Source organism: Podarcis liolepis (assembly GCF_965112155.1).
Source record: "Podarcis liolepis genome assembly, chromosome: 1".
In the NCBI taxonomy this organism is placed as follows: Eukaryota; Metazoa; Chordata; class Lepidosauria; order Squamata; family Lacertidae; genus Podarcis; species Podarcis liolepis.
Window position 1 is genome coordinate 53,903,889 of NC_139554.1, and position 1,153,433 is coordinate 55,057,321.

The window sequence follows — 1,153,433 nt, forward strand, 5'->3', positions numbered from 1 at the left end:
ACTTATGTCCAAGCTGCTTATGCATTGTCAGAGTTTTTAAAGCCTGATTAATTATATGCAAGATTATACACCAAAATTACAAACCAGAATTACAAACATTATTCATATTAAAGTGTGAAGCCCCATACGGCACTATACCTCTGAAGCATAATTTTATAAGGATAAATGCAGAAGTGTTTTTCTCAGTATTTTGCATTGTTGTATGTCGCTTGAGAAATCTCTATGTGGGACAAGAAGCTACAGTTAGAACTGGATATGGAACAACTGATTGGTTCAAAATTGGGAAAGGAGTACGACAAGGCTGTATATTGTCTCCCTGCTTATTTAACTTATATGCAGAATTCATCATGCGAAAGGCTGGGCTGGATGAATCCCAAGCCGGAATTAAGACTGCCAGAAGAAATATCAACAACCTCAGATATGCAGATGACACAACCTTGATGGCAGAAAGTGAGGAGGAATTAAAGAACCTTTTAATGAGGGTGAAAGAGGAGAGCACAAAATATGGTCAACATCAAAAAAACGAAGATCATGGCCACTGGGCCCATCACCTCCTGGCAAATAGAAGGGGAAGAAATGGAGGCAGTGAGAGATTTTACTTTCTTGGGCTCCATGATCACTGCAGATGGTGACAATAAATTAAAAGACGCCTGCTTCTTGGGAGAAAAGCATTGACAAACCTAGACAGCATCTTAAAAAGCAGAGACATCACCTTGCCAACAAAGGTCCGTATAGTTAAAGCCATGGTTTTCCCAGTAGTGATGTATGGAAGTGAGAGCTGGACCATAAAGAAGGCTGATAGCCAAAGAATTGATGCTTTTGAATTATGGTGCTGGAGGAGACTCTTGAGAGTCCCATGGACTGCAAGCAGATCAAACTGATCCATTCTGAAGGAAATCAGCCCTGAGTGCTCACTGGAAGGACAGATCGTGAAGCTGAGGCTCCAATACTTTGGCCACCTCATGAGAAGAGAAGACTCCCTGGAAAAGACCCTGATGTTGGGAAAGATGGAGGGCACAAGGAGAAGGGGACGACAGAGGATGAGATGGTTGGATGGTGTTCTTGAAGCTACCAGCATGAGTTTGATCAAACTGCAGGAGGCAGTGGAGAACAGAAGTGTCTGGCGTGCTCTGGTCCAGGGGGTCATGAAGAGTCGGACACGACTAAACGACTAAACAACAACAGCAACATGTCGCTTTTTACTGTATGTGCCAGTAACGTTAGGGAATCTAGATTGTGTGTAGGTTTAATATCCATATGTTATACAGTGGTACCTCGGGTTACAGACGCTTCGGGTTACAGACTCCGCTAACCCAGAAATAGTACCTCGGGTTAAGAACTTTCCTTCAGGATGTGAACAGAAATTGTGCGGCGGCAGCAGGAGGCCCCATAAGTTAAAGTGGTGTCTCGAGTTAAGAACAGTTTCAGGTTAAGAACGGAATTAAGTTATTAACCTGAGGTACCACTGTACGCAGAATAATGCATATAATATGCAATAATTGTTTTAATATTTAGTGGAACCAGTAAAAAATTCCTATTGCCTTTTATTGACATCAAGGGGCATGATGGGAATTAGAAAAATCCATGCAGATAAGCAAGTCATTGGTATTTTTGGAAAGTTCCTTCTCTATCTCAGATTTGAAAATCTGGAAGTTAATTTAAGGCTGATCAGAATGATCAAGCAGATGTACTGCATATGTATCTGCGTTACCATACATTTGTATGCAGCCTCCCTTTTCTGATGTCCTACAAGCTCCAATACTACAAGCTACCAGCATGAGTTTGTCCAAACGGCGGGAGGCAGTGGAAGACAGGAGGCCTGGTGTGCTCTGGTCCATGGGGTCATGAAGAGTCGGACATGACTAAATGATTAAACAACATCAACAAGCTCCTTGATCTAATGCCATCAAAATTAGGAATAGTAGCTTTTTTAAAAAAATGTAACAATGAAACACATACAACTTTCCATCTTTATTAATGAATGCTGCTTAGCCTTTCTCTTTCCATATGCATTTTGGGGAGACAAAAATGCCATATCCATATATCTAACAAAATGTTGGAACATGTCATGTCACCTATCATGTCCTATTGCATACTGTATGACTGCAAAGCGAAAAGTCCTTTCTAGCTGTACCATTGATCACACTTCTGTGCTTATAGAGACATTTATATATTTACACTGATCTTGCATATGGTGGCTAGTCTGAGCAGTGAAACAAACTTGTTCCACTTATTCAGGAGCTGGCATGTGTGCAGCTTGATGATTTAGTTATGAATCTGTAGTGTCAGAGTTTCATCTCAAAGCTTTCTAAACGATCTAGCGAGGCATGCAGAAAACAGCTCTTTTCACTTTCCTATCCCTCTCCTTGCGCAGAATGATGAGAAAGGGGGGAAGGAACACACTGCAGTTCCCATAAACAAGGCTTCTAATCTTTACGGTCTTGCCTCGGGGGGGGGGGGCAGCAGCGAAACACAGTGATAAAGCTAATACATGGTTATGTATCTCGGAAATGCCAGAGATAAATGCGGGACAATGAATTCCCCTCACTGCTGCCTGCATTTTTAAAGCCCAGTTTGGGCGCAAGCCAGCTCTCTTGTGAAATAAGATGGGATTCGACATGTTTGTCAACCTCTTTGTGCTGACAAAACACAGGGATGCCATAGGGTAGTGTTCCAACCTGGGTCAGACAGTCAAATCCTTACATTCTGCTGGCATGTACCCGAACTGCTTGCTGAAATGGAAGGAAGGAATTACAGCATTTTCTAAGCTGCTGTAGAAGCTGCCTTTTCTCTCATGCATATGCAAGAGATCAGTCGCAGGTTCAGCCCTTGGCATCTCCAGTTAAAAGGATCAGGTAGCTGCTGATGGGAAAGGCATCTCTGCCTGAGACCTTGGAGAGCCGCCGCTGCCACCAATCAGAGCAGATAAGGCTGGGTAGATGGGCAAATTATCTGGCACCTGTTGGTATGCTATGCTCACTTTAGAAACAGATTTCTCCCTCAAAGGCTTGCATAAGAAACACCACATTGCAGCTGAAGCAAGATAAAGCGAGTACGAGAAAAAAGCAGATGAGGATAAATAGGTATGCAAGAGCCACCAGATTCATCAAAACGCTTTGCAGAAAAGAATGTTTTCATCAGGAATGTGGCATGGGAGTAAAGGGTTAACCCCCCTTCCTGATGATCATCACCAGCCCCCCCGCCCCCAATTGGCTCCTGTTTGAAGCTATAGGAAAGAAAAAGTGAATCCCATAAAACTTTCTCATATTACATTTGTGCTCGTGTGAATGCATAGGTTATTAGGAGGATGCCATAGGACATGTCTTTTTAGATTGTGAGCCCGAGGACAGGGGTCATCTTATAAATGATTTTTGTAAGCCACACTGAGAACCTTTTTGACTAAAGAACAGGGAATGGGTGCTGTAAATAAATAACATAGTGATAAATATCCCATGAAGGCTCACTACTTTGAGGAAGGTGGAGCATAAAACCATATTAAATACATTTTGATGATGCCTTTAATAATCAGTCTTATAAGTGGTCCTTCAAATGCAGAAGAACAGCCTAAGTTCATAATCTTATTCTGATTTCCTGCAAAGAGATTGTTCAGCATACCATTAAACTAAATGCTTTTTGCCATTAAATGAAATGCTTTCTTACTGCCTGCATTTCCAGAAATAAAAAATAAAATAATAACATACAGACAAATGATTGACGCAGTTATATTTTAGAAAATAACATTCCAAATGTACATTTGTTTTCTTTCTGTTCCTTCAGACAGGAATTCCCAGAAGAAACACATTCTATCCATGAGCCTGTTCATTATCTAGAGACTCTTTTCTTCCCATATTTACTATCCAAACTGTTCAGCATTGAAAAGGCCTCAGGCTTCTGCCTTTGATCTCATCAGTTCCCACAAAAGCCTGTTTTCTTTTGTTCCCTGGTAGCAATCAAAATGGTTTTGTACCTGTTTTGAACAGAACCATAGGAGGATTTGCTACTTTGCAAAATATATCTTGCTCATGCGACATTGTGGAAATATGGAATATATGGATTTGTTCAATTAAATGTCCAGCACAAAGGCGTTGTCACTTCATTCAGTCTCATTTCTGATCTTGGCAGGCATCACATTCATGTCTTGAACCAGCTGTTTGGAAAACTGCTGCCATGTTGGCTCTGCAGTGTGGCAGACTGAAGCAATCCATAGACCACAGGGCTCCTGGCATGATCCCAATACTTCAAGCAGGCTTGCTCTTGGTTTCAAGTTAAATATGCAATGCAAACAGAGCACCAGTGTGGAGTAGGGGACAAAGTGTTAGATGTGGATCTGGGAGGCAAGGGTTCAAATCCCCAGTCAGTTATAAAGCTCACTGTATAACCTCGGGCCACTTGCTGTCTCTTAGCGTAACCTACTTCACACAGATGTTTTGAGCTCCTAGGAGCTCCTTGGAGAATACATGGATTAAAAAAAATGTAATCATAAGTTTTATCAGCTTTACTATAGTAAAGAACTTGGGATGAATTCCACAGAACTAGAAGGTTACCCAATCACACTCTTTATTGCTGTAAGAAAGCTGGGTCCTCCCCAAGGTACAAACAATACAAACATGTAATAAATTGTGGGTTGAATGCCAACTTTGCTGCCACTCAAGGGATGCTCCTACTGTCCGAAGAGGTGAAATGACTTTTTACCAATGCCACCTTCCCCCTCCAATATCTTGTGCCTCTCCAAATCTCAGTGTAAGTTTGGAGGACCTTCCCAGTGGAGGTGGGAATTGGCCACAGTCACCTCCCCACTTCCAGCAGCAGGATCCTCTAACGCAGCCTTTCTCAATGTTGGGTCCACAGATGTTGTTGAACTACAACTCCCACCATCCCTAGCTAGCAAGGCCAGAGCTCAGGGATGATGGGAGTTGTAGCCCAACAACATCTGGGGACCCAAGGTTGAGAAACACTGCTCTAATGGATCAAAAGCCTTTCATGGGCAGAAGAAGCTCTTCTGTTCTGGATCTGATGTTTGGTTACTCTGAATATCTAAGTGAAAATTGGTGGTTATGTATGAAATTGGGGTTAATTGTCATGGACTGGTTGGATGCAGAAGAATGGTGGGAGCAACCTGCTGGGGAATCACCAAGGGAAGAAGGCTCAGAGCCTGGGGAGTGGTGGTGGGACAATGATGAATGGTCACAGAAGGAAGAGGGAGCAGACCAGGAAGAGCAAGTGTTGGAAGAGTCTGTGGCAGAGAGAAGTCAAGAATCCGAGGCAAGCGAGTAGGACAAGGGAGTTCAAGAGGAAGAGATGAGTCAGGCTGATGAAGAATCATGAGTGTCTCCCAACAAGTTTCCATCTCCCTGACTCCCAGAACAAGAAGAAGCCTGAAATGGGAGGAACAAAGACAGGTGGCACACAGGAGTAGTCTCTGGTTGCTTGGAAGAAGCCCTGGAGAGGAGACATAGATGGCCGTAGGGAGGTGGGGACCTTTAGTTTAAGCAACAGATTTCATGGAGTAAGCCCAACAGGGAATGAACTGTTGTGCTCATGAGGCCTGAAACGCTGTGAGTTAACTCCAACTTTGAACCATGTGATTTGCTGACTGACTAACTCTGTGACATTATTGAGATGTCAGTTGTTTTATAATGTGGCTGGGTGGTGGATCTTCAAATACAGTGCCTGTAAGGAAAAAAACAGAGATTGCTTTTTAGAGTGCTTCATTTGAGTCTAAAGAAGCTATCCAGCCTGGAATCACGGCAGAGGAAGAAGGAAGTGAAAGAACAGCATCTATTTATTTAATTATTTATTTATACAAATCTGTAGTCCGCTTAATGATTAAAACCTTGATGCAGTTTACAAATAACATAAAATATACCTGAAAATTATCAACAGAAGGCAGGAGTTAAAAACAAGTTGACCTAAAAAAGCATGTCAAATGTAGATATCTGGGTAGGCTTGTCTAAAGTTGTTTAGCAGGTGCCAATATCTATACAGGGAAGGTGCTTGCCTAATGTCCATAGACAGGGATTTCCAGAGTGTAGGAGTTGCTTCACTGAAAGATGGATTCCTTACCAGTGTGCAATGGACATTGTGTGGCACTTGCAAAATTACTAGTTCTGCAATACATTTACAATACAGCTGAGCATTACCAACTGGGATAAAATGAATAATGAACCAGTTTGGTTTTTCCTGTTTTTCTCTGAAATTTAGTCAATTTCCCATGAAAACATTGGTAGACACAGAAAGTCCCAATCAAATGAACCATCAGTACTGTGGGAGCCTAAAACCAGCTCTAAGTTTGCTATAATCACCGTATCACAATATCTGCACACCTATATTAAGTACCTGGCTTCTGCTTATCGAACTGGAAGTTCTGGAATGCTCGACTGCCACATTTGATTGGGAGATGAACACTTAAAAATAGTCATTCAGTGTGAAATGAATTGGGCTTGAGCTTGTCCTTGATAAACATACAACTGCTGAGAATACCCAGTGGGCAAAGGGAGGAGAAGAAAGAAAAGAAAGACATTTTTATTGCAAGATGGAAACTCATCAGTGTATCCATCAGTGCACTTGCACGCCTTTTGAGTATTTGCATAAATTATTTGGTAATTAGTAGCTTTAATTGCTTTCTGACACTAAAAATTAGTTTGGTTGCCCTGCTATGCATTCTCAGTCAGAACCATTACCATTCATGTCACTGGAGTTTAATTCAAGGCTATGTTTATCATTTGATTTCTCTTTCATTAAGTAGATTCAGATGATATACAGCACCACAGGACAGTGGCCTGCATTCTGAATGGCAGCCCCTTCCACAAGTGGAACCAGTTGTCTGATCACGTGTCATCACCTTCCACCCACCCTTTTCAGTCCAGTACTGAATGTGTCATTAACTCATTTGAAACAGTGCATTGCTATTCTTGACCCGTGATGGCCATTCACACATTCAAGTCATTATGTGATGTTGTTGTCTTCCAGTAATGATCATGCATGTATTGACCAGCCCAACTTTATTTCACTATCATCATGAAAGGACAGATGGGGCTTGTCAACCTGGGAAGATAACCCATCTAGGAGAAGGAAAATTCTTATCCGAAACCTCCACTGCCTTGTGGGATATCTCCAGGACAAGAAAAGCCTAAGGAGTAAATCCTACAGAAATCCAGAGTGGTGTCCCTAAGATGGTTGGATAGCACCTTATATGTCTCCTTCGAGCGACTCCTGCAGCCAAGCTGGCATCAGACATATTGCTCTGCTTTCCTTTGGACCACATCAGTGAGATGGAGGGGGTGTGTGTATTATCATCTGGGCAGCCCAGGACTTCCATACAGACTGCCAAGGTTTGCACCCCAGGGAGGTTACTTCAGTGCTGTTAACAGCGGTTTGACTTCACCCCTGGAGGTACACTCCATTGTCTATCAAGACAGACAAATGCCAACAAATCATGAAACCAACTGAGCAGTGATCTCTCAACTAACATCTCCCCTGTGCTTCCCATGGTGATTGACCCCATGATTCTATTAAGCTTTTCCCCATGGGATGGGAGGGGATTTCTGCCAAAATGGGGAGAGGGATGGTTTAAAACTTTCCTCTCCCTGCAATCCCCTGACCAGGGAACATCTGAGAGTGGTGAAAAAGAGACTGGACTACAGAAGGAAATTGATCTTCATCTTGAGTTTCCATCATTCTCCCCTGCTGCTTGGCTAATCAATGGGAGGGTATGCTATGGGTCATGAACTATTAGACAGTGAGCTACTAATGGTTCAGAAGCACAGATTGCAGACTTCTGAACAAGAAATAGCAAAAATGCATGTTTCTTGGAGTCTATACATAATGACTGGAGAATGTAGAAAATTCAGTTGATATATGCATATTAAAGGTAAAGGGACCCCTGACCATTAGGTCCAGTTGCGGAGGACTCTGGGGTTTCGGCGCTCATCTCACTTTACTGGCTGAGGGAGCCAGCATACAGCTTCCGAGTCATGTGGTCAGCATGACTAAGCCGCTTCTGGCAAACCAGAGCAGCGCACGGAAACACCGTTTACCTTCCCGCTGGAGCGGTACCTGTTTATCTACTTGCACTTCATGCTTTCAAACTGCTAGGTTGGCAGGAGCTGAGACTGAGCAATGGGAGCTCACCCCGTCACGGGGATTCAAACCACCGACCTTCTGATTGGCAAGCCCTAGGCTCTGTGGTTTAACTCACAGCGCCACCCGTGTTACACAACAGTTATTGTGTATTACACATAATCGTTGGAAAATTACATAATGGTTGGATAATGTGCATAATTCAGCCCAGATATGTACATTCCATAAAGCCTGTTGGGGATTATACATAGTGGCCAAAGAATGTACAAAATTCAGTCAGTATATGGACCTTCCCCAAGGCCAGTTGGAGATTATATATATATTGACTGGGGAATGTACGCAATTCATGGCAATCGTATGTTCACATTTTCCTTGAGGCCTGATGAATGTGCATAATGGCTGGTTGTTAGGCACATTAACTGCTAAACTTATACCCCCTTAACACAGATAACTTAATTGTGCTGGTATAGAGATAAATTTGATGTAACAGCTTGAGTGCTATTAACAAAGCATTTTGACTTTGTTCTCCTGAGTTTATAATGCCATCAGAGCTGTGAGATACAATTGCAGCATTTTTTTAAAAAAAAATGTTCAATTGGCCGCATCATTCTCTTTGTTATTATTCTGATTGTTGTTATTATTATTCATGTCCCATTAGCTTCTTCACCTTGAACTAATATGACATTTCACTGCTATGGGAAATCAATGGGGCAAAAATTTCTCATGCTTCCACAAACAATTACTGTTGATTTAAGTACAAAGACTAAATACCACATAGACAATATAGATAAAGAGATTAGAAAGGGTAAGGAGAAGCCATCCATTATTGGGCAAGTTATTTTTAAAATGTGTGTCTTGTGCAGAAAAGAAAAGAAAAAGTTTCATTATTGAACGACCGTAACTTGACAGAAAGTTGCTTTCAACATAATTTGGTAAGGCCTTGCTCCTGGTAATGGTTGCAAACTTCAGATTTAATTAGAGAGTAATTGCTCTTTTAAATTATCCCAGTTTGCTGTCTCTGCACATTCTTCCCAATCTCTTTTTGAATTTATTTGTACAGAAACAATTATTTTCAATATAGATCTTAAGTCATTTATCCCCCTTCAACGTATGATGATTTACAAAATTGTATGATTTTACACTGCTTGTCCAGAGTGTCTGTGACTAATTTGCAGCAGACACTTCAGCAGCTCTTGAATGATCATTGGGCTGGCCATGCTTTAGTTCCATTGAAATCAATGGTAATGAAGTTAGTCGTGACAAATTGTCCCCTTGATTTCAACAGGTGTAGAGTATGGATAAGAGGAGACTGAGAGGAGATATGATAGCCATCTTCAAAGTTAGGTGACCATTTGCCTTGGATTCTTTAGTTGAGATTCCCACATTGCAAGAGATTGGACTAGATGACCCTCCAGGGTACCTTCCAATTCTATTATTCTATGACCAACAGTCTGAAACCAAGCTACTGCATTCTGCACAACATTCTGCCTCAGCCTCCCTCAACCTGGTGCCCTCCCACCAGCTGCTCATTGGGCAGGCAGGCTGGGCCTGATGTGGATTGTAGTCCAAAACATCTGGAAAGCACTAGGTTGGGGAAGGCTGCTCAACACCAAATAGACCACCAAACATGTAACACGCTAATTAGGGGCAGATGTATCTATCAATTTTGCTTTCTCACCGTTTTCCACTCTTAAGTTCAGTTCTCCATATTTCAACATCAGTTTGTGTGTTTTAAAAAGAAAATGTCCACATGAAAATTTATCAGCGTTTTAGTGTGACATTTCTCCTAATATACAGGGTTTTTTTTGGTATGCAGTTTTCTCTAATGAATACATTTTTACAAAGCACTTTAATGCATTTTTGCATGCTATTGGCACTGATATATGCATTTTAATGCACACTTCAATGTCTCGTCATCTTTGGCCGTTGTCTGGGCTCACTTGAGCTGGAGCTGATGGGAGTTGGAATCCAGCAACATATGGAGAGCCACAGATTTCCTATCAGAGCAGATTTAGAGTGCTGTGAGCAGTGTGTTAGAATTCCTGCTCCATGATTGCAGTCATGGGATTGTTGTCTTTCACATGATGGTGTATGTTTTGACTCCACAGAGTGGGAAGTAACAGAGACAGGATGTTTGTGTTACTGTGTTCCGTGAAGTGGGACTATTGTCCTTTGTTCTTTCTTTTTGCTGTCTGATGCCAGAGAGAGAGGGAGCCATGTCGCAGTGCTCCATGTGTGTTTATATGTAAATAAAGTAGATTAGCCAAAATGCTGAGTTGCTGAGGTCTGTTACGCAAGCTGAGAAGACTCTGCGGATCCCTAAGTGTACCAATGTCTGTTGGCATCGGTCGCTGTGATGTTTGGGCTGAAGAAAGCTTTTGAAGCTCCCGAACGATCGACCAGGAGGGAGGGAACATGCCAGTTGGGCTTGTGTCTCTGCCAGGGTCCTACTCGAGAGTAGGATGAGCTCCTGACACAGTGCACAGGGGCTGGGTGTTGAGCTGAGGGGGCACCATCACAAAGCCCGTTAAGTGAGTGAGTCGCTAGGCTTTGGAAGGAGGCGTGAGGCTCCAATAGGGTCCTAGAGTCCTCCATCCTCCTTTCCAAAGCCTAGTTAGCACTTCCCCAGATTTGGGAAGAAGGAGGGAAGGCTCTATGATCCTGCCAGAGCCCTTGTGCCTCCTTCCCAAAGCCAGGCACCTCCTTGCCCACCTTTGGGATGGCAACCTGAAGACTGGTGGGGGAGGTGCTAAATTTTTGGCCTCACACAAGGCACCATAAAACCCAGGTCTGCCACTGTTCCTATCCTTGTCTTAGATCAGGCACCCCCAACCTGCAGCCCTCCAGAAGTTTAGGCCTACAACTCCCATGATCCCTAGCTAACAGGACCAGTGGTCACGGATGATGGGAATTGTAGTCCAAAACATCTGGAGGGCCCAAGGTTGGGGATGCCTGCCTTAGATGTACAGGGCAGTCTTGTGTGTGCAAACAGGCTCACCCCTTGATTGTGTGTGATAACTCTATCTCTTCCACAGCTATGTGGGCGGGCATTCACTATGGAAGAGAAAAGAATGAGCTGGATAAAGAGTTTCAGAGCTGTGCCCTAAGCACCGGCTGCTCATGAAAGGCAGGAGCTTTGTGATCTCTGGCTCAAATTAACCCCCGGATAGTAAGGCCCACTCTTTCTTCTGCAAAGTAATATTTCCAAATTGCTTTAAAGCCTGGCCGCATGTAGGATTAAGGGAGCAGGGCCAGATCTGTCAGTTTGTTTGTGGCTTGCTTTGGAACGCTGCTATTTCTTGAAGGGGAAAATACTTTGTGGCTTTTATAGCCCCCAGAGAAGCAGGCGAGATTCTGTCACCTTTTGATTTATAGAGTGCCTTTTGACTAAGTAATCAAAAAGGGCAAGAGATGTGTATCATGGGATAACAAGATTTATGAAACATGAAATCCGCCCGCCCCCTTTTTTTGTTGATCGTATCAGACTGAGCATTCAGGTGAGGAGGGAGACAGAAGAGCTGGAGGTGGGAATTAAAAGCCGGAACATGATTTACAACTTATCGGGGCTGAATACAGATGTATGTGTGCACAACTCTTTCGCTCTTAATATTGGAGACCTATCTGACAGCCTGCTGGGAATGTCAGTAATTACCAGCTGGGAGTCTGACATACTGCAGATCTGCAATTACATGCACTGGAGACCAATAGGAGGTTCAAAACAATTAAATATTAAAGGGAAATGAAGGACAGCAAAGGAGGAGGCTGCAGGCTATTTTCATAGACCCTGCAGCTTTAATAAGGTAGATATTTAAATTGGGAAGCCGTCCCCAGGGTAGCAAGGGTGCTTTTCTGTCCCCTAGCTCTGTAAAAGTTTTGGGGAAAGCATTCGTCTTCAGAAATGCAACTTGACATATTTATTTCGAGCTGTTGACACCGTGGATTTCCAATCCTCCATCCCTGCATTTGAAAGTGAACCACTGGGTGATTGTGTTAGAATGTCTGTGTGCCTTACTTTACAGAGGCCAGTTCTCTGTTTGAAGGTGCCCTCTGTTTGAGTAGGGCATGCTTAAGTACATTTCATGGAGATTAGCTCAGTGATTTAAAAAGATAATAATTAAAAAATAGGGGTAAAGTAGCCCAGTCCCTCCAGCTCAATGAGATCTTATCGTGTATGTGAAGAATCCCAGTGCAGTTGTAACACTGGAAGAGAAACAGGAGTAAATTGCCAACTGAAACAAGAATGAGGTAGTTGAAATATATACAAAAAATAAAAAAAAAATTGTCCAGTAGCACCTTAGAGACCAACTAAGTTTGTTCTTGGTATAAGTTTTCGTGCGCAGATCAGAAGAAGTGTGCATGCACATGAAAGCTCATCCCAAGAACAAACTTAGTTGGTCTCTAAGGTGCTACTGGACATTCTTTTTAAAAAATTATATATATTTTGACTGCGTCAGACCAACATGGCTACCTACCTGAATCAAGAATGAGGTAATTTTTGATCACTGAAAAAGCCAGTCTGCCAGTCAGAAAGATCATTGATGAAGAGAAATGAGAGAGTCCTGGGCAGGCTTATTTAGGGGTAAATCTTTGGGCTTATTTTACACTTCCTCCATATGTTCCAGGCATGACCTGCACTTTAAAGCTCCGTGTCCAAACATCCTTTTCTTTTTCTCCTAACATTGTTTATCTCCTTAGTGTGGGATTATTATTTTTTTGGCCTTACCCTCAGTGACTTAAAGCTGAAATTTGTGGGGCATCGGTTGGACTTACATATATTGGTGGAAATGACATTGGGCAGGATCAATACAGTCAGTGACTTTTTTTGTAAAAAAAACTGTTTATGGGTACTCTCATTTTGACTCAAGAAAATCACCATTTTATAGTTCAAATCAGGAAAAATACAGTAAATGGACAAAAGTACAAAGAACATGCATTATACCAGGAAAGGAGATGAAGCCACCATTGGAGGTGGTAACAGTGACACTGACCAGTCACTGTACTAGATTCCAACTCCTACTTCACACATTAAATGTCGTCTTAGACTCAGGAAACATCGTGACAGGAAATGAGGCTTCCATCGGGGGGTAGCAACAGAACTGATGATTCACTGTGCTAGAGAAGAAACTATTCTTTTTTTAAAAAAAAAAGTAGGTTCTTCTTTTGTTAGATTCACAAAACGTTTAGGGATATGCATACACCTGCGAATCCTGACAAAAAAAGCACTGAATACAGTAAAGCACCCCCCCAGGGGCCTAAGGGAGAATGATTGGCCATGGCATGCCCTAAGCTTATGCTAGGGGCCCTGCATAGCTGGAATATTTCACCCTGGTCACCTGTAAGACCAAGCTTGCCTGGCTTGCACCATGCTGGGGCACCATGCTGGGTGATTCCCATGGAGGGAGTTGTGGTGTTTCCAACACTAACAAAGGACCCTTCCATCAGCAAGGGCTGGTGAAATGTAGAATGGGATCCTGGCCCTACTGCTATGTCAACCCCACTTCCTACTGTGGTCAATAAAGATTTGGCCTGATTTTACCCAACCCTGACTCCTGTCTAGTTATTTCACCACTGTCACAGGGACCCAATTTTTGCCTGCCAGGACAACGTCCACAGCCAGAAATATGGTGTGTTTGTGTGTCAGCAGAGAGTGCTCAGCTGCCCCTTTCAAATAAGCATAAGGGGCAGAAAAGAGAGGGAGGGAGAAAGGCAAAAGGGGGTGCGCGGTATTTCTCAAGTAACATTGTAGTCACAACCAGTCTTAGAACGAGAACACTTGTCTATGGTTATAGAAAGGATTTGGTGCAAATAACGCCAACTTTCCCGAGGGGCAAAAAAGCTGCTGTAAATATGTCCTAAGAAAATCAGTTTCAGTTAGCTTAGTATGTAAAGCCAGAAGTTCTAACCAGTTAATTGGTATGATTAATTCATTAATCAGATATCAAAAATATGGTATTTTAATTAGATTTTAATTGTAGCTGGCCCATGAGAGCAGGTTTCAGTGGTTATGATGATGTTCTGCATAATACAGTACTGGTGTCATGTAGATGAAATAACCATTTCTTAATTAAATATCTTCATGGTTTCATCTGTGTTCAGATCCTCCAAAGTATCTTTTACTCGCTTACATAATCAGTTAAATGTACAATAGTTAAACAAAAACATTTAATTGGAAGCCTAATCCTTTAAAAAACCAACCCCAAAACATTTAGAGCAGCAGCCTAATTCAGACACAACCTCTCCTTCAGGCATCACTCCTAAAGAAAATAGTTATTGTAATCCCCCCCTCAAATAACTAATCTTTGCACATTGCATAGAATAACAGTGCAATCCTAACTCAGAATCCCTCCGATTTCAATGGGGCTTACTCCCAGCAGGTAAGTGAGGTCAGGATTGCAGCCTAAGATTATATATATCTGCAGGTGAGGAAGAAGATGTGGTTGCTCCCCCATTTAAAAATGCAAAACCATGTTATAAATTGGGGATGAGGTACCTGTGGCTTTCCAGAGCTGGTCCAACTACTACTTCCATCAGCCCTAGCTAACATAGCCAGTGGGAAGGGATGATGTGAGCATTAATCCAACATTATCAGAAGGGTATTAATGGGCTGATGAAGTGCAATAGATAACATCTCTTACTCAAATGTCAGCCTCACCTGCTGTCCACACCAGACTCAATATACGCTGTTTACACAAACGAGGCTCTGATGACTGAAGTGCAGCAGGATAATAGCCCCATAACGATGTTGCTTGTAAAGAGCAAATTAGCAGCCCCATAAAGCTTCTTTGAAGTGCTGTATCACATCATGTTTTAAAATGTAAGAGAGGGCTACCTTTTATTTTTCTATGTGGGGGAGAATTCCACACTATCACCTCTCACTCTCACCTACAGGCTGCTGCACTGCTATGTAGAGCTCAATCATCCAGTGCTACATAATGTGCAGATCAAGGGAATAAATGTCTCTGCAATGGACTCAAAAGGAAAGCGTAAGTGCTCAGCCCCATGGAAAATGAGTCTGCAATTGCACTGCTATATAAATGTGGAGAAATGCAGTTCCTCATTTCGCAGGGAATAGATGCTAGAAGCAATTTCAGGTCCTTCTTTTCTTGTGTCCTTTTAGCATTGTCCTTTCACTGATGTCACAATAATTACAGAGGCTCTGGAAACACTGAAAGGATACATTGTTTTTCTTCCCATTGCCTTCATGGCAAAGGAAATTTGTAACAACAGAAAGAGAGACCTTGTAAGGGAATTCCCCGATCCGCTCATTCCATGACAGTGAATGTTGCCCAAAGTGATGTGAAGTAGCATCCGACTCCATTTTTTTGGTGTGTGTTCTCAAACCTACTGCTCAAGCTGCAAATCTGAGCCATTCACTGCCATCCTAAGGGTACCCAATGGCAACACATCAATAAGGTGACATCTCTTAAATGGTGGCAGGTACAGTTGGAAGGCAAATAGTAAATGAGAGCTTTAAAAAAAAATATTGCTCTTTACAAGTAACTTCGGAACGCGGGTGGCCACAGAGCCTAGGACTTGCTGATCAGAAGGTCGGCGGTTCGAATCCCTGCGACGGGGTGAGCTCCCGTTGCTCGGTCCCTGCTCCTGCCAACCTAGCAGTTCGAAAGCACGTCAAAGTGCAAGTAGATAAACAGCGGGAAGGTAAATGGCATTTCCGTGCGCTGCTCTGGTTTGCCAGAAGCGGCTTAGTCATGCTGGCCACATGACCTGGAAGCTGTATGCTGACTCCCTCAGCCAATAAAGCGAGATGAGCGCCACAACCCCAGAGTCAGTCACGACTAAACCTAATGGTCAGGGGTCCCTTTACCTTACAAGTAACATCATTGTGGGGTTATTTGATCCAGGAGCAAGTTGGTGCTTTGTCATGTAGCAGCACTCATCCAAAACATTCTTTAGTCCTGTGCTTTTGGAAGAGAAGCACATAAATGGGAGAAAGTATTGACTCGCTGCATCAGACCAAAGGCCCATTCTCTTTTCAGAGGTGCCAAGCAATATGTCAATAAACCCTGGAATTCACTGCTGCAAAATGTGGTGGCAGCAACCAACTGAGATTGGGTGTGTGTGTTAGATAAATTCATGGCGTATCAGGCAATTGGTAGCTACTAGTTATGATGAGTATACACTACCTCCAGGTTCAGAGGCAGCATTCTTCAGATTATCCGTTGCTGAACCCTTTAAAAGTTCAGAGTCAGAGATGGTATGCCTCTGAATACCACTTGCCAGAAACTGCAGGAGATGAGAGTGCTCTTGTGCTCAGGTCCTGCCTCTGGGCTTCCCGTAGGCATCTGGTTGGCCATTGTAATAACAGGTTGCTGAACTAGATAGGCCACTGGTTCTTCTTTGGTTTGTAGAAATGGAATTTTCAGCAGGTGCAGCTGTGCTTGTTGAAATCCCCTTTTCTCCACAGCTATTGGAACTCTGTACCCCTTTTGACCTGGCCACTCTACTAGCATGCAGTTACGATCTGTTCATTGTGATTCCTCTCTCTAGGTCTCCTTAGGCATTCAGGGGGAAACATGTTTGGACTTAAAGTGGGAAGGGGAAGGAGATGTGCACGCAAATTGCATCCCAATGCTCCCATCAAGCTTGCTTCTCTCTCAAACCTTATGCATTCAGAACAGTGGAGATCCTGCACAATCCAAGGGATGATTCAAATTGTTTTCAGCAGAACATGGTAAGAAACTCCCTGAGGAACTTTTTTTTAAAAGAAGATATTTATTAAGGTTTTCAAAGTATTACAAAATAGAAAAAGAAAAAAGAAAAATACAAAATAAAAACAGTTAAAAACAATTCAATCTTTCTGTAACTTATCTTTCATTTGCTTATTTCCCGGACCTCCTCCCGCCTCCCTTTTCTGTATTCCAGTTCAGTTTGTTGGTTCAGCGAATCCCTCCCCTCTTTGATTATCCTGATCTTCAATCTTAAAATATTTTAGCATTGGATTTTTACCTATTAATAGTTCATTATTTCATATTCCCTTATAACATTACCACATTATAAACCACTTAGTTTCTATCCAACATCATTCTAACATTCATAAATTTTACAATATTTCTGCAAATAGTCTTTAAACTTTTTCCAATCTTCTTCCACCGACTCTTCTCCCTGGTCTCGGATTCTGCCAGTCATTTCTGCCAATTCCATATAGTCCATCACCTTCATCTGCCATTCTTCCAGGGTGGGTAGATCTTGTGTCTTCCAATACTTTGCGATAAGTATTCTTGCTGCTGTTGTGGCATACATAAAGAAAGTTCTATCCTTCTTTGTCACCAATTGGCCGACCATGCCCAGGAGAAAGGCCTCTGGTTTCTTCAAGGAACTTTGCACTGAACACATGGAAGTTGGGAGAGAAGGGATGTTGCATGCATGGTGATATTGGAAGTGTGGGGAGTGTGCACACTGTTGGGATACTGCCAGGGAGACAAAGGCCATCATGCCTCCACATCGATTCCGGACGATCCATCGATCTCCCATAGATACAGTATCAGTCAATTAGTGACACAAGCCTCAGAAATAGCTTGCCACATTCCAGGGCTTGTGCACGCTCTTTCAGCAGAGCTCGTACAACGAAAGATGCACTCAGGAGAGCATTGTGTACAACTTTATTCAGCGTTGGTCAGAACAAAGAAAAAACATGACTGCCTGCTTCGATGTCCAGGCGCAGAGAAAGAACAACAGCTATAGACAAAACAGAAACATCCTGTGAACAGGAAATACGCAGGCTGTGACACAACAACCTGCTCCCTTCTTAAGGTGGAACGGAAATATCCTAACACACACACCCTCTATGCCAAGAATCTTTGGCCCTCCAAATGTTGCTGAACTACAGCTCGTAGCAGCCCCAGCTGGAATAGCCAGTGGCCGAGGATGATGGGAGTTGTAGTTCTACAATATCTGGAGAGACCAAAGTTCCATGAACCAGTTCTGTGCACGTTGAGCCCTGGTGTGTACTTTTGAATGCTTGAAGAAAGCTTCTAATTGATCATGAATTAGCATTCATTGTTGGAAGCACAATGTGCTACATGTGTGATTGTATGTATGACAGAGACATCATAATTTTCTCTCCTTGTAAAATATAACTGTAGGAAATTACCAAAGAGAGCAGGATATCACTTGTCCTCATAACACTTATAGGTTAGAAGGATCCTATTAATGTCTGATTTTAAATAACTTTGCCCTGAGCTTCCTAGCCAAGCAGAGATTTATACCAGAAAGATCTGTAGACACTCCTTTGGGGTTGGCCGCTATGCTAAGGAGATTGATTAATGCTAGTGGATTTAAGCAAATAGATAAGGTATTTGACAGCATGGCTAATTCCAGGTAGCAGTGAAGAATGGGAATCTCATCTAGGAGACACTTTCATGGAGATGAGAAATCCCTTAACCTGCTGTGCATCTATCTTAGTGATCAATTCCTTCCCTATATCCTGTCATGATCCCTGAAAGCCCTGTTTATGTTATCTGTGTGCAGAATTTGTTAGGGATATGCGGAGGCTAGAGAGACAAGCAGCAGCAGCAGCAGCAGCTAATCCACACTTACAGAATTCGTTGCTTCTGTAGGTTTGCTAGTATTCTAGCTTGAACATATTTCAAAGATGTTGGACCAATGATGTGACTTAGCACAATACAGCTCTCTATGCTTTCTATTTGGGGTAGCCTTTGCTTCTCAGAGCATTTATTTATTTATTATCCTACAGTTAATTAAAATATTATGTCTGTGATGTAGCAACTATTGTGAGCCTTCAATGAAAGCAGGATGTTCAGAACATATTTTTGAATTCAATTATATAGCTTTAATTTCTGCCAAAAAAGAAAGAATATTAATTAGAGGTAAATATAGGGAATATATTTCCTGGAACAACTTTCCCTCCACCAGGGTGTGTGTGTGTGTGTGTGTGTGTGTGTGTGTGTAAAATGATGCTACATGATGACTGAGGGTGGTCTCAAGGAATAACATGATGGCTGCCCTTACATTTTTGAAACTCATCTCCATTTCAAAACTCATTTTGCCAAGAGGTGCTGCTGTTCGAGACAAGCAAGCCCCACTCGAATCCATAGAACTAGTTCCCCAGCAGTTTGGAAACTTGCTATTTTCCTCCAGTACGCACATATCTTGCTAAAAACTAAATGTCTATTTTCTTTTACATTCCCTGTTTGACTCAGGCTTCAGTGACATGCTGAGAAGAAGGGAAACAGCTAGATTAGAAGAGTAGTATTAAAGTACTATCTTGACTCTTGGGAGGCTAAGGACATGCAGCGCAATCGTAGGTGGGCAGAACTAATGAATTCAGTGGGAATCCCTCCCTGGTAAGTGTGTATAGGATTGCAGTCACAGGACTATATCAAGGTGTCTTCTATCATGTTAGATCATTGGCTCATATAACTCAGCATTACCTACACTGACTGACAGAAGTTCTCTCTCTCTTTTTTTAATGATATTTATTACTTTTTCAACATTTTCAACATTTTCAATACAACACAACACTACAAACAAAAAAGAAAAGACAAAAAACAATACAAATACAATACAAAAACGCAACAAAGCAAAAACCAACAAAAACAATTTAAAAACACCTCAAACATTTTCAATATCTTATATTTCATTCACTTATTTCCAGCGACCTCCTCACACCTCCCTTTTTGTATTCCACTTCTATTAATTGTTTCAGCAATTCCTTTCCATCTTACTCTGTTTTCTATCCTATAATTATCTTAACACATTCTTGCCTTATTTTTCCTTTAATTTTCTATTAATCTATTTATACTTAATTCCTTATGACATTTCTACTAAAGCCATATAACTTCATTCCAACATTTTTCTAACATTCCTTAATTTTACAATATTTCTATAAATAGTCTTTAAACTTTTTCCAATCTTCTTCCACCGACTCTTCTCCCTGGTCTCGGATCTTGCCAGTCATTTCCGCCAATTCCATATAGTCCATCAACTTCGTCTGCCATTGTCCAACACTTCAGTGCTTTCAAGAAGCAGCCATTCTCTCAACCAGCAAAAAGCAGATGGTTCACAACGAAATTTAAAGGTCTGGCAGGGCAGGTCCACTTCCTTCTTTGGCATCCATCAATATCTTAAGTTTTACTCGAGGCTTCCTGCCCTGCCAAACAACTTTAAAAACATCCCTCTGCCACCTCCTGAAACAATCCATCCCATCCAAAGCTTGCAATGTTTGAAACAAAAGCAACATCCCCAGCAACACAGCAGCCCTCATCCCCGCCACAGTAACTCGGCCCAACAATAACAACTTCTGATTTGTCCATATTTCCAAATCCCCCTTCTCTTCAATCCAACATCCTTCACAGTTATCCTTAAACAGATTCACATTTTTGGCGGTCATACTAACCCCCAAATACCTCTCTTTCTCAACCGATGTTAGTCCTGTTACCTCCTGAAACTCTGTCAAGCTTTCCTTTTCCAGTTCAGATAGGGCTCTGGTCCTCAAATTCATCTGTTCTTCTTTAAGTTCAATCATAACGAATGTCAGCTTATGTTCATCAGGATGGGACTCTCCTCTCCAGTTGTATTGCTTTAGATTCAGCAGCAAGGGTTTTTTCCCTGACTTCATCTGCAGAGTAGATTCCTGTGTCAGTTTCTGGGTGGTTTCTGAATTGGTATTCACCTTTTGTCCCAAGTTATTTAAACTTTCTACGATTAAGTCAATTTCAATATTTGCAGCATCCATTTTCACATTTATCACGTCTGTTTTCTTGTGAAGTTGTTCCAGCGAATCGTTTATTTTCAATAATGCAGCCACTAAGGCCTCTTCTGTTGACATCCTGTCTATTTTTTCCTTTCCGTTTGCCATAACACTTAAGAGATTCAAGGTCAATTCCAAAGTCTCACACTTTTTTATCTTGCAGCTGGAAATTCCCCTAGCCCAGCTCCTGTAAAGTAACCAATTTCAAAAGCTTCCACTAGGGGAAAACAGTTTCTATTTGTATCGGTCAGAATGTCCTCTTTTAAACACAGTTTCAATAGTCCAAAATTAGTTTCAATTTTCAGTTACTTTCCTCCTTTTTTAAAAAACAACAACTGGAGACAGTAGAAACAATGTATTCTCTTGTTTAGCTACCTGTCAATGAACGTTCTAAACGCTGTCAATGGACGTTCCAAAAAACATCAATCCTGCTAGCAGCCCGTTTCCAGGGTCAGAGCAGCGGTATTTTAACTGTCTTAACTCTCTACTACAGGCATATTCAGTCCACCACTCCCCCCCCCTCTTCTCCTGTCTCCAAAAAGGGGGGGTTTAGTTCTTTACCGATGGAAATTTAGTCTTTTACAAAAGACTTTCCAAGACTTTAGCTTGCAGCTTCCTTGCTTCAGTTTATCTACAAAAGGGGGAGGTGGACTTCCTGTATTGAACCTCCCCGTTTCGATGCCAGATTAAACGTTTAAAAAGCCAATTCTTCCCAATTCAGCTCTACTCACGGGTAATTACTTTAGAGTCAAATTGTCCACAGGAAAAAGTCAGTGCTCTCTGACAACAGCTATGCGGCTCTGATAAGCTCCTCCCACAGCCACAGCTAATCACCTGCCTCAACAGAAACCCTACCCCCTCTGACCTTTGCACAGGGAGAGCAGCTAATCAGCCACAAAGAAACACACACACACAAGAAAACCCTTTTTGCTCCTTCTTCAACTGCTGCCCTGCAAGCTCTTTTATAGCAACAAGTGACAACTATAAAATAGGAACACATGTAGTAGTTTGTAGTATGTAGTATGTAGTAATAAAATTACAATTGCAACAAGCGATAGCAATGAATTTTGAAAACACCTTACAGATTAATTTAAAACATTTTATAGCAACAAGTAACAACTATAAAATAGGAACACAAGAGCCCTGCTGGACCAGCCCAATGGCTCACCTAGTCCAGCATATTGTTTTTACAGTAGCCAACCAGATGACTATGGGACCTGAGAACAAGAGCATTCTCCCCTCTTGCAGCTAGTATTCTGACTGTGGAGGCAGAGCACAGGCTTCATGACTGCTTCCAAGGCTGGAAGCAGTGTGCTTCAGAATACCAGTTGCTGAAATTTTGCTATACGAATTTGTAAAGTGTTGGTGAGATTCTTCTTTTTTTAAAAATACACTCCAACATGGCTGTTGATAGTCTGCAGTTTTTGTTGTTCAGTTTGATTTCCTTCTGGTTTTCTGCTAAATACTCATACCATGCCGTGTCTGAAATCCGTTCTGGATTAAATCCAGCCCAGCAAGAGACCTTTTCAAGGCCAATTTAGAAGCATGATTTGCTTGTTATCGATCTTATCTAAGCCACTCTCTGAGCCCTTTTTAGATAAAGAGCTGGCTTGAAATACTTTAAAAGAAATAATGCGTATTAGTTCTGCAACCCTATGGTCTTTGGCTGTGTCCCATGGACCAGTGGAAGCATTGGGTCTCTTTCTCTGAAAAAGAAAGGGTGATCCAATGTCAGATGCCCCTTTGCTGCCACCATGGAAACATTAGAATGGAAAAGAATGGGTGAAGCTGTGGCTGTGAAGGAATGCTTCTTTGCAGCTGTGGCCTGAATTTGGTACTGTATGATTTTGACACTTTGTCCTGTTGTGCCACTTTTGGCAAGGTTTGGATACCCTAGGGAGCAATCAGCAGTTCCCAAGTGCATCTGATTCCTGCCAAAAAATGGTGCAATAGGGAAAGGTGCCAAATATATGCATCACCAAATATTAAGCTGGGATTGCAAAGTAACCATTTCGTCACTGTTGGATCTGGCCCGGCAGCTGATAGTGATTGCCCAGTCCTGATCTAGACCATCTTTGCCACCAGCCAAGCATTAGTCCGCTGCACAATTCTTATATTGTTACTGATTAATACATTTGGCAGCACTGCTGCAAAATCTCCCTGTCTGGTATGGGCTAGTGCTATGAAGAGGGACAAAGAAATTCAATGGCAGAGAACACACTTTGCATGCATAATTTCCTGGTTTCATCATCTGAATCCCTAATTAAAGAATATACATAGACAAAGAGAAATGTTTCATTGCTTATCTTGACGCTAGTACTGAAGTCACCCAATGGAAATGATCAGCAGTAGGTTCAGGAGAGTAAAAGAAAGTACTTATTCACACAACACATAATGAAATTCAGTGCCACAAGCTGAGGTTATGATCACTAGCTTAAGTGTGTGTGTTTTTAAAAAGTCAACTTCATAGCAAGTAGACTTATTATCAGCTATTAGCTTTGAAAGCTAAACAGGAACCTCAATGTTTTAGATGTATATAGAATATCAGATACTGGGCTTTGTGGAGGTATTTGGAAATAGAACTTTGGTTTGATCCTAGCTGGGAGCTTCTTACATAGCAGTGAAAGGAAAGACCTCACTCTAAGACTTTGCCATGTTTTTCCCAATTAGGCAATATTGGGTTTGTTGCTCCAGCCAGTCTATCAAAGAGTAACATGGCAAGGAGAACATGGATAGAGAATCTCTCCAGTGTTCTTACAACCCAACTCAAAGGCACACTGGCTATCTTTATTTCACAAACAGAAAATGGACACTTGCCTTTGAAAAGGTAGCAACTGCAATAGCGCCGACATCGGACATATCTTAAAAAAAAATATTGTAGACGTGCCAGAACGTCAGACCTACTTAATACCCCAATTCGCCTGGAGACACGGATACAAAAAAGTCCTGACAAAACTGCCTGAGCCTGATGTAAATGTTGCTGAGCCGTCCTGATCCTCACATGCCTGGAGGCTGCATTTGACAATAATCGGCTCGATGCTACGCATTAATGTCTGCACTCCATGAACCTGCCGTTGAAAGTGTTGAAAATCTTTGGGATCTGTATTATAGCACAGAAGGCTGTAATTTTCTGAGTTGGAGAATCTGGATCCTCGGGTGTCATTTCAAATAAGTCCAGCTGCAGCAATGCTGGTTTAAGCCCAGAAGAGAGATGCAGCTGGCTGTGAGGGATGAGCAATGTGAACCGTAAGTATTGCCCTACCGATGATGCCCAGGGGTGCTCTTCACATGATTCAGCCAGTCTTGCAGGTATAGCAAGGGCTTAGAGAAATCCCCTTCTTGGGTCCATTATGTACAAAGATTATCCTATCATTTCAGGCAATGCTTCCTTAGGTTGTACAGTGCACCCAAAGCTGGACTGAGATGATTACAGTCAGAGCAGGGAATGCAAGCAGCAGCACTAGTGGCATAACAAGGGAATGGGGGGAAGACGACCCACATTTCATCATTATCTTTAATGCTAGGGACAGCTTCGTCTTTCTCCAGTTTGTGTTCAGTATGACTGGAATGATCAGAGTGAAAGAATTTTTGCAGCACCTAGCAGAGGATTCTGCTAACCATTGAATCATTACTGTGAGGGACGAGGGAGGGTTTGCAAAGAAGCATCATTTTAAATACTTGACTTTCCAAACATTAGCCCATACTTTCTCTGGGAAGACTTGTTTGAGCAGGCATAAAGTGGTATAATCGTGGACAGATCGTGAAGCTGAGGTGCCAATACTTTGGCCACCTCATGAGAAGAGAAGACTCCCTGGAAAAGACCCTGATGTTGGGAAAGATGGAGGGCACAAGGAGAAGGGGACGACAGAGGACGAGATGGTTGGACAGTGCTCTCGAAGCCACCAGCATGAGTTTGACCAAACTGTGAGAGGCAGCGGAAGACAGAAGTGCCTGGCGTGCTCTGGTCCATGGGGTCACGAAGAATCGGACACGACTAAACGACTAAACAACAACAAAGTGGTATAACAACAACAACAACAACAACATATTATTTGTACCCCACCCATATGGCTGGGTCTCCCCAGCCACTCTGCGTGGCTTCCAACAAAATATTAAAATACAGTATTCCATCAAACATTAAAAGCTTCCCTAAACAGGGCTGCCTTCAGATGTCTTCTATAAGTCTGGTAGTTCTTATTCTCTTTTACTTCTGGTGGGAGGCCATTCCACAGGGTGGGTGCCACTACTGAGAAGGCCCCCTGCCTGGTTCCCTGTAGCTTTGCTTCTCACAGTGGGGGAACCGCCAGAAGGTCCTTGGCGCTGGATCTGAACGATGGGGGTGGAGACGCTCCTTCAGGTATACTGGGCCAAGGCCGTTTAGGGCTTTAAAGGTCAGCACCAACACTTTGAATTGTGCTCAGAAACGTACTGGGATACAGTGTTCTACAAATCCACTCAGGAAGAAGGGTTCGTTTAGCATAGGTGGCGGTGATTTTGCTTAAGGAAAACAGTGATTCTGCCAAGAGCACCACAGCAGAAAGAAAAAGAACAGCCAAAATGTTCAAGGGGATGGAGCAAGCCCACTTTGAGGAAAAGTTTCAGCTTACACAACTTTTTAGTCTAGAGAAAAGGTGAGTTAGAGGGGATGTGATAGAAGTCAGTAAATCTATGTGTGACATGGAGAAAATGGAGAGAAAAGTTATTCTCCCTTATAACACTAGAACTCATGGGCATTTGTTGAAGTGGGATAGTTGAAGATCCAGGACAGGAAAAAATAAAGGACTCTTCATACAGCACACAGTTAAACTAGGGAACACACTCTTACAGAGACCACCAACTTGGCCTTAAAAGAGGATTAGACAAATTCACAAAGGATAAAGCTATCAGTGATTACTGTGCTCTTCCTCCATTGCACCAGTTCCAGGCCTAAAGGTGGCAGTCCCCTCAACATTACAATCTTGCTACCTGTGTAGATTCCTTCCATGTGTTGTGGCCTGTCCCTTTTCATTCTTTTGTGTTGATGCCTGGCTGCACACTGATTCAGTCAAAAGCTGTTCCATGTTGGTGTAGCTTGGGGTCACCAAGGCATCACTAGTTTCCACTTTCTGAGGGCTCTACCCAAGACAGATGCATTAGTGGTTGTGAATAACATCACACCAGCATGGCTGTTTTGTCAGCACAATCACTCCTGCTTGCCAAAAGAACAGTCTTCCCTCCCTCATATGCTCTTTTGGGGGGTTCACCTGGCTGCCCAGAACCTATCTGTATGTGTTTGGGGAAGGAGAGGGGGAAAACTCAATTGAAATAGTGGCACTTACTGTGGCAGCTGCCACTAGCATACTGTTTAGTTGAATCCTGGCCTAGATCTGGAATGTTTTGGTTATGAAAGAGAAGGATTGTGTTGTGCTGTGTAGCCTCACATGTTCCACCTTACCATTGTAAATCCTGAGCAAGATTTTGCCAGTATCTTCAGTAGGTGCTGAACTCGGAGTCATCCCTCTGAGGTTATCATTGTTGAGCGATGTAGAAAACACCTACATTACAGAGATGATACACCACTTTCACTAAATACACACCAGAAGCTAGTGTTATTGCTGGGTTTGATAGAATTCCTTTCAGCTGTTGGTTTTCAAACAACTGATTAGGAAAGACATTTACTATTGCTGAAGGCTTTCCAACTGCTTCTATAAAGGTTAGTAGTAAAGCCATAATATTACTCCTGGCACTTGGGGGAAAAGGTCTTTTGGGGGACTATTGCAAGTATATAAATGTTTCATTCGGCTTGCATAAAGCATTATTATCTTGGTACACAAGACTTATTTATAGGGAAGAACTTGACAGCTGAATGCCCCCACCTCCTCATATTTCCCTGTGGCTATAAACTTTCAATACTTTGACAGTCACAGAATGTTTTTATCATATCCTTAACTGGTGTTTCCCCCCTCTCAGTTAGAGCAATTTCCCAGACTCTCCTTCAATAAAACCAGCCACAACCAAACAATTTTGCTTAGTTTTGAGGATGGGATGAAAGGTGGGGGTTGCTTTTCTGAGTCCATATAGCCTCAGAAAAGCCTTGTTACCCAGTGTGAGAGACATGGGTGTGCCAAGAAAATCAATGTGTCCTGTATAATCTCCCGGAAGCACTCTACAACAAACCAGGTTAATGCAGTTCCTCCCTCCACTGTCTGTAATGTTCTGGTGGCTGCTAATAAGGTTCTTTCTAGTGCTGAAGGTGAGAGCACAGACACTGCGGTACTGCGTGCACTTAGAGGTGCTCAGCTGGAAGTCAATCTACTTGCTCTTCCGTCCTTGCTTCCCTCTGTTTCTCTGATGCTTACAGAAAACAAGCACTTAACAAGACCCTTCAGAGACTCTCAGCCTCTGACACGGTTAGAAGAGAGACTTTGAGAGTTCCTGCAGGAGGCCTCAAGCCCTGCCCTCTTCACCCCTGCTTCCCTCTGGGTCTGTCACGTACAGAAGGAAATAAAAACTTATTCTCTCTTATGATTCATTTCTGGAGTCTTTCAACTGTTTAGGAACTTTGTGATTGGTTATAAGTTGAATATGGAAGGCCATACGCTGTTTACTTTTTTTAAAAAAAAAATCTTACTTTTTTCTCAGATCAAGGTGGCTTGCAAAAACCAAGTAATGAATACATATCGCACGCAAAAAGAAAACCCATTTATGACTTATGGGATGTTAGATTCAATTAGCTAGAGAATACCGGTGATATCAGTGTTCATTTTTTGAAGAAAGGAGAATGGTAATATGGAGGAGAGGTATTAAGCCCATGCAAATGCATTTTGTGAGGTTAAAAATCTCATGCTTACACACACACACACACACACACACACACAGAGAGAGAGAGAGAGAGAGAGAGAGAGAGAGAGAGTTTTTCCCCAAAAAATGTTTAGGGGTACTCCAATTTTGACTCGAGAAAATCACCATTTTATAGTTAAAATCGGGGGAAATGGACAAAAGTATAAAGATTCACAAAATGTTTGGGGGTATGCGTACCCCTGTGTACCCCAAGAAAAAAGCACTGTGTGTGTGTTTGTGTGTATCTATATCTCTATCTATCTATCTATCTATCTATCTATCTATCTATCTATCTATATCTATCGCCACTTTTTTAGCAATTCATAGGAGCTATGTCAAACAGTGCCCAAATGTTTGTGGGGTGATGGGAAAAAATTATCTGAAATTCTCAAAGTGGGATGCTGACTTTAAGATAAGTCTATGAGCTGGGTGGCGGTTGCTCACTTTTTCTGCACTTAAAAAGATTTGCATTTCTCTCCTTTACTTCTCAGAACCACCACATATTGGTGGGAACAAGTCTTTGTCAAAACTCTTCCTTCTGTGCAGTATACAGGGAGGTTTCAGGAGAAATGTAGATGAATGTTGGAAGATTCAGGACAGATAAAAAGAAGGGCTTCTTCACACAGTGCAGAGTTAAACTATGGAATTCGCTCCCACCGGAGTCAGTGATGGCCACCAACTTGGATGGCTTTAAAAGATAACTGGACAAATTCGTGGAGACTAAGGCTATCAATGGCTACTAGCTATGATGACCAAGATCTGCCTCCACAGTTAGAGGCAAACCACAGGAAGGAAGACTGCTCTTGTGCTCATTCCTGCTTGTGGACTTCCCATGGGTATTTGGTTGGCCACTGTGAGAACAGGATGCTAGACCAGGTGGCCTGTGGGCTTGATCCAGCAGGATGTTCTTATGAGAGGGGGAAAGGCAAATTCTCCTTTACCTTTTCTTGTTCTTCAGAAATCCCATAGGTACATTTGGCTCACATTTGGCCATAGGGTTGCTGATATATCCCCAAACCTGAGACCTTTCCTCCACCCTCCTGAAGCCACACACACACACACACACACACATACCTGTGTGCCACAAAGAGCAATACACATGTCTAATTCCATTCTTTTGGAACTCTAAAAGCAGACGGTTGTGATTTTCTACTTACTTTTATTAAAAGTAGCATACCACCTGATATTTTCAGGTGCCTTTCTGGATCCAGGAGAAAAAGAAAAGAAACCTCAGAAACCTCTCAGATAAAGGGTTTATATACTTAAGTCTCTCTCATGCATCTGCTCACATGGTTGACCATCTTCCTGTTAACTGAACACCACAACAGACTCAAAGAAAACAGCAGAGCAGTTGATTAATTGAACAGAGGATAAACAGGACTAGCTCTGAGGCCAGCTTACACAGATCTGAACTGATAGAGGGCTGAAGCACACACGTAAGCAAGCACACACATACACACAAACATCAATCCTGCCCATTGAGTCATAGCAGAAGCAATTGTTGCTGTTCATTTTAACTATTTACATATCGTATACCACAAAGGGGGACATGATACTTGAGTGTGGATAGTTTGCAACCTTCTCTCCTTTGCTAAGGTCATAAAAGACTTTAGGTTTGTACTCCCCTATTAATAGCACACAGACATTACTCAAGGAGTCCTTTTTCATCACAATACCCTCTCCAAGATAGATAGTGCTTAATGAAAATGTATTGCACCTCTTAATGCAGCCTACATCTCAACAGAGAGTCACAAATTTTAATCATTTAAGGATGTCATTTAAATATTATCTATTCTCTATGAATATTTGATGTTCATGAAATATTCCTCAGAAAAGTAAAAATAACACTTGCATTTGCTAAGAGATTCAACAGTAGGAGTATCCAAAAGGTTATTTCACCTCTAGCGACGGAGTCCATTTCTTCTCTCTGCCCAATAAATTGTATTAGGCAGAAAGGAACAGTTGGTTGTGGTGATCAGATCCATTTCCCTTTAATTCTGTGCTGTGCTGCTTTTGTGTACTACACACAGGGCACAGAACTATAGAGTTCTTTGGGGATCCATTTCCCTTTAGCTTCTCTGTGTCTTCATGCAGGAACACGTTGCTATTCAATGAGATGGATTTTCTAATGATTCTACCTATTCTAGATCTTACTTATAATAGCTTGACAATAAATGGAGAACACTACTTACAACTGTGGGGAATGGCTTTGGGCACTCACAAGCTCCATCTTATACAAATCTATTAATGGGGAAACATGAAAAGGGCAACCTGAAACAGCCCATTAGGTGGACCAGCACTGATGATAGCTTTGTGGTCTGTGGCTATCCAAAGAAAAGCTTTGGATAATTAACAGAGCAACCCACCAGCCCACATTTGTCACACTGGAGGTGGGGTTGCATGGGGCAATGGTGTCCCTCCATTGAGACCTGCCTGGCCTTGCTAGACACACCCATTGGGGAAGATCTGCCAGCAAGGAGTACTCTAATGCATTTGCCCCAAAGATAGGCAGGTGAAAGAATCTGCTGGGAACATTCCTGGCAGTGGTAGCCAGCAGAATCCTTCAAAGCATGGCATTGTGGGGGATGCCACAAGCTGCACAGTTGCTGCTGCATCCAATCCTCTCCCCAGGTCCACTGTTCCAAATCCCACATGTCCAGCAAGGAGACAGGTGTTTTCTTTCTACTGCAGCCTCTGCACTACTAGAAGTAGGCTTTGGTGTTTGCCTGCAGCTCAAGAGTGAGCTTGCAAACCATCTAGAGCTGGCTTAGAGAACCCAGCTCTCCTCAATCCCCTATTGGCCCAAATGACCTCAAGTGTTCCTGTCACCCCATCCCCCCAGGATTGGCAAACTCTCCAGTCCTTCTTCTGAAGGGTGGGAGGGAAACACACACTCACTTTAAAGGTGGGAGTGATAGAATCATAACCCCGATACCTTCACCCAAATAAAAATAGATCAGCCAGTTGCAAAGCATTTCAATTCAGATAATCACAGCCTCTCTGATTTATCAGTCATTGCAACTGAGATGACATTTAATTCAGTGACACTGGAAACAAGAGAAAACATCTGGGTCTGTTGACTCAACAGCTTACGAACGCATGGCCTCAACCTTAGAGGAAGTATCTGAATTACTCAGCTGCAGCAAATGCAACACATCTGAATATTCCATCCTTGGTGTCATATAACTTCCACTGTGATGACACAATCCTTTAATTCACAGCTGAAGAAGGTGGAAGCTGAAAGGTTTTGTTTAAGACTTTAATATCTCAATTTTGTTAGTCACGCTAATACAGTGATTAACTACACCGTTCTAGGATCCAGAGCAAATTTGTCTGAAATGCTGTTTTTGAGAGACTGAAAGTGTCTGAGAGAGTTATAGAACAGCCCTGTGAATGTGTATCTCACAATATAAATGCAACCTGTGTGGGCTGCACATAAAGAGAGAGTACCAATTACCTGCCAAGACACACTGTAATTGGGTGCTGCTTTGCAATTAGTTTGGTGGATCGTTATAAGCTATACAAACCTGCTATAGTAGAAGCAAAAAATAAAAAATAAGTATGACTTGAACATCCTATATTGAAAGGCAGGATATTTAAATGCATGTAATAAATAAATAGAAATAATTAAGTTTTACTAGGTAAGCAAGTTTTAGCAGAGGTTCCAGTTCAGATTTCTGGTGGAGTATTGGGATTTGGGTGAGGTGGCAAAATTCACACACCTGTTCTTGGCCATATTGTCCAAAGATATTGTAATTCCCAGACCATGCTTTAATATCTCCTGCTGAAACCCTTTAATGGGTATTGTGCTTATTAGAGTTGAGTCAAAGCCTGTTCTACAAATTCTCAAAACTTCACTTGCAAAATAGGCTTCCATTTGACTGCCTCTTTCGTGGGACATTTTAGGATTCTGTTTTGTAACTGAGGGTGTGGGACTGAGCTTCTTTTATAATTGGGAGGGGTGTGTGTGTTTCTTTCTTCCCATCAAAATTTTATCCAGTGCTCTTCAGCCTTCCAGGATGCCTGTGCTTCATGAACTGGAAAAGCCACATGGGATGAGTTATCTCATGATGTCTTCTCCTTGGTTTTAAATAAGTGCAAGAAACTGGGAAGGGCAGCTACCAAGCACCTTAGGTGACTGCAATTGGCAATTTTGTTTAAGAGAAAGCCTTCCTTTCTTTAAAAGTAAAAAAAAGAAGCTTCATTTAAAACAACAACAATATCCTCAGGTAATTAGTTGAGAGGAGGAGAGTATCTAATGTATTGTTTTGTTATAGGAAGGCTAATCAGGATTCCAGTCCAGATTCACCCAGACTGCAGTTCTCCATTAGCTCAAGTGGCTCATTGATCTCAACTGAACTTACTTATAGGTTGCTATATAGAAGCTTGCTCCCACATGTCACTTACAGCAGGGATGGGGCTGATGGGAATTCGGAGTCTGGCAACTTCTGGAGGGCCACAGGTTCGCCATTCATCCCTTAAAGTTTCAGCTGCCTATGTAGCTGTGAGGGAACAACAAAACACTACTTTTCAAGGGTTTCAATATGACCATGTTCAAAGGCATGTCTGAATTTGATGGTGATTTGTGGCAATTTATTAGATTTTTCACTTGCTCTTCCTCCTAAAAGAGATCGATGAATTGATTGACCAAGTGGTTGGTTTTTTAATTTATTTTTTACTGAAATAAATCAAACAAATCAGTAGAAAAAAATAGAAGTATATTATGATTGACCAAAGAGGAATGTGCTTATATGTATGGGCTTAGTCCTTTAACCAGGACACTGTTACATTAAAAAACAAGCAAGCAAGCAAAAATCAAACCTGCGTTTTAGCCATTCCTAACTCTACTCCACTAAACCCTTGGCCTCAGCCATTTAGCACTGAGAAATCTGTCACAGCCATGGATTAATTTTGTCATAAAAAAATAATAATCTCCCCGAGTCACTCTTTTTTACTAGCTCTGTTTTCCCCCTGCATTGCTATAAAAGAGAATGGATAGGGACACAGTTTTTTTAAAAAACTTCTCTTTGCTGTGTTGTTCACCCACCTCCCTTTGCCCACATCTAAAGATAAAAACCAGAAAGATAAGTCAGGCATTGGCTGTACAGCTTGCTAAGCTTTGTTTGTAGGTTCTTGCTTTGAAAATTGATAGCTGGTATAAGCCTAGTGGTCAATTGTAAGAGGTGAGCCAGGAAGTTAGCAGCTCATCACAATACCAATTCTTTATGGGTTGTACCCAACACTGAGTGAGTGCCATTCCTCTCATTTCCTGTCCTTGCCCTGTGTAGGTCCCAAATCTGCTCCATGTCTCCCCACCCACCCTCTGGATCAAATTTTAAGGTTGTACAGGGAGTGTGTTGGACAGTAAGATGAAGTTCCATTGCACAGGTGGAAGTCTGTTGTACAAGTAAAATAGCAGTGCTTGTAATTCTGTATGTTTGTCTATTTAATTTCTCTTTTTAAAAAAAGTTTTATTTTTTATTTACACTTATCTTTGTAGCGTAAGTTATGGTTATTGTACACAAAAAGTGAGGTATTATTATTATTATTATTATTATTATTATAGCTAAATAGGGTTAGAATCCTATTCACGTTACCTGGGAGTAAGTTCCACTGAAGTTGATGGGACTTGCTTCTCAGCAGACATGTATAGGGCTGCAATGTTAGTTTGCTCCACATTTTAGCAAATCTTCCATCAAACAAACAATTTGGGGAAAATCTGGAGACAGTATTGGCACTATAGGAATTTGGATATGGCACCGGGCACAAGGCCTATGAGATACAATTCCAGTTACCCCCTAAAGCAGCCTGCGAGAAGTGAGGTTACAGGGAACCAGCAGAGGGCCTTCTCAGTAGTGGTGCCCGCCCTGTGGAACGCCCTCCCAGCAGATGTCAAGGGCCAGGCAATAAACAACTATCTGACTTTTAGAAGACATCTGAATGCAGCCCTGTTTAGCGAAGTTTTTAATGTTTTAATATTTGGTGCCCTGCAGATATTTTGGACTGCAGAGCTCATTAGTCCCAATCTGTGCAGCCATGCTGGCTGGGGCTGAAATGAATTGTAGTGCCAAGTGCCAGAAGGACACCAGGTAGATAGATGAAAGCTGCCCTAAATGATGCAGATTGCCTAGCAAAAATACCTGGAGGTTCAAAAGGATTGAGTGATTAGGTATGTCTTAAGTAAATGGCAAATCTGAACTACTGACAATGCATGATGCACCTCCAGAGGTAGGGAGATGCATACACACAAAGATTGCTACAACCATGAAGGCCCTGTTTGGGTCACTGACCATTGGGCATTGCCTAACAGTCAAGCCACCAGAAAAGCCCCCTCTGCAGATTTCAGTAGCCGGGTTGGTACATACTGGGAGGGCTACTTCTTCCGGGAAAAAAGGGCCATATAAGTCAACACCAACTCCTTGATTTAAGATCAATGCAACTAGGCCATCAGTACAGGTTACAAAGAACTCTGATTTAGTGTATAACTCAATAACTGAGCATTCTGCATTGATCATTCTGATGGTCATTGGTAAGAGGATATATTAATTACATTTCACCCTCTACAGACCCACATGTGTGCGTTAACTAACAGGTAAAACACACACACACACACACACACACAGTTCGTTTATCCTATTTGGATGAAACGTATTGGTGTACTTTAGGCTGGGGCCTAGACCGTGGTTTAGTTTCATTTCAGTCCTCAGGGCTCAAGTGATGATTCTACCATTTTTTTCTTGGTTTTCTGGTGACTCTGGAAGTATACTAGTTCCAGTCTCACCATGTCCTATCATTATTTATTTATTTATTTATTTATTTATTCAATCAATCATTTTCTGTTCCACCCTTCATCATAAATATCATCAGGGCCATTTATACAAGGTTACTGTCCAATCAAGCTGCAGCTTCCAACCTCGCTTGTGTGTTCTGAGTGGGGTTAGTACTGACATGTGGGATCTGCAATGAAATGTTGCAGTGCATCCCCCATCCAAAAGGAGGGCTCCTGTTCAGAGTTCCAGTCAGTGATTCTCTTTAATAAGGGGTTTCTATTTCTACGTCCCCCTTACCACCAAGTTCAAACTTTTCTGTTTCATTTTACAATACTCACTCAGCATTCACTGACCACCAAATAATCCTTACTGGGTTATGTTTGGGTGGAGGTTGTTCCTTCCCTCTTTTATTTCTTTTTGTAAAGATTTTACTATTGCAGCATCCCCAAGAATGCTGATTCTTCCTGCTTTTCTACTGACCGTAATTCTGACAGCATTTGAGACTTGAATTTGCTTGTAGAAAGAGTGGGGTAGTCAATACAGAGAGAGTTTATGCTGCTATGCTACCTTCTTCGAGCTATTTTACCCCTTCAATAAATCAAAGTACTCTTCTGTTTGGGGCTACAGACCCAGTGCCATCTGCCAACCCTTAATTTATGTTAAATTAAATGAAGAATATTCTATCTGCCAATAATTGCTAGCCATGAAGTTAAGAGCATTACCTCAAGGCCGTCTCCAAACGACTTTTGAGTGTTAGTAAGATGGGAGTTCAGGACACAGTCGTAACAATAATAGAATTTGAAAACATTAACCCACAGCCAATAACAGACTGTCACTGCAACTCCGTTAAAGGCAATAATTGATAGAAGATCTCTGGTGCCTCAAAGCAAAGTATAAATATTTCAGGAAGCTCTTTGACTGGCTTGTAATGAGAGCCCTCCAGATTTAAAAGTAAAACAAGGGACAATGTGAGGATATATCTTTCTCAACAAGGACAAACATCTTAGAGGATCTACAGTATATCTTAAGGAATCTTTGTTGAGGGGGTAATTAAAAGAAATGAGAAACGGGACTTAAATATATGGAATAAAGATGAACTCGAACTAGAAAAAGGAAGGAAGTTTTATGAGTTTCAGTATAGACATTTCAAGAGTTTTAGTAAGAAAACAACAACTAAGAGAAGCACATTTTCAGGAATGAGTTAGGGATGATTTAAATGCTTGTAATGCACCCTTGACATCTCCTACCCCCACTCCTTGGGGGAAAAGGGGTTAGGGGAGAGGTAATATGAAGTGGCAAAGCAGCTTAAACTTTTCCATCCTTCTCATTCCAAAAGTCAAAATCAAACTTTTCCTCCCAGTCACAGGCAGGATTCCAAATGGTTACTATAGTGAACTAAGGGGCATTTCATACCGAAACATTTTTTTCTGCAATAAAAATGTCTACACTATCATAAATATTACAGATTCTTACTAGGGAAATTGCCCTCAAAAGTATCAGCCCTTCACAAGTACTATTCATTCCTCCTCCTCCTATATACTTTCCATTGTAACAACTGAGTTCCTATCCCAATCTTTGCTGTTGCCATCCCGCTGTCTCAAGAAACAATGGAGTGTTCCTCCAGAAATGAAGTCAAACCGCTGGAAAATCACAGTGCCTGCTGTGGCTGCAGAGAGCAGTAGCTTGTAACTGCTGCCTCCCATGTGTGTTAGCGGCACTGATATTAGCTCTGTGGCACACAAACCTGGATAATGTGTTTGGAGGTCCTGGACAGTGCAGATGACAGGACCCCACCCCCTCAGCCTCACTGGTATGGTCCAAAGGAAAGCAGAGCAATACATTTGGCCCCAGCTTGGCTCCAGGAGTTGATGGACGGAGGTGTACAAGATGCCATCTAACCATCTTAGGGACTCCACTCTGGATTTGTGTAGGGTTTACTCCTTAGCCTTTTCTTCTCCAAAGATATCCCACATGGCAGGTTTACTCCCAAAGCTTTTCTCATGAATGGGTATAGCTGCAAGGCAGCAGAGGTTTTGGTTCAGAGTTTTCCTTCTCCTAGATGGGCTACCTTCCCAAGTTGACGAGTCCTATCTGCCCCTCACTTCCCTCTGCAGCGCATGCAGAAACTGCTGTCTTCACTGTTGGATCCACTGCTCAATCCACTGGAGTTTGCCTTCACATGCAAGGGAAGTATTTAAGTCACTGAGGGTTTGAGACCCATCGGCTAATCTCACCTGATTTAGCTAACCAGATAAAGCCGTTTCCTGGGGTGTGGCTGCTGTCACAAGCTTCTAGGAGCCAGAGGTGAGCGCTGAGTGCAGAGTGGAGACCAAAGGTGGGCAAACTACTCCAGAAGCAGCACAACATCGGCCTACCAGAGGTACTACCCCTCCCCTAACATTCCGTACTCCCAAGTCTTTGTACACTCTATAACAGGCATAGGCAAACTCCGACCCTCCAGATGTTTGGAACTACAATTCCCATCATCCCTGACCACTGGTCCTGTTAGCTAGGGATGATGGGAGTTGTAGTCCCAAACATCTGGAGGGCAATAGTTTGCCTATGCCTGCTCTATAATTAAGCACACAGACACCAATAGAGCAAGGAGAGGAAGATGGGAGCAAGATTAAACCATGGAAATATATACATTTTGCTATGTTACATGTATTTAGGCTTATTTTCAATAGGAGATTAAGACTGGCGTTTCATTAAAAAGCCAGGTTTTGATAAGGAATTTGAAGAGAAAGAGAGGCAGAGTCTTGGTCTTGTCTGACACAGGACATCTCTCCTACTGCCCACCCGAATTCACTAATAATTTAATTGATTTCTATACATTACATAACTGAAGCCGATCTCAGATGTCATTTGCTTGGGTATCTTTAAGATAGGCAGGGCTAAAAAGGGCATGCAGAAGAAAAATGACACTTCTGCCATCGCTCTCGGGAGCAAGGAGGGAGAAGTCACCAGTGCATTATCCCATCGTTTGTGATAAATTAACCCTGACATGCCGCCAAACTTATGTGTATTAATAAGTTTCTCCTACTGATCCCCAGTGGCAGTCAGATGGGTTCATTGGTAGATTGTGGTGGACACTTAAATGTCTGAGCTGGGCAAGTGGAGATGAGCTGTCATAAATTATTAGCTCTGCTGAAGGAACAGTGCCAGGAAGTATCTGGCTGATGACTTAAGAGACACCTAGTAAGCAAAATCAAAGCCCTGCTTGCTTGGCAAATTGTGGAGCCATGCTAAGAAGTGTCTAAACATGGGGAGTGACCGGTGTAAGATGCTACAGTATCCCTGCAACTGGGGATTAAAAAGCTCTTCATCATTAATGACTTTAGATTAAAGCTCATAAACAAGATGCTTCAAAATTACAAGACGAACATATTTCCTTCCAGGCAAGTGTGTGCGTGCCCCTCAAGGTAATTGACAGAGCTGATTAACTTTTGGTGGCTGTGAGAAAGACTTCATGATGCTGGCAACCTGCATCTCTTTCAACTGCTGTGTATCTCGGTTTAAATGGAGGGTTTCTATTGACAATCATCCAGTCCACTGCTTAACTGCTAAGGGACAGAGTGGAATGGATGTAAGAAGAGACATTGAAGCGGAATGGGGCAATTGATTGATTGCTTTTGCATCTGAGCCCTCTGCTGCAGACTCTTCAACACAGAGTAATCAGCAGGGTGTTACCCTTGATCTGCCAGTAAATGTAACAGAGGTGCTCTTGGTTCCACAAGGCCGTACTCCTTGTGTCTTAGGTCCCATCAGCACTATACATTTAAAGCAGTATTGTACTACTTTAAACAGTCACAGCTTCCCCCCAAGGGAACTGTAGTCTGTTAAGAGTACTGAGAATTGTTAGGAGACCTCTGTTCCCCTATATCCAGAGAGGTTCAAAAATCAATCCTGCATCCCAGAAAATTCTTGCAGGGTAAACTGATATAGGAAGAATATACTTATGTGCTAAGGAAAAGACACTAAGAGGGCAGCATGAAAAGGACACCATGAGTCCTTCAATCCCAACTTTGCCCTCCCTGAGCAGATTTGCCAGGCTGGAATCTGATCAGAACCCAGCTTCGCAAAGCAGCTAGGGATTGGTGTTGCTTCGGAAGCATCAGTGGCAAGGGCTGGGTTGACACGCGGTGGGCTCCTTTCGCCCTCTTCATCCTATGCCCCCCCAGCACATGTGCATATGCTCTGCCACTGCTGTACAGTGAGGACTCAGGGCTTTCCTGATAATAATAATAATAACAGCAACAGCAACAACTACAATGATAAAAAATAGTTTCAGTTTGATCACAACTATTTATTCCCGATCAGCCTTATGAAATTAAATAAGACTGTTTCAGAGGAAAGCACTTAAGCAATGCAGCCTTTCATTATGGAAAGTATTTTGTATGACAGTAGGCTGGGCATTTGGGAACAACTAAGTAATTTTGTTTTGATGTGTATGTTAATGTTTCTGCTTAAAATCAATAATTGCTTAGCACACTTTCTGGCTAAGATTTCCAAAATTGATTTCCAAGGTAAATTTGCATTTCATAATAAATGTGACGCTTTCCCTAACACTATCAGTCATTCTTTTCCCCGGGGGACATCCTACCTACAGTGCAAAGATCCTTTTGCTATTCTTGATGAGTGAAAGCTTAAATCATCAGTGCTTGGTATGTTCAATTGCTGGTGCATATATTTACAAAATATCAAAATAAGCTGCTGATAGTTTGTGCAGTTCTTGGTTAATATTATACTAGGCAAGTTCAACTAATGTTTTATAATGGCATGCAATGTAGCTGATTCCTAAACACATTTTACTGAGAAGTCAGTTTTGTGACAGTGCATGACTGATAGTGTACGTGACTGAGGTTTGCTCATAATTCCTTCTGACCATGATCAATGAGTGTCTCTTTGTATGTGTTTGGGAGCGGGAGACTCTGAAGTAAATTCTGTCATTCTCATAGCCATTTCCAGTGTAAAACAGTTAAAGGACACTTCAAAACTTACATTCTTGTAAGAATCTAAGCATATAAAGTTTGAATATGACAAGCATGTTTGTAAACACTTGTCTCATGGAAATTCACATATCAGAGAGCTGGGGTTTGCTGCTAGTGCTTGAGGGGTGTAGACTCTGAGGCAATAGCAAACCTGATGTTTGGAATATGATCCCATGAATATGTACTTGCCCTTCATGCCTTGCATCCTGATCTTAAACATGTTTCTTCCATGGAAGCCCCATCTGTGATTTATTGTTTTTACTAATCAATAAACTGATTAGGACCAGGATTTCAGGGCTGATCTATGCATGCATGTCCTCAACCCCAAGATACCATTATCATCCATTGACTTATGACATATGATAAGTTGCACTTGAATGTTTGAATTGCCTCATATGAAGATGAGAAGATGGCAGTTCCTGCCAGCTTCTCCTCCTCCTCCACCACCACCTCTGTCCTCCTCCCCTCAACACATTGATGCTGGACTTTTTCCTGTTTACCTGTTAGCTGCCAACAAAGTGGTGACAGTAGACCCTTCCTCAGGAAGAGGCACTGAATGTGATGTCAGCTGGAGAGCACCTGCACCACTTTAAATGTTTTTTTGTTTTGTTTTGTTTTTTGGTCACCTAAAACAGCAATTTGCTGCCAATGTGCTGTAAGTGCATGCTTTCTCTGAGCAACCTAACTCACAATGCCTCACACTGAGGAAGGCCCTTTTTTGCAGAGCAATGCATCGAGTGTCCATCACCACCACTGTTGGCAGCAAGTGAGTAAGTAGGTGGGGAGAGAGGTAGAAGCAGTAGGAAGGAATGTCAGGAAACAGAAGCAGCGGGCCAACAGGTGGGAATGGCAGTGGGCTAGCCAGCTAGTCAGCTTCAATAACCCTGAGCCAGCAGATGGGAAGTAGAGAGCGCATGACCTCTTAACCTGCCATGTGATTCTTGGTTGGGCTGACCTTTCAAGTATGCTGGGTGGGCACTGAATAAAAGTGTGCTCTCACTCTCCACTATGCACATGGATATTATTCGATCAAGTCTAAAAGTTAGGTACATACACAGAGCAATATGTATACATGACTTCTATTCTGCTCTTATTTTCTTGCTTAGAAATCACCTTTCTCTTCATATCCCCAAATAAATGTCTATAGTCACTAAACACACGCAGAGCATATTGAAAAGAGCTGGACAAATTGTAAGGCTGTGGTTGGCATAATAATTTTGTGTAGGCTCATCAGAGGTTTTCCTTTCTTCCCTCTCTGCTTGAATTTAAATTCACACTGAATGTGCTTCCCTCTTTCTCTTTGACACGGGCTCTGCCAATGGTGAATTATGACTAAATACCAAAGCATTATTTAATGCAGCCTAGAAAGAAAGTAGTGAATGATAGCCTATTACCACTTTACACCAAAGATCATTCTCTAAGTTCCAAGGCTGTTCTCTTAGCCATGCCAGGAAAAAATTACACAGGCACTACTAGTTTTTATAACCCCCTTCGGCAATGTGGGAGCTATAAACATGATGGGAATGAAGTCTCACCATGTGTATCTAATAACACCAAGGAGAGGAACTAGAGTCAGTGCTGACACAGCGTTCGACTTGTATTAAAGATTTAACATATTACCTCCCTATCTATTGGTGCGTCTTCTGTGGCCTTTATAAAGGAGAAGGAGACATGACTAAACCAAGGCATGTGTGTTGGTCTGTGCCTGGTTTTATCATGCATAACACAAACAGCATATTCATATCTTCCCACCACTACCATCTCAAAAGAAGCAGAAGCAGACAAAATAGGGGGGGGGGGGACCAGAACGACGAAGAGAATGTGTAGAAGCTAAAAGTTAAGGAAAGTGTGTTTTCTGACTAAGGTGGGGCATTGGGCTAAAAATGAGGCTACCATATTCTCCACAAATGTCTACTACTGCAGAAAACTCTAGCTCTCAGTTTGCCTCCAATTTGGAACACATTGCAAGAAAAAAAAATACCAGGCGGAATAAATGGTTTAAGGACCAGTTTCTAAACCCTCCAACATTCCTCTGATGGAAATAGAGACATTTCTCACCCCCCACAACTGATCCTCTTTGACACCTCTCCCCCGCAGAGCATTTCCTACCAAAAGAAGAGTGAGTGCCACCCCCCCCCCACTACAGGGCACAACACACACACCCTCCACTGTCCTGAGAAAACCCCTCATTCCAATTTTTATTTTATTCTTTGGTAGATTTACAAAAGAAAAAAGAAAAACACATGCTAATAAATAAATTTTAGAATGGGGAAAAATTAGATGTAAGAAAAAAGCATTTTTAATTTTATTTTATTTTTTTAATCAAGAATCCTTGCACTCCACTCCCCCCTTTCTTCCCACCCAGGATGGCTCTGCCCTCTGCCTGCCTCTCAGAGCCAATGCATCTTGCAGGGTGGGGCTGAGCCTCAGTGGTAGCAGCCTCTTCTCTTCCTCCTCACCCGCTCTCCAGCAGCTGCTATGAGCTGCTCAAGGGAGAAGGCTGGCAGCAGCGGCCATGGAGAGGCCATGGAGAAGCAACAGGGTGCTCCCTCGCCACTGCTGCTTGGGACAAGTGCCAGCTCCTCCTCCTTCCCCGAGCTTGGCAGCGGAAGTACTGTTGGGGAAAAGAGGGATATTCTGGAATTAAATCAGAAGCTGGGATAGCTTTTGCGATTCTGGCACTGTCCCTGGAAAATTGAGACACTTGGAGCCTATGGGCTTCTGCTGTGTATGCCTGTAGCTGAATGCCATTTCCCTGCACAGAACATATATCCATATAGGAAAACTGTCTTGTGTGAAGAGGTCATTAGAGAGCAAGTTATGGGGTTGTTGTTTCTTTATCAAACCTGCATAGATTGATATTTTGTTTACTCTTCTTGGTATCTGAAACACTAAAGACAACTTAAAAGTGAGCTCTTATTTCCCTCCCATAATAGGCACCAAAAGAATATGTTCCTCAGATGCCTGAGCGCATGATTTTATGCCTAATTTGAATGTTCAGTGACTGAAAATAAGTTGATCATATAATTACAAGTGAAAATGGTCCATTACCCTCATAATTTTCCATTATGGAAGCATACCGGCATGACTTGTCTGTACTGTTGGAGCTGCTTTTCAAACATAGTATGGCCACTCAGGCAGTTTTGAGAGGCTGAAATACACAAATGGATGCATACCACAAAACTCTGAAGTTCTTATTTATCATCAACATCATCAACAACAACAACAAAATAAACTAGCTGGTGCAAACTGTACCCCTTTGAAATCAATGCTGGAAAATGGCTATTGATTTCCGTGGATATGGAATTGATCCACTATTAACTTTTGTTTCAGCAATCAAATTCTAGAGTAAATTCATTGATTTGTCATGTTTGTATTCTGTCCCTCCTCTCATCTCAGGTAGCATAGGTGCAGCTATCTCATTTTATGTTCACAACAAACCTATTGTTGAGAGAGAGAGAAACAGACAAGATAAGACACTTGAAACACAAAAGAATTTAATGGATGAATGGAGCTTTGAGCCCACATTCTCCTACCTAGCAATCTACTGGTCTGACTCTATGCATGTTTTATGCATAAAGACAGTATTCACAATGGGTGCCCTATTGGTCTATGGCACCAGCCCAATGCACAATCTTAACCAGTGGGGTACACAATGGCCCTAGTAATGAGCAACAAGACATGGATGAATCTATCAATTGTTGTTACTCTTGTTTCTCATTTTTCCAATCTTTCCAAGTTCAACCACCTACAAATCCACCTAATAGTTACCCCATCAAGCCCACATTTTACAAGCTTATCTGAAAGAATTTCATGGGGGACTTTGTCAAAAGCCACCTAACAGTTATCTCGTCCAGTCCTTCATTTTACCAGAGTTGTGGACACTTTGCATCAACCTGCCTGGAGGTGCAGTGTTTGCTAAACGGGTTCCTAGTAAGGACTGGGGAGACATGTGCTCACATTTTAATGCAAACATACCTGATACATACTTCCTGGATGCAATTATACTTTAGAATGCATATAGCTCCAAATTTTGTAATGAGGTTCTCATACCAAAAATGTGCATATTAGAGGAAAGTTTGCACAAAATGCATATATTACTGAAAATGATGTAGAATGCATTATATAAGGGAGATGACTTGAACAATGTGTGTATTAGAAACAAAATGTGTTTAAGTGTATCTATTGGGATAAATTAGTAAAAAGATAGGTATGAATTTTCATATGGACATCTTTAAAAATACAAACTGATGCAGAAATGGGTCAATGTCGCTGAAGAGAGAATCAAGATTCAATCACCACAATTTAAGGAGGATATTGACAAGCTATGTGTGCAAGGAATGTGCGAGAGCAGGGCAACCAAGATGATCAAGGGTTTAGAAACAAAGCCTTATGGGGAACAGTGAAACGGTTCAGGGAATTTGGCATGCTTAACCTAGTAAAGAGGAGCCTGAGAGGAGATATGATAGCCATCTTCAAATATCTAAAGGGCCGTCACATGGAGCAAGCTTGTTTTTTCTGCTCCAGAGGATAGGACCCAAAGCAATAGATTCAAGTTGCAAGAAAGGAGATTCTGACTAAGCACCAGGAAGAACTTTCTGACCATAAGAGTTGTTCGACAATGGAACAGACTCCCATGAGAAGTGATGGACTCTCCTTTCTTAGACGCTTTTAAGCAGAGGTTGTGGTTCGAGTACCCGACCCCCGCGATGCGAAATGAATACACAAGGACACATGATATAAGGTTAATGGGCATGGAAAGGCCACAACTTTATTGATTACAGCAGTGGAAAAGGTATTGGCTTAGGCATTGGATCTCTAAAGCAAGTGGGTTTATTCACCAGTAGGTGGAGCCTGTTGATGCTAATCCAACTATAGGCTCCCCCCTGATGTCACCGAGGGTCGTGCTATGGCCTCCCGGCAAGCAGGCATCGGACAGAACACACGACAGATTCCTTTAACGGTATACCCAAAAATTTAAGGCATAGGCGATGGCCACACCTAGCCCTTCGACACACCACAACACATTATTCCAATGCCTAACCTACCCACCAATACCACAAAAGTTGTGACGATTGCTACGAGGTAGGCGAAAAAACCCAAAAGCCTAATGCCAAATGGAAAAACTCCTACCAGGCCCCCCGGGCAACCAACCTAAGGTCCATAGCAAGGCCAATGACCTAAGTCCTAACTCTAAGGGAGTGGAGGGTGGGTGACTCGCGATGAGACGATGGCGAAGAATGAGGCCGGGGAGAGGCTGGCACCGCAGCAAAAGGCTGCTGAACACGCCCCCTCCAAGGCACCTGGTTGGCTGCCTCCCGAGGGGCGTGGGCGCCAGCCAGGTGAGGTGGAGGCAGGGGGCTATGCCCCCTGCTAGGGCGGTGCTCGGGCTCCCGTCCACAACCACTCCCCTCTCTTCCAGGGAGGAGAGTCTTTGAATGACCATCTGTCATTGATGCTTTAGTTGAGAGTCCTGCATTGTAGGGAGCTCTGAAGGAGATGTGAAAGAGGCATGGCATCCTCGACCCTCCTCTTGTCCTCCTAGGTTCTTTCAGCCTACTCCACACAGGGTGCATTAGGGCAATGGTAATGCTGACTAAGTAGACTTCTAAATCATAGATGAGATGCTTTCTGTTGTTTTCTTTGAGACAACCTGCATTCCAAACTTAGCTTGTTCTATATTAATGGTAGTATATTAATTAGGTTGTTATCCAGTCAGCAAACTGAATCACCCTGCTATGAAATCTTAATTCCATGTAGCTGTTGTCTGTATTTATTAAGCCTCACTGCAAAGGGAAAAGAGCATGGGGAAATCAGTTTTACTGGTGACATGCTGCACCAAAAACAGTCAAAGCTTGTAACCCACTTCACATTCAGAATTATTGCAGGCTGCCTTATATTGTCAGATCTTTCATCTATCTAGCTCAATGTTCCTGTGAGTGGCTGGCCAGGGTTTCAGAGGATAGTGTCTCTCTCTCGGCTCTCCCTGGAGCTTCTGGAGATCAACCCTGTGGCCTTGGGCACACAAAACATGTGTTCTCCACCTGAGTTATGGACCAATATCTGGATTTCATTGTTCCACTTGTGGATTTGGTGAGGAAATTGAACTGAAACTCAGTGGTATGCTTTTGTTTTGGCAAGACTTGTACAACAATCTCTTGTAATCCAGGATGTAAAATGCACAACCTCTTGCATAAGACCTCATGAAATACCTTGCACATCTCAAGATTTGTGCTAACACAAGAGCTCAATATGTTTGCTTGCACTAAGTTCCATTTTCTGTTGGATCTTCCAATAGCTCCTATTCAACAGTCTGTAGAACAGCACTATCAACAGAATTTCTTCCACTACCATATCACTGGTACACACCCATAGTCTAGTTAACTATCCAAAGTTTCCTGGATTGTATATAAATATTTTCCTGCTTAACAATCTTCCTCTTCATTGGTCTATCAAGTCCATAGAGACCACAGTTTGCTCCTTCACTCTGGTTCTACTTGAAGTTGTCCAGGGTGAACTGGATGGACAATTTCTTCCCTTTAGCTGTCCTCAGCCATCAGAAGTAAAGCTGGGTAGCAACAGAAACTGGCCTTTTCAGTAGTGGCACCCTGTATCTGAAACTTCCCCCCTAGACAGATTCCCCTGCTGCCGTCATTGTTCTCTTTTTGCTGCTTTTGGCTGTGAGTCCTGGAAGACCTGCTTCCTGCCTTGCAGGCCTTTTTCTACCTTGCCTGGGAGGCTGGGGCCCTGACTGACTCCAGCTACAAAAACTGAGGTATTGTGGGCTGAGGTATTGTGGGTTGTTATTTTTTGGTGGGGGGGGGTGTTGCTGTTAATTTTTTGTACAGTGGTACCTCAGGTTACAGACGCTTCAGGTTACAGATGCTTCAGGTTACAGACTCTGCAAACCCAGAAATAGTACCTCAGGTTAGGTTAAGAATTTTGCTTCATGAGAACAGAAATCACATGGCAGCGGCGTGGCAGCAATGGGAGGCCCCATTAACTAAAGTGGTACCTCAGGTTAAGAACAGTTTCAGGTTAAGAACGGACCTCCAGAACGAATTAAGTTCTTAACCTGAGGTACCACTGTATCTTCATTTTGGATTTTATGATTTATGTGGATTTGTTCATTTTGGTTGTGCACTTTTTGATTTTTAGTTTACTGTTTATGACTACTTTTGTAATGTTATGTACAGTGGTACCCCGCAAGACGAATGCCTCGCAAGACGGAAAACCCGCAAGACGAAAGGGTTTTCTGTTTTGGAGGCGCTTCGCAAGACGAATTTCCCTATGGGCTTGCATCGCAAGACGAAAGCCCATAGGGAAATGCTGGCGGTCGGGAGCAAAGACTTTCGCCCACAGCCGGCCTTCAGAAGAGGACCTCTTCTGAAGGCCGGCGGGGGGCAAAAGCCTTTGCTCCCCCCCGCCTGCCTTCCCCCCCCCGCCTGCCCCGGGCGATCTTAAAATGCTGGCGGGCGGGAGCGAAGCGTTCGCTGCCGACCCCCAGCATTTTAAAATCTCCCCGGGACAGCAGAGAAGTCTCTGCTGTCCCGGGGAGATTTTAAAAGGCTGGGGGTCGGGAGCATTTTAAAATCTCCCCGTGTCCCGGGGAGATTTTAAAATGCTGGGGGGCTGAACACCTTCTGAAGGCGGGCAGGGGGCGAAAGTCTTTGTCCCCCCTGCCTGCCTTCCCAGGGGCTTTTAAATCGCCCCGGACAGCGGAGAAGTCCTCCGCTGTCCGGGGCGATTTTAAAATGCCGCCCGCCAGCATTTTAAGATCGCCCGGACAGCGGAGAAGTCCTCCACTGTCCCGGGGTTTTTTAAAATGCTGGGGGTGGGAAGAAAAGCCCTTGTCCCCCCCCCAGCCTTCAGAAGAGGTCCGGGGACAGACTGTCCCCGGACCTGGTCTGAAGGCGGTTTCCCTAGGAACGCATTAATTGATTTTCAATGCATTCCTATGGGAAACCGTGCATCGCAATACGAAATACTAGCAAGACAAAGAGACTTGCGGAACGAATTAATTTCGTCTTGCGAGGCACCACTGTAGTTGTAATTATATAATTTTTGTTGTAAGCCACCTTGAGCATGGTTTTAACTTTGGAGAGGTGGCATATAAATAAAATATTGATTGATTGATTGATTGATTGAAAAGCTTTTGAATTTCCCCTCTTAGATCCATCTGTTTTAAATGAATTTATCTCTGAAATTTTTATCTACTCTATTTGTGTCATATTTTAAATTTTAAACTATTGTAAGCATCCTTTGGAACCCTGTTGATGGAAAGTCAGGGTATTATCTTGCTGACAGGAAGGAAAGAATCCCCACTCCACATGTTTAATGTGCAATGCAAAAATCTTTTGCCCAACATGGGGCTCAAACCCATGACCCTGAAATTAAGAGTCTCATTCTCTATCAACTAAGCTATTATGAGATGCACTTCTTTCTAGTGCTGACTTAAGTTTTAATGGCAGAAAACAGCAGCCTTGTATTTTTAAGGCCTGATAACGATTTACCACCATTCATGTAGATACAGCAGATCGTAATGTGCAATTTTGTATAACAATATATAATTGCACAATGTGCAATTTTATATAACAATATATAATTGCACAATGTGCAATTTTATATAACAATAATATACCTTAATGTATAAAAGGCAAGTAAACAGTAAAAACTCTCATTTCCCATAAGCTGAAACAAGTACAAAGGGGTTAGTGTGTGGGTGTTTGCACACACAGACATGTGCATGTGTTTATCCTGATGCGCCTGGAGACAATTTTTCAGTGTATTCATGTCAACTGTGCTTCAAGCAGAATCACTGATCAAAACTATCCATCTTGGGTCTTAATTAAATAGCCCTAGAGAATGGAGTACCACAGGGGGCAAAGTCATGGTGAAAACTGTAATTATTTCCTAGAGATATTGATTTTCTACTAATGATTTTAAATGGTGCATAGTTCTGCATCTAATCATCTTGCCTGGGATGTCAGGTGGTGATTTGAAACTTCTGGTCCAAGTGAGACAGGCCTATTTGAGCAATTTCCCATGTATATATTTCACCTATCAAAAAGTTCAGGGAAAATTGGTCATCTTGAGTTGAATAAAAAAGTTTGAATCCTCTTGGGTATCTTAAATGAGGAACCAAAGAATCCACTGGGTGTGATTTCAGCTATTTTACTGGGGGAGGAATATTTGTACAGTGAATAGCACATTTGGTGCTAAATAAATCAGAGCCTTGATGCATTCATAACCCTCAACTGCCCCACATTTGCCAGGACCACTACAGAAACAATCAACCCATCACAGATTCTTCCTTTGCCCTGAGATGTCCCAATTTAAGCTGTTCTAAAAGGGGTAATAGGGACTTGCCGACCGTTAGGTCGGCGGTTCGAATCCCCGTGGCGGGGTGCGCTCCCATTGCTCGGACCCAGCGCCTGCCAACCTAGCAGTTCGAAAGCACCCCCGGGTGCAAGTAGATAAATAGGGACCGCTTACTAGGGGGAAGGTAAACGGTGTTTCCGTGTGCTGCGCTGGCTCGCCAGATGCAGCTTGTCACGCTGGCCACGTAACCTGGAAGTGTCTTCGGACAGAGCTGGCCCCCGGCCTCTTAAGCGAGATGGGCGCGCAACCCCAGAGTCGGACACGACTGGCCCATACAGGCAGGGGTACCTTTACCTTTACCTTAAAAGGGGTAATGGGCTTGTTGCTAGTTTGCAGTTTTAGCCTAGCTGCAATTTTGCCCATTGCCCCTTTAAGAATTGCTTGACTACCTGTCTTCTGTCCCCATCCATGGATACATTATGCAGAGGGGAAGACCCCAGGTGTTTGGAGCCTGCAGCATCCAGTAGGATCCTGGGAGGCTGAAAGTGTTGGTGCTTTCTTCCCTCCCCTCCCCTACATCTCCCCTTCTCTCTCCAAATTCATCTCTTTCTGCTTTTTGTACCCAAACAACAGCTCCCCTCCCCTGCTAAACAGTTCCCACTCACCCACCAATTCAAAGCTGATGTCATATTTTCACAGGAATCATATAACAATGGGGATGAGAAACACTGAGATGTGTAAAACTTGGAGTAACATTTTCCTCAGGAACTTATAGGAAGAAGAGAGAGATAGCAATTAAAAATCCACTTTATAACTTCTTCAGCCCTATAGAACAGTTCCCCATTTTAGCAAGGTGGTTTGGAATTGGCATTCTGGTGGAACATGAACTTCCTCAGGAAATAGAAACATATTCTATTACTAACTCCATCTCTGCTGCCTAGTTACTAAAGAAAATTCCTATCTCATTATCAGTCAATCTTTATTACTGTCCAGAGACCCAACAAATCATTACAAAGCAATACACAATTCATACAGCCTACCTCCAGGTTAAACAAGCATTTTGTTCAGAATATAGGGATCATTGGTTCTTGCAACCACCGATAGAAACTTTGCCACTGCTAATGTTCTAGCAGTGTCTGGTCTTCCAATAGGAACCTAACATAGTGAGCCTCTGATTTTCCCGGGAAAGGTACCAGCAAGGGTAATATCAGTTCAGCCCTGGCTTGCTCATATTTTGCACAAAATATGTTTTATGGAATCGATGTCTTGAGCACACGAGCAAAGTCTGTCCTGGTAGGGAACTCCTCTCAACCTGCCATCCAACACTGCAGAAGGAAGGACGTGAGTGTGATCTGGCTGCGACATCTGTCACCCCATTGATCGCCAGGGTTGATTCGGCTGATCTGGCTGGCTAGGCGGGTGTCCCCTTCCTCCCTCACTGCTCCATGTGCATCCCTCCCAAAGCTGCACGCTCAGTGGAAGAGGACGACCATCCCAGATAGAAGGAGTGTACCGTTCTTTGGTCAAGGGTATACGATAGCTGCGCTCCCCTGCTAGAACCTCCAAACAAGCTCAAAGGTCCATTTGTAGGAGAACGTAGGGTAGTCAAGCTATCTCATTATTTTCTCTGGATATTAGAAATAAGAAATTTTTCCATGTTCAGCTCAGATTCCTTGGAATTTCATTCTCTTTCTGTCTCTTGCTTCTCTCTCTCTTTTCCCCTGAAACTCTCTGCATTTAGCTCAAGTTAACACCCCTCTGCCATTCTCAGTAATCATCACTACAGATTACTAATGGCACAGCCTCCCTTTGTGCTTTGCCCTTTGTGGCTCGTTACTTTTAATTTGATCTGGAACATCTGCAAAAAAATGGCCAGTGGCAATTTCACTGCAAACTCGTGTTTCCTCACTTAGAAATGAACCTGATGCCTGTGAAGGTTCTTAAAATGATGGGAAATGCAGTCAAATCTCAGGAACTGAATCCAAAGATTCTGAGTACATTTGGGTATCACACTGAATGGGTATACTGTTGCAGCAAAAACACAATGTACCTGTTAGTTTATATGGTGCCAGAAGATTCCTTGGTTGCTCATATATTATCTGTTTATTGAGCATTTACCCTGATTTGAAGTTTGTGGGTAGGTAAACCCGCTCCCCTCAGAGCAAATCCGATTGAATTTAGTGGGATTTACTTCTGCGTATACATGGTTGGGACGCGGGTGGTGCTGTGGGTTAAACCACAGAGGCTAGGACTTGCCGATCAGAAGGTCGGTGGTTCGAATCCCCGCGATGAGGTGAGCTCCCATTGCTCGGTCCCTGCTCCTGCCAACCTAGCAGTTCGAAAGCATGTCAAAGTGCAAATAGATAAATAGGTACCATTCCGGCGGGAAGGTAAACGGCGTTTCCGTGCACTGCTCTGGTTCGCCAGAAGCGGCTTAGTCATGCTGGCCACATGACCTGGAAGCTGTACACCGGTTCCCTCGGCCAATAAAGCGAGATGAGCGCCGCAACCCCAGAGTCATCCAAGACTGGACTTAACTATCAGGGGTTCCTTTACCTTTACCTTACTCTTTGCTATATCCTAAGAAAATATAAAGAGTTCTCCTGGACCAGAACAAAGATCCATCCAGTCCAGCATCCTATTTCCACAGTGGCCAATCTGATGCTTTTGGGAAGCCCACAAACAGGACCAGAATGCAGCAGTGCTCACCCTGCTTGTGATTCCCAGCACTGGTATTCACAGACTTGCTGCCTCTGACTAGTAATCACTGATAGTCTATCTTCCATGAATTTGTAAGTCGGTTGTTCCCCAGGTTGACATGACCAGGAGCCTGTGGGCCACTGACGTCATGTTCTGGCACTCCTGTGGCCTTAAACACAACATGCACTTGTTTTAATATTTGTGAATCCAATTTGATAGTAGTAGCATACTGAAAAGTATTTCTAAGCATCCCAGAAATACCATTTTTTTTCAACTGTCTTTCTTTTTTTTAGATTTCTGCTTGGGCTAACATTTTTTCCCCTTTGTCCAAGCTAGGGAATTGAAAGTTCTGAGGTGGGTCAAAAGAGATTGCACATATGAAAGGCAACATCATAGACCCCAAAGGCTAATTGTGCATGACACACAAAAGATAATTTCTTCTTTTCCTACTGTTAATGTTTTGAGCTTGTGCATGCGTGGCAGTTTCCTTTAAAAAACTAAAATCTCAGTAGACGCATATGAGACACTTCAATATTTCATGGACCATTAACCTTCTCTGTAGTTGCTGGCATAAAGCTGCTAAATACGAATTAGGATCACTGTGGTTTTAACCCATGAATTATTGATTCAAGCAACTCTGGGAGTTTTTGAACATTTAGAATGTAAGATACTCTGTGTGGATTGTAAGAGCACATCATACAACTATTTCAGTCTGTATTAGTTGAATATATATATATATATATATATATATATATATATATAGTGTGTGTGTGTGTGTGTGTGTCAGTGTTGTTTGATGGAAGGAGTCTTCTTGTGATAGAACATGTATTCCTCTGATCGAGGAAACCAACAGAAGGAGTCTTCCTGCTTAAAAATTTGATAGATCAGCATGAGGTTATTCTTTGCTGTGCATTGATCTTCATAATCCTTGCAACAGTGGTAGTGAACTTGTATTACTAAGCTCTATAAGCCTGACGCAGGGTTTCTAAAGAACACAACTACAGCAGAACTCAAGGAGCTTCCTGTGGGGACATTACAGCAGCCTACGTAGCCTTGCCAACGTTTAGGAATTTTAAATTGCTTTTAAATGGCACAATAAGCTCTCTCAAACTTGAGCCCTATTGTGGTGAAGTTCTCATCTTTACAGAAATGTAAAACCAAAATAATGTTAAGAGGATCATAAAAGGGTGATGTGGGGGCTTGAGCTGTGTTCCTCCCCAAAAGTGAAATTGCATACACTATCCGATAGTTCAGGGGCCATCAAGCTTTTTGGTCCCTTGGTCACATTTGCCAACTTGAGAAACTGTCATAGGTACCACAACATCACACAATGCAACCTAGTCTATTGGCTACAGTAGGATCCTCCATACAAGCCTAATTTCAGTGGGAGTCATGGTTCCTGTGGACATCAGAGAAGTTTCTGTGGATACATGGGTACTATCAGGGCCTTTCTTCTAAGAAAAAAAGGTGTCATGAAGTTGTTACAATAAGTGCCAAACTTTTAGCCAGTGCTTTTCTTCTAGAAAAAAAAGGTGCTGGTCCTGCATACTCTTGTTGACCAAATGGTACCCCAAGAAAAAAAGCAGAGCAGTTTATAAACATGAGGTCAAAGCCCACAAAGTCATGTCATTTGTGCAAGAAGCCACATCTTCCCCAGGCATACCTCAGGCACCCTCAAATCTGACCTGGGGAGAACCCAAAGGACAGATCTGGGAGGCACACGGTGGGAAAAGAGGTTATATTGCACAAGCAGAAGTCCTTGTGAGAATGAGACAACTTCATTGGCTATGCCCCATGATGAATAAATAAGACAACTGCCCATAGAAGAAGAAGAAACAGCAATGTAAAGTAGAACACAGCCCCCCAAATCCTTGTGCAGAAGGGAAGCCTTAGCCAGCTGCTTTGAATGTCTTTTTGCATTTATGCTCCAGTAGTTTAGTTCAGGAAGGTGATAGCTGACAGGAGTTCAATATCTCACAGTAATAGACAGACTATCCTATATTGAATGGATCAATGCCTTGATTAAATGCTGTAGATACAAGCCAGTTGGGGTGATCAAACCTGTTTGCTACTATTGATGTTCTTCTGCAACCTGCTGAACCATTTGGTCAACAAAACAGAGTGGTGTGTTACAGCGCAACAATTACAGGCAGCACATTTGGTAATAGATTCACCCAGAGAAGCTGGTGTTGCTGTTTTCAAACAGCACAATTGGAACGCTCCACTCCAGTGGCTTCACAGAATCACTTAGGGACTTCAGGACAATTTGGCTTAACATCTAACAGAAGAGACACATTTTCAAGTGCATCCACTTGACTGGTCTTGAAACAGCTTAGATGGAAAATCTGTAGCTTGGATTTTGGTGTGTGTCCCCCCCCAGCAAAGCCATGCAAGGGATTGAGATATAAAATTTTTGCAGGGTGGGGTGATTGAAGAGATGAGCCTTCAGTGAAATCCTAAAGAAGGCCTACTCAGAAGTAACCCTTATAGAGTAGGCTTCTAGGGAAGCATACATACGATTGCAGCCTTAGTCTCTCGGATCAGAGAAGCACCCCTTCTTTTAAACAAACATTTTTGTTCTATCCATAAAACGGATTGGCCTTAATGTTGTATTGGTTGTTTGGCCTTCTTTAACATTGAATTTAAAAGCGGGGAAGGTGCCAGGCATATCAGTGAGTTTTCACTCTTATCTAAACTGATCATTTCTTAAAATTGCTTTTCATTCCCATTTCCCCCTGCCCACTCCTATTTCAAAACACATTGGGTTGCTCAGTACAGGCTGTCTGAAGCTGGTTGCAAAAGTGAAGCATCATCTACATAGTTAGGAACAGCCGGATTAGCAGGCTGTGAGCATATCTTCAAACAGCAACTTTGGTTTCCCTTGTCTTCTAGGCTCAACACTAGGTGGTTACTTTAATGTTTAACATCATGAACTTTGATGATGCCTCTTGCTTGCTTGCCTGAATGAAACAGTGCGAAAGAGAGATTGTGTGTGAGAGAAACAGAAACCTCAGAATTTTGCATGACTGGAATGAAGTCTACTATACAAAAGGTCACCTCTTTGGCCCTGCCAACCCCTGGCTCTTGGAAGTCTGCTGACAAGGAGATATGACCTTTGGGCTGAAATAAGTTCCTCATCCCTGATCTAGAGTGCTATTTGGTTTAGGCCCTCTATGTGAAGTCCCACTTTTGTTCAATTCTATCCTTCAAAAGAGAGAGAGATTTTTTTAAAAAAAAATGGGTTTAGGATGACCAAGTGAAAAAAAATGACCACCTCTTTCTAGAAAAAGAGGTGTCATAACTCACCATGGACACCTCCCTCATTCTCTTAGAACAGCAATGGTGCCCACCTGAGAGGTGCCAGAATTCAGTTCCAGTGAGTTCCAGCTGAACAGAAGCCCTGGGCTCCATTAATAGTTTGTATAGAAGAGAGGATTCCAGCAGTTTTTATTTTCATGACAAGTATTCAGCACAACTATATTAAGGGTGTTGGGATCCCTGTCCCCTTTTTCACCAAGGGTCCTTAACTGGGTTGCTGTTCACTTGGACCTCCAAATTCACTTGGACTAACACTTCTCATAGTATGTTAAGGGCATGATGGAGGTGAAGTGCACATGGCTGCTCCTCTGCCATGTGAGTCGGTAAGGATCAGTGGTATTTAACTTAAGTTTTATGCAAAGTAGGCCCACTGAAATTAATGAGCAAGATTTAGTTAAATCTGTTAATTTCAATACCGTATTTTTCGCTCTATAACACGCACCTGACCATAACACGCACATCGTTTTTAGAGGAGGAAAACAAGGGAAAAAATATTCTGAATGAAACAGTGGACGTATCATTTTTGTGCTTCATGCTGTGGCCACAGACATGTGATCTGATGGTGAATTTGGGGTGACCCAATGCAGAAATCCTGAGAATCCCTGTGGATCCATGCTTTGTAACCACGTTTTTGCACCATTGCAGCCCCAGGCAACAGTGGGTGCGTGATTTTTTTTGGGGGGGGGGACAGGCTGTAGCCATGGACATGCTATGTGCTCTGATGGTGAATTTTGGCTGACCCAATGCAAAGATCCTGAGGATCCATGTGGATCCATGCTTTGTAACCACGTTTTTGCACCATTGCAGCCCCAGGCAACAATGGGTGTGTGATTTTGGGGGGGCAGGCTGTAGCCATGGACATGCTGTGTGCTCTGATGGTGAATTTGGGGTGACCCAATGCAAAGATCCTGAGGATCCATGTGGACCCATGCTTTGTAACCACATTTTAAGTGGGGAGGGAAGGAAAAACACAGAAGGCTAAGAATGCAGGAGAGGGCTATAACGTGAGGAAAGGAAGGCAAAAGTTTCCCCCCACCCACCCACCCAAGCCAGCCAGCGTGCGCTCTCTCTCTCTCTCCCTCCCACCAGCATGACAGAAGAAAGCATTTTAACTGCATTAAGAACTATTTAGCAGCGAAACCTAAGCTTTGCCATCCCTTAAGAGGTACAGACACTGTAATCTTCCAGATCGCATGAATTTACAGGCAAAACACTGTTTAAGGATTTCATCCTTTTAAATGGAAGAAAGCATATTTGAATGCTGTGTGTCTCCAAAAACAAAAAGTAGGAAGTCAAATCAGAATTTTAAGCCGAACCTGTAATCTCTCTTCCCTTTACAAACATTGTTCCCTCCGGAGCAGGGACAGGATAGAGCGACGCTCTGCTCTCCTCTCTACTTGCCTGGAGGGGAGGGGCTTTCCCTGCTCTTTGTTCGGACGCTCTGCTTTCCTCTCTACTTGCCTGGAGGGGAGGGGCTTTCCCTGCTCTTTGTTCCGTTTGAGCAAACACAGTAACGAAACAGAGCAGGGTGGGCAGTAAGACCCTGAGGCAGAATGAAGGAAAACTGCCACTTCCTGTCTCACGGAGCTCCCTTCTCCCTGAAGCGCGGTTTGATTTTTGCCTCATTTTTCGGCTCCAGGGAGCACACGTTCGCTCCATAACACGCACAGACATTTCCCCTTCCTTTTTAGGAGCAAAAATCTGCGTGTTATAGAGCGAAAAATACGGTAGGTCTACTTTGAGTAAAGTTAGTTGAATAGCACCCTGTGTGTTGGATTCAACTAATGGAGTAAGTACAAGTATTCCTGCTGGAAGAATGGGGCTTCCCCCTCCTTCTCCAGCCCCCCTGCCAACTTGCTCCCCCAGAACAGCACCTAGTAACTTCAGCAATTCATTTTTAAACCTCGTTCTGGAATTCTGAGTTAGTTGTTGACAGAACTTTAGACAGCTTCACTGGCCTCCAAGTCAGAAACTGGCACCTCCTCCTTTCTCCAAACACTGTCGCTCATTTGTTCCAGGCTTCTGATTTCAGATCTAAATCCTAATTTGGACATCAAATTTTCAGATGACACTGAACTGGGAGAGGTAGCTAGTGCCTCAGAAGACAGAATCACGATTTATGATGACCTTAACCGATTGGAGAAAAGGGCTAAAACTAACAAAACAAATTTCAATAGAGACAAATGTAAAGGTTAACATGAGTCAACAATGTGATGAAGCAGCAAAAAAGGCTAATGCAGCATATACTTCTATGCAGTATATACTTCTAGGCTGCAGCAACAGAAGTATATACAGGAAGAACTTTCTGATGGTAACAGTGGAATGGACCACTTTGGAAGGTGGTGAACTCTTCTTACCTGGAGGTTTTTAAGCAGAGGTTGGATGACCACCTGTCATGGATGATTTAGTTGAAACTCCTGGATTGTAGAGGGTTGGGCTAGAGGACCCCTGGGGTCCCTTCCAATTCGCTGTGGGTTAAACCAAGGAGCCTCGGACTTGCCGATCAGAAGGTCGGCGGTTCGAATCCCCGCGATGGGGTGAGCTGCCGTTGCTTGGTCCCTGCTCCTGCCAACCTAGCAGTTCGAAAGCACATCAAAGTGTAAGTAGATAAATAGGTACTGCTCTGGCGGGAAGGTAAACGACGTTTCCGTGCGCTGCTCTGGTTCACCAGAAGTGGCTTAGTCATGCTGGCCACATGACCCGGAAGCTGTATGCCGGCTCCCTCGGCCAATAAACGAGATGAGCGCCGCAACCCCAGAGTCAGCCACGACTGGACCTAATGGTCAGGGGTCCCTTTACCTTTACCTTATGATTCTATTGTTGCATTGTGGGATGCATAGTGAACCTTTGGAAACAAGTAAGGCCAAAAAAAAAAAAAAATCAAATATTTTTTCAAGATGTAGTGAGAAGATACTAAAATGGAAGCTGTTTTTTTTAAAAAAAAAATTATTTGCAGCACAATCCTATACAAGTTTAGGTAGAAATAAGTCCTATTATGTTTAGTGAGACTTACTCCTTAGGAAGAGGGTTTAAGATTTTCATCAGAACGTTACTTGGAACTGAATTTTCAGATGTAAACCTGATCAAAGAGGCCAGCTGCTTCTTTAATTAAAAATATTGAAAGAAGTTTCATTCCATAAAACTCAAGAACTTGAGATTTGTTCTCATTTTTAAAATATAAAAATAAGAGACCAAATACGCTATTACAAGGTTCATATCTCCATAGCTATAGGGATTGCATCCAGTCCTTCTGTTTTAACACAATTAATTAACTTCATTGCACATCTTTAGCTGTGAAGAACCGTATCACAAATTAAATTGCTATAGGCAAATGTTTTTGTTTTGCATGTAGGAAGTTTTGTAAAGCATAAATTATTTGTTAAAAGGATCTCCCTCATTTATTTTTTTAAAAAACATTCTCAAGGTTTTCTTTTGTCTGCTGCTATCACAGTGAGTGGGTGATTGGTCCCCCCCCCCCCGCAACTGACAAAAAGCTTAAGAGGATTCTTCAGTCTTTGGGGGCAAATGGTTTAATCACTCTGTGTGACCACAGGTCCAAGGGAGCAGAGTCAACATGTTTTGTACAGCATTTTTATAACTCCATAGCTCTAGGCAACAAATGGCACTGAAGGAGCAGGTCAAGTCTATGAATCTTGTGAAAGCAGCTCTCAGGGACTGTGAAACAAAAATAGAGAAGTCACTTATCTGACACAGATATTTTTTTTAAAGATCTCCACCAATTCCTGCAGTGTAAGGCTCGCTAACTTTCTCAGAAGACAAAAAGGAAGTGTCACACCCACACACCCACACCCACCCACACCCACACCTAGTTTCCACACTGATAGATGTTTTTAAAAAAGGCTTTGTGTGTCATAAACAAACACTTAAAATGGGGTGGGCCTTGTGTCAGGCACTTCTCTAAAGTAATTGGAAATAGCTAGTTAATTAAGAAGGGAATACACTTCATATCCTCATTACAGAAATCAGTAACTTCATAAAAATGAAGATTTATCATTCCAATGTGACCTACACAGAACAAATGCCAGCGAAGAAATTTTTTTAGCTGCTATTCTCTTTCTTTTAGGGTTTTAATAGCACATATACAGCTTAGTGTATGGTAATTCCAATTTTTGATCCCACCCAAGTTTATTTCATGATGTCATCCTCTGCTAAATGTATTTCCATACCTTAACAAATGTCAAATAACTCGTTGGACTAACGTTGCCAAAGGATGTTGTAATGGCCATTATCATAATTGGCTTTAGAAAAATATTATATAAATTTGTCACAGGCTACTCTGATTATGAAAGAATCAAGCGTTCCATATTTGGAGACTGCATACCTCTGCTTTCTGAATACTGGAAAGGAAGATCAGGGGATGCATTCTGGCTTATGGTCCTTCCTGAGAACCTAGGAAATTGTGTTTCATAGAGGTAAATGCTATCTCTTCTATGGTTTGCTTTCCCCCTAAGAATATTCAAAGGTTATCAAAGGTAAAGTTAGAAGCATGCTCTTGAGGCAATAACTGGGGTAATAACTGGGGTATTTCGAATATCATAGATAATAATCTCTGTTCAGCTGACAAATCAGTTCTTATCCTCTAAAACAAGAAATATCCAGACACAGTCTAGCTGACAAATTTAATTTTAAAGCATAGGAAGACAAAACTCAAATATGGTCAAATTCTCATACTCTTTATTTATGCTGAGAGCTCTTTGCTAAATGGGACTTTTCAGGAGGAAGAGGAAGAATTTATTCACCATGCCACCATTGCCCCATCAATCTTACCTCCTCTTGGGAAACAATCAATGAAGCAGTCATGTTGATTGTAAAAATGTATGTATAAACACATGCCCACTGGGAAGTATTAATTTGTTTGATGATAAGTCAGAAGCTAGACTGTCATTACATATACTTATCTTGGCTGGCATACCAAAGAGTGCTGGAATGAACTGATCATCAGTTACACACCATTGAGGTGTGAAGTTTTCAAAGGAATAAAGAAGCAATTCCATAAAACTCCAAAATGAAAGCTATAGGGTTAAACAAAGCAGTATTTACAATATATTATTCACATATACCATGTCACAAGTGAAAACTCAGAACTGGCTCCAACATATGTCTATCATGATTACTAATAAGTCAATCACTTTGTGCTTCACTACTGACAGCTGACCATGTGAGCAACCTTCATTGAAAAATATTGTGTTTCAAGGCAGGGGTGGAGAACTTGCAGCTCTTTGGATGTTGTTGGACTCCAGCTCTCAGCATCTCTGACCATTGTTGTGCTGGCTGGGGCTAATGGGACTGGGACCCCAACAGCATCTGGAGAGTCACAGATCTCTCTCCCTGGTGTAAGGTGACATTGGACTATATCTGTGATGAGATCTACAATGGCTTATTCACATATACAAGTCATAAGAGATGAACCAATTATGTGTAAATCAGTCCCAGTACTGGCAACATGCTATGCAGTGCTGGTAACTGCTTCTTAGTAACTCATAGCCCGATCACTACACTTGCTTCTCTTGCGTCAGTGTCTTTGGTTTGTTTGGCAGGTCTCTCTGTGTGTACTGCTTCCCTTAGTAGTCATGGCATCTTTCTCCCTTGTCTGGAACTCTTTGCTATCTCTTTGAAAACGTGTCAGCGCTTAGTCCTGCTCTTGGAATCTTTTGCTGAGTAATGTTTTCTCTCTCCCACTACTCCATAGCTGCCTACTGTTACATCAACTATGGGATACCTTTGGCCCTCCAGGTGTTTAGTTCCCATCAGGTTCTTAAAACATGGCCAATGACTAAGAAAGATGGGAGTTGTGGTCCAACAACATCAGCAACATCAATCTGTACCCGCTGACAAGGGAGCAATCTCCATTGAATTCACTTGACCTTACTTCTGAGTTAAAATGGTGAGGATTGCATCCTCAGTCACTAAGCTGGACAGGTGAAGGGATGCTTCAGAGAATGAGAGAACAAGCAAATAAAAGACAGTCATAAGCAAATAAAAGACAGTCAAATAAAAGACAAGCAAATAAAAGACAGGGACTTTAAAAAAAAGTCAATCAGAGGATAACAAAGGGACTAGAAGATATAGGATCAGATGCTCCAAGTGTCCCTATTTTCCAGGGGCAGTCCTGGATTTACATGTCACCCCAGTTTCTTATTTGATTCTATAATATCCCGCTTTTCCTTAGGGTGTCCCCATTTTCATTGAAGAAATGATGGAGAGTATGGAGTTATGTGTCTCCCGAGCCTTGGAGATAAGTAACTACACAGCCTTTAGAAGGCATCTGAAGGCAGCCCTGTATAGGCAAGAGTGGCTGGGGCAACCCAGTCAGATGGGTGGGGTATAAATAATAAAGTTGTTATTGTTATTGAACAGGATGTCCCTATTTTCACTGTAGAAATGTAGGAGGGTATGCAGGATATACCTGTGAAGTAGGGGGAAATTAATATAATTGTTACTAGGTCTGACATTACAAATGCTTCAGGTTACAAACTCCGCTAACCTGGAAGAGTTACCTCAAGTTGAGAACTTTGCCTCAGGATGAGAATGGAAATCGTGTGCTGGTGGCACAGTGGCAGCAAGAGGCCCCATTAGCAAAAGCACGCCTCTATTTAAGAACAGTTTCAGGTTAAGAACGAACCTCCGGAATGAATTAAGTTTGTAACTGGAGGTACCACTGTACCAACATAGTTCGCCAAAAATGAAGATTTCTGGGGAGAAGATGGGCAAATATCCTGAGCCATTACAGAGTTTTAGAAACTTGGACTTTGGCTTTGTTGTGCTTTCTTCACGGTGTAAAGGAGTAATGCCCAGCAAATAACTTTATCCGAGGAAGTGCTGGTAACTCTTTGTACTATTCAGGGAGCTGAAGGAATGATGTCCTGTTTACTATCAACCCAGCCTATGTTGTAATACAGACTTATGTGGAAATGTAAGTAGGATATGCCTCTGCAATTGGAGTTCCCAATGAAAGAAACAGATTTACAGGTTAATGTTCAGTGCAGCGGAGAATCAGGAGAATAGCACAGAAAAAGAGGTTAGGTCAGGCAATCAATGGTTGTATTGATTGTATTGTGATTTAAAGGATTATAGAAATTTCACCTAATAGCCCATTCAGGCTATGTTTGAAAAGTTTTACAGCAAGTGCAGGATTATGTATCTGGTTGCTTGTCACACCATAATTACTTCCAGTTTTGCCTGTTTTGATTATAACCCCTTCTTGGTTCTTTGAGTAATTGTGTTTGCGTGAAATGAGGCAGAGACAAAGAAAGGATCAAGAAGACCAAGAAATTGTCACCAGTCAATCACAAGGATGGTACAACCTGAGGCAAAGTGTTAAGATCTTGATAGATAGCCAAGTTTATGAAAGAGTATGTAGATACTTTGTGATAAAGCATATAATCAATGCCTTTCTTAAAGGGGCAAGAAAACTTAAATGCAATTCTAATCCTGTTTATTCAGAAGTAAGTTCTATTTAATTCAATAAGGATTACTCCCAGGGGTTATGATTATAGTGGGGTTAAGATTACAGTTAAGGCAATCTTGAAGATATTGCAATAAAAGGATCCCAATATTTAAGAGCCAGGCAGCATTATAGCTGAGTGTAAATTTACTATGTGAGGGTACAATGGGGACCAGCAGGCTAGCCTACTTGTGTAGGGTGGCCTTGTGAGGCAGGGAGCCTCCTGCACTTATAGAGACCTCCTAAGTGCAGAAGTATAGAGGAGAAGCACTTTAGACAGTTGCCTTCCATGAGTTGAAGGCTGCCTGGAATGGCAAAAGCAGGGTAGAGCTAACACACGTGTCCCCATTGTAGTTACCACTACTTCATGTGGTAACTTGACTGTAGCACCACAACAGATGAACAGGTTTGACAGTCAAGCAAGGAGGTCAAGGCACTCCATCCCTTCTTTCCTTGACCCAACAATAACCCAAACTCTTAATAAAGAAACTCATAAACTACTTAAAGTAGTATCTGGGTAGAATGAAAGCAGGGGTGTGGGGGCTTTCCAATGTTTTGCACTGTCTGTCACAAGGACACAACTGAGACCAGGAGAAAAACTTAAATTAGTGCAACAAGTAAATCAGGAGGAGGGTCTGTGTGATCTGTGTTCAGTGCTCTGACTTCCAAGTTTGATTTTCCATGGCCTAAACAGTCTCTCCGGCATTATACCAGGCCAGCTTAAGGAATCACAGCCATGTCCTTGTGGTCTTATGATCCAACCTGCATACAGCAAAGGTGAAATACTGACAGTAGAAATGAGAAAAGCTATCTGTTAAAGAGAAAAAAAAGAAAAAGAAAAAGAAAAAAAGAAGTTTCCTGTTCACCAATCAAAGCCAGAATGTTTCTGCCACAGAAGGAGCTCTGTCAGGCGAGTTTCTAGGACATAGCTGCAATAAAACATAGCATCCTAGGTTTTCATCTTGAGTTGAGAATGATAAAGAATCCTATATAGAGTCATAAATCCTCAGCTTCTAGTCTCCATTTAATCTTCAGCAAGGACCTTTGTCTGACAGTGCAAAGAAAATTGAGTTGCCTAAGCACATATTGGTCAATAGTTTCTCACTCAAAAGCTTCATACTTCCCATTAGCAGATTCATTAAGCTGTAGTGTCATCAAAATGTTGGACATTAATTCTCACAGGGACAGGGCAAGGAAATTATTGTTAGATCAGTTATGTCCTAAGGAAAGGGGAGCTTTCCACCTCCCTCTGTGTTCTCTTATCCCCAAATATAATCAGCAACGTAGAGAAAATCTAGTCTATGCTGCAATGATGCCAGGAATCACAAAATAGGCTTTTGTAGCAATTTGTGGCTGACCTACACAGACAAACCAATTGTGTTCACAAGCAATGGTCGAACCATGAAAATGAGTGACCAATAAATGTGGCATATTTGATTATGTGCATACTTAGGGGCATGGCCAGCATAACCTATTATGTATGGTGTTCCATCAAGCCCCCTTTAAGCCTCCAGATGTTGCTGCCTGATTGGCACTGCAAACAGCAGGAAGGTTCTTATCACCCAGAATATCACTATCTTTTCAACCTATTTTAATTTTTATTTGTTTGCCAATTGAATGATTGTCTTGCTTAAAGGAACCCACTTTTTAGTTCAATTGAGGGCCATAGAGAAAAGCCGTCAAATTCCATGCCACTTTCAGTCTCCTTTTTGAGTTCTAGTGCTTCAGCCACTGAGAAAAGTCACTGTGTTCTTTACTTAGGGCTCAACCAATTCATTGAGAGGGTAGGCAGAAAATGGAAGGCTAGTAAACTTCAGATACTCTGAAGACTTCCAGCAGTAAGGGACTTACATTTTTAGAAGTTAGAGTGGTGCTAGATCTCTGTTACCTAACAATGTAGCTTCCTTCATCAGCCATCTATCTGAAATCTGGTATATCATGCTCAATTTCTTTCTTTTTTGCTATGAAATGTCCCTTTCAGGTACCTATAGTAAGTGCTTGTATCTAACCCCTCCTTTGTCTTTTTGAAGAGGTTTGGGGAGATGCTTTTTAAAAAAATGTGTCATATCCTTGGATTGCTGTTCTTCAAGTTTCAGATTCCTCCTGAGTTTTGAGAAATTAAGCCCCTGAGAGGGAAAGTAGAAGATGCAGGATTGATTCTGCAGGAAGACTCTGCCTCCCTGCTTCATCTGGTAACTCCCCCTCATTCAAAGATGCCAAATTGATTTTAATGTTTCTGCTTTAACTTACAGAGTTATCAAACTCTCCAGAAAGCACTTTTAGTATTCTAGTCTGTGTATTTTAAACTTGCAGATTTTTACCTGTGTCCTAAACCCCAGTTACTTGGAAGCAATTTCTATTGATCTCAGTGTAAATTAATTCTAAAGGAAGTGTGATGTTAAGGTTGTGCCTTTTATAACATATTTGATGAAATCAATGCAACTTCAGCCAGGATCAGATGAGGTCTGCCCACCCACTAACCCACCCACATTAGCTGGATGCATCTGATACAGTGATCAGCACTGACGCATGTAACAAGGCTAGTAAAATTTCAATAAGAAGCTGTTTTCATACCAGCTCTAAAACCGAGGCAGAACAGTTGATAGAACTTTTCGGATTGTTGGATTTTTTTATTATTATTATTATTGATACAGAGATAGTGATGCATCCTTGCCACATGACCCAGAAAGCTGTCTGTGTACAAACATCAGCTCCGTCGGCCTGAAAGTGAGATGAGTGCCGCACCTCATAGTCACCTTTGATTGGACTTAACCACCCAGGGGTCCTTTACCTTTACCTTTTACCTCAGCTAGCAGAGTGAACTTGGGAACTGTCCATGGTGCTGACTGCTAAACCATCCATGGTTCTTATTGCTGCTCACATGAACCTGCTGTGACACAAGCTGGATCTAGACACATCAAAGAAGCGTTTCAGTTAAATGCGTTGTAAACTTTGTATGAGAAACTCCACAGCGCCATCTGGCGCCAAACTGTTGCAATGCATATAAAACACATATAAAGTACCTTTTCTTTGCCAATGTGGCTGAGCCCACAGTGTGACATGGCTGGTGGTGAATTGATTTGCCTTGGGCTGATGTCATGCCTAATCTACCTTAGCTTGACTGTCTTTCATATGACCTACTTAAATGAACCTGATCTGCTTACACCTGGCTTTACCTAAATTGGCTGCTTCTTCACTTGCAGGCCCCAATCCCTCTCAAAATAGTGGCAGCCTTAAAGGTGGTGGCAGGTAACTTTGCGATGTGATGACATCACATCATAGTTTTTTTCCCATAGTACTATTATGTAAAGGAGAGGAGAGGAGGGATTTCAACATCCAACCTTCCTTTTTAGTTGCATACTGGAGGAAATATATGGATTCAATTAAGGGAATTCATGTAGGCAGGAAACTGGAATTTGAGGTGGAATTCCTTCTTCTCTTTTCTAAATTCATATTTGATTCATACTCAGTGAGTGGTAAAGTCACTAATATGAACCCCTATGAAAAATAGGAATTGTGAGAATCAATAAGCATGATAAAATACTTCTAATTATTTGATTAATTACTATGGGGTTTCTTCCCTGTCCTTCCACTTTAAAAACTAAGTATTCAGGGTGGCTAACTTAAATTTATAAACTATCAATGAAGAAAGAGCAGTCATAAGGGATGTATTTATATGGCTATGACACCACTCATGTAGATCATCACATTTTTGCCACATGGGATACCATGTAATTTTGCTTTAGCATCATGCTCTGCATGTGATTTTCAAGACACAAAAGAAAGATCCAGTGTTGATCCAGCTGTAATTGGTAGAACAAGCAACTATTCAATACCTGATTTGCTTCATTCTTGATAAAGAAAGTGAGTTGTGATAAGGCAACTAGAAAATTGGCAAGAAGTATTGGCAAGAAGAAAGGGCACAGGTCAGGGTAATAAAAGAGTCTGCCAAGGAATACTTGGCAATGTGAGCAAATTCAGGGCATCGGGGTCTACTCACATTCACTTGTGGATCCCAAAGGAACTGGCTGAGCAAATCTCAGAAACATTAACTGTAATATAGGCACACTCATGGAAAATTTAAGTGATCCCAGAAGGCTAGGAATGAGCAATTCTAGTGCCTACATTTTTTTTTTAAAAAAAGAACGCAGCATTCTTAAGTACACTTGCTTGGAAGTAAAAATTCTACTGAAATCAGTGGTACTTGTTTCCAGGATCTGCTGGCTGATTCTGGGTTGTTCATTTAAATAGGTGGACCAAAAGAAATTCTCATACATCCTTTGTCCAGACTCTAGATTGGACACTATTTAAAATGGACTTGTAAGATTCAGCCACATACCATTTCAAAATTCATACCCCTCAGTCAAGCTCCACACAATTACTGTTTTAAAACAAAAGTAAAAAGGACAGGTCTGCGCCCTGAGGCACTTACAACCAATTTCTACAATTGGGTAACAACAAAAGGAGAGAAGCAGCAGCAAGAATAAACAATGGATTGATGTGAGTAAATGAAGTTATTTGCATTTAAGCACTGCTCCAGTTGGGAGCGAGACTAATAGAACCTAACTGTTGAAAGAACCTAACATGAAAATGATTTGACCTAACACCAAATGGAGAGGTCACAGGGTGAGCAAGATGGAAGCGTTATGGACCACAGCAATACCCACAACCCTCCAATTTGTGCTGATGGTGCACTGAGGACCTGTGCAGGCATAGCTGGGCAATAGTCTCTCACTGTTGCCATTCCAGGCCAAATCCAGTCTCTCACCCTTGAAGTGGCCCAGAGACAAAAAAACAACAACAAAACCACACAACAGCACTCCCCCAAGGGGAAAAAACCCAACATAAGTTTTCAACCACACAGCAGTGCCCAGATAAATACATGAAAAGGGTGTGAGCTCTTGTTCTGATTGCATCCTGAAGAAGCCCAAAGAAGTAACCACCTTTGTTGTCATCCGCCACCAGCAAACTGGGTTGGCCGATTCTCTACATTTCTGCTGTCATTAAAAGATAAATGCATGAACATGAAGGGAGGTTGGTTGCAATCATTCATAGGATAAAGATCCAGCTCTGCACTTTCTCCATGATATATCCTGAGAAATCTAAACATTTCCCCCTTTTTCTTTTTCTTTTTTGAAACTTACGAAGCAAGGCTGGAGTTGGGAAGGAATGTATGAATAAGCTTAGCATTAAATCTTAGTCTCTACAGACCTGGAAAGTTCATAACATGATACATAACAAAAACAGCTTGGAAGAATCTTTTCAAGAATTGTTTTACGAATACATTCTTGTGAATTACATTTTAACAACTGGAGCGTTGGGTGTAATCTTGTTGACGTCAGTGCAGGTTTTATGAAATGAAATTAATATTAGAGTGGGATGCTCTCATAATGGGTGCCAGGAAGGCAAATTCTATTTATGTTACCATGCAAGTCTTCACTTCCAATTACTCAGTACATGCTTCCCTGTGGTCCTTACCATCTATCTTGTGAAAAACAGCATCTCTCTGGGGGAAGGAAATATATCGATCTGTCTCTTGGTAATCCTTGCTGGCAAGTTATTTAAATAAGCAGGGAAAGCTGAGGGGAGAATGGTTTATTCGCTGCACACAAACCTCTCAGCTGTAAGGCAGGACAACCCAAGGCCTACATCCTACTTACATCTTCTTATCCACCCACCATCCTGTGCACTTATTGGGAAAATAAGTGGCTGTGCTGCTCTTAATCTGAACAGCCTTGAGTAAGGCACTAAATATCACGAGGCAACCAGCTATTATGACAATGAGAACACAACCATTTCCAGATAGTGGTGTGATAAAGTCTATTGGGAAATGCTCTTCTAATTTCTCATTCATGCAAACAAACTAGATAAGATATATTCCGCAATTCTCTAGTAGAGGGAGGACCATAGCTCTCTGGTAAATAATTTGCTTGGTACATAGAATGTCTTAGATTTAATCCCTGGCATCCCCAGGTAGGGCTGGAAATGTTCTCATCCTGAATCCCTAGAGAGTCACTTGCAGTCTGTGTAGATAATACTGAACTAGATGGGCCTATTGTCTGACTCAGTATCTTTATTTCTCACCCCCATACAGGCATTCACCTCTAACTCATGGATGTAGGAATACACACTAGGCAACCCCATTGGCTCCAGGCCTGCCCTTTCTGCCTTGATTGGAAAGGTCTTCATGTTTCCCTGAAGGGAATCTTCATCTTTCCCTGAAGGTTCCCACTGTTACCGGAAAAATCCGAGGGCTCCCTTGGACAAAATAAAGACACCAACCAGGATAACTTGGAGCAAAACAGCAGCCTGTAGGCTTGGCCTTTATTGAACTGTTGCAACAGGGTGTTCCCCTCACTTGCAGGAGAGAGGAAAGACCCAGAAAGATGGTGTGCAAGACCTTATAAAAACTTTTGAAATTCCCATCCTCTAGGTCAAGCCCACCCCCAGAAACATCATGCATACATTACAGAAAGGAGGGGTTGAGGGAGGAGTTGTGGTGGTAACCTGAGTGTCTTGTCACCTGACTGGTTCCTCCTTTCCCCCTCCCCATGAGTCACTTCCAGGAGACAAAGGGGAGTTGGCAGTTTCCTGCCCCCAGAGGGAAGATCTGATCATTGTCCTTTGTTTCAGTCCATGCTGAATCCACTCCCATATGCAAGTTCTTTGTGATCTTGATGGTCTTCTGTCTAGGACCATCAGGGTTGGCATAGCAACTGGGCAGGGCTCCTGTGGATGTGCTGGGATGGTGAAGGGATTATGGCTGACCAGAACCAAGCCACCCTTTGACAGTCCTTGTCATATGGAGTAAAATAAAAATGGAACAGTGCAAATCCGATGTATGGTTGATTTTTCTATGAATTTATAACAGAAGTGTGGCATATGTAGTGTGTGAGTGTGAGTGTGTGAAGTTTGTACAAACTGAATGATTGGGGTGGGGGGTTCCTGCTACACCAGTATGTTCAGTCAAGGCCCCTTCAGGCCATATCTTACCAGGCTGCTTTATGCCCTGAAGTGTTTTTGCCTAGCTAGATTGTGTCCTTTAACGATGATCATATCTCTTCTTTGGATGCAAGACAGAGGGATGTGGGTGCACACAGAAACCTTTGGCATGGCTGGAATGTATTCAACTGTACAATGGTAAAAGCAGCATCTTCTGCCTCATCCACCACTGGCATGTGGCTCTCAGAAGGGAATGTGGCCCTCAGACTAGAGCCTGCTACAGGCTCTAGAAGTAGGCTATTCATTTACAAAACCCCATTCAACAATAGCAGAGCAGTGCAGAAGCTGCTTTTGCATTCCCTACATCTTCCAATATTCTCTGCCTATTGGAACAATGTAGCCAGAGTGAATGATCTTCCCATGTGAACATTACACAGCTCACAGAATGTGTGACCAGACCACAGGGTAGCTGCTCCTATGCTACAAGAGGAATATATGAAGTGGATATGAGAGTGTGTAATTGTCTTTATCTCACTCCACTTGTGGGATAGAAAAAGAGAGAAAGCAGTTTCCCGTTGGCCTGAACCCATAAAACAGGGTTTGTGTATTGAACGGCAGAAGTTCATGTTTCAGATTCACAAGTATTATCCCTGCTGCCAAAGCCCTAGAGGCATAACTAGGCCTGCTATTATTACAGGTGAGAAGCTGAAAACTGACCTCTTCTTTCATCTTCTTACCTCCTTTTCACTCCAAGCCTGCTAGGAGCGTTAGAAACAAGTTTTGCCAAGGCTGATGTGGTGGCAGCTGCTGTCTCACACATTAATAAAGTCTGTTGTGATTACAGGGCAATGTAAATCATCAGCTTCTTTTTTCTCCAGCAGCAAAAATGATGTTGAGCAAACTAGCGTTAACATCAGATTTATGCGAGCATTTATGTCAACAAGTCTGCTGGAATTTGTTAGATATTCAGCCACATACTTTGATTCTTGGCTGGCGCATGTTAGTGCATCGCTTACTGAATGAGATGCAAAGGTTGCCTTTGTCACAAGCTCTATATGCAGCATATGCCATATATCTTAAAGAGTGCTTAGCCACACTGAACATGTGTGTCGTTTTACTACTGAAACAAGTGACATAAAGCAGACCAACTTTAGAGCCTCACTAAGTCTAAGCATTTTTTGAAGTCCAGATACTTGCATTTTACAAGGGGTATTCACATGTTGCATTAAACAAGTGTACTCAAGTTTTATACTTGAACTGGAATTTTGAAGAATTCAAGGAACAACAGAAACAGGAGCAGATGTCCCACATCCAGAACAGAAATCAATACAGATAATATGAGTATTTCCCCCCATTTATAATTGTTTACTAGAAACCATAACAGTTGTCCACACTGGTAAATAGATACACAAGTAAATAAATTGTACTTGAGAATGATTTTTTGTTGTTCACAGTCACACACATATGCTATTAATGACATTTTGGGGCTGAGTAGGGCAGGCCCATTCTTTTTATAAAAAAATTTATTTGCACTTTTAATACAGAAACAAAAAACACACATCCCACATCCCCTTTCCTCTACTCACCAATATACAACTTTCATACCAATCACACCATACAACTAAATACCTAGTGACTCCCCTCCCACCCTCTTCCTGGTTTCTTTTTCTCCTCAATCACGTACAGTGGTACCTCGGCTTACATACGCTTCAGGTTACATATTCTTCAGGTTACAGACTCCGCTAACCCAGAAATATTACCTCGGGTTAAGAACTTTGCTTCAGGATGAGAACAGAAATCGTGCAGCAGCGGCGCAGCAGCAGCAGGAGGCCCCATTAGCTAAAGTGGTGCTTCAGGTTAAGAACAGTTTCAGGTTAAGAACGGATCTCCGGAACGAATTGAGTACTTAAGCCGAGGTACCACTGTATTCCAAATTTTTAGCCTTCAAATTTCTTCCTCTGTTAATTTCTGTTAGCTCCTATTCTGTTGGATTTACTCAAGACCTGCTAGGGTTCTTAAAATATTCAATAAACATTTTCCAATCTTCCTTATATTCTTTATCATCCTCTTCTCTTATCCTATTCATTATACCTGCCAATTCAGCATATTCAAGCATTTTAAACTGCCACTCTTCCTTAGTGGGTACCATACTCGTTCTCCACCTTTGTGCCAATAAGATTCTAGCAGCAGAGGCGGTATATAATAATAAATTCTTTTGTTTTTAGGGACTTTTGTTGTTGCCATTCCTAAGAGGAATGCTGTTATTACTTTCAGTCTGCAAATGATGCATAATTGATTGTATTTTTCCTCCACATTTGCATTAAGTTTCCTTTACATTGATTATTCCATTGTTAAGGTATAAACAAGGGAATCAGTTTCAGCAAATAATTTACATATATTCAAAGGGTGTGTGAGAGGGAGATTGTGTGTATGTATATGAATGTGTCTGTGTGTATATATGTGTATAACAGAGCCTGTGTGTGTCTGTGTGTGTGTGTGTGTGTGTGTATGTATATATAGGCTCTGTTGTACCTGCCCTTCCTCTTTGAGACTGAACTCTGATCATAGGGCACCTTCCTATTTAGCCACAAAAGACCTTATCAGATGTAAATGACCACAAAATCCTTGCAAACTGCTCTAGTAAACAAACTTTTAAAATTAACAACTGTGCCCATGTGCTCATTGGCAACCACTTCTCCTTCATCTTAGATTTACAGGCTTCCCCCCACCCCTTGAAAGTAAGCCTCACCAGGGCTTACACCTTAGTAATTTGTTCAACGACAAGGATTGAAGAGCAAAGGTGGGTGAGTTTAGAAAAGAGGCAAGGAAAGATGGTACATGATAGAGGTGTATAAGATAATGGAAAGAGTGGACAGAGGTCTTTTCTCCCTCCCATAATACTAGATTCTGGGAACAGCCAATGGAACTGAATGTTGGGAGACTGAGGACACTCAAAAGGATATGCTTCTTCACACAGCTCATAGTTAAACTCTGAAATCTGCTCCCTTAATGTATAGTGATGATTACCAACTTGGGTGGCTTTAAAGGAGCCCTGAGTGCTCACCGGAAGGACAGATCGTGAAGCTGAGGCTCCAATACTTTGGCCACCACATGAGAAGAGAAGACTCCCTGGAAAAGACCCTGATGCTGGGAGAGATGGAGGGCACAAGGCGAAGGGGACGACAGAGGACAAGATGGTTGGACAGTGTTCTCGAAGCTACCAACATGAGTTTGACCAAACTGCGGGAGGCAGTGGAAGACAGGAGTGCCTGGCGTGCTGTGGTCCATGGGGTCACGAAGAGTCGGACATGACTAAATGACTAAACAACAACAGCAAGGCAAGTTTAATATTTGAGCCTTTGTTTAGAATGGTGTTACTTGCTTTTTTATAATTGCATAAACTACTTTACTTGCTTTAATTGTCTGATTATATTATATAATCATATCATATGCTTATATTACATAAGGACCATGGAACCTTATATAGTGAAGGGCAGGTAATAGACCTTATTTATTTATTTATTTATTTATTTATTTATAAAAGTATTTATATATCACTGTCTCATAAAACATGGAAGTGCTATACTGCAATAGATACAAATGCAACAAAACATGAAACACCATAAAAGCAATACCAAACAACCATTAACATGGCTGTCTAAATAATAAACTCTGTTAAAGGCATTAAAACTTCAAACCAAGTGGCAATGTTAAGAAAGAAAGAAAAGTCGAAAGAAAGAGCTGCCATTAACACCTGATTGGATTTTCTTCTTTGCAAATTAAAGTACACCTGCTTTGGGAGGAGATGTTTTGTGGAATCCTTCCAGTAATTAGGAAGGCAAGGCAGGGCTGTCAAAACCATTTTCCTGCCTGCCACTCTGTTGGCAAGAAGCTTCTGGGGGCCCTCTTTAATGGCTTTGTGCCCAAACACCCCACTTATTGAGCCTTTTGCAATGCGACAAATGAACAAAATTTTCATTTTATAACGTCGCAATTAGAAAATTCAAATAATAAAAACAAAAATGAGCAAACCCAACATAGACCATAAATACAGTGCCATTCAAACATAAAAGGAGGTGGGGAAAGAGGAGGGAAGGAGGAAACAGTCTCCGGCTGGGCCTTCTGATCATGTACTTTGCAAAAACAGCTCTATATATGAAGTCCGTATGTCCAAGCACCTAGCTGCTTGTTGTTGCTTTGTACTGAATTTTGCAGTACATTAACAAGAGACAAAACTGATATTACTCTAAAACATTCCAAGTGTTTTATTTATGGATTTATCCATCCATCCCTGCAAGGATCCAGGGCAGTTTACAACAATAAAATATCCCATTATGAAACAAATAACACAATTGCAAACACAGGAACATAGGCAGATGCCATTGGTTCATCAAGCTCAGCATTTTCTACCCTGATTGGCAGAGACTCTTCAGAATTTCATATTAGCTGCTCCTCTTATCCTACCTGGATAAGAACCCCAGGCCTTCTGCAATGCAATGCAGGTGCTCTCCCGCTGCATTGCTGCCTTTCAAGGCTTCAGGGAATCCTAGTCCTCTCGTGGTGGGATGCCAAGAAGCAGAAAAACAAGGGGTTCTTATCAAGTAGTTTATTCAGTATTCACAGAGAGAGACAAAGGAATGTGGCCTCTCTTAGATAATGGCACTGTAATATTGAATTTATTATCCATTTGCTAAATTGATGCTTTTTGCCCTCATTTCAGTTTGTTGATATGTTTTGTAAACTGTCTTGTCTTCCCCATCCCCAGTGCTTTGGATTTTTGGTATCTTGAATGCTTGTTGTAGCCACGTTTGGCACAGCTCACTGTGGAAAGGCAGTATATAAAATAAACTAAAATCAGTCAATCAGTAGCTGTGATTACTGACAGACAAGGGGAGTGGCCTGTTAGGGCACAAGGTCCTCTGGTCAATAAAATATATCAAAGTGTACTACTTTTCTGGTCTCCAGTGCAGGGGAGTCTGTTCTATAAAGAAATAGAGCACTGCCTTCTAAAGAATCCAGCCACTGGTACTAGCTGAGTACTTCCATCTTTCTTAGTAACAGATGATATTCATACTGATAATGGGCATGCCATAACAGACATCACTGATTGGTGGCACAATGAGGAGGTGTGGGCTTTCAGAGTTCAGCATGTCTTTGAAAATGATGTAAAACCTAACAGAGTAAATGAGATACACTCAACAGTGAAGGGCTTGTAATACTTGTCATGATGAATCTTTCACACAAAATTAATGCTTAGAGAGCACTTCGGAATATAAAACGTTTGGTAAAGCAAAACTAAAACCAGCCTAAAATAAATATCCACTAAAAACAAAAACAAAGAGTGGCGATGTAATATAATAATATACAGCTGAAAACCAGTAACAATTCATGACCGGGTGAGAATATGATCTACAGCCCAAAATAAATGTAAAGGATATTAGGAAGATTAGTGTATGAGACTCTTAACACAAATCAAAATATACAGTACCAAATTGGATTGCTTGCTATACAAGAACAATGCTACAAATCTAATAGAGTGGATACGCTACATTATAAAACAGAAGCTGTGCACTTGTGTTTCCAAGAAGCAGATAAATACTCCGTAGTAGCACTATTCATAGCAAGGTACTGAAGGGTGATGAAGATAAATTAAGGAATGGCTGTGAGGATCAGTAAAGACTTTCATTAAATATCTCATTTATTTGTATTTCATCCCACATTATCATAAAGACTCAGGGTGAATACCAATATATTTATAAATAACAACAAAGTAATAAGATCACATATAAACCATCAAGACGAGCCTATGCAATCCAGGTTGAATCCCAACACTGCCATATACTCTACGGCAGTTTATGTCTGGTCACTAAAATAAATTTTATGTAGGGCTTCAAGTGAAGCAAACTTAATAGAGAATAAATGCCACTGAACCCAATGGAATTGATTTCTGAGTAGATGTGCTTAGAATCCCAATGTAAAAAAAAAAAAAAAAAGCATCCTTTGGTGCAGTAACTAGGCGAAGGTAGTTCTGGAAGTAATTCAGTTCAATTAACATTTGGCACAATGGATGTTTGTAACCAAATTTAGGCTGATTCAGGTGAAGCGAGAGGGGGTGGCAGATTTCAGTAGGTATTGCCTGCACTTGGGAGCTTGGGTTGGGAGCACCCAAGCAGTGGTGGAGGAAGGGGGGCGGTCCGCTCCGGGTGTAATCACTGAGGGGTGTGTGACAAAATGACAAAAATATGAGTTTTTTTAATGGGCTCATGAAACTTTTTAGTTCCGTCAGCAAACGCAACGAAATGTGGCTGGCACTGGGCACCACACCGCAGGGCCTGACACTTACAGCGGGGCCTGCAGCGTGCCCAAGTCACGCGTCTCTGAAACGGCAGCGTGGTGCTTGCGTCTGCCCTCCGCCTCTCCCTCAGCTGCGCTACAGTCAAGGGGGAGGTGGCCGAGAGGCCAGTGTGATGTAGAGGTTAAGAGTGGTGGACTCATAATCTGGTGAACCGGGTTCTCTTCCCTGCTCCTCCACATGCAGTTACTAGGTGACCTTGGGCTAGTCACACTTCTTTGAAGTCTCTCAGCCTCAATCACCCCACAGAGTGTTTGTTGTGAGGGAGGAAGGGAAAGGAGAATGTTAGCTGCTTTGAGACTCCTTAGGGTAGTGATAAAGTGGAATATCAAATCCAAACTCTTCTTCTCCATGCAGCACACCCTGCCCCCATGGACACAGTTGCAGGATGCATGGGCCGCACCCGAGCTACGTTGCTGCGCTCAAGGGGCATCAATCCCAGCTGGGCTTCTGTTTTGCACCGAATTTAAAAGGTGCCAAATGCAAACCCCAGTTGTAAAATAACAATGGCTCCTGGTTGTTCCTTTGCAGGTGGACCTTCACCTGTTCCTCACCCATCACCACATACCATAGAATCATCGAGGTGGAAGGGACCCTGATGACCATCAAGTCCAACCCCCTGCAATTCAGGAATATGCAGCTGTCCCATACAGGGATCGAACCTGCAACCTTGGCATTATCCGCACCATGCTCTAACCAACTATGTCTGGTGCAGAGCAGATGGGCACAGGTTTTGGAAGACTCCCTCACAGATCAAATGAGGACCCCTTCTGGACCTAGTCTGGCTTGTGGGTGAGAGGCTTCCACATGGCTATCCTAAATACATCTCCTTACTTAGCAATGCCAGGGATTGGAGCCAAGGTCTTGTGCAGGCAAAACAGATGTTCTACCCCTTAGCAAGCAACCTTACTCTTAAGAAGGGGAAGCTTTTTAATAAATGCCTCATACATTGCAAGCACCACATGAAGTAGGACCTAAGACTCATGGGCAGCCACAATTCCATCGCTCATGATCATCATGCAATGAGGACTGGTGACTTAAATATCAGGTGAGCTACCAGAAGTGCAACACCACAGATATACATTCCACATAACCTCAACTGTTGTGTACTCAATTGCAAGCTTGTGTGAGCAACTCCTTATTTCACCACTTTCAGATTGATAAATGCCAGCATTGTTTTATTTATTTGTTTAACTATCTGCTCTGAAGCAGGCACCCAGGTTCAACAAAGACTTACACTTATCAATTAGCCGCTGTTCAAATCTAACTATTGTTGCATCAGCTGAGAGCCTTGTGTGTGCTCCCGTCAAAATATGGAACTTCACCAAGAGTCAGTGAGCCTCTCCTTTCAATTTGTTGGACAAGGCAACTCCTTATATACATCCCTACACAGAAAGTCTGCTCTGATGCAGGCTTCCATACTGCTTATACAGTATTATTCCTTTCCCTGCAGGCATGTTCTGCCCTTCTCAGCAACAAACAAGTGTCACAAAAGTATGCTTGATTGCATTATAAATGTTTCCGCAGAAGGCTTATTTGCTGCACTTTTTTTTAGGTCATGGCTGAAGGGAATAGCAAGTTGTTTTTATTTTGCAAGGTGAGACTAATTTCTAAATAAATAAAGCTGAAAAATATCTGTTGCGGCACTGGTGCGCTGTCCCACTCCTGGGTTGAGAGAGTTTTTTTCAAAAAACTTCCAGTGTGAAATATGTAGCAATATCTTTTGTTTATAATCTCTCATAAAAAATATTAGAACAAGCCTGAGCAGAATAATCATAAACTAAGTCATATGTAATAATTTCTCCTAGTAGCTCCATTTGCAAACAAGATATTAAAATTCCTTCTGCTAATCACCTTTCAACAAGCCAGTATGAGAGTAAATGAAGTATGAAAGTAGACTAGGGATGCTGATTTGCCCATTTAAGAGCCTCCATAAACAACTTTACCTCAAGGAGAGCTACCAAACTGCTGAGATGCTTTTTCAAATGTGGAAGTTTCTTTCTTTAATGATTTCTACCTTTACTTCTCTAAACAGCTTACAAGAGGACTGACAAACATGAAAGCAGTAAATACAACAGTTAAAATAACCTTATAAGAGCAGGGGAAGACAATGTTTTAAAAGTAGATAGATAAAAACATTAAACCAAAAGGTTTTTTTAATGGCACAATACAAAAGGTCATAATTGCATGCCTGAAGGGGTTAAAAGAGAAGAAACTAACCATACTTCTTGAGGGACAGAGCTCCATAATATGGGTGCCACAACAGAAAAGGCTCTGCTTCAATACCAATGAGCTGTATGTGTGGAACATAGGAAGCTGCCTTATACAAAGGCATCCCATTGGTCCCTCTAGCTCAGAACTGTCAACAAGGCCTACCTGTTGCTCTGCAAACAGGAGTCTTTCCAGCTGCACGTGGATCTTTTGCATGCAAAACATATGCTGTGCCCTGACCCACAAGTGGGAAACATAGTCTATGATTCTATAGCAGAGCCTACAATGCTGAACTCAGCAGTGGAGGGATCAAATGGTGGCACCTCGGTAGTAGGAAAAAGACCAAGTCACAGACACCCAAGTAAGAGTGATGTTGATATAAACATATGCACAAGATACAAGCCAGAATGAAAAGCAAACACCATTATGTAAAAAACAACACAATTCTCCAATCAACACAGTACATAGAGGACAACATAACAATTCTCCAAACAATACAGATGAGATCTCAAAGACTGAACCTCATTTTGTGCTTCTTCAGAAACCAGTTGAAGAATATGCATGGATGGCAGCTATTAACTCCTAATTGCTTCAGTTTTTCTTTTGAGATTTTACTCTCTTTCAGGGGAACATTCTTACTTAAATCCTGTTTAAGTTCTGTTGCATCCCCTTGTTTATCCAAGAAGGTTGTAACTCTGAACACTGTGGTCTGAAAATGAGGAATTTTTCATACCCAGAGGAGGGGTGAATACTGTATATAAAAGCTACTTGAACTGAGTCTGGAAATAAACGAGTAGTCAGTGCAGATATAACAAAACTGGCGTAATATTATCAGCAAAGGGTGTTCCAGAAATCTGGCGCCTGAATTGTCTGCCAGATGAAGTTTCCAAATGCTTTTCTGAAGAGAGCCCACTTCAGATTGTGCTGGTACTGAAGGATTTCAATGATGAAAGGGTCAGACTTGAAGTATCCTTGGCATGGACATTTGAGGATACTGTCCAAAAGAAGTAGTTTGGCACTAAGGCAATCCTTGAACTAACATTAAGAAGTCATGTACTAGGAATACAGGACCAAACCAGTGGTCCATCTAGTTCAGAGTTTCCACACTGACTGCCAGTACCACTCCAAAATTTCAGACAGAGAATCTTCCCTAGCCCTCACTGAGCATGGAATTAAACCTGCAAATCAGACATTTTACTGCAGAGCTACCACACATTCCCCAAACAACTGCAGAAACTGCTGACTAAATTTGTACTACTGTGAAATAAATTCTTAGAAGTTAGCAGTGTTGTATAGTATGAGAGACTGTTTCATATCCTTGTAAAAGGCTCTGTATAAGAAGCATGCAAACAGGACATGAGTGAAGTTGCATGCAGCTGTACTCAGAGGTGGTAGAAAATTAGAACTAGCTTAAAAATTAGTCTACCTGCCCTCCTCCAAAATATATATTCACAATAACTATTTAAGTGACTGCCATACAAAGAATAGACGACATTTATAAAAGCCAAATTGGTTTGGGTTTAACTTGGTCTGAGGCCTTTTTATTCATGCCTAATTGGCATACCAATTATAACATCCAGCTTGCACATCTAATCACGCCAGGCGACAGTCCTAATTTAGACCATGGCGCTGTTTCCTTAGCATGCCCTCCTGGCATATGCAATGTCGGGGTGGGGTTGCAAAGGAACGGTTGTGGGAGTTAGGTATGTCTAGCCTGCAAAAGAGGAGATATGTGAGCCATCTTCAAATAGCGAAAGGGCTGTCACATGAAAGAGGGAGCAAGTTTGTTTTCGCCTGCTCCGGAGCGTAGGGCCCAAACCAATCACTTCAAGTTATAAGGAAGGAGATTCTGACTAAACATCAGGAAGAACTTTTTGACAGCATGAGCTGTTTGACAGTGGAACAGACTCCCTCCGGAGGTGATGGACTCTCCTTCATTTGAGGTTTTTAAGCAGAGGCTGGATGGCCATCTGTCATGGATGCTTTAGTTCAGATTCCTGCATTGCAGGGGGTTGGACTACATGACCCTCAGGGTCCCTTCCAACTCTACAATTATATGATTCTATGAAGGAAAAATTGGGCTACCTGGTTTAATTGCTTCCCTCCCCTCCCCTCCCCTCCTTTTTACAGTGTGGGCTTCAGCCCTTACAATCACACTTCTGAGGCACTTCATTGTTAAAGCTGGAAATTGTTTCACAAAAAAGATGTAGCAGTTGAACTCTTTTTTTTTTTTTTTTGGCCTTACAGTGATAACTGATGACACAGTAACGAAAGTATTATGTCAGATTTATTCTAAAAATAAAAGATTTCACAAAGAGTGCAATGCATGTGCTTTATTTCTCACGCTAACATCAATGGGAATCGTGCATAACTTTGGATTACACAGAGAGAGAGACACACACTATAGTTAATGAACCTTCCATCTTCTGAAGTTTTCCCTCTGGTTGTTTTCAGTGTCCACTGGGAATAAACCACAGGGAAAAGCCATCGCCTTCATGCCTTTGTGAGCTTCTGAAGCAACTGGCTAACCGCTATTGGAAGCAGAGTGTTGGCTTAGACAGACCTTTGTCTAATCCAGCAAAGCAATTCTCATATACTCCTTTCAGCCACAGAGAAATGGCAGTAACTCATAGGACTGGATGGCAGCGGGGCCTTGATGCTGTCAGAGGAGAAGCAGCCAAGCAGTGGGGAAAGGAAATAGTTTCACACATTACAACACAATCTATGTGAGCTTCCTTTCAAACTAAATCCAACTTCCTCTTCTTTTCTTTTACATTCCTGGTATTCTACCTAACACAATTTAATTGCTTAGTATCTAGAAGAAGAAAAATAGTACAAATTCTGTGCTTTATTTTTATTTTTAAGCACCTTGGCGGTTTGCAATCCCTACTCATTTTCTTCTTCTTAACCTCCTTGTCTCTTCAGCCTACGTGATATGCCAGTATTCCCCCACAACCACATTTAAGTCACTAGAAGCCAACTTACATTGTCTTGCTGGAAATAGGGGATTAATTGTTTTTACTTGGCTCTGTAGGTGTTTTAATGGAACCTGTTATATGCTTTATTGAGCCACTTACATCCATTTACTGTCAGAGATGTGCAAGGATGAGAAAAAGCCACTTTGCCAGCTCTCTGCTCTCCACTCAGGGAAGTATGACGGTACCCATTATTCACAGATACATGCTTTTTAGCATGTAATTACCTGCAGTGAATCAGGCATCAAGCATCTCTCTTAGGGAAATCTATTATTTAATCCTTACACCCACCTCCAATGCCTCACTGGGGAGGAGTTTGGTTTTTGGAAAAGCAGAGTTTATTCAGCTTAACCACTCAAATTGTGTTATTTGGACTTAAGGCGATGTCCAGTTTTCATTTCACTGGTCTTAAGGAAAGGTTTGCATTTGCATTTGTAATTGAAATTGTATATGAAGGTGAAATGGCATCTAGGCTCAAGTTCTTCCTGCAAGCTTCCTCTTAATATCTGGTTAGCCACAGTAAGAATAAAGTGCTGGACTAGATAGACCACTGACCTGGACCAGAAGGATGTTCTAATGTTTTTTTAAGCTATGCTGTTTGTCTCTACCTAAACTGCGGGAGGCATTGGACGATAGGAGTGCCTGGCGTGCTCTGGTCCATGGGGTCATGAAGTCAGACACGACTAAACAACTAAACAACAACACTCTCTATCTGTATATTTGCAACAGAAACATCATAATTCTCTGGTGATATTCACCTCTAAAGGAAAACCTGGTACAAATTACCTTGAATGTGATTAGCTGTTAATTCCTACATCAGAAAGGGCCATCAATTGTAACTGGAGACTGGACTGCAATAAGTGAAATTCTCAGGTAAATCATTGGATAATGACTTGAACAGGAATGGATTGAATGGTTGCCTGATCAATTATCCATGTAAATGTACTGCCCTCCCCTTTTAAAGCAAATAATGTATTAATTGTTCAAGCCATAAGGCTATAAAAATATCAAGCAGAAGGTGCCAGTGAAAACATCACAACATACCAGCAATAAGTATGCACACAAAACTATCTCAGCAACTGCTAACCATACCATTTATACAGAATGACTGTGGCATTTTTGGGCAGCTGTGCAAATCAAGCCACCATTTGCAGCTGATCACATACAGCATAATCGTTCAAAAATAGATTTTATATTATCATAGAATCATAGAGTTGTAAGAGACCCAGAGAGTCATCTAGTCCAACCCCCCTGCAACGCATGAATCTCAACTGAAGCATACATGACAGATGCATAGCTGTCAAGCGTCCCTTATTTGAAGGGTCAGTCCCTTATTCTAGCGCCATGTCCTGCTGCTGTCCCTTATTGATGGATGTCCCTTAAATGTCCCTTAAATGATGTCCCTTAAATTTCAAAGGAAGCAGCTCCTCTCCCTCCCTCCCTGCCGGCCAGGGAGGAGGGAGGATCTAACTGTGTTGCTTGGCTGTGTTGCTCACCCAATAAGAAGTCTAAGAATGACTGGGGGGTGGAGCTTGCATGCCTTGTGCTGATCAAATCGGCTGCATTCCCTGGGGACTCGCCTTTGCTCAGCGCTTCCCAGCAGAGAGGTGACGTGGTTTTCCTTGAGGCTTCGTTTGGCTGCTGGCTGGGCTTTCTGCCTTTGGCTCAGAGGGGCTCAGAAGTTGAACATACCTGTGCTGAGTGCTCGGATCGGAATCGGATGGATAGGTCATCAACGGCCCACTCACCCTTGCCGGCGAAAAGGTCTGTCTGGAGCGGGGGCACATGGTGGGGGGAAAGGAAAGGAGATCTCGTGGGGGGGGGCTTTTGAATTTTGAATTTGTTTTGGAGGCTCCTTCGATTGACTTATGGGGGGAAAGAAAGGAGCTGGTTGACTAAAATGGTGGGTGACTGGCGATCTCATGGCGAGGGGGGGGAGGCTGTGTGTGTGTGGCTAGTTAATGCAAGCTGAGGGGGTTTTTGAATGCTGGACGCCATTTTGTTGCAGGTGCTGCTGCAAACTTTGCAGTGCAAAGCCAGGCTGGGGAGCCATCTTAAGTTGAGGCTGCATAGGCCTTGTGGTGCATGTGATTCAGTTTCTATTCAGTTGAACCTCTGGTTACAAAGTTGGTTGGACAGTGTTCTCGAAGCTACCAGCATGAGTTTGACCAGACTGCAGGAGGACAGGAAGACTGGAGTGCCTGGAACAGGTGAGGCTGCAGGTCCCTTATTTTGGCTGCTGGTCCCTTATTTTCAAGGCTGCTGGTCCCTTATTTTCAAATCTGTAAGTTGACAGCTATGGACAGATGGATTGTAAAGATCAGTATATATGCTTAAGAATTAATTCTAGTGGGTTTAAACCTTAAGATAGAAACATTGGTAGCTGCCTTAAACCTAGCCAGAACATTGGGTCCATCTAATGCAACATTGTCTACCCAGAATGGCAGTGGCTGTCCATGGTATCCAGCCCTACCTGGAGATTACTGGGTATTGGGCCTACCACATTCTGCATGCAAAGCACCCTGAGCTACAGCCCCTCCCCAAATGATGGGGCAAATAATTGGCTATTATATGTTCCATACAGAAGCAAACAAGGAAGGGGAAATGGAAACTAAGCTCACAACTCAGGAAAACCACCAAGCCCCTGCTCCCAGACACATTAACCCATTAGTGGCCCTTTTCTTCCCAAAACATTGGATATGAATTAAAGGCTGTTGCCTATTCCAAAAGAAAAGGAAGTCTCACTGTGTTCAGCGTGTGTTAAGATTGCAGCAACCCAATTAGTTGATGTTGGGAAGCCAATCTGAAAGTTTCCCCCCATTCTGCTCTAGCAGCAGATGCTTTGCTTTCTGATCAGTCCAAAAATTGGTGAAAAGATTTCTGTGCATCTGAGTTGAGCTCCTAGTGATCAGCTCAAAATGTGGCTGGGAGAGCCACGGCCTTCAAAAACAACAAGCTGACTAGCTGTGGGGACTCTGCTTGAAGTATGGGTCACCTTAACTTCAGCTGAATGTGAAAACACCCTTACCTGCTAATGGATTTCTTTTATATTAAAATGAACTGTTCTTAAGCGAGGCAGAGGAAACAGCAGCTTGAGACTATGGACTCTGACAGCTTCTTAAAAGGCCAACCCTCTGGTCTTTTCCATTCCCTACTCTCCCACCTAGCCTGCTCTTGCTGCTGGACAAGTAAAGTCCCGTGGAAGGCATTTGCTTCAGGGAAAGGCACCCATAAGGCTCTGGCCCTACAGGTATTAGAGATTCTTCTGAGGGGCTCATGTCCATCAGACTTATTTGTCTCTCCAACAGCAGGCTCACAATCCTGCACTTGGTCTGGTTCTTTAGCTGGAGACTCTGCGGCTTCTGACTTGGAGCTCTGATCACTGCTAGACTCTGGCAGTCTTGGCAGAGATTTTAATGAGTGAATGCTGAAGCACCCAAGGCAAATATAATATGGAACTTTCAAAAATTGAAAATGCATAATGATCTCTATTATCTGAGGTGGGAACCTCTTGCTCTGTGATCCTGCATACAATCTTCCTTTCTTCCCCCCTAGATGTCTCAACCCTAGCATTCTTGCAGCCACCGCTCTTGCTGTGCTCAAGCAGCGTCCAGACATTTCTATCTTTCGACTGAGGTTTTGACAGGCCAGTGGGGGTATCTGACAGGCAAAGCAACAGGTCCTGGCTGGGCTATAATAAGGAAGGAAGATCAATCGTAAAAGTTTAAACCTGCCCTACCTCAAAATACTTGACACATTCAACAAACTACCTGTTACTGAACCAAAAGCAAAAACACAAAATAGCAATAACATGTTTGGCATTTGACAATCATGTAAGGCTATACCCAGTGTTAATTATACTGAAAGTCAACCTATTGAAAGAAATTAAAGTAAGTACCCTGAGACCATTACAATGGTCTACTCTTCCTATAATTTGCTTGGATCTTACATAGAAAACAAACTTCATTAAAGAAAAAGGTTGTTGTGACTTGGGGTACAGTAGTTTTCAGCATACCAAGATTTAAAACAACAGAAACAACACCCTAAATTATACTGAACTACAATTAAAGGTTGATCACATCCTAAACGCTTCAAGACTGGGGTCAAGACTGGGGTTTGATCATAGGCAAAAGCTATATAGCCTATTATCAAACTACAAAGTCATCAGTGTCAACTTGTTTTTTGATATAGCCACAAACAAGCCAACCAACCCCAAACCCAAGGCTAATGTGGGGAGGGGGGAGGGAGAGAGACAGAGAGTTTAAATTTCATGCTTGCAAAATGTCAGCTTTAAATAAGCCATGCAAGAAGTCTGTCTAAATGAATGAGTCTATCACTGGATATGAGAAGTCAAATGGGAAATGCTATTTGATTGTTAGAATGAAATGCTCGGTGTGGTGAAGAATAGATTAGGGCTTCTCACAGTCACTGAGCAGAGATAATAGGAGATGATATGAATGTGGTAATAGCAATTTGTGATGGGCTTCATAACACTTGTAGCATGTGTGTGAACAGGGAGAGCATAGGGACATTATTTTCATTTCTCTACTTTAATATATATACATAAAATGAGCCAAACATATTTACTTGAGATATGCAGTGCTACATGTTGCTCGCAATATGAAAACACCACAGAATTAACCTGTTACAGGTGCTGCAGCAAGGCAAAGCAAGGGGTTCTGCAACCAGCAGTCTTTCTGAAGCAGTATGCTTCTGGTCTTGACGGTGTGAAACCAAACACTTTCAAGATGGCAACACAAAGAGAATTTCCCTCTCTCTCCTTTTTTCAACTGAAATACCACCCCGCCTCTCAATTTCAACCAAAAACCCAAGATGAAATGAAGTGAGACCAGCCCTGTTGTTCATATAATAGCGTTGCTAGAGAGAAAAGCTGACAAATAGTGAGAAACAACAAGCCTGTTTTGCTTCAGTAGTGCTGTGGCCACATATACAAGATTCTACAAGGTCAAACATTAATTTTCATAGTATACGAAAGGTGAAAATCAAAGCCACAACAACAGCCTGAAGTACGGAGAAGAGAGACGCCACTGCCACTCACACGCTCCACTACTACTGCCACTGCCTCCTCTCTCCCCTCTTGGTACTGCTAGTGGCTGGACCTCTCCCCACCTCCTTTTCGCTGCTGGCCTCCTTCCCTTCCTCCCTGCTGCACATTGAGAAATGGCAGGGTGGAGGTCCTCCCTCTGAGCAATGCATTTTGGGCAAAGGGGCTTGGAAATTCCCTGTGCCACTGCCACTTTGTTGCACTAGGTAGAAGTTTTACTTTGATTAAAAATAACAACTATAGATACTTTGCTCTGAGGAAGGGCGCCTGTCTCTTTCTTAGAGCAAGGCTACTGGGAGAGGGATAAGGAAAGCCCATCAGAAAGCTCACATAGGTGGTAGCAGGGTGTGGGTTTGAGCCAGCAGCAGGGCAAGCAAGCGGGAGGTCCAGAAGGGGCAGAAATTCACCATGCCGCATCCTCAAGCTGAGACCATTGTCTCACATAGCCTCAAGACTGGGTAGGCCCTGTTGAAAATGTGGCTGCAAATCACTGTTACTTGTCTCGTCCTCCTATCCTTGTTAGATTTGTATTTCGGATTTACTTAAATGAATATTGATTTACAATGTGGAATCTGTGGAAAGCAACATACGTTTTGTGTACTGTGGGGAAAGTCCTCCAAGGGTGCATAGATATCCACTCCGCTTACATGGAAGTAAGTCCAATTGAACTTAATGGGACTTACGTCTGAGTAGACAAGCATACACATGCACTGTTGTAGTCTTATCTTATCTGCAATGGTTAATTACCAGTTCATATCATTGGTGTAGTGCTGCCAGGAAACCTAAATATTCCATGCATATCACCAAGATAATTTGCTTGTTACATGTTTCTTAGTCATCTAATTATCCCCTCGGTGTTTGCTAATATGGAGTTACAGTAAGCCCTATAAATAAAACATCCAGCATTTCAGTCCAATTGAACAGCAGTAATAACATTTTTTTTATTTATATCCCGCCCTTCCCGGTTCAAAAACCAGGCTCAGGGCAGCTAACAACAAATTTAAAACACTTAATTGATGCAACAAAAAACAGCATAAAATATGGTATAAAACATGAATAACGATAAATTAAGAATTCAAAATCAATTTAGGGGGGGGGGGAATCCATCCAATAACATTAGATGATAACCAGGGCTAGCTGGCTAAATTAGCCCTATCTGGGCCAGCATGGAGACCAGGGGAGAATTAGCTGTGGGATCCCAGAGCGGGCAATCTTCATAAAAAAGGGAGGTGGAGGGAAGGAAGGGGAATAAAAGATCAGGCTAAATTCAAGTGGAAAGCCAGGTGGAATATAAGAGAAGCTTGTCCTGCAGTTTGGAGAATTTCTCTATAATGGGGGGCGGGGATCAGAAGGTAGACTGAGATCTTACTGGTAGATCTCTGAGTGATTTGCAGTAGATCAGCAAGGATCTGACTCCCAACTGTTTCAAAGATCGCAAACCCAAAAAGTTGTTTTCCCTTCTAAATTAGATTGCCAAGAAGAAGAAAGCTTGTGGGGAACCTAGGAGTGGTTTGTATTTATGCAGAATGACATTTGCAAAGGAAGGCTTATACATCCTCAGCTGAACACAAATGGATTGTCCGGGGGGTGGGGTGGGGGTGGGAGTGGGAGGAGCTCGTTCCTGATTGCACATTCAACCATTTTGCAGATGTCACACTTAAGAGGCAGATGTTGAGGAAGTGGAGCCAGGAGGAGTACATTCCTCCTCCCCATTGGTATACGTCCCTTGTACACATGCAGAACATCTGGAAAAGCCATCTTCCATTGTTCAACAGCAAGTTTTGTAAAAGGAGTTACTTTCAAGAGCTGGCGTCGTTTTCTTTAGCAACGCAGCCTCTTGAGATCTGTCTGAAAAATGCCTAGCCAAAAAAGAGATATAAAAGAGTTTCCTGGAGCTCACGCTCCCTTTTGCAATGCAATGGCTTGGAGGGAAGTCGGATACAAGGGGAGAAACAAGCCAGATTGCTTCCCTGTAGCCTCCACTCCTCTGGAGAAGGAGCTCAAGAATGATCAGGCATAGCACTAGTCTGACACAGTGGACCCATTGGAATGAATGGATCCAATCATGACCATTAACTTCAATGGGTCTACCCTGAATATTCTAGCATTGGTTGCAACCCTCACTGTTGAAAGGTCTGTACCCCCTCTTGTCTGTCTTTTTGATGGAGAGAGCAACACAGGTGGGAGCTCTGGAGGCAGTGGTGGCACAGCACACATTGCTGGCTTCTACTTGATTATGGGTGAAACAAAATACTTGAGCATGGGTGAAAATGGGGATTGTTGTGCATGCAAATATATAAAAGAGCTGGCGATAGCATCATATCTACAGGTCTCTACTCTGGCTGTTATCACCCTATTCTTCCTAGACAGGGTGATTGATGTATAAGAAACATACTTGTTGGCAGATATTGGTTAAAAAGTAATCACCTCTTTCTCTTAATAACAAGTGTTGAGAAGCTACCTCCCGTAGGATTACACATTATAGTTACAGTATAAGGGACATGTCAGAGGAATTTTCCTCATGATTAATGGTGTGTCAGTGACTAACAAAGCCAGTAATAATTGTTTGCCACTCGTTATCAGGTGTTTCAGCTTTCTTTGTGCAGAATGACAATTTGTCAGGGAGAATCTTGCACAACTCTTCATTACAGGGTTACGGTGCCTTACAAACAAAATTCAGTCAGGATGAAATTTTGCCACCATTTCTTTTTTTCATTTTATTTCTCTCAGAGAGTTTGTTCTTATTTTGCACAAAAACAATATTTCATGTTTTGGGACAGGTGTACAGGATATGAATGCTGAAATCACAGACAAAAATATCAGGAAAATCCAAAAATAAATGTATATTTCCCCCCTCACTTTCCAGACATTAGCCAGTGAATTCTTACAATTGTGGTTACAGGAAAATCACAGGAACAAAGGAAGCTGCTTTATATCTAGTCAGACCACTGGTACATCTAGCATAGCACTGTCTAAACTGATGGGCAGTAGCTCTGCAGGGTTTCAGACAAAGGGGATATTTCCAGCCCTACCTGGAGATCCCAAGCATTGAATACCAAACCTTCTGCATGCAAAGCAGATGGTCTAGTACTGAACTATATCCATTCCCCTGTTACATCCCTTTTTTGTTATCAAAAATTAGAATTGCCCACATAGGATTAAGAAAACTATTATTCACTGTTTATAATCATAGAATTGTAGAGTTGGAGGGGACCCCAAGGGTCCTCAAGTCCAACCACCTGCAATGCAGAAATCTCAACTAAAGCATCCATGATAGACGGCCATCCAACCTCTGTGTAAAAACCTGCAAGGAAGGAGAGTCCACCACCTTCTAAAGGAGCTCATTCTACTTTCAGACATTTTTTGTTGTCAGAAACTTCTCCCTGATGTTTGGCAAGAATCTCCTTTCCTTTCCTAGCTTGAAGCCATTGGTTTGGGTCCTAGCTTCCAGAGCAGGAGAAAACTCCATCTTTTGCTCCATCTTCCACGTGACAGCCCTTTAGATAGTTGAAGATGGCTACCATATCTCCTCTCAGTCTCCTCTTACCCAGGCTAAGCATACCCTCTTCCCTCTAGCATTCCTCATAAGGCTTGTTATCATTCACGTGTTCTCTAAATTCATGGTGGGAGGAGTGGGACCGGGCCAGCTTGCTCCCATGACCCTGTCAATCAGTTGAAGTGGTCCCTACATGTATACCAATCTATACAGGTTCTTAGCAGCCCTGTCACAGATTCAAGTGAAAACACAGATGTCAGGGACATGACCAGAAGAAATATGTGAAGGGGATGAATGAAAGGGGCTAAAGTGGATTTACAATGGTTTATCTCAGGGCTTCTTTTCAGCCAGAATTTGCCAGAACTCAGGTCTGGCACCTCTCAGGTGGACACCATTGCAAACCCTCCAAGTGTCCCTGTTTTCCAGGTATGTCCCTAATTTAGAGAAGGTTTCTGATTTGATCCTGGAATGTCCCACTTTTCCTTAGGATGTCGCTATTTTCATTGGGGAAATGTTGGAGGGTTTGGAGTTATCCAACCCCCAAGCCGAGTGAAGGCAATCCTGTATAGGGATTTTTTGTTAATGTTTAATGTTTTATTATGTTTTCTATATGTTGGAAGCTGCCCAGAGTGGCTGGGGCAACCCAGTAAGATGTGTGGGGTATAAATTATCATTATGGAATGGGACTTCCCTATTTTCATCGAAGAAATGTTGGAGGATATGCCATTGTCATTCTAAAATAATACAGGTGACATTCGTGGTGAGTTCCGGCACCTCTTTGTCTTGAAAAATAGCACTGTTTAATCTACAGTACTTACATACTAGATGATCAATGATTGCTGAGAAATCTAGAGCCTTGACGTTAGGCAAAAAAGAAGGCAAAATAAGCCTAACCATGTCCACTCAGAAGGAAGTACTGTTGAATTCAGTGGGTCTTACTCCCAGGTAAGTGGGGTTAGGATTGCATCCTTAGTGAGGAAAGCATCCAGGGAATGGAAAGGGCAAAAACAATTGCCGTAAGATTGACGAAGAGTGTGTTCATTCATTTCTGGCATTATTTTAGCAAGAAGAGATCTAACAACAAGCGGAAATAAGGAAAATGCAATTCTCTTCTAACTCTTGGTCTCCCCCCGCCCTTCTTTCACTCTGCTACAATTGCTCACCATTTGGTTACAATCTCTCCCCCCCGCCCCTTAGATCTTTAGAGCGGAAAAGTAGATGAACTGCCAGTCAGATGGTCTGCAGAGTCCAGCAGCAAATAAACAAGTGCTGTGGTTAATAAAATGAAATGCTGCTTTGCTAATACAAATTGCGTCCACCAGTAAGAGAGAGCAAATAACCTCTGTTTATCAGTGCCTGGAATGCACCCAAATGTTGTTCTTTTGGCTGAAACATTTATCACCCTGAAAGAATCATTCAAAATGAGGTCCCTAAACATGCATAGGTTGGACTTTTCATTGAACTTTCTGTTGTTTATTATTAGGCATGGTAATAAATTCTAATAGATTGGAATGTATTTGTGCTTGGGTGAGACACACACACACACACACACACACACACACACACACACACATATAAAAAACCCCCTACAAGGTTATTAATAAACTATTGGCGCGCGCTCTCTCTCTCTCTGTGTATATATATATATATATAGTCCATATATATAATAATGAATCTCATATGCAATAAATCACACAATTGTCTAGCTATGTGGTTGTTGAAGTCAACTGAAAATTACGCATTCTGAAAATTTAATGGTTGCTGACATTTCAACGGGGCTATGCTAATGAATCACCAGGTAATTGCAGCTGTGATTACCAGTTGTGATCATGATTAATAAGAGGTATTGATTAATCTCCCAATAACTCTGGCATAGTTTATGGCTAGAAGAATAAGCCACACTTCATGGGATGCAGGAAGCATGATTAACAAAAGCAATAATAAAAACACTTCACTCTCATTACAGAGCTGTCCTTGGGGGACAAGATTTGTGGAGGTGGAAAACATGGATAGATTCGCTAGAGGTGGAAGCCAAGGTAAAACAACATTACGCCAAAGATTGCCTTAATAAAAGAGACTTATAGGGAAACCTAGGTGCATTTTTTATCATGATGAATCGTCCCTTGGTTTGCATTCATTACACATACCCCTCCCCTTCAAATCAGCTTTCATTATAATAGTGCATTACTTTCAGTCTGTCCCTGGCTGCTGCTGCTACTTTCTAAGTCCTTCAGAGAAAATTAATAAATCCGGCAATGTGCTCCATGACAAGCTGTTCACAATCAGTTTCTTCAGCAGAAAATCCTGAACATTTGGGGGAACAACATCAAATGGGAAACAATTTTCCCCTCATTTAAGTCAACGGACATGAAAAGCGCATTAGCGGCTGCCATTCTAAGCGCTGGTGAGCTTTGCCACCGCTTTAGATGTCGAGTGTGGTGGATATCTAAGTTAAGATATGCAGCAAATAGTATAGCTTTTTTTTTAAAAAAAGTTTTTAGTTTATCCAATCTTCAAACATCCATCCAAAACTAGAACCAAAAAGCCAAGTCAACTGACATTTATTTAAATAGGGCTTGGTCCATGAAAAGCTAGCAGTGGATTATGCAAAAAGGCCTTTGTTTTTAACTCATCCTAAACACTAAAAAAAGTAGAATGAAAGCCATCCAGTGCGCCGTGTGCAGTTTTTCATGGACACACCTGCACATATGGTTGGGATCCCAATAGGACACAATTTAGCCCTTTCCCTCCTTTTCTCCACAACCATTAGTCAGGCACAAGTACACACAGGTCCTGAATGTATGTTCCCAGGAAATCATTCAAGTAAGGAAGTGGGATACATGAATCAGCTTTTCATGTATCAATGTTTGGGTATAAGATAAGTGAAATTTCACAGAACAAGTGTTGTGGCTGTGGGACCTGAATGTCATTCTGAATGCACTGCAACACTCCTAGCCATTACTTCCATACAGGAGAGGCCCTTCACATGGGTAAAGTGGGGCATAGCCCTGCCAAGATTCTGACCCCCCCCCAAAGCCATGTTCAGTCTTTTTTTCCTGTCACCCACAATCACATTAACACATATTCAGTGACAGAGGCTTTCTAGAAGCTTCTGTCCTCTTCTTAGCTAGTCATAGAACTCATAAACAAGATACCCCACCCCTATCTCCAGGTAGGGGAAACACTTGAAAAAACAAAACAGACCAAGAAACTAGCTAACATAGAAAGGGTTTGGGGTAGGGTGGGGTCAGGGCTTGCCCTTCCCCCAGCTTTCATTTCTCTCAGAAGCAAAGGTAAGACAAGCCCCCAAAACACAAAAAATAAGGAGGTGGAACGCAAGCGCAACAACAGGCAGAAAGATATAGAGTGAGACATTCCTTTGGGTCTCAAGCAGATAAGTCTTGAAAGGGAAGCACCAACACCTTGAACTGGGATCAGAAGTAAATAGGTAACCTATGCAACATTTTAGAATCTTTACTAGGATCCATCCTGGCTCTACCTGTCAAAATCTGGCAGCCACATTTTGTACTCCAAATAGCAGAGTAGCCCAGGCTAGTGAGAATGTGCCTCCACATGCTGTTTTTTCAGGAAGTGCAACGAACACCATCTAGAATAGAAGGGATGAGAGCCACTCACCCCACATCAATTACCGTCCTAGTCTCAAGATTCAGCTTTAGTTTATTTGCTATTAACCCAGCCCATTACTGAATCCAGGCACCAGTTAAACACCTGCAGTGTCACACTTGACTCAGTCCCACCCCCCCGCCCCCAATATCATCTGAGTGTGATCAGCATATTGATGACAACTCACTCCAGTTGTTCTGATGACCTCACCCAGATCTAGCTCAGAAGGTAGCTTCCTGTAGTCTTATGTATCCATTATCTGCTGACTGTAATTTACCAAACCTTATAGAGTTTTGCTGACTAATTAGTGTGACATCCAGCTTCCTTCTCTACAGGTCTGTTTCCCAGGTTGGTATGTGATTATTGTTTCTTCCTTTTTGGCAAATGGGCTATAACATGCTGTTTAGGGATTATTTATCACTATAGCGTATCTTTTATTTTGGAGAAGCCGTATTAAACTGTACCAATAGTTTGCCTAGTGCTGGGGAAAATCATGAACTGTGGTTAAAGCTATGATGTATTATCACCAGGCACTAAAATGGAAACAAGCACTCCAGGTGTTCACATTTTCAGGAAGTGTTCTGCCTGAGTCCATTTAATGACAGTACCAGTTTGGTATTGATCTAGAAGGAATGAGTGCAAAAGACAAAGAACAACAGCATAACCCTCTGGGCATTGATCCAACCCAAGCTAAATACTTTTAAACCCTGTTAATTTCACTGGGGAAAATCTGATCACGTTGTTTAATGCTTCCTTTGAAATAAATTGGATTTGAGTGTGCTTCATTTTGCCTGAATTCTGCCTTTTCATCATTAATTGGCAAGGGTATGTGTGAATTCAGATGGAGTCAACAAGTAGTAGCCATTTATGTGAAAGCGCTGATATCATCATAGCTGCCAAGTGGTGAGAACAATGCTGATACAGCCACATTAAAGGAGTTGAGATCCTTATACAAAGCCACAGTCCAAGGATGTTTGAAAAAGTTGATATTTGTGGATCCTGATAGAAACTGACCTGGACTAAAGTATAGATTGCAATGTAGCTATGCATCAAATCTCATAGTTCTCCAAATGGCATTAAAAATAAATGTTCTGACAAGGGCAAAACATGCCTTTCAGCTCTGACTATAGTCTGACCCTCACTGACAGGGAATGAACCTTCCCAGTTCCCTTGCAACAGTGACAGGAACTTTGCTAGTAAATTCTGAAAATACAAGGATGAAAAGTGACCAGGAAATGGTGGGACTGTCAGGTTTCTTTCCTGATCAATAAACGCAGAACACAATATTCACCGAGCACATGTTTGCCTGATGCACGTTTAGAATCATTCTCTTCAGTAGGCTCTGTTCCAAGTAACTGATTAGGTTTTGCTTTATTAATCTACCAGTTCTCTTGTTCTGACCCCATCATTTGTGTGCCTCATATATCTGGCTTTCTGAGGTAGGCATGTATGCAGCAGCCAATGTCATGCTGCAGCATACTGAGACAGAGAAGGAGTGGGATCAGTGAGGTGCAAACACATCAATGGAGCCCATCAGGTGCTCCATATGGCAGGCTTGCACTGATCATGTCACTGTCACACACACACACACACACACACACACACACACTGTCCTGGTACACTGCAGCAGCTCAGCTGCACAGTGGTCAGGTGAGTCCCATAGCCCCACTGTTGTGATGCACCTTCCTCTGACAGTAGCAAGAAAGTGCTCAGGTGAGGCCTTTGGGGCCTTGGCTTTCACCACATTGTACTTGGTGTTGATGGCAGACTTACAATAAACCACCGCACTTCCAATGTTGTGAGAATAACCTTCAAATGCTTTCTGTTTAAACAGTGTGTCGCTTCACACAGCTGCTGTAAACACCATGGTGGGCCCTAGAACACACTGGTTTTACTTCCTGTAGACTTTTCCATTTTGCATTTTTATATGAACAATTTGGTTAATGATGACACCCAGCACTGTTAAGTCATTTCATTTTTAATTAGCTGTGGAATTAAAGTGGGTTACATTTAGACCTTATTTAATTAAAAATGGATAACCTATATTTCACAGGGAAAGTACAGATCTTCTCTGAACTTTCCCCCTTCTTTTGCCACACCACAGACATAATTAACAGGAAAGGTTCCAATAAATTCTTAACAAGAAAGGGCAGGAATTTTCTTTTCCTTAAAAAAGAGAAAGGGGGAAAAAAAAAAGACAAAAAGCAGCTTCAACACTGTAGACTTTATAAGGGGTTGGCAGGAATGTTTATTATTCAGCTCAATATACCACGCTGACATTTCTTATCATTTCAGCATAACGGGGGCCAGAGGGTCTGTAAATAGTATTTGCCTTCTGGCAATTTTACACAATGATAATGTCCTTTGATGTCTAGGCTGTACCCAACTGACAGAGACCCTGAGGCTATCTCTGTGCTTCCAAAAGTTGATAAACCCTTTCCCCCCCAGTAGCTAAAATGAAGGGGGGGGGATACCCACCAAGCCCCAAACACAAAGCAATAGAAATGTGTTCAATTATGGAATTCATTTTGCAAGAAGAAAGGCAGGCATGACTAGCTTGAAGGTTACAGGAGAAATCTTAAAAAGAAGAGGACCCCTAGAAATCTGCCTTGGGCGTGTTCATGCAGAACATCTAACATATTGCACACAGAAAAAGATTCTTCCCATAATGTTGCAGTCAACATTCAAACAGCACATTCGTGCTATGAAATTTCTGTTATGCAAGAAACTTAAGCTATAAACATGGGCCCCATGCTTGACTGCTTGTGGGCACAGAGGTTTTCTGTCACTATCCAAAATCTTAAGTTTCCCACATTTCTATATCTGTTTGCAAGTTTGTTTTTAAAAAAAATTCTCATGAAAATTCGTAAGCATTTTTGTGCTATTTTCTCCTATTATTATTATTATTATTATTATTATTATTATTATTATTATTATTATATACCACCCTATACCTCAAGGTCTCAGGGCAGTTCACAGAACAAAATCAAAATACAAAACCACAAAATACATAATCAAAATAAAAACAACAACAACCCAATAACCCCCACCCAACCCCCTCCCTCCCATTTTAAAAGGGTACAGGATGTCAAACAGATCAGCCAAAGGTCTGGTTTAAAAGGAATGTTTTTGCCAGGCACCTAAAGGTGTGTAATGAAGGCACCAGGTGAACTTCCCTTGGGAGAGCATTCCACAGATGGGGAGCCACTGCAGAGAAGGCCCGTTCTCGTGCTGCTACCCTCTGAACCTCTTGAGGAGGAGGCACATGAAGGAGAGCCTCAAAAGATGATCTCAGGGTCCAGGTAGGTTTATATGGAAAGAGGTGGTCCTTGAGGTATTGCGGTCCTGAGCCATTTTTAAGACTTTATAGGTCAAAACCAGCACTTTGAATTGGGCCCAGAAACTAATTGGTAGCCAATGCAGTTGGACTAGGATTGGTGTAATATGCTCAGAAGGTCTTGCTCTGGTGAGCAATATGTTTCTATGCAATTCTGATTAAAATTTTACACCATTATATTGTATTATATCCATGAAAATTCACTAGAAGTGCAAAACTGTTCGATGAAGATATTTCTCTTTCAGCAGGTATTTTAAGTATGCTCTGCTATGGCCATTTAATGAAATCATATTTGGTTTCCGTTAGTTTTAAACTTATTATTTGGATTGATGGATTGCCTTATCATTTGTTCTGTAAACTACTATCTGTGACCATCTGTGGTAAAAAGTGGTCTATGACTATTGGAAATAAATAAATAAATAAATATCTGTGATATACAGGCCTGTTCAGAACTGTGTTCCACAGAAGCAATGAGGAAGACTCAAATATACAGGATATCCATGCACATTGTGATACGTATTTGCAGTACAGTGGTACCTCGGGTTAAGTACTTAATTCGTTCCGGAGGTCTGTTCTTAACCTGAAACTGTTCTTAACCTGAAGCACCACTTTAGCTAATGGGGCCTCCTGCTGCCGCCACACCACCGGAGCACAATTTCTGTTCTCATCCTGTAGCAAAGTTCTTAACCTGAGGTAATATTTCTGGGTTAGCGGAGTCTGTAACCTGAAGCGTATGTAACCTGAAGCGTATGTAACCCGAGGTACCACTGTAATGGTTATTAGAGATTTAAAAATATTAGCAAAAGGAATGCTATGATTTAATCACTTTTTGACTGACATATGAGTTCATGAGATATCATGTAAAATCTGGATAATCAAACTATGAATCATAATTGCACATACTTATTTGGGTATATAGCAGTTCTTACTTCAACCAGGTAAACTGAAACTTTGAAGTGCCCTGAAATACATATTTTCCATCTTCAGTATTATCCCGTGTCTCCTAAACTATAATATATAAGCACTTTGGTTTAGTGATCTGTGAGGCTAGAACATAATATAAATGGATTTCCACATTGTAGCAGAATGATTTTGAACAATGATGCTTGAAGTGGTGGAAGAACTCTATAAAGGACATAATATGAATCATGTCTAAGAATCAGCATTATGCGCATGACTCAGACTCTAATTTGCGTAGAACTTAAACCAGTGATTCTTTTGCCATTGACTTTAACTGTATTCAGCTTCCTTCAATACGTTACCAATATTATGATAGATAATTAAATAATAAGCTACATTCCCCAGCATTATTTAGGCCAACAAGGATGCTGCATACAAACCCACCCTCATTTTTTTTTTTTTTGCATGATTCTGGCACTCATGATGCAGTTACGTTCTGGCATGAGAAGGGTGGTAAGGGGAATATATTAGAAGAGAGCTTACATCAGATTCTTGCCTAACGCAGGGGACTGCTAAGGGATGTTCTTTAGCAACCATAGTTTTGATTTCTTAATTGCTGGGAGTTGGACTAGATGACCCATGGGTTTGTTTCCAGTTTTATGATTCTATGACCTACTTCAAGAAAGCAGTAGCAATCTTTAAAGGTTTTCCTCCTTGGCTCCATAGGGAAGTGAAACCTTCTTAGAAATAAGAGAATCTGCATGATTCAGTAAAAACCAAGTATGGTGGCCTACATACCCAGAGTAGACCCATTGAAATGAATAGACATTGCTAACTTAGCTCCATTCAGTCCACTGCGTCTGTTCAAAGTAATGCTTTGGGTGCATTCAAATGTGTGGTTAAAACAATTAGAACAGAGCCTCAGGCCAAATTGTGGCTATCAGAACAGATATGTGAGAGAACACCCTCTAAATCTTCTGCTCCTCAAATAATCCCCCTTTTTTCTTTGATTTTGCATTGCAAAAATAGTAATGATGGGAAATAGCAGCTTCTGGCATATTCCATTGTAAATAATGTTCCCATCTGGCCAGGGGTGGGAGAAACTAACTGGACATACTTTTCTACCTTTCACAGAAGTTTAATACAGTTGCCAGTTGAAAAGTTAGCAACCCTAACCGCAAACAAAGCCATTCCTGTAAGCCTTAAAAAAAACAACCAGTTGGTTACAAACATGAAACCATTGTATTTCTTTTAAAAACAGCACTCACATCTCCCCCGCCCTCATCCTTTGCTTCCTCCCCAATGCACATTAAGTGTCATAAAAACATGAACAAATCAATGCAGTGCCTTCATTTATTGCCTTTACATTCAGGGCAATGGCAGGTTTGAAGGTGTCTTTTGGGGGCAGCTTCAATGCTTTCTTTCCACTCAGAGAAAAACTGTATGAGATGAAAAAGGGCCTCTGAGATTTAATTATCTTTCTATATTACCTCTTGCCAGAAAGAAAGAAAGAAAGTTAGTGTTTGACAGTGTTATTCCAACTTAAGAGTTCAGCTCTGGATGCTCCTTTTATTTTGGGGAGGCATCTATCATTTTAAATAAAGTACTCGTATCTCTTCCCTTTTCTGCCTTTGCCCTCGCTGTTTCTCTCTTGTGCACAGATGTATTCATTTAAAAGCAAAAATGGAACAATTATATTACCACAAGGAGGAACTCAGTGTTCTTATGTTGAAAGTTTCTCAGTTTATTATGGTTCACCCTGAACTCATAACTGAATATTGGGCCGGTGATTGGGTGGCACTTAACTCATTTAAGCAACTTTTTTATTGTAAGGAAAAATGTTTTTAATTTCTCTCTGCCATCTAGGCTTCTGCATTTCCACATAGGTCATATACTGTAACAGAAGAAGCTCTTATACTTGTCCATCTAGCCCAGTATTGTCTGACTGGTAGCATCTTTCCAAGGTCTCAGGTAGAGAGGTGTTCTCCATCACTTGCTCCCTGAACATTTAAAACAGGTGTGGGGGACCTTTGGCCCTACAGATGTAGCTGAACTACAACTTTCAGAATGCCAGGCCATTGACCATGCTTGCTAGCGCTGATGGAATATAAATTGAAATAAATCTGATATAATTGTTTTACAGTGGTACCTCAGTTTCTGAACTAATAAGTTCCGGAAGACTGATCGAGTTCTGAAACGTTCGAAAACCAAGGTGCCGACACTCACAAAAACAAATTGGTTGCAAGAGAGCTCCTGAGATTAGCTGAACTCAGATTGATTGCATGTGGAAGCCGTGTGGCATGTTCAATTTCTGAGGCGTGTTCAAAAAATGAAGCATTTACCTCCGGGTTTACAGCATTCGTAAACCGAAATGTTCGTCAACAGAGACGTTCAAAAACCGAGGTGCCACTGTATTTGTATGTATTTGGATAATTGGTGGTTTATGTAATAGATTAAAACATCTTAAGTGAACAACAGATGCAAAAAATACCAGAGAATTTCTATATTCTACAAGATACAATGAACAAATAGAGCAGCTTCTTTAGTATCAAAATAAACATTACATGTAAACATCAGTTACAAAAATACAAGGACAATTCATAGTAAACACCTAAACATACTATCATCTAAACATCAGGAATCTAAATGCTGTATTACATATGAAAATCAACTAAAGTATAAATTTCACCTTCTTAAATAAGATGGACAAGATGGTAGTATAGATGGGCAAGCAGCCTTGTACTCGCCCTGCAAAAATATTTAGGCCCCTGGTATTTCATTTGAATGTTCAAAGCACCTTGAAGGAGCCTGATTCAATCCAATGCCCTTTACTCTTCTCCTATGTAGAAAAAAATCACCTTGGGGGAAGGATGGGTAGGCTTTGAAAAGTGATGCTACCACAAGCACCTTCTACCAAACACCATGGGGAGTGAACAGATCTAGTGTTGCCATTCTGAGGGGTGGAGAATGGCCTCTATTCAGCACCAAAAGGGGCTCTGCTGACATCACAGCCCGCAGCAAAAAGTGGAGGCAAAGCAGTTTAAGAGGCATTTATTCTGCTATAAGCTTATGTATTTGATATGTGATAGATAGTGGCCTATTGTAACAAGAGAGCTTGCTGGTCTTGCTTTTTGAATCAAGCAGAGGATACCCCTGTAGACATAGCAGGATATTCCATTATGTATGCTATTGCAGATGTTTATTTCTAAGACTAAGGTATTTGTGCTCCCTAGCTAATGGAATGCTGATGGTAGTCAGGTTGTTCAACTGTAGTGCAAAAATTATGACATCTTTTTTTTGGGGGGGGGGATTCATAACCAGTTTCCACTGTGCTTTGACCTCTTTTGTTTTAAAGACAAAAACGTCTTTTTCAGCTATAATCGCTCCCAAGGCATAGAGCCTCTCTCCTACTTAGCGATCCCTCCCTTTCCCAGCTAAGAGCCCATTTCAACAAGGTGTAAAGTTAAATGCCACATTTGCAGTTCATATACTGCTATCTCAAGATGTGTCTCTGGATGGCAAAGCCTGAAAAGTATTGTCAGTTTGTGAAATGTGTTGACTGACTGTGGAGTCCTTCTCCCACCCCACTGAAAAAAGAAAAGAAAAGAAACGAAACAAAAAGATGAAGGAAGATATTGCCAGAAAAGTGGAAAAGTGGACATTTGTTTTGGATTTAAAGACAAATGTTGCAAGCTTGAGAGATTGAAGTGTAAAATAAATAAGGAGGAATAAGAAATTGTAAAATCTATCATCTATCTATCATCTATCTATCTATCTATCTATCTATCTATCTATCTATCTATCATCTATCTATCTATCTATCATCTATCTATCTATCTATCATCTATCTATCTATCTATCTATCTATCTATCTATCTATCTATCTATCATCTATCTATCTATCATCTATCTATCTATCTATCTATCTATCTATCTATCTATCTATCTATCTATCATCTATTATCTATCTATCATCTATCTATTCACATTCTCCTCACTGACCTCTTTCCATTTTTCTCAGTGTTAAAGAGAGAGGAGAAAGCTATCAGTGATTTTAAAGCTCTGTATACTGGGAATGGTATTTGAGGGATTGCTACGATGGACACAATTCAATCAAGGCTGGATGGGATGGATGGAGCAGATGGAAGTTTCAAGGCAAACCAATGCAGAGTCTCTTTCCAGACACAGCAGTTGGGTTTCACCAGAGTTTTGTGTTATCCAACTATCTACCTACCTACCTAATTATCAGGCAGCCCTGCTCACTTGACCTCTGGTCAGTCATGTTTCACCTGCTTACTGAGATGCAGAGGGGGTGGGTGACAGCAAGATCAGTGCACTGTAAACACTGGCAGAGCAAACCGAGTGCTGCTCAGTATGCCTTCACATTGCTGACCCTGCCAGCACCTCACATCTCCACCTCTGCCTACCAGTAAAGAGCAGCAATATAAACAACCAGAAGTTAGATGGGAGGTCTTACAGTAGTGAATATACCTGTTGAGCAAAGGGGAACAAATAAGCACAGGCACAGGCAATGAGACTTTACAAAACAATATCAGATGCCCTCAAGACAAACAGTATTTATATCCAATAGGAGCCCTCCTTTCTTTCATCCAGATGCTAACCCTAGACTCTTGTCACCCTACAACTACAAAGAAACTTCTCCTAGCCATCAAATATCTCCTAGTCCCTGAGCCAACAAAGGCAGCTAGCTCTAGATATCATTGACTGACTATAACTGTCAATAATCAGGGAATCAGGTTGTACAAAAGATCTCCCCCCTTTCACTTGACACTAGAGCTGAGATGAACCAGAAATTACAGTTGGTTCACCTGATGACTACAATATCCAGTAATGCTTTGTTAAAGATAATGGTTTGATTTCCTGAAATGGGAATGTATGTGTAGATTTATTGATTAGGCGTGACTTGCTAATTGGTTTGTTGACCCATCTTAGCTCTTTATGACCGGTCCGGCACACTTCCTCTGCGCGGTCTGCTCCTTCTTCCGGTCACGCCTCAGCAGAGTAACTCACAGCGGTAAAAGCTGTCACGTAGCTTCACGTAGCTTCAGACAAACACACAGAGCACAGTAATGTCCATTTACAGCTCTTTATTTCATCATCTCTCAGAAAACTCCAGGACTTCTCGCAGCCATGACAAACTGCGTCCTTCTCTCTCTGAAACCAAGAGGAACAGACAGGAAAACTCCTCCCAGCTTCCAAAGCTGACGTCAGAATGCTGAGGCATCATGGGAACAACTTAACCTGTTAAGTTCCGACTCCCATAGTATGTGTATACAACCAGCAAGTAATCTGATCCTTGCATACTTAATATCTATATTACAGTTGTGAGTTTATCTACTCCTGAGTCAGGAATCATAGAATCATAGAATCATAGAGTTGGAAGAGACCACAAGGGCCATCAAGTCCAACCCCCTGCCAAGCAGGAAACCCCATCAGAGCACTCCTGACATATGGTTGTCAAACCTCTGCTTAAAGACCTCCAAAGTAGGAGACTCCACCACACTCCTTGGCAGCAAATTCCACTGTCAAACAGCTCTTACTGTCAGGAAGTTCTTCCTAATGTTTAGGTGGAATCTTCTTTCTTGTAGTTTGGATCCATTGCTCCGTGTCCGCTTCTCTGGAGCAGCAGAAAACAACCTTTCTCCCTCCTCTATGTGACATCCTTTTATATATTTGAACATGGCTATCATATCACCCCTTAACCTCCTCTTCTCCAGGCTAAACATGCCCAGCTCCCTTAGCCGTTCCTCATAAGGCATCGTTTCCAGGCCTTTGACCATTTTGGTTGCCCTCCTCTGGACACGTTCCAGTTTGTCAGTGTCCTTCTTGAATTGTGGTGCCCAGAACTGGACACAGTACTCTAGGTGAGGTCTGACCAGAGCAGAATACAGTGGCACTATTACTTCCCTTGATCTAGATGCTATACTGTACTCCTATTGATGCAGCCCAGAATTGCATTGGCTTTTTTAGCTGCCGCGTCACACTGTTGGCTCATGTCAAGTTTATGGTCAACCAAGACTCCTAGATCCTTTTCACATGTACTGCTCTCAAGCCAGGTGTCACCCATCTTGTATTTGTGCCTCTCATCCTGACTCTACCTTGGTGTACAAAAGATGTAATGTAAGAAGACAACCTAAAGTGAAAGAGTGGATACAGGATTAAAGCACACTTTACAAAAGTATTCCTCTGATTTAAAATCTGAGCATTGTTGATCATGGAAGCAAAATATCAGAATAATACTGTGATACTATTTTATTAGTTGATTCACTTCTGACTACCGCAGCACTTTGAAGTACACAGAGTATGCAGTACATAAAATACTTGAAAGCATTAAATTCTACAGTAACTGCCTAGCCCAAGTTAAACCTAATTTAAATAATTCTGGCTTTAGCATCACTTCATTTTTAAGTGACATAATTAAGCGCTCTTCAAAGGAAAATAGACTCTGATGCTTCCAATATTATTAAATATTTAAAAAGCACATCAGTGCTGTAAATTTTCTGATGGGTTTTTTTTTTTTAACCAAAGCAGATCAAATGAAAACATCACATTCTGTTGTAGTAAGTGTACCCAGTTCCTTGAATTATTCACCACTATATATTTATAGACATAAAATATACATGCAGTAACTCTACAAAGTAGTGCCTGGGTGAGTCTAAGAAAGCATGTTTGGAATATGTTTTGCAATATCCCAAATCTCAGATTAAGCATAAGGACTGTTTTTTGGTATGTACATCACAATGGGGATTTCACTGAAACATGAACCAGGTTGAAATTAAAACAAGCTGTAAGCTGAGAAGGAAGGCAATATGACTATATTGTTTAGGGTATTTTTCTCTCTCCTCCATCTGAGCAAATAAAGAAAGGGCTAAGGAATTCCTTATTCTTAAACTTGAACTAGTGGCAAACGTTTCCCTTGAGATTTATGGGGTCAGCAGCAAAAAAGTGAAGCTGTAATTATTTGTGTCCTAGGTAACCTTTGCTTGCAAATTGCCTCTCTTGAATCCCATCGTTTAGCTCTTCATTTAGGCTTTAACCAGGGACTCTGTGGGGGGAGTTTCTTCTTCTTCTGGGTAACAGGGACATTGCTTTAGTCATCTGAGGAAAAGGTTTTTATCCTGGGAACAAGATTTACAAGCTTCAAAGCCCCCTCAAACCCTGGATATTTTCAAGATTAAATGCATAAACAGAACCATAAACTTGTGACTTCATGGGCTTCACAATGAAAAGGAAGGGAGGCAAGCCAACCAGCTAAACTAGCCGCTCCTCCTTGTGATCTCCTCTGTTCTGTGACCAGGTGGGTATATAGCTAAAAAGTGGGCTGTTTTTCTACCAAGTCAACAATTTTCAGTTTCTAGGCTGGTTCACTTTCTATCTTCATTTCTTCTATGGTGTTCTGCCTGTGCTTTCTAACTTCTAATGGGTGCTCTCTCAAAAGTAGGCACCCCAGCTTGAGTCACAGATGTCATGATGGACACGGTGAGAAATATCGCCCAGTTCTAGCTTGCCACTTGAAAAAGCAAGTGGAGACTGCCCACCCCCAAGTAAAGACACTTCCAAACAATAAGTTGGGATACAGAGTCATATGTACAATACTTTAATAAATGACTTTGTGTTTGCTTTTGTTCCTCATCAGTCTTCTAATGCTTTTTGAAGTGCAATGCGCTGCATTAGAGATTTACTGGCTGGAAGTCAAAAGTGGCAGTGGAAAGAGGAAAAGAAGAATGCAACACACCCACCCCATTTTTGGGGATCTAGAAAATGTGATTTAGTATACTAAAACATAAGATGGGATGTATTGTGTATTTGCTAGTGAAAGTTGGGGCAGTGCAGTGGTTAAGAGTGGGTGCTCTGAACCAGAAATTCCCCAATCCCTGATTCAGATCTAGTATTGGCTTCAAACACACTAAGACAAGATCAGTCTGTCTTGCCACTACCCTATGATGCTGTACTTCTAGGGTTGTTAGAAAAGGTCACTGTGATAATATACATGAAGCATTTTAAGCTCACAAAAACTGCTCTAAAGTTATTAAGTCCTATGGATTGTCTGACTGACTTGGTGGTACTTGCATATATTAATGTAGTCTGCAATGTTGGCAGTTTAGATTATTCCAATTGTCACTTAAAAAATAATAATAATCTTATTTTTTCCCTCCAGCAGCCTGTCAAGTTGTGGGAGATGAATGTGCATTGTGGTTTTAATCCATGTGCCAAATTAAAGAGAGAGATATTCTGTATAGTCCATGGTGGCTTTAAATGAGGAAAGAACTCTCTGTCTATATAAAGAATATAGCCTGCGATCACCTCATTCTAGAAGTGGTGCCTGAGTAAAAACTCATAAATAGGGAACATGTGGCCATCTAGTTGTTGCTAAATTCCAACTCCCATAGTCCAACAATATCTGAAGGGCCAAAAGTTCCTCGCCTCTGTGATAACACTTTACCAATGTTAAAAAGACAGGCCATGGGGCAGGGATGGCTCACCTGTGGACGTCCAGATGATCTGGGGACTTCAGCTCCCATGAATCCCAGCCAGCACAACTAATGGTCAGGAATGATTGGAGTTGAACTCCAGCAACATCTGGAAGGGCCACAGGTGAGCCATAAAGAATGACATATATTTATATATTTTAAAAGATGGTTTATTTATTTCCTTTGTTTGATAAACCTTGTGAGGTTGGTGCAATGGCTTCTTTAGGCTCACACACTACAATGGAAGGTTCAGTATGTCACCTTCAGTTTCCCTAACAGAAGGAGACAATATCATGAGGAAAGTCAGTGAAGATTTATGGGCTGTTGAATACCCTATTCCCTCCCCACCGCCTTTCCCAACAACTAATGTGAGCAATAAAGAACCACAGAACACAAAACCACATAAGTCTTTATGTCAGTTTTGTCACTTGGATTCAATATATCCTGGTATGAGATGACAGTCTGCTATTGTGTGGGTGACTATCCTAAAAAAGGATGTGGCTTGCCCCCTTTACCTTCACCAAGAAAAAGAAAAAGAATACTTGTAGAATTTTGCAGATAAATTAATCCATTTGTCTTGTTTATCCCTCCTGATTTTTGAGCTTTGTACTCATTTGAGGTGGCTGTTACACTTACCTCTTCCATGATCTTTCCTCTTCAGTGTTTTTTTCAGGGGTGGGGGCAGCAGAGTGCTATCAGATCATCAATAATTCCTGACAATTTACTCCCTTTTCGGTCAAAAACAACAAAATCTTACCATTGTGTTGAGTGGTTTCTCCCTCCCTCCATTTTCCAAATGTCATAGATAACGGTCCAGAAGAGATTTGTCACCTTCAGAAAATGAAAACTCACTCTGATGCATGTAACTCTAGTTTGAACTTATCACAGTACATTTTTTTTGTCAACACTATCAATAGTGAAAACAGCATTTCAAGCCCCCAGAAATGGATGGCAAGGCAGGGCATGTGAGTTCATTTAGTTTTGGTTTTTTTAAGACTTAGAAGAAGTCCTGAAAAATATATAATTGTAACAGAAAGTTTTCTTTTGTCTGTCTGAGTTGGGTGAGATGTGGTCGGGTACCACATACATTCTGAGGAACATATAGTACATAAAAGTGGAATTCAATGTTGCACTATAACAACATCTGCATATGTATATCAGCTTGCCAGATGGAATGACCTCTTCCTTCCCCCCCACATGTTCTTCTGGGTCAGAGCCACTTCTCTTGCGCAGGGCTTCTGCTGACTGGGTTCATTAGGTAAATCCTACCCTATACAACTGCTGGTGGGACTCTCTCTCTCAAAATGTAGGCCAGTGCTCACATCTTTAACAACAACATCCACCCATTACCAAAAAGGATGGTGGGATTTACTCTACCAGCTTCTAAAAGCAACAAGAAGACATAGAACAATTCACCTCAATCAGACTAGAGAGCATATAGTCTTCCATTCACCTCCTAATTTTGTGAGACACTCCATGTACAAACAGATGTACACAAATAGCCCTGTTATAAAAGTGATGATGCCATTCAGTCTGCTACTTGAGAGAAGGTGTAAGACAGTGATGGCCAAACTTGGCCCTCCAGCTGTTTTGGGACTACAACTCCCATTATCCCTAGCTAACAGGACCAGTGGTCAGGGATGATGGGAATTGTAGTCCCAAAACAGCTGGAGGGCCAAGTTTGGCCATCACTGGTGTGAGCGATAAAATTACCCCCCTTCTGCATACCCTCCAACATGTCCAGGCCAAATACTGGGCCGCAGTACTGGGCAAGTCACATGACCCATGTGAGATTGCTGCGCTTTTCCAGGCTGAGATTGCAGTGCCCAAAATAGATGCTGTGCTCTTGCATGAAAATGTGGGATGTCCCGGTTTTCCCGGGACAGTTGTGGGGGATGCTCATATAAGCATCATTTAAAAAGGGGACACATCAAATTTGTATGTTTGAATTTATATTTATAAATGCAAAATATAATTTTATACTTTAAATAAAAAGACAATATATCTCACCTAGTATAGTGCTAAAGGATGTCCTTCTAGCTGTCCTTTCTCAGCTTCTCAAAGAGGCTTCTATTTTTCTGCTTCATTCTTGGGGCTTTTTCAAATTGTAGAATTTATTCAATTTTTGTGTGGGTGTGGGTTGAGCTTTGTTTATCATTGCAGTGTGACCCTGGGTGATGTGCATTTGCTTTCTTTCCATTAAACATTTCTCCAAGCTTTGTAAGATCCCTGACTGCACGAACGTCGTGATCTGGAGAAAGCCCATAGGAGGAGTTTTAATTGAAGTGAGAGAAGCTGGTCTGAAATCGGTGCATTCACTGTTTTTGCTTTTAAAATAAGTCCTTCGTTTTACATTTTGCAAACAAAACCTTCCTATTCTCTGTTCTTTAAAGGGGCGCACGCGCGAAGGTTTTCCTTTGAAACGACAACAAACAACTGCCAGGTACACAATAGGCCACCTAAGGATGTTGTGGGGTTCTCAGGAGGGATTAGCACCCAGGGAGACTTCAGAGTACAAACTAAAGGAACGATTATATGAAAGAATGACACTTTCAAGCAGCCCTTGGACACAATGAAAGTACATTAAGCACAACAAAATCCTGCACCCCTCTCAGGATAATGATGCCAATATTTTCCATTCTCTTTGATAATTCTCAAATGGAGTTTATTGCACTATTAATTTTTCGGAGAATGGTAAAAATAAAAACAAGACAATTTTGGGCACAGCATTAATCTTGTTACAGCAGAGAAGAGTGCGACGAGGTGACCTGTATGCTATGGGCAGTTTCAACGCCTTCCCTCCTTAGGATTTATAATGTTTCAACCTTCATATAGAGAGGACCCCTTCAAATAGAGGACTGTCAGACTTGCAAGTAAAAATGTGCCCTCTGCAGCATCAGACATATGTTTACTTTCTGCTCAGCCAGTAGATGATATCTCTTTGTCTTAGCAGGGTTATATCACCTAGGTGGGCTACTGTGATACCTACTTATTATAAAATAACAATTAATAAGAATAATACTTCTTGCATTGAGGCCTAGTAGCTGCACTTTGGAGAAGTCTGCAGCTGAGGCCTACGCTCACGTCACTTTGAGGACTGTTTTACACATTGAAGGTGCACACTAAAGCTTTGCTCAGTCCACGACTTCTTGTAGCACAAGGCAGGGATATTGATGAAATGCCTGTAAGCTTTGTTGCTAGCGGCTGAGACTTTAGGGGTGAGGAATGTGTATGAATTGGCTGCAATTGGAACATCCTGCCTTCCACCCTCAGCAAACAGAATCTGATTGTCAGAGGCATTCCACTCCCCCCTTCTAATTTTGTTTATTCTCGGGTTCTTAGCTATGCCTCATTACTTCGCTTCCCCTGAGGCAAAAGTGACATTTTTACAAGGGCAAAATACATGATTGAGATAACAGAAATAGTTTAGTGTCCAAGAAACAACCTCAGACAAGTTAAAGCTGTAAGGGTTTAAATTACAAAAATTAATGTACTCTGTGCTTTTCTAATTATGTTTTGCTATTTCCCCGCTTTGCTGTTTTGCTGTCTAGCCAACGTGCCAGCTGAAAAGCTGTTCATTGCTACCTTATTTTGCTTTCTTTATTGAGCATTTGATGCAGAGAGGGAAAAGGGGGAGAAAATTACAGTTATAATAATATTGCTTTCATTCCATTGTTTTTGTTCCCATAATTAATACCATGTTCTGCACTGGAGAAGGATGAAATTATACCCTCATTACAGAAATAATTAAAGTCAGATTAAGCGAATTGATTCATTTTCCCCCTACTACTAAATTTTATTCTCCTTCTGGCACCAAGACAAAAGCCTAAGTCACAAATTGTACCAATAGCAGCAGGGTATTCAGCAGAGATGAAAAGTGGATTACATGTTTTCCCCAAACTCCCATAATGTTAGTCTGGTCCCCAGAAGATTAGTGAGAATAGTGGATGAAATATTTTGCTGTTGCTCCATCATGTTTTTACCAGCACTCCTCCTCCCTCTCATTTCCATCCCTTTTTCACTGTTGGCATTCAGAGTTAAAATAACAGCCATAGCTGAGTGGTAGAGCATCTGGTTTGCATGCAGGAAGCCCCAGGTTCAATGCTCAACATCTCCAAGTAGGACTGGGACTGCAGTCTGAATTCTAGAGAGCCATTGTCAGTCAATATAGACAGTTCTAAACCAGATGAACTCAAGGACTCTGAACTCTGACTCAAGGACTTTGAGCTAGTCGGCTGACATCTTTGTCCTTTTTCTTTGAAACTTCAGTTAGTTTCAAAAGACGTCACTATGAGACATGGTAGAAATGGTGAGCTCATGGTACTAGTTGCAGTGTTCTTTGGATATTGCCTATCAATTTTGTGACTATGGGCAGAATTCAATGTCACACTAAGGCCAACTTGAATAAAATATTGGGGGAGCCCAGGTAAGCCCCACCCCACATAATATCACAAGATGTGGCACATGCGAATCATTTGAATGGAAATGCTCATCAACTTTGGGGTGGTGGGGGTGGTGGCAGCCCCCTCAAATAAATTATTGTGGGGGCCAAAGGGACCTTAGCCCCTAGGAGTTGGCTTCCTCCCAATCCTCCTATACTGTTCTCTTGACCGCTACCCCCAGGCAACTTCTGTTGGTGTGGGAGCACACAGGGGAAAGATGGACAAAGCTTCATTGTACAAGTGAAAGCCCTTGTGCAGAGCTTCCAGATAATCTTTAAGATGGAACCTAAGATGTAGAAATGTACAGATGGAGCCAGCCTAGAAGGCTGTTCATAAGATTCAGTTCTTTGTTTGATTTCCACCTCCGAAACTACAATGGATGGATATATTTTCCCAATCTAGGACAGAGTAAAAATGGCTTCCCAAATTCATCACTGTTTTTGCAGGGTTGGGATATACCAGCTATTCTCTGGGAGCAAGCAGAATTCTCTCTATTTGGGGATAATCCTAAAAGAAAATTCTGGGGAAATTCTCTTCTTTTATCTTGATTAAGTTTCTGAATGAAACTATATTGTTAATACATAGTGGTGGATAATAGAAGCAATAGACTAAGAGTCCCCTTTTTTTAGTTAGCATTGCTGGGTGATAAAACTTGCCCAGGGGTGGGGGTGGGAATCAGGGGGATTCAGATTGAACAGGTCTAGGCTGGTAAGGTAATGCAAGCCTACATTGCATTTAAAGGAGGGGGGATGTTTCCACTTTAACAAGGACTAGAAGAGAGTTTCAGAAAGCAAGACTGAAGCAAACAAAGTATTGCTGATACACTCAGGTGTATGCACATTTAGCTTTAATTAGAAGATGGCTATTTGCTGTTCCAGCAAAAACAAAATCTTAACAACAAAAATGTGCCACATGACTCCCTTGGCAAATGCAAAGAAGACTTACATTCCTATTAAGCAGAACAGAAAGATCAGCAGAAAGAAGAAAAACAAAGGAGGATGAGAAAGCCCATGAACTGCTTCCTCAACAAAGTTTGGGACAATGGCAATTGCAAACAAAGAATTAAATGGGAATGGAAGAACTGAGGTGGCTGCACTTTGTACTGCTTTGAAACTATGAAATTCTTCCTTAAGAAGGCAGTGGGCAATGATATTCCATCTTCAGACAGCCTATGCCTATTTCTTTCTGAAGTAGGGAAAAAGTCATAGGGAATGGCTGCTAGGTTATCCCCCAGACTCTCAATCTAAACATTCAATGAGAAGGCACACAAGACTCTGAGGACCAAACTAGATATGATGTGGAAATCTCCGACATCCATATTGTATCTGTATTGACTCTTCCTTTCCCCCACATTTCTCAGCTAAAAGCAATTTTGGAAGACATCTTATATTAGAGGAACAGCGTGGGAAAATAATTACCCTCCCCACTTCAGCACCGAGGCCTCAATCAGGCCTCACATCTACTAAGAAAACAATGCAGGGAGATCTAGTCAAAGAAATCCCATATCATGTCTTGGCTTGCTATAGGCAGAACAGCAATTTGAGGAAGCATCCAAAGAGCAACTTGGGTTCCTTAACACACCAATACTGAAGCGGCAGGCTCAGAAGATGTTGAATCACCACCACCACCATTTATCAAAACAATTGGGGGGTAGTGTCTATAAAGTCGACACTATTTTCAGACAACCCCACCCCTAAATCTTGTGTGTTCTTTGATCCTTACATCTTATTTATGCTTCCCTGTATCTTGGTTAAAAATGATGTGTCAGAGAGGATGTTCTTACTTAACCTGTTTGCTTACACATGAGTATAATGAACACCTGAATAGGGCTTTTGCTGCCGCTTCTAAGACCTATTTGGAAGAAGGAATAACATATTAGTTGAAGAGTGTAATGCAGCTATCCTATAATTATTATTTATATTATTAGATGGCCCTTTAATCAGAGTTCCCATGGCAGTAAATGTACAATTTCAACAATAAAAATGTGAAATTTATCATAAAATACTACTGGTACATCATTTACAACAGAAAGAAAACAAACCAACAATCCTGCCAGTCTCCAAGGGCCATGCATAACAGATATGTCTTCAATAGACATCCATGTGGAAGAAAAGTGTTTACTCAATGGGAGGGAGTTCCACAACATGGGTGCCAAAACTGAGAAGGTCCTGCTAGGAATTGCTGTAGAGTTTGCCACAGCTATAGGTGGAAATATCAGCAGGATCTCCCCAGAAGACCTCAAATCAATTATCAAGCGCTTGATAGCACCCTATAATCATTAGTAAGATACAGCCAAACTTTCAATCTGCTGATTTTTTCCTTTTCAAAATAGACATAACTACTACAGTGGTACCCCAGGTTACATACGCTTCAAGTTACATACGCTTCAGGTTACAGACTCTGTTAACCCAGAAATAGTGCTTCAGGTTAAGAACTTTGCTTCAGGATGAGAACAGAAATCGTGCTCCAGCGGCGTGGCAGCAGCAGGAAGCCCCATTAGCTAAAGTGGTGCTTCAGGTTAAGAACAGTTTCAGGTTAAGAATGGACCTCTGGAACGAATTAAGTACTTAACCTCAGGTACCACTGTTCCAATGTTCCAACAGTGCAGGTTATCTGGCCATGCAAACAAACACCTGGTGCAAAGGATACATGTAACAACAACATTACTCCAATAAAAACAACACAACTTTGTTTTCTTAGTTACATTTTAATAAAGTGTTATGTTCTCCAACTGATCCAAGCAGAGATCCTTCCAAACTGTTCTTACGTATCTTTTCGGGTAATATTGAAGAATGTAATTGTTTCACAGGTGATCTATTGCAGAATGCCTAATAAGCCTTCATGCAATCCCCTGGGGAAGCCATTACCCTTCTAGTCTTTGAAAGGACACTGTAAAATGGAACTGTTGGGCTATTCTTTTGAGGTTCCTCACAGAAGATTGATAGCCAACAAAGCAACAGTCTAGGTACAATACCATATTTCATTAGGTGAAAGAAATATTAAAGTTCCCAGCAGGGATAGTATCAACCTGAGGGGTTGAAACAACCACCAACAGGGGCTTTTTGTGGTCTGTTTTCCTCATTACTGCAATGAGGAACTCAAGTGGGTGGGGGGGGGAGGTAAGAAAAATATTTCTAGTGAGCCCTTCAGGAGAATTTTTCTCTTACCGGAACAGACGGTCCATACAGTAGGGTTGCTGGCTTTTACACAATGCTGAGTGCCATTGCAGGCACGTGGTCCTTCTTGTGTACACTGGCATCCATCAACATCAGTTTTCTGTATATTATTTGCTTGATTCAAAATGCAGCAAATGAATACACCATCGTTTATCCGTGGACAAGTTGAAATTACTATCGGGGATTCTTTGTTGTTACCTTGATTTAAAGGCAAGCTGGCATACACAAACTCTAAGAAGCCCTCTGTCACAATGCTGAAACTTTGCTTGATTGCATTATCACACACACACACACACACACACACACACACACACAAATACAGGCACAAAGGTAGTTCAAGAAATAGGAGCTGAAATTCATCAAAGCAATTCAGTCTCAGCCAAGATAGGCATGAAAAGCCTAAGACACCACAGAGATACTGATGGGGAAAGACGCTATGTGCCACCTGCTGGTGGATTATCCTAATGTACCTATCTGTCATCAGAACTCTTCCAACAAAGACTTTTTTTTAAGAGTGACTAACTTCCAAATTCAGCTCTCTTAGCAGAGAAAGAAATGGCAGCATAAAAAAAGTTATAAACAACATGCATGCATCCATCTATTTATTTTCCTTCTGTCCTGGTCTGGAATAGCTTGCTAATCACACTCTGAAGTTTATGTACCATCATATGCCACCATCATTATAGGGCCAGGCAGGTTAATTGATACAGTAAGTCAGCCACCAGGAAATGCTGCAATAAATAATGTTTCCTAAAGTGACTGTACTGGGTTAAGGAAAAGAGCGTGGCAGTGGTGAACTTTGTGGATTCTCTCATTTGAAATATATATATTTGTGTGTAGTCATTCATATGTAAAACAAATGCTGGTGTGCATTGACATTGTAATTATCAGCTTTCCCCATTCTCTGTAATCAGACCTTAACATAAATAGCATGGGGTGATTTAAGGCTCCATACTTAAAAGCATGTATAGGATTGCACTCTGAGGCTTCAGTCCTGTGCACACATACCATATTTAAAGTTAAGTAAGTAATATGGAAGTAAACCATATTTAACACAGCAGGGCTTACTTCTGAGTAAAAATGCATGAGATCAGTCTATAAGTGTATTTTTCACATTGTGCTGTTAAGGTTTGACTATTGTTCATGAGACTGAAAAGAGTGGGCAAGAGGAATTTGTGAGACAAATCAGCTTTCTGGCTAATGTATGTTTTACAATTTCAAAAACAGCTTTAAGCATTGTTTGAAAACACTAGGAAACAAGCCCGGTTGGGTTCCATGGGTCATAGGGCACTTCACTATATATACCTAGCACTGCAGGCCAAGATTGTTTTAATTCACCTGGGAGATGAATAGGAGATTCTTGTTCACTCATACAGTAAAAAGAATCATCAGAGGATTTTGCCTGACGTATAATTGAAAAGAAGTCTGTTTGTGTGAAACATCTGAAGAATTTCAGGTGAGCTGGAGGGGCGGGTAGCAGGAGTATCCCTTGGGTGACATTGTAGTGTTGTAGAGCAAAATGTTCCGGTTGGAAAACTACAACCTACCTCTCTCTCCCTCAGGGAACCCAAGAGTGTTTTTAAGGTGAGGAAGAAATATGACAATGCAATATTAAATCAAACAATATTGAATCAAACCCCACCCCCTTGGACTGAAAAGACAGCTCATGGACATTATAGAACAACAGATGAATGAAAGGCTCACTGTTAAGAGTTTGGCCTCTTCACTCTCAACCTCAACTCTATATGACGCTGTCTCTTCTCTCGTCTCACATTAGTGCTCCAATCCTCCATCCACAGCAAACTCTGCTCCCAAAAAAAAACAAACAAGATGGTAGACTCAGTTGCTGGGTCTTATAAAACAGGCTTCACTTCCACTTCTTGACTTTTTCTGAATTACATTTAAATGCAACAGCATTTTCTTCCTCTGCCTGGACAATCGGGGGGGTGGGTGGGTGGGTGGGATGGGTGTAGTCTGTTAGGATTCTTGCTCCGTGTTTGCAGTCATGAGATTGTTGTCGATCACATGACGGTGTATGCTTTTATTCCACAGTGTGGGAAGTGACGGAGACAGGTGTTAGGATATTTCCGTTCCACCTTAAAAGGGAGCAGGCTTTTGTGAGTCACAGAGTCTGCGCATGTCCTGTTAACAGGATGTTTATGCTTGCTGATATTCCTTTCGTTTTCTTAGTCGGCTCAGAGACGCTGACAGAATGGACGTGTTTTCTTTTGTTCTGTTCATGTTCTAATAAAGTCTGTAAATTATGCTCTTCTGCTCTTCTGCGGTGCAAGCTTTTGACTGTGCTTTCTGCTGAAAGAGGGTGCACCAAGCCCTGGAATGTGGCCAGGAATTTCTAAGGCTTTGTGCCCCTAACTGTTGGATCTGCGTGACTACGGGAGGCCGATGGAATCTCCGAACTCCGGCTTGGGGGCCATGATGGACGTTATCTCCCTGGCAGTTTCCCAACAACAAGGTTATGGGCCCAGATTCACGGCACCTACAGGAGAGTAAAGCTGCAACAGACTGCGTTTGAGAGGTATGAAGGGGGGGAAAGCGAAAGAAAGGGACGCTTTTTCTGTTTTACCTCGGCAAAGAGCCTTTGATCTCCGGCAAGGCTTAATTGGCCTGGGAGCTGAGCCAAAAGGGCTTCGTGATTAATGGCTGCCAAGATAAGGAGTCTTTCAACTTAAAATAGACTCGAGGCTAAAGGCACGTCTGCTGACCAGAAGCAGGGGGGCAAGCTGCAAAAGCCCACGCCAGTGGAAAGCAAGGTTTTGCTTGCTGGCACAGCTTCACCAAAGGCTAAAGGCACGTCTGCTGGCCAGGAGCAGCAGGGGGGCAAGCTGCAAAAGCCCACGCCGATGAAAAACAAGGGTTTGCTTGCTGTAAGGACTGCTCCAACAGCCAAAGGCAGATTTATTGTGGATTCAGGTGCGAATCGCCACGTTTCGAAGGATCGGCATCTCTTTATCTCCTTCAAGCCTCAGGAAGGTGAGATCCACCTGGCTGATGGAAGGACGTTGCAAATTGCTGGAGAAGGGACTGTGAAACTTGCAAGTTTGCACACAACCATCAGCGGTGTACTATATGTTCCAGGCGCTGCAAGCAACTTGTTGAGCGTCCCACAGCTTACTGGGCGTGGTTTTCAGATTTCCTTCAAGAGGAGCGTCTGTGTCATCAGTAAAGGCAAAGAGGACTATTTGCATGCAAAGTTTATGGATGGTTTGTTCCATATAACTTATGAGGACACTGCTGTTGTGTCTAATGCTGATTCTTGTTGTGTTGCACAAACTAACAAAGTTCTTCATGCAGGTTGCATTCACGATGCGCATCGCCGGTTTGGTCACCTCTCTTGGAAGGCACTGGCCAAGATGCCAGAGGTGGTTGAAGGTTTGAACATCAAGCCCTGTAAATTTCACATGAAATGTGTATCTTGTGCAGAGAACAAGGTGAAGGTTGCTCCAAAGGGCAAGGAGTCTAGCAGGCAGGCTTCCAAACCCTACCAGCTAGTGCATGCGGACCTGGTTGGGCCACTAGCGCCCTCTTTAGGAGGAGCAAGGTACTTCATGATTCTGATTGATTCTTTTTCTAGGTACATTCATGTGTATTTGCTCGAACAGAAATCGCAAGCGTTTCCGAAGTTTAAGGCATTCTGTGCTTGGTTGGAGAATGCGCACGGTAAACGTATTTCTTCTTTGTTCACTGATCGGGGCGGGGAGTTTACTTCTCAGCAGTTTGAAGCTTTCCTGACTGAGAAGGGAATCCAGCATGACATGTCAACGCCCAGATCGCCATGGATGAATGGTCTTGCGGAGAGAGCAAATCAAACATTGCTGCAAGGAATCAAAACCTTGTTGCATGATGCCAATCTCCCTGATAAGTTTTGGGGGGAGGCTTTGGGGAATTTGGTTTACAGTTATAATCGCAGATTGTCATCACCCATTGGCTGTACCCCCTATGAGAAGATGTTTGGCAAGAAACCCAACACCAAACACATGAAAATCTTTGGTTCGGACATGTGGGTACGCACACAACAAACCAACAAGCTTGGGAAGCGTGGGGCACATGGTTTGTTCATGGGGTACGAAAAAGGTGCATACAGGGTATGGATGACTGACTCTAAGTCCATTAAGTTCACAAGGAGTGTTGAGTACAATCCTAAGTGGGGGGAAAATGTGGGAATTTTCCAGAGTTACCCAGAGGAGGATGAAGGTGATGTCAAGCAAGCAGCTAAAGCTGAGGAAGCTGCTGCTGCTGATGAGGATGATGATGATGATGATGATGATCAGAGTTCGGATTCCAGTTCAGTGGGCGGCGCTGCTGCTGCTGCTGGTGTCAGTGACAGTGACGACACAGCAGACTACCAGAGCGCAAAAGCCTCAGTCAGACCATCTGATGCGTCTGACAATGAACTGGAAGAACCACTGTTCACCATTGGTCACTTTTCTCCTAAGAAAGAGGAGATGAGTCCAGAAGACTTGCGTCTAGTACGCAGATCTGAAAGGGCGACCAAAGGCAGACCTCCAAAGAGGTATGCTGATGAGTTTGCTAAGACAGCAACTGCTGTTCTTAGTAGCTCAGAGAAGGTGTGGGAACCTTCAAGCTTCAAAGAGGTTCCGGAGTTGACCTCTAAAGATGCTGAGCCTTGGCTTAATGCCATGAAGGCTGAAGTTGATTCCTTGAACAGGAACCAAACTTGGGAATTGGTACCGGTAGTCCCAGGAATGAGACTGGTTGGCAGCAAATGGGTCTTCAAGGCCAAGACAGACCAGAATGGCAAGGTAGTCAGACACAAAGCCAGATTGGTTGCCAGAGGTTTTTCACAGGTACCAGGACAGGATTACCACGAGACCTACTCACCCACAGTCAAATATGAGAGCATTCGGCTGATGCTCAAGGTCGCTGCGGAGGAGAAACTGCATGTTTCCCACCACGACATTAATACAGCTTTTTTGTACGGAATTTTGGGGGAGGAGCTGTACATGCTTCCACCTGATGGGATGGAGATACAGAAGGGAATGGTCTGTAAACTGCGGAAATCCTTATATGGTCTCAAGCAGAGTGCCAGGTGTTGGAACACAAAACTCACTGAGACATTGCTTTCTCTAGGTTTTCACCAGGGCAAAGCTGATCCATGTGTGTTTGTCAAGGAGGAGGGGCAAAACAAACTGTATTGTTTATGTTTTGTTGATGATCTTCTGATGTTTTGGAAGAATCAGGCTTTTTACCAAAGCACCCTAGCTCAGCTGAAGGAGCACTTTGACATGAAGGATCTTGGTGAGGTATCCAACTATCTTTCTCTGCAGGTGGAGAAGGACCAAGCAGGTAATTTTCTGGTACACCAAACACAGAAAATTGCTGATGTGTTAACCAGGTTGAATTTGGTTGATGCAAACCCAGCAGACACACCGATGGTGACAGGTTACCAGGTAGACAGTACTGCTGAAGCGTTTTCTGACACAACGCTATACAGATGCATTCTAGGCAAGCTGAATTTCATTGCCAGATGTTCAAGACCTGACATAGCTGTAAGCTGTAATCTGCTTAGCAGACATGCCAACAATCCTACGGTTCCGGATTGGAAAGCTCTGAAGCGCATAGCCCGCTATTTGAAAGGGACTATGCACTACAGGCTGAGGTTCACCAGTCAGAAGACTGGAGGTCTTGAAATCTTTGCAGATGCAAGTTTTGGAAGTGACACCACGGATGGTACAAGCACTTCTGGTGTGTGCTACATGTACAACCACTGCCTGTTTGACTGGTTGTGCAAGAAGCAGACAACAGTGAGCCTAAGTTCCTGTGAAGCAGAACTCAATGCTCTGTCATTTTCACTCTTGGATTGTGAATGGTTGATGCAACTGTTTAAGGACATCAGGGTGTCTGTGAAATGTCCTGTACAAGTGTATCAAGACAATAGATCGTGTTTGGCTTTGCTGAACTCCGAGAGTTGCAAGCAGAGAACCAAGTACTTGCAGATTAAGTTACACCGTGCAAGAGAGTGTATCCAGAAAGGACTGATTCAGGTGTCCTACATGGCAGGAAATGAAATTCCTGCTGATCTGTTGTCTAAGGTTGTTAACAAAGAACAACTAAAGGTTTATGTACAAAGGTTGCAATTGGGTGAACCACAGGTACAACAGGTTACACGGAAAGGGGGAGGATGTTAGGATATTTCCGTTCCACCTTAAAAGGGAGCAGGCTTTTGTGAGTCACAGAGTCTGCGCATGTCCTGTTAACAGGATGTTTATGCTTGCTGATATTCCTTTCGTTTTCTTAGTCGGCTCAGAGACGCTGACAGAATGGACGTGTTTTCTTTTGTTCTGTTCATGTTCTAATAAAGTCTGTAAATTATGCTCTTCTGCTCTTCTGCGGTGCAAGCTTTTGACTGTGCTTTCTGCTGAAAGAGGGTGCACCAAGCCCTGGAATGTGGCCAGGAATTTCTAAGGCTTTGTGCCCCTAACTGTTGGATCTGCGTGACTACGGGAGGCCGATGGAATCTCCGAACTCCGGCTTGGGGGCCATGATGGACGTTATCTCCCTGGCAGTTTCCCAACAACAGGATGTTTTGGTATTACTGTGTTCTGTGATGTAGGACTATTGTCCTTTGTTCTTTCTCTCTTTGCTGTCTGATGTGAAAGAGGAAGGAGCTGAGTCAGAATGCTCCGAGTGTATTATATGTAAATAAAGAGGATTAACCAATATGCAGTGCTACTGAGTTTGTTACATGAACTGCTAACACTCTGCAGGATCCTAAAGCATGCCAATGCCTTTTGGTATCAGTCACTGTAATGTTCGGGCTGGAGAAAGCTTTTGAAGCTCCCCAACGATTGACCAGGAGGGAGAGCCGGGCATGTGTCTCTGCCGGGGTCCTACATGTGAGTAGGACGATCCTAACATAGCCCCCGGTCCCCTTCAAAAGCTCCTGTTGTCTGCAAGATGAAAAGAATAATTTACCAGGTGCAGTACTGGATAAGCTTAGCTGTGCTTGGGAGATGTCTTGGCTGGTGGTCCATGCCTGATGCCCTGGGTATCTCAGTGGGATTGGGATAACGCCTGCAATGGCATTGATAACTGGTTTACTATGCCATTTGTTTGCTAACGTTTCAAGCAGTTTGATTCCCTCTATAACCCTCTTTAATTCCTCCCCCCTGCAAGTGCATGCAGCATGATACTGTGTGTGATGTTTAAGAGCTGATTCAAATGTTTAGCAAAGGCACATGGTACATTAGCTGATGAGGACCTTGCCACAAGCCTTTGAAAATATTTGAAACAACTTTTCCTGTCATTTATTCAGACTTGGTGGTGATTCTTCTTATTCCAAAACAAACCTCTTTTTTTGTCTGTGATGAAATTCGAGTATCAGTTCTTTCTTCCAGAAATTTTTATGTAATAAAATACTTATCACCATCCATCAGTGAGCACCATTCTTTGCTAGACAAGATAATAAACGTTAGAGTTCTCTTCTGATCCCAAATTTATTCAGTAATGACTTGTGAGTTGTAAAGCTGCCTGTGTGTTGAATGCTCGAACCAATGTTCCCTCCATCCCATAGTATGATACCTTTTTCAAGCATTTTGCTTTTTTCCTTGGCTCAATTAGCCTTTATGGCAGTACGTGTTATGTAGCAAATGCAGGTAGCAACAAAGAAAATCCCTTGAGCTCTCGTCATGGGGCAAAACAAAACCTGCATCCAGGAGCTCACAACATGATCTCTTCCAGTAATGAGCAGTTTCAAACTTTATCTTAGAGCACCACAGACTCTCAGTACATTATGCGATTGAGAGCCCAGCACACTTTCATCAATTAAACACTGTCCCAGAATACACTGGGATGTCCAGAAACAGTTATATCCAGGCTTTGATTTCATATTGTTACAAGTTTCTGGGTGGCAGGCTCCCTCAAATTTCTGGAGCCAGTAAGTGTTAGAATTTAATCAAGGCTTGGGGTGTTAAACTGGGTGTCAGACACTGAACCCCAGGTTTTAGCAAGTCTTAAAATATAAGCCAGGTTCATTTCCTGGTGAGGTAAGTGCCTTGAGGGATGAGCCATTAAGAAAACAACGGAGAGGGGATTCTGTGCCAGACTGCAAATGGGTGGGATCCCTCCTCTAGCTCTTATATGGTGCAAAGGACAAAAGCCAGAGTTGAGAGTTAATGGTGATGTGACCTAGAAAAAGAAAAGGTTGCACACTGGAAAAAGCAGAGAAAGCACAATGTTTGATTTCTGGTTGAATCCAAAGCTACAGCTATTGGAGAAACACGACCCTTTTGGGGTGTTAATTCTGGGAAGCCCTCCATCATAGGCTCAGGTTGTGTATATAAATAAACCATATGTTTTAAAAACACCAGAGCCTCTGTCTGAACCCTGGGTAAGGGCCAGGAACCCTTGAAACTTACACCACTTAGAAATTAGTGTGGCATGCAATAACATGAACCTGGATTATCAAAGCCAACGAACAGGCCTTCCCTCGTTTGTTACTTTAGTGCAGGGGTCTGCAACCCGCGGCTCCGGAGCCGCATGTGGCTCTTTTACATCTTTGCTGCAGCTCCGGGGCGGATACTAGCGAGGGGAGGAGGCGCATTGTGCGCCCCGACACTCCCCACTGTGGCGGGCGCTGTACTGGCTGTGACGTCGCATAGGGGCGGTGCGTGCGTTAGTCATGCACCGTCCCGACGTCACCTTCCCGCCCGCTGTCAGATCGTGGCTCCAGAGATATATTTGTTTTAAATGTCGCAATGGTTTTGCGGCTCCCAGTTGTTTTTTCTTCGGAAACGGGTCCAAGTGGCTTTTTGTCTTAAAGGTTGCAGACCCCTGCTTTAGTGCATCACACAGAACATGGTTTTGTTTGTTTGTTTGTTTTTTGTTTCTCTAAGGAAAAGAACCCCACAAATAACTCCAAATTATTTGAGGGACATAAGGAGGAGGAGGAGTTTGGATTTGATATCCCGCCTTTCACTCCCTTTAAGGAGGCTCAAAGCGGCTAACATTCTCCTTTCCCTTCCTCCCCACAACAAACACTCTGTGGGGTGAGTGGGGCTGAGAGACTTCAAAGAAGTGTGACTAGCCCAAGGTCACCCAGCAGCTGCATGTGGAGGAGCGGAGATGCGAACCCGGTTCCCCTGATTACGAGACTACCGCTCTTAACCACTACACCACACTGGCTCTCAGTGTATTAATGTATTAATAATTTTCAGGGAGACAAATGCTACCTCTCATTTTGTCTCCATATGTGACTTGCCAACCTACCCTTTGTACGCCTGAAGCAAAACTGTGATTTTATTCATACTTGTATCTGCCTTTCCTGGTACAGCTCAGTTAATGCATACCAACCAGATGAAAGTTGAACTGAAATCCTATACTTACTTCTCAGCAGGCATGAAACCCATTGTAAGTTCACAGGCTCAACTGTGTTTGTCAGCAGCTTCAGAGAACAGTGTATCAGGTAGTTCCTGAAATTTTGCATGAGTGGCATTCTCCCATGTTACTACTAACACATAATAAGAATAATATAAGTTGAGGGGGTGAATGCATGTTTGATGGCATCTTCAAAGATCCTTGGAATATTGGCAGATTTTCATTAGTTATCCAAGACAATCCATTAACAACATTCCATGTATATGGGAAGAGCTGCAGCTCAGTGGTATAGCACCTGCTTTGCATGCCAAAGGTCCTGGTTTCAAATCCGGACATCTCAAGATAAGGCTGGGAATGTCCGCTGTCTGAAACCCTAGAGAGCCTCTGTCAGTCAGTGCAGACAACACTTAGCTAGATAGGCTAATGCCCGACTCAGTATAAGTCAACTGTCTTATGGTTTCAATCCATGGGCTACTTTTAAAATGAGGCTGCAGTTTAAATTGCATTTTAACCTGTATTTTAAATTGGTTGGTTTTTTCCCTATTATGTTTTTGCTGTAATTTTACTGGTGTTTGCCACTCTGGCTGGGGAGGGCAGAGTATAAATAAAATTTATTATTATTATTATTATTATTATTATTATTATTATTATTATTATTATTATTCCAGAAATATCGAGTCCTCTTTTAAAATTAAAGAAGTGCATCTGGAAATCCAATGTACAGGACATATTCTCTTCTCAGGGTGAGAGAAATGATCAGCGGTACTTCTATTACAAAAGGTCTATTTGCCTTCATGGGACTTATCTGTACCTCTCAAACTTTTCAAATGAAGTAGTAGATTTAATGGTGGAACACCCTGGAAGCCGTGTAAGTCATCCCCTTTGTAGTATGTGGAATAACTCCGAATTCTTAGGCAAGCATTGTTGTACACTTGTAATTTACTTACATTCACTATCAGTGACAAATATGTCATCCTGGAGTCCTTTCAAGTCATTGTTCTAAAATAGCTAGGGCAATCTAAGTGCTGCATGCTGGCTGTGTCTAGTGAATTGCAAAGACCAACATTCAAATGTATCCCTTTCCTCAAGCAAGCACCTTGAGAGATCTACCTGGTCAGTGTTCTCTGCAGCTGACTTGCAGTGTCGATTTTGCTCATTGTCATCTTGAAGCTTGTTTAGTTTTAGAAACATGAGGAGACCTGTCCGATCCACATCTGGCATGATAAAAAGATTCTGAGACACTGAATCAGATGGCTACTTGATGTATCAAGTTAAAGAAAAAGTGTTTAAACCAAGTGGTTTTGCCCATTTTGGGTTGGGGCCAAGGTGTGGAAGTGCCTTTATGAAACAAAAGCCTCAATTTTGTATCTCATTGTAACAAAGTATCTCTTTATTCCTCAAAGTTAGGAAACATCTATGGAGGTGTCTCTTTTTATCTTTTTATCATGCCAGATGTGGATCGGACAGGTCTCCTCATGTTCAGAACAACCCTATGAAATAGATTGGTTGGGATGGTGATTGACCCAAGTTCACTCACCCAGGGAGCTTTACATATTTCTGCATATCTGAACCAGAGTTTCCCCAATCCAAGTTCCAAATTGTTCTCCATTGACTTTCCAGTCTAGGTGACACTCATGTGTATTTTTGTTCATTCTGATGGAATATTGAAAGGGCCACATCTGTTGGAGATGTGAGCAAGAAAATACATGTTCAATGTAAGTTGAATTGCCAAAGCAAATATAGGTTTACATTCAATTGCATCACTGTTTTAAAACAGAGTATTTCAGGTTTATGGTTTGGTGTGTTTTTCTTTAACTACATTGGTCTCTGTTAAGACACCTGCTCTGTTTCTTATGAATTGGCTCATTTGTCATCATATTTTCTGAAAGAGGATTTCTGAGTAAATGCTATCTGTGTTTCTAAGGTGTTCTGGCCTGCCATACAACTCTGAGAAACCATTACAAAATATACTACATTTGCCATAAAAGCTTTCCCCGTCATACCCACCATATCCAATTAAATTTTCATCCTAAAGCAAAACACTTACAGTTCATGTTTGAAACAAACACTTGTCATTTGTAAAAAGCTCATCCTGAATGTTAATCACAGCTTCCCACTAAATGATTGCAAAGAAAGTACATTTTATGTTGACATCTATGTGTCTCTTTCGTCTTTAAAAAAGAATAATAACACTGATTTGTTGAGCGCAATGTAATTACAGTTGAGAGAAGTTCTGAAGACTTCTGTAAAATATGTATATTTTAGTCTAAGAGAAGACAATATGCGTTAGTGATTCAGCTTACAAATGTACCGACTAATGATGCTATTCTTGTTTATTTCTTAAAGTTAAGAGGAGTGTTGTAAGAACATTAATCCTGCTGCTTTTTCGCACTTTTCAATAATATTTGGAACAATCCATCAGAAACCTCTTCTGTATAAGCTCTGTTGAAGTGAAATCTGCAGGAACAGATTTGTGCTATTTTTGAAAAGCACCATTTGTGTAACTGGGATTGTGCAGGAGGCACTCCAGATTCCTTCTGTGCCTAAGGAAGCTTTCACCTGTTAATGTAGCTAAAAGTGTTGAAATTTTATTCCCAATCCTGAATAAGCATGTTCAGTGAGGGGGCGACACTGCATCAGTGCACCATCCATTACAGCTAATGGAACTGCTTTAGTATCTAGGAGAGGGAGTTGCTTTCTTTGTACAGAAGAATATGACCAGAATGTGTAGCTTGTTAAGAAATGTTGCTCCACTCTCTTGAATAAAGTTTAACTACAGAGAGGTGTCAATAAGTCTGCAAAGTTATGGGTAACCGTACTGAGGGCTTTTTCTTATAAGAACATTTCTCAGACACTCCAATGTTCTGCCTGAATATATGTGAAAATATAAAAATGTAATAGGAAGAGCCAGAGTACTTGTTGTTGTTGTTGTTGTTGTTGTTGTTGTTGTTGTTGTTGTTGCTGCTGCTGCTGCTGCTGCTGCTGCTGCTGTTGTTACCTTCCACATACATTTCTTTAAATGATGTACATAGCATAATGAAAGCAGCCGGGGAAACCCCCCATACAGTTTAAAACAACTCAGAAAAAACAGCATTCCCCCCCCCCCGTGTATTTTTCTGTGTATAAGACTAGGCTCCCCCCCCAAAAAAAATAATGTCAAAAATTAGGGGGCGTCTTATACACGGATATATCTCCCCCCATTTTCTTAAACCTGAGTCCCTCAAAATCAGGGGCGTCTTATATATGGAAAAATATGGTAACTGAAAAACAATAGGAGATGCCCATGACAGAGACCTGTTCATTCAGCTGTGAAAGCTTGTTTATGTCTTAAATAACATGTTTTAATGCTTATTAATACCTATTAACGTATTACACAAATTACATATGTAATTCTCAGGAGTGGAGACAGTACCCTTGTTCAGTCATTCATTTATGTGCGTTCTCAGGATGTGTGAAGGAAGGATGTCTGCTAGATTCACTGCCAATGTCCCTGTTTCTGCTGGTCTGCAGTCTCAGACCTTAGTCTGTTGAGCAGAACATCTGAAGCGGGGGATCTTTGTGTGGTCATCTGAATGCACATGGAATCCCCCAAATGTATGGGAATCTAGCATGATAGGGGTTCCCACTCACATGGCAGATTCCAACCACATGCAGAAGAATGCATGACAAGTCCCCCTTCAAATCATCCCAGTTCAATGCAAGGCCAGGGATGAGGCAAGTAGGGATGGGGATGTTAGGGGCAGGGTTAGCACCTGCAAGCCTAAGAACATAAAAAATGCTCTGCTGGTACAGAAGTCCAGCATTCTCTTCCCACAGGGGCCTAGTTGCCAATGGAAAGCCTACAAGAAGGATCTTGAATGCAGCAACCTACTTCTCCCTTCAAGCATCGTCAGGGAGCACTTGAAAAGAGCTTGAGTGCCCCCACTTAGGAGGGTGAGAAGACCACAAGAGGCAGAAAGGTTAAGAAACCATCTGAAGAGTCAAGTATTTCACCATCCCCTGTTCATCCTATGCTTGGAGCGATGCTTTGATCTGAGCATGGCTGCTGGTTGAAGGAAACATTGGGAGGAATTCAACGGCACACCATGCCTATCATTTCAGCTTGCCGACAGAACAACCGACTTCCTCCTACCATGTGCTGCTCTGGGGGATCTCCTGACCCCCTCAGATCCATTGGGAGGCATGGGGGATGGGGGAAGCCTTGTTGTGCAATCAGAATCCACTGATGGGACTCATTAGTTTGGTCCAGCCCTTTATTGGCAACATGCTTCACATCTTGGCTGGTTGCAGCATAGGAGCCAACAAATTTTTCAGTTTTACTTTCTCTCACCTTCTCATTTTTCCAGTCTTAAGTTTGCTTCTCTGCATTTCCACATCAGTTTGCAATTTCCTCATGAAAGTTTATCAGTATTTTAATGTGCATTTCCCCCTTAATATACATGTTTGTATGTAATTTTGCTGAATACAAAGATCTTTGCAAAGCAATTTTGCCTAATTTTTTAATATCTTATTTTCACTAATATGTGCATCATGGGCACTTTATCTCACTATGTGCATTTTGTACACATTACTTGACTGGAAAACTGCACTGCAAAATTTGGAGAAGTGTGAATTTCAAAGCATGTGTGTTGTGTTTTGGTTCTTGTGTGTTTTTGAAACACACAAGATGTGCCTTTAAATGTGAACTGAAATGAATCCTCTCCCATATCACTTCAAGATTAGCCATGGGTGCTTCCTCTGTGTGTGTTTCAAATATTGGCAGGTATGAAGAATGTGGGATATAGTCCCTGGATTTTCCACTGAAATTAGTATCCAGTGTGTTGGCAAGAGGGAGAAGCTGGCCCATCTTGAGTTATCATTGAAAATTACCTCATGCTCTTATTTTCTTGTTCAACTAACCGCTTCCATCACACTGGGGAATCTTTTGTGTGTGTTTGTTTTGTTAACTAGCTGCCACAATAAATGACCCACCTTGCAAATCTATTTTCTTTAATACATCTATTGGCAAGGCAGGAGAAGGGTTTCTGCACAGAGCATTTTCTTTGCTATTGTTGCATTTTTCAGTCATCTCCCCCCCCCCCCTTAAAGAAATCACATCAGCATAATGCATTTTATCGTGACTGACAGACCTGTAATGGATTTTTTTGCTATTGTCATCAGATTTCTGAAGAAACTGGGGACAAGTTTCACCAGTCTAGCCCCATATGGGTTTGATAGCTCTTAACTTATAAATTATTGTGTACCTTTTTTAGAAGTTGATTACCTTTTTGCAGGGGTGGGACAGAGATGTTAGATATGTGAAGGCGGTGAAGGTCCTGTGTGAGTGCCTGGAGGCGGTTGGAGGATGGATGGCGGCTAACAGATTGAGGTTGAATCCTGACAACACAGAAGTGCTGTTTGGGGGGGACAGGAGGCGGGCAGGTGTGGAGGATTCCCTGGTCCTGAATGGGGTAACTGTGCCCCTGAAGGACCAGGTGCGCAGCCTGGGAGTCATTTTGGACTCACAGCTGTCCATGGAGGCACAAGTCAAATCTGTGTCCAGGGCAGCTGTTTACCAGCTCCATCTGGTACGTAGGCTGAGACCCTATCTGCCTGCGGACTGTCTCGCCAGAGTGGTGCATGCTCTGGTTATCTCCCGCTTGGACTACTGCAATGCGCTCTACGTGGGGCTACCTTTGAAGGTGACTCGGAAACTACAACTAATCCAGAATGCGGCAGCTAGACTGGTGACTGGGGGTGGCCGCCGAGACCATATAACACCGGTCTTGAAAGACCTACATTGGCTCCCAGTACGTTTCCGAGCACAATTCGAAGTGTTGGTGCTGACCTTTAAAGCCCTAAACGGCCTCGGTCCAGTATACCTGAAGAAGCGTCTCCACCCCCATCGTTCTGCCCGGACACTGAGGTCCAGCGCCGAGGGCCTTCTGGCGGTTCCCTCATTGCGAGAAGCCCTGTGGAACGCCCTCCCACGAGATGTCAAAGCGATAAACAACTACCTGACATTCAGAAGACATCTTAAGGCAGCCCTGTTCAGGGAAGTTTTTAACGTGTGATATTTTACTGTATTTTGGGTTTCTATGGAAGCCGCCCAGAGTGGCTGGGGAGGCCCAGCCAGATGGGCGGGGTATAAATAATATATTATTATTATTATTATTATTATTATTATTATTATTATTATTATTATTATATAAATAAAAGTAGACAAGACAAAGCTGTCTTGCTTGAGCTGTTTCTGTTTCTGAAAAGAATGTATTCTCTTAACTTGGACCACATTTTCATATTTGTGTGTGTGCCCACACAGATGTGCATGTGCTAGTTTTTACCTTCAACCCTGTATAGTATTTATATTCTTCCTGATTAAGAAAAGAAGATGTGCCTTCCTACTTAGCATGTTTTAAATAACACACACACAGTTGTATACAATATGTATAATGCATTGCAGAGTGCCAGTGATTCCTGGTATTCTGTGTTGCCTGTCAGCTTAAGTGTGGGCTACATCTGGAAATCCCTCTGAGTCAGGATAATACTTGTGCTTGCACACTGGTATGGTAGAGGGAAACAGCTTGCCTGAAACTTCCTTGTCCTAAATGGCAAAGAGTGAATAGAAAGAAGAACCATGGTCTGTCAGGGCACAAGTGAATCTCATAAGGGCAATTCTGAAAGCAGATGAAACCAACCACTATGAGGAAAAGGGTCCCTGTCCATTGTGGCTAAACCAAACTAGAAGACAGGGAGGCAGTCTTATGAGGTCTCACATTTGTGGTGTTTAAGGCTTGTACATGGTGAAATTGTGGAAGACCAGAGTTTTGGAACTAGGGTCTCATGAGGTTATTTTAAGGGAACTGGGAAGCAGGCCATCAAACTGTCTGGCCATCTGAAAGGGCAAGTAATCAACATGACCCACCTGCCCTCTTGGGAAACAGAGTACAATGGGCTTTTCTTTAGCACTAAGTGTGTGTAGAAGAAAATGTTGATGTTGGGTTCATGGTTAATGCATGTGTTACATTAAACCACCAGAGAAAGCTGTTTGTCTAGTGATCTAACCATACCCCGCTGCTTGTAGTCTCTCTGATTTAGTTAAATTCGCCCCTAAAAGATGAACAATTTTGTTGATTGTTTGCTCACGACTTGCTGAGAAAAAATTGTGTTACTGTCTAAGTTTGCCATCGCCTTTCTCCCAAGGAGCAGGCGTCTTTTTGTGGCTGCCCACATACCTGGGATAAATCGCATGGAACTTAATCATTTTAATCTCTGTTAAAAATGAACTGTCAAAGATTTATTTTAATCTTTTGAAAAAGTTGGATTTTATTTTGGTTTACTTTTTTAAAAAAACGTTTCTGCTGTGACATATTCATAAACTAAATGACAGGGTGGCTTTAGTTATTGCTGTTTTAATCTATTGAATGTACTTACCTCCTCTAGCACTCTTTTGCCAAGATGGCTAATGGAGGGGGTCGCAGGTGGGGGCAGAGAGAGAGAATCATAATAAATGAAACAGGAGTCTCAAGTACCCAGAGGATTCCTTGGAAAATCTTTAAAGTTTCAAACAAACACCACACTCATCCTATTTGCCGTAGCAAAATGCTGCATAACTGAGAAAATTGTCACTTATTATGTCCCTGGGGATGCACTTCAGCAGCAGTAACAACTTAATCCAAAACACCTTGAAATTAATGAAAAGACTTGGGTTGTAAGATTTATTATTTGTGCCAGAAGCTATCAGCCTTCTCATTCGCATCCACTATGACTAGTATACCTAAAGTATATTCATTCTTTGTCTCTGAATAGGTTTTTATTAATTTAGCTGAGCTTAACAATTGATATTTTCTCTCTCTCTCAAACGCAAGCACAATATCATTATAACTAAATTCCAAATGGACATAACTCCTATTAAGATTTAGAGGTGCTTCATCACATCAGGAGGATTTGCATACAGAAAATAGATTTCCACATCTTTACTTAAGATAAAACCATGCAGTCTTTCCCCCCTTCCCTCTGCACTGCTGTGGCTGTGGTCGTATACATAGGACGATGCCTTAGTAAACTGAGTCAGGCCAGTGGTCCACATAGTTCTGTATTTTCTACATCAGTGGTGCAGAATCTGTGGCCCGCCAGATGACTCTAACTCCCACCCATCCCAGACAGCATGATAAATGGTTGTGGATGATGGGCATTGTAGTCCAGCAACATCTGGTGGGCCACATGTTCCCTGTCCCTTGTCTACAGTGACTGGCAATGGCTTTCAGGGGTCTTTCCCAGTACAATCAGGGATTAAAACCTTCTCCTAAATGGATAACCTAAGTTAAGTCTGAGCGAATGATTTGGCTACATTTTTCCATGTTGCTGGGACCCAATCTGGCAGAGTTTCTAATATACACCCCCTGCTGATGCTTTTCTATGCCATTTCAAGTAAGTTTTCTATATCGTTTTCTAGCCTTTTAAAAAATAGAGGAAATAGTTTAAACACTGAATGGGGAGCACATGTTCACCATAAGCCCCACTACTGCAGGTTTGAAACAAAGTATTTTCTACATATCGTTCTTCCCCTGAAAGATGTGTTCATTTGGTATTTCTGTAGTCTTCCATTCCTCATGAATTGTGGATTTAGAATCGTTCTCGTTTTGCAAACGAATGCACAATGCCTGACTGTTATACCCTGATAACTTTTGTGGCTTGTTTATTATTGTGTTGTTGTTGTTGTTATTATAAAGAAGAAGAAGAAGAAGAAGAAGAAGAAGAAGAAGAAGAAGAAGAAGAAGAAGATAACAAAGAATATGAAGAAGAAATGGTAGTTGGATGGTGATTTAATAGTTAAAGACATGTATATGTATGCAATCAAATTTATTGTACAACACTGAACATCTTCATAAAGGGAGAGCAGAAGGAACCAGAGACATCACAAACACTTCTCTGCTACCCATAAGGGTACACTTCAGTAGCGCATTTTTATATGATCTTTATGTACATTCTAAAAAATCCCTCAAGCTATTAAGGAGTAACTGGAGCAGGGCATGTCTCAGGTCATATTTCTTTTTAAGATGTCACCAAATCCATACATTATGGTCTGACTTAGCAAATATCAAGTTAGCAAGGGAGGAGAGTTGCAGCAGAATGTTGCAGCATGGAGGGCCCCTGTGCAGGGTTCCAGCCTGGTTCTTTTCCAAGATGCTGTATTCCATTGCACTCTCCTTGTTTTTCCTTTCTCCCTTCTGCAGCTGTGTTGCATGTGGTGCAGCAACTGCATTCTCCTGGTGGTGGCACTGTGAGGTCAGGGGAACCCCTGTTTGGTGGCTGAAGCCCCATAGCTGTGTACACCTGCAGGATAATAATAATTCATAATAATAATTTCTTATTTATACCCTGCCCATTTAGCTGGGTTTCCATCTTGTTCTGCCCCATCTCTGTCTCAGTAAATACAGCACTGCCATCACCCTCTCACGAACCACTGCCGGTTCCATGCCACCAGCATCTCCTTCAAACTGGGCCTTCAGAACTACTGCTATAATGAAGTGGGGTGAGAGAAAGAAATTCTGTGCTATGTTTTTTTTAAGCATTACACATAACTGTGGAATTAGGATTGGCAGTAATCAATTTACATTAAAAATGCAGATGTGAAAATTGGGGACATTCAATGCCATCCGAATCAATTAATGACAGGTGATAACGTTACATGTAAAACTTAGGTAAAAAGCAGTAAAAGTTGCCGTAACCTGAGCAGAGAAAAGACAAATGGAGAAGGTAGCTGAGTTTATGATCAAATATTTAAGAGAGTGATTACTTAACAGGGAAGAGTTGCTGATATAAATATGCCTGTGTTACTTTACTTTCATATATCCCATTGAGTAGATCTACTGTGTTCTGTGAGCTGTACCTAAAGTTACTTAAAAGCTTTTCACTGCTATGTGTTAAAGGAAAAGAGTAATAAATAACTTAGGAGAACAAAGTTTTGACCTTTCTTCCTCGCTATGTTCTTCTAAGCTTTTATTTTTAATTCGGCCCCTGGATTGGGTGAAAAGTTGAAACCAAAGCAAAACAAAGTAGTTTGTGGAAGCTACATATCCAGCTAGTAAAACACCTTTCACTTACTGTGGGGGGAGGAGGACAGGGGATGTGTCTATAATGGTGGGCTTGTTACATTTCCCACCACATTCTTGTTCTATGATTAGCTAGAGCCAACATGCTAGAAATGAATCCTTGTACCTTCCCCACATCGCATAAAAATTGGTCACAGCAGTAATAATAATTTCTTTTGCCACTATAAGCCAGTTTTCATAAGATGTTAGAAAATAAAAATCAAGCTTAAAATATTAGTGACATCACTTAGAAACTTTTTCGGTTAAAGAAATCTTGGGATGATCAACTGCCTCTGAAAGTGGTAGTGGCATGCCCAATTTCTTTTCTACCTCCATTACATCTAGTAAAGGAGGAGTCAAAATGGTGCCTTTCCACCTGCTGTGGACTACAAGTTCCATCATACTTAGTCAGAATTCTCTGGTTTGGTGGGCATCTGTCTGTCTCAGGAGACAATGGAGGAGTGCGCCTTTGGGGTGAAGTCAAACTGTTGGAAGGTTGCAGTGCCTGCTGTGGCTGTAGAGACCGATATGGGAGAGACAGGTATTATTGCAGCTGCGGCAGATGAAGGTGTCCGATTGTGCTGCTGCAGATGCCCCTTGGCACTTCTCTCTGCGCTCCCCCAGCAGTCATTCCTCCTCTGGTCACTGCTATGGATTCACAACCTGACTGATTGTCTCCAAGCACTGCAGTTGTCTGCAAGGGATCCCCAAACGGCGGGTTTGATGTTGCCAGCCTTCATGTCACATATGCAGACATAATTCATCTGCCAACAGACCTGGTGCCTGAAGCCAGCTCCCCATGGTGCATGACCTTGGGATCCTGCCATTTTCCATTCTGTGGATATGACTGAACCAGCAAGAAGTTGTAGTCAAAAACATCTGGAGGGCACCACATTGACTATCTCTGTTCCAGCACTCATTAACTATGTTCTGATGTCATAACATTCTGAGCTTCTCTATTCCACACCCCCATCATTATCTGCTTATGACTAGTGGGGGAAATGCAGAAAAGTTTGACAGTAAGTTATGGAGGGATATGCGGCAACCAGATGTGTGGCTGCCATTTTTGAGAAAAGCATCACATTGTCTTAATCAGGGCTTCTTTTCAGACGCAACTCACTGGAACTCAGTTCTGGCACCTCTCAGTTGGGCGCCATTGCCAAGGAAGGTGCTCATGGTGAGTTCCAGCACCTCTTTTTTTCTAGAAAAATAGCATTGGTCTTAAGTAGTTTTGCCCTTAATGAGCATGGCCACAACAGACTGCACTGTGGGCTTTACATTGTTGCCTCTCCTCATCCTGAACCACCAAAAGAGGCTCTGCAGGATAGATATATGCAAATGAAACCTAAGGGAACAATCTCTCCTACCCCCCAAAAAATCCAGACCAATGAGAATGGAGCCTCTTTAGTGGGCACAGACTGCTGATTGTTGAAAACAGAAAACCTGATAGGAGAATAGAATGGAGTATCCTAAAAGAAGGCATGTTTGGCTGGCTGGAACCCTAAACAAGAGCACTGCACACTGCAACATCTGTAGTTCCATCTGTAGACATGGGCCTCTCATAATGCACCTCACTTCCTTCTGTGTGAACCAAGTCATAGGCAAAGGATTATTTAGCCTATTTTCTCCCCAACCTGGTGAAATGTTCTTAGAGTTCTTCCCCTTCTGCAACCTGTGCCTGCCACTTATCTATGGGCTAATAGGAAATTGGAGTGAACTTCTGAAGTGCATTAGGAGAGAGTTAGGTTGAAGCTTCTCTTGCTGTTCACATGGTGTGAGAGTTGGTATTAAAGGGACCTGTTGAGTGAACACTGTTCCAATAAGTGTTTCCCAAAGCCACTGTTACTGCTCCCACCAGAGCTGAAGGCCCTCAAGAGTAATTTGCCAGCATTGCTGGCCTGCCATCCCCTGTTCTGTTTATGGAGCAAGCCAAGTTCCTGAAGTAGGAGTGAGTTTGAGTAAAAGCAGAAGAGATTGTTGGGACATAGGGTGGCAGAAGTGGTGAAACCATGTCTTTTAGTTTAGATGCAGATTTTGATGCTGGAGGTTAGCATTTCTGGCCGCTTCTGATGACCCAAGAACCTTCTCTGAAATGTTTTCCTCCTTATTCATTTAACAATCCAACATCAGCAGCTGCCTGCAAATGCTACACATACTTGTTCAGGCTATAGACAGATGAATTGTCCTCTGCCTGTGAGTGGGAATCAATCATCATCACAAAATATTATAGATCATTTCATTTCAGGCACTCATATTAGGTTTGATATTAATGGTTTGCCCTTTAAATGAATGTGACGGCCTGCATTTTGTAGTGCTTGAATAGTGGTTGCTTCACACTGTGTTTGTGGTTCTATCAATCCCGGGTAGGGGAAGTACAATGTGCTTGCTCACTTGCTGACAAGTTGATGTCAGTCAGCCGATTATTGATCTCTGGGGACTGTAGTGAGCTGTCTGTCTTCTGAATGTGTGGTTCAGATGAACACTGTGTAGAAAGGGCAAGTGGTATATTTAGTCAGCTTGAGAGCTGCAGAGCAGAACAGGAAATACTTCCTTTTAGTTGCTATGAAATCCCTCTCTATGTATTCACTTTGGCACATCCTTTTTCTCCATGACAAATGACAGAATAGCACATCAGCAGATGCCACCACTCTTAGCAGAAATTAGGTTGTTCTAACAACAGCTACTTTGTGTCAAGCACTATCATTTGCAGTCCAATCATAGCATTTTAGCATTGGCAACGGCTGCTGCAGGAAACCTCTACTTACCCAAGCTCTGCTCTGTAAGATTGCTTGTGTGTTTCTAGGGGTATGGATGTTTTGATGTGCAAACTTCTAGTCTGAGAGACACACAATTATATCTGTCATTAGCCACATCTGATTGTAGCCTGGTGCCTTTATAACAAGGAGCCACTATACAAAAGAAGCTATCATCAATTTTTGCTGGGGTGGGGGAGAGAACGTCTTCAAAGATATGGTACACTCCAGTTCTAAAAGGGGGGATGGGGAAAAGACTCCATATTGAAGTTAACTGTGTGGTATGGAAGGCACATATATTGACAGAGGTAATAAAGAGAATGGAACAGCTCAGCTTCAAACTAATTTCAGAGGAATAATATTTCTGTCATCCTGAAGCAGCACTTGTGACCAAGGAGCACAGTAAAAGTTCACTGATGTTTTTGAAAAAGGCTATCCCAGCCTGTTCTCCTTTCCCTCTCCATATTCATAGGATCACTGAATTGTAGAGTTAGAAGGAACCCACAAGAGTCATCTAGTCCAACCCCCTTCAATGCAGGAATCTCAGCCAAAGCACCCATGACAGATGGCCATCTAACCCCTGCTTAGAAACCTCCATGGAAGGAGTGTCCACCACCTCCTGAGGTTCCACTGTTGAACAGCTCTTACAGTCAGAAAGTTTTTCCTAATGTTTACCTGGAATCATCAGGGTCCCTAAATTGGAGGGCCTAAAATACAGTATACCTAAATTTCGGAGGTGTGGTATTGCTATGCGAGCTCCAAGGGCAAATCTTAGCAGTTGTGCCACCTGGGTTGTTGATCCACACACTAGATAGGTGCATGGGGTTAGGGGCCTGCAGGGAGTGCTGCTGGCCAGTCAATAGCAACACACCTGCACAATGTTGCTGTCCCTGCTGCAACATTACTTCAGTGTCACAGCCAGCCAGCCAGCCATGTCTTCTTTCAGGATAGTCTGTTCCAACCACCTGACAGACAATATGTTGCCACTACACATGCTCCTTGGGAACAGTGAAAAAACTTTATTCCCCACCCCACCCCCTATTTCATGTCATTTATGAAAGGGGACCAGAATCTCAAAGTTCTTTCCTTTCTTTTCCTTTCCTTTCCTTTCCCTTCCTTCTCTTAATCACACAATTTCAGCAAGTTTCAACACTGTGGCAACATCATAATATAGTTTATTAAACCTCACACTGTTTGAATGATGTGAGCACACCATTTAGCTGCCATCAACATTTTGGCTGCAGTTCACAAGGTTCCAACGGAATTATGGTGTCCCACCCACCCCTTTCCAGTCTTATAATATGAGAACTCAGGGTCATCCCATAAAACTATTGGCAGAAGGTTGTGAAAAAGAGAAAGGGGGAAGTATAATTTAATAGAGTACAGTGCTATGATCCCTGGGAGTGTGTTCCAGAAGCCATAGGATTTTGAGAATCGCCTTTGCTGTGAGTGGAGATGGACATCTGCCATTGGAAGCCCCCTCAGCCCAGCCTGTGCAAAAAGGGCTGCCCTGGCACTCCAATGGCAGAGTGAGCAAAATGGGGGCCTTCCAGAGTCATGTTGGATGCAGGCCAGAGGCCCTCCCCTCTGTTTGACACGTTCCCATGATGGAAGCAGGAGTTGCTTCCTGCTGAGGAGCTGATGTACTTTCCCCTCCAGTTGAGCCCCCACCTTCCCCCAGAGCAGGTGTGAGACTGACAGGGCTCATGATTTGACAGTTCCACCACTGTCGATTCTCCCTCTTCCACCCTCATTTGATTGCTCTTCCCCTTATGCAATCCACAGACATAGGATGTGGTGGTGGTCACTACCACTTGAAAAGAGGACTAAGCAAATGCATGTAGGTCTATCAACAGCTCACCATGCTGGAGCCTCCATAAATAGAACCTCCATGTTTGGAGGCAGTGTATCTGTGACTAATAGATGCTGGAAAGTACCTGTGCACTTAGAAGCATCTGACTGGCCACTGAGAAACAGGGTGCTGCCCTAAACGGATATTTCAGTGGTCCAGCAGGATTCTTCTTATAGTTTCTTGTGTGAGATAGGGGAAGCGATCACACAATTTTGAAGTCTGTTCCAGATCCCATGCATCAGGTATACAGTGGTGCCTCGCAAGACGAAAAGAATTCGTTCTGCGAGTCTTTTCGTCTTGCAATGTTTTTCGTCTTGTGAAGCACGGTCCATCGCAACTGCGCCTCTTCAAGCGGCTTTAAAAAAAAGCGCAAGACGTTTTTGTCTTGCGAAGCAAGCCCATAGGGAAATTTGTCTAGTGAAGCAACGCAAAACCGAAAAACCCTTTCGTCTAGCGAGTTTTTCGTCTTGCGAGGCATTCGTCTTGCGGGGCACCACTGTAGTTTAATGTGAGACAAACAAGTGATGTTTTCAATCTTTGCTGTTAAAATTAATTCTGCTGCCTAAAAACAGAAACATGTCAATGTGTACTGTAGCAGTGTCTCCTTTATATGTCATGGGATACAACTATGGTGATAATAGAAACTACAACGTAAGGTGCAAAACCCACAGCTTGTCAGGCTACATAGCGGAAGGAGCAAGGAATGGGTTTGCAAAAGGAAAAGACAGCTATCCCAAGAGACTGTTCACCATTTCAGATGCCGGAGTTCAACTGTTTCCCAAGTCCAAGGGGAAGCTGTATGTCTCCAAGAAACTGTGTACAGTGGATCAGCCAGCCACCTTTTACATATTGCTGAGAGCTGCAGGATTTTGTCACTGAGAGACTGAGCCACACTGCCATCTACAGCCTGCTGCACTAGACAACAATCATCACAAAGGGTTGCTCTGACAACAGCGATGCACCATTTCTATTTTGGGTGGCTATTGCTTTGCTGCTGCATGATTTCCAGCTTTTCTCGCCGCTTTCGCTGTGGCTGTGACAGCGTGCTTCACTCGCTCACCAAATACGGAATGCTCCTCCGAATGAACTGGTTGCATTACTGACTGTTTGTACTCTGTGGTGGCAAGGAGAGCAATGTTGATAGAGCTAACACAGACTGCTTTCTCCCCAGCCTCCGTCAGAAACATTCTAGTCAGTCTGCCAATGCCACTTTTCTCACTTTCCCCTTCTCAAAGAAACATAGTGAAGATACATGGAGAAGCTCACCTGACGTTGCTTCCTAGCTCTGAAATTCCCCTTTGGTTTAAAGGCTCATTGAATCATAGAATCATAGAGTTGGAAGAGACCACAAGGGCCATCGAGTCCAACCCCCTGCCAAGCAGGAAACACCATCAGAGCACTCCTGACATATGGTTGTCAAGCCTCTGCTTAAAGACCTCCAAAGAAGGAGACTCCACCACACTCCTTGGCAGCAAATTCCACTGTCGAACAGCTCTTACTGTCAGGAAGTTCTTCCTAATGTTTAGGTGGAATCTTCTTTCTTGTAGTTTGGATCCATTGAAGGCTAAGCTTGGGCATGTATCACAAGCAATGTAAGACTCCCATCTCACATGACAACACATACAAATTATTTACAAATAGATTTTAATGTTTGAGGATAGGTGCGGCAGTGTTGCTGTTTCCTTATTTTTCACATGGTCTGGGAGCATAAAAAAAACCTTGAAGACAGACCTCCTGAATTTCTACTCTGCAAATCAATCTGCAAGCTGAAACAGAGCCATCCTCTGACATTTCAGGTCTCTGAAATTTGTAGCGCCGTTCTCCAGCCCAGTAATGTGTACAAAAATGCACAAACTTGCATAAAGTGTGCATAGAATAGTGGAAATAACATACAAAACAACATTCTATTAGGGGAAACTGCATTGCAAAATGTGTATATTAGGCTGAATATGTGCTAAGATGCTGCAGAATTTTCATGAGGGTTTTTTTAAAAGTAAGTAACTAAGTCAGAAACACTTATGGCTATCTGGAGAGCTGACTAAGAAAAATATGAGAGAAACTAAACTAAGATAAACCAAAATGGCCGGATTTACCCATCCTTAACCAGGATCCAAAGAACAATACATGAACTTACACTTGATTGGAAGCTGCCCAGAGTGGCTAGGGGAGCTCAGCCAGATGGACGGGGTATAACTAATAAATTATTATTATTATTATTATTATTATTATTATTATTATTATTATTATTATTATTAGCAAGTGCACTCAAAGAGTTGCCAACAGGATTCCATGTCTCTGGTAGACTGTATGTGAATTGGACTCTGCACTGACCACCCAATTGCCAGCAATCTCTTGTTGAGAACTGCTGCTTATATTCATATTACCAATATGGGCACTTTGAATCCATAGTCTGGATTTGACATACATTCATTTAACGAATTTCTAACCTGCCTTTCAGAGTTTCTGCCCTCATGAGGCATTTTACAACAGTTATAAATAGTGCGAAACCATAATCATATAACAGATCATAATTTAATAACATTAATATAACATTAAAAAGATAGCAGCAGCTAACAGAAAGAAAAACCATCTCAAATGGGGAAAATAAACAGTTTGAGTACCATAATAATTAAAAAGCATTTCAACATTTAGAAAATTAAAAGGTACTAGCAGATAAAAAGAATTCAAACAGAGAAATAAGCAGCCCAAGTTCTTTATGAATAAGATCAGAATTTAACAACACCCATGAAAAAAGAGCAATATCCACATGGCACAGTAGATCAAGTGGCATCAGAAAATGAACAAAATACCTGGAACATATTTTTCAGTACCATATTCTTGTTTTCATTCAGAAAGACTCTAATGATGACCTCTGAGAAATGAATTCAATACTCATCTGGCCTCCACTATTGTACCCTGCACTGTCCCCTCCCCAGTGCTGTCTAGACATGAGAGGCAGGTGCGGAGGAAGGGGGGTACGGTGGGTGCGGTCCTCCCCGGGTGTCACCACTGAGGGGGGTGACAAAATGCAGTAATCAATGTACTGTACTATAAAATAAATAAGACAGAATTGTAGATGATAAAAAATAAAACCAAATTTTTTTCTTACCTGCACTGATGATAGTCATTATTTGGATGGGGGGCTTTTATCCATTTCCGCAGTCACACGTCAATCAATTAATCAGTAGCTGGACTGGGTTCCACACAGTCACAAAAACAAATTAATCGAAAAAGCCTCGAAAACAAGATAAATAGCCAAAATGAAAGCGCCAAACTTTATCAGTTCTGGAAGTCCATTTGACTTCTGAAATGTTTGAAAACCAAGGCACAGCTTCTGATTGATGCAGGTGCCCTGGAAACAATAGCTGAGAGCCACATCAGATGTTCGGCTTCCAAAAAATGTTCAAAAACAGGAACACTTACTTCCGGGTTTTTGGAGTTTGAGAACCAAAGCATTTGAGAACCAAGGTACCACTTTATTATGGAGCATTAGGGTGGGTAGGGGATGTCCAGTGGCTTCCGGAGAGAAACAAAATGGTTGCTGCTAGGAGGGGCTGTTAATGTTTATTCTGCTGTTGCCACTACCACAGACAATGGTGAAAATTAGTACAAAATAATGATAAAATGAGTCGGGGAAACCCACAACACCCGCAGATAACTGTGAGCTCTGAGTTGAGCGGAGTGCTAATGACTGAAATCACAGAAACAAACAATATTTTAACAAATGACACATGAAACAAAGAAAGCTTTCAGTAGTTAAGCCTTGTGCATGCAAGCCTAGGCCTGCAATGTTAGATAGGTTACAGATAGTGATTCAGACACCAAGACAGAAACATTCTTAATGTGTGTAACTGCTACTTATCAAAGTAGAATAGGCTAAAGTCTAGCCACCAAAACAAAACAAAACAAAACAAAACAAAACAAACAAGCCCAAGAATACCCACGACCCTTTTCTGTCATTGCATTTACGGCAAAGTCAATACTTCAAGCAGAGAAAGAGGCTGTGTTCCCTTCTTGAAATACTTCACTGAGGAAGAAAGTGTATTGCATCCAGCCTCATCAGCAATGCTTAGCAGTTTCACAGGCTGAAGGGTCTCATCAGCACTCAAGACTTCTCTAAATATACTATAAAAGTACTCCACTTGTCATTCTTAATGAGTCTCTGCTGCCACTTAAAGTGATTGGAGCTCCATTTATAGGGTTGGTTCCCCCCCTCCCCCAACTGAAACCATTTAGATCTTGGAACAAATTTAACAAATCACAGTTTACATTTCAATGTGAGGAATAGAAATGTTGGCATGGGGAGGCTTTTAAACACATACATTCCATTTGTAAGGCTTCCTCAACACAGGGCCCTCCGCATGTGTTAGACTACAACTCCCAGAAGCCCAAGCAGCACAGCTGTAGTGGGTTGGGCTGATGGGAGTTGTAGTCCAGAACATCTGGAGAGCACTAGGGTCTGCAAAGCTGCCACAAGCCATGAAAAGCTATTTGCCTCCTTCAGGAGTATTTTTCACACATTGGATTAGGGTGTGAGGTAGAAGCGGGGCTACGCTGCTTGCATAGAGGCGTCCTTCTCTTGGTGTTCGTATTCTACAGTGGTACCTTGGGATGCAAATGGGATCTGTTCCAGAGCCCCATCCGCATCCTGACTAGAACATAAGACACGATGGCGCGTTTGCGTGTGCACAGGTCTCGTTTTGCCGCTTCTGCGCATGCGTGTGATGTCATTTTGAGCGTCTGCGCATGCGCGAGGGGAGAGACCCGGAAGTAACACGTTCCGGAGCGCAACCCGAAAGCGCTCCACCTGAAGCACATTCAACCTGAGGTATGACTGTACATCTGAATGGGATGGTGGTTGTGGTGGCTCAAACTGTAGAGCACGACACCAGGACAGTGTTTGCCTGCATGTGAGCAATAAAAAGAGGCTTATTGCATGGCTTCCTTTAAATAAAGGGATGCCAGCTGGAGAATCCAGCATTTTCGCCTGTTTAAATGCTGTATCCGACAATAGAAAATAACAGCCCAATAAAAAGAGTCCCACAAAACCAATCTCCTTTTTGGCACAACATTAACAAGGAACGTTCACCCTTGACCTTCACAGCACAAAGGCATAATGGGATTTTGTATAAAATGAGTACGTTTCTTGAACACTGAGGATTCGGCGATAAGGAGAAAGAAGACAGAAGTTCATGAGAGGAGAGGAGATGAAGATAAATGGTTCAAAGAAGGCCTTTTTAATTTTTTAGACTTTCAAAACCACCCATTGAAAAATTGTTCACGGGGTGGGGGATTTTCAGTGGGGGTGGTGGATATTTTTGTTCGCAGAAAACTTACTTCCTTTTCTATCGGTGTAGGCAAATACCAACCAAAAATACTTTCAAACAAAATATTAAAGCTTCCTCAAATTTTGGTCTCTCTGTTGATGCTGCACGGCCTGATCGTACATATCTTTTACTCAGCAGTGAATCCCACTGACAGTCCAACTGCACATTATGGTATTCACACTTTTTTGCTCGGGGGCGGGGAGTGAGCTTAAATGGGCCACTTTATTCTGAAGAAAAAGCTGCTATGCAGATACGGATAGCAAAGAAATATGATTCAGTTTGCATTTAAGACTGAGCCTACCTAGTTTACATTTTTCAACACAACACACAAACTGAAATGCAGCCATGCTTTGAAATTTGTACATCTCTGAGATTTGCAATGTGGTTAACTAGCAAAGTAACATGAACTAGAACAAAAGACCATCGAAGTGGTTTACAGAGCAGTCTAAAAGACTCATTTAAAATCCCAGAAAAATCATTAAAAACAGACTTTTAAAAATCCCACTAAAACAAAATCAGTAATTTTAAAACATACTAAAATTACACATCAAAATCGCAAGCTGATACAAAAAAGTTTTTAGCTGGGCTGATCAAGCAGGGTTTTTCTTATATTCTTAGACAATACTTTAGTCCTGATAGTCCACACAATTTCCAGGAATCAGCAGATTCTTCATAGTGGCCTTCTCATGTTTTATCAAGTGTGTGTGTGTGTGTGTGTGTGTGTGTGTGTGTGTGTAGACACACCTTTCCTTGAGCTGCAACTGTACTTCTGTGTGTGCAGCACGGTGCAAACCAGGATGGAAACAGTTTTGTGGAAGACAAGTCCTGGGAGTCCAGCTGTAGAGCGGTCAGGATGTTAGGAAGCAATTCAGGTTAGCTTTGCATAATTTATATATAAAGGGTGCTAAAAAGCTATTTCTCTCTGGGAATGCATACTAACTTACGTAACCTTAGATGGCATCATAAAGCCCATTCATGCAGTGCCTCATTCCCTTTGAAAATATAAAGGATGATGACAAAAAGAAAAGCCTGCTAGCTCTGAACGCTGGCTTGCTCTCCTTGGCTTTCTGTTTTTCTTCCCATTCCTAGCAACTTAATTCCTTAATAAGGGCAAGTACTGCACAGAGAGAGCCTCTTATGAAATGGATTTTCCCATTGAACATGCCCAAAGATGGCAAACCTTGAATGAAAAAGCTACACTTAACTCAGTGGGATCTTTTAGCTAAAATTGACTTGATCAGGCAACAGTCATTTCTATGCCAGCAAAGCTAAATTTTGCGAGAGCATTATGAATGTCTACCCAGGATAAAAATGAACCAGCAAGAAAAATTGTCTTCACTGGGAAGAATAACAACGTTGTAACCAGGTACTGGTGTGGACACTCTGTGAGAGTTTGATGACTTAATCTTAGCAGGATTGCATTTGGTTTGACTGTTTTTAAGGAAAGTGGCTAAACAAAAAGCAAGTGAAGAAAAGGATTGCAGTTCTGGATAAAACACATAGCGTGGAAACAGTCTAACTAGTATAGAAAAGGTTGAAGACAGATGTGGGGGGAGTTGCTTGAAGAGCAAAACATAAATATAAGCAGTTAACCACATTGCCCAATGAAGTCAAAGCTGTGTCCCAAATCAGACACAGTTGGATAATGTTATTTTAAAGAGTTCCTTTCACTGAGTGGAGATTGTATATTTAGTTGGATTTGTTTATTAAATGTACATACTGACTTGGGTCAATAAAAGCTCACAAGGCAGATCAATGATATAATGGAAGAAGCAGAATATGTGGAACTTGTATATATCAAGGTTCACTCCAGCGTCAGAGCCGACCAATACCATCTGCCCTGTGGGAAGGGAAAATAGGTAAAAGAGGCAGAAAAAGGAACATCAAGGCCTGCTCCCCACTTCACCACAGAGTCCCCACTTCACCACAGGGTCAACTGACACCATTTGCCCTGTGATAAGCTACTGTGGGGCTGGTTCTTTTGTATGTTCTTCTTGATGTATCTCTCTCTCTCTCTCTCTCTCTCTGTGTGTGTGTGTGTATGTTGCTAGCTGCTTTGAAAACTCTAGATCTTACTACTACTATCACTACTACTACTACTACTACTACTACTGTTAATAATAATAATGTAATGGAGGTAGGCAGTATATTCAGTTACTGGTAATAAGTCTGTGACTGTAGTCATCACAAACTGGGAAGTAATTGAATCCACTGCTCCATAAAATAACATATTTCTGGATTAAAGCTTGATAACATCTTAGAAATGGCTCAAGATTGGTTAATGAAGAATAATTCACATTCTTATTTTTTTTTAATTACATGATGATGGTGATTTATGCTGCAAAGTAGTTGTGGGCTTTGGTTTCTGAAAAACCTCCAAGGCAGACTACAGAGTTCTTTCTATACAGTAATATATGACGGTCTTACCTCGGGAGCTGGTGCATATGCCAGAGAAGGTGGCCAAGATATCCAATCTATACAGAAGGCAAGCTTTGTTTGCTTTCGGTAACCAGTAGTTATGATCAGCACTTTATATTAAGTGCCCTACTTCATACGGCACTTCATTTAGAGCTAATAAAATAGTGATTGGATGTTAAGTAAATACTGAGCAAGTATTAAGAACATCAATTTATTAAAGTATCACAATTATGCAACACAGCAGTCAGAGTAATTTGTAGCTAATTTGAAAAGTGATCCAAAATTCATGCAAAAACTCAGCACTTTTTTTTGCTCTTACTAATTTGGCTGAAGCTGCTTAAAAAAAAACAAAAACAAAAAAAACCCTGGCACATCCACTTTCCTCATAAGTCTTCAAAAAGCAACTCTTGCTTTTGTCCTAATTCCCTTTTGCATTTATTACTTAATTTTGGTCGCCAAAGTGTTGCTGATTCTTGATAGTGACATTGTCACACAATGGATTGCCCATTCTTTTCACAGCACAAATCAAGGGCCTGGAAAGCGTAAGCCCTACATACCCTAGAGACTGCCAGCTTTCCTTTATACTAGCAAAAGCATTAAGACAAAGTTATATAGGAAACTACTCAGACTATCCAATGACTGGAAGAAGTGGCATATAAATTTAAAAATAAATACATCTGTTTTCCTTTCAGGGCAAGAAAGGGCTCCTGTGAGATCAAGTACTGATTAAATTAATTTGGTGCCACTTCAGCCAGCCCTTCTCCTTCTCAGTCAGTTTTCAGACTGTTGCTATTTACTGGTAGGATTCAGTCCCAGAATGAAAATGCAGCTTGCACAATTAAGTTGGCCAGAAAGTATTGAACAACAAACCCATTTCCCTAAAGATCGGACTTCTTGCAATAAAGGAAGTGACTGGAAAATGCCCCGAGAAGTGTGAAGTAACATTTGCTTTGATGCAGAATCATATAACCTCCCCACAAACGATGGTCTTTAAAAATAGCCAATGTGGTCTAACCTCCCTGCAAACAAAATGGGAGGAATGCTTAAGAAACAGGTTGCCCAGATGTGCCCATTGTCTCTCACAATTGTAGTATTCTGGCTGTCTGCCATGCTGGCTATACCATTGAATGGTCAACACTGCAGAAATATGGTGCCGTGCATCTTTGTGAAAACTAAATGTAGGCAAAAGGCCCAGAATGACAAGGAAAGAATTGGAGATTTCTTGGGGGTATTCCATTCTGAGAAAGCACAGAAATGAACTGCTGCTCTTGCTGGATAAGAACCAAGGGAAGCAGGTTCTGGAACAATGAAGAAACTGTAGTTTTCAGTACTTGCAAAGGAAGAGATGAACTGAGACCTGTAGGCCAGAAGGCACTTTTTGTACCTCTTTCAGTCAGGAAAGTCACAACTTTGGCGGTATCAGGCCTTAGGCGGAATCCTTTAATCTATCTTCCCCAAATTGGGGGTAAGCGTGTAGCGGTGACTCACACACCCCTTCTCTTTGCGGCGGCGATACCAGGGTTCCCCGTTAAAGGGGTTGTTTGAGGGGAGGCTTTGGCCGTACGCTGAGAGGTTGTCATTGCTCTCCCTTGCAACAGCGGCGTAACGGGGGTGGGCTCTCTCTGCTTGAACATATGTTCTCCAGAGCCAGCCTATTCCCCCCCCCTACACACACACTGGATAACCCTGATGTTCCCTAGATCCCTGGCGGGGACTGGGAGGAATAAACACCCAATGCCTGAGCCAAGGTCTACCCACATCTGAAACATAATAAAGTTGTGGCCAATTTTAATCCCATAGCACATTATCTTGAGTCTTTATTCCACACAGAGGCCACTCACGGTTTTGGGGGACTTTGCCTGTCCACGCAAAGTGACATAGAGCAGTGGATTTGCTGCTTGTACAAATGCAAAGCTGTTTTTCTCCATTTTTACTCAACCGAAATGTTCTGAAACACCATTTGAGTTTTCATCAGCCTCTCATTCCAGATGAAGCCAAATGTGGATACTTTTGCCCCAGAAACGTCTCCCTCTTCAGGAGAGAGACAACCATAGATATGTTGCTATTTCACAGAGCAATTTGGGGAGGGGGGGGGAAGAGAGATGTTCCTGCAACCAGAAAAGTCAATGAGGTAGTACTATCATCATAATAAAGAATGTTAGAAGTTTCATTCATTATCTGTGGCATCCAGGGATTGCACCTATGCTGTTTGGCCTCCTTTTTGATCAAATCAAGTTTGATCAGGCATTTCTAATATGACTTTGGCTTCCAATGCCTCTGCAGGATCTATTATTCATCCACTTTTCTGGCTTTCTTCCTAAAACATTATGACTCAAATCAATGCATCTTTGGCTATTTCTTGGGCTTTTTTGTTAATGTAAAATATGAAGACTCCTTTAAAAAATGTGCTTTTGGTTTATCTGTAAGAAGCAGTTCCGCATGCAATAGTACAGACAGCAGGGGATGGGGAGAAATTTCATTCAGTTTGCATTTTAATGCAAAACTCCATAATTCTAATTTTGTGAAAAAATATGTCAACAGAAACATTGCAGTCCTTTGAATTTTGCACTTCCCAATATTTTGTGATATTTTGCAAGTATTTCTGTGTACAAAAATGTATGCGTTAGGGGAATGTATGCATAAAAGGAGTATATCAGTGCAATTTTCTCTTACACATTTTTCTATGCAATTATATCTAATGGGTTGCGTATTTTTTTCAGAAAGTGTGGACTTGGTAGATTCACCTTTAAATGCAAACTGAATTGAATTTCTCCATACCTAGCTATGACAGAAGACAGAAAAAGAACTAGCACACTTTTTAAAGCCTTGATCAAGTATACTTTCACTGGACAGAGTGTGACAGATCTGCCTTTTCTCTCTCTCTATCACTTATTACATTTCTGTCACTTCATCAACTTCTACATACCTGTGATTTACCATATCTCTGTGATAAACCTTTGATTATGAACGCTCTATACTGACCTGAGCATCTGTATACAGTCCAAAGCTCAGTATTTTTATTTGATATTATTGTTATATTTATATCTCACCTTTCTCACCTCCCTTTTATTCTCAGAACAGCCCTGTGAGATAGGTTAAACTGAGAGAGACTGGGGCTGGTCCCAGGTCGCCCAGGAATGTCCATAGGTATTTGAACCCTATTCTTCCAGGTCACAGTCCAACACTCTAACCTCCACACCGTACTAGTACATGGTGATGGTTCACCATAAAACACATACAAAACACATCTGAATGCAAACCTCCTGAGAAGACAAGAACTTCTCTAGCTCCCATTTGCAAGTTGCAGGAAGCTTAGACCACATAGCTGCTATTTGCAGAAAGTAAAGGAGCTTAATGCACAACAGTGGGATGCAGAAGTTTGTGCATTAGTTCCTAATGGACCTGTGAGTGCATTTAGGCCCCTAAACTGCTGAGACAAAAGAAAAGCTATTGCCTGGACAGCACTATGGATTCCCTGTGGCTGGGCTGAGTGCAACAAGGGGGAGCCGCAGAGAGGAGCACCATTTTATTAAAGATGACTGTTTCGGTGAAGAAGGAAGAGAGCGCAGGGAGAGATTAGTGGAGCTGCTGACTGTGCAGAGAGGGAACAGATGTTGGAGGTTAATGGAGCATTAGGAAAAAGGAGGGGGAAATCAAAGTTTCCTAATACCTGCCATGGCTTTTCAAGTCACACAAAGTTCTCTGTGGAGAAGCACAAGGCTGACTCTCAGTTGGAAGTTTAGAATGAGGCACTCTAAGGCCCTAAGTTTCAGGAGTGAATCTCTTTTGAGCTTTGGTGTTGCTCAATGTGAACTTAACGGACCATAAACACTGACTGCTGTCATTTTACTGCCATGGTTTGTTGTTGTTGTTTTTTAATAGGCGTCTCTCAATGAACTGTAATAGATGACAAAATTGCTTTTGCGGAGCCAGGTACATGTGTACAGAGAGAGAGAGAGAGAAATCCCCATAGGGCACAATAAAACATTCACATAGTGTCAACTCCACTGGTTGAACTCTACCATGTTAAGCAGAAGTTCCATGTCAGCAACAGCCATTCAGAATGTGCAGTAGTGGTGTAGAGACTCTCTACATAAAGCAGCAAATATGCAACAGCTGAAAGCAGGAGTCATCAGTGTGCTGTCTTCCAGCTCTTGCTGGACTCCAGCAGCCATCAGCCTCAGCCAACCTACTGCATAGTACTATTTTGGAGCCATCCACCAGAGAAAGTGTTCCACATGGAACAGCCATTCTCCTTGAAAACAATGACAAAGTTTTTTCATGTTGGCATTTAATGTTTCTCCAGGTTTTCACCCCATTTAGCATTCACACGTCCATTTATTTCCATGGAGCCCTGCTATGGGCATTTACAACTCCCATGATTACCAATGAACCTTCAGATAGGTTGCCTTCAGATTGTTTACAATGGGCATACTTGTAATCAGTATTTAAAGTGTCCCCTGCCTGTACAGTGGTGCCCCGCAAGACGAAATTAATTCGTTCCGCAAGTTTTGTCGTCTAGCGAATTTTTCGTCTTGTGAATCACGAAATCCCATAGGAATGCATTGAAAATCAATTAATGCGTTCCTATGGTCAAAAAAAGTCCAAACAAAGCCAAATTTGGTACAACAACAGTTTATTAACTGCTCTTTAAAGTCACACATACTGTAAAGAGCAGTTCAAAAATTGAAGGGAAAATAAATTAACTTTATAAACAAAACATGTCTTTGTTTTTAGACAAAGGAAACAAAGTCGCGAGACGTTTTCATCTTGCGAAGCAAGCCCATAGGGAAATTCGTCTTGTGAGGCAAATCGAAAACGGAAAAACCTTTCGTCTAGCGAGTTTTTTGTCTTGCGAGGCATTCGTCTTGCGAGGTACCACTGTATTGCACACTTTTTGGAGGAGTGTGTGTGTGTAAAAGGGAAACACTGGGGAATGGGGGATTTTGAGTTTCTGAGAAGGGGCACAATGATGCTGCTCTTTAATATTGATTCAGCCCCCCCAAAAAGAACCCTTAATGGGAGTGATCTCCCCTGAACTGGATGACACGATAGTATTAATTTATCTTCCTACACTTCTTCTAACCTTTTCCCCAATTTTAATATTTTTAGGAAAGGAACTTTATAGTGTGTAAGCACTTTGAGGGAACTGAAAAAACACCACACAAAATAAGTGAAAAATATATTTCATGATAGTTGGCTAATCTGATCTGCCTGAAAAACGAATCCACAAAACAAGGCTTAAAATATGAACACCATGCTAAATGCCTTATGTTGCTGGAGAGCCAGTCTCATCAGTAAGGAAATTCCCAGATGTTCTCTCTTTTTCATTTTTGACATCCTCCTTCTGTTTCTTTCAGCCAGCAGTTTCTCATCCTGCTGTCTGAGGTGTGTTTTCTTAAAATGCTGTCATCTCTAGTTAATGATAAATAAAACACTTTTAAAAGAATGCAGAAGGCAAATGTTATTTTCCTTCAGAAATTATCTTCTGAAACAAAACCCTTTGTGTCCCCATGGTTAAGGCAGAGAGAAGCAAACAAAACCCTCCGACGACAAGATGAAAGAGTTTAATAAATTAGATGTTGATGTGAGGTGGAGTGGAGTGACGCTCTACAAGTATTTTAAGGGTGAGTATAAATATGTAGGGAAAGAATGAATGACTGGCTGATCTCAGCAGGCCTCAGTAGGATTAATAAAAGAAACAAAACAATGGAAAATCTGTGTGCTAACTGACAGCAGCTTTTCACATTAATAGGCTGCTGAAATGGGATTTCTAGAGAAGCAGGTATAACTTCTTCTCATATCCCATATAAACATAAGTTTATGTTCTAATACTCTTCCAGAACTGTACTGTTTTGGATTACAGGTAGAAGATTTGATATTTGAATGCTTACTTTTCTGAGTGGGAGTTGGGATTAACATATTAAGAAGACACCGAATACAGGATACCTCTCTTACTATAACATTTCCCCCTTTTTCTTTTGATACATAGCTACCTATGGTGAAAGCATTTGGTCAACCCCTACAAAAAGTCCGAACTCGCACAAGCTGGGGACATTTTGAAATTATTCTGCTGTTTTAAAATAAGCAGTTTTGGAATGGAATGCATATAAACCTTTCCATACTCCAAAATGTTCTTTTTTTCCAATGAGAGATAACATTCATATTGTTGAAACAAATGTTTTCTTATATGTTTGCAGTTCCCCGAGAAAAGTCCTGTTGACTTGGAAGCATGCCAAATACATTGACATACATTTTGATATTTTCTACTTTATTTTGGACAATCTCTTTGGGCTTTTGTTGTAATCCAGTATTTACAGAGCAATCTAAACTCCCCATTGTGCTAAACTGGTGAAGGTGATGCATCCCTCCACAAAGCTCTCTCTGCTAAGACTCACTTGATCAATGCAGGACTCTCCCTTCTGCTGACCTGCTGAACATATGGGTGGGTAGGAGCACTACTGGTGGGATATCTACTGGCAGTACCCAGTGAAAAACCCAAAACAGTGAATTCCAGAGGTGGGAAGGGGCTGAGCTGGGCTGAGATTGGTTGGATCCCAAACCAGTCTCATGGTGCAATGACATGGAGACCATCTGCAGGGTCTGATCACTCCAACAGTTCCAGGCTGATACAACCATCTTACCACTTCCTGCTACCTGCCCTGGCCACTATGTACACCTGGACTGCAGATGGCCCTATTGCTCCACAAAGCCATCCACTGGGTGGGGATGTTTGGATTGTAGCCTTAGCCATGCCATTCCCACTCACAGTCTGACAACCGATATGGCCCAAGAAGATGTTATGGTATGAGAACCAACATAATGCAAGCAGGCATCCACTTGCCTAATAGCACTTCTGCCTCTTCTTCCACCTTCTGCCCTCCCCTCCACGTCCTCCACTCTGCTCCAGAATGTTGGGGGACTCTTGAGAGCAAATTTTGGGGGCAGAACCAGAAGTCCTATTGTTCAAGCGGATTTCCATTGTGCAACTGCATGGACATCTTTGGGTGACACTTATGATATAAACTGGGCTTTAAATCAGGCTATTGAGATTGAGCCTTTAGACAACATTTTTGTTACATAATCCATTGTATTTACACCAACCATTTGCGCAAGCCTGTATTTTTTCAGCCTCTCAAGATTTGTTATTATTCCTTTTCGTGTCGTTTCCAGGTTGTTGTTGTTGTTAAAAAAGAAGCTCAATACATGATGACGCACGATTATGCAACAAATTCCAGGAGCAAAAAACCAAGCTATTAATTTGGCTTGTGTAATTCACCTTAGAAAATCATGGGTTATATGTAATTAGTGAGTGAGAAAATGTATTTGTTGCAAGCGTTCTTTAGAAATCAAGCCAACATCATTATTTAACTAACAAACGATTTGCATATTCATAATTTTCTCCGTAAGGTTAAACATCTCTCAGAGGTAAATCTTAAGAAAGCAGCAGAAGCAATTTGGGATATTTTACCTTCTGCTTCTGTATAATCTCCCACATGCTTCTTTAACTTCTCTATTCTTCAGCTGCGTCTTTTCTTAAATTGTTGTGTGGCATTGTTGCAGTCTATTAAACCATTTTTGTTTCCCCCACGTAAACAGTTACACTTCTATAGCAGATAAAGTGATTTTCCCCCCTTAGTATACATTTGCAGCTCTATCAACAGCAAGTGAAAGCCTTGGATGTGCCACGACTTTCAATTATGACAAAAAGGGCTTTATAAATGGGTGACATTAATTTATAATTATTTTGCTTCTTTTTTTTGAAAAAAGAAAATTGTTGGGTGTATTTGGGACACCAGAACCAGCTTTGCTAAAGGAAGCATGGCAAGATTAAAAGATGTTATCTTTCTCCTCCTTGGTTGAAAATTACTTCTAGATAAAAACTGCAGATACAAGGGAAAAGTTTAAACTGTTGGTGAGTTTTCTCATATGAGGCCATACATCACCTTTGAAGGAATGGATCTGGCCTGGTAGAGTGTATCAGCCATCTCTCTCCCTTTGTCTCTCTTCACTACACACACTTTTGTCAGTGTGCAATGCCCTCCCCCTCCAGTTGTCCTACATTTGCCATATAGGAGCCAATGTGGTACTTACATTCCAAGTAGGAGATAGGCAACTATCCTCAAGTCACTGATATTGAAATGGTCTCGTTAACTTCAATTAGATTACTGTTGAATAAGTGATGCAGGGATTATAGCCCAAGAGAGTGACATAGTATAAAGTGCATATATATGACTGACAGCCTCCCACGATCATTGGAGAATTTATTGCTGCCCAAGACCATTTCTAATTAAAGCAACTGGCCAAGGTAGTTAGCAATGCAAGCAAAATTAGGATCTGATCAGTTGCATATTTTAATACATGCATAAATTATATTATTCCACTTTAGGGAAGTTGGATGCAGCAGAGATAAATATCTGCCTTATCTTGGAATATTAAGAAGCAAGTGCTTAAAAAAACACACCCAAAAACAGCTGTCTCCTAGACTGATGGTACTGCAACGTTTGCCAGTTTAGCTGGTCATTGTAAATGGTGTTTTCTCCTTAGTGAGCTTTATTTCAGAAACATGCTTTTTTTTTATTGGCAATGGACTATTATGCTAAGTGAGGCTGCCCTTGGTGATACTTTCAGATGCTGCAAAGTGCCGCAGCTCACCTTCTGACAGAGGTGTGCCATTGCAGGAGGGTTATGTCATGACTCACCTGCCCTATTATCTTCAATGTAAGCTTCCAGTAATGACTTTATGAACCACTCAATGACCACTTTGATCAAGTGGAACGGTAATCTACTCACTAGTTTATCATCACTATGTCTCGTGAAGACTGTAAGGGCATTCAAAGAAGCATTATTCATATATGTTCTTTAGCTGTGGAATACCCAAAGGCTTGGTCTAGCATTCTGACCCCTAACCCTGAAAGCAGTATAAAATGTTTTAGTTGGCCATTGATAGATTAGGATGAGCTGAGAGGATGATGATTTGAATAAGTATAATGGAGCTTTGTGGCTTTAACATTTTTTACTTGACCTGAACTTTTGGAATAAGCTATTCTATAAAGCAAATGCACGAATTTCAGTCTACAGCAGATAACGATGGCCAGCAAATCTTGTGATTGTAGAAAAGCAAAGATTCCCATTGTCAGTGAGTCCAACCTCACTTCTCTTAAAGCTCCAGGCTGCAGTGGCAACCAGCCCCAGCATTGAAAAGTGGTCTGTGCAGGATTGCTCCTTGATAACTGTTCACTGCTACTGCTAAGCAGAGTCTTGCATGAGTTGGTTGGGCAAAACCACTGGTACTGTAGCATTTGCGCTGACTTTATCCAGCCTCGGGTCACATTTGAAGATGCTGCATTTGGATGTTAAAGCAGATAATGGCCTGGAGCCAACATCCCAGAGAGACTGCTTGTCATATTTCGTGTACAGGTATCTGTAGGATAGATATTTGCACAAGATGATATAGGGGGCTAAGGGTGATCATGTGGGAGGAGGATCTTCCTTAGAGTTGGCCATGCATGGAATCCAAGTCATGGGCAACTAGTCAAGCAGCAACTAAAGGTCCTGAATGGAATTCATACCATCAATACCAGGCATAGGCAAACCCGGCCCTCCAGATGTTTTGGGACTACAACTCCCATCATCCCTAGCGAACAGGACCAGTGGTCAGAGATGATGGGAGTTGTAGTTCCAAAACATCTGGAGGAACGAGGTTGCCTATGCCTGATCAATACAATGCTGATCCGCATCTAGCTATATAGTTCTGGTCACCACATCTCAAAAAATATATTGTTGAGTTGGAAAAGATTTAGGAAAGGGCGATCAAAATGATCAAAGAGGTAGAGGAATTCCCTTACAAGGAAAGATTGCAATGTTTGGGCCTTTTGGGTTTAGAAAAAAGGTAGAGTTGACTTGATAGAAGTTTATGAAATGATGCATGCTATGAAAAGGGGGATAATTCCTCCCCCTTCCTCTCTCAAAACACTAGAACTCATGGATAAATTTAGGCTCTCAGCCTTGACACATGAGATTAAAAAGTAAGTAAGGGGCTGGAGAGGTGTATGTGCTTCTGGCATTTGCACATATTGAGTGTGAAGGTCTGAAATGGGCTTCTAAGAACGTTCTGCTGAACACATTCTTAAACACGTTGAACTGTCTTATCAGGATCTTGAACTGACTTTATTGTTGACTTGATTTTGTTTTAAGAGCTTGTGTTTTATTGTGTTTGGATTGTGTACATCCCTTTGATGGCTTTATGTTGTGAAGTGGTCTATGAATCTGTTTAATGTTGAACAATACCATCATCCCCTCCAATTGTGAGGAGGCTTCTAAGAGCATTCAGGAAAGCTGACGTAGAAGTCCCTTTCAGTTTTTCTCACTCAACATGGGAAGGCTGGTTGTGGAGTAGGCACATCCTTTGCACATGAGACACCGAAGGCAGAGGAAGCATGGATTCCTCTTCCCAAATACTTTTCTTTCTTTCTTTTTTTGCCCTTCAATGTTCAGCCTGAGCACCTGTTGCGTCTGTGGCAGTATCCAATGCTCCTGTTCTGATAGCATGAAGCAATGGAATTTTCCCTTCTCTTTTCTCCCCTATGTGCTGTCTAAATCAAAGCTGGAAATTTGGGAGGCTTTCCACAGAAGATTTTGGAGGAGCCCAGAGGGAGGCTGTTGTGCCAATTGGACTCTGCTGGCATGGCCCTGTGTTGTTACTTTTATTATTGCAGTGGTTGATAGGATTCTGTGTGGCAATAAAAGTGTGGAACTATATGGGGATTAAAAGTGAACGGACTGTGGAATGTATTAAATGAATTGTAGTGAATCAATGCAGGTGAATGAATTGTAGATGAATGTATATTTTTGAACATATTATTTCAGATATTATTTAGTAGCAACACCCAGATTGCCAAAAAATAAGTTTACACAACTTGAGAATTATGCCAAAATGAAGAACTTTTATGCAAATAAAAACATTTTTTCCTGCTTCCAAATGCTGAAAGCCACACTCTTCCTTGGGGGGGGGGGGAAGATCCAGCACATATTTAATCATTTTCACCCCACAGAGTATAGCAAACAAAATGATTTATCAGCAATTTGAAATAACTTTCACATTTAGAGACCAAAAGGATATTGCTTCAAACTGTTTTATCAGAGCTGATAGGAAGGACATTTCTGCTCAGGCAATTTTCAAAGCATTTTGAACATTTCTAACTCTCTGAATAGAAAATTGAAACAGTGACATTCAGTATCCTCTAAAAACTAGACAGGTGGGAATATTTAACAGCTGGAGGTATGAGTGAGTATAGATATGCAGCATTATCTTAGTTGTACCTGCATCATCTCCAGGTGTTTGATTATTGTGACCACTTGTTCCATGAACCTCCTTTGGTGTTCATTTGGAATATATTTCAAGTAGATGGGTTTCCTCTTTACTGATAAACCAAACTATTTACAGTATCAACTATTTGCAAGGCAAACTAAGATGTTTACTTCACAAAGGGGCATAACTCTTTAGACTGAATGTTGCACCAGTTAACATAACAGAACACACTTTTTATATCACTTCAATTGCAGGTGGACAAGTATAGCTTTGAAGAACTCTACAACAGATGTGCTCTTCATTAGATTCAGGCAAATGCAGTGCTATTTTTCTAGAAAAACAGGTGCTGGAACTCACCATAAACGCTTCCCTTGTTCTCTTATAATGGCAATGGCGCCCACCTGAGAGGTGCCAGAACTGAGTTCCAGTGAGTTCTAGCTGAAAAAAAGCCCTGGCTAAATGCATGTCAAACTATTCACACCTTGCATTAAGAATCTACGTAACCAACGTGTTAGACTCTGAGATTCCCAGAGTCTAACAAAGGCATTAAATTGTTATGGCTAGATTGACAGATTGAATCAACTCCCTTATCCCACAGAAAGGCTCTCAGGTTTCAAAAACCTCATTCGCATTATCTCTCCTCCCAAATTTGTCTTTCCCTTAGGCATTTCTTGGTGTTATAGTCAACATTTTACAAAGCCTGCCTCTGGAGACACAAAGATTGTTCAGTTTTCTGTTTAACTAACACAGCATACATTTACTATGCTAAACACATTGGCTAAGTAGATTCTTAATACAAGCTGTGAATAGTTTAACATGCATTTTCTTGATCCATTGCCACCCTCCTCTGCACACATTCCAGCTTGTCAATATCCTTCTTAAACTGTGGCGTCCAGAAATGAACACAGTACTCCAGGTGTGGTCTGACCAAAGCAAAATAGATAGGTACTATTACCTTCCTGGATCTGAACGCTATACTTACAGTACGTTAAAGCAGAACAATGAAGGATGGTTTTTTTTAATTTTTTTTAAAAAACAGCTTAAATTATACTTTTAACTTTTTTAAAAAAGGAAAATACCTTTACTGCTGTGATTTTTAATAATAATAATAATAATAATAATAATAATAATAATAATAATAATAATTCCAGAGGTTTTCAGTCCTCTAAAGGAAATGTTTTGGAGAACCTCTCCTCTATGGACCTAGAGAAACAATTAACTAAGTTGTAGAAACAATTGTAAACCCAACCAGTTATGTTGGTTAAGGAAACCGTCAGAGCAATTAAATGTTTTTAATTATCAGTGACGCTTAGAGACAAATTTAGAGACGTTATTAATAGATGTAAAAGAGAAACTGCAGGTACAACCAAGATAATGTTGCATATGTAAAAAGAATTTCAGGACGAGGCATTGATTTTATGCTTGGACAAATAATAAGATAAAATAAATGTATCAAATAAAGAAAAAAGAAATGAAGAGACTAAATTGCACAGAGTAACAGAATGAAGCAGGGCTTTGTGGAGATTCTGATGTGACTCAGAGAGGGCATTACTGCCATCACACTTTGATGTTTGTAGGGGGAACTTTACTCCAGTTCACTGAGGTACACCATTAGAATACCCCATGAAGCTTCTAATCATACCAAGGAAGGGAATGTGTACCTGAGGTTGGATCCCTGGTCCATCGCAGTAAAGTCTATATCAGAGTGGAAAACCTTTATGTGTGCAATTTTGTTTCAACATTTACTAGGAGTCAGTGGTAGTGAAACATGAAATCCTCTACCAGGCCTCCCTAAATTCCAACACAACTTTCCCAGGTGTGGATTCTCAAGTTCTTTTAGCTGTTCAGAAGCTGTAGAAGTATTTGAGCAGATGTGAAAGATGGCACATTATTTTTGCCCAACTGACAATGTTATTCTTTCTGTATATGTTACGAGGACCAGGATTTTTGCTTAAAATGATAAGCGGCAAAGCTTTAGCTCTCACAGAGGAGTTCAAAGTTTTATTGAAGTTCCCACTGAAGTTTATTATGTGAAGGCTTTTTTTATTTTATTTTAGTTTTAATCTGTATATCCACTTCAAATCTCCAGGTAACATTTTGCTGCTTTTATCATCACTTCATCCCTATGCCTCCTGGGTTTTGCTGAGACCCCAATCTCTTTCTTTCTCTCTCTTTGGAGATATTTTGTTATCACTGAGGCGATAGAATCAGAGACTCCAGTGCATTTTAGCTCCCCTGGAAATGCATTTTTTCCCCAGTCCCTTGAATATGTGACAGACAGGAAGAACAACACAACAGGCCTCATTCTATGAGAGGGGGAAAATCCTCTGTTAACCTTCTCTGAAAAATATAAGCACCAAATAAATCTTTTTGAAATTGTTCATTAAAAGGAATCCTGGGAACAGCTTTTACAGCTGCAGGGTGTGTTGGAAGGTGCTCCTCAGAGATGGAGACTACCAACTATTAGCACTAATTCAAGACAGTATTTTATTTTCCTCTGCTTTCCCCCGAGTGTGATTTGTTTAGAAGAAACATGCAGGAGAAGATGAAAGAACACCACCTGTTTCTTAAACCAGGTAAGAGAAAAATGTATTGTGTTAACACATCACTGAGCATCGCTAATCAATACAGTAGTACCTCTGGTTATGAGCTTAATTCGTTCCGGAGGGCCGTTCTTAACCTGAAACTGTTCTTAACCTGAGGTACTACTTTAGCTAATGGGGTCTCCCGCTGCTGCTGTGCTGCTGCCGCACAATTTCTGTTCTCATCCTGAGGTAAAGTTCTTAACCTGAGGTACTACTTCCGGGTTAGCGGAGTCTGTAACCTGAAGTGTTTGTAATCTGAGGTGTTTGTAACCCGAGGTACCACTGTACATCATATACAGTAGATGCTCTGGTTGCAAACGTGATCCGTGCGGGAAGTATGTTCACAACCCGCAGCATCCACAACCCGCAGCGCCGCATCTGTGCACACACGGGTCATGATTCGGTCCTTCTGCGCATGCACAAGCGCTGAAACCCAGAAGTACCCTGTTCTACTTCTGGGTTTGGCGCAGTGCGCAACCCGAAATTGTACAACCTGAAGCGTCTGTAATATGGTAGGCTTGAGTTTGTTTGAGAATCATGCTTAATTACTATATAGGGGGGAAAGATGAGAATGAAGTATCTTCCTTAGGAGGAGATGGAAAGTTTTGTAGATACTGGATGCAGGACCTAGCTGAAACATATACCATTTTGTTGCCCGAATGTTGCCTGGCTCTTCATTTTTGAACATACCACATGCTGGAATGGAATGTGAGGAATTCAGAAACAGTTTCAGGAATTATTCCAGAGAGTAATGAGCTTCTAAATACTGTTCATCCGATCTTATCAGAGTGCTGCACAGATATTTCAAAATGCAGTGTGAATTTTACAACTGGCAGTTCATGGAAGGCAACTGAATTGGCAACAGAGCAAAATGGAGCTAGCATGTGATTACTTATACTGGATTGTAATACCCGCATAGGGTTGTGCCCTCCCAAACTTTTGTTCCCGAACACCCCCCCCCCCCACACACAATTCTAATCCAGATTGGAAATGAGGATTTTAGCGCAGCTGGGATTGGATAAAAGTCTGCTCCTAACCCAATCCACCCACCAAGTAGCATCAAAAACAGCATTTTTGGCATTCATTGTCAAACTAATAGATCCATCTACAGGGAGATGATCTAGTCTAGTCTTTTATTATTTTTATGTCCTCAAAGATGGAAGCTCCCAAATTATTGTCTGTTCATTTTGGGATTTCATTTAATTTACAAGCCTATATAGTTCTGCATACTCAGGAAGTTCCCCAAATAGAAACTACCACCACCTGAGTTCATTATTAGAGAAGATTCTAGTTTTTAATATGCATGGTACTTGAACTGTAATAATGATGACCTTCTGCTGTTTTCCTTCCTTCCTTCCTTCCTTCCTTCCTTCCTTCCTTCCTTCCTTCTTTCCTTCCTTCCTTCTGGCACTCCAATTACTATTTTCTGAAAGAGTCTTGGGATTATATTGAAGACCATAACTCTTCATAAGGAAACATGGACAATTTAATATTTGCTTTGTCTTGTCTCCATTTCCAAAACATCATTTCTACACATATTTAGGGAACTACAGCACAAACTATTTTGTTGGGTAAACTATTTGATTTTAAAGTACATTTTAAAATATTTCCCTCAATGTCCATAGGCCTTCTTAGTGGTAGCCCCCAAACTGTGGCACTCGCTCCGTATAGAGCACCAAAAATTGGCATCTTTCACCAGCTACTTAAAACTCACCTGTTTACCTGACCATTAAAGTATAGATTTTTAGTTGCACTCTCTAGAAATAGTGCTATGAGTTGTATCACTTCAGTTGTACTTTCACAGTTTGTTGATTTTTTCATTCTTTGTGATACCACTTTTCTTTCTCTTTCTTTGTTTATAAAAGCATACAGCACATATATAAAAGCATACAGCTCACACACATATACTGCCCGCTCACAAAATATCAGGGCAGTAGACAGCAATGTAAAACACTTAAAAACAACAACCCACAAGCAGTACAGAACAGTAATTTAAATGACAGGCTACTCAGGAAAATTCTAAACAACTTCATAGGCCTGTTGGCCTCAAAAAAGTCTTCAAAGAGATGCCTGAAAGTCAAAAGTGAGGCTGCCTGCCAAATCTCTGCTGGAAGAGTGTTCCACAGCATGCGATGAGTGACCCTAAATGCCCAGCCTATAGCGGAGGCCGGTCAAAGCTCTGTTAACTCACCCTGGGACCTTAGGATGAAGGATGTGTAAGAAATTCCAGAAATAAATAAGAATTGTAGATATGTAAGAGTATTCTGAATCCTGTGTCAGATATCCTTATTCTCCGCTCCTCACAGAACTAGAATTCTTTATATTTCTTGGAGGAATGCCATGAGAGTCAAGCTATTTTCTTTCCCGGAAATTACTGCTCAGAAAGCCCTTACTACGTTTAACAGGAAAGCAATGATATAATGACTAGGTAGTTTGAAGAAGGTATATTAAAAAGAAGGCAGATTTTAAAGATATAAGAGACTTTTTTTACAGTGCCGTATCATAACTGCAGTTACAGAAAGCTGAGGGAGTTAGAAGTGGGAGACTTAGTGGCAATTGCAATTGGCATCATAGTACCATGATCAGAGACAAAACGTATTATTGGGAAATAAACTCAGAATCAGCCGAAGTTCTGTGGTGGGTGGAATACAATATTGCAATGCTGCAAGATAAGCCAGACCTAGTGGGCATGGAGAGGACAAGAAGATCACAGGTGCTTAATACAGTACAGAGACTACCTAGCCTCTTTAACATGGAACATGCCCCCTCAGAGATGTCCATGTCAGTGGATGCCAGGATTGAGCACCCTCCATTTTGAATGGGGAGAGATGCAAAGAGTTTCTTCCTGTGAGCAAGCACAGTGGAGGCTAGTATAAGTGCCTTTTTATATTGATGGAGGGCAAGCCTGCACCTTTTTGAAGTTCAGTCTATCTTTCTGCTCTTCTAGATGTGGCAGCCATTTTGTGCTATTCCACATCTCCATGGCAGCCATTTCATAACTGGTGGTCACAGCACTCTCTTAAAATGCCAGATTTGCTTGCTGCCACCCCATCCACGCCAAATGGCAACCCCTGCTTTACACAATGCTGATGACAGTATTCCTCACTGGAAAGATGTTAGTCCAAAATGAAGCAATTTTTTGCTAGAATCCAGGCAAATAATCAAAAACGGCAAATTAGATGCTGGGGCACAAGTTAATATCATACTTAAATTCATTCTTCATGAAATGAAAATTAAGGGTGTGTATTCAGAGAATTAAAAAAACTAAGCTCTGAGAATGGAATGAGAATCTCATTCCAACTATGGGCATCTGTGAATTAAAAATTAGACACAAGGGAAATATTATAACAGCTCAGTCTGTAATTCTTCCAGGGGAAGAAAGTATCTGTTATTGGATGAAATGCCTGCAAAACCCAGAGTTTAATTCAAACAGTATATGCTGTTGAGCAGCAAGTCGCAAGTACTATAGAGGGCCAATCCCCTGGTGTATTTCATGGTATAGGGAAGCTGTCGACTGAAGGCTGATTGAATTTCATTCCCCCACCATTTAAATTCCACCTCTTGCCTTAAGAGAGAAACTGAAAGAGAAACTAAACAGATTGGTTGCATCAGACTTCAGAGCGACAGCTTCCTGGGCAAATTTACAATTCAGTGTAGAGAAAAGAATTATTCCCTAAGGCTATGTGTAAATGCAAAATGTTTATATAATAATAAATAGATACACATATGTTTCAACAGTCCCCACTTCCCTGAGAAAGATATGGTTTCCCCAAATATGCTCCAGGAATCCAGGTGAATAAATTGCCCAACAATTGTCCTAATTTCTTTTTTTTCTTTTATTTTTTCAATTTTTCTTTTGTGCAACTGAAATATGTGTGCACTGTGGTTCTATCAGATAACATATCAGTGGGTTTGCCCCAGTTATTGTACACGTGGTTTGAATTCAGCAGTGTTGCTCAGGTCTCCCATCACTGAAGACTTGGTTATAGCTTTCCATGCTTCAAGGAATGCATGGACCTCCAGTGTAGCATTGCTGGGTCCCAGCCCCCTGCCTCACTACCATCCCAGCCTGAGTGGGGTGCTAACTTGTCTAGGGCACTTGACATGCAACTTTGGTGGCTTTTGAAGAGGTGGAAGATAAGTTATCAGTAGCCATGATAGCTATGCTTTGCCTCCACAGTTGGAGGGAGCAAGGCTTCTGAATACCACTTCCTTGAAATCATAGAATTTGAGAGTGCTGTTGTGCTTGTCTTGTCAACAGAGCTTTTTTATATTGCCAGGTATTTATGTCCAGGCAATTTAGATTCTTTCTCCCTCACCCGTTTATACCAGGTAGTGTAGGAAAGATACTTCATCAATATGAAAACCCAGCTGGAGGAAGTTTAATCAAACAGTCAGTCAATCTTAAATTAAAAAATAAGAATAAAACACCTCTCATTTTAAAAATTACTCCCATTAATCAGCAGCAGGCATAGCCAAGAGAAATAAATGAAACAAGAGCACCTATTGCAAACTAAGGCATTTAGTTTTGGCCTAGAAACTTTTTGGCCAGGAACGTAAACAGGGCAGTGGAGTCTTCCTGAATGGAAGTACATTACTTTACAAGACAATTGCTGGCATCTTTAGTATAGTCTGACCTTGGTCACAAACAAATTGATTTGCACATGCACAACCCTATTAACTAGAAAATTGTAGAGCAGATGGAGATAATTAATTTGTAATTAAAGAATCAGCACAAACCATACAGACAGCATTTAACTTACGTTCTAGAAAGTGACCTATCAGTGCTCAGGCATCCCTGGAGAACTTGCATAGAGTGATAGATGTCAAAGGAGTCAGAGGAATGCCTTCACATTTACACAATAGTCCCCTTGGTAACTAGGATTTCCTGAACTGGATAGAAAACATTCCACCATAACAAGCACAATTCAGTATGACTTAGACAGAAACTTCATTAAAATTTTGAAACTTACTGAACATGGGGCTGCATTTTCTGTTGCCTTCAATGGTGTGCATACACCAGAGCTTTGACTAGAATATGTGAGAGTAATCTTCCAAATACTTCTAGTGTGTTTGAGAATATACAAAGACCTGAATAATCTGCAAAAGACTTTCTTTTTCCCTAACTGTGTGTGTGAATATGAAAAATTGGGTTGAAATTAACGCTGAGTGCACTTTTCAGTGTAGAATTTACACAGAAGTAGATCTGCAACATAATCCTTCTGAAAAATTGTCACCTGCACTGTACTAAGCAATGTCTCCAAATTTCAGTCACTTACCATTTTGTTTTATTTCTGTAAACAAAAAGCACCTAAGGCAAAAACCATCCCAATAAAACCAACTGATTCTAACAAATGGCTGTGGGATTCTTTTAACCTCAAGCAATGTTATCATATTGTAGTGAGAAAATGTCTCGTGTAATTTCTCAAGCAACATCTGGCCCACTGATATAGGCAAAGGGTCCTTTTTCTGACACTCCAAACCCAGGGGTGGGGGGGTGGGCATAGGGAGATCATGTCACGCTAATCATGAGGCTGGACTCTGTACCTTGACAAATAATTATTTTGTTGCAGCAAAAGCCAAGTGTGGCCTGGGTTCTCTGCCACCAATAGAAGAAACTATACCTTATAGTGCAGAGATTCCACTTTCCACCCTGGACACAACAGGTAGTCTTTAATCAAGGATGCAATTTTCTGTCTGTGTGCCATACAGTTTGCCTTTCCTGTGTTCACTTTCCTGTGTTCACTGTAGGCCTGGCACATTTGCTGGATGTGACTAAAATGGGATATATGCAGGTGATGCCAAGGCCATAGTTGAAGTTGAAGCATGGTTGAAGCATATTTATTTTGCCAGGGCTGTGTTTGCATGTGATTTATTCATTGCTAATAACTTGATTTAAACACCTTGATTTAAAAGTATCTTTGTCAGCATACCATATCCAGAAAATGCATGATCTCTAAGCATTGTCCTCTGGAATTCTGACCTTACGAGACCAGCAAGCCATCTGGATAGAAATGCAGATGCTTAGTCAATGCAGTCATCCATTCTATAAAACTTTGTTCAACAGCAATGGTCTGTTAAACCCTCTTGACTTCAACACTTAATTTCTTCCTGCTTTAATTAATCAGCCCTTGTGCTGACATCCACAGCACTTAGGTAGTGAACACAAGCTGTCCTGGCAGCAGTTCAAGACTTAAATAATTCTGAAGGATTGTACATGTGGTAGGAGAATTTCAAAGCTAGAAAGTCACATGCATGGAACACTGTTTCAAAATAAGATATGATTTCTACACAACATCTTAATTTTGCCACACTAATTTGAAGGCAGACATGATGTCTAATATCATTACCATCCTCCAAGCAGTTGATTCTGTGCAACGGGGCTCCCGTTATTCTGTCTCAGCTTCTGCTAACCTAGCAGTTCAAAAGCACACCAGTGAAAGTAGATAAATAGGTATCACTGTGGTTGGAAGGTATACAGTATTTTTGTGCACTGTGGCTTCCATCATGGTGTTTAGTTGTGCCAGAAGCAGTTTAGTCATGATGGCCAATTAACCCAGAAAAGCTGTCTGTGACAAACACCAGCTCCTTCAGCCTGAAGCGAGCCCATAGTTGCCTTTGACTGGACTTAACCATCTATGGGTCCTTTACCTTTTTGCTGTCCTCCACCTTCTCACTATCTGGCAGGAATTACTGGAAATCAATATGCTTAGGGGTGCTGTTTTCCTAAAACTTTTTTGCATACAATTGTACAAAAGTGCTGGATTATGCTATAGGTGAAGAACGCATTTGACCTCTGGGGAACATTCATGGTGGTGTAGATAATTAAGGGCTCCTTATGGAGATAATTCAAGGTTTTGTGAAATGGGATATCTGTTCCCATCTATATAACAAATGTCTTCATCTTCAAGTCATACAATTCTCTCTTACTTATTTGACAGGCCTAGAAGCTTTTTCAGGACTCTCCCTCCCAGCCATTCCATATCCTACCAATGTACCTGTGAAGCCAGGCTTGTTTGCTCTTTGTTGTTATCGTATAATAGATTGTTTGGATTAAACGGATAGGCTGCAGTCCTAAGCCCACATTTTAACCAGCTTTGCTGAGAGGTAGAGCCACCACGACCTCTGCAGCCTGGCTGTTCATAATGACAATAACAGAAGGTGTGCAAGGGAAGTGGGGGATGAGTAGGACAATGGGTCCAAATTCCTGAACCATCTCCAAGCTGCCACAGGGATATGGTTTGGATCAGATCTGATGTAGCCAGCTGTGGCAGTGAGACCTGCTTGGGGTCCAAGGGATCTTGGGCCAGCTCAGTCCCACCCACAGAACATCCTTTTTCAGGGCTTCCTGCTGGTGGGGATGGCACCAGTGGGTCTCCCATCCAACTATACATTTAGCAGGTGGAATGGGGCATCAGTGGCAGTCAATAGGGGGCTAGCTTAGCTGGCAGTGGAGAGACATCATCTCCAGCACCCTACCGCCAGAGCCTAGCCTAGTGGGGAGTTGGATTGCTCTATTCCTTTCACATTTGGCATGTAAGTGACTGTTCATTCGGGGAAAGACATCCTCTTGGATTTTGCACTTTCACCATTACGAATATTCGGGAGCCTTCTACTTATGTAGCTACCTGACTGCAGAACTCGGTGAGGTAGGCTGAGCTTCAACTCGGGCTATAAGAGGCTAGCTGGTCAAAGTCTTCTTGGTTGAGCAGGAACTGAACCCAAGTTGCATGACTGTCTAGTACACAACAATTTTACAAGAAATGCTATAATGATAGCCTTTTTCTTGTGTTATTTCAAGAAATGAGGGAGCCTGCAGAAACAGAGGAACCATGGTAACTTTTTGTAAATGAGTGAAAACCAATTGTGAAGGACGTCTGGCTAGCCCAATCTGATGAGTGCCATTATAAAATGGAACAAACTAGAGAGCAATCAATGAAAAGTGTCCTTCTCTTAAGCTATAAAAGGCCTTCTGACTTAGAGTGGTTGTCAGCTGTGTTCTGGGCACTTGGATGAAAATGTATCAAGTACCCTTAGCTGGTTTGTGACTTCAGGCAAACTCAAGGGTTCTTTGCCACAGAATAAGTCTTAAACTACTTGTGACTTGTACCTCCCATCCTGGATCTTCCCTAAACACACACATCATTAATAAAATGAGACAAAAAGTAAAGGTAGCCAGGCTGCACCATATGGGAAATTGCAAAATAGGACCATACTTTTATTAGCCCAACTTTTATTAGGAAACATTTTTTCAGATAAGAAAGGAGACAAATCTGAGTGACAGCTGGTTTTTGTATTTGCAGATATGGGGGATCAGCCACCAGGTGGTTTTTTTTCTTCCTGGGATGTCTGGGTGCAACTTGAAACTGCCAAAGCATCTGAAAAGGCCTCATTTTAATGTCTGCTGCCTCCCCCTGCATTCCATCTTTAAGATTCTTACATGGCCAATGGCAGGAGCAGCCAGCAGGGAGGGGCACCACCAAAGCCCTGGCCCCCTAACAGCTGCTGTGTACCAGGATTGTGAGTGAGCAGGGGAGGGCGGAGATCAAAGCAGGAAAGCTTTGGTTCACCGGTCGGAGTGCCAGATTGGCTCTGCTAGTGAATTTGAATGGTCACAACCTTGCTATATTGTTTTTAACACTTGATTGGAAGCCTCTGTGAATGGCTGGGGAAACTCAGCCAGATGGGCGGGATATAAATAAATTATTATTATTATTATTATTATTATTATTATTATTATTATTATTATCCTAGTTTGCTTTCTACCTATTCTTCCTCTCAGTAATTGACAGTGACACTCAGCGTTACAAAACGAGGGGAGCAATGCTGTGCCCTGCCTGCGCTTCACTGCTGACAGCTACTGCCATTTTGTGACATTTTGATTGTGCAATGAAGCTATTTCCCCAATATTGATTTTGGAATTATTAACTTGCCCCATCACCATGCAACCCCCTCCCCCCAAAAACCCTCCTGTTATCTATTACCCATCGATTCCCAAAGCATCTGCTTTGTCTCTTTCCCAAAAGACTGAACAAATATTTGCCTTATATACCTTTGAACAACAGTAGAGGAGGTTTTGCTTCAATTGGGCTTCAATCAGTTCATCAAAAATGTTTGCTGAAGTGATTAAAATGTAGTATCTTATCCAGATAAGTTTCTTTATTTCCTCTTGTGGTTTCATATCTGGCCTCCAGCCAGGATTCACGATCTGGCATCCAGTCAGGAAATGATGAAGAAATTTGACATGGCAACATTTCTTTCGCCCATAACCCTTCATTTTCACTAATGGATATTTCTCGATAGGGGATGCAATGGAGTTGCAGGTACGATCAGACAGGTTTGATTTCTGATCTGGATATTTAGGTTCTGCTGCTGTGCCCTGTTATCTTCATCCCTCCTTAGGTATGATTCTATCAACTTTGCATTCTACTGGGGAAAAAGAAAGGATAAGCAGTTACAGGTGAAAATTCAATTAGCTGAGGGTTTAAGAGTCATTATGAAATATACATTCAAAATTGTTCCAGATATTCATCCAATTCAAAGCAACCCACAAAAAAGTGCAGCAACACTCTGCACCTCCTCATGCTTAAAAGCTGTGGTGTAATATACACAATCACTGCAAATATATCTGTACTTGTTATTTAAGAATTTAAGGCATTTACAGATTCATTGAACTAGGGTTGGTGATTTATTTTTTTAAAAAAAAAAATCAGTCTGCTGGTGTGAGAGGTAATAAAAAATCCCAGCTTGTTCCACTGCACCCTCACAATTACACAGCTTCAGAAGTGCTATATACATATCATGTGTCTTTCAAATAATTGATACAGCTTTTCCCTCACCCCACCCCTACCAAAAAGAGAAATAAAAAGACAGATTAAGCAGATGACCTGGGATAATTTTTACTTTTAGTCGTATCTTCCCTTAAGACCCATTAATGGCTGTTATTTTGAAGAAAATAAAATAAAAACCCTAAATCGTGCTAATGAGTAGCAACTCACCCTGCCAGGATAACATCAGTAAGTCAGTTCCTGAAGCTCTGAGGCACTTTCCTCTGGTGTTATTCAGAGTGCACTCCACACTGGATATTGCATCCACACTGGAAAACAGCCTTTCCCTCAATTCCGCATGCCATTGACCAACTGCCCACTCCTTGGCAGGTCCAAGGCTAACCCAAGACTAACAAAACAACAGAAATTAGATGATTCGAGCAAATATCCACATATATATAGAAGACATACAATTTCTGATGCTCTACAGCCTTCTTTTTGTCACTCTTGACGTCAGTTAATGCCCGGATGAATATTGTGCCCAGGTCCCAAGACTGGACAGGAAGGATTTCCCTGGGGCATGTCTCTGGTTTCTGCCTACAAGTTTGGATTTTCTTTCCCAGAGAACTAGTTCTTTTCATCACCTATAAACTGCTCAATGACCATTTCCCCTCCAGAAAAGCTGTATTTGGGCTATTTTTCATGTCCATAATCATAGTTTGTTAAAAAAGAAGTCCAATATTATATCATAACACAGTATTTTTCCTGCGACAGATATATATGAAGAAGTGTTATTTTGGATAGTTTCATTTGGATAAAACTGCAGTACACATCGAGCCCTATGAGAAGGCATAAAAATTAAGATAAATCAGATAGCATGTTGAAGCAGCATGCCTTTTTGACTAAATAGCAGGTGTATTTTGCTACAGGGACTGTTTTATTCTATGCCATTTTGCCCAGGAGAACACATAACAGAGGAGGAAGTGCAAAGTCTGACTGCTGTAACTCTCATAAAAAATGTTTAATTAGCTACCCTTTTTTTGTCAACCCCATAAAGAAATATTCTCTCTCTCATCCTTTCCTTCTTTAGCTCTTGGAGAAATGGAAGAGATTGCATCTCCTTTATTGCTGAAATAGATCTTCTTTAATGCCTTGGAATTTCTCCTTGGTGTCTCAAATCAGCAGAATTCAGGAGACATAATGAGAAATAGCGAGGTGAGATTTAAAGAGAAATGCATCAGATATCCGTACATGTAAGGCTGACAGAAGATATCCCCCCCTCCCCACACTACGGCACTGACAGAGTGAGCTTGTAACACCACTGTGGAGATGAACTCTGGGAGATTTTGAGCGATGCTTTAGGCTCTTGAAGAAAATGAGAAAAACCAAGGTTAAAAAAGTGCACAGAGCTAGATAAGGAAGCAGAAAGGGTAAGGAATTATTTTGCCTGAGTAGCAGGAGAGTGGAAGAGAAGCCTGCAGAAGTCAAGCAGAAGAGCTGAGGAAAATGTGCTTCATTTTATTTGTTTTAAAGAAAATAAAACAAAACCACCATCAGCTCCCAGTATCATGCATGAGTATATACCCAGGGGGATATCACTTTATCTCAAGGTAAGCAGACTGTTGTCCTCCAAGTGTTGTTGGTCTCAAACTCCCATCAGCTCCAGCCAAAGTGGAAAATGGTGAGAAGGCTGATGGAGTTGTAGTCCAATAGTATTTGGAGGGCAACACATTAGTTAGCCCCTGGATCGAGTGATCCCTTGAGCAGAACTTCTAACCTCTGTGTACCTCAAAGGTAGGCTCCAGATTTTTTTTGTGGGTGGGGGTGGGGGTGGGGATCCTTCAAAACAGCATAGGAATGCTGTGGGGAGTGCAGGTAGATAAGGAAATTGGGGCGGGGGAATCACTGCTTCAGCTTCTTTCATTAGCAAGAGCCTCTGCTTGATGAAAGACCTTTCTGGAGCTAACCCAGGGACAGTGCCATAGTTAGTGTGTTAGATCAGGGCCTAAGAGACCAGGGTTCAAATCCCACTCAGCCATGAAGCTCACTGAGTTATCTCGGGCCAATCAGTGCCTCTCAGCCTAACCTACCCCTCAGGGTTGCCGTAGAGATTAAATGAGGAAGGGGTGAACCTGCACACAACCTTGAGCTCATTGCAGAAAAAGGTAGAATATAATAATAATAATAATAATAATAATAATAATAATAATAATAATAATAATTTATTTGTACCCCACCCATCTGCCTGGGTTTCCCCAGCCACTCTGGGCGGCTTCCATAGAAACCAAAAATACACTAAAATATCACAAATTAAAAACTTCCCTGAACCTTAAGATGTCTTCTGAATGTCAGGTAATTGTTTATCGCTTTGACATCTGATGGGAGGGCGTTCCACAGGGCGGGTGCCACTACTGAGAAGGCCCTCTGCCTGGTTCCCTGTAGCTTTGCTTCTCGCAATGAGGGAACCGCCAGAAGGCCCTTGGCGCTGGACCTCAGCGTCCGGGCAGAATGATGGGGGTGGAGACGCTCCTTCGGGTATACTGGGCCGAGGCTGTTTAGGGCTTTAAAGGTCAACACCAGCACTTTGAATTGTGCTCGGAAACGTCCTGGGAGCCAATGTAGGTCAAGACCGGTGTTATGTGGTCTCGGCGGCTGCCCCCAGTCACCAGTCTAGCTGCCGCATTCTGGATTAGTTGTAGTTTCCGAGTCACCTTCAAAGGTAGCCCCATGTAGAGCACATTGCAGTAGTCCAAGCGGGAGATAACTAGAGCATGCACCACTCTGGTGAGACAGTCCACGGGCAGGTAGGGTCTCAGCCTGCGTACCAGGTGGAGTTGGTAGACAGCTGCCCTGGATACAGAATTGACCTGCGCCTCCATGGGCAGCTGTGAGTCCAAAATGACTCCCAGGCTGCGCACCTGGTCCTTCAGGTAATTACTAGTAAGTAAGTAAGTAGGGTGTGGGTGGCGCTGTGGGTTAAACCACAGAGCCTAGGACTTGCCGATCAGAAGGTCGGCAGTTCGAATCCCCGTGACGGGGTGAGCTCCTGTTGCTCGGTCCCTGCTCCTGCCAACCTAGCAGTTCGAAAGCACACCAAAAAGTGCAAGCAGATAAATGGGTACTGCTCCGATGGAAAGGTAAACAGCGTTTCTGTGCGCTGCTCTGATTCACCAGAAGCGGCTTAGTCATGCTGGCCACATAACCCGGAAGCTGTACCATTAAAGCAAGATGAGCGCTGCAACCCCAGAGTCGGTCACGACTGGACCTAATGGTAGGGATCCCTTTACCTTTTAAAGTAAGTAAGTAAGTAAGTAAGTAAGTAAGTAATATACAGAGTCTGCCATATCACTATTGTTATGTACTGAAGTTCTCACCCTGGGCCAGCAGGGGGATACTGTAGATAGGTATGCAAATGAAGCATCGAAAGTGACGTTCAGTGATTGGCTAGTTACAGAAAATGGTTACTGTTGCATTCTAGTGGAGCTCTATATAAGCAGGCTGACTGAGTTCCTCAGTTCAGTTCTGTTCCAGCTTACAAATAAAGAGCTGCTTTGGAAGAATCGCTGTGTCGTCTGATATGTTCGCCCACAACTTAACAACTATATTTATATTCCACTTTTCCAACTGGCCTTCAAGGAAGCTGACAATAAGTGAAAAGTGAAAGGTTACAAAGGCTTGGAGTGGAGGGGTTAGTGACAGCAAATGTCCTCTCCCTGTTTAGATTATGTTTGCACAATATTGTGCTACTTAATCTTACAAATTCTTGCAGAAGTTCAAACCTACATGTTGGGGGTAAGTGAAGGTGAAATTATATTGTGAGTTGTGCAGATGAGACTTGAGAGTAAAATTATAGGAGACGGACTCTGAAAAGGAAAAGGAAATAGATTATAAGCCGGCACAGACATTTACAATGTGGCCAGACAAAGAGGGGGACTAAGAGGCCAGCTTTCTATTCTCTGAAGAAACAGCTTAGGTGCCCAAGACCTGCTTGTTTATTTTTCATCGGCCAAAAATGCACACACAGTGGGTTTGTTTTGTTTCTACCCAAAGTGGTGGGAGGAGGGGAGAGTGAGGAGATCAGGACATGGCAAATGCAGGTGTGAGACAAGTATACATTATGTCGTAGGCTGCATTATGTGTAAGTTAGCAAGTCCATCATTTCATGACTCCAAAGCAATTTACAGTAAAGTTAAGATTTTAAACAGCTTCCGCTCTGATCACTTGGAATTTGTACCAGAAGACATTGCATTCTGCTGGGTTCTCAGAAAGACTGGCAGCGGAGGGTGGGGGAAGCTTTTGTTTCCATTATCTGTTGTACATGCAATGTTTCAGCCTGGTTTCAATATTTCATAGGAGGTTTGTCACTAGAAGCCCCTTGGCAGCTGCTTGTTTCTGAACTGTTAGCTCATGGCTTTTAAATGCTGGCCATTTACCATTGCAATTGTTCCTTTAAGCTGCTGACCTCAGCAGGCAGCAAGCACTTTGGCGGGGCTAATCACACCTCCCACAGAGCACTCCTAAAAAGGTGTGGAGCTAGCACCTTTACAGTTGTGTGTACAGTGAAGGAAAACCAAAGGGGGACCTTTCCCCATTATGCTCTCATTTTTATATACACTTGTTTTGACACACACATCAATGTCGACACATCAGAGGCAAATGCATGAAAGCCAAAGTGACTTATGCTTAATTAAAATGTTTTCTAAATTATGACTGAGCTTAAAAACAATTTGATATACATAGGCCGTGGATAAGGATGGCGGGGGGAGTTCAGCAAACGGGGGTCAAAACAGCAAACAAGTTCAGCAGGGAAGGAAAATGACATAATATTCTTTAGTGATTCAAGTTCCAGTTTCACAGATAATTCATGAGACCACAGGTGCTGTGAAGGGTCTATGACTGCACGGTCAGATCCTTGTTTGAGGGAGCACTAGGCACAGTGCTCAAGACATTTTGCAACTTGAGGCAAAACAGAAAATGGAGCATCTTCTCTGCCACCCCCCCATTGTTGCCTCCTCCTCCACTGCCACTTCCTGAGGTGACTGAAGATGACCTGGGGAAAACTCTGGTGTGCTGAAGGTGGTGAGGGAGAAAAAAGGAGGGTGGAGAGGAGACCAGAAAGCAGTTTCTAACTAAACATCTAGAAGAACTTTATGATAGCAAACAGTGGAATGGAGTCCCTCGGAAGGTGGTTTGCTGTCCTTCATTGGAGGTTTTTAAGGAGAGGCTGATTGGCCATCTGTCATGGATGCTTTAGTTGAGATTTCTGCATTGCAAGGCATTGGTCTAGATGACTCTTAGAGTTCCATTCAATTCTGTGATTCTGCGATTTGTTACTCACCCTTCGCTGTAATGTCCTGAGATGGATTATAACAATAAAACATGTATTTATTTTTAAACAAACCATTACAATAATAGAACACACAAAACCATTCTGAGTGGAACATAACACAATGAAGATGCTGGAAGCCCCTCTGTAGAAGTGGAGCTTCACAAGTTACAGGGCTGCCACAGAGAAAGCCTTCTCCCCAGCTGAGGATGACAAAACCTTGCAGATCTTAACACCTGAGAAGGTTGGTCAGCACAGAAATCATCACAAGGTCAGGGCATTTTGGAAAATTAAAAGGGTGGCGAGATCCAGCCACCTGGCCTGGCACTGGTTGGAGTGCTAGGATTGTGAGGTCAGAATAAAGTTAAGGGATGCCCGGGGCAGTCATAAACAGGTCTGGGGCAGTTACCTGTCAGGCAATGGACTCATTTTGCCAAAAGCAAGAGCCATGGAACAAACGAGTAATCAGGGTCATAGGATCAGTCAGAGTCAAAGAAGTAACCTGAGAAGCAAGCCAGAAGCCAGGACTGGAGATCAAGTCATACACCATTCTCGGACTCAGGCATGTTGCTTAAAGCAGACTCCAGGCTGAATTCTAGCACTGTTAGGTAATAACTCAGAACTCACTTGCCTCACTATCTCACTATCACTATCCCTGTCAGCTCAAAGCAGCAAAAGGAATTGAAGAGGGAGGAGGGTGTGCAGAGCTGGTAGACCTGATCAGCAGAACGAGCCATTCTGAGTTTTAGCCCTAGTGAGTGAATGTTTTCATAATTAATTCAAGCTCTACAAGAAAGCTACAAGACGGAACACTTTTAGTCAGATTTCATGGATGGGGGAGTTGAGCTTTCAAATAATTACTCCCAAACAGTTCACAGCTGAGATGGGAATTTAACCAAGACCTTAAACTACATACCCACTGGATTACATGGCCTCTCTTTATTCTGCGACCTGTTCTACATTCGCCAACTACCATGTTGCAGAACGCCATAGACTTGACTATGCCCACCCTTCTCCCTCCTACTAGCATATATTACATTTGTTGGCAATGCTCTTGAACTTTTGAATACACATTTAAAAGCTTTTTCTTCCTCTTTAAATAGAGCCCCATAAACTAAATCATAATATATTCATTTAAAAGAAATTTTGCTCCAAAGTAAAAATTAAAAGAAGAAGAAATTACTGGCACACATTGCATTTATTCTTTGAACAGGTTTATTATTACAAGACATTTGTCTAAATGGGCTTCAATGTATTATCGATTTTCTATCACATTGCATTTTCTAAAATATGGAATTATCATTTTTTCCATTTTCTCTCTCATCACCTTATCTTGTGTTATAGCGCTCTCATAAATTAATTCTACATTATACTGTATGTTTCCACACTCCTTTATAATGCTGTGCTAGCACATTGTTCCCCATGTACAGCAGGGTCTCCAACCTTTCGGCTATTACAGAGTCATATATAATTGCTCTGGTTCATGCAAAGAGCCAAGCAGCATGATCCAAAAAAGAAGCCAAGGCAAAAGACCAAAAAAGAGGCAAAATTAGAAAAAGGAAAGTAAAGAATGGAGTAGAAAGAAAGAGAAGGATAGGCTGAGTACTGTCACGAATGCTCTGGTAGCCTCCAGCCTTGATTGCTTTAATGCACTTTATGTGGGCTGACCCTGAATTAGGCCCAGAAGTTACAGCTAATGCAAAAAGTCAGATGATCCAGGCCAGTGATGGAGGAAGGGGAGTGCAGTGGGGCAGTTAACCCTGGGTGTCAATACTGAGGGAGGTGACAAACTGGAAAAAATAAGTATTTTTTTAAAAAAAACTTTTTGAAGCTCCTCTCCTCTCTGGTGGGCGGGGCTTCCTGAGTCCCAGATGCCTTGCCTTGGAACCTTTGCCCCGCCCCCAACTCAGCTGGCCAATCAACTGCAGGCTGGGAGCAGGGTGAAGGCAAGGAAAGGGCTGATTCAGACGAGGCTGACTTCCTTAGCACCCCACAAGCAGTGGTTGGGTTTTTGGGGCCGCTGCGGTGGCCTTCTGAGGAAGCAGCAGCCCACGGAGGCCAGTGGATGTCAGGGAGGCCGAGGGCGCCTGTGGATGCCAAGGCAGTCGCCAACAGCAGTTGGGTCCCGGGGCACGCGGGTGCCATGGATGACCTCTTAGGCCGCTGGGCAGCCTTAGCCCCTGTCAACAGCGGTTGGGCTCCAGAGTGCACAAGCACCACCGACAACCTCCTGGGCCACTAAGCCAAAGCTGCTTATGCTCACAATGTTCATTAAATAAACCAGAAAATAACACTTGCGACTAAGTATCTTATTTTTCCTTCTTTTAATAATTTCAATGGGGAGGAGGGTTTGAGAATAAATTTTTCGCACCGGGTACCACCTGACCTTCTTACGCCTCTGATCCAGGGGTCAAGAAAGCCAATGGCCCAAAGCCGCAGAAAGCAAGAAGCAGCAAGGTCTGTCCAGGAACAACGAATGTTGTTTCCAGCAATTGACTGAGGCTAGAATCCCTGCTTAAGAAAGCTGGTTCTCATCAGGAGCAAGAAGGCTGATCAGAAGCAGGTAGAATCACTTTGCCTTCTGGTCCTTCAGGCTGCTGCTCAGCAGGTGAAGCCGACTCCTGACCCATGACAGGCAGAATATCACCATCATGGTACACAATGGTTGAAAGAATTGCACTGATTTCCGCTGACCATTTCACAGTGGGATGGCAGGGAGGGAGGGAGAGATTGTACCCCAGGTACTCTGATCTTTCACTTTTTTAGAACCTTCCTTTCAAAAACAAAGTGGGAAGCAAAAAGACACACATTCTGTCATGTAAGCAAGAAGCAGGGAGTGTGAACAAATCTTGCACAAATTTGACTCACATTGACTTGACTGAATTTCCCCCTTCTCTTCTAAGAAGGTTGACAACAGTTATATAACAGTTGTATGACAATGCTGCTCAGCTAAGCTCTGGAGTCAGCTAGTGTCTCTTTCAAAAGAGGAAGAAGAAGAAAAGAAAAAGGGAGCTTCAGCTCTTTGTGCTACTTTGGACGCGGGCACTGAAATTCCTTTTTCTCCTTTGAGAGCAATAGTCAGTTGTTTTGGTGGCAGACATTCTGGATATAGAGTTCAATAATAAAAAGCCAAGGATTTGTGGCTGATCAGCACATTGGATCCATCAGTATCGGATGAGAAAAAGGACTAAGAGGAAAGTGGATAACTTTATTCTTGGACATATTGAGCCTAATTTGCTAGTGAAGCATTTAAAACAGAAACATTAGATAGTTGGAGGTGCTGGCTTGGTTGGAAGGAAAAAGTTCACGGGTACAGCTGGGTGTGATCAGTACAAAGGTGGCACAGAAAGCCATGGAATCTGATTTCCTATTGTGTTCAATGGAGCTAACTCACCAGCAAGTGTGTCTAGGATTGCAGCTTTGTTGGGATTTCGATATGAGTGATCCATATTCATGGCCAATTTACCAATCGCGTTTCTTGAAATAGTATAGCTGATTCTCTGCTTTCCTGTTAAGATGCCCCCCTCCCAATTACATATTGTGATATTTACTGTTAGCTCTATATTTCCTAGTGAGAAAGATTGAGGCAGTGGTTTGTCTTGAGCCCTGAATAATTGGTTTTAGCATTTGAAAGAGTTGGTAATTCATCAGAGTCACTTAAATAGAAACTATGCACCTTGAGCGGCAATAACTGCTTATGGCTTCTGAATCGTTCCAAGCCTGGAGGTGTTCCAGGAGAACTGTACTTTTAATTAGCAGACATATAGGTCTCCTTCAACGTACAATGAAACCAATTCTGATATCAGTCTAGTTATGAAGCATTTCCACTAAAACATTTGACTCTGTACAGTTGAATCAGAAGATCAATAAAGCGTTGAAGGAAAGACAATATCTATGGGGTATAATTTTGAGTAGCAATTGGTGGTAGTAAAAGAAGCTGAGGTCTGTGGCAGGGTCTATAAGCTATTCATTAATTGAACACTACAAATGGTTACATACAATTATGATTTTGAAATATATCATTTCTGTTCAATGTACAATTTCAGCATTACATGGTGTTTTATGGTTGATCAGACAGTGCCCACTTAATTTTGTAGAAGTCACATAGAAGCACAGGAGTCTGCCTTATCCTGTGCCAGACTACTAGTCTATCTCACTCAGTATTGACTAAAGGGATGGGTAGGGGCTTTCCAGGGTTTCAAGAAGGAGTCTTTTTAAGCTGTAACAGAAGATGCCAGGACTGAAACCAGTGCTCTACCACTGTACTATCTCCCATCCCTTTATTACATGTTGCAATAGCAAATAGTTAAAGGAGCAATATTAACTGGGAGTGGTAGGTCTGAACCAAGCAGCAGAACCACCTACATATCAGAAGCCCTACCATTCATGCTGATCAGTGCATTTTCATCCCATGTTGGTGTGCCAGCTCTAAGCTCATGTAGCAGAGAGGCCCAGCAGCTGCATTAGCTTAGGATCCTGCAGACCCTTAGCTGGCCCAGCTCCACCTCTTCCTTGCCCCCACCCCACCCCAGAAACACAATCATTTTTATTTGTATGCTGCCTTTCCATAGCTAAAACTACAGTTCCGCGAGTCACTTTGTCTTGCGGTTTTTTCGTCTTGCGAAGCATGGCTATTAGCGGCTTAGCGGCTGTTAATGGCTTAATGGCTTAGCGACTTTAAGAAAAAGGAAACAAACTCGCAAGAACTCGCAAGACGTTTCGTCTTGCGAAGCAAGCCCATAGGGAAATTCGTCTTGTGAAGCGACTCAAAAAACGAAAACCCTTTCGTCTTGTGAGTTTTTCGTCTTGCGAGGCATTCGTCTTGCGGGGCACCACTGTATTCTCAAGGCAGCTTACCATATTGTTACAGGCCACCCCAATCCCTACTGAGCCGTGCATGGGACTCCAGGGGGCTTGGCCTTCAACCAGGATCCGTGGTCCTTCAGAAAAATGTAGACACAGCAGAGGCTGCTGTAATACTACTACTACTACTACTACTACTAATAATAATAATAATAATTTATTATTTATACCCTGCCCATCTGGCTGGGTTTCCCCAGCCACTCTGGGCAGCTTCCAACAAAACACTAAAATACAATAACCTATTAAACATTAAAAGCTTCCCTAAACAGGGCTGCCTTTAGATGTCTTCTAAAAGTTTGGTAGTTATTTTTCTCTTTGACATCTGGTGGGAGGGCATTCCACAGGAAGGGTGTCACTACCGAGAAGGCCCTCTGCCTGGTTCCCTGTAACTTGGCTTCTCACAGCAAGGGAACTGCCAGAAGGCCCTCGGCGCTGGACTTCAGTGTCCGGGTAGAACGATGGAGGTGGAGAAGCTCCTTCAGGTATACTGGACCGAGGCCGGTTAGGGCTTTGACACCAACACTTTGAATTGTGCTCGGAAATGTACTATAGTTTTAAGGAATATGATTTACAGTATTCACATATTTACACATGAATTTAGATGAAGTTACAGCATGCTCAACTCAAGAGGGGATTATTTCTCGCAGCAGTATAGAACTGGAGCCCAAGGCATCTCTCCCAGCCTCCCTTCAGGTAGCCTGCTAAAGAAACATCTCTGTCTTTTTCTCTCTCTCTGCCTTGTTCAAGTCACCTTTTTCCTGTCACCACCACAGAGTTACCTTGGCAACCTTCCAAATCCCCAGTCTCTGCTCACACTTCAAGGCAGGGGGGAAGAATAGTTCATTTGCATTGCCAATGGCCCTCAATAGCCCTGTATCATTTCTTAATGGCCCAAGCTTGGCCAGATCATTTTGCATAGGAATTCCTCTGCGGCTTGCATATTCCCTTCATATCCAAATAATCAAAATCCTATCATTTATTCATTTCTACGGTTTGGGGAGACCCCCCTAAAAACTTATAGTACCATGAAAAGATTTAGATAATTACAAAAGTAGTAATAACCCCCCCCCCCCCCATGCTCACTGCATAGGCGATGCCCCCGGACGTTCACTGCATGGGCGGCGGGCCGCTAGGGACGATGCTGCCGCGGGTAACTAGTAGCACCCCTCCTGACGCTCTCCGTGCGGGTGGCAGGCAGCTAGGGATGCACGCCATGCGGGCGGCTAATCCTACCCCCGCAGGCTGGCTACCCCTGCCACCCCACTGCTCCGAGTGCCAGGGCAGGTAGCTCCGCCCCTGCCCAAGAGTTCAACATTAGAAGAAAGTTCTCAGTGATAAGAACAGTTTGATAATGGAAGCAATTCTCTTGCTTGAGGTCTTCAAGCAGCATCTGGGCAGCCTGTGTTTGAGATGATGTAGCTGTGGATTTCAGGCCTGGAGCAGGAAACTGGTCTAGATAGCTCACAAGACCCTTTCCAACTCCTATTCTGTTGGTTGAGATGCTCTATCCCCTTCACTCTCCCCCAATTTCCACTCCATTTCTCCCAGCTCCCATTTTCCCTTGTCACTCTTGCTCCCTTCCCATTGTCTGCCAGGGAATGCCTTATTTGGATATATTTGTCTGGTGTTTTCAACACAGCCCTCCCCATCTGTCCTTACCTAAAAGGGTAAATGGAAGGGTATGTCTTGTTAGATTAGGCCAAAGTCTATCTAGTCCACTATCCTGTTCTCACAGTGGTCAAACAGATGTCCATGGGGAGTCCATAAGGAGGACACAGGTGTGAAAGTGTTCTCCCCACCTGTGTTTCCTTGCAGCTGTCATTTAAAGGCATACTGTCTCCGAAAGAGAACATAATAATTGTCGCTAGTAGTCACTGATAGCCTTATCTTTCATGAATCTGTCTAATCATCTTTTGAAGCCAACTCATGGTATGCTACACGAATGCATAATGAACCTTATCATGACATTCCTCTCACTGTCTGGTGTGAGGAATTTGTTTTATTTTTTGATTTTTTGATGCCTCATTAACATTGATTGGACTACGGTAGGTAATTTTTCAGAATGAATGTGCAGCGCTGTTAAGTCTGAGACCACTGGAGCTAAAAGTGTATTTCTGTCATCACCGGCAATTTCCTTATGAACACTTTTTTCCTCCACAGTGATTTGTGTTTGCATGTGTCATGACAATTGCTCAGCTGATGGTGACTCATAAATGCAGAGCCCAAATAAGGTTTATTTATTTATTTGCTTTGCATTTCGTCCGCTCGTCCAAAGTGATTTCGTTTTGCAAAAAAACAACAACAACAATAACAACCTAAGTGTTATTTTATAAATGCTCTTGCTATCTGTGATGCATAATGCTTCATATTGTGCATAAGCCAGGGAGAAATTCTGCATGGATGGGTTCTGTTTAATGAAAAACCCTGCCCTGGATTTGGAGAGCTGGAATGTGTTCCATAATCAATCACTATGTGTGTGTACACAACCTGTGGCTGTCAGTCATTAGCCAAATGCAAGGCATCACCAGGTATACACAGATGCAGGTATACACAGATGCAGCACATCTCAGGGGACATAATATCATGGGCTGTGGGCTTTGAGAGGAATTCGTTCACGTATTTAGTGCTTGGCTCAAATCATAGAATCATAGAGCTGGAAAAGACCATGTGGACCATATAGTAAAACCCCCTGTAATTCAGAAATCTTTTTGCCCAGTGTGGGGCTCGAAACCACAACCCTGGAATTAAGAATCTTATGTGCTACTAACTGAACTATCAGGGAGATCTGGTGTGTCTGCAAGTACCCCTCAAAGGACCTGGAACAGTGCTGAATTCCATTAAATTGTGAGTTATTAGATTATATCTCATGCTGTGCTACACCCTACCCACTGATTTCATGAAACTCTTTGCACCAGTAATTCTTCTTCCTTCTTCACAGCATTGGGAAAATTGTGGTGAATTTGAAGGTACCAAGTGGGTTGGCAAGTTGACCACTTACTCTGAGGATTAAAGTTATGTTTGTTGAGGCATGTGCAGAATCTTCTTCTCCTTCTCCTTCTTCCTTAAAGAGAGAGAGAGAATCCTCATTCCATTTGCCAGAACTGTCCCCACTTCCTAAAATGGCCATGGGAGGATGTTGCCTTATGACATCCTCCTATGGGCATTCCAAGGAAGCCTTTGTCTGACTAAAGCTGGTCCACCATCTGCATATGTTTCTAGAGAAAGCCACTTTGTCCATGTTAATACCTAGAACACTGGGCATATGTGTATAAAGGACACTAATGATGTTCTTTGGGCCCAGTCCAAATCTGCTTTCATGCAAGTAGGCACATGTAGCAAATAATGGCCCCAGATGGAGAAGCACTGTGTCGGAAATAGTAGCCAGCTGCCCAGATAGTTCAGTGAAACTCAAATGAGTATTGTGATGTGGTTATGGATGCACACTGAGACATGCATGAGCTGTTTGTATGGATCTCCCTTGATGGCTGGGGGACTTGATACACAAACATTCAAGAAACTCAAAATAAAGGCAAACCATGCCAAGAAATCAAAAAGCTACCCACTGCAGGGGACATCATAAACTGTGACCATCAGCTATTGTATAAATAACAGCCGATCTGACCTAGTTGTGGTCATAATGCTATTTAAAGGTAGTCATAAGCTTTACCGACCTTAATATGGCAATTTTAAAGAAACTGGCCTTACTGTTTCTGGTTACATCTATTCATTAATTGATGATAACTCCAACAAATGGAATTGGACAGCCATTTCCTAGATGGAAAGAGAATTGTTGTTTTCAGCTACACTTTTTTTTAAACTTATTGAAGTATTGTAGGCAGTTCAGCTGTGACTGTTAGTCTTGTAACTATATAGTCCTATAGTTCTGATGCTCATGGTGATGAATTAATATTCTGTTTTGCTTTAATGGTTGAACAAGCATATTTACTGCAGCTTAAAATCCTAATTATTTTTGGAACAGATGCATAAAGGGAATTTAAATTATTGGCAAGTGACAAATGTAGACCGTACTTTCAAACAGTAACATTTCTGCATTGTAGATCTGTGGGCTTTTCTACTTCTTCTAAAGCCAGTACTTTTTGCTTTAGTAGGATGTGAACAGCTGTTTGTGGCTTTCTCCAGAATGGGAGCTATGGACAAAAAGGAATTGCCACTGGAGAAGCCAGAAGGCACTTCTGGAAAGCCTGCTGCTCTGGTCACATTAAGGCATACTGAAGAACAGTGGTGGTGGCGGCAGCAGCTGGGTAGCCATTCTGTTCCTTAATAGTCAGAAGCCCATGAAAAACAGCTTTCTACATACTTCCATAAATCTCCAGGACCTTGACTATGAAGCAGCCTGGGGCTGTGGAAAGAGAGTCAGCCTTGGATTGGAAACTCCAACTTTCAAGTCTTCATCTGGTTAGAAAGACTCATAGAGTGGCCAGCAGGGGTGGACAAATATGCCAATGACAGTTTCTCCCTCTTTCTCATTTTCCCCAATATTAAATTCAGTTTGCCACATTTCCACATCAGACTGCATTTCTTTCTTTCTTTCTTTCTTTATGAAGTCCTCATGAAAACTTGTTAGCATTTTACTGAGTATTTCTCCCAGTATAAAGATTTTTGTATGTTTTTTTTGTCTAAAACACATTTCTGTAAGTATCCCCCCCAATTTAATGTGTGATAGTATAATATTTCCACTGATATATGGAGTTTTATGCATTCTTCAAATGCATGCACTTTCCTACACTTTTTGTAGTTGGAAAACTGCATCACAAAACTCAGAGAAGTGCGACTTGAAAAATGCAAACTAAAGTAGGTTTCTCTGCCACCCTCAGTGGCCAGGCAGCACCAAGGACTAAACACATGCGTTGGATAAATTCACCAAGCAGCACCTCTCCATTTAAGAAGTTACACAGTATAAAATGGCCTTTTCCTGTGTATAATAGCAAGTCATTTCATATTTTTTTAAATGATATTTATTGAAATTTTACAGACAATAAAAAGTTACAGAATTAAAAAGAAAAAATAAAGAAAAAAATAACAATAATAAAAGAAAAAAGATACAAAAATACAAAGACAAAATACATGAAAAGCAAAAAACAATTAAAAACAAATCAATATTTTCATGTCTTATATTTCATTTACTTGTTTCCTGACCTCCTCACACCTCCCTTTTGTTGTATTCCAGTTCACATGGTTAATTCAGCAAATCCCTTCCCTCTTTGTTTTTATCTTAATTCTATATCTTAACATATTATAACTTCGTATTTTCATCTAGTTATCAATCCATTTTTACATATTCTTTTTAACCTTATTGCTAAAGCCATTTCATTTCAAAGCACTGGGTTAGGAACTACCCCAGCACTCTGAAAGCCTTGTTAAAGGTCACCATAGCACAAGGAGCTGTTGTTTGGAAGGAATAAGTTCAGGAAAGGTGAAGCCCTGCATTCTTGCAGATCCATTGAGTAAATTGTTTTTGGAATACTATTGATGTAATGCAAGCAAATAATAGATTCATTTCAGCATTTGGAGGATAAGGAGTCAAATAAGCTACAGCAGGCTAGCTTGCCTTGTATTCTTGGGCACTATCCTAGGATCTGTCAGGCAGATCAGGCTGCTGAACTAAATAAAAATGGAAAGGGAGCGTTGTTATGCCTATTTGGGCTGAAGTAGTGCTCTTTTCCTCTTCAGTCTCATGAGTTCTGTCCATTTCACTCAGTTTCCTTAAATGCAGAAAGGAAATTTATCAAACTGAAGAATGGAGCACATGTACACTCCATTACTTGTGTCCATTTTTAAACAAAATCTCTCTACAACGGACCGCTTGTTAAGGTTTCCAAGGCATGGCTTTGATGATGTTAATTCCAAGCATACCTAGTTCTAACCCATATCCATCACTATTATTATAAATAGTAGAACACTAAAGAAAATATGTATGCATTAAACACTTTGGTCAGGAGAAATGCTCAACTAGAGCAAAATTAAAGGAGAAACAAGTTGACTTCATGTAGTGGTCCCAGTTACTTGGAAATGCAGGTTGCTCTGAGTCATATGAGCTGTCCAGGGTGCTGATACTGGAATATTTGCTGCATGCATACATGCAGACTGAAATGGGCTCCTGACAAATGGAGGCATAGCCTCAAGCAGAGCCCAAGAAAAGCCAGTTGAGGTCTCATGCTGGAATCAGATATGGAAGGAAGGTCCCATGATTTTCATCAATGTGTGATTATAGGTGCTATCATAAGATCCTAGTTCACTGGTGTCTTAGGAACATGATCTGATCTTTTTAAAGATATAATTTAGGAACAGGAGTATGAATGTGCTCTCATTTTGTAGCCGAAAGAAAAATAAAACAATAGTACCCAATTCAATTTTATATTGAAAATGTATGGATAAACAATGATGACTAGGAAAAGCAAAATAAAAATACCAATCCATTTCATTTTCCTTATTTTTGATAGTTTTGCATTATTGGTGCTTGTTTCCATTCAGTATAGTCTGGACTAAGTGTACAGCTCACACAAAGATCATAGGGATAAGAAAGACAGAACAATGAAAGTGAAAGTGTAGAAAGCTTTATTTTGAACGAATCCTGAATAGGTTACAGAAAGATTCCAAGGAGTGTGGAAAGGGGAGCAATGAAAGCTTTATTAGTTTAAAAATGAGTCAGGCTGTGTCAAAGCTCTTTTAAAATTGCTCCTTTGTCCAATTTTTCTGAAATTTGGAAAATGTAAAAAAAGTTGACTGAATAATTAAATCGCTCTAGTCTATTGCAATGACTGAGTAAAGTATATTAATTTGGTTTTTAAATTATTGTAAAATTGAAATGAATGAATTCTTTTGGGTACTTAATACATAATTATGGCATTTTGATATTTATATTTGATTACATGTTGGAATTAATTAAGTAAGTCATTAAACAAAAAATAATTTTAAAAGATCCTGTCTTTCAAAAAACAAATGCTTTTAAGGTGGTTTGCAATAAACACTAGACTACATTTTTTTAAAAAAAGGAACAGAAAGCATAAGGAACTTTCTCATTGGGTAGCTGGTAGTAGAACGGACCTATAGGGGGAAAGGGAGAATCCAGCTGGAGTGGGCTTCATATACTGGCTTGGAGAAGTGCCAGAGCTCACTGGCAGAGTGTCTGCCCTGCAAGACTCAATCCCCACTGGCATCTCCAGGTGGGGTTGAGAGAAACTCCTTCCTGAATTCCTAGAGAGCTGCTGCCACTGTGTATAGACAATACTAAATGAGATGGACCAATGGTCTGACCTGTTCCTATGCAGGCTTCATCCATTCCCCTCTGTTTTTATATACATTGTGCCATATATTGCTGTGGTTCTAATTTGGGGGATAATTTTTTGGATAAAATGTACAATTCATAGGGCCTAGTGTCAGGGACTGGCTGGATGGAAAGGAGGGGTAGGAGGCACCAGCTAGCTAACCCCCTAGGGAAGCCTCAGAGGAGGAAGGTTCAGAGCCCGGGGAGTGGTGGTAGAATGCTGAAGACAGGTCAGAGGATGAAGTGAGGAGAGGAATGCTTGGCTGCTGAAGGACATGAAGAGCTATGCATGTGGCAGAACAATGAGCAAGGGCTCCCTCCCACCACAGTTTATGCCTATGTTGGCAACCTTCAGAGGAGGGGACTTAAGGGGTAGTAGAAAACAAGAACTGTCAGTCCAGTCAACTGCGCTATGGAAGCTGGTCCTGCCTTGAGGCTTCTCTATGTTGTTTGCTGTTTTCTTGGCTAAAGAATTAAACTTCCTGCCTGTCTCTGCATTTGAGTTCTGACCTGCATCTGACACCCTGACACTCTATGTTTTTTTGCTGTCTCTTAATGAGGAGGCAAAAATAGGTAGGAACAGTTGGGTGATGGGAGCAAACACTTTGAATTGTGCTCGGGTGTGTGCAAATCTACGTCACCTGCATTTCCTCAAACAATACACAAACTGAAATGCAGGCATCCTTCAAAATTCGCAGCTCTCCGAATTTTGCAGTGCAGTTCTCAACCTATATGATGTATGCATATGAATGTATTAGTGGAAATGGCATACAAAGATGCATTACATTAAGGAAAAATGCTTGCAAAAATGTGTATATTAGGCAAAATTGCATTAAAAATGTGTATATGATGATGAATTTTCATGAGGACTTAAGAAAAGACCTTGTAAACTCTGGGGGGAGGGAAATGTGGAGAACTGAATTTAAGAGTAGAGAAATGAGAAATGAAAAACTCAGACTAAACTAAAAGATGAATCCATCCCTACACAAGACTTGTTAAATTCTCTTGTAGTTAGGTATATAAAGAGATTAATCATAATTTTACACATTCTCCATTCTCTATTGTAATGTATTTTTGCAGATTTGAATGCTTCCCATTAGGAATGGATTAATCAGCTTCTTTGCTTTTCATCCCACCCCCCAATTTTAAGAGCAGTTCATCCCATCCCTGTAGTACTTTTCAGTTTTTTAAAAAGAAAAATTGCTTGAAAAATTGTGCATATTTTCATGTTCATTTTTCCTAATTTACACATTTTTGTATGAAATTCTCTTTCTCTCTCTTTCTCTCTCTGTCACAAACGGCAAGCACTTTTTGTTAATATAATGCATTTTTGTTCATTGTTCTCACTAATATCTATGTTTTTATGTTTTTATGCTTTTGCCTAACATATCCAGTTTTGGGTTGGAGAACTGCATCACAAAATTTGGACAAGTTTACATTTTGAAGGAGAACTTCACTTTGGTTTGAGCATTGGTTGGGGATGTTGGGTGAATCAGGTAGATTCACATTAAAATGGGAACTGGATGAATTTCTTCCCGTCCTCTATTCCCCATACCAAAATGGGATAGATGGTACAGGGCATTATTTTGATAACATGTTCTGGTAAATTAGTTTCCTGATCTTACTGATATATTTCTACTCAAAATATTTAACACAGTTAAAACAACAACAACAATTGTATTATAAACTCTATAAAAGATCTCCAGGGACAGACACGAGAAGCAGATGACCTTTTTCCTTATCCCCTCAATCTGTGAGTTTATAACATTCATGAGGATGAGAGTAGGTTGTGATCAGCAATTTGTGAAATGTCATCTGCATAAACTAAATGACTCATGGGAAGAACCTTAATACTTACACATGGGGGGAGGGGGAGGAAGCATGCATGCAAGCCCAACATTCGATGTTGACAATAATTTCAGATGTTTTGGATCTGATTTTCTATACTAGAAATTATTCAGGACAATTTCCCCCACTGTTTATTTGCAAAAGACTTTGAACTTTACAAATGCTATTATCTATCGATCATCTACCTATCTATCTATCTATCTATCTATCTATCTATCTATCTATCATCTATCTATCTATCATCTATCTATCTATCTATCATCTCCATCTATCATCTATCTATCTATCTATCTATCTATCTATATCTATCTAATCTCGCTATTTCAATTCAATGTGCTCATGTTAGTGTTTAAAGCCCTAAACGACTCAGGACACAAATACCTGAAAGGCTATCTCCTCCCTAAAGTCCTTCTCAGGTGCTAAGATCAATTGCCCTCAGAAGCTCAGAGGGTTAGCAGTGGCCCAGGTGAGGGCATTCTGTGGCAGCCCCTCAGCAAAGGGAAGTTCACACATTTTTACCAAGGCTTTTGACATGTGAGATGTATATTTTTAGCTAGTTAGGTGATCTCAAAGCTCTGGGAAGAGGTAGGCTTAGAACAGGTCAAAGTCCCATGCCTCATCAAGCCCACATGCTGCAATTAGCAGGCAAAGTATAAAAGGACAGCATTGCTGAGGTGTTGTGTCTGTTCAACTGCCCATGTTGATGGACCTCAGCTTGGATGTTCCAGGATCTCTGTGGGACTGTACTTTGCTTTAGACACATGGATTGACCCTGGACTGCGGACTTGACATACTGGTTTGCTGCCAGGTAGGCCAGGGGTTCGGGACACCTCTCAATCCCACAGTCCTAATCTAGGTTGCCAGCTAAACACTATTCTTTATTTCATGTCACTTTTGCATGTGAATATGAGCTGATCGTCCCACTAGCCCGGGTGATTTCCTTAAGCATGGGTGGAGAAACTCGAGTCATCCAGATGTTTTTGTACTACGGGTCCCACACTTTAAGCAATGAGATCAACATATGCTGTCAATCTGTATGTTTTGCAGTATACGCCTGAAAACTTCTTTTCGGTGATCAATCTCATCTTCAGAAAGACCTTTGCACCTTGAATGGTAAAAATAGTGTGCACCATACACAATATTTGGCCTAACTGGCAGAACTCACCTGACTTAGGAAAATGGTGTTGGAAATAAGCCATTCATGTCAAAAGACTATTGCACCTGACAGGTGGAATGCATAGCTTATTAATAATTGAAAATGATTTCTGTGGTCTGTTACTGATGGAATATTTAATCACTTCTTCAGTCAATATCAGTGTCCCATTTATTATTCATTAAAGATAAATAATAAGTAATGCATTTGGACTGAAATGTGTTACACAAAGATTATTAAGAGCAACCGGAGTTGATATATTATTTAGAAATCGATTAAACTTTTGTACAGATTTTAAATAGTCCCTCATCTCTTTCAAGCTGACAGAGTATCTCCCACCCTGCCCCACCCCCGCCACTGCTTTGTTTTGTTTAAGCAGTAGTTGGGAAGCTATCTACAAGAAAGATTTTGTAAAGCAGCACTTGGAAAAGAACAAGTCTCATAGAGCCGTTCTCGTAGAGACACATGCTGACAATATCAGCCAGACCTGGCTCACATAGCTTCAGCCTCTGATGTGAGAGTTAGTCTTCTGCTTTTAGCACCTGCTGTGCTATGTCAAGGTAACTTTGCCTTATTTTATTCTGGTGCTCTTGAAATCACAAGCCGGTTCCCCCCCCCTTCCATTTTCTTTCCAAGTTGTGTTTGCTGACTCTTTTGAAGGGCTTCATGTATCATTCATAGAGGCTACTCTTTTCCCCTTCTTTTTCTTTGGTTCTTGCATCTGTAGGTAGTGCCAAAGATCAAGAAAGTAGAACTGCACTGCTCCCCCTGTTCTGTTGTTGGTCTCTCAGCACTGGTGGAGTAGAAGAGGGAAGTTTCCTTCCTTCACTATGCCGCTACTAAGCAGTCCCCTGGTAGTAAAAATATTATTGTGTAACACAGGACAAGACAACTTGGTGCCCTTAAGAAGTTTTGGACTCCCATTAGCCCCAACCAGTATGGACAACAGCCAAGGATAATGGAAGCCGCAGTTCAAAACATCCAGAAGGCACCACTTGGACTAACCATGGTGTAATAGGTTGACAGAAAGTTAACTAACCACAATTGCTCTTCTCCTAAGCATCTTGATTCTACCATCTATTTTTTTTATCACCTCAGCTTCTTTTGATTGACTTGTGGTTGAGTTTTGGAGAAAAACCAGGATTTGAGGAGTGTTTGAAAGGCCTGAAGTATTATTACGAGTACATAGGTGAAGCTACATCCAAATATTTATTTTACATTTAGCATTTAGGAATGGATGAAACTGCCTTGTATTGAGTTAGACCAGGCACTCCCAACCTGTGGCCCTCCAGAGGTTTTGGCCTACAACTCCCATGATCCCTAGCTAACAGGACCAGTGGTCAGGGATAATGAGAATTGTAGTCCAAAACATCTGGAGGGCCGAAGGTTGAGTTAATCTATTTCAGTACTGTCTACAATAATTGACAATGGCCTTCCAGGATTTCAGACATTCCCAGTCCTATTTGGAGATACTAAAGATTGAACCTGGGACGTTCTGCATGAAAACCAATGCTCTATGACTAAGCTATGGCCCTTATTATCTGATAAGGATCTCTGTACACCTGAATCTAAGCACTTTCAAGATAATGGCCCAAGCCCATCTGCAGTGCATCATGACTAAGGCTGCAACTTTCAACACACTTGACAGAGAGTAAATCCCACTGAACTTGTTGGGCATTAACTGCTGACTGTTGATCATTAACTGCTGTTCACAGAGTTGCAGTGTTGAGTTCCATCGAAAGCAATAAGACTTAAGTTAATCTGTTCAGTTTCTGTTAATTGGTTCTCGTGGGAAACTTGCAGATTCTAGCTTCACCAATTAACTCAAGCTGGTGTCAATTTACTCTTGGCAGAAAGCCCAGGTCTGCTTGACCTAGAAACTACTCACTCTGATTGGTTAACGACCAGCACTCTACTCTGTTATCTAGGATTGCTAGCTCAGTTTGGTTTGAGGTGTGTTAGGAGTTAGAAGTGCTGTGTATGGTTATGAGAGAGAGAGAGAGAAAGAAAGAGAGGGTTTATTTTGCTTTGATTTGTATGCAGAAACTCTGCTGGTTTTATTTTTTCCTTTTAATAAATCCTGTAAATAGTTATTCTGAGTCTAGCTGACTAGTCATTACTGCCGCAACTAGCTTCTTCGCTGTGCAGGAAAACTCTGCTACGTTTGGGCTAAAGCCAGTAGGGCTATGCCTGACACTTCAAAGTTCCATGAGGTTATGGGCATTGTGCTGCCAGCCTGAGTTGCGGTGGTGTCAGCATTAACGGCGTTGGTTCCAGTAGTTCCAGAAGTTGTTGTTCTCTGGCTGGTTCCTGACCGTGGTGAGCTGGTGACGCAGCGGACACAAGGACAACAGCTGCAGCGTGTGAGTGCTGGGTGCTGTGGTTCCTGTTTTCTCTCTCGGTGGTCGTGAGTAGCTGGTTCCAGGTTCCAGGGACATCGCTCTCAAGATGGCCTCACAACCAGTTCAGATGGCTTTTGAGCGTCTGAATGACTCCAGTTACTTGCTGTGGTCGGAACGTATGCAAGCAGTGCTGCAGAGGGATCGTCTCTGGCAAGTGGTGAGTAAGTTTCCTGCGAAGCCTGATGATGAAGACCTCTATAAAGACCAAAGAGCAAGGGCCACAATTGTCCTGGGGCTGGAAGATTCCCAGTTGCCATATGTGAGGGGAATCAAGACAGCTAGAGGTGTGTGGCAAGCACTTAAAGAACCCCATGTGCGTGAGACAGCGGTTTCCAAGCTGTTCATTCGCAAGGCATTGTACAAGGCAATGTTACAGCCTGGGGTTACAATGCAGGAACACCTACACAGTTTACAGTTAAAGTTTGCTGCGCTACAGGAAAGAGACTGTGCGTTAGACCAGCAGGAGAAGGTGGCTATTATTTTGAGTTCTCTCCCGGAAAGCTGGGATAATTTAGTTTTGTCTCTAGAAGGCATGCAGGAGCATGATTTATCAGTCAGTTATGTTACTGGGCGTTTGATTGAAGAATGGCAGAAGAGGCAAGAAAGGTCGGTGGCTGCAGAGGCTTCTACAGGTGGGCGGTTTGGAAAGAGTTCTCATGCCGTGCCAGAGGTGAAGCAAAAGCAGCGTACTGGTGAGGAGTCAGCGTTTGCTGTTAGGCGTTGTTTCCGATGTGAGTCTTCAGCGCATCTAAAACGACAATGTCCGGAGTTGGTCAAGTCTCAGTGGCCGGTGCAGGAGCAGAGACGAGATCAGCAGCAGCAGCGTAAAAAGAAATTCTTCAAACGAAAACAGTCGGCTCAGCTGGTGACCGGCGAGGTCAAGATTGCTGATGAGAAACAAGCGGTCTGGGTGGTCGATTCGGGAGCGTCTCGCCACATCGTGAATTCAGATGAATTGTTTGTTTCCAAGAACTCAGCACAGCGCAGCCAGGTGGCTCTAGCAGACGGAAGTACTTCCGAAGTGATTTCGGGGGGTGCAGTTTATGTTCCTTGTCTGCGTGAATGCCTGCAAAATGTACTTTGTGTGCCTTCATTAAGGAGCAATCTGATGTCTGTAGATTGTTTGCTAAAAGCTGGGTTTAAAGTGTATTTTGAAGGAGACAGTTGCATTATTAAGAAGGCTGGAGAGATTTTAGGCACTGCTAAGTCAGAGGGAGGCTTGTTTTGGCTTAAAGCAGGATCTCAAGTTGCAGCAGTAGTCAGTAAATCTCAGCCTGCAGTGAATAACAAAGCTATACATGACAACTGTGTGCACTTATTGCATAGGAAAATGGGGCATGCTTGCTGGAAAAGTGTACTAAAAATGTCTGAATTGGCTGATGGGGGTAATTTAAAGAGTTGTAACAAGTACCTTGATTGTAATGTGTGTAAAAAGGTTAAAACCCACAGAGTCTCTTACCCCAGAAGTGACAGAGTTAGTGAGTCACCGCTACAGCTGGTTCACATGGACGTAATTGGTCCATTTGCTGTAAGCAGGGGTGGATCGCGCTTTTCACTAACAATTGTGGATGACGCCACGCGTTACTCCTGGGTTTTTCCCATGAAGAATAAGGGTGACGTGTTCACTAAGTTTAAAGGCTGGGTGGCATCTGTGGAAAGATTTCTGTCCATTAAACTCAAAAGGATTCAGACGGACAGAGGTGGCGAATTTATGTCAAATGCCTTTAAAGATTGGTTACAAAAGCGTGGCATTGGGCATAGAAAAACGAACGTTTTTTCCCCAGAGGAGAATGGCGTTGCAGAGCGAAAAAACAGATCTTTACAGGATATGATGTTTGCCATGCTTGATGATGCTGATTTACCCATGTCTTATTGGGGGGAGAGCATGCTCACCGCGTGTTATCTCCAAAATAGGCTCTTTCATCAAACAATAGGTACAACCCCGTACTTTAAATTGTTTCAGAAAAAACCCAAAATTGACCATTTGCATGTGTTTGGATCAAAAGCCTGGGTATTAATTCCGAAACAAATGAGGAAAAAGGGAGATCCTAAGACCAAACAGTTAGTGTTTGTGGGTTACCAGGAGCTGGGAAAAGGTTTCCGCTTTGCTGAAGGGACAAATGGCATTGTGATCTCCAGGAATGCCAGTTTTTGTGAACATAGTGGCTGGGAGAAACTACATGCCAATACTGAGGTTTGGTTTGAACCTTCCCAGGAGCTTTATGACTCTGAAGGTAAACACAGAGAATCAGAGTCTGAGGGGGAGGAAAGTTCAGATAAGAGCTCTCAAGAAAGTGGAGTTAGCCAGAGCCCAGTTGCTAAGCAACAAAAGAGAGGTCGTAGTTCTGAGGAGGAAAGTGGGTCAGAAGAAAAATTTTTTCCCAGAAGATCTAAAAGACAAAACAAAGGAGTGCCTCCGGTGCGTTTTTCTCCTGATACTGCAAATGTGTTTAGTGTAATTGCAGAGCCCAAGAGTTTTCAGGAGGTGTTAAAGTTACCAAAAGAGGAGGCAGAGCGCTGGAAACAGGCAATGGAGGAAGAGATGTCCTCTCTGAATGAGCACAAGGTTTTTACACCAGTTGCAGCGCCTGAGGGGGCAAAGATTGTAGGCTGCAGGTGGGTGTACAAACTTAAACCTCTGGTGACAGGAGAGTACAAATACAAAGCTCGTTTAGTGGCTCAAGGATATTCTCAGAGGCCTGGAAAAGATTATGACGAAACTTTTTCCCCTACTGCTAAGGGGGACAGTGTAAGGCTGATTGTAACGCTTGGAGCAAAGAGAAAACTCCTGTTAAACCATTTTGATATTCAGACTGCATATTTACATGCACCAATATCAGAAGACCTGTATCTAGCCGAACCGCCTGGTTATGAGACAGGTTCCAATAGAGTGTTGAAATTAAACAAAGCTCTATATGGTCTCAAACAGGCTGCAAGATCTTGGAACAAATGTTTCCATGAGGCCTTAGTGTCATTTGGTTTCAAGCAGAGTACAGCTGACAATTGTGTTTATGTACGTGGTACAGGCAGTGATCAAGAGTTTTGTCTGATTTATGTAGATGATGTTTTGTATGCTTGCAAAACAGATAAACAAACTAAAAGATTTGCCAAGCAATTGTCCAGTAAGTTCAAAATGAAAGACTTAGGCCCGGTTAGGACATATCTAGGGTTGGAAGTGTGCTGGGCCCAAGATGGCAGCTGCCTAATTAGTCAGCAGAACAAAGTTAAACAACTACTGACTACATACAGGATGCAGGATTGCAAAGGGGCAGCGGTGCCTATGGATCCAGGTTTCATAAAAACACTTCATATAGATGAGAGTCCTGATTTTGAACATCCTGATGTATATCACTCTGTAATTGGAAGTTTGTTGTATATAGCACAGTGGTCCAGACCTGATATTAGCTATGCAGTAGGCATATTAAGTAGATTGGTCTCAAAACCCACACTAAATGCCTGGAAAGGGGTAAAACAAGTTCTGAGATACCTCAAACAGACAATTGGCTATATGTTACAATTAAATTCTTCCGAGGACGAAATGTTGAGTTGCTACTGTGATAGTGACTGGGGAAATTTGCCAGATAGAAAATCTGTCACAGGACTAGTCATAATGGTCGGTGGAGCTTTAATCAGCTGGCGGTCACGCAAGCAAGACGTTGTAAGTGTGTCATCAACGGAATCAGAGTATGCCGCATTGAGTGAATTGTGCAACGAGGTGATTTATTTCAAGCATTTGTTAGCAGATTTAAATGTAAATTGTGGAGAACCAGTACAAGTTTACATTGATAATCAGGCTTGTATAACCTTAAGTAAAACAGAGGGTTTCAAATCGCGTTCCAAACATATCTCTGTAAAATACCAAAATGTACGTTGCTGTGTACAAGACAATGTAATCACCTGTACTTATGTATCAAGTGAAGAAAATGTAGCAGATGTGTTAACTAAACCATTGGCAAAGATAAAGAACAAGCGAATGTGCAAGGGTTTAGGTTTGCTGGAAAAATGATCTCCTACATAGGTGTATTTGGTGTTAATTCTTCAGCAGAATCTGTGAGGGGGTGTTCAGTTTCTGTTAATTGGTTCTCGTGGGAAACTTGCAGATTCTAGCTTCACCAATTAACTCAAGCTGGTGTCAATTTACTCTTGGCAGAAAGCCCAGGTCTGCTTGACCTAGAAACTACTCACTCTGATTGGTTAACGACCAGCACTCTACTCTGTTATCTAGGATTGCTAGCTCAGTTTGGTTTGAGGTGTGTTAGGAGTTAGAAGTGCTGTGTATGGTTATGAGAGAGAGAGAGAGAAAGAAAGAGAGGGTTTATTTTGCTTTGATTTGTATGCAGAAACTCTGCTGGTTTTATTTTTTCCTTTTAATAAATCCTGTAAATAGTTATTCTGAGTCTAGCTGACTAGTCATTACTGCCGCAACTAGCTTCTTCGCTGTGCAGGAAAACTCTGCTACGTTTGGGCTAAAGCCAGTAGGGCTATGCCTGACACTTCAAAGTTCCATGGCTAGCATGTCCCATCAGTTTCATGGGACATTACTGATTTTGCCTGGCTTGGTACCAAATATTTCAGGCTGGTTTAGTTAAGCAGGCAGTTCAGAGGTAGAAGCAAATAAGTCAAATATGACAGTTCCCCATAAATCTGGAGCTGTCAGGACGAGGGAAGCAGAGGAGTTTTCATTTTACCAAAACACCAGGCTGAAGAGAAAATTTTAATACAGAAGAAAGTGTTGCCTTTGGCTGTATTCTAATAAACTAGACAATTTACAGCAGGTGCCCTGCTGTGTAAGTGAGTACCACCTTCTCACCTGTCATGCTGGAGACAGGTGAAAATAACTCCCACTCTGGATGTGTCCACAGAGAATTGTCACAGACTTTGCCCCAGAGCATCTTCTCATTAAAAGTGAAGGGAGAAGACAGAGTGTAAATATCCTCACCTTCATAAAGGATGGTTCACTGATGGTGGTTTTACTGTAACGGGTTACACATATTCAGGGACTGACAAGAAGGTGAGGGAGATGAGGCTGGAAGCTAACAGAGACACTTGTCTCCAAGGTACACCTAAGGGAGAACCCCCTTCAAACATGCCATAATCCCACAAGAAAATGGATTTTAATTATTATGCAAAGTACCTGAGGTTTTGTAAAGAGCTCTGATGCAGCAACTCAGAATTTACTGTGGTCCAAAGTGTGAGAGCTTGTTTAAACAATGGGAAAGCATTTTTGCATCATAGCTCTTCCGTGCAAGCTTGGTAGTATTTCTTTTACTAGAATAATGGTCCAGGTAGCTTCAGCTGTAAATTAATCTAGCATTAGTTTAAATACTTTCTCACCTCAAAATCCACCAAATCAGAAGCCAATACCTTCCTAGCATGTTTTCTGATGGGACAACACTGCATAGGTCTGGGCTCCCTAACTCACTGCAGGGGGATGATTTGCAACGAGGAAGCAGTGAATGGGAGGCAGTGCTTAGATCTTCCTCCACCTGTTCCACAAGCACCAGGGATCAATTTATGCAGAAAGATAGTATTTCATTCGTTGTGCCATACTGTGTTTACCAGATCTTATGGGGGGGGCGCATCCTGGGAGTGTTTCTGTTTCTCTTTCATCTCTCTCTCCCCCCCCCAACTCCTAGTTGTAAAACACCATCCATTAACTGTGTGGGATTTGCAGTAAGGGGACTTCACATTTTTCTTACCTATAACTATATTGATTCTTGTGTAATTCACAGCCCTGCCTTTGACAGTTATAAATTCCATGTGAAAGGAGCAAGAGGCTACAGACCAAGCAAAGGCAGAGATGATCAATGTTGGCTTTTTAACCCCTCCCCTATGCCCTGAGACGAAGCTGCCATTAAATTTGACTGCACAGTGGAGGGAAGTGTAGATTAAGTGGCACAAAGAGGGCTACTAGCTAAGACTATCCTAGGTGCTTTTGCCTCAGCCACAATCGACTGTTTTGCACTTCTGAGCTCTCCAGATAGTAGAGAAAATCCCAGAGGGAGATTTACAAGGAAATGGGTTTTTTGTGTGTGTAAGGAAGGGAGCACTGGAGATTTCTGGTATCTTTGTAGCATCTGTTCATTTGCACTTACGCAAGTAGAACATATGGAAAGCAAGCATGGACACCGGAAGCATAGGGGTAACATCTGCTGAGACCTGAAATAGTGCTGCAAGGTGATGTGGGCCGAGCACTCCAGAGATGCCAGGACTCGATGCACAAATTTGTCAGGGAAATATATGTCCTTACCTATTGTTTTTTTGCACTTTATCAAAGACAGAAACGAACAGGGAAATAGATTAATCTGTCAGACAATTTTGTAACGATTGAAAGACTCAAGTCTTTCTCTTCCTGAAACAACAGCAGCAAAAGCATCTGATCTGCAAGAAGGTTATATTTCAAGGTTAGGTGTACATTAATTTAATAACCTTCAAGTGTCATGTCTGGGAATTAAAAATACATAACCCAATCCTACTTGGCTATGGTTGGTATGAGTATCAAAAATGCATAATACAAGGCCTGCTTCATACGGTACATATGCAGATAAGCATCCAAGGGCAGGCAGAGCTTTAAACCTGGAAATCCCTCATCTCCTCCTATGTGACACTGCTTAGATGACTAGATCAGTCATTCAGGCAGTTAACTGTGCACATTAGTCAATTTAGGAAATGTATAAACCAGATCTAAGGCTTAAGGCTTCAGACACTGAGTGAGGGCTTCAGAGCTCTTGGGAGTGGACCCAGGGGCTAGAAAGAGCAGCCCTCCCTCAGTTTCTTCTCCTCCTAGCCAGATGTCAGAATAGGAAGGCTGAAAGCTGGGCTCCTTTTTTTCTTTGTTATTGTACATACATCACAAGAGGGAAATGTCTTCTGGGATATGCAGTTTCCTTTCATGTTCATACCAAGGCAAACTCTAGATGAAGGGACTACAATTCCCAATAGGTCACAGAGCAGTGGCTGCTAGATTTCTAACAAGTTGGCATCTCTAGTTAGCAATCATTCAAACACATGTTCAAAAGAAAGGGTGGGTGGGCTGAATACAAATATTGTGCCAGGCCAAGAAAATCCAGGCAATGTCTCTAATTGCATGCATAAGATCAGAGCTCTTCCGTACTCTTAGGGGCTATCAGGGTCCTGGGACAAGAGGCAAAGCATGCTCAAAGACAACCACTCACTTCAGACACACATTTTATACCCTCTCACATGTTTTGCACTCTCTCACTTCTACCAATTCACACTTAATATTGGTTAATATTGTGTTGAACATCGCAGAACCAATCTGACTGCTTTTGAGTTCAGCACTTTAGAACAGTGTTTTTCAACCACTGTTCCGCGGCACACTAGTGTGCCGCGAGATGTTGCCTGGTGTGCCGCGAGATGTTGCCTGGAGGGAGGCGGGCGAGTCGGGCGAGGAGAGGCGGGGCGGCGGCGGCGAGGAGAGGCCGCCCAGCGCGGGGCTCTCGCCATCTGCTTGCCTGGCTGCCTGCGAGTTCAGCGGGCAGCGCCTCCATCCGCAGCGCCCGCCTCGCGGCTCTCATTCCCTGCCCCTTCCAAAGCTCACCCAGCCAAGCCGCGCTCTCCTTCCTGCCTCGCTTTGCTGCCTCCTCCCCCCCCCCAAAGCTTGGAGGTTCCCCGGCGCCGACCCGCAGGTTTGACCCCCTTCTCACACCTGTTCGCGCTCCTTGCACGGAATGGGGCGGATGGGGAGGAACGGGGCTCGCCGCTGCCTCTGCTCGCCCTCCCCCCCTCCGCCGGCGGTCCCGCGATTCTTGGCTTTTTTGGCGGTTGGCACAGAAGGAAGGCAAGGGGGAGGGAAAAAAATTGAAACTTACACTTTCGTGCGTCCCTCCCGGCGTGACGCTGCGCACTGACGTCACGCGGCTGTAATGGTGGTGTGCCTCGAGATTTTTTTCATGAAACAAGTGTGCCTTTGCCCAAAAAAGGTTGGGAAACACTGCTTTAGAAGACCTGTGGATTTGGGTATAGTATGAGTTGCAAGTTACCTTTGTGTTGGTTGTCAGAAAGCAAGGGTAAGTTATACACCTGGGAGCTGTTCTTTTCCAGCTGGTCATTGACAACATGATGCCAAATGACATTCAATTGTAACATACTCCCCCTCCCCCGAGCTAGAGGCAGTGGGGCTTTGTATTTGAGTTTTTACAAACTGATTTCTTTTATAAATAAAACAATTGGTACATTGAACTTTGCAAGCATATTTAATACTTTAACCTTCACTGAAAACTGCCATGTGGTTTTGCCAGCTAATGTCAACTTTCTCCATAGCACATAGTGAATATTTAGACATAGTGAGTGTCAGGGCATAGGGTATATCCCTGGAAGAGATTCCGTTTTAAGTCTTGTTAGAGTTATATACCTGGATCGATTCTCTCTATTATTTTACAAACCATCACTAGGGGTGAGCTCAACTGCTGAACTCTGCAGCAGAATGATTTGATGGATCTGAAAGGTCTCCAACCACTTGGAATGGTGACAGTGATGCTTAGGGACATCTGCACGCTAAGCTAGTCCAGAAGTGGCAATGGACTAGTAATATTATTCCTCTGTGATGTCTGAGCATGCAACAAATAGCCTTATATGGCCAATGATGCATTTGCACATGAATACATTAGGGTTAGAACCTGGTGCAAAATTTGGTCATCCTATCTAGATCTCATGCTGGAAAATGTTATTTATGGTGCCAAACGAAGCTAATAGACATAACTCAGAATTGATAAAGGGGATTGCTAAAGGAGGATAAAAGCCATGGAAGCTGGTGAAAGTTTTTTGGAAGTAACATGCACCCAATGTAACCCAAAGATGGGGCACACTGTATCTTACAACTCAGAGGAAGTTCTACAATACAAGCAGCACTGAGCTCTTCCCCCACCCAGAGCATCTGCAGAGGCCCACAATCGCATAGTGAAATGGAGCTGTGTTCTTGTACGTGACCTACTATGACAAATGGTCATAGTAATGTCACACATAGAAATTGCTGCTAATGTAAGGCCTGGTGTATTATATATTTAACTTCTCCACAACAATCCAGTCACAGAGCTGGACTGACTGCATGTAGGAGAAAGTGCTGGTGTGCACAGGATTCTTCTCCCTCCCTCCAAATGCTGAAAACATTTCCCCACTTTAATCACAACCTGCTATTCTTATGGCATCTGCATTTATTTCTGTTTATTCTGCCATTCAGCTCCATTTGCATATACCACTTGATACCATTTCCTGAGGCGGCCCCTTTTTCATTGTCGAAATGCCGAGGTCCAGTGAATACCTTGGCAATGCACCAGCGGGCATGTTTGTTCCGCCAGGTGCGGCAGTGAATAGCAAAAATCCCTAATCAGCTCACTTCACAACTCATCAGCTTCATGCTCTTTAGTGCTTGTAATGCTAGTAGGGTGACTGGTGTAAACCGGACTTAGATGTTCTTTAAATGGCGTTGCCTGCCTCCACTAAGTGGGCACAACAAGGGAGAAGAGGTCACTGGAATCTGCCTCTTTAAGAATAGCCTGCTGATTTCTTTTCCTGCTAATAGCTTATTTAATGTTCCTTCCAGAAAAGGAGGTGCATACATCAGTGAAATTGCAATGCATAGACACAGGCAACTATGCCCATGTGGACAAAATAAGCCTGATTACAATCTAGATGCAATTATAAATGTTGAGGTGCTGTTGCCAAGTTTATTATGGCCCAAATACACTCTTGTAAATAAGGGATTTGAGGTTTCCTTCCTCCTACACCAGATGCAAGCTTCCACTTGCCAATGGATGCAGGATCCCATCAAATACGGGAAGTAAAAGAGGAAGTGAAAGACATGAGCCTAATCTTGTTCCTTCTTGCTCCATTGGGGGGAAGAGCTGGTAAGTCTTAAAAATATTAGCATAGTGAATCATTAATTAAGGGCAGACGGTTGGGGTTTTTTTTATGATGTGACAATGATTAATTGCTGATCTTCTATTTTTGAACCAACAAAGGAACAGAATAAATTAACGATGATGCAAATATAGCTCGATATCCATAATTTTGTACCAAAAGTTAAAGCATTCTCTAAAATATGGTTTTCTCTACAAGCAAATATGGAGACCTCGGCTAATTCCCAGGCAGCCAGGGATGAAAGAGGAAAATGCTGGAGAGTCAGGTAGATAAATGGTGTATGAGGGGAAAAGAGGGGATGAATAGGCTGTACAAAGAAGCAAAGGAATGGGGAAGGTATAAGGAGGGAGACTCTTAGTATCCTTGCATTTCTTTTGGCTCTTTTAGGGTGTTCTCACTAGTGACTAGTGCTTTTTTATTTTTTATTTTATTTTATTTTAACCCCATTAAATTTACAAGAAAATGATTTGTGTTTGAACATTAAGAAGGAGACGATAAAATGTAACTGAAATTCTGAAAAGTACAATGTTTTTGTTACGTGAAACTTCCATTCAAGGCAGGCAAGGGGTGTTGGTGAGTGCCCTTTCTTTCATTCCCCAAATCATCTCTCAAGATTCCCTCACACTGCAGTCTTCCTGGGTGCCCACATTTCCTGAAAACCCCATGATGTCCCTTAGCTGGGCTTTCTTGTAAGCACAGAAATGGGTTTCAAAGCTGCCTACCTTGTGCTTGACAATTTTTTATTGCATTCTCAGGCGCTTGGTAGCCAGCTTCTTGTGCTTCAGTAAAAGTTCAGGGGAAGTTGTCAGCAACATTTTGCATGGGGATTTTTCAGATCAAGAAATGCAAGCAGCTAGGGAGGCTGCAGAGTGCTGGCGGAATGTTTAGTGGGAAGACACAGAGGCCATCCACAGCCCCCTTGCAACAAAGTAAGCTGAATTTCACCCCCCGCCCTATCTACTGGAATTTTAAAGAGCCCCGAGAAACACGCAGAAAAATAGAACGCTTTTTCAGGATAAATCTTTCAAAAAATTGGAGAACAGGACTGTCTCTCACACATGGGAATAAACCAATGGGTCCACTATGGTCAATATTAAGTGTGCAGTTCTCCCACATGCTTTCTGCTCATGAGAGGACTGGGAAGACACTGGCAGGAGGGAAGTAATTCCCACATGTGGGGCAGTGCATATAGGAGGAGGATGTAGTGGGGAATTGATCATTCCCTATTTACTTCAAGAGCCAGTGTGGTGTAGTGGTTAAGAGTGGTAGATTCGTAATCTGGGGAACCGGGTTCGTGTCTCCTCTCCTCCCCAAGCAGCTGCTGGGTGACCTTGGGCCAGTCATGCTTCTTTGAAGTCTCTCAGCCCCACTCACCTCACAGAGTGTTTGTTGTGGGGGAGGAAGGGAAAGGAGATTGTTAGCCGCTTTGAGACTCCTTCGGGTAGTGATAAAGCGGGATATCAAATCCAAACTCTTCTTCTTCTTATTTCCTCTTGTGTGTCATGCGATGCTTGTCCTTATTTCTAAACCTTGTTAAAGTGGGACAAAAGTAAGTGGGAAAGAGCCATTTTCACATCACTTACATAATCTGGTCAATGTAGGTTTTACATCACTTCGTAAGCAGATGTGGTGATAGTCACTGATGCTGATTTCCCCTAAACATGTCAGCCACATGGGAGTACAGGGGAAATGCTTTAGATCCAATTTCACTTGAGATGGAAGAGATTTGTGTTTTCTTCTTGAATGCTGCATTTCGAATAAGGATAATTCATGGATCCCTGTAATAAATGAAAGTAAAAAGGAAGAGGTGGGAGCATGCTTTGCTTCCGCATAACATGCTGTTTGGCCATCAGAATATAAGATCCAGAACTGTTGTTGTTTTCGTGGTGTATTTTATTATGGGCTGTTATTTATATTTTATGATTTGGTTGGTTGTTTTTATTTTATAGCATGCCATGGAGTTATAAATGCTTTAAATAATAAATATCTAAATGCACAGTGTTCTGGCAGTTTCTTTATTTCATACCTTCCAAAATTCTAGTTTGGGTTTGAGACTCAACCCTTCCCCAACTGTCTGTCCCCTCTCTTATAGGAGGAAACTTAGTTGTGGTTTTCTAAGTAATTAATAGTCAGTTAAGGTGTTTTAACAAAGTGATGGGCTGAAGTTGCTGAAAACAGCTCAGCTCTCTGTCAGGTCCTGCAAGCTTTGCAGCATGTTTATGGGTTTATTAAAAGAACTTACCCAGCTTTAAGCAATCCAGCTGCTGATGTTTAACAAAGTTTCTTAATTAGCTGATTTGCCAGCGTACAAAGCTGAATATGCCTAGACGAGAATGCACAGAGTTGGGAAGGAGGGATGGGCGAATCTGTCAGTTCTGATTTCTCTTAGTTTCACATTTTTCAACTCACACATTTTTCAGTTCACGCATCAGTTTGTGATTTATTTATTTTTAAAGAAGTCACAATGAAAATTAACTTTAGTGTGAATTTATCCTAATACAGTGGTACCTCGGGTTAAGTACTTAATTCGTTCTGGAGGTCTGTACTTAACTTGAAACTGTTCTTAACCTGAAGCACCACTTTAGCTAATGGGGCCTCCTGCTGCTCTGCGCCACCGGAGCATGATTTCTGTTCTCATCCTGAAGCAAAGTTCTTAACCCGAGGTAATATTTCTGGGTTAGTGGAGTCTGTAACCTGAAGTGTATGTAACCTGAAGCGTATGTAACCCGAGGTACCACTGTATAGCAGTAGGGACAAAACCCCAGCTGAGGGGTTTGATCCAGCCCCTCTGAAACTACTTCTGATGGCTCTCCAACATTTTTTGGCAGTGACATATTTGAAGGGTGGTATGCCCAGCACCAGCTTTTTAAACCACTTCACTGCAGTTTGGGGGAGTCTTTGGTGTGGAGACAAGAGCTCTTTTTCTCTTACCAATGCAAAGAGGGGCAAGCCTCCTAATTAGCAGCATGAAAAGAAACATGAAAAGAAGAAAGACCCCAGCAGCAGCTGCTGCTTCCCGCTTTGCCTCTGCTGGGCAATTTCCACTGTGCCGAGTGCTCTGGTCAATTTTGTATTGTTGTGTCCTGTGTCAGTATGTGTTCTGTATGTGAAATTGGCCACCCACTTTTGGTCACATCTACCACTGGATGTGGTATGGTTGGTGAAGGTTGATTGTTGGCCAAGGATAATGTGACCTTCAGTCAAAGAAGGTTAGCCACCTCCAAAACAAACCTCTGCAGAGTATATGCTCATTCTACTGTCATTGTGCATGTATAGCAGAGTGAAAGAAACTGAGGGAGGGCAGGTGACTCTGTATTTTTATCCATCCATTCTATACATCTAATAGAACAGGCCTAGAGATCATGCTTGTCTTCTATATTTCCACAGAACCTTTTGGGATCCAGTAGAGTCCTGCCTGTCTCCCCAAAGGCTGCCTTCTTATGGATGACTCTTAACACGTTTTGGCCTTGCAACTTCCCAATACAGTGGTACCTCTAGTTATGAACTTGATGTTAGGATATTTCCGTTCCACCTTAAAAGGGAGCAGGCTTTGGGAGACAGAGTCTGCGCATGTCCTGATTCACAGGATGTTTATGTTCTGCTTGTTGTTTCCTTTCGTTTTCGCAGTCGGCTCAGACACGCTGACAGAATGGACGTGTTTTCTTTTGTTCTGTTAAACGCTAAATAAAGTCTGTAAATTATGCTCTTCTGCTCTTCTGTGATGCAAGCTTTCGGCTGCGTTTCTGCTGATAAAGAGGGTGCACCAGCCTAGGAATGATGCCAGGAATTTCCAAAGGCTTTGTGCCCCTAACTGTTGGATCTGCGTGAGTACGGGAGGCCGATGGACGTCCAGAACTCCGGCTTGGGGGCTCATGATGGACACTATCTCCCTGGCAGTTTCCCAACAACAAGGTTATGGGCCCAGATTCACGGCACCTACAGGAGAGTAAAGCTGCAACAGACTGCGTTTGAGGTATGTTGTGGGAAAAGCGAAAGAAAGAAGGGACGCTTTTCTTTGATCTCCGGCAAGGCAGATTAATTGGCCTGGGAGCCGAGCCAGAAAGGCTTCATGATTAATGGGCTGCCGAGATAAGGAGTCTTTGAAGGCATAAGACTCACGGCTACTGCCAAAAGCTGGAATGGAGTATTTCCACGCTTTTGAAGCTTCAGAGGCCACTCAGTGCCCTAAGTTGGATGGGCAGAATTATGAGATCTGGGCAAAATGGTGTGAGAGTTTGCTGCGTCAGTTTGGGGTCTGGCATGTTGTTTCTGAAACCCCCCCAGTTCCTCTGACAGAGAGATGGAAATCGCATGATTCGAAAGCGATGGACATAATAGTCCTATCCGTATCTCTTGAGGAAATTAAGACGCTGGCTGGCAACACCACTGCACGTGGAATGTGGTCTGCTTTGTTGACAGCTCACAAACCAATAATCCCAGCCCAGAGTTTGACTGCATCGGAGGTCCTAGCTGTTTCCCAGAATGCGGGTGATTGCAGGGATGCTGAGGGCACCGGTTGCAAGCTGCAGGGGGAGCTGACCGTCACGTCATCCCAGGCAGCATTCCAGCCTCCAGGGGGAGCCAAGGAGTCGGCAGCTGAGAGCTCTGGTTCTCATGGGAACCAAGGCCATCGCCTTTGCAGAGGCCGGAAAGGCAAAGGTAAACAGAACCACAGGCAGACACCTGCAGATGGCCAGGAGCAGAGGGAGGGTGAAGAGCCCGCGCAAGGGGATAACAAAGCATTGTTTGCTGGCACGGCTTCACCAAAGGCTAAAGGCACGTCTGCTGACCAGAAGCAGGGGGGCAAGCTGCAAAAGCCCACGCCAGTGGAAAGCAAGGCGTTGCTTGCTGGCACAGCTTCACCAAAGGCTAAAGGCACGTCTGGTGGCCAGGAGCAGCAGGGGGGCAAGCTGCAAAAGGGTTTGCTTGCTGTAAAGACTGCTCCAACAGCCAAAGGCGACTTTGTTGTGGATTCAGGCTGTACGCGCCATATTTCCAAGGACAGGCATCTCTTTATCTCCTTCAAGCCCCAGGAAGGTGAGATCCACTTGGCTGATGGAAGGACGTTGCAAATTGCTGGAGAAGGGACTGTGAAACTTGCAAGTTTGCACACAACCATCAGCGGTGTACTATATGTTCCAGGCGCTGCAAGCAACTTGTTGAGCGTTCCACAGCTTACTGGGCGTGGTTTTCAGATTTCCTTCAAGAGGAGCGTCTGTGTCATCAGTAAAGGCAAAGAGGACTATTTGCATGCAAAGTTTATGGATGGTTTGTTCCATATAACTTATGATGACACTGCTGTTGTATCTAATGCTGATTCTTGTTGTGTTGCACAAACTAACAAAGTTCTTCATGCAGGTTGCATTCACGATGCGCATCGAAGGTTTTGTCACCTCTCTTGGAAGGCACTGGCCAAGATGCCAGAGGTGGTTGAAGGTTTGAACATCAAACCTTGTAAATTTCACATGAAATGTGTGTCTTGTGCAGAGAACAAGGTGAAGGTTGCTCCAAAAGGCAAGGAGTCTAGCAGGCAGGCTTCCAAACCCTACCAGCTAGTGCATGCGGACCTGGTTGGTCCACTAGCGCCCTCTTTAGGAGGAGCAAGGTACTTCATGATTCTGATTGATTCTTTTTCCAGGTACATTCATGTGTATTTGCTCGAACAGAAATCGCAAGCGTTTCCGAAGTTTAAGGAATTCTGTGCTTGGTTGGAGAATGTGCACAGTAAACGTATTTCTTGTTTGTTTACTGATCGGGGCGGGGAGTTTACTTCTCAGCAGTTTGAAGCTTTCCTGACTGAGAAGGGAATCCAGCATGACATGTCAACGCCCAGATCGCCATGGATGAATGGGCTTGCGGAGAGAGCAAATCAAACATTGCTGCAAGGAATCAAAACCTTGTTGCATGATGCCAATCTCCCTGATAAGTTTTGGGGGGAGGCTTTGGGGAATTTGGTTTACACCGTTAATCGCAGATTGTCATCACCCATTGGTTGTACCCCCTATGAAAAGATGTTTGGCAAGAAGCCCAACACCAAACACATGAGAATATTTGGTTCGGACATGTGGGTACGCACACAACAAACCAACAAGCTTGGAAAGCGTGGGGCACATGGTTTGTTCATGGGGTACGAAAAAGGTGCATACAGGGTATGGATGACTGACTCTAAATCCATTAAGTTCACAAGGAGTGTTGAGTACAATCCTAAGTGGGGGGAAAATGTGGGAATTTTCCAGAGTTACCCAGAGGAGGATGACGGTGATGTCAAGCAAGCAGCTAAAGCTGAGGAAGCTGCTGAAGATGATGAGGATGATGATGATGATGATGATCAGAGTTCGGATTCCAGTTCAGTGGACGGCGCTGCTGCTGATGTCAGTGAAAGTGATGACACAGCAGACTACCAAAGTGCAAAGGCCTCAGTCAGACCATCTGATGCGTCTGACAATGAACTGGAAGAACCACTGTTCACCATTGGTCACTTTTCTCCTAAGAAAGAGGAGATGAGTCCAGAAGACTTGCGTCTAGTACGCAGATCTGAAAGGGCGACCAAGGGCAGACCTCCAAAGAGGTATGCTGATGAGTTTGCTAAGACAGCAACTGCTGTTATTAGTAGCTCAGAGAAGGTATGGGAACCTTCAAGCTTCAAAGAGGTTCAGGAGTTAACCTCTAAAGATGCTGAGCCTTGGCTTAATGCCATGAGGGCTGAAGTTGATTCCTTGAACAGGAACCAAACTTGGGAATTGGTACCGGTAGTCCCAGGAATGAGACTGGTTGGCAGCAAATGGGTCTTCAAGGCCAAGACAGACCAGAATGGCAAGGTAGTCAGACACAAAGCCAGATTGGTTGCCAGAGGTTTTTCACAGGTACCAGGACAGGATTACCACGAGACCTACTCACCCACAGTCAAATATGAGAGCATTCGGCTGATGCTCAAGGTCGCTGCGGAGGAGAAACTGCATGTTTCCCACCACGACATTAATACAGCTTTTTTGTACGGGATTTTGAATGAACAGCTGTTCATGCTTCCACCTGATGGGATGGAGATACAGAAGGGTATGGTCTGTAAACTGCGGAAATCCTTATATGGTCTCAAGCAGAGTGCCAGGTGTTGGAACACAAAACTCACTGAGACATTGCTTTCTCTAGGTTTTCACCAGGGAAAAGCTGATCCATGTGTGTTTGTCAAGGAGGAGGGGCAAAACAAACTGTATTGTTTATGTTTTGTTGATGATCTTCTGATGTTTTGGAAGAATCAGGCTTTTTACCAAAGCACCCTAGCTCAGCTGAAGGAGCACTTTGACATGAAGGATCTTGGTGAGGTATCCAACTATCTTTCTCTGCAGGTGGAGAAGGACCAAGCAGGTAATTTTCTGGTACACCAAACACAGAAAATTGCTGATGTGTTAACCAGGTTGAATTTGGTTGATGCAAACCCAGCAGACACACCGATGGTGACAGGTTACCAGGTAGACAGTACTGCTGAAGCGTTTTCTGACACAACGCTGTACAGATGCATTCTAGGCAAGCTGAATTTCATTGCCAGATGTTCAAGACCTGACATAGCTGTAAGCTGTAATCTGCTTAGCAGACATGCCAACAATCCTACGGTTCAGGATTGGAAAGCTCTGAAGCGCATAGCCCGCTATTTGAAAGGGACTATGCACTACAGGCTGAGGTTCACCAGTCAGAAGACTGGAGGTCTTGAAATCTTTGCAGATGCAAGTTTTGGAAGTGACACCACGGATGGTACAAGCACTTCTGGAGTATGCTACATGTACAACCACTGCCTGTTTGACTGGTTGTGCAAGAAGCAGACGACAGTGAGCCTAAGTTCCTGTGAAGCAGAACTCAATGCTCTGTCATTTTCACTCATGGATTGTGAATGGTTGATGCAACTGTTTAAGGACATCAGGGTGTCTGTGAAATGTCCTGTACAAGTGTATCAAGACAATAGATCGTGTTTGGCTTTGCTGAACTCCGAGAGTTGCAAGCAGAGAACCAAGTACTTGCAGATTAAGTTACATCGTGCAAGAGAGTGTATCCAGAAAGGACTGATTCAGGTGTCCTACATGGCAGGAAATGAAATTCCTGCTGATCTGTTGTCTAAGGTTGTTAACAGAGAACAACATAAGGTTTATGTACAAAGGTTGCAATTGGGTGAACCACAGGTACAACAGGTTACACGGAAAGGGGGAGGATGTTAGGATATTTCCGTTCCACCTTAAAAGGGAGCAGGCTTTGGGAGACAGAGTCTGCGCATGTCCTGATTCACAGGATGTTTATGTTCTGCTTGTTGTTTCCTTTCGTTTTCGCAGTCGGCTCAGACACGCTGACAGAATGGACGTGTTTTCTTTTGTTCTGTTAAACGCTAAATAAAGTCTGTAAATTATGCTCTTCTGCTCTTCTGTGATGCAAGCTTTCGGCTGCGTTTCTGCTGATAAAGAGGGTGCACCAGCCTAGGAATGATGCCAGGAATTTCCAAAGGCTTTGTGCCCCTAACTGTTGGATCTGCGTGAGTACGGGAGGCCGATGGACGTCCAGAACTCCGGCTTGGGGGCTCATGATGGACACTATCTCCCTGGCAGTTTCCCAACACTTAATTCGTTCCAGAGGTCCGTTCTTAACCTGAAACTGTTCTTAACTAGAGGCGTGCTTTCTCTCATGGGGCCTCTTGCTGCCCCTGCGCTGCTGGCACACGATTTCCATTCTCATCCTGGGGTAAAGTTCTCAACTCGAGGTAACTCTTCCAGGTTAGCGGAGTTTGTAACCTGAAGCGTTTGTAACCTGAGGTTTTTGTAACTCAAGGTACCACTGTATAAAACAGTCTTAAATGACATTGCTTTTAGTACACGTTTTGAAATATCACTGGAATAAAAGCCTATATTTAAATAGCAAGCATTGTTTCCCTATAATTGTGTGTGTTGTGGATAAAATAAAACTGAGGATGGAGGCTTTCAGATCAGGGGAGGAGCCTCAGCCGCTCTCTTCTGGATTGTTCAAAAGTTGGCATGCGTAAGTATTTTCTCTTCATCACACCCTCCATACTCCCCAGCACAAATTAGAACCATTTGCAGCAGGCTGACATCAAGCCCTTACGCTGTTGTTCAAAACAATTTTCTAAAGGGCACTTTTAAGCCCGTCAGCATGTGCAGTGGGGGAGATGACAGTTTAATTTAAATACCACATCTGACAGGTTTGGATCTCAAAGGATGCGTTCCCTGGCTGTGCATATGCATTTTGATACTGTCAGTTTGCCTTTGCTGTCTCTCCGAGGTGATCTGCTGCTGTGCCCTATGTTTTCCTAGCCACTGCTTTCAGGAAAGAGCTGGGAGACAATCAATGGCAACTAATGCAGTGTTAGCTGTGTGATGTGGATCTGTAGGTCATACATGAGTGAGTCGCATTCTAACAGACAGCTTCATTATGGCAAGGCCATCCAGCATCTAACTCAAGCTTTTCTGTCATGGAGTAAAGGAATATAAATAGAAAGCCCAGTGTTGTCTCGAGTCCAGCTAAGAGATTTGCTTTCCCGCTTGTGAACTATGCCATAATTATGTTGACCTGCATGGGAATCCTGTTGGTCTGGCCACTGAACGTATGTCTAGTTCCATTTTGAACCCCTGAATCTATCTTGGATGGGGTCGGATGTCTGGCTTGAAAAGGCTTAAGGAATGCTTCAGTTACTCTGATACACCCTGTCCTCTAAACATATCTCCTCCGGGGAGGAAACCATTGGTCCCTTAGTGGAACTGTTTTGTTACAAAAGGGCACAGTCTGCATTGACCGGAACAAATTGTCAACAAATGAAATATTATCCCCCCTCCCTTTCTTTCGTTTTCAATGGTGGCTTGCAAAATGTGGAGACTCGACTCATTGGTCACTTTATACTGATTGGAGAAGCACCAGGATGCGTCAACCTAAACTGTATTCACTTCAGTTAACAACATTCCACTTGAGATTATTAATTGTTGAAGAAGAGCTCTAAACTGACTGGCTCCTGGACATGCCTGCTATCATGTCTTCCTCTCCATATTTCAGGGAAGTTCTACATTATTGTTCTACTTCTCCCATTGCTTCTGTCCATTGTCCATGTTGACTGTGGCTGATGGGGGTAGGAGTTCAACAAGGTAAGAAAGGCCACACATTTTAGATGAGCCAACTCAGGTTCCATCACTTTTTATATGCCAGATTATCCTCCACAAGAAGCAAGGCTTTCCCTGAAACTGCAGATTGCCCTGCCATGGCCTTCATGCCATGGTCCTTTCCTTTTGACATTTTGTAAGCAGCTTAAGGCACCTTCTTTTTTCCTTTTACCCTGTGCTATGGTTGTTGTCCCCCACTCTCCACCTGGTATGCAAGCATCGGCATTATGGGGGTGAGATGCCCATGTGGCCTGGTCTGGTCCACTGGGCGGGGTCAGGACATGTAACATGATGCATTACGGGCAAGTTGGCACTCCTGTTAATGGTTTAACTTTACATACCAAGTGGACTGCAAGAGCACTTTAAAATGGAACCTGGCTGCACACTGCCTTGTAACACAGGGAGGGAAGCAAACCCAAAATTTGGCACATGCACACCAGCCCTTGTGCTGCCTGCCTAAAGTCCACTAAGTGAGGCACTGGGCTTTGGAACGGAGGCACAAGGCTATGACAGGCTCCTAGAGCCCTCCCACGTCCTTCCCAAAGTTGGGAAAGCACTAGGCTTCGGCAAGGAGAATGGTGGACTCTAGGACCCTGTCACACCTCCTTCCCAAAGCCCAGCACCTTGCTTATCCAGCTTCAGGAAAGCAGCATGAGGGCTGGGTGGTTGGTTGGGTGGGTGGGTGGGTGTATCAAACATTGCTGGGGGTTGGAAAAAAAGGCATAGAGGGTCGCATGTTGGACCACCCTGCTTTATGTGAATGATGAAATTGGACAATTCAGTAACTTTCAAATCTTTGCAAATATCTGGTTCAACTCTCTGGTTGATTATGCCCATGGTTAATCAATGTTCTTCCCAGCATGTCTTGCTTTTGATCGATTTATTCCAATTCTGCACCCAACTGTACAAGCCAACTTTGGCGAAAGCTGTTCAGGGTTTGAGACTTCAGTGCAAACAAGCTTCACATATTCTGTTGCTGACTGCTCAGCCACCAGACTGGCCATTTCAGTGGCATGTTAGCTCAGGCTGATGTGATGACCTTTCTGGTTTCCGTGCCTTAATAAAAATCTAGGACATGTGTGTGTGTGTAGAATGGCAGATGTAAGTAACACAGTTGATTATCAGCAAAGTTAATTTAGTGGAAAATTGTAGCGAGATAATTAATTTTTTAGTCTGAAACAATGATGTAATATATTTATGAGAAGGGTTCAAAAGAAATGATGTTCGCCTTGGTGTCAGAATTCTTTTAGCATATTTCAGTCAACATTCTGTTGACAGTTAGGTGCCCAGCATGACTTTAGTACCGTATGTTGGAAGAGTTCTTATTACAGTTTGGATGGGCTTGTTTTCTGAACACTGTACAGTCTTCTTCATCCTGAACTCATCCAGTGGGTTGAGCATCTGCTAATTAGATGAAGCCTTTCAAAAACGTGATCATGCTGACATATTTCCCACTGCTATTCTCACCCAGTGTTCATACCATCTGCTACATGTGGGGGTAATTTCTCAGAGAACCCAAGTACCTTCAGCTTGATTTGCACAACTAGCTTCCCCTGCAGAAACTTTCTGTAGTTTCCATGGAACATCACAGTGAAGCAGCCATACTGTCATTTAAAGAAATTAACTGCCTCTGATTGAAAGCCTGGCAGATGTGTAAGTACATCTACATGAGTTGGCTTCCCTCTTCAGTTCAGCAAACAGGGAGTCCTGAAGCTGCAGGGTTTTTATGTGACTGGTGCCATGGATCCTCTGGGTGGGTTATGTGGACCCCTTGGAGTCCACCAACCACCATTTGGGAACCACGGGTCTAGATTGTTCATATTAACCTATACACATGGTGGCATTTTTGTATGTTGAGTTTTTTATTATAAAAAACCCTGTTATGATAAGCTGGTATTCATTTATTTATTTTCAAAAGAATCCTAAAACACCCACGGGTCATTCTGAACCACTTGCAGTATGATTAAGTAAATCTCTGGATTTTGATACATATATTTCATTTGAATAATGTACCTATAGAGCAATACTAGGGGTGTCAAAATGTAAGTTCCATTGAGTGCAATGGGACTTGCTCCCGGGGCAGTATTTCTAAGTTAGTAAAACTGTTACAGAGGCTGCATCTCTTAGTGCATTGGACATTAATTCAGTTAATGCAATTAACATGCATGGTTTTTATATGCAAGAATCAGTTCAAATTGGGTTCAAGCAGCACTTTGAACATTTCTGTCCAAGTGCTTCCCATAATGTCTGAGGTCTCATGGTCAGTCTCTGTCAAATCATACAGCAGGGCTGACCAAGACCTCCAAGAGAGAGAATTGAGTAAGGAATTCAATGCTAGATTGACCATCTTAAGGATAAGGCAACTTGATATGTTCCAGTTTAGCACCGACATCTGCTGCACTACTGCATTTTCCTGTAAAAACTTTCCCATTCCTCCTGTAGATATACTCTGAGAACCCAAAAAGCTGTATGTTATACTGGTGGTGCATGATAACATAAACAAGAGCAGAGATCACCTTGTATGCATCCTCACCTTGTTTCTTCCAGCATAAGAAACTGGAAATAAAATAAGTGGCTTAAAAACAAGGAGCTGGAAAGGAAACATTCCATAATTGCAGTTGTGGCTGCCTTCAAGGCACCTGCTCTGATATATTTCTGTATCAATCCTACAGAAATTTCTTTCAATTCTTGCTCTGATTTATAAGCCATGGACATTTTAATAAATGCACTTGTCACTTTTGCAGGATGGATGGCTTGTTTGGAGCCGTTCCATGTAGTGCTGATCTGATGAAGACTTGCTGCTCTGTCAGTGTGGAAACCCAATCACCTTAACATTAAATTTTAATCAGGACCAAATTACTTTTTTTGTTCGCAGGACTCATACTACATATCCAGTATTTGAACAGAAAGCTGGTTTGTGACTGAACGACAGCAGTGATGAAGGGTCAATAACATCAGTTGAACTGATGCAGGAGGATGAAGTTGCTTGCAGAAATTAGAGCTTGATTAAGTGACTAAAAAGGATTTGCATCTTAGCCTCATTCAGCATAGAAATATGAAAAAGTAATAGAATAGAGCAAAGTGTAAGGCAGTCTTTCCCAATCCAAGAACAAAAGACATCCCTGCCGGATTAGGCCAGTGGCCTATCTGGTTTATCATTTTATTTTTACAGTGGCCAACTAAATGCTTATGGGAAGCTCACAAGAAGAACAGTACTTTCTTCTCCTATGTTTCCAGCAACTGATAAAAGCAGATCTCACAGCTGTGTTGGATGGAGCAGTAGTCTGAGACACCTGGAGATCACCAGGTTGTAGAAGACTGGTGTAAGCTGACTGATCATGTCGTCTATTATACAGAACAAAGTGAGACAACATCATTATGGTAAGTGTAAGATGAATACGCATTTATCATTCCAAGAAATTGTTCCCCGACTGCACATCATCAGCTTTCTTCTGAGAGTGAGGGTGTCATGCAAGAGGGATTGACTCTCTGTGCCATTACACAAACAGGCCTTGGTCATTATATTAACAAGAGATGTTCTCAGAGCCCCAAGTCCATTTGGGTTTATCAATACAATAACTGCAAATCAATTTGTTGTCCATGTGCATTGAGCTGTTAGATAATTGGGAAAAAATATAGAAGCATATAACTTGCAACTGTCCTCAGCAGTTAGCTATACAGTCTGTGTGGCGGTGGAGCTCGTTTTCAGTGTCATTTCCAACAGCACGAATCCTTAACAGATGCTGTAAACTAGGATCTCATAAGATGACTGTCAGACCCTCCAAATGTCCCTGTTTTCCAGGGACAGTCCTAGACGAAGCTGTCTGTTTCAGATTTGATCCTGGAATGTCCCACTTTTCCTTAGGATGTTGCTATTTTCATTGGAGAAATGTTGGAGGGTAATGGCTAAATCCATTGCAGAAATGTAATTATAACAATTTTTTTAAAGAAAGGGAGGGGCAAAGACATAGAAACTTGATGACTTGAAGGAATAAAGATGAAACTTGTATGAAGACGATTCAAATACTATTTGTGATCCAGCTGGCATTGTAGACAGTGAGACACACACACACAGAGAGAGAGAGAGCGAGAGAGAGAGAGAGAGAGAGAGAGAGAGAGAGAGAGAGAATACTTTCATTCATTTAGCCTTTATTGGCATAATCAGTAACAAAATCAACATAAAACAACATAAAAACTTCATCACAAAAGTAATTTCTAAATAAATGATCTCATTGTTTTTCTTTCAGAAATAAAAATACTTAATCATATAGTATCTCTAAAATTTGTCATCTCATATAAATCCTTGAGTTTTTGGTGGTCTCCAGCTGTTGTTTCTCTTTATTGACAAAGTCAATAAAAGCATACCATGCACACCATATATTTCATCTCTAGCATTCTGCATCTGCAAGGTGATTTTCCTTAAAATACTCTAACTCTATGGACATATGTTAACTTGACATCCACCTGTTTGCCACTGCCAAGTGCCCTGCTTATCAGTAAGATAAGATAAGGGACACGGGTGGTGCTGTGGTCTAAAACACTGAGCCTCTTGGGCTTTCCAATCGGAAGGTCGGCAGTTCAAATCCAACCTAGCAGTTCGAAAGCACACCAGTGCAAGTAGATAAATAGGTACTGCTGTGGTGGGATGGTAAATGGCATTCCCATACACTCTGGTTTCTGTCACGATGTTCTGTAGCAGTTTAGTCATGCTGACCACATGATCTGGAAAGCTGTCTGTGGACAAATGCCGGCTCCCTTGGCCTGAGAGATAAGTGTCACAATCCCATAGTCTCCTTTGACTGGACTTAACCATCAGGGGTCCTTTATCTTTACCTTTACTAAATTCTTGATTTCTCCATCAAGTATTGATAACAATAATATTTGTTCTTTATCAATATTTTGGTTCCTTTGTTTCACATTCTTCTTTAACAATATACCAAAAAGTATTTACTATATTACACTCCCACCACATATGAAAATATGTTCCATTTATTTTATTACCCCTCCAGCTGTTATAGTTTATAGGTGTGGCTTACCTTTGGTGCAGTAAGATATCAGCAAAACAATTTTTAAAAAATATTCTTATTTTTGTTGTCATTTTGCTAAATGTCTTCCATAACTTATCTTTTGATGACTTCAGATAAATTTAGATATCTATAAATCCTTCTCTCATACAGCTTTAAGTCCCTCCAAAGTTTCTGTAGATTCTTCTACCGGTATACTGCTTCTTTGTTTTTAACACAAGGGGTGGGACAGATTTTTCCATTAATGAATTAAAAATGTGTAAGGGGCCATATTGCCAGACTCTGGACTACTGGTATATTAATAAAGTGCCAAGTCCTCAATAAATATTGTACCTTTTTCATGATATCCTCTCATTTTAATGTCTCTACTCCCTTCTGCAGATTGTGCAGTTTGTTTACTCCTCTTGCTTTCTAATTTCTTTATTGTCTTCAAGTTTTGACAATAGAAAATAATTCATGATACAGAAAATATTTATATTAAATCTGGATTCCTTTCCAGGCTTGCTATGGACTCAAAGCTTGGGCACTCTATCTATCCCTTCCTTCACCATCTGTAAGGGCATAGCAAGCTATGTAACATATTAATTATGTGCCTTAAAACCATGTCAGGGAATTATTATTATTAAGTCCTTGGCTTTGGGGTGGGGGAATTCCGTTGGGACCACAGCACATAGGGTGAGTAGCTGCAAGCTTTTCCATTCATAATGTGATTCCAATGAAAATCACTGCCATGCCATTGCAAAAGTAGGGCAGAGGGAACATTCATTGGTGCTGTGCTGGTCCCGGGGGTAAGGTACCTTGGGTGTAGCAGAGTCCACACGAAGAGGGGCAAGGTCCGAGGCAGAGAGCCGGGCGGGGAACAGGAACGCTGGAACAGGAGGCTGTGCAGGGAACAGGAACACCGGATGGTCGGGAACAGGAGGCTGAGCAGGGAACAGGAGTACCGGATAGTCAGGAACAGGAAGCCGAGCAGGGAACAGGAGTACCGGATAGTCAGGAACAGGAGGCCGAGCAGGGATCAGGAACACAGGAAGGTCCGAAGCCAACAACGACGTTGCTCCCGCAACTTGGGGTCGGGCTGACTGGGCTTTTATCCTCTTCTAAGGCCAGGGGCGGTCCCGGCCCCCAGGAGCCCCGCCTCCTCTGGCCTTAAGGCGAGCACTCCTCCTGGGGGCAACCAGTTCCCTTCGCCTCTCTGCTCTAAGCCTCTGCAGATCAGGAGAGGCCGAAGGGTTACTGGGCCCTGGAGGAGGCTCACCTGTGGCCACTGAGTCGTCAAGCCTCTCTGGGGCCAGAAGGGCTTCACCTGGGGCCAGCTCCTGATGCACTGCCACAGGTGCAGGCTCTTCAGTATCTAGGCCTTGCCCCAGTTCAGCCGGCCCTGGAGGCGGGGACTCATGTGCAGGCTGGGATTCCTCTGTTTCATCCTCCGAATCGGAATCCCAGGCCATCACACCATCCCCCCTCCCAGGCCCCCCCCTCAACCGAGGGTCCGGACCCGGCTTGCCGGGGTACGTCGCATGGAACTCTCGGAGGCAGGCAGGTGCGTGGACGTTGGCCGCTGGTTCCCAGGAACGGTCCTCTGGTCCGTACCCCTTCCAGTCAATGAGATACTGCAGCTTTCCCCTGCGGTATCGGGAGTCCAGGACGCGTTCCACCTCGTACTCAGGCTCTCCCCGAACCAACACTGGCTGCGGTCGGGGACGGTTCGGATGGAACTCGTCGGGTGGGGCCACCGGACTCAAAAGGGACCTGTGAAAGACCGGGTGAACCTTCAGGGTTGCGGGTAACCGGAGACGAAATGCCACAGGAGAGACTTGGTCTACGATAGGGAACGGGCCAGTGAAGTGGGCGTCCAACTTCCGCGAAGGTCGAGAGGGGTGGAGATGGCGAGTGGAGAGCCAAACCAGGTCACCGACGCGAAGTTCCGGCCCCACCTGGCGGTGGCGGTCGGCCTGGGCCTTGTACGCTTCCTTGGCCTGGTGCAGTTGCTCCACCAAAAGCTGTTGCTGGGACTGGAGCTCTTGAAGCCACTCCGTCACCGCCGGGACCGCGGATGTCGGCAGCACCTCTGGAAACAGCCGTGGATGATAACCATAACTGGCCTGGAACGGGGTCTGCTGGGTGGACGCATTCACTGCGTTATTGTAGGCGAACTCCGCCAATGCCAGGTGGTCGACCCAGTCATCCTGCTGGTAGCTGCAGTAACACCGGAGGTACTGCTCCAGCACCGCGTTCGCCCGTTCCGTCTGGCCATCGGTCTGTGGGTGGTAGGCTGACGAGAGGCAGACCTCCGTCCCGAGGGTCTGGTGTAGTGCTCGCCAGAACCGGGATGTGAACTGAACGCCCCGGTCGGACACCACGCGCTCAGGTAGGCCATGCAGGCGGAAGACATGCTGAAGGTACAGCTGAGCAGTTTCCTTGGCTGTGGGTACAGATGGACAGGGAGCGCAGTGCACCATCTTGGTGAAATGGTCGGAGAAAACCAGAAGGCAGGTACAGCCACGAGACGAGGGTAAGTCCACTACAAAGTCCAACGAAACCGTGTGCCAAGGGCGCGGTGGAACTGGCAATGGCTGAAGTAGGCCGGAGGGTCGCCCGGTAGGTCCCTTGGCGCGCCGGCAGACATCACAACCAGCAACGTAGCGAGCCACGTCAGCCTTCAGGCGGGGCCACCAAAACTCTCGACTGACCAGATGGGTGGTCCGATACCGTCCAAAGTGCCCCGCTGCTGGGGCATCATGGGCCATCCGGAGAACCTCCAGCCGTAGTGGCCCTGGCGGGATGTACAGACGACCGTGGTGCAGCAGAAGGCCCTGATGCAGGACCAGCCCCGGATACTGTGGGCTGGACCCTTCAGCCAGCTCCCGGAGTCGTTCCTGGGCCCAAGCGTCGACCCGCTGCTGTTCCCGCACCCGAACCTGCAGTGGCTGCGCCTCCTGGGTGGCCAGGAATGCAGCCGGAGGTAGGATCGTGGTGGGTTCTGCTTGCTGAACCGTGTCTGTGTTGTCTTCAGGTTTCCGGGACAGGGCATCCGCCTTCTGATTCTGAGAGCTAGGGATGTAGCGGATCCGGAACTGGAACCGGGAAAAGAACAACGCCCACCGGATCTGTCTTTGGTTCAGCTTGCGGATGGTCTGGAGGTACTCCAGGTTCCGGTGGTCGGTTCTCACCTCCACCGGATGTCGTGCCCCCTCAAGATGGTGGCGCCAGACCTCAAAGGCTACCTTGATGGCCAGTAGTTCCCGCTCCCACACAGTATAGTTACGCTCCGCTGGTAGGAGCTGGTGGGAATAGAAGGCACAGGGTAAGAGTGGCGCTTCAGGACCAATCTGTTGAGACAAGACGGCACCGAGAGCCGTACTGGAAGCGTCGGTCTCCACCACAAAGGGTCGAGAGGGGTCAGGATGTTGTAAGATTGGTGCCCTCTGGAAACAGGCTTTCAACCCCTGAAACGCCTCCTCTGCCTCCTTGTCCCAGGAAAACGGCGTCTTTGGGCGCAGTAGCCGGGTCAACGGGGTGGTGCGATGAGCATAATCAGCGATGAAGGTCCGGTAGTAATTGGCGAACCCCAGGAAACGCTGTAGGTCCTTGCGGTTCCGGGGTGCCGCCCATTCTTGAACCGCTGTCACCTTCCCCGGGTCCATTTGCACCCCATCTGGAGAGAGCCGGTGACCAAGGAAGTCCACAGTCCGCTGATGGAACTCGCACTTGCTGAGCTTTGCGTACAAACGGTGCTCACGCAAGCGCTGCAGCACGGTCCGGACATGTCCCTCATGGCGAGCCGGGTCACGGGAGTAAATCAGTATGTCATCCAAATACACCACCACGTACTTGTCTAACAAGTCCTGAAACACGTGGTTGATGTAGCGTTGAAACACAGCAGGCGCATTGCACAAACCGAAAGGCATAACCAAATATTCGAACTGCCCGTACCGGGTCCCAAACGCTGTCTTCCACTCATCCCCGGCTCGGATCCGAATCAAGTTGTAGGCCCCCCGGAGGTCCAGCTTGGTGAACACCTGTGCCCCTTGCACCCGCTCCAGCAACTCCGAGATAAGGGGCAAGGGGTACCGGTCTGGGACGGTAATTTTGTTCAGGGCTCGGTAATCATGGCAAGGGCGGAGTTCCCCACATTTCTTCTTAACGAAAAGCACTGGTGCCGCGGTAGGCGAGGTGGAAGGCCTAATGAACCCACGCTCCAGGTTCTTGCGCAAGAAGTCCTGCAAAGCCTCGCGCTCTGGCTCTGTTAGGGAATATAAGCGACTCACTGGTAAAGGCGCTCCGGGTTGGAGGTCTATGCCGCAGTCAAAAGGCCGATGCGGCGGCAGCTGGTCTGCCCCCCGTTCCTCGAACACGTCCTGGTAGTCCTGGTACACGGCTGGGAGCGTGGGTGCTGCCTCCTCTGAGGGCGCGGCCGCCAGCGTTCCGGATTGAGCATGGGAACATGGGTCTGGGAAGTGCACGGTCCGTTTGACCCAGTCAATCTGAACGTTGTGGGCTTCCAGCCAGTCCATCCCAAGCACCAGGGGGAAGCGGGGCATAGAGGCAATGTCCAAAGTTCGCAACTCCCGGTGCCGCTGGAGACACAGGACCAGGGGCTGGGTCTCCTGAGTAACGGCACCTGAACACAGAAGTCGTCCGTCAATCGCTTCCACCTGGACCGGTACTGGCTTGTTCCGAAGTGGCACCTGATGATGGGCGGCAAAAGCAGCGTCCATATAGGAGCGGGTTGCCCCTGAATCTACCAAAGCATGGGTGAGGATCCAGGGCCCACCTGGAGGGTATAAACGTACCGAAACCATAAGATGTTGCAAGTCCATTGGTGTGGGCCCATTCTGTACGGTTTGGGACCCCCGGTAGCTAGGGCCATCAGCTACTGGGGTTGGCGGTTTCCCTGAGGCTGGCGTTTCTCAGGGCAGGACCGAGCGAAGTGTCCACTTCCGCCACAGTAAAGACAGAGATTTCCCTCCCGACGCCGCGCCTTCTCTGCGGGGGAAAGGCGTGGCCGCACTGCCCCGAGCTGCATAGGCTCCTCCGTTAAATCAGTTGTGACCGTGGGGCTGCCGGAAAAAGCTGGTGCCGTGAACTGGAAGTGTCGGCGACCCCGGGCCTGACGACGATCCTCCAACCGGTCGTCTATTTGTAGACTCCGTTGAATGAGAGTGTCCAGCGTGGTGGGGCGTTCCATTGTGGCCAACTGGTCCAGTACCTCGTCTGAAAGCCCTTCGAGATACTGGTCCCGCAGTGCCGAGTCATTCCAGGTCAAGTCCTGTGCCAACAGCCGAAACTCCGTGGTATATGTGGCCACCGTGGACTTGCCCTGTTTCAAACGCCGAATCGCCCGGTTGGCTTGACTCTCTTTCTGGGGGTTGCCGAACGCGGCCTCCAAACGATTGCAAAACCCCGTATAGTCTGCCAGCAAGGGGGAGTCTTGCCTGAGTAGCGGCAACGCCCACTTGGCCGCCTGGTCCTTTAACAAACTAATCAAAAAGTGCACCTTGGTGCGGTCGTCAGGAAAGTTCCGGGCTCGCCCCTGAATATACAGCTTGGCCTGGGCCAGGAACATGGGAAAGCTGGCCGGGGCTCCATCAAATTTCTCAGGCAAAGCCACTGGGTACTTGCCTGGAGCCGGGGCGTCGGCCCCAGGAGCCGGTAGGGCTTCCAAGCGTTGCTGAAGTGCCACAACCGCGTCGCTGAGCTGCTGCACGGTGTGAGTCAAGGCCTGGTTCTCCTGGGCCAAAGCCACCAGTGCAGGTGCCTGTTCAGCCATGGCCTCTGGCTCTTCCCGAACGCACCCCTACGAAGGGGGAGTGCGGGTGTGGCGGGAGCAAACTGTGCTGGTCCCGGGGGTAAGGTACCTTGGGTGTAGCAGAGTCCACACGAAGAGGGGCAAGGTCCGAGGCAGAGAGCCGGGCGGGGAACAGGAACGCTGGAACAGGAGGCTGTGCAGGGAACAGGAACACCGGATGGTCGGGAACAGGAGGCTGAGCAGGGAACAGGAGTACCGGATAGTCAGGAACAGGAAGCCGAGCAGGGAACAGGAGTACCGGATAGTCAGGAACAGGAGGCCGAGCAGGGATCAGGAACACAGGAAGGTCCGAAGCCAACAACGACGTTGCTCCCGCAACCTGGGGTCGGGCTGACTGGGCTTTTATCCTCTTCTAAGGCCAGGGGCGGTCCCGGCCCCCAGGAGCCCCGCCTCCTCTGGCCTTAAGGCGAGCACTCCTCCTGGGGGCAACCAGTTCCCTTCGCCTCTCTGCTCTAAGCCTCTGCAGATCAGGAGAGGCCGAAGGGTTACTGGGCCCTGGAGGAGGCTCACCTGTGGCCACTGAGTCGTCAAGCCTCTCTGGGGCCAGAAGGGCTTCACCTGGGGCCAGCTCCTGATGCACTGCCACAGGTGCAGGCTCTTCAGTATCTAGGCCTTGCCCCAGTTCAGCCGGCCCTGGAGGCGGGGACTCATGTGCAGGCTGGGATTCCTCTGTTTCATCCTCCGAATCGGAATCCCAGGCCATCACAGGTGCTAATTGCAGTAAGTGAATGTTGGTGGAAATGATCATGCCAGGGATTACATTTTTTTTTTTTTTAAGGTTGTGATTGAAATTGCATTTAGTAGAATATGTAGCCAGGTCCTTAAAATATCCTTAACTTTACAGAATCATGCTGATAAAATATATAGGTGATAAAATAACACTGTATGTGGGTATAAACATATTTTAACATTTTGTAGTCCCTGGTTACTCTCAGAGATTTTCACACAGTTCTGACCTAAAATAGTATTTTGTGACATTGCAATGTTCTGTCAACCGAATGTCCTAAGGTCCTCTGACAGGGTCCAAGAGATGTGTGTTTTTAAAAGCCAAATATTTTAATGGATTTCAAGGAAATGGAAACTCCTTGCAGTGTTCTAAACTACAATCTAAGTGAACAAACTGGCATGGGGAAATATAGTGCAAACATAATGCTATAAGAATTATGACTGTTAATTAGTTGTGGGCATCTTCTTCTGCCTTATTTGTCTTTGTAAATTCATCAACTTGTAAAATACCTCAGTGTTGTGAAGATAAAAAGGGTTTGCATAGCTGATACCTTCTGTTTACCACACAAGGTCCTGAATTTGCTAGTTAGAATGGCACTTTTTAGCAGAGAGGGAATTAGTTGATTGACTCATGAGGGTCCTTTGGGCGAACCCTGATAAAACCATCAGATCAGTGTGACATTATACAACACAATACTAAGCAGCATTTTGTATGCTTTCTGTGATCACAAATCAGCTTTTGTGAATTATCTGCAATATATTATTTATTTCTCAAAGTCAAAGCATTTTCCCATTAAATAATTCAAATAGGGTTACCATATTTCAAAAAGTAAAAACCAGGACACCCTGAAAATTGCTGAGCCTTTTTTTGGGGAGGGGGAACTCCCCAAATTTGTTGAGCTCTTTTATACAAAAATGCCCCAAACCCATGATTTTTTGATTGACTTTCCTAAGATCCAGGACAAAGCACCACCTTTCACAAATTCCCTCCGGAAGTCAATTCTGCCTTTGAAATCCCAGTAATGTCCAAGAAAATCTGGACATATGGCAGCCCTAATTAACACATCTCTCTAGCTAGATATCATCATGCTGTCCAACTGTAAAATATGGTGTTGAAAAATATAGCTATAAGTTGTGCCAATGAAGTTATACTCAGAGTAAATCCTATGAAATTTATGGACCTAAGTTGGTGATGTTTATTATTTTCTATTCTGAATACAACTACCATTGGATACAACCCTGTGTGGGTATCAGAGAGTGTTGTTAATCCATCACAGCAGTTCTAGCACAACTAAGTCAATCAAGATGAGTGGATACAACTGCTCCCTTGGTTACATAACCACAGGTGAACCTGTTATGTACTGAAGTTCTCACCCTGGGCCAGCAGGGGGATACTGTAGATAGTTATGCAAATGAAGGATCGAAAGTGACGTTCAGTGATTGGATAGTTTGTATGCAAATGAAGGATCGAAAGTGACGTTCAGTGATTGGATAGTTTTAGAAAGTTGCTACAGTTATGTTGTTCTGGAGCTCTATATAAGCAGGCTGACTGAGCTCTTCAGTTCAGTTCAGTTCTGGCCTCTGAATAAACAAGAGCTGTTTGAAGAATCGTTGTGTCGTCTGATATGTTTGCCCACAACGTAACAGAACCATTAGGTGAATGCTTGCCTCCAGCAAACAGTCCAATTCAGTTCAAGACATAAAGAGCCCATGGATGAAGAAATGGAAGCATGTGACAGCTGCAGAAGAGGATCCTTCCCTTGCTTGTCAATCATGCCGAACAATCAGGGGTGTGTAAATGTGATGGAGAGATGTGTATATGTATTAGTAAAAAGGGAGAGCATGTACAACACACTAGCCCACAGCACCCTAATCACTATGGGGGACAGACCAAGATTATGCTTGAGAGGCACCATTACTTACCAGTCTGTTTTAAGAGCTGCTTTGTCAAGTTTTGTGATTATGTTCACAGCCACAAGTTAGTGGAGAAAACAAATGCCTCCCATGAAATCACAATCTTGCTCTTGCAGTGGAGAGATTGTTAAAACACTTAAAGATTATCTGTAAGACGATGATTAAGGACTTTATTGATCAGCACTATTGTGTTGAACTGAGCCAAGGGACTATGCAAACCTGGTGCATGGTGGGAAGAATTTGCCCAGCCTAGGGTGAATCTGAGGTAGCCCTGGCAGTGCTTGCCAAACATCCAGAAAAAGACACCCATGCTATTTTCCCCATACCTCCAGAAACCTCTGGGATCCACTATGTGGCCCACCCTCAAATTTATTTCTTATTCCTCACGCATCTGACTGAGTTGCCCCGGTCACCCTGGATGGCTTCTGACAAAAATACAAATAAAATAAAGCAAAAAGAAAAGAAAAATCAAACATTAAAAGTTTCCCTTCTTCCAAAGAATTATGGGAGCTGTAATTTGTTAAGGTTGCTGAGAGTTATTAGAAAACCTCTGTTCCCCCTCACTGAGCTCCCTGGGAAGAGAGATTGTTAAGCAACTCTTAACAAACCATAGCTCCCAGAATTCTTTCCCCATGATTGTTTAAAGTGGTATCACAGTGCTTTAAATATATGGTGTGAATTCAGCCTTTGATACAGAATCCTTCTCAGGATCCAGCTGTCTGACTCTGTCCTTAATTCCTAAGCATGGTGTTTCTTTTGGCTTAAATATTTTAAATGGATCGCTAATTTGGGCAACGTATCATTTTATGGTCCATGCATTAGGAAGAGCAATTATCACACCAGGTGTCCATGAAGCAAGACAAGGAGCCACATTTGAAAGCACAATTAGTACATTAGGCTCAGTGTTTTTCTATCGGATATTTCTTTCCCCCTACCTCAAAGGGGCATGTAGGCTGAGGGTAAATTCATTAAGGAGTTCAGACACCTCGGTAATGAATGCTACGTAAAGGCCAATAAATAAAATAAAATACCAGTCCCGCCAGGCACTGGCAATGGATATCTGAGAGTGAGTGTGCCAAATAGCTTTGAGAAGTGGGTAATTTATTCAAGACTCACAGGTGATTCATTTTGATTACTAAGCTTTAATGTTCTCTCACCGTTTCACAATACACATATCACATCTCTAGGCTTGACCATGCATAGCCAGGCCTCTCCTGAGCGCTCTCTCTCTCTCTCTCTCTCTCTGCCAAGCCCATCTCGGTACATCAAAAATAAAACTGTGCTTGTTCCCTTCCTTCTGACATGTGTTATTTCCCCCTCATCTGGATAGTTCACTTGCCCATTCACAATTTAAAGCATGGAGTCTCATATGCAAATTGATCCCCACAGTATAATGTTTCTCCCCCTCTACTGGATATCTGCAGAACTGCAGGTGTTCCCCAGAGTAGTATCATATGGTACAAAGGATTCAGTTTTGCCAATATTGCACCTGCAATTCTGTGCCAAGAAGTATGTTGAATGGGACTTACTGCATATGGGACGTAAGTGTGAATAGGATCATTCTGCCAAAAGACAAACAAACTTTTAAGTTCTGTCTCATCCCTCTCTCCCATAGCTGCTGTGCAGTAGTCATTCTGTCTCACTGATATGCCATCTCTCAAAATGTCAAGCTCCAAAAGGAAATGTTCATAGAATACAAATACATCTCTGCCTTCAATGCCTTTTCATTCATACAACTGACTAGATTATGAACATAACACTAAATAATTAGAATTGTCCAATAAGCATGCAGACTAGAGTGGGGAACTTTAGGCTCATAGGTAGATTGTGGCCCCCAGTTTTCTCTATCTGGCCCTTGCAACTCTCCCCAGGCTCCACTGCTCACCAGCTCTGCTTCACACCCCAAGTATTTTTTTTAGCTGGCTGGAATGTTTGCTTAGGGCTGTCACATTTCAAAAAGTGAGGGGGTTTTTTGGGGGGGGGGGTTGTTAAGGTTTTTTTTTTAACGGAAATTTGCCAAAATCTACATTTCCGACACAGGTTGCCATTTTCACAGACATTTCTGTGATTTTCACCTGGACGGATTCCGACAGCCAAATCCTGAATTCTGGTCATATGGCAACCCTAGGTTTTCTTGAACTCTGACCTTGCCTCTTGCTTTGCTGGATAAGGTATAGAGAGGGGTGTGAGAGCAAATGTAGAAAGAAGCCTAATCTACAGAGGTAAAGTTAGTTGTTCCTTTCACTTTTCCCACCAGTGGCATGTGACCCTCAGAAAGTTACCCAGAAAGGAATCATAGAATTGTAGAGTTGAAAGGGACCTCAAGGGTCATCTAGTCCATTTGGCCCATGGCTGAAAAATGTCCCTCGTACCATGTGTAGATAATGATGTATTTCACAGTATAGTTATTTTAGAGCAATCTAATTAAATTCTGTTTAGTTGTGGATTTTTTTTTTTTGAATGGAAATGAAACTTTGAATGAAGTATGGGACAAAGTGAGGTGGACTTCTGTTTTCTTTTGCAGAAGACTGGCTGTGGAATCCTTCTGAAAGCTTTCCCACATGTTCACAAGATCAGCACAAGTGGCCCTGAAAACTTAAAGATGTTTGGCACTTGCTTTTCTGACATTTTCTGTTTGAGAGCCAATGTTGTATAGTGGTTAAGAGCGGTAGACTTGTAATCTGGTGATCCGGGTTCGCGTCTCCGCTCCTCCACATGCAGCTGCTGGGTGACCTTGGGCCAGTCACACTTCTTTGAAGTCTCTCAGCCCCACTCACCTCACAGAGTGTTTGTTGTGGGGGAGGAAGGGAAAGGAGAATGTTAGCCGCTTTGAGACTCCTTTGGGTAGTGATAAAGCGGGATATCAAATCCAAACTCTTCAAACTCTAAATAATGATGATTGGATGATGACCATGTGGCACTGGGGTTATCAATGAGTATCTGCAAATAACAGGCAACAGGGGCCTGCTGGGACAAGGAGTCATAATCATACTGAGTGGAAGAAAATAGAATGTGGCAAAAGCTCTACTTAAGACCCAGAAACAGGAGGAGATGTGAACTCTCAGGAGGAAGGAAATGGATTCATAATGACAGAAGGGCCATAGCTGAGTGGCAAAGCATCAGCGTTCCCAGTATCTTCTGCATAGGAGTGGAAATCTCCTCTCTGAAACCCTGGAGAGCTGCTGTCACTCACAGTAGACAATACTGAGCTAGATGGACCAAAATGTTCTTCACTACTGGATTTGCTTCCACAGGAGGCACCGATGCCACTAATTTGGATGGCTTTTGAAAGGGGTTAGATATATTAATGAAAAATAAGGTTATCATTGGCTACAAATCTTGACCATGTTCTACCTCCAACCGCAGGAAACAGTATTCTTCTGAATACTAGTTTCTGGGAAGCCACAGGATGCTAGACCAGATGGGCCACAGGCCTGAGACAACACAGCTGCTCCTATGCACTTATTCCAGATAAGGCTGACTGGCTAGAACGCTGAAAAGAAACTGCAATGTTTTGGGATCCCCAAGGATTATTGTAGGGAAACAGAACAGTTAAATCCATCTCGACCCTGCTGATGTCTGCGGTGGCTTGGTTTCTGGTTGCAGAAGAATGAACAGGTGTAACATTTCTCTCCGTGAGTGGCAACACGTCAGTGCTGAGTGAATTGCTCCCTACTGAAACTGTCATAGGTTAACACACAACTTGATTGGTGTTTAACACTTGTATGTCACTATGAAGGGCACGGTGCTATTATCTATGTCTGAAGAAGCAGCAAGATGAAATGTTTCTCTGGCACTGGAGGCAAAATTTCTTAAAATGACAAGGCTTTTCTTCTTCCTTAGAAGTGGAGAGGAGTATTTATGATATTGAACATTATCAGCTGACAGTACAGTTTATCCCACTATTAGCATACACCGACACTTGGCTCTGCCTTTCCTTTCTTGGTCTGTCACCATTACTAGGATACACCATTTCTTTGATCATAGAATGTCATGAGCCTTAATACTAACTGTGTGAGGTAGACATTTGTAATTGGCACATATTGTCATGTAAAGTTAGATATATATGGTGGAACTGAACACCTCACTGTGGTGAACATTGCCTTTAAGTTGCACATTGCCAGACAGACAACCTCGTCCTCTTCCCTCCAACATGCTGTTCTGGGAGTTCTCCTGACCCCCTTAGAGCTACTCAGGTGTTGTTGAGGGATGGAAGAGGGGAAAAGCCCCTTTGTGCAAGTGGAAGCCCTTGAGCAGGGCTGCCAGGACTTACTAGGTAAATTCCACCCATAGATAGCCAACTAAGTCATATTGAGGGTAGATGTACTCAAATCACTGGGCTTCCTCTGGATATGACTAGCACTGGCTATCATGTATATCAGGGATGTCCACCTTCCAAGAGACTGTGATCTACTCCCACTATAAAAACATTGGCAGTGATCTAAAGTTGTTGAGCTTCTTCTGGGGAGGCTTCAGCAAAGTTGTTGAGCCTTTTTTGGGGGGGGAGGGTGATATATCAGGATCACGAGATCGACCAGGGTCGCTCCGCAGTCAGTTGGTTGATCATGATCAACCAGTTGGACATCCCTGATGTATATGATATGATTCAGACATGGCATGCAGATAGCTCCAGAAGATTCAGGTAGTGAGCTAGGCCACATACTACAAATTAAGACAACTGCTAATGTCACTAACCAAACTTATATACCTGGCATTTCTGTCTAGAATAGAAGTGTTACATCACTGGAGGAGGAATTGATTGTGTGACATTCTTTGTGCTGGTGCACCATTTGGCATATCCAACTGTATTATTTTCTGAAGCAGCAAGCCTTTCATCAGGCTGTTAAAGTCATGGAAAGTTCTGCCAGTTCTGAGTTACAATCATTCACTCCTGTTTGCTAGAGCAACAAGCCTTCTGTCAGACTGTTGAATCTTTGAAAGTTTTATGTTGCATTAATACAGGCCTATTTTACCCAGGGAAATCCCATTGGCTTTTATTTCTGCTACAGCCACTTTATTTGCATTTTATTTGCATACACATCTCTCCAAACTGATGTCAGTGATCTGGATTTTGAACTCTCTGTGTCCCAACATTTTATGCTAATAATAATAATAATAATAATAATAATAATAATAATAATAAATAATGTTATGACAGTTTCATTTTCCTTGCTATTTTTATTGGTTTTCTATGGGGTTTTATGACAATGAGCATTTATACTTATCTGATTGCAGGGTGTTTATATGTCTTTCTGTTAATCATTCATCCATCCCATAATTTTCAGCACATTTCCCTGTCAGTTTACTAACCACAAGAAGTCTGGTGCTTTGTGGTGGTGTTTACTTTTTGAAGTGGATTTTTAGTGTTAGGCCAACAGGAAGCTGTAATCCACTTTAATTGTGCAAGTCTAACTTTTCAATATGTGCATTTCAATATTGCCTCCTGAAAAATAGTGACTGTCACCATCAGTTCTGCGACAGACATTTGTGTAGCACTATGTTTTACAAGCTTTTCTGATGGGTTAAAAAAGAAAGTGTTTTCCCACACTTTCCAGTGCATTGCCTCATCATTTTCCTTATCACAAAGAGTCCTTTGCAGAAGTGGTTTTGTTGCAGAAAAGCTCAAGAACCAACTGTAACTTGAATTTGCGAATTCATGATTGAATCCTGCTCCAAAAGACCTAAAAATTTAAGATGTGCCCCTCAGATGAAAAAGGGAATTGAAATTCAGTTCTGTAGCACAGTAAAGTTTGGGCTTTATTTGGGCATGTTCTTAAGATGGCTAAATATTTTGAAACTAATCCTTACAGCTTCCTTCAAGGAGCATCTGTTTGAATTGCAGAGAAATTAATAGCATCCATTTTAGAATAGCTTAATGGAACATATGCATTTCCTTTGATAGCATCACTCAATGTAGGCTGGGAGAGCAAGGTTCTAGTCTCCATTTGGGAGCACAGTTAAACTATAGAACTCACTCCTGCAGGGGGCAGTCACGACCATCAACATGGATGGCTTTAAAAGAAGATTAGACAAATTCATGGAGGAGAAGGATATCAAAGGCTACTAGCCATGATGGTCATACTTTTCCTCTGGGGTCAGAGACAGTATCCTTCTAAACACTAGCTGCATGGCAAAAGGCAAACTAAAGCATTAGAACTGTTACCTTTTGCTAACAGGGTCCCTTAAGGCAAGCAACTAGGCACAGAAGTTTCTGTCATCAATAATGGCTGCCACCCTAATAACCTTATCGTGCAATGTATGCTGGGATATCACTCATTCATGTGGTCCTATCTTAAAGTTGAAAAAGTGTAGGAGTGTCTTCACAATTGTGACTGTTAAAATGAGTGCCACTGGAGCACTGCGTGCAGCTAATAATAATAATAATAATAATAATAATAATAATAATAATAATATTTATACCCCACCCATCTGGCTGGGTTTCCCCAGCCACTCTGGGCAGCTGCCAACAGAATACTAAAAATACGATAAAATATCAAACATTTAAAACGTCCCTAAACAGGGCTGCCTTCAGATGTGAACCAGCCCTAAAAATAATATAATCAGTCAGGTCGTGTATCCATAGCAGTGACCATAGGAGGAATGATCGCTGGGAGAAGTGCGGAGAGAAGAAACCGTGGTGCATCTTCACTAGCACAACCAGACACCTTCATCTGCCTCAGCTGCAACAAAACATGTCTCTCCTCTGTCTGTCTCTACAGCCACAGCAAATGCTGTAACTCTCCAACGCTTTGACTTTACCCCTCAAGCGGCATTCTTCTGTTATCTCTTGAGACAGACAGATGCCAGCCAACAATTATTATTCATGTTTTATATCCAGTTTATCAATTCTCTTCATATGGGTGGAACCATCAGTTCTGTTGCCAAATGAAGTGCTCATTTCACACCTAATTTGGATTAACCTTAGAACTGTCAGGTGTTTTGCTTCCAACTTGTCTGAAGCCTAGTAACAAACAGAATATTTCTGTTTCAAAATATTTATTCCTAGGGACACAATCGTTAGACATAGCTCCTAATTATGTTTACTACACACCTCTCATTCTCTTTCTGCTGAATAAGGGGGAAAGGCTCCCCCCTTTTTCTGCTGACCCAAACGATTTTTCTTTTTGCCATGATGCCCAAAGACACTTAAAACACCATTGTTACGTGACAATAGGCTGTATGCATTTGCATTTTGAACATGAGCTGCAAATCCAAACATCCAAGGGGTGAAATAACGAGCTTCACTTCCTTTCTTAGGAAATGTACTACACTCTGTTCAAAATCAGGTTGTCACCGGTCAACCCAGCAATTCCAAACAAGAAAAAGTATTCTAGCACCTTGTCCTCTGCCCAATTCTGCCACAGAACCCTTACCATAGTGGATGTGCAGGACAATGTAAGAAGCATATTCTTTCACATAACCTGGTCTTAATTTGTGCAGGAGTCTGGAAACTAATAACAAAACCTTAAACTGGACTCAGCAGCAAGTTTTCTGCAGGTATTTGGTTGGCCACTGTGAGAAGAGGACGCTGGCCCATTGGCCTGGTTCAGCAGGGACTTCATATGTTCTTGGAGAATGCGGGGGCAAGTATGGGAAAGGGGAGATGAAGGCTTGATTAATACTGGAAATGAATATAGCAAGTCAGTAGTCGCTTTGACCAGTCACTTTAACTAGAATTATCCTATTTAATCACTGACATTTGGTATAACTAAAGTGACTGATGTGTCTGCAAGCAACATGAAAAACACACCAGTTTCTTAGTATTTAAACTTGCCTGTTCACACACTTACTAATCACACTTGTATTTCATACTCTCATTTGACTTGACCACATCTTTCTGGAATTTTGTTGGATTGATCTAAGAATAAGTCTACATTGGGTCTAGGTCTTTTTGCATGTGTTCAACTCACAAATCCATTCTGTCCTGTTACTGCACAAGAATTTGTATTTATATTTCCATTTAAATGTCTTTTAAAAAATATGTTGTCTCAAAATATGCATGGCTGATGCTTCTTTGATTTGAGAATGGGGTTGGAAGACAAAGGAAAATTGCAAAAGTTGGTAGAAATCTAAATTTCAATTTCCACATTATTCCAGAAGGTGCCAGACCAGGTCATAGCAGAATTCCCAAAAACTGATTTTCTCAAGCATCCCTCATGTCAGGGCAACCCAGGTCCTTGGCACTTCTACAGATTATGTCAAAAAAGAACATTTAGTCTTTTCTTTTTGCTACAGCTTTTGAAATCCTGCAGATATTAAGCTTCTTATATCTGGCAATTCATTAGAGTATTCAAGTGTGGCCAAAAAGCTCTGAGTCATTCATTTGCATTTATTATACACTCAACTTTTTGTGCAATAATTATTTAAGGTAAATACACTTTTAAAATCTCTCCTGCATTATCTGTTACAGGATTTATTTTCACTCTCCTTCCCAAGACAGGGTAGTCTGACTTTAAGCTGAATAATGTACTCTGAGTGTCATTGGAAGTAGCCTGGAAGTGCAGGACAAATGAGCATGTTCCCTGAAGAATAAAAATGTATTTTGTGGAGAAATGAAGACAGGTGTGGGAAACCTCTTTCAGCCCACAGGCCACATTCCCTTTATGCATTCTTCTGAGGGCCAGATGGGTTAGAGTCAAAAGTGGAGCAACAAATGTAAGTTTTAGCATTATGCACTTGGCTAGTTTCTACACACACTAACATACTCCCCTCTATCCTCTATCCAGACAAGCAAAAGGCATTATCAGAGTAAAATAAAAATAGCCAGTTTAACATTATCACTTCCCAATAGTTTCCTCATTCCTGCAAGATACTGACCCTTGACACGTTATCAGCCTACAAGCAGCCTTCTGAAGTTCTATAGCTTCAGCTTTAAGTTGTAATTTAGAGGCACTGGGGGGTCTGCTGTTTTTGTAGCTATCCAGAAGTCCTCAATATGCCAGTGCTGGTTTTTACTCCTGCTGTTTCCGCTTGCAGAACCATGGAGGGCTTGGCTAAAATAGCCACTCCTAGAGTTCAAGGGAAACAGCCTCCACTCAACTCCTGCCAACATTTGCTACTATGGTCTCTACTCAGAGCTTATCAGGCACTGGCAAAGAGCCAATGTTGTTTACTTGTAATATGGCCACTTGCCATTATACAAATCTGGCTGCAAATAACTAATAATAATTTTACATATGAATCAGATTTCAAAAATTGTTATAAAATCTATACCTCTATAGTGATAGGATCTCCATAGTAATCGTTAGTATGCACCAGTACATAAGGCTGGCGCAGACTGACTAACTCTCCAGTGAATCATCTGCTCCATCCAACTTCCTCACTTTCTACATCGACAAACATTGTCCTCAGTATTATTCCAGCAGTTCTCTGTGCTGGCATTAACTTCCTCCTCCTTCAAGCTTACACTTGTTGACACTTCAAATGTCGCTTCAAATCAAAGTTGAATTTTTGGAAGCAATTCCCCATCATGGTACCCCAAGCGGACCACAGGGGTGAACATACTTGTGGAGTACCTATAGAAAGAAAATGTTTACTTAAAGTGGCACCCTAATAGCAGTGGTGTTGTGTGGGGGGTGCAGGGGGGGCCGGCCGCACCGGGCGCAACATCTGGGGGTTAGGGTTAGGGTGCGCAAATCCACGGGTTAGGGGGTGCAAATCCACGGGTTAGGGGGCGCAAATTACTTGCCTTGCCCCGGGTGCTGACAACCCACGCTACGCCACTGCCTAATAGTGCAGATCAGCAAACCGATTTATGCTCTCAAGGGCACAAAATAAAATACTGGTAAACTGAGCTGAACAGGTCATTTTAATGGTGGGTGATTCTGTCAATTTCTCTTTCTCTCAGTTTTTCATTTTTCCAATCTTGAGTTCGATTCATATCACCTTGCACTTTTTTTTAAGTCTTCATCAGGATTTTACTGTGATTTCCTCCTTACATCCATATTTTGTATGCAATTTTGCCGAATAACCACATTTTAGGGAAACAATTTCCCTAAATATAATGCACTTTTGTATGTGACCCGCATATGCATTTTTGTAGACACTACTTGGCTTGGGAATTGCACTGCAAAAATTCAGAGAAGTGCAAATTTCAAAGGATGACTGTTTTGGTGAATGTGTGGTTTCAGAAAGTGCAAATTAGGTAGGCTTGCCTTTAAATGTGCACTGAATCAATTTTCTTCCCCACCCCTGTTTCCTGTCTAATACAGTCAAACTTTGGTTCTCGAATGGCTCCATTTTCAAACGTTTCGTCTCCCAAATGCCGAAAATCCAGAAGTAAATGCTCCAGTTTTTTAAGATTCTTCGGAACTTGAATGTCTAACATGGCTTCCGTTTGAGTGCAAGAAGCTCTTGCAAGCTGTGCCTTGGTTGTTGAATGTTTCGGAAGCTGAACGGTCTTCCAGAACAGAATACATTCGACAACCAAGGTTTAATCATACCAAATATGTCCATTAGCATGATTGGGCTTCTTTGTGAAGAAGAAAAAAATGTAGGGAAGAATCAGATATACGTAGACCAAGAACAGGCCTACTCTACACATCATCCTATCTCAACTTAGTAGTAGCTTCCACTGCCTCAGAGGACGTAGCCTGGTACAGTCCATGTGAAATTTTTGTTAGAAAATATCTAAACTATTTTTCAATTTGGCAGGATTTGTATATTTAAGGCAGGGGTGGGGGAACCTTTTTCAGCCATAGAGCTGCATTCCTTTCTGAAGTATGGCCAAAGGTAAATGTGGCTGGAGCAATCTTTGTATAGTCAGCTATTTTCTACACATGCTCACATACCCTACTCAGTCCTCCATCCAGGCAAGCGAGAAGCATTACTGTAGTTCAAGGAAACATTTCAGCCGGGCAAAAACACTCAGGGTGTAGAGCAGGGCCAGGGAGGAATGTGACAGGACTTTGGTCTTTCAAATTTCGCCTTCCGTTCTGCTCAATTCACTGCATCACAGTTGTGACACCCTGCAGCGCCCCTAGTCTTGAGGTGCACTGCCCCAAATCCACCTCTGGGTGAGACAGTGAGGGCTAGGGAGAGGTCTGAGGGCCAGACAGAGAAAGTCGCTGTAGACTCCTGGGCCTGGACTTCCTCACTCCTGATCTAGGAACTCGAGCTCTCTCATCCAAGGTACAGTGATACCATTTAAGCTATGTTGCACAACTGCCTGCCTTCAGAGTCTTGCTGTGTTCCTCCTGACCCAGAACATCTAACACTAGTTCCATTAGACACACCTTACAAAAAAGCCAGTATGGTGTGGCAGTGAGAGTATCAGATTGAAATTCCTATTAGGCCATGAAACATACCGGGGGACTTTAGACTAGTTGATATCTCTCAACCTAATCTGTGTCATAGGTTTGTTGGTGATCAAATGGGAGGAACTGGATAGGCCACCTTGAGCTGCCTCTTGAAATGTGGAGAGATAAATATATGATGTTAAACTGACAAAAAACAAGTGTCTTCTGGTCAATGTGTTGAACGTGTCACCTTTATACAATTAACTAACATTCAACTTTGGAAGGCCCATAGCTCCATGGTAGAGCCAATTCTGGATTGAGGTTTGATGGGGCCCCAAGCTACTGAAGGTAATGGGGCCCTTCTTATTTCCAGCTGTCCTTTGTCAACAACAAATTGTTGCTGTTTTTTGTGTTGAATATCTGCTATATGGTAATTTATGTACCTAATAGGTATCTAAAGCCATTTGCACATATCAAAATATGTATTTTATCAAAGTACTTGTTGAACTGAAATACAATTAAGGATAAGTTTATCTTACATTTTGGAAATGTACATCCAAGTGTTTTTTTCCCTTTAAATTTTTTTTGGGCCCCCGAGAGAGTGGGGCCCTAAGCTATAGCTTGTTTAGCTTATACGTAAATCCAGCACTACCGTAGAGCATCTGCTTTGAATGCAGAAAGTCCCAGGTTCAGTCTCCAGCATCTCCAGGAATAGCTGGGAGAGAACTCTGCCTGAAATCCTGGAGAGCTCCTGCCAGTCCGTGAAGACAATACTGAGGCAGATGGACCAATGGTTCAATTCCATATAAGGCAGCTTTCTGTAACCTGTGCTCTTAACTTCTGTGATTTACAAATAACTTACCTTAGATGTGAATCACTGACCTCCGTTGGGGTATCCTGTCCCACCTTATAGCCTTATAGCTAAACCAGTATGCAGAAACTTCCCTGAAGTATGTGTATGCTTGTTTGTCATAAGTTTCTCCTCTTGTGGCTCTTGACTGAGTCATATCTAGCAGCATCTGCTGGATAGATCTGGGATTGCAGCCAAGAATAATTTACCTGCTCAAACGCCGAGCAAAGCTTGGCACAAGCAGTAGTGGCTTCGATATTCTGAGGGAACAAATTCCGCTGAGTGCAGCTCTATACATGAATTTGTACATGGATGATCAAAGATGAATGCACTGGTGGGGACAGCCACTGCTCAGCCAACCTTTTACTCTCTCCTCTTGGCTCCAAGGCATCTCATTAAAGCCAAGGCATTGTATGAAGAACTTCACATTCACATTCCTGGTTTTCTTTTATGGAATTGGGGGAGGAAAGAGTAGAAGCAAATATCCCATTGACACTGAGGGAAAACAGCTGAGAATGAAACTGGGCTGTGGAATAGAGGAAACTGCACCAAGTTTTGACTAGTCTTGGTGCAGTTTTTCACTCTTTCTCCAACCTCACACCCCCAGACACCCCCCCCCAAAAAAAAACCCCAGGTGAGATTTCTAATTTCTTTCCTAAGGACATAGTCATCTGAAAAGGTAGATGATAGATAGATAGATGATAGATAGATAGATAGATGATAGATAGATAGATAGATAGATAGATAGATAGATAGATAGATAGATAGATAGATGATAGATATAGATAGATAGAGATATGATTTCAAGCACAGCACTGAATGGCCATTTCCACGTAGTGCTTCAGGTGTGGAGCCAGCAGACCTTAAAGATTGCCCCAGAATCTTCAGAGCCTTATTTACTTAATTCTTCTCTCTTTCAGTGAACATTTCTTTCTCTCTTAACTGCCAAGGCATGGCTGTAGGCTTCCAGGGAATTGAGCACTCACTCTCCTTTATATCATCTATCAAATAAGATCCCTGCCTCTGATCTTCCTTAACAGAAGTAATCCAAATAAATTCTTCCTTTGCCAAATGTGGAAGCTGCCTTCATGGAGCAAGTGCAAATGAATTCACAGAGTGCTCCCCCCTCCCCTAGAAAACATGCAGGCACAGACCTGCTCTCTTCCTCACACACTTGTGCACACACACACACACACACACACACACACACACACAGAGAGAGAGAGAGAGAGAGAGAGAGAGAGAGAGAGAGAGGCACACAGACTACGTAGAATGCCTTGAAGAAACTGTAGCTAACCACCTTATTAGTATTCCTCTCTCCACTGTGTTTCACTTGCAGCAAGGGAGGGCTGAGCAAAATGCAGTAGAACAGGGACAGAGACAGAGCTGGCAATCATCTCAATGCAGGCTGCTGGATGTAGGGGGTGGAGGGGGGATGCAGCAAAGCAAGATTAATAACCTTGCCATAATCCCGTGCACCCTGGCAGGAGGTGCCTCTGGTGACCAATCCGTCCCTCTCTTGATTAATTAGACAGCGTGAGTGAGTGGCTGGCAGTCCACCTGGCTTTTTTGAGGGGGTGGGGGGCTGCCTGCATTTGCCGTTCTTTGAAACCTCTACCCATCTGGGAAGGTAACAGTGAGACGTACCATCTGCAGCATACACAGCCGCTATTGGAGGCTTACCACTGACAGTTTTGCTATACAGTTTTGGTGAGCAAGGAGCAAGGTGTATCGTGCAGAGGGGGAATTTCTATCACTGATTCCTCCCCCCCCCCCATAGTGTTTGAATTCTGGACTTACTTTTGGCAAAGTCTCTTGGACACCTTTTCTCTCCCTCCCCTCCCCAGGGTTGGATGATCAGGAAATGATGGACCATCTGAAAACTAATTTTTGTGCTCCTGTGTGACTTCGGGTACAGCTGGAGGAATTTTAATTGCCCTTGGAGAAGTTTTATTAACAGGGGGAACTACCAGAAAGGTAAGTCGAGAGGTGTTGCCACCTTTTCCTTCCTTCCTTTTTCTTTCTGTTCTATGAGATTTTTTCCATGGTTGAAAAAGAGATTTGGGTATATAGAGACAGTGCCTAATGCCATGCTGGAGTTGCCTCTAGGTTCAAGTGCTTGTCTTTTACAACTCCTTTGCTCTTTCTTTGCTGGGCAGGATAGCACCTTTCAAAGAATCTTGAATACTGCTGATGTACAATGTTTTGAAAATGCATTTTGAAAGCTTGTTTTAGAGGATTTCTGTGGCTTGTGGAAAAATTAGTGTATAGTATACACTAATAGCCTACCTTCCTATAGCCTACCTCTACTGAGGCATTAACTTGGATTTGAGTCCTTGTGTTCCCTTAGCTAGTACTGGGGTTGCTTTTTTACCCCTTCCTCCTCTGTGCATTTCTGCCTGCTCAGCTGAAATGATGGATATGTGGGTTCAGAAAGCTGCTCCTGCTACTCTTGGCTAGCGTAGATTGATAGCAAAATGGGAATTAGTCAGGGTTTGTGAGCTGCTGCTTCTTATATAAAGTTTCTCTGTGATGTCTGTGTCGCTGGTGGGACTTGGGTACACAGATTTATCCTCATAGGCTGTCTTTCTTTTTCTTGCCTGGTCAGTATGTTAGCCACATCTGATTTTCCTAGACCCTTTCAATGTTTGTGCAAAGGTGAGATGCATATATACATCTAAAGCAACACTTGGACCACTGTGGTTTACTGTGACAGATTGTTTCCCTGAGTCTGGTGGTATAGCTTTCATGTTCATCCTTGCTTCATGTACAGGTGTTGAAGTGAAGGATCTGAGATTCTCTTAGCCTTTTCCACCTTGCAATTAGTCTTTCAGAGTGAAATGTGATTGCAGTGGAGTGACACGAAAGGACTCCTTCACCGGAGTATTTTGATTGCCACACTGACATCACATTGGTTTTTCAAGAGGCTGAGGAACCTTCTGTAAATACAGGAGTAACGGTTCCCAAGAGGGCTTGCTGGGAATATCTTGCTCCATCTTAGTGCATACATGTGAATTATTGGATGCGGTTTGAGACACTCATTGGATGTGAGATGTATACAGTTAGGAAAAGGCAGAGGTTGCATCATGTCACCAGCGATCTTTTTATGCAAGTCTATATACATATAATGTTTAAATGGTGATATTTGATACTTAACCTATCAATAAAGGCAAAACTACTTGATTGCCTTTTTATTTAATATGTTCAATAAAGAGAGTTTTATTTCCTTAAAGGCTGTGGTACAGTTAAACTGAAAACTTAATAAAAAGGCTCTGTCACAGCACAAATCAAAGTGCCTAGTGATGCCGTGTGTGTGTGTGTGTGTGTGTGTGGCTTGCCTGTCACTTTCTCCTTGAAGGTTTAGTGATTGTTTTTGCAGAAAATAGATTGAAGAGGGGGAGGTGTTTAAAGAAGGTAAGGTAAACCCAGATGCATTTTCCTTTTCATCTCCTGAAAACAATATGCCAGCCTGCCATTCGTGTTACTGCTCTGAAATATGACATTCCAATCTCTCTCTACTTAAGATGACATTTACTTTAGATTTGTTTTGCTTTGGCATTTCTTCTACAAACTGCCTGTCCTTCCATGCAACACAAGGATTGCAAATGCTTCGTGACGGTATTCATTTTCCGGGTTTGAAAACACTTTACATACATCTTCGAAACAGTGTCTTTTGAGATACAAAGATCTAAGGTGATGGAGGAAACTGATGTTGCATGGGATACCCTGAGGATATCAAATCTAAAGGTGCAGAGAGGTAACAAGAGACAGTCTTCTGCTTTTACTTACTGAGGTTTTACTTGCTGAGCTGTCCTCAGCAGGAGTTTGGAAAGACTTTCTACTTGACATGAGGCAATCATTGAGTTGCTAAAGAGGTGAATAGATGATGCTGTCATTTGTAGCTGGACCAAATTGCATGAAATTGTCATATGAAAGTGAGAAGCATTTCTGTCCTGCAATGCTGTCTACCCGTTGGTATTTGTTAGGTGCCTCTTAAAAAAACAATTTGTAACACTGCATTATTTCCATTTTCAACCTGGATTTCAAATCGGTGTAAGTTATCTGAAAGTCATACTGGATAGGATTTCAAATCTAGACATTCATAACTCACTGTCAGATAGCATCCATATTAACTTGGAAGCAGGGCTTGCTAAGTTCAATGAGACTTACTCCAGAGTAATGTGCCAATGAGAATGTAGCATTAAAACCCAACAAAACTGTGTTGGTACATTTAAATGTTGATGTCGTCCCCCCCCCCCCACACCTACTCAATTATCCTTTAAAATCCAACAGAGCTAGACTGTATTGCAGAACTACACCTCAGCCAATAAAAAAGGTGGTACTGACATATTCTGTGGCAAACTAGCTGATTTAGGAAATTCCAGGAGCATTTTTGGAAGTCAAATAGAAACATGTATATGGTCTCAGAGAGTGTTTCGCTTGGTTTATTATAGGTATGGATTTTCTTTTTCAAGTGTGTATGTTTTCCCCCCATTTCAACAGTGCAGAAGATACCACAGTTCATTCTGTGGGTATATTGCTTCAAGTATTATGTAAAAGTACACCTTTCTATACGCTGGTACTTGTCATTGTGTTGCTATGGGAAAGTCTCTGAGATGGCACAAACCAAAGTAAAGTGATACTGCAGTGAACAGTCCTCAGCAAAGATGTAGGCAAAATGGAAATCTGAAAACATATTATCCAAACATTTTAAGAAATGTGGTTAACATTTTTTAAAAAAGTTTGCTTCTTCCTCCTTGAGTAAGGTATGATCACTCAGTTGTTCCTTTTGCTGCTGAAATCATTTAGCCCTCCAGGCCCTATGACTCTTGCTCCACATCGGAAAACCCTAGGCACTTTACACATGAATTCTTCCTTTCCTCTGAAACATGCTGGGATGACAACTGGCAAGGTCATCTTGGAATGCTAAATAGGAAACAAACAAACATTGATCTACCAAAAGCACAAATTGTGTGGGCTGAGGATGATGCGTACAGCCGAGTGGTTAGTTATGTCTTGTTAGTATGGAATAGTATGTCCCATGGAAGTGATGGTGGTGGAATTGATGACAAACAGAACAGCTGTGATAGTCGAAGGAGTGACACCTAAAGTCACTGTGCTCATCTTTTTTTGACAATAAAATTCCCTTGTAGTGAATCAAATTATGCAGATGGTGTGGTTGCCAATGGGAAAAAATGGGTGTTAAAATAAGAACCACTGGGAAATTGTTTTTATTGCATATAGCATTATTTAATTCCACTCATAACTTTCTGCTCATTTCAGAACAGCCAACTTATTCATGTTTCTTTCCTTCAGCAGATGCCTAGGATAAAGCTTATTAAAGAGCCTGAATGTAATCTTCCCACTCCTTGAAACAGCAGTCTCATAAGGACACCATCCCGGTGACCTAGGTACCTAGTTCGTTAAACCCCCTTTGAGCTCTCTGAACTTAGAGCACCTTTTTGCTGTTTGTCCTTTATGAAGTGCATGTCCGTTTTGCTCTAATTGGCTCCTGAAGAGACTTTTGGACCTATGCATTTACACCTTTTAAAACTTTTTCTGGTCAGTTTTACCAAGAAGCAGTTGCTTCAAGCATCAGATTTCAAAAGGAAACCATCATTCTTTTTTTTTGTATTTCTTAAATCAGTGATGCCTTAGATCAGTACAGCTCCAATCATCCCGGACTATAGGTCAGGCTGGGTGAAGCTGAAGCAGCTGAAATCCCACAACATCTGGAGAGCCAAAAGTTAGCCACCCCCATCTGAATTTATTAGCACCTGCCCAAAGCAAAGGGTGTGACCTGGACCTTTCACATCAGGTGTAAAATGCCTAACTCTAGCACTGTTTGTTTGCTCTGCTCTAAAACTGTCTCGTTGACTAGTCCAAGTCATCTTGTCAATGGTAACAATGGTTCTCTATGCTAGGGATGGCAGAATGTAAACCCACATGCAATATCTAGCAGTTTGTGGTTACTGGGATTCTTGCAAGGGATGCAAGACAAAGTGGACCATTGCCTGGTTCAGCAAGACACTTCCTTAAGAAATGTGCACATGAAGATCATGTAGCACATACCAGATAAGTTTTTTAAAAGTGAAAAGGGTCCCAAGTAAACACCGTTGCTTTATAAAATAGAAACAAAACCTTATTTATAATTTGGTGGTAGTTTCACCACTTTCTCATCTACTCATTCTTGGTGTTTTGGGTCATTGCAATATTAGTAGATGGGTTTGGTTGCAAGAATGCTTTGAAACTCTAAGCTTCTAAAATGATGTACAGTGAGGAAAATTTATTGAATAGGCTAATAGCTATTCATCAAACAGTATTTCATGATTCTAATGAGTAATGGCAGCGAAGCTGAAACATGGGATGCTCTCATTGGAGTTGTACGCATTCAAATTATGGTTATTTTAAGGAAGTAAAAGCAATCATCCTTGCTCTTGCAGAATTCCATTTTAAGAAAATAATAAATAATGATCATTTAAAACTGATAAAGCACCTACAATTTTCTAACCACCGTACATGCATTAAAAATAAGACAGACCTGCCTGAAGACTCACAGTCTAATAGATGAGCTACAAAATGAAAAGGGGATGGGGAGGAAAGAGAAAAGCAAACATTGGAAAAACTGCTTCTTTTCTGGCTGATAGATGGGGGCAGACTGGTCTTTACTATGCCCTTATGTTCATTCAAACAATGTTGCTTTGCCAGCTTCTTGAAAAGTGTAGCACTACTGTCAAAGCAGAATGTGGGCCCATCCATGACCAATGAATCTGACTGTGATCAGATATGAGGAACAATGAATAACCTCTGAGGTGTGGTTTAATTACTTAGAAATTACTTACTTAGGTTCTAGATACAGTATGCACAACAGCATTCTGGGTCACTGAGATTTTCAGAGGCCCTGCTGGTGTTGCCACACTCTCCTGAAATTAAACCCGAGGCCACTCGAAGTAGGGCCTTTATTGTGGTGGCATCTGTCTTGAGAAATTACTTCCCTTTAAAACTAAGGCATGCACTTACTACTATATGTTTTTGGCACACATCAAAGTATTTTCTGTTTGCTCAAGCATTCCTGGATCATTGCTATTGTTTGTTGTGTTTCTTTTTGTGGGTGACCCTGGAGGAATTTATATTACTACTATGTATTGTATCATTTTTATTTGTTTTTTTATTATCATATGGGGTTTGGGACACTCCTTTGAAATTTTCAAATATTAAGCAGTATACAGGTGGCGATCATTTTGCATGGGGGTTCCATTCCTGGCCCCAGTGTGTGTCGGTGGAGTGTATATAAGTGCACCCCACCCCATTCTGCTCTCCCCCACCTCCTTATTCCACCTTCTGGGTCCAAAAGGATCCTCACGTTAGCTATCACATGTCAATTGCACAAGCCTAAAATGATTGCCACCTGTATCAGTGTGATAGATGCCTAAGGCAGCAATCCTAGACTTATTTGCTTACCTGGGAGCAAGCCCTTTTAAATCCAACAGTCTTAAATAACAAGGATGAGTTGGTAATATCAGTAGTTCATTTGACCCAAGTGAAAATATAAATGTGTTCAATCATCTGTTAACAGTGTTTATGTAATTTGTAAATGTGCTGTTGTTGAGGTTGTTTAAACATAATTACTTCTTGAACCCAGGATTTTTTTTAAAAAAAATGCTTTTCCATTGAAACATTTTAGAGAGTTCATTTGCAGAAAATTGCCTATGTGTTTAACTTCTTAGAGTACAGAAGTAGCAACAGCATAACAGTGACCTGTATGGAATGCTATGCTGTATGGAAATAAGCATCACTGCGGTTCATAGGAATTGCTTGAAGTCACATACCTAAAATCAGGCTTCATACTCCTTCCCTCTTAATCTCTCCAGACCTCTGTATTTTGGAAAGACTTGTTCATTATTATGCAGTCAGCCAGAGGATGAAACTAAACACTATAAAGTCTACTTAAGTCAGAAGCTGAAGGTAGCTCAGGAAAAGTTTTCTGTATTATTAAGCTGTGTTAGAAGAAGCTCAATATGAGGATAAACTGTACTAAATACAGACTTTGGAAACCAGATGGTGAATACTGTGTGTTCTTTGCCTCTTGTGCCAGCTTTTTGGAAGAGACTATTTTTGTGATGCTTGAATTTCAAGGCTACTTTGCAGGAATCTTTAACCATAATTGCCTCTTTTATACCAGTGTTCTTCTTTCACATATTACATTAACATGTATATTGGTGGCCGGTGATGGTGGCCGGCAGACGCTGGAAAGTTCAGCATAACTTTGAAGGCCCTGCACACATAAGCTCCATGAATGGAAGGCCCCCTCTGCTCACAGAGCAAAAATGTAGTATCCACACCATACAGTCTGGGCATGTATAGGCTGAGTCAATGTGGTCTGGAATGCCAGAAAAGGCAGAAACTCGGTGATGCATACCAACCCTACATATGCAAAGGTCAATCCATTACATTTTCATTTATATTCTGACATTCATATTCCATTTTTTTCCATCATGGAACCCAAGTCTGGTTCCCAAGGAGTCATCTATCCAGGTACTAACTAGATCCAGGCTTGCTTAGATTCAGCACAGCAGTAGCTTCATGTATATCTAGGCCATGTCTTAGGATAGTGCCTGTATTCTTGGTAAGGGGATGTGAAGTACGACAACAAGCAAATCTATGGAAATACCAAAAGCCCAAATACCAATAGTAGGAAGTCAGCCATGACATCTTCACAGCCGTTCCTGGTCCCGCAATTGTCAGTCATATGGTTGGAGAATAGGGCAACAACTACTGAAGTCCCTAAGTTGGATATAATGCAGAAGTTCATCAAAGAACCTTATAACCAACCCAGTACAGAGGTGTGCATGCTTTTATTTTCTCCTTTGCCACTGACATTTATTGGATAACCTTGTGCCCTCATTCTGTAGGAGGTTAGTCCTCAGAAACCATAAAAGTACTCACAAAACCAGGATTCCCTGGCAATCAGCTTTATAGAATAAGCAGCTTTTCCCAGTCCTGAGAACAGTGACAGAGGAGAAAGGTAACTACCCATCCCCTCCCTTGCTCATAAGAAGTTGGCATTTGCAAGTTGATTTTAAGAGACTAAAAGTCTCCTTCACTTTGTAAAAAATACAAATTATTTTCTCCTTTTGGTTGGTTGAAGATGTTGTAAAGTTCCAATGCACAACCCCTATTAAGGTTTATGAGACTTGTACCGCTATTTGCGAATTGCAAGGCAACCCAGTAGAATAGGGTTGTTGCTGTTGTTGTTGTTACCAACACCACATAAATGCAAAGCAGTGCTGTGTTGCATTTGCCCTCTAGTTACTCCTGTTAAGTTTGTGACTAGGCCAGTAATGTGGCGGGGGGGGGACGGGACTGGTGGCCCTCCAGATGTTGCTGGATCAACTCCCATTTCTCCTTATCATTGCCCATGCTAGCTGGAGGTGATTGTCACATGTTCCCAGGGGAACTGAAGGAGGCGGTGGTGCGTCCGCTCTTAAAGAAAACATCATTAGATCCCTTAGATCTATCCAATTACCGCCCGGTCTCGAATCTTCCATTCCTGGGTAAGGTGATTGAGAGAGTGGTTGCTGAACAGCTTGGTAGGTTTCTGGATGAAACATCTGCTCTGGATCCATTCCAGTCCGGCTTCCGCGCTGGTCATGGGACCGAGACGGCTCTGGTCGCCCTAACAGATGATCTCCGCAGGCAGCTGGATCGAGGTGGGTCGGGGCTGCTGATTCTTCTAGATCTGTCAGCAGCCTTTGACATGGTCGATCATGAACTCCTGGACCACCGCCTTGCCGACGTGGGGATCCAGGGCACAGTCCTTCAATGGCTGCGCTCGTTTCTCTCTGGTCGGGGACAAAGGGTGGCGCTTGGGGGGGAATTGTCATCGCGCCACTCCTTGGTGTGTGGAGTGCCTCAGGGTGCGATTCTCTCCCCGATGCTTTTTAACATCTTTATGCGCCCCCTCGCCCAGCTTGTCCGGAGTTTTGGGCTGGGTTGCCATCAGTATGCTGATGACACCCAACTCTATCTGTTGATGGATGGCCATCCTGACTCGGCCCCAGACACACTGACCAGATGTCTGGAAGCTGTGGCTGGATGGTTACGTGGGAGCCGGTTGAAGTTAAATCCTGCGAAGACAGAGGTCCTCTGGCTGGGGCGGGACGATATGGGATCGAGGGGGCAACTCCCATCTCTTGCGGGGGCGCAATTGGTGCCAGCACCGTCCGTTAAGAGTCTGGGTGTAATCTTCGATACCTCCCTCTCTATGGAGGCGCAGATTACAGCTATAACAAAGGCGGCATTTTTTCATCTCCGCCAAGCTAAGCAGTTGGCCCCTTATCTCTCTCGCCCTGACCTAGCCACTGTGATCCATGCGACGGTCACCTCCAGACTGGATTATTGTAACTCGCTCTACGTGGGGCTGCCCTTGAGACTGACCCAGAAACTCCAGCGGGTACAGAATGCCGCAGCGAGACTCCTTACGGGGTCCTCGCTGCGAGATCACATTCACCCGGTGCTATACCACCTGCACTGGCTCCCGGTGGAGTATAGGATCAAGTTTAAGGTGCTGGTTTTAACCTTTAAAGCCCTATACGGCCTAGGACCCTCGTACCTACGGGACCGCCTCTCCTGGTATGCCCCACAGAGAAACCTACGGTCTGTAAATAAAAACATCCTCAAGGTCCCAGGCCTCAGAGAGGTTAGGCTGGCCTTAACTAGAGCCAGGGCCTTCTCGGCTGTGGCTCCAATCTGGTGGAATGCTCTGTCACAAGAGACTAGGGCCCTGCGGGACCTGACATCTTTCCGCAGGGCCTGCAAGACAGAGTTGTTCCACCAGGCCTTTGGTCAGGGCGCAGCCTGACTCCCTCCTCTGGCAACCTGCACAGTACTTTGGTTGCCATCAATTTGATTTTAATTAATTTTTATAATGAAATATTTTAGAATGTGTGATTATTCAATTACTTGGTTATTTGATTGTTGTTAGCCGCCCTGAGCCCAGCTTCGGCTGGGGAGGGCGGGATATAAATAAAATTTATTATTATTATTATTATTATTATTATTATTATTATTATTATTGTTTTAGCCCTGTGCACTTTGTGAATGAATGAATGAAATGTCACTCACAGGCTAAAGCCGCATAAAAAGCATTGTGCCTCTTTTAACAAACTCTGAAACCACTTATTCTCAACCAGCAAAATATCTGCTGTTATGACAGGTGTGTGTGTATGCATGGAGGGAAGCCTTGTATTTGCAAGGAACATTAATAATGCTCTGTGCATGGGCACACATTTGTGTTTCTGAAGCCATGCACACATAGCCACATCCTGGGTTCCTTGGCAGTGAAGATGGGGTCATGATTTGGAGGTTGCTGATCTGTTCTTATCCTCAAAATTCCAGTGCACTTGATGCTTGAATTCTTCTCCATCTCTGCAAATGTCTAACTTTCACTTATGTGGGTTGAAGCATAGGGAATAACTTGAGGAAAGAACCTGCTTCCTAGTAATGGTAACTTAGCCATTGAGAACTAGGCCTTCAATTGTGCTTCTTATGCTGCAAATCTTCTGGTATGTGAGTCACATTGAACTCAGTGAGGATTACTTTTGAGTAGATGTGCATTTTGATGCCTAAAGCAGAAGAGCAAAAACAGTCAAGGTGCATTGTAACCCATGTTTAGTTCTGTCTGTGTATTCCTCAGGAAGAAAATGGAATGCAAAATCCTCTTTGGCAATGCCTTCTTAGATCTCACCCCTTCATTCATCCACATTAGTCAAAGAGTGAAGAAGCGTCTTCTGTTTTCTCTGTTGGCTTTCCTCATACTTTGTTGGGGATTGAGCTCTCAGCTGAAATAGTGCTATGTATGGCGAAGCCTTTCTCATCAAGGAAACGTTGATGATCTTAACATGTTACTGGCAATATAGTAGCTGCATTTCCCCACCTGTCTGACAGTGTAGTCTCTTCTATTCACAAAAGAGCCTCTGAGAAAACTGGCAGTGTTCAGCAGTACATTAATATGCAGCTCATGCAGCCTGTCATTGACATTGTGCTGGGGAGAGCATCTTTCTTCCAAGTGAAGCACTAAAAGTCCTGGATCGTCTAACCTGAATCCTGAAGACAAATCCTCTTCACTTATTGCATACCTGCAGTTATTCAGGATGGTGCCAAAGTAGAGTATCTAAGTGCATTGATGACTAATACTGCATGCTTCCCAGACACACTGAGAGTGTGAGCTTCTGGTGTGTGTGTGTGTGTAGGAGAAGATCTCTTATGCAGGAGAATTTAACTATTAAATAGATTGCTTGATCTGAAGTTTGCCTTTTAGACGATTTAATTAAAACACAGAGGAGCCGTATGTTTCACTGCACAGTATTTATTGCAAAGTAAATGCAAATATCTTCCGATCAATACAAATAACTCACTACTGCTCTCTCTCTTTTGCCCCAAGTTCAAGGTTTTATTTATTGTTTCCCTTCAATGCACATAGTTTTTAAAAAAGAAAAGGTAAGGACCCCTGGACCCCAGTCAAAGGTGACTATGTGGTGTGGCACTCATCTCGCTTTCAAGCCGATGGAGCATTTGTCCACACACAGATTTCCGGGTCATGTGGCCAGCATGACTAAACCACTTCTGGTGCAACAAAAGCCAGAGCACACGGAAACGCCGTTTACCTTCCTGCTGCAGCGGTACCTATTTATCTTCTTGCACTGGCATGCTTTTGAACTGCTAGGTTGGCAGAAGCTGGGACAGAGCAATGGAAGCTCACCATGCCACGTGGATTCGAACCACTGACCTTCTGATCAACAAGCCTGAGAGGCTCAGTGGTTTAGACCACAATGCCACCCGTGTCCCTGGGTGTAACATGATATTCCAAACCGCTACATAGAGGTGGATAGAATAAGTGGAGCCAGGCAGTCACATTGAGAACAATTCTCAATCTGTTGGAATCCTATCACTTTAATAAGATGGAATAAGGAAGATATGTGATGATTCAATACAACAAAAAATTAACCATTTGGAAAACTCACAGTTGCTGCTTTTGACCCTAGCAACAGCTTCACCAGGTGTGATAGTTTCTATCTTTGAATGATTACCAGAAAACAATGTGTCTCTCATGTGTTGGTCCAGTGGGAATTTTCCAGACAATAATGTGATAGTCCCGAAGTGACAGCTTTAACTATCTAACTCTATGAGAACAAATAGATCTCTAGTTATTATGTGGCTCTGAATGCATTCCTTAAACTCCCCCCCCCACACCATTCAGCAGCATTAAACTGAGTCAGATCCTTGGTTGACTTATCTCAGTATTCAGGTAGGTAGCCGTGTTGGTCTGACGCAGTCGAAATATATAACAATAAAATTTAAAAAATTGTCCAGTAGCACCTTAGAGACCAACTAAGTGTGTGCATCCACACTTCTTCAGATACACTGAAACAGAAGTCACCAGACCCTTATATATAGTGGGAGGGTGGGGTGGGGTTTTCCTCAGGAGGGTAGTAGGAGATGGGTGATTGACAGGTTTACCATAGCCATTGAGTCAATCATCCATCTCCTACCACCCTTATGGTGACTTCTGTTTCAGTGTATCTGAAGAAGTGTGCATGCACACAAAAGGAGCAGAGGATACAGGTGATAAATTGGCACCTGGGGGCATCATAGTAAGTAGTGTGAGATATGCTCAACACTGGACTCACAGATACAAAATCTTTGGAGAGCTAGAATGTTGTTTGAATCTCGTCCAAATAGGCAGAGGACATACCCTGAAACCCTAAAGCTGTGAATGAGGGTTTTTGTATTAAGGAGTTGCAGTAAGGCTTGTAAAGTATTGCTCCAAACCAAATGTCATTTTATATAATGGATACTATGTAGAATGTGACATTTGTGTGATTGAATAGATGTCCCACTGTTTGGAATAAAGATGGATTTTAAAAAAACCACACCTGTGTAAATCTGAGGAAAGACAAGGTAGATGGAACTTCCATATTAATCCCATAAGTCTACAGAGTACAGTGGTACCTCTACTTACAGACATGATCCATTCCGTGGTGCCATTCACACCCTGAAAAGTCCGTAAGTAGAGCGCTGCTTCTGCGGGTGCACATGGCATGATAGAGTGCTCCTGCACATGCGTGAAGCGTGCAGATCTCTCCTGCGCATGCGCAAAGCCGGAAGTAAACATTTCCAGGTTTGCCATGTTCATAACTTGACAAAATGCAACGTGAAGCATTTTGTCTACCTGAATTTCTACCTGAATTTACACAAGAGCTTTCAGCTGAAGTTCACAGTTCTAGGAAGAATTGCGGCGGGGGGGGTAGATTGTAATTTCAGTCAATACAGTGCAAGTGCAACATGAACAAAGGTTGCTATGGAAAGTAATCCTGTTTCTAAAAGAGACACAGGTGAGCCATTTTGTCCTGGCACCAACAGCACTTTTATCAAGCTATGAGTACCACCAGCACCTTGTATTTTACAAAAAGAAAGCACTGTCTGGGACACTGAACTCAATGGTCCTTGCTCTGAGTTGGTATGCCTGCCTAGGATTGCTATATTTGTTTATATGTTTGTTTCTTTAGAGATTTATATTCCATTCTTTTAATCCCTATGCACGATTGCGTCCAACGGTTGAAAATCAAAATCACATAAATTAAATATGCACTAAAAAAACAATACTAAAAATACATTAAAATCACAAATGGTAATCACATCAAGATCATATAGGTTTGTCTATGTAACAATGTAACGGAGGGAAAACAAAGCACATTAAGACACAAGGAGGCAGAGCAAAATATGGTTGTATAAATGAATAGACGAACCTTTACATGGGTATTGTTCCAATTTGTTAAGGGGATGCTTTTGAACAGTGATGAAAGGTTTGCAGAATACATTATTTGTTAGGACCAAGAGAGGAGGCATACATCTTTAAAATAAATCAATTTAAAATGGGAAGCTGTTTTAGCTCAGCCTTAGCATTGATTTCTTAAGTTTACAAACAGCATTTTGGGCAAAATCTCATAGACATTTGCACAGCACATAAGATAATTCCTACGTGCATGAGTTCCCAAGTGCATGCTCTTCACTTGATGACCGTCTCATCAAATGATGCCTTGAATCTGACAAGGCTACTGAATCAGCACTGTTTGAGCCTTCCAACTGAGCACTGAAACACAACATTAAAACACTGCATTAAAAACAGTTCTGAACAGCTTCCAATTACAGAAATAAGGTCACACACTTCTGTTTGTTGTGGGCTTCTTTGGCTCCTGGGGAAACACCCAATCACTGATCAAAGCACCAAGTAATGTGATTGTGAGGAGGAGGGGAGACAGGCTGGTTGCACATGAATGATGTTGCTTTACCATAGCTCTGAGACTCCATAGGGCAGAATCAGCACTCTGGAGCAAGATGTAGGGGGAATGTGCTTTGGCCTGGACCTGTTGCAGCATGGGGGATGCAATGGCAATTAAACAAAAGAGAAGAGATGGAGAGTATAGGGCAGCAGGCAAATGGACCATCCCCTATGCCTAGCCCCAAGATACAGGTTGTACGGGGCTCCAGAACTCACAACCCTGAGCTCAAAGGAGGCTGCACTGAAAGACACACATAACTTATTTTATATTCAAAAGGAGTGGGACAGGCCCAGTTTAAAACCAAATGATCACCTGTAGGCCACAGCTCAGTGTCAGCGTTATATGCAGAAGGTCCCTGGTTCAATCCCTGTTATCTGAAGATAGGGTTAGGGATGCTCCCTGTCTGTAACCCTGGAGAACTGCTTGCCCATCAGTGTAGACACGGCAGAGTTTAATTTCTTTGAGATTTTAATTGCAAAAGTTTGGAAAGGAGAAGCTATCCCATCCAAATTAGACTGGCAAAACAAATTGCGAGAATGTGCAGAACTAGCCAGAATATCAGCAAGGTTCCAAGATGGTACCAATGAAAAATTCAACAGAGAGTGGGATGTATACAGAGTTTATTTGAAAGAACATTGCAAAAATATAAATCCGTTGGCAGGTCTGGAATGACTTTCTGCATGTAATAGTAGGAGAACCTTGTAAAATTAATGTAATTGAAACAACCTAGAGGAGACAAAGTTTAGTGTGCAGATAAAGAATGTAATCTGGGAACCACAATGGGGGGACCGGAGGTCATGTTGAATCCAACTACAAAATGTTACATACAACAAGCACCAGCTATGGAATGAATGAATTTTTGTTTATTTTCATTTTCATTTTCTGTACATTACTTATGTTACACAGTTTTTAAAACCAATAAAGCATATATATATCTTCTTCTTTTGCGATCACTCGTAGCTGAGTAAGATTGTCTTCCATAAACACAGTTTTAACAATGAGTCCATAAGTGACTGTGGAGGCAATTCTGGATCCACACGTCCTTCCACAGAGGGGACATTGGTTTCCAGGTGAGAGTTAATCACAATGTAGATTTGCCAAGCGTGCCTTCCTCTTCGCACGTTTCTCCCTTGAGTCCTGAGTTTGAGTGTCTTCAAAGCCCATGAGACCTTCAGTAAAGGCTGTTCTCCAATTGGAGCACTCGCAGACAAGTGTTTCCCAATTGTTGGTGTTTATACTACATTTTTAAAAAATTGCCTTGAGACAGTCTTTAAACCTCTTTTGTTGACCATCAGCACTACGCTTTCCATTTTTAAGTTCAGAGTAGATTAGCTGCTTTGGAAGACGATTGTCAGGCATCCACACTACATGATCAGTCCAAATAAGTTAATGTTGAAGAATCATTGCTTCAACACTGGTGATCTCTGTTTCTTCCAGTACACTGGTATTAGTTTCGCCTGTCTTCCCAAGTGATGTGTAAAAATTTCGGAGACACCAGTGAAAATCTTTCGAGGAGTTGGAGATGGAATTTATGAGTGGTCCATGTTTCACAAGCATACAGTAAGGTTGGTAGTACAATAACTTTGTAAACAAAATGCAGGCCCTTGTCGAAAGATAACTGCCCAGGTAGGAGAAGTAATCAACATTTTCCAACGTTACACCATGTTCATATATATAAAAAGACAATGCAGAGTTAGGTGGACCAGCCTGATTCTGTAGAAGGCAACTTCCTATGTCTCTAGGTGGGGCTGCTTCGTTGCTATTTGGTGGAAGCAAGGGATAAATAACAACCTTAGCCCAGCTTTCACAAAACTGGTTCCCTGCAATTATTTAGACTGCAACTCTAAGCAGCCACTGTCAGCATGGCCTTGGGACTTGCAAGGCCAAAACAGCAGGCAGGTATCTGTCCCACATTGTCATTTTTGGAGGGCAACATATAGGAGTGTACATGGGGATTGGATAGCAAGGATCCTTAGAAGTTAAGCAGTGTTCCTAAAAGAAAAGGGAGGACCCCTTTTTAATTTGAGGCATGGGTGCTGGTATGGCAGAAAGTTTGCCATTCCAATCCAAATGAGCACCAGTAACTGTGGTACAGCTACTGGATGAGCTTGGTAAGGTGGCTAAGCCTGGTGCTGGTTTTTGAACGAACTAGTGAGCAGAAAGAAACAGCTTAGCTTTTAGCACATCTCTATCCATCTCCCCTGCCTCCGCCTGCAATATGGGAGAAAGGAGCATCTAAAAGGTGCAAAGGAGAAAGATGATTAAAGGACTGCAGCAATATATAAGAACTTGCTACTGTTCCTTTTTACTTCTCAAAGATCCAAGTGATTGCATGAGCTTTCAGTGTCCAATTATGTTGAAACTTGACTTTATTGCCACTATTTCAGCAAAGCTGCATGGCTTTGTAACAATTTTATTGGAAAAAGAAAACAGCAACCCACTTTATTTTTATTCCTCCATTCTGTTCTGTGTTTAAATGGCATATAATTGCATTTAATAATCCTTATGATTTCATGTGAGCCACCTTGAGGGCATTTTTGAAGACCAAGGGTGGGCTGGAAATTGACAAAACATATAATGACAATTTAAACCAGGATATTTCACTGGATTCTTTATTACAAAAATGTGCATGTGTCTGATACAACCACCTCAAATTCTAAGGGTGCTTTTTTAGGGGCTGGGAGAATCAGAATGCCTGGAATCCTAAGGTAATGGTAGTGGGGATCCCAATGCCTTTTACCATCTTATCCAGAGCCTTGCTCAACTTGGCAGACCTATTTTTTTAAAAGCACTTTTGGTCTGTTTCCCCTCCCATTGAAAAATAAAGGGAGGGAAAGTGGTGAGTGAGCTTTAGACATTCTCAGAAGCACATCTGAACCTTTCCCAAGCGTGGCAGGGGTGTCATTGGACCAGGAGAACTTTGGATTAAACCAAACCTCAAAGATTTACAAAAAGATAAAATAATTTAAAAAATCAAAATTACAACCGTGCTTCCAGAAGTTACAATACTAAAACAGATTAAGATTATCTCAACTTTCTAAATATTTGGGTAGGCTTGTCCAAACAAGAATGTAAATATGCCTTTACATTAAAATATATGCCAAATAATGATAAGCAAAAGGTAAAAAGAAAAGAAAATTAAAATAGAAAAGATTGAAGGAACTAATATAGCAAAATCTTCCCGTTAAATCTTTAAATTAAAGCATCCGATTCAATCTTTGCCATTTGCCATGTTAACCCTAAGCAGGAGTTACACGAGTTCTAAATGCAACTCAAGCCAGTAGTGTGGCTGCTACATTTTGGTTCAGATGAAGTTTCTCAGTCATCTTCAAGGGCAGCCCCACATAGAGCACATTGCAATAATCCAATCTGGAAGACATCCTGGAGTGACTGAGAGGAAAGTGAAGATGATAAAGATGATAATAATCCAGTGGAAGACTGTGGTTTTATTGAGGATAAAATGGTAAAATCACAAAGTGAATTGCAAATAGTAGTAGTAATGAATGGATGGCAGTAGAAAATGCATGTGCTTAGTACAATCTGAATCACTGACATGACTCATTAGTGCTGGCAACTGTGCCCCCTGCACAAGCAGATCTCCTAGGCCTTCAGATAGTTACCTCAAATGCAGAAGTGTTGCAGGGGATGCTAAATTATTCACTATTACTTCATCTTTATGCCAGGGAAACACCATGTGCCATGTTTCTCCCTTTCAGGCAGATGTACAAGGCACAGGGACACTGCCAGAAAAAAATTGGCAACAATATGGTCTGGTAAATGACCCTGATGGCATTTAGCAACTCTCACTTTTCCTGTGATCATCATGTCACCCAAGAAGAGCATTCTCTTCTCTCTTTTTCTTCTGTAGGAGAGGAATGGAGTGGAACATTCCAAACCAGTAACAGCACCAGCCAGTAGAAATTCCAAGGTCTGACAAGTAAAAAAGATTAATTCAATGTGCAAAAGCACTCAAGGCATTATAATGAATTTTGAAATATCATTAAAGTCATTTGTAACAACAAAAGAGAAGAAAATAAATGAATCATAAGGTGTATGGCTTTTAGAAGGTTGAGAAAGTCTATGGTTTCTTTGAAAGATTATTCTTCATTCTGTTTTAAAAGGAGTGGGAAGCACATTCTTGACCAGTTCAAGTTCTTAAGTGTTCATGGTATAATAGATTAAGAAGGAAGGAAGAATGGTGAAAAACCCAGAGGTGGTGGTGGGTTTTTCAGTTATGCCTTTCTTTAAAATAATCCATTGTCCAGCAATACAGTCAACCAAATTGGTTTGATGTAGCTTTCATGGATAAGTATCAGGATTGCTGTTCTAAGGCAGAAGACTGAAGTCTCTCCATCTTGAGGTACACCTGTTTTGGAAGATGTACCACATAGTAAACTAAATAGAAATGACATCACTTTCCAAGTGAAAACTGCACACAACTCCTGATGGGAGTCCAAATTTACGACTGTTAATATGCACTTACTTACACCCTGAAGGGTGCCGTTAAGAACTTCCTCCCTGACTGCTTACAGCCTAACTAAACCTTCACAATTTATGTCTAGAAAACACCTGGTCTCTCACTCTTTCTGTCTTAACTGTGCTTGTGTCATTTCAGGAATCCTAAAATAGAATATAATCTAGAAAATTCATATGTCTCAACTTTGGGCCTTTTCTTGCAGTTATCATTTATAGTGATGCAACCAGTATAGTGGTGTAACTACTTTGAGGTTTTCTGCAATCAAGCATTATATAATTTTCATGACATAAATAAATATGGCAGCAATCATTAGCTGCATACAAAATTTCGTCACAATAACCAGCTTAGCAATGGCTCGGGTAGATGTGTAGTTCCTCTTCTAATCTTATATACTCCCACAAAATGAAAAATCTGGAAAACTAGGCTTTAAATACCCTGTCCTCCAACAAGGCTGTAAAAGGGTAATCCCTGTGCGCATGTTCATCACACCAGAATTTCCTGGCAATAGGAGCATGGGGACAAGGTTTTATGGACTACAGCCATATCACTTTTTTCCAGTTCAGGCACATCCCACCATTAGTGTCTCACCAATTCAAAGTTCACACTTTCTGTTGTATTCTTTTCCATCTCGTGAGTAACCCTGATCTGCTATTTTATTCTCTGTTGTGAACTGTAGGTGACATGTTGCTTTTCCAAGGTTTCTTCTCTGTCTGTGCACATCACAATACATTATAAATTTGGGATTACTAGTGCAACAGTAGCTCTTGAAGAACTAGCATCATGTCTCTTGCCTAATTTATACTTTCAAGCAGCACACATGCAGCAAGAGGCCCTTGGAGGGGAAGAGGGTGGGGACAATGAAGGAGGAGGCCACAGGCCACTGAGTGGCATTTCCAAGCAGCATGCCTGATGTGCTGTGTTCCATCGTGACCACTAGGTGTTGCTCTAGATCTGCATTACATTGTGACTTGAAGCACGTCACCACAGCACAAGCAAATCGTGACTCTTAAAGGATGGTTCCTCCCAAATCAAAGTGCCTCACTTCATTAAATCAGATTTCTTCTGAGCAAACATAAGGCAGTTGTTCTAACAACTGATTACTTAATTAGCCGCATGTGCTAATGGGATTTAATTGGCTTGGAGTCGAGAACATCAATCCAATAAACATCAGGGAAACTTGATCTGTTACTTCAGAGGTGCTTTTCACTTTAATCTCTTGATGCTTGAAATACCTGGAAGTGTTATCTCCAACTGAAGAACATAACGTGAAATGTATAAGAATGCTGGCAAAGGGGTCCAGCTACATCTTGTTTTGCTTGGTTGTGTGCTTTGTCTCACTCTATTCTGTTCCTAGAAGGACCCCAGCAGTTCTGAGATGGAACACTCAATAGCAGGGGTCGGCAAAGTTTTTGTGGCTTGGGCCGGTTCACAGTCCCGCAGATGCTGCGGTGAGCTGGCGTGCATGCTCACGCGCATGCGCAAATGCTATTTCCATTGCTCCTTCCAGTGCAGAGGAGGCATGTGCAGCTTCCTATTGGCTGCAGGAGCTTCCTGCAGCCAATGGGAAGCCAGGCAGTGTCACAGAAGGCAGTCCCCACTCTGCTCCATGCCGGTTTAGTGCGGTGCACGGGAGCCGACTGAGGGGGTCCATGGGCTGGTTAAATGGCCCATGGGCCTTAGGTTGCCAACCCCTGCTCAACAGGCAGATTAGTCCCTGTTTGATCAGAGTCTTAAACCTTAATTAAACATCTAATGAGGAGTCTACCCAGACTGCATCCCCTTCTCCCTGTCTCCCCAGCACTCGACTGCCACCCCTTTTGACAGCCCCAGATATCTCCAGGTGGATAGACCAAACCTGGGGCAATTTAGAGCTGCCTCAACCTGCTTCAGCCAAGTCACCGATCTACCTGATTCAGCCTGATTCGGTTTGGGATCCAGGATTCAGTCAGAGCTGGTGCACAGGCCTAACATTAGCAGCTAAGCACTACAATTATAGATAAGTACTTTGAGCAGAGAACATGTAATGGCATATGAATATATGTTTGAATCAGGTTTAAGAGGGAGAACTTTTGTAAGGCAAAACACTTTTTTATCATCCCAAGCCTCCCCATTTATTGCAGATCACAAGCAATTCATGCTCAATTTTTGTGCTTGCTTGAATTTTTTTTTAAAAAAAACCCTGCTAATTTTCACCCTTTAAAAAACCCCAAACCCTTTCCCTGTATTTTGCAAGGGAAAAGAGGCATTTTATTTTTCTTGTCACTCGAGAAATCTCACTCGACATTTAGTATGGGACATTTGTTAGAATGTCAGGTTGATAAGAGCTATTATTACCCTGAACAGGTTGAAAAGGACAGTTGTCTTGCTATATTTTCCATAATGTACTTTCAGGCTGACAGCTCTGCAACAAGAAAATGGTTTTTGTTTTTTTTTAATCAGACAGACTTTAATTCAATTAATTAGACAATATTTCTCTCTACTCTTTTTCTCTTCCTTTATTTCTGCAACATATTTCATGAGTATCAAGGTCCTCAGTAAACTGCGGCACAATACTATAAATGCAAATGAGCCCTAGCTAAGAAATATTTTAAAAATAAAGGGGATTTTAAAAATCCAAAAATGGAAAAGGATGACTGTGTGCAAATGGTTAGGTACTGCTTTGATTTCAGCTGCCTACTATGCTTTTTGTTCATGTGTTTATCTGTCTGTCTCTTTGTCTCTGTAATACATATATTGTTCTGATATGTGAATAACTTGAAATATAATATTTGTTTTGCTTCAGTGTCACAGAGGTAGTAAACATGTATCTTTAGCTCACAGTTAGGAGATTGTGTTATAAGTTGCAGCTCCATATGGATAAGATGGCTGTTGACCAGCACAAGAGTATTTTGGGTGGCACCTTGCAACACTTCAGAACAGCCTTCTCGGGGATCCTTGCCTGGTGTCCATCTTGATGCTGGGTAAACATCATCTTATAATCTAATACAAGTTACTAATGAGTCATACTATTGGTTATTTTCATTGTTTTCATTTGCTGCTTGGTTGCTTTTTATATTGATATTGGGTATTGTTGTTATTAGTCATCGTCATGGTAAGCCCCTGCTGGGCCCACACCCTGAACAAGAACCTGCTTTCTGACTAAGTCAAAGGGATCCAAACTTTGTGGCACTGGAGGCAGAGTTGCAGGGGTGGAAGCCAGCCCAAGTACCTAGGTCTGATCCAGAGTCTCAGCCTATTGTATCATGGGCTCTTCAGCCAAGGACTCCTGAGTCTGTATCCATGGAGGCACCCAGTCCCTCCATGCCAGGGACCTGCACCCCAATGTTGACTGGTCAATGAAGACAGCACACCTAGAGGGAATTGTCAGAAAGGTGGAGGAGGCATTCCTGGCTCCAAGCTGGATGCTCAACCCATTAAGGCTTTCTACTCCTTAAGGAAAAGGGCAGAGTCACGAGAGAGGTTAGCCAGTTGTGTTTAAATGCACTACATGGGGTTGAAATGTGTTCCTTTAGCTCTGATCATACTTCTTGCTTGCCTGGATGGAGGAAGAAGAGCTTACGATATTTATTTGCAGTGCTGAAATGTAGCATGGTGAACAGAGAGAGGTAAGAGTCACATCCATTGCCTCACCCAGTTTTTGCCTCTGCCCCTGGCTCATCCATCACTGACATATGACACTCAGAAGGTTGCCCAGGATGGAGTGTGGGCCTGGGACCAGGGAAGGTTCTCCACATCTTCTCTAAACAGATTTGACTGATGGTGCTGGTGGGTGAGTGAGCATCTGTGAGTGAGAGAGAGAATTATTTTTACGGCACATTTCTGAGCACCTGTCTTTCTATTTTGTAAGGCTGATCACGTGAGCAATTCAGGAAGTGGACAGATGTCAGTGAGCAATTTATTTTGCACGCTAAAAGCACCTGCTGAATAACAGCATAGATGTTACAATCACTAATATAAAGAAGTTCATTGAGGAGTGCCTGCTTTATTATTCTTTCCAGAGAATATAGTAAAACTTCCTGCTCTGTGTTTTTTTGTTTTGTTTTTATTAAAAATGTGTATACAATGATAGTGAAGTCAGGAAGTCTTGAAATAGCTATTTGTGTTATTTTACCTTGCTTTTATGGCTGAAAACGAATCAAATGTCCAAAGTGCCTTTTGTGCCACTTGTACATTAAGTTGACAGAACATGAAGAAAATGCCTTGAATTTCTCATTATTTTCTCTATAGCTATTTAGATGAGAATTTAAAAACATAAAAGCCTCCAAATTGCAGCTGAACATTTGAGGCGGGAGTGCACCAAATGTGGATTTTGCTTCATAAATAATACACATCTGGCTGGAACCCAACCCAGGTTGGGGGTGATAGACATAAATGGGGTGGGTGAGGAACGGCCGTTGAAGAAAAGTCAACTTGCTATGGTAACTTTTCATAAGAATACCAATAACCTGCTAGGACCACGTTATGTGCATTTAGATTTGCTTGTAATTTACAACTTCTCATATAAGTCTAGCTCCAGTTATAAGTCTACGCATTAATTTCTTGGGGAATAACAGAGATCTTTGGTAATTAGATAGATGGGAGATGTCTAATGTTTTTATAATGAAGTGTCTGCTTAATTGTATAACAGTCGGTTATACAAGAATTGGTCTGATAGGTTTGTTTGTTTAAATATATTCTGCGGTTGTCAAAATTTTAGTATGCTTTAATGGGATGCAATTACATATTTTTTCTGCCTTTTTCTTGGAGACTTTTCAGGTGATAGATATTTCAATTGTTTTCTCCTCAGTTTCAGTCCAAGGACTTAATAAAACATCACTGTAGTTTTTATTATCTCTGTTGAATGATCTGGCCCTCTAAAACCATTTCCATTTTCATTGGCTGTTCAAGGCACTGAATTAAATTCCCCCACAAAAAATGACTTTCTAGATTTTGGGAGCTGGTGGTGGCATAAAGAACTGAAGGGGAACCATTTCAGTGGATATCACTTATCCTGGAGTGATAAATTAAAGATTTTGGGGAAGAGCATAAGATTACAGGAGAAATTTCTGCTTAAGGAGGGACTTAGCAGAACCTGTGTTAGGAAGTGTAAGGTGGTGGTGGATGAAAATCAAAGTGGAACTTTGATTGCAGATGTTTGGTTTCTTACTGCCAGTGCCTAAAGTAAAAAGCTTTATTATTTGGAAGGGGATTGTATTGTTTTTGATTTAAAATATATGTCTGGATTAATTAGGGTGGCATATCCTATTTCACTGCTTGAGGCAAAAGGGGAAGTGCTGCTTTTCCCTGCTGCGGCCTGTACCCTGTTGCCTTCATTGTCAGTGTCAATTTCCAGTGAGATCTCATGTGTTCAGCATGATCTCATGTGATTTTGGTGAAATCTCACCAGAAATCAACACTGATGCTGGCACTGCTTCTCTGCCAGCAACATAGTGGGCAGGGTGCTGCCTCAGAGGCTTCTGCTACCTGAGGCAGTGACGTCACCTCAGCTAATGATTGGACCAGCCTGGGGATTAATGCAATGTCCTGTAACCACCATTCCAGTGGGTAGAGTTGCCAGGGCATACCACAAGGCTGCCATCACCACTAGTTCTGAAGGCTGTACAATATCTCCAGGATCAAAGGCAATTTGCCTCCAAATACCAGGCACTCAGAAGGACTTTTACCATTGTGAGCTATTGGTGGGCTTCACATAGGCATTCCCACAAGTTGGCCACTGTTGGAAACAGAATGTTGTCTGGACAAGATGGGCCTTTGGTCTGATCCAGCAGGGCTCTTCTGTAGGTTTGTCTCAAAATGTGCCATGTGAAAATATTTCTAATCTGTTTGACTTCAATGGGACTCAAGCAACCTAAGTCATATCCCGCAAGCACCCTTTTTGTTGTTGTTGTTGTTTAGTCGTTTAGTCGTGTCCGACTCTTCGTGACCCCATGGACCAGAGCACACCAGGCACTTCTGTCCTCCACTGCCTTCCGCAGTTTGGTCAATGTTCATAGCTTTGAGAACACTGTCCAACGATCTCGTCCTCTGTCGTCCCCTTCTCCTTGTGCCCTCCATCTTTCCCAACATCAGGGTCTTTTCCAGGGAGTCTTCTCTTCTCATGAGGTGGCCAAAGTATTGGAGCCTCAGCTTCACGATCTGTCCTTCCAGTGAGCACTCAGGGCTGATTTCCTTCAGAATGGATACGTTTGATCTTCTTGCAGTCCATGGGACTCTCAAGAGTCTCCTCCAGCACCATAATTCAAAAGCATCAATTCTTTGGCGATCAGCCTTCTTTATGGTCCAGCTCTCACTTCCATACATCACTACTGGGAAAACCATAGCTTTAACTATATGGACCTTTGTTGGCAAGGTGATGTCTCTACTTTTTAAGATGCTGTCTAGGTTTGTCATTGCTTTTAGGAAGTAAATTCTACTGTAATCAGTGAGATTTAGTTCTGAGCAAACACACGGAGATAAACACATTGTCAGTCTTCAGTGACAAAAGATCTCCTAATTTCCCCCAGAGCTACACACAACTATCACACCTTCTCTGTCCCAAATACTGGATATATAAAACCCTCAAGCCCCAAGTATTCTCCTTTGTACATTAGCCTGGTCTGCTTGGTTCATATTAGCATCTCTGTTGCACCATGCAACACTTTGATATCAACGCATGGGGGAAAAACGTGCACAATGAAATAACCTTGTTTGAAGAAAATGCCTGGCTTACTGCAAGTCCAATTTACTGTCTCTGCAGAACACATTGTGTGCTTTTTCATTATTATTTTTCCAGAAGGGCCTTCACCTAAATAGCCAATCCAACTAGATCAATGGCATGATTATTTGTTCCAAAATTAAGTGGATATAGAGGATGTGGGAGACAAAGATGGGAGGGGGAAAATTGATTCGGTTCACATTTAAAAGGCAAATCTATCACATTTGTACTTTACCAAACAATATGAGAAGCAAGCACAGCCATCTTTCAAAATTCACAGTTATCTGGATTTTTGTTATGCAGTTCCTGGACCAAATAATGTTTAATGCATATACTGGGGGGAAGTGTGCATACAAATGAATATGTTAGTGGAAAGTAACAGAAACACATACATTATATTGAGGGGAATTGCTTGCAAAAATGGGAACATCAGTCAAAACTGCATACAAAAAAAATGTGTTTATTATGAGAAATTCACACTAAGATACTGATGGATTTTCTTGAGCATTTTTTGAGAGGGGGAGAATGTTGCAAATTGCTGCAGATATGTGGAGAACTGAATTTAAGATTGGAACAATGAAGAACTGAGAGGACCCAAATTCATAGAATCTTCCATCCCTTGTGGAAGATAAAAGCTGAATTCCCAGTGGCTCCTTGTCTTGTTAATTAACTCCAACAAAACCATCCTGCTTGGTGTTCCCTCCCCACTCTAACTAGCACTCCTGATGCTGCATTGCACGACTTCTGAATGCCTCTTGCAGTTCCCCACCGACTCGCCCCACGCTGGCCTGCTGGCTGCCCTGTTGTAGCTGCTTCGTTTGCTCTGTGGCAGTCCTCTTTAACAGGGCCTTGTTTTCTCTGAGCCTGTCAAGTGTCAAGATGCTGAAGGGGGCTTGAAAAGAGCTCTGGAGTCCCTAGTGGTGACAGAGGAGGAAAACAAATGGCTCTTTCTTTCCCCCTTTCATTCGCTGGGAAGTGTCTGGGAGCGAAGACAGCAGCTGCACCACAGTGAATGCTAACTAGCGGCTGGGAGGGCATCAAGAGCTTTTTGATGCTGTTTACTAATTCTGACATGGTGGTTTTGCCACTTTAGATTCCAAGCTGCTGTTTTGTGTCACATTTGCAATAAGTTTCCTCAGCAGGGCTCTTTTGTCCTTCAAGCGCCTTGTAAAAAAAAGTATAAAGAAATGTCTTTATATTAAAGGAAACAGTTTGACTCGAGAACAATGGGAGTAAACAGGTTGCTTCCCATGGTTTGTTTTCTTCTTGTTCCCCCCTTTTTTATCCCTTAACCTTAAGTCTGTTTTGAACTGAAAGGCACTGCAACGCTGGCCTCAGAGTTTGTGGGCTTCGTATGCCGGGCAGACTAATCCTTGGAAGGGAATGGCGTTGAGTTCAAGCGAGTTTTCTTTCAAGTAAACGTGCAGAGGAGGATTGCAGCAACAATTTTGGGATGTCTCAGGGTGCTGTTGTTTAAGTCGAAGGACCCCATCTGCACTATACACTTAAAAGCACAATCATACTGCTGCAAACAGTCATGGCTTCTCTCCCAAAGAATCCTGGGAAGCAAAGTTTGTTAAGGGTGTTGAGAATTGTTAGGTGCCCCCTGTCCCCCTCACAGACCTTCAGTTCCCCAAACGGCTTAACAATCTTCCCAGGGAACTCTAGCAGGGGAGCAGGGCTGGGGCGGGAGAGTGCTAGAGCTCTGTCTGGTCAAGTTGCATGGAATCAATTTCAATCCGTTACCCCCGAGGATGTGGACAGGCTGCTTGGACGTGTGAAACCAACCACCTGTCTCCTTGATCCTTGCCCATCCTGGCTAATAAAAGCAAGCCGGGAAGGGCTGGGCGATGGGCTCTGCGGGATGGTGAATGCTTCCCTCTGTGAGGGAACATTCCCAGATCTGCTGAAAGAGGCGGTCATTAAACCGCTTCTTAAAAAACCATCTTTAGACCCGGCCAGTATGGCCAACTATCGCCCAGTCTCAAATCTTCCATTCTTGGGCAAGGTGATTGAGCACGTGGTTGCTGAACAACTCCAGGCACACCTGGAGGATGCAGACCATTTGGATCCCTTCCAATTGGGATTCAGGCCTCACCATGGGACTGAAACTGCCTTGGTCACGCTGGTTGATGATCTCCGGTGAGCTAGGAACAAAGGTGAGAGTTATTTCCTAGTTCTGCTGGATCTCTCAGCGGCCTTTGATACAATCGACCATAACATCCTTCTGGACCATCTAGAGGGGCTGGGAGCTGGGGGCACTGTTATACAGTGGTTTCGCTCCTTCCTCCTGGGCCGTGTTCAGAAAGTGGTGGTGGTGGATGAGCGTTCAGACCCCTGGGCCCTCACTTGTGGGGTGCCTCAGGGTTCCGTCCTCTCCCCCATGCTTTTTAACATCTATATGAAGCCGCAGGGAGAGATCATCAGGGGGTTTGGACTGGGTGTCCATCAATATGCAGATGATACCCAGCTCTACCTCTCTTTCAAATCAGAACCAGTGAAGGCGATGAAGGTCCTGTGTGAGTGCCTGGAGGCGGTTGGAGGATGGATGGCGGCTAATGGATTGAAGTTGAATCCTGACAAGACAGAAGTACTGCTTTTGGGGGACAGGGGGCGGGCTGGTGTGGAGGACTCCCTGGTCCTGAACAGGGTAACTGTGCCCCTGAAGGACCAGGTGCGCAGCCTGGGAGTCATTTTGGACTCACAGCTGTCCATGGAGGCACAGGTCAATTCTGTATCCAGGGCAGCTGTCTACCAACTCTACCTGGTATGCAGGCTGAGACCCTACCTGCCCGCGGACTGTCTCGCCAGAGTGGTGCATGCTCTAGTTATCTCCCGCTTGGACTACTGCAATGCGCTGTACGTGGGGCTACCTTTGAAGGTGACTTGGAAACTACAACTAATCCAGAATGCGGCAGCTAGACTGGTGACTGGGGGCGGCCGCCAAGACCACATAACACCGGTCTTGAAAGACCTACGTTGGCTCCCAGTACGTTTCTGAGCACAATTCAAAGTGCTGGTGTTGACCTTTAAAGCCCTAAACGGCCTCGGCCCAGTATACCTGAAGGAGCGTCTCCACCCCCATCGTTCTGCCCGGACGCTGAGGTCCAGCGCCGAGGGCCTTCTGGCGGTTCCCTCATTGCGAGAAGCAAAGCTACAGGGAACCAGGCAGAGGGCCTTCTCGGTAGTGGCACCCGCCCTGTGGAACGCCCTCCCATCAGATGTCAAAGTGATTAATAACTACCTGACATTCAGAAGACATCTTAAGGCAGCCCTGTTCAGGGAAGTTTTTAATGTGTGATATTTTAGTGTATTTTTGGTTTTTATGGAAGCCGCCCAGAGTGGCTGGGGAAACCCAGCCAGATGGGCGGTAACAAATATATTATTATTATTATTATTATTATTATTATTATTATTATTATTATTAGAAATAGTAGGCTAATAGTGGTCAACTGACAACTCTCAGCACCTTTAACAAACTATAGTTTCTAGGAATCTTTGCGGGAAGCCATAACTGTTTAAAGTGTCGTGATACTGCTTTAAATTATCTGCAAGTGAGCTATGAGAGAGAAACTGCCATTAACTCATCTGCACAACTCAGAGGTGTGGAACGTTTGCAACTTGAGGGCAAGGAGCTTTCTACAGCAGAATCAGTGGTGGGTTCAGACCCTCCAATTGCCTCTATTTTTCAGGGACAGTCCCAGATTTACAGAAGCCGTCCCAGTTTCTGATTCGATCCCAGAATGTCCTGCTTTTCCTTAGGACATCCCTATTTTTATCAGAGAAATGTTGGAGGGTATGGAATTATCTGACCCCCCAGGCCATCTGTAAAGGGAAGTTTTTAAATGTTTAATGTTTTATTATATTTCTATATATGTTGGAAGCCACCAAGAGTGGCTGGGGCAACCCACTCAGAGGGGCAGGGTATAAATAGTAAAATTATTATTATAGAATAGGATGTCCCTATTTTCATTGGAGAAATGTCGGAGGATATGTGGGTGTGACCTAGGAAATTGGCCATGCCTGGCCCAGCAGCTGTGCAAATTCTTTGGAGGGCCAGATACTGTTCACATGTCTTACATTGCTGCCTACTGATATACAGTGGTGCCCCGCAAGACGAATGCCTCGCAAGACGGAAAACTCGCTAGACAAAAGAGTTTTCCGTTTTGGAGGTGCTTCGCAAAACGAATCTCCTATGGACTTGCTTTGCAAGACGAAAATGTCTTGCGAGTTCCTGCGGGTTTTTTCCCCTCCCCCCTTTTTCTAAGCCGCTAAGCTGCTTATCAGCTGATCCGATAAGCCGCTAAGCCGCTAAAAGCCGCTAAAAGCCACTAATAGCACTAATAGTGCTATTCCGCTAATCCGTCAATGGGCTTGCTTCGCAAGACGAAAAAACCGCTAGACGAAGAGAATCACAGAACGGATTCTTTTCGTCTTGCGAGGCACCACTGTAGTCAATGTGGATGCATCATGATAGGAAATAAGTACCCTTACCTTCTCTACTGTTCTGCAGTACGAGCGAATCTGTAGCCTGGAGTCTTCTTTCAAACTCTTAAATGTTTGCCGAAAGAAAAGAAAAGAAAAGAAAAGAAAACACAGTTGGGTTTGTCATATTGTAACACATCCGCAGATTTATTTATTCTTGCAGCTTTCCTTTGAGTAGAAAACAGCTGAAGTAATGGCAATGGAATTTTGCAGGCGTTAAAGAAAAGTGACATGACCCATCTATATGTATAATAGTTGAAAAAGCATTTTCTGAGCTGCCTCAGCACAAGGTGATTGGCCATCTGTGTCCCCTACTGAAATGACAAGGCAGTGAAGTTCAGTCTTTGTCATTTTCTGCATACAAATTTCCTTTCCTTTTCAAAGATTAAAGAAAACCTCATTGCAATCAGAAGTGAATGGTAAAAGTCTTAAAATAATGTAGGAGCAAGAACAGGGTTTGAAACTGGAGGAGCAGGAATGGCAGACGAGATGGAACAAACTCTCCATTTAGGTCCATCTCAGCTAGAAATTAAGAGATGGCACTTAAAATGCTTCATGAATTGGACTTAACACCTTGTAGGTTATCCTATATAAATTCTATACTTTCACCATACTGTTGGAGGGGATGCCAGCAAGTGGGTAACTATAGACATCTCTGGTGGGATTGTGGAAATGTACAAAATTCACAAATTGTAGCATAATGACCACCTCATAACCAGAACGTCTAAATATATTTGAAGAAAATGATAAAGGGTCATGTTGTAAGGAATTGATGACCCACATGCTTTTTTAGTGGTGGCTCCTTGTTTGTGAAATGCTTTTCTCAGTGAGGTCCACCTGGTGTTTTTGCTGCCAGATAGAGACTTACCTCTTCCCCCTCCCAAAAGCTTTGGATGGACTACATTGATGCTATTTGCTTTTTTTGTTTTTCTGCCAAAGTCTTTCTGCTGTTTTTAGGGATTGCTTTATTTTTTTATGAATTGCATGTGGTTTTCTGTGAATGTGTTTTCCATAAATGTTTAGATCATAATGTATTTTTTACCTAAAGCTTTTAAATATGGTGTAAGTTACTTGGAGACCATTTTGTGTAACGAGTGACCGACAGCTTCAGTAATATGTTGCTGTTGTTGTTTATTTGAAACCAATGAGAGGGGAATTAATTTACTGCGGGAACAAGTAGATTTTGGATTCAGTGGACCTAAGGCCATCCCACACACTCCAGAATGCCTTAGATCAGGGCAAAAGACAACTATTGTGTACATGTATAAGCATGGAGCTTTCTGGAGGGTTTCTAAATCGGCAGAATATCCAGCTGGCAGATCTCCACCCTCCTATTCTAACCTCTCTTTCAACGGGACTTCAGCAGGGGGTAGGAGTGCTCTGTAGCAAATGTATTGTGGTATTGTTTTAAAATTTTTAATGCAACTGCTCCACTGTCCCTTTAAACTGGTGCAACTGTCCTTTGGATGTGTATCAAGTCAGGAGCATGAACTGTGCAGGGTGTTCAGCGTAGTTGATAGTGCTATCTTTATGGCAGGATGTCCTTAGATTATATAGCCTTTCGGTGTCTGTCTTATCTCTATAATTCTTGACTGTTAAGGAGGAGGCTTTCTAGATTATCCTTCCATTTAGTTCTATTAGTCAGCAAACATTTTGCTCCAGGGTGGCGTGCACAAGGCCTAACTCTTTCTAGAAGTACGCATGTGTTGCTCGCGAATGAACAAGCTAAAGGTGTGAGTGATAGAAGTGCTCTCCTCTTCGATAACACTGTCAAGTTGTTTAAATTAATTAACATCTCATGCTGGATACGTCACCGTGACATGTCATCTGACAGGTTCAGCAATTTGCTTCTCAGCTCTGTATCATTTGTCATCTTCACTGCTGGGAGTCGAGCAATATGCATCCAGGTATGCTTAGGGAGTAATTCTTAAAAAAAACAAAAAACCTTTTCAAAAAAGATTTTTTATTTTATTTTAAGGATCTGACAGGGCTCACCCATGAGTGTGTCTCTGCCCACTGAGGCTTCCCCTGGTGCCCCCATGGTCTTCCCCCACCACTAAAATTATGTTTGAAAGGAATGTTGTATTGCAACAGGGTATAATGTGGTCCCATGACTGGTTCTCCAATTTGCAAGTAACATATGAACATGCGAAGAGCCTGCTGGATCAGGCCAATAGCCCATCTGGTCCAGCATCCAGATATCTGCAGGAAACCCACAAGCAGGAATAGAACAAAAGAGCACTCCCCCTCTTGTGGCTTATTCAGAAACATCACTGTATTCAGAGAATAGTTATTATGGCTGGTAGCCACTGATAACCCACTCCTTCACTGAATTTGTCTAATCCTCTTTTAACGACATCTAGAGGCCTGAACAAGGAGCAAGTTCCATAGTTTAACCATTTATTCTTTATTTACTTATTCCATATAATTTATACACTACTTGATTGTAAAACAACAACAAATTTCAAAGCAGTTTAGAAAGGGAATGAAAATAAAATTATCAATACAAGCAGTTAAACATAATTATGAAAAACATTCAAAAAAAAAATAACAACTCAGCAAACATCTAAGAACAAATGTAAACCTACATTTACATTCCACATGTCTGCATAGGCGTTATCTTTTTTTAAAAAAATGTTTTTACTAGGTTCTGAAAAAATACAGGGAATGCACCTGCCTGATGTTAATAGGCAGGGAGTACCAAGGTGTAAGTCATGGGTAGGCAAGCTAAAGCCCAGGGGCCGGATCTGGCCTAATCACCTTCTAAATCCAGCCCGCGGATGGTCCAGGAATCAGCGTGTTTTTACATGAGTAGAATGTGTACTTTTATTTAAAATGCATCTCTGGGTTATTTGTGGGGCATAGGAATTTGTTCATTCCCCCCCCCCAAAAAAATATAGCCCACCCACCACATGGTCTGAGGGACGGTGGACTAGCCCCCTGCTGAAAAAGTTTGCTGACCCCTGGTGTAGGTGCTGTCACACTAAAAGACCAATTTCTTAGAAATGCTGAACAGGTATTATGTGGTACCTGTAATAGTGCCTGATCCACTGATTGAAGTGGTAAAGTGGGCATATATGGGGAAGACAATCTCACAGATAAACTGGTCCCAAGATGTTAAGGGCTTATATACAAATAGTAGCTCCTTGAACTAGCCCGGGTAGCAAATGGGCAACCAGTGCAAATCTCTGATAAGGTCTCACTCATACCAGTAATTGTGCAGAATTGTGCACTAACCACAGCTTCTGGATCAAGTGCAAGGGAAGTCTCACATCACATATTTGAGTATTCACTGAATATGGTTGACAAGTCAAGATATGCTCTTGACAACTGCCTGTGTTGATAACACCTCTGTTCTTTTAGATTAGAAATAATGGATTAGAACAGTTCTAATATGCTAATTATTTTGCAGGGAGTTCATATCAAATCCACCTATGGTACCTGATGTGGAGACTACAAATAATTTTGCAGGCTATAGATGCTTGCCACAGAACTGTTAATATTAATTGCTTTGGTTAGGCTTCTTGACAATGACCACCTGGTGCTGTTAAACTATAGATAATCATGAAATGATAATTATGAAATTATCTAGCCACATAATATCCAGCATCCATATCCTACATAGAAAGCTTTTTGTGTCAAACGTAGCATCCGCACAACTCTGTTTCATATGTGGATTAGGCACATTTGCGCATAGCAACCCCATCAGTGCTAGTGATGTCACCAATACTCATAATTATTCCACCCTACAAATCTAGCCTGTTCAGAATTCCTGTATGCGTAACAAGGCCTGACTCTGAGCCTCCTAAATTGTAATACATTAGCAATTAAACCTGAGGCTGATTATGATTCATGTGATCTTTTTATGCACCTGTGTAGCCTGCATGGTTGGCATGACTAAACAGCAAAACCCTGCCATCTTTCTGCATGTTCAGATGTTGCTTTCTCCAATATTCAAGGAAATGAAAAGGTCCACTCTTGACACAGAATAAATACGCTTAAACTCTTCAGTTACTGTTTCCGAAAAACCAAACTTCTTTAAAAGTTTGCATCTGATACTGTACAATAACTGACCATGTAGAAAGATTCAGATTGGCTAATTTGTCCACCACATTACTTTGTATATTGAGCCATCAGGGAATGGCACATTGTGACACATTACCTCAGTAACTGGAGACAGGAAGAAACTGTGGTGCATTTTGCAGACAGATGCAGCATTCTGGTCTGAACAAAGTCCAAAAATCTAAAATGAATGTGTTGGATCGTTAAAACGTTGAGTGATGCTCCAAAAACAAGATCAGAATGAAGCAGTTCTCTCTCTGTATCATGACTTCTCTCCATCCAAAGAAATAGCAGTAAACTGAGGAGAGAGAAAAGAGAGCACATTTTCCTACAATGCATAATTAATAGTTGGGGAACACTGCAAAGAGACATTGTGATAGGCAGTAGATTAGATTTCTTTGCAGCAGATTGGAAAATAATAACGGAAGATGGCTCTGTCAATGGCTATTAGTTAGCATGGCTCTATGTGACCTCCAGAGACAATTTGTATCTCATTAGCCATGGGGGGGGGGGATCTAGGATGGTGAGCTAGATGGGCCTATGAGTCTGATCCAGCAAGGGACATCTTATTAACCTACACAAATGAAATTCTAAAATCTGTAACAAAATTGGAATGGGGGGGGGGGGTTGCAATTATTTCTAGATACTTCACACTGAACTCAATTTATATAATCTAGAAGAGCTTTGCTTGCTAAATCATGCTTTATGGTATCCCTGCAGGCATACATTCTTGGTTTTCTGTTCTCCGTGCAGGATAACCTGTCACTCTGAAAGCAGTTTTTCTTTCTTGTTTTCATGTACTGTAATCTCCATGCATTCATTTCAGTGCATCCACCCACATGCAGTATGTTGAGACTCAACTTACATTATTCTTGCCCTCTTAACAAAGAATGAACCTGTGCTATATGCTGATATTGACTCACATGGGACCACCTGGCCTGGAAAGTTGGGGCTGTGACTGACTCCAGCTACAAATGCTAAGGTGGCTGAACAGGCTCTTGGGTTGGGGCATTGTTTAGACTGGTCAGGCTGAAAGAAGTCTAGGCACATGTTACAGTATATGTATTTTTTGCCCACAGGGGAGAGGTATTTGAAAGTCTCCAAAATATGTTAGTTCATTACTGGCAAATATTCAGCCAAAGTAGTAGTAGATAAGCAACTGAATGTAACAACAAATGTTTCTGAGGAACTATGAGCTGTATCTTACTAAATCCTACTCAGAGTAGACCCATTAAAATTAATAGACCTAAGTTATGTCCGTTAATTTTAATGAGTCTTGTCTGAGTACAGCTAACATTCAATACAGTCCTATTATTGTCGTGTAACAGGGAGATTGGATATATATAATAATAAAATTGAATTTTTGCATGCACATCAGAAGATTATTTGTTCATTATCAAAGCACATGCATATTAGCTCAGCAGTTCTCATCCTTATTAACATAATAAACACATTATAATTTCTTAAGTATGTTAATTATTGAATTTATTCCAATAACCTAAAACATTCATGTGTAGGGTTAGTGAGATATTGGTACTGCCGGTCAGTGTTAATTGCAGTAGCGTTGTAAAGCAATACTTGCAATTAGCTGGGTCTCCATCTCTGTAACATTTTTCATGTCTGATTAGTACCTAATGTCCTGACAGCAAATGAATTTCATCATGTGTAATTGGTTTGGAAAATTGGGAATTCATATTGCACAGATCTTCAGATGTGTGCACCCCATCTATATTTTATTGTGCTCGTTGTTATGAAGTGTGTGACACAGATTGGCTGACCTGCTGTGATGTCATGGAATGTTGTGACTATCAGGGAACAAAACTGTCAGAATGTTTCCAGTTCAACTTCCAGTAAAGTTATCTGTTTGTCTGGGTTTACAATTTCACACAGGCACCAGCAACAGGAGTAGTTTTGTGGGGCAAGAAGATGAATACATGAAAGAGGACCTATACACAGGGAGTATAGGACCTAAATAATAGGGAGCTGAGAGACGAAGTGGCTGAACGAATAATGCAAACAGGCAATAAACTAAGGCACCTGACAAAATGTAGGTGAAGGAAAATGGGAGTTAAATACAGGGCAGCAGAAAGTACAGTGGTACCTCGGGTTAAGAACTTAATTCATTCTGGAGGTCCGTTCTAACCTGAAACTGTTCTTAACCTGAGGTACCACATTAGCTAATGGAGCCTCCTGCTGCCGCCGTGCCACCACCATGCAATTTCTGTTCTCATCCTGAAGCAAAGTTCTTAACCCGAGGTACTATTTCTGGGTTAGCGGCGTCTGTAACCTGAAGCGTCTGTAACCCGAGGTACCACTGTATACATAAATGAGAGGTAGCCCAGAAGAAATGTTTGAAGTTGGGGTGGGCAGGAGTGAATGCAGGTGTAGTGAATAAAAAGGCATGAAACTATGACCAAGAAACAGATTTTCAAAAAAGAACAGATTTGGCAATGGGCTGAAAAGCAGGGACTTGGGGAAACAAGAAGTGGCAGAAGCACAATTAAAATAGTCAAGGAGAGTGAAGGGTTCAGAGATAATCCTCCCTTTGAGTTTGATGTGGGAAAGAAAGGTATGCTTTTGACAGAGGCTGGGTAGGGATCCTGCTGGGCAGAGGACGGTGAAGTGTAGAGTCCTCTGGATGCAGGACTCTGTTCAGGCATTCTTATGAACATGCATATGTTGTAGAGTGGACTGCACCTCTCATTAGAGATGGGAAAACCTAGTGGGGGGAGGATGAAAAAAACAAAACAGGGGAGGGGTTCCCCTGAAGCCATTTTTAAAAGAAAATTATTATCATTATCATTATCATTATCATTATCATTATCATTATCATTATCATTATCATTATTAAATATTTTCTTTTAGGTTGACCAAAATGTTTAAGACAAGGTGTCCATATAGTTATTAAATATATAGTTATAGTTATTCCCCAAAATGATTTCTAAAACTGTGTAACAAGTACCAGTATCTGATCAATACAATTTTTGTACACTGAGGACAAGCAAGTCCTGAGTTGTACATGACAACATAACTCTCACATGCAAGAGCAAGATGCATTTCTGCTTCTTGGAGGACACTACCATTGTCACAGGAGAGAGAACACGGATTCAGTGCTTTGTTTGCTTGTGAGCGTCCTCTTGTCAACATAGTTGGTGGGTTTGTTTGGCAGAAAGTACATAATTTTGTTGCCATACAATTTGTGCTGCTGCAATTCTGTTAGGTCCAAGATTCAAAAGAAGAAATGTAAGTGATGACAACACTATTTCTGCATTTGCCTGGATTACAAATAAAATAGCACACTTAGGGCCTGATGTTGGAAATTAGATGAATCTAATTTGTAATTATTATCTGACTGTACTTTTAATATACCAGACATGATAATTCTATGGTAAACCGAGTTATACATAATGCATTTCATGTTCCTAATATGACATATTGACGTGTGAGACATGAAGAATATTTTTTAAAAGAAATGTTACATTTTCCTGAAAATGCCCCCCCCCCCAATAAATTATGGCTTTGTATGAAATAACAAAAACTTTGTATGAAATAACAAAAACAAAAATTTCGTATCTGTCATGAGAATATTTTTTTTCTATAGAGCAAAGAGATGGTTCTCACTATGCACAGCAATGTTTTACTGAAATGTCACAACATTTTGCACCATTTGGACAAATCGGAGCTGCCACAGTGCCAAACCAAACACATCCTTGAGAAAATACCCTTCTTCATGCTCTGAATGATAAAGGGAGATATATGTGTTTCTTAATCTCTTGGAAGGGGAGGCATTATCCTTTGGTGAAATTTTCTTGGACAAGTTGAATGAGAATCACAAAACCCACTGTGTTCTGTTAGTGACCATCTGTCATGGTAATGCACGCTTTGTTATGTTCATATTGGTTCTCTGGATTCTCTTTGGCTAAGTTTTTTTTTTTTTGTTTAAATCAATATGTGTCTGTCTAATATCATATAAGTTCTCAGCAGTCTTTTCATCACCGTGTAAGGACATAACTACACAGCAGGTGTCTTCCCCGTGGTACGCCAGTAGCACAGTATGCCCTGTTTACCTCAGTCACTCTCTATGTACATTCCGCAGTAGTCAAGAGCATTCATGCTGAGTGGTGTCTGTCAAGTGTGTGTAAAAGGAGTTGAACAGAGAACTGAACCCCCCCCTCCCGCTGAACTACAATTTTAGACTGAATCTGCTTGAAATGCCTGTCACAAAATGGTGCTCCCATCTGTTCACAAGTTCCCTAAATTCACACTCCTTTTTCAAATTCCCCAAATATCCTTGGGAAAGGAAAAGCTCTGAGAAAAGTCTCATCTCCACAGTGAGCTGAGTTGTTCCAAGGAGTATCTTAGCTCACAGACCATGCCCTTGGGTATCACCAGACTGCCATTTTTGGGTGGTGGGGAAGGATGCTTTAAAACATGCCCTGGAAATCTAGGTATCTGCATATGAAGTGATCTGTTGCACAGATTTCCCTGTGAAGAGTGAATGACTGTTAAAGCACTCTGTAGTTCTGTGAGGGGAATAGAAATGGCCTCTTGGCACTCTTGACAAACTACAATCCTCATGATTCTTTGGGGGAAGCCGTGACTGTCTAAAGTAGCATGAGACTGCTTTAAATGTATATTGCAGATTGGTCCTTAGTCTAAGTCTGCATAAGCTTTGTGCAAGTAAATCTGGATGGATGCTCCAAAGGAAAGTTATCTGGAGGAGCCGCTTCTCCTTGTTCATGTGAATGACAATCTTCTCCACATAGCTCCCATGCTGTGTTCCTTTACTAAAGTTATGCCTTGCTTTATCCCAATTGTTGGTGTGTTCCTTCTTCTCCCCACTGCCACCCATGCAACATATTTTTTCAGTTAATGGAATTAATATTTTTCAATGACAAGCTCAAGCTTTTCAAACGAGAAAGCAAATGTCAGAGGGGCAATGGTAAAAACCAGCTACTTCATCTACCTTAGCAATTAATGTATTTATGAAAATCATATATTGATTTATGTTAATTAGATACAATTTAAGGGTAAACTTCTGGCTAGTGTTGCTAAAGGGCATCAGCTCACTTTTATTTTAAATCTCCACACTGTTACTTTTTCTCAAAAGTCTCTGTTTTGTCAAATGACTTCATTGTGCTTCCCTCTAAAATGCCATAGAGGAGAAATTGACTATTTTGATCCCTAGGGTATCAATGTAAAATAATAATAACAACAATACAAGCTGGTATTCTTTCTGTATAAGTAGCTTTTTCCTTGGAGCTAAACATTTCTTACAAAAGCTAACATTAGGAACAGAAGTAGTGGATATGGTGTAATAATAATAATAATAATAATAATAATAATAATAATAATAATAATTTATACCCCGCGCATCTGGCTGGGTTTCCCCAGCCACTCTGGGCAGCTTCCAACTGAATATTAAAAACAGTACAGCATCAAACATTAAAAACTTCCCTAAAGAGGGCTGCCTTCAGATGACTTTTAAAAGTAAAATAGTTGTTTATTGCTTTGACATCTGCTGGGAGGGCGTTCCACAGGGCAGGCGTCACTACCGAGAAGGCCCTCTGCCTGGTTCCCTGTAACTTTACTTCTCGCAATGAGGGAACTGCCAGAAGGCCCTTGGTGCTGGATCTCAGTGTCCGGGCTGAACGATGGGGGTGGAGACGCTCCTTCAGGTATACTGGACCGAGGCCGTTTAGGGCTTTAATGGTCAGCACCAACACTTTGAATTGTGCTCGGAAACGTACTGGGAGCCAATGCAGATCTCTCAGAAATCTCTCAGAAATGTAAGGAAAACCCGGCCGTTTTGCCACAGACTTTCTGCCCTTTCGGGATCAAAACTAATGACAGTGCAATTCATTTTAATGGGGTGCACAGGATATGGGAAGCATTTAGTTACTGAGAACAAGAGTTAGTATATCTGCTTTCTTATTAATTAATTTATGGCTGTATGAGACAATGAAATGCAAAACTCTTCACTACACTCTCTCTGAAATCTCAAGTGGCATCCAAAAGTATATAGCACAAACAGGCATATCACTTTCTAAGATACCTTGGAAGTCAAATGGAATCCGTTCCAGAAGTCTCTTTGACTTTCAAAATGTTCAGAAACCCAAGTGCAGCTTCTGATTTGCTGAAGGAAGCTCTCACAGCCAATTGGAAGCCGCAGAAGCCCCGTCGGACATTCAGCTTCCAAAAGAATGTTTGAAAACCAGAACACTCACTTCTGTGTTTTGATTGTTCAGGAGCTGATTTGTTCAGGAGCCAAGGTGTTCGAGATCAAAGGTACAACTGTATATGGTAGGTAGATTAGAGACAGAGAGACTAGCCTGACTCATTAGCTCTGGAAACAAAATGGAACTCACATTGGGCAGACTTCTGTACACGTCCTTCCAGAATAGGTCACAAACATTACCACTGATGAGGTCAAGTGCAGACAGCTTTCTCTCCACCCCTTCCTCCCAGTTATACCCCCATACTGTTAAGAAATCACTGGCTTTAATGTCTAAATACCATCTACAGGATGGAAGAATGCAGCAGAACAATTTCATCCCCTGTGGAGAAAAAAGAATGCAGATAGTGGAAGTGAGTTGCATAGAACACACACACACACATATATATATATACACACACACACACATATGGCAACCAGCCCGGAGAATCTCATGCCAGAAGAGTTGCAATTACTTACTAAATGTGTTCTGCTTATCCAGAGGAGATGGATTAGCTATCTAGCCATTTGAAATGCCATCACTATGCCACAGCAGATAGGAATTAAGACTGTCTGCTCATTTAAAGGTGCCTAAGATGATAAGCACCTGTGTGGCTGAGCAGCCATCTAAGAAACTGGACAGATTGGTCTCCTAACATGTTATATTGAGACCACTTAAGAAATAATAGTATCAAATTGAAGCATTATGGGAAGTAGATAGGAATGGCTGTCACAGTTAATATTCTTATTCTGGATAAATACGTATGGAAGGCAACATATTTACACACAAGGGTGCTTATTATACCTTATATTTCGCTGTGCACAATACATGGGCATGCTGTGAATTTTGATGGTAACTGATCAGATCTGGACCACCTGAACATGTATACACATCACTAGCTGTCCCCCTCTTTTCACATTTACTGTCCGAGAGATGAAGAGGAATTTCATTTAGTTCAATTTTTAAGCAAACCAACCTAATTTGCACCTCAGACTAATGCACAGATTGGAATGTAATTATCCTACTGATTTCACACTGCTCTGAATTTTATGGTACAGTTTTTAGCTTTAAAAAATTAACAAAATGCATTTCTTAAAAAATCTGTATCCCACTCCCACCCTCATCAAGGAGGGTATCATTCCCCTGTCATCTGGGTATCATTTACCAGAAAAGAAAAAGTGGGATGTGTTGTTGTTGTTGTTTGGGGGGAGGGGCGGAGAAACAATGACTGTTGTTTAACTTCATGGAAAAACCTGGACAACAGAACTACTTGGAAGTTTGGGCACTCTTTGATCCACCTTAACATTCCTTTTTAATGGTGCAATCTGGCTCAGAACAATATCTTTATCCTCACAAATTTGCCTCATTATTTGGAGTAAAGATAGAGCCAATACACATCCTTACAGGATATCCGACTCAGTCTACTTTCTTTTTTTCAGTGCTTCCTTGTCAAGGTGCTAATATATTTGAACCTTAATATATTTTAGATCAGGGCAGCCCAACTTTTCATACCACTTGGGGTGCAAGAGTACTTCAACACAGAACTTATGGGCCACACACTGCCTCGTTATGTGGGGCAGGGGGGATTTAGGCCAAAATTTGATTCTCTCCCTGCTCTGGCAGGGTCCTAGTACCCTCTTGCCTCCTTCCCAAGGCTTGGAAAGTGGTAACTAGGCTTTGGGAAGGAGGAGGGAGGACTCTAGGACCCTGTCTGAGCCCTCAGGCCTCCTTCCCAAAGCCTAGCACCTCACTTACCTGGCTTGGGGAAAGCAGCACAGGAGCTGGGGGCGTTTGCTTCAAATGTTGCAGAGAACCGCCCAAAAACACCTTGAGGACTGCAGCACCCTGTTTTAGATGATGCATTGATGTAGGTGGAGGAAGGAGGTGAGGCCCATGTCATCAGTGTTGGAATAGCCTCCTTAAGCAGGGAAACATGGCTGTGTACATGGTCATGTATGTTGAATCTACTGGGTCTTTGGTGTAACCATGTTCTTGTATGTGGAACTCCCAAAATGTATAGGACAGGCTGTTTTAGGCATGCAATATTGTTTATTAGAAGAGAGTGATATGAGAAGTAATGAAACTGGGACTAAGTTTTGCTGACAGTGGATGGTGGTCATTAATTATGAGTTAGGCTTCTCTCTCCTGCCGCTTCTTATTGGGGATGATGGAAGAAGTATTCCAAATCACTAGAGGGCACTAGGTTGGGGAAGGCTGCTGTCATACTTTAATCCTGTGGCAGAAAATGAATATTCATTCATTGTTCATGTTGCTTTTGTCCTACAGAGCTTTGTAAAATGTCTGGTTGATCTTCCTCACTAGCTTGTGGAAACTGATATGCAGTCAATGATTTATGAATGGGACTAGAAAATAAACTTGAAGGAGGCAATGTTTTTATAGGAGACTTCATCCTCACAGTTCCTTCTCAATTCCATATTCACTTTTTCACACATCTATTCTTTCTAAGTGCCTTAGTTCCATCAGAGACAGAAAAATGGAAGCCTGGTACCAGATTTATAAGGGCACAGTAAGTTTTTTATTGATAACATTCAGATTACCACAGACTGGCTGGAACAGCAGAGAGGTTTAGTTAGTGCCCATTCTATAGTAATGCATCTCATTTGTCACTGGGCAAGCTCAGCAAAGAGTGAGCTAGAAAAGATATGTTATCTCTTTGTCCACTCACAGGCAAAAATATTGATGGTTTGCTGCAGGTTTTAAAAGAGCCAAAGTGCAATGAAAACATCAGAAAAGCAAGCAAGCGAATAACAGGATAAACCCTCTGTTCATCGGAGGAGCCATTGCCAACATCAGGCTGTAGGCAGTGCCCATGTGGTTGAAGAGGTTTCACTGTCTTTCCCCTGGCCTAGAAGTGCCACTCTAACATCCACTTACTACTGGATAAAGCTCTGTGAAGATCAGCTACAGTATAAGAACTTTGTCAATCAGTGTGTTCACTCTCACTAATGCCCTGTGAATTTTCGTTCGTGAATGGGAAAGGAAGGCTAAAAGAGAGTGATGAGATGTAGGTCTTCCCGATTGAAATTTATTGCTATCTCCATGTTTAGGCAGCCCTTCATCAAGTTGCCCACATGGAGTTTCCATCTTCCTCTTCAAGGCACTGTTGCCCACTTCCTTGTTCGCTCTTTCTCTGGGCCCAATCTATGTAACCACACAGCGGACTCTTGACGTTGCTTGCATGCTTGGAGACCGCAAGTGAACACAGATGGAATCCACAGGATGAGAGATTATCCAGAGAATGGTAGTCCCTTCCCGCCCCCACCCAACAGCGATGTGGACCTTGACAATGCCTGGTCCTGGCACCAGCTCTGTTGCAAGTCAAGCTCTTTACTCACTGGACAATTCTAAAATACTTTTCAAAATACTGTTAGGGAGGGTATAATACCCTCCCTATTCCTGCATGCCTTTCAAAATATCTTTACCCATCTCCTGTAATTTCTTATTTCATTTTCCTTTCACACTCAGTATGTACCTTATCCCTCTTCTCACTGCCAGTTTCTTTCATCCCTCCTCCTCGGTCCTTTTGCGTTCACTTCTTCCTCCTATAAACAGTTTCCCACTTACCTTATCCTATCCATTCCCAATTTATTTTGTCTCCTCCTCCTCCTCCTATCTGTCTCATTTTCTTCAGCACTTCCTCTAGCCCTTTCTCCTCAAATGAGGGCAAAAAAATTCCTTCCTGGCTGCCCATCTTGTGCTGAGCATCTCTGTTTTCCAACCACCTTTACTTAGCATCCCAGAAGTTGCTGATGCTGACATTGGTCCATCCAAAAGGCTATGGAATGTCAGAGGGCACAGAGGCACTGAACAGGCTGTGATAAGGAGCCACTCCCTGAAAGTAGCACAAGGCCCACAGGAGAGTCCCAGCCCACTTTATGACACTCACTGACTTATAAACTTCATTTTATCACTCTGCTGAGAAACCTTCACCTGCCTGTTCATGAGCATGTGTAAGCAGCCCTTGCTCTGCTCCTGCTCCCTGACACTGTAGAAGGACACCCCTCTGTTCAGTGAACCAGTGAATTGAATGAGAGATCAACGGTGGGGCGACTGCTCTCTTTGTGTTTTTCTCTGTTGGAATCTAGGAAGCCCAGCTGCTTTTAGATGCCAAGAACGGAGGAGAGAACCAGATTTCACACTGAGAATAATTAGGAAGAGATGGGACTCGTTTAATTATTTGAAGGCATCATTCAAACTATTGCATGGCAACTGCTGTGCCCTCTGGTTCTTCTGAATGCAAAGTGGCCTCCTTTCTTTTTTAAAGCCCCAATGCTGGAACAACCAGGGCAAAAAATACTGTGAGAAATTCATAAGAGTAAAAAAAAAAGAGGGAAAGCTTTATTTTTACTATCTCCTCTCTGACTTTCTGGCTAGCCCAAATGATTTCCCACTTGGCAGCTTCAAACACCTTGAGTTAATCCATTAAACAAATCCTGCGAATCACCTCCTTGACCTCCTTTCTCAGCAGAGAGCTTTGATTGGAAGACTGATGGCAGAGGAGGTCCCTCTGCAGCCCTTTTCCGAAGCAGCGATGCAAACGCCTGCAAGTGGGGGGAAGAAGCGTGAGGAGGGATGGTGAGAAGAACCAAGATTCCTTTTCCACTCATGAAAAGAAATATATGAGGTTGGGCTTTCAGGGGGATGGGGGGAAGGTGTTGGTAACCATGGCAACTCAGGGTGCATTCTGCATAAATGTAAAAATCCCAGCTGTTTAGAGCCATATGCAAGCTATATATAACCACTGCAGAAGTGATGTTAGCTTGAAATTATTAACTCTCTTTTTAAGGAGGTAAGTGTGAGCCCAAATCTTCATATATTTTGCAACGTGGTAATTGCTTTAGCATTTTATCATTAATCCCCTTCTGGGAAAGGTAGAAGGGTGGCTTGTATGTCTACGTGCACTGAGTGCAGGCACCATCTTTTTGTGCCAGCTCTACAAATCTCCAAGGCCTGGCCAGAAGCAACTCTCCAGGTAGGATGGAGCCATTATGCTATATTCCCAAGAGACGAAGAAGTGGGAAGTGTGTGTGGCAGTGGGAAGGTTGTTTTGGTCCTGCCAGTGCAGCACATTGACCTTCATCCCACCCAGCGAGCCGCTTCTGGGATTGGCTGCCCTGCATCAGGGTATCTACAAGTTTCACAAGACATTATACCTAGCATACATACAGTGCCCATTCCAGAATATGCCTCTGGAAAGCACAGATTCTGCAAGAAATCGTGGAAACTGAGCTTGATGGGAGAAATGACTTATATGATATAATTTCAATTCTTTCCTATTTTTAAAAAAACAATGCTGTCTTTTGTGGCTTCATCAAGGGGGTCTGCATCCTATTATCGTGAGAAATACTACATGGAAGAAAATAAACATAGCAGACTTGTAAATAATAGTAAGTCTCCTGGCCATGTATGATAAATAAACATTGCCTCCAAGCAGTCAGGCAGGAAAGCTTTGGTAAACTGGAAAAATAAGTTGATCTTGTTTCCTTCAGTGTTTCACAAATGGTTAATAGACATGATATGTGGGGAAGGATGCTAGTTTTTTTCACCTGGGGGAGTAACATTTTATGGACTGATTTCTTTTTTTTTTTCATATAGATGTTTATTAATTTATTCCAAAAAAAAGAAAAGAAAAACAAACAAAGAACAAAGAACAAAGGCACAAAATAAAAAGGGAAATGGACTGATTTCAATCAAGGTTGTTGTAGAGGAGCCATATCTATTATTACTTATTTTTTATTAATTTACCATATACCGCCCTTCATCCATAGATCTTAGGGCAGTTCACGATATATAAAAAATATATAATAAAATACAATATAATAAAAACAAGACCGAAACCCCCCAATAACCCCCTCCCTCTCCCACAATCTAATACCAGACCTTATTTTATTTTAAAGATGAAGCACATCTGAAAGAAACTTACAAGTCAAAGGTCTGGTTTGCACATCATGCTAAGTAGTGGTTTAATAAGCTTTAGTTTGTTTACAGCCAACAAACCATTGTTTGCTGTTGGTGATTAACATTGGTATGTTTTAACTTCAGCTTGGCATTACATGTTAACCCCACATGCTTCCTTAACCATGGTTTGCAGGGCTACCTCATCTGTGAAGCGGTGAGATGAGAGCAGCTAAAAAACAAGCCAAATTTTAGAGAAGCAATCCATGATCTGTTTGGCCATCTGTGGGGACAACTCATGGTTAACTCAGGATTTGCTAAACAAATCATAACTAAACAAACTATAGCTTAGCATTATGTGTGGATCCACGCCAATGGAAATATATATACAGGCTTTGCTTGCAAATGTTATTTGGATCCCACTTTGTCTCAGTCTCAGAGTGAAAGCCCCATATATTTTTATTTTCTTGGTACATGTGGCCCTTTTACTCATCCAGATACAGTGTTGAGAAAGAACTATCTCATGGGGTTACATTCAGTGCTTGTGGAAGCACAGACAGGATGCAGAAGCTCCCTGCCTCCATTTTCCTCCTATACCCTTTAGACCCTTGAACCTCCAAAAGGTTTCCCAGGTGGTTGGAACTGCTGAACATGCAGCAGTCACCAGAAATTGAGTAGACTCTTTCATATAGCAGTACTCAAATGGCTCAAGATTCTTCCATCTAAATTCAGATATCCCTCTCATGCTGGAGTTTTATGCAACAATGCACATCCTTCTGGTACAAATAATAATAATAATAATAATAATAATAATAATAATAATAATAATAATAATGTGCATCTTGGGTGTATCCAAGGAAAGTCCTTCACTTTAATGTTTTGCTTTCAAGAATGCAAAACTAACGTTGTTGTTATTGTTGTTTAAAGTGTGGCTCTCGCTCTCTCAAGGTAGGATCATGAAATGCCTGTAGTGTGAAAGCTGTGTGCTAAGGCCCAGCTAACCTCAGACAAATTTTCGATTTGAATCTTCCATGGCTTGCAAATTGTGAAACAGCTTCTGGCACTGCTGAGAAATGTTGGAAACAGTCACAACACTTCACAGCTAAGAGTTACAAGCTGATGGTGCCTGGTCTCTGGCTCGGAGCAATTGTCATTGCTTCAGCCATTTGCAAGAGTCCCAGTAGTTGTTTCATGGCTGCAGGGTATGCCTGGAAATTGCTAAATATTGCCTACTGTGGATAGTGCTGTGCTAAAAAATAATTGTGTGTGTTGTTGTTGTTTTTTACAGCTGTACTCCATTAATTAATGATAAAATAAACTGCATTTGATCATTATCAAAAGGGAGAGAAAATGCCCATGAATTTTCATGAATGGGGACTAGGATTTTTGTTGTGGTTACCTTAATTTCAAGGTGGCTGAAGGGTCTGCATTCTGTAGCCCTCAATTATTGTCTAAGTGAAGACATCACAAAGTACATTCCTGTAACACTAAAATATGTTTTAGCATTGCATCCTAATGCAGCCCAATTTTATCCAACAAAGGCAATGTTGTTGCTGCTCTTAAGGGTGAATGCTATATGGGGGTTGCAGGGGTGGGGGAGAGAGAGCCTACATGAGGTAAAATACTGCCACAAAATCTTATTAAACCTGAGTGCTTTGGGGGACTCATCTCTATATTGGCATCTGCCTGACACATGTATTTTCTTAAAAATAATAAGGTTTGAGTCATATATAAAAGTGCAGCTGTGAGAGCCTGTTCTGAAGAGGTACTTCGTCACTCTTCAGAGGAGATGTCCCTCCCAGCTAATCAAAGCTACAGCATGGTGCCAAGCAAAGTTCCAGTGTTACTTGCAAGAATGACTCAGGCATTTTTATCACGTACTTTCTGATAACAGGCCCATGGAGCAGCAATGCTGGGCATGGCTATGGATCACATTATCTAATGAGTGAGGGACGAGGAGGCATTGCACAACAATGTTGTGATATGTTACTGTGCCGAGCTCAGAGTATTTCCAGTGGAAAATTTTTACCGTGTCATTGTAATTTGAACAAAAAAAAATCAGAAGCTCTAAACATTTGGCAGGAAAGCTTCTGGCCCTTTTAATATTTATTTCTTGATAGAAACATGTGAAGATTTTTCACGACTCGGAGATAGAGCTTGATTTATCATACAAAATTCATGCTGAGCAGGCTTTATTAATATGTGTGTGTGTGTGTGTGTGTGTGTGTGAGAGAGAGAGAGAGAGAGAGAGAGAGAGAGAGAGAGTTATCACACCAGCTCTACTAATATTTCCATCCCTCACACCCTGCTTTTCCAGGGATTTGAGTTGTGCAGGTAGCTTATGTGAATAGAACAGGGTCCCTGGTTGAGTAATCCTTCCTCCTTGCAAGGTAGGGGAAGTAGATACAGTGGTACACTTCAGGTTACATATGCTTCAGGTTACAGACTCCGCTAACCCAGAAATAGTACCTCGGGTTAAGAACTTTGCTTCAGGATGAGAATAGAAATTGTGCTCCGGCGGCGTGGCAGCAGCAGGCGGCCCCATTAGCTAAAGTGGTGCTTCAGGTTAAGAACAGTTTCAGGTTAAGTACGGACCTCCGAAACGAATTAAGTACTTAACCCAGGGGTCTGCAACCTTTAAGACAAAAAGAGCCACTTGGACCCTTTTCCGAAGAAAAAAAAACTGGGAGCCGCAAAACTCGTCATTATAAAAATAACTTTTTTGTCACTTTTTTAAATTATTTCTTTGTTTGACCCCTCAGAATTACTCCTCCTCATAGAAATAAACGTTAAATTAACAAGTTACCTTTTTGTGTGTGTGTGTTCTTCACTCCCCTTCAAAACAGTGACCAGCGTACATGCCCCCTTTCAATGCAGTGACCAGCGTACATGCCCCTTACAATGTAGCGGGCGGGCGGGCAGGAAGGTGACGTCGGGACGGTGCGTGACTAACGCACGCTCCGCCCCCATGCGCGACGTCACAGCCAGTACAGTGCCCGCCACAGTGGGGAGTGTCGGGGCGCACAATGCACCTCCTCCCCTCGCTAGTATCTGCCCTGGAGCCGCAGCAAAGGTGTAAAAGAGCCACATGCGGCTCCGGAGCCGCGGGTTGCAGACCCCTGACTTAACCCAAGGTACCACTGTAGTATGATCATCTTCAGCTCCACCTCTTCTCCCCCTCCAGCAAAATGTTGGGAAATAGGCAATAAGTTTGGAGATGGTCTTCATATTGATTTTGACCAGGGATAGAAAAGGAATGTTCTATTGCTTTTCCTGAATCTGGCTTTTCCCTTTGGTTCGTCTTCATTTTCTCTTTTCTTCCCAACCTACTTTTGGAGGAGATGAAACATTATTCAGATAATGTTAGCCTTTCGACACTTCTGCCTTTGCATAAGACTTTAAAAAAAAATCAGCAAATATTGTATCCTTCAGAGAGATTCTTTTGCTAGAGACACAACTTGTATTAATGTTGTGAGGAGCAATGTGGCATAACTTAATGTTAATATATTGTAAGCAGCGGGCCTTGAGCTTGTCTAGCAGGGTCTTTGGAAAGGGTGCATGTCCTCACCTGCTCAGCTACATTTTGATATGCTTCTGCAGTTTATTCTTCCCCATAAATATTTATAGCTGTTCATGCTTCAGTGGTTTTGGGGGGAAAGCTTTCATAGCCATCATCTTTGACTTAACAATGCAACCTGAAGGGAATTGCTTTGCTAAAATACTAAAGAAGTTCAGAGAATCTCATAGAGTTGGTCCTTCATGAAACTGAGGCAGCATTTCTGCTCCTACGCAAAGGTCTCTGTCATTGCTTAATAATAATAATAATAATAATAATAATAATAATAATAATAATAATAATTTATTTATACCCTGTCCTTCTGGCTGGGTTTCCCCAGCCAAGAGGGGAGGAAGCGCCATCACCTGCCCCGCATATTGAAGGGTAGTCCGATAAAGGATTCTGGGGGGCGTGGCCCTGTCCGAAGCCTATGGAGCTGAGGGCCTAAGGCACGCCCCCGAGTGGTGACCCCGGGGGAATTCCTAGTTGATGTGCATCAGCAGAACTACCCCTACTGATTGTTAACCCTTCCCGGACTTCAAGCAGACAGGCTGAAGCCGGATAGTCTGTTAGGACCAATGCCTAAGCCAATACTGCTCATCACCTGTAACCTATAAAGTTGTGGCCATATTTAGCCCACTAACCTTAAATAATAATAATAATAATAATAATAATAATAATAATAATAATAATTTATTATATATACCCCGCCCTTCTGGCTGGGTTTCCCCAGCCACTCTGAGCGGCTTCCAACAAAATATTAAAATACAATAGTCTGTTAAACATTAAACGCTTCCCTGAACAGGGCTGCCTTCAGATGTCTTCTACAAGTCTGGTAGTTGTTTTTCTCTTTGACACCTGGTGGGAGGGCGTTCCACAGGGCGGGTGCCACTATTGTGAAGGCCCTCTGCCTCGTTCCATGTAACTTGGCTTCTTGCAGTGAGGGAACTGCCAGAAGACCCTCGGAGGATGACCTCAGTGTCCAGGCAGAACAAAGGGGGTGGACACGTTTCTTCAGGTATACTGGGTGTAGAAACAAAGGTTAGGACAGGACCCATACCTGGGATACATATAGCATTGTGCCAGTTTTTCCTTTTGGCTTTACCAAAGAGTTTCCAAGTATTTAGAAATGGGTTTTCAGGGGATAGAAGAGGCTGTGGAGAATAGGGTGGCCACTTCTGCATCACCCCATACAACAGAAACCCATCAGCTACCCATGGAAAAGAAGAAAGGGGCAAAAAAGGACACAGATTTGCATAAAATTTGCTAATGTTAATTTATGAACATTATTTCTAACCTGCGCTTCATTGTTCACAAATCCCAGAGTGAGAAAGAACATTAATATACAGGAAAAGCAATGTTTTATTTAAATTCTACGTAATGTAAAACCATCACTACAACAGCCTAACAAAGGGCACTGTAGCATCCTTCTTGTTCCAAAATCTACCCCAGATGAGTGTCCATGAGTTTACTTTAGCCCCAGAACCTTCTTGCTCTGAGGAGATTCAGAAGAATCAGCAACAGCTTTTTCTAAACAAAGAAGTTGTACTGTATTTTCTATTTTATTGTAACTTTTAAAAAATCAATGCCAACTGTTGTAATAATCTTCTGTAAACTGCTTTGTTAGGTCCATCTGAAAAGCAATATAGAAATAACAGTTTTAAAAAATGCTGAAGTTCATAATAACCAGCTTTATTAATGAACTCTTGGGACTATAATGTTTGGTCTGTGGCAGCTAAACTGGTGACTGGCCACCAGGACCATAAAACACTGATCCTGAAAGACCAATATTGGCTCCCAGTATCTTTCTGAACACAATTCAGTGCTGGTGTTGGTGCTGACATTTAAAGCCCTAAATAGCCTCGGCCCAGTATACCTGAAGGAACGTCTCCACCTCTATCATTTAACCCCGACAATGAGGTCCACCTCCAAGGACCTTCTGGCAGTTCCCTCACTGCAAGAAGTGAAGCTGCAGGGAACCAGGCAGAGGGCCTTCTCGGTAATGACACCCACCCTGTGGAACACCTTCCTATCAGATGTCAAGGCGATGAGTAACTATATAACTTTTAGAAGACATCTGAAGGCAGCCCTGTATAGGGAAGCCTTTTAATGTGTAATGTTTCATTATGTTTTTATATATGTTGGAAGCAGCCCAGAGTGGCTGAGGCTATCCAGTCAGATGGGCAGAGTATAATAATAATAATAATAATAATAATAATAATAATAATAATCCATTTCATTTCCCAGGTGTCCTGGTAGCAATGGACACTTCCAAAACTGCTCATTTAAAGTGCCCATTGTCCCTGGTTTATGTAGTGGCAAGTGCTTCTCAGTTGAATGGACTGGGCCACAACACATTTGGAACTGCACATCCCAGGCTCATTCGTTATGCTCAGCTGCATATTCATTTGCTGTTTAGATTATAAGACAAGTGTTTTCCTAGCCCATTTCTAATCTAAAGAAAGGACACCACCTTGGCTTTTAGAGAACCGCAAGGCAGGTTGCTGTAGAGTAAAGGAATATGATATACAGGTACTGGAGCACAGCCTTCTGCAATGTGTAATGATGAGTTGGGGAAATTTCAAGTGTGCACTTCTCTGACATGTTGGCAAGCATGGCTAAGTGAGGTTGGGAGAGCATCCTGGTGCCAGCCTCAAAAAGGCAGCAGGGGGGACACACTGGGAGGCCTCCAACCCTCTAAGTGCCATTGGGCTTTTGCTCAAAATGGGGCTGAGTGTAAATGAGTTCATTTGAGCCTGATGTGAATTGAGTCAAAATTAACTCAGCTGAGATAAGCCCAGCTTGGGGGAGCTTGCCAATTGCAAGTGGACAATGAAGCTTGCTAATATATATCTATACTGATTGCTTGTAGATATATTAAGTGCACCATTTGTGAGAAATAAAATATATGCCACAATGCACAATATAAAATCTTTATTATGCTACAAAACAATGCTTTCTCTTACTGCTTGTGGAAAATATATTCTTAGCAGTAAAATTCAATGACCACTGCCTGGAGCTACCAAAGACAAACGAGGGAGAGACTTTCTTCAAAAACAAGCAAAAGAAACCCCGGCTTGAGTGCTGAAGATTTCATCCAGAATTAAAGTGAAATGAGAATAACTGTTCATGCCAGCTTCCATCTCTCTTCACTTCATTTTTTTAAAAAAGAAGAGCAATAAAGCAACAAATTTTCTAACTCATAGACTACAGCCAGCTTCCTTAGGCTACACATTCAAGAGACTAGCCCAAGACATTTTGCTGCCTGAAGTCAAGCTACCCAAGGCCACTTAAGTCAAGGTACCCAGATCAAGGTATCCATGGCCACAACTTTTATTTTGGCACCTGCGGCAGAGCATTCCACAAGTGCCTCTTCTTCTTCCTGGCAATAATAGTAACAACAACAAAAAATTGAATACCTATTATTTCATGGCACACAAAATCAGCTGTCTAAGATAACTCCATCAACCTGCCTAATGGAAGGGCCAGCCCTGTGATATATTCACAAAGCTATATAGCACAATTGAAGAACTGAAGAATAAGTTCCTGTGTTGTTTATACTCTACATCCATATGGTAGGTTCATATGTTGTGTTGCAGTGAGGGTACTGTTTTAACATAGCTAAGTCCTTTGTGAATGTTTGAATTGGGGGTTCATATTGTACATACTTTGGAAGGCTTATCCTGGATGGATTTGCTGATTGGTTTTTCCTCTGGTTTAGTGTTTTATCTAACTTTTGATAATTCAAGCAATTGATCCAAAAGTAGGGAATCAGAGATGAATAATCCATTTGCGTAATTCTAGGTTTTTACCAATGTGCAGAGAGAATATTACAGGTGAGAATGTGTGCACCTTTCATTCTTTGACACTTTGCCAGAATCAGTTTGGCAAGCCACCTTTCTCTTATTAAAACGAAAGACACTGTCTCTAAGGAACCTTGTTAGACAATGATTTAAAAGGGAAATTCTCTTGAAGAATGATTCCTGCTTGATTCATTGTAATTATGCATATAAAAATCAATGACACTAGACCTGACAAGGAAGAGTCCTTCGGTAATGGTTGTGTCATAGGACAGGTGTGTGGTTACAATGTACAGCCTTGAGAGCACATGCTTTGGCATCTCCTAATTATTATAAGGATTGCTGGAAAGCTTCATTTATATCTCTTGGGGGGGGGGGACACACACATTCATTTATATATCTCTTACTGTGTAGAGTTGCGTGTGATCACATGGGTGAGACAATTCACATGACAGTCACCACTAGTTGCAGCTGGCACAAGTCCAGTTCCTAGCCATGCAGAGTCAAAAGCATTCTCTGCACAAAGCCCCCACATGGCCAAATTAAAATCATATTTAGAATTTTGACATTTAGGATGCAAAGGTAAATTGTACTTGTATAAGAAACACAAGCGGGTGGCGCTGTGGTCTAAACCACTGAGCCTAGGGCTTGCCAATTGGAAGGTCGGCAGTTTGAGGCCCTGTGACGGGGTGAGCTCCCGTTGCTTGGTCTCGGCTCCTGTCCACCTAGCAGTTTGAAAGCACATCAAAGTGCAAGTAGATAAATAGGTACCGCTCCGGCGGGAAGGTAAACGGTGTTTCTGTGTGCTGTTCTGGTTCACCAGAAGCGGCTTAGTCATGCTGGCCACATAACCTGGAAAAACTGTCTGCCGACAAACGTCGGCTCCCTTGGCCAGTAAAGCAAGATGAGTGCCGCAACCCCAGAGTCATTCGCAACTGGACCTCACGGTCAGGGGTCCCTTTAACTTTACCTTTTAAGAAACACAAGAGCATAGGACCAGATATGAAAGAACCCAGGAAGGGATCAGTAAGGGCTAGTGTGTAATACACACATAATTATGGGGGAAACCATGGGAAATTTATGGGACCAGAGTTGCTACCTAACGCTGCCTGAAGCAAAAATGTAAAGGCAACTTGAGATATTCCTGCTCAGAATAAACAGGGCTTGGGAATCCAGTGGAGCCCTAAAGGAGAGGTGCAAGGATGCTTGAAAAATGTACCCAGTGCTGATCATTTCAACACAGATCAGCATGGGGAAGGTTTGTCAAGATTCCCCGCACTCTTCCAAGTTCTGGTTGTGCATGGGCGACTTGGAAATCCCAAACCTGACTGATCCATTTAATCTCTTTTCTCCTCTGAGAAATTGAAGCACTTTAGGCCTGGGTGCTGTGGGAGGGATCAGGTCCCTGGCTTCACTGGATCCATTCTCCCAAGTTGGGGTGGGGCACACACATCCACGCAAACACACACAGCAGCAGGCACATTAGCAAGCCTGTAATTTTGCCCCTCTTCAGCCAGGGCCACATGCCCTCTTTTGTTCCTTAGATCCAGCACTCTTTTCCTGATAAAAATTCTGTCCCCAGGTTATGTGTCTTGTTGCGGGTGGAAGATACACAGATCCTTCCCGTTTCTGTTAGCAATTTTCTTAAGAAAAGTTGAAAGGTTTCAGGGGAAGTGTTAATAACCCACACTCTGGTGCTGTTCTTGATTGAGTTTGAAGCCTCTCATCAAAGGTTGTAATGAAGCAAAAACAAAAACACCAGGCGATGCTCCACATGTCTCCTGCAGGCATCAGGTCTTGCTCTGCTTTTCATTCTCACCTGGAGTGATTGCAAAGCATTGGGGTACCGGCTGAAGTCTCCTTCTAGCAAAATTCTCTCATCTGACTGTTGCTGCAATAAGTGTTCTATGCAGGACTGCTTGGGAGCTATGGCTTCAGACTCTGCTGCAGAGGGGATTACTAAATGAGGTTTTTGAATACGGCACAAAATATTCTAATTCGGGGAATAAACTGAGTGCTGCTTTTGATTTATTTGCAGTTGTGGGAGCTCTTCACCTGGTCAAGAAACATAACCTTGCATTTCCTTTGCCAAAGTTTGCATAAAGAAAAAAAAACCCATCCATTTTATTATGTTGTAAGGGAGGAGAAAATAACTTTAAGAGTTTTTTCTCAGATGGCATGAAATTATGCATCATCTCAGTAAATTTGCCAAAAAACCCCCACCCCTACAATCTTGAAATCTTATTACAGATTTTTCATTCTTTCTCACCTTCATATCATTCCATTCCTAGCCTGAGGCTCAGTCTTCAGCTGCCATAGATTGACTTTCTAGTCCCCCCCACTCCTTCAACTGATTCATGATATTTTGGCTTCTGATCCATATATTTTGTAATTCAAAGTTTTGGTTGCTTATAGGCCTGTTTCTAATAAGTGACAGAAAATTATTCTCTACTCATGGGTACATAGACCGTTTAGGGAAACATTGGCCTTGATGTTAGTTTCTTCAGAGTGTTTTGACAATCCAGGTTGCAGGAGCCTTCACTAGCAAATCACAGGTACTGATAATCATGCTTGAGCAACGAGATATTTCACATGCTGGTTATGACCTATAAAGTGCTATATGGGTTGGGATCTCAGTACTTTACAGAGCACTGCCTCTCATATATACTTACCCATACCCTAAGGTCACCTACAGAGGACCTTCTCTGTGTGCTCCCTCAAACTAAAGCTTAGAGGGTGAGCATGAGAAAGATGGTGTTTTTAATGGTGCCTCCTGCATATTTCCAGCTATGGACTGCAGGTCTGGTGTGCATGTCGGTATTTTTCCCCAGTGCCAGTTAAATACTTTTTGGTTCTCCAGACAGAGGCAGAGTTAGGGGAGCACAACTGGTTTGGTTGCACTGGGCATGCAGCCTCAGGGGCCCCACTGGGAACACTGCAACCATGATTTAGAATGAGGCAGAGGGATGCCGAATTCTGGCCACTGAAATTTGAGACCCCAAGATCCGCCACTGCTCCAGCTCTTTTAAAATTTGGTTTTAAGTTCCTCATGCATTTGATGTCTCTTTTGGCTCCATGCTATATATAGATTTTATTCTTTTGGTTTTATTTTGCCACTTTGTACCCGAGTCTTTATGCTGGTTGTCGCCTTAGGGGTGAGATACAATGTGGCGTGAAAGCGGGTGCACCTGTGCAACAAGTCTTCTCCTTCCTCTCTTCCTACCAGCTACTCACACACATTGGGGACCCCATGGAACAGATTTTAGGGGTGCACGAGGGACTGGGTGAAGATTTCCATTGCACAATTTCATTTAATTTATATATTTAAAGGCACTTCTAAACCACTTAATACTTAAGAAGCTCCAAGCAGTATAGAAAAATACAACATAAAAGCAATAAAACAACCATCATAAAACAGAGCTAGAACATAAAACTTAGTAAAAACAGCATTTTAAAAACAGGAATTCAGTAACAACAGGTCCATTCTTATGGATCGGCAAAAGCCTGTCATATCATCATTGGGTGTCACCCTTAGTTTATTGTAGTTTTATTACGTTTTTTCTTCTCTTTTTATTTGTATGGCACCCAGAGAATTGATTTTATGAGTCTTGTGAATATAATAATAACATATGTTACAATAGTGATATTTAAGGAGCTGGGAGTAGTATCTCCGTGTTTCAGATGCGATTATTTAGGAGCACCTGTATGGTTTTCGTGCTGAGCCACAAATACAACTAAATGGGCCTGTTTAATACATTTAGTTTAATACAACTAAACAGACCTGTGCAGACTTTTAGATTAAAAACTGAAACATAGCTAACCTAAATTCACATTTCTCTGAATTTTGTGGTGCGGTTCTCCCATTATTATTATTATTATTATTATTATTATTATTATTTCCTTGCCTAAGGGCCAACCAAAACATATGTCCACAAACACATGTATTGGGGGACACTGTGCATACAAATGCATTCATTAGTGAAAATAACAGACAAGAAAACATTATATTGGCGGAAATGCTTTCAAAACGGCTATACTGTGCAAATTTGGTGATAAATTTTCACAAGGACTTAAAAGCAACAACAAGAACAACATAGACTGATGTGGAAATGTGGCAAACTGAGCTTAAGATTGGGAAAATGAGAAACTGAAAGATCCCTACATAGAAACAAGATTCCCCTCCCCAATCCTTTGAGAGCAATAGTTCTAAAGTATAGAGGAAAAGACGGGAATAAATGAAAGCTGGTGATGTATGTTGTAAAACTCTTAAATTGTGAGCTATGGGGATAGGTACTCGCTGGAGATATCTCTCTGGAGAGAAATATGGTGGAAGCAGGCAGGCAGCAAAGCATCACAAACATTAGCATTCAGCCTGCATTTGCTGAACTCAGCCAAGAAATATGAATAATGCAGAAAAATGAGGTGATTCAAGGCACTGGATTAGGCTGTTCATCTTCACCTTATAATTATCTCTCTCTTTCTGACTCCAATAATTTTTGTGGGCAAAGGGAGAGAGCTATGAATAAATGCACTGAGCTCCACAGGGACCCCTGATCTGTGATGACACAGGTCTGCTTGTGAGCACCAGTGGATGAAATCTGTATTTGTGATGGGGAAATCCCAAGCTTATCAGTTTAACACCATTGTCTTGACCAAACTTTTCAAAATAAGTTTTATGTCCAAATCAAGTGAATCTGCGCTATAGGTTCATTGAGTTAAAATGGATGTTCCAAAAGTGTCAGCTTAAAGGCTACTCTGTCGCCATTTGTTCAACCTATGTCTGTTTGATCATCTGAATTGTTTGAAGCGTCCTTTGAATGGCAAAGATAATGCAGAGGTGGGCTTTTTCACTAGGGGCACCAAATGTACTCCCTGCTGAAATTCCAGAGGCCCTATCCTTATTCGCATTCTGCCAGCTCTTGATGTTCGACTTCTTCACACAGGCATTCCCTTGATCTCTCAACCTGAGCCTCCTGTTTTAATTACTTTATGGTTTTAATGGGATTGTTTTATTCTAAATTGTAGAACACACACATATACATACAGGCAGTTTTTATACATTGTAAATCGCTTAGAAGGCTATTTCTGCATTAAGCGATCTATAAGCAAACAAACAAGAAGATAAACAATGCTAAACTCTGTGTATTAATCAAAATGGAGTGAAATCAGTCTCCTACTTGGGTAGGATATAAATTTTATTGCTCTTATTAATAGCAGCAAAACAGGATGCAGCTGTCACTGATTCAAGCTCTTGGAAGATGGAATGAACTGTGGCATATGTTTACTTCATGCTCTTAGGAATATGCTCTTGGTGGGCTTCTTCCCCCCACCCTCCTAGCAGTGTTCCAAAACACTTCTCATTTTCCTCAAATGATTATGAGTTTGTGACACACCAGCGTTATGTGGGCCTTGATTCATTTGCTGCCCTTTCCCCACTGGCCATGATGATAAGCATTTTGTCTACAGCACATTAAACATTAAAAACCTTCTTTGCCGTATCTCTCTTTTTAATGTGCTTTATTTTGGTACCAGTCCAGACTGTGGAGACAAAAATCCCCTTGGGACTCAAAGTAGAATACAATTTGCTTGGCAGTTTTGGCTGTAAACATGATAATAAATGAGAAGATGAATATTCATTAATACACATACAAGTCCCCATGCCCACCTTCATTTCCTTTCCCCTATCTTCACTTGATAACACCTTTTTTAAAAATCCTGTAGTAAATGTTAGTTTTCAAGGCTAGAAATGTTCACTCAGTTGCCTCACTGTTTAAGAAGCCGGCCTACTTGCTTAAAACCCAACAGAGTCCTTTTTACTTGACCTCCAATTTGATATCCTATGCTCTTTTAAAATGTGGTCTTTGGGGGAGGGGACTTATTGGGTTTTTGTTTTTATTTTGATTATATATTTTGTGGTTTTATATTTTGATTTTGTTCTGTGAACCACCCTGAGACCTCTGGGTATAAGCCACTTTAATAATAATAATAATAATAATAATAATAATAATAATAATAATAATAATAATAATAATATTGTTGTGGCAAAATCTGTCTTCCATTTTTGCAAGTGTTCTTCCTTAATGAAAGAGGCTTCCACTTTCCATTCTCAGTAGTGCTGTGCCAGATTTAGCTGAATCCCAGACCACAGAATCAGGCCAATTCTGGGGAAGGGGAATACAGGCTTTGCCCAACTCAGGTGGAGACAGCCCGAGATTACTGTGGGTTGGGCTGAGCCAGACTGGGCAAGGAAGCAGAGGCAGGCGTCGAACAGAAAGAAGGAGAAGTCAGACAGGAGAAACAGGAAAAAGGTCTAGGAGGATCCCTAGGAGGGATCTACTGGGCCTGGTGCATCTTCCCAGAGAAAAGCAAAAATGTTGGGGGATGCCTTCAGAAGCAGGTGCAGGGGGCTCGCCCTTGGATGTGGGGTTCAGGGTGTTCCTGTGCAAGCAGCTTTCCCACTCAATTTTTCCTTCTTCCTGCCTTATGCCTGCCTACGTCCTGCCCAGTACCCCAACATCTAAATCAGCATGTCACAGGACCTAATCCTCTGCTCACCTGCTGTTGATTCAGTTCTGCAGGGTACAGGGAGCCTGCTTCATGAGCACCTTATCTGTAGGGAAGCCACTTGCAAAGCAGCACCCCACAGAATTTAACACTGCTGCTCTTGGTTGGGACAGGAGGATGGAGACACTGCACCTCCCCCCCACCCCCAAACATTTAATTCAGTGTTGTTGCTATTAGTTTTTTTATCATCAAACATTAACCCCAGACCAAAATGGATTTAGGGCCATGTCTAGGGGAGGTTGGGTTGGTCTCATTTGGTGCCCCAATTCTCAGGGCATTCTCAGGGCATACCTGTAATATCTAAACCTTTGCACAATGGGGAAAAAAGACATACAGAAATTTATATGGCAAAAACAACAACCAAGGATCAAATATAAAATAATAGATGACAAACAAAGGAGGGGAGGTTGCTCTCCTGGATTTGAAACTTTATTATGAAACATCTTGCTTAAACTGGATGAAGGAATGGATAGAACTGAAAGATGCAAATGTTTTGGATTTAGAGTGGGCTGATCTGATTCACGGGTGGCATGCGTTTGGATGGTATGAAAAAAACAGACTTCACAAGGGTTTCTTTAACCATGTGCTCAGAAGAAGTTTATTTAAGGTTTGGACACAAAGACATTTTAGAAAGGAAGCAGTTGTAGTAAAAAGGTGAACTATGGATAGGATTTGGGGAAAGTATAAAGATCTCCTTGAATACCAAGAGGATAATATAAGACTAAGAGACAGGCAGGAGATTTCTAATTGGATACCTGATTGGTTTCAATATTTCCAAACAAAGGAGAAGTTCAAAAAAGATAAAGAGGATTTATTCAAGAAAGTTCAGAATTTGAAAAAGTGATTCTGGGGCCTAATAAAAAAACTAATCACTAATATATATAGCTATTGCTAGAATGGGAAACTAAAGATGAACTTATAAATGAGGCAATGATTTAGTGGGCCATTGACATTGGGCATAATGTTGAAATTGACAAGTTGGGAAAATTATGGAGCCACACAATAAACTTCTCTGCATGTTTCCAAATAAGAGAAAATATGCAAAAAAATGCAATACAGATTAGGCAAAATGTATTTTAAAATATGCAAAACTCTGTTGGAAATGTCTAGAAGCTGACGGTACATTTATTCACTTATGGCGGAAATGCAATTGGGCAAAGGAATTTTGGGAAATGGTGTTCAACAAGATAAAAAATATATACATTTCCTAAGAAACTGGAAGTGTTCCTTCCTGCCATAATTGGGAATGAGATACGAAGAAGAAGAAGAAGAAGAAGAAGAAGAAGAAGAAGAAGAAGAAGCCCATAACTTATTCTTATATGCAACAGCAGCTGCAAGGATAGTATACACTAGATGCTGGAAACAAAGAGAGACCCTAGGGAAAGAACAGTGGTTAAATATATTGATTGAATATGCTGAGCTGAGTATGACATCCAAAATAAGAAATGTAGATGATAAACAGACGATGAGGGAGTGGAAGTATTTAGGGGAATATTTACAAACGTTTGATCTTAAATACAAATTCCAGGTAGGGGATACCTTCTGACCAGCAGTGACACTATAAAGGACATGAAAAGGTTGAAAATAAAGTGAAGGTATCATTGCAGGCATAGGCAAACTCAGCCCTCCAGATGTGTTGGGACTACAACTCCCATCATCCCTAGCTAACAGGACCAGTGGTCAGGGATGATGGGAATTGTAGTCCCAAAACATGTGGAGGGCCGAGTTTGCCTATGCCTGTATTAGTGTATAGGCAGCTAATTAAGATGTACAAGGAACTGTCATGGAATGTTGGGTTGGAAGTCCAAAAGAACTGCTATATAAGAACAGAAAATGAAATGAGTATACAGTGGTACCTTGGGTTACATATGCTTCAGGTTACACACTCCGTTAACCCAGAAATAGTGCTTCAGGTTCAGAACTTTGCTTCAAGATAAGAACAGAAATCATGCTCCGGCGGCGCGGTAGCAGTGGGAGGCCCCATTAGCTAAAGTGGTGCTTCAGGTTAAGAACAGTTTCAGGTTAAGTACGGACCTCCGGAACGAATTAAGTACTTAACCCGAGGTATCACTGTATAACTGAAAACTAACAACAACAGCAACAACAACAACGATAGAATTCCAGGAAACAATTCCTGTAGGGACTTTTCTTAGCATTCCATATAAGAGTTTGTCCTGAAGTTTTCATTCTTTCCTCAGTAGCAAATCCTGACTTAAATGTCTGTAATATTTGATATTTTGAAGAACCCCCTATTTGCTTCTTCACTAACTTAAATATTATTAATATCATATTTGAGAGAAGAAAAGGCTAAGCAGTAAACACTACACAAATCCAGAGCGGAGTCCCTAAGATGGTTGGATGGCATCGTCTCCTTCCAGCAACTCTGGCAGCCAAGCTGTTGCCAAATGTATTGCTCTGCTTTCCTTTGGACCACATTAGCAAGGCCAAGTGGGGGGGGGGGGAGACTTGTCTTCTGGCCAGCCCAAAATCTCAATACACACTGCCCAGGCTTGTGCCCAGGGGAGGTCACTTTGGTACTGCTAACATAGCAAAAACAATGTGGGAGGCAGCAGTTCCGAGTTACTCGTCTCTGCAGCCACAGCAGGTACTGTGATTCTCCAGTGGTTTTCATCCTCAGGCATGCACTCCATTACCTCTCATGACAGATGGATGCCAACAACAACATTTCTAGCATGGGGGTCTCAGAGTACTACATTGCCCCCTGAAGGAGCATCTCCACCCCATTGTTCCACCTGGACAGTGAGGTCCAGCTCTGAGGTTCCCTCTCTGCAAGAAGCCAAGTTACAGGGAACCAGGCAGAGGGCCTTCTTGGTAGTGGCACCTGCCCTGTGGATCGCCCTCCCACCAGATGTCAAAGAGAATAACAACTACCAGACTCTTAGAAGACATCTGAAGGCAGCCCTTTTTAGGGAAGCTTTTAATGTTTAACAGACTATTGTATTTTAATATTTTGTTGGAAACTGCCCAGATGGGCGGGTAATAATAATAATAATAATAATAATAATAATAATAATAATAATAATTTCCATGTGGATTTTGCTATCTTTCCATGACTGCAACATCTCTCATATGGAAAAGCTGCATAGTTAAGATGAGCTGTTAAGCCACAGCAAAAATATTCAGTATCAGAACCAAACCCAAAGTACATGTAACATGGAGTCCACTTTTATTTTATTTTATTTCACCATATATTTTGATCCTTGTCCCCCGCTGCCTTTCCCCCCCTCTCCCTACTATCTCTTCTGTCTCCCTTTTCTCCCACTCCTCCTCCTGCTATAAGCAAACATCCCAAATAGAATGCAGAGTGATGACCCTATCTCAGGTAAGAGTATGGACCATTAGTGGATTTCCTCCCCTGAAAAACAATGAATTGTGGGAGCCAGCTCATCAGAATGGCTTCCCTTCCTGCAGCTTTATTGCCATTTTTAAACAGCTCCATGTGCTTTCAAAAATTGAAATCTGTTTGTCGCCTTGTGTATTTTTACATACAGATGATAACAAAGGCACTCAAGGCAGTGTGGTTATCATGAAGGTAAATTCACCTCCGAGGGATTAGATATACTTGGTTGGTTCTCATTTCTTATCATTCCTTTATCCCTCTAGAGGTATAATAATCTTAGTGTGCCTTTATGTCTTTAGCAAAGCAACGATTTCCCCTTGGAACATGTCCTGTGCCAAGGACTGAGGAACAGAATGGAAGAGACTCCTCTTTTTTCTGGTAAACAGCATTCCGGTAAAAGGACAATGAAAACAAATAGGAACAGCAACACAAACCCAGAAGAACAATGATGAATTCTACAACCAACTGCCACCCCGCCAGAAATATTTTCTAGCTTGCTCATTGTCACACACTGACAAATGAAGCACACATTTCCAATTAGCATTTGCAACTGGTTGCATACCATCAGCTAACAGATAGTAGATTAATGTAGCTCTGGGAAAACAAATTATACAGTAAAGTACAGAATGTAAATTGCAGCCTTTCATTTCTGTAAAAGTCAGGAGCAGGGTCAATTCATACTGTGAAATGTCATGAAAACACCTTTTATCATTCCCTTTAACTACTTCACGGCTTTATGTTAGCAAACACAGAGATACAGAATTCTCAATTTATGTCTTGCAGTCAGATGCCTCACCCAGGAAATGTCAGTTTCATATCTCAAAGTTGGTTCTTTGGTTGGTTTCATATCTGAAAGTTGATTTACTGAGAAAAGAACTATTGTTGTTTAGTCGTTTAGTCGTGTCCGACTCTTCGTGACCCCATGGACAAGAGCACACCAGGCACTCCTGTCTTCCACTGCCTCCCACAGTTTGGTCAAACTCATGCTGGTAGCTTCAAGAACACTGTCCAACCATCTCATCCTCTGTCATCCCCTTCTCCTTGTGCCCTCCATCTTTCCCAACATCAGGGGCTTTTCCAGGGAGTCTTCTCTTCTCATGAGGTGGCCAAAGTACTGGAGTCTCAACTTCACTATCTGTCCTTCCAGTGAGCACTCAGGGCTGATTTCCTTAAGAATGAAGAGGTTTGATCTTCTTGCAGTCCATGAGACTCTCAAGAGTCTCATCCAGGACCATAATTCAAAAGCATCAATTCTTTGGTACACAATTATTGTATACCAAAAGTAAGGTGCTGGGACTGTGGGACTATTTAAGCTCATGTTCTGTCACCCTTTCCAACCCAATTTCCAAAACCCAGTTAAACTTCAGGTGCAGTACACGTTTTTACCAGTTGCTTGGGGGCTATGTAAATATTTTTTTTCTGGGGACGGGGGCAGGTTCTTTTTCACCTAATCTATGCTGGGTGTCATTGGCTGCCGTTAGGAGGAGGTTGCAGTTAAATAGGTCAAACTCATCATATCTTGGCTGAAATAAGTGGAAAATGGTGCTGGTAAAGATAAGAACAGTTCATCAACTTTCTGGGTGATCAGTCTGCCCAGAGGCCAGCTGCTCAGGGTCGTGGTATTCTGTGGGCTGTATACTGAACATCTTTGAGGTTGACCTGCCTAACCCAGGGCATCAGGAGCTGTTGAGGCAGGAAAGGCTTCCTACTGACCTTAATAGTATAGCTCAGGTGCAGGAGACATGGCTAGTCCTGCTTCTTGCCAGAATACAGTTGTCCAAGGTAGTTCAAATTTGGTGAGATTCCTGCACTGCTATTTTCCCTCTGAAAAGATCCATGTAAATAATAAAATGTAGTTCAACCCATACTTTGTACTACAAGGTAGCCGGGTCTTGCCTCTTCATTACGTGGTAGAGAATGGTAGAGTGCCAAAGAAATTTTCGGCACAGCGTTAAACTGAGTATCACAAAGATTCAAAACAGTACTACTGGCTTGATCCAGATTTCAGATGTTTCCAGGAAGCATCTATTCATGATATTATTATGCATCAGAAATTAGTCAGAGAGACAGTCACCGAACAATCAGAAAGATCGCTTGCTGGTTCTTCTACCTGCCCACCTCATTCCACCAATAAATCAAAGAGAAATTAAAGGATTGCCTTAGTGCTTGTGTTGAGATTTCAAGACATTTAGAAGAATTGTTATTCTTGATCATGCAAATTGTGCATTGTTTTTACAAAACCACCTGATGCTAACTTAAAGCATTTGGCATGTTTTATTCAAGGCTGGCAGGTTTTCCTTTGCAACCCTCTCATTATTTCAAACCCACACAAAGGGAATTAACATTTCATAGGCAAGGTTGTGGGATACATGCACTAGAATTACCAGTATCTCAGCCTAAGACGTATTTCTTATACCACATTTCAGGTTAGAAAACATAAGAATTTCTAATAAGATATAATTAGTCCCATGTGTCTCTGCCATACCAGCAAAGCTATTCATATGCCACTCTTGTCTTAAGGAATACTGAATATAACTGACTTGACCACAGGTCCTGCCCAGCTGATCCCAGAAAGCTGAAGGAGTGAGGTGGTGGTACACAGCCACATGTATTATTTATGTTTGGATATTCCTCCTGGTGTGTGCATATTACATGAAAACAGTCTTCTTTTAGCTATGTGGGACAGGACATGAGCACTATGGTTTCATTATCCATGCATATGCAAGACGAGTCTGTATAGAAATAAGTCAGTTTGATGATCCGGGCCATTCCTGTTGTTGTTGCTCCGTGTAAATTTCTCATTTATTCATTCTTTACTAATAATATAATAGTAACTCTTTGGAGTACTGATTGCCATTCTTTTCAGCCTACTGCAAAAATGTACTGTATCAGCTCTGATACAGAATATCTGGTATGATTTAAGAGCCCCATGGTTTAATCTCAGAGGGTAGCCCAAAGCAGGGGCACCTAACCTCCAGTTCAGGGGCCTCATCCAGGCCCCCAAACATTTATTTATTTGTTTGTTTGTTTGTTTGTTTGTTTGTTTTCTATACTGCCCTATACCCAAAGGTCTCAGGGTGGTTCACATAAAATATCAAATACATAAAATCAAAACAAAACCAACAACCCAATAACCCCCCCCCAAATATTCCTACCCCCCAAAAAAAGGTTGACAAATGGCAAAGAGGCAATAACTTCCCTCCTCAGCTGACTTCCAATAATTACTTGATGAGGGGAGAACTGTGTGTTTGTCTTCTGTGAGCCCACCTGCACACAAGAGTGTGAAGTGGCCTCCGGATGACTGGCAAAGGGTGTCTGTGATGCTCAGGACAAAAAAGGTTAGCCACCCCTGGTGTAAAAGCATATGCTACATTCTTCTGTTGAAGTGAGGTACAGTGGTACCTCAGGTTACATACGCTTCAGGTTACATGTGCTTCAGGTTACAGACTCTACTAAGCCATAAATATTACCTCGGGTTAAGTACTTTGCTTCAGGATGAGAACAGAAATCGTGCTTTGGCGGCGTGGCAGCAACAGCAGGCCCCATTAGCTAAAGTGGTCCTTTAGGTTAAGAACAGTTTCAGGTTAAGTATGGACCTCTGGAACGAATTAAGTACTTAACCTGAGGTGCCACTGTAGTTTGGACATGTCTGGATCCAAGCTGTCTGGATGAGGGATCGTTTTTGAACTGTGCTGTTTGGTACAAAACCAGGATAATCCAATCTGGAAATTTGCTGAGCAGAGTCATTAGGGTTTAGCCCTGCCCAGACCTGGAACCCAATCCATTGCTGCCAGTGATGTAGAAAAGCCATTGAATCAAAACATCTCTCGGGGCCACAGGAGCAGAGTGGATGGTCAAGCATGAAGGAGATTCAGAGCCACTGCAAAGCAGGAGCGAAAATGTGGGAAACCTTCTGAAGCTTCTACTCTCACATGGACTGACAGTATGGTGGAGGCAGGGGGCAAAAGAGGTGGCCAGCAATTTATGGTGGTTGATGCTGCCTACAAGGCAGGAGCCAGGGCAGGGGGAGGAGGGAGAGTCAGGGCAGTCCGAGACGGAAGAAGGTGTCAGGATGTGGCAAAAGAAGAATATGCTGTTCAGGCAACAGATGGGTCAATAGACTCCCCACCATCACCTGCTCCACTTTCTCCTATAACCAGGTAGGGTTTGAAGCAGGATGAGCAGCTACGGCTTCCATGCAGAAGTCTCGTGTTGCAAGCACACGACCCATCAAGGAAGGGTATATAAGCTGACAGAGGGGTGGCAGTCTCATTGTTGTGGCAACTGCTCTGCAGGGGACAGATCTGTGAGGGACAGTTGCTTAGTGGCTAGAGCATGTCTGTCTGTCTGTGTGTGTGTGTGTGTGTGTCCAGAGCAGTGAGTGAGCTTCTGTAAGTGCTTCTTTGGTCAATAAAGACTTAACTATCAGATATGTGCCTTCCTTAGTTGGGGTGGGCCATACTGCAGGCCAATATTCTAGTTTTATATATTTTTTATTTTTTTTTAAATGGTGACACTATTTTTAAAAGTGTTTTCATTTGGAAACCTAAAGTAATAACTCATCATTCAGGTGACCACCTTCCCACTTTGAAACCTATTTGAAAATGAAGTCACTATCTGAATTTATATTTGCTTGTTCTTCAGACTGAACAGGGGTGCAAATTGGTAAAACAAAAACTAATTGTGGCTACATGACCCTAGCTCTTTCTTTCCCTTTCTTTGCTTTTCATTTGCCCGCTGTCTTGTAAGGACAGCAGTTTTTGAGAGAAGTAATTTTAAATGACTGAAATAAGTAATTAAAAATTTATTGTGTTTTTAAGCAGTTTGAGCAAATGGGGCGGCGGGGGTGGGGGCAAGGCATACTTGCCTCCTCATTTCTTCACTTTGTAGCAATAAACCAGAAGCCATCTAATGAACAATTGTGAATGTTTGTTTGTGGGGAGAGAAGAAAATTAGCCTGTGGAGAAGAAAACAAAAACTGAAGATCAGCTTTAATATGCCATGAATATTTCACAAGAAACAAAAATAAAGCCTACTTGTTAAAGCAGTGGATGGATTTTTCCATGGCATCCAGATCTTCTTATTCATTATATTTTGAGAGAAAGAAAAAAAATGCCCCTCTTATTAACCCCCACTTCTCTTTCTGCTTCTGAGTGACATGTAGCTTGCTCAGTTCACTTTGTCCTCGAGAGAATTTGGAGGTCATTCTTCTTCTTTAATTCTGTTCTCTGCTTGTGGCATACCATGGGTCATATACATAATGTTGGTGAAAGATTCCTGTTTGTGCAACAGAATTTGCTTCTGCTCTCCCCCCCCCCCCCCACGGTCCCCGAGTCTACGCACCCTGGGTGGAGGGGAAACCCCTCCAGACTTAGAGGTTGAGTGAGCATGAGGAGAGGGTGTGAAAGTTTCATTGCACAGCCAGAAGTCAAACAATTTTTTGGGTGCTATCCCATGGCTTGAATTATCCAGATAAAACCTGCAAAAAATTGGCACATGAAAAATTCCGTCTTGAGATGTGTGTGAGTTAATGCCATTTTGGTCCTTCCATTTCATTGATTTTTATGTAAGAATTTCATGTGGTTGCATGAACTGTCATAGAAAAGCAATTCTCCTCCACCATGTTCAGATGTAGGTGTGAGAGAGGATAATGTACTTGGTTTAATCTGTATTAGAAAAGGTTTGAAATACAGTATCATGAGAATGCTTGGTGAGAACGAATGAAATACCTTGCTTGCATGGTAGAGATGGGCAAATTCTACCCAGTTCACTTTACAAAAATGAAAAATGATATGAGTTCCTCTAAAAGAATAAATGGAAGATGGGGTTTTTTCTGTGTCAACTCAAGACTCAGGAAAATGAACCGTCTTTTCAATTCCCGTTATGTGCCATGTTGTAAGGGAAAGTTGTAGCAGAGGACTGTTTGTTTCAGTCAAAACAGTAGGAACAGCAACAAAGCGTTTCAATGTAGAGTTCGCCTCTTTGAGATTCCATCCAGATATGTCCATTCTTCCAGAATAGTACACTCCATTCCTTCTCCCCTCCCAATTTTCTGTTTCTCTACAACAGACATCCAGCCTTCCATGGCTACTGAGGATTCTCACCTATCATGAGGCGTTGGGGTTGGAGGTGGGATGCCCACTTACTCCCCCCCCCATACTTGCTGGACTTCTGCATGCCTTGGGGTTCCCCTAAGGATGCAAATGAATCTGTTTTGTTTATTAGCTATCCTGTTTTGGCTGCAATCATTTGCCACCCAAGTTCACTATTAGAGGGAGTGATTCTTGACCTCTTCTATCCTAGATGCTGGAATCCCTCCAGCCAGCTAGTTAAACATTGAGTGTGATGCAGCCTCTAACCAGGTAAATTGGAGTAAATGAGAAGTGTAACTGGGATGGGTGTATAGCCTGGGGAGAGTTCCATGACCAAGACAGAGAAGGCTGAAGGGCCACATACCAGCACCCTTACTATCCATGCTTGAGTGTCTCAATCTCTGTCTTAAGCAGTGGCAAGTCTGTGGGATGAGAAACCTACAACTATCCCTAACTTTTATTAATGGTATTAATAATAAAGACACACTTTTTAATTAAGAAGACACCCCGAGTCTCTCCCATTCACCCCCAGAATGCATTCTCTTGCAAGTAAAAGCAGGGGAGAAAGATTTAATGAGGTCTTTTGCTTTTGACCTGATTAAGTACTTGCTCTATTTTATCTTCTTCTGCTCTTGGCCTCTGCAGCTCATAAATAGTCCTTGGGATCAGTGCACTGACAAGGCCACTGTAGGCAATAGGTTTCCTGCCCTTCTTAGATATGATGATTGACAATGTAATCTGAGAGAATGTTATGGTGCCATGTCTGCTGTGATATATTATGAACATTCTCGATTGGCTACCAGGCTTTTTCTTAATTGTGATGGAGCGCAGCGTTAGATTTATTGATATGCAAAATACAGCCACACTAACCAGATTCCCAGCATCACCTTCATACATCTTTTTGTTTTACTTAGGGCTGAGTCAAAGGGATATTTTTTGGGGGGTGGGGAGGTGGAAAACTGAGAATGATTTAGGAAGGACACCCCCCTTAAAAAGTTGATGGTCCAAATGGGTTTCTGTCAACTCCATCCCCCCCCCCCCGGAAACCAGCCCTCAGCCCCTAAAACGAATGTCATCACTGAAGTATGGGGAAATGAAGTTTCCCCTTGCTTGTACTTGAATACTTTTTATTGGTTTTATTCATGGTATGTAATGAAGTGGTTCTTTTTTTTTAAAGCAGTTTTTTGCAACTGATGTGTTTATATGAATTTTATGTTGTAGATAGCTTTACTTAATTTTTCTAAAGAAAAGTGGAATACAAATTTATAAATGAAAGAATGAACACTTCAAAAATAAGAGTGGGTGTGAAGATGCTGTTGCAGTTCCCCTGACCTCCCCCATTACCCCACCCCTAAAGAATTTTGAATCACTTCAAACTCTCCCTCCTCATATTGATGATTTTCAGGGTTCTATATTATGTGAGGAGATTCCACGGACAATGGACTTCCGTGAGATAGAAGGAGACAAACAGCAATAGTGGGTGGTGGAACTAGCATACTTTTAGGAACCTGGCTTCCAAACTGTTTGGTTTCATATGGATGAGCCTTGCCTCAAACGGGTGCAGGGGATGGTAAGAGAGACAAAACATGACTGTGAACATGCTTTCCATTGCTGCAGCAGATGCAAGAGAGGAAATGTTCTGAAATCCTCACAGTAGCACTCAAAAGCAGTTCAGGGGATAGGTGGTGAATGCAAGGAATGAACCTGAGCTCTGCTCTGCTCCTTCGTTGGACTAATTCACTGTGGAGCTTTTGTAGTACAACTGCTTAGATGTCTATCGACTGGTAAACACGCTATGAGATGCAGCTAGACTATTCCCCTTTTAATATTTCAGTTGCCTCGAGGCAGCAAAAAAAATGTCCAAGAACAGGAAACTATCGAAAGCCTTTTCAGTAATTTCCTCCTACAGCTTTGAGCCAACTCTAGGGTCAAACCATTTGGTCTAACCTTTTCACCTTTCCAAGCTCAAATGTAATTCAAATGGAGAGAGGAAAAGCTAAGGTAAACAAAAATGGAACTGATATATAGGGATGAGGAAAAATATTAGCTCCTGCTTAACTCTGAATTCTCTTGAACAGAAACAGAACTGGTGCTAGAAATCAAAGCAACTTTATCTAGTTGCCAGAATTTATTTATTAAATGTTCAAAAAATTAGCTCCTGATATGGATGGGTCCTTCCACACAAACCATTTGTAGTGATGCAGCTGCTGTTCATTTTTGGAGTGAAATTGTAGCAGACCATTTACACCAGTGGTTGCAGGTCACTGGTTTTTGGGAGGGTGGTTGCACGGGATATGTTCAGATTGAGAAATCTCTGGTTGTAGCCACATCACTTCTGTTCCTCCAACCAAGTAAATGACAAAGTTATGAGCAGGCACACAGGGTACTGATACCAGCACAGGTCACGAGACATGCATGAAACTGCAAATGGTGCAGTAGAGTAATGATTACAAATTGTGCAGGAACAGGTCCAAAGACATAGTTCTGTTCCGAATCATAAGTAGTTTTTACATTGCTGAATGCAAACCCTGTAGTGCTAAAATGTAATAAATTGGATCTGCCCCCACCCATATAAGGGTGGTGGGAAAAGGGAAAAGCCTTGCAAGTATGGCAACCTGTAAAGTTAATGATGCAAAATGTCTGCCAGAACTGTCTGACTCACTTAGGAGAAGATGCTGATGGGTGCTGCTTGCATTTTCAAGCTCCAGAGAAGCTTGTTACTTCAGCTGGAATGATTGTTATTGTCTCACTTTATTTGTTGTCAAGGACAAATTCTGGAATAATATGATTTCAGGCAAAAGGGGAAATATGGTTGGTTGAAATCTGATATTTTATGCCAATTTATTACTCAGTAACAGAACTAGCTTTATTCCCTATGAATAACAGGAGTCCTTACTAAAAGATGCACTGACAGATTATGGTTTATAACAACGTTTAAGTGGGAACTTGGGTAAATACAGCCTCCCTTTCTCTGCCTAATCCTGAAGACACTTTACTGAGCCCACTAACAAATGCTACCATAATATAACATTATCTGTTGTTGTTTTTTGTTTTACTTTTCCTTATTGTGAGCATCTCTAGATATTTATGGAATAGAGCATTTGTCTTGCTGTGTGCTTAATAGTCCATGGCTGTTTATTCACAGTCACTTGGGAATAATTTAACAAATTTATTACAGCATAAGCTTTCATGGACTAGAGCTCAATCTGTCAGTTGTGTCTGGTGAATTGGACTCTAGCCTGCAGAAACTTACATCATAATAAATGTGTTATTCTATGATGTTAACAGAGAGCGCCATTTCGTGTCCATTTTGAGTCCCTTCATGATCAGCTTGGCAGTTCCACTTATGCAGCCTATTGAAAAGGGGCTTACTCAATGGCCCAGTCATAATATTTTTTTAATTATTAAATTTATATATCTCCCTTACTATTAGGGTCACAGGGCAGTTTACAGTATAAAATCACAAAAATATATAACAAAATAGGAAGCAAAACAACAACTCCTCCCCCCAGTTTAAAAGGCCTGAGGCTGATTAATTCGCCAAAGGTCTAGGAGAGAGGAATGTTTTTGCCTGGCACCTAAATATATGTAATGAAGGTACCAGGCAAGCCTCCCTGGGGAGAGCATTCCACAAACAGGGAATCACCAGGGCAAAGATCCATTCCCAGACCTCTTGTGAAGGAGGCACACAAAGAAGGGCCTCAGAGGATGATCACAGCTCTGAGTTGGATGAGAGGCGGTCCTTGGAGTATTGCTGTCCTGAACTGTTGAAGGCTTTATAGATCAAAACAAGCACTGATGATATCAGAAGCTGCTAAGAAGTGAAGAAGAATTAACAGGAACGCATTTTCTGTCTCTTTCGTGACAGACGTCATAATGCAGGGTGACCAAAGCAGTTTCTGTGCCAAAAGCCTGATTGAAATGAATCTAGAAATCAGTTTCCTCAAAGAGCACCTGGATCTGGTTCATGATAACCACCCAATAACTTTGCCCTAGATGGGGCGATTATTCACCTTCTGGTAATTACTTTCATATTCTGAATCCATGGAGGGTTTCTTAAGAAGTGGTCTTACTACTGCCTACTTAAAGCAGGCATGGAGGACTCATTCTCACAAGGAAACATTAATCACCTCCCTGGCCCAGTCAGCTGTATCTTTCCTGCTAGTTTTTATCAGCCAAGAGGGGCAGGGCTCCAGAGTTCAAGTGGTTGCCCTGATCAATCCAAACACCTTGTTCACAACATCTAGCCTCACCAACTGAAATGCATCCACCAAAACAGGACTGGACATCGCTCTAGACACCCCTTGAGATTAATCTGCTCTAACAGCAGAGTCAAGATCCCAGTGGATGCAAGCAATTTTACCCTCAACAAAACTTCCCCATTGCTTTTATGGATCATGCCATCTGATGAAATTCAAGGCGTAGAATTTCAAGTTCTTTCCCCACCATTTTTATGGGTGAACCATGAGGGAACAAAGGTACCTGTTTGCATAAATGGTGATAGCATGTCCAATAATGGTCACTGTTGTGTCATGCAATGGCCACTGGTATGAATGAAATTCAGGGAGACATGGCAGTATATTGATCAAAAAACCACAGTTCCACAATGCATCAGGTAATTAAGTGTGAAAGGAATATTAGGAACTAGGAAAGAAGTGCTGGCATTATAACCAGGAAAATGAATGCAATAATCCCCACATTTTAATGCACCCATAAAATACAATGGTGTATGGATAGTCCAATATAAATCCACCACTAACACACTATTGTTATTGCATCAGTGACATATTGCAGAATACACCTGAGGGAAGAAAAACATGAGTTTGATAAGGCTAAAGATAGACTATGTTTTTTCCTCAGTAGACAAGTAGATGCTGTGTGTCTGTCTTAAAAGGTTGAAACAAGAGGACAGTTACTGCTTTGAAAAGCATATCACAAAAGTACTTTGTGGGGTTAAAGCACAGGAGACAGCAGGTAGCAAATGTTACAAATGGCAACAAAACCTTCAGTTGAAAGTGCTGCCTAGTGAATTAATCAGTGCATTCAGTCATAAGGCCAGAAGCAGCAGGACAGAGGAAACAAGGAGGGTAGGCAAGAAAGAGGTTTGGAGAGGAGATATGAAAAAGATTGTCAGTGAGGCACATGAAAGCACAATGGTCATGCTGCCGCCACCGTGAAAAATAAAGGAAGAGAACAGAATATTATTGTTTATGGAGCCGTCACTTCTGAAAGAGAAATTCGGCTCCAGTGATACTGTTGAGACATCAGCAGCCGTTTTCTTCTTGTTTGATTATTAGTTTGGTTTGTGATGTTCTGCAGCTTTTCATTGCCCAACAAAGAAAAACTAACAATATTTTCCAGGAGCTGTCATAGGAGGGACCACTCACTTAAGGCGAATATTTGTGTTCTCTACCTTGGCTGCTTCCCCAAGATGCAGTCTGAACGCCAAGGAATGCCTGTGCAGATACATGTGCACCCATAGATGCCCAGTTGATAGCACATGGTCTACAGGCTAGCTTGTCACTGTGTTTGCATTCCCGTGGCTGCCCACATGTTGGGGAATCTGGTTCTCTGAACAGACTATGACTACAATTCTCAATTTAGGGTGATAAGATGGAAAAGAGAATGCCATTAATATCTGTGTAGAAAGGGGAATTTCAGCAGGCATAACTTGCATGGCAATTTACATTGGCAATGAGTCCTGATCTGCAGATGACAGTCCTCAATTTGATGGGTTGCTGGAGGTCAGTGCTGTTTTTAAGGGGCTCTCTGGCCAAGTCTGGCTTAAAGATGATAAACCTGAAGAAGGAAAGAATATGAGCCTTGAACTTTCCCATCAACACTTGGCACCTAGGCAGGCAAACTGGTCACCTAGTATGGTGAGATGTTTTTGGATTTAATTATTTGAAAAGTCACACCTATACATATAAATTAGCATATACACATTTTATACAATTGTGTGCTCTTTCAAGTTCTTTGGGTGAGGCATTCCTTCCCCCACCCACAGCCCCAATCTGGCTCTTATTGTCTGTTATTCTGGCTTCAGGCCTGTTCTGGGCCATTGGTATTGGCTTAAGTGGAACTGCTCCAAAATGAATTAGCTCTTCCATAACACCGCTTCACACCCTAAGAGGAAAATCCGGCCTTCATCCAAAGTATCATACTTCAGCAACTACAATGCATTTTTAGTTCTTTCAGCAGTTCTACTGTTACAGATTTTTATGTTTGAAAATAGAAGGAAAGCTCATCTTATGTTGGGTCCTTGCTTTCCTCCTAAACCTCATTAAAGCTACACACAGAGTCCATCAATAATGAGATTGTCCCTCTCAGCAACCCTCATTGTCCATTCATTTTTCTTTCCCACCTGCGCCCACAATGGTGGCTGTTTGCTCCCACATATATTCAACAAGGCATCACTTGTAAGCTGGCCCCATTCATTTCATTCCATTCCTGTTTGAAAAGCCTGACAAAAAGCCCAGTGAAAAGCCTTTCAATGCAAATGTCACTTTAATGACTTGGTTCATTCACTGGAGGGGAATCCATGATAACTTGACTTCTCCCTCCTGCAAATAGAAGAAAATGTTTTCATAAAGCCCCCAACGTGTCCTGTTTGTTAATGAAAATGCCCTGGTTTGAAAACCAAAATCAGCAGCTCCGAGAGTCTTGATAATGCATTCTGCCCCCCCCCTTCACCAAGCCTCTAGCCTTCTCTCTGTGTGTATCTGACTTTAGAAATTCATCTGTTTTCCATGCCTTTCATTTGATTCATTTTCTCCACAGAGAATTTTCCCTTGAGGATTAGAAAGCCTGATAGGTTTGGTTCCTTCTGAACATGTTTAAATATCAAATTATGGGAGAATTACATGTGTAGTTACCCTTGTTAAAGCCAAAGGACAAACAAGCTCAGTCTAATTTTGACAATCTGGGTTTGAGGTTGGTTTTAGAGTCATAAGTTCTTATTTTTTGTTTACTGTCTTGAGAGAGCAGAGATAATAAAAAACACAAGGATTTAACATTAGAAATCTGTTCTCTAGTCAGTCTTTGTGCACAAACCCAGCACAATGCTATTAAGCAATGGAGATGTGGCATATTGGCATACTTCAGCCATTAGAGTTCATTTCAAAAGGCAATTTAAGAACATGAGATTTGCCTTGTGTGTTTGGTAACCTCTCTAGCAGGAATGGGGAACCTGTGACCCTCCAGCTGTTATTGGACTCCAATTCCCATCAGCTCCAGCGGAGAGGACAAATGCTTGGGGATGATAAGAGTTGTAATCCAACAACAACTGAAGTGTGGCAGGTTTCCAATCCTTGATCATAGAATCATATATTTGTAGAGCTGGAAAGGACCCTAAGGGTCGTCTAGTCCAACATCCTACAATGTAGGAGTCTTGGCTAACGCATCCAAGACATATGGCTATCCAACCTCCATTAAAAAATTTCCAAATTAAGGAGATTCCACCTTCCAAGGGTGTCCACTGTCAAACAGCCCCCCATTTGTTCATTCATTTTTATTTGAATAAATAAAAACAAAATTGTGTTCATTCACTCATTTTTAGCCATTTTGGTCCTGCTTTCTAGTTTCTCATAAGCATCTGATTAGTCGGAATATATGACTAGATGGGTTTTCAGCCTGATCCAGCAGAGCTCTGCTTATGAAGTCATTGTTTTGCATTAAAGAAATAGACAAGAAGTCAGGGAAAGGTCACAGGAAGAGTGAAAGCAAGAGAGCAGTGAAACTAATAGAGTGGAAACCTTTATGCAATTTAGTTAGACTGTACATTTGAAAATTCCTCTTTTTAAAAGAAATTGACCTTGGAAGGTTGGAATGTGTGTAAATATTAAGTTGTTTGGATGGAAATAATCAAACATAGCATAAGACTGGCTTGATCATTTATTGAAACGAAGGGTGGGAAACAGAAATTAATGAATCAATAAAAATGACTGTAAAATGGGACAAAATAGGATTTAAATGCAAATATAAATGGGGAAATGCGGGGAGTTCTGCATGCCCCTGGATTGAATAGATGGGATGCAGCACTGAAGTTTCTAGAGTTGCCTTATCCAAAGAGATGAGGCTAATGAAAATGGCTCCTAATATAAAGTCACATGTAGTTTGGGCCTCACATCCTTTCCTCATATTTTTCTCCCAATTTTCCTCCCAATTTTTCTCACAGGCCCATATAAGTTCAGCACAAACAGTTGGGCCTGGTGAGCATTTAAGGTCCCCAACCCTAATCTGCGGGTTGCCATCTGATTGGATTTTATTCTGATCCTGATCTGATTTGAGGGTGTATTTTAATTGATTTTCTGATTTTATGTTAATGTGTTATACATTTGATGTTAGCTGCTCTGAGCCCGGCTTTGGCTGGGGAGGGTGGGATATAAATTATTATTATTATTATTATTATTATTATTATTATTATTATTATTATTATTTAATCCCCTCTAATATAATGAATGTGTTGTCTTGCAGTAATAGTGCTAAAGAGCCCTAAGCATCTCTTCCCATTTCAATTTAAGGAACAGCAAGTCCAAGCTGTATGGGGCGCGGGTGGCACTGTGGGTAAAACCTCAGTGCCTAGGACTTGCCGATTGCATGGTCGGAGGTTCGAATCCCCGTGGCGGGGTGAGCTCCCGTCGTTCGGTCCCAGCTCCTGCCCACCTAGCAGTTCGAAAGCACCCTTAAGTGCAAGTAGATAAATAGGTATCGCTTTATAGCGGGAAGGTAAACAGCGTTTCCGTGTGCTGCTCTGGTGCTGGTTCGCCGGAGCAGCTTCGTCACGCTGGCCACATGACCCGGAAGTGTCTTCGGACAGCGCCGGCTCCCGGCCTCTTGAGCGAGATGAGCACACAACCCTAGAGTCTGTCAAGACTGGCCCGTACGGGCAGGGGTACCTTTACCTTTACCTTTTAAGTCCATGCTGAGTTTTCTGCCTTATCTCAAAGCAATGCCGGCACATTTGCTTCCTTACTTTTGTGACTACCACTTGTTTGCACCATTTTGGAAGTGTGTTGCATTTGTAAATGTAAATATTTACACTCTGTAGGCATTTTCGCTGTAAGCATTTTCAGCATTCAAGTACTCTGTGTTTGCCTGTGCCTGAGGTTAATGTTTTGCACAGAAGCTAATACTTTGGTATGTGTCTCTACTATTTGTATGTAGGCATCAAAAAACAACAAAAAGTAGGGGAACTGTCCTCAAAGTACTTTTTTCTTCCATTGCCCCTTCTGTTCCTTATATCAGTCTATTGCCTCTGTTAACATCCTTCCCACCTCCAAGAACATAAGAAGAGTGTGCTGGATCAGGCCAATCACCCATCTAATCCAGCATCATTTTCTCACAAGGGCCAAGCAGGACCTGAGCACCTCTGATTCAGAGTTTTGTATATTGTACATGCTGGTAAATTGTACAGCAATGAAAACAGGTTTTTATTCTAGAACATGGCTGTAGTCATAGCAGCCTTGGGAGGAAAACTAGGAGAGTCAGATCTGAGAACCAACATGAACTGGTCTGCATTGGGTCCTTTTCTAACGTGCATAGATGGAATTGTCTAATGCGGTTTGTGTTTTGCTGTACAGTGGTACCTCGGGTTACATATGCTTCAAGTTGCAGACGCTTCAGGTTACAGACTCCGCTAACCCAGAAATAGTACCTCGGGTTAAGAACTTTGCTTCAGGGTGAGAACAAAAATCATGCTCCGGTGGCGCGGTGGCAGCAGGAAGCCCCATTAGCTAAATTGGTGCTTCAGCTCAGTGGCGTAGCGTGGGGGGTGCAAGGGGGGCAGGCCGCACCGGGCGCAACATCTGGGGGGCGCGCTCGCTGCCTCCGGAGTCGCCGAAGAGCCTCGGGCGCAGGCTGTAGCAGAGCCGCATGTCTCACGGAACCGACGAGCTGTGCGCGCGTCCGGGCTGAAGGCGCCCGGCAGGCAGCGGCTCTCAGCGCTCGCCGCGGAGGACGCACCAGGCAGCCCCTCCTCACAGCCCCGCCTCCGCCGCTGCTGCTGCAGCTGCTGGGCCATGTTGCATTTTCCTCGCCTCTCTGCCCCCCTCCTCCTCCGGGCAAGCGGCATCGTTTGGGCGGCAGCGCCAGCGGCAACTCGCAGGTTAGGGGTTGGGGGGGGCGCAAATTACTTGCATTGCCCTGGGTGCTGACAACTCACGCTACGCCACTGCTTCAGCTTAAGAAGAGTTTCAGGTTAAGAACGGACCTCTGGAACGAATTAAGTACTTAACCCGAGGTACCACTGTATTTTAAATCATTGGAAATTGGTGGAAAGGGGGGTGCAAGAATAAGCAGGGGAATGTACAGGTGATTTGGTTTACCAGCTCTGAGCTTGCAGCTGGAAATGATGCATCACCATGGCACTAGAACTGACTATACCAAAGAGGTAACTGGAGAAATAACAGCCCTGTAGTAGTAATGATGGTGGTGGTGGTAAAAAAAAATTTGTACCCTGTCCATCTGACTGGGTCAACCCAGCCACTCTGGGTTTTCCAACAGGGTATACAAAAACACAACAACAATACAACAGAACATCACACATCCCAAAACAGGGTTGCCTTCAGATGAGCGGTAGCCAGATAGCAGGGTGGTGCAGTTGCTGCCATAGTCAGGATAGAGGCAAGGCCTCTTCCTGCACTAGAGATTTTTTGGGGCTTCCGCATCTCACAGGGCTAGGCAGCATAGCAGGTCCAGGCAGCATAGTGAGCCCTTTAAATGGGCTGGCAGTCTCCATCATCAGCCTCTGCCTTGCTTTGTGGACTTCAGGGCAGTACATGAGGGCCCCTTTGGACTTGTTAGTGGTGCACCCGGACTAGAATGACTTGGGCAGCAGAAAAGACCTGACCCGGAGCTGTCAGTGAAAGTGGATCTCACCCAAACTGTAAATGGGTTTCCAAAAATAAATAAATGTCCAGACAACCAGATTTGAGGGAACAAAGTTTATTTTGATTGGTATCCTACTGTAATACCCTGAGGTCTCGTGGCAAATAAGAACTGGCAATCAGTTAAAAAGCTAAAGCGTGTGAAAGGATCCCTTCCCTAGGTGATAACTTTGTGTCTTTCAAAGTAATTGCAGTGGGGAAAACACTGGTGCAAAGTGATCATTGATTTCTGAGAGCAGAGCCAGCCTCCACATCATTGTATTTCAAGGGTCAGAACTGCATCTAGGGCCATCCTAATGCAAAACAAAGGCAAGCCATAAGTGGGAGTTGGAGTATTTGAATTTCCCAGCAGGAGTTTAAAAACAGAAAACAACAACAGAGAAGAACCCTTGAGCTCAGGCTGCTTGGTACACTTCAGCAGCCTGTTGCTGCACCTGCTGCTGATCCTCCACAAGCTGCCAAGGCTGACAGACGACAGCTCTCTGCAAGTGCAGGAAGCCTGGCAGTCAGACTGCGCCAGTGCCTACTTATGATATAGCTGCTGCTCTGTCCTTCTGTGCCCCCACTACCTCTGAAAGAAATAGTAGGACATCCTATGATGCTATGTCATCAGCTGGAAAATGTTCTGTGTTTAGAGTTCAGAGGAACCAAGATTTTGCATTCTTGATGTTACATTTTGTTCTGTGATGCTATGCATTTTCTTGGAATATTTGGAGGAAAGATGCAAAATTGGAAACAACAACAACTTCCCCTTTCTCTCTCTTTTAAAACTTCTACAGTGGTACCTCGGGTTAAGAGCTTAATATGTTCTGGAGGTCTGTTCTTAACCTGAAACTGTCCTTAACCTGAAGCACCACTTTAGCTAATGGGGCCTCCCGCTGTCACCGCGCCACCGGAGCACGATTTCTGTTCTCATCCTGAAGCAAAGTTCTTAACCCGAGGTACTATTTCTGGGTTAGCAGAGTGTGTAACCTGAAGCATCTGTAACCTGAAGCGTCTGTAACCCAAGGTACCACTGTACTTAATTATCCTAAGTATGAATTTCACAGGATGTTTAGAAAGCAACGTGGGGTTTCTTCTGTTATATTTGATTGGATGTCTGTATACTACTAAGAAATTGACTACATTGTCAGGACATCAATAGAGTCTTAATGCAGAAATTCTTTCCCAATAATTTCCAGTTTGCGAGGCAGAGACTTGTCGGTACCGTTTTTAGTCCACAGCCGAATGAAAAATGGGGGGGGGGTGACAAAAAACCTGTGCCTTTTCTTGTCAAGTGTTGTCATTTATGCTCCCAGTTGACCTACTCTAAGCAACACTAGTCCAGGTGCCACCTTTCCAATCTGAGGTATAGATGAGTACCCCAGGTATAGGAGAATTGGGAAATTCTGACAAAAATGGAAATGGGAGTGAAAATTGCCATTGTTCACTTATTCATCCCGTGTCTGAAATGGAAATCAATCAAGTTAATGTGATTGATATTTGCAGTTGTTATTGCTTCCAAATTGGAATTTATTACGCCCCCTCCCCCAAAAAATGCATTGTGTTTCATTTGCAGTTAAATGAGTGGGGCAGAATAATGTAATGCCAACATTATTTACATAATTAACAACCAAAGTTGTGTAATTTCACAGACAGCAGAAAGTGAGAAAAAATAACATAGTTTTGGGTGCAGGGGAATGGAAGCAATGCTGCATGCGACATAGCATGGAAGGGAAACAGTGCCTTCTTATATGCCTGCCTCGGTATATAGTATAATTGGTGAGGGAGGGATGTTTGAAAGAAAGAGAGGTGGATAACAGGACCAGCCAAAGAATAAAGTACGTCTGCTGACCTCCCAGTTAGGCAGCAGCATGATTCTCCAAGTAACTTAGTATTCAACCATCATTTTCCTGGATAGGCAAACTCATGTGTAAAGGTAAAGTGATGCTATGTCCTGGGGAAAACAAATTAATCTAGTACAGAGCAGCAAGCTAGTCTAGCCTTAATTCTTCTAACAAGATAAGCCTTTTCTCAAACCATAGGTTTCCTCCTCAACAAAATGGGGAAAATATCTACAGAGAACCTGGAAAAAGCCATGATACTGATGATGATTAAAAACACATTTTAGCTTCATACACTGTGTGTATTACAGCTCAATTACCCTCGGCCTTGTTAAGTTGCTTCTGTGCTATAGTAATTTTATTAGGATACATTATGAAACATGTCCTACCACAAATAGCCATGGATCATGTCTCATTTTTGTGTCGTGTTGGTTGTTCCTGGAAGATAAAAGCAAATGCAAGTGAAATGTTCCACATCCTTTAATATTAAAGGAAAATACAAGGGGGAGTATGTCACTTACTTGTGAAAATTTATAATAATAGCCATAATATTTCAAGTTGCAGATGGCAAAAAGAAAATAACAGTCTTATCTTAAACTGATTATTAATCTCTATTTACGTTTCAATTACTCCCAGGTAAGTAGGGTTAGGACTGCAGCTTGATTCAGGTACTCTGCCCAACTATTTTCTCTCTATCTTTATTCACGCTTTTACTCCAACACTACTTTTTCATTGTCTTATATATTTCTCTTCAAATACAGCTCTTTTTCATTTGTCAGGAGGCTAATGCCTATTGTCGTTTTTAATATTCCACATAGGTCAGGATGCTAATGTTTATTAACGTAGTACTCACAGCTGCAGTCGCAATATTATCCCAGTTGGAACAGGTGTCCTGGAAATTCAGTGAGACGTAGTTCACAATTTTGGTTATCTTTCATTCCTAAGGTAAATTCTAAAATGACTTGGGCTGACAGACTAACCGAAAGTCAAACCTTTTTATGGAAAGATTCTTCACAATACATATTACAATACATATCCAGCTTAAATACATATTAAAACATACCGAATAAACTATAATTTAATATGAACTTAGAGAAACCAAAGGACAACGCAATCTACACAATTCTATTTACAATCAGCCACTGACAGTCATGATGAAAATGTGAGTCTTCAAGGGATTAAAAGTGTTGAGAGATGAAGCTGCTGTTACATATGATTAAATTTCATAACTGCTCAATTACCTCTGTCAGTTTTACTGCTCCGCCCCCCGCCTTGAACTGCACACTGTAGTCCAGGCTTATGGTTGTATTCTGAACATTAATAGCATGGAAGGCTTTGGATGCACCTGAAATATTCTCAGGTGAAAGTGGGGAGAAGAGAGAATATTCACTAGTTCCCCTCTTTCTTGCAGCCCACCCCTAAGTCCCAGAGGGTCTTCAATTTCTCTGGAACAGATTTTAAGAAGGTGCAAGTGACTGTGGAGGGAAGGGGGAAGCAGTGGAATCCCCTCCCTTTTGCTGTCAGGATTAGAGTTGGGATCCAAGCCAATGTACTCAATTCAAAATGGTGCCTCCAGTACAAAGCAATTGAAAGTGAATGGGAATATGAAACAATTGGGTTTTGTTTGCCTTTACCCTTAATTTTCATTATAAAAACAAATGGGCTCATTTGTTTTCTTTTAGCTTTAAAAAGAATAACTGCCTATTACAGAGAACATATGGACCCTAAGCTGCATGAATCCATGTGTAAGATTCATGAAGGATGATAAAAGGAGAATGGTCTTCTTGAAAATATATATATATATATATATATATATTTGTTTTCGTAGATTTTCACGGGTACAGGAATGCAGGTTTTGGTGTCCTCGGGTGTCTTCCCGTGTAAAAGTTGGGGTGTCTAGGCGACGTTTCGACGAGGTCTCACTCGTCATCTTCAGGCTGGTGCTTTCGGCTTCTTGTTACTGGAACAGAGCGGGATCTCAGTGTTTGAGTTCCTATAAATACTATAGAGGGGTGTGGTGTATTGCCTCAAAAGTTCTGGGCAGAGGGGAAGTTCCCAGGCTAGTGTTCTTTTCTTCTTTTGTTCCTTAATTACTTGAGGGATATCTTGAGTGATTTCTTGAGTGATATTCTGAGTACCACTTAGGTGGGTCATTAGGTGTGGATTAGTTGCTAAAGCCTTCGTGTCTTGACCTCTTGAATTTGTGAAGAGTTTTTCTGGGAAGATGGCTGTACTGCACTTAGTTGTGCTTTGGCTTGGCTTCGTGTATAGGGGCGAGCTGTGGTTTTGTGCCCTGTGCCAGCCAGATCTGTGTAGGGATTGCAGGGGGGTGCAGCATCCGGAGGTGCCACTATGGTTTGGTTACTGGATGGTGTCTGTAATTTATCTGTGGAGAGGGTCTGGGTTTGGGTCTGGTGTGGTTGATTGGTGGTGGCGTTCTGTGTGCCTCTGGATCTGGTGTCGGCTCCCTAGGACACACTATCTACCGGAAAAAAACACACACCAACCGCTACTTACATGCTCAATCACACCACCACCCTGCACAAATAAACTCCGTAGCCAAGACCCTCATCTCCAGAACCAAACGCCTGGCTGACAAAGACCACTTGACAACTGAGTTACAGAATCTCTCAAATGTGTTAATCGCCAATGGATACCAGCAAAACAGGGTTAAGAAGCTAATCCAAAAAGAAACACCCCCCAAAAACCAAGACACGGAAGAAAACAATGGCATGGCCCTCCTTCCTTATATCAAGGGCACTACAGATAAAATTAGCAAAATCCTCCATAAACACAATATCAAAACAGCCTTTTGCACCAACCAAAAAATAGCCAATATCCTCAGAAACCCCAAAGATAAAATCCAGTTGGAAAACCAAGGGGTCTATGAAATACCCTGCAAAGTCTGCCCAGCCACGTACATTGGACAAACAAACAGACGAATAAATGCACGTATCGCAGAACACAAGAATGCCGTCAAAAAAGAAGAAAAATCTTCCTCTCTTTTCCAACACATGAAAGAAACAGGACACGAAATTAATTTTGCAGATTCCAAATTGCTCTTTAACATGGAACATCACCACAAGAGAATAATCATGGAAGCCATCGAGATAGAGAAACACCCTCACAACATGAACAAGCGTGACGACACGTCCCGCCTGCCAGACATCTGGAAATTAGCCCTCCCCACAAAAACCGACACCAGATCCAGAGGCACACAGAACGCCACCACCAATCAACCACACCAGACCCAAACCCAGACCCTCTCCACAGATAAATTACAGACACCATCCAGTAACCAAACCATAGTGGCACCTCCGGATGCTGCACCCCCCTGCAATCCCTACACAGATCTGGCTGGCACAGGGCACAAAACCACAGCTCGCCCCTATACACGAAGCCAAGCCAAAGCACAACTAAGTGCAGTACAGCCATCTTCCCAGAAAAACTCTTCACAAATTCAAGAGGTCAAGACACGAAGGCTTTAGCAACTAATCCCCACCTAATGACCCACCTAAGTGGTACTCAGAATATCACTCAAGAAATCACTCAAGATATCCCTCAAGTAATTAAGGAACAAAAGAAGAAAAGAACACTAGCCTGGGAACTTCCCCTCTGCCCAGAACTTTTGAGGCAATACACCACACCCCTCTACAGTATTTATAGGAACTCTAACACTGAGATCCCGCTCTGTTCCAGTAACAAGAAGCCGAAAGCACCAGCCTGAAGATGACGAGTGAGACCTCGTCGAAACGTCGCCTAGACACCCCAACTTTTACACGGGAAGACACCCGAGGACACCAAAACCTGCATTCCTGTACCCGTGAAAATCTACGAAAACAAATATATATATATATATATATATATATATATATACATTTCTTTTTGGTGGTTTTTCAAAATTTGTATGTTTTGGTTCTCTCTGTACAAGGTGTGAATGGTTAAAATATGATGTATAACTTGAAAATCAAAATGAGCAATACTTCGTTGTATTTTTTTTTACAAAATGAACTGTCAAAACTAGATCCTACATCTTTTTCACTTTTTCATTAGCAGAGAATAATAGCCGTAATAACAATTTCAGTGTCACTTGCTGTTGTTGTTGTTGTAAAGGATCAGCAAGGCCCATAGAGTGGCCATGTTTAGACAGACTGTCCAAGACAGCTATTCAAGCAATGCCTGAAATGCTTATTGTGGATCAATTATTGCTGATGAAGGTTGTGCAAACATAAGCTGCCTTATTCAGTCACAAGCTCATCAGCTTGATAACCAGGTCCTTGGCCAGTGAAAGAGTTCTAGTTTCCAGTGACAAGCTGGTTCTCCACCTCTGTGAGAAATAATTGGCCTAATAAGTGATTAAAAACAACAAAACAGGCAGTTGGTCATACTGCTTTTCTGGCAAGCCCAAAATTCCTACTTGACCCACAGTGACCAGTAACAAACTGGTACTGCATCCAAGTGAGAGGAGATGGATGCCAAATAATGAAGAGGACAGGGATGGAGGAGCAGCCTTAACTTGCCCTGCAGCCCTCACCCTCACTGGCACCAGCATGGAGTGCAAAGGTCCATATAGCCATGTCCTGTTTCTTTCTCTCCTTGCTCCCAAAGTATGTTGTCGCTTTGGGGCCTTTGGAGCAATGGAGAAATTTGTCAGGTTTTGTTTTCTCATTTTCCCCTGAATCTCCAGTTCTCCACATTTCCTCAACAATTTGGTAGGGTGTTTTTTGTTTTTAAGTCCTCACGAAAATTGATCATTAGTCTAATGTGATTTTTTTCCTGTTGTACACATTTTGTATGTACTTTTGCCTGATCTAATATACTTTTGCATAATATATTTTTATATGTTAGTTTCAGTAATATATGCACATTTTACTCTAGTTTGTGTATTTTTGTGCACATTAGTTGGTTGAAGAACTGCAAAATTCAGAGTAGTGCGAATTTTGAAGGATGGCTGTTTCCGTTTGTGTATTGTTTCAGAAAGTTCATATTAGGTAGTTCCACCTTTAAATGCAAACTGGATCAAATTTCTATACCATTCCAGTGATCTTGGGACAAGATTCTCTCCCTCCTCCTCCTCCTCCTCCTCCTCCTCCTCCTCCTCCTCCAAGATAGACTGATTTTTCCCATCCCTAAAAATCCATTTAAAACATATTTGTGCTTTAGTTTTATGTTCTTGGACCAAACTGAACTCATGTCACTGAAAAAGCAACATATATGTTGTTCTCACAAACTCTTTAAAATGTCACAGTCTACGGTTTCAAATACAATCCAGCTGTCTCCCTGAATTCTCAATGAGATGGGAAACATGTATTGACTCTTTTGATTACACTGTGAAATTTCACAATCTTCCCCCTGCTTTTCTTGGAGGTGGAGGAAACTGCCAGCAGAATAACCTCTTCTTACCTACAACAATGAGGGTGATGGATGTTGGGGGGCGGTGTCAAAAGGGAGTAAAATGCAGAATGTGTTTTCCACTACACATTGCTAATGTAGCCTGTCCTCCCACACCATAGAATGGATTGAAGACCAGGCATTTGGAGGGAAAGGTGTTTTTTTTTGGGGGGGGACATAGACCTGCAGAGAAGGGAGGGCCATGGAAAAAGGAGGTCTTCCCTTGCAAGCGTCCCCATTGAGGGTATGGCAATCTCTGCCACACTTATTCTTTGACCATTGGGGAACCAATGGTGGTAATAGAAAAATGGGGCACACTAGGGAAGATTGTGGAAGGTGTTGTATCTATTGGATCCAGCATTTTTCCACCCTCCCATTCCCCCCAAACTCCTCTGAAAGCAAACAGGGAGCATTTCAGCCCTGAAGTACTTGGAGGGAAAATTGTGTTGGGGCAGCAAGCACCAGCCCAAAGAGGAAAAACTTGAGAAATGTTGCCTCCCCCCATGTTCTGCCCTTCTGGGAGGGGTACTAGTTAGGCAGCTTCTCTGCCTCAGTTTCTTTCTCCTGCCCCCAACTTGCTAGGATTGCTCTGCCCAGGTTTCCTTTAGCAACTTAAAGCTAAACAGATTTATTGCAATCTAAAACTTTGTGGCACTCCATTTGGCTTCATGGCTCTAGTCCATGAAAATGTGTACTATAATAAATCTGTTCATATTTAAACTACCACACGACACTCGTTTGGGTTTGCTTTTACAGTGAAAGAGGGCTCTCTCTCTCAAGAATTTAGCAAATCAAGCAATGTCTCCTGAACATTGGTTAAAGGGGTTAAAGAAGACAGATGCACTGGAATGAACACTGTAACTCCCAGAACTCTGAATTCCCAGACAATATTCTTCTGCTCTGTCCATTTTGAAAAATTCCTTCCCCACTGGAAGTATCAGGTCTACTCCGGAATCTCACATTTCAAAAATGGCCCCTTGTGTGAGACAACTCTCTTTTCTAGTGTGAGAACTAGAGGGAGTGCCAGGAGTTTTGACAAAATTCTACTCAGTCCAGTCATGTGGGATTCACACACACACTTTCCACCCTGTAGATGCTCATTTCTTCATACACAAGGTGAGGTGAGGTGATCAGGGCTGACCAAAGACATTTTGCTACCTGAGATGAAGGATGAGCTGGCGGCTCCCCACTCCCGCTATTCCATACACATTAGCCAACTAGACTGGATGATGGGATAGCATCCTTCACCTCACTGAAGAGCAGCAAGCTTGTTTAGGAGGTACACAATAAGTCATGTGGCATACACAGGTCTTTGTCCTTTATCTCACCACCATCTCCTTCATCACCTGCCTGAGATGGCCACCTCTCTCCACCTAGCATTAGAGAAGTGATACAAATTCACACACAACCAGCAGAATGACATTCACATGTGAAGTAGGATGCCCCAGCACATAGACTGTTGTGCTTTCAAACTCTTCCCATGTCTTCCTTTCATAGTGTACTCGTAAAACAATTTCCTACCTGTGAATATTCTGCTTTGGTATATTCCAGTAACGTTGCATTAACAGATCTATTGATCTGGGAGAATATGTTTTACTACTCTAACTACTTCAACACAGTACGAATAATCTTGATTGATATGTCAAATATGACACCTTGACCTTAGAGATTACAGCAAAAATAATTTAATATCATTTCTTCTAATGTGCATAATCATAAAATCATCCAGTTAAAGTTTTAGCTATTCATATCCTTAGTCACACGGCTTGAGAGATCATACTCCTCATTAGTCTTGCTAAACTTTTTCCCCTCAGCAAGTTTTACCAGGTTTCCTCTGAGACTTCTTTCTGCTTAATGACTATGTGCTTTAAGAAAAGGCCAAAAGTCTGGGGTAGAAAGAAAATGTTTCTTTATCTTCTTCCAAAGGGGAAACAATATAAGCATACAGCTTTATATTTAATGCTTAGCAGTTGTATTCATGTTTGGAGGTTAGGGAAATTTATCCTTCATGTTTGTGACACCAAGGAATAGTCTTTTTACTATATATCAGTTCAGTGATTATTTGGGTTTTTATATCTGCACATGCTGTGAATGTAAGACTATCCTCAGACCATATGCCTGAAATGAACTTCATCCAGCTGTGACCAAACCATCCTTCACATAGTTTGACGGCTGTAGAATTAGCATAGTTCAGGGATGGGAACTCTCTAGATGTTGTTTGGCTACACTTTCTGCCATCTCAGACCATTAGCCATGTTGGCTGAGGCTGATGGAAGTTGGAGCCCAACAACATCTGGTTAGCCACAGTTTCTCCAATTCAGGCATAGATAGTTGAATACACACTTCCTAAGGAAAGGAAAGGATTTGTTGCTTGTTTATATTGTTTTAATGTGCCTTGTGTACAGTGCTCAGATTTCCTTATGGACAAAGATGAGCATGCAGAGAAGAACATATGTCGGCATGTGTCCAATAATTTTCAGAAGGAATAGTTTAAACATGGAATAATTTCAGTGCCAATAAAGTGGCAACCGTAGTAAAGTTTAATTTCTTGAGTTATGGACCTCTATATGGCAGCAAGTGTAAAACAATAGGCCCACTGCTTTTGAATATTCTTTTACAATATGAATAGGATGAGGCTTGCATCTACTGTCAAGCCTGAGATTCTTACTTGGACATCAGAAAGTTTGAGTGAGAGTTCCAATAAGGTATTCAATCTTTGCTTTGTTCTTCACCTCTCGGCACTGTTTGCTAAAGCTTACACCAGTCCTGGGATTAATTTGCAGGGCAGGGTCTCAATTACCCCATCCCTTTCTTTCTCCTTGAGGGATGGCTGATGTGTATCATTTCCCAGAGTTGCCCGTAACCCTATTTCATGTTGTGTTTATTCCTAGCACAAAGAGGGAAAGCTGTATGGTCTATTTTCAGACCTGCCATGAATATTTATATGTTGCCTACATCTTTACAAATTAGAGAGCAGCAAGATAAATGAGGGCACTGAATCAAAGAAGACGTACAGTGTAATGCTGGCAGAAGTTTACTATCTCATTACTATTTAAAACCTGATGACTTGGAGAAGGGAGGCAGTCTGCATCTATTTCAATATATGTCGCTAATGCTCTCAAACATGGAGGGTAAGATTTTTATCATTTACTCAGAAGGGTGAAAGGTGGGAAAGAGCTGAATACTTCATTTTCAGAAAGAATTCGTTTTCAAAGTGCCAATAACACTTTGTTTTGCTAATCTCTAATTTACCACCAGTTTAGTTTCTTAAATAATATTCCCTCTGCCAGAGTGATGTGCTCATAATTGTCTTCAGGATTATATATTTTACCGTGCAAATAAAATATACAACATTTTGCCTTAGGTGTTCAGCTAATAATTATTTTGTATTTATTTAAGTTTTTTTGTAGACGGTTTACTATACACCTTGAAGCACTTTACCAATATTGCCAAATGGCTATTGCAGTATATTAGGCATGGGGAACTCACTGCAGTCTGAGGGCCAAATTGCCTTCTGAGCAAGCTTCTGAGGGCCACATGCTCATGGTGGGTTAGGGTCAGAGGCAAAGGTGGGCAGAGCAATGCATGCAGATTTGATCTTTGTACAGAAGTGTAATTCACACACACTCTCTTCTGTGTCCTCCTTCCAGGCAGGAAGCAAAAAGCATGATTAGGGTTCAAGTAGCATTATCAGGGTTTCTAAAAAGAAATGTCATTTTACTCTCATATGGTAAAAAGACTGCCCAATTGTCATAGAATTGTAGAGTTGGAAGTCCAGATGTTGCTGGACTACAGCTCCCATCAGCCTCAGCCAGCATAGTTAATGGTCAGGGGTTGTCGGAGTTGTAGTCCAACAGTGTCCGGAAGGCCACGGGTTCCCATCCCTGATTTAGACTTTGTTTTAGAGAGTATAGTGTCTGTTTCAAAATGGCATGTTCATTTTGTTTTTAAAATTTTATAGCTCTTCCTATTTCAGTTCACTCTTCTGCCTAGTTCTTCAATATTTATATTTTTTTCAATGTTGGCACATTACACCCAAGTTGCTGTGAGAACTGTGGACTATGTGTAGAATGTAGACACTGACGCTTGAGTACCAGACTGCATCAGGCTGTCAACATGGATACAAAAAGCCTGCAAATATGTACAAACATGTACAAATCACAACTCAAATATTATATAATGCTACCCCTTTTTTGCATGTATTCAAAACCACCTTTCGCCTTGTGCATAGTTATCACATTCCAAAAGATATACAAAATTTAGTATAATATACACCATCTAGTAGAGCGACACAACTAATTTTGTGTAGTATTATTGCATTGTCAATGCCAGGAATTTGGTGGGCTGCTTGTAGTATTCTCTGCTCCAGTTACCAAAATAAGGCCCCAACTGTACTATGCATTTTAAAGCAGTATCATACCACTTTAAACAGTCATGGCTTCCCCCAAAGAATCTAGGAACTATAGTTAATTGAGGGTGCTGTGGGCTGTTGGGAGACCTTTATTCCATTCAGAAAGCTACAATTCCCAGAGCTCCCTGTAGAGAAGGATTTATTGTTAAGCCACTCTGCAAATTGCAGTTCTTTGGGAGGAATAGTGGTATCCTAATAACTCTCAGCACCCAGAACAAACTACATAATCCCAAAATTCTTTGGAGGTAAGCCATTCTTGTTTAAAGTTATATGATAGCACAGATGGGGCCATGATTTTGAGGGAGTAAGGGCTTGCTTCCGTGTAGGCATGCATAGTATTTCACTATAAATTTTGCAAAATACTTGGAACTTCAATACGGGTATATATGTCTACAGTTATAGATGACAAAGTAAAATAAATAGAGCTTAATTTCCATCAGGAACTAAAACTTAATAGGCAACACTTTTCTTCCATTCTTCACTCTAATAGCAGCAACACTGAGGAAAACAGTAACACTCCATCCTCATTTAAAAATCAGCATCAGGTAGTTTTAATCCTTCACTGTCTGACACATCCATAGCACACAAAAACTTCTTGCCTTTTTAATATATACATTTCCATAGCAACCAGGCACAGTGTATTACAAGTCACTCTATTTCCCACTCTCCTCCTATTAATGTAGAACACAACAGCTGAATCTTCTCTAGAACCATTCTTGTTTTGCTTTTGCAGTGAAAATCTGCATGTTTCTAAGGCTGCAATCCTATACCCAATGAACCCAATAGAACTTGCTTCTGAATAGACAAGTACACAGTTGTGCTGTGAGTTGGTTTACAGCAGCATTCTCCAACCTTGTGTCCTCCATATGTTGTTGAAGGGTCAAAGCTAGTGTGTTTTACTGATACCCAGTTATGATGCAGATCCTTTTATTCTTTCATTGGGAATATGACATGAGCCACTTGCAGATATTTGCTATGAGGTGAAATGCGCTCCATGCATTTATCACTCTTTGTCTTGGGCTGTAGGTAACAGAAGACTAGAAAACATCTTTATTAAAGCTCACTATCAATATGCTTGGCCGTATCAACATTATGATAAAATTACAGTGGGTCTCTAACCTTGACTATTATGCAGTAGTAGCTTTGTATTAACCACTATCTATAAATTAACACTGCTTGGAAACATATTAGGCATATGAAGCGTGGAGCTGTCTTATGTTATTACCCAACCAATCTCCTTTAATAGTGCCTGATTCACCTCTGCTTTTGTCAGGTCATTTCAATTCTTCCCTAGTTAGAATACAAGGTTTTTTTTAAAAAATAACTTATTCAGATGTTAGGTGATACAGATGTTGGCAATAAACAGAACACTGAAATAGTTTAATGGTGTAGAAAAAAATGTATGTGAATATGTGATCTTGGCGCTGTGGTCTAAACCACTGAGCATCTTGGGCTTGCTGATCAGAAGCTGGCAGTTCGAATTCGCGTAATAGGTTGAGCTCCTGTTGCTCTGTCCCAGCTTCTGCCAACCTAGCAGTTCAGATAAATAGGCACCACAGCAGCAGGAGGATAAATGGTATTTCCATGTGCTCTGCCTTCCATCACGGTATTCAGTTGCACCAGAAGTGGTTTAGTCATGCTGGCCATGTGACGTGGAAAGCTGTCTGTGGACAAATGCCAGCTCCCTTGGCCTGAAAGCGAGATGAGCACCACACCCCATAGTCACCTTTGACTGGAGTTAACCGTCCAGGGGTCCTTTACCTTTCTACCTTGTGACTTATTCCCATTTTCTTTAACATGGTGGAAATGTCACTATATATCTGCACTGGTACTCCAACCACCCAGTGAACTTCATAGCTGAATAAGGATTCAAACCATGATTTTGTGTATCCAAATCCCAACCGTTAGCCACTGAACAAGCCTAGAAAGGTTAATGCTCATAATGGATCCAGACTAAGTTAGCTGAACTTAGATGCCATTGAAATCAATGGGATAAGTTAGTTATTACCTAATTTAAATCCCATTGACTTCAGTGGTAACTAAGTGAAACTAATTTAGTTTGGATCCAAGCCCAGAGCTTTTAAATAATTGCTTCCTTTTTCTTTATTTGCTGGTGTTGTTATTGACTAAATTATCTCATGATAGGCATTAAAATAAATCTTTCTAAAAAATTATGTCCCTCTTTCTTACTGGACTTCTCCCTCTACCACACCAACACATGCACACATGGACAATTAATTTAGAGATAATTGTTAACTGAGGATACATTCTTAAGCATTCTGGATAACTTTTGATGTAAGCCTAGTATTCTGAAGTTCCACAAGCTCTCCTGCATCTTCGGTTCAGGTCAGGCATGGGGAACCCCAGGGCCCAAATGTGATCCTCCAAGCCTCTTTATCTGGCCATTTGGACTCTCTCCAGGCCACACTCCCTCTCTCCAGGCAATGCCCCTCAACAGCCCCACTTCACATTCTTCTTAAGTGTTGTTGCCAGGTTGGAATGTGCCATTGAACCCTTGTAATGCTTCCTGAATGGCTGGACAGAGGATAGAGAAGGGTGCAAGAGTGTGCCAACTGTGCAAAGCTATTTACATTTGTTCCTCCACCAGCTTTGGCCCAGCGCTAGTATGTGCCCCGCAGGAGGGTGCCCAGAAGAGAGCGAAGCCCTCCTGATAGGACTGGTAACAAGGATTGGGTACCCCAGACAGGGGGTTCTTAGCATCCAGACTTTTGGAAGTTAGTTGTGAAAAGGTGCTTCACTGAAGGTATTATGATGCTTTTATGCTGCTTTTCACCCTTCTGGGAGGGTACAGATCCAATGTAAAAAGTAAGTCAACTCATGTGCAAGAACTCCAATATGAAAGTGATCAAGGCAATCAGTTTTCCTGCAGATTGGGAGGTTTGTATATGACTAAGCAAACATAATAAGAGGAGATGCCCAGAAAGTGTACCCTATTTTATATTATATCTGTATGTTGTGTTCTTTCAGTTAAATTATGATATGTTTAATCCCAGCTATTGGCATTCCTCTCCTTTTTCACCTCATCTAGAAATAGATATTTATCAGTCAGGATGGGACATTCTAAAAATCCTGATGGTGAGCAAATTTGCATGGAATTCCCCCCTCTAATTCCAGTCTTGCTCCTTGCACTTGGTTTAACACAAGGTGCTCTCCCCACCCCCATTAGTTCCAATAAAATGCAAATAATTGCAACAGTGTGCTCAAGTATGCAGAAGTGGGGAGGGTCTAAAATGGTCAATCACTTGCCACTTTCTTTGTAAAGTAAGTGGAGCTAGCAAAAACTGCTATGTATCTCTAGTGGGCCAAGTAGGCGACTAGTTGCCATAGAAACTAATGGCTAGAAAGAGAGCAGGAGGTGGCATGACTCCCCAATGCCTTCTCTGGATTCCTTGCAGATACATCCACTCCATTTCTACTTCTCACCCAGGCCCACCTCAATCTCTCCCACTGCATTTAGGATGGAAGGGTTGGTTTTGGATGTTCAGGCTCAGTAAGAGAGCAAAACTGAGTAGATGAGTTTTATTTCCAAAATTTATATACTTATTCATTGTTTGCATGAGAGAGATTGTTTTGAGTTTGGAGATCCTCCTCTGTGATTAGCCCACCACTGCCTTCCCTTGTTTGTCCCCAGGCAAAATTATCTCTCAGGTAATGTGTGTAAAATATGTACAATTACAAAAGGTAGGAAAAATACAGTTGCCATTAACATAATACAGTATTCCTGAAGGGCTTTATAAGTGGAAACTGGCATCACCAACACAGTAAACAATATTTGTTGTGGCCACCATTATCTCTAGTCTGCGCTGCAACAACACTAGTTTTGAGAATTTTCAGCTCGCACTAAAAAGTAATAGGAGGGAAAGGGATGAAGGTGCTGCTGAGAGTACTTATAAATTATTTGAATGCGGTCTTTGCCAAAGATGTTTTAAAACTCAACAGCAGTGATCAGCACGTTTCTAGTTTAGTGAAATACCTTGTTAGTATACTAGGAATAATAGAAAGTGTCTGACCCTTGAGACTCCCATGTCCCGTAGTATAGAAAGTAAATGCAATTCATTAGCAACTATATTTTTAAAATGTGACATTAAAGAGTGGTGCTGCATGTTAAGATAATGGGATTGGGAAAGCAATCAGGCAAGTAAGCCAGTGATGGAATGTGGGTTTATATGTAGGGAAGGCTTATTAAGTTCTACAAAATAAATAGGTAGCTTTCTATGAAAGTGAGTTCTGAAAAGCTATGAAGACCCACGACAGTTACCAGAACATGCTTTAACTCTGTTGATCAAGATCACTTCCAATATTTATATGCAAGAAAGGTCTAGTGAAAAGGGTTGATATACTACTGGGCAGTCAGAGGCTTAATACAACTGATCAACTATGAACTATAGTCATTTCAGATATAGTGTGCTGTTCAGAAATGAACATGTCTATCCAGCCTTTGATACACAAACTTTGAAAATATAATCGAACTTGACTTCAGGTTGATTCCTTTGTTAGAAGAGGTGGCCTGGGTTCTGCTTTATTTTAGCTCCATCCCAAGCCTCAGTACCAGATTTAGGGGTATAATGTTCCTGTAAAACTGAATCCCAGATAGCCAACGTATATAAATACCAAAACCACACTTGCTGCAGAAGCTTATTTTAGCAGTTTCTTATACTTTTAGAGCAAAATGGAATGAAGTCACAAGAAAGTAGGATCTGTGCTACTCCTTCAATAAAGGAATCAGTTCTTTCTTTGCTACATTTGTCTCAACCATTCCAAATGCTAAAAAGACAAGATTCTGTTCACATTAAATAGTAGTTTATTTCATTAGCAATGGAAGCTGCCACACCCAGAGTCATCAAAGTTCCAGATTCCTGAACTCTTGACCAGGCTAAATCTTTTACTGAGTAACTCAAGTAATTCAAGTATGGGTTTTGAGCAGAACCCATAGTTTATATATCCAGACTTTCTATATACAAGCTGTAGATTTCAGATTCCAGAAATGTGATCCTCAAAAGAACAATAAAAAAGTTTTGATTGAGATAGAATGCTACAGCACAAGGTCATTTTTGTTTTGTATCATGGTCTATGGGGCTAATTTGTGGGTTAGTTTTCAACTGTGTCTGCATCTTGTTCTAACCTTAATGACACAAAAGGGTTCAATAGTTGCCAGTATATCTCTGATAGAAAAGTATTTGTTAATGGCTTCCATCCAGTTTTGTTAACACAGACTTCTTTCCAGAGCAAGCCCTTGTTAGCTCTCAAACACAAAGTTACATACCTTCAGTGCAGATTTGTGCTAGGTTACAGTTGAAAATAATGGTGTGAGTTTCAAGTGTTTGGCTGCACTTGTAGTTGGATAAGTTGTTTGAGGCATATATTTTATCATAGCACAGGAAATGTAAAACACAATGTTGTAAGCAGAGACAGTGTGTACCTAGGAAAACAACAGGAGTTGTACTAGCTTTTAAAATTAGAGCTGTGTCAAAACATGACTTCTCAAAGTATTCTTCCATTTTTTCCACCTCTTTTGCAGGGTGCTTTAGAATTTATTTTAAAATTCAGTGGATGTGGGATTGTGCTCTCTTTATCATTGTGAGGTAGCCATGGGTGGTGGGTGAGTATGATCTGAAAACCCCCTACAGAAAGAACTACCACATAATGTCTTTTACAGGGTTTCATTTAAGGTATGGGAAGCTGAGGAGGATGTCTATTAATTTTCTGAGATTGAAATGTGTGGCAATTTTGGTTTTAATAATTTTTAAATATATTATATACGGTAAATAACAGTGGCCAACAGTCATGCAGATGTTAGGCAGAATCCCTGCCTTCTTCATTTACAGGAAAGCCCATCTGACAATATCACTGATGTTATAGCTAGCATGGGCACCTGTGAAGGCTGCAGAGTGTAAACCACCAGAAATATGATTTTCAGAATGAAAGGAGGGACACGTTTGCCACCTTTAAAGTAAGCAAAGGCACCACAAAAAACCTGTACCCCACTTATGCGTATTTCTCCAAAATGTTCTGTCCCTTTTGATCTTTTTCAAATGAAAGTTGTTTTCTCATTTATTGGTGGAGAATGGTTGGGGAAAGATGCAGATTACATTTTTTGGAATTGCACTGTTTAAAATGGAAGGAAAAGAGGTGGAATACACTTTATGAAGAAATATTGGACTTCCTGTTGGCATCCTGTATAATGCTTGTTATTTGATTCTCTGTGACTTATCATGGGTGGTGCAGGAGACCTTCATGAATTAATATCGCCAGTGCAGTACTATGCTCACAAAGCAAAATCACATAGCCTCCCTCTCTGTCACACACACGCTGCCACAATTCCAGTCTCAGCTTTGGACTAGAAAAGTGAAGTGAATGTAGCTGAAATAGAAAAATTCCTTACATCTCCATGTTGAAAGCGCTAGGGATTCCCATGGCATTTTTAAAAAGCATTTTGGCTTCCTTGATGCTAGTGTTCAGTGCTTGGAATACATTTTTCTCCAATGCACCGAATGTGCTTGTTAGGGCCTTTAATACTCCTCCTAGGCTCAGTGTGTCTGAAGGTATGGAAAGAAAGCAGCCCACTGACAAGTGTGTAGACAACCACTTGCAAGTGCCTTGTGTTTTCAGCTGCTTCTTCTATAAAAACCCCAATTAGGTAATTTTCTATTAGTCTTATTAACTGCATGCATTTTATTTTGTTTCTTCAAGAAATAATTTGTTATCATGGCAATTTTGACGTTTCCTATTATGTGTCTGCGGATGTTTCTGCAGGATTCACATCTTGGGACTTCAAGTCACACTTTGCAGGGGATATAGATATATTTCCTCGAGGTCATACTTGCAGGGCAGCCTTCACTGACCTGGTGCTCTCTGCATATCTTGCACAACAACTCACATCTCTCCAGGTCAGCATATTTGTCCTAGGGAGAGCAGCACCCAAACCAGGGCTGGATTTAGGTTTGATGAGGCCCTCAGCTACTGAAGGTAATGGGGCCCTTTATATATCCAGCTGTCCTTTGTCAACAACAAATTGTCACTGTTTTTTGTGTTGAATATATGCTATATAGTGATTTATGGACCTAATATGTATCTAAAGCCATTTGCACATAACAAAATATGTATTTTATCAAAGTAATTGTTGAACTTATCTTATATTTTGGAAATGTACTGCCAGTTTTCTTCCCCTTTAATTTTTTTTGGGGGGCCCCAAGAGAGTGGGGCCCTAAGCTATAGCTTGTTTAGCTTATACATAAATCCAGCACTGATCCAAACCACAATCTATTGTTGCTGGTTAAATAGGGTTGCTCATCATATGCGTCCGGTATCAATGTTTGTATCATTTTTGCTGAAAGAAGATGTCTGAGTATGGATGTCAAATTACCCTTTTTGTAGGACTATCCACCCACAAAAGTAGGGAGGGAATTTTGACTGGTTTCATAGGGAAGCATCAGATTTCTAGGATGTGGGGGACAGATGTCATACCTTACATTACAGATGAAGTGGTGAGGGTAGGGTTTTTATCTGATTAACACTTTTTAAAAATCTTGCAACCACTGTTTGCAGCTGGCAGGATGCTATGTCTCCACAGCCTTCTGAGTTCCTTCAGTCATGTTTCTCTTCCTGTGCCAATCAGATTCCCTTGGAAAAGGTCCTCTATAGTATTGCTTCCTTAGTGATTGCCAAAGAAAAAGGAACACAGCCTCAGAAGTATCTCAGAAGGCTGTAGAGATGGGGAGTCCCACTTCATGGTGGGCAACACTCTTTTTACACAGCCTTCTAAATTCCTTCTGGCTGTGTTCCTCATTCTGTGCCAGATCACCATGGAAATAACACTATATACCATTGTTACCATGGGGATCTGATTGGCACAGGAAGAGGAACACAGCCAGAAGGATTTCAGAAAACTGCAGAGTCTCATTGTCCACAATCAGCAGCCAGTGAGGCCTTTGCTTTTAATGTGAAAAATGGGGGGGGGGGGGTTAGCTTTCTGTTACCTTGTCTATGAAGCTGAAATCCTCATTTCAATCCTAATGAATTACTTCTGCCCCATTCTAATTTTAGGGGGGGGGAATTTCACCACTCCTTTTTCCTATGAATGCTCTGAACCAGTTCATCAAAAAATAGGGGTGGAAGTTCTAAGCAAGACACAATCTCTCTAACTTTTTTATTTAAGTTCTGTAAATGAGAATAACATCAAAATAAACACATCTCGTTTCCTCCATTGCAGTTGCATAGTGTTAGTGCATCAAGATTTGTGCTAGTGGAAATGTTACCAATATTGCTAGTTTGATTGCAGTATGCATTATCTTTCAATGGGTCTTAATGATAGGAATTAATGCCTAGGATTGAAACCTTAATGTGGGAGATTTAAAGATTTCCCATAGGTTCTAATAAATCATTGGGGTGAGAGTAGAACTCTGAAACAGTGAAATTACACCACTATTAAAACTTGTTTGGGGCGCTACTTTCATAAAGCTGTGATAGGGAACCTTTAACCCTCCATATATTGTTAGATTACATTCCCAACAATTCCTGACCTTTGGTCATGGTGGCTAGGGCTGATGGGAGTCCACTGACATCTGAAGGGCCACAGCTTTCCAATACTTGTGTAAAGGCTGCATTCTTGTACTTTCTGTTCTATCCTGTAGACTCCAGTCCTGCTCCAGCAAGTATAAATTGCAACCTCTTAATTTACCCTGTTTGTGTTTGAGGTAATAGGTTCCCCTACTTAGCAAGTTATCAGAGAAACCTAAAGCCTGAAAATACTTGAAAGTCAGAGATAATTCATGGTAATTTGAAGATTTGGGTGTTCTCTTTGTGTGATAACAGTCTGATCACATGGCATGTGAGTTTCCTTTACTGGCTAGCTTTATTATGGGGCAGAGAGCTAACTTCAAATGGAGAAAATCCTGTATAATAAGTGCAATGTAGTCAGAAATTCTATCAGATTTTCAATCTATCAGATAGTAAGTGGTGAGCAGGGGAAGAATATTTCTTAATAATTGTTGACAGTCTCCTTCCCCTTGCAGTTTCGCAGTGGTCTGACCTGTCCTAAGCAAGAACCTTTGAGGCAGAGTCTCAGCACCTTGGACAGCTCCAAGTGCACAGCAGTTTTTGACAACAGCTGAAGGATGACTGAGGTCTTAAATTCCTCCAGCTAGATTACCAGTTCTTAGTTCAAGCCCATGCCTGAAGAGTGTGACCTTTTAAAAGGGCAAGCCAATTCTCTTCTGTGGCTTTTTGCCTGTTGCTTGGAGCTCAGGGGAAGTCTTCGGTGGTGGCCCACATCTGAAGCCCACAGGTTCATGACCATCCTTTCGGAATGGAGAACCTGGTCCAATTTCTCAGACAGACCTGGACTTCACGGACTGATCCACCTCTGTCTCTGAGCATTGGCTGTTGTTTGAGGCTAGGGCCATGGCAAGGCACAATTTCAAATTTGCTGAAAGTGTGTGTGTGGAGGGGAATAACAATTAAGTAAAAATGGCATTTAGATCATACTGTGTCACACCAATGTCCCATCAACTTCAGCATTGTCTCCCAGCCCTACCTGCGACCTTCTGCATACATAACAATTGCTCCACCACTGAGCCATGGCCGTTCCCTATCAATTTGTATGCAATTTGTCACATTTGCATCTTCCTTTTTTTTCATAATCTGTGAACTGTGTGTGTACACTCACAAACACACACACACATTACTAGATTGGTAAAACATTCACAAGCCTTGATTGCATATAGATAGCTATCTGTAGTGGCTTTAATATTATTAAGTTTGTTAACAAATGTAGCTATCACAATTGAAACATTACTCAGCATGTCATACACATTTATCTTTTTATTGCAAGGGATTACTAATACATTTCATTCAAAAATGTAACAAAGGAAGTCTATTTTTAATATAAAAATGTATATTTGCTTCATCTATCTTCTTTTAAGTATATGCAAGTCAATTTGAGCATGCTTGCTGCTTTATATAGCTAAAAATATCTTTTCTTTTTAATATTGCTCATATTACTTTTTCTGGAGTGTACGGGGTGTTAGGGGAGGGGTAGTACCTCTGGTGGGGTACATATAATGCTCCTTCTGGGGTCATACCCCAGGAAACAGCTAAACCAAGTGAGGGTCTCAAATCTTTGGTGAGTTAGTGACTTCCCCTGCATACAAAGACAGGCTCTGGTAGATTGAGCAAACAATTCCAATAGTGGATCATGAAGGTGGTTTCTGCACGTACTGTAGAGGGAAGTGAGGGGAAGATGGGGCTCATCAACCTGGGAAGGTAGTCCATCTAAGAGAATGAAAACTTTGATCCTTAACCTCTGCTGCCTTGCGGGAGAATAAAAGGCTAAGGAGTAAACCCTACACAAATCCAGAGTAGAGTCCCTAAGAGGGTTGGAAGGTCCCAGGCCACAGAGAGGTTAGGCTGGCCTCAACTAGAGCCAGGGCTTTTTCGGCTGTGGCTCCAATCTGGTGGAACACTCTGTCACAAGAGACCAGGGCCCTGAGGGACTTGACATCTTTCCGCAGGGCCTGCCAGACAGAGCTGTTCCACCAGGCCTTTGGCCAGGGCACAGCCTGACTCCCTCCCTCGGCAATCTTCACGGAGCTCCGGCCCAATGGTTGCCAGTGGCTTGATTTGAATTGATTTCATAATGAATGATTTTAGAGTGTTGTGTTGTGTTGTGTTGTGTTGTGTTGTGTTGTGTTGTGTTGTGTTGTACTTTTGTACTGTTTTGTTGTTGTTGGCCGCCCTGAGCCCGGCTTCGGCTGGGGAGGGCGGGATATAAATAAAATTTCTTCTTCTTCTTCTTCTTCTTCTTCTTCTTCTTCTTCTTCTTCTTCTTCTTCTATTGTACATCTTTTTACTGCAACTCCTGACCGTATTACTCTACTTTCCTTGGACCACATCAGCAAGGCCGGGGTGTGTGTGTGTCTTGTCTTGTGGGCAGCCCATGACCCCCATACACACTACCCTGGTTTGCACCCTGGGAGGTCACTTTGGTGCTGCTAACACAGTGGTTTGACTTCACTCATGGAGGCTCACTCCATTGTCTTTCAAGACCAACTATTTTTTACCCACTATATAGCAGTTAGACCTCTTGGCATGTCAGTTTCTTTCTGCCCAGTGAATATGTCTCCTCTAGAATGCCAGAAAGAGTGGTGTAAATTCCTACAATGCTTTCATCCTGAGGACTGGTATGCAGGGAAAGCCAGTGACAACTGTGAGAGCCCAAACTCATACTACTATATTGAAGACCTAGGATACCTTAAGAGCTGGTGTGGGGTAGTAGAACTGCCTTCCTGATGCCAGCATTATTGCATATTACCTGGAAAAGGCAGGGCTGGGAGGTGATGAGGTTGGGTCCATGCAGATAGTTGCACCTGTGGAGCCAGCCTCAGGCTCCTGCCAGTGCATCTACACAACCTTGGCCTTATTGCAGGTAATTTGCAGCAACACCAATGTTGGGAAAGCAGGTTTGCTCCACCTGCCCGCCATTACTGGCTATGAGACAGGCTTGTAACATGTTTGTAACTTGCCCAAGGCACTTCTGGCAGGATAGCAAGTCAGTGATTGTCTAAGACTACCCATTTCTTTGTTTCAGAGGAAAGAAGTTTAAGAATGGGAAGTGGCAAGGCTCTAAACTGGCTGACAGATCTCTGTTCACTAGGCTCACTTTTATGCTTGGTGACTGACTGCTCAAAGACCCAGGGTACTAAAATCATTAAACCAGAAATCTGTAGCATGTTGAACCCATTAGATTAGGATCACATCATACAGATGGCTGCATCACTCCTGCACTTACTTCAACAGGCCTACTCATACTAAGGTTTGCAGCAACCTTAGTCATGCATCATGTCAATGATGCAAGGAAGGCTGTTGAATAATCTGTTTTGAGGGATTACAACAGATGCACCCCAGCAGCATCTCCCTAAATTAATATAATTGTATCAGACTATGTTAAGTATCCTAGCAGATTATTATGGGGTTATTGACACAAAAGTGATTGCTAATTGAGGTCTATACAGAACAGGGACGCAGGTGGCGCAGGGACGCAGGTGACACTTTGGGTTAAATCACAGAGCCTAGGACTTGCCGATCAGAAGGTTGGCGGTTTGAATCTCCGCAACGGGGTGAGCTCCTGTTGCTCGGTCCCTGCTCCTGCCAACCTAGCAGTTCAAAAGCACGTCAAAGTGCAAGTAGATAAATAGGTACCACTCCGGTGGGAAGGTAAATGCCGTTTCCGTGCGCTGCTCTGGTTCGCCAGAAGCGGCTTAGTCATGCTGGCTACATGACCCGGAAGCTGTATGCTGGCTCCCTCGGCTAATAAAGCGAGATGAGCGCTGCAACCCCAGAGTCGGCCATGACTGCACCTAATGGTCAGGGGTCCCTTTACCTTTACTTTTACAGAACATTTGCTACTTTCTTTCTCTAAGTTATTTATACACTGCTTAATTACCAAAGTTCCATACACCTTTGAGGTTTTTGTTTTTGTTTTAAAGTAAACTTTCCAGTAAAATATTGTGCTTGTGCTGATCTGAAATTCATTTCAGGCTTTGGACAAATGTGTTAGTTCTGATAACAGCACTGCTGGAAGACGACTCCACAGCTGATGTCCTCTGTGTCATATAAAACAATATATTTTTAAAGTCCCATCTGTGTCCTTTTCTATGGCTCACAAGCTTAGTTGGGGAAAGCTGTTGGAAGTAAACAAAGTGAGCTGTTTCAATAGGCTGACTAATGATCCCCACTCCACAATGACCCAGTATCTCAACATTTGGAGTATGCCTTTGCTCTGAACAGGAAAATGAATGCATGCAGAAGTCCAGGAGTTCAAAGGCCAATGGATTAGCCTAATCTCAATACGCCTCAATTTGTCTAAACCCTTGATTTATTGCCTTTCATGAAAAGGTCAGAATCAGCTAGGCTTCTCATTGTGGTCCAGCTCTCTGTTCCTGAGCACTTTCAAGCTTCTTTGGTGTAAGCTCCAGCCACAGTGGGCTTATTTTATCAAATGACTGTGACTATTTAAAAATGAGTTATACTCTGTGGAGTGCTCTGACAATGTGGGTAATAAGTAGAGGAAGCTTTTGAAGGTTAAAGGGAAATGTTTGGGGAAAGTTAATCTGGTTAGCAGGGGACAAAGAGCCATCTGCAGCATGCTCTGTTCATAGGAAAGATAGCCAAATATTTTTTCCCCATCAGAGCCTTTCTAGAGGATCATTTTATAGCACAATTAATGCGCACTTTCTGCACACTGTTGGGGGAGATCAAGTTATCTTTTCAGAAGGTAGAAGTGCTTCTGTTTATTGTCTTTCTCAGCACTCACAGTACTTTATCTTTCCTGAGCTGGGAAACCGTCAAAAGCAATTGTTAGTGCTGTATAGAACAAGCTTGTGCAAACGTAATGAACAGTATGTCCAGTAAGTAGTCTTTGACACCACAAATGATGAGTGGCACAACCACCATTACTATGTTTCTTTTTTACTTCCTTTTTTTACTACTTAGAGATTGACATTTCCCCCTATTGTATCTTTACAGCTTTTTTAAAAACAAAGCTGTGAAACTGAGCAAGGCTGTCTCCCAATCTGTGGAAGTACCCTACCAGCTGGTGAGCTGTTCCTGCATCCCATTTCTCTATTTTATACATTCTTCAAAGTCTACTTGCTCCTCTGCTTCAGTTCTGAAGCACACAGTAGCCACAGTCCAACACATGTGCTTGGCATCTGAAGCCTGTTGAAATCAGCTGTTTTAAACATGCCCAATGTTATTTCGGATCGTAACTCAAAAACGTCAGCTACAGTTATGGTTAACCTTCACAACACACAGCCATCCCTACTTTCTCTTTCTCCATATCACCATATCTATGCCTTGCCCAGGACAGTTACACTCATCCAATATGTGGGGTACACAGTAACACACCACTTATTTGAAATAGGGTTATTTTGAATGTAGCTCTAAAGAAAGAAGCCTCAATCCAAAACAGAGTTATATTTATGGTTTAAGCATGCCTAACTATTACAGTGGATTTTGCTCAAAATGTGAGATTTTGAATTATTTCAATTCTTTGATAAACATATTTATTTGTGGCTGGAGTTATTTTCAAGGTAACTCGCAATGGGAAGGTTGTTGGTTAGTAGGACAAATTTGTGAACTTTGGTTTTCCAAGTTTCTCATATTTACAGTCTTGTTCATTCTCCACTTCTACATATCAATTTGTGATTTCTTTTTTTTAAAAAAGTCAACGTGAAAATTCATTGTCATTTTAGTATGGATTCCTCCTAATATATACCATTTTGATCAGTTTTCTGAATAAACACATTTTTGCGACCCATTCTCCCCAAATATAATGCATTTGTGTATGTCATTTTCACTAATACATGAATTTTATACAAATATTAGTCTAATCTATGCCTTTTATAGGCATTACTTCGCTGCGAACTGCATTGCAGAATTCAGAAAAGTGTACATTTTAAAGAATGTCTGTCTTCCAGTTCCCATATTGTTTCAAGAAGTGTGAATTTGGTAGATTCACCATGAAATCTGTATCCAGACAAGAATTCTGAGGAACTCAGTACTTGACGGAATATTTAATTTTATGAAATAAATAAAATAAACAAATATTTCCTTCCCAAAGATTTCAGATTCTATGGGAATTCTGTGGAACGATAGTATAAATCCCTCCCCCAAAAAGCATTGAAGTAATTCTGCTGGAAATCTCTCTCTCTCTCTCTCTCTCTCTCTCTCTCTCTCACACACACACACACACACACACACCTCTGGCACCACTACCACAACCCACATTTTTGCACATATTCACTAATGCACTGTTGCCTAATAATAATAATAATAATAATAATAATAATAATAATAATAATATTTATGTGTGTACTTTTCTTGAATATACACATTATGCATGGTTTCTGGTTATGGAAGGTTGGCTTTCAAACCACTTCTATGCTTTGGTCCATATATTCTTTGAGGTTGTATGGAGTGGTTTAGTTCTCATTAAAATGATAGCAGACTTCATTTCTGCCCCATCCCTACTGGCAAAAACAAATGTAAAGAGGGAGATTCTAACAGCTCAGTATTTTTCTAATTCTGTCGCCCCAACCTCAGTTATTGCCTCTGTATTCTTCAATACTTCCGTCCTTTGGGAAGCTGGACAAATTTGCTATCACTGAGCGGTGAGTCGCCCAAAGTTAAGTATTCCCTAACATTTTCTAAAACACTTCAGGTTCCAAAATTTGGAGCCCGAAACCCTTAAGGGGCTGGTACCAATGTTAGGCATATTTCAAATAGGATGAAACAGTAATTCTAAATGAATAACATAAATTAATAAAAAATTGTACTGCAGCGGAAGCTTTCTATACTATTTGGGGTAGCTTTCTTATTCTACAAAGCCATTTAAAAATTTCATTGCCTCCCTATGTGACTAATTATTTTTTATTTCCCTGGCTGAAGCCCAGTGTAGTGTACCCATTCAAAGTCTATGTGAAGTAACTAAAGTATGCTATGCAAACTTCTTTGTAATGTTAAACTTCTGGCAAAGGGACTTTAAAATACCTTTTGGGTGCTTTGCAGGTGCCTGTTTAATATGCAAAAATGTTGACTTGCTTAGGTCTGTATATATTTATTTAGAGCATCATTCTGCGAATGTAAGCCCCTTTGCTTTGGCATGCGCTTTTGTTATCTCTTGTCAAAGTTAAGAGGATTTAGTGGTGCTTTCTCTAGATCACACCTCCATTCATTCATTCATTCATGTAAAGTAATTATAATACCTAGCACTGTGTAAATTAAAATAGCATGCAGAGTTTTTTAGTTTCCACTTACATTGCACCAATGCCACCCTGGACAGGGCGATATATAAATATTTTAAATAAAGAATGAAAGTCCTGCTGGATCCAGCCAAAGGCTTATCTAGTCCAGCATTCCATTCCCCACAATGGCCAACCAGATGTCTGTAGTAAACTCACATAAAGACAATAATACTCTCTCTGCATTGCTGTCCAGAGACAGGTATTGTCTGCCCTCTCATCTTGGAGGTCATGTATAAAGCAGGGTGGGGAACTCTGACCCATGCACCTGATGCTTGGAGTTTGCATACACCCGTGCATGACACTTTGCAAGCCCCTGACAATCAGCTGATGCCATGTTTGCACAGCCCTGTGGCTTTGCCATGTGGTTTGAGTCCAAACCACATGGGCAAAATATCATTGTGACATACATCTGTTTCTTGACAGTGGGTCTAGGACCATACATCCTGGTTTTCCTAGACATATACGGGATTCCACTCCTGAAAATGGCATCCGGAAGGAATTGTACATGGGGGGTGATTTCTTGCTGAAATCACTATTTCTTTTACAGCCGCCTCACTCCCCGTGCCCTCCAGTGTTGCACGCTCTCTCTCCCCCCTTCCTTCCTTCCTTCCTTCCTTCCTTCCTTCCTTCCTTCCTTCTATTCTCCCTCCCTCCCTCCCTCCCTTCTCCTCTCTCTTTCTCAGTGCAGGGCTGCTCATGCAGCCCCTCCATCACCTTCCCAGGTGCCAGCAACCCTAAGGGAAGTGGTGAGCGACAGAGGTGAGCGATGGTAGCGGTGGTGTGTCTGGGTTTTTGCTCTTTGGAATATTGCGACCCTACAGTCGGTCACCCCATCCACCTCTCACATTTGGCCCTCAGTGTGTGGGGAGATAGATTGATGTTTCTGCTCTTGGTATAAGCCATCCTGACTAGTAGCCATTGATATCCCTCCATCTAAATTGGTGGCAATCACCACATATTGTGGAAGTACCACCACATCCCATAGAAGCAATTATAATACTGCATAACTGTGCACTTTGTGAAGAAGTACTTCTCTTCTGTGGTGAACATCTCACCCTTCTGCTTTATAGGATGACTCTAAGGTTATTATTAACCACATAGCTAATGGAAGTAAGTACCTAAAGCAACCAGCTGTGTATACAGCTGAGGCGAGATGTGAACTAAGGACTGTTTGTGTACATCCTCTTTCCCTCTTTAAGACAAAGCTCAAGTTAATATGGTTTACATTGGAAGACAAACAAAAGTAATGACAAACTAATGAAATTATTTCAAACAAATAAATCCATACAGCTGAATTGCATGAACTGGGCACCATCATATGTGATCTGAAACATAGAAGGAGATCTGCCCACTTTCTCCATTCTCCTCAGCAAAAGAAAGTTTACAAGCATAAGGTGTGGGGGGTGTCAGCGTGGGTAGGAGCATCATAAGCATATGTCTGAGGGGAGGAATTACTCAATGGCAATTTATTTGTTTTGATTCCTGGGGGCATGGTTGTGGAACATGCAGTAGAATTAGGAAATGGCTTTATATGAAGTCAGGCCATTGGTTCATTTAGTTCAGTTTTGTTGACACTAGGGGTAGAGACCACCAGGCCTAGGATCCACATGCCACCCCTCTGGGCTCTCTATGTACCCTCAGACCTCTCCCCAGGCCACACACATCATTGGCCCTGTGCTGCACCCTCTTCGGGTGCTTTTACCAGGCTGGAATGTTTCATTGGACTCTGATAATACTTCTTGGTTGGATGGAGGATGGAGGTGTGTGTGTGTACAGAAACCTTTGGCTTTTGTGTGTCTAGAATATAGCCTACTATACAATCATCCGTTGCTCCACCCACCTGTCTCTGGCACCACCCACCACTTGCATGTTGCTCCAGGGACATTCCCCATCAAGAAATGCATCCCTTGGGCTGAAAATGGTTTCCTGTCCTTGGTCCACACCATCAGTAACTCTTTTGGGGTTTCAGATGGTGGAGGAGTCTATCTCAATGCTTCCAGGAGACACTGGTGATTGAACCTCAGCCTACAACAGTTTAAATTTGCATTAGGTTTCACTCATATTTTTCCAGGGATGAAAGTTCCTTCACAATAGTCGTGCCAGGGGCAGATTTAGGTTTGATGAGGCCCTAAGCTACTGAAGGTAATGCGGCCCTTTATATGTCCAGCTGTCCTTTGTCAACAACAAATTGTCACTGTTTTGTGTTGAATATATGCTATATGGTAATTTATGGACCTAATAGGTATCTAAAGCCATTTGCACATAACAAATAGGAGCCCCCATTTTTTGGGGGGGCCCCCAAGAGAGTGGGGCCCTAAGCTATAGCTTGTTTAGCTTATACATATATCTGGCACTGGGTCGTGCTGTAGTATGTATTCCTTAAGCTGTTGTGGTAGTATGTCAGACCTTGCTGTAAGAAAATTCTGAAGCAGAGGAGCTTGATCTTTGATAGTATTTTCTGATCTGAAAGGAAGGAGGTGAAGGCACATGGCAGCATGTCATAGAAAATTGGGATTCCCTAATGAAAAAAGCATCAAAGGAAAATATCCATCACTGTTGACTAGGGTAATATAGGTAAGTCATATAACATTTAAAGAAACCTGCTGAATTGTGAGCAGTGACATTTCAGTCATAATAACAGACTTCCTTAAACTAAGTTAATATATTTTAAGCTTGTTCTGTCTTGAGACTTAATAAAACCAGGGTACTGAGTGATTGCCCAATTGTAAACAGATTGGTTCACGTTTTAAACAATGTCAAGTTTAATCTAGCTGCTATATTAATTTTTTGTGTTTTTTTAAGGAAAGAAAACAAAATAGGAATTGTTATGTAAGACGTTTTTTCAGCAATCTTGCAACTGCTGTATTGATGTTCACAAGCACTGCACAGGTTCATAGACATATGAGATGTTAGGCAATTTGCACCGTGTTTGGTTTGCTTTCAGGTCTATAGCCCCAGAGTATTGTGTATTGTTGTGGAAAGTCTTCCATTGCTAGGCCTGCTTTAATCAACAGGCCCTCTTGGTTGCCCACATGCTAGCCCCACCCCCACCCCGTTATCCAGTTAATTTCAGCAAGTGACTTCACATGACATTGGCATTGACAATAATCAGATGTGACATTTTACAGACAGCTGAGCATTCAGGTACATTTTGACTAGGCTGTTCAGTTTTGTGGTACCTTCCCCATTACAATATCTCTGCTGGTATCCTTTCATTTGATGGTCCCAGGTTTACTTTTCCCAACATCTGAAATGAAGGCACAAGGCAATAAGTATGGCTAAATGATGGCAACAATATTATCTATCTTCTTAGAGAACCTGCAGCATTTAAAGAGTAATTTAATCATGGCTACCAGCAGACATATTTAAGAAGACTTTCCCTGAGCTGTGATCTAGTCATTTATCAAATATTAACTGGATATCTGTAAAAATGGTTTATTTGTATTTTATATAAAATGTGTTTAATTGCTTTCGTTGCACACCACTATGATGGCTCAAGACTGTGAGGTGGTTTATAAATTTGTAAAAAAATAAATAAAATCAGCCCTGAGGAGGGAAAATTTCCAAAATGAACAACACCATCCTGACTCAAGCCTCCGACAAACATATTTTGCCTATCACCACCAATAAGACGGCTTACCCATTGCTAGGGTCCTACCCTACCGGACTGGCACAAAAGATATGTGTCACTGTTGTTATTATTATTATCAATAATAATGTTTATACCAGCTGGTGAGCTCTAGCCTGGCATATTCCATTGCTAGCCAAACTTCAAGTGATATGTTGCCATGGGAACTAAATAGTGACTTGCTTCTTGGTTGAATTGTTCTGAATAGTAAGAATAATCAGAGAAGTGGGCAGATGAACCCCTCTCAACAAAGGTAGGTTGTAATCCAGTTCTGTGTCTAAAAGAAAAAGAGCCTGAGGAGGGAAATTGCAGTTTGAGGTAGTTTGAAGCAGAGACAGAGAACTGAAGTTTTTGGACTCTAGATGAATCTTAGGAAGCTACCTGTCTTCCTAGAAATCTAATGTGGGATCAATGAATTTTGACCTATCTGTTGGAGTGCTTAAACTCCATCTATGCACAATCTGCACTCAGAGAATTGGGATGTGTGTAGCTATATCTATCTAACATCTATCTAGTTTAATTGGCCATTCCCCTGCAAGACCTCTCTTTTGGGGGCCTTTCCTGACACAGCCATGCACAAACCTTAACATCTAGCAGTTCCAGTCTTCACTTTTCAAATCTGCATCCACTCACATCATCCAGGTCACAGCCTTTGCTTGTGGTGGATAAGGAAGCTGTTGAGGTTCCTCTCAGTTGGGGCATATTCTGTGTTTCTCCTTTAATTTTTTTCTAATGCTAGATACTTGTGTTTCCCATCCCTCTCTTCATTAGTTTCCTCCCCTTCAGGGTCCATGCCAAATTGGCAAAGTGCAGACTTCCTCTGAATGTGATGCTATGGTTGTTCCCTGTCTACTGAACAGGGAGTTCTTATGCAAGGAAGTGCAGCTGGAATCCAACCCCCACTGTCCCCTCTAGGAGTGGAGAGTGGTCTCTCTCTCTGATACATTTGCATGCTGCAGAACCATGGAGTGCAATGAGAACACTGGCTCTTGCCAACAGAAGAGTCCTCTGTGTTCCAATAGTGTACCACAGCCAACCTCAAGAGCCTGTATATAGCATTAGTGCTTGATTAACTGAAATTCCTCCCCGCTGCACATTTTCTGTAAAGCAGTTACTCACCTCCTTTAGCTGAAAGGCTGTGTGACATACCACAGTGGCATGGTTTCACTGTTCCCATTTGATTTACTTCAGCACTTAATTGAAATGAAACCTAGTGAAAACCCTGGGTTTTTTTAAAATAGGAACTTTATTATTTTCCCTCCCTTTCCTTTAAAGAAACAAAAGCACAACTTTTACTGTTGCTTCTGAGGCAATTAAGATAATTAAGCCATTTGAGAACTAACAACCAAGTGACCATAGAACCTCTAATTTTTTTTAGGGGGAAATGCAATAAAATGGCACAATTGGTAATTGGAATTTTAACATCCCTTCCCTGCATTTGGAGAATGAAAGAATGTGTTGCTATTAAATCTGTGCCTTTTAAAAGATGTTTTTCTAAGCAAAAGAGAAAATTAAGCAAATGGATTATAATTTGCCCCCAGATGGATTAGTCTTTTTAACATTTTCAAAGAGTTAGTGCCTTTCACTTGGAAATACCCAAGCATATGCACTGCACTCTTATATTTATCATATGGAAACAAATCCCATTGATTTCAGTGGGATTTGCGTAGGCCTTGCATTTGGGGTGCTAGCTGTATAAACTGATGAGACCCTTGCTGTTGAGGAATAGATTCATCGACATTGTTTCCATGTTTTTACTGAAAGCTGTTTATTCCTCTCACACGTGAAAGTTTCCTTACAGTGGTACCTCGGGTTAAGTACTTAATTCGTTCTGGAGGTCCGTTCTTAACCTGAAACTGTTCTTAACCTGAAGCTCCACTTTAGCTAATGGGACCTCCTGCTGCCACCGTGCCGCCAGAGCATGATTTCTGTTCTCATCCTGAAGCAAAGTTCTTAACCTGAAGCACTATTTCTGGGTTAGCGGAGTCTGTAACCTGAAGCATATGTAACCTGAGATACCACTGTATTTCAAAAAGCCTACAGAAATGTGGGCATGATAATTTTGCCATAAACACACACTAGAATTGGAGGAGGGATACCTCCACTTGAAGTGTAGCAGAAGTGTGCTGAGTTCTGGGGAGTGCTGGGGAAAGGAGGGGCTTTGAAATGAACAAATCCTGCCCCTTTCTCACCTTGCCCATCCTAGTGAGTAAATGAATGAAAATTGGTCATCCTTTTTGCTTCTCACTCTGTGTGTGTTTCGCTTAACAAAAGGGTGAAATATCTGTGATAATGAGGCATTAACTGAACCTGGCCATCTCTTTGTCTGCCTCCTGTACCACAATTAGCTTGAAGGCTTCCATTCAGGAATTTGAATAGCAACTTTATTTGCATGTGTTGAACTTTACATGATGTGAAGTATTTCCTGAGATGAGGCCAGTATGAGGTTTGTGCCAGGGTCAGGCAAGATTCAAGATGGTGAATCTTATGTCATATTTAAGTTATGTCAATCTTATACTCATGCCATGATCTACAGAGATAAACAATACCATAAGTTCAGATTCACACACAGGCAATTAAGAATACACCTATCCACAATTGTTTAACTTTTATTATGACAGCCCTTTAAATTTCCTGGTCGAAGAACAGTCATAAAATTACATACCGCAAACAAAAACACCTTAGTATTTGTACTAGATACCTGTATCATTTTCAGAACATGCCGTTAATGATTCTGGATAACAATGGGTCCATGGTGAGGATACATACTCTTCACATAGTCTGTTAAAAATAGTTGATGCTGGGTAGAATTCCAATTGGATCATTGAGAAGAATCTAGAAAGATGTTTTTAATATACATACAAATGTCCAACATCAAGAGGATATTGTAGCAGACATTGCATTTAACTTCAAGAAACTGATTTCATATTGAGAACATGGAAATTACATTAAGAGTTGAGACATTTATCTATACCATGAAACCTCATTTTCCCACTCTTGTTGCTAACAGTTTCAAAAAGAGATCCTTGCTCCTCTTATTCAACAGACATGGAATAATATAGCAATGGTTATCCTCTTTTTCATTAGCAAGTGAAAAAAGGCTTTGCTCCTGAAAGTTTGTTATAATGACATTTCCTGAAACAGAAATGCTATTTCATCTCCACTAAATACATTGAAAACCTTTGTGATGCCAAATACTTATAAGATTCAACTAACATAACCTTCAATGGACACCACATATCTGAAGTGTTAATTGTTGCATCTTGTTGGAAGTCAGAAATAGACACTACTGGGAACAGAGGTCAAATGTGATCGTGTTTTATTTCATTCCCATTGTAAGTTTCTTTACTAATTGTGAGTTGTCCTAAAATAGGCTATTTTTGTTATTCTGTCTCTTAAAGATGCTTGATTGTCCCCTTATGCTGCCAGTACAAACTCCTTCCATTTATTTGAATGGAAGTGTCATTTATGAAACTACTAAAGCTTGTCAGAAGATGTACAGGTCCTAAGGGAGTAGAATATATGTCAGTTATTACTTACACCAGTATAAAATTTTGAACTGAGTGAGATTAAATCTCCTTGAGGAACAACTGTCATTCACTTCTGAGGTATATATTGGATGAAGCTTTGGATATTAGTTCAAGTGTTGATATATCATTTTCACTTGAGATGCTGGTTCTTTCAATAATTGCTACCGGTTACATTTACTAGGGGTCTGCATTGACTCTTGTGTGTATCCTGAACTGGAGTGATTTGGGTTGTAATATTATGTTCTAGAGGGGGATTGTGCTATTAATAAGGCATCGTAGGATGGATCAGGGACTTCCTAAGCTTCAGAGTTGTTTTGTGGGCTTCAATTTTGCAAAAGGTCAAATGAATAAGAATGAGTGAATATTTCAATTCTGGTTTCTCCTTAATTTATTTTATCCATCCCAGGCAAAGAGAATAAACACTGAGCTGATGGGAGAACCACTCCAATTATCTTTCTGAAATGTGGCAGGTTTTGGTCCTTCAGAAGGAGTGACCATGCTTAAAATTTGCATCCAGTTCTGGCCAACTTCCCCTCCCAGACTTTTCTGCTTAAATCATTTTGCAGAGTTTCTTTAATCCACATATGTGAAAAGGAAGTGCGGAGATATAGCCATTCTATCATGAATGGGGACAAAACAGAGTTTTTATTTAACAGGTAAGATGTGAACCAAAATAATGAATTAAACTGGAGCAACACAGAGCAGATCTGAAACAGACTGGGATGCTTCCAAATGCTGCAGATGCAAGGTGACTTTTGTGGCCACTGCACAATATTTCATGTATTTTCTGTCACTTGAATGCAGCTACTTCTATTTCTTAACCTGAGTTTTCTGAAGACTGATTGTGAATGGGGAACAATAAGTTTATTTTATACCAAGTGACTCAGAACTCAAATTACAGATTAATGCCAAGGGAGTGCAGTGTGACTCAGAAACAGATTATTAAGTTTTTTAAAAATGCACAGATACAAGATGAATGTTGGTGTCCACACACATCCCAAGTAATAGTGATGGCCTTTGACCTAAACTATCTTACTTCCAACTTTCCCCCCTCATGTGGCAGAAATCCCCATTGTCTTATTTGCAAAACTAGCATTTTTCACCCCCTGTTTGACTTATTTACTTTATATTTTCACAGGGTTGAGTATATTGCATTGCCTTTTTAATACAGTTTTCTTTGGCATCTCTGTAATCCTGCCCTCCTTATCAAACAGCTTTTATCATTACCATATAGTACTTTTAAAAACAGGATCTGATATATTTTGGAAACTTTTTTAGTTTCATTTTCTCTCAGTAAGTCCATCTTCTCATTCCTTCATTCTTGTCTTTGTTTAAGTCCCACTCAAGTAACTCCTTATTTGAAGATCACGTAGGATAGTAGGAAGTATGCAGATTAAACCTCCTGTCTGCTCAAAAGCTTTTGGCTATCCCCACTATTGGTATATTCCTAACTCCATTTCCCCCTAAATGTCTGCTTAAATTGAAACTTTCTTCATCAAACACAGATGTGATACCTGATGGTTCACTGGCTAAGATTTGTATATGCTCATCCCATATTGCTGGATAGATATTTGTTAGATAGCTCTGTCCACTATGGGTAATTTCACCAAAGGTGCACTCCTCCATTGTCTCCCAAGACAGACAGATACCATTCCAGCAACAATGGACATCCATAAGACGTTTTGAATATTTGGTTTAACTAAAGACTCCTCCATAAGTCTTAAAAGTTTTTCTTTCTCCTAAATCCAGTGTACCAGCAACAATAAAACATCCACTCTGTAGTAACTTTCTATATCCAGAATACCGAATTTTCCCTTCCTACCTCCTTAGCCACCCTTGCCGTTTTACCTTAGTCTATTAGCCTTTGCCAGTCCTGTAGAAAATAAAACCCTACCTAGAATTACATTTGAATGCAACAATATCATCAGGTGATCCTAAGACTGCTAGCTTAAGGTCACAATAGTTCCTCTTTCTGAGGTGAAATTGCAAAATCTTAATGGGAAATATATCATGCTTACTGATAAAAGTGAACACTATCAACCTATAAAAGTGCTGGGATGAGCAAGCCATGTGTGAGTGCTCAGTGGAGCAGAGTCTAAGTTGGTGAACTAAAATCCCTCTTTGTACTCTTCTTGTCTTTCCACTTGGCTTGGCTGACCATTGCTAGATACAAATCTCACCAAGAGCTTCTGATGAGATCACTGCCCACCCTGAAAACTGATATTTTCACTGTGTTAGTTTTGTTTCCATAGAAACATATTTTTCTGACATAACTAACTAAACATGGTTAGTTAATTCTGAAGGGATTGGAATTGGAACGACTGGTCCAGTTTTTAAAGATATTTTTTTCCAAGCCCTGAAATCAAGGTAAAACAGAACTCAGATCAAGATAAAGATAATATATTTGAATAAGCAAAGAAGGTTGTTTGTTACTTGCCAATTTTACCTGGCATTTATTTCAAGGATGGAAAAAAATGGATGTATTGCAAGAATGAATGGAGACAGCTGATTATGATGGGCACTGTATATTGGCAATATATTATATAGAATGTTGTTGTATGGAACATCGAGACATATAACTAAATATGTTTCTCTTCACTGATTTGCAATGGCTTTCCTGAAACATCATTTCCTAATTCACATGCTTTTTGTTGTCTTTTGTATGTACTGAAAAAGCTCTGCAAATAAGCATTCACAAAGAAATGAGGTTATAGCAGAGTTAATGAAAAATACAACATATCTGATCAATCTAACTCTTCTTAGCAAGATTTTGATTAGAGCATATTTTAACAAGTATGACAGAGAAAAGATTGTGGAAGGATTAAATTAATTTAATAAATGAAATATGAGACTTGTAAAGAGGGGAGAGTGTTTACTATTTAATCTCATATCATAGCTATTAAATGCCACAGCAAGATTCCCCATCCTTACAGCCCAAGACTATGTACATAGACTTGGAAATACATTCCACTGATCTTTATTGGGAACATGGGAATCTCTTTAATTACTCTTGCATTCCTCTAGTATGCTGATGTTGTAACAACTCTATTTCTCCATAATATCTGAATCAGGAGAGGCTGTGAAAGCTCCAGACTGGTGTCTGAATGCAGTGGTGGACTGGATGAGAGTCAATAAACCCTCTGAATCCTAGGAAGATGGAGGCTCTTGGGGTGGGTGGTTCTGAGAGATTGACAAGTTACCAATTTGGATGAGGTTACACTCCCTCTGAAGACGCAAGTCTATTTAGCCCAAAAATGGAAGCAAGAAGAAATACCAACGAAAGAAGAGTGGCAGACAAAGATGATGGACTTTGCGGAATTGGCGAAGCAGACCAGAAAAATCTGAAACCAGTGTGATCAAGCTTTCCAAAAAGACAGGAGTAAATTTATATAATACTTGAAGGACTATTGTAATCAATTAACAACACTAGCAGGGTTGTAAGAAGACTTGTAATGATAATTGTCACTACCCTTTTATTTTTATTTTAAAATTGTGATATTCTGAATGAGTGAAACGTAGAATGGAAAATGTATAAATGCCATGATATACAAATGAATTTTGAAAACTATGAGGTGGGAGGGAGGAAAGTTGACAGGCTCATATGAACAAAAGAAGTAAAGTGGTTAATAAAGATGTGTTTAAATATTATAAAATGTGGAATTATTTAAAAAATATATAAAAAAGTAGAAGACACAAGTTTATAGCTTGAGGGTATTACTAGATTAAGTTCTGTCACTTTGAAGCCCAAGTGTCATTTGTGGCTAGGCCTTTTACCAGGTCTGTCTGCTTTGCTAGCTGTAGCCATTCCTAGACAGCGATAGCCTGACCACTGTCATCTATGCATTGATAACCTTGAGGCCGCCAAATTTCAGAAGAATATCCTCAGTAACTTTTCTGCATGGACAACCTTTACAGTTCTGGGGTGCTTGATAAAGATTCACTTAATCACCCCCTATTGCTTTATATAGAGACTTTTATGAAAACAGGCATATGTGTGAGAGAAATACATGAGTAAGACACCTGTCAAATTAAGTCTGGTGTCACCTTTAGTGTTGTAAGTGAAAGAAATTTTCCCCCATCCCTGTGCATTTTTGGGGAACAATTTTATCATTAAAATGGCGTACATTGCCCCTAGAAAAATAATCTGCTACTTGCCAGAAGAATGGGGAGGGGAGGTAGGGAATTATGGTTTATGGCTTGTGCTCTGCTCAGTTGGCACAAAAACTCACAGAAATAAGTGCAATGTGGGCATGTGGCACAGAGGCAGAAGGAACTGGATGTTCAGCATGATCCAAACAAACACCACTAGCAGAACTAGCAAAGACCACAGAACACTCAAGAACAATGTGACACATCATCTCAACATCCCTTCCCAAAGCACTGTGATTACAGAACTCTGATAAAATCATTGCCTCTGATTAGAAGCTCAACCTATCACCAAAAGCCTCTCTCCCCACCCAGCATCATACACCAAGCTTGAGAACAATTCCTCTTTCTCCTCTTCTTGCTCCTCCTCCTCCATTTTGCAAACATTGCAATGTTTTTGGAAAAAGCAGGAGGCCCATCTGGTTCTGATGTGGAAGGTCTGTAGCACAGTAGTAGTAGAACATCTGCTTTTTTATGCAGAAGGTCCCAGATGTGGTGTAGTGGTTAAGAGCGGTAGACTTGTAATCTGGTGAACCGGGTTCGCGTCTCTGCTCCTCCACATGCAGCTGCTGGGTGGCCTTGGGCTGGTCACACTTCTTTGAAGTCTCTCAGCCCCACTCACCTCACAGAGTGTTTGTTGTGGGGGAGGAAGGGAAAGGAGATTGTTAACCGCTTTGAGACTCCTTCGGGTAGTGATAAAGCGGGATATCAAATCCAAACTCTTCTTCTAACTTCTCCAGGTAGAACTTAGAATGTCTCCTGCCTGAAACCCTGAGGAGCCAGTGCCGGTTAGTGTAGTAGACAATGCTGAGCTCAATGGACCAATGGCCTAAGCTGTATATGCAGCTTCCTATGTTCTTATGTTTTATATTCTTATGATTGCTAAGGATGCTGAGCCAAAACAGAGACAAAAATAATTTCCAAGTTAAAGGTAACTGACCTCTGAAGATCACATTGTTAAGAGGGCTGCTCATATTTTATAGACTGGCACTTGAACAGAAAAGTGCAAGTGGCTTTTGCCTCCATCAGTTCAACTGCCCTTCCCTGGTGAAAAGCGTCACGAATCTTTTGGCATGCAAAAATGATTTGTACTCTTATGGAGGGTTAACTTGGTAACTGCCACTAGGTGTCACACTGACATCATTTATTGAGGGTCAGGCCAAGGAATTTCAGAAATACTGAGTGGGGGATGCGATCTGTGTTGGAAGGTTCATTTTTCACTATTTTTCTTTGTTTCCATTGCAATTCATCCAAACAGGCTGACTTTGCAGGCTGTCATCACAGCGGGATAGGTGCCGCAGGTCCAGATTTCTGTTTGTTTTGCTTCTTGTGATCAGCTGTATTTAATACTGTATGGCAACTTGTGAAAGTTCAGAATATTTGGGTTCATATGCAGGACTCAATGGTTGTCCTCTAGAAATTGCCTTTTTCCCATTTAGAAAAAGAGGCAGATTCCAAAGGAAAATGTTGCTACTCCCTAAGGTGAAGCTGTGCTCTAAATATATGGGGGGATAAAAATGAATGATGTCTTTATTTGCTTAAGAGGCATATATCTGAAAATATTTAAAGCACAGCAGACTCTGGAGCTTGTCAAGCTGGAAAACAATGTAAACAGGTTAGAAAAACATACCTGTTTTCTATATTATTTCAGAAGCTGAACATTAGGGTGTGTGTGTGTGTGTCTGTGTGTGTATTCCTTCCTCTATCTTAGGTATAGCAATTGCATTTTCTCTGTCTATTGGGTCAAGATGCTTAGTTTTTCCTCAATTAAATTATAGCCCAATAAAAAAACCTAAAACTACTGGCTGCATCTAAATTTTTCTATGGTCTTTTTTCATTTCATTTCATTTTTTTTTTTTTTTGCCAAATGGGCTGCTTCTGAAGAAACAAAACAGTTTTCTCAACCATCCACTATTTTTATTTTATTCTTACTCTGATTGCATTTTGCTTTCTCAGCACCATTATTTCCTTGATTGGTTGGGATTTCCATGTGGTTAATCAGGGGTTGTGGGGTGAATGGGATCATCTTAATCTGCTGTGTAGCCAATCAAGTCCTGCTGTTTGCCAATATCAAGCAAAACAAGCAATGCCATTTTAATCAAATTCCCCTTCAGCTTCCTGCACTACCTCCTATGTTGTTCTAGAAGGTTCTCCAGCCCCCTGGACCAGCTTTTTGGGGAGAGTATAGAGTATTTTATAGTGCAGTTGATGTGCAAAGATGCTGAGCCATATTGCTTGAGAGCATTTCAACTAGAAATGCCAATATGTGAAAGGGCTTAGCTCAGGGATAGAGCAGTTGCTTTGCATGCAAAAAAATAAAATAAAAATACCCAAGGTCCTCAATCAATCTCTGGCATCTTCGGGTCAGACATCTGCTTGTCATTGTAGACAGTACTGGGCAAGATGGACCCAATGATAAGATTGTTTCATTGCAACTTTGGCATGCCAAGCATGTGCTCTGTTGCAAAACCATGATCTTCCCTTCCTTATACCTTCACTGTGAAGTACTTGACCCACAGCACTTGCCAAAATTAATAGGTAGATTAATTTATTGTGAAAGGAACTCCATGTGACTAAAGTGGATCAGCCCTGTGTGCCTCTTCCTGGTTCCACCCTCAAGACCACTATGCACCAAACAAAGATCTGAAGGAAGCCTCAGCGTATTTATGGGTTCTGATTGTGTGGACAAGTTTCCAGGAGTGAGGTTGACTTTCCAATCAGCCCTTCACTCAACATATGGAGCTTGGGAAGAAGAACACACACAAGCCATTCCAATTCCTCAACCATCTCTACTTCTGCTAACTGTAGGTGGCCATGAATTTGCCCTACCTAAATCATTTCTATTATATTATTTTACAGTCATACCTTGGATCCTGAATGCCTTGGTAGTTGGATGTTTCGGCTCCCGAATGCCGCAAACCTAGAAGTGAGTGTTCTGGTTTGTGAACGTTCTTTGTAACCCAGACGTCTGACGGGGCTTCTGATTGGCTGCAGGAGCTTCCTGCAGCCAATCAGAAGCTGCACTTTGGTTTCCAAACGTTTTGGAAGTCAAACGGACTTCTGGAACAGATTCTGTTCGACTTCCAAGGTATGACTTTATTTGTAAACTCCGAACTGTATTGAGCTAAAATTAAAACTTAAAAAAACCCTAAATAACATACTCTAGGTCCATTTTGTAATTCTCTGCAGCTGGATTTTTAAAATTTATTTATTTATTAGTCAGTATCCAAATAGATTAAATCCGTCAAAAAAAAAGTATGAGAAAAAAGGGGAGGCTGGAGGAAAACCATACTGTCCTTTCATTCTCCTTGTGCACTGTAAGGTATAGGAGCAGCTTGTCCATCCTAATAACATTTGATATTAGCAGCGTGCTGAAGAGACTTATTTGAAATGTTTAAAAGTCAGGTCTCTCTGCCAGGATTCAAATGGTCAGCAACAACAATTGCAACTCTGAACCTAAGTGTGGGAATGCGGGAGAAGGGATTTCAGAGAGACGGCTGTCAAATGAGATTATATTATTAAAAATGCAACTCTCTGCCTGTCAATTACAGCACATTTTATGGTCTGTAGGAAATGCAGCTGATTATTAACGAGAATGCTAGGTTAATAGTGTTTGCTGAGACTTATTAATCAGGAAACCTGGGAATGCGCAGATAAGGAAACTGAGCATGGGCGGGGGGGGGGGGACACTGATTTAATAGACAAGGGGAAACATTGCTGTTATAATACATCAAGGCTGGAAAGGGTTTAGTCTTATATAGCGCAATCCTATGCTTGTCTGCTTAAAAGTAAGCTCCGCTGAATTTCATGGGACTTGGTGTGTATAAGATTGCAGCCTAAAGAACCTGAGGGAATGTTGGCTACAAAAATTTAGCAAAATATGGGTATCCAGTGGCTTAAAAAATATCCAAAGCAATGAAGTGAATCATTATAAAATATGATACAAGTATCCCTTGACATATTGCAGAGGTCAGTGCTGAATATTGTTATTCTGAACACTGTCATTAATTTATTCTCAAGAATGGCAAACCTTCTTTTTAAAGGTATATATCAGTTTCATTCTCAGTTCTCTTTTTCCACGTAATGATGAGAAGATAAGTAACCTTTGAGAGCTCTACTGTTTCAACAACGTTTGCTACCTTCTCCAATTCCTTTGGAGAATAATGGTTCATTGGTCTTTGGTTTGACATTAATAATACCTTGCTTTATGGGAACATTTTTTTCTTTACTTGTCCAGCCCAGAGACTGAAAGTTATAGATCATAATGACTTAGCAGCTAAAAGAAAGAAGCAAGTGATCTATAAATTTGAGATACCACCTAGCAACGTGTGCAACTCTCTGAATAAATGTTGTTAGCATTGTACCAGCAATATTTTGCCTTTCCTTGATGTTCTTTCATTGTCACTCTTCTGAAGGCCCCTGGCAAGCACTACCAAATATTTTTAGCAACCTTCAGTTGCCCACCCCTATTGTAACAGGACATCATCAGTGCCCCTGTGGTTTTCTGTGTCTTTACTTCCACTGCCTCCATAAGACACTTCCAAGAAAAGGTTTAATTAAAGAATATACCCAGGTAGCTAAATGAGCAAGTTTGTTCCATGGCCTGCTGATCCAGGCACCATCTATATCTACTGTAGGACTGTGCTTGCAAAAAATCACAATCTTGGTCTTAGGTACTAATTTATAAATAGTTCAGTCCCCCCACCAAGTAAAGTAAAAATTAGTATCATGAACCAGCCAAACTTTCCATGCAAAAAACCCCTATATGCATGGCTATAGATGCTCATGTTATAATGTTTATTTTAAATATGTGTTTTCCTAAGCAATTTAAAAGGGTTGTCATTGTTGATTCTGCCAACTGAAGTGAAGTGCAACTCATTGCAATCTAAAGGGAGCAGGAGAAGCTTCCAAGACCTTTAACTTCAGCATCCAAAATTGCTTAATGGCACCATTGTGTTAGAATTCCTGCTCCATGATTGCAGTCATGGGATTGTTGTCTATCACATGGCGGTGTATGTTTTGGCTCCACAAAGTAGGAAGTGATGGAGACAGGATATTTGTGTTACTGTGTTACATGATGTGGGACTATTGTCCTTTGTTCTTTCTCTTTGCCGTCTGATGCTAGAGAGAGGGGGAGCCATGTTGCAGTGCTCCGTGTGTGTTTATATGTAAATAAAGTAGATTAGCCATAATGCTGAGGTCTGTTACGCAAGCTGCGAAGACTCTGCGGATTCCTAAGTGTGCCGATGTCTGTTGGCATCGGTCGCTGTGATGTTTGGGCTGAAGAAAGCTTTTGAAGCTCCCGAACTATCGACCAGGAGGGAGAGAACATGCCAGTCGGGCATGTGTCTCTGCCAGGGTCCTACTTGCGCGTAGGACAAGCTCCTGACACATTAGACCTGTTCCACCTGTACACTTATAAGTGACAATAGCATGAGTTTCTAAAGGAGAATTAGCTTGAAAGGCAGACCTGAAAAACCACGTTACTGGGGAAGAATGCAAAAAGTGAGTGCAGTCACCAACCCAACATTCCTTCCACAGTCCCCCACGCCCACTGTATGCTGCCGCCGCCACCCCCGACCCTTGCTGCAATGCAGGGGCTGAAGCCAGCCATTCCAGTTTCAGACTTGGGACTCAGCTACACAGGTCAATTCATAACATTAAAATGTGTAATTTAAAATGTGACACCAGATGGCGCTGTAGAGCAGAATCCAAAGTCCATGGCAGGACCCCCCCCCCCCGGTAACATTTTTTCCATAACATTTTTTATATCTGTATAGATCCAGCCTTGGATTCATTGTGCAAAGTAACTGTATAAAGGTAAAGGGGTAAAGGGACCCCTGACCATTAGGTCCAGTCGTGACCGACTCTGGGGTTGCGGCGCTCATCTCACTTTATTGGCCGAGGGAGCCGGCATACAGCTTCCGGGTCATGTGGCCAGCATAACTAAGCTGCTTCTGGCAAACCAGAGCAGCACACACAAACACCGTTTACCTTCCCACTGGAGTGGTACCTATTTATCTACTTGCACTTTGACGTGCTTTCGAACTGCTAGGTTGGCAGGAGCAGGGACTGAGCAACGGGAGCTCACCCCGTCGCGGGGATTCGAACCGCCGACCTTCTGATTGGCAAGTCCTAGGCTCTGTGGTTTAACCCACAGCACCACCCACCCTGGGGACCTTGACACGCAAATATTGTCCCCCATTCACAAAATGTAGCACACAGGAGAAGAGAAATGAAACCTCCTGCCACTTTAACTTGCTTGTGCTTCATTCTTTTTTAAATGCAGTTTTTCCATCTCCTGCACTGATCTCACAAAGTGGGAGGGTTGCTTACAGTGACAGCATGCAGCAAAGTCATAAAAGGAGTGGGTGGGTGGTTACTTACTCCTCAACACTTCATTTCTGTGCTAAATAGACCACCCCCCAACCCTCTGAATGAGACAGGCATTTGTTTAACAAACATGAGAGGGACCTGAGTATCTGGTTTGGCCAAAGATCCTTGCTTTTAGTTTTTATAGGCCATTTCCAAACACAGCCTTCACCTGATAGTCAGATCTAATATCAGACAAATGCTTTCAGTATTAAAAGTTTGTTTGATTGTTCAGCTGTAAAATGGGGAAGGCGCTAGAAGCCTTATATTATCACTGAGCTGTAAAATGAAAATATTGCACCAATTTACAGATCAGCTAACAAAGGTCATGTGTATGAAGTTGCTTTATTCCCCCCCCTCCCCCTAAAATCCATTATTCCGTTTGTTGTTTTCTTCTTACATAGATCCTGAACTTGAAAAGAGCAGGGAGAGAAATGTTGGCAGCCAAATTGAGCACCAGTTCGTTGACTCTCTTTAAAATCTTACTTTAATACGCTTGACCGAAGTGCAACCTCTATTCCCTTCCATTTTAATGTGAGTTCCTGCTATTGTAAGCAACCCAGAATTAAATGTTTAATCTAAAAACACTGTTTCTTTTACATAATAAATGTCGCTGTATAATGTTAGACTACTCATTAGCAAATGTGCTGCATGCCTGACATCACAGAATCAGTTGAGAAGCAGGGATGAAACCATTTTAAATTATTTAAAGCTTCCCATTTATGGATAGAAGGACAACTTCAATTACAAAAATAATGCTTCTTAAAATAGAATTTATTTCTCTTTACAACAATCTGAGATTGCACAGTGATGTGCTGTGATACAAACGCTTTTATCAAAACAAAACAAAAATCATTGAAGCCAATGAAGCGTTTACAAAACTCCATTGAGATGGATTCTAACTTAGAATTAGAATTTGGAGCCTGATTACAAGGTTACATTAGAAGCCTTCAGAAAACAGTATATTAATGATGACATTAAAGTCATTACTTGAATCTTCTCAAGCTCTTTTAGGACAAAACTGAACATTGAGTTTTCATCCATAGGTTAAAGATGGGGGGATCTATTGCATAGATTTAAGGGAGGCTGCAATCCCATGGTCCCTGAGAATGTATTTCATTAGATAATTTACAAAACAGGACACCTTCATCTGCTCCAACTGCAGCAAAACATGTCTCTCCTGTACTGATCTCTAAAGCCACAGCAGGCACTGTAACTCTCCAACAGTTTGTCTTTACTCCCAATGGCGCACTCTTCCACTGTCTCTCAAGACATACAGATGCCAACAACAAGGAGATGTTTATATGGTTCCCACCTAGTGGCCTAAAGGCAAAATTGTTTATTTAGAAAAGCTAAAATTGTATTTTCACTAGATTTGTGCTTTTGGGAGAGTTTCCAAGATGGATGCCAGACTGAGAACAATATAAAGAGAAACCAAGCAATGAAACCAGTTATTGTTAAGTGTCACTGGGGTAGCATACAGTGGTACCTCAGATTACATACACTTCAGGTTACATACGCTTCAGGTTACATACTCCGCTAACCCAGAAATAGTGCTTCAGGTTAAGAACTTTGCTTCAGGTTGAGAACAGAAATCATGCTCTGGCGGCGCGGCAGCAGCAGGAGGCCCCATTAGCTAAAGTGGTGCGTCAGGTTAAGAACAGTTTCAGGTTAAGTACGGACCTCCGGAACGAATTAAGTACTTAACCCAAGGTACCACTGTACATATATTATGGTGCATTTCCTTCTCCATGGGTGGGTGGGAGAAACGGAGGTCTAGTTAAAGAGGTCTCCCTGGAGCAATAGTAGCAGAAAGGTTTGCTGTTACAGCTTCTCTGCTGTTGCTGCTCCGGTAACAGAGAGGGCAAAAAGAGGGGTATGCTGTGAGCATGCCAAGGACAAATCAGAGGAAGTGTTGGCTCCACTGGAGACAAAACCTTCCTATCATACCCTCCAACATGCCTCAGAGGAAAAGTGGGACATGTGTCTTTTCGGGCTGTGTGCCCACAGGAGACAGGTGACTCATACAAGAGCACAGCCTCCCCCACCCCATTATCATTAAAGCCAAAATATTGCAAAAGGAGGCTTAACATAGGGTTGCCATACGTCCAGAATTTCCTGAACATAGCTGGGATTCGGCTGTCAGAAACAGTGTCCGGGTGAAATCACTGAAACGTTCAGGCAACCAATGTCAGAAGTGTAGATTTTGGTGAATTTCATTAAAAATAGCTCAAAAACTTCTTTGGGGAAAAAAAAAGCTGAACAACTTGTGTGTCCAAATTTTCGCTAATTAAAATGGATGTTTCTCCCTCCCTCCCACATTCTAACCTGCTGGTTTTGGATTTGGCAGTTCATTTGACATTATTGTTTTATTTGTTCATTTATCTGTTGCTTTCTGCATAAAATCTCAAAGCAATTACCAATGGGGGGAAAGACACAGTACAAAATTTAAAACAACAAAAAGATAAATAGAATGTTATTTGCGAAATGTGCTCATCCTGCAATATCATAAAAAGGATGAATCCTCTCCCACTCTGCTAAAATGTGAATGCCAATGCAGAGTTCGCTATCATCATACCAGGTGACCCCAGTTAAGAATCAAATGCTAAGGTACATATGGACATTTTTAGCTGGTGCCTAAAAGTTGCTATTGGTGGTTCCAGTAACCTCTCTCTGGGAAGTGCATTCCACAGTTGGGAGCCAACAACAAAAGGCCTCTGCATCTTCCTTGGTGTGTGGGTGAGGGCAAAGCAGGGCCTCAGTTGGCAAAGACAGGATCGGTGTAGGTTCATGTAGAGGGGCACTGGATACTGAGGTTCTGAGCCACATAAAGCACAGGTGGCACTGTGGTCTAAACCAATGAGCCTCTTGGGCTTGCCAATCGGAAGGTTGGCAATTCGAATCCATGTGGCAGGGTGAGCTCCTGTTGCTCTGTCCTAACTTCTGCCAACCTAGCAGTTCAAAAGCATGCCATTACAAATAGATATATACATTCCGCTGCGGCGGGAAGGTAAACAGCCTTTCTCTGAGCTCTGGTTTCCATCACGGTGTCCCGTTGTGCCAGAAGTGGTTTAGTCATGCTGGTCACATAACCTGGAAAGCTGTCTGTGGACAAATGCTGACTCCCTAGGGCTGAAAGCGAGATGAGCACCACACCCCATAGTGACCTTTGACTGGACTTCACCGTCCAGGGGCCCTTTGCCTTTATAGGTAAAAAAAAGAATACTATAGCCAATGGCATCAAAAACTGTGAAGAGATCAAGGAGAATCTGTTTTCTGATGAAGGGGAGATATGGTTTCCATGTCAAAACCAGGCTTAAACTTCAATTGAAATGGATCTGGAAAACTGGTCTGGGCCAGGAGAGCTTGGATCTGGTTAGTGTCCAAGAAGGGAACATTATTAACTGATCAGTAGATGTTTTAGTTTTCTGGATCTAGGGTGGGCTTCTAAAGTAGTTTTACCACCTCCTCTGGCAGGGATCATACCCTCTTTTATAGAGGCGCTGATCACCTCTCTGACCCAACCAGCTCTCTCCTCTGTACTAGTTTTTATCAGGCATCCTGGAGCCACGCCACTACACCCTCTTCCCCCACCAGGCAGGATTGGTCCATCCAATGAATAGATGGAAAGGGTGATTTTTCTCTGCAGTATGGACAAGTCCATAAGAATTAACAATTTAATAGGGTTTTCTGATTTTCAGCATATAATGGAACTTGGCACCTGAGAAAAGTAATTGAAGTTCAAGTGCAGAAGAAAATCATTGGGGTCTTTTTCTTTTTTAAAAGCCATTTGTGAGAATTGAAGTAAAGTGTTTCGCAGCAGTGCAAAAGGGTCCTGTCATTTGCCCCTCTTCTGTGTTGCTTACTTTTTTTTTACTAAAACTGTCAGTGTTAAACTCTGATGGAGCAGTAGAACAAAGGTGAAAGAAGCATACTTTTATAAGGATATATCTTTTTCTTTAAAAAATGCATATGCACAAACAGGTAAAACAAATAAAAAAAATTTAAAAAATTGTCCATTAGCACCTTAGAGAGCAACTAAGTTTGTTCTTGGTACAGTGGTACCTCGGGTTACATGCACTTCAGGTTACAGACTCCGCTAACCCAGAAATAGTGCTTCAGGTTAAGAATTTTGCTTCAGTTTGAGAACAGAAATCGTGCTCCGGCAGCATGGCGGCAGCGGGAGGCCCCATTAGCTAAAGTGGTGCTTCAGGTTAAGAACAGTTTCAGGTTAAGAACAGACCTCCAGAGCGAATTAAGTTCTTAACCCGAGGTACCACTGTATACGAAAGCTTATACCAAGAACAAACTTAGTTGGTCTCTAAGGTGCTACTGGACAATTTTTTTATTTTTATTTTTTATATATATATTTCGACTGGGTCAGACCAGCACGGCTACCTACCTGAAGGTAAAACAAAGAATAGTTCTGGACAAAGAAATCACTTTCCCTGGCTAATAGTCTGTGCAGTTAAGGTCACAAACCAAGCATGTAGCTAGTAACTATCTTGTTTGTGCATGGCAACTGACACTCGGGTTGCTCTGCATATTTCATATAATCTCAGAGTTGGAAGGGACCCAAGGGTCATCTAGTCCAAGTTCCATCTTTAGTTGTCATGGCTAATATACGATGATAGCAGGAGAATCCATGAACTACATCGGTGTATCTAAGAACTGTCAGTGTTTGTAGAAAGCAAAAAAAAAAAAAAAAGAAAGAAAGGGTTCTGACCTCCCTTTATCTTCTCAGTCTCCTTGTTGAAACAAAAAGAGTCCACGGGAATATCCTTGCAGAGTTTTATTAAAAGTCTTTGTGCAAAACACGACTGAATACACACCAGCACCAACCAACCCAAACACCAGCCAACAAACCAACTAACATCTCTCACTTATATATATACAGCCTGCTGCAAGCCGCTGAGTCATGCTGACCCAGCTTTATTCACATTAAAGAAACAGCGGCCATTTTAGCCGTGACATAGCAGACCAAGCATGTAGCTAGTAACTATCTTGTTTGTGCATGGCAACTGACACTCGGGTTGCTCTGCATATTTCATATAATCTCAGAGTTGGAAGGGACCCAAGGGTCATCTAGTCCAAGTTCCATCTTTAGTTGTCATGGCTAATATACGATGATAGCAGGAGAATCCATGAACTACATCGGTGTATCTAAGAACTGTCCATCACCACATATTTAGCTAGGGCATTCCAAAGCTAATTATGCATTGTGCAAAACTAAATAGTTATATAAATAATTTTGTATTCATCAGTCAAAATAAAAGTATTATTTTCAGGACCTATTTTTTAGGCTCATTTAAGCTTTGGATGACAGTTTACGAATTTCTTTGTTTTATTTATATTCAGCCCTTACACCAAACGTTAATGGGGCTCACAATAAAAGAGAAAATAACATAGAACTGCCATAAAGTTTAATGCAAAACCAACCAAACAAGTCGGCAGGTAAAACATCAACAGAATCAACTGGCTAAAACAAGTTGTGATTTAATTATTTATTTTAGTGGCATATCTCATGGTGTTTGCTCCTGGCTCCACAGGGTGCAAAGAGTGTTGCACTGATACCAATATAAGGGGCATTTCTTCTAAAAGCGGGGATGTCCTTATATGATTCTTATCAGACTACTTCATGAACAAAAGACCTGCCTAAATAATATGCCTTTGCCTGCCAGTGGAAGTTCAATTGTGTCATGGCAAGGAATTTCAGAGCTTCAGAGCAATCAGTGAGAAATCTTCCCCTTGAATACCCATTAAAGATGTTTCGGATGTTGGCAGGACAGAAAGAAGAAAGAGATCTCTTGAGGGTCTTTAGAATCTGGCCGAGCTCATATAGTATAGTCGTATCTGGATTTGTCCAGGCTACCTTGAAAGAAAATATCAAGATCTGATGTCAGTAATATTTAAGTATCATATTTCAGAAAGTGTGGTCAGATTCCAGCCGTATTTAGACTGCTGTCTCAAAGCTGCAGCTGTCTTTCTTTATGAGGGAAAAAAATCCTAAGAAAGTACAAAAGGAAAAGGAAACAGCTAGAACCTTCCACCATGCATTGTTCTCCACTATCAACAACAAGGATTAGTTGACAGGGCTTTAGTCTTCTTTGTAAGGTTTCGTTTTGAAAACTTTATTCATTTTTGAGACATAAGGAAACAAGTTGCTGTTGACTCACGAATTCATATTTCCTAAAGAGGTGCAGCGGCTCAGGAAGCATAGCTCAAGTCCACTTTCTGGTCGGCTTGTCCATCAGTGGGTGTTGACCTTGACATGTATAACAAGAGGGCCAGAGTATCACAACTAATATCTACTACCAGGTATCATTACAGAAACACTCCATTTCTTAAACATCCAGGAGGCCAATGGAAGTATTCATTGCATTTTCCATATTCTTGTCTTCTCCTGTTCCTTCCTTACAGGAATATTCGGATTCATTATTCATTACTGACTTTGCAGCTAAGCTATAGTGCTGGAGAATTCTCTCTTCTTCCCCTTAGAAACTCACTGGCTCTGCCACCTTTGTAGATATCCTGCTGAATATTGATATGGCATACTAAATGGTGCATTATGAGCTGCATTCTGATACTGTATTCATAATCCATTGAATTAACTATCTAAAGGTCCCCTCACCAGCATTTCATTCTAATCTACCTGTACTAGCCAATGCACCCATTGGTGACCTTCAGAAATGTGAATTCCTACATAAAGGAGTTTTTTCTCACTCCATGCCAATATGTTACTTTATGGGGGTTTTTAAAGTACAATGGTTTCACAAATGTGGGCATTCTTATCTATGAGGTATTTCTGAGTGAATGACTATTGACTTGGGGGGGAAAGGCATTTGTTTTGTGTAAGAAGTAAATGGATATATAATGCATTTCCCAACTTGCAGGCAGGAAAGCAGGACAGAAAGAATTGTGTTAAAAAGAGCTTCGGGAATAAGCTGTTTTCCACCTGGAGTTTTTGCCCTGGTAATTTGATCTCCATGTATATTAAGTTCTCATTCCGCCTGATGAGTGACAAGTGTGACCCATATTACTCCATCCTCTTTTGCTGTTGATCATCGGTTGACCAGAAAGTGTCGCCACACCTATCTTTGTGGATATTTTACTAAACAGCATAGAAAGGTGTTGATTTGCAGTTGCTAGAATCCCTTTGGACCATTGGATATGGTTCTGGTCATGGTTTCATGGAAACCTCTAAATCAGAGGTTTTCAACCTTTTTTGAGTCCACAGGTCCCTTGAGCAATATTCTTTCTGCGGCACTCCTGTGGGGCTCAGGAGCCCAGTTATGTCACCCCTTGCCTGCAGAGCTGGCAGCCTCTAACCCCCTTTTGAACACCCTCTTCTCCTCTCTACTTCCTCTGGGCAGCCACTGCTGCCCCCCTGGTCTTCGAGGTGCCTCCCAGAGGCACCATTCACTTGTGGAGCTTGTAGCCAGGGCTGCTGCAACAGCTGTGCAAATCTTGGGGAGGTGGAGACGCGAGAGGGCATTAGAGGAGGGAGGGAAGGAAAGAGGGACAGAGGCCAGTGTTGCCCGTGGCATCCCTGAGCATCATTCATGCCACAGTACACTGGTTGAAAACCACTGCTCTAAATCAAGGAGATGCAACAAGTCTAAGATATAGTAAAAAAAGCTGTGAATGAGAAGGAAGAACTGACTCTGAACTGAGATGCCTGAGAAATTTGGTGTCTTGGCACTCCAATGCAACTGACCTCATCCTCTTCTCCAAGACTAATGTGCGGGTTAGACCACATTGAATATTCATTGAATTTTGCACTGAATGATGCGATAGTAAGAAAAAAAGCATGCCAAAGCTGCGTTAATTTAAAACGTATGTTCAGCGACAAAATATGCTGAAAACATCACAATAAAATACATGTTTAAATATATACCTGAAACACATTTTTAGAGGCACATTTACATTCATTTTTTTCAGAGAGAGAGAGAGAGAGAGAGAGAGAGAGAGAGAGAGCAGATTATTCCTCACTCACATTTGCCCACCTGCTAGGGAAGATGTGGTTGTGACATCGGTAAGCTCTGGCCTTCCTTTTACAAGGCTGTCTTAGAATCATAGAATTGTAGAGTTGGAAGAGATACCAAGGATCACCTAGTCCAACCCCTTGCTATCTCAACTAAAGCATCCATGATGATAGATGGCCATCCAACCTCTGTTTAAAATCTCTCTCTCTCTCTCTCTCTCTCTCTCTCTCTCTCTCTCTCTCTGTGTGTGTGTGTGTTATCCTTAGTTTGAATTTCAGGGAAGCTCAAATTATTATTAAATAAACCTAGCAAAAGATTAGAGAGGTGATTGGTATGTTTCAAGGTTGTCACCAGATTTCTGCCAAATGTTTTGACATTTCAAACAAAATTAATGTACGCCACCACAGGCATAAAATCTGATGAATTGTGAGGGGATGCTGGAAGCGTTTCATTTCAATTCTTGTGCGTGTATGGAAATACCCACTTCCTACCACTAAACAATTGTGTGCCTGCTTAGTTAGCGGACCTTTATATCACTGAGAACTCCAAAGCTAAGTTCAGTTCCCAGTAGCTGCCCATTTGTGTCCCTTTGATAAATTGGTATAATACAATATATGAAGGCTAATTCTCCTCCCACCCCAGTCCTAAATGTTCTGAATAAGAAAAGCATCATCACATCAGTGAATGCGCTTGATTTGGCTGCTCATTTATTATTTAAAATAAATGAGAAGCTATATTGCCAATGAAGATGCACTGAAATAATCAAGTTCCGCTTTGTGCAGCCCTTCATAATACTGCAGGCCGGGAAAGAGTGATTTGAACGGTTGATTGAAGAAATAGATTCATTGTTTGGCTAGTTTGCATTTCATAACTGAATGTGAAAATGCTAAGTGTGTTCCTCTTGAGCTCCCCAAAGGAGAAAGTTGCATAGCTCAGTCAAGAGGAATAGCACTTCTTTGATCATTACAGACTCATGGATATTTGAACTGAGGTCTGACTATCATTATTTCTTTCAGCCAATCTGGTTATTAAGCTGGAAACAGATCATTGCTTCATTTTGCAACACTTTTGCCATTTATAGCAATAAATGTTTTCTAATGGCAGCCAAAAATGTAGGGCCATCATAATAAAGTGGCGATATAATGAATTTGGGTAGCCTTCCTTGCAGAGAGCCTGACTTTGCACACATCATGTGATAAAAGAAAAGAGGACAATTTATAAGTATTTCATGTTCTTTCCTTTTGCAAGCTCCAGAGAAGAATATATTGGGTATCTTAGGTATTTCTCAAAACTTCTTGTTTCCTTCATTTATTGTCAACACATTCAGACTAAAGTGATTGGCCAGTCATGGTACGGTACGGTGCAACAGCACAGGAACTAGTAAGATTTTTGTGTTGATGGAACTTAAGATTTTATCAAAACACATTTCCCATAATGAATGATTACCTTATTTGTTGGTCACCAAAAAAGGTATATTCATTTTGCATTGATGCCAGATTGGTCCCCACCACTCGTTCCTGGTCATGATGAAAGTCCATGTTTTCTTCCTTGTACTATCTTTCTGAACCCAGTGGTGTTGGATAAAAGTTTGAATGACTTTAACTGTTAACAATGCTGAAAAGTTGCACCACTTGTTCAAGACAACGTCCAAACTGTATCTAATAAAGATAAATGGTAGTGGTGCTTTTTTATATAAAAAATATCTAAATTGTATTTGTTTATTTAAAACATGTTTACCCTTCTCCTCAAGCGAGAAGTCTCCCACAGCAGCTTACAGAATAAGGTACAGGTAAAAAGGTAAAGGACCCCTGAACAGTTAAGTCCAGTTGAATTTGACTATGGGGTGTGGCACTTACCACCACTTTCAGGCTGAGGGAGCCAACGTTTGTCCGCAGACAGCTTTCCGGGTCATGACTAAACAGCTTCTGGCACATGGAGGACTGTGACAAGCGCCAGAGTGCACAGAAATGCTGTTTACCTTCTCGCTGAAGTGGTACTTATTTATATACGTGCACTGGTGTGCTTTCCAACTGCTAGGTTGGCAGAAGCAAGGACAGAGCAATGGGAGCTCTGTCACACAGATTTGAACTGTCGACCTTACGATCAGCAAGCCCAAGAGCCTCGGTGGTTTAGACCACAGCACCTGCTTCCCACACAATAAGACTAATAGCAGACAAGATGCTCCCTTGGTACTCTGGCCAATTCTTCTCTGCAGATGTGGCAGGGGAAAGTGAGAAAATGTGTGTGTTGAGCTTAACTTATTAATAATATAAATTGGCTAAGGGTCTTCACTGCTCTTTAAACCTTTCTCAGATGCACTTGCAGCCAGGCAGGACTTTCTGGAATGCCCATGGGCCAATGCAGTATCATCTTCCAGGATAGTCTTCTGGGCTGGCTTTATTTCTTTTATTTCTTTTTCTTTTTAAAGAGCAACAGAGACTCACTGACCAGTTTATACCATTTATAAGGTAAACACCAACCACCTGGCTCTAACATCTTGAATGTTCTATCCAAGTTCTTATACCCTTTCAATGACTTTGGTTTCTCCTCCCCTTGATAATGGTTGAAAAAAGCTTTGATGAAAAGCTTGGTTCAGCATTTTGTCTGCTCACTTGCTTGCTTAGAGGGAAATGAGCAGGTGGCAATGAGCAGGGAACAAAACCTTATGAAAATGTATACCAAATCATGCCAAAGGACTGTTATTTTGGTGGTGAAAAGAAGGTGGGAGAGTATGGTTTTGGAGTGAGTGATCTTATTAGACACATACATAATTTTGTTGTTGTTTAGTCGTTTAGTCGTGTCCAACTCTTTGTGACCCCATGGACCAGAGTATGCCAGGCACTCCTGTCTTCTACTGCCTCCCACACTGTGGTCAAACTCATGTTAGTAGCTTCGAGAACACTATCCAACCATCTCATCCTCTGTCGTCCCCTTCTCCTTGTGCCCTCCATCTTTCCCAACATCAGGGTCTTTTCCAGGGCGTCTTCTCTTCTCATACATAATAGACATTCATATATCAACAACATTCTCTTTCAGGAACTGAAGCAACACATGCAGGGTATTTATTTGAGATTTCTGGGATTATTTTTTTAAAAAATACTGTTCATGTTCTCTGGATATGTCTATCAAAACAATCAACTTTTGTCCTAGGTGATCTTCAGGGACAAGTGAGGTAAGCTACCTTGCTGAGGCACTGCAACCCACTTAACCTTTTCTCATTAAGATCACCATCTACCAGAATGATGGCCTTTCAAGCATGCTGCCAGCTTGTTATGCTGTGCTAGTTGCCATGGTAACTGATCACCTCCAAGGTATGACAACGTGGGAGCTCAAGGTATAGACAACACTTCTTTTCAGAACAATTAATGTGGGCGATTATCAGTGTTTGAATCTGCAGAGTCAAATGACCTGATCTGGGTCATCTGAGCAGACCTATTTTATTCTCATACAGCACTCATCCAGGCAGAAAACTACTTTTTCTAATTTGTGCAGCAAGTAAAAAATAAATAAATAAAATAAAATAAAGAAGTTAGCTTTTATTTTCTCCACCATATATTTTAGATGCTGTTTTCTTGGAAATAACTTGGTCTTTCTTGTAAGTATCACATGAGGACATCAGCATCAAGCACCAACCACATCATATTACTCATATGAATGTATAAGTAAATTGATCATACTGTGGGAAAAATATGCTACGTAAACAAATGAGCCTGTTTTCCCAAGTGATTGAAAGAGCATATTTTTATCCTTAGTGTGGGCTTTGAATATGATGGATATGCTATGTTAGGTGAGGAAAACAACTAGTTTTCCATTCACATAATTGTCTCTGGAAATTCAGGTAATTAAAATTATGGTGGGTGATCATTCTCTTGAGTACCTACATACCACTACTTTATCATACATTATGATAAAATGAAACAGATATGTGGAGAAGTGCTACTTTCCACTTGACAGGCTGGCATAATAGCTGTTCACAAGTATGTCCACCACATGTATACTCTACTCATGGGAGGAGGTAGAGGACCATGTGCACTGGCAGTGTCCACCAGCCTTCCACCTTCACACACACTAAGGCCCATCCATTCAACAGAACCTTCAAGTGTAGGTAGACATGCTCTCCACTTCCTTGGGAATCCTGTGCTCTTGGCGATCCCGATCAAATGGAAAGTCAATGTGAATATATACACTTGATGGTGTTCCTCTGATGACGCTGATTTGGGGGGCAGGTGAGTGTGGATGTCAGGGACAAAGCTGTCATGTGGTCTACTACATGTACTGTATACACCATACACATTTTATACTATACACATTGAAGCTTACTAGTCCTGCAGAAAACATAGTTATGATAGGGTTAGAGAGCTTTGGGTCTTAAAGATATGCATGAACAGTCACCTGTTGCCATACATGAAACAAGGAAATGCAATATCTTGAGAAAATGAGTTCTCCCAAAACAGAAAATTTTAGAGTAGCATAAGAACACAAATAAAAAATTCTTGCATTTGATGGTGAACATCAGAAATGCCAGATGGAGCAATATCATCACAGAGATGTGTCAGTTTTTTGTTTTTTTATGTATATGTGACTTGGGAAATCACAAAGGTCTTCCTTCACATGACTGTTTTCTTATTATTCTTCCATGTTGTTTTCTGTGCTTCGGCTTTTGATTCACATTCTGGTGAGTCATTAAATGGATAGTTGCCACCGAAACTAAAGCTAAAATTTGTTAACCCTATGCACAATTTAAGAGGCACAGAGGGAAGTAGGCAGATGATAAGCAACAACACAGAGATGCCGTTGTAACACATGAAGAGTCAGGCGTGATGTTCAGCAGGCCACTTGCCATGTCTGCTCCTGTCAAACCGAGTGAGGCAAGCCTTAACAATGCATACTAGTAGGTAAGAATCCGTGGTGACTTTTGAAAGCACTTATTTATACATTTTTGAAGGAGTTGTTGTAAACAATTACAAGATGTGTCCTTGACAAATGGAATTCTAATACTTTCCAGGGATTGATAGATCAACCTAGTTTCAATTTGCTGTGGTGGTTTTTTTAAGCCTGAAAATTATGATCAAATTATGCATCCTGTTATGAGGTGATCTGAGGACATTTAAATGCCCCCAACTCCACTTCTTGTTTAACAGGTAATGGTTGCTTGAAGTGGCATAACCTGTAATGCAAGAATTTCTTTAAAAGGCAATCCTTGAATCACCTCATAATAGTATAAGTTAGTCCTTGCCCTGATTTGCAGAAATGTAAAAACCGACTGATAAGTATGTTCCAGTACACGCAGTTCAGAGTTGCGGGTTGGGTTAGATGGTGTTAGAATATAAACTGATCCAATTTATTGAGCATCCCTAATGTTTTCACGATCTCTCTCTCTCTCTCTCTCTCTCACACACACACACACGAACATTTAAATAGTTTCAGAATGGGTCTTGAAAGTAATTATATTTCACCACATTTTAACCCCTCATGGATGAAAGTCAAGAAGGGTTGAGATCATAAAACTGTTAATTAGGCTTAGTTGCTTGTGTATGCTTTGAAGTTGCACAGGGATGAACAGATGGCAAGCCACCCTAAACCCTCTGTGTTAGTGAAGTGCTGTCATTTCAGATCAAGGCGGCAGTTCATTAGTACAAAGAGACAAAATCCATTTTCTCTATAGTAGGACATTTCAGCAACAGACTTGATCATAATGATTAATGGCAAAGGGAAAAGTTGTAAAAGCTGCTTTGGTTAATCTATGTGCAAATGTGTGTATAATTTAGAAGGCTGGTCTTTGAACTTAGTTGGGCCTAATTATGGACATGACCCAGCCAAAGTTAAGCAGTTTCCAGTTCCATTGATCTAAAAGGAAGAGGGTTAAGCGTATGCGTAACTGCCTCACTGAAATAAAGGTAGCTTAGGCATGCTTTACTTTGGCTGGTTTCCCATGTTTGTTCTATCCTGGTTTTACAAGGAATTAAGGCCCATTTAATTCTGTTATGTGGAATTGATTCAAAATAACTGAGATTTTATGAATTCTTAAAAGGTGTTTGGAGATCCTCAGGGTGGCTGTTGCAAAACTGAATAATAGAACGAGTATTTCTGTGGTTATGCATCCATAAACTGATTCCATGACTAACCTATTATAGGCCATCTATCAGGCATTTTGTAAAGTATTTGGCAGTCAATGACAACTCTCTGACTAAGCAGAATATTGAACTCATTCCTTATGGCTAATGACAGTGAAGATGCTGTTGTTCATATGTACTCCTCATGTGAGAAATCATGTTCCCTCCAACTATTTGTTGACTGTTGTCTTAAGTAAATTGTGAAACTCTTTGATTGGGTCCTGACCAGTCCCATGAGGAGAAGTCCTGCACAAGAACTTTCACTTGTACAACGCAACGTCCCCATCTGCAACCTCTGCAGGCCCAAAATTTCTGGGGTTGGGAAAATTCCCAGGGCAATGCATTGAGGAGGAGGGGGGGATTGTTTCATCTGGCAAGCTGCAATGCTTGTGCAAACATAATGTGTGGAGGAGCACAACAATGAATTCTAGCCTTTAATTTCTTAATAAACCAGTTCAGCAAACCTTTAGCATTGTCAGAGATTTCAAAGTGCAATCCTATGCATACTTACTCAGAAGTAAGTCCACCATTTTCAAATCGGCTTACTTTCTAGTATGTGCGTGTAGAAACCCAGCCTTAAATTCATATTTATTAAAGCATTCTAAATATGGTGTTTTTTTGTGCTAGGAATCATGCAATGGTCACCTCCTCTTTATGTTTAATTGATGTATAGCCAGTGAATGCATAATGTAAGCTTGAGGATTTGTTCTTCCTCCACTACACATAGAGAGTATAACCTATGGTAATCTACAGGCCAAAGTGTGCACAACCCATGAGAACTGTTCGCCCCCTTTTTGTGGGAATGAGTCCTATGAGTGGGCATATGTGCATGTGACCAAGAACATGGCCTCTTGTAGTGCAGTCTACAAATGATGTGTTGGTAGTCTCTAAATGATGAAGGAGAAGAATAGGCATCTTAGTTTCACAAATACCGTAAAAGAAAGGCAAGGCTTTGGTCCCCACTTTCACCCTCAAGTCTTATAATCTATACTAATAGTGACTTCATTTTTGCAAGTTTGGGGGAACCCAAACAACAACAACAACATACTTTACAAAGAACCCTAAAGGGGGTAGAGGCACAAAACAGCCCAACAAGGACTGAGCATGCTCAGTGGCTACAAAATGTGGGCTGACAACTGGAAGAGCAAACAGGAAATTGGGGAGTGGGGAATAGAATTGAACATCCTAGGAGAGGGCATGGCTAGTTGTCTGTCTGAAACCCTAAACACTTTGCAATCTTTTGTTGCTGGGTCTACTTCCACTGAGACATTATTATTCTTTGGATGCATCAGTTATACTTCTGTTCACTATGAAATATTTCAAAAAGACAAAATAAATAGATCTCATCATTTCCATCATCACCATCCTGTGGACATATACCCAATTAGCTTTCTGCAACTTGTCCTCACCAAACACACACTGACACACGTACTTTACATTCACTGAAGTCATTGGCCAGTTATCCTGATTAAAATAGGATACTAAGCTTTTGGTGTCTTAACAAGGATAAAATGGTGACAATTTCCAATCCTTCTGTTCAGAGAATGATCAGATCACCATCTGCGGTCTGGAATGGGGAAGTGGCATGAGTCATTGTTGTGGTTTACAGATTCCTTTGAGCATCTGGTGTTGGCCTCAGACTTATAGAATATATTTGACTAGAGGAATCTAGGATACTTGGTATAGCAAGGGACAAAGGTCTGCAAACTGAATGCTTTCTGTGATTCTCCAGCAATTGTAAAAATAAGAAAAATCAATATTAATTTTTAAAATAATAGCTTACAATTCTTAATGCTCTTGGTAATTGGTGCTTCCATCTCCATCACAGAATGGCTCCGGCTCTAGATAATTTATGTAATGGTTGCTATTGGGCATATATTTTATCTACAACTGTTTGTATAATCCTATCCACAGAGTCTCATGCAGAGTGATTCCCCCCTTCCCAGTGACTATCTATATTTGTTCCTTCATCTCTCTTCTTGCACATTAGTTTCTAAGCCCTGGTCACTTTATTAGCTTCTGGAAAGGTTTTTTTTTTTTTAAAAAAAAATAATAAATCCCAATGCCCACTGGAAAGTTATTAGATCAGTTTAAAAGTTGCATTGATTTTGAGCAAAGAATTAAACTTCGTTTTGTAACAAATTGATTCGAGCTGAAGAGCCCCTGAACTGCTAAGAATTCAATAAGCAAAAGTGAAGACGCAAATGAGTTTGGAGTTATCAAGTCTTTGTCATTCATCAGCATGCTAATCTGACTCATCATCACTCACAGGATCACAGAGCAATAAATAATTATTCTGTTTCATCATTTGTACTAATGTACTATTGTTTTTCTGTAAATCAATTTCATCGAGAAAGATGGGTGGGTGCTTTTGTGCCTTTAAAATGTGCCTTAGAGCAGCTTACAAATAATGCTGTGAGATGTCAAATGATGAAGGCATTGCTGCTGTGGAGTGCTGTGTGTAATAATGTTCAGGAAAATGAGACATTAAGCATACATTGTTTCTAGACGATTTAGACTTTTCTTCATTTGGGCTTGGGGGCAATATTCCATATCATTCACTTCAAACCTGCTTTTCATTATGATATTCTTCTTAAGGCTCAATACAAGAAAAGAAATTTATTACAATGTTGCTAATTTAGGCTACCAGCATACTTTCACATATCTCCATGGAGATGCACAAGAAAGCATACAATATTTACAGAAAATTCCTCTTGGAATCATTTGCCATACTTGTTCCTCAATACAGATCAAGTTTATCAACTTTGGAAAATGTGGCAGTAGAAAATTGCTTACGAGAATGTACAGCCTGATTCTCAAACTAATTGTTCTAATTTGAGCTTTTTATTTTTAATATTACTATAACTTCTACAAAGGTGATGGTAAAACCACTTCAGTTTGGAGCTTGTGCATATTGAATCATAGTATGAACATCTCAGGCATGTGTCAAATTTTTAGATATCGCTGACCTTTTAAATTAATTACACAAGTTGCTTTCATTGTTTTCAAATACTTAATCTTTCCCACTTTGTGATCCAAATCAGACAGGTGTTATTAAGAACAACATGGACTCCCTAGCTAACTTGGGTTACATATTGTAAAAGTCTGGTGTTTTATAACCTCTGAAGGCTGCAGAAGCCTGATAGGATCCTGTCAGAGCAATGGCGGAGCTTCATGCTGTCACCGGGGGGGGGGGGGCGGAGAGCAGGTGGGGGTGGGGCTGGCACACATCCTGGGGGCAGGGTGTGCAGTCCAAAGCGGCGGGGCGCACATTCTGGGGGCAGGTGGGGGGCAGCTGTGATGGAACCCCACCGGGATCGTGCTGCCAGGGGCGGTGCACTGCCCCCACATTCCTCTTCCTCTGCCAGTGTGTCAGAGTAGGGGTGTTGGAGAAGTCCATCAGAAACGGAAACTGGAATGGAAATTGCTGGTGTTTGCTTTTTTGTCCCATATCACAAATGGAAATTGATCCAGTGAATATGCTGGGAATTTGCTGTTGTTGCTTTCACTTCCCAAACAATATGTAACTGATTACTCTCTGCCCCCGTCCCTCAAATTTGCATTGCTTTTCATTTCCACTGAAATGAATGGGGTGGAATAACATAATGTCATTTATGGAATTTCACCACAACAGATAGCAAGAATATATTTTTTTGAGGGAAGCCGTGTACTTTTATTTTTTGTTGTATGCAGCAAGCATTTAGCATTTTTTAGAGGGTGGGTTGGGTTGTACATATTTAAGGCTGTATATTTTCTGACTGAAATTTAGTTCAAAGTTAGCTCTTCAGCTTCCTGATCTCATTGTATTTGCTATGCTTTCCATGCCTGTTTGGAGAGAAAAAAGTGTTCTCAGAGCCTTAGAAGTCTCTCATGAAAAGTTCTTCCTTTGTTTCAATTTCAAAGGAAGTTTAATTACAAAGTATAACTTGAATTCTCTCAGGAAAGGATTGAGGATAGCATTTCCTAGCCATAATACTCCCCCGCCCCATGTAGCAATCCTCTTAAAAATTAAAAAATTAAAAAATTTCTTCTCTTTATGAATTAAAAAACATATGGACAGTTTAAAAGGAGCTGAAAGACACATGGCAGGGATTTCAAGTTCCCTAGACAGTAATGTTCATGAATACAAGGGGAAATGTTTGCCATGTGCACCTTCTCACATCAGTGTCAGACAGTGACAGAAGCTCAACTGGCCAGTTTTCACTCTTTATTTTTAAAAGAGTATGATTTTATACTTAACCTTTGCTGAGCCATGTCAGAATCTTCCCTTATCAATGTTCTTTGAGGAACAAGATATATTCAGACAAGGCATGTGAATTAGGTTTGGAACCTGCGTGTTTCCTCCTTCTTTCCAACATATGCTACAACTAGCTCATTACCTTCCTTGTTAGCGGCAAACCATACTACCTTGTGTCCTCTGAACTGGTATACTATGGTTTGGGCTTGCCTGTGTGAAGAATAAAACTGCTTTATTCCTCCTCCAAGTCACTGTAATCTCCCTTAGAAAAGCAGAAGGCTATCACAGAAGCAGGACCTCAGGTGTTCTCAGGTAGTATCTGGCTCATAAGTGGGGGCGAAGATTGGCAATTATGCCACTAGGTCATGACCCTGTTATTGTCCTTGTATGTATGACTATCCATTGCCTGTTAAACTTGCTAGGTTAGAAATAGTTGCCTATTGCTCTGATCAGATCTTAGAACTCTTAATTTTATGATCAATATAGACATAAAGTTAGGATTTCCTGATAGTGTTTACATGAATATTTCTTCAATGATTTCCAGTATATGTTCATTTTATGATCATACACAACCCTGGTTATAAACCCATACTGATTAGACTGTTTAAGACTGCCTGTAATTTAAGAATCATGAACAGAATGATGTTAGGAAAAATAGCCAGCTAGAGTGTTGACAGGCATGGTTTCTGTAAGATGCAGGGAGAAGCAATTTAGGATAGTAATCAATTATCTTTGCATTCATTTAACAGCTACAATCTACCGTAGTCATTGCAGGGGAAAATGTATTGGCTTGATTTGAGCTTCTGCCATATAGTATCAGTAAAGGTAAAGGTAAAGGACCAAATCACAGTTAAGTCCAGTCAAAGGCATCTATGGGGTATGGCGCTCATCTCGCTTCAGGCCGAGGGAACCGTCGTTTGTCCACAGATAGATTTCTGGGTCATGTGGCCAGCATGACTAAACCGCTTCTGGCATAACGGAACACTGTGACAGAAGCCAGAGTGCAAGGAAATGCCATTTATGGTACCTGATGCTGTTACATATAGGAGTTGAAGGAGAGCTAGAAGTAATATGCTTTGGGCACAAGGGTGATGAAGCATATACTTTACACATACAGTGTTACCTCGGGTTAAGTATTTAATTCGTTCCAGAGGTCCGTTCTTAACCTGAAACTGTTCTTAACCTGAAGACCACTTTAGCTAATGGGGCCTCCTGCTGCCGCCGCACTGCTGGAGCACGATTTCTGTTCTCATCCTGAAGCAAAGTTCTTAAACCGAGGTACTATTTCTGGGTTAGAGGAGTCTGTAACCTGAAGCGTATGTAACCTGAAGCGTATGTAACCCTAGGTACCACTGCATAAGGTGTATGTGCTAGCAGTGTGCATTGGCTTTGTGCATTGACCATATGATGAGGTGACTTGAGGTGATCTGCAGGTCTTCGCTTCCTTCCTGAGTTGAAGCATGATGCCTGTCAATCCCCCAAGCCAGATCAGCCCAAAGCCTTGTGTTGTTCTATCACTCTGATGTTTCTGTACTTTTCTGTTCCTTATAACTCCCTGTTTTGCTAGGCCAATGGGCTAGCCAATTAGGCTGTCCAAAATGTTGCTGTGGAGCACTGACAATTTCTGGCAGATTTGATCCACCCTGGAAGGACTCCTTTGTAACTTTCATTGAAAAGGAGTAAATGAAGTTTTTCATTTTTAAATTCCCCATTATAGTGAATGGGAAGAAAAAGAGGGCTTTGGATTTAACAGATCAGATTCTTACTTGATTAATGAATTAAATCAAAATAACACAGATCATATCTGAAACAAATTGGACTGCTTTCAAACACTACAGATACAGGGAGACGGTGAATATTGTGATCACTGCAGATCGTATTGAGAATAGTTTCTCTCTATTTTTTGTAGTAAAGGATGTGGTAATAACTAGATTTCATTAGTCGTTGGCTTCATACATTCTTTCCAGTTTTCTCATACCTCTGATTTTATTTCCTTTCTATTTGTCTTGCATATGACTCCTTGATAATTCGATGAACCTAAGAGAATCAGAGAAGGGTGTACATACATAAACAAGCACCACAGAAGTTATGAGAAACAATTATTTCCACAATTTAAGGTTCTCAGATATGTCTAACAATAAGGGAACAGCAGATAGTACCCAACCAAAATGCATTCATTTATTCATTCCTACAAAGCAGTATGCCCTCAGTTTGTCTGATTTCCACTCTAGCAATATATATTAGGAATTAGCTAGTAGGAACAAAATAGAAGGTTTGTATGGAGATGCTTTAACCTGCTCCCATTGAAGACATCCTAATTTAAAGGAAGTGGAGATTTGTGGCTGCAGAAAGTGGAAGCAGAAGCTTGTCAGGCACCTTGCAAGTTCAAGGTGTTTGCTGCTGTGACTCCAGCTCTCTGAATTATCTCCTTTTAGCAGCTTCTTGATGCTACCAATTTAGGCCATGTCACACTCCCCATGTGCTTTTGGGAGGCCCTGCTAGACTCTAAATTATAGCAATGTATTTCAGAAAAGGAAGCTATTTTTGCCATTCCTGTAATTCTATAATGGGGAAAGAAGGAATCTGTTTCAGAAATTCATAACATTTTGTGTGAGGGTTGGGGGTTGAGACAAAAGTCGGTTTCTTCAAAGAACATAGTATATCTCATCAGAAGTGAACATGACAATGAATGGCAGCATTAAAATAAAGGCACCCTTTGAATTGTTGTTCAAAGGCAGAAATGTTTCACACTGGACAGTGTTGAATGTAGACCAGGAAGGATGGTTTTGTTTAAAATTATGGCTTTCTCTAGAAAATGCAAAAGATCCCAATTATTTCATTGGGGTTAGGCAGCTGGAATTTTGAATGATTTAGGTGGCATAGAATTGCAATATATGTAATTAAAGAACCTTCACACTGGCAAACTTAATTGCTTTATATAATGGTATTGTGTAAGCAAAAAAGGAATTTATTGATCAGAATATTCAATGCAAGAGCAATAAAAGGGAATGTACAAAGTCAATGCCAGCCTTAGACAACTTGCTACCTAAATTGGAGAGATACCTCTTTCTCCTATACACACACATACTGCCAAGGCCAATCCTTTTAATAGTTGCACAATTCAGACATCACTTCCTGCTCTTAGTTATCGTCCTTCTATATAGTTACTCTAGGGGAGGGTCACATCACCCTATTGCATGAGGAGCCAGCCCTGTACATGGTGGTAGAGTGTCTTTAAGTTAGAAGAAAACTAGGAGCGGATACTGATTTTCACCTTTCAAGTGAATGTCAAAAACCTCTGCTTAGGTCAAATGCTTGTTCACATTACCACTTATTCTGAATCCAGTGCACTTCTTCTGCTGATTTTTGAAGACACATTGACATGACATCAGCCACAATCTGCATAGATCCTGTTATTTCAAATGTTTATTTTTGCGTGGCGAGTTTCTGCCCCCCCCCCAGTGGAAATAATGACACACGACACAATTATTAAGGTTAATGAGCTAAATAAGGCCACAACTTTTATTGGTTACAGGTGATGAGTGGTATTGGCTTAGGCATTGGTCCTAACTGATTATATCCAACTTCAGCCCGTCTGCTAGAAGTCCGGGAAGGGTTAACCACCAGTAGGGGGAGTCCCGCTGATGCACATCAACTAGGAACTCCCCCGGGGTCATGGGTAGGGGGCGTGCCTTAGGCCCTCACCTCATTAGGCTTCAGACAGGGTCACACACCCCAGAATCCTTTATCAGACTACCCTTCAATATGCAGGGCAGGTGATGGCGTAGCCTCCCCTCTTCCATCTACAGGGCAATACCAATGCCTAACCGCCAAGAAAGTTGTGACAATTTGCTACGAGGTAGGCGAAAACCAAGTGGCTGGTGCCAATTTGCCAAGTGGAAAAATTCCTACCAGGCCCCTCAATGGTGACCAACCAAGGTCCATAGCAAGGTCAAAGAATGAAAACCTTATAGGGCGGGAGGGTGGGAAAAGCAGGAACAGCTAGTAAGTGGCAAAGAGGGAGATCTCCAGCCATGTCCTGCTTTAAATAAAGCAGGCCACACCCCCAGAGCCAGCCGATTGGCTGGCCAGGAGGTGACATGGCCAGGAATCCCCCCAGTCGTACGGGGGCTGGGGCCATGAAACCCACAACTCCACCTCCTCTGAAGGGCGGAAGTGGCTTTCTCAAACTGGTTGGCTTCAAACTGACTAGAAAACTTAAACCACATTCACTCTATACTTATGAATGGTGTGATTATTTGAGGCAGCTTTTGGGTGTGCACTAATGAGTACACACACGCAGATGACATGCGTAGGTGCTCTGGAGTGGTAGAGGGGTGGATAAAAGGGTTGTGCGCTTTTTGTGAAGACATCACATCTCCTCTCTGGTGTAAACAGTATCATGTTAACTGTCTTGAAATGCAGCAGGAGGGAATGGCCTTCCTGCATTTTAAACTGCTAATTCAAAAATACCCTATATGGTGGTCATAGTGATGAATTTATAAAGAAAAGTGGGTGTTATGAAACAAAGGAAACAAGCAAACAGAAAGCAAAGGAAACAAGCAAACTGTCCTGAGGCATATAAACCTGTTACTCAGATACAGCCATTCATCATTACACTGCTGATGTTGTTGTAGCTTCAGTTCTGGGAAATTCTATCCTTTACTGCAGGGCTTGGAATGATTCTGAACTCACACGCCAAGATACCCAGAGCATTTCTGCCTTTCCTACACGATAGCTATTAGTGGTTGATATTGCTTTGATTAAAAGTTGCCTATTTCCCTCTCCAACATCAAATGCATATGCTCGATGCCTCTTCTTCAGCTTACCTTCAGGAGAAGCAAACACAAAGCTCTGCCTTACAGAGTGTAACAATGGCCTTCCTCCTGCCCCACCTCATCATTAACTTCATTTCAATCAGCAGCAATCAGTACCCTTTAACCCGCATAAACCAAGCATAGCAGGTTGTTATCAATTAAGTGACACATGCTGAGACATGCTGGCTAAGGTTTGATGATAATGTTACTTTCGCAAAGGACAAAGTGGAAGATACATTTCCCTTGTACTAAACTGAGCTAATTTTAATTTGTCTCAGTGAATGCAGTCAACACAGAATTAAATATTCTTAAACCTCTTGATTTCAGTGGCAGGTCTAATTCTGATTTGTATCGAAAAGATAAGCATTTGAAAATATAATATTTGACCTGTTATCTGGAAAATATGCAATCTTCTTTCAGAATTAGGTACATTTTTATCCAGTTAATTAATTTTCATGTTATGGGTAACTTTCCCTCTGGGAGAAAAATCACTGATCTGAGCCCACACACAAAAAGAAAGTTGGCCCTTTCCTTGTCCCACTGGTTTTTCTTTCATATCTAGACTTCTGCAGAGACTACTCCCCCCCCCCCCACACACAAAACCAATCATGGGACTCAGGGGTGCCAGCTCAATAAAGTATTTGGGAAGCAGGTAAGCCCGCCCCACATAATTGATCACACATAGCATTTGAATGACAATTGCCCATCAACTTGGGGGGCCTCCTCAAATATTTTATGGGGGGGGTGAAGGGACCTTTGCCCCCTAGGAGTTGACTTCTAAAATGGGACTATATCACAGAGCTATATCAATATTCTACCTACCAAGCCACTGTTATAAGAATTTTAATATATAAGAATTTTAAGGTCATATTATATATATAATTAAATGTTCATAACTGTATATATAAACCACATGTCTGAAACCCCATAGATTAGGTCCTGAACAAATTGATCTCCAATATTTCTCTGCAAGGTCAAAGTGGGAAACCTCCCCCTTGTCTGTTTCCTCACAAATCCTGTCCTCACAAATTCTGTCTTAAGGGCACATTCAAGATATGAATAGGGTGTGAGCCTGTGACCTGGATTCAGGAATTAAGTAGTTGTAATAACAAAAGATAATGCCAAAACCCAGATAATGCAATCAGGTAACTTACCAGACAGGAGATAAACAACGCACTCAGATTTCTGTTGTAGACCACCTTTTCTGTGATGTAGGTATGATGTATCTGGGGGTGGTCTTGGGCTACACCTCTTCTGTGATGTATGTATGATGTTTCTGGGGGTGGTCTTGGACTCCAGGGTGGGCAATTTAAAATGGCTATATAAGGGCTTGCACACATGGCTCTGGGTCCTCCTCCTCTCTCCTGCATGTCGGGGAAGCACCTTATTAACAGTTAATAAAGATCAGACTTACTAGCTGCTTTGCTTCTCAATATTCTCTGGTTGGTCTCTGTTATTTTCTTCTACCGACAAAGAACCTACAAAAGGACTCTATGTGAGCTCTTGGGTACCCAATAAGGGAAAAGGAGCAGGGTTTTTTTTATTTATATCACCACACTGACAATACAGTGTTCCTGTGGTGCACATACTTTAACAAGAAATTATTAAACCCATTTTACAGAAACCAATCTTACAGGGATGATCCTATAACCCACTAATCCCAAGGGATCTGAATTCCTCAGGTCAATTCATTGTAATTTCATCACAATGAAAGTACTTTTTTTAAAAAAGCTAACAGATTTTTAACTGTTGCCAAGAAGGTTTGAACAACAGGTTTAAGATCAACATTATGGGATGTCATTTTCTGTGTACCATTAGCAATGCCCCCTTCAAAAAGCAAAAAAGGAAAGTGAGAGCTTATTTTAAAAAACCAGGCATTTGTGGGAGTGATCCATGGCAGAGGGGTTGTTGTTTTTTCTTTGTGAAGGTCACATTATTTTTTAGATTACATATGGATTAGATTGAACTGGATTGCCACTAAGTGAGCCAAGAAATGGAATACAAAAAAATGTCAATTGCATGAGGAAGCTTTGAACAATGCAAAGTCATCTGATAAATATGAATGAGCCTATTTTCTTTACTTATTTTTTATTTCCTCGCCAAGGCCATAACTGATGCCTTTGCTTCTGCTGGAAAAGATGACAGACTAATTGTGTCTGCCTAGCACTGGGTTGTAAGTTTACATTATGATGCATGTGTTCTGTCATTATTGTACTGTATGGGAGGATAATGGCTTTGACTGCACTATGCCACAGGCAAAGCTGCTTCTAAAAGTCACTTAGGAATCAACATAGCAGAAGATTAATCTGCATTTTTTTATTTACTGTGCATCTAACTCAAGCTGATTATTATTCACGGGAGGTGCTGCATCTTGCATATTTCCCAGCAGACTCTCATAGCACTGCTCCAGTCCAGGAGTATTTTGGTAATGGATCAGTGGAACAAGCCTCCCGCTTCAAGAATATAGCACATCAGTGCTTTCAGAAGGCATTAAAGTTAAGGGAAATTCACAAATACAGTCACAGCCAATGCCTGCTATTAACAGCTGTGATAGAGATTACTCCTCAGGCACTGTGGCAAAACCTATCCAGAGTGAAGATTGGAGGCTTGTGCAAAATTAGTTCTGACATGGTGACCAGATCAATCTGCATGAAGCTAGGCTTCATTTGAAGTAGCACAGGCACTAGATCCTGACTTGCCTTTAGTGAGGAATTGTACCGGGACCTTGGCCACTGGCCTTTTTTGTTTTCTCAATCGCTTTACAGTGATAGTGAACAGAATAGAACAGCTATGCCGCAGGACAGTAAAGTTCAAGCATAGGTGTGAATGCTCCTGGAGTCAGTGAGGCATGGGTATCATTAACATTAAAAGAAAGTGACTTTGTGGCACTGTGAAGCCTTTGAGGCAGAGAGAGGGATAGCTGTACTGGGGTTGCTAGCACTCTGAGCAGCCGTTCAGTCTGGTTTTCTAGTTTCAGATATTTATGCATTTGGGCAATCAGTTGGGCAGAATGTCATCAAAAACAGCAATAGGTCTCTCCCCCACCCACCCTCCTTTCTCTATGGTTGCCTGCTACAGCAAATATTTATGAAGATATGGATGGTGGGCTTGAGGGGGGGAAAGCCCAATTCCAATTAAAACCCACAATCAAGCCTTTTGATTCCTTGCAAAGTGGAGTCCTCTGTTGCCCAAATGGTGTGCTTCCTGTGCATAAAGATGGACGGCATAAAGATGGGATCAGGATTGCACCTGCAGACTCTGTCTCATTATTGTAGCCAGCCTCCAGATATCCATGGCCCCACCTGCACAGGTTCGTATTTGTATATATGCCAATATGAATGTAGGCACTGTACACACAAATCTGTAGCCTCCATTTTCCAGAAAAGGTATTTGGTATCCGCAGCCTATGTGCATTGAATTCTACACATGCAGTTCCTGTGCAGATGTGCATGGAAATTTGGTGTCAGGCCATTAAGTACGATCCTACCCTCTGTATGTATATTTGTTCACATGTAGAATATCTGCACAGGGCATCATGCACTTCTTTAGTAATGCATGAAATGCTAAAACAACATAGAAATGACATATGACTTGTTTGTGGTGACAGGCACCCCAGAAAGTCATTGGTATCATGGGGTGAAGCATATGTACTGCCTCTCATATGTTTTTCCCTAATATTGGAGTACTGTGGAAAGTATGAGTGCACAGGAATTATAATCACACTGCTTCATTAACATACATATTTACTGGACATTATTTAGTCCAAACATTCAAAATTCCAGCTCTCCAAACCTGTAAAGAAGATTTTGTATATTTATTATATCTACATTGCCTTTCCCTTTGATGAATCCAGTAAAGTACATTAAGTTCTTGAGAGATTCTCTCACTTGGGCATTGCTTGACCAGAGCTAGACTTCCTTAGCATATAGAACATGTAGAACATAGACCTGTTCAGAGCTGGCTTTCAGAATGAGCGCATTAGTGGTGCCGAAATGTTGCTTTTGTGCAATGTTTCTCTTAAATAGCAGTCTTCCAGGATACATTTTCTATGAATGTTTACCACAAGGTGCCACTGTTGGCTTTACTACTAAGTGCCACATTTAGATAACGCATTGAGTCTCCTGCTTTTTGAATGAATGCCATGACCCTGCCACAGAACAATTGTGGGCAGCAGCATGGCAATAAGTGCCTGAAAAACTACTGCTCTTGAATGAACTTGGCGAACTTGATCTCTTGGAAACCCAGCTCCAAATTTTTGCATTTAATGTTGGAGCAAACAGCCCTTTGGTAGGGCTAGTAGGAACCTTCTGTACTCCTTCGCCTTACATACACAAGGGGTGAAATTTATTTGTCTTACAGTTAAGATCAGTGGTAGAGCATTTGGTTTGTATGTAGAAAGTCACAGGTTTGATTCTCAGCATCTCCAGGTAGGAACCCTCTGCCTGAAACCCTAGAATGCCTCCGCTAGCCTGTCTTACTATTTGTGTATTAATTACAACATTTATAGGCTGCTCTCCCTTGAATATTTCCTATCCCAGAACAGGGAAGAAAGTAATAAAAATAAACAGAAGGAAGCAATTACAAAAAAATACAAAATTATATAGAGGTCCAGTAAACAGCAAATTACCTTATGACAGCATTGTTAAACAAGCAAAACTACAGTGATATTTATCCAAATATCTAGGTAGAGGACAAGACAGTCAAAGAAAAAGAGCCCTGTTCTGTGCCAACAGACTCTCACTCAGCGGTTTCTGAGCAACTTAACACCTTTCTCTCCATACTCTTAAACCCTGAGCGGTATGAATTGTTGCCCACAAGCATCCATAACAAGAAAGTTGCCTCTTGTCCATAGAAGGCACAGAGCAAAAAACAAGCACAAAAGAAACGGAGGGTGCTGATAAGCCACAGCCAGAGTTTCTCTTCTCTTCCTACTTCTAAGAAAATGCAGGGCCTGAACATCAGTATGGCTGCTTGTGAGGCACATTAACCCTCTGATTTGGTGGTGCAATTATTGGATGTCTGGTCACTCCATAATAAGACCATGCTCATCCACAACTTGATCATGGATCAAGTTTTACAGAAACTTTGATTTTTGGGGGCAATTCTATTTCTTCTTAACAGAAACTCAGAAAGGCTTAGGGGGAGAGGAGGATGCATGTCCCTACCTCCTATCCTAATTTATCTTACCTGTTCAGAATAGTCCAGTGTAGCAATTGCTAACCATTATTTCTCAGTAAATTACATCACTTCAATGTCCCAGGCTCAGGTGCTTCTGCTGGATGGGGCTGATGGGAGATGGAGTCTTACAACATATGGGGGGCCATGGGTTCCCAGTTCTCCCTTGAAATAAAAGCTACAGTGACAGTACCATTCACTTGTACTTTGAGATGCCTCTGGGCAAATCACAATGGTGGGAACTTTTCAGTGTGATCAGTCACTCAAAGCAAAGCTTATGTATATTCTGTTATTCCAACAAAACTGATAACAAATCCATAGCAATATCATAGTTGTTCTTTGGAAGCCGAGAATAGCCCACCTGTGAGCTAGCAATTGTAGATTATATATATATATATATTTGCTTTCGTAGATTTTCACGGGTACAGGAATGCAGGTTTTGGTGTCTTCGGGTGTCTTCCCGTGTAAGAGTTGGGGTGTCTAGGCGACGTTTCGACGAGGTCTCACTCGTCATCTTCAGGCTGGTGCTTTCGGCTTCTTGTTACTGGAACAGAGCAGGATCTCAGTGTTTGAGTTCCTATAAATACTGTTGAGGGGGTGTGGTGTATAGCCTCCAACGTTCTGGGCAGAGAGGAAGTTCCCAGGTTAGTGTGCCTTTTCTTCTTTTGTTCCTTAATTACTTGAGGGATATCTTGAGTGATTTCTTGAGTGATATTCTGAGTACCACTTAGGTGGGTCATTAAGTGTGGATTAGTTGCTAAAGCTTTCGTGTCTTGACCTCTTGAGCTTGTGAAGAGTTTTTCTGAGAAGATGGCTGTACTGCACTTAGTTGTGCTCTGGCTTGGCTTCGTGTATAGGGGCGAGCTGTGGTTTTGTGCCCTGTGCCAGCCAGATCTATATATATATATATATATATATATATATATATATATATATATATAGTGGTGTCCCGCAAGACGAATGCCTCGCAAGACGGAAAACTCGCTAGACGAAAGAGTTTTCTGTTTTGGAGGTGCTTCGCAAAACAAATTTCCTATGGGCTTGCTTCGCAAGACGAAAATGTCTTGCAAGTTCCTGCTTTTTTCCCCTCCCCCCCCTTTTTCTAAGCCACTAAGCCGCTTGTCAGCTGATCCGATCAGCAGATAAGCCGCTAAAAGCCGCTAATAGCGCTAATCCGCTAATCCGTCAATGGGCTTGCTTCGCAAGACGAAAAAACCGCTAGACGAAGAGAATCACAGAACGGATTCTTTTCGTCTTGCGAGGCACCACTGTATAAGCATGTAAATTTAATAGGTTTTGCAAAGTAACAAGGTGCCAAAGTGCTTTGTAGCAGCTTCATGCAAGACCTGCTAGGCAACATTGTCTTAACTTTGTTTCTTTTACTTTGCAGTTTTATTGTAGCAAGGAAGAAATTCTCTCTCTCTCTCTTTCTCACTCTCTGGTCTAAACGGGAAAGCTAAAGATAAACAAGGTTGAGGAATGGCTCAATTGTCCTGTAATGAAACAAATGCTCTCTGCGGACGCTTTCATTTTAAAGCTATTACCCCTAGAATCCTCCTTATTCTCTGAACTGGCTTTTTGTGATGATTAAAGTCTTGACTGATGATTATTCCCTGTGTTGCTTTCATAGAATTTATGTCTTTCTCGCCACCATTATATACGTTCCTTGGTCCTCTCTTCAAAACCCCTCCTGTCACCAAAAGGGGTGGGCTGGACCAGAATGTTATTGGCATTTGAATCATCATAGCTGCTTTACTAGTCGAAATGTCTAGAGACTCAATTTAAAACAGAAGCAAGTAGCAGAAACCCAGGATTGCAAGGTTTTAGATTATCATTCCTGGGCCAGGTTTAATAGTCCCATTTGTGAAAGTCATTTTCCATGTTTTACATTATTGTTCAAGTGACTGGGAGCTTAGAACAAATTTACAATGGTGGTTATATTTCTGTTTTATAGGAGCACAAGAAAGTAAAGATTTTTCACTAGGCAATTGGCTCCCCCCCCCCCCCAAGGATAAAAAATGAACTGCATATCAAACACCTTGCAATTATTTTTTTTAACATTTTCTGATTTGGGGGAAATGAATCTCCTCCAGCAGGTATAGACAGTTCCTGACCTACAGACCCAGAATGCAATGCACTTTTATATCTGGCTCACCAGTGGTCTTGCAAATTTTCACAAGGTGTAGTAAAAAAATAAAAAATAAAATAGAAATAACTCCATTTCCCTCTGTATACATTTCATATAAATTTTCACTGTATTGCTCTATCATGTGCACTCAGAAAAACCAAGCTCTGCCAATCTGCCAGAGCAAACACCTGCAAAATCAAAAATACAAAAGTTGGCCAGCCTTGCATTGAGGCTTGTATTCAATGGTGCCCTTCTGATTCAGCTCAAAATTGAAACCTAGCTAAGGAGTCATACATTAAGATCAACAAGGGAGGGCAGTACTCAAGGATGCTAGTTGGCAGCATCAAATAAAGATGGCAGTCACAAGGTCAAGATTCTGGTTTCACCCAGAACCTGCTAGAACTTTTGCTGTACAACCCTTTATGTGTCTGTTCATATATATGTCCTCTCAAGCTCAATAGGACTCACTTCAATGGGACTCCAACCTTTTAAGACTATTTGCATATTAGTGCTTTCAGGCAATGGAAGCAGCAGCATTTTTTTTCTTGGATGATAGCTAACACTGAATTTGTTCTTGAGTACCGGTTGTGGTATTGTTCTCCAGATATGTCTAAAGCTGACACCAGATTTGTCTAACATTTCAAGGCAAAACAAATTTGAGGGAGATAAAATGCTTCAAAAAGAGTAGCGAGATATCTTCGGGGTGTACCATGCATCCCTAGATTGCAATTGGTTTTGCCAAAAGGTAACATTTACCAGCAGATTTGAAGGTATCTGTCCCAAGCATAATACTACTAGCATGCAGACTTTTTGTGGAAAGGAAGAGAGCATGCTTTCACATCCTTCCTAAGGCTGTAAATAGTGAGACATTCTTTCTCCTAACTTGTGTATCATTTTGATCCCAGCTGCAAAACATCTTTCTCACTAGAGGATGCTTGCAGGTCAGCGTGCTCCCTTTGATGCAGGAGCAGCAGAATCTTGAGTGGCCCTGTGGTTTGCTTTTTTGTCAAGTTGTTAAATGTGTAACACATTTCACAAGACCCAATTGACTGAAATCAGAGAGGGGAAAGTCTTAGAGAACCGCCATGCTTGACCTCAAAACTGATTGCTTCTGTGACTCAGATGGCTTGACTAAAGCACCAGCTCAGCATCTTGCCCTGGCATGAAAGGCTTGCAAATGCTTTGGATTGACCCTGTGATGTGTTTTCCTCCTGATCCAGTATCTGTGGTTAATATTTTGATAGTTAAAGTGGCAGGGTTCAAGGACAGCGGAGCTGCAGTGAGTGCAAGCTATGAATTTCAATCCAGTGTGTTTACCCTGTGCCCTTGGACAGATTAGTTTTCTGCTATTGTTTGACAAACACTGAGTACAGAGACACTAAAAAAAAGAAAAAAAGAAATAATTGGCATGATCTCTCTCTTTCTCTCTCTGTCTCTTACTTTCTCTTTCTCTCTCTCAAACAACCAATGTTAACATTCTTATTTATTTTATTTAAATGATTTCATGGCTAGCATTTTCTCTTGTCACAGCTCTTTCAAGCCTCTCTGAAAGCTTTCCTGGCAGAGATGCTGTTGCCGTTTCGACATGCCGTATTACTGGAAAGAATAAAACAAGCTGCAGCATATGTAGGGAAAGTGAATGACACAGAACCCAGAATGGCAAACTGCCTGTCCATTCACAGGCGGGGAGGAAATGAGTCTGCATTTGGATGTACTCTATAATCCATCTCCCCAGCACATACAACTTGTTGTTTTGTAATGAAATAAAAATATATACATGTTGCTCTTGACCAAACAACAGAAACTGCTGCAGAACTAAGGCCTGCAGAAAATGTGGCCCTTATCTTACCTGCATTTTAAGATCTGGATTTTGCTTTAATACTTCAGTACAAAGCAGAACACATTTATGTTCAAACTCAGCAGCCATTCTTTATGGCAATGGTTGATTCTGGGATAAATAATCTCAGATAGCAGCAGTCTTCATCATGTGTGTGTGTTTTGTTGGAAGTGAAATAGCGCCACACAGACAAGCCACATTTGGGTGTTTGAAACATGAAACCAATTCATCTGCTGTGATGAATGGAAAACAGGCCCACTGTCCAAGTTGGGCACTGCGCCATCAACCTCCATTTGCCCTCTGCCAGCTCTCTTCAACCTGCCGTCTTACTTGCAACCAATCTAGAGTTGGTTATCTCTAGACTGGTTATCCATTTCCTTCTCCTTTATCATAGTATTGCACCTTGTAGGAAGGAGGGGACAAAACCACAGCAAGTTGATTCTATTCATTGTTGGCTCGGCCTCCACCTACCATTGGCCTCCTGCCCTACCAGCCCTAAGGCACACTAATCACCACTGCCTACTGTGCTGTGACTTAGCCATACTAGGTAGCCTAGTTCACAGGAAGCCTCAAAAGTTCTTACATATGGTCAGAAATTTCTGGGTAGCTGCAGCAGCTATTGGTGGTGGTATGGTCAGACAGAAAGGGACATTCTGGCCATGTCTCCATGCATTCTTTTGCTCACATCATCCAGCACTTCTTTTTGTGTCTCTGGAAAGGAACTAGATTATCAAAGCATTCTGGGAACTCACTTCTTCTGGTACTGACAGAAGAAACTTCACACTATTAGAAGTTGTGCAGGAGGACCAGCAGTGGTACCAAGTGAATGCTGAGAAGGTGCTTTTCAACTGAGTGTGGTACTTGCCAGGAAATAGTTGCTACTGCCAGATGGAAGCTCTAGATAAATAGTCCCCGTGTGAACCAGGAACACATTGCTTTTGGGTGGTGATCAGATGGCGGTCATGAAGCTGTCAAGTTCTGTAGCCTAAACTCTGAAGCCAAGATCTGTTCTGGGGAAAATTAGGCAGCTGCTTGTGGGCTTTCTGTGGGCACATGGCTTGGGTGCCCACTTACACTTTGCCAAAAAGGAGGAAATGCATTGCACACACACCCTGCCAAGAGGACAAAAAAGGGCATGTAATATGCACATCCTAGTTGATGTGTGTAGGTCATTTAGAAACTATTCCTTTAGTTTAAATAACAATACAATGCATCTTTCTGTAGTGGGAAAAACTGATCAGTTGACTCGTGTGCCAGCTCAGTTGGCTGTCCAGTGTTTTTGATGACCAACTTCAAGGCTCTTAATCTCCCTTTTTATAATGTTCTTTATACTTAAAATGCACTTGGATTCAACAATCCCCCAAACAGAGGACACCTTCAAACTGAAGATTCTCTAATTAGAGGACTGCCATTTGTATTGCAGGATACATGACCACCATTCATAGAATAACAGAATAGTAGAATTGGAAGGGATACCGAGGGTCATCTAGTCTAATCCCCTACAATGCAGGAATTTCAAGTAAAGTATTCATGGCAGATGACCATCCAACCCCTGCTTCCAAACCTCCAAGAAATGAGAGTTCACCACCTTCCTAGAGAGTCCTCTCCATCCCCCAACCATTCCTCATAAGGCTTGGTCTCCAGACTCTTGATCATATTGGTTGCCCTCCTCTGCACACATTCCAGCTTGTCAATGTCCTTCTTAAATTGTACTGCACAGAATTTGACACATTGTTCTAGGTGTGGTCTGACCAAGGAAGAACAGAACAAGTACTATGACTTCCCTTGATCTGGACTCTATACTTCTGTTGATGCAGCCTAAAATAGCATTATTTTGTTGCTGCTGCATCACACTATTTTCTCATGTTAAGCTTGTGGCCTACTAAGACCCCTAGATCCTTTTCACCTGTACTACTGGCAAGCCAGGTGTCCTCCATCTTATATTTGTGCAGCTGGTTCTTCCTGACAAAGTGTAGAACCTTACATTTGTTCCTGTTGAAATTCAATTTGTTTGATTCCATATAATTGGCTACTGTGGGAATAGAATGCTGGTCTATACTTGGGTCTGATCTAACTAGGTTCTTACATTTTTTAAAAAATGAAATAATAGAGTTTAGAGGCACTCTGGACATCTGGTCTGTTCCAGACCCCTATTTAAAGAGGACCAGACATTTCCTCCCTGTGAAAGAAGGAAGTCATTATAGAATAATAACCAAACATTGTTAAATTCAAGCAGACCTTTGTAGAGTAGTCAAAAATGACCATAAGCAGAATAAAAATAGAGAAGGTCCATCCAATTCAGCATTTTGCCTATTGATTGTGCTCAAGAAGAAAAAAGCTGTTTCACCACGAAGAATTGATGGTGATATATCTACATTCTGTAAATTCCGGAAATAGGAGGTATACTCACTTTGAGGTAGATGACCTTGCATTTTTGAGAAATGGCATATACTATGCCATAGATTGGTTGTTGTTGTTTTTAACTCTCCTGTCTCTTTATAGTATTTCCCCCCAATGCTAAGCATCCCCAATTGTTCAAGTCCTTTTATGTGGACAGAAATCTCCTCCTAGATCATTCTAGCTGCATTCCCTGCTCACTGCGTGAGAGACAAAATGAGCTGAATTGCATACAGTACTCTAAATGTGCATGCATTGCACACTTAGGTGATGCTAGGATTTGAAAATCATCTTGTAGTTTTGTACCCTATAGTAAATGAAAGTGTCCAGGGATCACATAAACTGGATACCTGCTTTGATTTCCTAAAGACTCTTTCCTTCTTTCCCCTGCCTCCTGGTCACGGTAATTTGTATAACATATTTTATATTCTGACACCTTTCTATTTGGATTCCTCCTTAAAATGCTTTGCACTAAAGCATCTATGCCAGTCAGATTTGAAGGATTAATGCTACATCCGCTCTGATGCAAATCTTGAGCCATTCAACTCAAATCTGCAATGCTGTAGTGGCTTTTCATTGGGACATTTAATTACAGACTCTTGAGCCAAGTGTTGCACTTGATTTAGATAAGGAAATGGGTAAACTGAAGCTGCAGACAATTAAATATGCTTGCCCCAACACAGGGACAAAAGTCCCTAATGAGCCAAGGAGAAATGATGGTTTCTTGCATATTGCATAGTTGAACTGAGAGTCGGCATAAGACAGCGTGTGCTGCTCCAAAATATGGCCAATCAATGACATGCTTGTGTAGGATAAACTCTTTTGATGTCACAAGTTTGGCAGCACTTGAACTTAACCCTGCAGGAAACAATGTCCCCAGGAAGCGTGTCGAGTATGATCTGCTTCCAGGATTTCAAAGGAGCTCGCTTGCATTGCTTCTGAACAATATGACAGGATGAATAATAACTGAGATGGGATAGCTCCCTCCACTCATTTTAGTATCTCAATTTGCCCAAGTCTCCAATTATTCAAAAGTGCCGACGCTTGGCACAAAGATATGGAAACAGAGCTATAAAGCAGAATTTGTCGCTGCTGCCTCAATGAGGGTGAGAGGTGGCAGCCTTGGTGAAAGAATTTCACAGTGGCTTGTCAGCAGAGGCTGTTCTCTAGCAATTTTATTTGAGAATTAAAGTGAAACTTCCTTTGAAATAAGCTTGGGGAAAAATAAAACCTGTCCACATTCCTGGAAAGGCTTAGAAACATGGACCTAAAAATAGAAAGCACCGAGAGATGCTGAAATGGGTATATATTTCCTCTTCAGTGATCCTCTCAACACATTTTTGTGTGCCTTGGCTGGACTAGGTCTATTCTCTCACAATAATTTCAGGATGCATAGCTATACCCTTATAGAGCAATCTGACATGTGTTGTATTTCTGATATGGTCATTGATGCAAACTCATTTCATATTATGACATTTTACTCAGGGCATGGTATCAGACCAGTCAGGATATTAGATCAACCACTACTAATGAAAACCTCCAGCTAAGATGAACTATATACTGTAAATATACTTTAAAAGACAAGGAACTCACCCCCCCAAAAAAGACCTCAATCCAACCTTAAATTGAGTCATTTAAGGTTTTATAGGTCAAAACTAGCACTTTGACTTGGATCTGGAAACTAATTGGCAGGCAGTGCAGTTGGGCCAGGATTGGTGTAATATGCTCAGACCGTCTTGCCCCAGTGAGCAACTTAATTGCATTAGTTTCTCCCAGGTGCTGCAGGCTACACCTAGATTTCTGTGATCAAGAAGCAATTGCTGATCTCTGTTTTTGATAACCATAAAGGCTAGCAGTTGTGGACCCAAATGCAGTGGTCCTGAGGCCACCGGGGGGAAGGGGGTTGGAAGTATAAAGGCAGTAAAGAAAGGAAGACAAGACCTCGTATCATGGGCCAGGAGTCAGCTTCACCTGCTGAGCAGCAGCCTGAAGGGGGATTGACTCCACCTGCAGCTGATCAGCCTTCAAGGACATGGAGGAGAAGGCACTGATGAGAATCAGCTGGCTTCAGCTTTCTTAAGCAGAGTTTCCAGCCATAATCAGATGCCGGTAGCAATGCTTGTAGTTCCTGGTCCCACCTTGCTGCTTCCTGTTTGTCTTGACACCTGGCCTCATGATTATCATATTCCCTGACTTTTGGGTTTGTTTGGCTTGGAAGAGCTGCTGCTGTGAGTAAGACCATTTCCTACTTCTCAGTGACCAGGTATGAGTCCGCCTCAGATAAATCATAGTGAGCCATGAAAAGATTTGGGGTGTGAGGCAGAAAGTAAGTTGGGCAGTGGGAATAACGTTTTGCTTGGGAAGAGAAGACATGGATTGGAGGTGCACAGAAGGCAGAAACACCACCCTCTCACAACTTTTTGTTGTGGGCCTCACTTCCTGTACAACTGATGCTGTGGGTCAGGATGGAGATAGAATCTCCTCCAGTAGAAGATGAAAGTCTGTGGTATCAGGCCAACAATAGTCCTTCATCCCGTTCTCACACCTGGCCAACCAGATGCCTGTGAGCAACTGGTAAATGGGACCCAAGCACAAGAGCATCCCCTCCTGTTGCTTCCAGAAGCATTGCTACCTCCATGTCCATCACAACAAGGAGCCATTGACAGCTTTTCCCTCCAGGAATTTGTCCAACCTTTTCTTAAAGCCACCCAAGTTGGTGGACATCACTGCCTCTTGTCTATCCTGAATCTTCTAACGTTGGGCTCCGTTGGATGTCCGCACATTCTGGCATTATGAGAGGGGGAGACAAACTTTTCTCTATCTACTTTCTCCAGGCCATACATAATTTTATACAAAAAGATGACATCCTTGTGGTACATACTTTCACTAACAACATGTAGCAACACCTCACTTACCCGATGTTGTGACATGATTGCCTTTTGTTTTTCTCTCTTCCTGCCAAAGGCAAGACAAGTGTGAAAGAATTCAGATGGTATGAATAACATAAGCAGCACTGCATGTTACAAATAGCATGACTTGGTGGGACAATCTTGGGAGTTAGCACTAGGCCTTTTGAAACATTTAGTTTCCTCCCTGTGTGTTTGGTGAAGTCTTCTAACTTGCAATTTTTTTAAAAAAGCATTTCTGCCGCTTTCCTATTTCTACACATTATATGTTTTATCTTTGTAACAATATGTTCTACATCGATAGCAGCTTCAGGCCTCCTTTGTGTCCTAGAACAGGACCAATTTCACACAGCTCACTATCATGCTTTCAAAAGCATGTTTTTGAGAGAATAAAGTGGGGTGGTAAAGTAGCCCTCTTACAAGAAGTCTAGAAATACAGTATGTATAAATAAATATTGCACCAAACAGTCATAAATAAACTTCGTCTTTAATGCATAATTGATGCTGAGTAATAGCTGCTAACACATCTGAATAATAATGCTACATTTTAAAGCTATTTTCACCCCCTTTTTTTCCTGCCTGCCTCAGCCACACAGTCAGACAGTTAAAATATGGTCAAATCTTCCGAGTCTGGCACAGTAATTTTTAGTTAGAATTCCCAGTGGGCTCTTTAAAAAACTAATTAGTAACAACCATTAGTGTTGGCTTATTCCTCAGCATTAGACAGTAAATAAGCAGCATGGATTGCAAAGTAAACACCCCTCAGCACACTCAGAATACTAACCAGGTTGGTTCTTTGCTTTTATATTTCTGGTTGCCTACTAGAAAGAACAGTGTAATATGCTGCTCCGCAGAGACATGCTTCTTAAAGATCTGCACTGGCTGCCTATATGTTTCTGGGCCAAATTCAAGGTTTACAGATGATTTCTAGAGCCCAGAGTGACTTGGGACCTAAATTCCAGAGGTTGCACTTCTCCCTGTTTGTTGCTGCCTAGGAGTGAAGATTGTCCAGGAGAGTAGTCCTTAGGAACCACCAGGAATGGTATGTCTGTCTAGGGGTGACACAAATGTGGCCTTTTTCTGTTCTGAAATCTTTGGGACTTCTTCCTTCTTAAAATCCAGCTGGCTCACTGATAGCTTTCAGATGCCTGGTTAAAACCTGGCTGTTTACTCAGGCCCTTTGAGCAATAGTGCTGCTGTTACTGGAGATTGTTTTCACTGTTGTTTCTATTGTACTTTTTATTGTGTTGCTTTGTTTTAGTAGTTTTAGTTTTATTGACTTGGATTAGACAAATACATGGAAAGCAAGGCTATCAGCGCCTACTAGCCCTCAGAGCTATATTCTTCCTCTACTTTCTAAGGCAGTTGCTTTTGAGTATCAATTGCTGGGAACTGCAAGTGGGATGAAGACTCGGGTAGCAATGCACAAAGACGTTGCCTTGCATATTCCTCCAAAAAACATGTTAGTTGTCTCACTGTCCACTGCAGCAAACTGTGGTTTGTTAAGGGTGCTGAGAGTTATTAGGAGACTCCTATTCCTCTCACAGAGCTATAATTTCCAGAGTAGCTTAATAGTCAATCCCTCTTCCCAGGAAACTCTTGAGAATTGTAGCTCTGTGAGGTGAATAGGAGTTATTAAAGACAACTCCTGTCTCAACTGCCTCCCTCCCACCTATATAAATAGTAACTGTTGACATTTTTTTTTGTTGCAGCCATTTTACAACCTGTACAACCAGATCTACCATGAGATTAAATATTCTGTGTAGCATGCTTAAGATTTTTAAAACAGTAAACTGTTAAGAGTTGGATTGTGGCTGCGCTAGCGTGAAAAGCTATGTGTAAGAGCTGTTGCAGAGTGAAGGAAAACAATTTACAGTATTGTATAAAAGCCTTCCAGTTATTTAATGTTAATATTTATACCTCACAATATTCTAGGCATTGTATCAAGTAAAATAAAAAGCATCATCCCTGTCTAGCATTCTCAGGAAGGTCAAGAAAGACAAATGCTCACTCTCAAACTTATTTGTCTGAATTAAAGGTTACTAGTGACAACACACCTGAAGGAAGAATAGAGTGAGTAAGGTTTAGAGGTGTTTCGCTTGTATTGCTTAAGAATTAGACTAGATTCTTTTTTGTATGTGGAAGTACTTGGGAAATCTTGCTCTTTCCCCCCTATATTTCTCTGATTTACAATGAACTAAACCCATGCCACTGTAGACAGGCTACTTCTTCTCCATTCTATTGAATGCACTCTATTGAATCTTTCAGAGACACCTTGCATAACTAGTACATGGCTATTTTTAGTATCCCTAATTAAAAGGGGGGAGCAACAAACAGCTCACTTTTCATGCTAATGCATCATACACATTTGAAAACAACATCATCATGTCTTACTACCAAAAGTGTGTAATGGTAATCAGCTACTCTGTTATCCTTCATGTTCACCTTACTTGATATGTGGACAAAGTTTCTTTCTAGACAGTACAGTCTGAAATTTCAAATTATTTCACTGATATTAATTTATCTTCTCCACTACCTCCCACAATATCTGTAATGTGCTTGTAAACCATGCCTGGCTGGAATCCTCGCCCTTTTCGCCAAGTGAGCCCTTGCCAGCTTGGCTTGCACCACGAAAAAGGCTCAGCACTGGGTGACTCCCATGGAATGGGACTGGCATGGTCCAGTGCCAGCAGATCCCATTCCACCAGTAGGGGGTGAGTGGAATAACCCTATTGGCATAGAAACCCATACCCTGCCTACTGCAGTCTTTTGGTGTAATTTCATCTCAGCACCTGATGCCCTGGCTGTTCACTTTCTGCTCTTCTGGGATTCAGAATCTGCCTGCCAGGGCAAAATTGTCCAAAATCACACACACAAATAAGACTCATTCACAAACCGCATGTGATGGGGTATAGCTAGCCCTCCAGAATATCAAATTAAGGGCATGTTTGAAGGGCAAGCCTGACATGTGTTGTGAAACTGGAGATAGTTCTGTGAACTCTTAACTGTAATTGTAAAGTGACTCCATCTGTATGGTGCAAACAACAAAATAGCCTATTTCCACAGCTTATAGCAATTTGCCTTAGGGGCTGGTTATATTTCATGCTGTCTCAACTTAAATTGGGGTTCACATCAGGGGTTTTATCTATACATGAAAGGGGAGAAGCAAAAGCCATGAAAGGTTTTGAAACTAAGGATTTGGAGTTAGTAGTAGATTCAAGAGCACGTGGGAAATCACCTTAGTAATTTTTGAGGGCTATGCCAACAAGCAAAAAGAGAGGAGCTCTTTCAACTAGTTAAAAGTATCAGTTGATTTCATTCTTTGAACCCTCTAGCACTGATCAGTGGATTCATTCAGCCACGGACTTAACATTCCAGAGTTTTAGTAAAAAGTAATCTAAGAACCAGGGCCTAATCCAGGATTCCAATATCCAGAGAAGTTGCAGATAAGCTTCTAGATGCAAGGTGCTCTTCAACTAAAAGTGGCTTGTCTCTTATGGCTCTTGGAGCTGCTATAGCCATAAATAAATAACTCAGACAGCCCCAGCCTCTTGTATGGTTCACTTCTCACTCATAGGCATATGATAGATTCTTTGGATCACAGCCCAGGTCTTGATCATCACAAAAAATGGGCAATGTTTCAACTCTTCTAAACATCCAGTTCTGAGCTGAAGTTGCAATCTGGCTAACTTTTTAAACAGCTTTCCTCTTTAGGATTAATAGAACACTCCACAATTTAGCATTAATCTCCTTAATTTGGGTGGCATTCCATAAACATAACATGTATCAGAAGAATGCCAAATTGACAGGTCAATGCATTAGTGCCTTATCATTAATGTTCCAATCGTTTAATTCTTTCTTCTGCACATACTTTGTGACATACACAACTCTTAGGAGCCTGTGCAAAGGGTATTTGACGACCTGCAAATACTTTCAGGATTCCAGGAAAGAGTGAAGCTCATTGGTAGAGTACATGCTTTGCATCCAAAAGGTTCCAGGTTCAATAACTTGCATTCCAGTCTGAAACCATAGATAACCATGGCCAGTCAGAATAGCCAATGTAGTGTACTCTGGATGTGCCCTCCACATAGTCTTCTCTTTACATCCTTGAACACTGGGAAGCAGACTGGGGCTGATGGAGTCAAACAGCATCTGGAGGGTTTTTGGTTGTCTACCTTTGAACAAGATGGACCAATGAACAGACTTGGTAATTGTTTAGAAATTCCTGGATACGAGCATTTAAGGGAAGGAATCCACCTTTATATTTAGGCATCTGCTGGTAAACTTCCTTCTTATTAAGAAGTAGTTGGCTCAGTGCATTGAATAGGGATTCTGGGTGTATTTTACTTTTTGCGTGTTTGAAGCAGGGTTGTAATTTTTTCTTGGTTTTACAGTTTTATATTTTGTAAATTGCTTTGAGGTTGTGTTATGTTATGGGTGTTTGTTTTTTTACAATCAAGCAGTGAATGAATTTAATGAATACATAATAACAAAAGCAACCAAACCTGAGTGCTAGTTGGCAAACTGCCACTAAATTTTGAATCCATCTCAGAATTGGCCTCTGGTGAAAGAGCTACTGTTGGGGAGCAGGGGAACAAAAAACCAAACTTAATTTATGGTTGGGTATTAAGGCTACGTTCCCATTGGCACTTACTCTGGAGTAAGTCCCATTGAACTTAGCTAGCTTTGCTTCCAGGTAAACATGGATTCGCATCCCTGGTTTGCTGGAGGTTATCAAGCACATGGCATTACGAAGAAATAATGATTTCAGCTGGAATAATATCCATTCTTACCTGAGTGAACTCGATGAAACTTACTTCTGAGTTTCCATAGGATCTGTCACTTATCTCTTCTTCAACAGAATTAAGTCCTTAAGCAATGGCACTTCTCATCATAGCTTGCATGCAACACAGTCAAAGGGGGGGGGGGTTTAGCTTGACTCCCATGGTGACTATCCAAATGCACCAACATGGGGAGTGGGATTGTTCAAACAGTCTTCACATTATTACTGAGCAGCCTAAATGGTGAGTGGAAGTGAGCATACCTTGGGCGTTGGCAGGAGCATCTGCTAGACAATGGGGGTTGGGGAGTCTTTTGGCATGCTTCCATGCTTTGTTTAAGCAAGCAGGCTATGGAGGGGAATGAACAGCTCACAACCTGATCTGTGCCTCTGAGCCCAGGTTGTGCCACACAGGTGAAGGGATTGGAGATTTTTTTCATCCTTCATTATCCCCCCCCCCGCCCCCTGCTTTGCAAGTTCCTGATTTTAATAATGTTTTGGCTCTTAATTCCAAATATGTTTTGTGTCCTCATTTCTGTTGCAATCTAAATTTTCTGTATTAGTTAATCTAAAATTTCTGTATTAGTTATGTAAAGAATTCTCTCTCTCTCTCTCTCTCTCTCTCTCTCTCTCTCTCTGTGTGTGTGTGTGTGTGTGTGTGTGTACACACATAAAATCTTACCAACTCCAATACTGGTCTTAAAAACAAGCAAACAGCTATATGTGATTTGGAGCGTCTTTGTAAATGAAGTAGATGCATGTTTCAACTATACAAAGTGGCTCAGTGTTATTAGCTGGTTCTACACTAAGAATTGCACCTTGTCTGAGCCTGTAATATAGGGTGATATATAGTAAGTAGTACCTTTCAGTTTGGGAAAGTGGGAGCCATTCCAAAATGTGTTTTATTGTCAAATAAATATTCTGGATGGAGCATTTATATGTATAAAGGTATATAGTTTAAATTGAACATAAGAACTGTTGAGCATTTAATGAAATATTTGAAGGTCTCATTTCCTCACAATGGTTATGCAGAGTATGCCTTCAAAGTCTTCTGTTTTGTGAAGTGGGCTTTTATAACTAGAGGATTTGGCATCTTGAAATTCCTGTCCCTCCTTTCCTCTCTCTCTCTCTCTCTCTCTCTCTCTCTCTCTCTCTCTTGAAAGGCATGCTGATTCAAACAGTGTTGATTACCTTACTGTCCTTATTGATTAGATGCCTGCACAAAGTGAGTAAGGGAATCTTTTTAACAGAATAAAGTGGTATTTTGTTGAACTGTTATCATCATATTAACATTAAATATGTATTTACTAACAGTCTTGGCTTTTCTGTATGCTATCCATGCACATCCTCCAAAGATGCCAGGCATGCACTATGTGTTACAGAACAAATGCAGGAATACCCAACTAATTGTAATATTGCAATTAACCAGGCATAGGGCCTTCTTGGTAGTGGCGCCCACCCTGTGGAATGCCCTCCCATCACATGTTAAGGAAATAAACAACTATCTGATTTTTAGAAGACATCTGATGGCAGCCCTGTTTAGAGAAGTTTTTAATGTCTGATGTTTTGTCGCATGCTGCTGCTGCTGCTGCTGGGAGCCGCCCAGAGTGGCTGGGGAAACACAGCCAAATGGGCAGGGTATAAATAATACATTACTATTAGTCATTATTCTAATATGGCTTGAAGGCGGCATATGCATGGGAGAAAGTGTTTAAACCATGAATGGGGAACCTCCGTATCTAGCCACACAACTTTCCCTGTCCATAGATTCTCCGCAGCAATTGTACCCTACCTAGTTTTTCCTATCTCCTTCCATTTCTCTGACACAAGAAAGAAGTCCACTGTGAGGAAAAGAATATAGGGAGTGTCATGAAGTAGTGATCCTGTGAGCAAGTACCACTGGGTGGGGTCCCTCAGGCCAGGTGGTAACAATTAGTCCTCCGAGTGGGAGCATGTGATGGCATTGGCTGGTTGCAAGCTTTCCCCAGTCACTATAAATCTTCAAGTTCACCTGCCTGGGGAGAGGGAGGACACACCATGTTTTAGACTTGCTGCTGATGTTCTGTAGTTGATGCCAGAGAAGAAGCCAATAAAGCCTGGTAACCCATTCGGTGCCTGCGTGTGATTGATGAGTAGCTTGGAGGGAGGACTCAGGAAAGCGACCCCCTCCTTGACAGGGGGTACATGCAGGAGCACCTACTGATTCTCTGCTTTGCCCTCCATATGCATCAGGAAATATTTTTGGAGCATGTGTTTGCTAAAGAAACATGTGCTTCCACCTAGAATGTCTAATGAAATTATGATTAATGCTATTTTCCACACACACAAATGTTTTTCATTAATTGATGGGCTGTCATCAAACTGTGCTAAGTGTTGTATTATTATTTACCCTTCACTCCACGCCCCCAGGGTGGGTTTTAACAATTAAAACACAATATAAAAAACTGCTTAAACAACTTAAAATCTTAGATATAAGTAGCTCTTTGTGTGTGTTGAACTACTTAGGCTTGGAGCAACAGGGCTTCCCCTCATCTCCTCTTCTGCCCCCATGCACCCCTTAAATCTGTTCTGGGTTCCCCTCCACACCCGCAGAGCAGATGTGGGGACTGTATGGGGCAGATTCAGGGACAAGGGAAGGGAAGTCAAACTGCACAAACTGCACTATTTAGTTGAATACCGCCCATGCTATTTAATATTGTATACCACCCTTTATACAACTATATTACAGGGTGGTTCATGATAACAAATTACAATGAAATCAGGGGCATAATTAAACACTACTAAAGAACTCCCACATAATTAAAACAAACACACTGTCCAAATTCACGTTAACATCAAAACCAATTTAAGCAGCAAAATAAATGACTCAGCTACAGTCTTTAAAATGTAGCTTCCTGTTTTAGTGATTTTTTTATTTTTTTAAAAAAACTTAAAATTCCTGAAGATAATAAAAATGTCTCAAACCTCCTAGTATCTGAAAGACAACAGAGAAATCAGATGAGCTTCCTTATGGAAGGAATTCCATACATAGGAGACTGTCAATGACAGCCTTTTGCTGCTACTTTATTTTTGATAGTGGTATTCTGATAAGGGACTTCATGGAATATTTTAACTCCTGTGTAGGTTGGTATGAGAGAAATTGGTCCTTAAGGGATGTGATTCTTCCAAAACACATTGAATTCCACTTTCCGTATTGAGGAATTATCCATCTAATATTGCTTCTGTCTTGATTGAGATTCAGTTTTCCAACCCTCCTCCTCTTGATCATTGCCAAACTCAGGAAACATTTCAATTATTCCACCACCTCACCTTCATCAGATGACACCATAGGAGCCAACTCCTAGGGGCTAAGTTCCCTTTGCCACCCCCTAAAATATTTGAGGGGACTGGGCCCCCACAAAGTTGATGGGCATTGCAGTTCAAATGGTGTGCATGTGCCGTGTCTTGTGATTGATTATGTGGGGTGAGGCTTACCTGGGCTCCCCCAATATTTTATTCAGGTTGACACCCCAATAGCTGGTTGTCACTTGCCTATTGATGGCACTTCACTTCAAATTCCCAAATGGCCTTTCTTAGCTGTTCCATATGGATGTTAAATAGTATGACGAATAAGATGTAATACTGTGGAACCCCATACTACCAGAAACAGGAATTTGAGTAATCTACCCCAAGCCACTAAATAGGATTAGAACTGCATGACTGCCCTGACTGACTTTATGGTTACCCTCACAGTTCACGGTGATACCATGGTGAATGGTATCAACAACCATTCAGAAGCCCAGGAGAATCAACAGGGTTATGGTTCCCCAGTTTTTCTCCTGATACGAGTTATGCATTAGGGTGAACAAGGCAGAAACCAAGCCTGAAAGCTGACTGAATGGGATCTAGTAAAACAGTTTCACTCAAGACCACATGGTAAACCAGCCATCACACTCGCTCTATTACTTTCCCCCCAAGGGGGATGCTTGCTGATAATTATTATAACACTCTGGGTCCACATCTCTCAAAAAGCTTAAGGTACATGAAACTCAGGATGCAATGGCTGCGGTGATGTACTGTTTGTTCACTGACATTACTGCCAGAAAGTAGGCTTCATGGTGGGCTTTCACATTACTCTAAGTTCTCGGCCTCTATCCCTGCTTCATTGCACTGTGCTCCTTGGTACTCCATGGAGCTTAAAGAGCTCTGGAAATTCAGAAGAAGTTGCTTCAGAGCGATTGTGCTCAATTCAGAGTGACCAGAGCTTTGACAGCATCACCAGCCCTGAGGGTCCTGAGATATATAACACATTTATAAAATCTATACAAAGAAATAGAATTTAGTTTGGGGATTTAATTTCTAACTTACCAGTATTAATAAGAGGAATTGCATGACCATATCTAAGTGTGTGCTGGAACACTTACATTAAAAGCAAAGCAGTATGTGTGTTCACACAAAGCTAGAGACATGTATGAAGTTGACTGCTATAGGCTAGGTTAAATTTTACTATAATGGCTGGATTCATGGAGGAACAAAGATGCACAGGGGTTTAACCAGTGCTGTTTTTCTAGAAAAAGAGGTGCAGGAACTCACCATGAACCCCTCCCTTGTTTCCTTAGAATGGCAATGACACCCACAGGACCAGACAGGTGCCAGAACTGAGTTCCGGCAGCTTCTGGTTGGTGGGGGGGAAGCACCCTGGGTCTAACACTATTGAAAATGGTAGAGGTATCAAAGCAATCTATGGCTCGTTTGTATTTATAGGAGGGGGTTCAACATGCTAAAGGTTTTTTGTATCGGATGTTGGCTTTCCATGATGCCATAGTGCATCCTCTTTCATTGTGATACAAAGTCCAAGACTCATGTGCAAAACTGTGATAAGTTAGCAATGTGTGACCATTAAACAAGATGGTTGCCATTATGCCCCATTATGTCACTTACCTTATGTAGGAAAGTTGCATTTACCTCTCATAACTGAAGTACGCTTGTAGAACAATGTGCTATCTCCACAGCAACTAGCTTTACCCAAGAAGTCCGGTAAACTGTTTCTGTGCAGTTAACATCGACCATTTCCCCCTGACAAGCCCATTAAACTGTTTCATTTTGCTAGCTACATAATTCAAATTAAATGTATAATTTTGATCAATTTTTAAGAGATGTTAAAAATGAAAGCTTAATGTTGTGCTCAGTTAATTTCCCCCCACACACCCCGACACAATCACCATTCAAATAACAATTAGTAAATTGTAAAAATGGATGGAGTGTTTCCATGGGAAACGAGAATTACAGAAAAAAAATATAAACATGAGTGAATTTCCATTCTTCTCCATAATTTTTGTTTGTGTGGGCTGACACATCCTTAATTGTAGTCAGAAGATAAGTACTTTATGCACTGCAAATTCATTCTGGTGAATTCAAAGTATTATTCCTTTATCATTATAGTTACAGTGGTGCCTCGCAAGATGAAAAGAATCCGTTCTGTGATCCTCTTCGTCTAGCGGTTTTTTCGTCTTGCGAAGCAAGCCCATTGACGGATTAGCGGATTAGTGGCTTTTAGCGGCTTATCTGCTGATCGGATCAGCTGATAAGCGGCTTAGCGGCTTAGAAAAAGGGGGGGAAGGGGAAAAAAACCAGCAGGAACTCGCATTGTCGTCTTGCGAAGCAAGCCCATAGGAAATTCATTTTGCGAAGCACCTCCAAAACGGAAAACTCTTTCGTCTAGCGAGTTTTCCGTCTTGCGAGGCATTCGTCTTGCGGGGCACCACTGTACTTGTCTTCGTCTCACCTGGCAATCTGGTGGCTCGACAAAAGAAGCTGCCTGAGATCTGTAAGAGGATCTTCCATAGGTTTTTTGTGGGTTTTCTTAATTCAAAGCACCCCTTGGGGGCTGTTCATTTTATCAGGAAAGTATAGAGGGGCAGGGGTATGTTTAACCCTTTCTTGCCAAGATTCAACTATCTAAATCACCTTCTTTAAGTCACTTTTTACCTTGCAAGGGAGTACGTGTTGTGTGTGAAGCATAAGCATACAGCTATAGTAACTGTCTATTTTTTGCACCCTTTTTAGATGGCATCTATGATTTTGTGTAAAACTCAAGGCTATGCTCCCACCTGGGAGTATGCTACCCACTTCTTGTTAGGACTCATTACATGGCCATTTGTCAGTCTTTTACTTCCTCCACTGTTTATCTTCTTAACAAGTATGGTTGTCACTGCACATCTAGCCAGCTGAGGGGCAAAAGCCATCTGCCAGTCTGAATTATTGCCCAAGCAACTTGTTTCCCAATCGTCCACATGACTATTTTGACCCCCCCCCCCAATCTCTTAATCCCATCTGTTTGTGTCTTTACTGTGCATTTTGACCATTTTCTGAATCTTTTTGTTCAGGCAAGTGATGGGAATCCCTCTAGAAGAGGTGCCTCATAACTGCTGCATTGTTTTTGATGTGTTTGCAGCACTGAAGTGATGTTGCTGGGGGAAAGGCCTTGGAAGTGTGTATGGAGGTCCTGGGCTTCCCAGACAACAAGACCTCCCTCTTGGCCACACTGACATGGTCCAAAAGAAAGGAAAGCAATACATTTGGCACCAGCTTGGCTGCAGGAGTTGTCGGAAGGTGGTGTACAAGGCACCAGCCAACCACCTTAGGGAATCCGCTCAGTGGCAGAGGAAGAGGAGTGCGGGGGGAGCGTCCCGCCCCTGTCAGCGTGATCCTGGTGGGGTGCCATCGTGGCTGCCCTCCCTGACCGTACTGGGCACCACACCCCCAGGATGCGCGCCAGCCCCACCCCTGCCAGGTCTCCCCTCGGTGCTGGAGCATGAAGCTCCACCGCTTACTCCACTCTGGATTTGTGTAGGCTTTACTCCTTTGTCATTTCTTCCCTCAAAGATGTCCCACAAGGCAGTGGGCAAGAAGAGGTACTACAGCTGTATGTGGAATTCATGACAGAGACAAGCTGTGCCTTTGAAAAGCTTTTACTCTACTTCTGTTCCATATAGGCTATTTTTGTAGATACCTTTACTCTCCATCCATGGTGCGTCCTATTACTCTTTTGTTTCTTTTTCTGTTCAAGCAAATCGTGAACAAATTAATTATAAAGGGGCATACTCCACACACACACACACACACACACACACACACACACACACACACTGTTCAGCACACAATTGCTAGGGTTATTTTCTTGTCCATTAGCAACAGGGTGCTTCATTTATACACTGCACCTTTTAAAGAACACTCCAAGACAGATTATGTGGGTGATTTGCACAGAAATATTAGAGTGAAGTGATGGAAGGGAGTGTCTGGGAGGTGCAATGAGGAGATATGCATTAGGCAATAAATGATGTCTCAGTTTTAATCTTTCTACCTACACTCCTTATGGTGCTGCCATGTGGCTCTTTTTATCATTTCTTACTTGTCTGCCTTCAGAGATTGAACCATGATTACAGCTTCAAAGTTTCATAATAATCTACAGAAGAGGGACTTTGGATAAACTGGGATTGCTCCTAGGGATTGATTTCATTTTTAAAAAATGGCTTTTATTTTTAAAAATTCTTATGTTACAAAGCAAATAAACAAGGAAAAATACATATAGCCTCTCCCCTTTAAATTCGTAGAGTCTTTTTCACAGTTCATTTACATTTGTTTGGTTTTCTTCTGGAGAATGTAGTTACAGGGAAACAGCAGTTTATGATCCTAAATTTGCTTAGTTGGAAATAATAATAATAATAATTAATAATAATAATAAATTTATTATTAAATTTGTATACCACTCTTCGTCCAAAGATCACAGGGCAGTTCACAACTTAAAAATAAAAAATGAGGACACAAAATACATAACAAACAACAATACCTTTAATCTCCCATACAACAACACATTTAAAAGATCATATAATGTTTAATTAGCCAAAGGCCTGGTTATATAACTTGATTGCACTTGTAGGACTTACTTCTAAGTGAAGATGACAAGAATAGGTGTAAAAGCATCTAACAAACCATTTGGACTCATTTATGACTATCCTCTGTAAAGTATGATAAAGCTACAGTCCACATAATGAGTTACAAGCAAGATGTGCTGTGGTGATCTTGACAAAAAATCCATGGTGTGTGATATGCAAGGCATGCCAGTAGTTGCAGCACCATGAAAACCCCATCTGACCAACTTTTGAATAAGACTAGACCTGGACTGAATCCTTTTATATTCTCAAGGCCAGAATATCCTTCACAATTGCTTCCCCTTCTTTGAGCAGAGGAAGATCTTTTCAAAAAGTGGGCCTCTAGTCTCCCTTCTCAGACATTTCCTTCCAGATTTGTTGGCTGTACTGACAGACCAACATGTTTCAGAGTTCATTGGGGGATCAGTTTCTGAGCATACAGGCTCTTGGGGTCCCTCTTCAGGGTCCTGGGTCCCAATCTGATGGGCTCAGGCATTATAGCATCTCCCCTTCTGGTGCCTCTGGTCTGACAAATCTGACTGGGTATGTTTAACCTGGAGAAGTGAAATCTGAGAGGTGATCTGATAGCCATCTTCAAGTATCTGAAGGAAGACGGAGCAAGCTTTCTTTCCTGCTGCTCCACATGGTAGGATACAAGCCAGTGGATTCAAATTACAAAAAAGGAGATTCCAATTTAACATTAGGAAGAACTTTATGACAATAAGATCCTTGGAAGGTGGTGGACTCTCCTTTTTAAATAGAAGTTGGATGGTCATCTGCCAGGAATGCTTCAGTTGTGATTTCTGCATTGCAGGGGGTTGGGACTAGATGACCCAACAATTGTAGAATTCCAGCTCTACAATTCTATGATATTAAGATATATCAAAACTTTGAGGCAACACTATGGATCTTCTACCCATGGGCACACTTAAGTCACACTTAAGTCCTGACTTTGAATACAGGCTCTGTAGCTAAGATGTAGTTAAGTCTGGTTCAAATTAAATTGTGGTCAGAGGCAACAGATACAGGGAGATATACCTTGAAACTTCTTCATCACCCCTTCTTTTTTTAAAGAATCTATTCCAATTGGTCTTAGCTCTTTAATACAGTTTCGTCACAGGTGATTCTGTTTTACTTAAGGCAAAGCTACTTTCACCTAGACAAAGCAATCTGAGTGTCTAATAGGAGAGGCAACTATTTCAAGCTGGAATTATAGGGAGTTGGGGAGGAGAAATGAAGTAAGAGTGAGCCGAAATGGTACACAAGGAAATACTTTTCCTGGAATGGCCAGAACCTGTAGGAAAAATTAGCATGCAGAATGCAAATGAATCTAGCGGAAGGAAGCTAGATTAGCAGGCTTAAGGGGTTTTTAGAAAGAAATAAAAGTGAAGACGCTGACATCTCAGAAGAGGAATTTAAAACACTAATTACAGCAGTGATTCTTTTAACATTTCTGCTGATACTTATTCATTTAAATATTTCACACAAAAAATTGCACAGAATATAGGACATGATCCACTGGGAAGCTCTGCATGTGCCCTGTCCTCTTTTAATGGGGTTTGAGAAGGAGAACATGCCACCAGTTTTTAATATTGTTCACTCAAGTCCCTCCTATGGTTGCAGGTGATAGCCAGATGAAATCAATTGCAATGTTTGTTTGCAATATTAATTTATTTTGGTTGGGTCATTTGCAATGATTTTGCTTGGGATGTCTAGTCCTGAAATGGTGATTAAAGTTTGGCCGTTTTTCAACTCAAAACAGTTTGACTGCTTGTGTGTGTAGTGGTAGAGAGCTTGTCTCCTGCTAAAGGCATATACATTGTGGTTCTCCAGTTAATTTGGAATGGAAAAAGAGGTGCATGAGTGTGTGTGGGGGGGGTGTTAGAAAAGAGGAGAAAAAGTTAATTGCGGAGGGGGGGAGGGCAGCTAGTTAAGCATAGTGATACAGTAACAAAATGAAATAGAATGACCTCCAATAAATTATAAAAAATAAAATAAATTATGGAGACACAGCTGCTCTCCTTAACACCTTCCTACTCCATCTGCATTCTGACCTCCTTATCGGTTCCAATTGTGGCAAATGTATAAGAGCTTATTATTTCGTAACCTTCTGAGCACAGGGTTTTGGATTGTTTTTTTAATTAGCATTTTAATTGCTCATCAAAGTAATTGAAGACAGTGTAGGAAAAATGGAGCGGTTGCTAATCCCTTTGGTGCCACCAGTCAACACTAAGCTTTTTCCCAAGGTCAAGCGGTGTGAAGTTGTGATAGGAGGGGTTTTCTTTGCTGGCTCCTTGGTGACTCACTACAGCCTGACCTAATACCCATTGAAAAAGGTGAGATGAGAGAGAAGTGATACTTGTATGTACCAAATATATGGAGATGATATATCCCCCCTGCCAATTCCTCACGGACAATTTTGCCATAGAACAGAGGAAATGTACAGTGCTATGTGCTAAGGCAATGTTTCTCTTGATAACACACGAGTCCCAGACTATTAGAAAAATACAGCATGCACATTTTTGATGATGAAAGGTGAGTGTGGAGCTGTTGTCCTTGCTTCTGGTTTAGTATTAGCAAACCAGTTCAAAATACATAGGAAGGAATCCTTCATATACACCCTATGCATGACTGACAGCTCTATAAATGACAACCATGATGAGTGTGATCTGTGGCAAATAGTGGAGCATTTCTGTTCAGAATGCCAGACGGCCACAATTTCTTTCAGAAGACTCCATTTCATTTGCTGCTTCCAAGTTTTCTGTCCCTCCTATCCTTAACAGAGCAGCATTCTGTGCCCACTGATCCTACTCTATGCTTATTGGACTCTTGTGGGGCTCTCCCCTTTTAATTGCACCTCTGCAAAGCATACAGTTCCCCCAGACCTGTTGTTACTTCCCTGGGTGTTTTTCTCAATCCAGAATTGTTCATTCTTGTCCTCAATGTGCCACCTTCAATCTAGATTGATGCTGAATCCTGCCATCTATAAGGGTTGGGTTGGTTACTTGATCCACATTTGAAAAACCTCCCTTGATTAGATTATCCCTGCCTTTTCTTCTCTGCACATGCTCTGGCTGAATGAAGAAGGAAGGGGTGATTGCAATCTTGTTATATGTTCACCCGCAAAGTCATTGGACAGATGTGGGGTAATACAGAATCAATCCACAATGAGCTTTGATTTTCGACTCTGGAGGGTTGAAGAGAAAACCCAAAGTAGATTTTCTTTGGGGGGGGGCAGAGGTGCAGTAGCACATGAGGGGAAGAGGAGGAAAGTTCTATTGAATCAGTACTATTCTTTCCAGTTCTGCAATGATAAGTGATACGACCCTTTGTTTTCCAGATTAGGCAGGTGACTCAGGAGGTGTAGTTGCTTGAACTGTAACTTCACATGTACTTGCTGTGGTCACTGTGCATAACTTGGGACTTTCTCTCTTGGTACGCAGCTGTCAAAGGGTTATGGAGGTGCATGAATTGAGAACCTGTGGGTGTTAGGAACACTTAATATGCACACCCGAGCCTCAGGATGCAAGTTCTGTTCAGAAGCAGTCCAATAAGCAATGGGAACCTGGTAATTAATGGCACTCCTCTTGAATGGCCATAGTTCAGGTCCACAGGGAGTCCGTTCAACCTGCATTCCAAAGTGGCTGAGCCTTGACATGAGCAGAAATCAGTATCATCAATAAATTATAGGGCCAAGGTGTGCACGATGCCAAATATATGTCTTTGTGGCAGATCTATAGACATATGGCCCAGTTAGGATACTCCAGAGACAAGTTCATAAACAAATATATAGCAGCTGCTGTTGCCAAAGCCACAAGTTTATCAAGCTTCTAGTGGAATACTTGAGAGTCTCTGCCTCAAACTCAGTCAGAATTGTAAAAACAAAAAGAAAAAACAGGTGTCCAAGAATAGTTTATCCGATCACCCAGCTGCTTTACTTAAAAGGCCATTGCAATTTGAAGCACATGAGGGAAATCAATTGGACTGGCTCCTGAGAACTTCTGGCAGTGTTCCACAAACTCTAATGACCAATGAAAATATATTTGTTTCTGAAAAACAATTTGGGGGGGGACTTTGCTTTTAAGATTAATTTAAGATGAGTTGATATCAAATGCAGATATTTCTTCCTCTGAGTTGAAATTTTGATGAAAGTCACTCAGTAGACTTAATAAGCTGCTTTTTCCAAAAGTTGCACAGTTGTGGGTGTGTACATTCGACTGTATTTGAGATAACAGCACAAGCATCCAGATTCCTCAGAGGTTTCTGGTGTGGGAGAAGCCCACTTCATTGTAACGGAGAAAGCAGCAGGGGAAAAAGCAGAATGGAGGCAGAGGAAATATAATTACTGCCTAGACACAAAATTTGTTTCTTTGCTTTTGTTCAAATGAAAACTGTAATTTGGCATGGAAAGCTTTTAAAAGTTCTAAATGTGTGCTGGGGCGTATTTGCATATCTTAACTGTGGTGCACGATTTCTGTTCTCATCCTGAAGCAAAGTTCTTAACCTGAAGCACTATTTCTGGGTTAGTGGAGTCTGTAACCTGAAGCATATGTAACCTGAGGTACCAATGTATGGTACTTTTTATTGTGGTTTCATCACTTGGATGCTGTTAGACCTCTTTAGGTTAAATCATTGTCTATATGAAATTACTGCTGTTGTTCACTAAATCCATTTTTGTTTTATTTTCCCATACTAACACCTTTTAAAGGCCACTATTTCTTTGTAATTAATTTGCGTTACTTGAAAAAATATTTTAATGCCTATAAGGGAAATCAGAGTCCACCATTTCCTCAACTGTAACTTAAGAAACATCAAAGGTAGCACCTGGAGTTCTTGTAAAAAATAAATAAATCATTCTTTATTGAGATATTTGTTTGGTGCCTATTCTGTAATATCTTCATGGTGACATTTTGTGGCATTTTGATGCAGGGTGGGATAAAGGGCTTTCTCCTTTTCAGTGCAATCTTAGGTTACTTCCAAATGTCAACTTTCCCAGGTTATTACAATGCTTGTGAGAGATCAACACACCTGACACCCACAGCCTAAACATATTAGCAGGATCAGTATAGCTGGTATTGCAACCATTCATCATGTAAACCCAGTGATGGTATTTCTGAAGTCCTGTGACCTCAGAAATACCTCTTCTTTGAGGTACCACCTCTCTTACTTTCTACCTGAGCTCTAGTATTGGTGTTGTTGTTGTTTAGTCATTTAGTCGTGTCCAACTCTTCGTGACCCCATGGACCAGAGCACACCAGAGCTCTAGCATTACATTAACTCAAAAAGCTGGCATCTGGAAGCAGCTACAGTTGATACTGATTTTCATTTGCAGAAATCTTTTTAGAACAATTTGTAAATTTGTAGTCAGGCAAACTGTCCAAAGAATTTCAGGGGTGGGTCGGGACATGGACAGGCACATTTTTCTAGGGTTAGCAAAAAATTACTACTGAGCTTTTATGCACTCCTGCCTGGAAGGTGCAGAAGTTTAGTATTACATGTATCAGTATTAGCTGCTAGGTTGTGCTGCATCTTTCATCAGCAAAGATTGTCCTACTGGTTGTTTGGTAGGAATAGCAGGGAAAGTTCTCACAAGCTGGGCCCTGATCTGCTCTGTCATCTCAGATCTCCTACATCTACTTAGGTACTTTGAGAACCCCCCCCCCCCCCAAAAAATGCACAATTGTAACTTTCTATCCACGAATACATACATGGATGTCTGGTGCTGAAGGATATCATTAGGTAACAATGGCACTTTCTTTTTCAGTCTCAGATTTTACAACCTGTGTTGAAAAATCATGCTGATTTCCTAGGTTTTGCATTCAGCCATGGGATTCTAAACAGAAACTGGAGGCGGTGCAGCAATCCATATTCAGCAGGAGGGAAAATTCCTGTTAAGTCTTCCCCATTTGACCCCAAATCACTATTCTGTTTAGCAGTGCAAGTGTAAGTCATCTTTCCTCACTTTTCTGACCCTGATCTGTTGAAAAACATATCATAGACTCTAATCTGATATCTGTCTGTTGTAGGTATGTCAGAAGTCATACTTCTAAAAGTAAACATGATTTGGTGTTGCTTCAAGGTGAAAGTACTGTTTAGAAATCCATTCCATTTGGTATCCCTGAAGGTGCCTGCATCAGAGCTCTGGATCCAGTTGCCTATAGCAACAGATGACTGCAGTAAGAACTCACCAGTAAACAACCATGTTATGTACTCTGTTATTGTATGAAGAACTGGTAGCAAAGAGGGATTCCCAAACAGCACTTAAAATAAATAACATAATTAAATTTAATAGGAATACTTCAGTTACAAACAAAATGCAGAAATAGTGTGACTTGTGAACTGGGCTAATAACTTATGCACAGATGCTAAGAAAATAACAAGTTGTGTGTGTGTGTGTTTTTTTAAAAAAATATCATTTCCCATCTTTCCCCCCTTTGGTATGTAGGATCTGACTCATATTTTTTAATGAAATCAGTGAAAAGGTTGCTGTTTACTTAAGAGGAGGGGTAAGGGGATGTTGTCTGCCATAGCGATGGAAGACTTGTACTTATAACTAATGCCAAGACACACAAAAAAGCCTCTTTACTTCAATGGCTCATTTTTTGGCTCCAGCAAGAGTGGGAGTCAGGGACTGGCTGAATGAAGAAGAATGGTGGGAGCTTGCCTCCCAAGAGTCCCCAAGAGAGGAGTCCAAAGAGGACATTTTAGGGCCCGGAACCTGGTGGTGGGACACTGAGGTGCAGTCAGCAGAAGGGACAACCTGGGAGCTGATAGAAGCAAGAGACTTGAGCGATCAGGGGGGAGGGGTCTGAACAAGGAGGGCATTCTAGGACAGGATTAGAAGTTGAGAGTCACAGTGTGCATGCAGACAGTTCCAGTCCTGCTGGCTCTCCTTCCCCCTCTCTCCCCACTGGAGGAGGGTCCTGCACATTGCTGAGCAAGGAGCCAGACAGGCCCAGAGGAGGAGCTCACCCCCTCAACACAGCTTTCGTCTGCTTAGGAGGGATCCAGAGTGAGAGGCTAGAGGGGGAAGGGTGTGCTTAGAGCTTAGTTTCAGCAATGCCTTCATTAAGATGTACCAGGGACATTGCTGTGTTCCATGCCTTCCATGCGTGTGCCTGCCCTGGCTTGTTGATAGCTCCTTGACAGTGAGGAAGTATTTTGGGTGATATTCTTGAGAGCAGAATAAATTCTTGAAAATTGTTGTTCCTAGAGGTGTGGGGACCCAGGGAAGGATCCCAGGCCCTGGAACACATGCCTCTCCTAAAGCCATGCTCTACCCCCTTCTTGTTTTTGCCTGACTAGAATGAGTCCTTGGATGCTGATACTGCCACTTGCTTGCCTAGATGGTGTGGGAAGAAACTTCTGGCTGAAACCTGGCTTTTGTGTGAGTAGAATGTACCCTACTGTACAAAGGTATAAGTTACATCCAATGTTTCACCCACTTTTGCCTCTGGCCGCATTTGCCACTGACATGCAGCCCCTGGAGGCTCCCCCATGAGGGAATGTCGCTTTCAAGTGGAAAAAGTTTCTTTATCCTAGGACTTTTTTTTTTAAAAAAATGTCACTATCATTTAAACCTCCCCAGCTCCACAAAAATCTCAGTGTGACATTTTGCTTACATGTGTGCTGTCTTGCCTTGTCTTGGAGAATGTCCCCTGGTAAACACAATCCTTCCCTTGGTCCCAGGACTCTAGTTGTGAAGAGTAGCCTTCAAGTTGTCCGAAGGTACTAAGCCAGACTTGTATTGTGTGGAGCTCAGAGCCTTCTTTGCGGAGTGAGGGGAAATGTGAGCTCCGTGAGCTGATTAATCTGAAGTAATTAACTTTTCTTCCATGTGAGACCATACCACACTATTTAAAATATGCATAAGGCAAATGAACAGCCCAAGGAGAAATGGGGGGGGGGAATCAAAAATGGAACTCCAACTTAATGGAGTCGTAACATGCCTATTTCCCTACCAGAAGGCAGTCGGGTATTTCATTCATCTCATTTGGTAGAAATGCTGTCTGCTCAGGTGCAATTATAGCCCAAATACCAGTCCAATAAAATTGGCTGTTATGCCTTCTGTGTGAGCATTGCATCCCTTTACAAGCAAAAATAAATTTTCTGCTTTTCCTAGTTGCCCAGGTCTGCAAACTTCATTAGACAGTTGATTCGAAAACTATACTTTTGTGCTTGTGTGTGTGTGTGTATATATATATATATATATATATATATATATATATATATATATATATATATATCTGCTGAGCCTGAAGAATTGTATTTTTTTTAATTAGCTCCTCTCTTTTTTTTTTTTTTTTTTGGATAACACCTGAAGAGTTTTGTTTCCCCTTCAATGGTAAGAATTACTGATTTATACAGATTAATGTTCTATATTATTTCCATTTGCTTGGTGACTTCTGGACCTCAGCATAAAACAAGATATTTAACAAGGGAAAAAGTAGTAGGTCATTGCAAAATAAATGCAATAAAGCATTCAGCAGGTTGCCTAATATGTTTTGAGTTACTGGATGAACGTGTGCAACAATATTTAGGAATTTGTAATCTCTCGTTGGGCCTCCTTATAAATTATGTTATTTCTATAGGGAATTGGTCACCCTGGTGGCTGCAGTTTTCGATCTATGCTGAAGTTAGTTGCTGCACCAATAGTTGTTTCCTTCTGCAGGTGTTTGTATAAGTTTAGGCTTAAATATAATGGCACTAGTTCAACTCAATCTGTGCTTATGTCTCTGTTATTCAACCTGATGGCTGAATAAAATCAGCATAAGGTTCCAGGGATGTGCTACTACAATTACCAGGATTTCTCAGATGTACAAATTTAGCAGTGAGTTGAATGTTGTGTGCTGCCTATGGGCTCTTTCCAATAATGGCAATAGTAAGAACAGCAATAATAACAGACCTATAAAACTATTGCTCAAGTATTTTGCATGTTGTTGTTCTGTCTGTAAAAGAATTACATCATTTCCCAGAACATGCCTTTCTGTTTCCTGCAATGGGTTTTGAAACCAAGGTTAATGAGTGGATACATCCTGCGGTTTACCTGATGACATTAAATGAGAAGAGAGAATGCCATCAGTTCTCCCTCTTAATAAATGTCTTGGGAATCAATGTTTTGGTTCAAAAAGCTTCACAGCAGCCTATGTTGTATGTAGCGACGCAATTATTTCTATGTGCTTTGAGATACTGATGACAACATATTTTGGAAATGGGAGAGGATCAGGAATAAAGCCTCTCAGGGAAGAAATTCCTTCCTGAGCATAGATCATGGTATGAGGTAAGTCAACAGGTGTAGGATCAGCCAAGGCGGTTGCTATGGCAATGGCTCAGTGCTGCCTATATAAGTGATTAAGGCTGGTCAGTGAGTCTCATTAATCAGTCACCATTGCTGCACCATGCTGCCACTGGGCTTGGCTAAGGCACATTCCCATTGGGAGACTGCAAAATCTGAGGAAACATTTTGGACACCTGGAATTAAGGAAGCACGATTTTCCGTGAGGGAATGCCCCAGATCTGCATCATAGTTCCAGCTGGTTAGCTGTGCAATTTTTCCCTTCACAGAATGATCTTCAAAACCCTATTCCTCTCTGCAAAAAGAAAACCCAGTCTGGACAAATGTTCAACAGATTGGGGTTGTTACATCTGCACCATTCTGCAGAAAATAAACAACTTGGAAGCATGGTGGATTAATGACAGCTGGTGCCTAGAGCCAGCTCAAATATACTTATTTGTAAGAATTCATTTCATTGTCATCATTTGGTAGCATTTGGTTTTCTTTCTTGCATATGCTGTACTATTTAATGCAGAAACGTGCAAACGGTTAGACTACTGGAACTTGTGCTCTTAAAATTGATCATTTGTATATAATCCAAGCTTTGCCACTGCCTTTCCCACAATACATCTGTTTCTTAGTTCAGCACAATCTTTTCTTCTTTTTTTTCCTTTTGGAGAAGTAAGATAATCAGAATCTCAAAGTAGGCCATATTACTGCTGAAGGACAAACACAACAGTGGGAATTTCAAACACTGTGCAGCATGCTTGCTGGAAGGGGTTTAACGATTTAGGCAAATTCAACATTTATATAGCACAGAGAAGTGCAAATAGCAATATTCACCCAAGATAGAGTTACACCGATGTTTTAAGATTTAGTTGCTCGATGGCAAGTTCTTTCTTATTCATGCCTTTCTTTCCTTTGTAAGATTTATGTTGCACACTTTTTCAAAAGCTGCAAGTATATAAATGAGCAGGAAGGGAAGATCTGGATGTGCCCAATAATTTATAGTGGACAGAAAAGGAGCATACATAATTGACACAACAAGCTGCAAAACACTGGGACAATTACATGTTACACTTAGTATAGTATGTTTCAAAAGGTTTGCTTAATAATTGATCAGCTGTGATGCCTTAAAAGTAAGGGAGGGGGAAAAATCTATTATACTTAATAGTTAACTAAAGGGAGATTCGCAAGGCAAAATTTGCAAAGTGCTTTGGTAATCGTGGCCTGATGGATGAGTAAAGAATCGGACACATTGGCTGGGTGGAACTTGGACCACTTTATTACATTTAAGTCAATAAACAGCTGCAGAGGGGAAACAACCATCAGTGCAGAAATTAACTCCAAAATATCAGGTGAAGCCTCCATCCACTAGAGTGGCAAACCTGTTTTGGTAGTAAATATGGGTATGTGGTACAGCTGTACCCCTTTCTCCAGGCCATACCATGAAGTTAGCCAACTTCCATTTTGCACCTTTTCTCCTTATTTCGTTTTAATAGGGGGTCTGTCACTGTAGTCTAAAGTGAAGTGGATTGCACAGACTGGCAATATCCTACAGGATCAGAATTGGGTGTCGAGGTCCCCAGGCCACCCCAAATAACTCACACAACACAGAGAATTTTTGTTTAAAGTTTTTGGCATAATTTTGGCCACAACTTTCTACAAAAAAATGTAAGTGGTTGCTTAGGCATTGGCTGTGACTATCTGCCCCCCAGTGGGGGACAGGCTGACATTTCGCAAGCCTGCGAAAGTCAGAAAAGGGGGGAATACATTTGGGGGTAGCGACGGAGCAGGGAACCTGCCCTCAGCCTTCCCCAAATGCAACCAGGGGCTCTTGCGTGGCCCTAGCCCCTTGACAGGGTTCGGACAAAAGCATGGTGAGCCCCTGTATTCCTTTAACGGAATCCCTTGCAGCAGCAGCATTAGAGGGGCAGGCACAGCCAATCCATGCCCCTCAACCAACCAAACCATAAACCAATGCCTAACCGCAACCTTACAAGTTGTGACGATTTGCTACGCAGTAGGCAGAAAACCAAATGGCCCCAGCCAATCAGCCAAATGGACAAAATTCCTACCGGGCCCCTGCCCCAAGAGCAGACGACCCCATGACAGGCATAGCAAGGTCAAAGCGAAGAACCCTAAATATAGGGAGGGGGGACGGGCAATCTGATGCACAGAGTGAAAAGAGGAAGCTCTACGCCTTGTGCAGGGAGTTTTAACATTTCTGGCTGTCAGTCATCAAATGGCAACATTAACATCTTCCCACCAACAAGGGAAGCCCAATCACAACAGTGGCCAATGATCAATTAGCCTGCTCCACAGCTTTGGAGCGTCCTGTCAGCCTCCACCGCAACACGTGCTCTCTATGAAGGAGAACATGCTTTCTGCAATACTAGGTGCCACGTGGGGGGAAAGGGGGCTCTCAGTATCCTGCATCATAACACTGACTGTTTACTGGATGGCAGACAAGAAAATGGAAGGGGTGTGACTACAGGTACAGAACTTTTCTCAGTTGAAACACATCCCATCAGGTTGATGGTGGGTGCAGTTCACTACAGTTCCAAAAACCATCAGAACAAGCAACAAGTGATAGCAGTATAAACAGTATGGAAGGGTCTTTGCATTGGATGGGGAGAATGCTACACACACACACACACACACACACACACACACACGCAGTAGCAGCAAGTAAGCGCAGCTCATGTTAGCAATTTCACTCCTCTGATGCTGCATTTGTGATTGGTGTAAATCACATGCCTGTCTGAGAAGAGTGCGGGAAATAGAAGACAGTCTTATCTTTTCTGCTGTATGTACTTTGTAATGTAGTTTCACTTTTACTTGGGGTTTTTTTCCTGTTCTCTCTGGAGCTGGAGAGAACGGACGCCATTATGCTTTTGTCTGTACATAGGGTGTAAATAAATAGTCGATTAGCTCTACGATGTCTCATGCTTCTTTCTGTGTTGTGCCAGAAGTGTAGTGTGCATATACCATCTAGTATATGTCGCTGAGCGCACTGGAAGAGAAGGGAGATGCCTTTTCCAGAGCTGTGCGTACCAGAGGATGCTCAGAGTCAGGAGCAATCATGGAGCAAGAATTCTAACAGAGTTCCGGGGTCTTGCAGCCTGCCCCCAGGGCATTTTCCAACAGCTCACTCCACACATTCCAGGTTGCCCCTTTGTACATTCAAACTGAACATCTGAAGCAAGACTGAGTACCTTGGAAAACATTGATTCTACAGTGGTGCTGAGACCATGAAAGAAGAACCCTGTTCTTGAATATTTGCATTATTGGACTTCTTTTTCTTTTCATTAAATGCTTCATTTTTAAAGATGACATTTGGTGGACCATGCTGCTATGTTGTTGTTTTACCTACTGTTGTTCCAAATTTGTTGGGAGTCAGGTAGATTTTATTTTTTATATATTTATTGTAAATTATATAGGGCAGTAGGGTGTAATAGAGTGCTTGTAGATACCATTAAGCCTCTCTCTTCTTCCCCCATAATTTGAAAACTGGCTGAGTGGTCCCTTGAATAGCTTCTCAGTTCTGAAAACTGGCATGTTCCACTGCAGAAATAAGGATTTGAGCCTTTGGGACTAACTCTAAAAGATAAGAACAAATTAGGCTAATAGAAATCTGCATTTTCATATAGCCAAGGTGAAGTTATGTCTTCAAGAAGGAAGATGTTTTCCTGTTTTCTCCTCTGGTTTTGTTTTGCTACTCATCAGATGGTGTTCTTACATTTTCTTTAGGGAGAAAAGTTCATTTGGATGTTATTGTTTATTGTGCACCAGAAATATTCTTTATTCCATAGTATAAATTATGAAAGATAATGCAAGCTCTAGCGGAGTCTCACAGGTGAATATAATTCTATCCTCAAAGCCAATAAGGAGCAAAAAGATTTAGAACAATAGATTACACTGGGCTGCATAAGCACGCCAGTGGGCCAGCAGTTCATGTTAATACTGTTGTTGTGGTTGCTACTAATATTTGTTAGATTTATGGTCCTTGCTGTGCCTAAAGCTGAAGGAGGATAACAAGATTGCCTGCTCGCATTCCTCCTTATGAATAGTGTGTGAAATACGTAACTTTTGAAAGTGTTATTTGTACTTCTCATGCACATGCTGAAATTCTGTTCTGGATACGTCCCAAAATCTGCAGCCAAAATTTGAAGCCCAAAGTAAGTGAATCTACAGGAAATGTTTTATTTTCTAACACAATTGGGTTGATTTTGCCTTCCCTCCCCCCAGGAATACAATCCTTTTTGTGAGAACTGAATAGTCAGTAAATTAAAAAAAAAGTGGCACTGAAACATAATCAAAATGAACATTGGTTTATGAGGTCATGAGGAAATATATGTGTGGCTTGTTGCTAGGGAGAACACAAAAAGCTATCCAAGACTGGAATTTCATTGCATTCTCAGAGTTTGGCAGGTGCAATGTTTCGGGTATTTCACTTATTTAACCATGAGATATAGGAACTTTCTTTTTCCCCAGAAGCCAAAAGAGTTTCAATGAACAGAATGTGCTATATCAGTACATGCACACTTGAATCAGCCCTGGCTGCTATTCCAGTTAACAACTGGGAAAATGTTCCTAAAAAAATAAAATAGTATCTTTCTGAAAATCATCCTGGTACTTCAAGGCAGAGCCATTTTCTCTGACTGATAACAACTTTAGTTTTTGAAGGCAGATTGGTGATCACCCGGTGGTCCAGGACATTATCTGGGGAAACTGGATTCATGGTCTCAGTAAACCTATTGAATACTGGGAGCCAAATTACTTTCCCTTTTTTAAGTATTACTTGCCTACTCCATCCAAAAACCTAAAATGATGGGCTTCTACCTCACAACAAGCTTGTAAGATAAAATACCACCATTTCAGGTTTTTGGATGACCCACAACTGATACTAGTTACAGATGGGTAGCCGTGTTGGTCTGCCATAGTCAAAATAAAAAAATTCCTTCCTGTAGCACCTTAAAGACCAACTAAGTTAGTTCTTGGTATAAGCTTTCGTGTGCATGCACACTTCTTCAGATACACAGATGCACACGAAAGCTTATACCAAGAACTAACTTAGTTGGTCTTTAAGGTGCTACAGGAAGGAATTTTTTTATTTTCACAACTGATACTAAAACTGATACCAATTTTTTTTATAATTTAGTTAACACTATTCAATACACAACAAAATTATTATTATTATTTCATTTTTAAGAAAAAAACTTCAAAGTGGTTTATGACCTACATCAAATAGAATAATCCTGAATAAAACATTATGGAAGAAAATAAAATATAAAGTGTACATTTAAAGCAACATAATTAAATAGGAAACAAAAATATTACCTTAAAGGTTTCAAAATAAATACAAAAGAGGTCAAGTACATAATGCAAATCAACACAGCAAAGTTAGCAAACTTAAAAAAAAATACAAAAGGAAGTCAAATATAAAATGCATATTTAAAACAGCTTAATTTGCAAAATATTAAAATATTAAGCTTACCTTTTGTGGTTGCTTCCAATGCAAGGATAAATAACTGTAAAATGTTGCGTACATTAGAATTGTGTAATGTAAATCATAAATCATATTATGTTGACTGTTTTCTATTACTGAAAATCCTTCCTATATATGCAATACCTGTTTTAATTATAATGAACAGTGTGAAAAGATGGCTTAAAACACCAGCTGTACACCTGTGCTTAATGTGTTGGTTCGGCTCTATTTCTCAGACAATGACATATGTTTCATGAAGCAGGCAACAGAGAAGAATTCATACTGTTCTTTCTGCTAACTGTCCAGAACCGCAGCCTTGTATTTATGAGACTGGCGTCCCTCGGGGTTTTTTCCTAAATTTAACAGGAGCTGCTCACTTGAAGCTGACAAAGTTCAGGCAGAGATACAATAGCAAGATGGATAATATGTAATCAAAGAGCAGCACTTTAGGGAGAACCTGTGGTGTCCTCATGCCAGCATAACGACCTTGTGTTTATTTAAATAAATATCCCCAAGCAGAGCACTGTCGAGGAGTTCAATAGCACATATATTTCTTCCATCATTCCCACTGGTGAGGAAGCTTGCTCTGAAAGTGCCGTCCCTAATTGAAAGGAGTCTTTGCACTCATAACGGTTAAGGCTATTTCATTTGTTTATGGCAAGTAACTGAAATACATGGGAAAGGGGTTGGCTGAAGTCAAAATTGAGATAAATGCCCCTTCTGGGCTTGGTGTAAAGCCCAGTCAGATCTCCTGTGATATTTCTGTATGTGATGATAATGCAAAGATAATACAAAGTATCTTGTCCTCACAGTAGCCAACAATATGCCCATAGGAAGTCTGCAAGCAAGCAGGACATGAGCATAACAGCACTCTTCCTACAAATACCTTTTTTTTTTTACATACATACATCATATCCCCCCCCCCCCCGCTTCATTTGGGACATCCCAGAATTACAGAAGTCATCCAGGCTTCTGATTGGATCCAGGGATGTCCTGTTTTGGCTCCCACAAGTGTGTGGCTCCCAAATATGCCCATTTTGAGGGAGCATGCTCTGGCACAAGTCACCTGGTTCCTGTGGGAGTGCAGCCTCAAAAGCTGCATATTTGGGGGGCCCTGACTCATGCCAGAAGAAGAAGTTTGGATTTGATATCCCGCCTTTCACTTCCCTTCAGGAGTCTCAAAGTGGCTAACATTCTTCTTTCCCTTCCTCCCCCACAACAAACACTCTGTGAGGTGAGTGAGGCTGAGAGACTTCAAAGAAGGGTGACTAGCCCAAAGTCACCCAGCAGCTGCATGTGGAGGAGCGGGGAAGCAAACTCGGTTCACCAGATTACGAGTCTACTGCTCTTAACCACTACACCGCAGAGCATGGCCCTGAAAGATGCGCATCCTGATTTTCCTCTGCTGCATGTTGGAGTGTAATACACACACACACTGGTTCTGGGTTTACTGGTTGGTTACTGGTTCCCTGCTGGCAGAAAGGCACGGGAAACCAGATCAACAGGAAGACAAAAGTTTAAGAAGTTAACAGAAAGAAAGACTAGGCAGCAAAGGAGCCTTAACAATGTAATGGAAGAAACTCAATACAATTAGAAGCAGGTATAATAATAATAATAATAATAATAATAATAATAATAATAATAATTTATTATTTATTATTTATACCCCGCCCATCTGGCTGGGTTTCCCCAGCCACTCTGGGTGGCTTCCAAAAGAATATTAAAATACTGTGATACATCAAACATTAAAAGCTTCCCTAAACAGGGCTGCCTTCAGATGTCTTCTAAAAGTCTGGTAGTTGTTGTTCTCTTTGACATCTGGTGGGAGGGCGTTCCACAGGGAGGGCACCACTACCGAGAAGGCCCTCTGCCTGGTTCCCTGTAACTTGGCTTCTCGCAGTGAGGGAACCGCCAGAAGGCCCTCGGTGCTGGACCTCAGTGTCCGGGTAGAACGATGGAGGTGGAGACGCTCCTTCAGGTATACTGGACTGAGGCCGTTTAGGGCTTTAAAGGTACTAGAGATAAAAGCATCCCTCAACCTCCAGCACCCCAGCACCTGTCTTTGACAACCTGGTACCCTCCACTCTCATGAACCCCAGCCACAACAATGAGGAGCTGTAGTCAAAAACATCTGGAGGTACTCAGGATGGCAAAGGTGGATTTGGGGAACTAGGGATAACAGTCTGCAGTCTTTCTGGATTATGGGTCTAGTCCTATTATTGTCCTCTTCAAAGGACAGAAATATTTTGAAGGCCTTTTCATGGACCATGCTGAAATAAAAACACAACTCTGTCTGGAAAATATACAAACTCCTTCAATATATCACTTCTGCTGGGTTCGATTCAGACTTAGAGAGCAGTCCTATGCATAGGCAGCTGACATACAGCAATCTGGCATCAATTGACTTGGCATAAAATACACCAGATCCAAACTCCACTCAACAGGGGGACTACAGCTGGTTGAACTGGCCGAAGCCTGGACGAGGGACAACAAGCCTTTAAAATAGCATTTAAGTGTTTGAGTTACACTACCCTTTTTGCCGACTTAACCTTTACTGGTCCCCCACCCTTCTGTCATGCCTCCAAAATGCCCCATTTTCCAGGCTTAGTGCTGGCTAATGATCCACTGGGCTGAGCCAAGGATGAAGAATATCTCTGGTGCATCTCTGACTGAGTGACAGAATGGGAGTTATGCCAATGCACCTTGGCTGTGCCAATAACCTCCCAGCTCAGCCAGATATCCACTTGATCCTAACCCTGCTCATCCTGGCAGAACTTGCAATAGGATTGCTTTCTTAGGCTCAAAGCAGACCCATTCAGTCCTGACAAATTTATGTCCCATTATATTTCAATGGATGTATTCTGAGTATGATTACTGGGTCGAACCAATAGTTTTTGAAAGGAGTACGATACAACGTTTTTCTGGCAAAAATTCTTAGGCAGCCAAAAATGCATTCTCCCCTTCCCCATGATGATGATGATGGTTTAGCTGCCAATGAAATGGAATTCCTATTTATCATTATGGGAATTTTCAATAGGCAGGAATACAGTTTCAAAAATCCTGCAGCCTCTCCTCCCCCTCCCCCCTTAGGTAAGTACAGTATGAACAAGTGGATGGGAAGGAGTGACATGCTAATTGGTTGCTACAGAAATCAAAGAAGCCCTAAGTGTGTTGCTGAATAAATTTGATGCTATGGAGAGCACAAAAACTGCATGGATTGAGAGAAGAGTGAATTGGCATGGAAGTTGGCTGGGAGTCAAATATGTGCATTTTCTCTGAGCAACCAGTCAATCACTTTAAGTGGACAATTCTTCCCTGATCTTAAAAGCATTTCTTCATACGTTGCCAATATTTACCTGCATCTGCTTACAATCTTGCTTGATTTCAGTTACTCTTACAGCTATTGAGGGACTGCCAACTATACAGACTCTGATGATGTTGGGATTTCTGGATAATGAATTGAAGTTGGCAATGAATCCAAGTTGGCAAGTGTGAGCCATTGTTGTAGAACCATTTTTTCCCCTCAAACAAAATTCACTTCCTCTCCATTGCAGGAGCAGGAGCTGCAGCCATTGAGGCTGCGCCACATTCAGTTTGGCTTCCTCGGGAGGAGCCTGAGAGGAGCCGAGCACAGCTGTAGGCAGCACAGTGGAAATGGCCATGACTTCACTTCCTTCTGCCACAACCACTGACCTGGGCTGCTTCCAGCCTCCTCCCCCTCTGTGGCAGGAGGAGAAGGAGCCATGGCTATGGAAGCCATGCCATGCTCAGCTCCTTGCTTGTCCTCCTCAGGAGGCCTTCGGACTTGGGGGGGGGGTTTTGGCCCCCTCCCCAAAATACTGGGGGAGCCCTAAAGGGCTCAGTCCCTAGGAGATGGTCTCCTGAACCTGAACAATGCAGCATGGGGTGCAATGGCCTGGTGTGGGGTGTGTGCAAAAGGTGAGAATGGGAAACTTGCCTTCCTTCTCCCCAGAGACCCCCACAGCCCACTTTACATTTTCTTTTGAGGAGGTGAATGTGACCAAAAGAGAGAGCAGGGGATGGAAAATGTTGTTCTATGAACTTCCCTAAGTTAATTTATTTTAGAGTCCAACACTGTACATATTTTGTTTTATCTAAGGGTGAGATCCAGTGTAGTGCAACTAGACGTCTGCTCCTTCCTCTGTTTCCCCTGCAGCCTCTTGTATCCCTGAAATCTTCTGTGGGTTAAGGCACACCCCCACCTGCCATTGCACAAGTAGATTTCTGTTGTGTAAGTGGATGCAGATCATTAGATGTCGCCCATAATTTAATGGGGAGTTTTTCTCATAAACAGGCACCACTTCTCAAGGGTGATGATCCCATTTAAAGACCTTAACTATGCTTGCCTGTTGCACCGAATGCGTTTTATCCGTTAAAGACTGACAAATCTACTGTTGTTACAGGAATGCTTGTAAGAAACCCTGAGCAGTGCCCTTAATCCCTGTGAGTACTCTTGCTTGTAGCCCTTTCATTCGCCAGAGATGCAACTGTTTGAAACATTGAGCTTTTAATCAAAAGCAAACCTTCAGTAAAACTAAATTAGAGTGACTGATAACACTGTGGGATTTATAGTTTGTAGAAAAGTCCAGGTGCCCAGACAGTTGTATCGATGTGTTGTCATGATGTGCAGTGAAGAAATCTTAGCAGGGCAGCAGGGACATCTCTGTGTTTATTGATCTGCAGTCTTCTATGGAAAATACTACACTTCTGAATTTTTTGAGTGGTTTTATATCGATAACGGCTTCTGCCAGAATGAAATCTGCCAAAATGAAAGCTGCCAAACTGATTGGGTTTGTCAGATGGGCAAACCCCTAACCCTTTCTCTTGTCTCAAAAGAAATAAATAAAAGTGCATATGACTTTACAGTTGCAAGGAGCCAATGGAAGAATGTTTTTGCTGCAGTAACTGTCAGAATAAATACTGCATACTAACACAGCATTGTGCATGATGTATACCAGGAATACATGCATGAGGGTGCATAGTAAGAATCATAGGACTTCGCATAAATTCTGAGGTACACCATTTGTACTATTTGGTGCCTGTTCTTAATAGTGTTGTGAGTTTAAGGGGGAGAAAGTAAGCTGCATGCAGGTCCTTCTAACCCCTGGATCCAGTAAATGTTAAAATATATGCCAGGCTTGCTTCTTGTATTAATGCGATTGCCTGGGTGACGGGCCATTAAGAGAACAAATGAAAGGGGGTTCTGTGTGAGATAGCAAATTGGTGGCGCCCCTCCATCAACTTAGTTGCTGAAATGTGAAAGAGTGCATAAGGCCTTCCAACCACCTTAATTTTGTTTTGGTTCTATTTAGATGATGAATAGATTGATTAGAACTGACCTTTCACAGGCACACACACTCTCTACAATGAGCTTTACAAGCAAACAAGCTGACCATGCATTTCCAACACACTGCAAATGTTGCCACCACAAAGGCAATGCAAAGGCCAGGATCACCATATTGCACAAGAGAGACGCAACCTATTGAGTTCTGCCCCACAAGAGCTCTTTTGAAAAGAGTGAAATTCTGTTGAGGCAGGATCTGCAGTACGGTGATCCCTTCATATATGGACCAATACAGAAGAAACACCTAACCAACCCATGGTGCTTACACAAGATATAGCTGTGTACAATTTTCTGTTTTATTTTTTGCCTTTTGATGCACTAAGGAAGTAAAGTGTGGAGTGGAAGAACAGGTCCAAGCCTGCATCTACACTCAGCATATAGCTGGTCAGTAAAGCATTCCATACAGAGACCTGTGTATGAATAAGACCCCATCCCCTGCTTTCCTTCCTAAGAGGAAAACAACTGTGCAATTGGGCATCTACATGCATATGTTCACCCTTTGCATCATGTCATGTGTTGGGATGTGACACACAACTGATCCTTCAACATGGCAAAAGGATTACCAACCTTCTAAGGACACAAACTGGGCTTTAATTTGTGATTTCTAACATCCCTTCTTTCATCCAAGAAGCTCAAGGTGTCGTGCCTGATTTCCCCCCATTTTCCCCATTTCATCCTCTCTCTCTCTCTTTTTAAAAAATAATAGCTATTTTTGCCTTGACACTGAGATTTCTCTAACCCTTGCTATGTTTTTATCTGTTAATTTGCTAGACGAATCAGAGAGTATCTTCGGCAGCAGTTTTCTTCCTTCTTCTGTACACAATTTAGAATGTCATTTTAGAATAATTTAAATGATAATATAGCAACTTATTAAGAGAGGACTGGAAAGCCAAATAAATAGGACACAAGTATGTTTTCACTTGGAATTGATCTACGCATTGCCTGGCAATCTACACGTTACATGCAAATGTTTGCAACTATACCTGGATGGCCTATTTTTATTGTTTTAAAAGTCACTTGGGGGAAGAGAGTGCTTAATGCAAACCTCATTCATCATTTCTTCCCTTGCAGGGTTTAAAAATTGTGTTTGCTAAAATTAGGCAGGGGCATACTTTCCACCAAGGAAGCTTAAGAAATAGAATAGCTGAAAAGATTCCTGTTGGGATAGAACCATTGGTTAGATACAGTTCCTGGAGAAACATTCAATTTGTCTATCAAATCAAGCCCTCAGTACCCTTTACAACAATCTAACCATGATACTAATTCAGTAGCTTTGTAGATTACTCTATATTCCTCTGTCCCATTATGCATGTTTGCCTCTTCCTTCTTTCTTTCTTTCTTTTAACATTACTGACCTTAGAGCAATGACACAAATTCCACTTAGGCTAGGTACACCTTGTAATGGCAAATTGCTTATATCTGTAAAAAGCAATCCATTCATTTCTGCGCTATTGCTCATAAGGTCCGCTTCTTATACTACACAGTAGAAGGACTGCTGTGTATCAAATAGACAGGGTTGAAACCATTTGTGTAGGGATCTTCATCCTACATTCTGGGATACTGTTTGAAATGTGAAATTTTGCGATTAATTTAGTAATGCTAAACCACAATGCAGCACCCACCAGTGCAAGCTTTGCTTTGCTTTTAGACTGTATATTTTTTTCTAGAGAATAACCATATGGAATCTTAAAAGTGATTATGACCATTAAGCACCAGAGATCTCTTTAGGTATTGCAATTGGTGTGAACATTTTTTTTGGGGGGGGTGAGTGTTGCAGTGGGCGCGTTCGGCATTTGGGGAGCCACCCAATGTGCTCTAGAACTTGGGGAAAAGGATTACTAAATTACTAAAATATGCAGAGGGTCTCCCAAAGTGCAGAAGCCAGTGGCGTAGCCATCCCTACCGGCCCCCGGGGTGGAGCTTTTTTTGGATGATCACCCAAAGTTGTTCAGCTTTTGTTAGGAGAGCGCCTGAAGCTGTTGAGCTGTTTTAAGGAACATCAACTTTCTGTGGGATGGACAGTGACTAAGCCACCATGAAGCACATGTGCAGCCCTATAGACCCCCAGGATGAACAGCAGCCCCCTGGCCACCCTACAGCCCCCCTCACTACCTGGTGCATCCCACCCCCGACCCTCCCTTGCTACGGCACTGGCATAATCCTCTCCACTGTAGACAGTTACTCTCCAGGACTTGGAGGACAACTGGAACACAATCCTGTGTTTACTCCACTCACTGTGAAATCTTGTGATGAGACCTGATGATGGAGAAGAAAAGAATATTAATCTCAGTCCTCATAATGTACTTTATGGTAAGCATATGAAAGAGGTCACAGGTGTATTCTCCCTGTCCACCATCCTAGGCTTTTCTAGGTGCCTTTTCAGGTTTAACATCAGTAATGAACATACCGTATTTAGATTTCAGCATATATGCCCCCAAAACATAATCTTGTACAAAGGCACATTAGACGAGTACATTGGCTGCATATACTTTTGTCAACAAATGTGGAATTACATTTTTATATATATATAAAAACACACCCTGATTTTAAACGTCCAAAAGGAAATATCTGTTAAAGTGACTTGATTAAAAATTGAAGTGAAGTACCAAGTAGACAGAACTGAAACCAGAATACTTATGTCAGCAAATATTTGCAGCCAGGCCCTCTGCAGAAAAAGGGTAAGGCATTTCCATCATTCCACACCGATGATTTTTCAGAATCATTTAGTGTAAACAAGTGGATATTTTCCCCTCTGAGCAGTTCCACTTAAACCTCATTCCTAGCTTGATGGTTTTAACATGAAAGAGATGATTGACAATGAACTGGAAGACTGTTATTTGCATAGGGAAGTTCTACACATGAATCACTTGCATTTTAAAATGGCACAGAATTTCTAGGTTCATACACATATATATTTTTAGATCAGCTCTCCCAGGTATCCTGAATCTCAACAATAAATTCTTCAAACCCAGGAAGGCACAGACTTTAGATGTAGGGTGCAAGAGAGTCTAATGCATTATGATCTATAACATGCTGCCACTCAGATTCAGGTCAATTGGGATAAGGTTCAGAAATCAGTTAGTACTGTTATAAATTATTATAAGAATAGGTGGCAGTGGTGATGATGATGATAAAATATGTATGGCACTGATAATCGTAAATGACCCAGCTGATTATGTGTGGTCATCTGCATGGATCTTTGCTGCAATACCCACCTGGAGCAGTGGAAATTATGTTGCAAAGATCCATATGACTAACCCCAACCTAATTGGCTAGATCATGCAAGCCACATGATTGGTCCCATCCCAGAGACCTCATCAATGAAAGACACCCTGATGATTCATTGAGGGGAAGATTAGAAACATGCCAAATGAATGAATGTGGTGTAGTGGTTAAGAGCGGTAGTCTCATAATCTGGGGAACCGGGTTCGCATCTCCGCCCCTCCACATGCAGCTGCTGGGTGACCTTGGGCTAGTCACACTTCTCTCTGAAGTCTCTCAGCCCCACTCACCTCACAGAGTGTTTGTTGTGGGGGAGGAAGGGAAAGGAGAATGTTAGCCGCTTTGAGACTCCTTAAAGGGAGCAGTGGCGTAGCGTGGGGGGTGCAGGGGGGCCGGCCGCACCGGGCGCAACATCTGGGGGTTAGGGTTAGGGGGCGCAAATCCACGGGTTAGGGGGCACAAATCCACGGGTTAGGGGGGGCAATTACTTGCCTTTCCCCAGGTGCTGACAACCCACACTACGCCACTGAAAGGGAGTGAAAGGCGGGATATCAAATCCAAACTCTTCTTCTTCTTCTTCTTCTCCGTGTTGCAGCTGCTTATGGATAAACAGATCTCATGAGGCTGGAGAGCAGCGAGGAAAACATAGCATAGGAGTACAAGAAGCTGCCCTATACTGAGTCAGACCATTGGCCCATCTTGCTCAGTACTGACTACACTGACTGGCAGCAGCTCTCCAGGGTTTCAAGCAAGGAGTCTCTCCCAACCCTACCTGGAGATGCTGGGGATCAAACTTAGGATCTTCTGCATCCTAGGCAGATGCTGAACCATTGAGCTATGACCATTACCCCAAGGCACCCTGGCTGCCTTTAATCCATCCAATGTGCACATTAGGACAAAGAGCGCTGCAAAAAAAAAGGTGCCACAGGCTTCCAGGGCTCTAGGCCAGCTACTAGGGAGAACAGCTAGAGTTCAAATTGCATGGGAAATCAGATTATGATTAAATGTGATAATGCTCTGGCAAAGGAGACAATTGCCAATTATTTTCAAAACTGTAATGGCTAAGTAGTTTATTTATAATTTCCCCCCATTCCACTTCCAACTTCCTTTGATTCAATATTAATTTCTACTGGGACCTGTTGCTTTTCGTTAAGGGGTTGAGAGTTATTGGAGGAAAGGACTGACTTGGCAGTTTGCCTCCTCACAGCAGGATTGATCGTCTTTCATTAATGGAAATGCAAGGAGGAGTCCAAGGCAGCAAAAATAACTGATCTATAGTAGAAGTGCTCTGCGTTCCTATATTGCCTGTGTGAAGGACTATTTGAGCAGCAATCTTTATTCACTTAAGAACTCTGCTATGATCACACAAGACACATGCATAGGAAGCTGCATCATACTGTGCCAGAATATTTGTCCATCTAGTGTAGCATGGCCTCCTCCAAACTTGTGGCATGTTTGCAAACCCAAGAAACCATTGTGGGCACCAAACACACCTCACAGCTAAGTGCACATTGCACCCTATTACGCTGGCTACAACAGAATTCTTTTTTCATCCCCAATCGCAAACCCTTTGGGGGCACATGCGGACCTTTGGTCACCTTGTTGCTCTTCTTTGATGGTCAGCAGCTCACCAGGATCTCCATATTGCTCATCAGTTGCAACCTGATCCTTTGAAATGCAGATGCCAAGGATGGAGTCTCAGAAATGGTGCAGAAGAGACACACATCCTGTCACTTGATGGATTGTACAGCATACAGTTGCCATATAGAAATAGTATCCCTTGAAGTACCTGTGAAAGAAGTGTGACTTTTATTCTAGGATACCATGTTGGCTTCCTTTTCTTTTGTCATGGATGCTGTTTTCTGGGATAGATTTTCAGTATCTATTCAAAGCTGAAAACCTGTGTACAGAACTCCACAAAGAAAGAAACCCGAAAATAAGCTACCTTGATTACCATAACAAGGCAACCTTTCTACTTTCCTCTCTCTCTCTCTCTCTCTCTCTCTATATATATATATATACACATACACTTTCCCACCACCTTATTGTTAGTGATTAGAGTGAATGCATAGTTCTCAGAGCCCATTTGAAATGAAATGAATAAATGTTATCAATACATAAAGAGAGCTGAAAAGATCAGCTATTAATAAATCTGTGCATTGTTATAACTGGGGTATTCAATAGAACAAACCACTACATTTTCTAAAAACCTCAAATATGCCTTTTTACTCTTTTGTGCCTGACCTATAAACAAAAATCCAAAACAAGTGAACAAGCAAGCCCCTTGCACAGCTAGAGCAGTGTTAATGAGTGTCAGTTTCCGATCAGAGGCTTGCTTCATTGCCTGCCAAGAAACATCAGTTGTCATGGTGATTAGATGCTCTTCTTTATTAGACCAGTTGCCTTTAAATACAGCAGTATATTGCTGGAGGTGGCTTGGATGTGCTCATCTTTCTGCTGCTGGGGAGCAAGAGGTGGGGGCTGCAATATGCTGAATCCTCTAAAGATTATCCCAGGTAATGCTCGTTAGCACCACAATGTTCTTGGTCAGCATGTAAAGAGTCCTTTACTTGTGTGCCTCTTTGCAGAGGTCACATTCATACCATACATTTAAAGCACTACGTTACCACTTTAATTGGCCATAGCTTCCCCCAAAGAATTCTGGGAGTTTTAATTTGTTAAGGGCACTGAGAATTGTTAGGAGACCCATGGGGCTTGTCAACCTGAGAAGGTAGCCCTGAGAAGGAAAACTCTGATCCTAAACCTCCACTGCCTTGTGAGATATATTTGGGAGGAAGTAAAATGCTAAGGAGTAAACTCTACACAAATCTGGAGTCCCGAATACCTTGTATGTATCCTTCCAGCAATGAGTGCTCTTACAACATGCCAGTGATGCGATGACAAGGACCTTGTGCCAATCTGTCTTTGGCAGTTGCAGTCAACAAGAGTCTTAGTGGAAGTGTTGCTGGTTAGAATAAAAACAATATTTCAGATTCAGTAAGAGCGAATTCTTGAAAGAGATGAGCAATTTTTTTTATCTTGCTGGAGGAATATATATTTTGCTAGATTGATTTATTCCAGTCAGAGCCACATGTCTGCTGCAAACACTGGGGCTTTATTAGACTACAGTATAACCACATGTTCCCCTTCAATGTAACATAATCAGAACTCTCCCCTGTGTCTTTTTCTATTGCTCCAGAATTTGACTTGTGTTCCACATCCCCTTTGGGAACCTCTAGTGCTTTCTGTGGAAATGAAGTCTGCAATCGCATAGGAACAATATGGCCTTTACTGCAAGTCGTCGTAATAAGAGCCAATTTCACATTTCATATTAAAGCTTATAAATGAAAAGCATGATTAAAAAGGACACATCAGGAAAAAATGTGCATGCAAATATACTCCCTTGCTAAAGTTTGCCAGGGCATGAAAATGCTGCAAATTGGCCATGCTGCTTTATCAAAATGCTATAATTTCTGAGCATTTTAAGAAATGAAGGACATAGAAAGGCAAAGCTAGGATTTGCTAGCTTAACCTCAAGAGAATCTTAAACAATACCAGTGATAATGTACCTGCTGCCAAGGTTATCAGCAATAAGATCTGGGGAGAGAATAGATGAAAAATGCTATTTTGCACTGCTATCCTATGTATGTTTACTCAGTCTAACTGTGTTCAGTGGAGCTTATTTTGAGGAAAGTGTTCATGGGTTTGCAGCCTTTATCTAAAAGATTCAGCCCCAGTGTTGATGGACATGTGACTAAGGACATAACCCAGGGGTCTATTACTATATCCTCTCCTCTCTACAGTGGTATCCCTTGCTTTTAACCCCACATTGCAGGTTAGTCTGAGAGAGTAGGACACAGCAACCATGCAGTACACTTTGTGTTATGCCCCTCTTACTGGTGGAGTGGCTGTTCTGAGAAAAAGCCCTGAAGTGTGGTCCATTATTAACATAGTTATCGTGTTGCAGCAAAAGTCAGTCTACTTAAATTGTCCTCTCGGATTTAATTCATGATAAATCTAGCATTGGGCTCGTAATCTAGTGAACCGGGTTCGCGTCTCTGCTCCTCCACATGCAGCTGCTGGGTGACCCTGGGCTAGTCGCACTTCTCTGAAGTCTCTCAGTCTCACTCACCTCACAGAGTGTTTGTTGTGGGGGAGGAAGGGAAAAGGGGATTGTTAGCTGCTTTGAGACTCCTTAGGGTAGTGATAAAGCGGGATGTCAAATCCAAACTCCTCCTCCTCCTTTTCTTCTTCTTCTTCCACCTCCTGTTCCACTGCTTTGCATACAGACTGATTGCACATCTGAAAGTCTCTCTCTCTCTCTCTCTCTCTCTCTCTCTCTCTCTGAATGATGTATTCAGCCAAGCCATTCTGTTTCTACTAGGACTTCTGTTTTTGCAGTAGAACTTCTCTCCTTCTCTCCTCTTTCAGCACATATCTGTTTTGGGGTTCCTCTGACAGCAACCCTCGAGCAGATTTGAGGGGGGCATAGGGTGTATGTGAAGAGGAGAAGGAATAGAATTTCCATTGCACAAGTCTTTGACCGATACAACCCTTTCCAAATTTTGCACAGAACGTAAGACCCAAGTTAGAGGAGGAATTTGTCTTGACCTTTACTTTCTAGGCATGGGTCTGAGTGGTTTTTCCCTTGCCTTGCTCCTTTGCCAGGGAAAACCTGCTCTTTAGAGAAAACCTGCACATTCCTGTAGTTGAATTGTTCCCCCCAAAGTACCCAGGAGTGGGGAATTATCACTGTGAATTAAAAGAGAGTTTCTGCCAAAAATATCATTTCTGATGTCAAAGAAAATTAGGAGGTTCCATCCCAGACAAAACATCAGAGGAATTGGGAGGAAAGGAAAAGAATTATTGGATGGGTCCAAAGCAAAATTTCAAGGTGAATTTTCAGGTTCTAAGACATTTCAAGGGACCTTGATAAAAGTTGTGGGGTTTTTTTTAAAAAAAAGAGCGGTGATCTCTGTATGTCTCAGTGTTCCTTGAACTAAGAAGTCTAGGTAGAGCAAAATAAATAAATCATGCCCCATCTCTTTTCTCTCCTTAATAGTACTTCAAGTAATTATCAGGAAGCCATGCAGTCACTGAGCAGATTCTTTCAAATCAGACAGGGAAAGCCACTCAGTGACACAGCTGTCATTTCTTGCATTAATAAAACCTCTTGCTGTTTGCTCAAGAGTGACTGTGCTGGTGTGCATCATAGACACAGTGTGTTGTCATCTACTGCTGCTTCCTTTTTTTGACCAGTGTTACATTGTCCTTGAGTAAGAATGCTTTGCTAGCTGGAAATCCTGAATAGATTCCTAAATTCTACTTCAGGTTTGAATGCTGCATTCCCATCCGCTAGACACCCATTCCCCTTTTGAACCTGCCTAGGTAGTTTCAAAGAAAAATAGGCAGCTGTAAGAACCATGGGTTTTCAAAATTACACCCACTGATTTAACGATTTTTTTTCATGTTTCTATTCTGCCATGGAATCCAAAGCAATATATATGTAGTTCCCAAGACGCAAAAGAGAAGCAATGCAGAAGACAGTAAAGACCAACATTATTTCAAAATGGAATGCTCACACTCTGCAAACAGGAGATGTTACAGACGACACAAGCAAATTAACCTTGTAATGTTAAAGGGGATTGGCATTAGCTAAGCTAAAATAAATTATCATACATATTTTTTTTGGTGATATTTCTGAATCTGCCATTTGAACTCTGAGACCTTTGAACATACAGTCGGAATGTGCAATTTTCACTTCAATATTTGAATGCTCAATTTTTACTTCAAAATCTGAATGACTTTTTGACATCTTGTGATTGCTTTGATTTCAGGAGGTTTCACATATGAAATCTCGTACATTTTCACTTATGAAATCTCCCAAGTTGTCACTGTCAAACACTAATTACCATTGCTTATTATTTATCAGATCAGATGCTGTCAGATACTAAATATGATTGCATGTTATCTGTTGTGGAATATGCATGGGGGGTGTAGACAAGTTAATCTGGGAAACATTCCATGAAGATTGAACACATGGGGGGACCCCAAATATATAATTTTGTATTAGATATAAGTGCTCCCTGACACTAACCACAATTGTATTCAATATTGTTCAATATCAACTCCGATATCAAACATGGAAAGGAAATCCTTCAGTGCTAAATTCATATATCAAATATCTATTGACTATTCACCAAATATTTATGCTATCAATCAATCAATCAATCAATCAATCTTTATTACGGTCCAGAGACCCAACAAATAATTACAAATCAATACACAATTCATACAGCCTACCTCCAGGTTAATCAAGCATTTTGTTTAGAATATAGGGCTCATTTGTTCTTGCAACCACCGATAAAAACTTTGCCACTGCTAACGTTCTAGCATTTGTCCGGTCTTCCAGTAGGAACCTGACATAGTGAGCCTCTGATTTTCCCTGGAAAGATACCAGCAAGGGTAGTATCAGTTCAGCCCTGGCCTGCTCATATTTTGCACAATGCAACAAAATATGCTTTATGGAATCAATGTCTTGAGCACACGAGCAAAGTCTGTCCTGGTAGGGAAATCCTCTCAACCTGCCATCCAACACTGCAGAGGGAAAGACATTTAGTCTGGCTTTGGTGAAAAGGCTTTGGTAGTTTGGTACTGTCAGGTTTTTGATGTAAGATGTTAACTTAAAGACATACCCATATTGAACTCCTACTGCCAGCGGACTACAGACTACGTGTGATCGAGTTCGCAAGTCACTGTGTGCATTATCCCATTTATGCTATCAGAGAAGATCGGATATCAAAAGATCAGATATCACACAGAAACCAGGCCATATTTTAATGAGATCAACAAAAGCAGAAGACTGGGAAGAGAAAGACCCTCCCTCCCTCCAAAAAGTTCATTTTTTAGTTTACTATTCAACACACTTTTGCTGGTGGAGAGAGGACATTTAGCCTCAAGCAACAGCATTCAGGAGGAGTCCTTTCTGACCGCTGAATATCTTCAACCTGTCTATGGCAATTTACCATTCCCTCTAAAATCAAAACTGTACATGCTGACACGAGGGTTCTATGATCAGGTATCTCTGTATTATTAGCTTTGACTTAAAAGCAGCTATGTGGATGTTGGCACTCTGAATTGGACTGGAGCAGTGGCGCGCCATTTCCCCAATGTAAATCACCGTTTCCCACAAAGATGCTGTTTGTCATGTTGGGGGGAAAATAGAGTTACCCATCCTGTTATTGTGTTTTCTGCTGCAAGACATATAGCAGCAGGGATCAATTTAATTTGGGACCATGGCATAGATGAGGAAGAGGAAGAAGAAGAAAAGGATTAAGCACCTCTCTCCCAGCACTGCTGTTCTTATCCAGTTCAGAGCTCACAACTTGGAAGAGATGTGCTTGATTGAGAAGCTGCTGTTAGGGCAGAATGCTGCGGCACAACTGCTGACAGGAGTGAGACCTTATCAGCATGTAACACCTCTGCTCAGAAAGCTGCCCTGGTTGCCAATCAACTACTGGGCCAAGGTCAAGGTGTTACTCTTAGTAGATAAACTCCAGAACAGCTTGGGACCAGTTTACTTGTGAAACTGCCTTACCCCATATATGCCATTGTTAGTTAAAGTTCTTTACATTTATTTCTTCTATGCATGTACAAAATGCGACAGGCAGGAAATAGGATTGGCTGGCCTTGCCTCCAGCCTCCACATGTTCAAGAGTAAAAGGGGATCACAGGGGTTGAGGGCAGAGCTAGTGAGGGCAAGCCTCCTTCCTTTTCTTCATGGAGTCATATAAAGAGGGCTTAAGGGTTGTAAGGGGCCAGAAGATCTGGGGAAGCCCAGCCAGATGGGCGGGGTATAAATAAAAGATGATGATGATGATGATTATCCCTATGATTCAGTTGCCTGACCTTGAGCCATTTTGCATATTTTACCCTTCCCAGCCTAATGAGCTCAAATATCTCATTTGGTGTGGTGAGTCTGATGAACTGAAATAGAGATGCTTCAAAGTTGTGTGTGTGTCTGTGTGTGTGTGGTGTTTTGTTTTGTTTGAAAGGCAACCGACAAGCGAGCGTTGCCCACACCTTCCGCCACGATGCTGGATCTATTGGCCAATCAGCTTGGTAAATCCTTCCTCAAGGACCAGTCCTTGCATTTAAAAGACAACGCCAAGTCTTACTGCATTGTACAGAAGTTTCCTTTTTGCAGAAGTTAAGGGACAAACTTGAATGGCATTACCTACGAGTTAGTTGCTCTGGCATTCCTGCTGCTTAACACAAATAAACTGCTTACATGAGCACTGAAAGGGTGCAGCCAGGGTCAAGAAGCAGTCTGCTGAGGTCCGTGGGGTCAATGCAATAAACTGAGACTGCAAAATAATTCAATAGATTACATGCTAGTCCTCTTTCAACATGCTGCTAGCCATTCCCTTAAGGCATGTACTATGGCCTACATTTTTTGAGCTGGAGAATCTGAATTCCAGCTTTGTGTTGCAGTTCCAGGGTATGCAGCAATTACCTATTTACCGTGAACATCATTGTTGGACTTCATTTTACCACTTTCTTCTGCTGTGATATTTCCCCCCACCTACCAATACTAAATATAGTAGCAGCATGTGATTTGATGGTTACATCATTGGCTGTCAGTTTACAGCAAACAGTTTTTTAAGCATCTGCTCCTCTATTTTATGGATCAGAGTTCTCTTTATTGTCTTTGACAAACTCCAGATGTAAAATGGCATGTGATTTTTTATTTTGTTTTAATTATGTTTTTATCATTCCTATGGCTTTCTGCCAGGCTGCAGCCGTCTGCTAGCTTTTGCCTGGACCCTCAGGCCAACTTTGGCTCTTGGCCAGATAACTTTGGCCCGGTAATGTTTTGCCTAGAGATGTGGAGAATTTGTCCCCTCTGTTTCTCCAGAGTTTTCCGTTGTTCCATTACAAAGTACTGAATTTTCATGGCAACTTTGTAGCTTGTCTCAAATATCCACTGAGTTTCCAAACAACTTCCAGACTTCAGCGCATGCCCAGGTCTGCTTCCTTACCTGTCTTGTGCAGACACTTTCAAAGCATAGCAATAAATACAGTTAGTAATGGAGATCTTTTCCATTATGCTAGATACACACACACACACACACACACACACACACACACCAAAATCTATCATTTTTCTATTTGGAATATATACATCGCAATCCAGTTTTCCCCAACATGCAGGCCATTTCCATTATAACCATGAAGTAGGGTTGTGTGAAAACATTCCCCCTTATCCCATTCACTTTGTTTAACACTGCATTGCATGTTTGGTCAATTTTCACAGAGTTCTGGTATTTGCTATTGCTCATTGTTCATGATTCAAAGCACTGACTGGCTATTTTGCTTCATGCTGAGCTTATTACTCATCACTTCCCCAATTATAGGAGACAGAGATTCATCTAGCTTTTCTGTGTAATCTGAGCTATTGTCATCAGTTCCTCATTCAAAGCCTAGATCCAGTTAGCTATTGTGCAGTGTCAGGCTATTTCTCATGGTGTCAGGCTATTACTCATCAGTTCCCTATTTAAATGACAGACCCAAATAGCTATTTCATCCCATTCCAGGTTATTGCTTTTCGTTTCTGGTGTCAGCAAAGAATTGACTAGCCAATGTGGGACAGTTTTCCACTGGCAAAGGAATGAGAAATGGGAAGCTGATTTGTTCAGGAGCACCGAGCATGCACCAACACACACAAAGAGAAATCTTTATCAGGGAAAATGCAGTCCATAGTACCCTTGATATTGAAATGCATTACTTTTGCTATGTGAATCCTGTTGAAAATAATTTTGCTGTGGTGTCTGATACCTTCTTTACAGTAGCTTGTAAAACCACCACCATGTGGATGGGGGGAGGGGGTCATCCCAGTGATAGTTTTAATGCCTCATTCCTTATTCTCGGCTCTGTCAATGACAGGAATGGGATTTTCAATTATCCATATGGGATTTCCAAATGTGAAAGCTATAAATGGAGCTGTCAATAAGTGAAAACAATTTCCAGCAGTATCATGTATTCTGATGCATGTTGAATGTTGCACACGTTATCTGATTATTTTTAAATTAAATGTTGCCACTTCCTACCCCAGTGAACCCACCCATCCGGGGGGGGGGGGGGCAGTTAAACAATGGCAGCAATTGAAGCAGTATATTAAAAATGGTTCATCTATACATATGTGTGATGAATATGCTGGATTTAGTTTTAGGAAGGACTGAAGCCATTTTGGAAAGAGAGCAGCCATTTTGCATGTAGAAGGATCCAGGTCCACCTCTGGACTCTTATAGTGCTGGCAAATATCTATATCTGAAATACTGCAGTCTTTGCTGGTCAGTGTAGATAGTTGTGAGTTAGATGGACCCATGCTCTGATTTACAATAGGCACCTTCTTCTGTCAATAATAATAATAATAATAATAATAATAATAATAATAATAGCAGCTAAATATGTTCCTGAATCATTTAATCATTATTCTAAAAGACTAGTTTATAGCCAGATAGTGAAAGAAAATGATGAAAATGAAACCTGATATATTACAGGCACACTTGTCAATTTCTAGAATCACTGTGGCTATGATACGCTTGCTACAATATAATTCATCTATAATTAAGCAATATGAGTCTACTTTCTTGACATGTTTAATGGTACTGGAGGAGGTAATGCACCGTACATGCATTTTGCAAATTGTTTGGGTTGAATTTTTATACAAAGACATTTTGGCAGATACTGTAAATGCCTTCAACAGCACTGATAGTCATTAGATTGTTGAACAGTCACTTAAGGCAAGTGATGTTCTACAGTGTGGATTAAAGACCAGGACAAAACACTGGAGGGATGAGGGAAGAAAAGCTGTGAGCTGGCACAATGAGAGCATGTCCACATCATGAACTAATAGGTTTTCCCTGTTATAGGAAACTTATGCATGATTGCTAACTTCTCTCATTCCCTTCTGAGTCCTGAAAGTTCTTAAAGCACCAGTTGCTGAATCTGCAAGTTGAGAAGGAACACTTGTAGCAAGTTCAGGTCCCAACAATGATGTTGTGATGTGATAGCCTAGTTGCTGCTGCTTACCTGGAAGGAGAGGGGGAGGGGGAAGCAAAGGGGAGATTAGTGCAGTGTAAACACAGCAGCAGCAGCAGCAGCAGCAGCACTGGATTGGGTCTGCAGGTGCATTTGCACTGCACTGACCTGATTGCCACCTTGATCTCTTCCTCTCTTCCTCCCAGTAAGCAGCCAGCAGTGACTCAGCTGCTAGGAGATGCCACACCAACTGCTACTGGATATGAACATTAAGTGGATTTCTTTTCTTTTATAACATAGTTATCAGTTTACCCCTACTTACATTGAATCTCATTTTCATTTTGTTGCCAATTCACCCACTTGACAACAATCATAATTTGAATGTCTCTCAAAACTGAATAAGCAACAAATTGACACTTTTTACAGGGTGTGGAATTTTCAGTATCCTGATTAACTGGGCCCACCTACTTGGTTAACTCACTGCTTAACCCTTAGCCCAGCTAATTTATGAACAAGTTACATAGTACTGGTTTCATAGCAGAGCCATAGGGAGCTCTACAGTGCTCCTACCCTCTGCTTACTGTTGTTAAACAAGTTAACAAACCATAAAACCAGATGGGGCCCTTATAAATGGTGCTGAATTCAAAATCACATCAGTCTCCGCTAGAATGGTCAATAGTCATGGATGACGGGAGTTGCAGTACATCTCAAGAGCCACATATCGCCTGTCTGCATTATAGGACAATGCATTATAGGACAATGTAGTCACTGCAACATTTCCATAAGTGCCTTTGGAGAAAAGTTTTTTTCTGAAAAGGTGGAGAGGAATTCAAGAATATATGTGATATGAATAGATAATTGTACAAGTCATTCTTCCCAGGAACCTTTTCCAGCTTTCTGGTGGGTGTCAATTTGCCTGGTTCCCATCCTTCATCAGCTTTGGTCCAACATTATATTCTAAAGGCATTAAAAATCCAAACAATTTCTCTCCCTCAAAAAGACTGTTATAACGGGTATGTCAAGGCACATACAAATTCACAGCTATGTTTCTAGGCATGCTAAGGAGAAAGCTGTCCTGTTACGTTCTTCAGCTAACAGCTTCAGCTGGGACTTTGCAAGGCTCATCCTCTCTACTGCAAGCTGTGTAGCAGCAAGATGCCAGTGACAATGTGTGCTATGTACAAAGGGGGTCAATGGGATTAGCAGAAGCAAACAAGGAAGGCTGTGATGTACAACAGAGAGGGAAAGGGACAATCTGGCTTCTCTGTCACAGCTGCCCTGGTTGGACTGAACTAAATTTCAGGGCGGGCGGGGGGTAGGACTACCAACATTACTCCCAGTGTAGATAGGTAGTTGCCTTACACTAAATCAGGCCCTTGGTTCATCTGTCATCCTGGAGAGAATCAGGATTGAAATTGGGACTTTTTGTATGCAAAGCATGTACTTTGGGGAGAAAGACTTCCAGGAGAAGGGTGTGTGGAGTGGTTAAAAGGCAAATACTGTGGAAATATGGCCAATTGAACTGCAGACTGGAAAGAAAATGAAAAAAAATGAAATTGACAGATTCATCGATCCCTGGCAAGGGGGAGAGGGATCTGGGTCTTGTTCTGTTATAACATCCATATTTTTAAAATGCAGGAATTCAAGTTTTAGGGTAGAGGATGTTTTTTTATCTGAGAATAAATGGGGTTCTAAAAACTGAACTGTTTTCCTCAAGCTAGAAAATACGCTCAGTTCTATTGAACCCAGCTTCAAGCCTGTTTGAAATGTCGAACAGCAGTACTAGAAAATAACATTTCCCAGCACTCCTTACATTTGGCATGTGTCAGTGCCAGAGCAGCAGCAAGAAAGAAAGAAAGAAAGGAAGAAAGGAAGAAAGAAAGAGAGAAAGAGAGAAAGAGAGAGAGAGAGAGAGAGAGAGAGAGAGAGAGAGAGAGAGAGAGAGATGGGAAAGGATTTGGTATGTATCTGTGTGTTTGCGTGTGGATCAGCAGGAGGGTGGAAAGAAGGGTGAAGGGAAAGCTCACTTTTGCTATGGCCTGGACTTTAATTTGAGTTAGAGAAGAACTTTCAGAGTTTTAATGCTTGCATTACAAACCTGCTTGGATTTGCAATTTCTGAATTAGGCTCAGCTAATGTTCAAATCCAGCGCTCCTCCTAGTGCATGTATATTATGTTTGGGACTCAAATCCATCTGGTTCTTTGACAGATCCCCCTCCTCTTTCTTTCTCTATCATCATTTATCTTTCTTTTTCAAACCAAGGTATTACAGGTTAAATATAGTGGATAGTTTTTGTTTTGTTTTGTTTCACCAACACCACTTCCCCTCTCAATCCCCAAATGTGTAATTGCATTTAAATATCAAGTACCTGCTTAGATAATATGCATTGTCTGTATTGTCTGGTAAGGACAGCATCTTTTACATTCCTGTTTTTTTTTTTATTTTGTACAGAAAGGAGTTAGATTTATGGGGTGGTAATTGCTGTCATAATGGAGTATTGCAGAGAGGAATGCCTGGAGAAGGCATTTGCATTTGTAATGCTGATCCAGCAAGAGGGTGTTTTGTTTTGTTTTTCAGTTCAAGGGCTCAGCCTGAAGGCAACACAGAGCAGCTGAGGGTGGGTGGGGGAAACAAACCAAACTAGAGGTTAGATAAGTTCAGAGTGAAGACATGGCACAAGAAAGATAACTTAAACGTCAGACAAAGGAATGTGTTAAGTGGTGTGATAGGAATTTTATGGTCTTAGATATATGGTAATGTTCATAACTGCACATACATAGATCAACACAGGAAGACCAACCTGGAACCATTTTGATTCCTAAACTGACCAAATCCTTTCTCTGCAAAGTTAAACTGGAAAAGCCTCCCCATTGTCTCTTTCCTCACAAATCCTGTCTCAAGGTTATGTCTGTTTGAATAATGTGTGAGCCTGTGACCTGGCCCAGGAAATAAGTATTTTACCACTACAAAAGAATGGCCAGGCTCCCCAGGCAATCCAATCAAGTAACTTGCCAGACAGGAGATAAACTGTGACAGGAGAAAAACAACATTTAAATTTCTGTGATGTAGGTGGGATGTATCTGAGGGGTGGTCTTAGCTTTGCTTCTCAATATTCTCTGGTTGGCCTCTGTTATTTTCTCCTACCAATAGGGAACCTATGTAAGAACTCTATATGGGCTCTTGGATACCCCATAAGGGAAAAGGGCATATTTTTTATTTACAACAGTGGATTGATCATGAACCATGAGTGAGCCATGAAATAGCCATACCTTTCTGCAAGGGTGACAATGAACCATATTCACAACGTTCAATTTTATTATTATTATGAGACATAATTTTAACAGTGGAAGGAAGCAAATGGCCATCTTTTGCTCCAAACCCTTTGATTACCATACAATTGTGTTTTTGCCTTTGATAGTAGTCTGACTGACAGACCCAAAGTTTGCAAACATGATAAACGGGAGGAGTGTTTGGGGGCAAGGATTTCAATTCTGTGTCAGGAAATCTTTCCTCAAGCTGTAAGTCAGGCTGTTGTTAAAAAACAGAGGGCCAGGGGAAAAAATAACCCAAACTCCCCCATAGTGACCTGTCCAATAACTGTCCCCATCCAGCTAGAATTGTCTGTGTTAGACGTCTTAGGTCTAGAATATGAGCTTTCGTAGTGCTGGTGCAGAGCTATTACCGTATTGGCCCGAATATAAGCAGCACCTTTAAAATTCAAGGGGGTGGGGAGAGACAATACCCAAATATAAGCCGATCCCTTAAAATTATGCAGGCACTCACACCTGTTCCGTTTTACAATATGTCTGTTTCAGCAGCGATAAGGTAAAAAAAGCCCCAATTTTGTAAGGTTGCTAATTTAAGCCACACTTTAGGCCATGGTCAGAATTTGGAAAAAAGGTATGGCTTATATTCAGGCCAATACTGTTGGAAAAATGCCCCGGGGTTGCCTGCAAGCCCCCGAATCTCTGAGCATCCTCCAGTATGCACAGCTCTGGAAAAGGCATCTCCCTTCTCTTCCAGTGCGCTTCCTAGCAACATATACCATCTGGTATATGCACACTAATCTTCTGGCATACAACAGCAAGAAGACTGAGACATGGTAGAGCTAATCTACTATTTATATACACACTATGTACATACAAAAGCATAATGGCGTCCATTCTCTCCAACTCCAAGAGAACAAACAGTAAGAAATAAAAGTGAAAGTAAAGTGTAACAGTAACCTCAGCGGAAGAGATAAGACGGTCTTCATTTCCCAGATTCATCCCAGACAGGCATGTGATTTACAACAATCTCACCTGCAACATGGGAGGAGTGAAATTGCTAACAAATACGGTATTACTGATGCTTTGAAGAGTGGTAGAGCCACCAGCACATCCACATTCAAGCCACTCATGACAGCAGCCATGGAGGTGGAGGGCAGGCAGACTGGACCCAGGGATGGAGCCTGACACCAGCTGGAGCTCACTGTGAAAGCGACTCAGCATCCATCAGTCCTGTCCTACCTTCAGAACACTCCATTTTGAGACATCAGGAAAGACCAGGCTCAATCCAGGGCATCTCCAGGATTGATGCCCTGGACTGGAAGATAACCCTCTCTAAAATCCCAAAGAGCTGTTGCCAGTTAGTGTAGGCAACACTGTGCTAGATGAGTCAAAGGCACTGGTGGAGGAAGAGGAGTGTGGGGGGAGCGCACCGCCCCTGGCAGCACGATCCTGGTGGGGTGCCATCGCGGCTGCCCCTCCCCACCTGCGGTGGGTGCCACGCCCCTGCAGGCCGCACGCCATGTCCCAGGATGTGCAACATGCCCCTGCGGGCAGCACGCCCCGCCCTGCCCCCGGGATGTGTGCCCCATCCCCGGGACGTGCGCCAGCCCTGCCCCCGCCTGCTCTCCGCCCCCCGATGTTGGTGCATGAAGCTCCACCACTGGTCAAATGCAGCTTCCTCACTAAAATCCCACCCATGAGAATTTGTCAAAATTTCCTCACCCCTTTGACAATGTTCACCACGTTTTCATTCCTTATTATGTAATGGAGAATGGACCAAAAAAAATCATTGTTTTGTGGAAGGGGGAATCAACACAACATTGCTGAAAATGTCCTGCTTGTCTTCTACAAACTGCCCCCTCTTTTCCTCCCTGAATTTTCATTAAAATCTCATCTTTTTTCAAGGACTTTCGCCTGTAATTGTTCTGTCAATGTCTTACATTTGTGTAATAAAATATCCTGATTAAAATGCAAGCAAGCAAGCAAACAAACAAAACCCGCCACCCTGTTCTATAACTTGATGGACACCTGAAATGCTTTTTTAAAAAGATCATGGTGACATAGAAAGATGGGACGTTTCCCCATAGAACATCTTGTAATCTTGAAATGTTCCTCTATTCATGTTATCTTTCTAAATTAGATTATACATTATTTAGGCGAAAGCCCACATCCTTTTCTGAAGGCCTGTGCTTTTCTCACAATGCTTCTTCATTAACATCTTCATTGCACTCTGCTTCTGGAAAGGGTGGCTGAGTAAATAATACTTACTGCTTGCATATTTAGTCTGGGACTTTGAAGTTATTTTTCACATTAAAAAGACATACAGGATGAAATCAACCAAGTTATTTAAAATGATGAATGTCTATTTGATCAAGAATGACTAATCATCCTTAATCACTCAATTATTAATGATTCGTGATTTTAGTCATTCCTAATCAAACCATTAATTATGTTTCATTTTCCCCCATTGTGTTGGGTGGTTGTGCGTGTTTTCTTTGATGTATGTAGCGCATTTATTTATTTGATTGATAGACAACTTGCTCATCCCAAGTGCTTACAGAACTATGTAAGATTTTGCATTGAGAACCGGGGCAGGGGGGGATACCCTTCCATTTGTTTTTCTTGGGCAGAGTAAGAGTATGTGGCCAGAGTATCCTTCCTTTCTTCTACAACCACCTGCCTTGTCCTTGCAATCTTAATTGAGGACTCTTCCCTAGGTCCCCCCACCTAATGAAATGAGATGCATGGTTTCTATGGGGAGGGCCTTTTTGGTGGTGGCACCCCATTTGTGGAATGCCCTCCCCAAAATGCTCACTTGGTGCCTATTGGATGGCCTTTAAGTGCCAGGTAAATAATTTTGTTATTGTTCCGTGAATCATAGTGGGTACATCTAAATGGTGTGTTAGAGTTTAGCTTGAATGCTTTCTCATTCTTTGTTGGTTTTATGTTGCATTTAAATTGTTTTAGCTGCTATTGCTTTAGATGCTTACGTTGGTTTGTTGCTGCTGTGATTATTATGGCTGTTTTAATGCTTTTATTGTGCGAGATTTTGAACAACATTTGTATATATATATTTAGTGTTTCTGTAAACTGCCCAGAAAACTAAGCTGTATGGGGAGTATACAAATAGAATAACTAACTAACCCTGCAATCTTATGGCTCTGGAAGGCTGCCCCAGGGGCTGTAGGAAGCATCTGATCTCACTTGCTGAAGAAGAGAGAGATCTGACCTCAGAAAGGTTGATCCAGCTTCAGAGAGGTTTATCTGCCCAAATGAAAGCCTCCATGGCCCTTTGCCCTGCCCAAATTAGGCCTTTGCCTGCAGATGTTGGAGCCAAAATCAGGCATGCTGGAGGTGGATTAATCAGAAGGAGCCATAGCTCTCCCAGTTCCTCGACATGCCTCCAAGCCAGGGAGGAAACTATGTGAGCCTTGCATTCAATATGCTGAATTTCCTTTCCAGTGTTCCCAATGGCAGGGGAATAGTTGGGGGGGGGGCGACCTTTTAAAAAAAATAAATATGGAGGAGTGTGGTGGTGCCTATCTATCCCTTACTTCAGAACTTTGGCTATCACAGTTCAGTGTAGAATCACAGACATGTACAGTCAGAAGGGATCCCAAGGGCAACCTAGTCCAATCTCCTGCAATGCAGGAATCACAGCTAAATCACAACAGTTTTTGTGATGTTGTGATTTTGTGACTTCCAACCCTGCTTCCATGTACCGGGCTGTACCTTTCGGACTGCACCCCCAATGAATCTGTGACAAAGAAAGGGAAAAAAGATTTAGATGGTTTATGGAATCTTGTGCCATGTTCCAGGTCAGAATGATGTATACATGGACCAGGCATCCATATGTATATCTCAGAGAGCCAGTGTGGTGTAGTGGTTAAGAGCGGTAGTCACGTAGTCTGGTGAACCGGGTTCGCGTCTCCGCTCCTCCACATGCAGCTGCTGGGTGACCTTGGGCCTGTCACACTTCTGTGAAGTCTCTCAGCCCCACTCACCTCACAGAGTGTTTGTTGTGGGGGAGGAAGGGAAAGGAGAATGTTAGCCGCTTTGAGACTCCTGAAGGGGAGTGAAAGGCGGGATATCAAATCCAAACTCTTCTTCTTCTTGTTGGACTGTCCTGTGCAGGCACAAAAGACTGGTGCCAGAGGATCTTCCCACTTCCTACAGTTACAGAGCTGTGTGTGCCATTTAGTTTGATTATACAGTAGTCCCAATTAGATGTTCAGGGCTGTTGACATCAGTGATCAATATACCCTGCCCCCTTTCTTTCTTTCCTTCAGTCATGGTGTTCTGCTTTACGTATAACAGTCATAACTTTCAGTCCTATATTTAGCATTCATACTATATCCAAAAGAGGGGCGCGGGTGGCGCTTTGGGTTAAACAACAGAGCCTAGGGCTTGCCGATCAGAAGGTCGGTGGTTTGAATCCCCGTGATGGGTTGAGCTCCTGTTGCTCTATCCCAGCTCCTGCCAACCTAGCAGTTCGAAAGCACAAAGTGTAAATAGGTACTGCTCCAGCGGGAAGGTAAACAGCATTTCCGTGTGCTGGTCTGGTTCGCCAGAAGCAGCTTGGTTATGCTGGCCACATGACTTGGAAGCTGTACGCTGGCTCCCTCGGGCAATAAAGCGAGATGAGCACCGCAACTCCAGAGTCAGTCACGACTGAAAGGGGTCCCTTTACCTTTTACCATATCCAAAAATATTTTGATATTTCTAATTGATAATGTTAACGTTTGTTTTATTTTATTTTCAGGAAACTACTTCAAGGTTTTGTTTACAATCAAGTGGTTTATAAATGTTGTTAAATAAATGAATTAAAACACCTTCCTTTCTCCTTTATTTTTTAGCATTTTATCACAATGGGATGCAAATATGGATGTAAAAATACAGCCAATACATTTGTTATAATACTTTTCTTCATATTATAGCTGGCAGATAGTTCAAATAAAGGTTTCTACTGATGCAAAAATTTAATACATTAAATTAGATCAAAAGTATGTTTGCTTGACTAAGACAAGGTATGTTGAATACATCCAGTGAGATAAAGAAGATGCAAGAGATGAGAATTTCATCAAAACAAATTTGCCTGATTCAAATGAGTATTTGCTTTAGCTTTGTGGTACTCCTAAGGCAGCTGTTTTGCCTGCCATATACTTGGAAGTACAGCAAGCTAAATCCATGCCATTATTCCTAGTAGCACCTTTTGCATCTAAGGTGTCAAGCGAGGCAAATTGTCCTTCAGCTGAGATGCTTTCTAGAGCTGGGATTTAGTAACAGAAATCCTGGCTGTCTGGAGCTTCATGCTGGCTTGCTCCCATGTTTAAAAGAAGGTTGAAAATATTTGTATAACAAACAACGGAGACATGGGCTGTGTGAACAATCAATCATGCATATGTCAAAGCCACCGGCAGGGTCTTCTGAAAACAATCTGCACTTTTTTATTGAAGGGTTTAAGAAAGATTACACAGCAACCAACACGCCATCAAAGCTTCAAGAACAAATCAATGTATGGCTTACCTCCCAAGGTCTGTCCCCAGGTTTTATTGTAACTGACAATGGAAGTGATGCCGTAAAATACCATGCATTGTTGCTTCTTTGCTGTTCCCACATGACGTTCTTTATCCTTGACATGCTGCATCACTCAAATCAATGGAGGGTGACATTGAGGCCCCTCAGATCACTCCTTCCACGAGTCTAAGCTCCCTCACCCACCCATTGCTGTCACAGAGCTTGCACCCATGAATCATTTTTGTGACTTAATTTTAAAACAGCGATTTGCTTTATTTTCTCAAGGATATCAAAAGCGGTGTAGCCTCATTTATCTGATTCACACAGGGAACATCCATAACATTAGAGGTTATGCAAGTATGAAGGCTATTTGCATACAGCTCGTCCTTCCCTTCTCCAGCCACTAAGACAGCTAGAGACTGAGAGCAGCCTATCTTACATATTAGAATGTAACTTTGAAGGCATGTATGAAACTCCTGGGACTTTCTCCCCTTACAGGCTTAAGGCAGCCTGGGCCTTATCCCTCAACAAGTACCAGGTATTTAACTGGAAGGAGAAAATTAAATTTACTGGGCTAGGTTTGAGTCATAGTTTTGTCTCTTGACATAAACAATGACTAAGTTAAATTATTTCCGCAGGACTAAAGCACAACTTACTTAGGCTAGAATTCTAGCCCCTTGATGGCTGGGCATGGGTTAGTATGCTGCTCAATCCCCTGCCTAGTAACACCTTAGAGACCAACTAAGTTTGTTCTTGGTATGAGCTTTTGTGTGCATGCACTTCTTCTGAAGAAGTGTCCATGCACATGAAAGCTCATACCAAGAACAAACTTAGCTGGTCTCAAAGGTTCTACAGGACATTTTTATTTATTTATATATATATATTTCTACTGTGTCAGACCAACACGGCTACCTACCTGAATCTAGCCCCCTGTCTGTTGGCAGAGAAAAGCACTGCTGGTGTGCTGTGATGGGTGAAGGGGTGGGGGTCTCCAGTATAGCTTAAGGTTGCCAGACGTCCCTGTTGCCTGGGGAGAGTCCCCGGATTTACACATACAAAATCCATTGAAGTTGAAAACTGTCCCCAGATTCATTGAAAAAAATCTGGTAAGCTTACTGTAGTTCAACCGCCACCCATCTGGGCAGGAAGTTACCATTGGCAGGTCTCCCACTGGTAGTAACCAGTGTAAAGCCACAGAATTTCTGAGGGTCTTTTGACAGTTCCCTCACTGTGAGAAGTGAAGTTACAGGAAACCAGGCAGAGGACCTTCTTGGTTGTGGCACCTGCCCTGTGGAACACACTCCCATCAGATATCAAACAGATAAACAACTATACAACTTTCTGAAGACATCTGAAGGCCGCCCTGTATCAGGAGGTATTTACTGTTTGACAGTTTGCTGTGCATTTGTTATGCTGGAAGCCGCCTAGATTGGCTGGGACAAATATTACAAGTAATATTTTTTATTATATTATTATTATTATTATTTCAGGGCAGAGGAAAATGGTAAACAAGAAAGCTGTCTCCTAGCAGCTGGAGCCAGTAGGGGGATTCGGATATGACAGGAGCACTGCTGCTCTGCTATTCTCCAGCTAGGATTGCTGTGCCCATCTGTATTCAATATTTTACTTTCTGCTATATTATGGGTTGTTATGTACAATGAGACAATGAGCTGGTAATATGGCTTGCTATGAACTCAAATAAAAAGGGCACAGTAAAGCTTTAATTATCTCAGCATAGGAGACAGCAAAATATATTCATCACTTGGAAATCTCATTTTTTATATCTACCTACCTACCTCTCTCATTTGCTGCAGGAAGCTCAAGATGGGCAAACACTGGAGCTTTATCATGTTGTCTTCACATGACTAAATTGGGTCTATTGGTTCAAGTCCACTATTAGATAGCCAAACAGACAGACACAAATAGAATTTAGTTTCAGTTGCTAAAGGTGTTACTTAAAATGCTTTATTCAAAAAGCATTACCAAGGCAAATGCAGCTTCTAATATTTGAACCCAGTCCCCAGTTTTGATTATTTAATTTCTCTTCTTTTCACTTGATTTGTGATCTTTGGCTTGTGTCTGAGAACAAAAAAGAAAAAGAAAGAAATACAGCCTTGTTAGTCTAAGCAAATCTTTTACAAGTTCCCTATTTGCCAAAAAAAGAATTGCAGAATCATGTTTTCAGTGACAGCTCAAATCAAAGCCCACAAAGTATATTTCCCAAGATGCACCTGATTCTGCTGTTCTGATGTATTTCAATCACTTATCTCTGGAGAACTGTCTTTTTTCCTCTTGACAAATTAGGTAACTTGACAAAATTGATTTAAGATCTCTGCTGAGTACTTCCCATGAGACATTCCTGTTAAATTTAGGAGACTCTTGGCTGATCCAGGCCCAGGAATTGTCCGTAAATGAGCTGGTTTGTTTTCAAGTGTGCATACTGAGACTCTCCCTCACACAGGAATTTGTGCTTTATAAAATACTGAAGAAAAATAGATACTGAAGAAGGGGAATGCTCAGTATTTTGCTGATAGATGAATGACATAGTGTGTGTGGCATTTTTAGCCCCCAATGTTATGTGGAGGATATTGTGGAGGATACAAAATGTTGTCCAGGCTTCCAACACTCGTGTGTGTGTGTGTGTGTGTGTGTGAATCTCTTAAGAAAGAATCCCCCACTCTGAGAAACTGTTGAAAAAAGTTTGTACCCTGCATCTGTTTGGTCACATGGCCCTCCATATGTCTTAACCTACAAATAGGATGGAGTATTTTGAGAGGCTGCGCCCACCTCTAGGTCAAATTGATATATTTATATTTTATAGGTGATAAATTTCACTGATTTAAGAGAAGGTTTCTGTTTATTGTTGCTGTTGTTGTTGCTGCTGCTGTTGTTACATCAGTGTGCAGGGTACTTTGCAGAGTAAAGAAGGCTGGATTGTAGGCCCCTAAAGTGGAAGTGGAGACAGGTGTAAACAGCTTTGAGGAAAAGGTCAGCTTTGAGGGGATTTGAAGTAAAAGAGGTGGCATCACACATTGTGGAAGGTATTACAGCAGGGGGACGACGACATATATCTTGCAGTATAATGTTGTTGTTGTTGTTGTTGTTGTTGAAGACATATTTACCTCACTTTTGGTTGGAATCCAGGACCCAAGTTTGGGGCAAGTAGTCTTTGGTGAGAGAACCCCAGCAGAGATATAACATTAACAAAAGACATGGTGAACCATTTCCCCCCTGACTTATTTGGAAGGCATTTGGATTGAATTGATGTGGAAAAGCTGAAGGTTCAATGTTATATGGTTCAGTTTAGCATGGTGAGCTAGTATGCTAAAGTGCTAGTGAATCTCTCTGTCTGCTTGTATTTTCACAAGGTTTACTTCTAAAACCAGAATAACGATATTATAATAGAGTAGATCATGGTGTACCGGCATCTCTTCAAGTTTATGTAGCTAGTGTGTCTGTGCTTGTCTTGTGTCATGAGACAATAAACACTTTAGATTCTAAACTGAACTGAATGGGTAAGGAGTTTTCTTAACCAGGAACTCTGGAGAAAGCTGACTATTGGAAAGCAGGAAAACTCTGGTGTTCTGCTGAAGACACTGCTGGAGCTGTGCATGCTTTTCTGATCACACTGACTGAAATGTAGAGTAGTACCAACAACAGAGGATGGGCCCAAGTCTCAGGTTATGGGCCAACTGACGTCTACAACTCAAAACAAGGTGGTCACCAGGCTTCATTTTTCACATCTGAGGCAACACTTATCCACACCATTTACAAATGTGCTTGGGAGCCACAGTGTAGCTTAGTCTTCTGGATGAGATGTAAAACCAGACTAATTGTGGTAGTTACAAACCTCATTAGTCATTATGTTCTTCATGAAACAGCAGAGGGCTTTGCCATTGTGTTCTGACCAAATGTCAACATTAGCACTTGTGTTCCGACTCCATAAATAACTGCTTAATGTTTAATTTGAAAAAGTGTTCTTTGCTTCACTGCTTAGACCATAGAGCAAGGTTGATAGATTAAGTTAAACTTCATCTATCTAAAAATGGCTGTACTTCAAGCTTGGATGACATTCTTAATGTAGATGAAGCAGGGATGGGCAGGGGACAATGGGAATTTCAACTGACCAACAGACCTTGCCCAGAATAAGTTTGGCTGCTATTTTGCCCAAGATCATTCCATTTCAGCTTCTCATTTAAAGCCTGGGTCCCATTTGGCCAGTCTCCTTTTCTTTTACAAGCTTCCTAGCCTCACAGGACAAAGCCCCAGTTATGGTTTCTGGGTTCCTGAAATACTGATTTCTATGAAGGGTGCCTCTCTGAGCCATTACCAGCCCTTCAATCATCAATATATCTGTCACTTTGCACAATGGCTGCTCCACATTACTTGCAACTAGGTGTTCCTTCTGTCAATTTAGGATCAGGAGAGATTGGCTGGGTTCTCATTGTGGCCACATTCACACCATACATTCACCCCAACATTCACACAAGAGTTCCTTGTGAAGAGGGATTGATAGTTAAACAGTGCTGAGAATTGTAGCTCTGTGAGGAAAATGTTGGTCTCCCAACAACTCTCAACATCCTTTTTCCCATTGAAATTGCAATGGTACCTCAGTTTTCAGATGTCTCCATTGCCAAATGTTTCGGTTTTTGAACATTCCTCAGAAGTTGAATGGCTTCCACTGCATGTATCTGTTGTTTTTCACAATTTTCTCTATTGAATTGGCAGGCCACCCTTTGCTCATCGGTTTTCTAATGTTTCGGAAGTTGAACAGTCTTCCTGAATGGATAATGTTTGAAAACCGAGGTAGTTACTAAATTGTCCCATTGATTTCATTGGTGAGACTAAAGCTCCATACTTTATCTGCTTAGAGTAGACACAACCTACTAATTTACTAAGTCTGAAGTGAGTTCAGTGGGATCATTATTACTATTATTATCATATGCACATACTACTTAATGCAAAAATATGTAAACATTAAAATATGAACAACATACTTAAAACTAAAAACAAAATACTAAAACATTTATGAACATTTATAAATAAAACATGTGATAAACAAACCAGTTAAAATAGTACAAGAATTAAAACAGGACACGTAAGCCAAAAGATCAAGGGAATGCTATCAGAATGCCAATACAGGTGGGGCCTCACTTATTTCAGCAGGGAGTCTAAGAATGACAAAGTATGAATCCAACCCATTATTCCTTGCTGCCTGCAAAAATGCAGGAGATTATGCCTTCACAAATACACAGATATAGAATGTCATATGCATTGCTCCATGAAAAGCAGGAAAATAGCAATGCTGTATCATATCAGCTCCTCTCACTTCATGAAGATATACATGTTGACACCAGTATCTTTTCAAGTACTCAAGTCTTTGTGCAAAAAGAGGGACTTTATTCAATTACCTATCATACTATCTTTCTGTTCATAGTTATTCTTATTAGTATTCTTGATGAGCTTTGAATCACTGAAGCAATTAAAATATATTAATATATCCCACTTTCTTAGGGAAATGATCAGATTTTAGTACTGGTCTTTTTTTTTTTAAAGTATTAAATAACCTGAAGTTTTTCACCGATGACACTAGACTATTTCCTTGATTTTCTTTATGAAAGCACTTAGTCATTCACAGTATGACTTGAGTTAACAGAAGGGTTTTGGTCTGTGCCCTACGAGGGAAGGCAATTTTTGCCCATTTCCCTCTGCAACCCCCATGCCGTCTTTCACCCTCTTCTGGAAAGTTCCCCAGCTCTCAGGTGCTCATGCTGGGTGGGGCCACAGAGTGCAGTGGGGAGAGTATTTGACAAAAGTTCCCTCTTCTCTTTTCCCATTTGTGCACACATCCATTGGATCAAAAGCCCTTCCATGAATATTAGGGCACCAGTTGAAGCCCACTCATTTTTTGTAACTTTGGTGTCTTAAGAATTCTGTTTTTGTATGCTTGTTTGCTTACCTTTTAGTTCTTGGGGTGCCATCTAATGAACATTCAGGCCCCACAGAAATTAGTGAAGCATGCAAAGATCTTTTATAAGACAATTTAAGTCCAGAGGAGGGCAACCAAAATGGTCAAAGGCCTGGAAACGATGCCTTATGAGGAACGGCTAAGGGAGCTGGGCATGTTTAGCCTGGAGAAGAGGAGGTTAAGGGGTGATATGATAGCCATGTTCAAAAAGGATAAAAGGATGTCACATAGAGGAGGGAGAAAGGTTGTTTTCTGCTGTTCCAGAGAAGCGGACACGGAGCAATGGATCCAAACTACAAGAAAGAAGATTCCACCTAAACATTAGGAAGAACTTCCTGACAGTAAGAGCTGTTCGACAGTGGAATTTGCTGCCAAGGGTTGTGGTGGAGTCTCCTTCTTTGGAGGTCTTTAAGCAGAGGCTTGACAACCATATGTCAGGAGTGCTCTGATGGTGTTTCCTGCTTGGCAGGGGAGTTGGACTCGATGACCCTTGTGGTCTCTTCCAACTCTATGATTCTATGATTCTATGATTCTAAGTCTATTTAACTTTTGGCTTTTCTTCTTCTCTTCAGAAATGAATTTCTCTCATACAAAAGATCATGATGGCTTAAAGATATGGAGGCCAAAGAAGATGTCATTTGACTGGATATGCTGAATATTGTGTGAGTGTACTGCTTAATTGCTTTATAGTGGAACTTCTGCTGTCAATGTTGGTTAGCAAATTCATTTTGGTTTTCATCAGAAAGATACCCTACTGTGCATTCCTAGTTGATGTCAGCTGTCAAATTAACATGAGACCAAGCCATATATAGCAAGGCTAGGACCACATGCTCATTTTCCCTCAACTGTGATTTGCGAAAGTACTTCCTAGAAGTCACAAGCTGCTCTTCAAACTCATAAGTTCCAAAAGCCATTCACTGGTAAATGAGAAGTGTAACCTTTTTCTTCTATGCCTAGCATCTTATGCTGTCAAATCTCCAAATTGCTTTTCGAAATCAGTGGAGAGTAAAGAGCATGTTTTGGAATTCCGGAGGCTTCTGAAAAGGTGTTGGGAAGATTTTCCATAGATTTTTGTACATCTCCACCCATATATTTCCATTGTGCTTTATTCTGTAGCTTCGTAAGATAGGTGTTTTGTGCTGGGCTAGGTCACTGCAGTGCTTTGAGAGAGCACTTAGCAACAGAAAGCCACAAATCTCCTTTAGTACATAATTAAAATGTCCACCTTCAGAGAAGATAAATAACTGACAATTCCAAAGAAAGACTTTTGTACTTCCATAAGAAGGGTGTTTATTATTTCTCAAATCTCCGAGTATACCAGCTAAACTGTTTTGTACTTCTTGAAATGTTGGTTTTTAATACAATCTAACATTGTAATTTTATGTATATAGTGTAGCTTGCTTCTTTGAGAGGACTTTGTCTAGAAATGTGGTCTATAAATATATAAAGGGGGGGGGGGAATGAAATGAAATGCAGGCTACCAGAGAAATTATGGAGGCAGAATGTCTGGATGCTTGTATTACTTTGTTTTCTCTCTGGGGGATTTCCCCTATGGAATTAGTTTGGATATAAACTGAGAATGCTACTCCACTGAGCCTTGAATGTGCCATCTGCTTTGGGTAGTAGGAGAGACTTCTGGGTGGCTTTACTTGGCCTGTGTCAGTATCATAGGACAGCCAATGATACATAGTGTCAAGTGTGACTTTTAATCCCTGCTCTCTTAATCCCTGTCACAGCCCCCCTTCCACCCTTCCCTTTGGACAGTGGACTTCATTGCTCCCTGCCTTTTGGGGAGCCAAGGGGTAAGTTTTTGTTGGTTTTGAGATTGGTTGTCCCTGTTCTCCATTTTAACCTACTTCACACTATATGATTGACTAGGATGTGGTATTCCTTGCTGCCTAGGCTTTCTGTGGTCTCTCCTTTTGTCACACCTGCCAGGTTGGGCTAAACAGAGTAGGGTTTAGAGCTACTTTTGATGAGCACTTGAAGGTGAAGAGCTGCCTTGCAACACTGAATCTTAATGCTGCCTGGCTTAGTGTGGTTAAGGGGAGTAACCTCACCTGAATCCCAGCTGCTTCTTCCCTGTGAACACTGTCCAGTGGGGAACAGCCAAAGATTCCATCTGCTTTCTTTTAAAGCTGGCTAACAATGAAGGCTGCACATCAGCCACTTTATGAATCTGTGGACTGGAGCCCAGCGGTGTTGTCCATCTGAGAAAGTAAAGTCTGGGGCACCTAGAGTTAGTCAACCTCACAGGGGGATAAAGGTAAAGTGACCCCTGACCATTAGGTCCAGTCGTGACCGACTCTGGGGTTGTAGTGCTCATCTCACTTTATTAGCCAAGGGAGCCGGCATACAGCTTCCGGGTCATGTGGCCAGCATGACTAAGCCACTTCTGGCGAACCAGAGCAGTGCACGGAAATGCCGTTTACCTTCCCGCTGGAGTGGTACCTATTTATCTACTTGCACTTTGACGTGCTTTCGAACTGCTAGGTTGGCAGGAGCAGGGACCGAGCAACGGGAGCTCACCCCGTCAAAGGGATTCGAACCGCCGACCTTCTGATTGACAAGTCCTAGGCTCTGTGGTTTAACCCACAGTGCCACCCACGTCCCTACAGGGGGATAATTAGTAAGCAGATTCATGCTTACTTATTAGTAAATCTGTGGTTTTATACCCCCCAAACAGTTGTCAGCATCTTATTCATTGGCATGTGGCAAAGATCTAGGATTCTCACATGTTTCAGTGTGATGTCTGCCTTTGTTGCAGGCACCTTAGGGTTTTGTGGTTTTGGTTTTTGTTTAAAAAAATCTCCTAACCTCGAAGCATTAGTCTCTATCACAGAACTGTTTCTCAGCAGACATCCATACATCTAGGAAAACTCAAGCCTTTTACTTTTTAAAGGGCATCGCAGACCAAGATTGATGATAATTAATAAAGCTTAGCAAAGAAAATTATAAAGGCCCCAGATAATCAGTGGAGTGACCTGGTGTCTGATCAGTTCTTCTCCCCAGAAATAGCATCATGGTGACCTTTATGCTGCAGGGATGCCACATATTAAACTACAGAGCCAAAGACAGGTTTAATCAAAGTGTACATCTCTTTTAGCACTGAGAACGTACTAAGTAATATTAATGATGTGTACAGGGGTACTGCACTAATACACAAGAGAAGGACAAGAGGCTTTTTGCTCTAGCTTCTACTGTAGCAGCATCCCGAGTGATGCTGTCCTGACGTTGCAAAAGCATGTCTCACATTGCAGATCCTGTTTGCCAAAAAGTTGGATGGGTTTGCTGAGAGCCAAAACCTGTTTCATACTGAGAGTTCTCAGATCTTCTGCTCTGGGATGAATGAATACTACAATTTTGGTGTCTCACTTACCATGTTTGGATTTTGAACGAATGCCTAATTCAGTCATTTTGGTGTCCTTTGAAGAGTGGCTATTTGTCTATTCCCAAACAAGCCAGAAAATGTGCTGCAGAGCCCTGTGCACATTGTTTGTTGCTTATCATTATCTGTTTCTTGCAACTTTTAAAGGGTAGTTGTGTTAGTCAGTTTGCAGCAAAAATAACAAAGAGTCTTCTGGTGCCTTAAAGACTAACAAATTTATTGTGGCATGAACTAGAGCCTACTTCATCAGATGCTTGAAGTGTTATCCTCGGTTAGCAGAAACACAAAGAGAAAAACCATAAACAGTGGGGCCAAAATCCCATGAAATACAAGAAAAAGGTTTCATAGTTTTGCTTAGAAGTCTCACGGACTCTCTTGAATTGTATGGTCATTTGGCACCACTATTTCAAATTCTGTCTTTAAAATTATGTATTGTCTAAGCAACACTAAATTAAAGTTGGGAATGGGAAACGGTATTCCTAAACCATGGTGAATCATTATGTATGCACCATAATGTTGCTGACTCTGGGGCAACTGAAATGTCCTTAGTATGGTGCACAAGAAATTGACCTAGGATATCCTAGTTTTTGCATCCCATGTTCTCACCCATGTTCCTTTCCATTCCTATACAAGGTTTCGTGTCTTTGCAGCAGCACACAGGAGGTGTTGGTTCTTGTTCGTAGAGTAACATCAACCCATTTGACTGTGTTAGTGGGGTTTTCTGAATCTGCCTGTGTCAACAGCATAGTGACACAGGCAGTGGTGATGTGATGGCATAGCAGACCTTGTGTCTCTTCCTATATGCCTGTTTGCAGATACAGTGACAAGCAGGATCGGGCTATTAGCTATTCAGTCTCCATATCAATAGCTAAATGCCCCTGCTGCATGTGGCTGGATGGATGCCACATACCTCACAAAGTGCCCAAAAGAGAAAGTTTGCCCACACCTGCTTTCATAATAAGGCCTTAAGGGAATGAAGTACCAAAATGCATTTATACACATTTTCCATAGAATGAAATGCATAATGTCCACACACTTGAAATGAGAGACCTGTCCGGAATTTTGTCATATGTGATACAAATTCTGCCTGATGCCATGTAAAGATCATATTGATTACCAATACAAAGAGATAGCATTTCATTTACAGGATATACAACGTTCAGCAACTTTTTTTCCTATATCCATAGGCAAATTTTGATTTGTGAACGAGTGGTGTGGGTGCTGTCTGACACAGCTCTTCCTACTTCCCCAGATCAGCAGCCGCAGCCCCCTGAAAGACATTAAGTACACACAAACACTGCTTTTCCAAGGGATGTGAATAAAGGTTGCACCCTGTAGAATTAATCTGAGCCTTGAAAAGTATATAGAGCTGAAAGGAGAAGTGGGAAACAGTGTCACTCTTCCAACTTCCTCCTTGAATTCTATCTACTTTTCAAGAGGTGAAAAGGTAACCATCTCACCATGACCAAGAGGGCAGCTAGTGTGAGCTCAGAGTTTTTGCGAGTAATGATGGAAGACCTCATGGGTATCATTGTGCCCATGGGCACTCTATTGGCAACCCATGCCATAGTAGAACATAACCAGATCTGCAGAAGGGAATGGATTTCCCCCTTTCCATGATGGAAATACAATGGGCACAAATGTGAATGGCATGTCGTTGATTTTGCTATTTTACATTGTTTCCATTGATTTATTTTACTTTTATTGTATTTTTCTTTTGTATTAACATGCTGTTCAATACCCTGAGAGCTTTTGACCAAAGAGCAGTATATAAATATACTTCAACAACCTATTAAAGATTTAAATATAAATCTTCAACATTCAACATACTTCAATGAGCTCAAAATTCAATGTATTTCAATTAGCTCAAGTGTGCCTATATTTATAAAGTGGTGGCTTTGTATGCCCCTTATTTTACACATCACCGGTCCATAGTACATTTGATATGGCAGTCTAATTGATATCTAATTGATATCAAGTCTAATTGCATCTGGGATTTACAAAGTCATTAATTACACTGATGTTGGGAAGAGACATGATCCAGAAAACATATTATATGTTACTTTTTTGTCTTCAAAATCATATGCACCATATGAGAAGCAGTCACTCTGAGCCTGCACGTTCGTCTTGTAAGAGCCATTTTCTAATTAAAATAAGGTTACCAGATTTTTTTCAAAGAATCCGGGGACACTTTTTTTTCTTGAAAAGAGAAAAAAGTTATTTTTTACAAAAATCAAGAAGTAATATATTCTCTTTTGTGGTCTCCTCTGTTGCACAGCCTTCCTCCGGGCCCCAACTTGCTCTCTTGGAGTGCTAGCCACCGTGGAGTAGCTTCAGGTCAGGCCTGGGCTTGACCACGTGTCCTTGTCCTCCCAGTGCTCTCCTACCTCTTCTCCTCAGTGGCACGGCAAGGTCGGGGCTCCCCTCCTTTTTCTCCTTCCTCTTTTTCTCTCTTCCTTCTCCTCCTCTCCTCCTTCTTCCTGCTTTGGCCCTGGAGTGCCGCTGGGCAGTCAGCTGGGTGGCTGAGTGCTCTCACTCCTGGCTTGATTTGGGTCATGGTGCGGGAACGGTTCCCCCAGTTGATGCAGCGGGCATCCCCAGTCCCCCCTTGGCAGTGGCAGCAGCAGCAGAAGTCTCAGCAGCCTGGAGCCAGCCTGGTAGTGCAGTTGGCTCTGGCTGGCTTCAGGAGCTGCTCGCTGCTGTGGCATCTGCCATTTTGCCTTGCCAGACGTCCCCATATGATGTGTCTTGTGCCGTTGAACCAATCATGCAACATTCATTCCCTACTAACAAATCTACAACACTTAAAATATAAATCTGGGGACATTAAATGAAATCCAGGGACATTCCGGGGATGGATTTTGTCCGGCGACAAATTTGGAAATCCGGGGACTGTCCCCAGGAAACGGGGACGTCTGGTAACCATAAATTAAAAGGCAGCAAATTCTGCACTTGAACATTGTGAACTATTATTTACCATTTTGTATAAATGGGCGAAAACATAGCATAGAAATGTGCAACAATATGTTATATCAACATGCACAAAAGCTTTGTTTACTGAAACTCCAACTTGCATGCAAAAACACCTTTTAGCAGTGGTAATAGAAATTACATTTCAATCAATATGTTCTTTGCTATTAATCTGTTTTTTCTTTCATCTGAAGAGACCATAATAATACATTCAGCAAATCATACTGTTTAAAAAAGTAATTTGAAATAAAAGTGATTTTGAATCCTTGCATTCCAAGCACATATTTTTGGCAGGAGTAATTATATGTTCTCTTGCTACTAATGTATGGATTTATGCTTGCCTCCTGGATTCATAAGTGTTGGGTGGGGGTGTCTTTTCTAACAAATAAAAGTATTTTTCTCCCCAGGAGAAAGGCATGATCCAGATCTGCTTTCTTCATTTGTAAGTGTGTACAGAATTTCAGCCTTCTACACTTGACTAGCACTGAAATGTTTGACTGAAGTTAAAAGTAGCTTTAATTGATTTATCTGAGGAATCAGTTAAACTTTTCACCCCTAGTTAAGCCACAGGGGGGCTGTGGATCCGGGTGCAGATTTCTGAGAGGGCGCAAAACAGGCGACCTCAGGCAAGTGCCTCCCCTGTGGCGCAGCCCCGCACTCCTCTCCTAGCTTTGCAGGAAGCAACACTCATGGAGAGGAGCACGAGGGCAGGCCGGGCTGTGCTGGGGGTGATAGCGTTAGGATGCCTGTTTCACACTCAAGTTCTGCCTCAGCTGGGTGGACAAGTAGAACTTGTACATGGAATTTAAAAATAGACAGTAAATGCATTTACTAGTGGGGTGAGCATTCCTTAAAAAAAACACAAAAAACTGCCACTCTTAGATCCTGGAATTTTTCTGATCCTGGTGCCTTTGAGGGTGGGGCACCACAGGCAGCATGTGATTGTTGCATCTTTCTTGCACCATCACCGCCCTCCCCAGATCCCAGTCTTGCAAGGCTGCTGGGGGTTGCTGGTGTGGGAACACCATTTCATTGCCTTGCCACTGCCTTCAGGGGTCCATCAGAAGCACCCACCTTGCTGGGCGCCAAGGCCGCATGGGAGCTTTGGCAGCCACTGAGGTGCTGTTTTATGGGCTCTTGGTTTGACTTCCACTGGAGCTTCAGGATGCCGCTGAGCTGCTTGAGGCACAGGTGCCCCCCGCACTCCCCGTCGCCAGCCAGCTGCAGGTTCCTCATAGTAAGAGCCTGCTGAGGAGTGAGCCTCTCAGCTCCAGCCCAGGCACCTTCCCTCACACTCTGCCAAGGGGCAGCTGCTGCTGCTGCTGCTGCCCTGGCCAGCTGGGCTCTGCCAAAGGCAACGAGGGCAGAGCAGCAGCCGGATCTGGATCAGAGCATTATCTAGAGTCCCCAGCACACCACCAGCCCTGCTGCAGAATGCACGTCGGGGAGAGACCCACCTGCTTGCTTGCCCTCCATTGACACAGGGGCCCCTCAGACGGGATTAGTCAGCTCACCAGTGGCCCATTGCCAGGAGGATGCCCACCTGCCTCCCTCATTGCTGAAACTTCCCTGCCGGTACCCAGGAGTGGCTCAGATGCACGGTTGCTGCATCCCCACACCGCCCTTCCCAAGCAGCTTTGCAAGGCTCAGATCTGAGGTGTGTGGTGCAAGAAAGGTGCAACAACCTTGCTGCTTGGGGCTGGTGTTGCTCCAACAGTGGTGAGTACTGGGTGGGCTCTACTTGTCCTCCACAGCTTGCCCCACCCACTGCATGGGCGTGTGCACCCCACCCCACCCAGCATGGAGACATGCTCCACTGCTGCAAAGAGGCATACAAGGGGCCAGCAGTCATCTTAGGGACTCCACTTCAGATTCTTTCCCCAAAGATATCACACAAGGCAGTGGACATTTAGGATTAGAGTTTTCCCTCTCCTAGATGGACTGCCTTCCCAGGTTCATGAGCCCCATCTGCCCCTCACTACCCTGTACAGCCCATGCAGAAACCACCTTCTTGACCATGGTATACAATAATGCATAAAATATTCAGGAGTCATTTTACTTTTAGAAGATCCTAGAAGAAGAAGGAAAAAGTCAAGATCAAGGAGGGAGACGAGAATTAGCAAGAATCTTTGTTAACAAGCTCAACATTGAGATTTTCAGAAAGTTTGATCCCTATTTTCCACCTTGGTAGGATTGTGGAATAATCTGCATGCTGAACACAGTAAACTGTGGCTCTGACAGCCATGATTATAGTTGTCACCCTGTAGAGTCTTGCCTGTTAATCAAACTGGCAGAATTGCTTCATATATATATTTTTTCAGTTGCATACAATGAAGCAGACACTGGATCACTTTACTTCTTTGTGGAACAACTTGGACAAGCTTTGCCACTAGCTTTCTCAAGGCAACGTAAGTGAAATATCTGAAATACCATGTTAAGCTTGGAAGTAGCAGACCTCAGCATAGTTCCTCCGCTAATCATCAGTGAGTGCCCTCAATCATGCCGACATGCTTTGCTTTCCATGAACTGTATATCAAAGCAATGACAGAGGGCATTTTTTCCTTGTGGAAAGTATGCTTTTCAAAGCACAGAGTTGGATGAACCTTATGAGATGTATAAAGGAATGATATCATTAGAAGTCGTGAGGATCTAGGCAACGAAGCCTAGAAGCTGGAGCAGACAAGTTGGTTTTCACCTGGAGGCCACTTTCAGTCGCTCCTTGTTCTTGCTGTTAGCTTGCTACACAGATCAAATATTTCTTCCTCTCTGATATAGTCGTCATTCTGTGTGTGTTCATGCAGAGAAAATGTATTGATCAAGTTGCATATTGGCTGACAGGATTGGCTTCTTTCATGCAAGCGATACCTGTAAGAAATTACTAAAAACATTGTCAGTGTGAACATAGAAGACAGAAACATAGAAAGCTGCCTTATACCGACTCAGACCATTGGTCCTATTGTTTTGTCTCCACTGACTGACCAAGGCTCTCCAGGGTCTCAGATAGATTGATGCTTCTTGTTTGCCTGGATGGAGAACAAAGAGGGATGCTTAAAGGCAAGGAAACTTGAATATGGTTACAACGATTCACATTCATTGCTCTCATTTGATCTCTAAATGTGGCCACTTTTGCCTCTGGCCCCACCCACCAGTGACATGTAGCTCTGGAAGGTTGACCAGAAGGGAACATGGCCCTCAAGTTGAAAAAGTTTCCCCACCCCTCCTCTGTCATAAAGATTCTATATTCAAAGTACTGAAAACAGCTTGTGCAAAGGTCTTATTTGAGAAGCTGTGCAACTGGAAGAACCGCTCCAGGATTGTGATCACTTTTCTCATGCAATGCTCATCAAAAATAGCAGTTTGTGAACAGAAGAGGCCATCTTCTAGCTGAAGGACACTGTTGGATCGAAGTAAATAGCAGCTCAACACAATAGGATATTCGTAGTTTTCCTTTCCATTGCAGTCTCCTGTGACTCCCAAAAACTATTCCACAAGGCTAGAGGGCCATTCAGCATGGTGCAGGATGTGTGTGCCACATCTGGTTGGCGTAGGAGAGAGGAACTGGAAGGAATTGAGTGAGTTACCTTGTCCAAACAAGTTTCCCAACTCTTCCAACAGATATTAACGGCATTCTAAGGGTCTGCAATGAAGAGGAGAGGGTATGAAGTGACAGTGCATCAGTCAATTTCTCACATAATTTAAATCTAACCTATTGTATTTGATCTTCAGTGTCTAGGCTACTATGATTTTCAGTTGTCTAAATCTGTGAGTAACATAACATGTTCCTAGATAAGTAAGAAGCTGCCTTATACTGAGTCAGGTCATTAGATCATTTAGCTCAGTATTGTCTATTTTGACTGGCAGAGGCTTTCCAGGGTTTCAAACAGGAGATATTCCTAGCCTTACCTTCTTATGTCCATGTGGTCATTTCTCTCTCTCTCTCTCTCTCTCTCTCTCTCTCTCTCTCTTTCTTTCTCTCTTCTCTCTCTTTCTCTCTCTTGCAAATTCCACACTAGACTTTTTTTTCTCATCAAAATTTTGTGTATAAACATTTTTTTCTGACCGGGGTGGAATATTGCTTGTTTTTCATCATCTTCAATATTCTGGGAAATCGTCATAATTGCATTTACCATTTTAGTCACCTTTCCCTCCCCTTCTTTCTCTTTGTGCAGTGACGTTTTCAGTGAAACGCAATGGCTATTTTTAGTTGAGAAGATGAACATTCCAGGAAACTTCATTGACATTTCTTTTTAGGTCATTAAAGAAATGAAAAATGTTGATGCTGGTAAACTACTCACTCCAGAAAGGTCACAGAAAACAAGAGAACATGACCTGCACGCTCGATAATATATTTTTTTTAAAAAAAGTCTTCCTCATCAAAGGGGGTTTCAAGAAGCTCCATTTAATAGTAGAATATGAACCACAGTCCAACAAATTTAAGCATGTTTAAATCTATTTAAATCCAGTATCATTTAGAAGCAGTCAGACCAAGCTTAGTTGTGCATCATTCACCATCTGAAAACACTTAATTGTGCATTCTTCCCCATTTAAAAATGCACAGACCTGGCTTAGTGATCTTACAGATACATGGGCAGATAACAGATCATCTGGGGAGATTCTACCCACTGTGCTACAGAATATCACATGACAGGCATGCAAAAATGGGCATTTTCTACCATTGTCTATGTACTGTGGAATGCCCTTGCTTCTGCCACATGCAGAGCAGCAACTATCAGTTCCTTCAGACATCTTTTTGCCCAGGTTTTCCCTGAACCATAAAACTGGATGTTTTTTTTACACATTTGAATATTTTGAATTTCTGTTTTATTTTATTTTATATGCTTGCATATAATTTTATATTGCGTTTTACTGGGTTTTTTGGTTATTAAAAAATAATGCAGTATATAAAATTGTTCTGGTAAGGAGAGTAGGTGTATATTTTTAGGATCCCACTTATTTCTGCAATAGTTAGTTATTTTAAACTGTTTTTAATGCTGTGTTGAAATGCTGTGTTTTAATGTTGTTACCTGCCCTGGGACCTTAGGGTGAAGGATGGGAATAATAATAATAATACTGTAGTAGCAGTAGTAGTAGTAGTAGTAATAATAATAATAATAATAATAATAATAATAATAATAGGTTAAGAGCCTTTTGCTGAGAGCAGGTAATTGAAATGTTCAACTTATATATGTTGATAATGGTTTCTATAGACTGGATTTCTTATCGCCACTGTGCGTTACAGAATGTAGTGCATAAGTATTTTAGACAAGATGTGACTTTTTCAGCTCACTCAATATCTCTCTGTGTTTGTGGGAACCTTAAGGCAGGGTTCTGTTCACTCTGAACTGTTGGATGAGTCTAAATATGGTGGCCATGTATTGTTAATATGCATAATTTAGTAGGCATTTTGCAACTCTTCTCAGCTCCGGATTGTTTCCGACACTCACTTGATATGTCTATGTAGTTACTGTAACTCATTAGCAAATGATGTTGCTAACAAGCATATTAACATTTCTAATACTCAATAGCCTTTTCGAAAGCAAGCCAGCTGCAGCCTGCCCCTTCCCCCAAATGAATCAAATTGTCTGGCATTCTGGCAACCTGTTATGCACAAAATAATCTGAGCAAGGTAAAGAGCTGGATCTGTTTCAGAAATGAATGGATGCTGAAAAAAAGGAAATATTCCCAAGGGGAGGTGGATGGCAGATGGTAGGACATGCGAATAAATTGGAAGCACTGTAAGTGTTAATCTGAAGGATTTTAATTATTTTTACAATTAAAGATAGGTATGGGTGATGGTGTTTTCTACAGCTCCTGCTGCCTTCACTTTCTGAATAGGTCATAATAAATAGTTGCTCACATTTTTTTCTACATTGAAGAACTGTAGATTGTTGTAAGTTAAAAGGTAAAGGATCCCTGGACTGTTAAGTCCAGTCAAAGGCGACTATGGGGTTGTGGCAGGCATCTCGCTTTCAGGCCAAGGGAGCCGGTGTTTTTCCACAGACAGCTTTCTGGGTCATGTGACTAGCATGACTAAACCGCTTCTGGCACATGGAACACCGTGATGGAAGCCAACGTGTACAGAACCACCATTTACCTTTGCACCATAGTGGTACTTATTTATCTACTTGCACTGACATGCTTTCCAACTGCTAGATCAGCAAGAGCTGGGACAGAGCACCGGGAGCTCACTCCATCACTTGGATTCAAACCGCTGACCTTGCAAGCGGCAAGCCCAAGAGGCTCAGTGGTTTAGACCACAGCGCCATCCACGTCCCTTATAGATCTATTGTACAAATTAAATGGAAGTGTGATTGTTGCATCTTAGCAGTTCTAGGATGCTACACAACTATTTCAACATGAGATCAAACAGATCAACATAAGAAAGTGTGTGTGTGTGTGTGTGTGTGTGTGTGTGTGTGTGTGTGTGCTTGGAGTGTGTTGAAAATTCAAAACATATAAGTGAATATTTACAGATATTCAATTTTTAATGAGCCCACACAGCTGATTTTGCATTTGTACCAAAAGACAGTCTGGGGATCAAAATGTTCTGTGCCATTGAACAAAACTGCTATGTGGCATGAAGAATAAAGACCATAATGTGGAGAGGAGTTTGTACTGATTATAGATTAAGTTTCCTTTTAATTCTTCCAAGCTCTGTAATGATACTGTTTCAGGACTGGGTGCTGGAAAAACACATGGGTAAATGGTAACTGGCAAACAGAGACAGGGTTAACATATTTGTCCCTTTATCAAACTATCCTTTTCAACAGCTATCATTTGTCATTCCGGGAAGATGTTATGTATCTTGGCTGACCACTGCAGCTTGCTGCATATTGCCTTCATTTGTTTTTATTTTAGAAAAGTTCAGGAGGCAGAAATGTGATTTAAGTGACCCTTTTCATCCTTCACTTTGAAGAAGAATGAAAGTGACAAACTTCTGACACTTGCAAAGCTGCCTGTACATTCCTCTTCTTTTCCTCTCCTCTCTGACCCATCTTAAAACCCCTGTCATTTGAAGGTTTGCTGGTTTGTTTGTTTGCCCAAGTCTCATAGTAATGGTTTTTAAATACAGTACACAGATAAATGTATTTCAGATTGATTTACTGAAATGTAATGCATATGGAAACAAAGCAGCATGCAAGAATATTGACGATTCAATACCACAGATACTTTACCTTCCATGAGCATTGCTGCTCAGGGAAATATTTCAAAATCCCTAGGAATGTATAAATACTCCTCACCTGTTGGGAGTGAGATCACATCTGTCAACTGTACAATCCATGCAGCCACCATGCACTGGCCACAGCCTCTACTGGCTGCATGTTAGATGCACATGGTCCTTGTATGTGTAGAAGACCTATGTGTTGCATAGCACTCCTCCACATAAGGAGAACTTCTAGCCAATCAGGATTCTTCTATGTGCATATATCAACATGTTTGGTGGAGAGCAAGGCTGCAGGGTGGCAATTCTAGAGATAGTCCAAGTGACCCTATGACCCCAACACACATTTTTTGAACAGGTGATGCTCACAGTGGTACAACTGCTGGCATCCTGGGAAGGACTGCTCTAAGGAAGGAACTGTGGTATTAAATCTCCTTACCCCTTATGTGCCCATTTGACTGCTTTGATCTGTGGAACTGGTACTGTTAGAAGTGCTACATAATACTCGTTCCACACTTGTAAGAAACAACAACCTATGGACATCAGGCAGCTGTCTTCACTGTGATCTTTTCAGTGCCTGATTAATTTTGTTTGTTTAAGCAAACCTAACCAGGTTTTAAATGATCTTTTCAAACATTTTACTGATAATTTTTTAGTGGTTTATTCATCCTCCTGATATGGAGAATGTCAAGGACAATGGGGGCAACCACATAAAAAGAGCTGGGTCTTGGGACAAGAAGGCTTTACATTTCTAATGATGAATGTACACAGCAAACCCATGAGATTTAGATATGGAGATTCCATCACCAGACCTTTAGTGGACATGTCCAGTCTATCTCACTTGTGGTTTTTGCTCAGTTTTTTTCTGCAGAAAAAGTAATGCAAAAAAACACACCCATTTGTGCTTTCTCAGTTACAGTGAAGGACTTAATAGATTAACTGAAGCATTGACATGCTTGTTATATTAATTAGTTGCAACCTGTAATTTTCATTCTCTCCACAAGCTTAATTTTCTAATCTGTTCTCCACCCTCAAAACACACATAGACAAACAAAGCAGGAAAGGGGAACAGACGGGCTTGTTATGTTCAGATGGTGCAGTCTAATTGTGGAGTTGTCCTTATAGCAGAAACTCATACTTTCCCTTTGATAAGAGAAGCTGCCTGGATGTGATAATTTTCTGAGTAAGCTAAAGAATGGGACAATTTGAAGAGCTGTTGGTTGACCTGGGATGCTATGAAAGGCTTCTTCTTCCCTCCAAGCAGTAGGTTGCCTGTGGCAAAGGCTATTTCAGAAAACCATAGAACCATAGAACTGTAGAGGGTCCCTGCAATTGTCGTTGTTGGCATCCATCTGTCTTGGGAGATAATGGAGGAGTGCGCCATTGGAAGAGAAGTCAAACTCTTGGAAGGTTACAGTGCCTGTTGTCGCTGTAGAGACTGAAGCGGGAGAGACATGTTTTGTTGTAGCTGGGCAGATGAAGGCATCAAGTAGATACACCATGGCGTTGCTTCTCTCTGCATAGTCCTCTTTTAAAGGCATTCAAGTTGGTGGCCATCACTACTTCCTGTGGGAGGAAGTTCCATGGCTGTACCTATGCACTCCATGAATGAGTACTTTCATTTATCTGTCTTGAATCTCTCAGCGACCAGCTTCATTTGATGCACACAAATTCTAGTGTTATTACAAAGAAGCTGAAATTGATGGATCTGCCTGTTCCTACTCTCAAGAAATATTTATATTTCTTCTTGATGCATGAAGCTCATATGACTAAGTACAGGTGAGGCTAAATATATATGGAATCCCCCTCCCCAAGACATTAAGTTTGATTTTCTGGGTTGCTGTTGCTTTATTTTTTAACTGGAGGTGGGAGGGAGGGGAATATGTGGAAGTTTCTCCTAAGCATGTGGAAGCTTAAAATGGATGTCAGGTTCTTCCATCCTTCCCAAAGAGGAATTTAGAAATGTGTGTGGGAGAACAAGACAACCATCTTCCTTTGTGAATTTCAACCTGTGGAGCTAGGTTGATTAACTGTGACTGCTCTTGGCTCAGTCTGAAAAATTTACTACCTAGTTTACTGAGTCATTGGACAAGCATTAAACTCCATTGATTTCAGCAAAGCCTGACCACAAGTCTACACTAATATTGATGACAGCAGTTTTAAATTAAGCTTCTGGATGCTTTCCCTCTGTTTTCATTCGTGGTTTCTAATATTTATTTAATAACTCTTTCTTGTATCATGTGTTGTTTTGGTGGCTCACAAATCCCCCAGCACTTGCTTAAATTGAAATCCGCTTCTCAAACTAGTGCTGTGTTGAGCACAGGTCCTGCTTTGGCAAAACTCCTTTCTCTCTATGGAAGAGCCATTTGGCTTTCCTGCTTCTTTCAAGAAATCAGGAAAACTTTCATTGGTTACATGAGTGAAGATTGTGCTTTCTGTATTAAATGGTTTCTTTTCTATTCTCCATGTAAGCTAAACAAAACCACCACAACACACTCACTGAGGTGCACCAATTTTTTTCCAGCAAGGAAGCACTCCCTTACAGTGGCCACAAAATGTTTTGTGGTCACTGTGAGCCTTTGTGAGATGTCTAACACAATGAGCATGTAGGGGAAGAGTTAAAGAATGGAGCACAAAAAAGTCCACCTGGCACCTTGTACACTTACTATGGTAAGTGCAGTTGTTCTGTCCACCCCACCCCTTGTGAAAATTCTCCAAGTTTCTCCCTGCCATGGGAATTTCAGAGGCCACTTTGATTTGCCCTCTGCTCTCCAATTTTTATTTTTATTTTAAATTGTGTGAAACCTTCAGCACGGTACTATATCAATGAGAATGTGCTTTTGGCACACAGTTCCGTTCTCTGGTCGATATGACGGGGCACAAAAGTGTCAAGAAAATATTTTGTTTTATTCTCAACTTGGTGCCGGAGGCCTATTATTATGCTATAGAACAGCATGACGAAGGACTGATAACCTCACACCACATGCCTGCCATTATTCTGTGTACAAGACATCATCAACTAAACAAAGACCTTAATAAGACTTTGGATAATCATGTAGGCTTTCAGTTAAAAAAGAAGAAGAAAAGCACTTCACATTCTGCTCCCATCTTCATAAATATAGAGAACCGTTCAGCTTGCTGCTAAGTCCACAAGCTGTGTTGCTGCCTTCCTGCTTAGCAGTGGAATTGCTGTGAAATGTTAGGGGTTTGCCTTTTAATTTATTTTATTTTTGGGGCAACTATCACCATGGTAACATGAGTATCCTTCATGGTTTGAACTGATAACTGCCTGAGACTTCATTTAAAAAGAACAAAGTTAACAGCTCTTGCGGTGAGTCAGAGTATAACTTGAATAAATGAAGTAGTATTGTTTCCCAGGACAAAACATGGTCAGTTTAATGATTTATTGTGTCCCTGAAACAAATAACAGAGAGCTGCTTTGTTTCTTTTGCCTTAGAAATAGCAAGATGTCTCTTCCCCTAGCCTAACCTACACTAAATCAGACTAATTCTACCCTGGGCTCTTTCAAAATATAATAGGATACATAAATGTAAATATGGTTGCATCTGGCTAATGTACCATGTGTATCTGGTGGAAGTATGCATGGGGCCCCATTAATGTAGAGGCTGGCATCATGAATGACTGACCAAAAAGAGAGGCCGCAAGGTGTAAATATTGATGGTAAAGGTAAAGGGAACCCTGACCATTAGGTCCAGTTGTGACCTACTCTGGGGTTGCGGCGCTCATCTCGCTTTACTGGCTGAGGGAGCCAGCGTACAGCTTCCGGGTCATGTGGCCAGCATGACTAAGCTGCTTCTGGTGAACCAGAGCAGTGCACGGAAACGCTGTTTACCTTCCCACCGAGCAACGGGAGCTCACCCCATCGTGGGGATTTGAACCGCCAACCTTCTGATCGGCAAGTCCTAGACTCTGTGGTTTAACCCACAGCGCCACCCGCGTCCTGAATATTGATGGGAAGGCACACAAAGCAGGTCTTGGTTTAGGATGATGAGTCTGGTGAATTTTTACAGTCTCCTGCTTATTAAGTATAAATCCATTCAAGCCCTACTATTGAGATGCATAACAATTTGTGGAATCAAATCTTCACATTCAATTAAATAAGCAATTTTAAGCTTGTGAAATGGACTGTACAAATCAATCAATACAGAATGATTTCTCCATAGCCTCACATTTGTTTACCTTGGGCAACTACACAGGGGAACAAAATGAACTTGCAGACGATTTCAACTGTTTGAACTTGATCTGAAAACCACAGCGGCAGATTTTATTAGTCCATGCCCCGCCCCAGTATGCACGGATATATTTTTATTTGCTGGTGGCCAAAAGAACACTGTTTTGCACCACAGTGGACTATAAGACACAGAACTGGGTTGAAGGGCCACATTTTATTAACTATCTATGCAGGATGTTCAGTGGGATAAATACAAATCTCCTCTGTATGTTGTCTCCCACTCCCACCTCTGTTATAGGTGAATCCCATGCTGTTTCCAAGCATGTGAGCAGTTGCCATAAATCTTCCTAGTTCTTCAGTGCCCCACAGCTGTGGATGTGTTGATGGAGGAATACTTTAGGCATGGTCCCTGGGCCCAATACTTTTGGGTGGGTGAGGCAAGGGTTCTGGTCTCTGTCTCCTGAGCCCAATGGGCACCTACAGAGCAGAGTACCATCTTCTAGTTCCATTGCCATCTGAAGTGCCATGGACACAGCGGTGAGAAATTCTTCTCAGTGGCAAGGCCTGGTGTTCTCCCCAGAAAGACTCACCTGGAGCCCATTGTGACATCTTCAAAAAACATCTTTCAATAACAAAATACTAATTTTTTTAGGTTTTTTTTCCAAGTTGTGAAACTTCTCTTCATCTCTTTTTACTCTACTTATTTTGGTGTTATTTTTATACTGTTTGTATCCATTTGCTGCTTTCAGCTTGCTTTGATGTATTTTTATTTTATTTTATAGTGCTTTTAATAGTTTATTGTAAGGCCCTCTGATAATATGCTTGAAGGGCAGAGTGTAAATCTCAATAATAAACAAAGCAGCAGATTTTGTAAATCCTTTATATTGCATCCTCAACAGCCACTGGCTGGTAAGTGATGCAAAAATGTATAGCACTCTTTGCATATTCTTTCTTTGCACCAACAGGAAGATTGTTAGGTAAAAACGTCCCCTAACATGGCATTTTGCCCAGGAAACAGGTCACTGTACATTTTCCTGATGTTCAGCAGGATGCATCATTAATCCTCTTTTTAAAAAATACAGAGTAGGAAAATGTCTTTTGAGCAGATATATGGTGTACTTATCTGTCACTGTGTTGAATAAAAGGCAGCAAAATAATTCAGGTATTAGACACAATTAGTACAATAATGCTAACCTCACTATAAGACTTTGACCTCATAGCAAAATTTGTTGAAAGAATAGCACAATCTACACACATATGGAGTGTTTCCAATAGGGTAGTGTGTGTGTGTGTGTGTGTGTGTGTGTGTGTGTGTGTGTGTGTTGTCTAGTTGGCCTGGTTTTATCAGTATGTACTGGTATTCTGATGCACACAGGATTGATCATTTGTGCAACAGCCAATTTGTAGAATGGCAGGATGTCGTTAACAACTGCAGCCCATTTTTATATTCAAAGGAATAAGACTAGCCTTACATTTCATAATATGCATAACATGTCAAGGAAATTATGGATTTTAGGATGCTTTGCAACTACACATTTTAAATGCATGGTGTGTGTTTTTTAAGTAGTTGGACATATGCAGTAGCTTCTGAATTGTAGATATGAAATTATCAATCCTTCTTTTAACATTGAAATCCTATTCTTGTCTACTCAGAAGTAAGTGCCAATTCTCCCAGGTAAGTGTGTAGAACATTGCAGTCTCAGATGTCTTTAAAATAATAATTAAGGACAGCTTTGGTAAGTGTTCAGTTTTTAGTATAGTTAACCCATAATTCATACTATTAGCAGTGCTAGAGTCAGAACTTAACCCCATTTTAACAAGTAGTATTAACTGAAGAATTTAGTTCTCTGGTATTAACACTCTTCAGAATATTAATTCAGGTGGTGTATAACATAAAATAACCTGTTACAAATGAGTGAAAAGAGAACTGGGAATGATAAATTGGGAGAGGGTATGGAAGCTCATCAGTCTCTTCCTGTGTAAGCATTCATGACCTTTACTACAAAATTACAACTTGGAAAAGAATTGAATATTGAAGGGAAGGGAGTGGAGATAAAAAAAATAAACTCATTCGCAGGGAAAAAACAAAACAAAATAAAATAAAATAAAATACATACTTTAAAATATTTTTCTGTGTCTTTAAGGATTTTACATCTCCATTCTTCTGGGGCAGAATTTACCTGTGTATACCTATGTCTAAACCCATCTGTCTAGGTTCCAGATCTGCCATTCAGATGCCCAGGCATCCCCTCCTGCCCCCTGGTCTCTTTCTCTCCAACACACACACACACACACACACACACACACATGCTCACAGAGTGAATATTCTTCTCCCTTAGGAAAAAGTTCCTTTTGCACAAGGTTGCATATTTTTTATTACACCATTACATATTTAATTAAAAAAATGCAAGGCAGTGTGCTTGTTCTCCTTTGACCTCACTTCCCCCACCTCAAAATGCTGTAAGGTGTTGTTTCTGACCTACCTTCACAGCTCCCTTCTTTCTTTTCAGAGAGTAGAAGTAGAAGACTTATCCATCATGCAATATGCAGTGAATGGGAAAAGGGATATTATGCAAGCAATGCTAGATTGGGTATTCATTTGCATGAATCAAATCCCTATGATAGGTGGGAGGTTTTCCTCTCCTGTTTGTTTGTTTGTTTGTTTGTTTGTTTGTTTGTTTCAGGCAGAGGGCCTTCTCGGTAGTGGCACCCGCCTTGTGGAACGCCCTCCCACCAGATGCCAAAGAGAAAAACAACTACCAGACTTTTAGAAGACATCTGAAGGCAGCCCTGTTTAAGGAAGCTTTTAATGTTTGACAAACTATTGTATTTTAATATTTTGTTGGAAGCTGCCCAGACTGGCTGGGGTAAAAAAAATAATTTTATGATTATTATTATTTCATAATCTTAAAGAAGCCCATGTCTAATGGAATAATGCACACTTGTCAACACATTCCATTTTAACACTGTTTTCTATGACTAGCATAATACTGCTAGCTCTTGAGTCTAAGCTGCCCCGGGCATTGCATGCACAACTGACTGACTACTTTGGACAGAGAGCACAGCAGCAGCAGAAGCCACCTCCTGTTATTAGGCACAGATTGTTGCTTTCTTCCCTTTGTGCCTGCTACCTTTCGCTGTTGAAGTCAGCCATACTCTTTGAATTATTGCCATGGCTCATTTGGCTGACAATAGAGGTGTCCTTTAAATACTTGGCAGGGAGTTGGTGCTTTGCCATCACTTACCTTGAAGAAGCTGACAATAGGATAAGACAAAGAAAGAGCAATTTACTGAAACTGGACAAAGGAATAGAAATGAAACAAAGAAAAAAATAGAGAGTTTGTCTAAATCTGACCACCTCTTACTATGAGTGCTGCTTATATCTGAAGCACTTGTGCACTGTCCTGCAAGCACAGAAATGTAGGGCACTGCCAACTGTGCATCAGACACAGCTGTCAGATTTTATTTATTTTACTTATTTTTTAGAAAGTCTTCTCCTTTTAAGAAGAAGTTACAGATTTTTTGTTGTTGTTATGGTTATGGTTAAAAAAAAAGGAATTCTCTTAAAAAAAAAAATCAGCAACAACACCAAGCTCAGACACTTTGTTGCCAGCCTCCCTGGCTTCCCAAGCTTCAGTGAAAGCTCAGGGGAAGATGCCCTGAAGATGCTACATGTGGGTTTTTCAGAGCAGGAAGTGGAGGCAGCTGGAGTGGCTGCAGAATGCTGGTAAAATGTATAATGGAAAGAGAAACACACACACTATTTGTGGCCACCTTGCAGCAAACATGTAAGATTGGCAGATCTGTTGTAGTATTCTGTGCATAAAGTCTTTCCTTGATTCCATTTGTAATAGAAGGCTGAAGATCTTGCATTTATAGAACATTAATTTCACTATATAAAATATTGTGCATTTTAAGTGGCAGTTAGTGTAGCTTTTCACCCATATCTCTTTGATATTGTTATGAAAGACTTTGGCCCTAGTCCAGAAAGAGACACCTTGTGTACAACTGTGGGCTGTATGCTTGTTCCTATTATTGGGTGCCATCCCTGCTGAAGCAATGGAAAGGTCTCTGACCTTCAGCATCAATTAAAAATCTGGCAGAAGAAGGGGAGAGATGGAGTTGATTGTAATCAGTTAACCTTCCCTTCAAGCAGGTGATTGGGTCTATGAAAAGATACTGCCCATCATGTGTTTAGCGGGATGTGTGCCATGCAGGGGCATAACTCATAAATCTTATTATTATGATGGATATATGAATGCAAACCTTCAATATTTTTTTTGTTCTATTGTTCACAGTTCCATTAATAATTTAAAAGCTAACCAAATAAGAACAAAAATGTGTTAAATGTTTACGGCCCTTCCCATTTCCTTCTAAACTATGGTAGGTAGGCAGTTCATGTCAGCACTCCTCTTTATTTCTTCCGCCCAAGATGCCATTCCCTTCTATATTGCCTAATGGAATGTATGTATACTCTGGGAAAGCAGCAAAAAGGCTCATTTGCACAGCTGATCCAGAAATTATGATTCATGTTCATGGCAAGCAAAAGTTGCATCAGGGTCTAAAAAGAGAGGCAGCACCAGGTGTGCTTGAATAAATAGAATCCAGGTGGTATCATTTCAGAATATTGGATTCAACAGGGAACATAAATTTTTCATGATCTGGAAAAGAGTCTAAGCAGGGAAACATTTTCATCAAGGTTGCAAATATTGAACGGAGTAAAATGTCAGGCAAATCTTCAATAGTCATTTCAGTATGGGGGTGTTGTCTGAAAACCTCCTCCATACCAGGGGTAAACTAGGGGTGACAACAAAAATTAAAACTAGGGATGGGATGGGGGTTAGAAAAAAAAACTTTCTCCATTTGTACAATGAGTCATTATGAGCTCAGTTCAGGCTTGGCTTATTTTGACCCACACGATGTTGACACTCTCTGCTGCCAGGAAGCCTTTATTGTCATGAGTCCAACCATTTATCAGAGCTTGCTCTTACAAAAATAGTTTGGGGAGATGCAATGGATTGTTCACAGAAGGATCTAGACTGCCATCAATGGGAGCAGGGATGCTGGTGTGAATGGATGCAGTAGACACAGCCTATTTTTAATTCCAGCCTGTGGAACTTCTGTAGATACTAACTATATCTAGCATGTTGTATTATCACTCATTACCTTTTTGACAAACCCATCAAGAAAAAAACACCACATGCAGAGTTGAGCCTGAGACATGTCCCAAACTTAGTACCTTTGAAAGGTTAATGACTCACTTCTGCACCCTTTCTAGAAGAAGATCAATTGGATCTTGTCATCAATTTTCTTACTACAATAATGCCAGAAGGAACCAAAGTGTCCTGTTAACAGATGCATGGAAAGAAGTAGTTATGAGAAAGACTAGCAGGGAATAGACGCCTAGGGTAGCTGCTATTATGAGATCAGTTGTTGTAAGATTTGTGCACTGTTAAGAAAGTTTGTTCCACACTTGAGTCTGACTAATGAATGAATTACATTCATAATTTTCCAAAGTTTTGCTGCAGCAAATATTACTGTAGGGACAGATAGCAACTGACTACTGATTTGTGCTGGTGCCTTCCTTTGCTGGTATCCATGTGCAAAAGGTGAGTCTTTTGATAGACTCTTGAGTTTTTTCTGTGTCCAACAATTATTTATTGTAGGTTTGCATGAGTGGAATAGAATGAATGGAACAGCTGTTCCATGTGTTCAAAATCCCTGCCACAAATGCAATCAGATTGCTGAATGAGGGAGGCTGACTTTCTGATATAAGACTGGGCAGTCCTTTCTGCACCGAGGTCTGCACTGGAAATGTACCATTCACATGAGGAATGCAGTTCATTCACTCTCTTTAATTGCTTCAAACTAAGGATGGCATCCAATGAAATGGTTCTGTTAGTACAAGGATTTCCATTTTACAGTGGAACATCCCTCCCTATCTTCTCCCCATGCAGCCCCTCTCCATATCTGCTCCTGAGACTTACAGTACCCCCCAGAATAGATTTAGGGGGCATGTGGGGAGTGCAAGGAGGGGAGAGAGTCGAGAAGTATTTTGCATACCCAGAAGTCCTTGAGCTAATGGAAATACTTAATTGGATAATGCCCTAACAATATTGCCTATGCTTTTATATGACTTAATGAAACCATAGCTAGGGAAAAGATTACCCTTTTAAAAATACACTTAATCTAGAATTGTTAATGTGAACTGTGTCAAAAGTATTGCTATGTCAAAAGTACTGTATTTTTTGCTCTATAAGACTCACTTTTTCCCTCCTAAAAAATAAGGGGAAATGTGTGAGCATCTTATGGAGTGAATGCAGGCTGCATAGCTATCCCAGAAGCCAGAACAGCAAGAGGGATTGCTGCTTTCGCTGTGCAGCGATCCTTCTTGTTCTGGCTTCTGAGATTCAGAATATTTTTTTTTCTTGTTTTCCTCCTCCAAAAACTAGGTGCGTCTTATGGTCTGGTGCGTCTTATAGAGCGAAAAATGTGGTACTCTACTGGGTTTAATTTAGCAATGCAACAGAAGAATCCTATATGTAATCACATGAAATAATATCTGTGTATCTCTAGTATCACTTGGTCATGCCCTCATTGTTCTGTACTTCATTGTAGCTTTAAGGCCTAAAGCATCTGCCTCAAACTTGAGTATTTTTAGATGAATAGGCTTTACCAGGTAATTTTGATCTACAAGTCAACTTAAAACACAATAACTAAACAGTGTTAAAAATGCATACTGCTGCTGTCATGGCTTTTGGGGTTTTCAATGCAAAAAAAAGCCGCCTTCTTGCACTGAAAACCTCAAAGGCCATGACATGGCTCACTTTGCAGGTATGCTGAAAGATGAAAGAGAAGAGTGAAAATTTGACCCATATTTGCTGCATATCAAACGTACAGTGATTTAGGAAGGTCCCTTTATAGTTCTAAGCATTATTTAGATGTGATAAGTCTCTTGGTGTCATAAAGTGGTGCTTTGTTCTTCCCAGCAGGGCTTGTAGCTAGGTCACATACATCCTAAGCTATGACAAAAGGTTTACCTAGGAAAAACTTTTTATTTTTTAAAGACAGGTATAATATTAACAACATTTAACTTGAAAAGTGCTGTATAAATGCTTTCAAAAGCACATTACATGCATTCTATAAGCCTCAGTGGGAGGCATTCTGTATGCTATGCTTGGGCTCCAGAGAAGCCTGCTCACCATTGGGAGCCGGCGGAGTCTACTTGCTGTCTTTGGTCCTTGGACTAACAGGCTGCACTATGACAGGGGGATCTTGGGTGGTGCTGTGCAGCACTGTGTGTCCAATACTCTGCTGGTGTGAGGGCAGTTGTTGAGGATAAGGAGAGGATGGAGGGTCAAGAAAAGGCTGTGAGTGGTGTGAGGCCCTTTCCCCATCTTCTGGACCTCCTGGGGAACTCAACAAACCTGCTGCACCTGGAACTGGGTATGGTGAGTGCATCTGAATGGGACACGGGTGTGGGCAGCCTGAGTATGTACCATCCACCCTGGGCCTGCTCATGAAAAGCAAACCTAAAGTAAGGTGAGGCTGTCTGTTTCCAGGAACTCTTCTTGTTCTGAGACTTTTGTGGGTGAGCTGAGAGTTTGTTTGGACCCTGGGTGAGAACCTGGAGGCTGAAAGTGAGGATGTGTCAGAAGGGAAATGAATTGATATTGGTTTATACATATTAATAACTTTGAATTAATGTAACATTTTTATATGTAACCGTGTTTTTGTAATATTTTAAATATATTAAGCAGTAAAGGTAAAGGGGTAAAGGGGACCCCTGACTATTAGGTCCAGTTGTAACTGACTCTGGGGCTGCAGCGCTCATCTCGCTTTATTGGCCGAGGGAGCCGGCGTACAGCTTCCAGGTCATGTGGCCAGCGTGTCTAAGCCGCTTCTGGCAAACCAGAGCAGTGCACGGAAACGCCGTTTACCTTCCCGCCGGAGCGGTACCTATTTATCTACTTGCACTTTGATGTGCTTTCAAACTGCTAGGTTGGCAGGAGCAGGGACCGAACAACGGGAGCTCACCCTGTCTCAGGGATTTGAACCGTCAACCTTATTATTGGCAAGTCCTAGGCTCTATGGTTTAACCCACAGTGCCACCCACGTCCCTTATATTAAGCAGTATAGAAATTAAATAATCAATTAATCATCATCTCAGTAATTCTTACAACAACCTTACCAGGTAAATCTATATTATTAATGCGAGTGGGAGGCTGTGTGGCTTAACCAAGGCTATGACTGACGTTCATGGAAGAGGCAATATTTCAACCAATGACTTCCTTTTTACTTACTTTTACTTACTTACTTTACTTTTACTTTACTTTACTTTCTTAACACCCTTAGTAGTTAAGATATGACAGGTGCCCACTGGTTGCACTTTTCTGGAAACAATTTAAGACATTTCTGTTCTGATGGGTTTTCCTGGCTGGATAAATGGGTCTTTGCCATGAGTGTCAGGTTTGTTTTAAATGTATTTATTGGAGGGGTGGGGTTTTGTGTTTTTAGCTGTGCAAGGAGAACAGTTAAAAACATCACCTTAAATTGGTTGTATAGAAGGCAATTATTAAATTGATGATGATTATATTAATAATAAAGGGGAAGCATAATTGAACACAGAGGGACCTATTGCATAGGATCATGCTGACAGTCACTATTCAACATTAACCTATTAATTATAATGTTTACCCTTAATCTAGGAAGAAAGAGGACCTCATCCCTGCTTCAGGGGGATGCACATGCAGTTCCAGTGTAAAATATCTCCCTGTCATTGCTACACAAAGACCTGAGGAACTCAAAGCCCAAACCTAGAGTTGATATTGTTTTTCCCCCATATCAAAACGTTGAGGTAGACTTGGATGTTCCCGTGCAGGTGAATAAGTAGAAGAATTTCAGAGAGTCTAATGAAGTTGGATAAGAGTGGTTGGGGGAACCCAGCCAGATGGGTGGAGTATAAATAATAAATTATTATAATATATTATTATAAGACTATTGATGTTTCTTTGGACTCTGAACATGTGTGTGTCTGTTTGAGGGGTGGGTTGGGAAGTCCTCTACATCCTTAGCCAAGGCTTCCCTCACTCCTGTGTGAGGAGAAATAAGGATGTACCAAAGAGCCTAGTTGGGTGAGATCAAATATATATGTAGTCCTAGTCCAATATCCTGTCTCCCATCATGACTAATCTGATGTCTCTTGATAAGCCCACAAGCAGGACGTGAGTACAGTAGCCCTCTCTCACTGTTGTTCCTCCTAAATTTGTGTTTAGAAGCATATGGCCTCTGAAACTGGAGTTAGTCTTCTTCCTTCTTTGGCGATCACTTGTAGCTGAGTAAGATTGTCTTCCATAAACATGGTTTTAAAAGTGAGTTTCTAAGTGACTGTGGAGGCCAATTCTGGATCCACATGTCCTTCCACATTGGGGACATAGGTTTCAGGATGCGAGTTCATCAAGGTGTGGATTTGCCAAGTGTGCCTTCCGCTTAGTGCATTTCTCCATTTCATCCTGAGTTTGAGTGTCTTCAAAACCCATGACACCTTTGGTAAAGACTGTTCTCCAATTGCAGCTCCCATTTGTCAGTGTTTATACTACATTTTTTAAAGATTTGCCTTGAGAGAGTCTTTGAACCTCTTTTGTTGACCACCAGCATTATGCTTTCAATTTTTAAGCTTGGAATAGAGTAGTTGCTTTGGAAGACGATAATCAGGAATCCATACAACATGACCAGTCCAATGAAATTGATGTTGAAGAATCATTGCTTTGACACTGGTGATCTTTGCTTCTTCCAGTACACTAGCATTAGTTCGCCTGTCTTCCCAAGTGATGTGTAAAATTTTTTGAAGACACTGTTGATGGATTCTTTCGAGGAGTTGAAGAGGTGTTTATAAGTGGTCTATGTTTCACAAGCGTGCAGTAAAGTTGGTAGTACAATAGCTTTGTAAACAAGCATTTTGGTTTCCCTATGAATGTCCTGGTCCTCAAACACTTTGCAATTCAATTGGGAATTAGTGCAGCCATCATGACCATAAGGCTGTTCTGCATTAATTTGTCTAATCCCCTTTTAAAGCCAGTCAAGCTGGTGGCTGCAGGGCCACCTTTACCCGGGGGTGCACGGAGTACGGGGTACCCGGGTGCCGAATTCTGGGGGGCGCCAAATGTATACCTACTGTATACCAATAGCTATCAATCGGTGGCAGTGAGAAGCAATGGAGCGAAAGCCTCCCCCCCCCCGTCACTCTGTTAAATATTCTTGATGAGTCAGGAAATAAAAGCAGTTATTTCCACTGCGTCGTTCGTTACAGGTGAGTGATTTTCCTCTCCCCGAAAAGGTCAACAACTTCAGCTTCCCCCCTCCCTCAAAAAGCTAAACAACTTTGAGTCGTCGTCCCCCCAAAATTTGGAGGTGTCTAAACTAAATTTGGGGGCGCTGGGCAGATCTTTGTACCCGGGTGGCGCATATGCTAAAGATGGCCCTGGGTGGCTGCTACCACATTTTTCAGTAGTGAGTCCTGCAAGTGAGATGGTCATGCTTCCAGATGTTCCTTCCAGAGGCAACTTCTAGGATGGAATATTTTACAGCTCAGAGAAACAGTAAACACCCAGCCATCAGAGAAGAAAGAGCTCTTAAACAATCGTCTGGGCAATGGTTAGAGTGATGGAAAGCTGCTTTGTTTCAGAAATGAAGAGCTGCATGATATGTTAATAGTAGAGCTGCTTTTAAACGAGATGCATTTCACAGCCTTCAGCAGCTGAATCTTTAATAATTTGCACACAATGAAAAATGAAACATTAGAAATCTTGATGTAAATGCCTTTAACCCAATAGTTTTGCTGCCTTGAAAGGCTCTGCTTCTTTTCTTTTTTCTCTCCATCATTCCAAAATAATACCAAGGGCTTTTATTGAAGTAGCAGCAGGGGTTCCACTTCAAAACAAATCTACATTCATAATGCTTTTTGGTGTGCTCAGGAATTTGCATGCTGCTATCTGAATGCCCAGATGGCAAAGCCTGGGCGACTTGAGTGGATCAAGTATTTTGTTATAAATGTATCCGGAACCTTTAGTGTTTCACCTGTTTTCAACTAGAGAGAGGTGGTGGATTTTTAAAGCATGGGTCTTATTCTCCAGTTGGACCTGACTGGCAAATGCCTTCCATGAATGTCTTCTCTCTACCTAGCTATTAAAGTATTAGGAGGCAGTTTGTGGAGAAATCAATGGTTTCCCAGCGGCACATACATATTCAGCTGCTCAAATTGTTTGAAAGTTGATATTCAGTAAGTCAGCACAGATTAAGTATATAATATGTGTCAGGGGTTCAGGGACAGAGGCACAGGTGAGGGGGGAGATGGAGAGCGATGGGGAAGAATCTCAGGAGAGTGAGGAAGAGGATGACAATGACTTGAGGTCTTCCATGAGTCTCTCAAGTGAATCGGAGGATTCCCAGAAGGGGGCGCCCCTGGTCAGGCCAAGGGGGGTCACAGGGGGGACTTGCCAGGAGCAGGGAAGCAGCAGGGAAACCCCGAGTGGTAGTGGGAGATCGGGGCCGGCTTCCCAGCAGGAACGGAGTGAAGAGGGGGGAGTTCCCAGTGGGACACACGGAGCAGAGCAGGAAGGAGACAGGGGAATGAGATCGGAGCAGAACGTCCTGCCGGAAGGGGCGGAGAGTAGTACAGGGAGTAGTGTGAGTGTCAAGAGGAAGGTCAGGGGTAGCGAACGCGCGCCAAGTTCAAATGTGGAGGCGCGCAGAAATGCAGAGAGCCCGGAGGAGGAGCCTGGCCCCAAAGCACGAAGGAGGGGGGAGCAGGCATCTGAGGAATCCGCTTCAGGGGAAAGCAGGAGGGAAGCAACCCAGGGGGGCAGAAAGACCCTGCGGAAAAGGAAAGACAGAAAGAGGTGGACCAGCACAAGCCTCTTAAACTGGTGTAGGGGCGGGACCGATTCAGAGGGGACTTCAAATGTCTAAGGTTAAGAGACACGGGGCTGCACGCCTTGGTTGTGGAACCATTAATGAACTGTAATAAACATCCTTGTATATAAGAAGAGCTTGGCGTTGGTCTTTTGTGAGCTGAGACCTGAGGCAGCCTCTGACAATATGTTTATTAAAACCATCTGCATGCAAAAGACACTATTGAACTATCAGTGTTATCAGCAGCATTTTATTTTTTATGTCCAGGTGCACAAAGACAAGTGCAGATTATAATTTCTTTAAAGAGTAGAACACAGGTGTGAGATAGCAGCAATTCCCAACCTTTTTGGTATGGAAACCCAGAAGTCCAGATTTACTTGGTATGGTAATCCATCAATTTATTCACACATGAATGTTGGATCTTTGCTGCCAGCCATGAGAGAGTGGCTCCAAGTGTTAAAATATAAGAACCAAGCCTTTCAGATATTCAGTTACCAGTATTACAAGCACATGGTACTTTTGAAGTGCACAGAGCCCCTGTTATTTTCCAAAAGCCTGATAGGAGCTTTCAGTTCAGCCTTATATAGATACTATTCTAGTATATCCAAACAGTTCCATCAGGTAGCCTGACAGTAGAAGCATCTTACTTAACTATGAGTGGCACCAAAAGCATGATGAGAACAAAAGTTGGGATGGTTTCTACTCTTCAGACATTTGAAACCGAAAACTGTCCTGCCAGATGAGAACTTGAGGTGGGCAACATGCATGCCAGCACATTGTTAAGGTCATTTGTGTTGACTGAAAACAGAAATCTCTCTCCGCCCAGTATTTAAGTGTAAGGCATGGGTAGGCAAACTAAGGCCTGGGGGCTAGATCCGGCCCAATCGCCTTCTAAATCTGGCCCACGGATGGTCTGGGAATCAGTGTGTTTTTACATGAGTAGAATGTGTCCTTTTATTTAAAATGCATCTCTGGCTTATTTGTGGGGCTTGCCTGGTGTTTTTGCATGAGTAGAATGTGTGCTTTTATTTAAAATGTATCTTTGGGTTATTTGTGGGGCATAGGAATTTGTTCATATTTTCCCCAAAAAATATAGTCTCGCCCCCCACAAGGTCTGAGGGACAGTGGACTGGCCCCCTGCTGAAAAAAAATGCTGACACCTGATGTAAGGTGTGTGCCTTTGATGGGATGTTGTGGTAGCTAGTAATATACATTAAAGGGGCATTGTTTTTCTTTCATCTTGTCCTTGAAATCACCAGGGGAGCTTGGCATTCTTGAAAAGTGGGGAACATCAGGTCTGGCAGGGGAAAGTGCCTCCAGTCACATCTTGTTTCCATTTCATGTGATGGCTGCATGCAGAGGTTTGCTTTAGTGATCATGTAGGGTTGAGGTAAATATGGATTGCTTCCTAGGTCTAGCATAGGTAGGAATTGTAGCCCTGTTGAAACTGGGGCATTGCATTCTCCGATCTGTTATATCATATACTACAGATCTCTGGACCATGAAATCCTAATGGCATTTGCATCTGACTCTTTTTATTGAGAGAAACAAGACTGGAGGGAGTAGGGAAAAGACAACTGAAAGAATACCAGTCCCCCTCCTTCCCTTTTTGTAGCTAATATGACAAAAATAACAATAGATTGTGCTGCCAGCATGGTTTCCCCCATGCATGGAGACACCCTGGGGCAACTTGTGGCATTCCTCAGAAATAGTGAATTGCTGAACAAGGTAAGGAAACTACTAATATTATTATCTGACATGCACTTCGGAAGTCCTCCTACTGTGGGAAGAGATCTCCTGAGGCTGTGGTGTAAAGGAGGGGTCTCATAGAAAGGAAGTAGTTTATCATAAAAAAAGAAATACAGAATGGATTTCTCATGCAGATTAGTCAGTAATTGTGCTTCTGTGATGCATTTAAAATAAGACTTAGTAAGTAATGAACTACAAAATTAACTTGAACTTTACATCGTTGTACACATCAGACCAGTACATGAGACAGTTACCTAAACTGAAATATCTTTTCAGGGGCAAACTGCTTTATGTTCTTGACTAATAGTCACTGGAAATGAGAGGTGCATAGATTTTTGAGAAAAGGAGCTGGCAGTTGCCTGCTTTTTAAAAAAACACATTTTTAATCAGACACATTTAGGGAAGTGGTAACTGCCTCCTGTAAGAATCTAAACAATGAATTGAACATACCGGTAATTAAGGTGATGCTGTGGGTTAAACCATAGAGCCTAGGGCTTGCCGATCAGAAGGTCAGCAGTTTGAATCCCCGTGATGGGTTGAGTTCCTGTTGCTCAGTCCCTGCCAACCTAGCAGTTTGAAAGCACATCAAAGTGCAAGTAGATAAATAGGTACTGCTCCAGTGGGAAGGTAAACGGTGTTTCCGTGCACTGCTCTGGTTCGCCAGAAGCAGCTTAGTCATGCTGTTCACATGACCCAGAAGCTGTACGCCGGCTCCCTTGGCCAGTAAAGCGAGATGAGTGCTGCAACCCCAGAGTCGTCTGTGACTGGACCTAACGGTCAGGCGTCCCTTTATCTTTACCTTGCTGCTTACAGTTTATCATCTTCAGACTGAAACAAGTTTCCTTCTTCATTGCCTTGGAACTGCAAACAAACATTTGTGAATCTTGATGGATGGGTATAGCATAGTACACGTGAAGTCTGGGGGGGGGGGTGGTGGTAAAGGGCAAGCGAAATTTGCTTGTGATATCCTCTCTGTGGCATTCCATCCCAAAAGATACCCTCCTGAAACTAACCTTACAACCAGAGGTGGGGAAAGTTTTTGTCCTGGCTGGTCCCCTGCCCTGTGGGTGGCTGGGAAGGAAGGGAGATAGTGACCAAGGACTGAACACTACGTTCATCCGCTAATGCCTAGGTAATTCATTCTTGCTTTGTGCAGGATTTGGGTGCATGTGGGAAGTTCTTTGCAGGTGAAAATGGGGAGACGTGCTGGGCCAAATTAGGCCCACAAGCCAAAGGCTCTCGACCCTTGATTTAGGAAAAGGACAAACCATTTTAAAAAGCATTTTAAGGGTAATCAAAAGTGCAGGGGGCTTCCTTGATGCTTTGTAACTTATCCCAAAATTGAAGCCTGATTTGGGGCAATTTCCCCCTCCACAAGCTGTCTCCTCTGTCTCATCCCACGTTGTTCAGAAAGGTCCCCAAACCTCTGGGGAGTCACAGATGGATATAGGGTGAAGGAAGGGACAGGAAAATGTCCTTCCCTGATCTTCCTTATATTACCTTATGATCTAAGTCATATTTTCATTTATGGTTTTCCTATACTTTTGCCTTTCCGTCATGAAAAGTGGTCCACTTATATGCTTAGAAATATTATTTGACTATGAAGAGGGTATTGGAATAAGTATCATCTGTGTTTTGAAAATCAACTGGAACCTTGTATGTGTATCTTTGGAGACTGGAAATGAGCAATACTATACTGTATGTCACTCCATAAATAGCAAATTCAATTAGGAATGGAATACAGTACCACATGCACTTTAAACATATCTTCCTTTTTTGTCTGTGTATTCAATTAGTGGTGACCTACAAGAAGACTTGACCTCATTCATTCTGTTAAAATAACTTCACACAATGTAGCTCTGTATGCAAGTGTTTTCTGGGAATCGGCTGCTAGTATTGTATAAAGCAGCTGGTTGTTGTTTTTTATTTGCCTTCCTGCCTATGGGCATTTTGTAACATGTTCTTGTCTTTTGCGGTTGGGTTCACTCCATCAATGCAACTTCTGCACCGTGTTGAGGAACAGATGCAGAGTGGGCACATCTTATTTTGAAATTCCGTTGGCCTTTTCACCTCCTTTAGTGTGTTGTCATAAGAACCAAGTTATTACTGGCTGGAAAGGTAATGACAGATGGAAGGAGACGTTAAGCAGTAATGTGCTTTTGTGTGTGTGTGTGTGTGTGTGTGTGTGTGTGGTGTGCCTTGACTTCAGTGGCATGTTCCATATATTGAACTGCAGGAAATGTCCCTAGGCAGATATGCTGCTTGTTGGATTAGAAAGAGATAAATAATGGAATCTTGCTGTTCAATGCACCTTAGCAGCTTTGGAGAATACAATACATGTCTGCAGTAAACCAGGACTGGGATTAAATAAAGGCCTACTTGGTAGGTGGCACTGTGGGTAAAACCTCAGTGCCTAGGACTTGCCGATCGTATGGTCGGCGGTTTGAATCCCCGCGGCAGGGTGAGCTCCCGTCTTTCGGTCCCAGCTCCTGCCCACCTAGCAGTTCGAAAGCACTCTTAAGTGCAAGTAGATAAATAGGTACCGCTTTATAGCGGGAAGGTAAATGGCGTTTCCGTGTGCTGCACTGGTGCTGGCTCGCCAGAGCAGCTTCGTCACGCTGGCCACGTGACCCGGAAGTGTCTCCGGACAGCGCTGGCCCCGGCCTTTTAAGTGAGATGGGTGCACAACCCTAGAGTTGGACACGACTGGCCCATACGGGCAGGGGTACCTTTACCTTTACCTACTTGTGATATTAATATTAATATAGGTTAGCAATCATGACATAGTTTTCTAAAAAATAAATAAAAAGAAGGCGCATCCTTGGGAATGCAGGACATGGAAAGGTATAGGTTCTCTCTCCCCAGTTAGGTAGAACTCTCTATACATGCTAATCACCATTAGGAAGACATCCCATTGGTGCCACCCTACTTTCTCTACATCGTGCATAATTGTATAAGCCTCTATCATGTTCCCGTTTACTCACATCCCTAGATTGTAACCTTTCCTCATAGGGGAGTTGCTACAGACTCTTCGTCAATGTTATTGCCTTTTCTGCCCCTTTTCGAGCTCTATGCTGTTCTTTTTGTGATGTGGTGACCAAAGCTTTTGTTATCGTTATTACTGAGCAACCTCATAGCCACCAAGAGCTGTGTGTTCAGTACTGTGGGTCCAGTTTTCTGGAACTTCCTCCCAGTTGAGGTCAGACAGGCCCTCCCTGTTGAACATCTGGTGCCTATTGGAGACTTTTTAAATTCCAACTCACAGTTTGATTAAATTTTGATTTTATATTTTTAACTGATTTTCTGTATTGCATTTTTTTTTGTACACACTTTAGAGACCATAGTAGTTAAGGGATCTATAAATTGTAATAATAATAATAATAATAATAATAATAATAATAATAATAATAATAATAATTTATTTATACCCCGCCCATCTGGCTGGGTTTCCCCAGCCACTCTGGGCGGCTTCCAAAAGAATATTAAAATGCTGTGATACATCAAACATTAAAAGCTTCCCTAAACAGGGCTGCCTTCAGATGTCTTCTAAAAGTCTGGTAGTTGTTGTTCTCTTTGACATCTGGTGGGAGGGCGTTCCACAGGGAGGGTGCTCCACAGGGAGGGCACTGCATTTTCAAATCCCTTCACTGTATATATCAGGCATAGGCAAACTCAGCCCTCCAGATGTTTTGGAACTACAACTCCCATCATCCCTAGCTAACAGGACCAGTGGTCAGGGATGGTGGGAGTTGTAATCCCAAGACTCATCTGGAGGGCTGAGTATGCCTATGCCTGGTATATATGAAGTTAGGAATCCTCCCCTACCAAAATGTGCATCACTTTATATTTACTATTTAAGCAAAGGTTGGGAGGCCACCTTTCAGGAATGCTTTAGTAGTGGATTTCATCCATTCGTAGAGAGCTGAACTGGATATTTTTGGGGGCCTTCCAACCATGATTCTACTTTCATTAAACCACATTTGCCATTTCGTTGCCCATTTGCTCAGGTTGGACAGATCCTTTTGTTTTCAACAACAGGACTAATTTGGCATCATCAGAGAACTTGTCCAACTAGCTACTCACCTCACCACATTTATTTCTAAACAAAGTCAAAAACCACCAGTCAAAAATGCAGATCCTTGACAGACACCACTTTTTACAACCTTCCATTCTAAGAACTGTTCTTTAAGTACCGTATTTTTTGCACCATAACACTCACTTTTTTCCTCCTAAAAAGTAAGGGGAAATGCCTGTGCGTGTTATGGAGGGAATGCCTATGGGTGGCATGCCTACGGATTTTCCTCCTCTAAAAACTATGTGCGTGTTATGGTTGGGTGTGTGTTATAGAGCGAAAAATACGGTAATTACCAATCCATAAGTGGACCTATTGTGCATTACTATTTTATTTTGAAGCATGTGCTTCATCCAAAACCTAAATTCCAAGGTTTTGTACATAAAGGGAAATACCAGTAGTCATACATTATTAAAACAATTGGAAAAAAATATCAAAATAATGAAGTCTGAGAAAAGAAGTTATACTCTTATTCCAATTTGAATGTTCAGGTATATACTATGCCACCCCTATGCACATGTTTGCTGGCACTCTTAGATAAATCTAAAAAGTTACTGGGACAGATTTGTCTTTGGAAAAGCCATGTTGATTATTCTACAGTAAGACTTGTTCTCTGTACTTGATGTCATGTTCAGCAACCTACTGTGTTTGCCAGCTGACCACTATAGTTGAATTAAATGTTGTTCCAAAACAGATTTTCATTTGTTCTGAGCTATTATTAGAACAAACATTAACAGCCATGGATAACAACAATTTGTTAAAGCTTTTTGGATTCTGCTCATTGTGAATATAGGACTGTTTACCATTCAACATTTCACAGCTAGAAATTGGTGGGGTGGGGGAACTGTAACTTCACCGATTTAGACCAATGATAGGCATTCTGAAAATGTGATGCTTGGGAGCAGAACTCATTCAAAAATGCATAGAAATGGAAAATATGGCAGATAACGTTGTTTGAAAATCCAAGCAGCCATCTTGAAATCAGCCGCTACTTTCATTGAATCCTGTGTGTTTACTCCATGTAGTCTTTGGAGGAATGCATTCATTTGAATTGCATCAAGTTATTTTTAAAAGCAGAAAGATGCCTATGTTCTATTAAGTAGGTCCTTTAATTATTATACACAGGGAAAGTTATAATGTAGGTTATATCGCTGTTTAAAATACTCTATTCAAATTATGTAGATAAAAGTGTCTTCCCCCTTTCCTTTTTACAATACATTCACTTTCTTGATAATCTCATTTATGTAGAAATAAGTAATAAGATGCAGGAATCAGCCGAGGGAGACCATAAGGGTACTCTTCACATGGAAGCTGGGTGCAGCCAAAGCCATGGGAGCCAAATTTAATGAGACAGGTACTGTCAGGGAAGCACATAAGCCATAAATTAGCATCATAAGAAAGAAGACATATAAAAGGACCACAGAGGAAATAAAACATGTTTGACTGGTAAAATACAGTGGTCTCCAACTGAGGGCAATCACAGACTCTTCACAATGAAAAGCAGCAGACAGAAGAGCATTTACTTATCACCCAAATGAGCTCATGATGTTGCAGATATAAACTTAGAACCTAAAAGCTTGCTATCTGTGCACAAGGGGAGAACTGCGAGCTGCCTCCTGTTAGGAAATGCTGGGGAAGGCAGTGCTGGTTAAATCCTCTTCCTCAGTCTCCTAGCTCTTCCAGCTGTGAGTGCCGCTCTTACTACAGAAACCTGAAGAGGACATCAGTTCTGCTGCATTTTATCTGTTTGGGCAACCTGTTGCAGAGAGGAGGCTACCAGCACCTTTCTTTGCCATTCCACATGACTAGTCTTTGATATAGGACAGACATAGGCAAACTTGGCCCTCCAGATGTTTTGGGACTACAATTCCCATCATCCCTGACCACTGGTCCTGTTAGCTAGGAATCATGGGAGTTGTAGGCCAAAAACATCTGAAGAGCCGAGTTGGCCTATGCCTGATCTAGGATGTTCAAATATAATCACTTGTGCATTGAGGGATGTGGATGAGCTTGGCCACATTTACGGTACTTACTTACTTACTTGCCTTTCTCTCAAGTTGAGATTCAGGGCATCTTAGAAAACCAACATTACAGAACTAGTTTCAAGCAATGATTAAAGTGCATTAAAACACAAGACCTGTCTGAATAAGAGGGTCTTAGCTTAGTGTGCTAGCCTCTATGGTTCGCCACACTCCTGGTTGACAGTGGGTCTCCCAGCCATGTCCCCATTCATCCACCATTCATGCACCTGGTAAACACATAACAAGGTATGCACATATACATCCTCCTAGCAAGCAGGGTGGTGGTGGTTTCTTCACATACACATACACTGAATGTGTAACTGGTGGGCACAGAAGGGGCAGGGTAGCTATTCAGCCTCATAGCCCTCTCACACAGGCTTTCAATGTAGGGTTTTTTTTTTTGGGGGGGGAGGGTGGCCTATAAAGCCTCCCTTCTGCCTATCACCCAGGGTGCTGACTTGCTCTGACTGCCTGACAGGTGGTCTTAGGGTACTGGCATCTTGTGTAAGTAGATAAATCTCTTTTTCTCTCTTCAAAGTGTGGGTTCATCCTAAGAATTTGACTGAGATTGATTCAAAGCCCATAAAATGAAGCACTTCTGAATCCTCTACCTCATTGGCTTAGACAGTCTTAGAGCAGAGCTAGACAAAAAGTGGCAATATTCAACTAAAGTTTTGTGTGAGCCTAGGATTAGTGGGGCAGAATATTACATTGCAGAAGGAGAGACCCTTGAGCCAATGGAACGTTCACCTTAGTGCTACACTGGATGCAATTCAGTATCCACAGTTATTAGCCATAACAGCAAAATGGAATCTCTATGTTCTGAAGCAGGCCTGGTGTAGTTTTTTCCTGCTTCTACGCTTCCCTGTAGCATCTGAGTGCTCCTCATTAGAAGTGTGATGTGCTGGACTAGATAAATCCAGCATGGCTCTTTGTATGGCCATACTGCAAAGCCCACTTGCAGAAAGGAGAAAGTAAACCCTGAAATTATTCAAGAGGCGATTGAAATGTTGCTGAAAACAACTATCTAGTTTTGTTTTCATCCAAGCAACAAAATGAAATCAGAATGGTTGGTGGCTTAGCACTAGTTGACATCTGAAAGACCTTGGATTATATCAATGTTTGACCACAAGGACCTCATCAATAGAGAATGCAGAGAAGTGTGCCTCTTGGAAATTTGGAGATTTCGATTCCTGACTGAGAAGCTTCAATTGTAATATATGTAATTAAATAATGAGAACCTGAATACAGCTGCATTTAGGAGAAATTGGCTTCTTTACTTCCTTCCCTCGACTCTTCCTTCTTCTGTTTTGTCTCTTTCTTTGATGTGTACTCTTTCATCAAGAAGTATTTATATACAGAAGGGGTCTGTAGATGTGCTGCAAAATAAATATGTAATTGAAATCTCCCATTGCCCTTTGGTTCCTTAATCTTTGATTATTCTAATGTCTGCAATTATGGTTTCTCATTATCCACAGAAGTTGCTTTTATGATGAGAGAAAATTAAATTGTGTGCTGGGATGTTTGCTGTTAGTGCCTGTTATTTTTACCAATGTGCAACCACATCAATGACATGCCTTTGACATTTACACAAACAGTGGTGGTAGAAGTCCCCCCCCCATTCTTTTCCCCCTTTGCTTCCTTTACCCTTCTTTGCAGTATACCTTCTGCTGTAAAAGGACAGGTGTTTGTAGAATATTTCTTGTATGTAGAGGCATACATCATAGAACTGCATCATATAATTTGGGGATGTGTGAAGTTGAAGGAATAGCAGCATTTCAGTTTGCATATCATTTTGGGAAATGTCAATTAGGATTGTTTCACATTAAAATGTGAACCAAAACAAACTTCCCCCCAATCCTGATTTATTATCCATGCCTGCTCCAAAATGTCCTTTAAATTTCTGTTTGCTTTAGAATAATATTCCAGAACTCTCCCAGATATTTAATGATGCCTTGAGGCAACAAGTCTAGTTTGGGTTCAGTATGTCTGTAATCTTGGTGATATTAAAGTATCATCATGTATCCATTTCCTGGAAAAGCACTATTTATTGGGTAATTAGAGGTCTACCCCCACCCAATGTGCTTACCACCTGTCATCTGTTGAATTTTTTCCTACAGCAATAATAATCCTATTGCAAACTGAACTTAATGCTGCAACTCCTCCTTCTCCGGCTTAGCTGGTAAGCTTAGTTGAAGATAGTCTATACAATGAATTGGCTACTTTGCAACAGAGTGAACTATCCACAAAAGAGTGAAGGAAGTATTCAAGCTTGCTATTTTACTCAGGTATTTCTACTCACTCTCTAGGACCAACAATCAGAAGCCAATGAAAAGGCTGCCATTTATTTTATTTTTTTACAGGCCAACTCTGTGTCATGATTCCCAGCAGCAAATATTACACTCGTAATGCAAAGAAGACTTTTGAGTGTACATATCTCATTGCTACCTACTTCCTCCCACATATACCAATTTTTAGCTATATTATCTGCTTTGTGAGCTCTTTTTCTGAAACTAAAAGAAACCTTTCCAGAATTTTCAAAGCAAATAACATAGCTAGATGGCTGAGAAATTTCACACCACAGTGCCTTTCTTTCTAGCTACAATTGGTGAGTGACCTTATCATTGTATAAGCTAAACAACAGGTTCGAAAACCTATAAATGCTGTTCAGTAGCTAAATTGGCAGTGGTTCTCCACTAATTAACTAACTGGGAAATTTATACACAGCTGAATATTAGTAAATAATATGCTGGTGTACAACAATATAAATATAATATGACAGATAAACACAGGTTTCCAAAATAATTTATTGTTTTTGAAAATGTTAATAAGGTTGTTCATTTTAAAATGTGAACTGAATATATATATATATTTTCCTCCATCCTTACGGGAAGAATAGGTTTAGTGATGGCCATGGTATCTAAACAAAAGCTACATGAATATCTGTTGCTGGAAGGCAATCAACAGAGAAGAGCTTTTGCCCTCATGCAAAGGAAGCAGCATCTGGCTGGTCAAGGCAGGGTGCTGGTCAGATTTTCCTCTGATCTGATTAATCTCACCAGTTCAATCTAGTGGGTCCAATGATCAAGAAGGTGGTTTCTGCATATGTTGTAGAGGAAAGTGAGGGGCAGATGGGGCTCATCACCCTGGGAAGGTATCCCATGCAGGAGAAGGAAAACTCTGGTCCTAAATGTCCATTGCCTTGAAGGATATCTTTGGGAGAAGAAAATGCTAATGAGTAAATTCTACAGAAATCAGGAGTGTAGTCCCTAAGATGGTTGGATGGTCCCTTGTATGCCTCCTTTCGGCAATTCCTGCAGCCAAGCTTGTAATAAACAACAACAATAACTTATTTATACCCCATCCATCTGACTGGGTTTCTATAGCCACTCTGGGTGGCTCCCAATAGAATATTAAAAACACTATAAAACATCAAACATTAAAAACTTCCCTAAACAGGGCTGTCTTCAGATGTTTTCTAAAAGTCATGTAGTTGTTTATTTCCTTGACATCTGGTGGGAGGGCATTCCACAGGGCTTTCCTTTGGACCACATCAGCCAGACTGAGAGGGGGGTCTTGTCGTCTAGGCAGCCCAGGAGCTCCATACACTCTGCTCAGGCTTGTGCACCTTGGAAGGTCACTTCGGTGCTTGCTAACATAGCAGTTTGAATTCCCCCACCCCCGGAGGTGCACTCCATTGTCTCTCAAAATGTATGGATGTCAACAACTGAGTGAGGCAGTGGACAGGAGTAAGGGAGAGAGGGGGAGAGGGAGGGAGGGATGTGGTTATATACAGTGGTGTCTATGCACAAGTACACCCAACTTTCCCTTTCTCTCCTCCCCCCATGCACAGTCCCCTGTACCAGTGTCCTCCAAATCTTCTCTTGTGGGTACAGTGAGAAAGAGTAGAAGAGGAAATTCCATTGGATGATGTTCTTTTGCACAAGCAAAGTCTTCCTGTGTGGTGTTGGATGATACCAGTGGTTTTGTATGCCTTTTGGAATATTACAAGCTCCCTGAAATTCAACTGTGTGTGTGTGCAAGCTGAAAATGTTACATGTTAAATACAGCACTACCCTAAGGATTATTAAACACAGACTTAAAACAAATCTCAGCTATTCCGGTGCATTTAACCAAAACGAGCATGTGGGGGGGGGGGAGCATTGCTTAAGAGGTAACTAATCTATGTGAAATCATCTCCTGAAAAATCTCTTCAAAATTTACTGCCCAGTGGTGGTAAATGTACTTCAATAATAGAAGCATATTCCTGCCAAGACAGTGTGAAAGACATTTGAAAGGCATAAAAATAACAGAATGGTCTCATAATAAAACAGAGGGAGGGTGGTGGAATACTGGATTTCCTAACAAGCAAATCTGACACTCTGTGTATCAATCATGCTTCTTTGCTGATGTCTAGAAAATTGAGCAAGTAAGATCTTGACAGCCAAAGCATGTGTTGTAATTGTTTTAAGCTTCTGGCTGGTAAATTAGTCAGAGGTTGATCAACAGAAGCAAAGCCAATCTGCAGAGGGTTTGAACCCACTTTGAACTGCAAGAATATAGTCTTCCTGAAAGGAGAAGGATGATGTTGAGCCTTCCACAGCAATTTTGGAGGTAAGAGGTAAAACAATTTTGCTGCTACTACACGCATCCTTTGTTGAATCAAGCTAGACAAATGGAACTCTTACTCATTCTATGGAGGGGGCAGGGGAAGCACCAAGCAGGAGACATTTTCCAGTTTCCATAATATCATTAACTAACTTTAGCATCCTGGGGTGTACAGCGTGGTACCTGTTCTATTGTGGAAGAGGAAGAGATGTCTCAGATCTGCAACGTTTAAAATCCCTTCCTTATTCTTGCTCTGTGCTCACTGTGAAATGAGAGGTTTCTCATTGTTCCACTCCCAAATCCCCAGTGGTTGGTTCCTCAATGTCTGCGTGCTATAAATCCCATCCTGTTTGTTACTTCTCAGCCAGCATGCCTGCTTACCTTATTCCAACTCTGCCAGGATTACCCTATTTCACCCTTTCTCTATAACCTTGTTTCTCAAATCTCCCATTGGTGTAGTGGCATGGGGAAAAATGCTTGGTTTAGAAGGTGAGCAAATTGTACTGAATGGCTTGTCATACTGAGACAGCTGCTGTAAATCCTATTTAAATGTCGTGGCGTGTAGGGCATTGCCCTGTTGAAAGCAGAGCTACACTGTTAACCTCATCCCTATCACTGGGTCTTGTTCCTTCACTCACCACATGATGTGCACGATTGTCGGCAGAGAAATTCAAATGTGCAAGCTTCAATTTCGCCATTCAGCCATTGGAGAAACCCTGTTGTACAGTAGTTCTGATTGTGCAGTGTCCCCACACATGAGAGAACCGCACAAAATGTGCACTTGTTGCAGGAAGAAGGTCTTATGGTTAAGGATGTCAGAGAATTCCAGCCAAAACAGAAACAGTACATACCTAAAGGTATACATTGAAGGTGTTAGGGGAGCCTCCCTGGGGAGAGCTTCCTGTAATGGTTCTAGGGGTTGCTTGTGTGTAAATCAACACCACCCTTGGCTGGTTGCCTGAATGAACCCTTTCTGTCTGGACAGCCACGCGCCCGTGACTGTCTCAATCGCTGGCAGAATCCGTTAGTGGGCATTTCTTGAACTTCTTCCAGCAAAGAAGCTCTTTGACGCTTAGTCTCCGCCTAGCTTCCCTGCGCGGAAGCCTTCTGTGCAGGGAGGGTGTGGGCATCGGAGGACCCGTGCTCTCCCCACTGGTTCCCGGTGAGGAGTCTTGGAGCCACCTCGCCGATTCCCCCATCTGCCCCCCTTCTCCACTGGTGTTACGCTGATTTCCTTCCCCAGAAGATGTGCTGCTTCTCTCCCTCCCGGGACGCTCTCCGGAATCCCTCTGCAGCCCTCCCTCTCCCTCTGGTTCCGATGGCAGTTCCCTGACACTTCCCATAAATGGGGAGTCACCATTTGCCTTTCCTTGGCATTGAAATAAATGGGGTAGAATAATGTAATGACAACATAATGTGCATAACTAATGGCATATGCTACATAATTTCACAATAGCAGACATTGAGACAAATAATGTAGTTTTTGGCAGAAGACGCACTGTAGCAGAACAGAAACAGAACAGAACAGAGAATGATGCCTTCTTGCATTCTACTAGGGGTAGGAGTAAAGACAGATATGCCCTATCTATGGGCTACAGAAAGTGAGGGAAAGTGGTGAAGAAGGGATTCACCAAGCTCACATGACTGTTTTTGGTTTTTGTGTCAACAGGAATCTCTGCTTCTGATAGATATCATCCAAAGGCTCAGCATCACACAGCCAGGTGTTTCTGTGAATTTCCCCCCACCCATCCAGCATTCCTAAATATAAGGTAGTAGGTTTGACAAAGTTCTATGCAGCTATAAACAGTCACACTCTTCAGTTAAAGCAATGAAATCATTCAATTCAGATTATTCCCCACCCTTAAAATATGCAGCTATTGACAAGGGCTTCATTACAAATGAATTAAAATGCCGTCCCTGTGCTGACTTTGAAAAATATGAGCTACAAGTGCAGTCTGCAGAACTGACAAGAATCCAATCCCACTGCGGAGTGTAATGGGACTGGAAAATTGGCTGTAATTAATAACTTAATCTACACATTCCATCTGTGAAGCAGCAAGATGGCATCTTACAGCAGCACTGTGGCAAAGCATGCTACATTGTATTTAAATGGATGCAAAAAGGATGCAATCCTGCTTTCTCTGATCCTGAAGAGCAAGGTGCAGGGTTCCCTACATGGCTGCGGACTAATGTTCTTTTCCCCCATCATGTTGCTCACTCATAGGGCATGGGAGTGTTCTTCTGGGTGAACTGCAACATTGCCAGGCCATTTACAACAAATTTAAGGCCCTTACCTTACCTTGAATCGTTCAATAACTTTTCTTTCACTGCATAGACTACTCAAAGTGGAAGGAGTTATTCAGTGGACACTTAAGAGGTGAAAGAGGATGGCCTCCCTCAGCTCACCATCAATGGACTATCTTATACAGCAGAACAAAAGCACGTCCAGAGTGGGAGAACGTGGGATCAGATATAGTGCACTGGCCCGCCCCCCTTGGAGGGATTTTATTTTACAACAAACTCTGGTCAATTATGCAAGTCAGCTTCGTAACTCATTGCTTTTAACTGACTTGTTTCGAAACTTACCTGAATTACATGCAAATGCAGCCATGATGCAGAAACAGGGAGAAAGAATTTTGTGGAAGGGATTGAATCATTATAGACATTGAAATCTGTTCAATAGATTGCATGACGCTGCTGAGTGTGCAGTGGGGAAAAAATGGCAACTACTCTTTAATTTCTGGCTTATTTTTTAGCAAAACCAAATAAGCCTCCTGCTTTTCCCTATGTACTTCCTCTATTTAGGAAATATGAAGTCTAACATCTATAAATTATAGCAGAATGCTGTTATTTCTTTGACACAATAAGAGCTGCAATAATTTCTTTTAATGATGTCACTTAAAGCAAAATTTAAATATAATTATACTTTATGATGGTTCCAATTAACATGTCAAATAACTGTAAAGCTAAGAGTTTAAAAGTCCAAAGCTCTATTATGATGATAGTCTGTCATGTTACTCTTGTGCCTAGGGGTCTTGGTCTATGATCAACGTCCTGCTGAGTTAGCTGATGGATAGAGTTGTACTTGGGAGGAAGAAATGGGCACTTACATTTGTGTTTAATGGAGAACAGAAGTGGGAGGAATAGATAACTAGTAAAATGATAAATAATGTGAGACAGTATTCTGAAATCAACATGATAATATTAGCTGGCTTCTTCAGAAAATCAAAGGATATTAGACATTAGGTTAGATAGTGCTCTACAAAATTCTACATGATGTATTATATCTGTAGAGTAAAATTAGAAAAGTCACTTAATTGATATACATTTGAACTTGTATGAAAACAGCATTGATATCTTGAAGAAATGGTTGAATCCCAGCTGTTCATATGTGCTGCTGATTATTATTATAATTTTACTGTGCTGTCAATGACAAACAAAGGGAACACAGGTGGCAAAAGAAAATTGTCCAGACTGTCTAGGAGGTGTTCTGTTTTTCGAAATGTGCAATGTGTTTCCAAAATTCTCTGACTCAGATTTTATAGCTGCTGTATGGATAATTCTTGTGAACCCATCTTCTTTCCAGCTCACTTTCCATGGGTTGGGGGCAGGCACAGGTGGCTGAATTCACAAACTCTTGGGTTCACTTAGACAGACGTTTTAAAACTGGAAGTCTCCCTATGATTTAAATATGGAGGTGAACATTTAGACATATATCACATTGAAAGCAATAGACAGTGCATCTTTTGGTGTTCATTCAGGGCAGTGTTCCAGTGCATGTTTGATTTGCATCATTGGTACTGAAAGAGAGGGCATTCAAGACACTCTGGTTTCCATGGATATCTGAGATCATGTGGTACACATATCAAAGTCTCCAAGGAAATGTGCAGGTTGCATTACAGACATCCTGTATCCCATGTGCTTAACTTCAGTCCCCAAATAGTACTAACCACATCCTGAAATAACTGTGTGGTCTTCGATGGATCTAATGTAGATGTGACGTTAAAAATTGTATTTTTTAATAACTGGGTTACAAAGTAACCCAAAGTAGAATGGGGGGGGGAATAAAAGTTCTATGGATATTTTTTTCTCATTACCTTTTAGCACAGAAAAGCAGTAATAATAATGTAGTGGATTTTTATGTGTGTGTTTTAAAATAAAGTGCTTTAAATCTTTAGACCTGAATACTGCCATGGTACACCTTGGGATAAATCATATTTCATTGGTACTGCAGTGTTTTAGTTGCAGGTGAAAGCACTATATCAAGAGAAATAATGCATTGATTTACATAGTTCTGTGTAAGTTGGGGCAACTATGTAAAGCTGATTTTTGCAGACAGAAATCAATGAATTTCTAATACGTTGAAAATTATGTTGCCATGAGGAATCCCTGTGCCCTATTCATTTTCTGTGAGAACAGAACTGTGATTATTAGTGCTGAACAAATCACTATTAGGCTTGCAACGAAGTTAGGTGTATGCTAGGTGTATTTTGATGGAAATATGTATTTATATTGATTTATTTCAACAATTTCTATACTGCTGAACACCGTAGGCTCTATATGTTCTACAATAAGATTACAAAAAGATACACTCGAGATGAAAGCAGTTAAAATGAGCCATAATATGGCTTATTACCTGCCACCTGGGGGGGGGGGAGGCAGTTGTGGTTCAGTGCAGCTGTGGCAGCGGAGCGATCTTCCAGCTTCATCCAGTCATGGACGAGCTTGGGGGCATGGACGAGCTTGGGGTTTAAGAAGTGGACCAGACCCAAGTTTGGGAAACACATGGCTACATCATAGCAATTGCCACAACTTGATGGTGGATAAAGCACTGGGTTGGATCCTTAGTCTAGGTAAAAGTGAGGTGGGAGACCTCCCCTCAGTCCAAGGAATCAGGGTAACCCATCCAGGGGAAGGTGCTTCTGTCCGGACACCCAGACAGGGACTGATGGCCATAGCACCCCAAATATGTTGAGGGGGGTCACCCTGGTGTATGCCTTTAACCTTGGCCAAATCTGCCAAATAATCAACCAGCAGACTTCAAAAGAGGTGGTGGTGTAACACTGGACAGTAATGGTTGAGTGGACCATTTTATGAACAACTATGTACCGTAATTGTATTTTATGTCTCCCCCACATGCTCCTAACCCCACCCACTGTTACACTGCTGTAACATTATGCTAATAGAGTTGTGTTGTGAAAATACGCTACGCCATCACATCTTTGCAACACAGAGAAAACTAGTATGTCAGGGAGAAGGGCTCCAGCGAAACCTTTTGGTGGATATCTAAGTTTTCTATGTGCAGGCATTTTATTTATTTATTTATGGAGGAGTATGCTGTTATATGAATAAGTCTCCCTGATTCTGTAATGTGTATTGGCAAAGCACTGTTATGTTCCAAAATTCTGGAGGGGGAAAAATTAAAATGAAAGGAAGGAAAGCTTTGACCAGTTTTCTAAACAGTCACCAAGGAATTAGCCCTCTAGACTTCCTGAGAGAGGATTACAGGACAAGGAATAATTGCTCCTCTGTGTTGTTTAAACAAGGGGACATTGCAAAATGTAATTGTGGTGCAGTGAAATGGGGATGAAAGCAGCTCTGCCAAAAACATAAGCCAACTGGAAGTACTTATGAACCAAGCCTATTAAGATGTTGATGAGAGAGAAGAAAAGTGGTTGGAGCAATATTGCAGTTCGACAACAAAATTGGGAACATGCATTTTGAAGAAAACAATATATATTCAGTTAATTAACATGCGCGCGTGCGCACACACACACACACACACACACACATGCTGCTTACTCAACAGAATACCTCTAAGCGCTTTAGAAAGTATTCAGTCACTGAGAACTACAGAGCTATTTTAGACATCTTCAAGTGTTTAATATTTGAGGCTCTCACCCTTTCACCAGAAGATCTTTAAAACCAAATAGCAACAACTTTTGAAAAGTCATTCAGTTTAGTTACAGGTGTATTTTCTGTGGATTAAAGCAGACTGCCCTTCCCTAGGTTCACTCAGAAACAGGCAAGCTACTTTCACAAACATGAAGAAACAGTTTGTTTCAGACCTGCTCCAAACTCTGTCCACTATCCACAGCACCCATCTAACCACCCACCTCCAGTGCTTTCATTGCAGCCAGTGATCATGGGCAGTTGCAAGACCCCACAATCCTCAGTTGGAGATGACTGCTCCACAGAGAGAACTTGCTACTTGGGCAAGCATCATTTTGAACCTCAAGTAATGGGCCGATGATCACAGAATGCAAAGATATGGCAGACAGCTAAGGCTCCCTAGGGGAAGTTCTTCCCCTGAGCTGTGTGGAGTTATTTTTTTCAGCTGAGATCATGGTCACTTCAAAGCACTCAAAATCTGGGAGTGCAAGGATGTTATATGCTACTCACTGCACTCCAGAGTAGGGATGTTGGACAATTCCAACAGAAGCAGGAGCAGAAATTGCTACAATTCTCATGTTCATCTGAAGTCAGGAACAGAATTCAGGCAAGCAAATGCAAGTGGTTATTTCCTGCTTAAAGAAAAAAGAAAAAAAGTTTCACTTCCATTGAAATGCATTTAAATTATGTAAGCTTTCCCCTCATATTGGATAGTGAGGTGAATAATGGAGGTTTTATGTAACAGAAGTTGGAATGGGAACAGCACTGATTTTGACAAACCCAGGATGAGATGGAAATCGCTGTCTTCTAACATCCCTACTCCACGGGAGTAAGAATTCTGCCATCCCAATAAAATTCTAGTAGGGCAGGAACACTGCCCCCGCCCACTTAGAGAATTCTGTTGCCTGAAGGGGGTGTTTCACTTCCTCCAGAGGTATTAAGGAGAGCCATGTGCTTCTGTCCTACGCAATCTAATGGAGTGGTGTCAACAGAGAATTCAGGCAGGAGTTGTATCATTTGCAATCACAATGATTGAAAAGCCAAGGATCTTCAGTGCTGTGTTTCTGTCTGTCTGTCTGTGTCCTCCCCACCAGCCATTTTAGTATCTTCCAGGTATAGGCAGCAGGGTGTTTTTCAAGCACACTGAACTCTAGCCACAGAGAATTTTATTTCAGGCCAAGATAGTTCCTCTGTGGAGGGCACTCCTGAGCTGTGAAAAGCTGGCTCTCCTCCCTGGGGTGTTGGGAATTTGACTGTGGCTAGAGAGAATGTAGAAAGAGGTCACATTTGCCTCTTATTTTTTGAGAAATTTGCAAACTAGCCAAGCTTGTATAAGGGACCAGGCCCTTCACTAGCTGTTATGTACTGAGTTGAATAGGATCCAAACTGCAGCAGTCTGATTGGTCCTAGAACAATAGGATTCAGAATGCAGCAGTCTGATTGGTCCTAGAACAATAGGATTCAGAATGCAACAGTCTGATTGGTCCTAGAACAATGCAGCAGTATGATTGGTTGGCAGGAGCCACCCAATCATGCTCCAGATATAAGTGAATCCACAACCTGATTGGCTTACAGTAGAATTCCAGAATTAGCCAATCATGTGCAGCCCATTGTGTATATAAAGCAGATACTTTGAGGGGACTTGCATTCATTCCTCCTCACCACTATGAGCTGAATAAAGAGCATGAAATCACTTTGCGACTCTGAGTATATTTCACTAACATATTCTTATTTGATTTGTTATGTGCACGTTGTGGTGAGTGTGACTGCTGTTTGAGAAACAGAAGCTCAAAGCTCCCTTGTTTCAAACTCGTTGTGCAGTTCTTTCAGTCCTGGCCACAGTCAGCTTAATATTGAGTGCTGTGAATCAGTCATGCAGTAAAAGGTGGGCTGTGCTAATGGATCCTTTGCTTTAAATTATAAATGACATTTGTGGATTCCTGTGCAAACCTTTAAGTGATGGCTCTCTTAATTACAGTATTGAAGATCTGCCGTTTCCCTCCCTTGCTGAACTGAACTGACCACGACTTTGATCTGTGACTTTATTAGCCATGCCTTTCAGGAGTGTGGAAGTGAGAACTCATTATGGAAAGTCACTTCAGTGATTTCAGAATTAGATTTTCAGTGTCACTGATTGATCCCTGAGGCTCCAAAGCCCTCCATGCCAAACAAGCGGGCCTAAAATAAGAGGATGCTGTATGTATTTGTGAATACAGATATCAGTTGGTGGAACAGGTATAATAAACGTAACTGCTTGGGTTGGAGACCCTTCAGGGTAGGTTATCGTGTGCAACAGAAGGACCAGACACCTGTATCTTCCATAGCAGTAAAGAAGATGCAGGTGCACTTTCAAGCCATAGTGTGATATGAGTAACAAGGCTTTCATCTGTCATGTTTCCCTCTTCTGAGGGCTATTAATTATGCAAGCCTATTTCTATTGCATATGGCCACTTAACCAGCATGGGTGAATGCCCTCAGACTTAGTTATCTTTATAAAAAGGTAAAGGGACCCCTGAGAGTTAGGTCCAGTCGCGGACGACTCAGAGGTTGTGGCGTTCACCTCGCTTTACTGGCCGAGGGAGCCAGCAATTGTCTGCAGACAGCTTCCGGGTCATGTGGCCAGCATGACTAAGCCGCTTCTGGTGAACCAGAGCAGCACACGGAAATGCCGTTTACCTTCCTGTTGGAGTGGTACCTATTTATCTACTTGCACTGTGTGCTTTTGAGCTGCTAGGTTGGCAGGAGCAGGGACCGAGCGATGGGAGCTTACCTTGTTGTGGGTATTTGAACCGTTGACCTTCTGATTGGCAAGCCCTAGGCTCAGTGGTTTAGACCACAGCGCCACCCACGTCCCTCAAATAGAATTAATGCATCCTTATCTGAGGGATAAGGGTGCATTAATTCTATTCCGTTTAACCATTGTCAATGCCTATAGAATGTGGGCCTGGCTATTGTGCCAGAGAACTAATAGCAAGTTAAGAAATGAAAAGGGAGGAATAGGTGTGTTCTCTTCCTTGAGACTGCTGAGAAAATTAGTTTCTTTTTGGGGCCGGGATAGCCATGATAGGTAGTTACCTACTGAAAATAAGGGTTTTTTCTAATCTTAGTGGGGAAGGGGAGGGGAGGTTTGAGATGAGCAATCCCTGCCTTTCCCCAGAGTTCCATTCTCACCTTGCCCATCTTGCAAATGATGACTTTGGGAGAACTCTTAATTTCCTGGTGAGCAAATGACTATAACTCGCCATCCGGTTTGTTTTTCACTCTGTGCGTTTGGCTTAACAAAAGGGTGAAAGACTGTGATACTGAGCCATTAACTGAACCTGGCCATCTCTTTGATGGCTCCACATCCAGGAGTCTGAACAAAGGCAAAGGCAAAGGCAAAGGTACCCCTGCCCGTACGGGCCAGTCTTGCCAGACTCTAGGGTTGTGCGCTCATCTCACTCTATAGGCCGGGAGCCAGCGCTGTCCGCAGACACTTCCGGGTCACGTGGCCAGCGTGACAAGCTGCATCTGGCGAGCCAGCGCAGCACACGGAACGCCGTTTACCTTCCTGCTGGTAAGCGGTCCCTATTTATCTACTTGCACCCGGAGGTGCTTTCGAACTGCTAGGTTGGCAGGCGCTGGGACCGAACGACGGGAGCGCACCCCGCCGCGGGGATTCGAACTGCCGACCATGCGATCGGCAAGTCCTAGGCGCTGAGGTTTTACCCACAGCGCCACCCACGTCCCTACAGGAGTCTGAACAGACCTTGCTAAAAACTTGATTTGCATGAGTTGACTTTTACAAGGTGTGAGGAACTCAGGATAACTTCACTGAATGCCTACAGGACACATTTTTGTGATGAGGCTGGTATCAGGTTTGTACCAAGGTTCATGATGGAGAATATCATGTCATATTTAAGTTATGTCAACCTTTACTTATGCTACAATCTACAAAGACAAACCATAGATATAAGTTCAGATTCACACACTCCTGTTCGCAGGAAAGACCTTTTACAAGTATACAGGCTATAGACTTGGTTTAGATCCTACTGACAGTGGTTTTTGGTGAATTTCTTTACTTACGTATTTTTTAAATCTTTCCCCCCATTGCTCTACAGTTTTAATGTTTCAGACTAAGTTTTCAATCCGCAAAACACAAGTATGCCCCGTCAAACACAGCTGGAGATACTTCCAATCAAGCACGCATAGGATTGCACTATAAATCCAATAAGCCTTGTGTTTAACAAGCATTCCAATTAATTTCAACCAAAGTCCCAGGTTCCCTTTCACTTGAACTACAGCTGTTCATCAAGAGGGGTTAGATAACAAGTCAGCAAAGCAATTTCTTGCAAAAATCAAAATAACTGGTGGAACAATTAATCTATCTACCCTGACCACAATGCTTAGTTCTACAAAATGTGCAAAGAAACCATTTATATGACTGGGAATTAATGGTTTCTGTTTATTTACCTCACAAATTAAATATGTCAGGACAATTTTATTTTTTTACAATTGCATTGGAACTGAGTTTGGTGGGGAATCTGGAAAACAAAAATCATTATCGCCTTCCTGTTTGTCTGATAAATCAGACCAGAGAGATTTGTATCCATAATGACATCCAAACGTAATAAAGAGATCAGCACCTTAATTTAGTGGTCCGTGATAATTACCCTATTTGAAAATGGTTCATCATTGGTAACATTCAGACTGCATATAGAACAGTTATCTGAAAGTATTAACTGTGACAGGTAGCAACCGTCTCTTAAAAGACACTATAACAGGATACAGAGAAGATTTGTGTTTGCATTTGTTCTGGAAGCTGAAACCAATTGCATTTTAGGTTTGGCAGGGCTTCTAATCTAGTCTTCAAATCTTGTACTACTTTAGTCTGTGGCTCTTTCACTCAATTACTCAAAGTTCTTTCAGAGCAAATTGTTTTGACTGTGTGTGGATTTGTTTTGCATTCCTCTGCCAAAAAGGGGAAAGAATGTTTGAGGGCAACTCCTTTCATTTCAGATAGTTTGCATCAGCTCTTAAGCACCGTGGATTTCCAGTGTTCACTTTTTGGTATTTGCTTTCAGGTGAGGATTTCCCCTCCCCTTTACAAGCACAGAGAATTCAATTCTCTGCTCACTTATATTTTGTGCTGATGGTCATTTTAATCTGCTTTCAGCAGAAACCACATGTTTGCAAGGTGCCTGATTGATTTTAAGAGATGGTTACATAAAGGCTTGTGTGCGTAAGCGTTGGCAAACATCTAACAATATTTAATGGTGTGATGTGCTTCATAATAGAAAGGATCTTTCAAAATGCAATGTGGGCCTTTTAGTTCAATAAAAGGAAACAGTTTATTTTAGTTAAGTATAGCCCATTAAAGCGACTTCATTTTCTTTGCCAGTACCCTTGCTTCTTATGACCCACATTGATTCCATTCTTTTCTTTCTTACGAGGATCCTTTTTTGCTAAGAGCATCATTAACAATGAAAGGCAATTTTGATAGCAACCAATGGGATTTTGTTTTATTTTTGTAGGAAAGAGACAACTCGTTTTTCCAAAGCTTAAAGTCGTTGAAATACTGTAGGTTTGACACAGGATCAGATATGTTTTTTGACTATTCTACTAATATTTTTGTGTGTGTGTGGCAAAGGAGTGGAATGGTATAAAAATGGGTGAAAAGGTTTAACCTGAGAGCAGAGAAAATAAAATCAATAACCTGCTGGCATTGGTATTGTTTGCCATTATCTCTGTTTTACTATTAGGAAAAACACGTATAAAATAAAGCTGAGAACACTAAAAATGCAGATTGCAGTTTCATAGGAAGCCACATTTTTATTTTGTTCTTATTCCCATTTACTAGGGTCTAAATGAGATATGAAATATATGCACATTCTCCAAGTACCCCAAAATTTGAGGGAGCCAAGGGAGTGGGCAAAAGCTGGCTTCTGCTAACACTTCAGGATGGTTGAATCAGGGTTCAAGGTCATCAGTGGGAATTTTGGAGGGGAGTGGAATGGGGAGCAGTAAAATCAAACACTGAAGCTGGCTAGTGTTTCACAAAAATTGAGAATTACTTTATTTCACAATGTCACAAGTTTTGTAAGAGGAGAGTATCAATAATATCAAGTAAGTATTCATGCAACAGTACAATTATTGACACATTTGCTTATATGCAAGCCCAATTGTAGCCATATCGGGGTGTTAATGTTGTCATGAGCATTCATCAACACAGAAGCAGGGAAGCAGCAAGTAGCTTTGCCCCTAGTGCTTTCTTGAAGAGTATAACAGCCTGTAACAAGAGTTGCATGTTTGAAGGCTCTATTGCTGGATGACCCTTAATGATGTGAGCACCTTGAATTGGTCCCTGAAATGCAAAACATAATATTTAGTGTAATAAGACCCATGCAAAAAATTCAAATCTTTATGTGTGTGTATTATCAGATTACCATTGTAACATTAACTGGTTGTAGTTAGGGGAAACAAATGTGGAAAATGGAGTAAAAGGAAACTGACTTACAGCAGACCTTAGATGTGGTGTTTCCAAAATTAGTTATATTACTCATTTTTTCTGGCTTCTCTTTCAAAGAGAGGAGGTGAGGGAGAGAAGTCCTTAAACCTGGAAACAGGACAGTAAGATAAGTTGTAATTTTACTGGAAAGATTTTATGGTACGGTTCCTAGTGAGTAGTTTAGTTCAGTCTCACATCCAAGCATGACCTGTTTGATACTACAGCAGTGTCTTTTTTTCTAATATGCTGACTCCAGCATTCAGCAGAGCAGGGAAATGATATCCATTGGAATCCGCCCAGGTTTTCTTTCCCCTTATCTTCTAAGACACACAGAGATGTACAGACAGGGTGATGAAATCAACATGTGTTCTGAGCTCTGGTGTTATAGGTACCACTTTATAGCGGGAAGGTAAACGGCGTTTCCGTGTGCTGCGCTGGTGCCGGCTTGCCAGAGCAGCTTCTGTTAGGATATTTCCGTTCCACCTTAAAAGGGAGCAGGCTTTGTGAGTCACAGAGTCTGCGTATTTCCTGTTCACAGGAAGTTTATATTTTGTCTATTGCTTTCATTTTCTCTTTGTGTCTGAGACACTGAAGCAGGCAGTCATGTTTTTTTCCTTTGTTCTGACCAACGCTGAATAAACTTGTAAATATGCTCTCCTGAGTGCATCTTTCGCTGTACGAACTCTGCTGATAGAGCGTGCACGAGCTCTGGAATGTGGCAAGCTATTTCTGGGGCTTCGTGTCGCTAATTGACTGATACTGCGTTATCTATGGGAGATTGATGCATCGCAACGGAGATGGCTTGGGGGCATTATGGCCTTTGTCTCCCTGGCAGTATCCCAACAGCTTCATCACGCTGGCCACATGACCCGGAAGTGTCTCCGGACAGCGCTGGCCCCCGGCCTCTTAAGTGAGATGGCCACACAACCCTAGAGTCGGACACGACTGGCCCGTACGGGCAGGAGTACCTTTACCTTTAAAGCAAGTTAGGGTCAAGTCAAGAAGATAACTTCGTCAATATGAGTCTTTTACAATTCACCAAATGGCACACTTTCCCCTGATTTCCTGCTATAAAACAATGAGTGAATTGTCTGTTATATATTCATTTGTATGCTGTTGAATAAAATATTTATGTCTCTCCAGAGACCCCATAAAGCAGGGACTTCTAACCTCTTGTGATCTTTTAAATATTCAGCAGCACTTAAATCTAAAATACCTTGTCTTTGTCCCCATGACAACAATATAAAATCTTTTCACATTTTATATCTATCTATTCTCTATCTATCATCTATCTATCTATCTATCTATCTATCTATCTATCTATCTATCTATCCATCTATCTATCTATCTATCATCTATCTATCATCATCTATGGATCTTCTGCCTAATGTTACCTTTAGAAAATAAATTGCTTATTAACCTACATATCTTATTTTTAAATCACCTTGAAAACACTGTGTAAGGTGACCTGTGCAAAGTTCTCTATGAACTGTGAGCCAGCAAAACAGTATTAACTGATCTAGCATATTATGCAGATATTGTAAATGCTCAGCTCTTGGTATATGAAAGTAGAATTGTTACTGAAATCTATGGTTGTGATTCGAGGGCCCGATCCCCGCTTGGTGGAATAAAGCCATGTAGACACAGTGTATAAGGTTAATGGGCAAGAAAAGGCCACAACTTTATTGATTACGGCATGTGAGAAGGTATTGGCTTAGGCATTGGACCACGGAAGATTTGACTCCACCCATTCGGAGAGGGGTGAGTCTGAAGAGGGGTTAACCACCAGTCGGGGGAGCCTGTTGATGCTAATACAACTATAAGCTCTCCCCTGATGTCACCGAGGGTCATGCCATGGCCCCCCGCCACACAGGCATCGGACAGGATCCACGACCACCGGATTCCTTTAACGGAATACCCAAAATTGAAGGGGTAGACAATGGCCACACCTTGCCCTTCCACACACCAACAACACATTCCAATGCCTAACCGCCAAATGACTTGATGCGAAAAGGTGAGCGCAATGGGCAGAATGGCTGGCGCAGTGGCATTTGAGCAGCAAACCACGCCCCCACAAGCCCCCCGGTTGGGTGCTCAACCGGGGGTGTGGCACACCAGCCATGTGAATGGGGCAGGGGGCAGAACGCCCCCTGCGTGATGCGGGAATCATCTCCCGCTCACAACACCTTCCTTGGCTCAGGCTACAGACATTGGCAACTTGTAATACTTGTTTAAAACACAAGGTGTTTTCCATTGTCCACATTTTTCTTTGGCTTTGATTTTTTAAAAAATAAAAATAAAATTATCAGCCTCATACCTGGCATTGCTTGGCAATTCTGTCAAACCTAAAACTCAGTGCAGTTTTGATATCATTGATTAAAATCACTGCAGTTTTGAAAGGTGCTGTCCTCTATCTTGATTCAAAATGTCCAGTTGCTTGGATGTCTCATCCGACTATGCCTTTGTAGTAGACAGCAAGTCTGTGATGTATTGTGAATTAAATCATAGATGGTAGCAATTTTATCTAAGCCTTCCTTGGCCCCAGACCTTCCAGCATTTTTCTGAGGGCATAGTTTCTTGCCATCCTGTGACATGTTGTGGAGGTGATCCATTAGGTTGGCTGCAGAATACAACCTGCACAATTTACTCCTACTGTATCTGTCCCTTATTCGCCATAGTCTTGTTGGTGTCCTTAGTTCCTCACCTCTCTGCTTGTTTTCTATTGGCCTGCCTGCTATCATTAGTGACACATTCCTTAGGGCCAGAAATCCACAACAACCAGCAAACCCCAGGAGGTGAAAGAAAGAAAGAAAGAAAGAAAGAAAGAAAGAAAGAAAGAAAGAAAGAAAGAAAGCTAGAGATAGACCCAGTTTTTGTTCAGCTGCACTGAAAAGGAACATGCTCTTTCCGAAATTCGTACTGAAAAATTGAAGCCATACATACAAGGATAAAGAAGCAATTTAACACTTTTCTATTCATGCTCCTGTGGCCTGCTCCATACTTCCTCCATCACACCTGCACCTGTGTGTGAGGCAGCAGAGGGTTGTGAGAAATTGTTTTTACGTGAGCTTCAAATGAATGCCTGAAGAACCAGAGTAGCAATAAATAAATAAATAAATAAATGAGGCAAGCCTTTATTTATTTATTTTCCCTTGCAGGTTTCCCCCCATCATTCACACTAGCATATTTTGTCATTACTTATATAGTTTTACTGATTCGGTGGTCATTTTTTCCCGGGGAGCCATCTTTCATGTTGAGCTGCTTACTAGGTTTTTAATTATCTTTTTTGCCTGCCTGACAGACTACTTCTCAATGCTGTCTGCCACCGCAGAACAAATTGAATTGAATAGGGCAGACTAGTGAAGGATTTTGAAGACTAGGACACAAATCCTAGCATGATTTCCTTCAAGGAAATTCATGTTTTTCGGGTTTATTGCAAAGAAATATGAGGCTCGTACTTCAGATGTGTACCAGAATATTCTCTAGTGCTTGATTTATCATGTGCTACTTTCCTAGAGCAAGTTGTGGCCATTAACTTCTCTGTCCATGAATAAAGTGACACAGCTGTGGATCCAGTTGCAATTATTGCTTAATATTGTTGAAGGAAGCATTGGGTTTGGCCTCTGTCCTCCCCCTCTATCTTCTTAGCTCAGTGTTCACCAGCATGAACTAGCAATATAGTTTAATACCATTTTAACTGACCTGAAATGTATCAGAAGATAATTCTCTGAAAACTTTTTCTGAGAATGTTCTTTTCAAGCGTTCTGAAAAAATGTTAAAGATTCCATCCCATTCTACCACTACCCCCTTCAAAGGCTCCAAGAGAGGGGCTCAGATAGGAGGGAAGTTAAGGGACAGTCTGAGGTCAAGATAAATAGAGGTTCAAACGGGGGCTCAGGCAATAGGCAAGCTGAGGGGCTGTCCAAGACCCAGACCCAGACACCAGCTACATGAAACCATGCTGGTAGTAAGACACAGTTCTAGCAACTCTTACAGCCTCACATTGAAGCTTTTGAACCAGAATCTTACCCTGAGGTGAGCTGTAGCCTCCTAAAAGTTTCTGCAGAAAGTTCTCGTCATGAGGAAGACCCTACTCCTGAGCAGCCCTTTACTCACATGGAGGCATCTTCTGCACCAGAGCACTCCCCCTGATAGTGAGGGTCTCTGCCCCTTGAGATGCTATTGCTCCTAGGGTCTTGGAGGTTGTTCTACCTCTGCTTCAGATGCCAAACTCCCTTTCTGTGGGGATTGATCTCTGCCAGTCTGCCCTGAGGGTCCTGGTTCTTTCTCACCTGTTCTGGGCTCGTCCTGAGTTTTTGAGGGCTCCAGATCATCATTGGCCAGATCCTCCTGAGGGGGGGGGGTGAGGCATGACATTGCACCTATAAAAATTTAGCCTACCAAATGATCAGTTGGAATTTTATTCAGGTTACAATACTTGCATCTCTGGGTATGGAATCTTTACACCATAATTTTCTTACTACTGCATCTTTATAAATTCAACCAAATAGGTAAATGTAAAGGTAAAGGACCCCTGGACAGTTACGTCCAGTCAAAGGCAACTATGGGGTTGAAGTGCTCATCTCGCTTTCAGGCCAAGGGAGCTGGCGTTTATCCACAGACAACTTTCCGGGTCATGTAGCCAGCATGACTTGTTAGGATATTTCCGTTCCACCTTAAAGGGAGCAGGCTTTGGGGAGTCACAGAGTCTGCGCATGTCCTATTCACAGGATGTTTTTGTTCTGCTGTTGTTTCCTTTCGTTTTAGCCAGTCGGCTCAGAGACGCTGACAGAATGGACGTGTTTTCTTTTGTTCTGTTAAACGCTAAATAAAGTCTGTAAATTATGCTCTTCTGCTCTTCTGTGATGCAAGCTTTCGGCTGTGTTTCTGCTGATAAAGAGGGTGCACCAGCCTAGGAATGCGGCTAGGAATTTCTAAGGCTTTGTGCCCCTAACTGTTGGATCTGCGTGACTACGGGAGGCCGATGGATGTCCAGAACTCCGGCTTGGGGGCTCAGATGGACGTTATCTCCCTGGCAGTTTCCCAACATGACTAAACCGCTTCTGATGCACGGAAGACCGTGACAAGTGCCAGAGCGCATGGAAAATTTGTTTACCTTCCCACCGCAGTGGGGTGGGAAGGTAAACTACTTGCACTGGCATGATTTTGAACTGCTAGGTTGGCAGGAGATGGGACCGAGCAACGGGAGCTCACCCTGTCGCGGGGATTCGAACCTCCAATCCTCTGATTGGCAAGCCCAAGAGGCTCAGTGGTTTAGACCACAACTCAGTTAAATAAACAAAATAGGACCACACAAATGTGAAATGACTGCTATGCAAACATGAACTTTGCAACAGCAGCTACAGCACATTATCACTCCTCCTTTTTTCCTTGACACAAAGGACATGTCACAACACTTTCTTGCATGAATATTTCTCTTTCAGAATAAGTGTCGAAAGATATGGGGAAAGGTAAATGGATCTTTCAACCTCTCTTCTGAGCTTTTCTTTTACATAGTGTGCCGTATAAATGCTACCCTACTGGGAAATAATCAAAGAATGTTAATATAATACTGTGGTTCAGGAAAGAAACATGACAGCAATACATTCCTGCAAATTGAATTTAATGAGCTTCTTAGCACTACACGAGTGACTCTTTGAAACACAAGCTATTCAATTTAGATCATTTTGATTATAATTAAATCATTTCACATTTATCACGGGGGCAAGTTGAATCTTAATTAATTAGACACTTGTATTGAAAGGTGATATCATTTCACTTTTGTGTGTCTCTGGTGTGTATGTGTGTATGTGTTGATCCCCACCCCACCCTGAGCAGCAGCCGGTGCTCTGACGCAGATGGATAGGGCATGGCCAGAACTGCCAAACCATTAACACTTAAAGAAGTTGCCCAACCTATTTCCAACCATCATGACTGAGCTGAAGCCAGAAGCCATTGGATGGGGATAGTAGTGGGGAGGTGCTTGAGCAAGGAAATCATGCATTGGGACCTCTAGAGTCTCAACCAACAGATTATGCACACCCAAGAAAACAACTCCCTCCATACTAGGAGGAAATTGTGTGACAAGAAGTCGGGTACTAGGCTTCAAGTGAGAGGACTGCTCCTTCAAGGCCTTCTCAAGGAAAGGGAAAAGTTTTGTTGGAGCAAGCAGCTGCGCATGGTTCTCCCTTGTCCCCTTGTTCTTCTTGTCAGGGACAGCTCAGGAAATTTTATGTGATAACAATGCATGCATATCCCCCAGACTTCATTTTCTTTCTTTATAGCTGACAAGGACTTAGCAGCATAGAAATGGAAATGAGTGTCCTAGCACCTGAATGCCTGAGAGCAATAGAGCTTCTAGAAGATGAGTCAAGCCAGTCTCCCTTGCATCTCCCAAATGCGATCAGAGCAATAACCTGACACCTGATTATTTGACAATACTAAGAGACATGTGATTCTTTTTGACTGTCTGATCTGGTATTGGCTCACCCATCAAATGTCTATACAATCCCCTTGTCAGAAATTCTGGCACCTCTGCCCTTATTTGTTTCGTGTGGAACATATTTTGCAGTCGAGACGCCTAGCATTTGTTTTCTGACTTTGGTTTCCTAAATTTAGTTTGCTTGTGAGCGCAGTCTTGACAGTTTTTTTGCCCCAGTTCCTCTTGGAGTTGAGTGCATGGTTTTGTGTCCTATTACTCCATATTCCTGCCCAAAGGAAGCCAGACAAGGAAGCCTGTTGTAACCCCAGGCTGGGCATCTGTCTTTGCATCCGATTACTATGTGCTTCTCAAAGGCTATGTTATTGCCTAGGAACACTTGACCTTCCAGCATTTTCAATTTTATTTTATTTTAATCTGTCCCATTGAGGATTCCCCCGGCTCTTTTTCAATTTCCCCTGTTCTATTTTAATTAACAACATGAACAGTATTTTTGTAAGTGCCATGTAATGTTTATTTTGCAAGGACAGTTCCTTGAGCATCATTCAGTATGGCAGCACCTACACTTGGGACCAGCCTGGCCATTGATATTTACACAGGTACCTTTGCTGTATTGTTTTTACTATAATCTGTTTAGGCAAACCTATCAAAACACGTAAATTTAACATATGTTTAATATGTAATTTTATAATGTATCTTTAATGATGAAAATATTTAAGCTATTTTTTCTTTTTTAAAATGTAAGATTTTACTGTTAATTTAATGTATGTTTTATATTTTATGCAGTCTAGGAGGTTTTTATTATTAATCACATATAAATCCTGTTAACTAAATTAGTAGAAACACAGGAGTTCTAACCCAAAGTAAGTGCTGGGGTTTGGAAAACCTAAAAAGGTGAGGTGGAGGTGAACAAGGTATAAGTTAAGGGTAGGCAAGGGTTTCAGGATTCATTTTTTTATTTTTTTAAATTTTAAATGCAAAATTACAACAAAAACTACAAACATAAAATCCAAAAAACCCCAAAGCAAAACAAACAAAACTCCACGCCTACAAAGAAAACCATGCCATCATAATAATCTTTACGTACATATACACATATTGAGTTCCTTCCTCTGTTTTGAGACCTCAAAGTTTTTAATTTTTCTGAATTGTGTCTAATGTAAATTACCTCTATCTTTATACCTTTTGCACCGTTTTCTTTAAAAGGGTTTCAGGATTCAGTAGCACCCTGGACAGCTCAGTGCAGGGCTCAGGTTGCCGTTTCCATGAGAGCAGAGCTCACATGCCACTTTAGCAGCAAGTCAACCTCATACTGAGCCTCAAGTGGCAGCAGCAGTTCTATCTGCCTTCTGTGACAGGAGTCTCTTCATTTTGTGGCACCCAGCTGGCATTAGCAATTGTCAGCTCTGGCAGAGCAGAGGAGAGTGTGTTTCCATCGGGGCTTCTGAGCAGGAGGCGGGCCAGAGAGATAGCACAATGGGCTCCCCTTGCCTAAGTCCTTCTGAGTTAGTAGGGGCATTGGGGGCTGAAGGCCATTCTCTCTCCTGCTCTCAATTCCTTGCCTCATCTCCTAAAGATGGAAAGTCCAGCTTCAGATTCATAACAGAAAAATTAACAAATCCCCCCTCTCTCCCTCTTCCCCATGTTTATCCTCTTTTTTCTTTTCCCCCAGCTCATGGTCTGCATCCTGTTTTTATTTCATCATCTCTTTTGGAACTGCCTTCAAACTTTTATCTTGGAGTGAACTGTTCCTAAATGGATGCTTCTTTTGTCTTTCTATTAATAAACATGTTTTACTTAGTGAAGGGCCAAAACCTAAGAAAATAACTATTCCCTTCCCAGAAACCTTATGACGACACTCTACTATCTAGGCAGCACCAATACTTCAGAACTTCCTCCCCTTGAGCTGAAGCAGGCAACTTCACTGTACTGTTTTCGGTGCCTACTAAAAACATTCCTGTTTAGACTAGCCTATCCACGTGTTTAGAGAGTTGAGGTAATGCTAACCTGTTTCAGTATTTTAACTTTTGTATGCTTTAATTTTTTTGTATTTTTTTCTTGATTTTACTATTTTATGTTTTATAAATCGCTTTGAGGTTGTTGTTGTTTTTACCACCAAGCAGTGTACAAATTTTATGAAATGAATAAATAATATATAAGAAAATCTAAACCCAGGGGTCCTAAGGTTTGCGTGTGAACTCCTGCTCATTTAGCTAATGTACTGCCAGCAAGCTGTTGTTAATTTAGGTTAATGTACTACTTTCTGAGTCAGCTTTACCAGTCGCATAACAATCAGTCCTTTGGAAGGAATAAATCCAGGGGCTCTTGGAGTAAAGTACTTCTTCGGATGCCAGATTAATTCCCCAATCACTCATATTTATAAAAAAGAATAAGAATCAGGTTCAGATGTATGTCAGATACAACTGCCCCTGAGCAAGATGGTAACAACTGTTCCCTCTTCTATTGCTTCAGTGGGATTGGAAGCTGTTCTGCACATTATACTTGAAATGGGAAATATCCCCTTCTTAATTTCCAATGAGTACAGATACATTTTCTGGACCAATTCAGAATCTAGCCAGGAATAGTTTGCCTGTTACTTGTACTAGTTGGTTGTTGGACTGTACTACTTCAAACTAAAGTGTGGGGGTAGGGGTAAAATTTTATAGCAAAAAACAAGCGCTTCCCTGCATATAGTAATAAGTGATATGGCTGTAAATAAAACTAGTACATAAGAGAGTAGTCTAGCATGTCAGAATTTAATCCATCACCCACCATTTCAAATTGCAGTCCAGAACTCTACAATTTTTGGATGATAACCAATATTGTGCAGGTGGATTCTCCATAGCTCCTTCCTTTCCTACAGACTGTTACCCCACATTAGACCTGCCCCAGAAGGTCTCCCAAGTGTTCAAAGCAGATTTGGTGAATGTACAAGAGGCTGCAGGAAGAGTAAGTCATGACTTACAGGAAGAGTAAGTCATGTTGCACAAGCGGAAGTCTGTTCTGCTAGCAGACAGGTGCAGTTGGATCTCAGCCTCTGCCTGCTATCTCATTATGCACAATGTGTTGCCCTCAATCCAACACAAATTTAAGGTTACTTGAATCCATTCATTTTGTTGGGTTTAAGCCTGTTTAATTTTGTTTTGGGTGCCTCATTATGTTTAAAGATGTTAAGATTTCCCTTAAAGCAACTTTGTTCTATATCAGTTTACTGGAAAGATGATGGTATGCAAGGTTGAGTAGTGGAAAGACATTTCAGTTAATACTTCAACCAGCAAAGGTAATTGTGTAGATTCCCCCAACCCCAGTCATAAAATGCGTAGATATCAGCAATTTACCCTGCACAGTACAGATTTGGAAGAAGCTCAAAGTGTTTGGAATTGCTACATTGGCACTAACTACAGAAATGTAATCATATAACTAGTCATGACACAGTGGGCTTTTTGGCGCTAACATCTCACTTTTTCTGCAGCAGAATGCAAAGTCTGTCATCCTGTCGTTCTATTTCACCATCTCATATTTTCCCTTTTGCCTCCCTTGACCTGGAGAAATTGCTCTTCACCCTTCTCTCCCCCCCCCCTCCCCTACTGACACACAGCGTTGAGATTCAGCAACTGACTGAACTGGCTCTCTTGAGAGTCAGCCTAGGATAATGCCTTCTAAGAATCTCATTCCAAATCTTTTTTGAGGGGGAAAGAGAGTGAGTTGATTTAATAGTCTAGTGCACACCTGTTTGCTGAAACATCATCACAGCAACTGAGTTTATATATTTAATTAACAAAGTAAGCACACGTACCACATGAAGAAGGCCGGCAGGGAGAACAGATATGTGAAAGCATAATCCATTGCTGTGTGCTTTATTCCTGCGCTTGGTTTTCCCCAGAAGCTAACTGCGTGAAAGATTGTTATTTCTTTATTCTAGAAGCATCTAAAAAAGGAACCCACATTTTAAGGAAGGAATGAAGCTAACTCTATACTAAAAAGCAAGGCAGAAATACTCTGAAATGATTACAAGCTGTGCTTTGGGAGTCAATCACAAAAATGTAGCATTTATCTGAGATCTTAAATATGAGTTTGTTTGCCTCATGTGTGTTTTGCTGGAATTAGGATGGACACTCTGCACATGCCCCAACATCAACAAAGTCTACATTCAGGAAATAAGGTAACAATGCCAATCCACATTTTAAAAGCTTGATTAGGATAGGAATGCTCTTGAAATTGCACTGCGCTTCAGATTTGCATTTCAATGAAATTCAGTTCTTTCTCCAACAAGGTGGTCCAACAGATCTCTAAGACCAAATGCCTATGTAGCTCTAAGACCAAATGCCTACGTAGGTAAATGGCATCATGTAGACCCACTGGATCCCCAAAATAGGAAATAATCAAGAAAATGGGCCATGTAGACTGAAAACCTGACTACCAGCAGGGACATGAAGATTGCACACCACCTATAGAATAGGATTGGGAACCTGGGCCCAATCAGATGGTGTTGCACCAAAGCTCTCTTAAACCTTGACCATTACTGGCTGTGGCAAAAGGAGTTCACAACTGGAGGGCCACTAGCTGTCAAAGGCTGCCAAAAGGAGTGCTTAGCTCATGTAATCTTGTCCCTTTGAAGCAAGTCAGCGGTTCCTAAGGTGAACATTGATTTTTGATCTCACATTTTCCCATTTGTTCTGAACTCAGTGAGAGACATGGCGGTTTTCACTACTGACAAAATGTATTTGTGGGCATCACATCTCCCCCATTCTACATGGCATGGATACACAGACCACATAATATCTTTCTACGTTCCATTTTAGCAGTTTGTCATGTAACCAGTGACAAGAGAAAAAATGCATGAAGTTTAACAGCGCCCACACAATGTGCATGTTCATCGTTATTTCCATCTCTAACAGCTCCCATTAGTAATGCTAAGGGTGATGAAGAATGACTTGCTGTGGGAGTTATTCAAGTAAATAAAAGTACTAGCTGGAGTAATGGCATATGGCAAGATTCCATCTTTGCATCTATTTTGAGAATCTTTTAAGAATATTTACATTTTAATGTTTTTGGAGTAGGAATCTCCAGTCATATTTCTTCATTATATTTCTGAACCAAAAATTCTAAACTGAACCCCTTTCATTACAATTTTTACTATTATTTTTCTTTTTTAAGAAGGAGCTGTGAGGCTCAAAATGAAAGTTGTTCCTTTAGTTCTGTTATTTTGTAAAAGCTCTCCTTTTTAGCACACACACATACACAACCAATATGTCTAGGTTTTATTCTTTCTGTATGATATACCCCTACACCACACAGAGGAAATGTAGATTGTCAATGACAGTACTGGTATTCCCAATTTAATGTTTGCTGCCAACTTGCAAAGTAACAGTACAAGAGGTGGTTACAGGGGGAAATGCAGTAGGTCAGTGCAGTCTGCAAGAAAGCATCTCTTGCAACCACTGTAGATATCAGTAACTTGGACCAGGCCTTTCAGTGGGGCTTCTCCTTCTCTGTGGAACAGCATACCTGTCAAGACACAACAGGCACCCACTATCTGTACTTTCCAGAAACAATGGAAGGCAATTTTGTTCTGACATTCTTTCTCAGCTGAGAAAAATGGTCTCTGTCATGGATGTCCATTGTGGTGTTTGCATTTAACTGCTATTTATTTTTGTTTTCAATAGTTTTTTTCTTTGTTTTTTCATCAGAAAATAGCACAAAGACAGAATGAGTTGTTCTCATGAAAATTCACCAGCATTTTACTGCTAATTTCTCCTAATATACACAAGTTTGTATGCAATTTCGTATGCAATTTTGGCAAAGCAGCTTTCCCAAATATATGCAGTTTTACATATATGTGTACACATAATTGGACTACATAACTACATTGCAAAGTACAGAGCAATGGGTGGCTGTGTTTTGGTTCTCATATTGTGCAAATTAGGTTCACCTTTAAATGCAAACTGAATCAAATTCCTCTCCCATTCCTAGTAGGGCATTTGTTTTCTTCACCTTGCAGAAGATAAGGACTTGCTAAGTATAGATTCCACCCCATGCAGGGAGAAGGAATTGAGAAATTAACCCAAAGCAGTGGGAAATAGGGGGGCATTAACCCCAATAAACTAGGGAAAGTAAGGATCTGCTGTTTGGCAAAATATCTCAGATCTAAACCAACAGTGACACAGTCCATAAACTACTGATTCCCTCTTCCCTAGCCAACATCCCCTCCTGACTTAAATGCATCCAGAACCCCTACAGAATTGTGCCTTATTTCCCAGGAGGTGGTATTTCAATTACTGTTTTTAATTAATGGGAATTTCTAAGCACAACTGAGTTCGGGCAAACAGAAAGGAGTACTCAAAGCACTGCAATTAGATACCAAGGCATCCTGTTGGGACTATTTTATCAGTTGGTGATTCTTAGTCTGATGGGTTGGGGTTGGGAATAATGGCCAGAGGAACTAGCGAGAACCAGTGCTATTCTCTATCCCATATTCAAAGGACAGCAGCCATGGTGAATGGAAGAGAGCAGATGATTCATTTTCTTTCCAACTCCACTGCTCTGCCCACTTGGTGTAGAGATTGAATGTCTCCTATGAGCTTGTCAACAAAGCTATTATTCCACTCATTGGTCAATATATGTTCATTTTCTGCTGACTGCCCTGGGAATCGATGCATTGTATGCTGATCTTTTCCTTGAGTTCATTTTCCTCGAGACGCTAATGTCTAATCCTCTGTTCATCTGCATCATGCAAACGTCCTGATTATGTGGCTTTCCAACTGCTGAAATAATAATTCTCTTCAGTGGAGACTCAAGGACAAAAGGAGGTGATAAAAATTTATCTGTGTCTTTGTGAACCTCTTAATTGAAGCAAGCAACACTGCAGTTTCATCTCACCCATCTCTAGTTCACCATTTCCTTCTTTCTCCCCCTTTCTAACTTGAATTTTACAGGGGTGTGTGGAATTGTTCTGGATACAACAGCGTAAAACATAAACAAAGATGTGATTAAAAAGATGCCAAATAGAATTTAGAAGCTAAATATTCCTTTTAAAAAGGCATTAGGCAAATGCTTGCATCTTGATTACCCCACTTCCTCCAAGAATACAATTTATATACTAGTACAGTCAAGTCAGAAACAAAGCAGTGAAAACAGATCATTTTACAGTGGATAGATGACCCTGTATATCTCTGGTGTTAACATTGATATAGAAGATAAATGGGAAACAATTTTTCAAAAAAAAGTAATTTTTCTACTTCATTACTCAAGTCATCCAATCTTGTTTCTTTAACTTGCTTGTGATTGTAAGATCCCAAGATCTTTGATGCTACGAGCAACAGACAGTTGGTAAATTGGACTTTCTTAGAAACTGAATAATCTTTGATTTATCAGCAGCAAGCTAGTGCCTAACTTAGACCATCCAAAGCTGCAAAGGGAACCTCTTTCCACCTCCACTGAGAAGAATTAGCAAAGAGGCAAACAGAAGATAATGACAAAGAATTCACTAAATGTTGTCAAATACAGAGTTCTACAAACCTTGAATAGAGAGAGATCAGTTGTTTTCACAGCCATGCAAACAATTACCAGATAACATTTTATACATTTTTAGTTTTGATTTCTATTTATTAAAATGCAAAATCAAACATAGAACAAAATCATATCAGAAAACAGGTTTGAAATAGTTTAACAGATACAAAAAAAGGGGGGGGGGGCAGAGACATCAGTAATACATTCCTGACTTTGGATATAATTCTAACAAGTCTATAAAAACAGAAATACAACAGACATGGATATCCCTTATTTTCCAGGGGCATCAGTTGGATTTCCGATAGACCATAGTTTCCGAAGCTCTGCACATATTTCTTTTTTATTGTATTAGCCACAGCCATTTATAGGAGATGGGGGGATTGGTTATTGTTTTTATTGGGTTTTTATAAACAAGAATAATGTTATACAAATAAGTATACTAAGTTTTCTCATGTCATTTGTATATTACAAAAATAGCATAAAAATGTGGGAAAATATCTACAACATATGTTTCATTATTAGTGGTCAATGTATAAGTTCTTGGTTGTGGGGATTGCTTATATTCTGAATTATTAACATAAACAGAAAGATAATACCAAACAGATTTTTTTTGTGTGTGGACACCTAGAGTTTCTCAGAGAGCCTTTTGAAAATGTGTTTAATCTGAATTGGAATAGTGCACAACAGTGACTGGACCACTTGCTTTTAGTATTGTGGCACCAGTTCTGTGGAATTCTCTTCCTTTAACACAAGATTGCTCTAATCACCAATGGTTACAGTTGCCACTTTTTAATTTTGACCGGTGTCAGTCACCTGTCCAGGTTGGTCCACAGGGGGTGAGATAAGAATCCGACCAGCCAGCAGGATTCAGTTCTTTACTCCAATTCTGGTAGGTCAACTGCTAGTTAAATTAACAAGGCACATGGAGCAGGAATCTCATGTGGTCTGAACTATGGCAGGGTTGATGGTATCCTGTCATCCAAAACTGGGAGGGATGTGTAGTGACCACAAGGTTAATCTTGTATCTCAGCCCAATATGTTTCAGATCCATTTGCTGTCATTTTGATATGATATATTATTCAGGTCAAAATCTGATGTGTGAAGTCTGAAGCTGTTTTGCCCTCATTGACTATAATGGAGAATCTTAAAAAAAGAAAAGAAAAAGTACTGTATCTGTTTTCCTTTTTGTGTAAGTGGATAAAGTTTGCAGGCAGAGTTGACCAACCCTGCTGAGTTCCAGGCAGATCCATCCAGAAGTTTTCATCTGGAATGAAGACAGGTAGAATGAAGTATTATTCATAAATCTGTAATCTCCTCTTATGAAACCAAACAGGGGGGAATATACCTTGCCCTCATGGCCAAAACGTAGAGAAAAGTGACAACCCATGAGGAGAGCAATTTTATTTATTTATTTCATCATCTCTCCCCTAAATCACTGTGATTGGATTGCATTGGCCGGGGGACAATTCACTTTGATTAGACTGTCATAACCTCCCACTTCTCAACCAGCTCCCCCCCCCCTTTTCCCCTTTTCTATCCCAAGTTCCCCCATCAGCTTGGTTTCATTTCTTGGAAAAGATGGGGAGTGTTTCTGCATTTAAATTACTTGGAAAAACAGAGGCAACAGAGCTACTCAGAAGATATTGGCATTCCTGACCTTTCCTCAAATACCTTGCTAACAGCAAGATCCAGTTCAGGAATTTGAGACTGTCCCAAATCACCCCAATTTTGCCTTTTTATTTGGGGTACAAACAGATCCAATGCACATCCCTACTAAAGCGCAGAATTATAGAATTGTAGAGTTGGAGGGGACTCTGAGAGTCATCTATTCCCACCCTCTGCTATGCAGGAAAATCTGTTCTACGGAAGCACAATTGCTGGATTGGAACCAAATCTATTTTCATTTCTTATGAAAAGCCATTTGTTGAGGATGCTATATAGGCATCATAACAACATCTGGTTGAAGCAGCACTAGGTGGCTGCCTTATGTTCCAGAAAATATGCAAACTATGTTTGGTTCATCTAACAGACATTTACTGACAAGAGTTATTTGCAGCTAAACAGCAGGATTATGAGGATGGTAAAAGTAATAGTGGTGCTGTTGCATGTTTCTTGTCCAAATCTATTTTATACAATTTCAGTTGCTTGTTCTTTATACTCCTGGGAATCATCTGTAGAGCTAACTCCATATTTCTGTGGATCTGCAGGTGCCTGAGGGAGTTCCCCTTTGTCTTGATCTTGCCCCTAGGTGGGTGCAAGTGTCCTCCACTTGGGTCACATTTCCATCTCCCCTCATTAAAAGACAGGTCCCACCCCTGTCCTCAGCAGCATTTCAGGCAATTCTGTCCATTCAAGCTGTGCAGTTGTGATGAAATCTGACATGGTGGCCACAGGAGAAGATGAAGCCAACAGAATGAGGAAGGGAGCAAGCAGTGTGGTGAGCAGTGGCAGCTCCCTGAGTGTTTAAAACACCACCATCCTCCTGCCTGTTCCTATCCATTACTCTATCAGCAGGCCAAATGGAGAAAGGTGGTCCTGTTTGAGCATCAGAAAGAGTGCACAAACCTCCTAGAATGGTGGGTGGAATGAATAATTGGGGAGTCACCATAACTCAGTGGTAGAGCATCTGCTTTGCATGCAGAAGGCCCCAGGTTCAGTCCTAGTCCTCTCCAAGTAGGGCTGTGAATGATCCCTGCCTGAAACTCTGGAGAGCTGATGCCAATCAGTGTAGGCAATACTGAATTAGATGGACCAAAAGTCTAACTTGATATAAGGCAGCTTCCTATTCTGCAATAGATTTGTGTGGTCAAATGAACATCTGGAAAGGAGTACAGAGAAACACCTAAGGAAATAAGTCTGTTCAGGTGTAGATAAGTTTGTTGTACGTGACAATTGGTTTTGTAGGATATGCTCCTTCATGTATATATGTTTAAAAACAACGTGTTCTACAACACTGCGGTTAAATTGTAGTAATAAAGCAAAAACACAAAGCCCAAAAACACTTTCATATTTCCTCTTGGTACAATAAAATAAAGCATATGTAAAAAACAGTAGCACTTGTATAAGTAATATCCATAGCAATGGCATAAACTACACAGAAGAAGAACTGAGCAATGAGTGGTACACAGATATTTAATATGTACATATTTCTAGACATTTTCTAGGCAATAGAAAAATATGCATATGAATCCATACAATAACTATTGGGACTTGACATCTATTATGTATTATAAATTTAACAGAGGTTGGGGGGAGTTTCTTTTCAAAAATATGTATTTTGCAGAGCTTAGACTCTTATGACTGCCTGTGGCATTGTAGACTGTTGTAGCCATATATTTCTGACATTAAGAAATAGGGGTAGGGCTATTTAGTTTTTGTGTAATGTAGTAAAATCATTGCCATAATAGTGCTTCTTCCTTTGTTGCTTCAAGTCATTATGGAACACAAAGAATAGGAGGTGTATATAAAAATAAAAATACGTTATTAAATTAAAAGGAGTATTTTATTTTATTCACAGAAACTGAGAGTCCCAGGTGGAGACTTTGAAAGGGTTAGGCAGAAATGTCTAGATTTCTTATATATTCCTGGTCTCCCAGCAATGTACTGGGTCACATTCAGTTTAGCCTTCATTCTATTAGAAAAAGGATATTTGAAATTAGATTACCAATAGTTACCTGAGGTTATCCCAATCAGCAGTTTGAAGTTGTTGTGCTCAGCATTTGAGAGGAAAGAATGTGCAGTTTTGTTTTCTGAAACATGGTAATAATCGCAGTTGTTAGAGCAGGCAAAAAGACGAGTCTTGGCAAAATTCATTTTGAGGCATCAAAATTTATAAAGCAGAAAATAGAAGCTGGTGATGGATGACATCCTTTCGTCAACCTGACAAGAAATGCAGCCCAATCAGAATCTAAAATGTGAGGGCCACAAAACAAGCTGAAATGATTGGGTGGGGGCAAGCACACCTGATTGAAACATAATGGAGGATGAGGTTTTGTTCTGTTGTTTTTCAAATGAACAAACATGTATGTGATGCAGATGGATCCCACCTCCTTGAAAAGGTTGCTATACCAGAAAGCTGGGAACATCATAACCAGGATCAGTGCTCACAGAAAGTTGGGACGGGGGGATCTGACTATCAAACATCTGTATTCAGTGAGGGATTTTTTTTCCTCCCCATCTACATATGAATCAAAATACTTTAACCTACTAAAAATGTTTTTCCTTTCCTTTTGAGACTGAATATGTGTTTAATCAAAGCAAACAAAACCTGCATAATCTGCCACATTTCATTGTCCAAATGTTCATCTTTTAAACTATCACTTTCATGGAAGTGATGTTGCATGTAGGGTTGGGGAGGAATCCAGTTTTCTCTATATTTTGGAGCAAACCTTCCAATTTTGCCCCTCATGCATGGATCTGATAATATGCAGACCCTTCATATGGGAAGAAAGATGGCCGCTCCCATATACCTATGTGGCCCACCATCTTTTTTTCCATAGAATGTCCCTGGTAGCCTTACAAGGATAGAATTTGTTCACGTGTATGCACTTCCATGAGGACTTGCTAATATATCTTCAGTCTAGATAAGTATCTGAAATGATCCACTGATGGACTACAGTCTTCCCAACAAACATTTCGCCCCTGCTATTAAGTGGGGAGTCCAAAATATGGTCATTTTTACTCTTAGCCACTTATTCTGGTTCCCTATTGGTCAGAAAAAAAAGATTTGGGAGCACTGTGCTTTGATCCAAATAGCGTACCACCCTGTCCTATCATATTGTCATCTTGAAAATGAAAGACAAGGACAAATATCATCTGGGTAGTAGTTTTTAATAGCTTTCTGAAGAATAGAAATATCTGATCTTGCCTGGGAATGGATCATTTCTTGTCCTCCGTTGTGTGCATTTCCAGAGACAATATGTAACCTCCTTGCAGAAAATGAAATATAGTGATGGCTGGTACAAGTAATAAAAGATATGAAATTCATTTGAGATTTAATAAAACAATATTGAGAGATTGAAAATACTGTCCTGAACTCTTCTGACATAGTGGCTTCCATAGCTTCCATTAAACATAATATATGCTTGAGGATTATTTTCTAATACCATTCCATGTATTTACTTTTTAAAAAAGAAGAAAAAAGGATTTGAAATATATTTGAAATTACTGAAAGTTTTGGAATTTTTAATTATCAGTGCAGTTGTCTTTAAAATTAATCCCTACAGAAAGAAACTGGCTTTGGTGATTCTTTTTTCTGTCCACAGTTTGAGAAGGATGGTAGCTCAGATTTACCATAGGTTTAACGTGATAAAATCAATTTATGAAACTGCTACGTTCATCAGATAGACTGTCTACTCAGACAAGCATTGATGGTTTGTGACTGAAAAAGAAAAAGGTGGATACAGCTAGATTACATACATTTGAAGGAGATATGCCTGCCCATACCTTCAATATGAGATAGGATGCAAAAATATACGAGGGTGGTATCATATATGCTATTCATGATCCAACCTTCTGTGCATTCATTGGAAGGTCTGAACAGATCCCTTCATATGTAAATGCACTTCCATATGGCCAGGATCCTTGCAGAAAGCAAGCTGTAAACCAGGCATAGGCAAACTCGGCCCTCCAGATGTTTTGAGATTACAATTCCCATCATCTCTGACCATGGGTCCTGTTAGCTAGGGATGATGTGAGTTGTAGTCCCAAAACATCTGGAGGGCCAAGTTTGCCTATGCCTGCTGTAAACAGAGTCCTTTTTGCATAGTTTTATGTACACCAGGCTCTGTTCAAAGTCTTGGGATGTGAGTGTACTACAGGGTGTGCAAAGGTTTTGAAAGAATAAATCATGCCTCAAGAACTAAAGCAAGGCCTCTTCTGGGAGATTCAGGACTTGTCTGAGTTTAAGTGGTAGCTCTTCACAATAACCCTGAACTGAAATGGAAGCTCCAAAGTGGCTCGCAGCACTTCAGAAATTCAGATTGTTTAAAATGAAAAATGTGCAGAATATTTCTCCCCAAACTTGTCATATAAGAAAAACACCAACTTGGAGAGATGAGGGAGAGCGAAAGCTCTTGCGTGACTGACTGACAGATCTAGGTTCCAGTGAGAAGGAAGGGTTTTAGCAGGGCTCTCCAATCACAGTACTATGGTGGCAGGGGTGTTGATGTAATGTTATCACTTGGTTATTGTTGGTTGTATATTCACCACTAGTTCTGCTAGTGCTGCTTGCTTGGAAAATGCTGAACATTCAAATCCATTTGCCTCTGTGCCACATATCCATCAAAACATTTTTACACTTAGTTTCTGTGACCTTTGGTGCCAATTAAGCAGAATACAAGCCTGAAGCATCTCCCCCATTCACCGTAACTTCTTAGCCACTGCTTCTATCCTTCTGAGGTTTTTTCCAGGTTATTTTCCCAGCGCAGCAAATTTGCTCCCCAAAATTCAGTTTTAAAGGTACATAGTAAAAACAACAACCCTAGACTGATTTGCCTGCGGTTTTATAGTAGGTGTACCTTTATAAGCATAAAATTGTAGAGCTGGTCTAATTATGCAAGGTGGTTAGATATTGTCTCTGGAAATGCACACATTCTGCTGGCAGCTACCCAAAGTGGCTGAGGAAGTCCAGTCAGATGGGGTATAAATATTAAATTGTTATTATTATTACAGTGGTACCTCGGGTTACATACACTTCAGGTTACATACGCTTTAGGTTACAGACTCCGCTAACCCAGAAATAGTACCTCGGGTTAAGAACTTTGCTTCAGGATGAGAACAGAAATCGTGTTCCAGCGGCACAGCGGCAGCGGGAGGCTCCATTAGCTAAAGTGGTACCTCAGGTTAAGAACAGTTTCAGGTTAAGAACGGACCTCCAGAATGAATTAAGTATTTAACCTGAGGTACCACAGTATTATCTTGGTGCTTTAAAGTTCTTGTTGCTTTTAAGTAGGGTTGTATTGTTTTCTTAATTTTAATTTTATATATATGCAAAACCGCTTTGAGGTTTTTTACAAATTTTATGAAGGGGGATACACTTTTGAGTTACCTGGTGGTTTCTGAGGTATTGCCTGCATCCACAGGCACTGCTTTGCACTCATAGATAACTGTGATAAATAATTTTTTGCTCCCACTCAGTTGCACTCATGACTAGTTACTGGCAGGTTGTGCCTAACAAACTGCTTCACCGATTGCTGCTGAATATTCTGTTTTTGATATTGCTTTTCATCATTGAACAGAAATTCCAGTTCCCCCAGAAAACTCCATCACCACCTCTTCTTAAATTTAAGAAGAGTTTATGTTTTTGGCAACTGTACCAATCTATTATTATTTTGCGGCTATTTTTGTGGAGCAAATGTGAAGCATTTGAAACGTTTTAGTATTTTTAAAGACTGTTTATATAGAATGATGTAATTATTTCAATGTCAACATTTTCCTACCCAGGTCCAAGTGAAAAGGAAAACAGTGGGGAAGGGTCAGAGGGAAGAACAAAAGCAAATTGCCCTATTCAATCTGTTGATGAGGAGACATACAGAGTAAGAGAAAACAAACAAACCAGCAAATGGACTCCATTTTGGAAATTTGGGATGTTTTCCAATGAAGAATCCTGCACAGGTAATCAGTTATTTATTTATTTTTTCATTTCAAGTTCCGTGACATTTCTCTCTTCCAAGAATGTGTGCATAGCTGCACTGTGAGTGCAATTTCTATTTCATCCATGTCATTTTTTTTAGTAGTCTGTTACAAGGAGGAGGAAAACAACCTTGTAAAAATATTACTGCTGATGGTGATTTATTTTTTGGGAATTGATGTTAAGCTGACCTTAAAATTGATTATGTTGGACACTTCAGTGAAGTTGATATAGCAGTAGGACAGTCTCTTCTGCATGAGTCTTATGGATGTGTCTGACTTTGTTGACAGTGTTCCATGTTGTGAACGTGGGTGCAAATTGTGACATTATCACAGAACATAGTGTTTTGGGAAGTTGATTATTTCCCCCCTTTGTGAGCTCTAAAGTTGGCTCTGGCAGCTTGATGCTGCAATCGAATGAAGTTATTTTGTATTTAGCTTGGAAGAGAACTTGCTGCATTCCATTCAGTGCCATGATAACTTTCAAGTCATTCTTCCATATGTGAATTCAAACTGGTGTGTCCAGATGCAACCCATTTACACATCCTAAAGCAGCCTTCCCCAAGCTGCTGTCATCCTGAAGTTTTGGAACAGATCCAGTAGGCATGGTGAACAGTCACATGCATAGGATGTGTGTTTCAAACCCTCGGGAGAATGTAAGATGCTCTTCTAAAGGACTACAGGAACATCCTAATATCATTTTAAATCTTTTGATCAAAGTTCAAAACCATGCCAGGATAGCTGAGGCTGGAAGACTATATAAATCTAAAATAAGCCTGCTAAATTACATTGTCATTATCTCAGCAGAGTAGATTTCCATTCTAGCATGTTGCATTAAAGAAGAATGTACAGTGGTACCTCAGGTTACAGACACTTCAGGTTACAGACGCTTCAGGTTACAGACTCTGCTAACCCAGAAATAGTACCTCAGGTTAAGAACTTTACCTCAGGATGAGAACAGAAATCGTGTGCCAGCAGCGCGGCGGCAGCAGGAGGCCCCATTAGCTAAAGTGGTACCTCAGGTTAAGAACAGTTTCAGGGTAAGAATGGACCTCCAGAATGAATTAAGTTCTTAACCTGAGGTACAGTGGTGCCCCGCAAGACGAATGCCTCGCAAGACGAAAAACTCGCAAGACGAAAGGTTTTTTCATTTTTGAGTTGTTTCACAAGACAAATTTCCCTATGGGCTTGCTTCGCAAAACGAAGCTTGCCCCCGCACCCCGGACCTCTTTTGAAGCAAGGGGCGGCGGGGAGAAGATTGCTTCTCCTCGTTGCCAGACCCGCAATCTCCGGGGACAGAGGGGAAGGCGCCCGCGCCTTCCCCTCTCTCCCTGGACCCCTTTTGAACCAAGGGGCAGCAACGGGGAGAATTCTAACCGCTGCCCCTTCCCTTGCTTTAAAACAGGTCCGGGGACAGAGGGGAAGGCCCGCGGCGCTTCCCCTCTGTCCCCGGACGGTCTCCATAGGAACGCATTGATTGATTTTCAATGCATTCCTATGGGAAACCGTGCTTCGCAAGACGAAAAGCTCGCAAGAAGAAAAAACATGCGGAACGAATTAATTTCGTCTTGCAAGGCACCACTGTACCACTGTAGCTCATCCCCCCCCCCCCGCAAAGATACAACAAATCTTTTCCCCAAGTTCTCAAGCTCTGGAAGAAGAAACCCAAAAGGCTTTCAGTCCATTGGCTTCTTCCACCTGCTGTTGGAGAAATCCAAAAATAAATTTGGGTTGATACAGGTGATCATGATAGAAAACTAGGACCTTAAGAATCTACTCCCTAAATATGATGAAAAGCCAACTCTCTAGTGTTCACCAGCAAGTGACAACTATCCCTTAATATGACAGAAACAGCTTCAGTGGACCTAGTGGATTACTGGGGGTGGGGAAGAATTCAAAGCAGCCATTCACCCCTGCTGATTATTCAGGACTCCTCACTGGCACTTTATGCTGTGCAGTACAAATCCGTATTGAACTGAGAAGTTGGAAGGCCTTGTTGGCACCAAGTAGGAAGCCTACTGATTTCTTTTCTTTTCTTGGAGAAGACATCCAAAGGGTAGCCCTCCTCGGAAATGCTTCTTCACTAGCTTGGAAGCTTATGTGCAGTTATGTATGGTTTTGTTTTGGCACATTTTTTTTCATGGTCTACACGAAGCCACCAAAAGAATTTGACTGTAAATTTGAAATTAGGGTTTGTCAGTATGCTTATTACACACTGTTCGGCAATTCATTATCTAATCAGTTCCTAGCTAGCATATTGTTCTCTTCTGAGACACTATCTGGGTGTGATGGTTCTACAGAATCAGGTCATTCTTACCTGTCATTTGGACCAGCCAGAAGTGATATCAGTGGGAAAGTCAGGGAATGTTGCAGAAATAGGTTTACCTTTTACCATTGGGACATTGGTTGCCTTCTTGGATAAGGCGTACAATGTGGGAATATTCCAGGCTTTTTGTTGTCCTCCCATTGTATTGCTGACCTTTTGATTGATTTTTATTGCAATTCTTTTATTTGTTGTATTGATTACTTTTTTCTTTTTAGTAATACTGATTATTTTATTTTCATGTTTTTAATGGTATCTGGATTTTCATGTTTTAATGTTATCAGGATTTTATTATGATATGTTCTTACCTGCTTGTAGTTGCTTCAAACTTTGCTGACACAATGGATCACAAATGCTTGAATAACTCTCGTAATTAACAATATATGATGAGCCTTGTTGAGCCTACAGTGACTATTGTTGCTCTAATGGGACATGACAGTTTGAAGTAAAATAATTTGTTGACAGAAGACTTAAACAATAAGATACATCTGACAAACCTGTGTGAGTTGAACATTTTGTGCTCTAATTTATGTGATGATCTAAAAAAGAAAAAAAACATTTAAAGAATACCTTGTGAAAAAGAATGAACAAAAAGGTCCAAAATGTGTTTATTATTATTATTATTCTTTCTAAAGACCACAGATTACAGAAAATTGTGTAACCAGCATGATGCAGCCTTGTGAGCAAGTCAGACATATAGGCCAGGTGATATCCCGTAGGATAATGCATGGTGCAAAACAATAATAATAACTGTACCTGGGAAATAAAGGTCACCAATCATAGTTAATGCCAAGAAATAATCAAGGATTTGGTAGGACCTAGTAGTACAAAGTGAGAGTATATGTATATATTTATTTCAACCTGAGAACATCTATTCATTGTGGGCAAGAAAAAGGAGGAAATTATAGGAAAGGCTGAAAAGATATTTTTGTTTGAGGGAGGCATTCTTATTATCCTTATACAATTTATGTGGCTCACACAGGATAAAAGTGTAGTCTATAAAGTAAAGCTTCCCACAATTTCTCCTCCACTGTACAGCACTTTGCTCAAATTCGATTACAGGTGAAATGGACCCCTCAGACGCATGACTATTGTAAGAGGAGGGGAGATTTTCTCTGAGTGCCCTGTCCTACTATAGCTCCCTTCCCTCCTCAAAAAATGCTCCAGAGGGTTGGAGGAACTTACAAAACAGTGTAGATGGGCTGATTCAAAAGATGAATTTGAATAAATTCTCTCTCCTCCATTTACATTAGCTGATATGCTTGCTGGGTTTAAAAAAAAAAAAATGTTGCATGAGTGGAATGCCTGTAACATTAGTCTAAGAGCTCCTAAATGGATCAGATGCATTATTTCATTTATTTGGAGAAAGGCGGTCTAAACATGGATTTGACTATGCACGTGGCTTAAATGCCTTAACTGAAATGAACAGAGACCCCACAAGTGTGCATTCCTGCAACCGTTGTCTTGTTCTGTCTTTTGTGGGGTAGATAATAAATATATCTACCAACTTTGAAAAATCAGATTTTACTCCTCCAACTGACCTTGAAGAACTTGTTATGTGTAGCTACAAATCTCATCAACCTTAGCGCATCAGAATCTGGGCTGGGAAGCAATTGGGCAAAATAAATTCTGAAACAGGTTTATATGCTCATGGCTGCCAGGTAGAATCTGCCAAGGAGAGGGCCTGCTTTTTTTTACCTATGGATACACATTGAGATTTTCTGGCTCATCCCAAGGTAATATTTGCTGTGGCAAACGTAGGGAGATGATTCAAGAAACCGGGGGGGGGGGGCATTATTACTTATTACTGAAAGTCTTACTACAATTAACTGTCAAAATAGCTGCTGTTTTAGGCTTCATCTTGACTGATGGTTCCCAGAACTGCTTTCCGCCATACATACACAGGCAAGGACAACTTCAGTACTGTACATTCTATCATTACAACTTCTCCATTTAAGGAAAATATTACATCTTTTTGTGTGTTTGTGTGTGTGTGTGTGTGTGTGTGTGTGTGTGTTTTAAAAAAGATGTATGAACTACTTGTGATACCTGTGTAGCATTGCACTCCCGCCCCACACACAAAGGAATGGTCTGTTAACTACCTAGGCCCTGAAAAATAATTTTGTGGTCTGTATCATAATCCAATCTAGCTTCTAGGTCTCCTTCTTTTCAATTATATATATTTGTATCACATTTGAATGAGACACAGTCATTAGATCCAGTACAGCTTGTGCATAAGAGATCCTGAATTTCATCTGAGAAGCCTCGTCTTTAAACATTCACTTCAGATAACATTTTCCAAAAGCCTGCAACTAGAATATTAACAGTGGTTCTGACTTCGAGCATCTACAAGACTTCTTTTTTTTATAAAAAAAATATGCATTGGTTTATTCCCTATGTCAATTTAAACATTCACTAGTTGTGGGATCATTATGAGAAGATCCAGACTTCACACATCTCCTGGAAATGAAGAACTTTCTACCAACGCAAACATATATTTGCCTTTATATTTTCTTTCTTTAATTTAACCAGCACTGAGGCAATATTCCCCCCCCCCAATTTCTTGTCCATTTCACTAGTGGTAGTCAGGGCTTTTTTTCAGCTGGAACTTGCCAGAACTCAGTTCTGGTACCTCTCAGGTGGGCACCACTGCCAAGGGAAGTGTTCATGGTGAATCCCAGCACCTCTTTTTATAGAAAATAGCAGTGGTGGTGGTGTTCCATGTAGGCTTTGCAGGCAAGACCTGACTAGATAGTAATATGAGCTCTTTTGTCTGTTTTGTGACATATTTTGCCATCACCATTTCTTCCCCATACAATGTCCTTCTGGGGATGATGGTGTGTCATGATATAACAGCATCTTATGCCCATTGTGAGGAACACGACAGCTCTTCAACTAGTAGAGGCCTCCCCCCACAAAGCCACCAGAATTTTGGGTTTTAAACTGATGTGCCTTCATACAATTACTCTGTGAAACTTCTCGACAATCAAGAATAATCTTCGGGGGGGGGATCAGCCATTTGTTTATGTGAACCACTTGATAGACTTGTTCCTCAAATACTGATCAGGTAGCAAAAGTGGAAGACAGCTATAACGAGAGCTTTCATCAGTTCTAAAGGGACTCTGTGGTTTAGACCACAGTGCCACCTGGGATCTGTCCCAGCTCCTGCAAGTAGATAAATAGGTACTGCTGTGGCAGGAAGGTAAAAGGTGTTTCCGTGCAATCTGGTTTCTGCCACGGTGTTCCGTTGTGCCAGAAGTGGTTTAGTCATGCTGGCCACATGACCCTGTGGACAAACGCCAGCTCCCTCGGCCTGAAAGTGAGATGAGTGCCACACCCCTTAGTCGCCTTTGACTGGACTTAACTTTCCAGGGGGACGCGGGTGGCGCTGTGGGTTAAACCACAGAGCCTGGGGCTTGCTGATCAGAAGGTCAGCGGTTCGAATCCCCGCGATGGGGTGAGCTCCCGTTGCTTGGTCCCTGCTCCTGCCAACCTAGCAGTTTAAAAGTCTGTGCACTTCTCTGGTTCACCAGAAGTGGCTTAGTCATGCTGGCCACATGACCCAGAAGCTGTCCGCCAATAAAGTGAGATGAGCTCCGCAACCCCAGAGTCATCCGTGACTGGACCTAACGGTCAGGGGTCTCTTTACCTTTAACTTTCCAGGGGTCCTTTACCTTTACCTTTTACCAATGTTCTAAAATATGTAGGAGAAAATTATAAAGTGACCTTTGTGAAGTTTTGTTGGATTTGAGAAATATCTTTACTTTTATCCAAAGATAATAACTTTGAATTTTATACAGAGTATTATGGGGAAATTTTAAGTGCTTGTATGATTTCTCTGACTTTGTGAGATGACATTTTAAACAGATAAGATGACACCATTAGGAGATGGTTATACATCTCTCTGGCAGTTATTTTGATCACACTCTGACTGTGTGAAATTGCCCAATAGCTGATAACAAGCAATCTCTGAACATGTGTTGTCACTGCATGGAACCCATTATGATGAGTCTCTAAATTACATAACCCAGGGGAAGTTGAGCAGTAATATTGCAAATAAGAGTTCTTATTTGAAGGGTTTTGTATTCTTAATCCAACTTTGGATTTATTACACTTGTTCCTGGAAAGCACTGATAAACTAAAAACCCTGACAAATGCTCAGTCCTTGGGAAACTTCCACTCTAGAGTTGAAAATGACTTTGTGTATCAGACTGGAGAGTGGGGTGTTTTCAAATTGCAGAGCAAATTATTCCAGCAGATAAATTCTGCACAGCTGATATATACATTAGTGAAAAATTACTGCATACACAACAAATACTTCTTATGTGGGACAGGACAGCACAGCACAGCACAGCACAGCACAACACAGCACAGTACAGTACAGTACAGTCTGCAATGGTCTTAGCTTGTTGAAAGCAAATCTAGCCATATATCTCATGTTTTGTTTGATGGCCAGTCTTCTTCCTTGAGGTACTTAAAGTGAGAGGCACAACTGTTCACTGAAGGCAAAGAAAGGATGTGTATTCTTCACAAAAACTGTGTAGATAAGCAAAAAAAATTGGTAAATGGAGCAAATATCTGGACTTTAAGTAAACACTGATGGAGCCTGGATAAACTCTTGGGATTGTGCAATGACAATGATGTTCAAAAAAGGCAAATTTCATGATGGGGAATCTTAGGAAGGTGATTTGGAAAAAAAGGGGGGTGTATTGTAATTCATTTATACATATCTATGTGACAGACCATACAGAAGGCTGATTGCCGAAGAATTGATGATTTTGAATTAAGGTGCTGGAGGAGACTTTTGAGAGTCCCATGGACTGCAAGAAGATTAAACCTATCCATTCTGGAGGAAATCAACCCTGAGTGCTCACTGGAAGGACAGATCCTGAAGCTGAGGCGCCAATACTTTGGCCACCTCATGAGAAGAGAAGACTCCCTGGAAAAGACCCTGATGTTGGGAAAGATGGAGGGCACAAGGAGAAGGGGATGGCAGAGGACGAGATGGTTGGACAGTGTTCTTAAAGCTACAAACATGAGTTTGACCAAACTACGGAAGGCAGTGGAAGACAGGAATGCCTGGCGTGCTCTGGTCCATGGGGTCACGAAGAGTCGGACATGACTAAACGACTAAACAACAACAACATGGAACAGCTACATCTGGGCTACTCTGTACAGTGCTGGATATTATAGAGTTGAACATGGAATGGACAATTGAAATACTGTGCTAGAGTCAGTGGGGGCTGGTAGGGTGCAGGGCAGGGCAGCTAATAGTGTGCAGAACCAGAGGTAGGTACAGCCACAGATAACAGTAGGTGGATCAAGAAACTGAGTACAGGCTTTCCAATCCATTGAACACAATGGGACTTCTAAGTAGACCTACATAGGATTTGTTCTATATATTCTACCCCCATCTCTTAGATGGCCAGATACAAAAAAGGACAGGACTCCTGCCCCTAGTTATGTAGAAGAGGGCAAACTATTGATGGCATCTATCTGTCTCAGGAGTCAATGGAGGAGTGCGCCTTAGGGGGTGAGGTCAAACTCTTGGAAGGTTACAGAGCCTGCTGTGGCTGTAGAGCAGAGCTTTCCAAACTGTGCGTCACAACACGTTGGTGTGTCGGCTGCAGTGTGTAGGTGTGTCGCGTGAACACTCTTTGTGCTCCTCCCGGGGCTGGAAAGAGGTTAGTTTAACCTCCAGTTTGCTAATAAAAATGAATTACTGTTTCGTGAAATGATGCATGTCTAAAAAATGTATCACCAACATGAAAAGTTTGGAAGGCTCTGCTGTAGAGACTGATGTGGGAGAGACATGCCTTGTTGCAGCTGAGGCAGATGAAGGCATGCTGCTGCAGATGCACCATGGCATTTCTTCTCTCTGCACTCCTCCCGGCAGTCATTCCTCCTCTGGCCACTGCTATGGGTACATGACCTAACTGTCTCCAGGCACTGCAGTCATCTGCAAGGGATTCCCACACAACAGGGTTGAAGTTTCCAACCTTCATGTCACATTTGCATTGCATCACATCTTTGTAATGCAGCGTTGGTTTGCCAAGGGGCCTGGTGCCTGAAGCCAGCTCCCTGTAGAGCACGTCCTTGGGGACCTTGCCATCTTCCATTCTATGAACATGCTGGGAATGTGGGCTTGGGAGAGCACATCCTTGTTTGAAACTCTGTCCTGCCATGTGACACTCAAAATTCTCCTGACACAGCACATGTGGAAGGGCAAGCTATATCTTCCAGAAGTCTCTGTTCTACACAGGCATTAAAGTTTCAGGATCCCTTTCCTCTTTTACATCTGGCCTCTCTCTCTCATCCTTCTGCATCTGTGCAGAATTCTTTCCTAAGCACAGAGTGCCATGAATGCTTGCATGGGGGTATTTTTTGCTGTTGTTGTTGTTAAATTACCAAAAGCAGCATCTTGTTCTGGCTTCTGTTAGTGCAGCAACTTAGTGTGCAGTCAGTTAAGCTACTTTGACAACCGAGGTAAAGAATTCCACAAGCACTCACTACTGGGGGTAAAAACAAGCAAACAATCAACCCAATAACAACAAATTAAGTAATAGTTTGATGCCCTTTTATTATAACCCCAATCTGCTGCCTGAGGCTGCCCCCTCTCTTTCCATAATGTCAGGGCCGCCTTTGCAAGACAGGGATAGTTGCATAGTTTTACGCATCCTTTCAGGTACTTTAAAGCACAATGCAGACTAAGGGGAAAAAGTCATTTCAAGCCCTTTCAATTTTGGCTTCTCTTTCTGTCATTCAAAAAAATAGCCCCCTTTTTATGGAGGTCACCTTCCATCTCACTGGGTGTGAATTTGATGGCAAGAGGGAGAAATGCCTTCTCTCCTTGTTTGTATAACAGAAAGCTTTCAAGCTGATCTCATCACTCTCTGCCTGCATTTTGTAGGCACTGACATCAAGTCAAAAACATTTTCCTTCTTCAGTAAGAGACAGGGAGGAGCTGAGTGCCCATGCTATGTGCTGCATAGAATGACAGGTTGGTGAATGGGAGTAAGGGTACATAGGGCAAATATCAAATAGTAAATGGGGTTGTCTGCATTCGCCTTACATTTAGTTCCAGGCTGACAGGATAACACCTAGAGGTTATTCTCATGATGGGCATCAAAGAGTCAGATGTGAATGGTTTTCCTTGATGCTTTGACTTTTATTTGGTCTCATCAGCAAGCGCTGTAGAGGAACAATACCTGTTGCAATTTCTCTTCTGCGGTGTTCAAAACTCAACTCAACTAAAACCCTAACAGAATTGCCCCAAGGACAATCAGTTGAGGGTGGCTTCTCAAGTTCCCTGGCAGTTCTGAAGGAAGAATAGTGTGTGAAGGAGCAACAACCACATATCCATTGTGGCTCATTGGGAGCAAATTCAAACCTGTTGGAGAGTTAGTGTCTGCTGTGGCTGTAGACACCAATACAGGAGAGACATGTTTTATCACAGGTGGAGCAGATGAAGGCATCCAGTTTTGCTGCTGCAGAAGAACCATGCCATTTCTTCTCTCTGCGTTCCTCCCAGCAGTCATTCATTTTCTGGTTACTGCTGTGGATACACAACCTGTCTCCAGACACTGGCTCATCTGCAAGAGATTCCCATACAGCGGGGTTAATGTTGCTAGCCTTCACGTCATGTTTGCAGACATCTTTGGAATGTAGAGTTGGTCTGTCAACAGGCCTAGTGCCTGAAACCAGCTTCTCACAACCTATCCAGGAAGTAGTTCGATGGAGGTGCTGTAAATGTAAGCACTGTCTTTGCACACTACTGAGAAATGTGAAAAGAGAAGTTCTTTTGGAATTTCTCAGTAACATCCTTAACATAAAAATGCTTGAGCTCAGCTGTGTCTAATTTCAAATAGGGAACGACTACTAATGATTATTCAAAGGTGATGGAAAGTATCTGTATATATTCTCAAACTTGCCTCTTTGTTGTCATAGATCTCTTCTTTTTCTGGACCAAGCTGCACCTCAGTTAAATCTATCATTGCATATAAATAAATAAGAGGAGCTATATGATTTACATTGGTGAATGGTTACAATCACCATGAAACATAAAAGATTGTAAAGTCCACTGAAAATATTATAACATTTTGACATTTTCAGTAAATGTTACAACCAAATGAGTGCCTTCAATACATGTTCAAAGGTCTATCTGTTCCAGACACAGACTATTTACAATGTTACTGGTGTGTCATTACTCTTCTTTTTGACACAGAGATTTCCTATTGGGCCTCATGTAGCTTTTTTTATTATTGGCAAATGCCAACAGTCACCAGCTTGCTAACATGTACATAAACAGGGAACTTCCGATTTATGTGCGACTGCTGACACACACACCATTTCCAGAACTGGAAGGGGGCGGAATGGGGTGGGCTGACTTGTGCGATGCCTCAGAACGCAACCCCCCAGGTAAATACTTACAGTTCAGGCAAAAATCAAAGAAGGCCGTGAGTTCCTTTTAAAACACTATAATGCACCATACTACAGCATGGAAATCAAGTCCTCTGTTAGAAGACAATACGTGTGAAAGTAGTCCTGACTCCTGAAGGCCTCCAAATTCAAACAAAACTTAGGTGAGACAGAGACAGGGTGGAAATGAATTTGTGTGCATGTGCATTTGACTTTTCCTCTGCTGTTGGAATTGTACATGAATGTCAGTTGTTGCATTTTTAAGTGTTTCCTTTTTTTTAAAAAAAGTGATAACTGTGGAGTGGAGTGATGTAGAGTGTGTGTGAAGGGTGTGGTCATTGAGTCTTGACAGCTTGCTTCCTGAATTCCTGATTTGTGCTCTTACATGCTGCTTGTGCATGTGACATTTTTGAGATTCTCAAGACATATATTGTAATTACTGTACATTGCGCTCTGAAGCTATACCTTGATGTATTCTTTATTTTATATTTTATTCACTCTTTTTTCATTTTCATTTTTACTTATGTCTACTGTTTAGAGATATTTATTGCTTAATTGTGTTACTTAAAATGTGGATTGTTGTTAATTACTAGTATTGGTTGCAGAGAACATGGAAATTATATATATTTATATAATACTGATTTTTGTTGTTGGAGGAGTTATACTATTTAGAGATTTGTTGGAATATAAAGCAGTATATAAGTTCAAGAAACAAATGGCAAGCCAGTTTTAATACTGGCCTACAGATGCTCCGCTGGTAGTGGATCCAGGAATGGGGCATGTCTAGTGAAGCCATGGATCCACGGTATCCTGTTCTTCCTTATTCTCCTGAGAATCCCAACACAGGCCCTTAAAGTACCCCAGCCCTGGAGCTGGTACTGTTAATTCTCTCCTGTTGACTGTAATGAGATTGGCTGCAGCTCCCCATTATGGCTGCTGTAAACTAGCAGGGATTTGGATGTTGCAATGGTTCAGCTGCTGACTTTCCTCCCCCTGTAGGGAGAATTGCTCAGAACATTTTCATCTGAATGCATTCAATTATTGTATTTCCACAACTGCTGTGGGGATGAGGGGCGGGATTGCCATCAATGTGGTATGCTTTTGCTATCATTAGCCAAGTATGGGCCCAGAGCATCTTTGCCCATTCAAGCATACATTAATGTACAAGAGCCTGCCATCAATCCACCTCGCTAAAGCATCACTAATGACGAACGCAATGCTGTGAGTGAAAAAACAGGAGGTTTTACCGTGAACAAGTTGCAGTGATGAAGCTCAGTGCTATTGCATTTCCCAAATGTTCTAATAAGTTATTTATTCATGCATTTATTCCCCGGGAGAAATGTTTTTCATGAGGATGATTTCCTTCTCTTTGCAAGGAAGAGGTGTTTTTCACACAAGCGATGTTAGCTCTATTGATTTTTCTAGTGATTAACATGGGGAAATGAGTGATATGCCAACAATATGTTGCAAGTCCACTGTGTTGGACACACAGAGAACTAAGAAGCTTATGCAGGGCAGAAGTCAAGGACTTGAAATAATGTAAACTTCTGTTGCACTTGACATTTTGAGCTCCCTCCTTATTTTCTTTTATTTATTTATTTATTTATTTATTATTTTTTGCTGAGGAGTTCTTTGTGTAAAAGTCCATTCTTGGGCATTACTGTCACTTCTGCTTTGACTATGGAACATTAACTCTGTTTTTGTTGCTCACATCTAGCAATGATGAGATGAAACGTGGCATATCCAGGCTGATAACCTAACATTTTCATACTTTTAAATGCATGCGTGCACACGCGCACACACACACGCGCACGCACACACACACACACTTAAAACTCTCCTTTTCCTGCTGGCTTCTTTGGTTGACTATTCCCTCTGTTTAGAGCAGAACAGTAAGGAAGGTAAAGGGAAATAAATACATCCATATCTTTATGAATGATTTCTTTTTCTTTCTCTTGATTCAATGAGGATACATGGTTATGCTAAAAATGAAAATGTTTCAGGATTCTATATTGCAATAAATATCCGTAATGCATCTCATTAGATTCTGTAAGATAAAATGGGGTTTCATGCACTGCAAACCCTGAAGTGGAATGCCTTAAAACAGTGGACATGAACTTGTTGAAGAATTTCCACATAGATCATAGGAAGATCTCTTGTACTGGGTTAGAACTATTTGTCTATCTAATCTTATAGGGTCTACTCTGATTGACAGTGACTCATCAAGATCTCAGGCAGTTGTCTTTCACATCTTCTGAAACCTGGTTCTTTTAAACTTTAGGTATCAGAGGATGAACCTAAGACTCTCTACATACAAAACACACACTGTACTACTGTGCTTTGGTCCCTCCCATAACTTTGTAGGGGAGTACCTGATTGCTAATGACAATCAAAACAAAACAAAACAAAAATCCTTCCCGTAGCACCTTAGAGACCAACTAAGTTTGTTATTGGTATGAGCTTTTGTGTGTAGGCACACTTCTTCAGATACCACTGATAATGCTAATGATAGTGTTAGAAGCAACTAATATTCAGATCAGTTCACACTATGAAGAAGATGAAAAAATCTAGTTCCATTTCCCCTTAACAGAAGAGTTATAGCAGAATTATTTTCAGGGTTGTGTTGAAATACAAGCCAGAAAAGAAAAACCCCAACATGTATTTTGTATAGTTAAATTTTCACCTCTATCTTCGGTACATTGTATTTTATTTTATTTTATTTTATTTTATTGATATGGCTAGTGGCTGATGCAAATAAAGATACTGGCACTTCTGATTCTGAATTTGAGGCTTATAATGGTCATCTCTTTTTAGAGATGAGTACTCTGAGTATCTGAGACTTGTATCCATGACCTTGGAAACAGAAGTGTTGGTCTCGGTCTCAAGGGACTAAAGTTCCCAGATTTCCTTGGCAAAGGGAATGATTTGAAGCAGTTTAAGTCCTGTATCTCAATATACCATTACAAGGAAAACAAACAGTAGGTCTTTCAGATCAGGGTTAACTAGCCAATGATATTGATGAAGTAAATCAGATAAAGGCAATGATTAAGGGAATTGTCTGATGGTCTCCTTGTGCCAGCCTTCCCTATATGGTGGCCTCCAGGTGTTTTGTACTTCAATTCCCATCAGTCCCAGCCAGCATAGCTAATGATCAGGAATAATTGGAGTCCAAAACATCTGAAGGACGCCATGGAGAGGGAAGTTGTTTTGTACTGTCAGTCTGGTTATTCAGCTACCTGCCCCATTATTCTAACTCGGGCAGTATTCATCAGTACTGAATTAAGTAATTAAAAGGAGGTGAATGAACCAGCAGTGTAAAGTCTGGTATTCTGCAACTGTAGAGCAAACTTGCCAGAGTTTAGCTTCTGCTCTCTTTAGAGCACTGGGTATTGCTTGGCAAGGAAGAGAAAAGTCTCAGGTTTGCAATAAATCTGTGCATGCTGCCTTCTGCCTGGAATCACTAATTCACTAGGACTTTCTTACGTCCACCGGAGGGTCATTCATTTTCTGAATTGCTCAAACCTTCACACAGAGACATGCACACTCTGATTTTGGGAAGCAGCCGAGTGAATGTGTGCATCATTAATTTCCATGGCCTGTGCTGAAAATTATCCAGAATGTTTTCCATTAAAATTCAAGGTTCATATCTTCACACCTTCCATGTAGCACTGCTCCAAATTAAACTCACTTATAAATTAGGAAAGGTGCCAATGCAATCATAGTATATAGCTTAAGTGCTAGAATGATTTCCTGGGTTTAAGCTAACTAATTCTCTTCCTGCTTTGGTATGTTTTCAGCCCTCCCCACTCCTACTCATACAGCCCTCCTCAAATTTGTTAAGACCCATGAGATCATACTGCTAACGTGATTTGTAGGGTAAGAAGAAGAATATGAGACTGAGTGGAATGTGAATGGAAAGGTAGCTTAATGTTATACTGATAGACGTTAAGATGATCAGTTCTTATGCAAGTGCATTGAACAATACAGAGCACAACTTAGTGGCTTTCTTTTTGAAGCTGTCGTAGGGGCATTTTCCATATTTGGTTGGGCATCTGTTGTGAGCATACCAATCACTTCCCCACCCTTTAGTCTAATACAATGGTCATATCACATGTGTTTTGTAGGCATATTTTTGACATATACTTGGCACACACCCTCTGTTTAAAATCAAATAGTCCAGTAGGAGCTTTTGTTACAAAATGTATGCGCCCACGGGTGAACCAGTAAAAGCAGTATTGGCAAACAAAATATATGTTCTGGGTTGTTGTTTTATTCAGGGAAAGAGCAAAAAATTCAAAGCTAGTGGCAGATTTTGCTAAAGCAATGGGATTTTTGTGATACAGGAAAAACTAGCACTATTAATACTACTTGTGTCTTGCTGATAATGAAGCTTGAACAACCTTACCATGATTTCGGGGTTTTGTTTTGCTATGCAAATAACAGGGATTGATGGCAGTTGAAGTCATGGCTTGTGCAGAACGTTCAATTGAAATACACCAGGAGACCCTTACAACCCCTCTAAAAAACAATAACAACTCTTGTGGAGCATGGAGACTCAGGTTATAGCTCTCCTGACCTTGACATATTTATCTGCTTTCCTCAATAGAGGCAACATTTCTGTGTGCCTAGAGTCCAAAAGTTGTATTCTCCACTGGGGTGAATTAGAAAGCCTATATGTGCAAGAGTTCTGAATGCACATCATAGTGCACACAGAGTGCAGTACTGGATATTATATATGAAAATGCCTTAAAAAACTAAAGGCATACCTTGCATAAGCTTTACAAAATGTGATTGTGATCCCAAGTCTGTTAGCAGAATTACAGTTCTGAAGACAAATGAACTACCACTGAACTGTTTAAACTTGAGCCTATCACTCAGTCACCTTTCCTTAGTTAGTCCTACACTAGGGATCCTTGACAATGCAGAGTTTTACATGATTCTAAGTTCCATAGAAGAAAATTGGGCTTACTGCAATGGAGTATGTCTGTTAAGGATTACAGCCTTAGGCTGTAGGCATAAAGGTAAAGGACCCCTGAACAGTTAAGTCCAGTCAAAGGCGACTATGCAGTGTGGCGCTCATCTCACTTCAGGCCAAGGGAGCCAACATTTATCCACAGACAGCTTTCCAGGTCATGTGGCCAGCATGACTAAACCGTTTCTGGCACAACGGGTCACTGTGATGAGTGCCAGACTGCATGGAAATGCCTTTTACTTTCCTGCCACAACGGTACCTATTTATCTACTCATGCTGGTATGCTCTTGAACTGCTAGGTTGGCAGAAGCTGGGACAGAGCAACAGGAGCTCACCCCATAACATAGATTCAAACCACCAACCTTCTGATCAGCAAGCCCAAGAGGCGCAGTGGTTTAGACCATAGCACCACCCATGAACTCAATGGGACTTACTTGCAGGCAAGATTGTGCTGTGCCAATTGACTCTTACTATAGGGTTTGAAATGCCACATGACTGTGCAGAACTACTGAGAAATTGAAAATGTTTTCTTTCTTCTTTTTCTGTTTGGAACAGGAACCTCCAAATTCAATTGGGGAAACACTTGGTGGCAATTTTCTAAATTTGTGCAACAGTAGGGACAACTAATGTGGCTTTTGCATCTCTAGTTGCCTCCTGTGAAGCTTCTATCATCCCATACCTCATATCCCTTTAAAAGGGTAAGAATATCCTGCTGTGGTATGCTGGAAAAGAGGCACATCTTGGTCATAGTTGCTGGCAGCTAGCTGACAAAATGCTGACAGCAGCATAATAGCTTTTTTGCAAATGAAATCCATCACCTTGGGCCGTGTTCTCTTCATGTCTCATAACCTAGTAAACAGCATCTGGCCTCTTCTTGACTTTACCCAGGCAAATCAAAGCAAAGGCGCATGAGTGGAGAGGGTGTGCTCTAGGGGAAGAAAATGCACTTCTACTGAAAGTGCTTTTCCACTCTTTGCAAGCAAGGGAATGGCTGGGTAGAAATACCCAACTTTTCCATGTAATAACAGCGTAACGTAGCACCTTTTGTTACTATCTTCCTTGAAGGAAAAAAAGGAGGGAGGGATAGCTAATGGCTTTAGAGATTTCTCTCTGTGTAACAGAGGTACGTGCAGAATCTCCTCGTGGGACTCAGGCCATAAAGGTATTATAAAGTAGCAAAGAGCTCAGTTTGAACTCTGCTCTCTCAGGAGACATTGATGAGCTCACATTACACAAGGCAGTCAGACAAGCCATCAGCGCTCTAAAAGTGTGGGGAGTGCTTTATACAAATGAAGACTCAGGAGACGGACCCGAGGCCCATGCGATCACCCTTTCCAACCCACTCCTTTTGGGAATCGATCAGGTGGGGTGGCAGGGTCTGGAGACCCCCACAAGCCCTTTGCCCTTTTGCCGCTCCCACTCTCCTTCCTTAATGCATTATGGGCTTTGGCTAGTTGCCTGTTTCAGGGGTTGAGTAGAGATTTTTGGAGGGATTCCATGACCAGCCTTTAGGATCCCTTCCCGTCTATATGTTCTTACCTGGGAGTAAGTCTCATTGAATTCAATGAGATTTCTAAATGGATGCATGAGGATTGGGCTGTTGTATTAGGGGTTTGTAGCAGTGGTGCAGAGGTTGAACCGCAAAAGAGCAACACTTGACAAACAAAGGAAAATTACTAAAGGTTCTCAGTACACTTTCCATTGTTCTTCTAAAGGTACTTTGCACAAGTTGTGACACCTGAATGTTGAATGCAGGTTGGCAGCATTATATTGTTACATGTTTTTAAAATCTCAAGCAAGCCCTAGTGTATGGTTACCAGATTTTATTTATTTATTTATTTATTGAAGCTGAGTAGCAACAGGAAGTCAGTAGTGGGGATGGTGAGGCAAAAGACCCTGGGCCCAAGCACACATGTAAAGGCCTTCTTTCGCACCCTGTGAAACATAAATGTGCAGAGTTTTTTTTTAAAAAAACTGGGCAACGGCTGTCCGCCCGTGACTCCCGAGCCTTCCCCAATCTCCTGCCCCCTTTGTTTTGACTGATCGAGTGAGGCTCGGGAGTTGTGGGCGGGTGGCCATTGCCCAGTTTTTTTTAAAACTCTGTGCATTCATGTTTCACAGGGTGCAAAAGAAGGGCTTTGCACCTTGCCTGGCAGAGAAACTGCGCACCCTGCGCCCCTCCTAGGCAACGGCTACCTGCCCGCGACTCCCCAGCCTCCTCCGATCTGTCAAAACAAAGGGGAAAGGGGGCAAGAGATCTGTACCACTGGACGTCCTGGTTCCTCTTCAGCAGTGACGGCAGCAGTGAGCAGCGGGCAGCTCCTGAAGCCAGCCAGAGCCAACTGCGCTACCAGGCTGGCTCCGGGCTGCTGAGACTGCCGCTGCCACATTTCCCGGGGACAGATTTGCAAATCTGGGGACATTCTGGGGACGGAATTTGCCCAGGGACAGATTTGTCCAGGGACAGATCCGGGGACTGCCGCCAGGAACTGGAGAGGTCTGGTAACCCTACAGCCTAGTGGGTGGTGTTTGTCCTCAGTGACCTTACGTTGTGCCTGTCTAAGTTGCTCCTATCCAAATTCCAGGACTATTGTCAGAATAAAAATTTCACAATAATATTATGTTATTATAGGCATATAAGTGTTATTTTCTCATGCTCCTTGTGATTTAATTAATATTAACTGGGATGTATTTAAAGCTTGGAAGAATGCTCATTTAAGCTTGCTAGGTCTAGTAGCTCATTAATCTCGTGAAAGATGCCATCTCAGATAAAATGCTTCATCAAACAATAGTGCTTCAGTCATAAAAGAATATAATAGCAAAAGCATTCAAAACTGAGTTCCTAATGTTCCATTTCCTAAATGAGGCAGCCTATTAGCTTGATCTCTGCCTTACAGATGAATGGGAAGATTGCATGCTTCACACATAACTTTTTATAGTTGAAACAATTGTTCCTGTCTCCCTCTGTTCATGTGTCTTCTTGCTTTATATATCATATTGAAATCGTTTCTCTCTCCCAGCATGACACAAGCCCTTTTCAGATATTCAGTGGATGTGTATAGGAGAAAAGGAGGGAAATCACAATTGCACACATTGTCCCTGCTGACTCTTGCCACCACTTCAAATAGGTTTTCTCAGCTTCTCATATAAATCCTGAAGTACAACAGAACATTTAAGCATGGATGCTTATAAAGAGCTTAATTCTATAATGCTGCAGTCCTAATCCCCTTGATGTTGATGGCTGGGGGGGTAGGGTTAGGATAGCACATAGTGTCCCCTCCACTGGTAGCAGAAGCTCCATCTCTAACCAACTGGGCAATAAATGACCACCAGGAATAACCAGCAGAAAGCCCACAAAACAGCCTAAATGCACTCACATATCTTGAATACTTATTAGATCAACCAATTTTCTTACTTAAATATAACTTGATATGCATTTTCATGTAAATTTTAAAAAAGGTTTCAAATTCTAAACAAGGTATTAATTCCTAAATATAACATTTTTTGATATTAAGCTGATGTTAAGCCTTGAATATAATAGCTCTGCAGTTTCCCATCATGCTACTGAATGCTGGCTTTAAAAAATCAATTCTATTTCTTTAATCAAGTGGGATGGAACCCAAGAAGTTCACTTCCTTTATTCATGCTCAAACAACAGATATTAATTAAGTGATTAAACAAACTCATCAGATGTGATGCCATCATCCATCACTTCCTTTTCTACCTACTACTGGATCAAATTTCCTTTCCCAAACTAGGGAACTATGTTTTCTATAAACCATCTCTTGCTTTTATTTTCATACTTCACTTATTTCTTTACCCTCTTTCCCCCTCCTATTTTGTTCCATGCCACTCATGCAGATTTATAGATCCCAGAGGAAGCTGACTGTTCCTTTTCACTGAGTTCCTCCAGCTCAATTTCAAATCCCAGCCTCAATGGGCATCATGTGATTTATACACAGTCACTGGAGGATCAATTCAACTGCAGAGCCTATTGAGACACATGGAAAACCCACTTTTATGTAAAAATTTATGTCACTTGTGACAGTTAAACAGCTGATAATTTCCCCAAAACTAGACGAGCCACATTTTTACTCCTGTGAAGGACTGGCAGTTCCAAGATTTATTCCCCTTTCTACCCCCTTTTCTCCTTTTTATTTGAAATGTCTGGTTTTGCTGCTCACAGCAGGAGATCTCCTGTCTCCTATATATCATATTGAGGCCACATGAAAGATTGTACACACTACTGCTCCCAGCATGAGTTATGACTGACTTTATTACAACATATTATATAAGCACAGGGAACATGCAACTTAGTTGTTATTTTCCAGAGGACTGAAACATTGCAAAACTTATCTTTATATTTATATTCCATTCATTATTGGCTCTAAATCTGCTCCTCTGCCTTCCTAATGTCTCTGGCATATCAAGTGTTGCTTGATTCTTGTGTCTGCTTGGGAGGCAAGGGGAAGCATTAATGGAAAATATTTGTGCTGTTGTATTTCCCCCCTCCTTATGGGCTGTCCTTCAGCCTAGGGCAAGCCAAATCTGTTGCTCAGCAAAGAATAAAAGATTTGGATGTACTAGAGCTACTTACATCAGACAATGCACCACGTACACCACACCCACTTGGTCTGCCTAACCAATGTATGCCTCACCTATATTTTCTAAAAATAACCAAGTACAGAACAAAAGTCTGTCAATTGTTATTGTATTTGGGTGGGTGAAAGTTGCAATAAGCATTGGTGGTGAATTCCATTTCATATGCATAACATAAAATGCTATGTATGCATTAACACCTCTGCCAGATGTATATGGACAGAGAAACACCATTCCCCCCATATCCTTTAAGACTGCATTTGGACCTTGTTAAACGCACTGAACTTGTGAATTTCAGATTCGTAACATGAGAGCTATCCTGATTGTAACCCAGTTCAATCAAAACTGTAGAAGCCAGCTCTGTTATTTTCAAAGGCATCCCATAAATTTTTAATTCATAAAAATGTCATCTTCTATGACTGCAGAGTTATAACATTCACAGGCATAATGCTAAGCACGCTTATTAGTAACCAGATGCTGAAGTATGTGTGTGGCAGGAGGAGAGTCACATGCCTTTCACTGAGGCTGAACCTGCAGATATGAGGAGGATCAGCTTTGCCTTTAAATATCACACTTTGTCCCAGACTCAAACTGTATAGTCTACGTATAGCCTGTGGCCAAGTACAGCCTAAGCCGCAGGGGTCAGCAAACATTTTCAGCAGAGGGCCGATCCACTGTCCCTCAGACCTTGTGGGGGACCGGACTATATTTTTTGGAGGGGAAATGAACGAATTCCTGTGCCCCACAAATAACCCAGAGATGCATTTTAAATAAAAGCACACATTCTACTCATGTAAAAACTTGCTGATTCCTGGACCATCCGTGTGCTGGATTTAGATGGCGATTGGGCCGCATCCAGCCCCCAGGCCTTAGTTTGCCTACCCATGGCCTAAGGGCTTCTGTATAGTCCAGTATTCTGGTCAACCAATGGCTTTGGAAGCCACAAGCTAGACCTGAGGTACAGCAATATTCTCCGCACTTCTGCTTCCCAATAGCTGGTATCTAGAGGCAGAGTGCCTTTACCAGTGGAAGGAGAACTTAGCTATCATGGCTAGTGGTCATTAATAAACTTAGTCTCCATGAATTTTAAAGCCAACCAAGTTGGTGATCGCTGTTATTTCAGTATGTTCATTTGCCTGTCCCAAATCTTCCAACATTGATGTTCCCGAGTTCTAATATTATTGGCGAGGGAGAAAAACTTCTCCCTATCTGCTGTCATGTGCATCTTTATCACCCTTTCTTTTTAAAAAAGCCCTATATATTTTAACATTTCCTCAATAGGAAGTTGCTCCAACCCCTTGTTCATTTTTGCCAATCTTTTCTGAACCCTTTCTAGTTCCACAATATCTTTTTTTTGAGAAGAGCTGACCAGCAGCTGGATCCTCACATAGCATTTGTACAGCAGCAGCTCTTTCATAAGGCTGTGTCAAAATATCTGAGAAAAGAATTTTTGGACAATTTTGTTTTCTCCTTTTCAAAGCTCCTCCTGAGTTGCTGGAGAATTTGAGTGTTCCACTGCAGAATTGTCATGGGGGAAAACTTCCCATCCATGCATCAAGTTTCATCCATGCACTGTTTATATTATTTTATTATTTTTGAATCAAACAGTAGTCTTGCCCCCTATTTCTTCCAGTCCTCAACTCTCAGCTTACTGCTTGTTTCCCCCACCAATGCGAACTAATAACATTTCATTCAGCATTAAGTGATTCAAAATTTCACTTCTCCAATAATATTAAGTGAACTCTCCTGCTGCATTTCACCACCCACAAACAGCGTGGAGAATTTTGGAAGGTTATTTTTTCTTAGTCCTAGTTTTGCCTCTCCCAGAAATGTAGAAAGCATCTCTCTCTTTTTGTATTTGTGTGCTTATATTACACCTAAAAAGAAGCGACTCCTGCATGTTGTGGATGGGTAATAACCTGAAATTGGATTTGTGTAGTCAAGAGCAACATTAGCTAAATGAGTTGTTCCTTTTTTAATGAATCAGCTGGTATACTCTATCCAAGCTAGTATAGTTTATTCGCATCACAGCTTCCCTCTACAGATTTACACTCAAGGCTGTGAAGCCTGACTTCATTACTCTGGCTTCAGCTCTGAATCCAGAGGACCTTTTACTTAGCACTAGCTTTGCATTAAGAAATATCAAAAGGCACTTTATATTTACAGCTCTTGACAATGCTTTAAACCTCACAGGTCGTTCTTGCTAAATTAAATAAAATCTGCAGCACAAACTATGCAAATATATTTTGTCATTCTCCCCTCCAAAGTGCCTTTAAGCATTCCATCACAGGAAGCATGATTAGGTTAGGATATTTGCTTTCCCATAAGCACCTGTTGAGGTTTTTTTTTTTAAGTGCATTGTTCTTTGCTGAAGGCAATAAAGTTAAATATTTCCTTCTCTAATGAAATGACATTAACATTAATGATAATAAATAACGTATCTATGTGACCAGGGTTAGAACAATGGCTTACAGTCAATTGATGTACTCTTTAGTGTTCCTTACTACAGTGTATAGAATACTAAAAAGTGGATAATGTAGACTTTTAAGGATCAAATGATTATCTATACTTTAAGATGTCTGAAAACAAGAACCTTCTGCTAAAACCAACTCCCCACCCTCAAATCATCTGCTGTAAGTTTCTGTTACTTTCCCCCTCTGCTAGGGATGAATGAATTTATCAATTCATCTTCTCCCAGCAATCTTTTCTGCAGCAACTTGTAATTTTTTTGGTGGTGTGTGTGTTGTTGTTAAGAAATCCCCATGAAAATCATTAGCATTTTAGTGAGAATTTATTCTAATAAAACCATTTTGTTACAAACATTTGAGAAATATACACATTTTTTCAAAATACTTCCCCCTAAAAATATATACTTCTGTACAGAGCAATTTCCCCTAATATAATGTATTCTGTATGTTATTTTCAACAATATATGCAATATATTCATATTTTAGCCTAGTAGCTGCATTTTTGAAACTGGGCTGGAGAACAGCATTGCAAGATTCAGAGAAGTGCCAGTTTTGAAGACTGGCTGCGTTTCAGTTCATGTATTGTATCAGAAAGTATGGATTTGGTAAATTCACCTTTAAATGAAAACCGAATCAAATTTATCTGCCTTCCCTCCCTTATTTCTAGAATACAGTTAGATTTTTAATCTCCCAAGTCCCGTCAGAGGCTCACTTCTCTAACGCCTTTCTAAACCACTGAATTCTTTACTATTTAGGGAAGGGTCTGGCTTTAGTTTTGATTTTTTTTGGCAGACCACAATTCCCCCCCCCCCATCTGGACCAGGAGTTACCTCCTTTCCAATTAATACGCTGGAAATATCAAAGTGACATTATTTCTCTAATCAGAGTCTAGCTCGCTCTTCACACTTCCATGGATTGTGGATGGAAAGAACCAGTTGTAAATCAAAGCATCTGCTGCAAAAGATGTGATATCTGGCTATTTCCACCAGACCCATCAGGTAGATAAGAACAATTTTCTCTGGCTCAGCCGGTAGAGTTGCTATTTACTGCTTTCTTCTGTTAACCATGCCTTTTTGAATAGATTTATTTACAGTATTTGTATTACCCTTGGAAGTCAGGGTGTCTCAGCACTAGATTAAATGGGAAGTATTGTCAGTTGATCAAAGTATAAGATATATTGGATTTTTTTCTTTCGTAGCATCTTTGCTAAGTCAGGCATAAAAAAGTGAACCAGTTCAGTGAACTGAGCAACCAAGTGATGTTAGTAAATGCATAGCCCTAGGCGGCATCCGTGATGGTATTTTAATCTATTTTTAAAGATCAGTTGCATTTTTTGTGTGTGTCTGTGATGTGACAAGAGGCCTTAAGAAAATCCTGACTGTGAAATGTGTCAGTGGTACAGGATTTGAGTAAGTTTGGTGCAGACCAGCACAATAGGTGCTTCATAAAGTTGAACAACATGCACCATGCATGTTGATATGCAATTTGCTTTACAGTGACATGTTTTGCATCCCAGTCTGTATGTTACTTTGAAGTGAGGCTTATGTTCTCCACAGGCCTTTAAAGTATTTCAAGAAAAGCTGTGAGTAGGACAAGATGAGAGCACACATGTGCAGCAAGATGTTTTAAACAAGCTATAGCTTAGGGCGCACTCTATTGGGGGCCCCTAAAAAAAAAGGAAAGAAAAAAACCTGGACGTACATTTCCAAAATATAAGGATAAAAAACAAATAAAATAAAACCTACATACAGCAACAGTGTTTTGTGTAGGCTCCTATTTGTTATGTGTGAATGGTTTTAGATACAAATTAGGTCCATAAATTACCATATAGCATATATTCAACACAAAAAACAGTGACAATTTGTTGTTGACAAAGGACAGCTGGACATATAAAGGGCTCCATTACCTTCAGTAGCTGAGGGCCTCATCAAACCTAAATCCAGCCCTGCCTAGGAGGGAGGATGTTTGGGCTCTGCTATAGGAACCAATATGTTTTGACCCAGTACTCATTGTGGGACCTTAAGCAACAATGAATGCCATTTCTTTGTAGCACAGGGCTAGGTAGTACAGCCTAGCAGCCTCCTGCATTCATTTTTTCAGTATGTGGGACATTGGCTGAAAACTGCTTACCGTATTTATCATCATGTTTATTAGGATTACCGTCAGCTGAATTCCATTCATTTCTGTTCTATAAATAGCACCCCCTAAACCTTTTTGAGAACAGAGCCAGTTTAGCAACCCAGAAACTTACTTGCTTTTATTCCAGGTCTGAAGAAAAGAATGTATGAATGAAAACTACCATTTGGTTGAATTCATTTTTTGTGTGTGTTTTTTAATCCTGTGTTAGGGATCAGGGATAAATATGATTCAATTTGCATTTAAAGTCAAAACTATCAAAGCTGAAATTTCCAAACAATGTGAGAACCAAAGCATAGCCATCCTTCAAAATTCACACTAATTCAAATATTGTGATCCAATTTTACAACCAGTGTTTACAGTATGCATAAATATTGGGGCGAGGGGGGGAGCATAGCTGTCAACTTTTCCCTTTTCTTGTGAGGAATCCTATTCGGAATAAGGGAATTTCCCCTAAAAAAAGGAAAACGTTGACTGCTATGGTGGGGAGTGTGTATAAAAACTGGTTGAAATAATATACAAAAATGCATAATATTATGTGATGTTGATTGAAAAAATGTGTACATTAGTCAAAACTGCTTAACAATGTGTTAAGTGAAATTCATATTGAAATGCTGAATTTTCTTCATTTTTTAAAAAATGCTAATTGATGCAGAAATGTGAACTGAATTTAAGGTTGGAAAAAAGAGAAACTGAGAGAACCAAAATTGGTTTCATTGCTACCCTCTGTATGATCATCACAGAGATGAAGATTGGCATGAATGCCACCTGTGACTGCTTGCATGGCTACGAACTTCTCTCCCATTGTCTAACCTTATTCTTGCCTTTCTAAGCTGGAGGCCTGACTATATAAATGTGCTTTGTGAAGACTGTTCAGAAATGGCAGCCTGAACAAAATGAGTTGGTCTCCTCTAGGCTCGTCTCAAGAACCATATCCCACCAGTGACTCCAATACTTTGCTAATTCCCACCAGAATCTGGGAGGCAATTCACATTTCTCTCCTATAATTGTTTTGCTTCCTCCATTGTCTCTCCCATAACAGATCAACTGAGAATGTCCTCTTAATCAGACCATCCATACACTGAGAGGGACTGTCTGTTCCTGCCTCACAGTTTTGGAACTTGGGATGAAGACATAAATTGAGACTGTATGTCTTGTATTTGGCTACCTTCTTATTCTTTTTCAGCATAAAGAAAATACAATGTGTTATATCACAATACATTTCATTTCATTCTTCTGTCTTTTTTCTGTCTCTTCTCCAAATGCCCTACTTTTTATCTTATTGTCTCCTTCCCTGTCATCAGCTTTTGTACACATCTCCACAGACTGGCATATCTGTAAATTGCCTCAATTCCATCTTCATGAACCTCTCTGAAATTTTTATTTCTCTGTTACTCTTTAGGGTAAGGGTGGGGAAACCTCTTGTCTAGCGGCAAGTTATATCTCTTTTATCTTTCCAACTGATTCTCATAACTATTTGGGCTCTGTCAGCCATGTCTGTGTTTACTGAAGAATGTACTTTCTGAATGCATTTTCCAGAGAAGTAAAAGCGGCAAAGCTGAAGGAAATCTGTGCTTTTCATTCATTCGAATAGTATATTTTTTCATTGGACTCAGCTAATCTGTTGCTCATGGAGGAAGGGAGGGTCTGTACAATTGAAAGAGAATGTGCATTATTGAAATAATATCTGTGGATCTTAAATGAAAATGGGGACTGTTTTGCTCCAGGCCTAATGAGGATGCTCAAGGCATCCATCCTAGTTCCAGCAATGTAGATCAAGGCCAAGGCCATATAGCTATCATGGATTGGACTAGTTTGACCACGGTGGTCCAGGCACTGGAACCTCCCCCTCCTTCCCTCCCCCTAGGTAAAGGTAAAGGGACCCCTGACCATTAGGTCCAGTTGTGGCCGACTTTGGGGTTGCAGCGCTCATCTCGCTTTATTGGCCGAGGGAGCTGGCGTACAGCTTCCTGGTCATGTGGCCAGCATGACTAAGCCGCTTCTGGCAAACCATAGCAGTGCACAGAAACACTGTTTACCTTCCCGCCAGAGCGGCTCCTATTTATCTACTTGCACTTTGATGTGCTTTAGAACTGCTAGGCTGGCAGGAGCAGGGACCGAGCAATGGGAGCTCACCCCGTCGCGGGGATCTGAACCGCCAACCTTCTGATCGGCAAGTCCTAGTCTCTGTGGTTTAATCCACAGCACCACCCACGTCCCTCCCCCTGCATACCATCTAAATCTGTTCTAGGGGCTCTGCCAAACCTCTGGAGCAGATCTGGGGAGGGTGTGGGGTGTGCACATTGGGGGAGAGAGAAAGGAAAGTTCCATTGCCCAAGTGGAAATACTTGCACTGATGTAAAACAACAACAACAACAACAACAACAACAACAACAACAACAATTTATTATTTAAACCCCACCCATCTGGCTGGGTTTCCCCAGCCACTCTGGGCGGTTCCCAACAGAATATTAAAAACACGATAAAACGTCAAACATTAAAAACTTCCCTAAACAGGGCTGCCTTCAGAAGTCTTCTAAATGTCAGGTAGTTGTTTATCTCTTTGACATCTGATGGGAGGGCATTCCAGAGGGCGGGCACCACTACCGTGAAGACCCTCTGCCTGGTTCTCTGTAACCTCACTTCTCACAGGGAAAAAACTGTCAGAAGGCCCTTGGTGCTGGACCACAGTGTCTGGGCTGAACAATGGGGGTGGAGACACTCCTTCCAGTATATATTATTTAGATACTGCCCTGGATTACTGTAATACACCCTGTGCAGGTGCTGGCGCAGCAGGTTATTCTTACTCTGACACTCCTGTGGCAGCAAGTACATAGTAGGCTGGTTCTGAGGGCAATTTCATCTCTAATTCTGATCCATGGCTTCATTTCCTGTAAGTGGAGTGTCATAACCTAGGGTCATGAGAGGAAACATCCATGATTGTTTAAACTAGGTATAGACAGTGTGCAATCTGTGTTCCTTTTGCATGAGTTCACTCAATAAGACAGTCCCTTCCATTATACATATTAATCGTTTATAAATAAAAATGCATTACACATTTAACATAATTTCTTTAAATACTCATTTCTAAATATATATATTTCTCTCAAAACCAGATATTTACCACTTTTTCCTTAAAAAGAAGAAGAAGAAGAACTGTGCCAAAAACATTCAGGAAATGCAAAAGCTTGTGGCTAACCATTTTATAATTCACACATAAGCACAGGAGGTGCAGATGAAGTCAATTCATACTAGAAATCACAACGATCAAATTCCTCAAGCATCCCTAATTTTAACAGAAGCCCATAGCTTTATTGATAATGCTGGCAGAAATCAATCCATTGATTCAATCAGACAGTCTGGCAAAACTCTCTTGAGTAAAATGAAGCACCTAATCAGGTCAGGCAGAACAGCGCTTCTCCCAATTGTGGGATATTTTTGCTTGAGGCTCATTAAGCCAGATTGTCCACTTTTGGATTAGGGGATAGCTGTCCACTGGGTGATGTGTTCCACCGGCTAATTTAAAATTGGCAAGTTCTCATCAATGTAGTTATTTCTGTGCTCCTATCGCTTTCTTTATTTCATTTTAAGGTTTGGTTGCTTGGCATTCAGCATCAATTTGTTCTTTGTATGAGTACTCATTTTGTTAGTTTTTTTGCTTTAAGTGGTTCTCTATGTAGAATCACTTGTGCAGTGTGATATGATGTTATGACGGCTTTCGCAGGAACAGCTGGCAGAATCTACATAGAAGATACTTTAGGCTTAATAGTTTGTCAAAGTCTTTGCACGCAGGAAAGGACAGTGTATAGAAGTTCTGCATCTCCCTTTCCCTTCCCTTCCTTCTTTTCTCTGTTTACCAACATGGCAGCTTCTGGCCCAGAGGCTTTAGGCCCTCATGAAACGCTGTCAATTTTCCTTTAAAAATATGCAGATCACTCTGGGTGTGTGTGCAAAGAGCATACAGAAAAGAACCTTATTTGATCCCTCCAATTCTAACACACTATTCTTCTTAATGGCCGCCTCTCTCTCCCTCTCCCTCTCCCTCTCTCTTCCTCTCTCTCCCTTTGCCAGAAGCAGTGAAGCCTCAACCGCTGCAAACAGCTGATACTAGCTGTCATCTTTGCAAACCTTGCAAGATTGGGCAGGGCTCTGCAACAAGCACTAAATCACTAATTCCTCTGGCATGCTTTGCAACATCAATCATGAGGTGTCCTCCAGAATTCCCTTGCAGTTTAGCATCAGCATCCAATCTGTGCAAAGTGGTTTTGACAGTTTTTTAATGTGGTGAAAAGAGCCCTTCCAATATGCAGCCTGAACAAATATTCATTAAATAATCTAGTGAGTTTATTTATTTTTAAAAGATTTCTCTGTGTGGGTCCCCCAATGAAATGCATTTTAATATATAAAGCCGTAGCATAGACATGCCAAGCATTTCTGAGAATAGATTATCTTTATACTGAACCCAAAACACACAAGCCCTATCATCTACATCCCTAAAAGCCTAGTGACTGAGCAGAAAAAGGGGTAGAATAGGGGTAGCTCCTTGCCCCATCCTGCAGCTGAAATGCCTACTTTTGGATTAATTATGCTGACTAAGATGAGTTATGCCAGTGTATCGCCAGCAGAACCAGGATAAGGGACAGCCTCATCCAGGACAGCCCAAGATTCACCTATTCCCAACTTGCTCATCTTGGCTTATTTGGATAATAATAATAATAATAATAATAATAATAATAATAATAATAATAATTTATTTGTATCCCGCCCTCCCTGGCGAAAGCTAGGCTCAGAGTGGCTAACAACAAGTCAAAATAGCACAGTGTACATAAAATCACACAGTCAATTAATTAAAATACATTCTAAAATCAATTTAGAATCAAATTAATGGCAACCATTGGGTTAGAGTTCTACAGAAGGAGAGAGGGGGTCAGACTGTGCCTTGGCCAAAGGCCTGGCAAAACAGCTCCATCTTGCAGGCCCTGTGGAATGATGTCAAGTCCAGCAGGGCCCTAGTCTCTTGTGACAGAGCGTTCCACCAGATCGGGGCCACGGCTGAAAAAGCCCTGGCTCTGGTTGAGGCCAGCCTAACCTCCCTGTGGCCCGGGATCTCCAAGATGTTTTTATTTGAAGACCATAAGGTCCTCTGTGGGACATACCAGGAGAGGTGGTCCTGCAGGTACAAGGGTCCTAGGCTGTATAGGGCTTTAAAGGTTAAAACCAGCACCTTAAACCTGATCCTGTACTCCACAGGGAGTCAGTGCAGCTGGTATAGCACCGAGTGAATGTGATCCTGCAGTGAGCACCCTGTAAGGAGTCTTGCCACGGCATTCTGCACCTGCTGGTCAGTCTCAAGGGCAGCCCCACGTAGAGTGAGTTACAATAATCAAACCTGGAGGTGACCGTTGCATGGATCACAGTGGCTAGGTCAGGGTGAGAGAGGTAAGGAGCTAACTGCTTAGCTTGGCAGAGATGAAAAAATGCTGTCTTTGTTATAGCTGCAATCTGCGCCTCCATAGAAAGAGAGGTGTCAAAGATTACACCCAAACTCTTAATGGACGGCGCTGGCACTAATTGTGCCCCCCAAGAGATGGGAGTTGCCCCCCAATCCCATATCGTCCCATCCCAGCCAAAGGTTTAACTTCAACCGGCTCCCACGTAACCATCCAGCCACAGCTTCCAAGCATCTTCTCAGTGTGTCTGGGGCCAAATCAGGATGGCTGTCCATCAACAGATAGAGTTGGGTGTCATCAGCATACTGATGGCAACCCAAACCAAAACTCTGGACAAGCTGGGTGAGGGGGATGCATAAAGATGTTGAAAAGCATCTCCACACACGAAGGAGTAGCACAACAACAGTCCCCCCCCCCCCAAGCGCCATCCTCTGTCCCCAACCAGAGAGAAATGAGCGCAGCCATTGAAGGGCTGTGCCCTGGATCCCCATGTCGGCAAAGTGGTGATCCAGAAGTTCATGATCGACCATGTCAAAGGCTGCTGACAGGTCTAAAAGAATCAGCAGCTCCAACCACCTTGATCTAGCTGCCTGCGCAGATCATCTGTTAGGGTGGCCCGAGCCATCTTGGTCCCATGACCAGAGCAGAAGCCGGGCTACAATGGATCCAGAGCCGATGTTTTATCCAGAAATCCACTAAATTGTTTAGCAACCACTTCAAATATGGGTTTGGATTATGCTGTAAATCTCAGTATCACCTCTACAACTACCTAGGCTTCTTTGATATCACTGAATGAGGAAGCACCTCAAGCTATCGTATAGAGCCTACAACTAAGGGCATTCAATTGTGTGTATTCATTACCATTATTTTATTAGAAAATTTCTACCCTGACTCTCAGCCCCGCAAATGATCCATAAGCTAGCTTCCAAATTAAAAACACAAAAGTATGTTTTTTTAAATAATAAAAAAGAGCTTTAAAATGAATTTTATAATCAGTTAAATCATTAGCAGCATGAGCAGGGCATAAAACTGAGTGAATCCCAATGGTTTTCCCCTTGCCCCACTCCTCTCCTAAGGAAAACCCACTCTTTAGTATGAAATCAGAGCAAACATCAATCCTGAGAAAACCTGAATTGTTTGCTCCAATTGAGTGTTAAAGAGCAGTTCCCCATAGGAAAGCAGCAGGACTAGAGGAAGTGAGGTGCAATCAAATATCACTGAGTGTCAAATACAGATATCCCATATTCACAGAGACTGTTAGGAACATTTTCAAGCCCTCAGATCAGATCTAGGGAACATTTAATGACAACATTTACATAGGAGAATTTTCCCAATTATTTCATGCAAAATTGTTGCGGCTCAGAACTTTATTGGCTCATATACTTGATATCACATTGGGTTCTGACTAGGTGGAACACTGCTCTTCCTGGCCTGAAATAGAGCGATGATTAGTAACATAAAATCAACACTGTTCCGCTCAAACAGTAAAAATAAATCACCCCCTGCCAAAACCCCACTGTTTAGCATTCTAATATGATCCTACATGGAGAAGAATTGTATCTCCAGCAGTTATAAACTCTGAAGAAACCCTGCATGCTATTTGAATCCAGTGAGTCTTCTGTACCCATAGGAGCTCAAATAACTGCAAATGACTCTGAGAAAATGGAGTCTAGCTCTTACCAGTGTTGAGAAATTCATTATATGTTCTTATGGGTGGTGATAATGGATCCCAACAGTAGTAGCAGCAGCCAGAGAGTAGTGTGGGTGGGGCTCATGGGCATAGCCAGCATTTTTGTTAGGGAGGCAGAACCTCAGTTTGCGATGTATTTTTATTGAATTTTATTGATTGGGGTCAGCTGTCCCTTGCTGCCTCCACTTGGCTACACCCATGGTGAGGCTCCATTATTCTCTCAGCTTACCTACATAGGGATTTGCTGCTGCTTACCCAGAGAGGGAGGGTGCTGTGCTAGGAGCTCAGTGTGTCGTGTGGCTGGAGAGCCAATATGTTGCTCTAGCTACCATGTGCTGCATTGAACTGAATTCCCCATGCCTCAGACCTCTCTGGTGGCAGCAACCCTATGGGCTGGGAAGCTGGGAGAACAATGAGCCCCCCCCCCCATTTCATAATTGCTATTGGCTGTCAATCCCTACTGCCATAGAGAACCATATGTAAACTTGGGGACTTGCAGAATTATGGATATTTATGTTATTCTTCTTTGGCGATCACTTGTAGCCGAGTAAGATTGTCTTCCATAAACACAGTTTTAACAATGAGTCCGTAAGTGACTGTGGAGGCCAATTCTGGATCCACACGTCCTTCCACAGTGGGGACATTGGTTTCTGGGCAGGAGCTGATCATGGTTTGGATTTGCCAAGCATGCCTTCCTCTTAGCACGTTTCTCCCTTGCATCCTGAGTCTTCAAAGCCCATGACACCTTTGGTAAAGGCTGTTCTCCAACTGGAGCGCTCGCAGGCCAGTGTTTCCCAGTTGTCAGTGTTTATACTACATTTTTAAAGATTTGCCTTGAGACAGTCTTTAAACCTCTTTTGTTGACCACCAGCATTATGCTTTCCATTTTTAAGTTCGGAATACAGTAGTTGCTTTGGAAGACGATAATCAGGCATCCGCACAACATGACCAGGCCAACAAAGTTGATGTTGAAGAATCATTGCTTCAACCCTGGTGATCTTTGCTTATGGATATTTATGTTCAATTGTCCCTTATAACAGTAGACCAGGTGTGGAGAAACTTTGGGCCTCCAGGTGTTGCTAAACTACAGTCCCCATCATCCTTGGCCCCTGTCAAATATGAACTTAGAGCTGTGTCAAAACTTCTCTATCAACTTTTCAGTCTGTGAACTTTCAGCCCTTCCCTCACTCAATTTTGTCAATACTTTGATAGGGGAACAACGTTCACCCTCATCCAAGTGCTCCTCTTAACTTCAAGTTCATTTTGTCAGTTACTGTTCACAGCCGTGATCATAACAGCCATTTTCTTGTTACTGTGCCAGAAGACAAAACAGGATAGAGTTGCCTCGTTACCTAGGCAACTTGTTGATGCTTTCCCCCTTGTTATCTTGCACTGTGTTGCAGAGCACAACACTAGAGGAGGAAGCAGTAAGGATTTACCCAGCTTTTTGACATAAAACTGGAGATAAGTTGGTTTTTTCCAAAGGGAATTTCATACTACTCATACACCCCAAACTTCCTTTAGAAGTTTCTTCTGGCCAGAACTTTGGATCGGCCTTAAATGCAATATTTTATAATTTGTTCTTGAGTGATTTGCAGCTATTCCTGTGTATATAGTCCTAATTTCAAAATGGGTTTTAAGCCTCTCAGTTTCTCCACCTCCTCACTTCTTGCGCCATCCCCCCACAATACTATGCTTTAATAGTGAATATGCTAGTTCTTTTCTTGAAGAAAAGGAATGAAAACTTTTTTATTTAAAATGTCATCTTTCACAGGTAAGTACAAATAAAAAGCAGGAGAGAATGAAAAGAGCAACAATTCCATTCTGACATACTAATTAAATCCTACAAGGCAAGCCTGAGCACTGCAGGACTCAGATAAAACAAAATACCACATTGATAGTAATGGCAGTTTTGTTTTCAGTATATAAAATATTAATGCACTAAGCTAGAAGTGCATCCTAAGGTGTTATGGACCCCATAAAATTTTTAATCAGATCCATCGTAAGCACCAAGCCTCCTTTGAGGCCTATTTACAAGAAGGAATCTGTAGAGTGGTGTTTTGTTTTTATTAAAAAAAGGTTTTAGTTCTGAGAGAAATTGCATTTCCGCGGAGAAAGGAATAACTGTCAGGTTTGCAGAATTTCAGGTCTACAAATTTCTCTCTGAGTTAAATAGATTTTCTCATTTTAATCAGGCACAATGGATTAGCACTAGCATTAAGTCCTTGGGTTTTTTTGTGAAAGGACAATGGACATTTTTTTTTTTTTCATTTATGGGTAAGATCTAGCATTACTTTGGAATGGATTTTCTTTCAGCTCAAAGGATTTGTCACCTACATTCTGCATGGTTCACATATCCAAACCAGTTAATTAAAAAATAATAATGAAATCTTTCCCCTACTATCGTCTCTTGTTATGCACATCTTGTCACTCCCAGTTTTCTTGGCCCTGCTTACTCTAAAAATCACTACTGTATGATCTAGGCTACTGAAGGGTCCCATCCTTATATTTATGCATCTATATAGCTTTTGCTGCTTATCTATATCAGAGATTCAAACAGGCAACAGTACTGGAAAAAGAAGAAGAAGAAATTGCACAGTAAAGTATCTACAACACCATTAAATGCTATAAAGTCAAGTTACACATATGCCATTGGCCAATAAAAGTCTGCTCAAATAAGAAGGTCCTGCAACATCCCCAAATAAATTTTCAGGTTAGAGCATGGCTAGCCTCCTGGGAAGTGACTTTTGCTTTGGCAGACACACCATTAACAATGTAAGTCTATGCACACTTAAGAGGAAGGATCACCAAAGGCAGCAGAAGGTATTTGTAAGTAAACACGCATAGGCTGACTGCAAGAATGCCTTTCTCTATGCCTTCATTAAATGGACTCAGTTCCCAGATGATGTAGCCCAGAAGTTACTGTCAGTTGATATTAGAGATCAAAACGGACTATAGCAAAGGAAGCTAGGTCTGTAGGATGCCTGCCACCTTATCTTTACACATGAAAACCAGCAACTTATATTGAACTTGACAAACTATAGGAAGCCACTGCATCCTTTTGAATGCTAGTGAGAGATGCTCCCCATGAATGACTTCTGTCGGGAAGTAGCAGCTTTCTGGCCCAGCTGCAGTTCCGTGCAGAACAATTTACAGCAGTCTAGTAGTCTAGCCTTGCGGCAATGGACAGAAGTGGAGGAAGAGAAACTGGGAGTGCAGATGATGCCAGACAGTGAGAATAATAGACTGAAGTTTCTGATACAGCTTTATTTTGCCACTATATTGGCAATTATTTATAGAATTATGTAGCACCCATGGTATACTAGGCACTATTCAGTGTGACACTGTTCTACACGGCACTTTGCAGGCAGAAATCACAATAATCTTTGAATATGAATAAAAAATAGAACCTCTTTAAGTAGGGCTGCCATACGACTGGAATTTCCCAGACATCGCTGGGATCTGGCATTCGGAAGTTGTGTCCGGGCGGAAATTGCTTAAATGTCCAGGAAAATCCAGCCATATGGCAACCCATGTTGAGACTTTGCCAAAAAAGCTCAGCGACTTTGGACCAAACTAGAAAAAGCTCAACAATTGCTGTATCCGGATTTTCACCTTTTGAAATATGGCAACTCTACTTTAGGTAATTCGGTGAGCTGAAAATGTGGGGATCTTTAATGAGAAATAAATGATGGGTCAAGATGTTTAAAAGCAAATCATAGCCAAGGCTGCAACCCTATGCATTTACCTGGATATACCTGCCCCCCCCCAAGTGGTTAAGATTGAAATAATGAATATGTTAATGATTTAATGGCAGAAGTCGGGAGGGGTGGCAATGTTGCTCTGCCCGCAACACCACCCACCCCATTTGCTCATGGTAAAGTAAACATAAATGAAGAAAGCAAATGTTTGAATAGTCTAGAGAAGATTCTTTTTTATATAAACTTGACAAGAAGGAGATTTAAAGAATTGGGCTTTTCAGAACACATCAAACATTAGGGTAGAACATGGATGGCTTGGCATTCTGTCTCCTTCTTATTAAATCTCACTAATGAAGAAGTAGTCTTTTACTCCTGTTCATACCATTCACAGAACAGAGAAAGAGAACTCAAGTTCTCATTTGTGGCACATTTAACAGTTCTGTTGGCTCATAAATGTAAACGTATCGTGCAAAATCAAAGCCAACAAATAGTACTAGAGCAAATCAACAGGTCTGGTGGTTTTTGCTTCTTCTTTTTTTTTAAGCTTTGCAACTATCTGGCTTCTATATATGTTCTTTATTGAGCTGCCTTATTAATCACAGGGCAGAAAGAAATCACACTGACAGATGAGCTTGAAAGTGTGTGTTTGTATTGGGTGCTTTACCATAATAAGATGGGCTCAGAAAGTTTCTGTGCAATACTTCTGCAGCTCAAATAAGTTTGAAGATTATATAATTACAAGTGGAACAAATAGTATGCAGTTGCCCATATATCAGTGGTGGCTGGAGGATTTTGAGGCTGACGGGATGGAAGGAGGGACAGCACAGAGCAGCCTTGAACTCTGCAGGCAGCAAATCAGGCCTGGTCACTGGGATCTTGATTTCCGCCTAACAGGAAATCCCCTATTTTGGAGGTGATAATGATACATTTGCAGTTTTACGTTTGAGTGTGCCTGGGTTTTAAAAGATTAAGACCGAGCTGGAAAGATGTTTTGTCCTCCATCTTTTCCCTATGCATAAGGGAAGCAAGATCACACCCTTCCATCCTGCTCAGTGGTTGTACCGCTGCATGAAATACCATACTCTCAAGCTGCCCCGAAAATGCCAGGACCACCACGAAGACCCTTAACTTAAGCCATCACAGTTATCCCTTTGTCATGCAGAGACCGGAATTCCCAAATACAGGCCTTTTCCCCCCTTCAAAAACAAACAAACAAACAAACAAACCTCAAACCTTCTCCACCTTTTCATTCATTGCTCCTTCCATCTCCTGGCCAGGCAAAGAGAGAAGCAGCAACTATTTTGGGTTCTCATTTGCACACTCTTACCATTTCTTCAGCGACATCACACACAATGGGGAGGGTCCACTCTGTGTCCAAACCTCTTAGGTCCCTGCCCAGTTTCTCTGCATTACTGTAGCACCCTGCTTGTGGTTAACGCTTAGCTGGAATGAAATATTCAACGCAGCAATAGAGAATTTAAAATAATTATTTATTTGTCAGACAAATAAATGAGAGGCACAGTGGTATATGGTTACCAAGCTCTGGCCTGTCTCCTGCCATTATGGCCAGCCCTTATATTCCCTTAATCCAGCCCCCTTTGCTCCTCCTGTGGCTGCCTCTGTCCAATCAGCCTAGTTGGATTTCCTATTGGCTGATTGCTATATCCAATCCTAAAAGATACACCCACATCCTCCTGTCCTTATATGGAACACAAACAGCTATATATTGTTACATCTATAAATGACAAATAAGTAGTAATATATCTTACATGTGTCTCAACAAGGAATCTTAATTACCAGCTCACCTCTTGCCCTCCCTGCCCTATTGCCTTCTAAAACAAATGGTTAATCTTAAATTTTTATCTTAAACATATGTCAAGGATCTTGAGTTTCACATCAACATTGAAAGATATCCTTCATTTGAAGGTTTCTAAACAAATGTCTGACAGCTAATATATCAGGACAGCATTTGATGGCGTCTTCCTGTCTGGCAGGGGGGCTAAACTGCTGGCTGACTTAATTCCAGGATAAATACAACTCTTCTAGCATTTGTTAAATCCTTTGCATAATTACATTTAAGCCAATATATTTAAGCTAATATATTTCATACATTATCATAGGTAACCTTTTAAAAGGAATAAGGCCTTTTTAAAGTAGAGAGAGAAAGAAAGAAAAGAACTCAGTTTAAAACAGTTTCAGAAGAAGGCTCTTCAGTTTACATCCCCCCCCTTCAGCAAGCTGCTTTTCCCATTATCTGTTTAAGGAAGAAACAGCTTTAAAAAGACTTCCCAGCTAGATGCTTTAAAAAGACTTCCCAAAAAGCCTCTCTTTCTCTGTCAGCTAGATGTTTTTTCTCCCATTTGCCTCTGGCCTTAGAAAATACAGCTCAAGGTTTAAAAGAGGCCCATGGTATCATTTTACTATTTGCCCATTCCTAATTATATTTATCTCTGCCTTTGTTATCTTCTGTAACATGTAGGGTCAGTGTCATTACTCAGTCTGTAATTTCAGCTTTTACGACTTTGAGAATTGTTTTCTGCTATAAATCAAGGGGGGGGGCCCTTGTCTTAGGAGAATGGCCAAGGTTTTCTCTGCCTGGCATGAAACATTTGAAAATCTTTTAGGCTCTCTCTAATATACAAGTCCTGATCAAACATTAATAAAATGCAGGCTTATGCCTGATGCCTCATTCCCCCCTTTCAAGCTCAAGGACCTTCGTCCCAAGTGTCCTTGATAGCTTGACCTTCATCATATTCCTGAGGTAAAGCTCTGTATAGGGCCATGATATGAGGTAGAGTTTCATTTGAAACCATCTTGCTAATTGTACTTCTAAAACATGAAATGATACATGGCATCATACATAAAACCATTACCACTACTGTCAAGAAAAACAAGCAAGACAATAGTATCCCTTTGAGTCCTGTGACATTAGGTAACCAATTGGTGAGCCATCCCATATCCCATCCTTCCCATGTTTGTACTGGGACATGTGCTATATTCTCCATCTTTGTGGCCAACACACGGATTGCCTCACCATTATCTGAAATGTTAAAGCAACAGGCATTCCCTGTCAAGTTCAAGACTCCACATAGGCCTCCCTGCTTGGCAAGTACATAATCCATTCCCATTTTCAGCTGCAAAATGGCGGCTCTACTTTCATCCAATTGTTGTGCAATAAGTCTCAAACTCCGGGCCGTTGCATTGGTTACAAGTTCCACTACTGCTTGCAATCGAATTATTCTGTTTAGATTATAAATAGGATCCCGTGCCCCTTGTATGAGCTCACCAGGATTCCAGGAGGCAGGATCATAATAGGCTATAATGCGCTCTGGTGGCCAATCATCAGTACCGCTCCAACTTTGGGTACTTCCTCCTGCTATATGAGAAATATCAGCGTTTCTTCGTGTACGCTTGGCCAAATTAGTAGGCATAATCCACATTGGTGGTAATACCCATCCCAGGAAACAAGTCCCACTCCATTTGGAGGGGAGTTTCTTGTATGCCCATTCTCCACATATCCACCACAACCATCGTGTCTGAGGTCTTTGGTACGTGGAGTACAGAAGGCGAAATAGCAAAAGAGGTAGAGAGTTCACAGTGCAGTATGTTAGATTGCCTTTTTCTGTCACAGTTATGTTCCATACCACTTTCCATGCATGAATAAAAGGAGGTGCACAGGGCAAGGCATCCCGAGTTCGATAGGTAGTATCGTGTGCCCAGGTATTCTTAATATTATCCCAAGTATAGTGACAATGAGAAGAGCCTATCATGGTAGAATCAGCTGCATCTGATGATTTATGTACACAGAATTCCCCTTTTACAGGTATAACTCGTAATGGTTTAGTTGAGTTCCATCCGGGAAAATTCTGTACTTCTGTCTGGTGTGGTATTTCGCTTACCATACCAATGGCATCTAATGGTATCGGTAATAAGGGCATACCTCCCTCTGAATCATCTGGCCCGAGAGAGCAAACAAGGCAATTGGTCCTATTTGCAACATTGGCTACCATTTCAGCTAAACCTACCCACATATTGTGGTCATGGTGGAATCCATATTTAGTCAATTTGGCCAGATTCAAGGACCCTTCCCCTTCCCAAGGGATCAGGATTAATAATAGAATCATGTTGATGTCTAGCATATGCATTCCTTCCACAAAAGATTACCTTATAGTGATAGCAAATAAATATTAGTCCCAATATAATTCCCCCAGTGACAGAAATGGGGAACCACCAAGACCAAAACATATATCCCGAGGATCCCCAATGAGTAATATCTCTGATAATTGTTCCACAAGGGGGTGGGCAGTCAATTAATTGTATAAGAGAATCTTTCCTTTCACAATCGCTGGTTCAGATGCTCCTCAAGCTTCAGGCGTGCGCAGGTCAGCCAGCTTCCAGGTTGTGGCTGCAGCAGGCCGGTCGTCTAATGTTGCCCGTGACCTAGCCCGTTCCCGGTAGGGCTAGATACAGGGGTTTTTGGAGAGAGTCAGTTTAAGAGGATTAGAGGGGTCACCTTTGCACGTCCAACTGCCTTCGGACTTCTTCAAACGAGAGTGATGAATCCAGGGGGTCACCTCAGCTACCTTCACCGCTGTTGGAGTAGAGAGCAAGACGGTGTAAGGTCCACGCCACTTAGGTGCAAGTGGATCACGTTTCCACTCTTTCACCCATACGCTATCGCCAGCCTGGAACTGATGAATCGGCTCGGCAATGCTGCACGGCGTGCGCTCGAGGACCCACCTGTTAAGAGAAACAAAAACACGGGAGAGAGATTGCACTTGTCCCTGTGTCACATGGTCTCCTATTTGTTTAAGATCAGCTGGAATATCCTGAACAAAGGAGGGCGGTCTCCCATACAGGAGCTCAAAAGGTGACAACTTAAGTCTTTTTGTGGGTGCACACCGAACACGAAACAGTGTTATGGGTAACACATCTACCCATCCCAATCCCGTTTCCTGGGTTAATTTTGCCAATTGGGTTTTCAGAGTCCGATTCATTCTTTCAGTTTTCCCTGAACTCTGAGGCCTATAGGCTGCATGCAGTCTCCATTTCACTTGTAAGACTCGACATACTTCTTGTACTACTTGATCAATGAACGCTGGCCCATTGTCACTTCCAATGCATCTAGGTAATCCAAACCTCGGGATCAATTCAGTGAGGAGTCTCTTAGTTACCTCTCGTGCCTTTTCAGTTCGGGTGGGAAAAGCTTCAACCCATCCGGTAAGAGTATCTACAAACACAAGGAGATACTTGAATCCCTTAGAAGGGACCAGCTCTGTGAAGTCCACAATTAGGCTTTCCATGGGGACATATCCCACATGTTGGATTCCAGGAGGTTGTACCGGTCCCTGCCTGGGATTGTTTTTAGCACAAAGAACACATTTCTGTGAAATGCAAGTTGCTAATTGTGATAGGTTAATAATATACAACTTTCGACTGAGACTCTCTCTGGTTGCAGTACCGCCAAGGTGAGTAGATTCATGATAATTTCTTACAATTGTGCCTGCTAGATGATGAGGTACATAAATCCTATTGTCTGGCAGGATCATCCAACCGTCCTTCACAACTGCTCCTTCCTGTTCAGCCCACTTCCTCTCTTCTGGGGTATAGTGAGGTTTAACTTCTTCTGGAACTACCTCTGGTATGAGGGCTGCTATAAATCCTCCCACAGGCTTTTGGGCTGCCTCTTGGGCTGCTTTGTCAGCAGCATGATTTCCTCTGGTTATTGGATCCCTTCCTCGTCCATGACCTTTGCAGTGCATTACAGCAATCTGTTCTGGAGCCCATACTGCTTCTAACAGGATTTCTACTTCAGGTCCATATTTCAAGGCCTTCCCGTGGGCTCCTATTAGACCTCTTTCTTTCCATAGAGCACCATGTGCATGCAGGGTTAAGAAGGCATATTTAGAATCAGTATAGATGTTTGCCTTACATCCGGCTGCCAATTGCAGAGCTCTAGTTAAACCTATAAGTTCAGCTTTTTGTGCTGAGGTGCCAGCAGGCAAAGCTTCAGCTTCCACAACTTCCTCATTGGTGACCACAGCATATCCTGCTCGTCTGGCACCTTCATGCAGGTAACTGCTACCATCAGTATAATATACAACATCTGGATTTTTCAATGGTTCATCTTTCAGATCGGGTCTACTGGAATAAACTTCATCCATTATTTGGAGACAATCATGTGATTCTTCATCATCTACCTCTGGTAGGGGCAGCAAAGTCGCTGGATTGAGCATATTCACTACTCGTAGATGAATCCTGGGATTTTCACACAATAGGCCTTGGTACCTAGCCATCCTTGGGTTCGTTAGCCAATAACTACCCTTATATTCCATGAGTGTCAGAACAGCATGAGGTACATTCACATACATCGTCTGGCCGAAGGTAAATTTATCAGCTTCTTTGACAAGGCTGGCAGTGGCCGCTACTGCCCTTAGGCATGGAGGCCATCCTTTTGCTACTGAGTCCAATTGTTTTGACAAATAAGCTACTGGACGGTTCCAACTTCCTAATCTCTGGGTCAGGACTGCCGCTGCAATCCCATTCTGTTCATGTACATACAGCTGAAAGGGTTTTTCCGAATTAGGCAGTCCAAGGGCTGGGGCCTCCATAAGTCGTTGTTTGATAACTAAAAAGGCTTGTTGCTGCTCAGGTCCCCATACGAATGGGTCCTTTTCTGCACCTCGAGTGCTTTCATGTAAGGGTTTGGCCAGACTGCTGAAATCAGGTATCCATAGTCTACAAAACCCTGCTGTTCCCAGGAATCCTCTGAGTTGTTTCCTTGTGGTAGGTTCCTTGATAAGGCAAATAGCTTCTTTCCTCTCTGGCCTCAATGCTCGTTGTTGGTGTGAGATGTCAAAGCCCAAATATTTGACCTTTTCTAAACATAACTGTGCCTTTTTCTGGGAAACTCGGTAGCCAGCTTGCCAGAGCAAGTGGAGCAGTTCCTCTGTACCTTCTTTACAGGTATCAAAATCCTTTGCTGCTAGTATAAGGTCATCTACATATTGCAGAACCACCTTTTCTCCAGGTATTGAGGGGTAACTTGTTAGATCCTTCGCCAAGGCAGTGCCAAATAAAGTTGGGGAATTTTTGAATCCCTGGGGCAATCTTGTCCAAGTTAGCTGGCCTTTTGTTCCTGTCAAAGGGTCTTCCCACTGGAAGGCAAATATAGGTTGGCTCTGTGGTGCCAGCCGGCAACAGAAGAATGCATCTTTCAAGTCCAATACAGTAAAAAATGTTGCTTCTGGTGGGATCAAACTCAGCAGGGTGTATGGGTTTGGTACATTTGGGTGCAAGGTCTCGATAGCCTGGTTTACGAGCCTCAAGTCCTGCACTGGCCTGTATTCATCTGTCCCAGGTTTTCGAACAGGCAAAAGGGGTGTGTTCCACTCTGATTGGCAGGGCTTAAGCAGACCATATTTTAATAGGCGGTCCAAATGTTTCTGGATGCCCTCTGCTGCTCGCCGGGGTAAAGGATATTGCTTTACAGATACAGGGGTAGCCATAGGTTTTAAGGTTACTACAATTGGAGCTATATTCTTGGCCATTCCTGGTGGGCTATTTTCGGCCCATACTCCTGGTGGCACCTGTAGAGTTCGGAGGAGCTTGTTTAACTCTGTATCCAATGTGGGTTGGACTTGCAGGGCTGACATTAGGCGCCATGATTGTTCCTTAGGTACGGAGAGGGAAATTATTCCTGCTGCCTTTGATGGCAGTTTCATTTCTGGACCTCGAGGAGTGAAGGTGATTTGGGCCTGCAATTTGGACAGCATATCTCTACCTAAGAGAGGTATTGGACACTCAGGTATATACAAAAACTGATGGGTTAAACGATGTCCCCCAATCTGGCATTCCAAAGGTTGGAGGAAAGACCTCTTAGCTGACTGACCAGTGGCACTTTTAATGACTACACTTTTGGATGCCTTTTTCTGCAATAGTTCTGGGAGTACTGAGTATTCAGCCCCAGTATCAATCATAAAGTCTATTAAATGGCTTCCTAATTGAATCGTGACCGTGGGCTCCTGGAAGCCTAACTTTATGGAGTTCGGTCTTTCCTAGTCTTGGGTAAAATCCTCCTCTGCCAGTCCAATGACATTGTCCCTACTCCGTCCTTGTCCAGGTCTCTGATATCTTCCATCTCGGATCATTCCCCGTCCCCGTCCCTGGTTTCTTGGGCCGGAGCCTGGGCCTGGGCCTGGGCCTGGGCGTACTTCTTCCAACCTCAGGGGTTCAGGACACTCCCGCTTCCAATGACCCTCCTTCTTGCAATTTGCACATTGATTCCTTCCCAGTGGTGGATTCCTTCCCCGCCCTCTTCCTCCATTTAAGGGGCGGTAGTCTTGCTTCACTGCTGTGGCTAGCATTACCATCTTTTCCTTCTGCCACTTCTTCTTCTCTTGTTTCTCAGCCTCATCCCTATTCCGATAAACTCGGCGTGCAATGGCCATAATTTGGCTCATCAGCATCCCTTCCCATCCTTCTGATTTCTGAATTTTCTTACGAATGTCAGAAGCGCACTGGGCCACAAATGTAGCAGTAATCATTCTGCTGTTTTCAGGGGCTTCAGGGTCAAAAGGAGTCCATATACGATAGGCTTCTTGCAGCCTCTCTAAAAAGTCTCCTGGACTCTCATTTGGTTTCTGTTCTACTTCTGAGACTTTAGACATATTAGTGGGCTTCTGGCATGCCCTGCGGATACCTTGCACAAGCGTCTGGCGGTAGGTGGTAAGTCTGGCCAGGTGAATTACATTGTTTGGATCCCAATTAGGATCTTCCAAGGGAAAGTTGTCTTGGAGATGACGGTCAATATTAAAAATATTTCCCACTCTGGCCTGCTCACGCAAATATATCTGTGCCTTTTCAATTATGTCTCTCCTTTCCTCAGTGGTGAACAGAGTATTCAGGAGCTGGCGGCAATCTGTCCAAGTAGGACTATGAGTATTTATTATTGAAGTCACCAAGTCCATCATAGCCTGAGGTTTTTCTGCAAAAGATGGGGTGTGTGTTTTCCAATTCATCAGATCCGTAGTTGTGAATGGAATGTACTGGAGGGTCGACGTTCGAGGTGGCCTTGGTCCAGGTAGCCCGTTAACCAGCACAGGCTCCTCAAGTGCATCAAATACTCTTCTGAGAGGGGCTACTACGTGATCTTTCTCTTCGCTTTGCTCTAGGGGCCTCAAATCATAGGGGATGGTATTTGTCCCAAGGCGTTCTTTTAGCAGCTTTATACGCCTGGCTGTATTGCTTGCTGACCGATTAAGGTCTCCCTGTAACTTCTGTAATAATTCTCTAGGATTTGGATGTACAGGAGTTTGGGGTAGGCAATCAGTTGTTTCACTAAAAGAGACTGTAGATGGAGTTCTACTGGGACTCACAGATGGAATAACCACTTCTGCTTGGGCTTTATTATAGGCCTCCAATGCCTCCTGAAGATATTTATCATAATCTATCAAGGAATCAAGTTCTGTGACTCCAGCCCCATTATTCATTCCACTTTCTTGCCTTGGGGTTACAACTGGTGGAGGGTTTGGATTAGGCTCCCTTCGATGTGGAGCATAAGGTGGAGGTGGAAGCAGCTCTTCCTCTGGTCCCTCAAAAATGGGTTTGAGTTTATTTGGCAAGATTCCTTTTCTAGCTTCGGCTTTTACAGCCAATAATTTGCATCGTTGGACTTTGCATTCCCTTATCCATGGAGGATTTTTATTTAATGTGCTCAGCCAGGAATCTATATATGAAAATTGTTCTGGGCACCCTCCAATTTCTTTGGCGATGTTGGACCAAAGTTTGCTTACTAAATTTATATCAAAGGTTCCTTGAGATGGCCATTCAGTATTTTGCTTCGGCCACTCTAATTCACATAACGTTCTCAGGCGCTCTGGCGTCATTTTGACTCCATATGCCCCTGAGAAGGCTTTCTTAAAATTATTTAACATACATTCAAGAGGTGTATTTTCCCCTTTTGAACCCCCAACTCCCATTGTATGGCCCTGTGAAGTATCCACTCAGTCACTCACACACACGCTTCGTGGATTTCCTTGCCTGGTGAAGTCGCCTTACCAGGAACCGAAGTACTGCCCACTCCACACTCAGGTCAGCTACAGATTGCTCTGTACTTTCTCACACATACAATGCGCTAGATACTTCACCACACACTACCTCCCAACTTTCCCTTTTCCCCCACCAGACCACCATCTGATATACCCAACCACCTAGCGTACTCAGTTCCCACTTACTGAGACGCAGAAGTTTGATCAAGACTTCTCTTCCTCCCAATTAATTGGAGGGCCAAAAATCCCTTTGTGCACTTACCCCTGGTTGGTTCCGTTTCCCCCCGGTCCGTCGCCGCCAGTGAGCAGGGTATCAGACAGACGAGACTTCTGCGTTCCCCCTGGAAAAATTTACCAGTGCGCGCTTGGGTAAGCAGTTTAGAGATCCTCTCTCTTGTACCCTGCTCAGTAGAGCGAAGGGGCTGCGTTCCAGCAGACCACTTATCCGAGTCACAGGGCACCATAAAATGTAGCACCCTGCTTGTGGTTAACGCTTAGCTGGAATGAAATATTCAACGCAGCAATAGAGAATTTAAAATAATTATTTATTTGTCAGACAAATAAATGAGAGGCACAGTGGTATATGGTTACCAAGCTCTGGCCTGTCTCCTGCCATTATGGCCAGCCCTTATATTCCCTTAATCCAGCCCCCTTTGCTCCTCCTGTGGCTGCCTCTGTCCAATCAGCCTAGTTGGATTTCCTATTGGCTGATTGCTATATCCAATCCTAAAAGATACACCCACATCCTCCTGTCCTTATATGGAACACAAACAGCTATATATTGTTACATCTATAAATGACAAATAAGTAGTAATATATCTTACATGTGTCTCAACAAGGAATCTTAATTACCAGCTCACCTCTTGCCCTCCCTGCCCTATTGCCTTCTAAAACAAATGGTTAATCTTAAATTTTTATCTTAAACATATGTCAAGGATCTTGAGTTTCACATCAACATTGAAAGATATCCTTCATTTGAAGGTTTCTAAACAAATGTCTGACAGCTAATATATCAGGACAGCATTTGATGGCGTCTTCCTGTCTGGCAGGGGGGCTAAACTGCTGGCTGACTTAATTCCAGGATAAATACAACTCTTCTAGCATTTGTTAAATCCTTTGCATAATTACATTTAAGCCAATATATTTAAGCTAATATATTTCATACATTATCATAGGTAACCTTTTAAAAGGAATAAGGCCTTTTTAAAGTAGAGAGAGAAAGAAAAAAAAGAACTCAGTTTAAAACAGTTTCAGAAGAAGGCTCTTCAGTTTACATCCCCCCCCCTTCAGCAAGCTGCTTTTCCCATTATCTGTTTAAGGAAGAAACAGCTTTAAAAAGACTTCCCAGCTAGATGCTTTAAAAAGACTTCCCAAAAAGCCTCTCTTTCTCTGTCAGCTAGATGTTTTTTCTCCCATTTGCCTCTGGCCTTAGAAAATACAGCTCAAGGTTTAAAAGAGGCCCATGGTATCATTTTACTATTTGCCCATTCCTAATTATATTTATCTCTGCCTTTGTTATCTTCTGTAACATGTAGGGTCAGTGTCATTACTCAGTCTGTAATTTCAGCTTTTACGACTTTGAGAATTGTTTTCTGCTATAAATCAAGGGGGGGGGGGCCCTTGTCTTAGGAGAATGGCCAAGGTTTTCTCTGCCTGGCATGAAACATTTGAAAATCTTTTAGGCTCTCTCTAATATACAAGTCCTGATCAAACATTAATAAAATGCAGGCTTATGCCTGATGCCTCATTACTGCCTCACTTTTCATTGCCAGCTTTGTTTAGGAAGTGTCGCTGAGTCCCTACCACCTGTGTGTGTAACGGGCAATTCCTCTTTGGCTCCTGCTTTGAGAGATGCAGAGAGATCTTATCCTACCACTTGGCTTAAAATGAACCAGAATAGATTACTAGAGAGGAAGGGGATTTGGGGAAATGGGGAGGGGTCCTCTGGAACAAAAGCACCTCCCTCCAAAGCACCTTCCTGCCTGGCTTCTCATATGGATGGGGAAAAGACAGTAATCTCTCCCACTAGCTGAATTTGTGGCTCCTTCTGAAATCCGTGCATTTGGGTGAAGGAGAATCCCAGAGCAGCTATGGAAGGGGATCCGTAGGGGCGAGTGTCTGTGCAACTGATCCATCCAGGATTCACCACTGCAGTTGCTTATGCATTCCTAATTTGCTCAGAAGTTTGAAACACTAAAAAAGGAAAGTTTATGTATCCCCAAACTCAAGTTTGTATGTCCCTGGACCCAGGGCTGGATTTAGGTTTGATGAGGCCCTTAGCTACTGAAGGTAATGGGGCCCTTTATATGTCCAGCTGCCCATTGTCAGCAACAATTTGTCGCTGTTTTTTGTGTTGAATAAATGCTAAGTGGTAATTTATGGACCTACTAGGTATCTAACCAGTGATATTTTAGGGGGCAGGCTAGCAGGCGGGGTCCATTACTTACATCATAGGAGCCTACAAAACACAAAACACAGTTGCTCTATGTAGGTTTTATTTTATTTGTTTTTTATCTTATATTTTGAAAATGTACATCCAGTTTTCCCCCCTTTAAATTTTTTGGGGGCCCCCAAGAGAGTGAGGGCCTAAACTATAGATTGTTTAGCTCATACATAAATCTGGCACTGCCTGGATCCCCAAATAAACATTGGGGTACCCCATATCATAACCTGCACAATCAGAACAATAATGGTTGTTCAGTTATCATGCTTTCAATATACTCATAAATGCATGACATTACATGGTCTTAACACACACACACACACATAGTCATTTGTATTTGGGGTTTTCTTTTCCCTCAGGCGTCCCTAAATGCATTACATAAATCCAAAGATTTCTGTGCTTAAAATACTACAGTTTCCTCTAATAACTTTTATACATGACCAGGAGGAAATGCTCAAGCAGTGATACTGATGTAGAATAGAATGTCCCAATTTTCATCTGAGAAATGTTGGAGGTTATAAAATATTCAGTGCACAGTGAGGGAAGTCAATTACACTTTTCAGGGCTCCTAACTGGATATTTACGAGTGTATGTCCTGTTCAAAAGTTACAGCTAGGCAACCAACTAGGTCAGGGTGGGGAGGTGGATTCTTGCTCCTTAGCTGTGTTTGTGGGAGAAGATACAACTCAGTCCAATTTTACATGATTGGATCCAAGTTTCATGTTAGCAACTGAGCCAGAAGTCACAAAGTTTTGATTTCCATGAAGAATGAAAATTATTAGTATGAAGTGAAACATTTCTTAGCATCAGCCAATTAACTAGCATTTGATTAGAATTCTCTGCATGTTTATGAACTATATCCTCTCTCTTTCTAAATATAATGTATATATTAAGTCAGGGGAATTCATGAGCATTTCAGTGTTTCTCAGCTGACAGAGCTCAACAAATTGTTATGTTAGGTCAGCATTTAAACATTGCTCTTTGCAACTGGATGCGGATTAAAGCATAATTATAAGTTCCGTTTGTAGCCTATACACCTGAAGTCTTTTGGTGACTAAAACACATTAAGAGATAATATAACCTTATGGAACAAATAAAACCTGATCAGTATTGCAGTCTCAATTCTTAATTCAAAACTCACAGCTTAACTTAAATAAAAAGCAACCGCTAAAAATATGTCTGTGTGCTACATGTTGTACAGGTACACAGATAGCACTGTTGAGATGGGGTGGTCCCAGAAACTCACAGGTATTTTTTTAAAAAGTAATTTGAAATAAAAAATGCAAAATTGAATAATCATCCTCTCATATCATAAGACTGGGAAATTCTGGATTCCCCCCCCCCCCTTTCTCAACAATGGGGGGGTGGGTGAGCAAATCAAGCATTCACATTGCAACTGTATTCTTTTTTTTAAGCAGCAGCAGCAACAACAGCAACCTAATTTAAACCACACATTTTGATTCATAGATTACCAAAATTCAGGGCTTTTCTTCAGCTGGAATTTACCAGAACTGAGTTCCGGCACCTCTCAGGTGGGTGCCATTGCTATTATAAGAGAACAAGGCATTCATGGTGAGTTCCGGCACCTCTTTTTCTAGAAAAATAGCACTGCCAAAATTACTAGCGATCCAAATCTAGGCTGTAGTAACAATGCCCACATCATCTTCATTAGCAAATGCTTTGGATATGAGAAGAAATTTACATGCAACAAAACATGATAATTAAATTACAAAAAAACCCTGTAAATTCCCTTGCCCTTTATCCTTGCCTTCTTCTTTTAACTTTGACTCAGAGAGAAGGCAAACAACTCGCATAATCTTCATGTTAATGACTTCTGAATCTCATTGTAAGCCTATAGTTTAAAAGAAATTGTACTGTGCTGCTTCAACCAAATGTTGTAATTCAGCAGAAATAGACTGGATATGTTTGTTATTCAGAGCTTTGTATTTATAAAGGACTCCCAGTGACGTCTGTGAAATTGCAAAGTCTTTGTATTTACAACTTTCTATAACTTGACAATGGAAAAACCACGTTTGTTTTCTTAGAGTGTTTTCTATTTTTGCTGCATTAAGGAAGGACTGATTCAAACATCATGTTAATCACATTGCTTTGGATCTTAATCTTAATTCTTTTCTAAAAATGGCCAGATACTCAGTATTTTAAGTGCTGAAAGGGACAGGTTACATTTAGCACTGTGGGCAGAAAAAACTCTGGTTTTCATGACCATTTTTCAGGAACAAAAAGAAAAGATGGCATCACATATCCAGCAGGCATTGTCCAGAAAATGTGTCATTTGCCTGTGTGATGTTATTGGATCATTATCTCACCCTGATTAGCTAGAATCGCATCTAGGGAACCATTAGGTAAAGGTAAAGGGACCCCTGACAATTAGGTCCAGTCGTGGCCGACTCTGGGGTTGCGGCGCTCATCTCGCTTTATTGGCCGAGGGAGCCGGTGTACAGCTTCCGGGTCATGTGGCCAGCATGACTAAGTGGCTTTGGCAAACCAGAGCAGCGCACGGAAACGCTGTTTACCTTCGCGCCGGAGTGGTACCTATTTATGTACATGCACTTTGACGTGCTTTTGAACTGCTAGGTTGGCAGGAGCAGGGACTGAGCAACGGGAGTTCACCCCATTGTGGGGATTCAAACCGCCAACCTTCTGATTGGCAAGCCCTAGGCTCTGTGGTTTAACCCTGCATTACTTTTACCTAAATCAGCTTCATTTGCCCCAGTTGGCTTAGACCACACATTTAACATGATTTGGCTTTGCTTGAATCTAGTGACAAAGCATGTAGCCACATTTGTGTGTGCTGCATCCTAATAGGTAAAGGTAAAGAACCCCTGGATGGTTAAGTCCAGTCAAAGGTGATATGGGGTGTGGTGCTCATCTCACTTCAGGCCGAGGAAGCCGGCATTTGTCCACAGACAGTTTTCTGGGTCATGTGGCCAGCATGAATAAAACGCTTTTGACACAACAGAACACTGCAACGGAAGCCAGAGAGCACAGAAATGCTATTTATCCTCCTGCTGCAGCAGTACCTATTTATCTACTTGCACCGGTGTACTTTCAAACTGCTAATTTGGCAGAAGCTGGGGCAGAGCAATGGGAGCTTGCCCCATCACACAGATTCAAACCGCTGACCTGATCAGCAAACACAAGAGGCTCAGTGGTTTAGACCACAGTGCCACCTGCATCCCTACACTGCATCATAATAATACAACTGTCACTATATGTTCTATAGGAGAAAAAGAAACCATATCAAAGCATCACCAGTGAACATGGATGAAAAGACCATTCTGTCACTTATTAACAGTGAAGGGAGTTTGTGTTGGATAAAAAGAAAAGAAGAATTCATGTATGCCAAGATCCAAGTTTGGGACAAGTGCTCTTTGGTGAGAGAACATCAGCAGAGATTTAAAATCATACAGCACACAGCAAAGTAAAGCATGGAAATATAGGCTGTTAGACCTTTAAAATATGCCCTTGTGAGTTCCAGAAGTTCCCTCTTCCCCCAGCATAAAAAGACCACACATTTGGAAAGTTAAAAATTGGTTATTTACAAACTTCCCAAAGGTCAGATTTATGTGCTTTCCCATACAGTATTCAGAAAATGTTTCACAGGCAGTAAAACGTGGTTTTGTTACAAAGTGGTTAAAATTCCTATATTATTGTTACAGGAACTCAATAATGGCTTGTGGTATGAACTTGGACCAACCAGCTCAGACCTCCTCGTTGAGCTTCTCAGGTATACTGAAGAGGAACAAACACTTGATTACCTAGTTCAGGCATAGGCAACCTTCGGCCCTCCAGATATTTTAGACTACAATTCCCATCATCCCTGACCACTGGAACTACCTCTGGTATGAGGGCTGCTATAAATCCTCCCACAGGCTTTTGGGCTGCCTCTTGGGCTGCTTTGTCAGCAGCATGATTTCCTCTGGTTATTGGATCCCTTCCTCGTCCATGACCTTTGCAGTGCATTACAGCAATCTGTTCTGGAGCCCATACTGCTTCTAACAGGATTTCTACTTCAGGTCCATATTTCAAGGCCTTCCCGTGGGCTCCTATTAGACCTCTTTCTTTCCATAGAGCACCATGTGCATGCAGGGTTAAGAAGGCATATTTAGAATCAGTATAGATGTTTGCCTTACATCCGGCTGCCAATTGCAGAGCTCTAGTTAAACCTATAAGTTCAGCTTTTTGTGCTGAGGTGCCAGCAGGCAAAGCTTCAGCTTCCACAACTTCCTCATTGGTGACCACAGCATATCCTGCTCGTCTGGCACCTTCATGCAGGTAACTGCTACCATCAGTATAATATACAACATCTGGATTTTTCAATGGTTCATCTTTCAGATCGGGTCTACTGGAATAAACTTCATCCATTATTTGGAGACAATCATGTGATTCTTCATCATCTACCTCTGGTAGGGGCAGCAAAGTCGCTGGATTGAGCATATTCACTACTCGTAGATGAATCCTGGGATTTTCACACAATAGGCCTTGGTACCTAGCCATCCTTGGGTTCGTTAGCCAATAACTACCCTTATATTCCATGAGTGTCAGAACAGCATGAGGTACATTCACATACATCGTCTGGCCGAAGGTAAATTTATCAGCTTCTTTGACAAGGCTGGCAGTGGCCGCTACTGCCCTTAGGCATGGAGGCCATCCTTTTGCTACTGAGTCCAATTGTTTTGACAAATAAGCTACTGGACGGTTCCAACTTCCTAATCTCTGGGTCAGGACTGCCGCTGCAATCCCATTCTGTTCATGTACATACAGCTGAAAGGGTTTTTCCGAATTAGGCAGTCCAAGGGCTGGGGCCTCCATAAGTCGTTGTTTGATAACTAAAAAGGCTTGTTGCTGCTCAGGTCCCCATACGAATGGGTCCTTTTCTGCACCTCGAGTGCTTTCATGTAAGGGTTTGGCCAGACTGCTGAAATCAGGTATCCATAGTCTACAAAACCCTGCTGTTCCCAGGAATCCTCTGAGTTGTTTCCTTGTGGTAGGTTCCTTGATAAGGCAAATAGCTTCTTTCCTCTCTGGCCTCAATGCTCGTTGTTGGTGTGAGATGTCAAAGCCCAAATATTTGACCTTTTCTAAACATAACTGTGCCTTTTTCTGGGAAACTCGGTAGCCAGCTTGCCAGAGCAAGTGGAGCAGTTCCTCTGTACCTTCTTTACAGGTATCAAAATCCTTTGCTGCTAGTATAAGGTCATCTACATATTGCAGAACCACCTTTTCTCCAGGTATTGAGGGGTAACTTGTTAGATCCTTCGCCAAGGCAGTGCCAAATAAAGTTGGGGAATTTTTGAATCCCTGGGGCAATCTTGTCCAAGTTAGCTGGCCTTTTGTTCCTGTCAAAGGGTCTTCCCACTGGAAGGCAAATATAGGTTGGCTCTGTGGTGCCAGCCGGCAACAGAAGAATGCATCTTTCAAGTCCAATACAGTAAAAAATGTTGCTTCTGGTGGGATCAAACTCAGCAGGGTGTATGGGTTTGGTACATTTGGGTGCAAGGTCTCGATAGCCTGGTTTACGAGCCTCAAGTCCTGCACTGGCCTGTATTCATCTGTCCCAGGTTTTCGAACAGGCAAAAGGGGTGTGTTCCACTCTGATTGGCAGGGCTTAAGCAGACCATATTTTAATAGGCGGTCCAAATGTTTCTGGATGCCCTCTGCTGCTCGCCGGGGTAAAGGATATTGCTTTACAGATACAGGGGTAGCCATAGGTTTTAAGGTTACTACAATTGGAGCTATATTCTTGGCCATTCCTGGTGGGCTATTTTCGGCCCATACTCCTGGTGGCACCTGTAGAGTTCGGAGGAGCTTGTTTAACTCTGTATCCAATGTGGGTTGGACTTGCAGGGCTGACATTAGGCGCCATGATTGTTCCTTAGGTACGGAGAGGGAAATTATTCCTGCTGCCTTTGATGGCAGTTTCATTTCTGGACCTCGAGGAGTGAAGGTGATTTGGGCCTGCAATTTGGACAGCATATCTCTACCTAAGAGAGGTATTGGACACTCAGGTATATACAAAAACTGATGGGTTAAACGATGTCCCCCAATCTGGCATTCCAAAGGTTGGAGGAAAGACCTCTTAGCTGACTGACCAGTGGCACTTTTAATGACTACACTTTTGGATGCCTTTTTCTGCAATAGTTCTGGGAGTACTGAGTATTCAGCCCCAGTATCAATCATAAAGTCTATTAAATGGCTTCCTAATTGAATCGTGACCGTGGGCTCCTGGAAGCCTAACTTTATGGAGTTCGGTCTTTCCTAGTCTTGGGTAAAATCCTCCTCTGCCAGTCCAATGACATTGTCCCTACTCCGTCCTTGTCCAGGTCTCTGATATCTTCCATCTCGGATCATTCCCCGTCCCCGTCCCTGGTTTCTTGGGCCGGAGCCTGGGCCTGGGCCTGGGCCTGGGCGTACTTCTTCCAACCTCAGGGGTTCAGGACACTCCCGCTTCCAATGACCCTCCTTCTTGCAATTTGCACATTGATTCCTTCCCAGTGGTGGATTCCTTCCCCGCCCTCTTCCTCCATTTAAGGGGCGGTAGTCTTGCTTCACTGCTGTGGCTAGCATTACCATCTTTTCCTTCTGCCACTTCTTCTTCTCTTGTTTCTCAGCCTCATCCCTATTCCGATAAACTCGGCGTGCAATGGCCATAATTTGGCTCATCAGCATCCCTTCCCATCCTTCTGATTTCTGAATTTTCTTACGAATGTCAGAAGCGCACTGGGCCACAAATGTAGCAGTAATCATTCTGCTGTTTTCAGGGGCTTCAGGGTCAAAAGGAGTCCATATACGATAGGCTTCTTGCAGCCTCTCTAAAAAGTCTCCTGGACTCTCATTTGGTTTCTGTTCTACTTCTGAGACTTTAGACATATTAGTGGGCTTCTGGCATGCCCTGCGGATACCTTGCACAAGCGTCTGGCGGTAGGTGGTAAGTCTGGCCAGGTGAATTACATTGTTTGGATCCCAATTAGGATCTTCCAAGGGAAAGTTGTCTTGGAGATGACGGTCAATATTAAAAATATTTCCCACTCTGGCCTGCTCACGCAAATATATCTGTGCCTTTTCAATTATGTCTCTCCTTTCCTCAGTGGTGAACAGAGTATTCAGGAGCTGGCGGCAATCTGTCCAAGTAGGACTATGAGTATTTATTATTGAAGTCACCAAGTCCATCATAGCCTGAGGTTTTTCTGCAAAAGATGGGGTGTGTGTTTTCCAATTCATCAGATCCGTAGTTGTGAATGGAATGTACTGGAGGGTCGACGTTCGAGGTGGCCTTGGTCCAGGTAGCCCGTTAACCAGCACAGGCTCCTCAAGTGCATCAAATACTCTTCTGAGAGGGGCTACTACGTGATCTTTCTCTTCGCTTTGCTCTAGGGGCCTCAAATCATAGGGGATGGTATTTGTCCCAAGGCGTTCTTTTAGCAGCTTTATACGCCTGGCTGTATTGCTTGCTGACCGATTAAGGTCTCCCTGTAACTTCTGTAATAATTCTCTAGGATTTGGATGTACAGGAGTTTGGGGTAGGCAATCAGTTGTTTCACTAAAAGAGACTGTAGATGGAGTTCTACTGGGACTCACAGATGGAATAACCACTTCTGCTTGGGCTTTATTATAGGCCTCCAATGCCTCCTGAAGATATTTATCATAATCTATCAAGGAATCAAGTTCTGTGACTCCAGCCCCATTATTCATTCCACTTTCTTGCCTTGGGGTTACAACTGGTGGAGGGTTTGGATTAGGCTCCCTTCGATGTGGAGCATAAGGTGGAGGTGGAAGCAGCTCTTCCTCTGGTCCCTCAAAAATGGGTTTGAGTTTATTTGGCAAGATTCCTTTTCTAGCTTCGGCTTTTACAGCCAATAATTTGCATCGTTGGACTTTGCATTCCCTTATCCATGGAGGATTTTTATTTAATGTGCTCAGCCAGGAATCTATATATGAAAATTGTTCTGGGCACCCTCCAATTTCTTTGGCGATGTTGGACCAAAGTTTGCTTACTAAATTTATATCAAAGGTTCCTTGAGATGGCCATTCAGTATTTTGCTTCGGCCACTCTAATTCACATAACGTTCTCAGGCGCTCTGGCGTCATTTTGACTCCATATGCCCCTGAGAAGGCTTTCTTAAAATTATTTAACATACATTCAAGAGGTGTATTTTCCCCTTTTGAACCCCCAACTCCCATTGTATGGCCCTGTGAAGTATCCACTCAGTCACTCACACACACGCTTCGTGGATTTCCTTGCCTGGTGAAGTCGCCTTACCAGGAACCGAAGTACTGCCCACTCCACACTCAGGTCAGCTACAGATTGCTCTGTACTTTCTCACACATACAATGCGCTAGATACTTCACCACACACTACCTCCCAACTTTCCCTTTTCCCCCACCAGACCACCATCTGATATACCCAACCACCTAGCGTACTCAGTTCCCACTTACTGAGACGCAGAAGTTTGATCAAGACTTCTCTTCCTCCCAATTAATTGGAGGGCCAAAAATCCCTTTGTGCACTTACCCCTGGTTGGTTCCGTTTCCCCCCGGTCCGTCGCCGCCAGTGAGCAGGGTATCAGACAGACGAGACTTCTGCGTTCCCCCTGGAAAAATTTACCAGTGCGCGCTTGGGTAAGCAGTTTAGAGATCCTCTCTCTTGTACCCTGCTCAGTAGAGCGAAGGGGCTGCGTTCCAGCAGACCACTTATCCGAGTCACAGGGCACCATAAAATGTAGCACCCTGCTTGTGGTTAACGCTTAGCTGGAATGAAATATTCAACGCAGCAATAGAGAATTTAAAATAATTATTTATTTGTCAGACAAATAAATGAGAGGCACAGTGGTATATGGTTACCAAGCTCTGGCCTGTCTCCTGCCATTATGGCCAGCCCTTATATTCCCTTAATCCAGCCCCCTTTGCTCCTCCTGTGGCTGCCTCTGTCCAATCAGCCTAGTTGGATTTCCTATTGGCTGATTGCTATATCCAATCCTAAAAGATACACCCACATCCTCCTGTCCTTATATGGAACACAAACAGCTATATATTGTTACATCTATAAATGACAAATAAGTAGTAATATATCTTACATGTGTCTCAACAAGGAATCTTAATTACCAGCTCACCTCTTGCCCTCCCTGCCCTATTGCCTTCTAAAACAAATGGTTAATCTTAAATTTTTATCTTAAACATATGTCAAGGATCTTGAGTTTCACATCAACATTGAAAGATATCCTTCATTTGAAGGTTTCTAAACAAATGTCTGACAGCTAATATATCAGGACAGCATTTGATGGCGTCTTCCTGTCTGGCAGGGGGGCTAAACTGCTGGCTGACTTAATTCCAGGATAAATACAACTCTTCTAGCATTTGTTAAATCCTTTGCATAATTACATTTAAGCCAATATATTTAAGCTAATATATTTCATACATTATCATAGGTAACCTTTTAAAAGGAATAAGGCCTTTTTAAAGTAGAGAGAGAAAGAAAAAAAAGAACTCAGTTTAAAACAGTTTCAGAAGAAGGCTCTTCAGTTTACATCCCCCCCCCTTCAGCAAGCTGCTTTTCCCATTATCTGTTTAAGGAAGAAACAGCTTTAAAAAGACTTCCCAGCTAGATGCTTTAAAAAGACTTCCCAAAAAGCCTCTCTTTCTCTGTCAGCTAGATGTTTTTTCTCCCATTTGCCTCTGGCCTTAGAAAATACAGCTCAAGGTTTAAAAGAGGCCCATGGTATCATTTTACTATTTGCCCATTCCTAATTATATTTATCTCTGCCTTTGTTATCTTCTGTAACATGTAGGGTCAGTGTCATTACTCAGTCTGTAATTTCAGCTTTTACGACTTTGAGAATTGTTTTCTGCTATAAATCAAGGGGGGGGCCCTTGTCTTAGGAGAATGGCCAAGGTTTTCTCTGCCTGGCATGAAACATTTGAAAATCTTTTAGGCTCTCTCTAATATACAAGTCCTGATCAAACATTAATAAAATGCAGGCTTATGCCTGATGCCTCATTACTGCCTCACTTTTCATTGCCAGCTTTGTTTAGGAAGTGTCGCTGAGTCCCTACCACCTGTGTGTGTAACGGGCAATTCCTCTTTGGCTCCTGCTTTGAGAGATGCAGAGAGATCTTATCCTACCACTTGGCTTAAAATGAACCAGAATAGATTACTAGAGAGGAAGGGGATTTGGGGAAATGGGGAGGGGTCCTCTGGAACAAAAGCACCTCCCTCCAAAGCACCTTCCTGCCTGGCTTCTCATATGGATGGGGAAAAGACAGTAATCTCTCCCACTAGCTGAATTTGTGGCTCCTTCTGAAATCCGTGCATTTGGGTGAAGGAGAATCCCAGAGCAGCTATGGAAGGGGATCCGTAGGGGCGAGTGTCTGTGCAACTGATCCATCCAGGATTCACCACTGCAGTTGCTTACGCATTCCTAATTTGCTCAGAAGTTTGAAACACTAAAAAAGGAAAGTTTATGTATCCCCAAACTCAAGTTTGTATGTCCCTGGACCCAGGACTGGATTTAGGTTTGATGAGGCCCTAAGCTACTGAAGGTAATGGGGCCCTTTATATGTCCAGCTGTCCATTGTCAACAACAATTTGTCACTGTTTTTTTGTGTTGAATATATGCTATATGGTAATTTATGGACCTACTAGGTATCTAACCAGTGATATTTTAGGGGGCAGGCTAGCAGGCGGGGTCCATTACTTACATCATAGGAGCCTACAAAACACAAAACACTGTTGCTCTATGTAGGTTTTATTTTATTTGTTTTTTATCTTATATTTTGAAAATGTACATCCAGTTCCCCCCTTTAAATTTTTTGGGGGCCCCCAAGAGAGTGAGGGCCTAAACTATAGATTGTTTAGCTCATACATAAATCTGGCACTGCCTGGATCCCCAAATAAACATTGGGGTACCCCATATCATAACCTTCACAATCAGAACAATAATGGTTGTTCAGTTATCATGCTTTCAATGTACTCATAAATGCATGACATTAATGGTCTTAACACACACACACACATAGTCATTTGTATTTATTAATCTGGGGTTTTCTTTTTCCCTCAGGCGTCCCTAAATGCATTACATAAATCCAAAGATTTCTGTGCTTAAAATACTACAGTTTCCTCTAATAACTTTTATACATGACCAGGAGGAAATGCTCAAGCAGTGATACTGATGTAGAATAGAATGTCCCAATTTTCATCTGAGAAATGTTGGAGGTTATAAAATATTCAATGCACAGTGAGGGAAGTCAATTACACTTTTCAGGGCTCCTAACTGGATATTTACGAGTGTATGTCCTGTTCAAAAGTTACAGCTAGGCAACCAACTAGGTCAGGGTGGGGAGGTGGATTCTTGCTCCTTAGCTGTGTTTGTGGGAGAAGATACAACTCAGTTCAATTTTACATGATTGGATCCAAGTTTCATGTTAGCAATTGAGCCAGCAGTCACAAAGTTTTGATTTCCATGAAGAATGAAAATTATTAGTATGAAGTGAAACATTTCTTAGCATCAGCCAATTAACTAGCATTTGATTAGAATTCTCTGCATGTTTATGAACTATATCCTCTCTCTTTCTAAATATAATGTATATATTAAGTCAGGGGAATTCATGAGCATTTCAGTGTTTCTCAGCTGACAGAGCTCAACAAATTGTTATGTTAGGTCAGCATTTAAACATTGCTCTTTGCAACTGGATGCGGATTAAAGCATAATTATAAGTTCCGTTTCTGGCCTATACACCTGAAGTCTTTTGGTGACTAAAACACATTAAGAGATAATATAACCTTACGGAACAAATAAAACCTGATCAGTATTGCAGTCTCAATTCTGTATTATCTTAATTCAAAACTCACAGTTTAACTTAAATAAAAAGCAACCGCTAAAAATATGTCTGTGTGCTACATGTTGTACAGGTACACAGATAGCACTGTTGAGATGGGGAGGTCCCAGAAACTCACAGGTATTTTTTAAAAAAGTAATTTGAAATAAAAAATGCAAAACTGAATAATCATCCTCTCATATCGTAAGACTGGGAAATTCTGGATTCCTCCCCTTTCTCAACAATGGGGTGTGTGTGTGAGCAAATCAAGCATTCACATTGCAACTGTATTCTCTTTTTTTAAGCAGCAGCAACAACAACAACAACCTAATTTAAACCACACATTTTGATTCATAGATTACCAAAATTCAGGGCTTTTCTTCAGCTGGAACTTACCAGAACTGAGTTCCGGCACCTCTCAGGTGGGTGCCATTGCCATTATAAGAGAACAAGGCATTCATGGTGAGTTCCGGCACCTCTTTTTCTAGAAAAATAGCACTGCCAAAATTACTAGCGATCCAAATCTAGGCTGTAGTAACAATGCCCACATCATCTTCATTAGCAAATGCTTTGGATATGAGAAGAAATTTACATGCAACAAAACATGATAATTAAATTACAAAAAAACAACAACCCTGTAAATTCCCTTGCCCTTTATCCTTGCCTTCTACTTTTAACTTTGACTCAGAGAGAAGGCAAACAACTCGCATAATCTTCATGTTAATGACTTCTGAATCTCATTGTAAGCCTATAGTTTAAAAGAAATTGTACTGTGCTGCTTCAACCAAATGTTGTAATTCAGCAGAAATAGACTGGATATGTTTGTTATTCAGAGCTCTGTATTTATAAAGGACTCCCATTGACGTCTGTGAAATTGCAAAGTCTTTGTATTTACAGCTTTTTATAACTTGACAATGGAAAAACCACATTTGTTTTCTTAGAGTGTTTTCTATTTTTGCTGCATTAAGGAAGGACTGATTCAAACATCATGTTAACCACATTGCTTTGGATCTTAATCTTAATTCTTTTCTAAAAATGGCCAGATACTCAGTATTTTAAGTGCTGAAAGGGACAGGTTACATTTAGCACTGTGGGCAGAAAAAACTCTGGTTTTCATGACCATTTTTCAGGAACAAAAAGAAAAGATTGCATCACATATCCAGCAGGCATTGTCCAGAAAATGTGTCATTTGCCTGTGTGATGTTATTGGATCATTATCTCACCCTGATTAGCTAGAATCGCATCTAGGGAACCATTGGGTAAAGGTAAAGGGACCCCTGACAATTTGGTCCAGTCGTGGCCGACTCTGGGGTTGCGGCGCTCATCTCGCTTTATTGGCCGAGGGAGCCGGTGTACAGCTTCCGAGTCATGTGGCCAGCATGACTAAGTGGCTTTGGCGAACCAGAGCAGCGCATGGAAACGCCGTTTATCTTCCCGCCGGAGTGGTACCTATTTATGTACTTGCACTTTGTCGTGCTTTTGAACTGCTAGGTTGGCAGGAGCAGGGACTGAGCAACGGGAGTTCACCCCATTGTGGGGATTCAAACCGCCAACCTTCTGATTGGCAAGCCCTAGGCTCTGTGGTTTAACCCCGCATTACTTTTACCTAAATCAGCTTCATTTGCCCCAGTTGGCTTAGACCACACATTTAACATGACTTGGCTTTGCTTGAATCTAGTGGCAAAGCATGTAGCCACATTTGTGTGTGCTGCATTCTAATAGGTAAAGGACCCCTGGATGGTTAAGTCCAGTCAAAGGTGATATGGGGTGTGGTGCTCATCTCACTTCAGGCCGAGGAAGCCGGCATTTGTCCACAGACAGTTTTCTGGGTCATGTGGCCAGCATGAATAAAACGCTTCTGACACAACAGAACACTGCAACGGAAGCCAGAGAGCACAGAAATGCTATTTATCCTCCTGCTGCAGCAGTACCTATTTATCTACTTGCACCGGTGTACTTTCAAACTGCTAATTTGGCAGAAGCTGGGGCAGAGCAATGGGAGCTTGCCCCATCACACGGATTCAAACCGCTGACCTGATCAGCAAACCCAAGAGGCTCAGTGGTTTAGACCACAGTGCCACCTGCATCCCTACACTGCATCATAATAATACAACTGTCACTATATGTTCTATAGGAGAAAAAGAAACCATATCAAAGCATCACCAGTGAACATGGATGAAAAGACCATTCTGTCACTTATTAACAGTGAAGGGAGTTTGTGTTGGATAAAAAGAAAAGAAGAATTCATGTATGCCAAGATCCAAGTTTGGGACCAGAGCTCTTTGGTGAGAGAACATCAGCAGAGATTTAAAATCATACAGCACACAGCAAAGTAAAGCATGGAAATATAGGCGGTTAGACCTTTAAAATATGCCCTTGTGAGTTCCAGAAGTTCCCTCTTCCCCCAGCATAAAAAGACCACACATTTGGAAAGTTAAAAATTGGTTATTTACAAACTTCCCAAAGGTCAGATTTATGTGCTTTCCCATACAGTATTCAGAAAATGTTTCACAGGCAGTAAAACGTGGTTTTGTTACAAAGTGGTTAAAATTCCTATATTATTGTTACAGGAACTCAATAATGGCTTGTGGTATGAACTTGGACCAACCAGCTCAGACCTCCTCGTTGAGCTTCTCAGGTATACTGAAGAGGAACAAACACTTGATTACCTAGTTCAGGCATAGGCAACCTTCGGCCCTCCAGATATTTTAGACTACAATTCCCATCATCCCTGACCACTAGTCCTGTTAGCTAGGGATCATGGGAGTTGTAGGCCAAGACATCTGGAGGGCCGAAGGTTGCCTATGCCTGACCTAGTTCCTCCCAAGGTGAGGAAAGCCTGACAGGACAACCTACTCTTTATGAATTAATTAGAGTTAAGCATGGTTATCCTACAGTTTGCTCCACCCCATCTACAGGAGGAAGGCTTGTGTGGCTACCTCTGGCAGAGAAGGGGACTAAACTACTCATCACACCACCTTAGGTAGCCAACAGGAGGGAGGAAGCTGTCTTCCATAACATGAGATTCCTTCCTCTTAGAGATCAAGCACAGCAGGAAACATTGAGTGGGAACAAGTTGATATTTCTCACAATGGCCAGGTGTAAGTAGTGGGATCCCCAAGAACCAGTATTTGGACCTGTCTTTTTAAACTTATTCATAAATTGCCTGGAGTTATGGGTGAGCAGTGAGATGGTCAGATTTGCTAATGACACAAAACTGATCAGGGAAGTAAGAGCAAAAATGCATTCTGAAGACTTTTCAAAGGATCTCTCCAAAGTAGATGAATGTTCCAACACAGGTTTCTAAAAGTAGTAATTTGAAGAATGCTGGGGGGTATTCAGGGGGGGGGGGAGGAAGTCATTTTTCTGTCCTATATCTCCTCCATCCCTCCATGCATTGAAAGGTGTCTCCAACATACATTTCGTCTTCTGTTTTTCCCTTCCTTACTCCCTCCTTTCTCTTCTGCCCTTCATCTGTCCCTTGGCACGTCTCCATTTTGCATCAGAACTGGCTGGATCTACAGTGCTATTACAGAACTTCTCAGAAATAATATGTGAACTTTTTGCCTTCCCTCAGAGGCATGTTCTTATATACTTTTTTATACTTCAGTGCCAGGCATTAGAGACATGTGGATGAAGTGCAGCAGTGCCAAAGCCAATGAACTGAATCAAGTTGCACAAGACATACACTGATTTCTTGGCATATACAGGAACCTGGCTACAAAATGTTCTTTAGTTTCCAGAGCGTTTAAATAAATGTGTTTTATTTCAGGAGAGGGGCTTGAACCCATGGAATGTGAAGCAGTTATTTGAAGTTTATATAGAAACCTGGTACACATGAATTACCTGGCAGACAAATCTGCTTCAATACATTTTTAATAAATCACTCTGTTTAGATGCCACCCAACAATTGTGGCTCTGCAAGAGGAAGAGGGATCTCCTAACAAGTCTCATCAAGGGATGTGGGTGGCACTGTGGGTTAAACCACAGAGCATAGGACTTGCCAATCAGAAGGTCGGCGGTTTGAATCCCCGTGATGGGATGAGCTCCCATTGCTCGGTCCCTGCTCCTGCCAACCTAGCAGTTCAAAAGCACGTCAAAGTGCAAGTAGATAAATAGGTACCGCTCTGGCGGGGAGGTAAACGGCGTTTCCGTGTGCTGCTCTGGTTCGCCAGAAGTGGCTTAGCCATGCTGGCCACATAACCCGGAAGCTGTACGCTGGCTCCCTCAGCCAATAAAGCGAGATGAGCGCCGCAACCCCAGAGTTGGCCACGACTGGACCTAATGGTCAGGGGTCCCTTTACCTTTACTTTAACAAGTCTCATCACCCTTAACAACTACAGTTCCCAGAAATCTGAAGGGGAAGCCATCGCTCTTTAAAGTACTATGATACTGCTTTAAATGTATAGTGCAGATGGGTCGTAAGTATAAGTCACATACTGAAATCCACCAGTAATAAAGGAAACTGAAAGGGAATCCTTATCACCATCTTTCCTGTTGGAAGTGCTCAGCATAATGTTGTGGGTCTTCGGTTCTGAGGGGCCAAGCAAAAATACTTGAGATACTTTCTTCTTTTTTTACTTTTCCAGCCTGACCAGGGTACCTATATATTGCATAGCTGTCCTTCAGTGGGTGGTGATTGCAGGTTTCAGGGACTTACTGGTACTGATTGTATTCTTCAGCTGTATAAGGAGCAAGGCCAGCCTTATGAGTTGCTCTTCCAGCACAATGGTTCATTACATTTCCAAACTTTTATATCAGAAACAATGATAGCTAGAAACTTGCTTTAAAATAATGAAAGCTGGCTGCCTTGGGGTGTCAGGTTCTGCTCAAGAGACTGCATAGTGATTATTACTGATCATTTGCAGATCCGTTGTTAAGGTTGACTTGATTGAAGAGGATATACTTCAAAGTGCAGCATCTTCTTCTTTTTGCTACTGTGCAGAATGGTGTTCTAATGACATTTTCCTAGTGTCCAGAGGCCATATCGAGAAGTTGTTCCAAATGCATCAAGAGTCTTGACAATCTTTTCTTTGGACAGCAGAGCCAGGAGCTTCACTTGACCAGTGTCAGATTCTGTATTATTGTACTAACTGTGCCAGATCCTGACACCTCATTTCCCCATAATCCTTCAGAAGAGAGTCTCCAGTGCCAAGCCGACTTAAAATAGCCTGAAGTATGAACTCATTGCATCTTAACTCGTTGATGACAGTTTCTAGTCAAGTGAATAAACTGAAACCATACTTTTCATAACCTGTTCATACTGTTTGTTTCTTTATGGAGGTTTATTGATGTGCCAGTGAATTCAGATGCAGGCTATGCTGCTGAGTGTTCATTCATGCCAAATTTGCTATATTAATTTTTGCCTGCATTGGTTTACTTTATCTGAAATGGGTCACAAAATCCCAAGCCCCTGCAGTGCAGAAATCACAGCTAAAGAATCTCTGAATCATGAACAGAATGAATTTTCTAAACAAAAGGCAGAGTACCATTTTTGATCTATTGTTATTCCAAACAGCTGATTTGCAGAATTTTTAGAAGGGCATCGGGTGTAGAGTAGCGCTCTTGGATCAAAGATGGAGTCATACATATTGGCTCCTAATGTATCTTGGATATGCACTTTGAGATTGTAACTGTAGCTGTATGGAAGTGAGTTTAATTCTCCAGTGTTTTTAATATTACAAAAAATAACAACCCTCTTGATCCAACACACACAAAATTAAAAAAAACACAACATTATTGGTTCTGTGAAAATAGTTCTGCCTCAGCAGAATCCTCTTCCATCACTTTTGTTTAATAGGTATTTGTATAATAAAAGATTTGTTTGATTTTAGCAATTCATCTATTCAGCTCCTTTCCTAACTCCCAGGTTTTAATGTTAAAGCCAAACATTATCCCTGATGCAATAATGTTTTGCATGTTCTTACATTCCTGTTTTAAAGCATCATTTTTCCGCATTCTGTTAAATTGAAGTAGCTGCAGTTTAACTCAGATGGTGACCTTGGACTTTTTTTGTTTTAATTCTCTAATTTTTTATAACACTTTTCTGCAAGGCAGAGTGATTTATTATGAGAATCAGTAAAACATTATAAAAATACAAAACCATAACCATGCATTATTAAAAAACAATGCAATAAAACTAGTACGTCAAGATAATAATTTGCTCGGCATTCATTTGTAATCCTCAAGCCCAGGAATCAAATGTTGCCCTCTAGGTGCCACAGTGTGGCCTTGAGGACTCTCTTCAGGTGATGCCTCTTTCCAGGAACACACACACACACACACACACACACACACACACACCTTCCTTGAGTTCTTTTTTTTACAGTCCATGAATGGTGATGAGGCCTCTTGCTTGCTTGAATGGAGGACTTGTGGTAGGTGTAGAAGCCTATGACTTTTGTGGAGCTGGAATGTAGCCCATTGTACAAAGGAAAGAGTTATATCCATTGCTCCACCCATGTTTTTTCCTGACACCACTGGCATTCATAGGGCTGGCCCACTCATGAGGCAAAGTGAGGCAACCGCCTTAAGCAACAGGATCCACAGGGGCAGCAGATCTGGTCTCTAAAGGAATGCATCACCCACTGCTGCTGCCATGGTGGCACTGACGGCTGTGGTGTGCTCCTTCGAGGCCAGATCTGCCAGTTGTTCCCATTGTAGATCTTTATTCTCTCCTTGTTCCCACCATTGATCTTTATTCCCTGCTTGTTCCTGGTGCGGATATTCACTCACCCCTTCTCCCCTGGCAGGTCCCCTGCCCTCCAACATGTTTTGGCTTGCTTCAGGTGTCAAAATGTATTGAGCTGGCCCTGGGCATGCAGCCCCCAGAAAATGGTACATGAGAAAATGTGGCTTTCAGGCTGAGAAGGTTTCTCTTTTTAAAATAAAAAATAAAAAATTATTAAGTTTTGCACAAATATCGCCAATCAAACAATTTCCCAACTAACATATTTCATCTTTTGGACTTCCCTCAGCATCTCTGACAATCATCCGTATTTAAAATTTTTATCTACACATTCTCCAAATTTAATATTGCCTTTTAAAATACCTTTATGAACATATTTACTTTCTTTCAATATTCCATATTTTTTCACAAAGCTTCTTTAAAACCCACTAGCGTTGTTTGTTCATCACATATACTCTTCAAATACTCTGAAAATTTTCCCCAGTCCTCAATGAACTTGTGATCTCATTGATATCTTATCTTTCCAGATAGTTTGTCCAGTTCTGCATAGTCCGTTAACTTCATTCTCCATTCCTCCAGAGTTGGTAATTCTTCCTGTTTCCATTTTTGGGCCATTAATATTCTCGCTGCTGTTACTGCATACTAAAAAAGTTTACAATCCTTTCTATTAATTTCATTTCTTGTTATTCCTAAGAGGAAGGCTTCTGGTTTCTTTACAAAAGTATATTTCAACATCTTCTTTGACTCATTATACAGGCTGAAAAGGTTTCTCTACCCTTGGTCTATGAAGTTGCCTGGTTGCAGCAAACAAGTTCCAAATTCATTGTCTGCAACAGAAACTTCTGTTTATACAACACTGAAGAGGCTTGTGTAGCCTGAAATCTTTAGTTATTTAGTTATTGTTTATTTATTAATTTTGTACACCACCCTTCGTCCAAAGATCACAGGGTGCATGGTGACTGAATATGATGAGATTTTTTCCAAACAAGGAACAACCTCCCCCAGCACAAAAGAGCAGCTGCCAAAGGCTTAAACCAGGGAAGCTGTGGCCCCACAGATGTTGTTGAATTGCAACTTCTATAATTCCTGACCATTAGCTATGCTGGTTGGAGCTGGTGGTAGATGAGGTCCAATAACATCTGGAGGGTCACAGGTTCTCCGCTCCTGGCATAAGAGCAGAGGGCTACATCCAGCCCATAAAGTTACTCCCAATGGTCCACCCGCGCTCTCCCAAAATTGAGTGCTCTGCTGCTTACCCACAGTTCACTTGCAAATATGTCTCTTCTCCCTTTGGCTCAGCACCATTGCTAAAAGATATTGACATACAGGAAACAGGAAGGATAACTCTGGCTTCCTGCTTGCTAAGATTGTCTAGAAATGGTTCATCTTCAAACATAGTACTACGATGGGGTATCTTGGAGTCTCTAATTTCAGTGATGTTCTGTGCAACGTCAAAATTCTGCCTCCCCAACCTTTTGCCTTCCATTTCACATAATAGTTTTGGTGTCCCCAAGGCTCCGCACCCAGTGCAACTGAAGCAGTAGTGCTCCCTTAGGTTCACTTCTGCTTTAATGGGGAGGAGAGAAATCACTGTCTCTTGCTCTTATTTGAAAATGAGGTCCAATAACATCTGGAGGGTTACAGATGTTATTCACCACTGAAAGGATGCAATGGGGAAGTGGGGCTCAGCTCAGAAGCTCTTGATTTTTAGGGAAGGATCTCAGAAGAGCTGTCTGTGTGTGTGTCTCTGTGTCTGTGTGTGTGTGTGTGTGTGTGAGAGAGAGAGAGAGAGAGAGAGAGAGAGAGAGATGGTTTGTGTTTGTGATGAGTGTGTTGCATGTGTGTTGTGGGTTTGGCAGATGCATGTGCTTTTGGTCATATCCACTACCGACATGCAGGCTCCAGAGGGGTGGCTGTCAGTGTCCTCCCCCCTTCCAAAAAAGGATAGTCACATCTACCTTAAGGCCTCGGGGACTTTAAATAACCAAACAAAATGCTATCCACATAGTTGCAACATCCATTTAAATTCCAATAGCATGCGGCAGAGCATCCTCTAGGTGTGTTACTGTCACACCTCAGACTCCACAAAGTCTTCTGTCTAATATGGCACGGAAGCCAGGAAATAAGATGGTGGATCAAATTAATTTGGATGAGGTGGTGTGGGGAATGTATCGGTTCTACTGGAATGGAATGTCTTGAGTCGGTAGTGCAGGGAAGAGACAGAAAAGGGGGGGGGGGCGGATATGTGGCTCAAATACATCAGAGGGAAGGTCATGCTACAGGTTGTCCCAGAGACAATTGCAATTGCATTAGTACTTTCGAGCTTGACATTAAATGTCATGTTCAATTGCAGTGTATTTAAGGTGATGCCTGTGGCTGGTAGGAGTGGTGAAAAGGCAGACTGAATGTTTTATCTAATAATAACCCAGAGATTAATGGGAATTTGGCCAAACACTGCTGAAAGAGAACAAGGGGAAAATGTATCTTTAACTTCATGTTTCTAAACTGCATTTTCTCAGCTTCAGTGTATTGTGTTCTTCATTTCACTGCCACTTTATCTCTTAAAACAATGAGAACTAGAGTAGTGTATTATTATTATTATTATTATTATTATTATTATTATTATTATTAGCAGCAGCAGCAGCAGCAGCAGCAGCAGCATCCCCTTTCTCTCTCTCTCTTCAGGTCCCAATTCCTTGAGGTGGCACTAGATTTTCGTTGAGGTGGCACTAGACTTATTTACTAATTCACTTTTTTTGGGTTAAATTTCTTCAAATCACAATATTTCTAATACACATGAATAAACCCATACTCAACCAATTTATCGACTCCTTTTATTTGTACTTCTGGACATAACAGAAGCCTGTGGAAATGAATTCCATGGGTTAGTTTCACAAATTCCATGTGTGATGAAGAACTTCATGTTTTTGTGACATTGTGTAGTGCTTAAGGTTTCAGACCAGGACCTGGGAGGCCAGGGTTAAAATCCACACTCAGCTCACTGAGTAACTTTGGACCAATCACTGCCTCTGAGCCTAACCTACCTCACAAAATTGCTGTGGGGATTAATTGAGGACCATATACTGTATACTACCCTGAGCTACAAGTAAGTAAGTAAGCAAATATTTTTTTAACAAAAACATTCTTTCGTTTTTGCTTCTTCTGCATTTTACTCATCAGACTCCTTAGTCGCCAGGACAAACATTGTTTTCCCAAGGTGGTGGACTTCTTCCTTTCTTTCCCTTCCTTCCTTCCTTCCTTCCTTCCTTCCTTCCTTCCTTCCTCCCTTCCTCCCTTCCTCCCTTCCTCCCTTCCTCTTCATTTCTCCATTCTTCTTTTTTTTAAGATGACCATTCAGGATTGCACTTCAATGCATGTGCAAATCATTTGCTATTCATAAGCAACCATTTATCCATATTAACTAAAAGGAGAAGCACCGGTATATAGTAAGCCATAAACAGCAGCAGCTCATACACACATCAGCACAAGACAAGGGAGCAAGATATTGATCAGGACTCAGTACAGAAGCCCATGGTATGCTGTCAGCAAAGCAATCTCAGAATTTACCAGAAGCAGACACCCCTGAAATATATATTCCTCTTAATGAATTATAGAGTAGGTAGAATACTACTTAAGCCCATCTCTATTAAGGCAATATAGACAGCTCCATTTATTTAACCCAGGGTGGCACATGGCGTAGGTCTCCATATGACCATTGCTTTCAGAATAGAGAAGTTGAATTGCTTCTATGAAAACACCAAATACATAGAAAACATTTAATATGATATTTAAACTTTCTGAATAAGATTCTGATCCCAGGGTGCTTTCGGGCAAGTGATTCTTCCATATATGTTCAAACCCAAATGTTTGTTTTGGGTCTTAGGCCCAACATGAACAGTCTCTATCACATTGTTGCTTTTGTACTTTCCCTGCCTATTTGAAGCTTCTGCCCCTGTTGATTAGGATGGTGGTAATGGTTATGAACATATAATGCACATTATCCCCACTGCACAGATAACATTCAAATAATGTCTTACAAAGGGACTCAGAGGTCACCAACACTTTCTCCTCTTTGTTTTATAGCAGAATTCTACATTAAAAGGAACGTCTCACCAAAATAGGTCCCACACTTTCCATGTTGAGCTTTCCTGTCCCTCTTCATTACCTGTAGGAAATCTTACATTATGTCCTGACATAGTTATACTGTGTATTTATTGAACTGCACCATGATCCACATCATTGGCTGTAGCCAGTGGGGACAGAGAAATACTTAACACAATGACATCAGGATTTGGCCTGAGTTGTACAACACACCTGTAGGGAAAGGAGAACTCAACATGAGGCAGCCATTATTGGCAGCAGCGCAGCGTTTCTTGTAACGTGCAATTCTATTCTTATAAATTAATGAGGCCCTGCTACATCTCCCTGCAAAGACTCAGCTGGGACTGATTTTGTGATTCCAGTAGGGGGTTTATTTCTCGTGTGTGTGTAGCTGAAGGCTACAAAGGACTAGTTCTCCATAAAGTATGCTTTTCACTTAACTAATGACGTGCGTTTTCTGCCTCTATGATTCCACCCATTGTGTTAATGGAGAATGCTTTGATTCAGCTCTTTAATCATGTGGCTATCTTTCTGGTATTGTTTGTGCCTTTTAACCATTCTAAATTTAAAATGGCACTTGAATGTCGATTTTCAAATAACTCCTAACCAGTTAAAGTGACTCGATTGACCAAGGAGGATGTTGGACCCTATTTTATTCCTTTTTTGGAATGATTATCCCTGCTGAATTTTTGTATGACGGACAAAACAATCTGCCATGCTGGAGCGGGGCTGGAGCGGGGCTGGATGAAGTGAAGCCTCTACCAAGCTGTGCCTGGACCCATCAGTCTCTGCTGGTGGTGGAGATCCAGTCCCAGTGGAGGAGCCCCATCAGCAAGAGGCATACAAATGCAGCTACTCAAACCGCAGGGAAGCAGAAGCTACCACCAGTGGTAGCCAGTGGAAAACAGTTAAATGTGGTATTGAGGAGTGGGGTCCTCTGGCCAGAGCAGTCTTTCCTATTGGGCTTACTGGCATGTTGCGCCAGGGCACTGGTCTCTCAGGGGTGCCCCAGGGAGTGGGGGAGCTGCGCGGCTTTGCTGGCGGCCTCCCCTTTCCCTGCACGCCTGCCAGCTGTGCCCATCAACCATATGGCTGGCGGGCTGCAGCTTCCTTCCCAAGCCTCTGCATGAGGAGACTGATCCCTGCAGAGGCTTGGGAAAAGGTCAACAAGTCGACAACTTCTCAGCAGCCAGAAACACCATAGCCAGACACTGGAGAGACCTGTCAGGAGTAAGCATGGACCAATGGTACCAAATAGTATGGGAAACAGCCCTACTAGAAAAATTAACTAATAAACTGAAACTGACACGGGGACAAACAGAAGAAGACGCCTTCACCCCAGTATGGCTCCCCTTTATCACATACACAGCCCAACAGGACAATGACAATAATCCACCAACAGCATACAAATCAATATGGCTAACCTGATCCAAAACACCCACCCACCTCACTCACACACGAAAACAAAGATCACCACAGCCAATCACAAGCAAACAATCACACCCTAGGCCAACCCCAACCTCTCTCACCACCAAAGGAACACAAGTGAACAACACAAGCAATGCTGACACCAAACTCTACATACATTAAACATAATAGAAACACCGCCACCCGACCCCACCCCTATCCATCTTCCCTCTCTCCACCCCCCTTTCTTTTTTCTTTTTTCTTTTCTTCTCCCCCTAATGCCTCAACAAATGAAATGGATTTGTAAAAATGTTACATGAAAAAAAAAATACGAGGCACTACACTTCTGTAAAACAAGAAAATCCTTAATAATATATATATATATATATATATATATATATATGCAGGTTTTGGTGTCTTCGGGTGTCTTCCCGTGTAAGAGTTGGGGTGTCTAGGCGACGTTTCGACGAGGTCTCACTCGTCATCTTCAGGCTGGTGCTTACGGCTTCTTGTTACTGGAACAGAGCAGGATCTCAGTGTTTGAGTTCCTATAAATACTGTTGAGGGGGTGTGGTGTATTCTGGGCAGAGAGGAAGTTCCCAGGATAGTGTGACTTTTCTTCTTTTGTTCCTTAATTACTTGAGGGATATCTTGAGTGATTTCTTGAGTGATATTCTGAGTACCACTTAGGAGGGTCATTAAGAGTGGATTAGTTGCTAAAGCTTTCGTGTCTTGACCTCTTGAGCTTGTGAAGAGTTTTTCTGAGAAGATGGCTGTACTGCACTTAGTTGTGCTCTGGCTTGGCTTCGTGTATAGGGGCGAGCTGTGGTTTTGTGCCCTGTGCCAGCCAGATCTGTGTAGGGATTGCAGGGGGGTGCAGCATCCGGAGGTGCCACTATGGTTTGGCTACTGGATGGTAGCCATAGTGGCACCTCCGGATGCTGCACCCCCCTGCAATCCCTACACAGATCTGGCTGGCACAGGGCACAAAACCACAGCTCGCCCCTATACACGAAGCCAAGCCAGAGCACAACTAAGTGCAGTACAGCCATCTTCTCAGAAAAACTCTTCACAAGCTCAAGAGGTCAAGACACGAAAGCTTTAGCAACTAATCCACACCTAATGACCCACCTAAGTGGTACTCAGAATATCACTCAAGAAATCACTCAAGATATCCCTCAAGTAATTAAGGAACAAAAGAAGAAAAGAACACTAGCCTGGGAACTTCCCCTCTGCCCAGAACTTTTGAGGCAATACACCACACCCCTCTACAGTATTTATAGGAACTCAAACACTGAGATCCCGCTCTGTTCCAGTAACAAGAAGCCGAAAGCACCAGCCTGAAGATGACGAGTGAGACCTCGTCGAAACGTCGCCTAGACACCCCAACTTTTACACGGGAAGACACCCGAGGACACCAAAACCTGCATATATATATATATATATACACATACACACACACACACACACACACACACACACACACACAAGTCGACAACTCTGGGAAAAAGGGGGGGGCATCCAAGGGATCTTTGCACCACAGCACCAGATATGCCTAAAATGGCCCTGCCTGAGGCCACCCTGCTGCTGTCACATGTTGGCAACAGTCATCATCCAAGTCTCTTTGCTGCACCAGCCCAGGAACTGGCATTACAAAGAGGCATTTATTCTGTGTTCCCACCCCCCATTCCACATGGGCCAGCAAGAGTGGCAGGGTTAGCCTGCTCTGTTAAGCTCTAGTGCTGGTGGCCAGGGCTTTGGAATGCTCCCAGAGTGTGATTTGGGCAGGCATTTTCTCACCCAGATACAGGCTTGATTTAACAGTACAACAGCCTTGAGCTTGTTGTACTGACAAACTGGGAGTTATGTGAACTGAGATAACACCTGTACAATGCTGGTCTGTTTACCTACAGAACTAGGCATCCTGATGTACAAAAGGTAAATGCAGTTTTATTGTACTTCTAATGAAATACTGATTTGGTCTGTGCAGGTAAAGTCAACATTTCCACGCTGCTATATCCCACGACCATTTTAGCAATCACCAGCATTCCCAATTATGAAAGCAGGTTGCAGAGTGTGGTTCTTTGTATTCCAAGTGTAAACTAGCTTGCCTGCTGTTTTAAGAGGAGCTTAATGAGAGTGCCAGCACTTCATGATGAAGAACAGTTGCCAGATTGCATATGCTGAAAACTACTTAGCCATGATTACAGGTTGTATAAGACATACTGTTACTTAGCCAGATGTATATAGTGAAACCTATTTAGCCATGGAAACAGGGTGTTTCAGACACATGAGAAGCAGATCTTCCAAAATGATAGTAACTCCCCCCCCCCTTGTCTAGAAAAATACATGCTAAATTTATTGACAGATAATCTCATTTTATTTGGATACTTAGCACAGTGTGCGCGCTAAAGTCTAATTTCACCCCATGCCTCCATATGCAAGCAAGCCTGTTCCATCCCATTTCTGTGTGGATTTCTTAGGGGGGAAATCTAATATATTTAAAACCAACTTTTCATTTTGGAAAAATACTGTGTTTTGAATAGGTTGAGGCTGCTTGGAGAAGCCGCAGAGTACACCACCTATTTCACAAAGTAAGTAAGTAAGTAAGTAAGTAAGTAAGTAAGTACTCCAAAATATGTCTGCATATTATGACACTCTGTCCCTTTTTCAATAATTCTCTGGGATAAGAATGACTGTTTCCCATGTACTTCTGGAGACAGCCACCTTCTTTTCTGTACAGTGTTCCTGGTAGTGTTATAGGAGCATTGTATGGGGGAAAGATGGCTGCACCTGCTGGTACATGGGGAGCAGCCATATTTTCCCATACAATTAATTACCCAACAAGTGATGGCATATCCAAATGTGCTGCCTCTTCCTAGAATATATTCAGAAGCGCTTTTACTCGGTGGGGAAGGCATTCTGAATTGTAGCCTTAAATTGCACTGTAAATACATACATACAAGCACACATTGAAAGGTTGCCCTCAGGCTACCCCATCAAAACATAAGTAAACAAATGTGTAAAGAAAAGGTCTGTGTATCTGCACAGTCCCATATCCCATCTTGAGTGCTGGTTCCAGAGGTGCAAGCAGGAGAAGGTTTCTCCAAATGCAAGCCAATGGAGGTGATCTGTTGCTACACTGGTCTTTCCTCCCCCGTTAGACATTTCTTCAGATCAATGGGAAGGCATGCCCAAGCATCATAGGTCTGAAGCAATGCTTCCATTTGGACCTAAGCTGAAGCAGGTTGTGCCCAAAGGGACCCAAGGTGAAGCAAGCCATTGTCTTCCTGTTCACAGCCTTAGGTCTTAATCAATACTTTGGGAGGCTGGGGTTTACATTGTCTAAAGATATAAAATAAGTGATCCTGGCTGAACTGAAGTGTGGAACTGATTAACCTCTTAGTCTGGCTGGGACTAAGATGCTCTTTTATTCCCCAGCCATTTCATAAGCTTTCTGCCTTGGCCTTGTTCTGATCAAGCAGATGTGCATGAACTATTCTGCTAGCTTCTTTCCCTCCCACAAACATCCTGTTTATTTATCTTGATTACACTGTAATGCTTTCAAGTCACAGCTCTGACAGTGTCATGTTTAATTTACCTAATGAATATAGGATAATTTATGTGCTCATATCCTGCCCTTCTGCTTGATGATGCATTAACGTTCAGCTAGATTCCTATCGGCTTCAATTTACTTTTCAGGGGAGGGAGGGGGGAGAAACAGCCTTCAGTTTTTGAAGGAATTCATATAAGGTTCATGAAATCAACCTTGCTAAAATTTGCACTTATTTCTTCTTTTTCCCGTGGTCCCCAAATCGGTTAGAATCAGTGGCTTTGCTCCCAAAGGGAATCCTGTCATATCCTTGCACTTTTTGAAATGATGAATTGTGTAACAAGGAAGTATTGAAATATGACAGGGCAGGCTGTGGAAGCAAGACATCTTTGGTAGACATTGCATCATTTATTTCTAATACTTTGAGAATCTGAATGGCCCCTCTTAAGCACAGTACTGCAATTGTATCTATATATACCTTTGGTCCTCCTTATAACTTTTGAATACTTGACTAACATGGACAAATGAATGAATGGGGACTTGCGGAGTGCACCAAAAGATGCTAAAGGTAACAGGAAGCTTTGCTAACCCCCCAGTACTGGGAGGAGGGGTTGTGGCTCAGTGGTAGAGCACAAGCATTGCATACAAAAGGTTCAGTCTCCAAATAGGTCTGGGGAAACCCAGAAACCCCGGTGAGCCATTTCAAGGCAACACAGATAATACTAGTCTAGAAGGACTGGTAGGTTGGAGTGGCAGGTTGACTCTGCCTAAGGCAGCCAGCAATCTGTGTTGCTTTCCTCAGCTTTTAACTGAATTGGGGTTTCTTCCTAATACATTACTTGTTGTGAAGATCTTTAGTTCTTGTATGCATTTAAGGTACCAGCCCAGGGTCAAATTACTTACTATTTTAATTAAGAAAGATTCTCTCCATTTAAAAAAGATAAAGAAAATGGAATTCTTAATGTAATGGGAATAGTGTGTTTTGACTAAATTCTGGCTAGCATTTTTTCCACAGGGCACATTTTATTTCCGCTTGCATTCTTTTCTCATTTTTTGAAGAGGGGGCCCTAAATTCGTATGTGCTATATTCATGTGAAACAGTTGTGGCATTTATTCATAGAATAGAATAGAATAGACCCTGAAGTTCATTCCAGTACAAACTGGTTGAAAATCACCAGCACTAATTTTCTTACCCAATGGCATACGAAGATACTTGAAAAACTACAGGCAGACATTACATTTTATTTTTAAATGATTTTCAGATATAGATTAGGGCAAGAAGCCATTTACAGTGTTGCTTAATGAGGCATAATGCTTCCTTTTGTCACTTTCTAATGGAGCCTAGGACACAGAGGAAGACTGACAGATTTCTGAGAACTGGAAATTGGTGCTTGTGCTGCAAATAAAAATGAATTGGATTATTCTGCAATCCTGTGCCAATGAAAATGGGGGCTATTTAAAATAAATTGTATGACATTTTCTAAGACAAATGTAATTGAGTGTTTAAATGCAATCAATTATTTGATCTCTGAGTTAACAGAAGCAAATGGAGAACAAAAGGAAGATACTTTACATTTTTATTTTATGTACTAGAGTACAAAATGTGTGATGATGTATGGCGACCTCACAAAGTCAGCACAGTGATTTCCATCAGTGGTCACGACACCTTTCTTGTTCCCAGTTCTTGCCCACTGCCGCATATTCAAAAAGGAGCACTTTAGGAACTTAATATTTTTTTTCTTATACAGTCATACCTTGGTTCTCAAACATAATCCATTCCAGAAGTCCGTTCGACTTCCAAAAACGTTCGAAAACCAAAGTGTGGCTTCCAATTGGCTGCAGGAGCTTCCTGCACTCAATCAGAAGCTGCAGAAGCCATGTCAGACATTCAGGTTCCAAAGAACGTTCACAAACCAGGTTTTCAGTGTTCAGGAGCCAAAACGTACAAGTACCAAGGCATTCAAGAACCAAGGCATGACTGTACTAATGATACTGTTATAATACTTTTGAAAATAAGAGTTTCTTCAACAGCTTCAAGATAAACCTCAGTAAACTTAAGGGCATAACAATTCTCATTTTATTAACATGTGGGAGGGATTTATTGTTTAGAAGTACCATTGTGTCAAACAGAGTGGCTGGAAAATTCTGACTGAAGCAGATTTTTAAATTGGATATGGAGGAAATGATATCTGGGATGCTTTTTCCACCATCCATTTGAAATGGAAGAGTCTGAAGGCATTTGGGCAGGTATGTGTGTGGACGGGGGCTTTGGAACATAAGAAGAGCCCTGTTGGATCAGGCTAAGAATACAACTGGTCCAATACTTTGTTCTCACAGTGACCAACTAGATGCCTATGGGAAGCCTGCAGTTCTAAAAAAACTGGCATTCAGAGGTATACTGTCTGTGACAGTGGGTATAGAACATTGTTGTTGTGACTAGTAACCAATGCTAGTCTTGTCCTTCATGAATTTGTCTAATAATCTTTTAAAGGCATCCAAGTTGGTGGTGTGTCTATCATTACTTATTGTGGGAGCAATTCCATAGTTTTACTGTTCACTGAAGTATTTTCTTTTGTCTGAGCTGAAACTCCCAACATTCAACTTTATTGGATGTCAGGGTTATTAAGAAATGTCTGTGCCTGATGTGCTCTTCTTGGTATGCCCACCTCTTGCTTCTTGGATAGAGACCTTTATTGAGAAGTCATTGCTTTCAGGCCAAAGCCCAGCAGGCCATGTGACTATTAGAGAGCCAGTGTGGTGTAGTGGTTAAGAGCGGTAATCTGGGGAACCGGGTTCGCGTCTCCGCTCCTCCACATGCAGCTGCTGGGTGGCCTTGGGCCAGTCACACTTCTCTGAAGTCTCTCAGCCCCACTCACCTCACAGAGTGTTTGCTGTGGGGGAGGAAGGGAAAAGGAGAATGTTAGCTGCTTTGAGACTCCTTCGGGTAGTGATAAAGCGGGGTATCAAATCCAACACTCTTCTCTTCTCTCTTCCTGACATTGAAGTCTTCTAGTATTTGAAATTTTTGGAGAAAGATAGCCAGAGACCATGTCTTAGGTATGTTAGCATCTTGTGTGCAGGGAGCTTTTCCAGTTTGGAAAAGTTCAAGCAAGTGTTTCACCAAAGGCACACTGAGTGTCAGGAGCCCAGGCTGCCGTCTTGATAACACAGCACGCAAGTTGCAATTATTGCAAAGCAAACAATTAGCCTCTGATGCTCTAGCCAAGGGTCTGTGTCTTACTATTCAGTTGACCCTTCTGAAGAGTGCTTCGTGCTTCTGCAGAATATCCTGAACCTATGACCCGTACGTTTCTGGGTTTGTTTTCTGTCTAATACCTTCCTCATTCGTTTACTCCTTGGGCTCATGGAGTTAACTACCTCCTCTTCCAGTAAGGAAATGCTTCCCCTCCTGCCTTCCGAGCCCACCTATGCTTCTTTCTGCATTCCTTTCATTGTCAAGAAGGGGAGCAGTTGACAGCCGACTGCTTCCAGCTGTCTGAGAGAAATGCAAGCCTCTTTGTGGCTGACTGCATTCTACCTCATGCTGTACTTTTCTACTTTGGGCAGACGTGTCCATGACACTGAGCTACACCTGGTCTGAGAGAGGGTAGCATTGCATAATTTGATCAGCTTTGTGTTCCTCAGCCTACATGGCAGATAGTACTGCTCAGGGCCATCTTACCCATAGGCACTAGGGGTGCGGGACACCTGGGCACCAGGCTCTCAGGGATGCCAGGACAAAAGTCAGGGGCCCGAGAGTTGAGTCTGGAGAAGAGCCCGTCCATCAGTCAGAGCTCCATGGCGGGCTCTTCTGCTGCAGGCAGCTCTGCACCACAAGTTCGGGGGCAAGCGAGACACTGAGGCGGGGGGCCAGCTGCACCCTCCTGTGTGCCTGGGATGGGACTGGGCAACCTGGGGGAGGCGGGCAGATCTTTGCACCCTGGTGCCGCGTATGCTTAAGGCAGCCCTGGTACTGCTATCTGGATGCAGACTGTTTTTAATTGTGTATTTTTATTTTTATTTTGTTTGAGCACGCTTTTCTTGTTAGAGTAAGTGTGAAAGAACCATCTGTTTCCAGAAACTGAGAGAAGATTCTTGAAGATTTTTGAAGCATTGAGGTGCAAGATTGTTTAGTCCACAGCAACTATAAATAGCTGGGGAGCACATATCTGTGGACTTGCATGATTCCTGCAGAGGAGAGACTGCTGAGCTGAGTGCTGGTGGCATGTAGGGCTGAAGTGTGCCTCACTATCTGTGTGGTAGTAAAGCTGTAAATAGTATTCTAGCATCAAGTTGGATATTGCCTTTCAAGTAAACAATGCTGGACTGAGGTTTACCACTTCCATGAGAGTTTTATTGCCATTGGCCATGTGCAACTTGATTCTTTCAATGCGAAGCTGTGCAATCATCACTCTGCTATGCAAGGGAGCTAGCATGCACACAAGGAAGTGTTGCTGGACCACCCTCAAGGTTTATGGTTGGAGATCATAAAATCTTCCTTTCTTCCTTCATGAAACACAAGGTGTCACACATATGATTTCCAGGTGGCCACCCACTGACCAGATGCAGATATGCTTAGCTTCAGAAAGGTGGTTGTCTCATGTACTTTCAGATCACAGCTTGGGCCACAATAAGTGTCCATCTGGCACTTTATAGCAAAAAGTCCTCCAACTGAAGGGCAATCTGAACAGGCAGATTGAAAGATACTTCTACTGCCTAGCTCAAGTCCTCTTTAAGGATAAGTAAAAAAAAAAAAAAAAATCGCAAAGGAGAGGAAGACCTTGAAACTGCCCATAAATATCACCTGAGCAGTAGACTGAGCAGCAACACAGGTCACCTAGTCAAAGTCTTCCTCATTTGGATGAGATATATTGTGTTTCTGTTTCAATTATAATTTGTACCTATCCAGATGAATTATCATATACACATTTTATGCAAATCTAGGTCCCATCTCTCCCCCCCCCCCCCGTTTGGGTCTAAATTTAGTATTATGGAATCTATGGCAATGAAGAGAGCATAGGAATGGATAGTGTTGTAGACAATTCTGTACCATTTCAAGATTTAATATGGAAGCAAAGGGAGAGTCTAGGTGTTCAGAGAATAGAATTAACAAATAGATGGACTCTCTCTTCTTCTATATTCTGTGCATTTAGCCATGCATCAATACCAATGCCACCTTTACATACTAATAGTGCCATTAATATTCATCACTATGCAGCTTTAAATTTGCAGCTAAAATGAATTGGCCAGCAGAGAGACACACAAAAAACACACCCCAAGTACAGTTCTGCACTATTTATTTCAATTATATGCCAGGGAAAGAGCAGAGGCATCACAAAGAGAAAAGGCTTCACAGGGAAATGTTTGAAAGAACAGCTAGAAAGTTCATATGGACAGTATGTGTGGCAGTAGATTTTATAATTGGGATGTGTGGGCCACCTTGCCTTCTTGCTCATGCACTGAGGCCATATACAGGGGTAATACAATGTCCCTAGGTGCTACCATGCAGCTGTTTCTACAGATTATAAGGGTAAGCTTTTATGAAGTAAATGGTGCACATCTGCACTGTTTTACCAAACCTGATTTGCAATAGAATATTATATTGATGTCCGTTTTGCATCGCAGCAACTTGTGAGGAAGAATTGGGGAATAAGTAAAGAGAAGAAGGGATATATGAGGTAAGCACACTATGATATCTCTGAGAATATTAAGAATGTTAAGAACACATCTCTCACACTACTGAATAAGCACATCTATCCCTCATATCTGGCACTAAGGAGAAGGAAGTACAGCTCCGAGACACACATTAACTCTTGCACTTTCTTTTTAGAAATGAAGCATTGGCCTAAGGTAGCTATTAAAAGAATGGCAGCATTGATTTTATCTCACTGACCTCTTGGTGCAAAATGCCTGGCGGTAAACAGTATCTGTAGATCTCTAGGAACGTGTGCATGATTCATAAGCACTATATTGGTATGACATGATGATTTATTGCTTGACCAGAGTGCCGTGCTCTCTGGATCCTGAAGGATTTCCCTAAATAGCCATTTGCTTCATTTCTTTTCTTGTATGGAAAGTTCTGCTGACAGTAATGTGAATTTAGTAGATCGGCTGAAGGTAATGTGGATTCAGTATTGGAAACAATGAGTTATGGGGATGGTATCATTAGGGATCCTGCCCTCTGACTGCCACAAAATCCTTAAAAATTAAACTATTTCACTTTGTGGCATATAAGAAATTTTATTGACATTGCATGGAAGATTTCATTTTTATATGATTTCATTTTAACCTTTACTGATGTGTCAAAAGGCTTGCTTGTATTTGTATACAGAAAAGTCATAACTGCTGTAAGACTATAATAGTTGGCATATGCAGCCCTTAAAGGTTATTGATGATTAAGTGGTGTAGATAGATAGATGATAGATAGATGGATAAGTTTTTTTTCTGTTTTAGTTTTAGGCTGGCTTTAATGTATGTTTTATTTATCAATTGATGTATGTGTAATAAATAAATAATATGAATTCTATTAAATAAAATAAAAATAAGAGTGTTAATGTGCATCCAATTATGAGCCTCTGAAGCAGTGTTTCTTAAGCTTTTTAAACCCCATGTCCTTTTTTGGTGAATATAAAAATCCTACACCCCCCTTCAAACCTTACTCCCTTTATTATTTTATTTGTATTTTCAAAATGATTGAAATACCATAACTTTTAATTATAAATAATATTTGGGGGTCTTTAATAAAACCAAATCAAAGAGCACATTTTAGTTCATTTTCAACATCCAGTCTTTTGCACTACTTTGTTTTAATAGCCATTATAGCAGGAAAAATCAGCTTTTTAAAGGCATGCAGATGAAAATGGACAATGTGTAGAACCTGCTCTCCTGTTTTGGGGTGAAAAAGTTGTTAATTCAAACAAATCTTTTCCAAAATGAATTGTTTGAATTCATCTTTGGCAACTGAATTACACCGAGTTCCAAAAAGTCTTCTTGGGAGATGCTCTGGCACTGAGCATCAATGACAAAAGGGTTCCTCACATTGAGCTCTGCAATCTGCAGGATGGTCTGCTCAATTCCCTCTGGCAGCGCATTTTGTATTGTCTGCAGAATCAAATTGCCAACCAATGAAGCTTTTTCAGAGAGTTTCTGCATGGTTTGTTTCAAACTCAGTCCTGGCTAAAGCTGATCTGGTCAATTTGAAAGTCCTGACTAGGAGATGGAAGAGATTAGTGAGTAAAAGAATCTCAAATTACACTAATATTCAGCTTTTTTATTTTAAAAAAGTGATTTTAGAAATACGAAATTATTGAATCAGTTAGCAGTTCTCTGGATTGGCTCACTAACTGGATTTCCTCAGTCTCTCATTCAGCCAGTGTGGTGTAGTGGTTAAGAGCGGTAATCTCGTAATCTGGGGAACCGGGTTCGCTTCCCTGCTCCTCCACATGCAGCTGCTGGGTGACCTTGGGCCAGTCACACTTCTTTGAAGTCTCTCAGCTCCACTCACCTCATGGAGTGTTTGTTGTGGGGGAGGAAGGGAAAGGAGAATGTTAGCCGCTTTGAGACTCCTTAAAGGGAGTGAAAGGCGGGATATCAAATCCAAACTCTTCTTCTTCTTCTTAGTACTGGAAAGTGAAAAAAACATATGTTTTTATTGGAGGGTCATCCATCTCTAAGTGAAATTCAAAGTTACATATCTTTTCATTAAAAGTCTGTGCAAAAAATCCCCTGTGTACTGCTCTTATATAACCTTCATTCATTGCAATGTGAAATTTCCAGGAGTGGTGTTCTTGTGGCTTAGGCCTGTGATGAAACATTCCTAATTCATTTTCCTTTCACTGTATATTTTGCACTCATTTAAATAGTTTAATTAACTACAGTGAGATGAATGAATGTTCATTGTAGTCTGCTATTCCTCTGGAGATACTGTCATCATAATTCTTGTTGGCTCCTTTCAGCTCCAAGTTTGCTGAAAGTGACCAGAATGAATTATTTCATGCAGCCGTCAAACCCATAAATAGGTTCTTTCAAGTCATCACTGAGTCACTGGCAAGAACTTAGTTGTCATTTCCAGTACTCTCGTGGTGGTTAACCACAGAAAGCTACAGAGCTGTTAACTTTATCTTTTGTTTTTATTATTATAAATGGAGTATGTCAACTGAATGGGTGTTGTAGTTTATTTTTAAATAAAATGTTACTAGCACAGCAGTGCATAGCTTAACATTAAAATGTGGAAAACAAGTTGGCTATTTTTGTACCAGTGCTAAAAATTACTCTCACAGAGTTCCCTCACGTGTTTTCTGTGCATGTGCCCGATTATGATACCTGCTGGACAATTGCTGATGTTCTGCTTTCCTTTCCTAATATGCCCTGGGATCATTTTCTTTGTTGTTGTTATGTACTGAAGTTCTCACCCTGGGCCAGCAGGGGGATACTGTAGATAGTTATGCAAATAAGGGATCGAAAGTGACGTTCAGTGATTGGATAGTTTTAGAAAATTGTTACAGCAACGTTGTACTGTAGCTCTATATAAGCAGGCTGATGGAACCCTTCAGTTCAGTTCTGTCCTGGCCTATGAACAAACAAGAGCTGTTTGAATAATCGCTGTGTTGTCTGATATGTTCACCCACAACTTAACAGTTGTCCCTCTTCTCCTCCCATAGTTTTGTATAACTCTAAAGATTATAATGAGAGAGGTGTGTAAGAAGCTGTGTCTGTAGATAAGCATCCATATAGAAAAACAAAATGAGAAATGGAGTTCTAGCCAGGAAACTTGTTGAATTGTGAATCATACTATTATTGCTTTGTGCCACTGCTGTAGGAGTGAAAGCAAGGAGGCACTTTCTCACTCAGCTTCCCGCCCCCACCCCCTTTTGTCCTGACAGCTCTGCATAAATGTTGGCTTTCTTTGTTTGCCGTGTTTAGCATCCAAGCTGACCTAAGAAAAGCAGTATAGGATTGGTTCTGCTCTACTTTCCCTTGTTGGAGAAATAAACAGTAATTTGGCTGATGCTGTCTGAGGTCAGCAGAGAAAATAAAACCCTCAGAAATAAAGCAATGCTCAATCCATAGAAAGGTCCTCAAACCTTTATTCATCACTCTCTCCAGCAGATGCCCGCATGGGCAGAACAAGATGGAAGCATCAGCAGTCTTCAATTTGCACTCTGTTTCTTTCTAACCACATCTATACCTGCCCCACACATGAAACCGTGTTCCATGTTTTGAATAAACAGTGCACAGCAGTTTTCCCATTACACACACTGATCTGTTTGGATCCAGTTATAGCAGGGATGACTAATATAATACATATCGATTTAAGAGTATCTTCGGCCTGGTTTAAGATGGATAACATTTCCACTTTGCTGTATGTATGTATGTATGTATGTATGTATGTATGTATGTTGTATGTGTGTGTGTATGTATGTATGTTGTTGTTGTTGTTGTTGTTGTTGTTGTTGTGATGGCCTTATTTTTCTTCCAAGTTGCTCAGAACAGCTTCTTCATGTTGCTTCCAAGTGCTCTCCCAGGCACTGCTCATGACTAGATCCCCTTAACTTCAGCTGTTTAACCATATTTTGTACCTTTGGACCATTCTCTGGGTGAGCATAATCCCTAACTTCTGTATGGTGCTGCAGCATGCTGGTCATCAAATCCCGTTTCCCTGGTCCTCATCGAGCAGAGTATAGATTAATAAAAATGTGAAGCTCACTGTTAAATTAGGAGGAAAGCTTCTCTCTGCCCTAAAGCATTTGTGTAACTTCCCTTCAACAGTAATGGGATTTTTGCAAGCATGCCCACGGGACAATACACCTGAGACTGTTTCATCTAAGGCTTCTGTGATGCTGAGTAGGTAAGATAAAAGGAAGCTATCCTTTTCCAGCAATTTCTTCCTTATACATATTTCTGGAGAAGCCAGTAAGGAGAGACTAACACAGACTAGCTTAGCCACCACTGTCCTTATATGCTTTACTCTGCTAATACAGCATGCCCTTAACAGAAGGGGAAGGAATGAATAAAAAAGATTAAAATGCTATCATCCAGCTGCCTCTAGTTATCCCAGTTCATGAAAAATAATAGGTAACATAATATCTAATCAGAACATCTGGCAATACATAGGGTAGTTAAGCAACAGGATGGCTACAAACTGCCTCAGGAGTACATCAGGTGCCTTGTAACATACACCATGGTATTACATTCAGTTTACTGTCCTTATGAAAGGTTGACAGAGCCTCACTGTAGCACCCTGCTTGTGGTTAACGCTTAGCTGGAATGAAATATTCAACGCAGCAACAGAGAAATTAAAAAAATAATTTATTTGTCAGACAAATAAATAAGAGGCACAGTGGTATATGGTTACCAAGCTCTGGCCTGCCCTCCTGCCATTATGGCCAGCACTTATATTCCCTTAATCCAGCCCCCTTTGCTCCTCCTGTGGCTGCCTCTGTTCAATCAGCCTGGTTGAAATTTCTATTGGTTGTTTGCTATAACCAATCACAAAAAGATACACCCATATTCTCCTGTCCTTGTATGGAACACAAAGAGCTATATATTGTTACATCTATAAATGACAAATAAGTATTAATATATCTTACATGTGTCTCAACAAGGAATCTTAATTACCAGCTCACCTCTTGCCTTCCTTGCCCTCCAAAACAGATGGTTAATAATTTTAAATTTTTATCTTGAACAGATGTCAGAGACCTTGGGTTCATATTCTCATGCATCATCAATGAAATATCTCCTTTTGGAGGTCTTTAAACAAAGGCCCGACAGCCATCCGTCATGAGCGCCCGATTGGCGTCTCGTTTCTGGCAGGGGGCTAGGCTGGCTGACTTAATTTCAGGATAAATCTAGCATTTCTTAAATCCTTTGCATAATTACATTTAAGCCAGCATATTTAAACTTCCTCAAAGTAAAAAGGAAGGAACAGTTTACAGCCTCAAAATAAAATAGGAAAAAAGCCTTTTCCCCTGTTTACACTTCCCCCCCTTCTCCAGCCAGTCGCTTTGTTTTCCATGTGCTCTTGGCCTTTTGACCTTAGGCTCAAGTTTAATGGAGGCACATGGTTTTATTTTACTATTTACCCATTCCTAATTATGTTTATCTTCTGTAACATGTAGGGTCTATGTAACCTTGCTCTTCAGCCTGTAATTCCAGCTTTTACGACTTTGAGAATTGTTTTCTGCTATCAATCAAGGGGGGGCCCTTGTCTAGGAGGAAAAACATTGCCTGTGTCCTTTAAACAGCTGGCCTTCTTGCCTGGCATGAAACTTTTGAAAATCTTTAAACTCTCTCTTTAATTTAGGAACCTGATCAAGATATAAGCCAATATATGCCTTGATTAAAAATGCAGTCTATATTCAGATGCCACATCACAACTGTGCAAACTTGCTGGATAAGACAAAACAAGGCTGCATGCTTACCTTATGTAAACATTTATGTGGGGCTACCTTTTATGACTACTTGGGAACTGCAGTTTTAGAAAATATTAGTAGAAAGTCTTCTCTTACACCAGTCTTCCATTATCTAGTTCAGTTCCCAGGGTTTCTGGACTCACTTTAAGACACTCATTTGGACTTTTAAATGGTTCAAGACATGGTGAAAGGCTACCTGCAGCCTTATGAATCTGCCAAGTCCATAAAGAATCCCAGATTCACAGAGTTGGTCAACATGATGCCTTCGAAATGTGCAACAAAACTCCTATCATCCTTAAGTGTTGACCATTCTGTTGGGACTGATGGCAGGTGTAGTTCAAAAACACTGTATAGGTTACCCCTGCACTATTGGGAAGGATTAGGCAATCCTTGCAAGAATGTGTCACTCATTATAATATTAGTTAAAAATAAATAAATTGGCCATACTTCACTGAAAGATCCCAGAGCAAGGCGCATATATTCAATAAAGTATCTTAAATAATATTAACAATTACTTAAAACCGTCTGTCTATCTCATATCTTGGGCAAAGCCCATGTCAGAAAGATGTAGTGTGAGAGGGGCTAAGTTTTTCTTGCTACTGTAGCCTTTCCCATTGCTTATATGGTTATCATGTCCCCTCACAACAGTCCTATGAAGTAGTTCAGACTGAGGCTGAGAGAAAGTTCAAAGGGTGAGCTTAATAGAATCATAGAACTGAAAGGGACCACAGAAGTTATCTAATCTAACCCTCTGACAGTGCAGGGAATGTATTGCTACACCAAAATCCATAAGAGGTAGCCATCCAGCCATTGCTTAAAAACCACTAATGGAGAAGAATCCCTCTGCAGCATTCCTGAAATAATACCTAATGGGAACAATGTTGTGACATAACATTATTTCCATGGAGCATTCTGTTCAGTAATGTTGCTAGGCTACTAGAAAGAAAAGAAAAGGATGAAAGGAAAGAAAGGCAGGGGGTGGAGTACCTCTCTACTATACTTAATGGTATGATTCCCCTACACCAGGCATAGGCAAACTTGGCCCTCCAGATGTTTTGAGACTACAATTCTCAACATTCCTGACCACTGTTAGCTGAGAGCCAGTGTGGTGTAGTGGTTAAGAGCGGTAGTCTCGTAATCTGGGGAACCGGGTTCACGTCTCCGCTCCTCCACATGCAGCTGCTGGGTGACCTTGGGCCAGTCACACTTCTTTGAAGTCTCTCAACCCCACTCACCTCACAAAGTGTTTATTGTGGGGGAGGAAGGGAAAGGAGAATGTTAGCTGCTTTGAGACTCCTTAAAGGGAGTGAAAGGCGGGATATCAAATCCAAACTCCTCCTCCTCTTCCTCCTCCTCTTCTTCTTCTTCTTCTTCTTCTTCTTCTTAGCTAGGGATGATGGGAGTTGTAGTCCTAAAACATCTGGAGGGCCAAGTTTACCTATGCCTGCCCTACACACACTCCACAAAGTTGTAAAGGTCTAATAGCCCGGGACTATCTAAAACCATGTCTGCACAATTTCTGGTCCATGAAGCAAAACACAAAACATCAGGAGTGGCTCAATTCTTTGCTAAATTGCTTTGAGACGTTTTGAGAAATTTCATAATAATAATGGCTCCTGTTTTGCTGCATGCATATAAGTACAACAACAGGAGAATTGTCAATACCTGAAAGTCTGGAATAGAATAATAGAATGTAGAGTTGGAAGGGACCCTGAGGGTCATCTAGTTCACCCCCCTGCAATCCTGGAATATCAACTAAAGCATCCATGACAAATGGCCATCTCACCTTTGCTTCAAAACCTGCAATGAAGGAGAGTCCACCATCTTCCAAGGGAGACCGTTCCACTCTTGAACAGCTCTTATTGTCAGAAAGTTCTTTCTGATGTTTATTCAGAATCCCCTTTCTCGTAACTTGAAGACATTTGTCCCTAACCTCTGAAGCAGGAGAAAACAAGCTTGCTCCATCTTCCATGCGACAGCTCTTTAGATATTGGAAGATGGCTATCATATCTCCTCTCAAGTCTCCTCTTCTCCAGGCTAAACATACCCAATTCCCTCAACCATTCCTCGTAAGGCTTGGTTTCCAGACCCTTGATTATATTGGTTGTTCTGCTCTGCACACTGTCCAGCTTGTCAATATCCTTCTTAAATTGTGGTGCCCAGAACTAGACATAGTACTCCAGGAATGGTCTGACCAAGGCAGAATAGAGAGGCACTATTACTTTGCTTGATTGGGACACTACTTCTGTTGATGCAGAATATCACGGGGGACTTTTTGTCAGAAGCCTTACTGACAAAGCATGTCCCTAGCATTCCTCAAGCTTATAACTCTATCTGAGAGAGAGAGAGAGAGAGAGAGAGAGAGAGAGAGAGAGAGAGAGAGATTTGTCTGGTATGACTTCTTTTTGAGAAGCCCATTTGGGTGGCTCACTTGTGCAGGCTTTTCCTAAACTATCTCACAATAGCACATATAACTTGATAACCTTCTTGCCAAGAATACTGGAAGTCTGAAGAAATGTATGAAGCTGAAACCCAGGGGTTGACTGAAAACTGAAAAACTGAAAAATATCACTCTAACAGACTGAAAGAGAATCCTGTGGCTTTTAATCTTTAATCAGCTTCCTTTTGTTGTCCAGCACACACCTTCAATATTTCAATTAGCATATTTTGGTCTTTTTAATGTCAAAAAATGCTGCATATGCAGCAATGTACCATACACAAGTCAGCACTTCAATGCATTTGTGAACTCCAAAGCATTTCTATACAAGATTCTTCTACCAATCAAAGATTGTCAAGGGTCAATGTAATTGAGGTTGCCAGCTCCAATTAGCATGTTTGTATTGGGGGGGACTTGGAAGGCAATTTTGACCAGGTGGGTACTGTTCACTTTCTCTGTTCTATCATGATTTCATGTAATGGGTTTACATTCTATGAAATCATAATTATTTCCATCTCTGAAGTACTTATGACACAGATCAATGCATCTCAATGTATTTTTAAAGGCATTAGCAAAATTAGACACTGACAGCTAGATAGATATCTTAATTGTTCCAATGACAGAAAACACGACTTTTTGAAGACTCATTCCTCCCCCACTCCCCGTGACCTTGAATTTGAAGTGTTAAAGTTTCATTTGAGTTGAGAGCAATTCAGATTGTCAGAAAGAGAGGTGGTAATAGGCTTGTTCTAGTACTTGAGATGGAAACAATTAGAGCTAGATATTGTTCAGTTTCAATTTCCAGAGAAAAATTTCAATGGAGTAGAGATTAAGCCTTTCCACAAATATTCACCTTTCTTATTCCTGTTTTGCATCTTTACCCTGACTTGATTGCTGCCCTTTCCTTCTATCTGAATTAAACATTAATTTAATTAAATCCATACAACAGGGTTTCATGTAGTTAATAGTACGACATATTGCAGTTACAACCAATCTGATTTTGTTGTGCTATTTCATCACGTTAGGACAATGTAAATATATATTTCAATATATCTGATCCTTGCAACATACTGGAAAATTGTCACAAGCGGGAAATATTTTTCAATACCACATTATTATTATTAGTCATCTTAGTAGTCATAATCATCATCACAGTAATAGATTAGACTCAGCTTTAGGAATAATGGCTTAATTACTGTTTCCATTCTTTCAAGTACCTGAAATCCCCCTTTTTCCAGTTTCCAACCTTCACTAACAAAAGGGAAGGCAAATTTGTTGATTTCTCCCTTCCTGTAGTTTGAATGCCTTGCCCCAGATCTGCTCCAGAAGAGTGAATGACCATTTACAACTGTATGGGAAGCAACATAGGATGTGCCATCCTACGTTTCTTGTATATAGAATTTCTCTGATATTTAGGCTTTGGTGGTTTCTGTAGTCATGCCCCTTTAGACTAGGCTGCTAGCCATCTTATTATCCCTATTCATTAAAAAATTAAACAACAACAGGAAGGAAAAAGGAAAGTTCACAAGATGAAGCCATGATGGTTATAAATTAGCATGTTACTTCTGACTTCATGCGAGACAGGCTTCAATTGTTTTAAGTCATCATTAGTAATAATATGGTAGTGCTGTACCCAAACTTTTCCCCACATTTTTTGACCTTTCTCCATGAGTTAATAAGAAAAAAATAATCAAAAATTATCAAATGAGAGAGAAAATGTCGGTGAAATTCTCAAGCGTTGGGTGCAGGATTTTTGGAACAGATACCTAACTTTCAAGGTGACCAAGGAGTGTTTGTGAGTGCCTATTATTTAATTCTACAAGTCATTTTTCCAGTAGACTGCACCTTCACAGCCTTCCTTGGTACCTGGGCATCCTGATAACCCCATGACATCCTTGGCTTGGATTTTCTGCAAGCATGAGGGTGTGGGCAGGCTCCCTTCTGTGCACCTGACAGCTCTTCATTGTTATTTTTAACAGTGAAGTCATTTTGCATTTAAAGAAATAGTTTTTGATTTCTTTTTTTAAGGGAAAAGGAAGAGCTTTTCTGAAAACAAAACCAGTGAACACTGATCTCAGGCATTCCATAGCCAGTTTCACTGGCCTTTTGTTCTGCAGTTAAAGCTTAGAGGAAGGTGTTATGAAGTAAATGCTCCCATTGAGTGCACGTGCGTGCTCTCTCTCTCTCATATAGAAAACTTTGGTAGCTGGGGAGGCTGCACAACTCTAGAAAAAAATGTTTAATGGAAAGAAACACAGACATACTTCCACTGTTGCCTACCTCATGGTGGTAAGGTAATTGCAACTCCCCACTAACCAAAGATGTTCTGAAGTACCGTACCTTGAGAATAAGTCAGCATAATGGAAGTCTTATTTTACAGGGAAATAAAAAGTTTTGAAAAGTTGGAGAAAAGGTTTTGGCACAGCACTAAAATGTTGCTATAAGAAAAGAGTGATAATATTTTGAGTTCTCTGGAGTTGTAAGAAAATGGTCAGTACAAGGAGCAGAAATTGACACAATCTTGTAGCACCACTTTCTGATCATTGCAGTAGAAATTGGTCCCCAGTGGCTGGCCTTCATGTAGCATAATTAGTGTAACTGCAGTCCACGTCTCTATATCATACATGTATATTTATAGACATGTGAACCATCTGCATTACCTAGTTTTTAAAAGAAAAAAAAATTCTCTGAATATATTTCTTCTAAAGACTTAATTCACTGAACGAAAGAAAAAACCACAGCAATGGTAGACTACAAATCAGTGAACGAAGTAATGGCCAGCTCATTCAGGCTGAAGATATACATATAAAAAAGCAGTGTAAGAACCAGTGAGGTGAGAAGAGACAGTACCACATAGTAGTTAGAGCAGCCTCACTGAACCTTGGGTCCCCAGGAAATCTTGAACTACAACTCCCATCATTCCCAACATTGACCATGCTCACTAGAAATGATGGGAGTTATAATCCAACAATGTATGGGGGTCAACAGTTGAGAAAGGCTGGGTTAGAGCACTGCCTGTGTCCTGGGAGATCAGGGTTCCAGTCTCCACTCAGCCACAAAGCACACAGGGTGACCTTGGAACCATCACTATTTTTCACAGAGGGTAAAATGCCTCAATCCCACTCCAATTTGAGATTGAAGGTCCCTTACAGAATTCTGAGCTTGCTCCAACTGTGTAGCTGTGTCTCTCCCCTCACTGGAGCGTATGATTGCCACCTGCCCTTAACTCAATGAAGCTGAGTGACCACAAACCTCCTCCTGGACCTAACGAGTCCCATGATCGTCATCTGATCAACTTGTAAGCTTGGGTGTGTTCTCTTGCCTGTCTCAGTCTCTTAAAGTGTACTTCCTGCTGTTCACGATGCCTCAGAGCCTGACCTGTTCATGGAGAAGTGGGCACCTCTGGTTCTGGTGATGTGTCTACTTCCCCTGGCTCTTGTGAACTGTTGGCTGCCCCTCTGACATCCTCTGTTCTCTGTTGAGTACCTCCTAAGTCCCCAACCTCCCCTTCCCCACCCTCAGCTTGTCCCAGTGTGCACCAATTGTGGCTGCACCCTTCGCTGGGATCCTCTTTCCCTTCCTCGGTGTCCTGCCAGTTCACAACACCATATTACATCTGTAAACAATAAAGTTGTGGCCTATTTGATCCCAGTTGATGGCTTGCCATATGTTTATTTCCTTTTGTGGGTCTCCCCTGGCACCCATGGGCTCACTGTGTCGGGGCCCACAAGAACCCACTCTGCTGCCATGCCCTATGTGGTGGGCAAATTACATTTTCTCCAAACTGACCCCATGGTACTCTTCATCTGCAATACAGTCAAGCTGGGTTTCAACATAGTGCCCCCACTCCACTGCTTTTGTGTTCCAGTTGAGGATCAGTTGCATTAAACAGAGCATTAAAAATGTTCCTTGCAGATGGTGCCCTGAGAAGTAAGATTACAGGTCTTGAGCAGAGGATGTTTTTCACAGCTGTCTGTGCCTGGGAAAGCCTCAGAGAGTGAGTCACCCAAGCGATATTAACATTGCCTATGCAAATGTTGTTTTGTTCTTGGGATGACTCCTTTGGCAGTTTGAGCAGAAGGAAAATATATTGGAATCACTGTAGAGGGCAAATTATTGGCATAACAACCTCACTTTTGTTAGCACATTTTCAAAACTCCATAGTATTCTCTGATACCTTGTTGTGATGGATGGATGTATCTTGGGTTTCAGTTGCTTTCTTTGTGTTATGTCTTGGTTGTGGTGATGGGTCTAAATAAAACACCCCACATGTTCCAAAATAGTCAGAATCCTTTTGAGTTTAAGCACTGTTTTTCCAGCATGTTGCTGGAGAAGTGGCATAATGCAAGCTGTTTCGCCTATTCAGTGAACATGTAGAAGACGGAGGGAATTGGGAGCATACTGTTAGAGATAGTGCGACGGTCGTGTCAGGTGACAGATGCTAGGAGTAAGGGAGCAGGGTGAGGTGCTGGAGGTTAGGGCTGCTTACTTAACCCATATGTCCCACCCTGCACCCCTAAGCTACCCTGCTGCCTCAAGTGCTGTCGGTTCCATAGATTCAACTGACAGCCTGCCTGCCTTCTGTATGTAGAATGGGAGACATCAGACAGCATGTCCAGAGCCTACAGACATATACCTATGTTTATCCACAGGTCCTGCTACTACTTTGAAAAGAGCACATGGAGGCCAAGAGAGATGTGGGGACCAGCAGCGATGATACCACTTGTTCCTCCACCTGCAACATGCTCACAATTTGTGTAGAAACAGCAACAGTGGCGGTCGACTAATGATATTGATTCTCTCATATCAGGTCATATCAGCCCACATTTTGCACAACAATGTAAGAAAACACCCTAGCCAAGGATCACTGCCCATGCCCCCATTCAATAATGATTATAATGCTGAAGGCTCTACAGTGGACTAAATCATAGAATCATAGAATAGTAGAGTTGGAAGGTATCCTAAGGGTCATATGGTCCAACACCCTGCAATTCAAGACTCTCACCTAAAGCATCCATGAGGCCATCTGACCTCTGTTTAAAAACCTCCAGTGAAGGAAAGTCCACCACCTTCTGAGGGAGTCCATTCCACTGACAAACAGGTCTTACTGTCATAAAGTTCTTCCTGATGTTTAGATATAATCTCCTTTCTTGTAACGTGAAGCCCTTGGTTTAGGTCCTAGCCTCTGGAGCAGGAGAAAACAGGTTTGCTCCATCTTCCTTGTGAAAGCCCTTTAGATATTTGAAGGTGGCTATCATATCTCCTCTCAGTCTTCTCTTATCCAGGCTAAACATACCCAAGTCCCTCAACCATTCCTCATAAGGCTTGGTTTCCAGGCCCTTGATCGTCTTGATTGTCCTCCTTCAACCAAGGAGTTGGTTACCAGTTTGTTCAACCAAGTCATTTATAAAGTTATCAGACAACAATGGGTCCAGGACAGAACCCTGTGGCACCCTACTTGCCACTTTTCCCCAGGATGATGAGGAACCATTAGTGAGCACTCTCTAGATTTGGTCAGTCAACTAGTTACAAATTCACCTATCAGTTACCTCATCCTGTCCACATTTTACTAACTTCACCACAAGAATATCATGGAGGTTTTGTCAAAAGCCTTACTGAAATCAAGGTACCATACGTCCACAGTATTTCCCTGATCCACCAAGCTTGTAACTTTATCAAGAACAGAAATGAGATCTGTCTGGCATGGTTGTTTTTTGTTTTGTTTTGTTTTGTTTTAGAAACTTATGCTTGCCTTAGTAATCACAGTATCCTTTTCTAAGTGTTCACAGGCCAACTGTCTAATTATGTGCTTTATTATCTTTCTTGATATCAACGTCAAGCTGATCGATCAGTAGTTACCTGGAATAAGTTGTATTAATTCGCTCTGCAAAAGATTATCCTTTGCTGATTAAACAGCCAGGAAGAATTTTCATTATAGTAAAGGTTTAGTAGGAAAACAAATTTCGGGGGAATCCACACACATATAAAAACTGTTCTGAAAATGCTTTTTAAAAGCGTTTTTAAAAAGACATTGAATTTTCCATAAGGCTCGCCATCGCCATCTAGTGTCACATTGTATATTGCACTTAAAACACACTTGAAACGTTTAATAATAATAATAATAATAATAATAATAATAATAATAATAATAATTTATTTATACCCCGTCCATCTGGCTGGGTTTCCCCAGCCACTCTGGGCGGCTTCCAAAAGAATATTAAAATACTATGATACATCAAACATTAAAAGCTTCCCTAAACAGGGCTGCCTTCAGATGTCTTCTAAAAGTCTGGTAGTTGTTGTTCTCTTTGACATCTGGTGGGAGGGCGTTCCACAGTTTTATTTGCAGCTCAATGCTTTGAATGGTTTTATCCATCTTTGAGTTTTTCTTAACAAAAGGACCAACTTTGTGTGCACATCCTCTGAACATGTAGCGTTTCCAGACTTGGTGTCTACCTCCTTCTCATCTCACCCCTTCTTGTGTGTTTTGAGCTGCAACACAGAAGTTGGCCTAAGAGTTGACTCTTTAAGGAAATAATAGGTGTACAATGGTAGTCTTTTGACTATATATCGTATTATTGCATTTTGTGAAGGCATCTCTCTGATTTACTGCGTAAAGCAGCATTGTATCTGTAGCCATGGGCAACAAGGAACTGCATGAAGGTGAGTGGATGGAATTCTGTAATGGAAAATGTGTGGGCTTTGGCAGAAGAGATGGAGTACTCTGTTCACTACCAGTGAAAACAATTGAGTTGCCAGAGGAACCATAGAGGGTTGATGAAGGACAGGCAGAACCAGGGCTTTTTTTCAGCTGGAACTCACTGGAACACAGTTCTGGCACCTCTCAGGTGGGCACCATTGCCATTATAAGAGAACAAGGGAGACACTCATGGTGAGTTCCGGCACCTCTTTTTCTAGAAAAATAGCATTGAGTAGAACTGCATATCTTTCCCCTGCAGACTAATGGGGAAATCCCCCTCCCCAGGCTAGTAACATTCATGGGCTTGTTTACAAGGCTGGTGTATAGTTTTCATTTTTACATTTGGTGAAATCCAAATGAATTTCTGATGTGCCACAAGCTCAGAGAGAACAACCCCCACACTGCTCCCCATTCTGAAATGCATTGCTGACACAGAATGAGAGAAACAAGCAGAACATCTAATTAATAATGGGGTTCCCCCCACCATCTCTCAGCATCCAAAATGGAATGTTTCTCCTGTTTTATTTTATTAGTCACACAACACACAATAATGCTTCATTTAACTATGTCAAAACCAATCTTAACTCTCTGCTATTTACTTTCCTTTGTATAAATTTTAATGCATTTTTAATTCCACCCCACTGGTTGGTAAACCAACCATTCAAGTTATTGCTGCCCTGTAATGTATTTCAGTCATTTCTAATAAACCTGGACCTTAAGATGATTTATTATTATCTCTTTAAGCTATGAAAATGCATTTGCTTCCTCCAACAAAGTGGGCACTGCAGACATTTCATTAACAAGGATGGATTTTAGTGATACAGGACCAACAATGTGCCAGATTATTTTTAGTAAAGTTCTTAGATGCTGGCTCATGCTTTCAAAAGGTTATTGAAAATAAAAGGGAAATGCCCCATAACAGAGAATCATGTGATCCATAGAAAGATATTCACACCTTGGTGTTCTTCTCACAGGTCCAAAGAGGGCAGAGTGTAAGAACCAAAATGGCTTTTATATCTAGATTTGTATGCATTTGCCCATATCTAGATTTAGTCATGTCTTACCCATTTAGCATCCAGTAGCACGCCGAGTCCAGTTGACCAACCAGATCCTTCAGATTGACTTTTCTAGTAGGGAGCTACACAGAAATTGTTGTTGCTTGATTGGGGTTTTGAAAATCAGCATTACAGTGGTACCTCGGGTTAAGTACTTAATTTGTTCTGGAGGTCCGTTCTTAACCTGAAACTCTTCTTAACATGAAGCACCACTCTAGTTAATGGGGCCTCCCGCTGCTGCCGCACCACTGGAGCACAATTTCTGTTCTCATCCTGAAGCAAAGTTCTTAACCCGAGGTACTATTTCTGGGTTAGTGGAGTCTGTAACCTGAAGCGTATGTACCCGAGGTAACACTGCACTGCAAATTAATAACATTTCTGTGTTTCTTTTGTGGGAGGGAATGGCTGTTGTTGTTTTTATTTGGTTATTTATTTGACTTATTTTTATTAATCCTGTGCTGCAAAGGGATTAATGACAATTGGGCTCCCTTCCGGTTCCACACTCGTATCATTCTATATCTTTTTAGTCACTTATTACAACGTCTGTAAGGAACTTTCAAAAAAGTGAAGAGCCAAAAAGGCATAGCAGAGAACCAAAACAATACATTTCAATATCCATAAACAGAGGCAGCAGCAACAAAGCTTTCAAACGTTTTATCAAATAGGCCATTACCCAAATAGGTATAATCTGTCAAATGCCTGGGGGAAGAGGTTGGTTTTAACCTGGTGCCAGTAATACGTTAATGATGGCACCAGGTGTATCTCACCACGGAGAACATTCCATAGATGGGGAGCTACAACTAAAAGCCCCTCTCCCTGAACCTCCCTGGGAGCGGGCATCTAGCAGAGGGCTTCAGATGAAGATCAAAGCTTCTGGGTAGGTTCATACCCGGAGAGGTGCTACTAGAGAAATTGTGGCCCCAAACCATAAAGGGTTTTTATAGGTTAAAACCAGCACTTTGAATTGGGTTCAGAAACATTCAAGCAGCCAGACTGAGCCAGTGCAGCTGTGCAACGTGATCAGCTTGCCATGAGCCTGTCAGTGATTGACCCATTTTGAACTAGCTGCAGTTTCTGAACTCTCTTCATATGAGAGTGAAGACGGAGCTGATCATAAGGACATTTCACTGAATGTCTGCACAGTGCTCTAGTTTGTCTGGCATGTGGCCCTTTTCAGAGACACAGCTATGACCCAAGAGGCCAACTCTGGGAGTGCTGACTCAGAGGTATGGCCATTCGAGAAATGTTATTAGTATGCTTTGCTGGTTCCGAAGCCACATCAAGAATGAAGTTTCATTCTACTATTACCTCAGTGTGTAGTGAGTTTCTACAAAAAGACAACAGAAAGGGTAATACATTAAAAATGTGTTTCACAATGTCAAAAGTTATTTGGGATGATTTATTCAGCTGTAAATAGAATCAAGGGAAAGCTAAGGCCTGGACTTTAGTATATTAAGAGGAGGGTTGAAAAACAAAGATAATCAAGTTCAAGGGTGATGCTATATGTGATCCCCCAGCTTGGGTGCAAATTTAATTTTCCTCAACTGGCTCTTTCACAGAGCTAACAATACATGAAATTATTAGTTCCCTTAAGCCAAATGAGACTGTGATGCAGTCCTTGTTGGTTCAGTTTTCTACTTCGTAAAATATTCTATTTCACCTATGGCAATGTTTCCCAATTAGCTAAGTACTGTGGACATCCTATTTTTCAAAAGCCAAGCCATGGACCCCTACTTTTAAAAATGTTGATTTCTCTTTTTTATTATGTGAATGTTGTGACAGACCCCTAGGTTCCACTGACCACCAGTTGAGAACCACTGAACTACAGTATTCTAAATCTTGACCCTGACCCTGAATGAGTGAGTGGTGGGCAGGCCTCATCTAGCATAAAAGTGGGGCTTTTGGTAGAACATTCTGTTGGCTTTGTATATGGAGATATGACATGATTGACTTTGACTGAAGGCTCAACACAGTGCCCCTGGATGTACATGCGCCCGCAGAGGCCTTTCCTGGCACCCATAAGGTCTCCCCACACCCTGAAATTAGGGTTGAAATTATAGGTTGTGTTGTGTGCTTGGTTGAGGTGTGTGTGTGCTCAGAACAGTTTCTTCAGTGTGCAGACGTATCCATTTGAGTACATCAGTCTCCATGCCTCAGACGTTTAGCCTCAGCACATTAAGGTTGGGTGTAGGAACAAATATGAGAGGCGGGGCCAAAAGACCCATTCCCTCTCTCTTGCGTGATTATAATTGGTATGGGAGGGACAGTAACTGGATAGGGCTTATGAGTCTATACAGTAAAGATTTGCCATGTTCCGTATCTTTATATTTTATGGGTACAAAATGATTGGTGGTAGACAGTAGGGGCAGTTGAATAGGGAAAAACTGTGTCCAAGGCTTTGTGGGCTTTAAATTAGTTCCCTGACACAAACTGAAATTACTTTCCAATCCATATTGACATATGTCAGTTATAGCCACTTAATTCTTCTGGGCAGAGATAAAAAAAATGAATAACTGTTTATTATTATTTTCTTCAGCAACTCTCAGGAATGTGTATTGACTCCTTTGTTCATCTTTGATGTTTATCTCTAAGGGAATTAATACTTTTTCTTGTCATCTTTCATATTGGTTTTCACTGTTGTATTAACAGCTATGATGGAACATCAGTGACAGTACACATTTTGCTTCTTAGATTGTGAGCATGCTTATTTTCATTCTAGTGCCTGTGTCTAGGCCAGGGGTCTGCAACCCACGGCTCCGGAGCCGCATGTGGCTCTTTTACACCTTTGCCGCGGCTCCGGGGCGGATACTAGCGAGGGGAGGAGGCGCATTGTACACCCCGACACTCCCCACTGTGGTGGGCGCTGTACTGGCTGTGACGTCGCATGGGGGCGGTGCGTGCATTAGTCACGCACCGTCCCGACGTCACCTTCCTGCCCGCTGTCAGATCGCGGCTCCGGAGATATATTTGTTTTAAATGTCACAATGGTTTTGCGGCTCCCAGTTTTTTTCCCCTTCGGAAACGGGTCCAAGTGGCTCTTTTTGTCTTAAAGGTTGCAGACCCCTGGTCTAGTTAGGCTGATTGAGGCTTGGAATATAGCAGGGATAGGCCATGTGGTCCCTGTCAGTTCCAGACTACAGATCTCATCAGACCCGGCCAGCAGGGTCAATAGTAAGGTATGGTGAAAATTATTTTGTAGTCCACCACATCTCCAGGTCACCACATGGACTGCTCCTTGGTACCATTTTCTCCATAGTGGACCTCTACACAATTCCTAGAATTTTAATTCATCAGTCAATTAATTTCTATATCACCGTTCCGAGGATCACAGGGTGATTTACAATATTAAACCATGAAAGATATAAATTTATTTCTAGTCTCTTAGACAAGGTATAAATACATTTTAATGTAAGTTTATTTTAAGGTTTGTTGACATTTGCTATATAACTATATATAGCTATTTTTTAAGATTATCCCCAAAATGAGGACGAGGAGCATATACCATCTGAAGATAGGACTTCTTACTTTCCCCAACCACTAGGTAAAGTTACCCAATTTGACTTCCATTGGTTTTCAAAATACCTACTTTGATACCTAAAATTAATCTCTAGAAGTATTTACATAAGGATTACCTAGTTTCTCTTTATTCCCATCCTCTACGTACTAAAGGATCTGAGTTAAATAATTTGGCCCAATATTTTTTCAGCTTTTTGAATTTATTTAATTGTCTGAAATCCATAGTTCAATGTTAAATATGATTTATTAATTAAATTCATAATTAATGAGATTGTTGGTTAATGTTATAGCTAACTTGTTTTTGTACCAGATACCAATTAATTTCATTTACCATCCAGTCATTTCCTGTGTTTTTCCCTGTTTGATAACAAATCTATAGCACTTGTGCTTCCCCCCTTTCTTTTTTTATAGGAGATGAAGAAAACTCATAAAAATGAATGACCAGTCCTCATTAAATTGATGAGCTGTAGAGGCCTCCTTTGATCCCAGTACATTGAAATATTACATTCTGAAGAATCAGTTTAGCTAGAAGAAATCTAGAAATAAATGCAATGGCTCTAAATCAATCAAAGGAACTTAAATATCCCAAGGGCAAGTGGAAGTAAAAATGGAGAGCTTTTCTTTCTTTTCTTTTTCCTGAAATGATGACAAACAGGAAAATCAATATGACAGGTTTAGACTTTGCTTGTACTCAGAGTCCAGATAATATTAGTTTTCCACATTGCATAAATCTAAATACCTGCAGTCTTAGAACAGTCTGACTTCCAGGGTGACTATTTATTGATATTTTTACCTTGTCTGGAATTTGAAACCCAAAGCATTTTTCCCCTCCTGTTTCTGTAGTGGATGTCTCTTGTGAATGTAACTGTATAAAAGGAACCCACAAATCATTAAGACATAGAAGAAGACCCTTAGGTGGAGAGTGGGATAAATAACCCTTGGTAAACAAGCAATGAGGGAATAAAGGTGTCCCACATCCAGCCATCCATTTTCAGTGTATCACACGCAAACACATGCTTTGCTTTTCCTTGCCTGCAGGGAGAGAGAAACAACTGAAATTGATCATTTGTGTTTCTCTTGGGACACCAGTCGAAAGCTTCACAATTATAATATATTTCATGTCTCGTTGTGGCTTGCATCTGCCAACAATCAGATTAACTCATATCAAGAACAAAGGGAGAATGCTGTGCGTCATGTATTGCACAATATCGAAAACAGGATTTTGTCATCCTTTCTAAGTTCTGGGCTATAAGATGAGAGTTTTCTTGGGTAGTTGGTTATGACTTGAGGCTGTATCCAGAATAATTAGCTTCAAACAAGATTTTGATAAACAACCCTGGGCATGAGGATAATTGCTGGAACAAGGAAGAATAGGAGGGTGGTGGCAGGATCAGCACCAGGATTTACCAGACCTCTGTTGTTTTAAAATCAAGGATCAGCCTTGGAGCATATGGTACTAAAGTATTTCTGAGTATATTTTCTTCCATGATGACCAGGCATTTTAATTTTCCATGCATCTAGATTTAGTAAGAACCATACTTTTAAACAATCTCCCCACTATGCTGCTCTAAATCATAGCTGGAACCATTTCCAATCTGACCATGGCTTTTTCCTCCCAAAACAATTTCCTGGAAGGTGCATACTAGTAGTGGGCTGGGCCAGAGGCAAAAAGTGGGTGGAGCAAAGGATGAGACTTTTATATTTGTACAGTAGGCCACATTCCAGCCATGTAAAAGCAAGAAGCTCTCCCCCCCCCTCTCTCTCTCACACACACATCCATCCATCCATCCATCATCATCATAGTTCCAGTCAGGCAGAAGACCCTGAAGAGGCCATGAAGCAGGGGCATGGATGATTGTGCTATGGTAAAAGAGGGTTTGGCCAAGGAAAATTCCCAAGGGCTGGCTACAGAGTTCAGATGGTAACATTTAGCAACTGACACCTCATGCTCCCCAGTGGCGCAGGAATTGGGGTGCGGTGGATGCGGGCCGCCCCAGGTGTCACCACTGAGGGGGGTGACAAAATGCTGGGTGGTGGCTTGGGCGCAGGCTCCACGCTAGCCAAAATGGCAGAGTGGGGCTTGCACCTAGCCACTGCCTCCCCCTCAGCTGCCTCCCCCTCATTGGGTGGACTCCATGGAGGCTCCGCTGCTGCACAAGTGGATTGCAAGGGCAGGGCTGCTGTGGAGTGGCACGCATGAGGGTGATCCAGCGCTGCAGGCACTACTGGGGACCTCTTCGCTGGGGACCTCTTCGCTGAGCCTCAGCCACACAAGGAGCGGGAGGCGGAGGAGGCAAGGGCACAACTGGATCCTCCCAGGGCATGCAGGGTCCGTGTGCATGTAGGTGGCAGAAGCTCAGTGCACTCGCGCCCGCTGAGCGCGTTGCTCTTCTGCGTGGGATCACTTGCTCGTGCCACCGCCGTGTGGGCCAGGAGCGGCTCTGCATGAGCAAGATCCTCCGCAACGTGTGATGCTCAATGGAGTGTGCCCATCCCTGGCTCGCCACATCCCCGGCTCGCCCCGCCCCTGGGTGCAGGGCATGTGCGCCGCACTGGGCGCCTGAGCAGCTAACTCCACCACTGATGCTTCCAACCCTGTTCTAAATGATATTTAGATAGATAGCCACTTTTCTATTATATACAATATATCCCTACTTCCCAGGCATGCATATATCATGTGGAATCACTGTCTTCTTTGTTTCATGACTCAGAAGTGTTAAAGAAAGAGGATGGCATTTTGTGGAACGTCAGTCTGGATTCAGGCTGAGTTTTCTCAGCTGCAAATTGATGAAATCCAGCTTATTGGCTTTCTGATTGATTTTAACCAGGTTAAGGCTCCTGGCCAATGAATTTGCTCGTGTACCTGTTGGAAATTTTTGTTTGCTGCAAATAAGCACTAATTTCTAGCCTGTTTAAGTGTAAGCTAGGAAAGATACATAGAAGATCTATTTATAATTCAGATGCTTTCAAAAGCAAATCCAGGCTTTGTGCTTCTATAATCACTTCAAGCAGTTATTTGTCAGCAAAGTAAAGCAATTACACTTGTCCCAGCACATGGATGTGTGCACAGCAAGGGCACTGGCTCCTGGGGGACAAGGCTCTGTGGGCACCCTCAATCTCTCTCTCTCTCTCTCTCTCTTTTTTTTTTTTTTTGAGGGAATTGGGCCCCCTCAATGTTCAGAGGGCCGTGCGCACAATGTCCTGATGTCAGGCAACATCAGGGCAGGCCCCTTCAATCCTCCAGAGAAGGTGGCACCTCTGGTGAATACATAGTACCCCCTCCTAGATTAGGGCAATAAAATGGTTTGCACCACAAATGCAAACAAATGTTTGAGGGCGGGATAAGAATTCCATTCATTTTCTCCTTGCCGCCTTCTCTGACAGTGGACAATCACTAATAATTTTAGTTGGGAGATAGTTGCATGTAGCAATGTATGTTTACTTAATTGCTAAAATGAGGAGATATGGATCAGAAGGAGTGTGTTTATCTTGGAGTAGAAGAAAAAACCTGCACTCTAGGAAAAGCTATAATATACACTTCATTGATAACTACATTTAAAAAACCCAACAAACACATTTTTCATATTTGAACTACCTCCTGGGCAAAATTTATTTGCCTAAATGTAGATGCAGCAATTACATTTTGGTACCACAAAACAATATGTGTATAATTTGCTTCTCTCTATCAAAACTCCAATATTATTAAATCCAGCTCTCACAGTAATGACTCACATTTTGGGGAACTGAATGACTCAGGTTTTGGTGAACTGAACTAAACTAAATTTAATAATTTATTATTAAATGTGTTTATTAAACATATATCCTGCCCTATCTCCAATGGAACCCAGAGTGGCAAGCAACAAGTAATAAAACATTTTTTTAAAAAAAAATCCTTATTGCATCTTTAAAACCATTCCAGTATTGATGCAGAATGTTTTGTTCTCTATGTTCAGTGGATCATAAGAAATCCATGCACATTTTCAGCTGGTGGTCAGGCAGCATGCATGGTAACTGTGACATCCTTGTTTCCCATGCTCCTTCCATCTTCAATGAATGATAAGCCAGTATGTGCAATGCTGGGTGTGTACACCCCTGAACCAAGGTGCACGTGGAATCCCTCAATTGATCCATGTGAGAATCAGGCCTAATTTTCTTTATAATGCAGTCAGATTGATGCTGCAGTATGATTTGCTCTGGAAGGAGGATGGGCACGACAATGGTTTGTTTCCTTCCTTGGGGACTGGTTCTGCTGAACTTGAAGCAATTGGGGTAGAGGCACTTAAGTAGTTAATGGAACATGACCACTTAAGCAACATGGTAAATATTCAATTCAGCTGAGGCTCATTGAAGCAAATAAAAAACCCAAAGCCCCGTAGAGATTTTGTCAAATGAAAAAAGAAAAGAAAAACATGCCAAGGTCCTTTTGTGGGATGAATAACATTTCATATAAATAACTGGCGCAATTGATTGCTCTGCATTTAGTTAGCCTATTATTCAATTTATTAAGGGTGGAAGAACAACAGCTAACGATAATAAATCCCTGGAGAAGAGAATGGAGTGGGCAACTTTCAGAATATTTAAGTTCTCTTTTGGCTCTCAGTTCACACTTCCCAATATGTACTCCATTCTGTTTAATGACAATATTCATTTCTCTCCCAGTGTTAATGGTGTTGCATTTCATTGCTCTGCAACAAGGTCAATCATTGTCTGGCTTTGTATGGAAAGCAAATGGAAGAAATGTCCTGGTCCCCCAAAACAAATTGTATTCATGCCAACAAGGTTTGTTTTTGTCAAAAACAGGACCCTGAGAATCTTGTTACCTGGTGTTAACTATGCACAAGTTATGTAGAAAGGTGAGTTGGAGCCATCTGAGTTTCTGCTACTGCAAATAATGCATCAGGAGGTCAAGGTTTTGTTTAGAAATAGATGACTCCATCTAGATTTGGTCTCTTTCCCTGGAGCACGTTTTAAGCCATAATTCTATTCCATTTCCACTTTTATCTGTGCATTTTCTCCATAAAAAACATACTGAAAGACATATTTTGATATCTTTGTAGAACTGTGTCAAAACGTTTAGAAACTTGTGAAATCTGCATGCTAGTCCAAGAGGTATAGATTAGTGCTAACACAATTCACCTCAGATCTTTTCTCAAAGAACTATTCACTACAGTACTGTCCAAACTGACCCCAGTGCACCATTGATCGTGTGCTGCATCCAATCCAAACAGACAAATCTGCATATGGATGCCTGCCTCTGTGGGTGATGGCATGCTGTAGTTGAAGTCTGTAGGGAAGGATGTAGGGTTTCCCCAAGAGCAAAACTCTTCTTACAATATTGTTAAAATGCCGCTCATCATTCTGAATCAGTAAGGAGTCGAACCTGTAGGGTCACATTAGAGAAGGAAGTTTGAGATACTATATGATAAAATTTCTGGCTATCTCCACTTACTGAAAATTAGCTCTATATATGCCTATATGTATCAAAGTGTTTTTGGTATATATAGATATTGCTGGTTTGCATGCATTAGAGGGGCTTTAACACATAAATAGTACGGTTTATGTGTTAAAGCCCCTCTAATGCATGCAAACTGGCAAAGTCTATATGTACCAAAAACACTTTCCAGCAAAATAAATGGATTGGTATAAGCACATTTATATTCAAATTAAGAGAGCACCCCCAAATGCTTCCTCACTTTCTTATCTTGTTGCCCTAGCACAGAGATTTTGGGAAGAGGCTAAACCTATCAAGGTTGAATGGAGACTTGAATGTGAGCAGGTCAGCTTGAAAAAGGGCTGTCCATCTCCCTTCAAATTTTATGAGCTGCATGTTTTTGATAGTTTCATTTATATTTCATTACTGAGCAAACCAAATGAATCGACAGAGAAAGCAATCAACACACAATGCGCCCACTGGAACCTCTAATGTAAAACGGTGGCTGCTTTTGTAAACATTGCCAATTACCCAAGGAGGTACTCAAAAGAGAAGCAATCGCCTTTTTTGAAATAAGAAAAAGGGCACTCCGGACTACATCCATATACCTGTTAGCAGAGGCAGACTGGGTCCTTTCTCTTTTACAGATATTAGAAAACACTAATACTGGGCACAGGTTATATTTATACCAAATAAGAGCCTTAGTATGCATTATAGAGTGACTTACTACAGTCATCTCACTGTTTTCTGATGTGCATATGCTTGTTCTCATATTTGCTCCATCTAAAATATGGTGATTTCTGCAGGTTTGGTTGTGTTACTTTGTTGCAGCAAAGGGTTTTATAGAACCCTAGAAGTTAACAAATATATTGTGGTATAAGCTATTGTGGAGGACAGCCCATTTCATCAGCTACGTGGAGTATCACACACAGTGGGTTTTCCCCTGGGGAGATAATAAACAGTGTGTTCAGTGAGAGGTGAAATACAGAAAAGTGCATTGTTAATTATGTAATTAACAGTGGTAAGTCACAAATATTAATTGTGCTTCTCCGGCTATTTTTCTTGGTATGTTAGATCACTTTAATTTGGTGAGTGCATGGATACAGGAACACACAACTAGAATTATTTTAAAGCAGTTTGTGCATGTTTGTGTGATTCTGCAATCACTATCAACATTGCTGTGGTTTAATCAAGGCTACCAAACTGAATCTTTAGTTTGGGGTTGGGGACTTGATTTGGCTGCTGGCCCAGATCCTTATGGGCTGAATTTGACAGCTGGGTGGGGCCATTCACCTGACATAAGGGGGAAAGCACCACACAAAGCTTGTAAAAAGCCTATTCAGTGCCAAGAAGCTCCGCTGATCAGCAGGCTTGAAGTTGTTGTCTCTCGGCTTGCAGGTGGTGACTTTCAAGTCCCCTTTCTGAAGGAGTTGGCTGCAGATTCAGTTCCTACGAATAAGTTCCTTATCTAGTTTCATCTGTATCTGCCCCACACCTGACAGCATTTTCCAGATTTTTGGAAAAACGGCTTTCTGGGACAAACTGGGACTCATGCTAAGCCAAGCTTGGCCTGAAAGTCAGAGGCTCCCCTCTCCTGCTTTAGATGAACCTGAACACCAACTGTTAACAACATTTTAGAACAATATTGACTAACTGGAAGGGACTACACAGAGAACCACAATAATATGTTAAACAGAAAGGATGAAGGACCTTGATATATTGCACATGCAATTAATATTCTTGAAAAGGAGATGTCTTAACAAGTTTCAGATATGGTGTTGGATTTTGGGGTACAGAGGGGAACTCTTGTTCCCCCTAACCCCTGAGGCTGGGACATAAATCTCTGTCTCCTACCCAGCCAATTTAAAAAAAAACACATTGCTTTAAGTTAAATGTTAGGAAACACTTCCAAGCATATAAGACCAGTTCAACAACTGGATCAGTTGTCCAGAGAAACTGTAAAATCTCTTTCTCCCAGCTTTTTAGTACAAGTTTAGACAATTATTGCTCCAGGATGCTTTAGATAGATGACGCCTTGTTTTAGAACAGGTGATTGGCTTACAAGATCCATTGGGTCCCTTCCAGCTTCATGACTCATTAAACAAAACCATGATACCTAACATTTTTGTACAGCACAATCCCTGCATTGCATTGCAGGGTCCTGTCTTGTTGTCTGGATTAATGCACATGTCTGCTGTCACGCTTTGAAATGACTGGTGGAAGATGTTCTTTTTTAATAGCTCCTTTGTATCTTTGGCATCCCCTTCATCTTTATAACTTCCTCTATCTCAAACCATTTAGTATATAATGGGTATTATTCATTTATAGATTTACAGCAGAGATCTTTCATCCTGAAGGGTTCCACAGCCCTTACAGTCCAGCATACATGCATGGGAAATTCACTGAACCAGAACTGAACTCTCTGGCATTCGGGAAGTTTGTGTTGTCCATAGCCCTAAATCTGAACCTCTTTCCCCCTTGGCTAACCGCCAAGATATCACAAGAATCAACATTCTGGGATGTAAGGCCTCATAGCTATAATTTGTATTCGGTCGCTGATTTTGAACAATTTAAATAAGGTTATATTTTTGAATAATTTTCATCATAAAAGAAATCTAACTTCATCTCTAAAGCAGAGACCAAAGAAGAAATTAGATTCCAGTACAAGCTTAGGGTGCTTGAAAGAGGCAAAACTGGTTAAAACTGCTTTGAACGAAATGACCATGGAATGGAGAATTGGCTGTAAATGCCTTAAGCTTAAACCCAAAGTCAAGATTAAAGGATCTGGTGGTTCCATGCAGAGTTTTGAGGGGCCTTGTATCTTAGACAGTTGTTTCCACTGCATACTCTTCCATATGGATCACAAGCTTACAACACTTTCTAGATCAGGTTGCATTTGCCTCCATTATCATTCTGGTATAAGTGCACCCATTGGCTAATAACAATAATAATGTTATTATTTATGCCATGCCTGTCTGGCTGGGTTTCCCCAGCCACTCTGGGCAGCTTACAGCAAATCTAAAACCATAATAAAAACATCAATCGTTAAAACCTCCCGATACAGGGCTGCCTTCAGATGTTTTCTAAAAGTTGTGTAATTCTTTATCTCCTTTACATCTGAAAGGAGGACATTCCACAGGGAGGGCACCACTAACAAGAAGGCCCTTTGCCTGGTTCCCTGTAACTTCAGTTCTCACAGTGAGGAAAGTAGCAGAAGACCCTTGGAGGAGGACCTCAATGTCCAGGCTGAGCGATAGGGATGGAGACAACCAAGGCCATTTAGAGCTTTAAAGGTCAGCACCAACACTTTGAATGTTGCATGTGCTGTGGGGTGGACATTTTTCATTGTGAAACTAAAGTAATCTCTGATCCCTGCTGTGATTCATTTGTGGAGCACCTAGTAGATAAAAGGGCACATAACTGATTTGATTAATATGCCACACTAGATGTGGAAGACGAAGAAGAGGAGGAGGAGTTTGGATTTGATATCCCACTTTATCACTACCCGAAGGAGTCTCAAAGCGGCTAACATTCTCCTTTCCCTTCCTCCTCCACAACAAACACTCTGCGAGGCGAGTGGGGCTGAGAGACTTCAGAGAAGTGTGACTAGCCCAAGGTCACCCAGCAGCTGCATGTGGAGGAGCAGAAACGCAAACCCTGTTCACCAGATTACGAGTCTACCACTCTTAACTGCTCCTCCACACTAGCTCTGGGGTTTGCACTGCAAGCGTGCTTGGCCTTCCCTGAGCAGAAGGACAAATGTCAGTTATTGAATTTGAGGTTGCACGGGCAAGCTGCTTAGAGAGGTTCTGCCAACCAATTGACTGCTCGATCCCTGCTTTCATAGATAGTTAAAGCCAGCTGTGAGTTGAGTAGGGTCTCATCAGAAGATCTTAAGTGTTTGGGGGTTAACAGAGGAAAATCAGCAGCCAAGCCACTTAGGCATTTAAAGTAAGAGCAAACATTTTGAAAAGGCCCTAGCAAGTGTGGATGCTTCAAAAGAAATGATTTCTGTAAAAAGAAGAAATTTTAGATCATGCATATTAACTTGTGGATTACTACATTGTTTACGAGCTGACCTTTTCAAACCTCCTTCAAAGACAGCTCTATCTAGAGCACATTACACCAATTTAAAACAGAAGTCACCAGAGCATAAATGATAGTGCCACAATCTCTTCTAGCAGTGATGTAGCTGGCATATTAGACAGAATTCATAAAAGGCACTCTGGGCCACAGCTGCCACCGGGAAATCCAGGAAGAAGGCAAGGTTTAACAGCACCTTCCATGTGGATCTAACAGTGGACTGCAAGCCATCCCGATAGTCAAATCCAGCCAATCAATCCACACTATCTAGACTGGTTTATTTACCCTTATTCCGTCAACTCCTGATCCAAACACATATCAAGAACTCCACTGCCTTACATGGTCTGATTAAAAACAAATAGACCTGGGCATTGCCAGCATGCTGATGACACCAAACCCCATGTCCTCTGATGACTTCTCCTAGTAGATGTTGAACAGCATAGATGGCAGTTTGCAGCTGAGGAAGTGTGAAAATACAGTGGTGCTTTGCAAGACGAAAAGAATCCGTTCTGTGATTCTCTTCGTCTAGCGGTTTTTTCGTCTTGCGAAGCAAGCCCATTGAAGGATTAGCGGATTAGCGGCTTTTAGCGGCTTTTAGCGGCTTTTAGCAGCTTATCTGCTGATCGGATCAGCTGATAAGCGGCTTAGCGGCTTAGAAAAAGGGAGGGAAAAGGGAAAAAAAACCAGCAGGAACTTGCAAGACATTGTCGTCTTGCGAAGCAAGCCCATAGGAAATTCGTTTTGCGAAGCACCTCCAAAATGGAAAACTCTTTCGTCTAGCGAGTTTTCCGTCTTGCGAGGCATTCATCTTGCGGGGCACCACTGTACTATTTCTTCTGTCCTCTGTACACTGATGGTGCCATATTCTGCAGAACTTGGAGGCACCGGGTTTCAGTGTTTCTGTTCATGACTCACTGGCAGAAGACAGATGGTGGTACTGGGAGACCAGTGTTCTTCCCAATAGGATTTGCTCTGTAGAGTTCTGCAGAGTTAATTTCTCAAGTTTTGTAACATTAAGCTGTTGGGGTAAAGTCATCAGAGATTTGGGATGAGCTTCCCTCAGCATGATGGTGCTACAAGCTCTGCTCTCCCCTTCCTTTCATCTGATCAATGTAATGTAGGGGATCCCCATAACATGTGTCTGGAAACAGTGATGGACTTAACGAGGTCAAATAAACTGAAGCTCAGTCAAACATAAGAGCCGGTACAGCCAGGAAAGGCTCTTTTGTCTGTTCTGGATGGTTCACATTTGCCTTTAAGGAGCAGAAATACAATTTAGGGCTACCCCTGATCTCTCAGTGCTCCGGTGGCAGGTTGGCATCAGTATTGCCTCCCCCTGCCAAAAAATAAAGTGTTCAGAGTGAATGAAGATAGCCTAGATGCATAGTATATTATCTGAAGAAGCACACCAAAAATTACAAGGAATTCTGCAGTAGATAGGTAGCCGTGTTGGTCTGCCATAGTCAAAATAAAAAAATTCCTTCCAGTAGCACCTTAAAGACCAACTAAGTTAGTTCTTGGTATGAGCTTTCGTGTGCATGCACACTTCTTCAGTGTATCTGAAGAAGTGTGCATGCACACGAAAGCTCATACCAAGAACTAACTTAGTTGGTCTTTAAGGTGCTACTGGAAAGAAGGAATTCTGCGTGACTGCAAATGATGACAAATGTTTATGCCACTTTGCATCCTGAAGCTATCAAAGCAGTGTACAAGACAATAAAGCAATGGGCAAAACAAACAAATAAAAAACAGTTTTTAAAAGCAATCAAACCATTCTTACAGGTTCAGTGAGGGTGACATTCCATCTTATTACTAAGTGTAAAATTCAAGCAAATAAAAGGGAGATGCCTGCAGCAAAATGAAAAGATGTTGGAACCAAACACACACACCGCACAAAAGCAACAGCTTAATTAACAGTGTTAATTTTTGGCAGCAGAAGCTTTAACCGTTCCTGCTCTCCACAATTCCCATGCTTGAGGAGCCACAGCAGCCACTTTTTGTATGGCAGGGACACCACTGCATTTTAATAGCTGGAGTTGGCTCTTGTGGGATTGGAAGCTATTTCTACAGTGTCTACCTCATGTTATTTAAAATGGAAATTGCTTTATTAAAAATGGGTCTCTTTCAGTGCATCTGTTCCTATGCAACAGCAAAGGTAATACTTGCAATATACGGCATATTTGGAAATGTTATAACTCTGGTGGAATACCCTCCTGGGAGCCTTATGTAAGTCTCCTGCTGCAGCTCTTTGTTCTCTGTGCGTGTCAAGTTGTTAAACCAGCTTTGGCTAACCCCAGAGTGTCTGTATCCCAAATCCTTTTTCTTTTTTCTTTGGATTAGTCAAGCATGCAAAAATATTTGATTTTATCAGTCTGAAGGTGTTGCTCAGGTTGCTATTAAAAATGGACTTTGTTTCACTCTGATATTTTTTGCATCACTGAGATTTCAAATCTCAAGGTGAAAAAAGGAACAAAATGATTCATTCTCACTTAGCCGATACATAAAGAGCCTAGTCCATTGTTATGCGGTTGCGTTTTACTTATAACCATCACTTGCAAAAAGGGCCCAAATGCTATTACACAAGTTCTGAGAGCTGGCATAGCTGAAAGCAGGAAACGCCACACAAGATGCCTTCTTAGAATATGAAAGAGGTTCCTGAAGACAGGCCTCACAGTTCGTAATGCCAGCACATTTTTCATTTGCTAAAAACACATATCAAGCGGCTATGTGTCAGGTCAGAATAGAATCATAGACCTCTAGAGTTGGAAGGGACCCTGAGGGTCATCTGGTTCAACCCTCTGCAATGCAGGAATCTGTTCCAAAGCATCCATGACAGATGGCCATCCAGCCTCCAAACCATTCCACTGTCGAATAGCTCTTACTGTCAGAAAGTTTTTCCTGATGTTTAACTGGAATCTCCTTTCTTGTAACTTGCAACTATTGGCTTGAGTCCTACCCTCAAGAGCAGGAGAAAACAAGCTTGTTCCTTCTTCCAAGTGACAGCCCTTAAGATATTTGAAGATGGCTATCATATCTCCTTTCTGTCTCCTCTTTTCCAGGCTGACAGATGATCACCTATTTGCCTTGAAAGCTCAGTTTCAATGTATAGGGAGAAATAATGAAATCAACATGCACTGTGGTTCCAATCCTGACTCACAAAACCCGCCCAAATTGCTGCTCAACGTCAACAAAAAGTAAAACATTGTGTGTGAAATGTGATCATGCAGTTTCTTACATGACCTAGTTTGGCCCTAAAGCAACGTACAAGCAATGAAACAACCTTTACATATAAACACATGCTGGAAAAGAATTTTATATTTTAAAATGTGGAGTCCTAGAACTCCTTCACAGAACTGAACATACATGTCTAGCATTGTACTGTGAGCTAGCTACTCCTACTGACCGTTTCTCTGCTATGGATTTGCACCATGACCAATTGATCAGAGTCACGTCTACTGTCAGATTCATGAAGCTAGATGGTAACAATTCAGTCAACATATACATTAGTGAGTCAAAACTATCCATTAAAGAGATACAGTTATAACTTGGACAGGGGATTTTAGCATGGCTGCCCCTGTTCTGTGGAACAGCATTCCTGTCAAGATATAAGAGGCACCCATTATTTGCACTTTCTGGAAACAATGGAAGACATTTGAGCCATGAAGCTTTCCTAACTGGATGAATAGGTCTCCATTTTGTATTGTTTTAAAACTTAACTTCTACTATTTCAATAACTGTTTTTTTAGTTGTTTTATTACATTTTCTATTTTGTCTCTGGGCATACTGTATATGAAAGGCAATTAATAAATAACAATAGCAATAGTAACATCTCTACGGTATATCCAATATACAGAAGAATACTACAAAACAATCAAATAGCAGCTACAATACAATATTAATTCACCAAACCTTCCTTGTTAAGAGATGTCTTCAACTAATGACTAAACATGAGTGAAGAGACAGTTTGATTTCCATAGGGAGGAAGTTCAGCAAGTGTGGTTGGTGCTACCAAGAAAGCCTTGTCGTGTGCCACCACATCATGAGTTCCGCTTGCTGAGGAGATAAAAAAAACAGACCTCCCCTGCAGTCTGCAGGACCTGTACTGGCCAATATGGAGAGAGCCTTTCCACCAAGTATGTATGACAGTTTCAGGGTGAAATTCACTAAAGTCCATGTTATATTGTCAACTTAATTATATCATCATAGTACATGCCCCTATTCCAATTCTTGGAATAATTGTCACCACTTTAATAAGATTCTGATCTTATTAAAGTGGTGACAATTATTCTAAGAATTCACACAAACACAAAACTGATATTTTCCACACGGCCCCTAAGCAATTGGTATGAAGAGGTTGATTCTTTGGGGTGAGGTGTCTGTTGTGCTTGTAACCAGTGAATAGACTAATGTTGGGAAGGATATTGTATTAACTGAGTTGTTGGGGTTTTATTTTTAAATTCTACCTTTCACTGGATGTCACGTTCATTCAGTTATGTTTTCAAAAAAGCAGTGTGCGTTGAGTACATTCTCTATGAAGCTAGTTGTATGGATAATTAATTAGTGAGGTTGGCAAGGACTGCTCTAATTGCTATCTGAGAGGCTAGCTTATATTTGCCAACATTCCCTACCTTCTAACAGCCAGCCTCCAATTGGAATGTTAGCATTAAATAGATAAAACAGCCGGTGCAGCTTTTTTACTCCATCTAAAGAGTTTCTTGTCCTTACTAGATATCCAGTGGCTTCACTGAGATCAGTTGTCATTTCCATACATCAATCCTAAGTGGAAATGAAGTAGGCATTCAACAAAGGTGGGCACTCAACTATGTGACCATCACTGATTGAATTGCTACAGGCAGAACCCAGGGAGGCCCTGTCCCCCTTAAACAGGTCTCCTGCTTGATTTCTTCTTGCACCCAGGCACCCTGGTCTACCCGCTACCTGTTCCCATCTTACAAAGACCTTGAATGTTAGGAGAATAGGAGGATAGGGAGGAAGGTCTAGTGATGATAGGAGAGCCTCATCTGGTCTCCTTTCTGGTGAAAAATGACATTTTCTGATTGTGAGTAATGGTGTTAGACTACAAGTCTCATCATCCTTTGCAGGAAATGATGTTCAGCATCATTCCCAGGCAATAGAAGACCTAATTCTGGTTTAATAAACACAAAGTGTGTTGTGAAGTATGTTGAGTGATGCTTATGTTGCTCTCATGGGTCTGGACCAATAATCCTTAGATACAGGGGTTTCACACACCAGTAGACTCTGGAGGACACAGAACATTGTGGAGGCATTTTTTCCACCAGATTCCAATGATTGGCCTATGGACATTTTGTAGGTTCTGGAGAGATCTGAGGCACTTTCTCCCAAAGAAGACCCTGCAACTTGAAACCCTTGTTCCTGAAAGAAAACAATGGCTTCAGGAAAAGTAAAACAGGCCTTTACCTTGCCAAATACAATGCTCAGGGGAGGGAGGCTGAGTCTTGACTACGTAGCCAAGAGTATAAACACTTGGGCAGTTTTTCGAGGTCAGTACTGAGACAACTTGCTGCTTCTGCTTCAGAACTCTTCTGATGGTGCTGAACTCTGAATAAGTACCGTAGTCCTTGCCCAGGGTCTTACCTTTGCCTTACTTTGCATTCTATTTTGCAGCCCCAGGACTACCAATCTCCATCTTACTTGGGCTCTTGCCTCTTTTCATTGGTAGAAATTGTAAATTATCTCCAATCTGATGAGTTCAATCTGTGCTATCTCCAACCTAGTGGGTTGGGTTTTTCCTGTACTGTGGAACTTTGTGGAGCACTAACAACACAGATATACAAACACAGACACATTTTACATTGTCATATAGTTTGCAGAGGTATTACTATAATGCCCTGAATGATCATCTCATTCCGCAGCACACCATTTTTTTCTGCCACTGAAATCCAGTTTTATCTAACTCTGTTTAATCTTGCTGTAAACTTCTGCTTGATCATTGCACACAATGCCAAAGCAACATACAGATTATCCTACTTGTTGAAACAGCTCGAGGCATGAACCATTGTCATCTGTGATTGTGTGGCATAGCAGAAGGTCAGTTATTGGAAGAGTGTTACTTTGAGTCACTTGCATGAAAAATATCCCAAGGACTGAGTTGTATATCAGGCTGAGCAGCTGTGAGGGTTTAGCTAAAAGATTAAAGTAGCAGAGCTCAAATATTCAGAGTTAAATAGTAACTTCACAGGGCCCAGATGGTAATTATTGCTGTGTAAATTTAGCTGAAAATATTTTATAATGCAATCTTAATGCCTCTCAATTGTTACATGGTATTAAGAAACATTGGGATCTATAGGATCTATTTCCACTTGATGGCTGTGATCCAGGATCTATTTCCACTTGATGGCTGTGATCTACATTACACAAACACAGTCTTCTGATTGCCATGGAATCTCTCTCTGCCACAACCCACAGAGAGAATCCTGTGCACCAGAGGGGTTATGCACTTGGCTTAGGATGCTAGTATACTCTGCCATGTTTAACTTTGTTCCAGTGATTCATCTTCTGGCTTGATTCCTAAACAATGATATTGGCAAGGCCACTTGACCAGGAATTGAGCTTCCTAGATCAGAGTGGAATACATATACCCTAGTCCAGCATAGGGCTGGAGTTTAGCGGTACAGCATACAAAAGGCCCCAGGTTCAGTCCCTCACATCTCCAGGTTGGATTCGGAAAGAGACTCCTATCTGAGACCAACTGCTGGTCCATGAGCCAGTACTGAGCCAAATGGACTAATGGTTTGACTCAGTATAATGAAGCTTCCTATAAGACCTGCTTTCACAACCAAGCTTCTATTTGCATATCAGTGTCACTTGCTATAATCTCTGTGCATATCAGCAAATATGGGTTCTGAATATGAATGCTGTCTATCAATGGCTAGTACTAGTGATGACTAATATATACCACATACACAATCAAAGGCTACCAGTTGCTGGGGGGAAAGAGCAGGTTGTTGCCCTCCTGACCTGCTTTGAGGCTTTCCACATGGATCAGGTTAGCCATGGTGGGACACTGAAGAACTTGCTGGATTAGGCCAATGCCTGTCCTATTTTTCACAGTGGCCAACCACATACCCATGAGAAGCACATTAACTGGACCTGAGCACACAGCACTCCCATCTCCTGTGGTGTCCAACAACTGGCATTCAGAAAAATACCAACTCTGATAGTAGAGGTAGAACATAGTCATCAGGTTTAGCGGCCATATTGTGGGAGGTGTATGAAGAAGAAAACTTTTTGGCTTCCCAAATAATATTATTTTGCAGAGCAATTCTATGGTAGGTGTGGATGGAGTGAGCCCATAGCAAAGCAATCCTTACATCCAATATCCTGATGACATGCTGCAGCCAGGGTGAAAGGTGTTTGTTTACTATATTTTTGTTTTTAATGATTACTACAATACAGTCGTACCTTGGTTCTCAGGCTTAATCCATTCTGGGAGTCCATTCGACTCCCAAAACCATTCAAAAACCAAGGCGCAGCTTCCAATTGGCTGCAGGAGCTTCCTGCACTCAAGCAGAAGCTGCATCGGACATTCGGCTTCTGAAAAACGTTCGCAAACCAGAACACTTACTTCCACGTTCGCAGTGTTCAGGAGCCAATTTGTTTGACAACTAAGCCACTCAGGAACCAAGGTACCACTGTACAAGCAATATAAAAATACAGCATTAAAAGCAGTTAAAACCATAGAGATAACCTGTCCTCTTAGCATGGAAAATGATGATAATGATGACTCCAAAGCCAAAAATTCCTTTTTAAATCTGGACCAAACATATTTTCCACATTCAGACACCTTTACATGTCAAATTGATTCCCTGCAACACACACACATCACTGCCTGCTTGTGTCATGTGCCCTGAGAAGCTGAATGCCTGGTTGGGAGGTGAAGTCAGGAGGACTGATTGAAACCAAGATCTAATCTGATTTTTTGACTCCTTAACCTTTGTGGTAAGTTCTGTCCCTGAATTTCAACAAGTCTAAAGAAATCTAGTAATTGCTTTGTGATAAGAAGGGCTGCGCTAAAGGATTTTCCTGAGGCTCAGAATATTGAAGGTCCAATAAACCTGACAAAGTCCATGAGCCCCAAAAGGCCACTGAGGTTGGATCAGCTGGAGGCTAATGTACACTGGGGAAAGGTCAGATGGCTATAGAAAAGCCAAACAGCCGCTGTCTATTCAGCATCAGAGAGTGCTGGAGCCAAGTGGGAAGAAGAGTATGCTTGGTATAAATCAGTTTGCTTGTATATTTTTGCCTCTTTTTTTACCCTCACCATTCCATTTCTGCCTTTCTCAGCTGCAAGCCACAAGTGTCTAAGATGAAGTTCCCACACAACATGCCTAAAAATGAGAGGGAACGGCCCACTGACTTTCCCTTTCAGCCACTATGCTTCCCCCCCCTCTCTCAAGAGAAGACAAGATCAGAATGTAGAACACAACATGGTTTTAAGGTGTTTGTGAAGGACAATGCATTTTTCCATGAATGGGCAATCAAAGATCTCTCTCTCTCCCCACTTGCTTTTCATAACTAGGCTAGGACTGTAATAAAGGTATTAACAAATGGAAGCGCCCAAGGATTAAGATATTGTAGTTTTCTGGGAGTTCTAGAATGGACCTGTACTGTTGGAAGTTAGTTTCACTTCTGAATATATCACAGTTTTCTGTACTGGTGTTCAAAGAGCACAGACGTGCTGATGGAGTCTCTGTATTATAAGACTGTAAATAAAGTAGTTTAGGAACTACGATAGAGTCTTTCTTCTGCTATGATATGCCAGAAGATTGGCGTGCTCTTCTCAGGAGAGAAGGGTCGCTTATCATCGGTCTCTCTGGACTGAGGCAGATTTACAGCCAGGGACATAGCTGTCAACTTTTCCCTTTTATTGCGAGGAATCCTATTCGGAATAAGGGAATTTCCCTTAAAAAAAGGGAAATGTTGACAGCTGGAGGACCACTGGAGACACGCTCCAAAGACTTGGGAAGTCGGTAGCCTTCCCGGGGGCGTGTTTTCAACACACTCCATGAGAAAAAGCATTTCAGCTTGCCAGACAGAACAATCCTGCTTCTCCTCCCACTGTGTGCTGTTCTGGGGGTTCTCCAGAACTTCATTCAGAGCCAATTCCATGAGGGTGAAGAGGGGTGAAAGCCCTGTAGCAGAAGTGGAAGTCCTTGGGTAGGCTTCCACAGATGGGACTCATTTGTTAAATATAGCCCACAGTTCCCAGGATTCTGTCAGAAGCATCATGACTGTTGAAACAGTACATTAGGGCTTTAAACGTATGATATGGATATGGCCTCCCTTTCTGTACACACTGAAGAATTATCACAACGTGCAAAGGCTTTTGACACAGCACACAAAGTGAGGGATTGCAACAGTTCTTTAAAATAGCAGTCTGTCTGACAGAATGAAGGTGTGAGAACAGCCCGTGGCACTTTTGTCAGCAGGATTCTTTCTGCTGAATAGAGCCCGACAAGCATTGAAATTTTCAGATCATAGGACATCCAGGGGAGGTGAATGTGCAGGCCATCAGAAGCTTACCAGAATTTTCTGAACATATGACAAAATTAATTAGCATTAATTAATTAGCCATCAGCTGAAGGATTGTTTACAGGGGGAAATAATTTATATCAAAAGGTAGCAAAGATTTGCTATAAAATAATTTATAAAATAATTTGCTACAAATAATTTATATCAAAAGGTGGGGAATATTTGGTGTGAAAGCTATTTTATCGGCACCATTTCTCTGAAGTATATGGTAGAAATTAAATATGTCAATTTGTCCATCTCCTATATTTTTTTAAGGGCTTTGCGAAAATGTCTCAAGAAGTAATTTTTCAGGAGAGAGACAGGGGGAGTGTGACTCTTTTGGTTCTTCTTGATCTCTCAGCTGCTTTTGACATCATTGACTGTGTTATCCTTCTGGGACTACTCAGAGGGAGGGAACAGTTTTGTTCCTACTGCAGGGCTGTCACCAGAAGTAATTGCTCAGCCCCAGGGCTTTTGAATTGTGAGGGTCCCACAAGGGTGCTTTCTATCTCCTTTGCTATTTAACATCTATCTGAAACTGTTGGACTGTTGTCCAAGGACTTGAAGCATAGTGCTAGTAAAGTGCTAGATGGGAGCTAATAAACTGAGGCTGAACCCTAACAAGAAAGAGGAGCTGTGAATAGTTGGTTCCCATGTCCAAAAATTAGGTGTATGCCCTGTCCTTGGAAGTGTTGAATTTCCCCAAATGAACAGGTTCATAGTCTCAAGTGGCTTCTGTCTCTTAGAGTATTTGTACCCAGCTTAGGCTATTCACCAGTTACAGCCATTCCTGGCCAGGGATAGTCTGTCCTCTGTTGTCCATGCTCTAGTAATCTCCTACTTGTGTCATGGGGCTTCCTTTGAAGATAGTCCAACAGCTGCTGGTACTGCAGAATGCAGCTGATCATTTAGTAGGTGAGATCATGTATTGCTGATCCTGAAAGCTCTGCAGTGGTTGCCAGTAAGCTCCTGAGCCCAATTCAAGGTGCTAGTGCTATCTATCTCAAAAGCCCTAAAGAGCTATTTCCCCACTATTAATCACCTTGGGCCATACAATCAGCAGGAAGGGCCCTCTTGGTGCTGATGCTGGTTGACATTGACCCATCACAGGGTCTTCTGGGTGGTGGCTCCTCATTTGTGGAATGCCTTCGTGAGTGGGGTGCATCTATCTTCCTCATTATTGGCTTTCAGAAGAAACTTAGAAACATTCCAGTTTACCCTGGAATTTGATGGCAGATACTGGCCATGGCAACCATGAAATTAATAACTCTGCTTTTAAATGTGTTTAGATGTTCTTTTTTGATGTGTTTTTTATGGTATTGATTTTTTCTTAAATGTTATAAATACATTTATATTCTAATTTAAATTGTACTGGTTTAATATTTTGATGTTTGCTGCCCTTGGTTCCTTTTGGGGGAAGGGTGGGATAGAAGTTTAAAGATAATGATATAAAAACATTTCTAAACTGATTTCTTTGTAACTGAATGGAAGTAACAAGTTAAACCAGTATGAGGAAGTGAGAATTGAAAAAGGAGGAATGACTCTTATTCTCATTGTTTTAATGCAGTCAAGGTTATATACACAAGCTCTTGTTCAAATGTCAGAACAAAGTTTATTGTGGTTCTTTTAGAGGTGCGTTGTTGTGCCAGAAGACTAAAATCTGATGTGCAAAATTCAATCTGTGAACCTTATTGAAGTATCCTCTGTCTCTTATAGCACTCTTAAAAAGTCCTCTGTTGAAAGCAATGGATCATGGGTCAACGGAACAATTCAAGGACCACAATTCTTAGTTGATTGCAACAGATTTCTACATGCCTTACCTACAAACTTAAATTTGAGAATTCCCATTTTTGATTGTGGTGGCTAGAACATTTGCAATCCTTTCTGTTCACTTTGAAATTGGTAACTTTATCAGCTCCACATATGCCAAATACCAATCTGCTGCATCTGGCTGTTAAGCTGTTTAATCTCTCTGGGGGGATGTTGGTTCAAATCCATGACGAACTATCATATAAAAATATGTCCATGCCAGATGTCTTTTAACTTCTGTAGTTTTCGAAGCTGGGACATATACTCTAGTTTCTCGACGTTTCAGCAAACACCTCAAGCTTGCCTAGTTCGTTTTTCTCTTTCTTTTTGCTGATTGAAACTTCCACAGGTAAAGTGGAGTAGAGATTGTAATAAAATATGGCCTGAGAATGCGATGCTTTCTCTGTCCCCACTGAGTTCGTAAGACAATTTATATGTAACCATCTGTGGGATGCCTGAAAGCACAGCCATATGTGGCCCATAGGACTGTCTTCAGAGTCCGGAAAAGTTCTCTCTGTGAAGATTGGGGGGAGAACTCTGGTGATATTTTGAGAGTTGTTTGAAGAGATTGGGAGAGGAAAGAGAGACTGGTAACACTGCAGAGTAACTATGGAAATATAAACGGTAACCCAGGAGAATGAAAAAATCCCTGTTTATGGATTTTCCAGGATTTCAAAGTGTGTGGAGCACTGTATGGATACAAGAGGCTGCCTGCTGCCAACATTCATTTTCCATTTCCGATGAAAATGGGCATGGAGGACAGAAGTAGCGTGCTCACTGCTGGTGGTAATTTAAGCATTAACTTATACCTTTTAATAGCTCCTAAATAGGGCTAGAGTGATGGAGACCATAGGAGCCAACTCCAGAGGGCTGAAGGGAACCCCAATAAAATATTTGAGGGGGCTGGCCCCCAAGTTGATTGGCATTGCCATTAAAATAGTGTGTGTGTGTGTGTGTGTGTGTGTGTGTGTTTGTGCTGTGCCTTGTGATCAGTTATGTGGGGTGGGGCTTACTTGCCCCCCTCAATATTTTATTCAAGTTGGTACCCCAGGCAGAGACTGAGATCTACAAATGATCCCAGCTCAGGGCTGTCATTGTCTGAGTATTCACTCACCTGTGGACCACTCATTTAATTTATTCCATCTCTCTCTCTCTCTCTCTCTCTCTCTCTCTCTCTCTCTCTCTCTCTCTCCTACCTTGAACTACAAACCCTTCTAAATTATTCACCTTGCTTCTTCCCCTCTCCCCCCCCTTCAATAAATTCTTCTTCTTTCTTCCTCTTAGTTTTAAGTCACCCACTGTTTCTTTCATTGTTTCCTTTCAGGAAATATGAATGGTTGAAATTTTAGTGATCTTGTGCTATTTTTGTGCTCTCTCATTTTTTTCAGATATGTTTTATATCATATAACTGCTGTTGGCATATAGTTTTTGCTGTTTTATTGGTTTTTTAAAAACAACAACAGCAGCAACAACAAAGTTTAGAATGCTTTAGAAAAGATCAGGGGGATAGAGTTACTCTGTGAGGGGAGGTTGTCATGTTTGGGGCTTTCTAGTTTACAGAAAATGTAAGAGATGACATGACAGAAGCTTATAAAATTCTGTACACATTGGCGGAACTACATTTTTTGGACCCTGAAGCATGAACTGTTATAGGAACCCCTTCTCAACCAGCAACCAAGTCTGGGTAACCACTGTCATCTTCTCCAGACCATCTTCACAACATCTGACATCTGTGCTACTGTGTCTCAAACTTTGGGATTGTTGAAATATATAAAACAAACAAAAAATCAATTTGATCCATCCATACAACTCCAATTAGGTCTACTGAACCCATTGATGATGATGCAATGTGGACTAAAGTCACTTCTGGGGCCCCTCCTGGATTAGGGGCCCTAAAGCTTAAGCTTCATTATTTTCGCAGTAGATACACCTCTGTCTGAACAGTATGGAGAAAGTGGATAGAGAAAAGCTTCTGTCCCTCTCTTACAACACTCAAAGACTTCCAATGAAGCTGAATGTTGGATTTTTTGGTACTTCTTTGACCACTATATAATTAAACTGTGGAATTCACCCTACAGGTAGTGATGGTTGCCTACTTGGATGGCTTTAAAAAAGGATTAGAAAAATTCATGTGAGATAAGACTACCAGTGATTGCTAATCCTGATAGCTTTCTTCCACTATCAGAGAGAATATGTTTCCAAATTTCATTTGCTGGAAAGCACAGAAGGGGGAAGTGCTTACCTATGGTAAGTGACTGGTCAGTCTTGCATGCTTCCTATGGTATGTGACTGGCCAATGTAAGAACAAGGTGCTAGACTAGTTGGGCCACTGACTCTTCTTAACATTCTTGTGTATCAAAGCTCACCAGACATGAATTTGGATCTTACCTCAACACTGGTGATGAGGCAGTGTAATTCACTGTATGTAAACACAAACAAGCTAGCAATGGGCAGGCTGTGTGTTACATACACTGTTCTCCTGAGTCCCTGCTAGGGAAAGTGCCGGGATATAAATATATAATAATAATAGTTACCCAATGTCCTATCACCAATCTGCATTCCACTGTACCTGCCGCCTGAGGTAGTCTCCTTACTTTGTCAAATAGTAGGGTCTTCCGACATGTTTTTTACCATTACAGATTTATTTATTTTTTTCAACAATAGTGGCGTATTTTGTTTTAATCACTAAATGACACCGGACTTTGTTGTATCAGGTATTTCCTGTATCTGTTCTTTTCAGGTTGGAGACATGCAATTCCTGTCTAGCATCCTGACTGGTGTATCCCTTAAGTCTTTCAAAACACCCTCTAAACAAACACAGTTCACTGGGTTCTCTAGGAGCTGGAATTACTGTTAAACTGGTTTAAGTTGTTGGTGCAGGTGTGTGTTATATTTTAGCCAGAGAGAGCATAGTAAAAAAAAAAAACCAAAAACCCCCCACTCCTTGCGTTCATGGAAAATGCCTATTTCTTTGTCTTTTGACAACAAGGTTCCTACTGTTTGCATTAATCACATTCAGTGCTTTATAATTAAATATGCAGTGCTAATTCAAATAATTAAAATTAAATACAGCAAATCATCTCAAACAATGTAAGGGAAAGCAGAAGTGGAAAAGCTGTGTTCCAAGGTCTTTTAATAAGTTTAGATTTGTTTTAATATAAAAAGGCATAATAACAGGGTTTCTAGGTATTTCTTTCATTATTTAAAGATTCTTTTCATGAAATGAACATGCTGGCACCCTTGTTCTGTTTTCACAGTGTGTTCATAATTACATTTTTTAAAAAATAAAACTCAACAGAGCAAACTTATAATAAGGTAAAATTACATCCATGAAATAATATAATTTTCCTAACAGCTAACTATTTTTCCATCAGCGATAAATTCAATAGTCACCTATTTCCATAAGAGAATTGTAGGTGTTTTGAACAGGAAAATGTCATGGTGGTTTGTAACCTTTTCCAAAAACCACAAAAAACCTATATGAAAATTAGCTCACCACCCATGGAATTCAGGTTGCAATCCTATAGACTCTTAGCTGGGAAAAAGTCCCATTTAACTCTTGAGCTATATTTACAGACAGTGGGCTCTGGCTTCCGTCACAGTGTTCCATTGCTCCAGAAGTGGTTTAGTCATGCTGACCACATGACCCAGAAAGCTGTCTGTGGACCAACGCCAGCTCTCTCAGCCTGAAGTGAGATGAGCGCCACATCCCATAGTCGCCTTTGAATGGACTTAACAGTTCATTGGTCCTTTATCATCACCTTTACCTTTTACCCTCCAGATCTTGTTGAACAACAACTATTTAGCTCCATAACTAGCTGTTGTGGAAATTATATTATTTCATATGATGCAATTTTACCTTATTATAAGTTTGCTCTGTTGAGTTTTTACTTTTTAAAAAATTGTAATTATGAACACACTGTGAAAACAGAACAAGGGTGCCAGCATGTTCATTTTATGAAAAGAATCTTTAAGTAATGAAAGAAATACCTGGCCCATTGGCCATACTAGTTGGGGCTGGTGGGAAGCAATGTCTGGTGGGCCACAAGCTTTAAAAGGATGGAGTTTTAGAAATAATATATGGAGTGTTGAAGGCTGGAAATCTGTGCACACTTTAATGGGAGTATTCTCTATTAAATATACATAGTTTTGCTTCTGGAAAGATGGGTGTACAACTGCACTTCAAAATACTTGCTAAAACTAATAAAACTAAAAACAAGTATTGTGCTGCGAAATCTTATTTTAACTGGATTTTCAGATATATATTATTGTATGTCAGTCTCTTTCTCAGGTTTAAATTTTAAATATATAAGAGCTGACTAACTAAGAGTAAATATGATAGGTTACCGTTATGGGATGAGATTGAGATGTTCATGGGTTGGGGGAAAAAGTCACTCACCTTCAGGGTACTGTCTCCATGTTAACCGTTTTAACTTGGAATTTGATTTTGTTTTCTTGGTCTACAAGCATGGAAACTGATCTTATTTATTTACTTAATATATCCATACAATGCACAATACAGTCTATAAGCAGTTTACAAAATAAACACTATATACATACAGATATGAAAGAAACAGCGAAACTGAGGAACTGCAATGTAAGGCAATGCAATGCCGTATTAAATAAAACTACAATACAATAGAACAAGCAAATAATATCCCCACAAACTTCTATCTGATCAATTTCTCCATACCATGCATATTTTGTAAAACATCATGTCACCTCTAACTAGCCTTTTCCCTAAACAAAAAAGTCCCAAACCTTTCCTCAGAGAGGAGTTGTTCATCCCCTTGATCATTTTGGTAGCCTTTTTCTGAACCATATTCAACTCTACAATATACTTTTTGAGGTGAAGCAACTAGACCTGTTCACAGTACTCCAAATGTGATCCCACCATAAATTTGTATGACGAAATGATGATATTGACAGTTTTGCTTTCAAACCCTTTCCTAATGATCCACAGCATGGAATTGGCATTCTTCACAGCTGCCCCACACTGGCGAGCCCTTCCTTCTCTTGCCTCCCTCTTACCAAGGCGCATACTGACTCACAAAACGTTACACACCACACTCTGATTTACATCTACACAAATCATACACTATCAGCTACTCACTCACTATCGCTCATCACATTCCACTCACTCACAACCGCCAATACTTGCAAATGCACCACCCACTCAATCACTCCAACACCTCCCACACTCAAGTCACCAACTGCTCTTGCCAGTCACTCCTTCTACTGAAGAAAAACCTCCTTAGAAAACACCAAGGAGAAAATGAAACCATTCGCTGACAGAATTGTATTGTCAGGCTTCGAGGAATCGGCTTCCTCCCCGCATGGCAGTGGATAAGACATCAAACAAAAGGAACACCTTACCAGTTAGAATCTTTAATAATCACAGCCAGAGAACAAAGAACACATCTCCTAGAAATGGTGGTACTCCCAATTAAGGGACACTCTCCCTTCCATCCCTATTAATCTGAGTTTGTACCCTCTGTGCTTCTGTTCTGACACTTTCTGAGCTCTTCGTGACTTTGGAGAAGTGGGGGGGGGGGGGGCGGATGCTATCCAGATATTTCTAGTGTTTCTTCTGCTAGCTGTTTGCCATTCAGTATTTCCCAGCTTCTGCCTTCTGAACTATGCCCCTCTGCAAACCACTGTTCCAAATCTATGCTGTCCTCCTGCTCCTGGGAAGATTCAGGGTCAGGGGGAGGGGGCGGCTCCCACCATTCTTCTTCAGTGCAGCACTCCTCGGCACGGTCCCTGTCATGTGCAAATAATGATACAAATTGCAGCCCCTCAGACACACGGGTAGACTGTTTCTGACAGCTATCTGGCTCTCATTCATATTATGGAGATGAGCTGAAAACCCCCTTCTGCTTTTAGGAGACCCTGAGCAGGTGGACAATTTTCAACTACTTTGAGGGGGCAAGAAAAGTTTGTGGAAGTGTTTTCGGGGGGTCAGTGTGTATGTGTGTCTTCCATAGCTTACTTCATGTTATGAGATGGTGAGCATTTCCCCTCTTCTCTGCACTAAGAAGTGCTCCAGTCAGACACAATGCACACTGTAGCCCCACTTTCCTGCTCACCTCTCTCTGTAGCCTTCCAGCTTTGTTTCTGACATGCATGGAAGGACTCAGGATTTCTGGACAGTCCAAACTGAATTGCAAAGACATGGGTTCTGCAGGGCAGCCCATCTTTCACTGCAAGGACAACAGCCAATATGTGTACAGATGCTTAAAAGTATATTAAAAGGGATGTAAAATATACTGACATTTTTGTATTTCGTTACATGGAATAGTCTTCCATATTTCACCATTTTGAGTTTTTCTCCTGGCCTTGGTTAGCAAGCAAGAAAACAAATCTTTATATATATTTAAATTCACGCCATATGTTTCATATAAAGAAGACTTCTTGAAATAATCACAAATTATGCATCCATTAAATGGAATTTTAGAATCACTTCTCAGGAATTCAGTGCTCAAGTTCCCTTGAACTATTTCTTTAGTAAGCATTATGATTTATTTATTCTGTTTTTAGTTTCGTGTTAGTTTTTCCATTTGTGACTCAAAGGCAAAGAGAATGAATACAGACCAACCACTCTAGTTAACAGCAAACAGTTGCATTAATAGTCTCCCATTTCAGCCACTTATTCTCCACAATGGTTTTTTTGTTTTTGTTTTGTTTTTTGTATATTTTATATAGGCATTGCTCACAGAATTAGGATTTCTGATCATCCCAAGTGAAGTGAGGCTTTTGGTTTAATAACAGGCACATTTGCTTTGATTGCTTGGTCAGTTTGTTTGTAATGCAATAACTCCACTGAACATTAAAATACAATAATGAAATTCGGTATATGTGTTCAGGGCACAATTATATGTTTCAATACTGAATAGCTGTGTGACTCACTTTTCTGCATTACATTAGCAAAGTGGAGGTGGAAACGCAAAAAAAGTGACTTTTTGATCACATATCCCTTGAACATGAAGACGTTGAACTAAAAGCTAACACACATAATCATGAGTTGCATTTTAAGCAAAAAACAAACAAACAAAAGCACCATTTTGATCCTAGCACTTATTTTCAAGAGAGCCAGACATGAGTGTGTGTTACTTGTTCAATTGGAAATGCTAATCTTTCTCTTGAACTATGCAGGTTTCACTTCCTCCTTCCAAAACAATTAAAATGGAGCTCAATGACTGTTGCCCCATTACAATGTTCTCACCTCTGCCCTGGCCACACTGAGTGCCAAAACACCATACTGCCGTATAAGATGTGACATGTTCAACCAGCAGCAGCTGTCAAAGTGGCAGCATCCTTGTCCTTCTGTAACATTAGTCTGCACATGAAAAATGAGGAAATGTAAGGATACTAGAGGAATTTGATCTTTCTGAACTCCAGTATGAAATGACTAGATACTGTCAGGTGGCTGAAAGCAACTCCCATGGCCAGTTGCCCAGGAACGTACAAAGACAAGGAAAAGTTTTTTACCATCTGCATTTTATTCAGCATTTAGAGAGAAAGGCTTTGGAACACAGCCTCTTGGATAATGGTGTTGTCCCAAGTGAATCTCCACCCCTTCCGTCTCTCCCACTCTCTCAGGCATCATCCCTAAGCACCCTCTGCCTTTGAGCTCTTTGCTCTCCTACTTTCAAGGCTCACTGGGTTCTGGGAGCGGGGGGTCTGGAATGCTTTCTAAAAACACTGTGTCCATCAGTTGTCACCCCCATGGCGCTTTCTCTTCTTCCTCCTACTCTCCCATTATTTCCCAACCTTTCTGCTCATCTGCCTCTGAGCTGTGACCTCCCTCAAAGCTCTGTTGTAATTCTCAACTGTCTTCCTCTTCTCAGGAAGGGTCTACACATGTCTAGGACTCATGTGATGATTGAAACAAAATTTAGCACTGGATTTCTCCCATTAAAAAAATAATAATAACAGTTTTCAAAAGTATAAACATATAAAGATTTGGGTTTAAATATTTATTTTGAGAGAAAACACACATTTAAATTCACATTTTAAAAGAAAGCACCCATGAAATTACATATTTGAAATGTATATTTCAGCACCTTTTTTATTCTCATTGTCACAGATTAATTTGGACAGGGAAGGGAACAGAATTAAAGTGAAAAAACAGACAAGAATTAGATTCACTTATCCCTTTGGGATAGCTGATGAAAATGACAGACAGATTCCATTTTAAAAATGAATGAATAGATGTCCTGACATGCCTTTACTTGAATAGAGATGCACAAACTGTGGATATGTTGACATGCATATCGTTGTATAGCACCTAACATATGCAGACAAAGCCTTCTATATCTTCGTAACAATGAACTAAATGTATAACATGTATACAATGCCTACAAAAATCAAATGCTATGATGTAAACAGTTTCATTATTCAAACATAATCCATTAATCTACTGCTGCTATTGACAGAGCCTGCCAACAGTGTTGAATTTACGCAAATAGCTTTTCTTGGCTCAAATCACTCCACTTCTAAATTGCTTGACTCAACAGGATACCTGTCCATACTCCCATTTTGACTGACTGAATTGTGAGTCTACCTTGCCCAGCATTTGCTTCTTGTGCCTTCACCCAGATGCCAGAAATGAAACAAACAAGCACACATGCACATGATAAATCAGCAGCATACTTTAATTATGCTTTCTTAAGAAACTCACAGAACACCATATGAAAATTCTCTTATTAAGGAGAACAGAATCTGTGCAAGATCTAAGTAGGAATCCCCGAATTGCACTGCGGCATCTCAGCAATCTCAGCGACTTCTAAAAAATAGCAGATAAACATCTAACTAAAAGTGAAACTATGACTCTAAACTTACCATATAAGAAAAAGGTCAGTATGTATGAGTAGAAGAGAGGGAGACATCAGCTTTGTAAAACTGAAATTTATGTCTCTAGTTTAAGAAAACACCAGGTTCAGGATTGGCCTAGTTTATAATTGGAGGGAATGATGTTATCTGAAAATGAATTCCTTTCAGTTCCTCCTACCTCAAAATCAATTTTAAAGGTGCCTTGCACAAAATACCTATTTGGCTTTTGAGAGGGTGACTCTCTTATGTCTGCAATTTTCAGACCACTTACCCCGTCAAAACACTTACGGAGATTAATTTATTCCTTTCTTACACACATAGAAACAGTAACAGCTGCCCTTGCAGGAAAACTGGTGCACCTATTCTCCTGAAATTTTGTAGGATTGATGCCCTCAAAAAATTGGATGCAATTCTGACCAGAAATAATTTTCAATAAATTATACCCGATTCCTTTTTTTAAAAAAAACAACCCCCAAAATATCAACGCTAATCCAGTGGAGTCTAGACCACCTAATCCTCTGACGTCCATTTTGGAGGGACTCCTTGGTTTGACACCAGTTAGTCAGAATCTTTGTATGTGTTGGATTTGAGTTTACCATTCTAGACACTTGTATTGCAGCCTGGTACCAGTATGGGATGTGGGTGGTGCTGTGGTCTAAACCACTGAGCCTAGGGCTTGCTGATCAGAAGGTCGGCAGTTCAAATCCCCACGACGGGGGTGAGCTCCCGTTGCTCGGTCCCAGCTCCTGCCACCCTAGCAGTTCGAAAGCATGTCAAAGTGCAAGTAGATAAATAGATACCGCTCCAGCGGGAAGGCAAACGGCATTTCTGTGTGTTGCTCTGGTTCACCAGAAGCAGTTTAGTCATGCTGGCCACATGACCCGGAAGCTGTCTGCAGACAAATGCCGGCTCCCTCGGCCAGTAAAGCGACATGAGTGCCTCAACCCCAGAGTCATCTGCGAGTGGACTTGGTCAGGGTCTCGTTACCAATGGCATTGGTCAGGGTCCCTTTACCTTTACCTTTTTACCAGTATGTTTCTCATTCATAATGTACTTTATAATGTTCAACAAGTGGAACAAGTCTGAATTATTATGAAACCACAACCCGGGGGTGTGGGGAGGTTGTGACCATTAATGCAGTGATTCATTCAGAACATGTCCTACGTTGTGCTCCTTGGATGAAAGGTGAGATATAAATGTAATAAATATAATTATGTACGTAAGTCTCCCAAAGCCACTTTTCCCCTTTAAGCCCTGTTCTGTCCCCAATAAGCAGGGGACGCCTTTGCCCAGCAGTGCTGTGGCCCATAGATTGCAGCAGAATACTGGGCAAGGTTTTGCCCAGTATCTTCTCTGTGTGATGGGCTCGTGGGGAAAAGCTGTCCCATGAGCCCTTGCTGCAGAGGAAAGGAGAAACCTATATAAGGCTGCTTTCCCTCAAGCTCACAGCCATTCTGTCCGCCCTCCCTCAGGTTAGAGCCTCCACTGAGCAATTTGAAGGCACTGGTTGACAGGGCCAGAAAGGGCTCAGAGCAGTGGCTTTCCTTTGTTAGGCGGAAGAACACTGTTTGTACGAGGGCAGAAATGGCATTGGTTAGGATCAGCATAGTATAGGGCAGCCCCCATAAGGGACCTGCAGATTGACCATGGCAAACCCAAGTGTGGGTTAGCTATCTGCCTGGTTGGAATCTGCCCCTTGGTCACCCAGTGAGACCTTGCTTGCTTGGCTTGCACCATGGGAAGTTTTAACACCAGCCAACTCCTATCATACAGGTTTGGAGTGACCCAAACCCAGCACATCCATTCCATCAACATGGGGCTTGTGGAATGATGAACTGATCCTGGGACCCAATGCCATGCCAACCCTTGCCCCGCCTGCTGCTGTCAATCAAGATTTGTCCTGATTTTATCTCATCACCCTTGTAGAAGCTGGTTAATTTGCTGCTCTCACGGGTCACATAATGCTCCTGCCTGGGCAAATGCAAGGCTGCGTGTTCAAGAGCAAAATGGTAAAATGGAAGCTTGAAAATTTCAGTCTGGATTCCAGAGTTGTTTGGGTTGCGTAATTGCAATTAATTAATTGATGTATTAAAAGATGTACACCACACCTTTCAGGGTAAGAACATGCTTGCAGATAAATGATTCCAGCTCCCCACACCCTGATCATTATATTTTGAAAGATTGCGTTGGTATGGAATTATTTCTACTATTGCTTTTCTGAAGCAGAGGCAGGCCTGGAGTGTTCATATATTAGTATCTCACTGTGTAAAGATTGTATTTGGACTAGTGTCGGTTTTTTTAAAATGTGAATCTACAGTTGCAATTAAATATGACTCACACAGCAGCAAAATCTGCCAAGGACTAGCTTAATTGAATTCAAGATGAGTGGCAAGGTAAAATGAAGAATAAGTTTCTCAGAGCAGGAAAAATAACTTCTCTTTATCTCTCTCTCACACATAAACACAAAATAAAATTGTACTTTGATTGCAGCCCAGCTTGACTGTTCTACACTCCATCCCTCTAATTGCAAGATATTAAAAGAAAGCCAGAAAACATTTTGAAGAATTGGCATTGCATTTTCTTTTTGAAAATCATCTTTCTACATCAGCACATGTATCTCAGACTAAGGCAATCTTGTACTTAACCTGTAAGGATGGAATTCTCTGAGAATCTCATTGTAAGCCTCTTGATGCTGCGCAGATTTTTCTAATTCCCATCTCATTCTTTGATTTTTTGGAAGTACTTTTTTTTTAACCTATTCCACTAAGAATACAGTAGCACGCACCCCAATCTCAAAGAGCTGAGAGATGTCTGGGGTTCTGGCTAATCTAAAATCTCCCCCGATCTCCCACCAGTCTACTGTTACTTCTGCCAAAGCTCTGACAACAGACCTTCAAGGGCAGCAGAAATGTCTGTGCTCACAGCTAGGAGGCCTGAAAGAGCAGACCTCTTCCTTCATTGCAGTGCCCCCACCCTCCATGAGATGGGAGAGATCAACTCTATCCTTTGACCCCCTAGGATGTGATTCCAGGGACCATAGGACTGTGTACCTAATTGTGCAGATTCCATTGTCACAATTTAAAAATGATTTGTCTTGGTTTTGTTAAGTTTTCGCTGCTTCATAATCATAGTATAAAGTATGTCACTGTAATGTCTTTTGCATTGTGTGTGTTTTACTTGTTATGCCAAGCAAAGAACTGTTGTCCTAGGGCACTCTGTAAACTGAAATGAGAAGTAAATAAATACACGGGACTTCAGTTATCCTGCCTTCCTCCCAAAGTTTGTACGAGGAGCAAAACAGACACTTTCTGGAATGATAACATTTTGAAGACTTTCCTAAAGCAGACTTATTAATGCAGGGGTACATTAATAGAGTGTTGGGATTTGCAGTTTTAGATGTCACAATTCGGCTCATTTAGAGTACTGGATAACTGTCCTCATGCATGACATGTTCAGTCAAGTAGACGAAGAGCTTGTTAGCAAAGAAAAGAAAAGAAAGCAATGTCATATTCACAAAGACACAAGTAAATACTTCTGTTCCTGTAAATACTTTTTAGGCCTCACAGGCATGGGATGCAAAACAAAGTGCATCTATTTCTTAATAGCATACTTTTGATTTTTGAAATACCAATGCACTAATTTAAGGTTTGCCAAAACCTTAGTTTCAGATTGGAAATGAATGATTTTCCTCCCCTTTCCATGAGTTAATTGTGGTCTGCAATACATGAATCCTGGTTTCACCTGAAGACTTCCAAAAAGTTAAGGTCCCTTCAGAGTGGTATGTTTTTGTAAGTATATTCTGCAACATTTCATTGACACAACAATTGTGCATTGGTGAATTTATATGGGACCACCCATGAATCATTCTGTTTTATTAATTTTTCTTCAGTTCGTCACTGCTGTTTGTGCATTATTGTTTTTCTGGACAGACACTCATAACAATAACAATAAGAATTTTATTAAGGTAAAGGTAAAGGATCCCTGAATGGTTAAGTCCAGTCAAAGGTGACTATGGGGATGCGATGCTCATCTCACTTTCAGGCCAAGGGAGCCAGCGTTTGTCCACAGACAGCTTTCCGGGTCATTTGGCCAGCATGACTAAACCTCTTCTGGTGCAATGTAATACTGTGATGGAAACCAGAGCACACGGAAACTCCATTTATCTTCCTGTCACAGCAGTACCTATTTATCTACTTGCACTGGTGTGCTTTTAAACTGCTAGGTTAGCAGGAGCTGGGGCAGAGCAACAGGAGCTCACTCCATTGCGGGTATTTGAACCGCCGACCTTCCAACTGGCAAGCCCAAGATGCTCAGTGGTTTAGACCACAGCACCACCCTATGTCACCCATCTGGCTGAGTTGCCCCAGCCATTCTTCCAATATAGTGCAACAAAAATGGCACATACAAAGCAGCAATGTCCTGGATCATTTGTGTTATGAAAATTTACAGGATTTCGGCAGGAATTAAGGAACATCCCCTGACTGGAAATGAAGCAGTAAATGCGCAGGCACAAATAGTATTGAGAGCAGGGTTGCATATAACCACCCTGTACTATGACAAGTACAAATCATCAATGCACAATAAAAAGGACATCTTGAGGGGTCCTTAGTTCTGGAACTAGAGAATTTGCAGTTTAGTTCACCTTTTGATTTCTTTAGTTCACTTGCAACTTTACGCGGCCTCCCATTTTTGATACACATTTGTATTGAAATAAAATGCTGCCGATAAACCTGTTTAGGAGGATGTGCCAGGGACCAACAGTAGGAGGGGGGAGAGAAAAAATTGACACCCCTTCCACCAGCAGGTGGACAACATTCAATACAACCTTGTGGTCTAAGGTGTTGGCATTATATGTGCACTTTCAGGTCTTTGTACAAAGCAACAGCCTCTTTTTTTGAATTAAAGGACCTTTCCAGTACAATTAAGAGCTTATTTTATTGCTAAGAACTCTCTCAGTCTTGCCTGCAGTGATCCATAGTGGTCGGACTGACATTTCTTATATGCATATAAAATAAAGCACAGAAATGCAATGATTTAATTTTCTTCAGCAAAAGCTTCACAATTCTCATATAATGGAATGGTTTGTTATAGCTGAACATCATAATGGTCAATTGAGTCTGTCATAAACATTAACAATTTATTTACCTCTGGCAAATTATTCCTGCAAGTGATCATGGGTATAAGTAACTACTTTTATTAATTTATTCTCTGATGACTTTTGTTGTACAAAAACAGGAGAGGCTGTTAAGATTTAGGAGAAAACAGTTGGGATGGTGAGAATCTATCACGCGCTGCAGAAATAGAAGCATGTATTATTACTATTTTTTTTTTAAGTGACATGTTGAGAATCATGAATTCTGATGAGTATAAATAAGTCTGTTCACATTTTCTTTAAAGGAAATCCAACAGATTTACAATGTATCATAAAAAGCTAGGGAAATGTGAAAGCTAGAAAAATAATAATAGCATATTCAAAGATTGCACTTTTCCATTCCCTCTCTTAATTCCTGAACCAAGTTGTGAAATTTTGTACAGAATTTTGAGAATTGCTTTTCCTAATTTTTTGTTCTTTCTTATGGAAAAAAAGGATATTCAGGCTTCAATCTTTCAATTATACTGAAGAAATCACATTTAAGCCAATGAGAAATAAACAGTCCTGATTGCAGGTTTTGTGTATACAGTTACACAGATTTCTGATTTCATAGATGAATGAGGAAAGATGAATTTTAAGTTTCAATGTGAGGCACATTTTTTTGTAAAGTGAACTCAGTTAAGACAATGGGACAGATTTCTGATGTCCTGATTCAGAAGTTAGGAAAAGGTAAAGGGACCCCTGACCATTAGGTCCAGTCGTGGCCGACTGGGGTTGCGCGCTCATCTCACTCTATAGGCCGAGGGAGCCAGCGTTTGTCCGCAGACAGCTTCTGGGTCATGTGGCCAGCATGACTAAGCCGCTTCTGGCGAACCAGAACAGCGCACGGAAACGCCGTTTACCTTCCCGCCAGAGAAATCTATTTATCTACTTGCACTTTGACATGCTTTTGAACTGCTAGGTTGGCAGGAGCAGGGACCGAGCAACGGGAGCTCACCCCTTTGTGGGAATTCGAACCACTGACCTTCTGATCGGCAAGCCCTAGGCTCAGTGGTTTAGACCACAGCGCCATCCGCATCTAGTAGTTAGTTATGCCTAAATCCCATTAGAATCAGTTATGCCTAACCCATTGATCTGAACTGGAGTTACGCATGATTCACTTTATCTGAACTGACATCTTTTCCTCAGGTTAATAGGTGGTACTTGAGACCTGACAATAACAGTTACATGCTAAGCTCCTGTCAGAAGCTGCTGGGATTTGAGGATGACTGCCCTGTGAAGTAAGCCACTGAACTTCAGGTGGAAGTGTTTCAGGGTAGTACTCCCTCTGGCCCTGGACATCTGCTCACCAAGCTGGTCATGATGATCCTTCAGGGACAAGAAGCAGTATAATAAGGCTTCCTGTCCCAATCTTGCTTAAGCAGCATGGTACTTCCAAACTTCAGCATGTCATTGAATCCTTTTTTAGCCTTCTGACCTGACTACTACTTTGTTCCTTTCTCTTTATTTCTCCCCTGGTTCTGACTTCTTTTTTCCAGTCCTGGTAACTTGCTTGCCCCATGGATTCTGACTCCCAGCAGACCTCAGACTTCTGCCCCTGTCCCAGTCATGACAACTCCATCCCTCCTCCAGTTTCATACTTCCTAGTGCAGTTCATTGCATGAGGTGATGTTATAAATTTTTGTATTTCATTTGCCTGTTCCACCTTCATGGGCTGCTGCTGGATGGGGGTGGGATGGAACAGGAAAAGCGAAGGAGGATGCAAAACATTGGAATGCTAGGCATAAGTAGATTGTATCAGATGCTATGGAAGGGAAAGAGGAACTAGATGTGTAGTTACCATATTCGGTGGAAGTAATGCAGTAGGCATTATATCAAGTTTGCTCCTTTGATTTCTTGTATATGCAGCTTCCATTGCAATCATTGATGCATTACGTAATGACATGCGCCATGACTCACACCTCATTTTGATGTCTGCTGATCCTCCTTTCTATTAGTTCATACAGCCATTTCATGCAGAAATAAATGGCACAAAGTATTTGAGTCAAGTTGTTGTTGATCCTCAGTCTGGTGGACTGTCTTGCCAGAGTGGTGCATGCTCTGGTTATCTCTTGCATGGACTACTGCAATGTGCTCTATGTGGGGCTACCTTTGAAGGTGACCTGGAAACTACAACTAATCCAGAATATGGCAGATAGACTGGTGACTGGGAGCGGCCGCCGAGACCACATAATACTGGTCTTAAAAGACCTACATTGGCTCCCAGTACATTTCCAAGCACAATTCAAAGTGTTGGTGCTGACCTTTAAAGCCCTAAATGGCCTCGGTCCTGTATACCTGAAGGAGCGTCTCCACCCCCATCATTCTACCCAGACACTGAGGTTCAGCGCTGAGGGCCTTCTGGCGGTTCCCTCACTGCGAGAAGCAAAGCTACAGGGAACCAGGCAGAGCGCCTTCTCGGTAGTGGCACCCGCCCTGTGGAATGCCCTCCCACCAGATGTCAAAGAGAACAACAATTACCAGACTTTTAGAAGACATCTGAAGGCAGCCCTGTTTAGGGAAGCTTTTAATATTTCATGAATTAGTGCATTTTAATGTTTTGTTGGAAGCTGACCAGAGTGGCTGGGGAAACCCAGCCAGATGGGTGAGGTATAAATATATTATTATTATTATTATTATTATTATTATTATTATTATTATTATTATTATTAACAAGGTGAAATACACTATTTATTACTTATATAGCACCATCAATATATATCATTCATGTCACTCTAAATTATATGTGTAGGTATGGCCAGACAAACACATTCACACATACACCTGGTCTCTATTTTATAACAGTCCATATGTCTTGTCTTTTAATGGAGTAAGATTTTTTTAAAAATATTATTTACTGCCACCTTAATCCAGCTGTGTTGACTTTAGCTGCACACCAAATTTCACATTTCTGTGTATTGGGAAAATATGTGTTTCCTTAATACTTAATCTAATACCCAAGGTAAAACATCTTTAGATGTGATGCCTGTTGATCCATTTTAAATCACTCAGCAATATGTCCATTGATTCTACTGATTCACTGCCCTGACTTTAAGAACATTTTCTTTCTAATATTTCCTTTGCTACGTTTGATCATACCCCCCATCCAGAATTTGACCATTTGAGGAGTAGAAAAGTGCTATGTGACATATCAGGCTATCACGATGTAGCTTAACACCCTCTGCTTTTGAAAGACACATTATTCTATTCAGCCCTTCTTATATCAACTCATTTTATGGTTAGAATTTGGAAATGAGGTGGGAGGGCAGGAGTGAAATATGAGCAATTTCTATAGCAAGAAGTGAAGACGAGAGAGAAAATGTCAGTGTGTATGACTCACAACTGATGGCTGTCAGTTGTTAATTCTATATTTGAAAGTGCCGAGATGAAGGCATAGTGGGGTACAAATAACCATCTTTCACTGCATATTCCTTCTTTGTTTTTCCTTGTAAGTTATTCTTCAGGCTTTATAAGGAAGAAAGTAAATCTTTCTGAATCCATATCCGTATAGCACTGGTAGAACAAAAAGCAAACAAGCAAAAAATAACAATCTACATATCAGTTATTTGCTCAATAACCATTTCCATAGGGCAACTGCCAAAGGAGGGGAGGAGTTTGCCACTTGGAGTGAAATATGTTTCTTGGCAAGCGACCTTATTTTTTATTCTTTTTTACTCTCATGTGCTTGTGCAAGACATCATAGGAGGAGCAATGCTCTAGGGTGAGGTGGTTCTAAAAAACAACAACTCCCTATTGTGCCTGCCAACCCTTCATTTCCACGTGTTGTCTTCTGTTGTTGAAGTCAGAGTGAGCTTTTTCATTTGCTTATTTTCGTGGTAATCCACATGTACCTTCTGTTAAGGGGAACCCACCTGAAAAGATTATGAACTACGAGTGTCACATTTGTAAACAGGTAGCATCACCTTGCCGACAAAGGTCCGTTTAGTTGAAGCTATGGTTTTCCCAGTAGTGATGTATGGAAGTGAGAGCTGGACCATAAAGAAGGCTGATCGCCGAAGAATTGAGGCTTTTGAATTATGGTGCTGAAGGAGACTTCTGAGAGTCCCATAGACTGCTAGAAGATCACACCTATCCATTCTGAAGGAAATCAGCCCTGAGTTCTCACTGGAAGGACAGATCCTGAAGCTGAGGCTCCAATACTTTGGCCACCTCATGAGAAGAGAAGACTCCCTGAAAAAGATCCTGATGTTGGGAAAGATGGAGGGCACAAGGAGAAGGGGACGACAGAGGACGAGATGGTTGGACAGTGTTCTCGAAGCTACCAACATGAATTTGACCAAACTGTTAGAGGCAGTGAAAGACAGGAGTGCCTGGCGTGCTCTGGTCCATGGGGTCACAAAGAGTCGGACACGACTAAACAACTACAGCACTCTCCTCAGCTTCCTAGTTCCTCATGCACTGGTGCAAAGGGGCAGGCTGTGGATGAGACCAGTGAAAATTCTTCATGCTTTGATGTGCACTGGCCACCCTGCTTAGCAAAGTATCATTCCCTGATACCAAATCAGTATTCTGTTTTAATTCAATTTATAATCCATCCAAGTGTTTTTTTAAATTAAAAAAAAAAAATTCCAGGAGCATGTGGGAGGGAAATGTCGAGTTCTTTGCTCCAGAGCATGACTTGTAAATAAGCCCACAAAGGTACTAGCCAGAAAAACATCACCTTTGGTTACCCGGCTGGTAGGAATGGAGGAGGAATCTGATTTAAACAGATATATACACAGAATTTGGTGGGTCTGGCCAGATTGTGCTTTGCTGGTATCAACTATCTTATGTCTGAACCACCAGGTTTATGGCTTGTTTATGCCAGGTTTATGGCTTGTTGTTTTTTAAAAAGAAGTCTGACTAATTATATGCAAAATGGTAGGGAGAAAACCATAAGTATTTGCAGTGCTTTTTTCCCTAAAAAATGTTTAGTGGTACTCTATTCATATTGAAATACTGCCCCTCAATGAGGCCAAACTTAGATTCACAAAATGTTTAGGGGTATGTGTACCCCTGTGTCCCCCCAGAAAAAAGCACTGAGCATTTGTATGCAGTTGTATGGATCATTCAATGTGTCTGTTTATGTGCTGTAACTTTAGGAAATCTGGAATGTCTATAGCAGGCGTAGGCAAACTCGGCCCTCTAGATGTTTTGGGACTACAACTCCCATCATCCCTAGCTAACAGGACCAGTGGTCAGGGATGATGGGAGTTGTAGTCCCAAAACATCTGGAGGGCAGAGTTTGCCTATAATCTGTGTATATTTTTCTTCCCATTGGAACCCAATTCGTACCCTTAAATGACATTAAATGACTTGCTATTTTGTTTTCTTCTCTGATAATTTGTAACATTCAACTTACTGTTGAGAGTTGACAGAACACACTGTGTAGGTGAGCTGTTTGTTTTGGCTTTAATATCTCTTTCAAGGATAATTTAATATAGTTGCTGTGTATCTGGGATGTGACTAGTCTCCCCCGCCCCAGCTCTCTCTTACAAATCTATTCATCTCTCTCCCAGTTCAAGACAGCTTTCAACATAGTTTAAAACTAACAAACTATTAAACATTATTAAGTCAGAACTAATTAAAATAAATTAATCAACTAAAACAGCAGCCAGACTGTGGCCATAAGACTATCAAAACCTCTGTAGAGCAATTAGTAGCTAAACAGCTTCATAGGAAGCAGATTAACAGAGAGCGTTAAGCGAATGTCAATCTTTTGTTCCAATCTGCATCATTTTTCACTTAGGCTGTATCTCATCTACACTTGTGTTGTCCATTTCCCCAGTTTGGAGAGATCCTTTTGAAGCTCTTCACAGCCTGCTTGGGATTTTACTGTCAAATAATCATTTCATGAGTGCCATGCTCCAACTTCTTCACCTCGTTGTTCTTTAATCTGCCCCAGTAGCAACACAGAACCTTGAGGAACACTATTGTTTATTCCACTCTGCTATATACTTTTTATTCCTACCCGGTTCTAGTGTTTGGAATACTGGTGGTGACCCAGTTTCTGTGAGTCATGACAACCTTTCCTAAGTTGTAGCTGAGTTCTCCTTTTCTTGCACATGACTGTCAGCTAGACACTATCCAGTATCTTCTTGACCATGTGAACTGCTTCCCATCAGAAATTGATATTTGATGGGTTCCTGCGTCGATGCAAGGCCTAGGCCCACAATAATGTGAATAACTAACAAATGTGTAGACTAGAAAATTGTGTCACCATTTCCAATTACAGTGGTACCTCGGGTTAATAACTTAATTCATTCTGGAGGTCCGTTCTTAACCCAAAACTGTTCTTAACCTGAGGTACTACTTCAGCTAATGGGGCCTCCCACTGCTGCCACACCTCCAGAGCATGATTTCTGTTCTCATCCTGAAGCAAAGTTCTTAACCCAAAGTACTATTTCTGGAGTCTGTAACCTGAAGCATCTGTAACCTGAAGCGCCTGTAACCCGAGGTACCACTGTACACTTTTCAGTCATGTAAAAAATAAATTATAATGTAAAGCAATGTGTATTTTGAGGAAGCAAAGCTAATATGGTAGTCATGTTGTCTCATGCTTTTGTATAGTTAAGGATGTATGTGCTGAAAGATGGAGTTTTTTCACAGAAGAACATTGGTTTGCTGTTATGTTATCAATCTAGCAAGTTCTGCTTTGAAGCTTCATCTTTTCACAAAGATTCAAAATTTGACTTTTCCCTCTGTCATTTTCTTAAAAATAAATCTTAGGAGAACATTTATGTGTTATGGTGACAGTTATATTCTATCTGCTTGCATTTCTCTTTGATTTCAGGAGTGTAAGGTATTCTGTGTTTTACTCCAAGGTGTTGTATAATGTTCTGAGAGTAATCAAAACATGAGGAACCATTGGCCAAGCTTAGAAAACACATTGATTTCTTTTTAGTATTCAAAAGTATTAATGTAGCTTATTGATATTTCAGGTTGCGTTTAGGGAATATTTGCTTTTTTTATTTTCTCCCAATCAATTCTGACTTCTTTGGTTGGATAGCATAAAGTAGTAATAGGTTTTCTCCCTTCTTTGGGGAGGAGAAACTATGCAAACTACAGTGCTTTCAACATTTTGGCAATCTTTAAATATAATAATCCAGTTTCAGAGTTAAAGTCCGTGGAGTTCCATTGGCACTCCATGAGGAGGCAATAAAGGTGCCTCTTTGCTTCCAGGCTGAATGTAAGGCGTTAATGCTGACATACAATGTCTAAACAACTCAGGGTCCAGGTATCTAAAAAAACACTTCTTCCTGTATCAGCCTGCCTGAGTCTTTAGATCTAGAGGAAGCCTTCCCATTGTCTCACCGCTGGGAAAATTTGGGGTTATTCTAGCCACCACTGTCAGTGAATTTGATGGAGGCTTTGTGACTGTTTTATGGTTCATATTAGGGTTGTATTTATGTACACATTACTGAGAATTGTTGTTTTAATCATGTCATAATCCATCGTATGGGCATCATGCCATCCAGTATAGACAAACTCCCTTCTCAGGTCGCGACAATAAGAAAAGGGAGTATTATGTAGCTGTTCTCAGTTTCGTAGTTCTAATCTCTTTTCGTTTCTTTTTTGGTTTCTAATAATGCATGGATTAATTTTAAGGCAGCCCAACCTTTTCATTATTCCTGATCTTACCACTAGATTCTCTAGGACTCTTTCAAAAAATAAAATAAAATGAATTCTTTCTAATTTTAACATTGTAAAACAGAACTAACACATTTCACTATCAGCACTATATAATGCAGTCCTGCTATCTTAAACGGGTGCTGTGTCATTTCCTTAGAGCCAAAAGCATCTTGTTATTTCTGACATTTCATTTCATTTGGATTGCATTTGGAATTTTTCTTTAATAAAAAGAGATTCACTTTCAGTATTACCTACCAATATATGAGACCTTTAAGATATCTGCATCAACTGAAAAGAAATTGCAACACTTCTTTCTGAAGTCTACTTTTAACATACGCTATATCTATCTTTGTTTTTGGCATGACCTTAAATGTCATTCAAGAAAATCTCTTGTGTCTAATAACAATGCATATTTATGGGTTCACTTTAATCCAGAAGGATCCAAAAGCTTTTGCATACAAAATAGGGATGGTGTAAAAATTCTCAAGTTTCAAGTCCTGATGCAAATTCAGTTGTTTCACAGGAATTTGCATTAGGATGGGAAATTAGACTTGCCTCTACTGCATTCAATTTCAGAACTTTGCAAGAGATAAAAGGAAATAAGGGAACTTGGACTGAACCATTGCCAAGAGCATATATATTACTTCACAGAGGATAGGTAGACAAATACTTAGAGAGCTTCAAGGAATCCTGATCACTGTTGGGGGGAAAAATCTGAAGAATGGACATTTCTACAACTCTTTATGACTACAGAAAGAACCAAAATATAACTCCAATGGTTAAGGCATATCCAGTGCAACACAGAAAGGTGACATTTGGCACACAGGTAATATGCAGCTCAATACACAATAACCATCTTCAGGAGTTAAAAAGTTCTAAGCTTATGGAAGGTGCAGGGCATTGAGCACTCAGTTCTAAAGGGGCTTATAAGCTTGTCTCTTTGCCTTGCAATGAACACATAAAAGTTGGGGTGGATGGGATGAAGCCAGCACACATGCCCTGACACATCTTATCCTTGGGATACTAAAAGAGCGCTAATTGTAAATAATAATAAAAAATGAGTCCATTTTGCACAGCTTTTCCCCTATAGCAGGCTTCCTCAACCTTGGCCCTCCAGATGTTTGGAGACTACAGTTCCCATCATCCCTGACCACTGGTTCTGCTAGCTAGGGATCATGGGAGCTGTAGGCCAAAAACATCTGGAGGGCTGAGGTTGAGGATGCCTGCCCTATAGCAACAGTTGAAAAACATGGAATTTCTACTTGTTCTTGCCTAACGGGTTAGCTATCAAGTCTAGAGAGGAAAGAGTCTACAGTGGTACCTCGGGTTACGTACTTACCGTATTTTTCGCACCATAACACTCACTTTTTTCCTCCTAGAAAGTAAGGGGAAATGTCTGTGTGTGTTATGGAGCGAATGCCTATGGATGGCGGGGGGATCTGCTGCAGTCGTGAGCAGAGGATCCATGGTTCCCCTTCCTTCCCTCCTCCGTGGCTCGCTTTGAAACAGCAAAGCGGGAGAAGAGCCGCTGAGTGAGGAGGAGAGAGAGACAGAGAGCCTGCTTGCTTTAAAGGAGCAAAGCGGGAGAGGAGAGGAGCTTCTTACACGAGTCTGGTTGGCTCCTTTAAAGCCAGCAGGCTCTCTGTCCCTCTCTCCTCCCCACTCGCTAAATAGCAGCAACGTTTTTTCAAGCAGGCTCTCTGTCTCTCTCTCTCTCCTCCGCACTCGCTAAATAGCAGCAAAGTTTTTTCAAGCAGGCTCTCTGTCTCTCTCTCCTCCGCACTCGCTAAATAGCAGCAAAGTTTTTTCAAGCAGGCTCTCTGTCTCTCTCTCCTCCCCACTCGCTAAATAGCAGCAAAGTTTTTCGCAAGCAGGTTCTCTGTCTCTCTCTCCTCCCCACTCCTCTTATAAGAGCCTTCTCCTCTTATACCCATCTTCTGCATTATTAACAGCATCCTTCTCCACCCACCCCACGTGTGTCCCTTGTCCCTTGAGTGCTTTTCCTTCCCTCCCCGCTTAAAACATGGTTACAAAGCACGGATCCACACAGATCCTCAGGATTTTTGCACTGGGTCACCCCAAATTCACCATCAGATCACATAGCATGTCCATGGCTACAGCTTGCACCAAAAAAATCATGCACCCACTGTTGCCTGGGGCCGCAGTGGTGCAAAAATGTGGTTACAAAGCACGGATCCACATGGATCCTCAGGATTTTTGCATTGGGCTACCCCAAACTCACCTTCAGATCACATGTCTATGGCCACAGCATGAACCACAAAAATCATACATCAACTGTTTTGTTTAGAATATTTTTTTTCTTGTTTTCCTCCTCTAAAAAGTATGTGCGTGTTATGGTTGGGAGTGTGTTATAGAGCGAAAAATATGGCAATTCGTTCCGGAGGTCCGTACTTAACCTGAAACTGTTCTTAACCTGAAGCACCACTTTAGCTAATGGGGCCTCCTGCTCCCGCTGCGCCGCCGGAGCATGATTTCTGTTCTCATCCTGAAGCAAAGTTCTTAACCTGAAGCTCTATTTCTGGGTTAGCGGAGTCTGTAACCTGAAGCGTATGTAACCCAAGGTACCACTGTATCTAGATTCCGGTGATAACTGTTCTGCTTATGTGCAATGTAGGCAGCAAGTGGCAATGGTTATCCTGGTGGTGATTTGTGGGAGCCATAGGCCAGGTTTTCTTTCTCCTCCAGGTTAGACAAAACTAGCAGCAGTGGAAAAGAAGCGGTATTAACAAAATTCTTAACGATCAAATTATAGAGTGTTGTTGTTTTTCACTTGTACTGTATCTCATATTAAGATAGTTGGACCTATTATTAAAATATCCTTCATTTTGTCTGTACTAAAATACCAATTTCCCCTTATTAAAATACCATTCAGATTGCACTTGAACAAGTCATTTCTTAAAATAACCAATACAGTAACATAGAAAAATGATGGGTTAGGGATAGATAAATACATACTGAATGGTGAAATCAATACTTTGTCATTATACATTGCCAGAAAGGTCAGCATTCATGCTAATCAGGGAAGGTGCAGAGCCTCCAGAAGGCAGTCATGGAGTGGCGCCTTGTGCAGAGATATCAAAGGGACTTGATGTCCAGTTTTGCAGCATCCCTAAATGTAACTCACATCATAGCTGGAATGCAAAAGCAGAAGATATAATGTACCAGCTGTGCTACACCACATAACTTAACTAGCTTAAATTGACAGGGAAATTTACACTTCACAAGATGTGGTTTTTGAAAGTATGATATTATCGAAGCTGGAATGTGGCTAGGGCAGCAGTACACTGCCTGCACCTGCAGAATTTCAGAAACATCCTCACACCTGGCTAATAATTTCTGAGACATCTTCACTGCTGTCAGTAAGCATTGTGTTAACAGATGTTATTTCCTCCTATTAGAATCAAGAATTCATGTTGCTCCTTCCTCTTCTGTATTCAAAATTCCTATGTGTGGCATCCCCCACCCACACTGTAGATAAAAGAATGGTAAGCGTCTTCCTCATAAAGCATCCTTGGTATATGGATTAGTGCAAATGTCATCGTTGCCCCCCCCACCGCAAACTGTGTTACATTCCCCACACAGAGCTTCAGCCCAAAGCTTTGCAACAGTAAATTCAGTACCAAGGACAGCAAAGAACATCTGCCACAATCCTGAGCTTTTCCGCAGTAGTAGCCCTATTTTCAGTCAGTTCTCACGTTTATGCTTTTAAGCCCTTCATAAAGTTTAAGAAGAATGAATAAATCAGGGTCCTGTCATTACAGCCTTACATACTCTGATAGCAATTCCCCTCCCCCAAAGCTTCAAACTGTTGCCCTATAGCTCAGCCTTTCCAAATCTGGTTCCTTGCAGATGTTTTGCATCCCTGACTCCTTGAACACTCTGTCTGACTCCAGAGGGTTGGAATGCAGCCATGTCTGGAAACCACCAGTTTGGGCACGGTTACCACACTTATGTAGCATGGACGTTCCACACTCAAACTGAAACAGTGTTTCCCATAAATAATTATTTGTACTGGTTTCAAAACGTATGAAAGTGCTCTGGTCTGGGCAATTCTAGGTTACCCGGTTTCACTTTACATGCTGGTACTGAATTACACAACCAAAAAAAAAAAGAGGGTCCTACTTCTCACCGTTAATCAGCAGGTGGTGGTAGCAGGTTCTTCTGTGGAGGATTGAGGAAAATTTGGACTTTCCAGCTTCCTGATTGATGCAGAGACCTGTAGGGGCCATACCCCTGTAAGAAACTCCTGGAATATCACATTGCATAATGCTCAGGTTTTGAATAATAATACGGTAGTTAGAATTAGAATTAGAATTTATATACCGCCCTATACCTAATGTGTCTCAGAGCGGTTCACAGAATAAAATCAAGATGTAAAACCACAAAATACCTAATAAAACAACAACAACAACCCAATAACCCCCCCCCTTTTTTAAAGCATGTCAATCAAATCAACCAAAGGCCTGGTTAAAAAGGAACGTTTTTGTCTGGCGCCTAAAGATGTATAATGGAGGCACCAGGTGAACTTCCCTGGGGAGAGCTTTCTACAGACGGGGAGCCACTGCAGAGAAGGCCAGTTCTCGTGTTGCCACCCTCCAGACATCTTAAGGAGGAGGCACACAAAGGAAATCCAGCCATGGTCTTTCTTTCCACTAGGTCCAGGTATATTAATTCATAAGTGACTGTTGGACTCTGTAAAAACACTTCAGTAAATGTAATAATAAAGGTAAAGGTACCCCTGCCCGTACGGGCCAGCCTTGCCAGACTCTAGGGTTGTGCGCTCATCTCACTCTATAGGCCGGAAGCCAGCGCTGTCCGCAGACACTTCCAGGTCACGTGGCCAGCATGACAAGCTGCATCTGGCGAGCCAGCGCAGCACACGGAATGCCATTTACCTTCCCGCTGGTAAGCGGTCCCTATTTATCTACTTGCACCCGGGGGTGCTTTCGAACTGCTAGGTTGGCAGGCGCTGGGACCGAACGACGGGAGCGCACCCCACCGCGGGGATTCGAACCACCGACCATACGATCGGCAAGTCCTAGGCGCTGAGGTTTTACCCACAGCGCCACCCGCATCCAAAAAAAAAAATGTAATAATAAGTATATATATAACCATGAGTACAACTGGATAACTTGCTTCAAGCCCCATGTTGGACAAAAGATGATCCTCATTGTCGCTTCTACCTCTACAATTCTATGATTCTATAAACATGTGCCTTAGAATCAAAGAACTGTAGAGTTGGAGGGTACCCTAAGGGTCATCTAGTCCAACCCCCTGCAATGCAGGAATCTCATTTGAAACCATGCTGGACCCTGCTTAGCTTTGCAAATGCTCTAGCAGTTTTATTGCTGCACCACTAGGAGGTCTCATTCTGCCATATTTGTGAACGCTTTAAACTCACAGATTTTTCCATGCTGACCTTTTACAAAGTTTATAGTTGGAACAATAAGGATTCATTTTAGCAAGATGGGTTGTTGGCATTTCATTCTTTCAAAATGTCTGTTGTTTCCAGTCAAGCTCCCCATGCTTAGTGAAGCAATCTGGAGCCTGGAGCAATACTATCTCATTACCATTGCCAGTACTTACACATGAAATAGGTTTGTGCTTGGAGACACCTACCAGGAAAAAGAGAGATGTTGTAGAAATGGCAATTGTGATGTGATATGTTTTTTTTGGGGGGGGGTTTGCAAAGGAGAAATCATACACATTGGAACTTCTGCCTCAAGTTTAACCTAATTTGATGGTACTGTATTGGTATGTAATGGGAAATGATGGAATGCTTACACATCTAAAATATATGCTTATATTTTGGTATTCTGTTTGTGACATGAGGAAGTAAAAAGTTGAAAGTTGTACAACATTGCTGGAAGACAGCAACTTAAAACAGCCACGAAAAACAGAAATATGAAAATAGTATGTTTACTGAGTTAACATACATGTGGGTATGATCCTTCCTTCCTTGATTCTCACACTCTCCCCCCCCCCTCATGATTTATCAGATGTTTGTGAGAGCCAAGAATCATGCAAACAGGACATGTAAAAATAGATGTACGCCTCTAGATCTCAAATCACATAACAAATTCAACTAAGTTATATTCAGAGCGGACCCGTTAAAATTAAAGAACCTAACTTACACAATTTTTTTTTAATTTCAGTGGGTCTTTTCTGAGTAAAACTGAATTAAATATCACCCTATTGTTCCCCTAAGTTTGAGACAAAGGCTCACTCCAGCACCCCATTATATGTCGATTTAGCCCAGGCTGGAAGCTTGAACTAGTGTCTGAAAAACTGAAATTGAGAGACTGGGGGCTCTTTGTGTTCTCAATATATATATTATCATAAATATATATCATGAATCTATAGCTAAATGCTTGAATGATGGAGAGATGAATAAAGAAGAGTTGTCTGCTAGAGCATTTCTTCTGATGGAGAAGGGAAGAATAACTGGGTAATTTTCACATATTATGCAAAATAGAACCATAAAACCAAATTAGGACAGCTTGAACTATAGATGTGAACAGGAAGCTCTGACATCAGATGCTGGGGGCCAGAGAACTTCACTTAGGGCAAGCTAAATTATTTGACAAAAGCATGCCTTGTTGACCTGCTGATTATATTTTTGAATCATTTTCTCTTAATGCTGTTGAACTATGACTCCCCACCCCATGTACATGCACTTCTTTATTGGAAGCATGGAAATATTAGGCAAGGAGTGTAGATAACAAAAAAGAATTGACTTACATCCTAGATGAAATCCTTGAAGTTCTTATGAACATATTCTATGCATTGCACTGCACAGAAATTAGGGCAATACAACCATTCAGGGGATTCTTCCAGCTAGACCCATTGTAGCAGCCTACATCTGCTGCAAAAAATGCAAAAGGTCAGGAAATGGATGGAGCATCCAAATGGACCAAACAGGAGCCAGGATTGTACGGGAAAGTGCTGCTGAATAATTTCATTATTTATTGTCAGGGAGTTGCATGGCAAATGGGGAGGGCAAAACTGAATGGTGATCATGCCAGGCTTGGAAAATTATTTCAGATCCATAGGGATTTACATAATACCACCTTCCTTTTTGCCAGCAGCCTTGCACAGAGCTAATCATGATTTCAATGTCCTATGTGTCTCCAGATAACCATAGGCTTTCCCCCCCTCCCCGCCGCCTGTACCGAGTAGAGCATAATGCTATTTGCACTGGCACAGCTCAGGGAGTTTCATATATTTGGGAAGCCACACTGTAAATTTATTAGTGCCAGACTTATCAGCTCATACCTTTTACCACTAAAAGCAATTGCATGGAGGTGCTTCAATGGAAAGAAAGCTCCAGTATGTACAAAGCACGGGATTCTTTCTAGAACCCATTCCAAGTTGGAGGTGAATTGTGAATATTTACTTATTAATGTTGCACTTTGTGTGTCTCCATAATTAAACATTACCTTAAAACTTGGAAGATTGAGTTGATTATTGGACCATTTCAAGCCTGCACAACAAACTCAGGCAGTATGTTCCCCCAACATCCAACATCCTTTTCTATATCTCACATTAACAGTACCAGTCCCTTATCCTCTTCTTTGTAACCTCCTTTCATAATACTTGACTTCTTGACAATGGTTTTTAACCTCTGCTTTTACAGTTCCTAGTCATTACCCTTTCTCCTTTTTATGCCTATCCCATCTACTGATCTGTTGTGTGTTGACTCTTCCCCTTTTTCATCTTGACCTTGAATACTCATTTTTGCCTTTCCTTCAGCTAATTCTATGGAGCCTCTGGGCCTTAAAATTCTGCAATCATGTCTTCTAGCAGGAACAGGGACAAGGGCTCACTTTCTCACTTGATTCATTTGACAGCTCACCTTGCAGCTTAATCCCCCACTCTCAGACCTGGCTACTATCAGAAGCTATGGGGAGCATAGCTGTCAACGTTTCCCTTTTTTAAAGGGAAATCCCCTTATTCCGAATAGGATTCCTTGCAAGAAAAGGGAAAAGTTGACAGCTATGATGGGGAGTAATAAAATTGATTTAAAAGCATGTTGGGAGGGTTCCATATTATTTATAGGTTCCTTGCCACCATTGCTTGATATTTAAGTAATGAATTGTCAGAGTTTATAGAAGCCTCAAATCTGACACCATTAAAAATGTGTGATGAAACATAGTTGTGATGTAGCTTCTGAGGCCTTCCACTGAAGGGATCCCAGATAAGAGTTTGAGCATTGGTACAATGAAGAAACTTATTCTTGCCTCGAACTAGTACTGGTCTCCAGTTCCAGCCCCAGAAAGTTCCATTGCCATTGTTGCACTATTGTCCTGCTGCAGCATGGCTCTTCTGGGATGGGCACATGGTCCCCTCCAGCCTACTTGGAGAGCATCCTTGAGTTCTTTTGGGGCCATAGGAGCAACAGCCATGATTGACAGAAAGAGAACAAGTGGGAGCTTCTTGCTAAGTGTGATTCTGCCCTGCTTACTCTTGCTTAATGTTAGACTGCAGTGCAATTTACGTGTTCTCTGCCTTCCTTCCCTCTTCTGTGTTGTTTTGTTGTGTGTGCACAAGGTGTTGTTTTGACAGTTACTGATGAATGTCAGATCATGGAATGAATTATTCTTGCGGTACTGTCTCCCCCTCACTCCTCACTCTCTGCTTTGCAATCATTTATACTCCCACACTGTTCTGTAGGAAAGGACCAGAATGTGCTTATATCCTTAGGACCACTTAACCTCCTTTACCTACTTCTTGTCACTCACTAGTCTCATCATCCAGAGTTATCAACTTCTTGGAGTTTTCCTCACTGCTCAAGGCCTTGTTCTCTGACATTTCTGCCCTCACATATTCATATCCACTGTAATGCACAGGGGGAAAAGGCAAATTTCTCTTTTGTCTCTCCCTGCTGTTGTCAGCTACACACTGAATCTTCACTTTCTACCATAGAATCTGTCCCCCTGTGCCTTTACATTTCTTATTAGTGTTTATTATTTATTAAATTTGTATACCGCCCATCATTCAAAGACCGCAGAGTGGTTGACAACAAATGAAAGGAGAACATAAATGCATAATAAAAATGAGAACAATAACAATACAAAACCAATAACCCCTCCTCCTACAAACACATATAATTATTATTGCATTTAATTCCCTCAGTAGTGAGCAATACTGTGTGCACTTCTGGTAAACAAAAAATATTGCAGTGCTGGGAAAGATGCAGAAAAGGACGACAACTCTATGAGGTAAACACTATAACCTTTGTTGAGTTTTAAGCTTTTAAAAAAGGCAAATGAGGGACATGAGAGAGGTGTGCAAAATTATGCATGGCGTGTAGAAAGTGAAGTTTTCCCCTTTCATGATACTAGAATCTGAGGTCATCCAGCGAAACACAATGGTGGGAGTTAAAGGCAGATGAAACTATGGAATTTGCTACCACAAGGTGTAAAGATAGTCCCAACGTGGACTAAGAATACCCCTTAATGGCAGTTGGTGAGGAATATCAGTGGCGCTCCTGTGTAGCTTGTGGGCTTCTGATAGGTATCTGGTTGGCCGCTATGAGAACAGAATGCTGGATTCAATCAGCCTTTGTGGTCTGAATCAGCAGGACTCCTGTTCTTATGAGTGGTAAGCCTTGATGCAGTCATCAGGGTGTACACCATGACATAAGGCTTCAATTTGGCTCTGAAAGTTGTCAGAGCAAGGTGTCTGCCTTGGAGCTATTTGTGGTCTTGCAGACTGTGTCCAGGGAATGCTTCCTCTCTTATCTTTATTGTCTCCAGATGGCCTTCACCCATTCTCCTACAGTTGTCTAGCTGCTGGTTTCTGCTGCCTGCCAAACCGTGTGATTCCAACTGGTGCCAGTACATTTTGTCCCATCTCTGCAGGCCTCAAACAACCAAGCAGGAAACTGCTTGTCTAGTAATCTATTTAACTACTCCAGGAAACGGGAGATACGTAGCCGCTCCAGCAGCATATCTCTATTTCCTCACATCCAGAAATCTAAGAAGGGCTTTTACTCTTGCTAGAAGCTCGGCCTTGCCCTCACCGGTTCTGGAAGACTCCTATAGAAGGGTCCCGTACACACAGAGACTTTGCGCCTGCCCATTGGGGGAAATAGGAAGCCTCAAACATATATTTTTTAGATGTCCTTTTTATGTTGAGATACGTAGAGGCACCATTGATCCTTTGCTGAAGAGGCTCGCTGATCTTTCAGACAAGTCTAAACTTAATTCTCTCCTCTTAGGCAAAGATCATAAGATGACCTGGCTGGTAGCCAGATTCTGCACCCAGATTTGTAGGCACAGACCATCCTCTAGAATAAAATAGCTTACTAGGGAAATGCTGAAGTCGCCCTTTGGGGCGCCTCAGGGTCAATTTTTTATGGTAGTCCAAATCTCAGTTGTACAGGTGTATGTATATATCTCAATTTTAACTCATGAGCTATTGCTGCAATCTGCTCTGATTGTATATTTTATCTTTATGAATGCTATTTTTATTGTGTTATGTTATGTGAGCTGGTCTTTGACTGTAATAAATTATCTGTCAACTGCAGAAAACAGAATCCATGACCACAATCACTTACGACACAAATTTCCTTGCATTATACATTTCTTGTTGTTGGTGATTCTTGTCGTAATGAATAGGATTTGAGGTCTTTCAATAATGAATAGGATTTGAGGTACTGAGTGTTCTTTCTCTTCTTTGAAGGCATATATGGGAACAATCTAGCCCCACAGGACAGAACACATGGCATAGTTGTTAATTAAACTGACTACAGTCAGAACACACAGTGATAATAGTGCTTGTAAAAAAAATTCATGCAGGTAAGGGGGCATTTAGTATCTGACCTTCTTTCCATCTTTAAATCGCTCCAGGCTCTTTGAATTAAATTTGAATCTTCCAAGACAGTATCAAAGAAAAGGTTCTGCTACATGTCTGACATGTCAAGTCCTTTTGCTCACCCCCAGTGGTAAAACTACTGAATCACAATCTCATTGTACATGGACTCCCACTTATCCTGGCATGATAGCAGCTTGTTTAGTTGGATATCCTCACAGAATCAGTGGCGTAGCGTGGCTTGTCAGCACCCGGGGCAAGGCAAGTAATTTGCGCCCACTAACCCGTGGATTTGCGCCCCCTAACCCGTGGATTTGCGCCCCCTAACCCTAACCCCCAGATGTTGCTCCCGGTGCGGCCGGGCCCCCCTGCACCCCCCACGCTACACCACTGTTTCCTGGCAGTTTTATTCTCTTGGCAAACCGCTGATGCAGTGGCTTTTGTGAGAGAACTTTCCTCCATTATCAATAGTAGGGCAATATTTTTTATTAGGCCAGCTAAAACACCAGCTAAAAGGGGACGCGGGTGGCGCTGTGGGTAAAACCTCAGTGCCTAGGACTTGCCGATCGCATGGTTGGCGGTTCGAATCCCCGCGGCGGGGTGAGCTCCCGTCGTTCGGTCCCAGCTCCTGCCCACCTAGCAGTTCGAAAGCACCCCCAAGTGCAAGTAGATAAATAGGTCCCGCTTTATAGCGGGAAGGTAATGGCGTTTCCGTGCGCTGCGCTGGTGCTGGCTCGCCAGAGCAGCTTTGTCACGCTGGCCACATGACCCGGAAGTGTCTCCGGACAGGGCTGGCTCCCGGCCTCTTAAGCAAGATGAGCACGCAACCCCAGAGTCGGACACGACTGGCCCGTACGGGCAGGGGTACCTTTACCTTTTACCTTTAAAACACCAAAATCCATTTTTGAGGGGTGGGCTGGGGCCTTGTCTTTTGCTCTTTCTTATCTTAAAAAAGAAGAAGAGGTAGATGATGTATATATTCTTACTCATGCATCTTTAAACTTTGCTTGTGGTTGTTTGTGTCAATAATGTTTACATATTGAAAAGGAGATAATCTGTGTTTCAGAAGTACGAGCTACAGCCAGCACTAAAATATGGGGGTGGGGAAGCTTTGCTCTTCCTGTGAAGCGAAAGAAAATGAAACGAAATGAAACCTTTCACTTAGTAGTACCCGAGATTAAATCGCATATATTAGACTACTGAAACCAAACCTATTGCATGAGAAAGTCTGCTTAAACGTTTGCTTCTCCAGAGGTTTCCAAGGAAGTCCTTGATGCCCTGACCTCAAGCACACATTTTTTGTGAGTGGACTAATGAGCCTCTATCATGTCAGTAGCAGAGAGCGCAGAGTTAAAAGATGTCTTACAAGTTTAATTACATATATAGTATGCATGCTTTGCATTATTTTCACTGTGCTGCCTTGTTTCTTGTTTCTTTTCCTTTTCTAAAAAAATAATCATTTTTCATCTTATTGGGGGAAATCTCTTTGGCTTCTCCTACACTGCTCAACAACTGAGTATCAAAGGAGTGCAGCATCTCTTACTCTACACATTGCACCCCCTTGCTGTCAGATGCTATGGCACTTGGTTTGGGTGGAGCAATTGTCAAGGGCATTCTTCCTTTTTACATCTGATCAGTGACAAACCCATTTTGACAGGGTGAAGTCAACCCAAGTGGATTTCATCGTGTGGGTGGGGTGGTGCAACTGTCTCAATAGTTCTCCAAACAATGATTCATCACATATTTTTAAAAATTTCCAGAAGTTGTCTGAGCCTAGCCTGTGGTAGTAAATTGACATATGGAGATATTCTGGAATATTCATGTCTCTTTAACCATGTGCTGAAGTCAACTCTGAATGAAAAATGAGAATGTAGATTTGGTTTGCGAGAGGCTCACTGCAAGGCAGAATTCGTAAACAAGTTGCATCTTAGAACCCAAGCTATTGAAAATTGGAGTGGTGAGGCAGTTTGCTGGGCAAATTTCCGGCCACTGCTATGCATCAAGAAAAAAGCACATCAATAACTCAGGCCAATGTAAGTTTCAATAGTGGGAGTGGTCCCTACTCGCAAATCAGTGGTCAATAGTAACAAAAACTAATCCATTCAAAACTATGTATTCTGACAAGGATTACAAATTCAAATAGAGATTACAAACTCAAACTCATAAAGATATGTATAACACAATAATTCGTTACAGAATTAGAGATAATAGTTTATGAATAGAGATAAGTTTATGTTAGTCCGTAGTCAGATTCGGTGTGGAGGTCTTAGTTTCAATCATTGAGCAGAAGTCAGAAACCAGGACAGGGCCTTTTTTCGATGTATTCACCTTCATCAGCTGGAAGTATAACATATTACATGAAAATACATTTAAATTCTAAATTATCATAAACTACAAAACAGTCATAAATGATAAAACAGTATTATATATCATTTATATAACATTTGGTTCCTTACCTAATTTTTAAAGGGTCGTGTAAGTTTGAAAACTTTCGGATAAATATATCCTGTTATTTTCTACGTTTCTCAGAGATAACAACTGAAAATAATCAATATTAATAATAATTATGTGTCTTGAATCAAATTAAAAACTCTAAGGCAGCAAATAATTCCTCACCTACGTGTGGGTAGATCAACGTGTATCTTGTATGTAGGTCCATATTTCTACCACATTGAGCAATGACTGTGTTTTGCCACTGTTGGCATCTGTCTGTCTTGAGAAACAGTGGAGTGTGTCTCCAGGGGGTAAAGTCAGACTGCTGTGTTAGCAGCACCAAAATGACCTCCTTGGGGCGCAAGCTTGGGCAGTGCATAATCCACTGGCTAGCTTCACCTGGTTTAGTCACCAGTCGAAGCTGTTTCCTGGGGTGTGGCTGCTGTCTCACGCCGACAGTTCTAGGAGCCACAGGTGAGAGCTGAGTGCAGGGGACCAATGGTGGACAAACTATGGCAGAAGGGGCATGGCACGTCCTCCATCAGTGGTACTGCCACTCCCCTAACACCCCATACACCCTACTACATCATTGCCTCCAACCCACAATTTCTGTCTTGACTAAACTGACATGCCTTCATATAACAGATGTATCTATCTTCCCTGATTTCCATTTAACTACCCAAGACACATGCATTTTTGATAATCTGTAATATCCATGTCTCTTTTCCTGCAGGACCAATGTCACCTTCACCACCAGCCGTCATATTTTTTATCGTGCCGACTGTCACTTCAGTGCAAGCATCCAAAATGATTTCTTAAGGTAAGGCTGATCTAAATTTGAAAATAAACCAACAAGGGAGGATATAAAGGTGAGCTCTCATTTTCCACATAAAATCTCAGCTCTATTCTTGGGGATATGTGAGGGCGCAACTTTATTTTGAACAGCCTCTGATGATACCCACATAACTTTTGAGATCTTATTCTCAAAAATCTTCTGGGTGTGGAAGATATCTGTGTTCCCTCTTTATAGTTAATGATGGTGATACATGATGATGGCTTTTCTTTTTGTGCAAACATTTTAAACTGGCACTTCTGCATTTTTATTTGGCATCACAACAATTATGTCCTGAAGGTGTATCTGAAAGTTTGTCACATTGAGAAAGAAATAGCAGCATGCACACCATAATGTGAGAAGATGAATTAAGAGAAGATGAATTCATGAATTCTGGGAGAGTAACTGTGTTCATCTGTTGCATACTGAGATAACCTAGTGCTGCAGTCCTGTACATCTAGGAGCAAGTCCCATTGAACTGGATAGGTCTCATTTCTGAGTACACATGTACAACGATGGCACTTTTAAAGTGTTAATACATTTGTTGCGGTATGCTCTATATGTAAACCAGAACTTTCTTCACTAGATGCATGGAATAAATAGCAAATATCCTGTAAACACATTCAACAAAGGGGAAGGAAAATGTTGTGTGTTGTCTGAATAAGTGTTGTTGTTGTTCCTTTCATGAGATCAGTGCATTTAAAGATGGACACAACCTGAGGCTTCTGGAGTTAATTGACAGATCTGGAACAGTGTTATCAAGCCTGACTCAGTGACAATGGAGAATAAGAAGACTGGCTGAAGAGCAGGAGACTTTTGTTGTGTTGTTGAGGGTGGTAGTGTTGGCGGAGCAAAGATGAACAACAGTTGTGCTTTGTAGGATGAGACAGCAGAAAGCAAGTCTGGGGAGATGGCATTCTTTGGATTGGGGGAATTATGTGCAGACTGAGAGGAAAATAACTGTACAGTATCTGAACAATTTGCCTAGGAATGATTTCAGTAACACACTAAATTTGAACTGTGATGTGGTTGCATAGGTATCTCTTATTCCCGCCCCCCACCCCAACAGCTAAATACCTGAGTTGTCATTACGTTCCTTTGTATGTGATGGTCTAGTAACATTGTGAATAACAAGGAATCATTCAGGCATGCCTAAGGAAATGAAAAAAATAATGGATCATCATGATTGTTCCTGTTCAGTCAGATATTGACAACCACTCCCCTCTCTCACACACATACAGCAGCATGAGAAGCAGCTCCCCATTAAGAGACCCCATGCCATTGTTAAATACATGTGAATATTAAAACCAGATGGATAGGGCCAAGTACGAGATCTTTCCAAGCTAAGAGATACCTTTTGCCTGTAAACCATGTGCTCTATCACTGGATTACAACTCTTCCTCATCCTGGAGATCCATAGTTGAGAACTGACTTTGTGCCTGCTGTCATATTCATTCCTTGAAAAGCAGCCCACATGCCTACTCTACTGATCTGAGCATGAAGCTATTTATGACAAACCAAGTTGTTTCCCAGGTTTGTGTTGGCACTTGATGAGGATGAAACATGTGCCAAGTATCGCAGTTCAAAAAGGGACACAATTTTTGTTTGTTCACTTTTTTCTTACACGAGAAGAAAGGGAGAAAAGGCTCCCAAATATCTGACATGCTGAGAAAACAGCATTATCCCCCTTCTCTACCCTCATATCAGAGCCTCTGAAAAAAAAAATTGCCAAATGGAATTTTGTCAGCTCTCCTGAAACTGTTACCACCTTTGGGGCTTAGAAGAAGAGGAAGAAAGTTCAAGCCTAGAGGGTAATTTATTTCAAAATCTATAAGCACCCGAAAATAGAGGACTGAAATGAAAGTGTCTTTAAAACTACTGTGAAACGGCACCAACTTTCATCTGTGAATACTTGAAAAGAATACAGGAAACTGCACCTACAGCATATGTGGAAGAAGAAGTTATTATCTAGTTGTGCCATGAACCTTTTTCTCTTGATAGGGTTCTTCTGTATTTTTGTCAGGTTTCCCCAGACACATATTCACAGAGGTTTTCCCTCCGCCTTTCCTCCCATTTCTTTGTCTCTCATTCTGTCTGGTGTAGTTCACACGAACAGCAAATGAAGTGGTAGAACTGCTTGCAGTAAATGCTAGGCAGCATAACTGAATGCTCCTCCATATATATCAATAAGCAAATATATTCTGAGGGTTGTGGGTTTGAGGCCCATGTTGGGCAAAAGATTCCTGCATTGCAGGGGGGGTGTGGAGTAAATGACCCTTGCAGTCCCTTACACACACACACACACACACACACACACACACACACACACGGAAATAAAGGAGAAAAGCCCCAGTGAACTCAGCAAGACTAGCTTTTGAGTAGACTTGTATAGGTTGGCACAGTTCCTTCTTATTCTGCGAGCTGACAACGATTTATTGAAAGCATTTGAGACCACTTATTGCTGAAATAATAGGCAAGGAAACACCAATATTTCTAAACCTAACCCATAATAAGTGCACATGAAAGAGCCCTCACTCACACAACCCAGCTTTTGTAGTCTGAAGTAATACAGTTCAGGAATGACTTCAATGATTTCACTGGTTGGAAGTAGTCCTGCCTCTCTTCATGTCACTTTTCTGAGGTGTTCCATTGCCAAAAGTCAGGTATTGTCTTTCTAACATATATAAATAACCCTCCATATCTAGTTGTTTACTCATTTGTAGTATGTAGTGTTTCTAGCGGAAGAGTCCTTGTCCTTGGAGAGTGCTGTATCCATTTTCTTCAGTCTGGAGCAAGAACATGCAGCTGTGCATTTAGGTTGTGTGCTGCAAAGTGAATGTAGGATTGCATCCTGAAACTGACTGGCTTGGTTTATATTAAAATTCAGGCTGAAGAGGGAGGGAATAAAGGAATAAAGCAAGTATAAATAAATAGCTGAGATTCCACACTTTCCCAACACCCCCCTTTAAAAAAATACATTCCTAATTATTTTGCTTTACTTCCTTTCAATATTTTTTCATGAATTTAAAGTTGTGCCTGATATATCACCTCCCCCTTTTTTAATTGACATTTTACCTTTGAAAAATAATTTACCTGAAGGCTTCTAATGAATTAATGGTTTAAAAAAGATTACAGAGGAGATTATGTTGAGGAGGGGAAGAACCATTAGTAGAGGAACTGTAGTATCTGTTGTGCTGCTGTTTTGCTGTTGGATGGGAGGGAAACCAGGCAACATGTCCAATTTTACCTCCCATTTGCTGCAGTGGCAAGGAAAAGTAATCAACTATGCCAGCTTTAGGGCAGATGTAGAATCATACCAGTTCCTGGGGAATGTCAGTGGGGAAGAGAGGCTTGGGGGCAGAGAGAATGTAGTATCTCTATATTCACTCCCAGTATGCCCCATTTTCTATTGCTTTGTCAGTGGCACATGGTCAGTGGGCAGCTATGTGATTGGAGCTTCCCATCAGCTTGTTGGAAGACTGGGGGTGTAAGCATCATCCTACTGGCATACTTTCATCTCTGCTTATGGGGCTGTATGTTCCCTGCACTAGTGGAGGTTAGACCATTAGTGCAAACAGGGTGCTGCCCTGCCAACCGCTCGCTGCCCTCAGCCAGCCTCCACCTGGCTGGCTGCTTATTTCCATCCAGGACAGGAGGTGCCCCTGTCTGTTACCTTCCTCATCCCCCTTTATCTCTGTGTTGCCTCAGGAGGGAACGGGATGGAGACAAAACTAGGCTTAGTTGGCTCTGCCTGTCACCTGCTCTCTGTCAGAACAAAGGAAGCTGTATATGGCATGAAGGGCTTTGACAGCAAGAACAACAAAGCAACTACTGATTTCTTGAGTTGCCGCAATAGAGTTTGCTGGTGAGGAGGGGATTGCTACAGAAAGCCGCCATTCACTCTGGATCCACCTAGTGTTGGCCTTTCTGCCTTCGACCCTACCAGTCCCAATGAGCACCAGCCACAACTGCACCGCACTCAGAAGCCCCTAAGGCAGGCATAGGCAAACACAGCCCTCCAGATGTTTTAGGACTACAATTCCCATCATGCCTGACCACTGGTCCTGTTAGCTAGGGATGATGGGAGTTGTAGTCCCAAAACATCTGGACGGCCGAGTTTGCCTATGCTTGCCCTAAGGCCTTACAGTAAGCATAGGATTGTGCCTTTGAAATGCAATCTTTCAAAATAGTCATGCTATCTATTTTTTTAACCAAATTCTCACTTTTGTCTTTATTCCATTATAACTTCTGCCTTACTTTTCAAGTTCTTGTTGAGTTCTTCCTGAGTGTCTACTGTGCTTTTACTAGTTTCAGCCATCTTCAAATTCAAGACAACAGGTCATTACTTTTTTTAGAGTGATCATCACTTTTGCATCTCTCTTCTGAACTTTCAACTAAGTTCTATTTTGACTGTATTCCTTCATCCAACCTCCCCAAAACTACTATTTCTGATAACTTTGTGTGTGTTTGTCTTACACACACAAAATCTTCAGTACTTCCTGGAATAAATTTCCTGGTGCTTGGCACATTTTATTTTTATTTTTGCCTTTCTGTTCTGGAGTCCTCATTTTCTACATTTTTCTTACCACCTCGGTTTAATTTCTGTCGATGGTAACAAATGTCTTGCCCTCCAGATGTTGTTAGACTACAACACTGGTGCAACTCTGGGGGCCTGAAACCCCACAATTTGTTTGTGTCCCACACCACAGGGCTCCAACACAACTTTTAGTTTTCTACCAGAAGTCGTAGTGGAGGCCCAACACGAACTCTCAGGCAATGTCCCTGGAGAGCTCAAAGGAAAGAGCATTCCATAATCAGGGAGCCACAACTGAAAGGCTTCTTCTTTGTTGCCACATAGCACAATAGCCCCTGGACTTATTTGTCTATGATACTATACCCAAAACAGATCACCCTGCTTTCAAACACAGATACAAAGTGAATCCTGTAGTTCTTGCACTTCTGTATAAAATTTACATTTTGTATGCAACTTTTACATAAAATATGCATTTATACGTGCACCTTTTGAACACCAAGACTGCATTGTAAAATCCAGAGAAGTGTGAAATCTAACTTGGAGTTGCATTTTGATCTGCAAGCAAGTTCAGGAATGTATGTTACATATGTTGCAAAAAAAAAAAGAACAAAGCAAAGAAAAGCATTCCCTTCCCATTCTTAGTGGAGATTTCCCTAACTGCCTAGGGAAAGGACAACTGTGTGACTTTATAATATACAACAATGCTGGGTATATGGGTGAACCTGGCTCCTATACAACAGTACTTTTGTATGTCATGTGGTTCAAAGATGGCTGCTTTCTCTCCACTTTGCAGAGTCCTGGAATACCTCAGTGGTGGAGGAAGGGGGGTGCGGTGGGTGCCCAGGTGTCATCACAAAATGACAGACATATGAGTTGTGGTGTTTTTTTAAAAAAATGGGCTCATGAAACATTTTAGTTCAGTCAACAAACACAACAAAACGTGGCTGGCACTTACAGCGGGGCCTGCAGTGTGCCTGAGCTACGCGTCTCTCCTGGGAGTGATGTGGTGGCTTGGGCACCTGCAGGCTCTGTGCTGCCTGAAATGGCAGTGTGGGGCTTGCGTCTGCCCACTGCCTCACCCTCAGACACCCTAAAGCTGAGGGAGAGGCTCCACACTGAGTGCCCCACCCCCATGGGTGGCTCACCCTGCCCCCGGCTGCAGGACGTGTGTGCCACACCGGGCAGTCGAATGGCTAGCTACGCCACTGGAATACCCCTTAAATGGCTTCATGGTAAAACTTATGGAATATCCTCTGGAGTACTCTGCAAAATTGCCCAAACACTTAAACATTTCTGAACATAGGTTTATTTCTTGGATCAACAAGCCTAGAGTTGGAATCACTGCTTGTTGATTTCACAAATACTGTATGGCGCTTCCAATGTAGGCTCACATTAATTGCCCTTCAGGATACATATTTGTTTTTATCATACAGCTTCCTGTATCTACAAACATACCCTGTAGTCTTGATAGATTTTTTTTTCTTCTAAAAAAGCAAGCAAGCAAACAAACAAACAAACTGGCTGCAGTTCATCAAAACAAAAGAAAGTGTGCAACTATTCTGGAGAGTGTTAGCTAGCAAATGCTGTGAAAGCAGTTTGGTTACCAGAATTTACAAACGTCTCGGGCACTCTGCTAAGGAAACTGTAAGCTTGCAGATGGCAAGGAAGCCGTAGAAATATATACTGGGAAGAAGCCAGAAATCAGAGTTAATAAATTATGTTGTAACCTTTATATTACATACAGTTACAGCAAACTGAGCTAGAGGTGTTAGAATATGCGTGTGTGTTTTCTGCTCTCCAGTTACCCAATGAATTTGTTTGCCAATCCATGCCACAATTGCCTCTCAATGCTCACACTTTAGCCTAACCACCTGCCATGAAGCCTGCAGTTTAGCCATATGGTGAGGCTGAGAGTGGTCCCATCATCGGCTATTGCTCCGGTCAGTTCACTGGTCCTTGCCCCCATTGCGCAGGATGGCTGAGAAGAGGCATCCCTCTCTAGTCTAAGTGGAGACACTCCCATGTTAAAAGGGTTAGAAGAGGGGCACCTGCCTAACTTTAGACCTCCCTTCTCTTCATCTTCTGTCCCCATCTGTTATCTAAGAAGACAAAGTTTCCTACAGGGGAGGTGAAACAGTAACCAACTGAATCCTGGACTTGTTATTGAGGTTGGGTTCTGTGGTTTGCTGGCCAGAATGCAAGGCATTCACTGATGGTATTGGAGCATATCAATAGCAGTGGGCTTGACTCTGCCTTCCACCCCTTAATATTTCAACAGCATATGGGCTAGGTTATTGCCTCAATTCAGGCTATTGGGGATCTGAATCTTTGCTCTCTGCAATGCCAACACTGCATAAGCTTCAGCCACATTTTTCACTCTCAGTCTCTGTTCTTCCACTCTGCCCTCACTCTGACACTGTGTTGAGAAAGGGAATAATCAATAGATCACTTGCTGTTAGCTGGAAAATTTCAAAATTAACAAAACTTAAATTTTCAAAAGCCATCTGACAATGTATCAAACTCCTGCGACATATCAAAACATGGATAATATTTTGTGTGCACCAAAGAGAAAACACCAAAACAATTTTCAGACCATCCCTGTAGCTTAGTGTGGTGTAATGGTTAAGAGCAGTGGCCTTGTAATCTGGTGAACCAGGTTCACGTCTCCGCTCCTCCACATGCAGCTGCTGGGTGACCTTGGCCCAGTCACACTTCTCTGATGTCTCTCAGCCCCACTCACCTCACAGAGTGTTTGTTGTGGGGGAGGAAGGGAAAGGAGAATGTTAGCCACTTTGAGAGTCCTTCGGGTAGTGATAAAACGGGATATCAAATCCAAACTCTTCTTAGTGAATAGTGAAGATGGCAAGACTGATGAAGGGTGGGGAACATCTTTATTATTATATTAGATTGTTATGCTTCAGCTCAGAGGATACAAGGATAGTAGGAAGAAATGCTTCTGTAGTTTGAAAACTACTTCACGCCCTCCCCGGTCAGGTGACAGCAAATGTTTATCCATACGATTCCTGCAGCAGGAATATGTTGTGTTGCCATAAAACTTGTATAGATATGCTGTGGAGCCAAGCAGTATTATCATATTCAATAATGATTTGAATTTTTTCCCTTTCCTTTTTATTTCCCTTCACTATTCAGAAGATGATAAATACATAGATAGATAGATAGATGATAGACAGATATATTATAGATAGATGCTATAGTGTGTGGGTGATTCCATTTTACGTCTCTCTCTCTCTCTCTCTCTCTCTCTCTCTCTCACACACACACACACACACACACACACAAACACACACTCATATATATGAGAGAAAGAGAGAAGACAGACAGTTGTATAAGAGGCATCTGGTTAAACTACCAGTTGGGCTGTGGGTGTGTTTATGAAGAGATCCATGGAGTCACAGATGTCACAGTTACTGATCTTATTAGGACTGTATTATTAGGGTTTGGGGAGTCCCCCCCTAATGCTGTACAGAAACTGTGGTTCACTTTGCTTCCAATCAATGCAATGAATTGCTATGGCATTCTGTTGAATTACCATAATCCAGCCACTGAGAACTTTTCCTTCATGGGATAAGTGCTGCTTGGTTTATTGCTGTTCCAGGGCATGCAAATCCTTCCTTAGCTACAGTTGTGATAATATTTTATGAGACAATTCATTGCTGCTGTTAGATAAACATATTTTTGAAATAAACTCTGGTTATTATTTATATTGATTTGTTCTTACACTTTAAGTTTCAGTTAATAGGAAGATAATTGCAGCTGCATTTGTAAAAAAGGGAAAAAAGAGTATAAGTGAATCCAGTGTTGAGCACATTCTGCTTGATTATTTTTTTTATGATGAATTTTTCATTAAAGTTTTCAACATAAAATACAATAAAAATCACACTAATCTATTGAAGAAAAATAAAAAAGCAAAAATAAAGAAAAGAAGGAAATGAAGAAGAGAAATAAGAATAAAAGGAAATGGCAAAGGCCTCTGTCAAATATAAATCTTAACCCTTATTTCACACATGGAAGAGTGAACCCTCCCAACTTTCACCTGGGAGCTTTGCCCTCTTCCCTCAGCCTGAGAGATCCTCTCTACCCTGCCTCTTGCACAGGGCCCTTCATCACTTCCCAATCCTTTCACGTTCATCTTTCCCCCCAAAAAAGGCCAAAAGAAGCTCTTCAATTTTTATTATCATTAAATGTCAATCATAGTCCTTCTCTGATCCAGTATGGTGAAGTTTTCTCCAAGGGTAGTCCATAATTATTTGTTAGATCTTCGTTGCCAAGATCTAATTCCACACATTTCAGTCCCATTTCCTGTTGGCCATGATTCTGTATCCTTGCTTAAAGAAAAAAGAAACAATATTTCCCCCCATTTCCAAACCAATTTCCAAAATCTTGGGAAACATTCAGTATTTGGACCCCAAGCCATTTAGGGCTTTGCATACCTAAATCAATTGATCCCAGCAACTACCCAGTACAGACGGCTGCAATGTTTTCAACATAGGCATTGTATGGTCTCACCTCACTCCGCCTCATGGCAGTGGCATTCTGTGATACCAGAACTTCTGGATCATTTTCAAGAGTAGTCTCTTGGAGAGCACATTGCAATAATACAATTATAAGGTTATCAGAGCATGGATTACTGAGACCAGGATATCTCTATTCAGGAAGGGCCACAGCTGGTGAATCAGATGTGAATCACAAAATCCTGTGATGCAGTTCTCCAACCAATTCAATCTAAGGAGCGCATTTTCCAAGTGGCCTAACATTTTATGTAACACTTAACTTAGCCCTTATTTACAGCACCCGTAACACAGAGAGATTTTTTATAACAGGTTGAACCTGGATCTCTGGCGTTTTGTACACACTCCCATTTTCTCTTCATTCAGTGCTCTCCCACAACTGGCTTGTGAAGCTGTGTACATGATGTTAAAGCGTGTTCTCCATAACAGAGAGCACGTGTTGCGGTTGGGGGAACAAGCCACCCTGCATGACTAGGCAGATTCGGGAGAACCCAAGCCTTTAAGTGGTTAAATTGGGTTGCTGGGGAGTTTTGATTGTTGCCAATTTGGAGGAGGGGTCAGAGTTCTTAAATACAGGACGCCCAACATTGGGAGTCCTCTTGGCCAGTTTGTATCGGATCACCCGCCCTCCCTCCCTTTAATAGGGGGGATTTTCTTGATCGCTTGACCTTGCTATGCCTGTCATGGGGTTGTCTGCCTTGGAGCAGGGGCCTGGTAGGAATTTTGCCATCTGGCTGATTGGCTGGTGCCATTTGGTTTTTGCCTACTGCGTAGCAAATCGTCACAACTTGTAAGGTTGGCGGTTAGGCATTGGTTAAATTGGTTCTTGTAGGGGTAAGTGCCTACCCCTCCAAATGGTGCGGAAAGGGAATTCCGTTAAAGGAATCCAGGGGCTTGCCATTCTTTTCGTCCTTGTCCCTGGCGTCAGACTTGGGCCGTGCAAGCCCCACAGGAACATGAGGGTGAGAAGTGAGGGACTGATGCCCAGCTTCATTTTCTCACCCAATACTTGTTTCCCACGCTGGCTTCCGCTGGTGTCCGGAAGGCCAGCTCTGTCCCTGAGGGCAAGGACAGATAGTTATAACCAATGCCTAAGCAACCACTCACATTTTTTGTATTTGAATAAAGTTGTGGCCAAAATTATGCCAAAAACGTTAAACAAAAAATTGATGTGTGAAGTGTGAATTTTTTGGGGGTGGCATTGTGGGACTCAACACGCAACCACTATCCACATCCCTCCCTGTAGTTTCTGTGTCCAGGGCAGCTGTCTACCAGTTCCATCTGGTACTCAAGCTGAGACCCTACCTGCCCACGGACTGTCTTGCCAGAGTGGTGCATGCTCTGGTTATCTTCCGCTTGGACTACTGCAATGCGCTCTACGTGGGGCTACCTTTGAAGGTGACCTGGAAACTGCAAATCCAGAATGCAGCAGCTAGACTGGTAACTGGGAGTGGCCACTGAGACCGTATAACACCAGTCCTGAAAGACCTACATTGGCTCCCAGTACATTTCCAACCACAGATCAAAGTGTTGGTGTTGACCTTTAAAGCCCTAAATGGCCTTGGCCCAGAATACCTGAAGAAGCATCTCCACCCCCATCATTCAGCCCAGACACTGAGGTCCAACTCTGATGGCCTTCTGGTGGTTCCCTCACTGCGAGAAGTGAGGTTACAGGGAACGAGGCAGAGGGCCTTCTCAGTAGTGGCACCCACCCTATGGAATGCCCTCCCACCAGATGTCAAGGAAATAAACAACTGACTTTTAGAAGTCATCTGAAGGCAGCCCTGTTTAGGGAAGTTTTTAATGTTTGATGTTTTATTGTGTTGGAAGCTGCCCAGAGTGAGGGGGTATAAGTTAATGATGATGATGATGATGATGAAATACTGCATTTGGAGGCAGTTACCCCCAAATGAGTTCCAATCCATTTTGTAAATGTTGACCATATGTGAAGACCTCTATGCTCCCTCTCTGCCCCTGGTGTAGACAAACAGCAGACAATCCAATCATACTGGTGTGTACAATGACAAACGGATGTGATTTGTAACACAGCATAATAAATAATCCCAACCTCAGTGTGTTTTAAGATGCTAATATGAGCACAGCCATGGTTACTTCCCACAGCAGTGGCCTTGAAGGAAGAAATTAGGGCAGAATAATTTAGGAGAGGATCACAATCCAAACATCTATACAGCACCAGCATGACATGAAGTGAGACAACGGTAATTTCACTCTTTCAATCACCAGCTATACTCCTTTTCATTATGAAAAAATAAAGCAACTAGTAAGGAACACTGTATAAATGTGATATTCCCCATATATGACTGGTGAGATTATTCCCATGTAGAGGGGGAATGTGACCATTGTCATATATGAATAATGAACTTGGAATGTAACGTTCACAGCTTCTTATTGTTCTCTACTGTGAGATGTTCCATCAACCACAGTTTCAAAAGATGCACAGATGCCACTAGCTTCTTTTCCAACGATCATCAGACATTTCAATGAAGCAATCTGCCTCCTATTGAAAAGAATGCATGTAAAATGCAGGCATCTTCTATCACAAATTGTTGCTCTTGATTGAGACTTGCGCTGTTAACCCAGCTGGACGGCTGCAAAAGCAAACAAACAGAAAAAGGCTCTGTGGGGATTGGAATCAAGTTAACAAGGAGCATCTGCAGCATTTTAATATTTTCCTTCCCAGGAAATAGTTCTCTGTTCCTAACCAGACGAGACCTGAAATGGGGGCTTAATAGCTTAATTCAAGGTTAGATGAAATACAAGTCACATGCAACTTCCCAGGCGCATGTATGTAGCCTTCAAATTCTGCACAGAGCTCTGGAACTAGCAAATTTATTCTAAAATGAACTTCTCATCCTCATTATTGTACATTCATTTGGGAAACAGTGGCAATGCCATGATCCAGAGAAGGGAAAGGGAAGGAGAATTTTGCACAAACACTGCCACAATCACATGATAACGGAATTGATTGGAGCTGGAGAGTGGAAGCTTTTCATGGAGCAGAGCATTTGTTAGGAAGAAGCTACTTATAGAGCTTAGCAGGCACAAATCGGGACCGGGGAGACGAATCCTTTAACTGAGCTTATCAGTTGTAAAGCCAGGTATATATATATGGAGAGAGGGAGAGAGGAAGTCACTGAGAGTTATTGGAAAGAGCAAGTTTCTGTCCTACAGCAGCTGTCTTAGGCACGGAGACCCATTGCTGGACTTGCTTGGTTCCTTCCCGAAAAGCTATCCAGTAAGCCTGATCCTTGGCAATCAGTTTCTGTCATGTTCTAAAGGCAGAGATCCATGCAAATAGATGCCCTTTGTGGTGTTTTCTTCCATTCCCAGTTCCTCAACTCATTCTCTGATTGTTCGAGAAGTTGACATCACAGAGAAATTGCATCTGCTATATGAGGACTGGCATTTGCAATATACTCACAGTTTTCATAGGCCAATAATGTGTAATAAAAGCTGAAGCCCTCTGGTTCATGAAAGATTTCCACAATGTGTGTGAGTTCTGAACATTTGCCCATCTCTAGTGCAGCTTCCTAGGAAAGTAGCTCCTTTACTTGCCTCCTGTCTTGAGGGGAAAAAAGATAGGCTAGAGCCTGGGTGGCCCAAATCCAAAATCCTTTGATTTGATGGGCAAAACCTCCTAGTGACACTATATGATGCAATGGAAGTATTTGGCAAGTTAACATCAGAATGTTTTATATGACAATTATCTGCTACATGCCAGCAGTTGGAGACCCCAAAGTTGTTTCCTTCTTCCCAAGGCTTCTAGGAAGAAAAACCAGACAAATAAACCCTAGATGTCACCTGCAGTAAACTAGGGGTTCCCAGACTGCAGTATGTCTGTAAACATGTAATAAAAGTCACACAGCTTCTAACACAGTATGCTATGGTAGCTATAGCAGGCAGCAATTTTCAAGTTGCCTAGAAGAGGAAGTTCTGACCTAAGTAATAGTAACCCCCTGTACCCTGTTGTTCTGCCAAATGCAAGATGGTTCTTTTAAAGTTAGATTCAGAAGCAATACAAATGCAAGTGGGTGAGAAGATTAAAGATTTTATTCCCAAATAGCAAGCAAAATATACATTACCAAGCAGCGCTACAATCTGCCACTGAGAAGCACTGTGGCCACTCCTGAGCTTCTGACTGACATGCCCCCAAAACAGATATTTTATAGACCTGTGTCCTGTTGGGCTAATACAGGCTCAACCAGAACTACTTTACATCAAAAGACAAAAATGCCAGGCTATACATAAAAGGCTTTGCTGACCAGTGTCATCAAAGACCTTTTCACAAGGGATATTGAAAGTAATGAAACACAGATAGGAGAGTTAGGAAGAGACGAAAGACGGAAGGATTGACCATATTAGATCATTATCTCCTCGAGATTACAATAATCTTCCGTGATAATTATCCCATACACCTGTATACCACCAGTATTAACATTTCCTTGATTATTTGTGAGGAAGCCATGGCACTTAAATCTAATTCAGTTTTAAATGTGGATTTTCCCCATGGGGAATATAATATCTGAATAACTTTATAAATCTGTGACCAAGGGCTGTGTGTGATGACCACAAGATTGAAATCATGCCCTAGTTTCACACTTTGTAAACATGACTCAGCTCAGAGCATTCAGAGGCAGCTTGACTGGACTCAGTGGTCTGGGACTGCTTCATTCCACCTAACCCATTCACTACAGAGAAATCAAAAAATCTGGCTATAACTTCACTTCCTTTTGACAGAAGTGGATGAAAGTTTCAGCTAAATTGGTTGTCTAAGTGGAGAAAGCCTGCCAAATTACAGGCAAATAGGTTTTTGCATGTGTGTGCTGGACACATCTAAAATGTTTATTTCCAAAACGAAATGGCTATTTGGGGGCAGAATTGGATGAATACTGCCAAAGTTCAAGATAAATGTTACAGTTTTCTTCCCACTTGTGATTCCCAGCAACTCCTTTTTTTAAAGGGAGTCACAGCTTTTAGGAGTCTCATTTAAATCTCAAATTGTAGATACAGCACAGCTCTGAATACAGTCTAATATTCCTTTTAACTTTGCCAAAAATATACATTTTAGTAACCCCTAATATTACTGCAATTTACTTTAGAGTGTGAATTTCTAACTAGTTCTGGAATATATACACTGAAAAATAGAGATAATATAGTCAACGAAATAGATATGATTAAACACATATCAGAGCTCTAATATGCTGAGACTAAGGCTTTAATTTCCACTTTTAAATTTTATTATTTTTAATATGGCTATTATAATTTATCAACTAATAAACCAGAGAAAGTTAAATGACTAGCCCCTCAGATCATAGCTTCAAAGCCATTCCACTTGAAAGTGTTTAAACTAACTGCAACTTGAAAAAAGGCAAAATATATTTTTCTGTAATAAAATATTCCAAATTAAATGCTGTTATCTTGTTTTCAAGAGAAATGGACATGCATGTGGAATTCTTTCCCTCAACCCTTTTTTCTTTTTATAATGCCATACAAATGCATTTTGACAGAACTCAAACACAGAAAAAAAATTCCGGTCTCCAATCCTAACCCCACTTACATGGGTGCAAGAAACATTGCATTCAGTGGAACTTACTTCTAAGGAGATATGGTTAGGATTGCAGCCCAAGCATGATTAAGCAAGATTTAACATTTTAAAGTCCCATTTATTTCAATGGTTTATGCATAAATCTCTGACCTAATTTGGATTGGAGGATGACAACAACTACTCCCTTGATGATGTCTTATTAATTCATTCTATCCATTAATTTCATATTCACTTCAACACTAGTTGCTTTCAAATACTAGGAAAATATGGAATATTGTAGCTGGGAAGAATTCAAACCACAACGGAAGCTGAAATCCAATACCTACTTAACCTGGGAGTAAATCCCCTTTAAACTCAATGCACTTAGTGGGCATAGATCCAGTGACTCTTATAGCAATATCAGTATCTATCCACCATATTTACATATCTATCTATCTAAAGGGGAGCTGAAAGAGAATGATATATAGCATATAATATTTTTTTCATTGGTGTAAACTCCAGGGAATAACAGGAGTTGGGAAGAAAGAGAAAAGTTGGCTGCTTAATTTTGAGAGGAAAGCATGCAGGAGTGGAATGAATCATATTCGGATATGCTTGGCTTTCAGCAGCAGCTTTTGATTCTGAAGACTTCCCCTATGCATGAGTCAACTGGGAGATTGCCCAGTCCCTGTCCACCCTTGAAAACTTTAACGATGTGTGAAACTTCATCAAGTTTGGATACTCAGTCTTCAATTGTTTCTGCATGCTGAATGTTAAACATTAAAAAAAAAAAGTTCTGAAGCTTGCGGCTCTGGAACTTCCTGCTATGATGAACAATTTATGCTTAGGGCAAACTATGTTCTGTGGAACAACTCCCTACCTCTTCAGACCCCTCTTCAGTAGACTTCAGCTTAGCAGTAACCCACACACTCCTGAAAAAGTAACACAAATGTGGGGGTGTTTGAAATGTGAAGCCCAACAGCCATGTGTGTTGTGTCAGGAGAAGGAAGCTGGCACGTGCCTCCTGGGATCAGTTTTTGCCTGATCCCAACTGGCTGGGAGAAAGGGAGGGGGGAGGACCCAATATATTTGTTTGGTTTTCATTCACTTGGTTCTCTCATGTGTAAATTGAGTGTTTGATGTGCATAAAACTGGCCACTATGCACATTCATCTGCTTTCATGGATTATGTGTAAATTATTCTTCCACAAAGAGGGAATTGTGCACATTTCCCAGTCAAAATATATAATCTCCAATTTTTTGACTGAATTTGTCCATTCTCTGAACATTATGCACCATCCCCCAACAGGCTTTGGGGAAAGTGCATATCTCGGCTGCATTTTATATACTCATTGGGCAGTATGTTCATTCTCCAGTCATTATACGTAGTCTCTAATAATCATGCTTTTTTCTATTTCTTGTTGAGTGCAATCTGCACTTTCCAGGCTGCTTCTGACCCACTGCTTAAATTTACACTACCCACAACATACCATCCCAATGATCAGCAGGAAGAAGGGTGGGGCTACAGATAAATATGTTTATTTTTTATTTTTTAAATTCAATAAATAATTCAGAGAACAGTTGAAAGTGGTGAAAGGGGGACTGAGCTGCAAAAAAGGCTCCTTTGGAGGAAGAGGGATATAATTTGAATAAATAATAATTAAATATATGTGCCCAGAGCATGTACAAAAAGCATTTAAGACATGTGCATTGCCCAAGCCCTGTTGGGGATTATGCAAAATAGCCCGAGAATGGGCAAAATTCATCAATATATGCACATTCCTCAAAGCCTTTTGGGGATTGTGTTATGGTGTCAGGAAAATGTGCAACATTCGCTCATCATGGAAAAATTATATGCACGTTTTCAATGAGGCCCGGTGAATATTTATATTTACCATTCAATGTATCTTTCCTGTAATATATTCAGAAAGAAAAATTTAAATGTTAACTGGGAACCTCGGGAGATGTGCTACTCTGATAGTGCATGTCCTGGAATAGGGATAAGAAAACTGTAGCTCTCCAGATGTTGATGGATTATACAGCTTCCAGTATCACTGCCAATTGACCATGCTGTCTGAGGCTGATGGGAGTTCGTTGCGCAAACATCGGGGTGGGAACAAGTCCACCAGTTCTGTAGAAGGACTGTGTTGAAGGTCTCCTCCTTTCTAACAACTGCAGTGAAACATGCAGTACCGTGTCATCTTACTCCCAGAAGTCTGGGTTAGAGCAAGTCCCTTCTCTCCTTCCTCATATCTGGATCCCAAGTGGAGAACCTGTTGCCCACCAGATGTTGGACTCCAATTCCCATCAGCCCCAACCAGTATATCCAATGGTCAGGGATAATGGGAGTTGCAGTCCCTGGGGCGGGGCATACATGCAACCTCACCTTTATCGTTAGCCTTCCCTACTGAACCTTCCACTGATCTCCATGATCTGAAGGCCTTTAAAGAGATTTTGGTGGTTTATATTTTTTTGTTACATTGGGTAGAGGTGGATGTGAAACCACTGAGCCCTAATGAGACTATTGCTGCAATCCTATGTGCATTTACTTGAAACTCCTGTCGAAGAAAGTGAGGCTGGCTTCTGAGTAAACATGCATGGTATGGGGCTGTAAATAAAGTGTGTGTGTGTGTGTGTGTGTGTGTGTGAGAGAGAGAGAGAGAGAGAGAGAGAGAGAGAGAGAGAGAGATCTAGCAGGAAAGCATCAACATGCCTTGTGCACTCTCATTTTCCTTGGCTAATTCCCCTGCCCCCTCCCCCCTTCCGTGGCTAGGCGTGCACCTGTGAACACTGCAGGCAGGCTTTTAAGAAAATGAGTTTTGACATTCCTTTCCTCAAGATGAGCCCTTGTTTTTCAATTACTCCTTCCCCACTTTCAGAAGTTTCCTTGAGGTTAACAGACCCAAGGCTGTTTCCCAGCTCTCCGCCGGGTGGCAGCAGTGCCCTATCGCAGGAGCGCCTTTTGTCCTGACATCAAGTGCTAATGCAATTGACCAATCAGTGCTAAGATGATGGGAGGTAATTGGGTAATTGTATTTTACTGATCACAAGGGGGGGGGCGATGTAGAGAGATGAAGGTAAAGCGGGGGGGAGAGATCGACGGAGAGCAGGAAAGCTTGTAAGCAATAAGGCTGGCCCGGGGCCCTCTCTCCAAATCTCGGGGTGCCATTGCCTAGCGCAAAAGGCGAAAGAGCGCGAGCGCGCTGCCTGCAACTGGATCTCCGGCTTCTTCCTTTCCTTCCCCGAGGCGGGAGGGAGAGATCAAGGCGGAGCTGCGAGCCGCCCAATTGTGTGACCGAGTGATGGAAGGGCTGCAAAGAGCCGCGTCCGATCTCCTCCTAGGAATGTGCCAGCGGGACTGACATGTGCCGGAAGGCGGGGAGAACCGCCCAGCGCCGCTACGCGGGCGCGGAGTCCAACTTGTGGAGCTGAGCTAGAAAGCCGGGCGCCAGATCGCCTTCCTCGCTTGGCTTGCCGCGAAATTGCAAGAGAAGGAGGAGGAGGAGGAGGAGGAGGAGGAGGAGGAAGGCGGCAGTGGGGGGCGGGGAGCGGAGGGGGTGCCAGGGAACACAGCCCCCTCCCATCATGGCCATCATCATCGCCGCCCCCACTTTACATTTATTTTAAGGGTGTTTGGTGTGTGTGCGCGCGCGCCTCTCTCTCTCTCCCACTCACCCACACCCCCCCCCCCACCAGCCACCCCATATTCCCAAAGAACAACTTGATCACGGGCATCGTCGGTCCTGGAAAGGCTGGCTGTGCAAAGATGGAGAGGGAGGCGAAATGAAGAGGAAGGGAAGCCCCGGGCTGGTGAAATCCAGCGCGGAGGAGAAGAGGACGCCTCCCGCAGGGGGAGTTTGCACGCCGGGAAGGATCGGGAAGCAATAACAGGACGTGCGGAGAGAGAGGGGCTTTCGAAGCCACCCACCCTGGGAGCGGACTCTCCTTTAAAAAAAATAAATGATGATGATGGATTCTTAACAGCTGGTGGGAATTTTATTTTCTCTCTCTTCCTGATTTCTCCTCCTCCCGCCACCAAGCTCGCCGCCGCCGCCGCCACCATCAGCATCTCTTCGCATTTGATGTGCGATTCTGGGAGGGGGGAATGCAGAGGAGTTGGAGGCAAGGCGAACGGATATAATAACGCGGAGAGTTTGGCGAGGAGAAGACGCGGATGCTCCGGATTGCTGGCTTGCTCCTGGCTGAAATCAGAAATCCGATTGCGCACTGGGTTGTGATTGGAAATCTAATCAGATCCTGGGATCGGCGAGGGGGGAGAGCGTGAGTGCAGCGGATGGGGGGCAGAGAGGGAGAGAAGAAAAGAAGAGCCCCAAAGTTGGCGTTTCTGAGAGAATAATTTCAGATGTTGCAAGGGGACGCGCCTCGGTGGAGGGCGGAGGGGGAGACACGGGAAGCGCGGCCGTGGGAACCCCCGATGTAACGTGGACGCACATGGATCCGCTCGCAGAGAAGGAGCTGCTTGGCCGGAGCTGAGCAGACATAACAAAATCGTGTTATTAAACCAAACTGCGGCCGTTTGAGACAGACGGGGCTGCCGCTGGTGGCGGCGGAGGCAAGGGAAACCTTCCGCAGAAGCCAAAAACGCTTCTCTCCCACCGAGAGGGATTCCAAGGTGGCTGAGGATTGGAAGAAAAGGGGAGTTTGGGGGGCGGGCGGGGAGGATCCAGCATCCCCGGAGAAGATCCAAGGCTGGAATAAAAAAGTTTCTCTGAGGAGAAAGACTCCCCCTCCGCGGCGCGGAGAGACCTGACCTTCCGCTTGCTCTTTTTTGAGCAGCGAGCGGGAGAGAGAAGCCAGCTGCCCGCCTCGCTTCGGCCCCCGACGACGAAGGCGCAAGTTGAGAGACGCGGGGACATTTGAAGCAGCAGCCACGTCCTTAAGAGCGACGGGGGGAGGCGAGCAGGGAGCTGCACCATGTAAAGGAAGGTGCCGCGGAAGCAGCCCACTCGCGGTGGATTGGAGCCCGAGCCCGCCTGGACTGAACTCTAGATGGAAAATTGCAGATGGATATTGAATTTCCTTTCTTTTTTCCTTTCCGTCAAATTGGATTTGCTGCCGAAATGATGTAGTTTTGTCCTCCGTGGTCTTTTTCTGTTTCCCCCCCTTTGTTTTCCCCCCACACCTTTCTTTTCTTTTTTCTTTTCCCCCCTTTTCCCCATCGGAATTTCATTCTGGATATTTCCCTCCTTCTGGGCGATTTCTCAAAGACAGTGAGTGCCATTTTTCTTCTTCTCGCTTTCTGCTTCCCGTGTCTTGTTGCCTGCCATTAGACACATGTGATGGAGTTTGAACTGGGGTTTTTCCCCCCCTTCCCCTTGGGGTTGGGGGTGGTTGCCTGGGCTGGGAGGGAGAACCGCGAAACTCCATCCTAGCTTAATGTTTTCTCTCTTTTGGGGGGGGGGGACGGTTGTGCCAGCGAGCTTTGCTCCGACGTTGCGGCTCTCTGGGTGATGTCTGTGCCTTGAGAGGGATTCTGCCTTCGGAAAGCCCCTGCAGTGTGTGACGGTGCGTTGCTTGATTCGCTCACTGGCCGAAGGCTGCCAGGTCTCTCATGACAGCCGGAGGAGTTTGATGCACACACACACACACACACACACAGAGAGAGAGAGAGAGAGAGAGAGAGAGAGAGAGAGAGAGAGAGAGAGAGACTTGGGGAAGACGGAGATTGGGAATCGAAGGGATCCTATGTAAAGGGCACCATCCTGGCAGACCTTGCGGGGCAGACATGGTGTATGAACGTGGGAATATGGTAATAAGGCGAGCAGGTGGGGAAAGGGAGGCTGTGCCTTTGGCATCCCATGGCTTACAAAAGGCGATTGAGGGGAGAGAATTTAGGGAGCTGCCCCCAAATACACACACACACACCACAAGCGCACTCCGGTTCTCTACCTCTTAGCTCCTTTTGGCCGTGGTTTGCTGGGTAAATCCTTCCTGCTCCCCCAGGACATGCCTTTGGCAGCGAGATTATGGGTCCATCAGCAGAGACGTCACTATCTGATCTCAGCTACTATTAGTAATTCTGTGATTGTTTGCAGCTCATTCAGCTTTCCGACTTCTAGTCGGAAGAGAGGCCCATTGGATTCAGCGGGTCCTTTAGGACTGGGGGGCAGTGGGCAACGGCTTGATCCCTAGCATGTTTACCCAGAAATAAGTCCTACTGTGTTCAAGGAGACTTGCACCAAAGTAAGTGTGCATCGGATCGCAACCTCACCCCTCACTGTGCCAATGCCAACAGCGCACTGGTGTTGACTGGTCCTCACCTAACTTGGTGGGGGAACCAATAATTGTGGCCTATTTCTTTGATGGGGAAACTGAAGCTGGGAAGCACAGGCTGGATAACCTGTCCACTTAAGAATACTAACTCTCTGTTCACCAAAGGATAAGATCTCATCTGTATGTGGATGTAGAGTGTGGAAGCAAAATCAGAAAGGAGCCAGGATTTAGCTTGACTTACAGTGGAATGGCAAGAAAAGTTGGGGGCTATTTCTTCCATAAAGGGATCTGTCTCTTTTGCTTTGCCTTTCTTGCCTGTGTGCACCACTACCTTCTTGCTAAATGTGACTCCTTTTTTCACATGTGACTCATACTACCATGTTTGCCTCCATGTGCAGAGAATAACCCTGAAAGACTTCAGGTGAAAACGTAAAGCAAATCAAAATGGATGTAGGGGGCAATGGGAAAATATTGTACTTCAATGAACTTTTCACCCTCCCTCCAATCCCAGTCTTTTGTTTCTTTCTTACTGGAAGATGGAAGTCTTCATTATTATTTTCCCTCCTCTTTCCATTTGGACAGTCACTTCTAAAGTTGCTTCACCAACTGCCTACCCTCCTACCCAGCAGCATAAGCATTAGACATAATTCTGAGATATACTTCAAATCACCTGCTAGAAAGAAGGGGGTGGAAATCAGAGCATCTCTTTTTCAAAGGCACCCCCCTGCTTTGGCCCTTGATTTGAGTGTTAGTTACTTGGAAAGCAGTAAACCTTTGACCCAGCTTCCAAGTGTGTCCATCAGATATTTTTTAACGCAAACACACATATACACATGGAGGGAATTGTGAATCGGGTCCTAATCCTGCAATGACTTTAACAAGACACCCAGTAAAGAGTCGCTTCCATTCTTTACATATTTCCCTTAATTAAGCAAGTTGAATTGTGTTTTCAGGCAATTATTTATTGTTGGTGCCCATGGGGGGGATATATTAGTCAGTCTAGGAAACTGGTTAATTCCCCCTTATCCTGCTTGTGCAAATTCTGTCATAAATTGCTGTTCTGCTATGGACAGTTCTTGCGGCAGCAGTGATGGAGCATGAATGGATATTATGCTGGTGCCAAACAAGTCCCGAAAGGAGATGGAGAAGGCAAAGATAGTGTGGAAAAATCAATCCTTTTGCCACAGGATCACTCTGCTGTTATCCCATAAATCAGAGATCATTAGGCAAAGCCACCCTGCCATTTGACAGTAGGGTACTGCCATCACTATTTCATGCTGGGCCAGAGAAGCTACAAGGATACTACCTAAGCCCTGAAATGTCACTAAGTATGTGTGTGTGGGAATGGTCACAAACTGGGGATGCAACAGGAACAAACCTCACTGCTGTGTAGGAGTGACTGCGCGCTTGCAGAGATGCTAAATCCAGTTAGTATGGGAGCTAAAAGCATGTGGCTCAGACTGGAGTTTAGTACTCTCCATCTTGTAATGGGAGGGACTTTGACATTCAGGTGTGCATTCCAATATTGCTCAGGGGAAATGTTGGAAGCACCTAAAACATTCTCAAAAACCTTGGTTTGCCCCTTCCTTATGTTGGATGAGCAACACTGATTCCATAGTCGCCTGAGTGGAAATTTTATGTGGCTGACTCTGTTTTCTATTGCCTGTGTCAGAATATAAGTGCAACATTCATCAGCATCTGATAATTAGCCAAGATGCCTTCCTATTTTTTCAGGATAAAGGGGTAAGCAATTCTGCAATTACATCAGGCAGCTAGGAAAGTGACAGCCTGGAGTGTGTGAATAGGGAACAATTTTGTGTATAAAAAAAGAAATGCATGAATTGCCAATGAAAAGGAACAAGCACTGGCTCTAAAAGGCTTGTTTCATTTGCTGTGCTTGGTCTTGGACGATCCAAGATTAGCTAATCTAAAAATGAAAATGATTCTTAGCCTCCTGATAGTTAATGATGCAAAATATTTACCATCAAAATCTTGGAAGCAATGGTTTCACACTTCTGAGGTGTATGTAGTTTCTGTTGGGTAGAAGGTTAGTCCTTTGCTTTGTTTTTTCAGAAAGCCAGTGAAAGATCCAACATCATAACAGTATATGTTTATCTTATGAATATATGTTAGAAAGTTTCCTTTTCTCCCTCCTCTCTCTCTCTCTCTCTCTGTGTGTGTCCTATATGTGTATAGCATTTACATATCTCTGTCCTGATACTTTTGAGTTATGGAGAAATGTGGACAGTTTATGATGAGATAGCTCTACATTCCATAAAAATTGGCAGTATAAAAACAGTGTGTGCATACAATATATGCTGATATGTACATGTATTATAAGGGACTTGAAGGCTATAACTTGAATTTTGCAAAGGTTTCTCCTCTTGTTCCTTTAGAATAAGGAATGAGTTGCTGTAAGGCATTAAATATGCATTTTGGGGGAGTTGAAATTATCTACAGGGCATTTTGAATGAGAAAGTATAGTCTGCAGAACTGCAGTGTAAGAATATATCTTTCTACTAATGTGTCTTCACATTAAAGAGGTTTTTGGTCCATTAATAAGAATAACCAGTGATGCAAAATCCTGTAAGCCGAATTTAATGTGGATCCTTTTCTCAAGATGTGGGTACCTATTTAAAGACCAACTCAATTAATTTTTAGAGAAACAACATTGCTAATTGATAATGGCAGAGGTTTACTAGCCATGGGGATCTTGATCCTGCAAGCCATTATTTATAGCAATAGACCCTTTAGTGTGGACAGCCCATTTTCTCTTTAAGCAGGATTTATTTCACTTTGCAAAAAGCTGAGAGATGTGATGTTGGGCTGTGATTTATCTTAAGCTTACAAAAAGGAAGCAACTTTTCTCCCTGAAAAGGTAATTGTTGACTTTCCTAGACTGATCAAAGGACTGGCAACATATTTTATGCACTGACTGGTAAATTTTCATAGTGTTGCATAACCCTCATGCAACAGCAGAAAGGGTACACATGTTACTAGAAAATCTCTAAGCTGTTCATTTCACTTTCCTGCAGTGATGGCTGTGTGTTTGCTTAGCTAATATGTGGTTGATTATTAATGTGGCAGAAGTATGTATATGATCCATTTGTACTGATTAAAGGAGAGGGGATGGGAAATAATGTTGTTGCAGACTAAAGAATGGCTTAAAGACACACACGCACCAAGAGAGGGGGCATTTGCATTTGGTATCCAAGGGAGCAAATACAGAAAGCTGCAGTTTTTTCTGTGCATTGTATAAATGTTGCCATAGTGATGTTTCAGGGCATGTTGTGTGTGTTTTGTGTGTGTGTGTTTGTGTGTGTGTCCCACTCTCTAGAAGAGCTTGTCTCCCTTCTTCCTGTCTTTTTTAATCTGGTTCACAACAACAAATATTTATACAGAACTCACTACAAAAAGAAGAAAGAGAAAAGCTTGCCTGTTTCCTGTTCCTATCCCAAACTGTTAATGTTCTAGATTAGAGCCTTAACTGGGAGCTCAAGTTCCACAGCAGAAGAGGAGTATGAGACACTTTCCTCATGCTGAGACACTGAAAATATTACAATATTTTCCGTAGTGGTGGTATGTTAATTGGATCGCTCCAGGCGAGTAAAGTGTAGCTGTTGTTGACAATTAGAAACAACAGCAAACCTGCGTGGGTTGAATCTTTATCCCTGTAACTTCTGGGCAGACTACAATGCCTATCAGGCTTACTGCAGATTCAGAAACACGTATAAAAAGATCCTTCACTTGTGAGTTTGCAAGCCAGGGAACAAAACCATCACTGTGGGTTGGGGGAATGGGAAAGTGTACTGGCAGATGGAAGGAAAGTCCGTTTATCATTTGCTGCAATATGTTTGACTGGTTTTTGTTTCATTTTTTTTTAAAAAAATTAGAATTAAAATTAATGGATTTTTTTGCATTGTTTGTTCCTGGTTTACTCTGATAACCCCTAATCTATAATCATAGCTATGAAAAACAGGAAACCATTAATGCTCCTTTGTCTTGAAAAGCCACAGAGATTCAGAGCCTGGACATAGCTGTTGAACAAATGGATCTCTCAGTATTTATCCTGCAGCAGCAGGATTCATGCAGCTTGGTGTAAGCTTAACTTTCAGAAGCCAGGAAGCATTTTAATGATGCAGCACTTGCAATTTATGGGATTTTCACCCCATAAAGCCTAAAGACGACAGGCAGGTTTTTCCTCTCAGTTTTTATTTTATTATGCATAAGAAGTGTTCTAGGCCATCCCCAAATTCATTTTGCATCTTCTTCCTTACACATTTCAGAAATAACTGTCTGAAATAACTGTCTATTTGAGATGCTACATGGGAAACCAGAGGACCCCTCAACAAGAGGAGCTTATTGCTTAGGCAAAGGCAGTTCTGTCCTTTTCGCTTTGCCTACATCCACAGGTGTCAAGCCTTGACCCAGCACACAAGGCTCCCTCATGTGCGATGCAATCAGCAGGGTCATCACCTCCAGATGTGAGGCAGTGGCTCATTAATTCCCTTGTCAGGTCTGAGAGTGAGGAAGCTGATATCAGGTGGTCTAGGAGATTTCAGTTGGCTTTCTGCATGCTAGACTAGAAAACATTCAAATGTCATTGACCTGAAAGCAATCTGCTAAAGTGATAATATTAAGCAAAGAGGCTTTCTTGCAGCCGAAACCAAGAAGATTCTCCTGGTGTTTATCTTAATAGATATCTTAATGGGGCACTACTACTACTTTTGCAGTAGCAATTGAGGCTCTCCTGTTGCCCTGGCGTGCTATAGGACTGTAATCAAATAGTTATGGTTAGTTTGTCGATTTATTCCTGCCCCCCCTTCCATATCATGTTATCCTGCTTTCCTTTCCCTGTTATCCTGTTGTTAAGAAGGATTCAATTCTCTTTCCAATTGACTCCTTTCTGGGAAACACATTTTCCATATACGAAGACCGACTAGTTCATTGCGGCTTGAGTTTTTGTGGGGAAGGGCTTATTTTATAATGCAATTAGCAGATTAGTACCGTAGAGTGTGTGAATTCATCTTGCCTGGGCTAAAAGGGATATCAAAGACTCGATACAATCTTGATAGGTGATTGTTCTTCATACTTCTATGAGGAGTCTAATGTATAGTGCTGCAGTTTGGTGATGCCTCAACCATGCACCCATCGGAAACAAACATCTCAGACCCTTGGTTTATTAGAAATTAGAACATGACACTGTATAGCAGACTTACCCAACATGGTGCCCTCCAAATATTTGGGACTTCAGCTCCCATTAAACCCATCTAGAGTCCTATCATGCTGGTGGGAGCTGTACAGGAGTCCACCAGGTCGGGGGAAGCAGGTGTATAGGACTCTTAGCCATAGAAGCCAACTTCTAGGGGGCGAGGGGTCTTTGGCCCCCAATAAAATATTTGAGGGGGCTGCCTCCCTCAAAGTTGATGGGCATTGCCATTCAAATGGTCTGCATGCGCCTTGTCACATGATTGATTATGTGGGTGGGACTTGTCCCCCTCCCCCAATATTTTATTTTGTGCTCTTAGATCTTAAATAGCTATGCAGTAGAAGAAATTTGGGCAGGTGCATTTTGTCAAGCAGAATTAGGGGAAAGAAAGAAAGCTGCATCCATGGAAATCACTTCTCTGCACACAAAATATAGAAGATCTGTTGTTCTTTGTGTCTGGCAGTTGCTTCTGATATTGTTTATCAAGCATCTTTCATTTTTTGAAGTCTTAAGGCAATAGCCCTAAGCATACTAGGCAGTAAATTCTACTGACATCAATATAAATGATATGCATAGGATCATACTGTAAGTTTAAATTCTTTGAGCCCAGTTTGCTTAATATTTCAGTCATCTTTTACAAGGTTTCCATTAAACGTCTGTTCTTTTACTGAGTTATTGGGAGGGGGGAAAGAAGATTAAGCTGTGAGGTCTGGAATAAAGATGGTATAAACAATAAAATACTTATTGCATAGGCTGAAATATGATACATGTTTTTGTGCAGTGACATGTTGGGTTGAAATACAAACCAACAGTAAAGGTAAAGGGACCCCTGATCATTAGGTCCAGTTGGGACCGACTCTGGGGTTGCGGTGCTCGTCTCGCTTTATTGGCTGAGGGAGCCAGTGTACAGCTTCCGGGTCATGTGGCCAGCATGACTAAGCCGCTTCTGGCGAACCAGAGCAGTGCATGGAAACGCTGTTTACCTTCCTGCCAGAACGGTACCTATTTATCTACTTGCACTTTGATGTGCTTTTGAACTGCTAGGTTGGCAGGAGCAGGGACTGAGCAACCAGCAGTACAGTACCCTTAAGAGGAATAAAACCATTCAATCAGCTAAAATACTATCCTCCAAAATATCTGGGCAAATTAAAAGGTTTTTAACTAGAGCATAAAGAAAAAAGAAAAGATTATATTGTCAGTGCCAGGAGGACATTTCACAGAGTGGTGCCACCACCGAGAAGGTTCTCTCTATATAATACACTCCTCTTAAAGGTGGAACAAAGAAAAGGAACACTGCCTGCAATCTTAGGCTATGAGAAGCTTATGTAATATAGCTGCATTTAGGTAAACTAATCAAAATCTCACTGATGCTTGCTTTCACTTGCTTTTGATTTTGCCTTGAGAGAAGGCCATGAAACAAGATATGGGTTTAAAGGGCCACAACTTTATTGCTAATACTCCAGAATGTAGAAAGAGGTAGGAATGAAACACCATCTATCATAAATAATGATGATGTCTGAGTGACACCACTCTGGCACAACCTTACCTGATCCTTGCTGTTCCTGGCCTGCTCACCAAAAGACAGGCTGAGGAAGCACCTTTTTGCTTCCAGGGTGAAAAGGCAACCCTTCTCCATCCTTTGAGCTGGCTGGCACTGAGCGGTAAGAGTGCCCCAGCACCATGTTGATGCCATACAATGCTCAGAAGGACAGTCAATTCCAGTATCCCTCCCTGCTTGTTGTACTTGCCTGTTGATGCCAAGACAAGCACCAATCACGTGAAATGGAAGGAAAGAACCACTTGGGGGACAGTCAAAATATTATTTATCACTTGATTTTCTTGTAGTCGAATGTGAGAAGCTGGTTATTGGGTGAAATACAGATACTGTTAAAAAATAACTGAAATAAATTACAGTGGTACCTCGGATTAAGTACTTAATTCGTTTCGGAGGTCCGTTCTTAACCTGAAACTGTTCTTAACCTGATGCACCACTTTAGCTAATGGGGCCTCCCGCTGCCGCCACGCCGCCAGAGCCCGATTTCTGTACTTATCCTGAAGCAAAGTTCTTAACCTGAAGCACTATTTCTGGTTTAGCAGAGTGTGTAACCTGAAGCGTATGTAACTTGAAGCGTATGTAACCTGAGGTACCACTGTATTCCTTTTTTAAAAAAAGACACTGCATTGACTGTGCAGTTATCTAGGGTTTCAGATGGGAGTTTTTCATGTCCTACTTAGAGATGCTTAGGACTGAACATGGGATTATGTGCTCTACCACAGAACTACTATAAAGGCTCATTAACATTTGAAGCTTCCATTACTGAACATAAGCAGTGAGCTTACATGTATGAAGCATCTTTGGTTTGGGGGAAAGTAACATGTCAGATGTCATTCCTTCTTGTTGGTAGTCACAGATCAGAACTGGGGCAGACCACAATTGTTGCCAAACCATCAGCTGCTATCCATACTTCCTTCTAAAGGTTCCCTTTCCATTTCAAATGCTATGCTTTACATCAGGGGTCAGCAAACTTTTCCAGCAGGGGGCCAGTCCACTGTCCCTCAGAACTTGAGGGGGGTCGGACTATATTTTGAAGGGGGGAAAATGAACGAATTTCTATGCCCCACAAATAACCCAGAGATGCATTTTAAATAAAAGCACACATGTAAAATAAAAGCTCATGTAAAAACTGTAAAAACACGCTGATTCCTGGACCGTCCGCAGGCTGGATCCAGCCTCCGGGCCTTAGTTTGCCAACTCATGCTTTACATCTTTGCATAGTTCTTTCCCTAACTCCTAGTTGATGGAACTAGCTTATTGCTGTTACATGCTGTCCAAAACTTTGTATTACTTCTTGAGCTTCTTAAGCTGTTTGGAGCACTAGCTCGGAGTTCTGTGCATTTGGCAATGTATCTGATGAACAATGTGGTAGGGATAACAATTTATATTTCTTCATTATTCTAATGAATGTGTGTGATTTTCAGTACTAGGAGAAATATGAGTTGTTGCTCTCATCCTTTATCTTCCTTATCCGATTGCTATCTACTTATTTGCTATCCAATCGCATCACCCCAAAATAACAACTATCCATAAAACATGCTAGGCACAATCCAGAGAACAATCTGAAGTCCCGTGGGTTTCAGTGTAAAAGAAACTACTTCATTAGGCCCAATTTCCCTATTGACATCAATGTGGCTTAAAAGTGCTTCCTTGGCTGGTTTAGCCCTACTGTTTATGTGAAAGTAGAATGTAATTGTATCTCTTTAAATACTGCAGCAAGCAAGACAAATGGGCTGCAGGTTGTACTCTAAGTCTCTTTATCTGAAGCATTCTGGTATCAACAGGACAATGGAACCTTAGTGGGTCTAATTTTCCATTGCCTTTGCAGCTGCAGAGTGTTTACATTTTGCATTACATAATGCAAAGTAAATGCAAACTACGGAGAGCATCATTGCAAACATGTGTGTCTTCCTTAAATCTAAACAGTGCCAAGGGAAAGCTGGTGAACAATTTAAGCTCTAGTATCTTCTGTATGGTTGTCAGATTTCCTTGCTTTCTTTCTTCTCATGGGCTGTCTCCACAATAAGGCTGTTAAAGCATTCTTTAAATAGTGTGGTGCACTTTAGCAGTAGTAAGCCTTTACATGCGCTATTATATTAAAGCACTTTACAGGCAATGAAGTAATTGCTTTAAGTAGAGTGTGATCAATTAGGGCTGTGCAGGAATATTTAAGTAAGTAAGCCCTGGGTATGGTTTGAATGGACCTTGTGTGTCAACTGTCTCTTAAAGAGCCATGCCTGATCTCCCCTCCCTTCTCCATGTGGTTTCATCTTTAACTCAATGGGAACTAGTTGGAATCTTATACTGTGTATACATTACCATTTACTCCACCTCAGACTGCTGGTATTTGAAGCTGAGTACACATGATGGTAGCCACAATCCTTGGGTATCTTGTAGCTTCTTGCAAAGTAGTCCTGTTTGATGAGCTATACCTCAGACCAGCTTTCATCTGATTAGACAACTTAAGCTGAGGTGTGTACATTTCAGGCAGCAGTTGCACATGAGCAAGTGACAGATAGCAGCTCCAGTGAACTGGAGTTCAGCATGTGGAAGCAAATCAGGTAATGGGCACTGGGTGGAGACATCTCTGTCCGCTCTCTGGTCTTTTCAGCAATATAAGAATGTGACTTGAAACCCAGCAAAGGGGGTGCCTGTATCGTAAGTTCTGTTGCTCACCAATATATGCAACTATTCAAGTTCTCCTGATTAGGACAGACCTGTGGCATGGTTTCCTCACCCAGCAAATACTGTTTTCAACGGAAAGTAGCTTACAACTAAAACAGAAACAGCTAAAAAGCAATAATTAAAAAAACAATTTTACACACACAAACATGCAGTGGTGGCTGCATGCTAGTACTTTGGCTCATCTTCATTGATCCCTGGATGTCTCTTAGTACAAATCCCAGGAGAACAGCTCCACACTTCTCATATTTATTGACTCAGTTACTCCATCGCATGGATTTCAGAGCTGTTAGACTTTGTGGAAGAATTTGTGGCTCTGATATCCCACTCCACGTACTGGTATAACATTATGGGAGTATCGAAAAACATATAATCCACTTAATTACTCTGAACATGTGTGCATGAGAGAGTTTGTCTGCCTATATTTCAGTCCTGTAAATTGTTCAGGCAGGACATTTCAGCACCTGTTTGAGGTTCTGAGTGTCTGCCAAAACTTATTTTTCCTCTAACCAAGGATTTGGAAGAACTTGTTTCCCTCTTCTGTGCACAATAGCCTTCCAAATTCTGATAAAAAGTAATATGGTTTGTTTCTCTGTGTGTCTGTCAGGTGCTGGCTGGCTGCTGAGAGCAGTCAATATTGGCTAATGACACTACTGTATCAACCAGCTTACTTTCAGTAGTCATGATGCTTTTTTTGAAAAATTGCAGATTGATATGGGAATAGATTGATCTCCTCATCCCTGCTTGTGGCACAGGGACTAAAGAGCTGGAGTTTGGCACACAGACCTGGTTTAGGCCTTCACAGAACTCTTTCAACGTCTGCTAAAAATGTTGTTTAGACCAGCCTACCCAGATGCTTAGAAACTTCAGGCAATTTTAATCTGTTTCAGTATTTTTACTTTTGCATGTTTTTAAAAGTATAGTTGTGGATTTTTCTTGATTTTACTGTTTTATCTTTTTTAAAAAATTGATAGTTACTTTCAAGTAACAAAACATACCTATATTAGGAAAACAGAGCTTAGTAGTTGAACAGAAAAGAAAGAAAAGTAGTGGCTGATGGTTGTAGTTTGAGACTTTCCAAGAAAGGCAATCAAATGAAACTTTCTCTCCATAAGGTTTCAGGAGTTGATGGAGGGTGAAAGCCATGTTTGATTGTTTTAACAAAGTCAATAAAAGGATACCATGTTGTATAGAAGGCGTGAGTCTTTTCCCTGCCAGATTGATATTCCTTTTGTGAAATGATTAATTACCGTATTTTTCGCCCCATAGGACGCACCGGCCCATAGGACACATCAAGTTTTTTGGGGGGAAATAAAGAAAAAAAAATATTTGCCCCCCAGGCGCTAGTGGGGCAGGCAGCGGGGAGAAGCGCTCTTCTCCCCCCCGCCCGCCTTGCGATCAGGTCCGGGGACAGCAGGGAGACGCAGCGTGTCTCCCTGCTGTCCCCGGAGTGGTGGGGCAGGCAGCGGGGAGAAGCGCTCTTCTCCCCGCCGTCAGCCTCCAAACCACTTCGGGAGACAGCGGGATGGCTGTGTTCCGCCTCCCTCTGTCCCCCGACCTTGTGGGGCTGGCGCTGGGGCTCTCCTGAAGCCTGGAGAGCGAGAGGGGTCGGTGCGCACCAACCCCTCTCGCTCTCCAGGCTTCAGTGAAAGCCTGCATTCGCCCCATAAGACGCACCCACATTTCCCCTTCATTTTTGGAGGGGAAAAAGTGCGTCTTATAGGGCGAAAAATACGGTAGTCCTTAAGCACAATGTCCCATATTTGTGAAATCCAGGCTTCAAAACAACAACATTATAAGTGGAGAACAATGTCTTTATTGGTTATGTTCTTAATCTGAAGAGTAAAATAAGATAGCAGGGCTAATTTTCGGTCTGGTTGTAGCAATTGTTCAATCATTTGATTAATTGTTTGAAAAACGTTTTCCGAAAAGTGAATAATTTTGGGGCAAAGCCACCACATGTGTACTAGATAAATTGCATTCTCGCAAGCAAAGGTTGAATGTGTTATTACTAATTCTATATAATCCACCTGGGCACATGTACCAGCAATGTGCTATCTTTAAAGTATTTTCTTGAGTTCTGATTGAGATTGATCCAAGTGGTAGTTTATTCCAGGCTTGTTCCCAGAGTTGTTCCTCTAATTCTTCTCAAAAAATATTTTCCCCGTTTTAGTTTTAATGAAGTGAGATGAAGGGTAGCCAATTTTGTGAGGATTTTATATAGTTGGGAGATGATTTCCTTTCCCAGTGGGTTGGTTCTGTTGAGCAACTCAAAACTAAGTTGCATAATCCTTGAGTCTTTATATTTGGCTGATATAGAAAATGTACAATCTGGTGTATCTATAACCAGAGACGTGGTATATCTCCCAATATAAAATTTATTTTTGCTGCAAGGGGCTTTTGTTCAGTGCAAAAGTTGTTGAGTTTATATAATCCTACCATTTCCCACCTAGCAAATGAGGCTGATTTGGCTGCTGTGTGAAAGAAAGAGTTATTGAAACCAAAGGGGAATCAAAAGGTAAACGTTTCAGTCTCCATTGCTTCCATATGGTCAAATCTGATTTTAGAAAGGGGTTAATAATGTCTTCTGGTGTCTTGCTGTCCATTTTCTGATAAGAGAATAAAAGCATAATGTCGTGACCTCTATCATCCTCCAGTTTTAACTATGGGAGCTGGTGTAAGCCTTGGAAAATCAAAAGGTTATTGTGCAAGTGAGCAGCGTATTTATACCATTTTAGGATAGGTATCGCGATACCTCCTCCTTTTGTGACCCTTCTTTCTTGACCAGGGGTTGGCAAAGTTTTTGTGGCTTGGGCCGGTTCACAGTCCCACAGACGCTGTGGTGGGCCGGAGTCTGTGTGTGTGTGCACGCACGCACGTATGCATGCATGCACAAACACTATTTCTGGCACTCCTTCCAGCACAGAGGAAGCATGCATAGCTTCCCATTGGCTGCAGGAGCTTCCTGCAGCCAATGGGAAGCTGGCCAGCATCACGGAAGGTGTCCCTGCTCTGCTCCACGCTGGTTTAGCACGGCACACGGGAGCCAACCGTGTGGGCGGCAGGGGTCCATGGGCCAGTTAAATGACCCCCATGGGCTGTCTCTCCCGACAGAGAGAGAGCGAAAGCAATAGAAACATAAACATCCTGTGAACAGGACATGCGCAGACTCTCTGACTCACAAAGCCTGCTCCCTTTTAAGGTGGAACGGAAATATCCTAACAGGCCTTAGGTTGTCAACCCCTGTTCTTGACCCTATATTTTTTGCCATCTATTAACATGAGATATGGGTATGCTTATTGGTGATACTTGGAATAAGTAAAGATGGCTACAGTAATAGCATCATTTTTTGCTATAGAAGCTTTGCCCAACCATGAGAATGTTAGCATTAACCAGGTTTTTTTTAGCTTAGTTGTTATTTTTTTTATCAAGGGCATAAAGTTCAATTTTTATAGTTTAGATAAATTCTTAGGTATGTTCACTCCCTGGTATTTAAAGTTGGTAGGAAAGGTAAAAGCTAAAGGACCCCTGGACAGTTAAGTCCAGTCAAAGGTGACTATGGGGTGTAGTGCTCATCTCGCTTCAGGGGAGTGGGTGGCCTTGTGGTCTAAACCACTGAGCCTCTTGGGCTTGCTGATCTGAAGGTTGGTGGGTAGGTAGTACAGAGTTTCAGGCTAGTTGTTTTCTGACTTTGCAGTTGTAGGTTTGACGAGGTGCATATACACTCACTCAAATTAGATGAAGTTAACAGTGAAAGATATCTTGCTATATATAGCAAGTTGAGGCATGACAGCAGATAATGAGGTTTCAGGAACAGAAAGGAATAGCACAACATCATCTGTGATCATATTGATAAGATGGGTTTTTCCAGAAAAATCAAAACCTTTTACAATTATCATTTGCTTCCAGCGCCAAAGCTCAGGGTTCTATGGCCAGGCAAACAGCAGGGGAGACAGTTGGCAGCTCTGCTTCATGCTCTGGCCAATTGGAAATGTCAAAGAGCATTCCCCATTCACAAAAACCAGGGTCACTGACTCATAGTATAAATAATCATTTGTAAGCCACTTTCAAGTTTGTTTGTTTTTTATAATCAAGTATTGATTTTATGAAATAAATAAACAAAACTAAGTTTTGAACATCTCCTATAGAGAGGTGCATGCCTAAATGGGATTTTCAGATTGCAGATTACTGTGATGGATTATCAATTGGAATGACAGAAAGAGAAAGTGTGATCAAGCCTTTACCCTCTTTCGACAGTTTCAGTGTAACATCTGAAACAGCAGCTTGGTAACAGCAGCTTGGTAACCCCCCCAGCAGAGATGCTTGTCTACTTTATTCATCCCACACAGCAGAGATGCATAAGTCAATATGTTGGGCATTACATCAGAAGCGTAGCTGGGAAAGTGTAGGAATCGCTTGAGAATCCTGTTTCTGACTGCTCCCTTTTATGTCCAAGGCCAGCCTCAATTGCACTGTTCGGGATATTTGATTATAGGTTCTATTTACTGTGCACTCTGCTTTTGCTGTGGATGTGTATTGTAGGCAGTTCTTTGCAAACCTACTTGCCACAGGTGACAGGAATCAGGCTGCTGATCACAAGCTTCTTTTCATGTTGAACCAAATAAATGTGTACTATTTGGATTCCATGCACAGAGAGTGTGCTTTCAGCAAACCCACTAACTTGACTAGTTCAGGATTCATATACCTTGGCGTGAATGGAACATCCTATACTATTGAATATGTGCTTTTTAAAAAAGAGAGGATTGTATCCACTACTCAGAATTACCTGAAATGTGAGCATAACCATTTGGGGTCAACAATCACATAGTTATTCTTAAATGTGGGTAAGATTGTCTTATGGGTAGCAAGACAAGCAGAGTATATTTAAGGTTTGGTGCTCAGTTATTGCAAGAAATGCCTAAAGCCCTTTCAATAATAAATAATAGTTTAAAGTATAGTAATTAATGTATTTCAGCACATTCAGTTTCTGTGGGAATGAAAAATATCTGAATTAGGTTTCCTAGTAAGATGTTCACTTGCAACACCATATTTGCAGAGAACTCAAGGCTGATGTTAGTCTAAGCTCATTAAATAATGCTACTGGCATGTGCAGATATAGCAAGAACTCCTGCTGATTCTGCCATAGTTTCTCAATGGAGGAGTGATTACAGCTGATTAAAAGCAATGAGCAGGGTTTCCTACATTGTGGCCTTCATTAGGAAATCTATTGTTTTGCCGGTTCAGAATCGGACTGTAGGACATGAATGGGTAAAATGGCAGAATCCCGTAACACACCTGCCTTTCCAGAAACGATTGCCAAGGATAGAAGAGGTCAAATTCAATACTATCACATTAATAATATTGATTGAGTAAGTTTTGTGCTGCACCTTCTTGTATGCTAGTACCGTTTGAGGTCATGTGTACATTCCTATGTTGCCCGCTGGGTGCATAATGCATTTTGGGGAGGTATAGATGGAATGCATTTGAGTCTCATTTAATGATAGAGGTTATCTCAGGCCTTGTGAAGCTACATAGCAATTGCAATGCAAGATGAAAAACTAAATGTTGTCCAAACAAGCACTTGATAACCATAGACCCTACAACTGCATCACTGCTTCTCACTACTGGAAGATATTATAGATCCACCCCCCTGCAGTTTATACCTCCAGCACAGATTTACATATCTTTGAACAAGTATTGTAATGCAATGGAGAGATTCCCCGCCCCCATACCACACATATTATTCTAAAAATGAATAAGTGTCATATGATTTCTTTTATATATCTCCTGTAATAATAAATAAGAGTTCTTGTAAGTTCATCTGTATTCAGATGGGCGGGGGGAGGGTGGTGTTGGGTCCAGATCTCACACTGGCTTCACAAAGATTTTTTGCACAATTCCAAAAAAATGTATCACACCCACCACCCAACTCCCATGAGCTGTCTCAACCTCCCACTATGAGTTCCTGAATATTCTGTTCCACAACTGCCAATCTTTCCCCCCATTTTCTGATGGTGGCTGTAGCGAGATTTTGCTGGAGGGTCTCTCCTTCCTTCCCTCTAGCCCCGAAGGATTCATTTGCAGCCCAGGTGCCAGGACCCTGAGACGTGAACTTTTATCAGGGTAGCTGAGCAATTTGGATGCTAGATGTTGTTGGTGGAAGAAGCTTTGGGACTTGTAGTTTCAGCAACCCCCTCCTTCCTGCAGCCTGTTTTCCAGGAATCAGCTTTTCAAAGCAGATGCTTCACTGAGATTTTTCTGTTGCTTTCCTTGGCCCTGAGGCATAATTCCATTAGAAATGAGAGGGTCCCCCATGAGATGTGGGCTTTTACTGCAAAGCAGCAGAGTTTTATTTCTTCAAGGAAAGATTTTGAAAGCAGGGTGTGAGCAATATTTTCTGAGCCTCAGATTGGGTCAGGATATAAATTTCCATTAAAAAAAAGTCAGGGGCAGGTACACAGTTTGGGGGGCTCTGGAATCCAGTGCTTTCCCCTGATACCTGGGTGGTGATGTTTGCTAGTCATACCTTTCTTCCAGCTTTGCTCAGTTGTAGCCTTTCCTAGAGAGGATGGTCTTGGCCTCCGTTACCTGTGCATTAATTGACCACCCTTCCTCAGACTGGACTACTGCAGTGGTCCCTACTAGACATGTGTGAAAATGGCAACTTGAAATTTTCCAAAGAGAAACTGGGGAAGCCATTTTATGTAAATTATCCAAGGGGAGGAGAGATTATCTGGCACTTTCTTGGGGTTGGAAAAGCTCAAATACACAGACAGACAGACAGACAGACAGAGGAAATGATGGAGGAGGAGACGGCCTTATTTGTCCCCCTGTAAGTTACCAAGGAAGGTAAGGGATGCAGGCGGCACTGTGGGTAAAACCACAGAGCCTAGGACTTGCTGATCAGAAGGTCAGCGGTTCAAATCCCCGCGACGGGGTGAGCTCCCGTTGCTTGGTCCCAGCTCCTGCCAACCTAGCAGTTCAAAAGCATGTCAAAGTGCAAGTAGATAAATAGGTACCGCTCCGGCGGGAAGGTAGACGGCGTTTCCGTGCACTGCTCTGGTTCACCAGAAGCGGCTTAGTCATGCTGGCCACATGATCCGTAAGCTGTCTGCGGACAAACGCTGGCTCCCTCGGCCCATAGAGCGAGATGAGCGCCGCAACCCCAGAGTCGGCCACGACTGGACCTAATGGTCCCTTTACCTTTACCTTTAAGTTACCAAAATGTTCCCCACCAAGAACTGACAACAGAATTGAGGAAAACAATTTGGCCCACTCCTAAATTAGAAACATTTTATACCCTTTATAATGTCACGTGCAATGGGATTTTTTCAGCATCCTGTATTACCTTGGCCATGTCACCTTTGGTTTCTATACACTTTATTATTTCACAATTTTGATTGTTATGTAGTATCTTCCATTTGTTTTGTGGTGATTTCAAGGTCCCTTTGAAAGCATTTTAGACTTGCTTAATTGCTTGCACTCTTAAGTATTCAGTAGTTTGTCTCTTCACATTTCTCTTTTTGTGTTTTAAAAGCCCAGGGTGTGATTCATGTTAGCTTGCAAGTCTTGATGTGAGCTTTTTAGACTCAGGGTTAGGATTTAAGTCCTTCCCTGCAGTTAGAGAACTAAAAATAAAGGAGCATTATTTTGCATGCCCTGGCTGGATCACATGTTCCAGGCAGATGATGTTTGTGGTGAGCTTTGCAATCTGCTACTCCCACTGGGGCCTTTTCTATTGAATGGACTAACTGAATGAGTCAGTTCCATGGCTCTCCAGGAATTTTCAGCAGAATAATTGACAAATGATCTGCAAAACATTTCCCCCCCAGCGTGCATTAGATCAAGAAATATCAATGAACAGTATATGATCCACAAACCAATTGAAATGATGTACTTAATTTTGTTTGTGTGGAAGCATGTGATGAAACAAGCATAGGTGAGTTGTGGACTGCAGCCCTAAAGTTTAATGGTGTATGGGGGGGATGTAATATTTATTTACTTAATTGTGGTTATTTTATAATTGAGTTATGCTTGCTGCATGGGGATGACTTCACTAGTAATTTTCTTTGCACTGATGCAACACAGTGGATTTGTAATAATTTAGTACAGGATGGTTCTTGGCCATGCTTGCTGGAGCTGGTAGCAGTTACAGCCCAACAACACCTGGTAGTCTTGTGGCACGCACTGGCAGAAACTGTTAGTGTGGTGGGGGAATGTTAGGGCTGTGGCAAACTCAGTTGGCAGCTTATATTCACTTCATTGTCAGTCCCAGTCTGACAAGAGCATTACTGTGATGCACTAAGTAGAAACAATTTGTTGTAGTCAATGGAGAGCTCAACACTTCCACTCACATTTTCCCCTCCAACCACCTTCTTCATTAATCCTCTTCAGGCACACAGGTTCATGGTCAATGTAACAAACAAGGGGACAAGGAGACTAGTGTGTCAGCTCTGGTCCCATTGCCCATCTTGCGGCCCTCCATGTGTTCAAGAGTGACTGTGTGAAGCAGAGAGCCTTCTCCATCTACTTAGGTTCCCTGTTCATTTTAGAATCCTGTTTTGTTCCAGAGTTGTAAAATGTGTTATGAGTCTTCATGGGTATAGAACAGGCTTCCTCAAACTCAGCCCTCCAGATGTTTTTGGCCTACAACTCCCATGATCCCTAGCTAGCAGGACCCGTGGTCAGGGATGATGGGAATTGTAATCTCAAAACATCTAGAAGGCCAAGTTTGAGGAAGTCTGCTATAGAAGGTTCCTTGCTTTATACAGTTTCCCTCAGGAATTGTGGAGAAAGCAAAGATTGCTGGTGGTGGACTGGAGACCACACACTCATCCCTGCAGCCCTCCCTCATGTGTTAATGCAGAATCTCAACACATGCAGAGGGTTGTTGAAGATGGGATTTTGACTAACTCCATCATGGCACAGATCTGGGACTTTATAAGGACCCAAAAAGGAGCACAGTTCTTATGTCAGGATGTGAAGTGCATTTCTACACCAGTCAACCCTCTTGTCTAGAAAGCTGCAGCATACAACAGAGAATTCTTGTAACAGGGAACCTGAACAATTTGCTGAAAGGGATCACTTTGTACAAATAACAAACAGCCAGGGCTAAGAACAAAGAGGTGGGAGCAGGTGAATAACATTCCTCTCAGAATACTTACAGAGGCTGTACTGTGAGACCAGCAAGAGGCAGGAATGCCAGCTTCACCACTGCAACCAGGACTACCCAAAGGAGATACCACACACAGGTAAGCAAAAAAGGGCTTAGCAGGGTTGGGGGAGGCCTATGCCCCAGAACTGACCCCTGGACACCTTCCATTCCTTCCCCTGGCTCCAAGTGGTGCTTAGAGCACTCACACATGCATGGTCATTCTGTCCTCCTACAATGTGGAAAGTATCTCCCACATTGGGCAAATAACTACTGTGCAGAAAAGATAATGCTGTTGGAGAATGCCAGGCTTGACCCATGAGGCAGGGTGAAGTAGCTGCCTCAGGCAGCAGAAGTCCCCAAGTTAGCGCCCTGCCTTGCTGGCACCTCTGCCATTGGGGAGAAAGCAGCACCAGCGTTGGTACCAATTTCTGGGGACATCTTGCCAGAAATCGGTGCCAATGCCAGCACCTCTTCTGCAGTGGTGGTGGCAGGATGGTGCAGAAGTGGCAGGGTGGGATGGTACTTCCCAACTTGCCTCATATGGCAAAACGGGGCATGTCGGCCTTGGGGAATGCAGAACTCACATACACCCAGGTAAGTTTTCATCACACATTAGGGAAGGTTCTGGGTAGCCTTGCTTAGGGGGTCTATCAAGCACATCTTCACTGCTTGCTACCATTGGTCAAGAACACATGATTACTATCTTTCCCCCTTGCAGGCTCAGAATCAGGAGATAATGGAGCAGAAGAAACAGTTGCTGAAGACCATTCCAGTGGAACTTCCTACATTGAACTGGAGGAGGAAGTATTGCCTGGGTACGTTATTTTGACACACCGATTGGGGCTGGAAGAACATGCAGAATGGGAAAGCACTTGGGCTGCAGCATTCTTAAGCACACACTTGTGAACCTCACTCACATGAAGCTGCTAGCCATTATTCAGGACTCTCCTCATCTTCTTCTTTTCTCTCTACAGGCAACCTGCCGAGGCAAGGATGTTCTGTCCCTTGGTGCTGGGCACACCACACAAGCAAGACCTACAGCAGCAGTGACCAATGGGAAGCCAGCTGATCCTATCAGGATTTCCTTCTTTTACCTCCCTTAGTTCCTGCTAGTTGCAGAAGCACATAGCAGACAGGAAAGGAACTGATGGAGTACAGCATTGCCTAGCTTATGGATGTGATGATGGGAAAAGCTGCTTTGTTTCAGAGGCATAAAGGCCAAGCAAGAGCAAAAAGTTTGGCAATCCCCCCCCCCCCGCTTTTTAAAGTGATGCTGTCAGTACTTACTGTGCCTACAATTAACAGTGTGCAATAAAAACTGTGAGTGTCCCATTTGTGTTTCTGTATTCCTAATGGCGAGTTGATAAGGAAAATGCCTCCCATTGTTACTTGTCAGATGTTTTCAGGATAGGGCAGACACTGCGACATGGAAACAGGTTCTTCACCACCACACCAGGACAGAAGAGAGTGAGATAGCCATCTCAGGGGCCTATGCTGGGAGGGTAGGTGTCATTGAATTAAGAAACAATTAAGAAACAATTGTCAGTCTAGTCCATGGGTAGGCAAACTAAGGCCTGGGGGCTGGATCCGGCCCAATCGCCTTCTAAATCTGGCCTGCGGACAGTCCAGGAATCAGTATGTTTTTACATGAGTAGAATGTGTCCTTTTATTTAAAATGCATTTCTGGGTTATTTGTGGGGCATAGGAATTTGTTCATTCCTCCCAAAAAATATAGTCCGCCCCCCCCCAAAGTCTGGGGGACAGTGGACCAGCCCCCTGCTGAAAAAGTTTGCTGACCCCAGGTCTAGTCAGCTTCTATGAGAGGAACTGGCAGTGGCAGTAGGGACAAACTTTGTCCAAACAAAATTCAGAAATACAAAATCCATACATCAAAACTGGATTCAGAAATCAAAAGTGGATTAATGGAGAATTGCTATTGCCATTGGTTTCTCTTTGGCAACAAGATAAGGTATTTTGGAATTCCAAAACCCAAGGAGACATTTCAAAGCGGCAAAGCTGTAAGTTTCTAGTCCGCACTTTCTTGAACTGAATCATCTGGCATTGGATCAAACAGATAGCTTGTGATTAAATTTGTCTCCAGAAAAATGGAGTTTTACACTTTGATGGCATCTGCCATGGAATTTCTTTGTGTGCTGTTTCTGCCTGGATGTTGTGCACAGTTATTCAGCATCACCATGAGATACAGGGGGTCAGCTGATTCCTTGGGGATAATAATAAGAACTTCTTGTTCTTCTATAGATACCCATCTCAAATTTCTTAATTTATGTAACTTTAATTTTCATTAGCATATTGAGTTTTCAACATTCCATAACACAATAAAAGTATATTGTGAACCAAAGAACCAGAACAACAAACCATGCAGTCATTAAGGAGAAAGAAAAATGGTAAAAATAAGCCAACAAATAGGGATTAATTACTCTCAGTTCATGAATCAGGACAATGCTAGTTGGATCCACTGTGACCCCTTGGCAAATAGAAGTGCCTGAGATTTCGCTGAGGCTTACACTGGAGAAAGGGGTGGTGGAAGGTGATTTTGGCTGATTGCCCCTTTCCCTTTTATTAACAAACACTGCTCCAGAGAGTGCACCACCCTTCCAAAGTAGGAGGGATTTTTTTTGGGGGGGGGGCTGCAGAGGGTGAATACTTGGTAAAAATGACCTCCATCCTTGTTCCTCAGCAGAAATGCTTAGTGAGCAGATTAACAGGAATGGGGAAGGGCAGTAGCTCACTGGCAGTACACTGCTTTGCATGCAAAAGGTCCCAGATTCATAGAATCATAGAGTTGGAAGAGACCACAAGGGCCATCGAGTCCAACCCCCTGCCAAGCAGGAAACACCATCAGAGCACTCCTGACATATGGTTGTCAAGCCTCTGCTTAAAGACCTCCAAAGAAGGAGACTCCACCACACTCCTTGGCAGCAAATTCCACTGTCGAACAGCTCTTACTGTCAGGAAGTTCTTCCTAATGTTTAATTCAATTCATGGCATCTTGGAAAAGTCTCAGTGAAACTGCCAGTAAGTGAAAACAAAATTGCTCTAGGTGGACCAATGATCTTTGGGTATAAGGCAGCTTTCTGTGCCCTTTTATAACCAAACCCAGGAAAATAAGTTACACAATGTAAGACATTGTTATGCTTACTGGGTGGGACAGTGTTCTGCTGGTTCTTATCAGTAAATAATAATGTATAATAGGGTGAGATTTAGAATGCTTTAATTTTAACACCGCCGGTATAGAAGTGCATTTTTCTGTCTTGGCATGATTCGAAAGAAATGGTTAATTTGTACTTAAATTAATTTGTCTTTTATTTTCAAGATTAGCAGTCTCTCTCTAAATTCTCCAGTACGACATGTTTTCTTTGGCATTTGTTTCCCATCTGTTAGGTTTTAAAGTTGACTAGCTTGATTTGTTTTGCAACCTGGCTTGTGCTTGTTTGTTTGATTGTTTAAGGAATTAATTAGGTTGAAGAATAAGAACTTTGAAATCTGCACAAGTTTAAAAGAAAGACAATGTGATGCCGGGGGTCGGCAGTTGGGCTCAGACTGGGGTGATCAGGCTTCAAAACCCGACTCCATCATGAAGCTCTCTTCTTGGACCAGTCTCTCTTAGCTTAACCTACTTCACAAACTCCTTGTGGGGAGAAAATAAGGAGGGTCATTGGAGGAAATGTGGATATGTGTGTGTGTGTGTGTGTGTGTGTGTGTGTGTGTGTACACACACACATATATATATATCTGAACACACTTACTACCTGCAGAAGAAAAAAGCATGTCTCCATATTTCCTCCATGTCATCCTCCACACATCTCCAAAGCAGTGTCTAGATTTAATACAGCCAGACAAGAAACACGAGTTTTCACCCATGTGGTATACATAACTCAGATTTACACCACCTGTGTTCTAGCTGCCAGCCCCCTGTTTCATTGCATGTAGGTCACTGGAGTACCATGGGGAGCTACGTGATCCACATTACTCAGTGGGAGTTCTGACATGGATCTTCTATGCCAGGGGTTTTGGTGCAGGGCCCACTGCTTTACCACTTTAAGTATACACACATTCTGGCAAACCCTTAAAAATTGTCATTTATAGTCTTTCAACCATCAGGGCATCACTTCTAACCATTTCCTTTAATGTAGTATGTGAGAAAAATTATACTGTGCGTATGTAGGAAGCCTCTGTATTTTACTTAAATTTTAGCGTCTTGTCACCTGCTAGAGCGAAGAAGATATGCTTGTTTGCTGACACTAGATTTTTGCTAGAGCTGAAGAGAGCCAACTAGCCCTGTCTCTTTCCCTAAGGCAATATATATGGCATGCCTGGAGCATTCCTACAACCTTTGTAGTCAGTTTATTGCCAGAATCTTCAACTTCTTTTTATGGTTGCTCCTCTACATATTTTATCATCCTTGAAACTTCTCATTCAGTGATCCCTCTCTAATTGTGGCTCTACAAAATGAAAATAGTATGTGAGATTTTCCTTTCCTTTTGTATTTTTTTGGCTTTTCATTTTTGTTATCACAAATTCTTTTTCCTCCCTCTGCATAAACAAAGTTTGATTATGGGTTTATACATAAGCCTTCCCCTTACAAATTTCTGTGAAAGGCTTATAAAATAAAATCAAGAGCAAGTAAAAATAATTGCAATTAGAAATTTAAGAATACCAGAAATACAAAAGTCAAAACGTCACCAGGGACTGATTTGATCAGAACAATGGGACATGCTTCTTGCTAGACATATATAGATATGTTTGGTTAAGCCTTTGGCTCAAATAGGAATCCCTAACTGTAATTTGTAATTATCAATGTGCTTGATAATTTTTCATAACAATTGACTTTTGGGGTGGTGTGTGGCTTATGTGAGAGAGAGCCATCTATTTGCTTTGTGTTGTCTGGCACACCTGCTCTCTATTTGTGGTATATGGTAATTTGGCTTAGCTAAACTGATTGAGAGACCAGGAACTGAATGGAAAATCCTCCCTTGGTTGAACTTAATGTGTAGTTGGACATTACAACTCTAGGGCATTTTCAATTAATGTTGAAGGAAGGTGGAAAATCTAGCAGAATATGGAGAAGGCTAGGTTAGAACATAATGCGCTAGCATCTCAGGCACAACAAATCTTCAACCTGGGTAGAACATTCAGTCACTTTCTGAATGGACACAGTCCTAGCAGGACTGATCACATTTTTCTGTCCTAAATATCTGAACTTCCTCTAATATTCTTTTGCTGGATTAGTTCTGCTCATGTAAATTCATCCCAGCTCAGCTGAATGAGTCAATGAAAGCTGGAGGGAGGGAGGGAACCCAATCAGAAACATGTTTCTGTTCATCAGTCCTAAGAGGAAGTCTGAAAAGGAAGAGGAAGAGAACAGAGGAAGAGCAGAGATGTGCTGAAATAGAGATGAATCCTTTTCTAGCCTGTATCAGAGTTGTTGATTAACTTCCTATTTTCCTAGATCAGAGAGAACACCACATCTGGTGTTCTGAATGTACCCTGCTCAAAGTAAAGGGCATAGTGCTTAGCAATCCTTCTGCCTGGATGCCAGAAATAGCATCTGAACTTTTAAGCAAAAAGATAATATATAGATGCATCCTATGAGGTCATAAGTAAAAGATGGCTAATCTCTTTGAGGTACATAGCAACTGAAATACAAAAAGAAAGAGGGAAGAGATATCTTATCATGACATTACTATGAAGCCTGAAGGGACAGGTAGATGGTGTGATTAGGAATAACAAGAATCCCAACTGACGAGTGAAATGTTAAGGTCCCAAGGTATTCTACAGAACTGCATGCTGTTAATCAGTGTATTTCCATCTTAGTCCTTGCAACAGTTCAGGTTATTAGAAGCCAGAGGCAAGTCAGGCAATCCAGCCTCAGAAGGACATTTAATGTGCTAGCATATTTCTTCACAAGCCTTTAACCTAAGTGATAATTAAGAGGTGAAAAATGTGCTTTGAATGATCTCTATAGAAGTGTGCTTGTGATATATGTTGGGCGTAATAATAATCTACACTCGGGTGAAAATGCCTCCTTCGTATTACTTTCAAGATGTGACCAATACCTTTGTTTTCTAAGCAGGGTAAATAGTTGGCCTGGGAGAACCAAAATCTTATTTTCACCTGCCTAATGGAGTGCTGGTTGAAATGGAGTGACCCCAGATACACTCCTCTGAGATCCTTGGGGTTGGGTGGAATACAAATGTTATAAATAGGCATTGCTTGTTGGCTGTAACTTGTGCTGGGGGTTAAAAGAACTTTTTAACATCATAATTATGTCTTCGGATCTTCAGTGCAGGGGACCCTGTGTATTTCACAAGACGAAAGGAATAAGTTTCTAGGAAAGCCTAAGTAGCTGCAAACAGCTGTACCGAATCTTAAGCAGCCCTTTTCCAATATTGGCCATTACCTGATGCTATGGAGCACAGAACAATTATGTGGTACTCTGCCCCCTGTTTCTGACAGATTTAGGTCCAGATCCTTTGACTTCCAGTCTTGATTTCTAACACCCCTTATAGTTTTCTCAGCTCATTTTTTAATTTTTAATTTTAATTGATTTTTTTGGCAATATAACAATGTAACAATCATATATCCAGTTTACCCTACCAGTTGTCCTTCCCTAGTCCACCCCAGTCTCAGGGCACCCCTACAAAAATGGGGAAAGTATCAGAGTGGTTAGTAGTTCATTTAAAAAATAAGAATTACCCAGTCTTCACTGCTAAGGCATTTTACATCCCTTGTGTAGTTGCTTTTGCATTTTAAAATCAGTCCATAAAAATTACCTTTATAACATCTATGCAGCCAGAGTTAATCACTTTTTAAAAAACCCATTAATTTTGGTGGGAGAGACTTAAGCATGTGTTTAATTCCACCACTGAAATCAATGGGACTTATTACGAGCATTATTCCTTGGCTGGATGGATCACACTTACCATAAGGACAGTTGCTTGTTGCATTCAGTACTGTATAGTTTGGGGGGGTGCGTGTTAATTTCTGGGTCCTAGTGCCAAGTCTAGTGCCAACAGTTCCTGGATTAACTATTTATTGTTCTTTAGAAAAATGTACATATTTCAAAGAGTTCTGTCCCACTTTCCCCATATACATTGTTGCACAAGCCTCTGTGCCACAAAAGCCCGTGAAAATGGTAGGATTAGCCTGTAACCACCTGTTAGTTTACAGTTTGTTATAATATAGTATGCAAAGAAATTTGGTTTGCAGAAGAGAGGGAGAAAGACAGAACACTGGTTTTAACACTTGTGTACTTTATGTATTGTTATTGTTTCTGTTCATTCATGTCTGATATAGAGGATCATCTCCTGAGAGTCCATACTAGGTGTCATGCAAGAGGCTTAGGCCTCTTACCGTATGTGAGATGAATCAATGAGGTGGCATACTGTAGTGATGTTTAGAGAGAGGGGGTGGGGGAGGGAATGAAATGGATAACTGGGCTTTCTAGAATTGATGCATTGGCTATATCCAATCCAATCCAACTGAAATTCAGGCACATAGGAACCCTAAGGCTTTGAAAAAATGCTGATTATTACTCTTTAGCTTTTCCGTGAGACTTGGTTCTTACATATACAGCAAAGCAGATAATTTATAAAACCATTTCCAGAGGAATATAGTACTTTTACACTATATTTAGACGCTTGCATGTATGCTTGTCCATTTACAAATCATCTCCACCCTCAGCAACAAACATAACTAGTATATCAGAGAGAAGGCAACTTTATATGCAGGGGATTGCTTTATGGTATTTAAGAGCATTTAGACAAGTGGATCCCTCACATACAACCTGAAGTAGTGCAGTCCAAAACTAGCTTTAGCTTCTGACTTTGAGACCCAAGCAATGTGCCAAAAATAAATTTTAAAAATGGAGTTTTCTGTTTTTTGTTTGTTTGTTTGGAAATGCACTTAACCAGGCAGTCTCCTTACATTTTGCTTACTGTGTAAGCATCACAGATACCTAGAAGTTGTTTCAAACATGCCATAATGGTTTTCTCCTATGAAATGAAAGCTGACTTGGGGGGGGGGGGTGAAATTACCAATGCAGCAGCAGCAGCAGCAGCAGCAGCAGCAGCAGCAGCAGAATCAATCCAGTGCTTCACATTTGTGTAGGAGTCTTACACCTGAGATGGAGCTGGGATAATTTGTCTGGAAGGAAAAAGAAGGTTGATCAGTGGAATACGCTGGGATTTAAATCTAGGTCATTACTCAGCCCTTAGTCAGAAAACAAAACAAAACGGTAACTTTCAACAGTGCTGCAGTTGCCATCATGTGTGCTACAGCTTACAAGTCCTAAATCCAGGTGTTGCTTATACTGTATTTCTCCAGAAAGCAGGGTAGGAAACTCAAAGCTGAAATTTTCAGAAGGGTTTGGCTGCCAAAATCAGTCAAGCTAAGGTGAATTATTAATACAGAAGAAATTCTATTATATCTAGGTGATGAAACTGGGGTGAATTCCAAAGGCGCAGACTTAATAGCATTGCACTCAAGGTCAGTGGTTAATGACTGTAAATCTGGAGTGGCTTGATTAGTAATTTCTTACTTCAAATACTCATCATGCATAATGGAATTGGGGTCTAATGCCGTCAATTGTTGGAGATCTGGAACTAGGGTGAGATGTTCACATTTCAGAGAATTAAAATTTGCTGACTGAATCCTCCTTAAAATAGCTAAATAAAAAGTTATTTTAAGAAGCTTCAGCCCCACTCCCCAATTCCTGTGGCTGCAGTTATTTTGCTTGACTTCACATACACACGTGCCTTTTTGTGTGTGGTTTAAAATATTAAACCTAGATTATTCAGTCTGCTTGGACAGATTTCACTATGGAGGATATCTGCATAGCCTTCTGATACAAGAGGCGACACACATTCCCTTCCAATCAATAAATGTGATTTAGCTTAGCTGTGTAGTTGCATGCATGGCTAGATCTGTTTTATATAAAGGCAACAGTTTTGCTGCCTCCCAATTCCTGATAACATTAGGGACGCTTTCGCAATGTTTGTGTGCAGAATTTCTTATTTCTAGTCACCTAGCTTGTGTGTTTTTTTAATGTTTCATTTCCTCAAATGCAAACTATATGTAAGCTGATATGTAAGGGCCACTGATTTGTCCATTCTGATATCTGCCTAAGTCAAAGAAACTGGAAAATTGAGGATAGGTTAACAAGAAGGGAGCAATGTTTTATTTATCATTAAATTTCTATCCTGCCTGAAAGGCGAACAGAGCCAGCCATACACAGTTAAAAACATTGAACATTTTTAAACTTTTGAAAATACATCTAAGCAAAGCAAGTAAGTTCTAAGATGCCCAAAACCATCACATCTGAGCACTAAATACCTGGATGAACAGGAATGTCTTTAGATTTAGACTGAGACTATGTACACACCATACATTTAAATCACATCTCTCCCAGCCCTGCGAAGCTGTGGTTTATGCCTCACAGAGAAGAACCCTTAACAAAATACAGTTTCCAGGATTCTTGGTAGGGAATGCTTTAAATGTATAGTGTATATGTATGTGGGGACAATGCATGTTGCCAAAGGGGGAGTCCCATAATTGGGGCATAACCATGGAGAAATATAGGCAATTTCTACTCTGCTCTCTAGCCCTTAAAGTGGCTTTCAGATTAAAATCACAATATAAGAATAAGAACAATGAGATTCACTTGATTACTGAAACACAGGGGAATTTAAAAAGTCATCCACCTTGAGAGAGGGGAATTGAACCTCTTTTAGGAGTCAATTCTGCAATCTGGGTGCTGCGACCAAGAAGGACTGCTCTTGTGTCTCTGCCAAGCACGTTTCTGAATGTAGTGAAACACAGAGCATTGCCTGGGCAAGTTCACTCTGAATTGTGCCCAGAAATTAACTGGAAGCCAGCACAAATGAAAAAAAAAAAGTGATATACCAGGAACCACTTGGATTGCTGCTTTTTGCAGGATCTGAAGACTCCAAACAATCTTCAAATGTAGACCCACATACAGTAGTCCAATCTGGATGTGACCAGAGCATAAGTGACAATGGCCAGATCTGCAAGACCGGGGAAAGGAAGCAGCTGATAAACATCTCCAGGACATCCACCAGGACTTCCAGGAGCAAACACAAGGTCCAGGCATAAACCATCCAGCACAAACCATAGCTCCAAAGCTAGGTAATCTCTTCTACATTGAAGTGATGAACAGCACCAATGAATTGATTGGATGAAGTCAACATGGAATCCATCAATGTGCCCAGGCAACAGTTCAGGACCTAGGAAAGGAAGCAAGCTAAGATCTTCAACGTACAGAATACCTGTTATGAACATACCATATGTTTTATGTAAGGAACAGCTCTCCCCATATGAAGTGCAATGGACCCTGTGATCATCAACAGAGCCCTCTTTGGGTGCCTCCTCTATGAGAGGTCTGGAGGGTGGCAACACAATAACATGCTTTTCTGTGGTGGCTCCCTGCTTATGGAATGCCCTCCCCAGGGAGGCTCACCTGGTGCCTTGTTACATATCTTGTTACGTTCCACTTCTCCCAGGCCTTTGGCTAATTAAACAATCTATGGGCTTTTAAATGGTGTGTGTGTGTATGGTGGGTGTTCTTTTGGTTTGTTGACTTGCTATGTGGTTATGTATGTTTATATTATAAATCACCCTGTGATTCTTGGATGAAGGGTGGTATAGCAATTTAATAAATAAAATTAAAATAATAATTGTATCCTTTTTGTGAAGAATTGCATTGACCACCATTTCTGAAGAGTGAATCGGTGCTTAAGAGAGGGGTCTCTCCATTTACTGAAACTCATTGCTGGACTCTAACACAAAGATAGGAAAATATAAACTCCAGCATGGATTAGTACTTTGACAAAACCTCCCTCTAGTTTCTTGGAACTTTTCTTGCTCCACAAAAGGGATGTATTTTGCTTCATTCCTGGCACTTCAAAATCTATTCCAAATTTCAGTGCGTGCAGGATTTTGAGTTTCACATAATATTAGTTTATGCTACTTGTGCATATTGTTGGCTACATTCAAGTAAGAATTTCCAAAACAACCACCATTCATTCATACTAATAAACTGAAATGAGATGCTAAAATGCTTCTATTTTACTTTATATAGAAAGTGTTGGGTGATTCTCCCTCTCCTTCCCCATTCCCTGCAAGCTAAAGTAGTTCAAGATCCTGTTTGCAGTTTTTAAATCACTGAAGTCAATAAACTTTTGCCTGCTGTTCACAATAAATAGGCTTGCCCATACGCTGAGTTCTGTAATGAATCATTGCTTACAGTACTAAATGGTTCTGTCAAAGAAGTATGCCCATCATTGCTGATACTGTATGGAATCTTGAGCAACAAAAGCTTGTGCTGTGCAGCTAATGGAAATTATTCATAAGTGTCCCCTGTTGATCAGATGTTTGGAAGTGTAGGACTTCTTGTTTAGTCTCTCTGCCACTGTGAAATCCAGATGGCTATACTCTCTGCAGCATCGCTTTAGCCATGAAGTTGCAGCTGTCCATGAATGTGTAGCAATATAAATGTTTTAGTGATGAGCTGATTGCTGTGAATTCACTCTTGGTAACTCCAAATGCCCTAAAACTCTGTCAGAATGCATTTTATTTTGGAGAATAAATATGTTGCTGCACTATTTGCTGGCTGGTAATAGTGCCCTTAAAGTTTGTGATTGTTGCCAGTCTCCCAAGATGGGGGAAAATGGAAGGGGAAGCAAAACACAGTAGTAAGTGAACAGCACAAGCAAGTGTATAAAAGAAGTTGTCATCAGTAGGAGATCTGGAGGGGTGCATTACATACAGTGGTACCTTGGTTTTCAAACTTAATTCATTCCGGGAGTCCGTTCGACTCTCGAAACCGTTCGAAAACCAAGGTGCGGCTTTCAATTGGCTGTTGGAGCTTCCTGCACTCACGCGGAAGCCGCGTTGGATGTTCAGCTTCTGAAAAACATTCACAAACCGAAACACTTACTTCTGGGTTTGCAGTGTTTGGGAGCCGATTTGTTTGGAAGCCAAGCAGTGGCAAAGCTGCATGCTCCACTACTGGGGGCAGAGAGCAGATGGAGGCATGGTGCGCACCCCAGGGGCGTGGTATGCCACCCGTGGGGGTGTGGCACCTGGCACTTGGGGGGGGCATGGCATGTGTCGGGGGGGAGCCGCAATGGCATCCTACAGTGGTTCTGGGGGCGGTCCGCTCGCTCTGCACTCCTGTTCCTCCACCAGTGGAGCCAAACCGTTTGAGTACCAAGGTACCACTGTATTTGTTTGGGTCAAAGAATGACAAAGGGCACTCTAAGATCTTTGCTCAACTCGGGGGAAAAGGCATTTACACAGATTCGAGCAAATGCTTAGTTTTATAAGGCTGCACTGCTGAGGGAGCATCAAAAAAGAACAGGCATAACTGTCACAAAGAAAAAAGAAGCTGTTATCACATGTTGGGTGAACAATATGCCCAGTGACATGGGCCAGATGGTATTTTTCAGGGAATGTTAGTTCTGGGCTTCCATATCACTCTGGGCTTTACTGAACACATAGCCTATAGGCCCTGGAGCATTCAATAAATAATAAATTCAAATGTGTAAGCATCTAGGAAAAATGTGAATGAACAGCATAATTTTTAAAGGAGAAATCAGGCTAGATCATTTTGAAAATGTGCAGCTGGAAAGTACTGCTGGCATGTGTGGATTTAAGTGCTGTCTAGCCCAGTCCTGTGCACTAGTTTCTTGCTTTATTTATCCACAGAAGTTGCATTGCTCTTTACAAAGTGGTTTATAATGTAACGAGTACAAAAGTAATAATCAGTGAAAGCCAATAAAATAGCAAAACCACAACAATGCAGCTGAATATCTCCGAGCTCTGAAAGATTCACAGATAAGCCAGAAATTATCGGATGAAATTATTTTTACAATACAGAATAAAATGTTCACATAAAAAGGGTAACCACAATGATTGTTTATGGGATTTTTTCGCCACCCATAATGCCATGTATATTTAACTCGTGCTTTAGGTTTAACAAATGTACAGTGGGGGATGGGAAATATGACATCTGACATTTTATCCCCTACACGTATCTTTAGTCTTTATTTACCTCCTGCTTAGATTTTTATAAGGTCACCCAGATGCCAGTGTGATGTGTGACCTTATAAATTATTATTATATACATATTTAATAAAAAACCTCAACTATATTAAATGCCAAAGCCATGTATCACAGAATAGTTCTATTAGAGATTTCCCACCACCACCCTAAAAAGAATGATTGAGTGTGAAAATTGTGAACATGAGTAAGATAAACAGCGTAGTCATGCAAAGTTTATTAAAAGGGGAAGGAGGGGTTGGAGCAAGAAAGCAATATTTCAAAAACATCTCTATTTTGAGAGCATGGGCAAACCCCCTTCTGCCCCCCCCCAGCTCTCCTTGGAAGAAAAGGGGGTATTCCTTTCCAAAGCCATCTATTGGAGTGTTATAGAGTATGGTCAAAGTCACATGTGCATTTATGTCACTTGGTCACTTATATCTCCATGACTTCTACTGCAGAGAGGAGCCCAAAATTTAATTCCCTCTTTTTCTCCAGTGTGTTTGTGGTGATGTTGTTCCTTGTAAATTCCTCATCTTTTGGCTCTTTCCGCAGTTGGGTTTGGCAAAATAACAGCTCAGTCAGAGTCAGTGCAGTGGCCGTGTCACATTTCGTGTGCTTTCTGTGTGACTCCAAACAGCACACTGCTCGTAAACAATTGGTACAAGAGGGCATTGATACTTGTTCCTGATATACTGATCTTTATTTACTGCTTGCAAAAAAAGGGGGGGGGTTACATGTATCTCTGCCTGTAGTCTGAAGTGCAACTGCCTAAGATTGTACTGCCTAAGTCTGCATATGCTGGTGAGGCCTCAGATGTCAAAGTTAAAACAAGATTTCATTTTTGCCCCTTTATTTGTTTACCTGCGTACATTATGACCTATATAGCCACTATAATCTGCATCCTGATTTTATGCATCTTTATATTATTTCCTTTTCTGAAGGAAAAAGATACCTGTTTCTTTTCCCTCAAAAAATATGTTGCTCAAGCTCAGGCTTCTTAATGAAAGGATGTTGCTATTTTTGCTGGAGGTTTTAATTTAGATCAGCACCCTTCCCTTGGATTTAGTTACACTTGCAAAGAAGCTAAAGGCCTTGTCCATGTGAGAGGTTGCCACACCTATGATGACTACCTTTGTTTATTGCCTCTCTGATATGGCCCAGTTTCCAGCAATTGTCATGACGCTCATATAGTCAACTACTCCCTGATAATAACATATGTTATTGGCATTCCATGTCTGGGCTACTATGCAAGGCATAGAATTATTACCTCTAAGAAGTAATTAAGTTGGCATGCTTATTTGAATGACTTGATCTTTGTTTGGAGTGGTCTCCATCATAGAGCTTCTCCTTGATCTGAGCACTTGGCTCATTTACTTCTGCTTTGCAAGGTTTTGAGTTCTCTGTCATAGATGGATTGCCTTTCTAGACCATGACCCTCTTAGCCCCCCCCCCCCAGTATCTTCCATCTGTAAAATAGTTTTCTAGAGTATCTTCTAATGCTGAATTCATGTGTTATATAAATAGGTTGTACAGATGACAACGAATGGTCTGTCTCCGAGATCATCTGATTGAGTCAAGTGGTTTTTAGTTTTTGCATATGGTGGTCTGGATTGTGGGAGGTTGATCTTTGTCAGCCTTGTATCGTATAGGTTTTTTCCCATGGTGGTGGTAGACTTTTGAGTACTTGTAGCTGTGTTTTCTGTTGGCTCCTCCAATGTATGGCTGGATTCCATTGTTGTTTTGCACACACACCCTTGATGCAATCTACAAATCAGCTCCTACCTAACTCAAGAGAAGCTTTCTGTGTATATCAGTTGATGTGGTCAATAACAAAATGCATTATTCCAGTGTTGTGGCAGAAGAGAAATTTTCATTTCAGGTGGCTCAGCAACCATATGCGTGAATTGAGTCAAATGGGACTTACTCCCTGGCAAGTTGTTATCGGATTGCGGCCTTAGTTAGTTTACTTTTTAACAGGTAAATCATTGAGATAATCAGTGCTTTTTTCTATAAAAAAATTGTTGTGGGGTACTCATTTTGTATTCAAGAAAATCACCATTTTATAGTTCAATTTGGGAAAAATAAATACACTAAATGGACACAAGTACAAAGATTCACAAAATGTTTAAGGGTATGCATACCCCTGCATACCCCCAGAAAAAAACACACTGGAGATAACCATTAAAAGAATGCAATAGCAATTGTGTTCCCAAGGCATTCATTATCACAGGTGGGCCAAGTGTTGTTGTGTTCAGAACAGGTCCATCTTGCAGGCTTCCTACAGACTTTTGGTTGGCCTCTGTGATAGATGGGCCATGGGCCTAATCCTGCAGGCTAGCTCTATGTTCTTATATTTTTATTCAGAGGCATACTTTATGACAGGTTTGAGCAGACTTCAGGCTTGACCGTTCTACTTTATTTTTTTGCTGAAACCTCAATATCTACCAACTAGAGCCAGGTGCAAAAGCCATAGTTAGGATTAAAGAATGGGGTGCCTCTGAGAACACTCTGAGCATATGATTTGGTTTACAATGCAAAAACTGAACTGATCTCACAGTCCTTTCACCCAAAAATCAACTCCTGGGTGTTAATTTTGCTTTATTATAATTAAGACTAATAATTGCTATTTATATAGCAGGAATACCATGAAAGTCTTAGAATCATAGTAGTAATTTTGTAGATCCCTCTTTAATGTTACTTGTCTGTTATATACCCTTATTGCTGGTGTAGTGCACATTCCCTGTGACTGTGCAATAAACACTCTGATGCTCTTCATGAAAATCAAGTGTATCATTGGTGCCTGAACTGCCTGTTTACATGTAACCCAGTCCAGAACCAATGGAATTCTGTATGTAACCCATGGAATTTCAGTCTCTGCAGTTTGTTACCTTATTGTTTTATTATTAGTTTATATAGAGGTCAGTTTGCTACAATATACACATAGAAAACAATGTGCTACCCAGTTGCTTCATTTTATTTCTTCTCTGCGAAGGCTTGAATTTCTGTGGTCTGTGAAGGATATTTGATGCTGTATGAATGTTTTTGCAATCCTCATTCTGGTAATCAATGAGATGTAAAATTGCAGCAGTTCCATGCTGCCTAGAGCCTATGCTGACAAACCTCATTTGGTTTGTCAGAAGGCATAAACCACTCATTAGACCACATCATTAGCTCAGTTTCCTTCTAATGTGAAGGAAAAGTGAACCAGGCCAGCTCTTAAGGTGATGATTTTTTTTTCTTGCTTTTGTAACTTTAGAATAGCTGCAGTGATAGTGTAACCTGAATCTCAACATGGTCAGGAGCATCTGAATTAAAAACTGTCCCTTTGAGGAAAGAGTAATGTCCTGAATTTGGAAGCTATTGACCGGAACTTGAATAGTTTGCACCGAAAATGCTTTAGGATTATACCCTATTCTCCAAAGTTTGGAATGCTTTTTAACCCATTTTGTAACTTTACAACACATTTCAAGGTTGAAGCCTGCCATGGCTCCAGCCCAGACCACCACAACAGAGGATTTTACTTGTGAGTAAGGAAGATATCTTTATTGAGACAGAGAAGAGATACAAGTTCAGCCATGGGTATCAAGTCACAGCTAGGCTAGAGGCAGTGATGAAAGTGTAGTCCAAGATCAGGACAAGGTGCTTAAAACTGCACAGCAGCAATGGAGCTCTCCCAACAGGTTGGCACATCCACTCACCAAGCTTCTAAAGATGGAGCAAGGCAAGATTACTCATTACACTCTCATGTCTTGCAGGACTGTTAAACATGCAGGTGTTCACTGTTTTGGGGGGACATATCTGTTGCAGTGGGTCCTGGGTGAACAGGATGTTCCTCTACCCCTAACAGTTGGTGGCTTCTAGGGTGCTATAAACTATAGCTCTGTAAAGTCAGGACCATTAATGAACCTCAGTTCGCAGGATTGTTAAAGTGGTACAATGCTGCTTTAAATGTACATTGTGGGTGTGACCTAGAAGGTTAAAAAATGACATGAGGTAAAACTGAGCTCCTCCCAGATGGCTGGTGCTTCTCAAGTTATGCGCATGGCTCCCATGACACAAATGTAACATATGGCGTATTCCTACCCCCCCCCCCACTGCATCTCTGAAAAGTATCTAGTGTGCCCTGTCGAAAGCCTGGTTGTGACTAACCATGCACAATGAATAATTGTACTAAGAAATGCCAGCATAGCCTCCATAAGTTGTAATTTTTGGTCAAATGATTCATAAGTCATTACAAATGAAGAATAATATTTGGATATTATAACTGATCATTTCATGAAAACACATCAACCGGGACAAATGGCTGAATTCATTGCATAAATACTTTGATTACTTTGCTCAGACTACTGAAGCAAAATGACACAGAAAGATGTTCAGGCATATGGAGATGCTGGGCGGGATTCAGCTGTCACAAGGGCTTCCCCTTGCACAATGGGGATTCCCCCCCCCCATCTTTACACCTCCTGAATTGGCTCTAGAGGGGCCATGAGATCCCCTGGAATAGTGTGAAGGGGAGAAGAGGGGGAATCAGTTGGTCTGGCAAGCCAAAATGCTTGCCCTGATGCACCGTTCACCTTAGTGTGGTATTAAATTCCATTGAAGTTAATGGTCATAGGTAACTTAGGCTCATTAATTTTAATGGGTTTACACTGGGCAAGACTTAGTTGAATACAACCTTTTTAGCTCTTAAGCACCCTGCAAATTTTTATAGTATTTATAGACCATTTCTCAAACCGTTTTTATTTCTTCCAGCCCCTTAGCCTGTCATTTCTTTTGTGTAAGAGCAGTATTCTGTGCTGTTTGTAGTGCAACATTGCAGTGACCAAGATCTAAGTTTTGTTTTCTTAATGGCTTCTGCTTCACCTCTCCCTTGCACTGAAAGAGGAAAGTTCATCATGTATATTTCTAAATGAAACCTTGATGCTACTGTTGTTGAAGACCTACTGAAACTGACCTAGTCATGTTTGGTGATGCTTTATTTTTAGGAGGTTTTAAAAGGCCACAGTCCTTTATACACATCCATAAACTGCTCATCTGACCACATTATTAGCTCAGTTTCTTCCAAAAGTTAAATGGAACCAGGCTAGTGGTTAAGGTGATGTTTAATTTGGTTTAGGATCTTCAGACACAACATGAGAATGGTGGGGGAAAGTATTTTTTATAGCAATATGTTTGTATTTTACCACCACTAAAATCCCTATTTTACTCTTATATAGATGTGCACTGTGCTCCACAGTAAAGCAGTTACTGCGTATATAGTGTGAGGGGAAAGCCTAAGTGTATTACAGATCAATCCTATGGATCTTCACCAACTGCACTGATGTAAAGAAGCAGTTTTTGTTACAGCCTATGGTATATAAAGCATCCCCATATTAATTTCTATAAAATACTGAAACCCCTTTAATTTGCTCAAAGTTTAATGACAATTAGGATATAACTGTTATGTCTCTACAAGGCTCAAACATACAAGATTGGCATAAGGACCTTCATGTCCCTAAGCCTCCCCTTGTCTGGCATCTGACAAAGTCAGAGTCAGAGTATAGAAAAAAACAGATGATGTTTCACTGAACTACGACCCTACATCAGGATTCTTGGGCTTTTGGGTGTCAGATATGCCACAATACCTCACCTTTGTCTCACACCATTGGAATCAAGTAATATTCTTGTGTGGGACAACTGGTAAAGCAGTAGTAATCCAGTCCTACTGCCAACATGAAGGGACCAGTTGGGACCATGCCCCAGCATTGCGACTCCCATAAGATGCTGTGTGTAAAACAAAAAATTCAATACCTTCAGCACTGTTGTATTTCTACTTATAGACTGGTGGAATTTTCAGAATTATGTGTCTACTGTTGCCCTCTATTGGACAAGCTGTTAAAAAACTATTACTTGTCTTGAGAAAATTATGCTGTGACATTTGTTCTACAGACTTTAATGGGAGTAGGTCTGGTCATATCCATTTGGATACTATAGACACAGAGAATTCAGAAGTCATATTAATGAAAGTCATATTTCTTCCATTATTGGTGTTGGTTTAACATTACCCTAAAACCACTAGAGTTTTTTGAGACCCAGAGAAGAGTCTATGTTAGAGAATCCCATGTATGAAGCTAGCTCAGTTCAGATTAGATGGGCACCAATGATCTGCCATGACAACTTTTCTCCTTTGAAAATAATAAAGCAGTTCCCAATAAGGATGGAGGGGGAATTTGGTAGGCTTTTTACAGCAAATTGACTCAGTCCAATGGGCCAGAATTTGCTTGCAGTTGGAAATGCAACACCCAGTCAGAGTTTGCAATGCCATTTTGGTGTGCAAAAATTGCTCTCAAAATTATGGGTTGCATCTGACAAAGTCATTGTTCCCTCTGGACAACTTGCAATCATGCAGTGGAACTTTCCCTCCCTCTCTCCCCTCCAGGGGCACGTGGGGAGAGGAGAGGGAAGGGAAGTTCCATGGTGGGAACAGAAGTCATTCTCCATTGAACAATCTGAATTTGGGGTGAAATGTGTACAATTATGCAGTTAATAATGCATGCAGTTTAAATGCAAACTTTCCAAAATCAGTTCCAAGCTTCAAACACAGAGCAGGCCTATTTGTTAGTGCCAGCAAAAATGAAACAGGACAGACCTAAGCTGATCTGTCCATCTCGAGTTTTCAGTAAGACGACTGCAAGCTGGGTTTAATGAGACAAAAATTGCAGTCATTTTGCACCCCCATTTTTTTCTCAGAAGCTCCATGGCCTCTATATTTCTCATACTCAGACGACAGGTTTCTCCTGGTAAACCATGAGTTGCAGACCATTGAGTTCTGTTTGACTCCCACCTCCTTTCGGTAGGTTTTACTTGTGAAGAGCTATCTCACTGATTGAAAGGCCACCACAGCTATTGAGGTCGCTTGTCACGAGGGGGCTCTGCTATGGGTTCCATAGCAGCTTCCTCTTTTCTTGAATGAATGCAGCAGTCATTCAGTGTCCCTGCTGCCCACGTAATACTGAATGAAATATTCTCTTCATATTTTAAACAGATTGAGACTATGAAGAAAGACTGGCAGTTTGTAACAAGAGGGTTGGCTTCTATTTTGCTGGCCCCAAGAAAGAAGTCCTTTGTCTGTGTAACTCAAGCAGATAGACTAACCACTAGAGCACCTGCATTATTGTCCAGGAACGGAGAAGGGCAGAAGATGGACTAGGTATTCTGGTAGGTTTATTTTCCATCTCTTAACTATTTATGTGAAATCCATTTTTGCTTTGCAAAAAATGCAGTGTCTAGGAATGTTCTTTGTGAAGGAATGTTTATGATCATACAGTGAATCCTTGAGTGAGATTTTTTTGGCTTCAGAGCCTTTTACCACAACTTCAGAAGAAGATAGCGGAAGTCCAGTTTTGCAGACAAATCCTGTGTGTGAACAGAATTGGAAGTAAGCCCCATGGAGTTTCTGGCTGGACAGGAATATGGCACATTTTGAAATGGCACAAGAAGATGAAGCGGCTATTTCATTTTGCTTCATAGTTGTGCGACTCTTCAGCAATTGAAGTTCTGGTGGTGGTAACAGCACCAGGCTCATCTCTGCTAGGAATGCACAATCTGCTTCTTTTTTTAAAAAAGAAGTCCTACATTTTTATCCAACTGTGTTTAGCAGTTGGGGAGGGGGAACATTCAGTGCAGGCTTAAATGAACCCTCTTGTTTATGACTTATTTTCAAATGAAGGCTAATTTTTTATAACACTTATTTTTAAATTATAAGGATGTGTAGTACTGTATATAAAGAGAGCTTTAGGATCATGGTGGTTAAAAAATGTAATACAAAAACCTCTTAATTCGTGCAGTTTCCACCACCTGAATTATCATTCTTGGTGATTTTAGCTCTTGCGACAGTGATTCTTTGTGGTTGTCAATGTGAGCTCAGTTTTTGAGTTTCTAGGATTAGAGATCCTGTTGGAATGCAGAAAGCTGCTGAAAGAAGGCAAAAACAATAAAAATAAAATGGAGGCATATATGATGATGATGATAGGATGGATTTCTCTAAAGATCCTGTTATAAGTGAAACAGAGAATACATAAATATTGCCATAATGTGTTGGAAAATCTGACATTTTATTTTGTGAAATTATTTTTCTTTGTTTCTTCCTCTTACTTGTTTTCAAATCAGCTAGTCAGAACTGAGGAGTTAGTAAGACAGGTGCAAAGCTGTCCCATAAATTCACTAGGTTAAACATGCTGGACCACAAACCACTCCTTAATACTCCTCACTCATTGCTCCCCCTTTCACTAGTGAACTTCACAGTGTCGTACAAAGACAAGCATAGCAGGAGTGAGAAAACCCCAAGAAGCAAAAAAAAAGTTGTGTCTTCTCTCCAACCTATTAATGTGAATTTTAGCAGTCCATCTCAGAAACCCATTGTGAATGTCCAGGTCTTTTAATAGCATAGATGTGCCTCAATTCTTAAAGTAACCATTAATTGTGATAATAGCCACAATCCAACAGAAAAACATACTGGCATGCAACACCATCCCAAGTCAGTAGAGACCCATCTTTCCCTACATGGCACGTTTGTAGCAGGCTGTTTTTCTGATGGTGAACCTCATTGACTAGTGATTCAGGGCAGAGCTTTCTTGGTGGTGGCAACCCATCTGTGGATTTTCCTCTTCCTCAGGGCTTTTGGAAGAGGTGGATGTGTTTTCGGTCATGGGTGTTGCCTTCTGCTGTAGTGCTGTGATGGCATGAATTTAAAACCATTATTTAAAATAATGGTTAAGATTGTAAACGTTTTTTATTATTATTGAACCCATTGAATGGTATTTTGTAAACCTCTCACGTCCTAACCAGTGAAGGGTAGTTTTTCTAGTCTAGTCTAGTCCTGTCACTGAATGTGAATTCAGATGACAGAAACCTCAGTCTGTGTGTTTACGGGCAGGGAAGTTCTCTGAAGCCTATGATCATTCAGTTGTACACAACATTACTAATTCTCTGTGTCAGCTATGGAGGAAATGTAGCAATTTCAAACTTCTGAGCAGGTACCATGTAGTTAGTAAATCTGAGTACCAGCCCTTGAAGAAAAAGAAATGTGTGTGTGTGTGTGTGTAATTTTCTGCTCAAGGAAACACACATCTGGGATTCTTCTGTTATTGTTGGAAGTAGCAAATGTGAGCAGGACTGAGGTGAAAGGGCTATTTGAGATGAACTGTGACTGCCTCAATTCTCCTTTCAGCAACTCAAGCAGAGGTAATGGCACAGTCAAGCATTCCTGTGCTGAACACCTGCACTATCCCAGCAACCACTGTGTGACTTACCAATTTGCCTTTCAACATCTAATCTCAGTTTATGCACTTTCCCTTCACTCCCATCAGCCACCTGTGCTGCCCAATACTCTGGCCAATATTGATGACCTATTTGGTCTTGCGGTGGGGGGGAAGGGGCACAAAAATGGAGCCCAAATCACTAGTGCTCCCCCCATTCCGAACTTTCTTAATAGGAGAACAGTGCTTCTGTGCACAATCCCCCCCCCCATGTATCTCCCAGCTGATGCACTGGACTTGGCTCCAAGCCCTTGTCTTTATGTGGAAACGTATTTGCATATGCTAATAAACTTCTCTTGCTGAAGACCCAAAATACAAGTCTACTTCCATTGCCATTGCTTTTCTTTTGCACTGGATTTATTATGGTTGTTGCTGCTGCTGTTAATCAATGACTACTTAGAAAGGCATTGCTAGGCTAGGCTTCATTGTAAGGAGAAGAAACAGACAGACAGATAGGGGGAAAGGGATGGTCCCTGACCCTGGGACACTGAAGTACGGACTCAATTAGTTAATTGAGTTAAAGCGCCCACCACACATTCTATACATGAAAGTTAACACCATGAACTCTGAACAATTGTGCAGCTTATCTCCTAAGCCCCAGAAAGCAGACTAACCTCTTTGAATTTGCTCAGCAGCGCTGTAGCTGAGCTCTTATATAAGCCAAAACCAGCTGGGACAACTGCAGAATGGCAAGACTTAAATTTCAAACCATCAGAAAACCTATAGTTATGGGAAAGATGCAGGGGCGGGGGAAAAACCCCACCAGTCACGGTTTGCTCACAGATGAAACTCAGAGCGGTTTCATCAATAAAGCATCTGCCACCAATCGTACTGAACAGATGGCAGCAGAGGGAGGGGAGAAGGTCCATACACCTGTATAGATGAAGGTTTCCTCATTATTTACATGTGATATTAGCTGCATCCTTTGTGGGGATTACGTTATGTGTTTACAGTATTGATTTCCTTGCTCTTAGCAGCCGTAGGTTAATGTTTTCCTGAACCAACCTCTAGTGTAGAACAGGTCTGGCAAATGTGCTGAGTCCATCAGGAATTTTTAATGGGGGGAAATGCACAATCCTAACAGCAGGAAGAGAAATGGGGAGCTGTTATGATCCACTACTGTGGTAACCTCCCTGTATGGAAAAAGGCTGTATAATAATAATAAAATGATGTCATTGTCACTGTACATCTTAGTTTGAATTTAAATGTGAATGAATGTCGCTTTGATCATGGTTCCCCTCCCCAAACATATATTCCACATTTCAGTTTCTATGCATTGCATGGTGTTCAGAGCAGGAATACTTCAGGAGAGTATAGAGAGTACAGTGTTTACTTCATAGATGTTCATTGTGTATCTGAAAGGAGTTTCTAACTCCTTTAATCAAGGGTAGGATAATTGGCAGTACCCTTGTATATACAGAGCTACTGCCATTCTGAGTCTCAAAATTCTAGATTTCTCCCCAAAACCTCATTCTGTTCTGTGAACTGCCTTGAGACCTTTGGTTATAGGGTGATATATAAATTCTAATAATGATAATGATAATGATAATAAATAAATAAATAAGTAAGTAAATAAATAAATAAATAAATAAATAAGTAAATAAGTAAATATTTTCTCCATGTGAGAAAACTGAGAAACAAGAGAGGAGGAAGGAATAGCAGATCTCTTTCCCACTGCTGCTATGAGTGCTACTGTGGCTGCAGTGGAGAGCAGGAGAAGGGGAAGACAGTACCTGAATTCTCCTTTCCCTGTTTTGGGGGCAACAGCAGCAGTAAAAGGAAACACCCTCTTGTTTGGGGCTTTCCACAGGCTTGATCCAAAAGATGCAGCTGGTTACATATTGCTGTGGCCTGGTTGTTGAGTGGAGCACCTGAACACACAAACATTGCACTTAAGCTGAGGCAACTGCATTGCCTTATGGTCAGTCATCAAGCCATACTCAAGGTCTTCATAACCTAAAGTCATGAGAAATTTGAGACTGGGTTACCTGAAAGATCACCTGCCCCTGTGTAGATCTGTAAGCTCACATAGATAATCTGTGGAAATTCTACTTGTGGCTCAGTACCCTACAGAAAATCATAGGTCAGTGACCCCAAAACTGGTATTTTCTGCTGTTGACCTCATACTGTGGAATGCCGTTCCCTCTGTCATGCATCAAGCACCAATTGTCATTTACTTCAAATGTCTTGGGAAGACTTATCTTTTTGCCCAGGCTTTCCCTGACCCCATAAGATCAGCCTTGTTTCATGCATCTTAATTTCAGCTATTGTATCAGCTATTATTCTAATTTGACTCTTGCTTTCTTCCATTTTATTTTAAATATCTGGCTTGGTACTAACCCCATTTTCTACATTATGCAATGAAGCACATTAATAACCATATGTGGTAAAAACAAAACAACTAAACCTGTTCATGCATGCTTAGCTTTCAATTTATTCAGCAGCATTATCCCAGATTGATCATAAAGCTCACCTCTCTCACGTGTGAATTGGGTAATATATTATCATATGCATGTACATACAGTGGGGAAAGCCTCCCTGTTCCTTTGTTCTTCAGAATGAATACTAATCTATTGTGGAAAGTTGAGATAAACAAGAAATGATTTTCTAGTTAGTTGCTTCATTATGACTAACGCACACTGTTAGCCTTAATATGAAGTACTAAGTAGGATTTGGACCATTGAATTAAATACTGTACAGCCACATAATGCAGCCAGCGCATCCTGCCAATGCACACCAAAGCAAGAGATCACTCACATTTCTCTAATTCAGAATCTTCGATGAACCATAATTCCCCAACTCCCAGCTTTCATTAAAAAGGAGTGTTTCTACCATTTGTAGAACCTAAGATATGAGGCCAAATTCCTTTTTGTGTGTGTGATAAACTAGCCTACTCCCACCTTTCAGTGGTTTTGAACCAACGAATGAAGCCATAGCAGTGACTAACATTTAGGAAAGCAGAGCTAACCAATTAGACAAAGAGAAAGCTCAAGTGGAACTTCCATTATCTAGACTCTTGGCTTATTGCTAATCCTTTTCTTCTAGTCTTTCCTAGTGGAGAAGTGATTGCTGCCCCATTGAAACCAAAGCAGGTATCCAGCATTTTAGTGTAGCAGTGATTGAGGAATAGTGTGTCAACTCAACAACAGGTAGTAGCAAAGGTAGGGGCTTGTGATCTTTTAAACTTGGGATTAGAAACAAAAACAAAGGTTTTCTTCTGAGTTTGTAAATCTTTTGAAAATTATTCTCTTAATGCCAATGCAAATAAAGCTCATCATTATCGCATCCATACTGCAGGGGGCAGGATTGTGGCTAAACAACTGTGGATCATAGAAGCCCTGCAAAATAACATAGTGTTGTTATACCCATTTTGGTGAAGGGAAATGGAAAGTAATATATGACAACGCTGAAGTCCAGTACTGTTAACCTGGCTTTTGGGGGGATGAGGGATGCATTGAGGAAGGCACTGTAAAATTGCTTCTAGAAGTAATGAAATTAATTAAGGACTGGATGAAGTGAAAGGAGCCAGGGAAAGGACTGAGAGTCTCCAAAGTGAGTGGAAAGGTGTTTTCTTGATGTAGCTCCACCAGTAAATGGACACTAGGTCTACCAATTTAGATCTGCCAGAGGGGTGACTCTGCAATACTTTTACACATAGTGTGCAGTGTGTGAGTGACTGTACAAGGTAGGGCACTCCTACCTTGTTACGTTATAAAACAACCTCCCTGAGGGAGACTAGTCAGTTTTCTTCGTTGCTGGAATACTGCCAGTGACTGAAAAAGCATTTCTAGTTTGGTTTTCAATTATATTTTTTAAATGGGTTTTGTTCTGTTTTTCTGGGTTTTATTATGAAATAGCTTGTTTCTTCCAGTATTTTATAGCCCTGGATTTGTATACTTAGCATTTGAATTGAGCATGTTAATTGTTTTCAATTAAATGTTGTAAGCTGCCTTGAGCATTTTGTATGAAAAAGCATCTGATACACAGAGCAAATCTTCTTCTTCTTCTTTGGTGATCACTCATAGCCAAGTAAGATTGTCTACCATGAACATGATCTTAACCACAGTGGGGACATAGGTTTGTGGGCGGGAATTGATCACAGTGAGGGTTTGCCAAGCGTGACTTCCTCTTAGCATATTTCTCCCTTTCGTCTTTTTTTTATTTTAAGAATAATTTTTTATTAACCTACCAATCACATCAAATCAAACCAAATTACATAAATTCCAAATTACACAGCCGAAATTTAAATTTTTGTTGGGGGTACCCATATTTCAAGTTCTGAAGGGGATCCAATCAGCTTCTTGCTTCTTACTGCTGTTTTAATGTCCACAGATCTAACCTTATGATGTTCACAGTACTATCCAGTCCTTTCTTCTTGTTTTTCCACATCTCTTGTTGTTATTTTCATATATTTTTCCTTTCTCTTTGTGACCTCTGATAGTCTCCACAAGCTGGTTAGACAGTTTGTAATCCTGCGTGGATATTATTATTTTTTATCCAGTAGCCATATCCAGACGTTTTCCATGTAACATCACTTCCATACATCAAAACAGTCTTAGTGTCATTAATCTTCACCAATCTGCCTCCTTTCTCAAAACCTCTGAGGAGATTCACCAGGAATGCAGTCTGAAAACAAGTCCGTTCCTTCTCTCGGCTATAAATCCTTTGGCAAGATGGCGACTCCGAATTAATTGCTGCGCCATTCCAAAAGCTCTTATTGCTTCTCGATCTCCATAAAGCATACTTTTGGTTAAAGTTTATCTCCACACAGACCTTGATCATCCTGCTTGGGTCAGTTCAACCGACGATTCTAATGAGGAGGGGTTCTTGTAAATCACATAGAAGGAAAGTAAAAAAGGTTCCCCCCCCCCATTCAGTCCCGTTGTCAACATACCCAGCCTTTGGTGTATCTTCATCGTAAAATAGTCCTGTTTCTCCAACCTGTTGTCTTATTTTGCAGAGGTCACTTAAATTAGCAGACTTCACTCCCCTTCTTCACTTGAAATATGTGCATTTGCTTCTTTTGTAATTAATTATTCCAAATTGCTGCCGCTAGTGCGCGATCAGAGACAGCGTCCAGGAGAGCCGAGGTCCACACAGGGGCATTCTGCCTAGGGCCCTCACCCCCTTCTTTTGAATTAGGGGGTGATTTATGGGCACAGCAGGCAAGGGCAGTGTTCCCCATTTCCTTGGGGCAACAAGGGAGGCTGCCTACTCCCATAACAGCCTCTTAATTACCCCATGTGGGTCAGAGAGATGGTATTGTCAGCCATCTTCCAATGCGCCCCCTAGTGGCCCCCCATTTCTCCCTTTCGTCTTGTGCTCAAACGTCTTCAAAATCCATGACACCTTTGGTAAAGGCTGTTCTCTGATTGGAGTGCTCACAGGCCAGTGTTTCCCATTTGTCAGTGTTTATACTATATTTTTTAATATTTGCCTTGAGAGAGTCTTTGAACCTCTTTTGTTGATCACCAGCATTACGCTTTCCATTTTTTAAAGTTCAGATTAGAGTAGTTGCTTTGGAAGACAATAATCAGGCATCCTCACAAATGACCAGTCCAACGAAGTTGATGTTGAAGAATCATTGCTTTGACACTGGCGATCTTTGCTTCTTCCAGGACACTGGCATTAGTTCTTCTGTCTTCCCAAGTGATGTGTAAGTCCAACTCACCATGACAAGGTGATGATCCAGTGAGTGAGACAGAGCAAATAAATAAACAGTGTCTCCACTTACGCTCCCAGTGGCAGGGCTCTCTGACATTTGGAGTTACAACTCTGGTTTCAAGATCACATAATGATCCTTTTAAGTGGACAGGAGTTCATGTAGTTATCAGGTTCTTACCCTGCTTTTCCATGTCTTCCATTCCCCCATATCTTATGATGATAGAGCAATAGCTGTGCTGTCCTGGTGCCCATCCTATAAATCAGGGGTTCTCAACCTGGTCCCTACCGCCCACTAGTGGGCATTTCAGGATTCTAGGGGGGCAGTAGGGGGTTCTACAGCACAAGCTGAATCCTCCTTCTATTGAGCACTGGTGGGCGGTAAGAAATGTTACCATCAAGAAAGATCCATTAGTGGGCAGTAGGTATAAAAAGGTTGACTATCCCTGCTATAAATAAAGACTGGACAAAGTTATATAGAGAAAAATGCATGAAAAAGAGTGTGGAAACAAAGAGACACTCGGATTGTGTACTTTCCCCACACTCAATATATATATATATATATTTGCCATGTGCCATCTTCCTAGTTTCCCCCCAGGTCAGTGAAGCAAGAGAAATTCCTCTCATTTCAATTTGCCTCTACCACTGTGTTCCCCCTCCCTTCAAAAAAACAAAACAACAAACCACAAACCTATTGAAAAACCTGTGCCTTTTGTTGCGTAGACAGAGTGAAAACTGGTCTCTGAATATCATTTCTCTCCACTCTGCATGATGCAAGATCTGCCGGTGAGTCAGTGATGCGGCACAATCTCTCCCCCTCTCTCCTCCAATGCCAACTACTCAGAAACTGCACGACTACTTGAAAGCGTTAGTGAAGTAGAGCACAGGATATTTCCCAAGACAATGAAAAGATTTCTTCAGGAGCTATCTGTTCAAACAGAGAGTTTGACAAAAGACCCATGTCCATTTCCACAAGGGACCGTGATTTGTAGATAAGGAATTCAAAGCCCAAGCACACTCCTAATATGGGTGCCAAAGGCTGGAGGGGGTGTGTGAGATGTGGTTCTAATCCCAAGTAAATAGAAGATGCCCAGCACTTCTTTTATTGGCCAAGCACAATCTGATTGTATTTATTTTATTACAAAAAGAGGACATTGGGATGTCCAGTTAAGAGATGAAAAACAAGCCTTTTTCCTTTTCTTTGAAAAAAATAATAATCTCTGTTATAGACTTTCACAAAGAAAAAGAAGTGGAGGGGGGGGGGGAATGAAATCCCTCTAGAATAAATATAGACTATGAAAGCACTGTTGAGGTTGCTAAGCAGCAGTGGCCAGAGGAACAGAAAGCAAGTGAGGCTTTGAAACAGAACCAGTGACTTGTGGGTTAACTGGAGTCATTGCTTACTCTGTTGTCTTTTGTTGCTAGTAATAGATGGAGGATGCAGCTTTCTTCAGCTGGTTGGGAGGGTATTTTAGGCAATTAACATTGAAAGGCAGGTTTTTGTACCTCTCTTCTTGTTCAACACAGAGGAATCTGATCTTATAAATATGATAGTTTACTTTTCCCATTGATGTGTGTTTTGGCTTTGTTATTTTACACCTGTCAACTGAACAGCATTAACTGCCGACATACCATAATGTACCTTTGCACTTTGGGGTAGAATCCTTTAATGAAATAATTATTTTTTTCCTGGTTGATTGGGAACACCTTTGTCATAGGGAAAATCAGCTGCTTACCAGCCCTTGCACACATTCCAGTCCCCAGATCTCGCCTGGGCAAATGAAGCCTAGTCGTTTTCTTGCCTGCTGAATGTTGGTGCCATGGAACACAATCCAAAAGATAAGAATTGTTCATTTGACCTTCCCTGTTGTAATAAAATGTATACATTGTCATCAGTAAGGTTGAGCCTCCAAATTTGCAGTTCAGTCTCTGAAAACTCTAGGGATCCTGTATGGTTTCCCTGGCCCCTTAAGTACTCTGTTCTTGGATACATTTGCTATTTGTATTGTGATGTTATAATGAGGGCTGTCTAGCACATTTTCAAGATGAGTACAGCCCAAACACACCTTATAAAAATGTTCCTGTCTGAAAAAAATAAGTGGAAAACAACCCAAGAAGCCTTGAAGACCACCAGTATATCACCATCCAAGTATCTTGTGGCTTTTGAAAGAGGACATGATAGAGATTTGTAAAATTAGTCAAAGAGTACTGAAAGTAGCATAATATTCGCATAATATTAGAACACAGTCTTCCAATGAAGGTCAATTCAGGACTGATGAAAGGAAGTATTTCTTCACACCAGAACATAGTTAAATTATGGGATTCAGCATCACAAGATGTAGTGATGGCCACCAGCTTGGACAGCTTTAAAAGGGGATTAGAGAAATTAATGAGAAATAAGGCTATCAGTGGTTACTAGGCAGCAGGCCTCTGAATATCAGTTGCTGGAGAACATGAGTGGGAGAGAGATACTGCACTCAAGTCCAGCCTGAAGCCTACCCATAGGCATCTGGTTGGTCACTGGGAACAGAATGCCAGACTAGATGGATCTTTAGAATGGTCCAACCATAATTTGTAAATGTTATTTAAAGTACTGTGGGGATGGAGGGTGTGGGAGAGGTACAAAGATTTAATAGAACAACAAACACCCTGGTGGCTATCACCAATCGAAGCTTCGTTATTCAAAGTGGCTGGGAAAAGGGGGAAGTGGCCTACATACAGAGATTTACTGAGAGCCCAAGAAGGGAAATGGAAATTAAAAGATTATGGAGAAATTAAAGACCATTTTCAGAGTTGGCTACATAATAGACAATTATATGATATGTACAAGGAAGATAATAAAAAAGGGTTTAGCTACATGACCTCCAGATTTCAAAAGGAGGTTATAGAAGAAGAAGTGAAGCTGCTGAAGAAAGCATATACTGTAGTATTCTTCTAGAATGGGAAATAAAAGATGAGGAGGTCAAATCAGTTATGATCAAATGGGCACAAGATATAGGACATATACAATTTGAGGATTGGGAAAAGTTGTGGAAGGTGGATTTGAAATTTACAGATTGTTCTCTTGAAAGAAAATTCTATGAAAATGATGTATAGATGGTATATTACACCAGTACAAATGGCAAAAATGTACAAAACCGGGTCAAATATATGTTGGAAATGTAAAGAAGAAGAAGGTACTTTGTATCATATGTAGTGGGAATGTAGAGAAGTTAAAAAATTTGGGGAGATGATATATAATGAATTGGAAAAAATGTTTAAAATGACATTTGTAAAGAAGCCAGAAGCATTTTTGCTAGGGATTTTACGATGAGACCTGCCAAGAAAAACAAAGAATTTATTTATGTATGCAACAACAGCTGCAGAAGTCTTGTTAGCACAAGGATGGAAGAATGAGGAAACCCCAACAAAAGAACAAGGGGAAGAAAAACTGATGAGTTATGCGGAGTTGGCAAAGTTGACATATAAATTATGTGAGAAGGACAACCGTGACTTCAAGGAAGAATGGGAACTTTTTACAAACTATCTAAAAAACAAAACAAAATGATTTGGACGCCTTGGCAGGTTTTGAATAAACATCCACAAATTTGTTAGTAGATATATGACAGAAAAGGCAATGTACAATTTCTAACATGCAGAGAATAAAATGCACAAACAAATCAGAGAGGGGAGCTGAGGGAAGTCCTTAGGGGGTGGGAGAGGGAGGGAAGGGGGGGAGGGGGGGAATGTAATGGGTTATTTTGATTGATAATTTGTTTTGTTAAAATTGTTTAATAAAAATATTAAATAAATAAATAAATAAATAAATAAATAAATAAATAAATAAGGGAAGAACACCTTTCACTTGAAGCTAGGTAATATTCAGCTCTTCCTAGCACTAATTTCAGTGGGACTTACTCCCATGTAGGTGCATATAGCAGGAGTGGCCAACCCAGTACCTTACACAGGCTGCTGCACTCAGGCTCCCAGTCAACACTATGCTAGCTACCCCAGCATACAGAATATCAATTTTAGACAAAATTATTTCTCAGGGTGCTTTTGGAAACATTTGACAAACTGGCTTGCCTTCTTCATATTTCATTAATGTGACTTTTAATACCTGCTAAGAGAGAAGCTTTACAGGCTGTGTGAGAAGGAGAGGAAAGGAAAGCTACTATCAAGATGGTGGTGGTGGTGGGGACCCTAAAGTAGAATATTAGAAGAGAAAGTTACTGTAAGTTTGTTTTTTGTTGGGGTTTTTTTTGCCTTCCATGGTTAGAAGTACAAAAAGCAGAGGATAAAATATGTTATCACAGAAAATAGGAGCCTTTGATTCTCTCTCACCTCCGTTCCCACAGCCTGCTAAGAGACCCAGGAAGATAGTTATATCTATTTCCCCACCCAAAGTGAAAAGTGGAACAAAAATGCTGAACTTCATACAAATGATGATGGGGTGCAAATTGGCTGCAGCAACTCAGGAAAGAGAGCTTGAAGTCACTTTAGGATATCAGCTCAGTGTGTGGCATCAGGGGGGGAAAGGCGACTTTATTAGGAGAAGGACTGATTTTTTTATTATTTTTTTAAAGGAAGTAAGTTAATACTCCCATATAAATCTAGGACCACTTTAGAATACTGTGTGCAGTTCTTGCAGCTCAATTTCTTATTTTGTTTTGTTAAAGATACTGTAGATTTGGACAAAGAAAATGCATTAATTTATGGAACTCATTGCCACAAGCTGTGATCATAGTTGTTTGCTTTGAAATGTCTATTAACGGCTGCTAACTGCACTAGCTAAAAGTGAATCCTTCCTGTTCTGAGGAAGTGTACCTCGTACATATTACCAGATCCTAGAGACTAGAGCAGGAAATGTCTGCCTCCCTTGTTTCATACCTGTGTGACTTTCTTTGATCTCTGCTTACTGTAGAGTGCCAGCTGGCCTCTTGATCTGATGCAGCAAGGCAGTTCTTATCCCAGCAATAGCAACCTGCCTGTTAATTTGAAAAGTATGTATCACACTGTATTTCATGCAATGAGAAGGAGCATAAAAGATGCATGCAAACTGTCTGGGATGATGGAATCGAATGGCTCAAGCTACACGTCACGTGAGAAGGCATAGGACTGCGATGGGGAATCTGAGGCCCTGCAGGTGTTGTTGGACTTCAGTTCCTAAAGCCAGTGTAGCCAATTGAAAGGAACAATGGGAGTTGTAGTCCAGTAACATCTGGGTGGAAACCTCCCCCACCCCCATGTCCTAGGATATGGCTGATGCTTCAGCAAAACTCTTTCCTGTACCAGTAAGTCAACAGTGTGCAGGAGGAGGAGTGGAGGGTGGCTAGCTGAAATGCTTGCATAGATAGAAGGACTGGAAGTGTGAGATGTTGAATCCCACCCTATATATTCAGTGTGATTTTCAGCAAGTCAGTTACTGCCTGCCCTCCTGGAGCTGTCATCATCACCTCATAATGAATAGCTGGGACTCCCAGTTGTAGTTAAAGCTGGAGGAGAGATAATTACAGTGCCGTGGCATTTCTCCAAGACTGCATGTGGCAGAAGGATCAAGGACTATCCGCCTCTACTGTGTCTGTGGACTAGTATGGCTTGTAGCTCTTTGTTTCATTCTCCCTTTAGTGTGCATTTTCTTTGATATTTTGAATGTTTGGGGGCTTATTTATTTTTTATGTCCTCCATTTTGAGAACGCCTTTGAGTTGAGAGGTCTGAGCAGTTGTCAGTGAAAAGGCCCAGTGTTCAGTCCTATGTTTTAATGGTGAGGTGCTCAAAGCAAGGCCTCCATTTACAAGCATTTGATAGGGAGAAAATATATGTCATCATCTTGAATCATCATCACCATTATCATTTGTTACATTTGTAGACTCCCCCACCCTTCTATAAAAGTTCTCAGAGCAGTGAGAACTTGGCAATGAAAAAACATGAAAACAACAGTATCTTCTTCAACCAAGCCTCCTGCTGATTAATATTCTATGACCCTTAAATGTGCTTGTGGGGGTATTGTTTTTAACTATTTATTTTGTGCTTTTATCCTGTACTTTTATCTTGTGAATTGCCCTGTATATAAATCTAATAAAAAAATAAGAATAACCAGTGGCAGCAGAATGCATAGACACAAAACAACAAACAAAAGCACTGTCAGCACAACAGGTCAAATGGAACAGATGTATTTTCAGTAGGGGACAAAGGATGCCAGCAAGTAGAATAAACATACCTCCAACTGGGGGAAATTTCATCATTGGGGAGCTATGAACCCTTTCTGGGCCTCCAACATTTCTTCATGGCTAGAAATGGCTTCTTCGTGGCCCAACTCCATCTTGCCACATTTGGAAAAAAAATGTCAGGCTGTCTTCATGTAAAAACAGGCCATAAAGTCCCCTGCTATTTCAATGAGCGCTAAGGATTGCAGTCTTAATTTTATTTGATAAATTTCATTTTAAAGTTCATTTCTGTGCTGTTCTTTGTATTAGGAAGCAGGGCTGGAAACTGTTGTATGCTAACAATACACACTTTATTGTGCTTTAATACAAGTACGGGTCATTTTACTTAACCTTCCAGCTTGTTCTCTCCCACACACTCTCTTTGTGCCCAGATTGGTGCCCAGAAAGAAGTGAATGCTGACGTAGGTTTCAAAGTACGGGAATAAAACATTCTTTGTGGCTTCAGCTAAGAGTCTGACTGCTACATTCTGAACCAGTTGCAGTTTCCAGATGAGCCTACCATGCAGCCTTACATCAAACTCATTGCAGGAACCTAACCTTGACATTTTTGTAGGATAGTTAATGGTGACTAGGTTGTGCGTGCCTAAAGGATGACTTGGTTAGCACACTACCAGAGGTTTTTCTATATCAAATAATATGGGAGACAAGACAGAAGCATGCAGCTCCCCATGAGGAAAGGAGCAGAAATGCCTAAGACCATCACTTGAATCATCTCATCAGGTTGACTGAGCCATCTCAAAGTGGTGTCCCCAGTTACCAACCCTGGCAGGAGATCCAAAATAATACCATGCTTTATGGGCGTGAAAAACCATACAGGGTGATTCAAACAATAGTTGGCCCGAGGCAGGTTCATTCCCCAAAGCAGGCTAAAAGCTTAACTGGAAGAGTTCCAGATCATCAGCGTCATCCAAGAATCCCTGGTGTTGCGCTGCCATGGTACACTTAAGGACCTTGCTTACAAATGAGTGTTGATAATTATGTAACATGTCGGGATTAGAGAACGTTTTCAGAAGCAGTCTTACAACTGCAATTCCTAAGCCACCTGGAGACTATTTCTTCTCTTAAATAGGCAGACATACTGGGTGGGACTGGTGGGAGTTGTGGTCAACAGAGGTAGGGGAAGGCTCTTTGAGCCAGGGATGACATGAATAAAGCATGCAAGGGAGTTGCCACAGTGCTATAACTTAAAAGTCTTCAGCCAAGCCACTGTCACTGTTTGCTAGAAACCCCTTCAGAACCATCAGTTTCTGGGGGTGAACCAAACCAGTTGTCCAACACCCAAGTAGAGGCTTATTGACATTCTGATTCTAAAACTCGCAAGCTAGTGAGTTGCCTAGAATTTGGCAAGGAGGTTGTTAGCATATCACCCATTTAGTCATCAGTATCATTCTACTCAACAGAAAACACCAAATGAGGACTATGACCTACCACATTGCATTGGATCTAAAACAGAGTTCTTCAACCTTGGGTACCAGAGGTTGTTGGACTGCAAGTCCCATCTTGTTTCATGGTCAGGAATGATGGAAGTTGCAGTCCAACAACATATGGAGACCCAAGGTTGAAGCAGACTGGATTGAAACAGCCTGGCACAACCCCCAGGTTGACATGGCAACAGCAGCAACTTATGAGGCAATTCACTGGTGAACTAACAGCTTCTGCCACTAAATCGGGGACTCGATTTCTCATTGCAAATCTATGTTCATGAGCTTGCTTTCAAGTATGGATTACTGGATGAGGACATTAGTGCAGAAACAGAGCTTTATTATGCACATTGTAGTTCTCTGTATTTTCTAACATGCCCCACACGTGAGATTCACTCAGCCCTGTTAAATTCAAGATGGGAAACTACAGTTGGATAGATTTTTGTTGCTTCAATCCCAAAATAACCTCTTTTCTACCTCAATCCTTTATTATAGGTAACCATGCTATGATTGATTTCTTAAAAACAAATTAAACATACATGGAAGCAACTCCTAAAATGAATACCTTGTGTAACTTTTTGAAATAAATGATATATTTAAATGTCCTGTTTATTTATTAGGGGAAAATATATTATAGGATGCATCCCTTCTGTTTGTTAACTAGTTTGTGTTCATTTGGAAATGCATAGATTGGTGTCTTGATTTAATTCAGTGTATTGCTTTCTGTATTTTTCATCACAAGCCTATCTAAGCACACATAGATTAAATATGCATTAAATATTTACTATCTAAGAAAATCCTTAAAATAAAATATATCAAAGCAGAATAATAATCTCCTATGTCATCCAGGGACACTGAAATTTTATTGATCTACAAAATTAAATGAACACCCCAACCTTAAGTATACAGCTTGAAAGAAAATGGGATGGAAATAACCGTGATCTACTTTCAAGTGGGCTAAATATAATAATTAGCATAAGCAATGAAGTAGAGAGCTGGTACTGACATAACATTTTGATGGATTTTCTCCTTGGTTTTCTGTGTGTCTGAAGCAGGGACACACAGCTGATTGCAGCAGCCACTTCCGTGACTAGAACAAAGGCATCTTGACATTTTTCTAGTCACAGAAAAAGGCAAGTAATACAGATTTGTCTGCATCACCCTAGGAGGTGGGGAGCATGTTGACTGTGATGATACTCCCCAAAAACAACAACGTGCTATTGACCAAGTGAAAAAACAAAACAAATGTTTTTTAAAAATTCTTTCTAGAGAAATAATATGAAAAAACAAACGAACGATAGAGTACAAATAAGTAGAATGGAAAGTTCACCATTTTAAAAAGTCAACTGCTCACTCATTCTTCTGCTACATGTTGCAACAGAGTACCTCAACTATTCGGAAAAAAGTTATACCAGTGGTAGACAACATGGTGCCCTCCAGATGTTACTGGACTACAACTCCCATCATCTCCCAACAATGTCTAGAGTTAAAGGAGTTGCCCAACAACATCTGGAGAGCAGAATCTTGGCTGCCCCTGCCTTATACCAGGTCGAAAACAATATTAAATTCAATTGTCATGTTTCAATATACAGTGGTACCTCGGCTTACATACGCTTCAGGTTACATACGCTTCAGGTTACAGACTCCGCTAACCCAGAAATAGTGCTTTGGGTTAAGAACTTTGCTTCAGGATAAGAACAGAAATCCTGCTCTGGCAGCGCGGCAGCAGCAGGAGGCCCCATTAGCTAAAGTGGTGCTTCAGCTTAAGAACAGTTTCAGGTTAAGTACAGACCTCTAGAATGAATTAAGTACTTAACCCGAGGTACCACTGTAACGGTTTAAGGCTGCAATCCAATACACAATGGAGCTCATGTTTGAGTAGGTGTGTATACGATTATGCAGATAGAGATATGAATATGAATACTACAGGCTGCTTATAATACATTCTATATTTGTGTTCTATGGAGTTCTATACAGTTATTCAGGCAGCCCAGATATATCCCAAACAGTAAATACCACAGATTAAAGACAGAAGCCTTATTTCTCTTTACATTTCTCACATTCTACTTCTAAGGCATTACAGAGCTTAATGTTAGCATGAAATAAAATGGAACTTTTGAGAGGGAAAAAGCTTGCAACAACTCAGAGCTGTTTTATTCTTTATGGAATTCCCCTACGGAGAACTCGTGAAAAACCTCTCCTATTTCCTGAGCCAATATTCATCAGATTGCTTGGAACATTTTGTAGATTCTTTCTTTCTTTCTTTCTTTCTTTCTTTCTTTCTTTCTTTCTTTCTTTCTTTCTTTCTTCTAAAATTATACAGTACCAAATGGACTTTTAAAACATATGTGCTTCAAACTGTCCTGTTTAAAATGTTTTGAGCTGGGTTTTTAAACTGCTGCTGTTTTTCGTTACTTTATTGTGTGTGTTTTTGTTTTGTTTTGTTTTTTAAAGGTTTTAATGATCTTTTGTAGACTGCCTCAGGAGGGCTTTGCCCTGAAAGGCAGCAGCACATAAGCAGTTTAAATAAATAAATAACCAACTTTCTGAAACATTTTACATCAATTGAAACATCTGAACTGCCATCAGTATATCAAATCCAGTTGGAATAGGTTTAGAATTTAAGGAGAAATAACCTCTGGCTGACTTTTGATGATACCCTGGGACTAGTCGTATAACAGATATTGATCCAAAAGTTCAAAATATGACTATTTAAGGACAATCAAGAGTAGAATAAGCACATACATACACCACACAGATCCAGGTACATTCTTGATTTCTGGCAACTGAAAATATTCAAACCAACCTAACATCAAAAAGCAAGTACAGTCCAGAAGATTCATCTCCTGAAAGACAGAAGTGCATCGCCTTGGAAATAAAACTTATTGCACAGACTAGGCATAGTGGGTGGTTTTTTGTTTGTTTGTTTGTTTGTTTAGGATAGAGTAAAAGACCAGACAAACTGAGCTCTATGACTGTGAATCTAACTGCAGGGATTGTGGTGGTGCTGTACCAGTTCTTTATGATCAAATAGGCAAGACCACCAGGGCTATAGGTGAGAAAAATGGCATATCTGGTTAGACCCTTAGGGTATATCAGTACTATGTACAGTTTGCATCAGTGCTATGCCGAGAGTACAAATTACCACCAGTAGAACTGGTGGGATTCACCTAATGAACCCAGTCAGTAGAAGCTCTTCACAAGAGTTTTCACTTGCACAATGAAGCTTTACCCCCCTCTCCCCACACCCCTGAAATTGGCTCGGGGTGGGTGGGAGACCCCTACAACAGTTGAGGAGCAGAGGGGGAATTTTTCCATCTGGCAAGCTGATATGCTTGTGCAGGTAGAACATTTGTACTAGTTCACGGTTGAATTCCACCCTAAGAATCTTGTGTGGAAACAGTGACTTTATTTGATTTGTCTACAAAGCTCAGACATTTTATACAAAATGTTCCAAAAACAAAACAGTGGTTGTACTATTTTGTTATCATGTAATCCAGAAAAGTAGGGCAGCTTTTGAATATACCAGAGGGGGAAAAAATCTTTTGTGGCAGTTATTATGTGGACACATTGGAAATGCTTGTTTGCACGTTGTTTTAAATAAGGATAAATTTGATGCTGCTTAGATCAATGAGGTAATAGCTCTTGTCAGCCATATAGAAGATATATGATGCTGTGAAGCTTGTCCCTAAACCTCTGCCAATACATTATGACCTAAAACTTTCCCTCCTATTGTGTATATAAGATTCTAAGCAAACAGTGCTATTAACACTAATTGAATGATTGGATATGTGATGTTGGCAGGAATCCACAAGCAACTGTGCTGAGACCCCAGATTCATTTTATTTGCTGATCTTTATTAAGCCATAAAATGGGCCAAATCTCCAGAGCTGAAAAGGTTTAAACTGTACATTTAGAGCAGGCAGAACAATTTTGAGCTCGGCTGGCTTCTTGTAAATGAGATTTCTGACACAGATCACAGTGGACAGAAGTATCCCTATAAAAAGTGGGTTTAAAAAAGAAAAGTGGGGGGTGGAGGTGGAGAAGCCAGATGACCCTGAACTCTGTTAGCAATAATGAATGCAAAGTACATGAAAGCTGTGCTCTCCTTCAAGGTCACAAAGTGAAAACACCAATTACTTATTTAAATCTTGTTGCTAATGAGTACGATTAGAGTGCTTTTTTTAACAGGGGAAAATGATTGGGGCTCATATGCATGTTAAGAGAAAAATCTCTTGTTTAGCTATCTCTTCTTTTTTAAAGTATAAATGATTTGCAGAATGCTGCCAAAGTACTCAGTTGCAATTAACCTTATAAACTCATGTTTCTGTAGAGATATGTTATGTTCCCAGAAATACAATTGCTTGACATACAAGGGAGAGGATGTTTATGGGCATTTCCCCTGTTTTCTTTGAATGGGTTTTGGGAAATTTTCATTTTTCAGATACTTTGGAGTCAGATAGGCAAACACTCCCAGGGCACTGTGATGCTGTTTGTCTGTTAAGCGTGAGCTGTATTAACTTTGTTGGGACTGATATATCCCTAATGCATTGATAGACTAATGAATTAGTTGGAATCACATGCAGCAGTGTGGCTGGGAAGTAAAGTGTTTGGCACAAAGACTCTCACCTGACTTTAGTGGGTGGGTGTTTTTAGCGAAGCTAATTTTACCTATGCTAATTTCATACCAGTAAAGATTCTGTCTCTGTTGACTACTTTGTAGCATCATTAATTGTTTTCCCAGCACCACTATCCCACTTTTGGTCTTGCTAGCGTTTAGCTTTTGCTGGGTCAGGATTGCTCTGACACAATGATATTGTTGTGCATGACTTTATGAACATTTACTATCAATTTGGTTGTGATCCCATAGCTCTGTCCAGCAGGCGTATCTCAGGCTAGCATCGCATTGATTTTTCTCAAACTAGCTGACAAGCAGCCTAATACAAAATGCCAAAAGAAAAGAACTGCACACATATATATTTAGTAGTGTGTGTGTGTGTATTGAACTCCCATCCTCTAGAACTCTATATAATCTATGCAGATGTTGTGTAAATCATTCATCCAAAGTTGAAGTATGCTACTGAATAAAGTACTTATTGTACAGTAGTACTGGACAAAATGAATGCTGAAGTTGCAATCATTGTACCAGGATTTTGGCGTGGTGGCTGGTTTGGGGTGTCTAGAAATGGGGTCAGTTTTTTGTTTTTTCAAATTATTCTCCCCCCCCCCTTTTTTGATTTTGGTTGATTGATTAATTTATCCAGGGTAAATATGCTAGTCATGGTGGTTTACAGCATATATATATATATATATATATATATATATATATATATATACACACACACACACAATGTAATTAGAGCACCACAAAACAAAACAAAACAGACTCTCAGCAGCTAAAAAATAATAAAAATCTAGTCTTTTAATCCAAAAATAAAAGCAGGAGTGGATAAGATGTTACGGAAAGGGACAATCCCTAAGGTATTCTGGACCTAAGCCATTTAGGACTTTAAAGCCATTTACAGCCTGATGCTGCCACAGTCAGATTCTGACAAATGCAGGACATTCTCCAATTTTAGTACAGTACAGCATTTAAAATCAAACGATGCTTATAGTCCTCGTAGCAATATTGCTAATACTGGTTTTGCTGGTGTCTGGCAAATGGACACATGAGCTTTTAGCCTAATAAAATTATATATCATACTCTTTCTGCATGATTCTGATTTTGACATCGTTCTAAGGATATATCGTTCAAAAGTTAATTGGAATCTTTCATAGTTATGTGAGTTCTTTATAAAAAAGCAATATAGTATAATGCCTGTGCTGAAATCAGCAAGAGCATGCATTCATAACATGTTCATTTTATAAGCTTGCCTCTTTTCCTAGATTACTTGAAACTGACTTTCCCATGCATGAAACAGGCATTACATCTGTCTATATGTGGATCTTTCCAAAGTTATATATAGAGGTGACTCGGGGAGAGGCTTATGCCTGTACCAGTAGCTGCTTAATAACTTAGGAGGCAGGATGATGGCACTGTCTTGTCTAGTTACCTTCACTTCCCAATCCCCATATGAAGGCAAAGTGAAAAGAATGACACAAGATAATTAAGCATTTCAGTTTTCAAATGCTCTTTACTAGAAAAGCTAATTGCTTATTTCATAACCTTCAGTCCACCTCCCCCACCCGCCAAATGCCATTCACATATGGTCTTCTCCATAAGCTCATTTTCTATTTAAACGTGATCTTATTTATGAAAGTTAAAAGGAGAATTGATTAACCTTCTGTTGGCTTTCTCTGCCATCTCTGAGGTTTATACCCTTGATCTCCTTTGAAATATTCTAATAGCTCCCCCTCCCCAACAGTTTAGATCTTGGGAACACCATCATATTTGTGTCCAATTAAAAAGCTATCCGAGAACAGAGAAACACTTTGCTTAGATTTTATTGGTTTTCAGCAAAGCATTACAGTATATATCTATATCTATCTATCTATCTATCTATCTATCTATCTATCTATCCATCCATCCATCCATAACTGCTGAGTGACCCCCATCATTTGACATTCCCCCATTTCTACTGAAAAAACTGCATTTTTGTATCTGAGACTGCTATCCTATTCATGTTTATATACCTTTTCCTTCACATAGTACTTAATATTCTACCTTCCCCATTCATTGTATACTCTTATCTCAGATCCTTCTAAGTCCGTCTCATAGAAATAGTCCACTACATTTTCTTACCTAGTGATTCCTTCTACATCTTGTTATTTTAAAGAGAAACTGAGCTATCTTTGGAGGGTTTTATCTTCAAAAAAGGAGAGCTTCCCTGTAAAACCACAGGGAGATTGTACAGTTCCTTTCTTGCTGATCCAAATGAAAGCTAGACAAGGATTAGTAGGTTCATGATTTTGGCCCCTACAAATATCACAAGCAAAATATTGGCAGTTGAGAAGAGGAGCTAAATGGGCTGGCAGAGGAGTTTGCACTTTTGCACTGGAAAGGGAAACCTCAGCAGACACATTGACCAGAGGGTCAAACCTTCAGGAAAAAGCCCCTGTCCCTCAAGAGTCTGAAATCTTGTCTCATGGTCTCATTACCATCCTAGGAGTTTATCTCAGTGAATACCTTACTTGGAAAATCAATACAACCCAGGTGGTTAAGAAAGCCCAACAAAAACTCCATCTCCTCAGAGTATTGCGAAAGAACGATGTCAATCAACATTTGATGATCTCCTTCTACCGGTCCACAATAGAAAGTGTCCTTTCATACTGCATCACAGTGTGGTACGCTGGTTTGACATCAACTGATAGGAAGTACCTACAGAGGGTGGTGTATACAGCACAAGATATTATGGGCTGTCCTGTGAATCCACTGGATGACATTGCAGAAGAACGTTGCCTCAGGAGAGTGAGGAAAATTATCAGGGATGATTCACACCCTGGCTGGCACTTTCTTGATCTCCTGCCCTCAGGCAGAAGATATACAAACATGATTGGTCCCATCAACAGGGTAAAGAACAGCTTCTATCTGTGGGCTGTTAGGCTGCTGAATGAAAAGATAACCACAGGGCAACTGACTTTTGGATTTGGTGGGTGTGCATCAGTAAACGAGGGGAATTAAGACTAAGAGAGCTGAGTGGGGGGTGCTCATGTAATCTCACTGTATACAAGTGACAATAAAGTATTTCAATTTAAATTCAGTTTAATGGTGGAGACAGAAGTTGTGCTTGCATTTCCTATGTGCACCACTTATATCCTCTTGTGAGTCCTTGCCCCTCTTCCAATGTACAGCACTAAATGAGTTGTGAAGGATGCTGCCATCTGAATCCATCCTTTATTTGCTGAATGCATCGTTAATTCCAAATGCACATCCCTTGCAGAATTAAGTGGTGCATGTGGTTCATTGGGAGACTCATCCTCCAGAAACTTGGTCTCTTCTTTTAAGTTTCATTTATTTCATTTCAGCTTTTTTCTGATTAACACCAAAGTTATGGTACCTCAGGAAGGAAAAACAAAAACAAAACAAGCTTGTTTGCTTGGCCATTTTTCAAGTCCTAACCCTTTTGAGTTTTGTTTTGTTTTGTTTTTAACTTAATTGGCTAAAGGTGTTCTTGCAATTTGCCTCAAAAAGATTTGTGCTGCAATTTACTATGGTAGTGGTGCAAGGATCATTTGCAGTTGATTGCTCTTGTGTATTAGCCCTTTCCATTCATTGAAATAGCATCATAGCCAATACATAAAGCTTTTTAGCCCATTGCCTTCTCCCCAGACTTGGGTGGCCCCACCATCCCAGAGCAGTTGTAATTCACAGAAATATGGCCACTACTTCACTGATGGAGCAAGAATTCAACCACTGTGCATCTCCTGGACACCACTGATGTGCCTGGAGACCCTGGCACACACATTGCCCTGAGAACTGATCTTTCATTACATAGCATCTGCTGGCCCTTCTCTTTGACCTTGAATTTTGAGCTTGATTCTGATGGAACTACCACAGAGTTTAGCAAGTTGCCCTGAAATGCCAGGGGTTCCTTCTCCAACACCAAGGCACACTAGGTTGTTCAAAACTATTGATAAGGGTGACTCCAACCCTTTGGCTTCAACCTTTTGGGTTGGTACATAATTTAGATGCATACTGTAACAATAAGGATGAAGGCATGCAAAAATTTATTGTATCTCCTCTGATTTTACTTGAGCATATAAAGTATTTCCTGTCACCTATAAGATCATTTTAAGCCATTTTAGGAATTGTCAGTACCCTTTCAACACATGACATGGACAAGTGGCTTGATTTTCAGATCAAAGTTAAAATCTGCTGTAAATTCAATAAGAAACAAATTAGAGCATGTTGTTTAAGCCTTGAAAGTTTGATGCATAGTGCACTGAGAAAACCAGTATAATGACTGCAGTTACATTTTACTGTGTATGTCTATACCACACACATGTAGCAAGCAAAGGGAACATCTTTTTTCTTCTGTCATCTCCCTAAAAACACATTGGAGTCCTCTGCAGTGTTTTGTGCTTCATCCTGTGGCATGAAGGAATAAGGATATATTCTTTGTGATGTTTGAAGAGGACAGCATGGGGAGGTACGCTCATATATTTGAAGTGTGCCAAAGCTTTCCTCTTTCCTCCTCCTCACAGCATCAGTTCTGATCCAACAGTGATGTGACTCCTCCTCAGTCGTTCTCTTGGTATTTAGCTGCTGAGATCAAGATTTGGGCTATAGATGCAAAGAACTGAAATGTTCATTGTAGTTTGTATGAAAGAAGAAGTTGAATTGTACTGACTCTCTTTCTTCAGGCAGAGTCAGGTGATGAAGATCCATGTTTGCATCTTCTTTAAAGAAGTGAGTTCCCTGTTTGGGTTGGGGGGAAGGCAGCCTTTATTCACATATATAGATAGAAACATTTAGAATGAGCCAATTGAGTGGTTGGTCATTAAATATACAGTGGTACCTCAGGTTATATATGCTTCAGGTTACATCCGCTTCAGGTTACAGACTCCACTAACCCAGAAATAGTACCTCAGGTTAAGAAATTTGCTTCAGGATGAGAACAGAAATCATGCTCCGGTGGCGTGGCGGCAGCAGGAGGCCCCATTAGCTAAAGTGGTGCTTCAAGTTAAGAACAGTTTCAGGTTAAGAACGGACCTCCAGAATGAATTAAGTAGTTAACCTGAGGTACCACTGTATGTCAGGTTCAGAAGGGGCAGAAGTCCAGATGACATTATCACAGACTGCAGTAGACACTGGCTGATTTAGGGCAATGGATGCAAGTTAAATTTTGGGATGCTATTAGAAGGTTCACACAGAATTCATACAGAAATAAATTATAATCTATTTCCTTATTTCAGAGGTAGCTTTTAACAGGTGTGGGAATTTCATGTCAGAGGAAAAGGCTTATTTTTATTTTTGCTTTCAATAGTCACCTTTGTCTAGTAGCATCCATTTGGCTCCAACCTACATGTTGGCAGGAATCTGAATAGTCCTTCCACAGGTGTTTCTCTTCCTTTTCAGTTGATAATCTACTCTTTATTCTTCACTCATTTCTGAATGGAGAAAAAAAAATAACAATAATTGAGCTATTTCAGAGTGTCACTATCTTCATTATGGATGTTAGATCATTTTCCTCAATATTTTCAGTAACAGGGCTGAGGACTTATTTCAATGAAACAGGTTTCTAGACCACACAGAGTGCATAACTGTCAAGCGTCCCTTATTTGGCGGGACAGTCCCTTATCCCATTGCCATGTCCCGCTGCTGTCCCTTATTGATGAGGCTTTGTTTGGCTGCTGGCTGGGCTTTCTGCCTTTGGCTCGGAGGGGCTCAGAAGTTGAACATACCTGTGCCCGGAAAAATCCCTTATTTTGGCTGCTGATCCCTTATTTGCAAGGCTACTGGTCCCTTATTTTCAAATCTGTAAGTTGACAGGTATGCACAGAGTGGGGCAGAGAGGAGGAAGGATTTTTATTTGAAAATCATACTTAAAATCATGGAACGGCTCTGAATTTTGCCTGTGAACACATTTGAACAAAAGTACAGCATTTTAGGTTATGTTTGAAAATATGACATAAACCCTACCAAAAATGTTTTATTTTGCTTCTGTTAGCTGTTGTTCAGTCATCACTCCATCTGTCTTCTATACCTCTTCTAAAACTTTTATCTTCTTTCTCTATTCCACACATAATTCTATAAATTACTATCATATCATCTCTTACTTGCCTTTTTTCTAAATTAAAAGTCCCAAATGCCACAACCTTTATTCAAAGGGGAGCCCCTGTATCCCCTTGATCATTTTGGTTGTCCTTTGCTCCATAAACCAAAATTTTAAGGGGAGAATAGCTTCTCATCTGGCCAGTGCAAGGGGCTTTGCTAATAGCACTTTCAGATTCATTCACACAGTTTATAAGTACTCCCAAGCTTAGAAGAAAAGCAGCCAACTGGAATATGGCCGTAAACTGTTAATGAATTTATGAAAGGTGTGCCTGTTTACCTCATTAGAGAGGTGTGAATTCTCCTTTCTTTCAGGGGCATTTTTCAAGTTCCCATCTTCTGCAAAAATCTTCAGGAAAAACAACACCCTCCCCCTTTTGAACCAGCCCTGTAGAAGCCATAGCCGCTGAAATGACTAAAGCACGACTTTTTTCTTTCGCTGGGATTTTTGTACAATTGGGTTGGCAGCCCTGTATATCTTTAATGGTCATGCTACCTAGAGCTGCCGTTGTTGCTATTAGCAGCAGGTATTCTGCTCTCATACCAGTTACCGGTTTTATTCTTTTGTTTTTCACCTCAGATGGTGCCTTTCTTTTGGCTGTTTAATGGCAACTTTGCTACAGAACTCTATGGGGCAACCTATCCCCGAACACTTCTTTAGCCCTGTGCAGAGACATCTAAGAGCTTTTCTCCCTGAGTTCCCAGCAGGAGTTTCCTACTTGCTTTGTATGTTCCAGCTAACACAAATGTACTTAGGTCCTGACTCCATTGCTAGGAGCCAGTCTAATGAGCTGTCACATGGAGACACTAATGGCAAGGCAGACTGATGTCCTTTGCCTGTTTGCATGATCCCACCTTTACAGTCCACATAATGTTGCAGGTTTTAGACTCTAGTATATTTGTTATATTTTAAAGTATATTATATATGTTGTTTGCATGTAAAGGTACCGTTGCATGTGCTATCAGATCCATTGTGACGTAGCTTCATGACCACAACTTAATGAGCTCAAGGCTGCCATTTTTCAAATGCTCATGAGATCTGAATAGGTTTTGTTACTTCCAAGCTGTGCATACACTGGTTTTTCTTCTCCTCTAATTGCCCTTTATTCATGTTACATTTAACAAGTCGCTATGTGCTCAGACTGCTTCAGTCTGTGATTTGGGTTCCACTCTGCTATGTTTTCCCTATTCACTCATATGGCAAGTTTTCGGTGGGAAGGGAGAAACTATAACTTTTTTACCATTTGGAAAATCTGCAGGAAAAGCTTTGCCATGCTTCTTGGTAACACTGGAAGCCTGTGGTAAGGTGTGTTTGTGTCATATGTGTTTTGGGTGTGTATCCATCCATGTCACATCAGATGTACACTTCCTCAAACTGGCACAAAACAGATGTGGGAAGAAATGTGACATGAATGACCTTCCATTTCACCACAAACTTCCAATGCTAATTAATGGCAATAAATGAACTCGTGCTATATTTGAGTGCAGCTTCTGGCTGTGTAGAATATGCTCAATATTATTAACATTATCATTTATTAAATGTGTATACCACCCTTCTGTTCTGCCCCTGAAGTATAGATTTAGACACTTCACTTTAATAGATGCAAACATCTCTTGTGGGATTCAAGTGTGTTTGGCATAAAATAGTTAAAATATTTTGGAATAAGGGTGGTTGGCTATGAAAACAATCAGGACATGTGGATATTGTGATATTACATAATGCATCTTCATTAAGCATGACACATTGAAAACTGACTGAATTTCAGAAAGGCTTCTAGAATTTTCAGATCAGGATGTGGATTTGACAGATCTACATGAATGAGTAGAATTCTGAACCACTCTCAACTGACCATTTCATCTGCTAACTGTCTCAAAAGAGTTGTGCTCCTTTCCCATTATATAGGTAAAGCTCATGTAGTGGAATCATAAGTATTGTTGTAGGAAACCAGAAATATAATAAACACCCATTTTATATACCATGATAGCAGATATTCCAATATACTAGGGGTATGCAGTGACCACCAGATTCAACTTCTGTCTGTATTTGTAGTGTTTGGAAACAAAATGACCTGTTTCAGGGCTGCTGTGTGTCATTCCAATTCAATTTGTTATTCAGGTCCTAAATTGATGAGTTAAACCCAAAAAAGAGAACAGTGGTATGTGCCTCCTCATTTCTTACTACAGCTGGTTAGCCATCTCATAGCGGTTAGCCAACTGTGGAATGAGTCATGCAACCATTTTTTTGAAGTGATGGAGGCATCACAAAGTGACTCTCAACCTCAATATAAAATAGCCTTGTAAAAAGGATATTCCACATGACCAAATCACTACTTGTCACCCTCTGATAAGTTGCTGAACACATTTCAGAACTTAAAATCCAAATCCTTTTTGTGTTTAAACAATCAGGTTGCCTACTCCAGGGCTACTGAAAAGCTGCACTTTGGGCATCTGTTGGATTTTCATATCAGGCAATCTAGGCAGCCAAAGGCGTAGAAGTGGAATGCTCATATATCCAGGAATTGGGCAACAGTTTCCTCTCTTTGTGCCAAATCACCGATATGTGAAAAATAAGCCCTGAGGTCCAATTTAGAATCCTTTTCTGTTCAGCCTGCAGTGGGAACTCTGGAAGAAAGCTCATTTGAGATGAGTCATTTGACATCCAAATGGGAATTCTGCAAGACAGATGAATTTTCCTTGAAAATTTCACACCATCCCTGGTTCCATGTCACATTTAGTGCTCAGGTTTCTGATTGCAGATGAGTCTTGTTTAAATCTTACACTGCTCCTTATGCTACACGACAACATCAGCACTGTGGTTTCAACATATAATTGTCTATGCTGAATAGATGTTTTAATGGTGAAACTAAAATCTGATATTATCACGATCATATTGTGATCATGGTGTTTGCTTTTATTAGTCTGGTTTAGCATTTTCTTTCACTATTGTTACGAATTTTGAAGTCTTTTCATTTCTTTCATTTTGGTGAAGCAGCACCCTCTCTGCATCTGTTGAATTGTGAAGAATGTGGATACGTTAACTTAGAAAAGGTCTACCTTTTCTAACATTATGACAAGCATTTGTAAATGCTTCAAATTCCCAAATGCCAGCACTTTTCAGATCTACTGAAATTCAAACTTTTAGGCTTCTGCACTACCAAGAATTTGGAAATTCTCTTGTCAAACAGATCAATCTCCTATTTCTGCCTTTCCTTTAAATTCATTTCATGTGTTGCATGAATAGGCTAGTCTTTCCAATGATCAAGACGTATGGCAGTTGTAGTCCGAAACATCTAGAGGCAACAGTTTAGGGAAATCTGGAATAAAGTGTTTACACGTGTGTTTCCTGAGCTCTGTACTAGTAATAGGAATCCTCCATTTAAAGTAACAGCTCTACCAAGATTCGTGCAGTTTTTATGTGGTCAAAAATGAGTTTCATATATGCAAATAAACAGCTTTTCATTGATCTACATTGAGACCAAGGTGACCATAGTGGCTAGGAGGGTGTATTTCCAGCTCCAGCACTTCACCAGCTAAAGCTTTTCCTGCATAGGGATCCATACTTTGGCAACTTCCATATTAGACTGTTGCAATACTTTTTAGGTGGGGATTGCCTTTGAATATCATTCAGAACCTGCAAATAGTACAGAATGCTAGTCACAAAGTTTTAAGGACGTAGTTGAATGGAAAATAAGCTATGATCTTCAAAAGACAATCTACCAGTGGTTGTAACTTTGTAAACCATATTAATATTTATGACATTTTTATGTCACTTTCCAGCACTTGCAAAAAAAAAAAAAAATTGCAAATCAAAATATAATGCAGGTTATCAAGTGATAAGTAGAATTGTCAAGTAGATAACCTAGCATGTGGGCATTCTGCAGGTTTAATTGCATCCATTTTACTTTATAATAAATAGGCTGAATTCGGTGGATGGATCCTTCAACTCTGACTGCAGCCTGCATTGCAATCCCAAGATTATCCACTCTCTCATCTATCACTGTGCCAACAGATTTAACATTTGCTTGGTTACACTGATTCCATTATACCAATATTAGTGGCTTTCCACTAATCACTGTTCTTGATCAAGTATTTTCTTTCTCATTACTGTTTTATTTTTATAGTGATTCTTACATATTTGAATATGGACTTAATTTTTGCCCGACAACTCAGTCATTAAGATATTGTCCATTCAATAATACTGGCTCCAGGAGCAACTACATTGCATAAGTAAAAGTCATTATGGTATCTGTGTTTTCTGTTTCAAAAGCACTGTGCATTTCTTTAGGGGTGGCTATTTTTATGCCTTCAGAGCTGTATATATAACTGGTTTTGGCTACTCTATATGAAACTGTTTGCCCTATTGTTATACAACATTTGGAGAAGACATAAACTGCGTGTGAACATTTTATTGACAGGAAGATGTGCTAAGTTATGCACTGCAGAACTATGTGTCTGAAGGCCACCTAAGGCATATTTGTACTTCCTGCTGTTGCTTTGTGTCAGAAAGGACTGCTTGGCATATTTTGGAAAAAACGAGTTCTTGTTTCCCTACCATGTGAACCTATGGAAAACACTTTGCTGTATGGAAGGTGGCCATGTGACTAAGCATAAACATTTTAATTTTTGTTGGATTGTGACCCCAATTGATGCAAACCCTTGGCTAACTTTGTAAAGGAGGCTCAAACCATACTGAAAAAGGGCTGAAAGTGCCTCTTTTACCTCTCTAAATCAGTCTTTGAAAGACATTAGAACTCATTCTCAGGAATATTGAGTCTCAATCTTAATTATTTGAAAATGACTTTAAAGTGTTCATTCGAAAGGTGCTGTACCTAATAATAATAACCTCCTGCAATTTTATGAGCTGCATATCTTGGAGGCCTCTTTTCCTCCCACATATGCACATTTATTCATTTTAGGCCATATTTTACTTATTTCATGTTTTAGTTTTACCACTAAATAACGATTCAGTATTGTGTATACATATATCAAAGAAGATTTATAAGATACATTATTCATGTTCCACACGAAGCACTTGAGTCTTTAATTATAAAATAAGCCTTTTGAAAAACATAGCCTATTTGCCCTTCAGCTATGTCTACCGTGTGGAGGCATACAGGGAAAGCAGCAACATTCGAAAGTAGGTTGTAAAAACACTTCAGTAGCTGGGGAACCTAGATGTATACTGTGGGTCACATGGTGTTTGTTTCTACAATTTTAAATCATTCAGAATTGGCATCCCCATTTGTACTTTTCTAAGGGCATGTTTGCAGAGCACCAGCCATGTCTTCTTGGAAGTGTCGATGTGATTACAGCTTTGCCTCTTGTACCGCCACAGCCAGTTTGGTATAAAAGGTGTGCCTTGCATCTTAGCTGTCTGAAGGATGAAGGCAAAGGGAGTCAATTCTGGGAAGAAAGAACACATAGCAAAATATGGATTGTAGCTATGGCAACAACTTTAAAGTTATTCGACACGGAAAAGTAAAAATGTACTGATGTGCACATAAGAAGAGCCTTGTTGGAATGGTTTGAAGGACTGTCTAGTCCAGCATTCTGTTCTCACAGTAGCCAACCAAATCCCTATGGGAGTCTGCAGGCAGGATGTGAATGCAACAGTACTCTATTCCCAGTAAATGGTAGACAGTGACACAGTGCTGCTGACAAAACAAGAACAACAGTTCTAAACTTCAAAGACTGACAATTATCCAAAACCCTGACAGGACTAATACTATACAGAAAACAGTCCTTGATTTTGTATTCCCCAAAGAGGTTTCTGTTTTCCTGCCTTGTTTGCAGGGCACTATTATAATTTCCATGTGTTGGGCTTACCTTATTGTTTCAAGGTGGCCAAGGGCCCAATTTCATTCATTAAAACAGTTCTCTATTAAGTATTTATCATTCTGCAGTCTCTCCAACTACCTGTGCTTCCTGGTCTAAAAAAGACCCATAGGAAGAGGATGCCTTCCCCTTTGATGAAGAAAGGTGAGGAGGGTGGTTATCAAGTGCTTGAAACTGGCGCACTCCCTGATTTTGTTTGGAAGAAAAGTCATTTAAAAAAACTCAGTCTCCTTAGCTTTCTGACATTATAAGAAAGTCTATCAGAAGACAACTAGAATTTTCCAGAAGTGGAGACACTTAGGAAAGCATAGACCACCAGAGAGGAGAATTGTAGAATGAAAAGGAGACACTTAAACATCACACACAAAAATCCCAGCCACTTCAAAAGTATTCCTTCAGAATTTCTGTGAAATGTTCTAGACCCATTGATAATTTGCAAATACAATTCATTTTCTCTTTAAATGGTGGTTTTAAAAATCAGATTTTATTGACACAGCACTAGTAATGAGATTGCCAATACTGTGCTTAAGAGCTGGACTACGCAAGGAACAGAATAAGTGTAAAATCCGCATATGAAAAAGAGGACCGCACCACTTCGAACCATAGGTGCTCTTCTGCCGACTGTACTGAAATTGCCCAGCAGACCAGAGTGGAAGCTTCTGACTCCAGGTCCGACTACAAGACTCCACCTACTAGTGACCCACTGACTGAATGGTTCAAAAACTAGGCTTTTGGCAGGCAATCCCACCCTGCAATGTAACCAATCGGAGTGGCCCCACACATCCTGGCTGCCCGGGTGATTGTGACTGACCTTTGAGAGGCCACAATCACCACCCAGCCAGTATGGGATTAGAGGCCAATTTGCCATGAAAAGTGAGGAACCTCACTGCAAGAGAGGAGAGAGAGAGAGAGAGAGAGAGAGAGAGAGAGAGAGAGAGAGAAGGAATACATTCAAACCCATGGTCCATATTAAGAAGCTCTTTTGATATTATAAATGAGAAAGAAAACAGGTAGATTACATAAAAATAAAGTAAAATGGCTTATTCTCTAATTAAACTGAAGAGGAATCTCAAAGAGGATTCCCCGTTCAAGTGTGGCCATGTGGTGCTTAGGTCCCCTTCTAGCATGGGTGCCAGGGCTAAGGGGCTCTGGGTGCCATAGCTCCCTCAAAATTTTAAAGGAGGGGCCAGGTACACACAAGGTGCAGCACAGCTACATGTGCATGGCGTGGGGTATGCATGTGCTACATCATCATGCCCCCCGGTATACACACTATGTCACCATGCCCCGCTATGTGTTCAAGTGACATGAGCATGCTGGCGGCATGACGCCGCAGCACACACATGCTGGGGGACGTGATGACATAGTGCGCATCTCCCCCAGTGTGTGCGTACGACCTGGTGATGGTGCGCGGCCCTGGGTCACACTTCAAAGGCAGTGTTTTGACAATCGTAACACATTCTGTACAACAGCACATCATATCCAACATGTACACAGAGGGAAATGGCCTGCTGTTACCTTTCAACCACCCAGAAAGTAAAAGAGTCTTCCAAACTATTTCTGGAAAAACAGAGCCATGAGGAGAGAATTACTGCTCAGCACACAGAGGATGTTTGAAATACGACAGCTAGGTTGCTATTTAATGAGGAGGCTAGGACGTTGCATCAGGTAATTGTGAAAAGGGGCATTTTGTTCTACACAACAGTATCTTCCATGCTTTCTCCTTATCAAATTATATGGAGGGCTTAGTATGACAAACACACAAGAAATGGGTTAATTGTGTCAAGCATGCTGAGATCACAAAGAACACTAAACAAAAGAATTGCTTAAAAAAAAGTTGGGATTTTGCTTTAATGGCAAAGTGGACATACTATATGAGAAAAATAAAAGACAGCAACAAGATACCTTTATGTTAAGTTGGGAACCATTTTTTGGACATTGCATAAAAGCATATTGTTTTTCCAATCAAAAGGTGGCCTTGGAATATTTTAAGATTTTATATGGTACAGATGCTTTAGAATAAATAGCATAAATAATAGACTTTATTTATACTTTTGATTTTTGTATGTCTGTGGTTTTTGTGTCTTTCTCCCTTGTATTCTGGTATTGTCAAAATAATATTTGAGAAAACGAAACAACAGGTGGAAACAAACCAGAATCAATAAGCAGTAACTAGAACATCTGCAATATATATACACACACAAAACAGCAGAGGAGCAATGAGAAAGACAAAGTGATGGTGGATAAATGAAAACGACTTGTTTATCTTTAGGACAAGGACAAGCACCATGCTTACTAGAAAGTGGTTTCAGACATAGTTATGTGAAGGTAAAAACAAGAAAGAGACTTGCCGCTTCATAACGACTAACAGATTAATTGTTGCATTACAGTATATGCCACAATAAATCTGTTAAAGTGCTACCAGACTCTTTGCTATTTCTGGTGCAACACACGCAATTATCCACCCTGAATTATGCACTCGAGTGTTCTGAAAGCAGCTTCAAACATTGTGCATCAGTCTGAAGCTTCCCACAGAGCACAGGCAGCAAGCATGGAACACACACCCTGCAATATATGAAAGGTCACAAACTTCCACTATTCAGGACAGGAGAAACTGCATATGGTTGGCTGCAAGAGAGAAATAAAACAAAGCAACTTTGGAAGGAAAAAGAAAGTAGAGGTCTGAGAAAAGGTGGGTGGAATCTTGATGGAAATGGAGTGGAAGTCAGGGAATTCCTAGCAAGTGTCCTCCTGTGCTTTTAAACAGGTCCATTAAAGGATGAAATTGTACCACCAATGTACCAAAACCTGTTCTCTATTCCATCACAAAAGAGGTTTCTGTTTTTCTTTGTCATTTGTGGGGCACTTTAGGATTTATTTTTTATTTTTTTAAAAAAAGAATTTCTTTAACATTTTGATGGGTGTGGGATTCAACTTAGTTTACCTCAGTGTGTTTGTGGGCTTTTCTTATTCTTCCCATAAAACACCCCCCCCCCATAAAACACTTCTTCATAATTTGAAAAACCCTGCAGGATTTCTTCTATATGTATTTTTTGTTTAAATATTGTTATTTTTTAAAAATCCCTCTCTTCAACCAAAAAGGCTCCCATAGCATAGCATTTTACACATCACTACAAAAAAGCAGACATTACTTCACGACACCTTCCCATGTGCTTTAATTGAAGTGAAGGAAGCCAGAGAGGGTGGCTACCGAAGATCCGAGATCGACACACTCATCAATTTTGTTTTAAAGGAAAGTATTTCTTTTCACCATTTTTTTAAAAAAATATAAATAAATAAAAAGACAAAGCCTTTCTGCAGTGAATTCTTTAAAAGAGTTTAAGAAGAAGAAGAAGAAGAAGAATTTTAAAAAAAGAGTGCTAGTAAAAATACGAGTCAAGATAGTCAAGGGGAGATGGCAGAGCCAAAGGCAAAAGGTACCAGCCATTTGCCCATGGAGTTTGGAAGTGAAAGGAAAAGGTGGTGTAGAATAGAAGATACCAAGAGACAGCTAAGCAGGAGAAAAGTTAAGCAAGCTTGAAAGTGGAAGCTAAATAGCCTGTGTTTCTCCAGTCTCTGCAATGCAGGAGATCTGTCTCTGCACTAAAACAGGTAAGTTGCAGCAACACAAAAGAATAGGCCTGAATAGTTCCACACAACACTTTCCAGGATATATGAGAACGCCTCTCCCTCACTGTTTTTTTCTATGCTTGCACATGCATAGATATGACTCTTTGAAACAAGGAAAAAATTATTCTTTAACAAAGGGTTGCAAAGACTAAAAATGGCAAGAGCATCATTAGCAGCATTGTTGGGCTACTCGGAACACATCATATTAAGGAGTAAAACTTGTATATCTTTTATTAAAAAATCTGCATAAATAATTAAACATGGCTTCTGGTATAAGTTGGCCTAAATAAAGGATTTGAATGTGTTTCACCACTTACTAATCAAGCTGAGTCTTCATTCCCCTTGATGAATACAATCTCATGCACCCAGCTAAATGATACACTGTGCTTATGTAGCCATGTTTTGATTAGGCACAGATGCATTTAATTAGCAGTTTGTTTGATCAATTAGAAAATGAACCCTAAAGTCACCTACTTGCGTAGATCTGCTTTGAACAAGAATTTTAATCTTAGTGATGACTCCTAAAGAAATGAAGGGGAAAGAATATAATTAAACCATTAGCACATGGGGGGAAAGCCTTTGCTAGGTGCGAAGCAAGGAAAGCAAAAAAGCTTTAAATGCTAAACATATAGATTTCCAAACAAAGCAGAGAGTCAAGTGGCTCATGGGGTGCGCAATGGGATATGAAGCTCTAAACTGAACCCCCATCATTAGTTCTTTGAATATTCTCTCAATCAGTAATGACCGACTGTGAAATTTTCACAAGTGCTGGGAATTGATTTTCTCTCCTCCTACTGAAATCAATGGTGAAATTCCCATCGACTTCACCACTGGAGCAGAGTTAGATCAATATTTGAGTGCTCTTGAAAATACCATCTGACGTAAACATCATTATTATGTGGCTACAGAATTTATGGTGTTGCATCTCCACTTTTCATAGGTATTTGAAATTATAAAGAAGTTCCAGATTACAGCAAATTGTTGTGATATTTATGTATGTAGGACTTTACATAGTACCAGTATGACAGGTGCCAGTCCTAAGATGCACACAATATAAAATAGACTCACTGAAACGAGATGTAGGAGAGACTTGGAGGCATGGGTAGACAGGAGAAGAATGAGTGATTACTTAATTTCCAAATACTTTAACTTAGTTACAATAGCAACTAAGAGACCCCCTATTCTCATCACAGAGCTACAATTTCCAGAATGGTTTAACACTCAAATCTGCTTCCCAGGCAATTCTGGAGATTGTAGCTCTCTCAGGGTAATACAATCATGTCGACAACTCTCAACACCCTTAAGAAGTACAGTTCCCATAATTCTTTAGGGGAAGCCATGACTGTTTACAGTGATACAATACTGCTTTAAATATATAGTACACATGGCGCCTTAGTTTGTACCAGAATTCACCATGATCAAGTTCCTTAAGTATCCTTAGTCACTTATTGGAATTCTCACCTCAGGGAGGCTCAGCTGGTACTACTAACTTCATTAATATATTTTCAGCACTAGGCGAAAAACATTTTACTCAAGTTCCCATACCTATTAACATCTGAGGATATATATATATATATATATATATATATATATATATATGCAGGTTTTGGTGTCTTCGGGTGTCTTCCCGTGTAAGAGTTGGGGTGTCTAGGCGACGTTTCGACGAGGTCTCACTCGTCATCTTCAGGCTGGTGCTTTCGGCTTCTTGTTACTGGAACAGAGCAGGATCTCAGTGTTTGAGTTCCTATAAATACTGTTGAGGGGGTGTGGTGTATAGCCTCCAACGTTCTGGGCAGAGAGGAAGTTCCCAGGTTAGTGTGCCTTTTCTTCTTTTGTTCCTTAATTACTTGAGGGATATCTTGAGTGATTTCTTGAGTGATATTCTGAGTACCACTTAGGTGGGTCATTAAGTGTGGATTAGTTGCTAAAGCTTTAGCAACTAATCCACACTTAATGACCCACCTAAGTGGTACTCAGAATATCACTCAAGAAATCACTCAAGATATCCCTCAAGTAATTAAGGAACAAAAGAAGAAAAGGCACACTAACCTGGGAACTTCCTCTCTGCCCAGAACGTTGGAGGCTATACACCACACCCCCTCAACAGTATTTATAGGAACTCAAACACTGAGATCCTGCTCTGTTCCAGTAACAAGAAGCCGAAAGCACCAGCCTGAAGATGACGAGTGAGACCTCGTCGAAACGTCGCCTAGACACCCCAACTCTTACACGGGAAGACACCCGAAGACACCAAAACCTGCATTCCTGTACCCGTGAAAATCTACGAAAGCAAATATATATATATATATATATATATATATATATATATATATATATATATATATATTACCCCATAATTTTGTAATTGTTTGTATAGAGTTGTATTACTATTCTGCCATTTTAGCATTCAAGACAATGTGTAGTGAATTATTGTATTAAATGACAAAATATTTATCCTATAGTATACAGGATTTAACTATAGAAGGAATCCCCCCCCCCCTGTAGTGCCTTTCATGAGTTAAGTCCTCTTATTTTCTTCTTCTTCTTTCCTCTGTAATTTGGGCTCGGGTGTGATTATCAATTTATAACAGTAAAACCAAAGTGTGGCAAGATTAAATCAGCTGTGCAGATCCACACAAGTATTTTGTTGCAAAGCTGAGAATGAACCAGCTGGGCCCCGACAGAAAACCATTAAAAAATCATTCCTACCTGGACACTATTTTCTGAGGTGATGCTCACTTTTTCTTTGATAGCATTTAAGACCAGCATAGCTCCTCTTTCTCAACAAACTTTCTGCAACCCTGAAACCTTGATGCTACTGAGTTTTTTGTTGGGCTTTTTTTTTCCCTCAAGGAGGACAAATGTAATATTCCATACTGTTTGCCTGCACTGTTGGAGCATTTTATTAAACTGGTGTTTTTATTTTCCCTGAACGTCAAACTGGCAGCCTCTAAAATTCCCTACTCACAGGCTGTCTGCAAAAAGTGCCCTTTACTGTCGATGAAGGTGTGTCTAGAATAAGCACTTTTTCACCCTCTGTTGGGAATGGTTTCCTGCTGCCAAGTTGAGAGAGCAGATGTACTTGGATCACAGATAAAAATGTGGACAGAAGAGGAAATTCTATTTTAATGGAGGAATGTACTGTAGTTAAAGTAAAGAATATTATGTATTTATTGATTTAGTTTATATCCGCTGTTCATCCTGAAGGAGCCCAGGGTAGAAAATGCAACAACAACAACAACAACAACAACAACAACAATTCAAAACATTCTAGAAATAGTTTGAAACATTCTTTCAGGGTTACCAAGAACAGCATCTTTCGGCCATCAAATGTCTGGTTAAACAGGAATGTTCTTACCTTCTCCTGAAAGTCAATAATGAGGGAATTCCACAAACAGGGAAGCACCTTTGAAAAGGTCCTGTTATGGGTCAGTTATTGGTAGGGGCACCAAAAAGGTCTCGCCTGATTATTTTAGGGTTCAAGATGGTTGATACAGAGGAAGGTCCTAATTTGATGTATTTGTGTCATAAGCCATTGGGTGTTTTATATGGTAATACTACCACCTTGAATTAGGCCTAGTAGCTCACTGGCAGCCAGCACAGTGCTTTAAAGACCAGCAAAACAAGGTCCCATTGGGCTGCCCCACTTGCTAGCCTAGCATCCACATTTCTAGCGGCAGTCTTCAAGGGCAGCCCCCCATATAGCAAATTGCAGTAGTCCAGGACTGTTATGGAAGGGTTATTTTACTAATAGGTTTGAATGATATTGTAAATGGCTCCAGGGCTGAGGCTGGTAAGCACCCATAAAATGCATGTGCTCAGCCTTTGGGTCCTTTTCAGAAGATAACAGAGTTGTTCTGCCTAAGTTTCTGTAATTGCAGATAGTATTAATTTTCTGGCCAGGCCTAGTATAAAAACTTTCTGTCCATGCTCCAGGTTCTGAAGTGTTGTAAACCAAGATTTTGGCACAGCTACTCATGACCCCAGCCTTGTAGACCACTACTATTAATTAGAAAGACAGAGTACATTGTATTGCAGCGCCCTTTACCTTTAAGCTAGAGCATTAATATTGGCTACAATCCAGTGCACTCCAATCGCACTGAGCACAATAGAACTTATTTATAAGCAGACATGTATAGGATATTAAGATTTCACTGTTAGGCGAGCTCAAGTCCCCCGAAGCCTGTCATCATCTATTCTGGGACAAAATTACTAGACTGATTTCAGAGCCTGGTCTCCTAGGCCATCAATGCAGATGCTGCAAAATGCCCAGATATGAACCAAATATATTTGTCCATGAACCAAATATATTTGGAAGGGTTTTTATAAGTAGAAATGTTTATCTATGGGAGAGATATTGGGGACTTGGCTATAAATAGATGCCATGATTCCTACTGCATTTTGCTCTTATAAATTTGCTCTGTCATCTCAATGACAATCCAAAGATGTACCCTTAGGTCTGAGGAATTATTATGGATTTGGACTGAATGCAAAGGAGGATGCAGGATAAATCGACATGTTAAATTGTTTCTGAAAGCTGCAACCACTAAATCAAATACTAGGTTGCTAAGGGAGATATGTTTTTCTATTGTTCACTAACCTGTAGCAAGTAAATAAGATAATAAAGAGGAAAGGGAAGCCTTAGCCACAGATGGCCTAACAATTAAGTAGAGTGAGGTGGCTGCCTTGGACAGCTGATTTTGGGTGTCATGAAAGGGAACAATTTACGATTATTAAATTTTTACTGCCAGGAAGTGGTAGAGACAAGAGATTTTCTTTATCGGGTGTCAAAATAAGTTGACTGGTCTTAGTAACAGGGAATTTGATGTGGAGGGGGCATTTTCTGTTCTGTCTCAGACAGCAACTTTTACTGGGCCAGACTTCATCTTAGCAGATGTGTAACGTGATTAGAGTGGTGAATGTTTAATGCAAATAAAATATGTACATAAAAAGTAGCCTTTGCACATATCAAAACAATCCAAAAGAATTTCTTCCTTTATAGTTGGAAACTTTATTGTTAGAAATTTACAATATAGTCTTAGAAGGTTACTGGCTGTTCAACAGCATAAAAATAAAATTGCATTTCTTTGTATGACATTGTTGTAGATGGAGTGTGTTGCTATTGTTGCTTAAATGAGTCAGTGAAATTATTGTGGTGGACAGGGGTTTGAGAAGTGGCTTTTCATTGCAGGATTCTTTTTCAGTTTCTCTTTCAATTTCAGATATACAATTCAACTGATTATTTTTTCCCCTCATCTGCTAATGAAAAAAAGATCTGCACTGATCAACATTTGCCTCTTTATATCTCTTTGATGTGCAAGCACGTGGCATGTTTGCTCATCTTAGCATTTGTAGAGGCACAGTTGAGAGTTGTTGTTACTATTTTTAAGGAGGGAAAACCTGGAACCAAACTTCTTACCTGCATATAACTGTCTAGCGGTGTTTTATCTGCACATTCCATAGCCAGCCTGCAGCTGTTGATCCTGTTGGAAGTAGGTCAGAAGAGTAACCCTTTGACTCAAAAATGCCAGTCATGTTCATTCCCCAGATATGACTCATGATCCCTGGAAGCAAATTCGACAAGCAAACTGAAGTAGAAGATGTTAGAGTTACAGGATGATTTTGGGGAATGAACATTTTAACTGAATAAACACTGTGATAAATTGGGGCATCATTTGATTGCAGATTAATCATCTTAATTAATCAAAGCTAGCCATCTTGAGATGCATATGGAGTAGACAGCAGGAGAAAGAGCATATGTCCTGTGTGGGTTGCTGTAGCAAGTAAGGGTAGAACAAAAGGGGAACCAATACAAGGTTTTGTGCCTAATGATGTTCTCTTGCAGAGTGACCCCAAGTAATGCAAAGTATTCTTTTTGCCTGTGTTTTTGCTGACCATGCTCTCCCCAGCATATCAACTCCAAAAAGTCCTGGGATATGTATATTCCTAGGAACCTGAAATCTCTATGAACAAACAAGCATCCTGCAAAACTACACATTCACAGGCATGCTGACAAGTTTGATTTACGTTCTGAGGGCAAGCAGAATCTCTTGGGGAAATGATAATTCATAATTCACCCTAGCATTAAGGGCCAGATAATTATGAAATTTAAGAAGATCACTACTTTCTCCACAACCTTAGATTATTTGATAGCCCCCTTTTCAGGATATTTTCAGGATATAGTGAAAGATTGACCCCTGACTTGGAACAGCTCCAGCCAAACTCCACATAGGCGTAATGTAAAGATAAGAGTGTTATAATTCCAGTCTCAAGCTGCTTCTTATATTCTGACTCAGCTGAGGTCTTAATGACACCCTTAAAAAAGTAAAGGTAAAGGACCCCTGACCATTAAGTCGAGTCGTGAATGACTCTGGCCTTGCAGCGCTCATCTCACTTTATAAGCCGAGGGAGCCGGCGTTTGTCCGCAGACAGTTTTTCTGGGTCATGTAGCCAGCATGACTAAGCCGCTTCTGGTGAAACCAGAGCAGCACACAGAAACACCATTTATCTTCCCTCTGGAGTGGTACGTATTTATCTATTTGCACTTTGACGTGCTTTTGAACAGCTAGGTTGGCAAGAGATGGGGCTGAGCAACAGGAGCTCACCCTGTCACGGGGATTCGAACTGCCAACCTTCTGATCGGCAAGCCCAAGAGGCTCAGTGGTTTAGACCACAGCACCACCCGTGTCCCTTTAATGACACTCTTAGCCACTGTTAAACTAGGATTTGGGAGGTAGGACCCTCAGTGCAGACTGACTGAAGATCCACCTATATCCAAAGCCACCAAACATGAAATCTCTTGAAGAATTGCCATGCAATGTACACAAATCTCCACAGTCTTCTGGCACAGCTCCACTAGTCCTGCCAGGAAAATATTGAAGAATGATGAAGTGCCAGACTGCAGGCTAAGATGCTATTTCTTTACATTGATCAGGGAAGACATAAAACTGCATAATGTATATGACAACAGTGTCTCATACCGAATGCAAACGAACTGTGAAAAAGACTGTGAATTAAAAGTGGAGACACCATATGTACTTTTCTTTGTTTATTTGTTTGTTACACAAGAAAATCATTGGTAAAAACTAATTAAAAAGAAAATAGCCCAATATAGGCAGGAGACCCGGTAAGAAGATAAAAATGATTCATTCGATGTCTGGAACTTGTTAGTCCAAGTTGGCTGTTACTTAGAAGTTCTTTATCATTCAAAACACCCTCCCTCTGTCTCTGGGCCTGCTTCCTAACTTTCCTTAGGAACTTTGATTCACGAGCATCTTCCTACTCATTGAATTAAGGTACTTATAAACCAGGGTTGCCATATTTCAGAAAGTGAAAATCCGGACGCAAAAGTTGTTGAGCTTTCTTTGCAAAATCTTAAAATATTTATGTTTTTGAGCTAGTTTTAAAGGAAATTTGCCAAAATCTAGACTTCTAACATGGGTTGCCATACGTCTGGATTTTCCTGGACATTTCAGCGATTTCTCCCCAGACACTGCTTCCAACTGCCATATTCCATCTACGTCTGGGAAATTCAGGACATATGTCTGCCCTGTTATAAACTACATTTACCTTGTGCCTCCTGGTCAACTGTTAGCTGAGCTCATCTTCACTCTTTAGCCCTTGTGAGTTTTATGTTATGACCTGTTAGGACAGGGCAAAGAACAAGAAAGGGTAGAAGGAAGACAGCATGCAAAATTGCTGTTGCACACTACAATTGATTCTACAGGAAATGGAGATGCTGTGCAATTCTTCTTACAACTGATCTGAAAATGACTCATGCTCTAGGTTTCGATTCCCATAACTTCTTTTGGGGCTTTTTGGGTTGCTAATATTGTTACAGACCTGACTCTCCCAGGAAACTCAAGCCCCACTATTTTATTGACAAAATATTTGAGGGTTGGGGGTTGGGGTTCTGCTCGCTCACCCCTATTTTCCCCAAAACAGATAAGATACTGATTTTAACATGTTATTATAGGTTCATCAACATGACACCTACAAAATATCTCAATAAATATCTCTTCAAAAATCCACAGTGAATTAGAGACCGTTGGCCCACCCTCTCCTACAATGAACATGGCTCCTTAAACATGGCAACGTTTCATTGGATCTAGAAGTGGGCACACACTCTTCTGTTTTGAGTGGTGCAATGCCCATACTGTGTTATGCCACAGTCCCACATAACAACAGCAACAATGTAGTGCTATGCCATGCCCCATGACACTCAGTTTGTGACTGGAGCCTACAGCACTCTTTCTACATTCCAAATATGCCTCTTGCCCAAAATATTTGATGACTCTGGTGTATATTATATCCAGTGCTATTTTTTTTTGAAAAAGAGGTGCCAGAACTCATTATGAACACCTCCCTTGTTCTCTTAGAATGGCAATGGCGCCCACCTGAGAGGTACCAGAACTGAGTTCTGGTGAGTCCAGCTGGGGGGGAAGCCCTGATTATATCCCATATTCTGTGATTTTGGTAACATTCTGTGGCTTTGGTAATGTTAACGTTTTGTAAATAATACCCATTGCCAGCTTTTAATCTGAAAACAATTCATATTGTCTTATAGCTTGTAATATTTCCTCATAAACCATGCAAAATATCACCCAACTGCTTTTCTTTTTCTTTTTGCATATATTGGTATGTGGAAAGGGAAGCCCTTACCCCAGCAGTGCACCTTCTGGTATTTAAAACAATCTATCACAGCAGGACGCAATAGCACTTGAAATGATTAAAACAAGCACTAAAATGTCATTATAGATTAATGAAATCCTGTCATCAAGCAACACAGGCAAGGCACTTCTGTCAGACTCTAGAAGTTGCAATAAAAATGAAGAAAGTGAAGTTGAAGTTTTGGATAAGGGAAGGGAACTAGGGGAACTAAGATCAACAATGTTTCCGCTTCCCTTCCTCCTACCCCCACCCCCACCTACTAACACAGAATGTGCTGTTTTGTCTGAAAGAATATGTTGCCCAGTGTAGTGCCCCCGATGCAACATATTTATGGGATCCTGTTCTATCTGTTCTGGAGGAAGTTTCACTCATCTTAAAGGTACTCTGCTTGGGGAATACTTATGGATCCATTACTGACCCTTGCTTAGTTTCCCTGTCTGGACAGAAATAACCTGGTTTTAGTCGCCTATGCCCTGGAAATCTCTAGGTTGCCAGATTATTAACTGGGACCAGAAGATCTGAGCATTTTACACAGATTCTAGCCCAAGTGCACTGGCTGCCAATTACTTTCTGGGCTCAATTCAAAGTGCTAGTTGTGACCTCTGAAGCCACAGGACCCCAGGACCCAAAATACTGCCTTTCTGCACATGAATTGGCCTAGACACTGCAGTCATCATCAAAAGCTTCTACTTTATGCTTCTGCTGAAGCATAAAGATGGCAATAGCTCAAGAATGAAATCATAGGTTTCATGTTTTAGTTATTGGATTGTTCCTGGAAAAAAAAATATCCTCATGAGCATATGTGTGAGCATATTGCACAAGTGAATGACTTCCATTTCAAACCTGTAATCTGCAGAACCAGACAGCTTCTACTCTCTTGTTAAAAAAGCAAGCAGTTCAGTTGCATAACATATCCTTGCAGCTTCATAGAATACAGCATATAACTCACATGAGCAATCTTTTGCCTGGAAAATGTGCAATGAATAGGGATGGGAGGAGCTGTCCATTTTGGTTCCCTCAGTTTCTCATTTTTTCCTATCTTAAGTTCAGTTTTCCACATTTCTGCAGCAATTTGCACTTTTTTATATTTTTAAAAACATGAAAATCCATCAGCATTTGACAAATGTACATATTTTTGCAAGTGATTTCTCCTACTATAATGCATGTTTTATGTTATTTTCAACTAATATACTCATTTTTATGCATACTTTCCCCTAACAGATGCATTTGTGCTGACACTGGTTCATTGGGGAGCTATATCTCAAAATTCAGATATGTGTGCATTTCAAAGGATGGCGGTGTTTTGGTTCTCATGTGGTTTTGGAAAGTGTAAATTTTACGGATTCACCTTTAACTGCAAACTGCATCTAATTTCTCTCCCATTTCTAACTATGAGCAAGCCTGATGAATTCTGCCTGCTTCCCTGTTATGGCAGATAAAATGAATTTGCCACGGCACAACTGCAATTAGTGAAATGCATGTGTCTGTGTTATTTCTGGAGGGGTAATAATTCCATGTTGAACTCTGAGCTCATAAATTGCTTGTCACTGTCACATAATGACAGGAAACTTTGGCGTCCCTAATTCTGCCCACCGCAAGATCTCCCTCCTTCCTTCTTTCTCAGCTGTTCTGCCAGAACATATGAGAATTCAAACAATGATGATTGGTTTCCATTGGTACAGAGCTATCCTCTGGAACATTGAGGGATGTGATAGTTCAAGGCTGCTCCTTTTCCTCTTTTCATCATTGCCTAGTGTTGTTTTACTTTGCTCATTGCAGAGAGAAACAGATTATCCAGTGTGTGGGCTGGCAGCAGCCAGCAGGCTTTCTCATTTTTCCTGCAGTACAACCCAGTGGGGATCTCCAGCAATTTGAAACGTGTATGCATTCTGGCTGATCTGTCGTCATCGCCACCATTGCCCGCAGTGCATACCCATAAATTCCCAAGGCAGACATGCCATTACACACAATATGATTTGTACTGCAGCAGCAGCTGGTGAGATAGAGAGATCTCACAGGATGCTGCACAGGAGGAGAAATATTCCCGCACTGGATCAGTCCATTGGGCCATTAAACCTCATGCATTGCCTCTGGCAGTGGCCACTAGTGGAGGCTTCAAATGAAAACACCACAGAAAGTATTGGGCACATTGAAGAAGGTAAAAAAAGGGCAGCGCTTGCTTGAACATGCCAGTAACTGTCAGCTTCCAAATTGCCATCCATTCACACATATGAACACGTACACACATGTAGAGGACACCTGGTGTGTGTTTGAATGTTGCACTCTCAGGAATGCTGGTTTGTACTATGCTTGAAGGTGCCACTGCAGTTTAAACTTGGTATACTGATTGTACATAATAGGGCAATTTCACAGTACAGTAACATGTTCTAGAGCACCCTATCTCAACCTGTGGGTCCCCAGATGTTGTTGAACTACAACTCCCATCACCCCTAGCTAGCAAGGCCAGAGCTCAGGGATGATGGGAGTTGTAGTCCAACAACATCTGGGGACCCACAGGTTGAGAACCGCTGGTCTAGAGGATCACTCTCTGAAGTATGTTACACCACACCCATTTTACTCTATTCCTCATATTGTATGCAACACATCAGCCGTATATCACAGCCAACCAGATGATCACATGGTGGACTATAAAAGAGGAAACACATCAAGCAAAGCACTGAGAGACAATGCATGGCTAGAGAACTGTGTACAGTCTGGGTGTATTAGATTGATCGGGCTACTTCAGTGTTTCGTAGGTCAGCTTAAATTGAAGCCACCAGACAAGGGAGCTTGAACTTCACCAACAAAGACCAACTGCCTTCTTTTTACACCCTCGAGGTTATATAAAGTGTTGGGCACATTATAATTGGATGCTACTTGCTGAGCAAAGTGTTTATTTTCTTAGTAGGTGGGAGACAGTGGATTGCACCTTTTACGAGGCCTTTATGGTAATATTATTATAGATAATCGTGCAGGAGAAACCACTCAAATGCAGCAATTAATGTCCAATTTGCTTTTCAGCAGCCCAAGGCTGAACTGCTGTGGTTGTAATCCGGTTTAATGACTGCTTTAGGGGGGAAAAATGTCATCTGATAGATGTTTTGCTTTTATAATGGGCATCTTTGCAATCTTCCCAGTTGCCATCACTTAGCGCAACTAAATGAGCACATTAAAGGGAGGCAGAATGATGCACAACTATGAAAAACTGTAGCGGAGCTGAGGAGTTATTTTTAGCAAGAAGATACTGATGACTAGTGGTGAGAGCAAGAGTTGCCTTCAGGAAAGTCAGGATTTAGAATTCATTATTGCCTGTGAATTATAGACAACATCTTTAGCCCTTCAGAACTGAGAGATTATTTTCTGCATGTTGCCTTGATTTCTAAGGCTAGTAAGGGAGTATTACTTCTTTGGGACATTGGCCTACTAATCAACAGTAGTGAGCACTCTCATTAAAGTGTACTGCTTCATAGCTAATTCCTTTCCTCCACTGATTTGATATTTTTGAGCATCCTTTATGCAGACAAAGGTTTAGACCAGAGACAAGCATGCTGATGAATGAATAGCCTTTTGCCAATAGTTTATGTGAGCACAGCTCAACTATTTTAGGTGGCACAAGCTCAAGCTTGCTTATACTGATAGCTCATGTACCTGGTGGGCTACAAAACTGCAACACTACAAAGCTCCAAATAATCTGGGTTGTTCTGTGCTGGGCTGAGCAACAGTAAGGCTCAAAAAGAAGTTATTATCTGGACAGAACTATCTGAAGCAGATTATCAAGCAGCAAAGGTAAATAAAGTAGAGTGGTACTTCAGGTTACAGATGCTTCAGGTTACAGACTCCACTAACCCAGAAATAGTACCTCGGGTTAAGAACTTTGCTTCAGGATGAGAACAGAAATCACGCAGCGGCAGCAGTGGGAGTCCCCATTAGCTAAAGTGGTACCTCAGGTTAAGAACAGTTTCAGGTTAAGAACGGACCCCCAGAACGAATGAAGTACTAAACCCGAGGTACCACTGAATCCATATCTACTACTACAGTGTTCAAAAATACAGTATGTTGCTACCACAGCTAACCCACAAATTGTTACCGACTATGTTGCCATCTTACCAATGAAACAAGATGAATGCATATATCAACAGGAAACATATTGTTGCACAGGGACACTTGAAGATCCAAGAAGAATATCATTGTTCTGTTGATTGTGACTGTTGCCTAGCCAATCCAACAGTGTTGAACTCTCTGTCCATCAGCTGATGGTAGTTAGGTGACTCCACCTCTGCATTCTGCAGGGATTGGCTGCGTAACCACGTTCCCCATGGCAACTGCCAATCCAGCCAGATCTCTACCTGCCCCACACCTGTCCAGGACAGGAGGTTAAGGTAAACAGTCTCATGGGCCAAACTGGAATCTGTGCTGTGCTGGATTTGGCCTATAGGCCAGAGCTACCCCACCCCTAGCATATAGAGAAGAGTTTGCATGACTCCTATATTTATCACATAACACTAGAAAGTTAATGAAAGTGGACTAAAGAATATATTTGCCAATGTGGATTGAGTTAAATGCATGGCAATAGTTCCACAACTTGGAATATACTTATAAACAGGATTCCATGGCATATAAAGCCTCTACTTTGCTAAAGCCAAGCAGGTATAGGTCTGGTCAGTGCCTAGATAGGAGGTTGCTGGGAAGCACATGAATACTGCTTTGGGTCCAAGAGAGATTAAACAGTGACATGTAAATGTGAGAAATAAAAACTATTTCAGTAAATATGCAAGTCTATAGATCTGCTGTCTGGGTTCTTCTCATATTGCTGCTTTGGTTGTGAACAATGACCTTAGATGAAGCCTCTTTGTTAATGGAAAGTTCCAACCAGCATTCCCTCTCCCAGTTCCCATGGGAAAGCTATTTTGCTCCTACATATAACAAGCAGTAGATGTTAGCATATGTGCACAAGTGTTTGGTATTAAGGAGAAGCTCTTCTGTAATTAAGATCTTAGATAATTACATGATTACTTTATTTTGCAGCTTCAACAACACTCCCCTCAAAATATTTTAAATCAAACCTTAGTTTGTAGAAATTAATTACAGTACTTGGTTAAAGCTTTCTGTGAAATCACAGAATTAGGACAGCCTGCCATCATATTAGGATATTTGTCTCTTTGCTCAGATCCAAAAGGTAAAAAGTCTGTTGCCTTTTAGAGCAATACAAAGTTTTCCTTCCCGTATCAGAGAAACTTGTGCGTATGTCATTAGCAGTTATCCACCCAGGCTACTTTGCTTGCTTAAGAAGACCTGCTTTCCTCCTGTCTTTTTCTCTATCTTCACTGGTAACTTCCTTATAGGCTGAGCAGTCAGTCCTCAGCTTTCTTTTTGTGTTCCTCAACTTCTTAATGAGCATCTGAAATGCATATGTTGGTAGATGTCTCACTTTGATCTGCGTATAGACTGATTGCTGCAAGGACTCTTTCCTCTAGCATTTCAAATATTTTAGATATGAGTTATCCATGTAAATCTTAATAAATATTTATTTCCTCCACGGATAACTCTGGCAACAGTACAGCTTGTACTTTTTAGCATTATTATAAAGGGGTGATCTTGTAGTTGTCAATGTTGATTTAGATTGGTGGAAAACCTCAAATCTGTGGGCCAAAATCAGAATCTCTCTTCATTTCAATGGTAGTTTTATATTGACATTTCAATTAACAAATGTCTTTCTCTGACTTCAGTCCATCTATCAACCCATTTTTTGTTTTGTTTAACTCCAGCCCTATTTTATTGGTTTTCTGGATTCCAGGAAAGAGATCCTAAATGATGTCAAGTGTTGTCTTTGAAGAAACAAAGAATTTGATCATTCTCATACTGAGATGGTTTGGTCATGGTTGTCCTGACTATTCAAAATGTATTATTTCTGTTTAGTTTCCATTCAAGAATGTGCTTCACGAATTGTTAGTGTCCAGAGAGAAAGAGAGATGATACCTATCCTTAATGCATCACCTTGGAATCTGGAGGAGAGACTTGAGCTTGATAAGAGAACATGGGACAGGTGTCCACTAGGAAGGCAGGCTTGGGAAAATCTGTCTCTAGCATTGAGACACCTCTCTTGGTGCTTTCAGCTCTAGCTTAATGCAGCCCCCCCCCCCCGGCCTTTATATTTCCAGCCACTTGCTCACGAAAAAAGCGTGACTTTTATGTATAAGGATCTGAAAGCTTTGTCTGGTTACCCCTCGTTTCCTGCCAACTCTTAAGCCAACCACCAACTGCTGCTTTCTGTTTGTTTTAAGTTGCGGAATGATTATGGTCCCAGAAACCATGGCTAATAAAGAGCTCTGCTTTAAGCAGCACTATGATTGGCCTGGTGAGTCACTGCACTACCCAGTTATTAAAGGTACAGGAGCCTTTCCCTCTTTTCCATCTGGCCACCTTGCCAAGAACTGCTGTTGCTATAGCTGAAAATACTGCGTGGGGAATGTGTGATTAAAGCAGGCTTCATTTATGGTGAATTTCAGAACATTTCCAAGATAAAGGCTATCATTTTGAATTTGTGCACTTGGGAGACTGGGCAGATTCAGTTTGAAAGGAAATGCCCTATAAGCTTGAAAAAGAGACCTGAATGACCTCCCTTATGATGATGTGGAGGAGGGGGTTGTTTTGGAAAGTCTCACCAGTAGATTATTAGTTTAAACTCTTTGGCTTCAGATTGACTAAAAGTAGGAATTGGGCAGTATGATTTGACGTGTATTAACCCAAAAAGTTGAAAGCAGAGATAAAGACAGTACCAGTCATGGGAGTGGCATTGACCCTAGGAAACTTACTGAATTTTATTATGAGGTATAATTTTAAGGCAGGAACACTGAGCTATTAATATAGATTCATTATAAATGGTTGCTGATTGCAAGCCCGGTAGTATGGGACATTGGTTCTTCAGATAAATCATTTCTGAACCAATTTATGGAAACTGCAAAACCTTGATAAGGACGTACAAGTTTAAGATAGTGTAATGGGTTATAAAAACACTGTCCACCCTGAGGCAGCTCATGGAAACTGATAGCAAATTGTGTGTTCTGATGCCTATGGTTATTCACAAAATGGCGATTTTCATGGCCATTTTCAGCTTTACTAATTTTGGTTGAGAAGTGTATGCTAATGAAGATTTCCTAACCAGGCAACGCCGGCTATAATAAATTGTACATAGTGCAATGCCCTTCTGCTTCAGACCTTCTGTGGTCTTTTGTAGTGGGGGGAGAAAGGGGGGGATCCAAGAAGACAGAAGTTACACCTTCATGGGAAAATTGCTATTTGAGGATCTTTTGCATGAACATTTGTATTATATTAATAACAATATAATATACATTGCTAAAAATGTACTGTATACTCAGAAGTCAATTCTATTGAATTCAGTTGAGCCTACTCTCTGGTAATTGAGGTTAGGATTGTAGCCTATATATCATGTAGAAACTTGAGGATCAAACTTTTTCTGTTTCAACCATCAATTTCTTATCTTTCCCCTTTTCCTCTTTTCTTTTAATTAAGCAGCATACATAAGTACATTGATTCTTAAGACAACAGCAGGTTTTCCCTTTGGAATAAGATATGCATGCCATAGTATAATCTGATCAGACAATTCAGAACACTGACTAGTTGTAAATATTATACTATGATTTTACTGTCGTATATTAATAGTCTCAGAGGAGGCTGGGAAGTCCCCATTGTTAAATAAGAAAGAAGCATGTAGATTCCAAATCAATTTGGCCCCTGTTTATATCAGCCAGGTACTTATGTAAATACTTGGAGATTAATAGGGTGAGGTGAGTGAGATGTCAGTGTGAAAGCCAAATCACATTCCATGAATGTGAAAAGCCACACAGAACTGAGTCTGAACATCAAATGCACATTGGTATTATACAGTTAAAATCTGTAGCTGTACTTTTAGGCAAGCTTCACTTAACTGAAGACATCAAGTCCAGGAAATTGGGGGAGCACCAGAAAAGAGAAGAAACCTGTTGGGGTTGTAAATTATTCTTAGTAAATATGATATTCTAGTTAAGACATCTTGCTGTCTCTTTCCAGCAGAGAGTACAAAATGTTGAACATTGTATTCCCCTTCCCATTGGTTAAGAGCTCATCGTTGACTCTATTTTCCTATTTCTTTTTACTACAGGCAGCTTTGCAGCTGATTCCACATGTTTAATAGTATCTGGGTTAGATTCCATTCTGTATTTCCAGGTTCCTTGCAGTATTGTTTGGCAGTCATCTGGGTATTTCCTGTAGTGCTACTCTGATGCTTTCCCTAAAGGTCAGCCCTTCTTCTTCTTTTAAGCAAGAAGCTGTTGTGAAAACAGTGGTAATCTGTAGGCCAACTGACTCTGCCCTTTAAGTAGTTCCTGAGCATCAAGATCCATGCCAAGGTGATGGAATTTTTAATGTTGCCCAGGCATCTTCCCACTTACCTCCCATTCCCTCAATGCATACACCATTCTATGGTGTATATATATAAAAGAGATGAACCTGCATTTTATGGTCCACAGCAGCTACAGTAACTAAAGCTTTGGACTAATTGGCTCATTTTCTTGAAACATCCATTTGTCAATCACTCACAGCAAACATTAGACACGTCTGTTGGAGATTTGGATTCTACCTTGGGACTTGAATGGAATTCTCTTTCTTTCCTTATGCAGCACTACTAATTAGAAATATGCTCTTTTGGTTCAGTGTGCCGAGATTAGCTTAATTTCAGTGAAGACATAATGCTAGGTCCTCGGTTTAAAAATAGGTACTGCAGATGTTTCTGCAGAGGAGAAAGCTTTGAAAATATCTCCTTGGCTGTGTAAGGTTCTGTGCATATGTACTTAGTAGCGGAGCATAATTATATTTTAAATTAATGGGTTACATATGACTACCCTGGAACAATGCTGGACTGTGGTGACTCAGTAGGTAAGTGATTCCTCTCCTCTCCCGAGGCCCAAATTCCAATCTCTGCTGCATTGTATGTATGGCTTTGCATATGTATATATGTAAAATATGTGAATATATTAACTCACTAAATCAGTCGCGCAAGATCAAATTGATTGTGCTGTTGTCTTCAGCAGGAAGATAGCCTGTTTCAAAGGGCTTGGTGCTGCATTCCTCTAGAAAGGAGTGGGTTGCATAGAAATCACTCTGTCATGGAATTACTTCTTCATGAAACCTTTATTTCATCTAATTCTGGCTAATGGAATACATTCAGTAAAAGCAGTGTTGTTTTTTATCAGACTGGGCAAGACTGGTCATCTCTGACCATTGGCCATGTTGGCTGGGGCCGATGGGATGTGTATCCTACAACATCTGCTATAGAGTATCACAGAGCAGCTTTGAGGAATAGTTTGTCTTCACTGTTTTTGGTCCAAAGTTTCATATTTTAAGTTTCAAATGTCATATTTATATTTTAAGTGTTGGACTATATATTTCGAAAGAGTTAAATATTGGCAGTTTTGTGAGGTATTTTATAAGCCATTTCAAATACTTGCTTGGGTTTTGACTGAGAATCTTAAAATGCATATAATACCCACTTTATTTGTAGGCTATGTATGGACAAGAAACAGAGAGAGAATGGTGTGTGTGGGGGGGGGTGACAAAGACAACTAAAGGTAGAATCTGTCCATAGAGCAGTACCCTCCAGATATTGCTGGACTTCAGCTCCCATCATCCCTGACCATTGGCCATGCTGACTGGTAATGATGGGTATTGTAGCCCAACAACATCTGGAATAATAATAATAATAATAATAATAATAATAATAATAATAATAATAATAATAATTTATTTCTACCCCACCCTTCTGGCTGGGTTTCCCCAGCCACTCTGGGCAGCTTTCAACAGAACATTAAAAACAGAATAAAACTGCAAGCATTAAAAACTTCCCTAGACAGGACTGCCTTCAAATGTCAGATACTTGTTTATTTCCTTGACATCTGATGGGAGGGCGTTCCACAGGGCGTGCGCCACTACCGAGAAGGCCCTCTGCCAGGAAGGAACAGTGTTCTAGATGATGATGACAGGTTCTAAATTTAACCCCATGATGTTCATATTATAATACATTGGTACCTCGGGTTATAGACGCTTCAGGTTACAGACTCCGCTAACCCAGAAATAGTACCTCGGGTTAAAAACTTTGCTTCAGGATGAGAACAGAAATCACGTGGCGCTGCTGCCGCTGCCGCCGCCGCTGTAGCAGCAGCAGGAGGCCCCTTTAGCTAAAGTGGTACCTCAGGTTAAGAACAGTTTCAGGTTAAGAACGGACCTCCAGAACGAATTAAGTACTTAACCTGAGGTACCACTCTACTGGCATTGAGGGATTTATTTTAAAGCAGAGATTGTAGTCATATCTCTGAGGTTATAGTTCTGAGCAATCTGTGTGATGAAGGAGCTGTGTTGGGTTCACATATATATGACTAATCTTAATTTCAAGGTGTGAAATTGCACACAATAGATGGATTTTCAGGCTTTAAAACTGAAGCTTAAAAGCCGCATAATGGAGGAATTCTCAGGCAAAAAAGCAATGTAATCTTCTTTTTAAAGAGTCAGGCATTTGTCCTAGGAGAGACGGGGGGACGACTCAAAGAAGAAGAGGAGGAGATTGTTGATGTTGTTTTACTCAGCCCCTTTGAAACAATAGCATTATAGCTTGAATAAACTTTTAAGATTATGTGACAATATTAACCAACTCCTTTCTTGAACAAACGGTGTAGCGACAAAATATTAGTGTATGAGAAACAGTTCTTCACTTCATAGGTAACAAGGAGTAGAACAATGGAAACCATAAAAATACTTGGGGTGTGAGGCCTGTTTCCAGCACGTCCACTTGGCTACACCTCTGTGAGCTGTATGGTTGGCAGCCATAAGAAAGGGCCCTACACACATACCAACAAACATGTTAGCCCAGGATTCCCCCTACAGTGGAGGCGCTTTGCACAATACATTAGTGCACATGAACACCTCCTTTTCATCACTGCCAAAAGTGCAGCCAGTAGGGGCAGGTGTGAAGGAATGAAGGAATGAAGCTGATCCTTCACATTTCCTTTTAACACAGGCATGAGCATATTTGCAAATAAGGGACTGGGCACTGTGTGTATGCATACACACACACAACCAAACACACAGCAGAATGTCTTCTACTGACTACAATAGAGCACTTCATGCAACCTTAATTTCCACAGCAGGAGGGGACCCTGTGGCTGCCAGAGAAGGCCAATATGGGTGCACGGGCGCTCATGGGCACCACATTGGTGATCCCTGCTTTAACACATGAGAGGTTGTGTGAACTTCCATTGAGCATCTGTGTTCATCCTATCTTTAATCTTTTGCCCATCATATATATGCTAGACCTCTGATAGCCCTTCAAACTGATTTTTATTTTATTTTTTGCTTTCCTTGGAGCTTTAATTATTTACCTCTTCAAAGCTGCCTGGCAGTATATAAGCTTCTCCCAGTCCTTTATTAGACTTTTTCACCTTTTGCATCCCTGTAAAACCATGCAGTGTTGAATAAAAGTGACATCTTAGGTTCTCTGAAGAGTTTGTCCTAAACACTTGGCATTTGTTTAACACTTGCATCATTTCAGTAGCATGTTGCAAACCATCTTCTAGAGGTCAGTAATATGGGTACAATTAACTATTAAAATCCATAGATTAACTGGAATACAAGGATAGCCATAACATTTTAAAATCCTGTACAACATGGTATAAAAGAATGGCATGCACATTATGGTATTTTTCATTCTATAACCCTGTACTATGAAAACCATCAGTACTTATAGTCAGTGCTTTTTTTTCTTTAAAAAATGTTTAGGGGTACTCTCATTTTGACTCAAGAAAATCACCATTTTATAGTTCAGATTGGGAAAAATGAATACAGTAAATGGACAAAAGTACAAAGATTCACAAAATGTTTAGGGGTATGTGTACCCCTGCGTACCCCCCTCCCCCCAAAAAGCACTGCTTATAGTACTGAGGATTGCATCTGTCTGTCTGTTAAGAAGAAAACATCATCAATCTTTCTGGCAGGCATTTAGGACTCTCCAGTTGTTACCTGCCATGCTGTTAAATTGCAGATAATTCTGGTGGGTCAAACAGGTAATTAACGGTGAATCAAAGATTGTACTTCATTCACGATTATTAAAGAGCATTTTGTTCAGTGTTCTCAGATGGTTTATGGAAGCTTTTCCAACAGTGTTTCCACACCACATGAGTCAACTGAGTTGGCTTTGGCTGTAAGATTAACTCTTGAGTGGCCTTTTGGAGCTAGAATACCTTCTGATCAGTCTGTGCAGTGATCCTAAACAGAGTTAGGGTTGAATCTATGACACCAAAACCACAAATGACATGCTAAGTGTTTCTGACTTGTACAATTTTTAAAAAACCTACAAAGTAGTGGAAAAATTATTGTTATTATGTATTTATTTATACCTTGTCTTTTTCCCTGACAGTTGCCTAAGGTGGCTTCCCCACCAGCCATCATGAATTTCCCATCAATTAACTGAAAGTGCCCCTTTTAGTTCATTCAGCTTTCATCTTCAACATAAGGACATGTGTGGGGTGAGAGCGGGGACAGGGGGGCTGCTCCTGTGTCCTACCCTGTGCACCTTCTCTGTGAATCCCAATGTGCCCTGTGGGAGGACTAATTGCAGTGGAAGATGTGGTCGATATAGGGAGAACTTGATTGCTGAGATATTTGTTGCATTTTCATTTTTCAGACATCCATTTTGGGAAAATTGATCCTTTGCAAAAATTGCTATGTTAAAAGAAAATAAAATTGGGCCATCAGGCCAGGCCAAGAAAGTGAAAGAAACTGGTAGATCACACTATTCTGGATTCTGCTTTGATCCAGCCAAATGGTGACGAAAGTACTTATATGATGATCATGCCTAAAATTGTATAAAGCACTGTGGAATAATAATAACAGGATTGTAGGGGGGCAGGGTGAAGAAAACTTGGATAGGACTTCATATATGTGCAGAATCTTGAGAGATTGGACTCTGTGCTCTTATAGCAGGGTGCAGTACACCAGTGTTTCATATATAGTGGTTTCTCCTCTTGTCAAAATCTTTGCAGAAGACTCAAGTATCACTGTGTTCGCTTTTATTATGCTCCAGTTTGCCCTCCTTCCCTCCCCCCCTTTTTAATTGTTCAACATATATTGGCATAATTATGGTGCATAATTATCCATAAACTGCCAGCCCTTCAGAAGTCATTTTCCTGCCCTGAATATAAATTTAATAAATAAAATATTGTAGGTTGGGGGTGTTGTATTTGTTTATGCAATTTTGTGATCCTTGGATGAAGGGCAGTATAGAAATTTAATGAACTAGCTAACTAACTAACTAACTAACTAACTAACTAACTAACTAACTAGAGAGCTTTCTCAGAGATGAGAATGACACACAGTGCACAAATAATATGAGGAAAATCTCTCTGTCAGGAGTTCAGCCTACACTCGAGTAGGACCCTGGCAGAGACACATGCCTGACTCGCATGTTCCCTCCCTCCTGGTTGATAGTTCAACCCAACCCACAGCGACCGATGTCAACCGACACCGGTACACTTTCGCAGAGTTTGCGCATCTGCGTGACAGACCTCAGCAACTCAGCGTTTTGGCTAATCTACTTTCTTTACAAAGAAACACACACTGAGCACTGCAACATGGCTCCCTCCCTCTCTAGCATCAGACAGCAAAGAGAAAAAAGAACAAAGGACAATAGTCCCACTTCACAGAACACAGTAACACAAACATCCTGTCTCTGGCACTTCCCACTCTGTGGAGTCAAAACATACACCATCATGTGTATGATAGACAAAAATCCCATGATTGCAATCATGGAGCAGGAATTCTAACACTCTCATGCTATCCATGGGTGGCTAAATATGTGGATGTCATTAATAGATGCTGTAGAGTGGTGGAAGACACAAATTTCTGTGAATAATAAGAAGGGAAACTTAAACTGTTAAATTTCTCATACTGTTACATTACTTCAGTCAAATTAACTATCTTTCATTTACTTTATTTCCTAATTAATTTACTAAAATTAATGTCTCAATGTAATTTAAATTTTCAAGGGTATAACTTCCACCTAAATCACAGGCAATTCATTACTTCAAAAATCAACTTTACAATATTCCCTATATCAAGGGAATAATACGTTAACCAATGAATACCTTCTCACATTCGATAGATCTTATTTAAAGCTGATTTTAAAAGGCCTATTTTAACCTGAGTTATACATGGATCAATTAATTTCACTGACTGATATGTTTAAACGTAAGACTTTGGTTTATATTCATTTTTTAACTACAGTTATTTGATCCTGCAAAATCACATATTCTTTCTCAATTAACATATTCCCAATGCACATAATATGAATGACATTTTATTTATGAGGTTCAATAAAATACATTTTTATTTATTAAAGAAAGCAAAAAAATTTAGGCCTACTGTGATGGCAAAGACTGCAACCTGCCCTTTAAGATGGATGTTCCACTTCTAGGGTTGGAGGCAGTGTGTCCCCGAATTCCAGTTGCATGGAATTAAAGGGGAGAACAGTGCTGCTGTGCTCAGCTTCTGGTTGTGGCATCTTGTTGCTACTGTGATAACACAGTGTTAGACCAGATGGGCCTTTGCCCTTAGCCATCATGCTCTTTTTATATTCTTAAGGCAGACAAGCAGACCAGCTATTCCTGTGCCACCTTGTTTAATTCACCAGAGCCACTGTAGTTTTATTTATTTATTTATTTATTTATTTATTTATTTATTTATTTTATTCATATCCCACCCTCCCCAGCCAAGAGCAGGCTCAGGGCAGCTAACATCAGGTATAAAAACAATTGATTAAAATACAACTTAAAAACAAGACTAAAATACTACTTAAAATGCAGGCTCATTTCAGTGGAAGCTCAGATCAAAAACTGGTTTTTTTTTGGGGGGGGGACATAAAATCCTCACCAAGGTCAACTATCCAGACTGGTCCTACATGGGCCAGAAAAGTCCCCAAATAGGGGCTCCATCACAGAAGGAAAAGGAAAGAGGGGGAGGGGATCAGGCGGGTTCCAAGCCAAAGGCCATGTGGAAGAACTCTGTCTTACAGGCCCTGTGGAACGAAATCAGATCCCGCAGGGCCCTAGTCTCATGAGACAGAGCATTCCACCAGGCCGGAGCCAGTGTTGAAAAGGCCCTGGCCCTGGTTGAGGCTAATCTGACTTCCTTAGGGCCCAGGCACTTGAAAAACCCACTGGCTCAGCCAATTTTCTATCCTCAGTAGAGTATGAAAACAATTAGGTATGGAGTGAGTAATAAAATGACAAATTTAACAACAACAACAAAACTTTTAAAAAACTTAACCTTTTCCAGTTTTGGAAATCTGTTCTTAAAAAGGAAAAAGTTAAGAACACTTTGAATGTTGATACCTAGGAGCAAAATCAAAATGACAGAAGAAATTGTATCCACCTCAAGCTAGACTAGATTACTTTTCTCACCTGCTCAATACTTTCTCAGAGCTGAGCTTCCAGTTCCATTTGCAGCCTCCTTTCCTGGCTTCTTCCTTGTGCAGTGCTTCCACTGTGCTTCCTTACTTTGTCATTGAAATCCTGCTCAATATTGATCCAGAGCAGAACTCCAATGTATAGATAGCAGAGTAAAAATTTAAACACATTGCAGGATTCCCACAAAATAGGCGAGAGGCAATTGTATTTCATCCAGCAGGGCTTTACTGCTACTGAAGGCAAATGAGCATAATGGTCACAAATTTAATACATTCAGGATTGGCACTGTCCTTAAGAAATCCAGTTGCAGCAGACTTAACTTTAACTTACGATAATTTATAATAAGTCTAAAACTTTAACAATAGGCATACTATATACAGAACACCACACCAGAAAGAAAGAGAGAGAGAAAGGGAAAGTGAAACCCAGGCTCCTTCTTGCCTATTATTATAGTCAGCATGACCTTGACAGAAAAGATAACAGAACCAGTTTAAACCAGCTGTACTCAGCTTCTCTGAAGGAGCAACCCAAACATCATGAACCTTCTGCTTGTTTCTTTCACACAGAGAAGCTTCTCTTGAATTAAGTAGAATGGGAAAGATACATTGGATCAATATTTTATGTACTAAGAAATGCAAACTGACATACTTCCACAATGTTTCAATTTGTTTCCCCACCACCATCATTTCAGCATTCACACAAATACTCCCTTTTTCTCTCTCTTCCACTATGATCATACTATGTTTCAACTGTCTCCTTATACACATTATTTCCACTCTCCCCCTGAACCTCATGGTCAGTTAGAAGGGGAGTACACTTGTGGATAAGTTTCCATCCTTTCAGCCTGCTCAATTTCTCTCCCTTAAATCTTGAGGATACATGTTTCCTTAACTACCAAGTTGCTGGGCTGCATATTTTTTTCTTCAGTTAACTTAGAACAGACACATATTTTTTTTTACAAAAAGGAAAGAAGGGAAAAGAAAAAAATGTTCTTGTAATAAAGGAGAGAAAATGAAATGGTGGAGCAGTTTCATTCTTTCACACCTACAATCAGTCATATACCTAAGATATAGTTTGGTAAAACGCTTCCTTAACTTTCCAGACAGATTTTGCAGTCTGTCACTCTATGTAAAATGGAGGAAAATATTCTGTTCACTTATTCTTCCCTTTATATGAATAAAAAAGGAATCAAAACATCAAGGATTGCAGTTTCCATATTTTAATACAGTACTGATAGCTTTATGCATATTGTTATAACTCACATGATGTATAAAGGGACCCCTGACCATTAGGTCCAGTCGTGGCCAACTCTGGGGTTGCAGCGCTCATCTTGCTTTATTGGCCGAGGGAGCCAGCGTACAGCTTCCGGGTCATGTGGCCAGCATGAGTAAGCCGCTTCTGGCGAACCAGAGCAGCGCACAGAAATGCCGTTTACCTTCCTGCCGGAGTGGTACCTATTTATCTACTTGCACTTTGACATGTTTTTGAACTGCTAGGTTGGCAGGAGCAGGGACCGAGCAACGGGAGCTCATCCCATCACAGGGATTCGAACTGCGACCTTCTGATTTGGCAAGTCCTAGGCTCTGTGGTTTAACCCACAGTGCCACCCGCGTCCCGCATTTGATGTGTAGTCCAGTGTTTCCCAACCGGTGTTCCGCGGCACACTAGTGTGCCGTGAGACGTTGGCTGGTGTGCCGTGGGAGGGAGGCGGGCGAGGCGGGCGGTGAGAGGCGGCGGCGGCGAGGATCCGCGTCGAGCCGGGGGGGGCTCCGCGGTGGTGGTGCCGAGGTTTCTCTCTCCATTCTCCCCTCACACACACACACAGGAAATAACACAGGATCAGCTGACAGGACCCAGCCAATGGGGCGGCGGCGGGGCAGCGCGTGCAAAAGGGAGGAGCGCGAGACAGCGGATGAGGAGGAGGCCGGCATGTCCGGGCAGCAGCAGCAACAACAGCAGCAGCAACTCCCGGCGACGGCTCCTCAAGCCCCGGGCAACCCTACTCCCTCACCGGCCTCGGCCGCCCTCCTGCTCCACCCGCCGCCGCCTCCCCCGCCGCCGCCGGCCACCTCGGCCCCGCCGCCGCCCCCTCCTCCGCCCGCTATCGCCGCCACCACCACAACAGCCGCCGCCGCCTCAGCTGCCACCGTCCCTCAGTCCCTCGCTTTGCTGCCTCCTCCCCCCCCCACCCCCAAAGCTTGGAGGTTCCCCGGCAAGGGGGAGGGAAAAAAATTGAAAACTTACACTTTCGTGCATCCCTCCCGGCGTGACGCTGCGCGCTGACGTCACGGGGCTGTAATGGTGGTGTGCCGCGAGATTTTTTTCATCAAACAAGTGTGCCTTTGCCCAAAAAAGGTTGGGAAACACTGGTGTAGTCAGACCCTATTAAGATTAGGCTTTGAGCATAATGCGTAACTCTTTCACCCCTGCTTTTCTACTACGTATTGCTAATTCATGTTTGAGTTAAATCTATGAAGTTGAACTAGACTAAAGTTTTCTGCCCATTGCATATCAGGGTGAGGGGAGGATGTTAGTATTTTTTTGTTATTAATATGTTGAAAGACTTAATCATTACTTTTTCAGAAGTACCACTATCATATACCTGAACAAAGAGTACATAATTGCCTTGTTTAGAGTAGGGAAATTGGAGGAGGTAAATATTTGTTGTTGTTGTTTAGTCCTTTAGTCATGTCTGACTCTTCATGACCCCATGGACCAGAGCACCCCAGGCACGCCTGTCTTCCACTGCCTCCCGCAGTTTGGTCAAACTCATGTTAGTAGCTTTGAAAACACTGTCCAACCATCTTGTCCTCTGTTGTCCCCTTCTCCTTGTGCCCTCCATCTTTACCAGCATCAGGGTCTTTTCCAGGGAGTCTTCTCTTCTCATGAGGTGGCCAAAGTATTGGAGCCTCAGCTTCAGGATCTGTCCTTCCAGTGAGCACTCAGGGCTGATTTCCTTCAGAATGGATAGGTTTCATCTTCTTGCAGTCCATGGGACTCTCAAGAGTCTCCTCCAGCACCATAATTCAAAAGCATCAATTCTTCGGTGATCAGCCTTCTTTATGGTCCAGCTCTCACTACCATACATCACTACTGGGAAAACCATGGCTTTAACTATACCTTTGTCGGCAAGGTGATGTCTCTGCTTTTTAAGATGCTGTCTAGGTTTGTCATTGCTTTTCTCTCAAGAAGCAGGCGTCTTTTAATTTTGTGACTGTTGTCACCATCTGCAGTGGTCATGGAGCCCAAGAAAGTAAAATCTCTTCATAAATGTCACTTTATAAATGCAAAGTTATAAAAATTTCCCTGTGAAGGCTTTACCTGGCTATATATCATAGAGTCAGTGAATTGTAGAGTTGGAAGGGACCCTAAGGATCATCTAGTCCAACCCCTGCAATGTAGGAATATGCAGCTGTCCTATATGGGGATCATTGATGTCATTTTTAGACGATATCATGGGTTCTTTTCATTTTTCATTTGCCATCATTTATCCAAGCCTTGAGAAAGAATTAAGAATGGAGGACATTTATTTCTTTTGCACTAATGTAATTAGTCATAAATAGCAGAGAGAGAGGGAGAAGCAATTTGATGTAGGGATATATTAGGCATTTTTAATGTTGCATTGATAATAATCATAATCATAATCATAATCATAATAAATTATTTATATCCCGCCCTCCCCAGCCGAAGCCGGGCTCAGGGCGGCTAACAACACTAAAATAGTGCAACATTCTAAAAACATTATAAAAATTAATTAAAATCAAAATTGATGGCAACCATAAACTAAAGTTCTGTAAAGATTGCCAAAGGAGGGAGTCAGGCTGCGCCCTGACCAAAGGCCTGGTGGAACAGCTCTGTCTTGCAGGCCCTGCGGAAAGATATCAAGTCCTGCAGGGCCCTTGTCTCTTGTGACAGAGCATTCCACCAGGTTGGAGCCGCAGCCGAAAAAGCCCTGGCTCTAGTTGAGGCCAGCCTAACCTCTCTGTGGCCTGGGACCCTCAAGATGTTTTTATTTGAAGACCGTAAGTTCCTTTGTGGAGCATACCAGGAGAGGCGGTCCCGTAGGTACAAGGGTCCTAAGCCGTATAGGGCTTTGAAGGTTAAAACCAGCACCTTAAACCTGATTCTGTACTCCACCGGGAGCCAGTGCAGCTGGTATAGCACTGGATGAATGTGATCTCGCAGCGAAGACCCCGTAAGGAGTCTCGCTGCGGTATTCTGCACCTGCTGGAGTTTCTGGGTCAGTCTCAAGGGCAGCACCACGTAGAGCGAGTTACAATAATCCAGTCTGGAGGTGCCCGTCGCGTGGATCACAGTGGCTAGGTCAGGGCGAGAGAGGTAAGGAGCCAACTGCTTAGCTTGGCGGAGATGAAAAAATGCCGCCTTTGTTATAGCTGCAATCTGTGCCTCCATAGAGAGGGAGGTATCGAAGATTACACCCAAACTCTTAACGGACGGTGCTGGCACTAATCGCACCCCCACAAGAGATGGGAGTTGCCCCCTCAATCCCATATCGTCTTGTCCCAGCCAGAGGATCTCTGTCTTCGAAGGATTTAGCTTCAACCGGCTCCCACGTAACCATCCAGCCACAGCTTCCAAGCATCTGATCAGTGTGTCTGGGGCCGAGTCAGGATGGCCATCCATCAACAGATAGAGTTGGGTGTCATCAGTATACTGATGGCAGCCCAGCCCAAAACTCCAGACAAGCTGGGCGAGGGGGCGCATAAAGATGTTAAAAAGCATCGGGGAGAGTATCGCACCCTGGGGCACTCCACACACCAAGGAGTGGCACGATGACAATTCCCCCCCAAGTGCCACCCTCTGTCCCCGACCAGAGAGAAACGAGCGCAGCCATTGAAGGACTGTGCCCTGGATCCCCACGTCGGCAAGGCGGTGGTCCAGGAGTTCGTGATCGACCATGTCGAAGGCTGCTGACAGGTCTAGAAGAATCAGCAGCCCCGAACTGCCTCGATCCAGCTGCCTACGGAGATCATCTGTTAGGGCGACCAAAGCCGTCTCGGTCCCATGACCAGCGCAGAAACCAGACTGGAATGGATCCAGAGCCGATGTTTCATCCAGAAACCTACCAAGCTGTTCAGCAACCGCTCTCTCAATCACCTTACCCAGGAATGGAAGATTCGAAACCGGGCGGTAATTGGATAGATCTAAGGGATCTAATGATGTTTTCTTTAAGAGCGGGCGCACCACAGCCTCCTTCAGTTCCCCTGGGAATGTCCCGGTGCCAAGGGATAAATTGATGATATCCCCCAGGGGGGCCCGCACCTCGTCTGGACATGCTCTAATCAGCCAAGACGGGCACGGGTTGAGAGGACAAGTGGTGGGCTTTCCAGCTTGGAGGAGTCTGTCCACATAAAGAGAGACACTTGTGACAAACCTATACTATGTCACATTTATAAGTTGTACATCAAGCATGGATTTAGGGAAATATTGGTGGTGGGTTAAAAAAACACACCAAAGCATGATTATCTTCAACTTTCACGTAACTTATGTGATAGCTGAGGTCCCACATTAACTGAGGAGAGCACCACATGTACTTGAATGTATGTGTCTCTGTATTAATACTGCAAGAAAAGCAACTAGTGAAGAAAACAGAATAGCTTGTAGAAATCATGATGTTGATGGAAAAGAAATACTACTACATGCCATGAAATTAATATCACACACCTCAAAGAACTTGTGTTTTTCTTTAACCTCACAAACAGACTTTAATGCAATCCCAAGCACCATTGAGATACAGCATTGGCAAGTTTTAAACTAGAGCATGCAGGCATTTAGTCAGCCCTCTTGGGATTGGATCGACTTTCCCAATCCCCACAGTTGTTTTTCACACTTTGCCTTTCCTTCTTTCCTCACCTCTAAGTAGAAAAGAAAAAAGGAGAGCGAAGTGTGATCAAGTTTAGTCTAGCGAGCATTTTTCTCACTCTTAAGTGTTGCTTGTTAAATTTCATTTTTGAAAAATGTAGTTGTTTTTAGTGTACCTGTAAGTGAGCTTGAAATAAAGCACCCTGAATCATTAAAAAAGAAAAAACCCAGCAACTTTGCTTCCTGCTGCTATATAATTTTAAAATGGCTAGGTAATTTGTACAGTGTTTAAGGAAAAAAATAAATCGTACCAGAGCTGACAACTTGGACACCAAACTGCAGGTAAATGCAATTTAAAACAGCGGATTTAGTATCCCTTTGGGGAGAAAAATGAGGTTTTAGATTAGAAATGCTTGACATACCATTAATTAAACTGAAAGGTACATTCCTGTACTGCTTTGATACCTTATAGGGAAGCCACCAAATTTATGTGGCTATAGTAAATGATAATCTTTCAGTTCTGCTGCAATGATATCTGGCCCTTCATAGCATAGAACTTCAAGAAAGCTTGGCTAGTGGTCAAAAGAGGTAAAGAATAGCTGCTTTGGTTATCAGGTTATTTGGTTATTCCTGTAGACTACATCAATGGATTGTTGTTTAAAAGGACACATAGGAGGAGCCCTTGAAAACATTTATTCATTTACTAAAATGAAGCTGGTATGTTAGGGCCAAATCTCCTTGTAACTGCATGTGGATGTGGTCAGCTGTGGTTGTCAAAGGAGTAGGCTTGCCAGCCTTCCTAAAGGCATGGGTAAAGGTAAAGGGACCCCTGACCATTAGGTCCAGTCGTGACCGACTCTGGGGTTCTGGCGCCCATCTTGCTTTATTGGCCAAGGGAGCCGGCGTACAGCTTCTGGGTCATGTGGCCAGCATGATTAATCCGCTTCTGGCGAACCAGAGCAGCACACGGAAACGCCGTTTACCTTTCCGCTGGAGCGGTACCTATTTATTTACTTGCACTTTGATGTGTTTTCGAACTGCTAGGTTGGCAGGAGCAGGGACCAAACAATGGGAGCTCACCCCGTCGTGGGGATTCGAACCGCCGACCTTCTGATCTGCAAGTCCTAGGCTCTATGGTTTAACCCACAGTGCCACCCACGTCCCACAAAGGCATAGAGGTACCCTCAAAAATGTTACTGTAAGGGTTTGAACAGAACCTGCAATACATATAGTACACAATGGCTGACTTGCCGCACAATTTATCTTAACACAATTGTGATAAGAGACGGGATAACTCACAGCCAAGCCACTTTCAGCTAATCCTTTGTCTCTGGGCTCATGAAGACAAATGCCATAATAGCAAAGGCCAGCTGTCAAGAATCATTGCAGATACTGATGGATAGATTAGGTAACATGGCGTGTGCATGTTGCTCCTGCTCTCATGTAATGGAATTGTGGTCACAAAGCCTTGAATCCTGCAGTTGCTATTTGTCATGTGCTGAACAGCAGCATTGTGCCTGGTCAGCACTTGGAGGGGAAGGTGTCCAGGGAAATGCAGACAGTTGCAGGAAATGACTTTGTTGATTCATTAAGTGCAGCTTTCCCATTTTCTATTAGCCAACACTGTAGCTCCATGCCAGAGGGCACTGTGCCATCAGAAGGGCTACTTATTTGAACGAGACCCAAAGACAGTGCCTTAGACGCTTTAAGTTGTTAACACATTTGTGACAAATTATCTTATGGATGATAGTCAACTGCATTTAACTCAGAGTAGACCTATTGAGATTAATGAGCATGACCAAGTGAGGTCCATTAACTTCAATGGGACTTTTCTGATTAAAACTTAGTTGAATACCACCTTATATTTTTAATCAAGCCCTGCCATGCTCCTGTAAGTTGTATGGGTGGGATAGAAATAAATTATTATTATTATTATTATTATTATTATTATTATTATTATTATTATTATTTGTTTCAGGTAGCACATCTCAGAGCGTTTTGAGCAGTCAATAGATGATATTCATGCTGTGTCTATGTCCCACATGCTTGTTAACTGCAAGTCCACTGGGAAGAGTCCAGATTCAGAAGGCTCTATAAATGAAAGTCATTATTATCAATTAGTCCACTCAGGCTGCAATGCTATATATATGTTTACTGGGAGTAAACTCAATGGGACTATCTTTTGAATTGCCATGTTTAGAACTGCACTGTAAATGTCCATGCTTGACAGACAAGATCCTATGAAGTACATGTAAAGATGTACACATGATCCATGGAAATGCGTACTCTGCTACACTTTAACTTGCAGGTGTCTTGTTAAACATATTGTGACAAAAGCAAGTGGGGGAATTACAGCTTACTTATTTAGGTAGCAAAATGCTTTTAAATGTATATGGTTTTAATATATTGTTTTATTCCCTCACCCCCAGTTTTGTAGTCATTGTAGTTCCCCCCGCGGACACACACACACATTTTTTTGAATTTCTTTCAAAAAAATTGTAATTTTCAATTTCTGCATAAACTGTTCTTTCAACTTGTCTATATTATTTTTTGGGTCCAGCCAGCTAGGCCATGCACGTGAATGACTCTGCACATTAAATTACCCATTTCCTCCTTTTCTTTTTATCGTTAATGGAAAAGTAGCAGTTACATTTCAGCTTTTTACTATTCTTAAAGATTCACTGTTGAGAAATTCATAAAGGAGAAAAGAGATAATATGGACAGCAGTGTAATTTGTGCTGGTAAATGCCAGGCCAGTTTCATAGATTATTTCCATATTTATGAAGGACTGAACTGGTCCAGCTTGCTGATTTCCAGCATGAAATAAACTTCATAGTCAACAGTTCATTCACCAAGCTACTGATTGTGGCTTTCCTAAGTGTAGTAGCTGTAAACTTGTCACTTATTGACTTCTTTGGGTATATTCCGAGTTTTATAACCTCACTATGTATGGTCTGTTAACATCACCATGAGGTTTGTTTGTTTGTGAGATATTTAATCCCCATTTTACAGATGTGATATATAGATATGGATATTAATAATGCAATATGTGGACAAAATGCCTAATGTCTACATACCTAACAACAATCTAAAGGCAACTACTGCCATCACAGTGCCTTCTCTCCCCAGCCTAATACTATGTCAGGTGCAACAGAACAAACACAAGCCGACAACAATCTGGATAAAAATTGACCACAACTTTATTTATTACAGATATAGGTGGAACTTTGGCTCAGGCATTGGGTGTATATCCATGTCAACCTCCTGCCAGAGGCCTGGAACTGCTTCAGGGTTGTGCTATGGATTAGGGCTTCCCCAATATGTTGATCTACTGAGTTGGCCATCCTAAGGCTACCGCTGGAAGCCCTATGGCTCATCTGCCCTATGTTTGGCTTCTGTATAGGAACTTGTACCAAGACCCCTCCAATGGGGTACCCTGACAACAATACTAAAAGAGTATTGGGTGATGCACCACTTCAGCTAATGTTTGACAACTAGGATTCCACCCAGTGCCTTAACCTTTTACAGATGTGATCTATAGATAGAGATATCAATGTAATATGTGGACAAAATGCCTAATTTGGACAACAACAATCTAAAGGTGACTATTTCACAACAAATAAGAACAAGGAAATCATTTTAAACAAACAAACAAACACCCTGCAGATTTAAATAGCAAAATAGAGGCACATGATATAAAATATCACTTATAAACAATGGAAATAAATCACTCAATGTATGAAGAAAACAAAAACACACATTGCAAATATCTGAATCAATTAAAAGGTTTTGACCTGAAGGCTGAAACTCGAGAGTGAAGGCAGCAGTTGAGGGTCTCTGCCACAGTATTCTGTAAATAGGACACTAACAGCAACTGGGCATCTCCAATGTGTGGTGAGGAGCTTGGCTAAGGGACTTTGATGATGATATCAACTCTTGTGCAGGTTCAGAAGGCAGTACTACTTCTAGATACCCTGGACTGTAGCCCCATAAGAACTTCAAGGTTAACAGCAGCACTATGAATTGTGCTTGGAAACAAACAGAAAGCCAGTGGAGCTGTTTTAGCATTGGTAAGATATGCCACTGGTGCCACTATTTTGCAACTGTAAAGTTCATAAGCAGCCAACAAAGATAACCCTATGTTTAACACACTACAGTAGTTACCAGACTATTTTTGTGCACATGAGCATTTAATTTTATTGACAGTGATCCATGAAATTTTGGATTCCGTATTTTAATTATGTGTTCCAAAGGAGAAAGTACATGGGACATGTTGTACTTTACTTCTGTTTCTATTATCATTGTGGATAGTGTCGGATTTAGCCGACTATTTAAGCATTTCTTTTCCTGCCATTGATTACTCAAAATTACCACAAAATGTTTTCTCTAGATAGAAAGATAGACCTCACCGCCAATCCTTACCCCTCCACCAACCAATTTTTTAACCAATGCCTAACTGCAACCTTACAAGTTGTGACAATTTGCTACGCAGTAGGCAAAAACCAAATGGCACCAGCCAATCAGCCAAATGGACAAAATTCATACCAGGCCCCTGCCCCAAAAGCAGACGACCCCATGACAGGCATAGCAAGGTCAACGCAATAGCCCTAGATTAGGGAGGGTGGGTGGTTGATCCGATGCACGCAAAGAGCCCAGTCAGTGCTGCGTGACTTGATTTTATAACCTTTGGTCCATCCCCCTAAATGGCATCACCAAAATTTGCCCAGTAACCCAACCACCCAATCACTGCAGATGGTCATCCATACTAACCCGCCAGCAACAGAGGGGTGGCCTGTCAGACCCTACCGCAAGGAGAACACGCTTTAGTAATAGAAGAAACTATTTTCAATGATAAATTGATTACATTCCCAGCTCCTTCAAGCGCTCCTCATAAGGCTTGGTTTCCAGACCCTTGATCATCTTGATTGCTCTTCTCTACACACATTCCAGCTTGTCAATATCTTTCTTAAATTGTGGTGCCCAGAACTGGACATAGTATTTCAGGTGTGGTCTGACCAAGGCAGTATAGAGTAGTACTATTACTTCCTTTGATCTTGACACTATACTTCTGTTGATGCAGCCTAGAACATCATTTGCTCTCTCTTTTTTGCTGCTGCATCACACTGTTGACTCATGTTAAGCTTGTGGTCCACCAAGACCCCTAGATCCTTTTCACATATACTGCTAGTTAGCCAGGTGTCCCCCATCTTATGTTTGTGCATCTGGTTCTTCCTGCATGAGTCCAGAACTTATTTGTCCCTATTGGAATTCATTTCAGTTAATTGTAAATGTGTTCCCATTGCTTCCATGCCTACACACAGCTTCTCTAAAGCTGCCTCTTAATTATGACACCATGATTCTTAATTTATTTGCTTCATAATATTTATGGACACTTAGTTCTCCTCATCCCCATTGATCTAATTGCTTTTGCCTCAGGTTCTTTGCAAGTGTTGGTGTTTTCCCTTGATAAATGAACTTTGTGACTTTTTTTTTGCCATCGTGCCAAATCTTTTGAATCAATTGTTATGGCGAATGTTTGAAAGAAGTGGTTTTAATTTTGGCAAAGCTAACAGTTTTATAGCACCAGTTCTTTCCATAATTGTTAACTATAACAGAGACCATTCTTTAATATCTTTTTTTATTTGTCTAATCACTGGATTTGAGAGTGAATATGACACTTAAAAATCCCCCCCATGATTAATATTTAGATATGATTGATTATATCTCTAAAAATGAGCACATATTGAAGCCCAAATGATAGACTTCACTGATGTTGCAGCCATACAATCTATGCTGAAGAATATATATTAAGAATGTTAAGTTTTTCAGTTGATTTTAGTCACATGAATGATAAAATAATTTAAAATGGAAATGCATAATAGGAATACTTAAGACCTACAATTCTGTGTTTTTTATGTTTTTCTTCTTTTTTTACATCATTCAAGGAAAGGTGGTCATGTGTCCTACTTAGGCTGTGTTTACAGCATTTATTTAAAACAGGCTTCCTCAACCATGGCCCTCCAGATGTTTTGAGACTACAATTCCCAGCATCCCTGACAACTGGTGATGCCAGCTTGGGATCATGGGAGTTGTGGGCCAAAAACATCTGGAGGGCCGAGGTTGAGGAAGCCTGATTTAAAGCATATTTAAACATGTAACTTGGAAAGAATCCCAGGAGTTGCAGTTTGTTAGGAGTGCTGGGAAATGCAGCTCTCTGATGGGTATACTACAGTTCCTGGGATTATGTGGAGAAGCTATGTGCCTTAGAATTGAAGGTGCCCTTGGCTTGAAGGGCAATCTGGTCCAAGTTCTGTTTCGTGATGAAGAACCATGGTCATCTCCAGGCTGTCAGTAACTGGCAGAAGGGATTCAAGTTTGTGGGTGATTCTGGATCTGGCTGTGCCACTGGAAGCTCAGGTTAGAGGTGCTGGAAGTGCCTTTTACCAGTTGCATCTGATTCCACGGCTATGGCAATTCCTGGACCCAAGAGGCCTTGCCACAGTAGTTCATGCATCGGTTACTTCAAGACCAGATTACTGCAATGTAATGCTCTGTGTGGGTCTTCCCTCATGCTTGATCTGGAAGCTGCAGTTAGTGCAGAATGCTACAGCGCAATATGCCTGTCAGCACATAACATCTGTGGTCAGAGATCTGCACTGGTTGCCAATTTGTCACTGGGCCAAGTTCAAGGTGTTACTTTTAGTATATAAAACCTTTAACAACTTGAGACCAGTTTACCCATATGATCTGCTTACCTTACATATCCCCACTCAATTTCTGTAGTCAGTGGAACTGGCTTACTACAGGTGCCACATGATACCGGTTCTGCATTTGTAAGAACTTGGTTGTTTAGTATGGCAACACCTACACATTGGAACTCCCTGCCTATTGAGATCAAACAGGTGCCTTGACTGTATACTCTTTTTGGTGCCTGCTGAAAAACATTCTTGTTTAGGCAAGCCTACCCAGATGCTTAGAAAGTTGTTTTAGTATTTTAACTTTTCTATGGTTTAAAGTAGGATTGTGAATCTTTCTTGATTTTACTTTTATATATATTTGGTGACTTTTTACATTCAAGCGGTGTATACATCTTATTAAATAAATAAACACTAGAAAATTAGGTTCAGACCGTTAAATAACTTTTTTAAACAACAACAAAAATAAATAAATCAGACTTTTTGTGGTTAGGAAAATTTGAAGTTAAGACGTAATTAATGGGAAGGTGTGTAAACACCACACTCTCCATCTATGGACCTTCCAAATCTGCTCTGGGCTTTTCCTCAACCCTCCAGAACAGATGGGGTGGATGCTTGGAGACCACAGAGAGAAGACAGCAGGAGTTTCATTTCTCAACTGGAAGTCATTGTGCAAATAGGCTTTGTTGGATGCAACCCTTTGTTTTCCCCGTTCTTGTAAGAGGGAAGCATAATGGGGTTATTTGAGATTGCTCAAATGCCCTTGTTTTTTTTACTGGGTTCTTCTCTTGCTACTACCTGCCCAGGTCCCTACTCTCCACAACCTTAGTCGCTTCTTCTCATCTTTTAGCCTTGCATTCCTATTCAGCTCTGCAGTTGAATCAGTCTAGTAACATGCTCATTTGCTTTTTAATGATTTAAAGCTTCTGCTCATTTTTGTCATATCAGAATTTGCTGCTCCAGCAAACAGTTGGCTCCAGTGAAAATTTTCTTATTGTCTCTGTCCTGAGAGTCAAGGCCTAGTAACTGCACTTGATGTGAATGATGTGATTAGCAATCATGTTGTGTTGCTTAAAACATCAAATACCAGACACAGGGCCAGGATTGTCCTCAGGAGTACAATTGTCCTCAGGCTAGGAGAGTTTTGCATTTCCCCTTCCCAGTCACATTCTCGGTGAAAATTCCCCCGAAGCAATTTGCATTAGGAAAAAAATTCCCATTGGTGCTAATGGAAACTTTTCTCCTAATGTAAATTGCCACAGGGGACAGATTTTCATCAATATTGTGGCTAGGGAGGGAAGCCTTAGCAAACCCCTCATGGGTCATTTCCCCCTTCCCCAAGCCTGGTATTTAACTTAAAAGCCACAATGTAATTGATAACCATGCCATTCATATAGCCTTTGGTTAGGTCCTCAGGACTGAATTTAGCTTCCATGTTGCTGTAACTTATCCACTTCACTTGAGAAATGGCAAACAATAGCTGAGCTCCGCTTTTTTTCATTCAACCTTTGTACAGCCAAGCTTCTTACTGGCTTCAGTGGCTAATACTGTTTCTTGTGCGACTCCTTAAGACTGTGTCCATGGCTCTTCAACTTTTAACTCACAAAATCCATGTTGAGTGCTGCTAGTTCCCCCCCCCCCCCGAGTCATCACACAGCTTTCTTAATTTTATGTCATTTGCCACCTCTAAAATCAACTTGAGCTGTTTTCCCTGTTGCAATATTGAAACAGATACAAATATTGTACGCAGGAGTGCCTGTGACCTATTCATTGCTCAGCAGTGATAGATCTGGTAATAATGTGCTTGAAATTCTGGCTGTGCTGTACTTCGTAACACCCGGAGTTTAATTGAAAATACACTCTGACCTTGGTTTTGTTCACTGGGCATAGAAAGGACATAATTGCCGTGAAGCTGCTGAGAGACATTATTTCAAAATGTCATATTGCTAATTTTGGATTTACAAGTCCCTCCTACAGAAAGAAAATCCCCAAGTCCCAATATAAAAACCAACAACAATGTGTCGCTGTTACATAAAACATCAATAAAACAAGTAATTTTCCAAAAAATTAACTTCTTGCTTCTCCATACCTATTTTTTGTCTCCAAAATGCCATAGCAGTATAACAATTTTATTCCTCCTAACAGTTGAATGCTCATTCACAATTACATAAACAGCTTGTAAACTGTAGACCACAAAATGTCTATGTTCCAATCTTACATTCAGAACGTTTCCATAGTTACCAAGGACAAGAGGTATAGTCAATGTTTGCTGGACAGCAGGTTTTTAAGCATTCCCATCCATGGCCTTTCATGCAATATAGGGTTGTCACCCCCAAGTATATGTGCCCTATGATGAGTTTCCAGGCTGGGTGCTTCGATAATGCGACATTATGTAATAGAATGGAATGGTGACTGCTTCAGATCTGAAGTATTTTGCTATGTTAGTTCACTCTAGTATGTACCAGAATTTCATAACCTGGGTGACTTAACTTTATCCATCCCATCATTCTTTGCTGGGTGATTCTCGTGTAAATTCCAAAATGCACTTAGCAAGTACACTTCTCTCACAGAGTAAACCTATGCATGTATACTTGGAAGCAAATTCCATTCATTTCCCCAAATATGTGTGTATAGCAGGTGGTCTCCAAATGTGGTTGGGATAAAGGTACCCCTGCCCGTACGGGCCAGTCGTGTCCGACTCTAGGGTTGTGCGCCCATCTCACTTAAGAGGCCGGGGGCCAGCGCTGTCCAGAGACACTTCCGGGTCACGTGGCCAGCGTGACAAAGCTGCTCTGGCGAGCCAGCACCAGTGCAGCACACAGAAACACCGTTTACCTTCCCGCTATAAAGCGGTACCTATTTATCTACTTGCACTTAGGGGTGCTTTCGAACTGCTAGGTTGGCAGGAGCTGGGACCGAATGATGGGAGCTCACCCCGCCGCGGGGATTCGAACCACCAACCATGTGATCGGCAAGTCCTAGGCACTGAGGTTTTACCCACAGTGCCACCTGCGTCTCTCCTGTGGTTGGGATATCAACTCCCATTTTGGCCCTAACTAGCAAAGCCAGTAGGCAGGGAGGGCCACAGGTTAGCCATCCTAAAAATATTCTCCTCCTTTATTCTTTTCATGACATTATTGCCACACACAGCTTAACATGCAGCCCTACCAGCCTCCCAAGACTGTAAAGCAGGGAAGCAGTGGCATGGGAGTTTGCTTCCATCCAGCAGTGCCTCTCAGTTAAACATGCTAAACTTTTGTCCTCCTGCTTAATGTTGCTCCCAACTTTTTGTTTACTGATAAAGGAATGGGTTGCAGTTTACTAAAGAATTGTTTCAGTTGCAGATAGGTAGCCGTGTTGGTCTGCCATAGTCAAAACAAAAAAATTCCTTCCAGTAGCACCTTAAAGACCAACTAAGTTAGTTCTTGGTATGAGCTTTCGTGTGCAAGCACACTTCTTCAGATACACAGAATTGTTTGTTACTCAGTTTTACTGTTGCATACCCTCCAAGTGTCCCTATTTTCCAGGGACATCCCTGATTTAGAGAAGCCATCCTCTGGGTTTCTGATTTGATCCTGGAATGTCTTGTTTTTCCTTAGGATATCCCTATTTTCATTGGAGAAATGTTGGAGGGTATGGAGTTATCCAACCCCCGAGCCGTCTAAAGGCAATCCTGTATAGGGAAGGGTTTTTTAAATGTTTAATGTTTTATTATTTTTTAAATATATGTTGGAAGCTGCCCAGATTGCTGGGCCAATAAGGTATAAATAGAATGGAATTGGACATCACTATTTTCATCAGAGAAATGTTGGAAGGTATGTTGTTGCTCCCATCCATGCTCTGGTCTGCCCACTGTGCGCTACCATCCTCTCTAGGAAGTGCTTCAGGGTTCAGAAGTGCTCTGACACAGTAAGGCCCCACTTAGGTATTCTTCTCAGTATGTTTCCAGGCCCATTTCATGGCGCTCACATTAATGTTTTAAACGCCAAATGACTCACACACCAAATATCTAAAAAATGGCCTCCTTTGCTACAGATCCTCTCACAGGTGCTAAGATGGGTGAAGAGGGCCCTTGTGGTAGTTCCACTCCCTCAGAGGCTCAAGAGGAGACAGGTGACCTGGGAGAGGGTAATCTTTGTGGCAGCCCCTAAGTTGTGGAACTCCCTACCTACAGAGGTGTGTCTGGCATCTTCATTATACAATTCTTTACAAGTACTGAAGAGACACCTCTCTACCCTGACCTTGCACTCACCCTAGTTTTTGAGATAAGATTCTTAAGTGTTCATTTTTAAACAAACCCTGGGACCCTGGGTAATAATTTACTACTACTACTACTACTACTACTACTACTACTACTACTACTACAACATATACTTTTGGAAGTATTCCTGTGCTCCACTCACGTCCCCCCTTCTTATGAGACTATTGTTGCTCAAACTGTGGGGGAAATTCTGCTCTGCTATGAAGTCAGCATAAACAGTGATTGGGGAGAAATATCTGGGGCTACCGTGGGAAAGGTGGCTCACAATGAGTGAAAGGGACTTGAAGAAGTGGGCAAAGAGAGGGTATACCTGTATAGAAGCATACCCTCTATACAGGGACTGGTTCTAGAGTTGCTAAATTGATAGTAAGAGTAGTATTCAAATGTCAAGTGAGAATGCAGGATAAATAATGGCTCAAAAGAATGGGGATATGCAGGTCCCCCCCCCCCCGGGAGTATGCAATTGGAGACTGCCTGGATGGATGTTCAAGCAGCAGCAGGAGAAATGCAGCTCCCCAGCCAAGGCAGAATCTGATTTATTGGGAGAACACACAGATGGCCCCCTTCTTTCCTTCTACCCACACATTTCTTGTACTTTCTGGCTTTGCTCACTTGCTCAGCCTCATCCCAGTTGCAGCAGCATTAGCCCAGTTTCTGGTGCATAAGAACACAACAACAACAGTCCTGCTGGATCAGCTCAGTGACCCATCCAGTCCAACATCCTGTGCTCACAATGGCCAACCATATGCCTGTAAGCAGGACTGGAGTGCAACAGTGCTCTCCCTTCCTGTGGTTTCCAGCCACTAGTATTCAGAAGCCTCTGATCATCAACGAAGAGTACAGCCACTGTGGCTAGTAGCCTTTGACAGCTTTAACCTGCAACCTGGAGAGAGTCTCCTCCAGTGAGTTGAGAACAGGCTACGTGTATGTTCTGCAAGACTCCACACGCAACTGGGCACACATGACAGACTCCAGTCCACTTGCATATGCTTTCCTGGGAGTATTGTTTAATTCAATGAAATAGTTAAGGCTAGTGTGGAGCTAACTGTGTGCATTTTCAGACTGATAACTTATTACAAGCTAACCATTGAGCACATTGAGACTTGCTTTTGATTTTTGAGTAAATGTAGAACATGTGTGGATGATCCGTTTGTTCAGAAAATGCCGACAAAGTACCTATTTGTTCTGACCTTTGACACCAGATATATATTTAGGACCAGCCCTATTCTTCTGTAAATTGTTTTAGCTGGCTTTAATATTGTATTTTATAGCACTGTAAGCAGCCTTGGAACCTCGCAGTGAACGTCAGATGTGAAAATGAAGATGATGATAAAAATAAATAGTGCAAGTGCATGGACACTGATGGAGTTACTTGGCAGTGATAGGACTTTTTACATGTCCATGGACAATTTCTCTTTGGGATGGTGTGTTTGTGTGTGTGTATGTAGCCCTGCCCAGTTTTGGGATGTGGCCCCAGACGACTTGCCAGAGGGGTATTGCTGCCCTCTGCCTGAAACGTTTCCCTCTCCTGCTATGAAGGTTTCTCATCATCTGAGTGCAGAAAATGAACTTTAGACTCCTGAGTTCAAAGCTTTGGAGGCTTCACTGAAGTTATGTTGTACATATATTTTTTAGCTCAGCATTGATTTCTCAACAGCATACTCTTAAAACAACCCTTTTGACCCACCTCTGTTACTTAAGTATCTTAGTTTGAAATCAAATTCAGATAACTTTCACAACTCCTTAAATATTCAAGACTGGCTGCACATGAAGAGCCAACACAAAGGGGTCATTTTAAACTGCACTCCTAGATGAACAAGCTATTTAGATAGATAGATAGATAGATAGATAGATAGATAGATTCTTTATTGTCATTACACTAGTGCAACATTGCACAAGTGCAACGAAATTGGATGCCATCCCTTAAAAACAACAAAAGCAAAACACAACAACAACCAAACAAACCACCTTCCAACCACACCCACACCCACACCCATCAAACTCCCAGGTCTCACTATCGAGTTACAGCATTCAAAAAGGCCACAGCTCTTGGATAGAAACTGTTTTTCAGTCTATTTGTCCTTGACTTGATGTTTCTATACCTCCTGCCAGAAGGCAGTAGTGCAAACAGACTGTATCCCGGGTGAGATGGATCCTGCAGGATGTTGTTTGCTTTCCTAAGGCAACGGGAACCGTACAGTTCTTCCAAAGGTGGGAGAGGGTGACCAATAATCCTTTGGGCTGTGGTTATGACCTTCTGGAGCACCTTCCTCTCCCTAGCTGTACAACTGGAGAACCAAGCACAAATACAGTATGTAAGTATGCTCTCTATGGAGCCTCGGTAGAAGGACACCAGCAGTCTCTCACTCAGATTGTTCTTTTTTAAAAGTCTGAGGAAATAAATTCTCTGCTGGGCCTTCTTCACCAGAGCAGTGGTATTTGCGCTCCAAGTCATGCCCTGATCCATAGTCACTCCCAAAAACCTGAATTCCGCCACCCTCTCCACCCGTTCCCCGTTGATATGCAAGGGCTGAATGTCCGCCTTTTTTTCCCTGTAATCCACCACCAATTCCTTGGTCTTAGCCGTATTAAGAGCCAGATTGTTCTCTCCACACCAAACACAAAGCCGCTCCACCTCGTCCCGATAGGCGGACTCATCCCCTCCTGAAATGAGCCCCACCACCGTAGTATCATCAGCAAACTTGATGATTTTGTTGCTGGAGTAGATGGCTGTACAGTCATACGTATAGAGAGCATAGAGCAGGGGACTCAACACACAACCCTGTGGTGAGCCGGTGTTAAGGCTAAGGGCTGTGGACACATGTGACCCTACTCTAACCCTCTGAGAACGTTCTGACAAAAAATCCAAAACCCAGAGACAGGTGGAGTTGGGGAGTCCAATCGTCTCTAGCTTGGACACCAGTCTATGGGGGAGGATAGTGTTAAAAGCAGAGCTAAAATCCACAAACAGCAGCCTCACATAATTCCCCGGCTGCTCCAGATGGGACAGAGCAGCATGGAGAGTGGTGGTGATAGCGTCTTCTGTGGATCTATTTGCCCTGTATGCAAACTGGTAGTTGTCAAAAGTTGATGGAAGACAGGAAATAATATGACGGCGCACCAGTTTCTCAAAACACTTCATGATGATTGGAGTCAGTGCAACTGGTCTGTAGTCATTCAAACTACTGATTGTGGATTTTTTAGGCAGAGGGACAATAGTTGACGACTTCAGGCAGGGTGGGACAATAGACTGGTGTAAGGACTTGTTGAAGATCTTAGTAAAGACCCTCGCCAGCTGATCCGCACAGCCCTTCAACACCTTTCCAGTGATGCCGTCAGGTCCAGCCGCCTTCCTCGGATTCACCATCCTCAATACTTGTCTCACCTCGTGCTCCTCTACAGTGAATGAGGGGCCCCTATGGGCTGGTGGCTGTAATACCGGCGTCTCAGGTGGCTCCTTTTCGAAGCGAGCAAAGAAGAGGTTAAGCTCCTCCGCCAGCAAAGGGTCACCGTCGACAGCGCCAAGGTTAGGTTTGTAGTTGGTAATATGCTGAATCCCCTGCCACATCTGTCTTATGTTGTTGCTCCTTAAATTATCCTCAATCCTTTGTCAAGTAACAGAGACTCAGCGTATTGTGTTGAGTAGAATGTCATATTAGGGCTGAAGATTCCAAAACTCAAGCATCCATTCAGCAATGAAGCCCACTGGGCCAGTCACTATATCTGACTATCCTGCCTTATAAGAATTTGTGAAAATAAAAAGGGGGAACCATATATGCTGCTGTTTTGAGCTACATGTAGAAAAGGAAAGGCATAAGTGAACAAAAATACCCAGTCATTTCTGAAAACCTTTGCTATTTGAGAACCTAGGCCAAATCAGTCCCCTGCAGGATGCTTTCTTACCAGCCTAGAAGCAAAAGTACAAAAGGAAGGGAACTAACTCCTGGAGCATTAATGACTTGGATGGATTTGGTTCAAATGTGCTAAAACTGTTTCCCGCTGCGACCCTAGGTCTGTTCTGCCAGAAGATAGGCCATTGTCAGTCTAGAATTGCTGGCCCTCAAAGGAGCACTCTTTCCAAGTACAAAGGAACACTATGTGAATTACTTTGGACCATTTAATCAAAATAACAGAGTGCCCTCATAAGGTACTAAGGGAAGCGGCAGTGACAAAAATTACAGCTATTACAGAAATGAAGTTCTACTGTGAAAGGAAACAAAATGGCCATTTACTAATTGACTTTGAAGGCAGAAGTGGGAGGGGTTTCATGGTTGCCACTCACAGATGCTACATGGTGATTCCTTGGATGCTGAGAAAGGGAAGGGAGGGGGTGCTGCAGTGTGAACTGAAATGCTGGAGAGCTTTAACTTTATTTCCTTATGCTTTGTCAGAACATAGGTGAGAGGAGCAAGATCCTTTGTGCTGTGTGTATTTTGGTAAATCCAATTCCATTGGTGATTTCCTCAACCATGCCAGGGCTTTACCAGAGAGATTACACTGAGAAACTAGTTGAGTTCATAGATCAAAAACGAGTTATAGCCCTGGATGACTAAAGTCTTCTGTTCTTGCGTAACAGAAGACTGGTTCTATGCTTTAGGTGGACTTTAAAGAACTTCTTGTAAAGGGCATCCAAAATAGCAGCATTCTCCATTGCCAGTCAAAAGGCTTTGATTAAATTAGGAACTGGAGTAAGATTGAGTACAAATGATTTTAGGAAGTTCCACGCTACTGTCCATTTTAATAGAGGGTTTGGCAGGAAACTTTCCAGTTCACATTGTCCTGGTTTGCTAGATCCTTGCCAACCAACCTTTCAGAAAAACAACAACATCTTGAGCCAAGGTGTTCATGATGGGACTCACAAATGGAGACAGAATAGTGCTCTCCAGCAACATTTGTGGAGTGGGATGGCTGTGTTTATGTGCTACCTCATGCATATGTGTTCAAACCTTTCTGAATATTGGTTTAATGAGTAAAAAAACAAAAAAACAAATTCAGAATTAGACATTGCTTCTTGTTGATATGTACTTAATTTAATGCTCGTGTGAGGTACCTTGATAGTACTTTTGAGGGCTGATTCAGTGAGATATGGTAGATAATAGATAGAAGGATACATACACTGTCATCATTTACTTTTTTCAGAATACAGTCATTGGATAGAGAGGTAGATGAGATAGCATACCTATTTGCTTATGCTATTTTTTAGGCTATTTTTATTTTTCTCAGATTCAAACGAACCTGCAGGTATGTTAGTAATATGTCAATAATTGTTTACAAAGCAAATCTGTATCTGATGCTCCCTTTAATTACAGAGGTGTTGCTATTTAATCATTACCAGGTGAAATATTCCTTGGCATGAAACCACTGCATTCAGAATACACTGATGCGATTTTGATATATTCTCTTCAGTGAGCACACGTGGTTTATAAACTCGGTGGTCTGAATATTTACAAAGTTTCTGTTTCCTGGGTTACTTTGGATTTTTCTTTGATTAGCTGTCTGGTCTTCCTTATTTCCCTCTTGTTTGTTCCTTATGATGTAGTCCTTGAGAATAAGGAAACTCAAAAACAGCAGAAAGCCTTCAGAAGATCAATTTCCCTTCAGGAGTTACTGAAGTGAGGCTTAGATAGCTCAAGGATTAACAATCCATTAGAAAACCTTGTGTCATTAAACCACTGATTTGTATCTTAAAGTGGTCAGTAGAAATTTCAAGTTAGAAACTCTTGATTTAAAGTAACTTGGCTAGATTGTTATGAGTTGGGAAAACCCACTTTAAATCGGAATAAATGGCAGTCCATGGAAAACCTGATTGCTATCTACTCTGGCAGATTTCCTCCGAGGGAAGCAGCAAGACAAGAAGTGTGGATAAGCTCTAAACAGTATTCAATTAGCAAATAACTTTTCCATTGAACATGTTCTGTTAAAGGTGTTCCGTGTACACTCAAACTCCAAAATGCTGGGAGGGGAAAATATTTATTTTAGTTTGGTTTAGTTTAGTTTAGAATTTATAAACGACTCTACATTCAGAGAATACACAAGTGGTGTACAGAAATAGAATAAAATGCAGATCATAAAAACAGTGTTAAAACCTAAACTCCTTTGGCACAACTCTGTCTGACGATTATACTTGCATTCTCAGTTCCCTTTAGGGAAGTGTATAAGTTAGTAGACCTTAGCACATGGGTAGGCAAACTAAGGCCTGGGGGCCAGATCCGACCCAATCGCCTTCTAAATCTAGCCCATGGACGGTCTGGGAATCAGCATGTTTTTACATGAGTAGAATGTGTGCTTTTATTTAAAACACATCTCTGAGTTATTTGTGGGGCATAGTAATTTGTTCATCCCCCCAAAAAAATATAGTCCAGCCCCCAACAAGGTCTGAGGGACAGTGGACCAGCCCCCTGCTGAAAAAGTTTGCTGATCCCTGTCTTAGCACAACCTAAACACATATACATTTCCCCATTTTATGTTCACCATCTTGAAAGTGTTGTTATATCTTCTGTTATAGATATTCTTATAACTGGAATAAACAGTGCTATGGCTTCTTCAGTGAAGGTCCTCAGCATTCTGCATTCCTCGCTTACTATAGTTTTAGATAAATAAGCATCTTTGGTAGTTACAAAAGTGAATGTCACACCAGAATTTAGTTTACCACGTGCTAACTACTTGAAACTCCTGGGGCCAGATGCAACTAACCCATTCCACAAGCAGAAGCCCTCATAATGACTTCTGCAAGTGTGATGGGGATTACCTCTCCTCTTCCTCCCCCTTGACTCCCACAAATCCACTCTGGGAAATCCACTCTGTGTGGGAAGAGAGGAAGGGAGGTTACTGCAGTGTTTCCCAACCGGTGTTCCGCGGCACACTAGTGTGCCGCGAGACGTTACTTGGTGTGCCGTGGGAGGGAGGCGGGCGAGTCGGGCGGCGAGAGGCGGGGCGGCGGCGGCGAGGATCCGCGTCGAGCCGGGGGCGGCTCCGCGGTGGTGGTGCCGAGGTTTCTCTCTCCATTCTCCCCTCACACACACACAGGAAATAACACAGGATCAGCTGACAGGACACGGCCAATGGGGCAGCGGCGGGGCAGCGCGCGCAAAAGGGAGGAGCGCGAGACAGCGGCGGCGCAGGGCGGGAGGGCGGCGCATTGCGCGTGCTCAAACCCGCCCTCCGAGGCACAGAGGGGAGCTGGGCAAGCGCCTTCTTCAACCACGCGCTCGTTTAAAAGTTTCTCTTTCAAAAAGGAAACGTGGATTTCTTCCACCCCATTGGCTGCGACTCCGCCCACTCCGTCCTCCTCCCCCTCGCCCGCCCGCGGCGCCTCGCTCCTCAGCCTCCGCCATGTACCGCTCGCTCCGCTCCCTCCAGCGCCTGAGTTGCGCCAGGGGCGCCGCCGTCCACGCGTGCCAGAGGGGCCCGCCGACCTGCAGCCGCCACGCGCAGCCACGGAGGATGGTGAGCGGCGCCCCCCCCGCTGTGCGCGCAATGGAGGGAGGGAGGGAGGCGCAAGGGCATCAGAGGTGACCTTTGCCGGCCTCTTGCGGGACAGGCGCCTCCTGCGCTGCTGAGGGGCCCCTTCCTGCCTTTGTGGGCCTGACACGGCCTCAGGGTTCCCTCCCTCTCTCCACATATATAAATTGGCTTTTATTATTAGCGCTTTCGCATTCCTTTTTCTCCCTCCCAGGAGCTCCGGTGGGGGGGGCGGGCGGGGCTCCCGCCATTTACCCCCCACAACAACCCTGTGAGGGAGGCCGGGCTGAGAGGATTCCGGCCGGCAGGTTTGAACCCCTTCTCACACCTGTTCGCGCTCCTTGCACGGAATGGGGCGGATGGGGAGGAACGGGGCTCGCCGCTGCCTCCGCTCGCCCTCCCCCCCTCCGCCGGCGGCCCCGCGATTCTTGGCTTTTTGGCGGTTGGCACAGAAGGAAGGCAGGGGGGGGGAATTGAAACTTACACTTTTGTGCGTCCCTCCCGGCGTGACGCTGCGCGCTGACGTCACGGGGCTGTGGTGTGCCTTGAGATTTTTTTCATGAAACAAGTGTGCCTTTGCCCAAAAAAGGTTGGGAAACACTGGGTTACTGCATCAGGCACGAATATAGGTCAGTGGAAGCATAACAATCTCCTTACTGCTATGTTGAATTCCATCATTGCCTGGCAGCCAAGCACTACTCATATTGTGGAACCTATTCATTTAAAGATCCCCAATTCACTAGGAAAACAAGTATCCTCTGCATCTTCCATAATTCCCCCCACAATCTTGTATCCAGTCTTGATATGATGCATCTTATCATTTGGATGGGGCTGTTCAGTACAGTAATGTACTTTACATGTCAAAAGTTGAACCTGAGACCTTTTACATGTAAAGTACATTACTGAATAACAGCCCCATCCAAATGATAAGATGTATCATATCAAGATTGCTAGTTCTCAGCTCTGATATGAACTGTAGCAAGCTGGGTTTGGTTACATTATTGTTTTTATGGAAACAATATAGAATAATTGAGAGAGGACTTTGGTCCCATGTTTCCTTTATCTGTTTTATCACTAGCTAATGTGATTCATTATTCAAGCATAGTCCTTTAGGGAAAAAGAGTAGGCAAGACAAAACAAAAAGACAAATGAGCAACATTCTTTTTAGTTGCTTCTCTGCTAGTCTTTCAACATAAAAGTTGTGCAGCACAAATGTGTGTGTGTGTGTCTGTGTGTGTGTGTTTACTTGGAAATAGGTCCATTTCTGTTAAAAGTGGGGTGTTTACAAATGTAGCCTTAATGTGTCATCCTGTGCCAAAATCCACTCAAGGATTGCACTTTATACAACCATAGATCTCCTACTCTTCCCAGCACCTAACTATACATGATGCTAATTGTGTCACTTGCAATCACATTATTAGTTTTTCTGTAGTTAATTTCAGGCATGGAGCTCAACTTTTATTAAATTGCAGGGGAGGCTGGACCTTTATTTCCCCTCTTGCAATTTATATGCAGACACAGAAAACTCGAAAAACTCTGGTTGACAATAATGGGAAGTTTCCCCCTTAAACCTAACTGCAGCACCGGGGGGGGGGGGGCAGGGGATTTTCATCAAGATCATGAAAGAAGAGGGAAGTGTTAAATCTCTACCTCCATGCCAAAAACAACAACACTCCCTTCTTTTCCCAGGGACACAACAACACACCATGTATGTGTGCCCCAGCAACCATGACTATCAGCCCAGAACAATTATCTACAATTATCTATTAACTACAATTATTATTTCAGCAACCTTGCAAGGGATGCTACTGCAGCCATGGTGTTGAGTATGTACATGTTAATGGTGATGTCAAAGCAAAGAACACATCAAACAAAAGCACTTTGCACAGAGACGCTTGATAATTTTCAGTGTTCCGGTCTACCTCAGGAGGTTCTGGACTCTCCTTTCTTGGAGGTTTTTAAGCAGATGGTCATGTGTCATGGATGCTTTAGCTGGGATTTCTGCATTACAGGGGGTTGGACTAGATAAGTATGGCCATCCAGACAGTTTCTGGGGTTTAGCAAGCACAACCTTTATCTCACTTCAAGTGTTGCAAATTAAGAAATAGTTCACTTATCTCAATTTTGCTCAGAGAGGCACTCTGATTTGGAGCTTGGCCACTACTTTGTGGTAGGGATGGAAGGAAAGTTTAATTCAAAACACATTTAAAGGCCAATCTACCTAATTTGCACTTTCTGAAATATTATGAGGACTGAAACACAGCCATCCTTCAAAATTCATACTTCTCTGAATTTGGAATGCAGCTCTCCAGCCAAAGCACAAAAATGCATATACTGGGGTAAATATTGCATACAAAATCATATATTGGTGGAAATGCATTAATACTATGAATGTGTATATTGGGGAAAATGTATTAAAAAAGTGTATAATAGGAGAAAATTGCACACAGACACAAAAAGAATTTTGATGACGTCTGAGGAACTTAAGACTGAAAATGTGGGATACCAAGAGAAGCAAAATGAACAGTTTCACCATCCGTCCTCTGTAGACATGACTGCAGCTGAGAAATTGGAATGAGCTGCTTGGGTTTTAGAAAGATCATATGAAATATTCATTCTTAATTATTAGCAGTTGACGCTAGGATGGGATTGGACCCTGGTAAGGATGTTCCTTTTTTATATGAGGAAGTTGCTATATTACAGGTCAGACCACTGGTCCCTCTTCCTCAATATTGTCTAGGGGCATTGGCATACAAGTTTGCAGATTAGAGTCTTTCTCAGTCCTGCCTGAAGACACTGGTGTTTGAACCTGAGAACTTTTTCATACAAAGTGCTGCAGTCTCTTCCCTGAGGCATGGTATAAAAGTTGACAGAAAATTGACATATATCTGGTGGGTACAGCAGGTACCTTTATTAATAATTTGCATATGCATGTTCATCATTTGGTGGCTTGCTTGCAACAGATCAAAAACCACAAATCATTTTCCAGATCGCCTAATACCATTTTTCAAATAGTAGTTTTCAACAGAAACGGTTCAAATATTTAGCAGAAATGATTGAGGGATTTACTGTTGAATGATGACCTATCAAGTGTCATGCATATACAGGTGAACCAGACATTAGATTGGTGTCATGGTCAGAAACAGCTCTCACATAACCCTGTAATAATAATAATAATAATAATAATAATAATAATAATAATAATAATAATAATAATAATAATAATAATAATAATAATTTATTTATACCCTGCCCATCTGGATGGGCCTCCCCAGCCACTCTGGGCGGCTTCCAACAGAAGGTTAAAAATACAATAAAACATCAATCATTAAAAACTTTCCTAAACAGGGCTGCCTTCAGCTGTCTTCAGATGTCTTCTAAATGTCATATAGTTGTTTATTTTTTTGACATCTGATGGGAGGATGTTCCACAGGGCGGGCGCCACTACCCAAAAGGCCCTCTGCCTGGTTCCCTGTAACTTCACTTCTTGCAGTGAAGGCCCTCAGTGCTGGACCTCAGTGTCTGAGTGGAACAATGGAGGTGGAGATGCTCCTTCAGGTATACAGGACTGAGACCATTTAGGGCTTTAAAGGTCAGCACCAACACTTTGAATTGTGCTTAGAAATGTACTAGGAGCCAATGTAGGTCTTTCAAAACTAGTGTTATGTGGTCTTGGCGGTTGCTCCAAGTCACCAGTCTAGCTGCCACATTCTGGATTAGTTGTAGTTTCTGGGTCACCTTCAAAGGTAGCCCCACGTAGAGCGCGTTGCAGTAGTCCAAGCAGGAGACAACTAGAGCGTGCACCACTCTGGTGAGACAGTCTGCAGGCAGGTAGGGACTCAGCCTGTATTCCAGATGGAGCTGGTAGACAGCTGCTCTGGACACAGAATTGACCTGCACCTCCATGGACAGTCCAAAATGACTCCCAGGGTACGTACTTCAGGGGCACAGTTGCCTCATTCAGGATCAGGGAGTAGTCCCTCCACCTGCCCGCCCCCTGTTCCCCCGTATAAAAAATACAGTTGGTTGAAAACAAATTGAACTAAGTTTATTGATGATTAAACCTGTGCTTTAAAACGAAATAATAAACAGGGGTACATCAGCAGACACTAAGAGAGTGTTCCTGAACACACATACCAGAACACATTTACAATACTCCTGGGACAGTGTCGAATCTGGGGGACTCAAATTTCAGCGGCCCCCTATGCAGTGGTAACCCTCCCCTCCCACCTCTCGCCTTCCATTCTACCTCATAGTTGTGGAATGCCCTGTGTCACCCCTGAGGTTCTGCATCTGGTTTGGTTGTGCTCCCCTAAATCCACCTCTGCCTGAGAGTAAGCTCTATGGGACACTGAGAGCTGATTCCCATGTGACACTAAGCCAAACAATGGCTTGGTGTGACCACACAAACTTGAGGTTTCCTGTAGAGGAGATAGCAACTGCTGCTGCTGTACTGTTGTGGATTAAGGTTTGTCTTGCTCAGAACAAACCATGAGTGGTAAACCCAGGGGCAAACCTTGGTTTGCTGAAGCAATATAAACCATAAGCCTGGGTTTGGGCAACACACTGAACCAAATTAAAACTTAACTGGCAGCAGAAGAGGCAGAGGAGGAGAAAAGTGGCCATTCTCTCCTCTCTGGGAGCCTGCACACTCCTGCATTTGTACAAAGCCATAGTTTGGCTCTGCAAACCAGCTCATTGTAAACATGTGTAGGACTGCAGTGTCAGAAATGGCAAAACACACCAGATTCATTTCAATAAACAGTGTCCTAGCACCTGCTGAGGTTCCTTCTTTCTGCTCTTTTCTCTTGCTCTTTGGGGCTGCTTTCCGTTTTTTCATTCTAACCCGGTGCTTTTAACCTCTCGTCTCTGAGGAAATGTATGGAATACAGTCTTCACAGTGCTGCATAAAAGCTTTAATAGTTTTCTGTTACTGCAAGAAGCTAGTGTCAAACATGCATAAGTAAATTCATAAATATATATTATCTGATTATAAAAATCACCTTTTACTAAATAGACTACTATGTGAATAATAATATATTTTCACCCTGTTTTTCAAAGTATACCATTTCCACCTCCACCTCCTTACTACAAAATGAAACAATTTGAAGCTTAAAATGGAAAACCTTTGGCTGATAGTATTTTTGTTCAACTAAATGCATGTATTATGCATCTGTGTGCTTTGGGTTATAAATGTGCTTGGCGCTTGCTGTAATTTATAAGACTTCACTTTTGGCTGATTTATAGGAAATTTCATTAATCTCTACAGCACAGGGACCTTGCAGTGAGTAGCAGATTGAAAATGAAGCCAGGGCTGGGTTTTTTAGAAGCTACCACAAATGAATCAGCACTGAGAGACTTTGAATAGTAATGATCATTTGCAGAGTCGAAAGGTCTTTTTTCACTTACACTAAGATCCGAAAGAAACATTTTTGGAGGTAACACTGAAATTGCTAACCCTGCAGCTATGGGAGATATATTTTTTTCTGTCGTTTAAATAGCCATTCTTTATTCCTGTGTTCAGCACACATTTACTAATGAGACTTTCTCTGCTGCTATGGCCAAATATGAGGATAGTGGAGAGTGTATCAGGAAATCAGATGAGTCTGCTTAATGGTGGGAGAGAGCTGATGCTCAGCTCAGCAGTTCACAGAAACTCCTTTTTATCTGCTTTCCTGAAAGAAGCAAACAATAAGCATTTGGTGAGCATTTCTATTCAAGTAGTAAAAGCTTTACTTGTACCATTCCTCAGTTCTATGTTTTGTACACCATGGCGACTGTCCTTTAGGGGAAATAGCACAAGAAGTAAAGGCAATAGGAGTCTGCAGATTTGACTGTGTCACATAGACCATACATGCATGTCAATGCTATACTCATGCTTGCCTTTTAATCACTGCTCTTGGTAAACTAGAGGCAAACTACATTGGTCCCCATCTTAATTGTTAGAATTTCTGTATCAACTGAAAAACAAGCATGGGCTATGACATTCCAGTTCCATTCTATGCGTGGTTTCATGGAAGTTCTTCTTGATAAAAAAAAACAAAAACAAGACAAGCATATATCACAACAACGATAGTGTTGCATTTTCATTTTTTTTAATTATTATTATTATTATTATTATTCATTTGCAGATTTTTTTCATGATTTCCAATATTGTATTCAATCATGTCCCTTTGCTGCCAGAAACAGCATAGGCTTCCATCAGCAGAATCTTGCCAATTCTCCCTCTCCCCTCCTTGTGGCCCCTGCAAATCTGTTCCAGAAGATTGAATGGCCCTTCAGAACAGTGTGGGAAGGGGTGCAGAGTGCTGCAAAAGGGAGGAAGAATTGGCACCACCGGAAACTATCTTATATTTCAGTTAGAATTGTATGCCATTTTATGTGTTATTTTCTTTTGGTGACTTGGCTGCATAGTTCAACAGAGAGTTCAAAGGCTCAAGTAGCAATTTTAATCCTCCATTAGTATATTAAGATGCATTCCCCAGAAATTTGTAGGCAGGTGAATGGGAAATTATGTGTATCAAGTATTTCATAAAATTACCATTTTAAAAATATATAAAGTTGAGGAAATTGTAGTGCAAATTAACAATTGGAGCTAACATGATCCTTCTTTATTTGTTTCTTTCAGACTATTGGAACTCCTGAAGGACCAACACCAAATAAATTATGAATGTTGAACAAGATGACCTTACATCCACAGCAGATAATGATAGGTCCTAGGTTTAACAGGGCCCTATTTGACCCCTTGCTTGTGGTGCTACTGGCTCTTCAACTTCTTGTGGTGGCTGGTTTGGTCAGAGCGCAGACTTGCCCGTCTGTCTGTTCCTGCAGCAATCAGTTTAGCAAAGTAATTTGTGTGAGGAAGAATCTGAGAGAGGTCCCTGACGCCATCTCCACAAACACACGGTTATTGAATCTCCATGAGAACCAGATCCAAATCATTAAGGTGAATAGCTTCAAACACCTGAGACATCTAGAAGTCTTGCAGCTGAGCAGAAATCACATTAGAACAATTGAAATAGGGGCCTTCAATGGTCTGGCTAATCTCAATACTTTGGAACTTTTTGACAATCGTCTTAGCACCATCCCAAATGGGGCTTTTGTGTACTTGTCAAAACTGAAGGAGCTTTGGTTGCGAAACAACCCCATTGAGAGTATTCCTTCTTATGCTTTTAATAGAATCCCTTCCCTGCGAAGGTTGGACTTGGGGGAATTGAAAAGGCTTTCATATATCTCAGAAGGTGCCTTTGAAGGTCTGTCCAATTTGAGGTATTTGAACCTTGCTATGTGCAACCTTCGGGAGATCCCTAACCTCACGCCACTTGTAAAACTGGATGAGCTAGACCTTTCTGGGAATCACTTAACTGCTATCAAGCCTGGGTCCTTTCAAGGATTAATGCACCTTCAGAAATTGTGGCTGATCCAATCCCAGATTCAAGTGATTGAAAGGAATGCCTTTGATAACCTTCAGTCGCTAGTGGAGATCAACCTGGCCCACAACAATCTAACACTACTGCCTCACGACCTCTTTACACCTCTCCGTCTAGAAAGGATCCACCTACATCACAACCCTTGGAACTGCAACTGTGACATCCTGTGGCTCAGCTGGTGGATTAAAGACAAAGCGCCCTCGAACACTGCATGCTGTGCCCGTTGCAACACGCCTCCTAGCTTGAAAGGGAGGTACATTGGTGAGCTGGACCTGAATTACTTCACGTGCTACGCTCCTGTGATTGTGGAGCCACCAACAGACCTCAACGTCACTGAAGGCATGGCTGCAGAGCTGAAATGTCGAGCATCGACGTCCCTGACCTCCATATCTTGGATTACTCCAAATGGGTCTGTTATAACACATGGGGCTTATAGGGTTCGGATTTCTGTGCTCAGCGATGGCACGTTAAATTTTACGAGGGTGACTGCGCAAGACACGGGCTTGTATACATGCTTGGTGAGTAACTCTGTTGGGAATACCACAGCTTCTGCAACACTCAATGTAACTGCACAGGAGTGTATTACTTATTTTTCAACCATCACAGTAGAAACTGTGGAACCTTCTCAGGATGAGGCGCGGACAACAGAGCAGGTTTGGCCCACACCGGTCATTGAATGGGACACCACCAATGTGACAACCTCTCTCACACCACAGAGCACAAGGTCAACGGAAAAAACGTTCACCATCGCTGTGACAGATTTGAGCAATGGGATTCCAGGAATAGATGAGGTTATGAAGACTACCAAAATCATAATTGGTTGTTTTGTGGCAATCACTCTTATGGCAGCGGTGATGTTGGTCATTTTCTACAAAATGAGAAAGCAACATCACCGGCAAAACCACCATGCTCCAACACGAACTGTAGAGATCATTAATGTGGATGATGAGCTTACAGGTGACACGCCTATAGAAAGTCATTTGCCCATGCCAGCAATAGAGCATGAGCACCTAAATCACTATAACTCTTATAAGTCTCCTTTCAACCACACAACAACAGTTAACACAATAAATTCAATACACAGTTCAGTGCATGAACCATTATTGATCCGAATGAACTCGAAAGACAATGTGCAAGAGACTCAGATCTAAAACATTTACAGATTTAAAACACAAGACAGTTTATTAAAAAAAAATGACACAAATGACTGGGCTAAATCTACTGTTTCAAAAAAAGTGTCTTTACAAAAAAAAGAAATTTATTTATTAAAAATTCTATTGTGAGAGAAAGCAGACAAAATTATGTGTATTCCTCAGAACCTCTTTTTGCTGCACTTATTTACCCTACTTCTTTCCTCCCCTTTCTTCTTCCCCCTTCCCAAGCCCATTTGCCATATTTTTCATAGAACAACTTGATTCTCTAAAAAAAAAAGATTAAAAAAAACTGGTCTAGGGATTTTTGTAAGAATTCTGTTAACGCTTTGGGAATTTTTATGGTGAATTCTAGTGGTGAGATTCGGTCTATTTTGTCTTTCTTCATTTCATTTTCTTCTCATGCCCTTTTTGAAATGGTTCAACAGGGAAATGGATGTTAGTGGTAGATTCATAAGAACAATCAAGGAACAACAACAACAAAAATAACAAAATATTTTATTTTTATTTTTATTTTTCACATAATGACCTGTTCTGTATTTCCTGAAGGGACCATTCTGTGGAAGAAGAAAACAAAAACAAAAACAATCCAAGAAATTAATTTTCATGTGAGCATCTATAAAACCCATGATCTTTTAAACAATTCTAGAACCAGGATTTGTAGTTCAAACACTAAAATAAGATTATAAATAAAATATTGTTGGTTTTTTCTGTATTTGGACAGAAATCATTTTTAGTGTGGCTTCTGATGTCAAAAGGTGGTTAAAAATTCTACATTCCCCTCTCTTGCATTTTCCTAAAAAATGAAAACTTTATAACTTACAACAGTTTGGATTTTAACTCATCATTAGTAATATATTTACTTTTAGCCTATGTAAACATTAGCATACCATGTGTGAAGAATAGTGGCCAAAATCAACCCGGTTCATATTGTATTGGTGGTTTGCAACCTGCTGCAGCATAATTCCATCCCACCCTGCTCAGATAATGTGAAAAGTCCTGGACCACAGGGAAGGAGCTTGTGCTGTGGTCCCTTCATATACCTACACTGTCAAGGGGAAAGCCTTGCGGAATGGGTTTCTTCCCACATATGGTTTTTTTAAAAAATGTTACTTAAACAGTTCAGGAAGAAGCCATGCAACAGTTGCCATAACACCAGCCTATCATGGAAAGGGGTCTTAACTCAAGCTGAGCCAGAGATCTCCATGCTCCATATTCATGGGACCATTAATCCCCCACAAAAAAGGCTGGGTATCAATGGCTTTCAGGTGACAGACAAAATGAAGAATGCTTGGGTAGTGGCTGGGCTTAACCTTAAAGTTGAGGTGGCTGAGGGTTTTCTTCACAAACAAACAAACAAACAAACAGGCTTTATCGCCATTTCCATTGGAAGCTTGGATGGCCTCAGCAGCCTGGAAGCCTTCCCTTTGGAATTTGGAACAGAGTTGTTCTGGTAGAGCAAAATTATGTCTTAATGTAGCATCATTCACAAGTGGATTCTTGGGGGCTTCCCATTGGTATTTCCCCCCACACACATGTCAAATAAAAGAGAGCAAACCCCTAGTCCACCTTGACTTAAATGCAAGCCAACCCCCAACCAAAAGTCTGTAAATTTCATCCCCCAAAGATTCATCCATACTTCTGGATGCCTTCTGCAACAAATAAAGATAATTAACCATAGAATACATTTTAAATTCTTTCTGGTTTTTGGGACATCTTCCAGAATGGGAAGAGGACATGTGGCAGCAGCAGCAAGGGTGGGAGGAGTTAGATTTGACAGGGCTGGTTTTTAAAATGGTCCTAGGCCATGGTTTTACTTACTATTGCTGATCTAGAACTAAACATCCACTCAGGTCATTACTTTGTTTGAATGAAAACACTCACAGATGCAAATATGAATGTTGTTTAACTAGCCAGCACAATCAAAAGATGTCTGAGCATGATGAGCTAAAATGCAATCAAGGTACTGATAACTTTCAGGAAGCAACTTGCAACATCAAGGGGTTAACAAAGAAATTAAGATGTTCTAACAAATTGTTTTGGTTCGTGTCAGACGAATGGAAAAAGTAAAAGCCATAAGTACTACAGTTCCCAAATGAGAAGGCAGATGTGGAGTCCTTGTGGAACATTTTTGGAAGACGTGTCTTCCCACCCAGCTTTACAGCAGTGATACAATCAACGTGTTGGTGGAAATGTGTGGATCTATTTTTTTGTGATGTGGGAAGCAGATCTTAGTGGAAATCATCTTCTGGTGAAATAATATTCCTGCATTAAAAATGGGGAAACGGGAAGCAGCTTAGATGACTCAGTCTACCAAGAGCAGAAGTAAGAAGTTTTTTTGCATATCTCCCCACCCACCAACTACTCACCACAGCCAGTGTCCTAGAGCCCAACCATGCAGGCGTGCTATGTACTACAATTGCAGCAGTAGCTCTTGGGAGAACTCCATCTCCCATGGGTTACAGGGCACAATGATATGCTGATCCACAGTTCATTGATGAGCTCAGACTCCAGGATGCCTTGGGTGGTGGGGAGTGGAAAGAATGTATCTCTTCCACATTCCATGTAAGTCTTTGAATGAAAGGGAAAGGGGGTATTTTGGGAAGTGAGAGTATACTGGAAGATGTTTGGGAGGATGGAAAGCTGGTGGAGAGTGGAGGTTATGTTTTGAGCCTCTGAAAATAAAGTTATTTTTAAATACATAATTTGGTAGTAAACCAAGCCAGTCTGAGGTGACTCAGGACACTCTCTGCCATGTCTAACACCAACTCCAGCTGCCATTAACATACCTCTTACCAGCACATGTCTCTGAGTTTATCCTAGTGACAAAGCACTACACAGAGTTGTTCTGTTAGGATCCCATTCTGGTACTTGTACATGACATCTGTTAAGGGTTTCTAGCCCTTTGATACCCTTTTACCCCATGGTGCCTTTAATGGGAGAAAAGCTTCTCAGCCTGCCCAGTGCTTATGCAAGTGGCAAGGACTATTTTTCAACAGTTTAGAGAACTTTCAGGGTGTTCCAAACAATGAAGGGAAAGGAACACAAGCCACGAGGTAGGAATGTTTGGTCCTCCTTGTTTGTCTGGGCAAGCAATTCCTTTTAAGAAAAGTATGTGTAGCCAAATGATAGGCAGACTCCTTCGTTAAGAAGGTGGGTGCCAACAGACAATTTCTTATCAAAACAAAAGAGAGTTGTTACAGAAAAGGAGCAGTTGGGAGTAGCATTAAAAGAGTACAACAAAAGGTTACGTGTGCAAATGCATTTCTACACAGGCTGGCAAAGCTGAAATACCAGAGTCCTCAAAAGTGGTAGTCTTAGAAGCATCATTCGGTTTCAAGCCATTTCAGAATGGATGTATACAATCTGGGATGTGGGCAACTCCAGGAAAACTCTGTACAGTGGTACCTCAGGTTACATACGCTTCAGGTTACAGACTCTGCTAACCCAGAAATAGTGCTTCAGGTTAAGAACTTTGCTTCAGGATGAGAACAGAAATCGTGCTCTGGCGGCGCAGTGGCAGCAGGAGGCCCCATTAGCTAAAGTGGTGCTTCAGGTTAAGAACAGTTTCAGGTTAAGCACGGACCTCCAGAATGAATTAAGTACTTAACCCGAGGTACCACTATACTTCACTAGGAGTGAATTCTCTCAGGAAGACAGCAGCTAGGGAGAAAGGAAATGCAACTTCCATGAAGACTTGTGTCCCACCAACTGTTTTGCAGAGCAAACAGTCACTACTGGTAGACCACATCCAGACCCTTTTGTCACAGTCTAATGGGTAGCTGAGAGGTGCTCAAACAGACTATAAAAGAGGGGCATGTGACCAGCCAATTAAGAGTAGGACAGCTTCCATCTACCTAAGGATTAGCCCTTTTCTCTATGCAAGAGAAGAAATCCAGAAGGCAGGCAGGTAAAGTGGCTGACTCCATAGCATACTCCCCGTGACAGGATTCAGACACAAGAAATGTAATATTTGCACCTTTTAAGTAGAGCTGGACCATTAGTTGCATATGTTGACTGAGTTAAACAATACTGGTGGCCTGTTTAAGAATAGGAACTGGAGGATCAAGCTGGTGACTAAAACAACAAAAATGTCACAGGTCTGCAGCAGAGTCCAGTCCACTCATAAGTTTTAAAATGAAAGGTTTTGAGACCCAATATGGGAGCCAGAAAGTGGCTTGTGAATGACCCGTTTAAGTGATACATTTTTATTAACTTGATCTGGGGTTGAGATGCTAATAAAATAGTCAACATTACTATTGCTGAAATAAATATCTTTGTAGTCTGGTTTTTTATGTATTGTACTGTTAACTGAATTAATAGTGTCAAAAGTTACTGGCATTACTGTGAGTTGATTGCAACCAGACAAAATGAATATGTGTTGACATTGTTTCCTGTTGGGTATTTGCACATTTGTCTAAAGAAAGCCACATATTAGGGGCTGAAAACTTGAAATCTTGGAGAAGGGGAGTTCCAGCTGAGAGGGGAAAGGGATAGGTAAAAGGAGGAGACACTCCCATATGCATTTCCTATAGGCTTCCCACATTCTTGTCTCTATTACATCTTTTCCTGGAGAGTTTCTGTCGCATTTCCTTTCTCAACAGCTGGTGGAGATGGATTTGGAGAAGTAAGCCTGGCTTTTGTGCTACTCTGGTAAAGTTAACTGAAGACAAACAGCATATGTTAATGTCTATTTTTTGCATGTCTGCAGAAGTATGCTAATCTTATTTATCCCCCATGCCACTGCAAAATATTTTATTCTGGACCAGATTTTAAAGATTTGGAGCTCTGGCTGAAGAATGGAATCCAAAACTATGGCATGAAAGAAGTAAAAGGATCTCATTCCTACTTTCAACTGGACCACTATATTCTTATAAGAAAGTTGAATTCACATCTTCATCCCTTTGAGGGGCTAAATCAAAGTTGTCTCAAAAGATATTTGAAAACCAAATTCATGTATATTCATTCCAGTGTACAGTGGTACCTCAGGTTACATACGCTTCAGGTTACATACGCTTCAGGTTACAGACTCTGCTAACCCAGAAATATTACCTCGGGTTAAGAACTTTGCTTCAGGATGAGAACAGAAATTATGCAGCAGCAGCGCAGCGGCAGCAGGAGGCCCCATTAGCTAAAGTGGTCCTTAAGGTTAAGAACAATTTCAGGTTAAGAACAGACCTCCGGAAGGAATTAAGTTCTTAACCCGAGGTACCACTGTAATACAAGTATACCATCCACTAGTTGGTGGAGGATACCCATGAAGAACAAAATTTGAGAAGTGGCTTTGCCATTCACAAGTCTTCTGTTTGGGGGCCAAAGCAGATGCTATTTTGGTGATGTAGCTAACATCCACGTCAGATTTCAAAACATTTAATCCTAGGCACAGATTAGGGTGACCTTCATTGGGACCATAGCACACAGGGAAAACAGGCTTAACCAATCATTACTCTCCCCTTCTGTGTTGCAGTTAACCTTAAGAAGAAAAACTCCTATTGGCACAAATTGGGGTTTTTTTATGTGCTTTTTTCTTTTAAGGATAATTGACTTATTGAGAGTTTTTTCTTTCTTTCCAGGATCATGGCTGGCTTGGGGAAGATTTAACCTCCCATCCCTGTGCACTGCAATCCTTACAAAAATTAGTTCCCATTTAGGATTAAATTTTAAATAAAGAAACTGAGGTGGCTGCTGATAAAGCCATGTAATTAATATAGGTTTAGTTTGAACTTTGTTTGTTTGTTTGTTTTACATTTACAAATTATAGAGCCATGAGTTTGGTCACAAGAGGTTGATATATTAAAAACAGAACTTGAGGAAGACTGCAGAGGTCCAAAAGTGTATAAATGAAGCTCAGTTACAAACATGAGTCTGATGCATTTCTAATTGAAATCAAATGCTTTTGATGGGATTTACGTAGAGTTTAATTGAATCAATGCTGAGACCCAATGTTGCCTGTCAACGATGTAAGATTATCTACATATGATGGGCTCACTTCCTCATGCGGTAAATTATTGCAACAAAATCTAATAATCTAATTGAGGATAATGATTTGTATGTCAAATCAGAATTTATTTATCTAAGTATTTTTCCTTCTCCTCAATCCTCAACCTAGTCTATAATTTATGACCTTTTTTTTTTTTTTTTTTTTTTTTGCTAAAGAGTTTTAATTCATACTACTCAGTCTTAAGAGTGAGCAAGATCAACAGTCTGTAGAAGAGCTGACCTGCTTGTTATGTGGAAGGTCTCTTGAGCAAACTGAAACGCTTAACACAGCTGTGATGGGGGCTGCATTTGCTCCTAAGACTGCCAAGTGACTGTTACAGGCAGAAGGGCAAACCTGTAAAAAGGACCCTGAGTGTGGATTACCATGAAGCATCCTCTGTGTGGGACACAAGAAATATAATTTGTAATACTCTCCCAGGAACATTTTGCAAAATGTCATTGTTTTCTCTTTTTCCTGAAATAGCATTAAAGACTACGGGAATTTAAGAAAGAGAGAGAGTGTGTATACACACACACACACACACACACACACACAGAGAGAGAGAGAGAGAGAGAGAGACATATGAATCAATGTACTTAATTCCTCAGTAGAGAGATTTCCTATGACCTGTCTATTTGCTGGTTCACCATTAAAAATGAACTGCTAACATTTTTCCTGCAGCCCCAGTCAAAATCAATAGAACATTGTGATGTAGTCTACTCAGCAAGTGCAGATGTAGTTTGTTCAACATATCTGGTTCATCCCAGGGCTGCTGTTTGTCCAAGTAACTGGATTTATACCAAAGGACAGGCGGTGTACTTTGAGCTGCATTATCCAACACCGGGGAGATTTCCAGGAAAAAAATACCACCACTGCTCCCTTTTAAACCCTTTCCCTAGTTCATGGGTAGGCAAACTAAGGCCCGGGGGTTGGATCTGGACCAATCGCCTTCTAAACCCGGCCTGTGGATGGTCCGGGAATCAGCATGTTTTAACATGAGTAGAATGTGTCCTTTTATTTAAAATGCATCTCTGGGTTATTTGTGGGGCCTGCCTGGTGTTTTTACATGAGTAGAATGTGTCCTTTTATTTAAAATGCATCTCTGGGTTATTTGTGGGGCCTGCCTGGTGTTTTTACATGAGTAGAATGTGTCCTTTTATTTAAAATGCATCTCTGGGTTATTTGTGGGGCATAGGAATTCGTTCATTCCCCCCCCTATTATTCATGTGAGAATGAAATGTTTCTTAATAATCAGGGAAATATTTAATGCTTGGATTCTGTCAGGCACCTTTAAGTTTGTGGGTGCTCTTAAGCCTCCCAGACTTTTCTACATATATACAAGTTTGCGCCGAATTGAGAAAATGCAGAACAGAAAATTCTAATGTGTACAATGTGCCCATGTTGTGGAGAAAGATCTTTAGGGGGCATTTTGGAGAGACACAACGAATGCATTTAGAGCCACTTACAGAAGAATCCAACTGCAACTCTTGAGGGGAAAGAGTACCTGCAAATATTCTTCTCAGACACCGTCTTAAAACAGCAACCCAAAGGGCTGTGAGGGTCCAAGCATTTAGCTCAACCACTAGGAAGAGATGGTGGTCCTGTGAAGTCATTTAAGACCTAGGACTCAATGTGCTCTTTTTCGATAGTAATGTGTATTAGGTCCTGCCCACACCATCTATTTGATGCACATTTAAAGCACATGGCCTCACATTTATCAAACATTTCTGAGAATTCTTTGGGGGAGGCCATGTGCTTTAAATGTGTATGAGTTGTGCATTAATTATATTGTGTGGTTGTTACCTTACCTAAACTTGTAAGAGCTGGAGGGGACCTCAAAGTCCAGCCCCCTGTCAATGCAGAAAATCCACTTCACTTACTTCAAAATGCAGTACACCAGCCCTGCTGCATCGGGGGTTCCCCTGCTCATTTTTGTGAGTGTGACCCTGAGCTTCTACAGCAAAGTCCTAACCTAATGGCACCACTAGAAGAAAGCAAAGTGCAAAGATGGGTAGAGGTGGCCCAGGATTAGTTCAGCTACAATTATGCAGTGTCTGCCCAGAGGTTCTAGCAGGCAGTATATGGCAAATGATGTTACTGGTTTATCCAAGTGCAAGTGAGCAGATGCCTCTGACAGGTTCAGCTGAATGAGTTCAGACTCATTCCCTATCTCTTAGCGGCTGTACTAAGGTAGAAAAAAATGTAATAACTTATAATAAATTTCGGTAGCTTGAATTGAATTGTATATTCTCTGGTCTCATTAAGATGAAAATGAAAGGGAAATCTTCAGTGTTTTATCTCCCAATTTATTATTAATTCTTGATTATCATTATAATTAATTAAAGATTCCTGCTTTTTATTTTCATCAGACTGTCTTATGTGACAGAAGGAACAGCATAATAAAGTAGCCCTGAAAAATTCATTTTCAAATAACACTAATATACAAATTCATGTTTAACATCAATTGATGTTCAGTGTGCAAATGGGAATGGGAACATCAATTCACCTTTGAGATGGACCTTAAAATGAATTTTTGGAACTTGATAGGGTGCTGTGAAGGTCAAACTGGATGAAATGTCAAGGGCACATGAAATATAGCTTCTGATTCCCCACCACCACCACCACACACACACACACACACACATATGTTAATGGTGTGGTGTGGTCCAAATTTGATTGGACCAGCAGTAGATGAAGTATTTAATGCATACTAAGAATTCTCTTTCCCAAGTTCTTTTTGACCTACTGTGGAAAAGATACCTTCACCCAGTATTGCATCCACCTCGTATGGGAAAGCATTTGGGTAGGTAATGCTTTGGCATAATAGGATTAGAAAGAATGGAGAGATGTACTACTAGTATCTTTATATGGTCCTAAGAGAAGCTCCTCATGGTGTCCCATGAAAAATGTTCTCTCTACAAAAATGAAGAGTGAAATATTATTTTTAGAAATATTGTGCTCAATTAACTGCTCCATGGTGGAGAAGTGCACTAAAATGAGGGGCTTTCACTATGGTCTGTGGAACAGTGAAAGCTTGGTGCACAGATCAACTATTTTGAGCAAAGGGAAAATCTGGCAATGCTGTTGCTGTTTACACATTTCAATTGGAGCTATTTCCAGTCAACAAACCCTGAATTTTCTTCAGCTTGGGGATGTGGAAGGAATCTGCCAAACTCAAGAGGACTCACCTGACTCCATCTGGTCAGATCACAAAATTACAACAGGTAATAAATCTGCTTCTGAATCCCAGTCCTCTGGATCCTTTTATGGGGTGGTCTGAGAGGTGTAGCACTGCCAGCCATGTTTTCCGCATACGTTTCCCAGCTCATTATCAAACCCCATAACTTCTAAAGGGACTTGGAGCATTTCTTACATACCTTATGCAAGGAGATGAGTGCACTAACCTTTCAGAGTTCTAAAGAGCTGGATTGTCTTTTTAAAAAATGAAAAGGAATGGAAACAGCACTACACGCCTCAGCCCACATCATAAGTGCTGTATTTTTACCTATTATGTGCTGTGTAGATTTCTATGGATCTTTCCTTTTTTAAAAAAAAACAACTTAGAAAACTGGAGCAGATCAGACTTCAATGGATCTGTATATCCCAATTTCAGGTAGATGAAAAATATTACCTTTTGAGATTCACTCCAGTTCATCAGTTCTTAACTAATTAGCCATTTCAGAAAGTTCTTTCTTATAATATGACTAAACTCTATATTTTCTAAAGTTTTCTGATGCCTTTTTGTGCATGTGAAAAAGGGATGGAAGAGAAATCGGAATTAGTTCACATTTAAAGATAAATCTACCTGATCTTTCCTAAACAGTCTGAGAATCAAAGTGTATCCATGCTTCAAAATACATTTTCTGAAGTGCCAAACCTCTAATTTCTAGGACAAAAAAACCTTTAAGAGATGCAACCCCCCCCCACTCCATTACAAGCTCATGCCTTTCTGTCATGATGTAGTACTCAGAACAAAGACATTGGAGACAGAGTAGACAACGTTAACTTGAAAATGAGACTGCTATATCCTTGCCTCATAGACATATATATATGAAAGTGAGATAAGACTTCCTCTGTTTGCTTTATTTTATTTTCACCTTGAATTTCCCATAGGCTCAACAAAGTTCTGTTTTTATAGAAGCATCAAAGAATACCGGTAAAAGTGAATAGACATATTGACACAAGGAGTTGCTTAGGCTGAATCAGATTACTAGTTCATCTAGTCCAGTATTATGTACTGTTACTGGCAGCTAATCCCTAAGGATCAGCTGCTCAGTATCCTTTTAACTACACATGCTGAAGAATGAACCTGGGATTATCTTTATGCACATATGTGTTTACAATTGAGATACTATGATTCCCCAGAATGGGTTTTACTTATTGGACCTGGGGACCATTTCTGTAGCCAGGTGTGCACTGGCTGAGAGCTGACTCTCAGTTAGCATATTGCAGTGGAACCTAATTTGTCAGTTGAGAGGAAGCAATTTGCAGTGAGAAGATCAGCACATTTCTCTGCCCCACTTGGGGCTTTTCTGGAACAGTGGCGCAAAATGGACCATTCTTGAATGTCAATCTCATTTTTACAACATAAGAACATGAGAAAGAGCTGCATTAGATCAGATCAAAATCTAACCTATTCTTACAGTGACCAATCAGGGGGAGATATGCAACTAGGACATGAGTATGGTAGGACTCACTCTAACCATGTGCACCAGAAACTGATACTGGATGTAGTAGACAACCCTCATGACAGTCCCCATTGATAACCATCATTTTCCATGGATATTTTTGAACCATCCGAGTTGGTGATTATCTCTGTAGCTTGTGGTAGTGAATTCCATTGTTCATAGCTACGTGCTGGGTGAAGAATTACTATCCTGAATATTCCAAAACTCACCTTCATTGAACGGCACCAAGTTCTATTATTATGAGAGAGGCCGAAAAACCTTTATGCCATACAAAATTTTATATATGTCGATGATGTCCTCTGTTACTAAACTAGAGAGCCTCAAATGTTGCAACCAGAGGGGAGTTGCTCCAGCCTCTTGATGATCTTGGTTGTCCTTTTCTGATCTTTCCCAACTGTTCAATCTCTTTTTTGATGTGTAGCAGCCAGATCTGTAGAGTTTTCCAAATGTGGTCATACCACAGATTTGTTTTAAAGTGGTGGCTTTATTTTCAGTCCCTTTCATAATGACCACTAACACAGAATTGGCTTTTCTTCACAGCTGCCACTCACTGGGTTAGCTACCCATTCGGACCCCATTAGCATATATGTGAAGTTAGGGGTGGGTTTCCCCCCTCCATTGTGCATCACTTTACACCTGTTTATATTGAACTGCACTTGTCATCTTAATTTCAATTCATCCTTGGGCATTTCTTCACACCCCCTTTTTATTTTGGCAATTCTATCTTGAATAATACTTTCCACCAATTTTCTTGGAACAGATGTTAAGCTAACTAGTATCTAATTTCCGAGATCACCCCAGATCTCTCTTTAAAAAATGGTCTTTACATAAGCCACTTTACAGTTCTCCGGTTTAGAGTCTAGATCTTTGGGACAGCCTACCTAATTTTATTAGAATATCAGCAAATTCACATTTGAGTTATTTAAGAACTCTCAAGTTAATGCCAATTGGATTTGGTGATTTATTTTTCTTTATGAAACCTGAGTAGTGTAGTAGTTGTACTAGAACCTGGGAGACCAGGTTAGTCATGGTATTTCAAGACTGATGAGGTGTTAAGAACTGTGGGACCCATCTGCTGCAGACAGCCTGTTCCACATGTGACAAACCCATTTTTCCTGCCTATGTAACATCTACATAAAAAAGAAACCCAAAACCCAATGGAAGTTTCACACTTCCACTTTTACCCATGCTTGCCAATATATGCCGATATTTCCAAAATTGCCAAAATCAAATGTGAAATTTGTTGCAGCATCTGCTTCCAGCGATGATTGGACTCATCACAATCACAGACCAATGACAGCCAAAATAGTTTGGGCTATCCTTTTTTCAGTTTATTGCCTGGGCAATTTAGTGTAGCATTGCGATGGACTGATCCTGCAATCGGCACTGATTTTTTGGGATGAATGGTTTTGCAGGTGCTTGGCAGGGGTATATAACATCACCAAACATATGCTGCTTTATGTCAATCTTAAATGAAGACCCTATAATGATATGATATTATAATTATGTTTTGGAAGTCATGTCACAAGATGGAAGAGATCAAATAATTACGAGGCACATCTTCTGCAGCAAAATATTTGGCATGCGTAATAATCCATTGTTTCCTGACTTTGAAACAGGAAGGCAAAACCCAGCATGACGCTCTATTCTTTTTTTTTCCTGATCAAATGTATTTTGTCATGGAAAGATATATATCAGAGAGGCGTTTTTATATTGCTATTTACTATGGCATCCGCATGACATAGATTTAGGGAAAGCTACAAAATGCAAACTTCACTGTAGTATTTCTACAACTGCAGCATTAAATTATAAATTTGTTTTATTGTAAAAAGAGAGAGAGAGAGGAAGAAGAAGTGTTATAGTGGTAGTAGAACAATGTGAACATGTGATTTAGCAGTCTCAAGTCTCTCTCCTCTACATTCATAGGGCAGGTTGTAATTTAACAGGCATGCAGACTATCTATGAAGTCATATTTATCCCTCAGAATAGCTGCACACTGCACTTCCTAGATTTGAACAACCAAATCACATTTGGCTTATGGGCAGGGCTTTTTTCCAGCCGGAACTCACTCAAACTCAGTTCTGGCACCTCTCAGGTGAGAACCATTGCCATTATAAGAGAACAAGGAAGGTGTTCCACCAGCTCTTTTCCTAGAAAAACAGCACTGTTTAAGAGCATAAGAAGAGCCTGCTGGATCAGACCAATGTCCCCTGTAATCCAGCATCCTTTTCTTGCAGTGGCCAACCAGATGCTATGGGAAGCCCATAAGCACTCTCCTCTATTATTATTTCCAACAACTGGTATTCAGAAGCATACTTTCTCTGACCATGTGTGGGGAGCATAGCTATTGTAACTAGAAGGTCCTTCCTCTCGATTTACAACTAACAGTTCAAAAAGTGTCCCCAGCAATTTGTTTGTTTAATTGTGTTTTGACCAGTTGCTTGAAAAGCAAATGGCTATATAACTCCCCTCTTAAAAGTGTTTGCCTCCAAGAAACCTTTGCATTAAAGCTGTGCCTGAAATCACTGGGCTCCTCCTCAAGCTAAACTATGCTGCTGCGTCTATGAATAAATCTTTGAACCTGCCACCTTTCAATCCACTTTGGGCTCTTTTCTCAGGCAGCACCAAGTACTTAATTTCAAGATTTGACAACACTATTCAAACAATTTTTGTCTGAAACAGCTGTGAGTATTATCAAACACACACAGGGGTGGATGAATCTCATAATTTTGGTTTCCCTTGATTTCTCATTTCCCCAGTATTAGGTTTGTTTCATTTTCACATTAGTTTTCTTTCTTTCTCTTCTTTCTTTTTTAAATGCAATTCTGCATGAAATCTGTCTATATTCATTTTACCTAATTCAATCATTCTTATATACAATCTCGCCCAATGTGTCCTTTTTTGCAAGCAAATTTCCCTAGTATTTTTTTTCTAAATTACCGGTATTTTCACTAATATGAGCACAGCATTAGTAAAAGTGCCCCTTTTCTATTTGCTTGTGATGTTCAGTACAACACATTTATTGTTAGGCCACGTTATCCCTATGATTCAGTGTTTAGCCATCTCATAAACGAGGGGAAAGCAAATGGGTAAAGTTTTGTATTCAGTTGAGGTTTATAATACATAATTAACTCAGGTAAACAAGTTCCTTTGCTTCAGTGTGAGATGGCTTCTTGTCAACCATCCACCAGTTATATTCATATACAGTGGTACCTCGGGTTACAGACGCTTCAGGTTACATACGCTTCAGGTTACAGACTCCGTTAACCCAGAAATAGTGCTTCAGGTTAAGAACTTTGCTTCAGGATGAGAACAGAAATCGTGCTCCGGCAGCGCGGCGGCAGCAGGAGGCCCCATTAGCTAAAGTGGTGCTTCAGGTTAAGAACAGTTTCAGGTTAAGTACTTAACCCAAGGTACCACTGTATAATCCTTTCTGTGTCATGTTTCTTAATCTGTTTAGTTGAGGAATCTCATAATACCACATAAGGACCTTGTCCAAAATGATTTACCAATTTATTTAGTGCAGATTGGTGGTATAATAATTTGTCCACCTAATTCCATTTTTGCATTTGAAATGGTTCCCTTTCATCTGTTTTGTTCACATTTCCCTGAGAACCAGAGAAACTGGGTTTTCTGAGGTGTTTCAGGTGGATACCAGTGGTGTTGCAGCTTGGAATACTCAAACTTTTCTTGATCTGTTTTATTCAAATTATTTTGACACATTTCTTTTCCTACTGTGTTTATAGATTCACTGTCTCAGATTCAACTAACCTGGCATGCTAGTGGAAGGCAGTGCAAGGGCTCCTGCTAGTACTGTGGGGCTTTCCTTTTCTCCTTCCCCATCATGTGCTCCAAATCTGCACAAGAGTTTCCTTCCCATGTGGTTTAAATATTGCATAGATTGCTGGGGAGGTTTGGGATGAAGCTGTGAGGAAGTGAAACTCTGTGGGTATGCTATGTCTCAGTCTGACGAAGTATAAAACAGCTCTATATCTTTCTATGTCCATATGCTGTGTTAGGATTGTTTCCATAACAACACAGATGTCTCCCTTGACAACATGCCCTCCCCTCCTACACGTGTAACCTTGTTTTCTGCATTTCTAACATACATACCCAGGAAACTGGTACATCAGACTTTGCATTCCCTTTGAAGTCCACACTGGTGAACAAAAAATTCCCCATCATCTGACTTCTAAAACATACATCGCTAAATCTAATTATTTTGGAAAAGAAATGAGCAGTTATCCCCTCAAAGCCTGGCTACTTTAATATTAAAAGTGAAGGATTATGTGGTCAAATATATATTTACTCAGAAATATGTTCCACTGAGAAAAGGGGCCTTACTCCCAAGTAAATGTGTATGAATTGCAACCTAAGATAAATAGTTGATGCCCTTGGTGCTGTTTCAACTCTTGCTGTCCTGAAAAAATAAGATGACTCTTTCCTGGGATCATTCCCACCCCCTTCCCACATGAGAGAGCAGGGTGATTTCTGCTTCTATGGGGACCTGGTGGGGGGTGGGGTGGGATTTCAGGATGGCAGTGATTTTTTTTAAAAAAATATATTATTATTATTTCATTTGCATACCACCCTTCGTTTGTAGATCTCAGGGTGATTCACAACATAAAATTACAATATAAAAACACAAAATACGTAATAAAAACAAGAACAAAACCACAAACCAATACCCCCCATCCCCTCACCCCTTCCCACAAATATTTAAAAGGGGTAAAAGATGAATCAGCAAAAGGCCTAGCTGAAGAGAAATGTTTTCACCCAGCCCCTAAAGGCACCAGCTGCACCTTCCTGGGGAGAACATTCCACAAACAGGGCGCCATCTCCAGGGGGTAATGGAGGCCCAGGCATCCATAAAACAATTTGTGTGGGTGCCTGGCCTCCATCCCCCCGCTGTTGCTGTGTGCCAACCATTGGCCACTGCCTTACATCTGGTGCCCTGCAACTGGGCTGGGGCCTACACCAGGGGTCTCTTTGCCATTATGGCCTGGTTGGCTGTAACAGAGGATCAGGGTAGGGTTGCTGTACTATTAAATGAAGTAGCCGTGTTTTCTTCTCCCCACCTTAGCTTAAAAATCTGTGGTAGAATTAGGGCCTGACAGAAACAGGATGAAGCAGAACATGCTGCCAAGGAGGTGAAGGAAACAGAGAGGCACTCATCCCATTTAGTCACTTCAATGAAGTCAACCGCAAGGAAGGAAGGAAGGAAGGGAGGGAGGGAGGGAGGGAGGGAGGGAATGCTGAGGCAACTCTACAGCTGCCATGATGTTTTTGTTTCTTGACACCAGAACTGGGGACAGTATCTTGAGAGGTATCTAGTCAGGCTTCTTGATATTCAGCTTCACTTGTTTAGGCATGAGGAACTAGACAAGATGCTGGAATCCACCCACACACTTGACTCTTCACAGCTGAGAAGAGCTAGCAGGTGGATCAATGAACTAGGTGAATTCAGGGCGTGATTAATGCCTCATTGTGCCAAAAGTGGTATATGCTGCCTTCAAAGAGGTGGAGCAACAACAGATAAATAGTCTGGGAGTGCTCCTAGGCTCAACCTTATTATCCCTTGAAGCTCAAGGGATTAGTGGCTTTAGTGGCTTAGAGCACATTAGGTCAGCTAGGACTTTTCCTAGACAGAGACAGCCTGGCTACAGCAGTCCATGCTCTGGTAACCAGCCAATTATATTACTGCAGTGCACTCTATATGGGGCTACCTTTAAAGACACCATAGAAGCTGCAGCTAGCACAGAATACAATATGTGTTAGGAATGGCATATGCCTCCCAACCCCACAGCAATCACCAAAATTAGATTCAGCAGAAACATCAGTGCAATGTACACGTCATCAAATATGTGTTTTTGCTGAGAAAGAGTCGGTCTTTCAATTGAGAAAGATTCAGTCTCGACTGTTATTTTTTATTAACCCATTGGTCTTTGTTTACTTTCAACACCTCAGATGTCAGAGACACCCTCAGAATCGTTCCATGGGCAAGTACATCTCAAGGAAGGCAGTCTTCCATTGCCTTGATCCATTATATTTGTTATAATGTGAATGTTAAGTATACCACTGCAGACTTAAGTTTATTTTTCTCCAATAAACGTTAGAAAGCTTGTTAGTTATTTGCAGTTTTTGAAATTCAGTTTTAGGTGTGTAAGCAACCAACAATTACATGATATTGGTATGCACTTTTAACTGCTCATCTGAAAATTGTTTAATGTGCAAAGGATTGGCTACATCTCTCCTTTAAATACCAGTTGCTATAGTGAATTCAGTGTGACCTGGATTCAGGACTTCTTCTGCTATGTCATTCTTCTCTCATAATATTGTATCCCAGCTCATTCACTGATATCTGCAGGAACATCACTGGCCATTTCCTGAGTTGGTGATGTTCATTTGACAACAAAAAACTGAGCCTTTGTCATTGTCCTCAGTATTCTGGAATACTGTGTCAATAAAGATTCAGCAGGAATCTTCTGTTTCAGCTTCTAAACTGATTACATCTTTTCCTAGTAGTCCATTGATTCTCAATTTTTACATATATATATATATATATATATGCTTTCGTAGATTTTCACGGGTACAGGAATGCAGGTTTTGGTGTCTTCGGGTGTCTTCCCGTGTAAGAGTTGGGGTGTCTAGGCGACGTTTCGACGAGGTCTCACTCGTCATCTTCAGGCTGGTGCTTTCGGCTTCTTGTTACTGGAACAGAGCAGGATCTCAGTGTTTGAGTTCCTATAAATACTGTTGAGGGGGTGTGGTGTATAGCCTCCAACGTTCTGGGCAGAGAGGAAGTTCCCAGGTTAGTGTGCCTTTTCTTCTTTTGTTCCTTAATTACTTGAGGGATATCTTGAGTGATTTCTTGAGTGATATTCTGAGTACCACTTAGGTGGGTCATTAAGTGTGGATTAGTTGCTAAAGCTTTCGTGTCTTGACCTCTTGAGCTTGTGAAGAGTTTTTCTGAGAAGATGGCTGTACTGCACTTAGTTGTGCTCTGGCTTGGCTTCGTGTATAGGGGCGAGCTGTGGTTTTGTGCCCTGTGCCAGCCAGATCTGTGTAGGGATTGCAGGGGGGTGCAGCATCCGGAGGTGCCACTATGGTTTGGCTACTGGCTAACCAACACGTACTTCATCCACAATGGACAAAGATACAAACAGATAGAAGGAGCACCTATGGGATCACCCCTCTCACCGGTCATCGCAAATTTGTACATGGAACACTTTGAAACCAATGCTTTAGACAAGTCAGAACACAAACCCAAACTTTGGCTCAGATATGTTGACGACACCTTTGTAATTTGGCCACACGGGAAAGAAAAACTAGATAGCTTCCTCACACATCTCAACAGCCTACACCCCAAAATACAATTCACTATGGAAATAGAAGCCAACAACCAACTTCCCTTCCTTGACGTCCTAATCTACAAAAAACCTGATGGCTCCCTAGGACACACTATCTACCAGAAAAAAACACACACCAACCGCTACTTACATGCACAATCACACCACCACCCTGCACAAATAAACTCCGTAGCCAAGACTCTCATCTCCAGAACCAAACGCCTGGCTGACAAAGACCACTTGACAACTGAGTTACAGAATCTCTCAAATGTGTTAATCGCCAATGGATACCAGCAAAACAGGGTTACGAAGCTAATCCAAAAAGAAACACCCCCCAAAAACCAAGACACAGAAGAAAACAATGGCATGGCCCTCCTTCCTTATATCAAGGGCACTACAGATAAAATTAGCAAAATCCTCCATAAACACAATATCAAAACAGCCTTTTGCACCAACCAAAAAATAGCCAATATCCTCAGAAACCCCAAAGATAAAATCCAGTTGGAAAACCAAGGGGTCTATGAAATACCCTGCAAAGTCTGCCCAGCCACGTACATTGGACAAACAAACAGACGAATAAATGCACGTATCGCAGAACACAAGAATGCCGTCAAAAAAGAAGAAAAAACTTCCTCTCTTTTCCAACACATGAAAGAAACAGGACACGAAATTAATTTTGCAGATTCCAAATTGCTCTTTAACATGGAACATCACCACAAGAGAATAATCATGGAAGCCATCGAGATAGAGAAACACCCTCACAACATGAACAAGCGTGACGACACGTCCCGCCTGCCAGACATCTGGAAATTAGCCCTCCCCACAAAAACCGACACCAGAACCAGAGGCACACAGAACGCCATCACCAATCAACCACACCAGACCCAAACCCAGACCCTCTCCACAGATAAATTACAGACACCATCCAGTAGCCAAACCATAGTGGCACCTCCGGATGCTGCACCCCCCTGCAATCCCTACACAGATCTGGCTGGCACAGGGCACAAAACCACAGCTCGCCCCTATACACGAAGCCAAGCCAGAGCACAACTAAGTGCAGTACAGCCATCTTCTCAGAAAAACTCTTCACAAGCTCAAGAGGTCAAGACACGAAAGCTTTAGCAACTAATCCACACTTAATGACCCACCTAAGTGGTACTCAGAATATCACTCAAGAAATCACTCAAGATATCCCTCAAGTAATTAAGGAACAAAAGAAGAAAAGGCACACTAACCTGGGAACTTCCTCTCTGCCCAGAACGTTGGAGGCTATACACCACACCCCCTCAACAGTATTTATAGGAACTCAAACACTGAGATCCTGCTCTGTTCCAGTAACAAGAAGCCGAAAGCACCAGCCTGAAGATGACGAGTGAGACCTCGTCGAAACGTCGCCTAGACACCCCAACTCTTACACGGGAAGACACCCGAAGACACCAAAACCTGCATATATATATATATATATATATATATATATATATATATATATATATAATATATAGAGAGAGTATACTTTTAAGTAGATTTGTTGTCAATCACTCTATTTTTATTTTTTTAAAAAAAACGAATACTTGTATATAAATATTTTTGTAAATATATATATAAGTAACCAAATATTACTGAGGGACTAGAATGAAATAAGAACCTCTTGTAAACCATGCTAAGCAATTTGAGGTTTAATGCAGAAGGAACTTAAATATTTTTATTTTATTGTCATCTATTCCTCCATGTGCCAACACTTTACACTTCACATTATGGGAAATGGTGCAACTGTTTATTCCCATGAGGACAAGAGTTCATTAGCATGTTATGTTTGAAAATAATAGCTATGTCGTACTCAAACTCATGTTAATAAAAAGAGGGTCTCTCCTTAGGTTTAGGCTTGAATTAATTCAAGCCTAAGCCTAACCGTAGAATGTAAATGTTAGACTGACTTGCAAAATGGGACCCCAAAATGGGATAATATAGTATTATAGTGCAATAATATTATGGCCATGCAATGACTAAACTCTGCCACCCTGATCAGAGGCAGCATGTTTCTGATTGCTGGAGACTGTAGGAGAGGAGGGCGCCCTTGTTCTCAGATGCTGCTTGCATACTCCCCCAGGGGCACCTGGTTGGCCAATATGACAACAGGATTCTGGATTAGATGGGGAATGGTCTGAGCCATGATTCATGATTATTGCATTATTGCGATCCAATGATTGTCATTTATACAAAACTTTTTCAAAAGGAGCTCCAACTCCTTAAAGCGAGTTGAAAAAGAAGCTTTCTACTTCAACAACAACAACAATAATAATTGAATGGGACCTACTGCAGGGGAAATGCTCATAGGAAGCTCAGGCTGTTTGCAACGTTATTTGGCTAATGTTTATGGGTTGTATCCAATGTAGCATTAAGGCTAACATTTTGTCAGCCCAAGGATTTCTTCTTGCACAATGGAACAATCTCCTCTGCTCCTTCCCTTATGTACCCCACAAATCTGTTCTGGCAGCTCTACAACCCCTCTGAAGCAGATTTGGGGATGGCAGAGGGCACACATGGGGGGGATGGGAAAATCCCACAATGCTAGCCAGTGCTTTTTTCTTAAAAATATGTTTAGGGATACTCTCATTTTGACTCAAGAAATTCACCATTTTATAATTTAAATCGGGAAAAGTAAATACAGTAAATGGACAAAAGTACAAAGATACACAAAATGTTTAGGGGTTTGCGTACCCCTGCGTACCCCCAGAAAAATGAAAAAAAAACTGGTGCTAGCACTAACCATTGTGATAGTGCAACTATTTGGTTGAATACTTCTCCATGATTCGCTGGATTACACCAACACAATCCCACAATCCCACTTTCACAATCCCCCTTTCCTCAATCCCTGGCAGACTAGTATAATACCTTAAGGCAGCAAACCTTGAGAATACATAATTAAAAGTAAATTGTATTGAATTGGCATATGGAAAATAACATGGGAGGACTCAAGCTATGAGGCAAGACCATGCATGCACCAGTCCCACTCCTAACATCCCCATACATGCTGACTCTATGTTCCTGATCTTCATGCACCGATGTCTGAATGGGGATTCTTTTAACTGAATGTGGTTAGAATTCTCTCTGCCACTAGGAGCCTGTGCAATAAAGATTCCCAGTCAAAAGGAGGGTTCTAGCCAAGTTCAGGTAAAAGCTCAACATCTGAAGTTTAGAATAGGGGGCAGGGCTGACCTACACAGGAATACTGAAGTCAAGTTATTTTGGGAACTTCACATAGAGCAAAACTCCTCAAGTTCTTTTGGGAACCATGTTTGGGACTGCTGAGTATTTCGGACTGATCTGCAAGTCTGTTTTCTCCCTCCCCCTCTCTTTTTCTACAGAACATTAGTTATTTCAAACAATGTCATTTCCACCATTTCCCACGGAACATTGTTCCAGTCTTAGCTCTAACTTTTAGAAAGGTTCTCCAAACATACAGCATATATTGTCCATTTCTTAATTTCACCCTACATTGGAGGGGGAATGACGTAGATGATCTAATAGACATTTCCTATCTCTTATTTTTATGATTCACCGATTTTGCAAATTGGTCAAAAAAGCAATCTAGTTAGTCTTTCATGTGCTTTATTGCTAAATGGTACATTATACTTCAGGAATATTCTGATTTTGCTCTCAGGAAATTGCACTTCCTATGCTTTTCTCCATTTTATTTCCCTACTCCTCTTCCCTACCCTGTCTTACCTCCTTACCATAGCCATCTTAGGCCACAAAATATCCCTTTCTACTAAAGACCACACCTTCAAGATAGAAACTGCAGGGACAATCAACATTTTCTAGACCTCTGTATCTATTCCTATGATAGGATTAATTTTTGAAGTTGGGTGCCTGCTATCAGCACATGTATAAAGGTCTCTGATTTCAGAGATTGGGTCTCTTTTTAATATTGTCAGTCTTGTTCCACCGATGGCAAGAGCAACATACCTGACATTTTACCTAGAAGCAGTTTCTAAAAAGAAAATGGTTCTCTGGTTAGGGCCGTACTCGGGCACTATCAGTACTTGAATGTCCATTATCTCCTCTGTTACATCTATTTTCTTTAATTCTCTGTTCAGAATACCCAATCTCATGTCAGTTCATTAGTCAACATGCAAGGAAGAAAGAAGCAGTTGCCCAGTCTCTTAATAGCAAAATAACCATTTGCTACAATGTGTGATTGGAAGCGCCTGTTTTCTTATTACAAACCAGAAGAAAACCCTTGATAGATATTGTAAAACTAAGTGTGTTGCTATGCAGTCCAGACTGTCTCCCCTTTGACCACTTATCACCGCCAAAAACGTATGAAGCTCATGCACCATCAATTTCCTTTCCCATAGCTATTACTTCTCATGAAATGATGCCCCATACTTCCTGTATGCCCTTCCTCAAAGTGAGATCCACTTTTCCAGCAAAGCTTTTCTTCTCAGGTATGGCCTCAATTTCCTACACTTCCACTGTCATATGACTTCCTCCTGTCATTTGTCAATATCAGAGCTCTCATCCCCTTCCCTATTTTGCTCACTTAATGTAGATTATAAACTAGTGGACAACAGGATCACTATTCTTTTGGTGTCTAAAACATTGGTATTAAATAAATGTCTAGGTGTACAAGTAGCAGTAGTGACACTTCACATAGAGCAAAATAGCTTTTAGTCAATACCAGCAAGTTTACAAAAAAAAATTTTTTGTAAAAAAACAAAACAGGTAAGCACATATACTTGAAGTTCAATCTTATCCTGATCCATATTTACTTGTCATGCCAGAATTTGTCACACCAGCATTTCACTTAGCAGTTTTTATGTTGTTGTTGTTTGTTGTTCTATATTGGACTAGAATAACGTACAGCAATCAGATCAATACACTTTCTTAATCTACCTCTTCTCCCCTTGGTATTTTAAAAGTAAGGTTTACAGGTTTCACAGATTTGTAGAGATGTTTGATGAATGTTGTTTATTCAAAGGTTTCCATAACTCACCTGATTAACCAGATATAGGTAGGCAGCCGTGTTGGTCTGCCGTAGCTGAAACAAAACAAAACAAAATCCTTCCTGTATTGGTTATTGTTATTGGTGTGAGCTTTCGTGTGCATGCACACTTCTTCAGATACCTATTCAGATATCATATCTAAAGAAGTGTGTGTGCACACGAAAGTTCATACCAATAACAAACTTAGCTGGTCTGTAAGGTGCTGCTGGAAGGAATTTATTTATTTTGTTCTGATAAACCAGGTTTTATATACCTCCCCCTGGCAGGGCTGTACATCACTAGCCTGCAGCAGGGTTTCTCTTACTTAGCTGAAGGAAAGAACCAGTAGAAATAGGTAGAGTCTGGAAGCTGGTCTGGTCTTCTCCTAATAGGACAGTGCACCATTAATTCATTGTGTGTGAATACACCACAAGCAACAACCTGCCAACCTTCATTTACATAGGAATCCATCCATTACATTAGGCAAGGCCATATGCCAGTTACTACTGATTTCACTGAGGTTCATTCCCAAATAAATAGGTGCAGTATTTTATCCTTACAGAGATATTACCTGGCAAGAAAATGCAAATGCTTAAGTTAATACAACTTCTATGCTTGTTAGCTGTATGTTCTGATTATAATCTAAAGGCAATACATAAGGCAATAATCTGAATGGTTTTTTTATCACAACTTCAGTCACTCTCATTTCAGCATCTGTGCTTTTGCAACATTTGATTTCTTTGTGCTTTGATAATATTCTCCCCCTTTCTGTTTACTAAGGGCCGGATTCAACTGAATCATGCAACTTGGCTCCCACGCCCACAACACATTTCCACTGACAGAACGATCTCCTTAGAGCAATGTTAAATTCCACCCTTAATATTTTGGTAGTTAACAAATACACACTAATTGCAATGAAATCAGCACACCATACCGTATTTGTTGTGATAGATTGAGATCCATAACCAAGACCTTCTTTAATTTATTATGGCCGATGATTTTGATGTCTGGGTGGATTCTAGGACTGCAGGATGGCAACAGATCTAATAATAATAATAATAATAATAATAATAATAATAATAATAATAATAATTTATTTATACCCTGCCCATCTGGCTGGGCTTCCCCAGCCACTCTGGGTGGCTTCCAACAAAATATTAAAATACAGTAATGCATCAAACATTAAACGGGGCTGCCTTCAGATGTCTTCTAAAAGTCTGGTATTTCTTGTTCTCTTTGACATCTGGTGGGGTAGCGTTCCACAGGGCGGGTGCCACTACCAAGAAGGCCCTCTGCCTGGTTCCCTGTAACTTGGCTTCGCATAGTGAGGGAACTGCCAGAAGGCCCTCGATGCTGGACCTCAGTGTCCAGGTAGAACAATGGGGGTGGAGATGCTCCTTCAGCTTATTACTTATATAAAAAAAGTGATGTAGTGGTTTGATTGTTGAGCATGGAACCAAAGAGTGTGATTGGAATTACTGATCGGACAAGAAACTCATGAAGTGAGTTTTGGGCCAGTCACTACCAGGGTTATTGTAAGGATAAAACGAAAAACAAGAAAAAATACAACTGTACACCACCTTAAGGATATAACTGTGATAGACAGTGATGTTTCTATGGAATGTAACTAACTGCCAACCAAAGATGACTGATGTGTTTAATGGGCACCAAAGAATTGTTGTTGTTGTTTGTTTAACCTGAAGAAGGCACCTGTAGGGGAGAGAGGAACTCAGTCTCCAATCCTTCTCTGCTTTGACCTTGTGCAACTGAGGGGATGAGGTGATTAGTGGAAAACATGTTGAGGACTCTTGAGTGGGTCTATTAGACATGAAATTGGATGGCTAAATTAATTATGAATAGGCTACTACATGCCCAGCAGATATAGTAACAGCAGTCACTGTTTAATTTTGCCATGGGTACTTCTTCCACAAACAGTAGATTCCAAGAGATTACTTCCCAGTGTATAAATTAGATTGTCAGCCTGCTTCTCCATGGCCACTAGCATTTGATGAACTGGGAAAGGGGGGGGGGGGAGTTCTCCACTATCCCCTTTTAACTGATCCAGGATTGCTCTTAATTAATACATGGATATCAACTTACTGTTTATTGAATTGTTTGTTCTTGGGTTCTTGTTTTTTGTTTTACTGATATGCTATTCTGTAACAATTTGATTATAGATCATTTCAATGATTTTTTAAAAATGCTTTGCTTTTGTTGAGACCTGCTTTTAGCTCATATGTGTTGCTGGGGAAGGGACACATAATTGTTCTTGGTCTACAGCTCTCAAGTGCAAGGGGGAAAGATTTGAAGCGTGCAAAAGAGCAAGCTAACTATATTCCAATCTAATCACCACAATTGCTGTTTTTTCATCTGCAGCCTTAATGACTATCACCAGAGCAAGCTGAAAAGTGAATCTTGCTAGAATTTAGACAAGAGAGTAATGGATGGAGTTATGGAGGCAGATCCCTAGGAGCTTCAATAAAGGTCACAGTCTGAAATCCAGCAAAAAATGGTGGAGCAATAATTCAGGAAGACAAGGACATACAAGAGAAACAGACAGATAGATAGACCAATCAGACACAAAACTAGGAAGCCACAAGAGGGCCAAAGATTGGCTGCTGTCAAAACAAAGTTTCAAACCTGACCTGGAAGTATTTATAGTCATGTGAGGTCAAAGAACCATTGGGTTGTCTTATGGGCAGAACTGTGCCATGACCTTGGCAGAATATATGCACCTTTCAGAAGGACCAGCCGCAACCTTTCATGCTACAGAACAGCTTTGTACTTTCATAACCCCAGTCCTGAGTTTTCTTCTATGTGAAATTCTTTATTGCTGATTGTTGTTGCTCAAGGGGGCCCAATGTGGTAGACTCCAACCTCCATCCACCCTCACCAGCACAGCCTATAGTCAAGAATGATGGGAGCTGGAGTACAACAATATTTGGAGGGCACTGCCTTGGCTACTGTTCCATTCCATTCCATTCCTAGACCAAAAAACCTTCAGTGAAGGCCTTTGCATGGTCAAGTTGGCAATCACTTCACCTCTCTTTCCATTTCCCTCTCCCTCTCCCCCACTCCATCCCAAACATGAAAAAACCCTCTTTTTATTGAAGTGCAAATGAATAAGAATTAGGATCGAAACCCTCAGCCCTAAGAGTTTAGGATGAATTTGGATGTGGATCGTAACTTCACAGCTGACCTTATGTAGACTGAATCAAATTGATCTGACCTCATTGCCTTGGGCTTTTCAAAATAATATAAATAGGTTGCCACACTGCACACTACTCTGTGATATAATCATCATCTGTCTTCCAGCCTCCTACAGCTCCTCTTTTGTCTGTGGGATTTATAACAGCTTTCCTTGCTTCTTAAAGTATCACAGTAAATTAACAAGAGAGCCCACAGTATGAAATTCTTGGACAAAGAAAAGGGAAAGCAAGGAGGGGGGAGGCAGGGAAGCTCAATCTGTTCCTCCTAAAAGTTTCATAAGGAACTTCCTCCCACCTCCACCTTCTGTGTTCCTTCCAATTCTTTCATATAACCATACATGCACAATTCAATTCACCAATATCCTTACAGGCTGCAAACCTACGTATATTGCTTACTTGCAAATGAATCCAAGTAGGACTGGCTTCCAAATATGCATAGAATTACATTGTAAATTGATAAAAATACATGCACAGGGCAGAAAAAATATCTTCCCTCCCACAGAAAACAAATATATATAATTATGTGAAGCCTCTTTTTCCCACATCTCTTTAGATATATTTCACAATTGAAAGGGGAAATACAGTAGGATCTATTTAAAACATAAAAAACCAGCTTCAAAATCCAGGTGCCTAATCAGCCATTTGAAATTGCACGATCACTTCTCTGCGGTGGATGATTTGTTTTATTGCCTGAAATAACACAATTATGTCACATCATTTTCAATCTATGGATAGAAAATGGGGGGGGGGGGTGATAAGAATCCATTATTGCTTGTTTCATATATGTAATCTTTGCCCAAGAGGGTACAAGAAAATTGTGAGCTGCATGGAGGAAAAAGTTTTTCTCTCTCCCTGGGCATCTAATAGGAAAGTATAATAGTATAATTTGCAACTGAGTTATACACAGTGCTTTTTTTCCTTAAAAAAGTGTTTAGGGGTACTCTCATTTTCCTACTCATATTGAAATACTGCCCCTCAACTTAGATTCACAAAATGTTTAGGGTTATGCGGACCCCCGCGTCCCCCCAGAAAAAAGCACCGGTTATACAATTTCACCTGATTTGTAAATCAGGGAACTTGTGGCTCTCCAGATGTTACTGGACTACAACTCCCATCATCCTTGACCACTTGCTGGCTGGGACTCATTGCTGTAGTAGGGCAAAGGTTAACTACTAACTGCTGATAATTCTCCTAGGGGCGACTGGATAGCGATAGTGAGAGCATTATATAACTGGTCTTCTCCTACTTGTTATGTTAGTTCACAGAATAATTGTATCATTTCTCCTATTTCCTTCTATGTTTAGGCTGTGAGTTCTGTCACTTTACTGCAGTAGGAGAGCTGAAAAGAATGCCAATATATTTCACATCTGGCAACCAATGTGCCCCTTTGGTTTCAGATAGTACATGGGTAGACAAGTCTAAAAAGCCCAGGACGCAAATTTTCACGGCCCTCTAGCAGCTATTGTGATTCATTTACCAGAAGTCATGTATTTAGTGTTAACTCTGGAAGTGTAAACTTGACCCTGACCAAATGAAGCTTCCTAGAGCCTCTGAGGGAGCTCGGTTTTGCTGTCTCCTTCACTTTCTCTTTTCCTGACAGGTCTTCTCTACATGTCTTCCTCCTGTTTCACAAAACAGTGCCAACTATACAGAAGACACTAAATGACCAAGTCGCCTGGACAGTGAAGTGGAATGGATGGTGCCCAGCCTAACCATTAGAAGAATCTTGCATACAGCCTGCTCCCCCTCCTCCAAACCCATAACAATATATACAGCTTGTGTGTGCTACTGCTAGAACAAGAAGAGGAAGGAACAGGATGAGTGGCAGAGTATCTGCTTTGCATGCAGGCGTTCCCAGGATCAGTCCATGGCATCTCCAAGTAGGGCTGAGAAAGGTCTCTGACTGAAACCTTGGAAATCCACCGTCAGTATTGATAGCACTGGGCTAAATAGACCAAGAGACTCACTATTCTCCTCTGTTGTGTTAGTTTGTTTGGCTTGAATGGCTATTGTTAGGTGTGCCGGTGTGGTTGCTCCCCGTTGGTCTTTTCAAGGCTTTATTATCTGTCCAAAACGTTCACAATGCAGATTGACTCAGTTCCATGTCTGCTCAGTCGCTAGCAGAATCTGGGAGTGGGAGGCCCTTAAACTTTTTTTGACCCCCATCCTCCGCCTCCCCTCTCTGCGTGTAAGCCTTCTGCGCAGAGAGGGCATGGGCAAAGGGGGATCTGCTCCCCCCCCCGCTTTGCTCAGGTTTGGTGTTGCGGCTCTCCCTTGCATCTTCTGAGCCCTGCATCCCTTCCCCACTGGAGGCGTGGTTTCACTCCTCCCTGGAGGACGAGCCGCTTCTCATGATCTTTGGCGGCTCCCTGTAAGCCAACTGCCCTTCCACCTCCCACCTCTGAGCTGATGGCAGTTCCCTGACAGCTATCTATGTTCTCTTGGTTGTCCTTTTGTAAGCATTTTGCTTTTTCATTTTAAGACACCTAGAATATTTTTGTAGCGCAATATGTGAATAGTTATATTTAAAAACAACAAAATAAGTTGCCCGAAGTGGAGGAGAGCAGAGAAATTGCGTTGGCTTCCCTGCCCTTGATACCGTCTCTCTATGCCTGTCAGTGATACACTCTGACACCTTCATTTCATTCTCACCTTATATTCTAGCATGAAGCTTCCTAGCATATACTGTGACATCAAGGCTGTTGAGGCGGAATGATTCGGAAGCTGTGGCTGAAGAAAAGATAGGAGAGATGTGTTGGTCTCTTTTTACCAGTACAATAGTCAAACCTGAATGTTAACTTAATTGCCTGTACACATTCTTTTTTGCTCTGTACCTACTGTATATAGTTAAATATAGGTAGTTTTCTTTTGTGATATTCAATTTATGTTTTCTGAATAGTTGATTTTGCCCTATTTGAATTTATTACTATGTTTTGTAAACTGATTTTTCTCCCTAATAATAATAATAATGTATGTTGATAAATATATGTTTGTTGCAAGTAACTTTGGTCATAGGTCACTGTGAAAAGGTGGTACAGAAATAAATGAAATCAATTATATCACACATTTTATGAAGCTAAATTGATACAGTCATACCTCGGGTTAAAGATGCTTCAGGTTAAATCTTTTCAGGTTGTGTCCTGTGGTGACCCGGAAGTACCGGAAAGGGTTACTTCTGGGTTTCACCGCTTGCACATGCACAGATGCTCAAAATGACATCATGCACATGCACATGCACATGCGGGTTGCGTTCTGCTCATGTTGTGAACGGGGCTCCGGAACGGATCCCATTTGCAACCAGAGGTACCACTATAATTGGTTTTCTATATGTTTCCTATAAATGTGATATTATACTTCCTAGAGGATAAGGCTATTGATGCCTACTAGTCATGGAGACTGTGTTCTTCCTCTACCCTATGCCTTTGTATACTGGTTTCTGGTACATACAAATAGGATGAGTGAGGTTGATCTTTGGTCCTGTTTGAAAGCTTCCCATAGTCATCTGGCTGACTACCGTAAGAACACAATGGTGGGCTAGATGGGCCTTTGGCCTGATCCAGCAGGCCCTTACATTCTTATGTGATACTGAAGCCTGCTACAGTCTCTCACTGAAGGTAGCATGCAGGTTGGAAGAAAAGAGTCAATAAGTAAACTGTCTTTGAATGTATTGTATTGTATTGTATTGCATTGCATTGCATTGCATTGCATTGCATTGCATTGCATTGCATTGCATTGCATTGCATTGCATTGCATTGCATTGTATTGTATTGTATTGTACTGTACTATATTGTATTGTATTGTTGTATATTATATATTATAATATAACTATAGCTACCCAATCTTTTTAACGTGCTTCCAGATGGGAGCTTATTGTGTAATCAATACCGCTCAGTCTCACAAGTTTCTTGTGGCATCTTGTGGCACAGCGATTGGAATCCAATGTAGCACTCAATGAACCTTCTGTCAGAAGAAGGATTTCCCCTTGAGCAATGGAATATTCACCTATCCTCCTTCCCCACTTACTCCTAAATCTGTTCTAGGGGTTTGCTCTACCATTTGGAGCAGATTTGTGAGGGGTGTAGAGGGGAGGGGTGTCTCATTGTGCAAGTGAAAATTCATGTGCTGATGGGATGACTACTACCCTTTGTCACTGCCATTAAAATGATAATTCTTAATTTTAAAAATGTTTAATCTACATTTCCCCTTAATGTGGAAACTTGAGTAGAGTGCTACATTGGAGCAGATTTGTGAGGGGTGTAGAGGGGAGGGGTGTCTCATTGTGCAAGTGAAAATTCATGTGCTGATGGGATGACTACTACCCTTTGTCACTGCCATTAAAATGATAATTCTTAATTTTAAAAATGTTTAATCTACATTTCCCCTTAATGTGGAAACTTGAGTAGCAAATAATACCTTTTACATCTGCAGTCACTGCTGGAGTGGAAACTTGTTACCTACAGTATTTCCTTTGATTGCTACATGCCAAGTTTGGAAGAGACGAGATACTCTCTCAAGATCGCTACACAGTAAATGTAGGATGTTACTTGGAAAGTATAATCACAGTACATGGGGATTTGAATACTGCACAAGAACACAGCATTAAAAAATGCAAATGGCTATTCCCTGCCCCCGCCCCGAAAAAAGAACCCAAGCTTCTACTGTGTGCATTGTGGAGAAGGCTAGTAGTTAGCTATTGTGCACTTGGACACTGAAATTCCAGAGTGGAAGAAATGGAGGGCAGGGGAAGAGTGTCTGAGGCAAAGGATAGGAAAATGCATCTCAGATACATTTGGTCAAGCTCCTCCCACTGGTTTGAAGAGCAAGCAACAGAACAGCAATAAATATTACATCTCAGGAAAGAGGAATGTATTGGAAGCTCATAGGCCAGACGCGCACACAGGAAAAATCAGATCTGAATGGCAAACTTGCAATAGAAGAGCCCATCTGGAAACGCCCTTAAACTTTAGTATGCTTATATTGTTTTATGCTGGCATTTTATTCTGCCCTATTACAATTTGATTTTACTGGGCATTTTGGGTCATACTTTGTTCTGAATGCTTCTGAATCTTGGCTGAAGAACAGTTATCACAGAGCTGCTGTTTTAATACACATAGTGCTATTTAGCAAGAGCTTTCAGGACAAGGTGGGTTATGGCAGCCAGCAAATGAATGCTACAAATCAAGAAGCGAGGAGGAAGTATCCAAATGAGGGAAGGAAAGAATTTCTCCCTCCACAAGTTTATGAGCCAGCTGGGAAGAAATCCTTTCCAAAGCCACTGTACTAAAGTTGCTCCTCTTGAGAGCATATGACCAGTTCTGCCTAAGGAACATAATAAGTTTATTTCAAAATCAAATTATTCTAGGTATGTGTTTTCATAACTTTAATACGCCTCATGACGAGGTCAGGAACAAAGCCAGCTAAAATGGGGAAATGGGACCAGGTCAAGCCAGGAAGGTGTCATAATGCCACACAGTAAAGACACCGTGGCCCACCTATTTGCATGAAGAACGTAGCCCTGCATAATGGAAATCATAGACACTTAAAATGGCGAAATCTTTTTTTAAAAAAACTTTTATTTTGCTTGAAACAGGTACATATAAATATAGACAACCAAAATTACAAAGGAAAATTCCTTAATAGTAACGCAAGAAAAAACTAAAAAAAAATCGAAGTACATGACCCAGAACATAAGCAACTATTGGAAAGATAAAAGAAAAGAAAAAAGAAAAATTGTGGGGGGGGGGAGAGAAAAAGAAAAAGGAAGATGAGCCAAAGCAGGAAAGCTCATCTATTGTACACTTCCATCAAGCTCACAACAGATCATTATTCTTATCAATTATCTCCATCTGCATTCCAAAGGAATCCCTCATCTTGGTATCAGGGAACATTTCTCTATGCGGTATCATTCTAAACATAGCCAGATCTTTCTTGTTGCGCCCTTGTCCCCTAAATAATTATTTAAACATTCCCATTCTTCTTTCACCAATTTTTTTAGGTTTATCTCTTATTACATGTGTCATGGCGAAATCTGAGTGCTCACAGGCATTGTGAATTGACCAGACACCCACCTTTCAGGCCAGGGCATAATTGCTATCATTAGTAAACAGGGGCTGCCGTCACCATGCCATGGGTGGGGCTGTGTTGCTATATAACAAGCTGCAGTTAATGACGGGGGAAGGGACAAGGCAGTGGGGAGCTGAGCACAGCATCAGGAGCATTGGATTGGATCTGCCACCGTGCCTGCAGAGCCTCACTTCCCCTCTTGGTAACCAGCAACGAAGCATGGCGGTGGGAAGCTGGGACAGCAAAACCACCTCAGCCATGCTATTCCACCCTCTGCTGCAGTTTATTTTATTTTAATAATGAATGTTATATTAGCCTAGAATCATACAGTTGGAAGGGACCCTAAGGTTCATCCAGTCCAACCCCCTGCAAAGCAGGGCCAGGAAACTGTCCCAAACGGTATCAAACCTGCAACTTTGGCATTATCAGCACCATGCTCTAACCAACTGAGCTATCCAGGTGTTTATTATTACACTTCAGAGCCAAGGCCCTTATACATCAAACAACCTTGCTTGTCAAGAATAAAGGAAACAAGTGAAGTAGAATGGGAGGGAAGGAGAGGAGAAGGACATGTGAAGAAGGAAAGGGGCAGCGTAGCAAAATAAAATAAAATAACCACCTCTATAGTATGGTGAAGAGACTGAAAGGGAACATTTCAAATAATGTAATTTATAACCAGGTTTTATGAACAAAGCAAGATATATTCAGTAGCTTATCAGCTTTTTCTTTTCTTTTCTTTTCCAAATCTAGGGCATATATGCTCTTTCCTTCAAATGACATTTCCCACCAGATAGGCCTTAAAATGGGTGGTGTGCAGTCACAGATCTCAAAAAGACCCACACAGAGACAATGAACCTCTCAACTGAAACAGGCTTTTCTTCTATTTCTTCTTCTATTTCTTCTTCTTAGTACAGTGTACTGTACTAAACGATGCTTTAAGAAATAGCTGCATGTTATAAAGCAGTTATGATACCATTTTCACCAGTAACAGATACACAGGTAAAGGTACCCCTGCCCGTACGGGCTAGTTGTGACCGACTCTAGGGTTGCGCGCTCATCTCGCTCAAGAGGCCGGGAGCCGGCGCCATCCGAAGACACTTCCGGGTCACATGGCCAGCGTGACGAAGCTGCTCTGGCGAGCCAGCACCAGCGCCACACATGGAAACGCCGTTTACCTTCCCGCTATAAAGCGGTACCTATTTATCTACTTGCACTTAGGGGTGCTTTCGAAATGCTAGGTGGGCAGGAGCTGGGACCGAACGACGGGACCTCACCCTGCCGTGGGGATTCGAATCGCCGACCTTACGATCAGCAAGTCCTAGGCACTGAGGTTTTACCCACAGCGCCACCCGCGTCCCCAACAGTTACATAGAGTTCGCTTATATTAGCTTGCCATTTAGTTAAAACGTGAATATTTGCTTTTCAATACAAATTAAGAATGAGACATAGAAGAAGAAGAGTTTGGATTTGATATCCCGCTTTATCACTACCCTAAGGAGTCTCTAAGCAGCTAACAATCTCCTTTTCCCGTCCTTCCCCACAACAAACACTCTGTGAGGTGAGTGAGGCTGAGAGACTTCAGCGAAGTGTGACTAGTCCAAGGTCACCCAGCAGCTCCATGTGGAGGAGCAGGGAATCGAACCGAGTTCACCAGATTACGAGTCCACTGCTCTTAACCACTACACCACACTGGTGGTAGCATCATATTTTACTTTCCTCCACACATCAGCTTTAGCTAACATAGTATATTAGTGTATACTAATAGAAAATGCAAAGTGACATTCAACTAAAAAAATGCATAACTGGAACAACCTCTCCTTTCACAATGATACCCCCCTCTCCTCCCGTTAGGTACCCTCTAAATCTGTTGTGGAGCTTCCCCCCCCAACCCACTAAGCAGATTTGGGGATGGTATGAGGTATGCATGAGGGAAACTTTGTATTATTTTTTTCCACAATATCGTAACATCTACAAAACCTTCCAACAGCACAAATAGAAAATGGAGTCCTCTCCTAGAGGTGATTCTCAGCCAGCCCCTCCTACCTCTAACCTGATATCCCTCCTGGACTTGAGGATAGCTCAGTCAGTAGAGCATGAGACTCTTCATCTCAGGGTTGTGGGTTTGAGCCCCACATTGGGCAAAGGATTCCTGAATTGTAGAGGGTTGATGACCCTTGTGGTCCCTTCCAGCTCTACGCTTCTACGCTTCTATGCTTTTTCTTCCCTGTCTCCCTCCCAGGGTCTTCCATCAACTATCCACCACAAGGGGTGGGGGGTGCTCCTGTTGGACAAGTCGAAATCATGCTGCTTGCACAATTATTTAATTGAATACTTCCCTCATTATCTGAGTGTTGATTCTTATGTAGTGAAACTGATAGCATCTGCACACAAAAGGGAAGCATTGGTAGACATTGGGGAACCCCAAGGTTTGCAGAAGTTGTTGTTCGTATTGGTATATTTATTTGTACCTTGACTTTTTCCCTGAAATGGACTCAAAGTGGCTTACAGATAAAAATAAGAACAGCTAAAAATATAGAAAAAAATAATAATGAAAAAGAAGCAAACAGTGATAGAATTAAATGCAGGGGACGCGGGTGGTGCTGTGGTTTAAACCACTGAGCCTAGGGCTTTAAAGGTCGGTGGTTTGAATCCCCGTGACGTGGTGCGCTCCCATTGCTTGGTCCCAGCTCCTGCCAACCTAGCAGTTCGAAAGCACACCAAAAAGTGCAAGTAGATTAATAGGTACCACTCCAGTGGGAAGGTAAATGGCATTTCCATGCGCTGCTCTGGTGTCAGTGTTCCGTTGCGCCAGAAGCGGTTTAGTCATGCTGACCACATGCTGACCCAGAAAAACTGCCTGCGGAGCAGACAAACGCTGGCTCCCTCGGCCTGTAAAGCAAGATGAGCTCCGCAACCCCAGAGTCATTCATGACTGGACTTAACTGTCAGGGGTCCCTTTACCCTTTACTAGAATTAAATACACACACAAACAAAATCAATTAAATGCATACAGTTAATTGCAATAAAAACAGAATCGCACCAGCCCTTTCATTAAAAACAGAAAGCTACAGCTCAATGAAGACCAAGCATGTTGAGATGGCATGGAATGTTAATTGGTTTGGCTTGGGGGGGGGGTGTGGATTGGAGTGTGCTGGAAAAGGTGGCAGAGTGGATAGAACCCTGAACAGCAGTACTCCACATTGAAATATTTTGTTCCAGGCCCCACTTGTTCTGTTAGTAACCATGTAACTAAGCCGGTCAAGTTGTGCTTTATTCTGCACCATTTTTATTTTAAATTAAAAGCTAAATTAATTCGGATTAACATTGTGGCCTCAGAAGAAGAAAAGAGCTTATCCATTGTACCTTACTAGGAATGGGTAAATCTACCAATTTAGATCTCTCTAAGAATATCATTTTTCCAATCCTAGGTTCTGTTATCCACATTTCTACATCAGTCTATGTTGTTTTCATAATTAAAATCCCCATGAAAACTTGTCAGCATTTTAGCATCAATTTATCTTCATAGATGTCTTTTTTCAGAGCAATTTCCCCTGGAATACATTTTTGTAAGTTACATTCATGCACATCTTACTTTAGTAGATACATTTTTGTACACAATACTTGGCTGGAGAACGGCATGGCAAAATTCAGAGAAGTGCAAAATTTGAAGCTTTGTGTCACATTGTTTTGGAAAGTGTGATTTAGATAATTTTGCCTCTAAATGTGAACTGCATTGAATCAATCCCCCATTCTCATTCCTCACACAGCTTTCCTGATCTCTGTTGCCCTCCGTGTAGCTCCAATTTGCCTCTTGGGAAACACATGGTAAATAGATTCATTCCATTTTACATCTTTAGGCCAATTCAAACACTGAGTTTTTGTAGTGCGAACAGTTGTCTGCCATTGGCACTGCACATGGCTATGATCAAATGGGAGGAAAAGTTAGCATGAGCCTTGCCAGAAGCAATGCCCATGCTAGGGAACACTTTGTTGTGGAATCACTCTTCAGTGTATCCTTATTCAACCTGGTTCCCGAGAACATTTCCTCGTGCTATTGCAAGCATATGGCTTCTGGGATGTAGGGAGAAAGTGACAGTATGAGCAGACCCTTTGAATTCCCCCAGAGACTTAACACATGTGCAATATGTTTGGGATGTGACCGGATGGTTCTGCACGTTGGCCCTGCCATGTCACCCCACCCGCTTTGAATTTCATTTTTTTTTTTAATCTTCCTACTTTTGTCTCCAAAGAAAGTGGTGGGTTGCTGAGCACCACTGAAAGTAGGATAAGGACTTATATCTATTCTGAGTACCTGCAATTATACACCTCCAAGAGAAGAAAGGCCTGCATCACGATCCCCTTGGCAACTGCAGTCATCCGTACAATGCTTGCTTTACATCATACCCAGCCACGCGAGTCCTATTCAGCCAGATATGAAGCACAGAAACAATGAATTGTTTTCCTTAAAGGAAACTCTGATGAATTATTTTTTTTTTGGGGGGGGGGGGAATCATATAACCAATTTAAATTTAATTTATTCTGTTAAAAAGGCCTGTATAATGGCACCAGCTAATTCTTAGCAGGGTTTAAGATGGAAATACGTTTAAGATATATTTATAGCCTTGTTTACCTGTTCCTTTTGTTAGTTTTCTGCCCTCCTACTTACTTATCTATAGAGCAGGGCTGAGGATCCTTTGGGCTTCTGAGAACCAGTTGCTGGAAACCACAGGAAGGGAAATCGCTTGGATGTTTCCCATAGGTATTTGGTTGGCCACTGTGAGAATAGGATGAGCTATTGGCCTAATCCTGCAGGCTCTTCTTATGTTCAGATGTTTGCTTTGTGAAATATACTCAGAGTCCTGCAGTAATTTCATGCTCTTTATTGTAGCTTGTAAAACAGTAATTGAATTCCCTCCCCCCCAAAACCTCAGGCTTTTATATACATTACAGTGGTAGCTTGCAAGACGAATGCCTCACAAGACGAAAAACGCGCAAGATGAAAGAGTTTTCTGTTTTTTGAGTCGTTCCGCAAGACGAATTTCCCTATGGGCTTGCTTCGCAAGACGAAACGTCTTGCGAGTTCTTACGAGTTTGTTTCCTTTTTCTTAAAGCCGCTAAGCCGTTAATAGCCACTAAGCCGCTAAACCGTTAATAGCCACTAAGCCGCTAAGCCGTTAATAGCCGCTAAGCCGCTAATAGCCGCTAAGCTGCTAAGCTGCTAATAGCCGTGCTTCCTAAGACGAAAAAACCGCAGGACGAAGAGACTTGCGGAATGGATTAATTTCGTCTTGCGAGGCACCACTGTATCTACACAATGAGTCCTGTCTGATTGGCTGATTCTGCTTCCCTCCTGGAGCCTGATTGGTCTTCTCCTGCAGGCCAATCAGTTGTTGCATTCTACAGTCCTACCTGCCTATTGTTCTAGGATGTACATAACACTTTGACTAGTCAGCAAAACCAGGTGAGGATAGCTGATGGGTCTCATACCCTCTACTAGTTAGGGATGTCCCCTGCAGGCAGAGACAGGCTCTGGCAGATTGAGTGGACAATATCAATTGCGGTTCCAAAGTTCAAGAAGGCAGTTTCTGAATATGCTATTGAGGGAAGTGAGGAGCAGATGGGGCTCATCAACCTGGGAATATAGCCCATTAGGAGAAGGAAAACTCTTATCCTCCATACACACTGCCCAGTTTTGCTCCCCAGGGAGGTCACTTTGGTGCTCATGACACAGCGGTTTGGCTTCACCCTCGGAGGCGCACTCTGTTTTCTCTTGAGACAGGCAAATGCCAACAACAATGCTATTCTTTATCATGAATTTTCCTGGAAGCTTTAACTCTGCTCATTCCGACGGTGGCAGCAGGGAATTGGCATACATGGTGAAGATGTTCGTCACCGAGAACTACAATATGAAATGGAAGCAAACTCTGGACAAAAAACAAAAAATGAACAAACTCTGGCTCATGATTTAAGAATGCTTGGATGTCTGCTTTAAGGGCAAAAGCGTCTCTTGTCTGCCTGGACCCTGCTGGAACATGAGAAACAGAAGGCTTGGCAATGCTTTAGTGAAGTTGAGATCATGTACCAGAATGAAAAGGGAACAAGACTTCTTAGCAGCTCCGAATGACCTTTAAGAGACTCTCTGTACGCTGATAAGGCTTGGGAATATGTCAATCCATCCTAATAATTAATTAAAAAGGAAAGAAAACCTCTGTTTTTACAGGTGTGTGCTCCTGACTGCTCTCTTCTTTGCTTAATGTTTCTAAAAGGTTTTTGGTTGCCCTCTGAGAGAAGAAAGCATTTCTAATTTTAAGCATGTCCCTCCTTCAGTTTCTGAAGTCATTTTTACTGAGCCAGCCTTTTTGGACCTGAATATCTGGCTCATGAACAGTTTTGAACAGATGTAGAATCCTGCCTTTTAACTTTCCACAAATACTTTTAATCTTAATTTTACTTTCTTTTATTCCCCTGTGAGGCTCTTATTTCACTATTCCAACTTAAAACAATTTCCCCTCTACAGTGGTACCTCAGGTTAAGAACTTAATTCGTTCTGGAGGTCTGTTCTTACCCTGAAACTGTTCTTAACCTGAAGCACCACTTTAGCTAATGGGGCCTCCTGCTGCCGCTGTGCCACCGCTGCACGATTTCTGTTCTCATCCTGAAGCAAAGTTATTAACCCAAGGTACTATTTTTGGGTTAGTGGAGTCTGTAACCTGAAGCATATGTAACCCGAAGCGTATGTAACCCGAGGTACCACTGTACTTTTACCTAAACCTATTTCCCATTTGAACCAGTCTGGATTCTATACACTAGATCTTGGAATCATTTCCCCACTTTGGGCACAGAAGTCAATTCCTTGGACCAATATTGCCTACCCCAGCTACAAAATTAATCATTAGTATAAACTGCTATAAGGCTGGGAATTTAGTAAGCTTTGAACTAGTTTAAGTTTAAGAGAATACAATTTAGAGCTTAGAAATAGTATGCGTTATCAGTATCTATTTGGTTACCTATTTTTATTTGCCAGTTGAATATCATATTACATTTATGAAATGCTCTCTTATAGTTAATTTGTACATTCTTTTTACTCTTATCTTTTAGATATTGCAGAATTTTGATATTTTCATCATTTTTTGCTTTGATTTAAATAAATCATTTCAATTTTTTAATTATATTTGGTCTGACTCGTGTCTCTTTCTGATTACCTCCACTAGTTCAGTGGACCAAGACCATGAATAAAAATTTAAGCACTTAGTAATATGGAACATTTGGAACTTATTCCCAGGTTGCCCTGCTGCAAGCTCAATGTTAGCTGCATTCAATTTCCCCTCCATAAGGGATGAGTTGAACAAAAATATTTTAGAATGCTGGATAAAATGAAGGATCCACTGTACCATGCCTCCTTTAGCTGCCGTGACAGACTGGCCTTACTCTTTTCCCAGAAGGCCAACAGGGAACAGGTAAGACAGAAGGCAGATAGAACAGAACAGGCCAGAAGGCTGTAAAAAAAAATCTCAAAAGACTAAAAAAAAAAACCAACAAAAATTTTTGGCTTCCTCAAGCAGTAGTTTAGACAATGGTAGCCCCCCTCCACATATAACTTTCCTGTAAACTTGGTCTGTGGAGACCTGCCCCTCTGATTCCACTCCTGGCTAGGGATGGACAAAACTGTCAGTTTTGGTTTGTCTCTGTTTCTCAAATGTCAGTTCCCCACATTTTCAAATCAGTTTGAATTTTCCCCCTCTAAAAAAATTATTTCCAATTCAACGGTAAACGTCTCCGAATATACACATTTTTGTAAAAGATTCCCCCTAATACAACACAGTTTTGAATGTTATTGTTCACTAACATATGCATTTTAGTGTACATTTTACACTAATGTGCACTTTTGTACAAATATAGGGGATGGTGAGCAGCACTACAAAATTCAGAGATGTGTGAATTTCAAAGGAAAGCTGTGCTTTTATTTCACTTCAGAAAGTGTAAACGCCTTTAAATGGAAATGGAATCAAGTTTCTCTCCACTCCATAACACTAGCACATGACTTCCCTTGCCATCCATGTGTCAGAATGAATGTCAGAGGCAAGGAGGCCTTAATGCATTGACTTTTAACATGCATAGGCTTTCCCATATCCTGCAAACCTGATCGCAGAGAATTTCAGGACCCGGGAAAATCTACAGATAGATCCATGTAGAAAGGCTCCACTTCCTCAAATGTCAAGAAGGAATAGGAGAAGCTGTGCATTGTTATGGGTGATGTGAAACACATGATGATGATGATGATGATGATGATGATGATGATGAATTACTTACACCCCACCCATCTGACTGGGTTGCCCTAGTTACTCTGGGCGGCTTCCAACAGAATATAAAAAACCTAACAAAACATGTGCTACAGCCTCTCTTTGCATACTTTCCTTCTTTACATGTGTAATGCCTGAAGGAAGCAGGTGTTTAGAGAACCACCCTGTTTCCTGTTTGTTCAGACATCAAAATATCTGAAAACTGTCAACAACTTGTGTGCTGTTGCTATTTTCCCCCACCTAAAACTGAACATATTAACAGGCTAGTCCCACAGCCGGCACTGTATGGCCATAACAGTAGACCTCCTATGTGCTTTCAGAAGCTAAACAGAATAGCTAGTAATTGACAGCAGAAACAAGTCACCATAGTAACTTTGACAACCGTCCTTCAAAATTCCTTCAAAATTCCAGCACCATCCACCAGGCACAACCATGCTTGCTGATAATTCCCCCGTGCATGGAATGCATTAATCAACATGGAGCGATCATCAAGAATCCACAACGCTGTCACAGAAATTATACCACACACACACACCACATATATAGTGGGTTGGAGCCATTAGTCCACAGTTTATCACCCACTATCTTGAAATCCTAAAGAAGTGGTAGAAATATGAAGGAAGTTTGACCACCTTATCCTATGCCTTGCCAGATCAAGCTGGCAGTGTAGAAGAACAAGGCTCCAGTCCTCTTTTGTTTTCCTGTTGTTATCTTTTGATGTTTTCCTTCCCTTTGGAAGCAGTTAGAGAAAGGGGAAGTGCTTAGGATCCTTTGGATCCCAATCACTTTCTGGAACATCTGCCCTGTGGCCATTCCATTGTTGGAGCCCTGCCACTAGTTGTGCCAGAACTTTGGAGGAAAGACATGCAGTGGAAAAGATACACAAATGTATCCTAACCCTGATGTATGACTTTGATTTATTCCCTGATGTGCCTGTGTGGTGTAGTGGTTAAGAGCGGTAGACTCGTAATCTGGGGAACCGGGTTCGTGTCTCTGCTCCTCCACATGCAGCTGCTGGGTGACCTTGGGCTAGTCACACTTCTCTGAAGTCTCTCAGCCCCACTCACCTCACAGAGTGTTTGTTGTGGGAAAGGAAGGGGAAGGAGAATGTTAGCCGCTTTGAGACTCCTTCAGGTAGTGATAAAGCGGGATAGCAAACCCAAACTCCTCCTCCTCCTCCTCCTCTTCTTCTTCTTCCTCTTCCTCTTCCTCTTCCTCTTCCTCTTCCTCTTCTCTCACCACTGCTTACTTGTGTTTGCCTTGTCCTTGCAGCCCAATAACAACAGTGGATTTGAGCATCTTGGTATGTGTCTCAGGGATAAAGCAGAGGGCAACAAAGCGCTCTGAAAAAGCAGTCATTATTTGTTGGCTCTTCATGGTCTTGCTATTAGCCTCAGCTATTTGCTATTTGTGCAAGCCTCTCTTTCTCCAAGCCCTCCATTATCAAAGGCCTCACATTAGCATTGATAGTTCTAAAGACAGTGATGTGGACCCACATTTTGAGATTTGTGATATAAGCTGTGTTTCTAGTGGTGTTGCATAGGTCTTTTGTCACAGCACTAATTTGATCATTCTGTCAGTGCAAGCATTTCTGTTTGCCTGGTGGAACAACCTTCCCTTTCCTCCTCCCACACACTGGTATATGGGTTTGCTTGACCCAAAAGAGCAGGTCCGGGGGCGAGGAGGGGCTACACAGGGAGGGGGGATCCTTTTGCACTAGTGGGAATCCTTGCACTGACTTCTGCTAGTGCACTTGGTTAGTTGAGTCTCGGCCACAGTTACCATGAGCTCTGAGGTGCAAAACTTTCTACCTCCCACATCTTGCTATTTTAAATGTCTGAGTCACCTCCCTTGAAATAAGGTAGAAGAACAGTCTGATGGAAAGACTGTGGAATATTGTGTTAACTGGTGGTAATATCCTTAGTCTCTTTAGTGAATAAACACACAATTCGCAAATTCAGGCAGTGACGATAATAACAATACTTAATTCTTCCAGAGTGCTATGGATTAATATTATTAGCAGCATAATGTGTTAGTCCCTGCAAAGATGCCATTTAACTTAGACCTAATCATTATGCCTGGGAAAGTAAACTTGAACAGAACACTGCATGGACCAGTGTGTTACATATGGATGATGTTTGTTTTAAGCAAACAGTGCCATACGTTCTTACCTGCACTTAACCTTTTGTCACTTTCTAAGAACTGGTACTAAATATAAATATACAGTCTATGCACTTGTAATAATGGCCAGTGGGTGCAAAGGAAACATGAGAGTATCCTTTAAAAGAGGATTTGCAGTGGAGGTGCCTTCAAAACGTGATGACAAGAGCAAAAACTGGGGAAAGCCCTGTGTTAGCTTCAGTTCCCCATTGCCGCAAATTTCATTATGCCAGGCTAGAAGAAACAACAGCATTTGGTCCATAGTGTGACACTCTCTGTGACCAGTAGCATTAGAGCAAATTAATTATATAGCTATCCATAAGGACCTTGTTTTGTCACAGTAGCCAGTGATTATGAATGGATTCTTCATATGATTGTCCCTCAGTTTCCACATGCACAACTCCCACCCCCACCTCCAATACGCCTGAAATCTGTTCTGGTTTTTTCCCCAACCCTCTGGAACAGATTTGGGGGGCAGGTGCAGGATACACACAGGGGTGGGTCCTCCCTCTCTCGTTTTTTTTTTAGTTGAATACCACCCATGAGTTTGTCTGGCTCTTCCTTTCCTGAACAGTGGAAATCTCTTCACTGCACAGATTTTGCCTTATGCTGGAAAGCACACCACTTTACCTTCACCTTTGAGAGGCAAGATATTTTGTTTTATGGTACCCACCTCTTTTGCTGAATTTATACTGTTCTGTCCCACTTGGACCCTGTTGTAGAAATGTAACAATTTTATCTGATTTTATAATTTTATATTCTATCATGTTAACCCACCCTGGAATGTTATTGTGAAAAGCAGCAGCAACAACAACAAAATCATATACATAGAACATTTATAGCAGGGGTCGGCAAACTAAGGCCTGCGGGCCAGACCAAGCCCAATTGCCTTCAGGATCCAGCCTACGGACTGTCTGTGGATCGGCATGGGGATTCTGTTCATTTGGGCTGTGCCATCCCCCCCCCCGCACCATTCCATTTCCCCCCCTCACAGACACCGCAGTGGCGCCTCCTCCCTCCCTCCTCCTGGCTTCTCCCCACTCTGCCTAGAGGAGGAAGGGGGCTGGACTGAGCTGGCTGAGCGCCATTTTAAGCAGCCCCTCTCTGGAGCCAGCCCTTTCGCGCTGCTTATCTTCCCTCTGCCGTCACTTCCCTGGTGCTCCTGTGGGCCAGAGAGCGGAGTGGAAAAGCTTGCTCTGCCTACCCACGAGAAGCAGCAGCAGCAGCAATGGTGGTAGTGGTGATGGCAGCCCCTGGGAAGGTAAGCACAGCAGCTGGGGCTGGGGCTGGGGCTGAGGGGTGAGGAGGAGGACTACTTGTCCCCCTTGCCTCTTCTTCCAGCCCCCCCCCCCGCAATGCCACTTCTGCGGCCTGCCACAAGGTCTGAGGGACAGTAGACCGGCCCGTGGCTAAACATTTTTGCTGACCCCTGATTTACAGGGTTGATTTCCTTTGGAAGAAATACCTCTGGAAACTTTTGGTGGTTTGAAAAAGTCTGCCTTTTACAAATAGAGTTTGTATTGGTACCACATTGGGCACAAAGAGTGTAGCTTCCAAGGCAAGCAACTTTCATTAGGTTCAAGGCTTAACCACTTTAGAGCAACCTACTATTCAATCCTGTCTCATCACATCAATAGTCAGGTTCAGTACATTCTGTTCTTTTGAGAGTAGATGTTATTCTCAAGCCAACCCTAAATACTTATTGGGAACTGATTGTCTGAGTGCTGATTCCTAGAAAGGCAGAACGGCACCATCTACACAGAAGAGGGGGGTAGAAGCAGGCTTGGGAAAACCTCAGATTTTGCTGAAGTACAAACACACAAATGCACACACACAAGCCCAATATAGAATGTGCATGCTTAGTCATGACAAAATGCTAGCTGACTGTTGTAGGGAAAGGAAAACAGAAAATGGGGGGGGGGGATAGAACGGAGCATCATGGAAGCCTGTATGGCTGGTGCCCCAGTCAGGAGCATAGCACATTGCAACATTTTCTTACAGGTCTCTCTTGCTCTGGTTCTAGGTTTCCTATTCATAGAGAACTACTCATTTCATCAACTGAATTGTTGCTGCTCACCTGAGAGTATTCCAGACAAGTCCCCTTCTTATATTCACTGACTGACTGGATGAAGGAGGGGGAAAGAGGAATCACAGTAGCAGAGGCAGCCCTCACCCTTACTTCTGTATGCTCTGCAAGCGCTATGAGCTTGTGAGCATAGACCAGGGACAAGAACATAAGAAAAGCCTGCTGTATCAGAGCAGTGGCTCATCTAGTCCAATATCCTATTCTCAGAGTAGCCAGTCAAATGCCTATGGGAAGGGTAAAAACAGGCCCTAAATGCAACAGTTCTCCTGTCACCTGTGATTCCTCAGCAACTGGTATTCAGAGGCATGCTGCCTCTGACAGTTGAGGTAAAGCATAGCTATCATGGCTAGTAGCCATTGATTGCCTTTTCATCCATTCTTTTATCTGGGGAGGTTGCCTAGAGAGGACTGGGACCCTTGGCTTCAAAACATTTTCCCAGCTTTCTCCACTACTGGTAAGTTGAGGTGGGTAGGAAGTACTGAAATGACCATACATTCCCCTCATGCAGTTGACAAATGTATGTCCTTCATATGAACTACAAGTGTAGGCACAATAAACTTCTAACCCCTAACACAAACTTTAAGAAGAAACCTCATAGCTATTTTCCTAGCCATTATAACACAAGAGGCCCCCTAATGCAATGTGACACTTGGACCATTCACTAAACTCAAAAATCACAGGGGAATTATGGGAGGGAGCTAGTGGAGATAAATTACATTAATTCTGCCTAATAAATATTGCACAAATAGGCATAAATGCTCTTTCTCTAGTTGTGTACATTGCTCTGTGCCTATAAGGGAATTATATTTTTCGTTCTTCCAGTCATTAAAAAGAAATATGCACAAATACACACGTACCCCACAAACACATTCCAGTAGTGTGATTTGCACAAAAGCAATCAAATGCTTAATTTAAGAAAAGTTTAAAAGTTACATTTTGGAATTGGAATGCCAGCTCCTGGCTACCTTTGCAAGATTGTTTTGGTTACCAGGCAACCAACAGGAAGCTTGTCATAGACCAAGCTGGGTCTGAATCAATAAGGATGTGTCAACAACTATGATATTAGTTTAGGCAAAATAGATGGGAGTGGAAGGTAAATGTGCCCACTCTGCATGCTTTCTTGACATACGCCAGCTGACTGAGGGCTGTTCATCGAATGAAGCTTGGGGTGTCAGCATGTCAGGACTGATACAGTGATGAGACACTCTCCCTCCGCTCCTTTTCAATTCTGTTAAAAATAGCAGAGTAAATCAAATCTATTCCTTTTATGAAAGCAACACTGCCCTGGGGCCTTCAAGGCTCTTATTGAGAGATGAGTTCTATGCCTCTCTGTGATATGAGTACTCGTACTGTTATTGAAATGGAACAATGGCAGGCATTCTGTGGACAGCTAGTAGCAGCTGTTGATCAGAGCTCTATGGCTCAGTAACTTCAAAGGATGGAGGGGAAAGACTGTTTTTCTACCCTTCTGCTGATATTGAAGAGTACAGCACGTTTAGGTGAATAAGCTGGTTTCACTTTTGTTTTTAAGATTTACTTTTCGTTATCTTTGAAGCTCTCTGTTCTCATCTACTTCCTTTTTTGTCTCCACTAACATTGGTTCTCTGAATCCTCTATTCTGGGCAATCTTGCATTCTGTATGGCCTTTGATCTCCTTCTCTTGCTCCTGCTTCTGTGCCATTATGTCTGGGATAGGTTCCCCCTGTCCATCAGACCACTTCCTTGTCCTCATTCAAATCCCTTTAACAAAGTCTTCTTCATCCAAGACTCTGCTTTGGTGCTCCTCTCTGCAAGCTGGTCTCAATGTATCCTTAAGCACCATCTAAATTGGATCTGAACTGAAACCCAGACAGGACCAAAACCTAGCATCTTACATTTACCTTCAACCTGAACTAGAACCCAACCAGTCTAAGCAGAAAACTGAAAGGGTAACCAGATACTTTCAATAACCAGGTTTTTGGAACTTCTTTCTATAGTTGGTAAACAAGGGCTCTGGTATAACCTGAGAGACAGAGAAAGAGAAAAAAAGGGGGAGTAGAAATTTGGCTCCCATCACACAATACATACTTGCCATCCCACCCATAATAAAACTGCCCATGCAAGAGGTAGAATGTGCCAACAACCAACAGGTGACTGTATCCTTTTTTTATTCTTGTGTGAGTTGTTTGCATATTTGACTGCTGATACTTGTGTGATACCAGTTATTTTTGGAAGTGGCACAACAAGGATCTACACACAGACTACATTTCCAGGAAGAGGAGAGGAGAAGAGAAAGGGTTTGGTAATATCCTCCCAATATCCTACTGTTATTATCACTCCATGTACAAACTGCTCATCTTAGAAGAAGAAAAATAATTGCACAAACTTTTGCTTATGTATATCAGTAGTTCAAAGGAAGAGATGGACCCACAACCATCATGAGTAGACCCACAAGCACAACTACAATTAGCCTGAACCTGAGGGTGCACCTCTAACTATGGGCCCTGAGGAATGGATGATACCAACTTCTCTGGTGGTCAATGAAGTCTTGCTGAGCTTCCACAGCTGCCATTTAGAAGGAGCAAGCTGTTCCCCAAAAGGGCATGGCATTTTAGCTGGCATTTTGTAGCATTCAGGCAGGGCTTTGGTCTTTGTAAATCTAGGCCACACTATAAAATTCTAGCAGTTGCAACAAACCAGCTATAAGGCAGCTTCTTCACTCAGTAGCAGGATTGCTGTCCATGGTCCTGAGGCTCCTGTCCCTGCATTCCTGACCTAAAATTCTTATTCCTGTCCACCACAAACTCAATCCAGCATTTGGGAAATCGTAAACCTGCTTCTCATTCTCTTGTTTGAGCCATTGCCTCTTCCTGGTGACAGAGATAACTATGGAGCAGAACATGAACTAGAAGATGGTTCAAATGTTAATGTCAGACACCTGCATGAGTGAACAAATTTCATAGTGTTGTAGGAATTGTGAGGTAATGTTCCATGATGACCTGTGATGTTCATTCACATATGCAGGTCAATATCCTGATGTGAGGCCAAGTAACTAACATGCATGTTTAAACCATCCACAAGATGCCTTTTTCAGGAAAACTTCTCACTGCTTCAGATGACACTGACACTGAGCTTTTTCAAGAGTGAAAAGTCTAAGAAGAGGCATTTGGTTAAAATCATCATCCAGGCACATTGCTTTTCTCTCTAGTTTTGTTTTTCAACGAACATTACCTTCATAAAGCTAAAGCTAAAGTATTGTGCACTATTGGGAAAACAATTAAAGCTGAAGTGTATCAATATTTTTGAAAATACTTGTGACTCCTCCTATACAAGTGGCCACTGGTACTTTAAAAAAAAAAAATCATTTCTCTCTCCAGAGCTTGACACTGAGATAACCTCTTTATTCATAATTGCATTGAAGTACAACAACCTTGTGTACTCTTCTGTCACTTGCTGGGTGCCAGTGATAGATATAGATATATCTCACTGGCACCACAGCAAGTGACAAAAGAGTACACAAGAGTACACAATATGTGCACACAAGAGTACACACACACACACACACACACACACACACAGTTAGACCTTGCAGCTCACAAATTCTAAGCAAGATTTAGTCCAGAATCCCGTCCCTCTTAGAAAGCTGCAGCCGAAGGCTAGTTTTATTTTTATCACACTACAAAGTCTGTTAAAAAAACAAGAACGGTTCATGTTGAGACACAGATGGAACTGGGACCAGCAGATACAGCTCCCCAACTATTGCATGGAATCACATTCAGAAGAGATGAACACTGCTGAAGTGAGCGTTCTGTTATAAGGCTGGATGCTGCATGCATTCGTCCATATCTATCCATAAGTAAATATGTATTTTGTTAAAATGTACTTGAGTTGCTCAAAATAAAACATATTTGGCAAATCTCAGGATTGTTGGTACGTGGTATTTCGGCAATATAAAACATTTTAGATTTCTATGTGCCCCAGTTCCATATGTGGCTCACCAGGAGTTGAAGAACACATAAAACTATGACAATTGCTCACACTGAGCCCCATTCCCACACACATGCTCACAACTACTGGCTGATTATTTTTCCAAATTATTTTTATTAATTTTACATATTATTACAAACCAAACCAATTTAATTTAATTTAATTTCTTAAAATCAGCTTTCCCGCTCCAGTTCCAAACATATGATCATAATCATTTCCTCACATAGCCGTATCCTTTCATAACTACTGGCTGATTCTTGACCATTTAAGGCCATTATATGTTAGGTATCTTGCAAGGAAAGAAAGTCCCACAGTTGTGTAACAATCATTGGAAATATTCTCAACACCTGAGTCTAGCTATCTAAATTTGTGTAATATCACATATTGGGATGAGTGTTATCCTTTCCACCTTGGTAAAAATCACTAAGAAGTATTAGTTCCCATACATCTTTCAAAATGGCATCCCATTAACCCAGAATCCTGTATGCTGAGCTGCAGTCATCACGTTTTACTGCAATCCCTCCTACATCTTCCCACTCCTGAATAGCAGCTGTGACTATGTGTTCTCCTCTCTTTAACTCCCTTGCAATAGATTCTGCAGCTTTAAACACTTGCAATTTCCAAAGTACAAAAGATTTGGCAGATATAATATATTATTTAATGAGACGTTTCAAACTAAAGAAATAGGTGATCCACTCTAATCCTGCTCCACAGCATTCTCCTTTCTCTGTTGGTGTAAAACATTAAAAGCCTTCTTTACCATGTGTTAATTGGTATAAATGGGGTTAATCTTTATAAAGTAGAGATTATCTTGCTTTAGGCTGACATACAAGGAAAGACTTAATTAGGCACAAAAAGAGTGAGAAAGACAGAGAGATTTGCATAATGAGAAAGTAACAGCATAGCCAGTCTGCCTGCCCATCTCAGGAAGGTTTGGGTGGGGTTCAAGCCAGGCTGAATCTGGAAGGAACTGGGTGCGGCACACTTGGCACTAGCATGCAAATGTATGCCAGGCTGGCACTGGGCAGGATCAGAGCCTACAAGGCTGCATAAGTCCACTCTGTCCTGACCCACTCTTTTTTTGATTTTGCAGCACCCACCCAGCTACCTTTTCATCCTAGTGTAGGGCTAAAGGTAAAGGGACCCCTGACCATTAGGTCCAGTCATGGCCGACTCTGGGGTTGCTGCGCTCATGTCGCTTTAATGGCCGAGGGAGCCGGTGTACAGCTTCTGGGTTATGTGGCCAGCATGACTAAGCCGCTTCTGGTGAACCAGAGCAGTGCACGCAACTGCTGTTTACCTTCCCGCTGGAACAGTACCTATTTATCTACTTGCACTTTGACGTGCTTTCAAACTGCTAGGTTGGCAGGAGCAGTGACCGAGCAATGGGAGCTCACCCCAACACGGGGATTCGAACCGCCAACCCCCTTAATTTTTGGAGGGGGAAAAGTGCATCCTATAGAGCAAAAAATACGGTACATCTCTTGCCCTATGCTGTGTGGTGACACTGCTTTACCCTTCTAGAGAATGGGCTAAGCACCTTTTATCTAAACTTCTTACCTGGATGAAAAATCTAAATTTACCAGGGAAAGAACAAATAGGTTTCTCCAAAGGTTGCTCTACATTAGACCACTGCCTTATACTTATGCATTTGGTTGAAAAATATAGATCCCAAAGGCAATCTAAGATATATGCTGCTTTTGTAGACTTTCGTGGTGCATTCGACTCAATTGACCGCCCAAAGCTGTGGAGGAAACTCGCAGAATTAAAAATTGATCAGCGCTTATTGATTCTAATACAAAATCTATACTCTTCCAATACCTGTCAAGTCAAACTTAACACCAAAGGTCACCTTTCATCAGACATCCCAAACTCGAAAGGGGTAAAACAAGGGTGTATTCTCGCTCCCTTTCTATTTAATTTATTTTTATCAGACTTGCCAGATCACCTCCAAAAAATAGAATCACATGCCCCTAAACTTAATCAGAAACCAGTTCCTCTCTTATTATACGCAGACGATGCTGTCCTACTATCATTAACGAGCTTGGGTCTGAAACGTCTTATATCTTCTCTGATCCTTTACTGCGAATGTAACAAACTCTCTATAAATTATGAGAAGACAAAAATTTTGGTCTTCTCGAATGGTTGGAAATTAGAGAAATGGAAAATAAGAGGGCAAGAAATCCAACAAGTGAAAATCTATAGGTATCTGGGAATCTTATTCCAGAGCAATTTAGGGTGGGCAAATCATCGCACAAATGCCATAAAACAGGCAAAGTGTACCTCATCAGCAGTTGCCCGTTTTTATTATCAGAAAGGTAATCAATTTATTCCTGCGGCCAATCAGATATTTCAAACAAAAGTGCAATCCCAGATATTCTATGGAATCCCGCTATGGGTCCAAGCATATAACAGTGATTTAAAAAAGATTCACTCCAGCTTTCTGAGACGTATTCTTGGACTCCCAGCTGTGATTAAATATGAAACAATGTGTGCAGAAATAGGCATACACACAATGGAATATTGGGCATGGTCCACCTCAATAAAGTACTGGTTACGCTGCCATTTTCGCTGCCCTCCATCAAGTCTGCTCGCTGATTTGCTCAAAGACTCCTATAAATCAAGATGGTATCAGTACCTCGAAAAAAAGATTGAATCTTTAGGCATCGAGCTGGAGCCCCTGTACAATTCTAATGAGCAATACATTTTCCATAATATCCAAACTAGACTAAAGGATGTCGAGAGACAAAATATTATGGCAGCTGTAAACAAAATTTGCTCCCCCATATTCTATGATTTAAATATCTTAGATAGCAGAGCCAATTACGTCACTAAATTAATAATCCCAGTCCAACGTAGGGCTTTTATGCTGGCCCGTTTGAATGTTTTTCCCTCAGCATTTGTCAGGGGAAGATATCAAAACATTCCTAGAAACAAGAGATTCTGCAGATGTTCTATGAATGTCCCGGACACTGTAGAGCATATTCTCTTTCATTGCCCATTGTACAGTATCCCACGTCAACGCGTGCTGTCCCCTCTTTTGGGTGGTCTGGAACCCCAGCAAGGTGAATGTGTGGGATTCTGCCTATCCGACGTCGACCAAAGGGTAACGGCGGGGGTAGCCGAGTTTTTGGTAGCAGTCCTCCAAGGAGCAGGTTAACAACGAAAACCACTGATTTTATATGTATATATATATATATGTATGTAGCCAACTGCTGCCTTTTATATATATTTCAAAGCTTTTATATGTTATTTCCTCTTTTATGGTTTTATTTGCACAATGCCTAATAAAGGTTTGATAAGTAAGTATTTATTAAATTGATATCTTGCCCTTTTTACAAGGATGCCAGGGTAATATTTGGCCCTGCCTCCAGTCTGTGATGTTGGTTTGGCCTAGAAAAAGACCAGTGTGTTTTGCCATTTAGTGAGGAACTGAACTTTGGGTTTCCCCACACAAAGCCAACATCATAATAAGGGCATCCCTGGCTTACAGTGGCAGGATTTTTCGTGTATTTCTCATTGATGGGTGAGACATTCATAATACACAGCTCAAGGAATGAGTGGGTAGATGCTAAACAAGGACAAGCTGCAGTGTAAGTTCATTGAATCAAGCAACCTTGGAGAGCGTAAATATATTCAAAATGTTTGCATGCATTAAAAGGGGGGGCTGAGGGTGGAATAAATGCGTACTATGAAGATCTGCTTGGATTTTAGGTCTCTGAAGGAAGGGATTCCCATATCTGCAGGAACTGAACCAAGAATCCATCTTTGTGCACCTTATTGTCATGTATAACATTTGGGGGAAGGACCATTGGTTAGGGGTAGAGCATCTGCTTTGCATGCAGAAGGTCTCTGGTTCAATCCCTGGTGTTTACAGAAAGCGCTGGAAATGTCTCCTCTCTGAAATGCTGAGAATCTCTCCCAATCAGTGTGGACAATACTGATCTAGATGGGCAAAGCTTCCATTGTTCCTGTTGTTAAAAAGAAGACACACTCTGGTGGAGGGTGGTGGTACTGGAGGTGTAAAAGGATGGACAGGGGTTTATAGGGATCTAAGAGTGGAAGACATGGCTGTGGGAGCCATGAAGAATGCTGAACGACAAGTTGCTTGTTCTGGATTTGGTAGCAGGCAGGGAGCTTGTATAGGAATTTAAGCATCATATGAGCAAATAGTAATATTGCATGCCTGATGATCCACAGCAACGTGGAAGAATTAAACATGCCTAGAGATGGGAGTGTGCTTACTTGTGCTCTATGCAAGTGCAGCCCATACACATATATGGCATAAATTATGGAAGAATCTATGTCCCCATGTGACTGGGGACCTTGCCAAAATTTGGGGGCTGGTTTCACCTAACCAGCCCTGTCAGTGGAAGACTACTGCTTGCACAATAGGGCTTTCACCTTCTCCTTCTGTCACATGTCCCCTGCACCTTTTATAAGTTTTTCCAGATACATGAAGGAACAGAACCCATCAGGCACATTCCGGCTGGGATTTTCTCTCTGACGCCTTTAAAGGGCATTGTATTTGAAGGGTCATGCCACACTTCATATGTACTGTAGTTCCATCATCTCTTATCACTACTTAATGCTTGTCAGTCACACTGGGATATAATAGTGGTTCCAATTTCTTGGTTGTGTTTGGGGCTTAATTAATTAAAGCAAGCATCTTGAATTGTGCCCAGAAGACAATATGAAGCCAGGTCACATGGAGATCAGAAAAGGAGGAGGAGTTTGGATTTGATATTCCGCTTTATCACTACCCGAAGGAGTCTCAAAGTGGCTAACATTCTCCTTTCTCTTCCTCCCCCACAACAAACACTCTGTGAGGTGAGTGGGGCTGAGAGACTTCAAAGAAGTGTGACTGGCCCAAGGTCACCCAGCAGCTGCATGTGGAGGAACGGGGAAGCGAACCCGGTTCCCCAGATTACGACTCTACCGCTCTTAACCACTACACCACACTGGCTCTAGGAACAATGATGCTGCTTGAAAAATATCACCTCTACATAATCCTACAAAGGAATGTGATTTGTCTGTTAAGAATACCTGAGTGCCAGTCATTCTATCTATAATATTAAGCAACATTCACACAAATTCTTGCTGTGCCCAGGCTTCAGGCCAATCTGCAATTGCTTTAAAAAGTACAATTACCTTTCATTTGGAGACTCAGGAGGGTATTCTCAAAGTGACGTGGTCTGATCTCGCCATTGTTTTTGCTTCGGAAAGTTTGTTTTTGAAAAGAGGCATTATTGTTGTTTGGGGCATTCATGTCACAGATTCATTCAGAAACCTCTGCAAATATTACTTTGAAATAAATAAATGCAGAAGTTACTCTGTAATAATCTGGTCTTGAATAAAAAATAAAGTGAACTGCAAGGGGGGGAAACTACTGTAGGAGTTGCCAACAGAGCAGCTACTAATACTGTTCTGATTTCCCCGTGGGATTTATTTACACAACACACTTCCTAATTGGGCTCTTTAATTCTGCTATTGGTATGCAATTGCCTTGTTGGCAGATTCTCAAATGCCAATAATCAAAGGGTTAAGCAAGATGATTCATTTCCATTCAACTTTCATCAGTATTTTGTGGTTTACCTTTTGAACAAAACCCCTTTCAAAGGCATGTTAACACTCTTGTAAGTATATAGTGTTTCTACCCAGACAGGCAATAATCTTACATTAACAGTATGGAGTCAGTTGCTGCTTCTTTCTTTCCTTTCTTCAGATAATAATTTTCACACAAATATACAACATTTTCAAATTACTATGATAGCTATATTCTACATCCCTTGTAGGAGACAGCATGCCTCTGAATGCCAGGTGCTGGGAATCACAAGGGGCAAGAATACTGCTGCACCTAGGTTCTTATTGCAGGCTTCCCCTTGGCACATAGTTGGCACTGTGAGAACAGGATGCAGGATTAGGTAAAGTAAAGGACCCCTGGATGGTTAAGTCCAGTCAAAGGTGACTATGGGGTTGTGGCGCTCATCTGGCTTTCAGGCCAAGGAAGCCAGCGTTTGTCTGCAGACAGCTTTCTGGGTCATGTGAGCAGCATGACTAAACCGCTTCTGGTACAATGGAACACCGTGATGGAAACCAGAGTGCATGGAAGTGCTGTTTACCTTCCTGCCACAGCGGTACCTATTTATCTACTTGCACTGGCATGCTTTCAAATTGCTAGGTTGGCAGGAGCTGGGACAGAGCAACTGGATCTCACTCTGTTGCAGGGATTTGAACCGCTGACCTTCTGATCGGCAAGCCCAAGAGGCTCAGTAGTTTAGACCACAGCACCACCCACATCCCAGGCTGGATTATATGGCCAGTGGCCGGAGGCAGCAGGCTGTTTTGTGTTCTTGCATGGGCCACATTTACTTCATGCACTGATAGCACTTTAAACAGCTGAGGCTTCCCCAAAGAATTCTGGGTACTGTAGTTTGTAAAGGGTGCTGAGAGTTGTCAGGAACATCCTATTCATCTCTCAGGGCTAATTCCCAGACTGAGGTTAACAATCAATCGATGTGATTTCTTCAGTGAACTGGTCCTCGTATTCCCCCTCTATCCTTCATCCAGGCAAACAAGAAGCATTATCAGAATTCATAGATACTTCAAGCCAGGTGAAAGCCCTGAAGGAGACTGCAAAGCAGGGGTACCGTATTTTTCGCTCTATAAGATGCACCAGACCACAAGACGCACCTAGTTTTTGGAGGAGGAAAACAAGAAAAAAAATATTCTGAATCTCAGAAGCCAGAACAGCAAGAGGGATCGCTGTGCAGTGAAAGTAGCAATCCCTCTTGCTGTTCTGGCTTCTGGGATAGCTGCGCAGCCTGCATTCGCTCCATAAGACGCACACACATTTCCCCTTACTTTTTAGGAGGGAAAAAGTGAGTCTTATAGAGCAAAAAATGCAGTAGTCAGTGTGTTATCTGGGGAAAGGATGTCTGTGAGGGTATGGCCTGGGAGGAGTCCCAAGGGTCAAACAAAGATGCACCATGGGCTGTATTTGGCCTTTGGGCTCATGGTTATTGCTATCATTTAATTATTTATTAAATTTGTTAATCGCTTTAACTTGCCCAAGGCAAAGCAAAGGGACTTGCAACCAGGCAAACCTCTCTGTCCTGTAACATCTGAAAAGTACTTAAGCAAACCACTCATCATTATTGCACTCTGAGCACTCAATTCTTCATTGATTCAAAAGTTGTTGTGAGGGTACTGCTGCAGTTGTCTTTTTATATGGTTGTCCCTGTTGTGCCTCACAGCCTACCAGAGCCCTGCCATTTCCTTTTGAATTGCCCACCAGGCAGCTATCAGCCAGAAATTACTTTTGATGACTACTCACCTGTGCCACTGGCAAGATCATCCTAGAAGTGAAAGGCTCCAAATCCTATTACCAATCCCCTAAGATTACCCCAGCAAAATCCATTTGTGATTCAAGAAATTATTTACCTTGAGAGATGTGCTTTCTTTGGATGGGTCTGCAAACAAAGAAAAGATTTATCTGTTTGCTCTCCATTGAGTGAACCTCTAAAGGAAGATAAATTCTCCCAAATTGCTGAAAGCCCAACTTTAAAAGCAAAAAAATACCCCTGGAAAAAAACAAAAGCCGAATCCACTTGTTATTTACCGAAACCAAACATCAAGTAAAATGATCACGTCCTTCCCACCCCCTCCCAAATCAGCATTACAATAAAAGCTTAATTTGAAGTTCCATTGGTGAAACCCTGTTGACACCTATCTGATCGCCTTGGGTGTTATTCAGGCTTCTGAGAATGTTAAGAAAAGAGCTGCTAAGTCTTTGAAATGATTTCCACTCTCAGAATATGACTGCAAAGCTCAGTCTGACCTGAATTTGTTATGAGCCTTTTAGAGTCTAGCTTATCAATGTTAGCATTAATTTTCTCAAGCAAAACATAAGCAGCAAGAAATAGCACAGGATAATGTTCCCAGTGGTGTTTCTCCGTGCTCTGCTACTGCTTAATATTAACGTGCCTACGGTATTATTTTAATTACTAACATTGAACACAGAGGCTTTTCAAACCTATCATTCCAAATGGCTTTGCTTCTTTTCTTTTCTTTTTCCAGATTAATGTTCTAGTATCTACGGTTTTGCAAATAAGCGCATACTGAAATATTTGGAATAATTTTTCTTGCTGTTGCCACTGCCAACCTGACCGGTTTGAAATTTTTAAATTGATGGTGAAATGATGAGGCTAGTTAAAAATGAGAAAATTTTGCATTTATGCTGTCCGTCTGATCCTCTGTCAAAAGACCCATGACATCAACCATAGAGAGACAAGGGAAACAATTATGGATTCCATTAGTCTTCTTCAGAGGAATGTCACACACCTTCTCTCAACATGTGCTACTCTACCCCCACATGGTGCCCTTGGTCTAGAACAGTGGTGGCCAAACTTGGCCCGCCAGCTGTTTTTGGACTACAACTCCCATCATCCCTAGCTAACAGGACCAGTTGTCAGGGATGATGGGAATTGTAGTCCCAAAACAGCTGGAGGGCCAAGTTTGGCCACCACTGGTTTAGAAGCTGTAGCTAGTGCAAAAAGTGGTAGCTCGACTGCTCACTGGGATATGATGTCATTGCTGTGGAAAAGAATTGCAGGGGCTGCCAGTTAGTTACTGGGTTAAGGTACTGATTTGGATGTATAGAGCCCTACTTCTCATATAACAAGTCAACCTTACTGCTCTCTGCAGATGAGGGCCTCCCAAGGATACCATCTTATCAGGAGGTCCATTCCATACTTTATAGAAATTGGGCCTTTAGTGTCCTGTCACTTACCCTTTGGAATTCCCTTCCATTAAATATTAAACAGTCACCATATCTGGTCACTATTAGGCCACACTGGTTTGTCAGTGTGGTGGGCTGCTGCAGAACTTCACTCTTCCACAAATTATCTTTGCAAATCCAAATATCTGGTTATTTTGAGATTACCTGACAGTTCTCCTTTGCCCACCTTCACATTCTGGCAAACTGAGTTGTTATATCCTTAACATTCTGGCTCATGGCCCCTGGCAGTAAGACAGTTCTTGCGGCCTTGTCAATGATTTTCAACTAGAAATCAACAGGGGGATTTGGGGTCTCTATTGATCTCATAGATATTTCAGTGCCTTTTGATACTGTAAATTATGAGAAAAGCTGGAAATTACAACAGTAGGACCTGAGTGGCATTTGTGGGGTTGCTATCTCAAATGAATCTACTTGGTTTCTTAGAAAATGTTCCCAAGAGGGAGGCTGAGTGATTTCCCTCATATTTCCTATGAGGCTCACCTATCCTAGGTTGATGCATATGTAAAGTAACTGTGAGGCCATGGAGTTATTTTGGAGTTAACCTTTTAAATGTGTCTTGGTCTATTTAAATCTGTGATAGCCAGGCACATTTTGTATTCACCACTGTTTGAGTCCTAATGGTGCATATGATTTATTGTTTTACTGCGGTGGGCCTTGCATTTTAAAACATTTCTTTATCTTTGTGTTGTAAGCTGCCCAGATAACTGTGGTTGTTGTTAAGGGTGGCATATAAATGCTGTGAATAAATAAATGTTCAGAGCTATTTATAGTGCTTTCCTATGCTTGCCTGCTCAGAAGTATGTCCTATTCAGTTTAGTGGGGCTTACTCAAAGGTAAGTATGTATGGAATCAGAACCTGGAATGAGGTTTCAAGCTGATCATCCCACCTAGATATATTTATTTTCTTCCTCAGATCCAGTCAGATGGGAGAGGTACACATAATATAATTATCACTATCATCTCACATGTAGGGACGCGGGTGGCACTGTGGGTAAAACCTCAGCGCCTAGGACTTGCCGATCGCATGGTCGGCGGTTCGAATCCCCGTGGCGGGGTGCGCTCCCATCGTTCGGTCCCAGCACCTGCCAACCTAGCAGTTCGAAAGCACCTACGGGTGCAAGTAGATAAATAGGGACCGCTTACCAGCGGGAAGGTAAACAGCGTTCCATGTGCTGCGCTGGCTCGCCAGATGCAGCTTGTCACACTGGCCACGTGACCCGGAAGTGTCTGCGGACAGCGCTGGCTTCTGGCCTATAGAGTGAGATGAGCGCACAACCCTAGAATCTGTCAAGACTGGCCCATACGGGCAGGGGTACCTTTACCTTTTACTATCATCTCACATACACATTCATCAGTTTTAGAAGCAGCATTAAAGGATGTTTTGTGGGGGTGGGACATCTCAGATATAATTCCACAAATAAAACTTTCACTTTGCCGAATATCTCTTCAAGTGCAGTATGTTCTAAAGGATCCAGAACAAGAAGTAGGATTGTCCTTGATGGGTCCTTTTGTACATGTATATAGCGGGTGGCGCTGTGGTCTAAACCACAGAGCCTAGGGCTTACCAATCAGAAGGTTAGCGGTTTGAATCCCTGCAACAGGGTGAGCTCCCATTGCTTGGTCCCAGCTCCTGCCAACCTAGCAGTTCAAAAGCACGTCAAAGTGCAAGCAGATAAATAGGTACCACTCCGGCGGGAAGGTATGCCCTGCTCTGGTTTCATCAGAAGCGGCTTAGTCATGCTGGCCACATGACCCAGAAGCTGTCTGCAGACAAAGGCCGGCTCCCCCGGCCTATAAAGCGAGATGAGCACACAACCCCAGAGTCGTCCACAACTGGACCTAATGGTCAGGGGTACCTTTACCTTTATGGTATAACTTGAAAAAGAGATTTTGGCAAGGTCATTTATTACATGAACAGCACCTATGCACACAGACTCCTTCATAATTAATGCCATATGTGTACATGGAAGACATGTGCTCAGGTCTCACAATTGGTGTTGCCTTGTATCTGTGAGGTTTTATACTTTTTAAAAAACCAAAACAAATCTGTCTGTGAGTTGCTCTGTTCTATCTTTGCTTTAATCTGCAATTTGGCTTCTAAGCTGCTCTGAATATAATGAAGATCTGCCTCCCTCATTTATTATAACGGGGAATCTAAAAATGGCCATAACTTCCACGTTCATCAAAGTAGCAGTGGCATAGCAAGGTCAGGTGGTGCCCAGTGTAGAAAATTTCTTGTCACGCCCCCCACTGAAAGAAAGAAAAATAAGATACTTACAGTTCCAAGTGTTATTTTCTGGTTTATTTACTTAACATTGTGAGCATAAGCACTTAAAACCTTTTTTTCGCGATGGAAATTTCTTATTTTAAAAACACATATTTTTGCCATTTTGTCACCCCCTTAGTGGTGACACTCAGAGTGGGCTACACCCACTGCACCCCTCCTTGCTATGCCACTGCAAAGTAGATGCCACAAACCCAGCTACCTATGTCCATAATGATAAAATCACCAAGAACCCTCTACCCCTCAGATGAGCATCCTTAGCATGAGGGGATAACTGCCTCTCTTTCAAGGAATGGGTCACTATTGAGATAGCATTTCCCTCCCTTCCAGAGAATCTTATTTTCAAAGGCAGTGTGGAAACTGCCCTCTGAAAGTGTGACATAGCTTTCACGTCCCCAAAGGCCTTATCCGTCAACCTCTTTTCCTCTCCCAGCTTCTCCAAGTCAGCCACTTTGTTCTCAAGGGAATGAACTCATTTCCTGGGAGTCAGGAGCTCATTACACCATGTCCAGTAGTCACATGGGACAGTCTGGATAATAAATTAGGTAGCCTCCACACCCCACTGTCTCTACCTACATATCTTTTATGGCACCACAGCTATCATTATCAATGCTGTTGTTGTTACTTAATTTACTTGGAAGTCTGAAATCTATCAGGTCAGAAAGGAGTAATCTGCCCTGGTCTCCCTTCCCCACTGCCAAAACTTGCTCAGCTGCTTAACTCACTTCTTACCGTGGCTTGATACTTTGTCAGTGGGGTTTATATACTGAGTCTGCTGGGGTTCCTTTTTTGTTTTTTCCTCCATTTCTTCTGCTTAACCCCCAGCCTGTCTCACTCACTCACTCACTCACTCTGTGTGTGTGTGTGTGTGTGTGTGTGCGCTTTTGTGTTAGTAAATACACATGGTAAGTTATAAAAGTCAAAAAAAGAGCGAGCCTTTGAATTTGGATATAGGCCGTGCTATGAATATTGACTTATTTATTTACAGAATGACTTGGTTTTCCCATCAACTCTTTCTAAACAGAAGATTTATAAATTCTACGTGATCACTATTTTTTTTTTAAAAAAAACAACATCACAACAACGTAAGCTTTCTGACAATATAGCTACCACCATTTCATGAGTTTTTAAAAAACCAAATGCAAGGAGGTAGAACGTCATTATCGGGAACCAGCAGTCAGAGCATTAAAAGAGGAAAATAGGACTTTAAAATGTGGTGCTGATCTTGTTGCTTTAGCCGCAGGGTTATCTGCTTGCTTTTGCCATCCTAGCATTTGCATCCCAAATGTTTTCCATCCAAATAATCCAAGCTAATGAAAGGTAAGGTGAATCTGGTTTCTTCAAAATGACTCATTTGCTGCTGCTCAGTAAATGGCCAGGAGGCAAGGGGGCTAAAACTCGACAGTCAGAAGTCACTTCCCTTTAAAGCTATGGTATCAAAAGATATTTCAGTTCCGTTTTGTTGGAACTGTAACAAATGTGGCTCATTATATAACGAGGTTCAGTTCACTATCCTAGGCAAGCAGGAGTAAAAAAACACACACAAACCCTTAAGACCTTTTGCTTAATTCTAGCAGATGGTTTCTAGAGATTGTGAAGATATTGTATGCCATTGAAAGACATGCAGTGTGAGAATAGGTGAGAGCTTCAAGATTTAATAGCATCTACTCATAATCCACTGGTTTGCTTTTTCATCTTTTAGGGAGACACTGGGCATAAAGAGCAATGCCAAGGATTGAGTCTAGCAGAATCTGACTGGCCTTGTCCAAATGGAACTCTGAAGCAATTGCTGAGGGTACGAACCATTTTCAATCCCATGGTCCTCACTTTCCAACAAACCATCATCATGTGAAACAATGACAGAGTTGAAAAGCAGCAGAAAAAGAAAAGCAGCACATACTAGGCAAAGGCTTTCCAAAGTTGTCATTGAAACATACATGAATGAAAGGGCCACAACACGGAAGTCCCTGCTCTTCATTCTATCTACATGGAAGAATGGAGAATCAACTCAGCAGAACTTAATGAGCAAGGAGACAAATAAGTAAGGTATTCTTAATTGCATGCAGGTATTCATGGCTTTGGGATGCGGGTGGCACTGTGGTTAAACCACAGAGCCTAGGACTTGCCGATCAGAAGGTTAGCGGTTCGAATCCCCGCGACGGGGTGAGCTCCCATTGCTCAGTCCCTGCTCCTGCCAACCTAGCAGTTCAAAAGAACGTCAGTGCAAGTAGATAAATAGGTACCGCTCCAGCGGGAAGGTAAACGACGTTTCCGTGTGCTGCTCTGGTTCGCCAGAAGCGGCTTAGTCATGCTGGCCACATGACCCAGAAGCTGTACGCCGGCTCCCTTGGCCAGTAAAGCGAGCGCTGCAACCCCAGGGTTGCCCATGACTGGACCTAACGGTCGGGGTCCCTTTACCTATTCATGGCTTTGAAAAAATGCACTCAACACTTTCCATCATAGTGGGCATGTGCAATTGTATCACATTGGCTTGCCATCTAAGGTTCAGTTCTAGGGAATCCTATAATACACATTCTTCAATACCAATTTCAGCTCTGTGAACCATATGAACCGACCCGGACCCTGCCATCATAATCCAAGGTCCTTCTTCATGAGCCCCTTCCATGAGAGATCCAGAGGGCAGCAACATGAGAACGGGCCTTTTCTGCAGTGGCTCCCTGTTTGTGGAATGCTCTCCCCAGGAAGGTTTGCCTGGTGCCTTCATTGCATATCTTTAGGCATCAAGCAAAAACATTTCTCTTCAACCATGTCATTGGCTGATTAAAATTCAATGTCCTTTTAAATGTGTTTGGGGGAGGGGGCTATTGCTTTGTTTATGTGATTGTTTTTATTATGTATTTTGTGTTTTAATAATAATAATAATAATAATAATAATAATAATAATAATAATAATAATAATTTATTATTTATACCCTGCCCATCTGGCTGGGCCTCCCCAGCCACTCTCGGCGGCTTCCATAAAAACCAAAAATACAGTAAAATATCACACATTAAAAACTTCCCTGAACAGGGCTGCCTTAAGATGTCTTCTGAATGTCAGGTAGTTGTTTATCGCTTTGACATCTGCTGGAAGGGCGTTCCACAGGGCGGGCGCCACTACCAAGAAGGCCCTCTGCCTGGTTCCCTGTAGCTTTGCTTCTTGCAATGAGGGAACCGCCAGAAGGCCCTCGGAGCTGGACCTCAGTGTCCGGGCAGAATGATGGGGGTGGAGACGCTCCTTCAGGTATACTGGGCCGAGGCCGTTTAGGGCTTTAAAGGTCAGCACCAACACTTTGAAGTGTGCTCAGAAACGTACTGGGAGCCAATGTAGGTCTTTCAAGACCGGTGTTATATGGTCTCGGCGGCCGCCCCCAGTCACCAGTCTAGCTGCCGCATTCTGGATTAGTTGTAGTTTCCGAGTCACCTTCAAAGGTAGCCCCACGTAGAGTGCATTGCAGTAGTCCAAGCGGGAGATAACCAGAGCATGCACCACTCTGGCGAGACAGTCCGCAGGCAGATAGGGTCTCAGCCTACGTACCAGATGGAGCTGGTAAACAGCTGCCCTGGACACAGATTTGACCTGTGCCTCCATGGACAGCTGTGAGTCCAAAATGACTCCCAGGCTGCACACCTGGTCCTTTTATTTTGTACTTTTATGCTATGAACCACCTTGAAATCTCCGGATGAAGTGTGGTATACAAATTTTAATCATCATCATCATTTGTATTTCCAGTTTAAAAACATTTGCTAGACCTGAGCTAGTTATTGCACAGAGTCTTTGGTTACATTAGATGCATAAGTAGAGTTTCCTTCCATTTTCAGCAATTGCAAACCTGAATGGTGATTGCTCATAGCAGTGTGTGTGTCAATGCTTACACATAGAAAGTGCTGACTGAGAGAACCACTTTTCAAGCCCCTTCACATTTTTCCAACGCTTGTGTAATTTAAATCTTGAAGCAGCAGACAACAAGAGTTATCAGCTTTTCAAAAAAAACAATCACCCTTCCGTTATCTGTTTTAGGAACATAAAGGCCACTAAGACCCTTGTTCTCTCTGTAGTGGGCTACAACTCCTTAGTCTGAAGCTGTGCAGTCAAGACAGTGATTTGCCACCTCAAAACTACATTAGTATTATTATTGTTATCCTCATAAGAATTGTTATTAACTAATTAAAAATGTATGGAAGTGAGAGCTTCCATAAAGAAGGCTGATGGCCAAAGAATTGATGCTTTTAAATTATGGTGCTGGAGGAGACTCTTGAGAGTCCCATGGACTGCAAGAAGATCAAACCTATCCATTCTTAAGGAAATCAGCCCTGAGTGCTCACTGGAAGGACAGATCCTGAAGCTGAGGCTCCAATACTTTGGCCGCCTCATGAGAAGAGAAGAAAAGACCCCGATGTTGAGAAAGAAGGAGGGCACAAGGAGAAGGGGACAACAGAGGATGAGATCATTGGACAGTGTTCTCGAAGCTACCAGCATGAGTTTAACCTAACTGCGGGAGGCAGTGGAAGACAGGAGTGCCTGGCGTGCTCTGGTCCACAGGGTCACGAAGAGTTGGACACGACTAAACGACTAAATGACAACAAATTAAAAATCAACAAAACAGGTGGTACAGGATAATAGTGTAGCAGCAGGTGGGAAAATATCCACTGATGGAGGAAGAAGTGTATTTTGACCAATTAAAATAAGACAACTCCACATAATGATGATCTGAGGCACACCTTGGAGGGGAGTCATTCCACAACCTGAGGACTACCATAGTGAAGACACTTTAATGTACTATAGAGGGAATCAGTTCTGCTGAACTTAACACCTAGGCAGGTTGATATGAAAGGAGGCAGTCCTCCATGTCAAACTAGGCCTGAATAATATACCCAGGTTCTAGCACATCATTTTTCTCTGAGTTAATCTGAGAATTGCTCATGGAGGAGAGTCCTTAAATGGATTCTCAAAAGATTTATATAGCTGCAGTCATTAACAGAATTTCTCCCACCATTTCTAGTTCCACTTAAATGAGTACAAACCAGTCTGCAGAAGATCAATGAACAGTTCATTTTCTAGAGGCCATTTACTTAAATAGCCTTCTGAATCTGGGGAAAGAGAATATTGGCTTGCTTGTTTAAACAACAGGAATTGCCCTATCCTTCAGCCACCAGGGTTCAATTCATGATCCCAAAATAGTGAAATGAGTATTTGATTCCTCCCACCCTTGCTTTTTGATCCTAAATTTGTGTATCTTACTGAACCAAACTTTTCCTATTTTTCTCTCTGTGTGTACAGAAATTTTAAAGGGCAGTATACTCTAACAGTTCCTGAAGGTAATTTATTGGTGTCTTCATTAGAGTAGCTGATGATATATATCCTGCATATTATATTGATTATCAAATGAGTTGTCAGATAATGTTTTGCTTTGGACTTCCTTTTGGAGGGTGCTGCACGATGTTTTGCACTTGATAATACTTATTTTATTTATCTAAAATATTTATGATCCACTTAATATTTTATAAATCTCTAAGTGATGTACAACATAAAAACAGTAAACAATGTCATTAAACAAAAATATCACATAAAGCCAGTAATATGGTAGTACAAAGGCATATAAAAACAAATAAGTACAGAAATTCAAGGAATTCATACCGAAAACAACAACAACAACAACAACAACAACAACAACAACAACAACAACAACAAGACCAGAGCATAATATTATGGGTCAGGAGATGCCTTTGTATTCTATGTTTTGCATTACCAAATGAAGCCTCTTCACTTTCCTGAGTGCCAGTGCATAATAATGAAATTCTCTCTCTCTAGTTAGTGCACATTTTACTCAAAGACAACCTTTGTCTTCTGTTGGTTTTAGATTTCCCTTATCACCAGCAAACCTGCTGTAGCTAAAAGGAAGGATGAGTTATGTCTTTCCAGAGAGCCAGTGTGGTGTAGTGGTTAAGAGTGATAGACTCGTAATCTGGGGAACCGGGTTCGTGTCTCCGCTCCTCCACATGCAGCTGCTAGGTGACCTTGGGCTAGTCACACTTCTTTGAAGTCTCTCAGCCCCACTCACCTCACAGAGTGTTTGTTGTGGGGGAGGAAGGGAAAGGAGAATGTTAGCCGCTTTGAGACTCCTTCGGGTAGTGATAAAGCGGGATATCAAATCCAAACTCTTCTTCTTCTTCTTTCCATAAAAACTAAGGTGTCACATGTTCTCCACCATGCACTGTATCTGAAGTACCGTTTCTTATATAGACATCCTTGCCCCTTTTAAACCCGGCTGCCCAACCCAACACGTAGAAGCTGCTGGTGATTTATGTGAACTTTCTTTACTTTTGAGCAGCCAGGCAATGGGTTGTGTTCTGCACCTTTCTGTAGCCAAAAAGGTGCTCTCCGGATTTTGGACTCCCAACACCCATCAGCCCCAGTCGGGATTGTCAATTTTCATGGATAATGGAAGTTGCAGTCCAACATTTGGAGAGCACAATATATTTATCTGACAATTCAGGATCATTTCTTTTCTGTTCCTCATCTGAAGTAGACTTCTGAAGGACTCATTCAAGTCTAGCCTGGTTCTGCATCTAAATGCAAATTCCATGAGGCAGCTGGAGTCCACTTAGCATTTTTTTTTAAAGGGCTTGACTCATGTGCAGAGCAAGCCAAACTATAGGAAGCCAGTGAAATTTATGCTGCGATAGCATACACCAATTCCAAACTCTCTTCAGGAGTAGGGCTATTGCTGACTGAGCTAGCCCAAGTCTAGCACAGGGAACACGAAGAAATATGGTGTTAAAGCAGAACTCTTATTAGACAATTGTTAAGCATGTAAGGACAAGAGAAGTAATTATAATTTAACAGTTTTCATGTTATTCTATTTTATTAAAGCAACTAGAAAAAAATATTATGATGGGAAGATCTCACACAGGTGAAGGGAAGCAGTGGGGAGGAGGGGAGGGTTAGGTTGAATTTGGGAAATAAAATAATATATGGGACAGCAAAAGATATAATTGATTCTTATAGAATAGTAATATATTGTAACCAGAATAGAAGTTCAAAAGGGGAAGTAAATGTATTTTTAGTATTTTCATTATTGTAATAGTTATTATTATTTCTTATCGGTAGAAGGCAATGTTAATTCAGGCTTCTTCGTTTTGCTGTCTGTATAATTTTCTTAAGTCAATAAATAAATAAAATAAAATAGTTTGTCTTAAAGCATATTTTGTGCCAATAACTGGGTTCCTAGGTCATGTGAGCAAGCTGACCAAATTGATACTGTGTTTGGTTTACACCCTAATTCTTTGATTCGCAGTGCAGGACAAGCAACCAAAATTGGGAAGTGAACTATTTCTGCAGTACTACATTCCTGCTGTGATGCATTTGGGTAGAGCAGAGCCCAGTAATCAACTAAATTCAACTGAAAAGAATTGATTGGTTCTAACATCGTCCAACTGTCCAGACTAGATTATTATAACATGGTCTGTTGGGGGCTGCCTTTGAAGACAGTTGTTCAAAGAAAGGAACTCCAGCTGTTTCAGAATATGACTGAAAGACTCCAGGATACATTACAACGGTAGCTACATAAAGCAAGAAGCATCAAAACAAAATACAGTATCAGCAATACAATAATGTACATATGTTATCGTAGACATGAGGGTAGTGAGAGAAAGTTCAGTTTATGTTCATACATCTTTCTGCTATTTCCAGCATATTTAAAGCTATAATGGAAAAAGTTAAGAGGCCATTACACATCTGTTTTCTCAGTGTGTCTATGATTTTCCTAAAGTATATCATTCAAGATACTATCTTGGGTATAAATTCTGTCAATAAGCGTTTGCTCATCTGTAGATGCATCAGCAGAATTATAGTTACGTGCCTTTTCTTCAGTTCATCTCATTTGGAGTAATGGTCAAATACAGCATCCTAAAAATTGGTTCCCTTCCTCCATTTCAATTTTGGTAGACTTTTAATACATTGATTAGGTTATCAGGAGAAAACATTGTTTTTGTCCACGAGAACCCTTGAGGTGATAAACAATATAAAAATATCCAATATTAAGCAACAGTACAGATTAAAAACACCAATTTAAAAATTGAACATTATGAAAACAACCCCCACCCCAAACCCAGAACATGGAAATAAACAGCTGCAAGCTGTGGAAAGAGTAAAAATGAGGAAAGGATAGAAAGGGCTGTTAGAAGCAGAACAGCAGGGTTGTTCTGGTCTCTGACTAAGCAAACCTCCTGCTGATCATGTGCCCTGCACATCTCTTATTTAGTTTATGTGGCTCATCGTGAAAAATGAAAGGGGGGGGGAATCATGTAACACCTATTGGCACTTCTGGGATGAAAGCCTTTATTTTCTTTATAAATGCAATGACCTTGTGGGCTGTAAAATGAAGCCTAAATGCTCATATTTACTGGTACAGATAGAGCTGGAGCTTGTGGCTAAAATCTACTGCCGCACAGCCTAATACACCCCCACAATGCCCACTGTGAGAGTTGCAGATGAGTGCTTCCGGGTTAGCGCCTCCGGCAATGGTGGATTTCCTCTGACCGGGAGGAATCCGCTTTGTGGAAACTAGGGTCTGGACCGCCACAGTGAGGCGGAGACCCACTAAAAACCACAGGCAGGAGAAGCCTGTGGACGTGGGATGCGGCTGGCACCTTTTGCGCCTCCCCTACTCGTGGTGAAACCCAGTTTCGGGGATCCGGAGCGACGTGGGGTGAGCGGCGCGGTGCTTCGAATCGACTGCTCTTTTCATGGAGTGAAGCCGCATTGCTGTTGCCGGAGAGCGCTGACTTTTTCCTGTGGACAATTGGACTTTAAACAACTACCCGTGAGTAGACCGGAAAATTGGACTATGAAACATCTTAATTTGGCACCAAAGCGGGAAGGTTCTAAACAGGAAGTCTGCCTTCCGCTTTTGTAAATAGATTGAAGCAAAGACATTGCAAGCTAAAGTCTGGAAAGTTGTTTGTAAAGGACTAAATCTCCATCAGCTAAAACTACCAACCCCCCCTTGGAAGCAGGAGAAGAGGGGGGAAATCTTAGATTGTTTAAGCCTGCAGGAGAGAGAGTAAAGAAAGATAAATTTCCACCGTCTTGAACCTGGGAACGGGGTGTCAGAGACAGACGCGTTGGGGAAGTTCATTGACTGTGAATAAAACGTTTCTTGACAAATAGTTAAAAAAGGGAAACATATTGATTCCAATGTTTCCTTTTGCATTTAAAAGGAACAAAATATTTGAAAAACGAAAGTAATTTTGTTGCTGGATCTGCTTTCGAAAAGACAGATGCAAACAGAAATCGTTTCCTCTAGAGGGAGCTTGTGAAACTGTTGCTGGAGTCGATCTGGGGAATTCTACAGCTGTAGAGATTAAAGATCGTGAGAACCAGACATTGACCTTGAACAAGAATGTGCCCAGAAGAAGCCTTAGTGCTTGCTTTTTGCAAGACAAGCGCTTTACTGGAACAGCTACATGAGAAGATGGATTTGATGACTGTTGCAGTTAGCAATTTTGGACAAACAGTGAATACCTATATAGAAACCACTCAGGAACCAACCCAGGAATCTGCTTTGACAGGGCAAGTTGTGCAGAAGACAAAGGAGGAGGTTGTTGCTGAACCTCAAGTAATAGAAATGGAGAGAGCCGCAGCCTTGCAGGAACATAAGCTGTTGTTTTTGACGACTGAACCTGGAGAAAGTCAGATTTGGAGAGATGGAGTACTGTTTGGTTTGGAGATGGGAAGTTGGATAGATCCCCCTATGCAGGGATGTTTTGATTTCTGGGATCTGGTTTTGGGCTAGGGGGAGTTTGGAGTTGTGGGGGCCCTTAACTTTGGAGGGACTTTGAAACATGTCTTTAAATATCTTTTGGATTTCAGTGCTGACTATGGAGAATGGGCTGACCTGTCGAGAAGGGATAAAGATATTGTCAGGTTGGAGTCTCCCCGAGATCTACCCCTCAGTGAGAAAGGAAGGAAATTAAGAATAAGATCAGCAGAAGACAAAGTAAAGTGCAAGTATAAACATGAAGAAGACCTGCAGAAGGGACATGGAAAAGACTTAAGAGCCTCGGATAGAAGATCACCAGGTTGATGAACTAGATGGAATGGATAGTAAGGACTGACAAAACCCGAGACCAGGAAGAAGAGACGATGGATGAAGATTGGAAGAAAGTTTAAAAATTTATTTAGAGAATTATTGTAAAATTAATGAGTGTTAGAAAAAATGTTGGAATGAAACTATTTGGCTTTAGTAGAAATGCTATAAGGAATTATGTATAAATAAGTTTTAAGCTTTAGGGCTTTTTATGGTAAGATAAGGTTAAAATAAATTAAGGCAATTTAATGACAGAATATAGTGAAAGATGGAAAGGATTTGCTGAGATAATTAATAACTAGAATACAAAAAAGGGAGGTGTGAGGAGGTCGATGAAACAAGTTAACGAAAGATAAAGATTTGGGAATATTGGACTTGTTTTTAAATTTTTTGTTTGCTTTTGATGTATTGTGTGTTTTGTTTTTTCTTTTTTTCTTTTTATTGACTTGTATTGCTTAATTCCTTTTTTTTCTTTTTTTTTGTTTCTCTTTTTTCCTTTTCCTTTTCCTTTTTTTCTCTGTAATTTTAAATTCTCAATAAATATCTTTTTTAAGAGAGAGAGAGAGAGAGAGAGAGAGAGAGAGAGAGTTGCAGATGAGCGGGGTCAGTAGGAAACAGGTCCAACAACTGCATTTGGTCCCACCCTCTGGGGCAGATTCTGAGCACTGTATCATCCCTTCTTCTTCTTCTTCTTCTTCTTCTTCTTCTTCTTCTTCTTCTTCGATTTAATTATATTATAATGTTGCCCAGCATCCTAATTTCCAAGCGGTGCAAGTTTCCAGAATTTTCAGACACTTGCTCAGGGTTCAATTTCCTTGGAATGAGGGACATTGGAGACTGTGGTGTCTTTAGGATGTATGGTTTATTTACATATATAAACAACCTGAACCTACAATGGAGGGGCTCACAGCATTAACACACTTAGGTCTTGCTTCTCCCATAGCCACAGCCTTGGATTCTGGCACGCATGGCCCTCAGGTACCCAGCCTACAGCCTGCTTCTAGCTTCCAGCTCCCTCACACAACTCAACTCTGGCTTTTGTCCTCCTACCAGCCAGCTGAGGGAAAGGGGTCAACCCATTTGCCTTTTGGTACAGAGCCACTTCGTTTGTTACCTTAACATACTTTAGGGGGCTATTATGCCCCTTGCCTGCTTAATTCAATAATTTAATATTTGCTGGATCCAGGAATTAGAAGGGACTCAGGCATACAACCTAAATCCCCGCCCCCCAAAAAAACCCCTAATTTAATTTACAAAAAATATACAATGAGGAGGCAGGTGGCTGGTTTACATATACATTTATTATTTTTACTTTTAAAAAGCACTCTTCTTTTCCACAGCAACATCCCAAAGGAAATGTGCTGAGCATCAGCGCAAAAGAAGGCAATTCTCTCCGCACCAAGACTTTTCAACTCTTATCATTTCTGTATTGGACAGATGTCATTCATTTGGGGGATTGTGGAGGAAATGTTCTTATATGGGCTATGTGAATGGATGCTACTTTTATAAACTGTTATGTATTATAAGACAATCTAATATCTTGCATGTTTGTTGGTTGGGGTTATGGGATTAACTTGTTATATGCAACAAAAACAAACTGGAAGATGGTGGATTTCATTGAGGACTGGATAGACAGGGGGCTGGCTATCTGGAGTTGTGAATGGAAAACCTCTATCTCCCTTGTTGTTGTTTTTTTTGTGTGTATGTATTGAAAGTCACATACCAGAAGCTATTTCTGGGAGTAGCTGCCTTTGAGAGTTTAGATTAAGGTGGATCTCAGATGAGCACAAAGGTTTTATATGCCTGGGAGAAAAGTGTCAAGGAGCCCATACTGAGTTCTTATAGAGAAGAACAGTCGCAACGCAGCAGGGAGTTTTGCCCACAAGGAAAGAGGATTTGCGCTTAACCCTTATTCTGTTCTTTTGCTAAAATGGGATGCTGCTTGCATGCTAGCAAACTATCCTTTTTATATCTATATTCGAAGAATCTTTATTTTTCCTTGATTCTTTAAAACCTTGTGGACTCAATGTACATACCAATGTATATACCAACAGCGGAGCTGCTACGGCTAGGCTGCAGCCTTTGTATTCTAAGTTTTGCATTACCAAGTGAAGCCTCTTCACTTTCCTGAGTGCCAGTGCATAATAATGAAATTCTCTCTGTTTAGTTAGTGCACATTTTACTCAAATACAACCTATGTCTTCTGTTGGTTTTAGATTTCCCTTATCACCAGCAAACCTGACCGGGGGGGGGGGGGGAGCACCGCAGCCAAGGCACAGCTCCTTCTGGTGCAAAACCAGGCTCCGATGAAGGAGCCTGCTGTGGGGACGACTGTTTACATCCACCTCTCAAAATTGTGCCCGGGCCACAGGGATCATACCAAACATTGTGTAAATAAGCCACAAATTGTGGCTAAGGCGAGACAGAAGATTCACGTTTTCACATAAAACAAAATCCAAATGGCAGTGCCATGGGAAGTTGCCAATAAGTGAGGACAGAATAAATCCTAAACGCTCACTGCCACATCTTTAAGCCCTTCACACCATCATGAGCATTACAGCTACCAGTCCATCCTATGGCACACTTCCAGAACTCCACAAATAGTATTCAAACATTTTTAGTACTAAGAATCTGATATCTGTGGCTGAGGAGAGCCGTAGTCAAAAACACCAGGAAGGCACCGGGCTGGAGACGTTTGACTTAGAGGCTCATGGGAGGGAGTAGTCTGGCCTCTTTGTATAAAAAGTAGGTCATAAAAAAGCAGATGCAAAGGAAAATAAGACATTTCTACCTTTGATAGTATAACTAGAGCTGGGCTGAAGCTTTAGTCCCAGTTTTTTTCAGCCATTCATTCTAAGATGACACTGCCTCCCCTTGCCCCAAACATTGGAGGCAGGAAAATTCTCTTTCTCTCTCTTTCTCATAATTTTCTTGGAACAGTCATTTTGCTGCTTGCCTTACGTAGCTTTACAATATGATGTCGTGTTTTTTTCTCATGGGCATGCCAGGAAGTGCTGAGTGGGTTAGGAAGTCTCATGTCGCTGTAAGGGGTTGTGATCCTTTTTTTTTTTTTTTTTTAGTTTAAAAAGCTGGAGTGAGGGGAAGTACGGTAGTCTTGCACTTTTTAATTCTATCAATGTTTAATTGTTTTTTAATGGTGGCTTTTTCTGTGTTTTTCTTATTTTTAATTTGTAAGCCACCTTGAGACCCTGTCAGGGAAAAATGTGTAACAACAACAACAACAACAACAACATGTTATTTTATTTATACCCCGCCCATCTGGCTGGGTTTCCCCAGCCACTCTGGGCGGCTTCCAACAAAATATTAAAATACAATAGTCTGTTAAACATTAAAAGCTTCCCTAAACAGTGCTGCCTTCAGGTGTCTTCTAAAAGTCTGGTAGTTATTTTTCTCTTTGACATCTGGTGGGAGGCGGGAACTAGATGATAGATAGATAGATAGATAGATAGATGATAGATAAAGGTCACTTCATGATGTTAGTAGGTAAGCAGCTACTTTCCTCATCTCAAGAATATGCAGGGAAAAATTCTCCCAAACAGCCCTGAAAGAAGCAGAGAACCACTCTTTCTTTTCATGGGTGTAGGTGTGAAGGTATTGGTGTAGGCAGTGCTTTTTTCTTTAAAAATGTTTAGGGGTACTCTCATTTTCCTACTCATATTGAAATACTGCCCCTTAACAAGGCCAAACTTAGATTCACCAAATGTTTAGGGGTATGCGTCCCTCTGCATCCCCCCCATTAAAAAAGCACTGGGTGTAGGTGTCAGTTTGGGCCTAGCTTTAAAGGATATGAAATATGTTCTGACACCTGCAACCCAAGCTGCACTGGCCAAAATGCCTTCTCTTCTATGCAATTATTAAATGCATACTTTGATCAACTTTGCATATGGTCACCAAAAGCTGGGACTTCAATTTGTAGAAGTGGGCATTTTTATCTTTCTCTAGTAGCTATCGATGGGATCTCTTCCCACAAAGCTCATTGATTATGGGCAGGATTCAACTAAATTTTTGCATGTGCAACATGACTTCCCTCTGTTCCTTCCTCTGCATCCCTATATCTTCTTTGAATGGTTGGGGGGGAAACACAGAACAGGTTTAGGAGGTGTGGAGGTGGCATGCTGGGGGAGGAGTGGAAGTCCCTTTGAGTAAACGGAACTTGTTCCACAGACACTTATCCCACTTAGTGCTACATTGACTTCCACCCTGTATAAGTAAGACAAAACTGGAAAAAAGATGCTGCTTTAGTTGTCTTTCTACAGCAGTAGGCCAGAATAGATGCTGGTTTATTGGCAGTCAAAACAGCTGATATAAATATTCTCATGCCAAATATAACAAACTTGGGAAATGGAAGAATACCTCCAAATAGAATGACAAAGATACAGATGGATGCCAGCAACAACAGTTTCAGATAGTTCTTTGCTCTCGCTTGAATAAAAGAAATTTGGAATACTGCAGTCGCAGAAACACTTTCCCCCACACACTGTTCACATGCCCTAAATTCTTTTCAAAAAGATATGCTGAAGTTATCACAGATGGTATATTGAATATCACATTTAAATAAAAAAAAATATGTACAACTTGGCTCCCCAAAATTACCGCAGATATTAAGAGATAATTGGAGTCTAAAAGTAGATTATCTCATTTGCAGACTAAAATATCTTGCTGGGAATTAATGATAAAACTACTAAAGGGACAATAGACTAAATCATGGAAGCTTATATGGATGTCTACATATGCAGGTGACTTGCTAAAAGTTTTTTTTCTTCCTTAAGAGGTTGGTAGAATAAAAGAAACTGGCTTGCTATTATCATGAAAGCTAGAACTTTGATTACATACTAGTATGGAATTTCATTTTCCTCACTATGATAACAGTGCTTGGGGACTCTTTCCCATCCTTCACCATGGAGTTCAAAGAAAGTGACATTTAGCTCAGTACAAGTAAACTATGTAACACAGAGACATTAGTAGCCTATAAAAGAAACTGAACTGCAATCAGAAAAAGAAACAGCACTACAATGGTAGGAATATTCTGATCTCCTCCAACCCTGCAAGCCTGAGGAATAATGTATGTTATGACCTGATGCCAAAAGGAATACAATGACGAAACCAGATGTACCTCAGAAAGGAGGGCATTCTACAACCCAGGGGCCACCAGAGAGAAGGTCTTCTCCATCTCACTCACTACCACAAACTGCACAGCAACATACCCTCCAACATTTTGGGAAGGCAAAGTGGGACATCCCTCCCCACACCATCCCGTCTGCCTTTCTCTCACTCTTTCCCCCACTCACACACCTGATCTCTGTGTTCCTTCTCCAACCGAGCTGCTCAATCTCCATGCTCTTTTGTCCTGCCCACCTGCCGGAACTCTGTGCTCCTATCACCACCATCGGCACCCCAATCTCCACACTCCTTCTCCCACCCATCCACCCACATGATAGCCACTCTTTTTCATCTACCCAACATGCTAAACTAGGGCACTCTGGGATGAAGGCAGAGCCCAGGGTGCCTTTAAAGAAAGCAGAGCCATCCCACTTAAAATGGGGCATTTGGCAGGTATGCAGCAACTGCCGAGAAGGTCTCCCTTGCATATGTGAACCCCTGGGCAGCACTAAATAGAAGTAAATCCTCCTACATATATAGAAATCCTAGTTATTTAGGCCTTTGCATGTCAATATGTAGATATCTGAAATTAAAGTCTGGACAGCTTATGAGTTCTGCAATATTTAAAATATGAAGTAACAGTAACTTGCTATTGGACATCAAACAAGCGGCAATCAAGGATATTACACCCACCCACACCCACCCACCCACCCACCCACACACCCCAACCAACTACCAATACTTTAAAGACAAGATCTGACCTATATCTGCATGGTACATTGGGTTGTATTCAATGTAGTGCTATGGTGAACATTCTGCAATAATATCTCCTCATGGAGCGGAATGTTCTCCCACCCTGTGCACCCTCTAAATCCTTTATGAGTTTCCCCACAACCAGATTTGAGGGTGGGAGGAGTGCAGTGGGGAGCAGAGGGAGAATTCCTTTTGCACTAGTGATAATCATGGAGTTACAAACCTTTCTAGTGTTTCCAACCCAGCAGCAAGATATGCTCTAAGTATGTCCCCCACTTCTCCCTGCCTATTTAGAATCTATCTCACCCCCCCCTTTGTTCCTTTGGAGCTTTGACCAACTTAGGTATCCTAATTAAGTTCTTGACTCAGCAGGAATACAGCTATGGGTAATTTTATAGCAGTAAACAACATTGATATAGAAATCTCTGTTGGGATTTTTGCATCTGATCTTCCAGGCTCGCTTTGACTTTGCTATGGTTCCAATCCACTCTTAATTTGCCTCAGTGACATGCATGCTCTCTTAGCATAGGTATTATTTCATCTCTGGACTCCTAGCTTCTTATTTGATATCTTCAGACTCCTCTTTCCAATTTTCTTTCATTACCCTTTCCTTGAAAGGAAACAACAGCCCTTGGGATATCTTGTTACTGTACCTGCACTCCTTTGTTATATACCAGCATGTCCAGTTGCCTATGAATAGTTCTGCCTGCTTATCTGGAAATGTACGACATTGGTGAGATACAGGAGTCATTCATAAACACCAGCTCCTAACGGAAGAGGCAGAGAATCATTAAGTGTTAGAAAACAATAAAAGGTTACGTTGTCTAGAGAGGCAACTTTTACTAAAGGACACAAAGTCAGTGATAAAACATGTACGTGTAAATGGAAGAATGAAACACCAAAGCTACTGAAAGTATCTCTTGCTGCTTCTTAATAGTATTGAGGTTTCATTGTATGACATTTTATTTCCCCCTTATGGTACAGATCCCTCAGCAGCTAGGGGAATTAATGCAACTTGCAATTTACCACCGCTCTCTCCATATAAGCAATTTAACCAAGTTCCTAGTATCAAGAAGCACTTAAGCAATAGGAAACCTAGAGGGAATTTTAAAATCCACAGGTTTGGGGTTTTTTTAAGTGATACACTGGGCCTGCCCTAAAACCATTCAAATGATTATTAAAATGGAACGCGGGTGGCGCTGTGGGTAAAACCTCAGTGCCTAGGACTTGCCAATCGTATGGTCGGCGGTTCGAATCCTCGCAGCGGGGTGAGCTCCCGTCCTTCGGTCCCAGCTCCTGCCCACCTAGCAGTTCGAAAGCACCCCCAAGTGCAAGTAGATAAATAGTTACTGCTTTATAGCGGGATGGTAATGGCATTTCCGTGCACTGCGCTGGTGCTGGCTCGCCAGAGCAGCTTCGTCACGCTGGCCACGTGACCCGGAAGTGTCTTTGGACAGCGCTGGCTCCCGGCCTCTTAAGCGAGATGAGCGCACAACCCCAGAGTTGGACACGACTGGCCTGTACGGGCAGGGGTACCTTTACCTTTACTTTATCATCATGATTTCTACAGTACGCTATGAACTCACAAATCTCTGCAGGCACCTGGAATGTGGAATACCGAGTCCTTAATGCAGACAGTCCTAGGATGTGTTTGCCAGGGCACACACATGTGCTATTAGAGATCTGCCCCCGAACACCAGGAGAAGTAAATACATTAAATAACTTGTGACTGCCAGCAAACCCAAAGGGGAGGCAGCTGACTGTATATTTGCAGGCCCTGCAGCTCTGGGTAAATTGCTGTCTCTCTGCACTGGAAGTCCTGAAACGTTCAGTCAATCCTAATGCAGTGGTGGAACAGAGTGATGTGATCCTACCTCACAGGGTTGTTGTGGGGATTAAACAAAGCAGGGGAAGACCATATACTCCACGGTTAGCTCACTGGAGCTAAATTTTCCACAACACAAGGGAGGAAACCCAGAACAAACAAACTGATTTGGCCTTTTCATTTGATTCCAACCTGATGTGAAAAGTGGGGATGAGAGCAACAGGGAAAGGGGGAAAGAACCATGTAAAACAAAAAGCATACATGAATGGCCTCTTTCTATCACAAACACACTTCTACCATAAACACATTTCATAAAATACACCATCTTTTTATCATTACCATCAGAGCTGATCAATAGCCTGCAGCCTAGAACACCTGGAATTGGAAAGCACTTCTCTTGGAAGAATATATATGAGGCCTTGGGGCCTATCCTGTTGGCAGCTTATGATTTTCCTAATTGGGTTTCTGTTGTACACAGCCAGAAGCAGAGGAAGTGTCCCGGGGGGAGAGCAGATTCTGCTTATTCTGGAGTACCTTTTGCTGCAAGGCATGAGCTGTGCCTGTGCTGAACTCCTATCCTGCGTTGGTTCAATGCATGTTTCTGTCGACTGTGTTATCTTACAATAGGACTGAACCATCCTGTACGTCTGCACTCCGAAAATGGAAAGCACTAAAACAATGCACTATAATTAGCACCATCTCAGTATGACCCCCCCCCCCCCGATTGAATATTCACTTGTGTGATTTGGGTATGTATTCATATTTGTAGAGCTAGCACCGCTCCCCTCCCCCATAAGAGTCTCCTCTAAAGGTCAACTTTTACCGGTAATTTCATGCAGCCATCTCAGCCATATTTCACTAGCTGTGGCTTCTAGACCAAGCTCAAGAGCAGCTCCACATATAGTGCATTGAAGTAATTCAGCCTGGAGGTTACCAATGCATGAATGACAGTGGTCAGATTATCCTGATCCAGATACGGTCAAAGCTGTCTAACACACTCCACCGTCTTTGGCAAAAGGTGATAGTTCAGTAGGACACATGTTTCATTTGCAGAAAGTCACAGGTTCAACTCCAGTCTTCTTCAGGTGAAAACGGGGAATACTTCTGCTTGAAAGCCTAGTAAGCTGCTGCCAGTCATTTCTGTCATTTCTGCACAGTCATTTGTGCTATTTCAGGGCTTTTCCACCTGTTCTTCCATGCCATTCTTACCATATTTCTGCATATGTAGATCCTGAAGTTCAGTTCTGAGTGGTTCAAAGCAGGAAAAAATTTAGCTGTTATCATACAAGAATCCTTACATGTCTGCCAAGGACAGAAGTGAAGTCTTCTGGTCATGCTTTAATGGGGACTTTTGAAAGTGTTCCAGTGGTTGAAGAACATCTGCAATGGGGGATTTAAAAACAAAAGTCCCAGTTCATTGGGCCCAGATGCTGCCAAATGTATTTTGGCTGGAAAAGTCACAAGCTGAGTGGGAAATTGCAACTATTACACAGCCAAGGAGATTTCAATACAGATACAACAAGCATGGAAGAACCCAGAGGAAATAACTCTGAGGGAACACAACTATTCATTACCATAAGTAATTAACGCTGACTGAGCTTGATAGTGTGAGAACGAATGGTGGCTGAGCAGCCTGCTGCTAAAGGTAGTGACCATGCAAAGCCTGAAGAAAAAAGAATGCAGATAGCTATAGTTTTGGGTGTCTGAAAGCCTTTAATTAATACCTTAAGAGTTGGTGATAAGGTAAATATCGGGCAAGTTTAACGAAAACTCCCGGCTGTGCTGGAAACTGTTCTAGAACAAGTCAAATATCCTATCCCAGTTAAAGCACCACTCTCATTCCTTCCTGGAAATTTATACATTGGCATGTCCTGAGGCCTTGCTAAGTTTGCTTTTCCACATTATGTTTAACTAATGGGCCATAACCTTTAGTTGGCTTTGCACTCTAATTGCAATGTTGCAAGGCTAAATTTGTTACCCTGTTCTTCTCCTTTGTACCTGACCACATGGTGCATCTCCATGTGAAGACGGGATACTCTCCTGTTCCCATTCCACTGTTCCAAGGTTGGAACTAGCAAATATCCTAGAGATCGCTGATGCAGTTGCACTAGACTTCAAAAGTGCTAGAACATCACAAGCTCAGCAGAAATGTAGATAATTTCCACACCCTCTGCACCTCCAATTTTAGACCTTAATGGGGGGGGGGGAGAGAAGGTGCTAGATTGCCAATTGCTTTGTTTTAGATGTTTTAGCTCCAACCTTCCTTTCTGAAGTCAGTAGAGAAAACACAGTCTTGTTTAGGGAAGCTTTTAATGTTAAATAGACTATTGTATTTTAATGGATAAACCCAGTCAGATGGGCAGGGTATAAATAAATTATTATTATTATTATTATTATTATTATTATTATTATTATTATTATTATTATTATTATTGGCATTGGACAGCTGAAGTGCTCCATGCACCTCAGTGTTGTTGTTGTTTAGTCATTTAGTCGTGTCCGACTCTTTGTGACCCCATGGACTAGAGCATGCCAGGCACTCCTGTCTTCCACTGCCTCCTGCAGTTTGAATAAAAAAATTCCTTCCAGTAGCACCTTAAAGACCAACTAAGTTAGTTCTTGGTATGAGCTTTCGTGTGCATACACACTTCTTCAGATACACACTTGTGTATCTGAAGAAGTGTGTATGCACACGAAAGCTCATACCAAGAACTAACTTAGTTGGTCTTTAAGGTGCTACTGGAAGGAATTTTTTTATTTTGACTATGGCAGACCAACACGGCTACCTATCTACTCCTGCAGTTTGGTCAGACTCATGTTTGTAGCTTCGAGAACACTGTCCAACCATCTCGTCCTCTGTCGTCCCCTTCTCCTTGTGCCCTCCATCTTTCCCATCATCAGGGTCTTCTCTTCTCATGAGATGGCCAAAGTATTGGAGCCCCAGCTTCACGATTTGTCCTTCCAGTGAGCACTCAGGGCTGATTTCCTTAAGAATGGATATGTTTGATCTTCTTGTAGGTCATGGGACTCTCAAGAGTCTCCTCCAGCACCATAATTCAAAAGCATCAATTCTTCGGGGATCGGTCTTCTTTATGGTCCAGCTCTCACTTCCATACATCACTACTGGGAAGACCATGGCTTTAACTATACGGACCTTTGTTGGTAAGGTGATGTCCCTGCTTTTTAAGATGCTGTCTAGGTTTGCCATTGCCTTCTCCCAAGGAGCAGGTGTCTTTTAATTTCGTGACTGCTGTCACCATCTGCAGTGATCACGGAGCCCAAGAAAGTAAAATCTCTCACTGCCTCCATTTCTTCCCCTTCTATTTGCCAGGAGGTGATGGGACCAGTGGCCATGATTTTCGTTTTTTTGATGTTGAGCTTCAGACCATATTTTGCGCTCTCCTCTTTCACCCTCATTAAAAGGTTCTTTAATTCCTCCTCACTTTCTGCCATCAAGGTTGTGTCATCTGCATATCTGAGGTTGTTGATATTTCTTCCGGCGATCTTAATTCCGGCTTGGGATTCATCCAGTCCAGCCTTTTGCATGATGAATTCTGCATATAAGTTAAATAAGCAGGGGGACAATATACAGCTTTGCCGTACTCCTTTCCCAATTCTCCTTTCCCATGCACCTCAATAGCTTTGTATTAAAATAGCAAGCCCAGGGCTCTTCTCCAACTCGGTTTTAGAGAAGGAAATAAGGCTCTTCTTCTATGTGGTTATGCTGAATTATCTGAAGTTCAGCCAAGCTTCAGGGACAGTCCCTGCCCTTTCATCAGCTCTAACCTGGAGGAAAATGCTTGGGTTTCTCATCACTGTTATTAAAGGGTGAAAGAACACTTATCAAGGTGAGAGTGGTGAACAGAATTGTGGACACCTGTGTTTAACTAAAATGATAAGACCATTTACCTGATGACAAGTTGTATTGCTTGTTGCCTGAACATAGTTATATATGATGTCAGAGCTTGTATCATCACCACAATCAAATGGATGGTGGGTGTGGAGAAACTTCTGCAGGTGAATATGATGTCAATGGTCATCATGGAGAAGAAAGAACTGTGGTAAGCTATTGCATATTTTATGGAGTGCTAATTTGTTCAGAGAGACTCAGAAGGTGGGAATGGGATGACTGAAACACAGAATACTCTGTGAAGAATTTCAAGCAATTAAAGAGAAGTAAAGTAACCCATGCAAAATTGTCAAATTAGCTGTAAATGTCCCATTAGTAAAACTCTGAATTACAACCTCAGCAAGTGCAGAACTTCTTTCAGAAATGTCAGTAGGGTTACCAAACCCTTTTATCTTTCCTTAAAATTTCCCAGAGGTTTTGCCTGAGGAGGAACCCACACTCGCCCAAAGACACAACGTACAATAATTCTGTACACTTTAATTTGGGTGAAGCTTTGGTGGCAATCCTAGCACAAATTATTATTATTATTATTAATTTCATTTCTATACTACTTTATATTTTTAAGAAAAATCTCAAAGCAGTTTACAGAATATTAAAACATCAATAAAACATCAATAAAACAATCTGAAGAAAGTCAAATATAGAGTATAGAGTCAAAGCAATATAATTAACAGAAAACTAAAATATTATCTTAAAGATTTCAAAATAAAACATTACAAAGCAGGTCAACTACAGAATACATATTTAACATAATTGTAAAGTGAAGTCAAATATAAAATGCACATTTAAAACAACATAATTAACAACAGAATAAAATATTATCGTAAGCATGGCATGGCTGCATGGCATTTTGTCTATTTGTGTTATCATAGTTTCACATCAGGTTGTCAAAATAATAACACATTTGTTTAAACGTCACATCTAGCCTTTGGAAGCATCTGCCAAACCTGAAAGCTTCACTGTGCAATCCTGGGCATGTTTCCTCAGAAGCAAGTCTCAATAGGTTCAAGGGGACTTATAGTGCAAGCCCATATACAGTGTTACCTCGGGTTAAGAACTTAATTTGTTCCGGAGGTCCGTTCTTAACCTGAAACTGTTCTTAACCTGAGGTACCACTTTAGCTAATGGGGCCTTCTGCTGCTGCCGCACCGCCAGAGCACGATTTCTGTTCTCATCCTGATGCAAAGTTCTTAACTCGAGGTACTATTTCTGGGTTAGCAGAGTCTGTAACCTGAAGCGTCTGTAACCCGAGGTACCACTGTAAGTCTGTTTGGAAGGAAGTCCAGTCATTAATGCAATGGGTCTTATTGTCAGGCATGATAGAATTGGAGTCTAAGTTATACAAACTGCAAAACAACTATGATTAAATGAAAGCACAAGGGTGATATTGGGCATCTTTACATTTTAATGCAGATATAAACAACTTTATAAAAACTCTGCATTGCTTCTGAATCTTCAAGTTCTTTTGGATACTCCATGGCAGTAGCCTGATTCGCATGACACCAAGCTAAACCTTGACTTAGCACGACCATGTGAAACTTCCTGGAGAAGAACCTGCAACTGCTTTGCTCCTCCCTGGTCCTTCCATCTGAACATGCCTGGAATGTCCTGAGCATATGCCTACAACTTCGGAGGGCTCTCTCATTGCACTCAGGAACCTTGAGAAAACATCACTGTGAGCCTTCTGTATGCATGGGCATTCTGTGCACACAAATGGGCATGTGTAGATTGGAAATGTTAGGAATATAAGAAGAGCCTGCTGGGTGAGGCAGTGGCCCAGGTTCCTGTTCTTTCAGTGGCCAACCAGATGCAGGACCAGAGCACAACAGCACTCCAGTGGTTCCAACAACTGGTATTCAAAAGTAGACTTCCTCTGACAGGTGAGGTAGAACACAGGCATTGAGATTAGTAGCCTTTGATAGCCTTAGCCTCCATGAATTTTCCCAATCCTCTTTTGAGGCCATCCAGGATGTTGTCTGCTGCCATATGCCAAACCCCATAAGCACTTTTCTTTAAATTTTGATAGCAGGGCGTCTCCCCCTTCCCAGTTCAAAAGGTTGCCTATGGCTTTCTTCAGCATGTGCAACAACTAATCTACACAAAACCTACCCTACTATTTCTTGAGCGCAGCTGATTTCTTTTGCAAAATGTATTTCGAAGGGATTCTTTGTTTAACTTTATTTTTCTGAAAATACTTATAACAGGCACCCTCCATATGGACTCCCGAGAATGCACATACCATGTAAATGATACAAACATGGAGTATTAACATTTAGAAGGGATTCTTGAACATTTCCATCAGTTCAAGGAAATAATTTTACAGAAGGATGGAGCACGATTTTTGTTGTTTTTGTTCTTTCCATGTGACGAGTTCTGTAAGGAAAGGATGCTTTTACAGAGCCTGACTCATTGCTACCTAGGAACCCTACATTGTACGTTTAAGCTAATATGCAGCGTTGAAGTGAAAGTTAAACTTAAAAAAAGAAAACGGTGAAATGTACCTTGGCGTGACAATTGTAATTTAGCATTTGGATATAATAGGAGCTGGGTGAGTAACACTATGTGGGGGGTGGGGGGGATCTTCCAAATCTACTCATCTCTTCCAAAAGAATATACTGATTCACTACAGATTTGGTTATAATAACCTTATTCCTGGCATTACTGTGATTAAACTTGGTATATTTAACTAAGCAATGATAAATTAAAAGCTGTGGAAATCTGGGTGGGTGTGAACAGATGAGTAATCTTAATTAGAAATATAATGTGCCCATTATTCAGTGCAGCAAATGAACTTTTATATTATGAAGTGCGTAGATAAAGGCTTGATGTGGGGTGCATTACCATGTTAGCTGGAGACAAAACTTCAGTGAACAGAGTAAAGTCTCTTCTTAAGCTATTTTGGAATAACTGATCTGGAAATGCGGCAACCAATTTCCTGCTTTGCTGAATATTTGCTGAATATTAGAGAAAGACCTGTCATATTACACTTCACAAGACACAAGAATATATGGAATTGTGTTCACATTTTTGAAGTTGCCGGTCACCAGGGCTAGAAATAATTCTTAGCCGAATGGTTTTTATGTCCAGAATCACAAACGGACAGCATACCTCTGAGGCTGACACTCTAAGACCACTAAAGAGTTGTTAACTGAGATTAGGGGAAATTATTATTAATATTATTGCTATTATTAGTTGCTATGTAACAGCTGCCAAGCAGAGGATTCAAACCTGTGTGGTGCTACTTCACAAGTAACTGGGTAGTCACCCATGAACTGTTACAGTTCTTCATGTGACCATGTTAGATTTTCTTGACAATTGGCCATTTATGTGTATATTTATTATATGTGTATATTAAATTAATAACACTATGGCCACTGCTCCCAGTTGGTTCAACATTTACATCTTATACCAGGTCCCAGATACCACTCATGAATAAGTTCAGAGTTGCTGTTTCTCTGGTCATTTTTATGACTTGCTGTTCTGGGGCACTGTCATTTTAGGTGTTTTAATACATTGTACTTGTTTGTCGAGACTGGAACACAAATGTAGTCAGTTTACATGAAGGTACCTAGTTCACCCATTTCTACAACATTTCCTCTGTATAGCCCTAGTAAAAGGTCTAAGCTACTTTTGAAACATAAAGCATAACATAAAACCAATCAGGAAGATAAACAATAACACATTGCAATAGAAATATACAATAAACTAGGAAAACAGCAGCAAAAGCTTGGACAACAAAACAAATTCATCTAACCAACAAATCGTCATAAGCCGTCACATGCATGTTAGAATAGAAAACCCATGAACTACTTATACCTAACAAGTTCATAAAGTTACTAAGACCCCCTGCTGTCCATGTGTGCTATTGCTATTGCTATTGCTATTGCTATTGCTATTGCTATTGCTATTGCTATTGCTATTGCTATTGCTATTGCTATTGTTAAAGCAACTTGCACTCCTCTTTTTGGATATTGGGATCTAAGCAAATATTTAAATAAAAAAGAAACAAAGAACATCACCAATAGTTTATGTCCACAACTAATGGACATTTACACTCTTAGCTTGTAAATGGCGATCAAATTATGTTTAGATCCATCCAATTCTTCTCAGGTTATTAAATACTTAAGACTGCAAGCTAGATGTGATGCACCTCCTGGCTATACAGCGATACGTCGAGATGCGAACGGGATCTGTTCCGGAGCCCCGTTCGCATCCTGAAATGAATGCAACCTGTGTCTGCGCGTTTCGCCGCTTCCTTGCATGCGTGTGGCATCATTTTGACTGTCTGCGCATTGCCGTAGAGAGCAACCTGAAAATACTTAACTTGCAGCACATTTATCCCGAGGTATGACAGTATAGTTATATCAAGAAAACCTTGACAATCTCGAATCTTCACCACTAAATTGAGAAGACCATTCCAGAATATGTGCATGAGGAAACTCTTTTTTTGTGTGCCTCTTTTTCTCTGCTTTCTTCACCCTCCAGCTAATTGCATTTTTTAAGGAGACCAGACAGAATACAACTACTTGGCAGGGGGCTGTCAGCCTTTCTCCCATTTCCCAACAAAGGCTGTGATGTGGATAAGTAAAGTTCAACCTGCATTTCTTTTGAGCTTAAAAAATCCATGCGGCCTCTCCACCGACAGTGCCTTCTCCTCCACGTCTGCCATGCCCTCTGCTTTATGCACACCTGCCAACTAATTACTATGCTGTTAACCTCAGCAGCACTGATGTCAGACCTCTGCACTGTTGCTATTAACAGTCTGCCAACAGAACAATTGCAAAAGAGGAGGGCTTGCAAACACGGAAAAATTCTCATATGCTTTTTGCTAATGAGTCCCTACTGCTCCAGACCAATTCTGGCTAGAATAGGGAGGTGATGCTGCCACTACCTCTATGCTGATTTATTTATTTCTAAACTGCACTTTTATGAAAACACACACACACACACAAGACAAAGTGGTGTTGACCAATAGTTCCCAATCACTGTATCTTTCACTCCATAAGACGCATTTAGTTTTTAGAGGAGGAAAACAAGAAAAAAATAATTCTGAACTAAACAGTGAATGTATGATTTTTGTGGTTCACGCTGTGACCACAGACATGATATGTGATTTGACGGTGAGTTTGGGGTAGCCCAATGCAAAAATCCTGAGAATCCATGTGGATCCGTGATTTGTAACCAGGTTTTTGCAGCATTGCGGCCCCACAAAACAGTGGGTGTGTGATTTTTTTGGTGCAGGCTGTAGCCATGGGCATGCTATGTGATCTGATGGTGAATTTGGGGTGATCCAATGTAAAAATCCTGAGGATCCATGTGGATCCGTGCTTTGTAACCACATTTTTGTGCCATCGGCCTGGGCAGACTATCAGGTTCCTGTTATAGACCTGCTGGGATTGACATCTGACCCTCACCTGAATCTCATTTAACGCTTTGGGGGGGAATGAGCATCACACGTCATGTGCATGGAAGTTGCCAAATAAATTAACCAACTAGGGTTACCATTAATAGCACCAGTTTTCCTATAATTGCTGGATAGTTCTGATGAACTGCAAAAGCATTTTTAGTTTCCTTTCTGTTGCCACCCTGGAACTTTTCTTTATTAGTGCCACTTTGTTTTGTATGATTCCTTGCAAATGAAGGTAAATAACTGTTCTCCTTGTATATGTTGATAATATGTTTTTGGTTACTGAGAGCAAACAAGAGTGTACAGAAACAAGATTGGGTGCAGGCCTGGCCAGGACATATGTGTGACACACCTGTGACAAAGGTGAGCTTTGTGCTTGCTTAACAGCTGTTGGGAACTTCAAGGTCCCTGCTCTCCCTTTTTATGGTCTTTATATTGGACGTGGAGACTCCCATAGAGAGCATTCCATGTCAAGAAGGAGGGCAAGTGGGCACCCTATCAAATGACAAGGCAGGAGCTACAAGGAGCAGGGCCTTTTCACTGGTGGTGCCCATTGTATGGCTCGCTCTTTCCAGACTGTAGAAAGGTGATTGATTTATTGCTCAGATAAAGCTTGGCGTCCAGCCTGCTTCGGCTGTGCACCCCCTCGGCCAGGCCTCGGACTTCAAAGGCCACATTCCGATGCTCTGAGCAAAACGCAGAGTTAAGCAGCAGCGGTTAGAGAAAGCTGTAAGCTTAAGTGCTTTCTTCAGTGTGCTAAATAAAGTCCATGCAGGATCTTAGCAGCTAAAAGCAGTTTTATTTACAGCAGACTATCCATTGTCGAACAGCATCGTGAAAAACACGTCCACTCTCCTCAAAAGCGAAAGTAGAGAGTACAAAGACTTGAGAGACTCGGAAATGACGCAGAGTCTCCCTCCTCCCAACAGTAGGCAGGGCGTACACTCTGAGCTGTTTAACCCTGTAAGCTCAGGTTCTCTTCACACAGACCTGCTCTCTTTTGGCCTGTATTTTGGAGCTTTATAATCTAGGAAGACTTTGGAATAACAGGTTGACAAGTCTTATCAGTCGCTGACGTATCAGCGGATTTTATTTGCTGTTATACTGGGTTCCTAGTGTACCATGGTTTATACCACCGTAATAGAGTTGGCTAGGACGAAAGAATGGATACAATTTATGTTCTTTCTCCATTATCATCAGGGGGTTTGGGGTGGGTGTTCATCAGTATGCAGATGATACCCAGCTCTACCTCTCTTTTAAATCAGAACCAGTGAGGGCAGTGAAGGTCCCTCATTACCAAACTTAAAACCATGGAGAGACCTGGTCTCAACCAGAGACATTGGATTCTTATCTCATTATACATGACTAGCTATTTTTCACCTTCTCACCCCTTGCCTTTTCCTGTAAGACCTATTGCAGTCGTTAAGAGTCGTCAACAGGCTCATCTCAGCTATCTGCCAATCACCCATTCCCACCACCCTTCTGAGTAATACCCCTCCCCACCTTCTCACTATATAGAAGGATCTGGCAACTTCTGTTTCAGTGTATCTGAAGAAGTGTGCATGCACACGAAAGCTCATACCAAGAACTAACTTAGTTGGTCTTTAAGGTGCTACTGGAAGACATCTGAAGGCAGCCCTGTTTAGGGAAGCTTTTAATATTTGATGAATTATTGTATTTTAATATTCTGCTGGAAGCCGCCAAGAGTGGCTGGAGAAGCCCAGCCAGATGGGCAGGGTATAAACAAAACAAAACAAAATAAATAAATAAATGGAATAGGACATCCCTTTTTTCATTGGAGAAATGTTTGAGGGTATGAGATCACTAACTGGGAACCACTGGTGTGGACTATACAAAAGCTATACAGTGATAAAGAAAACATTGATAAAAGCATCATTTTAAAAATCCATAAACATTGCTTGATTAAAAGACAATTCTTAGTCCGGCCTCTGTTTTCTGTGCTAGCTGCAGCTGTTGCACCATGTACAAGGGTAGCCCCACTTAAATCATGTTACAGTAATCAAACCTTGGGGTTACCAATTGGGTCAGGCCATTGTGGTCCAGGAACAAATGAAGCTGGCATACCAACCACAGCTGGCAGTTAAATAGAAGTAATAAATCATGGGATTTATTTTTAAAAGATGCAGATATTGAAACTTGCAGTGGATAAGGAATCAGTACAAGAAGGGACATGTTCTTCCACATTAGCAGCTCAGTCCTATGCACATATACCTGGAAGCAGATCCTACGTATTTCATTGAGAGTTATTCCTTAGTATGTGATCAATCTATCATGCCTGTGGCTTTGAATTTGTTTTATTGTCAAGTTATTGGTAATGCTGTTTTCTTATTTACTATTGTTCTTTAAAAGGAAAAATTTGAGCCACCTTGGGTGTTTATTTGGAAATGGCAATAAATATATAACTGTTTTTAATAATCAAGATAAATAAAACCAGTTTTCATTTTTGCTGCCTGTTTGGTCATTTGTCTCCTTACTATAGGTCAGATCTGTTAAGCTAATGCTGTTAATTGCATATTGACGTTTTCATTAACCTTATACAAATATTGTATCCTGCAGTTTTGAATAGATTTGGTCTAACTGCAAACAGCAATGCAAAGTGCAACAATTATGGCATTTCACTGATGGGTAAGGCAATCAAAAAACAGAGAGAGCTGAAGGTTGAAAGATATCTTTGCAATAATCTCCTGGTTTTGTATTTAAAGGAGAGAAGGCTTGTTTGTTTTCGTTTTCTCTTCCCATTCAGATTTCTTTCCATTGGAACCAACGGGATTCCTCTCTGACACTAGAGAGGAATAACTGCAGGCCTCTCTGTAGCCTTACAGAGGAATCACCTGAGGCTGGATTTCCCTTTCTGAGAGCAGGCTTGTTCTAACTGATCCTATGACCTTTGGGACATCCTTCCGGGTACCATAGGATTAAAACATTATAGATTCATGCTGGAGATTCAGAAACGAATTTAGTCATCTAGTACCAGCTGCACTGATTGCCTATTTATTTCTGGGCTCAATTTGAAATGCAGTTTGGGATTAGGGCACTTCATGAACTGCCTTCCCTCATACATCCTCATCAGTGATTTTACAGGCAACTGTAATGAAGCAGTAATAGAAGTAGCAGTAGGAATAATAACAATAAATTAGCCCGCCCCCCAGCAAGAAAGGTGAGCTTAAAATAAGCATCAAACACAAGTATATGAACAAACTAAAATGCTTACCAACTCAATTTCACTCCACTAAGGGGCAGGGGCAGAGCAAGGTGAGTGTGGTGGGTGCGGTCGGCCCCAGGTGTCACCTCCGAGGGGGGTGACAAAATGCAGGGCGGCATTCAACGTCTGTGAGAGAAGCTGTGGGTGCGTATGGCACACATAGGCTTCCCACTGGCAAAACTGTCCACCCGCCATCTTCCCCTCAGCTGTAGGGTGGCAGGCAGACTCATCATCATCATCATCATCATCATCATCATAATTTATTATTTATACCCCGCCCTTATGGTGGAGTTTCCCCAGCCACTCTGGGCGGCTCCCAATCAAATGTTAAAAACAGTACAGCATTAAATATTAAAAACTTCCCTGAACAGGGCTGCCTTCAGATGTCTTTTAAAGATAGGATAGTTGCTTATTTCCTTCACATCTGAAGGGAGGGTGTTCCACAGGGTGGGTGCCACTACCAAGAAGACCCTCTGTCTGGTTCCCTGTAACATCACTTCTCACAATGAGGGAACCACCAGAAGGCCCTCGGCGCTGGATCTCAGTGTCTGGGCTGAACAATGGGGGTGGAGACGCTTCTTCAGGTATACAGGACCGAGGCCGTTTAGGGCTTTAAAGGTCAGCACCAACACTGAATTGTGCTCGGAAACGTCCTGGGAGCCAATGCAGATCTCTCAGGACCGGTGTTATGTGGTCCCGGCGGCCAGTCCCAGTCACCAGTCTAGCTGCCGCATTCTGGATTAATTGTAGTTTCCGGGTCACGTTCAAAGGTAGCCCCACGTAGAGTGCATTGCAGTAGTCTAAGGCATGTGATCTCCCCAAAAGAAGCTCAACAAAAATATGAAATAAAATCGAACCATATTCAATGGGGGGGGGGTGGGGGTGACAAGAAATTTTCCACACCAGGTACCACCTGACCTTGCTTTGCCACTGCTAATGGGGAAATTAAGGTCCAAAGGACTAGGGGAATAAGATAGGGATGGAACCAAGTGTGCCTCCCCGAGGAGAGCATTCCACAAACTATTAGCCATACTTTTCATTCATTCATTCATCACACAATGCATTTCCTCAATCCCTTTCCTAACCTCAAAAGATCTGTTTCTTTTCCCCCGAGTGAATTTCATGCACTATGCCAATAAGCACTTTTTTGCTTTAAATGTACCAAACCTAATTTTTCCAGTATGTGCTTGGATCTTTCCCACACTGTACTGCCCATTTGGAGACACCCCTGGGTATTTTCATTCTGGCTTTATTTTCATACACACAAACCTTACACTGAAATGTTTCATTTGTGCATATTTCTCATTTAGGAAAAAAAAAAGTGCCACAAATCAGGTTTTCAGGTGCTGATTAACCTATTAAAACAAGGGTCACCAATTTTCCCTTATAGCACAGCTGAAATGTGAATAGAAATAAGAGCATGTAGGCAATGGATCTGCGGTCATTAACTAATCACACTTGAGCACTGGATATGACTGGAGAGAGAGTCTGTGTGTTATTTTAAAGGAATTGAACCCTTATTCTAATTGACAGTGTTCTAGTGTTTTCCATCAGGGAATAGCGCCTCAGGATTTCTGCCCTGTATGCCCTAGCCTTGCATTTATATTGAAAGACACCATAAATTAGCTGTGGTTCTGCACTCCTTTGTGGCTGTTACTTGCACACTCCATCCCCAATCCATTAAATCAGAATAATTTGATTTAAGTCAATTTAAACAGATTAATGCCAACGCGGTTAAATCATCTTAAATCCCCCTACTTCAACTTAACAAGGCTGCGGTTTGGGATATACTTTCACAAGCTTTTTTACATAGAAATGCATGCCCTTTTTGACCTCAGAAAAAAATCCAATTGATCTTTCAGCAGCTATGTTATTAGAATAAAAATAGTCCAGAAGTTGCATTTAATATCAATGTGATTTTGTGATATTTCTCCATCAATTTTAAGTTTCAGAGGACTGGATGCTCTGTGTGACAGGAAGTGACTGGTGTACAGGGTTCCAGTTTGAGTGTAAGAGAAGCAACTTGTTCTAACTGAGCATGATGCACTAGCTGTCTCTGATATGAAAAAGAAAGCCACATTCACTTCATTGTTAAGCTGAGGTGTGTACATTCAAGATACCCATTGCACATGTGCAGATGGTGACTCATGGGCAGATAACAGCTTCATAAATAGGAGTTAGGGTGTGAGGGTCAGGCATGAAGAAACAAAACAGGTAATATGCATTGGGTGAAGACATCCCTGCCCTCTCTCCGGTGTGTAAAGCAACATGGAAATGCAACTTGAAATCAGTGTGTGTGGTGGTGGGGATCTCATTGCATTTTAAGCTGCTAATATGTACATAGCCACAGTTCCTTTGGTGCTTCTTTTTACCTGCTGGCTTGAAAAAGGCAGGGGCAAATGCTGGGGCAGACAAAGCTGCAGGTGATCCAGGTGTGAAATCTTGTTATTGTAAGGTAGACTTCTGAGTCCCTCTGCCCCAGCTAGCCTCCTTGCCTCCAGATGAGGTGCAGCAGATGTGACAGGAGGCATTGGAAAATGCACACCAATAAGCTCCACTGACTTCAATAAAAAGATTTATGCCAATATATCTGAGGAAGGCAACTCGGCCTTCAGGGCTTTCCTAGCAATGAAGATGATGCGGAGCTTTGATGGAAATAAAAGATGCTGAATAGTTCTACAGACTTGGATGGGCTTTTAATGAATCTCTGTAGCAGATATCTGATTCAGGATGAATGGAAATAATTAACAGATTGGATATCTGCAAGCAACAGGCAATTGGATTATCTGGAGATAATTTGTTTCCATAGACTATTTTTTACTATCTGCCCATCTGCAATATTTCATTCTTGTCTTTTAATTCTGTGTAAGATTGTCCTCAAAACTTGGTTTACCCATAGTACAATCTCAGTAATTAGATCATCGCTTGAAGAAAGCTACCACTTTTTTCTCTGTTAGGATTGTATATAGCCAGGCTTCCCACTTTTACATCCACTCCAACGTGGGGATCTTTAGTTGGCAAGATAAGGGAGTGAATTCCATCATAAAAAATGTAGGAGGAATTTTAGAGGGAGCTGAAACAGAACAGTATGAAGCATTCTGCATATAAACAGAGATTGGTGATGTACTGAAACCTGTCCTCCGATTTCTCAAATGTGTTCTGAAAAGAGCTTATGTTTTCCAGCCTCTTTTGCACAGCACTTTAGTGCTTCTTTCTAATTCAATAGATGCATGATTCTGTCATGTGACAAAGACACATGAGAGCAGAAGCAGCAAAGCATTGTCCGAGGCAGATGAATGCCAACCAACCAACCAGCCAAGCAAGGACAGAGGAAATATTTCACATTTTACATATTTATTTATTTATTTATTTATTTACTTAGCTATCTATACAGTGCTGCTTTTCTAGAAAAAGGGGTGCTGCAACTCACCATGAACACCTACCTCATTCTCTTAGAATGGCAATGGTGCCTACCTGAGAGGTGCCGGAACTGAGGTCCTGTAAATTCCCCCTGAGAAAAAGCCCTGTATCTAGAGAGCTTATATCCTGCTGTATTTGCACTGTCCATAGTCCCCAATACTTAATGGAACATGAGCAGGATGGTACCTTGTGACATCATTTCTTTTCTGCTATGCTTGATCTGAAATAAACAACAACAACAACAATTTATTGTTTATACCCCACCCATCCGGCTGGGTTTCCCCAGCCACAAAATATTACAATATTACAATAGTAATTCCAACATTAAAAGCTTCCCTAAACAGGGCTGCCTTCAGATGTCTTCTAAAAGTCTGGTATTTGTTTTTCTCTTTGACATCTGGTGGGAGGGCGTTCCACAGGGAGGGCGCCAGTACCGAGAGGCCCTCTGCCTGGTTCCCTGTAACCTGGCTTCTCGCAGCGACGGAACCGCCAGAAGGCCCTTGGCACTGGAATCAGTGTCCGGGCAGAATGGGGTGGGGGTGGGGGGGTGGAGATGCTCCTTCAAGTATACTGGACTGAGGCTGTTTAGGGCTTTAAACCAGGGGTCAGCAACCTTTTTCAGCCATGGGCAAGCCCACCATCCCTCAGACCATGTTGTGGGCTGGACTTTTTTTTTGGGGGGGGGGGATGACCGAATTCCTATGCCCCACAAATAACCCAGAGATGCATTTTAAATAAAAGGACACTTTCTACTCATGTAAAAACACCAGGCAGGCCCCAAAAATAATCCAGAGATGCATTTTAAATAAAAGGACACATTCTACTCATGTAAAAACATGCTGATTCCTGGGTTGTCTGCGGGCCAGATTGAGAAGGCAATTGGGCCGCATCTGGCACACGGGCCTTAGGTTGCCTACCCCTGCTTTAAACCATCACAACACCTATCTTCCTTGTCTGCAGTTATCTTCCTTGCATGCATAAAAACAGGCAAGCATGTGAACGGAATTACTATTGCAAAACATGGGCTTCCCCCAGCTACAATTACGTTTCCTCATCCTTCCCGCAGCCACGACAGTTTATTGCTAATGCGTCCATTGTCCCTTGCAGGCTTAAACAATTCAGGACTTGTTCCTAATGACTTGTAAAAATAGGAGAAGGCAGTGCCTATGGCCAAATTATTATTTTTTAAAAATCTTTTGGAGATTAATGCTAATGTAAGGTATATTTTCTTCCTTTCTCCTTAGGAACTGTTTTAATGACCCTGTCGCTTGATAATCCATGTCCACTGACTGCCGAGCAATGCGCATTGCAAATGTCCTTGCCCGTTCCATCTGAATAGTTAAATTAGCACAGAGAATATTTGCACTGTGTTTCACTGATGGTATTTCAAGTGGTTGCATGAGAGGGAGTGATTTTGAAGTGTGTCCTTGCATGCATATGTATACACTAGGGGCCTGTGGATATGCATAGATTCACACAAATCCTTCATTTCCATTACACAGATCCTTCATTTCCAGTCAGTGCATATCCTATAACTTCTGTCTTAAATCCCATAACATTTATGCTACAGATGTTCTGGTTTATTTTTGCCCTGCTTTGGACAGAAAAAGTGCAGTGGTATTGGAGAAGCATTGCAGAACAAACTAAAGCAGACTACATCCACCACTAATGCACTATTATTATGCTAAGAACATGTTTCAGAAAATGTACACAATAAAACACCAATCTGGAGGGGCCCTTTATCTCAACCCGTTTCCCCAAATTTCATATTGTCAGCTGGCTTTGATGCCCTTCCAGCCACTGAGAATAGCTTTGGGTCTAAGAACAAGCATAGAATGTGGCTATTGACCCATGAAAGTCTTGTTCATCTCTTGCAAGGATACTTGAATAATTTATCCATAATGAATTCCAATCCAAAATGACCCAATCTCTACTTCTCAAACTAATATGTGGATCAGAACTTGGCTACTAGATTCCACACTTCTCCAAATGTTATGATGCAGCTCTCAGCAGTATAAATGTATCAAGACAGGCATCTAGAGATGTTTGAAAAGGTTTGTTAAATAAATGAATAAATAACAAAACATGATGCTATTTTTTGGTTACTTATTCAGAAATGACGAACAATAGAAAGTGCAGAACAATTGTATTCTCTCATATTTTCAAATATGAAGTCATTGACAGGTAAAGAAAACTTTGACATTTGGAGATCGAATGTGTCATATATAAATTTTATTCATTTAGTTAACAAAATTTATAGACTGCTTAATGGAGTCTCCATAAAAACTTTCTAAACAGTTTGCATAAAATAGTGTTTATAGAAAAGTGCCACAAAAGTTAACAAAATTTAAATACAAGTATATGTAATGACATTATCAAAAAATATATATAGATGAAACAATTTTAAACAAGAATTCTTAATAAAATTACATGGCTTGGTAGACTTGCCAAAATAAAACAAAAACAAAACCCTTTTGAAGTATGTTGAAAACTGTACCATGACTCCTATCTAATGTTAATAGGCAAGGAGTTATAGAGAATGGGTGCTGTCACACTAAAAAAGATCATTTTCTCGCAAGTGCAAAACAAACATTATATGGCACATTATATGCCTATTGAGATCAAGGTGGCGCTGTGGGTTAAATCCTCTCCTCCTGCCAACCTAGCAGTTCGAAAGCGCATCAAAAGTGCAAGTAGATTAATAGGTACCGCTCCGGCAGGAAGGTAAACAGCGTTTCCGTGTGCTGCTCTGGTTCGCCAGAAGCGGCTTAGTCATGCTGGCCACATGACCCGGAAGCTGTACGCCGGCTCCCTCAGCCAATAAAGCGAGATGAGCACCACAACCCCAGAGTCAGCCATGACTGGACCTAATGGTCAGGGGTCCCCTTTACCTTTACTCAAATGCTTAGAAAGTTGAGGTGATTTTAATCTGTCACAGCATTTTAACTTTTGTATGTTTTAGAATAGGGTTGTGATTTTTTTCTTGATTTTCTTTTTTAACTTTTTGTCAGATGCTTTGAGGGTATTGTTTTTTTCTTTTTTTACTGTCAAACAGTGTGTAAATTTTATAAATTACAAAACAAACAAATAAACTTCCACAGATATGGGCACGTATGGGCTAAGGTGATCCTTCAACAGAAGATTTTGCACACTAATAGTAACACCTTGAACTTGGCCCAGTAAAAAAAAAAGAAATAGCAGCCATTACAGCTCTTTGGGTAGATGTGAAATATGGTAACTGAATTTTGATCCTGTCAGTAATTATGCTGCAACATTCTGCATCAACCACAGTTTCCCGACCAAGTGCAAGGGAAGCCCCACACAGAGTTTCAAAGATGGCTCTAATCCTTTTGATAATACTAAGAGACACTACCCATGGCGCAGCTGGCATATCTAGTGTTGGTGTGGCACAAAATACAGTAATGCTTGATCACTAACGGTCAGAAGAGAGTAGTGATACCTCCAAAATTCAATATATCACGAAACAGGAAACCTAATGCATTGATGAAGTGAGAGGCAGTAATTCATCAGGGAATGTTTAGTTCTGAAGAAGCTCCTGCTCAAAGTATCATTTTGCAGATTTTGCAAAAAGCTCTCCCATGAGAGCTGAATACATTTCACCATTCTGGCTAGTTTAGGGAAAATCTTTGAAGGGAGTAGGATCTATGCTGGCCATAGCAACAAGATAGAGGTTTCCTGGGAAACTGGAAAGGCTGGGAAAACACAAGAGGCACCTGTAGGAGTAAAAGGGGAGAAATTCTGTTTGGTTTGCATGTCAGTGCAAACCTACATTGGTACCTCAGGTTACAGACTCTTCAGGTTACAGACTCTGCTAACCCAGAAATAGTACCTCGGGTTAAGAACTTTACCTCAGGATGAAACCAGAAATCGCACACCAGCGGTGTGGCAGCAACAAGAAGCCCCATTAATTAAAGTGGTACCTCAGGTTAAGAACAGTTTCAGGTTAAGAACAGACCTTCAGAACGAATTAAGTTCTTAACCCAAAGTACCACAGTAATTTGTATTTCCCCAAACAATATGAGAGCTGAAGCGCAGCTATCCTTCTAAATCCACACTTCTTTTAATTTTGTGGTATCATTCCCTGACCCAATAATGTGCACAAACATGAGTATATTAGGGGAAAGTGTGCATTAAAAAATGCATTATGTTAATTCTTTTATTACATTTATTGACATCTCTCTCAGAACCAGGACTCAAGGTGGTTCACAAAAATTAAAACAATTATAAATAAATAAAAACTTAGCTAAAAATGTATAAAAGGTTATGGTTAAAAAATACATAAGCAATCTATAGAATGAAAGCAACGTAAACAAAATCCATTAATATGCAGATAATTTTTGGGAGATGGAGAAAACAGTACAATACCCCATTCGGAACCATTTCTTTAAAAGCAGTCAGTTCCCCAAAGTCTGCTGGAATGAAACAGTTTCCACTTACTGGAGGAAGAACAACAAGCAGGGAGCCAATCTAGCCTCTCTAGGAATGGAGTTTCAAAGCCCAGGAGCAGCCACTGAGAAGGCCCTAACCTGTGTTCCCACTCCAGTGTCTTTGAGGTTGGTGGGACTAAGCAAAGGGCCTCCTCTAACCAACTCAAAGCCCATGTAGGTTCATATGGGAGAATAGGGTCCTGCAGATAGCATTAAAAATGCATTATGTTAAGGGAAATTGCATACAAAAATATGAATATGAGGATAAATTCACATTAAAATGTTGACAATTTTTCATGAGGACAGGGTTTTTTTATGGGAAAGTAAAGAACTGAAGATCGGGAAAATGATAGAAACCAACATTGACAGATTGTCCATTTCTATGTAGGAGTCACTAATTAGTCTACTATCACATGAGACAACTGACAGAACCGAGGTGCTTCAAGGTTAATCTCTAAAATGTATTAAAATTCCTGGAGATAAATGAAACCGAAGCCCAAATGCTTTGTTGTCTATTTTCTAGCAATAGCAGCAGCCTCACATTGTTGCAAAACAGCAGGGAACTAAGCAAAAAGCAGGGAGATGCTATTTTTAAACCAAAAGAACAATGTTCACACAGTAGAGGGGGGGAACCCTAAACATGCTGAAGGTGCAAGGAACAATTATTAGACAGGTGGTAAAAGAGAAGTTTCCCTTTGTTCGTCAAAGTGTGCTGCTGTTACTGAACTGCTTCATCATATCTGATGCTGAAGGGTGGAGGGAAATCTCTTTTCAAAGGCATATGACAGGAATAAGCTCCGTAACATCTAAAGAATGGCAAATAGCAATGAATAATGAGGAAGTGTTTGGTTGTTCCTCAAAATCAAAGTGAAATTTGAAAGTATTAATAAAATAGGAGGCACAGTCGGAAGCTAAACCTTTATTAACAACAGCAGAATGACAGATTAATTTAGAACACAATTCCTTTTCATCTGACAATGTTTTTTTTTTCTTCTGAGGGGGATAACCTTTTAAGAGGTAGAGCAATCCTGGCTCACCCTTTCTATCCTTTTAAACATGATGTGAAGCTTTCAGGTTTATAACACATCCTCTCCTCGAAACAGGAGTGATTAGTAGAATACATTCATCTGCCGAATCACTTTTGCAAACCAAGAGTTATTATTTGAACATAGGGACATAAAAATACTGCCTTATACCAAGCCAGACGATTTTTCTGCCTAGGCAGAAGCTCTCCAAGGTTTCAGGAGAAACCTTACCCTACCAGCAGACACCGGGGATTGACTCTAAAACCTTTTGCATGCAAATTGTGTGCTCTGCAACAGAGCTAAGACGTTTCCCTTGCCTGTTGCTGAACACAACATGTAGTGGGTTGGGAAGGCAATGCTTACCTGTCCTTCTGACAATGGAGTCACTGCTGTTTACTAGAAGGTAGAGTGGAAGGGGCAAGGTGGGGGGGGAGGTGGGGGGGAGGTCTGCACTGTGCAAATGCACCAGCAAAGCCATTCCCACCATTCGTGACTGATACAAACTTGATACTTTCAGTTGTTCTCAAACCCATTTTGGCAGAGGGTCTTTAGATAATGTTGGTCTTTGTTAAGCTGAAGACCCTGTTCAAAACATGCTATTATTCAGCCAGTAGCAGTGGGACTGTGTTTAAAGGCTTTGCCAAGCATTATCCTGTAGAGTAGAGTGTGTTAAGTAGCTTTGAAACCTACTCTGTCTACTCAGCCAAGTGGGTATCTTCCAGGGAAGTAAGTGATTCAGTTGCAGTAAACAAAGGATCCTTTCTTTATCAATGTCTGCTCCCAAAATCTAGACCTCCTGCTGTATCTCTTTCTTCATAAAACCTCTCCTCAGGGCAACTCCTCCCACCACATAAACATGCAGATTTTAAGGACTGCCTCTCTACATGTGCCTCTCTACTAAGCCCTATGGGCTACATTTAAAGATGTATAACTGATGTTAAACATCTTTTATTATGTTAGAATCGAATTTAATATGTTTTGTTATTTAGGTATATTTTCATATAGACGGTTGTAACTGATTCCGTTTGCAAACAAGAAATGTTGAGGCTGTTGCGTAGCTATTTTTGGACAGGTGTTGATTCACGTTTCCACACACAGATCCGGGGCTCAAATCACTTTAGGGACCCAGGTCAAACTTGTAATATGGACCTCCTGCCCCCCCCCCCCGGTGTCACAAGTTCTTCCTACAGTACCATTTCATGGGTCATTTCCTGAATAATTTAATTCTGAAATTACCCTCTCTATATTTCTGAAATTATACTTTCACCCACACTGGGGCTTTATTGCCACGACCTAATGCTGCTGCTGCTGCCGCCAGCACAGAAAAATTTATTTTTATTTTTGTTTAACATAACATCTAGCCTGAAGCCAAGTCGAACAAAACCTGCTGACTATTGGGTGATTTTGTTGTTGTTGTTTCCAATAAAAGCATTATTCTGTTGATGTTTTGATATATACAGTGGTGCCTCACAAGACGAAAAGAATTCGTTCTGCGAGTCTTTTCGTCTTGCGATGTTTTTCGTCTCGCGAAGCATGGTCCGTCGCAACTGCGCCTCTTCAAGCGGCTTTAAAAAAAAATGCCCAAGACATTTTTGTCTTGTGAAGCAAGCCCATAGGGAAATTCGTCTAGCGAAGCAACGCAAAAACGGAAAACCCTTTCGTCTAGCGAGTTTTTCGTCTTGCGAGGCATTCGTCTTGCGGGGCACCACTGTATATGTACAGTGGTACCTCGGGTTACAAATGCTTCAGGTTACATACGCTTCAGGTTACAGACTCAGAAATAGTACCTTGAGTTAAGAACTTTGCTTCAGGATGAGAACAGAAATTGTGCAGCGGTGGTGCAGCGGCAGCGGGAGGCCCCATTAGCTAAAGTGGTACCTCAGGTTAAGAAGTTACAGGTTAAGAATGGACCTCCGGAACAAATTAAGTTCTTAACCCGAGGTACCACTGTATGTGTTTTCACACTCTGGTCTTCAACTGGTGGATTGGGACCCATTGGTGGGTTGTGGTCTGCTTCAAGGTGGGTTAGAACAGAGGCACTACCATGCAAATTAATGGAAAAGGAAAGAAACAAGTCACCAAATGCATATTTGGGTTGAAAGTGGATCCTGGATCTGAACAGTTTGAAAATATCTGTTCTAGTAGACCACCCTGGTGGTATATATTCTATTGTCAGGCTTTGGGGAATCGGCTTCCTCCCCCATGACAGTAAATAAGAATATCAGTCAAAAGGAACGTCTTACCAGTTAGATTCTTTAATAATCACAGTGAGAGAGAAAAGAGCACATCTACCAAGAAATGGTGGTGCTCCCAATTAAGGCTCACACACCCCTCGTCCCTATTAATCTATGTCACTCCTACATCTTGTAATCTGAGTTTGTACCCTCTGTGCTTTCTGTTCTCACACCTTCTGACCTCTCTGTGTCTTTGGGGAAGGGTGTGTGTGAATGCTGTCCAGAGACTGTGAATCTGTTAACTCTCTCTCTTCTAGAGTTTCTTTTGCTAGCTGTTCCCCATCCAGTATTTCCCAGCTTCTGCCTTCTGAACTATGCCCCTCTGCAAACCACTCTTCCAAATCTATACTGTCCTCCTGCTCCTGAGAAGATTCAGGATCAGGGTGAGGAGGTGGCTCCCTCAGTGCAGCCCTCCTCAGCACAATCTCTGACATCTATAAACAGACAAATTCACCTTTAAAGCAGTGTGGCCCTCTGGATGATGTTTGACTAAAATTCCCACCAGCCCAGGCAACATTTCCAATCACCAGGGTTGATAATTGTTGTTCTCTAACAATATCTAGGCGAACAGTTAGCCATATCTTTATATAAAGCTTTAGTTTAGCAAAATGTTTTTCATTGCAAAATTCATTTTTACAAAGTCAGCTGACTGATTTCAATGGGATGCATGGTCAGTTATGCAGTCTTCTTTTCTATCTTCTCATATGCTTCTATGCAGATGGTGAGCCAGTTCTTGAAAGAGGAATCACAATTCTGCATATTCCTCACTTCCAGCACTCCCAACAAAGTCATCCCAGTTGTATGAAATGGGGCGGAACAAGAATGAAACCTGGTTGGAGTGAAGCTATTCCAAAATCTGGTGCTCAGGAAATGGAGCCACCCGAAACGCCTTGCAAAGTAATTTTAGTTTGATTCCAAAGCAGCCTTTGAAATGCTCAGTTGTGTCGCTGAAATATGAATCTGTTGCTTTTCCAAATTCAGGGCAATATCAAGATGCAGTCTATCTGGGCACTGTTTCATCTTTATGATCTAAATATAGCCATACATCAATCACTGTATCAAGCCAGCCTATGAATAATCACTCACATATTTTGTCAGAGCCATTGATCAAATATCAATAGAAAATGCAAGGTTGGCTTTTATATAGATTGCTGCAGAACATCAACAAATTCAGAGAGTTAGTAAGCAGTGCCCTGTGAAGAGATAAGCAAAATCAAACAGAAGATGGGTGGGGTAGGGGGAAGAGAAAACTCAAGAGAAACTGGCAGTTTCAGAAACAAGTTATACAAGAAGCAAAATGGCAAATCTTACAAACAAAAAGAGAGAGGGAGGGAGAGAAATATAGGAAAAACCCAGTTTCTGTGGAGAAATCTTTATTGTCTGAGTATGAAAAGATGGAGAAATGATGAACCTTATAATAAATAGATGCCTGTCTGAATTATTAAGGATTAATATTCTGAAATAGCAAGAATATTGCTGGAAGAAGCTAGTGTGGTATATCGACGAAAGTACAGTGGTACCTCAGGTTACAGACGCTTCAGGTTACAGACTCCGCTAACCCAGAAATAGTACCTCAGGTTAAGAACTTTGCTTCAGGATGAGAACAGAAATCGTGTGGTGGCAGCGGGAGGCCCCATTAGCTAAAGTGGTACCTCAGGTTAAGAACAGTTTCAGGTTAAGAACGGACCTCTGGAATGAATTAAGTTCTTAACCTGAGGTACCACTGTACAGTATAGGGCAAGGACCTGGGAGACCAGCATTCAATCTCCACTCACTGATGAAACTCACTGAATAATCTTGAGCCAATTGCTGTCTCTTAGCCTTATTTATTTATTTCTTAAATTTATTAAACTTACCTCACGAAGCTGCTTCGCAGTGTTGTTGTGATGAAAAAATGCAGAAGCGAAGAACCATGCATGTTTTCTTGAGCTCATTGGAGGAAAAGCGGGGTATAAATGTAGAAGTCATACTAATGCTAATACTACTACTACTACTACTACTACTACTACTACTACTATTTTACTTGTTTATTTACTTTATTTAATATATAAAATACCTCCAATAAATGTATAGTAAATAAAAACATACACACTTAAAAAAAAATACAATCAAACTACCGATACAAATGAATACAATACAACAGTGTTATTCCCAGGGGCATTTTGAGGGAAGATTAGGGATCTGAAAGGATTTAGCAGGAGGAATTCGAGAAAACCTGGATGCTATCTTGTAAAAAAACAAAACCTAGAAAGACTAGAGTGGTTCCAAAAGACTAGAAATGGAGGAAAGGAACAATGGAATAAGTTGGTCCCAAAGACTGTAGTATATTTCTTTCAGTGTTTTCAGAAATTGTACTAGTTTAAACAGGCATTTGCTGGCAGACTTGACCTGCTGTTGTAATCTATCCTGTACTGCATTTATATGTGTTACCACTGGAGAACACAAGGAAAAAATATCTAGATCAATCAGTTTATCTCCAGTTTTCCTCTCTCATTTCAAATACTGAAATGTTATCTTTTGGCCTTCTAAGGAATGCATCTAATCATCAATTTACAAAACTCAACATAAAAATTTATTTCATATCCAAGCGGACACATTTCACACTGGCATTTACTATTATGTTTTTTCCAAGCAATTCCATATATATATATATATATATATATATATATATATATATATATATATATATGATGACATACATCAATACCAAATGGGTAAACCAGAACAATTAATATTAAACAAATGCTGAACAGTAATACACAGATTGAAACATTGACTAAGACCACAGTGAAAGCCCATATTTGATACTGAAATATTTTGGCAACTTCCGTATCAAATGGTGGGGGAAAAAATATCATTGGTTTAGGGCACAGGTACAGAAGAACAAATATTTGTAAACTTAAAAACAATTTTCCGGAGTGCAGAATGCCTGCATATTCAATCCATTTGGTACAAAATTTTGTAACTATGTGGACAACTTAATTTAGAATCTTCTGCTTGGTGACTGGAAGGTCTATCTTTTGATTATTTCTTATGAGGACTGCAACCCAAAGTCTATCAAAGAAGTACATAATGCTCACATCCATTTTGGTTGATATCCTTCCCCACCCACAATATACACAGACACACTGTAGTTCTGCATTGTTGAAGTTCTGTATTCAGTTTGCAAAGCCTACCTTTGATAAAGTTTTTAGTGTTATAAACATTGTCAAAATACTATTCAACCTATGAATTGTTCACATTTTCTGTCTCATTGCCTGCTCTCTACCTGTGCATACCAAAGACTAGGCATTGTCTCACTACTTGATTAGTTTCATGCATTAAAAAAGATTATTATAATTATAATACGTTAAGCACTTAGTGTTCTGCTAAGCTTCATGCAAATAATGAAATAGGCAAGCCCCTTCCAGAAGGGCTCACAATCTGAACAGGAACACAGTGAATTATGAATTCCGTTTGCCTGGTGTGATGTTTGGAGGCAATAATATTTGCACGAACACTTTCATGTAGCATGTGGATCTGTTTGGAAGAATGCATTCCATCCACTGAGACAAAATAAAGACAAAAGATAGTCGAAGTTCCAGATCATTTTCTGGATCATTTCTCACAAATTATTCCCATTATTTGGGTGCATAACTTTGGAAAAATTGTGCAACTTTTATCCTTTGAAATGGATTATCATATGAAAAGGCAGAAAGCATGATGTTCACTGCATTTAAGAGATGTGCACCCTTGTGATAGGAACCCAAGTAGCCTCAATTTCTTACAGCAATGCATTCTATACACTACTTTATATATGCAACCATATTTTCCATACATTTCCCCCAACAAACAAACAAACAAATGCTGTGATATCTTGTAGGCATACAAACTATATTAGATTCATGCAGATTCCCCATTCACTTTAACAGCATAATGGCACCATGTATACATTTCCCTTCATTGACATAAATGGTTATGCCGAGGTCATGCACATGAGAATCAGAATGCACAATGGCTGGGAGGCAACTAAGAACCCAGCACCATTTAATTGCTGCTCCATCTGTCTTCTCCATCGGTGATGTCTCTGCTGCTTCCAAGTCCTCCCTCAGAAATGGTGCTGTATCCTTCTCATTTCTCTCCCTGGGGTTTACAAGGAAGACCTACCCACCTGGCCTAAGGTGCTAGTGTCCTACTTCACATATGAAGGGCTTTCAGAGAAGAGCTCTTCATGTGAAGAAGATCTCTGTTTTAAGTCTGCTTAAAAGAGAAATAACCTTAATAAAAGGAGAACAGGGACCTTGAACTGGACCATCAACAGTCAGTACCTGGACAGTAGACTAAGCAGGCACACAGTCCACCATTGTACCCACCAAGGTGAAGCATATTCAATTTTCATTCAAATTATAGTCATTGTTATTGCTGACATCCATTGGTCTATATGTATAATGTGGGTATATATGTTCAGTATAATGTGGGTATAATGTGGGTATATATATACTGTATAGGGAGGAGAGCAAGAAAATGTTAGAATCTGGGGGTGCTCATCACTCGTGGCCTGAAGGGGATGATCAGGGTCCACAGAAATCTGGCCTTGGACCAGCATTTTTGATGTCCTGATGTCAGTTTCAAGGTCCCAGGGATTAAGGAACAGTGAAACTGTTTGATGGAATACAGTGATACCTCGGGTTACAGACGCTTCAGGTTACAGACTCCGCTAACCCAGAAATAGTACCTCGGGTTAAGAACTTTGCTTGAGGATGAGAACAGAAATTGTGTGGTGGCAGTGGGAGGCCCCATTAGCTAAAGTGGTACCTCAGGTTAAGAACAGTTTCAGGTTAAGAACGGACATCCAGAATGAATTAAGTTCTTAAACTGAGGTGCCACTGTACTTTAAAGAATGTTTACTTCTTCAAAAAACTGAGAAGCAGGCATTTTTGCTGTTTTTATTGATATCACACTGGCATATAAGCATGTGCATTTCTGCAAGTATGCATAAAAGCAGTCCTCAGAGTGACTCTTTGAACAAATTCAATCATTCTATTAGGGTGATTCCCCCCCCCCCAAGAAAAAAGATATTTCATTTCATGTCATTTAATTTCCTCAGACAATATGACATTGCATTGAAATGGCTAAACTGTCCCTTTGGAGCAAAAATGCTCAATGATCTAAATAATTGAAGTGCGGGACCTTGATAATAATAAATTTAAGGGGTGAAATGGTGATTGGCATTTGCATGATTGTTGATTCCTTTGTAGTGAGAACTTCTCCAGCACCTTTCTCAATTGGCAATAAACCCTCGAGGAGCAAAGAATTATGCAGCAAAGAATCATAATAATGTAAGAGCCCTACTGAATCAGACAAAAGCCCATCTAGCCCAGCACCTTGTTCTCGTGGTGGCTAACGAAATGCAATGGGAAGCCCGCCAGCAGGGCATGAATCCAACAAAACTCTCCCTAATTCTGATCCCAGTGACTAATATTCAACATTCATTCTCACTGCTTTTGATTCCAAATAACTGGTATTCAGAGACACCCTGTTTCCAGCAGTGTGCCTGCATGTGTATCCGTTTTTGTATCTGCACAGAGAATTAAAGTTGTATACCATGGCAAAAGGTCTGCTGGATCATACTTGAGTATCATCTTGTTCAACATCTCGTTTTTATCAAATCCTTCTGCAATACCTGCAAGAAGGGCCTGGAGGAGAGACCTCTGCCATTGCTTCTTCCAGTGCAATTAGTAATCAGCTCCCACAGCTATGATGTCTAGCAGTCATCCATAGACCTTATTCCAGGAAAGTGCCCATATTTATATACTGTGTATATTTATATAGCACCTTTGTGAGTGTACACACTGTACACTCACACTGTACATGTAAAACACATATAAAGTGCACCCAAGTAATCTTGGGAACTGTAGCTTTTGCAGAGTGCTGGAAATTATAGATTGGTGACTGTGAGGTGTAAAGTACAGTTCCCAGGGTTCTTTGGGGATGCTTTAAATGTGCTTTAAATGCGTGGTGTATACACGGGGCACATCTGCACAGTTGTTTGTTGTGGACCTGGTGATGGTCATGCCTGAAAGTTTTGCCTAGCATTGATATGATGTCATCCTCATCAAAATGCTATCTCATATTTCTTAAATCTGGATTTAGCATTTCCACAGAAAATCCAATATTTTTTTAAAAAAAACTAACAAAGAGAAATGATTAAATGGGATAAAATGGGATAAAAGATTATGGGATGGGATTTTGATGAGAACGACTGTGCAGATGTTGCAGGAAAACTTGCATGAGTACTGAGTTCACACTGACGCGTCCGCTCTCACTGGGTACTAATTTGCCTCACCCCTTTGAAAAAAGCTCAAGTTGGTCTCTCCCAGGACCACCAGAAGGTATATTGCTGGCCCTCCCACCTACCTGTGCACTCCTTCTGGGATGCTCCATGTCACAGCACATGGAGGGAGCAAGCAAGCGGGTGATGAGGGGAACAAGCAGCCAGGCAGGCAATGGACACACACGCCCGCTGCCACTGCTGTGCCCACCTTGTTCCTCCTGGAAGTAAGTCGGAATCAGAGGTGGGTGCCTAGCTGAGAAAGAGGAAGGTGGGAAGGCTGGGGGATGGGGGGGGGGAGAAAATGTCCAGGGGGCTGTGAATAAGAAAATTATTAGGAGGGGCAAGGGACCCTGGCATCCTAGAACTGGTGCCTATGATCCTCTCTAATGTTCACTGACCTCAAACTGAAGGAAGACCATTTACGCTTAACAAAAGAAGGGTTTGGATTTGATATCCTGCTTTATCACTACCCGAAGGAGTCTCAAAGTGGCTAACATTCTCCTTTCCCTTCCTGCCCCACAACAAACACTCTGTGAGGTGAGTGGGGCTGAAAGAGTTCAAAGAAGTGTGACTAGCCCAAGGTCACCCAGCAGCTGCATGTGGAGGAGCGGAGACGCGAACCTGGTTCACCAGTTTACGAGACTACCGCTCTTAACCACTACACCACACTGGCTCTTGAACACTTGGTTGTCTCCCCTGCACACACTTTTTCTTTTTTAAAAAAAAGGATGATGGCTGTGTTGTTCTTCAAATTAGGCTTGTTAATTAAGTGTTACAGGTCTGCTGTGAAGCAAGTCACTGCAGGAAAAAAAGAGAGAAAAATAAGTGGTTACATTTGCAAGATGTACTGTGATCTGTGCCAAAAGAACAGCTTGCTCTGAGAAGACACGGGAGCTGATGAGATCCAAAACTTTTAACAGTGAAGAATAGACCATGGACACACATTTTTTACATAACACTAATAACCATAAGGCATTTTGCTCTCAGTGCTATGCATCTGCATATATAAACCTTTGAGCGTGGCACAGCATACAGAACATTTTAAATTGATAAAGTTCAGGGGTGTGCATCAGATTTGGATAAATCCTAGTCCCAGTGCTTTTTTTTTTCTGGGGGGACACAGGAGTACACATACCCCTAAACATTTTGTGAATCTAAGTTTGGCCTCATTGAGGGGTAGTATAGGAGAAAAAAAAAGCACTGCCTATACCTAAGTGGGCAGCTTTGGACAGATTGAGGGTTATTGTCTTTCTGAAGCTACTGGCAGAGGAAGAGGCATGTGGGGGGAGCACACCGCCCCTGGGAACATGATCCTGGTGGGGTGCCATCATGGCTGCCCCCCCATGCTGGGCTCCACGCCCCTGCGGGCAGTGCCCCCTGCCCCCAGGACATGCGCCAGCCCTGCCCCCGCCTGATCTCTGCCCCTCCAGTGCCAGAGCATGAAGCTCCACCACTGTCTGAAGCACCTTGAAACAGAGAAAGGACTTCCAAATATATTTGGACCATTTTGGAGATTTTGGTTTGTGTGGTTTTTTTTTTTAAAGGGAAAAAACCCATCACCACACTTCAGAGGGTATGGGCTTGTCCACACTTCTGCTTCTCCCGTGCCTAAAAAGTACAGGTCCCAACGGTTTTCTGCTTGACCTGAGCTTTCTAGGCATGGGTGAGAATGTTTTCCTCTTTGAACCACTCCTTTCTCAGGGAAAGCCCACTCTTTAGCTTTATATCAGAACAAACTGCAATCTGCAGGAAACCCAATTGCCCTTTGCTGCAGTTGTGCACTAAAAATCAGTTTCCCCCAGGGAGAGGCAGCAGGACAGTGGTTCTTCAATAACAGCACTTTGAGGTTGGAATGTATCACCTTGCTTTGTCTGTTCTGTGCCCTATCCTCATTCTTCTGGTGCTGCTTGCTTAGAAAAGGCTGGACATTCAAACTGTGGTACGTACCCACAATTCTACTCTTCCCAGAGAAATTGGGAAGAGGACAGAAAATTATTCTCTTAAAAATACACTCAAATATATCACAGTGGGATGTGCAGGTGTGTGTATATATATATATATATATATATATATATATATATATATATATATGTTGCGCCCCGAGGCCCCCAAGCCCTTCCCCAAGTAAATAACTTCACACTGACATGTAATTTTGGTTTAAGTTAATGGGCAAAATTTAGGCCACAACTTTATTGATTACAGCAAAGTGAGTGGTATTGGCTTAGGCATTGGCAACATTGACTATAACTGACTCCTGCCTCTCTGGCTGGTAGTCTGAATGGGTAAACACCAAACAAGGGAGCTCCATTGATGGCAACCAACTGAAGCTCACCCCGGGGTTCCTGTGGTCCTGGCATGGCCCTAGCCCCACAAGCAGACTTCAGACGAGATCCAGGACCCCCAAATTCCTTTATCGGAATACCCTTATTCATGGGGGGCAGGTGATGGCCGCACCTCCCCTCCCACACACTTCATTAAGCAAGTGCCTAATCGCCAAACCTTACAAAGTTGTGACGATTGCTAAGGGGGTAGGCGAAAACCAAGTGGCCACTGCCAATTTGCCAAATGGAAAAATTCCTATTCGGCCACTGTTCCAAAACAGGCAACCAACCAATATCCAAAGCAAGGCCAAAGCAGCAACACCTACAAATAGGGACAGGAGGGCGGGTGCTTGGCAGCATGAAGCAAGTGCCTCTTTCACATCGTGCTACCACTTTTATAGGCCCCTGACAATCACGCCACCTGCACTGATTGGCTCAAACAGCTTGGTGTGATTGTGGGGCCACACAGACAAGGCCTGGGCCACGCCCAGCACCTTCAACCTGGCGGGGGTTGTCTCAGGGGCCCGTGCACAACCAGGGCCCTTGTTAACGAGGATCTCATTTATTTTCACTTTTTCTAAAAATGGGAATTATTTACATCCAGTGTCAGCCAAATGCATTTTGCAAAGTCTTGCTACACCAATTCCTCCTGCCTTCCTCTGTCCTCCCTCAGGGTGTGGCCCAAAGCAGAGCGCTTTACCCTGCAGGATAGCAAGCGCCGACACTTTTTTCTGTCTCAGGAAATAAATGGCAAAGCATCTCCCACACATACACCCTGCATTGCCAATGACTTTTAAAAACAAGTATCATGAGAGAGAAATATGATCAAGCAAATAAATCTAAACACAGCCCCCAGTGTCACCACAAGATTTAAATCTGAGTGGTGGTGTGTATGACATTTCTATTAGGAATTAAGAGCATGTGAAAGACGCAAAGATTTGATGTGCAAAATGATATAGCAGAAACAGCATTCCAAAGGGTAATGGAGATATTTAAAAAACGAACACATTTCATAAGAAGGCAAAAGGAAAGGGGTTATTGCTTTGTCTTATTTCTGTTCTTATTTTTATTGTGTATCTGTGTTTTTAACTTCTATTTTTATGCCGGGAACTGCCCTGAGATTTGGGTGAAGAGTGAAAAACAAATTTAATAAATAAAAAATAAAATACTAAATAAAAATAACCTCATAGGTATGCTGGTATGTTCAAAATAATGCTGTGCTCGACCTTTCCACTGTCTTTTTTCCCAATCATTCTATCAGTTATGAGAAAATATATTGCATTAAAATATTAAAGGGGAAATAACATTCTAGGTTGATTCTCATAGGTGGTGTGCATGGTTCTTCTTGCACTGATTTTAATTCCAAGATGGCCAAGGGGTGTTTTTGATTGTGTTTTTACTGTGGTGCCTTTCTCAATGAATGTAAATTTCACCTGTGCACAATAGGCTACTTTCCACACACATTTGCACACCCTTCTCTATCTTCCAATACAGACAAGTAAGAGGCTCAAGGACACCAGAGTCCAAGCACACATTCTGGTGGCCTGGTGAGGAAAAGTGTGTGAATTGGATGAGTTCCAAAGGGGAGCTGGAAAAGGCTGGAGGGCCACATTCTGCCCCTGCTTCTTTGGTTTCTCATACCTGTGTCAGCAGGAGCCTAATACTTAGTGTGGTGTCTTGTGCTTTCAAGAGATGTGTTGCAGCTTCTAACACAACCAATAATACTAGAGTGGTACCTCGGGTTACATACGCTTCAGGTTACAGACTCCACTAACCCAGAAATAGTGCTTCAGGTTAAGAACTTTGCTACAGGATAAGAACAGAAATCGTGCCCCGGGGGCGCCGCGGCAATGGGAGGCCCCATTAGCTAAAGTGGTGCTTCAGGTTAAGAACAGTTTCAGGTTAAGTACGGACCTCCGGAATGAATTAAGTACTTAACCTGAGGTACCACGGTATTGTACTTGGTGGCAGCAACAATGCTTTCTAGCTAATTACACTAACATTATTTTGGATCTCACCCTTTCTCTTTTGTCCTTATCTTCATGTAGGTAGACACATTATCTCAATTTAATGATAGGGGCTATGTAACATACTTCATTCATTCGTTATTTTATAGCAGAAGTGCTAGATTGTAGCCATTTAGTAATTATATACTACTGCTTAGAGGCTCTAAGTTCTCATTTTTTATTATTTCTTTCAGAAACCCAAATTAGACTGTACAAAAGATGAATGAGGACAGAGTGTCCAGTCACACTATCTGTTCTACAACATTCTTCTAAAAGTTGCTATCTTTTTTTTAAAGAGGACTACCGTATGTGAATGGAGTCAGCATCCTTTCCAACAGCTAGTATTAACATCAAGGTATATCTTTACCAGGGACGCGGGTGGCGCTGTGGGTAAAAGCCTCAGCGCCTAGGGCTTGCCGATCGAAAGGTCGGCGGTTCGAATCCCCGCGGCGGGGTGTGCTCCCGTTGTTCGGTCCCAGCGCCTGCCAACCTAGCAGTTTGAAAGCACTCCTGGGTGCAAGTAGATAAATAGGGACCGCTTACTAGCGGGAAGGTAAACGGCGTTTCCGTGTGCGGCTCTGGCTTGCCAGAGCAGCGATGTCACGCTGGCCACATGACCCGGAAGTGTTTCCGGACAGCGCTGGCCCCCGGCCTCTTGAGTGAGATGGGCGCACAACCCTAGAGTCTGTCAAGACTGGCCCGTACGGGTAGGGGTACCTTTACCTTTACCTTTAGATCTTTACCTGTTATCTTGTTGTTTTTTTTTAGTTTACCAATGATATGCCAACAGTGCAAGACCTCAGAAAAGCTTTATTTTAAATGGCCCATTATAAAAATGTAATTCTATTTCTCTTCTGAAATCATTATGCCTAGTAGGAGTCATCTTTTCAGCTATCTTCAACCCCTGCTCTTACTTTTGCACACATCTAATTAACAATCTCTTACATAGATGCCTTACCAGCTACCTTTCTCAAGGTTGTTCACCATTTAGAAGTATACAAAATATTGTACCAAAAATACTTAATTGTAACATGAAGCAAGGTGATTTGGCTACCCCCATCTATCAAGATGAAGTGTAAGGTCAATAAAGTGCCCTGAGATAGAGCAGCATTCCCAGAAGTCCGGTTCGTTCTCTCTTTCAGTAGCTTATAGCTCTATCTCCACCCCACACCCCGCTCACATCTCTTTGTTTCTGTAGGTCCATGGACTCTGCAAAAAGCGAGTCCAAAATGAAAGAATGGGGAACACAGAGCTTCATTTTACATAGACTGTGCTTGGAACCTGAATTGCTAATCATAGCCAACCAGCTTGGCTTTAGAAGTGGATTGCACAAATTAGAAGGTAAGGCTACTAACTCTAATGGATATATTCCACTTCCACTGTTGGAAGCAGTTGCTTCTGAACACCAGTTGCTGGAAACAGCAGAAGCAGAGAGTGCTATTGAGCTCAAGTCTTGTTTATGTGCTTTCCATAAGCATCTGGCTAACCGCTGTAAAAACAGGGTGCTGGATTAAATTGGCCGTTGGTCTGATCCAGCAGGATCTTCTTGTGTTCTTAAAGTAAGGAAGGATGGGTTTGTTCAGAAATAGTATTAGAATCTGAAAGTATAGCATACTGCTCAGCCACACATTTTATTTAAGAATGGCTCAATAAAGTATAATTAGACTATTTTGTTATGAATTCAGGTGTGTTATGACACCTCTAACCCCTGGATCCAGCAAATGTTAAAATATAATCCAGGCTGGCTTCTTGGTTAGGTGATCGCCTGGGTGACGGTTCATTTGTATTCAGGGGCTTCGTGTGAGATGGAAAATGGGTGGCAGCTCCTCCCTCAACAGACAAAGTCAGGAGTAGAGTTTTTGGGCTGTGATGTGAACTAGAGGAAAAGCAGCAAGCTGGAGAGAGAGTCAGAGCATAATGGTTGATTTCTGTTTGAATCCAAGGCTGTGGCTGTGGGAGAAGCAAGACCTGCTTGGGGTGGTAGTGCTCTGAACCTATCCATCGTAGTTATATATATGAGTAAATAAACCATATAACATAAAGACAACACAGTCTCCACTTCGCCTCATTCTGAAGGGAAACATGGACCTTGGGTAAGTGCCTGGAATCTCACACCACTCAGAGATTGGGGTGGTATGCTACAGTATTTACTGATATATATTTATTAGTAAATCTGTGCATTAGGAGTGTGCTCATTTATGCATATTTTAGTATTACACACTTTCTTTATAATGTTGAAAATAAAACTATTCTTTAAAAAAAAATTAGCAGAAAGAAAATGTATGTGATGAAAACAAATAAAATAAAAGAATAAATGTAATTTGTATACATGAGTAAATGAAAATCTAAATAATGGAAACAAATCACATTGCAGGGCACATCCTTAATAAGCACTTGCCAAAAGCTTTTACTCACTTAAAAAACCCATGATTGGTATAATTGGGAAATACTGCTTTATTTTTGAAAAGCAAGCCTCAGACATAGGATAGGAAGCCTTAAAATGGTTCACATACCTTATTCTTACTGTGTGAGTTCTGCATTCACTTTTGTATGTTGTACAAGAAAGAGATGAACTAGTCACTCTGACTTTTATTTCCTATTTATGATTATTTAATGAACAGTTTGAGCAAACACATTTCAGCCCCTGGGCTATCTGCGAAGTGTTCACAAAAGCTGTTTCTTTGTATGTTATTTACAGTGCTGGATTGGCCTCTTAAATCACATGGTGTTGTTTCTTCTGCTTGGAACATTTAAAAAAACAACAGAAAGCTCATGAATGAATAGCAGTAGACAAATCTATTTGTTCTTTTGCAGAACCCTCAGCTCCCTTAGATATTATATTTCATGCAATGATATTAGGAGGAAACATATACACACACGGTATCTATCTATTTGCATACACTTCAGCAAACGGCAAACGGCAGAGGAATTGAACAGTTAAGCAGTCAGCGTGATGAATCTCCACTGACACTCTCCTAAAGCACTCGGCTAGTTCCAGTTGCTTAATGAAACTAGGTTCACCCATCAGAATCATCCTGGTGAAAAATGTTACAATTTCTGTCTCACTGCACATAACACCAGCTTAACAGATCTAGAGATGTACTTTGGTGCTCCCAAGCCACAACTCTAAGTATGAGCCAGTGATCTTGCTGCAAACTTCCCAGAAAATTGGTAATAACAGACATGCATGATTCATTGAACAATTCTGAAAAAAAGGCAAATGAAGAACTTTTACAGAAATATTACTGACAGTGTCTATTTCACTCCTTAGTTTATTCGGTGCTCTCACTCTTTCTCCTTTTCTAGCTGCTGACTGTTGCTGCTATAGGCACACCTCTTTCTTCACTTTCCTGGAAATAATCAGTGATATGTTTGAATTTAATTAATCTTGTGTAGTACCAAAGGTGACCTGATTTCCCCTGTTTGTCAAAGAAGAGTGAGAGTGCTCTCCAGATTGCTTATGGGTCCACACAGCTACCATTACTTTTTGTGTTACTTAGAAAATACCAATTTAAACCATGGGACCCTACACTGGAGGAAGATCTTATACCACTTGAAGATTTTATCTAAGGGAACATTCCACCCAAACACTAGATAAAGCTACCCAGTTTGATTCCTATTGTTTTTTCTTTTCTTTTTTTGACCTGACACACCACCTAAAATTCACTTCCACCTCTGCTATAAAGGTTGCTTAGTTTCTATTTATTCCTGTTTCCTACATATCAAAGAACCTCTGTGTTTTGCCTTAAAGGTAAGTGCTTGGGGGGGTTGTATTTACAAAGATGAGGAATCAGTCACTGTTATGCTTCTTCATCATGGGACTTGATACCACCCGGCACCTGAAAGGACTTCATTTGCATGTCTGCAGTCTGCAGTATAAAGCAGTCTTCGTGTACATTGTCAGTTGATATAAATTAACATATTTGTGTCCCCTATCAAATCAAAATTCAGTTGTCTATGGATCAAACATTAGAGGATAATGTATATACTGTATGTAGATGTAGATAGTAAAAAAGCTAAAGGACCCCTTGATGATTAAGTCCAGTCAAAGGCAACTATTGGGTTGTGGCACTCATCTCACTTTCAGGCCAAGGGAGCCGGCGTTTGTCCACAGACAGATTTCCGGGTCATGTGGCCAGCATGACTAAACCACTTCTGGCACAATGGAACACCGTGACGGAAGCAAGAGCACACAGAAACAATGTTTACCTTCCCACTGCAGCGGTACCTATTTATCTACTTGCACTGGCATGCTTTTGAACTGCTATGTTGGCAGGAACTGGGGCAGAGCAACGGGAGCTCACCCCATCACAGGGATTCGAACTGCCCACCTTCCAATTGGCAAGCCCAAGAGGCTCAGTGGTTTAGACCACAGCGCCACCTGCCACACTACAGTTCAGCAGAAAGTTACAAGGGTGTCTTCTGGGATACGCCAGAGAAGCGTGGATTTTGAAAGATGACTGTGTTTTGATTCACAAACTGTTTCAGAAAGTGCTGATAAGGTAAGTTGACATTTAAATACAAACTGAATTTCTCCTCCATCCCTACTATGAGCTCATAATAAACCAACTGAGTTTCTGAGTTCTCTAGTAAAAATATGTAACCTAATTAAACGTCATTGTAGTAACAATGAACTTCGGTTTGCACACTTAATCCAAGCTGTGTCCAGGAAGGGTTTCCGCTACCTCTCCCCACACTCTCAAGAGCCTTGGATTCCTTTCAGCTGGCAGCACTGTATTAAGAATCAAAATGAACCTTCTGGTTAAAGCCCAAATCAAAATTTGAAATCCTAAGCGATCATCTCATTGCCTCATTTGATGTCCAATTTCCTTTCCGCTGCTGTGTATGTTATTTGGTTGACAGTATGCATTGCTCAAGTTTGCCAGACTCGGATAAAAAAACCACACACCACCCTTCTATTCAATTACTTTAATTGCTTGGAGTGCTGAGGTCTGACAGAACATGTTAATTACAGTCTCTTGCTCAATAATCTCCATTATCTGCTTTCAACTTAATATTGCAGAAATGTAAAACACTCAGAGAAGAAAGGCTCCTTGCATCTCATGCAAACTCAGACAGCGGAATTGTATGCTTGTGTTAGCTGTCCTCAGCTTTAGTCAACCCAGATAACATACTGCACACCTTATATTCTAGAAAAGAGAATGCTTCTTTTAAGGATATTGCTTTTAAAGATAATACCACAATTAATCCACTAAGCATGATTCCCCTCCCATAGGCTGACTGGCATATGTCTGTCTTGGGGTACAATGGAGGAGTGTGCCTTGGGGTTGAGGTCAAAATGTTGGGAGGTTGCAGTGCCTGCTGTGGCTGTAGAGACAGTTACGGGAGAGACATGTTTTGTTGCAGCTAGGGCAGATGAAGGTGTCCAGTTGTGCTGCTGCAGATTCACCATGGCATTTCTTCTGCATTCCTCCCAGAGGTCATTCCTCAGTGCTACGGATACATGACCTGACTGTCTCCAGGCACTGCAGTCATCTGCAAGGGATTCCCACATGACAGGGTTGATGTTTCCAGCTTTCACGTCAAGTTTCCAGAAATCTTTGTAACACAGAATTTTTTAAAAAAGAAAAGGGATTGGGAGAGAAGAATGCGGCAGCAGCAGGGAACCAAGCTCAGAAACTCATTCTTAGTCATGAAATTCTTGTATTGACCAGCTAGAATTTAAGGATTTGGGGGAGAAGGAGCCAAAAGTTGCTTGTCTTTTACCAGGGTGAATGGAGATGTGCTACAATCCAATGGAACAACTGCTACTAGACAACATTTCAGGGAGAAGCCTGATGGAGCTTTTCTTTAAGAAGAATTTATTGAGAGGCATTGACAGTCCTATCTCTCCCTGGTGAAAAAACTGGTGCTAGATTACAGTTGAGAGAAAAGTCTAACATAGCTGGTATCTTGGCAGAGCTGATAGAGTAGCCCTGAAGTCCCATCTCACTCTATATCCTGTATTCTGATGGAATATGCAATGGGTATCAAAGTAAAATAAACTAAAATAAACTACTGTCAAGCCCTTGGATGAGTCTGAAATTTTATCTTACCCCTTATATACCCAATTCAACATTGCACTCTGCAGGTGAGAGTCTCCTGTAGATATCATCTTATCAGAAGGTCTATTTGGCGCAAGGTAGGAATTGGGCCTTTAGCATTGTCAGACTTACCCTTTGAAATGCACTCCCCTTGAAATTAGACAGGTAACATTTGTGTTGCTTTGGGCACGTAGTGAAGACCCATTCTCTCTCAATGAGCCTTTTAAATTAAGATTTTCCACAGTCTGCATCAATATTGGATTTTTATTAAAGATATTTCTAATGTTTTTTCACTTGTTGTTTGCTACCCTGGGCTCCTTTGGGAGGAAGAGTGGGCTATACATTAAATAAACCAATCAGTCTTGAACCCTGGCCCAAAGATACCTTATTGATCCACAGGTGTCACATTTGTATCCTTATTGGTATTTTTTTTGTTGGTCTGAAATAGACTTGCAGACAGGAGCTTGAAGTTTATGAAGCCCCAGTTCTCCATCAGTTAACTTTGCTGTAATAAATCTAAAACTGTTCTTTGTGGGATATGTTTAACCTCTGCTTTGGTATGTTTGCGCCTACATTTTGGTTTACCGTTTTCTCAAACAGTTTTATTTTCACTGATTCAGCCTTGAAACACCAAAGAGAACACAAAGCTAAGCCTGAGGATCCAATGATGGAGCCATGTGGGAATAAAGATTTTGGTTCTTTATCCCAACTCCCAGACTGCTCAGGTCCAAAATCCCAAATAAGACACACTTAGACTCAGTCAGGGATTGAGCTTTATATTCTAGCACAACAGATGAATTACACAGAATATAAAAAGAATAAAAGAAGCTTCTGTGTAGAGCTCTGGTGGTTTCTTCTTTTCCTGTTAGGCAATAAAGAGATCCATATATATATATATATATTTTGTAGATAAAAAAGAAAGAAAAGAAAAAGGGTTGGCTCATGCCATTATTTAGACCTCAGCACGACTTAGACTGTTCAGTGACCATTGTGATAAGGCTCCAAAGCCATCTCAATGCAAGTAACTGGGTGCACAGAGTAGTGGTAGTTGTTTTTAAAGAAAACTAAGTCTGTATGACACAATTTTAAGGGTACAGCTACACCTTTTAAAAGACAGTTCTATGATAAGAATTATTGTGTAGCTTCAAACAACCAAGGTCCATAAACTGATCACTTATGTTCTGCATGAGGGATGGCAACATTTTATGAATTCTGGCTTTAAATTATATTTGTTTGTTTGCTGTGACCCACTGTAAGATTGCATGTGATGAATGGCAGGGTATAAACCTTGTATATAAATAAATAAATAAATAAATAAATGTGATTATTTATGCTGACATGGGAAAGTGGTAAACTGCATTACTAGTCCACATCACCAAGCAGATAAATAGGGTTGGTGGCACTGGGTTTAACTCTGTGGTCCTATATCTGCTTAAAGGTAAAGGGACCCCTGACCATTAAATCCAGTCACAAATGACTCTGGGGTTGTGGCGCTCATCTCACTTTACTGACCGAGGGAGCCAACGTTTGTCCACGGACAGTTTTTCTGGGTCATGTGGCCAGCATGACAAAGCCACTTCTGGCGAACCAGAGCAGTGCACGGAAACGCCGTTTACCTTCCCGCCGGAGCGGTACCTATTTATTCACTTGCACTTTGACGTGCTTTCAAACTGCTAGGTTGGCAAGAACAGGGACCAAGCAACAGGAGCTCACCCTGTCGTGGGGATTCGAACTGCTGACCTTCTGATCAGCAAGCCCTAGGCTCTGTGGTTTAGACCACAGCGCAACCTGCATTCCTATATATCTGTTTAGTCACTGCTAATGCATACCCATAGTTCAGATATGATATACTTTAACTGGTGATTACACTTGGGATGAGCATATGGCTTAGCCCTGCCCAGCACATAGAACATTGTATGAAAAAGGGCCAAAGATACAGGGGGTCTGGAGTGGACACGTGATATGGGGTATTGGGGATGAGGGTGCTAGATGTTTGCCTGTGTTGCTGTTCCAATCACCCTCTCCACATTTCCCTCTCACTCATAGTATGGCTACACCTTCTAAAAGACAGTTCTATGATAAATATCATTGTGTAGCTTCAAACAAGCAAGGTCCATAAACTGATCACTTATGTGATTCTATAAAACCTTTAGCCAATGCCTTGTTTTCTTCACTTTTTGACTAGTCCTCTGAATATTGCAAAGACCAGTTGGGGTTGGCTTGCTTTCTCTCAGTTCTTTCCCACCCTTCCCAATCCATTCTGTTCCCTTCTTTATTCCATCTTAGACATCATTTGTTGCCTCTTGTTGGTATCTTAGTTACTGTTACTCTTTAGCAATAATAGTCAGGTATGTGGGAATGTTCTGGGGTGCAGGAGAGGATATATTGACTAATTATATCCTTATCCAACTTGTGCTAACAAGTTCCCAAAATATCAGCAGAGTTTATAAACATTCCCCTTTAAGTTCGCAACAGTAACGTGTGCACAGGTTCGCTAGAACCTCTATAATAATTACTCTGGTAATTTCCCCTTTTGTTCCCTCTTAAAATACAAGACACGACACAGTCCTTATAAAAGTATAAAAGAGTTTACTCACGTTCTGTTCACAATATGATCCCAGAAGGCAGACAGCTTAAAAAGGTTACATACATTTAGAATCTATCTTGTAGCAAGATAGTCCTTATCTCCTCTCTTGGCTGGGAGCCAAGAGAGCATCCTTAGATGTTTCCTCATCGGAGAAAAATGGCAGAGAGAGAGAGAGATGGCTGCCTGCCCTGTGCTTTTATCATTTACCTGCACAGGTGAGGCCACACCCACCTCTGGTCACATGCGGAGGAAGTCCGTCCCCAGGAAGTTTACCTGCTTGCTGGACAGACATCCCTCCCCATGTTCTAACATGTACACTCTAGGAATGTTGTCATTGACTGCTCCTGTGTTTACATCCCACAAGGTAGAGCCACTTCCCTCCTCCCTGATGCCTATTTTCCTGCCTATAACCCCTGCATCTGAATCTGGATTACCCTGCCCTACCTGCAAGAATCTGAGGCTGTCCCAATGCAAATGAAGTGACACCCAAATCTCTCTGAATCTGCCTGATTCAATTTGGGACTTCAGAGCTGGCTGAGTCCATTGCACATTCCCAAAGCAAACTCAGTAAGTTTGCACTAGTAGCATGATGGAGTCTCTATGAAGCAACCATGGTGTAACCACAGGCAGAGTTGGTAGAACTGCTACTAGTAGCACCAGCACCACCACCTGTGGATCTACCTGTCTGAAATTCAGCAGGGTTAACCCCTTCTTTGCAGGCTATCACATCTGCACGTTCCATGCACCTATGTGGAACCGACATGGCCATTTGGGTTTCCTAGTGCTGCTCATTGGGAGGATCTAAGATTCAATTTTTGGAATATTGCTTCATATTCAAGGACAAAGGCGACCCCCCTCCCCCCTTGAAGCAATCTGAACTCAATAGGGGTCCAATCCAAAGTGCTGAGTTGGGCCCTGAAGTGAAGCAGGATGACCTTGCACACCTCTAATTTTTGCATGTAATTTTCACTAATTTATGCATTTTGATGCACACATAACCCTCATATATCCATTTTTATACACATTACTTGCTGGACAACTGCAATGCAACATTCGGAGAAGTATACATTTCAAAGGACAGCTGTGTTTTGGTTCGTGAATTGTTTTAGAAAGTGAAGATTCACCTTTACATTCACCTTCAAATACAAACTGAATTGAATCCCCCCCCCTTTCCTACCCATCACTATGCATGATACTTTACTAGGATCTTCTCCATATGCGTGGCCATAAGATTACAGCTTTAGCTGCTTTTCGTTTCACTGTGGGGACTTTCTATTGCTCTTTGGCTTTCAGTGCCTTTTGACACAGGTGTGTTGGCAACATGTTTACTGGAAAACAGAAGCTCTCTAGGACCCTATTTCTGTGAGCACAGTTTGCTCAAGTGCTGTTGCCAGAATACTGCTGGAAATACTTGAGTAGTTCATTAATTGCAGTTCCTGTTTAATCTGTTGCTGAAATTCTTCTTCTTTCTTCATAGATGCTCTCACCATTTATCACAACATTTGGAAAAAGAATGCTGCCAATTGCAGTGAGAGTTTCTCAGATACACATCAAGGTGTGAGAGACTTTAATGAAGCACCTGTAGAGTTGGACTTGACTAATAAAATGATCCTGTAGAACAGAAGCTGGAATCTTTCTGAAACTCTCCCCGCTTGCTTCTTGGAAGGTTGCTTGTTGTCTACTGGCAAAACTAGCCAGGCTTTGCCATTTGCTCATTACTAAACAAGGAGAACAGAGTGATCCCTACCTACTAAGTAGGCTCTTGGAAATTCATGAAGTCATTTTGGCCTTGTTACTATTGTTTTAGACCTCTGTCTTTCCTGTTGTTTGTGCTTCCAAGATCCCTTTGAGAATGAAAGCTAAATCCTCATTAAAAATAAGGATCACTTTATTCCTGCATTGCACCAAAACAGAAGTACAACTTAAGTTTGTTTCCTTACACACCTTCCCTTTCATTAGGAAGGAAAGAATGCAAATAGTTGGGCCCAACCTAGATGCTACACGCAGAGGGGAATTACATTCTTCCTGGCACATTATTATTTTTAACTTAAAGAAGTCTTGAGTCCTGTGAGGCTGTGTAGTAGATAAATAAATTGCAAGAGAGGATGAGGCAGGAGGGGGAGCGGGAGCTGTGGCCATTGAGGCCACGCCATACTCAGCTCCATGCTTGGCCTCCTCAGGAGGCCTTTGGACTTGGGGGTGTTTTGGGACTACAACTCCCATCATCCCTAGCTAACAGGACCAGTGGTCAGGGATGATGGGAATTGTAGTCCCAAAACATCTGGAGGGCCGAGTTTGCCTATGTCTGCCCTAGGGGATGGTGTCCCTGCTTCTTTTTCTCCTATATAGAGAAGGGGACAATAGCCAACTAATGCGCCCCATCAATGCAAGGACTTCAGCTTGCACAAGAGTACTCTCCCCACATGTGGCCCCTGCAATGAAGACTTTCCACAATCCTAGATATCAGATTTGGGGAGGGCACCAGGTGCACATGAATGGAGGGGGAAATTCATTGTGCTGATGGGACACAACTGGAAACCACCTAGGGTTTGTTTTTTGTTTTTTTCCTTTTTAGCATCATCTGTTCCTTGATTTCACACTTTTGTTATGGAGACAACATTTGTTCCAGCGGGTGACAGACAAATGGAACGTTCACCCAAGTGTGCACCATCAAGGCTTTCCATTACCTGTCTCATATATTTCTTTTGTAAGTAAGCACTGCCTAGAACTCTCTCTTTTAGATCGGGAAAGAGTTTTATTCACTCTACCTGTGTCAACATTGCTAGGGATGTCCCTGACAACTAAATGCTTCTCTGAAGCTTATATAAAAGCATTAGATTCACAGTCTGTAAGAGACTAAGCCTACTTGGAAATTGTCAAGAGCCACCCACTTGCAATCATTCTTCTTTCTTGAATGCAGAACAAATGATGGAGAGGGGAAAAACACACCTTCCTACGCAGTATTAGGTGACAATACAATTAAGGGGGGGAGAGAGAGAGAGAGTTGTGTGGTCTCTTTTTTAACCAATGCAATCTCCTTAAGGACAGAATAATTATACCATATGACTCAAAGAGAACCGCAGTGCTGGAGTCAAATCAAATCAATAGTTCTGAACCTACTTTGAACACATTTAAATTGTTACACCCTGATCTCCTTTGGTTTAGGCTATTGATTATCAAAATGGCTTCAGCACTTTCTGTTCTGAATAATTATATCCTATCCTTGATATTTTTTCTTTTTCATAGCAATGCCCCCCCAAAAAAAACCCAACTCCTGAACAACAACACTACATGAAGTTTAATAAATTATTGAATTTGAGAAGGTAGAAATTTGAAGATATACAACTTTAATTTTCTTAGATGATCAAAAAGGTTATAGATGTCCATAGACTCCATTATAATCAAGTTGGCAGCTCTCCGACTCCTCCTAGCAGTCATTTCTCTTCTGGTCATTCTTGTGGATACATGACCTGACTGTCTATCTCCAGGTACTGTGGTTGTCACAGTCAATATTATTATTATTTGTTAAGCTGCAAATCTTACACTGACTCATGCACACAGCGGAAAGCTCCTTTAGGTGCTATTAGCTGAATCTATAAGATAGCGATAGCATCTGCCACTGCTTCTGTTCATGACCAGTGGTTGAAAGTTGCCTTGTCAGACATATGGAACTTCCCACTCCATCTAGTTGTCACACATAACAGGACAGGGAGGTTATAAAAACACGAATCTTATATAATTTATATTATAATGCAAGCCTGGTGTCTTGCAACAGAACCATAGGGATCTGTCTAATACCAAGTCAGAACATTCACCCAGATATATTTGTATTGTCAACACCAGCCTTCCTCCAAGCTGGTGACTTCTAGATGTTTTGGATTATAGCTCTGCTCATTCCTAACAATTGACTATGCTGGCTGGGAGTGATGGGAGTTGTACTCCAAAACATGAGACTGAGGAAGGCTTACCTATGCCTACCAGCTTCGGCACTCCAATATTTCAGATAGGGTCTCCCCCAGTTCTACATGGAAATCCTTTTGCATACAAAGCACCTACTCTACCACTGAGCCACAGTGCTTCAATGTGTTTTCTGAGGCTAACTTTCTGCTTCTTCAGAACCTCACCCTTGCTTCCCAGAACTTGATTAGAGGAAAAGCAAAAGCCCTTGCTACCCCAGTATATTGCAACAGTTCACGTCCTCCCATTTGGCTTTACAGAAGTTGAGAAAAGCTGCTAACTACAGCCTATATGTTACTCTACTCTCTCTTTAATACAACCAGTATAATCAATGATAGTCAGCATAGAAAAAACACCACACAATTAAACTTCTGCATAAAAGGAAAGCAGAGAGAATAGGGACATAAATCTGCCTTCCAGTAAGAATATAGATTTTGTCACTAGTTATCCCTTTAAAAGTGTCCACTAACGGCCCCATCACATTTTGACTGTATTCCTAGGGTCGCGTAGAGAACTTCTGATCCCACAGTGATGCTGTGAAAGACCTTGTTGCAATTACATCTTTCACATAGCTAGCAATACATTCCTGAAACTCCAACAGTCTTTGTAAGTTATAAATTGTGATATACCAGAAGGATCTGTAACAGTGAAACCACAGTGTGAGCATGGAAGTGATTATTATCAGAATATCCACAATAGTGACGTCTGTTGCTTGAATCTCTGAGACAGACCCTGCATCAAATACAGTGAGATTCTGAGAAATGGGAGTTATCCATCTTAGCGTAACTACATGCACTACATCTTTCCGCAGGGCTGCAAGACAAAGCTGTTCCACCTGGCCTTTGGTTTGGACTTATTTTTCCCTCCACTTATGGTTTTAATCTATGGGCTACTATTAAAATGAGGCTGCATTTTAAATTGTATTTTAACCCGTATTTTAATTTTTCTCTCCCCCCCCCTTATGTTTTTATTGTAATTTTACTGGTGTTAGCCACCCTGAGCCCGACTCTGGCTGGGGAGGGCGGGATATAAATAATTTTTTTATTATTTATTATTACCCCTCACTGCACTGGTAAGATGCATGTCACTTCTCACTTGCTTCCCAGAGTAATTGGAACATAATATTTGGCCACTCTGTTGAGTTTAATTAGATGTAGTGCTTGTTTTTAAATTTTATTTTATTTTTTAAAGTGCAGAATCCACAGGTATAATTCACTTCATAGATCGGGAACCTGTGGTCCACCAGATGTTGCCTGACTCAAACTTCCATCATCATCAGCCAGCAGGGCCAGTACTCAGGGATTATGGGAATTGTAGTTCAGAAACAATCTGGTGGGCCAACGTTTCCCCATCACTGTTGTGGATGAACAGAAGAAACATCTAAGATAGTCAGCATCCTTAATTTTTATCATCTTTAAACAGAGCATGCAGTTTTAATGCTGCAGTGTTTTGTGAAACCTACAGGAAGCATCATGATAAGCCATATGGCACAGTTGTTGTTGTTTTTCTCCTTGGCTTGCTCTCAGCACATGAAATGGTGTAATTTTCTCCTGTGATTAAATGTTACTATTGTATTAATTGGCTCAAGTGCTTTCAGTAGCAATAGGAAACTGTTTGCTTTGTGTTTAGCCAGAATAATTATAACACTCAGATCTACTGACTGTCAATTCTGCCACCATTAAAAGAAATGCACATATTACATATCATAATATGTGCATGAGAGAGTTCAGATGTGATATACTTTAACAAGTGGGATGAGCATATGGATAAGATATAGAAAGAAGATTCCCCTCTACTCTGATACATGTGCGTATAATTTGACCTTACATACTGATGTTTTGAGACTCATTCTATTACCATAATATTTACAGCAAGCTTTCTTGATTTCAGGGGCTCTGGTGACTATGGGGCTTCTCAGCTCATATAAAAGGGTTTGCCTATTCAATAATGCCCACAGACTATTGACTTTTTACTGTTGATTGCCTCTTTACACAATTGATGAGCTCAATTAAAATCTTGTAGAACTGGTTGAAATACGTTGTCTGGTTATTCTTCATTTTTAAATGATTATATCTTCAAACTTTATTTGAATGGCAACCTATTTTAGTACACCACATTCACTCTTCTGAGGAATCTAAAAATAAGTACACTATAACTTTTTTCTCTATTTGGCAGAAGCAGATTAAATTTGCAGGCACATGAGCCTCTCAAGAGTGGATTAAACCTGCCAAATTGCAGGCCCAGGGATTTTGAGAAGAATATAATGGATTATTGCTATCTCAGTTGTCTTTTTGGTGCCTAATGAACTTCTTCCTCTTCCAACAACCCTTACAACTAGAGCTCTTTCCCAGTCTGCATCTGTATTGGGATTTATTTTAAAGATTTTAAAAATGGTTTTATGCTGATATGGTTGCTGTCTTAGGTTACTTTGGGATGAAGGGTGAATTATAAATGCAATAAATAAATAAAAACACAGTAAAACAGCAAAATTTAGCCAACTTAGACTTAGGACCCTTTAAATCCACTGATTTCAGTGAGTCTACTCTGAGCACCACTTATTTGCCTTTCACCCACAATATGCAATTGCAATGATGTTTCTAAACATAGAACAGGTTCTGCAATTGTCTGCTGCCCCCCCCCCTTCTGCTGCTATATTGCTTGCTCAGCTGAAAGGCAATAAGAATGTATTGGAGAATATTTGGCTTTGTCTATGTGTGCAAGAGAAGAATGCCTGGGAGATGTTAGATTTAATAGAAGAGATAGCATATCTCTGAGACAGCTAATAATGCCATCATGGGACAAAATGACTTAAAATCTATATTCTAAAACAAGAAGCATATGCTTAAGCAGAGGGAAATGGAACAGATAAGAGAGAAAAAGCCCCTGTGTCGAGCTGCACTTTTGGTTGTTGTTAACCCTGAGGATTACAAAGGTGAAACTCCCAGATAGCAAAAATTGTGAAGCATAGAACACTAGGCAGAGATGAAATAGGAAAACAAGGTGCCTTTTCACATAGCTTTTGCCTGGTGAGTGGATGGAAAGCAATGTTTTTGTTTCTTCGTTTCTTTACTCTTAAAGATTGCTACTTTACACAATTGATGAGCTCAATCAAAATCTTGCAGAACTGGTTGAAATGTGTTGTCTGATTATTCTTCATTTTTAAATGATCCGGTCTTCAAACTTTATTTTGTTGAGTTAGAAGCAGATGGCTTTGCTTGAAAAGCTAATACACAAGTTAAGAGTTTGCTTGTGGGCAGAAAAAGAAAAAGAAACTTTTAAATCTTTTTGGTACATGCTTATTAGCATAGCAGATCATGGACTGTCATCTCCACCAACATCTACTTGACCCTGGACACAATTAGCTGGTTTTCACAATTTCTATTTCACTCTGGAAAGAACATTTATTTACATTGATTTAACTGAGACTGTAACTCTCAGGTGTGCTCAGTTTTTGGTACTGAGAAAACAATGATGGATCTGACAGAGAATTTGTGATTTCTTTCAACCATGTAAGCTGATGTGGGAGGTAAGTAAGTTGTTTAAATTGTACACATCTGAAAAATCTAATAAAATTTAAATCAAAAACAATTTGCTTTATAATTTTTAATATATGTGCAGATTCCCACTGCCATTTGGAAACATTTGAGGAAACAGTGTGTTGCCTAGACAACCTATGCTTATTAAATTGTTCATAAATTATCTAGAGCTAGGATTGAAATTCAGGAAACCCAATTTTCCAATGATACCGGATTGTTCAGGGTGAATAAAACAAAAGGGATTGTGAAGAGCTCTCCAAACTGGGCGGATGGGCAGTAGAATGGCAGGTGAAAATCAATGTAAGCAAGATGGTACAACTCCCTATGAGGAAAGGTTATGTATAACATTTGTGGAATTTCAGTTTAGAAAAAAAAGACATGTCCAGTCTGGAAAAGACCTTCCTCGTTGGTTTTGCTACACAAAATGAGACATCAATTCCCTGAATAAAGCCCTTCCCCATTGGCTTCTCTTATTGAGGTAAATTTTCTGCCTCTTGGAGAGCAAACAGTTGTGCCCACAGGAAAAAGACAAGAAGGGCTCTGTTGTCCTTGATCCTCCTTGGAAGTATAGGAACAAGGGTGCTCATAAGCACCTTTTTTTGAAAATGATCAAAGGATAAAGTGACTTCCCAATGAAGAAAGGTTGCATCATTTGGGAATTTAAGGTGAGTATGAGGTGACATGATAGAAGTTATTTTTATAAAATGCAGGACACAGAGAAAGTAGGTAGAGAAAAGGTTCAACAAAGCTGAACATTGGAAGATTCAGGGCAGATAAAAGAATACTTTTTCACACAGCACATATTTAAACTATAGAACTTGCTCCCACAGGAGGCAGTGACGGCGATAAACCTGGGTGGCTTTGAAAGAGGACTGGGCAAATTCATGGAGGAGAGGGCTGTCAATGGCTACTAGTCATGATGGCTATGCCTTGTGTCCACAGTCAGAGGCAGTATGCTTCTGAATGCCAGTTGCTGGAAACCAAAGCAGGAGAGACTGCTCTTACATTCAGGTCCTGTTTGTAGGTTTCCCACAAGTATCTGGGTGGCTAATATGAGAAAAGAGTGCTAGGCTATATTGGTCCTTGGCTTGATTCATCAGGCTCTTCCTATGCTCTTATGAATGCTGCCAATGTCCTTTGGCAATTTCCAGAGGAAACTGGCATGCAGGGGGAAGTTTATCTAGTTGCTCCTATGCCCACCACTTTCCCCCAATGTGAGATTTCTCATAGAGGCTTACATTGCATAGGCAGAACCCTCACAGGGTGGCAAAGTGGGAAGGGAGAGCAGCAGGCAGGCTGAGTGATAAGAATATTTCCAGCTCCCACATCCCCGCCCCCCAAAATCAATCCTTTCTGATGTTGCTTTGCAGTGTAAAGGTAACGGGACCCCTGACCGTTCGGTCCAGTTGCGAACGACTCTGGGGTTGTGGTGGTCATCTCGCTTTACTGGCCGAGGGAGCCAGCATACAGCTTCTGGGTCATGTGGCTGGCATGACTAAGCCACTTCTGGCAAATCAGAGCAGCGCACGGAAATGCCGTTTACCTTCCCACCAGTGCAGTATCTATTTATCTACTTGCACTTTAAGGTGCTTTCGAACTGCTAGGTTGGCAGGAGCTGAGACAGAGCAACGGGAGCTCACCCCATTGCGGGGATTCGAACCACCGACCTTCTGATCGGCAAGCTCAAGAGGCTCAGTGGTTTAGACCACAACGCCACCCACGTCCTGCTTTGCAGTGTAGCTTAGGAAATATAACATGTTGCATGGCATGTCATTCCAACCTCATGGGCTGCAGCATTTGGCACAGAGAACTTTATCCCATGACACATTTTAGTTCTGCCTTTTCTAGAAATTTGGCACTGCTGCTCTGATGGTGTGTTATGTTTCTTGAACTAGACTGATCTCCTAGGGAGAAGTGACTCTCAAATTCAAAAGGAGGAGGGAAAGAAAAGCAGAATAGGAAAACCTCCCATCCAGTTTTATTGACCACAGCCTAGAGCATGGCTATGGGTTTATTGAACATTCTCAGCTTGTTTTCCATTGCATTCTCTCTGCTGTTGTGTTCTATTGATGTTCTACTGAAGCAGTAATGGAGCATGACATACCTGCAACAGCAAGCAACACGGGAGGTGCATTTTGTTCAGCAAACTGAATTGTTTAGAGTTTTGTCTTTTGCTTTATGAATGTTGCCAAGACATTCACAATATGCTCAGTACTGGGAATTCTCTGCACACAGCATCAACAACATGGCTTACAAACAGTGTAGGCTTTTTGAAAGTGCTCAAGTGATATTATGGCTCAAATCCAACTGATTTTCCAAAGGCATTTTCTGATGCTTTGGAAATTAAAATTTATTATTCTTCCTGCATGTTTTGGCTATCTGAAAGCAGTTGCCAAACAGCCATAGGCCATGTGAGGCTCTAGCCACCTAAATCAGTCAAAGTGTGGTGTGAGATGGCAACAATGAAGGGGGAAATGAAATACCTTCAAGCATGGCAACATATTATCTAACAAACCTTAGAAAAAAAGAGAAAATGTTGAAAAAGATTATGTTAATATTAAATTATTCGTAGAAGTAGTTCTATGTTACACTTCACAATGGAGAGTCTCCCCTCTAACCTTGAGGTTCCTAAGAATGCCATGCCACTCTTGCTTCAGAATTGATATGGTGGGTTCTTTGTTCTTAGAACTTGGGAATCAGGTTCACCAGAGAACCCTGTTATGGACGCCTCCTAGCTTCCTGTTCTTAGGTTCACCCCCATGCCAACTTACTATTTCAGAAATTACTACTGTCCCTTTCCTCAATGCCACCCTTCAATATGCACCCAGTGTTCCTTTTTTAGGAATTTATGTTGCTACCCTCAGCACTTAGCTTTGCAACATTTGGTCTTCTGCAGCATTGAGATAGAAGGGACCACCTTAATCCTGGCCTGTCCGTACCTGACTTGGCTCCTGTAGTAAGCTTCAAATGCTTTGGGGATTTTCCTGCAGTTGTCTCTCCCTCTACTCTCTCCCTCAAGCTCACTGGTGCCAACCATAGGGGGCCCTGGGGAGGGGGGCAGGCACCTACAAAAAAATTTTGTGGGTGCTCGGTACCTCAACCTCCAACACAACTTCTGGGGCCTCGCGAAGCACCAAAAGTCATGTCCAGGGCCTCACAGGGCCTCACAAATGGTGTCCAAGGCCTTGTGGAGTCTCTGACATGACTTCCAGGTCCTCTCAAAGCACTGGAAGTTGCATCTGAGGCCTTGCAGGCCTCACGGGGCCTCCAATGTGGCTTCCAGGACTCCCAGGTGGAGATTTGTTGCATGCGACTTAACATGATGTCATGACGTCACGACACGATGTGATGTCATGATGTCACATTACATCACTCACACCACTGGGGACCCATCTGGGGCCTAAGTCAGTGTTACTGCTCAAGCTGATACACCCCTCTTGATGTTTGTGCCCTCCAATCTTGCCTTGGGGTTTTTTTTTGTCAGTGGAGCCTCCTGTGGGGACTCATGGAGGCACATCTTTGCCCCTTCACACTATTATTATTTACAACACTCACAAATTACTGCTGCTGTACCTTTTCTCATATTTCTGTGATCATGTATATGAAAGGATGTAGTGGAAAGTGTGAGTGATCAGGGGAATAACTTTAAGGTTGCTGCAGCTTCCTTTCCTAATCAATAGGGCATTTAGGATGGAATTTTTTTGTTAAGAGTAAAGTCACGAAAATGAACACTTTTATGAGGAGTTGGGTTTTGTTTGTTTGTTTGTTTGTTTGGTAATTTTCTGCCTACAAACTGATCTGAGCAGGACTGATGCCCTGTTGGTTCTTTATTTTTTTTTTCAAGTTTAGTTGTTTTAGTGACATATCCCAAGCATTGCAAGATTCCCTTGAATGGGAGTTCTGTATGAATTACAGAACTTGGTGACACCAATAGAAGGAAGAAGAGAAGAAAAGAGGCAGGTGAGTGTACCTAGCTTTATCTTTGAATTATGGGGGTTATGGAACACAGAACATTAAACACTGGCAATCCAAGAAGGACCTTGGCTGACATGATGGATAAAGTTTTGACCAAGTCAAGACTTATTTTGCATTGTTATTATCATCCTTTTTAAATCCTGAAAGGTCAGCTGTCAGAAGGAGTCAAAGTTTATCATCTTTTTTCTTTCCCCTCAGGTTTTTATTTAGCAGAAAATGATGATGAATTTCAAGAGGAAGTGCTATTTCAAATCTTTCAGAAGAGTGGAAGTCGGCATAGAGGATATTTCAGTTCATGTCAGCAGAGAGCTTGGTGAGTTTATAGAAAATGTTAGTAATGGAGAAATATATCACAATACACACCCTTGATCTGTACCTGTTGTCTTCTAATTCAAATACATGCGAAATGCTCTTCAATGCTCAGCTTCCAACTATCAATATCATTGGTATGAAGACACAGTCATTATTATGTAGGGAATCTATGAGAACATTGTTATTCTCTGAGATCCTGCTACATAGAAGATTAAGATGTAGCTACCTTGAACATACCTCCTGACATTAGAGGTCAAGAGCACTGATAGCACAAGAACAAGCATGTAGGGAGGATCAGATGGTACTAACAATCAGGAGCCCTGTATGGTCAGGATTCTAACTGCTGGAAGGATTATAAGTACAGTCAGTCAAACTTCATAACATTTCTCCTTTAGACCTTACTCAATGCAGAAATGTAAGGTGTGAGTGAGCAAAGATAGTGGGTATGTCTTTGTGCCCCTACATGGATAAAAATTAATAATACCTGGAGACAGTCATGTTACAGAAGCTTACCATTTCCCTCTTCATTCTCTCAAATTGCCTATATCCAAATCATTTGTAATAGTTCCCTGCATTATCCCATTTTTTTGGTAAATTTTACAGCATATTATATTAACATATAATTTTTCTGTTAGCAGGTTACACAGAGTGTATACTGGTGATGGTTTTGAAGATACTGATTCTATAATCAGAATTGGGGCCTGAAATGTCAATTTTTGACCAAGTATTTGTTTGATGTTCATCAAACATGACTCATTCTTGGCAAAAACAGGCAGACACTCATGTGCATACAAATGATAGCCTCCTCAGAATGCCTGCATTTCACTAAATGATTTATATATTAACAAAGAGTCAATGACAGGCAGCTTCAGAACTGGAGCTCGGGATTGAATTCATTTCATTCTCTTGTCGTTGACATTTCTTGATTGTCCTGGTGTATAATGGGAGCATCAGTAAAACACTGAATAAAATCTCATTTCTATTAGGCTGATTCAAAAGGAAGCAAAATGGCTGCCTGGGCTGTGCTTCAACATTTGTTACCCCAAAGAGGCTTGTATATTCTAAAACCAGTAGCGGGGAGCCCTTTTAGGGCAAAGGATTGAATTCCTCTGTGGGCAACATTTGAGGGGCCACATACAAGTGATAGTCATAGCCAGAGGCAAAAGTGAGCAGCTTAATAGATGTGACTGAACCCATGCAAAATCAGAGGATTACATGTGCCCTTCTACCTCTTCATCCAGGCAAGTGAGAGGAATTACCACAGCGCATATTCCTGCTAAGAAAAAGCCCACAAAGAGGCTGAATAGCAGGCCAGGTGAGAGTCTTGAGGGCCTGACAGAAATGTATTGAGGGCCAACTTTGGGTTCCAAGCCTGAGGTTCCCCATTCATTCTCAACAATATTGCGCCTTTTATCTCATATCCCTGAAGATTACATGTGAATAGTTTGCCAGATATAGGAGTAGGGTAGGTCTGTTGGCCCTTCCTAGGTGGGCGGCTTCATGGGCGGGCACCGTGTCTTCCCTATGAACCAGCCTATGGCTGGCCGGATTGTACCCCTGCCACCAAATTGGCCAATGGTGGCAGGTATGTAGGAGGTGTCACCTGGGCATGGTGCCTACTGACCACTAGCAGTGCTTGGCACCACGCCCAGGGGAAGGATAAATAACCAGCCGGTAGGGCCTTTCGATCTCTTTCTCGCCATGCCGGTTTACCTAAAAGCAATTATTCATTATTATTTTTGAAGGAAAAAACATTCTAACAACCATGCATGTGTCTAGGCAACAAAGGAATGGCATGAGCTTTGCTGAGACACAACTGACATTTTCTATTAAAAAAATTCCAAGTGAACACTGCTGCGAAGACAATACCCAGTGATTTTCGTAGTGGAAGTAGCAACTGTAGCCAGACCCTCCAAGTGTGCCTATTTTCCAGGGACAGTCCCAGATTTACAGGAGCTGTTACAGTTCCTAATTTGACCCCAGAATGTCCCACTTTTCCTTAGGCCACCCCTCTTTTCATTGGAGAAATGTTGGAGGGTATAGAGTTATGTGATCTCCAAGCCAAGGAGATAAGTAACTATACAACCTTTAGAAGACATCTGAAGGCAGTCATGTATAGGAAGGTTTTTAAAGTTAATTTTTTTATTCTGTTTTTATACATGTTAAAAGCTGCCCAGAGTGGCTGGAGCAACCCAGTCAGATGGGCAGGGTATAAATATTACTTTTGTTATTATTATTACAGAATAGGATGTCCCTAATTTCATTGGAGAAATGTTGGAAGGTATGACTATAGCTGTTCTGCTATATTGTTGCTTCTATGGCATGAAACAGATTAGGGAAAGAAAATTTGATGTATTTTACCAAACCAGCTCTAGTTTCCTTGACATGCATGAATTTTCAAGACCTATGGAATATTACTGAAGCATAGCACAAAACAGAAGCAGATGAATTGCATTACGTTACATATCCTGGTTTGGGATCTTTATTCCTATGTTGGCACACTTTAAAGACATAAACTCTCTCAAAAGGCACATAATTCTTCAGATCTGCAGGCACTGTCATTGTAGTGCAACCACTTTTTAAAAAATAATAATTATATAGCTGTGATATGGAACACAGTTTAGTTGTGGACTGTAGGTAATACACTACGGTAGGTAGCAGTAAACAGCAAAATCAGTACTGGAGGAAATACTGGAATTCAAGATATTCCATCAATGGAATAAAACTAAGTGCTGGAACTTGTTCCACACCATTATTACAGGCCAGTGATACAAAAGATGATAACTTGACTTTATTAAGGAAGTGTTGGATGTTGCACAATGTTTGATGCTTTAACACATCAAATGGGACCTTGCACATCTTTGCAACTTAAAATCCCTTTTTGTTGCAGGTGTGTGGGTTTATGTCAGAAGCAAAAAATTGAATGCACAAGTAACTCAAGCAACCTAGTGTCCTTGCTTCTAAAAGCATCTAAAGCTGCCTTCAGTCTCCATGCTCTCCTTATGGTTTCCCAAAATGTTACCTAGTGTTCAGATTATTACCGAGATATATTCATTATACTGCTTCTGTGTATTTGAAGCTTGCAGCCAAAGAATAATTTTTAAAGTCAGATTAGGTATGAAGTTCAGCTTCTACTCCATGCGTTTTGGCCCTTCGTATGTCTTTAGGATTGATAAGTCACAATGCTGCAGTAACAGTGCCTGAGAGCTGTTCATTTATTCTAAATTATTTTTACTGTTAAAGAAGTACAAGTGTGTGTGTGTGTGTGTGTGTGTGTGTGTGTGTGTGTGTATAGTAAAATGGAGAACTTTCCTTAAAAACAAATCAGTTAGTGCACCATTCGTAAGTACAGGCTTCCTCAACCTTGGCCCTCCAGATGTTTTTGGCCTACAACTCCCATGATCCCTAGCTAGCAGGACCAGGGGTCAGGGATGATGGGAATTGTAGTCTCAAAACATCTGGAGGGCCGAGGTTGAGGAAGCCTACTCTAGTACTTAGGGGTCAGCATTCCTAGGTTCCTGGTGTCTCATGGGAAGACATCATGAGGGAACATCTCCTGGCTCCTTTCTGCTGCAGTGACCAACTGTACTCTTCCAAGTGTACTTTCCCCTTCTTCCACTTTTCAAGTCTCCTGGACTCTACAACATTTTCTACTAGTGGCTCAAGTAGCAGGATTAAAACATTTGGTCTACTAATCAGGTGTCAAGCTGTAGTTAGAATATAATCATCTTTGTTTGTTACTGAGCTGGTGCATTTGAAAAACTGGTGACTAAGGTGACTAAATACAGAGATGACTTAGCAGAAATTAAAAGCAACAGCAGAGCAAGAGGCTGTGTTTGCCTCAGAAAAAAACAGAGCTGCTCAATCACTACGTGACTGAAAGGGTTTTTTTCTTTTTTTCTTTTCCAAAGCACTGCAGGAAATTATAATATGATTTTTTTCACCCAGCTGTCAACATTAATGTATTAATGGACCACTTGAAAAGCAGTGCCCATATGCAAGATTTGCCTATATAGTTTTGCACTTCTGGCAGCAAAAACCTCTGGTGGTGGGTTAGAATATGCAGTTGCTCAAGAAACATAACAGATTGCAAACAACTTTCTGTATGGAAGTTAAAAATGGCAAAACAGGGCTGGATTGTATGTGCTATATGTGAAGAGTAGGTTGACTTTGAAAGGTTCTTCTCCCTCCCAGCTTTCATTGCCTTTAAAGCACACTTAAAGTACATTATTTCCCTCAAAGAATTCGGGCAGTGTGGTTTAGTCCTCAGAGTTACAATTCCCAGCAATCCTTAACAAACTATAATGCCTAGATTTCTTTGAAGGAAAGAATGTGATTTAAAGGTATAATGTGCTTACATAGCCTAGGCTAGATAAAGTGGATCTGAAACAAAATAGGCCATTTCATCCCTAATGCCTAACAGAAGCACTCCTGTTCAGACTTCCAGCTAGCTATGCTTTGCTTCATGATATTCTAAGCTGTAAGGGGATCAAACAGGCCAGTTTACTTCACCCCATCCCATTTTTCTTGTCCAGTTCAGCATTATCAGTCCTCTTGTGTGGGGGTGGTTGAAATTTAAATTTAAAGATTTTTATCTGAGTAAATAACCTGAACATGTGGATACCAACCTCTTGTTTCCCAGAGGCTCTATTTTGGCCCCAATCTTGCCATCATCCAATCACCTCAGTTTGCTGTTTAAAGAATAATAATTTATTTTGTGCATTTCCTTCTAGTGTGGGAATGGAGCATTACACAGCGTCACGAAACAGCCTTCCATGTGGATACGGCCTTCCTGCACTGGATACGGCCAGCAAGCAAATCTTGGTGCCTATAAAGTCTGAGTTAAGGTTTTGGATTCTGTTCTATCAAATGCACACTTGGAAACAGAAGTCAAATTTGGAGTGGTGTCACCCTTGTTGGTCCCTTCTCACCCCACAGTCATGAGAATTTCTACAGAACACTCTTTTCCATGTTGCATAACTATGTTAGGAGATCTTGGCCACACAGGAGAAGTCTATGCTGTTGTTTCTCCCAATCCAAGAATTGTCCCAGTTGTTTGTAACTACAAGTCAATCTAGGAAGAACCTGAGCTCCTCCACTGGAAACATAAAGTGAGAAACATAATTGTTGCTCCGTTTGACTAACATTCCCTGAGGCAGCAGTGGGGAACCCAGAGGTCTAGAGCTGGCAAGGAGCCTAATTTGGCACATCAGGCCATTTTCTCCAGGCCATTCCCACTTGACACTATGTATTACATCAAATGTGTGGCAGATAAAGAAACCTGCCAGAAGCGGGGTCTGCCAGCACCCCTTATCATCTTATCAGCAATGCCTGCACAGTTCTATGTTTCCGCAAGCATCACCATGAACATCAATGGTTGCAAACATACAGTCCCACCTATATGTCAAATTTTTTCACAGAGGTTGGGGAGACATTAGTATCTGATCAACCATCTGCAAACAGTTTCCCAACCCTGGCTCTAGGGATTGCAAACAACTGCTTTTAGAAAAGCTGTTAAGTTTACTACTAATTTTAAAAGGACAGCCATGTTGTTGTTTTTAAAAAACACATTTTCAACACACTGAAAACAGCAACAATACAGCTACTGTCTGGGTAGCTAATTGTTAATTACAGCTGAAAAAGAAAGACAATTGCTAGGGGACAGCTTCAAAACAACTTCAGTTAAAAGACATTTGCTGAAGTCTCTAAGTAGTAATCAACATTACATGCTTGCTGGTGTTCTAATAGGAGCCTAGTTTTGCTAGGGAAAAATGATTTAATTTCCTCTCACTGCAAGGAATAGCATTATAAATGTTTGGATTATATCAGTATTCTTTTAAGGTTTTCAAGAGTACTTGCTATGCTTCATGCAGATTAGCTTTGGAATGCCAAGAGTAAAGCATAAAGGAGAGAGAAGAGCAGCAAGGCACAAAGAGAAACTAAAAGTTGAAAAGGAAGTTTCCTTTGGGATCAGCACATTTGCGAAATTCAAGGATGGTTAAACATTAACAGCAACCTGCTTAGCTAATCTTTCCAAAAGAAATCCTTGCACTAAATACGCGTTATGAAGGCTGATACAGTAATAACTACCTCAATCTCTTGATATATTGCTTCTTTATCACATTTGCACCCTACCCCTTCCTCCAATGAGCTCAAACCACTGCTGAACCAAAATTTCTCTTGTAGCTTTTCTGTTTTTTTAATCTGACCATTCTTTATGAAATCAGAAATTGTATTTGGGAAATTATGAAAGGGGAGTGGGGGTGGGGAATCTGTTTGGATGGGACATGGTGGTGTGTGGTTGTTGTTGTTTTGTACTTATCTCACTTTCCAGGTAGCCAAGAGCCACATGCGAGTTTCCTTCCTTTCATTCTTCAACTCACCTGTTTAGTTGTCTGCCAGCAGGAGCCTTCCTGGGTTCCCACGTTTCCTGGAAAGATACCTATGACATCATCATCTGGGCTTTCCTCTAAACATGCGGTAACATTGGTGTTCTTAATTTAGACACACTCTCTTAGTATAAAGAAGTTGGTGATGCACGCTCTTATCATCAGATAATGCACAGTGAAGATGCACGCAGGAGAGCATTATTTATAAGTTTATTCTGCGTTAGTCAGAACAGAGAAAAACATGACTGCCTGCTTCAGTGTTTCAGGCAGCGAGAGAGAGAAACGAAAGCAATAGAAAACATACACTTCCTGTCAACAGGAAATACGCAGACTCTGTGACTCACAAAGCCTGCTCCCTTTTAAGGTGGAACGGAAATATCCTAACAATATGCTCATCCCTGAAATGATTGTGGATGAAGGGGCTGACCTGGCATGTAATAATGAGTCGTATAAGTGACTGGGTGGGCTTGGTCTACCTCAGCTCTGTCCTTCAGGTTACTTGGTGAAGCACTAGTCCAGACCATGGGGTCAACAAGGATGTTGCTACTGTCCATAGAAGCAACATTTCCTTTGCCAGGAAAATCTATTTATCTTGGGATGGGCTTAGAAGGTCTGCATCTGGTGTCTAATTGGGTCAAATACAAAAAAAAAATAGTCATGACCAATTAAAGCCTCATTGCTTTTAATGGGACAGAAGTTATGGCTAACAGCTGGATCAGGGCCTTTATATTCGAGAGAAATTAATGCATAATGTATCTTAGAATTTTCAGGCATTTATAGACTGATTAGATCTTGATCTTTGTACAACTTAACATCCTCCGTATTGTAATTTGGGATTGAGTTAGAGATTTCCTGCCATATTTTTATCCATTTATGAAAAAACACTCTATAAGACACAGTAGTGTTCCATGCAGGTCAGATTGTTTTCTTCTATGCAGGAGGTGCAAAATAATATTCTGCCAAAAATGCAGGGTTTATTAAATGCTAATTAATAAAATCCTAGTCAGTGAAAAAAGTTGCTGTTTGTTCCCCCCCTTACTTGACAACATGCATATTTATCTGGAGGAATTTTGAAAAGCCCAGGAAGAGGGGGCTGTAAAATCAGCTCAAATGTTGTTTTGCCTGGTTGAGCAAGAACAAGTGTCTGCTTTTGATAACTGTGTAGGCATCAGACTCAGAATATTAAAGAGTGTTGGCAGCTACAACAAACTGGGGCAGTTGCCATCACTGGACAAACCATGTTCTTACTGGGCAATTGGTTGCTAAATGTTTCTCTGATTTCTTTGGGGAGGGTGTAGAATGAAATGAAGTAGAATGGGAATTAACTAGAGTATTTATGATTATTATTTTCTGCAAATGATGTTTCTCAAACTTAGCCTTAAATATACTATCACTTAGAGAAATGCCAGTCCTGAGAGGGGAGCTGAGTTGTCAGTAGCTCAGCGTAAGTATCATGAAATGGAAAATAAATTTCAGATAATGGAAAGAAAGCCTCTTTTCATTGTTGTAAAGCTTCTTAGTTAGTGGAGTGAGCTGAGAGGCAAATTCTTCCTGCCCCCCCCCCACTCTCCTTGCCACTATCAACACAATCATTAGTTTACTACGACAGCTATGGATTTTAGGGCTTCTATAGACAACCACAAGAGAGCTACATGCAGTGGCGTAGCGTGGGTTCTCAGCACCCGGGGCAAGGCAAGTAATTTGCGCCCCCTAACCCGGGGCAAAGCAAGTAATTTGCGCCCCCTAACCCGTGGATTTTAGCACTCGAGTCTCTTCCGCGCCCCCCCCAGATGCTGCGCCAGGTGCAGCAGGCCCCCCTGCACCCCCCACGCTATGCCACTGCTCCCACCACAAGTCTTCAGGACAGCCATCCTAAGGCTGGCGCGGGGAGAAGGTCTCTCTGCCCCACCGCCAGGCTTCAGAGCAGCCTTCCGAAGCCTGGCGGCGGGAGGAGGTCTTTCCGCCCCACCGCCAGCCTTCGGAGGAGGTCCGAGGACAGTGGGGTTCCTGCTTCCTCGAGGAGGGCCGGCCAAACACGCCCCCCCAAATGTTGCGCCCGGTGCGGCCGGCACCCCTGGCACCCCCCACGCTACGCCACTGGCTACATGGGATTGTTCAGAATACCAAAGACAAGGAAACTATGCATTTCCCAAAATTTAAAGGGGAGGGATCTGTATGAACTGCTCATCAGTCTAACTTTGTCCACTTCACTTGTTATGGTGTTGATCCAGCAATTTGCCTCTGATAAAGTGGTAATTGCATAACTATGACTGAAGAAAGATAGGGAAATATTCAATTTATTTCCATTTCTCAATTTTTCCCAATTTAAGTTTACCTTACCACATTTCTGCATTGCTTTGTGATTATTATTTTTTTAATGCCCTCATGGAAATTTACCAGCAGTTAGTGCACACTTCCCATTTTAACAAGCATCTTCCCCCAATACGCAGTTTTGTACTGTATGTTACTTTCATTGATATATGCATTTTAAAGCACGCTTTCCCTTAATAGTACAGATTTTTATACACTGCATCACACAATTAAGAGAAGTGTGAGTTTCATAGTGTAGCTGTGTTTCATATACGTAATGAAACATATGCTCATTCATACTACTGCTATACTGAAAATGAACCTCTTTCCCAGCAAAAGAGGCTTCCATTTTTTCTGCCTCTTTCTCAGAGTGCTTTAGCATTTCAAGGTGATGAACCTAGCTATGAATGGTGTCTGTGTGTATTTTCCGTTAAATATTTCATCAATCCTCTGTGGCCTGTGAAGAAGCTACCTGCTTTTTCTGATCTGAAAAATCCTCATGAGAAAAGATACTTTATGACATCTGCCCCTGAACTTTAATTGAAGAGCATGGAGAGGCTGCCTACTGAATTTCTGTGATAGGTGCGGTCGCTGATTTTTGTGTTTCTGCCCTGATTTATTTAAAAGGAAGGTTTCACTTCAACAACAACAACAACAATGAATAGTTGCCAGGTGCACAGCAGGGAGGCTACCCACCTCCAGGTGCTTATAGGAAAGCTCAGCTGAGGATGCCAAGGGGTTTTTCAGGAAATGTAGGCATCCAAGAAAGCAGAATTCAGAAGAGTGGATAGGTGATGTGTAGAATGAATGAAAGGACATTCACAAGTACCCCTTGGCCACTGTGAAAGTAAGTTATGCCCAACAAAAAAGGCAATGAGAATTTGACACACAACAAGTCCGTTCATAATTTTCAAAATAAAAAAATCCTTCCAGTAGCACCTTAAAGACCAACTAAGTTAGTTCTTGGTATGAGCTTTCGTGTGCATGCACACTTCTTCAGATACACTGAAGAATCCAATGTCTTTGTTCAGACCAGGTCTCTCCATGGTTTTAAGTTTGGTAATGAGTTGCAATTCAGCAGCTTCTCTTTCCAGTCTGAAATTCAGAATTCAGCTTCAGAATTCAGAAGCTGCTGAATTGCAACTCATTAACAAACCTGGTCTGAAGAAAGACATTGGATTCTTATCTCATTATACATGACTAAGCCATTTTTCACCTTCTCACCCCTTGCCTTTTCCTGTAAGACCTATTGCAGTCGTTAAGAGTCATCAACAGGCTCATCTCAGCTATCTGCCAATCTCCCATTCCCACCACCCTTCTGAGTAATACCCCTCCCCACCTTCTCACTATATAGAAGGATCTGGCAACTTCTGTTTCAGTGTATCTGAAGAAGTGTGCATGCACACGAAAGCTCATACCAAGAAATAACTTAGTTGGTCTTTAAGGTGCTACTGGAAGGAATTTTTTATTTTGACTATGGCAGACCAACACGGCTACCTATCTGTAACTGGAACCATAATTTTCAAATGCAATTTCCTTTCTCATAAACTGATGGAGGATGTTTTGAAGAAAAAAATCACAGGAGAACTTGACACTAATTAATACCCATTTGTTACCCCATGCTTTCATTTCAGAATGCATGATACTGAACCAAAACAACAAATGGAAAAGACCAACATCCCAGGTCAGAACATCATCAGCATCACACGCTTGAGGTGGTAGAAGATTTTGCCTATCTGGGTTCGAGCATAACCAGCAACCTCTCCAATGATGCTGAACTGGAGAAGTGTAAAGTGGTACCTCCAGTTATGAATAGGATCCTTTCTGGAGGCCCGGCCGTATCCTGAAAACTTTGTAACCAGAGGCACCCTTCTGCGCATGCATGTGGCATGCAGAGCACTTCTGCACATGCACACGTGGCAAAACCCGGAAGTATACACTTACAGGTTTGCTACGGCCATAACCCGTAGATTCCGTAACCTGGAGGTTACGCAACACGAGGTACCACTGTATTGGCAAGGCAGCTATAGCAATGGCACACCTCTCCAAAACGGTATGGGAGAGTGTGGTGCTAACATCCAACACCAAGATGAAGGTCTTCCAGGCTTACTTGTTGAGCACCCTGCTTTATGGAAGTGAGTCGTGGGCAATTTACAACTGTCAGGAGCGAAGCCTCAATGCCTTCCACGTGTGCTACATTAGGAAGATTTTGGATATCACATGGCAAGACAGAGTTTCAAATGAAGATGTGCTCTCCCAAGCCCACATTCCCAGCATGTTCACACTCCTGTCCCAGCAATGTCTATGCTGGCTTGGTCATGTCCACACAATGGAAGAAGGCAGGATCCCCAAGGATGTGCTCTGCAGGGAGTTGGCTTCAGGCCCCGGGCTGGTTGGCAGACCAACTCTGTTTTACAAGGATGCCATCAAATGTGAAATGATGACTGTAGGGCCCAGAGACAAATGGTCAGGTTGTGCATCCATAGGAGTGATAAGAGAAGGAATGACTGCTGGGAGGAGTGAAGAGGGGAAAATGGCATGGTGCATCTGCAACAGCACAACTGGATGCCTTCATCTTCCCCAGCTGCAACAAAACATTTTTCTCTCATATTGAACTCTACAACCATAGCAGGCACTGCAACCTTCCAACAGTTTGACTTCACCCACAAAGGAGCACTCCTCCATTGTTTCCTGAGACAGATGGATGCCAACAAAAAGAAGAACAGAGATACAGAGAATAAATTGCCGTTAGCATATAGGATAATGGCTACTGTGAAATTCATCAAGCAATAATGGTTTTTCTAAGTTTCACTCTACAGTAGTGATGATACTGCTCTGCTTCCTTGCTTGATGTTAGAGTAGTCTGAAAACATGAAAAAAGTATTAATTATCATTGGTTACGTTCTAGCTTTGTGAGCATCACACATTCAGTCTGTTACATGCATTGCCTAAATCAATGAAATTCATCAATAGTCATCCTGTTGGTTTTCCATGGCGGAGTGGTAATTTTTCAGATATATTATGTGTGATCACTTGACTAAAAACTGATTTGCAGTAGAACTACATAATATGCAAATTCTTTCAATTAGAGGAAGAGAGTTGGTTGAGCAAAATGCATACAAAGCTTGAACTTGTTTTTCTGCCAGGGTTTTGGTTTGAAATTGATTTGATCAGATAAGGTTTATAGACAGATAACATCAACTCAAATGCCAAGGAAGGAGACAATGCATAGTAATTAGCTTTGCTGCTTTACTTGAAGCAGTCAGATAATGGGCTGTGCCTTGGAAGGTACTCAGTATCTGAACATTGCTCAATACTTTTTATTCCCTATTGAAAGTAGAAAACCCTTGGGGCGGGCGGGGGGGGGGGAGAGAGAGAGAAACAATCAGGTTCTTACTAATGACCATTGTAGCAAATGTATCCAATATTCTTAATTTTATTACCCCTACCCATAAATAGGAAGTCCATCAGAAAGATTCTCTGTCATTTTTGCACAACAGCCAGCAATTAAATGCTGCCATAAAGATGAAACTGTTATTGTTCTGCATTCTCATCCCCATTTGAGAATAGCCATTTGGGAATTGGCAACTGTGTTTCTGCTACACTTCCTCATTAATTAAGCACATAGGTTTTAACTGGCAAGGTTTTCGTTGATACCAAGGTTGCACTAATGCTTTTCTCAATATTAGCAAATACCTAAGCTTTTCTCAAAACTTTACGGCTAGAGATACTGATTGTAGTTGTTCAGTTATTATACCTGAGTTTCAGCTAACCTTACATATAATAAAAATGAAAGTGCATCATGCAGTACTTCCTCTGGATACAAGAGAAAGAACACTCTAGAGGAAGTACTATATGCACAAATGTTAATTGTAGTTTGATCTTCTCAAGGCTGGGTGTATTGTACTCTCTGTGACAGGTGTGAGGGAAACTTTGGAGTTCCAGTTGTTGCTGAACTACAACTCCCCACATCTCTGGCCATTGCTCATGCATACTGGGGCTGAAGGAGTTGTCATTCAGCAATAGCTGAAGGGCCAAAGTTACCCACATCTGCCCTATGGTGTATGGAAACGTGCATGCTTGCTCACACATGCCTACATCATTTGATTACAGAACTGGAAATTATTGGCACTGCACAGGAAAAAAACCATTTTGTATAAGTATCTATTTTTTATAGTTGGTTTTTTTATTTTAAAAAAAGTGGGGTCCTTTCCATTACCGGTAATTACCCACAGCAAGTAATTTTGCTCTTTCCAAATACAAGTGGTTGCAAAACTAGATATGACTTCTGTGTAGTGGTTTACTCAGATAATTGTTATACTTGTTGCCTTTTGGGGAGTTTTCTACCATAAAATGTTGTAAGCACTATGTTTATGATGTGCTTAAAGATTTTGTAGTGTTCAATGTTTTATATTTACTGTGTTGAAGACTCTGGAGAATTCCAGACCTGCGAGGAGTAACAAAATGCTTGATTTTAAGAGCAATTTCTGTCTTTATTTTCCTTTCATTTCCATGGAATTCCACATGGTAGATTTGACTTGGTTATGCAGTTGTTGCTGTTTTTAAAAAGACAACTTCTCTTTCCTTGAGATATTTTTGTATTTTCTCAACGTAGCTCCTGGGGAAGGAAAAATGTTGATATAGTTAGCTGGCACCAAGCAGAGGCTTGTACCTGCTGTAGCTTTATGATTATAAAAGAGATAGGCAGAGAGTTTGTGTGGCTGCAGAGAGTGCGGCTAAATGTGAAAAGAAGCAAGAAACAAGGCAACAATTGCCAGACACAAAAGTTATATCTGATGTAAAATTTATTTTTGCTTTGATAAATATCACCTTATCTTCCTTCAGAACAGCAACAACACCCAATACTCTCTTGTGAATACATCTAATTCAGTGAAGAGACATATATTAGTTTCCCTTGATAAACTATGCTCTAGAATGACTTCCAAGACTGATTTGGGAATGCTCTCTTGAGCTTACCATGAGTGTGCCAAGTAGGATGGCTGCTCTAAAGTGGTGAATTCACTCTTCATGCTTAGCCAGCGCTGGTACAAACCTTGGTGCGCAGTCACATTTGCCTTACAGTGCTCACCCAGATCCAATAGAGTTAACCTTAAATATTTATTCAAGCATTCTACTCATGGTTAACATGAATGCAGGGCTGAGCTGAGTAGCCCCTTCTCTAGCATCCACGTGTACAGCACGTGTCTGAAGGACAGATTCTTCTCATGTACAGGTTTCAGCATGATCTGGAACCATGAGCAATGAGAGTTCCAGTTTGCATGGGGACCTATATACATGAAGCCTCCCTTCCTTCCCACCAGAGAAAGTGTACTCCTTTTTCCTTCTTGTGTGTTCTTAACAGTGAGTTGTTGTTGTTGTTTAGTTGTTTAGTCATGTCCAACTCTTTGTGACCCCATGGACCAGAGCACGCCAGGCACTCCTGTCTTCCACTGCCTCCCACAGTTTGGTCAAACTCATTTTAGTAGCTGCGAGAACACTGTTCAACCATCTCATCCTCTGTTGTCCTCTTCTCCTTGTGCCCTCAATCTTTCCCAACATCAGGGTCTTTTCCAGGGAGTCTTCTCTTCTCATGAGATGGCCAAAGTATTGGAGCCTCAGCTTCAGGATCTGTCCTTCCAGTGAACAATCAAGGCTGATTTCCTTAAGAATGGATAGGTTTGATCTTCTTGCAGTCCATGGGACTCTCAAGAGTCTCCTTCAGCACTATAATTCAATAGCATCAATTCTTCGGCGATCAGCTTTCTTTATGGTCCAGCTCTCACTTCCATACATCACTACTGGGAAAACCGTAGCTTTAACTATACAGACCTTTGTTGGCAAGGTGATATCTCTGTTTTTTAAGATGCTGTCTAGGTTTGTCATTGCTTTTCTCCCAAGATGCTGTCACCATCTGCAGTGATCATGGAGCCCAAGAAAGTAAAATCTTTCACTGCCTCCTTCCCCTTCTATTTGTCAGGAGGTGTTGGGACCAGTGGCCATGATCTTCGTTTTTTTGATGTTGAACTTCAGACCATATTTTGTGCTCTCCTCTTTCACCCTCATTAAGAGGTTCTTTAATTCCTCTTCACTTTCTGCCATCAAAGTTGTGTCATCTGCATATCTGAGGTTGTTGATATTTCTTCCGGCATTCTTAATTCCGGTTTGTGATTCATCCAGTCCAGCCTTTCACATGATGATTTGGGAGACAATATAAAACCTTGTCGTACTCCTTTCCCAATTTTGAACCAATCAGTTCTAACAGTGAGTAGAATATCCAGATAGAGCTAGTATTTCTGAATGGGGATGCACTTTCACACACCCCAGTTTGGAGGAACCTTTTTTGGATTGAAGAACAAACATATCTCCACCTGGGCTCCCAGCCTGTCTCTGTGTGGGTATGCAAATGTGCATGGGAGGTACAAAACTGGATCTTTGACCCGGGTGAAATAAAGCCTAGTTTTGCTCCAGCTTGGGAAAATACATTCCTGAGGCTTTTGATTTGAGCAACTGGTGTTTTTTAGTGCCTCCAACCATGGAGAAGTTATTGCAATGCAAGGACACATTCCAGCCAGGCAAAAACTCTCACTGTGGTTATGAGGTAGAACTAGTAGCAGGGAGTAGGAGGAGCTTAAAGGGGCAGATAGAGAGGCATGGAGGGCTGCACCACTGGGGTAATGGTTGTGTAAGATTAATTGACTTGAACTGGAGTGTGATTAACTGACTTGAACTGGATTGTATCTGGCAACAGATACAAAAATGACAATATGTATAGTAACACAACTTTTTTTTTAAGTGAAACAGTCCTACTTTGAACACTACAAGATGATTTCCTCAGGAAAGCCATAGATAAGCTAAGATATCCTAACATGAGCTTTACAACTAAATAGTTCCAAAGCATATTGATGTGCTCAAGACATGTTGTATAAGAAAAAAAGTTGAGTTGCATTCTAGATCAACTGACCTCAAAAGTAAGTTAGTAGGTTTATAGTTTTATACAGAAAGATATAAATAATCATAACAGGAGGAAAGAAATTGGGACTTCTATAGTTTGCCGTCTATATGGAGGTCAAGCATTTCTGCTTTCGCTCTTGCATGTGTGTGTGTGTGTGTGTGTGTGTGTGTGTGTGTGAGAGAGAGAGAGAGAGAGAGAGAGAGAGAGAGAGAGAGAGAATGAATATCCCTCTTGGTATTTAAGGAGGAAGGTTTGCTGATTCATGTGGTGCAATGAGTGGAAATGTCCTAAATTTGTGTCGAGAGAAAACCTCAGCAATTTTTTAGCTCGAGTATGCAGGAGGCTTGACTAAAAATATATAAAAGCAAAACTGGAAGAGTAAAGGGGAAATAAACACTTGCATAAGCAAAATCTATTCAGGTTCATAAAGCCGCTGGCAGATTAAGTGGTCCAAGATTGCCATAGTGTTCATTAGGCTTGCCATTAAGACTCTCTTTCTCTGCCTTAGAGTGGCTGACACTGGCTATATATAGAGAGATTATGGGGTTGAAGCACACTTCCATGTTCCTCCTCCTCTTGCTGTTATGCACTTGTCATGTGAATGAAGCTTCTGTACTGATTTCAGGCCTGATAAATTTCCAGCTCTGGACTGCAAGCTGAGGTAACTAGTGGTGGCATATTGCATGAGCCCAATCCTGTACTTTGTACATGTATGGAATGCGGAGTTTCAAATCCAATATGAAATCTGAAAAAAGTAAAATGTTCAAGCACCAGGGAGAAACATAAGAATTTCAGTATTGTTCCACACTAGGAATCAGACTCACAAAGGTGCATAGATGCAAAGGACACTGAGCTAAGTTTGTATCTCTTGATCCTGTTTTTGGCAATGCTATAATTTCTTCATCAGGGCTAGGACAATACAATGGGGTCATCTTCAGCTGACCCAAAGCATTTTTCAGTCATACACTACAACTTCTTTTTTGCAATTTCTTCACGGCCCATTCCTTCCTAAACCTATTGATTAAGTGAGGGATGGGAAATGTGTGCCCCTCCCCATGCTGGGAGGCTCTGATGAAAGTTGAAGTCCAATGACACCCAGAGAGTCATAGGTCTCCATCTCTGATATGTCCTTATACCAACTCTGCTATTTAAGATTTCTTACCCTCTATTCCTGGTTTGCTTTGTTTCTTCTAAAGTCATTGTTCCATTCTGTTATCTTCTCACCTGCTCTTTACATCTTATGCTTGCTCCTGCACTATCCTGCACAAATTTTTAGTCCTTGGATTTTAACCTATCTAAATCTCTGCACCTCTGTTTCTCTTCACTAATCACTCAAAAACTCTTCTCAGTCCTTTCATTGTGCATTTATATGTTTGGTCCACATATATTTCTCCCATTGGCACTACAAGGTAAAAAGATAAACGTAAAGGACCCCTGGACAGTTAAATCCAGTCAAAAGCGACTACAGGGTGCGGTATTCTACTCATCTCGCTTTCAGGCCGAGGGAGCCGGCGTTTGTCCACAGACAGCTTTCTGGGTCATGTGGCCAGCATGACTAAACAGCTTCTGGAAAAACAGAACACCGTGATGGAAACCAGAGTGCACGTAAACACCGTTTACCTTCCCATCGCAGCAGCACCTATTTATCTACTTGCACTGGTATGCTTTCGAACTGCTAGGTTGGCAGGAGCTGGGACAGAGCAACTGGATCTCACTCTGTTGCAGGGATTTGAACCGCTGACCTTCTGATTGGCAAGTTCAAGAGGCTCAGTGGTTTAGACCACAATGCCATCTGTGTCCTATACATTTAAAGCAGTAGCATACCACTGCCATGGCTTCCCTCAAATAATCCTGAAACCTGAAGTTTGTTAAGGGTGCTCAGTTTTTAGGAGACCCCATTCCCAACACAGAGCTACCATTTCCAGAATGACCTTCAGAAGAGGGATTAACTGATAAACCACTCTGAGAACTGTAGCCCTGTGAGCACCCTTAAATAACTGCAGCTTCCTGGATTCCTTCAGGTAAAGGTAAAGGGACCTCTGACCATTAGGTCCAGTCACGAACGACTCTGGGGTTGCGGCGCTCATCTCGCTTTATTGGCCGAGGGAGCCAGCATTATAATAATAATAATAATAATAATAATAATAATAATAATAATAATTTATTATTTGTACCCCGCCCATCTGGCTGGGTTTCCCCAGCCACTCTGGGCGGCTTCCACAGAAACCAAAAAACACTAAAATATCATACATTAAAAGCTTCCCTGAATAGGGCCGCCTTAAGATGTTTTCTGAATGTCAGGTAGTTGTCCATCACCTTGACATCCGATGGGAGGGCATTCCACAGGGCGGGCGCCACCACCGAAAAGGCCCTCTGCCTGGTTCCCTGTAGCATACAGCTTCTGGGTCATGTGGCCAGCATGACTAAGCCACATCCCAAGCCCAGGGCTTTTTTCAGGGGGAACTCTCTGGAACTCAATTCTGGCATCCTCTCAGGTGGGTGCCATTGCCATTCTAAGAGAAAGAAGGAGGCGTTCATGGTGAGTTCCAGAAACTATTTTTCTAGAAAAATAGCACAGGGTAAGCCATATCTGTTTGAAGTGTTATAACATGGAAATGATAGGCTGTTCTAAACGAATTGAGAATTATAATGGGAAAAGGCAATATACACTTAAAGCAATTTTCTCCTATTCTTTTAAACCTTCTCTCAGGACCCACACTTTTCCATGTATTTTTATTACACTATATATAAAATAATACTTACTATAAAGGAACATTGTTGACAAAAAGCTAACATTACCAAAGTTAGAAATATAATATTAGGGGGGAAAGTGATTGTACTGTACTGTCCAAATTAGAACAAATGCTTCAAAAGTAAAACAAACAAATAAAAATAAGTGACAATTGTCCTGTGAATCTGCTCAAGTTCTGTAAAAAAAAACTTTTCATAAAGTAGATCAGTTTAGATGGGGTGCAGGTGGTTAAACCACAGAGTCTAGGACTTGCCGATCAGAAGTTCAAATCCCCGCAAAGGAGTGAGCTCCCGTTGCTCGGTCCCTGCTCCTGCCAACCTAGCAGTTCGAAAGCACGTCAAAGTGCAAGTAGATAAATAGGTACTGCTCTGGTGGTAAACAGCATTTCCGTGCACTGCTCTGGTTCGCCAGAAGCGGCTTAGTCATGCTGGCCACATGACCTGGAAGCTGTACGCCGGCTCCCTCAGCCAATAAAGCGAGATGAGCACCGCAACCCCAGAGTCGGCCACGACTGGACCTAATGGTCAGGGGTCCCTTTACCTTTAGATCAGTTTAGTTAATAGAACAAATTGCAATATTCTGTAAGACCAGTCTGAGATCTGTGGTATATTTGTTGTTTACTTATTCTGAGCTATGCATATCATTGAAACTGTTAAACTGATTCCCAGATGCATGTCAAAGATGCTCTTCACTAGTACAGAATCAATCCTGCTTCAGCCACCCCCGTTTCTCCATTGGCATATTATTGCCCTTTCTCCATGAGTCATGTCAGTCCATGGATATATTCCTGTCTTATCTGGCTACATAAGTATCTATCCATGCAAAGAATTGCATCATTATTTGGAATGGTACCTAAGGCAATCATGGGCAACAATAGTTTCTGTATTAGTAACTTTAGATACAACAGTATGTATTTCAGAAAACATTGCTTCCATTGATTATTAGAGTTGATGTAAGGTTCACAGAATTTACATTATGCTGGCAGCATAGCCAGTTGCCTCTCTGTGGGGTTACCTGCTTGCATTAATAGGGTTTCCAAGGCATTGCTACATAATTGACACAAACAACTTATTTCTCAGGGCTTCCCAGGAGTAGTTATAATAAGCCCAAACAACTTGAGTGCCTGTCTACGTATCAACAGATTGTCATGCATACTGACATGTGCGTTGGGATCCTGGTGGTAGCCACTCTGCCAGCATAATGTAAACTTGGCCTAAGAAAATGTCAAGCGGATGCAACAAGTTGATACCATTCCAAAGTCAGAAGTAAGAGCAAGGTTGTATCAATCCCTTGCTTCAGTCTTTAAACCAGTTTCATTTAAATGAGTTCCTTCTCAAAATAGGAGATAAATGAGAATGACAGAATGAATAGATTGATAGGCAGTTTAACAGCAGAAGAGAGTCTTGGTATAGCCTCTTGAAATGTAAAATAACTTCATCTTTTGTGTGTGTGTGCATGTCATCTCATCTCCACAGACTGAACTTTAGACAGTATATTGACATAAAATCAATACAACAGCATGAAAGGGCGCAATTCAAAGAAAGACCTGAAAAGCATAAAGTAAAACCAAGTTCTCCTTGGGCTTGACTAGGTTTCATTCTTTAACTCAATATAGCAAATTTCATTCATGCAAATTCCATGCTAATTAGACCATTTTACACTGCAGATTTCCATTTAGAAAATTCTGGATAATAGTAGGTAAAGATGGAGTTTGTGTTCTCATCCTGGACAGTTCCTCTTTGCCACAGCAATACATGTTTTGAAAGAGGATGGTTCTGTTTTGTTTTTTAAGGCAGCTAATAATTGAAAAGGGCTTATGAATAAGAATTGATGAAATAAGCTAGGCTTACTTATTTCATTTCCCTTCAGGCTCTATAAATCCTTCTTGGAAGGGATATCATATTTTATTTGCTAAACCCCTCAGGGACGGGAAATAAATAAAAATTAGTATTTGAAGGAAAAAGGATCGATAGAAGATCTGCATTAAATGTTCAGTATTCAGGAGATGATGGATATACTATGTCTCTCCCGCACACATGGCCTCAGTTATTTAACAGAAATGATAAAAAGAATAAATTGCTATATGCTACACCTCTTAACAGTATGTGTTTCTGTGAGCTTGCAAGTGGCAACAACTAAATGAAAAATACATTTTAAATGTGTGTCAGGACAGCACGGGAAAATCTTTTTTTGGGAGGTACAGATCGGGTAAAGGTAATAGAAGGGGTGGGGTAGGTGAGCCGTGATCCACATGCTAGATTTCTGAAGTGAAATAATGGTATATTTCACTTTAAAACTGTTATACTGAACATATTTGTCTGAAGTGATCCTATTGATTTTGGAGGAGTTAATTTTCAAGGAAGCATGCTTAAGATTGCAGCCTTATTTGAATTCCCAGCTGGTTATTAACCAATAATTTATATACTTTTCCTTCAGGTAGCTGTAGGGTTCCAGCAATGTGATGAGGGTGAGGAAAGTAAGCTAGTTTTCCAAGGGGTGGGAAAGCATGTATCTCTCCCACCAAAAACAGAAGCAAACAAAAAACCACCAACTTTTTTGGTACTCTGAGCTCCAAGCACTGATTGAAGCAAGTGGACAGTGGCAAGTCAAAATGATATTGACTGTGGGCTGCCCAGCTTAAGACAGGCGGTAGCTGACCAGTGAGACACAATTATTTTTCCCACTGACAAAGGCAACCTGTAGCAGTCATACCTTATGCCAAGATTTGGGGTATCCCACAGCAGGTAAAAGTAAAGGGACCCCTGATCATTAGGTCCAGTTGTGGATGACTCTGGGGTTGCGGTGCTAATCTCGCTTTACTGGCCGAGGGAGCCAACGTTTGTCCACAGACAGTTTTTCTGGGTCATGTGGCCAGCATGACTAAGCTGCTTCTGGTGAACCAGAGCAGCACACGGAAATGCCGTTTACCTTCCCATCGGAGTGGTACCTATTTATCTACTTGCACTTTGACATGCTTTCAAACTGCTAGGTGGGCAGGAGCAGGGACCGAGCAATGGGAGCTCACCCCTTTGCGGGGATTCGAACCGCCGACCTTCTGATTGTCAAGCCCTAGGCTCTGTGGTTTAACCCACAGCGCCACCCGCGTCCAGCAGGACTGAGTCTCAAACAAAGATGTGCTCTCCCAAGCCCACATTCCCAGCATGTTTGCGATGTATTTGACTACAGCAGTAGCCAGAGGAGGAATGACCACTAGGAGGACTGCAGGCAGAAGAAAGGCCATGGTACACCCACATCAGTACAAACTGGATGCCTTCATCTCCCCCACCTGCAACAAAACATGTCTCTGTTGCATCACCCTCTACAGCCACAACAGGCACTGTAAGTCTCCAACAGTTTGACTTCACCCTCAAAGGTGCACTGCTCTATTGTCTTCCAAGATAGATGGATGCCAACCAACCCTTAGCAGAGATACATTCTTAGTCATACTTGGCCTATGGCTGTCCTTCATGTACTAAAGTTGCATCATTTGAGTCTGCAAGATAGATGGGAATTTATTTATTTATTTTGCTTTCCAATCAAATTAAACAGAAATCTTTACTTGGCAGAAATATTATGGAACAGGAGATAAAGACCCTAAGAGGTTCATGAATTTACGTACAATTCTATTCAATACTTAGGGGATGTATCATCCCTGAAGCAGTCATCATTTTCCTGTTGCCTAGAATGGACACACAGGGGAATGTGGCTCCACACAGGGAGGACTTCCTGGCATACCTGCTCTGAAGCCTCTTCCCATTGTGTGTGACCAGGTAGATGGGCATCACCCTAGCTGACCATATAAAAGGGCTAGCCACGCAGCCATCTCCCCTCCTTCTCTTTTCGGACTTCTTTCTTGGATCTCCTCTTCTGGCTCTTAGCTAGCAGATGGCTCATCCATCTGGAAGCCACATTTCCCCATGGGCAGACGACACTAGAAGTGCAAAGAGGGATTTAGTCTGCAGCCTAAAGATTTAACAGAATAGTGAATTTCCTGTCATTATGACTGGATAACACACTCTACTCACTTTGGAAATGTTCAGATTGTAAATGCACAAAAACTATGTTTTAAACAGATGTGTCATTTTTAATTGGTTAATTAGTGAATATTTATGCAACTAGCAGCCTGATTCTATGAGTCACTTTCCTTCCACAGCAGCACATAGGACCAAAATCCCTGTAACTTTGCGAGCACAGAGGAGAATGGCCCTGTACTAGAAAGTGATCGAGACCTATTATGGCGGTTCTTGCCCTCACGTGGCATTTTAAGTAAGCTGGCTTGCATAGGCTTGTGTCGCTAGCAGGGGACAGCTGTGCATCCAGCTGCTGCTGGTGTGCCCCATTCTCCCATTCACAGGGCCATCTGCTGCAAACTTCTCTGGTATAAGAAACAGGAGCATGAGAAACCGAGGCCAAAAAAGGACGCCAGAGCCTGCATCAGCAGGACTACATAGGAACATAGGGAGGTGTCTTATTCTTGAGTCAGACCATCCAACTCAACATGGTCTCTGGGTTTTCAGTGGTTTTCCTGAGCCCCAAATGAAGGTGCCAAGGATTAAAAATGTATGTAAAGCAGGTACTCTGTGACTAGGTCACACTCACACAATACATCTAAATAACATTCATATATTGGGAACTGTAGTTTGTTAAGGGTTCTGGGAATTTTAGCTCTGTGAAGGGTAAACTACACCCCCCCCCAGGAGTCTTGGGAACAGACACCAACAAGAGGTGGTGGCCTCTCCTTCCTTGGAGGTTTTTAAGCACAGGTTGGATGGATGCTTTAGCTGAGATTCCTGCGTTGCGGGGGGTTAAACCAGATGACCCTTGGGGTCCCTTTCAACTCTGCAATTCTATGCTTCTGCTGTTCATTAGGAGAAAGCCACTTACTTTAAATGTATGGTGTGGCTGTGACCTATGTTATAGCTGTCAACTGATGCAGACTTCCCTGAGGAGTTCCTATGTTGTCTTATGTGGCTTTGTTATTGAATTTGGCCTTAATGCTAAGTTGCCTCAAAAGAACTTGTATCTTCAGGCTGCAGTCCCATGCCTACTTACCTGGCAGTAAACCATTTTGAAACATTGGGACTTGCTTCTGGCTAAATATGTAGAAGATTGTGCTGCAAAGGCAGACAATAGATCATCGTTCCCCTTCTTAGGTGTAACTATTTGAGTGACCCAGGAAGTGATTCATCAGAGAAACATTTTTATTTTTCTAAAATAAAATATTATATATATATATATATATATATATATATATATATATATATATGCTTTCGTAGATTATATATATATATAAATATATATATATATATCGTAGATATATATATATATATATATATGCTTTCGTAGATTTTCACGGGTATAGGAATGCAGGTTTTGGTGTCTTCGGGTGTCTTCCCGTGTAAGAGTTGGGGTGTCTAGGCGACGTTTCGACGAGGTCTCACTCGTCATCTTCAGGCTGGTGCTTTCGGCTTCTTGTTACTGGAACAGAGCAGGATCTCAGTGTTTGAGTTCCTATAAATACTGTTGAGGGGGTGTGGTGTATAGCCTCTAACGTTCTGGGCAGAGAGGAAGTTCCCAGGTTAGTGTGCCTTTTCTTCTTTTGTTCCTTAATTACTTGAGGGATATCTTGAGTGATTTCTTGAGTGATATTCTGAGTACCACTTAGGTGGGTCATTAAGTGTGGATTAGTTGCTAAAGCTTTCGTGTCTTGACCTCTTGAGCTTGTGAAGAGTTTTTCTGAGAAGATGGCTGTACTGCACTTAGTTGTGCTCTGGCTTGGCTTCGTGTATAGGGGCGAGCTGTGGTTTTGTGCCCTGTGCCAGCCAGATCTGTGTAGGGATTGCAGGGGGGTGCAGCATCCGGAGGTGCCACTATGGTTTGGCTACTGGATGGTGTCTGTAATTTATCTGTGGAGAGGGTCTGGGTTTGGGTCTGGTGTGGTTGATTGGTGATGGCGTTCTGTGTGCCTCTGGTTCTGGTGTCGGTTTTTGTGGGGAGGGCTAATTTCCAGATGTCTGGCAGGCGGGACGTGTCGTCACGCTTGTTCATGTTGTGAGGGTGTTTCTCTATCTCGATGGCTTCCATGATTATTCTCTTGTGGTGATGTTCCATGTTAAAGAGCAATTTGGAATCTGCAAAATTAATTTCGTGTCCTGTTTCTTTCATGTGTTGGAAAAGAGAGGAAGTTTTTTCTTCTTTTTTGACGGCATTCTTGTGTTCTGCGATACGTGCATTTATTCGTCTGTTTGTTTGTCCAATGTACGTGGCTGGGCAGACTTTGCAGGGTATTTCATAGACCCCTTGGTTTTCCAACTGGATTTTATCTTTGGGGTTTCTGAGGATATTGGCTATTTTTTGGTTGGTGCAAAAGGCTGTTTTGATATTGTGTTTATGGAGGATTTTGCTAATTTTATCTGTAGTGCCCTTGATATAAGGAAGGAGGGCCATGCCATTGTTTTCTTCTGTGTCTTGGTTTTTGGGGGGTGTTTCTTTTTGGATTAGCTTCGTAACCCTGTTTTGCTGGTATCCATTGGCGATTAACACATTTGAGAGATTCTGTAACTCAGTTGTCAAGTGGTCTTTGTCAGCCAGGCGTTTGGTTCTGGAGATGAGAGTCTTGGCTACGGAGTTTATTTGTGCAGGGTGGTGGTGTGATTGTGCATGTAAGTAGCGGTTGGTGTGTGTTTTTTTCCGGTAGATAGTGTGTCCTAGGGAGCCATCAGGTTTTTTGTAGATTAGGACGTCAAGGAAGGGAAGTTGGTTGTTGGCTTCTATTTCCATAGTGAATTGTATTTTGGGGTGTAGGCTGTTGAGATGTGTGAGGAAGCTATCTAGTTTTTCTTTCCCGTGTGGCCAAATTACAAAGGTGTCGTCAACATATCTGAGCCAAAGTTTGGGTTTGTGTTCTGACTTGTCTAAAGCATTGGTTTCAAAGTGTTCCATGTACAAATTTGCGATGACCGGTGAGAGGGGAGATCCCATAGGTGCTCCTTCTATCTGTTTGTATCTTTGTCCATTGTGGATGAAGTACGTGTTGGTTAGGCAGTGGTTGGTCAGGTCCAGGATGTATTCGGGGGGATTGTATTTGTTTTGAATGGCTGTCAAGGCTTCATTAATGGGCACTTGTGTGAAGAGAGATACAACATCGAAGCTCACAAGTAGGTCATCGGGATGTAGGTTTTGCTTCTTTATTGTTTCTATGAACTGGAAGGAGTTAGTAACGTGTGAAGCGATGGATTCTGCATAGGGCTGAAGTTGCTTAGCGAGAAATTTAGCGAGATTTTGTAGAGGTGAGCCTATGGAGCTGACTATTGGTCTGAGTGGTGTTCCTTCTTTGTGTATCTTGGGGAGACCGTAGAGTTTGGGGCATCTGGATGATTTTTCTCTGGGGATGATTCTTAGCTGGATTTCTTCACTGATAGGAGAGGCTTTTATTTTGGATTTGGTGGTTTTTTCCAGATAGGTGGAGGGATCTGTTTTTATAGGTTGGTAGGTAGGGTCTTGGAGTAGATTTGATAGTTTTGCTTGGTAGTCCGATGTGTTCATCACAACAGTGGCATTACCTTTGTCTGCTGGGAGAATGATTATGTTGTTGTCTTTCCTCAGGTTGGTGAGTGCTTTCTGTTCTTCTTTGTGTAAATTGCTTCTGGGTGGTTTGCTGGAGCAGAGGATGTTGGTGACTTCAAGTCTGATTTTATTGGCTTCATCTGGGTTGATTTTGGTTAGGCTAGCTTCGACTCCGCATATGATGTTTTTCGTGGGGATGCGTCTCGGGGCGACTGCAAAGTTGAAACCTTTGGAGAGTACTTTGGTTTCAGTTGAGGTGAGGATCCTGTCTGATATGTTATGTACTGTTTGTACCTAAGTGGTACTCAGAATATCACTCAAGAAATCACTCAAGATATCCCTCAAGTAATTAAGGAACAAAAGAAGAAAAGGCACACTAACCTGGGAACTTCCTCTCTGCCCAGAACGTTAGAGGCTATACACCACACCCCCTCAACAGTATTTATAGGAACTCAAACACTGAGATCCTGCTCTGTTCCAGTAACAAGAAGCCGAAAGCACCAGCCTGAAGATGACGAGTGAGACCTCGTCGAAACGTCGCCTAGACACCCCAACTCTTACACGGGAAGACACCCGAAGACACCAAAACCTGCATATATATATATATATATATATATATATATATATATATATATATATACACACACTAAGAAGGGTTTACCTAGCAAGTGGTTAGAACTAGCAAATGCCCCAGTTGCTAGACATTTGATTTGGCTTTGAGTTTTCACTCGACCTCAGCCTTCTGCTTGAAGCTAGGAGTGTGAGCAGCGAGAATGGGGAGGGGGGATGAAAATCTTTGCCCACCCCCTCCTCTGTCAGAGATATCTCTGACCTCTCTTTTATATACAGCTATTCACATTACATCACGTCAAGTTTTCTCTTTCTGTGTAAGCTCTGTGATGCCTGGTTTAAACCTTGTGGAATATTTCAGATGCAAGTGATTTAATACATTTTACATTGGAACTCTTTCTGCGGTAAAAGGGAACGTTACATGTGATAAGTGATTTATATACTGTGAATCGTCATTAGCGAGCTTGGTTTCCCTTTCTGGTGGATTGATTTTTGCTAGGTTTTTTTTTATCAGTCATAGTGGCATAGTGGCATCAGAAGAACTCGGATGCTGTTGGCTTTGGGTATTTCAACATAGGAATTCATTTAAAATTTTAATATAGCAAGGTGAGAGCTGATGCTAAGTAGCACTTACAAGAACACAACCAGCAAAAGATACTTTATGTGCTAGAATCTCTACCTCACAATAATCCAGGGGCTCTCTAGACTGACATTATTCCACAGGAAGGGTTGAAGTGCATACTGGAACAAGCTTTGTGCAACTGAGGTCAATTAAAGTGCTGTGCTGCCCTAGAGCAACAAGTTCACTTTTTAAAAGAAACTGCTTTTGTGGTTAAGGAAAGCAATAGAAAAATGTATTGATGAGCATGGACAGAACAACAAGTGGAACAGTGTACAAACACCATACAAGCAAATCCAAAATCCAATTTACTTAGTGTATTAAGTAATCAAGGAAACAAAAGAGAAACTTGAGGCTGCATGAAGGGCTAATGCAATCTCTTAAAGAATTTTTATAAGCAAAATATGGCATGCCCTTCACAAATGAGGATGAATGCTTATATAACTGCCCTACAAACAATTCAGAACAAATTCTCCATAAACTCCAGCTATAACCTCACCTCTGCGTAAGCTTAGTGCAAGCAAAACAGAATGAATAGGTCATTTCACAGCAAATACTTAAATCACAGCTAATTATAGAACAAGACCAAAACAAAAACCCATATTAAATAATATTTGATCAAGGGTTACAAGCCTATCTCTTACTTTCCCAATTTGCTTTACTGCTCTACATATATTTATTTTAAAAATCATTTTGAAATAAACATATATATTGGTTTCACCCAGCTGTGACTTAAATTCTCCAGGTAATTTCTCTTTCCCACCACTAGGTGGCTGTAATTTTAAAACATACAATTTCCTAAAAGTTGCACTGCAGACCCGTTTATCAAGCAATTTAGGACACGCAATATCTATATGAAAAGAGGATGAGTTTTCAGTCTACCATTTTAACTCCAAAACATAGGTCTGTAGTCCTAAGCATGTTTCATTGGAAGTAGGTTATATTGCTATCTCAGAGACTTACTTCCAAGGAAATGTTTTAGCATTGAGTGGCCAGCATTCTTATACGTATCTTTCTGGAACAGCAGGCATGCATTTTTATTTTTTATTTTTTTGCATTGCTCCGGCGCCAGCTCTGGCAGGCCTGGTTGCCAGCATCCTCATTCCTTGCACGTCTTGACCTTGCTTTGTTCTGCTAATTTTATCAGATTTCTTTAGCTCCAAGCCTAAGGTGATATGACTACACATAAATCAGCGGGTGAAGTTAGTCCTTTATTTTTAGTGAAATTAAACAGGATGTAGCCGAACAAACAGAAATCGAAGAGGGGGGGTGGAGATAAGGAAAGGAAAGAGGTTTACCATTTTTATTTTTATTTTTATTTTAAAAGCACCTCAGCTGCTTGTTGAACCTGCATCGGAGATGTAAATGACAGATTAGAGAAAGATAAATCTCATTTCAAGATTAGCTCTTTAATTTCTGCATTATAGTCAACTGGGCACAATTACATTTCAAATCCTTTTTCTTACTCCCCACCCCCCACCCCCATTGACACCAGGGGAAAAAATGCTGCTGTTTATTTCTTACAAATAGGGAAGGTAATAGGCAAATATGGGTAATTATTGAAAATTTCAGTCTGAGGTCTCAGCTTAGACTTTCTGGAGAATGCAAAAAGGTAAAGGTAAAGGACCCCTGGATGGTCAAGTCCAGTCAAAGGTGACTATGGGGTGCGGCACTCATCTCGCTTTCAGGCCGAGGGAACCAGTGTTTGTTCGCAGACAGCTTTCCTAGTCATGTGACCAGCATGACTAAACCGCTTCTGGTGCAACGGGACACTGTGACAGAAACCAGAGTGCATGGAAATGCCATTTACCTTCCCGCCACAGTGGTACCTATTTATCTGCTTGCACTGGCGTGCTTTTGAACTGCTAAGTTGGCAAGAGCTGGGACAGAGCAATGGGAGCTCACCCCATTGCAGGGATTCGAACCGCCGACCTTCTAATCGGCAAGCCCAAGAGGCTCAGTGGTTTAGACTGCATGCAAGTGGTTGCTGAGTTCTGTGCAACTTTTTCGTTTTGTCATAAGGGCACTCCACCTGTTTCAGGGATCATGAATGCATCATGGAAGAAGACTATTAAACAGATCCCCCCAAAAGATGCACATACATGGTTTCCAAGACTGAAAAATCCAATCAAGGGATCACTCATTTGGCAGGGGAGAAGATCCAGGCGCCTCAACCAGACATTTCAGACTTGGGAAACACCGAACTCTTCTTTGCATGCACAATTTCTCCTGTTCATTGGAGACATGTGAGAGTATAGCAAGGTGTTAAGTGCCTTCCAACTTTGCAATTCTATGAGTTCATGAAATGCCCACAACCAGGTACGGGGACGAAAAAATCTATGTGCACCATACCCTCCAACATTTCTTCAGTGAAAATAGGGACATGCTTTTCTACATTAGGAAGCTTCTCCCGTGTTTGATCTTGCTGCACACTCAGACATCATATACATTGGTCTCCTTTAGCCAATTACAACCTCTCTGCTAAACTTACCTCACAGGATTGTTTTAAAGGGGGGGGGGTAAACAAGTGAGGGAAGGGATCGTGTACAACACCTTCCACAGATAAAGGGAATGAAACAAAAAATTAGTTGTAAGCTGCTTTTGGTCCCTGTCAGGGGGAAAGGCAGGATAAAACAAAACAAAACAAAACAAGAAATAGAAACTGAGAGAATGATTAGGAACATGCCAGACAGTAAATCATATTGAACTCTGGGGGACCTAGTTCTGAGTAAAAATGCTACAGTGTAAGGCTATCCAGGCTATACCAGTTACCTGTGAGTAAGCTCCATTGAATATAGTGGGACTTACTTTTGACTAGAGCTCCATTTACAAAAAAGGAACAAAAGCTCAACACATTTCCAGTGCTGAAGCACTGCAGTCAATGTTTATTAATCTACTTTAAATACATACTCTTATAAAACTGCAGGTTATTACAATAATCCCGCCAATGTTCTTATTGGTTTACAGTTTATTTGTAAATATTCAATAAACCAAAATAAAGTAAAGTGGGATGGTGACCTTTTCCTTTGAAATTATAGGGAGGGCTTCGTATGCCAGCTTTACCATTTCCTTCATTTGGTGCAGGGATTTTCCGTGTAAACAGGATTCTGTTTTTGCATCTACGCACACACCACTTTTAATTGCTCTCTGAAATGTGGAGAGGAGGAAAAAGGAAAAAACACGACATTTCAGGATCAAATCAGAAACTGGGATTTGAGTGCAGCAGCAGGACTGTTACTTGCCCAAAAATGGAAAGAGAAAGAAGTCTCACCGAAAGAAGAATGGGTACAAAAAATTATGGAATATTCAGAAATGGCGAAACTTACTGGAAAAATAAGAAACCAAGATAGCAAACTTTTTTTATAAAAGAATGGAAATGGTTTATTGAATATTTACAAATAAACTGTAAACAGATAAGAACATTGGCAGGATTATTGTAATAACCTGCAGTTTTATAAGAGTATGTATTTAAAGTAGATTAATAAATGAGCAAATTCAGTTAAATTTGGCTGTGCAGAAAATATTAAAAATATATTTAAGGAACAACAGAAAGAGGGGGAAGGAAGTTGAGTTTAGAAAGTTAAAATGATTGTAAAATTATTGAACTTTATAAAACTGAAAATAACAACAACAATAATAAACAATCAGAAACCGGGATGGCTTCTGTAATTTCAGAACTGTCCCTGGAAATTTGAGACACTTGGAAGGTATGTGTGCACTCTCATGTGAATGCAAATTGTTGAGTTTCAATTGCCATGTAACAAAAAAGCATGGGACACAGTCATATGAATTTCAGACAGTGCTTATCATTTTCTGTATTTCACGAATCTGGCAAGTATCTGTTATGCTGGGATGTATTTGTCTGAAGATCTGTGTATGTCTTATTTTTGCATCAAACAGATGCTTGTAATGCAAGAATCTGCTTATACCTGTCAGACTATTCCTCCCCCTGGTTCAGTGTTGCCTGCATTGACTGGCAGTGGCTGGTGAAGCTTTTAGACAGCAGCCTCTCCCACCCCTAACCGGAGATGCCAGGGATTGAACCTGGGACCTTCTGCATGCAGAGCATCTGTTCTACCACACAGCTGAGGCCCTTTCCTTGCAGCTTTGAGCATGTACACCTGATATCAAAGCATCCTAAACACATGGCCCATGTCACAACGGGCAATTACGTATCTATTATGTACAAATAAAAGAATGCATTCATTCCGTGGGATACAAATACATACAGTATTATTATTTTTTGCTTCCCCTCATCTATAGAGCTGCCATTGATCAAAGGCATTTTTATAAGAAGCACGATAGAGAGGCAACATGATGAATCAAGTCTTATTTCTCCCATTAGAAATGGTTGGAAAGATGAATCGTTTCACATCAATACGCACCTAAGCTAAGCTTGATTTCTCACGGCTCATCAGGACCTTTCCATTCAGTACCCCTCTTCAATTACTGAGGAAGTGAAGATGAAGGAAGAACAAACAAGCACGATGGCTGCATATGCTAGCCCGAGGCTGAAATAAATGCATTTTAAAATGGTGCTAAACCACTGTGACAGGAGCAGTGTGCTGGGAGGAAGCAGCAAGAGAGTCCAGCTGGAGAAATTAAATCTTTTTGTGTGGCAAACACTTAATAACCTCTTTGCTGTGTTGATGGAAATGATTAATGCAGTTTCCAGTGCAAGACGCACATTTCAAGCGAGGTTGCAGTTAGAAGATCTCGCTCTCTCTTTTGGGGTGTGTGCGCCTTTTCTTTTAAATGCCTCTACTACTGTTTAGATGCAGCATAGCTGGAGACAGAGTGAGCGGAAAGCAACTATTTCAAGCAACCCAACTGTACCTTTAACCAAACCTACAAGTGATTGATGTCTCCTTTTGCCATTTGTGCCCTTGTACGTGGCGTTGATGTTCCTTGACTGCCACTGTACTCTGATCAGACCTCGCTTTTATCTCGCTACCTCATGGACACATCTGTCACGAAGCTTTCATGGCCGGCACTCATTCAAATTCTTTTGTTGTTCCCACCATGATGCTCAACATCCATTTAAGAACAGTTTAATTTGGGCCTGTTCAGGCTGCTCTCAAGCAAACAATTCAAAGTTATGGTCCATGGAAGGGACATCTGCTTAGTAAGGGGCTGCCAACATGGGGGACTTTCAGATGTTGGACTCCAACTTCCATCAGCCCTCGTCAGCATGACCAATGATTGGGGATTATGGGAGTTGCAGTCCGACCCTGTAGTTGTAGTCTTCCCACAAGAGGCAATCATGGCCACCAACTTTGATGACTTCCAAAGAGGATAAGACAAATTTGTGGAAGGTATGGCTGTCCATGATCCCTAACCCTAGTGATTATGTTCCTCCTCGCCTGTCAGAAGCATTCTGCCTCTGAAGACCAGTTGCTGAGAATCACAATCGGTGAGCATGCTGTTGCCCCCCAAGTCTACCATGCAGATTTCCCCATAGGCCTAGCCACTGTGAGAACAGAATACTGGGCTAGATGGGCCACTGGCCTGATCCAGCAGGTTCTGCTTATGTTCTTAACATGTGGAGGGCACCATTTTGGCTGTCCTTGCTGTTCTATCAATATGATAGAACTTGGGTCAATAGACTCACCTATTTTTCTTCATGCTTAGGTATTTGGCAGGGATGCAGCAGAGGCCTGTTGGTGGTTGCTACCAAACTTTGGCACTCCCCCCTTCAAGAAGTTAGACTGACTACCTCCTTGTCCTTCTGCCTGTAGAAGAAGACTTTCTTGTCACATCAGGCTTTTGGGAACTGACTGTTTTTAATGAAAGAGCTGGTCCCATGCTAGGTTTTTAGTTTAGTTTAGTTTTGTTGGTGCTGGGGTAATTATGTGTATGGTTTTAATAGTTGTTTTTAATGTGTATATGATTGGATTTTTCTATGTTTTTAGCTGTTCTTATTTTTATCTTGAAGCCTCCTTGAGTAGAAATAAATATTAAATAATATAAATAATATAAACTCTAAGGTGGCATTGAGTGTAGACCTGTGGTAATACCTGCACCCTGCTACCACATGCAATGTCTGGCAGGATTAAGTTCAAGAAGGTTTCCTGAAGGGTTCAGAGCAGCGTGAGCAGGGAGCACTAAAATACACACACATTCAGTCTACGAGGACACTGTGGATTATCTGTAGTTTAGGTTGCTAGGATCAGTGTCTTTTGTATCAGGTCTAGATTTATTTATTGAGAAGTTCAGAGTCTGCAAATATCTAAGCTTCTTACAGGAACCTTGTGGCTTTCTTATGCTGCAGGCATGTATTTAAAATTTAAGCTGTGCACATTTGATTTTTCTCCCCTATTAGAGCCATGGGAGCCTGGGAAAGCTAGCCCGGTGAGTAGGTTAGGTTTTATTATATAGATAAATACATTAATGAATTTCATTAAATAAGGCTTACAATCCCTAGGAACAGCTTAATTAGAACCACCAGATAAATTACAAGTGGTTTTAAAATGAGGGCAATGAGAAGCCAAATGGGAAAGAAGGCACTAAAGTAGAAATAAGTTGGGTTTTTCTCCCCCTTTTAAGTCAAAGCCATGTGTGATGAGCCAAACTTTCTGTTCATTAGAATTATATCAGATGGCAAGGATGCTTAACCTTTGATTTGTAACCATTTCTGAACTTCTCCCAGGGGCCAGGCAATCGCTGATCTACATTATGTTGATGAGCCCCAAATACAAAGGTTATGCTGAACAATTCAAAAAGTCCATTTAAGTCATTGGTTATAGTAGGTGGGTGCTTACCCATTACTAGCCAAAAAGAATTTAAAAAATCAGCACCCCTATAGTAAATAATAATAATAATAATAATAATAATAATAATAATAATAATAATGTATTTATACGCCGCCCATCTGGCTGAGTTTCCCCAGCCACTCTGGGCGGCTCCCAATCAGTGTTAAAAACAGTACAGCGTTACATATTAAAAACTTATCTGAACAGGGCTGCCTTAAGATGTCTTCTGAATGTCAGGTAATTATTTATCTCTTTGACATCTGATGGGAGGGCGTTCCACAGGGCGGGCGCCACTACCAAGAAGGCCCTCTGTCTGGTTCCCTGTAGCCTCACTTCTCGCAATGAGGGAACTGCCAGAAAGCCCTTGGCGTTGGATTTCAGTGTCCGGGCTGAACGATGGGGGTGGAGACGCTCCTTCAGGTATGCAGGACCGAGGCCGTTTAGGGCTTTAAAGGTCAGCACCAACACTTTGAATCATGCTTGGAAATGTACTGGGAGCCAATGCAGATCTCTCAGAACCGGTGTTATGTGGTCCCGGCGGCCACTCCCAGTCACCAGTCTAGCTGCCGCATTCTGGATTAATTGCAGTTTCCGGGTCACCTTCAAAGGTAGCCCCACGTAGAGTGCGTTGCAGTAGTCCAAGCGTGAGATAACTAGAGCATGCACCACTCTGGCGAGACAGTTCGCGGGCAGGTAGGGTCTTAGCCTGCGTACCAGGTGGAGCTGGTAGACAGCTGCCCTGGACACAGAGTTAACCTGCGCCTCCATGGACAGCTGTGAGTCCAAAATGACTCCCAGGCTGCGCACCTGGTCCTTCAGGGGCACAGTTACCCCATTCAAGACCAGGGAATCCCCCACACCAACCCGCCCCCTGTCCCCCAAAAACAGTACTTCTGTCTTGTCAGGATTCAGCCTCAATCTGTTAGCCACCATCCATCCTCCAACCGCCTCCAGGCACTCACACAGGACCTTCACCACCTTCACTGATTCTGATTTAAAGGAGAGGTAGAGCTGGGTGTCATCTGCATACTGATGAACACCCAGTCCAAACCCCCTGATGATCTCTCCCAGTGGCTTCATATAGATATTAAAAAGCATGGGGGAGAGGACAGAACCCTAAGGCACCCCACAAGTGAGAGCCCAGGGGTCTGAACACTCATCCCCCACCACCACTTTCTGGACACGGCCCAGGAGGAAGGAGCGAAACCACTGTATAACAGTGCCCCCAGCTCCCAGCCCCTCAAGACGGTCCAGAAGGATGTTATGGTCGATGGTGTCAAAGGCCGCTGAGAGATCCAACAGAACTAGGAAACAGCTCTCACCTTTGTCCCTAGCCCGCCGGAGATCATCAACCAGCGTGACCAAGGCAGTTTCAGTCCCATGGTGAGGGATCCAAATGGTCCGTTTCCTCCAGGCATGCTTGGAGTTGTTCAGCAACCACCCGCTCAATCACCTTGCCCAAGAATGGCAGATTTGAAACTGGGCGATAGTTGGCCAAATTGGCCGGGTCTAAAGATGTTTTTTTAAGAAGCGGTTTAATGACCGCCTCTTTCAGCGGGTCTGGGAAGGCTCCCTCACAGAGGGAAGCATTCACCACCCCGCAGAGCCCATCGCCCAGCCCTTCCCGGCTCGCTTTTATCAGCCAGGATGCACAAGGATCAAGGAGACAGGTGGTCGGTTTCACTTGTCCAAGCAGCCTATCCACATCCTCAGAGGTAACAGATTGGAATTGATCCCATGTAACGGGACCAGACAGAACTCTAGCACTCTCCCGCCCTGGCCCTGCTCCCACGGTGGAGTCTACCTCCTTCTGAATCTGAGCGATTTTATCTGCAAAAAACTTTGCAAAAGCATTGCAGGAGATCTTGGGGTACCTACCAGGCCCCGGTGGTACAGGTGGTTCCGATAGATTGCGAACCACCTGAAAAAAATGTGAGTAATATAGCAAAGAATAAACTTCTTGCTATTCCCATATTTAATTTTTGGGAAGGGTACTTTACTGGGTTTTGTTTCATCTGCTAGCAGTTAAAAATAATAGATTTGTTCACACATTACAATGAACACAAAGGTACAAGAAATCTCTACACACCATAGAAGTGTTTGCTTTGTATACATGGATACACTCACTGAATGTTGCACATGAATCACTACACAAATTTGCAGCTGAACCGATTATCACACTCTATGAATGTAATGTGTGAAACATGCTGTGATGGCCTGGGAATCCGATTCAGAGGGTGAACTGGATGAATCCCAGCCTGCACAGGAGTCCCTGCCTCCAGGGCCGGCTGAACTGGGGCAGGGCCTTGATTCTGAGGCGCCTGCACCTGTGCCGGTTCCTCAGGAGCAGGCACCAGGTGAATCCACTCTGGCTCCAGAGGTGGTTGAGGACTCAGTGCCTACAGGTGAGTCTCCCCCTGGGCCCAGTAACCCTTCAGCCTCTCCTGAACTGCAGAGGGTCAGGGCAGAGAGGCGAAGGGAACTGGTTTCTCCCAGGAGGAGTGCTCGCCTTAAGGCCAGGAGAGGCGGGTCTCCTGGGGGCCGGGACTGTCCCTGGCCTCAGAGAAGATAAAGGCCAGTCAGCCCGGTCCCAGGTTGCGGGAGCAACGTTGTTGTTGAGTACCTGTTCCTGCCCGGACCCAGACCTGACCCTCCAGTGTTCCTGTCCCCACCCGGCTTCCTGCTTCGGACCTCGCCCCACTCCTTGTGAACTGTTTCCAGGCTAGTGACCCAGGACCGGACTTTGACTATGCCAACGGTAACCTTCCCCCCGGGACCAGCACACATGCAATGGTTTACTGGTAAATTTTGAACTGCAGGAGTTCATCATGGCAGTCCTGAAAGCTTCTCTCACAAGTTCAAAAATGAAAGGTGTTGTGTTGAGCCATTATTACACACACATAAACACCAAAGAAAAGCAAAGTATAACATGGCATAAGGATCAGCAGGACTGTGATATTGCACCTCCTGTTTACTTCTGACTGCTTAGATTCAACTTTTAAAGCACTTTGAGCTCCAACAAAAGCCAACTGAAATGTAACATTTACCTTTTAATTAAAAATGCAAGCAATCTTGCAAAGAAACATTACCCTTTAAAATGCTGGTGTGAAACGGGTACCTCTTCAAATAAAAGGAAAGAAGTATACAACCTCTGCTTGATTATTTTCCTCATTCTTTGACTCCCTTTATGCCAACCTGTCACAAACTTGAAAGCCTCATTATCATCTCATTCACTTACCAGAGCAAAGCTAACCCATCAATTAATTCAGAACACCTGCTGATAAGTGACGCCTTAGTTACATCTGTACAACCCTCTCTTCCTTAAAAAAGTGCCCAGGGAAGCTAACAATAGTTATGATGTCATCAATCCTGCTTCAAAAACAATCCTGGAGGCATGTTGTACCACAATTCCAGCACCCACTTCTTCTGCTTTCTTCCCCAACACAACCTCCAGGGCTTTCTCTGCCACATGCTTAATAGATGGATGCATTTGCACCATTCCTCCCTTCTTTTGCACACTGAAATTCCGATACATGTGTCTTCTTTTGAGTCTTTTAGCTTGAAAATGTGACTTTCCCTAGGAAGTGCTCTGATGTGTGTGTGTGGGGGGGGGGAATCTGGGTATATGAAATTACCTTATATGGAATCAGAACATTGGCCTGATAATCCTACTATATGTCTTCTCTGACTGGCAGATCTCCTGGATCTCTGCCAGGGATCTTTCGCTGCCCTGCTACCCAACTGGAAATCCCAGTCACTTTATGCTTGCAAAGCACATGCTGTTTCTGTCACCTTTGCCCTCCTCCCTTTGAAAAAAAACAGGACCCATATGATCTTCTCATTATGGATTGAGAGCCAACCCATAAAGGGTTATGTCACACAATTCCAGTATGTGCCTAATTTCTGAGTGGCTAGGCCAGAAGTTTTGACAAAAAGGGAGGGGGAGAAACAGAATGATGGAGGTCGAGCGGGTTGTGGAACTGAGTAAATGGACAACTGCTAGAGTTGGCACATGGCAGCCATAATCATATCATTTTTGGCACAAGTCCTCTACGAAGGCTCTTTATCACAGCCCATAGGCACAAATTGCCCAGCTGTGACACATTACCAGTTCAATAAAAATAATAATATAATGCATCTGTGATCATTTAATACAGTATTCAGCACTGATGAGGTATTTGCCAAAAAGGGCATATGGGTGTTAATGATAACTCGTCCATCCTCCCCGCCTGAATATATTACACACACACACACACACTACCTATCTAAATGCTGGATCATCTAATAAAGCAACTTCTCTGCATTCGTAAGGCATGACTCATGCTAGAAGCTGAAGCCCTGGCTTTTCAGACCAGGAGTATTCTAAAGCGTGTGGAAGTGGAATCACATTGCTGGTCCCTTCCCTGCATTTGTGGCCATGCCCCTTCATATGTTTCACAGCACATTATCTTGCAAAGAGGCACTTGCCCATGTACAACTGTGTGCATGTAGGTGCACCATTCAGTGGCAACCAACAATCATTCAAGTGTCTGGATTGTGTGAGATGCCTACCCATGTACAGCTGTAGACATGTACATGGGTATGTACTGTATGCTGGACACAAAACAGCAAGAATTAGAGGCATGTGCAATGTTGTGGGTGAGGACTAACAATGTGGCCCTAGAAGCATTTAACATATTCCTGGAGAAGGTTTGCATAAAATTGTAATTCCAGACAGTGGTAGACTACCTGTTTAAGACTGTTTTCTTTAGTTCAGCATATGTTCATAGAATAATAGACTTCTAGGGTTGACCTACTCATCTAGTCCAGCTCCCTATAATGCAGGAATCTCAACTAAAGCATCCATGACAGATGACCATCTAAGCTCTGCTTAAAAACCTCCAAGGAAGGGGAGTCTACTACCTTCCAAGGGAGTCCATTTCACTAATGAATAGGTCTTACTGTCAGAATGTTTTTCCTGATGTAACTTGTAACTTGAATCCATTTGTTTGGGGTCTACCCTATGGAGCAGGAGAAAACAACCTTGCTCCATCTTCCATGTGACAACTCTTAAGATATTTGAAGATGACTCATATCTCATCTCACTCTCCTCTTTTCCAGGTGCATGTTACTGACTAAACAAGTAGTTAGTAATAGAAGTAGCCACTTTCAGTTAATCAAATGAACACAGAAAGAGAGATACATAGATTGGATCCCCAAGTCTTTTTTTTTTTGCTGGCATCAAAATGCTTAGGATGGATTGAGTTGGATTGTATCAACAGCTATGCCAATGCACTTACATTTACCGTGGCACCTCGGTTTAAGAACAGTGTGGTTTAAGAACAATTTGGTTTACAAACTCCGCAAAACCAGAAATAATGTCTTGGTTTGAGAACTCTACCTCAATCTACAAATGGAAGCCAAATGGTGGAAGGGCACTGGTGATGGGAGGCCTCATTAGGGAAAACGTGCCTCGGTTTAAGAACAGTTTTGGTTTAAGAACAGACTTCTGGAACGGATTAAGTTACTAAACCAAGGTACCACTGTATATTCATCAGGTGTTTGGAGACTAAACCATAGGCTGAAATAATTGCAAAACGTTGTTCTTACAATGGGACCTAACTAATTAGGCTGCCTTGGGATTCAAATAGCATTGTGGCAGAGTTCAGCTATGTACGTATATCTTTTCTTCTTTGTCTTCCCCTCCTCCTCCTCCTCCTCCTCCTCCATTGCAAAGCTTTGGTAATGAAGCTGAATGAATGCAGACAGAGAAATAATAACAGATGACTTGTTTGTGCAAGCTGAGAATTGCAAGGTTTTGTATTTGCTTTTTTAAAATGCTATTTACTATATGACCTAATCACAATTTCATACTGAGTGACTTGAAATGCAATGAGAATAATTCTGAAAATATCTCAGTTCTTTCATTTTGTTTAGAACTAGCTAAGCGAAACTCTTAGTTAATATCTTTGGTATTTAAATCTACTCAGTCTCAATAAAAATGGGACCTGGCATGTATAAAATGTGCTAGTAAGATTTATGTTAGATGTTTAAAAAGAATTAGGAGCAATGAAGCCTTTGATGACTTTTCTGCTACATTTTTACTGCATACTTATGAGGAAACAACATAGATAAACATGAGAACATCTTAGTGATTTCAATTCAAACTAGAGGTTTATTTTCCTCAGCTACTTCTTAGCTCATCTTTTTTTCAAATCTGGTGCCCTCCAGAAGTTTTGGACTTCAATTCCCATCAGCTCCAGCCAACTCAGGTTGCAGAAGTCTGTCTTAGCAATAATTCCTTTCCCTAAAACAGCTTGTAATGGAATCTTACATGTTTGAGATAAAATCTGATTTTGCTACAGAAAATTCCATATTCAACATATCAAATTCCATACCCAGTGTGCACCTAATATCTGATAGTAGTAGTTTGATTTTTTAAAAATCTGCATATAAACAATAAGGCTGCCAGACAATACTCAAAAGCAATTTTTAAATCAAAGTCTCAGACTATATTTCCCCTACTAGGCTTTTTGCAAGAAGTTTGGACCATGTTTTAGAATTGCCTCACTTTTTCTATCTCATTTCAAAGTTCCTTTTAAAAAGTACTGTTGGTGTTCCATCATGGACTGCCTTTGTTGAGTATAGATTAAATGATTCCTGTACACAATCTACTAAATTTAATGAAACCCTGTTATCTAAATCTTGATTATCCAAATCCTCCTGTTAATCTAAATCACAGAGTGTCCTCACTATGAACCTCTTCACCCATATAAACAGCCCCTTTAGTTATCTAGAGCTCTGAGCATCCAGATGTTTGAAATATTCCCTGGCTATTTACTTAAGTAGGCATGTTCTTGATTAGAAATCCACCTAGGATCTTTCTGTATTGAATGCTTGGTATTTTGTGTGCCAATATGACAGGATGTATATTTTCCCTAACTAGTATCATTACATCAAGCTATATCATTACGGCTTGATGTAATGACACTAGTTGGGAAAAATCACAGAAAACTTTACAGAACTGCCTTGTTGAAATATGATTTACAGTCATGTCTATCCTAGCCTTCATTTACCTTAGTAAATTCTCTAGCAGCAATTGTGTTCTTTTTCAGCTCTTACCACTTTGATTGCTGCTGTCAATATAGCAATTATAATAATGAATGTTGTCAGTCAAGGTTTCCTGCCCTCCAGACACTTAGTTAAAGCCACTGCGGTTACTGGTCTGGAAAAAATGTCAAGCACTTGGCACCTGTAAATTTGAAGATAGTACCAGGAATTTGAAATCTAGTCCAACTTGAACTGCTTTTTCTCTTTCTTTATCCTGTTGCTTAACCTTGCTCTTCTTGCTTAGCAATGCTTTACTTGTTAAACCTGTTTTCTTGACACTTCAAAAAAATATATTTATATTTTACCTTTCCTCCTAGGAATACAAGGCAGTATATATGGTTCAGAATAATAATAATAATAATAATAATAATAATAATAATAATAATAATAATAATACCCCGCCCATCTGGCCGGGCCCCCCCAGCCACTCTGGGCAGCTCCCAACAGAATATTAAAAACATGATAAAAGATCAAACATTAAAAACTTCCCTAAACAGGACTGCCTTCAGATGTCTTCTAAAAGTTAGATAGTTGTTTATTTCCTTGGCACCTGGTGGGAGGGCAGTCCACAGGGTAAGCACCACTACCGAGAAGGCCCTCTGCCTGGTTCCCTGTAACTTCACTTCTCACAGTGAGGGAACTGCCAGAAGGCCCTCGGAGGAGGACCTCAGTGTCTGGGCTGAACGAAGGGGTGGAAACGCTCCTTCAGGTATACTGGGCCGAGGCCGTTTAGGGCTTTAAAGGTCAGCACCTCACTCTGTGAGGTAGATCAGACTGAGTGATAGTGACTGTCCCAAAGACACCACACTGGCTATTGTGTGGGTTGAAATCCAGTGTTCTCATTCCAACTGTGAATGTATTTTTTATTTTCTTGATACAGCAAACGTGCTCGCTTAAAGACAAAGAAAGGGAGGCGATTCTCACCCATTTGCCCCTCTTGCCACTACAACCATCCACATCCCCCAAAATCTCATCCAGAGTGTTGCGGGCATGGGAGAGTGAACAGCACATTGAAGAAAATCACCTACCCTTCTTTTACATCAGCAGACTGCTTTGCTGGATCCAAAACCATTATGTGAGCAGAATGATAGCACTGGGTTTCACTCCAACTACCACACCACTCAGTAACTTGTTAACAAGTTGTTACAAGTAGATTAAGGCTAACAAAACCCTCTTAAAATGAAGGTGCTCTGTGGTGTTATTTGCGTCGGTGAACAGAAAGCACAATGCACCTCTCTGGTGTGTGTTCTGTCGAAAAGGCTTTCAGGAATTAATGGGAGTCCATAAAATGTTTTCAAAAGGTTAGTATTTATGTTTACATAAGCTGTTAGGGAAAGCCATTAAAAAGAATTAGATGGAATAAGAGAAACAAATTGGAATGCACAAGTTGGAAATCAGATCATTCTTTATATGTGGTGTTGTTTACACCAGAAAAGACCAGTTATGGCTAATAACCACACAGGGAAACCTAGAGGGAAATGGTATATATGCAACCGAATGAGTCTTTAATAAGCTGGATGTAAGTAATTCTCTTCCAAATAATGGCCCTTGCATTATATAAATGGCATCGGACAAATTAGATAGCATTCAAATAACAGCACTTTGAATGAGAACAGAATTAGAAAACATGGCATGCAAAGACAATTTAATCAGGCTATAAAGGAGATATAGAAGCTGATCTCACAAGGTTCTGGGCCCTCCTGAGAAATTCTAAATCTGTGCAAGTGAACAACCAAAACAAATAGCAATTTTCAAGAGTACATTAGACGCAGAAATCCTGCTAGAGGGTTATTAGGGCCATTGGGCTACAAGGAAATAAAAGACCCAATCAGAAATTACTCCAGAGGAATGAACTGCATTCTTTGCATGATTCTGCTGTAAAGTGCTTGTGTGTTGCATCTGGCAACCTGGAAGAAGTCATATAAAATGTGGTTATTACACAGCATCTCTCCATGGGTTGTGTGTCCAGTGGTGTCATCCCACTCACAGAAAGCTCTTTGATCCAGAAAAGGGTTCCATAAAAGGCAGGAGAGGGATGGTTCTGCTATTCTCCAATCTGCTCCAGAGGATTTGGAGATCCTCTGGAATTTTTAGGGAAGTGGCATGAGCCTGAGGTGAGTGGGGATGCTGCAGGAGAAAGGAAGGATTTGCAAAATGTCACTTCCCTCTCCCTTTCATTTGTGAAAGCTCCTACTGGGACAATGAGCCTTCCATTAATTATGACGTGCAATTGGATACAACTGTGCAGGACCAGATTCTCTCTATTTTTATTCCTTAAATTTGCATGAATATTTGCATTTACATGTTTTTAAGCATTTCCTGTAAAAAAAATAAAATCTAGACTTCTTTTGGTGTGAAAAATACTCATTTCCAAACTTCTTTTCTCCTAAAAGAAAGGAGGAAGGTAGTGTAGGGGCTCTACCCAGCAAGTCACTTCTGACTCCTTACATATAAGGTAGATTTGTTGATGTGACATCATTAACTCCTGAAGACTCACAGAGTCTCCTTAACTTTTTAATACTAGGAGGGCTTCCAGTCCCCATAGCCTGCTTTCTTTGGTGTTTTAAAGGAAAAGTACTGGTGGCTCCCTCATTTGTTGCAGAGATGACACCATTGTGTTCCCCACGCCCTCTACTTTAGACCCTTGAAAGGCAGTTTAAAACTGTCAGCTCCTTCAAGAGATGCTCACAGAAACCAAATCCAACAAGAAATACAATCCTGTGCTCCTACAGAGAAGTTGGAAGGAAGTAGATGTCAGGCTTATTCCCGGAAACATGCAGTGCATAGCTAATTCAGTCAGCAAGTTATTTACTACAGCAGAAGACACCTAATGAGTTGCCTTTGTGTGTGTAATTCTGAAATTTGACAACTCGTTCAATAACTACATTGTGATTGTTGAGTTTCTGGTTTTGCACTTTGTTAGAGTAGAGAAAGCAAAAAGCTGCAGGATACCGTGGCAGATGAGTCAACATTAGCTGGCTCTCTTTTCTGTCAGAATAACCTATTTAATTAGCACCCACCAAAAAGAAGGAAAAGGTAAATGAGATTTTTGCCATTTAAACAGTAAGAAAGGCATGCTTTTGTGAACTGGTGTCCAAGTGTTAGTAAACTTTGAGCTTGCTGTGGAGGGATCCAGCTGGTATCTGAATAGCATATTCCCCAAACCTGTGAGCTCATTAGTCTGTTTTACAAGTTCCCATTAAGTTTTACTATAGGCCTTTTCTCTAGGAAGTGGGTGTGCAAAAAAATGTAGTAAAACCGTCCGTGCATAAAAATGTCACTAGAACAAAATTAGAAGTTTGTAAGGCAAGGATAATAGATATGCCTTTCTTATCATTTGCTGACATTCCACACTTCTGATGATGGATTCTATGTTTTTAACTGAACACTAGAAAATAAAGCATTGTGTTCCTCTGTAATGTAAACTATTTCAGGTGCATATATCTTTCCACTCCCCTCAGCAATTAACATAAGAAGAGTCTGCTGGATCCGGCCAATGACCCATCTAGTCCTGCATCCCACATCAAGCCAGTGACTCACCAGATGCCTTTGGGAAGCCCACAAACAAGACCTGAGCAGAACAACGCTCTCCCATCTTGCAGTTTCCAGACACTGGTATTCAGATGCTTCTGACCATGGATGAAGAGAACAGCCATCATGTCTAGCAGCCATTGCTAACTCTGTCATACTTGAATTTGTCTAATCCTCTTTTAACAGCACCCAAGCTGGCAGTTATCATAGTCTCAGGCTGAGCAACAACATGCAGAGCTCAGTGGACTGGGAGGCCAGCGAGCCTGAAAAGTCTCTAGGGCGTACTTGCCTAGACGCAGAGTCAACATCTGAAGTTAGGCCCAGTCCTAGGATTGGATGAACAGCAATCCATATGGTCCAGGGGTCAGGGAATCCAATGATTATGGGGTCAAGGGTCAAGACGAGCAGGAAGCAACAAGGTAGGGCCAGAATCTACAAGCGTTGTTACCTGCAACTGACTGCTGCTGGAAGCTCTGCTTAAGAAGGCTGAAGCCAGCTGGTTCTCATCAGTGCCTTCTCCTCTGAGTCCTTGAGGGTTGATCAGCTGCACGTGGAGTCACTCCGCCTTCTCCCCCTTCAGGCTGCTGTTCAGCAGGCAAAGCTGACTCTATGACAGTGGCCACCACTGCTTCCTCCAGGAGCAAATTCCGCAGCTTAAATGTGTGCTCTGCGAAGAGGTAATTTTTATCTTTCTTGAATCTACCAAATAAAAGCCTTTTTGATGCCCATGAATTCTAGTGTTATGAGAGAGAGGTAAAAACATTTATTTATCCACTTTTCCATGCCAAGCGTGATGATATATACTTTTATATTGTCACCTCTTAACCTATTCAGTAAACTAAAAACTCTGAAATGTGGCAACTTTTCCAAAGAGGGGAGCTGCTTCATCTCCTGGATCATTTGGGTTGCCCTCTTCAATTTCCATGGGCCAAGCTCTCCTTCATGATGTTCCTTTGGATTAAAATAACATTTATTGATATCACTTAATTTTATGAGCGGAAGGGGCAGTAAAACCCCTCACACTGCAAACTTCCAGTTAGTTCCATTTCAATTTGTAGAAAAATGTGACTGCCAACTTGTGAGCTTTGGCTCCTGAGCTCTTCCACCCTATGAGCAGCATTAGCAACCTATTGCTCCTTTTTTGCACTAGCAATCTCTTCCAAGAACTTTTTGCAAATGGAGAAGCCAGCCCTTCTCCTTATTCCTTAGGTACCTTGAAAGGTCACAAAATGCCATTTATCTGCCAGCTAAATAGAAGGCTTTGTTGTGCTGGTTCCATGCCACCTCAAAGCACTCCCCCCCCCCTTGTGAAATAAAGTTGAGCTAATTCAGAAAAAGCACTCCAGGAAAAAAATGTATGTGCTACTGGATTTCCTTGACTATTAGCTATACATTACCCAGATCTGGCCTAAATTCACATCTTCTTGTACCTGAGTATACCAGCTAGATATTGCTAAGGGAGAAATCTTTTTTTTTTTTTTTTTACCCAGTACTGCATTAAATATGCTGCATACAAAGTGCTTCCTGAGACTAGTTGTAAGGTCAATCCTGTGCCAGTGTCCATACAGAAAAAGAATATCAATAAGATTTTCTGCAAAGACATAACTCCTCCCTTCTTCAATTTCTGTTTTCAATATTATTATTCTACTCTTCCCTGTTCAGTTAATAGAAATAAACTGATTGGATTCTTACCCTGCAGAAATCTCCTTAATCCATAGCCGCTGCCCCCACTGTGTGTATCAGTTTAATCCACTCTGTCATATATAGATAGATAGATAGATGATAGATAGATATAGATATATAGATATAGATATAGATATAGATGATATAGATATAGATATAGATATAGATATAGATATAGATATAGATATAGATATAGATATAGATATAGATGATATAGATATAGATATAGATATAGATATAGATATAGATGATATAGATATAGATATAGATATAGATATAGATATAGATATAGATATAGATATAGATATAGATATAGATATAGATTCGTTTATATACAATCCAGTTGGATCAACAAGTTAGAACAAGTTAGAACCACTTCTTATATAAAGTACAATGTAAATATAACAACATTTTCATGTGGAAGGTGACATAAAAATAAGCAAATTATATTCTACTCCCCACCCCAAGTACTTTCAAGTTGATACACATCTAGGTATTCGGGGGGGGGGGGATTTGAATCAGGGATGCCAATGAGCTGAACCAGTGTGGTTTTCTCTGCCCTTTACAGCTGCAAAATCAGGAAGTGTTCATGCTCTCCTCTTCTCACAGTGCCCAGGAACAAGAGAAGCCACACAAGCTGAATCTTTCTCTGAAAGGCTTCTATTAATAGCAAAAGAGCAGATTTCCCCATCAGGTGTTGCCAAACTTTATGTAAATGGTGGCAAAATAATAAACAATGAGCTGAACCAATCCACTGTAAAGAGTATGTACATGGGCTGCTACCCCTACCAATCCTTTACAGATCCTGGAGCAGTTTAATGCTGAGAAAGCAAGAAATGCCATTGCTCTGTATGCGCACGGTACCAGTTCACAACCTCAGAGCTGATTTGTAGCCATGGGAATCACAGGGGCAGGCATAAATGCTCTGCTGCTAGACGTTTCAAAGACATTTGACTGACAAGTATCCATCATTCAAGTACTCTGAGCAAGTGATAGTGGAGGCATGATACATTGGGATATATTCTTTTGCTCTGGGAAAGCCTGTATCTAGATTGCAAATGCATTCAACTGAAGGCGCTTGAAGGGCGATGATTTGGAACAGGCTAGTATGGCATAAATCAAATGGGCTTTTCTACACTTTCTCCGGAGACAGTGATAAAATGCCTCTCCCCACCCCAGCTAATATCATCGCCCTGTGTGTCTGAGGGATGTACTTAGGGGAGAGAATACCAAAGCTTTAGAATTCCCCTTTTTTACTCTTTCCAGTGCTGTGTCAATCATGTATTCCTCACAGAAACCCAAGCCATGGTGTTTGTGAAGTGAATCCAAAGAGGGAGCGGGGGAGGTGGTAGGAGGTTGCTTTATGGCTGCTAAATCTTTGACAGTTACTCAAGACCCTCCTCCCCCTTGGAATAATAATCAAAGGGAGAGAAGGGAAATGCTGTTTAAAATCACTTGCATTGTTTACCAGGAGAGGTTACTGAGGTGGAAAAAGCTATTAGGGCCCAAAGAGGGAGGTCTAGTGCTGGTTACTTTTACTGTCTGAAGCCTTGACTATATCTGATTCATATTCTAGAGGAATGCCCTTTTGTGGCCTGTTGAAAAGCCATAAAGGTTGCTGAAAGCAAGAATGACTGCCTTGCAAGTGCACCCTTTTCTCATTTCCATCCCTTCTGTCTGACTTTATTGGGAAAGCATAGGCAGCGGCTGTAAGGTGTTTTATCCCTCTGGTTTTTATGGTGTATTATCTGCCCAGCACACTCCCATTGCCAGGCTCGCTTCCCTGATGGGCTCACATTAGCATCAGAGCAGATCTCTTATTTGGCTGTCCGGCTGACATGTCACCGGGGCTGGATGCTCAGGAACATGATTTCTATTTTTTAAAAATCCACAAAATTAAGATGGAATTTACAGATAGGATGGGGAATTTTGTCCTGTCCATATTTTAGAGCAATCTGACCTAATTTGTTCCTTTTGGATACGTGGATCAGAATTCCACTGCCTTTTTCCTGTATTTTGCAATGCAGTTCTCAGCTATATATAAAAAGCACAGAATGCATGGAAAATGAGTATATTAGAATAAAATGGGCTGGATTCAACAAATGGGTCTCATTAGCAGAAGCCTGAAGAAAGATTTCTGTTAGTGCAATAGTACTTTCCTCCTTTCCTCCCCCTGTGCCCCCCAAGCCACCCCAAAATGGCCCGGGGGGAAGGGTACAGACTACCCCCCAGAACACCATGGGGGGAAATAGACATGAAATTGTTCCATCCAGCAAACAGAAATGCTTGTGCTGAGGAGCAATCTCTCCTTGCTGCTATGTTTAATGCTTCCCAAACATTTCTATTTCACATGTTAATGCACTTGTTAGTAATGAACACACTCAATATTGAATAGCTTAAGCTTTGGCTTCTGAAAGCTTCATTCTTACTTATTGGAGAATAACAGGAGTAATGTCTCCATCACAGACCAACACAGAGAATCACAACTGATATGCACCAAAGCATTGGTCTGTGGAAATGGGTTTTCCTTATTATAGGTAAATGTCTTTTTCTTCATGTCTGACAAACATTTTGGTACCCTGACAATATTTCAAATAAAACATCAAGAACCACCCAGATCTCAAATTTCTAACACCTTTTGATAGCATATGGGAAGAACCCTGTCTGAAACCTTGGAGAGCTAACAGCAGTCAGTGGAGACCAGAAGTTGAAGCCACCAGATACTGGACTTCGCTCATCAGGCCCAGCCAGGATGGCCGATGGTCAGAGATGATGGAGGAGCAAAATCTGGAGGACCACTGCTTCCTCATCCAAATATTGTGAGGTAGATGGACCTGTGGTATAAAGCAGTTTAATTTATTCCTATATCGGGGGGTGGGGGGGTCGAATGGGTAAGCAGATTTATGGAGCTGGTGTGTAGAGCATGGACTTTCAATAACAGATTGTTTGCTCCTGTGTCCATAAATGAGAAATGTGATAAAAATGAGGTTTAAAATGCCTTTTAGTGCTAATTTGCTTTGTGATTTCCATGGGGTAGGAGGAACTGTGGTGAGGCAAATTTTTATTTCCACCACCCAATGTGCAGACCATGAGGCAGTGCGGACCATGAGGTAATGCAGTGATATAAATTCATGTTCATCATCCTGGCAGACATGTTGACATTTGAAAAAACTTGTGAGCCAAGCTTTCTGTTTTAAAGTCAACACAGTTATAAACTGTAATAAATCACTGCAAGTGTCTAGGGCATATTTCAGAGACTTAGGGAACATTTATATAAATGATCAATGAACCGTCGGGTCATCTCATGTTGTGATCCTCCTCACCATAAACATGTGCCAGATTAGTATGTGGTGAGCTTTTTAGGAAGCAGTTAATAGAGATGAAATTGTTCTTCAGTTACAATAAGTTTCTACAGGTAAGTTTGTTGGCTCCAGAAAGAAGTTGGGCTTGACAGAACTAGGAGATCAAATGGAACTGTCAAATGGGTAATGTCACAGACAAAAGCCATTTTCCAGAATTACAGCATTGCTGTTACTCTGGAGACAGAAATGGATGTGGTAGTGGTAGATTTATGGGATAAAATAGGGGAATTTGATGCTTGTCATGTATGCACAGGAGATACTTTGTTCTATGCTGTGAAGCAGTTTCTACATTTCTCAGTACAAAGTAGCAATAGGTTTTCAGGCAATAGTTTTGTGCTAAACGTTGAACACTTTTTGCCCATGTTTCTCACCCAGTATTATTATTATTATTATTATTATTATTATTATTATTATTATTATTATTTATTACTACACTGCCCTTCATCTGAGGATCACAGGATGGTTTACTAACACAAATAGCACAAAAATACATAATTTTTTCTCTCTCTTGATATGAATCAGGAAGGAATTTCCTGAGGTTTTTTATGAGGGGGGAGGGAAGAGGGGGCTGGAACATTAGAGCACCTTTAGAAATTCAAATTGTAACCAAATTGTGGGTCACAGTTTAATTGGTTGTTGGTCCAGTTAAGCTTCTGCCCTTTTAATTCTGCTCATTGGCACAATTTATCAGCCATGTATGTGGTATTTGTAATCTGTTTAAAATAAAAAAAAACTTCAAAATATTGGTTGTTAGGCCAAACAAGGTGTCACTTTGAAATTCATCTTTTAATTTTATTCTCAGAGTTCCCCATCTCTTTGTTTTTCTTTTTAACTAAACACAAGCATCCACAATTACCATGAAGATCAGATTAAGGACTCGAAATGGAGGAGAAATTTGGAACAGTCAACATTTAAAGGTGAACCTGCCCAATTTTTGCTTCCTGATACAATTCACAATACTCCGCAATTCTCCAGCCAAGGAATGTGAACAAAAATGCACATACTAGGGGTAAAGTGTGCCTCAAAACATAACAAATAGTAATCCATTATATTAGGCCAAATCTCTTGCAGAAAGATGTATATTAAGCAAATGTACACAATAATGTGATACTTGAGCACTAAAATGTTGATAAATTTTCATGAGAACTAAATCATCATCATCATCATCACAAACTGATTTGGAAATGAGGAGAACTGCACTAAGGACTGGAAGAAATGAGAAGCAAACAGAAACCAAAACCAACAGATTTACCCATCCTTAGTTAGGAACATGATCCCCATATCCTCTGCATCATTTTCCTACCGACAAACTCTTTTTTCCCCTCCCACAACTGCATTGCCTTTCTTTTTCATTTATTGTTTTTCTTCCACATCAGATTTCTATCTTTTGTGTTATGCTCACAGAGATGTTAATTTGTGCTCTTAGAAATACCACATTTGTCATCTGGCGGCTGGGCAGTCACACTCCTTCGGCAAGAGTCCAGCCGCTATGTCCCTTGATTGCAAAGATATTGTGCAAGTTAAGGCAGGAAAGTTAACTTGCTGCCTCCATGATTTTTGAACAGTTTGTAGATAGCATCAGCTCATCTTTTAAAGATTTTCAGATCATAGGCTACCCATTAAGAAAGAGATAATTGTTTTGATTTAATTTTATATGACATTTTTTCTTTCTTTTATCCCATACTTTCTCATTCCTATACCCGCTTTCCATTGTAAATCTGAGAACAGTAAATTGTAAATTCTTAAACAGAATTAGTTCTAATAATATAGTCTATCCTCACCCCACTGCACAATAAAGATGGCAATGCTAATCCCACTTACCTTGGGATAAACCCCACTGAATTCAATAGCACTTCTGAGTAGACAATATTAGGACTGCACTGTAAGCCCTGCAGAATTATCTTAAAGATGCTATAGGTATGAGCAATGAAGAATTAAAAATATTATCTATTCTATTCCATTTTGGTTTATCATCACTCCCTGCCTCTGCACATTTACAATAGCACCCAGAAAGCCTTTCTTCCAAACATTAACTGGGTTTTCTACTGTTTGTTTGTATTTTATAGCATTATTTTACTGTATGTTGCCCTGATCTCATTAGGGAGGAACAGAGAGTGCAAATAATTTTAAATAAATAAATCTTACCTGTTTGTTTTTATGTGACTCTCCCTGGCTATGTCCTAACTCCTTGCTATATATACTAAGCCATCTCTCCAGGCAAATCTCTGCCAAATTATTTTCTGCTGCTTTTCTATATCCACAGTTGCTGTTGCTTTTATTCTATGCCACATTTTTGAAACTTGTTATTCCATGTTTATGTAAGCTGCCCTGGGAATCCGATTGAAGGTCATGAATAGATACAAGTTGTTGTTGTTGTCGTCGTCTGTATTTTAATTGAATAAGCAGATTTTCAGGTTTTAACAGAAAATGTAACATGACCACTGTAGAACCATCCCAGCCGTTCTAAAATTAAGAAACCTGCTACTGTCACTTTTACTACCCACAGCTTATAGTCAATGAATAGCAAAGAATTAGAAGTGCTTCTGACAGAAAATAAGTTTGTGTCATTAATACTGAAACACTCCGGCTTTTTCCCTCATGGAGTGTTTGTCAATAAAAATACAGTTTTCATTTTCTGTCATGTCTCAGCTTTCATTGATACTGAGTTCAGGGAATACCGTATTTTCCTGTGTATAAGACTAGGTTTATTTCTTAAAAAATAATGTCAAATATTAGGGGGGGTCTTATACACGGATACATCTCCTCCCATTTTCTTAAATCTGAGTCCCCCCCAAACAGGGGGTGCTTTATACATGGGGGCGTCTTATAGACCGAAAAATACGGTAAGTTGTCACAGGAACCCCCAATATCAAGTGTCCTTGCTGAGGATTCATAATATATGCTACCACATACAGTGGTACCTCAGGTTACAGACGCTTCAGGTTACAGACTCTGCTAACCCAGAAATGGTACCTCAGGTTAAGAACTTTGCTTCAGGATGAGAACAGAAATCGTGTGGGTGCGGCGCGGCAGCAGCGGGAGGCCCCATTAGCTAAAGTGGTACCTCAGGTTAAGAACAGTTTCAGGTTTAGAACAGACCTCCAGAACAAATTAAGTTCTTAACCCAAGGTACCACTGTATAGAGAAACTCAGAATTTTCATTTGTTGTAGACACGGAGTGACTAAGGTTAAAAACCCCACACACAGTCATGTTGCCCCACTACTCATTTCAGTGGCGGAGTTTGTGACAACAGATTCTCTCCTTGTCTCTTCAGTCTGAGCCAAGTGATTTGGCTATCTTCAGCTAATCCTCAGCCACCAAACTACTCAACCTTCTTCTTTCATATACCCCATTCCACTTCTTTCTGGCTCCTTTTTTCCTGCTTAATCACAATGATCAAACTCCTTGAACGCTCATGTTGGCCAGCATCTGACCCTGTCTGTCTGTCTGTCTGTCTGCCTCCACTAGTCCAGCCCCAGCCATTCATGCTGTCTGTCTGAAAATTCCACATCTACGTCCACCAATTAAAATATGCATAGTTTCAACCCCTCTTTTGCATGCTGAGTATCCCACCACCAACTTGTCCTCAGAGCTGTCTGTTAAGGCCCCAGTCCTACTTAAATCACCCTTTCATTGAGCTAGCATGAAAACTTCCAAATGTATAAAGTACATTGCTTTATACCATATAAATTAAAACTTCATTCCCATCAACATGATATCTTCACAAGGTCCTACACTCTTTAAGGGAAAGGGGGAGGAAGGGAAAGGAGAATGTGAGCCGCTTTGAGACTCCTGAAGGGGAGTGAAAGGCGGGATATCAAATCCAAACTCTTCTTCTTCTTCTTCTTAATGACACCTTGAGGAGGTGGTGCTATACCTTAGGGAAATGGAATCACACCTCCCCAAATCCCTCACTTCAATAAGGAAATGTGGATATTTTTGCAGCAAAAATGTATGATCAAGCACAATAAAACTGGCCTTGCTCAGAGACAGAGCCTCTCACCATGGCAGCTAGCTTTTCTTACTAGCTTCTTAAAATATGGTAAATATGTAAGGATTGAAGAATTCAGTCTCTGTGCATAAAAATAAAATTGTATAGATTATTATGGAAGTCCAGTATATGTGCCAATAAACAGCACCATGGACAGATCCAGGATTGATGTCATTTATTGGATTCTGAGCTGGCTCTAAAGGTCATGAAACCTTATTTATACAATATATAGCATTGTTACAGTCTAATAGTAAAAAGGTAGCTGGTTCACTTCCAGGGTTGCTGTTTGGTTTGTTTCAACACCCCTGCTAATTAAAAGTAACATCACTTTTCTTTTATTGGCTGTCTGATTCCCACCCCCACCCTCCAAGCGCAAGCTAACAAAATGGATTTCAATAGGGACAAATGTAAGGTTCTGCACTTAGACAGGAAGAACCAGATGCACAAATATAGGATGGGGGACACCTGGATGGGGTACAAGTGGAAAGGATCTAGGGTCTTGGTAGACCACAAGCTTAACATGAGTCAACAGTATGATGCAGCAGCAAAAAAAAGCTAACGCTATTCTAGGCTGCATCAACAGAAGTATAGTGTCCAGATTAAAGGAAGTAATAGTCCTACTCTATTCTGCCTTGGTCAGACCACACCTGTAGTACTGTGTCCAATTCTGGGAGCCACAAATTAAGGATATTGACAGGCTGGAAGGTGTGAAGAAGAGTACCAAGATGATCATGGGTCAGGAAACCAAGCCTAATAAAAACAGTTGAGGGAATTGGTTATGTTTAGCCTGGTAAAGAGGAGACTGAGAGGAGATATGATAGCCATCTTCAAATATCTAAAGGGTTGTCACCTGGGGGATGGAGCAAGCTTGTTTTCTCCTGCTGTAGAGGGTAGGGCATGAACCAATGGCTTCAAGTTACAAGAAAGGTGATTCCAACTAAACATCAGGAAGAACTTTCTGACAGTAAGAGCTGTTCAACAGTGGAACAGACTCCCACAAGAGGAGGTGGGCTCTCCTTCCTTGGATGTTTTTAAACAGAGGTTGAATGGCCAATTGTCAAGGATGCTTTAGCTGAGATTCCTGTGTTGCAGGTGGTTGGACTAGATGACCCTTGTGGTCACTTCCAACTATGATTGTATGCCCCAGGTGAATGAAGAAGGAAGTGATTACAGTGGTACCTTGGGCTACATACGCTTCAGGTTACATACGCTTCAGGCTGCACACTCCACTAACCCAGAAATAGTGCTTCAGGTTAAGAACTTTGCTTCAGGATAAGAACAGAAATTGGGCTCCGGCGGCGCAGCAGCAGAAGGAGGCCCCATTAGCTAAAGTGGTGCTTCAGGTTAAGAACAGTTTCAGGTTAAGAACGGACCTCTGGAATGAATTAAGTACTTAACCTGAGGTACCACTGTATTGTGATTTTGGTATACACAATGTCATTGGGCAAGTGTGGCTGCATTGCCCATTGCCAGGACCACTCACCCAAATCTGTTTTCATCTGTTTTCAAATGGACACACCGTGAAGAAGTGCAGAAACAAACTTAAAGGAAGAAAGATAGAAAATCATAGCTGAGATGTGTATAATCTTGACCATTCCGCGTATAATAAAAATGAAACAATAATCCCCAAAGAATTATGAAAGTCCCACATTTCAAGACAGTGCAAGGTCTTCTCAATGGATTTTGTTCTGAGTTGTGTTTACCTCACAAGAAAAGAGCAGAGGACATTCAAAAACTCCACCTTTGCTATCAGACATCTCCAGTATAACCATGGTAAATTTGCACTAGACTTGTAATATATATCATGCGAGGCGTCTTTGAACTTGTCCTACCATCTGCGTCCTGTCTCCTAGTGTTGCCATCTCTGCCACTGTGTGGTAGCAAAGTAAGCCTACAACAGGAATGATTTATGTGCATTTCTTTATTTAGAGCATTTTACCTTGCTTTTCTCGGAGATTTGAAGCTGTTTATAATACATAATTCATCAAACTGCAAATAAAACGTTTCTGCTTTAAATAAATACTCAAGCTCTTTCAGGTGTTCTCTTGATGCCGCAATGTAGTTTTCTTTCTTTTTTCACATCCTCTGCTGCAGGTTTTGTGAACTGTTTCTGTAGGGGTACCTGTCAATTAGGTAGAAGCCTTGGACATGACAAGGTGTGCAAGGTGCAAGGTGCAAGGTGATTAATGTCCAAGCCATGAGGTGGAGATAACCAATGGCCAATGTTAGTATGTCCTCCTCCACTGCCCAGTAAGGGCATTAAGATCAGCAAATGAAACCCAGTTAGCCTTGCCACAATCTGATGATTATTGGCTTCTGAAAATGCAGAGGCAGGCTTTTCCACTGGTTGTTGTTTAGTCGTTTAGTTGTGTCCAACTCTTCATGACCCCATGGACCAGAGCACTCCAGGCATTCCTGTCTTCCACTGCCTCCACTGGTAGCAGTAGTATTATGGAATACACTCCCTGATGAAATACAACCCTATCTGTACTGGCATTCCACCAACTTCTGAAGACACACATGGTCATACAGGCATTCTCTTGATCTCTCAGCTCGAATCTTCTATTTCATTATTATATTGTTTTAATGAGATTTGTATTGTGAACAATCAAACAACGCCAACTGTGAAGCTCTTGAGGAAATGGAAATGTTTTAACACAATATGTTAAACTGAAGGGTGTTTCAACAATTGAATTCAATTACATTTTGAAAAGGCTACACTGACAACTCTCTCATCAAGAAAACGTGAAATTCAAAATGAGATCCTCAGTGAAAAAAAGCGGGAAAGGTGAGAAGCAGGGCTAATTCCATCAGCTCTATCAGGCATCATCTGCACCTGAGCAGCTGGTCATTATAAGAACAATTATTATTTTTTTAAGCTTGTGTCTGGACTTTCTGTCCCTCCCCACCCTTTTCTCTCTCAGTCCCCCTTTACTTGTGCCACTGCCTCTACCAGTAGCTATTGCAGGGGTGCGTTCCCTGGCAGTCACTAGCTAACAATCCAGTAGTGGTGATACTTTTTGCAGACCTTCTGAGCTGCCCTTGTTTCTCATTTCATCACCTTCTCCCATCACAACACCAACTGTGAACAGGCAGAGAGAAGGAGCCCAGGCAATGCACTCAGGCAGGAATCATGCACACAACATTTGTCCAAGTGGCAACAAAGTGGGCAGCAGTGGAAGATGTTCTCCAGTCATCAGTGTTGTATTAAGATTCAACCACCATTCCAGTTACCTTCTGTGCATAAAATACAGAGGAAGGCTGAACTTGCCCAGAAGAATCATAGAATCATAGAGTTGGAAGAGGCCACCCCCACCCCACAATGCAGGAATCTCAGCTAAAGCATCCATGACAGATGGACATCCAGCCGCTGCTTAAAAACCTCCAAGGAAGGAAAATCTACCACCTTCCAAGCCGGTGCAGCCCACTGTCAAACAGCTCTTACTACCAGAAAGTTCTGTATATATCTCCTTTCATGTAGCAGCAATATATCCTGGGGTGGCCCTAGGGACAGTTTATGGAGCAATTTGCATTAGACAGTATATTAGTCTCCTTAGATTTAACAGTTCCAATTTCCCTGTTTGAGTTCTGCAGCAACATTGATGCAGTTGCTTATTTCAAATGTTTTACTTTGGAATTACCAGTAAGAACTCTGCAAACTGAATGTGCTACAATTTATGTTAAGGTTAATCTAGGCTCAAGTGTACTGTTATTCATAGAGCTACCTCTTTAACACTGGCTTAAATAGGATCAGTCGTTGACCCAATAAATTTCTTGCGTCTCTGGCTCTGTATGATCTGTCAGATATTTTACAGTATTTTTTATACGACCACAATTTAGGTTGTCTTAACTGATTTCCAGCCTCCTGTCATCTTAACATATGCTGCTTTTCTATAGACAATACATATATTGTGCTTACCAGCTTCCAGTTTTCCATGCACTGCATAATACAATGCAAAACAAAAACAGAACAGCTCATTTGTTCCAGCGTAGCCACTTTACCATCATTGTAAAGTGTAAAGGTGTAGCACCCTGTCAACATTGCTTGAATGCATCAGTGCTAAGAAAATTGTTCTGAAGGAAGCACCTCTATACACAGTGACCTGGACTTCATACATGCAGATCCACAAACCCGCTTTACTTCTAGCTGATTCTTAACAAAATTGAAGGTTTGTTGCATAGTAACTCAATAAATAATTATGGATTTCTTGATATACTCCCTAGCAATCTCTTTTATGAATGTTTCAGGAAACTTCCTCTTTTGCAGTATAATCCACAACAGGTATCGAGCTCTGTACACATCACGTCCAGGACAATTCCTATATTTGGGGGCCCCACAAATGAGTACATGGGCCTTATTTATTCCCAAGCTATATCAGAACAAAGACCCATCTAGTCCAGTATCGTGTTCTCACAGTGGCCAACCATGGGGAATCTGTAAATAGGATCAGAGTCATCACTTTCCCCACTAGTAATTTTCAGCAATTGGTATTCAGAGGCATATCACCTCAGACAGTGTAAGTAGAACATAGTGTTATAGATTTTTTTGTGGCGGGGACAAACCCTATAAATTACTAAATGGTAGGATTTTGATTAATTGGGACATGGATGAAAGTACAAGCTGCAGAACTGTGCCAGACAAGGAACCCCTGGCTGGTTTATGCAATCCAGCCGGGCTGGTCCAACAAAGAGCAAATCTGTTAACATGATAAAATGGGTTGATAGGCCACCTGAGAGGAATCCTTTGGACTGGGTAGACAGATGTTGCCAATTTGATAGGGTGTGTGTTTGACAGACAAGTTTTGAGCAAGATGTTCTGGGAAGAAAAAGAGGGAAGAACAAAGACTGGGATTCATCTTGGGCAGGCTGGCTGAAGGATGGCTGGGAGAGATATCTTGGGTTCTACGGCTGCACTGCTGTGGGGCACAAGCCCCTTTTGAAATGACCATGCTGTAAGATCTGGACTCCCGCCATGCAGACTGAAGGTGTAAATAGGTGAATAAACCATATTTCTTAAAGCTACAATAATCTCCACTCTTGCTATAACTTGGCAAAGAGTGGAGGCGGCATCCAACTTTTGTAGTGATCTTCCATCAATTTGTCGAATCCTCTTGTAAAGCCGTTTAACTTGGAGACCAACACAACATATTGCAGGAGTGGATTCCACAGTTTAATGGTGTGATGTGTGAAGGTCTTTTATATATATATCCTTAAACTTCCAACATTCAGCTTCATTGGATGGCCCTGGGTTCTAGTATTAAAAGAGACAGAGAAAATCTTCTTCCTATTCACCCTTTCCACACATTTATAATCCTATAACCTTTACAATGTCTCCCTCCTTACCTTTTTTTAATTATAAATCTTTACTTGGCATTGTTCTATTTCTTTATTTCTTATCATTGTACAAACAGATTTTTCTTCTTTTATTTGTTTTGAATTGTATGTTTTTATTATTTTCACCCTCACTGGATTATATTAACTATATTTACATATATTTATAAAGCCCACCTTCCTGAATCTCCCTGCCCCTGCCCTGGTGGAAATCAATTCTTGTGCCTCTCTTAGATGTATTCCAGTACTTGGGGAAACCATCATGATTCATATCCTACTTTCACCCTACCTGCACTGCATTATAAATTATCAAACAACCTACTTGTACCTACCCAAATGACACACTAAATCTTAGGAGGCAAAGTGATAACGTGAAAGACGCATAAATCCATAGGATACAATATCAGATTGGGCCATTGATCCATGAAGTTCTGTATTCTGTCTCCCAAAGTGATCAATACCTAACACTTCAGCAAAGAAAAACGGAAGAAAGAAAACAAACCAAAATCAGTCAATCTGCAGTTCTGTATGTGAGGAGTAGGGTGGAAATTTACTTTTTGCTTCTTGGAGAAAATACAAGAAATCTCTGAAGTATGAGGTTTAGTGTTCCCCATCCTATACCATACATTTTGGTATAAACAGTATTGGCAGCATTATTTGTTCCTTTGAGAAATCTGGCAGCAGCATTTAAATCATTTTCTTCAGTGAACTGAAAAAGCACCATGCACTTCTACCTTTTGTCTGTGCTTTTGATTGAGAAACTGGTCCTAAAAGCATAAACAGTTGGCCAGCTGCTGTGCTTATTGATGTCTTATTCTGGCACTTGTTTCAATGACTAAACTGTTATCTGATGTTATTCTCAAACTGACACCATTTTGAATGCGTCTGAGAAATGTCTGAGAAATATCTAGGCAAATACACAACCTGAGGGCTCCAGGTTGGCAGCCCTCAGCAACATTTGATGCCCTTATCCTCCAGCCTTCATGTTGTCTTCCCAAAGCTGGGTAAGTAAAGTGCTGGGCTTTGGGAAGGAGGCACGAGGGCTTTTACAGGGTCCTAGTGTTTCTTCATTCATTTCAATGAAGTCAAACCTTGTTTGCAGAAGATGCCCTTCAGAAAGTTATAATCAAATAGACTTGCCCTTATGGGAATGGATGGGCTTCCATTTGTGGAAGGGACTGAGATTCAGCACAGGCCTCTGGTGGAAAGATGGCAGAGGAGGCTACTTTTAACCATTTCCCTCAGCTTCCAGTGCCACCTCCCACATTGTCCCAATGGAACTCGCAAACCTCTGGAGTAGATTTTTAGGAGGTTCAGGAAATCATAGGGGAAAGGAGGGAGTGGTAAAAACCACACCTCCCTGCCTTTAGTGAGAGTGTCCCATGAAAAGAAGTTTCTTCCTATTAAATCAGGTTCCCATCTTGAGAATATTGTTTTCCTAAATTTCTGTGCATAATGCTCAAAATATAGTTGCTTTCTTAGTATATAAGATTAGTTCAACAAGTTTCTGTCTAATAATCCTACCAAGCAGGAATGGGAAACCTGTGCCCCCCCACAGCAACTGTTGGACTCCAGTTCCCATTAGCCTCAGTCAGCATGGCCAACAGTACGTGATGCAGTCCAGCAACACCTGAAAGGCCACTGGTTCCCTGCTCCTGCTAGGGGGGCAGGGACCAAGTTATCTTTTAACAAACACTTACCCTGAATCTTTAGCTAAGAAGTATACCACTCCCTCCTGATTCATTATTTTGTGTACATTTATGAAATGCTCTCCTTAAATCCATAATAATGCAACAATTGGTTTCCTTGATTGCATTTATATTTTGTGTGAGTGGATGTAACATGTATTAGCAGTATGTATCACAATAGAAGATTGATAGATGAGAGATAGAGATAGATGAGAGATGGATAGATGATGATAGATGATAGATATAGATAGATGATAGATGATAGATAGATAGATAGATAGATATAGACAAACACAAACATATTCTGGTTTGATCTCACAAATGTAGGGCAGTTGGGTGAAGGAGTAAAGGGGGAGGAAAGCTCAGGAGATGTAGAAACCAACTGATAACATGGCTAGAGGCATCACAGCAGGGAAAAATGAGGGCTGTATAGATGGAAGAGACCAAATGTTGCAGGAACTGACCCAATGAAGTAAGGGTTAGTGTAAAGCAAGGAGAAACAGCTTGAATTTCACATGTTGATTTGAAATATATCTCTCTGGTTACAGATATCTACCTGAGCCTTAAGCATCTATAGCGGTGTGGTGGTGGTGGTGATGATGATTTTCTATGAAAAAGTATATTTAACATCCCTTTTAGAGCAACATGTTATTTGGGTCACTTTTTCAACAACAACAACACCCTTATTATTATTATTAAAGGCAGAATGTTTGGAGTTTTGTTTGTAACTGATTAGCTGTTTTCCTAGTTGCTGTTAAATCAGGAAAGTGTTACAGAGTAAATAAGTCAGAAGAAGCAATCGTACATTTCTACTTAAAAAAAGATCCATTGCCCCCAAAGCCTATTATATTTTTCTTGACATTTTTCTGCCTAGGTAACTCATGCAGTAATCATATACCATATTGGCATTCACTTTCCCAGGAGGACTGCCCTATTGTTTAAGGTTGTAAAACAGCTGAGATAAAGCAGCATATTTTTTGGAGACCGTTAGGCAGAGCCTTTTCGGTATAGTTGAAGAACGGTGGTTATATATTTTATAGCCAGTGGGACACAGCAGTGCAGATGGTGTGCTCTTTACTGATGTATCAGGGCTTCCTTTGGCCTCTAATTCAGTTTCTTTTTCAAAAGCATCCTTCTTTAGCCAAGCATTTCCTGTTGTAATGAATTAGTTTTGCTACAAGAAGAGAAAATGAGCAAATATAAATAAAACCCTTGGCAAGGAAGACTATATTAAAGCTGAGATATTATTCAACCCTAAAGCAAAAAGTTTAAAAGTTATTAAATAATTTGGCATTGACTGTGCAATGACCAACATGTCAATTCAACACAAATATTTTCAAGAAAGCACTTACAACCCAAGGCTGAACTTTATTGTTATTGGGAAAGAAATCCCAGGATCTGATACCGTTGCTGTGAATTGGTTCTACATCAGTCTACTACATCTATTAGAGTTGTCTTTAGAGTTGAAATTTGGTGTGGGTGTGTGGGTGTGCATTTGTGTGTGTGTGTGTATCCCACGTTACAGGATGCAGCTAAAAAAGGGAATTAATCAAATTCCAAAATGACAAAAAGGGTTAGGGTCAGGGCTAGATTTAGGGCACAATTGAATCACTTAGCCTCCCATGCTGGTAATGCTTGTTGAGGCAACTACCACATCCGCAGACCAGCCACTCATGGAGACTGAGTCAGAAGGCAAGAGTGGGACAGGAGAATTGGGTGGCTGGCTCAGCCAGTGGAGGTAAGAGGAAGGATACCTCTACTTAATCCATCTTCACCTGGTCCTGTGTTATATCAGCTAGTTGCAGTTAGTTCTCATGGAAATCAATGTGACATGTTCCACTGATTTCCATGAGAACTAACTGCAACTTGCAGGGCCATGCAGAGCTTGTCTGCGGCTTGATCCAGGAGTCTTGTTACGATAAAGTTATGAACTCAAACAAAAAGCAGCTGGTCCCTGGGAGGCTCCCCCCATGCCAGCTAAGCTCTCCAGTGCCCAGGACAAGTGTACCCACCTGGCGCCACCCCTGCAGGGGCCTGGCAACTTGCTTGGTCTGGACACCACAAAAAGGGTATTGGATTTGTAGCATATGAAACCTTAATGGATAAAGTAACTGCCCTGTGATCCTCGGATAAAAAGTGGTTTAGAATTTTAATAAATAAATAAATAAAATAAACATGGTAACCTCTTGATGCAAGTTACATATACCTACAAGTCTGTTTCATTATGAGGAAGGATGGATCAATACTAGTCCCTTTCATTCTATAGAGGCTTTGCTTCTCTGTGGGATTAAACTGATGGTTCCACACAACATTTAACCTGTAGCTATATTTGCCCAAGAATCTGTAAATGTTCATCCCTAGGTAACAGTTCTGTTAATAATTCACTTCTACCTTATTTGGTTTCCCTTAAAGCAGCTTATGCTTCTTAACTTGTGCCATTTCCTGTATCCATTTGTAGACAAAACAATGATGATGATGATATTTTGCTACATATACCAATACAAACGTTTGACAAAAATGAACAATGGCTTGCCTGTTTGACATCATATGGCCCACAACTTAAGAAAGAAAATTGCACAGAGTGGAAAAATGGTTATTGCAGAGCATGGGTGCCAACCTGAATAAAATATTGGGGGTGGGGCATAGCTAAGTCCTGCCCTGAAGAATCAATCACAAGATGCAGCACAACACACCATTTGATTGACAATGCCCATCCACATTGGGAAGGCGGCCCCCTCAAATATTATATGGGGGGGGGGCAAAGGAACCCTAGGAGTTGGCTCCTATGTTGCAGAGAGATAATAACAATGGTATCAATAATATGGTCATGATTCCATGGGAGTACAATGGAGCAGCAATAATAAGTAATGGAATACAGGCAAACCTATACTTTGCAAGAACTCATCAGCCATAAGCTTGTCTTTGGAATGACCACCATATAGCTGCATAATCCATAGGTTTGGCTTTGCTCCTGGAAACTGGAAAATAATGAGTGAGTTTTTCAGATACTGCAATTAGTAATAGTTTTTCAGATATTTCAATAAATAAATAAGACCTTCTTGAACCAGGTATCAAGAGAAAAGGCCGAATTAATCCTCCATCCCTTGGCAATGGTTAGTTGAGTGGCTACAAGCAAATCCATTTGTGAAAATGGACAGCAGACAAAGTTACGGATCTGAATAGATCAGTATGCCCACTATATCCTTGATTTCCTGTAAAACATGGCCCCCAAATTTACAAACAAGCACAAGTATTGTTGTTGTTGCTGCTGCTGTTATCTTTAAAATAATAAAATAAACCTGTCTTCATATTGTTTCGTTGTTGTACATGTTGTACTCAGAAGTAAGTTACATTTAATTCAGTAGGGCTAACACCCAGCTTAAATTGCTGTAAAACTGTAGCCTTAATCACTGGATCCCTGTCCCAGTTAATTTTATCTCTGTGTGTGATGGTAACAAGAAGGAAATAAAAGGGACTCAATTAAGAGAAAGATAACAAGGTAGAATAGATAGTAAGATGTTTACAAATTGGTAGCAATTGTTCTGGCTGAATTATTATTATTAGTCAGTACCAATTAATATTTAAAATACATGCTTGTGGGAACCTGGGTAAATTTATAAATGATGGGCGAGGGTCTAGGGGTCTAAGGTACCTAGGAGAGTATTACAGCAGAGAACTAGCAGGGTTTGGACATTAATAATTTGAAAATTTATTATAAAGATGCTCAGTTATTGGCCATTATTTATTGTATCATAAATCCATTTGAGATATCCTGGGTGTGTTTGGAACAACAGAGGGGTGGGGTGGAATCTCAATTCTCTTTTATGGAAGCGAAAGAGCAATTACCGTATTTTTTGCACCATAACACTCACTTTTTTCCTCCTAAAAAGTAAGGGGAAATGTCTGTGCGTGTTATGGAGGGAATGCCTACGGGTGGCATGCCTACGGATTTTCCTCCTCTAAAAACTATGTGCGTGTTATGGTCGGGTGCATGTTATAGAGCGAAAAATACGGTACATTGTGCTTTGTTTATTAAGTGTGTGGAATAAAATGAAGGTGAATATTTATATATCCCCAACCACAGAAACATTTTACAACAGCATTTCTGTGTTTAAGGGCAAAAGTGGTTGCTCTGTTTATATGGAGCAACCATAGATTTTGTTCTCATGAGAAAACCTCGAGTGATTTTGTAAGGTGCTGTGAGGAAGTAGAGTCGCTTTTCCACAGTGCAGGACAAAAACCAATAGAGATGGGGGAGAAACTCAGTTTGGTTTGCATTTTCATATGCACCTATCTAGCTAACACAAACTAACTAATCCAGACCACCTGAGAAAATATTGGTAGAAGGAAAGGACATTCTCACAGTCCCTTGGCCGCCCCCAAAGAAAAGTGAGCGCAACCACAACAATGAAAATCCTGCATCCCATCCACAATGATGCACCAAAATTATCTTTCATTTGATAACTTTTGTTTGCAATCTCTTTTCTCATTAATTGTTATTATTAATTGAATTTATATACTGCCCTATACCCAGAGGTCTCAGGGCAGTAGCAGGTAAAAAAAATGTGAAAGAAACTTTTGGCACAGCACTAGTATTTAACAATTTGCCCCAGGATGAAATTTTAGCTTCCATCTAGCACTCTGTCTGTTTAATGAGTAAATTCTACCTATTAATAAAATCTATACTAAAATATGGGGGGGGGAGGGAATGGAAAATCAGACTGCAGCTGACCTCCTGCAGGGACTTGTATACCACATAATGACCCCAGGATATAGCTGCTTACAAGTTTCTGTGCTTTGGTGCAGAAAGATATCTTGATCTCCAGTCTTAAACACTTTTTCTTTTGAACATATTTCATGCTTTTCAGTGCCAGTTCTAAATAATGTGGATTGGGTCGGGATTAAGATGGCGATACTTTGTCCATAGTGGAACATCAATTCATGTTCTCTCATCTGTTTGTGTTTGCTTCTGAAAACATAGGTAGAAATTTAGAGGCTCCAAAATTGTGCACATATTAAATATTGGAGGTTTTAACTCATTACCATGGCAACTGTACTCATCAGAATGCTATTTTTCCCTTAAGCTATTTTAGTATCATTAAATCCTTGGTAATGCTTTATTATTTGCTATATTTTAAGCCCATATGCATTTCAGCTTCTAATTTACTTAACAAATTGTGTCTGACAAAAAGAGAAAACTTATAGCACAATAAACAACACTATTAATTACTCCATGGAGCAGAGAGTCACCCTGTTTGTCTACAGCACTATGCTTTCAAAATAACAGCAGTGAGTAATTAAGTATAAGCATATTCTATTATTAGGGTATAGATCCTTTCCTTAAATGTGTTTATTCCATGTATTAAATGGCAAAGGGAAGCCACGTTCCTTACATCTGTGATCTTTACTCTTCTAAAACAAAGCAAAAAAGAAGAAAGGGGGGAAAAGGCAGGCAGCTTGATCACATGTAAGAAAAAGTATGTTACCATGGTAATGAAACTGTCATTTGTTATACTTTACCTATTAAAGGTAACCTGATTGGCGCGGGGAGGGTAATGGAAAAAAGACGTCCTCAAAATATAGGAAGGACATAACGTTTCCAGGAACCTGGTATTCCTGGTTAACATTGAAGGGATAGGCTCAACAATTAGTGAGATGATATGGGTTTTTTCTTCAAAAGTTTCAATCACTCATCCAGAATACCTGCATAAGTAAAAGGCCACCTGTAGCAGCAAAGCCAGGAGCTAATTTCATTAAAATCAATGTAATTCTGGCATAATTCTACTGATTCCAAATATTGCATGCCTGTACATGCGTACGTGAGAAAAATTCTGAACATTAATGCAAAGGCATGCCCAATTTTCCTTCAGCTGAAGTGAAATGCATTGAAACCTCTTATCACAGTGAAATCAATAGGAGCAATAAAAACTGATTCGTTTCCTTGCTGAATGACAAATTAGTTAATGGGCAAATTTGTACAATTTGCAAATTGAATTGAGGCTCTCTGGATTCTTCCTTTCGATAGAGAAAAGAAGAGACACCAAAGTGAAATAAGATTCATTGTGGAGGCCAAGAGAAAAATCACCACAGCATTCAATTCACCTTGCAGAGCCGCCAAGGTCTCATAAGCTTAATGTTCCATGCCTTTGGTGAGCCATGTCACCCAAAAGCTTTATTCTCTTTCTGATATACATAAATCCAAAGCAAGGCACCATAGGCAAGTTATGAATATTTGGTTATTCATACAGTGCCAACTGAAATGTCCTGTACGTTCTTAATCTCACCTGTAGTTGCATATTCTTTTTCATGATAATAGTTTGATTCTTACTTATCAGAAGTTGGAAGAACACTATATATAAAACCTATATCTAGCTTAAAAATGCTTTGGGGTAGAGGAAATGCTACTAAGTGTTTGGGAATCTGAATGGCGAGAGGGTCAATGAAGCCAGAGCAACATTGGGACTTTTTAAATGTACACTGGCAACACATGCCTGTCACATTTTTGGCAGGGAAATTACAGGTACATGGCCAACTAGGAAATAGCTGGAAACACTGCTGGAAAGTGAAAGCTGGTTTGCTTCTCTCCTTTCCCCCTAGTAAAAGATGAAGGAAGCAATACAGTTTTTGAGTGAGACTGAGAAAAAAAAGGAAAGCTTTGTGTGGGGTTTTCAGCTCAGTGGTTATGGTGGGATGGAGCTGCCCTCCATAGGGATGAATGCTGAGGCATTCATTTCTTACAGAAATCAGGAGGAATTTATAAGGAAAAGCATTGCCCTCTTCTCTCCCCTTGTATTGTTCTGGTGATTCTCCTGGCACACACACCCCGAGCAAAATTTTGGAGGGGCAAGGAGCATAAGGAAAGATGGGGGAGTCTCATTGAACAAGTGGCAGTCCTTGTGCAGGGTTTCCCCTAATGGGACCCATTAGTTGAATCCCACCCATCATTTATTTATTGAAGAATACTTGCAGCCTACTCTGCCTCAACAACAAAACTGGGAGGTGGGTACAATAAAAGAACACAGAGGAACCCAAAGGAGGGGGGGGATGTAAAGAGAAAGAAAAAGAGAGAAACAATGTCATAATGAATCCTCAGTTCAGCTCTGAAAGAAAGTTTGGAGATTACCCACTCATATTGCTTGAGCTTTATGATTCATTAATATACTATCTCTTAATAGTACATTATATGCTCATTTTTGACAAGTACTATCATACCTCTCTTTCGTGCGTCTTTGCCTTCATATTTTTGACTCATGATGCCAGGAAAATTTGAAGCATAAAGCATTTGTCCCCTGAGAAATTTACAAGAGTTATTTTGATATTTTAAACTAGGTATTGTTAAAAAAAACAAAAAACCACAGGTGTTATCTACACCTATCTTTCCACTGACTTTGATGCTCTCAAAGCCTTTTCTGTGGTATATTAAAAAGCTGAGTTCCTGCTGATGCAGTGTGTTTGCATACTCATGAAATGGTTATAAATGGAGCTGCTTCTCAATTTGTATGCAATTGACTATATGGCAGAGTTGCTAAACACATTCAATTTATGATAAGCAGTAAAAAAAAATCTTTGTTTCAGTCCAGTGGCTAATAAAATTGCAGCATTTCAGAAAATAGAAAAGAACTCAGAAAATACATGACTGCTAGAAAAATGTGTCCAATCTATCTGCCATAAAGTAGCTACTGAAATTTTTACTGCAAGTGAAATTTGAAATCAAACTAGGAGTTCCTTTGAAGGCAGAACATTTGAGGAATTTCAAGTGAGAAAAAGAGGTTGATGACATTAGGAGAATGTATGTACATGTGTGGTGACCAACTATACATCCCAATATTCTGCTTACCTAAAGGTAAAGGTAAAGGACCCCATGACAGTTAAGTCCAGTTAAATGCGACTATGGGGTGCAGCACTCATCTCACTTTCAGGCTGAGGGAGCCGGCGTTTGTCCACAGACAGCCTTCCTGGTTATGTGACCAGCATGACTAAACCGCTTCTGATGCAAAAGGACACAGTGACAGAAACCACAGTGCACAGAAATGCCATTTACCTTCCTGCCACAGCAGTACCTATTTATCTACTTGCACGGGCATGCATTCGAACTGCTAGGTTGGCAGGAGCTGGGACAGAGCAACAGGAGCTCACCCTGTTGTGCGGATTCAAACTGCCAACCTTCTGATCGGCAAGCCCAAGAGGCTCAGTGGTTTAGACCACAATGCCACCCACATCCCTATTACTTATCTAAAACCAAAATTTGAAGTGAAAAGAATGGGAGGTCCTCCTCATAATAAAAATGGGAGTTTCAGGTAGCTAGAACGCTTTTAGAAATTAATTTATGTGCTCCCCAGAACTGCTGTGGTGTGAATCTCCACTGCCCCTATTCTACCATGATCTCTCTGAGGGCAATAGGAACAGAAGCAGGTTCTGTCAGAGACTGATTGAAGCAGACATTGGATCCACTGGATCAAAATACCCCTTATTCCCATGACAGTCCCCTGGAAAGGGTGAAAAAGTACACTACTCCTGTAGTCAGCATTTAGAATGATACAAGTCCTTCTATTTAAGTACTGTATAGGGAACACAAATAAACATTGGCCACACACATGCATAAGAGCAATAAAACTGCTACCACATTCTTAAAGCTAAGCAGGATCCAGAATCATTGCAAATGGGATGGGCGACTGCATGTTGAGATTCCTGCATTGCATGGGATTGGACTAAGTGATCCTCGAAGGCCCTTTCAACGCTACAGTCCTGTAATTATATTATTCTATGTCAGCAGGTGAAGTTTTCCCCATTATTGCATTTCCATATTAGAAAAGGCTTAACCTGATTACTTTGTACCTGCCACATGCCTTTGTACCATGCAGAAGTCATAATTTGTTTTGTGTACTGTTGGGGGGAAAGTGAATCTTTTCATTGGGGAAAAGAAAAGATATGTTTCACATTCTTTCCTTCTAGTTGCTTAGTATCGGTGATTAAATGACTAAGCGTCCTTTGCAACAGCAGCACCTTCATATCTCCCTAATATGCTTTAGAAGATTGCCTCCACATATTGCTTTCTAACTTTCTTGATAGATGTCTGATTGACTTGCTTTTTGTTTTTAAAGAAAGCTGAGAATCTGGACCTCCTAATGCAGTGGGGATGGAACACGAAGGTGTTCTATGAATTGTTCAGAGTTCTACCCCAAAATGAACTTAATTCACCTTTAGTTAACCCAGAAATTATGAGAACTACTTTAAGATAGAGAACTACTTCAGATATTTTTTTTCTATTTTTCTATTAGTTCAGTGATCTTCATTCAACAAAGTTTTGCCATCTTGCTCATGCAATGGGTTCATAGGAAAAAGCTGTCCCTTGAGCCTTTGCAAAGGGGATGAAAAAACCTATATAAAATTGCTTCCTCTGGAGCTCAGGGCAATTTCCCCTTGAGAGCTTCCCACTTGCACACCATTGAGTTAGAGCCTTCACTGAGCAATTTTGCATAACTCATTGGCGGGCTGGAAATGATTTTTCTCCTCTCTCAACCTGATTGGCACTTGGCTGAGCTTTCTTCACTTTTCCCTCAGTGAAATTATGGCCTACCTTTGTTAGGTGGAAAAACACTGTTTGTTGAGGAAATGGCATAGGAAAATGGCAGGATCAACATAGTAATGGGGGCCCCTCATAAGGGTCCTGTGGGGAGGATTGGTTTGATTCTGTACCCTGGTCGCCCAGTGAGACCTTGCTTGCTTGGCTTGCACCACAATAAGGTTCAACACTGGCTAATTCCCATGGAATGGGTTTGGGGTGGTCTAAACCCAGCAAATCTATTCCATCCATCAATCTGGGGTTTGTGGAATGACGAATGCCATGCCAACGCTTGCCCTGCCTGCTGCTGTCAATGAAGAATTGGCTTGATTTTATCCCAGCACCATTGTAGAGTCAGGTTATTTCCTGCTCTCATGGGTCACATAATGCAATTTTTTCATTGTTTGCTATGTATACATATTGTTACTTTGGAAACCATTTAGAGACTGTCTTTGTATCAGGGCCAGCCTGTCCATGCGGCAGACTGAAGGAGCTGCCTCAGGTGGCAAAATCCAAGAGTGCCCTCCACCCGCCTGCCGAAGGAAGGAGAAGAGTATATAAATATATGAAGTAAATAGTTAACATGTACAGGAAGGAACCAAACTGGGAGCATTAGCCCAGCTTCAAGTGTCTTTCATTTTTAATTGTATACTTGATTATGAAAAAGAAAGAATAAAACAGAAAAAGAAGAGCAATAGATGTTCCTGGCTGCAAGAAAAATGTTCTAGGCTTGGGAGATTTTTTTATGAGATGTGAATGTGTGTGTGCGTGAATTCCATTTGCTCTTTTCTCGTGCTTGTATGGAAATATCTTCAGATTTACTGCCCACATTGAGCAACAGACACACGTGGGAGCAATGACAAGTGTGAATGTGTGCATTTGTGCAGCTTGCATCACCTTCCCTATACTCAGCTTTCAGTAATGTGGAGGAGGCTGCAAGATTAAGCTGATTAACCCATTGTATTCCCCCCCCCCCCTGTGCTGATCTTCCTATGCCCAAAATACCAAGACTAAGGAATACCTCCATATACTTAAGGCAGCAGAAACTGCCATGGAGATGTACAAAACTCTAGTTTTCCTAAGAGCTTATTTCAGCCTGTTCTCTTAGACGTATAGGGCAGATCAAGCATGAACTGTGCTTAATTGCTCCTGACTGATATCAGCTTTCAACATCCATAAGAAATGTTGGAATGGTATAAATACAGGGACAGTCTTTCATATCATTTCACCAAAACTCTTCAAGTAGAAGCCCAGGGCCACAGCTGAAATTGAGTTGCATTTCAGGGGCCTTTCCAAAGTGGGGAAAGAGTGATCCCTCCCCATATGTCCCTTGTATTTACTAAAAATGAAGACAAAATAGGGAACATATTTGCATATGTTATTTTTTACATAAACACACATTTAAATAGAATTATAATAATTTAGTTGGAAGTGCATCATACCATAGTGGGAAAGACTGGGATCAGGCAACCTGTGTGCCTCCTCGGTGTGTGCTGTCCAAGCGCTAACTGTTGATAGACATCTTCAAGGCCCCTCCTCTTTTTCTTTCTTTTTTTGCCATTCTTCATCTTTCAATCACAATGACTGGAGAGTCTTTCAATTGTGCCAAGGTGCACTCTGAAGGCAATGAGACCACCACCTTGTTGAAGGTAAGTAGGTCTACTTGATTAGATGACCACCTGGGAACCACATGTATGTCACCTTGGGTTCCATGGTAGAAGGCAGGCAGGATATATGTCAGTAAAAAAAGAAATAAAAGAGAGTGTTCTGTCAAGTAAGAAGCATGGCTACCATACCAGTAGTGCAATGGAAGGACAATTCAGTGTACAGCTCTTAGACTTTTTGCACAGCAGCAACAGTAAAGTCATCTGCTAAAGTGGCGGGGTAACTGACACCTTCTTGCTGTTGCCCCAGAAATGTGATGATAATGAGGCTTTTGCTTTTGTTTGTGACAGATTAGCATAGAGGAAGAAAGAAAATAATCAAGCAGAGGCTGTCTTCGTCTTCCTTTCCTTCCCACTTCATATTCATGGTTTAAATGCCAGAAGTAACAATTCTGTGTGAGATTTTTTGCACTCATAATTAAAAAGTAAAGGTTGCCTTTCAGCTGGCTGAAGATCTTTTTTTGAAAACAGAAGCTCAATGTCTTTTACAAGTTGAAGCGATATATTTATAAGTGTGTAAGTCCCACATTGTTCAGTAAAGCTTACTTCCAGGAAACCATGCACAGGATCACAGTTGTTCTGAGCCAAATAAAATAAAATAAAACCACAGAATTGTAGGGTTGGACCCTGAGGGTCATCTATTCCAACACTCTGCAAGACAGGAATCTTAACTAAGGCATCAATGACAAATGACCACACAACCTCTGCTTAAAAATGGCCACCTTCTCTCCAAGGAAGGAGAGTCCACACTCTGCTGAGGGAGTCTGTTCCACTGTTGAACAGCTCCAACCGTCAGAAAGTTTTTCCTGATGTTTAGTTGGAATCTCCTTTCTTGTAACTTGGTCATTGGTTTGGGTCCTAGCTTCCAAAGCATGAAGAAACAAGCTTGCTTCATCTTCCATGTAGCAGCCCTTTTGATATCTGAAGATGACTCTCATATCTCCTTTCAGTCTCCTCTTGCCAGGCTAAACATGCCCAGCTCCCTCAACCATTCCTCATATGGCTTGATTTCCTCTGCACATGTTTCATATTGTGCTATATGTAATGCTGCTCTTTCATTATGTGTGAAAGTACAATAATGGATCAACATAGCTGCCTGAATTTTGGAGTCTCCTTGTGGGTGTAGCGATGGGAAAATATCATGATGAGCTTCTGCTACATCACTGTACTCTACCTATGTCAGTAGATTCTCAGCTGGGTTCTCCATAACTTCCTGGGGTTGACTATTCTATCCTTACTTTCCCATCAGGCTTATGTATAGTGCTGGGTCTCATTATATGCTTTGCAAAGCTCATTTCATAGCATTGTAATAGATTCCAGTCACAGGGGAGCAGCCATGATCATGTTTAAATGAGCTCAACAAATCCATGGCTATGGAAAAGGGGCAGGCTAGGAGGACTAGAGCCAGGACCTCCAACTTCTGAGGACAAATTCCTAAACTTACAGCCACAGGAACATAAGCTTGAAGCCCTGGCTGTCATGTACTGTGACTGGCAAGTATATATAACTCTGCTGGTTCTATTAATAACAGCATCTGCTGCTCTAGGGCTTTCACCCACTTTGTGGGTGTGCTTATTTCACAATATTGACTCATTCTGTGAGATGGCAAATTACGAAAATAGATTGTATCATTTTAGAAAGAGAAAGACGCAGCATCTTAACGGTGGAAGATGAATTATATGTAGCCTGGCAGTTTAGGAGCTTGTGAATTGTACTTCAAATGGAACTTAAATCTCATAATGACCAAGCAGTAAAATCTTGATGACTAATTGTAGAAAAATAGGATGTTATTTGAATTGGTGCAAAACAGCATCCACAGGTCTAGTGTCAGAAGCTGAGCCCACAGAAAGCTGTGAAATGGCGGCCTGAGGGATGTCTGGCAGGAATTCAGCATATGCATCACCAACCAATTTTGTCCTCCATCCTTTGGACCCAAATTATGCATCTCAACATGTAGAAGGAGGAACTTGGGTATAGTAACTGATGATGCATTGCTCTAGATCAGCCATATTGTGAGCATTGTGTTTATTATATCTACTGAAGTTCATCTTTTTAATTTTCTATATACCTGGGGATATATATTTACATTGTTGATGTCAGTGGAAAAATAATACGGGGAATTCAACATAACTTCCTATTGCTTTTTTCAGCACAGATACTTCAGCTTGCCCAGTTGAATGATCTGCCCTCACTATGTTCTAGGACTTCTTCAGACCCCCCAACAGCTGATTGGGGACAGGAGGAGGAGAGAAGGGGATGTCTTGTTGCACTAGGGGGATTCATTGCCCTGACTCAAGCTAGCACACCTACTTAGTTGAATCCAGCTCAATATATCTTGGACTGTAAAATTCCCAAATCCATTTACTTGTGTCTTTTCATTTTGGAAGGATAATGGTGAAGATAAAACAAACATGGTTTTATCTCTACAATTAACCTTCACATTTAATCTTATAACTGGGATATATATCTCTTTTGGGAATTATTTTGTCACAGTAGGACTTGACTTTTATAGTAGGATGTCAATCAGTTTAAATACCAGTACTTAATTTAGGTGGATTGAGTCTCACAGTTCTAGGAATCGGGGATGCTTGCGGAATTCAATCTTTCTGAATTCTGAAGCAAAATGACCTGATTCCATGCTAAAGTTTGCAAATCAAAACTTAACTGTCCCACACTTCTTCAGATGTGCATTGTACTCAGATTGGCCAGGGTTCTGAATCACATGGGAATGTTCTAGTCACAGAGGTGAATCCCTGATTCAGACGTTTGCCTTCCCTGAGACAGAATATTGGCCCATCTAGCTCAGTACTCGGGACGTGGGTGGCGCTGTGGGTTAAACCACAGAGCCTAGGACTTGCCGATCAGAAGGTCAGTGGTTCGAATCCCCATGACGGGGTGAGCTCCCATTGCTCGGTCCCTGCTCCTGCCAACCTAGCAGTTCGAAAGCACGTCAAAGTGCAAATAGATAACTAGGTACCACTCCGGTGGGAAGGTAAACGGCATTTCCGTGTGCTGCTCTGGTTCGCCAGAAGCAGCTTAGTCATGCTGGCCACATGACCCGGAAGCTGTACGCTGGCTCCCTCGGCCAATAAAGCGAGATGAGAGCCGCAACCCCAGAGTCGGCCACGACTGGACCTAATGGTCAGGGGTCCCTTCACCTTTACCTAGCTCAGTAACTGCCTACACTGACTGGCAGTGGGTCCCAGGATTTCAGACAGCCCTACATGGAGATGCCAGAGATGGAACCTTAGATGTTCTGCATGCAAAGCAGATGCTCTGCCAGTGAACTAAAACAAAACAAAAAAGACACTGAGTTAAGACATGCCAGCTTCAAATATGAAAGTGGTGAAAACCAAGTCACCAGTAGAAACAGAAGATATGGTCGCAGAAGCACACACTGCAAAGAGTTTACATTTCTCTCCCTCCACCTTTGTGCGCAACTTCATGTGTACATTAGCAAATTGGTGCTCACCTTTCAAGTCAGTCATATGAGGATGGACGGGGACTTGTGCATGTACAAAACACACCAAAAGTTCAGGTATGTTCAGAACTGACTTGTATTCAAAGCCCAACTAAACTGAGGGCAGTGGATGAAAATCACATATATGTTCTTTTCATCTGCTGTCATCAATTGTGTGTATACATACATATGTACATGCCCACACCCACCATGATGCATGTTGTTTTAAAGAAAAGAACTTGCCAAAAAAGAATCAAAACAAGAAAAGGAAGACACAGGGCAAAAATAATGCTACAGAGCAATTTCATGTATGCTATTTTCTTCTCTTGCTGTAATGAGAAGCATGTGATTTCTGCACAGCAGTGTGGGTTCACTGAACCTTCCCTTGCCTTTAGACAGCGATCTACTTGAAGTAGGGACATGTTGCTTGTTATGGTTCACCCTTTGTACAGCACTCAGCAAAGTGCTGAGATGCCTTAACAGCAATAGAGCAAGCTTTGCGCTGGTAAAACTCAAAAGCTTATTTAGCACCACAATGCTTTTGGATACAGTATATATTTTCCCTTGAAAAACATAGCTAATTGGGGGGAAGATTAATAAGTCCTAAGGCCCAGTGAGTCATTGTTTTCTTAAGTCTTGATGCAAGATGTGGGCTAGTTTCAAATGTAGTATTTGTACATAACAGGATACAGGTAGGAGCTTTATGTCTGAATGAAAAGAAAAGAAAAAACACCTATGAGGACCTTGCAAGAAAAAAGTATACTGGAAAGGGAGAGCATATTCTTCTTTGTCTGCTCTCTGGTGTTTTTGTTTTGCTGGAATTTGTTCAAGGAGGAAAAGCAGAAATACTATTTTTGTACTTCTTGCACTTCCTCACTAAATGTATACTTTTTCAGGTGATGGACATAAATGTGTCTCAGTTACTGGAAGTTTGAGAAACACTCATTCAGCAGTACAAGAAAGACAAACTGAAATACAACTGGCCCACTAATTATCCTCACAATGTTTCCACACTGCGTACTGGATAGGTTTTCTACTGGGTGATGCTACAAGCACAAATCATAATCCAAATGTGAGTCATGCCTCTTTATTTGGATTTAAGGACTGTTGAACTTTGATCCTGAACACATTATGTAGAAGTATGTTTCATTTAAATCGAGGACTTGCTTCCATTAAAATAAATAAATAAATAAATAAATGTGCCCACTGTTGGTGTGGCTGCTGCAGTTCTATTGAATTCCATGATAAAGAGTAAGGCTTCTTTCCTAAGCACACTTATTTTACAGCACGTTCCACTAAAACCCAAGTTTATATCATCCTTTACAGATGTTCAGCGTAGGCAGAACGATCATTTGTGGTGGTGGGGATACAACCCTGTATTAGCAAGCTCCAGACCTACATGCAAACTAGAGGCAGGCTTCTCCTCAAGATCTACATATGTGTAGGAAGCCCACACACAACCAGCTAGCTCACCAATGTTGCTTACTCAACCACTCTTTTGTCCAACATCCTTATCCTTCAGTCACTTTTCATGGAGATTCCAGACAACACTAGCAGGGCTATTGGCCTAGCTCAGTTGGTAGAAAATGAGACACCTAATCTCAGGCTTGTGGGTTAGAGCCACACATTGAGTGAAAAATTCCTGCACTGAAGAGCAAAATAAAAAAATTCCTTCCAGTAGCACCTTAAAGACCAACTAAGTTAGTTCTTGGTATGAGCTTTCGTGTGCATGCACACTTCTTCAGATACACACTCTTCAGATACATACTGTGTATCTGAAGAAGTGTGCATGCACACGAAAGCTCATACCAAGAACTAACTTAGTTGGTCTTTAAGGTGCTACTGGAAGGAATTTTTTTATTTTGACTATGGCAGACTAACACGGCTACCTATCTGTAACTTGCACTGAAGACGTTAGATTAGAATGATCTCCATAGTCCTTTCCAATTCTGTGATAACTGCCTGATCCAGCAGGCTCTTTTTATGTTCTGATTGTTGGCAAATCATTGCAGTCCACTGTTGTCTGTGCTGTTCCTTCAGATTTCTTGTTTCCAGGTTCTCTGCTGGCTTTCTTGTGTCCTGTTGATCATCATTTGAGCATTAATCTTGAATAGTCACTTAAATGTCCAGCTGAATAGCCTCACTTAATTGCCCTAGTGTCTGTTTCTGTGTCTGTGGAGAAAGAGGCTTTAATTACCGTATTTTTTGCACCATAACACTCACTTTTTTCCTCCTAAAAAGTAAGGGGAAATGTCTGTGCGTGTTATGGAGGGAATGCCTACGGTTGGCATGCCTATGGATTTTCCTCCTCTAAAAACTATGTGCGTGTTATGGTCGGGTGCGTGTTATAGAGCGAAAAATACGGTACTTATTTCCTCTAACTTTTTCTTTGAGAATGAAGGAAATACTTCTTTCTTTGTCGGGAAAGGGGGGTAGGGGGAGAATCAGTATTCTCCATTTACGGAAAAAGAAAGTTAACAGTAGCATAATTCATACTGATACTCTAATTTGATCAACTGGAACCCTACCCCACCCCAAATGGGTAGAACCTGTGAACAGGAAACATTTGATTAAGACTGAAGATGACCTTTGATGAACAGTCCTTCCACATGAGAAACTTTATTTATTTATTACCGTTGTGCCCCATTCTTCCTCCAAAGGAACCCAGGGCAGGGAATAAAAAGCAATAAAGCAATCCTTTTTTAAAAAAAAATGCAGACTGGTGAAGTTCTCTACTTGGTCATGCTTGTTATAGAAAGGTCATGGCACGGGGAGGACATTTCTGGATAATATAACATTATCTTAACCTCTTGTGTGGAACCTCTGCTTTAATTGCACTTGCAGGTAACTGAGGAAAAGCAGCACTTTAATTCTAAAGGACTGCAATGTGCAAACAACCTAAATGGCAAGGCTGATCACCAGTCACATATCCTTGAGAAGAACTAAGCCAGGTACAACAAACGGGTTATTTTAAGAGATTCAAAATTGCTCTTTTTATTTTCCTTTCCTGCTCTCTGACATGGACTTTTCTCTCCTTTCTCCAGATAATGTTCTCTTTGTTCTCTCCTATTCTTACCAAGATGGACTATTATCTCTCTCTCAGTACAGTATGAAAGACATAGTCTTACAGCAGCATTGCAGCTGCACAGCCCCACAGATCTGGCTAAAGTATCCCTGTGCATGAAACTCCAGCCCCCTTGGAAATTGTAATATCCAGAATTATTCCATTTGAGTCACACTGTTATTATTTTTGTAGACCTCAACTTGAAGAGGCAGCCTTCTTATTTTTGTAGACTTCCTCTTGAAGAGGCAGTCTTCCAGACAGAAGGTCCATATATCTCACTACATATGAAAGACTCAGCTTTTTCAATCCACTTGTTTACTAAGATACGGTACATAAGTATGTGTCTGTAGTGCCTCCTTTATGGAGTGGGACCTTTATCAATGACTAGGGGTGGCATGGGCCTTCAACCAGGGGTGCTTCCATAAGTGATTTATTGCAAGTTGAATCAAAGTGGACACAGTTGATTATGCTCAAACCTTTCTGCTGATGCTCCCTCATCTTCTACCTGCCACCAGGTAAGTTCTAGGGCAGAGATAGGTGGTGGAAGAGATCGTGCCTGTGAATATGCACAAATCCTACTGTAGCTCCTTTTGGGGAACAGAAGGGTGATCATCCTTCACTAAAGGCTACAGTGGCAGTTGACATCAGCTCACTGGAAATATATCCATGGAGTGAAACCAATTCTCCAACATGTTCTAAGAAGCAACTTAAAATGACCAACTGACACCTAAATCTTTCAAACACCTTATTTTCAATAAGCCATTGTAAACATTTCAAGTCTGCCTGGACATTTTGTTGCAATAATTAGCACCACACAAGTTTAAGTGATCTGTAAACTGAGGTCATGCACATTTGGTTATGTTCAGTTTGTTGGGGCATTTGCCTCCAGCAGTAGCATTTTCAGGGATACAACAACTCCAGCTCTTGTGTCCTTGATTCAGTATAAAGTTATTTCTATATTCTGCCACAGCGCAAAGAGGATGTGGCAAAGCTATCTGAAAACTCAGATTCATTGGCCTGTTCACAACAATAGCAGACGAGGAAGTAATGCTCTTTCTAGACTGTATCGTGCCTGCCTTTAGGGGGCATGTCACATGTCCCAATACTCCTATGGCTAGGACATTGAAAATTAGATGTTGGGTAGAAGGGTTCTAGGTTTCTCCCTGAGATACTGGTTTTCTAATTGTTGGAGATATTTGTTAAGTGGAGGAACATTCAACCACGTCAGTGTCCAGTTGCTGCTCATATTGGTACCAAACCCAGAATCAGTTAACTGCACACCTGCTCTTTATGGGAACTAGACATTAGAACCATTTGTGCTTAATTATTGTTTCTTGATGTAATAGAAGAAGTTTTCATTTCCTTCCCCCCTTCCCCATCCAGTTATATGTTAGCAAAATCTTATTTGAATTAGGGGGGGAAATGCAATTTGAAAAGTTTGATCAAGCTGTCATGCTCTAAAAGGCAGAGACGACCCTGGGGACAGAGATAATATTGCTGAGTAGAACAGGACTGGTTTGTGAAGAACAAATTCGTTCTTTTAGAGAAGTTGGCGAGGGATGAAAAGTCTTTTAAATGAATTTCTGATGGCATTAGGTTAGTGACGGTTCTCCTCCCCCTCTCTTGTCATCTCTCTTTTCTTGCTAAGACAGAAGGGATCAGGACATCAACATGACACTTTCATAATGAACCTTTCAGCCGTGTCTTGTTTTCTACTAAAAGGGCAAACTTTTTTTGCATTAATGTACACTGAACAGTTCAACATGGGCTTTTTCACATTTGGACTCTTCTCTAAGTCACAACTGTATCCCTGCATGGCCTTCAATTACCAAACAATGTGTGATTTTTTAGAAGTCATTTTAATATCTCTTCTGACCCAGTGGAGCCATATGGCAATGTACTAAACCACAAGGAGAAAATTATGTATCCCAGTACATGATAGTCTGAAAATAATATTTTTGGAACCGTATTGTGGCTTGTCAAAAGTGTATGCAAAGTTTGTTGATACCATAAACTAGAACAGGCCTGTGGTTCTCTAGCTGAGGACTCCCAGGTTCCTTTTTACTGTTTTCATCATTCATTGTCAGGGAGTCATTGTTACTCATGAAAGTGGCCTCCTCCCAGGAGATGTCAGCTGTAGAAAAGCTTGTGGTCTCTTAATTGTCCAAATGTAACTTCCAGGATTTGTAGATGACCTGTGAACTTCCAGAACACTTATTATACTTTTCATGCAGGTAGGTCATTCCTAAAGCAGGGGTGGGCAATGTGCCAGCAGTTAGGACTGCTTCCTAAGGAACAATCAGAAATCACTTGAAACTCCCAATTCTTCATTTGTAGTTGTTTCAATATGTACCCAACAACTGACATCACACCTGACATATGATGTCAGGTAAGGGGCAGGTGACTGTGGCTTGTGGGGGAACAGCCTGCAAGCCAGACGTGGCCTAATTTTAATGAGGATGGATACACACACACACACACACACACACACACACACACACACACATATATATGGAGTAGTTTAATAATGTTACATCCCACAAAGTGTTAGTAATGAAAACATGAATAAAGCAGATTAAATATTAAGTGTGTGACAGAATATGGGAACAAATTGTGATCATTCAAATGTAGTCCTGATCACATTCTTGAGCAGTGAGCAGATGGTGTTTTCACTACTTCTTGGCTGTGCTAAAGGCTCTGAGCATGTGTGAAAGCCTTGTTGTTGTTGTTGTTGTTTAGTTGTTTAGTCGTGTCTGACTCTTTGTGACCCCATGGACCAGAGCACGCCAGGCACTCCTGTCTTCCACTGCCTCCTGCAGTTTAGTCAAACTTATGTTAGTAGCTTCGAGAACACAGTCCAACCATCTCGTCCTCTGTCGTCCCCTTCTCCTTGTGCCCGCCATCTTTCCCAACATCAGGGTCTTTTCCAGGGAGTCTTATCTTCTCATGAGGTGGCCAAAGTACTGGAACCTCAGCTTCAGGATCTGTCCTTCCAGTGAGCAGTCAGGGCTGATTTCCTTCAGAATGGATAGATTTGATCTTCTTGCAGTCCATGGGACTCTCAAGTGTCTCCTCAAGCCTTGTAGAACACCCCAAATAGAGTATCTCATGATACTCTAGAACACTACTCACTACTTTGTTTATACATGCTTCAGTTAGGACTGCCTTCGCCAATGGCCACCAACTCATTATGCCAGACACACATAACATTTCCAACAGGGTCCAAAATATAACTCTTCAGGGATTTGAGAATATCTTGATCCATCCATCTATCTATCATCTATCTATCATCTATCTATCATCTATCTTCAGGCCATTTTTCAATGTGGAATCTAGGTGCACCTTTAACTCACATATGCAGCAAAGCAAGTCATGTTGTTCATTCCATTTCATTATAATCTTGACCTTGAAGAATTGATTGTCATGGAAAAGAAAAACCTCTTTGAAAAGAGCCCCACAGAATGCCCTTTCCTAGGCCCAAGCTGACAGAATTTGCCACATGTGTGATGTTTCCCAGTATTCTAAACACTGTGGTATAAAAGCTATAAATGCTATAAATATTTATTAGCAAATAAAGCTCTTGTCAGTGGTTTTGCTGTCCAAGAAGCTGAAGTCTCTGATATATGTCAAGAAACATATTGCTTTTGTATTTTACAGAAGGCAAGAAAGAACAGCTGGCCAGATAAGATAGCCACAGCTGCTGTGAAGTTCTGATAATGCAACCTCATCTTTTATGCTTTTGCATAACATGCTTAGTTATTCAGAATGTATACTAATATATTGGACCTCCTGCTGGTACATTTAATGCGACTGCAGAAGCAAATAATCTATTATAATTAAATTGATACATGAAATTTACTGATTGAATTTAAGAGACTAGATAGTGGCTTGAGGTTCCAAATCTCAAACTACCCTACTGTCATTAGAGTCAATGGAGTTTCAGGTTGAAATAACACTTTTAAGAAGTGGGCTGCTATGCTATTTAAGGGATGTACAACACACCCCTCCAATTTGGAAGGCCTGTTGCCTAGACAACTGTTAGAGCAACAGTAATTTGGACAATGGTGTCTATTTTAAAGCAGGATTGGTAAGAACAGCTTCCTACATTCATACTTAATGTATGAAAATATTTGTTTTGGTTTAAGTAAGACAACACTTTCAGAAATAGAATTTCAAGTGACGATTTAATACAAGGATAAATCTTTTTGATGGTAGGTTGCAACTGATTTGAGGAGCTAGTTGTGTCTGTATCAAAATCCTCCAGTGGTATTATCTTTAACAGGCCTTGCATTCACTAAGTAACAATTTTATTTGAATGTTATTTTCAAAGTTATTCTAGCCTTGAAATAACTTGTAATAGTTCCTAGCTAACAAACATTTTAATGCACCAACCTTCTCACATATATCAACAGAAGTTGCTAGAAGCCTGCAGCCAAATGCTAGGTTGATTAGTTCAAATCAGGCCACAACCACACATTTAAAGCACTATGATAACACTTTAAACAGTTATGGCTTCTCCCAAAGAATCCTGTTAGCTGCAGTTTGTTAAAGGGGTTGAGAGCTGCTAGGAATCCCCTATTCCCCTTGTAAAGCTATAGTTTTAAGAGTTCCCTTAGAAGGGGAAACCACTCTGGAAATGGTAGTTCTGTGAGAAGCATATGGGTCTCCTAATAACTCTCATCACTCTTCAAACTACAGTTCCCAGGATTTCTTTCATGACTGTTTGAAGTAGTATAGTGCTGTCTATGTTTTGTGTGAATATGACCTTAATATATGACATTGACCGTCTCCCCCGTGTCCATTATCTGCCTTTTCCCAGAAATCTTCTCTTTCACCTACCTGCTTCTTACTGTTGCCTATTCTGAACCATTCCTTCAGCAGCCTGCTGACTTCCTGCTCCTTAGTTCCGCTCTCATCCATGCTCAGTTTTCATCTTCAGAATGCCCCATAAAAGTACTTTTGTTCTTAGGCCCTAGGTGGGGTTTTAATTCCAGCCAAATGACAACCTCTTTTCCCGCACAGGTACACAGGGCAGTCAACAGCCTGATTCCATGAGCACTTGGGAAGTTTGTAAACAATCCATGCCATCCCTCCAGCATAACCAATCCATCTCAGAGGCTTCATTGCCACCAGTGCAATGCTGAAGAAAAAAAAGGATCAAATTATCTACAACCCCCGCCCACTCTGTTTAGGCTTCTGGAGGCATTTGTTTCTGATGCTTTGCACATGCAATTAATCCTTTATATCATTGATGTCCAGAATCCTGCACTATGTGGTTTGGCATATGACTGCAGAAATATCATTTGCAAATGGCCAATAATGATCTTTTATCATTTCGTTTGTACTGAATTGTAGCAGCACAATGTTGATGTTGAGCAGTTTCCAATAAAAGGCCATGATTTAGGCTTTTATTAATACATTTCTTATAAATTGCTTCATAGGTGACAGACAAGCTACTCATTATTAATTTAGCTCTTTTCAAGCTGTGTTTAAATGGAAACTTGATTGCGATGCTCCGACCTGTCATCTTCACTCTGCCATAAAATTATGCTCTGAACATGAACACAAGAGGACATCAGAGCCTTTCAGTTTCTTTGTCTATGTAGCTTGAGCTGGCCAGCAGAAAAAGGGCAGGAACAGATGGTGGCAAAGAAGAGGGGTTAGTAGATATGCTTTGACAAGTTGCAGTCTGAGATTCATGGCAACCATTCTAGGCCTTTCAAAGGCAGGTGTATGAACACACACGTCACTAACTTCACATGCAAATCTGTGTTGGTGAACCTGCCAAATGGTTTTAGGCAGCTAGTGAGGGATGGAGAACATGGCAATGGGATAGGAGATCTTTGGATCTAGTGGATTGCCTACAGAACCCTGCCCCTGTGCCATCAGAGCGTCACCAATGGCAAAAATCCTTTCTATGGCAGCAGGAGAGGACTTCCAAAGATAGACCTCCCTCTATCCCTCAGAGCAGGCAAACAGTCAAGAAAGAGGGAGATTCCTGCTCAGTCAATAAAGAGGGAGATTCACAAAATCAAATGGTCCTTGAGATGTCCTCCCAGGGATCAAAGGATTGCACAATAAGATTGCTTCAACTTTGTGTCTATAGTGGCGGCTTTATTCTATGTAAATACTGTCTTAAATGAAGAGAAAATGCAACAGTGACTTCAGAATTTCCTTCATCTCAGGCCAGCGCCAGAGTGCAATCTCTCCCAAATGCTAAGCAGACCACCAGCATGAATCCCTTGAACAATATTATTATGGCAAGCTTCAGCTGCAGAACGCATCTCCAACTGTTTTCAGTTAAGGGTCATTTGATCAACTCAAATTACCCCACACCGGATAGCTCCAGGGAACAGCAGAACCCCAAGGCTATACCTCGGGTCATTAACAAAAAACCTGAAGTCCAAAGTGTTAAAATACCAAAAAGCTTCTAACATCTGTGAGTTGCAGTCACTGCATTCAGCTCACTTGAGCAATCCAGGTGTTATCTCTGAGGCTAGTGCTTCCCACCCACACAGACTGTGAAAGAACAGGAACACGGCGGAAGAAAGAGAACATTCTTTTGGAAAGATGCCCTACAATGAGTCCATGAAAAGTGAGGAACGGTGTGGTTAGGAATGCAAACATCACATTCTCCCAGCTTCAAGTCCTGACTGCTAAAATCCCTGCTAATGTGTGTGTGAATCTATATCTATGTACCCCAGAACTTACTAAATGAATTTTCAGGCACTAGAAGAACTTGAAGAACTATTTATGTGTTTGCCACATTCCTACTTATGGAGCTCAAAGAACTATGGTATAATAACCATCCTTACAAAGTAAAGTAGTTGCTGAGAAGGACAAAACAGACTCTAGGCACACTCTGTGAGATGCTACCATTCCTCCAAAACCAGCAGCAATGTGTGTGTGTGTGTGTGTGTGTGTGTGTGTGTGTGTGTAAGGAGTTCCTGTTCCTTTGTCCTATTCCTTTGACAAGGGTCAGCAAGTGCTTACTGAAAAAATTGCCTGCTCACCTTCAGCAGCCTACAATACCAGGTGAAGAAAACATGGAAGTAGTGACCTAGCGTGCCATGTGTTTGCCCCCCCCCCCAGTTTTGCTTGTAAAAATGCTTGGTTTAAGTAGCCAAATTCCCACCTAAAATGTTGTTTCCTAACCTGGTGCCATCCAGATGTTTTAAGCTACAACTCCCATCAGCCCCAGCCAGCACAGCCAATACTTAGGGAAGATGAGAGTTGTAGTTCAAAACATCCAGATGACACTAGGTTGAGGAAAGGCTGTGCTAGGTGTTAATTCCTTAGGGAATCTAGGCTGTGGCATACAGTGGGAGACATACAGTGTTGTGACAGGTTGGAGGAATGTGTGAAGGAGATGTACATATAAAACATGTACCAGAATACATGTTTTGCATGAAGAATACTCCTGGTTCAATGCCTCGCCTTTGCATTTTGAAATGTCTTCGGTAAGAGGGCTAAGAAATAGCCTTGAAGGGTTACTGTAGTGGCCTATATGGTCTGACTACTCTCTCTCTCTCTCTCTCTCTCTCTCTCTCTCTCTCTCTCTCTCTCTCACACACACACACACACACACACACACATTTAATCAATGATAAAAATGTATACCATTATTCAAATCAGAAAGATCCAAGTGTATAACAGCAGCCAATACCCCTCATTGTACAGGGCAGACAGCTTCATATATTCATGCGGTATCAGCCCAACAAAGATCTGCCACAGTGCTATTTGGGAAGGCAATGGCAAGCTCCTGCCTCCCCTGCCCTTGAACATGATGTAGGAGGATGTGCAATAAATGCAAAGCTCTATTCCCATGTTGAGGGTCTAAGGCAAATGGTATAGCGTGGCAAAGAAACTCCCGTGCCCATGACCAATGCTACAATCACAAAAATACCAATTTAACTGATATATGACTAGAATCAACCTTCCTCTCAGATTGTTTTCAATAAATATGAAGAAATTTATGTCATCTGCAGTGAGCAAGGCTGCTGCACAAACCTTTTTTCCTCTCTTTTTTCCCTTTTCTTTGAAGAGTTATCACTTCTAGGACAGATAATCTTTCAATGCTACTAGCTCAATTGTGCAATGTGCACACAGCCCTCTGTAAGGATGAGTGCAGTGATATGACAGGCACCAGAGGGCAGGAGGAACAGTCTTTCTTGAGACTGCTGGTTGGTGTGTGTGTGTGTGTGTGTGTGAGAGAGAGAGAGAGAGAGAGAGAGAGAGAGAGAGAGAGAGAGAGGGAGAGAGGCAGGCATTTAGCAGTACAAACATAAACAGCCTACCAAGTATGCTAGCGCCATTCAGGGATCAAAGTGGATAAGAGACTGGATCAAAAGCTTTTTCAACCTCACTCACCTCAATTAAGTAGTCTGCTATCACCTGAACATATATTATGGAGCATGCAAGTGATGTCCAAGGACTTCATTATCTACATTCATTGCAGAATAGGGAATTTTAACCGTGTGTATGTTGGAGATTGCTGTGCTAAGATACTATGAGGAGAGCAGTGTACATATTACCATTTGGCCCTAGGCTACTATGCAGATCTTATTCCTGCCAAAGCTATATTAGATGTATCTAATGCTTGGCTAATTCCTGAAACATCACTACAACAGTGGCAAGTCCAAGGGGGCGCAAATTAAATTGCACAAAGTCAAAAAGAGAATTGGAATGTATGTGTATTTTAATATTTCAGCTGAGCAGAAGACAACTGAAAATAAATTAAATATGGGTTTACTAATTAGGGGTAGGGGATCAAGCTGAAATTGACCCCCACTTCAAAAATCAGTTCAGAAAGTTCTTCCTGCCCCTCAAATAAATCTGAACAGAATGTGAACTTAAAATAGGGTTGCCATATTTCAAAAGGTAAAATTCCTGACACATGCAAAGTGTTGAGCTCCCCTCAAAAAAGCTTTTGGAGCTGTTTCCACTGCTGTTTCCATCACATTGCCATACATTGGGTTTCCCCAGACATTTTGCCAATTCGGCAAAATTCCCCCCATGCATTTTCACCAGGACATGTTAGGAATTTTCCAGACGTATGGCAAGCCTAACTTAAAATAAATTTATCTGCCTTGCACTCAGACTAGATTCCTGCATCCCAAGCCATTAACTAGTGGCCAAGGCAAAACTGAATATGTGATTCAATAACAAGAAACTCAGGAGGCGATCTTAATGGTTTCTCTTTTCAATCCCATTTGTCATAGTTTAACTTATATACAACTTTAAATTTTACTCCCACTATTCCCTTCCCACTATGTAGGTGGGGAAGGCATTGAAATAATAATCACATTAAGCATTCAGTATATGAGTGGATGCAAGGATGAATGTGCCATTTCTGTCTCCTTTTGTCATTCCCAGTCATCACCCAAAATTTGGGGGGAATGGGCAAGCATCTTGTACTCTTGGCATCTTGTACTCTTGGCTACTCACCACATGATTTAGAATTCTGGAAGACTGGGTTCTACATCATGCAGAATGCCTCCACAAGCTCCCTGCTTAACACAGTCACCCCTCCAAATTGGTCGTGATGAACAGGAACAGTGATGGGCACGCACATGCACCCCCCACCCCCGCATATTTGCTTTAACCAATTATGTGAACATCTGCAGCGGTCTAAGAACACTGACAGTGAGAGTCCTTTCCTGGGTAATTATATAGAGGAAAAAGATGGCTGTCTCCATGTACCTATGAGTACAATCATCTCTTTTTCCATATAATAGGACCTGTAGCAAACTCACCCTTAAAAAAAATACTTTGGAGAAATTCCACAAACATCCAGTCTTTGGGGGCATTTCCCCCCCCCCTCACATTTCCCACAAATGCACTCTCACAAAAAAGGTTTTTGAAACTATTGGCTCACTTCAGTTGGATTAAATAACCACACCTACCTTGTCCTGATTTCAATAGACCCCAAGTACTCTACTGAAACACATAAGAAACAATCCAGTTTACAGTTTTGGCAATCTTAAACTCTTATTAGTTTTAAATATGGCTAACTTTTTGCTAAATCATGACCACTGGCTTCTGTTCAAAAATATGGGCATGTAAGATCACAGTGACCAGGGATGCTAGTGAATGATGTAGGCCACCTGCAACACACCTGGCAGACTTTTTGGTGTGGGCAGGTTCATTGGTTCCGGACACAGCACAGCAGGGCAAGCTTGTCTATAACTGAAGAAAGGCATTTCCTGACTTAAGACACCCACACAGTTTTAAATAATGCAGATCTTCATGCTAGGTTGAATAAAGTTGAGGCCCTAGTTAACCTCACACAAACGCCTCACCTCTTTATTTCCAGCTCAATACTTGAACTCTGCTGGTTATATAATCCGAACCTGGTGTCCTCTGAATCACAGCAATTATGCAAAAGTAAGTTCAATTTGCAATCAACAGGACTTACTTGCTTGTGCCTAGGATCCAAGAAATAATGGATGCTTTCTATCAGTGCATTAAAACCAAGCAGATTAACATGAAACACTTGATTCTTCCTGTAGTGCAAAATGGCAGCCTTAAAGAATGGGTGTGTCGAGTGATTATTCATGCAGACTTTCCCTACAATAAAGAGTGAGACCATCTCTTCATCAAATGAATCGAGAATGCCAGAGGCTCATAAGGTCGCCATTTTAAAAGTACATTCTGCTGGCATATATAAAGCCTTCTTTGTTGGTGCAGGCGCAGAATCTGTGGTCCTGTGATATAGGGAAGAAATCTGCCTGTTTGTCTCGGTTTTATATTTATACAGTTGTTGCTCAGCCCTAAAGCTGTTCTTTGAGCTCGTTTGAGATCTATGGCTGGAATAAACGTCACATGCTGCTGAATTATTATAAAAATAATTCTCTTTATTTACAAATATGACAACAAGCTGGCAACTTATACAGACTCTCCAAAGAATTCTCAGACTTTTCCCAAAGATGCAGTCCAATCAGAATGCATCTTCTCCCCCCACCCCCACCCCATTTCAAGCTTGAAGCTGGATCCAGCTATTAAATGCTTGTTGACACATTTATCCAGTCTTGTATATTCCCAGGTCATATAGGAAATAAATATTAGGATAATGCTCTCTATTTAAAATACAAAGGGGGCCCCTCTTTGCTTTCTATTTCTTCCTAACTGCTTGATCCTAAGGGACTGTTAAGCTGCAGCACATTGTACACATCTGGGCCTTTCCTGATAATGTACAGATTATGTATCAGTCTCCCTGCAAGCTGTCTCTGCCAGGCCTGACCACCACATTCTTCTGCTACTGACAGTCACTGTTATAGATGGCTGCTGCTTCCAGCCAATTGTCAGAGTGCCATGCAATGTTAATTCAGGTTTTGTATACAAAACTCTCAGTATTGGGAGCGGGGTTTCCATGTTTTCTTTCTGTACTGCTTCTGTCCTGAGCTTTCTTCACTTGGTATTCTTCAGTCATGGCCAGCGGCTTGTTGCAAGTTGCCAGGATGAATAAAATAGCAGTTTCCTGGTGCCTGAAACATAACTTGGGTCTCATTCATACCATATATTTAAAATGCTATGATTCCATTTTAAGCAGTCATGGCTTTCACCAAAGAATTCTGGGAGCTGTAGTGTGTTGTGGCTGCTGAGAGTTGATAGGAGCTCCCTATGCCCCTCATCTTGCCTGTGTGGGTAATAGGGGTTGCCTAAGAACTTTTGAGGCATCTGATCAAGATCTGCATTTTTAAAATGAGCTTAAAAATATATATTTGTAAATGTTTGTATCTCTCATTCTCTCATGCCAGGCATAAAGCAGCTGGCTGGGTGCTTTGGCAAATGTTTATCTTCCTAAACAGGGCCCCTCTGATCTATAAGCAGTGCCTCAGGGTTGTAAAAGGAAATTACAGGCTGGGAGCAAAAGGTCACACTGACCATACAAATTACAGAATACAATCAAGCTGCAAAAACCCAAATTAAGAGTTGGTAAATAGTAAAATTTATTGTAATACCATGTGCCTCCCATTAGATTTGAGCCACATCTTCCTAAGGTTAAAGGGCAAGAGCTAATAGAAACAGCAGCTGGCTTGAAAGGGGAGTTGTAAATTGAAGAAGTTGCTTCTGGAAACTGTTTTTATTAAGTTCTTTTTTTACTTTGAAAAGACCTTTCCTTCTAAAAATCTATCTATGTTATGTATGAAATATATTGGCTTAAATGTAATTATGGAAAGGATTTAAAAAGTAAGAAATGTTAGATTCTTATGTTAGATTCTTATTTCATTGATGGTGTGTGAGAAGGTGAACCCAAGATCTCTGTTTAAGATAAAAATTAAAACCATTAGCCATCTGTTCTGGAGTGAATAGGGCAATAGGGCAATAGGGCAAAGATAATCTGATAATTAAGGTGCCTGGTCGAGGCAAATGTAAGATATATGGCTACTTGTCTGCCATTTATGGATAGAAGGAAATATAGCTCTTTGTCTCCCATAAAAGGTAATAGGAAATGGGTGTATCTTTTATGATTGGTTCTAGCAAACAGCCAATAGGAATTTCAACCAGGCTGATTGGACAGAGGCAGCCAAAGGAGGAGCAAGAGGGCTGGGCTAAGGGAATATAAGTGCTGGCCATCAGGGCTGGAGTGGGCAGAGCTTTGGTATCCATATACCACTGTGTCTCTCATTTATTTGTCTGACAAATAAATTATTATTTTAATTTCTCTATTGCTGCGTTGAATATTTCATTCCAGCTAAGCGTTAACCACAAGCAGGGTGCTACATTTTCAGCAGGGATGCAGGTGGCGCTGTGGGTTAAACCACAGAGCCTAGGACTTGCTGATCAGAAGGTCGGCGGTTCGAATCCCTGTGACGGGGTGAGCTCCCGTTGCTCGGTCCCAGCTGCTGCCAACCTAGCAGTTTGAAAGCACGTCAAAGTGCAAGTAGATAAATAGGTACCGCTCAGGCAGGAAGGTAAACGGCGTTTTCGTGCTCTGCTCTGGTTTGCCAGAAGCTGTTTAGTCATGCTGTCCACATGACCCAGAAGCTGTACGCTGGCTTCCTCGGCCAATAAAGTGAGATGAGTGCCACAAGCCCAGAGTCGGTCATGACTGGACATAATGGTCAGGGGTCCCTTTACCTTTACCTAAGAACTTTCAGCACTCTTAACACACTTAATGAATGAAATATTTATTCCTAAAAGCTATAAGCCGTCAAAATTGGTCACAATGTGTAAAATACAAATAATTAATTTAAAACTGAACAGCAACAACAGCAAAGCAAGCATACAAAAATGCAAAAATCACAAACTACATTTCCCAGGATTGTTTGGGGGAAGCCATGCTTGTTCAAAGAAGTATCACATTGCTTTAAATGTATGGTGCAAATATGGCCATAGCTGGCACCAGGACAATCCACAAATTGGGCAGGACACCTGGAGAAGCCCATATTGAGGAACAGCACACCTTGCACAGAGATGGTCATTGGAGCAGGGCATTGTACCTTGAGCTTATCATGCGGGCAGGTTGGTATGTGAAGTGTTGGTCCCTCAACTACTTGGATCCAAAACTTTTTAGGGCTTGCAATGTAAGCACCAGCACTTTGAATTGAGCCTACAAAAGCAAATAAGGAAGTGTCAGAGACAGGGCTCCCCAGAGAGACAGAGAGTTAGAAGAGGAAGGAGTAGTTCTCCTCCCTTCTCAGCCATTTGAAGACAGCTCCCCACAACCCCCCTTCTCCTCTGCCAGAGAAGAGGAGATAAGTTCTCAGGGAAGAGAGAGAGGGCTGGAGAGAGGCCAAGGCACTGATCAGCGGTCTCTAGCAACAACACAAGAGAAGGATGATTCATCAGAGGAAGGAGTAGAATGCCAGCCAGAATCCCCCTGTGCTTGTAGGTTAACGAGGGTCAGGGAAAGCTGTCAATCAAATACACAAAAGGGGGGCTTCTGGAGGACTTCCTGTTAGCGGTGAAATGCCCAGACGCCTCAATGTCTTGAAAGGAGTCGGTAGCTGTGGGAGCAGCTCTGAGTGTAATTACTGCACCGTATTGGCCCGAATATAAGCCGCACCTGAATATAAGCCACACCTCTAAAATCAGAGGAGGGAAAGAAAAAATACCTGAATATAAACCACTCCCTTCCTCGCTGCTCCTGGCTGCATACTGGGAGGGGGCGGAGCCACACTGCGTTTCCAGCAGCCTTTCCCCTTCCTCACTCTCTCCCTTCCTGGCCTTGGGGGAGAGGACGGGGGACTATGCGTGGGGCGGGCGCCACTTTGCCGCGCCCATGGCGATGTTTGCCAGCTTTTGGCTGCATACTGTAAGGTCGTGTATATAAGCTGTACTTTAACTTTTCACTGTCGGATTTTTTTTTTTGGGGGGGGGGAATGAGGCTTATATCCAGGCCAATACGGTATATAATAAAAGTGCTTGAAAACTGACGGAGTTTGCTTGCTGCCTAATTAAGCCAAGGAGCCAACTAGATCGTGACAGGAAGGCAGTTGTGTTATCTCTGGATTGGCAATATATGGTCAGACACAGCACTCCCAATCAAAACTATGAATGTCACATTTTGCACCAACTAAAATATATGTCATAAGTTATCTAAATGGAAACTTACCAGAGCATGGAGAACTGTGGCTCGGCTCTATTTACAGAAGTTCACCATCAGTAAGGATGGGGGAGAAATTCAATTCAGTTCACATTCAGTTCTCTTTCTACAACGGTATACGACCCGAAACAGTAATCCTTCAAGATTCACATTTCTCTGTGTTTTGCAGTGGAGTTCTCCAGCCACATAATGTATAAAAAAATGCATATATTAGGGTAAAGTGCATCTATTAATGAAAATAGCACAGACATAGATTGTATTAAAGGTAGCCGTTTTGCAAAAAGAAAAAAGAAAAAAGAAAGTATATTAGAAGAAACACCAAAATGCTGATGAATTTTCATGAAGACTTTTTTTTTTAAAGAGTAAACTGATGTGAAAATGTGGACAGCTGAACTTACGAGTGGAAAAACGAGAAAAAAGAAAACTAACAAGGAACACGTCTCTTGATGTGAAGTGAGTGAGTTAATGAGTATCATATTGACCTTGTGAGCATGGTTGTGCAGAATTGTTAAGCCCATGCATTTTTGCAGCTTTTGAACTAATGGACAGTAAAAGAGAGGAAAAGAAGTGAAACCATCTACCTGAATAATATTTTAAACTTTTGTTCATGGTCAGAAGGAGGAAGGGAAGGCATAATGGAGCTTTAAAAAGAAAATCATATACAAGTCTTCCGTATCTTCTATACTAATAAATATATAAAAGATCCAGTAACACAATTACACTCAAATGTGCCCAAACAAAGCCCAAAGCCTCTTTGAAGGCAACAAGATTTTCTCCTTTAAGAGGATTTAAGCTCTCTAATTGAATATCTCTGGCCTCATTTAGATCAACATTTTTACTCTGTTTTGCTAAGGAGCTTTAAGTGCTTTGTCTGGGTTACTCTCTTCTGCTAATTTATAACTAAACTGCACAATGTCCACTGATAATTGGTAGTACTTTAAATGGAGAAAGGAGATGGCATGTCATAAATATCCCTTTTTCTTTCAAGAAAAGGAAACCTAGAAAACTGAGAGCAGCTTGCTGCTCTTTCTCCTGCAATTATAAGAAGTCGTGCTCTTTATTCTCCTGCACTGCTTCAGAAAGAATGGTGTTTGATGCAAAATACCTAATATATGACATAGACTAATGGGCTTGATGCACTTCAGTGTGGCATTTCTTCCACTATTGTTGAGCAAATGGATCTCTCGGCTTGGCTATTTATGTGTTCTTTATCCTCTACTGGGAATAACCAAGAAAAACATGCAGCCACACACCAGTAGATTAAGCTTTGATCCACACATACAACAGAATAGGTCCTGAGGTGGTAGAGCAAATTGTTCCACTTCAGACTTCTGGCCCCGATTGTGGAAAGTTTCCAAGCCTTCTGCAGCTAAAAAAAAGAAGCACATTGGTGAGGGAGATTCTAGTTTACCCTCTCCCAGCTTGCTAGTTTTAAACACATTTAAAACATATTTCTTTCTCTCTTTTTTAAGCTCACAGGGGAAATTCAACATTGGGATACCAACCATGCATTTCAAAATGGTACAGTCCATTCTAACTCTTTATTTTACTGCATGTGTAGTACCAACCCTTAGTAACACCAAGGCAAGGAAAGGAGCATCATGGGCTTTGCATTAAAAGCATGTCAGAAGGCATGCTGTGAAAACATCAAACTGTCCAGCACCACAGATTACAAATAATCTTTACACCAAAGGGATGCATCTGTATCTAATCCTTTTCAGTAAGGCAGAAGGAAAACTCATTAGCAAAACCCATCACACGTAAAATGTCAGGGTTATTATTATTTTGCCTCACTCCTTTATTAAAAGCAGTCTGAAGTCACCACATCATCTCTCACCTCCTTCACTAAGGTACATTGAGCCAGCAGATAATTGGATATTCTTTTGGTTGCTTATGGGGGTGGGGGGAGGAACAGGCCACACACACCAGGAGGAGATTCACCTCTACAGTTTCAACCTGGTATGTCTGATCATTTTTACTTGCAATGAATGAGTAAAAACGTAGATGGTGCATTGTGTGGCAACAAGTTCACAGAAACCTGCCCTGAAATTTTAATTATTTAGCTGTTTTTGAAATTTAAGCATCCTGGATAGCTTAACCTATCCCCCCCCCCTGCCCCAGTCAGTATGGTAGAGTGAATTTGAGCCAGGGAAGTTTCAGAAACTATTTTGATGGAACAGGTAGCTCAGCCTTAGAATATGTGAAGGAGTCAAGACAGCCAGCTGCCAGCTTGCCCTGTATGCGAATGCACAGGCCACATCCACCCCAAACCCACCCCTGCACCCCAGGCTTCTTCTTTTCCCTCCACACCGACTGAAAGTTTTGGGCCCCACCCAGAGGCAGCTAAAGGGTGGGAAGGCAGTGTGTGTGTGTGTGCACCTGCCATGGGCATCTCTGAAGATGTGTTGGCATCACAAGATTTGAAAAAAAAGAAGAAAAAAGAATGGTGCCAGTACTGTGTTCTGTTGTATACCACCAGAGAAAAAGCACTGACACAAAGGACCCTTAACAAACTACAGTTCCTATGATTCTCTGAGAAAAGTGATGACTGTTAAAGTGGTTTAATACTGCTTTAAATGTATGGTACATATGAGACCACAGCAAGCCAGATTATGCTATCCCAGGGGTCTGCAACCCGCAGCTCCGGAGCCGCATGTGGCTCTTTTACACCTTAGCCGTGGCTCCGGGGCGGATAATAGCGAGGGGAGGAGGCGCATTGTGCTCCCCGACACTCCCCACTGTGGCGGGCGCTGTACTGGCTGTGACGTCGCATGGGGGCGGTGCGTGCGTTAGTCACCTTCTCGCCCGCCCGGCCACTACATTGTAAGGGGCATGTACGCTGGTCACTGCATTGAAAGGGGGCATGTACGCTGGTCACTGTTTTGAAGGGGAGTGAAGAACACACACACACACACACAAAAGGTAACTTGTTAATTTAACGTTTATTTCTATGAGGAGGAGTAATTCTGAGGGGTCAAACAAAGAAATAATAAAAAGTGACAAAAAAGTTATTTTTAGAATGACAAGTTTTGTGGCTCCCAGTTTTTTTTCCTTCGGAAACAGGTCCAAGTGGCTCTTTTTGTCTTAAAGGTTGCAGACCCCTGTGCTATCCAAACCTCGGTTCATGGTTAAGGTCTGTAATCATAGAACAAACCTTGGCTACATATTGTGGTTAAGGAGGATCTTAATCACAACCCTAAATTCAGATAATGTACTAAGCCAAACCTCAATTTAATTGCCATCTACCCTAAAAAGCCTTGGAAGCAGCAAAGTGCTTGTAATTTCTTTTCCCATTGCAGTATGTAAACTGTTCTAAAGAAATAGAAATGCTTTATTGTCACTGTACCACTTGTTTACAGTGAGATTAAATGAGCCCTCCCCCAATCTCTCAGTCCTTGTTACACTCTGTGTGCTGTCGTACGACCACCAACCCTGAACGTCAGCTGCAATGTTGCTGTCTTCCATTCAGCAGCCTCATGGCCCATGGGTAGAAACTGTTCTTTAACCTGTTGGTGCGGCTTATCATGCTTCTATATCTCCTGCTCGAGGGCAGGAGATTAAAAAGGTGGTGGCCAGGGTGTGAGTCATCCTTGAGAATGTTCCTAGCTCTTCTGAGGCAACTGTCTCCTGCGATGACATCTAGTGGACTCAGGGGACAGCCCATGATATTGTGTGCTGTCTTCACCACCCTCTGTAGGGACTTTCTGTCCATGGCTGTCAAACCAGCGTACCACACCGTAATACAGTATGAGAGAACACTTTCTATCGTGGACTGATAGAAGGAAATCATCAGTTGCTGTCTAACATTGTTCTTTTGCAAGACCCTAAGGAAATGAAGTCTCTGTTGGGCCTTCCTAACCACCTGGGCTGTATTGACCTTCCAAGTAAGGTCTTCACTAAGATGGACTCCCAGGAATTTAAAGGAAGAGACTCTCTCCACACAGCCCCCCCCCGATATACAATGGGGCTAGTTCCCCTCTCTTCCTCCGAAAGTCCAACACCATCTCCTTTGTCTTGCCAATGTTAAGGTACTGTCTACCTTTCTCCTTTGAAGCAGCAACTGCACACATATTTCTGTTCTGTGATTGAACACTTCTAAGAAACTCACCAGGTCTACTCTAGTGCCATTAAAAGGTAAAGGTACCCCTGACCATTAGGTCCAGTCACGGACAACTCTAGGGTTGCACGCTCATCTCCCTCTATTGGCTGAGGGAGCTGGCGTTTGTCGGCAGACAGCTTCCGGGTTATGTGGCCAGCATGACTAAGCTGCTTCTGGCATACCAGAGCAGCGCATGGAAACACCGTTTACCTTCCCACCGGAGCTGTACCTATTTATCTACTTGCACTTGACTTGCTTTTGAACTGCTAGGTGGGCAGGAGCTGGGACTGAACAATGGGAGCTCACCCCGTTGCGGGGATTCGAACTGCTGACCTTTCAGTCGGCAAGCCCTAGGCTCTGTGGTTTAGACCACAGTGCCATTACTGTTGCTCATTTGGCTGATTCATCATGTTTTGATCACCAGGGAATTAGGAAAGGAATGGAAGTGGGAGGAAAGGAGAGGAACAAGTACAAATGATATCTTTGAATATACCTGATACTACTCCATTCGGTAACCCAAGCAAATGTTCTATGCGGAGGTGATTGGGGTAGAACATGTAAAAATAGTCTGTCAAACAGACTTTATAGCTACATGTCCAGGCTACTATGTTTTTAAAATGCATATAAACTTACTCATTTACAGCCCCTATAAGCTCATCATTGCATTAATACACAGTACCATTAATACATAGTCCTTAATACAACACATCTCAAATGAATTTAAAATAAGCATTTGAGTTAACGTATTGAAGGAACAACACTGAGGTGACAGCTACTTTTTTAGAAGCCAAAATGCAGTCAGGAAGCAGCTGAAACCCAGCAGAAGCCTGCACAGTGGGAGGTTTGTACTAGCAAATAGAAATTCACACCTGTTAATTACTGCAAACAGGCCTGCAGACTGAATTTGTCATGACATTTGTCCATTGTTTATAGGCAATTGTGATCGCCTAAGATCTTCCACTTGTGATGTAAGACCATTGCCCTCCTTCAAGCAAATTAGTTCCCTTGTACAAGTCAATAAAGCCTGAATGACATTTATCAGACAGACCATTAGGAAATGAACTCTGCCTTCATTCCATGGCACATCTCCCACTCAGCACTCAGTTAGCAGGAGTGTGGGCACATGGCAAATGCATGGAAGAGCTGCACAGGCTAATTTAAATTGGCCAGATGAAAAAATATTCCATATTAGCCCAATCTCATGTCCTTCTTATATCCCTATTGGTGCTGTACCAAATATTTGAACTCCATCAAATGCCCCCACTATTTTTGCATAGATGAGAAAAGCTTCACTTTCAGAACTGGTCCAATTAAAAAAAAAAAGACTATCACTCACCTATGTGTTGTATTCAAGTAGCATACTGTCTACTTCTAGAGAGCTCTTCACCTCCATTAAATAGTGTAGGCAACCTAGAGCATGGAGTTCATTTCGATTTTAAATTTTGAATGATTCTCCTCACTTGTGTCTCCATAAAAATGGTTCATTGTCCACCAGCTTGGTCCTCCAGCATCTAAAGGTGGAACTATCTTGCTTGCCTACAACCTTTGTCACTAGACCCTAGGAGCCAATTTTAAGATAAAAAGCTGTTGGTGGGATAAGGTGCACTGAATCCTTTATTGAAAGAGGAAATGACTGAGGTAGTTGCAAGGAGAAAGTGGTCACTGAGTGGAGGGTTCACCCACTTTTTTTTTTTTTTTTTTTGCCTGCTGTCCATGGGAAAATTGATCCATTTTGGTCTCTCTTCGTTTCTCATTTTCAGATCTTAGGTTCAAGTCTCCACATTTCCACATCTGTTCGCAATTAAAAAGTAAAAATGTTCTCACCATTCACCAGCATTTTACTGCAAAATTCTCCTAATGTATACACGAATTTTTTGCCAAACAGACTCATGTTTGCAAACCAGTAGAATACATTTTTGTATGCTATTTTCACTAATATATGCACACTTTATATGCAATTTTTGCACACATTACTTGTCTGGAGAACTGCATTGCAAAAATTCATAAAAGTGCAAATTTCAAAGGATGGTTGTCTTATTACTTCAGAAACTGCAAATTTGGTAGGTTCACATTTAACTGTAAACTAAACTGAACGCTTTCCCACTCCCTACTGTCATGTCTCACTTGCAAATTACTCACTCCAGATGGTGTTTTCCAGCTGAGAATGAGGAGTCAGGTTGTAACAGTACAAGCTGCAACTCTTTTGCACTATCAAAGTATGAGAGAATGGTCAGCACTATGGAAAGCGATGGTAGGGGTGGGGTTTTCTGATAACATCAATGTTGAATTTATCTGCAGAGATTCCTCCCCATTCCAATCTTGCTCCTTCATGTGGATAAGAAGTGAGTTATTTTCTACCAGTTCTGCTGAAAATAAGCCTGTGACCTCTATGTATATCTGCACAAAAACAGATACAAACAACAATTCCCCTTCAACCAGTCTGGTTAGTATTCTACAGCCTTTTAATCTGTGCCTGTGGGAAAAGGGCAGTTATTGTTTCGCTGTTTTAATTATTTATTTGTCTTTTTATCTTGTATTTTATCCTGTGAACCACCCTGAGAATCTTATGATGAAGGGTGGTGTATAAATTTAATAAATAAAAAATAAAAATTCCTTTATCTGTTTAAAAACATTTATCTATTAATATTTATAAAACCGTCATGCAGAAATTTAGGTACCACACAGCGCTTGGCTTTTTTATATGGATGATGCATATCCATATTTCTGTGTATACATATAAGTGTTTTTTATAGGGTTTTTTGTTAGTTTGTTGGTTTGGTATCCTAAGCAGTTCACCCCTGTTTTATTTAGAGTTGCATTACACTTAATTGTCAAGGTTATCCAAGGACAACCCATCGTCAGATATATCCTCCTCCTCTACACTTCGAAAGAAAGAAAGAAAGAAAGAAAGAAAGAAAGAAAGAAAGAAAGAAAGAAAGAAAGAAATCTATCAAATTAAACTATGGATTTACAAAGTTCCTCCGCTCAATTTGTCTTTTGCTATATTTGAGGTCAAAAAGTGGTTGAGTCATACCTAGCCTTCCATGTGCCATTGTCAGCAATGAATACTGTTCTTGGGATACATAAGCTTTTAAGTAGATTCTGTTGTACCAGCATCATGTTGATAAATTAGGATTGAAATATTTGTCTTTCTTACATGGGGCATATTGTACCAAAGCAACTCAGTGGGATGTCAACTAATCTGTCCTCCTGCCTCTGGCGCAGATGCTTGAGAGGAATGTAAAATCCCAACACACCTCATTGTACAATTCCCCAGCAAGGGGTAGGAAAGAGAAGCATATTCCTGATCCAAATTGATGGCCAATTTCTACCTTGTATTATGAAGACAGATGACTTGTCATTTTATCCAAGATCCTGTCAAATCATCGCAGACGCAATTCCTTCTCATTTAAATGTCAAATTCCAATTTCACATCTTCATTTTCTACCTAGCACTAATTTCCATCTGTCTAAGAAAATCTATTTCATTTGACTTATTTCTATGAAATCATGATGCCAATCTCTGCGGTTACCTATGCCTCCTGAACACCGCCGTACAAAACAAGTTGAAAAGTAATATCTATGCTTCCCTGCAAACAAAACCAACCCATAGACTGCTCTTTCTCCATGCCTTGTATGATAGAAATATTTGCTGCATCAAATGACAAAGCTCAAATATTACTCAGACCGATTGCAATGTAATGCATTGGACTTCAGTTGACAACTTGGGGCCCTGGAGTAGATTATGCTTTGACCTAATGTGGATCACTCACATGACAGCCATTTATTTGTGGGCTAGGTTCTTTTTTAGGGGTGCTAGTGGGAACAGAAATGGAGAGACATAGACATTAAGAGAAGGAGTATAGCTTGCACCATACCCACAGAAGGCATCCTTCACCTGACCATGTTAAAGGGAAATCAAGCATACAGTGGTACCTTGGTTCTCAAACTTAATCCTTTCCAAAAGTCCATTCCAAAACCAAGGCACGCCTTCCCATAGAAAGTAATACAAAATGGATTAATCCGTTCCAGCAATAATCAATGTACTGTACTATAAAATAAGACAGTATTGTAGATGATAAAAATTAATTAATTTGTTTTTTTACCTGCACTGATTATATTCATTGTTTGTATGGGGGGCTTTTATCAATTTACAGTCACACAATCAATCAATCAATAGTTGAATTGGGTTCCACACAGTCACAAAAACAAATTAACTGAAAAAGCCTCAAAAACAAAAACACAAAATAAATAGCAGAAACAAAAGGGCCAGACTTAATCCATTCCACAAGTCCGTTTGACTTCCAAAATGTTTGAAAACCAAGGCACAGCTTCTGATTGGTGCAGGTACCCTGAAAACAATAGCCAACAGCCACATCGGATGTTCAGCTTCTGAAAACATTCAAAAACAGGAGCACTTACTTCTGGGTTTTGAGTGTTTGAGTACCAAGACGTTTGAGAACCAAAGTACCATTGTACTCATTTTTTACCTTAATAATTGATTGGCTAGCCTTACCCTGTTCTAAACTGCTTAAGGCAGCTCATTGTCACCACAGGAAAGAGACCCAGGAAAGTATGTGGCTGCCTTAAGCTTGTTTCGTCTTCCCATCACCGCTTGTGGCAGAACAGTCAATGCATCCTTGTGTCTTTCCAGTCTCTTGGGGTGCCAACAAAGAAACTTCCCACATCAGGCAGGCAGAACGCGGAAGTGTTTCCAATATATAGTTCTGTTTGTCAGAGGCAGCAGGTCACTTCTTGTCTCTTGAAGCAACTGTATCTTGAAGGCTTGCACCTAGTATTTACTGGATTCCATCATGTGATGAGGATGGTGATGTTGTTGATGGTCTTCTACCCCACTCTTCAATTCAAGCCAGTGTGGTGTAGTGGTTAAGAGCGGTAGTCTCGTAATCTGGGGAACTGGGTTCGCGTCTCCACTCCTCCACATGCAGCTGCTGAGTGACCTTGGGCCAGTCACACTTCTTTGAAGTCTCTCAGCTCCACTCACCTCACAGAGTGTTTGTTGTGGGGGAGGAAGGGAAAGGAGAATGTTAGCCGCTTTGAGACTCTGTAAAGGGAGTGAAAGGCGGGATATCAAATCCAAACTCCTCCTCCTCCTCCTCTTCTTCTTCTTCTTCTTCTTCTTCTTCTTCTTCTTCAAATTAATATTCAACTGCATGCAAAAGAAACTGTAGTCCAATATACAACAGTGTACCAACAATTAATACAATAATTATTAAAAGCAGCAATTATTAACAGCAGGAGAGGGACAAGTTTGAAATAATGTATCTGTAATGTAGCTCTAAAGAATACAGATTCACACTTGTAGACTGGGTTTTTTAAAGTGTAGCTCTCCTATTTCCCTTCACTACCCACCCAAACTGTTTCAGTATTGCTAGCTGTTCCTCAGAATTCCTGAGATTGTTCATATAAGCAGGAACCTCCAAATTTGCTTAAATGAAATTTCAATAGCAATCTGCTATTGAACCTTCAGATCCAGGAAAGCTTTCTATTCAAGCACCCCAATGAAACTCTTAGGACCTTTTCATCTCATACTGGCTCTCAAGCGACAGTTGACTTTCACTACAAATACAAGCTTCTTTGAAGCTTGCCATTGAAAAACCCTCTTGCTTTAACTTATAAGATTGTATAGAAGTTTCTGGAGGTTTCTAGATCTCCTCCCAGAAGGTCGATTTTTTTTGTAAAAGTATGTGAGAAACAATGATTTAAAGAAAAAAATCCTAACAGGTCTCCCCCCACTTTAGTGTTCCATAATTCATTCTGTGGTACAATTGCAAGTATTTTAACCAGTGCCACTTTTGCGCTCCCGTTCTTGCCTAATTGCTTCCTAGAAAGGGGAAATACCAACCTGTGCTATCACTTTGCTAAAATCTGTTTCCCCAGGCACTGTGTGTGAGGTGGAGACAGGTTTGAAAGCCCAGCTCTGTGAAGAAACTCTGGTGGGGTGCCTTTCTTCTACAGTGTATTTCAGAAGAGGCTTCTTCTGTACTGCCACTCTCAGGCCAGTGCAACTGAAGTAGGGCTGCCTTAGGAGAAGTAAGAGCAGATGCTGCAAGCTAAATTCTGAATCCATGAGAGGAGGGGTGCACGATATTTTTTCACCATTAGTTGGGGGGGGAAGCTTTATGCCCAGCCTGAGGGCTTCATTCCCTTCTAGACTGTTTAAGGGGCACATGCTAGTAGTGTTTGGGGCCAGAAGCAAATGTGGGTGGAGCAACAGGTGTTAATTTAATCACACATCCACCTCTGTCTTCCATCTGGACAAGAAAGATGCATTAATAGAGGGCAAGGGCACATTCTAGTCAAATGAAACATAAAGGGTGTGTGAAGCAGGTCTGGTGGGTGATGGTGGCCTGGGGAGAGCCCCAGGAGCTAGGCAGAGAGGCCTGGAGGGATGCATTCACCCCCTAAGGTATCCCATTCCTGCCATAGATATATGAACAGGTCTCTTCCTGTTAGTATTTGTTATTATTTTTAACCAATTTGCCCTTTGTTGATACTCCAGAATTTGTCTGCTGAGGTGGCCTGTCTCACTTCCCCTTGTGTTAAAGCTGATGATGCAAATGTCCCTGGCATACCACCAGCAAGTGTTCTTACTGAGTGTCATGGAGACTAAGGGCTGGATGCAACTAAATAGTGGGAGCCACCACGTTGTTTTGCTAGCACACTGTGGCTTTTCTTCCTTGCTCCCCTGCATGCCCTAACTTCCCTCACCACCAGCTCTGTGGGATTGGGAGAACCCCCATAACAGCTGCTGCTGGTGGTGGTGGTGGTGGAGGAGGAGGAGGAGAAGGAAAATCATTCTGTCTGGAAAGCAGAAATAATTGCACTGTCAGAACAATTGTATTAGTGTCACATTGAGAGTCTTCTATTTAAATCATAATGGGAGATGGGGAGGGGAGTGAAATGAAGGGGAGATATACTGTCAGCACCACTACCTTACCAGCAGTGGAGCTTGGGCCTGTATATGGGACTTGTGTGTATTAATGGCAAATGCATTTGTCCAAGTGTTTTTCTGGATCACAGTGAGGGTGCTAAAAGACTGAGACTGATAAGAGAAAGTAACTATCTGTAGTTCAGTGTTATGTCCTTGTTCCTCTTGACTTTTCATGTCATCAATGGCTCTTGTTGAGTGATCACTACCCACTCTCGTTCTACACTTTCAGTGATAACAAGAGAGATTGAAAAATCCTCACAGACTTCTTGTTTTACAAGGTAGCTGCTTCTTTGCGCTATGTTCTCAAGGAGAAGCTTTTATTTTATTTTCTTCTCTCTGTCAGAATGCATTTCCTTATGAGGCAAAAAAACACTTCTGAAACAAAAATAAAATTAAGGTAGTAGAGGGAAGAAGTTGTTCTAGCAAAGGTCTGGAGGCAAAACATGACGAAAACCAAATCTTGTCTGGCAAAACAGCGGAAATAAAGCCCTGTACACTAATCAAGAAACACCCACATCTTTGCTGTTGTCCCCTGAGAATATTTCCCCCCTTGAAGACAAATGTGATATGATAGAAGCAAGGCGGGTTCCAGTTCTGTGGGTGTCCTTGGCACTGGGTGCCCTCCTACTGTAGAGCTGGAAATGGTTCAGAAAAGAACAACCAAAATGATCAAGGAGATGAGCAACTTCCCTATCAGGAAATGTTACAACCTTTGGGGCTCTTTAATTTATAGGAAAGGCTAGTAAGAGGAGACATGAGACAGCTGTATGAAACTATGCATGGTGGACAGGATCCCCCCTCCATAACAACAAGAACAACAAGAACAACAACAACAACAACAACAACAACAACAACAACAACAACAATAACAATAACAATAACAATAACAATAATAATAATAATAATTTATACCCCGCCCATCTGGCTGGGTTTCCCCAGCCACTCTGGGCAGCTTCCAACTGAATATTAAAAACAATACAGCGTCAGACATTAAAAGACATAATACTAGAAGATTGGAAGATTCAGGTTGGACAAAACTAAGTGCTCTTTGCACAGCACACATAGGATCATCGAATCTGAGAGCTGGAAGGGACCCCAAGGGTCATCTAGTCCAACCCCCTGCAATGCAGGAATCTTAGCTAAGGCATCCATGACAGATGGCCCTCCAACCTCTGCTTAAAAACCCCCAAGGAAGGAAAGCCCACCACCAGGTTGTGGAATTCACTCCTACAAGAAGTAATGAAGTCCATCAACTTGGCTGCCTTTAAAAGAGGATTAGGCAAGCTCATGGAGGAGAAGGCTGTCAGTGGCTACTAGCCTTGATGGCGGTGTTCTGCTTCCATTGTCAGTGGCAGTGTGCTCTTGAATGGCAGTTGCTGAGTAGCAGAAGTGGGGAGAGTGCTGTTGCACTCTGGTCCTGCTGGTGGGTTTCCCATAGATATCTGGTGGGCCACTGTGAGAACAGGATGTTGGACTAGAGGGGCCTTTGGCCTGATCCACCACAGCTCTTTTTTATGTTACTATATTTTTCTGCCATTCCTCCCACCTCCACTGTGAGCCTACTGGGTGCAGGGTTTCTCCAGTGGAGCTCATTTGATCAGCTCAAGGCAACCACTGTCACAGTTCATTGTAACAATGCTACTTCAAGGACAGTGTTGGGGAAATTAAAATGGTGCCCACCTGCAATGAGCACCAGAAAAGAAATTAAACAGTGTCCCTGGGATTGTTTCAACTGCTGGGAAACCAGCAGCTGCCCAGGGGTGCCATGTGGTGATGTTGGGTGTGGATAAAAGAATCATTGCCTTTCCAGCACACAAATATTTCTTTATCCAACTGGTATGTATGATCAAATAGGTTTTGAAGCAATTCAGAAGCCTGCAAAATATGGTTCCTCAGATGGTAGTGGGAAGAGTGTAATGGATATTCAAGAAAGTGTTTTGGGGAAATTAATAGAATACAAAGCTATTCATGGTTAGGCTTGCAAAAAGAAAGAAAGAAAAAGAGTGGATAGCAAAGGGGGGGGGGGGAAAAGGAAACGCTCAACCATGACCTAAGCCACGTACCTTGTTTTAACTTTGAAAATCTATAGTTTGGGAGATGCTGGGAGATAAAGATTATTCTAGATCATAGCTTAGAATGTTGGTAAAATTAATGGCCTATTTCATCATTGCTAAAACTGGAAGAGATCTGGAAATGGGGTCCTCATAACAGAGGGTCCTCGTTGCGAGCGGGACCCAAGAGCTCACCTGATAGGGTTAAAATGGGGCGGGGGAGGAGCAAGAAGTCCTGGCCATTCCCCTGGGATCACACCAGGCAATTTTAGCCAATAGCCAGTGGGTGGCGTGATACCAGGGGCTTTAAAAACAGCAGTGTGATGCAAGGAGGGGCACTTGCTTCACACTGCTGAACACCTGCCCACCCTCCCTAGTTTAGGTAGAGTCGCTTGGCCTTGCTTTGGTTTGGGTCGCCTGTTTTGGAACAGGGGCTGGGTAGGAATTTTTCCATTTGGCAGATTGGCTTTAGCCATTTGGTTTTCGCCTACCCCTTAGCAAATCGTCACAACTTGTAAGGTGGCGGTTAGGCATTGGCTCAGTTGGATTGTGGGGAGGGGAGGTGCGGCCATCACCTGCCCCTCCAGGAACTGGGTATTCAGTTAAAGGAATCTGGGGGTCCTGGATCTCGTCCGAATCTGCTTGAGGGGCTATGGCCATACCAGGATCACAGGAACCCCGGGGTGAGCTTAGGTTGGTCCTCATCAAACTAGCTCCCTCGTTTGGTTTACCCCATTTAACGATCACCCTGAGAGGTGGAGCCAGTTATGGTGGGGAGTCAATGCCTAAGCCAATACTGCTCATGTGATTGTATTTCAATAAAGTTGTGGCCAAAAATTTTGGCCAAAAACTTAAACTAATATAAGTGTCCGTGTGTATTTATTTTAGGGGTGGGTCTTGGGGCCTCGAGGTGCAACATGAATGGTGGAAGAAAGCTGTAAGAGATAGTGGCATATTGCTCTTATGGAAAAACCGACAGCCCAAGTTAGGGTGAGCATATATTAAATGGACTGATGTGTTACATCCACCACTGAATATACATGTAATCTTGAGGAGGATATTAAAATTGAATCAATATTTCATAGTCCCATTTATTGTGCTGTTGTCAGAAGTGGAGGCATTTATTATTTTGGATTTGTATGTATCGAAAAAGAAAAATAAATGTTTTCATATTTATATAAGTGAGATCTTCTGACTTTCAAGACAGGCAAAAAGTGGACCATGTGTTTTGCCTCAATCAGCCATTTATTTTTCCCTGGTGAGATTTTTTTCTCATGGGATTTGCTCTCATGCCTCAAACGAATGACTTTTTCAGAACCATTTCACAATATTGTCATTGAGTATTATTTCTTCAGTAATACTCCCTCTTCAACTCCTACTTCTACAGTTGCCCTATTGCCTATTTAGCATGCTCTACTTATGTATATAAGTGTTTTTACCTTATGCTAACCTATGGTCATAATAAATATGTATTATTATTATTGTTGTTGTTGTTATTATTGTTGTTGTTATTGTTATTATTATTATTAATTCTTTTTTCAGAAGTACTCATATTGTTGAAAAACATTCCAGAGTTTGTGGAACATGTTCATCATCAGCTGTTGCATGGTACCATATTTTTTGCCCTATAGGACGCACCGGCCCATAGGACGCACCTAGATTTTTTAGGGGATGAAATAAAGGGGGGGAATTATTTTTTTTTTCCCAGGCGCGGGGCTGGGGTGGGGGAAGCCTGAGATTCCCCTGACCCCAGCTCCCAGAACGGGACCCAGAGCGATGCCGAAGCTGCGTGCAGCTTTGGCATTGCTCTGGGAGCTTGCGGGGCTGGGGGCGGGAAAAGCGGAGCTTCCCCCGACCCCAGCCCCCAGAACGGGACCCAGAACCATGCCGAAGCTGCGTGCAGCTTTGGCACCGCACTGGGAGTTTGTGGGGCTGGGGGAGGGGGAAGCCTGAGCTGCGCTGCGCCTCCCCGCTGTCCCCCGAGTTTGCGGGGCTGGCGACGGGGAGGAGCAGGCTTCTCCCCCCTGCCAGCCTTCTAACCAAGTCGGGGGACAGCGGAATGGCGGCGTTCTGCCTCCCCGCTATCCCCCGAGCTTGTGGGGCTGGCGGTGGGGCTCTCCTGAAGCCTGCATTCGCCCCATAGGACACACACACATATTTCCCCTTCATTTTTGGAGGGGAAAATGTGCGTCCTATAGGGCGAAAAATACGGTAAATCCTCTCTCTCTCTCTCTCTCTCTTTTACATGATTATCTGTCCGGTAGCCTTAAATGATGGCAGATCCTGCAGTCACTCAGGGATCAAATAAAATCAATGTAGCATCAGGAAAAATACCTGTATTTGAAATACAGTATGAACCAGGACTGAGAAACCTTTGGCTTTATAGGGGCTGCTGAACTACAGCTCCCACCATGAATAGTCACTGGTCACGGATGATGGGAGTTGTAGTTCTGCAACATCTGCGGGCAAGCAAAGGTCTCTCACACCTGATGTACATGAACTTTCTTTCTTCTTCTTCTATCAAATAATGGGCAAACGTTATCTCCCACACACCGTTTTATGAACTGGCACAATATTCCAACCAGCCATGTAAATATACAAGCAAAATTTCCAAGGATGAATGGAGGAAAAGACCTCAGAAAAGGAAAGGAGAGAAAAGAGGAATGAAGGAAACACACAAAAGAGAAAGAAAAAGGGAAAGAAAAGAGAAATAAATAAGATTATCTGACTTCTTAAATCACACTGAATAGATTCTCATAAGCATTATGCTGAAGGACCTTATAGGTAACTGTGCAAGAATCTGAAAAATCTATTTACACAACCAAAGATTACTGCATCTTAAGAAGAAAAATCATTTCTTTGATGGTATTAAAAGGGAGAAGATTATAAAGGCAGAAGATTATCATCATGCAACTGAATAATTCTGAAGTGCTGTTTATATAAACTAGATGCCCACGTTCTGCTGCCAGCAATTTGTCTTTTGGCAGAAATGTCTCAATACACAGACTGAACATTAAAAGGCAGAAGTACATATTATGGGTCATTCTGGGATTTTTCTTCTTCTGCCTTTTAAAATATGAATCAGCTGCCAAGTTTGCAATCTGAAGTGGAATACTAGAGATGGGGAGAGAGGCTTTGTCTTATTCCTTTTTTTTTATTCCTTTATTTGCAGTTTTATAAACTGTTTCACACAGAAAGCTACCAAAGTAGTGGATGGTAAGATAATAACAATATAACAAAAAGTAGAGACTCACTAAACTAAAGGCAATCAACCCATTTCTACAATTGTACAATTAATATCCTATAAAATGTTCCTGTATCCTGGCTCAGATTCAACATGTAATTTAATTCTGAACAGAAGTAAGCCTGTGAAAAAGCCTTTAAAAAATAAATAAAAGGATGGATAAATGTTTCCTAACATGGAAGTCAAGTATGTGTAAATGCATACTTTGGGACACTTACCATGAAAACCTATGTCCCCCTCCCTGCCCCCCCCCAAAGTAATTACCAATGAGTTAAATGGGATTTTCTCCAAGGTAAGTGGATATAGTAGTGTTGGTTAATGTGGTGCCCTCCATCTTAAACGGTCTCATTTCTGCATTATTTGTGGCTTTAAAAAAACCTGTATGAAAATTCACATGGCCATAGTATGCACATGACGGAGTGAGAATCCAAGATGGAGGAAACACAGACTCCAAAGCCATGACTGTCTCACACTGGCCAAGGTAGAAAAAGAAAGTGGGCCAGCATCAGATCTGGCATACTTTTCAACTCTGCTGTGAGCGTACTCATTTCCCACCCAGACGAATGGGGAAATAAGTATACCAATTCTAGGTCTGCTGTTTGGGGGGCATGTCAGGTAAATGGAAAAGCCCCCCCCTTAATGCTGCTAGCATTAGAATGCTGACAGCAGAGTGGCAAAGGTGACAGATGTTTTCATGCAAACAATAGGGAGCTTTGCAAAGGTGGACCTCCTTTTCCTCCATGGGAAGAGAGAGTGAGCTTATCTATCCCATGTCCCCTGTAATCCCCCACAGAGTGCATGGCATTGTGTCCTTAAACACTGATATAAATACATTACGTAAAGCCTATATTTCCCCTGAAAATATGCATTTCCCCCACACCTGGACTTGATGAATCAAGTATTTAGTAAAAGTTTTTTTATATATATACAGTGGTACCTCGGGTTACATACAATTCAGTTTACATATGCTTCAGGTTACAGACTCTGCTAACCCAGAAGTATTACCTCGGGTTAAGAACTTTGCTTCAGGATGAGAACAGAAATCGTGCTCTGGCGGCATGGCGGCAGCAGGAGGCCCCATTAGCTAAAGTGGTGCTTCAGGTTAAGAACAGTTTCAGGTTAAGAACAGACCTCCAGAATGAATTAAGTACTTAACTCGAGGTACCACTGTAATGAGAACTTTCAGGAAATCTGCCTGCTTCGGTGAGCCAAGCTATGCCAGATGAACTTTATCGCCAACACAGGCATGGCGATGGTAGGTCAACAGTATTTTTCCTGAAAGGGAAGTCATGGGGGTGCGACCTGACCTGTGTTAGTCACCCCTGCTGTTCAGTGTCCAACAGGTGACATGTGCCTGGTCCTGAAAGCTCAAAACCCATGCTGCCCCCCAAGTCAGTCAACAATAAGAGGGGGGTTGTGATATACCAATCACTAAACATGCCACAGGGTGCTGCCCCATGTTAAAATCCACTTTCTGCCTCCTCTACATGCCAGCAGACAACAGCCAGATTAAAACTAAGCCTCCGAAAGCCAATGAAATTAAGAGCAGGGTAGAGGAGATAAAAAGGACACCCCCCCAAAAAAAAAGGCCAATGAAAGAACATCTCCAAAAAAACTCTACTCAGCCCCACATGGTGAAAGGCAAAAGATGGTGGAAGAGTAGGATGCTGAAAAGAGACAAAGAAGAAAGTGAGGGCCCTCATTTTATAAAAGGTCTGCTTCCCCAAAACCAGTTGGTCAGAAGAGGCTACGGGGGTATCCCTCACCCCTCCTTTGGGGAGCATTCCTCCTTCAGATGGTGGGTGTAAACTGACCCCAGCTAAAGACTGGGAATGGCATTCTCTCTTTAAAAATGTAAGTATATAATGATTTGAGATGAGATTTATGCTGGAATACTTGGGAAGTGTGAAACCCTAACAGATTGTTAAGTTCCGATCCACAAGTTAGTCCCTGAGGTGCAGATTCCTCAAGCACCCAGCAAATATCACAGACAGGTGTATTGTATAGCATTTACCTATGTTCCACTGTCTCACTTTACTGCCAACCTGTTGCAGTTACCAGGAAATGATGCCAACTGCAGCCTCCACAAGATGCAGATGACACTTTACAATAAGTATTAGAATATCTGGATTTAGCAATCTCCTGGAATTTCTACTTTAGAAATGTATTTGCTGCTCCCACATCATATAGGCTCAATTTATTACACACAAAACCCCCTCAGCTTCAGTCCCTCCCTTCTCCCTTCTCCAGTTGCTAGACTACTGTGGCTTAAAGAAATCACTTTTGTCCTTGTGTCCTTTTAGCTCATCCATCATTCATTACCAGTTTAAAATCTGCACATGTTTTCTTACTCGTTGACTATTCTGCTGGCGTTGCAGCATAGGACAGAGAGAGGAGACAGTTTGATTTTCATATGCCACAACAGCAAAAGTAAAAAAAATAATTTTTTCTGTTACTGTAAAATAGATTGTTTCAAGTAAACACAAGACACAAGATGATAATTCATAAAGCATATGTGCAATGCCAACTTATGTTTCCACCAAATGTTTTTCTTTCTTTTTTCTTCCGATCAAAATTAAATGAGCCTGATTTTCTCAATCATGGTGAAAGCTAACCATGAACCAAATATTTCTGTGGCAATCTTTTTGAGCATTGTACAGCAATGCACAAGTGAATTCCCCTTGAGTGAGGGCAAGGAATCTTCACAGACAGTTTCAAAGGGGAGCAGAATTGACTTAGTTATGAGGCAGCCACAGGGTTTATTATTATTATTAGCTGGGGGTGTGCAGCATTGCTTTCCATAGTTCTTCTGCAGCATACCAGCTGCATTTATGGGTCTAGAAGGCATCTAGGAATGGGATGCTATGCCAGCTAGGGATAGGCAGGTCTGTCAGTTTTAGTTGCTCATTCTTTCAATCCTAAATTCAGTTTTCAACATGTCTCTTACATATAGAATCATAGAATTGTAGAGTTGGATGGGTCCCTGGGGATAATCTAGTCCACAGTTTGAAAATTTTATTTTTTAAAAAATTCTCTTCCAAATTCACCAGCATTTTGTTACACATTTCTCCTTATATACATGTTTGTATGGATTTCCCCCTAATTTACACACATTTGCAAAGCAATTTCCCATAATATAATGCATTTTTATTTACACTTCATCTCATTATATGCATTTCTGAACACATTACACGGCTGGAGAACTGCATTGCAAAATTCAGAAGAGGGAGAATTTCAAAGAATGGTTGCATTTCAGTTCTCATATTGTTTCAAAAACTGCAAATTGGGTACATTGGCCTTTAAATGTGAACTGAATTGATGAGGAACCATTAGTGAGCATTCGTTTGGTTCAGTCAGTCAACCAGCTACACCTGTCATGGGCCAGGAGTCAGCTTCACCTGCTGAGCAGCAGCCTGAAAGAGCAGAAGGCAAAGTGACTCTACCTGCTGCTGATCAGCCTTCTTGCTCCTGATGAGAACCAGCTGGCTCCAGCTTTCTTAAGCAAGGTCTCCAGCCTCAGTCAGTTGCTGGAAACAGCATTTGTTGTTCCTGACCAGACCTTGCTGCTTCTTATGACCTTGGACCCTCAGCTTTCTTGACCCTTGTATCGCCTGACTATGTGAACTGAGATACTCCTGAACCTTGTGTATTGACTCTGTCTCCAGGCAAGTACCCCACTGAGACTCGACTCATTGGCTGGCTTCTCCCTCCACCGAGCTCTGCCATGGCTGGCAGCGCAGGACTACTACATCACCTAACAGTAACCTCGTCCAGCTTAAATTTTACCAGCTTATCCACAGGAATATCAGGGGGGACTTTGTCAAAAGCGTTAATGGAATTAAGATCCACTACATCCAAAGCATTCCCCTGAACCACCAATTTTGTAATTCTTTCAAAAAGAGAAAGAAATGAGATTTGTCCGGCATAACTTGCTTTTAGGGATGCGGGTGGCGCTGTGGGTAAAACCTCAGTGCCTAGGACCTGCCGATCGTATGGTCGGCGGTTCGAATCCCTGCAGCAGGGTGAGCTCCCGTCCTTCGGTCCCAGCTCCTGCCCACCTAGCAGTTCGAAAGCACCCCTAAGTGCAAGTAGATAAATAGGTACCGCTTTATAGCGGGAAGGTAAACGGCGTTTCCGTGTGCTGCGCTGGTGCTGGCTCGCCAGAGCAGCTTCGTCACGCTGGCCACGTGACCCGGAAGTGTCTCCGGACAGCGCTGGCTCCCGACCTCTTAAGTGAGATGAGTGCACAACCTTAGAGTCGGACACGACTGGCCCGTACGGGCAGGGGTACCTTTACCTTTAACTTGCTTTTAAGAAACTTATCCTGGTTCTTAGTTATCACAGCATCCTTTTCTAAGCACTCACAGACTGACAATTTAATGATCATTTATTACAGCAAATCACAATTTCTTATTTAATTTAATAATAATTTGTTGTTGTTGTTGTTGTTGTTGTTGTTGTTTGTTATCTGTTTTAGGTATCTAGCTGACCATTCAGTAGTTGCCTGCATTCTTTCCAATACATGTATCTCCCATAACTTACAGTATGTCTCAAATCCTGTTCCAGTTGTTTGTTTGGTCCTGATTTGTTGCACAAAGTGCAAGAGTGCCCCTTCAGATGGCAGTATTGGGATGATACTGGGGAAATGTTGCAAAAGGACTGATGAGTGGGATGATATGATGGTCCAGTGGAAATCCACCAATAGTGGCATGTTGCGGGATATACTTGTAAAAAATAATACAAAACAGCAATCTGAAAGGGGCCCTCAGTAAAACAGTTTTGAAATGGTTTTCGATTTGTTGTGTCGGCACATAGCCATATAACACATATCCGTTCATCTAGCAGTCACACTCATGAAAAGATGGTGAGGTGCTCTATTTGAGCAGATCCATGAGATTAACGTGCCTATTTCTTTCAGCGAGCATCATTCAGCTCCCAATTTGCAACACTGAAAAAAGTTCAGCTTGACACAAGTCATTTTTATTTCATTTCACATAGTTCCACCATAAATGAAATTTTCAAAGTCAAATTATAACTTTGTTAAGCAAATCAAGTGAGTGACTCATGCAAAGCAGGAATAGATATTCATCCCACTGCTCTAACATTCCAAAAGAAACACCAGCTTTTCAAGTATGCTAACGCTGTAATACTGTAATCCTAGATCCTGCTACCTGAACCCTGAGGCTTACTTCTGAGTAGACACATACAGGATTGCATTATAAGAGCGTATACTACAAAAAAACAGCTGACTATCGGTCCCTGCTCCTGCCAATCTAGCAGTCCGAAAGCACGAAGTGAAAGTACGCCGGCTCCATCGGCCAGCAAAGCGAGATGAACGCCACAACCCCAAAGTCATCCTAATGGTCAGGGGTCTCTTTACCTTTATCACCAATTAAAATTTAGTTCATATAATATGTTTTTTATTCAAAAAAATGTTTGTACACTGTTGTTCACTTCATACTTGAGATGTATATTTCTAGGGCCCATCTTATTTCTATGATTGTAAGTTGTATTAAAGTTGTATTATTTAATATGGTGTTTTAATTGTTGTAACCCATCCAGGGACCTTAGGATGAAGGTTGGGTAATAAATTAAAATAATACATAAAAATGGTTTTTCAAAATGGTTTACAGAAACCATGCAAATACACAATAAAAACGATGTAAAAAAAATTAAAACCAGAGATCACCTATTACAGAAATATATTTTCTTAATTGCCTGCATAAACTTGGCGGCAACTTATATTTATGATAAAAATAAACTGTGTTTATTAAAAGTTATCATTTCAACCATTTGGAATCTAGCTGTCTTTTGAACCAGCACACCAGTTGTTTTTGCTCCTGAACCTAAGCTGGTGCAATGGACCTTGTATGATAAAGCCCCTACTCATTATAGGCATGAGTCAAAATGGGATGGGAAGAACTCTGCTTTAATATGAAATGGGGAAAGGGCAAATATAAAAGGGAAAGAAAATATCCCAGCCATTTCCTAATACCTAACTGCCCTAAGCTAGATTCCTGTCTTCCATGTATCAGGATGGAAGCAAACTCTGCAGAAATCATCGGTCGGAGGGAGGAAGCATTTTTCAGCGAAAAGATTGTGACAAGATATTTATTCCTCTCTGGTGAACCTGCTGATTCTTTCATTCACCCCTTCCACTCCCTGCCCGCCTGCTTTTCTGCCACTTGGCCATTCCATCCCAGAAGCTTTCCACAAATTTTCTCACTGGTGGTTCGCAAGCCTGGATCTACTATGGAATAAATGATAAGCCCATTCATCTTGTTATCTTTAATAAATGATAAATTTACAGAGTGCAAAGCATCTGTTTCTATGCTGACATAAGGTTAGTGCACTAGATCATTGCTAATCATTTATATCTGATTTGCTGCTTTACCCAGACTGCTATTTGACAGTACTAGAAAGACAATGTAGGTCTTGATTATGATAGAGAAACCTTTTATTCCTTTTCACACATTCAGTGAACAAATGGATTGGGGTGAGTGGGTTGAGTGGGTTGAGCTAGAACTGGGGATTGTGTTTCCTGACCCACATGCCAAAGTTTCACACATTTCCCACCTCCACCAATGTTTGGAATAGAGACTGCACATGAACAATGTATGAGTTGTATGCATGTGATGGACAAGTTATATGCATGGTGGTGAACTATGCAATAGTCAGGGACCCTGATAATATGCATGTAGTGCGCATATATATATAGTGTATGTAAGCCTGTTCAGAGGCCTGCACTGAGAAAAGTCAGTCCTAAGTGCTCCCTCAAAAGGGGAAAACTACTTAAGAGTAGACACCATATGGGTTTGATGACAGTAAGGAAACTGATATATCTCACATGAGGAGATCTTAGATGCATCAGACCCTGTTCAATTTAATGGTCAAAACACAACAGGTAATCAGATTTGGGACAGTATGTAAACAATTATGTGTTTTAGAGAATCAGATGAAAGCAACAATACTATTTATTCCACATGCACATAAATGGTTTTTTTAAATGCTTTTTGCTAAGGGGCTAGCTCGGTGCTTTTCTTTAAAAAAAATTCTTTTTTAAGTTGCAGAGTGGTTTTCAAACTTGAATATTCAATGAATCCTTCTACATCAACTTCATTGCTTCCACATTAGCCAATTTTCTCTGAAACTATAATCCGATATTCAGTCACTGTCCGTAGAGCATACAGACAAATATGAGCAACTTGTATTCAGATGTATACTGCCTCTGATTTGGGAGGCAAAATGATTAATCCAGTCTAAGCCACCCAAGTTGGTGGCCATTATATCCCATGGAAGTGAACTTCATAATTTATCTATGTGCTTGTGAAAAAAGACTTTTTTTTTTGTCTGTCCTGAATTACGAAACATTCAGAGTTTCACACATACTATAGGCATACTCCCTTACCCACATTTCACAGTTTTGGACTGCAAAATTGGGGTGAGCATATTACCCAGCTCTTAAATAGAAACTGCAATGTAAAAAGTTTATACTCCTTAGAAATGGGCTGCTCCCCTAACCTCAGTATCTACAAATACTCTAAAAATACACCACACTATTAGTTAACATAACTCTGGAGTAAATCACTTTGCTATAAAAAGTTCTATTATAGAGTGTCAATGGGTGCGATAACATGCATAATTTAACTTAGGGAGTATGTAATTAGAAAATTAACCTTTTGCATTTCTCACTTTAACAAGCTATCACAAATGATTGGAGCACTGCACATCTGCAGCTGCATTTTATTTTAGCTGGCGCACGAAACAAGAAATTCTAAATTCTACAGGAAAGAAAAGTCTATGCTGTGATCTGTTGTAGAATATTGCAGGTGTTGTAAGGTTTTTATAGACAGCCACAGGTTTTTCATTTGTTTTGGTTTTTTCACTTTCAAAAATTATGTCATGTGACAATGAATGTGGAAGAAACAACAGAACTACAGACATATCACAATTTCATTACTAGCAGTTGTGTCTGCTCAGAAGAAAGTCCCATTGCAGGCTGACTCCCAGGTAACTGAGTGAAGGATTGCAGCCAAAGTTTGCCTTCACTTCAGTATAGTGTTGATGTAAGCTATGTTTGGGAATTCATATTCATATGAGTGAGAGTTTTTACCGGTCATTAAAAAACTGTGGTGAATATATTTACAGCAAGAGTGAGAAATAACCCATTTGCATCATAGTCCTTTCAAGAAAAAGGTCAGTGTAACTCCTACCTATGGTATGTGGAAGCTGGACAGAATAGCCCTAAGCTCCCATAGATGTGACTAGCATAAGCCCCGTGGCTCTCAATGAAGTGATCAATAAAGCCCCTTACAAATATTTATAGTCACATGTTCCCCATCACATGAGGGTCAGAGTGAGGCCTTACTTGCTGGCACCAGGTGGGCCTTCAGGACCCCACTGCCCACATGTTGGCAAGGGATTTTCTCTACATGCACAGGGTCTCCATATGGCCAGTGAGGATGGAACAGGAGAGGTAGAGCTAATAAGCGTAGCCTCTTCATGTGATGGATGGCGTGTGAATATGAATGGTTATACAGTGTACCTTGGGTTAAGTACTTAATTCGTTCTGGAGGTCCGTTTTTAACCTGAAACTGTTCTTAACCTGAAGCAGCACTTTAGCTAATGGGGCCTCCTGCTGTGCCACCAGAGCACAATTTCTGTTCTCTTTTTTTTTTTTAAATGCATTTTTATTGAAGTTATACACAAAAAACAGACATATATGAAAATACAGAGAAAAAATTACAAAAAAATTACAAAAAAAGGAAAAAGGAAAAAAAGAAAAACCACACATCCGAAAAAAGAAAAACAATTTCTGCCACAATTTCTGTTCTCATCCTGAAGCAAAGTTCTGAACCCGAGGTACTATTTCTGGGTTAGCAGAGTCTGTAACCTGAAGCGTATGTAACCTGAAGCATATGTAACCCGAGGTATCACTGTACTGAGGCATCCGGCTTTTCAGTCATACATACAATAATTTATGAATCATCCCTGATGAGGGTATCCAATAACATTTTTAATCAGAAGCAGCAATATTACAATTTCAAAATACTAAAAGATAAAATGGCAGATATAACACACTTTTTTAAAAAAAGCAAGGGATTCCCCCTCCTTTTTTTAAAGGAGAGCTGATCAAGCCAAATAAAAGAGCTGAAACAAAATAGTCTTTACTTGGCTTCTAAATGCAGCCAACACACTGGATTTCCCCAAGCAAAGAATTTCATAGCCTCTTTGTTACAATGAAGTTCTTCTCCCTCCTGCCCATCAACTGTGCCTCTGCTAGCAGTGGAAGGTATGTAAAAACCAGCCAGGGACATTCCCGTCTCCTTGTGAAACAATAGTTACTTTACTTAAATAAAAAGAAGGGAAAGGCAGTTTAAGAGACAGCTGGAGTGGGAGTGTGTAGAACGGGAACTCGTTAGAAATGTAGCTGGCTACATTTTTCAGGATTTGAGAAAGAGGGTTTCTTACTACTATAAAAATATTGTTACCTTTGGGTTTGGGGATTGTATATATATTTAGCATCCCAATCTTTTTTTCAGTATTCTTGTTGGATGAGGTAGCAAATAGTTTACTACATCAATAGTTTATCTAATTCTAAGAATTGTAATTTATTTTTATAAAGAGTGTGTGTGTGTTTTAAAAATGCAAATAGATGTTCTAGTTCATTAGATTCTTATTTCCTTTTGGATTCTTTCCCTTTTAAAAAATATGTTGATGATAAGTCATTTATACTGTTGGGTGGCGCTGTGGGTTAAAACACAGAGCCTAGGACTTGCTGATCAGAAAGTCAGTGGTTCGAATCCCCATGATGGGGTGAGCTGCTGTTGCTCCGTCCCTGCTCCTGCCAACCTAGCAGTTCGAAAGCACTTCAAAGTGCAAGTAGATAAATAGGTACCGCTCCGGCGGGAAGGTAAACGGCATTTCCGTGCGCTGCTCTGGTTCGCTAGAAGCGGCTTAGTCATGCTGGCCACATGACCAGGAAGCTGTATGCCGGCTCCCTCGGCCAATAAAGCGAGATGAGCACCACAACCCCAGAGTCGGCCACGACTGGACCTAATGGTCAGGGGTCCCTTTACCTTTTAAGTCTCATTGAGCAGTTTTCTTTTTCAATAAAAAAAGATGCTGATTATTATTTTAATAATGGGGTACCCTTTTTTAGTTGGAACCCATCAGAACTCAGTTCTGGCACCTTTTAGGTGGGCACCATTGTCATTATAAGAAAGCAAGGGAGGTGTTCATGGTGAGTTCCAGAACCCCCTTTTCCAGAAAAATTGCACTGTTCCCCCCCCCCTTCCTTCTCCTGTACACTGCTACTCTGGACCTTTGGAAGAAAATCAGAATAAGTTTTCACCATTAATGAACCACCTTGACACTGTCTTGCACTGACAACCATACCAAGTATTTAGCAACCCTTTGCACACATTCCTTGCATGTAGGGCAATGCTGAGTTAAATGAGAAGCAGGACCGTGCTTATAGCCCCAGAGTCAATGCTACATCTGCATTCTCCAACAACTGCATGTTGGACAAGGCTACAAAACAGAACTTGACCTGCTTGGGGTCTGGTCTCATGGAAACCCTACACACAAGCAGGAACTCACACACACTGGGGCTCTACTGACAGCTGTGCATTGTGGGGAGCCTTGATTCCAGTTCAAAACAGTGTTACCCTCCCCATGAGTAATATCATATATCTAGCGGCAGAAGCTGCTTCTAGTAATATCTGATCAGTGACAATCTGCTGTACCATTAAATGTCTGTCTTTCTCTAAATCCCCAAGTGCATGTCTGCAAAAGGGTTTTTTTGCTTCCTTTGCTAACTGGGCTTTGTGTAGTTCCAGCTCATTCTGTAGGTCTACTACCATCTGTGATTCATTGAGCTCTGAAGACCAAATGCCATGTACGGTAACCTGGTGTTACATACAGCAGTGAATGTCAAAAATGCCTATAATAAATCCACACATCTGTAGACAATTGGTTGCCAAGTTCTGGGATAGCTGATGTAAGAAATGTCACACACTGCATTAATACCCGCAAGCTCATGATATTCAAATTAGAACCAATCAACTCCTCCTGCTGTACTTCCTGCAGATATAAGATGGATATGTTGTCAATCTTCCAAGACCAGTTTATCTAACACACTCTCTTTCTCAGATTCTTGTTAGCATATATCTTCTCTCTCCACCCATCACCCGGTAGAAAGTGACTGTCCTCTATAATGTGAGGAGGGAGAATCATGCAGTTGTAAATTCTTATCTTTGATTTGTGCACCGGCATGTTCCCTTATTCAATTATTGAATTAAAATCAATCATGTCTAGAGTACATGGGTGTAGAGAAATTCACACTGAATTGCATAAATATTTGGATGGATGGATGGAGATAAATCAGTCTGTTGATGTGGAGAAAACAGAGGCTGCTGGGATTGATAGAGAGTATTTCATCCCAACACTTCTGCTGACTTAAGTGGGAAAGATGGAAAGCACAGGCTTTGGCACGGAGCGACTGTGTTGACACTGCTGGTTAGATGCTTTTAAAGATCAGAAGCAAAGATTTCTGTTGAATATTTCTTCTTGGGGGTATCTATTTTTAAGGAGTGTGAAGAAGTGTTGTGCATCAGTAGGATATGGGCTATGCTGTGATGAGAGGTTGACAGCCAATATGGAATTATGCAGCTTTGGGGAGGGGGCTGGGAGGGAACTATAATGAAAAGCCAGAACAGGGGCTGTTGAAAATTCCATTGTTGTGGCAACAGTCGGGGCAAACCCTGCTCCATGGGGTTTTAGAACCAAAGTAGGGGACCTCAGGCTCAGGGCCTGAATACAATCATACATGCTTCTCTAACTGGCCCTCAGAACTGTCCCCAGACCACACATGCCACTTTCCCTGCTTCACATCCTGTGTTTTTGATAGGGAACATAGGAAGCTGCGTACTGCATCAGTACTGTCCATACTGGCTGGGAATAGCTCTCCAGGGTTTCAAACAAGGTTCTCTCCAAGCCCCACCTGGAGATGCCAGGGATTGAAACAGGGGCCCTCTGCATACAAAGCAGAGCTGTGGCCCTTCCGCTGAATGTGCTAGAATCTTCTGGAATGTGTTCTTAAACACTAATGATGCCTCTTGTTTGTGTGATGGCCTGGGATTCCGAGTCTGAGAGCGATCCGGAGGAATCCCAGCCGGCACAGGAGTCCCCGCCTCCAGGGCCGGCTGAACTGGGGCAAGGCCTAGATGCTGAGGAAACTCAAGAGCAGGCACCAGGTGAAACCATTCTGGCCCCAGAGGTGCTGGATGACTCAGTGGCCACAGGTGAGCCTCCTCCAGGGCCCAGTAACCCTTCGGCCTCTCCTGATCTGCAGAGGCTTAGGGCAGAGAGGCGAAGGGAACTGGTTGCCCCCAGGAGGAGTGCTCGCCTTAAGGCCAGAGGAGGCGGGGCTCCTGGGGGTCGGGACCGCCCCTGACCTTAGAAGAGGATAAAAGCCCAGTCAGGCCGGCCCCAGGTTGCGGGAGCAACGTCATTGTTGGCTACGGACCTACCTGTGTTCTTGATCCCTGCTCGGCTTCCTGTTCCTGACTATCCAGTACTCCGGTTCCCTGCTCGGCCTCCTGTTCCCGACCATCCGGCGTTCCTGTTACCTGCTCCGCTTTCTGTTCCAGCGTTCCTGTTCCCCGCCCGGCTCTCTGCATCGGACCTCGTCCCTCTTCGTGTGGACTCTGCTACACTCACGGTACCTTACCCCCGGGACCAACATAGTTTGTCTGGATGGGGGATAAAGAAAGGTATGAGGGTGGTCAGGATTTCCCACACTACCTGTTCTTCTCCTTTAGGACAGATCTACGTATATGCAACTGTATGTAGGAAACCCTACTTTGTAATGGTTCCTCCAAAAGTGTTGTCAGGAGCTGGAGTCAGAAGCAGGCCACAAATTAAACACTCAAACACTCAAAAGAAACCAAAACAGTGCAGGCCTACTGATCACAGCATGTCTTCTCAGTAGGTCTTTCTGCAATGAGGTGGTTGCAAGGACTGAAGGTCCTTCCCAGCCTTCCCACCTCCAATACTCCTCCCCCAGGTTATTCCCTTCATCTTGTCTTTCTTTTCTCTGCACTCTTCATTCCTCCCTGTGTTCTGGGAGACCAGGGGGAGGGGAGCTAGTCACAGCAGGAGGGGCAGACTCCCTGGCCTCTTCAGCAAACTGCCCCCACTTCTAACCAGCCTCTGCTTTGGCTTCTGATTCTGTACTCCCCTTCACCACAACCTCTTCCTGCTTCTGATACCTCCTCATCCCAGTCTGCTTCCTCTGACCACTCATTGGCATCCCACCAGCAATACCCTGGCTCTGAGCCTTCTTTCCCTGGGGGTTCCCTTGGGGGTTCCCCAGCTGGTGCCTTCCATTACTCCTCTGTATCCAGCCCAACCATGACAAGTGTGGAGATAGGTACACCTGCATTGCTGAGTGATTTGCAGACTGCGTTCCAGTCGTCAAATAAACACATGGAAGTCAGAAGTGCGGACAGCTCGTGAAATCCCCACTTCCTTCCATTCAATGAATATCTGAAAGAAACTTTTCTCAGCCTCATTTGCTTAAACTTGTGCTGAGTGACATTTAATTTTTGCCTTCTTATGCCAATCACCCGACACAGTGGGAGGGCTTGTGCATCTATCAATCATGGCATGTGTTCTGACAAGCAGTTGGACGAGACTCAGGCTATGGAAGTGGGGTAATTGTAATACAGCTCACCCAATTGGCTGATCAAACAGAAATAGCATCACCTCAAAATCTCTTTCGTTGTACATTTGTGTGTCACTCCTCACACTACAGCAGCAGATAATCGCCATGGTAAAAGCTTTAGAGACAGATTAAGGATAGAGTAACTCTTGGAAGATAAATTAAGAAAAGTAAAATCCCATTATTATGGGTAATACTATGCAGATTGCCATGTCAGGAAGGCTGAATAAATTAAAATAGTTGGAACTTGCTAAAACTTCAGCAGCCACTTTGTTCAAGCTAAGATTTACAAAGCATCACTAATAATGCTAAGCCAAAAGAGCTTGTGAGCTTGTTTGTTTCATCTTTGAATTTACATACTCCCACAGATGTACAGGTTCATTCCCAGATAACTAGTATGCAGTGCTATTTTTCTAGAAAAAGAGGTGCCAGAATTCACCATGAACACGTCCCTCATTCTCTTAGAATGGCAAAGGCACCTACCTGAGAGGTGCAGAGCTGACTTCCCCAAGTTCCTGCTGAATAAACACTCTGCTACTATGTAAGATTCTCATGTTTGGTTTCAGAGAAGGTCAGACTGGTGAACCATTGACCTCCAGGCCTTTTCCAGTCTCCTAAGTCTTTCCTTTGTTCAGCCTGCCAACTCCAAGCCAGCACCAATCCAGAGCTCTACACACATATAAAATTGTTGAGCTTTCTTTGGGAAACCCCGAAAGTTGTTAAGCTTTTTCCCATTGACTTGCCTAACATCCAGGACTAACTTTGACTCCCAAATACCATCGTGCATAGCCATTTTTCAGTGACTAATGTTTAGCTTCCACAGCACACCAGAATGTTTCAATAACCTCTGGTTAATCACAGGTGAGATTTGAAGAAACAGCTATTGTGTCAATGAAAAAGCTGTGAGATCAAATACATCATTTTCAGTGAGACTGCTCTAGAGAATATGATTTTCATTTTACAGCTCAGGATTTTTTTGCCATTGACTTACAGCATTTCTTTAAAAAATGAGTATTACTACTTAGAACCTTGGATTTATTATTTCTAAAGTGAGGGAAACTGAGGATTTCCCCCCTCCTGAAACTACAAGCACCATGCAGATGCTAAATAACATTATTTAGGGAAGGATGACTGGTATAGAACAACTACAGTACAGTGATTATTAAAAAGCATTAGAACTGTGGCGTTACAGTAATTGCAACAACCTGCCTAAATGTCACCTGAGATTAATTATACCCTGGCCTACTTACAACATTCTATAGTTTCTAGCTGAGCAGCTGCATTTTGTTTAATGGTGTAGTTGAAGCAGACGTCAAGCTCCACACTAGAGTGAGCTGCAACCGTATAATCACATACTCCATACAGCATATTCTCTAACAATACCTGTCTTCTCAATACATGTGTAAAAACTGTTGTGCCTGCTGAACACTGACTAGTGTGTATTAAATGATGACTACTACAGCTTACTTGATATCTGTATCTGAGTTTCTGGCATGTTTCTGTCTATCCTGACCTGCAATTGAATCTCTTCACTGTAGGAACTGAGCACCAGGGAAAGAACTCTCTACGTATATAGGATAATTAAGCTCCTGGGTCGTGAACCTACATCAAGGCGAGGCTTTTACTTCACATGATCAACAAGTTGTGTTGGACATAGCATATTGTACATAGTAAATTGATTCACTTGGCTTAGGTATGGGGACTCGGCAAGATGTGGTTCAACATTCAAAAACAAAAACGCTATATTCAGGCATAGAACTTGCAGTAAGAGTTTATTCTGTTGCAGTTTTGTGACTCTAATCCTTGGGGAGAGCACTTTTCTGCTTTCTTTTGTAGAAAGCTTCAGTTATGTCACATCAGACAGAAGTGAAGGACCAACAAAAACTTCAGTCTGAAACTATATTCTATGCTTTTTTGGCAAGGAAAAACATTGCTGCTCTGGAGACCAGGACCCAAATAAATGGATTCAAATTATATGAAGGGAGATTCCTCCCAGAGGCATACCTATGGTCACATGCACCCTTGGCAAAGAGCTCCCCCTTTCTGAAAAAAAATAATCAGTTTACCGCAATAGCCACATTAGAAATTACAACGTTTTATACCCACCCACAGCCAAGTACTTGAAATCCTGGCAAGCCTTGTAGACGGGAGCACAGGCCGGGTCCCTTGTTAACTGAACTATTTTGGGTTGTGGTTTATTTATTTTTTAAAAGTAAATGTTCCAAAAAGTCTCAGCCCAAAATACTTAGAAAGAAATATCCCCCCACCTCAATCTATATATTGGGCATGTTGTCAATATACATACAAGGCAAGGCTTGTAAAGGGTTCCACTGGGAATGCCAAATAAATCAACTGACAGTGCAATTTTCTGCACTACTCAGAAAGAAGCTCTACAGTGGGTGCGGATAATTGGGAGCTGCTGTTAATCACAGTTTTTGGGGTGTTTTTTTTCTTCTTTTTCTGTTAATCACAATTGATCGTACTACTCTAGATGGACCACTGATCTAACTTAGCGTTAGACAGTTTCATATACTTATATGCCATTTATCATAAAGCATGTTAGTGTAATATGATAAAACCTATCTACAAACGGTAAGAAATGAGATCACACAACCTCATTTCATTCTGAAAAAACGAGGTGTGATGCTTCCATTATTTCCCTCTCTTTGTCCCACATCCCTGGTTCGTTTTCCAGCCATCGAGCTCACCTTTGTTCAGCATGAAAAACAGAATGACAAGCAGGCAACATTTTATTCTTGCAAGTAGCAAAACATTAGAGAATAAGAACCCATCTGTTACGATCATGTAAACAGGCCAAAAGTACTAAAGCAAGGCTGGCACTCGGGCTGTCTCAGCTGGACTAGGTCTCTGCCAACCCTTTGCCCTAGAGTCTCTGTTCACTGTGGAGAACTAGCCGCTGGCAGCTCATTTTCTAGCCTCTCAAAAAATCTGCAGAACAACAACGAACAGATGTAAGGAACAGGGGTGGTAAAACAGGTTGCGGAATGAGTGATAGGGTGATGTAAGGGTCATTAGGTCTTTCTGATAAATGGGCTGTAAATTAATAGGCTGTCCCAGTAATTAATTTATTTTCCTCTGGTTGCTGGAAAGATCATGCCTTCCAGTTTCCATTGGTAGAACACGCAGAGGGTATGATTTTTAAAAATGGAAACAAAATAGTAAGTGGCAGTACAGCCAAGCTTGCTTAATTGTCATGGTTCAAGTCTTTCCACATTCATCAGAATATTTGATAGTGGCCTGTATAGTCACCCTGCCCCCTCACAAGGAGAGAGCAAAAGGAGGAACAAGCCACATTCCGAATGGAAATGCTACTGGCATTAGATATTCAACAGGTGTACATGCGTTCCTAAGATCAAGTGGGCCCTGCAATTGAAGTCAATTACTGGTTTTATTCCACCCACTCTTGGCAGAAATCCTATCTGCAGTGTGTGCCACAATTGTAGCACATTTTGGTGTGGGTGGGCTATCACTTGGCTTGCGCGTAGCTGCTATTTCCTTTATTTTTTCTTAATTTTCCCTATGACCACGAACACCCTGTGCCTCCAAACTAGAGATGAGGAGAGATTTAATTCAGTTTGCATTGAAATACAGACTTACTCAATTCACACTTTCTTTTTTAAAATAAATTTTCTTAAAGATTTTCATGAATTACAAAAAAAGTGGGATCTCTCTCTCTCTCGGTTCAGATTATAAAGTATTTTGGTTACGTTCAATGTAAGGCAATATGGTATCCAGAGGTAGGGGGAGAGAATAGAGGGGAGAGGGATAAACTTACACACTATTTTTTCATTTTTCCAACTTGGTATATGTGTGAGGTTTTTATGTCAGTGTCATTTTGGTAGGTTCTCTTCCTATACATCTGTTAGTTTACATGGGCAGCGAGAGAAGGTTGATGGGGACCCAGGGCATGGTTGCTTGCCTTTGATTGACTGAAGTGAGATTCATTTGCTTGTGTGGAAGGGGGAAGGGGGAATTCACACTTTCTGAAACAACACACAAGCCAAAACACACTCATCCTTCAGAATTCACACTTCTCCATATTTTTCAGTGAAGTTCTCCTGCCATGTAAGATGTATAAAGATGCACATATGAGGGTAAATAAAAATGCATGCATTAGTGAAAATACCATGCAAAAGGGCCTTATATGTGGGAAATTGCTTTGCATAAATGTGCTTATTAATTAGGCAACATTGCATATAAATATGGAACTTAGGAGAAATTGTATTAATATGTTGGTGAATTTTCATTAGGACGTTTATTTAAAAAATTGCAAACTAATGTGGAAATGTGGCACAGATTTAATGATTGAAAAAAGTGAGAATCTGAATCTGACAGATTCCCTGGCCCCCTACTCTTTTTGTAGCTGTCCCAAAACTACCAATTTAAACTAAGTAGGAAACTAAAATTAATTCATAAGTGAGGTTCCATTTTAATCAGAGACTGAGACTGAAGGCAGAAGAAAGATGGAGAGGTAGCAGGAAGAAAGGAAAGGAAGAGGCGGCCTCAAAAGGTGTCATTGAACCTGTTCATTGGGCCCAATGCATGTCAGCTAACCCTCTTCCTTTAGGGATCAACTGAATTGGTTTCATCAAGACACCCAAGGAATTCCTCTGTGGTTCCTATTTTGATTGTGCAAAAGCAAGAGAGAAAGAACCAATCTCAATATAATGAAAGGTTGCACTTTTAATTAACAATCAATATTTCTCCATGGAATGGGAGAAGAGAGAATAAACCCTCATTATCACAGAAATCCATTGTCAATAGCTCTTGACATTTTTTCATGTAAAAACTTTAATGGTCATGAGAGTGTTATAAATATGTGACTTGAGACTGTATTTTAAGGTTTTTATATTTCTTTAGTTTTTCTTCTTCATGCATTACTCTGAGTATGTTGTCCCTATAATGCAGGCATATTCAAACTCGGCCCTCCAGATGTTTTGGGACTACAACTCCCATCATCCCTGATCATGGGTCCTGTTAACTAGAGATGATGGGAGTTGTAGTCCCAAAACCTCTGGAGGGTCAAGTTTGCCTATGCCTGCTATAATGTGTATAATCTCTATGTATAGGAACATGTTGACTCCAAATTATTCTAGAGGTTTCCCGACTGCTTCTTAGGACAACCAATATAATTTATGAAAAACAAGTTCACACATAATTCCAATAGAGTACAAAGTTAAAACAAGGGTTAAAACATTTCAAAAGCTTGCTCGAATATTCATTTGAACAGCTAAATTTAAAACTAATATCCCTGCATTATTCTGCCTCGGTATGGTTTCATTTGTATATGCAGCTATACACTGATTTGTATCTACATAGCCAGTTGAAGAATTAAGGCCCATTATCAGTTTTGGTTTATGGAGAAAAACCTCCTGACATTTCCTATTTCCCTTTTATCAGCGTAAATGATACATTTTGTTCTAGACAGATTATGAATATAAGTTATAAATAGCAGCCATAATCAAAAAGCTCAAACTTTCCAAATAGTATTTTGAATAACACAGTGATTGTCAAGTCAGCAATAGTATTTTCATCAGAGTACTTCCATTCTCTCATTATATTTGATTAAGTTCCTCTGTTTAAATACCAACTGTCTAAAAAATGGAACCAGATAAATAAATGAATGCATTTCCTTGGTGCTCTCACAATAACAGACCACCAGTGCAATAATAAATGGAGAGGGAAAAATAAATTCACTGGTGCACCTCTCTCTCTTAAATAGGGCTGAGTTTGTCCAATCCCAAAGCAGAAGAAGCTCTGAGAGACTTCATTCCAGTTAGAATGAGCGGTGAGAGCAATTTGATTGATGAGCTTTCAAAAATCCTGAAAGGGCAGACATCCCCTGTATAAAGGTCGCTTCCTCTTTCATCTAGTGTAGCATAGGTGTTGAACTTCTACCATGCTATAATGTCTCCTGAGCTCATGCCAAGGTCTGAATGAGTTCAGGCAGCAGATAGGATAAGTGTAATGGACTTAGAAGCCTTACACAATTTCCTATAATATAAAGTTTCTTTGTATGTTACTTTTCACTCATATGTGCATCCTTAAGCACATTAATTGGTTGACAAACTGCATCATAATATTTGGAAAAGTGTGATTTTGAAGGATAGCTATGTTTTGGTTTGTTCATCGTCTTGGAAAGAGCAAATTAGGTAGTTTTGTATTAACATGCAAAACTGTATGCATTATCTCTTCAGTTTTCCATGAGACCAATTGCTGAAGCATCTTGGTGAGAATGACGCCACCCTGGAACTGAAGAATATTGCATCTTTTTCTGGTATGACTTCAGAAGTTTGAAAGAATTTCAGTGGAAGGTGTTGAACTCTAATTAAGTGGAAAGAATCAGATAGATGGTTAATTTGCATATTAAGAAGGATGTTGACTGATGGCAGAACATACATCCTTCATCCACATATTCAGTACCATCTTCTTCATCTGTTCTCCATTATTCTTCTGCAGGATATGACACATTCAAAGAGGATCTGCAGTGAGTCTCATTCAACCTGCTGGCCAGTAAGTGGCCTCCATTTGCCAAAATTAAACTGACTCCTTCTGGTGGTGTATAGCGCTGGGTCGGGAAGAAGACTAGTTTAGGATGTTCAGAGGCACCATTGAATGAAGAGCACTTGACAGCCCCTTCCTGTTGCTGAATGGCTCATGGGGGTTGTGTTGACTCTTGAGCCCTGGAGGATTTAGCCTTCTGAAAGCTGACTATCAAAAGTTGGAGTGGGTTGCCTTTCTGGCAACGGGAAACGTGTACCAGTCAAATTACAGGTACTGAGCCTCAAGACAGGATGGTTTCCCCCAACTGAGGCAACAGAGGAACATTAAATCACCACTTTTGTCTTTGTGAATTGGCTATGCCTCCAAGCAGTAAAATAATTTATTCTTGCAATAGCTGCAGATCCTTAATAACAGGTTAATAGCATTGTTGCCTTTCATATCACCGCTTGTGTGCACATGTCTTGTGTGAATTTACTGGACTAGTGCATTTAACTGAGTGTTACTGTATTGATATTAATGAATATTTATCTGTGGGTGGCTTGGGTGTGATCTTAGAAAACTCCAAGCTCTTGTCTTGTGTCTCAGCAAATAAGGCATGTCAAATTGCGTTGTAAGAAGGAAAGTGCATATTCATTCATGTGGGCCAAAAAAGAGGTGTTTTTGCACTCTGACCAGAAGTTCATTTTTATGTAGATTAAACCAGTGGTCCCCCACCCCAATGTATTTACTAAAAAATTAAGCTAGTTCTTTGTTTTTCTCACTCTCTCCTAATAGTCGAATTCGGGGACATCCAATGAAGCTGAATGTTGGAAGACTCAAGTTCCTCCCCCATGTACCGTATTTTTTGCTCTATAGGACACACTTTTTCCCCTCCAAAAATTAAGGGGAAATGTGTGTGCATCCTATGGAGCGAATGCAGGCTCCTTGGCTTCAGCAATAGCAATGCGAAGCCTCCGAAGAACAGAGGGAGCGCTCCCTCCATGCTCCGAAGGCTTCGTGTTGCTTTCGCTGAAGCCTGGAGAGCGAGAGGGGTCAGTGTGCACCGACACCTCTTGCTCTCCAGGCTTCAGGGATAGCCGCCTGAAGCCTGTGGAGCGCTGCGCGAGTTCCCGCTGCGCTCGGTAGGCTTCGGGTTCCTTTCGCTGAAGCCAGGAGAGCAAGACTCTCCTGGCTTCAGCAGAGAGGGAGAGCTGCGCAGCGCCCCTTCAGCCAAGCGGGAGGAGAAATGGAAGGGGCTCCGTTTCTCCTGCCGCTTCGCTGAAGGGGCACTGAGCAGAGAGGGGGAGAATTTTTTTTCTTGTTCTCCCTCTCTAAAACAAGGTGCGTCCTATGGTTCGGTGCGCCCTATAGAGCACAAAATGCCGGTATTTCTTCACACAACTCTAGGGATCTTACATTGTCCTTGTGTATTTTAGTGCCTATTCCTCAAAATGCTGCAACAGCTGAAGAAGACAGGCAATGCGATAACACTGTTTCTGTCTTTCTCTATATGACACCGCCAGAAAGACTTTAGGGTATGGGTTATATTTTTCTTTATGGGTCAAAACTAGCACCTTGAATTGTGCCCAGAGCATAGTAGCTGCCAACGCAATGGTCACAAAATCAGCTGAATATATTTGTATCTACTGACACCACTAAGGAAATGAGCTTTGGCACATTCTGCAGTACTTCTATTTTCCCAACAGCCTTCAAGGGCAGCTTTATGTAGAACACATTGGAATCATTTACCCTTCATGTAGAGAGCATTTCAATAATTCCGCCTTGCAGTTACAAAGCGACAAATGCTAGTAGTGGTTAGGTTCTCTGCTCCAGGAAAAAAAAATGCATTTTAAGATTTTACTCCACAAAATGGACATGGATTAGCAACAATGGGAGGTGGATCTCAAAAGATTATAAGAAACCAATGGCCCTAATTAGGCTATCACCATAACATTTTTTTTAATGAAATGCTTCATTAAACAACTTTTAGGTTTGTCTCACTCTGTTTGTTTTCGATTTTATTTCCTATTCAAGAAATACCCCAGGACTCCAAGATCTGTGCCATGACTCCAGCTGGACTAGGGGTGTTTTTAGGCTTACGAAGAAAAAATGGAGGTGGCGTATGAACTGATGCATGATGCTGATGGCATTTTACCATTGTACTGTTGAGAATGTATTAACTTATGGTCTCTGTGTGTGGCTTGGGAGTTGCACAGTCAGGGGAAAAACAATGCTGTCCAGGATTGTAAAGACTGCAGAGAGAATAATTGGGTGCACTCTTTCCACCTTGGATCAAATCTATGCTTCCAGAAGCCATAAGAAAGCTGCAGAGATAGTGCAGGATAGTGCGCACCCCGGAAATGATCTCTTTCAGCTTCTGCCTTCTGGAAGAAGGTACAGGGTTATAAAGACTAGGACTAGCACCTGAGAAACAGTTTCTATCCAAATGCGATTTTGGTTTTAAACACAGTGTAAGGTAGTCTCTATTGTATTTAATTATGGGGTATCAGAGTTTTTAGGGGACCAACCAGGCTGAGATAGCTGGGATAGCAGGCTTGTTGGTTTTTGAATGTCTGAGGTAGATTTTTTCAATTTCGTTGTTCTGTATGGGACAATGACAATAAAGATTATCATATTGTATAAGAGGCCAACAACAGACAACAGTGTACTTGAACATAATAATAGGCAGGTTTTCCTTGGTTCTCAGCTAAGAGGTTAACTACTTCCCCAAGCTTCTTTTGTTTAACTAGTGTTTGGGTTACAATGAAATATTAATAATTTCTGTTTCTGAAAGTTATAAATATCTAAAGTGGCAGAGAATGAAGAGCTTTCACATACAAGAGTGCTAGAGTTATGTGCCTTTAAAGTCTCCATTACATATTTAAAAGGTGAATTATTTATAGAATTTTGACTGCTTGGTGCAGGGGAATTTGCTTACTGTTACATAGTTTTACTTAGTTACACATAGGCATATTTTTAGCATTAACTTCCAAGTACAGTTTCACATCCATTCTCTGGGTGGCATTTACATGAATCTAGAACGATGGAGTCAATGTTGATTTCAGTTACATGGCACTACACTAAAACATGGCACAACACTTGAAGTTATTTTTAGCAGTCTATAAACTGGGAGTGGGATGCTGTGGACATCACCTGTTTTTTCAACTGTCTACTCCCATACAATGCTGCCCACAGCTTAAGTTCTGCTTCGTAGGGCCTCCTGGTGTGCCTACCCACTAAGACAATAAGGATGCTTTGTGGTGTCCCTACAGCTCTGAAACTCCCACCCATTGGAGCTGTGCAATATCTCTAAATTGCAAACTGTTTGGCAGGTCCTGAAGAATTGGTGCGTTGTCCCCCTTCCAACTGGCCTTTCAGGCATGCTGTTCATCAGCTGAGTGATAGTTTCACTCAGTTATGTTCTCTCTGCAGTTCTGCAAACATTTTTCTATATAAAATGTTGACGTTCAATTTTAAAAGTTATTTTTACATAAATGGTTGTAAATGTGTTGCAGAAAAGAGAGTGTGCAAGTTGCAAACAAGAAATATTCTGACCAAATATAACAACTCCTATTGTTCTTTGGTAAAAGTTCAAAATCTAGTAAATCACAACTTTCATATGAGAATGTAGAGAATCCTAAACAAATTTGGGTATTTCACTAGAATAGGTTTTTGGGAGTACGTTGTTGCTTGTCCAGCTAACACTGGAGAACGCTCACAATTTTATTTAGGTGACTGTTAACCATCACTGGTGTATCTCCGAGCTTTCGAATATTCACAATATTCATTTGGATCATCAACATTCACATGTGAAGGTAAGGTCAGCATTCAGCCCATTTTAAAGATTTGTGTCAATACTTTCATACTTTTATCTGGCACAAGCATGTTCCTTTTAAGGATGATTCTTTCTTACAAGTAGAGAATATAAAATTTTGGTGTATGTTGTCATGATATCGGTAGTTTTATGGTAGGGCTGGTGAATTTGTGGCCTACTAGATGCTGTTGGCACTACAATTCCCATCATCTCTGGCTGGCCATGTTGGATGGGTTGATGAGAGCTCAAATTCAACTGTATCTGGAGCACCAAAAGTTTCCTGCACCTGTTTTATGGCATTCAGCTGCGTTCCACAGAGTACTTTATGCTATTTTTACTCATCTTACATCACTGCCCAGTTCATTAAACACACACACACACACACACACACACACACACACACGAGTTCCCAATAGACTTTTTGTAGTTTCTCAGATTAGCTCTATTTCCTAAAATAATCAAACAGGCATTAGGCTTATGTAGTTTACATAAACTACAGGTTCTTCTCCAGCCATTTCAGTGCCTATAGTTTAAATATATCTTGTTGGGCCATGGGGAAAGCATCTGAAGGTGGTAAGTAAGGAAGGAATTCAATACAACTCTATGGAAAGTTCTTTTATGTAGACATGTATAGGATTCTTCTGAGTCTTGCTTCCAAGTCCCTCCAGGACAACTAAAGCACACAGATTCAGAACCATAAGCAGAAGTATTAAAAAGTCCACAAGGAAAACTACAAGGCTCTAATTGCTGAGAACAGATCCATAGAGACTTACTGAAGTTGACATTTGCTTTCAAGGAAACAGGTATAGGATCATGGTGAATGGGTCATTGATTTAAATGCTATGAATGTGTCCTCACAGGAGCAGCTTTATAAATAAATCGTATATAATATCCCATATAAATACAGTATATAAAAATCATCAGGTACATGTTATCTCTGGGGCAAATATACTTAATTAGTATTTGGATTCTTATCAGAACTGAATTTTTCATGGATTAAGCTAACTGTTATTTATTTAGATTGATATGTAAGAATGTTTACACCTACATGCAAATACAGTGACTTGAATCCTGCATTCACAGAAGGGACTCTTATCAGGCCAAGACTCCTGCTGGCAAACACAGTTGCAGAGTGGTTGTAGTTTTTTGGCCATTTTCTCTTTTCCATCTAGTCTATCATATGAGCTCATGTTGTTTCAGCAGATTGCTAAAACCCACTGGAGCAATTTTTTTTTGGGGGGGTGGGGGTGGAGGAGCGAATGGGACTGGGGGAAAAAGGGAGAATCAGCAAAAAAAATCCACAGGTTGAGCAGCCTGTTAGTGGAGGTCTGTTCATGGGAACTTGCTCTCTTGATACTTGCTCATATTGGTTTTTAATAGCTAACTGGAAGGAATAGGTGGGTGTCTCACTGTGGGAGGGGGTTCTTCATGGAAATAGTTAGTATTGTACTTCTTTAATTTTCCTCTCTGGACCCTTAGATCTGCGATACCTGCCACCCAATTGCTAATATCCCCTTCTTTGGCAAGGCTCTCAAAAGAGCTGTGGCCATGGAACTCCAGACATTCTTGCATTTTATCTTGACCCATATCATGTGACAATAAGAAGAGCCTGCTGGATCAAGTCAATAGCCCACTCGATTTCAGCATCCTGTTCTCACAGTGGCCAGAGATGTCTGAGGGAAACATGCATTTCAATCTGGTTTCAGGCCAAGGTCTGTACTAAGACGTCTTGGTTCATCCTGGTTGAATTGTATTGGGAAAGAGATGGGAACTGCAACCACATTGCTACTTCTGGATCTCTCAGCAGCTTTTGGTACCATCAGCTATGGTTTCCTGGGTTGGCTCTGAAGGGAATTGGGAGTTATATGGTTTGGCTATCTGCAAGACTGTTTCCATAGAAACAGAGACTGTTGGGAGACTTCTACATCGGCCCTTGACAGCTATGCTATCTGTCTATATGAATGAAAACTTTGGGTGTGGTCATCAGGGGGTTTGGAACTCAAGGTATTTGGATGACATCCATCTCAACCTCTCAATACCATCTGAACCAGATGAAGCAGTTATGGTGTTGACATGGTGGAGGCAGCAAAGGGTTGGATGAGGGTCAATGAACTTCAGCTGAATCCTGACAAGATGGTGGCACTGTTGATGGTTGCTTCTTGTTTCTGGGAATTTGGTACATAGCTAGATGGTATCACATTCACTTTGAAAGAACAGGTGTGTAGCCCTGGATGAGCATGTGTCTGTCAGCTGCTGCTGACTCACCAACTATAGCGACTTTTCGACCAGGATAGCATTGGCACAGTGATCCAAACTTTAGTAACCATGCCTTTAGATTACTATAATGCAAGCTGTAGGGGTTCTCTTAGAAATGGTCCAGAAGCACCAGCTAATGTACCATGCTCTGCATAGAATCCTATAATGTCTATTTCATAAAGTCTGCACTGGCTGCTTATATTTTACCAAGCTCAGTTTATGGTGTTAATACTGACTTATAAAATCTGGGATCCTGATACTTTTTGGAGTGCTTCTCCCCATATCAAGTGAAAAGGGCTCTAAGTTTGAGGGGATGGGTGAAGATAGAATTTCGAGGATACAGCCTTCTCTGGAGTGGCACCCAATGCTGGCCCAATACATTTTGGCACCTGAGGTGAACTACAAAATGGCGTTCCTCTTCCCACCAGGGAAGGAGATCTGCATTGGGATCTGCTGTCTCTGTGGCTATTGCCAACTGAGGTGGTCACATCACCTTGTCTCATGGCTGGGCTGGCCCTGATGGCACACAAATTGTGGAGCCTTCTCCCAATGGAGGTGTGGCTGGATACAACCTGTCTGGAATTCTGACGTCGGGTTTCTTTCTTTCATGCCTTTCAAGAAAATTAATTGAGATTATTTCAATATGTTACAGTTCTATTATTTCTTATGGCTTAATTGGTTTTAACTGATTTTTTTGTGTGGCTCTTTAGTGCACTGTACAATATGTTGTTTTATGTATTATGTTTGAAAACAGCTCTGTGATTGCCATATGATGAAGAGTGGTCTAGACATTTGGTTGATAACAAACAAACAAACCTTCCTTATTTTCTTGATCTGTCTTCAATAATTTAAAAGATTTAAAAAAAATTCAACAAACCTTTCTGTATCACTCTTGATTTTTGATTGCTTTCATCTGTGATTTGTGCAGAATCTCCCTTAAACACTGCTCAAGGTTCTGCAGTGTTGTGGCATGTCCAAAAACATTCAGATTGCTGATGGTACATATGATATAACATTGGAAAATATTTGCAGCCTCTGTGAGGATGATGAAAGTTCAGTATGGAGCATAGCTGTCAAGTGTCCCTTATTTGAAGGGACAGTCCCTTATTCCAGTGCCATGTCCCGCTGCTGTCCCTTATTGATAGATGATGTCCCTTAAATGATGTCCCTTAAATTTCAAAGGAAGCAGCTCCTCTCCCTCCCTCCCTCCCTCCCTGTCGGCCAGGGAGGAGGGAGGCTCCAGCTGTGTTGCTTGGCTGTGTTGCTCACCCAGTAAGAAGTCTAAGAACAACTGGGGGTGGAGCTTGCATGCCTTGTGTGTGGCTAGTTAATGCAAACTGAGGGGGTTTTTGAATGCTGGACGCCATTTTGTTGTACGTGCTGCTCCAAACTTTGCAGTGCAAAGCCAGGCTGGGGAGTCATCTTAAGTTGAGGCTGCATAGGCCTTGTGGGGCATGTGATTCAGTTGAACCTCTGGTTACAAAGTTGGTTCGACAGTGTTCTCAAAGCTACCAGCATGAGTTTGACCAGACTGCAGGAGGACAGGAAGACTGGAGTGCCTGGAACAGGTGAGGCTGCAGGTCCCTTATTTTGGCTGCTGGTCCCTTATTTTCAAGGCTGCTGGTCCCTTATTTTCAAATCTGTAAGTTGACAGCTATGGTGTGGAGACAAAGACTGCACACGGTATTTTTGTGAGACAAATAAATAATGAACAAATAGCTGCTAAGGTTCTGAGGAATAAGAGCTCAAGAATAGGACAAACAAAGTAGATAGGATAAACATGTAAAGAAGGTAGAGGAATGAAGATTTTAAGTCAGCAGGTACCAAAGACTGGTAACCTCAGTAATGTTTTAGTGATAGAACGGCACATAAAAATAACCATGTTGGATGAGACAATATGTCTATCTAGTTCAACACCAGTGGCCATCAGATGCCTATAGGAAGCCTACAATCAGGACATGAGTGTGATGTTTCCCTCTCCAGGGCTGGCCTTCCCATGAGATTAGATGAGGCAGCCACTTCAGGTGGTGGAAAGCCAAGAGGAGGTGCCACACAGCCATCCCACTCACCTTGCTGCCCCTGCCATTGACAGAGAAGCAGGAATGGCAATGGCAGCTTCCAGCAAGCTCTCACGAGATCTTGCTGGAATATCACAAGATCTCACCCAAATCTCAGGAGATCTCATGTACTCTATGAGATCTCACAAGAGCTCCATGAGTTCCTGCGAGAGCGCCACAAGAACTCACTGGAACCCATTTTTGCTCTGCAGGCCCCAGTACTCAGATGGAAAAAATAAAAATAATGTATCTAACAATAACACAGTCCCTGCCCCTCAGGCTTTTTCTCTCCCTCCCAGCAATTGGTATTTTAGAGGGATATGACTTCTGATACTACCAATAGTATATAGCACCATCATGACTTGTATCCATAGATAACCTTATCTGCCCTGAGTTTGTCTGTTTCCTTTTTTAAAGCTGTCCAAGTTGGCAGCCATCGCAACATTATCTAAGGTGAACTCCATAGTTTAACTCTTTGCTTTTGGCAGGAAGATCTAATCTGCTCCCCTCCACCACTTATTGCAGAATTCTCCTGCCCTGAATAATATGGCTTGGCTAATCTGATTAATTGCTTTTGCAGATCCTATAATTTTTTTATATTTTAATAACTATAACCTGTTTTCACCATGTTTATTGTGTCTTGTGTCTCTTCTTTGGGTGTGATGGCAAAGTTTTAAATATCTGGTAGCAGAATAATGCAGGCCTGAAGAGTGAATATATTTGTGTGTCATCAAATTACCCCTTCCTCTAATATTTTCCCCCTGAGACACATCCTGAATATTTATAATAATAGTGCTTGTGTTCAAATTTCATGTTAAAATACTAGTGCTGCCTCCAGTGGTTAAACAATCCAGTTTGAAATTCACATTGCAGTTTACGTTATTTGTGGGTTTTGTTTCATTTTCTGACTCTCTTTCATTAGAAATGTTGGATCTAATACATGAAACAGCCATTTTAATATCCTTTGTCCCATATTGATTTCCTATGTAGCATTAATTTCAACAAAGTCAGGACTGTTTATTCCTTCAATTTGTACAATTCATATTTGGGTACATTTCTTATAGTTAATGCTACCATTTTGCTTAACTGTGTTTCCATATCTGCACTCTGTTTTTCTGCTATGCATCTCCCCCTTCCCTTTTCTTTTCTTTTCTTTTCTTTTCTTTTCTTGGGGACTGGCATAAAAAGCAGAATCTTTAGGACCATGCAGAAGTAACCCATACAGCTTACCACAGTCCTGCTACCTACAGGCTTTGGAGCACAGGTAATTTACAATGCAGCATAGAGTTTAGGTTCTAGTATATACTATTTAATTCTGCAAAGGTTCCAAGGAATTGCCACTTCATTTATTGCTGGCAAATAATAACTGAAGGAACAATCCATGGGGTATATCACCTATGTGAGTCTCATTGAAAAGAACAGAATTGATACAACAATACTGAAAGAATGCCTCAGTGGATTGTTTGTCTGGTATACAGGTCAAATATACCATCCACAACCTTAATTCTGTATTCTCAGATGTCTTTGCTCAATTTTGTCAAGCAACAGCATAATCCAAGTTTTCTCACAATAACCTTGAAACCATAGGACATCGCTCCTCGCATGGTTTTCCATTACATTACAAGGGGAGAAAGGAAAATACTGCCTGCTAAACTCTGTAACAATAAGGTACAACACTTTTTTCTTTTCACTGTTGGATACCTATTGTAGTGTGTACATTATGTGTCTCTCAGAGTTTTTTCCCACTTTCTGTATTAAATGAAAGAATTCAATTTCTTGCTGTATCCCATTTCTCGCTATATTTTCTTTCAATTACTTATATAAACTTTCACCAAGGACTAATTTATCCTCCCTTCCTTTGAGGACGGATATGCTTTGTGAATAGATGTGCTTATTTCAAGTTAACTTTCATCACTATAATTCAAATCACACACACACACACACACACACACACACACACTCTTTTTGGGCAACGGTTATGTTGCTTGTGTACTAGAAATGACTCCCTCTTTCTGTGAACTTTGGCAGTCATTGATTATATAAAGCCCATTGACATGTAATGGCACTTGTAATGTGGATTTTATTAGGGTAACTATGGATATAAAATAGATTGATAATGGTAAAAGATGCAGAAATTTTAATCTTAAATATAGAAACCATGGAGGGAGGGGAGGAGGTCTGAAGGTTCAAAAGAACTTTTTATTTTAATGTTTGAAATGGTTAAAGTTAAAATGTATAAAATTGTGAAAAACCAATAAATGTGTGTGTATATAAAGATTATATAAAGCCCAAGTTAAGCATGATGGGTGCATTTAATTTCCCTCACCAATGCAGAAAAGAAGGGGACGCTTGCCTCAGGCTGTTATCTGAGTGTTGTTGTTTTTTCCTGCCTTGTTTCTCTTTCTTCAGCAGCAGGACTGTTTTAATTGAGGGCTGCTTCGGCTTCTGAGACTGAAAAATGAAAAGATGCCACAGCTGGAGACAAATGAAAGGATCAAGGGGATCTTTCCCTTCACAATGGTGGTAAAGAGAGATGAGTGCCGCAACCCCAGAGTCAGTCACAACTGGACCTAATTGTCAGCGGTCCCTTTACCTTAACCATTGCCCAACTCAGGTTCCCTGTCAGAGCCTGTAGCTTCCTGACTTTGAGGTTAGCATTGCTATGGGCTGTGCAGAATAGTAGCTAAATCAACCTACATGAAAGACAATTCTGATAGGATGTCTTCCTTCTTCCCATTCCGTTCTTCCTATTCCCAACAATGGCAGTCTTCCACTGCTGTGGGATAAAATAAGCAGCAGCTTTTGCTATCGGACAGCAAACAAGCTTGTGGTCGGCGGGTGGCACTGTGGTCTAAACCACTGAGCCTCTTGGGCTTACCAATCAAAAAGCCATTGGTTCAAATCCACACAATGGGGTGAGCTCCTGTTGCTCTGTCCTGGCTCCTGCCTACCTACCAGTTCAAAAGCACACCAGTGCAAGTAGATAAATAGGTATCACTGTGGCAGGAAGGTAAACAGCATTTCCATGTGCTCTGGCTTCCGTCACGGTGTTCCATTGCGCCAGAAGCAGTTTAGTCATGCGGGCTACATGACCCAGAAAGCTGTAAAGCTGTCTGTGGACAAATGCCAGCTCCCTTGGCCGGAAGTGAGTTGAGTACCGCAACCCCATAGTCACCTTTGATTGGACTTAACTGTTCAGTATCTTTTAACTTTTTCTTTTGTGGTCACTAGGACAAGATGCAGACAGAATACCCATAGATGGGGTGCACCTCCCAAAGAATCCCTGTGATAGCCTGAACATTTTCCCTCTGATCCCCATCACCACTACCATCATTTTGCTTGTCTGCAGAATCAGCTCATAGACTCATAAAATTACTAGCACCCTTCCCAACTCAATGTCTTTCCAAGAGAGAAGTTTTCAACAGGACTAGATTTCTAGTTCACAGGGGGTGGGAAAACCCTCATATTTCATGCATCTTTATCCCCCTTACCTTTTCAAACTTAATAAAAGACTACACAAACTGTGCTAAAAGGTACCGCCGATGTCACTCCCATGACAAAGAATGGATAGAAGGAGGTTGGGGGAATAAACTTGACACACTTTAAGTAGATTAGCCTGCCAAGATCATATTGTGTGCACACAAGAATAAGGTGCATAAAGATGCTCTGAAGGCAGCTTTATACTTTGGACTACAGGAGCTAAAACCCAGGGCTCAGAAGAAGAAGAAAATCATAGGTTTCCCTATTCTTCTTAATAGGTTTATCTAGGGGTTTCACTGAAGTGCTCTATTATGAAACCTAAGCTGGAATTTTCAATACCCAATTAGCTTTGAATATTACACAGGAAGAAAAAAGAAAGCCACAAAGTCTCAGGAAGGAGGGCTCCTGTGTACGCCTTGCCAAATGAGCAGCAACATTTTCTGTTCTAATGTCCAATGGTCTGGGAACGCTATTGTTGCAGGCATAATAGAGGCTTTGCTTGCCTACATTGACAGCATAGTTCCAGCAGATGGATAGATATAATACAATAAAAAACCCCATGCTTTGTTGAGTGCTTAAAAAAAAGAGAGAATCATTATGAAAAGCACTCTAGGATACCATAATCCTCTACTTTTCTGAATACTTTTTTTGGGGATCAATAATTAAGGCATTGTTTTCTTTTAGCAACATCAAGCTGCTGTGATAGTTGCATGCTGTCAGAGATTTTTAAAAAAGTGATGTGTTTTAGTTATGTTTGTGAGAGTGCCAAGGTGAGAGCTTGATACCAGCCTTAGTTACTGTATTCAGACACAGCGCATGGAACAACTATGGGTTGGGGAAAGAGCATAGTACCGTGGTAAAGGATCTGCCTTGCATGAAGGTTCAACCCCTGGCATCTCCAGGTAGGGGTGGAAAATTCACCTGCCTGAGAACCTGCAGAGCTGCTGCTAGGCAGTGTAGACAATACTGAACTAGAAGTGTAAATGCTCTGACTCAGTACTATAAGGCAGCTTCCTATGTATCTAAGCTGTTCCATTCACAGAAGGACTTCTGCTTGCATTGGCATACTACTAAAAGAATGACTGGAATAAAGCAAGCCCCTAGAGATATATCCTTCTGCTTAATGAAAGATTGTCTTCACGTGTTTGCCTACATAGTCTTTTATTTTATTTGCTGCTAAGGAATTATTATTTTTTATTTATATGTTATGCTATTTACTCTAGACAGATCTATTAGCCTGTGAGTTAAATAAGGAGCCTTTTTATTACACTATTTTGTTTTAATTCCAGAAATCTATATAATTTTTAGCTGCTTACCATTAGCTGGATTGAATGTTCTTGTGATGAAAGGCCCATTTAGACAGTACAATGAACATCAACTGGTATCAAAGAACTGATTCACATACAACATCTGTATGCATTGTTTAGAAAAGCCCTTGGGAATGGCTCCCTGACCAGAAACTGACAGCTTTTGAGGGAGATTTTCTTATATCACCTAGTGCTTGATATGAGAGAATAGTCTTGATGACAGCAGCTTAGTTGTTTATAAAATCAGAACCAGCGTCTATTGAGAAACGAAGCCTTATTTGGCAAATATACACAGCTAAATAAATGGCAGCATCATTTTAATTTCCTGTCACCCCGTCGCAAAGGCAAGTCTTATTAGCAATGATTCTAAAGTTCTTTTAAAGACTCAGCATGTGGCAATATTGTTGTCTGCAGAAAATCACAGATCAAATGATAAAACAGATGGATCAAATCACACAAATGCTCCGTTTCAAGAAAAACTATTTTGGATTCTCTCACAAACACTGTTTCATCCTGGAAGTCACTAAGATCCGTGTGACAGATTGAACAAAGCATCTTCTATTACTACATCAAATAGCTGCATGTTTGTTTCTTAAAGGGCTTATCGGCATAGAGGCCAATATGAATGACAAATACTTTAATTTACTTAACTGATGTTGTTACAAATCATTACAGCTTTCTAAATATGGTTTAAAGAAATGCATCTAAAACCACAGTTCTCATGGGTGGGATCCAAACTCATACATGCTTAGAATAAACATTGAAATAAATGGGACTTAAGTTTGTCAAGTGTGACAAAAGTCCCATTGATTTCAGTGGGTCTGCTCTTACCATGTCTAAGTTTGGATCCAACATCACAGAGGTGGGGAATGAAGGCATCTGAAGATTATCTAGCCCCCTACATTAGTTTATTTTAAACATTCTTTTCTCATGGAATCCTATTCACTTCAGCTTGTCTATCAAGGGATATCTGCAAGTTGCAGATGATTAGGGGGACTGTACAATGACACACCATCAGTTTGAACATGACTCTGACCATAATGGGGATAGTATACATCCTATCATACAGTGAACAAGTCCCTGTGGTCACACATTGCAGGGGATGGCAGAAGTGGACAAGTTGTCTTTCCTGGAAGCTTGTCTGTCATTTTTATATTATATAGGAAGGGTGAAAAAGTATGGGGCTGGTGGGTGGCAGAAGCAAAAACAGGAGGGAAAGGGGAAAGAGAGAGAGAGAGAGAGAGAGACTTAGAAATGCTCAGGAGTCTTACACCCCTTACTTCTGTTCTTGAAAAGTCCCTTCGCAAGGCTTTGATAGTCTACCTCAAGCAGAGAGCAAAAGTGATCAGTCAAAACCAGAGGGACCCGGAAAAGAACAAATACGTTTTATGGAGCATCCTTAGCTGGCTTAGGCAAGCGTTCAAGTCATGCATCATGCTGCATGGAAGATGTGATTGCTGTCAATCAATAACGGGAAAGTCCTTCCTAACTAAACATGTAGCTGTCAATTAAACTCCTAGGAAGGAATTCAACATAGCACTAAGCAGATTGCTTTGTCAGCACAAGCTTTTCTCCTTCCTGATTGAATTATCTTCTCTCTCATCTCCCTGCATCCTGTCCTGGCGGTTCTCAATTCATTTTTGGGGGGTAAACAATGGGGAAAGCCCTGTTACTCTACCATATGTCCTTGCATGGGCTTCTGCTAGTGGGACTGGTTGGTTGAATATGTTTTCCTCAGGCTCCAGAATGTAGATGTTTTGCAGCAATCAGTAACAATATGGATCAGGGGGCCATCCATTGATGGGATCCAGTTAGCTGTCCTTCTTTTTCATTTGACCATACAATGTTACTTCTTACCCTTTTCTAGCTGTGATGGGGAAGTGAAGCCAGACAAGAAGGTCAAAATGTTTAAGTGGTAAGAATAGTCATAGAAACAGTATTCATCATCCGCTGCTCTTTTGAAGCCTTGGAATGCTTATGAAGCCTCATCCATCATGGCAATTACTGTCTTCAGAACTGCTACCATCTATTGATTCTGTGAATGCTCACAGGTTTGGAGGAAACTTCTTGACGACCAGAAAATATTCTGGGACATACTGGATTGGATCCAGACTGGGCCAACTGAAATGAATGAGATTTAGGTGAGCCATAACCAAAGCTATAACCACAGTAGGCCATTCACGAAAAAGTAGGTCACTCTTTCCAGGTGTGTGTTTGTGTGCCTTCCACCCACACAAGATAGATTTCTGGAGCCATAAAATAGAAAGCTATCTCAGTGTTTCCCACCGACTTTTGTAGGTGGTGCATGATAGGATATATTCATCGGTTGCATTGTTGTCCCCTCCCCTCAGTATGTACTGCCCCACCCAGTGCTTTTTTCTTTTTAAAAAAATGCTTAGGGGTACTCTCATTTTCCTACTCATATTGAGATACTGCCCCTCAATGAGGCCAAACTTAGATTCACAAAATGTTTAGGGGTATGCGTACCCCCAGAAAAAAAGCCACTGGCCCCACCCACCAAATTTCCTGAAACCTGGGACCCACTGTGAGCATGCATGCTACTTCTGAATGCATATGTCAGCTGCATTATGGGGCAGTGTGGTGGTCAGTGCTGGCACATGCATGGGGCAAGGTGAAGTGACCACCGCAGGGTGGCTGTATTCAAAAGGCCAGCAGATCCATGTTCCAAGGAATGTGTTACCCACTGGGGCTGCTGGGGCCGCCACAGTGTCAACAATGGCTGTGGCTCACCCCTTAGAGGTTAGATCAGCCTTCTCCTTGGCAGGCCCCACCAATGCCATCTCTAAGTGGTCTCTTGTCATATGGGAGGCATTGCTGGTTGCCTTCTACCCTTATTCCCAATGTAGATATTAATGCTCCCTTCTTTCTGATGCAGCTTCTCACTCACCCTTTCTTCTCTGGCTGGGATGCGGGCATTTTGTGGTTTGTATCAGGTGCCAAAATGTCTTAGGCCAGCCCTGGTGGTATGTCCATATAACTCAGATCCTCAAACCACTGCACTGGTGTCTGTATGCTACCCAATTCTAGATGCAAATACTAATGTATAACACTCAAAACAGCTTAGGGTCCAAGTATTTAAAGTACCAAGTCTCCCTTTTCTTGCCAGCCTATGCTAGGATTGCCATACATCCAGAATTTCCCAGACATATCTGGAACACTGCAGTTGGCAGTGTCTGGGCAGAAATCGGCAAAAATGTCTGGGAAGATCCAGAAGTATGGCAACCCATGTCGACAGTGACAACAATTTTGGCCCAAAAAATTCTAGATCATCTGTGGGATACTGTTGCATGCCAGTAGCATCTCTACACGGTTACCCTGCAAGAGAAAAAAACTCAATGGGTAAGCTCAATTGTTACCCTCCTTGACTTTTAACCATCATTATGATGCTGGAGGAGACTCTTGAGAGTCCCATGGACTGCAAGAAGATCAAACCTATCCATTCTGAAGGAAATCAGCCCTGACTGCTCACTGGAAGGACAGATCTTGAAGCTGAGGCTCCAGTACTTTGGCCACCTCATGAGAAGACTCCCTGGAAAAGACCCTGATGCTGGGAAAGACTGAGGGCACAAGGAGGAGGGGACGACAGAGGATGAGATGGTTGGACAGTGTTCTCAAAGCTACGAACATGAGTTTGACCAAACTGCAGGAGGCAGTGGAAGACAGGAGTGTCTGGTGTGCTCTGGTCCATGGGGTCGCAGAGTTGGACATGACTAAACAACTAAACATCAACAGGGTTTACATATTTCAAACAGTGAAAATCCAGATAGAAAAGATTTTTTTTGTTTAGTTGTTGCTTCTCTTTATTCAAACCTTGGGCACATAGTTTGAGCAACTCATCCACCTAAAACTAACTGATAATTGCTCCATTTACATTTTTACGCCAGAACCTACAGACGTTTACTCAGTATTGAGTTCCACCATTTTGTTAGGACTCACGTGTAACCAAATCTATTTAAGGGTGAAACTTCAGATTTATGCATAACTATCACAGTTGAAACCCACTATTTCCAGCATTGCATTTTGAAATTCTAAACATTTTATGCTTACACTCAGCACATATTCATATCAGGTTCTGCTTGCTGTTACAGGAATCAGTATGTGCCTTACCAGCGCTGGTGAAAAGCAGAGCCTAAAATAACATCTTGAGGTTACAAATTTGTTCTGTGAAAGTGCTATTTGCTCCTGTCAGTTTAATGGTGGTGCTAATTCAAGACAGCCTATAAACAGACAGGGTGTGTCTTTCACCATATATCATATGTTGGAATGGGGGCTTGTTCTGAAATGATATTGCTGTACAGTGGTACCCCGCAAGACGAACGCCTCGCAAGACGGAAAACCCGCTAGACGAAAGGGTTTTCCGTTTTGGAGGCGCTTCGCAAAACGAATTTCCCTATGGGCTTGCTTCGCAAGGCGAAAGCCCATAGGGAAATCTCCGGGGACCTCTTTTAAATGCTAGCGGTGGGGAGCAAAGCCTTTCCCCCCCTCCGGCCTTCAGAAGAGGTCCAGGAAGGCTGGCGGGGGCCGAAAGGCTTTGCTCCCCAGTGCCAGCATTTTAAAAGCAGTCCGGGATAGCAGGGAAGCGCTTCCCGCTATCCCGGACAGCTTTTGAAGGCAGGAGCGGTCCGCGAAGCCTGGGCGCGCTGATGTCAGCGTGCGCAGGCTTCGGCATGCGGGCAAGTCTCCGCCAGCAGCGGCAGCGCTGCCGCTGCTGGCGGAGCGCTCCGCGAAGCCTGGGCGCGCTGATGTCAGCGCGCGCAGGCTTCGGCATGCCGGCAGAGGTCCGCGAAGCCTTGGCCGGACAGCTTTTGAAGGCAGGCGGGGGGAGCAAAGACTTTCGCCCTCGCCAGCCTTCAGAAGAGGTCCAGGACCTCTTCTGAAGGCTGGCGGGGGGCAAAAGTCTTTGTCCCCCCTGCCTGCCTTCCCAGGGGCTTTTAAATCGCCCCGGACAGCGGAGAAGTCCTCCGCTGTCCCGGGGCGATTTTAAAATGCCGCCCGCCAGCATTTTAAGATCGCCCCGGACAGCGGAGAAGCCCTCCGCTGTCCCGGGGTTTTTTAAAATGCTGGGGGTGGGAAGAAAAGCCCTTGTGTCCCCCCCCCCCCAGCCTTCAGAAGAGGTCGGGGGACAGACTGTCCCCGGACCTGGTCTGAAGTCGGTTTCCCTAGGAACGCATTAATTGATTTTCAATGCATTCCTATGGGAAACCGTGCATCGCAAGACGAAAAACTCGCAAGAAGAAGAAACTTGCGGAACGAATTAATTTCGTCTTGCGAGGCACCACTGTATTACTTAAGTGATTTTTAGCATTTTGGATGCACCCCACGAACTGTAGGTCATTGACCCATCTTTAAAGGGTACAAAAAGAGTATGAATTAGTCACCCTTCTAACCTTTGAGATGCCTGCAAGGTTGGATGATGCTTTTGTTACAAGTGTGTATCTGGACTCACATGTGTGCAACCAACAGTCATGTATGTTCATCTACACACTGTTGAGAAGCTCTCACAAAGAGGAATAAAAACAGCTTGGTTTATTACATGAAATAAATGTGACAGTGTGTAAATGCTGCTTCAGACAGCAAATTACATTTTAAGCTGGCAGCGATTCCTACAACACACACACACACACATACACACCCTTTGATCAGAAGAGTGAAAGATTTCCTAGCTATTTTTAAAAGCCTACAAAAATGTGAGTGTTGCAATTCAGCCAGAAGGACTAGTATAGTGGTACCTCAGGTTACAAACTTATTTTGTTCCGGAGGTCCGTTCTTAACCTGAAACTGTTCTTAACCTGAGGCGCGCTTTCGCTACTGGGGCCTCCTGCTGCCGACATGCCGTCAGCACGTGATTTCCGTTCTCATCCTGGGGCAAAGTTCTCAACCCAAGGTACTACTTTCAGGTTAGCAAAGTTTGTAACCCAAAGCATTTGTAACCTGAGGTACCACTGTACTATGAGCAGAAAAATTGAAGGGAAGACTATAAGCTGCCCAGAGTGGCTGGGGAAACCCAGCCAGATGGACGGGATATAAAAATTCTTCTTCTTCTTCTTCTTCTTCTTCTTCTTCTTCTTCTTATTATTATTATTATTATTATTATTATTATTATTGTACCTGTCCTTAAACCTAAGTGAGCATGTGCTGTTCCTTGAGAGCACTGAGAAAGAGAGTTCCTTGCGTTAAGATCGTCCTAGTCTCTTGTAGGACCAACTGACATGTTCTCTCCCTCCTGCTTGATTGTTCGGGAGCTTCAAAAGCTTTCTTCAGTCTGAACATCACAGCGACTGATACCAAGAAGCATCAGCACACTTATGGATCTGCAGAGTATTCGCAGTTTGCGTAACAGAACTCGGTAGCACAGCATTTTGGCTAATCTATTTTTATTTACATATAAGACACTCAGAGCATTCTGACTTAGCTTCTTCCTCTTTCTCATCAGACAGAAAAGAGAGAAAGAACAAAGGACAATAGTCCCACATTCTGAAACACAGTAACATAAACATCCTGTCTCCGTCACTTCCCACACTGTGGATTGAAAACATACTGTATACTGTCATGTGATAGACAACAATCTCATGACTGCAAACAGGGAGCAAGAATCCTAACACCTTGTTGTAGCTGGGATAGGTGGCTGTGGGCTGTGAACTGAGTGATTTCTACGATTTCCATAGTTCCATACTATTCCCAAGAATTTTCTGCAGTGTTCTCACCTCGCCCATCTTGCTTAACAAAGGTGAAAGACTGTAATCCTAGCAAACCCATCAAGCAATCAAATGGACATGGCTATCTTTTTGTCTGCTATCTGCCTTCAACTTACCTAATCATTTTGTGGATGGGTCCCATTGAGGTGTTGAGTATTCCGTATTTGGCAACCCAATTTGCATGTGTTAATCTTTAGGTCAGGTGTGCCACACTATGGGGGAACTCAGGATATGCCTGAATGCCTTTCAGGAGGTGAGGCCGGAATCAGGCTTTTACCAGGGTCACCAAAGTTCATCAGGGAGGGTCTCCTGTCATATTAGAATTATGTCAACCATATCATTAATGCCATGATCTACAGTGTTAAACCATGGAAATAAGTTCAGATTTACATACATATTGGGGAGCTGCTTCCCACTGTGATATAGAAATATATTCTATTTCTTAATGGCATGAGAATGATAGAGTTGTTTTTAAAAGCACAGTGATAGTCAAACACGGTATCTAGAGCTCAACAGTCTCTCAAAGAAGTTTAATTCCAATGCTCTGTCCCTATTTTTAACGGTGTTATTACTGACAATTTTCAAGCTGTCAGTAAAACACTTGCTAAACCAAAATAATTGTTGTGCATAGCTTTTTTATCTTTGAATCAAGTAGTGATGTTCTAATTAACAAATGGAAATATGCAGAACTGACACATGTTAATTATCATCCTGTGCTTGCTATAGATAGTTTAACAGGGCATTTACTATTTCAGTAACAAGCTTGTATTTAGAGAAAGAGATGAGGAAAGTAGAAGGGAACAGAAGATAAACAGCATAGCATACCAAGCAAAACAATTTCAAATTTGTAGTAAGGGTCTTTCTTATGTTGCTAGCCAGCCCTGAAATACAATGATGGATAAGGAAGAGAGAAGACATGACAGACATGTATAAAATTATGTATAGCATGGAGATACTGAGTTTTTAATACTAGAATCAGACATTATCTAAGAAAGCTGAACTTTGGAAGGAAAACTCAGCACAGAGAAAAGGAAGTACTCATATAACACAGAAGGGAGGGGAAAATATATTTCCCTAGTGGGTCAGATCTGTATCTGACCTACCACTCACAGGCCAAATTTGTCTGCCCACCTGTCAGTCACCTGATGTCACAATTACATCATCATGAGCCTCTTGGAAGCTGTGCTCCCTGTGATCTTGGGTTGGAAAGGGCTTGTTTCAAATGTCCACAAACAGTTATCAGGTATAAGAATGGAAGAATCAATCATCTACTCTTTAATTTCTCTCTAATTTCCAAGCGGGATGGGAAGCTAAACACTCCTGCTGGAGAACCTCCATACAAATTGGAATATATTTTTCATTAAAAAAACAACAACAGAAACAAGTTAAACATTTATGCTCTCAACGAGAAGCCAGTTCCCAGCCAGCAATCTCCTTCACTGCCATATTTTTCATTTTTTTTTTATTCCTTTACTACAATGATATCTATCTTAATATTGTGATTTTTTTTTAATACAGAAAGAATATTTTTTTCTTGATAACACAGCAGGCTAATGGATTTCGCAAGAAAAATGTGTATAAAATGTCAACAATAGATAAATACTGGAAATATTCAAAGAGACAGTCTCAGCAGAGTCCCTGATATACATCTGTTAATATCTTGCACTGAATATGAAAGGCTGTTACTTTTAGGAAATCAGGTTATATGTGTGCTCAGTTGACAACACCACCCTGGCAGCTGGTTCTCTTTCTTTAAATAGGTTTGTGCCACCTCCACTCCCATGGCAAATACAAAATCTGAATCTATTATTTTAGCAAATAAGATATTTTTACTTGGCTACAGGATTAATTTCTGTTGAGAGACAACCAGAGTGGCTCAGGCAACCCAGTCATATGGGCAACATATACATTTGTTGTTTGTTTAGTCGTTTAGTCATGTCCGACTCTTCATGACCCCATGGATCAGAGCATGCCAGGCACTCCTGTCTTCCACTGCCTCTCGCAGTTTGGTCAAACTCATGTTCGTGCTTTGAGAACACTATCCAACCATTTGGTCCTCTGTCGTCCCCTTCTCCTTGTGCCCTCAATCTTTCCCAACATCAGGGTCTTTTCCAGGGAGTCTTCTCTTCTCATGAGGTGGCCAAAGTACTGGAGCTTCATGATCTGTCCTTCCAGTGAGCACTCAGGATGATTTCCTTAAGAATGGATAGGTTTAATCTTCTTGCAGTCCATGGGGCTCTCAAGAGTCTCTTCCAGAACCATAATTCAAAATCATCAATTCTTCGGCGATCAGCCTTCTTTATGGTCCAGCTCTCACTTCCATACATCACTGCTGGGAAAACCATAGCTTTAACTATACGGACCTTTGTCGGCAAGGTGATGTCTCTGCTTTTTAAGATGCTGTCTAGGTTTGTCATCGCTTTTCTCCAAAGAAGCAGGCATCTTTTATTTTTGTGGCTGCTGTCACCATCTGCAGTGATCATGGAGCCCAAGAAAGTGAAATCTTTCACTGCCTCCATTTCTTCCCCTTCTATTTGCCAGGAGGTGATGGGACCAATGGCCATGATGTTGAGCTTTAGACTGCATTTTGTGCTCTCCTCTTTCACACTCATTAAGAGGTTCTTTAATTCCTCCTCAGTTTCTGCCATCAAAGTTATGTCCTCTGCATATCTGAGGTTGTTGATATTTGTTACGGCAATCTTAATTATGTACGTAATAATAATAATAATAATAATAATAATAATAATAATAATAATAAATTATATTAGATTGAACATCACTGCTCTTTCCTGTATCATGTCTGCCTTGGGGGTTAGGGCAGAGGAAGGCACTGACATTGTTAGGACGGATAGTGTATGTACAGACATATAAACAATCCTTGAATAAACAACAACAACTTATACCCCACCTATCTGACTGGTTGCCCCAACGACTCTGGGCAGCTTCCAATAGAACATAAAAACACAGTGAAACATCATATATTTAAAACTTCCACTCTTCATTTCTTCTACTCCCCCATTAAAGTCAGTGGAGACAACCAGGGCTTAGCTTTATCATATGAAATATCAGGTTTTTTTAAAAAAAGAAAAAGAAAAAAGTTTTCCTGTAGCACTCAAAGCCACACTCTGTTCCACACATATTTCACAATGTATTTGAACTTAGAGAGCCTCAGGAACAGGTCAAGTTCTATAACACCACCTAGTACTAACAGAATAATAATAATAATAATAATAATTTATTATTTGTACCCCGCCCATCTGGCTGGGTTTCCCCAGCCACTCTGGGCGGCTTCCACAGAAACCAAAAAACACTAAAATATCATACATTAAAAGCTTCCCTGAATAGGGCCGCCTTAAGATGTTTTCTGAATGTCAGGTAGTTGTCCATCACCTTGACATCCGATGGGAGGGCATTCCACAGGGCGGGCGCCACCACCGAAAAGGCCCTCTGCCTGGTTCCCTGTAGCTTCGCTTCTCGCAATGAGGGAACCGCCAGAAGGCCCTCGGCGCTGGACCTCAGTGTCCGGGCAGAACGATGGGGGTGGAGACGCTCCTTCAGGTATACTGGGCCGAAGCCGTTTAGGGCTTTAAAGGTCAACACCAACACTTTGAATTGTGCTCGGAAACGTACTGGGAGCCAATGTAGGTCTTTCAAGACCGGTGTTATGTGGTCTCGGCGGCCGCCCCCAGTCACCAGTCTAGCTGCCGCATTCTGGATTAGTTGTAGTTTCCGAGTCACCTTCAAAGGTAGCCCCACGTAGAGCGCATTGCAGTAGTCCAAGCGGGAGATAACTAGAGCATGCACCACTCTGGCCAGACAGTCAGCGGGCAGGTAGGGTCTCAGCCTGCGTACCAGGTGGAGTTGGTAGACAGCTGCCCTGGATACAGAATTGACCTGTGCCTCCATGGACAGCTGTGAGTCCAAAATGACTCCCAGGCTACGCACCTGGTCCTTCAGGGGCACAGTTACCCCATTCAGGACCAGGGAGTCCTCCACACACCTCCTAACAGAAGTAGGACCCCATTTGTCTGAGTGGCCCCTTGCCTGGATCTCCGCACTTCACCCCAGCCTGCAGGTCAGGGCTCACATACAAACACGATGCCCTGTAGGCTGATCACAAAAAGCACAACAGAGAGCTCAGAACCCTTTACCAGGTGTGCAAGTTTTCTCACTCCAGGGAGGTTGGCTTCCATTGGTGATCCCCAACCTATACAGAGTAGCTATGACTTATGATTCCCACCCTATCTAGTCTGCAGTTGGCCAGTCTCAATCTAGGAAGGCTTCCCTGGTCTCATTGTGCTCTCTTTCTGGGAGGCTATAGGACTGCATGGAGCAAGCCCTATAAGGCAAAAAGACTTGCACTCAGTGAAATCACCTGCTGCTGGCTGGACTGACCCCACCTGAGTAGAGCACCTTAAGAAGAAAACTCTTGAGAAAATGGAGGACAGGCAGTGCCAGATTTATTTATAAGCTAAACAAGCTATAGTTTAGGGCCCCACTCTCTTGGGGCCCCCAAAAAAAATTAAAGGAAAAAACCCCTGGATGTACATTTACAAATATAATATAATTAAAAAACAATTGTACAATTAATTTTCTTTCAGTTCAACAATTACTTTGATAAAATACATATTTTGTGATGTGCAAATGGCTTTAGATAACGGTCCATAAATTACCATATAGCATATATTCAACACAAAAACCAGCAACAATTTGTTGTTGACAAAGGACAGCTGGACATATAAGGGGTCCCATGTCAGTAGCTTAGGGCCTCATCAAACCTAAATCCTGTCCCTGAGGACAGGTGTCAGCACAGCATTACTAGTTAAATTTTCCTTCCTCCGTTGTTGTAATACAGGGGTCAGCAACCTTTTTCAGCTGTGGGCCAGTCCACCGTCCCTCAGACCATGTGGTGGGCCGAACTATATTTTTTTTTGGGGGGGGGGGATGAACAAATTTATAAAATATTTTATAAAATTCCTGTGCCCCACAAATAACCCAGAGATGCATTTTAAATAAAAGGTCAAATTCTACTCATGTAAAAACATGCTGATTTGCAGACCGTCCGTGGGCCGGATTAAGAAGGCGATTGTGCTGCATCCGGCCCTCGGGCCTTAGGTTGCCTACCCCTGTTGCAATAGATAGGCTGCTAAGTAAGATCCAGAAGGCTGAATGAATTTCAGCATCAAATACTTGTCTCCTTTTCTTTGACAGATATATGACTATTACCCAAGGCAGTTAGCTCGTATTTTAAAAAGTAAAAAAATAAAAGAAACATCCAAACGTTTCAAATATCATTTTTAATACCATTACTCCTGTTGTCTTGGTTAACAAATTGTGTGGGCATTTTAGATGCCAGAGGAGATATGTCTACTTTCACTTTTCTGATTACTCAAGCCAAAGATTACAATTGAGTTGAGGGCTAAGGTTAATGAAGGCAACCATTAGTAGAGTACTAAGGTTAAGAGTTGAGTATGAAGGCAGTACTAAGGTTAATGGGGGCAGTATACAGACATTTAAATATGTGGGAGATTTGCCATTCAGTGGGATATGTATTGCTCCCTAAAACAGCTTGGTTCCACTTTAACTTATCAAAACTCCCGCCTACTCCCTGCCCAGTATCAATAATATATTTTTTTATTTAAATAATCTGTAAAAATATTGGGTCTTATTGATTTAGATGAGAATTTCCAACCTTTCCATGCACATCTCTGAAAGTGACTTACAATTAAAACCAATACCATCATAAAACCACAATATTAAGCAAAATAAAATAGTCAATATCCAACTATTTCCTACTGACAATAGACCCATTAAAACAATTTGTTTAAGTTGCTTAACCCATTGATTTCAATGTGTCTACCTGTTTGAGCTTTAATGAAGAGCAAACATAAGCATCATTTATATACATTTTCAAAGCTCAGCAACTGTTTGCAATAATATGAGTTCATTATAGGCTCTGGTTATAAATTCAAGATAGACATGAAGCACAAGCTACTGATGCTGTTTGGATGTTATTATAGATAATGATGTCACCCACAAATTTAAATCCCAGGTATTTATTCTTTAAATATCTTATGGGGATGCCTTCACCAAGAACCATTTCCCATACTAAAATCCTGAGTCATCTGAGTTGAAACTCCTACATTTAAAATTTTATTGCCAGAAAAATTAATATAAAAGCCCATTTTATATGTGGAGTTGACAGTGGTGTGCAGAACTATCATTAGATTCTTGGATGTTTGTGCCCAGCATACAAATGGATATATCTATAGACCATTCTTATGTTATACTGTGAAAGTACAAATACTGTGATATGAACCAAGCAGGTATCTGGAGAAAGGGGAATATCTTTTGTCCATGAATGGTTTAGGAAGATATGTATTGTTGAGATACAGTGGACTCTTGGGTTGCAAACGTGATCTGTGCGGGATGCACGTTTGCAACCCGCGGCGTTCGCAACCCGTGTCTGCGCATGTGTGGGTTGTGATTTGGTGCTTCTGCGCATGTGCAAAGCACGATTTAGCGCTTCTGCACATGCGCAACCACCAAAACCTGGAAGTAACCCGTTCCAGTACTTCCGGGTTTCGGCGGTCCGCAACCCGAAAAGATGCAACCTGAAGCAGCTGTAACCCGAAGTACGACTGTACATGTATATGCTTACAACCCAATCTGGAGGGAATTGCCTGAAAATGTCATGCACTTCTGTGAAAAAGGGAGGGAGTCATAGCCATTTTTAGATTCCTCATTAAAGTGAATGGAGGAAGGACTGAATGTTGTTTTTAACACATCAAATTTGATTCCCAGATAACATGCTGAACAGAAAAAACCAGAGCAGCTGCAAAACAAATCAGGCTGCTCCCGAAAGCTGCAGATAGGTCAGCAACAAAAAATGAATAAATTTTATTCTTTCTTATTCAAGGAAAGAAACCACAGCTCATGCCTAGTGATCTCAGCAAATCTTCTTAGGAGGTCTTGCCCCGAAGACACAGTTGCAAGGACTGAAGGTCTCTGTCTTCCCACCCCTTTCTAAAGCTTCTACTCTCCCAGGTTTTTATCAAAGTGTGTCTGCACACAACTAATCTCTTTTCTGCTCTTTTCATTTATCTGTGCATTCTTGGAGACGGGGGGGGGGGGAGTTAGTTGCAGCAGGAGGGGAAGACTCCCTGGATTCTTCAGCAGCCTCTTGACCCACACTCTGCTTCAGCTGCAGAGTCTGAGCTGCACTCTGCCACAGACTCTGCCTGCTCACTAAACCCTGTTGCCTCTCCAGCTTCCAACACTGCCTCCCCTCAGTCTTCTCCCTCTGACCACTCGTTGTCATCCCAGCACCAATCCCCTGGCTCTGAGCTTTCTTTTCCTGTGGGTTCTCTAGGGTCCCCTGGCTGTTGTCTCCCACCACTCCTCTTCACCTAGCCAGTTCATGACTGATACATATAGAAGTCAAATCTTGTGTGCAGTCATTCCCACCACCAGATGGTGGCCCCAATGGTAGACGTGTTGACAGCAGCCTTGACAATTTGAATTCTCCCTCCACCAAACTCAAATTCACCTTCACTGTTTCTGTTGGAAAAGTTATGACCCGAAACATTTGGAAGAGGGGGTCAGGGAAGACGTTCAAGAGGCGCACAAGGCAGAGACAGCAAAAGTGAGAAGTCCTCTTCTCAGTCTCAGGCTCAGTCCCTACCCTGACAAGATGCAATAGCAGCTCAGGCAGGCCAATATGGAGGATTTGGGGTGAGGGAAAGTAAGGGTCCACAAGATGGAAGTTCCCAAAGCTCAAGCCTGCTCAGTCCTCAAACCATTTAGCTTGCTGCTCTGCATCCGATCCCACTAGGACCATGCCATTGAATTGATACCCACAACAAAAGGCATGTAGATAAAAGCTGAATCCTTTAAATTGAATCAGACAGTCTATAAGGCACCTTGGACCAAGAAAGGTTGTTTTTCAAAGCACTGAACTAGGGTCCAAATCTTGCAGTCAATGCACACCCCTAGTAGAATCATAGAATTGTAGAGCTGGATGGTACCCAGACAGTTAGTTATCTAGACCAACCCAGTGTAATGCACAAATCACAGCTAAATGCAGAAATCACAAGTACAAACCTCTTGGTAAGTGAATGTGTAATTGTAGCCTCAGTGATGAAAAGAAATACATGTGTGTGAAAGAAAGAGACCTGTATGCATATTTAAGAGTGAACAGATGCAACAGAAGAAAGGATTCCTGCATCTTTAATTATTGGATAAAAATATTTTTTTATATCAGGCTGCACTACAAACTTACAGTTAGGTGAATCATTTTATGCATTACTAATATTGATTTAACTTTTAAAAGAACAGAGTACTTATTCCAAGCTTTGTTTGTTGCTCTCTTTTATTTCATATATAAATATGCTGCTTGTAAACTAGATAAACCAAGAGAGCAAGGCAGCAATGCTCATTCTAATTTTCCTCAGTTTGGATCAGCTGGGCAAAGTGAAGAGTCAGCCTTGAGCAGAATTTGGTACTCAGAGGTGCAAGGTTAACTGCAACAAACAGAGGCCAGTGCTAAAGGATACTTTATAAATGGAGTGAATTTCATTTTGACACAAAATATTTCTGACACAGGCTGTCATAAAAGGGGTTTATGGGAGGGCATGTGTGGGGAAAGTAAAGTTGTCAAACGGAGTTTGCCTGATATAAACACTGAGTCCAGAGGACAATCTATAAAGAATATGGAGTACTTGTGTTTCAGGACAGCTAAAAATTTAGTGAATTTTGGAAGGTCACTTTTGCAGGCAAATATGGAACAACATCAGCTTTCTAATGCCAGTCAGGGATTTCCCCTGAATATTAGAATGTTTAATTTAGATTCTTTCTAGAACAAGATGGATTTGTTTTTCATTCCGTATATAACCGTCTATGAGATTATACTATCTGCCCAGATAACCTGTTTAAAAGTTTCAAACTTAAATAAGGGTAAACATAAATCCAGAATCCAAGTCCAGTACAGCGATACTTTGGAAGTCGAACAGAATCTGTTCCAGAAGTCTATTTGACTTCCAAAACATTTGGAAATCAAGACACAGCTTGCGATTGGCTGCAGGAAGCTCCTGCGGCCAATCAGAAGCTGCAGTGGACGTTTGAGTTCCAAAGAAGGTTCACAAACCGGAACACTCAATTCTGGGTTTGCGTCATTTGGGAGCCAAAACGTTTGACTGCTAAGGAGTTCAGGATCTGTATATCTTAATTTCAAAAGGTGGTGGCTTAACCTGTATGATCTGAATGAGCATTTGAGAAAAAGTGTTCACTCTTTCACACAAACACTTAGGCATCTGTAGAAACAGCTTGCACCTCTGTTTGGTGTAAATGTGCAAACAACCCTAAAATTGCACTTTCACTAGCACAAATGTACATGCACATAGCAGCAGCGTAGCTAGCTGCTCGGGTGCCCGGTGCGGCATTGCGTCCTCCAGCCGGGGGCGGGGTGAGCTGCCCATGGGGGCGTGGCAAGCTGGCCATGGGGGCGGGGTGCACTGCACGGAGTCTCTCCGCTGTCTCTCCCTCAGCTGTAGGGAGGCAGAGGGAGAGGTGGAGGGCAGACACAAACCCCACGCTGCCGTTTCAGGCAGCGTGGAGCCTGCAGGTGCCCTAGCCACCACATCACTCCCACGGCTTGAGCACGCTGCAAGCCCCACGGTAAGTGCCGACCCCTGCAGTGTGGCACCCAGTGCCAGCCACGCTCCGTTACGTTTGTTGACTGAACTAAAAAGTTTCGTGAACCCATTTTTTTTTAAAAAAAACACTCATATTTTTGTTATTTTGTCACACACATCCCTCAGTGATGACAGCTGGGGCAGCCCGCACCCCCTGCACCCCCCTTTCTCCACTACTGGCACAAACACAGATCCCAACCTTGTTTCTTCTTCTTTTTCTTCTCCACTGCAGAGAGCTAAGCACATCTCTCACACATCCATATATTTGCTGGGTGATTTGTGCAATCAAAAGCATTTGAACGGAATGTAAGATTATTTGCCTTGTTAGATTAGACCGAGCTCCATCTTGAAGGCATGGCATAAAAGTGCAGAAATTGAGTCATCTCATTGCTGTGCCAGTTCGAGCTATTTTGCTGTCTTCCTTGCTAAAGTGCCCTGACATTATTCCGGCAGAGGTGAGTGTATGCGGAGTTGGGAGGAGGGCTATATATTGCCGAGGTAGCTGGGGAGTCAGAAGGATTTTCTGCACAGTAACAGGGAAGCAGATAATCTTTGTCCCACCAGCACTCATTTTATGTGTAAATTTTTAATCTCACATTAAGGGGTTGGATATGGTTACCAGATTTTTTTCCATGAATCCGGGGACACTTTTCTTTTCTTTTCTTTTGAAGCTGAGTAGCAACAGGGAGTCAGTAGTGGGGATGGTGAGGCAAAAGACCCTGAGCCCAAGCACACATGCATATTGTATAAAGGTGCAAAACCCTTCTTTTGCACCTTGTGAAACATAAATGTGCAGAGTTTGTGAAAAGCTGGGCAACAGCGCGCTGCCCGCCCGCAACTCCCAAGCTTCCCCTGATCTGTCAAAACAGGGGGAAGGGGGCAGGAGATTGGGGAAGGCTCAGAAGTCATGGGTGGGTGGCGTGCCATTGCCCAGGAGGGGCGCAAGTTGCGCAGTTTCTCTGCCACGTATGCTGTAAAGCCCTTCTTTCGCACCCTGTGAAACAGAAATGATCAGACTTTTTGAAAAACTGGGCAACTGCATGCCGCCCACCCGCGACTCCCAAGCCTCCACTGATCTCCTGCCTGCTTCCCCCTTTGTTTTGACTGAAGGGCTTTGCACCTTGCCTGACAGAGAAACCTCTCACCTTGCACCCCCTCCTAGGCAACGGCCACCCACATGCAACTCCTGAGCCTCCACCGATCTGTCAAAACAAAGGGGGCAGGAGATCTGTACCGCTGGACGTCCCCAGTTCCCCTTCGGCAGTGGCGCCGGCAGCAAGCAGCTCTTGAAGCCAGTCAGAGCCAACTGCGCTACCAGGCTGGCTCCGGGCTGTGAGGCTGCTGCTGCCATGTTTCCCGGGGACAGATGTGCAAATCCAGGGATGTCTGGTAACCCTAGGGTAGGAGGAGCTCTCATTTTCTGTTTCTTTCAGTTTCTCATTTTTTCCAGTCTTAAGGCTCCAAGTACCCTAACCAAGGTTTGATTTATTGATTTACTTGCAATGAGGGGGGAAAAAACAGTGTGCCTAAAACAGATGTTAAACATAATGAACCATACTTGGGTGGCAGAGCTAAAGAAAATATATTGTGCAGATTTAATGCTTTTTTTTAAAGGTGTCAAGGTATTAAAAATTGGGTATTTTATTAACGAACCCTGCAGCACATGAAGGTAACAAACCAACTCTCTTCCCCTAAGAGCTGCCTTCTCTTTGGGGCAGGAAATGCAATCTCTCTCTCCCCCCCCCCCCAACACACTTATGTAGAAATCTAAGGGAAAGACCCTTTCAAGGCTTCAAAGGAAGGCAGCTAAGTCTTTTGAGATAATATACAGCAGAGGGTGGTGGGAAATGGACTGGAGCTGGATGAACCCTATTGAATATTTTCTATCTGCAAACTTTCATTCTGCAAATGAAGCCAGTGATGCTCGGGAGCATGGGAAATGGATTTCTTCAGTAGTTAAAGTGGCCTATTTTGAACCATTAGGATAAAATGTGTGACTTTCTGGCAGGCATCACATCTGCGAGACATAAGACTCTCCTCCACTCTAGAGGGTGATACTTTCTCTTCCTCTGCAGGGCCAAACTAGATGTGACATTAAATGGACAATTGCATTTAACAAGTCTAGTTTTCTTCTTCTAAATAACAGATATGAAGGGGTAGGGTTATTTCAAACTCAAGTCGAGGGGATGTGGGGAGGGAAGGTTACACACCCAGCAGCTGTTATTCGCCTTAGAAGTGAACTTTCACTTGGTAGCCTATACAGTCGTACCTTGGAAGCAGAATGGAAGCTGTTCTGGAAGTCCGTTCGACTTCCAAAATGTTCAGAAACCAAAGTGAGGCTTCTGATTGGCTGCAGGAAGCTCCTGCAGCCAATCGGAAGCTGCAGAAGCCGCGCCAGCTTTTCGGCTTCTGAAAATCATTCAAAATCAGAACACTCACTTCCAGGTTTTGTTCGGGAGCCGATTTGTTCAGGAGTCAAGGTGTTTGAGATCCAAGGTACTGTAGAAGCTTCTCTCCTAAAAATAGGAGAAGAGGACAGAACTCAGTGGTAGAGCATCTGCTTTGCATACAGAAGCTCCCACCTCAAAAAAACAAAAAAAAACCTGGAAGAAAACTCTGCCTGAAATCCTGGGGAGGTGTTGCCAGTCTCTGGAAATTGTGGTTCTGTGATGAGGACAAGGGTTTCCTGTCAACTCTCAACATTCTCAACAAACTACAGCTGTCTGAATTCTTTGGGGAGTCTGTGATTGTTTAAAGTGGCATAATAATATTTTAAACTTATGGTGTGAATGTACTGCATTGCTCTTTTTCCATTGTGTGGGTGGGCGGGCGGGCATCCTTTACCTTTTAACTAGTAAAACTGATCTTCTAAACACAATCAATCCAGACCCATCTTTGTATCTGCAGGGTATAGAATAATATCACATAATATGCATGCAATCATCAAGATCCTTCACCAATTGTTCATGAAAGTTATGAATTATGTACTTGTGTAAGAAAGCCAAATGAATCAGACTTTAAGATGCCACAGGATTCTGTTTCTTCCATTCCACTTCAGTATTTGGCTTTTCAAGTTGCTGCTACATCAGTAATGTGCAAAAAAATAAAGCAAATGAATCAAAATGTGCATAAAATCCCAATATAATTCTCAAGAGGAGAGCAGAATTTCCAAGCGAAGTAAATAAATTACCAAAGTGGTAAATATTTCAGTATTCACGCTGCAAGTACCTTTCTTTTTCAAATCAATTACTGAATTCATTTTGAATTCCCAACCCTAAAGAAATAAAAAAAATAAGAATGGATAGTAAGGCTTCAAAAGGCAAAGCCTTGCTTTGTGTAATTGAATTCAAGGCTACTTATCATTGAAATTAATACAATGTAGTTCATACTCTCACAAGATTCAAGTTCCCACATCTGAGATTTTAGTTTCAGATCAATTGCTGAATTCATTAGACATAATATTAGACATACAAGAGTTCTCAAAGATGATGTCCTATGGTGGGTCCGAACTCACAGTTGACTTCACATCTGGGAATGTATTATTGTTGATGTACATCCACAACGATCGGAATCACATTAGAAGAAGCCAACACAGGAACATTCACTTGCACAACAAGACTCCTCCTGCTTCTCCTCTGGATTTTTGATCTTCTACTGATAAAATGTGTCTTTTTAACTTTTTAATAAAAAAAATTCCTTCCAGTAGCACCTTAAAGACCAACTAAGTTAGTTCTTGGTATGAGCTTTCGTGTGCATGCACACTTCTTCAGATACACAAGTGTGTATCTTCAGATACACAAGTGTGCATGCACACGAAAGCTCATACCAAGAACTAACTTAGTTGGTCTTTAAGGTGCTACTGGAAGGAATTTTTTTATTTTGACTATGGCAGACCAACACGGCTACCTACCTGTAACTTTTTAATGCGATCTTCCTATATGTCTGTAGCATGTTATTTAGCTTTCTTAAGAAGAACAATGCCTGAGCTCTTAAAAGCCAATGATTCTCTGTGTAATTATAGATTTATCTCAGTGAAGTGTCCATCTATCATCTTCTGAAGCAGCTTCCGGTATGTATTTAGAATACGAGATTAGATTATATACAAATTTACCACTTGATCCAATTTGGTGATGTAACTTTTTTTTCTTATGTTATTATGTCTACTGAGGCAAAATGGATTTGGAAAGTTTTGGGCATCCTGCAATTATGTGATTTAGCCTGAAACTTGATTGCGTCTTCAACATTTGTCATTGATGTGCATTTTCGTTCGTTCATTTGTTTCAGTTGAAGGTCACTTTATAAGAGCCATTTAAGTAACATTACTGCATTCTTCATATTATTATTAGTAGTAGCACATTACTTACTTTTTCATTAATAGTAATAGTAATAGTAATACTAATAATAATAAATTTATCCCATGGCTGTGCAAGCAAAAGACATCTTGTACAATCAATCTGACACAAGAATTCTCTGCCCAATTTCAAGTGATTCCTTTGCTGTGCAGGTGCCCTGCTCTCTCTGAAGTGGCTTTTTAGGGGTACAGAGAACTGCCGAAGGAAAGGCAAATATAGCTACACGAAATACCTCCTGCTTGAGCAACAGTGGCATATTAACCCATTATTACTATTTTGCTATTCTGTTCACAAATAAGGACAGGTAATGTAAGGGCTGCAATACATCACATATTTAAGAATGCTTGTTCTCCAACAATTTCAATGGAAATTAATCATAGTTAATAGTGAATTGAATTCAGCTAGGATGTCTTTTCCTTTTTATTTCTTTAGATTTTATTCTACATTGCCCAACCTAAGAGGCTTTGGCTAGGCTAAATACATTTAATACACTTAAAATAGCCAAATTCAAATTGATAAAAGCAGGTGAGAAGACTAATGTTGCTCTCCTCCCTCCTATCAACATGTGCTATTGCAATCAAATGCCTGTCATGGTAATCAAATAGATTTTTATTGCATTAGCCGTGAGGCCATAGCATGATATACATTGAAATAACAACATAAAATGGGGATGGGAAGATAAAGGTAGATATCGTCCTGGGCGATTACTTAAAGAAAGAAAAGAAAAGAAACTGCTGAGGCTGGAGGAGGGCCGTTAAAGGGTCCTTCAGCTCCTCAGATACGTCCTAACTCGATTGTCCTTGTACAATAAGGCTACTTGGAACTTCGTTCAGTTGTGCGGCGTATCGACTGCAGCTGTGGTGTTAAGGAAGAAGTTAGTGCCGCTTTCCTCTTCATCACACTAAGCAGGAAGTTAGCTGTCATCTCGGTAATCCAACAATCAGAATCCTGCAAAAAGAGGGACACTATCCAAGGCTGGATTGGGAGATGAAGCTTATTCACGAGGGGAGTTAAAAACCGAGATCTTTCATCTGTCCAGTTGGGACAGAAGAGCATTACATGTTCCATAGTCTCCAGGGTCGTGTCATTACAGGTGCATGTTCTGTTTGCGATGGGAACTCTGGAATAACGACCCGACAGAACTGCTGTAGGAAAACAGTTGAGACGGGCACAGGTAAAGGCCCTACGCTTAGCCTCCGAAGAAATTGTGAAGCAGTATAGAGGGATCCCTTCAGGGGGTGGAATAGCTAGGGCTAGGCCTGAACACGGTCCTCTTGCATAGGAAGCTGTGTTAGAGAAGTCAAGTTGCTGTAGTTTCTTTTTGATTAGAGGTAGGGCCGCCGGGCTGATACACTCTAAGTTGAGAACAGTTTTACAATTCAAATTGAGAAGAGAGCGGAATTTGAGGTTAATTGTAGTTTTCCAAGGGGAATTATGAATGTCTCTTAGGATCAGATTGGAAAAACCGCCTCTAATTCGAGCATCCGATGCTAATAGGTGGAAGCTGTAGGAAATGGCTTGACTCCATGCTCGTTTGACAATTGAGGGCTGGGCAAACTCAAGTCGTAGGGCTGCACCTGAGACACATCTCGGGACGCCGGAAAGAGATCTCAGAAACATATGAAGTGGGCGATCCAAGTTACCTGATATTGCTGTAGTCCATACTTCGCATCCATATAATAATTTAGGGACAACTTTGGCATTAAATATTTGAATTGCTGCTGGAAGATGTTTGCCGCCCTTCTGGTGATAAAATCGGACAATGGCGTTAGAAGTCATGGTTGCAGCGAGAAAGGCAGATTGTAGATGGGTGGTCCAGGAGAGATTACAAGTGAATATTATGCCTAGATATTTAAAGGCTTTTACCTTTTCTAAGTAGCCACCTGTGATCTTAAGCGGCTCCAACTTGAGTTTGCGGGAACGAGTGAAGTGGAGGACTTTCGATTTTTTATAATTAATGTTAAGAGCTTCCGTCTTACAATAGGCGATAAATGCATTAACTGCATTTGCTAGGTCCGCAACTGTTCTGGATAAGATGACGGCATCATCAGCATAGAAAAGGGAAGCAACGGGGTGGCCTGCTAAGTGAGGAGGATACTTAGATGCTAGCTTCAAAGTGGAAATTGCATCGTGAAGATAGAGATTAAACAATAAAGGGGCCAAGAGACAACCTTATCGGACGCCCTTGGCCGTTGGAAATGGAGTAGTGAGGGAGCCGTTGGGACCACTTCGGACACGGGCTGTGGTGTTTGAATAAAGGGAAATAATTAGGGAGAGGAGGTGCGGATCAATTCCCAAATGGGCAAGTTTGGACCATAATCTCTGCCTAGGAAGGGAATCAAAGGCGGCCTCCAGGTCCATGAAAGCGGCAAATAGGTGGCCTTGCCTTGGAGCAGTGTATTTACTGGCAAGGTGATAAAGAGTTAGACAGTGGTCCATGGTTGACGCTGACTTTCGGAAACCAATCTGTTCCAGCGGTAGAATGTTCCTCTCCTGGACCCATGAGAGAAGTTCCTCCAATAAAACAGCGGCAAATATTTTCCCCGGGATGGATAATAAACTGATGGGGCGATAGTTCCTAGGGATGTTTGGCTGGCCGCCTTTGAAGATCGGACCTATTATAGCTTCTCTCCAGGAGTCGGGGATGTCTAGGGCGGAGGAGATAGCGGAGAATACAGGAGTCAGGTGTTCGCTCCACCAAATAGGATCAGTCAGGAAAAGGTCCAACGGGACCATGTGTGGGCTGGGGGCCTTATTCCTTCGCATTGACATTATGATGTTGAAAATGCGAGTTGAGGTAAAGTTTATTGAGGAAGTGGGACTAAGAGAGCAGGAACAGAGGTCCGACGGGGACTGAGGGAGATCTGTAAGAAGATTTGAAGAAGCGAAACTGGTTGAATAATAGGCAATCCATTCATCAGCGGAAATCTGGGTAGCTGGATTGAATGGTGCCGAAGGTCTGACTAAGCACCAGAAGGAGCGGGAGTCATGCCTTTCTACAGCCGAACGAAGAGTGGACCAAGCCTCAAGGATGTGCTGCTGTTTCTTGCAATGAATCATGTTTCTGTATGTCCTTTTAATATCTATGAGCTTTGCACGTGTTTGGGGGTCGTTGGAAAATTTAATGATTCTGACCATTTTCCTAATTCGCCTTCTTAGGGCTTTACATTCCTTGTCAATGTGCGGTTTCCATTTACTTTAATATAGCTCACATTAATATAGCTCACATTAAAAAGACTGCACTGGAAAAACCTGGGACTCTGAGCGTTTCTGCTAAAAGTGCCGCGAGGAATTCGCAACAGTCCCAGCTTCTGCCAACCTAGCACTTTGAAAGCATGCCAGTGCAAGTAGATAAATAGGTACCGCTGCGGACGGAAGGTAAATGGCATTTCTCTGTGCTGTGGCACTCGTCACGGTGTTCTGTTGCACCAGAAGCAGATAAGTCATGCTGGCCACATGATGTGGAAAGCTGTTTGTGGACAAACACCGGTTCCCTCAGCCTGAAAGCGAGATGAGCGCCACACCCCATGGTCAACTTTGACTGGACTTAACCATCTAGGGGTCCTTTACCTTTTACCTTTACCTTATAAAGACAAATTGTTCTGTCTTTAGGTTTTCGCCTACCTCATAGCAATCATCACAACTTTTGGCAGATTAGGCATTGGGTTGGATCTGTAGTCCATCGGGTACCCAGCTAAAAGCGTCTAGAAGAGGTGCCTGTCCAGGGGCCCACTCTCATGCCACAGTGCAAAACCCAAAAACATGTGTAATTTGGCCCTGTGCTCTGGCATGGCCAGAGCATGGGAGCCAAAACAGGACATCTGGGATTGGGATCAAAAACCAGGAATAGAAACTGTTAATCTGAGATGTCCTACTTAAAATAAAACAGCTGTACAGTATGAGTTATGGAAGGGAAAATATCTACGTAAAAATAAAAAAAGTCAAGTAGAATCTCATCCATGTATTTTAGTCAGGTGTTAGGCATCTATTTGCAGTGGTCCCTTGATTCTTGAGCGGCTTTGTTGTGCAACTAATCAGCTCGCGAACACCGCAAACCAGGAAGTAAGTGTTCCGGTTTGTTAATGTTTTTCGGAAGGCGTACATCCAACATGGCTTCTGCTTGAGTGCAGGAAGCTCCTGCTGCCAATCGGAAGCCACACCTTGGTTTTTGAATGGTTTTGGGAGTTCTGGGACTGCCGGAACAGATTAAATTTGAGAACCAAGGTACCACTGTATTTATTTATTTGTTTTGCCTCAGAACTATTGTTTCAATGTGAAAGCTTTAAAGTAGGTTGCTGCACATGTTTGATTTGTTAGGTTTATTTTGTTGCAATGTCACCAGAAGATCGGCAGGGAGGTTGTGCGGGAAGAAATCTAATGAGGAGCCAAGCAACACATTATATTTGCATGGAGTAATAAGATGAACAATTTTATTTTTTGTATGTTATCTACTGCTTGCAATAACCCCACATACTTTACTGCCTTTGAATGACAGTCACGGTTTGTATTCTGAGTTCATCTTTTTAAGAAAAAAATCTCATAGGAACAGCCACAAGTAAAACCTACAACATTTTGTTGTTGTTGTTCTGAGCAGGAAATCTAAATTTTGAGTTGACAGTTTTTAATCCGCTGCTCCTGCAGCACTGCATTAATTTGAGCGGTAATCCTAGCTGGATGGGAGGAAAACTTAATCCTCTCTCATTTACACCATTCCCTATAACCATGACACTGGAATAAAGCTTTCTAAGCATGAAACACTTTCCTGACAAATGCTACACATGAAGGAGACACACACAATGGGCCGAATCCAACAAAATCATAACCAGAATAGAACCATTGGAATCAATGGACTTCCTTTGAAAAGGTGTGCTCTGACTTTTAAAAAGGTGTGACTTAGTTTATTGCAGCTCATATATGCAATATTTATTTAATACATCAATTGGTTTGAGGTTAGAGATTTCTGAACCACCCTTCATTCAAAATGATAAATGGCTATGATGGTAACAAATATAACAAAAACAAATCCCATAATACATAAAGAGTAAAAGCTAAAAGACATAAGCTAAAAACCAAAACACAAATGAAGATAAATAAAAATGCCTGGGTGAACTAGAATTCCTTACCCACATGCAAAAGACCTCAATCCTGACACCAGTCAAACCTTTCTATGAAGAATAAAAAAATTCCTTCCTGTAGCACCTTAAAGACCAACTAAGTTAGTTCTTGGTATAAGCTTTCGTGTGCATGCACACTTCTTCAGATACACCTGTGTATCTGAAGAAGTGTGCATGCACACGAAAGCTTATACCAAGAACTAACTTAGTTGGTCTTTAAGGTGCTACAGGAAGGAATTTTTTTATTTTGACTATGGCAGACCAACACGGCTACCCATCTGTAACTTTCTATGAAGGGCATTGCAAAGTCAATAAGCCACGAGAGCAAAAGCCTTTTCTGAGATGCAAGCAGCAGCAATTGACTGCAGACTTTTAAGGCTGTTTTCCAAATGCAAGTGAAGACATAGTGCAGATTGGCAAGAAAGTAGCTCACTTAGGACTCAGCTATACAGAAGCAAAGAAAACGTTTTAAGTGTGTTTTAAAGTGCAATATACAAATCTGACACTAGATGGAGATTGTAAGCTATGACAAATACAATATATTTTTAAAAAACTTTTTTTAAAGCATTTTCACAGTGTTTTTATATGTGTGTAGATTCCACCTTAGAGAGGCCTTCTTATTTCACCGTCAGGAGGAAAAATCCTTCAGGTATTTTTGTCCCAAACCATCTAGGGCTTTTAAATCTAAGCACTGGAACCTTGGATTGGGCCTGTAAGAAGGTAGGCAGCCTGTGTAGCTCTTTAATAATTGGTGTAATATAGCTTTGCCTACCGACAGCAGACAGAATTCTTACAGCTGAGTTCTAGACTAATTGAAGCTTCTGCATCATATTTCAGGACTCTCCCGCATATAATGTATCACAGTAGTTCAAACTAGGATATTACCAGACCACAAATCACTATAGCTAAACTTGCCTTATCCTGGAGTAGCTATAGTTGGTGAGCTGCTTAAAATGAAGAAAACTGCTTCTATATTGTTTTCAGATATAGAATTATTTATTTATTTATATATATATGGCTGTAGAAGCCTATATGTGAACAGCTGCTTTCTCATCAGCTTTCTTGATGCAAACATTGTGGGTGTGCGGGTGTGTGAACAAGGAATTATCTAAGTGGATCTTCTATGGCTAGGAGATGAATGGTTCATCCAAAAAGACCCTCTACCAACCAAGCACATTTCTGAGACATTTAAAACATAGAATAAGTTCTCACATTCTGATCTGAGGAGGAACAGTGTGCTGGCTTAGTGTGCAGGCCAAATTTCTAAAGGTCTTTAAACAGGCTGTTCCTGCCTTTAAATGACTCTTTACGACTTGAAATGTTATGACCAACACTTGAAATGGATTCAAAGAAATCAACAGATACATTCATGGCTTTTTGTAAAGTCGAATAAGTAACCTAAGCCACTGTTGCATGCTTTAAAGTTTTATTTTAGCTTGTTGCTTTGTCTTAAAACATAGCCAGAGTTCACACAGAAGCCTGTGAATAAGGCTTCACGTGGTGATAAGCCTCTGGGAGACTGTAGCAGTTCCAAGTGCTGCTGCTACCTACTGAGAGATTCTTTCCAGCCCTCCCTTAGCACTGCTGCTGCCACTGACCACCCACCTCCTTACTCACTATTCTTCTCACAACGCCTGGCAGATTCCAGTTTTTGGAACTGTTGCAGTCAATCGGAGGCTTCTCATCATGCTGAGTCTTCTAAATGGGCTCCTGTGTGGCAAGGAGAGCTAAATGGATCTAGCCAAAACAAAATAAGATTGTCCGTTTACATTGAAGCCTAGCGCTGGTGGTCATTTGTTGAGATTTCCCTCAATAAGAAAACAGAACTCATGCATAGTGGTCATGTTCAGAATAGATTGTGCAAAATAGCAGGGCAACATTCTGAAGTCAAAGTTGGCTTATGACACTTTGTTTGCTTGTTCCTTGCCTTTCAGTTGTGACTTCCACTACAGCCCCATCACTGCTAATGGATTCAGCAAAATGTCACAATGTATGGCAGTTAATTTATGGTGGGGGTGTGAAACTTTCTATTTGTGGGATTTACTCTCCTGGAGTCCATGCACTCCTTGGTTGATTTACATTTGTGAAGGCTACATGCTAGACAAATGGGGCCCATGAAAATGATTCAGAGGACAGAAAAGAAATACACAATGAATAAAACAAATGACAGGCATCTCATAAAATTACTTCTCAGAAATAATCACCAGGGTGAAAACAGGGAGGGAAATACTAACTTTTTATCTCCTAGACAATATGCACTACTTCACGTTCTATGCATCCCCTTTCTTTAGTCATCATTAATCTTATCAAAACATCAAGTACTTCAAACCAGACCTGAATATGAAAATAAAAAAAGAATAAATGAATTGGTTTGCCCAGCTACTAGCAGTAAGGATGATTCAGTCTATGTTCTTGTCTTTACTTTTTTACTTGTACCATAATATATAAACCACACACAACCTTGCAACAGGATTTATCAGTTCAGACTGAGTTCAAAAGTGTTATTTGCTGCTTCTTACATAATTTAGCACATAATTTAACAATTATAAGTTGAAATTTATACGAATGCCTTTGGATCACACAGTGACCTAGATTGCACAGTTGAGCTACAGAGATGGTATTGTATTTATTTTTTATTTTAGTGATGGGTGGAAAGAGTGTCAGCATCACATTATGCTGCTGCTGCTGCAAGAATTGTTCTGGCTTTCAATCAGTTACCAGGCCAGGTTCAAGGTGTCCTGTATGGTTTGGGACCAGGATACCTAAAATACCATCTTAGTTCCTACATACTCTATCAATCACTGCATATTGTAGGAGAAGGCTTCCTGCAGATATCATGCTATCAGAACATCTGTTCTACCCAGTGTCCCATTGCAGCAGTTTGAGTCAGCTGGCCCTTGTGAGCCTTCCAATGACAGTGACCAGTAAAAGAGGGCCTGGGTCATGCCTTTAATAGTGGTATAGGAGAGGGTAATTTGGGCAGATACATCCCACATAACAAACTGTGCCTGCCAAAATAGTCTCTCCTTCACACCTCTTACAAGAGGAGAATTGGCATATCTTCAGGAATTCTTTCAGCTTTCTGACATTATGAATATAACATGATGTCTTTCATGAATGCACCAGTTTATACAATTTCTTTATTGTCACTGATTAATCAGGAATAATTTGTCTGGCAAATTATTGTTTCAGATGCTCAGTCGCTTTAGTTGCTGTTATGCTCAGGGTATGTTTCTGTTCAGAATAACAATTGGAATTACATAACAAAAAGGCTAACTAAAAATGCACCCATTTGAATTGTCCCTTTTATTTTGCTTTTAAAGATCAGCTTCTCGTTTTCTGTTTTTGTGCTTCTTCTTACCATCATTTCCATCACGTGGAAACAGGAAGATGAACCAATAGGCAACAGCAAATGATGCCCACCCATTTGCACAAGAGAAAACTGATTGAGCAACAGTTTATCACACACCCCTTCCCAAGTAGCCTCTAGGAAAAGGTAAAGGGACCCCTGACCATTAGGTCCAGTCGCGGATGACTCTGGGGTTGCGGCGTTCATCTCGCTTTACTGGCCGAGGGAGCCGGCCTACAGCTTCCGGGTCATGTGGCCAGCATGACTAAGCCGCTTCTGGCGAACCAGAGCAGCGCATGGAAACGCCGTTTACCTTCCCGCCAGAGCGGTACCTACCGGTATTTATCTGCTTGCACTGCGTGCTTTTGAACTGCTAGGTTGGCAGGAGCAGGGACTGAGCAACGGGAGCTCACCCCATCAAGGGGATTCAAACTGCCAACCTTCTGATCGGCAAGCCCTAGGCTCAGTGGTTTAGACCACAGTGCCACCTGTGCCCCAAACCCTC

At 41.7% G+C, this 1,153,433-nt stretch overlaps 1 protein-coding gene and 4 long non-coding RNA genes across 13 annotated transcripts; 4 read left to right on the top strand and 1 right to left on the bottom strand.

Annotated features, from left to right (window-relative positions):
* Positions 1 to 238,320: 238,320 nt before the first annotated feature.
* LRRC4C (leucine rich repeat containing 4C) lies at positions 238,321 to 853,220 on the top strand. 6 transcript variants are annotated; one of them, XM_083464159.1, is made up of 6 exons: positions 238,321 to 239,083; positions 463,685 to 463,774; positions 538,955 to 539,125; positions 696,565 to 696,651; positions 756,212 to 756,384; positions 846,996 to 853,220. In XM_083464159.1, exon 6 carries the CDS (start codon positions 847,038 to 847,040, stop codon positions 848,946 to 848,948), a length of 1,911 nt encoding a protein of 636 aa, XP_083320285.1. In that variant the 5' UTR covers positions 238,321 to 239,083; positions 463,685 to 463,774; positions 538,955 to 539,125; positions 696,565 to 696,651; positions 756,212 to 756,384; positions 846,996 to 847,037; the 3' UTR covers positions 848,949 to 853,220. The 6 variants fall into 6 exon arrangements, with proteins under 6 accessions (XP_083320285.1, XP_083320282.1, XP_083320284.1 ...); XM_083464156.1 differs by lacking the exon at positions 756,212 to 756,384 and having other exon boundaries at positions 238,322 to 239,083; XM_083464158.1 differs by lacking the exons at positions 696,565 to 696,651; positions 756,212 to 756,384 and having other exon boundaries at positions 238,322 to 239,083.
* Positions 338,052 to 364,227, top strand: LOC310705341. Its single transcript, XR_014525209.1, has 3 exons — positions 338,052 to 338,120; positions 343,723 to 343,792; positions 364,082 to 364,227. It is a non-coding gene; the product is annotated as an uncharacterized lncRNA (long non-coding RNA).
* On the bottom strand, positions 780,178 to 804,882 carry LOC310689147. 4 transcript variants are annotated; one of them, XR_014517362.1, is made up of 6 exons: positions 804,729 to 804,882; positions 799,521 to 799,592; positions 797,371 to 797,515; positions 792,426 to 792,472; positions 781,703 to 781,822; positions 780,178 to 781,130 (listed from the first exon to the last, which is right to left on the bottom strand). It is a non-coding gene; the product is annotated as an uncharacterized lncRNA (long non-coding RNA). The 4 variants fall into 4 exon arrangements; XR_014517361.1 differs by lacking the exon at positions 792,426 to 792,472; XR_014517363.1 differs by lacking the exons at positions 780,178 to 781,130; positions 781,703 to 781,822 and adding an exon at positions 787,509 to 787,889 and having other exon boundaries at positions 804,729 to 804,879.
* Positions 853,221 to 894,779: 41,559 nt separating the features above from the next.
* LOC310693458 lies at positions 894,780 to 895,894 on the top strand. Its single transcript, XR_014519177.1, has 2 exons — positions 894,780 to 895,267; positions 895,745 to 895,894. It is a non-coding gene; the product is annotated as an uncharacterized lncRNA (long non-coding RNA).
* Positions 895,895 to 1,017,529: 121,635 nt separating this feature from the next.
* LOC310705021 lies at positions 1,017,530 to 1,017,971 on the top strand. The gene is made up of 3 exons (XR_014525164.1): positions 1,017,530 to 1,017,571; positions 1,017,617 to 1,017,662; positions 1,017,694 to 1,017,971. It is a non-coding gene; the product is annotated as an uncharacterized lncRNA (long non-coding RNA).
* The last annotated feature ends 135,462 nt before the right edge of the window (positions 1,017,972 to 1,153,433 follow it).

Bases quoted from the DNA above. Each gene is read 5' to 3' on its own strand.
- LRRC4C (XM_083464159.1), top strand. From the start codon at position 847,038: ATGTTGAACAAGATGACCTTACATCCACAGCAGATAATGATAGGTCCT.